Here is a 1135691-nt window from a genome sequence, read left to right on the forward strand (position 1 = left end):
TCACCCCTCAGGGAAGGGAAAAGCTTTCTCAAAATACTATAAACTGCCTCCCGGTCTGGGAAAATATTACCCCTGACACTTTCAAAAATATGATTTTTATCTTTATTGATTTTTTCCCAAGGCTAAAAATGACTGCAGATAAGCTGACACAGGAGGAAGGGGGTGACTTCTCAAGCAAAGCTAATTAGCTGCAGAGCCCAGTGAACACACAAGAAAATGCACGGGGGCCTCCCTGTGCCTATGATGGGTTTTGTTGGCTTGAATTTGATGTCTGCCTGAACTGTCTCCCTGGATCCAGGAGGACTGACACCTGTCAAGCTCATGCTGACGCTGCAGAAACAGCGGGGCGGGCGGCAGGCCGGGACTTCTCAACTCCTCATTGGTCTGGTGGGTACCTGCCGTGCTCTCACAGTCCCCACCGGGTAGCGGGGAGCTTGGCCCCTCTGCCTCAGTTCCTCAGAGAATTGAGCTGTGCCGGAAGGTACTCCTCCCTGCTAAGACACTGTTGAATCTCATGAAGATGAATAAAAACCTTATAATTTAATATTTATTTTTGAATAAACACTGATTACTGTTTGTTATGCTTCACATTTTATAAACTACAATATGAAAATAGAAGCAAACATGTCATGAGCCCACACTGTGCGCCAGAGGCTAAGTTCTCACCTGCTCTGTTATTCCTTATCCCCATTTTTCAGAAGAAAAAAACTTAAGTACAGAGTAGCTAAGATCAGGCAGATCCAAGGCAGGCTGGAGTTGTTTGCAGGTCACTGTCAAACTGATCCCTACCGGGATCTCTCAGAGTGTCAAAAAAGAGCCTAAGACACATACTGCTCTCTATTAACCAATCGCCCTCCTGTCTTCACTGCTCACATCCCACTGCTATAAACACAAACCTGCGGTGGGTCTTCTCACACTTTTTTAATCATTCGTATTGACTTTCTCTGGTTGACAAGACCCCAGGGTTGTTCTGGGATCATTCACAAATCAGAATTACTGAGAGAAACTTTCACAGTAGCTGCCACAGCACAAAACCCAACAATGATTAACGTGACCAAATGTTACTCTACGGAACAAACTGGAGAAATGAATTTTGCACAGAACATTAAATTTCTCCCTGCCACTACTGTGTGATAAAAATTAAAATTGACATATAAATGTGTTTTAAAGTCACAGTGGTAATTACTAGAAGCAACTGGCCACGCTACAGCTTGGTTTTGTTAGACAGGCACTCCAGTTTGTATCAGCATGGCAGAGCAAACTGTTTCTTTAAGATTTCAGCTTTGGTTAGTCCTCTTTGGCAAACATGAGCAACATGGAGTGTTAACTGTGGTAACCATACATACCCAAAACGCATTCTTTATTAACTAAATCTAGAATATCTCGATGATCTGAAAAAATCAATACAATAGTTATAGGTTTCTCTACAGAGAAAACTCTAACCCAACATTTGAGGTATTATCAGTTTATGCAACATACATTGCAGGGGTCTGATTTCCACCCATGTAGTCTTCATACCTGGGAATCCTTGTAAATACCAAAATAAAATAAAATATTTACTTTTTTTTCTTTTTTTGGCTAGTGAGACTAAAAGGCACGATTGTAAAATATACATCTTGATAGAAAAATATTATAAGGGTTTAATTCTCCAGATACCAAGGATTAACATTTTATGATTACCCTTTACAAAATGGGGTATTTTGGAATATTTTTAAAAAGTTTTCAAAATCAGTACAAATCTTATTTATATTTTTACTAAATCCAACAACACTTTCACAAACAGCAAAATGATCACTGTGCTTAGCTATGTCTTTGTAGGGCACATGAAGTCCCGGGCCCACTGTCTCCTTTGATGGGTTCCTTGGTACACCAACAGTCATGATATGTGCTCCTGGAAGAACCATCTCTGATAATCCGAGTTGGTGCAGTCTCGTAGGAGTGGTTCAAAATTGTCGCTAGACTCCTTCTTTGCAGCCTGGACACATTTCTTGGACTGTTTGTGAAATAAAGAACCATCCTACAAAAAATAAACAGACACTGGACGTTCAAGAGAATTACGGGTGATTCCCCAGGAAAGTCTCTTTTCCCTTAAAACATGTTCTCAGGGTGTAATATTTATTCTTTCAGAAATACTTATTGCTGTCCTCAGTGTAAAATGGCAACATAGGACTATCCTGTGAATGGGAAGCACCAGGCGTGTACAGACGGCATCACCCGTGCCTCTCGTACGGGACCAGTAGTGCCACCTGCTGGCTGCTCGGGGGTGGGTGGGGGTAGATAAAAAAAAAAAAAAAGAGTCTTTGTTTAACCCTTTGACTCCTCTTAGATCAAGCCGATTCCATTCCTGGTGAGCTCCTTCTCTTATGTGTTTAAATGGAGAGTGTGGAGACTTGGCTGTAGTCCCAGCTCAGCCCCAGGTGGGCTGAGTGAAGGGAACAGTCACCTGGCTACCCGGCCTGTGAAATGTCAGGGTGAGAGGCAATGCATCCTGCTCATTGCTCCAGTACCCAAGGCCCCAATCTCCCCTTCCCCTCTTCCCAAGCCTTGCTGAGTTATGGCAAGTCTCTCCTCCAGGCCTGCTCTTTATCTTTTCTCTCCACCTCTCTCTGTTCTAAACTGTACAAACTCAATCACACTGAGCAGCCAACAGTCACAGTGAACAACATACCTGTCCCAAGGAAAGAGAAGCCTTAGAAATAAAATTAGATGCAATCAAATCCTAACACTATCAACCTTGAAAACCCTTCAAAGTGCTGTTAAGTTGTAATAAAAGTAAATAATCAAACGAAGTATCCTTCTCCCTACTCTTCCATACACACTCACTTTTCCTTAAATGATCACTGAAATGTGAGAAAAAAATTTAATGATTATGTTCAGACCAATTTTATTATTTCTAGCTTGCATTACTGTTCCTTGAAGGCTTACAGTATGGCTTACAGCTGGGAGAAAGATGAGCCAAGGAGGGTATTCAAGAGAGTCACAGACTTCTAGGGTGTGCAAAAGTGTTTTTCCTTCTTTTTTTCTTATATCAAATGGATAGCATTATGGTGCTTGGTTTTTTCAGGTCACCTGCAAATTTCATTACTAATTCAAACATTTTTTTCTATAGGAAAATAGATTCCAACTTTCAACAGAATTAACCCATTTATAGGCAGTATAAAAGACTTTTTCTATACCAGAGATGGGAATGGAAGCTTCCCAGGAAGATTGAAGAGAACTAATGTTTTCTTTTGAATTATTTCCTTTGGATTTATTCCCTCTAGAGCTTTTTAGGCAATAGAAGGATATGATCGATTTGCAAGTCCTGTCACTGGCTGACTGCAAAGATGTTGAGGCCTGGTACCTTCCATACCTGAAGTGATGCTTGGTTCCAGATCAACAGAGACTATTTGGAGAGCCAGCTCCAAGACAGAGGTATATTCTTGCTTATAATGCCACAAGTAACAACTCATCTTTGTCAAGCTTTACAGTTTCCAAAGAATATCTCTGGTGGTACACCTCCCTAGAATTAGGCAAGACTGCTATTATGGTGTCCATTTGAAAGCTGGGGAAAATGAGGCTTAGAGAGGTGGAGTAGCTTATACTTGGCTCTAACGTTGCATCCTTACACTCTGGCTATTTTTGTCATTCATGTAAAGCCCACTTCACCTCCAAATACATTTTCAAGAGCTCCCTGAAGGGTCCCAGTACAGCCCCCTGAACAGGTTATCAGAGAAGACTGAAAGGGACCCAAGGGTGTCCAACCTGAGGCCCGCAGGCCACATACTGATTGTGTGAGGTCATTTTTTTTGCTTATCCATGGTATAAGATATCACAAAAAGTATGCTTGGACCTTTTTGTGCTCATCCGCTTTCGTTCGTGTTTGTGTATTTAACCTGTGGCCCAAGACAACTCTTAGTCTTCCAATGTGCAACAGAGAAAACTAAAGGTTGGACACCCCTGAAGGAAGGAAACAGTTCTGACCTGCACACCATGGACTCCACTCTTTTTGCTGGGCTCTCCCTCTCCCCTCTACAGCCCAGGGACTGCCACAGGGAGGGAGAGAGGGGCTGGCTTACCTCCTGCAGGATGAACTTCTGATTCTCTGGGGCAACTTCTTGGCAGAGATGCATGATGAGGATATCCGAATCTTCTTCCACCGCCACACAGGCCTCTGGGTGGTGGGTGTTGTAGCGTATCTCGTACTGGGACGTGTATTCGAAAAACTAAAAGCAAAGCAGCCAACATGTATCACTTACCCTGTGATGTGGAAGGAGGGGGCCCACTGGACGCGAGCCTGGGGTCACAGGAGTGTGGGTGGGGATCCCGCACTCCCCTCCCCACTGACAGGAGCCCGTCTAGGGGACACCTGCTCCATGGACCGCAGGTGCAGGGCTTCGCACACGTGCACGAAGGACTCTTTCTGATGCCTGACCTGCTTACTAGATAGCGAGGACAGGGTTGGTGCCTGTCACCTCGTGCTGGCTGTGGTGAGCCTCATGCTGGTGTGAGAACAGGAACAGAAGAGGACCGCCCCGATGCTAGCACCTGAGGACCCCCTGAGACCTCGTGGACAAAAGTACAAGTGTAGCTCCAGAAGCCAAGTTGCTTTGGCTTTTTATATTTCCCAAATGTTCCATAAGGAGTGTGTATTACTTTTACAATAAAACAAATATTTGATTTTTTTTTTTTTTTAAACACACAGCTTTCCCCTCATTTCCCTCTCTAGAGGCCCACACCTACCTGGTTCTGGCCCAGCCCGTGACAGAGGTACAAAATGACCTGGTGGCCTGCGACTTGGTTTTCATCGGGAGGGTTGTAGTCAAAGCAGTATTTTTTCAGTCCTTTGTTCTGGAGCTAAACAAAACATGAAGGTGGCCTGTTGGTCCAGATTTAGATGCAGTAACAGCTTCCACACAAGGCTCTGGGAAGGGAAGCAAGCCTGTCTCCACAACTCCAAGGGAAGAGCCCCTTCCGCGTGGAACTTCCTACTTTTTTTTTTTTTTTGGTTTTTGGCCAGGGCTAGGTTTGAACCCGCCACCTCTGGCATATGGGACCAGCGCCCTACTCCTTGAGCCACAGGTGCCGCCCGGAACTTCCTAGTTTTAAAAGTGCTTTCCCACTCTGAACTATAGGCAGGCATCTTCACTCCCACTTTAAAATGATACACCTGAGCTTCTGAGACTAACCCTGCATGGCCTGAGGGTTCTTATCTCTCCCTTTCTTATCAGTGGTAGCATAATTGCTGCACTAATCCAAATAGTTGTGGGTTACCACCTTGGACAAAGATTAATTAAGCTAACTAAATCGAGCCAGTGATAGACACAGAGAAGGAATTAAAATGACTTTAGAGCAGGTGTCCTCAAACTTTTTAAACAGGGGGTCAATTCACGGTCCCTCAGACTGTTGGAGGGCCAGACTATAGTTTAAAAAAAAAAAAACTATGAACAAATTCCTATGCACACTGCACATATCTTATTTTGAAGTAAAAAACAAAACGGGAACAAATACAATTCACACTGCTTCATGTGGCCCATGGGCCACAGTTTGAGGACACCTGCTTTAGAGCATGTTATGTTTGTGAATACTACTTTAGTGAAATACATTCTATAAACAAATAGAGCTGCAAAGAAACTGTAAACCTCATTCAGAATACCACCATTAGTTGGAATACTATATTCTTGTTTGAGACTATTTTAAATGTGTTTTAGGATAAACAAAATAAATAATTATGTTAATATTATTAAAAATCAGGAGTTTCAATGTAAGAAAAAATACAAACCTAAGACCAGAGGGAAAAAAAACTCTCTTTTTTTTTGAGACACAGTCTTACTTTGTCACCCTCGGTAGTGTGCCATGATGTCATAGCTCACAGCAACCTCAAAGTCTTGGGCTTAAGGGATCCTCCTCACTCAGCCTCCTGAGTAGCTGGGACTACGGGCACCGGCCACAACACCTGGCTCGTTTCTCTATTTTCAGTAGAGACAAAATCTCACTCTTGCTCAGGCTGGTCTACAACTCCTGAGTCCAGGCAATCTACCTATCTCGTCCTCCCAGACTGCTAGGATTATAGGCTTGAGCCACCATGCCTGGCACAGAGGAAAAAAACCTCAGTATATCTGTATTTGAAATATCAGTATGAGCTCATGAGTTATTTCTCAAAAATGCATATTTCCTTTCTCTGCCCCCTGGAAAAGTTTAGAACTGTGCTAATCCTTGTGATAGGCACTGGCTACACGTGGCTACTGGACACTTGAAATGTGACTAATCTAAACTGAGATGTTAAGACCTCCTATGAAAGAAAGAATGTGAAGTATCAAGGTACAGTCCAGGTGTAGACACCTCAGAAGTCCACTGGTTAATCCCCTCACTACTAGCAAGATGGACCAGGAGCTCCTGATAGCACTCGGCAGGAAGACAAAACATCCCCTCAAAGGGGTCCTGCCAAAAAGGTGGACCACGATGCTCATCAAACCTGAGACCTCACTTCCATTTTAAAGAGAGACGGGGACGGCGTAAAGACTTGACAAAGAAACAAACCGCAACTCCAAGAGGGAGACACTCCATAGACAATTGTCTTGTTTTTCCAACAATTGAAAAGTATTAGCCAAAAAAAAGAAAAGAAAAAGAAAAACGAACAAAAAGCAAAAAAGGAAGCAGACTGCCTTCGATGAAGAGACTTAGAAGGTCAGACACAACAACCACACACAAAGTGTGGACTTTCTTTGGATCCCAATCCGAAATTGGAGAAGGTGGGGGAACATGAAAGATAGCACGAAATGGCTCATTTGATTACGTGTGATGATGGTCGGCAATTTTATAAGCTAATGTCTGCCTTTTATAAAGACGTGCACTAAATACATGCGTGAGGGAGTGCAGTAACACAACAGTGCCTGGGGTCTGCTAAAAAAGAGAAAGACATGGAAGATAAAACAGAGGAGAAAGCCAGAGAGGCAGGATCTTGAAAATTCTAGAATCTCAAGGGCAGGATTTATTATACCATTATCTCTGCACTTCATAAAATAGAATGTAACACTATTATCCTACTTGGTATTTATCACAGACTTTCAGGATGCAACACCAGCACTTCTAGTAACACAGCAGAGGAGACCTCGCTAAACTGGTGTAATTCCTGGAAAATCCAAAAGACACTGGACGTTTTAGTTGGCCTAGCCCAGAAACATTTCTTTTAGGTTTTCTGAAATACTAGAAGTAACTCTCCTATCTCTACTATTGCCTTTGTAGACTCCTAAATTGAGAATTATTAAACGATCCAGCCACTGAGACTAGGTGGCAGTAAAAACTAGGACATGGAAACACCAGATAAGTCTCAGCTCGCTCACCTGTAAAATGGAAGGCTTACAGCTGTCAATCTCAGCTCTGACATTCTGGACCCAGGGACTAGACAATCAGCCGGAGAAGGAAGGGGAGTAGATGAAAAGGGGCTATGGGAGTGTACCCCTGGAGGGGTTTTTCCTGCCCTGAATTTGTCAATCGGACCCGGACCTCTTTACTCACCACGTGCCTGCCTTACTCACCATCCCGAAGAAGCCAGGCCTGTCTTCAGGCACATGCAGCTCTGGAAACACAGTCTCCAAGAACCACTTGAAGTCCTTGCACTGGAGCTTTTCCCGGAGCTGCCTCCTCTCTGTCACATCCCCAAAGGGTTCCTGAGGAAATAACGAAACAGTTGAGTCCCTGCAGTTCCCAGTGCTTCTGTCAAAGCCCTTCTCAGATGCTCACCATTACCAACCAATCAGCTCTTACTGAGCCTCTATTATGGGCCAGGCCCTCTGCAGAGCACAGAGGATAAAAGCAGCCTCACTCCCAGTTCCAGCATCTAGCAGGTGCTCTTGCTACAGGGAGGTTCAGCAAGATGCAGGAGGAGACAGCCTACCTGCTGATGGGGCTGGGAGCCAAACCATGGGGTTGCACTCACACCCCTGGACCTATGTGTCATCAGAGGCATCCCGGCAAAATAGCAGCTTCACTAAGACATATTCCAGGATGTTCTAATTTACTATTAAATCTGAATATTCACTTGCAAACACAGGTATGTATTGTAGATGGAGTTATATTCTCAATATATGGGTATTCATATAGCCTCATGATGGCAAGAGCAAAATACTGCAAGAAGACATACTTGTGGATGTTTGGTTTTATAGCCAAGAGCAAATGATGGAGAACTTCTGAATAATTAAAGCAAGCCTCTACTTGGTATGGCAAATGTTCAGCCATAAGAAAAATGCTGAGTGCTGAGATGATACTACCATCCCTGCACTATTAATAAGTAACAAGTTAAATATTAAGCAAAATGGTAATAATAAGTATTGTTTTAACAAAAATTTCAGATTTCTGCTATTTCCCAGAAGTTCTTTCATAGATAAGAGTCACTGGGGCCCTCGGCTTCAACCAAATATCCATTTTGACACTCAGCCCTTAATCATTCTGCCTAATGTATATTAGTAGAAGTATATTCAGTGCTGTTCTAACAAAATCCCTGGGAAGCCTCAGGAGCAAGAACTATGGGTTCCAGACAGGTCACCAGGGCACAGCAGGTATTTCTACTCTACAGTGCCTGAGCAAGAGAAAGGAAGCAGAGGCAAACGATCCTGTGGCCCCAGAAGCAGAGGGACCTGGGCCAGGGGTCAGGTGGGGGGTCCTAGGGCTCTGCACAGAAAAGATACAGGTGTGCTGGAGCATCCAGGCCCCAGGCCCAACTCTACCCTACACCAGCTCCAGGCCTTGGATAGGTTCCTCCAGTCTCCCCTTTCTGAACTTCAGTTTCGTCACCTATAAAATGAGAACTGTTTTGTTGCCTTACAGAGTGGCTAGGAGTCAGAAGAAACTTCAGAAGGACATCTTAGAGCAAGACCTTGCCTTGGCAAGCAGCCCTCCTAGTTATGCAAATGGAGGATGAGGGTGCCCTGTCCTGGGCGTACAGAGCCGGCTCAGGCAGAGCCATTGGGTTGTGTTCTCTGAAGCTCAAGATCTTCTAGGAAAGAAAGGTGATTCCTCATGCACAAAAATCCCCAACGCAGGGGCAGAACAGGCTCTGGGGCAGGTACCAGCAAGCCCCTGAGATAAATTGCTTTGAGGAAAGACAGTGTTGGCTGAGACCCAGACTCAAACTCAGACTCCCTCAGGGCCTCAGTGCAGGGGCTAATGTCAGTGCAGTGTACGCCACATCCACGGGGAGCAAGCCAACAGAACAGAAACCTTGGTGACTACTGGGACACCTTCACCATTGCTAGGCCAGCAGGCCTCTATGAGGGGAGGTGGAGGGCACCTGCTGTTAGGCTATGGGCCCCATCTTCAACATCCATGACACACGGCCAGAAGGAAGGGCAGTGGGAGCCTAAACACTCTCCAGCCCTTTCCATCTGATGGAAGGAGAACAGACTCCCTGGTTGGGAAGGGTAAGCTTCCAGGGATCTTGGGTAATTTAATGGGGGTAGGAAGAGGCCTTTAGAGGGAGATAGAAGACCCCTCACGAATAAGGCAGGTGTGCTCCTGAGCAGAACTTTAAGGTAGAGAACTGTGCCTGAACTTGCATTTGAGTCGTGGACCCAATCCTGCTCCACCAAGAGGAAGGCCATAAGGCGTACACATGCCTGACACGTGACACCAGGTCCTCCAGACTATCGATGCTGGCCCAGTCAGTCCTCATCGTTGGCTAGTTCTATATCTGTTAGTCCTCATCGTTGGCTAGTTCTGTATCTGTGAACATGTTGATGTGCTGAAATTTGTAACCCCCAAATCAATACTTGCAGTATTTTCAAATTTTCACAGAATATTAAAATACTAACAAAATAATAATAATTGAGTTGCCCAATGCCCAAGTTGCCCAGTGAGGCTAAACAGGGCAGTGCTCTGCCTTCTTGTCTCAGCTCTCATACTGTAAACAAGTGTCTGTTTCAGGACACTGATTTTCATGTTTCTTCTACTTTGTGTTGGTGATTTTAATAGCCATTCTAACACGGCCTTCAATCATGCGCCAAAGGGCTATGTAGTGTTCCTAAATGCAAGAAGGCTGTGATGTGTCTTAGGAAGAAAATACGTTAGGTGGGCTTTGTCCAGGCATGAGCTAGGGCAGTGGTTTTCAGCTGGTGTGCCATGACAATTTTTAAAGGTCATTAATTAAATTAAATTGTTTTCTAAAGACATTCAAAGCTTAGTAAGTATATTCTTTTTTACTCTTTTTTTGATTGACGTAATTTAAGTTGTGAAGTTTAACTATAGGTTTAAGTGTACCATGAGATAAAAAACGTTGACAGACCCTGAGTTAGAGTTCTGTTGCCCGTGAGTGCAATGCTAATGATGCTACAATATATGCCAAATACAGTGTCTTTGAACAGAAACACACCTAAAACAAGATTCAATATTGATCAGCTGACAAAACTGTTAAGCCCCAAGTCTCATAGGAATCTAACCCTATTTTTCTCCCAGGAGCAATGGCTTGGTTTTCACTAATTCAGTGTTTGTGATGGCTTTATGGAACACAAGTATTGTGAATTACAGGAATCGATGATATACTATTATTAGAAATGGAGGAATAGGGCGGTGCCTGTGGCTCAGTTGGTAAGGCGCCGGCCCCATATACCGAGGGTGGTGGGTTCAAGCCCGGCCCTGGCCAAACTGCAACCAAAAAATAGCCAGGCGTTGTGGCGGGCACCTGTAGTCCCAGCTACTCGGGAGGCTGAGGCAAGAGAATCGCTTAAGCCCGGGAGTCGGAGGTTGCTGTGAGCTGTGTGAGGCCACGGCACTCTACCGAGGGCAGTAAAGTAAGACTCTGTCTCTACAAAAAAAAAAAAAAAAAGAAAGAAATGGAGGAATAAAGTTTTCCAATACTTATGAATACTTATGTCATAAATGCACCTTTTATCCTCTATTCCTGGAATCAGACCTACTGTGTCAGGAAGGCCAGAATCAACTCCTTCTGTTCAGATGAAGCCACATGGAGAGCAGGTGGGCCCGGGAACTCACCAAGCGGGCGCGGGGGTTGCGATGATAGTACAGCTCTTTATAGTCATCCATCCACACTTCGGCCGCACGGACACTGTTGGCCAGGGCCTTGTTGCGGGAGTAGGGAGCTTGCTTGGGGAAAACATGGCCAACGTGGGAACATGGGTGTGTTTCCAGAGTCCCACCGCACTGCCAGATCTGCACACAGAGCAGAGGGGAGGTGAGCAGGGTGATGAGCGGCCAGCCCACACTGGCTGTTGCAGAGAGGCCACATACGAGGTAGTCATAATGGACATTGCCCAGACGCTCAGCCTCTGTGGGGCAGGGAGCCACTTACACAACACACTGATGACACAGAGTGCAGGCAAACAGCAAGGAAGCAGCCCCAGCCCTAGTGACAACTACATCAGTGGAACCAAGACCCCAACGTCCATGCACTAAAGCTCATGCATTTAACTCACAGGAGCCCCCTCAGGCCTCACTGGCAACCCATGTACTCATTACGTAAAACACAGGCTCGATTACCTGATCTCCTAGCCACAGAAGATAGGAAAGCAGCAAGGAAGAAGAGAAGTTTGGAAGGGGGAAAGGAAGAGCTTCAAAAAATAGGCAGAGCAGCCTGACACCTAGGGAAGAGGCAGAGAGACCATTAAACACACCCAAAGCCTCCCGGGCAGAGTCACCTGGGGCCCCTGCATGCGGGGGCAATACCCAGGAACATCTCATTTTCCTAAGGGTAGTACAAGCAAGAATAGCATCTGCTACTTATTATGGAGGGCATGAGTCCTCAGGGGAAGGCCAAATTCTTGTTTGTTAACTCTTTTTATGAGGTGGGACACCATATAAAATATTGTTATCATTTTAATTTTCTGTTGAAAAGCACAAACATTTCCAGAAAGTTTTGATGCTTAAAATGTGAGATTCTGGCTGTACGCGGTGGCTCATGCCTGTAACCCTAACACTCTGTGAGGCAATGGAGGGAAGATTCCTTGAGCTCAGGAACTCGAGATCAGACTGAGCAAGAATCAGATCCTGTCTCTGCCAAAAATGGAAAAATTAAGCTCAGCACCTGTAGCTCAGCGGCTAGGGCACCAGCCACATGCACAGGGGCTGGCAGATTCAAACCCGGCCCAGGCCTGCTAAACAACGACAACTACAACAAAAAAATAGCCAGGTGTTATGGCGGGTACCTGTAATCCCAGCTACTTGGGAGGCTGAGGCAAGAGAATTGCTTAAGCCTAAGATTAGTTTGAGGTTGCTGTGAGCTGTGATGCCATGGTACTCTACCAAGGGCAACATAGTGAGACTCTCTCAAAAAAAATACGGAAAAATTAGTCTGTAGTCCCAGCTACTCAGGCTGAGGCAGGAGGATCCCTTAAGCCCAGGAGTTTGAGATTGCTGTGAGCTACGATGATAACACAGTACTTTAACCTGGGTGACAGGGGGAGATTCTATCTCACAAAGAAAAAAAAAAGTGAGAACCCATTAACCAGAAAATCTACTGAAATGCTAGTTTTTCAAAAGGGGTTCCATGAGCACATATCATAGAATCAGTAGGTAGGCTTGTTACAAAAAGGAAAATCCTGGCCCTACCCTAAATCTATCAAATCTGACTTTCTAGACTGTGCCTATAAATCTGTCTTTCTAACTAGTTTCCCCAACAATTCTTATATGTGTCAAAATCTGCAAGCCACTGTGCTAAATAAATAAGCAACTTCATCAGGAGTTAATCAAATAAGGGCTCCGAAAGATGGGATCAGGAAGCAGAGACCTGTATTTCAGGCTCACCTCTGCTACTAACTCTTTAAGTGACTTCGAACAACTCACTACCCCTCTCCTGGCCTCACTCCTCCCCCCTGTACAGAGAGATAAGAACTAGGTGACTTGCAAGGCACTTTCCAGCCCCAAATCTATTCAAAGTACGTATTTTAAAAAGTTGAAACAAGAAGGCAGGCATGTTTATAGGATGCGCATATTAATATCATCTTTCATGATCATTGGATAAACTGCAAATAAGGAGGAAAAAATCCACCAGGCTGTCATAGCAAATCCCATCATTCCGAGGGGGGAGACAGAGAGAGGGAGAGGGAGAAAAAGAGAGAAAGAGAGAACAGGTTAACAATGAGTCAAAAAAAAAAAAAAGAAGAAGAATGAGTCCAAAGAGAAGACTGGAATACTTACCCTAAAGGAGAATTCGAGGTTTTCTCCTCCCCAGACTTCCATTCCTATATCATAAGATCCCAGATATTCAAAATATTTCTTACTCACAGCAAACAACCCTCCAGCCATGGTTGGAGACCTGGAAAGGTATGATATCCATATTTCACTGCAAGCAGCAGGAAACCGTCCCCGTTGGTCTAACTGCTTTCCCACCATGAGCCCTCTCATCTATCTCTGAGCATGAGCTGCTGCATGGGAAGCTGGGCCTGCAGGCACAGACGTACCCTAAGGGCCCTGCCCGGGAGAGGTGCACAGGTGTCTCAACAGGCACCTACCCTGTGTGTGTGGTGAACACGTTAACTACATCAGTCAGCCCCAGGGTACAGAGAGGAAGGACGGCGGGGCAAGGGGCCCAAAGTTTCCAGGGGGAGGCCAAAAGGAATTCGCTCAGAGAAAGTATGGAAAGATAATCCTGCAGGAACAGGCACCTGAGGGGGAGAGAACTCTCATACGTTTAGAAGCGCAGAGAGGAAGAGAAGCCAGGGAGCGTGTACAGGAGAGGATGGTCAGTGGCGTCCTGTGGTCACCCAGCTGTGTGCTCACAGACACCACTCAGAGGCCAGTGAGCAGGAGACCACAGAGGAACTCTGGCATCTTAAAGTGCCCAGTTTAAACTGCCTGGGGTGGGGGGGCAGTTCCACTCCTGCCCAAGCGGCTTCCCCTCCACAACCTGACGGCCAGGGCTGGCCTACTTCGGCCGGCCTTGTTAGCTCCCTACCAGGTCCATCTGGGTGCCAGCACTGACTTCACAAACGGCCCAAGGCATCTACCCTACTAAGGCATAAGGTCAACACACCACAGAGATGCAGGCAAAAGAGTAGACTCAGAAATGGGGGCAAATATAACACGAAGAGCATGACAGTTTAAAATGCTACGATCCTCCAGCATCACGGCACTCCCGGGCTCTCAGCTCGGGGCAAAGTGAGAAAGCGACAGCAGTATTCCCTGTGGAAGGGAAGGATCTAGACCACAAAGCACTTTCAGGTGTGCTCATCCTAAAAATGTAGGAAATAGGCAGGGTGGACACATTTGTACCTGTCTCACTGATGAGGAAACTGAAGTGCAGGGATATGATTGGATGGAGTAGGCAGCCATCCCTGAGCATGTGCTGCGCAGGAACAGAGTTGGTGCCAGCATGACAGGCTAGATAAGAGCCTCCCTACTCTGTGCCTCGGTTACCAAACCGGCTGAATGAGGGACTGAACCACATGTTCTCTCCCTACAGAAGCCCAGGGGTCTTCCTCCATTCCTCTCTTCCCCAGTTCCACCCAATTCTCCCAATTCTACCTTTATTCTCTGGAATCTGTCAGTTCCTGCCTTTGTCTCCTAGTGCCTCATTTCTGACCTGAAAGAGTGCCAGCCTCCTTGTGGTGTCCCTGCCCACAGCGCTGTCCCCTCCAGGGCCCTCATACGTAGTATACAGCCCAAATGCTCAGGTCACTTCCTGCCTGGATCCCTTTATCAACTTCCACCTCTCAGGGTAAAGTCCGGCTCCTTCCTTGTTGGCCTTCAATGCTGGCATGAATCGCCCCCCGGCACCCATCTCCCCAGTCTTATCTCTGGACGCCTTCTCCTCACTCACTCCACTCCAGCCAACAGTGAGTCTTCTTGAGGTCAGGACTCAGGTGGAAGGACTCAATGTGGGAGCAGGCCTAAAACACCCTTCCCAGTCCAGTACAGCAGCAATAAAGCTGAAGTCCTTCTCCTCCAGATGCCTACATCTGTCTCCCAGTTAGTTCTGAACTTGGAAAGGGCAGAAGAAGCCATTATTTCACCACCTCCAGAAGAAGCCATTATTTCACCACCTCCAGCCATTATTTCACCACCTCCACCTCCATGGGAGAGATGTTGGTCTTCCCATGGGCCTTCTCTGCTCACACTCACCACTGGCTGGAGCTGGCTCCTCCAACCCCAGGTCCACCTCCCCCTAGGTCAAAAGAGGCTTGACAGTGCTTCCTTCTCAAGAATGACTATATGGACCCAGCAATCCCACTCCTAGGTGTGTACCCAAAATAACTGGAAACAGAGACTCAAACAGATAGTAACACACCGTGTTCACAGCAGCATTATTTACAATAACCAAAAGACAACCCAAGTGTCCATCAACAGTCAAATACAAAAGGACAAATATTGTGATTCCACTTACTTGAGGTACCAAAAAGAAGGAAACTCAAAGAGACAGAAAGAAGAACAGAGGTTACCAGGGGCTGGGAAGGGGAGAATGGGGAGTTATTGCTTAATGAGTATAGTTTCTGTGTGAGATAATGAAAAAATCCCTGGAAACAAGAATAGGTGATGCTTGTACAATGTTGTGAATGTGCTTAATGCCACTAAAATTAGATAAAATACTTAAAAAGGATTAAAATAGCAAATTCTAAACGGTCTATGAACCAAGTATATGGTGCCCCATGATCATACTAATGTACACAACTATGATTTAATAAAAAAAATTAAAATAAAATAAAATAGCAAATTCTCTACCATGCCTATCTTACCACATTTTAAAAATTAAATTAATTAAAATATTCCAGCCAGGCATGGTAGCTCACACCTATAATCCCAGCACTTTGGGAGGCTGAGGCAGGAGGATCACTTGAGCCCAGGAGTTCGAGACCAGCCTGGGCAACATATTGAGACTCCTATCATTGTTTGCAGGAGAAAATAAGAAAAATTAGCCAGGCATGAAGATGCAAACCTGTAGTCTCAGCTACTCAGGAGGCTGTGATTGGAGGATTGTTTGAGCCCAGGAGTTTGAGGTTGCTTTGAGCTATCATGACAGCACTGCACTGCAGCCTGGGTGACAGAATATACCAATATAAAATCCATGTATATAAAGAAGACACTTAATAAAAATAGACAGATGCTCTGGGGATAAAGAGTGGGTCAGCCAGATGCAATGAGGCATGCTCAAAAAATGAGTCACCTAGAAGTCGACTGCTGACCTGATGACATCGATGGGGGATTTCATCCGCTGCCTCTCCCGCTCAGGAACCACGTGCCACGTGAACACCAGCCTCCAGTCAAAACCACCGATCTGGGGCTCCCCGGAGTTCCCCAGGTACTCAAAGGTGTTCCAGTCAATGACATCGATCACTGGACACACCACTGCCGACTCCTCTTCATGGATCCTGAAAGCACCCAAGACATCCCGTCTCGCCTACGTGGACAGGCAGCAGGAAAACAATTAGGGAATTCTAGAATGAACTCACACTGAGAAAGGCCTGCTTATCTCATTCCAGGTGTCTGCAGCCATGTCAGAACCCTGGCAGGTGACCACCATGGGGGATCCTGGGGGTGGGGGTAGAGTTTCATATGAAACGTCCCACAGCTTTAATATTCTCTGATTCAATCTATGGATATTCTGACCAACCCCACTATGAATGTTAAGAGGTGTAAAAATCAAAGGTAACTTGAGCAGCGCCTGTGGCTCAAAGGAGTAGGGCGCCGGCCCCATATACCAGAGGTGGCAGGTGCAAGCCAAAAACTGCAAAAACAAACAAACAAACAAAAAAAACAAAGGTAACTTGAAACACAAAGCAAATTTCCAATTTCTCAGGTGTGCAGTAGGTTTAATCACAATGAAACATCTTAACATCAAGAAGTAATTATCTCGGCCTGGCATAATGGCTTACACCTGTAATCCTAGCACTCTGGGAGTTCAAACAGCCTGAACAAGAACAAGACCCCCATCTCTACCCTGGAAAAGTTAGTCAGGTGTTGCAGTGGGCATCTATAGTTCTAGCTAGTTGGGAGGCTGAGGCAGGGGCAATCACTTGGGCCCAGGAGTTTGAGGTTGCTTCGAGCTGGGCTGATGCCATGACACTCTAGCCTGGGGCAACAGAATGAAACTCTCCCTCTCAAAAAAAAAAAAAAAAAAAGACAAATAATTATCTCCTTCAAAACAAGAGGCCCCAGACCAAAGGTTCAGCCCTAGAGCTAGAATATAAATTCTAATCCTACTCCTTATTCTCTGTGTGACATTAGCCGAGTTACCTAACCTCTCAGAGCCCATTGCCTTGATGGTAACACTGGAATAATAATATTTATAGAGTTAACATGAGGCTTTCCCAAGAAAATGTTTGTAAGATGGCTGGCAGAGAACCTGGAACTACTGTGATTTTTTAATGTTAATTTTAGTAATGGTGAAATATACATAATGCAAAATGTTACATTTCCCTTTGCAGGTGTCAGCCCGCGAATGGGGTTAGCTGTTCTCTCCACAAACATTAGGACAAGCCCACCCATCCTTCAGCACGCTCCCAGACTGTGTTTCTTTTGCATTGAGACCACACCAGGAAAGATGAACTGAAACTGGACCATGTGAACTAGTGAAAACTAGTTTTCTTTGGGTTACATTCCGGGGCTTGTTATCTCAAATTTGAGGCCTAAAAATCATAAGTGCCACACCACTCAGGACAGTGAAGCAGAGATCAACCAGGTGCTTGAGCTACAGTGACCTCAGAATAACGGCAGAGAGTCAGAGCAGATACACCTATGGAGCATATTGCAAGGGTACAAGTCAAATCTATCAAGTATAGAACATAAATGTCTTAGCACAATAATCAAGTAAATGAAGCGACAGCTATATAAATTAGCTTGATGTAAGAATGTCAAATAGTATTAAAAAATCAACACGTTGTACCCCACATATGCATAAATGTATTCATGATCTATCTATATATGACTTAACAAAAAAAAAAAAAAAGAAAAGAAATATCATGCTGAGGTAGCAATTCCAATTTTAGGGGGAAACTGTACTGTTCAAGTCAGGCTGTGTGAGACAGAGACTCAAATTTGTAATTTCCCCAAATTAAGGAAGTTGAAAGCTGGGCATCCACCAACATCCACTCTTTAAAGAAACTGTGGGCAGAGAGGGACGATGTCCGACCTGCTTGCTGAGAAAGTCCCAGGACATGCCTGGCCCTGACAAAGACCAGGCCCTCAAGGGACTGATGACTTGGGATCAAGCTGGTTGGACTCACCCCTAACCTGATTTCTACAGGAGGGAAGAAGGGGGAGTTCTGTACCAGCACTGGAGTAAAGGATGTGCAGGCCTCACAGGGACATTGTAGGCATCGACTCTTTGTTGTGCAGGGCTGGCCTCTGTACAAAATGCCAGGACCATGACCCAGTTGACATGACGACCATGAACACCCTTCCATATCTCCAAAGCCCCTGGACTTAAATTGTTCCTGGCTGGAAGAACCTGGGTGACAATCTATAGTTCAACATGTTCCAACTCTGGCGCACACTGAAGTCCCTGGGGAGCTTCTGAAACATCCAGAAACCCAGGCCCTGGCCCCAGCCCCAGAGAGTTAGTTCCAAATGGTCTGCCCTAAGACTGGGTGTTGGTATGTTTAAAAAGTTTCCCAAGTATTTCTAATGCACAGCCAGAGTGAAAAGCCCCCTCATCTATAGACACAGAGCAAGGACCTGGTTACAAGGAGTGCAGGCTTGCTCTCCAAAGGGTGCACAGAAATGGAATTCTAGGAGGCATTAGTGCACTGGCAAAACGTCCTCACCCTGTGACTTCAGACCAGCCTAGAGGTGCACAGTGGGAAAAGAGGAACCCACTGGTCCAGCCCAGAGAAGCTACCCGACTGTCACTATGTTCTAAAGGATCTCAGACTCTGTCACTGAGTCTCTGCTACTGGTGAAGCTGCACAGATCGGAGAAGGAGAAAGAGACAGCTGAAGCACCCACGGGGGCTGGGGCAAGAACAGCAGGACGGGGCAGACCAGGGGGCGGCTTGGTCCCACCCAGGAACGGAGGCAAACGAGTCCTCAGCTCTTCCAGGTGACCCTAGCAACCAAAGTGTTGGGGGTCGTGGGGAAGCAGTTTCCCAGCTGCAGAGACCCTGACCTCCAGTCCTTTCCTGCCCCACAGAGGGGAGGCCAGACAGACATCCTCACACCTTCCTGTCCCACCTGGGGAGCTCCTGGCTTTTCCATGATACAGAGACAAGAGAATGGGTAGAGAGAAACAGAAGGGACAAAAGTCAGGGCCCACAGGCTGGTGGCTTCTGGGAGGGGAAGTTAGGAGAGTGAGTGAACAGCAGGGACAATGGCCTTGAGAACAGAGCTATATCATGGCTTTCATGGGACCCCTTCTTCCATAAAAAACATAGACATATTAAAAAGTACATTTTACAACTACATTACTATAAGGACAAAATCCAGGTTAGATTCGTAATTGTACACTCATTATTATATATTCATTTCTTTCCCTTCTGATTTTTTTATTTTCACACATACATGTGTTCATTAGGCTTCCACTTTTTGCCTTCACAAAATTAAAAAGGCTTAAACTTTAACAACAATAACAATGTTTAAGATAGGGACCAGAAACAAAAACCTCGCAAAGAACGAACGAGAAATTATATATTATATATAAAATATATTAAATATTATATATTCATTTCTTTCTCTTCTGATTTTAAAAGAAACTTAAGTAAAAACATTTTTTGGGCCTGGTGCAGTACCTCATTCCTATAATCCTACCACTCTGGGAGGCTGAGGCAGGGTGTATCGCTTGAGCTCAGGAGTTGGAGACCAGCCTGAACAAGAGTGAGACCCCATCTCTACTAAAAATAAAAAACTAGCTAGGCGTTGTGGCAGACGCCTGAGGTCCCAACTACTCAAGAGGCTGAGGTGGGAGGATTGCTTGAGCCTAAGAGTTTGAGGTTGCTGTGAGCTATGATGCACAGTACTCTACCAAGGGCAACAGAGTGAGACTCTGTCTCAAAAAATAACCAAAACATTTTTTTCGGATCCCTTCCAGGTTCACAGGCCCTTGGCACCATGCCACCCAGATATAATGGATAAGATAACTTGAAAGAAATACAGCAAACGGTATATTCTCTAGCAGTGTGATTCCATTTGATTGACAATTTACTTTTAGTTTTCTTGGTTGAGGACACTTCCTAAATTTTCTACGGTAAATTTGGCTAAGTAGAAATAATAAAAGTAAACAGTGATGCCGGACCTCTTATATACTGGCATAGTCTAACATTTCCTATGTGTTAAATCACTTAAGGACCTCAACAACCTGATGAAGGGGAGCACCTGTCACCATGCCCAGTGACAGAGGATCTGCCCGAGAGTAGCGGGACCCAGGCGCCCACTGCCCCTCCAGCAATGAGACGCATTTGTTCCCTCCCTGGGAGGGCCAGTCACACACCTCTGTAGCAGCGGCTCCAGCCACCCCTCGTGGCACTCACAGTGACAGTCCAGGAAGGTCAGTACATCGCCCCTTGCCGCGGATGCTCCCAATAGCCGGGCTCGCACCAGGCCCTCTCTCTTGTTCGCGCGGATCAGGCGCACTTTGGGCAGGCCTGACAGCTCATTGGCCAAACGCTCCTTCAAGTGTTCTGGGGAGGCAAGTGGAGCAACAGTTACCGCCTCAGCCCACGTGTGGACCTCCCAGGCCTCCCTTTTCCAAAAAAGAGATGATACAGACACAAGCCTCCTTTACTCTGTCCCTGGGTCGTCCTCATTTCACCCAGAACCGAGGTTGGAAGTGCAGTGAAGGCTAGGGGTGGGCTGGGGAGAAGGACGCCGGGACCACCACTTGCTCCCCACCAAAGGGCCTGCACTTGCACGCTGGATTGTACACTATACACGGGTGAGCTGCGTGACATGCGACTATATCTCAATTAAGCTGTTACCAAAAATACTTTATAGCTTGACTTCTGAACATTTAAAAATAAAAAAAAACACTTGAACCATCTGACCACATTTTTTTTTTTATTAAATCATAACTGTATACATTGATATGATCATGGGGCATCATACACTCGCTTCATAAACCATTTGACAGATTTTTATCACAGTGGTTAACATAGCCTTTCCGGCGTTATCTCAGTTACTGTGCCAAAACATTTACATTCTACATTTACCAAGTTTCGCAAATACCCCTGTAATATGCACCACAGGTGTGATCCCACCGATCCCCCTCCCTCTACCCACGCTCCCCCCTTTCCCACTTCCCCCTATTGTTAAGTTGTAGCTGGGTTATAGCTTTCATGTGAGAGTCCCAAATTAGTTTCATAGTAGGGCTGTGTACATTGGCTACTTTTTCTTCCATTCTTGAGATACTTTACTAAGAAGAATATGTTCCAGCTCCATCCATTTTTTTTTTTGAAACTGAGTCTCACTTGGTTGCCTGGGCTAGAGTGCTGTGGTGTCAGCCTAGCTCACAGCAACTTCAGATTCCTGGGTTCAAATGATCCTCTTGCCTTAGCCTCCCAGGTAGCTGGGACTACAGGTGTCCACCACCACACCCAGCTAATGTTTTTCTTCTTTTTTGGTACAGACAGGTCCCTACTTTTATTCAGGCTGGTCTCAAACTCCTGACCACTAGCAATCCTCCTGCCTAGACTTCCCATAGCACTAGGATTACAGGTGTGAACCACTGCATCCAACCTCTACCATTTTAATAAAAATAATAATTATGTTAACTGACATCTTCTCAGGAGTACTTTGCAGTTTCCAGTAGTAGTAATAATAATGGCAGCTAACACTGAAGAGGAACTGTGTGACAAGTCTGTTTTGTGATTATAAATAAGCCCCTCTGGAGGCGGAGCAAGATGGCAGCCGAGTAACAGCTTCCTTGCATCTGGGCACCATGAGTCTGGGGAAATAGGACTCCAGGCATCTCTGCCTGGTGGGATCTGCCTATCATCACCCCTGTGAGGATACAGGGAGTCAGCGAGAGACTTCTGGACCCCAAGAGGAGGACTAAAACAGTGGAAAAACGTTCACAGGCACGAGAACTTAAAGAGCAAGAGGAAGTGAAAGGAAAATTAGGGCAAGGAAACAGATAAAACAAATCACTCATGAGGAAGAATCAGCAGAAAACTCCAGGCAACATGAAGAACCAGTCCAGAACAACCCCGCCAAGGGACCATGAGGTAGCTACTGCAGAGGATTCCACCTATAAAGAAATGTTAGGAATGACAGAAAGGGAATTTAGAATACACATGTTGAAAACAATGAAAGAAATGATGGAAACAATGAAAGAAACTGCTAATAGAGTGGAAAATAACCAAAAGGAAATCCAAAAACAGAATCAAATAAGAGATGAACGATATGAAGAATATAAAAAGGATATAGCAGAGCGGAAGGAACTGAAACAGTCAATTAGGGAACTTAAAGATGCAATGGAAAGTATCAGCAACAGGTTAGACCATGCAGAAGAAAGAATTTCAGACGTAGAAGACAAAGTTCTTGAGATGACTCAGATAGTAAAAGAGGCAGAAAAGAAGAGAGAGAAAGCAGAACGTTCACTGTCAGAATTATGGGACTTTATGAAGCATTCCAACATACAAGTTATAGGAATTCCAGAAGGGGAAGAAGAATGCCCCAGAGGAATGGAAGACATACTAGAGAATATTATAAAAGAAAATTTCCCAAATATCACCAAAGATTCTGACACACTGCTTTCAGAGGGATATCGGACCCCAGGTCGCCTCAACTCTAACCGAGCTTCTCCAAGACATATTGTGATGAACCTGACCAAAGTCAAGACAAAAGAAAAGATTCTGCAAGCTGCCAGGAGTAAGCACCAGTTGACCTACAGGGGCAAATCCATCAGAGTGACCGCACACTTCTCTAATGAAACTTTCCAAGCAAGAAGACAATGGTCATCTACCTTTAATCTACTTAAACAGAAAAATTTCCAGCCCAGAATTCTGTACCCTGCTAAGCTAAGCTTCAAAATTGACAGAGAAATCAAATCATTTACGGATACACAAATATTGAGGAAATTCGCCACAACAAGACCAGCTCTACAGGAAATACTTCAACCTGTTCTGCACACTGACCACCACAATGGATCAGCAGCAAAGTAAGAACACAGAAATTAAAGGACAGAACCTAACCTCCACACTGATGCAAAAGATAAAACTAAGCAATGGACTCTCACAAAATAAGACGAATAGAATACTACCACACTTATCAATTATCTCAATAAATGTTAATGGCTTGAATTCCCCACTGAAGAGACACAGATTGGTTGACTGGATTAAAAAACACAAGCCATCCATTTGCTGTCTGCAAGAAACACACCTGGCTTCAAAAGACAAATTAAAGCTCCAAGTCAAGGGTTGGAAGACAATTTTTCAGGCAAATGGAATTCAGAAGAAAAGAGGAGTTGCAATCTTATTTTCAGCTACATGTGGATTTCAAGCAACTAAAGTCAAAAAAGACCAAGATGGTCACTTTATATTGGTCAAGGGAAAAATACAACAAGAAGACATTTCAATTCTAAATATCCATGCACCCAATTTAAATGCTCCCAGATTCTTGAAACAGACCTTACTCAGTCTGAGCAATATGATATCTGATAATACCATCATAACAGGGGACTTTAACACTCCTCTTACAGAGCTAGACAGATCCTCTAAACAGAAATTAAACAAAGATATAAGAGATTTAAATGAGACCCTAGAACAACTGTGCTTGATAGACGCATATAGAACACTCCATCCCAAAGATAAAGAATATACATTCTTCTCATTACCCCATGAAACATTCTCCAAAATTGATCATATCCTGGGACACAAAACAAATATCAACAGAACCAAAAGAATTGAAATTTTACCTTGTATCTTCTCAGACCATAAGGCACTAAAGGTGGAACTCAACTCTAACAAAAATGCTCGACCCCACCCAAAGGCATGGAAATTAAACAATCTTCTGTTGAATAACAGATGGGTGCAGGAAGAAAAGAAACAGGAAATCATTAACTTCCTTGAGCATAACAACAATGAAGACACAAGCTACCAAAACCTGTGGGATACTGCAAAAGCAGTTTTGAGAGGAAAATTCATCGCTTTAGATGCCTACATTCGAAAAACAGAAAGAGAGCGCATCAACAATCTCACAAGAGATCTTATGGAATTGGAAAAAGAAGAACAATCTAAGCCTAAACTCAGTAGAAGAAAAGAAATATCCAAAATCAAATCAGAGATCAATGAAATTGAAAACAAAAGAATCATTCAGAAAATTAATGAAACAAGGAGTTGGTTTTTTGAAAAAATAAATAAAATAGATAAACCTTTGGCCAGACTAACAAGGAATAGAAAAGTAAAATCTCTAGTAACCTCAATCAGAAATGATAAAGGGGAAATAACAACTGATCCCACAGAGATTCAAGAGATCATCTCTAAGTACTACCAGAAACTCTATGCCCAGACATTTGACAATGTGAAGGAAATGGATCAATATTTGGAATCACACCCTCTCCCTAGACTCAGCCAGGAAGAAATAGACCTCCTGAACAGACCAATTTCAAGCACTGAGATCAAAGAAACAATAAAAAAATCTTCCAACCAGAAAATGCCCTGGTCCAGATGGCTTCACTCCAGAATTCTATCAAACGTTCAAGGAAGAGCTTATTCCTGTACCGCAAAAATTCTTCCAAAAAATTGAGGAAGAAGGAATCTTCCCCAACACATTCTATGAAGCAAACATCAACCTGATACCAAAACCAGGAAAAGACCCAAACAAAAAGGAGAATTTCAGACCAATCTCACTCATGAATATAGATGCAAAAATTCTCAACAAAATCCTAGCCAATAGATTCCACTTATCATCAAAAAAGTCATTCATCATGATCAAGTAGGCTTCATCCCAGGGATGCAAGGCTGGTTTAACATACGCAAGTCCATAAACGTTATCCACCATATTAACAGAGGCAAAAATAAAGATCACATGATCCTCTCAATAGATGCAGAAAAAGCATTTGATAAAATCCAGCATCCTTTTCTAATTAGAACACTGAAGAGTATAGGCATAGGTGGCACATTTCTAAAACTGATTGAAGCTATCTATGACAAACCCACAGCCAATATTTTACTGAATAAAGTAAACTGAAAGCTTTTCCTCGTAGAACTGGAACCAGACAAGGTTGTCCTCTGTCACCTTTACTATTCAACGTAGTGCTGGAAGTTCTAGCCAATACAATTAGGCAAGACAAGGAAATAAAGGGAATCCAAATGGGAGCAGAGGAGGTCAAACTCTCCCTCTTTGCTGACGACATGATCTTATACTTTGAGAACCCCAAAGACTCAACCACAAGACTCCTAGAAGTCATCAAAAAATACAGTAATGTTTCAGGATATGAAATCAATGTCCACAAGTCAGTAGCCTTTGTATACACCAATAACAGTCAAGATGAGAAGCTATTTAAGGACACAACTCCCTTCACCATAGTTTCAAAGAAAATGAAATACCTAGGAATATACCTAACGGAGGAGGTGAAGGACCTCTATAAAGAAAACTATGAAATCCTCAGAAAGGAAATAGCAGAGGATATTAACAAATGGAAGAATATACCATGCTCATGGACGGGAAGAATCAACATTGTTAAAATGTCTATACTTCCCAAAGCAATCTACCTATTCAATACCATTCGTATCAAAATACCAACATCGTACTTTCGAGATTTGGAAAAAATGATTCTGCATTTTGTATGGAACCAGAAAAAACCCCGTATAGCTAAAGGCAGTTCTTAGTAATAAAAATAAAGCTGGGGGCATCAGCATACCAGATTTTAGTCTGTACTACAAAGCCATAGTGGTCAAGACAGCATGGTACTGGCACAAAAACAGAGACATAGACACTTGGAATCGAATTGAAAACCAAGAAATGAAACTAACATCTTACAACCACCTAATCTTCAATAAACCAAACAAGAACATACCTTGGGGGAAAGACTCCCTATTCAATAAATGGTGTTGGGAGAACTGGATGTCTACATATAAAAGACTGAAACTGGACCCACATCTTTCCCCACTCACAAAAATTGATTCAAGATGGATAAAGGACTTAAATTTAAGGCATGAAACAATAAAAATCCTCAAAGAAAGCATAAGAAAAACACTGGAAGATACTGGCCTGGGAAAAGACTTCATGAAGAAGACTGCCATGGCAATTGCAACAACAACAAAAATAAGCAAATGGGACTTCATTAAACTGAAAAGCTTCTGTACAGCTAAGGAGACAATAACCAAAGCAAAGAGACAACCTACACAATGGGAAAGGATATTTGCATATTTTCAATCAGACAAAGCTTGATAACTAGGATCTATAGAGAACTCAAATTAATCCACATGAAAAAAGCCAACAATCCCATATATCAATGGGCAAGAGACATGAATAGAACTTTCTCTAAAGACAGACGAATGGCTAACAAACACATGAAAAAATGTTCATCATCTCTATATATTAGAGAAATGCAAATCAAAACAACCCTGAGATATCGTCTAACCCCAGTGAGAATGGCCCACATCACAAAATCTCAAAACTGCAGATGCTGGCGTGGATGTGGAGAGAAAGGAACACTTTTACACTGCTGGTGGGACTGCAAACTAGTACAACCTTTCTTGAAGGAAGTATAGAGAAACCTCAAAGCACTCAAGCTAGACCTCCCATTTGATCCTGCAATCCCATTACTGGGCATCTACCCAGAAGGAAAAAAATCCTTTTATCATAAGGACACTTGTACTAGACTGTTTATTGCAGCTCAATTTACAATCGTCAAACTGGGGAAACAGCCTAAATGCCTACCAACCCAGGAATGGATTAACAAGCTGTGGTATATGTATACCATGGAATACTATTCAGCCATTAAAAAAAATGGAGACTTTACATCCTTCGTATTAACCTGGATGGAAGTGGAAGACATTATTCTTAGTAAAGCATCACAAGAATGGAAAAGCATGAATCCTATGTAGTCAATTTTGATATGAGGACAATTAATGACAATTAAGGTTCTGGGGGGTGGAAGCAGAAAGAGGGACGGAGGGAGGGGGGTGGGGCCTTGGTGTGTGTCACACTTTATGGGGGCAAGACATGATTGCAAGAGGGACTTTACCTAACAATTGCAATCAGTGTAACCTGGCTTATTGTACCCTCAATGAATCCCCAACAATAAAAAAAAAAAAAATAAATAAATAAATAAATAAATAAGCCCCTCTGCTCACCATCACAATCCTATGAGGCAAGTGTTACCCCCATTTCACAGATGAAGATACTGAGGCCAGGGAGGCTAAGGAACCTGCCCAAGGTCACAGAGCAAGTAAGCTCAGGAGCCATGACATGAACCCAAGGAATCAAGCTCCGGAAAGGCTTAACACCAGCCAGGGCTTTCTCCTGCAATTCCCATCCTTATTAAATAAATCAAAAAACTTGTCAGGAGGACTTGCTTATCACATTATGCAGAAAACAGAGTGAGTTGAAAAGGTATACCTATAAGTTAATGCAGATGAGCCTCTTGGAGTGGAGGCTGATTTACAACCTGGAAGGTCGGGTGGAGGCAGGTGGGTACCCACTCCAACAAAATAAGAATGAGAGCATTTCCGAACCACATCAGTATGGGCTTCAGCTCAAAGTCTTCAACCATTAGGGAAGAGGAAAATGTTATAAAATATTTCAGGTTGCTTCATAGTTTATCAAAATGTCTCTCTAATTATCCCTGATGCTTAAAGAAACATTCACTGGCTGAATTAGTTTTTAAAATCCTAATTATAACTGCAAATAAGCTGATGTCAGGAATGAGGGAGGTAACTGCAAGCAAAGCTAATTAGCCGTAGTGCCCAGTGAACACATGAGAAAATCCATGTGGAGCCTCCCTGCACCCACGATGGGCTCTGTCAGTGTCAATTTTATGTCTGTCTGAACTGTCTCTCTGCCTCTGGGAAGGCTGATACCCTTCATTAAGCTCAGACCGATGCTGCAGAAACGGTGGGGAGGGTGGCAGGCCATAACCTCCCAACTCACTGCAGGTTCAGTGGGCACCTCTCCAGCTTTCAGAAGTTCCCACAGTGACAGGAGGGGAAGCCTGGCCCACACCATCGGACATCTGTGAGAGACTGAGCTGTGACAGAAGGTATGCCTGCCTGCTGCCGTGCTGTTTACTCTCATCAAGATTGCATACATGAGGTGGTATTTGCTTTTAGATGAATATATTTGTGAAATGATCATTTTTTTTTTTACTTTATAATTTTTAAAAGTATTTCCTAAACAGAGAGGTTTATCACCTAATAAGAACTAACTATATGCCAGGCATCAACCTAGCATGTTACCCATCTTATCTCATTTAATCCTCACCAAGATGCTATAAAGTAGAAACTATTATTATCCTACTTTATAGAGGCTGAAGCCAAGGTTGAAACTCACTAGGGTCATTACTCAAAGTCACATAGGCACTAGGTGTTGGAGAGGGGGGTCAAACCCATGCAACCTAGAGAGGAAGGGACAATAGGAAATACAGATGAGGGCGGCGCTTGTGGCTCAAAGGGGTAGGGCACCAGCCCCATATGCCAGAGGTGGTGGGTTCAAACCCAGCCCCATCAGAAACTGCAAAAAAAAAAAAAGGAAACACAGATGAGCCCCTAGTGTGTCCTGGCTGACACAGGAGGGTTTTTCCTACACATGATCTCATTTATTCCTCACCCAACTCTCTGAGATAGGTGTAATAGGCCCATTTGTAGGTGCAAAACTGAGGATCAGATAAAACAAGCAACTCACCCAGAGGGCCATGCCCAGGTCACAGTAAAACTTGCCTCAGACCTGGGTGCTCTGACCCCAGAATTCAACGTCTACTAGGCTGCACTCAGTACCACACCCCAGCCTGGCTTGCCCACTGCCATGAACACTGTTGCTTGTGCTTTAAACGCCCTTGGGGGACACACCACCAGGATGAAGGTAACATCTCCCAGCCTCCCAGGCAGCTCTGCTCTGCTCACTGGGATAGGTGGGGAACTCCCAAGTGTACCTTCAAGGAGCAAGGGTGTGGCTCCCCTGTCCCACTAAGCCTTCTGGCTGACCAGGGCGAACAGGAAGAGAAAAATCAGCTTGGACCACACAGACAGAGGCAGCACAACATCCTGGAGAAGGTGGGAATCCAGTGCATGAGTCCAGTCCCCTACCACATGGAGCCGCCAGACCTGTCCTGGACTAGCATAGCAGATCTGTGACATGAGATCTGTTTCTATCTGTGGGAATCGCTGTCATTTTGGGTCTCTGCAAGAGCCCAACACACACACACACCTGTCAGAACACACAGGCCAGTCCTGAAGTCAGACGGGGCAGGCACAGCACCTGAAGCAGCAGGTGCCCAGTAAGCAGAGGCTGTTTCCCTAGGGGAGGCCTAGCCATGGACATCTGGTTTGAGATGGGCTCCAGCCACTAAGCCCACAAGTCTACCTGCTGCTACAGCCTGCACACTTGCCCTCAGGCAAGCTTAGCTGCTTCACTTCGGCTAGTCCCTGAAAGTCACAGCTGATGCTACCCATCAACACCGCCAGTCCCAGCTAAGCGGAGGCTGCGCTGTGGGTGGCACCCAGGAAACTCCCCGTCCCTCCCCTAGCATCCTCACTGGGGCCCACTCCCGCCACCAACCATTGTCCAAACTGGGGGCCCAGTGACCTCCTTAGATAGACCTGGTCCTTCTTGTCCCCCTCAGGCCTCTGACACCTTCCTCTCAGGCTCACATTTAGCCTCATCCCCTTCTGGTGCTTCTAAGGTTCTATCAGACCTGGCCCTGCCCAGCCTACAACTCCTCTCCCATATCACCTTCCCCAGTCCGATGGTCAGCCCCCCAAAATGTCTGGCTCATTGCCACTATGGCCCTTGCTATTCCTGGGCCTGGACTGCTGTCCCTGAGGTCTTCATCAGGCACAGGGCACACAGGAAGCCTGTCTTTACTGGGCCTATTCCACCAGTCTCACATCACACTCCCACCTCCCACACATGGCCACTGACGGACAGGCTCTTCCAAGGGCCCAAACTGGGGCTTACCTCTATCACTATAGTCATCGACCAGGATGACTTCTTCTAGCAGGATGTCTGGGGATGTCTCAAGGACACTGTAAACTGTCCGAAGGAGAGTTGACCAGGCTTCATTATAAAATGCTATGATAACAGATGTCTTGGGCATATTACCATAATCATATTTCTTCTCTCTGCACCTGCAAATACAACACAACTTCAGGAACTGAGAACCCAACCCAAGTTAGTGCTGGGGATGGAGGGACGATGGGGACAAGGTCTCCTGGGAAATGGGAAATAATCTGCTAGAGGATCTTCCAGAGCCCCCCGTGTGCCACCAGAAGCCCCAGCAGATTCCAAGGTTCTAACCATGACACCCAACCAGCTTTCACTGTGTGATATTGTTTTAGGCTATAAAACAACTTTTAGATGTGAAGGGTAAGAAATGGCCACTTCTCTCTCCCCAGCAGAGCCCCTCCTATCTGTGCCCTCCACTCCAATCCCACTTCCAGGCCTCTGCTTAGCCTCTTCCCTCTGCTTGGAGTGCCCTTTCTTCCCTTCTCTACTTGGTAAACTCCCTGTCCTCTCTCAGGAGCAGGTCAGCCCTATTCTCCTTGGGGACCACCTATCTCAGGCATCTCCTGGCTTCTTGCTGCTCCCCCCACACAAGGCCCACTCTGGCTCAGCTTGTGCCACACACAGCACTCTGGTTACTCTCGCCCTCGCCCTGCCTGCCACTGGCACCCAGCAGTGTCTAGGCTTGACCTAGGTGTTGTGCTGAAAGCATAAACTAGAACTGGGGCTACAGTCTACCAACACTCTGGGTAGGACTCTGCAGAGGACACTGACCCCTCCCCTGTGTCCCTGCCACCCTTGCTTCACAATGAGGCAGCTGCACCAGGCCGGAGCAAAGAGGGTGAACAAAGAGGGCCAATAAGCTCCCTCTTTGTTCAATGGAATTATTGGCTGTCACTTTGTACCAAAGGTTCCCTGGTTGACACAGAATTCTGTGAGTAACCTGTGACAACCTCCCAGTGTCACAGGACTGACTGGAAAATCAGCAGCAGGAAGTGATAGATGGTGAGACGGGAAAGGAACAAAAACCCAAGAGGGACACCATGGGGACACCAAAAGGATAAGATATCAAATGCGGGGGCCTTGCCAAAGCTAGACCAAGGCATCAGCAAGGTATCCAAGGAGGAGGTAAAGGGCCGAGGAGCAGCCAGTGTCCCTGGACAGCCACGGCCAGGCCTTCCCCGACAAGCTGAGTGCCAGATCAGAAAGCACAGGAGAGGAGATGCAAAAGGGGGGCCGAGGGTGGAACTCTCACCTGCTGACTGTGTGTCATGTGCTATACAGTGCCAACAGGCCCCTTGTCAGCCAGTCACCAAACGCCTGCTACGTACCACACAGGCCGGGCTCCCACGGAGCTCACAGTTCATGGGGGCCACCAATCAAATAAACAAATTAGCAATCACAGAAAGTATCCATGCTGTGAAGGACGTGAACGTTGATGATGAAAGGGCAGCTGTGGAGGGGAGTGGGAGGAGGGAAGGGCCAACCCCAGGACAGGGGATCCCCGAGAAGATGACACTCAGGATAAGACACGAACAATGACAGACACGAGCCCCAGGAAAAAAGCAGGGGAAGAGCCCTTTGCATGCACAACCTATTTCTGTCTTTCCCCTTGTTTTATTATGAAAAACTCAAAACTTACAAACAGTAGAGAGAATAAGAAACTGTTGGGTGCCCTTTGCTCCGTGTCACTGATTCTTTTCTTATTTTTTTTAAGAGACAGAGTCTCACTTTATCACCCTTGATAGAGTGCCGTGCTGTCACAGCTCACGGCAACCTCCAACTCCTGGGCTTAGGCAATTCTCTTGCCTCAGCTTCCCAAGTAGCTGGGACTACAGGCGCCCGCCACAACGCCCAGCTATTTTGTTGTTGCAGTTTGGCGGGGCCGGGTTCGAACCAGCCACCCTTGGTGGGGCCGGCGCCCTACTCACTGAGCCACAGGCGCCGCCTTGCATCTTTTTTTAAAGATTAAAAAACATCTTTATTTTAGGTTTTATAAAAAGACTTTTTTCACATAGTGTAAGTAATTAATTCTTTCTGAGGCTTCTAGTGAGCTACAGCTTAGCACTACATAGCTTTTCTATGCATCTGGTTCCAGTATGCAGGAGCTAAATAATCCAGACACACTTACAAATCACACACACATATATTTCCCACTTACTGTAACTTACATATTTGCTGTGCGGGGAGGCTGTTTTGGTAGCGCTGGGAAAGAATGAGATTGGGGACGGCATTGGGGGCCATTAAGATTGAGATATATATTTATAGATCAGAATTGCCTTGGTGTTTGGGTACATCCTTTGCAAAATTAAACTTTTTTCTTTTTATATTAAATTTTTAATTTTGAAAAAATTCAAACCTGGAGAAAATTTGCAAGAATAGTGCAATAAACTCCTATAAATCTTCCACCTAAACTCACCCATTATTATTTTGCCCCGTTGGCTTAATTTTTCTCTTTCTATATGTCTACTATAATATTATACACAAGTGGTTAACCATTCTTTACCCATCCTTACTTAAGTGTGTATTTTCCAAGAACAAGGATACTCTCTCAGGATACTAAGATATAGTATCAAATTGAGGAAATTCATACAATCTTAGATTTCTTCAGCTGTCTCAACTTTTTTTTTTGAGACAGAGTTTCAGTCAGTCACCCTCGGTAGAGTGCTGTGGCACCATAGCTGACAGCAACCTCAAACTCCTGGGCTCAAGTGACACTCATGCCTCAGCTTCCCAAGTAGCTGGGACTATCGGCACCTGCCACAACACCTGGCTACTTTTTAGAGATGGGGGTCTCACTCTGGCTCAGGCTGGTCTGGAACCTGTGAGCTCAGGCAATCCACCCACCTCAGCTTCCCAAGTGCTGGGATTACAGGCGTTACTTAATGCTTCATTAAAGAATGTCGTGTCTTGCGACCCACAGCTGTGTAACTTTGATGAAAGATTACAGACTGGAGCTATGATAGTGCTAAGGAATTGTTAATTTTTGAAGATTTGACAAAGATATTGTGTTTCTTATAAAAAAGGATCCTTATCTATTAGTCATTCCTAATGAAGTAGTCACAGATGCCACCTTGTGCTGGATTTTCTCTAAAACCAATCGGGAAGGGGGAGTGGCCGTTGACCCAGATGAATCAAGATGGACCACGCCTTAAGAATCATTGACACCTAGCCGGGCGTTGTGGCAGGCGCCTGTAGTCCCAGCTACTCGGGAGGCTGAGGCAAGAGAATCACTTAAGCCCAGGAGTTGGAGGTTGCTGTGAGCTGTGTGAGGCCACGGCACTCTACCGAGGGCCATAAAGGGAGACTCTGTCTCTACCAAAAAAAAAGAATCATTGACACCTTGGGTGGCACCTGTGGCTCTGTGGTAGGGTGCCGGCCCATATACTGAGGGTGGCGGGTTTTGAACCTGGCCCCGGCCAAACTGCAACAAAAAATAGCCCGGCGTTGTGGCGGGCGCCTGTAGTCCCAGCTGCTGAGGAGGCTGAGGCAGGAAGATCACTGGAGCCCAGGACTTTGAGGGTGCCGAGAGCTATGATGACACCACTGCACTCAAACCAGGACAAGACAGCACGACTCTGTCTCTGAAACAAAACAGCAGCTAAAACTTAGTTTCAAACACTCACAGATTATAAGAGAAATAAGTGAAAATAAAAAGGGTAAAGGGAGGTGGTTTTCAAAGTAAAGTTTATTCAATGTAAAGAACTGTCCTTTAGTTTGAAATCACATCCTACTATACTGGATTAAAATTTATTTCTTCTCTGCTTAACCACATTTATCAGCCCCTCTTCAGTCTTTTTGTTTCTGTGTTATCACTGCTCTGCAAAAACCAAAGGCCTAAGGCTACTGTCTTAGAATGTCAAGAGGGGCTATTTGTGTCAGTAAATCCCAAGGAAGCTGGGTGTCAACTGGTAATTCATAGCCAGAGCTTTAAAATGTTCCTCTTCTCTTTGATCTCATATCAATACACTGTCTAAGAATTTCTTGCCTAAGTAATAATAATCAGATACCCTGAAGGAAACTTAAAAACATTTTTGTAATATTACTTATAACCAAAAAAATCTATAATTTAATAGTCCAATAAGAAATAGTTGCAATATGGCTTCACGAAGAAATGCTACATGGCCATCGAAAATAATATTTTAAGAGACTATTTAATGATAAGAATGGTCACAGTATAATGTTGTATCAAAAAAGCAAAGTAGAAATCTATAAATGGCCAATTCTGGAAACAATGATGTATATGTGAGCGCGCTCACACATAAACAATAAACAATAGAAAGAAATATGCCAAAAATGTTATCAGTGGTGATCTCTAATGAGTGGGATTATCATTGATTCTTATTTAATTCTTCACATTTTTCTGCATTCTAAAATTGTCCAACAATGAACACGCATAATTTTTTAAAAGGCTGGATAGCATTTCTTTGGCTCCCCACAGCAAATGCCTTCACTGAGCAATAATTTAGGATTCTGCCTTTTCCTTTTTTTCTTGCCCTAGTTTTGTTTTTCTTGAAAACATCTCCTAAAGGCTTTCTCCCTTACGAAGTTCAATACAAATGTTCCTCAACTTATGATGGGGTTATACCCCAAAAAGCCCATCATAAGTTGAAAACATCCTAAGCTGAAAATGCATTTACTACACCCCACTTAGCCTAGCCCACCTTAAACATGCTCAGCATGCGTCCATTAGCCTACCCTTGGGCAAAATCATCTAACACAAAGCCTATTTTATAACAAAATATGGAATATCGCATAGAATTTATTGGATACTGTACTGAAAGTGAAAAACAGAACAATTGCACGGTACCATCGTAAAAGTGAAAAATCATAAGGGTACCATCGCATGTCATTTTGAAATGTCTCTGAGTTTGCATCCTGAAAAACACTCTCTCCTTTTCCTTACTGGTAAAAAACTGTATCTTTTGATCAGGAAACAACTAAATACCACTTTTGCCTTACAGACAACAGCTCAGAGCTGAATTTAAAGCCAAATCATAGTAAATCATTGTTTCCCTAAATTTCTGGTACATTCCATGTGCTTCGTGAGGGTAGGGGCTGAGTTGTTTCTGTATTTTCAGCATGCCTTGTACCTCACCCAGTAATAACAGTAACATCTGTCTGGTACTTACTACACCAGAGGCCCTGTGCTGAGCATTTTACAGCTTTTGCTTCATGTAACCTTCATAATTCTGGGTAGAGATTACATAATGTCTATGCATGATGCGGATATGAATAAATGGATGCACTAAAGGCTTCCCAGGGCTCAACTTACACACAGGCACACACTTCTGGCGAGCCGACGTACCTCAGGCCTGACCAATTGTGATGTCCTAATGAAGTCATTTGAATCTCTGAATCCAGGGCCCAGAATAACCTGAACCCAGGTCTGATCCTAGACTTTTCTGTTATAGAAGCCAATATATTTTCTTGTGTATTGAAGTCAGTTCACACTGGTATTTCGGTCACATGCAACCAAAAGAATTTTGATTGGTATAGAAAATAAGTATTTGTTAAAGTGACTGTAAGTTTTACCTCTGCCAATGGGGAAGACTAAAATTTCTGGGGAATATACATTCAAAAGTTTCCTGGCATATACTGGAGTCTCCTGGCCAAAATACTTTTGAAATATATATATATACACGTGTGTGTGTGTATATATATGTGTGTGTGTGTATATATATATATATTTACACACTTTTTTTGGGGGGTGGGGAGACAGTCTCACTACATCACCCTCGGTAGAGTGCCATGGCGTTACAGCTCACAGCAACCTCAAACTCTTGGGCTTAAGTGATTCTCTTGCCTCAGCCTCCCAAGTAGCTAGGAATACAGGTGCTTGCCACAATGCCCAGCTATTTTTTTTGTTGTTGTAGTTGTCATTGTTGTTTGGCAGGCCCTGGGCCGGTTCAAACCGGCCAGCTTTGCTGTATGTGGGGCCAGCACCCTAGCCGCTGAGCTACAGGTGCCAAGCTCCCTTTTGAAAAATCTTTTAAATGCATGACTCAGCAGCTAAGAAGAAAGTAAAAGAAGTAAGTCTTCTATGCCCAGGAACAAGAAGAAAATTCTAATCTAGACATTAGGATTATTAGACACTGAACATAAAGTAAATATGCTTAATATGCTTAAATAAAAGAAGATTTAAAATGAAGACAAAAAAGTAAGAATACAGTTTGGGTGTGGTGACTCATGCCTATAATTCTAGCACTATAACTTCTACAGCAGTGAATATATTATGTATTCCAGGAAAAAGGAAAAGAATCCCAGAAAGGTCTCTAACTCAGAAAGAATGTCAAGCAGAGAAAATGGTTAAACTTCTGTCTAAATCTACTAGACAAACAAATACTGCATCTTAAAAATGTCTTAATTTATTGTTTTAAAAGCAAAACACAATTAAAATATTGGAGTAAAATGGCATACAATTTGTGAGGGAGGCCAATCAATGTTAAAGCAGCTAAAGTCTACAGTTAATAATTAACTTTAATCTTTGTTAAATTAAATATGTAATTTAAAATTTAAAATTCACCATAAAGATTAGAAATAGATAATACAGGCCAGGCAAAGTGGCTTATGACGGTCATTCCACACTTTGGGAGGCTGAGGCAAGAGTATTGCTTGAGACAAAGAGTTTGAGACCAGCCTGGGCAACACAGTGGGACCTCATTTCTACAAAAAAATAGAAAAATTAGGCTCAGCACTGGTAGCTCAGTGATTAGAGCACCAGCTACAGGCACTGGTTCAAACCCAGCCAGGGCCTGCTAAACAATGACAACAACAACAAAAATAGCCAGGCATTGTGGCAGGCGCCTGTAGTCCCAGCTACTTGGGAGGCTGAGACAAGTGAATCACTTAAGCCCCCGAGTTTAAGCTTGCTATAAGCTGTGATGCCACGGAACTCTACCGAGGGCGACACAGTGAGACTCTGTCTCAAAAAAAAAAAAAGAAAGAAAGAAAGAAAAGAAGGGCGGCGCCTGGGCTCAAGGAGTAGGGCGCGGGTCCCATATGCCGGAGGTGGTGGGTTCAAACCCAGACCCGGCCAAAAAAAAAAAAAAAAAAAAAAAAGAAAGAAAGAAAAGAAAAAAGAAAAATTAACCGGGCATGGTGGTGTGTGCCTATAGTCCTTGCAACTAAGGAGGCTAAGGCAGGATGATCACTTCGGCCCAGGAATTCAAGGCTACGATGAGCTATGGTCGCACCACTGCACTCCAGACTGTATAATAGAGTGAAACCCCATTTCTAAAAAAAAAAAAAAAGAAAAAAGAAAGATAAAATAACCGTTAAATTAGTAAAGAGAGAAAAATGGAACAAGAAGTGGAGGGAAGCCTCTATTAACTCAAAAAGCAGTAGGAATAAAGGGGGGAAACACATTGTTAAAAGTGTAACAAATAGATAATACAAAATCAGATGACACAATCAAAACCAAAAGTCTCCATAAGCACAATACATATAAATGGATATTACTATCTAGTTAAAAGTCAATGGTTGTCAGTCTGGACTTTATTTTTAATGACAATACAAAATGGAACAACATACTATTAAGAGACACATCTAAAACAAACAGAAACAGAATAAGTGAAAGGAAAAAGATGGAAAAAGGTCTCGTGAAAATTCTCACCAGTACTGAACATGTCCCATGAATTTGACATACTAACTCAAAAGAAGAATGACACTCTGCCTTTTGGAAAGATGTTTGGAGAACACTTAGAGATCTAAAAATAGACCTGCCATTCAATCCTATAATTCCTGTACTAGGTATATACCCAGAAGACCAAAAATCACATTATAACAAAGATATTTGTACCAGAATGTTTATTGCAGCCCAATTCATAATTGCTAAGTCATGGAAAAAGCCCAAGTGCCCATCAATCCATGAATAGATTAATAAATTGTGGTATATGTACACCATGGAATATTATGCAGCCTTAGAGAAAGATGGAGACTTTACCTTTTTCATGTTTACATGGATGGAGCTGAAGCATATTCTTCTTAGTAAAGTATCTCAAGAATGGAGGAAAAAGTATCCAATGTACTCAGCCCTACTATGAAACTAATTTATGGCTTTCACTTTGAAAGCTATAACCCAGTTATAACCTAAGAGTACGGGGAAGAGGGAGAGGGAGGGGAAGGAGGGAGAAGGATGGGCGGAGGGAGGGTGATTGGTGGGATTACACCTACGGTGCATCTTACAAGGGTACAGGTGAAACTTAGTAAATGTAGAATATAAATGTCTTAACACAATAACTAAGAAAATGCCAGAAAGGCTATGTTAACCAGTGTGATGAAAATATGTCAAATGGTCTATAAAAACAGTGTATGGTGCCCCATAATTGCATTAATGTACGCAGCTATGATTTAATAATAAAAAAAAAGAAAAAAGAATGCTACTCTGACTACTACAGGATGGGTCTAATTTGTGTATAAATCAATAAAGTATTTTGCAGTTTTCCATTTTTTCAGGGAAGCAAAAGAAATTTGAGTCTAATGCCCACACCATGTTGTGATGTTTTCCCAAAAATAATGTCTTATGAGAACAGCCTACTTTACTCAAAAAAAAAAAAAAAAAAAAAAAATCCTGACCAACTTCCTCCTGCCAAGCCTAGCAATTCACACTAATTTTTGCTGAATTATCTATTTAGGCCTTTGAGACTCTTTGCCATCCCAGTTCCCAAATCCTGATTCTTTAATTCAGACACACATCTGTAATTATAGTATTAACAAGGCCCAAACCTGAGCAAGCAATCAAGAAATCCAAACACTGTGTACTAACTCCCTGCTTTCCTGATCAGTGGTTCACAGCTCTTCTGCAGAGGCTGATACTCACCCTAATAGCAGGCCCACAAATGCGCCTGGGGAAATGCACAGCCCCAGCACACTGTCACTCCACTTTTTCTCTCCTACTAAATAGGCTAGAATGCAACTGAGAATTATGCTTTAGTGATCATCTCAAGGTCATCATTTCTACAAAACTAAAACTTTTGGCAAATTTTGGTACAACATTGTTAGCAACCATTTCCTGTGACACACCTCTCAACTGACTGTGATGCCATCACTGGTTTCAGCTGTAGTTGACCTGTTAGCAATCCTTGCTTTGTCTAACTATGATATTTTCCCACACCCTCAAAAGCTCTCACCCTAAGTCTTCTGAGTCAGAAACCTAGAGTCTCTAGGCTAGGAGCTTTCAACCTTGGTTGCACATCAAACTCAATCTAGCTCCTATCCACAGAAATTATTTTTGTTTGTTTGTTTGTTTGTTTTGTTGTTGTTGTCGCAGTTTGGCAGGGGCTGGGTTCGAACCCGCCACCCTCGGCATATGGGGCCGGCGCCCTACTCACTGAGCCACAGGTGCCGCCCTGTTTGTTCGGGTTTTTTTTTGTTTTTTGAGACAGAGTCTTACTTTGTTGCCCCAGGCTAGAGTGCCATATAGCTTACAGCAACCTCGAATTCCTGGGCTCAAGCTATCTTCTTGCCTCAGCACCACTGAGTAGCTGAGACTATAGGCACCTGCCACAATTCCTTGCTAATTTTTCTATTTTTAGTAGAAACAGTGGTTTCCCTCTTGCTCAGGCTGGTCTTGAACTCCTGAGTTCAAGCAATCCACCCACCTCTGCTTCCCAGAGTGCTAGGATTACATGCGTGTGGCATCCAGCCTTGAAATTCTGATTTAACTGTTTAGAGAAAGGTCCCTGGCATCACCATTTTTTAAGTTCCCAGGGCCACAAAGCCAGCTATCAGACTCCTCACTTTGGCTTGCAAGCATCTTAAAGTGAAAGCTCCTCCTCACTGCTAGGATCGCATGAGATGCGATTTGTGAAAGCACCATAAACCCTATACTTGCTATACAACAATGTGAAGATTCCTTGTCATCAGTATCCTCCTTCCCCTCAATGCAGTATTGTAACTAATAAAAATAAAGCTGTCCTCTAATCCACTGGCATGTGATTATTAGATTTATACAGGGGCCAGGATCTATACCGTGTGTCACAGAATTAGAGCCAACACTCCAAAACATCTCTTTATTGTCTGGCCCTGGCCAAAGGGGAAGACACAGGGCAAGCCTTGCAGACACCAGGAAGAGCCGAACTAACTCCTTGCCTCTGTCAACAGTTTTGTGCACTGCAATGCAAAGACACATTAAAAATGAGTGTAGGTCTACATACACACTCGTGTTTGAGTATGTTCTCACCCACACACCTATATGCACATTTTTCAAACCTATTTCTCCTACCTAGAAAAGACTAGAAGGATACACAGCAAATGTTAACGATGGTTCTTCCCTCAGTAACAGGTTCATTGGTGGCTTTTCTTTTTTCTTTCTTTCTTTTTTCTTTTTTTGAGACAGAGTCTCACTTTGTCCCCCTTGGTAGAGTGCCATGGTATGGCATCACAGCTCACAGCAGCCTCAGACTCCTGGGCTCAAGCGATTCTCTTGCCTCAGTCTCCCGAGTTGCTGGTACTACAGGTGCCCGCCACAATGCCCGGCTATTTTTAGAGGCAGGGTCTCCCTCTAGCTCAGGCTGATCTCAAACTCATGAGCTTAAGTGATCCGCCCACCTCAGCCTCCCAGAGTGCTGGGATTACAGGCATGAGCCATCTCACCCGGCCCTATACTTCTCTTTTTTGCTTCACTGTATATGTTCAAATTTTTATAGTGAACATGTATTGCTTTTATAATCAAAGTAAATAGAAAAAGGGAAGAACAGATAAGAAATCTGGACTGCAGGCCAGCTCTGCCCCAAATCTGCTCTGTGACCCTGAGTGCATGGCTCTTCCTGTCTGATTAGACTGAATGCTTCCTCAGGGCCCTTCCTCTTATAACATTCAAGGACCCTAACTCCCCCTCTGCTTATTAATGTGATTCCCAGGGGACCCCCACCCCCTTGTACTGTGAACTCATAATCTGCCGTGTCAATTTCTCAGTCAAAATCTCCAGACTCTGATCAGTTCCTCACCCCATATGGTACGAACTATAATAAAAAGTGAAACTCTATGCAAGGCCCTGGCCCTACTGACCACAGTGATGTTATGCCTAAAAGCCTGGCTTGGCTGTGACCCACACAGCTCGTGCTCACCTTTCTCCCAGGCTAGGCAAGAATAACACAACAGGCCTTCCTGCGGAATTAGATGCAGAAAGGGCTATGAATGAGTGTGCACGATAAGATGGCATTCACACTCCTTATCATGCTGAGTTTGGATTAACTTCCCAGGGTCAATGCAATAGCAGGATCTATAAGCAAATCCTGATAGGACACTCGGCAGCTGTGTCACCATGGAAACAGGATACCAGAAGCCCCACAGGTCCTCTACAGTGTTTCAAAGAGATACTCACAACCTGGGACAATAAAGGAAGTTGGATCCAGGAAGAAAAAAAAACAACAACAAATTTTACAACCAATCCCTGATGGCTCTCAAAAGCAACCTCCTAAGTATATTCTTGGCAACAGGGCAAGTGGAAAAAAATAATAAAAACTGAGTGCACAGGCTGCTCCCAAGTGTTAGCATTGTATGAATTAATTCCTACAGTGTGTTCTTTCTACTCACTTCCATGTAGAGAGCACGGAGATTCACTTTTATGAGTCTGCCTTCCTCCACTCAAAGCCCAGGAATCCAAAACCCAGGAAGGCCTCACACTTGGCCTCCCAGCCACCTTTCACCTCACCTGCCAGCACTCCCTCCATCCCTATTTTGTAGATGGGGAAACTGAGGCTTCAAGAAGCTCAATAGTTTACCCAAGATCACAGAGATGACGAGCAAAAGAGCAGGGATTTTATCTCATATGGGCTGGGCTTGAACCCTGGGTCTGACTTGAAGTCTCCCCTAGCTAGACCTTGCCTGAGCACCCTTGGTGTTTCAAGGAACTAAGCACGAATTAAGCTGACTGGCTGAGGGGGGAACTACTAACAGTCCCAACAGTGTTTTATACAAAAAGATTAACAGTGAAAAAAAATGCCTCAGTCAGAAGCATTGGACTGGGCATGAGGAGATCCACCAAAATAGGGCAGTAAGATTCAAGTCCATCCAAACTTTGGAGCAGTCCCCTAAAATCCCTAGGGCCACATTCCCAATGCCAGTTCCACCACTCTCCAGCTGTGGGGCCTTGGGTGAGTCATCTGTCCTCTCTGAACCTATCTACACACCTGTAAACCAGGAGTAGCACAAAGGGTAAGGGGTAGCAGGTGCCTGATGTACACAGCAGGCTACTCCCATTGGCTCCAGCAGGGGCCATCCCACTCCCCACCCTCACCCCTGAGTACTCAGTTCTTCCAAGTCTGAAAGGAAGGGGCTAACGCATGGCCCTGGGAGAGCCCAGCCACCTCCCAGGAAAGGAGAGAGGGAGACCCAGTGCAGAGGTGACAGTAGCCACCTAGCCTCCGTCCTGCTGCCAGCCTGTGCTCTTGGGCTCACCTAGGCAAGGGGCACCACCTGTCCAGCGGGCAGTTCCAACAGGAACTAGGCCTCTGACCACGCTGGCTCCAGTCCTGCACCACCCACGGGAGTGAGCTGGCTGGACCACAGCCAGAAGGAGTCCTTCCCACCCTCACTCCTTCCGGCCTTCCTGCACCAAAGCCTAGGAGTCCAACACCCAGGAAGAGGGCAAGGAGGCTCCGTGCCACCTGTCACCTCACCTAACGCGCTCCTTCCCACCCCTTTGGTTCCTGGGGCCCAGGCGCACTCGTGAATGAACTGAGCCAGTCCCCCGCCCAGAAGAGGGGTCGTACTGTCCACACAGGCAGAGCGATAAGGGCAGAGCACAGCTGGTCTGTGGGTGTTGTGGGGCCTAGCCTTAAACCTGTCTGCTTAGCCCCATCCCCCGCCCTTTTCTGAGCAGAATGGTTAACTTCCCAAGGAAGCGGCAGCTAAGATTCCCTAGTAACAGACTGGGAGTTTTTCTACTTTCATTTTTTAAACTTTCTTGCCTCCTCTATGAGTCCTTACACCGCCTTCTTCTGAGAAAGACCCAGTAAGACGCGAACCCCCCACGTACGCCCCTTCCACTTCTGTGATGGAGCCGCGGGGGCCCGAGCTCCGGGGCAGGGCTCCTCCCGCCACCTGTGGACTCACAGCGGGTTCCAGCGCTCGGGCAGGCTGCGATGCAGCGAGATGCGGTCGCTGAGGTAGATGTTGATCTGGTGCAGCCGCACGCTCTCCTCCTGCAGCCGCAGCTCCTCGCCCTGCAGGTCCAGCCGCACCGCCTCGCCCCGCGCGCCCAGCGCATCGAGGGGCAGCGGTGGCCGCGGCAGGACCGGCTCCAGCCGCCCGGGGCGCGGGGTGCGTCGGGGTCCGGGTTCCGGGGCCCTGGCCGCGCGCCGCGCGCGCAGCACCGAGCCCAGCCCGGCCAGCGCCAGCAACGCCAGCAGCACTAGCAGCGCCTCCCGGCCGCGCCGCGGGCCCCGCGGGCAGCGCCTCCGCGCCGCGCGACCCCACATGCGCCCGCCAGCTGCTGCCAGCGGTCGGCGCCCCGAGGCCGCGGCGGAGACCGGGACCCGGATCCCGGAACCGCCGCGCCGCCCCGCCTCCGGCCCGCCCCGCCCTGCCCTGCCGCCGGCCGGCGCGAACGCAGCCCCCCCAGGCGGCAGGGTGATGGTTCCACTGGGGCCCCACGTGGGCTGCCAGGGACTTGCACCCTCCCTCTCCAGCCGCTGTGCGAAGTTAAGGAGCTAACTGCCTGTAGACCTTTAGTTCAACGTCTGGAACGTGGTAAGCACGCAGGAAAACTGCCATTATCTCATCGGATCTTTACAGAGTCCAACAAAAGGATTAACATCTAGGATTATCAACTCCATTTTACAGATGAGGAGCCTGAGGTGCAATGAGATTAAGACACCAGGCTGCCTCACTGACTCCTGTAGACCTACCCTCTGCCATACTGTTCCTGGCCCTTGAACAGCAAACCCTCTGCTGTCACCCTATTCGTCCTTAGCTGTGTTTCTTATTCCCCACTTTAGAAACCTCCAAGAAGCTGAGCAAAGGAATGAACTCTCCCCTCAGAAATATGCAGGCTTGCACACACGTATGATCACACCGCTGCCCCCAGTCATTCATTCGCATTAAGTATCCCAGGGCTTGGGCTCCAGGTTTCCTTTAGGGTCATTGAGAGAATGTAGGAGCCATTAGGGTGCTGGAAATATTTAATAGGGCCAAGACTAGGGGTGTGGCTCTCTCCTAGGGACAAAATACAAGGGGCAGGACAAAAACCTGAGTAATCAGGATAAACTCTGTCACTTATATCTCTAGCCACTGGGGAGGAGGGAGAAGAGGCTTTACCACTCCGGGCCTTTGCACATACTGCTCCCTCTGCTTGAAATGTCCTTTCCCACCTAGCAAAATTTGACCCATCCTTCAATACCCTGCCAAAAAACCACTGCCCCGGAAACCTTCAGTGGCACCACAAATTTTTAGGCAAATGTATTTCAAGATTACATCATCCTTTTGTGTATTAGTCAGGGATCTGCCAGAGAAACAGACCAGTAAGAGATATATTAAGAGAATTATCACAAGGAATTAGCTTATGCAGTTGTGAGGTCTAGTAAGTCTGAAGTCCACAGGGCAGGCCATCAGGAAGGGAAGGCTGAAACTCCTTCACATCAGCTGAAGCTACACTCCACAAGCAGAATTTTGGATTTTTCAGGGCAACCTCAATTCAACTGATTGAATCAGGCCTGCCCTGATAAATCTCCTTTTCTTTTCTTTTTTTTTTTTTTTTTTTGTAGTTTTTTTTTTTGGCTGGGGCAGGGCTTGAACCCACCACCTCCAGCATATGGGGCTGGCGCCCTAACCTTTTATTATAGACATCTACAAAATACCTTCATAGCAACCCCAGGATTAGTGTTTGATTGAGTAATGAGATGATAGCCTACCCAAAGTGGCACATCAAAATGACCACCTATTATTAGTTACCCAGGGATGTTATAATAACATACCACAAACTGGGCTCCTTAAAACAATCAAAATTTGTTCTCCCACAGTTTTGGAGACTAGAAGCCTGACATTAAGGTGTCAGCAGGGCCCTATGCCTTCTGAAGGCTGTAGGGGAGAAATGTTTCATACCTTTCTCTCAGTTTCTGGTGTTGTGGGCAATTGCTGGCATTCCTGGGCCCATGGATGCACCCTCCAGTCTCTGCCTCCTGTATCATGTGGCCTTCTCCCAATGTGTGTCTGTGTGTCTCTTCTACCCTTTTTTTAATCCATACTGGATTAGGGCCCATTTTAATAACTTCATTTTTAACTGTTACATCTGTAAAGACCCTATTTCCAAATAAGGTCACATTCACAGGTATTAGGGGTTAGGACTTCAACATGTCCTTGTGTGAGGAGTGAGGGAGACAATTCAACCCATACCACCATCACACTTCATTATGACACTCAATACATCAAACTGTGTTTAATTTACACCCTGGCCTGGTAACAAAAAGAACGTAATGGCCTTAGAGTATGAGCTGCAGTCGCTTACTGATCCTAGAACTTGGTACAATGTCAAACACACAGTAAGTACTCACTTACTGGATGGCTCCACATCTCACATTCAACTTCCTTAGGTATCTGTTTGAACCACGGGAGGTATCTGATGGAAGGCATAGTCTTAAGTGCAGGGAAAGGTTACTCCCAAAACATAACGAAGAGAAATTCCTCAGGACTTGTTGAAAGGGCCTCTGGAAGTTTGCAAAATCTCCTCCGAAATCCCAGGAAATCTGATAGAAAAGAAAAAAAAGAGGCTGACTGGGTGGGGCTCCAGTTCTCCCTGAAACCAGAATGCAGACATGCGTTTAAACTTCAAGCTTCCTTATTAGATTGCAGTATCCTCCTCCCAATATACCAGAGGAACAGATAATAAGGCCAAAGAATAAAACTGTCCAGAGTCATAGCTGGCCAGGTGGCATAACAGGAAATAGAAAGGAGTAAGCAGGCATGCAGAACTGTGGGATGTCTGCCAATATCCATTCTCCCCTTCTTCCTTGACTGTAGAAACCTTGATTTATTTGCTTGTCTATTTCTCTGGGTAGAATAAAGGCTAGATTTCTCAGCCTCCCTTGCAGCTAGGCACGGCCATGTGACTAAGTGTGCTGCCAATGGGCTACAAATGGTATCTGGGGGAACTTCTGAGATAATTCCTAAAACGAAACTTCTTTACCTTTCCTTCTTCCTACTGGTTGGATTGTGGATGTGAAGATTGGACCTCAAGCAACTATGTTGGGTTATGAGGTAAAAGTTGTCCACTGAGAATGGTGAAACGACAAGGCAGCAGGAGCTGAGGCACCTAACACTGTGGATACTGACATCCTGACTGCTCCTCCAGACTTCATTTATGTGAAACAGAAATGAACTTCTGTTTCATTTGAACCACTGTCTCTGTGTGTTTTTTGTCCCATACAATCAAATCTAACCCTAACTGACACAAAGGATTAATTGAAAAGAATTCCCCCCAAATCTGGCTCTGGTAGCCTGGTGGCTTTAAAACAAAGCTGTAGTCCAGGCACAGTGGCTCATGCCTGTAATCCTAGCATTCTGGGAGGCCAAGGCTGGCAGATCACCTGAGCTCAGGAGTTCATGAATAGCCTGAGAGCAAGAGCGAGACCCCATCTCTAAAAATTGCGGAGCCTTGTGGTGAGAGCCTGTAGTCCTAGCTACTCAGGAGACTGAGACAAGAGAATCCCTTGAGCCTCCAAGTTGGAGGTTGCTGTGAGCTATGACACCACATCACTCTACTGAGGGTGACAAAGTGAAACTCTGTCTCAAAAAAATAAATGAATAAATAAAATACAGCTGCAAATTCCTCATTATTCCTCTGAATAAGGTAGACATATAACTACTTCAATCAACAGAATATGCTTAAAGCAAAGCTCTGTGACCTCCGAGGTGAGGTATAAAAGACTATGAAGCTGCCACTTCGTTCTTAGAATTACCATTCTTGAAGCTTTGAGGTGCCAGGGAATAAATCTGACTATCCTGGTACCACCATGTTGAAGAGGTCACCAGTAGACACCCTGTCAAGTATGCCAGCTGAGTCCAATTCCCAGTCAGCCCAGGCATCAGACAGATGAGTGAACAAGCCATCCTGGAAGTGGCTTTTCCCTAGTCATTCATGTCACCTCCAGCTGTTCCAGTTATTTTAGCTGTGGCCCCAGAAAGAATGGAACACAAAGGAAACATGCCCTTTTCTAATTCCTGACCCACAGAATCCATAAGCACAATAAGATAGATGGTGGTGCTTTTACACCATGAAGTTTTGGGATGTTATGCAGCAGAGGATACCTGAAACAAATGGGTGACTTTCATCAACAGTTTCTCATTCAGGAAATACCTACTGAGCATCTACCATGTGCCAAACATCATATTGAGCAAGTGCAAAACATACCCAAAGCTGGGCACTAGTTAAAGTAGTAAGGACAGATTTTAATCAGTAATATACTATTGCAATAGGGAAGAGAGTCCTTTGTGAACTGAACTCAATGCTGATTGGGCATTTTAAATGGAGGGCATGGGGCGGAGACTCAGTAGAATTAGGAACATGAAAAATTGCAAAGGGATGGTCAGTATAAATGCTAATTAGGCCAGCTGTGTCTGTTAGCTGGCAATTATCAAAGGTAAGATTTCATCCTCCCAGGAAAACTGGGAGACAGAGGCCCTACCCTTTATGACAATTACATTTTATTTATTTTATTTTGTTATTATTTTTTGAGACAGAGTCTCACTCTGTCACCCTGGTTAGAGTGTTGTGGTATCATAGCTTATAGGAACCTCAAACTCCTGGGCTCAAGCGATCCTCTTGCCTCAGCCTCCCAAGTAGCTGGGACTATAGGCGCCTACTAGGACACCCGGCAATTTTTTAGAGACAGGGTCTCACTCTTGCTCAGGCTGGTCTAGAACGCCTGAGCTCAGGCAATCCACTCACCTCAGCCTCCCAGAGTCGTAGGATTACAGGTGTGAGCCACCACTCCGGCCTAACAATTACATTTTGAATGAATGGCTTTCAAATCCTCGAGGAGGACACTCCTGAATTGTAGGAAATATATGTACATCTCAAAGGGACAGAGGAAGGATTTACAACTGTAAGCCCATTTTAGTAAATGCTCTAAGAAACAATGGTTAGGGCCTACGGTCAGGTGTCTGCTGGACTATAAGCTCTTTTGGCACCCCGAGCTTCTCAGCCAGGCACTGAGAGAAGCTATCTTAGGATCACCCTAGGGATGAAGCCCTGACCTGTTAGAAACTATGTTAGTGTTTGTTTAAGCCTTTTAATGTCAGGAGTGAAGTGTGAACAAAGTCATTTGTGTTGCCAGGCCACAGATGAGGCCCAGACAAGAAGGGTTCAGAGAAGTCTGGCTAGGACTTGGACAAGGAGAGAGACTTTGTTACGAGACATATTTTTGACATTATGATGCTCAGAGGCTAATGGAACAGACAAAGGTAACTAATTTGAGTTATGGTAAGTGTTCTAAAGAAGAAATTCAGGGTGCTGAAAGTGCTTAGGATAGTAGAATCTGGTCTAGTTTAGGAGTTTTGCAGAGCTTCTCCTAGGTAGTGTTTACACATGAACCCAAAGGCTAAAGAGATTGGAAATCGTATTCTAGGTTAATCTGCAACTCCCTCTGCTGGTGCCTGGCAAAGGGAAAAGAATAATTTTGCATCCCCCATAGAAGGATAGAGTACAAGCCACATTTTTTGTTGTTGTTTGTTTTACCATGGCAAGTTGGTTCAGAGCTTTTTATCAAATATTTTCAAAAGAGACCACAAGTCAAACAGTCTAGAAATCTGGGTGCAGTGGCTCACGCCTGTAAGCTGAGCTCCTTAGGAGGCTCAATTGGAAGAATCAGCTGAGCCCTAGAGTTCCATGCCAGCCTGGGCAACATAGTAAGATCTTATCTCTACAAAAAAATAGAAAAATTAGCTGGGCATGATGGCAAGTGCCTGTAGTCCCAGCTACTCAGGAGGCTGAGGTAGCAGGATTACTTTAGCCCAGGACTTTGACGTTGCAGTGAGCTCTGATGCCATCACTGCATTTTAGCCCAGGCAACAGAGGGAGACCCCTGTTTCTAAATAAATAAATATTTTAAAAATAAAAAAAGTTTAAGAGGCACAAATCTGGTCCAACTCTCTCATTTTACAGATGGGGAGTCTGATGTACAGGCTGGGGGGAAGCTCTTGAACAACATGGTGGCCCATGTAGAGTTAGAATTTAACCACACAACCTCTGCTTACTGGCATCCCTGGAGGAGGTCCCTAGGCTTCAGGAGGACAGTGCTGTCTGGGGTGAACCATGCAAAGCATCTGCCCCCCAGGACAACCTGCTACTGCTATTAGGCTTGAGGGAGGTAGTTCCATCCACAGTGCTCAGGGCCGCACCTGCTTCTCTAGCAGAACAAAGTCTGCTGGTGGATGCTGGAAGGCAGGTTTGATGGGAAAGGCCTAGAGTTGAGCCTTTTGACCTCTATCCAGACACACTTAAGATCTGTGGTTAGATTATGAAACAGACAAGGCTTATTATGCATGATGTCTTGGATCAGCTCGCCACGTTGTAATGCTTCAGTTGCAGAAAAAAGAGCAATGGAATTAGGCTTTAAAGACATGGGTTCAAGCCTCAGATTTAGATAAAAGCTACTTTTTATTGAGCACCAACTGTGTGCTGTAAACTGCTAAACTTAATTTTCATTTACAGTAGAACCTCCATAGATGACCACTTTTCCTACATTGACCACCTCCTAAAGTTGACCTAATTAGACCAGGCATGCACCACATCACATGTACTCAATGGAAAACTGACCTCTACGTACATCATCTCTACAAGTTGTACCTTGACCACATGGACTGTGACACACAATATTAATTTACCTTCTAAAATGCAACCAGTTGAATCCACTCTACACCACAGGGGAGAAAGTATGGGCTTTGCTCCTCAGTTGCCTCATTTTTTTCTTCAGTTTAAGTTCTTTTCTCACATTTCATTATTACCACATGTTGGATTAGGCCTAATATCCTATCATGTTTATCATGTGTTGCAGAAGAGTTTTTTCAACTGGAAGGACTGGTCTGAATTGTAGGTACATCCTATATAATTGATGAAAAATTTTACAGTTAATCAAGACATGATACGGCCCAAAGGAAAGAACTCCAAACTGCATTGATCGTCTCTGCTTTCTGTAAAGCAGCAGCCAAAGAAAGACAGCAGAACATTTTGGTGTTAGCAGGACCACAGTTAGCAACATCCAAAAATGTAAATGTGAGTACTTGGAGAGATATGGTCAGGGAAAGTGGAGACCCACAGCAGAAAAGGAGGAAAACTTCCTTGGAGGAAGTCAGTGAAGCCACATGAAGCTGGTTCAAACAAAAGAGGGCAGTTAACTCCTGAATCTCTGGGCCAGTGATCCAAGAAGTTGCTAAAATATTCGCAGAGGAATTCAGGATGGCAGATTTCCAAATATCAAGTGGTTGGCTTGAGAAATTTAAACTTTAACATGAGATCTCTCATAAAGTCCTGTGTGGTGAATCCAATGCAGGTCAGTTGAAGTTGTGGAAGAGTTCCTCAAAAAGTTACCACTTTGCCAGAAGCTTCAAAGATGACAACATCTATAACGCCGAAGGGTGCAGACTCTTGTTCAAGGTGATACCTGACAGGAGCCTCATCATGAATGAGGTAACAAATGTAAAAGCAGAAAAATTTCCAAGGAATGTTTCACAGTTCTGCTTTGCCCTAGCTCAGCTGGAGAGAAACTAAAGCCTTTGGAGATTGGTAAATTGGCAAAGCCATGTGCCTGCAAGAACTTGAAACCCAAAGACCTTCATGACACTTAGAGATCAAAGAGCTGCGTGTGGACGACTGGGGCTCTATTTGAGGAGTACATAAGAGGTATCAACTGAGAAATGAAGAAGTAATGGTTTATTCTACCAACAGCAGACAACTGTCCTGGCCACCCACAAGTCAATCATCTCACAAACACGACACTAAAATTTTTGCCTCCAAACATGACTTTAAAAATCCAACTTCTTGACCAAGACATCAAAATGTCTTGGTCGAATGACATCATCAAAACATTTAAAATGCACTACTGAGCCCAGCTCCTGCAGTGGGTCATTACTAAAACACAAACTCATGGTCCTCCTGTGGAAACAACTTCATCTGCAGCCTCAGGTAACACTCTGGATGCTGTCCTCTGGATCAGTTCTGCTTGGAATAGATTTCAGCCAGAAATGATACAGAAGTGTTTCAAGAAAGTTGGATTGCCTCAAACTTATTAATAAGAAAAGAACAAATGATCCCATTTCATTGTGGGCAAGAGACATGAATAGAAGCTTCTCTGAAAAAGATAGGCTCACCGTCTACAGACACATGAAAAAATGCTTATCATCTTTAATCATCAGAGAAATGCAAACCAAAGCAACTCTGAGATATCATCTAACTCCAGTAAGTGTAGCCCACATCACAAAATCCCAAAACTATAGATGTTGGCATGGATGTGGAGAAAAGGGAACACTTTTGCACTGTTGATGGGAATGCAGGCTAGTATGTTCCTTTTGGAAGGAAGTTTGGAGAACACTCAGGGATCTAAATGTAGACCTGCAGTTTGATCCTGCAATTCCTCTACTAGGTGTATATACAAAAGACTAAAAATCACTTGGCAATAAAGATATTTGAACCAGATTGTTTATTGCAGCTCAATTAATAATTGCCAAGACTAGGAAGAAGCCCAAGTGCCCATCGACACATGAATGGATTAATAAATTATGGTATATGTATACCATGGAATATTATGCAGCATTAAAAAAGATTGAGATTGGGAGAGAGCAAGATGGTGGCCGAGTAACAGCTTCCTTGCAACTGGGCACCGTGGGTCTGAGGTGACAAGACTTCAGGCACCTCTGGCTGGTGGCATCTGCCTATAATCATCCCTTTGAGGACACAGGGAGTCGGCGAGAGACTTCTGGACCCCAAGACAAGGACAAAAACAGTGGAAAACTGGCAAGTGGTTGCGTGTGTTCGATCTATCTAATCCCCCCGGCAGCTGTAAGTACAGCAGCAGTGAGACTGCAAATGGGAAAGGCCTTACCTGTGAGCTGTTTTTGTGTTTTGGACTTGGCACTCAGTTGAACTACCTTGGGGAGAGCTTGGGCAGGAGTGCGGAGAACTTTGGGCATTGTCTAGGGTCCCAGACTGAGCCCCCGAGCCGGATGGAGCTAATAATGTTCAGCTGTGGGCCACAGGAAGCCATTGTGAGAGAACTGCCCCGGCAAGCTCTGCCCTCAGGGTCACAGAGCAAGGATTGGGCAGGAGCTAGTAATCTAGTGACTAAGCAGCCTAAAGGCAGGGACTGAGCCACTTTACAGCCTTAACCTTCAGGGGCAGAGTGAGACTGGTTTTGGCACACTGGGTAAGTGGATAGCCACTTCAGCAATGATCCCAGCAACAAGCACTTTCCTGGGAAAGCTTCTGCTTAGCCAAGTTTAGAAGTTTAGTGCCTTTTAAGAGGGCTGAAGAGAGATTTAGGGTCTCCAACCTGTGGGGTTTGAGAAATCAGCGGAGGCCTCCAGTTGTAACAGCATTGTGATTAACATCTTATACCCCAAAAGATCACCTGTTGTCCAGACAATATTCAACAAGATATATATACTGCTTCGTTTTTGGTTTTTTTCTTTGTTTGTTTTTATTTTTTATTGTTGTTGTTTTGTTTTTTAATTTCAACCTTTTCCCTAGATTTTTCTTTTTTCTTTCTCCATTTTTCTAGTTTAAATACAATTTCCCATTCTACCTTTTTCAATAATTATAACTTCATTTTTCCTAGTGTTTCTACCCCTATTATTTGGTTTTTTACCCAATTTTATCCCATAAAGTTTTCTGTTTGCTTGTTTTGGTTTGATTTATAGCATTTTTGTCTTTCCTCTCTACTTGGTGGAGATGGGATACTGTGTCCGATCAGGCTAGCAAAGAGCTGCCGACCTCAAGGGAACCACCCAACCCAGCACCCCCAGAGGTTGGGTATTTTTTAAGGTTGTGTCAACCCTACTGTACACCTATATTGCTCTGTCTCCCTCTTTCTGTGCCTCTCTTCGTCAATATTCCCTTTTAAGCACCCCCTCTCCTTTCTCTTTTTTCTTTTCCTTCTTTTATCCCTTCTTGCTCTTCAACCTTCTCATCCTTCTGGTCCTGTCCCAAAAGGACTCATCGAAACCCTAGTCCACAGGCAAGGCAACTTAAAGAGCAAGAGGAAGTGAAAGGAAAATTAGGGCAAGGAAACAGATAAAAGAAATCACTCATGAGGAAGAATCAGCAGAAAACTCCTGGCAACATGAAGAACCAGTACAGAGCAACCCCTCCAAGGGACCATGAGGTAGCTACTGCAGAGGATTCCACCTATAAAGAAATGTTAGGAATGACAGGGAATTTAGAATTCACATTATGAAAACAATGAAGGAAATGATGGAAACAATGAAAGAAACTGCTAATAAAGTGGAAAATAACCAAAAGGAAATCCAAAAACAGAATCAAATAAGAGACGAACGATATGAAGAATACAGAAAAGATATAGCAGAGCTGAAGGAACTGAAGCAGTCAATTAGGGAACTTAAAGATGCAATAGTGATTAGACCATGCAGAAGAAAGAATTTCAGGGGTAGAGGACAAAGTTCTTGAGATAACTCATATAGTTAAAGAGGCAGAAAAGAAGAGAGAAAGCAGAAAGTTCATTGTCAGAATTATGGGACTTTATGAAGCATTCCAACATACGAGTTATAGGAATTCCAGAAGGGGAAGAAGAATGCCCCAGAGGAATGGAAGCCATACTAGAGAATATTACAAATGAAAATTTTCCAAATATCACCAAAGATTCTGACACACTGCTTTCAGAGAGGTATCAGACCCCAAGTCGCCTCAACTCTAACCGAGCTTCTCCAAGACACATTGTGATGAACCTGTCCAAAGTCAAGACAAAAGAAAAGATTCTGCAAGCTGCCAGGAGTAAGCGCCAGTTGACCTACTGGGGCAAATCCATCAGAGTGACTGCAGACTTCTCTAATGAAACTTTCCAAGCAAGTAGACAATGGTCATCTATCTTTAATCTACTTAAACAGAACAATTTTCAGCCCAGAATTCTATATCCTGCTAAGCTAAGCTTTAGAATTGATGGAGAAATCAAATCATTTATGGATATACAAACATTGAGGATATTCGCCACAACAAGACCAGCTCTACAAGAAATATTTGAACCTGTTCTACACACTGACCATCATAATGGATCAACAGCAAAGTAAGAACTCAGAAATTAAAGAACAGAACCTAGCTTCCACACTGATGCAAAAGATAAAACTAAGCCACGGACTCTCACAAAATAAGATGAATAAAACACTACCACACTTATCAATTATCTCAATAAATGTTAATGGCTTGAATTCCCCACTGAAGAGACATAGATTGGCTGACTGGATTAAAAAATACAAGCCATCCATTTGCTGTCTGCAAGAAACACCTGGCTTCAAAAGACAAATTCAAGCTCCGAGTCAGGGGTTGGAAGACAATTTTTCAGGCAAATGGAATTCAGAAGAAAAGAGGAGTTGCAACCTTATTTTCAGATACATGTGGATTTAAAGCAACTAAAGTCAAAAAAGACAAAGATGGTCACTTTATATTGGTCAAGGGAAAAATACAACAAGACATTTTAATTCTAAATATTATGCACCCATGTTAAATGCTCCCAGATTCTTGAAACAGACCTTACTCAGTCTGAGCAATATGATATCTGATAATACCATCATAACAGGGGACTTTACCACTCCTATTACAGAGCTGGACAGATCCTCTAAACAGAAATTATACAGAGATATAAGAGATTTAAATGAGACCCTAGAACAACTGTGCTTGATGGACACATGTAGAACACTACATCCCAAAGATAAAGAATATACATTCTTCTCATCACCCCATGGAACAGTCTCCAAAATTGATCATATCCTAGGACACAAAACAAACCTCAACAGAATCAAAAGAATTGAAATTTTACCGTGCATCTTCTCAGACAGTAAGGCACTAAAGGTGAAACTCAACTCTAACAAAAACATTCAACCTCACACAAAGGCATGCAAATTAAACAGCCTTCTGTTGAATGACAGTTGGGTGCAGGAAGAAAAGAAACAGGAAATCATTAACTTCCTTGAGCATAACAACAATGAAGACACAAGCTACCAAAATCTGTGGGATACAGCAAAAGCAGTTTTGAGAGGAAAATTTATTGCTTTAGATGCCTACATCTGAAAAACAGAAAGAAAGTGCATCAACAAACTCACAAGCCATCTTATGGAATTGGAAAAAGAAGAACAATCTAAGCCTAAACTCAGCAGAAGAAAAGAAATATCCAAAATTAAATCAGAGATCAATGAAAGTGAAAACAAAAAAATTATTCAGAAAATTACTGAAACAAGGAGTTGGTTTTTTAAAAAAATAAATAAAATAGATAAACCTTTGGCCAGACTAACTAGAAATGGAAAAGTAAAATCTCTAGTAACCTCAATCAGAAATGATAAAGGGGAAATAACAACTGATCCCACAGAGATACAAGATATCATCTACCAATACTACCAGAAACTCTATGCCCAGAAATTTGACAATGTGAAGGAAATGGATCAATATTTGGAATCACACCCTCTCCCTAGACTTAGCCAGGAAGAAATAGAGCTCCTGAACAGACCAATTTCAAGAACTGAGATTAAAGAAACAATAAAAAAGCTTCCAACCAAAAAAATGCCCTGGTCCAGATGGCTTCATACCAGAATTCCATCAAACCTTCAAGGACAAGCTTATTCCTGTACTGCAGAAATTATTCCAAAAAATTGAGGAGGAAAGAATCTTCCCCAACACATTCTATGAAGCAAACATCACCCTGATACCAAAACCAGGAAAAGACCCAACTAAAAAGGAAAATTTCAGACCAATTTCACTCATGAATATAGATGCAAAAATTCTCAACAAAATCCTAGTATATAGATTACAGCTTATCATCAAAAAAGTCATACATCATGATCAAGTAGGTTTCATCCCAGGGATGCAAGGCTGGTTTAACACACACAAGTCCATAAACGTTATCTACCATATTAACAGAGGCAAAAATAAAGACCATATGATCCTCTCAATAGATGCAAAAAAAGCATTCAATAAAATCCAGCATCCTTTTCTAATTATATCACTGAAGAGTATAGGCATAGGTGGCACATTTCTAAAACTGATTGAAGCTATCTATGACAAACCCACAGCTAATATTTTACGGAATGGAGTAAAACTGAAAGCTTTTCCTCTTAGAAGTGGAACCAGACAAGGTTGTCCTCTGTCACCTTTACTATTCAACATAGTCCTGGAAGTTCTAGCCAATACAATCAGGCAAGACAAGGAAATAAAGGGAATCCAAATGGGAGCAGAGGAGGTCAAACTTTCCCTCTTTGCTGATGACGTGATCTTATACTTAGAGAGTCCCAAAGACTCAACTACAAGACTCCTGGAAGTTATCAAAAAATACAGTAATGTCTCAGGATATAAAATCAATGTCCACAAGTTAGTAGCCTTTAACAAGGACAGGCAAGATGAGAAGCTAATTAAGGACACAACTCCCATAGTTTCAAAGAAAATGAAATACCTAGGAATATACCTAACAAAGGAGGTGAAGGACCTCTATAAAGAAAATTATGAAATCCTCAGAAAGGAAATAGCAGAGGATACTAACAAATGGAAGAACATACCATGCTCATGGATGAGAAGAATCAACATTGTTAAAATGTCTATACTTCCCAAAGCAATCTACCTATTCAATGCCATTCCTATTAAAATAGCAACATCGTACTTTCAAGATTTGGAAAAAATGATTTTGCGTTTTGTATGGAACCAGAAAAAAAACCCGTATAGCTAAGGCAGTTCTTAGTAATAAAAATAAAGCTGGGGACATCACCATACCAGATTTTAGTCTGTACTACAAAGCCATAGTGCTCAAGACATTATGGTACTGGGATAAAAATAGAAACATAGACACTTGGAATCGATTAGAAAACCAGGAAATGAAACTAACATTTTACAACCTCCTAATCTTTGATAAACCAAACAAGAACATACCGTGGGGGAAAGACTCCCTATTCAATAAATGGTGTTGGGAGAACTGGATATCCACATGTAAAAGACTGAAACTGGACCCATACCTTTCCCCACTCACAAAAATTGATTCAAGATGGATAAAGGACTTAAATTTAAGGTACAAAACAATAAAAATCCTCAAAGAAAGCATAGGAAAAACACTGGAAGATATCGGCCTGGGGAAAGACTTCATGAAGAAGACTGCCATGGCAATTGCAACAACAACAAAAATAAACAAATGGGACTTCATTAAACTGAAAAGCTTCTGTACAGCTAAGGCGACAACAACCAAAGCAAATAGACAACCTACACAATTGGAAAGGATATTTGCATATTTTGAATCAGACGAAAGCTTGATAACTAGGATCTATAGAGAACTCAAATTAATCCACATGAAAAAAGCCAACAATCCCATTTATCAATGGGCAAGAGACATGAATAGAACCTTCTCTAAAGAAGACAGATGAATGGCTAACGAACATATGAAAAATGTTCATCATTCCTATCTGTTAGAGAAATGCAAATCAAAACCACCCTGAGATACCATCTAACCCCAGTGAGAATGGCCCACATCACAAAATCTCAAGACTGCAGATGCTGGCGTGGATGTGGAGAGAAAGGAACACTTCTACACTGCTGGTGGGACTGCAAACTAGTACAACCTTTTTGGAAGGAAGTATGTAGAAACCTCAAAGCACTCAAGCTAGACCTCCCATTTGATCCTGCAATCCCATTACTGGGCATCTACCCAGAAGGAAAAAAATCCTTTTATCATAAAGACATTTGCACTAGACTGTTTATTGCAGCTCAATTTACAATCGCCAAAATGTGGAAACAGCCTAAATGCCTACCAACCCAGGAATGGATTAACAAGCTGTGGTATATGTACACCATGGAATACTATTCAGCTATTAAAAAAATTACATCCTTTGTATTAATCTGGATGGAAGCAGAACACATTATTCTTACTAAAGCATCACAAGAATGGAGAAGTATGAATCCTATGTACTCAATTTTGATATGAGGACAATTAATGACAATTAAGGTCACAGTGGGGGTGGGGAAAGGGGAGAGCAGAGACAGAAAGAAGGGGGAGTAGGAAGAGCAGAGAGAGGGAAGGGGGGGACCTTGGTATGTGCCACACCTTTTGGGGGAAAGACATGATTGCAAGAGGGACTTTACCTAACAAATGCAATCAATGTAACCTGGTTTATTGTACCCTCAATGAATCCCCAACAATAAAAAAAAAAAAAGATTGAGACTTTACCTCTTTTACGTTTACATGGATGAAGCTGGAAAATATTCTTAGTGAAGTATCTCAGGAATGGAAAAAAAATCCAATATACTCAGTACTACTATGAAACCAATTTATAATCACTCGCACTTTCATATGAGAGATAAATCTCAACTATAGCCCAGGATGAAGGCAGGAAGAGGAGGGGGATGGAAAGGCAGGGGGTGGTTCGATAGAGGGAGGGTTAATGGTGGGACCACGCCTATGGAGCATATTGCAAGGGTACAAGTCAAATCTATCAAGTATTGAACACAAATGTCTTAACACTGTGATTAAGTAAATGAGGTGAAAGATATGTTAATTAGTAGGAAGTAAGCACTCTGATTTGTACAAATAATCAACACATTGAAACACACAAAGGCATAAATGTATTCATGATCTATGTATATATGACTTAATAAAAAAAACAGTTGGATTGCCACAGCACAAGAGCATGATGTTTTGGTCCCATCAGATAGTCCATCTCCCATGGCAGAATTCAAAGCAGTAGATTTTGAAAATTTTGTTACAATGGGTGATGAGGTGGCAACCTGTAATGAACTGATCCAGAAGCAATTTTCTAAGCAATTACTGACCAAAGTACAGACCAGCATAAAAGTGCATGGAGCAGCTGATGAAGTGGAAGAAGCAAGTGAGGATGACACAGAAATTGCAGAGTCTCAAAAAGAAGAGGATGTCAGACATGTGACAGTGCAGTTGAAGTCATTTGCTGTGGAAAAATGCCCAGGTATATCGATTGGCATAGCCATTGCTGAGAGTGCGTTCTCCACTTAACGTTTATAATAAAAATAAGAAACAAAGACTGGCTCATTTTCTAGGAAGAATGATTACACCTCGAGAGAACAGTAAATTGTATTGATGTTGTGTGATACTGTATGTAGATTCAGTATGTATGTACTGTATGTATCACACAACATCAATTTTCTGTGTTTCAAGTTTATAAGGCAGCTAGATGAGAAACCATAGGCTGGGGGAAGTAAAAGTTGCAAGTTTTGCATGTTGTACCCAAGGTTACCCAACATGCAAGTGCAGAACCAGGGTTTGTATCTGCATCTCCTGACTCGCAGCTCAGGATTTCTCGCTTCACCATTCCCTGTGCGCTGGGTGCTATGAGATCAAAAGGCAACTTAGCTCAGGGGGTAGGAGCCTACTTGCCAGAGCTCAAACCCCAGCACAGATTACTGTGTGGCCTTACACAAGTTACTTAACTTGTCTGGACTCAATTTACTCATTTATAAAACAGTGATGGTAATACTAATACTGCCTGAGTAGGGTTATTGGGAGAATTGAGGGATATCTTCCACACAGTCAGCCTCCCTGGGCACAAAACAGAGTGGAAAGGCAAATGGAAGATGTCCAGCACCCTGGTTCTTAAGATGTGGTATTTAGAACAGAAGCATTTTAGCTTGATAGAACTACAGCATCTTTTCAATAGAGGCAAAACACTAAGAATGGTCCCTGCCCAGAGTAAGCACTATTTAAGTGTTATTATTGACAATCAGTTGACATCCTTAGAGGGTGAGTTTAGCTAGGACCTTAATTCTTTTTGCCTCTTCCCAAATTGAGTACCTTGTCCTTTCCTTGGGTTTGTTGCTTGTTTTAAGGGGCTTACCTGTTCACTGACCAACCATCTTATGTCACTGGCTGCTCAAAAATAAGGTAGATTTGTCTAGAAAACTTTTGATGTTTCATATTAGCTCCCTTCATGGGGAGGGGGTCATTATATCCTTTTAGAGTTTCATATGATACATAGTAGATGTAGATGTGGTATTTCAAACATTAGTGGGGAACAGATGTCTGATTCAAGCAATAATTGGGACAACTTGATAACCATTGGGAAGAAGTCGAATTAAATCCCAACCTCACACCTTACACCGAAATAAAATCCAAGTGATCTAAAAATGCCAAAATAAGGAGAGAGTTCTGGGAGGAAGAGAAGGCAGGAAGGGAGGGAGGAAGGGAGAAAAGGAAGGGAGGATGGAAGGAAGGAGGAGAGAAATCAAACAAAGAAAGTATCATAGTTGAAAAGAACAATATTTGTAAATTTAGACTATTTAAAAGTTTTTGAATTATGTAAGTCTTCCAAAAATAATAAAATTCAAAAGACAAATCAGAAAGATATTTGCAGATGACATTTACCTAGTGTATGAATCAACAGGGAAACAAAAATAAAAATGGTCAAAGAATCTGAATAGACAGTTCTCCCCAAAAAGGATATAAATGGTTTACAAATGTACGAAAATATGCTCAATCTCTCTACTCTGTCTCTACAAAAAAAAAAAGAAAAAGAAAATTAAACTTACTCTGAAACATTTTTTCACCTATCAGAACGGCAAAGATTAAAAAGGTTATTAACTCCATTGTTGGCAAGGATGTGAATAAAGGTACTTTGACACCCTGTTGGTAGGAATGTAAGCTGGTGTAACCGGTTGGAAAGCAATTAGGCAACATTTATTAGAAATGTTAATATTAACATCCTTTTGATTCTGCAGTTCCACTTCTAGGAATTTATCCAATAAAAACAGAATCACCAGCGCTCAAAAGATATGCATACAAAGCAGCTTATTACAGTATTGTATAAAAAAGTAAAAGGCTGGAAACAACCCAAATGCCCATTAACAGAAGATTATAAAATAGAGTAATGCACACATATAATACCATAATATTCCACAGTGCCATTAACAAGCATGAGCTAATCCTGTGTCTTTAAGATACAAGCGTGTTTAAGATGTATTGTAAAGTCAAGAAAAGCACGTCACAGAGCTATATAGATAGTATGACACTACTTTGGTAAAGTATGTTAACATATACAAAGGGAAAAAAAAATCTGTAGGAATACTCACCAAACCACTAAGTGTATTGTATTTATTTCTATTGAGTGAGATTCTGTAGTCTTTTCACTTTCATTTAATATATCCTTTTTTTCAACAAATACTTATTGATCACCTACCATTTGGCAGGCAGTGTACTAGATTCTGGGAATATAATGGTAAACAATCCCAAAGTCATTGATTTCAAGGAGCCTATATTCTATATTTCTATAACATCACAATTCTTTACAATAAACATCACTACCTTAATAAGGAAAGAAAGTTAGACAAGACAATTCGGTTCTCTTTATTGCAATCTTAAACGTTCCTCACCTGTCCCCTAATCTACTGTACTAGTCCCTGGGGTCCCTGTCCCTTACTCTCTCTGGTGTAGGAGATGGCCCACGGAAGGGAGGAAAACCCCGGAAACGTGCCAAGTGGGTTCTTGGCTTTGCAATAAAGAATCTGAGAGCTAGCCAACTGGCAAGAGAAAGGTTATTGAGAGGCAGACAATAGATCCTACCCCACAGACAAAGTAAGGGTCCTCTCCCAAGCAGAAATGGGACCCCTTATAGGGAAATGGTAACATTTTTGTGTGTCCAAACACCCTGGTAGGAAACAGCCATATGTGACAAGTGTTGTCTTGCGGTCAGGCCATAAAATCTAACCATAAACTGCTGTCACAGAAAGGTAAGCGCCAGCAGTTTGTAAGGCTTAGTAATTCACCCATCCTTGGTGGTCCCAGGTGGGTGACATGCTGGTGACTTCCTTGTTCGGGGTAGTTAGGGTCTGATACTGGCCAAAATGGCTGGAGTCAGGCTCTCTCGACCTTCCTTTTCTGCCTCATCCCTACATTATCTTCCTCCACCTTCTTTCCTCTTTTTTCTAAAACTACATAGACCCCTCCCATTCTTTTTTGCAGGGGAGGGGCAGAGTCTCTCTCTGCCACGCTGGGTAGAGTGCCATAGCATCGTAGCTTACAGCAACCTCAAACTTTGGGCTTGAGCAATCCTCTTGCCTCAGCCTCCAGAGTAGCTAAGACTATGGGTGCCTGCTACTATGCCCACATAATTTTTCCATTTTTAGTGAAGACAGGAGTCTCACTCTCACTGAGGCTGGTCTCCAATGCCTGAGCTTAGGCTATCCACCTACCTTGGGCTCCCAGAGTGCTAGGATTACAGGCATGAGCCACCATACCTGGCCAAAGAAACCTGTTTATATTTAATAAACTACCCAGCCTCAGGCATTTCCTTTATAGCAGCACAAAATGGACTAACATGCCTGGGATTCTCTGGGAGCCAGAGGCAGTGTTCCTGCCACTTAACACACATAATACCTGGCACTCAGAAGGTACTCAATAAATTTTGGCTATATAAAGTTTGTGTTGGCTATGGCACTTGCCCAGATCGCCTTTCAAAAGAACCTGCTGGGGAAAACACAGTTGACTAAGAGCTTCCAGCTGTGATGCCCTCAGGTCCTTTATGTTGGCCCCTGGTTTCTTCTGGACCTTTAGCAAGCAACCTTTGCTTGGAGACTCTTCACTGGCCTGGCTGAGACTGCCCTGCAGCCTGAAACCCCTCCCACCAAGTCTCCTCATTTCCCACGCCCCTTCTCAGGTGTCAGACCTGCATCTGGTCTGAAGGCCCCCTTCCCCTTGTCTTCTTCCATTCCTCTTTATGTTTGCAGGTATTTTTCCCAGAAAAAAAAAAAAATCCAGGCATCTGATTCTCAGACAACCCAAACCAACACAGAGATGGATGAAAACAAAATGCTGGAAGAAAACTTATAAATAATAAGACCATAGATACACTTTTATATGAGAAATACCTGCATGTACAAAGATGTGCTGGATCCATGCTTCACAAACTTTAATGTGTACATGAGTCTCCTGGAAATCTTGATGAAATGCAGATTCTGGTCTAAAGTAGCTCTAAGATGGGCCCCAGATGCTGTATAGTCAGATCCCACGTTACAAACATCTTTCTTACATAAAACTCGCACTTACAAAGGCTGTTACAGGAAGTCCCTGAGTTGCAAACATCTGACTGACGTACAACTCATACTTATGAATGGAGGCTATTACATATAGGTATTATGTAAAGGTACCTGTGTCTAACTTACATACAAATTCAACTGAAGAATAAATCTACAGAACCTATCATTTTTATAACCTGGGGACTAGCTGTGTTTCTAAGAAGTGCCCAGTTGATACCAATGTTGCTAGTCCAAGGACCACATGTTGAGCAACAAGGTGTTCAACATTTTCTACTACCCTACTGTGTCTTTTTCTTGCTGTTCCACACCCTAGGAGACCAACAGCATGGCCTACATCCAAGCCTCTGGCTTCCAGGTGGGTTTGCCAATGAGGAGCACTGGCTGGAGGTCAGATGGCAGGAGGGTAAAGCCAGAGGTTTATAATCCTCTGGGGATAGCTCCCTACTGAGTTGCTGTGGGTTGCCTGTGTCCCTCTAGCTCTTAGCAGGTAACTCTGCAGTGTTGTCTCTTGAGGACTTCCAACACCTGCTCTTCCTTTCTCTTCTTCAGGCATGGTGTGGTAATAGCTCCCTATTGTTACCAGCCCTGGAGTACTGCACCATCCCTTGTGGCTCTTAGCAAATCCTGTCCACACTTCTGTAAATGGTTCTTTCATAAGCATTCCTGAGTTCCTCAGCCAAGTGTGTCATCTGTTCCCTGCTGGGACCCTGCCTGGTAGACACAGGCTCTGGCTATGTTGCTCAGGATTGTCTCGAACTCCCGGCCTTAAGTGATCCTCCTGCCTCAGCCTCCCAAAGCACTGGGATGACAGGCATAAGCCACCACAACCCGCCTAGGATTTTTTATAATAGCAGAAAACTGGAAACAAGCTAACTGTGCCTTGTTTTAAAATAAGGGTGGCACCTGTGGCTCAAGGAGTAGGGGACCAGCCCCATATACCGGAGGTGGTTGGTTCAAACCCGGCCCCAGCCAAAAGAAAAAAAAATGATTACATAAATTACATTACATCAACTTAATGGTATTATATGCAGCCATTAAAAAAAAAAATCCAGCAGTGTATATTCACTTACATGGAAAGATGCTTGAGATATTTGTTAAATGGAAAAAAGAAAGGAAAAAAAATCAAGATTCAGAATAGCATGCACAGTATGAACCCACTCATTTAAAAAAGTAAATTATGCCATTTGTTAGGGTTCTAATTGCAAGTGATGACAACCTGCTCAAAATAAACCTAACCAAAACGACTGGTGGGACTGGTAGATTTTCTGACTCCGTCTCTTTCTGTCACTTGGTCTGCTTTCCTTTGTAGCAGCTGCACTTTCAGGCAGGCTGTCTTTAAGTGGTGGCAGAGTGCCAGTTGGTTTCCAACGTCCTGATATCTCCACAGCTGACAACATCAGTAGAGAGGATCTCCTTCCCAATTGCTTCAGCAAAAATTCTGGGCTGAAGCCAATTATGATGGGGTTGGACATGCATTGCCCAGCAAGCCACGAGGACTGTGGGTGGGGGAGAAATGCTCTCCCAAAGACAGAGGGTGTCTATAGGGATATTTACTAGTAGACATTTGTTATTCTTTTCTACTGTTCAGCATCTGAAACCCTTCCTACACTGGATAGTCCTCTACTTCCTGGGGGCAGAGACCACCTCCCATTATTACAGATACTGAAAATGCCAGAAACTCACTTTCCAAGCCTCCCATTTTCTCAAGCTGAGGACATGACCTAAACTGGACTGATCCAGACATTCTCACCTCAGGCTCCAAATCAGAAGCCAGTGACACCAAAAAGGGCCTGCACCAAATCCATGTGGGAAGAGGGTGCAACTGTGGCTTGATTTGGAGCTTTGTTCCTGGCTGTAGGGTCTTCAGAAGGGGTTCTGGGCCTCGTGGGTTCTCTGAGCTATGAAGGAAGCATGTAGTAAATCTGTTTTAATTATTCAGAGGGTTTTCTGCTGTGTGCAGTCAAGAAGCTTGAATAATGCTCTATGTATGCCTGTATGTATCTTTGTATACATGTGACATGCTTTTGGAAAGATAAAACAACTGTGAGTATGGGTTACCAATGAGGCACTTGGAGAGTGGGTGAGGAGAGAAATGGGTTTTTACTTTGCTTCATGCCCTTTCGTACTGTTGAAATGTAGTTTTACTTTTATATCACTTTATTTATTTTTATATCACTTTTATATTTAAATAACGAGTTAGAAAAAATATATGAAAGATACCTGAATAAAGAGAATAAGACAAAGGTGCAATTATTCAGGATTTTCATGGAAACTCCTATCTTCATTAGACCTTCGAAAGAAAGTTGTCCTCACCTCCATTGTGGTGAATGGGACCAAATCTGGAAGTGTGTGAGCGCATACCACCTCAAACACTGGCCTGAGCAATTAGCTCTAGCTCTGCAACTCACCTGCTCAAATATTTTCCTTGGCTCCTCATTGCTCACAGAATAAATCCCAGTCTTCCTCCAGGCACTGAAAGCCTCTGCAATCTGAGCTCTATGTACTTTCATGACTCTTCCCCATCTTTATGCTCTTCCTAGAAGACCTTTTCTTCCAGGTCTGCTGGCCCAGATCCTAAGGACATGGTTACCATTGTCTCTGATCCACCAAAGCCATGACTATTGTCCTTTCTTCACGCCCTCGTCAAGTTTTGCCCTGTATTAAATTCCATATTCATATTTGAGATTTAGTCATTTAACAGTCAAGTACTGAGCACCTACTGCATATCAGGGATTTTGTTAGGCTTTGGGGTCACACGGCTCACAGTCTATGGAAACCAATTACCGCATATTAGAGTGTTAAGGTTGGGCAGGTGGCACAAAATAAGCTATTTATGGGCAGAGCTGCTCTTGTGAGAACCTTCTTCTTTCCCTCTGCCTGGAGTACCCTTCCCGCACATTAGCATGGCTTGCTTTCTCAGTTTCTTCAAGTCTTGCAAATGTCACATTTTCAATGCCCATCCTATTATGACATCCTCCCCTCTATCCCATTTACCTGGATTTATGTTCCTTTTGTTGTTTTAATAGGGCTCATCTGATATACAAGTTACTTCTTTATTTACAGTCTGCCTCTTATCACTATCTGTTCCAGGAACAAGAAGACTGAAATTTTATTTTGTTTCTTGCAGTTTTTCCAGAATCCGGAACAAGATCTGGCATGTAGCAGGGACTCATACCTACGCACAGTATTTGTTGAGGATACGAAGAGTATTGGAGTAGATGTCAGAAGACCTGAGTCTCAGTCACAACTGTGCTGCAAGATAGCTGTGCAGTCTTTGGCCAAACGGAACCTCTAAGCCTCAGTCGCCACCTCTGGTAACTTGGGATGATTGTCCAGCCTCTCACTCGTGGCTGGCAGGTCTGCCGTGAAACACTGGGTCTCCCTTTGGTGATCAGAATCACCTCGAGAGTTTGTTAAAATACAGGTTGCCGGCCCCACACCCAGAATTTCTGATTCTGGAGGTCTGGCGGCCAGAAAATCTGCATTTGTGCAGTGTTGCAGTTGGTGCTGATGCGCTGGAGTGTGGGCCACGCTTCAAGGACCGCTGATAAAGACAGATACGGTACCGAAAGCTCGCAGCCCCAGCGGCCGGGCCTAGATAAAGTACTGGCACTAAGGACCACGCAGGACCTCGGGGTACAAGAGAATGGACTCGTCCGTCCCTTAATTCACTCCACAACTATTTAGAAAGCGCCAGTTAAATGCCGGGAGCTCGGGGTGGGGTGGGGTGGAGGGCGGTCGTCGGAGCACGCGGGTCAAGTCAAGGCCCAAGCGGCCGTGGACTCAGACCCCGGCCGGAGCATGGGGGAGGGGCTGGGGCCACCGCACCCGGAAGGAAGTCCCCGGAGCCACGAGCTGGCGACGAAAAGGCAGAGGTAGGCTCGCAGGCCTGGGCGCTGCAGACTCCTCGGAACTTCCCGGGACCTGCAATACCCTCAGACGCGGTGACGGAGGCGCGGCCCCGGCTCGGCGCGCGCCCGCACACAGTAGGCGCGGCCCCGGCCCGGCGCGCGCCCGCACACAGTAGGCGCGCCGCGCGGGCGGGCGGAAGGGGGCGGCGGCGCGCGGTATCCGGGGGCGGAGCCAGCGCGGCCCGCGGGGCAGTCGGGCGCCGGCCGCGAGTGCCAGCGGCGATGGGCGAGGGCGGGCTGCCCCCGGCCTTCCAGCTGCTGCTGCGCGCCTGCGACCAGGGCGACACGGAGACGGCGCGGCGGCTGCTGGAGCCAGGGACGGCGGAACCGGCCGAGCGCAGCGCAGAGCCGGAGGGGGGAGCGGAGCCGGCGGAGGCCGAGGCGGCCGGGCCCAGGGCGGCGGCGGCTGGAGCGCCGGTGCCAGTGGACTGCTCCGACGAAGCGGGCAACACGGCGCTTCAGTTCGCTGCGGCCGGGGGCCACGAGCCGCTGGTGCGCTTCTTGCTGCGCCGTGGTGCCTCGGTTAACAGCCGCAACCATTACGGCTGGAGCGCGCTCATGCAGGCGGCCAGGTGAGGGGTCGCGGTCCCCGGATGGGAGTGGCGCCCAGCGCTGGCGCGGACAGGGCCAGGGCGGGCGGAACTGCCTAGCGGCCCCCTGCTGACGCCCCGGGAGGTAAGGAGTCAAGGACTCCTTGGAGTTGGAAAGTTAAACTTTGGGCATACGCGAAGTGGGAGCGCTTTTTAAAAATGCACAAAACCCCTGGAATCTTAGAAACTTTGGCCTTTGACAACAGAATCTGTAGACTGCCAATAGAATCATAGAGACTCAGAATCTTAGCGGTGTTCATTCATTACTTGTTGCACCAAAGGTTTGCTAAGAACCTATCTACCCACCCTGGCTTGGCGTCGGGGATACTGTGTGACCTAGGTAGATTTTTCCACTGGGGACAGCTCGCATGCCAGTGGTAGGCAGACCAGACAAAGGAGCAGGTGTGACCAGGAAAGTTTTGGTAGCTTTGGGGGATGCTGACTCTTTGGGAGAGTTGGGGGAAAGTTTCTGGCATAAATGACGTATACATCCACATCAAAACCTGGAGATGCCTGAGAATTAACCCAGCCAAAAGAAGCAGGATGCAGGAATACAGTGATGGGAGGCTCACTTAAATGCTGGGGAGCAAGAACGGGAAGGACTGGTAGAGAGTGATATTATGACTGGGAAGGGGCTGGAAGTAGTGGGAGATGAGCCCTGTCTGGAGAGAAAGTGCCAGGGAGCTGAGAAAGGCCAATTCCGAGGGCAGTGGGGAGTTATGGAAGGTTTTAAACAGAGTGAGTGACAGCATCAGATTTGTGTTTTGGTTAGAGTTATTTTCTCTGAAGTGTGAGAACAGATTGGTAGGCTATTTAGGGCAAGATAAGAGGTGTTGGGGGCCTGGAGCTAGCTGATTGGAAATAGTGGAGGCAGGGCTGAGATGTGAGTTTAAGATATATTCAGGAAGTAGATCAGCAGGACTTGGTGACTGGCTGACCATTGGAGAGGACTAAGGGCGAGGGAGACAGCAAGAATGGCATGTGTATACCTGGCTTGGGTGACAGACATAGTGGCAGCAGATGCACTGAGCTAGAGAACACAGAAAGTCAGATTTGGGAATGTGCCTGGCCTTTAAATACACATCAGGTGGGGTCTTTGTGGCAGACCCTCTGCCCCAGAAAGAAGTGTACAACACAGAGCTGGACATGGGAGTCAAGAAGGGTATGGACCTAAGGAGACAGGCAGTTAGTAGCATGTTGATGACAACTGGAACTTTGGAGTAGAAAGAATTATCCATAGTGAGTGTAATGTAAGTATGATATTGAATAATGGTGGCTAGCTGCCCAATTAGAACTGCTGCAAGACAACCCCCCCACCCCCCAATCCTGGTGGCCTTATTAAAGCAATAGCCATTGATTTCGCACATAGTTTTGTCACTTTAGTCTCATCTGTCTTCTTCATACGTCTATGATCAATACGACACATCTACGTGAGTGAGCTGGCTGGCTGTCTGGACTGTTTTTCTTTCAACCTCCTGCAGCCTGGTCTCGTTCATGTCTCAGAGCAGAATCCCTAGGATTGGAAGCATGCTGATCACTTCTGCCTCATTATCTTGGCCAAATAAGTCACATGGCCAGTCCAGAATCAGAGAATGAGATATAGTAGAGGAGTTGCAAAGTCTCAGAGCCTGGATACAGGGAAGGGAATAAATGCTATCATTTTTGCAGATTGTCTACTACACTAATATTAATGGGACACCTATATGCAAGCCCTGTCCTAAGAACTTTAACCAGCTTACCCCATTTTACCTTAACAGCAGCCCTGTGCCCTAGTATTTAATTGCCACCATTTTACAGAAAAGGAAACTCCAGAAGGCAGAACCCACTGGCATTTAGAGATTAAATAGTTGGGGATTTGGGAATAATTTCAAGTACTAGCAACAGTGTCACTGTGGAGAGGAAAAGAGAAGAGGAGGATTGATTTAGCAGCAGCAGGCTGGCAGGTCAGAAGCTTGGGCAGGAAAATTCTGTGGATGATGGACATTGAAGCGGGATTGCAGTGATGGAGGGGTGAGTGGGATTTGAACACACAGAAAATGCAGACAGCCCTTTCACTGAGCTTCAAAGAGGGGAGAAAGAGGATGCTTGCTCAGGGTCTAAGGAGGGTTTTTAGGATGGGAGAGGTGTGAGCAGTCTTACTGGCTGATAGGTTAAATCATGGAGGCGTAATAGGGGAGTCTTCAGGTAGGAAGAGGAAAGGAGGCGTTCTCCACCCTAACATGAGTTAACATTGTTCTTTATAGAAAAATGTGTTCTGAAATCCGGTCTTTTTTTTTTTTTTTTCTAAAAGAAGGTGTATAATTGAAGCATTTTTTTTTTTTTTTTTTGTAGAGACAGAGTCTCACTTTATGCCCCTTGGTAGAGTGCCGTGACAGCTCACAGCAACCTCCAGCTCCTGGGCTTAAGCGATTCTCTTGCCTCAGCCTCCCGAGTAGCTGGGACTACAGGTGCCCGCCACAATAATTGAAGCATTTTAAGGGCATTTTAAATGTAATTTTTGAATAAAGAATATATTCATAAGGTCCAAACATTAAACTACATGTACACACATAAGTATAATGGGATGCAGTGCTCTCTCTCCCCTGGGCATCGTATGCTTACGCCTCACCCATCCCTTAGTTTCTTGCATAACCTTCCAGAGTTTCTCTACTTTGGTACTTCTGACATTTTGTATAGGATCATTCTTTTTTGTAAGATGTTTAGCAGTTATCCTTGTTCTCTCTTCATTAGATGCCAGTAACCTTTCTGTCCCTCCAGTCATGATGACCAAAAACGTCTCCAGGCATTGCCACATATTCCCTGGAGGGCACAGCAATCCCCACTTCAGAGCCACTGCTTTCCGCATATATGAGCAAATTCCCATGGTTGACTTCCTCTTCATCCCCCTTCTTACACACTACCCACCGTTCTTCTATAGTTGCTTTTTTCACTTGATATTCTTTGGCAATCTTTCAGTAGTCTCACAGTGTTTCACTGTATGATAACAGTCATGTCCTAATCTGTACTTGTGTCTGATAAATACATTAGTTCACATCTGAGGAAGTATATGTGCAGACAGCTGCCTAAGGAGGGAATTCATGCCCTTTTAATTTAGGCATTGCTACTTGCTCTCTCCTTTGTCATATCTATGGCTGCTATAACAAATTACCACCAATGTAGTGTTTTGTTTTGTTTTGTTTTTTTTGTAGAGACAGAGTCTCATTTTATGGCCCTCGGTAGAGTGCTGTGGCGTCACATAGCTCACAGCAACCTCCAACTCCTGGGCTTAAGCGATTCTCTTGCCTCAGCCTCCCGAGTAGCTGGGACTACAGGCGCCCGCCACAACGCCTGGCTATTTTTTGGTTGCAGTTTGGCCGGGGCTGGGTTTGAACCCGCCACCCTCAGGTATATGGGGCCGGTGCCTTACTGACTGAGCCACAGGCGCCACCCAATGCAGTGGTTTAAAACAAAACAAATGTATTATCTAATAGTTCTTGAGGTCAGAAGTATGAAATGAGCCTCACTGTGCTAAAATCAAGGTGCTGGCAGGGCTTATTTCTATCTAAGGATAGGAATTCATCTTGTCTTTTCCAGTTGCCAAAGGCTGCCCACATTCCTTAGCTTGTGGTTTCCTTCCATCTTCAAAGGCAGCAGCAGTCACATGGCTCCCACTCTGACTCTGAGCCTTCCTCAGCACCTTTTCCCTTCTGCTTTCCTTGTCCACATTTAAAGCATCCTTGTGATTGCTTTGAGCCCACCTGCATTATCTAGGCTGTTTTCCTCTCAAGCCAGCCAATCAGCAGACTTCACTCTGTCTGCTGTCTTGATTTTCCCTTTGCTTTTACAGATTCTGGGGATTGAGGTGGAACATCAAGGGCCCATTAGTCTCCTATCACTAGTTTATCCTCCCCCCAGCAATGCATATGGTGCCTCTTCTCTCTCTTTTTTTTTTGTAGAGACAGAATCTCACTTTATTGCCCTCGGTAGAGTACCGTGGCATCACACAGCTCACAGCAACCTCTAACTCCTGGGCTTAAGCGACTCTTGCCTCAGTCTCCCGAGTAGCTGGGATTACAGGCGCCCGCCACAATGCCCGGCTATTTTTTGGTTGCAGTTTGGCCGGGGCTGGGTCCGAACCCGCCACCCTCGGCATATGGGGCCAGCGCCCTACTCACTGAGCCACAGGCGCCGCCCTGGTGCCTCTTTCTCTATAGCCTCAGCAAAGGAGTATGTTATCAACCTAGGATTTTTGCTAGTCTGATGGGTAAAAAATTATATCTCCGTGTTGCTGTGTATGTGCATTATTCAAGTAGTGAGTAAAGTAAGCATCTTATTATATGTGGGAGCCCTTTGTTTTTCTGAAGGCATTGAAAACACAAAGTGCTTACCCATAATTCTCTCATTGTGATCCAATAACATTTTATTTCTGAGTTCTTTTCTAAATGTTATACAGTTCTAATCTAATTCAGTTTGTATTACTGGCTAAATGTTATTCTGCGTTATTTTCACATACATTGTTTTCAACTGCAGTGTGACAGTCTATCCCTGGAACAGTACAGTGGTTGGCTTAACTAGTCCTTAGACATTATGTCAACCTATAAACATACTTTGGGAATGCAGCCGAGTTATAATGTGTGGGCTGCCTGTTTGCAAAGCATGGATGTACTAAGTCCAACATTTTATGCACCTAACAGTGCTTTGGAATCCTTTGTCTTAAGATACCTGATTTATTTATTGCCTGGTGCTGCCTGTGATGATAAAAGACCTTTTGGGCTAACAGCCTTTTTTTCTGAGATTCCCTGAGTCTCTTAGTTGTATCACTCAGTCTCTCAGGCTTTTAATCTCAGCCCTGGTACCTGTTTATGCTGGTGGCCAAGTCTGTCCATTCTGTGTCTGTGATATTGAATCCACTCTTTTCTCTCCCTCTCCACTGCCTTTGTCTACACCAAACATTGTTGTGCATCCCACTGCTCTCCCCCCAGGTGTGTCCTCTCTATTCCATCCTCTACAGAACTTCCAGATCTTTCTGAAATGAATGGTTGTGCCCTCCCATCATGTATCCCCCATGCAGAGCCTTTAGCATGGCTGTCAGACCCCTCCCCACATCCACTCTTCTGCTTTCCTGCTGGCTTCCTAAACTCAATCCAAAATGATTTCATCCAGGCATTTTCTGTGTCTCTCTGAATTAAAAAAAAATTTTTTTTTTATGGTTAGCTAACGTTTATAGAGCATTTACCACACGCCAAGACTATTGTGTCCACTTTGCAGAAGAGAATCTGAGATTCAGCTTACAGAATGTGCCCATGACCATGTAACTGATCAGAGCAGACCTGGAGAGTCTAAGTGCAGAGCCCTCACCATAGCCATATACAGGGAAGCCTCTTCGTCCTAGGGTTAGCTTCTTCCAGGAAGCCTGCCAGGAGTCTCCCCTGTTCTCTGGGCCCTTAGGCACCAGAAAGCCCTCTGTAGTCCTACTCACTACACCGCCCTATAGCTGCCTTCCACAGTTGTACCCAAACCTGACTGCACATTAAAATCACCAGGGTGCTCTTCCAAATGCAGATGCCTGAGTTCCTTTTCTGGAGATTGTGATTCTGAAGGTCTGGGCTGGTGGGGGAGTGAGAGAAGAGGCTCCCCAGGGATTCTCTAGAGCAGTAGGGGTGAGCGCAGCTGCTGGGTGTCTCATCTCTGCCCTACACCTAGTGGAGGGGCCCTGGTGAGCCCCTGGGGTTCTTAGTGAGGTTTGTGACTGCAGCACTGGTCTGTCAAAGGCCCCTGATCACCAATGTTTGCCTTTCAACAAGTTTTGAACCATGATGAAAGTCATTTCCTGATTAATTACAGCTGTTTAACTTGTTAATTTTTTTTTGACACAGTCTCACTTTGTCGCCCTTCGTAGAGTGCTGTGGCATCATAGCTCATAGTAACCTCAAACTCTTAGGCTCAAGTGATCCTATTGCCTCAGCCTCCCAAGTAGTTGCTACCATAGGTACCCATCACAATGCCCAGCTACTTTTTTTAGAGACAGGGTCTCGCTCTTGCTCAGGATGGTCTTCAACTCCTGAGCTCAAGCAATCCAGCCACCTCAGCCTCCCAGAGTGCTGGGATTACAGGTGTGAGCCACCACACCCAGCTAACTTTTTAATTTTAAGGGGACAGGAGACTCAGAATTAACCTAACCCCTGATTGTTAACTAATGACAATTCAGCAGTTTTAGAGGACTTTGCTTCTTCTCTAAAATTAGGGATTGTAAATAGAGCTTGGTTTTGTGGTCCAAGTGTCCTGACTTTGTCATTTTCAAATCCAGAGCCTTTGGACTGATAATGTTCCTCTTTATTCCTCAGTTTGCCTTACAGATGCTATTTTGGGAGCATTAGGATGATGTACTCTCTTATTTATTTCTAAGAGAATCCTATGAGAGGGTTAGGATTCACTCTCATCCTTTAGCTGAGCCTAGAGAGGGCCTGGGTGCTTTAAATGTTTTGTTCCTCTAGTGGTGATACCAACTGTACTCAGATTCTGTCTCTGCCCGTGTTGAGTGGTGCTTGAGCTTTCTGCTGCCTAATCCATTTCAAAAGCTCAAGTTGAGGAAAAGTAAATGAGGGAGACTTCCTGAAGGATATGCCCGTAGTCCCTCAGATCAGGATTGGCAGATGTCGACACTTTCCAGGCCTGTGCTTGCCTTCCCTGAATCTGCATATGCCTCAGAATCCTCCTGAAACCCTGCTCCTGGCAGGCACACAGTCGGTCTAAGTGAACATCTGTTTATCATCCCAGCTCTTTTCCCCAAGTTTATCACTGGATCAGGCCAGGCCATCAGAGGCCCTCTGTGCCTTGGGTAGCTTGTGAGTGTTTTATTATAGTATTAGAATTGATTACATTACTGCTTTTTCTATTCTTAAGATAGCCTTTATTGTGCATTCTGGGTCAAGTATCTTGCTACATGAATCAACTCATTCAATCAACATAAAACCTTAGGAAGTAGGTAATATTTTCTTCTTCGTTTCACAGATGAGGAATTGAGGCACAGAGAAGTTGGGCAACTTGCCCAAGGCCACACAGCTAGTAAGTGGCAGAGAATCCCATTCACACTCAGGTAGGTGGCTCCAGAGCCTGCATTCCCAGCCATGAATCTCCTGTAACTGATAGATTCCCTCTGGGATTGGCAATAAGGAAGTGACTCTCCAAATAAGCCAGTGACTTCTGTCCAAGGGACAAGGTTGCATGGTGTTTACTTTGGCTCTGACTTTACCCTTGGCCTCTTTCTCTTCCTTCTCTGTTCTTGATTACTCTGCCTGCCAGAATGGGGGGCTGAACTGGATTCTCAGCCCACCTGTGCCTTGAGTGAGTGGGGGGAATAAACACAGATGTTAATTGCTGAAATTAATTGGTAATCATAGCACCTGTTCAGAAAGCCCCTTGCATCCCTATCTCCAGTAATTACCTACTAGAAACTTAGCATCCACAAAATTATTCCAGCCTCTGTTGAATTCCTTTGTATTTTCAGCATAACTGAATGCTTTGTTGGGCTGAGTTCAGAAAATAGTCCAAATTTCAGAATTTTTGCTTTAGCACTTTTCTTCCTCTGTAAAGATTGGGTATACCAAAAGAGGAGCTGAGATTTGGAGTTCTAGGGTCCAGGTTCAAGTTTTGACTGTCACGTTCAAATTGAGAGCCTTTGGATCAATTGCTTTTTTTTTTTTTTTTTTTTTTTGAGACAGTCTTACTTTGTCATCCTTGATAGAATGCTGTGGCATCGGGGGGGCGGAGCAAGATGGCAGCCGAGTAACAGCTTCCTTGCATCTGGGCACCGTGAGTCTGGGGAGATAGGACTCCAGGCATCTCTGGCTGGTGGGAACTGCCTATCATCACTCCTATGAGGATACAGGGAGTCAGCGAGAGACTTCTGGACCCCAAGAGGAGGACTAAAACAGTGGAAAACCGGCAAGTGGTCGCGTGTGTTCAACCCGTCTAAACCCGCCCACAACTTCCACAGGCACGAGAACTTAAAGAGCAAGAGGAAGTGAAAGGAAAATTAGGGCAAGGAAACAGATAAAAGAAATCACTCATGAGGAAGAATCAGCAGAAAACTCCAGGCAACATGAAGAACCAGTCCAGAACAACCCCGCCAAGGGACCATGAGGTAGCTACTGCAGAGGATTCCACCTATACAGAAATGTTAGGAATGACAGAAAGGGAATTTAGAATACACATGTTGAAAACAATGAAAGAAATGATGGAAACAATGAAGGAAACTGCTAATAAAGTGGAAAATAACCAAAAGGAAATCCAAAAACAGAATCAAATCAGAGATGAACGATATGAAGAATATAAAAAGGATATAACAGAGCTGAAGGAAATGAAACAGTCAATCAGGGAACTTAAAGATGCAATGGAAAGTATCAGCAACAGGTTAGACCATGCAGAAGAAAGAATTTCAGAGGTAGAAGACAAAGTTTTTGAGATAACTCAGATAGTAAAAGAGGCAGAAAAGAAGAGAGAGAAAGCAGAACGTTCACTGTCAGAATTATGGGACTTTATGAAACGTTCCAACATACGAGTTATAGGAATTCCAGAAGGGGAAGAAGAATGCCCCAGAGGAATGGAAGCCATACTAGAGAATATTATAAAAGAAAATTTCCCAAACATCACCAAAGATTCTGACACACTGCTTTCAGAGGGCTATCGGACCCCAGGTCGCCTCAACTCTAACCGAGCTTCTCCAAGACACATTGTGATGAACCTGTCCAAAGTCAAGACAAAAGAAAAGATTCTGCAAGCTGCCAGGAGTAAGCGCCAGTTGACCTACAGGGGCAAATCCATCAGAGTGACCTCAGACTTCTCTAATGAAACTTTCCAAGCAAGAAGACAATGGTCATCTACCTTTAATCTACTTAAACAGAACAATTTTCAGCCCAGAATTCTGTACCCTGCTAAGCTAAGCTTCAAAATTGATGGAGAAATCAAATCATTTACGGATATACAAACATTGAGGAAATTCACCACAACAAGACCAGCTCTACAGGGAATACTTCAACCTGTTCTGCACACTGACCACCACAATGGATCAGCAGCAAAGTAAGAACTCAGAAATCAAAGGACAGAACCTAACCTCCACACTGATGCAAAAGATAAAACTAAGCAATGGACTCTCACCAAATAAGACGAATAGAATACTACCACACTTATCAATTATCTCCATAAATGTTAATGGCTTGAATTCCCCACTGAAGAGACATAGATTGGCTGACTGGATTAAAAAACACAAGCCATCCATTTGCTGTCTGCAAGAAACACACCTGGCTTCAAAAGACAAATTAAAGCTCCGAGTCAAGGGTTGGAAGACAATTTTTCAGGCAAATGGAATTCAGAAGAAAAGAGGAGTTGCAATCTTATTTTCAGATACATGTGGATTTAAAGCAACTAAAGTCAAAAAAGACAAAGATGGTCACTTTACATTGGTCAAGGGAAAACTACAACAAGAAGACATTTCAATTCTAAATATCTATGCACCAAATTTAAATGCTCCCAGATTCTTGAAACAGACCTTACTCAGTCTGAGCAATATGATATCTGATAATACCATCATAACAGGGGACTTTAACACACCTCTTACAGAGCTGGACAGATCCTCTAAACAGAAATTAAACAAAGATATAAGAGATTTAAATGAGACCCTAGAACAATTATGCTTGATAGACGCATATAGAACACTGCACCCCAAAGATAAAGAATATACATTCTTCTCATCACCCCATGGAACATTCTCCAAAATTGATCATATCCTGGGACACAAAACAAATATCAACAGAATCAAAAGAATTGAAATTTTACCTTGTATCTTTTCAGACCATAAGGCACTAAAGGTGGAACTCAACTCTAACAAAAATGCTCGACCCTATCCAAAGGCATGGAAATTAAACAATCTTCTGTTGAATAACAGATGGGTGCAGGAAGAAATCAAACAGGAAATCACTAACTTCCTTAAGCATAACAACAATGAAGACACAAGCTACCAAAACCTGTGGGATACTGCAAAAGCAGTTTTGAGAGGAAAATTCATCGCTTTAGATGCCTACATTCGAAAAACAGACAGAGAGCACATCAACAATCTCACAAGAGACCTTATGGAATTGGAAAAAGAAGAACAATCTAAGCCTAAACTCAGTAGAAGAAAAGAAATCTCCAAAATCAAATCAGAGATCAATGAAATTGAAAACAAAAGAATCATTCAGAAAATTAATGAAACAAGGAGTTGGTTTTTTGAAAAAATAAATAAAATAGATAAACCATTGGCCAGACTAACTAGAAATAGAAAAGTAAAATCTCTAGTAACCTCAATCAGAAATGATAAAGGGGAAATAACAACTGATCCCACAGAGATACAAGAGATCATCTCTGAATACTACCAGAAACTGTATGCCCAGAAATTTGACAATGTGAAGGAAATGGATCAATATTTGGAATCACACCCTCTCCCTAGATTTGGCCAGGAAGAAATAGACCTCCTGAACAGACCAATTTCAAGCACTGAGATCAAAGAAACAATAAAAAAGCTTCCAACTAAAAAATGCCCTGGTCCAGATGGCTTCACTCCAGAATTCTATCAAACCTTCAAGGAAGAGCTTATTCCTGTACTGCAGAAATTATTCCAAAAAATTGAGGAAGAAGGAATCTTCCCCAACACATTCTATGAAGCAAACATCACCCTGATACCAAAACCAGGAAAAGACCCAAACAAAAAGGAGAATTTCAGACCAATCTCACTCATGAATATAGATGGAAAAATTCTCAACAAAATCCTAGCCAATAGATTACAGCTTATCATCAAAAAAGTCATTCATCATGATCAAGCAGGCTTCATCCCAGGGATGCAAGGCTGGTTCAACATACGCAAGTCTATAAACGTTATCCACCATATTAACAGAGGCAAAAATAAAGATCACATGATCCTCTCAATAGATGCAGAAAAAGCATTTGATAAAATCCAGCATCCTTTTCTAATTAGAACACTGAAGAGTATAGGCATAGGTGGCACATTTCTAAAACTGATTGAAGCTATCTATGACAAACCCACAGCCAATATTTTACTGAATGGAGTAAAACTGAAAGCTTTTCCTCTTAGAACTGGAACCAGACAAGGTTGTCCTCTGTCACCTTTACTATTCAACGTAGTGCTGGAAGTTCTAGCCAATACAATTAGGCAAGACAAGGAAATAAAGGGAATCCAAATGGGAGCAGAGGAGGTCAAACTCTCCCTCTTTGCTGACGACATGATCTTATACTTAGAGAACCCCAAAGACTCAACCACAAGACTCCTAGAAGTCATCAAAAAATACAGTAATGTTTCAGGATATAAAATCAATGTCCACAAGTCAGTAGCCTTTGTATACACCAATAACAGTCAAGAGGAGAAGCTAATTAAGGACACAACTCCCTTCACCATAGTTTCAAAGAAAATGAAATACCTAGGAATATACCTAACGAAGGAGGTGAAGGACCTCTATAAAGAAAACTATGAAATCCTCAGAAAGGAAACAGCAGAGGATATTAACAAATGGAAGAACATACCATGCTCATGGATGGGAAGAATCAACATTGTTAAAATGTCTATACTTCCCAAAGCAATCTACCTATTCAATGCCATTCCTATCAAAGTACCTACATCGTACTTTCAAGATTTGGAAAAAATGATTCTGCGTTTTGTATGGAACCGGAAAAAACCCCGTATAGCTAAGGCAGTTCTTAGTAACAAAAATAAAGCTGGGGGCATCAGCATACCAGATTTTAGTCTGTACTACAAAGCCATAGTGCTCAAGACAGCATGGTACTGGCACAAAAACAGAGACATAGACACTTGGAATCGAATTGAACACCAAGAAATGAAACTAACATCTTACAACCACCTAATCTTCGATAAACCAAACAAGAACTTACCTTGGGGGAAAGACTCCCTATTCAATAAATGGTGTTGGGAGAACTGGATGTCTGCGTGTAAAAGACTGAAACTGGACCCACACCTTTCCCCACTCACAAAAATTGATTCAAGATGGATAAAGGACTTAAATTTAAGGCACGAAACAATAAAAATCCTCAAAGAAAGCATAGGAAAAACACTGGAAGATATTGGCCTGGGGGAAGACTTCATGAAGAAGACTGCCATGGCAATTGCAACAACAACAAAAATAAACAAATGGGACTTCATTAAACTGAAAAGCTTCTGTACAGCTAAGGTGACGATAACCAAAGCAAAGAGACAACCCACACAATGGGAAAGGATATTTGCATATTTTCAATCAGACAAAAGCTTGATAACCAGGATCTATAGAGAACTCAAATTAATCCACATGAAAAAAGCCAACAATCCCTTATATCAATGGGCAAGAGACATGAATAGAACTTTCTCTAAAGACGACAGACGAATGGCTAACAAACACATGAAAAAATGTTCATCATCTCTATATATTAGAGAAATGCAAATCAAAACATCCCTGAGATACCATCTAACCCCAGAGAGAATGGCCCACATCACAAAATCTCAAAACTGCAGATGCTGGCGTGGATGTGGAGAGAAGGGAACACTTTTACACTGCTGGTGGGACTGCAAACTAGTACAACCTTTCTGGAAGGAAGTATGGAGAAACCTCAAAGCACTCAACCTAGACCTCCCATTCGATCCTGCAATCCCATTACTGGGCATCTACCCAGAAGGAAAAAAATCCTTTTATCATAAGGACACTTGTACTAGACTGTTTATTGCAGCTCAATTTACAATCGCCAAAATGTGGAAACAGCCTAAATGCCCACCAACCCAGGAATGGATTAACAAGCTGTGGTATATGTATACCATGGAATACTATTCAGCCATTAAAAAAAATGGAGACTTTACATCCTTCGTATTAACCTGGATGGAAGTGGAAGACATTATTCTTAGTAAAGCATCACAAGAATGGAGAAGCATGAATCCTATGTACTCAATCTTGATATGAGGACAATTAATGACAATTAAGGTTATGGGGGGGTGCAGAAAGAGGGATGGAGGGAGGGGGGTGGGGCCTTAGTGTGTGTCACACTTTATGGGGGCAAGACATGATTGCAAGAGGGACTTTACCTAACAATTGCAATCAGTGTAACTGGCTTATTGTACCCTCAATGAATCCCCAACAATAAAAAAAAAAAAAAAAAAAAAAAAAAAAGAATGCTGTGGCATCATAGCTCACAGCAACCTTAAACTCCCGGGCGTATTAGGCCATTCTCTTGTCTCAGCCTCCCAAGTAGCTGGTACTACAGGTGCCTGCTGCAACGCTTGGCTATTTTTTTTTTTTTTTTTTGGAGAGGAGGTCTTGCTCTGGCTTAGGCTGGTCTTGAACCTGTGAGCTCAGGCAGTCCACCCACCTCAGCCTCCCAAGTGCTGGGATTGCAGGCGTGAGGCACTGCGCCTGGCTGGATTAATTGCTTCTTAATTTTCAGTTTCCTCATCTGTGAAATGGGAATCAATGAGTTTATCTCAGGACTTATTAAGATCAAATGAGATAAAAATGTTACACCATCTTTTAATCTTTTAGGGATTACACTAGATTTTTATCTTAAGCTTGATAACTGAATGGTATAATCTTTGTACCAGGATATTTCAGTTCTCTCATCAGGCAGGCCTGTCTGTGGACCTTCCCATATGTGGTTGTGCCATTTATACATTCATTACTCTTGTTCCTTTGATGGAATTTACTGAGCTTCTGTATCAGTCAGCCACTGTGTATGGGCTGGGGGTTCAAGAATGTGTGGAACCCCGTCCTGTCCTTGGAGAGCCCAATGGAGTGGGAGATGGGCCCAGGTGCCACAAGAGGCAGGTGCTCAGGGGAGGGGCGCTTGTCCTTTCCTTGGGGGTGGTCTGGAAGCCGCCAGACAAGGTGAGACCTGAGCTGAATCTTCAGCTAGGACCGGGGTGGGCTGAGTACATGAGGATAGGAGGGTGCTGTGGTTGGGGGCCCAGCATGGCAATAATGTGAGGAGTGGGAGGGGGCTATAACGGGTGAGTGTGGTGGAAGGGCATGGTGTAGGAGAGGAGGGGCAGTGAGGTCAGCAGTGGGAAGCTGGGGAGTCAGGGTTTGGGAATATCATTTGGGGCCTGTGCGAGGCCTGGGCAGGAGGGAACCAGACTGGAGGTGGAGAGACAGGTTGGGGTATGGCTTTCTGCATTTGAGCTGATTTCAGTTTGATTTGGCCCCTCTCTGCTCTGGGAGAGGACGCCCAGAAGCCCAACCCCCTGCACCTGATGGAGCTACTTTACCAAGTTCTCTGCAGGCTGAGGCCACCCGCTGCTGTTAAGGTTCATGTCCCAGAAGGTATTTAGTAAGCCCAGTTGGAGCCTCGGACCAGAGTTCAGCACTGGCCCTGCCTCTGCAGCGAGGGAGAAATGAGGCCCTGGGTTTAGGTAAGGTACAAAACCTGCTCCTGGGAAGGAGAGCTGGGCAGGGAGAGACTCAGAAAGCTGCCTCCCAGATGCAGACAGCGACAGCGGCATTGCAGTCTTGTAAAACCTGGTACAGGCAGTCCCTGTCTTGTCATTGTTAGTCTAAGGCTGCTCCCAGCTCTGAGTCCACCAAAAACACTGCAAAACAGAAGGAAGAAATTTTGCTGAAAAGAGCCATCTATTTTCCACAAAACAGAAGGAAAAGATTTTGCTAGGAGGCATCACCCATTTTCTGCTTCTTGGTATCGGAGAGTTGGTAGTGACACGTCTACCTTCCCCTGGCCCAGCAGGCCTGGGCTCAAACTTCATCAGGGAAGGAGGTCTAGTTGGGGCTGCGTTCTCAGCTGCTTGCAGCAAACGTTCCTGCCAGCAGATGGCAGCAGGCCTCTGCACCGAGGTGCCTGGCCCATCTCTGCTGACCACAGCCCTGCCACACCTCTTGGCACGGGATATGTGTGTTTGGCTCTGGGGAGGGTAGAAATGAATCAGACATGGGCCCTGCCCATGGGGAAATCAGAGCACAGGCAGAGAGATGGATTTCCAGGCTATACAGCAGAATAAAATGAACTCAGATGTGAGAGGCAGGGTGGTAAGGTGGAAAAAGCGAGGGTGACAGGATTCAGGCAGACCTGGCTCTGACCCTGGCACCACCCCTTACCGGCTGGGTTACGTTGGCAGGTTGTGTCAGGTAGGTTGAGCAACAATTATAATAGCTACCGTTGATGGGTGGGTGGGGGCTCTCTTTGGTTGGCACCGATCCAGGTGCTTGTATACATTGACTCATTTCATCCTCAACAGTCCTTGAAGTAGGTACCATCATATACCATTTTACAGATCAGGAAAAGAAGGCACAAAGAAGCTGAAATTCTTTCCGAAGGTCCTGCAGCCAGTGGATGGGAGAGCTGGGTTCGAACCTAGGCAGGGTAATTGTTCACCTTTGTGATGGGCATCTGCAGGCCAGCATAGCACCGAACACCAGAATAAGGCCTTGTGTTATGAGCAGCTGTTGTGACTTTAATCATTCATGACCATGAGGATTGCACAGGTTGTTTCCTCACCAGTGCTCCATGTTTAGTGTCACTCATTCTCTGTCTTCCTGGCAGATTTGGACACGTGAATGTGACACACCTCCTTGTGGATCATGGGGCTGATATCAATGCCCAGAACCGGCTAGGGGCCAGTGTGCTCACTGTGGCCTCCCGGGGTGGTCACCTGGGTGTGGTGAAGCTACTCCTGGAAGCTGGTGCCTTTGTGGACCATCCCAACCCCTCAGGCGAGCCGCCAGGGGTGGGGACCAGCAGAGATGAACCTCTGGACATCACAGCACTGATGGCGGCCATCCAGCACGGGCATGAGGCTGTGGTGCGTCTGCTGATGGAATGGGGTGCAGACCCCAACTATGCAGCCCGGACTGTGGGCTGGAGCCCACTGATGCTGGCTGCGCTCACTGGGAGACTCGGTATGGCCCAGCTGCTGGTAGAAAAAGGAGCCAACCCCGACCACCTCAGTGTGCTGGAGAAGACCGCCTTCGAGGTTGCACTTGACCACAAGCACAGGGACCTTGTAGACTACCTGGACCCACTGACCACCATCAGGCCCAAAACAGGTCAGGCTGCATCCCCTATCCCCCATGGCTTCAGAGAGGATCCCTAATTGTGTTTACATGGCTGAAGCTGAGGATTGCCCAATGGGAAGGGCAGGTGGAAATCAGAGTCCAGCCCCATAGACTGTGAGGCGTAGGATGTGGTGTGCCTAAGATTCAGATGGGAGCCTGCTACATGCAGTTTCCTGGCCCACTGTCCAGGGAATCTGATGTGGGAGCTCTGGGGAAGAACCTGGGAACTTATAGGATCATTCTGATGCTGGTGGTTCTAGCATCCTTCTAAAACAAGGGTCAGTAATCTTTTTTCTGTAAAGGGCCATATATATAGTCTCTGTTGCAACTACAGCACTCAGTTCTCTAGAGTGAAGGAAGCCCTGCATAATATGAGTTTGTAAATGAGTGGGTGTGCTGTGTTCCAATAAATTATAATTACAAAAACAGGCAGCAGGGCAGACTTGACCTTTGTGCTGTAGTTTGCCAACCCTTATTCTAGAATGTGCCTAACCTCTTCTGCCAACGATTGGTCCCCAAAGACTAATTCACATTTTTAAAAAGTAGTGAAAATTAGCCCACTTTTAAGTTTCATCATTTTCAAAACACCTATTGCTATGTCATTATATATATATATATATATTTTTTTTTTTTTTGCTTTTTGCCATGCTTCTGGCATTTAAAGCATTGTCTAAACAAACTTTATCAAATTTGCCACAGGACATACTGCATTTCAAAATTGCTAGTTCACTGAGCAGAAGGACCACAACACACAGCCTTGCTCCCCTTCATCTGTAATGGGTCTGATTTCAGAGTCAGGACTGAGACATCCTGACGTGTGATGCTTAGTGTAAACATCTAGGGCTGAAAGGTAAAAAATTGAAGACAGTGTCTTCAGACAAATTGACTAAAAAGACCTGAAAGTGTATGTTTGATATCAATAAAAAGATGGTAAAAATTTGTTATAATGCATATTAGAAATGTACTATCCAAACAGACCAAGTCTGAAATAAACATGTTTTATAAGCCTGGTCAGGTGTGGTGGCTTATGCCTATAATCCTAGCACTTTGGGAGACTGAGGTGGGAGGGTCATTTGAGGCTAGGAGATTGAGAGCAGCCTGGGCAACATAGTGAGACCCCCCCCATGGGTGGTGGTATATGTCTGAGGTCCCAGGTTCTTGGGAGGCTGAGGTGAGAGGCTGCCCAGGAACTGGAGGCTGTAGTGAGTTGCAATCATGCTACTACACTCTAGCCCAGGCAACAGAGCAAGACCCTATCTCAAAAGAAAAAAAAAAAATAGCCTTTAATGACAGGTGGCAAAAATGAAGAGGCTACCCAAACAGAAAAGAAAAAGAGCATCAACCTAAAAGGAAGCTAAGACAAAATTAATGTAAATAGTGTATTTGGGCCAAAATTGAAGATTGCAACCCAAGAGCATAGATTGAAGTTGCCCTGAATGTGCACTCTGATTAGGAGCAGTTAAAAGTGAATGTTTAAAGGCAAAACAGGGGTATAGAGTGCGGGCTGATCAGAGTTGTTTGTCAGGAATTCTTATTGGTTTACAAAAATAACACTGACTAGTGATTGGCTAATCTTGTTAAGCTATTGGCTGTACACTGTTAAGCTGTAGTGTCAGGCGTGGCATTAGTAGGTTAATTTATAGCTACTTGCAGCCATAGCAAGCAGTGGAGAGAGGAATACATAGCTCAAAAGGGGGTAGGATATGATTGCTGTCTCATTTTAATGTCTCTCTTGGCCTAATAATTTATAAGGGCTCACATTCCTCAGATAAAAGTTCTTTTCTCAGAAGTGAAATGTAGGAAGACCTGTCTGAAGCCAAGAGACCTCCTAACCTTGTATAGATTGGGAAACTGAGGCCCAGAGAAGGGGCAAAACTGGTCACACCCATTGGAAGCTGCATAGGTGATGCCCAGGAGGCCAGGAGCCCATAGGAAGAACAACCCTCGAAGTGACCACCCAGCTGTGGCACTTGGAGGGCCCTGGGACCCAGGCCAGCCAATGACTCTTATGGGCCTGGGCCTCGTCTGTGAGATGCAGTGGCTGGTAGCAGAAGACACTGTCCTCTGGTATGTGAGGCACTTAGCCTAGTGCTGGAGTACAGCACAGAGTGTTACGTCCTAAGCAGGGGGTGCAGTTTGAAATGAGGGCTCCAGTCTCCAGGAACAGAGCTTTTTTCTTGATGCAAGGCTGTTGTGTTCCTTTAAAGTGCTGGTTCTCAACCTTCCTAATGCTCTGATGTATTTTCATTGTTAAAAAGGGGTCGCGACCCACAGACTGAGAACTGCTGCTTTAAAGGTTTTGATTGGTGTGTTTTTGTGGCTGCAGTAGGGAAGAGATCTTTGCTCAATCTTCTGGCATCCTCCTAGGGACTCTGTGAGAGGGGGTGTTCACTTGTTTTGCAGATGAGGGAGCTCAGGCTCAGAAGTGGACAGTCCAGAACGTGGGCTCCACCTGTGACCACCACTCAATGCGTCCTGCTCTGTGTGCGCTTCTTCCTTACCTCTCCCTCGGCCCCCGAGTCTTTACTGAGTGCCAGGTGTGGGATTAACTACCGACAAACTTAGGCCTTGTTTCAGGGGTCGTCCCAGTACCCTAGAATTGTGATGTCCTCATTTCCCCAAGACATGGAGGTGCAGACACATTTGTGCTCATGGCCAAGGTCAGTGTCACTTGGCTCAGAGGTGCCTGGAACCAGTTGCCTGAGTTCACTAAGCTGCCATCTCCAGGTCGGTGGTGGGAGCAGTAGCTGCCCGCAGGACCACTGTGGGCCCCGTGTGAGATCACCCCAGCTCAGAGGGAGGACATGAGAAATGCCTCTGCTTGTTATTGTTACTGTTGACGGGATCAGAACGTGTGTCTTCCAGCAGGATTGGGTCTTGGTCCTCATAGAGCAGACCCTCTTTGAGGCTCACTTCTTTGGCTGAGTGGTCTCGGGCATGTCACCTGTTCCTTCATGATTTCAGTGTCCCTTTTCGTCATAGTCACAATGTAGATTCATGTAAGGGTTTGGGAGGGACAGTAAGATTGTGCCTATAAAATGTTTATCCCAGTGCCTGCCACGTGGGAAATCATTATATGTTTTTTTTGATCACTCAGTTATTTTACAAATATTTACTTGGTGCCTACTGTGTACTAGGCACCATTCTAGGCACCTGGGATACATCTGTGAGCATGTCAGACCCCAATCCCTGCCCTTGAGGGCCTTGGCTTCTGTAGGAGGACATAGGCAATAAACAGGAAAGAAACAAACTAAATAAATTATATAGTAAGTGGTAAGTGCCATGGGGTTAAAAAAAATAAAAACAAGAGGGAGGTAAAGGGATTAGGTGTGGCAGAGTTCAGGTGATGCAGAAAACCCCCATGAGACGGTGGGGTTGCAGCTGACTTGCAGGAGCTGAGATGTTTGGGGGTCCCACGGGCTCCCTGGGAGGAGCCCCAGGTCGCACAGCCGCAAGGATGAAGGCTATGCTGTCAGTAATGACACAGATTATTAATAAATAACAGTAACAGTCCGTCCTCTTCCTGTGAGATGTTGAGAATTCCATAACTCTCTCCACATGTGAACCAGGGCCCTGGAGGTGCCTGGTCCCTCCCTTGCATTATTAGCAGCAGAACAAGGTATTCTTGTTGCTGTAAGTATCATTGTGCCAACCCTGTGCTCACCACTGTGGTTGTGGTGTGGAGGGCAAACTAGGTTTCTTTTCCTTGGCAGAGGGCAGGAACCCTGGGGCTGCTTTGATAATAGGTGAAAAGCCTGAAAGCCAGAGTGAGGAAGGGTCCAGCCCAGGGTCACTTGGTACTAGGGCCTGTCTGCCCCAGCCTAGTGGGTCAGGCTAGACTGCCAGTGATCAGCTTGTACCCTATGGTTGCTTAGATGTCTGCATAAGACCTGATGACACTCTTTTTCTGCCTAAGTGTCTTGGCCTAAGAAGACACTGGCCCACAGCAAATTTGACTCTTAAATGTTTAAACGAACATGATATGTTATTTTAAACTACTAGAGGACAGTGGCTCATAGCTCATTGTAACCTCGAACTCCTGGGCTCAAATGATCCTCCCACCACAGCTTCCAGAGTAGCTGATGTTACAAGCATACATCACCATGCCCATGCCTTGGCTAATTTTTTAATTTTTTGTAGAGATGGGTTCTCACTATGTTGCCTAGGCTCTTCTTGAACCCCTGGCCTCAAGAGAGTCTCCTACCTCAGCCGCACAAAGTGCTGGGATTATAGGAGTGAGCCACTGTGCCTGGCCCACAGCCATTTCTTGATACTGTTTCACAGGCAGAGTGAGACACCGGGTTCCAGGGCAGTGTTTGTATTGCCCATAAAGAGTTCTAGAATTAAGTAGCTAACCTTGCTGGGGTGGCTGCTGGTAACTGGTAAAGGAAAGAATTGCTCTTTGGGTTTTTTTTGTTGTTGTTGTTTTGGTTTATTTTTATTTTTTAATTTTTTTATTAAATCATAGCTGTGTACATTAATGCAATCATGGGACACTATACACTGGTTTTATAGACCGTTTGACACATTTTCATCACACTGGTTAACATAGCCTTCCTGGCATTTTCTTAGTTATTGTGTTAAGACATTTATATTCTACATTTACTAAGTTTCACATGTACCCTTTGTTGTTTTGTTTTTGAGACAGAGTTTTACTCTGTCCCCCTGCATAGAGTGCTCTGGTGTCATACAGCTACCTCAAAATCCTGGGTTTGAGTGATCCTCCTGCCTCAGCTTTCCAAGTAGCTGGGACTGCAGGCGCCTGCCACCATGCCTGGCTAGTGTTTTCTATTTTTAGTAGAGATGGGGTCTCTCTCTTGCTTAGGCTGGTCTCAAACTCCTGAACTCAAGCAGTTTACCCACCTCAGCTTCCCAGAGTGCTAGGATTATAGGCGTAAGCCACCAGGCCCAGCCAAGAATTGTTTTTGGATGAAGTCTTAACATTTATGGAGCATTTTTCTACTTTTCTATATGTATTTTATCATTCGATTCCTGCAATAACCAAGTGAGGTGGATGTTATTCCTACATTAGTGGTGAGAAGACAGCGCTCTAGAAGTATACGCTCAAGCTCACATGTACCACCTCTGCACACAGTGCTCCTTGCCCTGGATGTAGCTCCCTCCCATTGCCCAAGAGGGCTGATCTGGGCCAAAGTCAGCCCAGAGTCACAGGTACTCTTTGGTGGCTACTCCACCCCTTGAGGTCAAGTAAAGGCTGTAGGAAAGTCTGAATTCACCCCCCACCAGCAGATTGGCCATGAAGATGTCTGCTCTTTGATGGGAGCAGGGTACCTGTGGGCCTGAGCTTGGAGGAAGGTGTGGGATGAGCACATGAGAGAGGGGGAAGCACTGGGTTGGTGCTGCAAGGCTCTGTTGCATGGGTAGGCCTGGGGGTCCTGCCCAGCTCAGCCACACAGGGAGGCCTAGGGGTCCTGCCCAGGTCAGCCATGCAGGGAGGCCTGGGGGTCCTGCCCAGCTCAGCCATGCAGGGAGGCGTGGGGGTCCTGCCCAGCTCAGCCATGCAGGGAGGCGTGGAGGTCCTGCCCAGCTCAGCCATGCAGGGAGGCCTGGGAGTCCTGCCCAGCTCAGCCATGCAGGGAGGCCTGGGGGTCCTGCCCAGCTTAGCCATGTGGGGAGGCCTAGGGGTCCTGTCTAGCCAAGAGTTAGGCTGCAGGGCTAGCTTGAAGACATCAGGTGGTCAGCTGTGTCTGTAGATCTGGGGCAGGGGCATGTTTATTGGGGAAGGAAGGCAAACATTAATCTTGGCTCTTCTGCTGGCTGTGTCTGTGATCTTACTTTGGGTTCACTTGCTCAGTATTTCAGGAGTCTTCTGCTTCAGAATTATGGTTGTACATTTAGCTTTTAGATGAAAAAATATTGTTTCTTTTTAAAATTTTTGTAAGACTTCAGATTTTTCCAAGACCATACTTTTCAGTATAACTAAGAAAGGACACACCAAAGTTTGGAATACCTAAAAACGAGGGCTTTAGGTGTGTGGGATCAGGGCAGTGGTCTGCTGCTTATTTGTGTTTTGCTGGCAAAACGACCTCCCAAGGCATTTTTGACATTGTTTGATAAACCTTTGAGAAGGGCTGCTGGATTTGCCTGTTACATAGATCTCCAATTAGATAGCTTTTGAGAAGTAGATGCCTTTTAAAGCTGGGCTATGTTGTTATACCCTTGTGACTTTGCTGTTATATTAAACCTTTCTGTGGTTAACTTTTAAAATCTTTGTTTACCCAGATGAGGAGAAAAGGCGACCTGATATTTTCCATGCATTGAAAATGGGTAAGCGCCTGAAAAAGTCTTCTTGGATATTCACGAATTCAGGCCCACATTCTCCCAACCAAATGTTTGTAGTGCTTTTCAAGGCCACCCAGAGTACGTGGGAAAGAAACAGACATTTTGGTGGGTCACTATTTACTATTGAACTCTGCACACAGGGTTCAGACTGTCCTCCCAAGCCCCTCCCTACCTCCAGCCAATCGCTATGGCTGTGGCTCCCCCCTAACTTTCCCTACCTCTGAACTGCCTCTCTGCTCACCCAAACACGCCAGACTCTTTGTGACAAATAGACCCCGTCTCCAAGAGGCCCTCCTTGATCCTCAGCTCCCAGTGAGACCTGAACTCTCCTTCTTCATGCTTACTCCCCTCATCTGCCTCCTTCTCTGTTCTCTTAAGATACTAACAACACTTCTGTCTTTTAGTAAATACTTCTACCCATTATGTGCTTGTCTCCGCCCCTCCATCCTGAGGGATTTGAGAGTGGGAGCTGTCCCTGACTCAGCTCAGTAGTCCCTGCGATGGCCAGCAGCCTATTGCAGAGGTAGGGTCAGTGAATGTTTGTTATGTGAGCCAACTAGATAAATAAGCCTGTCGTGCCAGCCCCATGGATCACCCGGACTCCTAATTATGTCGGCAGGAAACTTCCAGCTGGTCAAAGAGATTGCTGATGAAGAGCCCAACCATGTGAACCTGGTCAACGGGGATGGTGCAACCCCCCTGATGCTGGCCGCGGTCATGGGGCAGCTGCCGCTGGTGCAGCTGCTGGTGGAGAGGCACGCCGATGTTGACAAACAGGACAGTGTTCACGGCTGGACAGCCCTCATGCAGGCCACCTATCACGGGTCAGTACCAGCTCCACCCATCAGCAATGAGGTCAAACCAGTGCTCTGGCCTAAGGTGGGGTTTCCTGACCTGATGGGCTTTTGTGGTCTTGAGATGCTACATATAAAGCCCAGGGCTGTGGGGACTTGGAAGCGTGCACAAAAGGTGAAAGTAAAGTGGGCTCATTTCCTCCTGCACCCTCTGTGTCCAGATTTCCTATTGGCCCATTACAGAATTTCATGCATTTGGATATTCACGAATTCAGGCCCACATTCTCCCAACCTAATGCTTGTGAAAAACCATGCAGTGGGAGCATTTTATGCAGAAGGCTAAGTTTCATATTATGCATCGTGTTGTGCACAAGGCTTTCCTGGGGGAAGCCCTGCTTTAAAGTGGGAGTGGTGGGGTCTGAGATGGAGTGAAGGGGTGTGATGGCCATGTGTTGTTTTTTTTTTTGGAAGAGCCCTTGGTTTTCATTTTGTCTGTAGAAGGAACATTTATACTTTGATTTAAATCACATTTGCTTCTGACCTGCCCAAGCTCTAACATTTATACTTTGATTTAAATCATGTTTGCTTCTGACCTGCCCAAGTTCTTGGGAGCGTCAGAGTATGAGTCTATTTGCAGTTTTCCACACCCCTCTTAAATGCTCAGAGACTGAGCAAGTGCTATAGTTGCCGTCAGTTGTGTTTCCCCAGCAGTGAAGTTCTGCTTTTGCTTTTAGCGAGTATAACTCTGGCATGTCTTTTCTCCCTAGGAATAAGGAAATTGTCAAGTACCTGCTAAATCAGGGAGCCGATGTCACGCTTCGTGCAAAAAATGGGTACACGGCTTTTGATCTAGTGATGCTGCTGAATGATCCTGGTGGGTGATTCCAAGAAAAGGATTGTCTAGCTGAGGGTCAGGATAATCACCTTCTCCATGAACCATGTTTTAAGTACTTGCTTATTCATAGGGGAAAGCTAGTCTTAAGTGTCAAGCTCATCACATGACCATAGGCAAGTCCCTGCCCTCCCTGTGAGGTGCTGGGCCTAGACCCGGCTGTCAGGCTTCCTCCAGCACCAGCCTTCTGGGAGGCAACAGGAGGGGAGATACACAAGCCACGTGTCTGGCTTTGCTGTCCACACAAATCCTAGAATGGTGTCTGCTTTGTAGTGGGAAACTCTGAAGGACTCACGGGGAAATGCATGGGCCTTTGACAAGCAGAACGGGAGATGCAGAATGGGAGCCCCTTTGGCTTAATTGTGTAGGTGGAGGCTGCAGGGTCAAGGGTGCTGTGTGGGGGCTATGGCCATTAATTAGCCCCACCTCTCTTGGTCCCTGGCTGGCACCTGCTGTTTCCCTTTGGATGTGACGGCTCTTTTCTGGGACTTGAGTTCTAAGGCTGACAGGGTTCATCTTGGATCCTCTCCTCATGGCCCAAGAGGCATATTTTCAGGTAGAACACTGCCTTTGTGTCCATAGACACGGAACTTGTTCGACTGCTGGCATCTGTCTGCATGCAGGTGAATAAAGACAAAGGCCGGCCCAGCCACCAGCCCCCACCCCCAGTGAAGATCCGACAGTCCTGGAGTATCCCAGTGCTGCCCGATGACAAGGGCGGGCTGAAGGTTTGCCTTTCCTGTTTCAAAGGGGTTCCGAGGGCCAGGGGGATGGGCAACCTGCTGCTTCCTACTCACCCAAGCTGGCTGAGGCTAGAGGCCTGGCAGAGGTGGCGTATGAGCTGGAGAGAAAATAGGAGATGATGATGAGGACAAGGCAGCAGTGGCTGCTGTGTAAGATGTGGGTCCATGTTGCCGATCTTCAATTTTTTTTTCAGGAAAATCTAGAAATTTCTAGAAAGTCTAGAAATATAGATTTTGGTGTAGAATCTCTATAAGTATAGGTTAGGAAATTAAAAAAAAAACTACATCCTGGAGTACTGAGCTGGCCAAAACAAACACTTCTCTTCCTGGGGAATCTGCTTTACTGTATGCAGAGTGTTTGCTGACCATGCCACTCTGTGGTCTCCCCGAAGTCCACAGACTCCACCAATTTCCTGGAAACACCCAAAGCAAGCTCTAGTTGCTGATTCTAACTGGAAGCTGAGACTTTTCTGTTTGGATTTTCATCTTTACTTCCTGCTCTGCTCTATTTGTTTGAAGTCAAACTTATTTGATGCACAAGAAAACAAAACAAGACACTGGCCTTGTCTGCTGACCTCCCCACTGCGCACCTTCTCAGATCTGCAGACCTGGCGTTCCTCTCGTGGCTGCTGCTCTCTCAAACTTCTGGATCCTTTCTCACAGTGTGTTCTCGCAGATCCCTTCATTCTGCTCTTCTTCCTGCCATCTCCACAGGCGCAGCCCTCGTGGACTCCTCTCTTGGCTGTGCAGTAATCTCTGAGCAGTCATGGGTTATAAGGACCTCGTAAGGGCCCCTGTCCTCTCCTGGTGGGGAGGGATCAGCTACAAGAGGGGATGGTACCTTGCTATAGACACCAGGCACCTTTCATGTTGTCACTGGAATGGGAGGAAGGAAGTTATGCACTGGTAGATGTTAAGGAGTTTGAAGCTTCCTCTGTCCATCTGTCTGTGTCACTGTAATACCTTGAACAAGTCAGCACTCGTGCCTGGGTCTGTTTCTTAATCTGTGCGGTGAGGAGATCAGTTAGAGGAGGGGCAGCCAATCGGATTCGGTGCCACCTCCCATCTATTGGAAATGACTGTCAGAGGGCTGGGTCAGGCAGGATTTAGTGAGCACTGTGCTGGTGCTATGGTCTATTGGCCATGCCTGCCTGGGCCCAGAAGAGGAGAAGGTAGTGAAGTGTGAAGTGTGGGGCCAGGGAGGTCCTGGAGCATGACTCTGCTCTCTGTCCCCTTGGCAGTCCTGGTGGAATCGAATGTCCAATCGGTTCCGGAAGCTCAGACTGATGCAGACACTGCCCCGGGGGCTATCCAGCAACCAGCCTTTGCCTTTCTCTGATGAGCCTGAGCCAGCTCTGGACTCCACCATGAGGGCGGCCCCCCAGGACAAGACAAGCCGCTCTGGGCTCCCTGATGCAGCCTCCGTGACCAAAGACAAGGGTAAGAACAGGCTGCTCGTGCAGTGGAATTTCCAGAACAGTGTGTTCCTGCACCCTCTGCCCTTTATCCTACCTCCTGGGCTGATGTTATGGGTGAGATGATGTTGGATTGTGACACTGAAGCAGAGTGGCTGGTCTGGTGGAGAAGAGACATAGGCAGGGACACAGTTATGCTGAGTGTGATGGAATAGGGAGCTCTGGCCAGGGACAAGGGCCCGTAGTTCCTGTGCCATACTTCCTGCCAAGGGACCACAGGCCAGCCAGTGCCTCTTTGTTGTATATCAGATGTAATTGATCTGTGGCACTGAAGGCTCTTGAAAGTAGAATGAGTTCCCTGGGGATGGGAGGGCTAGGTACTGCATGCCCCATTACTAGGGGTATTTAACAGATTGGATAACTTTGCCAGTTTGCTGAAGGAGATTCCTGTACTGACTGGAAAATTGATTAGATAAGATCCCTCCTACCAGATTGCCCACATCCGGAGGAGCTCCTCTGGCACCACTGTCTGAGACAGACTATCGAGCTGGGCGCTCCACTGTCTGACCAGGTCAGCAGTGGTTTTACGGAAAGGCTGAAAACATGCTCTGAGATACCTTTTAAATGATTTCTTTCTATTAAAATATTGAATACCAATTATTATTAAATATTTAATCACCTGGGAGATTTGGTTTTCCAGGATGGAGGCTGCCATAGTCACTTATCCTCACTCATTTTTCACATCAGGGGCAAGGATGGGGGAGGGGGGTGATCATTTCAGGCAAATTCTATGTTTCCCTCAGGTCCTGGGAGCACAAGAGGAGAAAAGGAAGATGCGTTATTGACAACCATGGTGAGTGTGGGGCTTTTCTAAGAGCACCTGCCAGTCATAACTTGATTGATTCATGAGAAGAGATGTGGGTTTCTGTCTGTCTTTGTGGTGGCTACCGATGGAGTTGATACTCAGATGTGTTTAACAGTGGGTTCAGCTCTGGCACCAAGAACCCCAAACTGTGGGTACTGCTGTGCTGGTGCATGGCAGCTGGGTGCCAGCCCTGGTCCTGATCTCGGAGGAATAGATGGGCAGCATGGAACACAGAGATTTACCCTTTGGATTCTGGAGAGCCAGGAGTAGAGGAATCAGAGATGAGGGTTAATTTCCAGTCAGGGAGAGGCCTGTTTCCTTGTCTATAAACTGCATCTGTACCAGGGTTAGGTTCGGCTATGAGTAACAGAAAGTCCCCAGATAACATGGCATAAATAAGTTAGTAACTTATTTCTCTCAAGTAAATAAAATTCAGGATTAGTACAAGGTTCCTGGTACCTATTGTTCTCCCCACATGTGGCCTCTATCCCTGATGGTTATCTCTTGATCCAAGATGGCTGCCAGAGCTCTGGCCATTAGTATTTCATTCTAGCCCTCAGGAAAGAGGAGGGGAGAAGAGGTAGCTTTTAGCTTAAAGACATTTCCCGAGAATTATTGCCACATATTACTTCTATTTACATCAGACCAGCCAGAATTTATTCACATGGCTACATCTTGCTGCACAGAAAGCTAGAAAGCGAAGTCTTCGTTCCAGGTGGTCCTGTGCCCATCCAAAGACCAGAGGTGTCATTTTTAAGGAAGATGTGGAAGGTAGATATTGAGGGACAGTTGGCAGGCTGACTTGGGGAATGATATTCTTCACAGTAGCGGTTCTCAACCTGTGGGTCACAACCCACAGGAACTGTATTAAAGGGCCACGGCATCAGGAAGGTTGAGAACCACTGCTTCATAGTTACAGCTTTTAAATGAGATCATTCCCAGGAAGTTTTCAGTATGCTTGCCTCAAAATAAGCTGTTTATGTGACCTTGCATGTGTTACCTGGCCTCTAGGGGCATCACAGTCCTTTGAAATGAGAGCCTGATTGATGGTTAAAGTTGGATGTGAGGCCCTTCAGACCAAAGACCCTAATACTGGCCAGCAGAGGGCAGTATTGGAGAACACAAGGAAGCCCAGGGCTCCTAGATTCCAGAGCCCAGCACTGAGTCCTGACAGACCCGCCCCCACTGCACCCTGCCATGCCAACAGGTGTAAACTGATAGCTTTAACACTGACTGTGGGAGCTCATGAAGCCCAAAATTTGATCGTGTTCTTAAATAGCAATAATTACTTTCAGTACAAAGACAGAAATGCTATTATAGAAATGTTAGAAGATGCAGTAAAATATAAAGAAGGAAAGTAAATTCACCCTTGATCTTACTCCCAGGGATAATCATCGTTGACATTTTGTGGCATATATCTTTTTCCTAAGCAATTTTTAGCATCTCTGTATATGATATTGTGTTACAATAATAGTAAATACTATACCCAGTGTTTTTCAACCTTTTTTTTTATCTCACAGCATGCTTGAGATTTAAACTTTCAAAGCACACTTACATTATGTCGATTTTTTTTTAAAAAAAGAAAGAGTATGCTTACTGTGCTTTGAACTTCTTTCAAAAATAATTTAATTAATGGTTTTTAATAATTTTCCAAGATCCTCTCACAGCACACCAGTGTGCCATAGCACACCCGTTGAAAAATCACTGCTCTAGCCTGTACTAAGTGCTAGCCACTATTCACAGCACTGTATATATATTAACTCATTGCAGTGTTTAGACTCTAACCCCAGGGAGTGAAAATGCCCATCTGAGCTAGGTTTGCAACTATGACTCAGTCCAGCCCCTCATTTGCTAGATAAGATTGTGGCGGTCCAGTGGGGACAGCACTTGTCTTGAAAGACTAGAGCCCAGAAGGCCCGTCTTCTTGCCTTGGGGGGCCCTTGCCCTGACTGCTCATACCCTGTAGAGGGCACCAGAGCGCCATCCACCCCACAGATGGACGTGTGCAGCCATCGGAGCAGAGATACCCACCCACCCAGCGGCTTTAGCTGTGGGATGCCCATCCCCACAAAGCACCATCTGGCACTGAGTTCACAGTCTTTTCTTAATTAAGGTGAGCATGGACTGTGTGAATGCTTTTCTTTGATGATACAGCAGTCATCACTGTAGATTTTATACAGACCCCCAAATCACATTTTCAAAATTTAAAATTAGATGATAGCTGGAACTGTCAGTTGGAGGTGTGGCTACAGTGGACTGGGACGTGAGGGGCTGGGGAGGGAGGCATTGGGTCCAGCTCTTATCCCTGCCCCTCCTCCTGCAGCCCCAGGCCACTCTCACTGGCCTCCTGGCAGCTCTGCACCCCCATCCTGCTCTCAGCTCCAGGCCTCTTACCTCACTCTGTCTGGAAAGCCCACTCCCCGTCCTCACTCCCCTCACTGGGCCAGCTTCTGGCTGAGCTTGGTGCTTCCCCCCAGCCCCCATAGCCTCCTCTGCGCTCTCCCAGCTCCCCCACCTCCCCCACCTCACCTTGGCCTAGTGACACATAGCCTCACCTGCTCTGCTCATCTCTCCGTCCCTCCTGTTGTGGTCTTGCTGCTATGACAGATCCAGCAGGAGCCGAGTTTAAGCAAAGCAGATGTGGCATTGCTCAGTTGCTGGCAGGAGGCTGAGGACACCCGGGCTCCTGGCTTGGAGGGAGGGTGGTGGTGCCCTGCTCTGAGATACAGGAAGAGCCTTGTGGAGTCTTTCCCCAGAGCTAGGAGCCCTCCTGGTCTTGTCTAACCTCCAGCCTGTCTTTTTCAGCTTCGAAACGGAGCCCCTTTCACCAGACTCCCGAGTGACAAGCTGAAGGCAGTCATTCCCCCCTTCTTGCCCCCTTCCAGTTTTGAGCTGTGGAGCTCTGATCGGTCCCGCACCTGCCACAATGGGAAAGCAGATGCCATGAAGACTGTACTGCCCCAGAGAGCTAGCAGGGGCCACCCGGGGGGCAGCGGGAGCACAGATTCCGTAAGTGGTCCACTGATGTCTTTTCATACATCACTCACCGCTCTCTGAGACTGCAGAGTGTTTCAGGCAGAGGGACTACAGACTTGCTAATCCAGAGGGGTAGCGGCTTTTCTTTATCCTTTTGTCTATGAAGTCCTAAAAAGTAACTCAAAATGTTGGGGTGGGAGGAACATCTGTCCTCTCTGTGGAACCCCAGAGCTCCAAGGAACCCAGTTTGAAGACTTAATCTGGCTAATCCAACCTTCTCTTTAGTAGATGAGGAAACTGAGACCCAGAGGGGTGAGTCATTTGCTGATGATCACCAGGCAGGCAGGGGTGAGCTGGGGACCAGAAATCATGTTCTTGGCTTTTAATCTAGGACCAAGAGCAAACACTAGGAGGCAACTGGGTGCACAACCAGTGTTTTCTTGCATATACAGGGAGTGTGACTTCTGTCCTTCTGACCACAGAGGCTTCCGATCCGTGGCCTTGGTTTGTCCCTGTGTGTATGGAGGTGGCCCTATCAGCAGGCAGGCTCGCCCTGCAGGTGCAGCGTTATCTGCACTGTAGACACAGCGATGTGCAAACCAGAGGCCTCTGTACAGAGGCCCGTCTGTAGGGGGCCTGCACTACTCTGCTGCCTCTGGGCTGCTGTCATCATATCAAATTGGAGTGGGACACCCAGAGCCTGGCATTGGAGACATTCTTAGAACAAGTAGGCCAGGTTTGTGTTTAATCTACCATTCGTGGTCAGGCAGGAATGTGGGCAGCATCACAGAACCGTCTCTGAGACTTCTTACATGGCTACATTGCCTTGGGAATTTAACCCCAGAGGGATAGAACATCGCCACCTACTTTGTTCACCCTGCGAACGCTCGCTGAATCCACCTTTGTGTGGCCCCGTCAGCTGACCCTGCCCCAGAGGCATCATGGCGAAGACAGGCATGAGCATGAGGCAGAGTGCAGTGTAAGGCGCGTCCTGGGAGCTCAAAGAGTTGTTTGTGTGTGGTGGTGCAGTCAGGGGAGGCCTCCAAGAAGAGGTGACATCTGAGCTGCGATTCACAGACATGAGCATGAGGCAGAGTGCAGTGTAAGGCGCGTCCTGGGAGCTCAAAGAGTTGATTGTGTGTGGTGGTACAGTCAGGGGAGGCCTCCAAGAAGAGGTGACATTTGAGCTGGGATTCACAGGCATGAGCATGAGGCAGAGCGCAGTGTAAGGCACATCCTGGGAGCTCAAAGAGTTGTTTGTGTATGGTGGTGCAGTCAGGGGAGGCCTCCAAGAAGAGGTGACATCTGAGCTGGGATTCACAAGCTGTGGAAAAGCTTTTTCCCCAGGGCAGGGTAGGCAGTGGTGTCCCAGGCAGAGCGAGAGATGATGTGTGTGCAAGGCCTTTTGATGGTTGGCTCTGTCTTGCTCACTCAGAGACAGGCCTAGGGATCCGCCACGGTTCCCCTCAGAGGTTCTGAGGGGGGTTCTGATGAGCGAACCTTTGCTTCAGTTTCCCGGTGCTGGTGTAACACATCACCACAGAACAGGTGGCTTAAAACAACAGAAATGTGTTCTCTAACAGTTCTGGAGGCCAGAAGTCTGAAATCAAGGTGTTGGGAGAGCCACTCGCTCTAGAGAACCCAGGGGAGGGTCTGTTTCTTGCCTCTGTGGCTTCTGGCTCTTGTGGCTGTGTCACTTCCCATCTCTGCGTCCGTGGTCACACTGCCTCTTTTGTCGAATTTCCCTCTGCCATCCTCTAAAGATGCGTGTGATTGCCTTTAGGGCCCCTCCAGGTTATCCAGAATAAGCTCCTCCCCTCTAAATTCTCACCGTAAGTGCATCTTGGGCAAACACACATAATGGTCACTCTCTCATGAGGTGATATTTTATAGGTTCTGGGATTAGTACATAGACATACCTTTTGGGGGGCCACCGTTCAGCTTGCTGTAACCTTTGGTCATACCACTCAGTGCCTTCGTTGTGCTGAGGCCAGAGAAGGGGACTGAGGATACATGGCAGAGAACTAATTCCCCATGCAGATGACAGTCCTCAGGGGAACCAGAACATATGGTGACAAGGGTGGAGATGTGAAGGAATAGGCTGCTGGAAGGGAGCCTGCCCTCGACTGCAGAGGCCTCAGAGTGGAGGCCTAAAGGAGCCCCAGGGGAGGAGCTGGAGAAGCCATCCATCCTGAGGCACCAAAGGATGGGCATTGTCAGGAAACCCAAAGGAGGTTAGTGGGGCAGGGTGGCGAGGTCGAGCGGGAGGACCGTCTAAAGCCAGAGGTGCTGGGGAAGTTTCAAGAGGATGGAGGAGAAGTTGCCGTCCAGGCACAGGGACCGGTGGGCAGTATTGTGGAAGCAGGCTTGGGGCTTGGGGTGTGGTTACTGGGCCCAGCTGTGCTGAGGGGGCTGGACTTTGTCCTGGATGTGGTAAGGCCTCTGCGGTTTGTCAGTGAGTGACACAGGTTTCTTTACTGGAAGGCACTGGAGCTGAGTAAAACTGACAGCAGGGTGACACCTGGGAAATGATGTGGGGGGCGGGGGAAGTCAGCAGATAACAGGACCTCTGTGCCTCAGGGGCCTCCTGGTGGTCTGAGGGATGCTGGGGGTGGGGGGGAGCACTTCAGCCAGGGAGGCACCAGGAGAGTGCAAGGCCCTCCTCCCTGCTGGGCATGCCCCACAGGAGCGTGGAGTCCCTCCACCAACTACCAAACTCACCTTATTCTTGCAGGCGCCAGTCAGGCCTGTGAAGTTTCCAAGTCTCTCTAGAAGCCCAGCCTCTCCCACCAGTTCTGGAAATGTGAACCACTCTCCTCATTCGTCCAGCAGCTCCAGTGGGGTAGGGGGCCTCAGCAGGCATGGTGGGGAGCTGCACAGCCGCTCAGGTGAGTAATGGGGCTGCTGGGTGGTAAGACAACCTGTCGGGGCTGAGGGGTGAGCTGCCCCATTTCAGTCTACAAATGGTCCCAGAAATGAAGGCACACAGGGAGATGTGGCTAAGGGACTTTGTAATGAATTCACCATTCAGAGTTTATTTCGTAATATATTTTCTCGGAGATGAAGGTGGATGGAGAGGCAGGAAATAAAGTCCATGATGCTTTTTTTAAAGTTTTGCCAGAAATTAAGAAAGACACGTGATGTTTTCATAGTATTTAAAATTCTCAAAGGGGGCTGGATATAGTGGCTCACGCCTGTAATCCTAATACTCTGGGAGGCAGAGGCAGGTGGATCACCTGAGCTCAGGAGTTCAAGAGACCAGCCTGAGCAAGAGTGAGACCCTGTTTCTACCAAAAAAATATAGAAAACGAGCCAGACATTGTGGTGTACACCTGTAATCCCAGCTACTTGGGAGGCTGAAGCAGGAGGATGGCTTGAACCCAAGAGTTTGAGGTTGCTGTGGGTTGTGACGCCACAGCACTGTAGCCAGGGCACCAGAGTGAGATTCTGTCTCAAAAAATAAATAAATAAGCAAAATAAAATTCCTGAAGGGGTGTGGTAGCTCACACCTATAATCCCAGCTCTTTGGAAGGGTAAGGCGGAAGTGGTCACTTGAAGTCAGGAGTTTGAGACCAGCCTGTGCCCCATTTTTTTTTAATTGAAATAAAAAATAATCAAATAAAATTTATCCAGGTTAAACCTAAGAGAGCGTCTCATTCTGTCCCTTTATTGAACAGATGAGAAAACTGAAGCTCAGAGTAGGCAGGAGATTTGCTTAGAGTCACACAGCAAGGTGGTGGCAATTAGGTCTCAAACCAGAGTTCCCCACGGTTATTTGGAGCTTGTAGCACACTCTCTAGTCCTTCTAAGGTCATCCAGAACTGACCAATGCCAGGTTTTCAAGAAGTCCACCCTGATTGATGTAGCAAGAGCTTTAAGACCAGGTAAACCAAAAGATTAAAACAAAATGTAATCTCATCCTTTGGGGATTAGCATTAATATTTTTGGTATGTTTTTTGCAAAATATTTTTATGCATTTATAAATTTTATAAAAAGGAGTCATAATTTATTGAGTACTTAGTATATGCTAAGTACAGGGCCAGGCCCTTTAAATGAACTATTTCATTTAGTACCCTGATAGCCTGTGAGGTTATCATCTTTGTTTTACAGATGAGGGCAAGGACCATAAACTCAGAACAGTTAAATAACTCACCCAAAGTCACATAGCTGTTGAGTAGCAGACCCAGGACTGGAATCCAGACAGCCTGATTTCAGAGCCTTGCTAAACGTAAACTGCTCTATACCTTGCTTTTTCCTCTTTCCACACATTGCTAGATTACAAGTGCCTTTGTACGTCTCTGTGCATGCATCCACGCCATCTTTTTTAATAACCAAACAGTATTCCATTTATATTAGGCTTCACTATTTATTTAACCAATTCCCTATTGTGTGACACTAAGGCTTTTCCTAACTTTGTGCTCTTGCAGGTAATGCCTCCCTGAGTAGTCCCTTCATGCCTCCAGATTTGCCTACTTGTTCAGTGATTTCCATAACATAAGCTCCCTGGAGTCAGGACAGCTGAGTTTGTGAGTTTGCCTATTTTTGAGGCTTTTGATACATTCTACCCTCCAGAATGGCTCTAGCTGTTCATATATGTGAACTATTTATAGCAGTGCCTGGCAAACAATAAACCCTCCGTAAATATTAGTCGTTAGTGTCTTCCCTCGAGCACCTCCCAGCCCTGGAGATTGTCTCTTTCTTCCTTCCTTTTATAATAATTCAAGGTTACCGGTAGATTTGAGGAAACAGTGGGAAGGTAGCTATCGGGATTCAGTCAAAGAAGCTGGCCGCTCTGAGTTTTATTGAGTTAGGAGTTTGTCGATTCAATTGTGGGAGTAGCTGGAGACATAAAGGTCCCAAACGGAGTCAGTCAGTGAGGGACAGTCAGTGACTAGCTCTCCTGAAGCCCTGGTGTGACTGGGTAAGTCAGCCTGAGCAGCTGGCTGGCACTGCAGAGGGGCTGCCCTGGGAGTCTGAGGCAGGCTGCTGTACTATGCCTGGGAGGAGCTGGCGTGAGCCGGTGTGGCACAGGGAAAGCAAGGATGGGCTGGAACTTGGCCATGCTGCCTCCTTCCTGCCTCTTCCCATAGCGCCTTCATGCTGTCGACCTTCCACTTCTCAAGCAGAGTTCTCATGCAGTCACCCCTGGCCTGGAGCTACACAGGGAAGGGAGTCCGGCGGATGTGGTTTCAGCACAGTGCAGCCCTCTACTCTAGTATTAGAGTAAGCACTCTGTACCTACAGAGGTCACCCCTGTTTCTGTCTCCTCAGGTGGCAGCATAGACAGCGTCTTGTCCCAAATCGCTGCCCAGAGGAAGAAAGCAGCCAGATTATCTGACCAGAAGCCCAGCCGTCAGTCAAGTCCTGTGGGGCCAGCACTCGGGTCCAGCTCCTCTGAGCTTCCAGTCTTCCCTGCAGGCAGCAGCATTCCTGGTGGCAAGGTGCTTACTCTGTGTTGACTCCATCTGCTACACTCACAGATTCTGTCCTAACATGACCCACGTGCCGAGGAGCAGGGGCAGTATCTCAGTCGTGGGACAGGACGAAAGCCAGGCCCTTTCCAGACAGCCCTTCAGGGGCTTCCTGAGCAGGCTGAATCAGTCCACTGCTTGTGTTCACCTCCTGCTGCGTCTCCAGGTGGGAGGAGGTTGGGCACTGAGGTGCAGTGAACTGCCAGGGTGCACCCCTGCTTCCTACAGCCCCAGGGATCATCCAGCCTCACCTTATTTGTCCATTAACAAGAGTGAAAGAGGTAAGAGCAGAGGTTCAGCAGCCACCGCGTGGGGTCAGATCTCGGCCCCACACTTTGCAGTCAGGCTGGGACCTGGTGGGGTGGGCCTGTAGCAGCCTTGTTAGTAGTCTTTGTCTGCGGTACCTCTACCTACCACGCTTGCCCATCGCGTGCCACTTGGGAGCGTCTGCTCTGTGCCTGACACTGCCAACAGAGAGGATGCCACTGTGAACTGGGAGACTCAGTGACTGCTCAGGGTGCTAGGAAGGACACAGCATTCATGTTTTCATGCAATGGGAGCTGTTGAGAGAAGTGGCGATGCCGTGGGGACACAGGTGGGGGTCCACCCCAGGCTGAGTGCCATCTGGGTGGCCATCTGAAGGATGAATGACAAGCCAGGGGAAAGGGTTAGGGTGGCCAGGGTTGTTTGTGAGCCCATCCTGGGTGCTCCAGAGACGAGAGCCTGCATTGGGGAGGTGATGAGGGCAGGTCCCAGGCAGGACAGAGCCCGAGCCTCACCTCCCAGCCTCTTGGCCCCCTTCCTCCTTCAGTGCAGCCAGCTCAAGGTCACTCCCTTGTCAGCATCTCCAGTATGCACAGCACGAGAAACCCTTAATGCCTCTCTGGAATGAAGAGTCTTTTAGTGTCTTGGGGCTCTACCCCTCCACTTCCTGAACCCCTTTGCCTTGGTTGATATATGGAGTGTGATATACCCCAGAGTATAGGTGCCCAGTTGTGAGTGTGAACCGGCTTCTCTGCCCACTTCCCTCAGGGTGCTCCGATAGTTCCTCCTCTTAAGACTTAGGACACAAGTCCAGGCACAGCCTTCATTATATTTCCTACATGTCTTCAGATTGAGAAAAATATTAGGCCACAGCCAGCCTCATCCCTGGACTTCTACCCACCAAAGAAGTGGCTTCAGAGATCTGCGTCTTAATGTATGTATGTGAAGTAATCTTTATTTTTTGCCCAGCCATTGTCAGTTACGTAACTTTTTGTTATTCAGAGTTCCTTATGCAATAGGACCTACATAATTAGGTTCCTTTTACAATTTAGCTCCAAAACCAGGTTTTCTCTCCGTACACATTAGCTTATTTTTCATTATGTTACACAAAATTTCAGTATTTGTGTAAAGGAGCTATATAATTTTCTTTTAGAATCCACCTGTGGAAAAAAAGACACTACTGATATATTGATGTTTTTTTCATCGGATAGTAAGAATTTATATAATTTTTGTATTTCTATTTTTGCCTTTGCTTCTAGGAAACTCAGAGCTACTCATTAAGTCTGCTAGTCTGAGGCTTTAATATAGTTTTTCTCTTCTCTGTTGTCTAAAATGTTGTATTTCTATTCTGATGATTTTTATTGGATGTGTTAGATATTATTAGCTTCCTTAAATTGGTGTTAGAAATAGGCATCTAAGTTACAAACTGTATTAACTATTACTTCACTTGGATGTATCTGTCATGTATAATCATATGTAATTTAATGTATAGAGAAGTATAATCTGATGTAATTAGGTCAAAAGAGGCATTCAGGAAATCGTAAACTGGGGAAACCACCCATTTCAATGATCACCTGATATTATCATAATATACTGTAGCGCTATATAAAAATTCGGATTTCTTTTATTTTCTTTGCTTTCTTTCTTTTTTTTTTTAGAGACAGAGTCTCACTTTGTCACCCTTGGTAGAGTGCCATGGCATCACAGCTCACAGCAACCTCCAGCTCCTGGGTGTAGGCGATTCTCTTTCCTCAGCCTCCCTAGCAGCTGGGACTACAGGCACCCACCACATGCCCAGCTATTTTTTGTTGCAGTTTGGCCAGGGCTGGGTTCAAACCCACCACCCTTGATATTTGGGGCCTGTGCCCTACTCACTGAGCCACAGGCACCACCCAATTCAGATTTCTAGGTTCCATCCCAAGATAACTGAATGAGACTCTCAGGATAGGGTCTGGGGAATCTGTTTCTCCCAGAGAGTCTATGCAGCCAGCGTTGCCCATGGCTATTAGAAACCACTGCCCTAAATCAAAGGACACAGAAGGGGACTTTCTGTCCCAGCAGCAGAATAGAGACATGAAGTGCTTTTCAAACACTCCCTTAGTCAGAACCAGAAATTAGTATTCAAAATCTGAGTCTCCTGAATCTGGTTTTGTACTTTGCTTAAAACCAGCAGCTCACTGTAGTGGAACATTCACGAGCATGGTGTCTAGAATGATCATGCATCCGTGTGAAGTGAGCCTTAGGAGACACAGAATGGGTGGAGTTAGAATGTGCACAACACTTCCCAGATCTTTGGGGACCCAGAGGCCCGCTGGGTAGATCAGCTTTATATTCCTACCCTAAAACAGTGATTCAAACAAAAGAAGATTTACTTAGCTTGTGCATCTGGGGTCAGCAGTCTAGTCTGGACTTAGCTGGGCAGGTCTTCTGATCTGGGGGCATCATTCATATGACAGCTGGGTCACGTGTGTCCGCAGCAAGCGTGAACATGTTCTCGTGGCAGTGCATAAAGGTGTGGGTTGAAAACCAAGTAGTTGAAGCAAGTCCGCAAGCCCATCATGGGGGAGTGCACAGAGCTACATAGCAAAGGGATCCAGGGAAGGCTAGAGATGGTGTCAGTAGCACAGTCTGCAACATCAGGGATGTAGAGAATAGAAAATCCCAAATAATCTTATATTCACCCAACCTTTCCCCAGTTATGCTGCCATGTTTCTTTGCTTTTGGCAAAGATCTGTTTTATGGGGATAAACTGATTATCTCCTGCTTAATAGGAAACTCTATTTGGGAATGTCCTGCTTTATGTAAAGAGAGGATTTATTAGTAATATAGGCAGCTTTTTGACAAAATCTTTCAAAACCTAAGTCCTAAGGGAAGGACTTCTTTTTCTACACTGGGACATAGTTAGCTAGCAGGAGTATTAAAGGCTTAGCAGAAGAAAAAGTGTACCCATTCCCAGACATAAATAAAAACTATCTCAGTCTCTACTATACAAGATGTCCAATTTTTAGCAAAAATTATAAAAGGTACAAAAGACAAGAAAAACTATGCTCCTGAGAAACAAAGCAATCATGAGAATTGGACTTAGAAATGATAGGAGTGTTAGGGAATTTAAAATAACTATGATGAATAATGTTAAAGGCAGTAAGGAAAAGTGTGACCAACAGGTAAGATCATATGAATAACGATTTCAGCAGAGGTGGAGAATACAAGGATTCCAGTGGAAATGTTAGAAGTCAAAAACATAGTATTAAAGATGAAGAATGCTTTTGGCAGGCTCCTTAGTAGACTTTAGGTGGCCGAGGAAAGAATCAGTGAACTTCAAGATAGGGCAATAGAAATTACCCCAACTGAAAAACCAAGAAAAAAGAATTAAATAAATAAGAACAAAACAAAACAGAGCATCACGAAGTTGTGGGATAATATCAAATGCCGTAGCATATGGGCAATTGAAATCCTGAAGGAAGAGAGAGAGAGAAAGAATGGTAGGGTAGAAGGAATATTAAAGGAATAATGGCGAAAGCAAAGAAATAGTGGCTGACAATTTTTCCAAACTAATAGTAGATGCCAACCTTCAGATCTAGGAAGTTCAAAAACATTTACCCCAATGGGGTAAATACCAAAAAGATACCTGGTATTATCAAACTTTAATTACTAAAAGTAAGACAAAGAGAAAATCTTGAAGGCAGCCAGAGAAAAATAGAAATGCAAAAATAGGAATGACGGCAGACTTTTTTTCACAAACCATGCAAATTAAAGACAGTGCTATGGCATCTTCAAAGTGCTGAAGGGAAAAGCAAGTCATGCTGGCTCATAAAATGATTTGGGAACTATAATATTATCTTCTAATTTTCTGGAAGAGATTGTATAGAATTGGTATTACCTTTTCCTTAGAGGTTTGATAAAATATGCCAGTAAAACCTCTAGATCTTCAATTTCTCCTTTAACTTTTACCAGATAAATTATTTTAATAGCTAGAGGGCTATTTGGCTTATCTGTTTCTTCTGGAGTGAGTTTTATATTTTCTATCTTGCCAGGAATTATTCTCTTTCATTTTGAATTGTTGAATTATTATTATAATTTTTTGAGATAGGGTTTTGCTCGGTCAACCTGGCTGAAGTACGGTGGTGAGATCATAGCTTACTATCCACCTTGAACTTTTGGGCTCAAGCAATCCTCCTACTTCAATCCCCTAAGTAGCTAGGACTAGGACCAGGACCACCATGCCTGGCTAATTTTTAAAAGTTTTTAAATTTTAGATAATATAGTCTTGCTAATGTTGCCCATTGCTGGCCTCAAGAAAACCCCCCACCTCAGCCTCCCAGAGTGCTGGTTTTATAGGCATGAGCCACCAAGCCCAGCTCCTCTTTTCCCCTAAGATTGGGAGCAAGGATATATTTTCATGACTAACAAGAAAAGAAAATGATAAACCAGCAGTCTTTGTGACCATGCATATAAAACTCTTCACAAAATATTACTAAATCTAATCCAGCGATAAAAGGATAGCACATTCTGACCAAGTGGGTTTCACTTGAACACTTCTAGTTCACCATTAGAAAATAAATCAATGAGATTCACCATATTGAATAACATGCAGAGATTCATGTAGAGATTGAGTAACATGCAGAGATTCACCATAAAGAATAACATGCAGAAAAATCACTTAACAGAATTCCAGATTCAATCATTATTAAAAATCAGCAATCTAGGAATTGTGGGGACTTCCTGTATCTGATATGAAACATCTTTAGCTAGTATACTTCGTAAAAGACTGAGGTGCGTGCTTTCCTCCTAAGATCGAGAACAAGGATGCTTTCTCTCATCTCCAACTCTCTGAGCTTTGTACCAACTAGTACAATAAGCAAGAAAAAGAAATAGGAGACCTGCAGATTGGAAAAGAAAAAGTGCAACTATTCTTAGATGACATGATTGTCCGTATAGAAAACTCCACAAAGAATCTACACAAAAGCTCCAAGGATTAATACGTGAGTTAAACAAGGTCTCAGGATACAAGGACGGTGTACAGAAGTCAGCTGTATTTCTGTATGTCATTGCTGACCAATTAGTATTGAAACAACTAATATTTTTAAATTCAAAATTTTAAAAATACCATTTGCAATGCATTTGAAAGGTATTATATGAAAAAATGAATACTTAAGTATAAATCTAATAAAATACATGTAGAATCTATAAATTGAAATCTACAGAACATTGATAAGTCAAAGAAGTTTAAGTGAGACAGAAGGCTTGATATTGTGAGATAATCAGTTCTTTGCAATTTGATATATGGATTCAAATCCTAATTAAAATACCAGCACTTATTATAAATTTTATGTTGCGATGCAAAGAAATTATAATAATCAAAAGAATCACAAAGAACATAGTTGGAAGACTCACACTACCTGATACGAAGTTTTGCCATAAAGTGACAGTGGAGTCTTAGTGAAGGGATAGATGCCAGGATCAGTGGGGCAATACAGGAGCCTCGTCAGCTGAGTGTCTTTGGTTGAATGAGGAAAGGCTGGTCTTTGCAGCCAATAGTTCTGGAGCAATTGGATGTCCTTGAACCTCTACATACACCTCACAGCTGATATAAAAATTAATTTGAAATGGATCAGAGACTAAAATAGAAAAGGAAAAACTAAACTTTTAGGAGAAAACCTACATGACCTTGGATTTGTCAAAGAATACAGTACTAAAAGCATGATCCATAAAAGAAAAAATTGCCAATTAGACTTCATCATAGCTGAAATATTTTCAAAAGACACCATTAGGAAAATGAAAAGACACACCGCAGACGAGGAGAAAATACTTGGAAATTGTGTATCTGATAATGGTCTTTTATCTAGGATAAATAAAGAACTCTCAAAATTCAGCAATAAGAACATACACAACAAATTTTAAATGGGCAAAATAGCTAAACAGATACTTAAGGAAGGATGTTCAACATCATTAGTTATTAGGAAAATGCAAATCAAACCCATAATTGAGATAGCACTATATACCTAGTAGGCTAAATTAAAAAATAAAGAGATACGGGTAATGATAAAAATGTAGAATTTCTGGAACTCCTATTCATTTCTGGTAGGAATGTAAAATACTATAGCCGCCTTGAGAAGATTGACGGTTTCTCATAAAACTAAACATCTACTTACCAAAAACCTAGGAGCTATCTTACTCCTAGGTTTTTACCTAAGTGAATTTTTACAAAACTTCTGTTCCTACAAGAATCTGTGAATGTTTATACCAGTTTTTTACAAATCACTCCAAGCTGGAAACATCTCAGATGCTCTTCAGCAGCTGAATGGATAAACGAAACGTGATGCATTCATGCAGTGGAGTGTGTGCCACTATGCTGAGTGAAAAAAGCCAGGCCCAAAAGTCTGCATATTGTATGATTCCATTTGTATGATGTTGTAGAAAAGGCAAAACTGTAGGGATATATATATATATATATTTGGTCTTCATCCCCATTTCCTAGCATATACTCCTCAAATGCTTAGAATCTCCAAAGTGATGTCTTTTGCAGGCTAGCGTGTTCACTGGTAACCGGCGGCCCATAGGCAGCTTTGTATGGGCACTGGTCACCTCCATGGGGGGTGGGGAGAAGGGCTGAAGGTTAAGTTGGTCATTGGTAGTCAGTGGTTTGGTCAGTCATGTCTATGTAATGAAGCTTCCATAAAAACACAGAAGGACGGGGTTCAGAGAGCTTCCCCTGGCTGAACACATGCAGATTCCTGAGAATCAGGAATATCACAGAACTCGGGGAAACACTTGTTTGCAATTACTGGTTTATATGCGGGTGTGATATTATTCAGCCATAAAAACGCTGAAATCCTGTTGTTCATTACTGGCAACATGGATGGAACTGGAGGATATTATGTTAAATGAAATAAGCCAGGGACAGAAAGTTAAACACTACATGTTCTCACTTACATGTGGGAGCAAAGAAAATAAATAAAACCCCGAGGGAGATGTGAGAACACTACTTTGTAGCCTGTCAGTAAGAAACATGGGTAAAACAACCTGGGGCTTTTGATTGGCACCTGAAGAGTTGGGGGCGGGGGGCAGACTTGAGAGACTGAGCCTAAACCTCTGGGATCTGACGCTATCTCCAGGTAGAGTGTCAGAATTGAGTTGGAGGACACACAGCTAGTTCATTGTAGAATTGCTTGCTAGTTTATGTGTGGATTAAAATCCCCACACATTCGGTCCCGGAAGAGAAGCCGCCTCTGTTGATTGTTGTAGGGTGAGAACATAGGAAGAAGTTTGTTTTTCCTTCTGTATCCGTAGGATAGAAAATAGACCAGTTATTTGCATGGCTTAGGATTGGGGGCGGGATTAACTAGAAAAGGATGGCATGTGAGAATTTGGGGGATGACAGCTGTTCTGTACGGTACACTGTTGGTGGCTGTACAACCATATGTGTTTGTCACATCCCGTGGAGTTGTATATAACAGCTATTTTTACTAAATGCAAAAATACAAAATCAACCAGTAACCAAAGATGGAATGCAGGTAATGACAAGGGATCTAACTGTATTACAGATGAATGACACAACCACACTATGGGAGGTGGAGGAGAAAACCCTACGTTGAGGGGTATAAGTGTATGAGACCAAGTGCAGACGGAAGTACTGCACACAAGCACTGTACTCTAGTGAATAATTTTTTCTTACCAGGAGAGGTTTAGCAATTTTGATACCACTTTACATATATATGATTTTTTTGCATGCATGTATACTTTACGTGTTTATAAAGGTTGAACAAATGATACAGTGGTGAGCCGAGTTCTTTACTGTCCAGAATCCAGAGAATGCTAGAAGGAACCCTGTAGAAGGTGGATTTAAGTCAGTATCTGTGTGAATCAGTATGAACACATGCGTTAAAAATACATGCACAGAGTTGATACATGTAAAAGTCAGTATGGCTGGCTGTGTATGCATGGGTTAATATGCATTCCTATATTTCCTTGTTCTTTCTACTGAGAGGACCTAGAAACAGTGACATCTCAGTAGCAGTGAGCAACCTAGTAACCAGATTTTCATTTCTAAATGCCATTTTCTGATATAAGAGACCTTGGAAGGACTTGGAGAAGTGGTTTGCTCTACTGGATCAGAGAAAATGCAAGATGAGCCTCAAGTATTTTGTGGTGTCAGAAAGTAGAGAAGTGCTTTTAAAAAGAAAGAAGAAAAAAAGAGGCACTTTAGAAGGACATAGGAGCCAACCTTCAGTACCTTGAAATGGCCAAAGCTGGAACAGTGAACAACAACATAGATAACAATAGTCTTGGGTGATTGCCCAGAGAGTAAGAAATATCCTGAGTCCATACTGATATGAATAAAGTGATTGAGTAAATAAACAGGAGAGGAAGATCAACTCTTCTGTGCAGAAGTATTCCAAATAATGAAGGGGGAGGGACTAAGCAAAATTGAAAATAACCATTGGAACACCATAGGTCACAATCATGGCATATGAAATCCACCAATGAATGCTAAGATTTGTGGCCAAACCTTAAGAAAAAAAGATATTTACCCTAAAATATCGCCTTCCAAATATTTGTAAGATATAAAGGGGGAAATAGTAACTTTACAGTGGAGAAACCTGCCAGGCACCCACTTAACTAAGTAGCAAAGGTTAGAATCACCAGAAATCAGATTCCATGCACAGGCGTGACCCCCCGAGAAGAGCACATCACCTCTGTGGTAGTCGTCCCACACATACACAGGCAACTCTAATTATGGAAAGACATGAGGCCAGTCAAAATTGAGGGGCATTCTCCAAAATACCTGACCAAGACCCTTCAATTTGTCATGGTCACAAAGACAAGGGGAGACTGAGGAGCCGAAGGAGGTAGGACAATGCAGGGCAACAGGGGTCCTGGATCAGGGCCTGGGCCAGAATTGCGACATCAGTGGTGCAACCAGTGAAACTAAGGGAAGTCTGGAAGCTTGCTAACAAAGCCGCACTGATGTTAACCTGTTAGCTTTGATAATTGTGCTGTGGTTATGGAAGATGTTCTCATCAGAGGAAGCTGAATGGGGAGTGTATGAGAACCCTGTTATATTTGTGGAACTCCTCCTTCATGTGTATAGAATTGTTTCAATATTAAAAACGTTTGTTAAAAAGCTACATGACCAAACAAAAGGGAAAAATAATAAGCGTTTTTGGTTAAAAGTTTGGAAGTGACTGGCATAGGAATGGGACTTTGTGCATCTCTGAGCTGCACTTTCACGTTAGAGCTGGTTAACTGAGGCCCAGAGAGGTAAGGGGTCATGACGTGGCAGCTGTAGGGTTGGGACCCAATACCTGGACTTTCTAACCGGTAAGGTGCCACTTTTTGAATCTCGCCACTCCCTGCTCCGTCTCTCTGCTCCAAGAGTGGATTTTCCTAGAACTGTTTTAATAATGTTCTTTCCGCTTTGCATGTTTTTAAAAGTAGATTTTCTAATCCTGGTTAAACATTGTGGTGAGTCAAATACCACCCATGTTCCCGGTTGTAGGTGTCTCTTTTCATCATCTCCATCCTCCAGGTGATGGCTTACGTATTTTTGCCTTAATCTTTTCAGCAGAAAGTGGAGAGCAGCAAAAGGCCCCCATCTGGAACTTCCAATACCTCCAAAAGCACCTCCCCCACCCTCACGCCCTCCCCATCACCCAAGGGGCACACAGCCGAGTCTTCAGTGTCCTCGTCCTCATCCCACCGGCAGTCCAAGAGCAGCGGGGGCTCCAGCAGTGGCACCATCACGGATGAGGGTGAGTCCCTTGGGGTCCCAAAGCCTCTTCCTCTAACCTTGACCTGGCCATGCAGAGCCACGAGGTACCCTTAGTTGCTATAAGCATCCTGGGCCAGGTTTTTTTTTTTTTCATTTAAATAAACATTCATGCCCCTCCTCTTCCCTGACTCTGCCTTGTATTTTTGTCTTTACGGTGCTAAAGGTATGAGTAGGCTCCATTAAGTGGTTTTTGAATATAGGTGAGTTTGTTTATATGCACAAACATACACCCATAGAAATGCTCCTTCAATACTGAGTTATTTACTTTCCCTGAACCCTGTACAAATCAGGATTCTTTTTTTTTTTTTTTTTTTGGTAGAGACAGAGTTTCACTTTATCGCCCTCGGTAGAGTGCCGTGGCGTCACACAGCTCACAGCAACCTCCAACTCCTGGGCCTAGGTGATTCTCCTGCCTCAGCCTCCCCAGTAGCTGGGACTATAGGCGCCTGCCACAACACCCGGCTATTTTTTTGTTGCAGTTTGGCCGGGGCCGGGTTTGAACCCGCCACCCTCGATATATGGGGCCAGCGCCCTGCTCACTGAGCCACAGGCGCCGCCCCAAATCAGGATTCTTTGTTGCAAGTGAGGGACCCTTCAAAGTGATTTAAGGAAAAGGGAAACCTGATCATTCATTGGCTCATATGATGGGAGTGTCTCTAGGGTGTGCTTCAGGCTCGGCTGGGTCCACCTGCTCTGGAAGTGTTTTTCTCCTCAACTTAGGGAGGCTGTCTCCACATGATGGCAGGCAGCTTCAGGCTTACTTTACCTTCCTACTATTTTTGCAGCCCCAGCAGAAAGAGTGCTGCTTTCTTAGGAGGTCCAGCAAAATCCCAAGGGGTTAAGGCTTGACTTGGCAGAATCTATAATGACTTGGGTCATTTGCCCATCCTTGACTGTTCTTGGCCATCTCTGTGCCCAAGGGGGTGGAATGCACTGATTGGCCAGCCCAGCCCAGCCCAGTTGTATGCCTTTGGAGCTGGAGCCAGGGTCTGTCCTGCCAACATTGTATGGATTAGAAGTGGGAGACAAGAGGCTCTTCAAGGGAGAATTGAAGTTCTGTTTCCAGAAGGAGGACGGGGATGGATACTGAGTAAGTGAAAGTAATAGATGCCCAGTACAACCAGGAACCTTGGAACCTCCCTGTATGAATCACAGGCCTCTCCCATGGGAATGATGAGGGAAGGAAGATGAGTGGACAACGGGGCAAGAGTGGAGGATTTGCAGTCAGGCCCTAGGAAAGAAAAAGGAAGATGGAGAAAAAGCCCATCCTTTAAAACTGCCCCCATGGCTCCTGGGAGCTGAGAGGGGAAGGAGGGAGGGAGCTTTGGTGAGAGAAGGGGCCCAGGCAGGTGCAAATCGAGGTGTGTAAGTCCGAGGAGAGGGCAACCTTACCGTGTGCATGCGTGGTCCTCAAAGCACACTTGTAGGCAGCTCATTGCAGCTGCTGTGGAGGAAGGGGATGAGCAGGGTCTGCCAAGCCAGGTAAGTGAGAATCCCTGCCCAGGCTCCTGTCTGTCCTCAGCTGGAAAATGTGTGTTGCCGTTGGTATCCTCTTTGTTGAGGGGTTGCTCTTACTGTTGTGTGATGTCCAGTTCGATCATTTGTAAAGGCTTCAGAGATTCACCAGCAATCTCATTCTGCCCTAACCAGGTTTTCTTTATGGAGTCTTAAGTTCCCACTCGTGAATTCTCCCACCTCAGAGATTAAGCTCTGAGTTCATTTAGATATTTGTGCCTCATCATTTCCCAGAAGAGTTGAGACAGTGGGTATGTGGAAGGGACTGCCCAGGCCCACTCTCTTTCCCTCTTATTCATTATAGAAAATGGTTCGCAAAGCCCTGATTGGGATGAAAAAACAAGATTACTAGTTGTTTCTTTTTAGTTTAATTTCTCTGGTGTAGAAAGCCTGGTTTTCCCTTCCAGAGTTCCTGGGTCTTGAGACAGCAAGAATTTTTGTCCGGTAAGCATAAGATTGTTAGAGGGAGGGGCTGCAATCCGTCCCCATGTAGCTATTCCTTATAGTATTCTGGGAAACTTGTGGGCCCAGAGAAGGCCTGCATTCAGGCTTTTGCCCTGCACCATTTTTAGACTATGTCCCCTGCTCTGGACTCCTGCTGGAAATGGTGAGGCCTGTGATGGTGTTACCATCTTAGCCTCAAGTTTGTTCTAGGAAGGCCTCTTGGGCAGTCACTGGGTGTGGAAACCAGTGCTGAGTGTGAAGGTAACTTAGCAGGAGACAAACACATTCAACATAATGATACTAGGTTGTTGTTACACAAAGAAGTTCAAACCTGAGTTCCATTCTTCTAAGTGAAGTATGGCAAGCATGGAAAAATAAAGACCACATATACTCAGTGCAAAATTGGAATTAGCCAATCAACACTTACGTGCACATCTGAAAGTAAAACTCAGTGGAAATCAAGTAGGTGGGATAGGGGAGGAGGGGATGGGTGAATTCGCATCTAACAAGTATAATGCACACTGGGTAAAGGGCACACCTGTAACTGACTTAAAATACACAGAAGCAAATGACGTAATCAAAACGTGTACCCCTGTAATATTCTGAAATTAAAAAAAACCCAAACCCGAGTTATTGGCAAAGTGCTGTGTATCATGGAAGTGAAAGGGTGCCCTGGAGAGTGGGCATTCTGGCTGGATCCTGAGACTGAGAAAGGGCTGGGCAAGTGTTGTGCCAGAGCTGACTGATAAATTTACAGGAAATTTCCAAGCTGGTTATTTAACACAGATCTTGTTAAAAAGTTACAAGAACTTATAATTAAGTAAATTATAAAAACGTATATATACTTAAAATGTATTATTTTCTAATTTTTTAATACATTTGACCACTGTCTGCACTCTGAAGGTTGTTTACATCTGTGTATCTGTAGGGCGTACACACCATATAATGATGCGTCACTAATAACAACTATGCATCGCTTCCCAGCTCTGCTTCCACGGACATTATGTTAGTAGATTGAAATTGGCCACGAAGACGGTATTTCCGTCAAGGAAATCAGCAAATACCACACCAGTCAGGGCCCAGTTCATTGTGTTATGGATTGTCGAGATTAGACAGTGATGGAAAAATGTTAATAATGAAGATTAAACTTAAAATTGTGTTTTGTCTATCGTCGTTACATTTTGAATAGCACAAAAAATTGAGAATATATTGTCCCAGTATTTGAAAACCATTATCTGATTCAGCCAGTCTGTTTGCATGAAGTTCCAACATACATCTTTGGTGTTTCATTCTATCTTATTTGTTCCTGTAAACAAGACTATCAACCAACGGTCATGTTCAAACTCTACTTCTTGGCTGTGGATATAAGGGGGGCAAAAACCAGGGAAAGCATTTGGTGAGAATCGATTGGCTGTGAGGAATTTATAATAGAGAAATTATATTTTTTATTATTTATAAGTTATATGCTATCAATTCTTTGTCTCAGTAAAATCTGCAGTAGGCGAATGTGCCTGCGTGCCCACCTGCACACACTCCTCCCCCAGAGAGCCAGTTGCTAGCACTTACCAGCACACCACCATGGGCAGACTGCATGTGGAGGGCACAGCAGGAGCAAAGCGTCATAAGTACAGTGGATTGGATTGTGTGTGGATTGGGGATCGAGTTAACACATGTCTCCTCCCTCAGTAGCCTCTCTTCCGTGCAGCCTTCTTCGGTCACTCTCCTGGGTCCACTATCCTGTCTGTCCCTACATCCCCCATTTGTGCCCTTTACCATAGCACTCAGCTCCAGTGAGAGAAGTGGGGAACAGGGTTAGCCCAGGCCAGGTCACTAGGCCACTGGGTTTGAGTCCCTGCTTTGCCATGGACTAGCTGTGACCTCCCTTGAGATAATGCCTCACTTCAGTAATGGGGGCAGTAATAAGGTCTGCTTCGTGGGACTGTAAAAGGCAAATGGACTAGCCACGTACAGGGGCCCGATAGTGAGCACTGCATCACCCTCATCATTGTGTCTTCCCGCACACTGAGGGCCTTCGCGGCAGGGACCTATCCATCCTGTTTTCCTAGCATTTAGGGGGCACTCTGGTAGTCACTGCTCCCCGGATGGGTTGCTGGGTGGGTGGATGCTACTGAATGTTCTCCCAGGTGTCTGCATAGCTCACTCCGCATTTACTGCTCAATTGTCACCTTGTAAGAGAAGCCTTCTGTAAAACAAGGGGCACACTGCCACCTACCCTTCAACCCCGTTCTCTTCCTTCCTACAGTCTTTGGCCTGTCAGCTCCCTTCTTGTCTGTTTTGGTACCTTTTGAGTCTCCACTGCCTAGTCTGGTAAATCCCTATTGATTATTCAAATGATTATTTCTCCCAGCCCCCCAGATACTGGTCTTGTCTTCTTTCTTTATCTTTGCTGCTCTGATTCCCCAAATCTTCCTCTAGCCTGCACCCTTCTGAAGTTCTGCTGTTCTCTCAGACGCTTCATTCCTTTGGGAAGGCCATGGCCTCGACAGACGTGAGCTAAACCCCTGCTCTGGTCTGAAGCCAACCTGCATGCTCGTAAGTTCTTTCTCAGATGAGCTGAGGACTTGTTGGCATCAACATTTACCGTGTATTCTTGCCCAGAGGACGGCAGAATTTTAGTCCCAGCGGCTAGAACTCCAAGAACTTGATGGTTGCAGCCGTGAGAGAACCAGCCCTGGCTTTGCAGACTGAGGTGGGGTTTTGGGAGAAATGGAGGGCCTTCCTGGAGGTACCAGGACCCACTGCCAGCCTCATCCTCTGGAGCACAGCTTAGATCTTTCTGTATTGGAGTTGCTTGTAGAATATCATTTGAAAGAATATGATCACTACTCTATGGAAATTTGAAGATCACTTTTTTGATACATTTTACTAAATTCTAAAAAAAATTTTCTTTTTCTTTTTTTACATCTTTCCCTCTCGAAGACGAACTGACTGGAATCCTTAAGAAATTATCACTTGAGAAGTATCAGCCTATTTTTGAAGAACAAGAGGTAATGATGTTCCTTTTGAATGTCAATTTAAATCTTACTATAAAAAACAACTTTGTCTAAATACGTAGGCTTTCAGTCTGCAAGTTTGGCTTGATCTTTTTCACTGAGACAGCTGAGGAAATAGAATTTGTGTTCAGCACATTTAGTTCAGTTCATTGCAGTGAAAATCCTAGGACCTTATGGCTTAACTTCGTTATAATAGAATTTTGCACTTTTGAGCACTACTCTCTCTAGAAAAGTATGGGTCTGTCTTGAAAATATTTTTGCTGCATGGGATTGACTGACAGGCTTATAGGTTCAAAACAGGCCAAAAGCAGATCCTCAGGAATCTCTGTTACGTATCTGGATGTAGGGTCTGTGGGAATCTGAGACAGCTCCTATTTGCTTAAAAGCATTCAATTCACATTTTAAAAAAATTACTATTCCACAACCTGGCAGTTCCTCAAAATGTTAAACACACAGTTACCATTTGACCTAGCAATTCTACTCCTAGGTATGTCCCCGTGAGAAATGAAGACGCATGTCCACATGAAAACTTGTGAACAAGTGCTCATAGCAGCATTATTGGTAATAGCCCAAAAGTGGAAACAACCAAAGTGTCCATCAAGTGATGAATGGGTAAATAAAATGTAGTACTTCTGTATGATGGAATATTATCCCACCGTGAAAAGAGTGAAGTACTGACACGATGCAATGTGGATGAACCTTGAAGCATTATGCTAAGTGAAAGAAGCCATGAAGGCCACACAGAGGTTGACTACATAATTGTCCAGATTACAGAAATCCACAGAGGCAGGGGGTTGGATTCGGGGTTGCCAGGGAATAGGAGAAGGGCAGGAGGGAGAGTGACTGCTAATGGGTACAGGGTTTCTGTTCGGGGAGATAAAATTGTTCTAAAATCAAATGTGATGATGGTTGCACAACTTTGTGAACATACTAAAAATCATCGACTTACGTACTTTATGTAAGTGAATTATATCTCAGTAAACTTAAAAATTTTACTGTTTTAGCCAGATAAAAGTCCTACACCAGTACGAAGTTGCAACAAAAATAATTTTATGGTTGGGGGTCACCACAACAAGAGGAACTGTATTAAAGGGTCGTGGCGTTAGGAAGGTTGAGAACCACTGTCCTATACAGATCCACCAGCCATGCAGCAGAGTGTGATCCCTGGATTTGGACAGTCTAGTGATCAGCTTTGTACGTGAAAAGTGTCTTCAGTATGTAGCATCGTGAGAGTGACTCATCGTCCCCATCAAACTGGAGATGGGATTGGGGAGTTTGTGTTTTAGTTCAAGGAACAAGCAGGGGGTGCACTGGCTTTCTTCCTCTGCCATGTCCAGTCTGTCATTCCTGCCTCCTTGATGTTTTATTTACTTTTATTTTTTAGAGACAGAGTTTTACTTAGTCACACTGGGTAGAGTGCTGTGGCGTCACTACTCACAGCAACTTCAAATTCCTGGGCTTGAGCAATTCTCTTGCCTCAGCTTCCCAAGTAGCTGGGACTATAGGCACCCACCATAACACTTGGCTATTTTTTTTTAGAGAAAGGGTCTGGCTCTTACTCAGGCTGGTCTCAAACTCCTGAGCTCAGGCAATTACCTGCCTTGGCCTCCCAGAGTGTTAGGATTACAGGTGTGAGCCACCGTGCCTGGCCCTCCTTGGTGTTTTAAACTTTAACAGTGATTTTTCGCATCTCCAAGAAATCTTTCCAGCTTTCCACCTACCGCCTGCTTTTGTTTGATATGCTCGTGTCCTCTTTGAGCGTACGGAGAACGTCTCAGAGGTACTTCTGCTTCTCTGTCTCTGGTTCATAAGATGACACTGGTTCTGTTTCTCGTTATTTTCCCTTTTTTGAGCTAGACCATTGGAGAGTTTACCTGGCCTTCATCCATCAGAGGTTGCTGCAGTTATGCAACTGAGGGGTGTCCCAGCTGATAAAAATCTTCAAGAATTTTAAAGGGAAGGGGAAGGCGGATTGTATGGATTTGCTATAGTTTTAACTTGCTCACCAAAAGTCTCTGCTGCTCTGGGACCTGGGAGGGACCCTGAGCGTGCTGTGGGGAGAGCTAGGGGATTTCTGTGTGTCAGGGTAGTATGAGGTTAGCTGAGGCGATGCCCTGGGCTCTGCCTGACTGATGCAGTAGCTGCCTGGTTAGGAGCCAGGCTCAGCTGTCTCTGTTTAGTCGTTTTCTCTCTGGGTAACATGTAAGCTGTGAGTACTACAGGGGATTCACCATCTATGGACTCTACTCCAGGCTTCCCCCATGGAGACATTAGTGAGACTGGGGTTTTAAGCCTACCTATCGTCCGCTGCCCCGGCCTCTAGACCCAGTCCTCACAGCTATGGGGTACTTCTTTTTTCCTCTTGTAGAAACCCCTGAAAGTATCAGGAATGCAGATAGCACTTTTCCCTGGTTTCTAGCACTGACAAAAATTTCTGCCTTTTAACAATAATAAATAATGTTTTTAGTCATCATTGGAATTTGCAAGAGGGATGAGATTAATACATGCTCTCATTTTAACATGTTGAAACCAAAGCTAGACTAATAATTTTTATCTTTCTACCTATATTAGGAAAGATTTGATTTGGCTACTTGTATTGAAGAAAAACAAAATAATGGTGTCCTAAACAAAATATAAGGTTATTTATCCTGTAGACAGTTGGGAGGCTTTCTCAGCTGTCTGCCCCACCATCACTAAGGTGTGTGGGCCACATCCTCAGAGTCTAATATGGCTGCTAGAGCACTAGCCATTACATCCACATTCCAAGCAGCAAGATGAGAGGAAATTGCAAAAGTATACTTTCTGTCCTTTTTAAGGAGACTTCCCCAAAGTGCCATGCAGCTTTATTATATCTCAGTGGTTAGAAGTTTGTCACTTGACATGTACTTATCTCCAAGGTAAACTTAGAAGTACATGTTTTCGCTGTGTGGAACTGTGCCCAGCTAGAAAAAATAGAGGTATGAATATTGAAAGGACAGTAGTATGTTTTTACTCTTTTCCTGCTCATCTTCACAAGGATTCACCGGAGAGGACTCAGTCTCTGGTATGCTCCATCTGAAATGAGCCAAGAGGGCTTGGCATCACCCAGTGTTGACAGAGTTCAGAGATGGAGAAGGTCAGTGCAAATGCAGAGGCAGGAGAAGGCAAATCGATGTGGTCGCTCATTAGTTACTTACTACTTGAGTCATTGCCCCTTGCCAGGCCCTCTGCCAGAGCCTGGCACTGGGAGATGCAGAAACGCCCGCAACACTCAGGGAGCCCATGGAAGGGGTCTACAAAATGAAGAACTCAGAGACGACCAGAGCGCAGAGTTAAGCTGAACTTTGGCGAAAGGGAAATGAGACAGAAAGGACATCTGAGAAGAAGGCACTGCACTCAGAGAGCTGTCGGCACTCCGGCCTTGGGGCTGGGCCAGAGCCAGCGTGTCTGGAGGAGAGAGTGGAGTCTGGCCAGGCAGGGGCTGGACATGTGGACTTTCTCACCCAGCCACAGGCTGGGAAGCTCTGCAGCCTCCGATGTGGAGGCAGAGGGGTTAGAGGAGCTGGCGAAGCAGCACCAGTGGGAGGGAGAAACTGGTTAGAAGGTGGAGAGCAGGTGTAGGGGACAGAAGTGCCCAGATTTGGCTAAGGTGCCAGGCTGGATATGGGTCCCTGCTACAGGCCCTGGGGTGGTAGGGAGTGACTGGCGTCCAGCTGGGCCGGGGGCAGGAGGTTTTCATCAAATGAGTATAATGAGTATCACCTGCTCCTTCAGTCCTTCAGCATTTCATGGACTATGAAGTCCGAGAGAGACACTGGGAGTGTATTTACTATCAGAGAGGTAGCAGCACCTGCATCTCAGAGCACCCTTAGGGCTGGCTAGCGGCAGACTGCCCCATTGACTCAAACCTGGCTCATGGTTGGTTGGTGGGTCGGTCGGTCAGTTGGTTTTAATACAGAAAAGTAAAGTGACTATTAAGAGAGAAAAAAAGATGAGGTGAGGGGCATTAGGATTTCAGAAAACCTCCCTCCACATAAATATTTTGAAGTTTTGAACATCTGATTCCATGAGAGGGAATATAAAATAAAGCCTACTTATAAAATGAAAAACTAAGGATTTTCAATAAGTTATGAAAGTTTTGTTTTAATTGATGGCAATATCGTATAACTTAAAAGTATAATCATCTCTTTTAGTTTGTACATGTAGTTTGTAAAGCTCTTTCTAAACTCTCTTTGTAGATCCTGCAACCACCCTATCATTTATGTGGTGGGAGTGTGCATACCTTCAGGGTAGGGAACTGAGGTGAGGCACCTGCCTGGGTCCCTTGGCAAAGTTGGCATTGGTGCCCCATCTGCCCGTCTCCAGGATGACAGGGCCTCCTCCTCCTGAGCACTGGCGAGGGTGTTGGGGGAAGTGGGCTCTTTGTCCCACCTCTCAGATGAGCTCTGTCGGAGTCTGATTTGTGAGGCTGTCTATAAAGGCAACTTCCTAGAGTGGGGGGAAGGGTCCAGACAGGTAACAGCGTCCCTTAATTCTTAGGGAAAGTCGTGTTAACAGGGAGGCTGCTGCTGGCAGGGCCCCTCCTGGGGAGAAGTAGTGAATGTGCAGCTGTCACACCTGAAGTGTCACGTGGCATTGTGCAGAAGGGCCAGGTCCTGGGATCTGCTGCCTGGGCTCTGGCTCTGCCCCTTTTACTACCCATGTGGCTGTGGGTGCTCAAAGTCTCTGCATGCCTAAGTTTCCCTATCCCCAAAGTGGGGTGATGTTGTACCCCACCTTACGTTGTGAGAGTTAAATGACTCAGTCTACATAAAATGTATAGGAAGTGCTTTGGACACCTGGAACTAGCTGCTGTTACATTCCTCATGTTCTGACAGTGACACTGGCCTCCAGTGGACCGAAGCTGGATTCTGGCAGGTGTGGAGGCTTGTCCTCTGCCCCACTCTGTCTGGGGCTGTTGTCATCCAGATGCAGGGTGAGAAGTGCTTGCTTCACCCGAACCACTTTTGACTGTCCCTTCATCCTGCCTTAGAGGAGCAGAGGCCAGTCCCTTCTCTGGAATAGATGTTCCACTTCCATGTCCAGGGCATAGGCGTGGCTGACAGAGCTGTTAGGATCTCACCCACAGAAACAAGGACTACCTGGTTGTGAGCCGCCCTTCTCCTAGCCCTCCTCTGCCCTCCGTGCCCTTCTCTCCGTGGTGGCTCCTGTTTATCCCTCCCCCTAGCTCCCAGTCTTCCCACAGTCGGCTCCTCTCTTGTCCTCTGTGGGGGAAGCTGGGTGGATACCACGACACACCACATCCCTAGGCAGCATCCGAGACTGTTAACGGCGCAGCTGCCCGGGTCCCCCTTTCTAATAGAGGGGTCTGGATTTCTGCTTTTCTTACCTCCAAGATTATTCTCTTGAAGATTTTCCTTGTTTCAGTTAAGGGTCTTTCCGAAATGCCATCTATTCAGAAAATCCGAGGGCTAGAGCTGAAGAGAGTGGGGTTTCAGTGATATTTTCAACTAAATTGTAAGCATAAAGGTAGGAATCAGGAGTCGGGAATCATCATCAGTTCGCTCCTGATGAGCACTTGCAGCTCGGACTTATGATGCTTCTTTTGCGGTTGGGATAAGAGTGTGGCATCGGGCAGATGGTGGCGAATCCCCCCTCTCTTCCCAGGTGGATATGGAGGCCTTCCTCACACTGACTGATGGCGACTTGAAGGAGCTGGGCATTAAGACAGATGGGTCCAGGCAGCAGATTCTGGCAGCAATTTCTGAACTGAACGCAGGCAAGGTATTATTCTCAGTCTATTTTATTTTTTTTGTTCAGACGGCTGATAGCCTTGCTGGGAGCCTGGGGACTAGGGGAGGTCTAACTTTGCCTCTTCTGGCATGTGTGACAGATCCAACCCCACTTGCGCACTGCTCACAACTGATAACTCATCACCTCCGGCTGTGGCTCATTCCCTCTTCACACCTCTCTCTCCATTAGGTTGTTGTTTCTCTCCAGATTTAGCCAGAATATTCATTCCCTCGGGTAATTTGAGCTCACCGGGCCAGGTGTTGCCCCCGGGAGCATTGTGGGTGCAGAGCCAGACAGGCCCCGGAATCAGGCTGCTCTGGGTTGGAATCCTGGCTCCTCTGCTTATTTGCAGTGTTACCAGGGCAAAGCATGTGCTTCCCCGAGCCTCCCTGCAGGGTGAGAGTCATGGGGTGGTTATAAGAACTGAAATGCTTCTTAGGGCACCTGACATGCAGAGAGCCATCAGCCACCATTGCCGGTGGCATCCCGTGTTTTGGTCTAATGTCAGATTTCTGTCTCCTCAGCTTTAAAGCTGAAGATTAGCAGTACCCCCCACCCCCACCCAAAGGTGTGCTCGTGCACACACAAAAGAACCAAAAAAAAAACAAAAAAAACACAAGCTAAAAAGGGCAAATACTCACTTTGTAAACGTTAGTTCAGTTGCTATTGAGCTATTCGAGCATTTTGCCTTTTGTTTTTTTCCAAATATAGGCTGGATTTTCTGTTTCTCACTCCAGCAGCAATGTAGAATACCTGCTTACCTGACGCTTTTTCACACTTTGCCTAACAGCTTCCCACTTGTTGGACAATAGTGTCGTGTCGCGTCTGGGATTTTACAATTATAAATATTACCATAATGGAATCTCTCCCTTTTGCCGTTTTCCTTCTTTTATATTTGTTCCTTTGTTCCTTGGGCTGTGTTCCATGAAATGAGATTATGTCAGAGAGCATGGCCATGTTCATGATTCTTTCTGAATACTGCTGAGTGAGGCACAGAAATACGTAGCACCCGCAGCAAATGGACGTTTACACGGCACTTTGTCATCTGTACATAACATAGCATACGTTTCTGCATCAGTCCTCAGGACAGCCCGGGGAGGCTGGTGTCCTTACATTTACCTTGTCAGGTGGCGTGTGAGCAGAGTCTAAGGAGACCCTGTACCCAGGTCACAGAGTGGTGGACGGAGGAGGCAGAGTCTATAGCCAGGTCTTCGGAACCTTTCTGCTATACCAAGCTGTGTGGAGGTGGCTCCTCCCAGCCCTGCCAGGATTAGAGGTGGTTGTTTTTGTTGCTGTCGTGTCATTATGATGATGACGATTTGAGACAGGTTCTTGCTCTGTCACTCAAACTGGGGTGCAGCGGTGTCATCATAACTCATTGCACCCTCAAACTCCTGGCCTCAAGTGGTCCTCCTGCCCCGTCCTCCCAAGGTGCTGGGATTAGGATCACAGGCATGAGCCAGCATACCGGGCTTATTGATTATTATTACCTGTCTATAGGTTACGAGTTGATCCTTCAAAGTGACTTAGTTAGCATTGCTGCAGGCATTTGCAAGGCTGGATGATTTTCCTCAAGATTTTACTATTTGTTCTTTCTCCTCTGTAAATGGCCTGTTTACAGGGCCTGGAGTTAGATTTCTTGCCTGTTTCCTGGGCCTAGACTCCCTCACTCTACAGATGGGGATGCCTAGGCTTAGACATGAGAGGTGACTCCTGACTTCCAGACTAGCACCACTTCCACTCTGCTGTTAGATGCGCAGGGCAGAGAAGGTGGGCGAGGCAGGAGCGAAGGTTACAGAGGTGGGCAGGACTTGGCTGTTAGAAAGGCAGCATCTAGGAAACAGAAGCCCCAGGGTGGTTCACAAAACAATCACTAAAGACTTTGGGGCATCCATTTATTCGTGAAAAAGGGCTATTTGCATATTTGCTATGCAAAGAATCCCTCCATGCCAGTCCTGTGCTCTGAGCATGTCACATATTATAGTCATTCATTTAATCTGTTCAAAAGCTGCCGAGGTCAGTTCCAGTTTATATTGGTAGATGAGGAAATCAAGGCACAGTGAGGCTAAGGAATTTGCCCAAGGTCACATAGTAAGTGGCAGAGCCAGGAATGGAACCTGGAGTTTGTGTCCTGACCACAGGCTGTACTGCCTTAGTGCTCCCGCACAGCACATGTAATGGAGAGGCAGGTAGTGCCATGAAAGCTTCCAGCTTAGAGTGGGACTAAAAAGGAAGGCACGGGAACACATTCCTGAGCAAGTGGCAGGGCAGCTGAAATTTAAAGGAAGAATGGGGCCACTGGGGAAAGGGGTAGAAGAGCAGTGTAGACCAGGCAGAGGGAAGCATGTGTGCAAAGGCCCTGAGGTGAGAAGATAACGCCATTCATTTAAAGAACTAAAGGAGTGGATGGAGCACAGTGCAAGAGCCATAGCCTTTGGGAGGCTCCAAGGGACAGATGAGGCCCCAGGGTGGTCCGAGTGACCCGTGCAAGGAAGGGCAAGGGGGAGGGGGAACGATACGAGTGATGGTGGGAGCTGTGGCCCGGGAGTTAGAGGACCCTTCCTCCTCCTGTCCCACAGGAGAGAATGGAGGTGGGGAGTGCCCTGTGTCTGCCAAGTAAGGAAGGAGAAGGACAGAGAAGGTTCTGGATGCAGGAGGAATGAGAGGACAGACCAGGAGCTGGTGTCACCAGGTGGCAACTAATAAGCCAGAAACCTCCCCTTTGACCCATGCTCTTGGTCCAGGTCGCAAAAAGAAGACAGACTGGGTTGGTTTGCAAATCTTAAAAATCTTAACCTGGTATCACCAGGATGGGCAAGGTGACATCTTGAGCCCATCCCAAAAGGAGGACATTTTTCTTAAAGTTTATACAGACTAGAACCTTTTTCCAGCTTTCTCTCAAATTCCTTTGCATCCCCTGTTTCTATAGTATTCTGCATCCTGTACTGAGTGTGTCCTCTACAGGTGAAGCAGAGGGACGGCTGCTCATGCCCACTTTGACTCAACTCACCAGCTCCCAACCAAGTGACCCACATGCCCCTGACGTGCCAGGCCCAGGCAGCCACTGAGGCCCACACTGTCCTTCCCATAGGCAGCGTCCACCCTGCAGTCAGGTAACTCCAGACAGAAGCAGGTATGAGGGCAAGGAGCCAGTCTGAACTAGCTCCCCAGAGACAGGCCCTGACATTCAGGGCAGATAGTACCAGAGAAAGTCCTCTGGAAGCGAGGACCACGTAGCCTAGTGTGCCGTAGAGAGAAGACATGAGTAGGAGAAGTTTGGTATTACAAAAAACAAATTTAACTTCTGCACTATTTCAAGCTACAGCTGCAACTTTGGGCTAGTGCTTAAAATGAGCAAAGAATTCTGGCCAAAGGTGGTTCCAAGAACCCTCATCATGCCTGTTAGATGTTCCGGGCCAGAACTGCCTGGCCCTGGCTGCAGGGGATCCTGCCTCTTCCATTGCTGTAGTGCATGAGCATGTCCCTTTTTTTGCAACAGGCTGGGCCCTTTGGGGCTTGAATGCTCGGTACACTGGAATGCCCAGCCAGGGACGTGTGTGCGAGGGAGGTCTGGCTTCCTTTGCCCCGTGTCTGTCTTGCTGTGGCCACAGCATGCTGATGGGTTGTAGAATTTGTGTAATGGTTCATGAGGAACATTTTAAAAAACAGAATAAAATAGAAAATTATCACTGTGCTTTGCCAGGTAGAAAGGACAGGGCCTGTTTCAGTTGTGTATGCTTGCATGAAACAGAATTGTGATGTAAAATGTATTTCTTACACAATCAGATCTGACTCATTATAACATAATGTCAGTAAATATTATCAAGCATACTTTGAGCAAAGCACTAGAGACCCTCAGCCTACAAGCCAGGTAAGTTCCAGGGGAACCCACCCCAGTATTTCAGTTGAGATCTGAGCCATCCCTCCGCCTCTCCTGAGGAGGACGTGCCCAATACAGGACACAGGCTGCTACAGAAACAGAAAATGGGGGTGGTGCATTTGAGGGAAAACACGAGTGTGGTAATTTCAGATGAGTTAGGCATTGGAGAAGGTTCACTAGAAATGATGAGTTAGTTGGTTCTAAACCATTGTTTCTTTCTTGTCCCCTTTTTTGTCCCTATCAAAGTAGTACATATTCATTTTGCTAAATTTGCACATTACCAAAATGCTAAAAAGGCAGGGGGTTTTGTTTGTTTTATGTTTAAGAAATCACGATCCAGTCACCCAGAGGCCAGTACCATTCACTTTTAGGCAGAAAACTCTGCGGTGTGTTGTGCCAATTTTTTTTTTTTTTTTTTTTTTTTATGACATAGCTAAGATAAATTTGGATCTATAATTTTTACATCCTGGTTTCTTAAACAAAATTTATGCAGCTATCTATGCCACAAAGAACTTTTCTCATATAATTAATGTATATAGATGTGTGAAAATGAATTTTTTTAAAATCCCTAATCATTGGACATGTAGGTATCCAAACTTTATATAAAAAATGCGGCAACAGACAACTTTATAATTATCTTATCAGAATAGATGTCTAAAAGTGGAATTACTGAGTCAAAGAGTCGGAATCAAGGTGTATGTACATCTGAATTACTTTATAGCAAGAGGGCCTGTAAACACTCCCCCCAGCTGTGGGTGCTTGACTTCTCCCTTCACGGTAGCCTTGCCAGGAGTGTGTATGGCCAGTATTTTATAATGTTAATTTGACAAGCCAAAAAAAAGTGCCTTGTTTTAATTTGCATTTTTTTGAAATATTAGGTAGATTAAACCTTTTTTTCTACATTTAATGTCCATTTGTTGCTTTGTTTTTTCCTTTTGAGAATTATCCATCGGATCCTTTGACGCTCAGGGGTTTTTTAAGGGCAATTATCATTACCATCTTCAATCAGCTATGGATGCAGGAAAGGCTTACCATTTTAATCATCACTGCTCCCCCCTAAGGTTAGGAGGCAGTGAGTGCAGGGACCCTGTCTCCCCATGAACGCATTCTTCAGGCAGTTAAGGCCGAGGTGGTGTTTGGTAATTAAACCACTTGTCACCTTTCCTATTACTTCTTAGCCCTCTGTGGGTTGCACAGTGCTGCCCCATTCATTATCTCATGGTGAGCTCAATTGAGGCCCCAGGGGGTGACATTATCCCCATTTTACAGACATGGAATGGGGACATGCCAGGGAGGCCACCAGTAATTAGTGGAGGAGGAGAGACATCCCATGCCCTGGCCTTCTACTCTGTAGCCTTGAGACTGGTGTTGATGGAACGCTAAGGCCGTGTTTCCATCTTATTTGCCTAGAAAAGGGGAAAATTTTGAAAGGAGAATCTTACTGTCCTCTCAGGGGTTAGGAGGCCTTGTCAGTACAGGAGATGTCTGCTTGGGGGTATGGACAGAAACTACCCCCTTACCTGAGAGTGAAATGACAGGAAAGAAAATTTGAAGTCTGGGCTTATTCAGTGGACACTCCCTCCCCCACCATTCCACTCTTAGCAGAGAACAATCTGCTGGTCATTGTATATCTTTAATTCACTTTACATTTTGACTGCATCTACTTGTTAATTTAACAAATATATTTTTAATCTACCCTTCTGCCCTCTGAGGGTCAAACCTGCCCACCTCTTACAAAGGGTCTAAAGTCAGCAGCAATCGTGTGAAGTGGGGGTTTTGTAGGGATGGGGTGAGAAGGGAATCTCTGTGAATAGGAATCTGACACCTTTTGGCCAAGGGGGAGTGAAAGATAGTTCATCCTCTCTCCCTATAGCAGGAAGAAATATGGCTCCTGTTGGATTCCCTGGAAATCTGACAGCTGGAAAGACACAGAGCGGGGCAGGGGAGGAAGCCTTCCTTCCAGGCCACAGGCCTGCCGGCTGGGCTCTGCTTCCTGTCCTCATACAGCGATCAGACTTCTGCATCCCAAGGGCCTGTCTAGCACTGATGGCAGGTGCTGGGGGAGATTCTGACTCAGTGTGTTTTTATTAAGCTTGGTACTCTTTCAATTAGGTAATTTATTTTCCCCAAGACGCCTATGGGTTTTTCGAGTATGAGTTGAGCATTAACAGCACTGTGTCAATTGAATTAATGGTTAAAAGATTTAACAAGACTTTCTGTGTCTGTTTTCAATTTCCTCCACAGGGACGCGAGAGACAAATTTTACAGGAAACCATTCACAACTTCCACTCTTCCTTTGAGAGCAGTGCCAGCAACACCAGGGCCCCTGGCAGCAGCCCCTGTACGTGACCTCGTCCTATGGCTACAGTGTGAGCTTTCCGAACCCCACCTCCACCTTCACATGGCCACGACCCAGCCCCTGCTCCCAGAAGTACCCCTGGCTCTGTCATACCGCTGTGCCTCAGTCGTTTCTCCCTCCACCTGGAGCACCCTTTGTCCTGTCCTTGCTGCACAGGTTGGCAGTGCCTATTGCTGTGACAGACTTCATCTCACAGGCCGACTCTCTCAGCAGGACCACTGCTGGTTGGCAGGTGGTTTCACATCATGATTTGGGGACCCAGCTTCTTTCCTCTGGTGCTTCGGAAGCCCTGGGGTCTTTGCTCCTGGCTGGCAACAAAGGAAAGGGATGGGAGAGAAGGCCCAGTCACTTCTTCACTGCCTTGTCCTTAACTGGCACACACTCCTGTTCATGCTTCATTGGCCACCAGTAGTCATGTGGCCCCACCTGGATGCAAAGGAGCCTGGGAATTGTAGTCTCCGTCCAGCAAGGGGCTTCCCAGCAACAACTTTGAACTTAGATGGAGCATGCAAGGGGAGTAGGGATTACCCTTCTTTGCCACAGCTTCCCTTAAAAATTCCAGCTTGTCCCTCCTGGTCCAAGTCACCTACCTATCAGATGAAGCCTTTCTAGTCACTGGTGTCCCTTACTGCTTTCTGTGTGACTCTGCTCTGGCACCTCATTGTACCTGCTCATGTATCATACGGCAGGTGTTGAGGCTGTGTATGTTGAGTGCATTTTTCTTTATTGTGGCAACAGCCTTTTATGTAGGAAAAATAGAGGTGGCCTGCTGAGGGGAGCCTTTCTTTCTGGCTTTTGGCTTCCTCATCTGCAGAATAGAGGGTGGAGCAACATGATGCTCCGATACTCCAGCCACAATGGGGCTGTCTGCACTGCAAGGGGGAGCAGAAGGTTAGTGCGTCACATTGAGAAAGCTCCGGCGTTCCAGGCAAAGATGTGTAGAATTTGGAATTTGTTTTCTAAATCATGTTAATGGTATGTTCCTTGAAAGTGAATAGGCCCTTGTAGTTTCTGACCATGTCACGTTATATTAGAGGGGCTCTGACTTTTAAAAGCCATTTGCTTTCTGCAGTGTTTTTTAGTGAGTGATTTGTTGGCCAGTACCTCGTGCAGCCCTGTTATATGCTGGGTGGCTGCATATAGGGACAAGCCAGAGCTGCTGTCCACCCTGGAGCATCTGGACAGGCAAGAGGAGACCTGTAAACAGTCCCAACTCCGAGAGGCAGCATAGTTGTATAGAAAGAGCTTGCACTCCGGACTCAGGTTCAAGATTCAGATCCAGCCCTCAGTCTCTCTATTAGATCTTGGAACCAGCCCAGCGTGCATAAAGGACTTGGTCTGTAGGAAGTACCCAGTAGGTGGTACTTCACAGAATTTCAGTCTCTACTGTGAGCTGTGCTGGTATCCGTGGGAGGTGCCCTCTCTCATCTGTCCCTCCCCCAGCCATGAAAGCCCACCCCTATGTGGCTTTTAGAGCATTACCATACTGCTCAGGCCCCTCTGCCTCAGGGCCCAGTGGGTGCTGTTCCTTCATCATCCTTTCCTCCTACCCACAGAAGCCAACTTTGCACATGACTAAAGATACAGCCTTTGATTTGGGCCCTTACAAACAGACATCTCTGTAAAGGTTCCTCGAGGCCCATCCTTCTTACAGGAGACACGCTCCTTGATCACCTTATGTGTGTACTGGCAGCTTTACCTCACTGTCTTTTCACCCTCTCTGCCCCCCGCCCCCGACCGGGGTAGCCTCCTCCTGCACGTAGAGGAGCAGGTGCTTTGACAGAAGCCACTCCCCAGTTACGCAGCTCTAAAGGGGGCAGGTCTGAGGTTAGAGCCGGCCTGCTGGCTGTCCAGACTTTTCCACCAACTCCTAAAGGTTCCTGAGCTAGGAATCTTTAGCTGTTTTAATTTACTGATAATCTCCAGGGGCTAGCGATAGGCCTAGAAGTGTCTACCCCTAAAATACATGGCTCCTATTGTTACATGCTTTGCAGTTTTGTGCCTGCTTTTCACTGAGGTCCTGTGCTTCAGTGTCTCATGTATCAGTGTAACTTCCGCTGAGATAGGTTTGACTAAGCACCTACCACACACAGGAGCTGTGCCTGTGCTGGAGTCCCTTTCCACAAACATGAACCTCCATGATCTCATTGGATGAGCCTGGACAGAGCAGGGCTCCTTATTCCCATTTTGCAGACAGGAGAACTAAACCAAGGCTCTAGATGATGCCTCTCCTATCTTTTCCACTGGACTCATGTCCAGGGTTTTTTCTCTCAGGCAGTTTCTGTGCTGGTTGGTGAGAGGTCCCTGGTACCCTTGATCACTCCCTCCTGGGGACCATTCTTACCCCACGTGTGTACCTACCCACCTCCAACAGGCTATCCCCTCCACAGGAAGTGCCTCCCTTGCTCAGTGACCTTCACCAGTATTTCCCAAAGTGTGCTCCCTAGAACACTAGTTCCACAGGAGGTTACTAGGTTTTCTATAAAGAAAATAAGGGGGTGTGTATGTGAAAGTGGAGTGAGCTTCTGTGATCAGGTGGATTTGGCAGACACAGGGTTAAGGCTGAGCTGCACGGTCATCTTTGCTGTGGACAGCTCATAACCTTCAGTGCACTGGAGTGTGTCGGGCTCCTGCACCAGGCCTGAGCTGTAGCATTTCCTACACCCGTCTGATCACAGGGCATTTCTCCAGTATCCTCGTACAAGATGGGTCTCTTGGACCTCTTCAGGGAAGCCCCACTTGACAGGACAGTAGTAGCCATGAGGCCTCCCAGCCCTTGGACATGCATTGGCTCAGGGTGATTGGTGTCTCCCTCCCACCCCTGTAGCAGTGGTCTGCTTGGCAGTGGGATATCAGGGTGCGGTTCCCTGACTTCGCTCATAAGGTTCTCTATCCTGGGGCCGGTCCAAGCCCCTGCTGGCCAGGGCAGGGCTCCCACCTTTCTGTGTACCAGACTATTACATGGAGGCCAGCTGGTTTTACAAGGAGACTGTTTGCCTCTTCGTTCTTTGGCTCCCTGAACATTTACTGAGCACCTACTCTGTGCCTCCCCCATGCTTGCGATCTAAATCCAAGATGGAAAAGGCTCATTTCTGCCCTCAGGGCAACCTTAGTTCTGCAGAGGAGATGAGCACGTAGTACAGGGGTGTGGTGACACAGGCGTATGCTCCGTGTGTGGCCCAGGGAAAGCCACCATGATGGCTCCCCCTCAGCCCAGGCAGGGCTCCGAAGAGGGAACCGGAGCTGGGACTTAAACTGGAGCAGATCTGGAACGACTGCAGGTGAGGAAGAGAAGGCACCCCAGGCTGGGGAGCAGTGTGTGCAAAGGCAGCATGTAACATTTGTGGGTAACACATCACCTGGGGAGGAGGGGTAAGTCAGTTACTTGTTTTTCTGGTTTTTGGTCCTTTGGAATGTATTGAAACAATTCGTTATCCCTGAAAGAGTGCTGGATCTAGAGTCAGACTTAGCACTGGGTTTTGGCTCAGCCACTTCTCACTGTGTAATGTTGGGTATGTTTCTTCATCTACATGAGGCTCAGTTTCCCTTTTGGTTACAAGGGAGTTGCAGTTCTCAAGGGGCTAAGGATCAGGTGAAGAAGGTGAGAAAGGCCTTTCATACTGTGGAGCTGTACACATGTGAGAAATCTCAGAGATAGTTGCATGTTTTTAAATCTCTCTCTCCCTCTCTACTTCTCCCTTTCCTCTCTCCTCCCTTCCCTCTCCCTTTCCCCCACCCTAATGAAGCTATGGCCGGGTGGGTGAGGCCAGAAGAAGCCATCTCCAGCAAGAGGTAGCAGCAGCTGAGATGGCTCTGCTGGCCAGAGCCAGTCGGAGAAGGAAGGGTCGACCTTTGGATCCTGCCCTCCATTGGCGTGTGACGCTGGTCTTCCCAGCAAGGTGGACAGAACAGGAGGAGACAGTCTGGCCAAACTGTAGGAGCTGACGCCGTGGGCAGAGAGGGGGCAGGGAGGCCTCCCTCTGACTTGCTCTTGCTGTGGAGCTGTCTGAAGACCGTTGTTGCATAGGCCAGGCCTGAGGCCGATGACTGCGAACATCCATACTGACCTGCACTTCCCAGTCAGTGCCTCCAGAAGGACCTGGGACCCTTCCCAAGAAGATTCTGCAGTCCGGAATAAAGGTGCCATACCATGTCTGTCCTTGTCCATTCCTAACAAGTTAATCATGCCTTGTTAACCAGTACCGTAGGTCCTATGCAACATGTAAAAATACCTGATGTTGTCCCTAATAAAATTGATCCAAAATTCTGCAGGACTGGCCTGCAAGAGGGTGTTCCCCTTGGTGTGCTGGGTAGGGAGTCACCTCCCTTGGGAGTTTCTCACTGGTGAAATACTTCCTGAGGGCTTTCTGGGCTCCCCGCTGGCCTCAGGGGGCTCTGTGCCTCCTCTACAGGGTCTAGTCCACACTTGTGCTGCCATAGTATCAGCCATAGTATCAGCTGAGGAGCCAATCTCAGAGAACGACATTCACCAGAACTGGGAGAGACTGAAGGGAAACAAGCAGAAGGATCACAATAATGCTATAGAGCATGAAGCCACCCCAGTTCCCAGTCTCAGCTCCCCCACCCTGGGGCTCCCTCACCATAGCAGACTACATCTCCCGTCCCACTGGGTCCTGGGCCCTGTTAGAGCCTCCTCTCTAGGGCTGGTAGATGAGGAGGCCATCCCTGTCCGGGAGACCTTGTTCCACCCTCCCAGCGGCTGTGCTAGGATTTGGCCATACCCTAAGTCAGTGATTTTCAACCAGTGTGCCATGAGAGGATCTTAGATGTGCTATGAAAATTTGTAAAGATCATTAATTAAATTATTTCAAAAGAAGATTAAAGCCCAGTAAATATATTCTTTTGTTACTCTTTTTTGACCAACATAATTTAAATGTGCCATGGAAGTTTTACTATAAATTCAAGTATGCTGTGAGATAAAAAGTTGAAAAACACTGCCCTAAGTTCTCACCAGGGACATGATAGATATTGGTTGATAAGAGACCAGGACGCTTTCAGCCTTAGAGAGTGGGTTTTCATCCTCGACATCAAGCACTATTTTTATTGTTATTTTCAGGCAGGGACTTAATTCTTTGGAAGAATTTTGTCAAACTGCACATACTAAATAATGGTGGATTTGTCTTCCCACTTTGTGCTTATCAAAGGTATAAAACACTGTTCTGATTTCCTTTAGTGATAACTGTTGTGGAGCAAACCCCTGGGGTGTGCTAGAAGCTTCTAGAAGTTGACCTGCCTCATCTTCACAATAACCCTGGGAGGCAGCCCGAATATTTCCTTTCTATCAATTCGGTGACTGTGGTACACATATATTCACCAGCTTCACTGAGGTCACATGGCTAACAAAGGCCAGTTCAGTTTGAATGCAGGTCTCACCTGGAGCCCAGGTCTCATCAGGACGTCTTGCTGCCTGTCAGACACAAAGGGAGCAACCGTGAATTGGAACAGTCTTGCCAACAACAGCACAAATAAATGAAACATTGCTTAGTCTCTGCAACTTGTTCATAATGGGGAGGGGGCGCTGCTGAAATACTATAAATAGTATAGTGGCTCTCTTTGTTTCTTTTAAAAATTCTGAGGTCAGGGGACTGCTGGTGGGCACCCCCAGTCCCAGGGCCTCACTGATATGCTCAGCTCTTGGGGGCCTTGGGGAAGCAGAAGGAGGAGTGAGGCCCTGGCACCCCAGAGGACAGGGAAGGCTGCTGGGGAGATTGGAACGGGGGGCAGCACTCCACGAAGAAGACTGACCGTTCCAGGGATCAGAGCCCTGGGAAGGAGGGAGGGACAGCCTATGCCAGGGACCTGGAGAGGGGATGCAGACTTGGGTAGGACATTGGACCTGGGGAGTGATTCCCAGGTACCAGTAGGCAGTAGAGATGATACAAAAAACAAGCTCAAGGCTATGAATTTGCTGCCTGACACTGAGTGTGTTCATTTTGTGCCAGGTGGCTTTGATTCTGTCAAGTCCCTCCTACTTTGGGAGGGGTGGTTGTGGCGATGGCAGTTTGAGTTTTAGTGGTATATGAAATCCAGAAGTCAGAGCAGCATAGTTCTAGGTCACTTTTGAGGTCCCCTCCAACCCTGCGGTTCTATGAAACGCTATGTAAAGAAGGGAGAGTGGTTCCTCAGTAAGTTAAACATAGAATGACCGTACAAGCCAGCAATTCCACTCAGAGGTAGAACAACCGAAGAACTGAAAATAGGTATTCAGACCAAAACATGCACACAAATATTCATGGCACTCTGCATAATGGCCAAGAGGTGGGAACAACCCAAATACCCGCCAGCTGATGAATGGATACACAAAATGTGGCATACTGTGGACTGTTATTCAGCCATAGGAAGGAAGTACTGATTCATGCTACAACCTGGTAAATCTTAAAAACATCAGGCTAATGAAACATGATTCCATTTATATTGCTGTAATAAAAGTGGGGAGTTCATGACCTGGCTGATCTGCACCTCTTCCACCTTGTCCTTCAGTGTGATAGACACGTAGCTGTTCTGGGGTGTTCTGTCTCTACACATACGCTTGTGCCTCTTGGTCAGGGGGATCTAGGCACACCCAGTGTTTCAAGCCAGTGTTCCCAGGGGCCAGCAAAGAAAATGCTTCACAGATCCACCAGCAGATGGGGCAGTGCTGGCCTCGGCCCTGGGGAGGAGCGAGTCCCCTAGCAAAGTACAGACTTCCCCACCAAGTCACCTCTTATACTCCAGGGTCTGTGCCCTCTTGCCACCTCTCTGGTTCTTATTTCCTCCCAATGTGGCTCGGGAGGTTCTCAGCTTCTCTGGGAATAATTGTTTCTACTTTCAATGCAAAAACTTTCCCTTTGAGTCCACAGATGAGTGTTTTCCAGAAGCACCTAGGCATTGGTATGGACACCCACTTGGGACCTGTTTAAGTGTCAACCTCCTCCAGGAGGCTCCTCCACCCACTGCCCTGCCTCAGCACTGCCCACAGCCCCTCCTCCCGCCCCACCTGGCTCCACCCCCCACACCCCACAGATGTCCATCCCAAGACCAGTCCCCAAGCACAGTTATGGCTGGTCTCAGTGGGCACTTGGGGAGCTGACTTGTGACGGGACATCCTAAATGCTCAGGCTGTTCATGCACAGAAGGGAGCCTCAGCCACCAAAAGGGTGCTAAGACAGCTGTACATCAAAGTCACAGCAGCTTCTTGATGACATCTTTGTGAGTGAGGTGGCCACAGGGAGACATAACTTGCCAAATCCTCACAAAGGGAAGTGGTCAAGAGTTGGAGTCAGATCAATCTTTCAAAGGAACTTCCATCAGCCACCTGGAGCCTTGGGTGTGTCAGGGAGCAGCATGGAGGGTCGACAGCCTTTCCCAGGAGGCAGGTGGCTGATGGCACACCATGACGGGCCACTGCAGGAGCCAAGGTCCCGGCATTCCCAGAGCTTATGACCCCCTGGAGCAATAGCAGTCTGAGGACTGGTGTGAGGACAAACAGTCCAAGGGCCCAGCACAGTGCCTGAACAAGGAGGCGCTCCTTAGCATCCGAAGCTTTTAATGATTCATTTCTTCTCACTATTCCTTGGAGGTCGGGATATATGACCAGTCTGTTTGTCACCAGTCACAGAGCTGGGTTATGGACCTGTGATGAAGGCCAGGGAGGCACTGGCCAGATTTATGGAAAGAATGAATTGGGTAGCAATTAATATACAAAATTCAATTTATGAGCCACAATTGTGTAAGGAAGAATGCAGAGCCAAGAAAATTGGGAGGGAAAGCACAAGATGCAGACTGTTCTTGAGCTGTGTAGGGTCAACGTCAGTCCCCTCCTGTCATGCACCATAATGCAGGTCACTTCGTATTCCTGGGCGGTCACCTTGACTTTTTAATTTTAAAAAGTTCACTTTTATTTTTAAAGAATCATACAAGTCATTACCAACGAGTGTATTTTGTAAGATAACACATTGAAGTTTCTACATCCTCTGTTGAGAGCCCCCAAATCGATTATAGCTTTCACCAGAACCCCATGGGGTTCCAGGAGATGCAGAGCCCAGGGCTGGGGGGCTGAGGAGCCCTTCTGTCAGAATTTCACACTTGGGAAAAAACTCCAAATGGGGCCAGACTCAGCTCACACCTGTAATCCTAGCTTGGCATTGTACTCAGGGCAACAGGGTGAGACTCTGTCTCAAATTAAAAAAAAAAAAAAAAAAGGACAAATAAAGATCAAGTATTTTGGCTCACACCTGTAATCCTAACACTCTGGGAGGCCAAGGCAGATGGATTGCTTGAACTCAGAAATTCAAGACCAGCCTGAGCAAGAATGAAACCCTATCTTTACCAAAAAATTAGAAAAGCTAGCCAGGCGTTGTGGTGTGTGCCTGTAGTCTCAGCTACTCAGGAGGCTGAAGCCAGAGACCACTGGATCCCAAGAGTTTGAGGTTACTGTGAGATTTGATGGCAGGACACTCTACTGAAAATGAGAAAGTAAGATTCTGTCTCAAAAAAAGAAAAAGAAAAAACTCCAAGTGGGCTCATACTTACACTCCCCACGGGCTTTCCAGGCTCCTTGAGCTTTCTACTGATGTGGCATGGCTCTCTGTGTGATTAATCATTCATAACACTTGCGTGGTGCTTGTCTAGCCACAGCCTTCCCTCTCAAAGTGTGGTCTGGAGGCTGTGCGCAGTGGCTCATGCCTGCAATCCGAGCACTTTGAGAGGCTGAGGCAGGAGAATCACTGAATCCAGGAATTTACTACTAGCCTGGGCAACAAAGCCAGACCTGCCATCTGCCACCCCATCCCCTTCATCCCAATATCAATACAAAAAAAAATTTGCCAAGTATGATGGTGAGCAACTGTAGTCTCAGCTACTCGGGAAACTGAGGCAGGAGGATCGCTTGAGCCCAGGAGTTGAAGGATGCAGTGAGCTATGATTGAATCACTGCACTCCAGCCTGGGTGACACAGTGAGATCCTGCCTCTAAACAAAAACAAACTGTGGTCCGCGAACACTTATAAGAAACACAGGCCCTGCATGGTCCCCAGGGGATGCATCGATGCACCTCAGCATGGAACGTGGTGGCGCATTGATCTTAGCATGCACAGCATGCATGTGAACACTCTGATGCTGGCTCCTCTTACACAGAGGAGAAGTGGGACACAGGCTCTGCAAGCAATGTCACACGGGTAGTTAGGGTAGAGCTAAGACTCACCTAGCCTTCTCCTTCAACTCCAGTAAGCACTGATTGTAGTTTCACATGCATACTTAATCCTCTCATCCATCCAGAGGTACCATTATTACCACTCATTTTACAGACAAGCAAAGTGAGCCACAGAGAACTTAAGTAACCGTCCTAAAGATGACATACTTTGATCTAGACCCACCTCATTTATGGAATTGACAATTTAGTAATCACGAGCAAAGTAGGTCTGCAGGGCAGGTATTTACATTCGTATTTATCCTGGCAGAGTAAACCCCCAGATCACGTCCAGCATCTTAAAGTTAAGTTAGAGTCCCACTGAGGGCTAAGAAGGCAGATCACCTCATCTCTGAGGCCTCACTTCCCATCTATAAAATCTGCCAAGGCTGTGGTGAGCAGTAAATGAGATAACAGATGCTGGAGTGTGCTATAAACTGTAAAGTGCTATGCACAAGCTAGTTAGTGGCTTTATTCTCCAGAGACCCTGGCCTGATAGTAGAAGAGGAAGAAGCTTGGAGAACGGGGAAGTTGCAGTAGTTGGAACTTGAAGGTTGCCATGGGAACCAAAGCTCTGAGGCTGATCAAAGCAGGAAATACCATCTGGTTTTAAACACTAAAAAGCTTTAACTCACACTGGACTTATTTCTGTAAACAGCAGAATTAACATCATCCTTGAGCAGCTACCTCAACCCAGAGTAATCTGGAAATTATTTGTCTTTCCCCTGATTGCCATGGTCAGATTTGGACAGAGCACCTCAGGAACTCCTTATTTATCAGCTGTCACTCTCCAGAGAAATGTGGACAAGTCACTTTCATAAATCTGAGCTTAATGGAAGAGAGACACCCACCCCTCCCCCTTCCCAGGTTTTGCAAGCATGGAGGAAAGGCTGGGGAGGTGGTGTCCAGGGACAGCAGTGAGGAAAGCCAGGGTCCCTGTCAGTGCTTCAGCTGGGAGGGCACTGAGAGAGCATCCCTCCTCCTTCCCCCCACAGTTCTGGGGGATCAAATAGGAACACAGTGGGATAGTGCCTGCCCAAGGTCACACAAGAGATCAATGACAAAACTGCAAGTTGCATGTAAGTCATCTCTAAAGTCACAGCTTCCTTTGATATTTGTTCCAGCCTCGCAGTGGTGCACCCTGGAAAACATTAGGTTTGGGGTTTCTCTGCTTCCTCATGGGCTCTTTGAGACGAGACACAGAACGTGTCTTGAGTCCCCCATCTCCCAGGGATTTCACATGGGAAGTCATCATTTCTTTGTTGTTTTCTTGAAAGAAACAATATTTCTGTAAACCCTATGAGCTGAAGTGAATCAAGATGAAATTTTTAAAAATAAGAGGGCTATGCGTGTAAGTTTTCAAATTCTAGAGGACTATTCTGGTTTCATTGCATCCCCAGATGCCTCATGGGGGTGATGACTTTTATCACATGGCTATGAGGAATCATGTAAGCAGAGACCTTTGCTGGGAATGTAGGCCCCGAGTGGCAGCTGTTGTGCTGTGCGGTTTACTTGCCCTCCCTAAGCGTGTTTTCCCAGGTGCACCATAAGGCAGGTTCAGTGTGACCATCTCTGAGGTTCCTTCCAGTTCTAACAACCTGCAACTTGATAACCATTTTTTTTTTTTTTTTGAGACAGAGTCTCACTTTGTCGCCCTGGGTAGAGTGCCGTGGTGTCATAGCTCACTGCAACCTCAAACTCTTGGGCTCAAATGATTCTCTTGTCCCTTGCCAAGTAGCTGGCACTGGGCGGCGCCTGTGGCTCAGTGGGTAGGGTGCCAGCCCCATATACCAAGGGTGGCAGGTTCGAACCCAGCCCCAGCCAAATTGCAAAGAAATAGCCGGGCATTGTGGCAGGCACCTGTAGTCCCAGCTATTCGGGAGGCTGAGGCAAGAGAATCGCCTAAGGTTGTTGTGAGCTGTGACCACAGTACTCTACTGAGAGTGATAAAATGAGACTCTGTCTCTAAAAAAAAAACACCAAGTAGCTGGGACTAGAGGTGCCTGCCACAATGCCCAGCTCTTTTTAGAGACAGGGTCTCACTATGGCTCAGGCTGGTCTGGAACCCATGAGCTCAGACCATCCACCTGCCTTGGTCTCCCAAAGTGCTAGGATTACAAGTGTGAGTCACTGCACCTGCCCAAAGTGCTAGGATTACAAGTGTGAGTCACTGCACCTGCCCCTTGATAACCATTTTTTTTAAGAAAGGAAAGGAGATCCATTGCTCTGGGGGTCACCTAATGTCTTGTTCATCAGGTGACATGAGCCTAAATTGAGAAGCATCAGCCCTGGATCCTTCAACTCCCTGCTGGCTGGGACCTGGGCATTTTCTGTGAATGGGGCTTGGAGGAGAATAGTCTCTATCCAGTCTCAAGAGGAAGGGGACATCTGAGAGCACTACCCCAAGTCATGGCCCAGGACCCTTAGCCTAAGCTGGCAGGCAACTCCTAAGGATAGCCGCAGAGCACTTGTCCACAGCTGTGTTTATTCTAAACCACCCAGTGACACCTTCTGACTCCCAGGCTTTGCCCTCCAGCATCTCCATGTTCTGTCCACCCACGGGGGTACAGATGGCTTCAAGTCCAGGGAGTGGAGGCCGGGGCTGTGGGACAATCTCCCACCCTGCAGAGCCCCTTCCCACATGTCACTGGGAGCTGTGTCTGGATCTTGTGGTGGTCTCAGGAAGCTGTGCCTCTGGGGCTGTCACTCGCCTTCTACCCCTTGGGATAGGGAAAGTCCTCCCATCCCTTTTCTACTTGCTTGGCGCTATGGGAACCGCCTCATAATTGTCTCCCGGGACTTCCCAGGCCTCTGTAGCTGGGTTTGGGGATCCCTGGGATTTCTAAGCCGCCTAAGCTGTGGGGGCAGGAAGACATGGAAAGCGCTATGTGCAATTTGTTTCTAACCCAGGGGAGGAAAGTGAGGTGTCTCAAGTTTTGAAGAACTTGAGAAATACCAAATAGAGCTGAGGTCCCCCAGTTAAAGAGCTCACAACTAAGGGCAGGGAAACAGCACCCCTAGTTCGTGAGCCTGGGGAAGTGGCTTCGTCTCTCTACACCTCTGAATCACTCAGTTTTCCCACTTGTAAAATGGGGGTAATAAATTCCTCATTCTATAGTGTTTGTGAAGATTAAATGAGAAAAATTAGCCCTGGTGCCTAGCACATAGTAGGTGCTGAGTCAATTTGTAACACTTGCAAAGCGCGTCCATTTCTACTCTCCAGGTGACGCTTCTTAAGGAAAGTTTTTCAAGCTGGCTGAAACCGCAGCTGAGATAGTCAGGGTGCATGGTGGCAGATCACAGCTCAGCCCATGTCAGACTGAGTCCAAGAGTCTGTCTCTATGCAACCATGAAATGTTTCACTTTCTGAATCCTTTTTAAAAAGGAAGGGAATGAAAATGAACTTGAGGTGTGTATATCCCCTTCAGGTACGTGAGAACCAAGCAATGCTAACTTTCAACTTTTTATTTACTTTCTTTTCTGTCAGTTCCCTAAGCGAGACCTGGTTTGGAAGCCAGTTTTGTTACCTGAATCTGTCCTTCATATTCTGCCTTGCTATTTCCAGCTGTGGTGGTGTTTGTGATGGCAATGTCTGGTATGTTGTCTGGGAAGTTAACACCCCAGAAAACTCTAGTCTTTCTTAGTGATGATACATAGCCTGGTAAGCAAAGGCAGAGAACATCATCCTGAAACAATAGCTTGAAATTGAGCCGCATGGAAAATCTGGAGAAATGACCAACATTCTTCCTGCCTCTGCAGTTAGAGGCTGGTAGACCTGCAGTCCAGGTGACTAAGGGGACGTGACTGGGCCAAGGTCAGAGAGCTGGTAAGTGGGGATAGACTTCTTCTTTTTTTTTTTTTTTAAGGAATAAAGTCTTTATTGGGCTCAGACCAGGAGTCCGTGGGTCTTGAGGACCTCTGTGTATTTGTCAATTTTCTTTTCCACGTTCTTTTGAGCCTGTTTCCATAGCCTCATGAGCTGCTTTTTCTTCCGGTAGTGGATCTTAGCCTTCTCCTTCCTCTTCTCCTCCAGGGTTGCTGTCACTGCCTGGTACTTCCAGCCAACTTCGTGCGCCAGGCGCCCCAGCTAGGCAAACTTTCTTGTAGGCTTTAGTCACACAACCCTGAGGGCAGCAGGAACCACCATCCTTTTTTTCTTGTTATAGGGTGGTGGGTCCCATCGAACACCTTGAGGCGGTCCAGGTCAGCCTGAACGCGCTTGGTCTTGTGGGGCAGCATGCCTCTCACAGTGCGCCAGAAAATACGGCTGGGAGCCCGGAAATGGTAGGGTCCACGAGATGGGCTGGTGATCATCTGTTTGGGGAGGAAGGCCAGGTACTTTAACTTGTTTCTGTAAAAATTGCCAGAGATGTTGATGCCCTCGCAATGCACAACCACCACTTTCCGGCCCAGCAGTACCTGTTTGGCCACAATGGCCGCCAGGCGGCCCAGGAGATGGCCTCTGCCATCCAGCACCAGGAACTGCCCCTCCGCCATCTTCAGCAGCTGCCTGGGAAAGTGGGGATAGACTTCTTAACAAGATACAAAAGTACAAAGCCTTTAAAGCAACGAATAATAGATTGGACTACATGAAAGTTAAAGGTTTCTTTTTAAACAAAAGATAAAGTGAACAGGTAGAGAGGAGATATTTGTAGTGTCTAAATATGATGAGGGATTAACAAGGAATTAATAGCTAGATGATATGACAAGTATTTACAAACCAAGAAAAGGAAGTTTGCGGAAGCAGACCCTTGAATGGCTGAACAGTATATGAAGAGAGGCTCAACCTCACCAGTAACTGAGAAAAATGCAGATTTTAAGGAGACTCCATTTTATGCCCATCAACTTCCAAAATTAGAAAGTGGCTGATGCCAAGTTTTGGAAAGCATGTGGGTCCTGTTACCTGGCCCAGCTGACTGAGGTGCCAGCCCCAGGCCTGTGTGCCCTGGGACAGGTTTCTCCTGCTGCTGTCCAGTTACCATGGTGATCTGAGCCCTGCAGGTGGCATTTCCCAGGCCCCTTGTAAGCTGACTCCTTCTGAGAGGTCCTGACAGGGCTCTACACCTTCACCTCGAGAGAGACACCACCAGCCGATGGGGTGTCGCTTGGCACTGAGCTGTGCCTGTGTAGAGGGAGCACTGACTCGTGCATCTGGCACTTCCTGTCCCACCATCTTGCTGAGGGCTGTCAGAGGAAGGGAGAAGCCAGAGTGTCCTCTCTCTTGGCTTTACGTGGCATCTCCAAGCTACGCCTGCATCTCCTCCACAGGGCCAGCTCTATTAGAGACGCTCAGCTGTGATTCCAGCTTTACCAGCTGACCTGTCTCCTCTCTATTTCTCTGGCCAGGGGAAGGTCGCAGTTTCCTGCCATGACTAGTTTCTGGGCTGCCTCCCCACCTCCAGGTAGCCGTGTTCTCTTCTATTCCCCAGGTAGCTCATCCCCTACGTCCAGGTCCCTCTGTGCTGAATACTCAAGTAGTTTCTGTTTTCTGGTTGGACTGATTAACATACCTGCAATCCAGCAGGCCCAGTCCTAACTGCATATACTGCAGGGAAACTCTCCTATCGGTCCCTAGGGAAAGATGCACAAGGACATTGCTTGTGAAAACGGAGAGTGGGAGGTAACATAGGAACCCGCCGCTAGAGCAATGAATGTTTTATAAGGGCTGATAAATATGCGACATGTAGCAGGCATCTTGGAGCCGTGACCATGTTGAAGGTGGAGAGAGAAATGGGAATTGGGGAGAGAAGCCTTGTGTAAAATGGATGAGGAATGTCTCTCTCTCAAGGAGGTGGGTAACTCAGCCTCTGCAAATGAGGCTTAACAGATATCACTGTGCCCTCAAAGGATGAGTGAGAAAGAGCAGAGGGAATAACACAAGAAAAGGAACAAAGTCTAGAAACAGTTTATCCAGGAATAGCAAGTACTGAGGTATGGCTGAGCCCTGGGGTCTTGGCAAAGTGGGTTGGGGGAGGCCCTAAGGCTTTGAACCTTATCAAAGATGCCAGACTCTGCCTACACAATCGCAGAGGGGCAGCTGCACTCAAAAGGTCCAAAAGATCTGTTCAACCTCTCAAGGATAGAGGGGGAAACTGAGGTGCAGAGAGGAGCAAGGGATTGGCCTGAACATCATGCTGTGGCAAAACTGGTCCAGATCCTGGGTTTCCTGACTCCTGTGTAGGGAATTCTCTCTTCTTTTCTCTTCCCAAGCCACACAGAGCCCCTGCCCTCAAGAAACTTCACTGCTGGAAGGGGATAGCTAGAGTCAGAAAGGCCTGAGGTGCGATGAGATGGTCTCCCAGCTTTTTTGAAGACCAGCAAAACTTCTGAGCTGACCCCAGGCCAGATTACAGGCAGGCACAAAAAACAGTTGTTATTCTAAGCCACAAAACTTGGGGGTGGTTTCATGTGCCAGCAGTAGATTACCAAAACATGCACTATGCAGTTCTCACTTATAAATGGGCTAAAAAAAATTGTACTCACGTGAATGTAGAGAGTGAAATGATAGATGATGGCGACTCAGAAGGGTGAGGGTCTGTTTGGGGGTGGGGATGAGGAGAAATTGGTTAATGGATACAATATATATTATTTGGGTGATGAGGACCCTAAAAACTCTAACTTGATCTCTGCCAATCTGTGCTTGTAACAAAATTGTACACACGTCTCATAAATTTGTACAAATAAGTAAAGATTGTGGGGAAAGTTGAGAAGGACAGAATACATGGTAGACCAGAGGGAGTGAGAATGAATCTGACCCAGAGGATTCTGAGAGCTGAGCAGGATCTAGGAGAGGTTACAGAGAAGAGGCGTCTTGGGCCTCACTGATGCATTTTAACAGATCTCTGTCTGAGGACCTACTATGTGCCAGCTTGTCTGGGCTTGGGAGGAGACAGAGGATAGACATAGCCTCATAGAGAGGCATTTTGAGTCTGAGCCATGATGGTGAAAGGTAGGAAGTAAAAACTGCTGGGTGCCCTGCAGGAGGTGAGGGGAAATGCTGAGGTGTGCAGAAGACAGCAGAATTATCTTCTCAGAGGGATGCCAGCAAAGGCTTAACAGAGAAGGTCATATTTAATGTGGGCCTTGGGAGTGGGTGGAGTTTAGAGTTGGTGCAGAAAGTTTTCCAAGTGGAGGGTTTCTTATGCTCAAAGAAGCGCAAAGGTTGCCATGTTTGGGCTGGCAGGGAGTCGGAGGTGGCCAGTACCAAGCCATCAGACAGGCACAATGAGGGACGGTAATCTTGTTCTCTGTCTTGTATTAAATCCCCGAAACCACACATATGAAGAGAGATTGTAAGATTTAAACAAGCCCCAATAACACTCTAGGTGTGTGAGTTAGGGAGAGAATGAACCCAAAGTGAATAAGATTTCTTCCAAAGTAGTTCACATTATCGTCATGGACTGAGAGACAAATAAATGCCTAAGAATAGATCCAGAACATTAATTTTTCATTGATCATATCATTTTCATGAACATTAAAAATATAGACTTTTGGCGAGAAACAATTTTCACATAAAGGGAGAAGAGATATTTGGAAGGGTGTGGCATCTTTTTCGTGCCCCTTTTGGTCTGCCGCCAGTCATTTTGGGGGGTACCTGTTAGGGTATCACAGCAGGGGTGAGAGGGCACAGGTAGTATGGCAGAAGGTTCTGGAGACTTTCAGACCAGTAAGAATGGCAGCTTTGCCTCTTTCTAGCTGTAAAGTGCTAAGCACAGGATCAAGCACACGGTAAATGCTCAATCCACGTTTTGTTGCTAAAATTGCTCATGATTGTTATTCGCCCCACTTTAAAAAGAAGAAACGGAGGCCGGGGGCTCCCAAGTATCAGCATGTCCTCATCACATCTCCTCCTTTGGCTCCCCCATCTCTCCTCCCCATGGCTCCTACTCCTGCCCTGCCTTCCCTGCCCCTAGAGGTTACCCCTTCACTGCCTGGGGTGCTGAAGTGAGGATTGACCTCCAGGCCCTCCAGCTCCCTTCTGGGTTGCTTTATAAGGACCTTCAAGGTGCCAGTAAATCAATTGACACCCTTGGAGACTCATACCCAGCATCAAATGATGTCCGAAGAAGAACATGCAAGCAGCAGGGGACCTTGCCAAGAGAAATGGCAAAGGAACAATGTGAGACATCAAGTGCCCACCTCTGACAAAGGCCAATAAAATATGAGAAGTTACAAAATCAATCATGTACTTCACCTTGAAGCTTTGGTGTGGTGGAAAAGACTGGTTGGCTCCTTACGTGTAGAATTACCACCCAAAGATTTTCACTTTCCCTGTGCTGTCTTGGGCAAATCATCCTGTGGGATTTGTGTTGGGGTCTCTCTGAGACTCCACTTCATCTTCTGAAAAATGGGCATATGAATGGCCCACAGAATCATTAGTGATAATTCAATAAGACAATACATGCATTTAGATGACACCAAACAGACATGAGGCTCGAGTGGGGGCGGGGTACAACCCTGAGCTGTCTGTGCCTTGCTTTGCGGAGGGAATCAATAGCTCCCTGTGATCCAAAGGGTTCCTAACCACCCCCTCCCTAAATGTGAGAGACACTGACAGCTTGTCTTTTTGTTTTGTTTCGTTTCTATTATAAGATTAAATCTAATATTGAAAAAGATCGGAGAGATAAAAAGAAAATGGAAATAGGAAAAGCAGTAGTAAACAATAAAAATCAAATGTAGTGGGTCTGGGGGGTTTTCAAAAAAATCTTTTCATTGTGTTGTTGTTATTGGAGTTTTTAATGAACTGAACTTGTCATCCTCCGGACACACTTCACAAAATGAACATTAAAAGGGGTGAAAAATAGAACCAAAAGCAATAACAAAACTGCAAAGCAATGCAAGAAACTTTTTTTTTTTTTAATAAAAGGAATACATGCTTATGGTGAAAGATAATTGAAACAGTATGGACAGATCCACAGTAGAAAATAAATCTGTTTTTACCCCTCTGTTGATTCCGTATCCCTGGTCCTCTTAGCCAGAGTTCACCACTTTTAGAAGCCAGGAACTTTTTATTTGTTGTTTTCACATTGCAAGTAACGGTATCCATTTTCTGAAGGCGAAGATGGAATTCAGAAATTCCCAGAGGTGTCTAATTTGCTGCAAGATAATGAACATCGTATGAAAGAATTAAGTGTTTTCCTAGGTCTTGACAAAATAAAGATATCAATCAAAGAAACTCCCCAAAGGAAGTCCAGATGGCCATGCAATTGAACTTTATCATGCTCATCGGCCTGGCAATCCCCATGCCCTTGAAATACCCAGGAAAACCATCCAACAGAAGGCAACACCTGATACATATAGAGAACTCCTTATGCAACAGACTGAAAACTGGAGAAATCCCTGTAAAATCGTTATTTTTTTTAGTGTACCTAGTGAAAACAGAAGCAAATTTTCTTCTAAACCAAACCTTTCACTACAGCTACAGATCCATCCAAATTCAGGGGGGTTGTGCAGGATGGTGCAATATCAAGAAATCAGAGTATCATTCTTCACATAAAGTCTATCTTTCCACATCATTAGACTATTTTATGACTCCAAATTTTAGCACCATGTGAATAAACAATAGAAATGGAATATTGCTGTGGTCTGAATGCTTGCATTCCTCTAAAATTCATGTTGAAACCTAATCCCCACTTTGCTGAGATTAAAAGGTGGAACTTCCCAGCTACTCGGGAGGCTGAGGCAAGAGAATTGCTTAAGCCCAGGAGTTGGAGGTTGCTGTGAGCTGTGTGAGGCCACGGCACTCTACCGAGGGCCATAAAAGTGAGACTCTGTCTCTACAAAAAAAAAAAAGTGGAACTTTTAGGAAGTGATTATGTCATGAAGGCACCACTTTCATGAATGGCATTAGTGCCCTTGTGGAAGGGGTTGGGGGGAACCTTCTTCCCCTTCTGCCGGGTGAGATCACAGAAGGCCTCACCAGGCATTTAATCATGTTTTATAAACAACAAATTACTTAGTCTAAGTTATTTATTATAGCAGCTCAAATGGACCAACACAAAGACACAAACACGTTGGACTGGGCCTGACACACCTGTGAAATCTGCATGGCCGAAATATTAAAAAATGAGCAAAGGGTAACTAAAATACCACCAGAGTCAACTGCCAGCTTATCTGTGTCCTTTGTTGTTTAATATAATTAGAGTTATGGGGGGGTAGGTGGAATAACTGATTTCATTAGCAAAAAGCAAATTAAAAGACTCACTGTTGTTATTCAAAAGGAGAGCCTTGGAAGAAGATGGGCACGATAGGATGCTAGTGCTTTCTGTCCCAGCTTGCTCCTGAAAAACAGGCCATAAATCAGATCTTGGAAAAGCAAATCATATTTACCCAATAGGAATGATGTTATAATTGAAGCTTACTTTGCTGATTAAGAATTGGGCATTAAATTTATCCTATGTTACTCCCTGCTTCCTCTGCAAGCCAGCATGACAGCCAGCTGCAGGGAGGAGAGACTTCTGTGGCCAACTTCTCCTCTGCCACTGTATCCTGGCCCTCAGCACCCCACAAGGAAAAGGGTAATCCTTTTGCCCTTGTGAGAACCTCATGAAGAACCACACTCAGAAGCCATCCTTGCCTTCCCCTTCCCCTCACTGTAGAAACGTGTAGATTTCCAGGTAATAGCAAACAGCAAACACCTGCTCATTCGTTCAACAAACATGGATTACTTGCTTTGTATGTACCTGTGGACTCGTACATGGAAAGGGGACCCAGACTTGGAGATGATTATGCAATTCAGTGCAACACCAAAAGGCTTTTCCAGAATGTGTTCAGATAAAGATTAAATACTGTATTTCATTGAATCCAAGACACCATTATTATTATTGTTATTATTATTATTGAGACAGTGTCTCACTTTGTCACCCTCTGTAGAGTGCTTTACTGTCATAGCTCACAGCAACCTCGAACTCTTGGGATCAAGTGGTTCTCTTGCCTCAGCCTCCAGAGTAGCTGGGACTACAGGTGCTGACACAATGCCTGGCTGGGTTTTTTTTTTTTTTTGTTGTTGTTGTTGTTTTTAGCAGGCTCGGGCTGGGTTCAAACCCATCAGCCCCAGTGCATCAGACTCACTGTTGTTATTCAAACAACAGTGGTGCCCTAACCACTGAGCTAAGGGCGCTCCCCAAGACATCATTATTTTATGTATTAACAAGAAAGAAAAAAATACTTCCAACTAGAAGATGCCATCAATGGCAAAGTGCATCCTCATTCCAGAGATGAATAAGAATGGGTGTCTTCCAATGGTGAAATGTGGTAATTAACTTTTTAAAGAAGTGATAAGTGTTACTTCTCAGCATGAACCAAGCCTTACTATGGGAGCTGAGAAAAAGGTAGCAATTATTTCTGCTGGAGTGACTGGAGGAGGTATCACAGAGAATCTGACAGTTGATCTGGGTCTTGAAGGATTTTGCCAGTGGGAGAAGGAGTGGGAAGAGCATTCAAATGTGAAGGAATGGCATGAGCAAAGCTGTGGAGGCAGAAAAGGGGCCCATATTTAGGGGCCAGCTAACATATTCTAAGTAGTTGGAATATAAAAGGTGTAGGGAGAGAGAGTGGGTTGCTAAAGCTGGAAACAGCAAAGCCACATTGTAAATAGCCTGTAACACCAGGAGTTTGTATCCCAGAAGTAATAGGGAGCCATATATTGTTTTGACTTAGGGGTGACATGCTGTAGAAAAGTCAGTTTGGCAGGTTGGAGGTGGGTAGAGAGAAAACCATACACATAGATTTATATGATGAAATCAGATTTTATTTAATTAAATTAATAACTAAATTATTTTTGAGACAGAGTCTCTATTGCTCTGGGTAGAGTGCTATGGCATCCTCATAGCTCACAGCAACCTTAAACTCTTGGGCTTGAGCAATCCTCTGCCTCAGCCTCTCAAGTAGCTGGGACTACAGGCACCCGCCACAACACCTAGCTACTTTCCCTATTTTTAGTTAGAAATGGTGTCTCATTCTTGCTTAGGTTGGTCTCGAACTCCTGAGCACAAGTGATCCACCCACCTCAGTCTCCCAGAGTGCTAGGATTATAGGTGTGAGCCACAACTCCCAGCCATGAAATCAGATTTTAAAAGTCTAAGGCAATACCATACAGCAATGAGAAGAAAAGATCTACAACCATACACAACAACATGGCCGAAGCTGCTAAACACACTAGGAAGCGAAAGAAGCCAGATACAAAAGAGGACAGATGGTGGTTCCACTTACATCGAGTCCAGGAAGAAGCAAAACCCCGTCTATAATGTCAGCAGTTAGCCTGGTGCTGCCGCTTGGGAAGGGTAGTAACTGGTCAGGGACATGACCTCTGGGCACTGCTCACGTACAAGTTCCCAGTGCTGGTTACATGGGTGTGTTCACTTGGTGAAAATTCACTGAGCTGTGCACTTAAGATTTGTGCATTGTTGTGTGTGTGTGTTATATTTCAATAAAATCCCCCTCTCCCCAAATAGGGCCCTGGAGAGAAGCTGGAGGTATGGTCCAGAATGAAGGAGCAGCGAGAACCTGTTGGAACACACAGGCACTCAATTCCAGAATGAGCTGTAGCTTTGGGATGATGTCACAGATCACTAATGGGGCTTCACGTGGTGCATTTAGAGCAAGCATGGGTAGGTGTCAAAAAGGATGCAGAACTTTATTTCCAGATCTGTAACAGAGACACATCAGGCACTTTGGTGGAGAATAACCATTAAACAGGAAATAGTGGAGCAAGCATAAGATGAAAAATGGAGAGATTATTGGAGGGCACCTCCATGCTTGGATGCACTACCTGTCCAGACAGGGCAGGACATTGTAGAGGGGATCCAGAGAGAAGCATCTAAGGGTCTTGGGGAGATGAGCAAAAGGAGCAGGTAGTAAGGGTTGCCGCCAGGCTTGACTTTCCTGAGGGCCTACAAGGGTGACTTCAGCCAGGAGGGGATTTGTGTGTTGATCCTCAGCAACGTTTGAGAACTGATTACACAAGTGATGTGTGATCACACAGAGACAAGCAGAGCTCTCCCAAGTAGTGGGTGTGAGTTCACCAAGAACAAGCCCAGTCACCATCACCTTTACTCGTGGAGGTGTTAGTCTGGCAGGTCCAAGAAATTAGGAGATCGCATGAATCAGGGTTCACCGAGGACTTTAGCCAGAGTTCTCCTGATATTCTGGAGGGCAAGATGGAGAAACACAGGCTGTGGAATGTGGACACTGGGGCAATTTTCAGTAGGTTTTATCACAGGACCAGAGGGGACAGATAACCCCCAGTGCGGGCAGTCCAGGGCTGTGTCTTTGGTATTCGGCAGGTTAGGAATGCTTTAGGATAAGAAAGAAAGTCAGATTGCCCAGTTGCAAGGGCACTGGCTGAGAGAAATGGTGAACGTGAGAGATAACAGATCCACCAGGCAGGACACCCTCGGCTGGTTGCAACATTAGGACATGATCACAAATGAAATGTTTCAATCCTGTTCATAGGCCTCCAAATTACATGGACAATAAATAGGTTAGAATGATCTGGTTTGCTGTTTGTTTGAAACACCAGCAAAAATAACCCCATAGAAAACAAACCTAGGGCTCTTGGAGAAGCACAGGCTTCCTACAAGCCAAAGGGATGATGTGGCTGCTAGTGAAATGTGGGTACATCTGGACCACGAGGACAGCAGGGACAGCAGTCCAGAGGCCTGAGCAGAGGGATGGCCCTGCTGTTGTACATGAATCTTGGCACAAATGAGTTTCGTGGTCGGTTCTGAGTAACGCCTTTGAAGAGAGCCATATGCAGACTCTCAACTGGTGGCCAGGGAAGGTTGAGGGAGCTCGGGACATTTTTTCCAAGGAAGGAAAGACTTGGAGGTGGAGAATAAAGGGTAGCTATGACCCATCCTTGGTGAAAGGCTGCCGTGGGAGGTGGGGTGGGGCATGGACTCCATCAAGAGATTAGGATCTGGAGTAAAAGCTATAGGAAGGCTGACTTTGGTGAAGCCTAAGAAAAACGTGCAAAAACCTTGTGAATCAGGTGATCGAGGGATATGCAGGCACTGATATCGCCATCTTTGTGGCTTTGTTATTATTTATGTTATGCCTAATAAGTGCCTGGTATTGTTAGGGGTATTTTCTATGCATTGTCTTACTTAATAAGAAAGTTTATTATGTGTAAAGTGCTTGAAACTGTGGCTGATGGATGTGAGCGCTCAACACATTTTAGCCGTTATTATTTCATCCTCACAATAACCCTGTGAAAGAGGAACCCCTTAATATCCCATTTTACAGATAAGGAAACTGAAACTCAGGAGGTTAGGTAATCTACTCAAAGTTGTACCACTAATATTCAGTAAGCTAGAATCTGAACTCCAAAACTTACCATTGCTCTAAAGGGTAGAGAAGGACTCACATATTTGGCATGTGTGACCAGATACTTTATAGGCCTCTTCCCCTTCTAAGACTCTGTTCCAAAAATGTGTGTCTTGTTCATCCATGGTCCCCTTTCAAAGATCTTATTGGTTTCATAAGCTCTAAATGAGAGGAGCTTTTGGCCCCTTTGAAGCCTGCATCCTTCTGGAGAACAACCAATTATAAGCTGAATTTCCCTCTTCTGTCCTTCAGGACCTGCCCCACTGCCCCACTGATGTGGAGCACCCTTGCATGGTTCTCCAACCATCTAAGGAGTGGGTGGAAAGGGGAGGCCCAGGCTCTGCTGTACTGCCCCAGGTGTGGCACTGACTCCTCCAGGCCAGATGCTCTCCTCCCTAATAACCCAGAAGACCCAGATTCATCTTTAATATGGTGAGGTACCCTGGCCAACTTGTTTAACTTCTCTTTGGTGTTGACCTTCAGCATTGTTATTAACCTTTTTAAGACTTTTCTCCACAGTACTACAAGGGTATCTTCAAGGAGAAGCAGTGGGGCAAGAATTTGGGTTCAGACATATGGGGTCTGGGCCCCCTCCCTCACTGCTCTGTTGATTATCATCAGGCAGCTGTTTCATCAGTCTGGGCCTTGATCTCTTAATTTGCAAAACTGGGATCCTGGCACTTATTTTTCAGGCAGTCTTGAAGATTAAGATGATGCATCCCAAGGTGTCTGGCACAGAGCAAATAGGTGTTTAATAAATGGTAGCTATTATTGTTACTCGAACTGTGTCACCAGACCACTTTGGATGCCTGAAACCCAATTTTACAGTTTAAAAAACATGTCTCGTGGAAAGAGAAAAGCAACTTAGATTTATTCAGTTACTCTTTTTTAGAGCCATCATTTGTAACTTACCATTTCAAAAAGAAAGAGAGGAAATGAAAACAAATACAGTACTTCAAAAAAAAAAAAAAGAAAAGAAAAAAGGCTGAGCTATTTGATTGAAAGAAACATTTCAATGTAAACATAATGAGAAATACAGAGGAGATGTTGCAAGAGAGCGAGAAAGAGCTCACTTCACTGCTGCTGAGAGTTAGAGTAGAAGGACTCATGGATCACTGGGTCAGAATGAGAAGAGGGTGTTGGAAACTGGAGCCAGTTCCTGAAAGCAGCAGCTGTGGAGGACAGATCTAAGCAGCCCTGGGCAGCAGGGGTGACCAGCCCAAATACAGAAGGAGAGCAGACAGTGGAGAAAGGCCTGTTAGCTTCCCAGTGTCAGGATTCTCTTTAAAAGGATGGAGCCTCCTGATGACAGGCAGGCAGATGGCCCATACAGCCCAAGCTCCAGAAAGGGAGCAGGTACCATCTCTCAACCACTGAGCTGAGATTCGGAGACTGATCGCTCCACTGTGTAGGGTGGGGCTGTGGGAGAAGGGATTGCTAAGGAGGCAGGGTGATGGGAAGAATACAAGAATTTAAAACCATTCGAACCTAGCTGACGTTGATGTTTTATCACTTTCTGGAGGTGCACCCTGAACACTTGCTTTCTAAGTCTCTATTACCTCCTTTGTAAGGTAGATGCACTCATGGGAATTGAGTGTTTGCCACAGTCCTAGGACTTGGCCAATGCATTTTATTCCTATTAATAAAAAGAGCAGTTATTACACTAGACACTTCTCATCCTCTCCTCTGCTTATACGCTGGTCTGGCACCAGACATGGCTTACTGTAATGGCCTCCTAACTGCTATTCCTGCTTCTACCCTTTGCCTGATAACAATTCTCCACTGTGCAGCCAGAGTGGCCCTGTCACTGACCCATAAAATACCCTCCCACAGTTCCCATTTCATGTGTTTAGACAAAAGTCCTCACAGTGCCCAGGCCGCGCAGGACGCCCCTGACTTTGGCCTTGGGTCCTAGTGCTTTGCTCCTTGCTCACTCTGCTTCCACCACTTTGTCTTCTAGACTGTTCCACAAACATGCCAGGCATCCCTTCTTCTCAGAGCCTCTGCCTTTGCTGTTCCTCTGTGTGGAACACCATTTGCATATTTTTCTTACACTCTTTAGGTCTTTTTTGAGAAGTCACCTCAGTATGTCCTTCCCTGACCTCCCTGTGTCAATTGCAGCCCCCCACTAGTCTCCATCTTTTCCCCTGATTTTTTGTTCATCACAGCACTTTTCATAAACAGGCATACTAAAATATCTTCTTGTTCCCTCTTAGTGTTTCTCTTCCTCTCCTAGAATGTCCATTCTACAAGGGCGGAGATTTGGGGTGTTTTTTTTTTTTCCTCTCCTATATCCTTAGGTCCCAGGACCAGCAGATCCTAGGGCTTCTAAAACATTGCTTGAAGGAATGAGTGATTATTATAACACAAGAGTTTGGACCCCAGGTCTAGAGAAACATGGGTTCTAGGTGGGGGACTGAGCCAGGAACTCAGATTAAGGGATGATCCCAGCAACCCAGTTGTGTAAACTAGAGTTTGGACCCCAGGTCTAGAGAAACATGGGTTCTAGGCGGGGGACTAGATTAAGGGATGATCCCAGCAACCCAGTTGTGTAAATTAGAACACAAGTCCGGGGTGGGATCCTGTATCCAGAGATATACACCAGCATTGAGGCGGTGTGTGCGATCAGAGCTGATGAGGCCAGTGCTCCTCTGGTCAGGGCTGGTTCCAGGCCATACATCTTGGGGGCTAGTCGCCCCATGAGTGGAGACAAAGGGACTGAAGGGTAAAATGCCAGGCAGGGCCTTTGATCCTGTAGTGAATGTCAGGCACAGTTAGCCCAGCTGCCAGCTTAGTCCCAGATTTGGTGTCAGTGGATACTCCATATTGGTGCATCTTACAAGGAAAACACAAATGACTAAGGGAAAAAAGAAAAAAAAAACCTGAAAATGCTCATTCAAAAACCTGAACTGGGGAGTTGAGGAATGGAAAGTGCCAGAAGCCCATGATTTGAGGACGTTTGTGATGTCAAGTGAGAGAGCAGCTGAGCTAATGTCTGGGGAATCACCCCTTTAATCACCCTTTAACTGTGCGTATAATGTGTTTGTATTTCAACGGAGATGCTCAGGTGAGCTTTGCTCAGGCAAACTCTCGGGCTTGGGGGGAGGGAACATAGTGGAGCTGCGATGTGGTGTCTACAGAAGCCTAGAAAGAGATGTCAGGGCGCAGAGAATTTGGCCCCGGTTTCCTGGCGCTGTCCAAGGTACTTCCCAGTAGTTCTGCTCAGCCTCTGCTCGGTCTGCCTGTTTCCGGATGACCCGACCCTGATTCAGGGCTGCCCCTGCCTCACTCCATTAGAGGGGTCTGTACACATTATCTGTACCACATCCTTCACCACATGCCTGAGAGACAGCCGAGGTCCAGAGCAACTGAGCGTCAAGGCGGCGCCTCTCCCACAGGGGTAACTCGATGACTTGTCCTGTCTCCAGCTGCATCGCGTACAGACGTCCTCCCTCAGCAGCTCTGTACTTTGGACTAGCTACGGAAATTCTCTGAGCCTCAGGGCATTCACCTGTAAAGTGAGGATGATAAACGCCGTATATTTAGCTCACAGAGCTGTTGTGAGGATTACATTACATTATGTCAAATAGTAAGCGCTCAGTGAGGGTTAAACTCCCACCTTTGTTACAAGTCGTCGATATGGCTCAGGTTCAAGGATGTTTTGTAATTGGATATCCTACTGTGTCCCCAGCATTAATCGGCCTCTGCAATTTCATAAATTTTTGACCAGGATTCCCATTCTTAAAGGATGAAGAGGCATACAGGAGATTTTAGGTCAGGTCATTCGGATACATCTGGCCCAGGACTGCTTTGCCTAGGATTGGCCAGAGGGGCCAGTGCAACCGGGCAGAGAGCGGACCAAGTCCAGGGGTGTGAAGCCCCGCTTTGGCCTGTAGTGAACCCACGGGGGAGGGGGGATTCTAGGGCGCGGCCTAACAGGAGTGGGGCCGGGGAGGGCGAATGCCTGGAGGGGGCGATAGTGCACTCAAGGTTAGGATCCCACCTTCTCCTGGGGTTGGCAAAGGGAGGCTGCTCAGTCTGGAGGGGAGGGGAGGAGTGGAGGAGTGTCCTCAGCCAAGGCCCTAAAGGTCGGACAGCCTAGCTCATTTAACGCCCAGGGGCGTTAAATGAGCTCCAGCAGGCATCTTCCGCGACCCTCCAGCCTCAGGACCTGTGGGCATCAGAGCAGAACCGGAGAGCCGAGGCTGCAGTTAGATGTCTCTTGGACGCCTTCGTGGAAAGATCGCCCGCCCAGACCTTCCTGGCCAGATCTCGGAGAAGCAGTTCCAAACCACCGTGCAGGTGCTACAAGAAGCGCTCGGCGAAGCGGTGGCGGCCACTACGTGTGCCAGCGCGCTGTCTTGGTTCCCCATCGCTATCCCGGGGCGCTCTGGTCACCAGCGGTCGGCGGTCGGCGGGCAGGAGCAGCCCTCGCGGCGGCGGGCCGGGGGCGCGTCTGTGCGTGTGCTGGAAGGTGGCCCTCCCCGCTGCCGCCGCAGCGCCAGCACCTCCCCCTCCCCCGGCGCGCACGGCTCGTCCCCGTCCCTGGAGGCGGCCCGAGCCGCCGCTGAGCAGCCTCGCCTTCGCCTCCCGCGTTTCCTGCCGCCCGCCCTCTCCCTGCCGGGCTCCAGGGGCGGCCGCCTAGCAGCTCCCGGCGGGAGAGCGGCTTAGAGAGCGCACGGGGGCGGGCGGAGGCGGCCCGGTGCAAGGCGGCCGCGCTGAAGAGAGGCGCGCGCGGAGACGCCGGCCCCCCTCTCCGCGTTTGCTCGCTTGCTCCCCGCCTCCCGCACTCCGCTCGCTCCCACCCCTTCCCGGCGTGATTGATCCGTCACGGGCAACGCCGCTGCTGCCGCCGCCGCGGCCGTTCGGAGCAGAGCAGGAGCCTGAGCCCGAGCCTGAGCCGGAGCCGGGGCCCGGGCCGGCGCCATTGCGCGGGCGCCGCGGGGAGAGCTTGGCGCGGGGCGGCGGGCCGGGCCAGGCCATGCGGGCCGAGTGAGCCGGCGCCGGCAGCCCGCGGCGCGGCATGGCTTCCCCGCGGAGCTCCGGGCAGCCCGGGCCGCCGCCGCCGCCGCCACGGCCGCCTGCGCGCCTTCTGCTGCTCCTGCTGCTGCCGCTGCTGCTGCCACTAGCGCCCGGGGCCTGGGGCTGGGCGCGGGGCGCCCCCCGGCCGCCGCCCAGCAGCCCGCCGCTCTCCATCATGGGCCTCATGCCGCTCACCAAGGAGGTGGCCAAGGGCAGCATCGGGCGCGGCGTGCTGCCCGCCGTGGAGCTGGCCATCGAGCAGATCCGCAACGAGTCACTCTTGCGTCCCTACTTCCTCGACCTGAGGCTGTACGATACCGAGGTTAGTGTCCGTCTGCCCATGCCGTCGGCGTTCCGGGGGGCCATGGGGTGGGGAGTGTTGGACGGAGGCAAGGAACAGCCCTTGGCCCGAATCCTGACTGACCTGGCTGTGCCTGTGGAGGGCACCTCTGGCTGGTGCTCAGTGGCCCCCCATGGGAGTCCCACTGGGCTTGGCTGGCACAGCTGGAACCAGGATTTTCTAAGCATCTCCCCCTCCTCTGGGTTATATGTGTGTGTATGGGTGTGTATGGGGGGGTCAGATAGAAGATTAGGGTCTATTTTGACCAGAGAAAAAGGAGTGGAGAAGGTGGGGGCTGGACCCCCAAAGGCCTGCAGTGATTGTTTCTGCCCAGGTCCCATTCGTGGGCTCTGAGGTACTGGCTGGGAGGAACAGACACATTGACTGCAAATTGGGCCACCTAGGGCCGGAGGGGCCACGGGCCTGCTTACAGTCCCCAAGGAAAGCGGACTGGCACTTTAAGGACCGCAGGGTTCCGGGACCCGAGGGGCTCCAGCGCCCAACTGGGCTGGGTGCATAGTGCGCGCCAGCAGCTCGGAGCCCGCCGGCTCTGCGGTACTTCTGCCTGGATGTGCCGGGTACTGCTTGTAGCCAGAGCTGTTTTAGGAGGAGACCCCCCTCGGCTTAGTTGCTCAGAAAGAGCCCCAGCAGGTCTCGCCCCCGACGCGAGGTTGCGTCCGGCTGCGTAGCTGCTGTTGGCCCAGCGGCTGCAGGCACAGTTTCTCCGTGCGCAGACTTGCCCGAGCACGGACTTGGAGCGCAGCAGCGGGCTTCCCCTCTCCGGCCTCCTTCTCTAAGCAGAGCCGGAGAGCCTAAGGCTTCCCATCCCAGGACTCCTTCCCACGCCCTCGGTTTGGGTTCCACCTGAAACCCCGGCGCTGACCTTCACCTCCAGCCTGGGAGCCGGGGCGCGCGGAGGGGGCCTGGAGGAGCGATCGCTGGCCGCGCAAGGTCGGGTTTGCGAGTTTTTACGGACTGAGGGAGCCCCCTTCACCCTGGTCGCAGAGACCGCGACGCAGCCTGAAGAGGGCAGTGATTTCCTGTGCAGTACGCTCACTTGGCGCCTCTTCCACCGCGCCAAGACGGGCCGAGGCTCTGGGCTCGACCTGGCTTCCCGGGACTCCCAGGGTACCTCTGCTGGAGCCCAGGTGCACAGCCTTTTGGGAAGGAGGGTCGCGCTACTGCTCTGGCGACGCTACCTGAGCTTCACTCCTTCCCCGGTCTGACAGTCTTTATGTCCCCGGAGAGAGAGCAGAATCTGGACTGTATCTTATTCCCCGTCTCCCCAGCTTCACTGACGAACCAGCCTGCTCTGCGCTGTAAATAAAAGGTGAAGGAACCGGTGGCAGTTGGCAGCGGTACGCACAGGCTGCTGCAGGCGGAGCGGCGTCCTCTGCCCCGGAGGATGCAAGCTGGCTGGCTGTGCAGGGCTAACCGGGGTGTGAAACCGCTTCCAAATGACATTCCTTTCGCCCTCATCTTTGCCCGAGCATTTTAAGTTCTCTGGGGCTACTTGTCCCGCACATATAAACGGAGATTTGAAGGTACACGGAGGCATGTCTTCTTGGCGCTGGTTCTCTGTTGTTCCCATATAAATTCTCATGGATCGGGGAGCCGGTTCTCTGGGAACAAAACATTGGTAGACAGGGCAGCCCTACTTATATCATCATCAAATATTGTCAGCTATGTGATGTTTCCATCATCAGTTTCTTCCTGTAGAGAACTTCCCTGAGAGAGATTTCATGTTGGCCTTTTGTGGCAGCAAAGAGATGGGTGCTTTCTTTCAGGGTGTGCGTTGAAGCTTTTACATTCTATTTTTCAAGTATGTCTCACTTTCTGAGTGAGAGGCCCCGAAGTCAAGAGGGTGAGGCAGTAAGAAGGCTCTTCAGTTCATGAGAATATTTCAGAGCAGTGGGAAGTAAGGCAGAGGAGAATTTCAGCCTCCTACAAACAGGGAAGTGATTCTAGCCTTTTGAAGGGGCCCAGAGCGCAGTCTTTGGGGCAGGTGGGACATGGGTTCTAGTTAGAATCTGGTTACTTACCCTGCTGGGCGACCTTGAGCTAGGTATTTAATCTCTCTAAGCCTAGAGTTCTCCATCTAAAAAGGTGGGAATCTTATATGTACTCTGAAGGGCGGTGACTGGGGCTTAAGGGAGATAACATGCCATAGTGGAAGATGCCTTGAGCTGGCAGGCTCAGGGCCAGTGCTTGTCTGGCATACTGTAAGAACAGAATAAAATGTTTCCTGCCTCTCTTCCTTCATTTTTATTTGTTGTGCATTCACTAGTAAGACATTGTAGCTTTAGGTGTGATAAAAATGGATGCAACTAAAATATTATTAAGACTGCTTATTTCTTTTTCTAGCTTTTGAAATCTCATGGCAAGTCAGTGAAGTTATCACAAAAAAAAAAAAAAAAAGAAGAAGAAGAAGATGAATTCTAGTTAACAATCAAATGTGTTATCTCCTGCCATGAAGTATCACTTTTTGGAGAGTGTCTAACAATTACTTAATTTTTTCAAGTGGCCTCATCTTTAAAGTAAAGGTGCTTTTTTTTTCCTCAGCTGCTTTGAAGGTAGGATCAGTTTGATTAATTTGCAGCAAAAACCAGATTGATCCGAAGAGTGTTCCTGGCTAGTTTTAGAGTGTTTGGGACCTAGTTTCTTCAGGTTGGCCGTCTTTGGGGATTATGCGCACTGACTAATTATTTGCAGGCTGTGTCACGTTGTCAGTAGACTTGAACATAAAAGGAAAGTGGTGAATGGATTTTGGCTGGCTTTGCTGACATTTGCTGCTAGTCAGTGGCCTCAGTGGCTAGTGATTGTGGGCAGCCAGGCTGGACCTTTATCTGTAAGAAGATGGAGATTTAGCAAGGAGTGGGTTAATCTAGTCATTGAGGACAACCTGTCTCAATAAAAAAGCCTCCTATATCTCAATCAATTCTCTACTGTAATTAGAATAGCAGTAGAATCTTCAAAGCCCGATTCATTTCCATGTGTTTGTAAAAATGAAACATCCCAACAGAGCACCTGTCTGTCAGAACCTCTGCTTCTCTGGTGTAACATCAAATCACTTCAGCAAATACTTGTTTATATATTCCAGGAGGATTTGGGCAAGCGAGACAACTAGAAATATAGATGAAAGGAAACACCAGAAACTATGTAAAAGCATGGAAGTTACCATAACAAGAAAGTGGGCCAAAAGGGTTATTGCATCATGAGTATCAAATTTTAGTTCTGGGCTTCCTGGCAGTCAATGTAAAAAAGTAAATATGGTAGATTACGTACATGTCTGATTAAAAGAATCGAGGCACAATTTCTTTTGTTTTTAACAATGTCTTTTTAAAAGAAGTTTGCGGGAGATTAAGAAATGCTCCCCATGTGGTTTTTTCTTATTCTTTGATAGCCACATCAATAAAATAATAACAAAAAATGAGTTAAAAATAATGTTGGATTTTCAGATTTGATTGCTATTCATTGTAGGAAAACTGAAAATTACAGAGAAGCATAAAGAAAAGTAATAATTACCTATTATCCATCTATACAAAAATAATTATGTCTAATAATTAGCATTATTCCCTTCAGTTGCCATTGAGATCATATTCTATGTGCTTATTTATGTTTTGTTTCATTTAGTTAGCATTATATCATGGGTATTTCTCTATGCTCTCAAATCCTTTTTGTAAAGTTGATTTTTGGTAGCTGTATACTATTCTATCCTATGGGTGCAGCATGAGTATTTAATTACTCCTCTATTGTTGGACTTACATGTTTTCCTACTTGTTACTATTTTATATCATTCTGTAATAAACTTAGAGAAAGTTCATAGAGGCAAAAGAGCATAGTCCAGATGTGCAACTCTCAGGAAGACCACCTTGATGCTGAGATCCAGTGTAGAAAATCTAGAAAAAAAACCTAATGATTGGTGAGCATGTCTTTTGCTTGAGTGCTTTGCCAAACATCTGTTTTCTTATTCATAGTGCTTTAGAAAGGATCCAAACAACCATTGGATTGAGGTTGCACTTCCTAAAAAGGTCTGAGCATAGCTCAGCAGATGTTTATTGAGCACCTGCTGGGGTTGCCAATGTTGCTGAAAGGTGTGACACATGGCCCTGGACTTGAGGGGGGCAACCGATGACTACAAAACAGGGTAAGAAACACAGTCACCATTTCCAATGCAAGGTAGAAAATGATAGTGGAGGTGGTCGTGTGATTCTGTGAACATTCTAAAAAACACAGAATTATACACTTTAAAGGGTGAATGTTAATAGTATGTGAATTATATCTCAATACAACTCCTATGAAAAACAAAAAGATAGAATATGAGATCTTTTAGGGTCAGGCTTACATCTTCTCTATTATTGTACCCCCACTGCCCAGCATGATACCTGGCCCTTAGTAAGTGTATTGCTTAATATTCTTGCTGAAAGTGATAGAAACCCAACTTTAACTGGTTCGTATGACTGAAAACACCTGGGGTGGGCTGTGTTAAGGCATGGTCAAAACCAGGTGCTCCAATGGTATCTTTAAAAATGTCTTCCTCTCTTGGTTTTTATTTCTTCTGTATTGGCTTCACTCTTGGGCAGGCTCTCCCCGGGTGGTGGCACAGATGGCCCCTAGAAGCAGGCTTACAATCACTTCCAGTTTAGGAACTACAGTCAGAAGAGTGTTTCTTTTTTTTTTTTTTTTTGTAGAGACAGAGTCTCACTGTACCACCCTTGGGTAGAGTGCCGTGGCCTCACACTGCTCACAGCAACCTCTAACTCTTGGGCTTACGCGATTCTCTTGCCTCAGCCTCCCGAGTAGCTGGGACTACAAGCACCTGCCACAACGCCCGGCTATTTTTTGTTGAAGTTTGGCAGGGGCTGGGCTTGAACCCGCCACCCTCAGCATATGGGGCCGGCGCCCTACTCACTGAGCCACAGGCGCTGCCCTAGAAGAAGAGTGTTTCTTTCCCAACTGTTTTAGCAAAAGTCTCAAGCTTACATCTTACTGGCTTGAATTGCATCATGTGTTTATCCCTAAATAAATCACATGGCACCAATGAGCCAGGCCTGGGACCTCTGCCAGCCTTTCCTGATAGGAGAGGGAGGTGAGGTCAGCCCTACCCAGCAATGTGAACACAAAGCAGAGAAGCCTTGATTCTTCCATGGAAGTTATTAAGGATGTGAATGCCAGGTGGGTCTGATAACAAATATGCACAAAGGCAAGCAGTTGGCAAAAGGTCCACGGAAGAAACAATAAATGTCAGGGGCATCTCCTCTTTCTCTTAAGAGGAGATGTTAACTAGGTCAAGAGAGGCCTCCTGGAGGAGGAGAGTCCAGACTGGGTCTCGAAAGGGTGAATATAAAGTTGACACAGAGAGGCAGGGACTCTGGAAATAGAGGTTGGATCTCAGGAAGCGTCCCCAAGAGCAAAGGATGGAGGCAACAAAGTGTGAACTGTGTGGGGACCACTGACTTGCTTTTACTTGAGTGCAGTGTTTATAAGAGGAAATAGCCTGATGCTGGGTGTGGACGGCCTTGAATGCCATTGTGAAGAAGGCTGGACTTTATTTCCCAGTTGCAGGGAGCCACAGGAGGTTTTTGAGCATGGGTGTGATCTGATCAAGGCTGGTGGGACTGTGGAGGCTCAATTGCAGACAGACTGAGCCTGGAGCCCAAGAGCCAGGGAGCTGTGGGAGTATTTGAAGGGAGAGATGATGGGGCCTGAACAGAGGTGGGAAAGCAGTATGAGGCTATGGAGAAGGGGCTACACCGAGATGCACCAGGCAAGAGGGCAACAGAGGGGGAGCCAGTGGCTGGGGAGTATGTCCCTGGCAGAACAGTCACTGGAATTAGATGCACTGAAAACGAACAGGATAGAGTGTTCCTGCGGACCTGAAGCTGGTGAGCTCTGAGTATGTGCTCACCTGGTGCCTGGTAAATGAGCATTGACCTCAGGGTCAAGAGACCTGGGCTTGTCTCCTTGTTTGGGTACCACTCACCACCTTGGTGACCTTGGGTAGGTCAGTTTGCCTCAGTTTCTTTTTCTATAAAATTGGGCTAGTATACTAACTGCCTTATCAGGTGCAGAAGGAACAAATGAGATGATCCAGGTGATGCAATCAAATCAATGCTCAGTACACCGTGAGCGCTCAGTGAACACTCGCTGCTCTCTTGTTACCATTGTTATTATTTCTGTACAACATGGAGATAATTATGCTGACTTGGTGGGGCTGTTAGAAGAAATGCACGTGATGTATGTGGAAGCTCAAAACATGATGTAAATATGTGGCAGTGTTACTAGTCATCTTGTTTTCTGGAGCCACGTTGCAGAGAAAAGGTGCTGGTGAAAGAGGGTGCACACATGGGGGCCTTTACTCAGGTGTGTCCCTCAGCATGTCTTTCATTCCGCCTGCGTCATAGCTGTGCTTGGCTCTTTCTCCCCCACTGGCCTGTAGCTCTGTGATGGCAGGGCCCGTCTCATGCCCCAGGGCTTCATAGGCCTGACAAGCAGTGGCATGAGTACATGGCTGCTGAACTGAACCGTAAGTGGGTAAATTACAGTCTGCTTTCCAAGTTAGCATCTCCCAGGATGGCTGGTCTCAGCACTTCCTCCAGTGTCTTTTTCCTCCCTTGTTTCAGGACTTGGGTGACTCCACATATCAGGATTAAGTTGACTTGCCCGGCAATAGCTGCCCTCTGTGTGTTCCCACCAATACCAGCCCCTGAGTGTCCCTAGATGCAGCAGAGCTTGCCAGCCCATCACCAATCTTTCAGACTTACCTGCGACGCATGGGTATAGCTTCTCTGTCCTCAAGTTCCTTTTAAAGAGAATGCATGGGGGCTGGGATGGAACTAACACACTAAGGGCCTGTTTAATACTTGGTATTGGGCTAAGAGTTGGAGCATGCTAACTTTATCTTTAGGGGGCTTTCTTTATGTGTCTGTCTTTCCTTCTTGTGGGCACAGAAGAGCATTGACTTTTGCATACGGGGATCTGAGCTTTAGCAGAGAAATTAGCAAGGTGGAAGTCTAGGATAGCAGTGCAAAGAGAGGCACTAAACAAATATGTATATGGGACATATGTCTTTTGTTAGTTAGGGTAGGCTACGCTATGCTGCATTAACAAAGAAACCCTGAAATCCCTGTTGCTTAACGTAGTAAAATTTGTATCGTGCTCACGCAAAGCCCTGGGTGTGTCAGAGGGCCTCCTGAGTGGTCCTCTTCCAAGCAGTGGCACAGGGATCCAGGATTCTTTTGCATTGTGGCTCTTCCATCTCCAGGCTTTAAGAAGATGGAGATAGAGAGGAAAGCATGAGGAAGGCACCCTGGATTTTTACACATTTGCTTGAAAGTGTGACACATAATGTTTCTACTCATATTTCATTGCCCAGAGATAGTCCCTGGCCAACCCAACTTCAAAGGAAGCTAGGAAGGATTGAGAAACATGTGAATGTCATGGACACTTGTCTTTTGGGTCCTTCAGGAAGGAGATGTTAAGATGCATTTACAAGTGTAAGAAGTGGAAGATGAAAGAACAGGCAGGGAAGTGCTCAGACCAGGATGCTGCTCTGATACCTGTGAAAGGAGAAGGGAATGGAGGACACTTGGGTAAGAAGAGTCTCAGACTGAGGTGCAGCTCTCAGAAGGTCTTGGCCCACCCAATGTGAGCTCCAGGGCAAAGATTGCCCATTATAGGAATCTCATATTGGACCCAAAGAGCCAGGTTCTGGAATCCCCACCCAATTCATTTTCGAGGTCTACCCTGGGAGATTGTGTCCTAGGTTGAAAACTGTGGCAGGTCTGGAAGGAGCTACAGCTGATGGCCATTAGCCAACTGCATTTCCTCCTGTAGGTTCTTTCTTCAAAGATGGTTCAAGGGGCTCACCTGGCTGCTGCCACAGACACAACAGAACTCTGTTACTATACCCATTGATGACCTAGGCCCTGTCCTAGGCTCACTCTGGGATACCGATGAGACACAGATCCCGCCCTAAGGAGCTCACCGTCTTACAGGTGGTCAAGACAGACCACAGCAATCACACATGGTGTGGTACAACCGTGATGAGGATGGGCAGAAGGTGCTAAGGCAGGCAGGCACATGCTTGGTCATTCCCATAAGGTTTGGGAGTGAAATGTAAGTGACTTCTTATCTCTTACTTTTTGGGTTATTTATTTTGGTTTTAGGAAGGTGAGAAAATTAAATGGCAAAGTTTGCCCAATGAGCAGCTGCGTTACATCTGCTACTTTGTTTTCTTCTTCTCCATGGTTATATAATGATGCACAGTGAGGCTGATGAAATGCCGTCTTCTCTGCACCTGGCTTTCTAGGGATGAACAGGTGAGCTGGGATGAAACCATGGGAGCGTGAGCCCAGAGAGGGCTGCATCTGGGTTCTGGTGTGAGGTTCCTTGCTGAGATCAGCAGGGTGGTCGATTTTGCTCTCTGAATTGCAGTCTGGATTGAAGATCTCTGCTTCATTGTTAGCACCAAGAGGGCAGGCACTGGGTGTGTCTGGCTCTTTGTGGTCCCCCCAGGCACTATCTCAGGGCCAGGCACAGCAAGAGCTCAATAAATATTTATTGAACAAATAGATCTAAAAGCCTCGATTTCAGCTCTCCGGTTCTAAGAGGATTAATGGGCAGAGTTTTAACAAATGGAGGAAGTGCTTTGTTTGCCAAGCCATGTGGGGGTGAACTTCCTGCTTGCTCTTTATTCATCCTTTTGGGTTCTTATTATTTGGTGCTTTGGGGGGCCTTGTAGTTGTGGTGTGAAAGAGGAATGGGTGCTTGTTGGATGTTCCAATAAAAGATTATGTGCAAAGCTGATATCCTTCTCTTCTTCCTTGACAAACATACATAGCATCCTCCAGGGTATATCAGAACCTAGAAAATAAATACTTTCCAGTGTCTGAGAAATTTAATGGTTTAAAAGATCAGTTTATTGGAGCAATTCTCTAACCAGTAGATGGAGGACTTAGAAATTGAGTTCTGATCACCTGCTCCCCCTTCTAGGGACCATGAGAACAATGGAGGCTGGACAGTGCTCTAGTGGAAATTGTAGGAATGAAGCCAAATCATCAGCTTCAGTGAATCAGATAGATGGTCTAGTGGCAGATTGGGCATGGTGAATAAAGAAGTGCCCTGGAGACCGTTGAATAGCCATTGTCCTTAGTCTAGGGTTCCTGATCCCGGGCTGGAAGCTCTGTTCTTTACTCTTCCATGCTCTGCACTGACTTAGAAATTAGGTGTGCTAAGCTTAAAGGTGACCATCTCCATGACAGCAATAGAATAGTCTGAACCCTAAACTGGATAACCAAATGTTAGAATCATGTATAAAGTAAGAGTAATTGGCTATGAGCTGCAGTTCAAGAGTCTGAAGATTTGTCTCTGAGTAAGGGGCATGAATGCTATGACACCTTTCGGGGCTGGTTTGGGGCATTTTTCTGCCAGTTTTCTACTTTTCCAATCTTTTTTGAATAGTCTGTGTTGCTGGAAGGATGAAGTGTCATTGTCGTCTAGAAAATTAGTGGTAAATCCAAAATGTTGAGTAAATGGACTCATCTGTCTTCAATGCCCACATTCCATAGCTGTTGGCTAAAGCAGACCCCCTTCTCCTGTCATTTGGCAAGGAATCATCAGTCACTGTTCAGATAAAATCTAGCCAAAGACAGACTTTGTGGAGTGATGTATTATTGCTGCTCTCATGGCATGGGGTCAAGAGTTGGCACAGAGAAAACAATATTTTCACATTCTTCTTATGATCCATTTGACTTTGTTCAGAGGGAACTGATTTTGAAAGCAGCAGCCATACTTATAATAATCATCACTATATTATCTAAATCGCTTTATTTCTAGAACTACCCATTCACTGAAGCTTTTCTGAAAATGTTCAGAATTGTTTCAGGGAAGACAAGGACCCCGAAATTTACTCTGGGGCAGATGACCAGAGCCCAAGCTAATGTCCCTCCTTCTTCCTGCCCTCCCCAGCTCTGCTCAAAGATGCCTTGGCTTTGACGGAAGGGAGGACAGCTAGACTATCACTCCACAGAGCATCCTCTGGAGCCTTGCTGGATTCTTGCTGCTTCTTGCTGGATTCTGCGAATTCTAGAAACTTTGGGAAGCCCCTGGAAGGCTTCTAATCTTGTTATCATAAATGAAGGAAAGGGAAATGGAAACATTCAGTTGCAAATGAGTAAATGGAAAGGGAATAAAATAACTCCAGTGCTTACCATGTGGCAGCACCTGTGTCAGAACCTTCATCCATTTGGTCTTCATTACAATCCGATGAGGTGGGTACTATTATTGTCTACATTTTACAGATGGGGCTTAGAGAGGTTCAGTGACTTAGTTAAGATCACAACCAGGTGCCAAGCTGGGATTTGAATCTGGATGGTCTGACTTTGATCTCTGCAGCTTAAATGCTGATGTCTCCAGCATATATACTTATCTTCCTTCTTTAATAGCAAGTGGCAAGTTTCATCCTTACTTGATGTCTTTTTTTTCCTTGAAAATTTCCCCCAACTGCTTACCTCACCCTCCAATTCAGCCTCACCCTGTTCCATTTCCCCGTCTACCCCCTCAGTCACACACAGCCAGCCTTGTTCTCCCTATTCACTTTAAGTGTGTCTGTCTACACTCCTGGCTCGCACAGATTCGCTCTCTATCCCCTTGCACCTGGAGAACTTGTCTCTTGCAGAACTCATTGCCTCCTGTAGTGTCTATGTGGGGTGATGGCGTTTGTGTCTGTGTGTGTCTCAGATCATCTCAAGGGCAGTAGTTAGGTTTCCTTTATGCATTGAGACCATGCTTGCTAAGCACCTACCTGGTGCCAGGCCCTGGGCATGTTACAAGGCATACAAAGATACACCCAAAATAGCTGTGCCCTCAAAGGCACATGGAGAGGAGGCCCAGAGGCCATTACCACGCAGTTTGAGGAATGTGATGGTGGGCCCCCTTAGTACTCTGCCAGCACTCTTCTCTGGGAGTGATACCTTCCAGGCACTCAACATTGTTCTGGGAATGGGAATAAAACTTATCCTATAGCCTTAGAGGCCCTCTGGGGTCTTCCCTGCCGACACCCCAGTGTCATTGCTGAGCAGTGTCCCCCTCTTGGGCTTCTTGGGCGAGCACGCTCCCTGCGCAGGGCCTTTGTACAAGCTGTTCCCATAGCCTGGAATGCTCTTGGCTCCTTTCATCATCCTTTAGACACCAGCTCAAGCATCCCTTCTGTGTTCTCTTTGACTGGGAAAAATCCGCATCACATTTTCTCTAAGAACTACGAACGTTTCCTTTCTAGTGCTTGTCACAGTTGCAGTTTGACATGTGTTGGATTATTTGATCTGTGTTGGGCTCCCTTATTCCTGCAGGGAACTGTGAACCCCAAGAGCGCAGGAACTGGTCTGTTTCCGCTCACTGTAGTGTCTACCACAGTGGTTCTCAACCTTCCAAATGCCGCGACCCTTTAATACAGTTCCTCATGTTGTGGTGACCTGAACCATAAAATTATTTTCATTGCTACTTCATAACTGTAATTTTGCTACTAATAATGCAAATATCTGATATGCAGGATGTATTTAGGCGACCCCTGTGAAAGGGTCATTCAACTCCCAAAGGGGTCGCGACCCACAGGTTAAGAACCACTGCTCTAGCACATAGTAGGTGCTCAGTAAAAATTTGTAGACTGAATGAAGGAAGGCTGGAGGATTCTGAGGCAGAGTCGGATGCTCAGCATGGCTTGCTAGCTGTTTTCATTGCTTGTGGGGTGTGAGGGGGACAGCTGGACACTGAGGAGGGTATTTGGAGTTAGTAGTACACACATGTGTACACTACCTGTGTGTACATGCTGGCACCTCTTGGCCCTGTGCCTCAGTGTCCTCAACTGTGAAATGGGGATGATGCTGTCTCAGAGTTGTTCTGAGGGTTGATGTGGAACACTTGTATAAAACTTTGAGCACAAGGGCCCACATGAGTAGGCACCCACTAAATTTTGCTGTGATTATTTCATTAAAATGCATATGAGAACATAAAATGTTTCGTAGTTGCATAAAAAATGGTTCATATATCAGTGGGGAGTTGTGTATTTGAGGCCAGTGAAAAAATGTGATCTATGTCTGAGCTTCACTGGATGAGTTTTCTAGGTGAAGTTAAGGTCCATCCATTTCGGGGAGGATTTGAGGTGCACTGGGAGCTCAGTGGTGACACTCCCATTCTAGCCCTCGGGGCTGGGCTGTTATCCCCAGTGAATTCCTTATCACTTGGTTACGGTTTGTCCGCTCCCCTGACTGTGAGCTGGGTCAGCCCCGGAGGACAGGCACATCTTCTGTCCAAGTGCGTAGGACAGAGCCTGCAGGTACTTGGATGTCTCTGAGTAGATGAAGGCCCTCTGTCTGAGGCACCCTGGCACATTGTAAATTCTTGGCAAATGTGCTTTGCATGAGTGGTGCTAAACACGAGGTAAAATGTCAATTTTGGATAAAATCACTACAGCGCTTCTAAATAGAGCAGAGGGAGAAGATGTTATCAGGCGTCTCTGAGGAACGGATGGCTTCAATTGAGCCCTGAACTTGAAGGCAGGTGGGGGATGTTTTAGTGTTCCTGCGTGGTGAGGACACACTTCCTTTTAGGCTCTGGGGACAAATCTTTTAGGTTTGAGACAGGGCAGTTCAGTGGAAAGAACACTGGACTTGACATGAGTGACCTGATTCTGACACTGTGTGGATGACCTTGACCTTATCATTTAACTTCTCTGCACCTTAGTTTTATCATCTATAAAATGAGAATAATAATACCTATCCTACTTTTTCGTAAAGTTATCGTAGAGATTGGTGGGGGAGGGGGTGGAAAGAGAGAGTAATGTGAACGGCTTTAAGAAGCTATAAAGAGGTACAGATATAAAATATAAAATATGCCTGAAACTAAACACAAAGAGTAATTAATTAATTCTGGGTCATTCTCTGAGGACCATTGGATGTTTCCAGTAACATCTTTATAAAAGACACAGTGATGTTGTTGATGTGAGTGATTCATTTAGCCTCCTGATAAAGGAGGACGCAGTCCTGGAGTATAATACTCTGAATGCAGTTCTGCAGGGGGTGCTAAGGTTTGGGGACCCCAGCAGGCTGTCTTACTGAAGCACCTAGAATATGAGGCAACCAGCGTCTTCTTCCCAACAATCAGGTGTCCTCAGAAGCCAGCAGTCTGTCTTTGGCAGAGGTCAGCCCCAGGGTCAGCCACAGCCAGACTGTTGATCAGGAGTCTCAGGGCAGAAACTTGAGGGTGTAGGAGATGGTGAGGGCCATCTGCTGTAGGCAGCAACTGGAGATCCAGGCTGGCAGTGGGGCCCAGCCCTCAAATCATGGAGGGTTTCTGAGTTTGATGGCTGGGGCAGAACTTGGCACACCAGACTGAAATATGAAAAGCCCAGACTATGCTAGTCCACTGCAGCCCAAGAGTGGGTGGCTGGAATGCCTGCATGCTGTGCTAATAGTTTTTGTTTTCTCCAGAAAGAACTTTGACTCCCCCCAAACAGATGTACGAGTATTTATTTGGAGGAGACCTGAGAGTTCTGGGCCAAGCACTGTGGAAATGATGAGACTGGCTTCAGAGGTTTGAGGGCACAAGCTGCCAGCCGACTGCCTTGTCCTCAGAAGAAGGCCAGCCAGGCTCCTGTGGACACTGGGTTTTTAGACCACCAGATTGGCTTTGCCCTAGTTACTCATAATTCTCTGTGTGCTGTGGCCTGGAAGGTCCTGATTCCAGCCTTGTGGCTCCACAGCAGAGAAAACCAACTGACAGGTCCTTATTGAGTCCCTAAGAAGTGCTGAGCACTGTGCAGGTTCTTTCATGGGTGTACCCAAGAAGGGGCCAGATATAGTGGGAAAAGCCTGGTCTTGTGGGCTGGAGAGGCCCAGGTTCCATCCAACCCTGCTGGGTGACCTGGGGCACGTTCTCTTGGAGCTGCCCTTCCCTGAGGTGAAAAGGTTTGCTCGTGGACAGCCATGATGGTTTGGAGGACTGAAGAAAAGTGCCTGGATCTGGTGCACAGGGGGCGTTCAGCAGGTGCTACCGAGGGGGCTACTTAGCGGGGATTAAACACATTTGTGGTTAGGGGCATCTGTGGGGGGCAGAAAAGTTGCAGAACTGGCTTCTGAGAATTCTTTGGTGGGCTCTGGTTTCCATGTATGAGGACCTCTGTTGTGTTGTAGTGTGAGTCACACAAAGGGCTTTTTCACTGCACAAATGTGAAGCCAGGTGCTGTAGTTCTGGGAGGCAGGTGGAACTGAAATGCAGCTGTGGGCTCTGGTCTGCCTCTGTATTCAGCTGATATTCTAGAAGGCCCTCCCCTTGGTTCCCTCAGGAAGCTTTGAAGTCACTCAGAGTCAGCGGTCATATTGTCTAAAGAACTGGGGGTGCTCTTGAAGGAATGGAATGAGATTCTGATTGAAATGGTTAGGTGGTTTCTGCAGAGGGACACAGCCCTGAGGGGGGCCTCTGGGCAGGAAGGGTAACAAGAGCAGCAGGGGAGGACCTTACTTGGAGTAGGGGCCCAGGGCTTGGGGTGTTGAGGGCAAGGTGGCTCTGGACATTGTAGCCGATATTGGAGTTCTCAGACCCCACCTGACAACATGGGGCCTGGAGGTGGTGGCTGGGTGTGTTAGTGCAAACTGAAAGTGCCTGATGCTGAGAACTGTAACTCTCAGTTTCTGTTTTTGGCCTGTCACAGCCCTGAGTGGGTGGCCCCGGGAGGCCTGTGTCCCAGGCTTGGCAGCAGGTGGAGCTGAGGGGAACTAAGGCCAGCAGTTGGGTCTGGATCAGAGCTGGGCTCAGCGCTGGGCTCAGCAGTACATCAAGGTAGGCAGGTGAGGAAGACTCACCAATCTGGGGCTCACAGGTGAGGTGGACCAGGTGTTGCCAGGGGAAAGCCAGGACTCCCCCCTCCATCTCTTCCTTGAGCATTCAAAGGAGGGTGTCCTTATTTGTATTGATCGGGTAAAGTGTGAACCACAGCAATTCTTTCTCATTTAGTTCTTATAAATGGTTCCTCTCTCACCAGGCCTTTACCAAATGATGCATTTGGAAGAAATAGTCAACTCCAGCACTATACAAAATTTGTAATCCCTGTTGTTTAATTCTTGATATTATTTCAAAATGTAACAATAAGAGAGGAATTCTTGCCTCTAGCTCAATTTATAGGTAGGGAAACTGAGGCTTTGAGTGCTGAGCCCAAGGTGAGGCAGTAAGTCTCAGTCTGCCTGACTGTGAGCCCAGTGGCCTCGGTATGACCCTCAACTGCCAGTCATGCTCCGGGCTGGCTGGCTGGGGTCTCAGGGATCTAGCCAGATCCTGGGGAGTCACTGATCACGGCTGTCCCCAAATGTCCCTCAGCCAAGCCCCAGAGAAGGTGGCAGGGTTATAGGTGGTAAGGTGTGTGAATGGGGCTGTCAGCTTCACGGACAAGGAAGTGCTCCCTATTTCATCCTCTGAAGAGCCTTGGGAAACAACTGCGAAAGGCAGAGAGGCAGGCGCAGGGCAGTTGAAAGTTGGGTGGGATAGTGTCCATATTGTAGGGCACCACAGCCAGCCACATGGGGGAGGTGACCTCGTGCCGCCGACATTGAACTCCATTGAAGAACAAGCATGGAGCACCTGCCCCATGCCAAACTCTGGGCATCCAAGCGTGACTTGGTTGTGACCCCTGCCCTTAAGGAGTTCACAGGACAATGTGGGCAACTGACACATGGGCAAGTGACCCTGGTAAGAACACTTCCTAACTGTTAATTTCGGGCAAGCCGCTTTGTCTCCCTGTACCTCAGTTTTCTCCCCTGTATAGTGGATTGGCAATAATCAGACCTACTTCATCAGATAGTCATGAAAACAGCATCAGTGGCTCTTTGCTGAAGAGTTCAACTGCTGCCTGATATATAGTAAGTGCCATCAAAGTGGCAAATAAAGTAAATGACAGGAAGCAGATTTGAAAATTCTCTTAGCAGAGGCACCAGTAGGGCTAAGGGAGCACAAAGTGGATGCGATGAATTCTCACGGGGTGGAACCTGGGAGGGCTCCCACAGCAGATGACCTTTGAGCTGGCCTTGAAGGGCAGAAGGTAGAAGATGTGGGAGGAGGGCCCTGAGCCAGCAAAGGTCAGGCAGTGGGACTTTGAGGGGATAGTGCTGAGCCATTCAGATGTGGCTGGCATATAGGTGACTGACCACAAGAGACATTGTGCGGACAGAGCTGAAAGGCCTGCAGAGCAGTCACCTTCGGGCCTACAGCATCTGAAAGCATATTTTTTAATCAATCAGTTCTCACTGAGGGCCTCCTCAAGGTCCTGGCTCCTCGCCTTGCTGTCAGCAAAGCTTCTTGTGGGCCAAAGCTGGAGGACACGGAACCTGCCTCCAAGTCACCTGGGAGATGGTCAAGGTCACCTCCCTGGACGTCACAAAGATGGTGGCACTGGGGAAAGGAGATGGATTAGGCAGACTTGGAGTTAAATCCTGGCAGAGATGTGGCCTTGGACAATCCCTAGAACTCATGTGTTTTCCTCCGTATAAGAGAACAGTGGCTTCACTTGCCTTGCAGGGTGTCCGTGAGGCTCAGGTAAGAGTAAGTACCCCAGATAGGCGCAGCCAGAGCCAGGCACACCATGGCCGCCCATGCGATAACACTGAGTGGGAATAGGATCCAGCCTTGTTTGACAGCACTTAGATTTGGGAGTGAGCCTGCCACGAGGCCATTCTATTTTTAACAATCAAAAATGACTCAGGGTCTTAAAGAGGGCCTGAGAGTGATTTTAAAGCTTACTCTAAGTTGGGGCTGTAGGTGGGCATAATAGATGCAATCAGCTTTTACGTTTCTCTTAATGGCTTTCTTGAGGAAGAAGGGAAGTGAGAGCAGCAGCCACCCGTGCTGGTGTGACTGTCATAGGGCCTTAGTAGTGAGAAGCTGGGTTGGTGGGAGTGGCTGTGAGGTCTAGGGGTAGCAGGCTGGTGCTGACCTCCCCAGGCCTGTCCTTCGGTCCAGTGGGCAGCCAGTGGGAGGCCAGTCTGGCTGCAGAGGAGGTTTTCCTTTTTGAAAATGTGTGAGCCACACACTGTGCTGGTCCTGGGGACCTGTCCCTGCTGGAGTCTGGCAGGATACCTGACCAGGATGGGGGCCCCTCTTCTATTCCTTGACGGGGCAGGTTCTGGATTGAAGACAGCAGAGCTCGAGGGGGCTGCTGCCATTCTGGCCTCTGGTGATTCATCAGACGATCTTCAGAGGATTGAGTTCTGGTTCCAGCTGGGACCCTGAATGGCTTGTCTTTTGAGACCTGCCAGGTCCCAGCCCTTTTATAGCTTGCTGCTCTGGGCAGAGAATGACAGGCCATTTTTATAGCACATTTGGATGGAAGAGATTCTGAACAGAGCATTACAGTGGTTTTCTCACAACCACTGATAAAGAAGCTGATATAGAAAGACTAAATTGGATTTTTACCAAAAAAGACTCAGTTCTGGGTATTTCGTGAAAGAGAGTTGTAATGGCTTTGGGGGAGCTAAAGGAGGAGAGGAATGTATTTGGAACACAGTCTTGGATCTTGGAAGTCTTGGTATTAGTCTTTTAATGGAAATTTGGACTTTCTGAGACTTGTTTTTTTCCTTCCCTTCCCCTTCCTCCTCTCTTGTCCAGGCTGGAGTGCAGTGGTGCCATCACAGCTCACTGTAACCTCCAACTCCTCAGCTTCCCGAGTAACTGGAACTATAGGCGCACATCACCACATATATCTAATTTAAAAATTTTTTTGGTAGAGATGGGGTTTGGCTATGTTGCCCAGGCTGGTCTCAAACTCCTGGCCTCACGTGATACTCCCAAAGTACAGGGATTACAAGTGTGAGTCATCCAGCCTAAGACTTGGTTTCCTTACCTGTAAAATATGGAAAGGCACTGGCTCCAGCCCTTCTCAAGGTGATTTTATGCTTTACATCAGATAATGGTGCTAGAAGCCCTTGACCAAAGTCTGGAAAGGTGTGTGTGGGATCGTTCAGCATTTTCACGAGAGCCCTGCTATGGCGGGTGTCTGAATGAGCAAGAAAAAAATCACGGAAGCTACAGAAGAAGCGGTGTTGTGACGATAATGGGCACTAAAGTAGGTCTCATGTCGGTTTTAGGAAGAAATAGGGCAGGAGATGGAAAGATCGAGCTATCTATTCTTGTTTTTAAATTGGAATTTACTTTTCAGGGAAGAAAATGGGCAGGTAGATTTTTTTTCTTTTTCTTTTTTTTTTGTAGAGACAGAGTCTCACTGTACCGCCCTCGGGTAAAGTGCCATGACATCATACGGCTCACAGCAACCTCTAACTCTTGGGCTTACGCGATTCTCTTGCCTCAGCCTCCCGAGCAGCTGGGACCACAGGCGCCCGCCACAATACCCGGCTATTTTTTTTTTTTTTTTTTTTTGTTATTATTGCAGTTTGGCCGGGGCCGGGTTTGAACCCGCCACCCTCGGCATATGGGGCTGGCGCCCTGCTCACTGAGCCACAGGTGCGCAGGTAGATTTTTTTCATCCTATAGAAGCTGGAAGTCAGAATGTCCGAGGAGACTTCAGGCCCACTCCAACAAATGTGTACATAAACAAAGAGTTTCTCTTGTGGTTTGGATGTATTGTAAGAAGCCAGTTTAAAAGCTTTCAGATCATCGTGCAGTATACACATAATTGACGTGGTAGTGTCAGGAAGAATACAATAGTGCAACGAACACTACCATTTTGACTCTTTTGAGGAAAAGCCAGGTGAGGAGACATTTGGGATAGAATATTTTAGATGGCACTGGTCTGTCTGTGGGCTGCGGCAGCTATTTTTTCCAGTACAGTTCTTGTTTGGAGTTGCATGAGTCCTCAGAAACCTGGGATGTGGGCATCCTGGCATGTTGGCCACATGCACGGGCATGAACTTGCCTGAGCACCACCAGCATCGTCAAAGCAGAAACATTCGGTAGTCTGAGCCTGTCTTCTAAGCACTTGTAGGTAGTAAATCATCTACTTCTTATCAAGGCCCTGTGAGGTAAGCATTCTTGGTGCTCTGATTTTTCAGATGAGAAAACTGAGGCAAGAGAGCTTCAATCACCTGTCTAGGGTTACGTGGCTAGGAACTGACTAAACTGGGATTCAGACCCAGATAGGGTTCAGGGATCATGTTCCTAACCATTATACACCATTGTCTTTGTGTCTGGCTCACAAAGGGACCCTAAGAGATCATATGGCCCAGTTGCCAGCAGTCCCACAAATAATCTCATCATTATTCCCATTCTACAGATGAGAAAATCAAGGCCCAGAGAAGGAGGGAGACTTGTCTTGCTAAAGCCATATAATGGCATCACAGGAGACCTTGGACCAGACCACTGGACCATTTCAGCAGTGACCTCCTCCAATAGTCTTTGCCCTGTCCCTTTGTTTGTCCTGAAATTGCTTTCCCTTTCTGAGAGAGTGAGGGCAACATCAACATCTGGCCCACATTGAGCTCTTCTTTCTCATCTCCATCATGCTTTGTACTTGCGCCTTCTAGAACCAGCAAGTGCTTCTCTCCTTGCCTGGCTCACCTGGCTGCTGGGGCCCTTCGCTGGTGCTCCCCTTCGAGCTGTCCACAGATAGTGGCACCAGTGGTGCGTGTAGGTTGGTAGGAACCTTAATCAGCTATGATTCCAATGTGGGTGCTAGGAGTGGGGTTTGGACAATTAACAAAGGAAGTGATGATCGCTGGGGTCACCCAGAGCTCACCGAGAGCCAGACCTGCAGGACTGGCCTGCCTTGCTTTGTTGAGAAAGTTACTAGATTGGTTATGTCAGGAGACCTGGGGCCTAGCAAATGTCAAGTTCATGAAGGTATCTGGCAAAATCTCAGAACTTTTCAACCAGATAGAGAAGGTGGCCCATGTAAGTGTACTGTGAATGGTTGGACCCCCAAAAGATGTCCATTAGCAAGCAGTCTGTGGTGGTTGTCCACAGGACTCTGTTCTTTGCCTGGATATCTTTAAAAGAAGATAAAATATTCCATCTTCAATCAATGATTTGGATAAGGTCGTAAAAGTCATACTGGTCAAATTTTGGTAATGATGCCAAGCTAGGAGGATTAGCAAGTATTTGAGATGACAGAGCCAGAAAACAAATTTCCTCTTGTTACATTCACCCCATTGCTCCAGAATTCTAAGGCGCTTTATAAAGGATTCACTGTATCATTTAGCTACTGGTTTCAGAAAACCAACTGCTTTGGGACAGGTCAAAGTCAATGAGGCTTAAAGATGGTAGGTATGAAAGAGATGGAGGCACTCTGAGGGCTGGGAGCACCTGGGCCGGCTGCTCAGTGTGTGTATCCCTGTGAAGTCAGGTCACCTGGGTCTGCAGAGAATGAGACCATGGAAACACTGTCGCTGGTGACCTTGAATCTGTCTCAGGTTCCTCCCCATCCCCCTTCCTACAAACCTTTATGAAGAGACCTCTGTGTGCCAGGCAATGCGGTAGACATTGTGGGCAGCACCAAACACGGTCCCTATCCTATGGCACTAACAAGCCAGTGTCTTTCTGCATCACATGTAGGCGGTGCCTGGGATCTATGGGATGGTGCCAGCCTGGGTTGTGGGGAAATCCAGTCATTCCAAGGTAGGCAGCCCCAGAGTCAGGAGCTGGGGAACACAGGAGTTGGGGCGGGGAGTGGACCCCAGAGCTAGCCCCTTGATGGGTAGGGTGGGAGATTGCTCTATGGCACTGACAAAACTTCTCTCCTAACCAAACTTTAATTAGGCACCTCTGAATGCTCTTCCCAACTAGGCGTTGACCTTTGGGTTTTGTGTCTGTCTTTGCATTGCCCAATTTTAGTAGCAATCCTGCTCAGTCAGTGTAGCAAGAACTCCCCACCCTCAGTATTTGGTCACCTTTGACATCTGATCAAATTCCTCGACCCTACCACCCTCAGGATATCTGACCTCTTCAGCCTGCCTCAAGCAGGATCCCTGTTTGGTTGGTTTAGCCGGAATCCCCCTCACCCTGATGTTTCCTCTTAGTAATTTTCTGTCCACTAACCCCCCAACTACTCCTTGGCTATACATGCCCACTTGTCTTGGATCTATTCAGAATTGAGCACAGTTCTATACTAAAGTCTCTTTCACCTTATTGCAGTAAAATCCCAAATAAAATCAATTTGGACTGTTTTAACTACTGTCTAGCTCTGGCTTTCTTTGACAGCCCTCAGCAGGCGAGGGCCAAGAGGACAAGGGTGTGTGTGTGCTGAGGCAAGGGGCAGCATGGCCAGGGGATCTTCCTCTCGTTTGGGAGGGCTGATTCTGCTGGGGGAGGCTGTGCCCTGATGGCAGTGGAGGGCTGCAGAGGGGCAGTGTCTGGAGAGCTGTAGTGGACACCCCTGATTTTGGTAATGGGTTGTGGTCATGACAGAAAGGTAGGAAGCAAGGAGCACAGCTCTGTGGATGGTGCACCCTTCACTGCTCAAGCTGGGAGCCCTGGAGGAGGGCAGGTTTTGTGGCTGTGAAAGAAAACTAGGGCCACACCTTAATAAAAGAGGTAAAAGTAGATTTTACTCAGGGAAGACCACAATAGGGGAACGAGACCTCAGTTCATACAGAACTGGGCTCTCTACTAAAGACAGCAAGGAGAGGTTGGAGGATGGGAGATGGAAAATTACTAAGAGGAAACATCAGGGGTGGGGGCATTCTGGCTGAACCCACCAGATGGGCTCCTGCTGGAGGCAGGCCACAGAGATCAGGCAGGTGGGGTCGAGGAATTTGATTGGATGTCAAGGGTAACCAGATATTTGAGAGCAGGGTATTCTCACTGAAGCAATTCAACAGGATTCTTGCTAAAATTGGGTGAGGCAAAGACAAATAACAGAAGCCCAAAGGTCAAGGCCTAGTTGGGAAGCAGCTTAGAGGTGCTTGACTAAAGTTGAATCCAGAAGAGACTCATTGTCATAGGACAGATCCAAGAATCCTACCCTGTTTCCCCGAAAATAAGACAGTGTCTTATTTTAAGGTGTGCTCCCAAAGATGCGCTAGGTCTTATTTTCAGGGGACGTCTTATCTTTCCTGTAAGTAGGTCTTATTTTCGGAGGATGTCTTATTTTCAAGGAAACAGGGTAGAATAGAAGACCTGCCATAAGAAGCTCATATTCTAGTGGGGAAACAGACACCTGAAAGAAATAATTATACTTCAGATCGGAAGGTGTGCACTGAAGGCTCAAAGCATCATTTGTTCCTTTATTCATTCAACAAGTATTTGCCTAGTGATGACTCTTGTGGGGAATGGCTTTTCTGCAGAACACTTCCTTCTGCCTTTGTCAGGCTGTCTGGGGAGCAGGTGGTGGCGCAGAAGCTGGCCTTGGGGAAAGCCCAGACTTCCATCCTTAGGTCAGGGAATGCAAGCAGTGGCCACTGCACGAACAAAATACAGATTCACAATGACAGAAGCTTTGGATGAGAAAAGGTTTTTCTCTAGCATAGACATTGCTTTTGTTCTGATTTAAAAAAATGTTATTGTAAGGCTGGGAGTGGTGGCTCACATCTGTAATCCTAGCACTCTGGATTGCCTGAGCTCAGAAGTTCAAGACCAGCAGGGGCAAGAATGAAACCCCTGTTTCTAAAAATAGCTGGGCATTGTGGCAGATGCCTATAATCTCATCTACTTGGGAGGCTGAGGCAAAAGGATCAGTCAAGCTCAAGAGTTTGAGGTTGTTATGAGCTATGACGCCATGGCATTCTAACCAGGGTGACAAAGCGAGAGTTTATCTCAAAAGAAATGTTATTGTGGAGTGTTGCATGATATTTGGTTTTGACCCTTTGGGATAGATACATTTTCTTGGGAATCACCAGCCCCATTTTCCAAAATGGGGGCAAATGTACCAAGGAATTGGTAGATATCACTGCACCTGAATCATGAGAACTTTCTGTTTGGGGATGGTAGCCAGTATCACAACGATGGAGTCCGTCTCTGCTTTGAGTTGGACCTTTCCCAGCTGGGAAGGGAAATGCAGACTGACAAGAACATTTGCATCTTTTAAAAAACCACCCTAACAATAAACTTGTATTTTCATATTTGGAGAGTTTGCATTTAAAAAAAAGATAACTTGTAGTGTTTTTTATCCTATTATAGAAGTAATTTATGTTTATTGTAGAAAATGTGGAAAATGTGAATAAAAAGAAGAAAACTCAAATCATTCCTAACCCGCCTATCTAACATAATCACTGTTGATATCATGGTGATATCATTAAACTTAAAAAAAATAAACTTCGGATCATCTGCTGCTTATTACCCACTCTCTCCCCACTCCGCCCCCAATTTATTTATTTTTTTACTATTGTGGTAAAACATACTCTGTGTTTTTCTTTAATTTGATACTGAAGAGCTATTTTGTTCCTGTCAGAGTCTCTACTCCATATTTTAAGTGGCTGCTCCAAATTCCGCTGGGCCATAACTTACTTGGATAATCTTCTGTTGTTGAGCATGTCACATTGGTTGTTTCTAGTTTGTTTGTTTTTTTTCCTTTAAATTATAAGCAATGCTGTAGCACACAGCCTTAAAACAAAATATGTGTATTTCTTGGTGATTAGTTTCTTAGAATCTGGCATTGGCTGGGCCAAAAGGGATGCAACATTTAAGCATTTTAGTATGTAGTTATTTCTGTCATTTATAGAGAGCTTACTATGGGCTTTTATATGCATCATTTTATTTAATTTTCATAACATAGGTAGGAGCTATTATTATTCCTCTTTTGGCTCGGCACCCTTAGCACAGTGGTTACGGTGCCAGCCACATACACCGAGGCTGGGGGGTTTAAACCTGGCCCGGGCCTGCTAAACAACAATGACAACTGCAACAAAAAATAGCTGGGCGTTGTGGCGGGCGCCTGTAGTCCCAGCTACTTGGGACGCTTAGGCAAGAGAATTGCTTAAGCCCAAGAGTTTGAGGTTGCTGTGAGCTGTGATGCCATGGCACTCTACTGAGGACGACAAAGTGTGACTGTCTCAAAAGAAAAGAAAAGAAAAGAAAGGTTGCACATATTTAAATGTTTAATGAGCCCTTCATTTTAGTGAATTGACTTGTCATATCTCTTGCCTATTTTTATTATTATGCATAACTCTTTCCTACTGATTTGTGAAATTGCTTTATGTATTAAGAATGGTGATATAAATTCTACTTGTTTCACTCAGTTACTCAGCATTTATTTGTTACTATTGTGAATGATGTTGCTTTATTATTATAGGGGGTCCTCTTCTCCACCAAGTGTTTTCTAACTGATTACTGCTGGTGCATGTTTGTGGTATATAGAGAACACTGATTTGTGAATATTACTTTCCTAACCAGCCACTGATCATTCTTATTGACCTTAATACTTTCTCACAGATTTCCTTGGGTTTCCAAGAAGGCAGCCATATTATGTGCAAGTAGCAATACTTCTGGCAAAATGCTCCCCCACCATCCCATGTATGTGGTAAACATTTTTTCAGTTTTTCACTTTACGTTTTTTTAAACATAGTTGTTTTTTTTTAATTTCACATATCTAGATTTATATCTTTGTGGTTTCTGCTTTGGTGTCATGCTTAGAAAGTCCTTCAGATAATCCATGGCTTTATAAATAACCCACTTCGATTTTCTTTCAGTTGCACTAATGGTTTAATTTTTTAATAGTTAACTCTTTAATACATTTATAATCTATTTTTTTAGTAAAGTGAACTTCTCATAACATATATTTTTTCACATGGTTAATGCAATGCCAAATGCTATTGGTTGAATAAATTATTTCTCTGATTGAAATGACACCTTATATATAGTTGGTCTGTTTCTAAACTTTCTGTTCTTTTCCATAGACATTTTTATTGCTTTTCTGGGTCAGCACCCTATTATTTAAATCACCTTATCTTTACATTATAATTTAATATCTAATAAGGGAAGATCCTGTGTGATGGAGCCTTTGCAAGGATTTTTTTTTTTTTTTTTTTTTTATTGTTGGTGATTCATTGAGGGTACAATAAGCCAGTTACACTGATTGCAATTGTTAGGTAAAGTCCCTCTGCAAGGATTTTTTTTAACTGTCCTCACCTGTTTATCCATACGCTAGAACCTTAGCAACACTTTGTTGAGTTCTAGAAAGAATAATAATGAAATTGGCATTTTGGTTGAAATTTGGTAAACTTAGAGATTGATTTAGGGAGAACAAAATTTTTTACAGTATTGAGTCTTCACATTCAGAAGCAGAGTACATTTTTTTTCTTTTATTCTTACTTCTTTTATATCTCTTTGGAAAAAATTGTAGCTATTCACTTGTAGGGAAAGAAAAGATTTTCCCCCTCACACATTGCTGAGACCCCTACAATAAAAGATGTATCTATAAGAGAAAAGCATACACATTGATTTAATGTAAATTTTACATGACACAGGAGACTTTGTAAGGAAATGAAAACCCAAAGAAATAGGAAAACTCATGTATTTTTTAATTTTTTTGTAGAGACAGAGTCTCACTTTATGGCCCTCTGTAGAGTACCATGGCATCACACAGCTCATAGCAACCTCCAACTCCCAGGCTTAAGCGATTCTCTTGTCTCAGCCTCCCGAGTAGCTGGGACTACAGGCGCCCGCCACAACGCCCAGCTATTTTTTTTGGTTGCAGTTCAGCCGGGGCCGGGTTTGAACCCGCCACCCTCGGTATATGGGGCCGGTGCCTTACCGACTGAGCCACAGGCGCCGCCCAAACTCATGTATTTTTATGCTTCAGTTTGATGAAGATATGGATAGTTGGGGAGAAAACTGGACAAAGGTGTGTGACTCAGTGGTAATAAACCGGGGGAACTTGCAAAGGCCTATTTGTTCAGATCTTTCTCTGTGTCCCTGTGTCTTCAGAGGTAAGAATGTCCCTTTCCTTTGGATACAGGGAGGGTACCTTTTGAATGAAGGTGTCAGGACCTGACTCAAGAGAGAAGGGTAGAAGAAGGTCAGAGAATGACCTTCCTGGATTTTTGGTGACCTGCTTCAGGGGAGGGGAGGGTAAAAGTGGCCTTCCTGATTCTGCTGTTTTGTCAAACGCCAAGGTGCCACATTTTGGTGTAGTGTGTCCTGAATTCTATCACATTTATTCCGTAAATGTTTGTTGAGCAGCTCTAGATATTATGACCCCTTTCATATAAATTCTACTTGCTTCAGTCAGTATTTTATTTGTTACTATTGTGAGTGATATCCTTTTACCGTTGTAGGGGTTCTTTTTCCACTGGTGTTTTCTAATTGCTGCTGGTATACAGAGAACGTTGATTTGTGAGTACAGTAGAATCTCCAGAGCTGACCACCTTCCTACATTGACAGCCTCCATCAGCTGACCTAATTTTCATAGACCAGACATGTCCCTTATGTATGAATCAGTATAGTAGGCCAAGTTCCTTATGTTGATCACCTCTCTGTGTTGACCAGCTTGTTACAGTTCCTTGGGTGGCTAACGTACAGAGGTTCGACTGTATTACTTTCCTAACCAGCCTCCTAACCAAGCATTCTCACTGTTTTAATAGTTTCTCATGAATTTCCTTGGGTTTTCCAAGGAGGCAGCCATATTACGTGCAAGTAACAATACTTCTGCCTCTTCCTTTATGATATTTTTGTAAAATCCTTGCCCCTTTGTCCACGGATTGAATTGTTCTCATCTTTGGGGACTGGACAGGACAGACGTCATGAGTATCAACATTCTTGTCTCCAGCCTGAGTTTGATGGAGTGACTGCTGTTGCCTGTTGCTTGGGATACTGGCTGTTTGCGACAGACTTTCTGTGTCCTGGAGATATCCTCTTTCTTATTTCCAAAGAGTTTTATCTTGTTTGGGGCTAAATCAGGAACGAGTGTTGAATGTATTAAATGATCTTTCAGCCTCTTCCTTATAAGTGCTTTGCATTTCTTTCTTTCTTTCTTTTCTTTTGAGACAGAGTCTCAAGCTGTCGCCCTGGGTAGAGTGCTGTGGTGTCACAGCTCATAGCAACCTCAAACTCTTGGGCTTAAGGGATTCTCTTGCCTTAGCCTTCCGTGTAGCTGGGACTACAGGGGCCCGCCACAACACCCGGCTATTTTTTTGTGGAGTTGTCATTGTTGTTTTAACTGGCCTGAGCCAGGTTTGAACCCGCCAGCCAGTGCCCTATCCACTGACCTACAGGCACCACCAGTGCTTTGCATTTCTAAGAGTTATTTCTGCAGGCAGGTGGACCACAAACACCTAGAGGGCTGGGTTTGTCCTCAAGATCACAATCATTCATTCCCAACTGTACAGAGACCCTATGCAGAAACGACCTAAAATTATACTAGTGTTCCCACTAGTAGGTGTTCAATCAATGTGTATTGGAGCCTATGGGTGCATAGTCACTCGGTGGCATGAATTTTTGGAAGATGTGAAAGAAAACACTGGGAAAATGTGGAGGTAGGATGACCAGGCAGGTTCACCTTCCCACATTCTCTAATTGGGGTCCTTGAAGGTGAGGAGACTTTTCATTCCTGTTTTCCAGATGAGGTTAGTATCTTGTTTGCCTCAAGGAGGAACTGAATTACAATGCTATAGACATTTAAATTGTGGGCCATAAAGGGCTTGTCAAGTGCTAATTGCAGCCTTGAGAGCTACAGCATTACTAACCTTGTGATTCTGCCAGCTGTGGTGCGGTTCACAGGCTTTCCAGCTAAACACCTCTCAGTAAAGGTGCGGCTGCCTTGGGGCGCCTGCTATCTGTTTAAGAGATTAGACTTGTTTTCCAAAACACTAAGTGATCAGAATGCCAGTGGTTAGAGCTGGCCAGTGGCTGGAAGTGCCCCCAGGGTAGTACCCTTTGGTTGAAAACACCTTGTTCTAAGGCTGATTGAAAACAATATGATCAAGGTGAAAGTTGGGCCAGAAATGATAATTTGGGGGGGGGGGGAAGAATAGTGCTCATTACTGGATTTCCATTTGTTGGAAATTTTGGTGAATTCTTTATTTACTCAACAAATATTAACTGTCTATACTAGATGTTGTAGGCAGTAGGGGACAGGGGCGGGTATATCAGTGAATGAAGCAAAGACCCTTGTCCACAGAGAGCTTGCACGCTGGTGGAGACACAACAGTGCATAAAGAAATACTACATTTTAGCCAGCCAGGTGGAGAACACGTCAAAGGGGATGGTCCTACAGAAGAAAAACAAAGGAGAGTCGGGGAGAATGATAATGATTCAGGGGCAGGTGTTCAGACTAGGCCTCATGGGCCTGAGGTGGCTCATGCCTACAATCCTAGCACTCTGGGAGACCAAGACGGGTGGATCGCCTGAGCTCAGAAGTTCAAGACCAGCCTGAACAAGAGCGAGAACTCATCTCTAAAAATAGCCTGGCATTGTGGCGGGCACTGATAGTCCCAGCTACTTGGGAGGCTCAGGCAAGAGGATCACTTGAGCCCAAGAGTTTGACGTTGCTGTGAGCTGTGATGCCATAGCATGATATGGCATCATAGGAGGGTGGCAAAGTGAGACTTTGTTAAAAAAAAAAAAAAAAAATCCAGACTAGGCCTCCCTGAGACAGCTGGATAGAGGGCGAGAGAGAGAGCCTGGTGAAGGGTGAGGCTGGAGACAGAGCTGCTCCAGGGTCCTAAAGCCCATATTCCAGGGAGTTGAAAACAGTAAGGGGACCCTTGGGACTGGCATGAAGTCAAATCTAAGACTCCGAGGGGCTAATTCCAGAGGGTTTTATGGCCGTGGGACATTTGAGGATTTTGAACAGGGAAATGATGTGATTTGATTTGTGTTTTAGGGCTATTTCCCAAACTCTGTTTTTAGGTACTTTTTTGTTCATTTCTCAAAAAATTTTTTTTGGCAGAGCAGGCATAATTGCCTGAAAATGAATGAAATCTAAAATGAGAAAACATAAGCCAACCACAAAAACCAGAAAAAAATCTGAAATATTGGCAAAACTGCCTGTATACCTATAAGATATTGTAAAGCTGTCTCTGGAACCTTTAAGTTATTAATATGTGGAAAACCAATGACGAGGACGCTTCAATTTTTAACCTGATTCTTGTCTGGACCAAGCCTTCCGCTGTCTGGGGGCTGGACAGTGTGCAGTTTGCCAAACACCTCCTTTTGGTCAAGAGCTTGGGTCTGGAGGCGTACAAGTGGCTCAGACCCATCTTCTTGAGCTGAAAATAACCGCTGCAGATGGTAGGACTTGGGTAATGGTAGTGCATTCGGGCTCCAAATAGATCCCTGGTCCTCGTGGCCATGTGCGAGAACTGTTTCATCTTTAGTGCTCCCACTTTTGTTTTCTAGGCCTGTGAGGCAGAGGAGGTTGGGACTGAGGGCACCTGCTGAGGGAACAGCATCTAAGGGCCTGGTCCAAATCTAAAATTCTTTGTCTTGCATCTCAGGGGCTGCCTGGGCTCCCTTGCCTACCTCTGTACCAAAGCATCCATCCCACAATAGTGCAACGATCTGTCCTGTTTTTATTTGCCCAGATAATTTTGGACTTCCTTTAGTCAGGTGTGTTCCGATTACAGGTCATCTGCTGTGACAAAGAGACCTGAAAATACAGTGGCTTCAATAAGTCAAATGTGTATTTCTTCCTCAATCAACAGTTGGCTAGTCCAGGCTGCTGGGGCATCTCCACTCCACTGGGTCATTCAGGCATCCAGGTTCCTTCACTCTTGTCCCATCGTGCCATAGGATTTGTCCTCACTGGTATGTTTGCAACAAGGTCACTGCCAAATCTGTGTCACAGTCGATCAGAAGAGGACAAGTGGGAAAGGAAAATGCAGAAGTCCAACTTATCCTAAAGCTGAAGGTGGCCCAAAAGTTATACATACCACTTCTGTTCAATTCCATTGTTAGAAATTAGTCACATGGTCTCACCTAGCTGCAAGGGAGGCTGGTTACATTTAATGTCTAACTAGGTTACCAAGTGCCCAGCTTAAATTCAATAGTGTGGCATATTAGTTTTCTATGGCAGCTATAAAAAACATTTAGTGCTTAAAAGCTATAAATTTAGTGGCTTAAAAACAGAAATTTATCTCCTGGAAGTCAGGAGTTCAAAATGAGTCTTGTTAAAGTCATAGTGTTGGCAAAGCTGGTTCCTTCTGGAGACTCTGAGGGGAGAATCTGTTTCCCTGCCTTTTCAGCTTCTGGAGGCCACCTGCATTCCACTTGTGGCCCCTTCCTTGCATTCAACCTTCTTGAGTCCGTTCACATACCTGCTACTACTCATTCTGATCTCCTGCCTCCTCTTGTAAGGACCCTCATGATTACATCTGGCCTATGTGGATCCAGGATAATCTTGCCATCTCAAAATTCTCAATCACATGCACAAGGTTCCTTTTGCCATGTGAAGAAACATTCACAGGTTGCTGGGTTTAGGACAGGGCTGTATTTGAAGGCGGCATTATTCTACCACAGGTGTGAAGTGGTTTTATTATAAAAGAAGGAAAAGGAGAAAGAACACCAGGGGAGTGTCTGTTTAACACCTGGCACATGTTTCGCTGCTTAGTAAATGTTGAAAAAAGGGACAGGTGATCAGGTATTTCCTGCCCCACCTGCTTATCACCCTGAAATCCATTGGCGCAACCAATATCTCTTTATAGAAAGCAAAAGGTGCCAGGTATACTGTGCTGATCCTTAGGTGTATATACTTTAAATTTAGAGCAAGAGCCTTCCGGAGGAAGAGGGCACAGATTAGCTGTCCCACTTGTTACAATTGGATTCTACATCTTCCTGGAGTCCCTACGCCCACTCCTAGCGTCAGAGTGATGGACATTTGGACCAAGCGTCTCCTGCAGACACAGCCCTGCACAGCTGACACTGAGCCCATTACTTGAGGCTTGGTCTCCTGGTTTCTCTGTACTGTCCCCCTCCTGGTCACTCACCCGAGGGCCTGGGATCATTGCTGACCACTCCTATTCCTTGACTTCCATGTTAGATGGCTCCTTCCATGTTTCCAGATCTCATGGTGTTCGCCCTTAGCCTTCTTTCATAGCCTTGCTGCCATGGAAATGGCCTGTGCTCACGTCACTGTGGTTAGCACACCTGCGACGGCCACTTAACTGGCCTTCCTTTCTCTGTGCCTTCTCCTTCAAGCCTCTTGCGTCCAAGGCAGCCCCTGCTTTGGTCACTGACCAAAGAACCCTTGTCCTCTTGTTGGCATCTCTACCTGGTCCCCAGCTCCTAGTTGGCAGAAACCCATCTGTGTTCAGTCTCTGTGGGTCTGACCAGGCATGGAAACTGGAGAAGGCCCTGCCCCGGACCTGCTGGGAGACCTGGGGGAAGACATACCCTTCCTTCAAACCTCCGTGTCCTCCTTGATCAGGTGGGAGAGACTGGCCAAACTTTCCTTCTGAGATTTGGGGATTCCTTCCAACCTAGTACCCTCCTTGGGAACTCATGCTATTGCAGCCCAAGGAGACAGAAAGGGAAGGCTGGCTCCATTGCCTTCCACAGAGTGCCCATGGAAGGCCCACACGTGCAGCCTCCACCTGGACCTGAGCCCTCCAAACTCGGGTCTCCCAGGCCCTTGGTGAGTTCTGCTCACAGCCAGTGTGCTGACATCTCTCTCCACCTCTGAGACTAGCTCAGGGCTGGCCACCCGGTGCTCTGCTGGGGAGCGGGTTTGGCAGTTGTGCTGCCAGTGTCTAGCCCCTATTTTTATCTCGTCTGTCATTCACTCTCCTCTGTAGGCATCTCACCCCTCCATCATCACACCTGAGTCCTGTACTGTAGGTATGGTGTGTGCAAGGTGCCCCCGTGCTTGCTGCTAGACTGGACTCCTCTTTTTCCCATCCATTTCTTCCTCTTCCCCCATCCCCACTTTCTACCCACCCCACCAGGCCACCTGCCCACTCAGGCAACCAGTGCTCAGGGCTCCTAGGCCAAGAGCCAGCGCTTATCACAGATGTGGAAATGGGCAATCAGAGGATCCTATGATCTTCCCAGACATTCAGAAGTCACCCATGGCTTTCGTGACTGGGCGGGACCTGTCCCCTCAGTAGAACGTTGATGACATCACTGTGATCTCCGGACTGTGTGACTTACCTGACTCTGCACTCGAGTGGAGGCTGTGCTGTGTGGAGGCTGTTTTTCCCTGCCAGTCAGCAGCAATGTGTTAGGCTCCTTTTGTGTTCCAGGCACCATCCTGGGCACCAGAAGGGACAGCTGCTAAGAGAAGTCGATAAAACCTCCATGGAGGAGGAGAGAGACAGAAACAAACAGCCTGACTGTGCAAGGCTGGGGGAGGGAGTGTCTAACTGTTAAGCGAAGTTTATAAACCACTGCTCCTTCCCTGGAGGATGGATGTGGGGTGTGTGGATGGGACTTGCAGTGACTGATGGGCCCCAGATGAGGCTTCGTCCTCAGGAAAACCATTATCATTTATCTCCTCCTCAACAGGGCTCCCTGTGACCTTCTGAGATAGTAGCAGATGTGTTAGCAGTGAGCGTGGATCTGACAAGAGCTTGTTCACTGAGCAGTGCTTTATAGCAAAACCAAAGTGATATTGGCAATTATGCAAGGTTTTCGTGTTCAGTGATGTCCCGTTTATTTAGGATCTTCAGGGCAGGAGTCGCACAAAGGCTCTGATTTTCAGGGAGCAAGGTTTCCACATTTCAATACCAAAGTGTTTTCTTCCTAAATACCGGCTATTTTGTATTTCTTTCTACAATGTTTTTATCCCTTTTTTTCCCTTAAACTTATAAAATGTATTCATATCTATATTCATTGTAGAAAAAGATCCAGGAAACTACTTGTAAGGCAATAAGAACTTATTCCCTCCATCCGCTCCTCTCAGAGATAAGTACTGTTAACATTCCACCTTCTGAGATAGGGCACTTTAAATTCAGTCTTTCATTGATGATTCAAGATCTTCATCTCAGTCCTCATTAGGTGTCGTCTACAACTAAGCAGAATTTTTTTTGCCCCTGCACTATGACTCTTGAAATTACCGTGAGTGGTGGTTTTCTATTTTGGTTTCTATTCTTGGTGCCTGCTGGCATTTTCTGCTTCTGTACACAAACCTTCTTATATTCCGTTTTGTTTCTCTGCGTGCCCCGTGTCTTGAGTCTAAGAGGTATATCTTCAGTGGACATTTTCAGGTTCCTGAAGTGAGGATGTGTATTTCCTGTCAGTGAGGCAAAGGGAAAAGTTGTGACGAATGGGATCATCGTCTCTGTGTAAAGGGGCTTTCGTCTGTTTTCCATGTCAGTTGCTATGGTCACTTCATTTCATTTGAGCCCTTACACTTACTTGGATTTTAACGTACATTTGGATTCCCAAGTAACTGCTTCTTATGTCTTCTAAAAGATGGCACGATAAAGAAGTAATGCGATTCTTGTGAAGGTAGGAGCTTGCTTGTCATGTGCCAGGTGGGATGATTAAAGGCAGTAGAAATTGCCAGGTCTCGTAGAATAGATCATAGCATTTCCAGGGCAGTAGATGTGATCAACGTGTGTGTCATGAAGGAATATCAAGCACCCTAAATTACTAAAAGTTTTGGACTGATTTTTAAGAGAAACTGTCTAGTTTCCATCAGTAGTTGATTTAATTAAAGAAAAATGAAATTGCAAATAACCAGAGACGAAATTCAAATGAAAGCCCCATAGGTCATCATTCAGTTTGCCTGAGAATTATGCTGTTTGTGTGAAAGATGCTGAAGGGGCCAAGGTCATGGAAATTGGGGTCATGAACAGCAGGGTGTCAGCAGAATGCTCTGCTCTTTCAGCCAAGACAGAAACTTGAGAATCAGAATCTGAAGAAGGCTTAGACTAAAACTTAGAGGACAATATTGAAGAAGAATGTGGTTTGGATAAACCTATGCTTTTTTGTTGGGCTGTCAAACAATATTTCTATGTTCTCACTTAAAAAGGAAGGAGGTTCTGACATGTGCTCCAATGTGGATGAATTTGGAGGACATTATGCTCAGTGAAATAAGCCAGTCATAAAAAGATAAATTTTACCATTTATATGAGAGATCTAGGGTAGTCAAATTTATAGAGACAGAGGGCAGAAAGCTGCTTTCCAGGGATGGGGGAAGTGGGAGATGGGGAGTTGTGGTTTAATGGGCATAAACTTTCAGGTTTGCAAAGATAAAAATGTAGGAAGTTGATAACACAACATTGTGAATATACATGAGACTACTGAACTATATGTTTTAAAATGTTTAAGATGGTAAATGTTACGTTAAATGCTTTTTATCACAATTTAAAAAATATATTTCTATTGGTGAGAGTACCAATATTGACCCAGGTCTACAAACCAGAAACTCGTGACATAGCCCATAAGCCCCCCATCCAGTGATCTCCACGCCTTGTGGGTTTCATCTCCTAGTTCCCCAATTCTCCCTTTTTTAATATCTTTCCTATCAGAGACTGTCTTCTCAAGACAGCCATGGCCTCTGAACTTCTTTCCCACCTCAAATCCTTTCTCTTGAGCAACTGTTTAGAAATCTGATTTTATCAGGCTCTGTTTAAAAGGCTTCAGAATCAGGGAAATGCGGATCAAAACCACAATAACTCAATCACTCCACACCCATGAAGATGGCTAGACTGGAAAGTCGGATAATAACAAGTTTGGTGAGGATAGAGATTGGTACCCTCATGCATTGATAATGGAGTGTAAAGTGGGGCAGCCACTTTGCAAACCAGTCTGGCCATTTATTAAATGTTCAGAGTTATTATATGACCCAGCAATTCCGCTCCTAGATTTGTGCTGGAGAGAAATGAAAACATATGTCTATACAAAAATTGGTACATTTATGTTTATAGCAGCACTCTTTAGAATTGCCAATAAGATAGAAAGAAGCTAAATGTCCATCAACTGACAAATGGATAAACAAAATGTGGTAGATTCATAAGAGGAAATATTACTTGTCCATAAAAAAGACTAAAGTACTGATACATGCTCCTACCTGGGGGAACTTTGAAAACCTTATGATAAGTCAAAGAAGAAGCCTGTCACAAAAGACCATGTATTATGTGATTGCATTTGTTTGAAACGTCCAGAATAGCCAAATGCATAGACAGAAAGTAGATTAGTGGTTGCTTAGAGCTGGGAGGGGAGATAGGCAAGTGGGTGCTGGTTGTTAAAAAGTATGGGGTTTTTTCTTTTTCCCCCAGTTTTTTTATTGTGGCAAAATATATATAACAAGATTTATCATCTTAACCATTTTAAGTGTACATTTTTTAAGTGTACAAGATTTATCATCTTAACCATTTTAAGTGTACATTTTAAGTTTCAGTTTAAGTTCATTTTAAGTTTCAGACCATGTATTATGTGATTGCATTTGTTTGAAACGTCCAGAATAGCCAAATGCATAGACAGAAAGTAGATTAGTGGTTGCTTAGAGCTGGGAGGGGAGATAGGCAAGTGGGTGCTGGTTGTTAAAAAGTATGGGGTTTTTTCTTTTCCCCCCAATTTTTTTATTGTGGCAAAATATATATAACAAGATTTATCATCTTAACCATTTTAAGTGTACATTTTAAGTTTCAGTTTCAATCTTATAAAACTGAAACTCTGCACCCATTAAACACTAATTCCTCCCCCCCAGCCATTGGCAACCACCATCCTACTTTCTGTCTCTGTGATTTTGACTACTCTAGATATCCCATCTAAGTGGAATCATGCAGTATTTGTCCTTTTGTGTGGCTTAGTTCATTTAGCATAATATTCTTAAGGTTCATCCATGTTGTAGTAAGTATCAGAATTTCCTTCCTTCTAAGGCTGAATAACATCCTCTCGTATATACATATAACATTTTGGTGTCCACTCATCTGCCGATGGGTGCTTGAGTTGCTTCCACATTTTAGCTATTACGAATAGTGCTGCTATGAACATGGGTTTATAAATATCTCTTTGAGACCTTGCTTTCTATTCTTTTTGGTATACACCCAGAAGTGGAATTGCTGGATCATATAGTAACTCTACATTTAATTTTTTGAGGAACTGCCATACTGTTTTCCATAGCAGCTGTACCATTTTGCATTCCCACCAGCAGTGCACAAGCATTCTAATTTCTCCACATCCTTACTAAAACTTATTTTCTGTTTTTTTTTTTCCATAGTAGCCATCCTAATGAATGTGAGGTAGTATATGAGGATTCTTTTTGAAGTGATGAAATTATCCTACAATGGACTATGATGATAGTTGCACATATGTGTGAATATACTCAAAATCATTGAATCATACATTTTAAATGGGTGAATTGTGTGGTATGTGAATTATATCTCAGTACAACTGTTTATTTCTCAAAAGCCTTCAATGGGTTTCTCTTGCTTTTAGGAGAAAGCCCACAGTCCTTCAGTTGGTCCTTGGGGTCTTGTCTGCCCGGCCTCACTTCTTTGCTACTTCCCAGATCAGCTGGAGATTGCACCCTGGGCTTACTGGCATGCTGGTCTTTGCCTGGATGCATCCTGCACTCCCACCCCAGTCACTTGCTCCATTCTCCTGGTTGAGTTCTCTTGGTTCTACCAAGGTGAGATTCTAGCTCAAGGACCACCTCCTCCAGGAGGCTTTCCTTCCATCTCAGGCTGGGTTCCCCATGACATGCGCTATGGTTCTCTGCACCTATGAGCTTCATCGGCTGTGTGTGCCACCCCCACCCCTAGTCTGTCCTGTGCCTTCAAGTCCTAGCAATTTGCTCCAGATGTATTTGTGGAATGATGACTCAATAACATCTTAGGTATTAAGACTTACGATATTAATGTTCTGCTTCATTCCTAAAATGATTCAAGGCAGCTTAAACACAAAACAAAATAGCAGCTAATAAGTTTACCTACAAAGCTGTATTAATTAAAACAGTGTGCTCTCTACCCAAAAGGAGATAGACTGATGAGTGGAATAGAATAGAAACTCCAGAAGCATGCCCAAATAAATACAGTAATTTAATATGTAAAAAATGTAGTGTGTGAGATAATTGATAAAAACTGAGTTACTCAACAAAGGACATTGAGAATGGCTGGTTATACTTTTAAAAAATGTTAAAACAACTCAGTTCAAAAAAGGAGCTTGCATAGACATTTCTCCAAAGAAGATCCACACCAATGGCCACTAAGCACAAGAAAAGATGGTCCAGGTCACTCATCATTAGGGAAATGCAAATAAAAACCACAAGAGCTACCACTTCACACCCACTGGGATGGCCATTATTAAAAAAAACACTCACAAACAAATAAAATAAGTATTGGTGAAGATGTGGAGAAATTGAAACTCGTATGCATTGCTGGTGGTAAAATAGTACAACCATTGTGGAAAACAATATGGCAGTTCCTCAAAAATTAAAGCAGAATTGCCATGTAATCTACTAATTCCACCTCTGGATAGCCACTCAAAAGAAGTGAAAGCAGGGACTCAAATGTACACCAATGTTCATTTGAGTCCCTAAGCACGTAGCAGCATTACTTACAGTAGCTAAAAGGTGGAAGCCCAAATGTTAGTGAACAGATGAATGGCTAAACAAAATGTGGTATAAATATAAACACACAATGGGATATAATTCAACCTTAAAAGGGAAGGAAATTCTCTCTTTCTCCCTCCCCTTCCCTTCCCTCCCTCTCTCAATCTATTTAGGAGGAACAAGGGCAGATTCTTACATGGACATATTGTATTGCAGTGAAGGCTGGGCTTGTAGGGTGCTCATCACCTGAACACACTCAGTGTACGTTGTACCCAATAGGCGATGTTTCATCTCTTAGCCCCCTTCCAACCTCCCACCTTTGGAGTCTTTAGTGTTCACTATTCTGCTCTGTATGACCGTGCTCACAAAAGGAAGGAAATTTTGACATGTGCTACAACAGGGATGAACTTTGAGGACATTCTACTAAGTGAAATAAGGCAACAAATATTATATGATTCCAATTATCTGGAGTTCCTTAAGGAGTCACATTCATAGAAAGTTGAACGCTGATTGCCAGGGACTGGGGGGACATTTAATGGGTGCAGAGGTTCAGTGTGGAATGACAACAAAGTTCTAGAGCTGGATGGTGGTGATGGTTGCACAACAATGTGAAAGTACTTAATGCCACCAAATTGTATACTTAAAAATGGTAAAAACAGCAAATTTTATGTTATATGCATTTTATCACAATTTTAAAAAAGGAATTCCAATGGATGTTAGCTTTCTACTTCACAACCTTCTCTTTCACAGCATAGTGATTTGCAGATCTAAGATTTCAATGTGAAAAAACCATAAACCTAGTAGAGGTGGCTACTGATGCAATCATGGGGCTACAGTGGGACTTGCTAAGCATGGTACCAAGGGGCAGTGACCAAAAACCAAAGATGGTAAGTTTGGATATAAAATTTCAGAATGTCTGAAAATCAAAATCACCATTTTGTTAAGTGGGTCTCACAGGAAAATCTCTGAAATGGATAATTCCATGCAAAGGTTTATTGGGGAATGACTGGAGGGTCAAGTGTTATTAGCAAGACAGGACAGGAGGGCTGGCCAGAGGCAGAGACGGAGCAGCATTGTGGTTTCACTGACACCACGGCTGATCCCAGGGGCAGCCCTGCAGCTGGAGTGGCCCATCCGTGTGCACCAGGGTCTTTGTTTCTCTGCATTGGCCGGACACTGCAGGCCTGTCCCTGGGATGAATGAGGTGGTTACTGGAGGCCAAGGGCAAGTTCCAGTAAGGGACTTGACCCAGCAGCATGGGGGACAGGAATATTGCCCAGCGAAGGGGAGAGTGTGGAGCACCCCCACCTCCACTCCCACCCCGGGATCTACTATAGCAGTGAACAACAACTAGGGCAGACAGGTACAACACAGGTGTCTTAGGTCAGCTTTCCTCAGGAAACTGGCTCCAGGCAGAAACGTGTACGTGGGAGGTTTCTATTGTTGCAGGGTATTCTTTGGAGCAGAACCTGAGGGGGACTGGAAGCAGGAATGGGAGCAGAGAGGTGGGACTGTCCCACTGCACACAGGTATCAAAGCAAAGGTGTCTACGGCCTCACAAGGAGCAGTGACTGGATGAGGGCTGCCCTCGGGGAGGGGCGTGAATTGCTTTGCCAATGGTATTTTGGGGAGGAGCAGCTGGAGGTGAGCAGCCAGCTGTCCCTGCCATGGGGGGAGCAGATGCCCCGCTCTGGGGGAGAACAGGGGAGCTTACGGCAGCACCCACCCCACCTCCTGCTGACGTCCACTCTCTTTGAATAGTCTGTTTATCCCTGCCAGACATCTCCTCCAAAACACTGTGGGCATTTTTCCCTAGGAAACTCACAAGAGGAGGTAGTGGCACAAGACACAGCCCTCACCTCTACAGCAAGTCTTGGGGACAACTGATACTCCCCATCTCTCTCCTTCGCTCTTGGTTCTATATTCCCCAGCATCTCTGCTAATCTAGGTGCTGCACTGGGTGAGCTGAGCTCCAGCCCCCAGGGTCTGAACCCCAGTCCTCTGCTCTCCTCAAGACAACTGCTGCCCTGTCCGTTTACTGTCAGAAATGCACAGAGGACCACCGAGAGCTGTCCCAGCATATCTCCTGGGCACCAAATCCACTCCTCTAGGCCTCATCACCTGAGACCCTCCCTCTCTTGGGGACCAGTCAGGTGCCCCTGTGGGGGATGGCTTTTCTCCTGCTGGGTTCTTGGCATGAGGGGCCTGAAGTAACAGACAGGCACTGCTAAGATCAATGAGGCTCTTACTGTTGCCCCATGTTGAAAGAATCCCCCTCTTGGGCTCAGACCCTCTAGACCTATGCTGTCCAAAACAGTAGCCATGAATGACTGTTTATGTTTAAATAAAGTAAAAATTCAGTCATCTACTCACATTGGCCGTATTTCAAGTGCTCAGTAGGCACCTGTGGCTGTGGCAGTGCAGGAATAGGATAGTTCCATTATTACAGTCAGTTCTCTTGGGACAGAGCATCTGTAGACCTATAGTTGCTGGATGAGAAGTGGGTCCCCGGGAGTGATGCTGAGAGGGCCATTCTCATCTCTAGCCCTTGGCTCCCAGACCTGTGTGTTGTACCTGTTGGAACAATGATAGTTTGTTTAGATTGTTCCTTTAGATTCATTATGTTCCACCCTAGAACAAAGGGACCAGTGGACTCCATAGTCATGTGGTCACTGCTACATCTCCTTTGCCGTAATGTTGAGGTGATGTCATGTAGGTCCCAAGTCAGTGGATCAAACTCTCTGTAAATACTCAGACAGTGGTGTTGGCGAAGGCTCTGTGGGCAGGACAGGTCAGCCATGCCCAGAATATGTGTAGATTACAGTCCAGATAAATCACTCCCCTTTCTGGGATTTAAGGTGTCCAATGTAATCAACTTGTCTCCAAGTGGCTGGTTGCTTTCCTCAAGGGTTGGTGCCATATGGGGACTCAGTGTTGGTCTTGGCTGCTGGCGGGCTGGATGTTCAGCAGTGTGAGAAGTTAGATCAGCCCTGGTGAGTGGGAGTCCACACTTCATCTCCACCCGTGCTCAGTAGCACATTAAGTGCTGCCTTTTGAGTGGCATATAGTTCTCTGCTGCAGATGGCATGGCCTTGTTCCAGAACCCTAGGGTCTATGTTGTGATTCTTCTTTTCAGGCTTGACACAAACTCCACATGGTGTTTTTTTTTTTTCCAGCAGATTCTTCTAGTACTATAGGGTCTGCTAGGTCATATGGCTGAATTGTCAGGGCTGCTCTTGCCGCACCCCAGACCTGCTACCAAGACCTTTCTGCCCTGGGAGCTGCTAGGAGCTGACAGTGTTCTACTTCAATCCCTAAATGGGTCAGAACAGGATTCTCACGTGTAAAATGTGCTTCTTCTGGAACTCCAAGAGGCCTTCTTAGTGTTGTGAGGTCTGAGATGCAATGATTAATTCTTTATGTTGCAGAGAAAATCTCAGACCTCTAGACCCCTAAACACTTCACTGCTGGAGGGGCTCCTGAGTGTTCGGAGGTCTGTCCAGCTCCTTCTGGAGTACATGCGTCTCACCAGGTGTCCATACTTGCCCCTTTTTGCTCAGTTAAATTAACATGATGTCATTGAGATAAAAGATTGATGTTATATTCTGTGCAATGTCTGTGTGGTCCTGGTCCCTTCAGACTGTGACAGAGAATGGGAGGATTTAAAAAGCCCTGGACAAAATCCACAAAGGTACACCGCCATTCATTCCATGTGAATGTGAATAACTTCTGATCTTTCTTCCTCATGGGATGGAAAAGAATGGATTTGCTTGTTTGCCACATACCATGTATTCGAGGCTATGTTAATCCGATCTATGGTCTGCCATAGCAGTGTGATTGGGGTGCTACTTGTTTGGTCTTGCCCTAGTCCACTGTCATCCACCAGAACCCATCTGGGTGACTGGTGAATTAAATGGGGATGTGACAGCATCACCAGCCCTTTATTCTTAAGTGTTTCTGTCATTTCCTTCCTGCTCCCAGCAAGATGCCGTATTGTTTTTGAATTATTATCTTGGCTATGAAAGAGGAAGAAGCAGTTTCAGAAGCGTCCACTTTGCCTCCCTCACTCTGATGGCTCTTACCCCATGGGCCAAGGAACCCATTGTGGCATCTGGCCAACTCTCAGGTGTGGCCTTTCCAATTGTGGACTGGGGACATACTACAGGGTGGGTCTGTGGACCTACTGAACTCATTATGATCCAGATCTGGATCAGGTTTATCCTTTTATTAGCTGTCCCTCATATAGTCCTATTCTGACCGAGTGGCCATGGTGATGGTGTGTGTCCCCAGGTATTGGTATAGACTCAGATCCTGTATTTAACAATCCTCAAAATGTCTGGAGCTCTCTCTTTCTTAAGTTTATCATTATGTGTATAAATTCTGTAGGCCCTCCTGGGGAAAGACAGAGGGAATCATTACTATATACTTGCTGTGGTGTTATAGGGTCCTTCCTCGTGGGAACCTAGACTCTCCTTTAGACAAGTTTTCAGGTCTGCAAAATGTCTCAGGGCCACAAAATGGGCAAGGAATCATCAATTTTTTCTCTTTTTAGTGGGGGCAGTTTCTGTTAGCCTCTTGATCACCCATTCTTGATGTTTGATTTTTTGGCTTTATAAATTAAGGAATACTCTTGCTAGTTACCCATCTGACCTTCCCTGAGGAATATTGTGTTCTAATAACCGTTTTCCTACATCTTGTGGACCAGATGCCTGACTGCTACTCTGACCTTCCCACTCATGATAACTGCACTCACCTTGCTTCTGACAGTTGAGTGCTGCTGCCTGGTTTCTTACTACTTGGGATCTTGTCATCCCCATTGCTACCAGGGAGGCCAGTTCTGTGACAGTGCCTTCTGCTGTCAGCCCTGGTCTCAGAGGAGAGCCAGAGCTAGGTATCTGCATGACACTGGCGCCCCTTCTCCAGGACCCCCAACAATGGTCTCCTGGCCTTGGTAGCGTTCCCACTGCTGTGCTCATTGTCCTGGGCTTTGTGATCCCTTCCTCTGCCCTTTTCATAATCGAGCATTTCTACTTTGCTCAGTTAGGGCGAACCTTGTAAGAGCCAATATGGAGGATACTTCCTTACCAGGGCAGCTTATCCTGACCACGGGAAAGTCCTTCCATAGTGACAAACTCATACCCCCAACTTCGTTCTTATCCCCCCATAAGCCACCCCTTTCAGAACCATCCTGTTTGCCACCTCTTGGCTCCTGTGGCTCATGCTGGCATAGCTGTGCAGCTTGGGTGTACATTACCTGCCCTCCTGTAGCCGGCTTTGTCTGGGCTTCTGTGCCGGGGCTGTGTTGTGATTTGACTCTAGTGTTTGGTCTGTGGTCAGGAGAAGAGAGGACGGGGAAAAGTCCTAGGGAAGGTATGGGCAGTATCACCTTTGCATCCTCTTTAATCAGGGTGTGTACCAGAGAGGAACGGGTCACTATCGCAAGCCCAGAGGGCTCAGGAGAATCAGGTGATCAAGGTTTTCAAGTTCAAAGACCTCATGTTCATTCCCCAGTCAGAGCCCTGACTGCAGCATAGCAGATGTCAGGGGTGGGAATTTACTCCTTCTAATAATTCCTGAGTGGTACATGTACACCGTGGAATACTATTCAGCCATAGAAAGATGGAGACTTTACATCTTTTGTATTAACTTGGATAGAGCTGAAGAACATTCTCTTTGGTAAAGTATCACAAGAATGGAAAAGCAAGTATCCAATGTACTCAGTACTAATATGAAGTCAGCAGATGAACTAATACATTCCCACGCCAGAGAAAAACTCAGTTCAATTCTAGGTGGGAAGAGAGGGGAGGGGGGACAGGGAGGAGGAAGGGAGATTGGTGTGCTCTCAGCTAATGGGCATAGTGTAAGGGTATATGGTACACCTCCTGGTGCAGGACACAACTACAACAGGAGCATCACCTAATGAACGCATACATTGTAATGTAAACATGTGTACCCTTGATTAATCTAAAATTAAAAAGAAAAATTCAAATAACTCTTAGTCTAACCCTCAGCCCTTTCTACCCTTCCTTTACATAAGATGTGGGTTTCTCTCTATGCTACCTGGAAAGGTCTGATTTTCGCACTTCTCTTAAATTGGTGATTAATCCCACTCAACCTCTCCTCGTCTTTCCCCAGCACAGTCAGGCCTAGCAACAGCCGTCTGATTCTAAGTTCCTTGTAATTACTGCTTCCCTCAAACCTCTCAGATGCCTGTAGTATTGCCCCAACCCATATCCTGTTTGAGCTGGAGGTGGTGAAAGTTTGAGAGTTTCACTGATCAGCAAGCCTTGGCCATGAGCATCACACCTACCACTGACCGTGGGTTCTCAGTGCCAGCTCCACGATCTCATATTAGAAGAGCGTTCCTCTGAAAACTGCTTCTTTCTGAAGCCAGCTCCTTCAGTTGGATTCCCACGGAAACTGAGACTCTGAGATCGGTGCACAGGACTGTTTTTGGCAAGTGCTATTTGGAGCAGTGTCCATAATGGAGTGAAGGAAGCAAGGCTGGACAGAGGTAGAAGTTAATGGGCATAGTGTAATGCACTGTAATGCAGTTCAGAGTAGGAGCTTTGGAGTTAGGCCGGTCAAGGCGAGGAATCAGGCCTTTCTGCTGCCTCTAGGAGGGGCAGACAGCCAGGGGCAATTTCTAAAGAGAGACTCATCTGGGAGCCACCCAGAAGCTGGGTGATCTGGGAAGTATATTGCAGCATCCACTATGATAGTCAAAATACCTTTAACACTCAAAAGGCTAAATTAGAGAGGGACACTGAGGAACAGCTAGCAAAGGACCCCCAGCATAGGCTTAATAATGCCCCCCACCAACATGCCCACATCCTAATTCCTGGATCCTGTGAATGGTGCCTTATATGCCTAAAAGAACTTCGAGGATGTCATAGATTGAGGATCTTGAGATGAGGAGATTATCCTGGATCATCCAGGTAGGTTCAATGTAACCAAACTGCTCCAGAAGGAATTATCCCGCCAACACTTTTGACTTTAGCTCTGCGAGACTCATTTTGGGCTCTGACTTCTAGAACTAGAAGATAACAGATTTGTGTTGTAAGCTGCTGAATTTGTGGTGATATGTTGCAGTAGCAATATGAGACTAATTCAGACCCTAAAATGAAATTCATCAAAGAATAAATACAGTGGGCCAATAAATACAGTTAAAAATATGTAACCTAATTGCAAATATACACATATGCTAGCTATTGAAGAAATTAAAACTTAAAGCAATAGGGTACCATTTTACTTATTAGATTGGTAAAAATAAAAGATGGTAATTCGCATTGTTGGTGAGGATGGTGGAGAGATGTATTTTTATACTGCTAGTGCAGGTGTTGCACAAAGTGGCAGGACTTTCCTGGAGGGTGATATGAGAATATTTATCAAATGGCTTTAAAATATGTATCTTCCTTGATCCAGAAAATCCATTTCTAGGATATTATCCTAAGGTAATGGTTGGAATATTATCTATAATAGTGAAAAGTGGAAACATCCCAAATGTTCAAGGAGGAAGAATTGGTTGAATAAATACTGATATATCTATACAATATTTATACAATACTTTCTGTATCCAGTTTTGACAGAGAAAAATAGGAGCGAATTATTGTTAAATGAAAAAGGCAGGTCAAAAAATAGTGGGTCTAATATAATCCAGATTTTATTAAAATATTCATATAAAATGTCTTAAAGGATATATACACCATAATTTTAATAGTGGTTATTTCTGGTAAGTTACAGTTTAATGTAGTTTTTAATCTAAATCATAGGTCAGCAAATTACAGCACTTTTTTTTTTTTATCTTTATAGCCTAAAAGCTAAGAATGGCTCTTATGTTTTTAAAGGGTTGCTTATTTATTTATTTATTCATTTATTTTTTTGTAGAGACAGAGTCTCACTGTACCGCCCTCGGCTAGAGTGCCACGATGTCACACGGCTCGTAGCAACCTCTAACTCTTGGGCTTACACGATTCTCTTGCCTCAGCCTCCCGAGCAGCTGGAACTACAGGTGCTTGCCACAACGCCTGGCTATTTTTTTGTTGCAATTTGGCCGGGGCTGGGTTTGAACCCGCCATCCTCGGCATATGGGGCCGGTGCCCTACTCACTGAGCCACAGGTGCTGCCCTATTTATTTAGTTTTTTTTTTTGAGACAGAGTCTCAAGCTGTCACCCTTGATAGAGTGCTGTGGCGTCACAGCTCACAGCAACCTCAAACTTGTAAGCGATTCTCTTTCCTCAGCCTCCCAAGTAGCTGGGACTACAGGTGCCCACCACAATGCTCAGCTATTTTTTGGTTGTAGTTGTCATTGTTCTTTGGCAGGTCTAGGCTGGATGTGAACCTTCCAGCTCTGGTGTATGTGGCTGGTGCCTTAGCTTCTGAGCTACAGGGCTGAGCCTAGAGGGTTGTTTAAAGAAAAAAAAAAAAAAAAGAAAGACTATGACTCAGACCATATGGTCTGCAAAGACTGAAATGTTTACTATCTGGGCCTTTACAGAAGAAGTTTGCTGGCCCCTGATCTATACTTTATTCACTTCGATCTGCACGGAATAAAACAGTGTTAAGAAAATGAAAGAAAAAAAGATTTATAAAAGTTCTCATAGTATAGTGCTTTAAAATAGTTCAACTGGAGAATTTAAAAAGGGGAGAATCATAAAATAGAAAGAGAAATGATTGAGTAAAGAGAAACATACGCACAATGCCTGGCACATTGGCTAAAGGTGAGTCAGATACCTGGCCCTGAGTTTCCTAGTGGCCAACATAAGAATATACACAGGAGCTATTTCGTGATCTATAATATCTAAAACACCCCAACTGTTCAAGAGAAGTACAATAGTTTTTATTGGCTGAGATAATGCCACCACTGCAACTTTATAAAGTAAATTTTTCATGTGATTAGACGTGGGATTTTTTTCTCAGTGGGAGTATGTAAAGAAATAGTTTTTATGAAAAATAATCCTAAATTTCAGGGCACGGCATTTGTCCACTTACGCTGCCTTTGTCTATTTCTCTTTTGTTTCTTGTTAGTTCCATATAAGGGTCTTCTGGGTGAGTTGGGACCCCCAACTTGTGATGGCATGGCTTGGGATCGCTATGACATTTATCAGGTCACGTGCTTACCCCACCTCTCAACCCCCACCCCAAGCTAGGGCTTCCTTCTTCATTACTTGAACAAAGTGCTCAGTATTCATAGCCCTAGTGAGAAAGCTTAGCCCTGAGGGATACCGTCTGTGGTTCTTAGAAGAGCCTGTTTTTAAGTTGTCACCTCAAATAAGGACAAGTCTTTGTGTGACAGATGCTGTCCCCTAGAGAGTTGACAGAGTGATGGATTGGAACAGGCATTTGTCTGCATGTGGAGAGACTACAGCAGGGCAGGTCCCAGTGACACCATGTAAGTGGGACGAGTTAGCCTGTTTTACTTGAGTTAGCCAGTTTACTCCAGCAGTCATTCATGCATTCAACAATGACACATAACATGGTGGCTCTCCATTGAGGCTGTGACTGTGGAGCACCTGGGGAACTTTATATCAGAAATAGAAATGCCTAGATTGTACTGCAGACATAATGGACCAGAATCTTCCTGAGGTGGTCTCCAGGCGTATGCATTTCTAAATATCTCCTTTGCGATTCTGATGTGCATCTCCCGTGGAAACCACCACTGGTGGTGAATCTTAGTTTTGAGGTTTGAATCCTGATTTCCTCATTTACCAATCACATGGGTGGTGGACTCTTAACCTCTCTGACCCCAAGATTTTTTAATCTGTAAAATGGGTTAAAAAGAAAATATGTAAAGTACCTAGCATGTTGCTTAGCACAGAGTCAAGTGCTTAGCAGAGGTTCTAGGAAGCTCTGATTGTCAGATTCTTTGAGTTGGTTGAGTTGGTCTTCACTCTGGGTCCTTGTTCTATTATCTGAATGTTGATCTTGTTTGTGATCATGTTTTTTTCATTTCCCTAAAACTGGGTCCCTTCCTTATATCTGAATCCCTAGTCATGGGCTTTTGAGGCTTGAGAGGTTGCAAGTTGAAGAGTGTACAAGTGTCCACAGTGTCCAGGCAGACAATGTAGATTGATGAAGGAGCTGGCATCAGGGAGAGGGACGTGGACACACTGGTGCATCACACCTGTATGAATGGTTTTTAATTCTGATGAGATATACGCTCTCTCCATGTTTCTTGGAAGCATATCATCTTCTTGGTTTATGTTTTATTTTTTTCACTTTTTAATAGAGACATGGGTACAGAGAAATATTTCTTCACTGTAAGAAAAACAACACTGCAACTGCAATGATAAATGTCAGCTTAAAGTTGGGTATAACTTGTAAAGGTGGGAGTCGTGGCAACATGGTGGGTGGGAGGCCCCCCATCTGCAGGGATAAGGGCTGTTCAGTTCCAGCTGGTCATTACCACGGAGGAACGTGGCCCAATTTTAGCCCGATCTACTGAATTTTTAAGAGAAGCCAAAAATTTTGATTTTTTAAAATGTTTGCTCAGTTTTAAAAAATAGCACTGTGTGCGTCAAACAAAATGTATTTTAGGGTTGAATATGGCCTACGAGTCACCAGTTTGCATGCTCTGATCAGAATCTAAGACCGGCTTTGTGCCTCCCAGTCCCCTACCCAGGTGCCTGTTAACAGACCTACCTTCTGTTAACCCCTTCCTGTCTGGATTTCCTCGTATTTCACATTTCCATCATGTCTTTGCAGGGCTCTGTCCTCCTGCTGGGATATCCTCTTTCCTAAATGTGTTCTGGAATCGTGGCTTTCTTCTGATAGGTTTTCTTAAGAATGGATGAGCTAAGGTGTAACTGGTAATTGGCTCTCTCTTTTTTGGCAATGGAAAAATATTCCTTGCCAATAATTTCTCTCAACACTTTTTCAGGCAAAGCAACATACGGGGTAATTATTTTTAGATCAGAAATAATTTGAGTGTTATAATGTCAGTGTACATAAACCTGGTAAGATTATAGGAAGGTTTTTAAATGAGTTTTGAAACTAGTGACATATAAATTAAATGTTGAAATACTTGCCCACTTATTACTGAAAATGTCAGCTTGGCTGTTTTTTTTTTTTTTTTCTTTTTTATAATAAGACAGCAACACAAGGCTGGGCTTAGCCCAGTGATGAAGCCTGTCCTATGTGACGGTGGCACCTTTGGTTCAGTTCTGCTCCTGGGTTCTGCATTTCTTCAGGAATGTCCTCACCATCCATTCATTTCTGCAAGCCAGAGGCCTGGAGGTCTTCCTCTATACTCCCCCGACATTGTCCTAAATGTCTATTGGGTCCATAGGCTTCTCCTTGCCTCTGCCACACCCTGGTCGAGGCCACCATCCTCCAGCTCTCTGGTGATTGCACTGAATACAGAGAGATGACTGTCTCCCTGAATACACTTTGACCTCCTCTGACTTCCTTCCCAAGGATTTTTTTAACTAAGATCACCTATCTCTCCTATCACCCCAGTGACTTCACCTTACCCAAGATTAAAGACCAAAATCCTTAATATCACTCTTAAAATCCTATGTAGACATCACTTCTTTCATCTCCTATTCTGGTCCCCTTGAGCTCTGGGCTCTAGCCTCTTTTTTTTTTTTTTTTTTGTGATGGTCTCACTCTGTCACCCTAGGTAGAGTGCCCTGGAGTCATAGCTCACAGCAACCTCAAACTTCTGGGCTCAAATAAACTTCTTGCTTCAGCCTCCTGTGTAGCTGGAACTATAGGAATGTGCCACTACACCAGGCTATTTTTTTCTATTTTATTTTTTTAGTAGAGATGGGGTCTTGCTGTTGTTCAGGCTGGTCTCAAACTCTTGAGCTCAAACAATTCACCAACCTCGGCCTCCCAGAGTACCAGGATTATAGGTGTGAGCTGCCACACCCTACTTTTTTTCTTTTAAAGACTTAATAGTTAAGGAGCAGTTTTAGGTTCACAGAAAAATTGAGCAGAAGTACAGAAAGTTCCCAGAGGCCCCCTGCCCCCTCAAAGCACACTGCCCCCATTACCAATCTCCCCCATCAGAGTGGTACATTTGTAATAGTCAGAGAACCTTATTATCACCCCAAGTCTGTAGTTTACATCAGGGTTCACTACTGGTGTTGTGCATTCTGTGGGTTTGGACAATGTACAATGACAGGTATCCACTAGTCTGCATCCTCAGAATAGCTTTGCTACCCTAAACACCCCCGCTCCTCCCCGTGCTCCACCTATTCGTCCCTTCCAAAGCCTTGGCAACCACTGATATTTTTACTGTCTCCATAGTTTTGCCTTTTCTAGAAAGTCATATGGTTGGAATCATACCATATGTAGCCTCCCAGATTGGCTAGTAGTATAATATGCATTTAGTTTCTCCAGGTCTTTTCATGGCTTGACAGCTTATTTCTTTTTAACAATGAGTAATATTCCACATTCTGGTGGTACCACAGTTTATTTATCTGTTCTCCTACAGAAGGACATCTTGGTGGCTTCCAAGTTTTGGCAATTATACATAAAGCTGCTATAAATAGTCAGGTGCAGGTTTCTGTGTGGACATCAATTTTCAACTCCTTTTGGGTATATACTAGTGAGCATTGCAGCTTTTTAATGTTTTTGTGCACACTCTGTGGTTCCCTCTTCCTGGACCCCACTCCCCACTACCCCTTGTCTAGTTCTTCGGAGCTCAGCTCTGACTTAAGTTTCTCCCTCAACCCTTCCAGTCAGGCCCTCTGGGTCTTGTTATGTGTTCTTTATACACATAAAGCAGCAGGTTCTTTAACCTGCTGTGTTTTTGCATAATGTGCACCAGCTTGTTCGATGATTTGGCTAAAATCCATGTTCACCTCTAGCGTGTGAGCTCCAGAGCAGCACACTGTTGAGTCCACACTGCCTGGACCATAGAAAGCACCCACTAAATATTTGAGTGGATGAGTGATGACGAAGAGGATGCTTATTCTTGCTCGTCCTCATGGGCACGCTAAGGAGCTCCCTTAGCGTGAGCAAACAGACGCCACACTGGGGTGAGCAAGGCCACGATGGAGCTGTGCCCGAGAGGCGAGGGCCCAGAGAGAAGGCACTGGAACAGTGCTCAGCTTGGTCTCTACAGGGCCCACCGTGGTGCCCGGTGAAGAATGGGCAGTGACAGTGGCCTGTTGCTGTCCATGAGCCCTGCCCAGAGTGCGGTGGGGCTGCTCTCCTCAGCCTGTGGCTCTGGGTCTGTACTTATTTTGTGTGGGCATGTGAGACAGAGGCTTACAGCTGGAAGATGGAAAGGCCACTGAATTACAGCCTAAAAACCAGAATATAACTCCTGAGACAGTCCCTAATAAATGGTGTGACCTTAAGCGAGTCACTTAATCTCGCTGACCTTCCAGTTCCTCATGGGTGAAACAGGAATAAAGATACTGACTCACTGTGTTGTTGAAGGGCAGAGAAATAAAGCATGTCTGGAAGCATGTCTAAAGCTCTTAGTGCGGGATACACCACATGCCTTCAATAAATGGTAAGACTCAGTTTCCCCAACAGCTAAAGAACAGCACTATGTGCAGCTCCTCCTCCCTTCTGATGAGATAAAAAGATAGTTTTAGCTATTTATGATGCCAAAGACCAATGTTTTTCATGGCTTCTGCCAAGCTATTGAGAAGACGTGAGGATTTGGGAGGTGTGTGTGTGTGAGTGTGTGTATACCTGCCCCTACACTGAAAACCTCTGGGAGTCCCTTTAGGTATGTAAAAAAAAGATTGTGCTAACGAGGGACAGAGGGATGTTATCATATCTTGCTAGACTTTGAATTGATATGCAGAAAAATGTTAGCAATTTTTCCTTTTAAGAGCTGTGATAGAAAAAGGGGAGAACAGTTGAAGAGACTTAATTCTGCCCACCAACTGCGGAGTTTCCATCTCTTTAAACTTTGCTCTAACTTAATCTCCCTTTAACCAATATTTACTGCACATTGTATTTGTGTCATGTTTATGCTAATATTAACTTTTTCAGCCACTTATTTAAATAAAAGAGTTCCTTTTTGTAAGTAAAAAAGGCTAACTGATTAGGGAAAAGGTCTTCTCTCTGAGGCGCTCCGCAACCCTGTTGCCCTTCAGAAATAGCCAAGGAATTTCCCAGCATGCACACCTGAGGCCACCCATACCACTTAGGGCAGTGTCTCTGGAGATGGGGCCTTATGCTGGTATTTTTCAAAGCTTCCCTGGTGATTTAATTGTGCAGCCAGGTGGAGAGCCACCGCTCTCAGAAACCACGACGATAGAGCCTGCTTGTGCAAACCTCAGAGCCCTCTGGTGGCCACCTGGGAAGGTCACTGGGTGACAGCTCTTCTAACCTGCGGTGGCTGGGGAAGGACCATCAACCTCAACACCGGAGCTGGGAAACCAGAGTGAGAATCCACTCAGTTGGGAAACACTGGGGTGAAGGCCTTTAGCCTATTTGAGGAATATTTATAGGAAACAGGTTCTAGACTCACTTTGAGGAGGAGCAGGGAAGAGGCGGGTGTAAGAGAAGGCAAAGCTTTTTCCGGAACACAGGGAGGCAGGCAGCCTGAGAGAGGACACTGCAGGGAGGGCTAAAAGAGGAAAGATCTGTACCACAGGGCCCCGTTCTCCTGCTTGTTGGCTTGAGCGAGTCACGAAACTCTCAGGGACTCAGGGTCCTTCCTCATCTATAAAATAAGGGTAATTTCTGCTAAAAAGAGCTCTGCAATGGGGAGGTTGCTGGCTACTTTAATCCCTGAAATGGATAAGCAATAGGAAGGGAATCCGTGTTGCACCTGAGTGTGCAGAGGGGAGATGGGGGGAAGATCTCAGCTTCCACATTCTTTGGTTCTTAAGACTGCAATTAGTTGGAATTAACCAGATTAAAAAGTTATCAGGCAGCAGTGGTGTGCCAGGAACTGTGCTGAGCCCTCAAGATCTGGAGAGAATACACAGAATGTAACAACTCTTTCTCTGATGATAATAAAATGTTTGACCTTGTTTTATTAGTGAAACTTGCAAACATACAGTAGTGGGAACAGTATAAGGACCTCCCATTTACCTATCACCCAGCTTCAACAATGCTCTGCTCATGGCCAATCTTGTTCTAGGATTATTCTAATCTATCACATGTTATATGATTTTGTTTATGAATATTTCCATTTATAGCTCTAAAAGGTAAGGACTGTTAAAAACCATGATCGTACCTAAAAATTTATTAATTCTTTAATACTATAAAATATCCAGTCAAGGTTCAAATTTTCTTTTCTTTTTTTTCAAATTTTCTATTGTCTTATAAATGTTATGAATTTTTAAGTTTGCTTTTGAATCGTGCCCATAGGTTTGAGTGCTTGATAAATCTCTTAAGCATCTTTTAACAAAAACTGGTAGGCTGGGTGCGGTGGCTCACACCTGTAATCCCAGCACTCTGGGAGGCCAAGGTGGGTGAATTACTTGGGCTCAGAAGTGCGAGACCAGCCTGAGCAAGAGTGAGACCCCTGTCTCTACTAAAAATAGAAAAACTAGCCGGGTGTCATGGTGGGTGCCTGTAGTTGTAGTTCCTCAGGAGGCTGAAATAAGAGGATCGCTTGAGCCCAAGAGTTTGAGGTTGCTGTGAGCTATGATGCCAGGGCACTCTACCCCAGGGTGACAGAGTGAGACTGTCTCAAAAAAATTTGTGTATAGTTTAAGTGTACAGTTCAGTGGCATTAAGTATATTTACTTTGTTATGCTACTGTTCCCACCATCCATCTCTAGAAACTTTTCATCACCCCAAACTGAAACTCTGCACCCATTCAACAATAGCCTCTTATCTCCTCCTCCCCCATCCACTTACAAAAACCATTGTACTTTCTGTCTCTATGAATTTTAATGGGTTAGGTCCTCATATAAGGGGAATCATACAGTTGTTTTTTTTGTGTGTGTGACTGGTTTATGTAACATAATGCCTTTAGGATTCATCTATGTAGAAGAATGTTTGGAATTTCATTTTTTTCATTTTGTTTTGTTTGTTTGTTTTTTGACAGAGTCTCACTCTACCTAAGCTAGATTGCAGTGGCATTGTGATAGCTCACTACAACCTCAGATGCCTGGGCCCAAGTGATCCTCCACCCTCAGCCTCTCTAGTAGCTGGGCCTACAGGTGTTTGCCACCACACCTGGATAATTTTTCTATTTTTTGTAGGGATGGAGTCTATTAATTCTTTAATACTATAAAATATCTGTAGGTTATTTCCTTAGGTTACATATCAAGGTTCAAATTTCCTTAGGCTGGTCTCAAACTCCTGGCCTCAACAGTCCTCCAACCTTGGCTTCCCACGGTACTAAGATTGTAGGCATGAGCCACCACACCCTGCCTCATTCCTTTTTATGACTTGATAATATTCCATTGAACATAAATACCACAAACTGTTTATTCGTCTGTTAATGGGTGCTTAGGCTTTTTCCCTCTTTTGGCTTTTGCGAATAATGTTGCTATGAATTTGAGTGTACAAGTATCTCTTAAGCATCTTCTAAAGATTTTTCCTTCAACTCTCTCCTCCTCATCTCTTTTTTTCTCCTTGCAATTTATTTGTTAATGAAACTGGGTCATTTGTCCTGTAGTGCTCCCCCTATCTGGGATTTTGCTAATGACCTCATTAACTTTTGGGCTGGCAAAGGTGTTTTAAAATTTGTCAATTACATTATACTTACTATGTGCCAGGCATAATACGAAGTACTTAAAAGATATTAATGGAGTTAACCCTATGATTTAAGTACTGTTCTTTTAATCTCTATAAGACAGGGAAACTGCCGTTAAGCAGAGGTTAACAAGTCACCCTCCATTGTCACCCAGCTAGCAAGCGGTAGAGCTAGGATTCTGTCCCAGGCCTCTGGCTTGATAATGCTACTGTTACTCAAGTGAGGGCGTTATTCAGTTACAGGAGATGAAAATCTTGATTTCTGGGGAGACAGGACCAAAACACATGAAAAATTAAAAATAAATAACGGAGGTGGTCATCCCAGTTAAAAGAGGAAATGGTATAAGACCACACCTGATTGGTTTGCAGATGAGCAATATAGCCCATGAATGTCAGGGAAAGGGCATGGAAGGAGAATCATCCTCAGAGCTCTTGCTGAAGTCAGTGTCCGTCCAGATATATGGATCATCTCAGGGATGTCAGGGAAAGGGCATGGAAGGAGAATCAAGGATCGCTTGCTGAAGTCAGTGTCCGTCCAGATATATGGATCATCTCAGGGTATTTTGCTCACAGAGCTATGAATGCTTATTGTTGAAGAAAATATCAATAGTAGATGGCCGTGTTAATGTAGCAGAGGTAAATGGACACCTCTGTCTTCCTGATGGTCCTCCGATGTCCCTTTTCCAACAGCTTTATTTTCTGTAGTTGTAAAGTGGGTGCGTATTTTTGAAACAACACAACCCTATTTTGGATAATGGAAAAGAAAATCATTAATCCTACCACTCATTGCGTCCATTTTTTTCGGCCTGTTTTTCCCGTAAGCAAAAACATAGACATATTGTTTAGTTACTATAGCGCCTTAAAGCTGAGAGTCTTGTTTCTAAGTGACGGAAACCTTAGTCCCTGGGCTTGTGAATCAAGGAAAGCATTCTTCTTCTTTTGCTGCGGTATTCCCCCCGCTCCAGTCAGTCTTGGGGAAAAGGAAGATGAAGGCATTGTTGGGGTTCCCTGGGAAGGACTGGCTGTAGCTGGAGGTAGTAGGGTGTGGCGGAGAATTTATTCCCCAAGTCCAAAGAGCCGAGTCCTGCCCTGTCACGGACTCTCGGGGGTGACTTCAGAAGGTCACTCACTACCTCTTTGGGGCCTTAAGGGGTGAAACTTGCTGACCACCAGTTCTTTTCAGCTTTGATATTCTAGGATGTTTAGATTCTAATAAAATAGTAGTTTTATTTTTTTTAAGAAAGAAGAAAACTGCCTTTGTCTCTGAACTCAAAGGGAGGCTTTAAGGTTATGTTTCTGAAGAAAGAATACATCTTTTGTAGGAGAAAAATTGGTCAAATTGAGTCCTCCTGACTGGTGAGTTAAATCAGTTAGATTTAAATCAAATTCACCCAGCCCTGCCCTTTCATCACTGAGAGATGAATCAGGAGAAATCTACCTTTGAAACTGACCTGGATTTGGAGACATCCATCACTTTTTAATGGACCTTTAGGATGTGGACTTTCCTTTGTTTGGGCTCTGTGTTTTCTGTTGATGCCTGTGAATGAAGAAAAATAACCAGCCTGACCCATTTAAAAAGAGTCATGTTTAGGAAAATGGAAAATCACTCAGATGCCTAGGAATTGGGGAATGATTAGAATTATTGCCTAGTATCAGTTCTATGAGTTCTACTCATCCTAAGGTAGGTTCACCCTAAGGTAGAATATCAACTCTGGAAAGAACTTAAAGGTTGTCTAGTCTAGCTGGTCTGTGGCTGCACAACAGACTGAGTCCTCTGGAGGGTAGACTCTTGTGAAAAATTCAGATCCCCAGGCCTCATTCTCAAGAGGTTTATTTCATAAGGTGAGGTGAGGCCTGGGAATCTAGATATTGAAAAGCTTTTCTGTCGATCATGATGCTAAGTTGGGTTTGGCAACCCCTGATCTGATCCAAACCCATCCTATTACAGAGAAGGAAGCTGAGAGCCAGGCAGGGAGCAGGAGTGACTTGGTGGCAGAACTTGGTCAAAAGAGATGGTCTGAGGTCATACTCCCCTTAAAGTCGCAAATATAAAGATGTTGAAACACTAAGATGCATCTTTAAAATGCTGCTAGGTAACAGAAGCATATCCTACATGATTGTAAACACATAAATAAGTATGCCGAATGACAGAATGGAAAGAGGTACCTAGAGAAGAGCCCTCTCTTTGGGTGCCATGACTTCGGCATGAACTGGCTTGGAGGAACCCCTCTCCTCCCCTGCCAAATATTTAACAAATAATTAACATTTCCATTAAGGTAAGAATAATGTTCAATTTTACATATGAGGAGTCATATTTGAATAACTGATATCTTTTTAGTGACTAACCCCCCTTCCATGGCCAGCAGTCAATGTAATGAGGTCAAATATTTTAACATCATTTGGGTGATAACTTTTACATTTATTTAACTTGTGAACAAAAGGTGGGATTAGAGACCTTATTACCCTCTTGTGTTTCTTCTCAATGTAATTAACCTAATTCTCCCTCTGGTTGGGAGAATGAGGGAGGAAAGTAGGTGGCCTATTCATAAAACTGGTACATCCAGCGCATCTGGGGGGGTGGATAGGCACAACCTGCCAGGTGCCAGGCCTGGAGTCAGGTTCCAATTTCATGCAGTCACCCAGGCCTTGTTATTCACAGATGAGGAAGCTGAAGAGTCAGAGGCTTCTGGAACTTGCCAGAGTCCCAGAGCCAGTGTGAGATCAAACTTGAGACCATCTGTCTCTAAAGCTCACTGTGTCTTCTCCACTGGCCACCTGTCCATTTCCTGGGCTGGGCTTTCTCTGGAAGAGAATGATTGAGCAGAGAAGAATCACTGGGCAAAGAACAGAGCAGGCATGAATGGAGGCTGGTCTGGCATTATCAGGTACACATAAAGTTACTGAACCCCATGGTCAGAAGCTAGAAGGCAGGGATTCCCCACAGGCAGCCACTCCACCTCTACTTAGGAATTCCTTTAAATAAGTGCTCTTCCTAGAGGTGAGCAGTAACGGACAGGGATAGTGTCTGGCACCCACATCATTGTCTATTTTCATTTAATTCATTTGGGAGCACAGCTGTTTACAGAAAGGGCACTAATTATTCCTTGTATCCCTCAAAATGTCTTCCTGCTCCTTCTTTCTTTGTGCCTGGTACTGTGCTGTGGGACAGATCAAGGGTGATCCCTGGTTGGGAAGTCAAGACTTGGGCTCTAGTCCTTGAGAAGGTCACACAATCATTCTGAGTCTCAGTCTCTCTGTAAATAAAACAACATTGCTGGTATTATTCATCACTGAAGGACTATATTTTTTAAATTAGTGTCTTACTATGTTGTCCAGGCTGGTCTGAAACTCCTGGCTCAAGCAATCCTCCTGCCTTGGCCTCCCAAAGTGCCAGGCATGAGCCATCACACCTGCCCAGAAAGCTGCTTCTTGAAGCTCCATGAGGCTAGAATGGGTGTGGGAGGGCCTTTCTGGACATGGTCTTCTGAGAACCCTGCTATTCTTGGGACCCTGTGCCAGCCCAGTACTGGCCAACCTACTTTGGCACATTGTAGGACAAGCGAGCTGGTCTTATGTAACTTATAGGTAGGGGCCTGAGAAAAATGTCACCCAAGACCAGCTGAGCCAAGATTTCCTGGAAAGGTGTTTCAGGTGATAGCTTTGGGGCTTTTGAGGATGTCTCAGAGTCCCCAGGACCACCTCCAGTTTTGGTAATTTGCTAGAAGGACTCATGGGACCGAGCATTTAATTGTATTCAGTGATTTACTACAGCAAAAAGACACAAAGCAAAATCAGCACAGGGTGAAGGCTGGGTGGGTGGCAGTGTACGGAGGAGGTTAGTTGCAACCTCCTAAGAGCCCTCTTGCAGGGGGTCACATAGGCCATGCTTAATTCCTGCAGCAATGAATTGTGACAGTGCTGTAAAATGTTTTCTACCAGGAGAGCTCATCAGAGCCTCAGTGTCCAACTGGGCACTGGTCATGCAGGTACCCTCCTCTACCTAGCACACCCGAATCCCACATTTCCAGAAAGAAAGCAGGTGTTTAGTATAAACCATATTGTTCACATAAACAATTGAGGCACAGCGAGCCACTCTTATCAGAATGGTGGAATGCTCTTGAAATCCGAGTTTCCAGATGGTAGCCAAGGCCACCCTCTCCAGCAGGACTTTCTAGGGACACAGTTTCAGGCCTGCTGTGTTAACCCTCTTCTGCACAGTGGCCATCAACAGTGACCCTGGAGCCAGACTGCTGGGGTTTACATCATGGCCTCCCATTTGCTAGGGAGGTGATTGTGGGAGCTACTTAACATCCCTATGCCTCCATTTCTTCATCTATAAAATGAGGAGGAAAATGGTCCCCACCTCACAGAGCTGGTGTGATGAGTAAATGAGTTTGTCTAGGTAAAGCACTTAACAGTGTGCTAAGTAACACCTCCTAGCTTAGCTGCTAGTATTATTACTGTTGTTGTTGTTGTTCTTATTCAAGGTCAGTAGTGCTTGGTTGTAGTAAGGGAACTTCCCAAAGGGACTGTGTACTCAGCTGACTAGAAATATCCTGCCTGCACTGTGGCTGGTCCGAGGCAGGACCAGGGAATGGGACTTTCATGTATACAGGGATGTTTAGAACCTTAGGGGTGGGGTGGGGACTTAATTATTGACGGCCTCCTGAGCATTGGAAAATTTACCTTTAAAAAAGTCCTGATGAGAGCGATTGATTGAGGAGGGAAGGCTGAAGGTGCAGAGCCCAACTCCAGCATCAGATGACAGTAACCATGAACTAGATAGCCTTCTTCTACCTTCTTCCCTGCGCAACAGGGAGAGTGCCAGCCCACCTTCTGATTCCAGAGATACCACCAGCTTGCTGAGTGACCTTGGGCCAGCCCTGCCATTCCCCAGGGCTGGAAAAGATGTTCCTAGTCCCCCCCATTGTGACCAACTGTGCTTTTAGGTGTGAAGCAGGTTCACAATGCCCTGGTTACCACTTCAACCTGCTGCATCTTGGGCTATATTTTTACATCTGCCAGGGTCCGGCGAGACAGAACACTCAAGACACAAGTTCCATGAAGTGGTTTATTGCCAAAGATAAGCAGCAAGAGACACAGAAGCCTAGGATTCACGATGAGCCACTCTCTCTAGGCTTGGGAAAGCTGCCGGGATGGATAGAGTCCTGTCTATCCCACATGCCCCACCTGCCCCTCAGCGGGGCAACCCCAGAAAGCAGCCTGCCCTGGGTTTTATACCCTGGGGGTAACATGTATCACTGGGCTAAAATATTGAAGGACATCCTATTTCTAGGGGAGACAGGGACAGAGCCCAGATGGTTCTGGTCAGTTCCTCCTTGTCTCAGGATATTATGTTCCCAGCACATTCTACAGTTATTCTCAAGACCCACAAGTGAGGAAGACGGATCTGGGTCAGCCCAAGGCCACCTGGAGAACTGTCCTGCACCAGGGGCCTCTCTGGAACGGAATCTGGGTTAATATGCTGGCAAGTTCCAAGGTCTCCATGTTAGAACCCAGGGTTCCTTTTACACTGACCCAGGCAGCCTGGACGTGCTGCCGTGTCTGGCCTCCTTTTCCAGTCTTGTCCTTTCTGTTCTTTTCTGCCCACACTCTGTGTATGTAACTTTTCCAGGTCATGGTTATGATAAGGTCAGTGACCATGCGTCTGGGTCTGCCCATGACCAGGAACTGCAGTGTCCTGGGAAATGTGTGTGGGGGGGCATCTGCACCCCGACTATCTCTCTAGACCCTATTTTCCCTATTGTGTGCTAGGCCATGTAGAGGTCCAGTTGGGTCAGATGCTCTGCTTGCCAGATGACAGTGCAATGAGGGAGAAAAGGCAGGCTGCATTCAATAAGATGCTGCGTTCTAGGGACAGAAACTCAGTTCAAACTAATCTCAGGGGGAAAAAATGATTGACTGGCTCAGGGTGGAATGATTCAGGCTTTGGGGAAGCCTGGCCCCAGAGGTTTAGATAAAGTCGTCATGGCTTGTCACCCTGTCCCCTCCCTTCCTTTGTCTTGACTGTGTTGTAGTTGTTCTCTTCTTGGAGGGACATGGCAGCTAGCAACTTTTAGCAACACCAACAAAAAAGTGATTCTTTATCCTAATCAAGTAAGCAGAAGTCCCCAGATTGAGCTTCTGTGAACTTATTGGGGCCAGTGCCCATCTCCGCCCCAGTCACTGCGGCCACGGGGATACAGTTGGCCAACATGGACTGAGACTGGCAGGAGACTTGTTCTGCAAGGAAAACTTGGATTCTCTTTCCTGGAGAAGAGGTACGGATACTGAGCTACTTTGGTGTCTCCCCTTAAGGCGCTCACAGTCTTGTTGGGGAAGCAGACACGAAAACAGACAGAAACATCAGAAGCGTCTCCAACTAAAGGCAGAATGGAGTCTCTGCTCTGTTTAAATCATTTTATTTTATTTTAGTTTGATGTTTAAACCTTTATATCAGTAAATTTCAGGAGCAGAGAGGAAGCACTGTATTGGTGGACCCCTGACGGCTCTGTGGGTACGTGCCCACGTGGTGGACCCCTGTTGAACATGGCAGTCTAATGGCAGATTTCACATAGAAGTGACTTTTGTTCTGAGCCTGCACAACCGTCCCTGTTGCTGCCCTACCCATATCGCTTGGGCATTCACTTTGCCCTTCCATGCTGCCCTGGCCGTCCCCATTTGCAGCAGTGACTGGCGGGTGGGTGGATGAGCATCAGCGGCCCAGGTTGCTGCAGTTGGGCGCAGCCGGGAGCGCTCAGCAGTGCCCTGCGCGCAGGGTTCACTTCCTTTTCTTTCACTTCTCCATGTCCTTACCCACGCTTTTTGGGATCACCACCCAAATAAACATCCTTATCCTGGAGTCTGCTTCTGGGAGAAACCAGCTAAGAAGAATGCTTAAGATTTGGATAGATGGAGGTTGCAAGTGGAGAGGGTGGAAACCAGTGCAGATGGAGGGGATCATATGAGAAGTGTGGAGATGGAACAGGGCGCAGAGCACGGTGCATTCAGTCCCTAGCAGTGCCTTTCAGATCTTTTTTGACTGATCCACAGCAAGATGTACATTTTATAATGTGATGTGGTACATTTACACCTACACAACACACACACACCTAAAACAGAAAATGAAAACTTCCCTTGCACAATGCATTCCTATTGTATTCTGTTTCATTAAAAATTCCTAGTCAAGACCGACTAAATTCATATGATGTCTTACTAATAGGGTGGGATCTCTCCTTGGGCAATTCTGGGCCAGAGGAAAGGGTATGGGGGTGAGAGTAGTGGAAGATGAGGGAGAAAGGTAGGTGAGCCTGATGGGCAAGCTGAAGTATTTGCACTTGGTTCTGGAGCCATGGGGAGCCAATGGCAGCCTTTTGAGTAAGGACAGAAGTTCCTGGCTGCCTAGCTGAGCTTTGGGAAGATACTTAGGATGGTGTGGGAGATGGGCTGGAGGAGGCACAGAGACTTCTGAGGAACCTGTCACCACAGCCCAGCTGAGAAGAGGCTGGGTCTTCATGAGCGCTGGGGTGAGTCTGGAGCACCTGGGAAGGTAGAGCAGCTAGGGAGGTGGGTTAACTGGGGAGGAGGAGCAGCTGGGGCGATGCTGGGCCTCCAGGGCTCATTGGACAAGAAGATCAAGGAAGGATAAAAAGAAGCCTTGGTTTCTGGTGCGCTATGTGGGAGGATGGTGGGGCCATCGCCTTCCTCGGTTCTTGAACTATTTATCAGAGCATGAAACTTTCATTAATATTATTCTGGTCTGAGAGTCTGGAAATGTCATAAAGAACTTGTTGAGTGGTCAAGCAGCTTGTACTTAATGCGCCCTGGAAGCAGAACTGTTCCCCGGGCTGCTGTAAGTGGGAAGTAGCCGTGCTGAAGAAGCCTTGCTTTTTGATGGATTTCATTCTTACGACTCCTCGAAGCGCCCCTCTTCTTCCCTTGGGTAAGGCCGTTGGGGTTCCCCTAGCTCATCGACCTACTTACTGTACGATTAACATCGAGCCTGGCTGAGGGCTGAGGAGCGATGCTACCTCTCTCCTTTCATTCCAAAAACACTGTACCTGCCGGCGGCCCCCCCTGGATGGTGAGGATGCTAATTTCATCTCTCCCTTTAAGGAGCTTCACCGTCCTGTTGGGAGAAGCAGACACAAAACCAAACATAGAAATGTAAAAAGAAGCTCCAACTAAATGAAGGCTGAATGGATTCTCTGCTCTATTGAAACCTGTGCAATCAATGAATTTCAGGAGCAAAGATAGAGGAAGGAAAGGGAACTATGAGAACTTTATGAGCAGCAGCTATGTGCCAAGTGCATGCTGGTCGCTTATGTGCCTTGGATAACTTATGTCTTAACATAATTGAATTGGTGTTTTATGGGTCCATGGACCCCCTGACGTGCGGTGCAGGGGAAGGAGTGTTAAAACACATACTTTTTTTGTCCTATATCAGACCTATGGAATCAGACTTTCTGTATGTGCTTGAATAGGGGTGGAGGGGACAGGAGGGAAGGTGCATGGGAGGGGACAGGAGGGAAGCCCAGGAATCTGCATTTTAATAAGGCACGTGGGCTATTCTTTTGCGTGCTAAAGTATGAGAATCACAGAGGAGGCAGATCTTCTTATCTTTGTTTCCCAGATGAGGCCCCCAAAGTTTTACGAGCCCAGCCAAGCTCAGTCTGTTAATAACTTCCTCCGGATTCCATTCATCAGACCCACAGATCTGCTCTGGCCCCCTGCCCTGTCACGGAAAATGTGAGCCTCTGCAGTATGGTTCCTTCCCCTTTGCATAGGCTGCTTATCACCCATGCTGTTCAGGTGGAGCCTCCTCCATGAAGTCTTCCAGGATGCCTTCACACCCTCCACTCTCAGAGGGTTGGCCTTCCGCCTGCTCAGCTTGCCTAGGAGGATCCTTGTCTGTTTGTGGCCCCTCTCCCCCAAACCCCCTGGAGAGCATGTCCTATACTCCATATGTGCCCCTATCTGGCACCTGGCAGGACCACTCTGTGGGGCCTCAGCCTCACTCAAGGAGTGAGAGAGTCTGACTGGCAGGAACGGTGGCATCAGAATGGTTTCGTGGAGGAGCCAGTATTTAAGCTGAGCCTTGAAGGATGAGGAGAAAACAAGGGTAATCCGTTTTTTTTTATGCTGCCAGCAGGTTTACCCGACTTTAGTAGTTAGCAGCTGAGTTTAGAGAGCAGGACAAGATCCATAATGTCCATGACTAATAGAGTTTGTGAGTCTCTCCCCAGGCCTCGGTAAGACTGGGGGATTAGGTGCGGCAATCCAAAGGTGAATAAGGCCCTGGTCTCTCCCACCCTTAGCAAGAGGACTTCTCAGTTGTTTTGAGAAAATCACTATCACGTTGTTTAAATGCTTTTTATATACTTGGTTGTATTTTTAAAGACTCAAAACTCAAGAAAATATTCAAGTAAAATGAAAGTCTTACATGTTGAAATTAGTGAAATTAAGCCAAGAATCTCCTTTAACTGTGAATGAGGTGATTACCAGGTAAAGAGGTAAGAACTGGGAGAGTTTTAGGCCTGTCCTAGCTGCCGCAATGGGTAGCTCTTTCTCTGGCTAGGAGGAAGCAATTGCCTGGTGTATTTTCTCCCAGACTGGTAAGAGAAGGCTCTGGAGTTAGCAGCTAGCACCTCCCAACGTGAGGCTGTGACCACTGGGACTCTCAGAGTTGGCAACCAGAAGCAGAGCTGCTACACCACAAGTAGAAAATTGGCAGCTAGATTTCTGGGAAGAGCCCCCTGGGTTGCGGAAGGGGACACATGAGAGGTGTTCTCTGAAGCAGAGTGTGGGAAACCAGAATTCTCTTAAACTGGTCATAAGTGGGTCTTGCATTTGAATTTTTTGTCTGCATTTGCACGTGTGAGAGTAGTGGGTGATGATTAGATATGAGGTTGAAATTTATGCCAGGTTAATTAAGTTGTATTTGTAGGAAAAGTGTGTCGATGCAAGGTGTGCTGCTTCTCTTCTCCCAGAGGTGGTGGGGGAGTCTAGGTCCCTAAAATCCATTTCCAGGGCAATGCCAGTCTCTTGGTGGCTGCCATCTTCATGAGCGTGATGGTACAGGTGAGCCCAAATGTGCAGCACACACCAGGATAATGTGGGTGACTATGGCCTACTTCTGTCTTGATTGCTGGACTGTCTAGGAGCAAGGGGCCCTGCCAAGAGAGGATGTCATAGGTGCAGGGATACTATCAGTGTGCCCTGGGTGGAGTGACACACTTATCTTAGCTGCTCATGTGCCATTGCAGACTCTTCTGGAAAGAGGAAAGAAGGTGGTTTCCAGCCCTATCTCTACCCAGCTTCTCTGCTCTCTTGGGCAAGTTACTTCCTGTCTCTAGATCTTACTCTCCCCAACTTTAACTTGCTGGGTTTGAACCTGGTTGTCTCCAAGCAAGCTTACAGCTCTGCCATTTTGGGTCTGTTATTACAGAATTGGACCACACGCACTTCTTAGGAATACTAGAATAATCTTGGAATAACTCTGTATAACTATTATGTATTTTGTTCTGAGTCTTTTTCCCCTTAGATCTTTTCATCTCTTTGTTCCCATTTTGTGCTCTTAATTTTAGTTCCTCATTTTTCTCCCTATCCTTCTTCATAAAGAATTTTGGAGTGAGACAGACCTGGATTTGGATCCAGACTCCACCATTCTGTGTGACCCGGATCAGGTTATTTAGCTTATCCAAGCCTCAGATTTCTCGTATGTCAAACAAGAATAAAGTTAATATCCATTCTTTAATTATTAAGTTATTAAATGAGATCTTACATGTACACTATCCACTGTATCATCTGGCATATAGTAAGTGTATTAGATTTCTCTTGTAGCTGTAACAAATGACCACAACCTCAGTGGCTTTAACACACATTTATGTATCTGATAGTTCTGGAGGTTAGAAGCTCAACATAGGTCTCAGTGGGCTAAAATCAAGATGTCAGCAGAGCTACGTTCCTTTTCTGTTTTCTTGCCTTTCCCAACTTCTAGAAGTTGCCTATGTTTCTTGGCTCTTGGCCTCCTTTTATCTTCAAAGGCAGCATGGCTGGTCAAGTCTTTTTCACATAACATTACTCTGCACCCACCCCCTTGCCTTTCCCTCCACTCCTAGGGACCCTTGTAATTGCACTGGGCCTTCCAAGTAATAGCCCTGCCTTGAAGTCAGGTGATTAGCAACCTTAATTCCATCTGCCATCTAATTCCCTTTTGCCTTGTAACTTGACATAAGCACAGGTTCTGGGAATAAAGACGCAGGCATCTCTGGGGAGTTCGTTATCCTGCCTATCCTAATAAGCATTCAGTAAATAATACAGGGAAGACAGGAAGGATGGGGTGGAGGAGTAAAGCAACCAGGTATGTCTTCGCTTTCCACATTCAGCACATGCAGAATCAGTAGTTACATCCTGTGTGGATTTCACCTTCCTACCAGGCTACTTCCTGCCGAAGGATTGGACTTTATTCCCAGTCACTGGGAACTTGGAATGTGTGGGCACAGGAGAAAGCCTTTAGTTTACCATCAGATTAAAGTTTGTAAGTGTCATAGCTCTTCAAAGCTGGGATGTATTGCCCATGAAAGGAAGGAGCTCTCTGTTCTTGGAGGTGTGTACAAAGAGGCCAGGTGAGCTAAATGTGTCCAGATGAGATTGGGCACGTCCAGCGTGGTATGGACGTAGACAGCTAAGTGTTTCCAAATGCTCTTCCCCACACAAATCCCTGGGGCCCACTGCAGACCTACTTAGGCAGAGTCTGTAATCGTGGGCCTGGGACTCTGCATTTATGGGCAACTGTAAGCTAGGTACTTGGAGACATTTTAGTATGAATTGGGGGATTGGTCCAAAAGTTCTACCTCTGAGATACTTTGCTCCTGAAACTCTTGCTTCTGAAATCCATTTTTGCTTTTCAAAAATTAAATAAATGTGTGTTTCCATTCCTGTAATTCCTTCATGAGAGAATGACTTCTCTCCAAGGACGTGATTCAATTTCCTGTGAGATCTTGGGGCTGAACCCTGAGCATGCTCCCCCTGAAATGACCGGAGGGCTTCTCCCTTTGCAGAGTATAGATGGACTCTGAGGGTCAGTGAGAGGGTGGGAAGCCCCAGAAGTCACTGCCCTGCCCACAGAGGTCATTTTTAATAAATTCTTGGCCTTTCATTTTTGCCAAGTACTTTGATGGAGACGACTTGAAATTGGTTTTCTTTCCCCAGTGCCTTTTTTTATATGAACTTAAATTGCCCGTCTTTCTAGCATAACCTGATCTGTTGTCATGCCACCCACACTGTTTTTCATAATGGAGACAGGTGAGAGGCCTAGGACTACTTTCCACGTGAGTTTACAACCCCCTCCTTGGATCATTGTGGGAGCTTGTTGATGATGCAGAGGCAGCCTCAGCTTGTCTGATGCATGGAATCAGGATGCAGGTACGGTGGGGTGCGCAAGGGAGTCAGGGTGCCAGGGACGCACTGAGGCAAGGCCAGGGTCTGCATGTGATACAGGCTGGCGGGTGACTTTTAGTGCACACTCATGTTTGAGAACCACTGCAAATGCTCATTCTCTTGGCAAAAAGCAGCCAAAGAGAGGATACTTCTACCCAGGCTAAGACTATCTTTGACTTCATCTTCTATTTTCATCCCTTCCTTCTGCAGTGTCCCAGCACCCTGAACTTGGACACGTTCTGAAGAGTCACAATGCCTTGCCTTCTCTTAGACACTTCCTTCTACCTCATCTCGTCACATCTGACTTAAAGGCTAAACCTGCTGACACTTCCTGGAAGCCCTCTCTGATTTCAACCCAGGAGGCTTCTTGCCTCCATATGTGGCTTTCTCTTTAACTGAGTCATGCTGAGGGTTCTAGGTGGTATCTCTGGCTCCGTCTCCCTCCCTGTGGTCACTCTCCTTCTTTCTGCAACCCTCCTGCTCCCCTCCCTTGCTCCATCAAACCCCCCCAACCCCTGCAGCCAGCAGGCTCACTCTAGAGGTCTGTGGCAAGAAGGGCCCATTCCTCCTGCACTTGGGTCTGGTGTGCCCACCCAGCCTGAGTGGCTGTCCTCAAATGCCCTATGGTTGCTAGAAGCTCTGGGTGTGCCAGTTCCGTGAATTCCTGATGAAAATAGAGACAGAGCAGTATGCTAATCAGGGAAAGATTGCCTTTATAGAGTACAGCTGATAAGATCATTTGCATATTCTGGTTCATTGTTGCATTTCGAGTAAGTTACATTATTCTTTAAAGGAACTGGGGCCGAGTAGCCTGCAGGAAGATTTAGCAGGAGCAGGCTGGGTCCCAGAATACAAAGCCAGGCTGGAAACGGAGATTAATGGGGAGGCGATATTTTAGGTGAGTATAAAGAAGGGTTAGACTAGAGAGGGCCCAGAGGTGGTTGGGTTCACCATGCTGGAGATGGGCAAGCAGGAGCCACAAGAAAATGTGAGAACTGGGGTCTCACACTTTCCAAGAGTCATTCATTCTTGGGCTGTTGTTTCCTTCCTTCAACCCTGTCATGTCTACACTTTTAATGGGCATAAGAGTAGTCTATGATTTCCTACAGGGGCCATAAAAAAATGACCACTAACTGGGTGGCTTTTAAAACAACATACATTCATTGACTCACAGTCTAGAGGCTAGAACTCTGAGAGGAAGGTGTTGTTCTTGGCTTGTGACACCGTCACTGCAGTCTCTGCCTGCCTTCACACAGCCTTCTTCCTTTTGTGTCTCTGTGTCCTATTCTCTTCTTGTAAGGACACCAGTCGTCGCATTTAGGACCCACCCTAAATTCAGGACGATTTCATCCCAAGATCCTTAACTAATTACATCAGAGAGACCCTATAAGGCCATACTCTGAAGTTTCAGGTGGACATGGATTTTGGGGGAACCTTCATCAGTCCACTACAAATAGGAATAAACATTGCTGCTAGGGCAGCAGGCTCACATTTGGAAGTTGCACATTCCTGTTGGTCAGGCCTCCCTGTGTGTGTGTGTACACATATAGGCTGAAGGAGTGTAATATAAGTTTTCTGTCTAGGGCCCAAAGTGGGGGACCCCAGTTGGGAAGTGAGCAGACATACCTTTCAAGCCCACATCTGCTGGGCACCCCTGTGATCAGATGCAATCCCATGCCTGCGTCTGGGGCCCCACCTCCAGGCCCTCTGTGTGCCTCTCTGGGTCTCTACCTCTGGGCCACTTGGCCGCATATGACCCCTGCTCTCCTAGGAGTCGCCAGTGTAATTGGCCACAGCTCAGCAGCTGCATGCTGAAGCCTGTTACCACGTTTGTGTTGAGGCCATGCTTTTGGGGGACAGCTTGAGCCAGTGCTCGGCTGAGCGGGACCCCGAGAGCAGGCCCACCCCTAGGAGACACAGGGTTCTTCTAATGGGTACCTTTGACTCAAGGACTCCCTAGTGGCCTTGCTGAACACCCCAGGCAGTGTAAGACTCCTCTGCCTCCCTCCCTCCCTTCCTGCTGGCCCTGGCTCCTGCTCCCCAGCCCTCCCCTCACAGGTGTCCCTGTTACAGCTCCAGCACGGCTAACTCTGTCCTGGCACCTGCTTCTCAGAGGAGCCGGACTAACCTGGGGATCCGTGCTGTAGTCTCTCATCCTTCAGAGTTTGGAGAAGCATTCTAGATGGCTCCTCGGCTGCCGGCAGCAGTGCCCAGCTGGACAGCACACCTGTATTCACTTTTCAGCTCCCCTTGTCCCCTCACGGCTGCTTCCTGGGTCCCCTCTCTGCCCTCCAGCAGCCTCTGTTTTTAGGGCTATCCAAACAAACACAGAAGTGACATGTGTGGAGGAGCTCTAGCTTTCCTCACACATCATATTAAAAGTACAGAATCATAGAAGTTGTACACCAAGACCCAGCCTCATTTTCCAGATGGGAAGACACCATGCCCAGGGAGACTCAGACATTTATTCTTTTGAGGGGAAAAAGAGGGGAGGGATGGTGTGTGGGTGGTGTGTTCTCTGATTTTTCAGTTCCCTTTTGTCTTTCAGGATTCTAGATTTTCCCTCTTGTTTCTTTTCCCCTTCACTATGTGAGCACCTCTCCTGCCCCCCAAACATTCCCTTTCTAAGGTGCTTCCCCCAACCTGTCCCCTTAGTGGTGATCCGCTCCACCTGTATTTTCCTCCAGCGTTTGCTTACTTCGGGGGAACTTCCTTTTTGGCTTTTCTTCGGCTGCACCCCTGCCACTAGCTCTGCTCTCCTCTGCACAGCTCCCCCCACTCGGCACTTTTTCTCTGCTTGCGCTCGGAGATGTGGAGTTTAATTTTCTGCTTCCAGGTAATGTGAGGTTTGGGGAATCTCTGTCTTCTTGTGGTATTAATGGTGTGCGGTTCATTTGTTTTTCTTATTCTTCATTGTTTTTTGAAGAAGATGTTGGGAATTTTGGACTTAAATAGCTGTCATTCCTTCCATGCCTGGCACCCTGGGCCCCTGACATTTCAGCTGCCTTTTTCACAGCCCTTCTTACACCAGGCCACAGACCTGAGTGCACTGTTATAGAGTCAGCTCCTACTGGCTCTCAGGAGTTGATTTCACTTTGGCTGCATGGAATTGCAGCGAGGGGAGTATTCACACCATGGATAACTGTAAACACACAGACTATGGCCTTCCCCTGCCCCCAGCTGTTTATTAAACGCCATCAGCCCACTGCTGGCTTGTACATCTGTGTTTCTCCTCAGCCTGCTCTTCCTGAGGCTCTCCAGAGCTCCCCGCATCGCTTTGCTCCTAGGAGGCCCCCGTGAATGCTGAGTGAATGAATGGGACTGAGAGTCCCAGTTACTTACGGCTATGTAACAAACCTTCCCAAACTTAGTGGCAAAACCACTATTTTATTGTGCTCAGGGGTTCTGTGGATCAGAAATTCCCACAGGCCACAGCAGGGATGCCTTTCCTGGTAACTGGGGCCTCAGCTAGGAAGATTGGATGGCCTGGTTGGACTCAAGGCTGAGCTTAGCTGTGACTGTTGAGCAAAGGATCTACGCACGGCCTTTCCATGTGGTTTCCACCAGCATGGTGGCTGGGTTTTGAGAGGGACCTAGAAAGCCAGGCAGAAGCCTTTATGAAAACCTCGTTATGAAACCGTGTCTGTGGTGTCACTTTCACCAGACTCTATTGATCAGAGCAGTCACAAATCTGCTGGTGTCCACGAGGAGGAGACACAGACCCCTCTCTCCAAGGGAGGAATGTTTAAGAGTTTTGGTGCCATGTTTTAAAACTGCCACGTTGAATAAGCCAAGGAACTACATTTATTGAGTGCCTGCTATGTGCCACTTTGCATACATTACTTGTACTTAAGGTATTGTTGTTATTTGCATTTTCCAGATTAGGAGACTGAGGCTTAGAGAGGTTAAGGAGCTTGCTTAAGGTCACATAGCCACAATTGTGACCCTCCACTGGGACTTATTTCATTCAATTGTGGAGGGTGCTTAGGGAGACAAGGGTAAATGAGACCCAATCTTGCTTCAGAGAATATAAAACAAACTCAGCCTGGCATGCATATACCCCTGGGGTTTCTTTGCATCCAGCCAACCGGGGTTGGGTCTGAGTAGTCACTTCACTGTTTCTAAAAGCCAGTCAAGGCAATTTATGCTGAAAGTGCTGAGTACTTGCTCTGTCCAGGCTAATTCAACTTTATAACCTCAAGTCTGAAGTCAGTAGTGTGGAGTACTTTAAATTAGCTGTAAAATTTCAATCCCATTGCTAAACTGCCTAAATTATCAAGTTTGTTCATTGCTAGTTGAATGCATGCATAATTAATTTTTTCTAAAGTCTGGACTAAAAGCTGCTGAAATCAGATCTTTTTCTTGAATTACATTCAAATGTCATAGTGAAGTATTTGGTTTTATGATGTAACCTCAAGCCGTGCATATGTTTAAAGAATTCTTAGTTGAGGTTTGTATTTGGGGGTGAAATGAGTTAGAGGGCTCAATCACTTTAAAATTGAAATTATGTTCTTATTGAGAGATGGACTTAGTCTCTATTAATGACAAATATGACTCATAGTGTTGCCATGACTATTATTATCAGGATTAATAGGTAACATTTGCTAAAATCTTTTAAAATGTAACCTCTGTGAGGGCAGAGCAATTTTTCTGTTCCATTACCTGTTTTTTCCCCATTGTGTAGAATAAACACTTGGCACGTAGTAGAGACTCGGTGAGTATTAGCATCTCTTAGCTAATGTAATAACAGCAACTCTATAAGTTAGAAACTTTTCGTTGTCATTTTACAGATGAGGAAACTGGGGCTTAGGAAGGTTAGTTGTCTTTTTCAGGGTCACACAACCCTGGAAGTGTGATATTTGGGCCTCCTTGCCTCATGCATTTTTCTTAAGGGTACAGATGTGCCACTGACGTTCTTGAGGTGTTTCTGAGTTGAGAATCCACTCAACCTGATTTTGAGGGGTATCACTGATGGTTCTGTTTACCCTCCCACAGTGCTAGGCAATAGAACTTTCTATGCTGATGGAACTTTTCTGTATCTGCACTGTCTCCAATGGTAGCTACGTGAAATGGGGCTAGTACAACCAAGGAACTGAGTTTTAAAATTAAATTTAATTTGAACTAAAGTTTAAATAATAACCACACGTGGCTAATGGCTACCAGTGGCAGACAATGTGGCTCTATAGTTTAAAAGTATTAGTAGGTTGGTGCCCCCTACTTCATTCATTTTATTCAACTTTCCTTAAAAAAAAACAGAGAGAGGCTGGAGGCCCAAGTGGAAAAGAGAATTCCCAGGGGCTTGTTGTCAATTAATAGCAAACAAGGGTTAGTATCCCCAGTGCTGCTTCGCATCTGAGTTTTTCCCTTTAGGAGGTGGTCTTTAATAGCTTGAAAATTTAGTTTCCCAATTCCCAACATTGTCCCAGTTTTCCAAACAAATTTTCTTTGTTTCCCTTTTGGCTGCAGTTTCATCATTTTCTGGAACTTCTTGCTGCTGTGGTGGGTCTTTGGGTCACTGCTCAAGCCCCTACAGCCCCTGGGCTGCTGGTGTCAGCTCCCTGTCGCCAGGTATCCAGGGCCACGCCTCGCTCATGAAAGCAGGATCACAATAGTGAGCACCAGCGTGGAGCCAACACCACTTCCCTGCTGGCCTCACCTCTCTCAGAGTGATTTTGACTGTTAGGTGGTGTTATCCCCACATTACAGATGCAAAAATTAAGAACCAGAAAGATTAGCGTGATGGGTGGGGATTTCAGTCAAGGTCGGACTGACTTCAGGTTTGGGGTCGTCTGCCTTCTCTGGGTGCTCCTCACCCAGTGAGCATTTATATCTGTTGCTCCAGGGTCTCTGGACACAATTGGCTGTCAGTCATAGATACAAAAGCCAGGCAGAGAGGTATAAATTATAAGAAATTCAGGGGCTCGCAATGAGAAGCCCAGAGGCAGGGTGGGATTTGGGGTCAACTCAATGCTGTAATAGAGTTGACTTATCCGGGAAGCACATGGATTCTTTCTTACAGAGCCCACAAAAATGTTTTGATTTGTTTTAAAATAAGAAAAGGAATTACAGGTTGGAGAAAATGTTTCGATAAAATAATATATCCATCTTACTACAATGCAGTATTAAAATGAATTCTTGCTCAAAACGGCAAGAATTCCTAGACTCACTCAAGGCATTACTTGGCCTCCTTCACACCTCCACTGACCTTTTCTGTGTAGTTCATGGGCCCACATTTTCCAAGCACATCCTTTAGGGAATTGTGTGTTCTTATTGGCTTACTCCTGGACCAGTCACAATCAAGGAAAATGGGCTGAACCAGAATCTGCTTGGACTGATGCACCAGCATCCCATGCTGGCTTCTCTGTAGTGGGGGAAGGCTGACCCCACAGGAAAGTCAGAGCCTCTCAAAAATGTAAAAGAGGAGGTGAAGGCTGTGTAGGAGACCACCAAAGTTTGCTGTATCTGGTAAAAATGTCACAGGGCAGAGAATGTTGAAGCTGTCAGGGGTGTGAATAAAAGGACAGCCACTCCTTTCAGATTTGCTTTTTTATATGTAGTCTTAAGGAAAAGAAAAATCGCTTATCATTTATGGAGCTCTCGGCAGTAAATGTGCTTGCTTAGGCTAAATGATTGGAATTAGCTTAGGCACAAATGAGAACAAGAAGAAATTTTAGGGTCACCATCTGATCGCTTTTGGTCTTTTCTGTGAAAATTATTACTCTTCATTAAAATAAGAGCAGAAAGCTGAATAATCTTTTTTCTCGTTATAAATAAAGGGGCACATAATATTGAAGCACATTCAAAAATATGTACATATTAAGTGCAAATGAATCCCTTCACTCATTGTACCTCAACTCCTTGGTCTCTGTTTATTTAGCTCATAGCAACCTCAATCTCCTAGGTTCATCTTCTTGCCTCAGCCTCCTGAGTAGCCATGACTATAGGCATGGTGCTACCATGCCCGGCTAATTTTTTCAATTTTTTTTTTTTTAGTAGAAACTGGGTCTCACTCTTGCTCAGGGTGCTCTCGAACTCCTGAACTCAAGCAGTCCACTTGCCTTGGCCTTCCAGAGTGTGAGGATTACAGGCACCTGGGCCTCTTGGTTTCGGTTTAGGTGAAACTTAGTGTTTAGTACCAGGTGTGTATAAGAATTATCACTTTCCTTACCCAGAGTAGTTTCTTAGGTTCTGAAGTCTACAATATTTCATTCTGGGTTCTAGTTTAGACTCAGTTTCAAATTTGGTAACAGATTTATCATTGATTGAGGGGGCAAGCCCCATTTTTATAAGAGCAAGGCCTATAAGGATACAGTTGGGGGTAAGAGCAAAGTGGCTGGGCAGCCCCTGCAAGGGTGCATGTGGGCGTGCATGTGTTCATGTACACTCGCATGCATGCATGTGTGCACGTGTGCATGTAGCCTTTTCAGTTGCACAGGTGGGGGCTGGGAGACCTGCAGAGAAGAGAAAGAAGTTGGCTGGTGGGGCATTCACACTCAGTCTTGCGGCAAACCCTTGCCCTCCCCTCCTAGGGAAAAATATCTCCAGAATTAGTTGGCAGGAGGTGTTGGAGGTGGGGTGGTGTGGGAAGATGGAGAGATAAGTTCCATTTTCAGGTGTGGTTTGTATCACACAGAGCAGAGAGCAAAGTGTGATTGCTCAGAGGAAAAGTCAAGTACCGTGGTGTAGCTAACAGAAAAGCTTTGAAAAGGCAATGAAAGCATTTCTTCTATCATGGAGAAAGAAAAAGGTGTTGCTACCTAAAGTGGGCAATTTTGCAGTAAGCTCAAGTGTTTTGCAGCCAAATGGTGCCCCAGAGCTGTAAAACCCCAGCAAATGCCCAGAGAAGTTTCTCACTTTAGGAAGTGAAATTTCAGGGCAAGTTTGTAGCCAGCATGCTGCTAAGATAATTAGCTACCCTTTCTTTTAAAATTTATGCATTTTATGCATTTCTCTGTAACATGTGACTTTAGAATACTGGGGTGGTAGTAGGAAAAATCCTAATAAGTTTGGAGCAGTGGTCTGCTGTCAGCCCAGGCTTCTAGTTATTGCTTTTCTGCAGCTTCCCCAGTCTTAACCTTCCTTATCTGTAAAATAGCACTAAAATCAAGATGGTTGATTGTTGGTCCAGGCAGCATACTTTTAAATACATGTAAGTTATTATTGTTGTATCTTAACATTTTGTAACTTTTCTTTTCTTTCTTTCTTTTTTTTTTTTTTTAACATAGCCTTCCTGGCATTTTCTTAGTTATTGTGTTAAGACATTTATATTCTACATTTAAAGATCTATTCTGATTGCAACTTACCATGGTGCTTACGGAAAACCACCTTTTTTCTAAAATTATCTGTATTTGAGATTCATCCTTATCTGATTAAAAGACATTTGGCTACAATTGAAAGCAGAAAGTCTTGAAACAGTTCCCCCCCCCCTCACCCCCAGCAGAATGTCTGATTGCCAGTGTCCATCTTTAGGCCCAATTGAACATGCTGATTTAAGACTCCTGGCTCTGCCATGAATAGCTCTGTGACTTTGGGCAAGTTAACTTTTCATCTGTAAAATCGGTTTTTTCCTTGGTAAAATAGAGGGGCTCCACTAGATGGTCTCTGGGGTAGCTTCCAGCTCATTCAGTTTGTGATTTTCGTGGTTGACTGAGCATTGGGTTGGGGACAAGAACCAAGGAGAATGGCTGTGGGACTTCACAGATCATTGGTTGGGGCCTGAATCTTTTTCAAAACACCCTCCATAGGTGTTCATCTGTCACCTGACCTGTGTGGATGCTTCTGTGTGACACCGCAGTTGCTACTTGATGAAATGGCCTTTCCCTGTTAACTGATTAAATTGTTGGTCGGGTGTTCAGAATGAGACTAATAGACCCACACAAGGGGGTGCAGCTAACATAATCCTCTGAAATGAATTACTATTTCACATGATTGTTTCCGGTGATTCTGTAATTAGCCAGGAGAATGAACAAGAGGTTGGGGATTAACTTGTCTCAAGTCACTCGGTCTCATTCATAGCACCCAAGCCCTGAAGTCATAGGCTGTTTCTTACTGGCTCCCGCTTGTGGTCCCTAAGCCAAGCTCCTAGTGGCGCTGGCTTCCTTGCCTAGGAGGGATGTGGCTGCTGAGAGAGAGGAGGGGGCAGTTACAGCATACCACCCAGTAGCTTGTTTATGGAGGAAGCCCAGGATTCAGGTGGGCCCAGAGCATCATGTGCACATTTGACCTTGGGGTTACTCCTCCAAATGGGCCTCTCAAAGGCTGAGGCTGACTACCCAGTCCCACGTCCTTACAGCTCAGCTGCCTTATCTTGTTTATGGAAGCAGCTCTCACAGACCATGAAACAAAGGAAACATCTGACAAGGGGCCATGGTCCTCACTCAGGAAATGGGGTTTCACACCCAGGCATGTTCATGTTCCATTCCTGCACTTTTTATTCCAAGGCAAGGTGATCTCAATGGCATCTTAGAATCCACTTCCTTATATCTTCTCTGCTGGTCTCCAAGAGAATACAGAAGAGAACTTCAGAGTACAGGCAAAAATGAATGCCTGTTGGCTGAACAATCCTTCCTCCAAGAAGAAAGCATTTTAGGCCATGTTACACGATGGAATAGAGTCAGCAACTTTACAACATGCAAAAGCTTGGTGTTTCTTCAGATAATGAAAATAACAGCAAGGACTAACCTAGAACTTTTTTTTTTTTTAACAAGTTTGATTTATTTTACTTAGTATTATTTTCTTTCTTTTTTTTTTTTTTTTGTAGAGACAGAGTCTCACCTTATGGCCCTCGGTAGAGTGCCGTGGCCTCACACAGCTCACAGCAACCTCCAACTCCTGGGCCCAAGTGATTCTCTTGCCTCAGCCTCCCGAGTAGCTGGGACTACAGGCGCCCACCACAACGCCCGGCTATTTTTTGGTTGCAGTTTGGCTGGGGCCGGGTTTGAACCCGCCACCCTCGGTATATGGGGCCGGCGCCCTACCGACTGAGCCACAGGCGCCGCCCCCTTATTATTATTTTCTATTAAGTCTTTTGCACATAGATCATAAATACATTTATGCCCATTTCAGTGTGTTGATTATTTGTACAAATTGGCATGCTTACATCATGCTAATCAGCAAAGCTTTCACCTCATTTACCCAATTATAACATTAGGACATTTGTGCTCTACACATGATAGATCCAACTTGTACTTGCAATGTGCTCCATAGTTGTGGTCCCCCTACTATCCCTCCCAGCCCCTCCCCATCACTCTCCCTCCCTTTCCCTCCTTCATCTTGGACTAAAATTGTGTTTCATTTTTCATATGCAAGTGTGAGTTATTATAAATTGGTTTCATAGTAGTACTGAGTACATTGGATATTTTTTTTCCATTCCTGAGATACTTTACTAAGAAGAATATTTTCCATTTCCATCCATGTAAACATAAAAGAAGTAAAGTCTCCATTTTTTTTACTGCTGCATAGTATTCCATGGTATACATATACCACAGTTTATTAATCCATTCATGGGTTGATGGGCATTTGGGCTTCTTCCATGTCTTGGCTATGATGAATTGAGCTGCAATGAACAACCTAGAACTTTTAATGAAACAAGGCTTTTTGAAGTACACAGATGTACATCATCTAACTCAAACCTTATAGTCCTAAGAGATAAGTATTGTTATTCCCATTGTACAGATAGGGAAACTGAGGCACAGAGTTAAGTAACTTGCCAAAGATGACACAGATAGCAAGTGGTTGAGCAGAATTGGACTCAGGCTCTTAACTATCTATCTCACTGATTTCACCTTTAGTTAACCCAGAGGCCAAACTCATTTTCATATCCTTTTTTAAAATAACAGCGTTTTCTGATATAATTTGCATATCCTACAAGTTACCCATTTAAAGTTAATAATCTAAAGGTTTTGGTGTATTCACGGAACTGTGTAACTATCACCACGATCAGTTTAAGAACATTTTAAAGAAAGCCGATGGCCAGTCGTAATCACTCCCCACTTTCCCCAGTTTCTACTGATTTCCTGGCAACCACTAGTCTACTTTTTGTCTTTTTGGATCAGCCCATTCAGGATGTTTCCTATAAATTATACATTATACAATATATGGCTTCTTTCACTCAGCAGAGGTATTCGAGATCCATTTCTGAATCTTCACTCAGGCTGGTCCTGCTGCCTGCATAGCCCCTCCTCTTGACAGGGAGCCCACCGGCTTCTGTTCTCTCGTGGCCTCTGCAAGCACATCCCTGACCCCTGGCCATTCTATTTAAGGCCTGTCCTGTGTGCAGGCTTTGAGGAAGGCACACTTGGTATGAATCTAGATTACTGTTTAACGGTGTGCTCTTTGTTAAGTCCCTTTACCTCTCTAAGCCTCAGTTTCTTCATCTGTGAAATGGGAGTAAAGCAGTTTCTCGTTCTTGAGTTTGCTCTGAGGATTAAAAAGAGATAGTGGCATAAATGCATTTCCCCTGGACTGTGACTGGCCCGTGGGGTCAGTAGAATATGGATTCAGTTTATCTTAGGCCCTTCTTAAAAATTCAGAGGAACCTCTGGCATCATAGCTATATGTGAGTTGTTGACAAGAAGGGAGCCTAATCATACTGCCTCTGTGTGGAGGCTTCCAGTTTGCAGGGTGGTAGGTCACGGGCTACTGCATTTGACACTCTCAGCAGCCTGGTCAGGAGGCATTAGAGCCACCCCAGAGAAGAGACTCAGGATTGTCTCTAAGAACCTCCCAGGAAGAAGTGACCAATGTGATTCCTTCTCAAGATGGCCTTCTCTCTACCCCAAGGGCAGGGCCTGGTTCACACCTCGTCTGAGGACAGGGAGTATTGTCCACAGAAGGGCAATGTGGGTGGTCTGGAGCCCTGAGCTAGGTGTTGACATCTGGGGTGTCCTTGTCTTGAGTAGGTAAGTGGAGATGAATGTGGGGGTGGGGGCAGGTCAGGGAGAGATGGTGACTTTTAGGGGTGGACCGTGTGGCATCTGGGTAGTGTGCTAGATTTCAGCCCCCTCTGTAGGGCCTTCTTCTGGGGGCCTTTATGTCACCCAGTATGTGCTGGCCCTGGTTCCAGGTTCCCAGTGTCCTGACTTGACCCAAGCCAGGCTTCCTGGGTGTGGCAGCCAGCAAAGCCTCAGGAAGCTGAGAAGAGGGGGCTTCCCGGCGGCGGTGCTGGGCCGGGAAATGGAGAGGGGATTCTGTATCCCAGAAAACCCTTTGGAGCAACAGGCTGGTCCTGCCTTTCTTTTTTCCCCCAACAATACACCTGGAGAAACTGAGGCCCGGTGAGAGAACAGCCCTTGCTCAAGGCCCCACAGTTCACAGGTGCAAACTATCTTCTGGCCTGCCTTGGGCTTGGGGTCATTAGCCCCAGCCAGCCTGGGTGTGCTGTGGCTCCTGCCTTCCTCTGCTGCTCCAGCAGCTCCACGCAGCCTCCTCTTCCTCCTCATCCTGCCTCCTCCCCAAATTGCTCTGTCTTTGTTACAACCACCACCCACCTTTTGTTTAACATCTCATTTCTTTTCTACTGGAAGACAGTATTTGAACAATTAGGATAATTGAAGTTTTTCTCTTCCACAGTTCTGACCAAAATGTATCAACCTCTCATGGAACTGGGGCAAGAAAGCAGCGACCTGGTGGGGGCCAGGTTCTCCAGGGTGCCGCCTGGGACCACTGCAGGTGGTGGGGTCCAGGTGTTGTGCCTTGGCCTGCACCCTGGGGCTGGAGGCCCCAGCCCTGTCTGCTGTCCCCACCACTCCATCTTGCACATGCTGCCTGTGAGATTCCAAGGGGAGACCACCCTCAGGGGGCTGCCCTGGTGCTCCACTGGGATGGGGCCCAGCCCCTCCACACTGCTCAGAGCCTCCTCCCACCTTCCTGCCTCAGCTCCTGCCTTTTCTGCCTCCCTGGCCACATGGAAGTGATCACACAGCTGCACCTGCCAGGCTGCCTTGCAGGGCGGATAGAGGCCTGGCCCCACACTACCAGGGTGCTCTTGAATCCTCGCTCAGCCCCTTGGCCCCTTGGCCGTGCAAGGCCTGAGGAGCTACAGAGCTGAGATTAGGTAAGAAGGGGACTGTGGTAGGCAGAATAATGGCCCCCAGAGACATCCACATCCGTGCCGGACCTGTGAATTTATTCCCTCATGGGGGAGAAGGATCTAGGATCCTTCTAGGATTAAGTTAAGGATCTAGAGATGGAGACTCTCCTGGATTATCCAGGTGGTGTCAGTGCAGTCACAGGGGTTTTTAGAGGGAGGCAGAGGCAGAGAAAGAGCTCTGATAGAAGAAGAAGGGACAGCGCCAGAGAGCTTTGAAGAGGCCGCACTGCTGACCTTGAAGGTGATTGGAGGAAGGAGCCATGAGCCAAGGATCATGGGAAAGAAGGGAATGGATTCTCCCCTAGAGCCTCCAGAAGGAAAGCTGCCAGAGGGAACCTTGATTTTAAACCATTGGGAACTATTTTGTACTTTTGACCTCCAGAGTTGTAAGAAAATATATAAATAAATATATATATTTAAAGACTTGGGTGGTGCCTGTGGCTCAAGGAGTAGGGCCCCGGTCCCATATGCCAGAGGTGGCGGGTTCAAACCTAGCCCCGGCCAAAAAAATTAAAAAAAATAAAATAAAATAAAGTCTTCACTTATTTTAGGGCTGGGTGTAGTGGCTCATGCCTATAATCTCAGCAATTTGGGAGGCCAGGGCTGGAGGATCTCTTGAGGGCACAAGTGTGAGACCAGCCTGCGAAACATATCAAGACCCTATGTCCCTATATTTTTTTCTTAAAAAGCAAAAATTAGCTAGCCATGGAGTTAAATGCCCGTAGTCTCAGCTACTGAGGCTGGAGGATCACTTGAGCCCAGGAGTTCAAGGCTGCATTCTAGCCTGGACGACAGAACTAGACCCCATCTCTAAAAAACCAAAAATTTAAAAAAAGGACTTGATCGCTTTTAAAGATAATTTTTTAGAGCAGTTTTAGGTTCACAGCAAAAATTGAGAGAAGCTAAGAAGAGTTCCCATGTGCCCCTTGCCCCCATTATCAACGTCCCTCGTGAGGGAGGTCCATTTGTTACAACTGACGAACCTGTGTTGACACCCAAAGTCTGCAGTTTACATCTGGGTTCACTCCTGGTGGGTTGTGCATTCTATAGGTTTGGATAAGTATATAATGAGTATAAGTATCCTCCAATATAGTCACACTCAGGGTATTTTCATTGCCCTGAAAACCTTCTATGTTTGTCTCTGTGTTGTTCTAAGCCACCAAGTTTGCAGTGATTTTTACAGCCATAGGTCATGAGTCCCTACTTCACCACCATAAAGAGTACAAAGAGGTGACATCAGGGAGCACCTCACCAGGGCAGGTCACACGGGGTTGTGGGACACTGTAAAGGCTTTGGCTCTGAATGACATGGGCACCACAGCAAGGCTTTGAGCTGAGGACTGCCACGCCACGGTCTGACGTGTGGGCTGAGTGTCCTGAGGACAGGCATGGGTCTTCACCAGCCTCGCTTCCCTGGAAACTTGCCCAGACTGCCGCACACAGGTGGTAATGAGTGCGCATTTATTCTTACTTCCTGTCACAACCGGGGACTCTGGTTTGGTAGTTATAAACTGTGTGAGTTGCAGGTGGGATGAAGGAAGAGTGATCAGGTTCTTGAAACAGAAGATACTCCAATAATTATACTATTCGGGGTGTTAAAAGAATGTATTTTTTACTTGGCATCTGTGTAGACGTCTCTTGTTGGTGGCAAGACATGCTTTTATGTCTTAAAAGCTAATAGTTATTCTGTGTTTTGATTTGGAAATTGTGCATTTTTCATGCAAGTCCATAAGGAATCGATTTTCAGATTCTCAATGTGACTGATGTATCGTATAGATAGACTTCCATTCCTTCTGCACGAGGCTTTCAGTGCCGGATATCTGTAGGCACATTTTTATGGGGAGGCATTGATTTTTGCCTCGTACAGTATGCCTTCTCTTTGAGGAAATGAAAATCATGACCAATGAAAAGCCATTTTTCGAAGTGACTTTGATTCTTGTAGTTTGTGATTCAAAAATGAGACCTGGGAGAAGAGACCTTGATTTTCTGTGCTAATTATTTGGAAAGGAGCACATTTCCACTGAAGAAGCCCTTAGTAGGCCCACAGAGTCTGATAACAGCAGCTTCTTTCATTCTGCAAAGCCCTTTGCAGTTCACAGCATGCTTCTCCGTTTCACGTTTCATGAACACGAACAGCCTAATGAGGCAGAGGGTTTATATTCCATTGCACGGTAGGGGAACAGAGGCTCTGAGAAGCAGAGTCACACAGTAGGACACAAGGTCTCTCCAGATTTGACTGGACATGCAGTGGACTGAAATAGGCCAGATGAGTGTTCTCAAGGCAGGAATGGCTGGAGAACTACACGATGCTGGTGCCATGGTTACAGACCAGAGATCAGAACCAGAGAGGAAGGCAGGATGACAGTAGTGGCCCCTGGAGTCCTGGTCCCTTTTGTAACCAGCCAGATAACTTCGGCCAACCTGTTCAACCTCTCCAAACCTCGAGTTCCCTCTCTAAACTGAGGGCAATTGTCCCCATGCTGCTCACTGCCCTGGATTGCCGTGCATTCAACAGGAGATAATGGAGAAAGTGCTTCATAAATTGTGAAGGGCTCTTTATAAGCTAAGGGTAATTGTTGCGCAGATGAGAGCTTTGACTGGAGAGTCTATAATTTCTGCAACATTAATAACAATAATAGCTTAAAAGAAAACCTGAGCCATTAACTGGGTGTGGGCTCTGTGCCTAGTGTTTTGCATGGATTGTTACATTTAATTCTCATTATGGCCTTATGAGTTAGGCACTAACATTAGCATACCCATTTTGCAGATGAGGAAACTGAAGCTCAGAGATGTAAGGTAGTTTGCTGGGAGCCACACGACTAGTAAACTGGAATTCAAACTGGGATCTGTTTGGAAAGCCCGTGACCCTCAAACTCCCTCCATTCGAGTGATCGTGGGTGCTGAGATGGACAGAGGCAAGCTCTCAGTTACAGAGGATACAACATCTGCAGGAAAGAAACGCCAGACCCAAGGTCACCCGGACTCAATGGCTCAGAGAAGGTCCTGAGAGTTCCTTCTTGCCTCTTCTGCTACCAAATTATCATCTACTTTTTGTCCCTGCTTGCCCTAGAGGGATGTCTTTTTTTCTATTCCATTTAAAAATCAAGGGGTGGGTTGGCAAAGAGACATTGGCAACCAAATGTAATACGTGATTTATTTTTTAATCTAAGATTTTAAAAACCATAAAATATATTTTTAGAACAATTGGGAGATTAAATATGGATTATTTTAAATAAGATTATTTTAAAATATTACTTTTTAAAGGTATATAGTAGGACTGTATGCAGGAGAGTGTCCTTATTTTTAGGAGATAGGGCTCAGAGTATTAGGGGTGAAGTGGTCTGGTGTTTGCAAATTACACCCTGACAGTTGAAGGGGGGGAGAGAAGTAAATGTGGGAAACTGTTAATGATTGGTGAATAGATAACAGGCATTGAGTATTAATTATACTCTTCTTTTAGCTTTTTTGTTGTTTTGACAAAAATAAAGTGAAATGCAGCAATGGAGGGGAAATGAATCAAGAGGTTGGAAAGGATGGGCATTTGCTAAACACCTTTTGTGAGGTGTTCACAAGGTGTTTCTCCCTGGTTTCTCACAGCCTCTCTGTGGGTGTTGCTATCTCCATTTTGCAAATGACCCAACAAAGCACAGAGAGGCTCAGTGTCCTTCAGAAGGTCACACAGGAGGTGAGTGGGGAGCTGGGATTTACAGGCAGGTCAGTGTGAACCTGGGGAAACCTTCAGCAAGACCACCTTCATCCCTCACCCAAACTGCCATCCTTCCTCTCCTGGCCTTTTCATGATGGGAATGCCTACAGAAATTGTTTTTTTTGGGCGGCGCCTGTGGCTCAGTGAGCAGGGCGCTGGCCCAATATACTGAGGGTGGCGGGTTCAAACCCAGCCCCGGCCAAACTGCAACAAGAAAATAGCCGGGCGTTGTGGCGGGCACCTGTGGTCCCAGCTACTCGGGAGGCTGAGGCAGGAGAATCGCCTAAGCCCAGGAGTTGGAGGTTGCTGTGAGCTGTGTGACGCCACGTCACTCTACCGAGGGCAATAAAGTGAAACTCTGTCTCTACAAAAAAAAAAAAAAAAAAAAAAAAAGAAATTGTTTTTTTTTATACCCCAACAAGAACCCTAAAGGCTCAGCAAAAACACCATACGCTATTAATCAGGGCCCTCAAGCAGAAGCAAGAAAAACAAGGAACTTCAAGTATCAAAAGCTTCATCCACTGCCCAGAGTCCCCACAGGAAGGAGAGTTCTGGAAAAATAAATGTTGACATTTGACACCACAGGAGCACCAATTTAAAAAGGCACTTTAAACCAAAATTGACTTCACAAAAATCAATATTGAAAAATCAGACTTGGATTCTGATGAAATATCAGTCTCTTGATGTTTATTGACTTGGGTAAATGTTGGCATTTTATAGCCCAGAATTAAAATAATAGAATTTTAGAGCTAAAGAAGACCTCTGAGATCATCCTGTTACCTGGTAATATCTCTTTCTGGGCTCTACTTAACGATGTTGTTTTTATTATGTTTAATTCCCTTCTTTATCTTGTGGGCACAAAGTCTAATAAATATTTTATGTTTTGAAAGAAGAGCCAGGCCAGGCTTAAACAAAACTGTCACTTTATAGAGGAGGATACTGGCATGAAGAGGACAGTGACTTGTCGGACGTCACAGGCTTGGGGCCGGGTTGGGGTTGGAAGCCAGGGACAGTCCACTGTGCTCACTTCCTCTTCCTCGCTTTTCCTTCCCAGAGTCCTTTAGTCATGACTGCAAGTCAAGGAGCAAAGAGCAGTCAGGGATGGCTGGTCCCCCAGAACCTGGCGGTGAGGTGGGAGCCATGTTAAGTGGATGTCAACTGGACAGAAGGGGAGGACAGAGAGAGGGAGAGAAAGAAACACACCTGAGGAGAAAAACAGAGAGAGACAGAAAGAAACAGAGAGAGAGAGAGAGAAATAGATATGCAGAAACACTACAGAGACAGCCAGAGAGACGCAGCAGACATTTTTTTCTTTGCATGGAAGCATCTTTTGTCATTGTTTCAGGAGAAGATGCTGAACACGCCATTACATTAGAGATACTATTGTTTCATCCTAACGTGCTTTCAACTGCCTAATTAAATACCGCACACAAACCCTCAACTATTGTGATCAAACAATCCCCACAAAGTCAAGATTACAAAAAGGGCACAAGACTAGCAATTATGCTGAGTGAGGTTCCCTTTCTGAAGGCCCCTATGATTAAGTCATTTAGAGGGATTTTGTGGATTAAGGTGCATGCCCTCCAGGAGGTCTGAGACCAGAGAACCCAAGTCACAGGATTAGTGAGCCCCGAGGCCTGACGCTCGTGAGGTCCCATGTCTCTAACTTGGGTAAAAGTATTATTTCTTAATGATGGCAAGAATAAGAACAGCAGCTACTCTTTTCTGAGCTTTTCCTATGTATCAGGCACTGGGCTGAACTTTTTGTGTATGTTTTTTTCTTTTGGACTTCACAGACAATTAGACAGATGTCATCCCATTTTAATAGATGAGGAAACGCAGTCACAGGTGGGTAAGGGGACTTGCTCAAGGTAACACAGCCTACAAGTGATGGGCACAAAACTGGACGTGGGTCTGTCTGGCTGTAAGTCTGGCTCAGACATGTCCCGTCCGTTGCTGCCATTTGCCCCATTCTGATTCTGTGGTGACCCTGTCCCTGCTGTGATTTGGTGTTGAGTTCACTGAAGCCTTTTTGTGCTAACAGATGGTCTGGGTCTCCCATATTTATCAGAGGAGAGAGAGGTAAGGATTTCAGTGATGTAGACTCCACGTGATCTAATGAGTCAAAGACAAAGACATTTATGTAGGAACCTGAGTTCTCTGTACAGAAGGTTCCATTTCCCTTGCTATTCCTTCTGCTGAATCTTGGTATTTTTGTGTGGTCCACAGCAAGGTATCTAATGTATACACTTTTATTATGACTCTAACAAGCACAAAAATGTGACTAGGCAACAAAAATCAGAAATCTTACAGTCCATTGGGGCCCAAATCAATCAGCGTCCCCAGATCTCCCAAGCTGTGTTTGTACCCCCTCCTCTGGATATCTTCAACTCCTTTTTCAGTTCTCTCACTTTATTTTCCGTGCGTTTTATTTCTTTCTTTCTTTTTTTTATTTATTTATTTTATTTATTTTTTTTTTGTAGAGACAGAGTCTCACTTTATGGCCCTTGGTAGAGTGCCGTGGCATCACACAGCTCACAGCAACCTCCAGCTCCTGGGCTTAAGCGATTCTCTTGCCTCAGCCTCCCGAGTAGCTGGGACTACAGGCGCCCGCCACAACACCCGGCTATTTTTTTGTTGCAGTTTGGCCGGGGCTGGGTTTGAACCCACCACCTTCGGCATATGGGGCCGGCGCCCTACTCACTGAGCCACAGGCGCTGCCCTCTTTCTTTCTTTTTTAACAAATGTATTCAAGAGTTGCAGAAAGAAATACAATTACATTACCATTTGGAGCACTGCAGTGAACAATATCTTCATAGACATAATAAAACACAGATGATTAATTTAACTAAAAATTATACTTGATTGGGTGGAGGGATCATAAATGGATTTAATCTACTTGATTGCAGTTTCACAAAGTCAAGGATTTGTCTGTTTTAGTGTCTTTGGCACCTTCAACTCTCAGAGCAGGATTTGACATACGGTAGATGCTCAACGCATATTTATTGAACAAATAAACCATTTCTTTCTTTTATTTTTTTGACACAGAGTCTTACTCTGTCCCCTGGAGTTGAGCGCCCTGGCGTCATAGCTCATATCAACCTCAAACTGTTGGGCCCGAGCAATCCTCTTGCCTCAGCCTTCTGAATAGCTGGGACTATAGGTGTCTGCCACCACACCCAGCTAGTTTTTCTATTTTTAGTAGAGACGGGCTGTTGCTCTTGCTCAGGCTAGTTTTGAACTCCTGAGCTCAGGCGATCCACTCATCCTGTCCTCCCAGAGTGCTAGAATTACAGATGTGAGCAAATAAAACATTTCTATTAATACTATGCCAGGAAGGCAACAGATGATATCTATCTAAAAGTGATAAGTTAAGAGGCAGCTTTATAAAGATATCACCGAGAATATGGACATAAAACCACAAAGAAACAGGTAAAATGGTTTTTAAAAAGTGATTATTTCTGAGACAACTATTGGGAGGTAATTTAGAGGAGTAAGATAAGAAACTACTCTTTGTCCTTGTAATTAATTTGGTGCTATTTTATTATTTTTAAATTATAGGTGTATATAGGTGGCGTCTGTGGCTCAAGGAGTAGGGCACCAGCCCCATGTGCCAGAGGTGGCAGGTTCAAGCCCAGCTCTGGCCCATGCGTTTTATTTCTCTACGCCTTGTCACCTCACTCTCCAGAGCCTCATCTCCTTCAGGGAACAGCCTGGGTCTCACTGCCCTTGGTAACCCCCAAAGGCCCAACACAGAGCTGTTGCCCGCTATGTGTTTGGTTTACGAAGTAGTTTAGTATTCAGACACACACACGTCTGACAGAAACTTGCGATCATCCATCATAAAGAGGATTTATTGTGGTGAGTTGGGAAGCTGTTTAAATGCAGCACAGCACTGGGGCAAAAGTCTAGGTCTCATTTACACCTTCAGAATGTGAATGGTGGAGAGTGGTTCTGAGCTGACGTGTGGGATCTGGGGAAGCCTGGGATTTGGACATTTAGAATGAGATGCTCTGTCAAAGGGATTGTGATGCCCAGTTCTGCAGTTTGAGGACAGGGAAATGTAAAAACACCTAAATCAGATACTTTAGTTTTAAAATTCAGACAATATATTCATACCTTAATACTTCCCTTCCCCAGAGCACGTGGATCCTGCCAGCTCATCTCTCCAGAACTCAGCCTGGAGCCTGCATGTCTCTGAACAGCCACAGTAGAAGACTTTACCTACAACTCGTCGGTTCATGTCTGGGGGCTCTGCTTAGGGCTCCTCGCAGGGCCTTGCCGCACTTGTTCTGTGCACTGTTCTCTCCGTCAGCATTACTTAGGTTTCTAGTCCACAGCAAATCAGCTAGTTAGCAGCAGGTGTAGGGTTAATGGAGTCAGGTGGCCAGAAACAAGAAGTGACAGCTTCCGACTTGACTCCGAGGGTAATAGAGGAACAAATGTCAAACCAAGACCTGAGGATGAAAGAAACATCGGGGGAGATTAGGATAGAGGGGCAGAATAACACCCCAAACCCTGTACCTTCCGGAGAGGCCTCGTGTATTCCCAGCAGGTCTGTGGTTTGATTTGCATAATCATCTGTTGGATTTGGTAAATCACTTAACCTCTCTGAATCTTGGTTTCCTTATCTGTAAAATGGAAAGAGAGATTGATTGTGTTTCTGTGGGTCTGGCACGCTGTTCTTAGTTCTTTACTTGTGTAGACTTATTTAATTCTTATAATTTACATGAAGGGAGCGCTAGTTGTTAGCACTAAGGGGCTGAGGTACAAAGCACATGTCTGAGCTCACCTAATTTGTAAGTGACAGAACTGGAAGTCAGGGGCAGGTGGCCAGGTGTAGAGTCCTGTTTCTCACTGTGGCTTTTATTCTGGGAGCAGGGCTCATCTGTCCCTCGCAGAGCTGGTCAGAGGGTTAAATCAGACGCGTGTGCTGGGGTCTAGCACGGACCCCAGCACACACTGAGGGTCTGGATGACAGGGCTGGGGGCTGTGTACAGTGCCATTTGTTTGGGACAGCAAGAAGTCAATAGTGGTTATTCTTGGAGGTTAATATTGGAGGGAAAAGGGGAATTTGGCGTTTCCCACTTTATCCATTATTGTATTATGGTACTTTTCTATAAGCCCACGTTACCTCAGCAATTAAAAAGAACATTCTTTTTAGGGGGGAAAGAAAGAATTAAAAACAATAAGGGCATGTCTAAAACTTACAGGCAGGTCTAAATGTGGATTGCATTTAGAAAATGAGTCTATCAAAAACTATTTGAACATTGGGGCACTTAAAGATAGACCCTTCCATTATCTACATCAGTGATTTTCAACCGGTGTGCCGTGAGAGGATCTTAGGTGTGCTGCAAAAATTTTTAAAGATCGTTAATTAAAGTATTTTCAAAAAAGTTCAAAGCACATCAAGTGTATTCATTTTTTACTCTTTTTTTTTGGATCAATGTAATTTAAGTGTGCCGCCGGAGTTTAACTATAGGTTCCAGTGTGCTGTGAGGTTAAAAAAAAAAGGATGAAAACAACAGATATATATCTTCACTTCCATGGAATAGCTGATGCTCTGTCTCAGGCTCCATCTTGGGCCTCATCAGTCACAGTGCAGGGATGGGCTCTTTTCCTAAGGGGTTCGTGCTCAGGGTGACTCTGCCTCTGAGGCCCTCAGCTGGGTCATGCAGACCACCTGCATGAACACTCATGGTACACCTGGTGTGTCCCACCCACCACTAGGGCTGGCAATCCAGAGGTGGGTTGGTTGGCAGCCCAGCCTCAGGGGCCAGGTGACCAAGGACTGACCTGAGGGACGAGCCTGGGGGAGCCATTCATTTTGATGGGGACCAAGAAAGTGGATGTCAGTTGAGCCCAGAGGGAGAAGGATTTGATAGAAAAGACTGCAGGGCAGAGAAGTTGTGCCAGGAAGGAAGAAGTTTATTCACTCTGAAAAGTCTGTTTCTGGGCATTGAAACCACTTAGACCCGTATCGAAGCCCCTGGGCAGACAGAGTCTACACTCTGGTTTATGGTTAGGCTCCTTAAGGCTGGTCTTCGTGCCTGTCTGCATCCCTCCCTCCCTCCCTTCCTCTTTTCTTTCCCCCGTTTTTAGGTTACCCAGGATTTGCTTTAATCAGGTGAAGTAGGACACATAGACATAGAAATGCCTGTCATGAGGAAGAAGTTCTTCCTCAGAGATCCCTGGACGTGGGATGAACGGCAGCCCTCGCAGGCCCATGTGGGTGCACAGGGAAGCACCACCTTGGTCGGGGCAGAGGGGTGAGGGGAAATGTGGACCACAGACTTAGTGGTCCACAGGAAGGAAATGGGAGAGGCAGGGAGGCAGGTTTAGGATTAACTACCTTAGTCTGAATAATTTCAGAGGCCCCTGGGGCATAAGCACTGTTTCTGATTGTCTGGTACCTGGCCCAGGGTGATTAGGGCAGGAGGCTAGTGCCCAGAGATGAGAGCCCCTTAAATGAGGTAGTAGGGTGTCTGGGCTCTGGATTGGCTGTTTTGCATATGAAAGGCTCATAGGCTTGGGACAGTTCTAGGGTAACCTGGGAAGTGCAGTCCCTGCAGGGTCAGTAAGGCCCCAGGATGTCGCAGCATCTGCGCACAGAATGTAAAAGATGTGGTCAACTCTTGCTTCCACCCTCCTTTCTCAGCTTCCTTGCTTCTTTCATTTTTCCTTCCTTCCAACTTTGAAATGCATCTCAAAATAGGGCAGCCTAAAAATATTTTTTAAAAAGCAATAAAAAAATTTAGAACAATAAAAAATAATGCAAATTTAAAAAATGCACATATAGTAACTATTTACATAGCATTTACATTGCATTAGGTATTATAAGTAATCTAAACATGATTTTAAGTATCTGTGAGGCTGTGCATGCAAATGGTAATACTGCACCATTTTATATAAGCAACTTGGACATCCCTGGATGCTCAGTGTTGGGGGAATCTTGGAACCAATCCCCCACAGATCCCAAAGGGATACTGTATTTCCCAGATACCCCAATACAGCCACAAAGTAGTTTATGCCTACAACTCAGGTTTAAAAATGGGACTATTTTCCCATCTGACCTCATTTTTCAAAGAACAAATACAGTGCAAATGCAGCCCGAACCACCCTGTTGCCCTTCTCCCCTCCCATTCCTTCCCTTTCCTCACCCTGGAAATAACTATCTGGAAGTCAGTTGCATTTTTCCCGTCCCATTTTTATATTCTCCTGCAGATGTACATGTCCATAAACAATCTATGGTATTTTAAAAGCTTCACGTAAACATCCTGCTGCATATAACACTCAGCATCCCATTTCGTTCGACTCATTTTAGTTTTTCCTTTAATAGGTGGTTTTAATTGGTTTGTATTTGTCGTGATGACTGACATATTTCTACCATCTTATTTCGGGTGGTCCTTCTGCCACTCCCCTCTTTTCCTCTGCTGACGTGGTTAAACCCTTCGTGTACTTCTAAATTATATTTCTTTTTTTTTCCTGCCAACATCTTAAACTATTCGTTAGTTTTCTCCTCTTCTGAATCCGGTGAGAATTGTACCAATGCATATCGCTCCGTTCATATCTGCTTTATATCTCTTCTTGTTTCCTAGAGTTTGGGTTCCAAAAATTTTAGTTACTATTATTTTTGTCAACCAGTTTGGCTAATGTCTTTGCTCCCCACTGTGTTTTACAGCCCATTCCTTCTTGTGGGAATACTCAAGTTGTATTCAGCACATGGTGAGTATCAAGGGTGGTTGACTTTTAATATTTTGATGTCACAAAATGTCTCTGTTTTCCTCTCACTCTTGAGTAATTTAATAGTTTAGCAGGTTTCTGAATTCTAGACATACAATTATTTATCTTTAGACTTTGTCTTTTGGCTTTCTGGTGGCTGATGGAAGATCTGCTGTCCATCATTATTGATTTATTATTATCTTTCTCTTGTAGTTTTTGAGGCCTCTGTGTAGAAGGAGCTTCCTCTCACCTCTTTCGTATTCTCTGGGCCACATCAAGTCACAAGACTAGCCCAGATTCAAGTGGTGGGCGGAAGGAGCCACAAAGTCGTTACAGAGGCCATCGGTGCAGAAAGGGGTGAATGATAGGGTCATTTTTCCGTTCCATCTCTCACTTTGTTTTGCCTCCTGGTCCTAACACCCTGAGCAGGCAATTCTGCATATGAGCAGCAGTTGGGGACTGAACCAAAGCCGTTAGAACTTTGCTCCAGCTTTTCTCAAGAGTAGAGGAGGCTGTTCCTTACCTGCTCTGTTCCCACTCCTCGCTTGAAACAGTTCCCCTTTGCACTAAATGTGGCTCTGGCCCCCGTCTTACTGGGGGTGCTAGATTCTCTGTCACTCAGAGAATTTTCGCCACCAGGCACCTCTGTCTGTTTTGCACCCACAACTCATCAAACCTGAAGCTTCATCTCCACTTACTATGTTATAGGGGTTTTTTGTTTTGTTTTGTTTTTCCCCTTGAAAATTTCATCTTATTTTTGAGTTAAGTTATGTCTTTCAATTTTCTATTTTTGTATTTTAGCTATCATTGCTATGTGTTTGTTACAGCAGGGAGGAGACCTCAAAATGTGAATTTAATTTGCAATGCCACCTTGGCTAAGATTCTTTTGTTTACTTTCTTCATCAAACCGTGCTTGTCACATTCTCCAGGAAACAGATGAGGCTGTTACAGCCACATTAGAATGTACGTAATTGTGATAGTGAGAAGAAAAGTGCAGACTCTTGGGGTTAGGAGGGGCCCTCCCGTGCTTGAATCTTTCTGAAGTCTGTCCCACGGCTCCTGGATGGCTGGCCCGCCATCTCTGCCGAGCTCTGGTTTTGATGTTGCTGTTCCTTGTGTTCTTCTTCAGCTCACGTCTGCCTCCCGCAGCTTCCCTGCTCCAGTCCGCACATCCCATTTCCGGTTCTTCCCTTCAGAACCAAACAGATCACATCTGTGCTGTTTCCCAGAGCCCAGCAGAGGTATGGAGGTCATGCCCGGGTCCGAGGGGGTCCTTCCCCTGGCCGTGCAGCTCCAGGTTCTGTGGTCAGAGCTCATGGGATGTAATTGTCCATCCTTTTACTATACTGGCTACCTCTGTGGACATTCTGCTGATTGTCCTCTGTCTTCTCTCCCTGGGGAGGGCCTGGACAGAGCCTCAGAGATGAGTTTGGATAGAGCTACCAGACACTGAGCTAGCCTGTCCTTGAATCCTTGGTTTTCCTATTGGTGCAGCTGCCATCCATGTGCTGAGATGGACTCATGTGGTGCCTTGGACAACCATTCATTCATTCACTCCCTGAGTGCTCCAGAGCTGCAGTGGTGAATAAGACCACCATGGAACTCAGGGTCTAGAGAGGTAGTCAGGTGTGGTATCACCACAGCCTCGAGGGAGAAAGACATGGTGGTGGGAGTGTACACAGCAGGGGAACCTAACCAGACCTGGGGAGGCTTCCCTAAGAAAATGGTCTGCATCCTGCCTCATTTTCTTCACATTTCTGAATCTAGATTCTCAAGTCAGGAAATCGCTGCCTTGCCAGCAAGGTTAAAGGTCAGCAGCTAGCCTATGGCTTGGGCTTACATACTTTGTCCAATTAGCTGAGCTTGAAATAAACAGAGTCTTTGCATTTCTTTCATTCATTCATTCGTTCATTCATTCCCTAGGTGCCCTGGGAATGTGATGAAGGAAGGAATTCATGGCAATCTTTGTTGTTGGGGGAAACCCAAGGGGGAATTAGTCAGGGCAGGGATTGCATAGAAATGTAACTAATGTGGCAGGACCATGGCAGGAGGGAGAGGGCTCCTATGAGGGATGGTGGCTGAGCCAGGGAGAATGTGAGACAAGGCAGGCAGGGGAGGTGGGAGCAGCCACGTGGCACAGGGCGACATAGGCTGTGGGGAGGGTTTTGATCTTCATGGCAGTCTTCATCCGGGGCTGATGTAGTGGAGGGTGCGAGAAAGACCAGACTGGCTGTCGGCTGGAAGCAGCATTGCAGGTAGTGGGCTGCTGATGCTGAGGGAGGCCGGAAGAGTGGCTGACAGAGGGACTTGGAACAGAGTGCAAGGTGGGGACAATGATGGCAAGGGGGACCTCCCATTTGTCTCCTGTGGCTGCTGTCACAAATTGCCACAAACCTGGTAGCTGAAAACAGCACCTATTTTTGGAGTCCAGAAGTCCAGGATCAAGGTGCTGTCCGGGTTAGGCTCTCTGTGAAGGCCCTTGGGAAGAAACAGTCCTTCCTTGCCTCTTCTAGCTTCTGGAGGCTTGTGTCTGCACAATGCTCAGGCTCTCTCCTCTGTCTCCTCTCTCTCTGCCTCACTATGAGATTTATAACCCACCTGGATATTCCAGGGTAAGCCCCTCCTCTCAAAAATCATCACTGAATCATATTTTCCCCATATAAGGTAATATTCACTCTTTTACCATATAAAGTAACATTCACAGCTGCAGGAATTAGGGCATGGATGCATCTTTTCGTAGGCATCATTCTGCCAGGACATACTTAAGGATAATGACTGTAAAAATTGCATTCATGTGGTGTTGGCAGGGCCCAGGCTGTGTGTCCTAGCTGCTCCAGGTGTATTGACTCACTTGAACCCCAGGGCAGCCTTGTGAGGTAGGCACTACTGTCATCCCCTCTTTATAGATGAGGAAACTGAGGCTCAGAGAGGTCAAATGTGCCCACTGACTTGCCACCAGGAAACCAGGGAGGTAACTGAGATTTGACACTGGCTGCTGGCTCAGGAGCCCTTCTCCTAAGCAACAGGTCCACAGCCTGTCTGCACTGGGCAGGTGGGGTGGGGCTGGCATCTGGGGAAGGGCTCAGGGCAGAGGGGAGGACAGAAGCTCTGTTTTGTAAATGGTGGGCCATAGCCCCAGATGTCCACACCCTTTGTTGCCAAGCACGGCCTCCATGTCTAGGTTCTTGCCCTTGCCTGCAGCTCCCCTGCCCCTTTGACATGTGGAACAGCTATTAGCCCTGCACTGGCCAGCTGGCTTCAGAGCTGCCATCCCCTGTCCAGTCTCTTGGCCTTGAGGACTAGCTTTGGAGTACCTAGTTCCTGAGGGTAGAGAGTATAGGGTAGACTGAGTGGGAAGCTGAGTCTGCTGGTAGCTGAGAGGGCATCAGAGTGACTTTGAGGATGGGCCCAAGGATCTGGAGCCCAGAACTGCCCCCAGCCACTCCCAGCAGCCCCACCCTCCTGAGGGGCTGGGAGCAGGAGCTCTGGCTGCCTGCCCTTGGTACCATCTCTGCAGACCACGCTCTACTCACTGCCATATTCTCACCTTGATGCCCTGGCCTTCAATCTGGGCTTGCCCCTCCCTCCTTAAAGCTTTGGGTTCAGCCCACCCAGGTGTTTATAGCTGGGAGGGGGAAGGTATGTGGGAAAATCACCCAATGAAATATCAGGGACTATTCCCACTCTTCCCCCATATTTATATGGCATGCTTTGGACCATGTAGATCAAGAAATTGCAGGAAGGCGGGAAATAAAGGTGCAGAAGTGGGAGAAGATGGATTATTTTGGGAAGCGCCAGGTGACTGCGATGTAGGGTACCTGAGGTGGTGGAGGGGCTGGGAGGGGAGGATCCAGGTCCCAGGGTGTCTGGGGAGCCAGTCTGCAATGGACAGGGCAGTGGTTTCATGAGAAATGATTTGGTGTCAGCTGCAGAGATCCTCTCCTCATGCATGTTCACACTTTTTTTTTTTTTTTTAAGGAAAGCAATGATACAATTATGATAGTTGGCCCCAAGGTGCTTATGATGCATGGGGCAGTCATCTGTGCAGGTCATGTGACTTTGACTCCTTCCACCCTCACATCAGCTCTAGGAGGGTGGGACCATTATCCCCATTTACAGGTGAAGAAATGGGGTGCTGCGAGATTGAGTGACATACCCAGGTCTCATGGCTGTTCTGCTAATGTCACACGGTTTGAAGCCTAAGTTACAGGATGATTTGAAAGGGGCAGGGCATCCTTGCCACAACTCCTCATGGCAGCAGCAATGTCCAGACCCCTAGAAGAGCAATTAAGAAATGCAAAAGACGTTTGTCTTCCTGACACTTGGGCTGGGCTTGTTGGCGACCCCATCATGCTCATGTGGGCATCACAGCAGCTCCATAAGGCAGGGGAGGGTCTAGAGCCTGAGGTGCAAATGGAAGCTGAACCTGAGTGGCACCTGGCTTGCAGCACCTCTGCAGCGCAGTCCAGGGAATGGCCACTTGCACTAGGCCTGTTGGCTCCTCCCTTTTGGAAAATCAGCTGAGAGCTGTGCTTCACCTCGTGCCTCTGATTTCTGGGCTCACAGCACCTGAGGGTGGCAGAGCAGGTGCCATTAGATGCCTGACTGGGAATGGCAGTCTGGTCGCTCCACTGCACCATGCTTCCCTGCTGTGGCCTCCAGGGAGGAGAGGGATGCTGCTGGCCTCTTGTTGTCTTATCAGCGCTCCTCCCTTGTTCTGGGATTCCATAGCATCTTGCTACACCCAGGTTTTGTTTTCTCGTTGTCTGTGGCTTCCATGTTGCCATGGGAAATGAGGCTGGGGACCAGGAGGCAGGCGCATGTCAGCTTGGGCTGTCTTCAGTGCAGAGGGGAGAATGGCACACAGTTGGTGCTCAGCCATTAGTTATTGATCAGGGACCTCTTGACTCCGAGAGGTCAGGAGGTCTGGATTGGAGCACCAATTCTGCAACCAACTAGCTGCTTGGCCTCAGGAAAGTCACTTAACCTCTCTGAGCCTCAGTTTGGCATTTGTAAAGTGGACAAGATAATATTTGTTTCGAGAGTTCCAGCTGACAGTCAGAGGCAGAGGGAAAATGCGTGACATGTCTTCATAAACTGGGAAGGGCTCTATATAAAGAAAGTTACCACGGACATCATGTCACTGTTGTTAGTTCCAGCATCCAGTTAGCATTTTAAAAATGCATATTTAAGAAGCAATTTTTCTGTGAGAATTCCAATGCTTGACGGTGTCACGGATTAGTGAGCGATCTTTGAGGGTGCCTGACCTTCTGCTCATTGTGGGTGTAAGGACAAAAAACACGATCCTCTGTAACAAAAGCAAACATTAGGAGCCGAAAGGGTGTCTGGTGACCATTTTGACAAGGGGAATATTGGAGCACAGACCAGAACCCTGGAATTTCGAGAGCCTGGGGTGTATGACTCCACGGAGCTGCAGGAATGTCCTGTCCTGCACAAACAGTTGCTCAGGAAAGTTGGTGAAATGAGCGTGTGTGGGAGGTGGGGGTGGCAGTGGTGAGCAAAGCTCCTTGGCAGGAAAATGAGCTGGCATCTCAAACTTTAGTGCACACGCGGATCATCTGGAATGTGTATTAAAAATGGAGCAGCCCTAGAGATTCCAATTTGGTAGGTCTGAAATAGAGCTTGGGAAGAGTCTGGTCCTTGTCTTTGCAAAGCACCGCCCTGTGCCTGGGGTGGCTCCCTGAGCCCCCCAACTTCCAGTTGTCAAAACCCAGCCAAACAGAGCTATTTAAAAATGCACAGCACATGATGAGAGAGCACACATCTGAATTCTAGGTGATATTTGCAGTTGGAACAGGGTGTTATTTTTGTCCACATTGGTAGGAAGGTTCTTGGGGGTTTGTGAACTGGAGTGGAATCTGTTGCTCTGTGTTGCTCTAATGATGGTCCCTAAAGCTCTCAGTGGGAAGTAAAAACCAGAATATTCTTTCTGAAGATCTTCTGCACTACCCTAGAAGGTCTGTTTTGCAAAATTAATCAGCTTTGGGCCAGTTTCTTATCCTGAACCATTTGAGATTTCTGAGCTGCGGTTAGAGCGAGCATGCATAGAGAGATGAATTCCTTCTTGTCTTTGTTCCAGTGCATTGGTTGAATCCCATAGGTTCACACCCTATGCGTGCCACACCCATAGGTGGGATGCAAAACTTGCAGACGTGATCCTTGCCCTTGAGGGAGGACAAAAACAAAACAAAACAAAAAACCAAGGTACATCTGATATGAAGGCGTGGGAAAGAAGTGTTGTTGGGAGGCTCAGTAAGCGTCAAGCATCTTGAGAGAATAAAATTAACCAAGGGGAAGCTGGATTTTAAAAAATCAATTAAAAAATTTCCAGGATGAAACTGCTCCCTGAAAAGTCGTTAGGAATATTAACCTCCTCCTCTCTCCAGCATGAATGAACCTTGGCCATTGAGGAAACAACACAGTGGAAAAGTTCCAGACCAAATCCTTTGCCTGAGAATGTCCACTCAGATCTTGGTTGCAATGAGGAAGTTGCTGGAAGAATTATTTAGAGCCTTCAGGGATCTTGTTTATCTCTCTGAAACAGGGAATGCCTTGGCAAATGAAATGAGGTTCTTTGTAGGAGATATTGACATGCAGCCCATATTCTCTCCTAGTCCAAACTTGCTGAGCACCAGTCTTGTTAGCAGCGGCAATAACACTAGCTATAGGCCCTTGGGTTTGCTTGGTGCTGATATTTCCAGAGCCAGTATCATCCTGTCTATGCTGTCCCTCCCTACGGTTCCATAAAACAAGTAGAAAAGGAATCACTGCACTTGATAATTGAGGATGCTGAAGCCCAGAGAGGCAGAGTGACCAGCCCGAGGCCACCCAGCTACACCCAGGCCATGCCTGCTTCTGACTGTAGCACACTGGAGTGTGGCCTGCAGACTGTAGCTCCCACTTTGTGGAATCCGGAGGATGTTTGGGTGTTTAAGGGAAGACTTTGGCTTGGCTAAAACAACCAAGTGAGCATCTCCGTGACAGCTTCCATTCCCTTTGCTCTAGTTTTACTCTCTCCCACTGAATCAGTTAACACTTTCAAATTGTTCCCGAGTGCTTGGGCAGGTTTGTTTTTTGTTATTATTATCATTATTATTGGAGGATGTGTTTTCCTGAGTGATATTAGAAAGAACAGTTGTTCAAGTAAAATTTGTCTAAAACCAACTCAACAGTTCAGCCAAGGGCCTTCCCTGTAGCCAAATCCTGGGCAGCGTACCTGAGTTGGACATCACGTTCCCAGGCAGTCTGTCACCACACCTGAGACTGAACTCGGCATACTGGTGCTTCTATGGAAGACAGAGACAACCCAGGAAATGTTCGTGATGACCAGCCCTTAGTGCGTACTGGCCTTGACAGAGCTTTGACAGACCAAGTTAACATGAGGAAAATAAGGATGAGTTTTTCGCAGAGTTAAAACTTGTTGTAGAGAACACCCTTCCCTTTGAGATGGTGCCCTTCCTTCTCTCCTCCTGCCTTCTAATCTTGTCCTTCAAAAAATTAAATTGTGGTGATAGAAGATATTAGGATTTGTTTTTTAATTTTATTTTGTTTTTCAATGTTGTTACCTTGAGAAAATAAAATTGGACAACCTACATGGATATTCTGATTTGGGGAGGGGGCGGGGGAATTGTGTGCTTCAGAAAAGCCTGGAGCCCGGGCACCACTTTTGTTGTTGATGTTGTAGAGTCTGTAGGAGGTCCCTGGGGCACAGGGTGAATGCTGTCAGTGCTGTTTACTGGGATCAGGAAAGATTTGGAGCAGAAAGTGACATCTGAGCTGAGCCTTGGAAGGCGAAGTAAGGGGGTACTTACCGGGGTCCTTACCAGGGCACAGGAGGGTCATGGAAGTCTGATGATGAGAGACATGATGAGCTCTTCATTGTAGGGAGATCACTCTGAAGGGAAGGTGAACAGCAGAGAGGAAGCGGCAGGCCTGGAAGCAGAGGCACCTGTGGAGGTGCCAGGGAGAGGTGACATGACTAGATATAAGTGATTGGTGGTCGAATGGAGAGGCAGAGGCGGTTCCACCATGCTCAGCATGAAGAAGCGACAGGACCCGAGGCTGGCTGAGTGCGTGGGGTTGTGCCACATTAGAGTCATAGGTGGCTCCCAGTTTTCTGCCCTGGGTGACCTACAAAGCAGATAGTTAATATGAATGCAAATAACAACAATAGTGACAGCTGACATCGACCAAACTCTGAGCCCTTGCAGCGCTGCACACCTGGGTGGAAGTCTTGTGCAGAGAAAGTAGTTTTCCCTGGGTCTGTCTCTTACCCAGTTCCATCTGTGTTTCATCCGTCTTCTGGGGCATTGACTCAGTTTTAGGGGAAGGTGGGGAGTCCAGGTTTGGACCTGTGGGTCATCCAGCTAGAGATGTGTGGTCTGAAGGTTCAGGAGGTGCCAGGGAGGGAGGTTGGGGTTTGGGTCATCAGCTTATAGATGAAGGAGGGGTGAGGTTGCCTCCTGGAAACACGGTCTGGGAGGAAGTGCTTCGCCTAGCAGAGCAGAGGGAGCTGTCCCGCCCTGATTTGGGCCTTAGGTGTGCTTTTCAGGAGATTTGGGGGAAGGGTGCTGGCCCTTTCTTTCCTTTCTTTTTACATTTTCTTGGGCTTTTTATTCGGGATGATTTCAGATACGTACCATTGCAGAAGGAGTGGGATGACCAGCCCTGGGAGCCCTGCCCCAGCTGCAGCAGCTACCTGAGCCTGCTCCTAGTCCGACCCTCTGCATCCCGGCAGCCCCATCTCAGCTTTTCTCCTACTGCCTGCTTCAGCCACACCGCCTCACCCTGCCTCGTGCTCACCTCATCTCTCCCTGTCCCTCTTCCTCCTTTCTTGGGAAAAGCCTCCCGATGCCACCTGGGATGGTCCCAACATCTGGTGTGTGTTTGAGCCTCCTCGGGCTGGTCACTGTCTACCTGTATGCCTCACTCAGAGCCGGCTCCACTGTACACTGTGTGTTAGGGACCTGGAGGCCACGTGCTCTGTAGGCCAGAGGTGACACCCCGCAGCCTAGCATTCAAGCATATCTGTAATTAAGCCCCATCTGGGTCAAGAGAAAACCCTGGCCCCTCACTCTATGTAGAAACTCCAAGATTACACTTGTTCCTTGGGAGGTTTCATTGTTTCATTTTTTCCTTTGTCCACTTGCCAAGCCAACCAGACCTCTTTTAGGGGAAGGGCTCGTTCTGCCACCAGGGCTCAGTGTGGCCACTGCTGGTCCTGGGTTGAGAGGTCCCAAGTTGATGGAGGGAGGCCTGGCCGCCGCAGCAGGACCACAGGTGGGCTGCTCTAGTCTCCCGGCATCCACTCTATAGGACCCTGTGTCTGAACACAGTTTTCTAGAAGCGCATGTGTAAAAGGAGGAAACTCTTCTGGTTAAATGGTGGTGGGGACCCAGAGCCCTGCCCAGGAGGGTCACATCATGTCAGTCTCCCTTTGGGGGTTCTCCTGAGGAGCTGAGGTTGAAATCTCAACTGAGGTTGGTGTCTCTAACCCTTAGACCACAAGTGACCTCATCCAGGGACCCTGCATCTCTCTCTCCACTGATGCAGCCACTGAGGGCTCCCATCTGGTCTCACATTCGGTGCAAAATAGCACAAAGCCCGAGCACAACGCCAGGCCTGAGAGAGATGGCTCAGGAGTGGGGGTCTCATTGGCAGGCAGGTCCACTCCAGGGGTGATAGGAAGTAGGGAGTGGGAAGCCACCCATGTCAACAACAGGCCATTGATAGAAGACATACTGAAACCCAGAGGACATATGGTGTGCTATGATAGGATGGAAGGGAGAAAATTTTGTCCATCCCATGTAGCCAGTGGGCAGCTGAGAGGCTGAGATGTTGCCATGTGTCATGGTCCCCCAGGCAGCTGGGTTCATGAGGGCTGGATGAACGTTTCACTCCATACTTCTGCCAGCCATGTAGACGTACCTTCTAGGTACATGATTGGCCTTGTCTCTGCCCCTGTGCCTTGCTGTGACAGCTGACTATGAGAGTCCCACCTCACCCACCCCAAGGTAGATCTATTGCACTGACATCAGTTATGCACAAGTTTGGGGATGTTTTTCTTCCTTCCTATGTGAAGTTTTAATTTTTCAGTAAACAGTGATTAAAACAAATGTACACCAGGAGAAAACAATGCCACCTTTTAATTTATTTATTTCAGCTGACTGCATCACCCAGCCTCCTGGTGAGATTCCTTTGTTTTCTTATTTTATGCACCACATTAACAATAGGATTTCCCTGTGTGGTTTATGGTTGCTCTCCTTCTTGAGAGTGCAGAGGATGGAGCGTGGGTTTTGGCGTCAGGGATGAGCACTGCACGGTTCTTACCTGTAGAGTAGGTGACACATTTCCCCAGCCATGGAGACAGTTCCGTCCTCCTTCCTATTCAAAATCCTCCTCCTCCAAGAAGCCTCTCTGGCCTCCCCAGTGCCAGCCACTGGCCTGTGCTGAGAAATCCCTAAGGTGGATGCTGTCATGGAAAGAGCCCGGCTAAGTGGATGGCTCAGAACTTACCTGTAAAACTCTTCCTGCTGTCCCCGTCATCCACCCTTTCCCTCCCCTGGCATGGTTCCAGTCTTACTCTTTGTCTGAGCATGTTGCTGGAAGTTTCTCTGCCGGTGCGCTCATCCCTGGGGGTTTAGGGAGGCTTGCTGCCGCTTCATCCTTAATGCCTCCCAAGAGACCCCCAAGATCTTTTGAGGTTTGTGAGCAAGTGCACAGCCGGGCTGGCACCCTGACCACCCCCACCTCCCCACTTCTACTGTCTTTGTGTTGTCAAGTTGGTGATGTAAACTCTCTGAGCTTCTGTTTCCAACTCTGTAAAATGGGGGTGCTGTGGACATGCAGCTGCATGGGACGCTGCTTGGGAAGCGTGTAGGATTTTGCCTGCCACACAGTAAGCCCCAGGATCTGCGTGCTATTATTATTATTTACTGTTGCTGTTCTTGCCAACCTAATGGGCACTCAGCCCATGCCTGTTGGATGTTGTTTATGATTGCAAAGTTCTCACTACAAAAATCCTTCTGTGTGCTCTGTTGTGCAGGAGAATCCGGCACATTCTTTACCATGCAGTGTGAATGGAATCTTGGGGTATCCTCAATCCTGGGTGGTCTCAGATAAGCCTATACCCCTTGAGTTCCCCAAAGATACAATGTAGCACTTGGCCCAGACAACCTGTAGTCCCGTGGTCCCTTCCCTTTTTGGCACTAGGGACTGGCTTCATGGAGGACAATTTTTCCATGGACCAGTGGTGAAGGCAAGTGGGAGGGTGAGAGGTGGAGGGAGTGGGGGGCCTTAGAGTCTCATAAGGAGCACACAACCTACATCCCTTACATGCCCAGTTTACGGTAGGGTTCGCGCTCCTATGAGAATCTAATGCTGTTGCTGATCTGACAGGAGGGGGAGCTCAGGTGGTGATGGGAGCCGTGGGGAACAGCTATAGAGAAAGATGAGGCTTTGCTCCCTTGCCTGCTCTTGACGGGGCATTTCCTACAGTATGGCGACAGAACACACAGTGATGGTAGGCCCTCTTCAGCTCCTGGTGGGGGAAGGCGTTTCAGCACTGGGTTTCATGGGAAACCTCGAGTTGGGGGCCCTGCCTGCCTCTCTGCCTTCCAAAGCTCCACTTTGAGGGAGGAGAGCTGCCAGTCTTCACTCACATTGGAGGGGCCATGCCAGTGGGAGTCTCAGGTGCTGCTGGCTCTGCCTACTAAGGAGAGGGGGCCTTGGCAGAATCCGTGACTATGTCCCTCTGACTGGGCGGCAGCTGTGGATGGAGGCTGAGTCTCACAGAACGCAAGCGTGAGAAAGGAAACCGAGCACCAGGTGGCGGGGTCTGAAGGCCTGGTTGTCATGTCAACAGATTGGCCCGAAATAGTGAGAAATAGCGAGGGACAGGTCTCCATATGGTCCTGGAGAGACCACACTATCTGCTCTTTCCTTAACAGGGCTGGTCTATACCAGGCTCTTACAGGAATATGGTGGGGAAGGGGCCTTTGAGGAAATCCCCCTTCCATTTCCTCTGGAGGGGCCAGACAGGGCAGGTGCTGTCCTGGGTTCCTCATAGCTGTGTACATGTGAAGCCTGAGAGGGAACCCATAAGCCACCCACCCACCAAGGCTGTGCTGTGACTTCCTGCACTCCCCCAGGCATGGGTGGGAGCAGGTGCAGTGGGGTCCTGGGGTAGTGAAGAGAGGCATGAAGGGTCTTCAAGCACTTTGAATGAATTAACTCATTTAACTTTCCCCATAGCTGTATGAGGTAGAGTGCATTATTATCACCGTATATGAGGGAAGACACAGGCACAGAGAGTCTGAGGATCGGCCCAAGGTCATTCAGCTAGTAAGTGAGAGATCCGGGTCCGTCACCTTGACCACTATGCTGCAGAGATACAGAATAGAGCCCTGCTTTTAGAGAGCCACACTCCAGGGTAATGATGCCGTGGCACCCTATCATGCCATGAGAGGAACTTAGGTGTGCCAAAACAAGTTAAAAAAAATTATTAATTTATTTTCAAAAGAAGTTCAAAGCACAGTATTAACTCTTTTTTTGATCAACATAATTACCATAGAAATTTAACTATAGGTTCAAGTGTGCCATGAGATAAAAAAGGCTGAAAAACACTGCTCCGGGCGCTGCCCTGGACCACTCCCCTCAGCGGGTGCTGGCTTAGCCCACAAAAAGGGCATCTCACCCAGTGAAGACTTCCAGGGGGAGCGGGGACCCGGCTGTCATGGCAGAAGCCTCACACCCTCTTAGGACATCTAGGCCTGTGCTGGAGTCAGAACCCTGGCTCTGCCCAGCTCCCTCAGTGACTAGCTGGGCAACTTCCTTCCCCCTGTCAGCTCCAGCTTGCTTGGGAATGGAGTCTCTAGCCTCCTTTCTGCCCTCCAGACAAAAGACCATACTGTGCTTCTGTGGATTCATTATTCCATTTTGATTTCTTCTTGGTTTATTTCTAAAGTATCCTATGGAAAATGCTTTCTTGACTTGGCAGTGAACAAAGACATGGATTCTCTCCTTGTATCCAAGTTCAAAGACTAGAGAAGAATGGATGTGGATTTCTCCCCTATTTTATAGATTAGGAAACTGAGGCCCAGGGAAGCCATGAGACCTGTCCTGGGGAAAATACTACCTTCCTGATAGTTATGTATTAACTGTGGTAAAATATGCATATAACATAAACTTACAGTTTTCACCATTTTTAGTATACATTTCAGTGGCATTAAGGACATTAACATTGTTGCTCAACAATTACCACTATCCCTCCTCAGAACTTTCCTATCATCCTAAACTGACACTTCTTAGTCATTAAACACTAAGGTCCCCTCTTCCCTCCCCGATCCCCTGGTAACCTCCATTCTCTCTGTCTGTGTGGATTTGACGTCTGTAGGTACTTGGTATTATTAGATCATACAGCATTTGTCTTTGGGTGTCTGCCTTATTTTATTTCCTGCTGTTTTTTTTTTTAATTGCAAGAAAAACTACATTTAAATAGTTTTATGAGGCTTGGAAAGGATATGTTAAACCTGAAAGTAAAACCAAGTAATAATTCCACAGCAAGGGTGCTGCTCGGGGGAAAAAATAATCATAGTTTTTTTTCTTTGTGAACATGAATAAACCCTGAAAAACCCTCCTGTCTTGTTTGCAGGATTTATGAAAGTAAAGTTCTTTGTCCCTGGACCTGGGGAAGGGCCCAGGAGGTGGTGGCAGGTGTTCATGGAGCAGCCACAGGCAGCCTTACTTTTCCCTGTGTCTGAGCAGGGAAGCCCTGTGGTTGGAGCCTGCAGTCAAGATTGGGGTAGTTCTGGCAGGACTGGGCCCACAGGCACTAAACTGCCACATGTGAGGAAACTTGAAACATGCTGGGCAGTTGGAGGACCCTTAAGGCTGTCTGGGACCTGCATCTTGAGACCAGAGATAGAAGGGTCCAGCCCAGGGTCACCCAGCAAATGACAAACAAATCAGTACCAACTTCCAAGACAGGCTCTGATTTAGGTCTGACAGTTTTTTATTAATTTATGTATTTATGTTATTTATGTAAGATATGTGATTTATGTATAACATATCTTATCAGGTCTGGGAATGACAACAAGGAATGAATAACCCTCCATGTACTTCCAAGGCCACCAAGTGTGTTATATAATCCGATTTGATCTGTCATTTGCCAGGTGAGAGAGGAAGGCTCATTAGACCTTATTTTGCAGGAAGCTGCAGAGGGCCATGACTTGTCCAGGGGTTACCAGCTAGGAGTTGGCAGAATCATGGTAGGGACCAGGGCCATGACTCCTGGTCCAGGCAGAGTCACTGTGTCTGGTGTCCGGGAGCCAGGACAGATCTTCCTCTGGCTCAGCAGTTCTCCCAGCAGAGCTCACATCCACCTCCTATGCTGTTCTGTATCTGGCAGGTCACTCCAGCCTGAGAGGACAAGGCCATCTAGGGGATTCTCCGCCCCTCAGAGTAAGAGATTCAGAGCGGCTCTTTTCATTGAAAAGGGTTGGATACGTCTTTTCCCAAATGATTACAGTTTTTAGTTGCTTTAATCTTCAGAAGAGCATAAGGAACATAGCCACGGTGGGTTAGTGGTAACTGTGACTGCCATTCGTGATCCCGTGGGTTTCAGGGTCTGCCCTTCTCTGCCTGCTCCCCTAGTCCCCTCCTGTGCAGCCCCTCACAGGCCTCTTGCTGTTCACTACGTTCCCCGTGATGTCTTCTGGGTGTCAGTCAGAATACTGGCAGGGTCCTATGATTTAATAAAAAATAAAATAAAATAAAATAAAAAAAAGAATACTGGCAGGGAATTTAGGGTACCTGGTTCACCCTCGCCACCACCACCCCAGCAGCCTGTCCCCCATTTTGATTGTTCCTTTTAGCACTCATCACCCTATTACATGTTTTTTTTTTTTTTTGCAGTTTTTGGCTGGGGCCAGGTTTGAACCCGCCACCTCCAGTATATGGAGCTGGCGCCCCACTCCTTTGAGCCACAGGTGCTGCCCTCACCTGATTACATTTTACTTATTTCTTTGTGATGCAAAATTTACCAACCTTTTCCCATCTATTCAGGTATTCTCTCTCTCCCTTACTGGAATAGCAACTGTCCAAAGGCAAGTTCCCTGCTGTGTCCCTGACCCCTAACACACTGCCTGATACATAGTAAGTGCTCAGTAAATTCTCACAGAGTGAATGAGTGAAGGAATGAAGGCCCTTCTCGTTATGGGCTGCCCTCTCCCCCATCCCTCTGGCTGACTTCTCCTTCTGCATCAAGATTCAGCGTAAGTCTGGGCACAGTGGGCTCACACCTGTACTCCCAGCACTTTGGGAGGCTGATGTGCGAGGACTGCTGGAGGCCAAGAGTTTGGGACCAGCCTGGCAACAGCAAGACCCTGTCTCTATAAAAAATGTAAAAATTTTTAAAAATTAGTGGGACATGGTGCTGTACACCTGTAGTCCCAGCTACTTGGGAGGCTGAGGTAGGAAGATTGTTTGAACCCAAGAGTTTGAGGTTGCAGTGAGTTATGATGACACCACTGCACTCCAGCCTAGGTGACAGAGAGTGACCCTGTCTCAAAATAAAATAAAAGACTTAGCATAAGAAGTGTCAAGTACCTTCTCCTCTGTGACACCTTCCCTGCTTCCTGCCATTGTATTTGGTGGCCCCTTCTGGGCCCCACACTCTGCCCCTTTCATGATGTGTTTCCCCATCTGCTGTGACCTCAATGATATGTACCCCCAAAGTCATATGTTGCAATCCTAACTCAGGGTGATGGTGTTAGGAGGTGATTAGGTCATGAGGGTGGGACCGTACTTATGCAAGTTACAAAATATGGTTTTTTTCCAAAAGGCAACCTAATTTCATTTATTTGACATTATGATAGGAATGCTTACTGATATTACTTGATAATCATGTATAGCCTTGGAACTTTAATATATATATAAAACTATAGCAGTATTAATAATTATAGTTGTATTTCTTTATGACATTAAATTTAAGGAAACTTAAAAAAAAAAAAAAGAAAGAAAAGGCCTAGGGGAGCTTGGTCCCCACTTTATGAGAAGGCAGTGAACCAGGAGATGGGCCTTTGCTAGACACCAGATCTGATGCTGCCTGAGTCTTAGATTTTCTAGCACCCACACCTGGGGGCGATACATTTCTATTGTCTATAAACTACACAGTTTACAGTATTTGGTTGCAGCAGCCTGAAGAGACTGAGATGCCACCCCGTGCACTGATGGCTTATCGGCTTCTCTCTTCTCCCTGCCGGCTTGTAGCTCGCTGGGAATGGGACTCTGCCTTTTTTCCTTCTGTCTGCCTGGTGTCTGGCAGAACTTGGCTCCAAGGAGAATCTCAGTAAATGCCTAATACATCACACTGGATAAACTCCGCATTCCCGGGTTTCTAAGGGCTTGGGCATCTGTGTCATTTCACCTGGTCAAGTGCTGAATAGTCAGGTCTTCCCAGCACTGACTACCTCTCCGTTTCACAAAGGGAGTACCCAGAAGGAAAGCTCCCTGCCCTCGGAGTTGGGATCGGTCTGCACCTCCCTCTGGCCTTCCAAAGGCTGCTTCTCTTGAAGTTTTGCTGGCTACCTGGTCAACGGCCTGCAAAAGGGCTTCCCAGAGTGAGTCATTCACCTAAACGAGTGCATCTGCTCCCTAAGAACCCCAGGAGACCCTGCCCTGGACTCCACCCCCACGAGGAGTTCCTCTTCCTGGAGCCCCACTCCCCACCCAGCTCCTGGTTGTGTCTGTTTGCTGATCTCTCAGTCTAGCAAGGCTCCAAGCTGACACCCGTCGGCCCCTTTTCTAGGCAGGGAGAAGCGGCATTCTTCAGTGAGTCCAGGGGCAGCCCCATGTGCTGCAGCCTGGGCTGGGACCACTTAGTGGGATCTCAGCCTGGGGATGGATAGTTGAACAGGTCCTGGGTCTGGGGCTATGGACCAAGAGGACGCACTGGTCCTCATGGAGGAACTGGAGTCTGGGAGCTGGGTTTTGACATGGGAACACACTCAGGTCCAAGGCTGCCTGTGCATCTGGACCTCTAAAGTCGCCTACAGCCCGGGAGATTGGGGCATTGAAGAAATCACCTCTTAGATTTTCCTCTGAAATCAGGTGCTGCAGCAGGTCAAGCTGCAGAGAGGTAGAAAGATTCATGGACAGACCTGGGGAACTGGAAGAGCCCTCAAGTAGAGTACCTGGTCATGGTGATGTGTGACAGCAGCCCAGCCCTCATCTATCAGGTGGCAGAGTGACCGTAACATCCCCAGCTGGAGGACAAGCAAGGCACATCATTAACTCCAGCTAAGCCGCTGCTGACCGAGGGCAGGCGCTTGAGGGATGAGTGTGGCTGCGGAAAGGGGGTGAAGATCCACCATTTATCTCTGACCAGGTGCCCAGTGGGTGTTTGAGCCTCTGGGTGAACCGTGGGGACAGCTCTGGCCCAGGTCCCAGGTGCTAGCTTTGGGGATATGGCTCCCCAGGGAAAGGCACTAGAATCGGCAGCTGGCCAGTTCTGGCCTGCCCAGAGCTGAACTTGGCAGTATCCCCAGGGTCCGGTGTCCTCACCTGGCTTTTCCATCTCTGGTCCTAGTGGCCTGGGACTCACATGGCCCTTGGAGGAAACTCCCCTGAGGTTTCCTTTCCTCCTGTTCCGGATCTGACCCTTCCCTTTGCTCCTCTCATATCCTGGCCCTACCTAGCTTTGCCACCCCCCCTACACTGGGACCATTGCACTGGTCTCCCAGCCTGCCCCCTGCCCTACCTCTCTTCCCTCTAACAATGTCCTTTGAGAAGTTGCCAGGGTTGCCCTCCTAGTCCTCATGGCTGGTGATGTCATTGTCAGGTTGAGGCACTTTTCAGAACCTCTAGAGTTTAATGGATATAGAGCTATTCAGTTTGTGATGATGAAAAACTTCTGGAAATAGATCGCAGTCATGGTCACACAACATTGTGAGTGCACTTAGTGCCACTGAAGAATACACTTAAAAATGATGGAAAGGGCAAAACAGAACAAAATGAATCACCCCAAGGGGGTGCAACCCCCATACCCTGGCCCTCAGGGCCTTCAGAGGCTGCCTTAACCTCCCTTTCCTGTCTCACCTCTCACCCCCTCCCAGTCACCCATCTTACACTCCAGCACAGAGAACTCATTACTGTCCCAAGGTGCACTCTCTCTTTTCCTGGCTCTTTGCCTTTCCTCTTGGAGTTTCAGGATGAGAGTCTATTTCTCTACTTGGTGAAAGAATTGTTTCCACATCATCCTCCTGCAGGCTTCTCAAGGCAGTTTGCCTATCTCCAGATAGCTCTAAACAGACAGTGTTATCCCTAAGAGCAGAGGGTTAGAGTGTAAAAACCTGGGTGTGAGTGCAGGCTTCCTGACATAAACCTGCATGGTGTGACCTTGAGCTTGTCAGTTAGGCTCCCTGAGCCTATCTTTCCTCCTCTGTTAAATGAGGGCTAAAAATGGTGCCCACTCCATAGGGTTGTTGCAAATATTACATGAGATCCATTATGAATAATAAATGACATGATGTAAAGAATTTAGCACAGTGCCTGGAACATAGGTCAGTGTTAAACAAATGTTACCTGAATATGTATAAATCGAACCAAAATCTGGTCATGAGCACAAACAAAAATAGGCTGGAAGGGCTGGAGAGATTGGAGCCTAGAGAGGTCATCTGTAGTAGACTCCTTGATACCAGCTCTCTTCACCTGCCAGCCACATAGTGGGCTGCACTCTGACCCTTGCGCTTGGGCAGGGCCTTCTATGTCTTATGGGCCTTGTCCAGTCTGTGAGTTCCATCTCATTGCTGGGTGAACCTCTCCAGAGCCTTCTTTCCCCTCCTCCCTTGGCAACTGGCCACATTCAAGATGGCAGCTGTCCCATCAGCTTGGGCTCCCAGGTGCCTGTGATGAGTCGTGCCCCATTTGATGAGAGAGAAATCGACTTTTCCTGGGTCACCCACTGAGATTTAGGAGCTGTTGGTTGCCCCAGTGTGTTCTAGCCTCTCCTGATGATAAATCCACTAACTTGGTCTTCCCATTTGAAACACGAGAAGTGAAACAGATGAGGAAGGTCACAGGTGAGTCAGTGGCAGATCTGGGCCCACATGTCCTGTGCCTGACATAGCTGGTTTATTCTCTGTTTGGTCTCTTTCCTCATTTGTCTTCCCCATCTCCCTCCCAGGAAGGAAACTCCTGAGATTGATTGATCTGTCAATCAATAGGTCCCATGGAAGTCATGCACTAGTCAAACCCACACCTCAGAGGCCCTTAGTTAACGAGCTCCCCTATGGACCTGTGTCCTTCCCAGAGTGTGTTGCGGGTTACTTGCCAAGCCATCCACCAGCCGTCACACCTGGATCAATGCACCCACCTGGCCCCGGCCTCTCTCTTCCCCCTGTTGGCCTTCACCCTCTACCCTAGTTGCCATGAGCATCCCTGTAGAGCTGTGGTTCTCAACCTGTGGGTCGTGACCCCTTTGTAACAATGAAAATGCATCGCAGCATTAGGAATATTGAGAACCACTGCTGTAGAGCAAGCCTGCTTCCACCTCAGCATTCTGCTCCCCAGCAACTCCTCGCTGCCTAAGGGCAAAGAAAGCATACTTGCCTGGTATTCAGAGTTCCCTGGGGCGCTGGCTCAAGCCAGTCTGACTCCACCCATCCTTTCTCCTGCCATTGAACAAGACATGCCATTTCTTCCTCATCTTGCCACCTGTAAGCCTTTGCTCATGCAGGGAACTCGGCCTGCTGAGCCCTCCTACTACCTTTATCTCTGGTCCATCTTCCAAGCTCAGCTCCAATGCCACCTCCTCCAAGAAGTCTTGGCAGAATTTCTCAGTGTGATTTGAATATTCCTTCCTTTGTGCGTGACTTGTGTCTCTGCCGCAGTCCCTGCTTCTGTCCTGCCTTGTGTTAGGGAGTTTTGTTTGTATCTTCTCTTCTCCACTGAACTGAGAGAGCTCCGTGATTTCCAAGACTGGATGTAACCTTTAGGTGTCCCCAGCACCCACCCAGAATCTGGCTCTCCATCACCACCCAGTGAGTATTCACAGAGCGAATGAATGGTCTACAGCTTCCAATCAGCTCCTCCATTACACCACTTGCTGCGTCCACTACCTTATGTTTGCACATTTCACCCTCTCCAGATTAGGGATCCTCTGAGGGCAGGGACCATGTCATACTCCCTCCTCTCCCTTGCACCTGGCCCAGAACCCCAGCTGACACTGAGTCAAGGTGCCCCTCAAATATGGAGTGGAGATGGTTTAGTAGTCAGACTTTGGTCCCTCTTCAGAAGGTGCCCTGGGCCCCACCCCTAGGAGAAAGGCTGACAACTTGTGATATTTGCACAAACCTCTGGAAAAGAGCACCCCCCTCCTGACGGGCAGCCTGCACATGCTTTGCGTTTGTGACCCCGACTTTTAAAAATGTCACACCTGCATATGCAGGGAGACTTACTGACAGCTAATTAGGAAACGCAGTTTGTATCTAACAGTCTTTGAGAAACATTTTGTAAATTGGGTAATTGGCTTTAACAGTGCAGAGGAGAGATGTGTGCTATGGCTCCATCATCCCCAAATAACACGGTCTGTAGTCAGCCAGGAATTCAGAGTGACAGCTTCAGGGAGAATACAGAAATGCCAGTTTTTCTCAGTATTCAGGATGGACAGCCTGGCTCTCGGGAGACTTTTAGAAGCAGATGGTCTGTCCATCACCCCGGGGAAGGGGTGTGAAAAACTCAAGATGGCTGGAGTTAATAAGCTCTTTGGGACAGAACTATGGATGTGACTACTTTTATTTCAGGCTGTGTCCACCAGCAGGGATTGTAACTGCCAGGCAGCAGTAATTTAGTCCAGCCGGTATGTATTAAACACCTGTTTGGGGCCAATCCCTGTGCTAATCAAAAGGGGAGGACAGAGGAGAGTAGGACAGCCTCGTTCAGTGCACCTTAGTTATATCTGGTGCCCCTCAAATTCTGGTTTGACATCAGTATCCTGAATGACAGGGGAAATTTTTTGTAAATGTAAGGCTTACCTTCCAGCCTTTCCCATAGTCATTTCTTGCCTCTCTTTAAACTCTTTTCACCTTTCTCCAATAGTTTCCCAGGTATATTGATTCCTTCCTTATATTTCCAAAATACTTACAGCAGGTGAATGTTTGTTAGTGAGAACACCCCTATAGCCCGGGGGTTTCGTGTTTGAAGGTCATTTCTTGCTCATGTCTTCATCATGTGCAGCTTGGAGGGGTGTATTGGTTGGGTCCTCTGGGATGCAGATGCCCAGAGTTAGAGGGGTATTTCCTGGGGGAAATACCTGTGAAAGGAAAAGAGGAAAGATGGGCAGGGGGTGCCTCCAGACTGTAGGGCCCCCAAGGGAGTGGGGAAGGAAGTGGGGAAGGAAGGAGGCTCAGGCAGGAAGACTCTGAAGCAGCTCTGATCAAGTCCCAGCCAGACTCGGGCTCAGAGATTGCCCATAGTGGAGTTTCGTGCTAGCCAGAGATGGGCAGCCCCGTTCTACTACCATGCCCAGTCCATGGGTGAGGCTTCCTGAGAGGAGGTTAGCCTCCTCTCAAAAGTTGAGGCATATCCCACAGGCACTGCCACTGGAGGCTGTCAGCTCGTGAGGCTGCCCCCTTTGGGATTCTCTCTTGATGCGGTGATGCCTCTCTCCATCAGGGATTTGGTGTCTGGGGGGCTCCTCCCTGTCCTAGGTCCTTGGATTCTTCTCTCCTTACCCTGTGGATGGGAAGAGAGTACAGAGCAGCAGTGGGATGATTTCATAGGCCAACTTGGGCATGGTACCCATTACCTCTGCTCATACGCCCCACCCAAAACTCAGTGGTCACACCTAATTACAAGGGAGGCTAGAGAATGTCATGGTGCTGCGTGACTGTTCTGCGGAGACTAGGGAGAACAGAACGCGGCTATTGTGAAGTGTGGGTGTGAGTCCCAATTCTGCCCTGATACTCATTGTGTACAACTTTAAGCAAATTACCCTCTTACCCTCAGTTTCTTCGTCTATTAAAACATGGATAATAGTCCGACATGGTTCATAGGGTTGTTGGGAGGATTAACAACATATAAAGCAATTTGAATGGTGCCTGCCACAAATAAATGTTATGCGAGGGATTGCTGGGTTTTGCTATTTTTATTTTGGGATTTAACATGTCAATAAATATTGAGTACCTGTTCTGTTCAAGGAATTTTAATGGGTCACGTGGACTTACTGTTTCCTGGATACCTCCTAGTGCTTAGTACAATGGTCCGAAAATGTTTAAATAAATTCGTTGTAATGGCGAAACAATATAAGTGTGTTTAATTCAGTTGGCCATGGTGCGGGACTAATTTTTTAACATGATTTAGCAATAGTTGATATAGAGTCTAGTTCATGGGTTCAGAAAGTCACCCACAGACGAACAGAGAGAGACTTAAATGATATGAAAGCATTTTGGGTGTGAAAAGCTTCCAGTTTACAAATGAGTTTCAGTTTTTATAAAAGTGATGCATGTAAGTGCATTTTTAACCTTATTTTATTTTTATAACCAAAAAAATCAAGTTTTATTGGAAAAATAACAGGTTTAAAAGATACTTCATAAGAATACAAAATTAAGATAGCTGCTAATAGTGATAATTAAGCGGAATAGATAATTTAAAATTTCAGACATTGTGAGAATTAATAACCGTTAATAAAGAATAATGTGGTGTCCTAGCAGGGGTGTTCAACCTGCAGCCCACAGGCTGCATGGATATTATGTGAGTAGTGGTTGCATTTTTTATGTTTTTCTTTTATTATTGTTTGGGGTTCATCAAGGGTACAAAGAATTAGGTTACACTGATTGCATTTGTTAGGGAAAGTCCCTCGTAAGTGCATTTTTTAAAGAAATTCAAATAAAAAGGTATAAGGAAGAAAGTAAAAAAAAAAAATCATTCAAATCTCATTATCTTTAACATTAGATAACTCTCACCTAGACGTCTCTTTATGCATATACTACAAGTAGAGAGACAGACAGAAATAATTTTACAAAAGAGATCATTATTATATCCAGTTGAAAATTGGTGTTAAATTTTATTTATTTGCATGTAACAGAAGAAAAATAAAATAGAAGAAATTGCTCAACATTAAACAATTTTGCTTTCACTACAGAAAATATTTGTTTCTAAAATATCTCTCTAAGGGTGATAAAAGATTATGAAAAGCAGTGAGGTTAGAGTCTTGGCTTTTAAACTCCAGTTTTCAATTTTAGATGGTATTGATTAAAGCCCTTCTATGGTAGAAGAGGAAATTAGCAATCTTGCGATTCCTTCTCCCTCCTCTGCCTTCTGAATTTTATGTTCCATTATTATCTTCACACTGCCAGTTGTTTCATGTTAGATGGGTCCAGCTCTCTCCATCACTCCTTTTACCGCAGCCCTCCATTCCTGAGATCTATATTTTGATTCATCTTTTTGGTGGCTGGATTTTATCAAGTAGTTTCTTTCTCCTTGCCCTACCACCAACAAAGGCTCATAGGTGTTTTGCCACCAAGGTTCTCCGAGCTGATTTGGTAGTTTTTGCTGATGGTGAGTGCTGAATGATGCAGCCCTTCCAGGAGAAGGGCTATAGTCTGAAGCCACATTAACAGAAGTCAATACTCAGAATTCGGGAGGTGATCATTTCATTCAGCTCAGCACTGTGGCTAGGAGCACTCTGAACACATCAATAAGGAAAAGACAACCCAGTAGAAAAATGGCCAAAGTCACCCGTCCAAAAGGGGAAATACAGACAGCTTATAAACATATGGAAAGATGCCTTAACCTTTTTAGTAATCAGAAACATATAAATTGAAATGTGATATCCAATACCCACAAGACTGGCAACAATTAAAGTTGGCAAGGATATGGGACATGAGATCTCTCAAACATGCTGGTCGGAGTATGAATGGATCATACCATTTTGAGAACATACAGAAGACCCTGGGACTCAACAATTCTATTTCCAGGTTTATACCCTGAAGAAACTCTGCATATGTGTGCCACAAAACATGTATGGAAAAATTCAGCCATCTTGCTTACAACAGCAACCACACAAAACCCTGGAAGCAACCCAAGCATCCTTTGACAGAGGAGCGAACAAATAAAACAGCAGCTTATTCATACAATGGCGTACTACACAGCTATGAAAATTAATGAACTGCTATCTTCAGCCATGAAAATCTGACAAGCATAATATAGAGCCATAACAGCAAGTTTCAGGTGAAACTTACAACATGATTCTCCTTACGTATATGTTCACAAACAAGTAAAATTAAATGATACAGTGTTTAGGAAACATATGCATATAAAACCATAAAGAAAAGTTGCCTCCTATGTCACAGGCAAAAAAAAAGGACTATAAAGAAAATCAAGGAAAGATGTAAATGCAAAATTCAGGCTTAGGGTTCCCACTGGGTGAAGGAGGCATATGTGGGCACACAGGTTTCCAGCATAAGCCTAACATTGAGTGTTCATATTACTATTTTCATACCTTATGTAAGTTATTTGTATATAATATATTCTTTTCCATGAGTGACATTTTTCAAAATAATCAATTCTTATTTAAAATAAAACAGTGCTCTGAGATTACACTACTTGAAATTGAATCCTTACCATTTGCATGACCTTGAGCAAATTAATATTTTTGAGCCTCCGGTTCCTTATCTATAAAATAGAAATGATAATAGTACGGGTTGGGTATCCCTCATCCAAAATGCTTGGGACCAGAAGAGTTCTAGATTTGGGAATTTGGTGGTGGGGTGTGGATTTTGAAATATTTGCATTATCCTTACTGCTTGAAGAGCTCAACTCTGAAAATCTGAAATCTGAAATGCTTCAATGAGCATTTCCATTGAGCATCATGTCTGTGCTTTACAAGATTTGGATTTTGGAGCATTTCTATTTAGATTTTTGGATTAGGGATACTCAGCCTGTACTAACCTTATAATAATACTGTGAGGAATGAATATGATCATTTACATAAAGTTCTTAGTACTGTGACTAACATGTATTGAGGGCACAATACGTGTTAGTTAGTGTCATTTTCTGTACAGGGCAGGCAAGATGAATCTATTTGGGTACTGTATCCCCACATATCTGTGCCCGGAAGCCTTTCCAGGGCATGACCCCTATAATGGAAGGTTGCGAAACCCACTTGTATGAGGATAATTAGAAGAGCTAAGAGTAGTTTAGCCTAAGGACAGCCTTTGGAGTCACACAGGTTGAGGTTAGCTATCTGATTTCCAGGCCTACACAAGGAAGAACTTTCTAACAAGCATAGCTGGCCAAGGACAAATTAGCTCCCTGGTGAGGAAGTGAGACCCCGACACTGGATGACAGACATGTGCAGACGCTGCTGACTGTTCCTCGGGCAGGAAGTACAGAGGAGGACTTTCTAACGTGGGTGGGGCTGGACGTGTTAGCTTTTAAATTCTACTTCCATTCTGAAATTCTGCATGGAGCAACTCCCAGTTTCAAATGGGTCATTATTAACTCTGACATTTTCTTGGCATTTTTACATTTTAACTCTCAGCAACATTTTCTTTGAAATTTTTAAATCAAAAAAGTATTTCAATTCTTTAAAAATGAGATTTAAATGAAAATGGATTTCATTCTGGAGTCTCACTTTTTCATTTAAAAAAATTGATTTTCACGGCATTTGGATCTGTTCCCATTTATGAGTGCTGAATTTTAAGAGCTTATATGGGCCAATGATGACTTCTCTTCTAGGGAAAGAGAAGGCGTTGGCAATCAAACAGTAGACAGGAGTTTGGGGGTAGTGAGCATGAGCTACAGGAGACGTGGAATTAAAGGAAGGCAATGATGGAAAATGCTGGAGAGAGGAGGGAGGGAGAGAAGGCAGCAGTTACTGAGGGCCTACTGTGTGCCAGAGCTAGTCTCCAAGTGGCTAGACTGCAGATCAGACTCTGTGGCCGTCATTAAGCTTCAATCCATTGTGTGAGAACATGAGCCGTGGTGAATTACTTCCCATCTGCTGGTGAGGTTGTGGCCGTGCTAACCAGTTAGAATAGCGTCTAGAGGGGGGTTGGGGGTCTCTAGTGGAGGAGGTGGGGGGAATGGGAGAGCATGATAAACCTATAGCTTTCTCCCAGGACACAGAGCCCCCTGAGAGAGCCTCCATCAAAAGCCAAATCACTGAAACAAGACGTGGCATAAATAACATCTCAGAATGATTGTTTTGCCCAGAGAACAGCTCACTGAAAGCTGTCAGATAGACACCTTAAATGGGGTATCCAGAAGCTTCCAGCATTTCCCTGGCTTAAGCAGGGGCAGGCCTATAAGAAGGGGAGAGTAATAAATAGCCCTTAAGGAGACATCTCCAAGTGCAGCAGCCAGGAAGGCGGAAATGTGAAATACACATAAAATTGACTTTTGCCTGAGCTGGAAGGACAAATCCTGTGAAATGGCTGTGGCAAGGTGTCTGCAAGGAATCCCTTAGGAAATGAAAACTTTGGGAAGTTCCCCCATCATGTGGTGAATTGACCATCCAGTAAGTTCATTAACTTCCAGGGAGCAGCTTGTCTCGTGTGTGTGTGTGTGTGTGTGTGTGTGTGTGTGTGTGTGTGTGTGTGTGTGCAGCCAGCCACCTTGCATAGGTGACACTTGCCCACCCTTCTCGAGGCCAGAGACAAAATTATACTCTGGCAAGGACCTTCCGCAGCCATTTCCATGGTTTTCAAACATTTTTGCTACTGGCAATGAAACCCTCTTTTCAAATTAAGTGTTCTGTGGCACACTGATGCTGGTACATCAAACAGGTGGAAGAGGAAGCGAAGGTGAGGAGCCCAGAGTACCTCTCACTGGCCCTCATACCTCTCTGCTGGGTTCTAGGGCTGAATTTGAAAACCTCCAAACGGATCCATCCCCAAAGACTCAGCTTAGGTCAGCTGGAAGGTTCCTTTGTTTGGGACATGAATCATGTAAGGTAAAAAGATAAAGTATGAGAAATGAGGATAAAGAACAGCATTGAAAATAGGACAGACACGTCTTTGTGATTTTTATTTTGTTATTCACTGTAGAGGTGCTTCCTTTAGGGGAGCCAGGTGGGGCGTGCTTGGTGCTCAGTGGGTGGTTTTTCCTACTTCAGGCTAAGAGCTCTGATCAGGAGGAGGTCTGAGATTGCATTGTTATGGGGCCATGGTATTTTCTAGAATGCTGTTAGTTTTAACCTGCCCTTTGCCCACTGAGATGCGTTCTCTAGATTATTAGAAAGCTCTCAACTGGGAATCCAGAAATCCCTCTTCTAATCCTGGCAAGACAGTGAACAAATCCCTTCTCCTTTCTAGTCCTCGGTCCCTGCATCTGAAAATGAGGGCGTGAAATTAGCAATGCCCAGAGGTTTGGATTTCACTCAGCGCGAGAAGGAAGGCCATGGAACGGAAACTTACAGAGGATGGCAAACTTTCTAATTTGCTACATCAGGACATTAGAAACAAAGCCTTCCTACTGTCTATCATTTTATAACGGAAAAACCTTTCAATACCGCACAGACTATTAAGGACCTAACTATAAATTAAGAATAGTTCTTTAAATGGAATAAATTTAGCTTTAAGGAAATCCTTACAGAAGTGTATTAAAACTAGTAATGATTGAGTAAATCATAGTAGAAACAATTAAAACACGAACTGCTCTACAATATCCGCTTGTGCTCCACTGAGGGAGAGAAATGTTGCTTTCATTCAAGGAATGGGGATAATTAATACAGAGACCCAGAAGCAGGGAGAACTTAATCTTTCTTTTCTCCCTCCCTCCCTTTTCTCCTTTCTTTTCTCCTTTTCTTTCTCGGCAGAATAAATTAACTTGGCCAGTTTTAAAATTAAAAATTGCTTTATCTACTGTATATAACTCAAACTCCCTAGCCTGGAGTTCAGAGTGCCCAGGCCACCTTGTCCTTGTCACTTGTGGCCAAAGCAGGCCAGCTGCTGCCGTTCTGGTCTCACTTTCCCACCTCCTTGCCTGTGTTCGTGCTGCTCCTCCACCTACGGTTCCTGTCTCAAACGTTCCTTCCCCCAGAGCCCTCCCTGGCTCTCCCCGGGTGCCCTGCAGCCTGCATCCTTCTATCTCCTGCGGCTCAGAGCCCTGTCCACCATGTGAGGTGGTCCCTGTGCCTGGCCCTTTCCCTTCACCAGACGGTGAGGTCTCTGAGACCAGGGACTGACTGCTCTGGGTTTATTTCACTGTCCTTGTCAGCACCCACCACAGGGTGCAGCTCACAGGAGTGTCTCCAAGAAAGACTAGCCCTCTGTGATCTAGCCCACCCATAGAGTGGTCACTTAGGAGAAGGTGGAGGACAAGGACAAATTAAGAGGACACAGAATGGAGAGAAAGACAAGAATGAGGAGCATCAGGGGCTCCTCGGGCACCAACAGATATTTACAGTGTCCTTGTGGGGACCCTTGTCCAAGCCTTGGGAAGACAGCAAGGAAAGCAGTGACAAAACCCTTGCACTTGTGGGGTTTCCATGCTAGTTGAGGAAGTCAGTTAATATACACAGGCAAATGAAAGGTAGACAGGATGACTTAGGGTATTAGATAGGGTGGCATGTCAAAGAATGGGACATATTTTGTGTGGGGAGACCTGAAAGACGAGAAGGGGTGAGCTATGCTGAGAACCCAAGGAACTGTGTTCCTAGCACTTAAAACACAAAGTACGAAGAGCTAGAGGGAGGAAGGAAATTGTGTTTAACTTCAGGGAATGAGAAAAGGGCTGGGAAAGCTGTGCTTGACGAGGAAGGGTGAAAGTAAAGGAAATCAGGCCAGAGGGGAAGGCAGGAGGCTGGATTATGTGGCTTCTAAGTATGATAAGAAACACTAAAAAAAAATCATCCCGAACTTGTAAATAATAGAAAGATGTGATTATGTGATCACCCTAATACTTAGAGATTTTCATCTCTGCTTAAGGTCATCTGATTGAGGGAATTGAACTTTTCCCAATCAATTAAGACTCAGACATTTTGCACTTCCCTAAAACTGATAAATTATGCTGGTTGTCAATGATTTTCTTTTCTGTCCCTAAAGGTGATGATGGTTTTATTCTCCTGCAGGGCGCTAACCAGTTTTGTACCTAATTTAGCCATCTTATCTTATTCCTTAACATTTTCATTCACTGCAAAATCCCTGTTCCTCAAATTCTCTTTTGAGTCCATTTTGTCATCCTGCAGATCCCCTTATTAATGAGTTAAATAAAACTTTGACATGTGCTCACTACCGATTTTCATGTGAATTATGTCTTTAACCTTTTGAGAATTATATTCTGGTAGGAATTGGGTTTTAAATGCATGGAGAGCAGATGAGAAGAATTAATCTATGTTTGACTAAGAACCTGCAGACTGCTAGATGGCAGATGAGCTTAACAGGGAAGTGAGGTGCCTGTTAGAGCCAGCACCTTGTCCAGGGGAGAGATGGCCATGTGGCCTGAATGAGGGAAGCAGAGGTGGCGAGGTGGGGAGAGCCATCGCGGACTCTGACATTCATGGGCATCTGTGCTCTTCTGTCTGCATGTTGGATTGCCATGATCTCTTTCACTGGCCAGGTTTCCTCTCTAAGATGGGAGCTCCTTGGCAGGAGCTGCACCCAACTTATATGTCTCCTTAGCATCCAGCCCTGGGCTGAACCCAGAGTGGTACTTGGCAGGTGTTTGTTGATTGAGTTCTTCCCTTTAGATTTATTATCATGGTATTTTTTTTTTTCAATTATGGTAAAACAACTGTAACGTGAAATTTACCTTATTCACCCTCTTTAAGTGTCAATTCAGTGGCATTAGGTACATTCACACTGCTGTGCTACCATCACCACCATCTATCTCTAAAACATTTCCATCGTCCCAAACTGACACTCCAAACTCATTAAACAATAGCCCCATTCTCCCATTCCCCACCAGTCCTTGGCAATCACCATTCTACTTTCTGTCTCTATAAATTTGACCACCACAGGTACCTCATATGGGTGGAATCATACCATGTGTGTCCTTCTGGGTGGCTTATTTCACTTAGCATAATGTCTTCAAGTTTCATCAGTCTTGTGGCACGTATCAGAATTTCCTTCCTTTTTCATGATGACTAATACCCCATGGTATATATGCACCACAATTTGCTAATTCATTCATCTGTTGACAGATATTTGCTTTCTTTCTACCTTTTGGCTACTGTGAATGATACTGCTATAAATCTCTTCAAGCCCCTACTTCAGCTCTTTTGGGTGTTGATCTACAAGTGGAATTGCTGGATCACGTGGTCATTCCATGCTTAACTTCTTGAGGGCTACCTTACTGTTTTCTACAGGAGCCGCACCACCTTACACTCCCATTGATAGTGCACAAGGGTTCCAGTTTCTGTACACCCTTGCCAATACTTGTTATTTTCTGTTTGTTTGTTTGTTTTTTACAGTAACCATTTTAATGAATGTGGATCATCTTTTAAAATGTAAGTGGCCATAGAAAGGGGGGATTCCAGAGTGAGGCATCATTTTGGAAGCCTTTTCTCAATGTGCTTTGAAGGCACACAGCAGCAGGTGGAGAGAGGTCCTCCATTGGAGGACTAATCTTGAGGTTCTAAATGTTTAGGGGAGGAGAGTCAGAGTGGGGGTGCCATGAACATACTCAGCTCATAGCATGGACTCAAGGCTGATTTAGATTAGTTTGTGTGAATCCACTGTTGGCTCATGCCCCTGGGAAACACTGTTTCTAATTTAGAACTTTCTGTGTTTTTCTTATCAGTGCGATAATGCAAAAGGGTTGAAAGCCTTCTATGATGCAATAAAATACGGGCCAAACCACTTGATGGTGTTTGGAGGCGTCTGTCCGTCCGTCACATCCATCATTGCAGAGTCCCTTCAAGGCTGGAATCTGGTGCAGGTAAGGTCTGATTCACCTTCTGTTGGACGCTGTCTTTGGCCATCAGTCTTTTGCAGAAATGGTTCCTTGCACAATGTGATTCTTAAGTTGCCTGGTCAAAGCCTCCTGAACTAGCTACTAGATGATTACATAGCCTTCCACTGCCCTTACTGCCAGACCCCACTTGGCACAGCCCCACGGTGGGTCTCTAAAGGGCAGCCCTCATGCCACCATCATGTATTTGAAACACTCTGCGATCACCACTGATTTCCTAGCCCAGGCTGACATGCCTGTCCAGTGTTAGCTGCTGCTGCTGCTGCTCATGCAACACAGCACTGCCAGATACCCCATGTTCCCCCACATGCACCCCAGACTTTGGGCCTCAGAACCCTTCTTTCACTCTTCCTTTAACCAGATGACCCTCATCCACTTTCTGGTCAACCTCCCTCCCATACTGAAATTCTTATTTGTCCTCTAAGACTATCATTCCCCTCTGTTAAGCCTTTCCTGGTATCCAGGCCAATTATTTACCCTTTATACTGGCAGATTTTATGCACCATTGAATGCTCCACCAGTGCACAGATAGTCTGTTGTAGGTGAGACTCACCAGGGTCAGCTGTTATTTGGGATGAGTAAAGCATAGAAAAATATGACCACCAGGGGTGAGTGGGAGCCTACACACATGTTTATGCCTTTGCCCCATCCATTCACCTATCCATTCACCCATCCATCCATCCATCCATTCCTCTATCATCCATCTATCCATTACTAATCTATCCATCACCCATCTATCCATCATCTATCCATTATCCATCCATACAACTATCATCCATCCATCTATTATCTGTCCATCATCCATCTCGCCATCATTTATCCATCTACCATCCATCCATTCATCATCCATGTATCATTCATCCATCATCCATCTATATATCATTCATTCATGCATCCATCTATCCATCCATCCATCATCCATGTATCATTCATTCATCATCCATCTATCATTCATTCATTCATCCATCTATCCATCATCCATCTGTCTATCATTCATTCATTCATCCGTCTATCCATTCATTATCCATCTATCCATTCATCCATCATCAATCTATTCATTATCCATCATCTGTCATCCATCCATTCATCCATCATTCATCTATCTATCCATCTATCTGTTATCTATTCATCTATCCATCGTCCATTCATCATCCATCCATTTTTATCCATCTATCCATTCAGCCATCTGCCATCTATTTATCCATTATCCATCATCCATTCATCATCCATCGTCTATCCTTCTTGCATCCATCATCCATTTATCCTCTCATCATCCATCCATATATCCATTATCCATCATCCATTTATCATTCATCCATCATCACCCATCCACTCATCATCCATCCATCATTCATTCATCATCCATCTATACATCCATTCATCATTTATCTATCCATCATCCATTAATTCTCCATCCATCTATCTATCCATCTGTCCACCATCCATCCATCCATCCATCCATCATCTATTCACATATCCATCATCCATCCATCCAAAAAATATTATGGAAAACTTACTATGTTCCTGGAATTTTGGTAGACATCAGGATTATAGTGCTGAAAGGGATGGACATGGTCTCCTTCATTTCAGATTTTACATCCTAGGAGGAAAACAGTCAAGAAGGGAGTAAATAAGTGAAAATAATACTAAGAGCCAGTGGTTATATATGTAAGGCCTACTATGTGGCAGACACTCTTCTGAGCATATAAATGCATTAACCCATTTAATCCTTATAACTACTCTATGCGGTAGGTACTATTATCCCAATTGTATAGATAAGGAAACTGAGGCACAGAGAAGCTTAAGTAAGTAAGCAACTTGCCCAAGGACTCACAGCTAATAAGTAATAGGGCCAAATTTTAACTCAGGCAGTATGGCCCTTAAAATTGGACCATAGAAAGAAAACTGGTCTCCGACAGAAGTAAATAGGGTGATGTGCTGCACAGTGACTGCCATGGGACACTCAGGAAAGGCCTCTTACATGAGGTGACAATTGAGCTGAGACCTAACGGGTGTAAAGTAGCCCACTGGGGCAGAGCATCCCACATCCGTGAATGGAATAGCAAATGCAGGCAGGTAGCTTGTGATAGAAGGGCCCTAGCATGTCCATGGAACAGAAAATGGGGCAGTGGGGCTGGAACATGGGAGGCGAGGAGTCAAGATGTAGAGATTTAGAGTGAAGAGGCAAGCAGGAGCTAGACCATGTAGTAGATCAGTTTTTACTCCACTTGCATAGACTGGTGACCTCCTCTGAGTCAGGTTATGGGAGTAGAGCCCATGCTTACAGCCAAGAGGGACAGGAACACAAATATGAGGAAAGTGTGATGAAGGAGAAATGGGGGCTCAGGGGGAGTGCCCCCCACTCAGCCCCAGGTCACAGAAGGCTCCAGGGCAGGTGCTACAGGAGGAGAGGGTGTTGGACAGCCAGGATGTGGGGGAGAGCACCGCTGCAGAGGAAACTGGGTGCACAAAAGCGCTAAGTGGGAAAGCGTGTGGGCTTGAGGAGCCGTGAGTCATTTGTTGTGGCCGGAGCAGGCCACACTGATTGTGGGAGGATGCAACAGCAGAGGAGGCCAGAATAGCAGCTCAGCATGCTACAGTGCAAACCTAACCACATGCCTGGAAGCCAGCATAGCTCAGTGTGTGGAGGGAGCTGGCCTCAGGCCCTCCTGCCCCAAACAGCTGTGAGACCTTGGGCAAGTCACTTAGCTTATCTGGGCTTGAGGCTCCTTTCCTGAATACCCAATAGCACCCTCCCCACTCATCAGAGCCAGGTGCTGCCCCCTCTGAGCCTCAGTTCCCTCCATAATGCAAGTAGTAACAGGACTGCTTTCATAGGGTTGTTGTGTGGACTGAAAGGTTGAAAGTGATTGGGGCTGTGCCTGGCGCATAGAGAGCTCAGATTGTTACTCAGTGTTAGCTCTGCCCTGTCTCCTCTCACTCCTCAAGTTGAACACCCCAATTACTTGACATTCCTGGCCTTTCCTGCATTCCCACCTTTTCTTACACGGTTCCCACTGCCTAAAACATTCCATTTTCACTATATCCAGTGTTTCAAGTGCTATTTCTTCTTTGAGACCCACCTTAAATGCTGCCTCCTCCAGGAAGCCTTTCTTGACTACGACTAGGAAGTTACTAAAGTAGGCCCCCTAGAAAGTCTTTTCATCCCTTCCCCCTGTTTATTCCTAACAGAGTAGCCCTCCACTGGAGATCCATCTGCTCTACCCGTCTCTCTCTTAGGGTTTTGCCGATGTGGGGACACATTTACACATGTTGCTCTCCCTGGCTGGGCTGTGAGCTCCTTGAAGGCAGAACCCAGGCCCGGGTTACATCTGCTTTTCCCCATGTCTCATATTTCTCAGACTTCTTAAGATGGCAGCTGAATGGTCAGAGGGACGGAAGGAGGCAGGGAAGGATGGAAGGACAGAAGCATCTGCAGATGGACATTTTGCCCAGGAAATCCCCTGCCCAGAAGGGAATCCAAAGAGCTTCCAGCTCCTCAGCCTCACTTGAAACTGTCTGCCTCTCAGAATTCTCTGAGGAGCTGCGGGGACAGGCACAGGGTTGGAAGCTCCTGGTTTCAGCATGAGCAAGACTGGCCTCCACCCCCCAAGGGGTTGACAAGTCAAGAACTGGGGATTGTGTTGGTTATTTATTAACTGGGTAGCAAGTTACCCCTACATTTAGTGCCTTAAAACAGTGGCTTAAATTTATTATTTGATTATTTTTATGGGTCAGGCATGTAGACCCATGGAATGGCTTATGTCTACTTCATGGTGTTTGAGGCCCAGATAGAGAGAAGATCTGAAGGCTTGGCTAGGGCTGGAGGACCTGTTTCCTCTCCACGTGGTCTGTCCATAGAGCTGCTTGAGTGTCCTCATGACATGGCAGTTAGCTTCCCCCATTGGGAGTCATCCAGGAAGCCAAGGCAGAGGGGGAAAGACTCTTTGGATCTAGCTCTGGAAATTCCATACCATGCCTTCTGCTGCATTCTATTGATTACACAAATCAGCTCTTATTTAGTGTGACAGAGGAGCGCCGAGATCTAGTGGGGGGGTGAAGATCACCAGGCCCAACCGGGAGGCTGTCTGTCATGGTGACTAACATTGCCCAGCAAGGAATCCTTGACCCTGACACCCTTCCCTTTGAAGGATAAGAACTCTTGTTTATCCTTCAAAACCCTGGATAGGCCTCGCTTCCTCTGAGATGCCTTCCCTGATCTCCCTCCTTCTGTGTCTCCATTCCCTACCCAGATAGTAAGTGACTTATTCCTTCCTCCTGTACAACAAGGGGTGATATCTCCTCCAACGGGGTGAAAATTGGTTCTTGGGTGAGAGGAGAAGATCTTTATTTCTTTTTTTAAGCATAGATATGCACACAGTACATGAACAATTATATGTGTGTCTGTGGTATTACAATTTCATGAGGGGCCAGGCCAGGTTAGGAAAAAATATCCAGAAAGGCTTGTTAGGAGACTGATGGTGAAAAGGAAGCTGAGAAATATTGTTTCAAGTCACTTCTATATTGTGTAGGTATTCTGTTATTCAGTAAACTACACGCTGTGAAAAATAATAGATCCTATGCCCCTGAGCTTCTTGGCAAGGGGCCCCCATTTTCTGTATCCCCTGGTTCTCAATGCCTAGTGCAGGGCCTGGCCCAACTGCAGCTGCTCACTGAGTACTGCACTGTGCAAAGTGCACAGGATAGTCTGGGAGCCTGACACCCATGGCGGGGCCTCATGCCACCTGGACCCAACCATGCAAGGCAGGGGTCATGGACATGCCTGTGCTTGTGGGGTGGTGGACATGCCTCCACCCCACAACCACTCTGCACTTTGACAGTCTCCTTGGGAGATGACACTGACACTTTGCTGCCCCACCATTTGCTACTAGACCCTGGGGCCAAATCAAGGGCCCCAGCAGGAAGTGGATGGGGGATGCTGCGGGGCTGGGAACTGGCCAGTGTGCAAGAGTATGGTGCACTCTAAGGTAGAATGGTGGATGAGCCAAGGAGAGCAGATTTCTCCCAGCCTTGGGGAGCCAGGCAAGGAGGATATAGGAGCAAAGATCTGTATCCTGATGGGGACTAGCCTAGGAGCCTGCATTTCTACCCTCCCCCCCCCAGGGAATATGGATCCATTTGTTATGAGCCAGACTCTATGGATCTCCCAAGCCACCCCCAGTCCCCAATTCAGGGAGTCTGAGTTTGCCTCCAGAGATGGTGGAGGGGCGGATGGATGGGTCTGCAGGTGCTCAAGGGATTTGATCAGTCCCTTAACTTATTCAAAACTGGCCTGTGAAAGAGAGTTTCACAAATGGGAAAATGCATGTAATTTGTATAATTGAAAAGGAGCTCTGACTGCCTTTTGGGGGAGCAGTGCTTGCTGGACAGAGACAGCCTGGAATGTGTAATCAGTTGTTTCTGTTTCCTGGTGCCATAAAAATAGGGAGTTGTACACCAGAGGGGTGAAAACTCACCCTGGTGCTGAAATCGGTTAAATTTAACTTTTGCCTTTTACTGGGCTTCTTGATTCATGGTTGCTATGAAGTTGATATTGTTTTAGTCATGATATGAATCACGTAGCCACTCCTCAGATCCTCCATCTACAGACAAGGACCTGCTGAGTCTAGGGTCTGGTGTGCAAATGAGGGTGGCTCTGTCCCTTTCTGGCCTAGTCAGACCTTGCCCAGGCGGCAGGGCTCAGATCTGGGAAGGAACAGGTCATGACCTGAGAATGCATCAGGGAAGGGTGTTGACATTGGAGAATGGAGCACGTTCAGCTGGAGAACACACAGGGCACTGAGGAGGAAGGGGGAGCCTGGGCCTCCAGGGCTGTGTTGCTGTCTTTGAGAGATTGGCTGGTTCTGTCTGATGTAAGCTGGGGAGGGTGGGAGTAGGAGCCATAGTTGAGGTTAGAGGGGGGCAGGGTCTCCAGCCCCAGCCCTGCCCCTGGGGCTTCCAGCATACAGCAGGCTGCCTGGCTGTGAAGTCATGAGTCCTCCGTGGCCTGCAGTTCTCTGAGCAGTCCAGTTTCAGCCAGCTCTGCTGCTGGGAAGGTTCAGTAGGTAGAGACCAGGCTGGGGCTCTCAGATTATGAAGAGTCACGTATCGGGGCTGGTGATGTCCTCATAGCAAATTCTGGGACTCCACTCTGATCCGGTCTAGGTTAGGAGATTCATTCAATCCCACATGGACTGTATGCCCCACTCTCACAGCCTCAGCCATTTCAGTACCAGCTGGAGACATGGCAGGCCAGGTGCTCTCTGAGGCCTGTTCGTCTCCCAGACACCTGGGCTCTTTACCAAATGCTGCTGGTACACAGAACTTCGATGTATGCTCCCTGCGTGGGAAAGAAGACATGGAGGAGGTCCCAAGGGGATGCTGCTATGACACATACCCCAGTGTTGCCAGCATAAAACCCGTCTGCAGGGTGTGAATGGGGGGCTCCATCACCTTACTCAGCCCCCTTCATGCCCTTCCTGCCGCTGGCTGCTCCCTCTGCCTTTGTGGTCTCCCTACTTGGCAGGACTGTGCTCATCCTTTGTGGCACGCTTGGATACCCCTCCTCCATGAAGCACCCTCTGTTGCCATCCCTGTGCTCCGTCACCTGGAATCCCCCAGGCCCCCAGGGCATTTGCTGCCCTGCACCTGCCCCACCCAGGCTTGGAGCTGTCTGGGTTGGAGCCCTGTCTCACCCAGCCCTGGCCCCCGGCCTGGCACAGGTCCAGCACCAGTGTGCAGTGGTGCTCAGGGAGCCTTTGCTGATGGAGAGCCAGATGCCTGCCTTCTAGGGCTGGGCTCACCCCCCAAGGTCAGAGGACAGATCTTCAGAGCTTGCCAGACCTGAAAGCACCCAACGGTTCTCCAGAAGCAGCTCCTTGTTAGAGGGTCGCAGAGGGAGACCCAATGTGGCCTTTAGCTCAGGCTCAGCTCGCATTTCCCATCTCTGGACTCCTGATTTCTAACTGCTATGTTTCCTGTGCAGTTTTCTCAGGCCCACACAGAATCCTGTCCTCCGAGATCTGAGGTGCCTTGCATCTGCCCCTACCTTGCACTTTAGGGGGCAGCCCTACAGCTCTACCTTTTGAAAGGATGGGGCTTAAGGAACAAGCAGGAAAGTTTGGAGCTGGGTAGGGAAGATGGAGACAGGGTAGCTTGAACAAGAAGAGGAAGCAGAACCCAGCAAAAGTCCAAGAGATGCTGGCGAGAGGGGGTTGACATCCTTAGAGACCAGCACCAAGCTCCTTTTTTCTTGGGAGTGAGATGATCGCTGCCTCAGCTTGCAGACAGAAATAGTCTAGCTGATGAAAATAAAGTCAGATTCCTGAAGGGATAAAGGGCTGCTCATAGGAAAACGCAAACACTACATCCTCAAGAACTGTATCCCGCAGAGCCTGTCCTTTAAAAGGCAACGGCAGCAGATTATTAAATTGGAGATGCATTTCTCCTGGCTCCAGCCCCAGCCTCCCCTCGGCAGCCCACCCTGCCTTCTGGCCCGCCTTGGCACTCCCCAAGAACCTTCCTGGGAAGGAACGTTTCGGCTTGTGTGATGTGGCTGTCTCCTTGGAGAAGCTCTCGTGAGGGTGTGGAGACAAGGGGGACATTCAGGCGAGAGGATGGCGACTCTCTGTGTAGACACACTAGATCTGAGTCCCAGTACATTCAGGACCTGATTTCTGAAAATTCTGAAGCATGCCTGCTTTTGACATTTAAAAACAAATCAGTGGAAATTCCCAAATCAGGCCTTTTGCTGTTTACTGAATTCTGGCTTTGCTTTAAACTGTCCATCCATGCCATTTTGCTTCATGGGAACAGAAATTTTGTGATCCCACTTGATTTTCTTGAGTGATTATTTTATTCAATAGTAGGTTGTCTGAGAAATCAAATGATTGCTTCTTAGCTGTGGGTTGTAAAATTAGATTCACAGAATGGCAGAGCCCCCATAGGTTCTTGGCAGTCTTTGGCTCTAGTGTGCCCACTGTACATATGTACAGATGGGAAACAGAGGCCCAGCAGGGCAGGGCCTCACTGAAGTTCTTAAAGTGTCAGCAGCACCAGGTTCGGTGGCTGGTGGCTCATCCTCCAGTGCTTTGCTGTATATGCTATGGTCTTATTTTCTCTGTTTCAACCTCATTTTCTTTTATATAAAATGGGCAGAGAAAACCTGCCTTCTCTATTTTGTGCAGATGTGAGATCAATGAAGTCTTTTCTTTTTTCTTCAAGTGAAAGCACACAGGGGTCTTCAAACTTTGGCCTGCGGGCCACATGAGTGGGTGTGATTGTATTTGTTCCCGTTTTGTTTTTTTACTTCAAAATAAGATACGTGCAGTGTGCATAGTTTTTCTTTTAACCTATAGTCCGGCCCTCCAACGGTCTGAGGGACAGTGAACTGGCCCCCCGTTTAAAAAGTTTGAGGACCCCTGAACTATAACATGGTAGCTGTTGATCCAATGACTAGGACTTCTTGGCTAGGAGCAGACCTCTGATTGTGGCTGTTGAGGTTTGATGCTTTGCGTGGACACTAAGGGTTATTTACCCTGGCACTGTAGACCCTGAAACTACGGGGGTGGGGGCAGAATCGGCTCTATCCAAAAAGATGTTCAAAGTGCCCAGGAGTCAAAACCTCAGCAGGCCAGAATCCCTGGCCACGTGGCTGACACACCCTGGCCACAGAGTATACGAGGGAGACCACTTAGGGGTGGCAGTGTGATTAGACACAGCTGGACACTTTGCTGCTGCTGCTCTCTAAGAAAGAATAGAGGCCAGGAATCCAGGGCGGGCCGCAGCCATTTCTTGCTGCTGGTCTCCAGAGGGGCCATTTAGCACATTAATAATCTATGAGCTGCTTCCACCTTCTGGATTCATTAAAAAAAAAAAAAAGAGGAGGGGAGGAGAAGAAGCAGTGGTATTAAGGCCACACACTGTGGGCCAAGCAGAGGGGTGGGACAGACCCAAGGACCAGGGGCCTTTGGCCCATTCTTCCTGGCTGTGTTGTTGGATGCTGTGGCAGAAAGTCCTGCATGATGCAAGAGGAAGCTTGGCAGCTTTTTGTTGGGATACAATAGTTAGAAGGAAGTAGGGGCTCTCAGTAGAGTTTCATGACACAGGAACCAGGAGTTGGTTTGAGGCAGGACCAGTGGTGGCCATGGCAATGGAGGTGCTTGCCTAAGTCATTCCAGGGACACAGGGCCACCAGGCAGGAGAGGCTGCATGCAGAGCCAGAAGGTGCAGAGAGGGGCATGTGCGTGCAGCAGCCAAACAAGACCATGCTGGCTGGCACGGCCCCTCCCATTTGCCCCTAGTCATTGGCTCCAGCCACCCCAAGTTCCTTGAGGCTGCTCAGCTGCAGGGCACTCTTTGGAGCCTCCAACTGTCCCCTGAGCAGTCCCCATGCCTGCAGCCTGCCCTCAAATATGATTTCTTTTGCAGACACTTCCCTTATCTCTCCTGAGTGAGCTGGTGAGTTCCTGGCTCCCCTGAGCTTCTGGGCATGTTTTGTGCATCAACCCCCTTTCAGCCCCATCTCTGCCCCAGAGTGTCATAATTCCCTCCATTTCTGCCTCCCTCATTATACTGTGGCAAGCCAAGGATGCTGGGCCTGTTGGATTCATGTCTTCAAGCCTGGCCCCTCCCTAGGGTAATATGTATGAGGGATGGGGGGCAAATTCATTTCTTTTTTTTCTTTTTCTTTTTTTTTTTTTTTTTTCCAGTTCCTGGCCAGGCTGGCTTTGAACCCACCACCTCCAGTATATGGGGCTGGCGCCCTACTCCTTTGAGCCACAGGCGCTGCCCGGGGCAAATTCATTTCATAGCTTTGCGCTGGTTTGAGGGACTAGCTGCCCTTCACAGGCCAAACCCCATGCCCTCAGTGGGAGGGCGCAGACCCAGCTCACACATCCAGCCTGGCTTGCATGATCCTGGCAGTACCCACAGGTCTTCTCACCCATTCATTCATTCACTCATTCAGCCACTGACTCAGGCTCCTAGCCATTCATTCATTTTCTCTCACCTGCTGTATACACCCCCGGGTTCTCCCACCAGTGCAGATCCACACCCAATACTGTCACTCTGAGAGAGTGACAAGACAGTAGTGCAGGAGCCAGACAGAGGACTGGGATTCAGAAGCTCTGGGTAATGGTTCCTTTGATGTCTGTCACTGAAAGCAAACTGGGGCAAACCAGCAAGCCATGCCCTGAGCCTCACTGAACCCATCTGTGTAATGGGGCTAATCCTGCTGGCCATTCTTTTGAGACTAATGAGAGGTTAGGTGGGACAGGGAAAGTGGAGCTGAGGCTGATGCCTTTGGGATCAGAGACACCATCCAGGCCCTGGCCAGAGGGTGTTCCTTGGAGGTTTATTAGTCTCTATTTGTCACCAGATCCAAAGTTTTATGGATGAAATGAACCATCACAGACCAAAAGGGTGATTCAGAACAGAAAGATTAAAATAGAGGACTTGCAGGAGAGGCGAAATAAGCCCACCACAGCTGTTAGAGGGCACATAAGCTCTTTTTCTTTTTTGCTGCATTTTCAGAGAAGCAGAGGAGGGTTAAGGAAGGGCAGGGGGTTCTCCGGGGCTTGGTGGATCCCACTCCATTCCTGCCAAGAACCCACCCCACATCTTTGCTGTCGATCCGGTGAAAGATTCAATTCAAGGTTCTGACCCCCATTTTTAATTCAAGACCACAGTCTCTAAAGTAATATCAGTTCCCAGTGTGTAACTCTGACGGCCTCATTATTTATGCATCTTTCACTGCCAGCCACGTCAACCCCTTTCTGGGAATATGCAGGGTGTAAATAATTCATTCTAAATAAATAAATCACTCGCACTACTTACAGTATGGCTGGTGCAGCTAGTAATCGGCACAACCGCAGGTTACATGAAGTTGAGTTTGGAATTACAGGTTGAGTCTGGAAGGAACTGGAGAGGGAATTAGGAAACAAACTCCCTCTGGGTGACAAACATGAGAAATGGGGATAATACTAGCCTAGTAGGGTTGTGGTGTGGGGGAGAAATAAGACCTGTGTAGGACCTGGCGCTGGGCACCCAGCAGGCACTTAATGTTACTCTTTAAACATTATTCCTGCAATTCATGAGTGAAGGTTACTATCCTCTTGAGGAAATTTCACTGCAGTGAACTTCTGTACAGCTGTGGCTCTTAAGCTTTTGTGGGCATCATGATCGCCTGAGAACTTGCTGAAATACTATACAAAAGCCCACCCATGTTTGCCTAAGACTGAAGCTGTCCCAGGATCAGTATTATAACCAGGAAAGTCCCAGGCAAACCCAGATGTGTCAGTCACCCTCCCCAGCTCTGGGCACGCTGAGTGATTCTAATGCTTGATAACTATGAGAACCCTGACTTAGGAGAGGACCCTCCGCACCCCAAGCGGAGCCTGGGTGGCTCACGGAGGGGATACTAAGAGGGGGTTCAGGCTGTATGTGTGGGGGCAGCCCAGGCAACTCATTCTCAATATGGTACAGTCTCTGAGGTGTTTCATTGTCACCCATCAAACAACTTGTTCGGGGCCAGGACAGTCCTTGCCCATCTGAGCTTTCTTGTTTGATGTGGGACTGTCAGGGGAGACAGAGTGGGATAGCCAGGATCACCAGTTACAAATCAGAGTCCCAGGTGCACTGATCGGCATCTGTTGGGAAAGATCCTGGAACCTGATTTTTAACAAGTGCCCTGGGAAGTTCTCCATGTCAGGGAAGTTTGGGAAACACTGCTCTAGAGATTTCCATCCCCTAAAGCCATGTCGTTCATGCCACAGTGGAGTGTGTTAGACATGCAGACCCCGGGGCTCTGCCCAGACTTCCTGGCCTGGATCTAAATCCTAACAAGCTCCTATAGATGGTCCTTGCTGCCTTAAAGCGCCTCTCCCCTGCATTACCTGGGGCCCTGAGGAGAAGCCAGGTGTGTCAGTGGTGGGGGAGGGGTTTTGAGAGAGGTGTTCTGGCTTCTGAAGTTGGCTTTAGGGAAACACCTTCTGATCCAGCCTCAAGGATCCACTTTCAGAATGTCGCTGTGAAAACGCAGGTGTACTCACGTCTGCGGCTGACTCTGAACATCCTGGCCATCAGCCTCATGGGCGCTTGTCAAACTGCCCAGTGTGGGACACGTCTGACATGCTGACCCAGGAGTCTCTGTCAGCCAACAAGACCCCCACCCCATACTGGCCAGAAGCACAAACAGGGGTCCTGTGGCTCTGATGAAAAAGCAATGGGCAGGGCACTGGGCCTGGCGTGAGGAGACCTGCCTTCCTAGCTGCTGGGTGACTTTGTACACACCACAGACCCTCCCCGGGGCCTGAACGTCTTCTCCCCTGAATGTCTCGTTTTTCTTCTGGGACTGTTGTGAGGCTCATGTGAGGCAGGGCTCGGGCAGGCCCCAGGGTGCACGCAGCAGCACAGCACTGGTGGCCCCGACTGCATTCTGTGCATGTGAGGCGTGGGGGAGACGGGGAGAGGGGGGAGGGAGGCTGAGGTTCACATCCAGGCTTTGACACTTACCTGCTGGGACTGCAGGCAGATTACCCAGCCTCTCCCAGCACCTGTCTGACTTGACAGTGGGATCACACTGACCCTGGGACAATTGTTCTTCACCCTCCTTCTCCCTCCTGGGGGCTTCCACTCTAGGACACAGGTGCCCAGCTGCCTACTGGTCTACCATCTCAGGTAGAGGCAGAATCTTGGGATCTGGGAGCAGCTTCTGGGAATAGCTGTGTGGCCTTAGGGGCTTCCTATTGCAAAGGGCTTGATAATCTTGATCATGTCCTATTTTCATCCCCTGCTGCCCACCTTAAACCTGCTGTCATCTCTCTGGGGCCCTCGCATATGATTTCCCCTGGTCACTAAGGCTGGACGCCCCCCCGCATTCCTGCACACTGTGAGAAGAGCCAAGCGGGTGGTGAGTGGCCAGGGCCACGTGTGCGTGTAATGCCCATAATAGAGGAACAGCCTTTGCAACTGTGCCAGCTTGTCACCTTGGATGTCTCTTGATCCGCCAGAGCCCCTACGAGTGGTCTCTCTAGGAGGGAGCCCTGGAGGTTCCAGACCCCCAGCTTCTGTGGCCCCTCCCCAGCCTGTGCCAGCAAGGAGCTTCCTGCCGTCTACAGAGGCCCCAGGGCAGCACGTGCCTCTTGACACAGGCTGTATTCCCCTTGTGAATCATTCATGACCCACGCACACCTGCGCGCGCACACGCATACACACACATCACTTTTATACTTATTACTCATCTAGTAACTTGATGTGTATAAAAAATAAATGGTTCCTTTGAACTCAGAAAATAGATGGATTGGTTGTTGGTGAAAATCAATAAGTATGCTAAGTGTTTCAAGTAGAGTACTTATAGTTCTCCTCTGCATGGTTTTATAATGAATGAGTTGATTTTTTTTTAATAGAGCATAGTCTACGTTATACAGAAGGCTTTCACTTTGAATCGGTTTACTAAGAAGATTAAATTATTTATTATTTCCATGATGTAGAGATGGAGGCTTGTATGGTGGGAGTGGAAAGGGCTCGACTTGAGAAAAACAATCCTAGATTAGATAACTATTTAAACACTGTGCCCAGCTGCTTATATAAGGATAACTTTCTTGATTTTCCCCAAGTTCCCACACAAACTGTTCCCTAGCACTGTCCTGGCTACTTCTAAGATGTGGCATGTTGGCTTTGCATGTATCTGGGAAGGACTCTTCCCACGCTGGGTGTCTCCTGAAACACAGGTTCATGGACCTTGGGCACAGCAAAGCAGCTGTGGCCCAGTCCTCCAGTCCACACTAGCCAAAGGGGATTTTTACTCACTTTTCGACATCAGTACCATTCTTTGGGAAGCTTTTCCAGTGCTTGCCTCGTGCAGACGCCCCATCCCTCAGCTCCACCTGCCCTGAAGCATGCCCAAGTGCTCATTCATTGTCAGTCTTGAGGATGGGACAGCATGTGCTGTATTTGTAGTCAGGACCCTGGAACCCAGCACAAGGCCTAGCATCTAGGAGAACCTCCAGGAATCCTTGGGTTTTGTTTTGTTTTGGGGTAATCTCTAAATCTCTGTCTCTTATGTAAGTAGCATCATGAATTTATGGATTTTTAAAAATATATTGAGAGCACTGTATTTCAGTTAGTTGTAGACATTTTTTTTTCTTTTTTTTATTGTTGGGGATGCATTGAGGGTACAATAAGCCAGGTTACACTGATAGTTATAGACATTTTTAATGCAAATGGCATATCAGCCGCTTTATGTATGATTCTATCTTTCCTCCAAATTTTCTTCCAATTTTTTATTTTGAAAATTTTTAAAACTGCAGAAGTAAGGTAAAAGACAGGAAGGACAGTGCCCATCACCCAGCCTTTACCTAGAGTCTCCAGCTGTTCATATTTCAGCAGATTCGTTTCTCCTCTCCTTCTCTCTTTTCCCCTCATCTACCTACACACACACATTTTTTGTGGAAGCACTTGAAAATCATTTGCAGACACAGCGATACTTCACCCCAATATGTTGTATGCATCTCCTAAGGCGATTATATTCTCTTACATAACAACCATAATATAATTACTGCATCTAAAAAATTTAACAGTGATGTAATAATACTGTCTAATACATGGTCCAAATTTAGATTTTTCTAGTTGTCCTCAAAATGTCCTTATTGGAATTTATTTGGAGGCAAGGAAGGGATCAAAGCATTGTATCTGTTGTTCTGCCACTGGTCTCTGTTAGTCTAGACTAGTCTGCCTAGGTTTTTATTTTTATTTATTTATTTTTTTGGCTTTGAGGACACAAATTTTTTTTTTTTTTAAGTCAAACTGGTTGTTTCATAAAATGTCTCATAATCTCTGCTTGTTTCTTTCTTCACGATTAGATTCAGGAATTTTAGCATGAATGCTACATTTCTTTTTTTTTTTTTTTGAGACAGAGTCTAACTATGTCACCCTTGGTAGAGTGCCATGGCGTCACAGCTCATAGCAACCTCCAATTCTTGGGCTTTAAGCGATTCTCTTGCCTCAGCCTACCAAGTAGCTGGGACTACAGGCGCCTGCCACAACGCCAAGCTATTTTTTGGTTACAGTTGTCATTGTTGTTTATCAGGCCCAGGCTGCATTTGAACCTGCCAGCCTCGGTGCATGTGCTATGGGCACTGAGCAAATGCTACGTGTTTTTTTTGTTTGTTTGTTTATTTTTATTTTTATTTTTTTTTTTGCAGTTTTTGGCCAGGGCTGGGTTTGAACCTGCCACCTCCGCCATATGGGGCCGGCACCCTACTCCTTTGAGCCACAGGCGCCGCCCCAAATGCAGTTTTTTGTACCATGTTCTTCCCGGTGCATAGAGTCAGGAGACCCATGCTGTCAGTTTGAACATTATTGATGATGGTGAATTAATCACTTGGCGAAGGTGGTATCTTTCAGATTTATTATATAGACACCATTTTCCCTCTGTAATTATGAAGTAAGCTATGGGGTGAAACTCTGAGAATGTGTGACTGTCCAGTTTCCCCACAATCTTTAACCCAATGGTTTGGCATCAACTGATGATCAGTACTTACCTCGTTAACACATTGGTGTTGCAAAATGGTCATTTTCTAATTCCGTTCTTCCACATACATTTAAGCCAGCCTTCTCTACACACTAGCTTTCCCTTTTCTGACTCTTTCTTCCCCCTCTTCCTGCCCCTTTCCCTTTCTCCTCCCCTACTAATTTGAGCACTTAATGTTTTACCTGCCCTACGGCTGGAATCAGCCATTTCTCTAAGGGGCCCTGGTTCTTTCTGGTGGGAAATTGTATTGAGAAACCAATGCGAAGGTGCTAAGTATACTTGTTGCTATTGCGGTTCACTCCTTCTAGGTTTTTCCAGTGGACTGAGCTTGGGAATATAATTTTTAATGTTTTAAACAAAAGTGTTTAAACTTTAATCTGACAATGACAACTTCATCAGCCAAATATGGGACATTCTATAAGTCACCTGGCCCAAATTCTTCAAAACAAGTCCATGTGGAAAACAAGAAGAAGGCAGCCTAAGACTGTCCTAGATGAAAAGAGACCAGAAAACTACCAACCAGATTCAAAGCATGAATGTTGAGTGGATCCTGAATTCTAAAAACATAAGGGGCATTTTCAAGAAATTGGACTATGCATGAGATGATACTGAATTATTGTTCATTTTCATAAGTGTGACGACATTGTAATGATAAAGGAGAATGTTATTCTCAGGAGATGCATTCTGAGCCATTTAGGAGTAAAGAGTCATGATGTTTCAAAGCTAATTTCAAATGCTTCAAAAACAAAAACTTACATGTACGTGTAGACGCATGTACATGTGTTATATGCACACGTAGGTACAGATTTAGTGCATAGATACATATATTGACATATTTAGAGAGAGAGAGAAGGAAGCAGATGTGGAACATGGTGACTCTAAAATGAAAGGTGTATAGTAATTTTTGTACTAGTCTTTCAACTTTTTTATAGATTTAAGTATTTTCACAATAAAAAGCTGTGACGTTGTGTGTGTGTGTCTGTGTATGCTAGATGGGGTGGGAGGAGGAATATGGTGGGGAAGGAATATTTTCTCTTTATTAGGACAGTGAAAATGTGTCTAAAAGTCTCCGCACAGCGTTTTCTCTGTGTTATCATTATTAACAACTTGATAAACTCTTCGGTTATTTTGTTCTGATTTGTTCTCAGTTTTTAGGGATTGACTTTTGTTTTCCCTTCTTGTTATTAATTTTATTTCTTAAAAAATATATGCAACTTCTACATGATTCTATACTCACATCTACAAAGCAAGGTATAGGTGAGTGTTCTTGGCTCTGATCCAAGTGCCCTTCATTCTGTTCCATGCCATCCTAATATATGAGCATTTTGATTCGTATTTAATTTATCCATCTACTATTTCTTATTGCAAGTATGAGAAAAATGTATGTGTCTGCGTGTTATTCTTTCCTCCATTTTGTACAAAAGGGAGCATACTATATACACTGTTCTGTACTTTGCTTTTTTCACGTGATTTTCCTCAAGCTTGCCATTTTATCACTGTAAAAGGACATTCCTTATTCTTCTTACAGATGCACAGCACATTTTTGGGTGCATATACCATAGTTTGTGCAGCCAGTCTCTACTCATGGACATTTGGATTGTTTCCAATCTTTTGGAATAATCCTGGCCGCTTGTCATATTTATTCCAGTGTAAACTGGAGAAGAATTCCTGGAAGTAGAATTTCTAGGTCAAAGGGAAAAATGCATCTGTAATTTTTCTAGAAAATACATCTTTGTTGGAAAAATGAGAAAACTAATTGATGAACTTAATTAAGAAAAACAAAGTAAACGGCTAATATCTAAATGGGGACATAAAACAATTCCAATAAATAAATGTCTTTGTGAAAGAGGCTGGCGGAAAACCCTTCTGGTGGTGTTGTCTCCAGTCCAGCAATTTTCATTTTCTTGCCTAAAGAAAACTGAATTTCTCTTCGGTTTATAAATCAAACATTAATCATGAAATTTTACAGCCTAAATAAAAACCATCGAGAACAGTCTCCTTATTTAACAGTCAGGAAACTGAGGCCCAGAAAGAGGAGGTGACAAACAGAGAGTAAGAAACACCCCAAAGCCATTTAATTCCAAGTAGTTAAATAAGCAGTAAGTGAAATAGCTGCTTTGTCATAAAGTATGACACTTGTTTTTAGCTTCTACCAAGAGTCAACGTAAAATTGTGCCCCGGAGAACCCCCTGGGATCGTCTCGCAGCAGTGCTGTGGTTCGGAAGCCCAGGTACTCTGCTGTCACAATGACATCTTCTACAGATGTCTTTAGTGTGAATGGATTTTATTTCATGTATTTTATGTTAGACATTCTGAGGTAATTGTGATGACAAATTGGATCAGGTGGAGGGTTTGGCTGTGGGCCTTCTGGCTGATGACGTGAGTGGTCATGTTTGCCGAGGAGAGTCTGAAATTACATAATCGTGGTGTTAGTAGCATTCTGTTTGAATTCTGAGCAGGCAGCCTGGAGAAGCAAATGGGTTTAGTCCAGCCCAGGCACAAACTTGAGGGCTGAGCCTGGACAAGTCCCTCCTGTCCGGTCCTCTGTGAGTAAACTGAGGAGTCAGACAAGCCCAGAATGGCACACAAATGAATGGCCTCTGTGGCATTATCTTCTCCTCCTATGCTAATTGCAGACATAACTAATGGATCCCTCCACACCCTCTCATCACTCCTTAGCCCACTTCTCTTGGCAGCCCCCTGGAGATACTACACAGGTTCAAGCCTTTTACCGCGGCTGGCTTGGATAGTTACTTACAGTTGCCAGAATTTAAATTTGAATTTCAGATAAATGAAGAAGTTTTTCTTAAATGTAAGAATGTCCCAAATATTGCTACATCTGGTGACCCTATTATTTAGGGCACTTCAGTTATTTCTCTTTTTTCCTGTGTAATCTTCTTTTCTCATTTGAGAGATCCACCCTCTCTTCTTGGCATTTCTGACAGTGCCCATTCCCTCGTGCCTTGATAAAAGTCTAGCTCATTCTATAATAAATTAAATTCATATTATGACGATTTAATTGAAGGTGATGGGAATTTGGGAGGATCCTATATTCTTATAAAAGTCCTTAATAAAACTGTCATCCTGTGTTTCCCAGGCATCATCCTGTGCATGTCACTTCCTTAATTTTGCCAGCCTGCATACCACTTGTATTATTAGCCTCTTTAGTTATGTTTCTTTATATCAACTCATTATTTAAATACCATGAATGAAAAATCAGGATCATTTACTAAGAAAGTAAAAGCAAACTTTATAAAGTTTATAAAACAAAGATAAAACACACCTATTAAGATTTAAAGGGGTAATCTGGGGCTGACCTGGAATCACTGGATGTGCTGTGCGCAGCAGGCACAGAACACAATAGTGACTAATCCCACTCCTTGCTGGTCCAGGAGCCCCCTCACTCGTAAATGATCCCTGAGATCTTCTTGAATACCTCCAGTGATGAGGAACTCAATACTCCACAAGGTTTTGTTTCATTCATGAATCCCTTATTGTTCAATATTCATTCTTCTTATTGATCCCTGAAACAGTTACACATTGACCCTCATTTTCTCTCTGGGACCCCACACAGTAAGTCTGCTCCCTCTACATTCATTCATGCATCCATTTATTCAACAAATACTTGAGTGCTTATTACCTGACAGTCTTTTTGAGGGAAATAAAAATGCAAGTCTAACAGTGGCAAGGTAGAAGAGGCTGGAGGTAGGGAAGGTGTTCAGAAAAGCTGCTTCATAGGGGAAGGAGAGAGATCCTGGTGTGCTTTGGGGAAGAGAAGGCTGGAGTGACGGGAGAGAGGAGCCTGGAGCCGTGGGAGCAGGCCAGGGGCGCCTTGTAACCCTCATCTTCCATTCTAGCACCAGCACTTCCTATAAAACATTATCATACCCAAGTTCTCAGCTGATCTTTCACAGAGTCCTGGGGAGTTAGAGCAGGACTTATTCACCCCATTTCTCAGTGAGGGAACCGAGGTCCAGAAGACTGCTGGTGGGCTTGCAGCTGTCACCCAGAGGAGCTGGGTTCTTATATGGCACAGGTGCACAGTAGTGCTCATTTCTCGTGCCCCACCCACGTGCAGCCTCAGCCCCACTGGTGCTGGGTGGCACCCTCTGCCCCATGGAAGAAAACTTCACATCCTTGGAAAGCATCTTTGAGTCTTTCATCTTTTTTTGTTGTTGTTGTTGGGGATTCATTGAGGGTACAAGAAACAAGGTTACACTGATTGCATTTGTTAGGTAAAGTCCCTCTTACAATTGTGTCTGTCACACACTGAGACCCCACCCCCTGAATCTTTCATCTTGATTCAATGGCAGATTTCAGAGACCTGGAGACTAGTGCTCCCCGCTTCCTTTTTTGCTTGTGGAAGGCATTGGCACATGGGGGAAAAACTGAACGTAAAACGACACCTTCTTCTGGAGCCCTGGTGTTCCTGGAATTTGGGCTGTGAAGTGCCCAGTGACCTCCACTTCCAGGGCCTCCCATGGGCTCTCGGTCTGTGTGTCAGTGGGCAGGTGGACCTCAGGCTTCCTCAGCAATGTTGGCCCATCTGCTTGAGCGATTCCCTGGTATCAGTCTGCTGCTCAAAGCTCTGCCTGGACTCTGTATACTCAAGGGGACAGGTTCAAACCCTGTTTCCCTCAGCCAGGGAAGCCAGCATTTGTCTTGCTCCTCAGCCCTGTTCTGTGTGAAAACCAGGTGAGTTCTTGTCCAGAGGGCAAAGTGTGAAGGCATTTTGTGGCCCTGCTGTACCCCTTTTACCTCTCTTCTCCCGTTGCTTGCGAGCAGATGGAGAGACAGCCCTTAAACAGCCCGCAGATCTGTCAGGGAACTGGGCCTTGCCACCACTCACTCCTCAGTGCCCGACTGCAAGGGAAGAAGGAGACCCGAGGGAGGGCAAAGAGGGCTCCCCGGAGGAGGCATCTGTGAGGGGCCAGGGCGGGTGAGCAGGAGGTGCATTTCCAGCAGGTGGAAATACCACACCCTCCACACCCTCTTCCACTGCAGGCATCAAGCTGGGGCCCAGCACACCTCTCCCCCACAGATGTGATTTCAACCTATGGACTAATTAGAGGTGCCAATTGACATGAGAAGACATGATTTCTGCAGTAAGGTAATTAAAAGGCAGTTGGCTTCACAGCTGTGATCACACGAGAATGCTTCTTACCCCTAAAGGTGCCAGCTAAAAGCCAAGTGCAAAGGAACTGAGGAAACCAAAGTAACTTCTAATATAATTTGTTAATTTCCTGCATTTGTCATCTGCACAGCTGTGACCGGAAAGTGGCACATTTTACCAGAAATTTAAGAGAAAATTAAGGACATATATTCTAATTGTACACAAATAGACAAACAATATCATCATTAATATTTTTTAATTAACAAGCCTTTTTAAAATCACTAGATTAGGATTTAGAAAGCCTGGCTCAGAACTGTTTCTCTGCCTGGTGGCTGCCATGTCACTGAGAGTATATACTTTCATTCACCAAGGATTCTTGTCTGCCCTCTCCAGAGAGGAGGAATATTGAAGGAAAGGGCTTTATAAATTAAAGGGACTTTTATAATTATAAGAAATACTGTCTAATTTTCCTAATTTAATTCTTGGGGGGGGTTTTGTTTGTTTGTTTGTTTTTGAGACAGAATCTCACTCTATTGCTCTGGAGTTGAGTGCCATGGCATGCTAGCTCACAGCAACCTCAAACTCTTGGGCTTAACTGATCCTCTTGCTCAGCTTCCCAAGTAGCTGGGACTACAGGTGCCTGCCACAATGCCTGGCTAGTTTTTCTATTTTTAGTAGAAACTGGGTCTCCCTCTTTTTTTTTTTTCACCATACACTGTTTTATATACCATTTGACAAATTTTCATCACGCTGGTTAACATAGCCTTCCTGGCTTTTTCTTAGTTATTGTGTTAAGACATTTATATTCTACGTTTAGTAAGTTTCACATGTTCCGTCTCTTGCTCAGGCTGGTCTTGAACTCCTGAGCTCAAGCAATCTACCCAGAGTGCTAGGATTACAGGCGGGAGCCACCACACCTGGCCTAACTTAATTCTTGAAATTTCTAAGTCTAGAAGTCTTGATCTCCATTAGTAATCATTAATTGCGTGCCTGTGCTATTTGGATCCTCACCTCAGCTCTGAGATGGAGATAATATCCATCTCACCTTCTGCAGATTACAGAGGAGGAGACTGAGATCCCAAAGGTGAAATAGTTTTCCGAAGTTGCACAGGGAGGGGCAGAGTGGCATTCAGACCAAACTGTCCAAACAGAAACTCAGAATTCTTACCCGTGGGGGCCACATCACTTCCCCAGCAGAGACTAGGTTTTGCATTTTCTCTATTTTACTCCCATTTTGACTTTAAAAAAGGAGGATTAAGAATGAATATCTGTTGCCCAATCTGCTTTCCATAAAATAATGGTAGAAATATGAAAGAAAGAGAGGGTACCAGAAAAACCCCAGAATCACCTAGCAAAACAATTGTATCTTAAAGAACAAAGAATTAAAATGACTTTACCCTTTACCATTTCCAAATAATTAAAAACTGTTCCTTAAACTCGGTGATAGGCTGTTGGATATTTATTTTATTATCATTCTTTAAACCAAATATCTATATTTAATATACTTACATAAGTAGTTTTTATCTGACAATAAAAATTTAAAAAGAAAAATGTGAAGATTTTCTCTTAAACAAAAAGTACAATAGACATGATTTTTGTTTCACATCATTCATTGAACTGGACCCTTTTAGGAGAGCAAAAGCATAATAAGCCATTTATGTAGTAGTTTTGTTTTTTCCCATAAAACAAATCTCATTTTTTTCTTTTCTCTCTCTCTTTTTTTATTTTTTTTTATTAAATCATAACTGTATACATTGATATGATCATGGTCTCTTTTTTTTTTAAATAATAAAATGACCCAGTTGCTTCCTAGTCTGATACCCAGGTCCCCCTAAGAAGTAGCCTGGTATATTGGAGCGACAACAGCCTTCTAGTCTTTGCATGATGCCCCGGAAGGCCTTTTGTTGGCGTGGGGCTTCCAGAAGCACCTACGCAAGTGCCCTTCTTTTCTCATTTTCCCTTCTTAACTCTGGAAATGTTTTGCAGCTGCTCTGCATCGCATTAATCTCACAGGGATCTATGTTGAGGGACTTTGTATCCAAAACAGTTTGGGCACAGCGGTGACCTGGCGCAGACCTGAAGTGGACCCAAGTTCCCAATGCACACAGCCTGGTGCCTTTGTGTACGTCCTGGCATGGGCCACAAACAGTGTTTTGTCAGAAGCTTCCTGAGAAAGTTGCATTCTATTCATCTCAGCTGAAAGGAACCATAGATGACAAATACCTCCCTTATTTAATTATAGAAACAGTCAGCAAATCCATGGAAAGAGATTAAACCAGCAGACAAAAGAGCAAAACCTCAACCATTTTCCCATCCCATTGCATCTGGCCCAAGTTCTTTACCTAGGACTTAGCAACTATGGCCACCCTCAGTTATACCTGCCACCTGAAAAGTAGTTCATTTCTGCAGGAAAGTTAAACGTAGATGCCCAAGACCAGGTAAAGAATGAATTGCATTTAGGCAAGAATTCATGAGTGGCTTGGAAAGTAATAAAGATCCTGAAGTTGGGGAGATGGATGTGTATTTATATTTTTTGTCTAGGTTTATATCTGCAAAGAGAAGTGAAGCACAATGGCAATAATCTGAATAAATCAGATCAAATAAAACACACACCCACACAAAACTAACTCCTTAATCATTTTCTTCATTTGCTAGAGAGAGAAGTATTGGGGTTTGTGGTTACAAGGAAACTCGGCAATTTTTTGTTTAATACATCACTTTGAGAGATGATAAAAACAGATGCCTAGAAAGGGGAAATGGTTTGCTCTTATTCTCTTTATAGAAGAGACAAGGGTAAGCCCAGGTGTCCCAGCTCCCTGAAGTGGCCTCATAGCTATCTGAGCACCCCCCTTCTGTCTGCATTAGGGTGCCAACTCACAGTGCAATATGCAGGCCCTGGACCCTCACAAGACATTTCACAGGGGTTGGAGCCTTCCACCTGGAGAGAGGTGCTGTTGGTTCTCTCCCCATTCCACTGTGCTAGTTAAGTGTGGATTCGTGGGAATCTCCCAGGATGGAAATAGTGGAAACTTGCTATGCTTGAGACAGCCTGGAAGCCTGGAGTAAGTAGTGTCCCTCTTGTTCTACCGGATCTCAGAAGGAGCTGGCCCTAAGTCAATGCCTCACCTTGCTTGAGGCCAAGAACTGGGTTGAAGGAAGAGAACTAACAAAGTCACCAAGTCCCTCATCTCCTGTATTGGCTGTGCACTGTTTAGGTTACCTTTCTGGGCCACAGTTTTATTGTAAGATGGATGATGATTCCTACCCCAGATCATCTGTCTGAAAGTATCGATCACCGAGTCAGATGTGTTCACAAAAACTTCCTCTATGTGGTTCATACTGTGGTTGGCTCATTGGGCCGTTGGTTCCTTTCTCCATCCATTCATCAGTCCACCCATTGTCAAACAGATTTTGCTCTCAGGCATTTTAGAGAGTAGATTTGCCTCAGTGAGTATAGAATAAAGGAATAAAAAAAAAAAACAAACCTTGTCCCCCAGAAGGATTGAATGGTTCAGTGCTAACAGACTCTCAACAAGACCACCATCCACGACCTCTCTGGTCATCATCACAGTGAGTTAGTGCAGTGGGCTTCTTGTACATGTCGAGCTTCAGTCTATAAAGTTCATTCACATCCTAGCATCACTCCTCCAAAGCAGGCAAGACAGAGCTTATGATCTTGATTTTACAGATGAGAGGAAGTTAAGTGACTTGTCCCAGTTTGTACAGCTAGCTGAAGACAGGGCTGAGATTCATACCCGAGGTCTCTGGGGTCCACGGTTTCACTGGTTCTCAGCCTCTGCTCATCTTTATCAAGGCATCTCTGGGGTTCAGGTGAGGGGTGTGTATCATTTCTGAGGGGCTGTGGTTTTGAGGATGGACACAGTATGGCCTAACCATAGGGGTTCTGCTCTGTCATTTATAAATTGCGTGATCTTAGGCAAGCTTCTTTTTTCTTTTTTGAACATAGCATAAAATTCACCATTTTAACCATTTTAAAGTGAACAAGTTGGGATCATTAAGTATATTCCAATGTTGTCCAACCATCACCACTATCTAGAACATTCTCATCACTCCAAAAGCTTTGTACCCATTAAGCAGTCACTACCCAGCCTCTCCTTCTCCCTCGACTCCTCTCACCCCCATAACCACTAATCTGCTTGCTGGGGCAAGTTTTCTTATCTGTCAGGTGAGAATAATAACTGCATCCATTCCCTAGGGTTGCTGTGAGGAGTATACACCCTTTGTATACTATGATTATGCTGTGGGATTTCGGATAAGACCATCTGGGCTACCTAGTATGAAGAACAAGCCTGCTTCTCCTTGCCTACATCCTGGCTTCGAGATGATCACTCACAGTGCATAATTCTTTATGAACTGGGTCCTTAATACTGAGATTCTGGAAGATTGTACCACTCCCCAGGTCAGGTGGCCATGGACAGTGCAGGGGGAACCATAGGGCCCTGTGGCCTGGTCAGGGGCTGGGCAATACCTAGACACTGTCACTATCAGAAGTATTCAGACCAATTCCTCGGGTGGGAGTGGAAGAGCCAGCTGTGCTGAAGGATACTCTGTGGGCCTAGCTGTGCTCAAGAACTCTCAAGATAAAGAGAATACCTGACATGACCCAGGTTCAGCCTGGCCACATACTGGGGGCAAGGAGAGGCAAGGGCTCAAAACGCCACTCCGTCCCCAAAAAGGGAGGAGATGGGCAGTCATATAGACTCCCTTCCAGGGACCTGGTACCTGGCACCACCCCAGTAGAGAGCAGTTCGATGGTACATAATGGCACCCAAACAATACAAAAGAGAGTTTTAGGCCCTGCCACATAATTCAGTTGATTAATTCAGGCTAAATTTATTTGTGATTCTTCTAGCTGCACTCAGTAAAACATTTTCCAGCTTTCCTTTGAAAGTATTAAGACACGGAAAAGAAAATACTCACAAACACACATACACGTGCACAGAATCGTTGACATTGTAGGTGTCTGGAAGCTTTATTAATTATAAAATAGATGGATCCAGATTGAAAAAATTCTAAACTTTGCCTCCTGGTACTCCAAATCTTGCTTCATAAAATAACAATTGTCCTGAAAATTCACAGGCAGACTTTCTCCTCTGTCCTCTGCTATCTGAGTTAGAGACTCAGGAGTTACATCAATCAGAAAATTGGACAACTACACCTCTGCCTCACAGCTGCTGATATCTGAGGCAACCAAATTACTTTTTTTCTCCTCATTCTCATCTATTTTTCTAAATTCAGAAACAGGTGTAAATTCCTAGGGGAAAAAAGTTGAAAGGAAGAAGAGAGGTGGGCATTAGACATGCATTGTTTTCTGGGAAGCCAAGACCTCCCAAGTAAAGTTTTGTAGGCAGGAGAGAGAGAAAAAAAAAAAGAAAGAAAGAAAAAAAACACCCCTTAGTAGCAGTGCATTCTGGGAATTAATGTGCCATGTTGATCCAGAGTAATATAATAGAAAATCATGTACTTAGGGTAAAAGATGTCACCTCATTAATGTAAATCAGCATAAGGTGAAAGCCTCCCAGACACCAAAAGCTGCCAGGCTCAGATACTTATTCTCCAGTTTTCTGAGAATGTACTCAATTAACATGTAAATGAAAACAGGGCCAAGGGCAGTCCACATGTTGTGTCTCTTGATAAGCCAACTCTGAAACAACGTGCCTTGCTTTTGAGGGTGAGTGCCTTGAAAACACCTTTGATGAAGTACCTCAAAAATAATCAAAGGAGGACAATACTCAGAAGAAGTGGAGGAACAGTCAATGTCTGAAACTGATCTATCATAGGATAAAGAAGAAAACATTAGCAAGATGTTTGGCACCCTCATTCATACGCTATATAACATAGTCTCCATGATTGGCAGCCTGAGACGGGGGGGTGAGGAAAGGGGTATGATCATAGAGCACAAATAGGATACTAAAAAGGTCAAAGACTATAAAGCTTAAACTGAGGGTGTTGAAAAGAGATTCGGCAACTCTCTGAGCAAAGAACCTGTGTGGCTCATATGTTTATGCACAGCCACTTAACCATAGGACAGCCAGAGGTGTAACGCCAAATAATAAGGAAATGCCACGTTATCTCTGAAAGACTAACACAAACGAGGAAGTCAGATAATACCAAATATTAGCCAGGATGTGAAAAAATGAGAATGCTTAGGCCCTACTGCTAGAACTGTGGAAAAGGCTGAAAATAGTGAATGTTAAAATGTACGTAGCCTGTAATAGAATAGATAGACTAACATGAGATGCTCTTCTAGAATGAAGAAGAAAAGACCAAAAGGTGAAATCTGGAAAGAAAGTGTGGCAGATATGGATTTGGAGAATGAAGAGACAATAGGTATTCCAGAGGAGAAACAAGAATATATAGGAATATGATACAAATGTCTTATACATAATAGGTATACTGTACATCTTATCTTTATTATGTATATTTACAATGTAATAAATATAGTATATAGAATAAATTTACTAAAATATATGTATATTACAAATACAAATTTATTATGTAATTACTAATATATAAACATATATTTTACATGATATATAGTATATTATATATGTAACATATATTTTTTTTCTAAGTTGGAAGACTTGAGTATATAGCTCATGTATAAGGAGTATACAGGATTCCCTGTATCTCAGATGAAACCAAGAGTACCACACTCAGGATCCATCCTGGCCATTTTTTTTGTATTCCAAGAATAAAGAAAAAAAAATCTCTCAGGTATCCAGGCAGAGGAAAGCAGGTGTCTACAAGTGAACCACAAGCAGGTTAGCCCCAGATTTCACCCTTACATCACCTTGTGGTTTCAAAGGGTAGAAGTGTAGCTCAAGAATTTTATACCCAGTCCAATTCTGCCAAGTTTCAAGGCAGCACAGGGCTATCCTCAGCAAGTTTGCAACCCCTTACCCCTCTACAGAATATTCAAAGGCTCTCCAGCATGCAGATACCTGAAGCAAGATGAATTCACACAGCCAGAGCAGAGTAGATTCAAAGTTGAAGACCAATGAGAACAAAAAGAAACTGAAAGGAAGCATTAAAAAAAAAAAGAGTAAGATGGCCAACCAGATGATAAATGCAAGACCAAGTATTTATTATAGCAGTACACACACATATTTTAAAATCTGCCCATGTGCTCTGTTCAAGAAATATATTTTAAAACAATTTTAATAGAATACAAATAAAAGAGGATCAAAGCTATGACAGGCAAATGCAGGCAAAAATAAAGTAAGGGTTGCAATATTAATATCAAGCAAGATATAGTATAAAACAAAAAGCAATAAAATGACAGGTTTATTTTACCTTGATAAATATTTCAATCCTCCATTCAGTCAATGAATATCTATTAAGTGCCTGCTGTTTGCACTAGGGGAAGGTATACATTGCTGAAAAATAAAGATATAATTGTGATGAACATTTTTACACAAAACAAAATCAAAGCATATAAAGCCAAACTGCTGAAACATATGGAGAAATGGTCATAGCCAATAAGAGAAAAATTTCACAAACCTCTCAGCCTTTGATAGATCAAGTAAACAGAAATATGAAGCATATCATAATATAATTTGTTTTATTATATCTATTATACATTAGTGGTCTAATAAAGAAGTCTCTAGCTTACAACTATTTTTTTTCAGCCACCGTGGACCTTTTACAAAAGAAAATCTCAATAAATTCCAAATGCAGACACTGTACACAACAAATTCTCAGGATGATGCAATAAAACTAGAAGTAATAGCAAAACTATAAATTAAATTTTAAATTACTCAGGGCAGCGCCTGTGGCTCAGTGGATAGGGTGCCGGCCCCATATACCGAGGGTGGCGGGTTTGAAGCTGGCCCCGGCTAAACAAAAAATTAGCCGGGGGTTGTAGCAGGTGCCTGTAGTCCTAGGTACTTGGGAGGCTGAGGCAAGAGAATCGCTTAAGCCCAGGAGTTGGAGGTTGCTGCGAGCTGTGATGCCATGGCACTCTACCAAGGGCAATAAAGTGAGACTCTGTCTCTAAAAAGAGAAAAAAAATTTTTAAATTACTTGCTGAAACAAATACTTAGTTAGGAATTTACCTGAAGCCTCAATCACGGTGTGTTCAGAAACAAAGTTGTGTGAAATAAGGCAGGAGAGCGCAAAGAGCTTGCTCTAGGAAGGACTCTAGAGCTAGCAGCCCCAGTGCTGCCATACGCCGCGGGCTTTGCTGGGCGGGGAGGGACTGGGAGCGTGTTGGAGGCAGCTGTACAGGTAGGGAGGAGGACGTGCATTGGTGTTAGAGTCCCTTGGCTATGGAGGGTATCGTCACATCTCCCCATTTCTGGGCTTCAGTCTGTATATTCAAAATCAGAGCTATTGAGCTGTGTCGGTGGTTTTCAGCCTTCCCTGAGCACCATAATCACTTGGAAAGTTTTTAACTAATACGGATACTTCGGCTGTATGCCCTCAGATTCTGATTCAGTTGGTTTGGAGGGGGACCAAGTCATCGGTATTTTAAAAATCTCCCCAAGTGACTCCAGTGTGCAGCCAGCGTAAAGGAGCCCGGAGCTAAATGATTTCTCAGATTCCCCCTCGTTCTGAAGTTCAGCAGTGCTACTGGGCATCTGCAGTGTTTGCTCATGGAAGAAAGTTTTCGGAGGCTAAAGCCAGGGAAACAGGGATGCAAAGCAATCTAATCAAAGCGTGCATTATCTCAAATGGTGCAGAAAATGTCAGTGCCAGTTAATATTTTGTACCCAACATGATTTAGACCTGGGGCATATATCGTACTCCAAACCCATTGTACACACAATGGGCCATTTATTCACTGATCAGTAACCACTGTAATTACCTACAGGGCAAACATATGAAGTTGTTCAAGCAACAATTAATTGTGAACCTGGAACTAATGGAACAATAGCAGTAAAGTAGCAACTGGAGTGTGATTCAGAAATCACATCAGAAAACCAATATTTTCCAAATTGTATTTGATAAGCATTTTGGGGGATGTGATGGCATATGTGGTGTTCCAGGTCCTCAAATAGATGCTTCTGGACTTTTCTTATAGCTCCTTCTTATACCGATGAGCCTTTGCAGTGTTGTTTTAATCTTGAGAGAAGAATCATGGACACTGGGTTTGAGGGGACTGTTGGGAGCTTCTATTTCTTGCGCTCACTATGAGACCTAAGTGCAGCCCTTGTTTGGATGGTACGATTCTCTTTGTGAATCTGATGGAAGTTACGGATTCTGTTTTTAGAAAAGCAGGCACGCCTTTATGTACATACATGCTGATGCAAACCTGTTCCTACGCTTTTCAGGGGTTCACAAATACCCTGAAGCCCATCTGTTTTCACTAAGATTTGGTCCAGCTTCCATGTGCACACCTCCATTCTTGACCCTTACCAGATTTAGAGTGTCCTTGTCCTTGGAGATCTTAGAAGTTGGTTTCTACAGGGGCTCCCTAGCTCCAGGTAACGGCCAATGGATATTGTGTTATCAGCTCTAACAGGAAACACGGGGATCCTAGGTAGTGGCTGTCTACCCTCCAAACCAGCCCAGGGAAAAGGACAAAGCTCTACCGCCCCCACCACATCTCAATGCTGCCTGGGGTGACAGAAGAAGCAGTAAAATATCTTTAGCTGCGGCCCAAGGGGGCCGGATGTTATTTCCCTGAATGCTTCATTGGATCCTGGGATGTATCAAATCTGGGGCTGCTGATGGGACAAGGAAGGGTTTGGGGAGACAGCTGGTGGCAGCAAAGACTGAGCTTGTTTCCAATACATCCTCTCAGCATCAAAGATTTAAATGAAACAAATGAAGGGAGGTAGGAAGAATGGACAGATATACTTTAAAAAAAATGGATAGATTCAATCACATTTAAAAAATACACTTCTACAAGGCAAAAGGCACTATACCCAACATCAAAGACAAAGTACAAACTGGGGGGATATTAACAACTTCTATCACAAAGAGCTAATTGCCTTAATATGAAAGGTCACTTCTGTGAACCAATAAAGAAGATGAAGAGTTGAACTGTCAGCTGGGAAAGGGACAAAGGATGTGGACAGTCTCCAGACAGGAACTCCCAATTGCTCTAAACATAGGAAGAGATATCCAACTTCACTCGAAGTAAGATTAATGCAATTAGAACTACAACACGATACTATTTTTTTTTCACCATCGCACTGCAAAGACCAAAAAATTTGATAACCATTTTCTGTGGATGAGGTTGAGGGAAAAGAGAGTAGAGATCAGAGGAAATTTGGAAGAGGTGACGTTTAAGCTGGGCCTTGCAGGACAGATAAAATCCAATTTAACAACTCACTAGCACTTAAAAGTACAAGAATAAATAATAAAGATTTGACTACCAAGTGTAAATTAAAATACATACACACACAGAATATAAAGGGAAACAAACTAAGATATTCGCAGCAACTATCATAGCCTGAGTTTGAATGCTATGCATATAAGAAATCTTCATTGAGGAGGTGGAGCAAGATGGCAGCCGAGTAACAGCTTCCTTGCATCTGGGCACTGTGAGTCTGGGGAGATAGGACTCCAGGCATCTCTGGCTGGTGGGATCTGCCTATCATCACCCCTGAGAGGATACAGGGAGTTAGCGAGAGACTTCTGGACCCCAAGAGGAGGACTAAAACAGTGGAAAACCGGCAAGTGGTCGCGTGTGTTCAATCCGTCTAAACCCACCCGCGACTGTAAGTTCAGTAGCAGCGAGACTGCAAACCAGAAAGGCCTTACCTGTGAACTGTTTTGGTGTCTTTGGACTTGGCACTCAGCTGAACTGCCTTGGGGAGAGCCTGAGCGGGAGTGTGGAGAACTTTGGCCTTTGTCTAGGGCCCCAGTCTGAGCCGCTGAGCCAGACGGAGCTAATAGTGTTTGGCTCTGGGTCACAGGCAGACATTGTGAGCGATCTGCCCCGGCAAGCTCCACCCTCAGGGTCGCAGAGCTGGAATTGGGTGGGAGCTGGTAACCCAGCGACCAAGTAGCCTAAGGGCGGGGTCTGAGCCGCCTTGCAGCCCTAACCCTCGGGGGCAGAAGGAGACCAGTTTTGACACACAGGGTAAGTGGATAGCCACTTCAGCAGTGATTCCAGCGACAAGCACTTCCCTGAGAAAGCTTCTGCTCAGTAAGTGAACAAGTTCAAAATGCCTTTTAAGTGGGCTGAAGAGAGATTTAGGGTGTCTACCTGCTGGGGTTTGAGAAACTAGCAGCCTCCAGTCGTATCAGAACTGTGATTAACATCTCATACCCCAGAAGACCACGTGTTGCCCAGACAATATTCAATAACATATACATACTGCTTTGTTTTTGGTTGTGTTTTTTTTTTTGTTGTTGTTTGGTTGTTTTTTTGTTTATTTTGATGTTGTGGATTGTTGTTTCATTTTTTAAGTTCAACCTTTTCCATACAGATCCTTTTTCTTTCTCAATTTTTCTAGTTTAATTATAATTTCCCACTGCTGCTTATTTCAATAATTAGAACTTCATTTTTGTTAGTGTTTCTACCACTATTATTTGGTTTTTCCAGCCAATTTTATCTCGTAAAGTTTTCTGTTTGCTTGTTTTGGTTTGATTTATAGCATTTTTGTCTTTCCTCTCTACTTGGTGGAGGTGGGGTACTGTGTCTGATCAGGTTAGCAAAGAGCTGCTGACCTCAAGGGAACCACCCAACTGGGCACCCCCAGAAGGTGGTTTTTTTTTTAAGGTTGTATCAAAGTACCCTACTGTACACCTATATTGCTCTGTCTCCCTCTTTCTGTGCCTCTCTTCTTTTTGTCAATATTCCTTTTACCCACCCCCTCTCCTTTCTCTATTTTTCTTTATCACTCGGTCCTCCTTTCTTTCATCCCTTTTTTGCCCTTAAACCTTCTCACCCTTCTGGTCCTGTAACCCTTAGTCCACAGGCACGAGAACTTAAAGAGCAAGAGGAAGTGAAAGGAAAATTAGGGCAAGGAAACAGATAAAAGAAATCACCCATGAGGAAGAATCAGCAGAAAACTCCAGGCAACATGAAGAACCAGTCCAGAACAACCCCACCAAGGGACCATGAGGTAGCTACTGCAGAGGATTCCACCTATACAGAAATGTTAGGAATGACAGAAAGGGAATTTAGAATACACATGTTGAAAACAATGAAAGAAATCATGGAAACAATGAAGGAAACTACTAATAAAGTGGAAAATAACCAAAAGGAAATCCAAAAACAGAATCAAATCAGAGATGAACGATATGAAGAATATAAAAAGGATACAGCAGAGCGGAAGGAACTGAAACAGTCAATCAGGGAACTTAAAGATGCAATGGAAAGTATCAGCAACAGGTTAGACCATGCAGAAGAAAGAATTTCAGAGGTAGAAGACAAAGTTTTTGAGATAACTCAGATAGTAAAAGAGGCAGAAAAGAAGAGAGAGAAAGCAGAACGTTCACTGTCAGAATTATGGGACTTTATGAAGCGTTCCAACATATGAGTTATAGGAATCCCAGAAGGGGAAGAAGAATGCCCAGAGGAATGGAAGCCATACTAGAGAATATTATAAAAGAAAATTTCCCAAATATCACCAAAGATTCTGACACACTGCTTTCAGAGGGATATCGGACCCCAGGTCGCCTCAACTCTAACCGAGCTTCTCCAAGACACATTGTGATGAACCTGTCCAAAGCCAAGACAAAAGAAAAGATTCTGCAAGCTGCCAGGAGTAAGCGCCAGTTGACCTACAGGGGCAAATCCATCAGTGTGACCGCACACTTCTCTAATGAAACTTTCCAAGCAAGAAGACAATGGTCATCTACCTTTAATCTACTTAAACAGAACAATTTCCAGCCCAGAATTCTGTACCCTGCTAAGCTAAGCTTCAAAATTGATGGAGAAATCAAATCATTTACGGATATACAAACATTGAGGAAATTCGCCACAACAAGACCAGCTCTACAGGAAATACTTCAACCTGTTCTGCACACTGACCACCACAATGGATCAGCAACAAAGTAAGGACTCAGAAATTAAAGGACAGAACCAAACCTTCACACTGATGCAAAAGATAAAACTAAGCAATGGACTCTCACAAAATAAGACGAATAGAATACTACCACACTTATCAATTATCTCAATAAATGTTAATGGCTTGAATTCCCCACTGAAGAGACATAGATTGGTTGACTGGATTAAAAAACACAAGCCATCCATTTGCTGTCTGCAAGAAACACACCTGGCTTCAAAAGACAAATTAAAGTTCCAAGTCAAGGGTTGGAAGACAATTTTTCAGGCAAATGGAATTCAGAAGAAAAGAGGAGTTGCAATCTTATTTTCAGATACATGTGGATTTAAAGCAACTAAAGTCAAAAAAGACAAAGATGGTCACTTTGTATTGGTCAAGGGAAAAATACAACAAGAAGACATTTCAATTCTAAATATCTGTGCACCCAATTTAAATGCTCCCAGATTCTTGAAACAGACCTTACTCAGTCTGAGCAATATGATATCTGATAATACCATCATAACAGGGGACTTTAACACTCCTCTTACAGAGCTGGACAGATCCTCTAAACAGAAATTAAACAAGGATATAAGAGACTTAAATGAGACCCTAGAACAACTGTGCTTGATAGACGCATATAGAACACTGCATCCCAAAGATAAAGAATATACATTCTTCTCATCACCCCATGGAACATTCTCCAAAATTGATCATATCCTGGGACACAAAACAAATATCAACAGAATCAAAAGAATTGAAATTTTACCTTGTAGCTTCTCAGACCATAAGGCACTAAAGGTGGAACTCAACTCTAACAAAAATGCTCGACCCCACCCAAAGGCATGGAAACTAAACAATCTTCTGTTGAATAACAGATGGGTGCAGGAAGAAACAAAACAGGAAATCATTAACTTCCTTGAGCATAACAACAATGAAGACACAAGCTACCAAAACCTGTGGGATACTGCAAAAGCAGTTTTGAGAGGAAAATTCATCGCTTTAGATGCCTACATTCGAAAAACAGAAAGAGAGCACATCAACAATCTCACAAGAGATCTTATGGAATTGGAAAAAGAAGAACAATCTAAGCCTAAACTCAGTAGAAGAAAAGAAATATCCAAAATCAAATCAGAGATCAATGAAATTGAAAACAAAAGAATCATTCAGAAAATTAATGAAACAAGGAGTTGGTTTTTTGAAAAAATAAATAAAATAGATAGACCATTGGCCAGACTAACGAGGAATAGAAAAGTAAATGGAACTGGAAAAAACCCGTATAGCTAAGGCAGTTCTCTGTAACAAAAATAAAGCTGGGGGCATCAGCATACCAGATTTTAGTCTGTACTACAAAGCCATAGTGCTCAAGACAGCATGGTACTGGCACAAAAACAGAGACATAGACACTTGGAATCGAATTGAAAACCAAGAAATGAAACTAACATTTTACAACGACCTAATCTTTGATAAACCAAACAAGAACATACCTTGGGGGAAAGACTCCCTATTCAATAAATGGTGTTGGGAGAACTGGATGTCTACATGTAAAAGACTGAAACTGGACCCACACCTTTCCCCACTCACAAAAATTGATTCAAGATGGATAAAGGACTTAAACTTAAGGCATGAAACAATAAAAATCCTCCAAGAAAGCATAGGAAAAACACTGGAAGATATTGGCCTGGGGAAAGACTTCATGAAGAAGACTGCCATGGCAATTGCAACAACAACAAAAATAAACAAATGAGACTTCATTAAATTGAAAAGCTTCTGTACAGCTAAGGAGACAATAACCAAAGCAAAGAGACAACCTACACAATGGGAAAGGATATTTGCATATTTTCAATCAGACCAAAGCTTGATAACTAGGATCTATAGAGAACTCAAATTAATCCACATGAAAAAAGCCAACAATCCCTTATATCAATGGGCAAGAGACATGAATAGAACTTTCTCTAAAGACGACAGACGAATTGCTAACAAACACATGAAAAAATGTTCATCATCTCTATATATTAGAGAAATGCAAATCAAAACAACCCTGAGATATCATCTAACCCCAGTGAGAATGGCCCACATCACAAAATCTCAAAAGTGCAGATGCTGGCGTGGATGTGGAGAGAAAGGAACACTTTTACACTGCTGGTGGGACTGCAAACTAGTACAACCTTTCTGGAAGGAAGTATGGAGAAACCTCAAAGCACTCAAGCTAGACCTCCCATTTGATCCTGCAATCCCATTACTGGGCATCTACCCAGAAGGAAAGAAATCCTTTCATCATAAGGACACTTGTACTAGACTGTTTATTGCAGCTCAATTTACAATCGCCAAAATGTGGAAACAGCCTAAATGCCCACCAACCCAGGAATGGATTAACAAGCTGTGGTATATGTATACCATGGAATACTATTCAGCCATTAAAAAAAATGGAGACTTTACATCCTTCGTATTAACCTGGATGGACGTGGAAGACATTATTCTTAGTAAAGCATCACAAGAATGGAGAAGCATGAATCCTATGTACTCAATTTTGATATGAGGACAATTAATGACAATTAAGGTTATGGGGGGGAAACAGAAAGAGAGAAGGAGGGAGGTGGGTGGGGCCTTGGTGTGTGTCACACTTTAAGGGGGCAAGACATGATTGCAAGAGGGACTTTACCTAACAATTGCAATCAGTGTAACCTGGCTTATTGTACCCTCAATGAATCCCCAACAATAAAAAAATAAAATAAAATAAAATAAAATAAAAAAAGAAATCTTCATTGAATTTAATAAGAAAAGCACTAGAATACTACCCAAAAAATAAACAAAGAACATGAAAAAGTAATTCCTAAAATAAGACATCCTACTAGTTAATGATGACCACATGGTAACAGGTACATGTATAACTATGACCACAACACGATTCAGGTATTTTTTAGTGACAAATCATTGTAAAATTAGATAGAAAAGATGTTTTATTCCTTTTATTGATAGGAATGTGGTGAAATTGGCCCTCTAGTTATACCTGACTAGCAGATGTAAAATGATAAAAATCCTTTCTAGAAATAAATATCAAATCCTTACAGGCTCAGATTCATTATCTGAGAAATTTTATATGACAGACTCATTATGGGAATATGGGGGGGAATGTTATGCCTGGGCCAGAGGTGGTGGCTCAGGCCAGTAGTCCTAGACTCTGGGAGACCAAGGTGGGAGGACTGTTGGAGCTTAGGAATTCAAGACCAGCCTTGGCTAGAGGGAGAGCCCATCTCTACCAAAAATAGAAAAATTAGCTGAGCATCATGGCAGGCAGCTGTAGTCTTAACTATTCAGGAGGCTGAGGCAGGAGAATTGCCTGAACCCGGGAGTTTGAGGTTACTGTGAGCTAGGCTGAGGCCATGGCACTCTAGCCCAGGCTAGAAAGTGAGACTCTGTCTAAAAAAAAAAAAAGTGCTATGCTCAAAGATGCCTGTAGAATAATATGACAATAATGGCAAATTAGAAATGATCTAAATGCCCCCAAATTAGAGATGATCCAGTAAGTTTGGTGTGTTCATATGCTAGAATTTAACAGGATAGTTAAATGCTTACGGGATAATGTCATGTGGGGAGTAAACAGTTCAATTGTGTATGCAGAATGATATCAAAAAGGAATAGACTGCAGTATTAATGGTGGTTCTTTGGAGAAGGCTAGCGCAGTGACTAATTTTTTCCTTTTCTCTCCTTATTTTTCATTTTAACCTTCTCCTCTCTTATGATGATGACTTTTACAATAAAAAAATTAAAAACATCTTTTCCCAAGTGTTTGTGTTTCTCTGTTCAGTGAGGAGAGGTGCCAGGTCACAGCTGCGAGGCTCACTCAGAAAGTGTCTTTCTTTTTGTCTTTCAGCTTTCCTTCGCTGCAACCACGCCTGTTCTAGCTGATAAGAAAAAATATCCTTATTTCTTTCGGACTGTCCCATCAGACAACGCAGTGAACCCAGCCATCCTCAAGTTGCTGAAGCACTACCAGTGGAAGCGTGTGGGCACGCTGACGCAGGACGTGCAGAGGTTCTCCGAGGTACTCGGCTCACCGGGACACAGTCCCACTCACTGCTAGCTGCTGTCATCGCCTAGCAAGGGGCAATGCGGTTTAATCAGGGGTGGGCAATATCACTGGGCTTTTAAGCACACGTTTATTAGCAAGGTCAAAGCTGTTTCATCATGGACAAAACAGAGCTAAGGAATTTGACCATGTGGGCATTGGTGAAAACCTCCACTCTAGATGGCTCAGGAGTGAAGCTTTCCTTTCTCTCATTGTCCCTTTCAGCTACGTCGTGTGGCTCATCCCCTCCATGCCCCTGTAACTTGTTGTTCTTGTTACCGATCCCATAGTGACCACCTAAAATCATAAACTACTGCCAAGGAGTGTTCTCCAGTTAGGAATGTTTGTGACTTAGAACAAAGACTCCAATGTCACCTTGGATTGGGTGGGTTTGGGGATTTTGTTTGTTTTTAGTGACGTACAAGCACACATTGATACACTTGGGTGGGCTGGCTATTTTGTTTTGTGTTTTTGTGCAAAAAAGAAAAATATGTATAGTAAAAAAGTAGAAGTGTTGCTTTGTCCCAATACTCTGAAATCCCACTTTCTCTCTGCAAGGTAACCCCTCTTTTCAGTTGGGTGCTCTGCCTAGAACTTTTTTAGTATATTTGTTTTAAATTCAAATGACTTCATATTAAATATTTTGCTTTTTTCACTTTACAACACATCTTAGAGCTCTTGATTGGCTGCATGTTATAATGGGATAAAGTGCTCTGTCAAATGGGTGTATCAGGACTTACTACAGATATTTACAGCTTTTTGATACCACAGCCAACATGTTCATGCCCATATGTGCACCTTGATGATGGATTTCAGAAGTGGAATTTCTGGGCCACTGATTTTGAGAGGAACTGACCTCTAAAAAGTCTGTTTCGATTTCTAATACCACTAATAGCTTTGGAAAATTCCCTTTTCCACACATTATTACTAACACATTTTTAAAAGGTTATCCCCACTCTTACCGCTTTTGCCTTCAGGCTCATCGTGTTTGTAGCCTTTAACAATACGAGTCAGGTGCCCTTAGCAGCCCACGAGAAATACATTGTTGGCTGTGTGGGGAATCTCCATGTGGAAGTCGGGCATACAGAGAAATCTCATGGAAGAGGTTGGGGGGTATGTGCCACAGGCCTGGGAAGGGGGAGGGTTGGACAGGGGTGGCCAGAGAAAGGCAGGGGCAGAGCAGAACTGGTTTCTTCTTCAGCTCTGCACTTAGCTTTCTGAGCCTTTTGTCTCCATCTCTCCCATGAGAAGGAGAGACCCTGTCCGGCATTGGCTGTGTGACCTTGGAAAAGTCACTTCCCTTTTCTGAGCTTTAGTTTCCTCCCTTGTAAAATAAGGACAATAACCTTTGCATGCCTTCCTGCAGGGGTTTTGCCAACATCCAATGAGCAATGGATTTGAAAGAGCTTTGTAAATTTGGGAGCTTACCCGCAGAAAGGGCTGTTTTTAGAGGAGTTTGAGAAGCAGGAGTGTTTGGCCTCACAGTCTGTGGTTCTCCAAACAAGGCAAGTTTTCCCCAGGCAAGGCTGCTCCTCACGTTCCCACCTCTCAGTTTCTCAGCCCCTCATGGGAGGCACAAAGGGAACTTAACCTCCAGTGGGGGCGACTCACTGCCAAACACTGCAGAGGCCTTTGCTGGAAGACTGCCCTTTAGAGAGAGCAGCAATAAATGTTCAAAATGACTGTGAAGCAGGTCGATGGTGGAGGATGGGGAGGGCCAGGCCCATGGCCCCGTTATCACCAGAGCCTGCAGCAATTTGGAGGAAACTGCTTTTATAGCATCTTTGGCTGTCAGAGCCTGAAGGACCCTTAGAGACACCCCCCACCCCAACCTCCTCATTTTGTAGAAGTGGAAACTGAGGCCAAGAGAAGGGAAGGGCCAAAGTTCAAGGTTTCAGAGCACGTCTGAAGTCATGAAATATTGTTCACAGAAAAGGCAGGGCTGAGTTCTGGGGCCCTGACCCCGATTTCAGACTTCCCCTCACTCCTTCCTTCCATCCATTGACTCCCTGGAGTCACATGGGAACTACCTGCACGTACCCTCTGAAAATCACACCAGACTTAGTCTAAAGAGAATAATTTATCAGCCCTGGCATTGGTTGAGTGCTTTATACATTTCTAAACACTCTCACAGCCAGCTGCCCCGTAGGGAGAGGTGATGGTTCCCATTTGGCAGATGAGGAAACTGAAGCTGGCAGAGGGTGGATGGCTTCATGTCCCAGCGCACATTCTGGTAAAGAGCCCAGCCAGGGCTGGGCTGACCCTCTGGACTGTTGGTTAGTACAACCCTTTCGCTAGGTCAGGTGTGGACTGTTCAGTACCATATTGCATCCCTGAACAGCTGTGGTAGGGCCCTCACCCAAGGTTTCAGGGCATCTGAGTGGGAACCTCTTTTCCTGAGGACAGGATGCTGCTTGGTGGTGTTGCTGGCAAGGACCCCTCTTGATTTAAATTTCTCAGCCCAGCTGACTCCTCTCTGTGCCCAAGGGCTTTGGCATCCCTCTTCCAATGTCTGGACTGCATCGCTGGAGTGCAGGCCCTGGAAACGCGCCAGGGGCTAACAGCCTTTCATGAGTGCAAGGGAAACTAGATTCCTTTTATGCAACTGGTCGATCAGCAGTGTCAGGCTCTTCTGTTCTGGACTGGTGCGCTGGAAGGAATGTCAAGGGAAAGTAATCCTGAAGTTGAAGCGGCGATGCAGGCACATAACCCCAAAGTGCTTAGTACTGTGGCATTAGGACTCTGGAAGAGGTAGAGGGCCAAAGGCTCCCCCACGTTGGGACCTTCAAGCCCCCAAACCCTGAGATTAAGGTTAGCACACACTGACCCAGAAGCTGCCCGGGATGTGGATCAGATGTGCTGACCTCTAGGCTCAGTTTTGCCATGCCATGACTGCGTGATCCCAGACAATTCCCTTCACCCAGCTGCTGGGACAAATAGGGATCCATGGAGAGAGTGGTGGCTGAAAGATCGAGCTTGCTGCAGCCGTGCCCTCTCTGGATCAAAAACTAAAAGTAAGATGAAAGCTCATGGTGCCAGATGGACTGATCTCTAAGCCCACCTCTGCTAAGTGATGGCTGTGTGATCTTAGGCCTCAAAAAGATCCAGTTTTCTGTTCTGTAAAGTGGGAATATTTGTCCTTCCCTACAGGGACCAGGAGACGAGATGGTTGGATGAGAAAACGTAAGTGAAAGACCTGTGCAGAGTCCGAGCTCCCTCTGTGGCCGTCCAGTCACTCAGGAGTAATACCGTGCCCTCCTGTGTGCCCCAGGCTGGGATGGGCCCTGTGCACAGCAGACTAGAGACCAGAGCCGTAGCCCTGGGGTGAGGCAGCCTCAGGCTTCCTGACGTAGGCTCTCAGCTCCAGCTGCTTGGTAGAATCACCAGGGAATTTTGTTTTTATTTTGTTTTAATACAAAATAAGCTTTAAATTCCCTAAGTTGGACTGTTTTCTTTTCCTTTTCTTCACTTTAAAAAAATATTTTATTTATTGATTTATTGGTTTATTGATTGAAACAGAGTCTCACTCCATTGCCCTTGGTAGAATGCTGCTTTGGTGTCATAGCTCACAGCGTAACTGAAACTCCTGGGCTCATGCAATCCTCTCGCTTCAGCCTCTGGAGTAGCTGGGACTACAGGTGCTCACCTTGATGCCCAGCTACTTTCCTTCACTTTTAACAGCTTTACTGAAATACATACTATATAGTTCATATGTTGTTAGAATACAGATCAATTACTGTTAATGAATTTACAGGGTAGTGCAACTGTCACTATAAGCCAGTTTAGAACATGCCCAGGGGCTCCAAAAACTCCTTCGTGTCCACTTGTAGTCGGTTCTAGCCCCCAGCTCCAGGTATAGTTTTGCCTTTTCTGTAAATTTCACATAAATAGGACAACATAACACATCGTCTTTTGTGCCTGACTTCTTTCACTTAGCACAGTACTTTTGAGGGTCATTGCACTGTGGTGTTACAAGTAGTTTGTATCTTTTTACTGCTGAGTCGTATCCCCCTGTGTGGGTAGAACACATTTCAGAGTTACCTGGAGAGCTTTAAAAATCCTTATGCCTGGGTGGTGCCTGTGGCTAAGTGGGTAAAGCGCTGGCCCCATAGATCGAGGGTGGTGGGTTCGAACCCAACCCTAGCCAAACTGCAACAACAACAACAAAAAATAGCCAGTGTTCTGGTGGGCACCTGTAGTCCTAGCTGCTCAGGAGGCTGAGAATCGCCTAAGCCCAGGAGTTGGAGGTTGCTGTGAGCTGTGATGCCACAGGCACTCTACTGAGAGTGAGAAAGTGAGAATATGTCTCTAAAAAAAAAAATCCTGATGCCCAGGCCACCCCCAGAAGAATCACATTCAACGACCCTGGCACAAGAGCCCTTTCAAGCTTTCCAGGTGGCTTCACCATGAGGCTGGTGTCAGCAGGGCCTGTCCTATATTACTGGCTCAGAGTGGAGCTCTCTCCTGGGGTGGGAGCCCTTAGGGCTTAAAGTAGCCCCAGTCTACCTGGTGGCTCTCAGCAGGCCTAGTGAGTGAGGGGCAGGGGGGAGAAGGTGGAGTGAGGCCTCGAGTCAGCACCGGGCCCCACCAAGTATGAGACGGTGGTAGGGGTGCTGATGAGGAGTGGGGGCTGCTGCTGAGAGGGTGGTCCACCTGGTCTGGGATGGAGAGGGATGGCCAGGCAGGTAACTGTTGGCCTTGAGGAAGTATGCCTGGGTGTCTGGGTGTGGAAGGCTCTGAAAATTGAGGGGTTGAAGCTAGGGGGATTGTGGCCAAAGCCAGAGGGGGGAGGTAAGGACCAAGGAGTCAGGCCCTGGCTATGTGTCAACAGCTGGTGTGGCACAGAGGTTCAGGTCACTGGGATTCAGAACAAGGAAATGAGAAGCCAAGCTGAGGAGGGAGGCAGGAGACAGGTGGAGGCGAAGGCAGCAAGCAGGGCCTGCCGGGAGCACAGCAGAGGGCGTGGCAGGCTGCTAGGGCCTCTCCCTGCGTCTGGGTCTGGATCTACTCACTCACTCTCATTAGGTGGTGCTTTTGGATGCACTAACCAGCCAAGTGCTCGTAGACAAGATAAGAGAGTCTGCCAGTTGACCCCTCAGGCCTCTCCTAGCTTGAGGGATTTTTGATTCTAGGATGTGAGAAAGCTGGCAGAGATCTGGCCATTGACCCTAGCCTTGCTGCTCCTAGGACATGGCCATGAGACTTGCTTAGCCTCTTTGTGCCTCCATTTTGTTTTGGTTTTTGAAAAGACTTTATTTTTTAGAAGAGTTTTTTTGTGTGTGTGTTTTTTTGCAGTTTTTGGCCAGGGCCGGGTTTGAACCCGCAAACTCCGGTCTATGGGCTGGCGCCCTACTCCTTTGAGCCACAGGCACTGCCCTATTTTTTAGAAGAGTTTTACATTCATGGCAACATTGAGAGGAAGGCACAGAGATTTCCCATATGTCCCCAGCCCCTATACGTGCACAGCCTCCCATCATTATCTACACCCCCAGCAGGGGCGTGCGGGTGTTGCAGCTGAGGGGACCTGGCTGACACATCATGAGAGCCTTAGAGCTAGTTCTTGGTGCTGTATGGCCTGCGGTTTTGGACAAATGCATAACAACATGTATTCATCATGTAGCATCATATAGAGCATTTTCACTGCCCGAACATCCTGCCTTTTTACTGTTCTCCGCAGTGTTATCTTTTCCATAATGTCATATCTTTGGAGTTCTACTGACTGCAGCCTTTTCAGACTGGCTTCTTTCACTTAGTTAATAAGCATTTAACTTTCCTTTGGGTCTTTTCACAGCTTGATAGCTTATTTCTTTTCAGCACTAAATAATACAGTCATCCCTCAGTATCCATGGGGGATTTGTCCCAGGACCTGCAAGGATACCTAAATCCATGGAATGATTTAGTGCCTGGAATGAAAATGACATAATATTTACAGACAACCTATGCAAATTCTCCCATATATTTTAATTCATCTTTAGGTTGCTTACAATACCACGTACATTCTAAATGATACATAAATAGTTGTATTTTTTTATATTTTTTATTTATATTACTTTTTACTGTTATATTTTTGTTGTTTTTGTCCAAATATTTTCAATCCATGGTTGGTTGAATCCGAGAATGCAAACTCACGAATGTGAAGAATCAACTGTATTCACTGACTGGATATACCACCGTTTCTTTATCCATTCACCTACTGAAGGACATCTTGGCGGCTTCTAAGTTTTGGCAGTTATTCATAAAGTTACTCTAAACATCTGCACACAGGTTTGTGTGGCATAAAATTTCAACTCCTTTGGATAAATACATGTACCAAGGATCTTGATGCCTGGATTATATGCTAAGAGTATGTATAATTTTGTAAGAAAATGCCAAATTGTCTTCCAAAGCGGCTGTATCATTTTGTATTCCCACCAGAGACAGAAGAGAGTTCCAGTTACTCCCTATCCTTGCCAGCATTTGGTGTTGTCAGTGTTCTGGAGTTAAGCCATTCTGACAGATGTGTAGTGGTATCCCGTTGTTTAATTTGCATTTTCCTGATGACATATGATGTGGAGCATCTTTTTATACGCTTATCTGCCATCTTATTTTTCCATTTTGAGTATGGGCATAATGATAGTACTTACCTCTTAGGTTTCTGGAGAAGAGTAAATGTGTTAGGATAGTTAAAGGGCTAAAAAAAAGTGCTTGGCTTGTCATAAGCACCATGCAGGGGGTAGCTGTTATTTTTATTACCCTCTAGAATCTGGCTCCTTAGCTCATGGCTGGCCCCCATCCAGGTACCCTGCTGTGTGGCTGAGTTTCTATGCCTGCCATGAGCTTCACTACCCTTCCCTCCTGTCCCTCCCAAACAGGCTCCAAGATTCCCTACCTAGTTGGTGGCTCTCAGCAGTCTCGAGGCTTCTGGGGCTGACCTTTCCATGCTGGTAGCCTCCTTTAAGTGGCAGGACCCACCGAGGCCCTTGATCTGCTCAAGACCTAAAGATCACCATCTGCAAAGCTTCCTCTTCAAAACCCCTGCCCTTTCTGGCTCTCCAGGGCCCTGCCTGGCTCTTTGAAACCTTTTCCTCTTGCCAAGTTGCCATCTGCCCCACCAAAGGGGTCTCTGGAACCCCTGTAGTTAACTGCTTTAGAGAGTAGTCATGCCTGCAGCAGAGGGCTCAAGGTTGCATCTGACCTGGAAGCCACCCTTGGTAGACTGATCTGTTGTTCCTTGCCATTCTTAGCAGGAATGAGCTGGCAGCATGGCTCAAGAGACCCTTCACAGTCCTTCTCTGTTGCACCTCTAGTCAATATGTCTCATGCCACACCTCTGGGCTGGCGTCTCTTCCAGTAGGAACATCCCCCCAGACACACCTGGCTGAACCCTCCTCCCCAGCTGGCTCAGGCGTGTGCCTCTGTGCTTCTTCCCCTTGGGCTCCCTGTACCAGTTGTCTGCACAGTGCAGAACAGAACACCATCTGCTTCCTCATCTCTCTCCCACTGCCACTGGATGGGCGAACCCCTGTGGACAAGAGGCACGGCTGATCTCTATGGCCCTCACCCTGCCCTCTGTCTGGGGCATGCGTGAGGGTCAATAGGATTTCCATAAACAATTCTCTCTCTATTAATTAAGCCAGATTCTTAACAGCAAATGCAGTTATTTCCCCTTTATTACCCTGAGTCTGCCTGTGCCTGGGACAGTGACATGAGTGGTGAGGGGTGCTGAGAAAACCCTGCCCCTGTCCTCCCCTGCTGCCTCCAGCCTCAGTCAGTAAGGCCCTCAGGAAGAAGGGAGGAGCTGGCAAGGTCAGCAGGTCTCTCACCCACAGAACTCAATGCAGGTCACACATCATTTCTTAACTTGAAGTCTTTTCTGGATGTGGCACTGTTTGGTGTGAGAATTCCCCTGAAGATCTCAGCGGAAAGTTTTGGGCCAGCCACCAGGCCCAGGAACCTGCCATGTGGTTGCTCATGGATGACGTCAGCGTTGGGCCTGTGGAGTGTACACAGTGTAATTTGTCCAAGTTATTTTTCTGGACTAGTCATCCTGGAAGGTTCATTCAGAGTTGTTGGCACTTCAAAATCCTCTGTGTTCAGGGTCAGGTAATCCTGTCTTCTAGAACAGGGGTTCTCAAAGGTTGGTCCCTGGTCACCCAGATTCCATCCCACACCCAGGGAGTCACCTGCTCTGGTGGGGCTGAGAAGTCTGATTTGGCATAGGCTAGAGTTTGAGAACCACCACTGGAGGAATGGGCACACTTTGAGTGAGACCACTGTGTTCCTAAGCCTGCTTTATCAGAAAAAAGGGTTGTGCCTGCTGGGAGGGCTGAGCCATCTCTGGTCTCTGCCCTTGGATTCCCTCCTGCCTGCAGGATCACCTGGGCCACCAGGTATCTGCAGATCGTTTATCATTAGGAGACAGGAGGGCACTCCTGAGGGATCAGATTCTGATCCTAATGGTACTAGCGCCCCACCTCTTGCCCCAACTTTTATCTGAAGAACTTGCTAATGCTTTTAGGTGACTTGGCTGCCACCGAGCAAGGATCCTCTCCTTCTCTGTGCTCTTCCCTCACACTCTGCGGGGACCAGGCCTGCGGGCCAGCGGGAACAGCTCCTGTCTGTCCTGCCTGTGCCAAGATGGCTGTTTGCAGCACCCTCTTTGGCTGTTTTTGGAGGGTATGTCCATTATTTCCCAGAGTGTGATATGAATATGTGACATGATTTTTGTACGGTTTTAATTTAAGTTCTGTATTTATATTTTATACTAGAAAAAATTATGACTAACCCGTCATAACTCTACTTCATGGGTGTTATTGCTTAGCATGGAATCCCTATTTAAAAGCAAGACAGTTTAAAGGAAAATGCCGAGTTAGTGCTTACATAGGTGGTGCACAGACATGGTGCAATGGCCTCAGAAGGGTGAAGGACTGAGTGAAGTTTGGGGACCAGTGGGATGAATGAGGACCATTCGGGCACCTCTTCAGTTCACTCATGAGGCTGGGAGCTGGCACTGTCAATAGGCTTCTCCTTGACACCCTGATCTGAAGCAGATATTCAGTGGGAAAGGCTTTTCCAAGTCCAACTAGAGGGACTTAACCAAGTGAAAAGGGTCAAAAATCAACCCCACAAGCCTCCAGCCATCTGCTGAGGTTCCAGGAGGGTGGGCCTGGGGAGTCAAGCAACACTGTCCCTTTGCATGAGTGTCCCAGGGAGAAGCACAGTCCATCAGCAGGTTCTCTGCCCATCCGTGTGGAGTGGAAGACCCCACCTGGGTGGCAGTGATTGCCCATCAGGGTCTCCAGTTTCCAGTGCTCCTACCATCTTGATGGCAGTGGGTGCACATCTGGGAGCCTCCACTGGGGTTTTTTTTTATCCAGGGGTGACTGCCGTGGCTCAGCCTGCTGAAGAGAAGGCAGCCCTCCAAGCTGGGTGCTGTCGTCTGGGCAGATGGCCCTCCACTCCAGAACAGGGAGGAGACGGCTGGCCCATCAGCAGTGCAGAAGGAAGACCTTGGGACCTGGTGGATGGTCCTGCCTAACACTGCACACCAGGACTCTCCTCTCCATACTCACACCCCAGCTCTTAGAAGAAGGGGGCTTCCATGGAGAGACCAGGGGTCTGGCTGTGGGTCTGTGGTGCCAGGGGACCACAGAGTGTGACACTGTCTACTGGAGAGGACATACGGTATTAGATAAATATACCCTCCACCCCAGCTGTGGGGATGCCTTACGGGGATGAGTAAGTGAGCACCCCTTCTCTGAGTCAGCCCACAGGAGGTCTGACAGGTCTCTAGGGGAACCTGGCCATCCATGGTGACTTCAATGCCAGGGCAGCTTCCTGGCACCTCCTGCACAGCCTCCGGCCAGGTTCCCAGGACACAACTCCGGCCCTGTGAAGCCACTGCTGCATCAGGATATTTGGGATAGGAAGGTGTAGTATAACATCATCACCTGCCATTTGTTGGAGACCTACTGTGTGCCAAGTGATTATATTCAGTCATCCAGCAGGGTGCCGTCTCTGTTTTATAGAGCAGATTCCCTCAGAAAGGACCAAGTCACAGCCAAGGTCTCACAGCCAGGAGGTAGCCAGTGTACACAGGAAACCAGGTCTGTACCTGCCCTGCGGGGGAAGGAGGCTGGGGTCTGGGGCCAGCACTGCCACGTTACCCACACCCCTCCCTGCCCCAGAAGCAAGAAGGTAAATAAATAGACCAACCAACCAACATACGTCTCATAGTTCCTTGTCACGTTTGCCATGGGAGTCTTCACTTACGCTTTTTTGTTATTTTCCCAGATCTGGACTCTCAGAGCCCAGTCTTTCCCCATAGCTGCCCCTAATGCACTTCCCAGGACACTTTGTTTTAGTCAGGCCTCTTGGCTGACAGGACAGCAATTCTTATAGTGTGTAGGTTCCCCAGAGCTATTCTGGTACGTTCTTACTGCAGTTTCTCTGCCAAGGCCCATCTGCCAAGCTTGGGTGGTGCCAAAGGCTTGGGTACTGAGCAAAGGAGTGGGGTTGGGAGGGGCGTGGAACTCTCAGGAAAGAGTGAAGAGTCTGCTGCAGCTGGACAGCCCAAAGTACAAGGACAGGAGTGGGGAAAATGGCCAGGAGAGGAGAAGGATGGGGAAGGCCCCTGACTGGAGACTTCACCTGTCAGCAGTAGGGAGCCATGGAAGGTTTTTTAATGAGGGGTGAGGTAGTAGCAGTCTTGAGGACAGATGGGGACAAGCAGACCAGAGGCTGGGAAAGCAGCCAGGAAGTTATTGCAGAAATTCAAAAGAAAAATAATAAGTTTGCAGTTACTGTCTTACATAAAAATGTCAAGTTCCGCTTTGTTGTTAGTTTTTGCTTTTTTTAATTTAAAAATACTAATTATTGTTTTCTAACTGTAATGTGGATATGCACTCAATGCAGAAAACTTGAAAAACACAGAAGAGCAAAAAGAAAAATTAAAAATGGCTCACTGAAAGGTCATTGTTAACATCCAGGCTGATGTTTTTACTGTGTTTTTCAATGCATATAAATGACTGAGTATAAGCAAATACATGCCCCCACTATGGAAATGGCCTCTTTAATTTTGCAATGCAGGGACATGTTTTCCCAGGTCAGCAAATGTTCTCCACCACCATGACTCGTAGTGGCTGCTCAGTGTTTGTTGACTTGGCGCTGGTAGCCTCTCGCACTGCCCTGACCTGTGTGTGCCCCATTCCTCTCTGATGTCTTTAGGGCTGTATTTGCCTGCAACCTTATTTAGCCTACCATATGTTCCCTTCCTTCCTATATTCTAATAATTCTGTAAATATTCTGACCATTGATGGTCTTCTTAATTGTTTTCTAGAACTAGTAGGGGCTTTTTTCTTAAGAATTTCTGGCTGTCATTTCCAGGAATTTAGGATAGGACAGAAGCTAGATGTCACCATTTTTTATCTAATCTCTGTTCAAAAAATTCTAGCCTATGTGTTTGCCACAAATGACTCAAGAAGGCCCCTGTTATTGAACATGGAGGTAGTTGCCAATTTTTGCTGATTATAATCAACAATGCCATAAACTCATACTTGTATTTTTGTGTGAACATTCTGATTATTTTCCAAGGATAAATTCCTAGAAATAGCATATGCATATTTTTGAACCTTTTGTACATATTGCCAAATTGTCCTCCAGAAAGATCATACTCATTTAGAGTTTCATAGCAGTCTATGACAGCATTCCCTGCCAACATTGTGCATTATTCTGTTCTGATCTTTGGCAATTGCTATTTTAATTTGCATTTCTTTGATTACTATAGAGATTGGATTTCTATTTTATGAAGAATCTTTCTCTTTTCTGTTTCTCCTTTTGTGAATTGGCTGTTCATGGTGTTGGCACTTTTTCCTATTGGAGTGTTCTTTTTTTTCTTACTGATTTATAAGAGTTCTTTACAAGGTAAGGATGTCAGCTCTCTGTCACGTTTGTGGTGATATTACCCCGCATTTCATGTGACATTTAATGTTGGTTTTGATGTTACTTGACATATTAAAATTTTTAATGTTTTATATAATCAGATTTATCAAGATAACTTTTGTTCGCCTTTCTATTGTGCTTGGCAAGCTCTTCCCATCCCAAGAATTTTTGTAAATACCTACATTTTTGTCTAGTACATTTATTGCTTCAATCTTCAATTTATCTAGAATTTCAGTATATGGTCTGAAATATCAAACCTTTCTTCTTGTGCCCCCATAGTCACTCAATTTTTCTTTCAGCACTAAATTATTTTATCTTGTCTTAACTGATTTAAAATGCCTATGCTAAATTTTATCTTTTGAAAATCATTTATTACATTTTATGAATATCTTAAGCCAGTTCTGTATGATAGAAATATAATGCAGGTCACGTTTATGATTTTAAATTTTCTAATAGCCACATTTTTAAAAGTAAAAAAAAAAAAACAAGTAAAAGTCATTTTAATAATACATTCATTTTATTTAATTAAATATATCCAGAATACTGTCATTTCAACATATGTGGCTAGCATTTCAAGTGCTCAATAATCACGGGGCGAGTAGCTGCCGTATTGGACAATGCAGATTTAGACTGTTCCTGAGTTTCTAAATTTCATTCTATTGATCTGTTTATTTGGAACTGGCAGAATATAGTTTAATGTACAATCCTCCCTTCTTTTTTCATTATCATCTTTATTTTCACTGACTTAATTTTTGTAAGTTTCCAAAAATACCCTTGACGTTTTTATTTGAATGTCAGTAATTATAATTAATTTGGAGAAGATTTGACATCTTTATAAGACTGTGTCTGCCCATGCACACATGTGGGACCTCTCTCCATTCAAAGCTTTTTGTTGGGGCTTCCCACTATATATAATAGATAATATTATATGTTATATATATTATATATTATTAATATAGTAATATGTACTATTATATATTAATAATAATATATTATTATTATTGCTTCTTCACCAGATGTTCTATGATTATACTGAAAAACACTTCTAACAGTGGGTAGTCTTTTCTTATTCTTGACTTCAATGAGAATGCTGTTCATACGGTTTGATGTCTGTTGGAAGAGCAGATATTCCTCATCATGTTGAAGAATGTTCTATTTTTATTCACTCAATATATCTACCAGATATGCATGCTAAAAAGTCAGATGCTTTTTTAGATCTAAATTGATAGCTATGTAGTTTTTTCTTTGATCTATTAGTATGAAAAATTATAGTTATCAATTTCTTTGTATTCATTCAACACATATTTATTGAGTGCCCAGCATGTATGGGTCACTGTTCTAGGCACTGTGGACACATCAGTGAGTGAAACAAAGACCCTGTCCTGAAGGCACTTGCATTCTAGTGGAGGCAAAAGATAACAAAAAGCAATAAGCAAAATAAATGTAAAATATGTCAAATGATAATAAATGCTAGGGAGAAAAATAAAATAGTTAAGGGGACTAGGATACACCATGTAGAGCGGGTGAAGTCAAGGAGAGCTTCAAAGGGAAAGTAATGTTTGGACAGACACCTGAAGGCAGAGAGGGGCAAGTTGGATGTCTGGGAGGAGAACAGATGTGCAAAGATCCTGATATGGGAGGGGTTCTAGAGGAGCTGGAGCAGTGCCAGGGAGGCCATTAATGGCTAGGACAGAGTGGTTGGTTGGGGTTAGGGGTGGGGAAGAGATTTGGGACCTTTCTAGGCATTTGCATGGACTTTGGCTTGTACTTTCAGTCAGTTGAGACACTGTTGGAGAGAAACAGTTTTTGTTTCTACTTGAGAAAAAAGTTGACAACACATAAAATCTACCATGTTGACTGTTTTAAAATGTAATTAAATAGTTTTGAGTACACACACAATGGTGTGCAACCATTTCCATTATCTAATTCCAGAACATTCTTGTTACTCCCACAAAAGAATTTCATATCCACTAGCAGTCATTCATCCCTTAGCCCCTGAGGACCACTGCTTTCTGTCTCTACTTATAATAGAGATTTGCTTATAATAGACATTTCATGCACATGGCACTATAAAATTTGTGGCATTTTGTGTGTGGCATATTTCACTTAACATAATGTTTTCAAGGTTCATCCATGTTGTAGCATGTATCAGTACTGCCTTTCTTTTTTTGGCCAAATAATATTTCTTTATGTGGATGTAACATTTTGTTTAACCATTCATCAGGTGATGGACATTTCCAGTTGTTTCCACTTTGGGCTATATGGAATAATGTTGCACATCTGTGCAAGTTTTTGTGTGTAAACATGTGTTTTTAGTCCTCTTGAGTATTACACCTAGAAGCGGGATTTGTGGGTCATATGGTAACTCTACATTTAACATTTTGAGAAACTGCCAAACCATGGCTGTACCATTTTACAATCCCAGCAGCAATGTAGGAAGGTTCCAGTTTCTCCATATCCTTACCAATACTTGTTAATTTCCATTTTAAAAGAAATCTTACCCACTTTAATGAGTGTGAAATGGTATCTTTTTTTTTTTTTTTGAGACAGAGTCTCAAGCTGATGCCCTGGGTAGAGTGCTATGACGTCATAGTTCACAGCAACCTCCAACTCTTGGGCTCAAGCGATCCTCTTACCTCAATTTTTCTATTTTTAGTAGAGACCGGGTCTCACTTTTTGCTCGGGCTGGCCTCAAACTTGTGAGCTTGAACAATCCACCTACCTTGGCCTCCCAGAGTGCTAGGATTACAGGCATGAACCACTGCGCCCAGCCTGAAGTTGTGTCTTATTGTGGTTTTAAAGTTCATTTCGCTAATGAATAATAATGTTGAACATCTGTTCATGTGGTTATTACATTATCATTTGTATATTATCACATATCTTCTTTGGACCTATGCCTATTAAAATCCTATGTCCAGGGTGGCGCCTGTGGCTCAACGGAGTAGGGTGCCGCCTGTGGCTCAACAGAGTAGGGTGCCGGCCCGTGTGCCAGAGGTAAAGGGTTCAAACCCAGCCCAGGCAAAAACTGCAAAAAAAAAAAAAAAAAAAAAATCCTATGTCCAATTTTTAATTGGGTTGTTTGTTTTTATTTTATTGAGTTCTAAGTATTCTTTATGTATTCTAGATTAGACTCATATTAGATATATGATTTGCAAATAACTCCCATTCTGTGAGTTGTCTTTTCACTTTCTTAATGGTGGTTTTTGCATTAATGTTTAATTTTGATAAAATCAAATCTTTTTCTTTTGTTGCTTTTGTTTAGGGTGTCATATTTAAGAGACCATTTTCTAATCCAGGGTCATGAAGACTTAATTTTGTTTCATTCAAGAGTTTTATAGTTTTGGCTTTTACATATAAGTCTTAGGTCCCTTTTGAGTTAATTTTTGTGTATGGTGTGAGGTAAGGTTCCAACTTCATTCTTTTGTTGGAAGCTATCCATACAATTGTCCCAGGACCATAAGTTGAAAAGATTATTATTTCTCCATGAAATGGTCTTGGCACCCTTGTTGAAAATCAACTGACCCTAGTAGTATGGATAACTTATTTCTGGACTACTGGAAAGTGATTTAAAAAGAAGAGGGATTGGTCAGGTGTGGTAGCTCATGCTTGTAATTTTAGCACTTTGGGAGGCTGAGGTCGGAGGATTGCTTGAGGACAGGAGTTTAAGACCTACCTGCAAGAGCAAGATCCCCTTCTCTACAAAAAACAGTGGTAGTGTTGGGATGTGCCTGTAGTCTAGCTACTCAGAAGGCTAAGGTGTGAGGTTGCAGTGAGCTATAATGAAGCCCCTGTACTCTGCCCAAATGACAGAACAAGACTGTCTCAAAAAAAGGAGGATGATTTTATCTGACTTAAGTTTTAAAAGTATCACCCTAGCCACTGAGTGGAGGGTGGTGACTTGAATGGAGGGTGGTGACTTGGACTAGATGGGGAAAATCAATCAGAGTCTAGATTTTTTTTTTACACTAAAGCTGACAAAATTTCCTGATGGAATGAACGGGTATGTGAGTGAAAAAAGACAAGGCATCAAAGGTGGTGCCAAAGTTTTTGATCTCAGCAACTGGATGTAATGTGTTATCATTTATTAACTTGAGGGAAAGTTTTAGAGAGGAGACTCAGTAGTTAGTTTAGAAATGCCAGTTGGACATCTCCATGGAGAGCATGAATAGGCTGTTGGATAAATGGATCTGGGTTCCATTTACATTAAACCATATTGACATTCCATTTTTTTATTATGCTTGTTATTCTTTTAATCAGTTTATTTTTTTCTATAAGTGCATATAATTATTGCTTATATTTTGTTGTGATTGTGCCATCTTTATCAGTTCAGTTTTTAAGGATGGTCTACCTTTAGAATTATAGGTAGAATATCTATAAAACAATTATAAAGACTTGCAAGTTTTTAGATGCCCTTTTTAGTTTATAGAATATACAAATTAGCTGCTCCTTGAAAATAAAAAAGATAAGTCTATGAAACCCTTTAGGATTTTGCATCCCTCATCCTTGCCCTTCTTACAAATTATCTTTGTATAATCTTCCATGTTTATTGACCAGTTTAGTTTTATACTTCTTATATGGATTTAGCAACTTACATTATCCAAAAAATAGTCCATTTCCTTGAGGTTTTCAAGTTTATTGTTATAGGTTTGAGTACAATTTTTAAAAGTCTCTGTCTTTTGTTATATTCTCTTTCTTATTATATATGTGTTTTCCCCTTTTTGCCTTAGCTAGTTTGTTTCTTTTATTAATTTAGCTGTAATTAACATCTTAAATTCCACTGTTAAAAATGGTCACATTTTACATTATTTTTTCAAATTAAATGAAACCTGGGACAAGCACACCACCTGCCAGATTAACCAGCGTCAGTGTTTCTCTCTTGAAGCATCACCCACCTCTAAAATAACCAGCAACTCTGGTGGTCTTTCTAACACAAATCTGGGAGAGTCAATGCTCTGTGGTCCTTGTCTACTGCTGCTAGTTAGCCACGCTGTTGACATTTGTCTGTTTCCTGCCACCACTGATCCAGGTCCCCAGACACACTTCCTAGCATCCTCATGCTCCTCTGTTGCCTTTTTCTTCTCAGATATCCACATTCCCAAAGGTGAGAGAGGATTTCTCTTAGAGCCTTACCCCTATATGACCCTCTTATTCCATTTTGCTACATAATAGAGCTATCTGCTCATCCTCCTTATTAAGGCAGCTACCTTTGTTGCTTGGGAAAGGGAAGGTCTATTTGCATCCCCTTTAAAAAATGCTCACCATCCCAGGGATGGACAAGTTTTTAAGACATTTCTCTTGCTAAAGAAAATGTAGTTCTTAGCAAAGCAAAAAAAAAAAAACCAAAAACCCATAAGTAACAGCAGAAAACAACCACAAGTCTTCAGTGACACATCCCATTATCTTATTTTTTAACTAAAGGACCAGCTCTTGGATTTCTTTATTGGATCTGCTTCTATTTATCTACTTAATTTATTTGCTTCTGCTTTTCTCTTTATTAACATCTTCTTTTTTATTTATGTCTATTTCAGCATTCTTTTTCTAATTTCTTGATTTGCATGCTTATTTTTAACTCTTTTTTATTGCTATTAATGTATTTGAGCATAAAAATTTATTTTTGATTACAGCTTTGGCAAAATCTTACATTTCAACTAAGTAATATCTCATCCTCATTAAAATAAAACTATAATTTCACTTAAGTTTAAAATATTAGGCTTCTACTTCTCTAACTACTAACATAAAATGCAGTTGTATCTATTGTAATCTATAGAAATAGCATTATTTACTCCCCATCCCTCATTACCTTTAACTTTTTATTGTTATAATTTGAGTTCTTATTTGATTTTACTGTTTACATTGTAGACATCCTTTTGCAATTTTTTTTATTTTGTTCATTTTTATTTTTATTATTTTTCTTATTAAATCATAGCTGTGTACATTAATGAGATCATGGGGTACCATACACTGCTTTTATAGACCTTTTGACACATTTTCATCACACTGGTTAGCATAGTCTTCCTGGCATTTTCTTAGTTATTGTGTTAAGACATTTACATTCTACATTTACTAAGTTTCACATACACCCTTGTAAGATGCACCGTAGGTGTAATCCCACCAATAACCCTCCCTCTGCCAATCCTCCCCCCTCCCTCCCCTTCCTCTCCCCCTTCTCCATATTCTTAGGTTGTAACTGGGTTATAGCTTTCATGTGAAAGCCATAGATTAGTTTCATAGTAGGGCTGTGGACATTGGATACTTTTTCTTTCATTCTTGAGATACTTTACTAAGAAGAATATGTTCCAGCTCCATTCATGTAAACATGAAAGAGGTAAAGTCTCCATCTTTCTTTAAGGCTGCATAATATTCCATGTTGTACATATACCACAATTTATTAATCCATTCGTGGATAGATTGGCACCTGGGCTTTTCCCATGACTTAGCAATTATGAATTGGGCTGCAAATAACATTCTGGTACAAATACCTTTGTTATGATGTGATTTTTGGTCTTCTGGGTATATGCCTAGTAGAGGAATTATAGGATTGAATGGCAGATCTATTTTTAGATCTCTAAGTGTTCTCCAAACATCTTTCCAAAAGGAATGTATTACTTTGCATTCCCACCAGCACTGTAGAAGTGTTCCCTTTTGTCCACATTCACGCCAGCATCTCTGGTCTTGGAATTTTGTGATACGGGCTAATCTTACTGGAGTTAGATGATATCTCAAAGTAGTTTTCATTTGCATTTCTCTGATGATTAAAGATGATGAGCATTTTTTCATATGTCTGTAGGCCACGCGCCTGTCTTCTTCAGAGAAGTTTCTCTTCAAGTCCCTTGCCCAACCTGCGATGGGATCACTTGTTCTTTTCTTGCTTATACGTTTGAGTTCTCTGTGAATTCTGGTTATTAAACATTTGTCGGAGACATAACCTGCAAATATCTTCTCCCATTCTGAGATCTGTTTGCTTGCTTTACTTACTGTGTTCTTGGCTGTGCAGAAGCTTTTTAGTTTGATCAGGTCCCAGTAGTGTATTTTTGAAGCTGCTTTAATTGCCCGGGGGTCCTCCTCATAAAATACTCAACCAGACCGATTTCTTCAAGGATTTTCCCTGCACTCTCTTCTAGTATTTTTATAGTTTCATGTCTTAAGTTTAAATCTTTAATCCAGTGAGAGTCTATCTTAGTTAATGGTGAAAGATGTGGGTCATTTCAGTCTTCTACAGGTTGCCAGCCAGTTCACCCAGCACCATTTGTTAAATAGGGAATCTTTTCCCCACTGAATGTTTTTAACTGGCTTGTCAAAGATCAAATAACGATAAGTAGCTGGATGCATCTCTTGGTTCTCTATTCTGTTCCAGACATCTACTTCTCTGTTTTTGTGCCAGTACCATGCTGTTTTGATCACTATCGATTTGTAGTATAGTCTCAGGTCTGGTAGCGTGATTCCTCCTGCTTTGTTTTTATTTCTGAGTAATGTCTTGGCTATGCAAGTTTTTTTCTGATTTCATATAAAATGAAGTATTATTTTTTCAAGATCTTTAAAGTATGACAGTGGAGCTTTAATAGGGATTGCATTAAAATTATATATTGCTTTGGGTAGTATGGACATTTTAACAATGTTGATTCTTCCCAGCCATGAGCATGGTATGTTTTTCCATTTGTTAACATTTTCAGCTATTTCTTTTCTTAGAGTTTCATAGTTTTCTTTATAGAGATCTTTCACGTCCTTTGTTAGATAAACTCCCAAATATTTCATCTTCTTTGGCACTACTGTGAATGGAATAGAGTCCTTAACTGATTTTTTCAGCTTGACTATTGTTGGTATATATAAAGGCTACCGATTTATTTATTTATTTATTTATTTAAAGGCTACCAATTTATGAATGTAGATTTTTAACCTCAGACGCTGCTGTATTCCTTGATCAATTCTAAGAGTTTTGTAGTAGAATCCCTGGTGTTTTCCAGATATACAATCATGTCATCTGCGAAGAGCGAAAGTTTGATCTCTTCTGACCCTATATGGATACCCTTGATCGCCTTTTCTTCCCTAATTGTGGTGGCTAAAACTTCCATTACAATGTTAAAGAGCAGTGGAGACAATGGGCAGCCTTGTCTGGTTCCTGATCTGAGTGGAAATGCTTTCAATTTAACTCCATTCAATACGATATTGGCTGTGGGATTGCTATAGATGGCCTCTATCAGTTTAAGAAATGTTTCTTCTATACCAATTTTCTTAAGTGTTCTGATCATGAAGGGATGCTGGGTATTATCAAAAGCTTTTTCTGCATCAATTGAGAGAATCATATGGTCTTTGTTTTTTAAATTGTTTATGTGCTGAATTATACTTATAGATTTACATATATGGAACCAGCCTTGAGACCCTGGAAGAAAACCGACTTGGTCATGATGCATAATTTGTTTGATATGTTGCTGGATTCTGTTTGTTAGGATCTTGTTGAATATTTTTGCATCTATATTCATTAGTGATATTGGTCTATAATTTTCTTTTCTTGTTGGGTCTTTTCCTGGTTTGGGGATCAGGGTGATGTTTGCTTCATAGAATGTGTTGGGTAGTCTTCCTTCTTTTTCTACATTTTGGAACAGGTTGAGTAATATAGGTACTAATTCCTCTTTAAAAGTTTGGTAGAATTCTGACGTGAAGCCATCTGGTCCTGGGCTTTTCTTCTTAGGGAGGTTTTGTATGGTTGATGCTATTTCAGAACTTGATATGGGCCTGTTGAACATTTCCACTTGATTCTGGCTAAGTCTTGGAAGGTTACGTGCTTCCAAGTATTGGTCAATTTCCTTCAGATTTTCATATTTCTGAGAATAAAGTTTCTTGTAATCTTCATTAAGGATTTTTTGGATTTCTGAGGAGTCTGTTGTTTCGTCTTTGTCGTTTCTGATTGATGAGATTAGAGATTTTACTCTTTTTTTCCTGATTAGGTTGGCCAAAGGTTTACCTATTTTATTCACCTTTTCAAGAAACCAACTTTTTGATTTATTGATCTGTTGTATAATTCTTTTGCTTTCAATTTCCTTTAATTCTGCTCTAATTTTGGTTATTTCTTTTATTCTACTGGGTTTGGGGTTGGAATGTTCTTCCTTTCCAGTTGCTTGAGATGTCCCATTAAGTTGTTAACTTCCTCTCTTTTCGCTCTCTTGAGGAAGGCTTGCAGTGCTATAAATTTCCCTCTTAGGACTGCCTTTGTGGTATCCCAGAGGTTCTGATAATTCGTATCTTCATTGTCATTTTGTTCCAAAAATTTGGCCATTTCCTTCTTAATCTCATCTCCGACCCAGCTATCATTCAGCATAAGGTTATTTGACTTCCATGTTTTTGTATGAGTATGCAGATTCCTGTTGCTACTAAGCTCAACTTTTATTCCATGGTGGTCCAAGAAGATGCAAGGAATTATTTCTATTCCTTTAAATTTACTGAGGTTAGACTTGTGAACTGAGATGTGATCAATTTTGGAGTATGTTCCATAGGTTGATGAGAAGTATGTGTATTCAGTTTTGTTGGGATGAAATGTTCTGTAGATGTCTGCCAAATCCAAATGTTGGATGGTTAGGTTTAAATCTAAAATTTCTTTCTTTTTTTTTTTTTTGTGATTTTTTTTTTTTGGCTGGGGCTGGGTTTGAACCCTCCACCTCCGGCATATGGGACTGGCGCCCTACTCCTTGAGCCACAGGCGCCGCCCTAAATCTAAAATTTCTTTGCTTAGCTTCTTATTGGAGGATCTATCCAACACTGCCAAAGGAGTGTTGAAATCTCCAACTATTATGGAGCTGGAGGAAATCAAGTTGCTCATGTCTGTTAGAGTTTCTCTTATAAATTGAGGTGCATTCTGGTTGGGTGCATAGATATTAATAATTGAAATCTCATCATATTGAGTATTACCCTTAACAAATATGAAGTGACCATTCTTATCCTTCTTTACTTTTATTGGTTTAAAGCCTATTGTATCTGCAAATAAAATTGCAACACCTGCTTTTTTCTGATTACCATTTGCCTGAAATATGGATGACCATCCTTTCACCCTGAGTCTATATTTGTCTTTTAAGGTAAGATGTGACTCTTGTATACAACAAATATCTGGCCTGAGTTTTTGCATCCAGTCAGCTAACCTGTGCCTCTTTAGAGGACAGTTTAAGCCATTACATTAAAATTTTGGTATTGAGTTTTTGGTAAAAATTTTGGTATTGAGTTTTTGGTAAAATTTTGGGTATTGAGTTTTTCAAAAGTCCAGTGGACATTTATAATCCTTTCACCACTGTGGAAGTTGGAGTTTGATCCAAAGTTTCTGAGTGAGTTTACTTTTGTGGTAGAGGATTGGGCTGGTCATTATGGAGGATAGGTCTGAGAATATCCTGTAGAGCTGGTTTGGTTATGGCAAATTTCTTCAACATATGAATGTTATTAAAGTGTTTAATTTCTCCATCATAAATGAAACTCAGTTTAGCTGGATACAGGATCTGTGGTTGAAAGTTATTTTGCTTTAGGAGGTTAAAAGTCGATGACCACCCTCTTCTGGCTTGAAAAGTTTCAGCAGAGAGATCTGCAGTCATTCTAATATTCTTCCCTTTGTAGGTAATGGATTTTTTATGTCTGGCTGCTTTGAGAATTTTCTCCTTCATATTAACTTTAGTGAAGTTAATTATGATATGCCTGGGGGATGTCTTATTGGGATTGTGTTGTGCTGGGGTTCTGAAACTGTCTGCTATCTGAATTCCAGAATCTCTTGGCATGTCTGGAAAATTCTCTTTCATAATTTCATGGAGAAGGGCCTCTGTGCCTAGCGAGGCCACTTCGTCATTTTCAGGGATTCCAATGAGGTGGATATTAGCCTTCTTTGAATTATCCCAGAGCTCTCTGAAAGAATGATCTGTTTTTGCTCTCCATTTCTCTTCCTCTTTGAGAGTTTGGAAGCATTCAAAGGCCTTGTCTTCAATGTTAGAAATCCTTTCTTCTGCTTGCTCCACTCTATTACTGAGGGATTCTACTGTATTTTTCATATCTTTGAGGGCTGCAAATTCTTGCTTCAGTGCATCAAATCTTTGGTGGTTTTGTCTTTAAATTTGTTGAATTCTTGAGACGACTTTTGAATTTCTCCTCGAATTTCTAATTCTGACTTTTGAATTGCTGCTTGAATTTCTAATTCCAAATTTTCCTGCATTCTATTAATCTTGTTTGTGATCCAAATTCCAAATTTGATTTCTGACATCTCGGCCAGCTGTTTATGCATGGGATCTTCAGTTACATTTGCTATATCTTTCCTTGGGGGAGTTGATCTATTCTGAGTTATTCATGTTACCAGAGTTTTTCTGCTGATTCTGCCCCATGATTGTTTTACACCATTTGATTTTTCCCGTGGAGCTTTGTTGAGGACCCATACAGTGCTATGGCCTGAGAAACTGGGTACCTGTTTGGTGTGGTGGGGCTACGTGGTTCTGTCTTGTTTGCAGCTGGTTTCTGTTTGACCGGGGTCTGCGTTTCCATCCTAGATCTGTTCTGTGGTGTTTGCCACCTGAGTAGATGCCTGGCCTCCTCTGGTTGCCCAGGGAGACAGTGGGTGTGGCTTCAAAATATCCGGGAGTGAGCAGTATTATTGCTAAAAGACAGCTGCTGCTCTGCACCTCAGGGCACTGCTTTTCCCTCTCAGCTGACCATCCTCTCCTGGCTCCCGTGCCCCAGAGTCAGCCCTGAACAGCTGCAGTTTAGGCACTGTCCACACCCCTCGAGAAATCACCCAAGAATCTGGACTCCTGGGGGACAGACCTCCAGACCTCACAGTGAGAGTGGAGGGGAGTGCTGGGAGCTCAGAGTTGCGGGTAGATAATATATACAGTTTTATGCCTGGCAGGAGAATGCCATGGCACCCTAGTAGGGGAGGTAGGTCCAGTTTTTAGAGGGTCTCTCCCATGGAGTGTAGTGGGAGGACCTTTGAACTTTGTTCGTTTGTTTGTGGGGCACTCCGAGCTGTTCTTATGGGGGAGGGGATTCCCGTCTGCTTGGTGATGGATTTTGTACCTTTTGTTTGTATCCTTGGGGTTGCAGCTCGCCTCAGCAGGGTTGATTTGCGTTCTTCAACCTTCTCTTTTGGTGCAGCTCAAATCCACCAGATTACTTGCTAAATTTCTGTCCTGTAACTCTCCTTCTGGATGGGAGCCTCTTTATTTGAACTCTGTGTCACCATGGGCATATCTGAGCTTCCACAGTGACTGGCAGCCACCCTCACAGACATGCTACCTATTCATCTGGTCAGCACAGGGCTTCTGAGACAGTCGGGCATTCATCTAGGCACAGTCCGGGCAGGGTGGAGCACGGAGAGACATGGAAGAGGGGCCTGTGGAGCACAGAGACAGGGAACAGGGCCGTGTCCTTTTGCAATTATTATTTAAGATATCAATTCTATTTTGAAACTATATAATACTATGATTTTAAGATTCAAATCCATATTTATATGGCTTTAATTTCCATTGACATATTTTTCATGTGCTGTGTCTTTGAATTTATCTCTGTGGTGTGAATTTTGTTTTTCAGGGAGGTCTTATAATCTTTATATCTACTATGCCCTTGCATAAATCACAGTTCTCTCTGTGAATGGCAAGTCATCTAAGTATAGAATTATATAATCATGATGTTCTTCTTCAAACCTCTCTAGACATTACATCAATGTTGTAATGAGTCTAATGTGATCTAATTTGGTTTCTATGCAAACCTAGTTTTTTTTTTTTTTTTTAGATGGTCATACAATTCTTTATTTTTGAGAATTAAAAAAAAAAACACATGTCGGGGCGGCGCCTGTGGCTCAGTCGGTAAGGCGCCGGCCCCATATACCGAGGGTGGCGGGTTCAAACCCAGCCCCGGCCAAAACTGCAACCAAAAAATAGCCGGGCATTGTGGTGGGCGCCTGTAGTCCCAGCTACTCGGGAAGCTGAGGCAAGAGAATCGCTTAAGCCCAGGAGTTGGAGATTGCTGTGAGCTGTGTGAGGCCATGGCACTCTACCGAGGGCCATAAAGTGAGACTCTGTCTCTACAAAAAAAAAAAAAAAAAAACCACATGTCTGGTATTTGACTGTTTTGTCTAAAATAAGATTATATTTTTATTTGAAGAATCTAGTCTTTCTTCAGATTGTAGAAGTTTTCTTTTATTATGTCTTTAATTATTATTCTTTTGTTCTGGGATCCTTTTTTAGGAATAGCAATAATTCATAATGAGTCTCTGTAGTTTATTCTCCATATTTCTATTTTCTCTCTAATATTATCTCAGTCTTTGTTCTCTGCATTCTGAGAAAACATCTCAAGGTTGTCCTCCACAACATTCATTAGTTTTCTACAATTAAATTTCCCTTTTCGTTACTTCTTAAGCTTCTTAAAGTTCTCATAACATTATTCATTTTCTGTCATTATTATCTTAACTCTGCCTGGTTTCTTTAAATTTCAGTTTCTTTTATTGTTATGCTCCATTTCTTATAGTTTAGAGACCAGGTTTCCTTTAATCTTTTGACATACAAAATGAATGGTACAACTTATTTTTATTTCCCAGAGCAAATCTTTTTAGAGATGATGTTCTTTCTCTGCTTGTATTCCTTGTTTTCTTTATGTTTTAGAAAGTTTTTTTTCATAGTTTCCAGGTACATTTTAGGTCTTCCCTGACCTGGTATTTGCTTGTAGTACAGGTGAATTCTCCCTGGATCCCCTTGTTATTTCATCAACATCTAGAAACTACTAGATTCTTCACCTTGGATATTCATCTGAAAGACTAGATGATAGAATTTTATATTACCTGCTCAGGGCCAAGAAGCTGAGGGATTAGGGAGCCATCTGGTACTATAGCCATTTCTTCACTGAGTTCATTTACAGCTGCTCCTGAGGTACAGGGTCCCTCCCAGTATCCTCCCTTGTTCTCCTGCCTACTGTGTCTGGGAAATGCTCAGGCCTACCACAGGGAAGCTAGGCTCTGATGAGTTTTTCTTGTTCTTGGATCTAATAGCCCAGCCACTTCTGAAGACTGTTGGGCTGCACAGTGAGGGGTGGGCTCCTGGCAGTAGGCTCTGTGCTCCCACTGCTGCCCAGCCTCCCCTCTACCACTCACTTGCCTATCAGAGGCTCTGAGGTCGGTCAGTCAGGCAGCACATCCACCCTCCCTGCAGCACCACACTACTTTCTCAGGAAGGAGAGCTATGAGTCAGCCTTCAATCTGCTTCCCTTGGCACTGTACCTAGCAGAAATTCCTCAAAGTTGGCATATTGATGGCACTCTTTCCTACTTTCCAATGCTGCAGCAGATTCCCCCCTATTTTTATACTCCCTTGGTCCTTTCTGTCACTTTCAGAAGGAGGTAGCTTAGGTGGGAGTTGGACATCTGTGCCCAGCTTTACCATCTTTCTAAAAAGTTTCATATTAACATTGTTTCCCATACTTTGTACTTTGGTACACAGACATATGAGAATTCTTAAGCATTTCCTGTTCTGTGGGCTCTTTTTAACCCCTTTCATATATCAGCCTTCCTCATATCTGGTTTTATAGGTTTTACTGGGCACTTTTCCTCTCCTTCTCAACTTCCAGTGTAGCATCCTCTTGATCAGATGGGTAATTTTCTTGCCAAACATGGTGCTGCCAGGCTTGGGGCAGTGAATTTTGCCTCTTGCCAGGGACTCATCATCTCGCATCCTAAGCTACATCCTGGCCCTCAGCAATATTGATGGAGTTTCCTCACATCCTTCTCCGCCAAAGTTATGACCTTTGGGTGGAAATGGAAGAAACCATTCCCCTGCCTCCCAGTCTCCATCCACTTGCATTTCACCAGAGGGCCATTTTGATTCCTTCTGACATGGCCAGATCTTCTGTGTGAGTCAGGAGACGTGGGCAGTAAGCATCGGGGGATGGGGTTGCAAAGGCTCCCCCATCACCACTTGGCTGCCTGCCCCAGGAAGACAGTGGATCACACAATTTGCCATATCAAGTCTGTGAACAGCTGCCTCTCTACCCTCTGTGGGGAGTCACCATGCTCCACACATCTGCTACTTCCGGGGGTGCTGAAAAGATTCCTCCCACTGCGGGTGCCTATGAATCCCTGGGAAGATTTCACAGGGTGTGGAATAGAATTCTCCTGCAGGAAGTCCATAGCCAGCCTTCATGAGAAGACACTCATTCAGAGTTTAATACCAATAGCACCATCATCATTTCCCTTTCTTCCCCCACCTTTCATGTTTTCTCTGCCTCCCCTCCTTGTCTGTGTGGTCTCTGATAATAGACATTACTAATCACTGAACTCAGCCATAGTAGACACTTAGCATGTATTAGCTTTTTTTAACCTTTCCAACAACCTCTGTTGTGGTGAAGTACTTGTTATAGGTGAGAAAAGGGCTCAAAGAGGTTCCTTGCTCACCCAAGGTGGCTCAGAAAGTGGGAGCATAGCCAACATTCCCATCTGGAACCACCTGACTCCAGAGTTTGTACTCTTACCTCTTTCCCACGGCCCTCCTAGAGGGGAAAATAGACCCACAGGCTTTTTATCATGTGTCAAGAACAAAGGTTTGCAAACTGTGGCCCAATATAACCTGTTGTTTTTGTAAATAAAGTTTTATTGGAACACAGCCACATATACTCATTTGCACATTTTCTATGGCTGCTTTTGCAATGTAGGTGGAACAGATTCTGTAAGGTCTGCAAAGCCTAAAATATTTCTTGTCTGGCCCTTTACAGAAGAAATTCGCTGACCCCAGATTTACAGTATAGACCAGGTGTCCTCAAACTTTTTAAACAGGGGCCGATTCACTGTCCCTCAGACCATTGGAAGGCCAGACTATAGTTTAAAAAAAAAAAAAAACTATGAACAAATTCCTACGCACACTGCACATATCTTATTTTGAAGTAAAAAAAAAAAAATGGGAACAAATACAATCACACTGCCTCATGTGGCCTGCAGGCCACAGTTTGAGGACCCCTGGTGTAGACTATAGAAAGGGATAGACCTGAAATTCCAAGCTCACTACATTCTTGCTGTGTGACTTAGGGCAGCTGACTCAATAGCTCTGAGTCTCATTTTACTTCCCTACAAGCTGGTTATAATTGTTCATTTTGAGTTTATACCAGTGGCCCTGCACAGTGACATGAGATATGGGAGGGGCTTGGTGCATGAAGGGTGCTTAGTAAGTGTGAGTTCTCATTGTTGCTCTGACCTTTCCCACCTATCACAGATGTGCAGCCTTCTCCAGTTTTTCTCTCTGACTTCCTTTCTGGGGGATTCCAGCACTGATGCCTAAGAACCCTTCTTCTTCTCTGATACCTGGAGCACAGAGGCAGCACAGATACTTCTCAAGCCTCCCCTTTGAAATGCTGGGTACCAGGCATTATGTGACATTCACCTCAGGCAGACAAATGGAGTGTCCTCTGATTTCATCCACTCAGTCAGCCAGTGTTGTCTGAGCCAGGCCATTGTGCTGGTATCTGACCAGAACTCAGAGCAGGCCTCCCCACCCTCCAGTTGCTCACAGCCCGGAGGGAGATGGACAGGTAAACAAGCCATGTCAATAACAGTAAACTTGGTGCCTCAAGATTTTGACCCCCTTTGGAAAATTCCACTAGAACTGTGTAGAGTGAATACCTGTTCCCCAGCATCTCTGGGTACTGCTCCTAGGAAGATACATTATGAAAACTGCTTAGCTTAGCACAGCTTCAAACCCTGCTCTCAGGCTATCAGCCTGCTCAGCACTTTGGTGCAGTGTCCACCCCAAGATGTGGTTGGCTCACCTGGCCTGCCAGCCCCCGCCGGGACACACACTCAGCACCTCTACAGGATGGTGCTGTCTCCATGGATCCTGGAGAGTGGAAGGGCAGACTGTCTTTCCTGACCTTGGGGGAGCTGTAGAGAGCTTAGGTCTTCCATGTCCATGAGCAGCTGGAAGGTTCTTCCCCAGCCACCTGCAGTAGGGCTGAAGAGACCAACCTGAGAGGACTTTCCAGTTACTCCAGACAGAGCAAAGAATGTGTGGGCCTGGGAGGGAAAGCAGAGGATGCAGGTGTTCAGAGGGGGCAAGCGCAGCCCCTTGAAGAATCCAGAAGGACTTCACATAGGAGGAGCTGTTTGTGATGGGACTTAAAGGGTGAGCAGGACATGGACAGAGAAGATAAGAGGCCAGGAACTAATGTAAGGGGATTAGGGCATGTGTGATTGGTGGTGAAAATGAATTATGAGTAAAGTCAGGATATACAATGGATTATACTTTGATGACTGCCACCTAAAAGACAATATTGTTAAGGTCCCAGCAGGAACAGATGGATGTAAAGAATGTTTACTTTAGAAGAAGGACTTTGTGAAGGACAAAGGGAACAAACCAGGGCTAATACAGCTCCAGGGATCAGCCCTGGTGGAGTCAGGACCATCCACGTGCCCTGGAGGAAACAGGAGGAAGCAGTGCTACTACAGCAGGGAGGGGGCACTGCTTGACTCTAACCAAGTGGGGGAGCCTGAGGAAAAAGCATCCTGAACTTTTTCTCTTTCCACCCTCTGATTCTTGTTGGGCTCCCATTGGCCCTCTGACTCCTACTGGGCTCCCATTGGCCCTCTGACTTCTGTTGGACTCCCACTAGCCCTCTGACTTCTGCTGGGCTCCCATTGGCCCTCTGACTCCTGCTGAGCTCCCATTGGCCCTCCGACTCCTTCTGGGCTCCCATTGGCCCTCTGACTTCTGTTGGACGCCCATTGTCCCTCTGACTCACACACTGGGCTTTCATTGACCATGTCTAATAGGAAGTTAAGGACAAGGCAACTCAAGTGATACCCACTGTAAAAGTTCAATTCCAGAAACAAACAGGGGCAGGGCAGGCTGGAGGGTGTGTATGAGAGCAAATTGAAAATAATCATCCCAGGACCAGATGGCTTCACGTCAGAATTCTACCAAACCTTTAAAGAGGAACTAGTACCTATATTACTCAACCTGTTCCAAAAGGTAGAAAAAGAAGGAAGACTACCCAACACGTTCTATGAAGCAAACATCACCCTGATCCCCAAACCAGGAAAAGACCCAACACAAGAAAAGAAAATTATAGACCAATATCACTAATGAATATAGATGCAAAAATATTCAACAAGATCCTAACAAACAGAATCTAGCAACACATCAAACAAATTATACATCATGACCAAGTCGGTTTTCTTCCAGGGTCTCAAGGCTGGTTCCATATACGTAAATCTATAAGTATAATTCAGCACATAAACAATTTAAAAAACAAAGACCATATGATTCTCTCGATTGATGCAGAAAAAGCTTTTGATAATACCCAGCATCCCTTCATGATCAGAACACTTAAGAAAATTGATATAGAAGGGACATTTCTTAAACTGATAGAGGCCATCTACAGCAATCCCACAGCCAATATCGTATTGAATGGAGTTAAATTGAAAGCATTTCCACTCAGATCAGGAACCAGACAAGGCTGCCCATTGTCTCCACTGCTCTTTAACATTGTAATGGAAGTTTTAGCCACCGCAATTAGGGAAGAAAAGGCGATCAAGGGTATCCATATAGGATCAGAAGAGATCAAACTTTCACTCTTAGCAGATGATATGATTGTATATCCGGAAAACACCAGGGATTCTACTACAAAACTCTTAGAATTGATCAAGGAATACAGCAGCGTCTCAGGTTACAAAATCAACATTCATAAATCGGTAGCATTTATATATACCAACAATAGTCAAGCTGAAAAAAAGTTAAGGACTCTATTCCATTCACAGTAGTGCCAAAGAAGATGAAATATTTGGGAGTTTATCTAACAAAGGACGTGAAAGATCTCTATAAAGAGAACTATGAAACTCTAAGAAAAGAAATAGCTGAAAATGTTAACAAATGGAAAAACATACCATGCTCATGGCTGGGAAGAATCAACATTGTTAAAATGTCCATACTACCCAAAGCAATATATAATTTTAATGCAATCCCTATTAAAGCTCCACTGTCATACTTTAAACATCCTGAAAAAACAATATTTCATTTTATATGGAATCAGAAAAAAACCTTGAATAGCCAAGACATTACTCAGAAATAAAAACAAAGCAGGAGGAATCATGCTACCAGACCTGAGACTATACTACAAATCGATAGTGATCAAAACAGCATGGTACTGGCACAAAAACAGAGAAGTAGATGTCTGGAACAGAATAGAGAACCAAGAGATGCATCCAGCTACTTACTGTTATTTGATCTTTGACAAGCCAGTTAAAAACATTCAGTGGGGAAAAGATTCCCTATTTAACAAATGGTGCTGGGTGAACTGGCTAGCAACCTGTAGAAGACTGAAACTCGACCCACACCTTTCACCATTAACTAAGATAGAATCTCACTGGATTAAAGATTTAAACTTAAGACATGAAACTATAAAAATACTAGAAGACAGTGCAGGGAAAATCCTTGAAGAAATCGGTCTGGGTGAGTATTTTATGAGGAGGACCCCCGGGCAATTGAAGCAGCTTCAAAAATACACTACTGGGACCTGATCAAACTAAAAAACTTCTGCACAGCCAAGAACACAGTAAGTAAAGCAAGCAAACAGACCTCAGAATGGGAGAAGATATTTGCAGGTTATGTCTCCGACAAAGGTTTAATAACCAGAATTCACAGAGAACTCAAACGTATAAGCAAGAAAAGAACAAGTGATCCCATCACAGGCTGGGCAAGGGACTTGAAGAGAAACTTTTTGAAGAAGACAGGCGCGCGGCCTACAGACATATGAAAAAATGCTTATCATCTTTAATCATCAGAGAAATGCAAATGAAAACTACTTTGAGATATCATCTAACTCCAGTAAGATTAGCCCATATCACAAAATTCCAAGACCAGAGATATTGGCGTGATGTAGAGAAAAGAACACTTTTCTGCAGAAATACAGAACACTTCTACACTACTGGTGGGAATGCAAAGTAATACATTCCTTTTGGAAAGATGTTTGGAGAACACTTAGAGATCTAAAAATAGATCTGCCATTCAATCCTATAATTACTGTAATAGGCATATACCCAGAAGACCAAAAATCACATCATAACAAAGATATTTGTACCAGAATGTTATTTGCAGCCCAATTCATAATTGCTAAGTCATGGAAAAAGCCCAGGTGCCCATCCATCCACAAATGGATTAATAAATTGTGGTACATGTATACCATGGAATATTATGCAGCCTTAAAGAAAGATGGAGACTTTACCTCTTTCATGTTTACATGGATGGAGCTGGAACATATTCTTCTTAGTAAAGTATCTCAAGAATGGAAGAAAAAGTATCCAATGTACTCAGCCCTACTATGAAACTAATCTATAGCTTTCACATGAAAGCTATAACCCAGTTATAACCTAAGAATAAGGAGAAGGGGCAAAGGGAGGGGAGGGAAGTGGAAGGTAGGCGGAGGGAGGGTGATTGGTGGGATTACACCTGTGGTGCATCTTATAAGAGTATATGTGAAACTTAGTAAATGTAGAATATAAATGTCTTAACATAATAACTAAGAAAATGCCAGGAAGTGTATGTTAACCAGTGTGATGAAAATGTGTCAAATGGTCTATAAAACCAGTGTATGGTGCCCCATGATCGTATTAATGTACACAGCTATGATTTAATTAAAAAAAAGAAAAAGAAAATAATCATCATGAGATATTATATGTGCAGTTGGATTAGTGTACTGGGCATGTGGGTAGTTTTATCACTTTCCTCCTTTCTTCAGACTTCCAATGAAGTTTAGAAATTACTTTGACAAGTTTGAACTCTTTGAGTCAAAAGGAATATAGATGGTCTGAGCCACTCATATAAATGATCTGAGTCTATAAGAGTCCTGCCAACAGCTGTACCGCAGGCTCTCAGCAGGAGACATTGTCATCCGAGAACTGGGGGGCAGTTCATTGGGGGTTTGGGCTGAGTTGACATTCATATGGGTGGAGAGTGAGTCTGTTGTGGGTCAGGTTCCCAGGAAAGAGGTTCTGAGAGTTTCATGCAGGAGATTCATTGGAGAGTGTCCATAAGAGCAGGTGGGGAAAGTGGGACTGGGCAGAGGGAGAAGCTGACGTCCAACAAAGGTGCAACAGAGACCTCCACTAGGCTACCCAACCCATGGAGAGCTCTGGAGTTGCCATGGTCCTTCAGAGATGTCCCAAATTGAAGCAAGAAAGGCTGGGCCAATCACTGGGGGCAGGGCTAGCCTGGGAAGGGCTGTAACCTTGGATAAGGCTGCCTCACTGAGTCAAGGGCAAGCCCTGGCATCTGGGGAATGAGAGCTTCGGTCCACTAGAAGGTTCTGGCAGTGTACCACAGTATCATTACTGGGCCCTATGGGGTGAAGAGTTTAAGCTAAAGGGCCACTCAGACTGTTGCATTCCAAAAGGGTGTCTCTCAATTAGTGTTTCTCAAATCTGGCTATGTAACCCAGACCCCAGGACACATTATACATACTCAGATTGCTGGGCTCCTCACACCAGTGCCAGACTCTGGCTCCTGAGACCTAGGCATCTGTATTTCTGCAGAGCTCCTAGGGAGAGGCAGATGCACAAGCAGGCTTGAAGCCATTGCTCTTAACAAGTCTGGGCTTAAAGGTAGGCGATGCCAGCATTGACAGGACTGGATGGGAAGCTCGGGCCCCTCCAGTGGGAATGTGGGTTGAATGACTGAGCAGCCAGATCCAGGAGGCCCCACATGTGTTACTTTCCTGTGGCTCCCATAACAAATCACTATAAACTGGTGGCTTAAAACAACAGAAATTGATTCTCTCACAGTTCTGGAGTCCAGAGGTCCTTAATCAAGGTGTCAGTAGGGCCATGCTAAAGTCTCCAGGAAAGAATCATCATGCATCTTCCAGCTTCTGGTGTCTTCAGATGTCACTTGGTTGGCAGCTGCATCACTCCAGTCTCTGCCTCTGTATTTATGTGGCCTTCTCCCTTGTATCTCTGTGTCTCAAATTTCCCTTTGCAGTTCTTTTTATAAGGACACTTAATATTGGATTTATCCAGGATGATCTCATCTTGAGATTCTTATGATAATCACAGCTGCAAAGACTTTTCCCAAATAAGGCCACATTCCAGTTGCTGACTCAGGGTTAGAACCTGGACATCTTTTGGGGAGGTCACTATTCATCCTGAAGATTCTCTGCACTGTGAACATATGGGTGTCTCTGACACACACATGCAGACTTCATGTGGACACAGCGGAATGTACCCACTGGTGTTACTCACAAACAGGTACTGCTCATGGGGAGTAGATCTAATTCACATTCACTTATGTACTTGCTGTTTAAATTTTTTTTTCACATATGTCCAACTCTGTTTATGGATTATTAAGAGCTAACTTATTTGTAAAAATCTGAAAACTAGGTGGCTCTATTTTTCAAAATGAATGCTTTCTTCAATGACTGATCATCAGATTTGGAGAGGTGGAAATACAATGGATAAGTTTCTATAAGAATTTAAGTACAGGCCATACCCCAAATCTTAAGAAAATCGCTCTATCTACCAAAATCACCTTCTCCGTCATTAGAAAGGGTTTTTGGCTTTGGGCCAAAATCTAATTTCCTGAACCATCTACCTGTTGGTTCTCCACCACCATGGGGTGCCCAGAACAAGGAGCCCTCTCTTCCGCATGACTGCTCTTCACTGATTTGAAGTCGGCCACACTTCCTGCTTGGTCTACGCCTCTCCAGGCTAATTTTTTAATTAGCTTAAATTAATGGCGGTTCCTGGGGAGCTCCAGCCCCAGTAAAAGTGACCCGAATTATTCAAAGATTTGAGTGTTTCAAATGCCTGTTTATCCTAATTAGCATCTTAACTACAGCAGTGCCCTCTGCCTCTAATGAGCCCCATTTTAACATGTTCCATATTTTAATGGATTTTACTTGAATGAACTGTTTAATCAAGTGAAGACACATTTCATGAATGAATAGAAGTAAATCTATAATTATACACTTTAGTCAGGTAAGAGGAGTGACATTTCGGCACCATCCAGGGCTATATATAGTGAGTGCGTTTGAATGACAAAGTAGGTTGCCTCAGCTTCCATAGGGGAGCTGGGAATTTGCCTTGCTCTGGAGTTCATTTCGCAACCTAATTAGAATTTCCAAAGAGTTGTAAAGTGCATGTGTGGCACAGCCCTGGTTCTCCCCAGCTTCACTTTCGCCTTTCTGGATGCTTCCTCGGCTAGCACAGTAGCCTTGTGAGGGAAGGTGTCCAGGGAACAACTGGCCACAGAAACCAAGAGTCTTGGAGTCTCAGATGGTCCCTGCAGCCTCCAGCCCCTGGCTGTGAGTTTCACTTGCCTCGTGATCGTGTTCTGCTTGAGACCTGTGGTCTGGAGGTGGTAGAGTGTGACTGTAATAATATTCTGCTTCTCCCTCCTCCCTGTCTTACTTCCTTCTCTTGTGCCCTTGTCTCTCTATTCCTTCTCGTCATTATCACTCGGATGTAACCAGGATCTGCTGGTGGTGCGAAGGGCCAGGAGTACCAGTAAGAACCTCTTACTGGGGATTAAAGACAAAATGAGCCTTCTGGATGAGGGGGAGAGGGCAAGGGAGGAATCTTGCTGCCCTGGATCTGGAGAGGGTGAGAAGAAACGATGCGGGGATTTGGGGGCAGGCTGGCAAGCCAGATGAAAACATGGTGGCTGTTGCTTTTACCCCGATAGGCAGTGGTTTGCAACTTGAGCTGCACATTGGAATCACCTGAAGAGCACTTAAAATTCCTGCAGCCTGGGCCCTATCTCAGAGGTTCTTACTGGTTTAAGAGGTAACTAGGGCATCAGTAGTTTCTAAAATTCCCTAGGTGACTCTAACATGCAGTCCAGAAATTTTTAGGTGACAGCAGCCCCAGCCAGCAGGGTGGACCCACATTAGGCTTAAAATGAGTCACATGGACTCAGTTATGTGAGCAAGAAAATTTTTGCAAATAGTCCATTCACCTTCACTCCCTTCCCAATTCCATTTGCCTTCCACTTTTCCCCTGGTCCTGCTTTCCTCTTCCCACCCACCCCTTCTTCTCTGCGTCTCACGGTCTCACAGACATGGATAAAGCTGGGCTATGTGCCTTCCACGCCTAGAGTGTGGATGGAGGTTGTGCACTCAGTCAGTTGCAGGGATAAGGCCGTTGCGATGGCTTCATTGGAGTGACAAGGCCCTGTCACCCTGTTCACCCACAGCCCTGTGAGCCGGCTGGGAGGGAATCGTGTGCAGACACACTGGTCCCTGCCGCTCTGTCCTGGCAATGTTTTCTCTCTGCTCAGCCTGAACAAAGCCATCCTCCAAAGCCATGAATTCCTCCTGGGTCTTTCCTTCTTAAAAAATGCTGGCCTTTCTAGAGCTTAAAGTCTGAGTTCAAATATTAATGTCCTTGCATTTGGATCTTTGATGCCTAAAGCTGCACGGGAGCCTGAGTCGTCACTGGTTGCATTCTTTGTCACCTTTACCAATCTCCTGTGCCCAGGGCCTCCCTCAGGGCCCTTGGTTCCTGTCTGTACCACTCTCCTCTGAGCACAAGCCACTTCATCACTGCCTGATAAAGGCAGGCAGAACTGAGTCCAGCACTCCAGACATGGTCTAAGTGGACGGCCCAGAGAGGGACTATCCCCTCCTTCATTCTAGATGTGATCCCTTTGTGAACGTCCTTACCTAGTCTTACTCACTCTTTTGGCACTTGCCTTACTCAGTTAATACATTCTGATTTCCTAAACAAGGGGAACAAATCCAAGTTATTAAAAAAAGCTTTTCACACCATTATCCATTTTACTTCAAACTTATCCTGCTTCTTTTAGGACGATGGTTCTCACCTTGAGCGCGTTTCAGAGTCATGGAGAGAACTTGCTAAAACCCAGGTTTCTGGCCCCCACTCCAGAGGGTCTGATTCAGTAGATGGGGCTGGGGGCTGGAGAATCTGCATTTCTAACGAGCTCCTGGGGCCACCCTTTGAGAACTACTGCTCTAGAGACAGCTTTCTGGGAAGACCTCGTTTCCTCAGTCCATACCAGTTCTTGAGGAGAAGAACTCAGCAGCTTTTTCAGAAGACTTACTCCTGGGGCTCTGGCCCATCTTGTAAAAATGAGTTTAAAAGGTAACATAGTTACAAATTTACTTAGTAAATATTTCATCCGTGCATTTCTGTGCACATATGAGGGTATGGATTTTTTTTTGCCTCATGAGGAAGATCAGTTAGATTATTTCTTTTCCATGCTTTGGTTATTTTAAAATGCCACTTATTACTGATTTCTTCCATTTTCTTTCCCTAAAAAAAGTCCATTAGAATAAATACTTGAGGTGAGGGCAGAGTCCTTGGTGCTGAAATTATGGGCAATGAGTGGCTGATCTCACTGACCATCTGTTCTGACCTGCTCTGGTTAAGTGGGCCTCTGGAACCATCCACATCTGGCCAGATACATAAGAGTCAGCCTCAGTTTCCTCACATGTGAAATTAGGGGCGGAATAAGACAACCTGATTGTTTTGAGTTCTGGCCACTTACAAAATATTTTATTCTGCCTTATTTATATACGGCTTTCATGCACACTCTAAAGCAGAGACATCCCAAACCACTGACTGCCTCGCTGCCTGGCCTTAGGCCTGAAAACGATCATTTCAACTTTTAAGCAGCGTGCAGAACTTTAGTTTCATCGGTGATTTTAGCTGGACCTTGGATCAACCCTTTGGGCTACTAGCTATATTACACCCCATTTTACAGGTGAAAAGACCCAGTTGAAAGGTTGAATTGTTTCTTCAAATTTGGGTTGTGTGCAAGTGGAAAGCCAGGCTTGATTGTGCATGCACAGGAGCTAAACTGCCTTCCAGTAGGGACTAGTGTGCACGTATTCCAATTAACAATTGCTGTTGCTTCACAACATGATTTTGAGACAGAAAACCAATAATGGGACCCCTCTGCATCCAAAAAAGATGTGAGGCAGCAGAAATAAATTCATACGGCAAAGTAACAAAAGTAAGGCTTTTAACTTTCCCCCCCAATCAACTTGTTCCCCACCTTTCATCAAATTGAGGTAACAGTGAAGATTGGACAGGATTGTCCTGACTGCAGCAGTTTCTTTCTTTACATAAAACATTTATTAAAAAATATTTGAAGCATTCATAAAAGCACAGAATAAAATACACACCCATGGACTTGCTGGCCAGAATTAATCAATGTTCACATTTTGCTCCATTTGCTTCATATTCATTTCCAAGAAATGAAAGATGGCAGCTCCCATGGCAGTCTCCTTTGTTCCTCTTCCTTGGAGGTGACTTCCCAGTAGCCATATGGTGACATTTAGGGCCGCCTTATTCAAAACACTTTGAGAGACACATTATAGTCCTCCACCAAGCGTTAGACTAAGAAGAGCCTTTTTACTATGGTAAAATACACTAACGTGAAATTTACTATTGTAATCATTTTTAAGTGTGCAATCTGGTGGCATTCCATACATTCACATTTTTGTGCAACTATTGCTGCTGTCCATGACTGGAACTTTTTTATCATCCCTTTCTGGAACTCTGTGCCCATTGAGTAATAACTCCCTATTCTCTCCACCCTTTAGCTTCTGGTAACCACCATTCTACTTTGCCACTATGAATTCAGCCACCCTTGAGTATCTTATATAAGTGGAATCATACGGTATTTGTCCTCTTGTGTCTGGCTTATTGCACATAACATAGTGTCTTCAAGGTTCATCCATGTTGTAGCACGTATCAGAATTTCACTCCTTTTTGAGGCAGAGTAATACTCCATTGTATGCATATACCATAATTTATCTATCCATCTGCCAATGAACATGTGGGTTGCTTCCCCCTTTTAGCTATTGTAAATGCTGCTGCTATGAACATGAGTGTAAATATATCTGTTCAAGTCTCTGCTTTCAATTCTTTTAAATATATGACTGGAATTGGTAGATTATATGGTAATTCTATGTTTGAATTTTTGAAAAGTTACCATACTGCTTTCCACAGAGGCTGTACCATTTTACACTCCCACCAGCAATGTGCAAGGGTTCCGGTTTCTCCACGTCCTGGCTAACATTTGTTCTCTGTTTGTGGCTAAGAATCACCCTGATAGATATTAATAAGAAAAGTACATTTAAGGATCATCTCCTCTTGAAGAGGAAGAAACTGAGACCCAGTGAAGGGGAAGGTCACACAGAGACGCCAAGGTCATAAGCAAGTCAGTGACAGAGCAGGACCTGGAAGTTGGATTCCACCCCTAATTCTTTCTACTAAAACATGCAGTCTAGGGTCCATGTCTATATATGTCAGAAGGTGCATAGCCATGGCCAAATGCCATAGACTTTACATTTATATAGTTTGAGCCTTACTTTTGTTTTTATTTGAATAAAAAGAATTTCAAAATTTTTAAATGTAGGAGATTTTATGTTTTAAAACTCTTGATTTGATTTCTGATTTCTTCCCTCAAAATTAGGTCTGGTGACCCTGGATCTATGTTCTAACTTGGCAGCCAAGTAGCAACTACTGTCTTTAGAGGGGACATTTGGTTACCAATTTGCCACAATCCCCAGTACTCCCTAATATCTTCCATATGGGTTGCTTCACATAGCAGCTGATCCTGGTGACAGTGAAGTTTGTAGCCCTTTGCTTTCCAAGTTCATAGATATCAGTCATTCTGTGTGTCAGCAGACACATAGTTATATTTAATATCACAGGCTGGTTCAATACCTCCTCACTCTTTATTCTGCATCATTATTCTGAGTGTCTTGGCTATTTCTTCACCATAAAAATGAAATAATATTACTAATAAATAATGCAAAATGTAAACCAAGACACTGGATAGCTTGATTTAGAGATATGTGATACAACAGACAAACACCAACAGGGTCCTCACAGGAGTTCCCAGGCCTGTCTTAGCAAGCCCCTTTCCTGCCTGAGATCCTGGGTTCATCTGCCAATTGCAGGGTGGGACCGGGAGGCTCCAAGTTCCCACAGGGTACTCTAGTTTATAATGTCTCCTCCCATTGTCAGCAGAGTGGAGAAAAACCACCTTGCCCATGTGAGCCACTTCCCCAGAGCGACCCTTCTTGTGGTGGCCAGAACACCCACCCTCTGCTTTCTCTTTGCTGACAGGTGAGGAACGACCTGACCGGGGTTCTGTATGGCGAGGACATTGAGATTTCGGACACCGAGAGTTTCTCCAATGATCCCTGCACCAGTGTCAAAAAGCTAAAGGTAGGCCCATGAGCCACTGCCTGATTGAGAGACTGACCTTGAAACCCCTGGGTCCCCAAATCCCTGACTATGAAAGAGCCTCACCTTTTGCCTGGGCCTCACGTTTACTTCCACTTGGCATCTCAGACTTTGGAGAAGCTCCCCCAGGGTTGGCTTTCCCTGGCTTTTCCCCAGTTGAACACTGGCCAAAAGTGTGGCTGCCAGGTGCACAGCCATTTAGAGCTTTCCCGGTGATCTGACACCTCTCAGCCCAGCCTGACGGGCAAGCAGGGCACAAGTCATTATCATCTCTATTTTGGAGAGAGAGGAACTGTGGGCTTAAAAGCTCACAGCAAGGAAGTACTCCTGCTGGGACTGAAAGCCCAGGCTCCTGGTGCCCATCCACTGACTCAGTTTCTCTCTAACTTTCACTTGTCCCTTCGCGCTGCAAACTCTCACAGATACCTTTTGTGCACCAGACCCTCTCTGGGCTCACAGGCATCACCAGACCTGTCCTTGTCCTCAGGTTGCTCATAGTGTGGTCAGGAAGACAGATCCCTCTTAGGGGAGACAGGAACAAAGGGGCCTGGGAACAAAGGCGGGAAGTGACTCATCCCACCTGGGGAGAGGGTTCAGACAGGGCTGCAGAGAAGAGACAACCATGGGCTGCAGAGGATGGGCAGAGCCTGACCTGTAGGAGCCTGGCAGGGAGGGAGGGATGAAGGGGAGAGGGCAGGGCAGGCACACCCCTCCAGAGCTTGGGAGCCACAGGAGCTCCAGAAAGCCTGAAGGGTCTGGGGCAGGGGCAGGAGGGAAAATGCTGAGGCTAGAAACAGAAGTCAGTGTCCAGGGGCCTAGAATGCTGAGTTAAGAAGTTTGGTCTTTTATCCTGAGGGCGGTGAGGAACTGCCAGAGATCTGTAAGCAGGTGCAGGTGTAGTCAGAGCCTGGGACTTCCTCTTTTGCTGTCTTGCATTCCCTCATGCCCACATTTAAAGTCATTGACATGGAGACCCCAGATGCCAACTGCTGAGAGATCCCTTCTGTCTTGTGCCGGTCCGGGCTCCACCATTCACAGCAGATGGCAGTTTAGAGCTTTTGCCTTCCAAATCCCTCAGTTCACAGATGGGGAGCTCAAACTCAGAGACTGGGGAATAAGATAAGGAACATGCTAGTTGTTAGCACCTCATCCAGACATTCCAGCCCTGGGAGCCTCTGTGGGTGAGGAGGTCTTAGGAAAGGGCCACTGTGGGTCCAGGGGGCTCAAGATGGGGCTCCTTGGAGCCTCCCCCTGCAGTGCCACAGGCTGTGTGGGGCCCAGGAGGACTGAGGATGCGATTGCTGCTATGCAGGGACCATCTGCTTCTAGGCTGAGGTGAAGGGGGGGTCTGGAGCTGCCCTGGCGTTCTCCTGCCACATGCAGAGGCAGCTGCCGGTACCCAGTGCGGGTACTTGAAGTAGCTTCCTGTGCCCCAGAGGCCCAGCATCTGTAGGCTTTAAAGTTTAAAAAGCCTTTGTGTGCAGGGCAGAGGTACTTGTTGAAAGCCTGCTGGACACTGGGCTTTCTGCTTATCAGCCAGCCAACTCCAATAGAAGCAGGAGTGACAGTCACAATGGTGAGTGTAGCCAGTGGTGGACCAAAGGCAGGCCTTCAAGCAGTGTCCTTGACCTTCATTTGCTCATTTCATCCTTCCTGAAGCCCTAAGGTGGAGGGAATTTTTCTATCCCCCTTTCACAGATAAGATTTGAGGCTCAAAGAGAGTAAGGAACTACCCCCAGACACCTGCTGAGAAGTGGTGGGTTGGAATTCAGACCCAGGTGGGGGCGATGGTGTGGCTCTGCTTCCTCCACGGCCCTACACAATTCTGCTTCTGAGAAAAGATTCCAACATCACTGAAGCAGAGGGAGGAGGGCTGAGGACGGGGTTCCCTTGCCCAGACACCTGCAGGGCTCCTTCTCCTGCCTTCTTAAGAGTCTTTGCTCCGTGGTCCCCTTTGCCTAAGGCCTTTCCTGAATGCTGCATTTAAAATTGCATGCCCTATTGCTCCCACCTGCCCCTTTCAGTCACTTTGCTCCCTTTCACTGACTGACATCTGTTTTCATTTCCTGGGACTACTCTGGTTATCTGTTTTCATTTCCTGGGACTGCTGTAACAAAGTGCCACCAACTAGGTGGCTTAAAACAACGATGTCTTCTTTCACATTCTGGAGGCCAGAAGTCTGAGACCAACCCATGGGCTGGACCGTGCTCTCTTGAAGGCTGTAGGGCTCATCTCTGTGTTTGTGTTTTGTTGAAAAATCAACTCAGAAGAGACAAATTAATTGGAGAAGAGACATACAAATTAATTTAATGTGTATAACCCCCCCTCCCCCATGGGATGCAGAAGCTTATACTATAGAAGGATCCTGGCAAAACAGGTGGCAGGAAGCAAGAGGAAAGAGGCTCCTGCTCGAGGGGCTGAGGGGCTGAGGGGTTACCAGGGAGAATTCAGTGGGCTTGAGGCACCTACAGCAGTCCAGGACCACAGAGCAGATGATGGCTTCTGACAAGTCTGTCCAGACGTGTTGACAGACTTTAGTCTTCCCTCCTGTGATATGAGTTCAATTAATGAAAACTCAGGTGATTGTCTTCTTCTTTGGTAGGTCCAGACTTTAGGCAGACAAGAGGGCTTCAGAGAATCCCCTTCTTTGGGAGAGTCAGTGGGTATGGACGAGGTCAGGGGACATTGAAGCTTCTTGAGCAGCACTGTCGTTGATTTTGGTTCTGCCTCATTTGTCTCGGGCTCTCCCTTCTCCAGTATCCGTAACTATTCTTCCATTCAGCATGTCAAATTGCCATCTTTGGGGTCTCTCTCACCTTTTCTCCCTCATGAGAGGGACTCACTTCCAACTCTCTTTGGAAGTGCTCTAAACTTTCTCTTTGTTCTTCCTAAATAAAAATTTCTCTTTATAAAAAGAGACACAACTTTTTCAAAAGCCATATTTGGAGTATAGGTTTCTGAGCCTCAACACCCTTGTCGTGGCTGCTGGCATTGCTGGCAGTCTTTGGCAGTCCTTGGCTTGCCACACTATAACTCCACTCTCAGCCACGTGTGGCATTTCACCCCTCTCCTCCCCTCCCCTCCCGTCCCCCTCCCTCCTTTCCCTTCCCTTCTCTTCCCTCATCTTCTTACTGGGTCACAGTTGTATGGAATCAGAGCCTACCTCCTCCAATGCAATCTCATCCTAACCAATCTCCTCTGCAATGACCCCGTTTTCACATAAGGTCACATTCTGAGTACGAGGGGTTAGGACCTCAACGTATGTTTTTGGGAGACACGATTCATTCCACTCTTAACGACATTCAACAGTCTAATTTCACCTACTTGTTTTATTGTCAGTCCCCTCTCATCAGAATGTAAGCTCCAGGAAACAGAAATTTCTGTCTCGGTCACTCTTATTTCCCATCACCGGAAAGCCAACCTAATTTGCTCAACAATTTCGTCTGGGGGTTTGGGGAGCTTCTTTTTTGATTTTCCTAAGCATCTTTTTTTTTTAATTTCAAAAAATGTAGAGGGTACAGTGTTTTTTGTTACATGGATGAATCGTATCATACTAAAGTCAGGGCTTTCAATGTACCCGTCACCAAAATACAGGCAGTCCCTGAGTTGCAAACATCTGACTTACATACAACTTGCACTTACACACAGAGGCTACTAGAGTAAGTCCTCGAGTTGCAAACATCTGGTTGACTCGCACTTACGAACAGGGCTATTACAGGTAAATTTACCTCTTCCAACTTACGTACATGTTCAGCTTAAGAATAAGTCTATCTCCTTCATGACCCAGGAGCTTCCTGTGGTATACATTGTACCCAATAGGTAGATTTTTATCCGCCACTCCCCTGCTGACCTCCCCGCTTCTTGGTTTCCATGTCCGTCCAGCTCTTGGTGACTATATCCCTTGTTTACCTCCTACTTATGAGTGAGAACATGTGATATTTGTCTTTCCATCCCTAAGATACTTCACTTAGAATAATGGTCTCCTCGAAAGTTTGTTGAGTGTGAAATAAAATACCCAAGTCTGAGTAGACAAAACCAACAGAGGCTACAAGGGTAAAATCCTCAGGAACAAAGAAAAGGTAGAAACTTTTGGAAAGCTCAGAGAAAAGCGAGAATGTGGTTCATTGTGGGATAAGATGCAGAAGGAGGTACAGAGGACAGGGAAGGAGAGCAAATATCAAATATCACAAGTACAATCTGCACTGTAGGTAGTGGATATCAGAGTTAATGCCAAGAAAAATAAAAATCAATACTGTGGAGGGCAAACTTGAGATGCTTTCCAGAATGCAGAGGAAATCGCCAAAGAGATCAATCCAATGAGAGAAAAGATAATAGCTATGGATACTGGAGAAGGGAGATCCCAGGACAAACGAAACAGACCCAAATCAAAGACAAATGGGTGCCCCAGTGGCAATAAGCACACCTAGCACCCAGATTTTTCTAATACCATTCTCCAATAAAAGGAACCAGGGCTCCTTGGATAAATGGCTGATTCTATGGGGCAGGAAATGTGCAAGATGATCCCAGAGCATCTTGTAGTACCAGAAAGTAAGGAAGTGCTCAGAACAACGCCACACACACACACACGCACAAGATGGGGATGTCAACCAAGTACAGCAGCCTATTGAAAGAGCTCCCAGTGACCCAAAGCTAGAACGATTTGAGCAATAAAATAAATCCAGTATTAGAATGTAACCCAAAGTATAAAACAAATATCCACAAGTCCATACTTATATAAATGATTGAATAAATAAATGAGAAAGAATAGGTAATTCTCCTACATAGAATTCCTGATAGCTTATGTAAAAACTCACACTCCAAGGAGGTGGGACATAACTCCCCACTACTTAAGTGACTTCCTTCCAAAGAATTCAAATAACTTGCAAAAGAATAACTTGAATGTGGAGAAACCTGACGAACACCACCTCAGCCAGGTGATCAAGGTCAACATCAACAGTGGTAAGTCATGTTGATAGCACCCTTGATAGGATGTGATGGAAATGGCACTTACCATTTCCCCAGTGGTCTTCCTCTCCAAGTTCCATAACCTAGTATAACCATGAGAAAAAAACAGACTAATTCCAGTTAAAGGCCATTCTGCAAAATACCTGACCATACTCCTCAAAACTGTCTAGGTCCTCAAAAATAGGGAATGTTTGAGCCAAAAGAAGCCTAAGTGGGCACGCAACTAAATATGATATGGTATCCTAGACAGGATCCAAGAATAGAGAAAGGACATTCATTAGAGTGAAATGATATGTAACTTTTGCTTCTGTATATACTTTCATAAGAATTATCTAGACTTAGTTCTCCATCCACGGGTTCCAGGGGTCCCTGCCCAGCCATTTCAAATAGGACGCCAGCTATAAAGCACACATAAGGAAATCTGAATAAAGGATGGGCTTTATCTAATGTATCAAAATTTGTTCATTAATTGTGACAAATGTATGATTCCAACATAAGATGTCAATAATAAGGAATACTGGGTGAGGGGTGTATGGGAACTCTTTTTTTATATTATTTTTTGTATTAGTATTAGATCATAGCTGTGTACATTAATGCAATCACAGGGCACCATGCACTGGTTTTATAAACAGTTCGACACGTTTTCATCACACTGGTTAACATAGCATTCCTGTCATTTTCTTAGTTATTGTGTTAAGACAATCATATTCTGCATTCACTAAGTTTCACATGTACCCTTGTAAGATGCACCGCAGGTGTAATCCCACCAATCACTCTCCCTCCGCCCATCCTCCCCCCTCCTCCCCTCCCTCTTCCCCTTCCCCATATTCTTAGGTTATAACTGGGTTATAGCTTTCCTATGAAAGCCATAAATTAGTTTCATAGGAACTCTTTATACTAGCTTTGCTAATTTTCCTATAAATATAAAACTATTCTCAAATGTTTACTTTTATAAATAGGAAACAAACTTTAAAAGACAGACCTAATACTATTGGGCCAGACAAAATTGACAATATTCTACCACTTTTGAACTACAAAATCAACAGTTTCACATGGAAACATACAAAGTATCTGTGTACACTAGCCATCCTCTCTACATTCTAGCAGAATTGGTAAAAGATGTCATGCTCAGACCTGTTTTGGCAAAAGTTTTGACATACATGTACAAACTTAAAGGGGAAAATCTTGCAAAAATATCTAGGCCAGAAAATAATAAGCTTCCCACAGAGGTGCAATACCAGGCCACCCTCTCACTCCTCCACAGCTTTAAATCCCAGAAACAATGGAGCAACTGGGAAACATTCTCTGCCATGTGAGCCCCATAAGATGTACCAGGTAGGTGCCCTTCCTGAAGTTAATTCTGAAGTCCTGCATCAGCCAGCTGAGAGCTATGTGTGCTTTATAGCTGGAGTCCTATTCAAAATGGCCAAGCAGGGCCCCCTGGAACCCATGGGTGGAAAACTAAGTCTAGATAATTCTTACAAAAGTATATACAGGAGCAAAAATTGCATATCATTTATATATAATGCAAAAATAGATACAGTAATAGCAATAAGTGAGATATAAAAATCCAAATTACCTTCACAGGGCCTGAGAAGTGGGTGAACGAAAAATAAATGGGTGCTAAAGTCTTGCTCTTAATTAGGACAGGGACCCAAAAGAGATCATTTGCTCATGAGTTTCATGATTAGAGAAATATAAACTAAAGAATGCTTTGAATAATTCAATGGTAAATATACCATAATGCAAACATAGCCCGAAGCGGCGGACACACGGAAGGTAAAAGGAAATCTAATCTGCATACTGCAACAGAACGCAGACAGGAAAACCAGAAAGCACAAACAGATAATTGCTGACCAAATATGAGGATTCTTCCTGGAAATTCAAAGAGGTCAAATTCATTATTAAAAGGCAAAAACTTTCAAATTGTGTTTTGAAATCTAGCCCTACCTATTTACATCAGACAAACAAAGTGATGCAGATAGGTTAAAGGTAGAAAAGATTGGACAAATTTCTACCACGCAAACCGAATAGCAGCAAAAATCCCAGGATTCACGTCAGACCAAAGAGAATTGGAGGTACAGGCGTCAAACAGGATTACGGATAGCCGTTTTCCATAGATAAAGGTACAATCCACCGTGAGAATAACGCGCTCATGGACTATGATTGCCTTAAATTACATCTCACCAAAATAAGTAAAGAAAAGGCTGCTAAAAATACAAAGGGGAATTGATAGTAACACAATAGTATTGGGAGACATAACATCTCTTTCTCCATCTTGAGCAGTTCACCCAGGCAAACAAAAGCAAGAACACGGAGGAACTGAATAATGAAATTAATAAGGCTGATTTACCAGATATGTATCAAAATTTGTAACAAGAAAGTCAGGAAATAAAACCATTGCTGTGTGATAAAGACCCAAGGCCATGTAAGCTTATTCCAAAGCCTGTTTTGAACAGAGGGCTTTAAAGTTGAGCTGTTCCCAGGCTGGGCTGGGAGGCTTCTTCATAGAGACCAGGCACCGGGCCCTGGTGGAGAGAAGTGCAGGCTTCATACCTCCCTCTCTGTCCTCTTCAGTTGCTTCATCCACTTTCCCCGAAGTGGACCCCAGCCCTGTATTCATACTTCCATTCATTGGTGGAGTTGGTGTGCGTTTTATTTCGATCATGGAGCACCTACAGACCTTTACTTCTGGAATTGAGATTTAAGAGGCAATTGTCTCAGTTCAATCCAGGGGATGTGGAGACCAAATACTTTTGTGAAATAACAGGAATTTTAAAAATCTTTTATTATAGAACAAAACAAAGAACAAAAACCACACAAATCAAATGAACATCTTCGTGAATCATAAAGGGAACACCACCCAGGTCAGAAAACTTTACCAGGTACCCCCAAAGTCCCTTCCCTCTATCTAGGCACTCCCAGACATAATAACCCCTACCTGCTACCATCAGGAACCACGTGCCCTATGTTCATAGTAATTACTAACATTCTTTTTTTTCCCTCAAAACTCAGAAAGCATAGGGAATGCTGTTTCTAACTGTGACCCTTTATTTTTTTAATTGTAGTAAAATATGCATAACATAAAATTTACCATTTTAAGTGTTCAGTTCGCGGCATTAAGTATATTCACAGTGTTGTACAACCATCCCATTATCCATTTCCAGAACCTTTTCACCATCCCAAACAAAAACTCAGAATAGGGGCTTTGAATCAAGTGAACCCCGGCTGGACTTCTGTGCCTGCTTCTGTGTCCTTTACTACATAGAGGACATTGACACATCCCAATCGTTGTGTGACATTTGTCATGTTCACAGGGTTGGTTCTCATGGGAGCTGAATAATCAGCAGTCAGTATTATGTTGGAAACCTGAGAAACAGTGAAGTAGGAAAAATACTAAATAATAAAATTATAGAACCAGGCACGGTGGCTTATGCCTGTAATTCCAGCACTCTGGGAGGCCGAGGCAAGTGTATCACCTGCGCTCAGGAGTTCAAGACCAACCCAATCAAAGTCAGATCCTGTCTCTACCAAAAATAGAAAAACTAGCTGGGTATTGTGGCAGGCACCTATAGTCCCAGCTACTTGGGAGGCTGAGGCAAGAGAAATGCTTAAGCCTAAGAGTTTGAGGTTGCTGTGATGCTATGGCACTCTACCCAGGGTGACAGAGTGAGAAAAAAAAAATTATGTAACATAATGGGGGAAAGCCATGGAACTCCCCATCTTTTAATGCACATCTTAAAATAATAACAAAGGGCTTGACAAAACCCAAATTTGGGGACATTGAGCAAAGCTCAGAGATGGAGAGCAATTCTTAGTCTGGACCCACAGAACTCCCCCTCTGCAGATGGATTTACCAGAAGAAGCAGGAATCTTGCTTGCCCTACAGTGCTGTGACAGCATGGTACCTCATTCCAGAGGGCCACTTGTCTCTCTCCCCATCTCCTCACAGCCTTTTCTTCTGCCCTCACCCCACGCTTAAGCTCCAATAGCAATGGAGGACACCTCTTAGCTCTCACCTGCTACAGATTCATCAATCCTAAAAATAACCCTACAACAGCAGTTAACAAACTATGGCCCACAGGCCCATCTGGCCCACCTTCCATTCTTGTAAGTAAAGTTTTATTGGGACATATTCATTTGCCATGTCATCTCTGGCTGCTTTTGTGCTGCAACAGCAGAACTGAGTAATTGTGACAGAGATTGTACAGCCTATGAAATCTAAAATATTTATTCCCTGGACCTTTATAGAAAATGTCTGCCCCGACCTGCTCCGAAGGCATGTCATTTTTATAGGTAGAGAAACTGAAGCTCAGGGTGGTTTAATAATTTGCTCAAGGCCATGCAGCTAAGTAACTGAGCTGAGAGTCTAGCCTGGCACCGACTGGGTCTGACCCTCCCCGCAAGCCTCCCAGCATGGTGCCCACCTGCAGTCCTCAGTAAGCCGGAGGGTTCCTCACTGCCTCTTCATAGTCCAGGGTTACTCAAACACCCTAAATTTTAAAGTGATCACTCTCCCCAAGACCTTCTCAGTAATAAAACAGAAATGAAGTGACTTTGCAGCTTATTTACTGACCATAAGTGAAGGGTGGTCAAAAGAAGGGAATGACAGACAGAAAGAATATTAAACAGAAAGCTTCATCTTCATTTTTTCTATCTGTGCAGTGTTTGAGTTCCAGCGAGCCTTCATTGAGACCCTCTAAATTAAGCAGGCTTTCTATTCTAAAACAGAAAAGGAAAAAGGAAAGAACATATTTTGTGGCTGTACAGAGCCACCTTTCTTTTTTGAATGATTCACAAATTTAGCCCAATTCTCTACCAATATTCCTGAGCATTCTTATGTTTTAGTGGTCACATTAATGGGACAGCTCTGACCAGAAAAGACACCCAGCTGGCCAGCAAAGACAGAGAGGATCCTGAAACTCCAGCAGAGAGCGGAGGGAGGCAGGATAAGTCTAGGGTCAGGACCTGCCAAGGAGGGAAGGGAAGTGCATTAATTTCTCGTTGCTGCTGTAACAAATAGGAGTGGCTTAAAGCAACACAAATTTATCTTACTGTTCTTGAGGTCAGAAGTCCAAAAAGGGTCTCTGTAGGCTAAAATGAAGATGTTGGTGGGATTGTATTGTTCCAAAGGCTCTAGGGAAGAATTTATTTCTTGCTTTTTCTAGTGTCTAGTGGTTGCCATTGTTCCAGAGGCTCTGGGGAAGAATCTATTTCTTGCTTTTTCTGGTGTCTAGAGACTGCCTACACTCTTTGGCTGGTAGCCCCTTCCTCTGTCTTCAAAGCCAGGAATAGTTAGTTTAATCCTTCCCACGTGGTTATCACTTTGTCTCTGACCCCTACACTTAGAAGTACCCTGATGATTTCTTTGGCCCACCTGTGTAATCCAGGAAACTTCATATGTTAAGATCAACTGCAAAGCAACCTTAATTCCATCTGCACTGTCTAAGTGTGAGCCCCCACCCCTTGCCACATAAAACTCTCATGGGTTCTGGGGGTTCAGATGTGGCCAGTATTCTGCCTATCATAGGAAGAGCACAGAGATGGACCTTGAAGAGGCTTGTCCTCTCCTGTGCTCCATGGAGTGTCCTAGCGGGAATTGTGCTCTCTTTGCCTCACTGACCAGAAAAGTCCTGGAGGGAACCATCACCCTTTTCTCCCACTGGATAGGAGGGTCCTGATGGAATCTGCCACCCCCAACGCGGGAGCGCATCCCAACTGCCTGCAGCTGCCCTGGGGGTTGCAAAGCTGCAGAATAAACATGGCGCATCTTCCCAGGGGCCAGTTTTGCTCAGACATGGAGAAGAAAAGGCATTATTTTTATCTTATGACATAGATATATTATTGGAATGCTAAATATGCATGAATTTTCTAGCTACAATAACAGACTTTAAAGAAATGCCAAGCTTTGCCAGTGGGCTGCTGTGGGCTCTTCCCTCTCCACTCCCTTCCTTGAGAGTAAGTTCATGTTTCCCACTTCTCTGCCTTTAGGGAAACTTCTGGTGGGTTGGAGAGGAGTCTAAGACAAACTAATTTTAGCTAAATATAAGAGAGGACTCATTTTGGGTGTGGCATCAGTCTTTCAGAGACAGGGGAGACTTTGGAGAACATCTGAGCTAACCCCCTAGGGCTTAGCCCATGTCCACAGCCAGAGGGGTGGCTGTGACTAGCCCAGCTGCCTACAACTAGGTCAGTGCCCACTGCCCTGCTCATGCCACCACCCAACCTGTTAATATTTGTGGTCAGCATCTATAGTTCGGCTGCCCTGGGGCTCACAGCATCTCATCTCTGTCTGCAGCATTGTGCATGCTTTTATCTGATTTTTCAGCAGTCCAGAGCAATAAGGTAAAGCAGATCTGAGAAACCAGTATGTGATTGAGTGGGCTAAGGCTGGTACATGGGAAGTAGAGGACTCTAGACAACCCAGAGGTCAAAGTCAAGGTTGGGTCAACCTTGACCTTATTCACAGGACTTACACTTCCATTGTTGGGAGGGCTGACTGGCCAGGACAGTCCCTGAACTCCCTTGCCTCTGAGTCCTGCTCTTTAAATGCATACCAGCTATTTTCATGGCTCAGGGTTGCATTTGCCATTTATATCTTTTCACTTTGAAATCTGTCTGACTTTTCTCCGTGAGTTCTTGCTGCAGATTGGGTGCTGAGCTCCAGTAGCGCAGCCTCGGTGGGGTATGCTTTCTCAGCGGGGAGGCAATAATAGGGCTAAGTGGGTGGACGAGCACCCAGGCTCTGAGCCACACTAACCTGGGGTCGAGACTGGCACCATCATGGCCACCTGTGTGACCTGATGTCTAAAGTTGAATTCCCTAGAAATAGCCTAAAATTATTGTGAAAATGATTTATTAAAGGAGTACTCTCAGGAGCAAGGGAGGGAGGCAGGATAAAGCAGGGGGAAGAGGGAGGCGGAGATGGGTCAGAAAGCAGGCCAGAGACCAGTTTGGCCAGGCTTCTTGAGGTTCTCTGGAGCATAGATAACACCAAGGTCCCACCTTTCAGCAGCTCTCTTTCTTCCAAGAGAGTCAGTCATAGGTGTGGGACATGGCCTGGCCTCCATGGCCAGGAAGCTCCCCTTAGCAGAGAAGAGAGTGAACTTCCAGCAGCCCACTCTAACCACAGCTTGGAGGAGCACACCTGCCCTGAGGACAGGGTCCATGGGACCAAGGGTGTCCACTGTACCTGGAAAAATCACTTAATTCTTTGGCCATTGACCTTCTCGTGAATCTTTCCAAAGTGGGCATGGTCACAGGGCCCACCTCCGAGGGTGGGGCTGATATACTGCTTAGCACCACAGCTAGAAGGAGCTCAGGAATCATTATTTTTACTGTGTTAGGATTGCTTTCAAACTAAAGGTTACACACTAGTTCTGTGCATTAGGTCATCCTTCTTCAAGTGTCTTGGGCGTGCCCATGTGTGTGTGTGTGGGGTGTGTGTGTGTGTGTGTGTGTGTGAGAGAGAGAGATTTTACCTCCCTTTTAGAATCCCAAAGACAAAGAGACAAAGTGGTTTTTCTAGACAATGGATGAGGGGGTGCCAAGAAAGAAGAAAGGAAATCTACCCAGGGCTTGAGCAGCACTGGGCCTCTCTCCAGAGATTGCTGATGGGAACTTCTGCCTTCTACTGCCCGCACCCCATGGCTATGTCCTTCCACGTTTCCAGGGGGAGTGGCCTCTCAGGGCGTGAGCCCTAGACCTGGACTTCTCATTTGTCCCACATCTTGTTATCTAGCTCCATTCCAGGTGGCCCCCTTCAGAGCTGAGTCCCTCCCAGGGCACAAGATTTTCCAGACTTTGTCCTCTGCCACATTCCCCCTTCTCTGTGTTACCACAGCTCTGTTCTGTCATTCTGAATGCCACTCTGAGAGGCACGCACAGCCCCCCTCCAGTACTCCCAACACGGCCCTACAACTTTTCAGCACAGGAAAGTGGGCTCATATCCCCGGCAGGGAGGCAGGGGGCTTGGCCAGAAGCAGGGGCCATGCTAACCCAAATTATTTTCTTTTCAATCTCTGGACATTCAAGAAAAGATACAACTTATGCAGCACTGAAAAGTGTGATTCTGGAACTTTCGTGAGGGCATGCACGTGTGTATAAAAATTGCTAAGATTCCCCAAATCCAAAACCATTTATGTAACCCCTGAGTCTTCTAGTTAGTTGCACCCCCAGAAAGAACACAGAGGTATGTCTGTGCATTTCATACTCTCGGGACACCTCCTCACATGCTGGAAATTACATACCCCAGCTAGGGAAGCACCTCAAATTCTTTATATTGCTCTCAAGGGCCCCCACCAAGAACCCCCTTTTTCCTCTCCCCTACCCTAGTTCCCAGCTCGGGCCGTGTTGGGTGCTGGCTCCTCCTCTTCACTCCCAGGCTTCTCAGCATTTTACCCTTACTCATCATCTAGAAGCAGAGTGGGTCTGAGCAGCTTCCCGAATCAGGCATCACCTAGCTCTGGGTAAGATCTATCTCCAGGGCCCTCTGAGGGTCAGGAGGCCCTCAGTGAGGGCTCTGACTGTAGGGTGCTGTGCAGCCTCGGAAGAAGCCTGGTGCCTCTCTGGGAAAGAGTTAACTATATGAGTGATCCCTAGGGCCCTATCTGAACCTCCTAGGCTGGGAGCACAGAACCAAGTGGTCTTTGTAAGTTGGTTGTCAACAGAGACACTAAATGGTGCACAAGTGGCAGAGCCAGTTGTTCATCTGTCATCAGGTGGTCAAGCGGTCAGCCATGAAGATGTGGGTCCCTCGGTCTACTTAAGAAATGAACATGGTGGGCGGCACCTGTGGCTCAGTGAGTAGGGCACTGGTATACTGTGGGTGGCGGGTTCAAACCTGGCTCCGGCTAAACTGCAACAAAAAAATAGCTAGGCATTGTGGTGGGTGCCTGTAGTCCCAGCTACTGGGGAGGCTGAGGCAAGAGAATCTCCTAAGCCCAGGAGTTGGAGGCTGCTGTGAGCTGTGTGACATTCTATCGAGGGTGATAAAGTGAGACTCTGTCTCTATAAAGAAAAAAAAGAAAGAAATGAACATGGTGAACCAAATCAGTGCATAGACCCTAGGGCTGGCAGGATATTTATTTAGCACAATGGTGATAATGGCCACCAGCTACTGAATGAGTACTGTAGGCCTGGCATCGTGCCTGGTGCTGCACAGGGCAGGCATTCAGCACGCATCCAGCATGCCTTCGACATGTATTTGTTGATGTGTGCAGTATCCTTGCTGGGAGCAGGGAACCCAGAGGTAAGTCAGCCCAGTGGGGAAGGTGGACAAGTGCGTGTACTTGTGCCACCTTGTAGGGAAGCACTGTGTGCCCCAGGCCCACAGAGGAGGAAATGGCCACCAGGCGTGAGAGATGGATTCTCCAAACCGAGGATCCTGACCCGAGCTAAGGCAGGAAGGCTGAGCAGCAGCTGTGCAGGCAGAGCGGGTGGGATGGGAGGGCCAGGCACTCCGGATGGATGCACTTCAGAAAGAAGGTAGGGTGGAGAATAGGAATGAATGGACAGACGGCAGTAGTTCATTCTTACTGCCATAGAGTGGAGGTAAGAAATGTGGTAGAGAATTGAGCAGGAATCATTTGGTAACGATGAGAGTTTGATCTGTAAACCTTGGAAAGCAATGGAAAGATTTCACACTGTCAAACTTGAATCTGCTCTGTGGAGATGGGTGGGTGGGGCAGGATTACAGGCAAGGGTCCATTTGGGAGGCTGTCCTATTCACTGATGGTGACTCAGCCCGGGGCAGGGGGCCTGGGCAGATCGGCATGATTCAGGAGCTGGTGAGCAGTTCTTTTATCCTCTGGATACAGTGGGGTAAAGGAGACAAGTGGATCTAAGGTGACTCCCAAGTTTCCTACTTGGTTAAGTGGAGGTTGACCATAACATTTTCAGTTTGGAACATACAGGAGGAGGAAAAGGCTCGCTGGGATAACTGTCAGCTTGGGATGTATTGTGCTGGAGATACCTGTCACGGAAGAGTCTAGTGAGCAACCAGAGAAAACTCTGAGCTGGGGAAAGAGGCTCGGAGTCCACAGCACACAGAGGCCAGTTATGGCTGGAGTCATGAGTGAGGTTGCCCAGGGAGAGCTGTGGGAGCAAAGAGCTGGGGGCAGAGCACCAGCATTTGGGGATGGGCAAAAGATGAGGGGCTGGCACAGGCAAGCTGAGCCAGGGTGGCCAGGGAGTTGGGAGGACCAGGAGAGAGCACTGGGCAAGTTTCACTGCGATGAATCCAACACCTACTGGGCAAGGTAGCTAGGATTACCCCTATTTCAGAGATGAAGAAATTGAGACTGCTCCAGGAAGTTAATTTTCAACTAGTCAGAGATGGAGCTGGGATTTGAACCCAGGATTCTCTGACTCCGCAGCCCAATAAGCTGTTTCTATTATATCATGTTTAGCCATTCAGGACTTGGCACAAAGTAGATGCTCAGTAAGTGTTTGCTGGCTGCCTGGACAGATGGATGGGTACTGTTAGCAGCAAGAAATGCTACATGATTTCAACAAACAAGCAGAAAGATCCTGGAGCATGCCTGGGAACATGTCCACAGAACGGAAGCAGCTTAGAACTTTTTATAGCATTGCAGACTGGTGATGACAAAGGCTTGCCTTCCTGCAACTGCTCTGTTAACGATCTTTTAAAGTCCTTTCAGAGCAAGTAGGTTTTTTTTTCCCCCTTCTTTCCATTCTTGCTTGCAAACGAAGGATGATTTTAGAATCCAGGCCTTCTTTATTTTGCTAAAGTACATGATGAGTAAATGGCCTCGCAGTCAGCACTTTCCAATTTTAAAAGATGCTAAAAACTGATCTGTAAAGGCATATTTTTCTTCTTTATGTATCAAAGGGCCTTGAGGCCTGCTGGAGGGGATGGATGAACGGCAGGAAAGGTGGTACCTCCTCCGAGGCTGGGCCTCACTGTGGAGGGCAAGAGGCTGCTGGGGTGGGGGGCATCTGTGTGGGCTGGGGTCTGGCTGGTCTGGGGGCCACTCTGCACATCCTTCTCCAGCATACTCATCTCTGTGGGGCGGGGCCCAGCCTGGATCCTAGTGCCCCAGAAAGTGACCAAGGACCTATTACCCTCACCCAGGAGAGTCTCAGGAAGATGCTCAGTATGAATGAATTGAAGGAGTCACAGAGACTCTTGTATAATACACACCTATTAACCACCCTGAGATAATGAATGTAGTCCCATATTTAGGGCTTTCAAATATAGATTTTTCTTAGAAATAAAGTTGTACACTCACTATGTGCTAGGCATCATGTTAAGAACTTTCCAAGGATTATTTGACTTTGTCTTCCCAGCAATCCTGTAAGGTAAGTACGACCATTATCTCCATTTTGTGGATGAGGAAATTGAGGCTGAGTCACTTATGGCCACATAAGACTTGTTGGTGGAGGGTGGCACTTGTGGCTCAAAGGAGTAGGGTGCCGGCCAAACCTGACCCCAGCCAAAAAAAAAGCTGCAGAGACAAAAAAAAAAAAAAAAACTTCAGTGGAGCTGAGATATGAACAAAGCTCAAAGCTTGAGGAGACTCTGAAACTTCTTGATTGGGAAGCTCTGGGCTCCAGGGATGCCTTGAGGGGTCAGTTGTCGAGAAGTAGAAAAGTCTAGAACATCGTGGAGGAGTATGGGTGGGTGGAGTCTTCTCTCTGCCACCAACTCCCACGGGACCATAGAAACTCCTTTTCCCTCTTATGGCCTCAGTTGTCATGTTAAAGTGAGGAGTAAGATTAGATGATATTATCATACCCCAAGGTTTTTGTCCACCCTTATGGGAAGAAGATAAAGGAGATTCCAAGGCCTCTCAGTGTGGCCGGCTTCGGCCTCTGGCCTGTGCAGGATTGCCCTATGTCCTGCCCTGGAGACCAAGGAGGGCCAACTGTAAGAGCCAGAGAAGCTGGCCCCAGAGAGGGCCAGAGAATCCAGGCTGGACTGGGTGAGGGAGAGGTTCTGCCCTGCTTACCTGGGATTCTGGGGCCTGGGAAGGTTCTCTGCCCATGACCTTGAAGTCTCCGCCTTGTGCTGATCATCCATTCACCTTCACATGCATGTCCTTCTGTCCACAGGGGAATGACGTGCGGATCATCCTTGGCCAGTTTGACCAGAATATGGCAGCAAAAGTGTTCTGTTGTGTAAGTAAAATAGTCCTATTATTTTTGCCTTTGGAGAGGTTCACAAAGCTTTTCCTCAGACCCATTCTTGCTGCTTGACCTGTGAGCAGGATCCTAGGGCTGGAGTCTGAGTTCTTAGAGGCAGAAGTGTTATGCTCACTGCTCTTTCCTCTTTTCAAGGAGCTGAAATCCCAGGCTCAGACAATGCAGTCACAGGAAGAACCAGAGACTTTGATTCACCAAACTCACTCTCTAACCTATTGTCTAAGCCTGGTCAGCTAGTTCTAAGGCCCCCAATTTAGTCTTGTGTAGTGGAGCCCTGCTGTGTGAACTACACAGGGAGAGTATCCAGGAATCAGGGTGAGACTGAAGTGACTCAGTTCCCCTCTGCAGAATCTTCAGTTTGGGACAATTGTGGGCTATTCCCTATCTGTCCCACATCCTTTACATTGTCTAGTATGTGATAGGTGACAGCTTCTGCACATCAGGAGAAAATTCAGCAGGATGGGAGGGAACCCATGAGGTAGGTCCTCGTCTACCTCGTCAGCTCCTCTGCAGGCAGAGGTTATTCTAGGTGTAGTTGCTAGTGATGGGCCACGGATCTCTGTCCTCTTTGATCTTTCTGTCTGTGACTTAGAGGAGGTTATTAATAGCATGTTTGTAGGAATTTTAGAAGCCACGAAATATGTTAGATGACAGCGCCAGGGTTCAAAGAACTTTAACAAGTGGGAATATTTGACAAAATCCAAGGAGATTAAAGATTGTCATATAAGGTTAGAATATAACAAATCGAGCTACCTAAGTCCAAGGTGGTAGAGGCATAGCTGGGGAGTACTGTGTGTTGAAAAGAGAAGGGACTTTGAGTGTCTCAGTTGACCCCCGGTTTACTGCAGAGTCTGGTGACTGAGGTCACCAGGGTTAGCACTGTGCCAGATAGTGACCTCAGACTACATGTCCACACCCAGGGCAGGGTGGTCCCTTTGCTGTCTGCTAAAGAGATCTCACCTGGGTGTCCTGCCCAGCTTCTGGTGCCTTGTTTCAGGACGTGTGCAAGACCTCAAAAGAGACCAGGAGCAAGGATGGAGCAGTGGCTGAATGCCATAGTATCGTGGGATTATTTCATCTGAAGGCTCAGGAGCAAGTTGAGCCCTGCCTGCTCATCTCTGATACAGGAGGAAGGGAGGCTATGAGGCAGACCTCACAGGAGACCCTGGATGGCACTTAGGACTCAGGAGTCAGTCAGCTTGGGCTTGAATCCCTGCTCTGCTGCTTAGTACTAAAGTTGAGCACGCTATTCATACTCTCTGCACCTCAGTTTTCTCATCTGTGAAATGGGGACCGTAACACCTGTCTCAGAGGATTGTTGTGAAGATTAAATGAGCAGAAACCCTTTGCACAGTACTTGATGTACGACGAGACCTCAGTAAATGTCAGTGATCTTTTTATGCTTGTTTATGTAAGGTCTCAGGTGTCTGGAGATGGAATGAGCTACTTTGAGACTGGTGAATTTACTAGTGGATTTCATAGAATTGTGTTGAGCATTCTACTTATCAGTAAAGAGTAGCAAGAGGTCTTTCCACATTAAAATAGAAGGAAGAACAAAAGAAAAGTTGAAAATAAAGAGTGAATAGATTTGATAATTTTCTGAAACTACAAACCTTGCTCCTTACTACCCACGGTTCAGAAATAGCCCCTTTTAATAAGGAAAATGATGTCCCAAATTGGAGAACTTGCTTTCTTTTATGGAAGAAACTGGGTTTTTTTCTCTCCATATTCCCAGGCCCTTGCAAGGAGCTGGTGCATGGTGGGTGATTGATGTTGACTAAATGAGGAAGACAAATAACTCCAGGGAAAATAAATTAATGATAAAAAATGATTCTCAAAGATGCCACGCTAAGCCCTGGCCACCTTCTGTTTGCAAGAAATGCCGACAGACCTCACATTCTGATTCAAGCCAAACCAAAGCCCAGGGATGGCTGCAGTTTCACTCTGTGCCAGGTGCTGGAACGATCTTCCAAGTGACTTTTCCAGCCGTGGTTTCCACTTCGGAACAGATGGCATGGCTGTCTTCCTCTTGACCCAAAGCCCTAGGCCGCCTGCCTTCCACACTGTGTGGGGACACCACCCACCCCCTCCCAGTCTTGTTAGACTTACGGTATTTTGAGATGGGTTTCTCTTAGACACTTAGCTGGCTGCTTCACTCATTAGGGAGTTTCTCGGAGGTTTCTGGGTACGTATTGAGTCCATATGCCAAACCCTCAGGTGGAATCTTCCCTTGAGGACTTCTAGTCTTGCCGGGTGAGGAAGGAGTTCTAATGGTGGTTCCAGAAGGTTCCGAGGAGACTCTACCCGATGACTTCATGCTGCATCCAGACTGGATGGAGGGAGGGTGTGCTGGGAGCAGGGACCCCTCCCAATCCTACCCTGATAGAGCCTTCCTGTCCCTGTAGGGGTCAGAACACAGGCCAGGTGGAAACAGCCGTGTCTTTGCCGTGCAAATACTGCAGTGCAAACTTTACAGCAGGTTGCTGGTTCTCGGGATTGGAACTGCCCCCAGTGGGAGAGCAGACTTCTGCAAATGCCTATTTATAGCACTGTGGCAAAATGTTCACTTTGGCTCCAGCACAGAGTATGGCATGTTACTTTTGTCTTCTGCTCCATCCTCGGTGATCTATTCTAAATTCTCAAGCACTCTGATGTGGGTTCTGGTTTTAGCTCTGCCAGCTGTGTGACCTCAGGCAGGTCACTTTATATCTCTGGTCCCCGGCTGCCTACCTCTAAAGTGGAAGCAATGATCTCTGCCTTAGATGCCTCATGGGGTTGTCAAGAGGTTTCGATGAGGCCACCAAAGGGGGAGCATCATCCCAACTGTTAACAGTTTTACTCGTGTTAGGTTTTATCACAGTTATCCTTGTGACCCTTTATATGAAAAGGAAATGCTCTTCTTGCATGGGGAGGAGAGGATGCAAAAAGGAAACAACAAAAAAAGAGGAGATTGGATTTTTTAAAAATTCACATCATTGTTACATGTCTGTAGTTAGTACGAACCAAAGCGGTTCATGGGAGCTGAAGACCGGGAGCTCAGGACCAGCCATCAGCATGTAGTAGGACCCGTTTGGTGGCCAGAGGTTCTCCGACTACATTTCTACCAGAGGCAGAGAAAACGAAAGCCAAGGCAACCAAGTTAACCAGAAATACGTTCATTCAGTCACTCTACAACCACTCACTGTGTGTTCTCTGTATACCGGGCATTGTAGTAAGCACTAGGGACCCAGGAAAGAGGCGGCAAGGCCCCCTCCTCCAGGAACTCTCCATGTGGCAGAGAAGATAGACAAGCCCACTGGTGCCTTCTTAGAGCCATGTGCCCAACAGGCTCAGCTCTTCAGAACTTGGCAATATGAGAAAGAAGGCCCACAGGCATTTCCACAGTTGCGCTGGGCAGGGGACGATATATCAAAGCCCAATCTACCTGCCTTGTGGATAAGTCTTTTAGACCCTCACTTGACGCCCCTTTACTTTGGCTCTGCTATCCTTTGGGTAAAGATTCAGAGAAACTTCTTAGTTTGCCAGGGGGCATCTTATATAAGCTGCACCCTTAGATTAAATTGTCTTGGTCCCTTGAAAATTGCCCTCCTTCCCCCGCCCCGGGTTGTGTTTTGAGGCATGGTCTTAGCTTTCAGTAAAGATCTATACCAAAAACAGCTTTATGAAATCGGTGATAGAGATGATACTGATACCATGCTGGCTAATTTAACAGTATCCTCCATGTGAGGCATTTTTCAAGGGTTGAAGACTAGTAAATACTCTGTTTCCCCAAAGAGCTGGTACATTTTCTCGTTTTTAATAATAAAAACTATGTAAGTCATCTTATGGCCCTTTTCTCTTTGGTTTCTAGGAAGTTCAGAATGAAATTTGCATCTTAATTATGTATACTGTTGGAAGCTTTGGCTTGCTTCATCTCTATTCTATTCCCTTTACCTCCCATCACCATACTATAATGTATATTTTCCCAGGCCCCTGTGTTTTAATTTTTATTCAGTGTTTACCATTTTATTGTATATGTTGTCCATGAAACACCTTGGATCCTTTGAGAAATAACAAGAAGGAAGCCAAGCAAGTAATAAAAAATTAAATAAGTCCTCCGTAAGAGGAAGCCTGACTTCCCTCCACCTTTCTCACAGGGCACAGAGCCTTGAATGATGGTTGAGTCTTGGTGCCTTCATAGTCCTCCCATCTGTTGCAGGCGTATGAGGAGAACATGTACGGCAGTAAATACCAGTGGATTATCCCAGGCTGGTACGAGCCTTCCTGGTGGGACCAGGTGCACACGGAAGCCAACTCATCTCGCTGCCTCCGAAAGAATCTGCTTGCTGCCATGGAGGGCTATATCGGCGTGGACTTCGAGCCCCTGAGCTCTAAGCAGATCAAGACCATCTCGGGAAAGGTCAGTGCCTTGGTCTGCCTATTTCAGCCCCTAGGCCCACCTCCTTTGATTCTCTTGTCTGGTGATGTTGGCAAAAGTGCACATGAATTGTCCTGTGTGACTTTGAGCAAATCACTTGACCTCTCTGAGCCTCACGTATCTGTAAAAGAGGGGTAGCCAGCCCTCCACTGCATGCTCCTCTCGGGAACTGTGAGGAGCCAGTGATACAAGGATACTCTGCAGGGATATAATGCCGCATGCGTGGAAGAGATACTCTCCTGCTGCTAGCCACCGGGCGTTTTGGGCTCTGCCAGTGCTTCATCCTGTACTCCGTTGACCCAGAATGTCATCTCTCAGTCTCACTTATGCTCTCCTGGACGAGAGGAAAAAATTTCTCAGGTAGACTTTGGGAAACATGTGCCATAGACCTACCAGACTACTTGAAACCCTAATTTTGCTACATACCAACTCTGTGACCTTGAAACTGAGTTTTCAGAGCCTCTGTTTCCATATCTGTGTGATAGTAGTAAAAATACCCTCCTCTGGGGTTATCAGGAAGATTGTACAAAGCAGCTAGCGTGTCCCTGGCGTCTTCCTGCCATCGTCACTGTGAGCAGACCTTTGGACAGAGGGCTTAAGCCTTGGGGCCTCTGTGTGCTCTTACTAGGGATGCTGACCCCTGCCCGTTTTATCATGTGGGACTATTTCAAGGACCATGTAATAGGTATATGTAAAAGTATTTCAAAAGTACGCCATTCTCAATCATTGTAAGTGTTATGAAAAATCAGGTGATGACAACCCCGGTGAGGGTGGTTACATCAATTTCTCAAAGCTGAACACCAGCTAAAATTCAGTACAGCAGTGCACGTAATTCTTTTCTGTCTTCTCTGTATTCAGATAAATTCCACCCAACCTCAGGGTTCTTACAGACCCAATTTTATTTTGAGAATAAGCTTCATAATAAAGAAAATTTATACATGTATAAGTTTTATTCATTATTTAATCTCAATCAGAGCCAACTCTACACAAATGATATATTGATTTGTCAAGAAATGGCAAATCATTAGGACATGTTTTGTAAACAACTCTTTAGATCATGCTGGCACCTGGTTGGAAAATGTCAAAAGAAGTATTTTCATACCAAGATCAATGCATATATAAAATTTTTTTGAAATGTTGAATAATGAGCAGAAATAACTCATTTATTTCAGTAAGTATTATTTCGAAAGGTGTCAAAGTTTGCAATTTATTTAGATACTTAGGTCCAGGGATAGTCAATATTTTAATCTAAAAATAGTGTGCAATTTGAGGAAAACCCAAAAATTAAGGGAAAAAAATTTATGGGAGCAGATGGCACAATAACTAAATGGAGAAGCTTTAAGACCCAAGATTTAAATGATTACACATCAGATCTGTACAGCTATGTGGGGATGAGAGTCGTGAGAAGGCCTCCCTTGAATATCACTCTGAGAAGTATTCGTTTATTCATGAGGGAGCCACGCAGGACTGTTAGCAGCACACAAGGATGCATTTTAGAAAGGTCATTTGTTTGTGGTATATTTTAGAGGCAATGTTTTGATATTTATAACAGCATCAGATCACTGCTTCCTTTTTTTGATTTTTTTTTTTAATTTGGGGCTGATAAGGTGGTTGGCCTCTCCCCAGTCACTGTCCCATGAGTAGGATACCTTGAGGCTTTTCGTTTCATCCCACAGTTGTGGGAAACCACCACGTGAGCACCCTAAGGTGGGACAGGGCTGTCAGAATGGCTTCTAAAAGTGCAGAAGACCCAATTCCTATCTCCATGGTCTTTGAAACAAGAGGTGATATTTCTTACCTTACCTCATGGTTACAAGGTGACTGACGTTACATGGAGAAATCTACAGTCCCTTTCTCTGTTGGAATCAGAGCGTACGAGGGCTTCTCCTAGAGATGGTCTAGCCACCCTCATGGTCTCACATCTTCCGGTGGCAGTCAGAGGACTCACTATTTCTCCCTTAATTTCCACCCCCTCTGGTTCCTCTGGGGCCACTCAGATCCTACGGCCCCCTCTGCCCCACACAGTCCTTCAGAGATTTGGGGGCAGTGACCATATCCTCAGAGGCATCACTTCTCCAGCTCAGTCCCTTCAGCTGTAACTTGCAAGTCTTGCTAAGTAAAAAAATGTAAGGAAGTATCCAAGACTTCAGTATTCAAGGTTAAGCAAACTATGTTAATGCAACTTTAAAAAAAAAATCAAAACTAATGCAAAAAAACCTTATGATGAACAAATTATCAAACTCTTAAAGATGGGATCCACAGGACTGGATTAGAATGTGCCAAGTGAGGTGAGTCATGCCTAAGTGCAGGGTTGAATTCTATCTTATTTAAAATTTTGTTCACTGGGTTTTTTGCATTAGTTTTGATTTTTTTTTTAATTTGGCATTAAAATATTTTTTTATCTTGATTACTAAGTTATTTTGGCTCCTCCTTAATTTTTGCACTTGAAGTTCGTGCTTTATTTGCCTCTAGTACCTGCCCTGCACAGGTTGTATTTGTCAAGCTCCTCCCCAGACCCAACTTGTCCTCTTGTTGTTCTTGGTCTAGTTGAATGTTCTCTTCCAAAGGAGAGCCCAGCATTCCTATTTGTGATCTGATCACAAACCAGCTTCCCCAAACACCTTTCAGAAGTCTATGGTCAAAGGAAGTTTTAGAGAGTCCAAAAATGTTTCTTGGTTTTGAACTTGCTTATGCGTAACTGCTTGGGATGGTACAGGCAACTGAACTGATGCCTGTAATTTGAGACCCATCAGTTGTCCATGGAGACAAAAACAGCTGGAAAACCATAGTGAGTAAGCAGGCTTTTGCCTTCCTCACTATTTTACAGATGGGGAGACTAAGGGCTAGAGAGGGGAAGCAACATCCCCAGATCCCTATAGCTTAAACACTGGCTCCCCAAAAGACATGTTCATGTTTTAACCCTTGAAACTTGTAAATGTGACATTATTTGGGAAAGGGGGCTTTTTGCAGATGTAGTTAACTTGAGGCTCTCATGATAAGATTTTCCTGGCTTATCTGGTAGGCCCTGAATCCCATGACAGGTTTCCTTTATAAGAGAAAGGCAGAAGGAGATATGACAAAGAAGGCCGTATGAAGGAGGCAGAGATTGGAGTGGTGGGTCTGCAAAACAAGGAATGCCACGGATCCCCTGCAGCCAGCAGAGGCTGAGAGAGAGGCATGGAATGGAGAATTCTCCTTCAGAGCTTCCAGAAGGAGCCAACCCTGGCAACACTTTGATTTTACATGTCTGACCTCCAGAATTGTGAAAGACTAAATTTCCGTTGTTTTAAGCCACCCAGTTTGTGGAGATGTGTTGGCAGCCCTGGGAATTCAACGTAGTCACCCAGCAGGTTGGGACAGACCCAGGACTTGAGAGCAGGACTCCTAATCCCAACTCAGGCCCCCTCCTCTCTGCTTCTCTAGGCCTGGGGTGTGCTTAGGAAGGTACCCCAAAACAGGTCTCCTGTGACATCTCGGTGGGCCCCCGTTGGTAAGTGGCACACAGGAAACACAGTCTGGTCATCGGAAGATCTCTTGTTAATCCTGCGTTCACACTAAGTCACTCTTGCTCTTGGGGCCTCAATTTCCTCAACTGAAAATGAGAGATTTGGACCAAGTAACTCCTAGAGTCCTTTCACAGCTCAGTTCTCTGACTCTGTATAAGGTCAGTAAGGATTTCTTACAGCAAGCTATGTGACATGGCTGTGATGGGTTTTCAGGCAGAAGAGTGCCCCATCCTGGATGGATTCTAGGATTCCCCCCTTTATATAGCTGTCTCTAGCATCAGATTGTCCCCAGCTCACTCATCAATGCCAGGCGCTTTCTGGTAGGAGGATAACAAGGCCATGGGCTCCCTCCTGAAGCACGTTCTTCAGACCTTTTCTGCTGGGGTTTCCTGTGCTGGGACAAGTGTAGACCTTCGGGCTTCCCTGAGCACTCTCAGAGCTCAGGCTTCTGGAACCTCATGAAGACTGCCTCTGGGCATTTGCTTTGGGCTCTCGCATCTGGCGCTTTCTTTTCCTTGAGGTTCCCCATTACTATTCTTCTCCTGTAAAATGACTGTTGACATTGGTGATTTCAAAGTGTCAACTTCCATTTTTCAAGTCCCATTAGGCTTGTTTCCACTGTGAGCATTTACAATTCTGGTCTGATTTCTCCAATGATGGCTTGGCCTCTGTGCTAAGGATGTTCTTCCCATGTCGCTGTTCCCTGCTGAGACCTAGCACTGGACGGGTCTGATAGAGTTGTTCAGAGCCCTGGAATCAGTGGAGACCCCAGAAAAGGTCCCAGCCCTCCATCTGAGGCACAGGCCTGTCCTTTGGAAGACTTGAATATAATGTTTCTGGTGAGAAACTTCTACAACCACCTGTGATTGTTTATTTAGAGTGGGAAAACTAAAGGAAACAGAAGTCTAGTGTGTTTCTAATCTTCAACTTAGAGCCAGTGACCCATAAAAAGATGCACCCATCTCATGACCTCTGCACTGTGAGTTCTGTGACAAAGAGCTTAGAGTTTTAGGAGCGCTGGGCTCTAGAGTGGGGGAAGGGAAGGTGCCAAAGAAAAATAGGAGAGCTTCTCACAGGAGGCCAACTTCACAACCCTGCTGCCTCTACCCCCACCCACCCACAGAGCTTCTGTTCCCTGCTGCTCCCCGAGGCATTCACATCACTGGGGGAAGGTGCTGTGGCAGAGGGACATGGCTCAGGAGGAAGGTCTGGGCAACCTATGGAGAGGCCAGTGGCTAGCTTTCAATCTTGGCCCCATCACTTCCCAACTGGGTGACTCTGGGAGATGGCTGGTTGTCTATACCAACATCCATACCACTCCTCCCCTCTTGCATGTTCAGTAACACAACAAATCAGATTTCAGTACCACAACTTCAGTTTTTAACTGGATGTGTTGTTATTCCATGGAAAATGTACATTTCCCAGCTTCCCATGCTAGACATGGCCAGGATTCTCAGTCTGCCCAATGTGATATAAGTAGAAGTATTAATTGGGACTTCTAGAAAGACTACTTTAAAGGTGGATCTTGTCCTTCTTTTCCTTACTCTTTTGTGTTGGTTGGAATGTGGGTGAAATGGCTGGAATTCTAGCAGCCATATTGTGTCATTAGGTGGCCTTGAGAAGGAAATACCATTCTAGGATTATGGAGCATAAAGATAAAAACATGGGTCCCTGTTAACACTGTCATAGCTGCACTATACTGCTTCTCATGGACATCTTTTATATGAGAAGGAAAGTACTATCTTCAGTCACTGATAATGTTTCTTCTGTTACATGCAGCTTAACCTAATAGCGATGCAGTGATGTTGGACAAGTCATTTCATCTTGCCCAGTTTGTTTATCATCTATAAAACTGGGGCAATCATATCTCTTTCACAAATTTGTAAGGATTAGACGAGGTTATGCAATAGAAAGTATCTTACCAAGTGCCAAACATACTCTAGGAGCTCAACATGCTTTTGAGCACTCAAGATGCTTTTTTAAAAGTATCTTCTGACTTCCTTCACCATATAAGTGCCTGTTTATGAAGTTTTGACCTCCAGCTTCTGACTCAAGAGGCTTTTTTTTATTTTTATTTTTTAAGTATCTTCAGATTTAGGATGGATTAATCTTTCTGGTAGTTATTCCAGTTCACCTTTAAATAGCTACCATCTTCTCTCTTGGCCACAGTTTCCTCATCTGCCTTTGCTGCAATACCTTGCATCAGATCAGGGGTAGGAAAAAAGCATAGGTGAGTTTTGTTAATTTTTGTCTTTTATACTCAGTTATTTTACAGTTTTGATGTTCTCTGTCTTTATTTGTTGATAAGGGTATGATTTTGTATAGAACTTCTATAGTTAACAAAGCTATTGAGGACAGCTTGTAGAGATTTGAGGAAGCTAATTTATACTCAGCCTCCATTGTCTTTGGCTGCCTGGAAGTCCTCTGCATGGTGTGTTTTAATGAACAGAAATTCTTTACCTTAATAGAACCTACCCCAAGAAGATGAAGGTATTTTTCTACCTTGGTTTTTAGAACCTTTATTGTTTATCCTTTCACATTTAGATCTACAATCAGCCTGAAATTTATTTTGTGTATGGTGTGAGGCAAGGATCAACATTTCTTTTCTTTTTCATATGGATATATCTAATCGACTCAATGCCATTTATTGAAAAGTTCTTCTTTGCCCACACTGTGCTGTCATACCACCTTTACCATAAGTCAAATACCTCTGTATATTTGGTTCTATTTCCAAACTTTATTTTCTCTGCTATTTGTTTATCAGTTTTTTCACTAAAATGTCTAATTTCTGTAGCTTCATAGTAAGTTTCAGTAACTACTAATTTAAGTTCCCCATCTTAGTTCTTCAAAATCATCTTGACTGTTCTTATCTCTTTGTGCTTCTATGTTCATTTTTGAGTCAGGTTGTCAATGAATGTTCATATACACAAACCTTCCCTGGCTTTTATTAGGATTTTCTTCAATCTATAGATTAATTTAGGGAAAATTGACATCTTAACAATATAGATTGTTCCAATTTGTGACTTTTGTACATCCCTGCATTTACTTAGGTCTTCTTTAACTTCTCTCAGAAATGTTTCGTAATTTTTGTATAGAATTATTGCACATATTTTGTTTGATTTATTCCTAGGTATTTGATGTATTTTGGTGAATATCTGTGCACATTACTATTAGATACATACATTCTTAGAGGTGGAATTTCTGAGTCATAGGGTAGCCATATGTTCAGCTTTAGTAGACACTGCCAAACAGCTTTCCAAAGTGGTTATACCTATGTACACATTTACCAGCAGTGATTGAGTTTCCAGTTGGTTCACATGCTCATCAATTTGGGGTATTGTCAACTTTTTAATTTTAGCCAGTCTAGTGGGTGTGTGGTGGTATCTTGTTTTGGTTTTAATATGCATTTCCCCGATGACTAATGAAGTTAGGAATCTTTTTACATCTTTATTGGCCATTTCTATACCCCCTTTTGTGGGTATAGAATTGCCTATCAAGTCTTTTGCACGTATTTCCTGTTAGATTCTTTACCTGTTTCTTATTGATTTGTTGAAATATTTTTTATATTGTGGCTATGATTCCTTTGATGGTAATGGGATTACTTACATCTTCTTCCATTCTGTGGCTTGTCACTGTCAATGTATTTTGATTAATAGCTATTCTTAATTGTAATGTGGTGCAATTTATTATCTTCCTTATGATTAGTATATTCATGGCCTGCTTAAACATTATTGCCCACCCTTGTTCATGAAGATATTTTCCTATCTGTCTTTTAGAGGTTTGGTTATACTTTTTACATTTGGATCCAGGACCTACATGAAATTTATTTTATGTTTTGTTTGAAGCAAGATGAAGATTCATTTTTTTCCTATGGATAACCAATTGAGTCAGGACCATCTATCGAAAAGTCCATAAGCCCCTACCCCACTGCCTTTGTTACTTTGTCATAGATTAAATGTCTGAATATAGTATGGATATGTTTCTGACCTTTCAGTTATCTTCCATTAGTCTTTTTGCCTGTCTTTTAATCAATACCACACTATCTTGATTAATGAAGATTTATATTAAGACTTGCTGCTGGTAGTATAAGTCTTTAATCTCCTTTCTTCCTGTTAAAGAGTTTCTTAGATGTTGTTGGCCATAATGCCATTTTTTTTCATTTACATCTATGAACATATTTACACTGTCCATTACTATTCATTTCTTCCTCCATTTCTATTTTTTCTTTTCTTTTCTTTTTTTTCAGTTTTTGGCTGGGGCTGGTTTTGAACCCACCACCTCCAGCGTATGTGACCGGTGCCCTACTCTTTGAGCCCTACTCTTTGAGCTCTATTTTTTTCTGCTTATGATCATTGTCTTTTTGCCTAAAGAACTCTTCTTGGTATTCTTTTATTGTGGCTTTGCTGGAGAAAAATTCTCTCAGTTTCTGGTCTTTTGAAATGTTCTTTATTTTACCATTAATTTTGAGGAATGTACTAACCAGGTAGAGAACTTAGCTTGTCTGTTATTTTCTTTCTGCACATTAGGATGGCATTCCATTGTCTTCTGGCTCCCATTGTTTCTGCTATGTCAGCTGTCAGATTTATTATTTCCCTTTTGAAGGCAATGCATCTTTTTTTCTCTTTAACTGGTTTTAAGATTTTGCTTTTTGCTTTGGTCTTTGGCAATTTAACTATGCTATGCTAAAGTTAGATTTTATTTGTGTTTATCTTGATTAGAGTTCACAGAGCTTCATAGGACTTTACAGATCTATAAATTGATGTGTGTTTGGGTAAATTCTAGGATATTATCCCTTAAAATATAGCTTCCATCTATTTTCTCTTCTCTCCCCTTTCAAGACAGCAATTATACACATATTATTTATTTTCAGGGTATTCCATGTATCTCTTATGCTCATTTCTTATTTTTTATTTTTTTCATTCCTTATGCTTCAGTCTCAATATTTACTACTAACATGTATTTAGGTAGTCTACTTTCCTGAATACTTTTATGTATTCACTAGTCTACTTTCCCCTTGTCTAGCATGCTGCTTCACCCATGTTTTGAGTTTTTCATTTCAGTTATATTTTTTAAATTTTTAGAATTTTCACTGTGTTCTCACTCTCTCTCTCTAATTTTTTTTCTTTTGTACCTTCCAGTTCCCTGGTGATGTTCTGCATCTTTTGATCTATTTTCTTGAGCATATAAACCTTGCAGTTTGAAAGTCCTTGTCTAATAACTTCAATATTTGGATCACCAATGGGTCTGTTTCTATTGCCTACTTTTTTCTTTTTATAAAAAATTTTCTGCCCCATCTCCTGTTATACCTAGTAAATTTTTATTAAATTCATCATATATAAAAAATTGTAGAGGCTACAGACAGTGCTATCTTTCTTTCCTCTCTGAATATTGGCTTCTTAATTCCGACTATCCTGGTTTCTTCTGATGCAGTTGGATAGCTATTTTTATATTTTATTCTGCTTTTCTAAATGTTCTTGTTGGGAGCTGTGGTCTAATATAAGAGAGAAGATTTATTTCTCTTAAAGCAGGTGTTCAGAATCAATTCGATTCTTAATCGAATCAAGAATTGAGGTGATTCCAAGTTTGGTTTTAGTTTGTGTAAGGCCTGGTGTACTTTGGTTTGTTCTTATTCCTAGTGTTTGACCCTTCAGTGTTCTGAACTGAAATCCTAGAGTGTTCATTGGCTCTGGACTCTAATTTTTATCTTTCCAATACTGTGAAGCTCCAAATAGTTTATTTGCATTCTTAGCCCTTTTTGGTTGGCTTCTCAGCCCCTTACTTTATATAGCTTAGTTATTAAATGTTTTAAGTGAAAATGCCAATCTTACTATCAGGCTCCCTTTCTCATGGTCCCCTCTTCTCTTGGACCTTGCTCACGCAAGTCTCGCTACCTTTGCAGCAATGAACTACAATTTTTGGCTTCCCACCCTGAAGGGCTGCTGAAAGCTCTGGTCATATGCTTTTGGTTTCTGAACCTAGCCTTCTCACTTCCAAATCAGAAAATGCCTTTAGTGAACAATAGCAAAGAATATTGGGCCCATCTTAAGCAATTCTGTCCTCTCCGAATGTTGGCTTCTCAATTCTGACTATCCTGGTTTCTTTCTGATGCAGTTGGATAACTATTTTTATATTTTATTCTGCTTTTCTAAATGTTCTTGTTGGGAGCTGTGGTCTAATATAAGCTGTTTCATCACAGAATGGAAATCTGAACTGAGATTATTTAGCTTAAAAGTAGGAGAATGCCACATTGAGAAAGGGGAAGCATGTTCCTCTCTTCAGCTCCTTGAGGAGCTATTTCATGGTCCTCTCCTGAACAAGCAGGAGCAGACATGTTAATTATGGCTCCACAGAAGATGTAGTAGGCCAAATACAAGTTACAGGAAGAGAGATGTAAACTCTACATCTGGAAAAACAGTCTCCTCGACATCATGCAATACTTAAGTGGAAGGCTCTTCCTGAAGAGACAATGAGCTTCCCAACACTGGAGGAGTCTAAGAAGGAATTCAGCAAACACCTGGAAGTTGCTATTAAGACGACCCAATATAGGGCAAGAGGCGGGATCTCACCTAATGTGCACATTGTGAGGGTGTACAACATGCCCCCTGGGTGAGGGACTCTTCTACAAATGGGACTTTACCCTGGAAGTGAGAACAATGTAACCTAAAAATTGTAACCTCATATTAACTAAAAAATAAATAAATAAAGAGAAGGTCCAATGGATTTAACCAGGGGTTACAGTTTTTGTAAGCTTGAATCTAGAGAATATTTTTAAAAATACAGATGCATAAATTAGCTCCCTTATTGACATACTGAAACAAAAAGTGTCCCTGGCATCTACAAGTTTTGTTTTGGTTTGGTTTGAGACAGAGTCTCACTTTGTCACTCTTGGTGGAGTGCTGTGCTATCATAGCTCACAGCAACCTCAAACTCTTGGGCTCACGCAATCCTCTTGCCTCAGCCTCCTGAGTAGCTGGCATCTACATTTTAAATAAGCTACCCAAGTGATCTACAAACTGGAGCATAGGAACCAGCAAACTAAGTATCTCCAAGTGTATCTTCCAAGTGAGACTCTGTGATTTGAACACCCTACAAAAATGCTACCCTGTTTCCCCGAAAATAAGACAGTGTCTTATTTTAAGGTGTGCTCCCAAAGATGCGCTAGGTCTTATTTTCAGGGGACGTCTTATCTTTCCTGTAAGTAGGTCTTATTTTCGGAGGATGTCTTATTTTCGGGGAAACAGGGTAGCAAGCAATTCTGCCAGTTTTGCCCATGTGGGGAACGCCTGGAAATGTAGAAGAGTATATGTCCTTCTCCTCTTGCAGAAAGCAGGACTCAGCTTGGTTCTGTCAGAATGACAGGCCTATAAAGTTTAGTCACATTGTAGGTTAGCAAGCCTGTGTGGGCTAGCCTGGGAGCCTAACCGCTATTTATAACATGGTTTCTGTGGGAAAATATATTCAAGTTCCAACAACTGCCTTTCAAAAATATGCTGGAGCAACCTGTCAGTAATTGGTGCTATCTATATAAGTTATTTTCTCAGAAACTTTAAGCATCTCACAATAAACTTGACCTCAGAGGATGAGTAATTAATCAGCATTCAGTGTCAGCTTTACAATGGAAAAAATTCTTCTGCCCTGAATAATTGGAGGCCTGCTTTAAGAATAACTATTACTTTTTCTTTAATAATTATGAGAGTGTTTCTTCCTGCTGTCATTGTTTTGCCCAAGGGAGATTGGTGCTGGCGTCACCTGGGAACAGTGATGAATGGCCTAGGATATAATGTGGTAGCAATGACTTCAACTCATGCTGACAAAGACAGTGAGAATGAGGTCACCTTTTAGGACTAAGCTACACCTGTGTCCCTTTCCAAGGACTCTACCCACAGAATTTGGTAATTTCCATATTTACATTGTTTTCAGCCCCCTCTTGCTCTTTATTCCTGGGAAAAAGAATAGTTTTATGAAATTAAAAAAAAATAGGATTTACAAGTGGCACATGTGAAAAGTATATACAGGGGGTTTTGTTGGCCCCAAGGCCAAATCAAATAAACAATATGATCTTGATCTTGGTCCCCTTACTATCCCCACAAAACAAAACAAATCTATATCAAGTAAGTTTAAAAATTGCAGGCGGTGCCTGTGGCTCAAGAAGTAGGGCGCCAGCCCCATATACTGGGGGTGGTGGGTTCAAACCGAGCCCCGGGCAAAATTGCAAAAAAAAAAAGAGAGAAAACTTGCACTGAGGGTTTCTTTCCCTACTTACTCTGGCAATGGAGGCCCATTGTCTGTCTATGGTGAACGTATCCTGCTTTGTAATTTTTCTTACTCTCTAAGTCTATCTTTCTCTTAATAAACTTTATTTCATGCTTGCCTTTAAAAAATACACTCAGTTTCCTCCTGGTAAGACCATAGTGAGAATGTTCCAGAAATCTCTAGACCACCTACTTTAAGAGGATCATGGAGACTTTAATGATGCCCCAATGTCAGAGAAGCTATAAAGCTTTGTCTATATTGTCAGAGAAGTTGTAAAGAGGGATCCGACAGTAATCTTCAGGTCGAAAAATGGGATTCAAAGATGGGCACCACCCCTGATACTTTAGTGTGCACCAGAGAAAGCACAAAGGAAGAAAATCCAAGGGAGGAGAAAAAGTGGAAGGAGCCTCATTCCTTTTATGCTTAACACAATTAATTAAGAGAGACATACATCCAGGTAATTTTAATCCTTTTTAAAATGGTCAACAGCTGAATTAACAGCCATGAATAAACCCAAATCACATTTAAAGATCAAAGAAAATATAACCAAGTAGTAAAAGTTGGAAAAATAATAAGGATGCATTAAAAACAAAACATGAAAAGATGCGACTATTGGAAAAAAAAAAAAAAGATGTGACTATTGCCTTAGCAATATGATATAGAAAGAAAATTCAGCTAACAAAATAAAGATTGCTGGTCAGTATTTGAAAGGAGCTCATTCTAATCATTAACCAGAATTGCAAATTAAAATTAAAAGAAAATAAGCTTTTTTCTTAAACTGGCAATCATGTCAAAAATTAACCATTGTCAAGGATGCAAGAAAACGAGCACTTGCACACACAGTGGGATTACAATTTTTTATACTTTGGGAGAATAATTTGGCCCTACAATGTACAAATGGGCATGTTCCTTTGTTTTATAAACAGAGGCCTAGAAAGGGTCTATGCAGGTGTTGTTGGGGGTTCTGGCGATACCTCAGTGATCAAGAGATCACATCTGTGATTTCATGGAGCCTAATGCTAGTTGAGGGGTGAGGGAGAGGTGGAAAAACAGACAAGAAGTAAGTAAAAACATAAGTGAAAAAATTGCAGGAAATGACAATGGCAATAAAGAAGATAAAACTAGAGGACAGGGGATGCCGCTGTGTTTTAGAATAGGTGGGTCAAGGAAGCCTTCCCTGAGAAGTGACAGGTGTTGACATTTGAATGGCAAGAATATCATGCCAAGAGTTGTGCACAGAGCTTTCTAGCAGAGGAAATAGCTACTGTGAGAGCCCTGCAGTGCGAGCAACTTGATGTGATTGAGAGACCCAAAGGTTAAAGGAGAGAAAGCCTCATAACAGACAGTTAGGGATGACTGTGGAGCTTCCAAAGCCAGCATGCTGTGGGCGGCAGTGCTAACTGTGAGGACGGGCCCACGGGGCTGAACTGAGCCAGAGGCTTGCTGGTCCCCTTAAAGAACCCTCATATTTGAGGAGAGTTTCGTTTGTCGTGTATCTTGGGTGATGAACAGAGTAGTGATGGGTGAAGATGATGCATTTCTGAGGGAAATTGTAAGTGAGGATAAAACCTGAGCCTTTCACGGGGACCCCAAAACAAGAAAGGAGGTGGCTTTGTTGCTAGAGCAACCTTCACATTTGGTCAGGCAGAATTCATCACCTGCAGCGTCCACAGTTCCAGGAACTTAGCACTTAGCCCCCAGCCACCCATAGGGGTGATCCCAAAAGAGACTCGGCTTCTTGGCTCCAGCCACGGAAAAACCCAGATTTGGATGGCCCAGCTCCATCACCTTCCCTGAGTACTAGAACTTGCCCCAAACAACTTGCGGTGGTTTTCAAAAAGCTGTTCTACCCCAGAAATCAAAAATGAAAGAAGTAGCGGAGACGGAAGGGGAGGTCAGTCTGGCTGTACGTACACACGGCAGTATGACTTTGGGCAAGTCTCTGCCTCTCTGGGCTTTAGGCAATAGACTAATGGGGCATCTGTGACTGTCTCTAAGGGCCTTACTGGTATACACTGACACTGAGCCTATAGTTTCTATAGGCTGCGATTTGTCCCCAAGGAGATTTTTTCCAAAAATCAAGCCATGGGCTCTGATGGCATCTGTGGCAGAGGAGTTCAGAAGTGATTTGAAAAAAGACCCACAAAAGGGATGAGGGTAATGGGTTCCCCAGGGCAGCATTCATTTGGAAGTGCAAGTTTCAGAGATTGGAATAAAATGGTAGTTTCATTACTTTGTGTCCACATTCAGCATGTTAATGCCACCCATGAAATTCTTTTATGAAATTCAACTCAATGGGAGAAAAAAATTCTTTTTTCAATACTGAGCTATTCACAGGTCCTTTTACATTATGGAAAGTAAGAGGGAAGAGTGGGACGGAGGGATGTTGCCTTACACCTGAGCGTCTGGGACCTGTCCTGGGTCCTGAGCTATGTGCTCACGCCCCATGGACATCAGAACCCACAAGGCACAGGAACCCCTGCAGCATGCATCTCCTCCAGCTTCTAGATCATTCCTGGAAATCCCTGTCTGTATGGCCAGAGCTGTTCCAGGGCCTGGCCAGCCTTTTGCCCAGGTCAGTCCCACTTCTTGAGACTGAACCATGGCTCCAGGATGGTCAAAGGACTACTGATGCTGGGAGGGGAAGGACCTGTGGACTGAGCTTGACTGGGTGAAGGGTGAAGCTGGGGGCGGGGGCTGCAAAGCAAGCTGAGCTCCCCCAGGGCTGCTGCGTATCTGGCCTGAAGCTCTGAAGAGCCCCAGAATTATTAATTCAAACTTGGTCTTCAAGATCATTAGGAAGGCATATTTATTATGGTGAGAGGATAGAAAATGTTTTATTGAATAGCTTGTTCAGTTGTCTATAATTTAAATTTTTAGACATATGCTATGTGGGCCTCTGTGGGTACTATAGCTCCAGGTTCTGCAGATATCAAGGGGAGGCATGGTTAGGATGCATTCTCCCTTCTCCCTAGCCTTGCCAAGCAGACAGGGTTCAGTTCTCAGCTCTGTCACTCACTAGCTGTGTAACTGTAAGCAAGTCGACCTCACCGAATCAGTTTCCTCATGTATAAAACACGGACAATAATAGTACCCACTGCAGGAGGTTGTTGTGAGGTTTAAATGAGATGCTGCACGCATAGAGCCCAGCACTGTGCCTGGTGCACAGTGGGCACTGATGAGAACCAGCTCTTCCAGCATCATGACCTGATGTCCCAACCCCCTTGTTTTCTAGACTCCACAGCAGTATGAGAGAGAATACAACAACAAGAGGTCAGGTGTGGGGCCCAGCAAGTTCCACGGGTATGCCTATGATGGCATCTGGGTCATCGCCAAGACCCTGCAGAGGGCCATGGAGACACTGCATGCCAGCAGCCGGCACCAGCGCATCCAAGACTTCAACTACACGGACCACACGCTGGGCAGGATCATTCTCAACGCCATGAATGAAACCAACTTCTTTGGGGTCACGGTCAGTCACATGCCTCTGGGCTGTTTTTCTTAGTGTCCCTTAGAGACGTATAAGGCAAAAAGAGGGGCCATGACATGGCTTTTGATACATGATCTGTTCTCTCGGATCATTGAAATAATTTTGTGGGCCAGGATTGCAGAGCTGTTAAAACAAGGGGCAGGACAGTGTGTGTGCTCTGACACATGGGAACAGCTTCTCTGTGACGCCTGGATGGGAAAGGGCATGGAGACTTAACTGCATATACACCACAGGTACTGTTTACCAGGTTGTGGGGGGGAGGGCAGGAGCTCTGGACCCAAAGTCGGGTTCAAATGTCAGACTTTCACTTACAAGTTACTTTCTTTGAACTACACAATTTTCATTTACAAAAGGGTATAATGCCTGCCTTGCAAGCTACTTGTAAATTTTATCCAATTCACAGTACAACTTGCTAATATTTTCTGAGCAAGCTACTTGTTCTGGGCCTCATGTTTCTCACCTGGGAAATGAGGATGATAATAAATGTTTGCGTGGATGTTGCGAAAATAATTAATAACAATGGCTAATATTTTTTGAATGCTTATTATGGGCCAGATACTGTGCTAAGTACTCTAGATTAGACTCAATAATCTATGCCCCGTGCTAGGCACACAGTAGGCGCTCAATAAATGCTATTGTTACTGTTAATCACAATTGCACTGCATCCTTACAGAAGTAGGTGCTGTCATTATCCTCTTAAAAGGAGAGGAGCCTGGAGCTCAGAGCATTTAAGACTATGGCTAATCAGAGGCGACTGAGATTTGAACCTGGGTTGGGCTGGATTATACTACTGTCTGGTAATAGGCCCCAAGAGGTAGTAATTTATGTCTTATGATGTATTTTGTACTGACTCTGCTCTCAGAAAACATGGGAAATTTGTCTGAAGAATAGATTGAGTGACTAACATGCTACCCTGTGTTCTAAAGAGTCAGAATAGAGACAGTCTTGGGAATTAGGAAGAGTGGGTAAGATGAACTGATGGGCACGCTTCTGTGCATATCCGTGTGTGTGGGGTGTGTGTGTGTGTGTGTGTTTGTGTGTGTTCAGGCTTGCATTGTTGGCAGGCTGGGGCCTGTCCTATCCTAGAGCTCATGGCCAACAGGCAGGGGAAAGACCTGGACAAAAATGACAATGGTGGTTAAAAGTGCTCAGCACCATGGGAGAAACTATACAAGCCCAGGAAGATTTCTGTGACCTTTGGTGAAGAAGTCAAGGAAGTCTATTTGGAAGAGGTGGCGTTTGAGCTGTGCCTTGAGCAGTGGGTGAGAGTTAGACAAGCAGAGAGGGGGTGGTGAGCAAGGGAGGAATGCAAGAGGTGAGGGCCAGAACATTGGGAAGGTGGGTGATGAGGCTGGGAGGGTAAGCCGGGGTCCAGTTCTGGAGCTCGGGGGACTGGCTACTAATCTTCCAGGCCAGCCGTTCTCAAAGTGTGGTCAGCATCCCCTGGGAGTTATTAGAAATGCACATTCTCAGGGCCCATCCCTGGCCCATTGAATCAGACTCTGTAGGAGTGGGACCCAGGCATCTGCCATCTGTGGTTTAACAGCCAATACAGGGGATCTGTGTGTGAGTGTGCCCGGGCTTGCATTGTTGGTCTGGCAGGCCAGAGTTTGCCACCGGAGTTTGAGAGCCACTACTCTGAGCAGTGGGGAAGCATGAGGTTAGCTAAAGTTGTAGATTTCTGAAATTCTTGAGTGGAGCCACCTTGGACCTGAAAGCTCTGGGTATCTACTCCCACAGTTCAGAAGTAAAGGCTCTATATAGTTACTGGCAAAGTCCGTTTTTAATAGCATAGCCTACATGCAGGCTGGAAATGTGAATAGCTTTCCTCAGACTAGTAACTTTAAAACGTTTTTTTAATACTCAGAAGTCCTTGTTATAAAATCTCACACAGAGCCTGGTATATAAAATAAATTAAAGAGAAACTTCTCAGTTAGAGCAGGAGCCCAGAGAGCCCTGCCTGTCCAGCCCTTGCTTGCTGCACCCCGCTTCCCACCAGCAGCCCTTGAGAACCCCCACCCCAGAAAGGCTGGACAGAGCATTCATTAAAATACCTCCCAAGTCCTTTCTCCTCATTGCACAAGTTCACAGATGAGACTCAGAGAGGGGTGGGCTCCACCCAGAATCCCACGGGCAGCGTTCCTGGCAGGGCTGGCTGCTTCAGAACCTGGACACACTAATTCAGGTCATCTTTTCATGCTTTGTCTCTTATTTAGTAGAATGAATTCATAGGATTCAACGTTGAAATGGATGAATAGAGAGCTCCAGAATCTAGGAGGCATCTTGCCATCTCTCATAATCCCAGAACTCGGCATTTTGCCTAGATACCCAATGTATCTTTGTTGGAGATCATTTATAACCACTTCTAAGTGCCCCCTTTCACAGAATCCGACTAACACATAATCCCTACTTGAGGAGACTGCCCAAAACACTTACCATGGCTTGATGATGAGTTTCTTTTTAACGGGAAATTCCTATTTTTGCCTGCTCCAGTTTGCAACCCATCATTCAGTGAATATCTGAACTGAAAGTGTTCTTAGCGATCTCATGATGTAGGTGCGTGTCTGAGATCCAGAGAGGGAAGATGACCCCTTCAAAGGCACCCTGCAGAAGGGTTTGGCAGAGCCAGGATGGCCGCTGGACCGGGCCTACATCCGCCCATTCTGGCCATCTCTCTTCTCTTTGGGAGAAAGATTGCAACAGTAAACCAGTTCTGCTCTTAGTTTTACCTTCCTCCTTAGCCCCTTTGTCACATAGTAATACGAGCTTGTCACTGGCCTATAGACAGGTTTCATTTAAATGGTCTTCTGGTCACAGAAAAAAAGGGCATCTTTTGACAGTATAAAAAGTGTCTCTGTAGTCCAAGGAAACCACAGAAGGCCAAGTTTGGGTATAAATAGTTAGGAACATAGGAGGTGAAAATAAATTGAAGCACTTTCCATTTGCTGAAGGGTTTGCATTATATGGCACACACAGTATCCATTTTTCTGCTCTCAGGCGGACACTTTATTCTAGGTCCCCCTCATTCAGCATGTTTACTATAGGGAAAATCGTTGAACACATTCAATTAATTATATTCATGATTCAGTTTCAATTGATTCAGTGTGTTCTCTCTCTGCTGGGAGCTGGGCCTGTGGTTTCTGGTTGGCTTGTTGAAATTTCCTCCACATGTCCCAGGTTGAAAATGTACCTCAGCTTGGGGCCCAGCCCTGTTTTATCTTCTTAGGAGCTGCACTTCCAGCTCCCCTTCTCAAGCAACACACACTGAAACGGGGTTCCTTATACTTACCTGCACACTGGTGACGGGGGGTGCTATCCATTTCTGACTCCTCAAGCCCGATGGTCAGCTCCATGGTCTAAAGAGGTCTCAGGCTGCTTCCCCAGCTGGAATGCTCTCTCCATGCTATCAAGAAACTCGGGCTAGAATTGACTATTTAGGTCTCAAAAGGCCAGAACATTCTGAGCATCCCCTTTTCTGAAAGTGATATGGGCTTGGAACACCGCCAATTCATCTAGGGCAATGTTTCCTAAACTTCTACGTGCATGAGAATCTCCTAGGGGACTTCATAAAGAATCATATCACTTGACCCCACACTATAACTTCTGATTCACTGGTCTCTCAGCAAAGCCCAGGAATTCACATATTAACAAGCAGCCTGAGTGATTGTTAAAGAGCAACCTTGAGAACTGCTCAGGGTTATACACACAGGCACACACTCTTTTTGGTTATAAACCTGTTAGTGATGTATGCATTTGTTCCTCCATTCATTCACTCCTTTTGAAAACCCTATGCTGGTCATGTGGAGTGTGGTGAGGAATAATGTATGGTCCCTGCCCTTCAGAGCCCCCATCCAGAGTTGGAGAACATTCTTATTATTAAAGTATCACAAGAATGGAAAAGCAAGTATCCAATGTACTCATTACTAATATGAAACCAGTAGATGAACTAATACACTCCCACAAGAGAAAAACTCAAACTCAAGTTGGGGGTGGGGAGAGGTGGGAGGGGGATCCATGTGCTCTCACCTAAAAGGCACAGTGAAGGGTATTTAGCACACCTCCTGGGTGAGGGGCACAACTACACCTTGGACTCTACCTAACAAACACAAAGGTGCCTAATTTTCTGTTATCTTCTTATTAATCTGAAAATTAAAAAAAAGAATTATAAAAAAAGTACTTTTAATAGTTAAAAAAAAAATGGAATGGAGAAGCATGAATCCTATGTACTCAATCTTGATATGAGGACAATTAATGACAATTAAGGTTATGGGGGGGGAAGCAGAAAGAGGGAGGGAGGGAGGGGGGTGGGGCCTTAGTGTGTGTCACACTTTATGGGGGCAAGACATGATTGCAAGAGGGACTTTACCTAACAATTGCAATCAGTGTAACTGGCTTATTGTACCCTCAGTGAATCCCCAACAATAAAAAAAAAGAAAGAAAAAAATAAAAATAAATAAATAAATAAATAAAAAAAGAGCCTTCCATTCAGTGAGGAAGATGGGCAAGGAGATCAATTGCTGGGCAGTATTTAAGTTCTGCCCAATGACCCCGGAGGGAAGACCATGCTTTTCTTAGGGAAGTAAAGACCAAGAAGCTGTGTTCAATTCCTGCCGTTCAGTGAGCAAAACTCAATGTATGAATAATTGCAAGGTGCCCATCCTGTGGGTACACCCTCTGGGCCAGGTGCTGGAAGCAAGGATGTGACTCCAGGCCCCCCACACTCAACACTCACCACATCAGTGCCCTGTGGTGTAAGAGACTCCTCTAATTTGGCTTCCCTGATGAAGCTGTGTTAAAGCTCATCGGCAGGAGACTGAAACCCTTCAAAACATGCTTGGGAACGCTTGCTACACATTGAAACTGTTAGGTGAAAATCAAAGCCTTCATTTTTTCTCTGGTGATCATTTTTAAGTTCTTCCCAGTTTCCAGCCTCTTAAAACAGGGGTGACCTCCAGATCTCAAAGTGGACAAATCCTCTCAGCATGTCGGACAATGACATGATGGCTCCCACCCGCAGCATGCCCCCTTTGGTAAATGCTTCTTCTGATTTTTCTTTTGGAAAAGGATATCACATTGAGTTTGTAGGCGCTGTAACCATGCTAAATTAATAGAATATCATTTTGCCCTATGAAAATATAGTTCATGTTTTTCCCAGAGAGTTCCTCAGGGTGTGTGTGGGGGGTCATGAGGCTTCCAAGAGTATTTGGCCACAGAGAAATTGAAAGAATCTCTGGGCTGGATATCTTCGATTGTGAGAAGAGGGCTTTATACTTGCTAAACTGTTCCCTGTGAGCACCCTTCATTCCCTGTGAGTGGACCCAATGCAGAAGTGATCACAGCTGGAGAGAGGGTGACCTATAGGTTCCTCCAAATAATAGAACCATTTTTCATTCTCTTCTCAGCCTCTCTCAGCCAGCTGTGTGTCTGGACATATCAGTGCAGCGTCTATCGGGAGAGGATGGCACCTTAGGCTCAGGCATTTTACTTCTGATGGCTGTTATCTTCTAATTGATCTCACACAGGTGATGAAGAGCAGGAGATGGTGATTTGTGCAGATGGCAATTTATTGATCTATTTGCTTTTGTTGCTGAAGAGGAATCATCCTTAGCCAGTGTGTCCCTTAAAGTTTTTATGTAGGATTTTTAAAAAATGATCTCTACTAAGATTCAAGTACTGCCTCTTCCCATCAATTCAACACCTCTCCCCCAACCAACAACAACTTTTTACCTAAAAAAAGGACATCATAGAACAAACTCAGTTTGGCTGTAATTCCAAGTACTCCAGGTAAGGTCATATTAGGGTAGGTAGAGAAAGCGCTAGGTTCCTCATCCCAGGGCAGTTCACAGTGTTGGTTCGAAGCCTGTTTATTTCATATCCAGTGTTGCCTCATCCCACTGTGATCCTGCGGTTGATACTTTTATCCAAGGAACTTCACATACACGTGCACATGCATGCGCGTGCACACACAAGTGCCTTAAACACCATCATGTTGGAGTTGGTCCATCTTCACTGCCTGTCTGATCTTTGGGGGTCCTGGCTTTATTTTCTAATATAGAAGCTAAACTTCAGACTTCCCACCAGCCACATAGTTGGTATCATCATGTAGCCCATAGATTTTTTTTTTTCTCTTTTTGATTGAATTTGAGTGAGACAAGAAACAGAGCATAAGGAACTCCATCCAGAAATAGAGAAAACTCTACCAATCTGGGATTTGACAGATCTGGGTGCTGGTCATTCTGCCAGTTGTGACTCCATCTTCCAAACTATCATGATTGTGCCTACTTCTTGATTTTGCACTCAAGGCTGTCACTAGGGAACTTGCCAAAAGCTCTGAAATGGTCCAAGTGTCTACTGGGCATCCTAGAAAATGGGGCTTGTTCCGGTGACCCTGTGCTAGCTCCCGATACCATTCCTGTTTCCTATTCCAAGATCCCTCTTTCATGAGCCTTTCTGTTCTACTGCCCAGCATCAGCACCAAATCCTTCCAGAAATTCTATCCTGCTTGTTGCCAGCACACCCCAGATCCAGGTAGTTGCAGTGGAATTGCAACATACACAAATGTAATATAGGAGCCAACTTAAGAATCTAATCTCTCTCCCTCCATTCTCTGGGTAACCAGCCCACCCTCAAACTCAGATGAAATTTTCCATTGCCCAAGGCATGGCAATGAACTATAGGTGGGAATTACAAATTCAAAAAAGGCAAAAAGAGGCCAAGGTGTATGGCCTCTTAGAGCTGTGTGACATCAGGGGAGTTATTTATTTTTATGTGCCTCAGTTTCCTCATCTGTAGAGTGGAGGGAAATAGATCCTCTTTCCAAGCATTCTCGTGAGAAATAACACTAGTGTTTGGCACCCAGTAACTACACTGTCATTATTGCTGTTATTATTACTGACGCTATTATGACAGTGACTTCCCAGAGAGCAGTTTATGTGGGTCTTATCAAGAAATGTGCAATATTGGCTCAGCGCCTGTAGCTCAGCGGCTGGGGCACCAGCCACATACACCAGAGCTGGCATGTTTGAATCCAGCCTGGGCCTGCCAAACAACAATGACAACTACAACCAAAAAATAGCCAGGCGTTGTGGTGGGCACCTATAGTCCCAACTACTTGGGAGGCTGAGACAAGAGAAACACTTAAGCCCAGGAGTTTGAGATTGCTGTCAGCTGTGATGCCACAGCACTCTACCCAGGGCGACAAGGTGAGACTCTATCTCAAAAAAAAAAGTGCAATATTGAATCCAGCAAAGCATCATTATATACCTACTAAGTGCCTGTCTGTTGTACAAATATGATCTCATTTAATTCTTTCAATGTTAAACAATCATATTAATTTGTATGAAGGTTGTTGTGGTTTAATATCAAAACAGAACCAAGTAAACCCTGCCTGTAAGCAAGAATACTTTCCAGTTGTCTACTGAGGCCATTTACTCTGGGGATTTGAAAGTCACCTTAAGGTGGAAGATACCTGCTCTCAAAATTCCTTCCTGTTTCTCCCCGTGGACTAGCTTGGTGCCACCCAGGCTCTGGCAGCCCTAAGAAAGTCCACTCCGCATTATACACAAAAGCCAGCAGCAGCTGAGCAGTCAGTGCCCCAGCTGCGTCTCCTGGGCTCCCTGCGGGGGTCTGCTCAAGTTTGCCCATCCGTCATTTGCTGCCTGTGCCCCTGCAATGACTCTCACTGGCAGCCTTCCCAATCCAAGGCACACATGGTTTTAGGTTTTAGGTTTTTTAGGCATTTTCAAGAGGAAATTTTTACTATAGCCTAATCGTTATTATACGTGTTAACTATAGAATGAATCCTTCCCCACTGCCCCCCTCCACACCCAGTAAGAAGGTTCTAGATTCTTCTCCCTCATATTCTGGTGCATCTTGCTTGTACCTCTGCCTGCTGCCATCGGCCCATGGGAGAGCCATGTTTGTCTCCTCCAGTGGATCAGCTTCTCTCAGATGTGCAGGGACCACAGCCTTTCCTTGCTCTGATCCCCACACACCTCACCTCGCACTTTACACCTGGTAGGAGTTCAGGAGTCACGGGTAACCTCTAGTTAACTTCGGTGGATTAAATTCCCACAATTGAGAAATTCAGTCACATTCATATTCTTCTACTCTGTTGCCTGCCAGGCTTCTATAAACTGAAAGCACTTTTTCAGCCCAATAAATAATCAGAACTGACAACGGAAGCATTAACAGGACTTAGAGTTCTCCAATCTGCTAATAGTGATTCCCAAATTCTTGCTGTGATACCTGACATCAGTAATTCACTCAAGGTGTGGAATGTCACTGGCAGGCACGTACATGCATGTCTGTGCGTGTGCGTGTGCGTGTGTGTGCGTTGGGGGCTGGCAGAGTGAGGTCTCTTCCTGCTCCCGTCCCGAGGTAGCAGAGAAATGCAACCTTTCCCCGCCCATCCCAAACTCTCATCTCCCATCAGCATCTCCCCAGGGCTCAAATCCAGGGCCTGGGGGTTGGGGGGAAGCAGAAGTTGCTTTGGATTGTCAGAAACATTTTCGAGAGGTAATTGCTAGTAATAAACAACAACTGTAATAATAATAATCCTTGCTGTGTGCCTGCCCTGTTTACAGAGTGCATTTATAGTCTCTCCCATCTTCCTTCCTCAACGCAATTACGCTTATTCACATCATGCTAATAATAGCTATCAATTAATGAGCTCCTCCTGTAGCCCAGGAAGCATGCTAAGCACTTTCACACATTATCGACTGTGACGCTCAGAAGAGCCATGCCATGGGGGATGTATGATTCCAAGAGCCTGGAATGCCCCTCCCAGCCAGCTGCATCGGGCTGCCTCACCCTGCTGTGTCTCTGCCCTGCCTTCACCTTCACCGCAAGGCCTTCCCTGACCCCTATTTTAAATTACAGCCCTGTCCCCCATCCACCCGCTCTCCCTCTGATTCATTCTTCTTCGCAATAGGTACCCCATCGGACATACTACATATTTCACTTATTATTTGTTTTGTTTTCTGCTGTATCTCCAAGGCTTAGAACCAGGTGCCTGGGATATACTAGGTGCCTGACAAATATTGGTTTAATGAATTAATGATTTAAATAATTCATAACTAGCAGAGATAAATGATTCACCTAAGATCCTACAGGTAATAAGTGACAGAGTTTATTCAAAGCTATCAAGTCTGGCTAACTCCAAGTCCATATTCTTAACCATTTAGATTTTCAATTAATTCAACCACCATTCCTAACACCTCCAATAGGCCAGGTCAGGGCTGGTCAGGATGGGAAGAGGTAAAATTGTGACCACCAAGGAACTCATAGTCAGAACAACCAGGTGAGATTTGTGGGAGAGAGAGCAGGTGCTACTATCCCCATGTTAATCATAGAGTGTGCTATGGTTGCCCTCTGCACTGGATCACTCGTGTGCCCATCAGCCTGATCCTGCTGGACAGGGAGTCTACAAGCCCCTTACCATTGGGGCCTGTAATTCTCTCTGTACCCCTGGTGTCTGTAAGACCTGGCTCTTAGTCCATGAAATATGTTTGTCAGTTGAATGAATTAGAAAACTATAGCTCAGGGAGGCTAAGTAGGTATGTTGCAGTCATATGGTGCATTCTTGGTGAACCTGGCTCAGAACTAACTCCTAAGTCTTCTGATTCTAAATGCAAATGTCTTCCTAGGTGTATTCCTAGGTGTCACTTGGCTGCACACCCTCCCTCCCCACCCCAACCCCCCGTTTATTTAAACACAATTACGGATGACTGCAGACAATGTGCAGCGCAGGAAAGAAGCCTACTCCTTCTGCTGTCAGATAAATTTGAAAGATCAAAATAATGTGGTTTAGCAATTTGTTTGAATTGATGCCTAGCCTTCCAAAGCTTGCAAGTTTGACTTCGTCAAGTCAGGGAAAAGAAATAGCTATTTCCTTAAGAAAAGCAGTGTGGGGGAGTATCTCATCTTCTGAGAGCTTCAGCAGAAGCCCTGTGTGCAGGCTCTGTCTGGGTCCCTGAGACAAGAAGACACAAAGGAAACTCCTCTGAAGGAGCCGGTGACATGGTGGCCATAGTAACAATTATCGTAATGACAGATGCTCTGATGATAGGAATGGCTAAGTGTTGAGTGCTCACTATATGTTGGGTACTATGCCAAGCCCTTAAATGTACTATTTTACTTAATCCTCACAGTAATCTCTGTTATAGGGCAAATTGTGTCCCCCCACAAAAATCTATTTGTACTCCAACGCACAGTACCCCCAGGATGTGAGCTTATTTGGAAATTGAGTTGTTGCAAACGTAGCTAGTTAAGATGACATCATACTGGAGTATGGTAATCCAGAATAACTAGTGACCTAAAAAGGGAAGTTTGGACTTACTCACTGAAGACAGGGGCAGAGAGAGAGGTGATGCTTCTGCAGGCCAAGGAACTCCAGAGATTGCCAGCAAACTGCCAAAAGGTGGGAGATAGGTGTGCAACTGACTCTTCCTCACAGCTCTCAGCTGGAATCAACCATACTGACACCTTGATTTTGGACTTCTGGGCTCCAGAACTAAGCTAATAAATGTCTAGTGTTGAAGCCACCCGGTGTGTGGCACTTTGCTGTGGGGGGCCTCATAAACTAATGCAGCCCCGCAAAGCAGAGACTTTTGTCATGTGAGAGGTTAATGAATTAGAAGGTTAAGTAACTTCACCCTCTAATTCAACCAGGGAGATTAAATAATTTACCCAAGGTCAGAGGGCTAATGAGTGGAGAAGCTGGGATTTGAACACAGCACTCTGACTGTCAAGGCTCACTTTTGCCTTTATCCTGCCCCTGCAAAAGACCTCCTCCATGAGGAACCAGAGAGGCCAGTGTGGAACTGAGCCAGTGAGATCACGTCTACCACCCCACTTTCAGGGGGTAGGGAGGAGTCTGTGGCCCTGGGGACACGCTGAGCAGAAGGCAAGGCTAAAGCCAAGGGCCCCGTTCTGGGCCAGCCTCTCTCCTAAGCTTCTCCCTCTGTGTGCCTGCGGGCTCCATTGCTCACTTTGGCCACCAGCACCTGTGACTCACCGTTCCCCTGACTGGGAGGGCTGGGCATATTATAACCTCACCTTACATGCCCTTATTTACTCATGTATTTTACAACAACACATACCTTTCTACTTTGGATTATAAAAAGAATACATGTCCATTCTAGAAGCACCAAAAAGCAATCAGTCACCCATAACCTCATCATGGAGACAGACCATGGACATTTCACACTCAGATGTAATCTTTTTCTTTAAATTCCTTTACTATTTATTTTACTCCCTTGAATTATAAAGCTTTTTCTGTGGCACGGTTCTCAATCTTTCTAACCCTGTCATTTTTTAATTATGATAAAATATATACTATAAAACTTACCATTTTAGCCATTTAATTCAATGGCATTAAGTATATTTGCATTGTCATGCAACCATCACTACTGGGCATCTCCAAAATTTCCTTACCGCCTGAAACCAAAACTGTACCCATGAAACCACAACTCCCCAGGGTGTGTGATCATTTTAAAGCTATAATTTATTACGGGAGCATTGATTTTATTCAGCTGTATATATTTTTAAGTACTTTTAAAGATATAAATAGTTTGCTAATTTTAGAGGGTAATCATAATTATTTGCAAGCTAACTCTAACCAAATAGTTATTAACCCAGCAAAAGTTGTGCTGCCTTTACATACAGTAACCTAAGAATGCGCATTTTAAAAGGTTGAAAACATAAATAGCAAGCAAACATTTTAAAGTAACATAAATAACATTAGTGACTACACTCTGGGAGGCTGAGGCGGGTGGCTTGCCTTGAGCTCAGGGGCTTGAGACAGTCTGAGCAGCAGCAAGGCCCCTTCTCTACTAACCATAGAAAAATTAGCTGGGCATTGTGGTGGGTGCCTGTCGTCCCAGCCACTTGGGAGGATGAGGCAAGGGGAACTCTTGAGTGCAAGAGTTTGAGGTTGCTGTAAGCTATGACACAGCACTCTACCCAGGGGAACAGAGTGAGACTCTGTCTCAAAAAAATACAAATAAAATAAACATCAGTGATATCCCCCCAGTTGACAAAAATGCTCGGAGATATACCCAGATACCCTATGAAAAACAGATTCGAAGAGCTTTGTAATACACCATGTGCATGTCTCTCGGTGTGAGGCCAGAACCCCCCTCCATGAGTGTGTCAAGGTATGTTAGCCTGGGAGCTTGCTAAGCAGGAAGGAAGATTTCTAAGATCAGGGGAAGACAGCTGACACAAATTTCAGCTGACAAGATGCACGGCTTTAGCCCTGATGGATGCCGGCTCCGCCTGTGTGAGCTCATGCAGAGGTTAAACATACACATTCGATGTGACACTCTGTGCCTGCCTGGTTGATGGCCAGCCCTGAGCAAGGCAGGGAAGGACACCTGGATGTCCACTTTCTTATGAAATCGCAACACTCCCCTTTTTTCTTTCTCAGTGGAATTCAGGCTGCCTAGAATTCTTGCCCAAACCAGTAATTTTCAAGTAAAGACATGGGGTCTGATCAGGACATTGTAAATTGTAGAAGGGGGGTGAAGAGGGAGTGCCCACCTTTGTCTTCCTAAGGGGGAAGGGATGTGAAATGGTTAATTGCGGGGACTCTGGAGACAGACTTCCTGGGGTCGCATCGTGGCTCCACCTGTTAGCCATGTAAACTTGACTGAGAACTTAATCTCTCTGCATCTTAGTTTTCTGCCCAGAAAATAGAAATAGCACCTTCGATTGGGCCGTCTGTACACAAGCTCTGAGATAGTATTGCTTGCAGATTTGTTAGAATGTATACTCTGGAAATACACCTGTAAGGGAACGAGGGTGGCAGGCTGGGGCAGAGCAAGAAGCTGACAATAGCTGCTCCTACAGGGAGCTCTGCAGCTGGGATGGCACAGGGTTGGGCCTTGGATGTGTGTGTGTCCTGAGCAAGGCAGGTCTCAAAGGTGGTAGGTAATTTGCATTAGGGGACAGGGCTGGGACTCTCAGTAACCAATATTCTCAGAAGCTGGGGGATGGTGCTTTGACCCTAAAGAGGGGAGCTGGGGACAGCCCTGCAGTTTCTCTATAGCTACAGCAGGGCCTACCTTAAGGGTCTGTGAAGATTAAAGGGGTTTATACATCTTGAGTGCTGGGACATAATATGTGCTAATTCAGTGCAAGCTTGATGAGGAAGGATGCATTTGGATACCTGCTTCACAGTCCTTTGGGCTCTCAAACATCTATAATTAATTTTCCAGGAGATTCTAGGGTTGGTGAGATGCCGCCACATCCCTGCTTGGATTTTTGTAGCTCTTGCCATGTTTGTTAATTTACATTCTCACATTCACATGCACAGAAACAAATATGCTCACGTACGCATGCGTGTGCACAGACACACGGCCCTAAATGTGTGATTTATGGGTATTCATATTCATCATGTATACAGGTATGTATTCCAGTGGTTTTCAAATTGGTTTTTCAAATGATATTTTACATAGAAGCCCAGTATCCTTGTCCCTCATTTAACATTTACATTAGCATTAACATTTTTTTTTTCAAATTTGCTCCTTGGAAGACTTTGCTAAGCATCCCTTTTGCTTTCAAAATGAGTAAGCAGGTTTCTGCAGCGAGAGAGAGGAAGCAGAGCTTTCATGGGGAGCCTGGGTCTGAGCCTGCAGGTCCTCTCACTGGGGACAGGCCCCCAAGGACAGCTTGGCAGTGGTGGCAGAACCACAGATGGCCAAGAGGGGACCCTTGTCTCTGGTACTCAGACCTACACTCTTTCTTAGTTGGGTGTTTCTTTTAACATGCACCGTAAAAGAATAACTAGTGTCTAAGGTAGCAAGATGAGAATTCTTTTTCAGTTTTAAAGGCAGATAGTTAGTGAAGGAAAGCACAGATGGCGGGTGGATATTGTGAAAATCATGAGGGTGGTGCACATATGACGAGGTTTGGGAAGCAGCGACCTCCTTATTGCCTTATCTTTATTTTGAACGCCACTATGGTTGTCCCCTTAAAAGGTTAAGAAATGAATCAGAGGAGAGTGGGAAAGAATGAAGAGGGAGAGCCGCCACCAGCAGAACATTGATTTTCTTGGCCAGCTTGTGTAGTTACCAAAGCAGCAAACAGTACTGTGCTTTTAGGCATGAGGTTTTTGTGGTAGGGTTAATAGCCTTTTTGTTTAATGCCCTTTCACCTCATTCTCATGTTTTTAGTAATAAAAAAGGGTGGTAGGCCAGGGGGTAGGTGTCCATTGAATAAAGAGCTGAGCTGCTCTGAGTGAGGCTGCCTGGGGTAGCCTTTGAAACTCAGCCCTGGTGCCCCAGAAGCACAAAGAGGAAATCCTTGCATCTGTCCCTCTTGGCAATCATTTGACTCCAGGTTATTGGTTAGCTTTACAAAGGAGGCTTCTACTACCAACTCCTGAGGCTCTGTTCTCAACTGCTACACATGGCCTGACCTATATTTGAGTCTTAACTGATGGTAAATGAACAGATACATCAGAGGTATTTTTATCATCACCCCCATGCCCTACCTCTTCAGGGTCTCCTTGGGGCTTTCCACTAGCAAACAGAAAAGACTGGCTGGCTAGTTGAATGAATGGGTGGAAGTACGGAAGTGGGGCAGGTGAGTTGATAGTTGGATGGCTGAATGAATGGCTGAATGGATAGGTAGAATGTGGGTAGATAGATGGATATGGATGGATGGATGGATGGGCAGGTGGAGGGATACAGATGGATGGATGGACAGATGACGAGTGGTCCCGTAGATGGGTAGATGGTATGTGGGTGGATAGGTGAATCAGTGGGTGACTGAGGTAGACAGTGACTGAACAGCTGACCTAGGCAAGGTAATTTAAGTTCACATGTCTGCTTCATTCTAATCAAAGTGCATTTTCTCAGAAAGGATCTTCAGAGGCAATGGCCCTGATGCCTTGACTCCTTTTCTGTACAGGTCCTGACCTCTAGAAAGTGTTGGCTCTATTTTCTGATGTGAGGCCCCATCTTGTCATCTGACTCATGAAAATAGATGTTTCATCTCATGCCTTTATACTTCACTCAAACTTCACCCTTTCAGGGATTGAGCCTCATTAAAATCTGTCCTCTACCCAGTTACTCTTGGAGAAAGTTCCTTGTTAGGGCATTTCTGCTGTGAAATGTATCACAGCAGCCCATGTGAGTGCCAACCGGAATGCTAAAGACCATGATTAGCAGATTTAGCCTAGAGATGTTTCAAAGTTGTCAGTTCTGATGTTCATAGGATTATATTTTCAAACATCATCACACATCCTTTATGACAGACTTGATTACTGTGATGAACTAGTTTTCTTCCTTTGAGAGATGTTCTAGTTGCAAAAATGATTCTGAGTATTTAGGCAAAATGCTGGGGCAAAACTGAAGTGACACTGTTTCCTTTGGGTGGCTCACTTAGCTCCCTGGAAGAGGCAGCTCAGTATGTCAGAAAGAGCACTGGACGTGGAGTCCAAAGACCGAGGTTTGTTTTGTCCCCAGTGTCCTAGCAGCTGATGACCTCCGGGAAGTCTCTAATCTTTGCATTCTCTTCTGCAAAATGGAACCCATGCCCAGAGACCCCTTGCTGAGTTGCTCTGAAGATGAAATACAGAGGGGCATTACCAACTGTAAAGTGTTATACATGATTGAGGGATGTGTGGTTGCAGAAACAAGCAAGCCATGCCTCGTGTAGAGTACATCACTTTATTATTTGCTGGGGCTTAAACATCAGGAGAAACCAGATATTTACAATGAAAAAATTAACTATAGTCCTAGAACAAATAAAACACCTTTTCTGGGCCGTAGAATTTTTATTATCAGTAAAGGGATCACAAGCCATTTGCTACACCTACGGTATGAGAGGTGTGATGGTGGGAGGTGCAGGGGGTATAGCTGTGGGGGAGGAAGATATCGTCTCTGTACCTAGGAGGAAACAGACAAAAAAAAGAATACCTGAATAACTATTTATTTATTTTTATATTTTTTTGAGATAGAGTCTCATTCTGTTACCCTGGGTAGAGTGCCATGGTGTCTTCATAACTCAAAGCAACCTCAAACTCTTGGGCTCAAGAGTTCCTCTTGCCTCAGCCTCCCGAGTAGCTGGGACTTCAGGTGTCTGTCACAATGCCCAGCTAGTTTCTCTATTGTTAGTAGCGAAAGGGTCTCACTCTTGCTCAGGCTGGTCTCAAACTCCTTAGCTCAAGCAATCCACCCACCTTGGCTTCCCAGAATGCTAGGACTGAGTAACTATTTAAATATAAGTGTGGAAAGTTCTCAGAAATAAAGCTTCAGGGCTGTGCAAATAACATGGGGGCCTGGCCTAGGCCAGCAATCAGCAAAGGGCTCCCTGAAGAGGTGCCCTTGAGTTGAAGTTAAAGAACAAACAGGAGCTAATAAGGCAAAAAGAGTGGAAGGGCGTTCTTGGAAAAAGGAAGCGTAGGGTGAGAGGAAGTGTGGCACCTTTGAGAAAGTGAAAGACAGCCAGTGTGGCCGAAGTAGACCATGTTAGATGGAATGAGCCTGGAGGAATGGGTGGAGGCCAGACTATGTGGGACCTGTTATATGAAGACCAACAGGACCCTTGGAAAGATGTCTAGCAAGGGCACAATCTGATTGCCGCTTCTCCTGGCTGTGGTGAGAAAAACAGAAGGAAGCAAGAATGATTTCAGGGCTGCTAGTACCAACCGCAGCAGTGAAAGTGGGGGTGGAAAGAGGCAGGTGGATTTAAGGCGTGTTCCAGGAGGCTTGGGGTTTTGACCAGTTATAATAGAAGAGGGAGAGTGATCAAGGATATGCTTCTAATGCAATTACATCCCGTTTTGAATCAGTCCATTTACTATGAATATTACTAGAGTAAATTAAAGAAATGTATCTATCAACTCTATGGTATTTTGCATACTTTAATCATCTAGATAATCTGAAACTTTGCATGGGGGCCCAGGGAAAACTGGATGGTTGGTGCAGTCACTCTTCCTCATCCCACAGGAAAACCCTCCACCTATGCAGAAGTAAAGATGGGGTCCAGAAAGACATTTGCAAATACTCTTTAAAGACAGAGAATACAAAGTGTGAGGGATAGATCTGATCTGAGGTTTGCCCTTTGGCATTCACAGTCCATGGCCATGATCTAAATGGGTAGATTCCACTCCAGCCTATGTCTCCAAGTGAGATTGCACCAAAATAAAGAAAACCTCCCTGCGTGTTGCTCCTACCTGCAAAATGGTGTGACCTCAAGACCCACCCCCACCTTCCCTAACATCCCCAGTTCTTTCTCTGTGTCCTCACTCAGCCTTTATTTGGTGCAATACCACAATGTCCTGGGTGACATCCAGAGCCCATAGCCACTTGTGGAGGTTTCTTGCCACCTTATGGTCATATCTTTGTTCCCAATGCCCCAAAGTGCATGGGACCCCCACAGGGCTGCACTGACCTTGGTCCTCAGTGGGGAAGAAGGCTACTCTGACCCTTGTTGTTTTGCTCTTGGTCAACTGGGCCCAGTGGTATGTTGGAATTAGTGTGTATTAGCTGGTGAGAGCCGATTGTGTACATCTCTTCCCAGCTTCGTGTTCGGTGATGTCACATTAGTAGCTTGAAATTGGCCATGATGGAAATAGTTGCACCATGGAAATCAGTAAATGCTACAAATCAAGTTTCCCCCTTCTCTCCTGCAAAGAGCTTGTTGTTTTCAGCACACCACTGACTGGGCCCAAAGCTCAGCTGCTTGTGCTAAGTTTCCTGAGCCCAGAGGACAGGGTCCAATCTTCTTTCTCCTCAATGCCAAAATGCTACTGAGTTGGATCCTGCTGTTGGAGATTCAGTTCACTGTTGGCAGATTATGTAATTCAATCTTGAATATGTAGAAAAAATACATACGCGGGGTCTTGTCAAACGTAGAATAGAGACCAGATTGAAAAGTCTTGAAGTTCAAGGCCTCAGGGTGTATACAATCAATGACTGTTGTGATTGATCAGCTGCAAGCTGCGACCCTAGTGGATTCTTAGTGTAAACGAATGAAGGATGAAGGAATTCTGTATGTGCACCTGTCTGTACATACATCTCTGTACATACATACACAGATGTATGTATTTATAGGCTAATGGCACATGATAAAACATTGACCTAGATTCTCTCTCAGGCACACAGGATTGTCAGTAAGCCACATGTAGTCGCAGCTTAATACACCCACCGTCAAGTCCCCTTCACTAATTTGGCAGGGTCCCTTCAGTGTGAGCGGCTCTGCATTGCTATATGCAGCGTACAAAAAAATTCCCTGTTCATCCTCAAATCTAGTAATTCCATCATTTAGCTTATGAAGAGCCGCTTCAGTAATCCATGTTTAATGACCTTAGCCACTGGCCAGCTGTCTTGAGAATTAAAGTCCCCTGCACACAGAGAATCCTGAGGTTCTAAACTGCAGTGTGATGGAAACTTGTCCTATTTCCCCACTCAACACACACACACATCCCTCCCCACACATCCACAGCAAAGGGATGTAGTGCAGCTGTCCAGCCATGGGTCCTCTCTTTGGGCTCACAACCTTTATGAGTAGCGGCCACTGGAACAAAGGCCGTGGATTTTCTCTGCTGTCCACCATAGGACAGTCAGTGAGCCTCAGGGGGCCTCAGCTCTGTGCCTCAGTTCATCCTTAGGATGGAAAGGATGTTCCTGCGTGTGGTCAGAGAAGGAGCCCTCACACCCCTCAGGCCTCTTGTGACTCGGAAGTAGTGAGAAGAAAAGGTTTTCAGATGGGAACCAACATTTGCTAAGCCCCTGAAAGTTTGAAGTACTGAAAATTTCCCTGGAACAAGCCCAGGGAGGGAAATGTGATTAGCACCATTTCACAGAAGAGGAAACTCAACCTCGAGAGGTTATGCAGCCTGCCAGGTGGGATGTGTCAGAATCCAGACTTCAAGGCTCATGTTCCTTTTACACCCTCTCCTGGTCTCCCACCCACCTCAGTGGAATCCTTTGGAACTTAAGTTTACACTATCACACCAGCCCTGTTTCTGTGGAGAAATACATACAGCTATCATCTTCAGCTTGCCCCTTCCATCTGCCAAGCCCTGCTGACTCCACCTCCATGAGACCCCGTCTCCCACCCCACCTCTTCCTCTCTGCTGCGCATTCATTCTGGCTGTCATTCTCACACTCACTAGATTGTCCTTCCTAAATAATCTCTGATCGCCTTATTATGTAGTAGAAACTCTCCATGGCTCCCCACTGCCTGTGAGACACAGCCTGGCATTTTAGGAACTCCACCACCAGCCGTTTCTCCTAACACTGCTGTCACCCAGAAGTGACACTCTCCCATGCACACACCAGAACTTCCAGCCTTCACAACGGTGCTTGTGTGTGTGTGTGGGGGGGGGGGTTCTCATCGCCCATTCATTCATTTATTCATTCAACAAATAATTTCTGATAACTTACTATGTACCAAGAACTGTACTGGGATCTCAGGATACAGCAGTGAACAAAACAAATAAAAAACCCCTTCCTTCAGAGAGCTTACAGTCTAGAGCAAGGAGGCTGACAATCAATAATTGATGTATTAAATGGGTAAATTAATTACATAGTTTGTTAGAAGGCAATTGTTGCTGGTCCAAAAGGAAAGAAATAAGCAGGCCAGTAAGGGGCCTGGAAATGCCACCAATGGAGGGGGAGCAGAGAGATATAAATACGATGGTCAGAGGAAGCCTCGCTGGGAAGGTGATGTTTGAGAAAAGAGTCAAAGGAGGTAAGGCTGTGAAGCAGGCACATGAGTAGGTGAGTGGTCCCAGCAGATGGGCACCTAGTACAAAATCCTAAACTGAGAATATCTGGAGTTTTGGGGTGGAGGGCTGCCACTCCCAGCAAGATGAAGGAGTAATGGACGAGCTTCCCCTCCTGCCTTAAACAACTAAAAAACCAGTCAAAATACTATGTGAAATGACAGTTTTCTTACATGGGACTACAGACAGCAGAGGAGAGTGACCCCGAGAGAAGGAACACAGGAAATGAGTCTTACGATCGCCAAGCTTGGTGCCTGGAGAGTTTCCAGGCCATGGCACAGGAAGGGGGAACCCAAACAGAGCTTGGCAGCTTTGCTGAATTGAGACAGTTGAGAATTCACAGAGACCAAGGAAGCTAAAGTTTGTAGGCAGAGAACTAGAGAAGAGAGGGCTCCGTGGAGAGGGGAGAGCTAGCAAGATCTACATGGGGGAGGGGGGGCCTCAGATCCTCATCTGAGGATTTAGCAGCACATGTGTAATAAGGAAACCGCCTGAGACCAAGGAAAGAACCAGAAGAAAAGAATAAGCCAGGCAGAAGGATCCTCAGAGCCCAAGGTGGGCCAGGAATAGTTCATATTCCCAACAGGGTAATCCATGGGGAGAATATTCACAAGGAGATCATCTCAGTAGTGGGGTAAAGCAAATCCCCAGACTAAAGACAGCTCTGGTCCCACCTAACAAAGATTACAAGCAAGACTCAAAAGGGCCAGCCTCTTTCCAAGTAACTTCATTATGTCCCAGACAAGGAATATTAAAAAAAATCTAGTACTCAATGAGGGATCTGTCATCTAATCAAAAATTACCAGGCAAGCAAAGAAGAAGAAGGCCAGTGTGATGGGACCATGTCAGTGAGGAGCAGAGGAGTTGGAGACAATGTCAGAGAACTCTAGATTGTGTCATTCCAGTGAGCCAGTTCAAAGGACTTTGGCCAACTTAGGAGAAGTCATCTATATCCTTGCCTTCCCTTCCAGACTAAAAATCCCCCAGCTTTGTTCTGAAGTCCCTGGAAAACCACTGCCCAAGTAGCCTGTCCTTAGCAGGTTCCTTGCAGCACACCCCTGCCCACTAATGGCCCTCACATAGCTCTCTGAGGGTCAAAGAGGAGGCTGAGCTAAGTACAGAAAGGAGGTCCTGTCTCCTTCCGGGTGAAGAAGGGTTGAGGACTCACCTCAGTCCTGCCTAACAGTCAGATCCACTCCCTGCAAGATGTACAACCCTGGAAAATCTTCCTAACCCCATGCCTTGTTTGCTTGTTTGACTCAAATTAATAATTGTGTGCCACCTACTTATAAGGAGAGTTTGAAGCAGTTTTCAATAAAAGGCATGTATAAAGCAAGGCTATTGAAAAAGAAGTCAAAAATCTAAAATTGTGTAATGTGAGGACAAAATATACACCAAAAACTAGGTATCATTAACTTAATTGTGAATTAAGAACTGGTTGCCAAGTGATAAAGAGAACTGAACTTCATTCTCTTCATCTGTAAAATGGAATTAATGATCTCTGCCAGCCTACCCAAGAAAGTAGCCTCAAGGATCATCAAGGCTGTTGATGAGAATGTATCATTCAGGTCTCTTCTGGTGCAAGCAATAGGAAACTGTACTACAGCAGAGATCTAGCAAGATCTTGTAAAGTCTAGGGTGAGGCTTCCCCATCTCTCCATCTCTAGATCTGCTTTCCCCTTGGCCAGCTCCATTCTCAGCTTCAGCACAGTTGCTCCTGGTTTCCATCTTCAGACCACCAAGTTCAGCAAAAGAGGGAACCCATTTTCCCAATAGCACCAACAAAGGGAGTCCTTTTATCTTTGATTGGCTGACTTGGGTCATGCGTCCATCCCTGAACCAATCATGTGGCTGAAGAATAGGCTACATTGATTGGCTTAGTGTCAGTCATGTGATTCATCCCTGCCTGGGGCTAGCTTCATAGACCTTCACAGCTGACAGGGGGCTGAGTGAATCTCTGCCTTGGTTTCTCTCTTCTCCTCTCCTCCCACACACCCATTTTCTACCCTGCTTCTTGCCCTGGGAGGCTGATCCCATGGAAGACAGGCCTTGTCCTGTGGCTTCTTGTTGGAATACAGGCATGAGATTGGAGGCCTAGAGGAGAAGTGGGTCAGGAGTCGGCCTCCTCCTCCCTGCCTGCTTTGGGGCTATATCCTCTGACAAAGCTGTGCCCCTCCATACTGTGGCTTCTGTTCATTTCATGCTCTTATGAAGCTCCAGTGACACTGTTTCTTCCTTTGCCCTTTAGGCTCTGAGGTATGGTAGCAGGTCCTGCCATGGCTAGTCTATGTACACATCACCTTCCCTCTGCAATTTAGCCAGAACCATTCTGGGAGTAGCTGTTAATAAAAGTCTCTTCTTCTGAACCAGCCGGGGTAAATTCTCTTTCCTCCTGTGTCCCTGTATTAGTTATCTTTTGGTTCACAGATGTTAAGCGTGGCAGCTTAAAGCAACAGTAAATATGTATCATCTCACATAGTTTCTGAGGGTCAGGAATTCAGGAGTGACTTAGCTGGAAGGCTCTGGCTTGGGGTCTCTCATATAATGCAGGCAAGTTGTCAGTTGGGACTACAGGCACCCTAAGGCTTACTAGGGCTGGAGGATTGACTCCCAATATGGTTCCCTCACATGTCTGGCAAGGTGATGCTGGCTATTGGTAGAAGGATGTATCAGTTCTCACCACATAGACCTCTCCACAGGAGAGGATGGATGGCTACCAGCAGCATGAGTAATCCATAAGAAAACAAGACCGAAGCTGCAGGGTCTTTCTCTGATGTACTCCTGGAAAGCACACTTCTGCCATTTCTGTAATATCCTACTGGTTACACAGGCCAACCCCATTCAATGTGAGCGGTGACTATAGAATTCTGGTTGTGATTGCCAGGAGACAAGAGTCATTGGGGGCCATCTTAGAGTGTGGCTGTCCCAGACCCTAACTAATGTTATCTTGCCATTAAAAACAGGAACTGGGGCGGCGCCTGTGGCTCAGTGAGCAGGGCGCCGGCCCCATATACCGAGGGTGGCGGGTTCAAACCCGGCCCCGGCCAAACTGCAACAAAAAAATAGCCGGGCGTTGTGGCGGGCGCCGGTAATCCCAGCTACTCGGAAGGCTGAGGCAGGAGAATCACCTAGGCCCAGGAGTTGGAGGTTGCTGTGAGCTGTGTGATGCCACGGCACTCTACCGAGGGCGATAAAGTGAAACTCTGTCTCTACAAAAAAAAAAAAGGAACTGTTAAAACCAGGGGATGGGTTGCTGAGCAAAGTACACTGGCAGCTATAAGCCAAGTGCAAATCCTATAAATGGAATGAAATGTGACTCTTGAATTGACCAGCAGATCCCACAACTTGAGCAGGGGTCTTAGAAGAGCCACAGTGAATGGGAATGAGGATGCCCTCAAGCCCAGGCCAGGGGTGGGAGGAGAGGGGAGAGACCAAAGGGATTCTTTGATCCATCTCCTCCCAGCTTCAACCAGCCTTGCTTCAGCCCTGAAAACAGCCTACGACACCTGACTGTTCTTGTTCTTAGTCTGCTCCTGACATCTCACAGCCTTCATTCTGGTTTCTGCTGCTAGAAAGAGCCTCCTGCTCTCTCCCTCTCTCGCTATCTCCCTCTCCTCTCTGTCTCTGTCTCCTTCTCTCCCCCGTCTCTCCCCACCTTTCCTCTCTCTCTCTTTTCTCCCCCTCTCTCTTTCTTTCCTCACTCCTCCTTGGTGTTGTCCTGCAACATCCCCCCCTCACCAATAAAAACCTTTTGTACAAGCAAAAAAAAAAAAAAAAGAAAGAGCCTCCTGACTGCACCCCCCGCCCACCTTGGGTGAGCACTGGGGCTACCTTCCCTTTCTCTTCTTTGCTAACACCTGTCTCTTCATGGAAGATATTTTAGTTGATGGCTTAGCCTGTGAAGCCAAGTGAATAGTCCCCCAACCCCCATATGCAGCCATCTGGGTCTCTAGTTAGGGAGTTGAGCCAAAATGGAGAATGGGTTCTCAATCAGGCATGCCAATGACACCTGCCCACCAGCCAGCCCACTGTTTCCAAGGTTGGAAGCGCAAATAGTGACTCACTGGACTCAAAGCTGAGGGCCATTAGAGCTCAGAGGTGCCTGGGAGACTGTCCCATCTAGTACTTCTTGCCCTACCACACATGTATGTGTGTACGCGCACACACGCACGCACACACACGTGTACACACACAGACACACACACTGGCAGGTGCAGACTCATACACAAACTATTTTACATATGGAGAAACCAAGACACAGAGCCAGGACTGTATCTTGGGTCTCTTGATTGCTATTTCAATGCCCTTTCCCTGTGCCCCAAGCCCTGGATAAGTTGTGCATCACACTGTGTGTGTGAGATCCTGGTTGCCCAAGCATGGCCTGTAAAGGGGATGTGCTGGCTCAGACCCCGCCAGTGGGCCCTGGGGCTGACAGAAGAGTGCCCACATTCCTCAGCCTGGACTTCAAAGGCCTGCCCCCCAACCCTGTTTGCCAGTCCCCATGTTCTTCACAGCCCTGCATATTTCCTCTCCATTTATTTATGCACTTGTTGTGAACAACTGTCTATCAAGCACCTGTGTGCTAGGTGCAGTTCTAGCAGTTGTGATGCCATTGTGGAAAAGCAGACAACTTTATCCTCAAAGGCCTATCGCCAGTGTTGCCTCTTCCATGAAGCCTTCCAGAAGGCCTAGCACCCATGCTGCCTTTCCGTGAAGCCTTCCTCAAGGGCTTCTCACCAGGGCTGCCTCTTCCACGAAGCCTTCCTGGTCCTGCCTAGAGTGAGTAGGATAAGCCAGTTGAGGCCAGCACTGCAGCCTACCCCAAGTACAACCGCTGTGCTCCCCCCTCCTTCTTTGCCAAGTTGGAAGGAAAGCACAGGGCCTGAGATCCACACACCTGAACTCTGATCCCAGATCTGCCATTCACAGCCATGACAGTAACCTTGTGATTCAGGAACTCACCTGAGTCTCATTTTCCTCAACCAAGAAATAGAAAGATGGGAGTTGGTGGCAGCGGCAGCAGTGGTGGCTGCGGGCTGAGCGGCGAGTTTCCGATTTAAAGCTGAGCTGCGAGGAAAATGGCGGCGGGCGGATCAAAATACTTGGTGAACAGTGGATTCTGAGACCAATAAAAACAAAGTACTTGAACATCATTTGGGTAGCCAGTCCACAGGCATGAGAACTTAAAGAGCAAGAGGAAGTAAAAGGAAAATTAGGGCAAGGAAACAGATAAAAGAAACCACTCATGAGGAAGAATCAGCAGAAAACTCCAGGCAACATGAAGAACCAGTCCAGAACAACCCCGCCAAGGGACCATGAGGTAGCTACTGCAGAGGATTCCACCTAGGAAGAAATGCTAGGAATGACAGAAAGGGAATTTAGAATACACATGTTGAAAACAATGAAAGAAATGATGGAAACAATGAAGGAAACTGCTAATAAAGTGGAAAATAACCAAAAGGAAATACAAAAACAGAATCAAATAAGAGATGAACGATATGAAGAATATAAAAAGGATACAGCAGAGCTGAAGGAACTGAAACAGTCAATCAGGGAACTTAAAGATGCAATGGAAAGTATCAGCAACAGGTTAGACCATGCAGAAGAAAGAATTTCAGACGTAGAAGACAAAGTTCTTGAGATAACTCAGATAGTAAAAGAGGCAGAAAAGAAGAGAGAGAAAGCAGAACGTTCACTGTCAGAATTATGGGACTTTATGAAGCGTTCCAACATACGAGTTATAGGAATTCCAGAAGGGGAAGAAGAATGCCTCAGAGGAATGGAAGCCATACTAGAGAACATTATAAAAGAAAATTTCCCAAATATCACCAAAGATTCTGACACACTGCTTTCAGAGGGCTATCGGACCCCAGGTCGCCTCAACTCTAACCGAGCTTCTCCAAGACACATTGTGATGAACCTGTCCAAAGTCAAGACAAAAGAAAAGATTCTGCAAGCTGCCAGGAGTAAGCGCCAGTTGACCTATAGGGGCAAATCCATCAGAGTGACCGCAGACTTCTCTAATGAAACTTTCCAAGCAAGAAGACAATGGTCATCTACCTTTAATCTACTTAAACAGAACAATTTTCAGCCCAGAATTCTGTACCCTGCTAAGCTAAGCTTCAAAATTGACGGAGAAATCAAATCATTTACGGATATACAAACATTGAGGAAATTCGCCACAACAAGACCAGCTCTACAGGAAATACTTCAACCTGTTCTGCACACTGACCACCACAATGGATCAGCAGCAAAGTAAGAACTCAGAAATTAAAGAACAGAACCTAACCTCCACACTGATGCAAAAGATAAAACTAAGCAATGGACTCTCACAAAATAAGACGAATAGAATACTACCACACTTATCAATTATCTCAATAAATGTTAATGGCTTGAATTCCCCACTGAAGAGACATAGATTGGCTGACTGGATTAAAAAACACAAGCCATCCATTTGCTGTCTGCAAGAAACACACCTGGCTTCAAAAGACAAATTAAAGCTCCGAGTCAAGGGTTGGAAGACAATGTTTCAGGCAAATGGAATTCAGAAGAAAAGAGGAGTTGCAATCTTATTTTCAGATACATGTGGATTTAAAGCAACTAAAGTCAAAAAAGACAAAGATGGTCACTTTATATTGGTCAAGGGAAAAATACAACAAGAAGACATTTCAATTCTAAATATTTATGCACCCAATTTGAATGCTCCCAGATTCTTGAAACAGACCTTACTCAGTCTGAGCAATATGATATCTAATAATACCATAATAACAGGGGACTTTAACACTCCTCTTACAGAGCTGGACAGATCCTCTAAACAGAAATTAAACAAATATAGAAGAGATTTAAATGAGACCCTAGAACAACTGTGCTTGACAGACGCATATAGAACACTCCACCCCAAAGATAAAGAATATACATTCTTCTTATCACCCCATGGAACATTCTCCAAAATTGATCATATCCTGGGACACAAAACAAATATCAACAGAATAAAAAGAATTGAAATTTTACCTTGTGTCTTCTCAGACCATAAGGCACTAAGGGTGGAACTCAACTCTAACAAAAATGCTCGACCCCACCCAAAGACATGGAAATTAAACAATCTTCTGTTGAATAACAGATGGGTGAAGGAAGAAATAAAACAGGAAATCATTAACTTCCTTGAGCATAACAACAATGAAGACACAAGCTACCAAAACCTGTGGGACACTGCAAAAGCAGTTTTGAGAGGAAAATTCATCGCTTTAGATGCCTACATTCAAAAAAAAGAAAGAGAGCACATCAACAATCTCACAAGAGATCTTATGGAATTGGAAAAAGAAGAACAATCTAAGCCTAAACTCAGTAGAAGAAAAGAAATATCCAAAATCAAATCAGAGATCAATGAAATTGAAAACAAAACAATCATTCAGAAAATTAATGAAACAAGGAGTTGGTTTTTTGAAAAAATAAATAAAATAGATAAACCATTGGCCAGACTAACGAGGAATAGAAAAGTAAAATCTCTAGTAACCTCAATCAGAAATGATAAAGGGGAAATAACAACTGATCCCACAGAGATACAAGAGATCATCTCTGAATACTACCAGAAACTCTATGCCCAGAAATTTGACAATGTGAAGGAAATGGATAAATATTTGGAATCACACCCTCTCCCTAGACTCAGCCAGGAAGAAATAGAGCTCCTGAACAGACCAATTTCAAGCACCAAGATCAAAGAAACAATAAAAAATCTTCCAACCAAAAAATGCCCTGGTCCAGAAGGCTTCACACCAGAATTCTATCAAACCTTCAAGGAAGAGCTTATTCATGTACTGCAGAAATTATTCCAAAAAATTGAGGAAGAAGGAATCTTCCCCAACACATTCTATGAAGCAAACATCACCCTGATACCAAAACCAGGAAAAGACCCAAACAAAAAGAAGAATTTCAGACCTATCTCACTCATGAATATAGATGCAAAAATCCTCAACAAAATCCTAGCCAATAGATTACAGCTTATCATCAAAAAAGTCATTCATCATGATCAAGTAGGCTTCATCCCAGGGATGCAAGGCTGGTTTAACATACGCAATTCCATAAACGTTATCCACCATATTAACAGAGGCAAAAATAAAGATCACATGATCCTCTCAATAGATGAAGAAAAAGCATTTGATAAAATCCAGCATCCTTTTCTAATTAGAACACTGAAGAGTATAGGCATAGGTGGCACATTTCTAAAACTGATTGAAGCTATCTATGACAAACCCACAGCCAATATTTTACTGAATGGAGTAAAACTGAAAGCTTTTCCTCTTAGAACTGGAACCAGACAAGGTTGTCCTCTGTCACCTTTACTATTCAACGTAGTGCTGGAAGTTCTAGCCAATACAATTAGGCAAGACAAGGAAATAAAGGGAATCCAAATGGGAGCAGAGAAGGTCAAACTCTCCCTCTTTGCTGACAACATGATCTTATACTTAGAGAACCCCAAAGACTCAACCACAAGACTCCTAGAAGTCATCAAAAAATACAGTAATGTTTCAGGATATAAAATCAATGTCCACAAGTCAGTAGCCTTTGTATACACCAATAACAGTCAAGATGAGAAGCTAATTAAGGACACAACTCCCTTCACCATATTTTCAAAGAAAATGAAATACCTAGGAATATACCTAATGAAGGAGGTGAAGGACCTCTATAAAGAAAACTATGAAATCCTCAGAAAGGAAATAGTAGAGGATATTAACAAATGGAAGAACATACCATGCTCATGGATGGGAAGAATCAATATTGTTAAAATGTCTATACTTCCCAAAGCAATCTACCTATTCAATGCCATTCCTATCAAAATACCAACATCGTACTTTCAAGATTTGGAAAAAATGATTCTGCGTTTTGTATGGAACCGGAAAAAACCCCGTATAGCTAAGGCAGTTCTTAATAACAAAAATAAAGCTGGGGGCATCAGCATACCAGATTTTAGTCTGTACTACAAAGCCATAGTGCTCAAGACAGCATGGTACTGGCACAAAAACAGAGACATAGACACTTGGAATCGAATTGAAAACCAAGAAATGAAACTAACATCTTACAACCACCTAATCTTCGATAAACCAAACAAGAACATACCTTGGGGGAAAGACTCCCTATTCAATAAATGGTGTTGGGAGAACTGGATGTCTACATGTAAAAGACTGAAACTGGACCCACACCTTTCCCCACTCACAAAAATTGATTCAAGATGGATAAAGGACTTAAATTTAAGGCATGAAACAATAAAAATCCTCAAAGAAAGCATAGGCAAAACACTGGAAGATATTGGCCTGGGGGAAGACTTCATGAAGAAGACTGCCATGGCAATTGCAACAACAACAAAAATAAACAAATGGGACTTCATTAAACTGAAAAGCTTCTGTACAGCTAAGGAGACAATAACCAAAGCAAAGAGACAACCTACACAATGGGAAAGGATATTTGCATATTTTCAATCAGACAAAGGCTTGATAACTAGGATCTATAGAGAACTCAAATTAATCCACATGAAAAAAGCCAACAATCCCATATATCAATGGGCAAGAGACATGAATAAAACTTTCTCTAAAGATGACAGACGAATGGCTAACAAACACATGAAAAAATGTTCATCATCTCTATATATTAGAGAAATGCAAATCAAAACAACCCTGAGATATCATCTAACCCCAGTGAGAATGGCCCACATCTCAAAATCTCAAAACTGCAGATGCTGGCGTGGATGTGGAGAGAAGGGAATACTTTTACACTGCTGGTGGTACTGCAAACTAGTACAACCTTTCTGGAAGGAAGTATGGAGAAACCTCAAAGCAGTCAAGCTAGACCTCCCATTTGATCCTGCAATCCCATTACTGGGCATCTACCCAGAAGGAAAAAAATCCTTTTATCATAATGACACTTGTACTAGACTGTTTATTGCAGCTCAATTTACAATCGCCAAAATGCGGAAACAGCCTAAATGCCCACCAACCCAGGAATGGATTAACAAGCTGTGGTATATGTATACCATGGAATACTATTCAGCCATTAAAAAAAAATGGAGACTTTACATCCTTCGTATTAACCTGGATGGAAGTGAAAGACATTATTCTTAGTAAAGCATCACAAGAATGGAGAAGCATGAATCCTATGTAGTCAATTTTGATATGAGGACAATTAATGACAATTAAGGTTATGGGGGGGGAAGCAGAAAGAGGGACAGAGGGAGGGGGTGGGGCCCTGGTGTGTGTCACACTTTATGGGGGCAAGACATGATTGCAAGAGGGACTTTACCTAACAATTGCAATCAGTGTAACCTGGCTTATTGTACCCTCAATGAATCCCCAACAATAAAAAAAAAAAAAAAGAAAGAAAGAAATCGAAGGATGGTGGCATCCCCCAGGCTTGTGGACCACTTGGTTTGGAGCCTTTGAACACCAAATAGGTACTTGGTCTTGTGGTAGCACCAGAGCCAAGGAATACCCATCTGCTCACCATGCAATCTCTAGCACCCAGCATAGCACCCTTAGTTTCCCAAAACATGATGAATGAATGAGTCCACACACAACTGATTGAACGAACAAACACATGCACACAGGCAAAGCATAGAGCACCTTGGCTCTGGTTGGTAAAGTCTAAGTTCTATTTTATTTAACCTTCAGGTGCAGAGAATTGAGTTAGCCTTAGTCATAAATTCATGGCAATGAACATCTCTGGTTCAGGCAAGGCTCGCACTAGTTCATTCATTCATTCATTTTCATTTCCATTTCCCACTGCTATTCCCCTATCTCCACAATAGGCATTCTAATGATTCTAATTGTACCTCTTTGTTTGCAAAACATGTGCCATTTTATGCTTTTATTTATGTAATTGTGATATATATATATCCTCTTCTTTCTTCCTTTTTTTCATTAAGCAGTGTGCTTATATGATCCTTCCTTCCATTACATCTAATCTATCGGTTATGATTCTTTCCAGGTCACCTCTGTCACACACAGACACACATAGACACACACCCAGCTGCAATGAGCAGCCTTCTAAATGTCCCCTTAATGAGAATTTCTTAGGCTATATCCCAGAAGTGAATTCTGGGTGAAAGAGAATGCAGACATTTAATCTGACTAAGCAGGGCCAGATGCTGTCCAGAATGGCCGCTTCTATGACATTCCACCAGAAGCACATGAGGTCCCTACATCTCCGTCCCCACCATCACCCAGAATTATCTGTGTTTCTAATTTTTTGCCATTTATTCAATATGAAGTGACATCACTTTAATTTTATCTAATTGGTAATGATTATCATTCCTGTGCCTGTTGGCTTCTGTAAATTACTTGTTCAGATGCTTTGCTCATTTTTCTGATGGTGTTACTCTTTATGGTGTTGATTTTTAAGAATTCCATGTATAATCTAGCTGTTCATACCATGATGATTTTAGACCTTACTAACATCTTCTTCCATTCTGTCATCTGTTCATTGACTTTGTCTAGAATGCCCTTTTCTCTGACAGAAATACTCAGTTTTGATATAATCAAATCAATCAATCTTTTGCCTAATGGTTTGGGCTGTTGAAGTTTTGTGTAAGAAGTTCTTCCTTATCCAGTGGTTTCTTCTGTTAACTTTACCTTTCACATTTAAATCTTTAGTTCAGGGTCCTCTAACTATGGCTTGCAGACCGCATGCAGTGGTGTGATTATATTTTTTCCTGGTTTGTTTTTTTACTTCAAAATAAGATACGTGCAGTGTGCATAGTAATTTGTTCATAGTTTTTTTTTTAAACCACAGTCCAGCCCTCCAACAGTCTGAGAGACAGTGAACTAGCCCCCTGTTTAAAAAGTTTGAGGACCCCTGCGTCAGTTGATCAAGAGTCCACTCTTGTTTGTGGAGTTGGGTGGGAATCAAGTTTTGCTTTTCTTAGCATAGCCAGCCAGTTTCCCAATATCATCTATCAAACAATCAAACCCTCCACCATTTCATGGTGCCACTTTTTGTGTGAATTAAATTTCCTTCCATAAATAGATTTGTCTCTTAACCCTTTATTCCAGGGGTTTCCAAACTTTCTCAGTTCACAACACTGTTAGTGTCTCAGTAATTTTTTTCACAGCATTCTAGTCCAGAAGAAATAAAAGAACTTTCTAAGTAGTTAAGTCTAAACTAAGTCTAAACAACTAGGTAAATATTTAAGTCCTTACAAGTAAGCATCCATTTGAAAAGAAAAAGTACAAAAATTGAAACAAAAAATAAAGTTTTTATTTCATTTTTAAAAAACTATAATTACTTACCAGTGGGATATGGGGTCTGTTGGGAGATGTACAGCTTCTCAAACCTTGAAATAAGATTGGGCTTTTCCTGTCCCAAATTGATTTATACACGTATTTGCTTTTTATCACAGCAACTCCTAAAAACCCAGTTTCACCTACATGTGAGGTCACCAGAAGGAAGGTAGCACAATCTAACATTGAGACTGTGAATTACTTCAAGCTGGTAATTCACATAGTGTCTGATCAATGTTGAATGTCACTGTTTCCCTTGAAAATTTAAATTCTGCCACAACACTCCTGCAAGTTTACTGTGGCATCCTGGGGCACCCAAGTGCGCAGTTTGGGGACCATGTTTCTGTCCTCTTCCACTGGTTCACTGCTTGTTCTTCAATCAAAATCATCTGTTTCTAATAGTGCAGCATTCTAGTGTGCCTTAATATCTGGTAAAACAAGCTATCTCCTCTTTTTATTCTTTTTTGGTGTGACTTTTTCATAGGCCCTTCTTGACCTGATCCCTACCCACCTCTCTATTCATTTATTTTCTGTGATTCTCCTACCTGTAACTATTTCCATGTCCTACGTGCCGGCGGCTTTCTTGCCTCCAGGTGCAGTTCTCTCTTCCTGATACATTCTCATCATCCCCAACCTTCCCCTTGCCCTTGCCAGCCTCCCTCTTCCTAGGCCAGAGGTTCTCAACCGTGGGTCGCGACCCACAGGAACTGTAGTAAAGGGCCGTGGCCTCAGGAAGGTTGAGAAACACTGTCGTAGGCCTTCTGGGCTTACCTGAGACATACTCTCTCCAGGAAGTCTTCTCTGACCCCAGGCTGCATAGATGGTCCCACAATCCGGACACGCTACCAGCCAGGGCACTTTCGTGGGCTGTGCGCTGCCTGAGCTCAGGCCCTAATCCCTGGGGGCTGTTTTTTTGGTTTGTTTTTTTGAAACAGAGTCTCACTCTGTTGCCCAGGGCAGAATGCCAAGGCATCATCATAGCTCACAGAAACCTCAAACTCTTGGGCTAAGGCGATCCTCTTGCCTCAGCCTCCCTGGAAGTGGGGACTACAGGTGCCTGCCATGACTCCAAGCTCAAGCCATTCACCTGCCTAGGCTCCCAGCGTGCTAGGATTAAGTGGGTAAGCTGCCCTGCCCCTGGGGGCTATTTTATCTCCTGTGCCTGGCCCAGACTGACACACTGCAAGTGCTAAACAAATATCTGCTTAAGCAAACACCTGTGTTAAATTCCACACACTATTTGCATGAACCAGGCACTTCACTCTTTTGAAAGCCCTGCATATGCCTATGCTCTTCCCACCAGCCTCGCAATTAACACAGCCTCTGGACCACAAGCGGGAGAGTCACATGAAGCCAGGTGAGACTGGCGCTCTGGCTAGGCTGGACTCCAGACAGGCTGTGAGTGATTATAGGGCTAGTCATGGAAGAGCAGAGGGGGCTTCAATGCTGACTGGAGCCCACTGAGGATTCATACCTCCAAAGAGCCAAGGAGAGTTGAGGGTTGGGGACTGTGTTGTAACAGGGATGTCCCTACAGAGCTGCATGACCTCCCTCCTCTGGACAAGAGCTCGAGAGCCCCTTTTGCCCTTCCCTTTCCTTCACCCCACCTCCATGCCCACTGGCTCTATCCCAGACTTCCAAGCCAAGGAGTTTCTCCAAGATTTGGAGTGCCTCCTGCACAACCCCAGCATCTTATAAATAAGCAGATGTCAGCCGTTGGCAACTTGGAAAGGTTGCCAGCGCCATCCCTCAGTTCAGGGATGTCCACTACCAACCTTGAGGTTTCTCCCAGGTCCTAGTGTGCTCACGCCCTCATGGCCCTGCGAATGCTGAGTCTACTCAGGCTTAAGACCATTGCATGATCCCATGGGCTTTCCCGAGCTCTGGGCCACATGGATCCATGCGGGAGATACAGTCCCTTGCTCCATTTCTACATCCACACAAAACAAAACACAAAAACTGTCTTCTCTGACAAGGACCTGTGAGGAGGTGGAGATATTGGGGCTGGGCAGAGCGGGGGTTGTACCAGAGAATGTCATTTGAGTGACACCAAGTTGAATACGATGAGTTACTCCAGAACTGAGTCATCCTCAGCCATCCTTGGGTGGTCACTGTCCTTCTCAGGAGGAAAGTGGAATGGCTGGCTGCCCGGCCCCTGCCTGCCCAGCCGCACACCAAGGTTCTTTCCTTCCCTCAGGAGGCTAATTGAGGTTCCTTTCCACACCAGGGATGTTCTCTCTTTAAGAGAAATTCTGGGCCTGGATTTTCAGATAACATGAACTTTATCTCCTTACACACTAAAGGAGACTGCACCCAAAGTGGCTGGGAATCCTGAGTCGACCCAGGAGGCCTGCCTCCCAGTATGCCGCCCTTTGAGTCACTTGTCCCCTGCGTCACCAGGTCTTGTCCATTTTCCCTTTCCTATTTCTCTGGTCCATGCCTTTCTCTCTCTCTCTCTGCCCAGACCACCTCACCTCACACCTGGATTGCCACCGTGCCAGCTGTCTGATTTGAGCCCTGTCCCACCACCCCCTGGGCCAGGGTGCAGCCCGCCCTGACTTAAAGTAAAGATTCCGACAGATTGCAAATTGCATGTCTCAGACTTATAGGTCAGCTGGTCAGCAATTTGGTTTTCCTGACGGAGACTAATCTATTTAACAAAAATAGAACATACAGTAAAGCAAAAATTAAATACTTCTAGTCGTAAGGATGCTTGCGTCTGCAAACAACCGGGAGAGAAGTGGGGAGGAGGGAGGAGGAGCCCGCGCAGAGACCTGGTGATGGTGGCATTATAGCTCTGCCACTCAGGCCACAACCTGGGCCCAGACAACACCTGCTGGTCTGGCCAGTTCCCCTCTGCAGACTGCAGGCAAGTCTGCCCACACCAGAGAGCCAAGGACCATCCTCTTCTGCCGCCTCCCTCACTTCCGGGCCTTCTCTAAGCCCTGCTGGTCCCACCTCCTTCCCACCTTTTGACTGATTAGCATTTCCCCTTCCACATTACCCTTCTATCCCCTGGACCCCACAGCAGCTCTGACGGCCTTCCTTGCTTCCACTCTGTCCCTCACACTCATCCATTTTCCACAAAGCACCCAAGTGGCTTTTAAAAGAGCACACTGGACCTGTTACCTCCTGGCAAACTCCCTCTGCAGCTCTTGTCTGGGACATGAGGTCCAAAGCTCAGCCTGGTGTGGCTCCCACGCTCTCTCCTCTCACCAGGCCCCTATTCGCCACACACAACCTACCAGCAGCCGTGCCTCCTTTCTGGTCCTCCATGGAGCCACAGTCTGTCTTACCTCTAGGTTTTACATACTCTGTTGCTTCTGCCGAGAACATTCCCCCTCCCATCCTCTCTGCCCGGCTAACATGGTCATTCTTCCCTGCACCCCTTCATCTGAGAGACGTCCATCCCCTATGCTTCCAGACCTCCAAGCAGTTATTACTTTGCCTCATGTTAGTCTTTTAAAAGGGAAAAAAAAAACCTATCAGCTCCCTTAGTCTGGGAGCTTCTAGAAGATGAGGACTTGGACTTCATCATGACAACTCCCCAGGGTCTAGCATGCTGTGTCGTGGAGTAGGCACTTGACAAACACAGTACATAGCCAGATGCCCCCTCATTTTATCAGTGAGGAAACTGAGGCCTAGAGTGGAGAAGGAACACAATTGTAGGCACACGTGGAGTTGGTCACAGAAGGACTAGAACGCAGAACTGCCCACTCTAAGCCCCAAGCCTTTTCTGGTCTTATTGTAAGAAACAGTTTCAGGCAACATCACCCAGCCCATGAGATTCACATCACCCGTGCCCCGCAGCTTCCCAGGGGCATCTTGATCTCCCAACCTGCAGTAACCTCTGGACCTCGGTGATGACCAGCCCCTCCTTTGCTTTGGGCCAGTCCTCGCTTCTCTCCGTCCCTCTTGCACTGTGGCTCTGACTGACTGAGCAGCTGCCCTTGGCCACTGTCTCTCCTCTGTCCTTCACAGCTTTTCCTGAGGGATCTGGCTCCGGTGCCCCCCAAAACTGGAGACCCCAAACTATTCAATTCAACTTGACAAGATTTAACCAGTAGTCCTGCATCTGCTCCTTCCCAGGCCGTCAAAGGAAAAGGTCACTTCTCAGCTCTTGGGAGCCCCAGCCAACAAGAAGCAATTACCACAGGCAGTTCAGGATGTGGAGGAGAAAGCCAGGGTCACCCCCGAGGTCAGGGCAGGGCAGGAACATCGCCAGCACCAAAGAGGGCATGAGAGGGATGGCCACATTGATTGGGGCCTAACATATGAGGCTCATGCTCAGAGGATCAAGTCTCAATAGGGACCACATAGTAAATGAAGAGGATGGGGGATCCAGTGAGAAAACAGAAACCTTGCTGGGTGTTTCAAACAGAGGGGGTTTAATACAGGGAATTGCTTAATAGGTGTTGGGAGGAGGAAGGAGTGTGAAAGAAACACTGAGGCAGTCCAGAGATAGCACGCCTAGGCTAGAGGAACAAAAGGGCAGAGGTGATACTGTAGAACCTGGGAGCTCAGAGAAGCCCCCACAGCTAGTATTCAGATGCCTAAGGAGTGCTGCCCACTGCTGCTGGCACCTCTACAGGGTGCAGAGGCTGGTGCTGGAAGTGCAGAAAGAAGCTGGAGGCAGGATCAGAGCAGGAATCCCCAGCATTCCTGAGTCCTCACCCCACCCCTACTCTTCCGCTCTACCCAAGAGGACAGAGGAGTCTGGAAGATGTGGTTTGAGGGTAGGGAAAGGAGATTGGGAGCTGATGGTTGGTAAGTGAATAACTGGCACCAGACCCTTCTATCCAGCTGTTCCCACTCTAATTTGAAGTGGCCTCCCTTGTTTCTGAGAAGAGATTCTTACCCACTTCTTGTACAGGTTAAAAACTAGACATTTTGCATTCACATTCCTAGTAAGAAAGCCAGAGAAGACTGGCTTGGTTACAGGTGTGCTGGAGCCAGCTCTTGCAGGCTCCAGAGAGAGCTCAGAGCCAGTTGTTAAATTATCAGGAATTTGTGAGCCAGTTGTTAAATTGTTGATAGCTTAAAATCCACCATGGTGGGTGTATTTACACCATGGAAATTGGCAAACTGCAAATCAGAGTGCTGCTTTTTTCCCCAAAACAGCAAGTGTTCAACATTTTCCAGCACTTCCCTGACTACCTATTTTCTCTCCTCCTCTCCCTACCCTACCTCCACACCATCCCTTAGCCCAAAGCTGTCTGGGATTCACTCTTTGATCAACGACTGTTCCTCAAAAAAGCAAGGCAGGATAACATGTTGTTAGGAGCATGCACTTGGAAGTTGATACATAATATAAGTGGATCCAAATTATATTGCCTGTTGTTATGGAACCCCTGGCACATTCCTGACTTCTCAGGCCCTCAGTTTTCTCATCTAAAATGGAGGTAATAATGTACACTTCATCCCATTGAGGTTGTTGTTGAGAATTTATTAATAAAGAAGAACCCCTCAGCCAAAAAATTGTAAATAGCATACACAAATGTTGCAATGTGAAGATTATCTTGGCATGGTTTGCAGAAGAAACCTGAGGACAGGGCAGCGCCTGTAGCTCAAAGGAGTAGGGTGCTGGCCCCATATACCAGAGGTGGTGGGTTCAAACCCGGCCCCGGCCCAAAACTGCAAAAAAAAGGAAAACCTGAGGACAGAAATGAAAAGAGAACTGCCCTAGGTCCCTTCCTAGAAAATAGACAAGTGGCTATGAATCTATGTTTTCTGACTACTTGTTCATTACTCTTTTTATTATTCTAAGTTGAGGGGGAAATGTGCTTATGTTTGCACAGATCTCTGGCTCTTATTCACGAAAACTCTAAGCTGTCAGTAAAAATTAATCTATTTTAAGAGGAGTATTATTTTGCTGGTGATGATGTTGCTATTTTTTGCCTGTGCCTCCTTAAACATGTGCCTCCTTATAACATCTTTTTAAAAAAGTTTTTAATAAAGTTTTCTTGTTATTAAAATAACACCTGTTGGCTCGGCACCTGTAGCACAGTGGTTACAGCTCCAGCTGCATACACTGAGGCTGGCGGGTTTGAACCCGGCTTGGGCCAGCTAAACAACAATGCAATTGCAACAAAAAATAGCCGGGCATTGTGGCAGGCGCCTGTGGTCCCAGCTACTGGGAGGCTGAGGCAAGAGAATTGCTTAAGCCCAGGAGTTTGAGGTTGCTGTGAGCTGTGACGTTATGGTGCTCTAATGAGGGTGACATAGTAAAACTCTGTCTCAAAAAAAAAAAAAAATAGCGCCTGATCATTGTAGAACATGGGTAAATTATTGAAAAGGGAAAGAAGAAAAAACCATAGTCACACAGTCCAGTCCCAACCAGTGTTAGTTAACCGTTTTACTTTGTGAAGATACGAGTTTTAACCTGCCTTTTTAAACTTTTATTATTCTTTATTTTTTAGTTAGAATAAATAACGCTAGCTGCCATAACAAGTTATCTCAGCATCTTTGTGGATTAACACAACAAAATTGTATTTCTCTTTTATGCACAGTGGGTGCTTCTACTTGGTAGACAGTTCTCCCCCGTGGTCATTTATGTACCCTGGCCCTCTGTGTCATTCCCCACTGTTCCTTGGGCCTCAGGGTTCTCTGATAGATCCTATCAGTTTGGTTGACAGAGAGCGAAATGAGGAAGCATGAAGAATTCCATGAGAGGTTTCCACGGACCAGACCTGGAACACCATCTGTCCCTTGTACCCACATTCCATTAGCTTAGACTTGTCACACCATCAGGGAGGCTGGAAAAGGTAGTCTAGCCACATGCACAGGAGGAAATGAAAATGACTTTGGTGAACAGTTAGCCAGTGCCTGGCACAATCAGAATAGCACTGTTTATAATTTTTCATAGCTCCTATAAGATCATTTCAAGTCTGAATAACTTACGTCAGGTCACCCCCTGATTAAAACCCTTCAGCATCTCCCCTTGCATTCACAATGGAGGCCAGCACCCGTGATGGGGTGAGGTTCTGCATGACCTTACACCAGTCTGCTTCGCTGGTCATATTCCTTGCTCAGCTCCTCCTCAATGACCACTTGCAGCTTCACTGGCATTGTTTCAGGTCCTCCGATTTCCCAATCTCTTTTCTGCCTCAGGACCTTGGCACGTGCAGTTCCAGTTTCCTAGGGTGTTCTCCCCCTTGCTCTTAGCTCAGCTGACTCCTTCAGGTCTCCGTGCAAATGCCAACTGCTCAGAAAGGACCTCCTCAGCCCCAGTCTGAGTCAGGGTCTTCTTGGAGTTTCCCCTCTTAGCACACTGATTATAGTTTGCAATTCACCATTTATCCATGTGTTATTGCTTAATGTCTGTCTCTCCCAAGCAATCTAGGACCATGCTGATTTTGCTCACTTTAATCTAGTGCCCAACAGTACTTGTTGATTGAATGCATACATCATAACGTGGCATCAGATATGTGTCTGCATCACAGTTTACTCCACTTATTCCCCTATTTCATGGACATTTTGTTCATGTCTGGGATATTGCTGTTCTAAACAAGCCTGGCTCTTGTATTATAATAACTGGAAAGAAAGAGACAGGGTTGCTCCACCTCTTCTGGGCTACCTCCTCTGGTTTCTACTTCTCTGCACTGCACCCCGCCCTACCTTAAGCCACTGCTTGCTTTATGATTGGTCACTATACAGAACTTCTGGACCATCTTATTATGTCCTCAGAAGGAAGCCCCTGAATCTTACTGCTCCCTGCAGCAGAAGGGTAGGTGTGGGACAGACCGCACCCCATCCTGTTCCTTCTCACAATTCCCTGCAAACCTACCACTGAAGGCTCTGTAGCTACATCACAGATTCCTGAAGCCTTGAGCCTATCAAAGGAATTTCTAGTGCAAGAAAATCTTTAAACAGTATGCAAAATATATCCTCTCCCATAGCCCAAGGGGACATGCCGAGAAAAAGGAACATATTTTACCTTTGCAGAACATGTGAATGGATGTACCCAGTTATTTGGTCTTTCTCTGTCTTTTAAGTCCTGCTGACCCCATGGAAAAGAGGGCATCTTCTCCTCAAGCCTGCCTGGCACCAATCTCTACCCCTCATGAAACACCTGACTAGCAGCAATCTAACCACAGCATTCTCTCAAAGTGTGCATTATTCCTTTAAGACCAATGCTGTCCTGGATGGAGGGCCAGGGTGGACTTGGATCATCTGTATAGACAGTGCCCAGATGCTCCCTCCAGCAAAGATGGCCAGGACAGGTCCCTAATGGCCCTTCAGATTCCATCTACTTAGAGATTTCCCTGCCAGTGTGATGTGTCGGGTGAAGATCCTTCCCACCCACCCCCGCCCCCCAGCACAAATCAATCACTCAGATGAGTGTGCATGCTCACACCCTCTTAAAGGGAAACATGACAGCCCAGAGACTACATGCAGTGTAGAGTCATATTAAGGGGAAAAATCCTTCCCTAAATGCACTGTGATCTGTAGACCGTGTCTCTCAGTGGGCCTGGGGCTCCAGGTTACTGGGCTGAGCCAAGCCATCCTCATCCAGACTAGCTTCTGGCTCCAGCCTATAAGCCTCACAGAGACATCAAAGCATCAATCTTCTGGCCTCTCAGACCCTACACCACACTAAATCATGTTTCCAGGCAGGGTATCCCTGCCCTCCACTGTGAAATTCAAGACATAAAAAAACAAACAAATAAATAAGAGCCAGAAGACTCATAAATTATAGTTAGAGTGAATTTTACTCATGCTTAGTTGTAAAACATTAAACAATGAAAACAGGGGATTAATTTTTAAAAGAGGAGGCTCTTGAATCCTATTGGCTTCTAGAATCTTTAGTCTACATTTTTACTCCCCATGGGCATCAGATGGGATTTTGCTGACACAGATTAACTGGAGGGATTATGGTAAGAGTTGCCCTTTTTTGTGGGCCAATCCTGGGCCGTCCCCTTTTCATAACTGTCTTCTTAATTCTCAGGAGCAATCCTGAGAAGTAGGTACTGTTCTTACTCTTTTTCAAATAGAAGGATTAATGTTCAGAAACGCTCAGTGACTGCACAAGTTCCCATGGATGGCAATATTTATCCTTGTCTGGTTAATGCCAAAAGTTAAGTTTGGGGTTTTTTCCCCCCCCTCATGTTACCCTTCATGTTCTGAGGATTCTCTGAGGAAGAAAATGCAGCAATGCAGCTCCATTGCTCCCACTTTGAATGTTGTTTGGATCAACTTTTATGAAACAGACTGCTTTCTTTGACATTAGCAACATTTCTTTCAGGGAAAAAATACCTTCCTTATGAATCATCTACTTGGAATTTTACCTTGATTGTTTTATTTGTGTTTCCAATCCACTCTGTGGTCATCTTATAAACTCCTTGGAAATTAGAATCCATTATCCATCTGCATCAGTGGAGCAGACAGAACTTACTTCCGGCATTTTAGAGGGAGATTTAATACAGGGAACTGGCTACAACTTTGTTGGAAGGGACGGTGGAGCAGAACAAGTAGATGCCCCTTATCTCAGATAAGTTCCTACATAAAATTGCCGGGCCCCTGAGGCTGGAAGAACAAAAAGGAAAATGGTGATGCCATTGCCTCTGAAATGCCTAAAGTGGCTTCTCTTTTTCTTGCCTGGGTGCTGCCAGATAATGGATTCTAACTTCCAAGGAATTTATAGAAATGACCACAGAGCAGATTGGGAACACAAATAAAATAGTGGAGGTGAAGCCCAAGCGCAGCGGCCTCCGAGGCTCTTGCTGCTGTTGTTTCTGCCGCTTTGAGGACCCTCATCTCTGGCCACTGAGCAGGCAGCCAGGGGCCCCCAGCACACTGACAGCAGGAACAAGGAGCTGCCAGGCCCCGCAGACGCTCTCAGTCACTCGCAGCTCCTACTGCTGCAACCAGAGCAGAAAGAAAAAGCTTTTCCCTGGTGTGTGCTTTCTAAACCCCCCTGAATGCTTTAGCAACCCGAAATGGAAACCAGCTGGCAGGGGATGCTGGGAGATGTGGCTTCTGGGCTTCCAGCCCCTGCAACACAGAGGGAGTATGGAAGAGTGAGTGTGTTCTGTGCACCAGCAGATAGATGTCAGCCACTGTCCCGGCCGGAGTCACCCAGCTCTTGTTGCCTTTGAACTTAATTCATGGTGCGGGCCTGTCTCAGTAAACATGATGCTTCTCAGGTACAGCCCGGGATTGTGCACTCAGAGCCCATGGCCTCTTCGGTTCCCAGCCACCTGGTGCTCAGGCTCCTTCAGATGGTGAGAAGGAGCTAGTGCCAAGGCCTTCTGATGACAGGGTGTCTGCGATTGGGTAGCCCAGGAAACACTCTGAGAGGAAGCTGTGCATATGGGAAGTTTATCAGGGAGTTTTCTCAGGCACAGAAGCTGAGTGGGAGGGAGCCGAGCAGGACTGCACAGAGGGCCAAGTTGGAATGTGTTGTAGCTGAGTGATGCCCGTATGGGGACCTCTGGGTCCCAGAGTCCTTCACAGTTGCCCCAAAGTGAGGCAAGCTGGCTAGAACTATGCGCCTTCACACTGATCCTTGGATGCAGGCTGTCCCAGGAAGAGGGTACAGGCTTAACTAATGCAGCTCTCACTCAGTGCAGGGCATCTCAACAGCCCCTCCTGAGGGGCATCTGGGCGACTCCTCAGCACCTGCCGTGCACGGTAGTCAGCGCAGAATGCGAGGCCAGTGCTGCACAGTGCTCAGCCACTTGTGCCATGCCCTTGGAGCCACCACCTCCACCATAGTCACCATTCTCACACCTGATCACTGCTGCCAGAGCCTCTAAGCAGCTTCTCTGCTTCCACGTTTGACGTGCTGCCGTCATCCATTCCCTGTCCGAAGCCCAGATCACGGAGCTGCTTAGCTTCACCTCCCCACCCGCATGATGTTCACTGCACTCACAATCACCCCCTGACCCTGCAGCGTGGACTCCAGGTCCAGTGGGACCTGGCCCTGCCTGCCTATTGGTGTCCCACAGCCCATCCCCGCCCCACCACACCTCTCGCTGCACTCTGGCCACAATGGCCCTTTCTGTTCCGTGAACACCCCAAGCCCTTCCTCACCTTAGGGCTTTGCTCTGGCTTTTCTCTGGCTGGAATGTTTCCTTCTTACTGGGTAGGTCTCAGCTCTTGAATCCCCTCATCAGTGGGGTCTTCACTGACTACTCCATTAAACCAGCCGCCCTCTCCCATCACCCTCTTCTTCTTCCTCACAGCACTCCTCACCAACTGAAATTTCTTACTCATTTATTGACATCCCTGTTTGCCTTACTAATCAGATGCAAAGCTCTCCAAGAGTAGGAACAGCAATTATCAGAGTATTTGGCACACAGTAAGTAAATATCTGCAGACTGTTGATTGAGTTGACCACCTTCTCACACATGGGCTATATACTGGGAAGAATTCCTTGAAGATCACCTAGATGTCCTGCGGCCTTCCGCATGCCCAGTCTTACTAAGTCCCAGTCTTGGCTGGGACTCTGGGCCTGTCCAGTCAACCAAGAGTACCAGAAACACTTTCAAGGTCAAACCCAACCCTGGGGTGACTCCTTCAGGAGAGAAGCACATGATGCCTTTTCCTCAGAGGGGACTTCACAGAGCTTAGTGCCTCGTCTCTGGTGCAGACCCTCAGCCTAGCTGGCTACCCAGCTGTGTTTCCACCAGCACCTGCTTACTACGGTCACAGAAACTCCACTTTCTCTACTTAGTAGACAGAACACACAGGGGCTCGTGTGGTACGAGAGCCCCAGGTTGGGGCCCGGTGGTTTACTCCTTTGCCAGCTGGAATCACATGAGAGTTGAAACTCTCTTCCCGAAGGCTGAAAAGCTTTCTGGTGCTTAAAAATTTTTACTTCAGCTCCCTGCTATCGAAAATGTTTAAATAAAAATTACTACTGCCATTTACTATGCTAGGCATATAATTAAGAGATGTTCCAGAATTTGCCTGAGAGGAGAATGAGCCCAGGTTTGTGAGACTGAGACACAGGCTTCCCTCCACTGCATTACCTGAGAAATCCAGGAGATGGGAGGAGTACTGTTAGTAAAAATAGTTATTGTTAGCAAAATAAAATATGACAGGCCTGTCTTCAAAGATGGACTGAATCGTTTTGTTTAAAACATACCACACTCCATTCCAATGTCATACCATCCAAACTTTGAATACCTTTCCACATACTTTTTAATTTAACTAATAAAGATGCTGCAGATTCTAAAATGTTCACATTTTAAATTTAGAAGCCTTTGAAATTCTTCAAAGCTTGGCAGGAGATTGTTAAATTAGTTAGATCTCAAACAAAAGAATGTCCTCCTTTGTGGACAATCTTTGCTGCTTTCCCACCTAGGCCAAGTGGTTCATTTACATAAAAGTGATCCTTTTGGAAGGTGTTCTGTGATTTTCAATCGTCCCTAGAAATAAAATCACAGCTCCTGTCTCACCTTACCTTGAAGTGTTTTCACACTCCAGGGAGTTGCTTACCATCACCTGAATATAGAATTCGGTGGGCGTTAGTTTCAAACTGATACTACTCACAGCTGTCTTCAGGATTTCAAAAAGGTGTCAGAGTGGCCTTGGGAGGTGTTTCTCCTTCTGAGAAGAGGTGGGGTGATCCCCCTTCGTTCTGAAAGCCCCAAGGTTTGGGGTTTTCTCCATAGGGAAGCTGCTTCCTGGGGCTCTCTCCCAAGAATTAAGTGGAATCCAGAATATCACCTGGTGCTGCTCATAACACATAACAAGCACATAACTGTGCAAGGAAAGCAAGGTACCTTTAGAATAATTTCTAATTTCATGAGAATGAAGAGCAGGAAGGAATTTGTATCTGTATCAGAAGCAACATGCTGTAATGAAATAGCGTGGACATTAAAATCAAACTTGCCTCTGAATCTCAGCAGCCTCACTTACAATGACCTTGTATAATCTACATAACCTTTCTCAGCCTCAATTTCTTGGGGGGGGTCATCCCCTTACCACTTAAGTTTGTCATAAAGATCCAATGACAGACTGTGAGTCAATTTCCTTGCATGGTTACAGAATTTGAGGTAGACCATGAATTGGCAAGAAGAGACCACATTCCCTCTTTAAATTCCTGTTTTGTTTAGCCAAGCATATGGAAGCCAGCAAGACAGATGCAGAAGATGATGCTGTCTTTAGTCCCCAAGTTCCCTAATGAGGGACGCTCAGCTGCCTCAAGACACTAGTGACACTAGTCAGGTCTTGCTGCCTCAAGAAGCTTAATTTTGTGCTGCACCATAGCCCAGTTATAATTGGGGCTGACGTCACCATTCAGGAAAAACTTATGAAAACATTCTCTGTCCTTAATAAGAAACACTAACAGACCCCCAGCACCCTTCTGATCTTCAATCCAAATAGCATCAGCAAAAGCCCCCATCTTTGTGGGTGAAGTGCAGGGAGCAGAGTCAGGGCCAGGCCCTGGGGGGCCCTCACCGCTGTCCCCACCTTTTCAACACCCTGGACGACTTTGTCCCCAATATAGCACAGGACCCGGGAGTGTTTAGTTGTCACAATGATGCTGCTGCTGCTGCTTATCTCCATGTAATTCACCTGTGCTAGTTCCATTATTGATCTTGTGTTCCTCAAATTAACCAGCTAAAGTCACAACCAATTTAAAAACAATTAGTTTGATTTGCATCTGTGGTCCAAAGGGGGTCTCTTTTTTCCCCAAAATTAATAATTGCATTGTATGATTAATACATAGAGAGATCAGTAGTCTTTGGCCTAATGTGACATTTCTCTTTTGTTCTCGTTTATTTTGTTTTCTTTTTAGGGTCAAGTTGTATTCCGGAATGGGGAGAGAATGGGGACCATTAAGTTTACTCAATTTCAAGGTAGGCTTTTTGATGCTTATTCTTTCTAATTGATGAAATTTATATGTAGGGATTTTGTTCTTTATGCAATAAAATAAAAAGAATGAAAGTATGTTGTTCCAGATAAAAGAACATAGAGTCAATAGAAAACACCTCTTTGTGAAAACACTAGTTTGGAATATTTTTTCTCGACTGCATTAGGGTCGACCTGCATATCTATGGGTTCTGCATCTGTGCATTCAACAAACCGGAGACAGAAAATATTCAAGAAAAAAACCCAGATGGTTGTGTCTGTACTGAACATGTACAGGCTTTTCTTCTAATTCTTCTAGTCATTATTATCCTTGTTTCATGAATGATTCAGTATAATAACTATTTACTTTGAATTTACATTGTATTAGGTATTATAAGTAATCTAGAGAAGATTTAAGGTATATGGGTATGTATAGTTTATTTACAAATACTACCTTATTTTATATCTGGGACTTGAATATCCAGGGATTTTGGTATCCTCAAGGAGTCAAACCCAGTCGCCTTGGATACGTAGGGATGACTCTACTGCTCAGGCCTAGTCTTCCCATGTGACTCTGAGCAGCTGATGAAAGTATATCTCTTTTCTTTTCTTTTCTTTTTGAGACAGAGTCTCACTCTGTTGCTCTGGGTAGAGTGCTACGACATCATAGCTCACAGCAACCTCAAATTCTTGGGCTTAAGTGATCTTGCCTCAGCCTCCTGAGTAGCTAGCACTACACGTGCCTGTCATGATGCCCAGCCAGTTTTTCTATTTTTAGTAGAGATGGGGCCTCACTCTTGATCAGGCTGGTCTCGAACTCCTGAGCTCAAGCTATCTTCCCGCCTTGGCCTCACAGGCAGGAGCCACCATGCTTAGTCCTGCTTATAAAAACATAAATGGTGAGTTCTAGTATTCTCAGAAGCCCTGCAATGTTTTGGATGTTTTTTTTCCCCTCCTTCTTTTTTGGAGACAGAGTCTTGCTCTATTGCTCAGGCTGGAGTGCAGTGACAATAGGCACAATGTAGCCTAAAAGTCCTGGGTTCAATTCATCTTCCCACCTCAGCCTTCCTGATGGCTAGGACTACAGGCACATGCCACCATGCCTGCCTGGTTTTTGGTTGGGATTCTAGACATATTCAAACAGACTCTTAAGTAGAGAGAAGAGCATGATGAACCCCATGTACCCGTCTCCCAGCTTCAGCCATTGTCAGTATTTCGCCCATCTTGTTTTAGCTTTATTCATGCCATCACCCCCTTTTTTGCTATAGTGTTTTATTTAAAGCAGCTCCTAGACATGATCTCATTTCAATCTATAAATACTTCAGTTTGCATTTCTACCAGATAAGGACTTTTAAAACCATAACCACAATACTATTATCGCACCTAAAACATTGAACAACAATTTCTAATATCCACTAATTCCCAGTCGGTGTTGATCCCCCGGTCATCTCTAAGACCTCTTTACAGATGATGTGTGGGAGAACCCACGCAGAGTCCACCCACGGCATCTGCTCAGTGTGTCTCTTTAGTCTCTTTTCATCCATTAAAACCCCCACTTTTTTAGACCTTTTATATTTCTTGAAGAAATCAGGCCATTTGTTGAGCTTGCCTGTTGCCGTTCAGGAGCCTCCAAAACCATCCAGACTCAGTTCCTTGTGTGGGGTGGAGGAAAGAGAGGTGCAAAGGTGGACAGTGACTTGTCAGAATCCACAGGGCAGGAGCAGGGTCTGGTGGGCTGGGGTGTGGTTGCTTGAGGCAGATCAGCCTGGTCGTTATTAGAGTCATTAGCCAGAGTGCTGGGCTGACCAGTCGTTAATTGAGTGTTCTGAGCAGCCTGGTCGTTATCAGAGTCATTAGCCAGAGTGCTGGGCTGACCAGTTGTTAATTGAGTGTTCTTCAGCATTTGGAGGAGCAGCACCTGCTGTGCCCATTCACTTCCAGCGATCCCAGCATCACCCAGAGGAAAGGGAGAAATGAAAGTGAGTTATTCAGATTCATTCAGACAATCCCACTAGGGCTCAGATCAGTCAGGAGAGAGCTCTGTGGCACCAGTGCTCCATAATACAACCTTGTCCATTTACCCATTTGTCTTCCTGTGGCAGGTAACTGAAACGCATGTCAGCTCTCTGGCGTGCACAAAAGATGTAATTTTAGCCAAACGTAATTATTTTCCCATTTGTTAAGACTTCTTCATTGGTTGAACAAAGTGAGCATCTTGGCAAAGATACTTACTTTTTTTTTTTTTTTTGAATGATTACAACTAAATTCTCTTGTCTCTATTCCAGTTCTCAAATCATATCATTCTAGGAAAGTATTTTATAAAATATAGATTGGCTGATCACAACTAGCAGTGTACACCAATTTTATTGCCTTTTCCCCCCCAAGTGTTAGGGTTCAACACTAACACCAGTGACTATTTAGGCACATCTGGATGTTCAAGGAAGGCAGTATAGCAAACTCAGAGCTTGGGCTTTGTGGTCCGGCCCACCTGAGCTCAAGTCACTTACTGGAGAGCATCAGGCAAGTGCCTTCACCTCTCTGGGCCTTGATTGTCCTCCTCTGTAAAATGGGACTATAACTACCTCCTTAGGATGTGGGGAAAACTAAGTGAGGTAATATATTAGTATGTGTAATATATATTTTTTCTCAGCAAAAACAATGAGCACTTTGTCAAAATTATGACACTTTTCTGGGGCAAATTGAGATTATTTATCTGGAATGTGGAAACCTTTGGGTGCTTTTTGTCTGCCATCTACCTGTAATAGCTGCTCCCACACTTAATGACATGTAGGACGTCATGTGGGGATCCCAGGGGCACACAGCTGAATGGGGGATCTAAGCTGGCTCCTCCGTGTGCGCACATGGACACCCACACCTGTGTCCAACTTTTACTGAGTATCAGGGTCTTCAGATGCTCCTGTTTATGTTTTTAAAACAGAGATTTATTCTGATGACCTGTCAGAGGGATCTGGTGAGCCACCGGAATGCAGGGGTATGTATATGTCAACACAATAGTCAGTTTTCCAAATTTAAAGGGCCTCAGAAGTGCCTGTTCTACCTGGACAGAAGGACACTGAATTATTGAGTCAGCTGTCCCAGATGGAAGGGTCCTGGTTATCATTTCATTTCATAGAAGGGAAACTGAGACCCAGACAGGGCGAGAGATTTGCCTGGTGCTGGCCTGACTCCCCGTAGGACTATGAGTTCATTCCTTCCTTCTCTTGGCCCATGCTTCTTCCTCCTCTCAATAAGAGGCTGGTGAAGACTCTGTCTTCTGGAACCTTCCAGGAATTTACCCACAGGGTAGATGACCCAGGGCTTATCAGCTCCTAAATTGCCTCATGCCAATTACCTTGACCTTCAAAAGGCCTCTGCACAGGTTACCATGTTGTCTTCTGCTGTGCCCTTGATGCCCCTTCTCCCTCGCCTCCTGCCTGCTTCTCTTATTGAGACGGGACAGTGGAGCAGCAGCCTCAGGGCAGAGCTGACTCATAGCCAGCCTTTGAGCCAGCCCAGGGGTAGAGGCCCCTTTGGGGGTCTGCTCCAGGGCTTCCCTGGCCTGCCTCAGGTGCTTGCCCTGGAAGGCAAAGCTTGGACCTTGTAAGTAGGTGTGCCCCACCCTCCCTCGGAAGATCCTATGTGGTACTTTTTCAACTTCTCATTTGCACAAGGGTCCTGGTGCCTTCTAAACCCTTTTATATAGAAGTCTTTTTATAGGAGACTCTGCTAACTCATTGCAAAACAGGGGTTGGGAATGGGAAGCAGTTTGAAGGAAGATGACTGAAAGAGGGGCCAGAAGCCACAATCCTTCGAGCTTGGCTTCCAGGGCTGCAAGCTTGGTATCCACAGTGCTTGGCGCATGATAGGTCCCCAGGAAAAGTCCACTGAATTAATTTGAATGCAAAAGAGCCAGACTCCAGTCCGATAGTGTGATCCTGAGCAAGTAGCTTCATCTCCCTGAGTTCCAGTGTCCTCCTCTGGGACATGGGATGACCCCAGTGCCGTCTTGCCTGCCTCCTGGGCCATTGTAAGGGCCTGATGAGCTCATGTGCTGTCAACTCTCACATCCTGAAAGCTTTGGCCGCCTTGCTAGCATGCTGCCTGGCTCCTGGGTGGCTCTCAGCAGATGTTTAACAAACTGGTTAGTCGAAGTGTGGACTACAGTGCAACTCCAAGCTCCAGATGGACAACTTGTGGAAATTTAAGAACATTTTCATTTACTTGTGGTTTTCAGGGATTTGATTCAAGGCAGAATGCCTGGCAAATAACAGTTAGCCTTAATAACAGAAATGGGAACTGAAACTGGTTTACAAGGGGAAACTTTAGTTTTTTTCCTTTACAAACATTATAAGTGCTAGATAAACAGAACTGTTCTCAAATAATACACCAAGGCTGTCCCTCGGTCCTTATTGAAGCTGAGGTATTTTGAGTCCAGGGAGGATTACAGTTTTCCTCATGCCCAGCTCCTCCCTCCTCTGCCATGTACTCAGCTTTCCAGGGCACCCAAAGCCCTTGCCTCCCCTCCAGCCTACTCTACAGGACAGGCGTGCCCCTCCCACATCCCCTGGGCATCCACCCCTCCAGGATGAGTTAAACAGCATCTTACCAAGAGCCTCCGCAGCTCTGGGCCTGCATCAGTGACGGATGAGAGGGGGAGGATGTGGGCAAGGCACCCGCAAGGTGTGTGGCAGCCTTCTCCCGAGCTCCCCCAGTGGCCCACATAAAACCTGCTCATTCATGCACCTTGTACTGTCTCACTTGCCCACGCCCCTACCAGTGTGTCCTAGGACCACCTGCTAGGTGATAAATGGTATGCCTTCGTCCCCTTGTCTGAGGCAGGCCCTATTCTAAAGGACCTAGACCCTGTGCTCTGAGGATGAATTCTAGAGAATCGCCTTTTTTTTCCTCCTTAAGAGAAAAAAGAATCCATGTTACCGCAGGAGTCTAAACGTGGCTCAGAATTTGCAGCAGGGAAGGAAGTTGAGTGAAGCCATGATTAGAGCCTTGTTTATGCTGTTCTTAGAGAAAACTCAGCATCTGTGGCTGTAACTCACCATCTCTGCCTTCATTAGGCCTATTTGTGAGAATCTCGGGGGATGATGATGTGCTCGAATTCCACACTGCCACTATGCAACACAAAGGACTCAGACTTTGGCCTTTTATATTTTGGCACCTGAGTTGAAGGGAAGGGATCTTCCCTCACTCTAATGACTTAATTGTCATTCAGAACGTACCTGGTGAAATGGAGGCTTGTCCTAGCCCTTTGCAGACATTAATTACCGTTTGATCTTCAGGGTAACCGATAGAGCTCCATTCAGTGTGCATTTCCTGAGCATCTGCCAGGAGTAGTTTTACCAAGTCCTCTGGGGGAGCCAAGTTGAATGAGATACAGTCGCTGCCCCCAGGGGCTTCATAATCCCTAGCCCAATGCCAGTGCTTATAAAAGCAGGAAGATAATTTCCCACAACCTACTAGAAAACTTTTGGAGCTGATTTGAACCTAGTTTGAGATTCTTGGGGCTGTTTTTTTTTTTTTTTTTTTTTTGCAGTTTTTGGCCAGGGCTGGGTTTGAACCCGCCACTTCTGGCATATGGGGCCGGCGCCATACTCCTTTGAGCCACAGGCGCCGCCCTTGGGGCTGATTTTTAATGTCCTTCTACTTCTGTCCAGGCATGCACTGTAGTGTCTGTCACCAGGCCATGGGTCTGGTCACATGCCACTCAACTCGGTATGCGTAAGAGTGGAGACGGATGGTCCTGCTAGACACCAGCTGGGCCGTGGGCCAGGAGGAATGGAGGAACACATGTGAGTGGCAACTCTTTGGGGCTGGGAGCCTGTGCCCAATCTTGACACCCCCTAACCCTAGTGGTCAGGGCTTACCTTTCAGGGAGGGGAAGTGAGTCCTCACTGTCCTATGCGGCATTACCTCTGCTTGAGTACCTCCAGTGACGGCGAACTCATTTCTTCTCACATGGAAAGAGGCTTGAGGCAGGTATTCCTGATCATTGCCAGCCAAGCAATGAGGCTTAGTCTCTCTGAGCCTTCATTTCAGAGTTTATTTATTTATTTATTTTTAATTTTTGAGACAGAGTCTCACTCTGTCACCCTGAGTAGAGTGCCGTGGTGTCATCATAGCTCACAGCAACCTTAAACTCTTGGGCTTAAGAGATCCTCTTGTCTTAGACCCCTAAGTAGCTGGGACTGCCCAGCTGGTTTTTCTGTTTCTAGCAGAGATGGGGTCTTGCTCTCGCTCAGGCTGATCTTGACCTTCTCAGCTCAAGTGATCCTCCTGCCTCAGCCTCCAAGAGTGCTAGAAGGCATGAGCCAACACACTTGGGCTTTTTCAGAGTTTATTTAAATATAATAAAATAAAAGGTGATCATTTTCCTTGCGTGGAAAGGGACTGTGAGAACTCCGTGATGAAGCTGTGACATTCCCAGCTCGATGCTGACACAGGGAAAGGCCATAACAACTGTTGACTTCCTTCTCCCCTCCTGGGCGCTCTGCACAATGACTCCAGATTACCCCTCCCCAGAACTTCTCAGCACAATCTCACTTCCCTAGGACACACATCACACTCCTCCTTTCCTGGGCTGTCATTGTCACTGATCCCTGAAAGCCCCTCCTATTTGTCTATCCCTTATTTCCTGATTTGTTCCCAACCCCATTCTGATTTCCCCCTAGAAAGACGAATATCCTGAGTGTTTACTACACTCTGTGTTTGTATGTGTGTTGCTGTGCTGGGTGTATATATTTTGAATTTACATGTGTGCAACAGAATTCTGTATCTTTTCTGTTTTGTTTTGCTTTTTCCCATTCAACACTTTGTTTATAAAGAAGCCTCCGTGTTCTGGGCTTACATCTAGGTCATGGCTTCTCCCTGCTCCCTCCCTGGGGTGCGCCCACCTTTTCACCCATCCAGGCCACCTTCACTTCCCACCCTCATAAATAATAAATGTCCTCATATATATCCTTTTATGGACCTATCAGAAACTGGTTTGGGACAAATGTCCAGGAGCAGAATTGTTGGATCAGAAGGTGCACACCCATTGAATGTGCCAAAACCCTGCCAGGTTGCTCCTCAGAGTGGCCATACCTATTTCTGTCCCCCTGGCAGGAGGACTCCTGTGCCCCTGCCTACCACCTGCATTTGGTGCTCCCCAGATATCTCTCTCACTCCCTTTTTTGGGCAGGTATGAAATACTATCACTTCGTGGTTTTAAATATCATTTCTCTGATTACTTAGGAGTTTGGCATTTCTTCCTGTGCTTATTAGCCATTTGTTAATTGTCTATTCTGATCCTTTAACAGTTTTTATTTTGAGGTTATTGTTTTTCTCTTGGTGGTATGAAAGAATTCCTTATATAAGGTAGCTATCAATCCCTTATTGTCATTAGACTTTGCAAATGTCTTCTATTCCGTTGCTTGTCTGTAAACAAGGAGTCCTTGTTGAACAAAAGGTCTTAATTTTTTGTTGAACAGAAGGTCTTAATTTTCTGTTGTTGGTGGTGGTGGTACTATGGTTTGTGCTTTAAAGTTTCTCATCCGTCATTTCATTTCACTCCCAGAAACTAACACCCTACATTCCAGGTCCTGACTAGGCACAGGGGATGCTAAGAGGGGTGGTTGCCCTTGGGGAGCTCCTGGTCCAATGAGGAGCAGACATGAAACCTCAGCAGGGGGTGATTCATGATAAGAATGGTGCAGGAAGGAGGCTGTGGGCATTCTGAGGAGGGCACTGGCAGAGTCCCGGAAAGGAAGAATCCTGGAGAGAGAGGACCTGGGGCGACTTCTGAAGGACCTATAGAGTTAGCCAAGAAAAGTAGGAAAAATCGCTCCAAGTGTAGATAACCTGTTGTGTGTGACCTGGATGCCCTCAGGAACTTAACTCTCACTCTTGGGCCAGTTTGTCTACGTCAATGGGCACATCTACCCTGTAGGGTTATTGCAGTCTCGGGGCATTTGGCCAATGTCCAATGTCCACTTGGCCTTGGCCTGTTAAAAATCTCAAAAGAGAGGTCAGTGAACCTAATTCATTTAAAATATGACAATGGCAATTGTTTGTGACAATAGAGAAAAGTGTGGGGGGGGGGCAGGCCAAGGGAGCACAAAGTCCATCTCTGTCACGTGCTGCTAAGAAGTGGGGCTAAGAGGAGGGGTGGCCCATCCAGGGCACATCCGAGGTGCTGGCCAGATCAGTGAGTGGCAATGGCAAACCTCTTCCTGAGGAATGGCTGCTCATCCTGGAGAAGAGCGGAGAGCTCTTCGTTTCATGGTATTTTTACCCTCTGAGAACCAGAAAACTTCATCACTAAAGGGCCCTCAGTCTAATCAAGAGGTTTTCAACCCCGGCTACACATTAGGTTTAGCTTAGGAAACTTTAAAATATTGCTGCCCAGCACCCACCCCTCAGACCCTAATATAATGGGTTTGTTTGGAATCCTGGCATCTGTATTTTCTAGAAGCTCCTAGATGACTCTAATACCTGGCCAGTAGTGTAATTTGCAGGTGGAGAAACTGAGACCTAGAGAAAGGGAAATGGTCACACAGTGGGTTGGTGGCAATCTGCAGCAGAGTCTGTGACAGGCCCAAAGCCACAGCCCCTCTCCCTCTGCTTAGAATCCCCTGGTTCATAGTCCTGGGTCTGCCAGGCCCACTCTGTATCCAATTAAGTGGTTGACCTTGGTTGCACAATGGCTTTCATATGGAGCCCAAGAGTTAAGAGCTGAAAGTGAGGGGGTGCCTATCATGATCTCTACCCAGACGGGATGTTGGTGAATGGGAGGACCTGGGGGGCACTCCTTCCATCTGCAGGCCTGAGAGGGGAGGCACTGGGCAGAGTGCAGGGGGAAGACCCTATACTGCCCCAGACTAAATAACTGAGGCTTCAGGTTCCACTGAGGAACAGCCCAACTGGTAAGAATCAAGAGACCTGGACACACACAGGACGTAGTTTCAACACCAAGAGCTGTCACCCAGTGCCGCAAGCCCAGAGCAACCAGGACACTCAGAGGGGAGGAGAAGTACTCCAGGAAGGCTTCCTGGAAGAGGCAGGTGGAGTCTGGGCATGTGGATTTGGTAGAGGAAGAGGAAGCCACCTTCCAAGTGTGGGGGGGGCCATTGTGGGGAATCCATGGCAGGAGGAAAACATAGAGCATTGCAGCAAATAGCTCGCAGTTACTTTTATTATTAATAAAATAACTATGATTTACTAAATACTGACTGCGAATTAAGCCCCAAACTAGAAACTTCACATGTACTCTCTGTAACCCTCAGAGCAACTCTGAAAGTCCCTAGCTGACAGTTACGGTTTAATGATTGTTTGTCTTAAGCTCTTAACACAGAGCCTGGAACATAATAAGTAGGTGTCTGGTAATGTTTGGTGAATGAATGAATGAAGTGATTAAACCAGAGGATTTAGTGTAACCATCTCTTCAGCATTCAAGATGCCCCAGGCCACCTAAATTAAGGATGTGGGAATAACTAACTTCCTATCACCTGCACCGCTGCTTTCATGAAGTATTCTTTATCATGAAATACTATCGGCCAGGCCTGGCAAACAGTAGGCACTCAGTAAATGTGGGCTGAATGGCCAACACCCTGCTCGGTATAAAAGTGGAAGTGTGCTGAGTTCAGAACTGGAGAACCAGGATTCAGACACCTGTTCCATGGCTGCCCACCCCTTGGCTCTGAGTGGTTACTTAACCCATCCAAGGCTCCTCCCTCCTCTTTAGACCTCATGAATTATGCCCAACTCTTGGTTTGCTTGAGCATTAAATGCAGGAACTTGTGATGTGCCTGTGAGCCTCCCAGTACTGCCCCTAGGGAGAGATTATGGTGATTATGGTCTTGGTGGGAAGCTGAGTATATTTCAGTGCTGCAGGAGGATACCCACGGGGCGTGTGAGTCAGAGGGGCCGCCTGTGTGGCTGGGGCGCGGTAGGGTGCAGGCTGCCCTGCTCCCCAGCTCCTGATGATTTATTCCAATCAGTCTGCATATTTCATGCACCGCCTCCCTGCACCAAATAAATAAATCAGGGCCTCCTCCTCTGAACGGCAGGAGCTGATTGGGGCATCTGTGAGGCTGAGACTTAAAAAGGCCAGAGCAGGGATAGGGGAGCCCCCAGCAGAGTCTGCTAATGTGACATTTAGGAGCCAGGTGACCCAGGCATCTGGCAGCTGCCTACACAGTGTGATTCCCCAATACAGTGGAGACCTTTGTGGGAAAAGGAAGTGACTTTTACAGACCATTTCCCTCACACACAGTCAAAGTAACACAGGCAGAGAGTGTCCCAGGGGTATCCCTGTTCCGTTTCCTGAATGCTCAGAAGGGCCCAGCAGTTGCATCCGTGTTTCTGCAAAGAAGTTCACTCAGAGCCAGAGCCCCAGGCAGGTCCTCTGGGTGCACACTTGGAATCCCTTCGTAACCTCTGGGCACTTTGCATTATGGGATCCACCTGCACCTCTGGGGTCTTTCTTTGAGGGTAGTGGCCCTCCACTCTGCATTTCCTATGTTCAGGAGACATAGGTGGCCAGTGCAGTGGGCATCTTGGCACAGAACTATCATTCTCAGGGATCCCATCAAGGCAAAGCCCCATGTCAGGAAAGAGCGTGGGCAATGGAGAAAATCCAGGGTTTGAATCTGGGCTCTGTCTGCAGTACCAGTGGGGCTCTGGGCAAAGCCACAACCTGTCTGAGCTTTCGTTTCTTCATCTTCAAGGATGGACTGAGCCCACCTACTCCACACACTGTTAGAACTAAATGAGAAAATGTCCGTAAAGCAGCACAGATCCAGACTCCTTATAGGGTCTTGGTAAATGCCTATGACCCTTACCCACCTACTCTCCAACCTTGTCAAAGCCTGCTCTGCCCTGGGGGCTCTGCTCTCTGCTCTCACACTCCCCACCTCTAGCCCTCTACCTCTACCCCTTACCTTTCCCTGAATCTGCTTCATCTGCGGTCACCAGTATCCCTCCAGATGCCAAAGCCATTGACTCCTGGCTCCAGCAGCTTATCCATCTCCTAAGTTGGCACTGCTGGCCAGCCCCATTGTGAGAGTATGCTGCTCCTTTGCTTCTGAGGTGTCCACTCTCTCCCAGTGCCTCACTCCTGGCCACCCCCAGGGGTTGGAGCTCTCCTGGAACCTGAGATGGGTCCTATCCTCTTCTCACATGGCTCTCTGTCCCTGGGGGTCTGATCCCTGACACCTGCTTCAACTCCCAGCTTTCAAGCCAATGGCTCCCCCTGTCTGCACCTCTCCCGTGCTCCAGACTCAAGGGCATCTCCACTTTGATGATCCTCAGATGCAGCACATTCAAGCCAGAACTTGTCATCTTCCCCTCCATAGCTGACCCTCTCCTGGGTCCTCCCTTCAAGGGAGTGGCACCTAAGCCCCCATCACGCCCACCAGAATCTCAGCTGACTTGCTTGCTGCCCCTATTCCTCATCTTCCATTTGATCACCCAGTTGTCTTGATTTTATCTGGGAGAAAGAAACCTTTGTCAAATCCAAGCCCCCTCCCATTTCTCCTACCACCACCCTGGGCCAGTCCTCGTCATCTTTATTCTTGACTGTGACCAAAACAATGAACTAAACCTACAAGAATAGTCAGGAGGATAAAGGCAAATTCAAATGCACTTAGGTTTGAAAACACACCGAACAAGTGCATATGACAGAGTTAAGGGCAGTGGGAAACTGCTCAGCATGACATAGCAAAGCTGTGGGGCTTCTGAAAGATGCTCATCCCACCTAAGGATGCTTCAATAAGAATGTAATGTCCAGAATGAGGGAGGGGAAAGTCCCCTCTACTTGCTGCTGACCAAATCACACCTAAAGTGCACTGGCTAATCTTTTAGTCTTCACTCTATCAGAAAGACAATGACATTGTGGGAAATAGCCCAGAGAGGGCCCTGGGTGGGGTGGGAGATAGAAATTATGTTCTCTAAGGAGGGGTTGGAGGTTGGTCCCAGAGGACGATCTGTCTTTCTCTTTGAGACTATGAAAGACTATGTCTTTTTCATCTTTGTATTGTTGGGTGGGAGCAGAAGTGGTCTGTGTGGTCCTAGAGGTCAAAGCCTGATGAGCAGGTGAGTAGCCAGGAAGAACTTGGTAACAGGCAGAGTCCGGCCTGGGGAGTGGGCTATCCGTCCTTTGTTGTGCAGCAAAGATAGACAACCAGTTCCGGAGATTGTGTGAGAGGATGTCTCAGCCCAATCAGGTCGGGGATACTAACTAGAAGGGGGAACTGGGGGAAAAAATAGCCTGCAAGAATATGGCCAGGGCCTGTAGGGAAGCAGCTCCCAGATGCACACCGGGACCCCGATCTAACCGGACACTGCCTTTTGCTACCCACAGATAGCAGAGAGGTGAAGGTGGGTGAGTACAACGCTGTGGCTGACATACTGGAGATGATCAATGACACCATCAGGTTCCAAGGTAAGGCAGGGGGCTGCTTAGTCACTCTAAGTCTGGACGTTGTCTGTGTATGGGGACAAGCTCAGAGTCCCTGGCCTCATGAGGTCAAAGGAGCATCCCAGTACACTCACTCACTCACTGAGTACAGAGCCCTGGTCACTCACATGGGAGCCACCTCTAGGGATAGGCCACTGGAATCTATGTGAAATGCTCACCAAGGTGTCTAAATGTTAGACGGCCAAGAATAATTGTTTTTAAATGTGTCTCAGCCAAATTTAACTCTGTATCCTCTGGAAAAGAGTTGGGTTGGGTTGGGTTGGGTTGGTCTTTTGTCCACACCTCTGCCTGGGTTCAGCTCTCAGCCTCCCTCACCCAGACCCCTGCACCAGCCTTAGTGGGCCTTTACCCTTTCAAGTCCATTCTGCCTTTAGCAGCCAAAAGTGCCCTTGCTGTCATGCCAGGCTTCAGACGGCCCACCCCACCGAGGACCCTGCACAGTCCCCATGTGGTTCCACAAAGGGGACCCCTGCCCACCTCTCTGTTGCCTCCCTCAAATCTCCCCAACCAAACTGCTCACAAGTCCTCATATGTGCTGATACACACCGTGCCCTCGCTTCTGCTGTGCCCTCTGCCCATAATGCCCTTTCCCACCTGTCTTCCTGCCGGACAGCCAACTACTCTACTCATTTCCAAGACTCAGCTCCCACATCACCTCCTGTCTGGGGACTTTGCCCTCGGCTTTCTTCTCTATGCCCAGACCTGCCTGTGCCCAAAGTCACCACAGCCTCTGGACTCCACTGGCACTGGAGGCAGTTTGCAGAGTGGTTAGGGCACAAGCTGCAGGATTAGGCAGATGTGAGTTCAAATCCTGCCAACTTTGCCACTTACTGGCTATAAAGCCACTTAACACCTAGAAATCTATTGCCCTCTCTATGAAATGGGAGTAATTTTATCTACCCAGGAAGCTATCGGGTAAAACTGAAAAAATCTCTATAAAGTGCTTAGCCTGTGCTAACCACTCGGTGAGATTACTTACTATGCATTTTTTCTTTTTCCATGGCTAGTGTGTAAATTCCTGGAGGGAAGGGACTATGTCTTTTTCATCTTTGTGTTGTTGGTGCACAGCCCTGGGCCTGACAGGTAGAAGGTGATTATTAATGATGATGAATCATCATTAATGCTGATGAATAATGAATGAACAGACTAGATGAAAAGCAAGCAAGAAAACTCAGGACTGCTGCTATTATAAACACTTCTGATAAATCATTAGCACTTGCCTCCATAACATCTCAGTTAAGATGCACCTTGCCTTGTGGAGGCACCGTTTGGGGGGGAGGGAAGGCAGAGTAGGAAGGAGAAGATGTCAATTTTCTTTTCCTCCTCCCCCTGCTCCGAGACAAGACCTTGGTCTCTCACCTGGGCTAAAATGCAGTGGTGTCATCATAGCTCACAGCAACCACAACTGAGCTCAAATGATCCTCCCTCAGCCTCCCAAGTAGCTAGGACTACAGGCATATGCTACCACACCTGGCTAGTATCTTAAATTTTTGCAGAAATGAGTCTCACCATGTTGCCCAGGCTGGTCTCAAACTCCTGACCTCAAGCAATCCTCCCACCTTGGCCTCCCAAAGTACTAGGATTACAAAAGTGAGCAATTGAATCTGCCAAAAAGATGCGGGTTTTTGTAAATGGTTTCTGTGCATCAAGCCCCAAACTCACTAGTAACCATATGACCTTGATTTGGACTTCAGCCTCCTTTCTCAGTGCCCAGAGAGGGGCTTGTTTCTAGCCAAGAACTCACAGGCACCCCCAGGATTGCTCTTGCATTTGGCAGCCTGAAGGATGCTCCTTCCTGAGCCAGGCTCAAGGGGGCTTGGGGGGTGGGGAAAGGATGGGGAGTGAAGAGAAAGATACCGGGCTTTCACTTCTGGAAGCAAGGAATGATATGCCCTGTGTCTGGTTAAGCCCTGACTTTCAGCCCCTCACGTCACTCTTATGTTACTTTACATGGAATTGCTTAAGGCTTTTTTTTGAACCTGGCAACTTCCCTAGATTTCTTAGATGGATCAAACTCTTTTTTATTCACTGACTGTTTCTAAACACATTTGAACTTGCGAGCCAAGTGTTTGAAACCCAAATGTTTGCGGGATTTCTCCCTCCCTGCGGCCACATCTGCCCACTCTCTGCTATCTCTTGGGAATTGAGGCATAACTAAGATGGGGCGAGGGGTGAGGATGGGGGAGAGGTGGGAATGTTCCCAGGGCTCCTGGGCTTGGCCCTTTCTGGCCTCTAGCTGATTCTCCATTTCCTCCCTGAAGAGAAAAGCCCTAACGTTTCACAACTCCACAGCAAAAAGCTGACCTGAAATTACCGCTAAGAGAGAAGGGCCTTTGCAGGAAGCTAGTGGGGGAGTCCCTGCATCCCTCATCCCAGACCAGCCTGTGTTTGCTGAAACTGAGCCAGGACAAGTTTGCCTCTGCATAGAAAGATGCATTTGCTCTGAAACCCCCAGGGACCCCCACATTCCCAGTGCCCTTGAAGAAGGAGCTGGGCACCTCTGCAGTCATGGGGAGAAGTGGAAACCTACAGTTTCAGTCCAGTACTGGAGTAGCAGGGGAAGGGAGAGCCTCCCTCACACAGTCAGAAAGTCTAAGGTAAATGAAAAGCCAGACAGAGCTTTCACACATGTAACATAATGACCTTGAAGCATAAATTCTGTAGCCAGAGCACATATGTATCACCACAGAACTGACAGGCAAGGCGTCTGCCCCGTTGAGGAGGGATCACGTATCATATGTATATAGGAACAGAGTCCTTGAATCTGAGGCCAAGTTCTTCACCCCCCCCCCCAAGGCACCCACAAGAACCCACTCGCATCATCCAACCCTGTGCCTTCCAAGCCCTTGTTACCTTTGGTGATAAATGGTGATGGTTTTTCACCAATGTAATTAGACCACATCAAATTCTAGTCTTCTAATGGCTATTAAATGCATCACAAATCCCTTATTGATTCCATTTAGAGAAAGAAATAACTCTTGGTCCAGGCTCCCTGTTGGGCAGACTGGTCAGCCACCGGATCCAGCTCACCCAGCAGACAGATGTGCCTTGCACAGAGCTTGTGTGTTGGGGATACCAAGGCAGAGATGCTCCTGGGGAGTGGCTGTGCACTGGGCTCCACTGATGTGGTCTTCTTGGCCTTCTAGGGTCCGAGCCACCAAAGGACAAAACCATCATCCTGGAGCAACTCCGGAAGATCTCCCTACCTCTCTACAGCATCCTCTCCGCCCTTACCATCCTTGGAATGATCATGGCCAGTGCTTTTCTCTTCTTCAACATTAAGAATCGGAATCAGAAGTAAGTCCACCCATGCCCTCCCTGGCACAGTGCTTTCCGGCTTCATGAGCACCACAGGGCACAGAGAGGTCTATGGTGGAGTTTCCCATACTGTGTTACTCAGCCCCTATACACACACACACACACACAGTGAGAGAGGGAGAGAGAGATGCACCGGAGCAGTCAAATAAAAATAAGTTTGGGGAAGGCTGAGTTAAATAGAATCAAAGAGAGCAAGTCTGCGGGCCTCGTCAGAGCTTTGGATATGCTCCTGTGCTTGTGATGGGCCAGGAGGAGACAAATGAAGACAGAATTCCCCAAACATCTCTGCCCCCTTCCCCAGCACCTTTGGGACTGCTGGAGGAGGTTATGGGACCCCGTGACAGGGACTCCCCTGAGTACATCACGTTACTGCCCAGGAAGGCCCTCCTTTCATGTGTCACAGAAAAAAGCCCAAAGCTCAGTGACAGAGCTGCTGTCCCCATGCAGCAGAGCCTGTCCCCTCGGTTTCTTGCCTTGATTTCTTTTCCCCACTACATGTCCCAACTCGCCCGAGGAGAGAGACTCCTCTGTGCGTTAGTCTGGTCAGCCCTGGTAGAACAGGCCCTACTCCAGGTGGTGGTGTTTACCAGGCCCAGCTAGCTTGCTTGGTTTCCATAGCAAATCCCTGAGCCCAGCTCCCTGCCTTGTGGGAGAGACTGAGCCGGGGCCCTGACAGAAGGCTGTCATGGGGGAAGCCTCAATGACCAGCCACACAGCATCGTAGCCCTGCTATCATCCCCACAAACCACATTGCATGACCTCACAGCCTGCCAGGAACAAGCCAAATTTCAATGGAAACGGGTTTCTTTGTTTGTTTGCATGTTTTATTTTTCCCACTGCTTATACTTGAAGAACTTAGAGGCTCTAGGCGTGTGTGTGTCTGTGTGTGTGTGTGTGTGTGTGTGTGTGTGTGTGTGTGTGAGAGAGAGAGAGAGAGAGAGAGGAGTGGTTCGGTTGGGTTTTTGGTAGCAATTGATTAGGTCAACTTACTTTCTGAAGAATAAGAGTTCTCCCATTGTTTTATTTCTCACAAATAACACATATAATGATACAATTAAATCAACTTTTGTCTATTCCATACAAACTTTAAGTGATGACCATACCTGTTTGCATTTGTCATAGGGCTTAGTAGCCTTCCTTCTAAGAGGCTGGCATTCAGGTGAATTTTTTGACTGGCTTGGGTTTTGAAAACTCTGCCAAGAGGGTGGCGCCTGTGGTTCAGTGAGTAGGGCGCCAGCCCCATATGCCCAGGGTGGAGGGGTCAAACCCGGCCCCGGCCAAACTGCAACAAAAAAATAGCCGGGCGTTGTGGTGGGCGCCTGTAGTCCCAGCTGCTCGGGAGGCTGAGGCAAGAGAATCGTGTAAGCCCAAGAGTTAGAGGTTGCTGTGAGCTGTGTGACACCATGGGGTTGCCCGAGGGTGGTAGAGTGAGACTCTGTCTCTACAAAAAAAAAAAAGAACTCTGCCAAGAGACAGGAAATAAATGTCACTGGTTCCCAATTCTTCCCCCAACTCCTGTCTTCCTAAATGTTGCCCATCCTTAAAGACCCACCTCCTCCAGGAAGCCCTTCCCCTCCCGAGACTGCTGTGGTCATAAGAATGAAGACACCTTAGCACTCCATGGTTGACAAAAGGACCTCCAGGGACTCAGTTGTCTCATCCTCACAGACGCCCTCAGCAACATGATCAATTCTCTCTGTTTATTGGTGAGGAAACTCAGCCACAGTAAAGTAACTTGCCAAGGGTGCACTTCTGTAGGGTAGCAGGGACTAAGCTAGCACTTATCTACTTATTACATACTTAAAATATGAAGGATTAATAGAGCTGCAGAATGCAAAAGAACATCTTTGAGGAACAGTTGTCCACAATTACAGTCTGCAAAAGAGTAGCTGGACTGTGGGCATCTAAAAACCTAAGACATTCTAAACTGTGGGTACAGAGGGAGCCAGGCACCTCTGAAGTGAGCACCAGCCCACTGATGGCTTCATGCAGCCCTGGACTGATGGGCAGCTAGGAGCCACAGCAGGATTCCTGAAGGAAAGGAGAGGGAGAGGGGGGTATAGAGTTTGGGACTGTAAAAAGTACTCCCAGCCGCAGCCTGGTGGAGGCAGGGTAAGGATGGAGATGAAGGCTCTGTTGTCCGCCTCCATCACCTGGTGACTGGAAGAGGTATTCTTCCCCAAGTGGGTGGCCCTCTTTCTGCACAGGACAGGCGCTTTTCTGACCTTTCTGAGTGCTCATTCACAGCCTGGTAACCGCAGTTCCTAAGCCACTCGGAATACTCACCTAAAGACCTCTTTTTAAAAATAAAAAGAATTTATTTATTTATTTTATTTCAGATTAATATGAGGTTACAAACCATTAGATTGCGATGTTTATTAGGAAAGTTCCTGCTGTTGTTGTGCCCTTCACCCAGGAGATGTGCCGTACACCCTGACATTGTGCCCATTAGGTGGGAGCACACCAACCCCTCCCTCTTCCCCTCCATCTTGAATTGAATTGAGTTTTTCTCTTGTGTGGGTATCTGTTCATCGTGGCCTGTAGCTCTTTTTGACATCGCCCACTCCAGGCAGGGGATGCAGCGTGGGAATCTTCACCCTCACTGCAGAAACTGAACTTACAAGTAGAAGTCTCTAATTTGGTGTATGCTGCCAGCCTCAGCCAGAAAAACCTGTTGACTTAATGCTTTTGTGTAAACTGAAAATTAACAGATGAAAAAGCTGGTATGAAAGTTGTCCCTAGAGAAGTGGTAAGTGAACTTGACAGAAGAGGCAGGAACATCAACACTTACAAATATATAGTTGTCTGGGGTCCTTTAGTGAAAGGTATGCAGTCTCTAGTAGGTGGTGAGGGGGAGTGGAGGAAATCAGGGTTTACTTTCTTCCTTTTTTTTTTTTTTCAATTTTTATCTCCCCCATTTGCCCTAGCGGGCATTGGGGAAGTACCTGAAAAATTAATTGAAATTAGTTGACAGAAAAATTAACTTAGCAGTTCTGTTAAATCTATTATTTCTTTCTCTCATCAGGCTGATAAAGATGTCAAGTCCATATATGAACAACCTCATTATCCTTGGAGGGATGCTCTCCTATGCATCTATATTTCTCTTTGGCCTTGACGGATCCTTTGTCTCTGAAAAGACCTTTGAAACACTCTGCACTGTAAGTCATTCTGCATATGCCAATGGGATGATAGAAAGTTTTTGTGGTGACCTCCGTCATCAAACACACAGATACAAACCCAGAAATATATGAAAACACACGAAAAGGCAGGAAACAACCCATTCTGTGGTTCCACAACTCAACAGAGCAGGGTAGTGTTACTGTCAGACCAGAATGGGTGTAAATATCGCCTATAAAATGACGGTTCAACAGGCCACTGTGAGGAGATTTCCTGCTGAGCAAAGAAGGGGAGGCAAAGAAAAGGGAGGGAGAAAAATTACCAACCAGAAAGACTTCGGCACTGAAATTCAGGGGTCAGGGCCATTTAAGAAGGAACAAATCCTCTCACCTACCTCAAAAACCATCACAGAATATGATGAGAGATGTTGCCTGGCTGACTTTGAGTCACATCGAAAAAGTTGGCATTGTTTTCTGTGTAAGTGATGTTTCTTAAACATTTTTTCTCTCATTCCTTCTAAGGAGCCTTTTTAGACTTTTTTTTTCATAACTGTCTCCCCCAGGAAATCTTAATACCAGAAATGTACTAAATATCTGTTTGTGTACAATATATATATGGTTTATACATAAAAAGGCACCTGTGGCTCAAAGGGGTAGAGCGCTGGTCCCATATGCCGAAGGTGGTGGGTTCAAACGCAGCCCCAGCCAAAAAAATAAAAATAAAAATAAAAAGAATCCTATTTCTTCACATTCAAGAATGAACATTTGCCCCATGGGGGCTATGTCATCCCCATGACAGTGCATAGATTTATGGAAGCTCCAAACAGTATAATTTATTTGCTATATTTTAGAAAGATTACTTTGAAAGTTAACATTTAAAACTTTTGATGACCAATAAAATGCCTTCTAGTTATTTTTCTAAAGGAAGTTATATAACAACAATTAGCAATTGTATGGAACTAACTCTCGGCTAAAGGTCTCATTCACTTACTTTTTAAGGATAACGTGGCTAGTTGGGATTTATTTCTAAACTTTGACTACTATGATCTGTCAAAACTGTGTTGGCCAGTTGGGTCTCTTGAGTGTCCCAGATGCAATAATTCATCCAGTTCCCTGCATGGAGGACCAGAGCTAGAGAGGATGGTCAGAAGGTCAGTGTTGACAAATTAACCCAAAAGCAACTCTCTCCTGCTGTTGTTTAAGGTGCTGAGAATGATGTAGGCCCTTTCTTGCAAAATGGTCTTTTTAGACTGCCTTCACTGCTCTCAAGTCTCAGTGTCACCCCCTGCTGGGCGAGGATGTATTAAAAGTTGGCAGCAAGGGATATACAAGGGAAGGATCCCCAAAACATGATAGGTCACCACCACCACCCATACCACCCATACCTTGGACTTTTAGGACTATATCTGATTCCTCTGCTCTGGGACAACATATCAGAATGGAGGAAGGTCCCTGGATCTTATATTCTAGGTGCTGACACATTCCTGATTCCTGCAGATGGTTAAATCATGCTGACTATTACAGAGTCAAATTGCTCATGTTACTAGCAACTTCAATGTGCATGTAAGCTGTCCAGCAAGGGAGGTGTCTACAGATACATTTCCTTTATCCTAAATTTGGAAGAGCCTTGAGAATGCATGGTAGAGTCCCCAGTAACTGAGGGGATCATGAGGTCACTGGGGTATATAAGCATCGTCCTCTCCAGGGGAACCCCGAAGACAGTTCAACCCCGGTACTCCATTCTCATTTGGTTCACTCTTTCTGCCTGGAGTTTTTAATTTCATGCTCAGCACTGCCTCCCTTGTCTGCTCTGTTCTTCTGGAAGCGATGCAAGGCCCGGGCTTCAGGGTGCCTGGAGTCAGCTTGCAAAGAAGCTGAGCTGCTCAAGAGTCCTTGCGGGCATGCATTAGTGGGGTTTGTTCCCTAAAGCATATGGCTCTCTGGCAGTAGAATGGTAACTGCAGTTTATGGGGATCTTTCTAGTTTTGGGGGAGGGGTGAAGCCTATAAAGTCTCTGATATTCCAGTTTCATCATGACTTTTATGCACTGCAGCACCTAACAATTTTCTAGGCATATAATGTTTTTATGGTCAACTTTCCTGGGCAGTGGCAAGGCCTAAGCAAGGGATTGTTCCCAAGGTACCCTGACAAAGTTAAGAGAGTAACAAAGTGGAGGATTTTCCTCTTCCGTCTGTGTTTCAAAGGGGTTAGACTTCCTCCCCAAGTTTGAGGACATCATGACAATCACAACAGTGAAAACGGTACTGTAGGCTAGTTTGGCGACTTCTAACTTACACAGCACCCTGTTCCTAAGTAGCATCCCTGAGAGGTGAGGGGCATGCCTCTGTCCCCCAGCTAAAAATCAGTGGAGCAGAGCTCAACCCTGCTTCTGCCATGGCGCCTGCCTCCCCCAGCGGCCCCTTTGCCCACCTCCTTGCCACTTGCCCTTGGCCACCTGAGAATGCCTCCAGTGGGCTGGAGTTCAAGCTTTGGAGCAGAGAGACCCACAGCAGGAGAGGCCCTGCCTCCCAGAAATAAGCCCCTGACATCTTGCTTTGTTCACATAAAGCACAGGTGCTTTCTCAAGTTTGACCTGAATTCTACAAACGCAGGGTGACGCAGGCTAGGGAGCAGAAAAAGGGACATCCCCCACACCCGGCTTTTTTCTTTTAATGAAGCCTGACATTCTCTTCTGGGAGTCACGCTCATTTGTGTGAGGGAAGGTTGTCCTGGGAAGCCTGGGAAGGCAGTATGAATAAATCATAAAGCGCTTTACAAATCAGCATCAGCTCTGAACACGAGGGCTCGAGAAGATGTGAGGGCCGGGTTCTCGCCACCCCTGAGAATTAATTTATTTGCAGTCAGGGCTGTTTCAGAGGCTCCGCAAAGGAGAGCCCACATTCATGACTGCGGGGAAAAGGCGTAGATTAACTACTCTGGATTGAACTGGGTCAGCATAAATGTCTACACGGGTTAGGACTGGGGTCATTTATTTATTAATTCTTAGCATTACCAAGGAAGAGGAAGTGAAAGCTCTCGAATTTAGAGTCTAAATACTAGTCCCTAATAAGTGCAGTCTGGGTCATATTCCACCTACAGCTCTAGAAGGGTCAATTGCTTAATTTCATTTGTGACTTAGATTCTGTTCTCTTGGGACCTAGAAGGCTGCTCTCAGCAAACCACCACCATGCAGGGAGCACAGCTCTCAAAACGGCAGCCTGGGTTTGGCATCTCCTCTCCATGCCTCTTAGCTCCTGATTGTGACATGGGATTTAGCCCCTCTGAGCCTCAGTTTTGTCATCTGGAAAATGAGCGTAATAACTCCCCAGGCAGGATTGCAAAGTGGGTTCAACGAGATGAATCTCAGGGGAGTGCGGGTGGGGGATGTGGATCGAGGGGTGTGGACCTTGCCTCCCTGGTCGCAGTGTAATTAATTCCCTGATGCCCCACTAAGTTCTGTAAGAAATCTTGAAGGACAGGGACACGGTAGACTACGAGGTCAGCTTCAGACGTGGTATAGTGTAAGTCACAGTTAGTTCTGCCACCATAGAAATGCCACTTTTTTCCTTTAGTTTTCAATATCAAAACTAAATACAATGAAAAACCATGACCTCAGGAAAAATCCCGTGACAGTCACTAAACCGTTCCTCTCAAGAGGCTGTGTCTCCACTCAGAAGGGCTGTTATGACTTGGACAGGAGGATGTGCATGCATGACGTGTGCGCACAGTGATCCTGCTAGGAGCATTGAGTTCCCATCCCCCATCCTTCTAACCCTTCCAGAATCTTCTCAGCCTATGAGTGCTGGTTGCAGCAAGTCTTGCAAAGAGCTCCTGCTACACTATGCTGTCTCCCTGGACACCATGTGGGGAGCAGAGTCACCATAGCAACGTGGCCCCTGTGGACAGAGAGCTGCCTGTGAGGACGATGCTGGATGTGAGCCAGAGCCCCAGTGCTGGAGGAAGGGAGTGTCCTCTCACAGCTGAGGAGCTGACCTGGCCCAGGAATCCCCTCCCCGTCAGCTTGGAGAGGGAGCCTGCCAGTGGGGAAGAGAAAAGGCATTCGTCTTCCTCTGACATCTTAGTCAGAAACCCCAGCTCAAGTGTGAGAGGAGGAAGAGGGACTCTGCAGGGAGGATGAGGAGTCCCTGAGTGGGTCGGCAGCCACATTCCTGGCCGCAGTGTTGTCAGCAGCTTCACGCTAACTCACCTGCCCTCATGGAGCGCAGCACGAGCAGCTGTGACTTAGCCAGGGCCAGCTCTCTGGCAAGTGCAGCCTCTCCTTCACAATCCCACAACTCCCTGACAAGGCCAGGTTCACTGTCTCCACCTTGCAGCACAGAAAACCAAAACTCTTGACATAGTCCTAGGCGGCAGGGCTGGAGTTCATAGTTAGCTCTATTGGACCACAAAGACATCTGAGATGTTTTATGTTTTGCCTAGGAATAATCTGACTTACCATTAGGTGGCCTACACCAGAAAAAAACAGGTGGAAGGGATCTGATAAACATTTATCCCCACCAAAGTTTTTGTCCATACAGACTTTTTTTTTTTGCAGTTTATGGCTGGGGCTGGGATTGAACCCGCCACCGCCGGCATATGGGGCCAGCACCCTACTCCTTTGAGCCACAGGCGCCGCCTTAGACTTTTTAAATTGAGATATAATTCACACACCATAAAACTCCCCCTTTAAAGGTGTATAAGTCAGTGGTTGTAGTATACTGTTTTATTTCTCTGTCTCCACAGTATATCAGAGCATCTGGCCCAAGAGGGAGGCCCTGCAGTTGGATGCTCATGTTTGAATCCCCGCTGCTCTGCTTCCTAGCAGCGTGATTTTGTTTACATTATTTAACATCACCAAACCTACCTTAGTTTTCTCATCTATAAAATGGGGATAGTGTTGGGATTGTGAGGATCAAATGAGGTCATGCATATACAGCACTCAGTGCCTGTCATGTAGCAAAATTCAATAAATGTTAGTCCTTATCATCAGGAGTGAATGAATGAATGATGGGCCTGTGCTGGATAATCGTGCTCACTTCTGTGTACTGCTCAGAGAGACATGGATACAGCAGAGTAAACCTATGATAAAGAAGAGGCTGGGCGGCGCCTGTGGCTCAGTCGGTAAGGCGCCGGCCCCATATACCGAGGGTGGCAGGTTCAAACCCGACCCCGGCTGAACTGCAACCAAAAAAGAAAAAAAAATAGCCTGGTGTTGTGGTGGGCGCCTGTAGTCCCAGCTACTCGGGAGGCTGAGGCAAGAGAATAGCTTAAGCCCAGGAGTTGGAGGTTGCTGTGAGCTGTGTGAGGCCACGGCACTCTACCCAGGGCCATAAGGTGAGACTCTGTCTCTACAAAAAAAAAAAAGAAGAGGCTGGCAAAACTGGGGTTGGTGCTGGTGGGTCTGGTGTAGGCATATCCCTGGTGACTTGTGGCCTTCTGGGACCTTTCTCTGCCAAAACTGGGTCAGGAAGAGACTTGGGGCCTGCCTAAGTCACGGCCAAGCTGGTTTGTGCCTGTGCCACCTTGAGCGCTGCAAAGGGTCTGGGGGCAGGTTGCAAGGGAGGTAAGGATGATGCCACACCGTGCAGTCAGTGGGACCTTGAGAGAAGCCAGTTCAGCCCAGGGCTGCTCTGATAGGAACTCAGAGGAGCAAGGCTCAGCTTTAGGTCTCCCAGCTCCCACCATGTGCTGACAATCCCAGCTCCTTTATAATTTTCCTTAAAAAGCAATGTACACATATAAGTGAACCACTCAATTGATTTTCACAAACTGAACTCAACTGTGAATCCAGGATCTGATCAAGAAACAGAACATTGCCATCATCCCAGAAGCCCTTCCTGTCCCTTCCAGGCACCACCTGACCCCTCCCCCTGCCTTTCCTTCCCAAAGGGGAGCTGCCATCCGGACTCCAGACTTCCATCTGCAGGGACATTGCTCAGCATGTGCATGGGATTCGAACCCATGCTTCGTCCTGTGTTTGTCTCTTAGAGACTGGTTGTGTAAGAGAAATGGAAACCCCAGAGTCTGGTGTCCTGAGGAACAGCTCTAGGAGGAAAGGAGCTAGTGGACTGGAAGACCCTGGAGCTTGGCCTCCACCCTCGGAGCACGGGAAGCAGGGCTATAATGGGTTGGATTCAGGTCAGCTGACTTCAGCCTCACCCTGCTCATGTGAGTGTGTGCACTCGAGGTAGACAGTGTCCAGGCAAGGATGGGATAAAGGGGACCTAGACTGGGGAGCGTGATGACTTCTTCAGCCCTCTTGGAGATGCAGAGATTTTCTAAGTCTGACTATAAAAGTAGAGGTTGCCTAGGAATGCCACTTGGGGACCCTGTAAATTCAAGTCCAATAGGAACTGGCGAAATGTTTTCAGTAAAAAGGCCATAAGTTTGTATTACTTTTGTTGTTTGGGGACATCTTTTTGAGTTGAGAGGTAAAACAACGTAATACTGTAGGTTTGGGTCTGTCTTGGCATGTGATCCCAGGCTCTTGTGGCCAGCTATGGTAAAGTACTCTGGGATTTCAGAAGGCAACAGGAAGGCTGGGACCCAGGAGAAACCCACAGGGTTTGATACTGGCCTTGACGGACAGGTCCAGAGCAGCAGTGGGAGGCAGCCCCAGGGACTGGCTCTAATAGCACCTGCTTGGACCAACTGGAGTCCTGGTTGGGTACAGATGTCCTCTTGACAGCAGTGGCCTTCCCTTCCCAAATCCTCTGTCCCTGGCTGTCCAGGCCCTTTTGTTGTGAAAGGCTTCCAGAGAAGGGGGCTGAGGAGACATCAGAGACTCCCCACCCAGTGGACAGGTGACACCCTCCTTTCCCATGTGGGCCACTCAAGCCCTGGCTATTCTCAGCACTTTTGTGCCCACAATTCATTCATTCACATGAGAACATTCCCAGGCACCTACTGTGTGCCAGGCCCTGCAGGCACAGATCTGGGCCATGCAGATCACTGCCCTCAAGGAGCTGGCAGTGTAGACAGAAGACCTAGGTAGACAGACACATCACATTCACTGGGTCATACACCCTGACAGAGACAGGCACGTGGAGGGCCAGAGTGGAGGGGCAAATCAGGAAGACTTAGAACAGGGGACCCCTCTAAGCATGCTCCAGGTATTTCCAGAAGTCCTAAAAGATACCTCATACTTGCAGCACCTGTGGCTCAAGGAGTAGGGCGCCAGCCCCATTTGCCAGAGGTGGCAGGTTCAAACCCAGCCCTGGCCAAAAATTGCTACCAAAAAAAAAGATACCTCACACTTGCCCACAAATTTCATGGCAGCTGCAGTTGCCACAGTGTAGCCACCCAGTCCTTCCTCTCCTGCCCCAGTGCCCACTCATCCTCATCTTCTGTCCACAGAGCTGCATGAGGCACACAGCAGCCCCCTCCCAACACACACCCACGCCTCCTGCCACCACCCAGCTGAGAATGCTGAGCTTCCCAAAAGCCCCCCAACCTCAGTCCTGAGGCACCTGCTGGGCTCATTAGGCAAATAGGAAGAGAGGCCTCTTCCCTTGCTCTGCGTTGTTCTGTTGCCTGAGCCAAGGCTACCAAGTGCATTTGTGCACTCTGAGCACTGCATGAGAGTGTTGGCACCAGGGGTGGATGGGAGTTGAATTTCAGCCTGGGATCTGCTCTTTGAACCAAGTTCTTGGAGTTCTCCAGTTTCAAGGACCTTGAAGAGAGGGGTCCTATACAAAGGGCCAGGGTGAGGACTTCCTGAAAATTCTTCCTCCCAAAGGGGCACCTTTCTCTGATTTGCCCTAAGGCTCCTACGATTTCCCATTGACTCTGACCTGAGTTCCAAAGTACTCCTGCTTGGCCCAAAGTCTCACGTGCCCCCCTGAATTGTTCCCCTGGAGAGCCTTTGCTGTACTCTGAACTCTGAAGGGGATTTTCTGTGCAGATCTCACTTAAGGAACCCCAAGCAAGACAGGGTCTCCTAGAGCTGTTGTTAGGGGTCTGCCTGCTACCCCCTGCCCCAGAAAGACAAGACAGGCCATGGGGACCTCAGGCCTCTCATAGGTGATGGTGGTCAGGGCTTGCTTTTGGACAGCCTGGGTCTTCTGACTCCTTCTCACTATTGACTGCTTGGGGCCAGCAGTCAGAATAAAATGAAAAGCCCTTTGTAGAACCTTTTGGATAGCAGTTGAGCAACCTGCCTCCTGTGTCCAGCCAGCCACCAGGGCTTCCTCCTCCATCTAACTTCATGGCCCAGAACCCACAAGTGTCTATGGGGATGAGGAGGCCCAGAGCACAGCAGACTTACCTGCAGGGATCATGTGCTCATGTCCCCACTGCTCCCCAGAAGAGCCGCACAAGCCCTCCACACAGGCAGGTGCACCTACGTAAGAGCAACCGAACAAGTTCTGAGCAGGGTGTTCTGGGCATAGATTTTTCTTGCCATTTGGAGATTTGCTCTATTTTTCCCCCCTTTTCATAGCTTAGACTGAGACGGGCATTGGCTGCCTAACATTCTCCTCTCCCCACAGATAAATATGTCTCAGGCAGTTTGCCGAGGGGGTGGAGTACTTAATGGCTCAGGAAGAAAAGAAAAGACATTAACGTCAGAATAAATATGCTTAGGACTTTGGGAGAAACAGTAAAGTAGTTGTTTGTCTGGTGTTGATAAATCAATAGAGACTTACATTGGTGGTGACATATTGGAAAACAGAATTATTAAGTTCGTCACAACGTTCTAGTTTATTTGCCATCACAGAACCACACAAAAGAGAGGTACCCAGGATGTCATCAAATGAAACCTCCCTCAGTAAAGGAAATGCCCCTACAACTTTCTAACAGGAGGGTCCTCTAAGCTTTGCATGATGGGGAATGATGGGAAGCTCAGTACCTAACAAACAGCATATTTTATTTGGGTGGAAAGGGCCACTGGGACCATGAACTCAGCTCCTCTTGCTATTAAATGTTTCAGTTCTTTCTGTGGTCTTCCTTTCATGTGTCTTCTCATGCTCCACTTGTACATTTCTGGTGACAAAAAGTTGACTACCTCTTAAGATGGCCCATCCAGCCTAATCAGCCCCTCTGTGCTGGGCTCCAGAGATTTAAAGGTGGGCAGAGCAGCCCTGCCTCCTAGGAGCTCCATCTCATGGGTGAGAAAGACAGGTCATCAGACTGTGACTGGCGGAGCTGAAGTCGTGGCTCTGGGTGGACTTCTCAGGGGAGGTAGTCCATGCTTTTGGCTTTCAGAGGACAAATGAGAATTTGTGGAGGAGACAGGGCAAGGAATGACCTTCTGGTGCCAGGCTCGGCAGCAGGAGCCAGCGTGGTGTAAGGGGAATGGCTAAGCAGTACAATATAGCTGAAGCCCCCTACTGCAGAAGGGGGCTACACCCGGCTAAGAATTTAGAGTTTAACCTGTGAGCTCTATGGGGCAGCAATGTGTTTAAACCCTGGGAACCTAAGCTGTACTGAACTTAACACTACAGCTGATCCAGGGCCAGGCTCAGTGATGTGTCTGGGGGTTATACACAGGAACTCTCCTGAGGACTGGGTAGTTGTTACACCCGCCATCAATGGGGTGCTGAGTTGAGTGTCCCCAAGACAATCTCTAAGTTTAGTGACCCACAGGGATTCACAGGGGTCAGCACACAGTCACACTCTCAGCTCTGACTTACTACAGTGAACACACATAAAGCAACATCAGCAAAAGCAAACAGCGCATGGGGCAAAGTCCTGAGGAGGCCAGGTACAAGCTTCCAGGAGCCCTATGTGGAGTCACACAGGGCATACTTAATTGCCCCAGCAACAAAGAGTAACAACACAGGTGAAATGCTCTCTAGGGAAGCACTTTAGAGACTCAGTGGCCAGGGTTTTTATAGGGGCTGGTCATGTAGGCACCTCCTGTGTACTTCTACCAAACTTCCAGACTCCAGTGGAGAGCAGGTATTCAGCATAAAGCAGTGTTTGAACAGTTCAGGCACAGTGAGCCCCTCCTATCATTGAGGAGACGGTGGGAACCCTCCCAAATCCAAGTTCCCAGTTGCCAACAAAGGGCCAACCTTGCAATCAGGCCTTTCTGAGGACACAATCTCAAGCCAATTGTGTTCGTTCTTTTCTGCCCCGGCATCCTCAGCTATTCTTTACTTTTCGTTTATGGCAACAACACTGCAGTTTTCAGATGCCAAGTTAAATTGGTATTATCAAATTTTAACTAATTTCTCTAATTTATATTGCTGAGTCTTCATGAATTTAGTCCAAACAAAATAGATGAAAGGCCCGAAAATGATTGCTTCTAAGAAAACGTTAACTCAAAGCAAATCTCAGTAATGCTGAGCACACTGGAGTGACACATGTCCTCGAAATAAGAGATCTTCATCAGCCACATGGTGAGGCAAGAAGAGCATTTTATCTTTTTCCATCCTTTTAAAAATCTCCATGATGTGTATATGTTCATATATAAAATTGGTTTTCTGGTAAGAGAATGTGATCAAAACCACTTACAGACATTGTTCTGAACAGTCACATCAACAAATTAGCTTTAAAATTATGTTGAGATCCCCAAGGAGAGTGTTGTCAGGCTGGTCAGCTGCCCCCTCAGGTGTGTCCTTGCTCTCTGACAGCTGGCTCTTGGGTATAGATGAACCTATTTGGATGAAGGAGACTCTCTTTGAGGAGAAAGTAGTCCGTGAGAGCTCCAGGCTCAGCTCCGGAGCTGTGTGGAGTAGTGGAGGGAAAAATCTTAACGCTCTGGGCTTCAGTTTCTTCAACCATAAAGTGATTTCCACATTCAACTGACAGCTCTAAAAGATCACTTTTGTTTTTGTGGTTGCTGTTATTTGTCTGTTTGTTTTTATTATTATAAACTTTGCCTCTGGCCTCATAATACATATTGAGTGAATGGATAAAAAAATTGAATGAATGAACCTGCAAATAAATGAATGGATAAATGAATGAATGATATGCATGCAACTCTGACAGGTGATGAATATATGATCTGGTCATTAATATGCTCAAGTCTGAGTTCCCAGTCCCTCTCCCTTTGCTGTTTACTTTTCTTATTTCCTCTTCCTACAATACAGGTAATAATGCAGCTATCCTGTGCCTTTTCTAAAGCACTATGGTTCATTCGTGCCCATCTCATTATTAGTTTGTTGGAATTAAAAAAAAATAGATGACTATTTTCTGGGGGTAGCCACTAGACCCCTGTGCCATCATCCACATTCATACTTCCCAGGCGTGAGGGGTGAACAAGTGCCATGGTGCTGTCCTTCCCTTGGCTCAGGGGTCAGCTTTGCAATCTACCCAGGAAGTTCCTGTTTTGACAAGTAAAATGGTAAAAGGAAATGTTCTTTCTCTGAAAAGCTGGAAAGTCAATTTGGTAGAAAGGAAGGGGCAGAATGAATCCATGAACAGAATGGGCTGGGAGCATTTCCAGAAACTTCCTTCAAGTGCTAACAACATCCCTGGGCTAGGAGGGCCTGCTGGAGCCGGGCAAACCTGCTGAGCCCCAGTGCTCCTGGACACAGAGCCTGGCCCGGCAGTCTCTCCCTTTTCCTGTCTGCAGTCACCTCTCTGGCTGTGTTCAGCTGAGGCAGGTTGAGACCTCTCCAAGGAAACTTAGCTTAGCAGAACTGAGGGAGAGCAGATAAAAGGCCAAAGGGCAGAACCACAGCTCATGGCCACGTGGCTTTTTTCTGCCAGTAAGCTGTGGGGTGAGTGCAGAACTCAGAGGTGCACAGCCCAGGGCAGGGCCATGGTGTGGGGCCCAGCCTGGAAATATGTGCATCTCCTGGGTATTAGAGGATGCCCAGTTCAGCTGGTGAGGGTGGGTCTGGGAGTGATGGCTGCGCAGGTAAGGAGTGGGCATCCAGGAGGCCCTAAGACCTAACAGAGTGGCCAAGTTTCCCCAGCCTTCAGGGATCCAGGTTGTAGGCTTCTGTCAAGACTGGCTGTTCCCATGAGCCAGGGCTAGGAACCAGGGCACACCTTGGGTGAGGAACAGGGAAGAGCCAGACAGGGCCTTCGTCCCCTGAGCAGGGACCCAAGGTCCAAGTATGAGCTCTGCAGCCAGGCTAGCCTCCCGAGGTCACACTGGGCAGTAAGCCAAGTGGCCTGACCATGGGTGGAGAGGGCTGGTGGCAGAAGGAAGGGAGGGAGCGAGGAGAAGGCCAGAGGGCTGGTCCACCACCTTCTTACTGAGCCCCAGCAGTCCTGGGGCCCTGTGTGCCGCTCTCAGAAGGTGGGATTTGACTCTCACACTCCTTTGTGCCCAGTGCCCTAGGCCTGGCATCAGCTGACAGAGCAAACATCTATGGAATGAGAATAAGATTGAAGAATGCCAGTGAAACTCAACAACGTGCAGAGAAGAGTGTCCATCCTCTTCATCCAGACTCCTGCTATGGAGGTGGTCTCATATCCGATGAGGTCCGTCCACCTTTAGGGGTTAATGCCTCTGTTTTCTTGCGGCCTCTAGGTCAGGACCTGGATTCTCACCGTGGGCTACACAACCGCCTTTGGGGCAATGTTTGCAAAGACTTGGAGGGTTCACGCCATCTTCAAAAATGTGAAAATGAAGAAGAAGGTAATCACTGTCCTCTGTTTCAGGGTGTTGGTGATGTTCACTCAGCATTTATTTAGCAAATATATGCCAGAAGCTGAGCTATTTGCTGGAAGTTTAATTAAACACAACCCTCATTTTCTGCCACGTCAGTCTACTGGGGAAATCAGATAGTTAACAAAGCATTTACGACTCATGGTGTCAAGGCTGTTTGGGGACAAATAGGGGATGCTGGGGCAGGAAGCACTCAGGGAAGACTTCATGGCAGAAGGGCCACCTATGCTGGGACCTGGATGGGGAGTGGCTGGAAGGCAGGCAAAGAGCATGGGGCCACCACTAACCTTGTTAAAGGAACAGTACGCACAGAGCTGGACATAGGAGCTGGGTGGTCACCAGCTGAAATGACCAGGGGTAGCCACGGCACAGCACAGAGTTCGTGGGGACAGAAAGAGGCTGGAAGGGAAGGCAGGAGCACATTAAGGAATCTGAACTTTAACTCATGGGCCATGGGAGCCCTTACAAGAGGGGACTGGCATGGGGCTAGGAGCTAATATAGTGATTCCATTTTCAAAGAGGCCCTTAGAGGAAGGAGCTCAGCCTTCACCTGGGGGAAACACTTGGCATCCGTGTGGTTGGGTGACTGAGCTGACCGTCAGGGTGCAGTCTAGGGGAACTTTGTCCACCACTGTCCTTTTTCATTCTTTCAGCAGTGCTAGTTCTTCCCTTGCTCCCAAATAAAAATTTAGGGCAAGTCTTATGACTTTGATATGTGGTCAATCCTGATTGTGACTTTGATATTGCTGGTCAATACCTGATGTGTGCAGTCCATAATAATATTCAAAACTTCCCACTGTGCTCGGTGACACAGCTTCCTCCTCTCCAGCTCAGGCCCGTGGCAGGCAGCCACCCACCTTAGGAGAAGGGTGCAGGCTAGAGACCTCTCTCCCTGGCCAGCCTGAGCTTTCCCCATCATCCTGTGGACCAGGGTGTCCACCCCACCAGACTTGGTCAGGAAAGACCTTACTTGCTCAGAGCTGGCCCTGGGCTTGCTGGGTCTGACAGGGATTTAAGTGGGCCCTTTAGACGGTCCTGGGTGCTCCTGTGAGTCTCCTGTTACCTGGACTTTCTCTCCTGCAGTGCCTTTCCACGGGGGAAGTGCTTCCCCAGTTAGCCACTTGTAGCTTCTTCCTCTACCACTGAGTGTCCTTTGGCTCCCCAGCCCTGGGGTCACCCCACCCTGCAGCTCATGGAGGGTCTTGGGCAGAGCCACCGCAGCGTTCCCTCCCCCATGCCCCACATCAGACACTGCATCCTTTGCTCCTACACACTCGAGGGCTGAGAGCTGGTCCCACAGTAGCAGTGTCCCTCTTTTGTTCCATCCTCAGAGCAGCTGAACAAGCCAGCATTCCTCTTTAGGCTTCTCAGGCAGGAGTCAGACATCAGTCCACAGGGTCCCTCAGGCTGCTGGGTCCCCCTGGAGCCATCAGTGGTCTCCTTAATGTTGGAAGCCAAGGCGTCTCGCTCGATTTGAGAAGAAAGCATCTACCCCACCCTTTCCTCTCCTAGGTGAGGGGTCTCGTAGTAACATAACACCTCTTTCCAAAACTCCCCTCCTCCATTCGACCCCCACTCCTGCCACACACACACACACACACACTTTCTAAAGCCCTGAGGGGGCATAAGCTGCTAACAGGCACCTCTTCTGCAGACCTTGCACGATGGGCTCATCCTCTTTGGAACATGGAACCTTTTGTTCCTTTTCTTCACTGGAGCTTGTGTTTTGCCACCTGGTTACCTGGCACCAGTGGGCCAGCAGGTAAAATAGGAACTTGGGGTGCTAGTCCCTGCTTGGCCCCTGGCCAGCCACTGTGACCTTAGACAAGGCTCTTCTTCTTTCTGGGCCTCTATTATCTTTCCTTACAGACATGGTATTGTCTCCTGAGCTGTGATTCTGTGGGCGTGCCTTTCTTCCCTCTACTCCCCCCTCCCCACTGCCAGGGCTGTGTCAGAAACTGCAGACCCCTGCACCCTTAGATGACGGGGGTGTGTCCTGCTCCTCTGCCTCCTGCCCCTCACCCAGAGCACCTCGGGAAAACCACAGGCTTCATTTTAAAGGAAGAAAGAGCCGGCTCTGCCACCCCATCCTGGTGCTTGCCTGGAGGGCCCTCTTCTCCTGCTCCACAGCACCATTTCTGACAGCTCCCCGGTTCTCAGCCCTGCTACACATTACAGTCCCATGAGAGCTTTTGAAAACTACAAAAAGCAGCCCAGCTCAGGCCAGATGAAACCAAATCTCTGGGGCCCCCCCAGGCTGAGCATCAGTAGCTTGTAGACTTTTCCAGGTGACGTTAATATACATACAGCTGGAGTTGAAGGCCTCTGGTCTAGCTAGATCAGGGCTACTTGGAATGTGGGCCTGGGAGCTGTTAGAAATGCAAATTCTCAGCTCCATCCTGGCCCTGAGGAACCAGAATCCTGGGGTGGAGCCCTCTGGGCTACAACAGGCTAAAGCAAGCCAAAGTTGGACAGGCACTGTTTGAGGTGACTTCTGGGGCCTTCCTGCCCTGTGAGTCTGGTTATAAAGAGATGCTCTGCCATTTATGACAACTGAATCCTAATCTGGAAGAATCTCAGTGTTGATTCCTTTGTGTTAATATGTGATTCACCCATTTTGGCATCTGTAATAAAGAACCAGCCTTTATGTTCTGTTGCTCATGTGATTGCTGAGCAGGAACACTCCAATTGCCCACAATCAACACAACGCATCAGGGAAAACTTTATTTCAGTTGTCCGCAGGCTCCATGTGGGGTGTGAAGTGATGTGGTCTCCAGAGACCAGACCTCTGCTCATTCTGGCTGCACTGCCAGAGTGGGGGGCGGGGCCCACTACACTCCGGAGGGTCTGGGCAAACTCTGAGTATTTGGCTTGTGGTATGCCCAGGCATCAGGGGAAGGGGCTTGTCTGAGAAACAAACCCCACCCTTCCTTTAACATTTATTTATTTATGTATTTATGTATTTATTTAGAGACAGGTTCTTGCTCTGTTGCCCAGGCTGGAATACAGTGGTGTCATCATAGCTCACTGTTAACTTCGGTTTAACCTGGGCTTAAACCATCCTCCTATCTCGGCCTTCCGAGTAGCAGGGACTACAGGTGCTTGCCACCACACTTGGCTAATTTTTCTATTTTTTATAGAAATGGAGTCTCACTATACTGTCCAGGGTTGTCTTGAACCTCTGGACTCAAGCCATCCTTCTGCCTCAGCCTCCCAATGTGCTGAAATTCCAGGCTTGAGCTACCATGCCTGGCTCTTTTTTTTAAACCTTTTTTTTTTAAACTTCTTTTCTAATTTGCTGTTTAACTTTTTAAAACTTTTTTTACATTTATTTCTTCTTACTTTTTAAAATTTTTAAAGCTTTTTTAACCTTTATTCCTAGTTTTTTAAGGGTGATGATGTCAGTAGGGGATAAAATGGGGTAGAGGCAGAGGGCAGTGTCAGGGATGGCAGTTGTGTCGTCAGGGGTTTAGACCAGAGAAGAATGACTAGGTTGGTGAGGAGGGTGTTAGGATCAGAGGCGGGATGACATAAAGGGTGTCACAGGGATGGAAAGGGGGATGACAGCCAGAATGTCAGCAGAGTCACATGTAGGGGGGATCACTGTCACCTCCATTCAGTTAATGCCACTGAGCTGTGATAATGGTTAAAGCAACAAAGTTTATGTTATGTGTATTTTACCACAATAAAACAAAACAACAATAAAAACTAACCTTGGTTATATAAACACCTAGAACAATGAAGAAAAACCCAGTTTTGAATTGCAATGGCCACAACCCTTTCAAATAATCCAGGTCCCTGATTGAGTTCATGCATGCTCTGGGTAAAGGATAAATTTCTCTTCTCCACCTACCCTGCCTAATTTGCTTGATAAATGACACCTAGCCACAGCACCACAAACCTGCTCCTGGAATAACTAAAAAGCCTAGAGCAACCCCAAAGAGTTCCTAACACTGGAATAGTATATTCTTCTAGCCTTTATCGTTTTCACAACAAAATTAATGCCACATCTTGTACTCAAAGCCTTTGGCAGTTCATATTGTTCATTTACATTAGGCAGCCGTCACCACCATCCATCTGCAAATGTTTTCATCTTCCAAAGGTGAAACTCTGTGCCCACTAAACACCAATTCTCCATCCTCCTTCCCTCCCCCCAGCCCTGGCCACTGTGATTCTCCTTTCTGTCTCTATGAATTTGACTCCTCTGAGAAGCTCAGAGAAGTCGAATCATACAATATTTGAGCTTTTGTGGACTTGTTTTATTTGGATTGTTTTTGAGAAGTTTGAGGCTGGGCTCAGTGGCTCATGCCTATAATCCCAGGTCTGCATGAGGCCAAGGAGGGAAGGTTGCTTGAGCCTAGGAGTTTAAGACCAGCCTGGGCAATATAACAAGACCCCATCTCTAAAAAAATATATTTTTAATTAACTGGGGGTGATGTGCACATCTGTACTCTTAGCTACTTGGAATGCTGAGGCAGGAGGACCCCTAGAGCCAAGAGTTCAAGGTTCTAGCCTGGGCGATAGAGTAAGACTCTGTCTCTAAACAAACAAAAAAGGTTTAGACTTTTTTTAGTGGGCTCCTTAATTTTTTTTTTTTTTTTTTTTACTGACAGATATACTAGATTTACATAAATTTGCAGATGCAACCATGTGCCTTTTTCCAATGCAATCTTTTTATCTTTTTCTTTCTTAAGCTCCCACCTCCTCCTCCCTCCACCCACAATGGTTTGCCCTCCCCAAACACACATACACAAACTTTCTCCCAGATGGCTACATTTTTAAAGATGTTAAAGGAAAAAAACTCTATAGAAAAAAGTATTGACATGTGGTGACTTAAGACTTCCAAATTTGGTGTTTTTATAGCATGTTACTGTTTTGTTTTGTTTTTCTAAAGACCAATTGTAAAATCTTAAATTAAGAAGCCTTCCTGCAGTCTTTATTCTGCTTCCTAACCAGGACCATATTGAATGTTGAAACGAGAGCAGTAATTCAGAGATGGGACCTTCTGTTCTGGGGGCAGATGGTTTTTGAGGACAAGGGGGAGTTTACTACAAATGTGACTTGGCACTGTGCAGACAATAGCATGACCAGCAAAAGCATCTGAGGACATCCTCTCAGCTCAGCATAAGGACAATGCCAAGAGGGGCATTTAGCAGCTACCCTGAAACACCAGCCGTCTGAGTGAGGGAAGAAGGGCAGGGCCAAGCCCCAGGGGCACCAGCTTTGCTGTACTCTCTGTGAATGATGTGCCCTGAAGCAATGAATTGGCCCAACAGCAGACCAGTCTGAATCAGTCAAAAAATCTGAAGTTTTTTCAAGAAATAAAGAAATATCTTTTCCTCTAAACTAGGGGTCAGTCAAGCTTATTTGTAAAGACCCAGATAGTAAATATGTGAGTTTACAGGCCATTCCATCTGTGTTGCAGCTACTCAGCTCTGCTTTTATAGAATGAAAGCAAGCACAGACAATTATGCAAATGAGTGGGCTGGGCCATGTTCTCATAAAATTGTATTTATACAAACAGTGGGGGGGGGCATATCCATAGTTTGCTAATCCTTGCTCTAAGAAACAAGATAAAGTGATATTTAGTAATAATAGCTGGCATCTTTTGAGCAGTTACTGTAAGCTAGGCTCTGGTAATAATCTAATGTGGCTTCTGTGGTTATTGTCTCCATCTTCTAGATGGGAAAATTGGCTCAGGTTAGGGCACTTACCCAAGGTCACACAACTAGTTAATTTCAAACTTAGACCTGATTCCAGACCCAGTTGCTTAATCATTACCAGAAGGGTGCCTTCCCACCCATCGCTAAGTGAGAAGGAAGCACTAGTAACCTCCTGGCCTCAGAGAGAGGACTGCTTGTGATGGCATCATGAGCACTGACATAAGCCAGAAAGATTTGAAGAAAGGTTTTAAGAGATGGAGGGAAGTCAGGGAGGCTGAAGTGAGAACAGATGGGCCTTGCCTTCAACGGTTCTCTGGTACTCAGAATTGTGTGGTCAGGTCAATGCTGTTTTCTCATTTCTTTCCTCCATTTTCATTAATTAAGATAATTTTAAATCACCTCTCCTTGACATTGCATTTTGTATATGCATGGATGTATTTGTTTAATTACTCACTATTAGCCTTTCCAACTAAAATGCATGTTCCATGAAAGCATAATGTTTATGTTCTCTCCACTATTGCATCCCCAGTACCTAGAACTCAGAGTAGGCACTCAAGAAATATTTTTGGAATTAATAAGTGAAATGTATTTCATAACCCTAGCCTTAATCCACAATTCAGTCACAAGCACTGATCAAGTGTCAGGCTATGGAAATGTTGACAAAAAGAGATTCTCCGCATGTTCTTCTCTTATTCTCAGGGTCTTCCCACCATGGATCTGTCTGTGTCATTAGTCCTGTGTCTAGTAGAGCTGAGGCGCAATATCACACTTCACCCCTAGATGTCACTCTGGCCTACACATAAGCACACAGTCACTAATTGTCAAAACCTAAGCAATGGTAACCACACACTCACCATTTGTTGAGCATCTTCTCTGTGCCAGACTCTATATTAAGTGCTTTCCATACACCATCTCATTTTATTCTCATGCCAGCTATGCAACTTAGGGATCACTGGCCCCACTCTAAAGAGAAAGAAACTGAGGGCTAGTAAGGTTAAACAATTTGCCCAAGATAGCATTTAATAAGAGCTGAAATTAGAATGAAGTCTTCTAATCTCAAAACCTGTGTTTTTTCTTTCTACCATTCTTGAGAATAATAGATAGGCCTCCACAATCTCCCTCTACCCCTACCCTATCCATTTACAAATGAGAAATTTAGAATGAGAGAGACAAAGTGATTTGTCTAGAATCACACAGAAAACAAGGTGTGGAGCCAACATTCTAACCGGGTCCACTTGATTCCAAATCCTTCCCAATTCCACTGCCCTACAACACCACAAACTTCATATTTGAGCCTTAAAATTAGAAGAGCCTTACTTTATCTCATTTATATGAGGGAAATTCTGGTGCTCATCTTTTAAGATGGTGCCCCATCAGGACTTTGGCATGCCTGAATTCACAGAGGAGAAGCTGCTTGTGCTCAATCTTGAAATCGGGGCAGGTGTGTGTTTGCTGAAAGGTGGGGGCAGAGCCTTCAGGGGTCAGGCACAGCTGGGCAAGTGCCTGGAGGCTCAAATAGCCCAGTGTTCAGCCTGTCCTCCAAGTCCTGTGCTATGTTTCTGCCTTTTGCCCCAATTTCTCAAGGTTAGCAGGGAGTTGCTAGTTCTCCAGTGAGCGAGGCTTAAGCCAGGTTTCTGCAAAGCTTCATCAGTTCACTAGATCCTTCTTGCAAATCTCAAAGAGGGGCTTTGCCAGTGCCCTACCCCCAGGTAAAGTGGTTTTGGCAGATTTGATCTCTTTGACCATAACTCAGCAACACTTTCTTCTTGTTCTTTTCACATTCAGCAGCAAAGGCCTCTTGAGTTTCTATGTCTCCTTTAAAAATTATTTTAATCATTAAAAGCCCAACCTGATGATATTTCTTAAGCTTCTGCCTTAGTTTTATTTTTCCATGAGTCTTTTCCAGAGCCACTTCATCACATTAGCTTTTATTTGGGGCACTGGGATGTGGGGGGCGGTAAACAAACATACAATAAGTGAGATACAGGTCAGCTTTGATGGGGCTGTATTTGTCCCCAGGCCAAACCCTGTCAAATGATTGAAAGTCGGTAGGAATCTCATGGTGTAATAAAATTATCCCAGGCTGCAAAAAAGGACAGGAATTGTGCTTTTTCTTTTATATATTCTTTCATGTTGATTCAGTCTATCAGACTTTTAAGTATCTACTGCATGCCAGGTCCTTTTAGGTGCTGAGGGTACACAGATAAATAAGCAGGTTTCCCTTCTTTCTGGGGCTCCCCAGTTTACAGAGGAAGACAGACAGGTAACAACTTAAAATAGCATCTGGTTGGTACTAAAAATGTTCAAAGGTGTGAACTCTGGAGAAAGGAGGAGCTTGGTTTAAATCTGGACTTCATCTCTTAGTAGCTTTATTACATTGAGCAAATTACTTAACCCCCCATAAGCCTCAGTTTCACCATCTGTAAAATGGGGATGATAGCAGTATCTGCCTTAAATGAGACAACTCGTAAAACCATCAACCTAGAGACAAGACACAAAGTTCATTAAAGGTTAGCTATACTCTCATTGTTACTACTATGGTTACTCCTGATGAGGGTGTCAACAAAGTGCTATGGAAAGTAATTAGTTGTACTATGGGAGTTAGAGGGGACTTCATGGAGGAAGTGATAATTAAGGGTCTTTAAGGATTATTAAAAGTTTGCCAGACAGAAAGAATAGGGTGTTGTAGACAAAAGAACCAGCACCTGCAAAGACCCAGAGAGTGAAAATCACAGCTGTTCCAGAGACTAGGAGTGGCCAAACTTCAACAAAGTGCACGTGTATACTTGCTGAGTGGTTGGGCCAATTGTGTGAAAGGCCTTGAATGTTTAGCAAGGGAGCTTGGCCGGATTTATCCTATGGGTGATGGACAGTCTCCATCAGGAAACTGCCCCTCACACCTGCTCCCCTTCACGCCTTCCCTCTCTGCAGATCATCAAGGACCAGAAGCTGCTCGTGATAGTGGGGGGCATGCTGCTGATAGACCTGTGCATCCTGATTTGCTGGCAGGCTGTGGACCCCCTGAGGAGGACGGTGGAGCGGTACAGCATGGAGGTAAGCCCCAGCACCTGCAGGGCGCGGGCTCCCAGATGCAAGGACAGGGAGGCTGTGTGGCTGCCAGGCTGCCCTGTGCCCCCTTGAGAGCACCTCATTAGTTCCATTTCTTTCCATGTGAGACAGATATTATTTCAGGAAGGCCAAATATAAGGTGTCAGGAAAGAAGTTAATATTCATATATGCAGGATTAAGGGGAAATGTTGGACTGTTTAAAGGAGTATATTCTTACACATTGTAGAAGCCCCCATTTCCATGATCCATCATTTGAGAAATGATGTTGCATTTTTATCTCTCCTTTAAAGTAAATCCTCTAAAGCAGGGGTCCTCAAACATTTTAAACAGGGGGCCAGTTCACTGTCCCTCAGACCATTGGAGGGCTGGACTATAGTTTAAAAAAAAACAAACTATGAACAAATTCCTATGCACGCTGCACATATCTTATTTTGAAGTAAAAAAAACAAAACAGGAACAAATACAATCACACCGCCTCATGTGGCCCGTGGGCCGTAGTTTGAGGACCCCTGCTCTAAAGAGTGTTCCTAGGGGACAAACATTCTGATAGCTCCTTCCAGATACTATGTTAAAACAAAGAACTTGTTAAAATAATCAGATATTTGTTAAAATAAAGAACTATACATAAAAGTACTGTTAATATATATTTTATTTGTCTTGCATCCAGTCTTGCCTTGAACTCACCCTGGTCTTACCAGGATGCTCCAGATCAGAGGACTTTGAGTCCCTGTGGAAGTTGTAGTTCTGTTGACTTTATCTTTGAACAGTGAAACATGCCTCTTTGTTGGATGGAGCAGGTCTGCCCCGGAGTGTGCTGTTAGGTAGGATTTACAGATGGTGCAGTAAATTCTACTGATAGAATGAGTATCTCCATTTCTCTCACTGCTTTATTGGGAAAATTGTCTAGTGGACTTACTTTAGTGTGAATTCTGAAACTAAATTGGAAATCCTATGCATTAGGGACAGAGGTTTTTATCCTTCTAGATAAGAAGGTTTTCTAGCAAATAAGCTGCTCAGCCTCATTTATCTCAAGACAGACAGAGGGTTTACTGAGCTCAGCAAGAAGTTATGCGGTCAGAGCAGTGGCAGAGAGTACCATTCCGGAAACAAATTTGAGACCGTGTCCTTCCATCTTGCCACCTTCCACATACATCCTGGAAGGAAGCAGGACTCCAGACACCCAGAACTAGCAAAGAGGATGGACCTGACACTGGCTGTGCCTTGAGCTGAGGGGCAGGAACCAAGTCCTCTCGAGTAGACAGGCTGCTACCAGAGGGTAGGTGACATCTAGTCACCATGACCATGTGCAGTGGGCTACAGACCACCTGCCTCCTCCATCACGGGAGAATTTCCCACCCACCCCCAGAATTTAGAAATCCAGGCAGGACATCACCACTAGGAAGAGCTATCCTGGGCTAACGAGGCCCCTGGGCTAGGCAGAGCCCAGGGTAATGATGATAGGGTGATAATAACAAGCAATAATGATGATAAGAGTGGTGATGATGACAGCTGGCATTATGTGTTAGCGCATTTGATTCTCATGACAACTCTAGGAAGTAGATGCTGTCATTAACCTCATTTTACTAATGAGGAACAGAAAGCCAGAGAGGTTGTATAACTTACCCAGGTTACCTAGAAGCTTAGTGGCACCCCACCAGCTAACCTCTCACCTATGACCTTACCCTGCCTTTCAACACTGGACAGCCCTTTGCCGTTGTATGAGCTCTCCTGACCTTTTGTCCACCCCAGGTGAAGGTGGGGGCCCAGTGTGCACAAGGGGCCTCCAAGGCTGTGGAGAGGAGAGGCTGGCAGGGCTGGAGTCAGCCTGAGTCAGCAGGCTCTGGAAATGGAGGAGCCAAACCCGTACAGTTCGATGCATGTAACTGATGGCTTGCTGTCGCCGATCTTCCCTTTCTCGCTTCTGTTCCGTAACAAGCACTGCTGCTGTCCGTCACCGTCCGCCATACAACCTTAGCACATTCCAGACCTTCCAGGGCAGTGGATCTCAAGCTGCAAAGCCCGGAGGTGCCATGGACTTGCCTTTCTGAGCAGATGAGGAAACTGAACCCGGAAAGGGGGAGAGCTCACTCAGGGCGGCCCAGATTGTCCCAGGCAAGGTCCCAGTGTGCTGTTCCTGTGTTTCCCTTGGTGTGTGCTGAGATTTCTCCCTGAACCTTTCTCGTGGGCTCCTCCTTTTCTTATTTTAGAATTGGCCTGTTGCTCCGTTGCCGTGGAAACAGAACCCTTTGATCTGTCCACCCATGCCCCTGTTTACTGTCGCTTTTCCACCAATGAGCACTGAACTGTCATTTGGTATCTGGCAAACCTTCCTGTGTCAGACATGGGGTGAGGAGGTAGAGCGGTATGCCCAGGGGCCGAGGTGTCCTGAAGCCTCCTTCAAGGGGCTGTTTTCTTCCAAGACTCCTCACCGGGAAGCCTGGGTTTAGGGGAGAGGTAATCAAGGAACTATGTGCTTCTCCCCTCCTCCCCATACCTACCTCAGACACCCTTCTCTGCTCTGGACTCTGAGCACCTTAGGTTTCCATGCACAGACCTTGTCCTGTGTCACACTTGCAAGCTTTTGGTTGTACCATACCCCATTCTGGAATCTTCTCTACCAAGTCAGGGACTTACGTGTCAGTACTATGTAACCTCCTGTGGAGATGTGTCCCAGTGTTCCCTGGCTCTGCAGAGGTGAGCACCTGCTCTGCCCTGCTCTTCCCAGGATTCAGCACTCAGCACTGTTCATCCCTGCTGGACACAGCTCTGCCCACACCTGCCAGACCTCTCCAGGGCATCTTCTATGGGAAGACAAAGATGATGATGGCAGCCATGGTGCTCAGTCTCATGGCCCTACAGGCTAGCGGGGGAGTGGACTAAACACACAGACACATGAGGACAGTTACTCAGATCCTTATAGGTTATGGTAGCAGGTGGACGTAATTAAGCAGAACAGAGGGCTGGAGAGTAGGTAACAGGAAGAGCCCATGATGGAAGAGATTGTCCCTGGGAGAGGGCATTGAGTGTCAGGGGAATGAAAAGCCTGGAGTCCCACTGGGGCAGCCCAGCTCCACATCCATGTTCATTTCTAGGTCATAAATATTTATATAGCACTTGTCACGTTCCAGGTACTGTTCTATGCTGCTGTACAAGTATGAACTTATTTAATGTAATCTGTATAATAATTATGGGGTAGCTTATTGTTCCCATTTTATAGATGGGGAAACTGAGGCATAGAGAGCTTCAGTGATTCATCCAGGTCACTCAGCCAGTGAGTGGCAGAGCCTGGGTTCCAACCAGGGCAGTCTGCTTTCAGCCGTGCGGCTGCCCCACCCAACAAGGGGGACAGAGGCCTTGAGTGCTGGTTTCACCATTTCTTTCCCCTTTCAGGGGCTGCACCCAGCACCCCTGGAGCAGGCCGACCATTTGATGTAACCCTACAGCCCAACCCCACAGCCTTCATGCCACTGCCAAGACTCCAGCTGTGGCTCAGCACCCCTCACCCTCCTCACATGCCCAGACTGATTCCACCCTCATTCTCATTTATTCAACAAAATTTAACAAATGCCTAGGGTGAACCAGCTATGTATACATCAGGCCCTGTGCTGGACTCAAGAGGCAGTTGTAAAAAAGATGTGACCCTGCCTTCAAGAACCCCTCAGAACAATAGAGGAGAGGGAGCAGTCAGTGGCTAACTGACTCCCCAGGCAAGGTGTGCTAGTGGGAGGCCACGGGGTGCTGTGGAGCCTGGGGAGGGGCATGCATCTAGCCTCAGGGGGTTAGGGAAGGCTTGGTGGGAGCAGGTGGAGGAGTGGGAAGGACACTCAGGCAATGGCTGTGCATTCAGAGAGTAAGCAGCTTGTCCCATTAACAAGTGCTGGGAGGACATGGGGTAATTCCACTAGCGCATCCCTAGAGAAAATCTCACTCAAGTGCCCAAGGATACTCGAGTATGGGTGCCACAGCAGCACTGTCCATAACAGCCAAAAATAGTGAGAATCCCAGATGTCTCTCAGGAGCAGAATGTGTGAATGGGTATGCACAGGATGGTATTTTCAAACAAAGGAAGGCTATACAGCTGCAAAAATGAGTGATCCACAGCTGGACACATCAGCCTGGATGTATCTCAACAATGCAGCAATGATCAAAAACAGCAAGTCTCATCTGAATACCCAAAATATTTTTCCACATACTTAAAATTCAAGCAGTGGAGAAACTAAACAAAATAGCATGCAAGGACATGTACATAGGTAAGTAAAAACTTTTAAAAAAGAAGAATAAGGCAATTGTTAATACAGAATTCAAGATTGTGGTTACCTTCTTGGTAAGCGTGTTGGTACCATCAAGAAAGGCACACTGGTGGCACTCATAGCTCAGTGGGTAGGGTGCCAGCCACATACACCGAGGCTGCCAAGTTCGAACCCAGCCTAGGCCAGCTAAAACAACAATGACAACTGCAACAGCAACAACAAAAATTGCCGGGCATGTGACAGGTGCCTGTACTCCCAGCTACTCGGAAGGCTGAGGCAAGAGAATTGCTTTAAAAAAAAAAGGCACCGTGGGCCTGAAAGTTCTGATGATTATTCTTCAAGTTATACATATACCTTATACCTACTCTTCAGAAAGGATAACGTATGTCATTTTTAAAAAAATGTTTATTTATTTTACAGAGTAATTTTAGGTTTACAGACAAATTTAACAAAAGTACAGAGAGTTCTGACATGCTCCTCACTCCTACCCCCACACTTTCCATATATTAATCTAGCATTGTCTAGTACATTTGCTGAAATGGTGGACCAGACCTCACACGTTATTCTTCACCAAAATCCATAGTTTACAAGACAGTTCACTGTTTGTGTTGTACAGTTCTAGGGGCTTTGCCAAATGTATAATGTCATGTACCCACCATTATAGGCCACCATTCTCTGGCCTAAATCACCTCTATGCTTTGCTAAGGCTTGGCAAAGGGCTTGATCCATAGTTATTCCTTTTCCAGAAAGTTATATAGGTGGAATCACACAATATGTAGCCTTTTCAGACTGGATTCTTTCATTTAGCAATGTGCATTTAAAGTTCCTCAGTATATTTTCATGGCTTGACAGCTCATTTCTTTTTCTCACTGAGTAATATTCTATTTCATGGATGTACCAATTTCTTTATCCATTCACCCATGGAAAGGTATCCTGGTTGCTTCAGCTTCCAAGTTGTGGCAATTATGAATAAGTCTGCTATATGCCTTTGTGTGTAGGTTTTTGTGCAGACATAAGTTTTCAAACCTTTTGGATAAGTACCTAGGAGTGCAAGGGCTGATCATACATGACGAGAGACGTTTCATTTTGTGAGGATCTGCCACACTGTCTTCCAGAGTGGCTGTACTATTTGCATTCCCACCAATAATGAAAGACAGTTCCTGTTGCTTCACATCCTTGCCAACATTTGGCATTGCCAATGTTTTGGATTTTAGCCATTCTAATAGATGTATAGTGGTATCTAATTGTTGTTTTAATTTGCAATTCCCCAATGACATATGATGTTGAGTATCTTTTCATGTGTTTATTTGCCATCTGTATACTCACATATATTTTTGGAGAGGTGTCTGTTCAAATCTCTTGCCCATATTTTAAATAGATTGTTTGTTTTCTTATTGTTGAGTTTTAAGAGTTCTTTGTATATTTTGGGTACAAGTTATCAGATATGTGTTTTGTAAATATTTTCTTAGTCTGTGGCTTATCTTTTCGTTTTCTTGACATTAGCTTTTGCCAAGCATAAGTTTTAAATTTTAATGATATCTAGCTTACCAGTTTTTTTTTTTTTTTCTCTCATGGATCATCCTTTTATTCTTGTATCAAAAAACTCATTGCCACGCACAAGGTTACCTGGGTTTTTTCTGGTTATATTCTAGAAGTTTTATGGTCTTACATTTTACGTTTAGGTCTATGATTTCTTTTGAGTAAATTTTTGTGAAAGGTGTCCCAGCACCATGTGCAAAAAGATTACCTTCTCTCCATTAGTCACTTTTGAATGTTTGTCACAGATCAGTTGTCTGTATTTGGGTGGGCCTATTTCTGGGCTCCTTCTGTTACATTGATCCATTGGTCTTTTATTTCACCCATGTCACCACGTGTTGATTGCTATAGCTTTACAGTAAGCCTTGAAGTCAGTCTTCCAACTTTGTTCTTCAATGTTGTGTTGGCTCTTCTTGGCCTTTTGCCTCCCCATACATACAAGCTTTAGAATTAGTTTCTTGATATCCACAAAATAACTTGCAAGGATTTTGATGGGGATTACATTGCATGTACAGATCAAGTTGGGAAGTACTAACATCTTTTTTTTCCTTCCAGCTTAATATGAGTGTACAGATGATTATGTTACATCATTTGTGTTTATTAGATAGAGTCCAAGTTGTAGTTGTCACCCAGGAAGCGTATCATAAATTCTTACATTGTGCCTGTTAGGGGACAGCTAACATCTTCATAATACGGAGTCTTCCAGTCCGTGGACATGGAATATCTCTACATTTATTTAAATCTTTCTTGATTTTCTCAATTATCTTTCATTAGAGTTTTATAGATTTTCTCATATACATGTACATAATTTGTGAGATTTATATCTATTTTTGTTTGGGTACTAATGTAAATGGGATTGTATATTTAATTTCAAATTTTAATTGCTCTTCTCTGGTCAAGGCATACCTAATTTTATTGCACTTCACTTTATTGTGCTACATAGGTATGGCTTTTTTTTTTTTTTTGAGACAGAGTCTCAAGCTGTTGCCCTAGATAGAGTGCCATGTTGTCACAGCTCACAGCAACCTCAAACTCTTGCACTTAAGCAATTCTCTTGCCTCAGCCTCCCAAGGAGCTAGGACTACAGGTACCCACCATGGCTATTTTTTTGTTGCAGTTTCATTGTTTCATTGTTTCATTGTTGTTTATCTGGCCTGGGCCAGGTTCAAACCTGCCAGCCTTGGTGTATGTGGCTGGAGCCCTACCCACTGAGCTACGGGCGCTGCCCAAGATACGGAATTTTTTACAAAGTGAAGAGTTGTGGCAACTTGTCATTGAGCAAGTCTTTTGTTGCCATTTTTCCAATAGCGTGTGTTCACTTTGTGTCTCTGTGTCATGTTTTGGTAATTTTCATGATATTTCAGACCTTTTCATTATTATCATTTCTATTATGGTGATCTATTATCAGTGATCCTTGATGTTCCTATTGTAATTGTTTTGAAGTGCCACACTCATATAAGACAGCAAACTTAAAAAATGTGTGTGTTCCTACTGTACCACCAACCAGATGTTCCCCATCTCTCTTCTCTCCTTAGTCTCCCATGTTCTCTGAAAGAGAATAAAATTATTGAAATTAAGCCAATTAATAACCCTACAATGGTCTATAAGTGTTAAAGTAAAAGAGTCATATTTGGGAGTTTATCTAACAAAGGATGTGAAAGATCTATATTAAGAGAACTATGAAACTCTAAGAAAAGAGATAGCCAAGAATGTTAATAAATGGAAAAACATACCATGCTCATGGCTGGGAAGAATCAACATTGTTAAAATGTCCATACTACCCAAAGCAATATATACCTTCAACACAATCCCTATTAAAGTTCCACTGTCATACTTTAAAGATCTTGAAAAAACAATACTTCATTTTATATGGAATCAGAAAAAACCTTGAATAGCCAAGACATTACTCAAAAATAAAAACAAAGCAGGAGGAATTACGCTACCAGACCTCAGACTATACTACAAAAAGATAGTGATCAAAACAGCATGGTATTGGCACAAAAACAGAGAAGTAGATGTCTAGAACAGAATAGAGGACCAAGAGATGAACCCAGCTACTTACCGTTATTTAATCTTTGACAAGCCAATTAAAAACATCCAGTGGGGAAAAGATTCCCTATTTAACAAATGGTGCTGGGTGAACTGGCTGGCAACCTGTAGAAGACTGAAACTGGATCCACACCTTTCACCACTAACCAAGATAGACTCTTACTGGATTAAAGACCTAAACTTAAGACATGAAACTATAAAAATACTAGAAGAGAGTGCAGGGAAAACCCTTGAAGAAATTGGGTTGGGTGAGTTTTTTATGAGAAGGACCCCCCGGGCGATTGAAGCAGCTTCAAAAATACACTTTTGGGAATTGATCAAACTAAAAAGCTTCTGCATAGCCAAGAACACAGTAAGTAAAGCAAGCAAACAGCCCACAGAATGGGAGAAGATATTTGCAGGTTATGTCTCTGACAAAGGTTTAATAACCAGAATCCACAGAGAACTCAAACGCATTAGCAAGAAAAGAACAAGGGATACCATCACAGGCTGGGCAAGAGAATTGAAAAGAAACTTCTCCGAAAAAGACAGGCGAGCGGCCTTCAGACATATGAAAAAATGCTCATCATCTTTAATCATCAGAGAAATGCAAATCAAAACTACTTTGAGATATCATCTAACTCCAGTGAGACTAGCCTATATCACAAAATCTCAAGACCAGAGATGTTGGCGTGGATGTGGAGAAAAGGGAACACTTTTGCACTGCTGGTGGGAATGCAAACTAATACATTCCTTTTGGAAAGATATATGGAGAACACTTAGAGATCTAAAAATAGATCTGCCATTCAATCCTGTAATTCCTCTGCTGGGCATATACCCAGAAGACCAAAAACCACATCATAACAAAGATATTTGTACCAGAATCTTTATTGCAGCCCTATTCATAATTGCTAAGTCATGTAAAAAACCCAAGTGCCCATCGATCCACGAATGGATTAACAAATTGTGGTATATGTACACCATGGAATACTATGCAGCCTTGAAGAAAGATGGAGACTTTACCTCTTTCATGTTTACATGGATGGAGCTGGAACATGTTCTTCTCAGTAAAGTGTCTCAAGAATGGAAGAAAAATTATCCAATGTATTCACCCCTACTATGAAACTAACTTAGGACCTTCACATGAAAGCTATAACCAAGTTACAACCTAAGAACGGGGGAAGGGGGAAAGCATGGGGAGGGAGGGGGGAGGGCGGTAGAGGGAGGGGGATTGAAAGGATCACACCTGTGGTGCATCTTACAAGGGTACATGTCAACTAATGAGATGAAAATGTGTCAAATATTCTATGAAACAAGTGTATGGTGCCCCATGATCATATTGATGTACACAGCTATGATTTAATAAAAAAAAAAAAAAAGTAAAAGAGTAACATGTCTGTCCCTTTAAATTGAAAGCCAGAATAGTTAAGGTCCACAAGGAAGGTATGTCCAAAGTCAAGACAGGGTAAAAGCTAGGCCTCTTGCACCAAACAGTTAAAGCCAGTTGTGAATGCAAAGGAAAAGTTCTTGAAGGAAATTAAAAGTGCTACTCCAATGAACATACAAATGATAAGAAAGCAAAACAGCCTTATTGCTGATATGAAGAAAGTTTGACTGCTCTGAATAGAAGATCAAATTAGCCACAACATTCCCATAAGCCAAAGCCTAATCCAGAGCAAGGCCCTAACTCTCTTCAATTCTCTGAAGGCTAAGAGAAGTAAGGAAACTGCAGAAGAAAAGTCTAAAGTCGGCAAAGGTTGGTTTTTGAGGTTTGAGGAAAAGAGTCATCTCCACAACATGAAAGTGCAAGGTGAGGCAGCAAATACTGATGTAGAAACTGGAGCAGGTTATCCTGAACATTTAGCTAAGATCATTGATGAAGGTGGCTATACTAAACAACAAGTTTTCAGTAGTGGCAACAAAGGCTTATGTTGGAAGAAGATGCCATCTAGGACTTTCATAGCTTCAAAGCTTTAAAGGACATATAGATATTCTTACAGGGGGCTAATGCAGATGTTGATTTTAACTTAAAGCCAATGCTCATTCACCATTCCACAAATTCTAGGGCCTTTAAGAATTATGCTAAATCTACTCTGCCTGTGCTCTATGAATGGAATAGCAAAGCATGGATGGCAGCACATGTGTTCACAGTAAAACACAGTTTACTGAATGTTTTAAGCCCATTGTTGAGATTACTTGTCAGAAAGAAAAAAAAAAGATTCCTTTCAAACTATCAAAATATGACCGCTCGTTACTGCAGTTGGTCACCCAAGAGCTCTGATGAAGATATGCAAAGATATTCATGTTTTTTCATGCCTACTAACAGGACATCCATCCTTCAGCCCACAGATTAAGAAATAATTTCTATTTACAGCTCTTATTGTTTAAGAAATACATTTCATAAAGCTATAGTGTCCACAAATAGTGATTTCTCTGCTGGATTTGAGCAAAGTAAATTGAAAACCTTCTGGAAAGGGTTCTTCATAAACATTTGTGATTTATGGGATAAGGTCAAAACATCAACATTAACAGAAGTTTGGAAGATGTTTCCAACCTTATGGATGACTTTGAGGGGTCCAAGATTTCACTGGGCGAAGTAACTATAGATATGGTGAAAACAGCAAGAAAACTGGAACTATAAGTGGATCAATACGATTTTGACTGAATTGCTGCAATCTCATGATAAAACTTTAACAACACATCTAAGAGAGAATGCTGGAATTCAGCTGAGCAGTTACATGGACCCTTTCAGGCAAAGGAGGGGGAAGTAAAGCAGCCACCCTGGCCCAAAACAGCTCAGAGCCTGGAGGGATTCCCCATTATTGGAAAAAGGTAAATAGGAGATCCCCAGTGGTCCATATTCCTACCATACATGCCTGCAACACTAGCCACAGAAGAGCCCCTCAGCCTCCACCCAACTGCATCCTGCTCTGGGGCCAAAAGTCCCCTGCATCTCCACATCCTTAAAAACCCACTTTCATCCCCCCATGTTCACCCAGAAAGCTGCAGAGTGATGACAACAGCTGGACCTAGCAGTATGGCCAAGTCCCCAGGACTCTAACTCACACAGAGTTTTTCACCCCAGGTAACAGGTGGTGCAGTGCACTCCCTGGGCAGCCTCCTCCACAAAGGGAGCCAAAGCCTGAACTCCCAGAGCCTAAGAGCTGCCTGCCTGGGACCACTGACAACAACCCTGCCCCGTCTAGCAGCAGGACTGTCACACACCTGTGTATGCCCTCAGGGAGCCTGAGGACCAGCCTACCCTGCTTGCCATTGCTAGGACCTGTGTGCACCATCCAGGGACCTGAGAATGTGTCCACCCTGCCCATTGCCACTGCCACTAGTGCCCATGAGTACCTTACAGAGACCCCATGACTGGCCCACACAGTCTGCCATTGCTCCTGTCCACCCAAGAGCACCACCCAGGGGCATATTGACTGTTCTACCACCACTACTGCCATCAATGGCACCCATGCATACTGCCTGAGGGCCCAAGGCCTGTCCTGCCTGGGTCCCCCACTAACGACACTGGTGCCCATGGATAGTAGCCAGGGATCCAAGGACAAGCCTAACTAGTGCACTAGTGCTCACATATGCTACTCAGGGGCCCAAGGACCAGGCCGTCCTACATCTCTATCCCCAGCAAAGCTTTGCCACAGCCTCCACTTAACAACCATAGCCTATGCCACTTAAACACTTGCAGACACCACTGATGTTGATTACAGCAAAACAAACAAACAAAACCATATAAGAGATTACATTACTGTGCATACTCCAAATCATAACCAAAGCACCCTATCCAACCAACACTATAGATACAACACGGAGAAACTGTTTCCCCAGAAAGCCAATCTATAAAATTGGAAGAAGCAGCTGTTGTACTAGATGTGCAAATATTAATGTAAGGACACAAGAAACACGAAAAAGAAAGGAAATGTGACACCTCAAGGGAAAAAAGTAATTCTCCAGGAACAGATCCCAGAGAAAAGGAACTCTATGAAGTGCTAAAAAAAAGAAATTCAAAAGAATTATCTTGTGTAAAATTGTATCAATAAGGTACAAGAGAATACATTATAGACAGTACAAAAAATCAGGAAAATTTATTTTTCATCAGGAAAATAATTTATGATCTGAATGAGCAATTCAATATCTATAATATCTACAAACAGATATCATAAAAAACAAAAAAAATATAAAAAAACAAAAAACAAAAAATCCTGGAATTGAAGAATTCAATGGATGAAATAAAAAAAATAAAATTGAGAGCTTCAACAATAATCAGAAGAAAGAATTTCTGAAGATAGGTCTTTTGAAATAATCCAGACCAAGAAATTGAATTAATTAACTTTAAAAGATTGAAGAAAGCCTATGTGACATACAGAACACCATAGGGCAAACCAATATTTCAATTTTAGAAGTTCCAGAAGAAGAAGAGGTGAAAAATGTCATAGAAAAGACAGACTTGCTAGACTTGCCCTACAAAAAATGCTCAAAGAAATCTTATATTTGGAAGTGAAAGATAATGTTTACCATCATGGAAATACAGGAAAGTATAAAACTCACTTGTAGAAGAGATACAAAAATGAGAAAGAGAAAGGAATCACAATTATTACTACAGAAAACCATCAAATTGTAAAGGTGGACAATAAAAGAGGAAGAAAAGAACAAAGTATATACAAAACAATTAGAAAACAATTATCAAATAGCAAGAGTAAGTCCTCACCTATGAATAACAACCTCAAAATTACATGGTTTAAATTGCTCTATTAAAAGAAACTGGCCAAATAGATTAAAAATAAAAATAAAAATAAACAAGACCCAACTGTTTACTGCCTACAAAAGTCTCACTTCACCTGTAAAGACACAAATAGACTCAAAGTGAAGGGATGGAAAAAAATATTCCATACAAATGAAAACCAAAAGCATGCAGGAGTTGCTATACATATGTCAGACAAAATAAATTTTAAGTCAAAAAAACATAAAAATAAATAAGGTCATTATATAATGACAGAGGGATCAGTTCAGCAAATGGATATAACAATTGGAAATACGTACACACCCAACACCAAAGCGATCAGATATATAGAGAAAATATTAGCACTAAAGAGAGACAGAGACTCCAAATCAATAATAGTTCGGGGCTTTAACAACCCACTTTAAGCACCGGTCAGATCACATAGACAGAAAATTAACAAAGAAACATGAGATTTAATCTGCACTGTATACTAAATGGACCTAATACCCTGTTTCCTCAAAAATAAGACATCCTCCAAAAATAAGACCTACTTACAGGAAAGATAAGATGTCCCCTGAAAATAAGACCTAGCGCATCTTTGGAAGCACACCTTAAAATAAGATTTTCGGGGAAACAGGGTAGGCATGTACAGAACATTTTTTCGAACAGTTATAGAATACACATTCTTCTCATCAGCACATTTCCAGAATAGACCATATATATGGTAGGCCACAAAACAAGTCTCAAAATTTTTTTTGGAAATCAGAATAATATCAAGTATCTTCTCAAATCACAATGGAATAAAACTAGAAATCAATAACAAGAAGAATATTGGAAACTATACAAATACATGGACATTGAATGGCCATTGGATCAAAGGAAATTAAGAAGGAAATCCAAAAAAATTCTTAAAACAAATGAAAATGGAGACATAATATACCCAAACCTATAAGATACAGTAAAAACTGTATTAAGAGGTAAATTTTTAACAATAAACATCTACATTAAAAATTTAAAAAAATTTCAATAAACAATTCAATGATGTGTCTCATAAAACTAGAAAAGCAAGAACTAAAATTAGTAGAAGGAAAGATATAATGATCAAAGTAGAACTAAATGAAATAGAGGCTAAATTTTTAAAAAATACAAAGAATCAAGGAAATAAGTTAGTCTTTTTATAAAGATAAACAAAATCAATATACTACTAGCTGTACTAACACAAAAAGGAAGACCTAAATAAATAAAATTAGAGACAAAGTAGAGACATTACAGTTGATACTACAGAAATGCAAAGGATCATTAGAGACTATTATAAACAAATATGTGACACTAATTTGGAAAACCTAGAGGATATGGATAAATTCCTAGACACATATAATCTATGAGAATTAAACCAAGAAGAAACAGAAAACATGAACAGACCAATTACAAGTATTGGGATTATATTAACAAGAAGTCTCCCAACAAAGAAAAGCCCAGGACCAGATGGCTTTGCCACTAAATTCTACTAAACTTTTAAAGAACTAATACCAATTTATCTCAAACTAATCCAAAAAATATTGAAGAGGGAAATCTTCCTAATTCATCCTATGAGACCAGTTATTACCCTGCTACTAAAGATAAGGACACAACAGAAGAAAACTATGGGCTGATATCCCATAATTTTCTTTTTCTATTGCAATATGAACACAAAATACTCAACAAAATATTAGCAAACCAAATCCAACAATACATTGAAAAGATAATACGCCACAATCAAGTGAGGTTTATCCCCAGGATGCAAGGATGGTTCAACATATGCAAATCAATAAATGTGATATATTACATCAGTAGATGAAGGACAAAAACCATGATCATCTCAATATATGCAGAAAAGCATTTGATAAAATTCAGCATCCCTTCTTAATTAAAAAAAGGTCTCAACAGGGCAGCGCCTGTGGCTCAGTCGGTAAGGTGCCGGCCCCATATACCGAGGGTGGTGGGTTCAAACCTGGCCCCGGCCAAACTGCAACCAAAAAATAGCCGGGCGTTGTGGCAGGCGCCTGTAGTCCCAGCTACTCGGGAGGCTGAGGCAAGAGAATCGCTTAAGCCCAGGAGTTGGAGGTTGCTGTGAGCTGTGTGAGGCCACGGCACTCTACCGAGGGCAATAAAGTGAAACTCTGTCTCTACAAAAAAAAAAAAAAAAAGCTCTCAACAAATTAGGCATAGAAGAAACATTCACATTTCTCAACACACTAAAGGTCATATATGACAAACCCATAGCTAACATCACACTGAGTGAAAGAAAGCTGAAATGTTTTCTCTAACAACTGGAAAAGGACAAGGCTGCCCACTTTTACCACTCATTCTGGAAGTCCTAGCCAGAGCAATAGGCAAAAGAAAAAAGTAAAATGCATCAAATTGGGAGAGAGGAAATCAAATTGTCCATCCTATAGGTGATCTGGTCATATACGTATAGATATACATGCATGTATATGTATTTTTTGATGGGTCTCACTTTATCTCCCAGATTTGGTCTCAAGCTTCTGGGCCCAAATAATGCTCCTGCCCCAGCCTCCAGAGTGGCTAAGATTACAGATGTGAGCTACTGAACCCAGCTTAGTCATCACTAGCTCCTTATTTATTTTAGGATAAACAAATTCAATAACATTACAGGATACAAAATCAGCATACAAAAATCAGTAGTGTTTCTATATACCAATAACAAGCTAGCTGAAAAAGAAACCAAGAAGGCCATTTCATTTATGATAGCTATAAAAATAAATAAATAAAAAAAGAACTGGCCATGTGCAGTGGCTAATACCTGTAATCCTAACACTCTGGGAGGTCAAAGTGGGTGGATCGCCTGAGCTCAGGCGTTTCAGAACAGCCTAAACAACAATGGGACCCTTTTCTACTAAAAACAGAAAAACTAACCTGGCATGGTGGTGGATACCTGTAGTCCTAGCTACTTGGGAGACTGAGGCAAGAGGATCTTTTGAGTCCAAGAGTTTGAGGTTGCTGTGAGCTATGACGCCATGGCGCTCTACCCAGGATGACAGAGTGAGACTCTGTCTCAAAAAAATTTTTTTAAATAAGATAAAATAATAAAAACATATATATATAAAAAGAACTATATAGAAATAAATTTAACCAAAGAGATGAAAAACTTCTACAATGAAAACTACAAAACTCTGATGAAAGAAATTGAAGAGGACATAAACCAATCCCATGTTCATAGATTAGAGGAATTAATATTGTTAAAATGACAATATTATCCAAAGCAATTTATAGATTCAATGTAATCCTTATCAAAATGCCAACAGCATTCTATTCTACAGGAATAGAAAAAACAGCACTAAAATATAAAGGGAACCACAAAGACCCTGAATAGCCCAAGCAATACCAAGAATAAGAACAAAGCTGGAGGCATTACACTACCTGACTTCAAAATATATCACAAAGCTGGAGTAACCAAAACAGCATAGCACTGGTATAGAACAGACACATAGGCCAATGGAACAGAATAGAGAACCAAGAAACCAATACATCACAGCCAACTGATTTTTGACAAAGATGCCAAGAGCATACGAGGAAGAGCACCCTCTTTAATAAACAGTGCTGAGAAAACTGGATACCATATGCAGAACAATGATGCTAGACCCTGTCTCTCACCATATAGAAAAAATCAACTCAAAATAGATTAAAGACTGATATGTAAGACTTGAAATTGCAAGAATACTGGAAGAAAACGTAGGGGAAACACTTCAGGACATTGGTCTAGACAAAAATTTTATGTCTAATACTTTAAAATCACAGGCAACAAAACCAAAAATAGCTAAATAGGAATATGTTAAACTTAAAACCTTCTGTGCAGCAAAGCAAAAAATCAACAGAGTGAAGAATCAACCTATACAATGGGAGAAAATGTTGGCAAACTATTCATCCAATAGGAGATTAATACCCAGAATATAAATGGAATTCAACTCAACAGCAAATAATAATAATTTGATTAAAAAGTGGGCAAAGGATCTGATAGACATTCCTCAAAAGAAGACATTCAAATGGCCAACAAGTATATGAAAAAGTTCTCAACATCACTAGTCATCAGGGAAAGACAAATCAAAACCACAATGAAATACTCTCTCACACCAGTTAGAATAGCTATTATTGGGGCTGGGAGCGGTGGCTCATGCCGGTAATCCCAGCACTCTGGGAGGCCAAGGTGGGCAGATCACCAGAGCTCACAAGTTCGAGACCAGCCAGAGCTAGAGTGAGACCCTGTCTCTAAAAATAGCCAGGTGTTGTGGCGGGTACCAATAGTCCCAGCCACTCGAGAGGCTGAGCAAGAGAATCACTTGAGCCTAAGCGTTTGAGGTTGCTATGAGCTATGATGCCACGGCACTCTACCGGGAGACAACAAAGTAAGACTCTGTCTCAAAACAAAAAATAGTTATTACCCAAAGGGCAGTAGGAATGTAAATTAATAAGCCATTATGGAAAATAGCACAAAATATTTCTCAGAAAACTAAAAATTGAACTATCGCATGATCCAACAATCCCATTAGTGGGTATTTATCCAAAGATAAGGAAGTCAGTATATCAAAGGCATACCTGCAATCCTGTGTTTAATGCACAATTCACAATAACTGAGGTATGGAATCAACCTCAATGATCACCAAAAGATTTTTAAAAGGATAAAGAAAATATGGTGGGTGTATCTAAAATGGAATACTATTCAGGCATAAAAAGTGAAATCCTATCATTCATGGCAACATGGATGAGCCTGAAGGACATTATGTTAAATGAAATAAGTCAAACATAGAAAGATAAATACCACCTATTCTCACTCATATGTGGAAGATACAAACATTGAGCTTGTGGATATAGAGATTAGAATTGTGGGTTTTAGAGCAGTGGCCCCAACCTTTTTGGCACAAGGGACCAGTTTCATGGAGGACAATTTTTCCCCAGACCAAGGTGAGGGATAGTTTCAAGACGGTTCAAGCACATTATACTTATTGTGTACTTTCTATTATTATTACTTTGTGATATAGAATGATATAATTATGCAATTCACCATAACGCAGAATCAGTGGGAGCACTGAGCTTGTTTTCCTGCAACTAGATGGTCCCATCTGGGGGTGATGGGAGACAGTGACACCTGAAGTGTGTTGCTGCTAGAAAGCCTGCCACCAGCTGCAGCTTAATTGTCACTTGCCACTGACTGATAAGGTTTCGATATGAGTCTGTAGGCATTTGACTTATTATGGTCTCTGTGCAGTCAAACCTCTCTGCTAATGATGATCTATACTTGCAGCTGCTCCCCAGTGCTAATATCACCAGCTCAGCTCCCCGTCAGATCATCAGGCAGTAGATTCTCATAAGGAGAGCTCAACCTAGGTCCCTTGCACCCACAGTTTACAGTAAGGTTCGCACTCCTAAGGAGAGTCTAATGCTGCTGCTGATCTGACAGGAGACAGAGTTCGAGCGGTGATGGGAGTGATGGGGAGCAGCTGTAAATACAGATGAAACTTCGTTCCCTCACTCACCACCCACCTCCTGCTATGCAGCCTGGTTCCTAACAGGCTGTGAACCAGAACTACAGTATTAGAGGCTATGAAAGTTGGAAGGAGGCCAGCCCAGGAATAGATTAAGCAGCAGTGGTATATGTATATCATGGAATACTATTCAGCCGTTTAAAAAGATGGAAACTTTACCTCATTTGTATTAATCTGGATGAAGTTGAAACATATTCTTCTTAGTAAAGAATCATAAGAATGGAGAAGCAAGAATCCAATGTACTCAATCCTAATATGAAGCCAGTAGACAATCTAACACACCCACATAAGACAAAAACTCAACTCAATTCAAACGGGGGACAGGGAGCAGGGAGAGGGAAGGCGGGAGGGAAATGGGTGTGTTCCCACTTAATGGGCACAATGTTAGGGTGCTTGGCACACTCTTGGGGACAGGACACAATTATGAGTGGACTCTACCTAACAAATGCAAACACTGTGACCTAATTCTTTGTACCCTCAAATTAACCTGAAATAATTTTTTAAAAAAAGAAAATTGGGTGGAGGGAAAGGGAGAGGTTGATGAATAAAATACAAAATTGCAGCTAGATAGGAGGAATGAATCCTGGTGTTCCGTAGCACTGCAGCATGAATATGGTTAACTTTAATTTATTGCATATTTGCAAAAAGCTAGAAGAAAGGATTTTGAATGTTCACAATATCAAGAAATTGTAAATGTTTGAGGTGATGGATATGCTAATTACCCTGATTTTATTATTACACATTGCATAGATGGATCAAAATATCACTCTATACCAATTATATGCAATTATTACAAGTCAATTATTACATATCAGCTGAAAATCAAAAAAAGAAACTAACAGATGAGGAGTTGCTTCTTACAGATGAGCAAAGCAATGGTTTTTTAAGATGGAATCTATTGCTGGTAAAAATGCTATGAACATTGTTGAAATGACAACAAAGAATTTAGAATATTCCATACACTCAGTTAATATAATAAAGCAACATCAAGGTTTGAGATGATTGACTCCAATTTTGAAAGAGGTTCTACTGTGGGTAAAATGCTATCAAACAGCTACAGAGAAATCTTTCATGAAAGAAAGAGTCAATCAATACAGCAAACTTCATTGTTGTTTTATTTTAAGCAATTGCCACAGCCACCCCAACCTGCAGCAGCCACCACTCTGATCAGTCAGAGGCCATCAATGAGGCAAGTCCCTCTGCCAGCAAAAAAGATTATGACTTGCTGAAGGCTCCGATGATTATTAGAATTTTTTAGCAATAAAGTATTTCAATTAAGGTATGTACATAGTTTTTTATACATAATGCTGTTGCACACTCAATAGACAACGGTACAGTATAAATCTAACTTTTCTGCGCACTAGGGAACTAAAATTTGCATGTGACTTGCTGTATTGCAATATTCACTTTATTGCAGTGGTCTGGAACCTAACCAGAGATATCACCAAGGCATGTCTGCATGCAGGAAAACAACTGACTTTTGTATATTAACCCAATATCCTGCAGTCTTCTTATAATTGCTTATTAGTTCTAGGAGGTTTTGCATTGATTCTTTGGGACTTTCTACATAGATCGTCACGTCATCTGCAAACAGAGCCATTTTTATTTCTTCCTTCCTAATCTGTGTTCCTTTTATTTCCTCTTCTTGACTCACTGCATTAGCTGGGACTTCCAGTATGGTGTTGAATAGGAACAGTGAGAGGGAACATCCTTACCTTGTTTCCAGTCTTAGAGGAAAGGCATCTAGTTTCTTACCATTCAGCATGTTAGCATATGTTTCTTTTTCTTAAAAAATTGTTTTTGGAAAAAATTATGAAATAGTTCTGGTGGTCACAGCTGAGTGTGCCTTTGGACAAATGACAGGAAGGTCCAATGATGACACAGGCAGAGCCCAGATCATTAGGGACCTTGTGTGCTAAAAAGAGTTTAAACTTCAAAATTAAAATATATTTCATCAGGAGAGTGACGTGATCATATTTTCCCTGGCTGCAGGGTGAGAACAGATGGAGGGGTGAGGCTGGAGGCCCAGAGATGGCTAGATGTTTTTGCAGTGATTCAGACGGGAGCTGACGGTGACCCCAACCAGGACAATAGCAGTGTGAGCAGAGAGAAGTAAATGGATTGAGTTGAAATACATCTTCTTAGTAAAATATCACAGAGATATTTAGGAAGCAGATGTGCCAAGAGTTGGTGATTAACTGACTATAAGGGGTGGGGACAAGGAGGCATAAGGGCAATGCCCAGATTGCTGCCTGCGTGGCAGACCTCTCCATTGAGGGAGGGTTTGGGAGGGAATGTAAAGGTTCATTTCTGGTCACAAATTTGAGATACCTGGGGGTCTTCTGGGCAAAGAGACTTGGAAAATTGGATTCAGGGTCCGCACATACAAGAGAGTAGTTTGTCCAGTAGATAGAGATTTGCAGAGAGGGATTTAGTTAGCACGTTGAAGATAGAAGTTATGGGAATGAGTATGCGACCCGAGAATGTGGGTGCAGTGAGAACTGAAGTTCCAACTGCAGCCGTAGAAACCACTGAGCAACTAAGGGTGATGGGCACAGGGGGAGGAGCCAAAGAGGGAGAAATCGAAGTAGTGGTCAGTAAGGTAAGGAGGTAGTCAGGAGAGAGAGCTGTCATGGGCTGTGGACAGCAGAGAGCTGTCCCCAGAAAGGAGGTCAAGAGACAGCCATCCACAAATGGGGAGAATTTGAAAAAGGATGGAGTAGTCTCCAGAGACAAATGCCCTACACCAAGGTGAGAACTAACAGGTGTCCTGTGTGCCAGCCCCATGCTCAGGGCTCCTGCAGAGCATCTCAGCCCTTCTTTGCATTATAGAGTCTGATGGGAAGATTGGCTGTTTCTGCATTTCAGATATAGCAGGTGTGGATAAACCTGCCAAGTATGTTTTTCAAATATAATTTGTATTCTTGGAAGAAAGAAATAACGTTTTTTTTGAGCAGCTACTCTAGTCATGGTGATGGTGAGTAGGTGTTGGACATACGGCTCAGCAGTTCAGGGAGAGGTGTGGGCTGGAGGTGGAACTCAGGTGGGTCAACAAACAGATGACATTGACAGCTCTGGCTGAGGGCCGCAGGGGTAGCCATAGAGATAGAGAAGAGAAGGGGACCATGGACTGACCCTGGATCAGTGATTGATGGATGGAGAGGTAGGCAGAAGCAGCAGAAGCCCAGAGATAGGAAGAAAATCAGATAAGTTTGGTGTCTTGGAGACCAAATGAAGAAAGTGTTTCAAGAAGGAAGTTTCAATGAATTGCATCAAATGCTGCTTTTAGATTAGTAAGATTAGGAGCAAAAATTGATGGGGGGGGGTGTACACTCACACTTCCATATGGGATTTCTTTCCTTTAAGGAAAATAATTTGAGATAATTTCCCCCAAAAGCAAACTCAGTTCATACTGATGATGGGAAGACAGCTCATGAGCCTAGGTGAAGGGTTGTTAATTTTTATTTTAAGCTGCCCTTTCACACCATGCCAACAGCTCCACCTCCCCTAACCATCCTGAAGTGGTCTTAAAATGGACAAAGAGGTAGGCTGCACTCAAGGTCATTGAACATTGAACAGCCACCATGGCACCATCTGAGGCTGCCTGCACTCCCTGAAGTCTTCCCCCACCTGCTTGCAACAGGAAGGAGAATCACATGCAGTCCAGTTACCCATGGGAGCCATTACATAAATGGCAGAAGGCTGGTCCCCACAGGCTACCAAGCAACCTGTACTCTGGTGTCAGTGGTTCTCTGGCCATTCAGGCAGTAATCAAGTTAAGGACAGTTTGGAAGGGGGGTGTATTTCAAACTTCCCTCCACATTCCATGGACTTTTTTTGTGGAAGCCAACAAGGGCCTCGGAATCATGGAATTACACTTGGCTTTGAAACTGGTACTAGTTATGTTTCCATGGAAACAGGTATTAGAAGAGGCAAATGCATAGAGTTTTAAATAATTTTGACTCTTATCTTTTACCTCCCTCTACAGTTGCTCTGGGAAAAAAGCCAACCCTAGAGCAGGCACTTTCAGGAAACAGCTGCTGTCTTCATAACGCTTGGCCAAGCCCCACCTCACACTATGCACTTGGAAATAAAGAGATATCGGAATGGCCAGGCCCACGGCAGAGCCAAGATTTAGGGTCTGCGCTACTTTGGAGGCCGTCACAGCCAGGCTGGTGACCCAAGGCTTTTGATGCTAAGGGTCACACTCAGGTCATCACTGCCAAAGCCAGGGGTCCTCAAACTACGGCCCCCGGGCCACATGAGGCAGTGTGATTGTATTTGTTCCTGTTTTGTTTTTTACTTCAAAATAAGATATCTGCAGTGTGCATAGGAATTTGTTCATAGTTTTGTTTTGTTTTTTTTAAACTATAGTCTGGCCCTCCAATGGTCTGAGGGACAGTGAACTGGCCCCCTAAGAACCCCTGGCCAAAGCCATCAGCCCGGGACAGTGAGACAGATAGTCATCCATGAGTCCCCACCCGGATGCAGACCATGGCCTAGGCAGGGAAGTGGGACTCAGCAAAGGCCTCTCATTGGTCATTGATCTGTTACCCAAAAGCCACCTCAGCCTCTCAAGAAAGGCTGCACCATCTGGACTGCCGACCAGGTCATTCTCCTATTAAAAATCCACCCCGTCAGCTAGAGGATGAAGCCTGTGTGCTTAGCACAGTTCACGAGGCCTTTGAGGGTCTGCCTGCTGCCTCCCAGTCTCATCTCCACATTCCCCTTCCTCACTCCTTAAACATCACCCTGTCTCTTCCTCTATGCCTTGTCCCACTGCCCAGGTACCCTCGTCCCTACCCTGATATGCTATCTTTTTTTTATTATTGTTAAATCACATCTGTGTACATTAGTGCAATCAAGGGGTACAATGTGCTGGTTTCATATACAATCTGAAATATTCTCATCAAACTGTTCAACGTAGCCTTCATGGCATTTTCTTAGTTATTGTATGTAGACATTTGTATTCTGCATTTAGTAAGTTTCGCCTGTACCCATTCTAAGATGCACCGTAGGTGTGGCTCCACCCATTACCCTCCCTCCACCCTAACCTCCCCGCTCCCTTCCCCTTCCTTGGCCCTTTCCCCATATTCTTGTGCTATAGTTGGGTTATAGCCTTCATGTGAAAGCTATAAATTAGCTTCATAGTAGGGCTGAGTACATTGGATACTTTTTCTTCCATTCTTGAGATACTTTGCTAAGAAGAATGTGTTCCAGCTCCATCCATGTAAACATGAAAGAGGTAAAGTCTCCATCTTTCTTTAAGGCTGCATAATATTACATGGTATACATGTACCACTATTTGCTAGTCCATTCGTGGGTCGATGAGCACTTGGGCTTCTTAATCTCATCTACAATCCATCTATCCTTCAGCGTAAGGTTGTTTAGCTTCCATGTTTTTGTACGGGTATGCAGATTCCTGTTGCTATTGAGTTCAACTTTTATTCCATGATGGTCTGAGAAGACGCAAGGAATAATTTCTATTTTTTTTAATTTGCTGAGGTTAGATTTGTGGCCTAGGATGTGGTTGATTTTGGAGTATGTTCCGTGGGCTGATGAGAAGAATATGTATTCATTTTTGTTGGGATTAAATGTTCTGTAGATGTCTGTTAAGTCCAGATGTTGAATGGTTAAGTTTAAATCTAAGATTTCTTTGCTTAGCTTCTTTTTGGAGGATCTATCCAGCACTGCTAAAGGGGTGTTAAAATCTCCAACTACTATGGAACTGGAGGAAATCAAGTTGCTCAGGTCTGTTAGAGTTTCTCTTATAAATTTAGGTACATTCTGGTTGGGTGCATAAATATTAATAATTGAAATCTCATCATATTGAGTATTACCTTTAACAAATATGAAGTGTCCATCCTTATCCTTCCTTATTTTGGTTGGTTTAAAGCCTATTGCATCTGTGAATAGGATTGCAATGCCTGCTTTTTTCTGCTTTCCATTTGCCTGGAGTATAGATGATCATCCCTTCACTTTGAGTCTATATTTGTCTTTTAATGTAAGACGAGATTCTTGTATGCAGCAGATATCTGGCTTGAGTTTTTGTATCTAGTCAGCCAACCTGTGCCTCTTTAGAGGACAATTTAAACCATTCACATTAATGGAGAATATTGATAAGCCTTTTGAGAGTCCAGTGGACATTTTTAATCCTTTTGCGACTGTGGAAGTTGGAATTTGATCAAAATTTTCTATTTTGTGTCTATTTACTTTTGTGGTGGAGAGTTACGTTGGTCTTTATGAAGGATAGGTCTGAGAATATCCTGGAGAGCTGGTTTAGTTATGGCAAATTTCTTCAACATGTGAATGTCATTAAAGTATTTAATTTCTCCATCATCAATGAAACTCAGTTTAGCTGGGTACAGGATCCTGGGTTGAAAGTTATTTTGTTTTAGGAGATTAAAAGTCGATGACCATCCTGTTCTAGCTTGAAAGGTTTCAGCAGAGAGATCTGCTGTTATTCTAATATTCTTGCCCTCATAGGTGATGGTTTCTTTTCGTCTGGCTGCTTTCAGAATTTTCTCCTTCGTATTAACTTTAGTGAAACTGATTATGATGTGTCTGGGGGATGTCTTATTCAGGTTGAGTCGTGCTGGGTTTCTGAAACTGTCGGCTATCTGAAATTCAGAATCTCCTGGCATGTCTGGAAAGTTCTCCTTCATAATCTCATGGAGCAGAGACTCTGTGCCTTGTGAAGCCACTTCATCACTTTCAGGGATCTCTATAAGATGAATATTGGTTTTCTTCAAATTATCCCAGAGCTCTGTGAGAGTGTGATCTGTTCTTGCCCTCCATTTCTCTGCCTCTTTGAGAGTTTTGGAGCGTTCGAAAGCTTTGTCTTCAATGTCGGAAATCCTTTCTTCTGCTTGCTCCATTCTGTTACTGAGAGATTCTACTGTGTTTTTCAGATCTTTGAGGGATGCAACTTCTTGTCTCAATGTGTCAAAATCTTTGGTCATTTGGTCTCTGAATTTATTGAATTCTTGAGATATCTTTGGTTACTGCTTTTGGGAATTCTAATGTGATCTTATTTGCTATCCAGATTCTGAATTCGATTTCTGACATCTCAGCTATTTGTTTTTGCATGGGATCTTGTGCTGTGTCTGCCCCATTGATCCTTGGGGGAGTTGATCTACTCTGATTATTCATATTGCCAGAGTTTTTCTGTTGATTTCTTCTCATGATTGTTTTTCACCATTGCCTCTGGCCGTCCTCAGAATTGGGGAGGTGTCTCTCCAAGATTAGACCCCAGCGGGATCACTCTATTGCTGCTGGATCTTTGTAGGGAGTGACCCTGTGTAGTTCCTCTGGGGCTGCCCCGGCCAGGGAGTTCTGGTTGTGGAAGCAGCTCCAGAGTGTGACACACCCAGATCCAGCAACAGGGCAGGGGGTGGTGCACACGGTTCTGGGAGTGCCTGGTGCCTGGTGACTTTGGCACAGAGAGCCCAAGGCTCCAGCAGTCTCTGGCCTGGAGAAGGACTCCACGCAGAGGCAGGGAGGGCTCCAGAGGGCACGTGGCTACCAGAGTCCCTGGCCAGACGAGTGGGCTGGTGTAGAGGCAGGGAGCATACAGGAGGGAGGACGCAGGGTTGCATGGCTCCCGCAGTTCCTGGTCAGGGCATGGTGCAGCTCTTACCGAGGTCCAGGCGGGCGCTGGTAGCGGTCACGGCGCAGTTCTTACGGACATCTGGGTGGTGCAGCTCCTCTTATGGAGGTCCAGGCGGGCGCCGGTCGCAGTCACGGCGCAGCTCTTACCAATATGCTGTCTTCTTATGTAAAATTCCTACTTGACCTTCAAGAGACAGCTTAGAAGCATCTTCTCCAGGAGCCATTGGACCCCACAGGCTGCCTTGCACACCTCTGTCTTGTGCTCCTGCCTCAACCTGTTCATCCTTTATTCTGGTCAGAACACTGGTAATTATCTGTCTTTGGGCATGTCCCTTCTTGTCTGTGACCTTCTCAGAGGCCAAGGCCATCTGTGTGTCCCTGCACCCACCACCAGGGCCTGGCTCAAAGTAAGTACTCGGTAAATATTTATTGACTAAATTGTTCCCTCCACCTGGAACTCTCCCCATGCCTCCGTATGTCCAAATTCAACCCATCTGTCTGGGCCCATTAAGCTAGCTTCTCGAAGAAATGTCTTTGCTGAGTTGCAATTTAATTTAATATTATACCCTCACCTTTAGTCAAGAGCCCACTTCTGGGGCTGAGGCTGCCAATTGGAGAATGATTCAGCATCTTCTGTAAAGAGCTATTGTTCAGTTGGTGACTTAGTGCCCCTGAGATAAAGTTCCACAGGATTGATATTCATGGAATAAGGTTCCAGGAAATGGGCTGTGCTCTCCCAGTGAACCTGTGTCTGCTTCCTTCCTTCCATCAGGCAATCGTAACTGGATAAGCCACTCTGTTTTCTTTTTAACCTTGGCTGCCAGAAAGTTGGAGCCAAATTCAACACTCAGCCGCAATAACCATCTTATCTCAGGTTCCTAGAGGATTATCTCACCTCTGATCGTTTGTCTTTATTTTTAACTGTCCTATTGCATTTAGGCTTTTATTGTGTGCTGCCTCAGGCCCTTTGGGAGAGGAGGCAAGTTGTAAATTCCAGATTAAGTTATTAAAATCAGAATGCCAGGTGAGATTTAATTGGAATGATATGCCAGGGAGACATTTTAAGGGTGTCCACAGACACAGCCTTCTGGCGTAGATCCCAGCTCAGCCCCGGCTTGGCTCTGCAGTCAGCATGGTGGGCACAGATGTGCTTGGGCCCAGGGCATGGACAGAGCAGCTCTGCCAGCCACAGCTTCAATTCTGGAACACTTGTATCAGAAAGCATCTCAGATGTGTGAGGGATTACAGTTTATTTCATTGTCATTGTTGGCTTCTCTTTTGCCTTTAAGAGGCACTTAGGGTGGGCCAGAGGCCCTTTAGGACACAAAGCAGAAGACACAGAGCCCAGCACTGGGGACATGCCCAAAACTGGAAATGCTCTGTGTCTGCCTGTCTGGATGCTCTCTAGGCATGTGCTGTTGACTAGAAATTCTCAAGAGCCTGGCATCTTCTGACCACTGTGCTTGTCTCATTAAAGCAATTCCAGTTTCTGGGCAAAAAGAGGCTTCAAATTTGATTATTTGTTCCCAACCTCACACATTCACGTTGGCAGAAGCACAGGCTGTGGCCCCCACAAAGACCTTCTTTTACAGGGGAATTCCGACCGACTTAGCTCTTTATACATGCTCATTTGGGTAGTCCTTCAGCATTTAAGGGGTACCCAAGTGTGCCATGCTCCCTGACACACTGCCCGGTCTCAGGGCAAGATTAGACATGTCTATAAGGGATCATGTTGCCACCTTGCTGCTGATAGCTCTGTGGTCTGTGGTCAGGTCTGTAAGAGACACACACATACACAGTAAGTTGGAAACAACCGCACCCTTTCGATCACACTTACCTCAAAATGCTTGGTTTATGGGCTTAATTTTCTAAAGTATTGACCAGGTTTGAATTTGGATTAGTGTCTTTCAGAAGGCAAAAAACTGAGAGAGGACAATGCGTTCTTCAGGGTGTGTTAGTATTTGCTGTGGTAACCAAAAAACACTCCTCAGTGGATTAAAGTAATAAAAGTCCTTTGCTTAACACAGTGTCTGGCCGTTGAGGATCAACTATAACTTTCCCCATGGTATCCTCACTCTGAAACACAGCTGGTTGGGTGGTTTTTGTGGCAAGGGAAAGGAATGTGTGAAAAGATGTGTCCTGACTTTTAAGGCTTCCACCCTAAAGTATCACACGTCACTTCTGCTCATATCTCATTGGTCAGAATGTGTCATGTGTCCATAGCTGAGTTCAGCAGGGCAGGGAAAAGCCATCCTGATATGTACCCAGGAGAGAGAACCATAATAACTACAAGAGTATATTCCACCCAACTTTTCACTGCTATCACAAATACCTCCCCATCCACTAGAATATGAGTTCCACGAGAACATGGCAGGAGGGAAGGTTATCTCAACACCTGGACAAGTACCTGGAACGTAGGGCATGCTCACCAAATAATACTAGTTGGATAATTGAATGGACTAGGCTCAGGGCAATCTTGTTAGGAGCTTTAGGGAATATTCTCTGAGAAATTTTCCACTAGTTCTGCAGACTCCACTGCCAAATCACATCCTAACCCATCTCTTCTGTCCAGTTCCACTTCTGCAATTGGGGTCCAAACCACCTCTTCTCTCACCATCTGGCATCTGGTACCATAAGGCAAAGCTACAGTTGGCACACAGTGAACAAGTGTGATGAGTAAAGATGCTTTATCGTTTAAGCCACTGAGTTGTTTATTGTTATTGTCGATACAGCTTTCCAAGGCAGGCTCCTAGCCCTTGTTTATTGCTTATTCTAAGCTATTCTCAACATGACAGAGGGATCATATTTTTAATATCACTCATATACCATAAAATTCAATTTTAAAATGTATATTTTAGTGGGTTTTAGCATATTCATAAGGTGGCGCAACCATTGTCACTATCTTATTTGAGAAAAATTTTATCACCCCCAAAAGAAGCCCTATTCCTTTTATTCTTCACCCCTCATTTTCCCTCCTTCCAGCCCCAGGCAGCCACTACTCTATATTCTGCCTCTGTAGATTTGTCTATTCGAGACATTTCACATCAGTGGAATCAGATAATCTGTAGCCTTTTATGCCTGGCTTCTTCCCTTAGTGTAATGTTTTCAAGGTCCTCCATGTTGTTTATTTCTTTTTTTGCCTGAATAGTATTCTCTTGTATGGATATACTGCATTTTATTCATTCATCAGTTGATAAATATTTGGGTTATTTCTACTTTTTGACTATTATGAGTAAGGCCACTATGAGCATTCATGTACAAGTTTTTGTGTGAACATATGTTTTCAGTTCTCTTGGGGATATACCTGGGAGTGGAATAGCTGAGTCTTATGGTAACTCTATGTTTAACATTTTTAGGAACTGCAAATAGTTTTCCACAGTAGCTGCACCATTTTATATTCCCACCAGCAGTATAGGAGTGTTCCAATTTCTCCACATTGTTGCCAATACTTGTTATTTATCTGCCTTTTTGATTAGAGCCATCCTAGTGGGCGTAAAGTGGTATCTTGTGGTTTTCATGAGAATGACTATCAAATGACTAATGGTACTGAGCATTTCATGTGCTTATTGGCCATTTGTGTATCTTTTTTGGAGACATGTCTATTCAGAGCCTTTGCCCATTTTTAGTTGAATTATTTGTCATCTTATTGTTGAGTTGTAAGAGTTCTTTACGTATTCTGGATACTAGACCCTTGCCAGATGTATGATTTGCAAATGTTTTCTTGCAGTGTGTGAATTGTCTTTGTAATATCTCAGTAGTATCCTGTGACGTATGAAATATTTTAATTTTAATAAAGTCTGGTTTATCTAATTTTTTTGTTGTATGTGCTTTAAGTATGATAGCTAAGAAACCATTGTCTGTTCCAAGGTCATGATGACTTGCACTTATGTTTTCTTCTAACAGTTTTATAATATTAACTCTTACTTTTAGGAGTTTGATCCATTTTGAGTTAATTTTTATGCATGGTATGAGGGAGTGATCCAAATTCATTCTTTTGCCATGTGGATAGCTAAGTTATCCAAACACCACTTGTTGAAAAAATACTCTTTTCCAATCGAATAATCTTGTAACCATTGTTGAAAATCACTTGACCATAGATGTATGGTTGTATTTCTGGATTCACAATTCTATTAGTCTGTATGTCTATTTTTATGCCAGCACTACTCTGTCTTGATTACTGTAGCTTTGTGGTAATTAAAATTGGAAAATGTAAGTTTTTCAACTTTGTTGTTTTTCAAGATTATTTTGGCTAATATAATATAGTCTCTTGAGATTCTATATGAATTATAGGATCAGTTTTTCCATGCCTGCAAACCAAGCTGTTGAGATTTTCACAGGGATTGTGTTGAATTTATAGATCAGTTGGGGAGTATTGCTGTCTTTATGACATTAAATCTTGTAATCCATGAAAAGTGGATGTCTTTCCACTTATATAGGTCTTCTATAATTTCTTTCAGCAATGTTGAAGGTTTGGATTTGTGTTTGCTTCAAGCAATCCTTACACCTCAGCCTCCTGAGTACCTAGAATTTTTGGGAACATGCATGATTTCTTTCAATAATGTTTTCTGATTTTCAGTATCCAAATCTTGCCTTAGTTAAATTTATTCCTAAGTATTTTATTTTTTTCAATGCTATTAGAAATTGAATTATTTTCTTTATTTCCTTTGTATATTGCTAGTGAGCCACATATTTTTATGTGTTGATATAGTAGCCTGCAACTTTGCTAAACTCGTTAATCAGCTCTAACAGTTTTGGTGGATTCTTTAGAAGTTTCTACCTATCACATCTGTGAATAGTTTTACTATTTTTGTTCTAATTTTTATGCCTTTTATTTCATTTTTCCTGAATAGCCAAAAATGTTCTTGAACAGACTTTCAACCTGCTTGTGTCTTTGAATCTAAAGTGAGTCTCATACCCAAAAAATATAATTGGATCATGTCTTTTTAATCCATCTTACAAATCTCTGCATTTTAATTGGAGTGTTTAATCCATTTAAGGTAGTTACTGAAAAAGCAGGATTTACATCTGCCATTTTGAAAGATCTTTTTAAATTGTACAGCCCAGCTTCCTCTTGCCTACTTAAAATCCTCCAATTTAGAATAAAATACAAATTTCTTCCCTTCCTACATGCCCTGCACCGTCCAGTCCCTGCTATGTATCTGACATCATCTAATTCCCTTCCCCATGCTCTACCCACATCAGCCACATAGACCCTCTGTCTGTGCCTCAACACTCCCAATTTTATCCCCAACTTCAGGCCCTTACACTTGCTGATCCCTCTGCTTGGAATACTCTTCATCCAGATATTTTCATGCCTGACTCCTTCTTGTCATTCAGGTCTCAGCTTAAATGCCACTTCCCTGACCACCAAGCCTTAAATATCCATCCACATTCTGTCTCACCTCCCCTGTTTCTCTGTCATGGTATTTATTCCTCACTTCCTCCATTAGAGGGTGGGCTTTGTGGAATAGGGCCCTTACCTATCTTGCTCAAAGCTCTGTCTCCGTGGCCTCCCACAGGGTGGGACAGGCACATAGCTCAATGTCTGTCAATTGAATGGAAAAGTAAATCAATGAGCAAATGAAATGGAAGCATGTATGAATGAATAAATGGACAAGCTTCCTTGGCATGACTCATTTCAGCATTGACAACTTCTGACCAGGTGATACAGTTGCTCAGCAGCTGGATAAAATTATTGGGTGAATATATTGATACCCCCCCCCAAAAAATAATAAGAAGAAATGTTTTAAAGGTGAAGAGAAAGTTTTTTTATTGCATGATTTCAAGAAAAAAGATAGACTTAGTAGTTCTTAATCATGGCTGTATCACCCAGATAAAATCTTTTCTAAAATCACATCTCCAGAAATTCTGATTTTATTGATTTGGAAAGGGCCCTGAGCAGCAGGAGTTGTACTTTATAGTTGCCATGAGTTCTAGTGTGTAGCCATGGTTGAGACCCTCTGGATCAGACCCCTCACAAATCTCTAGGAAGGGTTCAAGACTACACTGTGGATGCTAGAGTGAGAAATAGACTCAGGATAATAAATGTAGGACTTGGGGGAGGAGAAAAGCCAAACTACAGGAAAACAAAAGTCCAGGTGGTCCCTAACAGCCCCCACCCAGACCCACAGCTGAAGAAATTGATGGTGACAAAAGAAATGCAAACTCAGAACAAGGGCCTCCTGGGAAGTGCATGTGTACAGAACCCAGAGCTGCACAGGCCCCTCCAGCCTCTCGTGTTTTCCTGAATATCCTTGCCTCGTCATGAGAACAATTGTCTCCCAGTGGAAGAGAGAGGGCAAGAAAGAAGAAATAAGGAAAAGCTATGAAATTTCTATTTCTGCAGCATTGTTCATCATAGTGGAGAGACAGGGTGAACAAGTTTCAGACCAGAACTTTCCGTGGTTTAAAAAAAAAAATGTGCTCTGCAGAAGCCACCAACCACAAAAACCAACAGGAAAACAAGCGGGCAAGGGAACCACAGTATCTGGGGGGCACTTTAGCACCCACGGTGGCTCTGAGATGGAACTGGCAGCCCCATGGTGGGGTGTTCATTATTTTCTGCCATGGTTTTGCTTAAAGTTTCTCCCTAAAGTGATTGGATTACACTTCAAACATTGAACTGTTTTGACCTTGACATAGGATGGAACATTGAACATACCCCAAAGATGCTCTCAGTTCTTGTCAGAGGAAGCTGAGGCAACCTATAAACCACCTCAAGAGCTCAGGACACAGCACAATCATCGCTGGTCTTGCCCAATTTCAGTGCCCAGGCTACCACTCTCCTGCCCTTCTCTGGACTGGGGCCCCAACGCCAGTCCTGTGTCAGCTGGATGCAGGCATCCAGTAATGTAATAATAACAGCGTTTCATGTTTCAACAGCATAGCACAGTTCACAGAGCACCTTGACATCCTCATTCTAGCGATGAGGAAACCAAGACCAGATAGCTGCCAAACCAGGCAGAGATGACCTTGCTTGCTCCCCATCAGAAATGGAACCCAGCCCGGGCCTTGTGGTATTCGATGATTTGGTATCTCTTCCTGTTGATGCATTCACTCTTCTATTTCTTTTTTCATCAATCCCGTGTTTTACTTTGTTTTGTTTTTCCTCATTGAGGCTTTCAAATTATTAGCATCCAATTGTGCATAATGTTCTCTTGTAAATCTCTTTCACATCTGTGATTATCTGGTTGATGTTTCATGAGAGAGAAACCCTGTGAGCAGATATTCAATCCCAGCAAATTTAGATCTAAGAGCTTCATCTTCCATTCCAGCTCCATTCTTAGAGCAGCAAATCTACTGAGTCTTCATCCAGGATTTCAACAATGCTGCATGGCCTGCGTAATAATAACTGCAAGAATAATACTGGCAACAGCTTTTGTTGAGTGTATGCTCTGTCCTAGGCACTGGTCCCCGGGGTTTGCTTTGTCAGTTCACTTAATCCTCACAACCACCCAGTGCTAAGTACCGTTGGGACCCCCGCTCTACAGATGAGGAAAGTGAGGCACAGAAGGGTTAAATAACATGTCCACAGTCACACTGCAGGTCAGTATGCAGTTGTGGCTCTTCGTGGTTAAGCAAGTGAACTCTAGAGTTAGGCTTAGCTTCAAATCCCAGTTGAGTCACTTCCTGTGAAGTTGGGTAAGTGCAGTGGGTTGAATTATGATCCCAGGAAAGGTATGTCAGCATTCTTACCCCTGGAACCTGTGGGTATGAGCTTTCCCCTTACGGGAAAAGGGGTCTTTGCGGATATAACTAAGGATCTTAAAAGGAAATCATTCCGGATTACCCAAGTGGGCACTAAAGCCAATGACAAGTGTCCTTGTAAGAAACAGAAGAGAAGACACAGGTGCAGGGAGAAGGCAGAGCATAGAGGGGGCAGAGACTGAAGTGACGCCACTACAGCCCGCATCATCACGGGGAGCCCAGAGCCACCGAAGCTAGAAGAGACACCAAGTTCCTCCCTGGAGGCGTCAGAGGGAGCACAGACCTAGTGACACCTTAATTTTGGACTTCTAGCCTGCGGAACTGTACAAGAATAAATTAATCTGGGGGGTGGTATTTTTTTTATTAAATCATAACTTTGTACATTGATGCATTTATGGGGTTCAGGGTACTGCTTCGATATACAATGTGAAATGCTTACATTGAACTAAGGAACACATCCATAACAATTATACTCATTTCTAAATAGTTTTGAAATGTACCATTGCATCATGCACATTAGGTGAGGTCCCCCCAAATACCCACTAGTCTGTTGTTTTAAGCCACCCAATTTATGTTGATTTATTACAACAGCTCTAGGAAAATGACATAGTAAGGGACTTAACTTCTGAGGCCTTCATACTTCAAACGGGCCTGGGTATGATTAATACCCACCTTCTAGGGCTGCAGGGAGGATTAGAAGGGAGGGTGCCTGCAAACTGTTGAGCCCACATGCAGGGCATGAAGCGCCTGGTGAGGTTCACTTTGATATGGAGAATCTTTTATTATTTGGCCCTCAGCCACCTGACCTGAACCCTCTCAGAGCCCATAGGAGCCAGCCCATCTTGTTGCTGTGCTCTTGTGTCTGACCCATTGTCCCTCAGCCCCCGAGCCTAGCCTGGCATGTTCCTAGCTCGGGAATCTCAGAACCTGACTCCCAGACCCAGCCTGCAGAACGCTCTCCTCCGAGCCATTTTCACCAGAGCTGCCAGAGCAAGACTATGAGCATCAATGCATGGTGCTTTCATATTTCACCCAACAAGTCATTTTTTTACATGATTCAGACACAGAAGGCTTGGGGAATTGGTGTGAGAAAGGTACTCGGGGCCTGAGTGATTTCTGCCAACGGCTGTAGAGGATTTTCCCATGTCCGCTCAGGCTCTCTTTCTTATCTGCATTTTACAGCAGACAGGAAGCCGACTGACGAGAGATTGCATGTTCATACCAATTATTAAAAATATATGGCAGGCTTCAGGAAATGCAATCACATGCTGAGGAAATAGAATGCATTCATCAGCCCTGTGGGCTTTGGAGAAATCATGGGGCAGCGATGAACATAGGATTTGGGTCCAGATTCTCCCACTCCCAGCTGTGTGACCTCGGGCGAGTGACTTGCCCTCTCTGAGCCCCAGTGCCTATAAGGAGAAGTTTATTGCTCCCTCACAGGCTTACCCAGAGCATTAACTGAGATAAAATGTTCCAGTGCCAAGCACTTAGTCTAGAACATAGAAGCAGCTCATCAGGGTGACTTCTATTTCCACTCCCTGCACCAGAATTTTCTGACTCTGTGAGGAAATTGACATAATGACCTTCCTGGTTTCCCAGGGAGGTCCTGAGAACCAGCACTGCCCAGATCAAATATGTGGGGTAGGTTTACACCTTCCCCTGTTCTTCCATTGGTATCCACTCTAATCCTGCAGACTCGGCTTCAGTTTTCTGTTCCCATTTTGCAGATGAGCAGATGGAGGCCACTAGATCACACAGGTAGCAAGTGGGCCTCAGAGGTGAGAAGACAAGCCTGCCACCTGCCAGACCTGTACTCCTTTGGGGTCCATGCTGTCACATGAGATGATGGATGGCAAATTGCTTCTAAGCAGTAGAGCTCTGCCCTAGCCTGAAGCCCGTCGCTGTTGCTGTCTCCAGCACCTGTCTGTGATCAGGCGTCCTGACTGCCTTTTGAATCACATTTGTTGTCCTCACTTCCCCTTCTAGGCGTGAGCTGGTTGGATCAGCCCCACTGGGCTCATTCCAAGGCTGTCTCTGAACTTGAGCACGTGTGGTTAAAATGCAGCCACGGGTGCATACCCTCACTGCCACCTACCATGTGCCCTCTCACGCATCCCCACTCTCAGCCACGCCCACGCCCACTGGCTCACACATCCAGGAGATGCTCAGCACAGTCCGTCCTCTGTTTTTGAGGCCACTAGAGAGACATGCATCATTCACTCATCTGCCATACCCATATTTGCTAAGTACCTGCTATGTGCCAGAAATGGGCCACCGTGATAGGTGGGCACTGCTCCTGTTTTTAGGACTCTCCCAGTCTCTGGGGACAGATAAACTCACTGAACATGTCAGCGTAGGTGGTAAGTGCTGGGGTAGTTCATCCTGCTTTGAGAAATGTCTCACAGGAAAAGGGGACAGGGAGAAGGACTTTTCCCCTCAACTCTTAAAAGAATAAGTAGGATTTGAGTAAAGAAAACAGGAGCTGTGCAAAACAGTTCAGCCTTTTCTCAAAAAGTTAACCAGAGTTACTCTATGACCCGGCTATTCTATTCCCAGGTATACACCAGGCAGATGAAAACATATGTCCACATAAAAACATAAACATGCATGTTCATAGGAGCATTCTTCATAATAGCCAAAAAGTGCAAACAGCCCAAATGTTCAATAGCTGGTGATGGACAAATAAAATGTGGTATATCAGTACAGCGGAGTATTATTCAGCCACCAAAAGGAATGAAGTGCTAATATGTGCTGCAATATAGATGATCCTCGAAAATAGTATGTTCAAAGAAAGAAATCAGAAACATAAAGCCACATACTGTATGATCCCATTAATGCAAAATGTCCAGAACAGGCATAGTGACAGAAAGGACATTGGTGGTTGGCTAGGGCTAGGGAAAGGAGGTTGGGAGGGACTGCTAATGGGTACGGGTTTCTTACTGGGGTGATAAGAATTATGACTTAGTAGCAATAGTTGTTATGGCCATATTAGAAACTACTGAATTGTACACTTAACATGGTTAAAATGGTGAATTTTGTGTTATGTGAATTTTACTCAATTTCAAAAAGAAGATAGGAAAGGATCCAGGTGAAGAAACAATCAAAATAAGGAAGGGGGGGAAGGTGCTGCTGGGGAACAGCAAGAGTCCCGGACTGGAGCATCACGCACTGTAGTTTTCTGCTATTGCTTCACAGCTTTCAAAGACTAAATGATGATTATAAGCCCCAGTCCCTACAGAATCTGTCAGGGGGTGTCCAGCCTTTTTTCTTTTCTGTTGCACCTTGAAGGAGAGTTGTCTTGGGCTATACATTAAATACACAAACACTAACAAAAACCGATGAGCAAAGAAAAGGCCTATGCATAATTTTTGCAAGATCCAACACAAACAGTTCTCAAATTATCCACGTGCAAACTGTGGGCTGCCAAAGGCTAGAAATCCCTGTTAGATGTTTTTGGTTGCAGGTAACCAAACAGTAGAGGGACTGTATTGGCATCCTGAAAAGGTCCAGAAATGAAGTGGACTTCAGGCACAGTTTGATCAGGGATTAGTTCCATTTCTCTATGATTCTTTTGTCTCTGCCCTCTTCCATGTATGAAATATGTCATCACACTAGCTTCCTATGTTATGGGGCTATGGAAAGAAAGATGCATAGCCCCTTTCTATGAAAAAGAAAGAAGAAATGCATTCTTCTAAGTTCTAAGCTTTGTTGGACAACGTAGAATTTTAGCCAAGCTTCAAATGATGGGCAAAACCTCAAGGAGAAGATATTTCAGGTAGATGAAACACTCCGAGCAGGGAAGCATAGGGTATGTCTGGGAAAGAATTCAAGAATCAGTTGGACCTGGAAGCTTATAGGCAGAAAGTAGGTGAAGGGCTACAGAGAGCTTGGACTTGAACCTGGAGGCAAAGGGAAGCCACACAGGAATTTCAACAGTGGAATAGCACAACAAGCTCTTTCTAAATTCTACTTGGCTATCAGATGATGTTGTGGAATTATTGCTACTTTTCTCAGGTATGACTGTGACTAGTAGGACAATGTACTCATTCGTGTCGAAGTGTCATGCAATCTGCAGTTTACTTTCGAATGAGTTTGGGGGTGTGTGTGTATAAAGAGAGGTAAGGAACAGGGAGAAAGAGAAGAAGCAGATATGAAAAAATGTTAGCGATCATTGATGTCTGGAGTGTTCGTTGTACTATTCAGCTTTCCTCTATGAGAAAAAGAAAAAATGGGGGCAGGGGTAATAGACCTGTCTTTGAGAGAGGGACAGGCTGGGGGGAAGGTGCAGTCAGGGGACAGGAGAGAGTCAGCCCCCAGGGCAGGACCAAAGTGTCCTGCTGGTGAGCCACGGCAGAGGCTCAAGCCACAGGGCTTGGGGTGGGTACAGTGTTGATAAGGGAGGCACAGCTGCCCGATGACTCTGCAGCTTCCAGCCCGAGGGCCTAAGAGGACCTTGGTGCCAGGAATAGAGCTTGAAGGTAGCAGAGGAGGAGGAGGATGAGGAGGAGCCCCCAAGGAAGACCATTTTGCTTCCTTCATAATCCACACTTCTCTGTGTGACTAGTGTTGAGTCATAGACTTTCAATGCCTGAAATGACCCAAGAAATCACCCAAACAAACCGCTCATTTCCCTGATGGGGAAATGAAGGCATAGACTTATCTGGACTCCCACGGTCGAGTGAGTGACTAAGGCTAAGCTGCCGGCGTAAAGCACTCCTAGGATGCCTGTTTCAACTTTCCTGCTCTTCCTATGAACACTCCAGTGACCATCCACAAGAGAGATGATGTAAGGGTGTGCTGGTTGGTTCTGCCTTTCTCAATGAATCATTTGAAATGTTTTACGAACATATATGTCATCAGGGAGCTTGTCCTTGGGCAGACTGCCATGTGGGAAGTTGGCTCCGGCTGGGCTGTGTATCAGTCCATTTAATCCTCTATTCTGTGAGGCAGTACTGTGTTTAGGCCCATTTTACAGCTGGCAACAATGAGGTCAAATGGCTCCTGAAAGGTCACGTCATTGGTAAGTGGCAGAATTGGGACTCGAGCCCAAGTGATCTGGCCCCATGGCTGGCGTCTTTAACCTCCTTGCCACGGACCAAGCCCCCACCTATGGGTCTCAGTCTCCTATTCCAACATACTTCCCCACATTCTCAGCAACTGGGTGACCGATTGATTGATGTGTTTATTTTGTCAGGACGAGGGTCAACAGTCAGTCCTGGCCGCAGCCTCACTGGTTGTTTTTTGGTAAGCTGAGGCCTGTGTATTACTCATAGGACGTAGAGGGGTCCGTGATAAAGAAGAAATGCAAAACTTAATTTCACTTCCCTGCTACACTGCTCATTCTTTTTTTAATAACCCTCTCTTATCAGCCTCCTGGCAGCTTTTGCATTTCCTGTGCATGTTAATTACTTTATTAATTACGCTGATATCTTTGGTTCTGCCCAAAGATATCTTTGGTTCTTGGCGCTTTTTGTTTCCAACATGCACCCATTTTGTCTTGTTCATTGGCAGACGAGGGCCCAGTTCCCATTTCTAAAAGGGATTCTTTGAGCCTCGGTAAACACATGGCTTTCAATTAGTTGCGTGATCATCATTGCCATTTTCATTGCAGCCACGTCACTAATAGAGTGTTTTTAACATTCTCCCTAATAGAGACTGTATCGGTATGTTTCTGGCATTGTTCCTCAACCTTTATTTTCACTCCTGGTCACAGCTCAGAGAACCCTATGACCCAGCCCTGAGTGAGAGGATAAACTGTAAGAAGTCTTTGAGGAGCAAGGGCGGAACTGACCCCTGGGGTGAAGGAGACAGGGCTTTGTGAGATGAGGCCAGAGGGTGACATGAGACCAGATCTAGGGACCAGTCTGACCACAAAGGTTAGACTTTATCCTAAAAGCCAAAGCCCTTCCAAAGTGTGTGGCATAGAGTACTGATTGTATTAAGTGTCCCCAAATAAAAAAGGAGCAGGAGGATTTCATGGTCCAAAGTTTCAGAAATGCTAGAAACTATGCATGTACTTTTAGCATGTTAAAGGCTCTGGAAAGGTCTGCAGTTTAAAACTTTTTTATACGAAAAGAAAATCTTACTTAGCATTTTCAAACTTCTTTGGCCACAGGCCCATTTTACCGTGTAGCATGTTTACATTTACCCAGGCTGAGGAGTGTAATTTAGGCCGAGGGGCCGCATGGGTTAGAGCAGGAGGCACGTGCTTAGACTCTGGTTGGGAAGTGGCTCTGGCAGTCGAGGGGAGACTGCAGGCAGGGCGGGAGGCGAGGCCCCAGAAGGGTTCCTGCAAGACATAATGAGGACGGAAACCACAGGTTTCAAATGTTTCAATGTTTTCTTTCCATTTTATTTCAAGCTGCATTGTTGTCTTAAAATTGGAAAATCAGTGTTGCTATAATAAATCATAGCACAAGGATTTTACTCAGGCATAAAATCTGAATGAGAAAGCAATCTGTGCAGTCTTCCATCCTCAAAAGAAGCATTTAGCCCAACAGGGTGTTGGAACACAATAACCATCTGTGTCTGTGAATCCCCGGTTCATAGAGGCTTCCCAATGAAATAGGCCAGATCCAGATTCCAGGTCCGCACCTCAGTGGCTCTGTGTCCCTGAGAAAATGGCCTCATGCCTCTGTGCCTCAGTTTCCCACACAGTACAGAGAGAAAATCACGCTGTTCTCACAGGCCAGATGCAAAGTTTGAATGAGATGACTTGTGCAAGTGCTTGGCACAAGGCCTGACACATGATCACAGAAAACAAATGGAATTGCCCTTCTGTATCTGTCAGGCTAGTAAAGGACCCATAGATTTTGGCACTAAGTATAGCAAAGGTTTATTTCTCACTCCTACAAAATCCAGCTGTGAGGTAGTCTCCAGAGCACTGTCTTTCGAGAGGCAACTTGGTGATTGGGATGGCAGCACAAGACAGCGCCCACATCTGGCAACAGCTCTTCAGTGCTTCAGCCCAGACAGGTCAAGTGTCACTTCTGCCCACAGCTCATTGGTCAAACTTAGTCACGTCATTCTCACCACCTGTAAAGGGGCTGAGAGCTGTGGGTAAGCACATGGGGCATCAGTGGGACCCAGCCTCTGCCAGTCTTTTTTTTCCCTTGATCAGTGCCCTTACCCTTGTGAGCTTTAGTTTACTCATCTGAAATTAGGGCGAATACTTCCTGTCCTGTCTTGTCTTGGGTTGTTATAGGAGCGCATTAGATCATATATGTGAAAAATGCTAAGTTAATATGAGAAGCAGTTATAGGGTTTTTTTGTTTTTTGTTTTTTTTTGCTGTGCCAAAACTATATCGCATTCTTCAGTGCATAGAAAATAAATGTATAACTTCAACCTTTCTTAAATGAATGCTGCTGTTCTTGTTCCCCCAGCCCCATCTTTTCTCTGGATTGCCCGCTCCATCCTCTCATTTGGATCTTTTTAATTATTAGTCATGGGATCATTAAGGTCACTCTCCAGTAGCCTTTGGTGGCCTATTTTTGGAATTACAGTAGACAGCACATCCTGAAGGGTTGTAGGGAGTGACAGAGAGGTCACCAGAGCACTTCTTTTGGGCAGCAGAGAAAAATCTCAGGGGTTCTGAATCACAGGATACGTGGTTCAGGTCTTGTCTGAAGAACACCTGAAAGGTGTGTGCCCCATGTGTGCATGAGTGTGACTATTTCAAACCCAAATATTCCCCTGAACGTGGACATTGACCATGTAGATGCCAAATTCCATGGTGTGGTCTGGCTACCAAATAACCGATGCAAGCCCAGGGGACAGCCCCAGGCAAATGGAGTGCTAAATACCGGGAGGGACTAACAGTCATGCCCCACTCAGAACCCCTGGGAGACTCGTGTTCTTGTCCAGGCCCCAGATCTTATAGAGTTAGTGACAAGATCAAGGGTAGCCAGAATGGGGAAAGAATAAGAAACCATACAATGTGAGCAGAGCTGATGTCAGCCCAGAGAAGAAAAGAGAAGGCTTACAGAGCACAGTCGCTATCCCTCACTTCAGAGGAGCGCCAGAGGCAGAGCCCCAGCCAGGGAGGAAAGTTCCTCAAATACAATAAGGAAGAATGTTCACATTTAAATCTGACCTACCCATAAAAGAACTAGGCTTCTTCCTTAGGCGCTAGTGAGTATCTCCTCATCAGAGGTATGCAAAGAAAGGTTGGGTGAGACCTTGAGCAGGGACTGCACCCTAAGGAAGTGAGAGAAAATGCTGGAGTCCCTTCAAGCCCAAAAGTGTGTGACTCTACAAACTAGAATAGTGTGACTTCAGAAGACTTTTATATGTACCTATAAAATATGTTTGTTTACTTATATATGTTCATCGCCAAAGGGTGTGTATGAGATGAGTTGAGAACAGCTTTATAGTTATAATGAAATTGCAGCTGTGCAGAGAGGACAGCCCTAGCAGGCAGGAAGAAGATGGCCCCCAAAATGAGCCCAGCTGCCAAGGGGGGGAGCGGTGCACGCTCTCCTGGGCCTGTTGCTGCCCAGGGAGTCCCGCACACCACCAGCAGTGGCAGCGGCAGCAATTACATCTTATGTTGGAACAGTCTTTGCAACAGTGCATTTTTGTGGCTCCCAATGCACTTGCCTCCCTGAATGACAACAGGAAATGAAAGGAGTGTATTGTTCTCACAGGCATTACCATGGGGGTGGGGTAGGGGGGAGGGGGGGCGAGCGTGTGCTTGGCTTTGTAGTCTTTTGTCTTACCGTGCCAGAATGGCCCTCAAAGCAGGTGACTCCAGCATTTCTCAGAGAACCTTGGGCTCAGAGTGAGCATGTTCTGGTTCCTGGGGCCCGAAGTCTGGTTCCAGTGCCTGGCCAGTGGATTTGTGTTATTCCAGGATTCCAGGGTGCCAAAGTCTTCCCAAGAGGCAGCAGGGAATAGGAGAAGGAACACTGGAGGTCCATCTAGGCAGGAGCTGTCCATTCTCTTTGTTGAGCAGGGTTCCCAGAATTAGCCAGAGTGCCAGGGAGGGGCATGAAGGACAGAAGGGGCCAGGGCTTAGAGTCAGGATGCTTGAGTGCCAGCTGCTCAGATTCCTTGGCTGACCTTGGGAACATCCCAGCCCACACCTGGGATAGGAAGGGGAATGAGGCTGACAGCACCACTGAGGCCCCGGGTTGCTGAGCAGACCTCAGGAACTAACCACCGTAACAGTGAGTACACTCGCTCAGCAGTAGTAGAGTAGGGTGGCCCTGCGCAGGGTCCTGGATGCCATAGTGTCCTGATTTAGAGAATCTTCGTACCCTAGTTCTGTCACCTCCTTGTTCACGCCAAACTGGGCTTGAACTTCACAGCAGGGAGTCACCACAAACAACCAGCCAGGTTGTGCTGAGTTATCAGCAGACGCCTGTGAGAGGTGACAGGAGACACAGCATCTGCATGGCCAGACCAGGCCTGAGGGTGACTGGCTCAGCTGCCCCAAGGCCTGGGCTGGAGGGCCACGAGGCTGGATGGAGAGATGCCAGCCTGGCCAAGAACAGGCTGGGCAGCCCAGACAGGACCCTCTGGGAGCTCCACTCGCTTCTGGGGAGACATTTCACAGTAGGCTCAGGGCATTCACCCCCACAAAGAGGCATTTTGGCCTGAGGGGTCTGACCTCAAAGCAGGCATGGTAGGTGTGGCATATCAGCAGTCACACCCAGGCCAGGCTGGAAAGTAAGAGACAGGGCCTGCCCTTGCCAGCTCAGGGCCACGATCAAGTCTAGCTTGGGGCAGGGCTTCCTTATCCTTTCTCACAACCCAGTACACAAAGAGGACAGTGTTAGCACAGCACTGGGGTGACCACAGAGGCTGCTTGTGGCTAGAGGTGCCTCTGACACTTGTAACCTACTCCCGGCACACCCTGACCAGGGCATGCAGTCGGGAAGACCCAGGCTTGTGGTTTACAGCTAGGGATGAGGAGTTAGACCAGGGGTCCTCAAACTGCGGCCTGAGAGCCACATGAGGCGGTGTGATTATATTTGTTCCCGTTTTGTTTTTTTACTTCAAAATAAGATATGTGCAGTGTGCATAGGAATTTGTTCATAGTTTGTTTGTTTTTTTAACTATAGTCCGGCCCTCCAACAGTCTGAGGGACAGTGAACTGGCCCCCTGTTTAAAAAGTTTGAGGACGCCTGATGAGACTGAGCTCAAGCTCCAGTGCCACACCTTAGTCCCTCTGTAAGTGCAGCACGCCACGCAGCCTTTCTGCACCTCAGTTAGTGTCCCCTCTGGAATGGAGGTTGTGCTACAGCCCACGCCTGTGGTGACTGTCTGGATGAAGTGAGAGAGTGTGTGTGACATGCTCTGCACAGACTCTGGTCCTCAATGAGTGGTCCGTAAACATGGGGGGCTTGGAGGAAGTACAAATGGGGGGCAGGCAGTAACAGCAGAGGAGACGGAGCCCACACAGACGCCTGTAACACAAGGAAAGGAGAGGCAGGGCACACGGGTACAGCACAGGCATGGAGGAGCCCCAGAGGTGATGGAGGCCTTGAGGAGTGTGTGTGTAGAGAAAGGGCACCCCAGGACAAGGGGACGGCGCAGCAGAGACACTGGGAGGGGAATGACGGCGCCAAGACTGCACAGGAGTGGGTGGTCAAATCCCAGAGGGGCACCAAGGCCTGGCTCATGGGTCTGGGCCTCCTTCCTGCGGTCTGGGAAGTGCTGAGGGCCTCTGAACATGGGGTCAGCATCATGTGGACATCTCTGAGAGACACCATGGAGGAGGAGCCGGGTGGGGAGACAGCAGTGAGAGGAAGCCAGGCCTGAAGGAGAACAGCACGGAGGGTGAGCGTAATGGACTTCAAACAGGCGGACTCCCCAGCACTTGACAGGTGGCTGGGTGTTGGGGGCCAGGGGAGGCACAGAGGACTGGTTCTGGTATCACCTGGGTGGACAGGAGGCCATCCTCTGAGCTAGCCAGCCTGGAAGCCATGGCAGGTTTAAGGGAGAGAGTGATGAATGAGTTCAGACTGAGGCACTAAGTAGGAGGGCTGCCCAGCAGAGGGTGCGTCCATCATCAGGAGGGGTGGGTAAGTTCAGGGAGCTGAGAAGGTGCCAAAGGAGAGGGGCAAGACAGGGAGAGAGATGGGCCCAAGGGACAAGAGGCTGTGAAACAAAACAAGTGTGGCCAGCCCAGATGGTCTAGAAGCCGAGAACCAAATAGGATTGATTCCCTGTACTTGGCCACTCGGAGGTCCCTGGAAGCCCTGGGGAGTGGTTTGGGAGGGGATAGGGGTACAGACACCTTTTTCAGGAAGCTCAACTAAAGGGGAACAAGGACAGGGCACAGAGGCTGAGAGGCAGGAAGCTGCCAAAGAGGGGTCAGGCCAGTGCTGGGCTGTGGCACTGGGCACGGGGAAAGATGGTGGTGTAGGAGAGAGGACCTTCTCTCCTACACAAAGGAAAAAGGGTGGTTTTTTCCTCTCTCAATCTTTCCGCAGTCAGTGCAAGATACAGGCCAAATGACAGTTTGCTCATTATGCTCTTGTTTTTATTTATTCTCAGGCTTTAATTTACAACACTCGGGACCTTACCGTGACATATTTGTCTGAGGGACCCAGGCTCCCCTTCACCCCCTCTGTCATTCTCTGTCTCTCTCATTGTTCTACCTGTCCCTGCTCCACCTTCTGCCCAGGATTCTGGCTGGTGGTGGGTCAGGCTTGTCCCTGGACCACAGGAGGGAAAAGGCACGTTGGTACTCTCAGGACACAGGTTGCACCTGTGTGCACCCCTGAAAAATGACATCCTGCTGACTTCTGCCTGGCCAGGTTGGGGCCTGAGGAGTCCAGGGGGTGGGCATCCCAGTCCTGCTGAGGGTGGGGCGCAGGCCAGACTCCAGCAGCCAAGGTGTGGGGACCACAGAGTCACCAGATGTTGGCACTGGGAGGGTCTTGCCAAGGAAGTGACCTGCTAGAGCAAGGTCAGCAAGCAGACCTTCCCACTCAGTAATGCTGCTTTGATGGAAATTGGGTGACCATGTGAGTGGCTACATGCCCTGTGTCAGCTGGGGCCTCCCGGGGGGCTGCAATCCATTTCTTAGGCCCTGTGCTATAAGGGGTTTATATTGCAAAGGAAGCTAGAAGTCTGGGTTTTTCTGTGAAATCACCTGAGTTTTAAATGAATACCACATAGGCCAACTACGACATATGTGTGGGTCACAGCCGCCTGAAGCTGCCAGTTTGTTTGCCCCTAGAGCATGAGGGAAGACGCCCGCTGCATGCCAGCCAGCCCTCTGTCTCTCAAGGGCGTGAGCACAGCCGGGCATTGTGGCAGGCGCCTGTAGTCCCAGCTACTTGGGAGGCTGAGGCAAGAGAATCACTTGAGCCCAAGAGTTTGAGGTTGCTGTGAGCTATGACGCCACGGCACTCTACCGAGGGCGAGATAGCGAGACTCTGTCTCAAAAAAAAAAAAAAAAGTGTGAGCAGCTGACTTCCCTTTCCCAGTGGCTGGGCCTTGCTCCATTTAGATGAGCGCGTGTGTGGGTGCTGGTCTCTCATGACCTGGCTTAGGCAGGCTAACAGGGAAGGGCATGGTGTCCCCACACTTAGGCCAGGTACTGCATACCACGAACCTGGTGCCTGTTCCCAACATGCCTTGAGAAACCCCCCCCCCCCCCCAGCACCAAGCACATCCAGCCTTTGCATCCCACTTTCCCCTAAGGCCTCAAGCCAGCCAGGCCAGAACAGGGACCCAGGCCCACTGGAATGACAAAAGAAGTCAAGATACAGGAAAGAGGTCTGGCCCCAGCTTTGCTGCTGACCTGCTGTGTCACCAAAAGCAAGTCCCTCTGAGCCTCAGATTCCTCACCTATAACATGAGTATAAAATTCCTGACTCTTTCACCAGACTGTCCTGAGTCCAAATCCAAGTGAGATCACAATATGAAAGCATTTACGGACTGCGAAGGGCTAGGCATCTTAGCACCTCCATTACTGGGCTGCTCAAGATGACCTGTTTGCCAACTATGACCGGTCCACAAGCACAGAATGTCCTCCTAGATTCCCAAGTGCCTCTCTAGACAGGACTGTGCAAGGGTCCCACTGGCTCCTTGCCTGGCCAGGTCCAGCCACCTCCCAACGTCTCTCTTCCCACCTCGCTTCCTGAACAGGCCCTGGGCAGCCCAGACACGGTTCTGACTGTTCCTCCAGTGTGGGACATGGCACAGGTATGGCTGGGTCTCCACTCAGTCACCTACTTGCTGTAGGTCCTTTTCTGGATCTCAGTCTCTCCATCTATAAAAGAAGGGATTGGATTAGTACAGAAGGCCCTTAATGAGTGCCAGGGAAGGGAGATCGGGCTGTCTCAGCTACCAGAAGACAGTTGTGGCAGCTGGTGCTCACGGTCCCAGGGTTCTGTGTGTCCTGTATGACAGGACAGTCCCTCACAACAAAAAATTGTACTCTGTACTCCTCAAAGAAAAATTTCTCCTGTTGAGAAATTCTGTTGCGTAATCTCACAGTCCCTTCCAGATCTGTGATTCTGGGGGGAAAAAAAAAATCACCCTAACTTGTAATCAAGCATTCTAAAAAGAAATTCCTACCTTGAAATGACAGCTCCTAGCTCTGCTGCCTCAGAGATATAGGGCTGCTGCTGTGGAGATAAGCAGTCCAGCCCTGAGGGATCTGGAAGGTTCCTCCCAGCCCCCGCACTCTGTAACTCTGCAGGTGGAGATAATAGTGACGCAGACTTTCCAGTCTCCATGGCCTGCGAAACACACTGGTTTCCTCCTTTGATAACCCTGCTGGCCCCAAGAGGTTCTAGGAGGTCATGGCTCAGAGCCTAGAGATGCATTCAAAGTCACACAGCTGGCAAGAGATGGACTTGGGGTCTGGACCCAGGGGCCTCTCTGCTCCCTGCCCAGCTTCTTTGATAGGGTCCCCTGTCTCTGCCCAAAGAGGCAGTGTCAGCTCACCTGCCTTCCCTGGGCAAGAGGAGCACCTCAAGACTCTGAAATGCAGTCCAGAAGGGCTAAACCACCCCCCTCCAATACACACACACTCAAACCCACATTTATGAGTATACGTACATTCACCTCCAGTGAGGAAAAATCCATTTTATCACATATTTTAAAAATCAAATTTGGAATTAAAGGCAGTGATGGCCAGGGAGGAAGTTCTCTGAGCCAGCTTCTGGGAGGAGTCAGAGGGTAGATGGCACCCCCTTCCTCAAAGGAGCGTTGGCCCCGCCAGTTCTAGGAACCTGAGCCACTCACAGTGGTGGCGAGATGAAAGGTCCAAGGGACCCAAACCAAGAGCCCCAGGGACAGAGGTGAAGTGTATGTTACTCCTCCCAGGCACCTTTTGGGCTCCCACCTTCCCTGCCTGGGCCCATCTCCCAGCCCAGCCCTGACTGCCCTGGCCTGCCCTGCGTGGGACACAAAGAAACACTCAGTTGGGCGGCACCTGTGGCTCAAGGAGTAGGGCACCAGTCCCATATGCCAGAGGTGGTGGGTTCAAACCCAGCCCCGGCCAAAATCCAAAAAAAAAAGATCCAGGGTCCAAAAGATGGAAGTGGCCGTGTTGCCTGCTAAGTTGTCACTCTCTGAATCAGAGGGGTGCAGATGACAAAGAGGAGCTGTGCTCTTAACCAAAGAATTTTTTAACTGATAACCAAATGTCACCCTCTTATCTAAAATCCTTTAAGACCCTGCTGCCCAAAGGGTGGTCCCTAAAGCAGCAGCAGCCGCAGCAGCACCTAGCGCTGTTTAGAAGAGCAGTTTCCTGGCCCTCCCACCCCAAGGCCTACATGTCTGGATCCGCAGCCATGCTGGCCTCTTACACATTAGCCCCTCTGGCCACACTTTGGTTCCTAAAACATGCAGAGTCTTTGCCATTTCAGGTCCTTCCCACTCACCATTCCCTCTGCCAGGAGGGCTCCTCCTCCCCCAGCTTTTCACATGGCTGGTATTTCTCATCCTCCAGATCTCGGACTAAATGTCCTTGCTTCAGAGAAGCTTTCCCAGACTGCCTGACCTGAAACAGGTCCTCCTGTGAGCCCACCTCAAGGTGCCTGCCCTTCCCTTGAGAAATATTTATCACTGCTGATACTTACCACTATGTGTGTGGTTTGTCTCATGTCTGTGGCCTCCCCTAGAACGTGTGCTCCACGGAGGTAGCATCACACAGGTCTTACTCACCCTGCCCCAGCATCTTACCCGGGGCATGAAATGTAGGGCAAATACAGTTATCCCTCAATGATTCAGGCTCATGTTAACTATAGTGTAAATTAACCCATGGGCTCACTTTGCAAATGGGCACTGAGATCCAGAAAAGCATGTGGACTTGCTCATGGTCACCCAGCAAGTTTCTAGCAGCCTTTGACTTTTCAGGCCTCGATGTCTCCACTCATGCTCTGACCCCTGTGCTGTGGGTTTGCGTGGCCTGACAATGCAGGAGGTTTGCGGGGGCCACTGACCTACATTGTGAATAATTGCATTATGCAGAAGGACTCTCGGGCCAGCTGCTCTCCTTTTGCTGCGCAGATGGGGGAGGCTTTCCCGGGCAGCTTCTGTGTGCCTCCCGCTGGGCAGCAGCCTGCCCAGGAGTCAGGTGTGAGCACTTCTGTCCTCTGGCCGTCACAAAGAGTCATGGCCTCTCTGCCATACACAAACCCCTGCCAGGCAGGAAAGAGCATTTTATCAGCTTCGGTCTGGCTTGCAGCACCAGAGCACCACCTTCACAAAGCTCTGGGGGCTCCCAGGAAGCCGCTACTGCATGTTTAACAATTAAGTCCTTCTTCCCTCAAACACAGCCTCACAGTTTATAGAGCAGGGTTACACCCGCTCTCTCCTTGGATTGGACTGATGCTTGTGGGGGGCGGGGGGAAACATGGTGAGAGAGGAAGGAGCACTGGTTTGGGAATCAGATAGATCCGGATTTAATATCATCTCTGAGACTTTTTTTTTTTTTGAGACAGAGTCTCACTCTGTGGCCCTGGGTAGAGTGCCATGGCATCATTATAGCTCTCAGCAACCTCACACTCTTAGGCTCAAGCAATCCCCTTACCTCAGCAATCCTGAGCAGCTGGGACTACAGGCGCCCGCCAAATGCCTGACTAATTTTTCAATTTTTAGTAGAGACAGGGTCACCCTCTTGTTCAGGCTGGTCTTGACACCAGAGCTCAGGGGACCCACCCACCTCTCTTGTACATTGCTAGGATTACAGGCATGAGCCACCGTGCCTGGCCCATCTCTGAGACTTTATAGCTGGAGATCTTGGCAAGTTATTTCATCAGTTTGTGCCTCAATTTCCTCATCTGTAAAATGAGCATAACCCCTTGTCAGATTCTTATGAGACCGCAATAAGATGAATGAATAGAACTCTCAAACTAGACATTAACATACAGTTGTCACTTATGACATGACACTGCTTAGTGTCCTTATGTCTGAGACAAGGTCACCCGATCTCCCTCTGGGCCTGGTCTCATGGGGACTGTCCTGGTCTGACTAGGACAGGAGGCCCGTGAGGACAGCATTCTTGTCCACCCTAATGCTTGATAGTTAGGTCCTAATGAATGATTGCTCAGGCAGTTGCCCAGGTGAGCAACAAGTAAGGAAGAAAAATAAGGAAGTGGAGAAAGCAAGTTGAAAATTCTTGTAGGCCAGTCATCAGGGGCAAGAGAAAAATTCTCACGGCGGTGCCAATGCTGCAATCCACAACTATCCAGAGGAAGGGGCTGAAGTCCAGGCCTCAGCCCTGCCTGATGTGAGAGTCCAGCGTGGCCTCTGCAGGGATCAGGGCCCCATGCTGCCTGGCCATGGCTGCAGGGACAGCCCACGCTGGGAGCAGACCAAGTGCAGTGCCCAGGTATGGCCTGGATCCTTCCTCAACAGCACCCAACAGCTGGCCTGGAAGAAGACTGGGTGGGTCCCTTACAGTGCATGGGAATATGGCCTTGTTTTAGTTCAGTGGGTGCCCCTCAGAGTCACAGAGGTGCTGCTGACAGCCTCACAAATTTCCAGCCCCACTGAGCCAGAGTAGCTGTGTGTCCCCAGCAGAGGGTAAGCCACAGCCACCAGGTTGGACCGTCCACATGGATATTTGACGCCCTCTAGTGGTGCTTTGGTGCATGACAATGACACCAAGTTAGTGTTCAAGGGTGGCCCAAGCACCTGGGGCCGTGCTGAGGAGCGTTCTTTCTGTGTGCGTGACTGTGCAAATCACTCTGAGCTCCCATCCCAGGCAAGATTGAGGGGACCAGAAAAGAGGCATGGCTTGTACGGTTTGCCTTGGGATTTAATGCAGGATCACTTGACTTCCTTCACAGACTCCCCAACCCCAGCCTTACAAGTATAGGACCCTCGTCACTCATAAACCTTCCTAGCCTCTGCCATTGGGATCGACATCCTGTAGCATGGAGAGGGAACTGTGTGAGGGCAACATTAACGAGTAGATTTTTGTGGTTCATTTTGGGATCAGCACCTGCAAATGAGGGAAGTGAGCATGAAAGCAGCTCTGCCCACCCTGGGTCCACTAACCTCTCTGCCACCAGGCCATGCTTAAGGCTACAGGGATGGGTGGGGAACTGAAAGGCCAGAGGTAAGAATTAGGATTTCGGGATGTAGAGAGGTCAGAGCACACAGGGATGGGTGGTGGGGGAGGGGGAAACACTGACAAGGTAAAAGGTGACCTGGCTGGAATATTGGCAGTAAGAAGAGGAAGTCAGTGTTAGCAGCAGCTCTATAAAAACTTCCTGATGGGGTCCTGGTCAATCCTAAAGGACATATGAATCACCACTGGAGATGGCAGCGTAGAAAGCTAAGGCAATCTGGAGCAGGGGGGTGGGCAGAGTCACTCAGCACCTCCTGCAGCACTGAGCTCAGTTCCAGGCCCACAGCTTAGCCATGAACTCAGCAGGCTGCAGGGCAGGGTTCTCGTGGAGGAAAGCACCGTGGTACGTCTCTTCTCTGTAGATCTTCCCTCCTGAGGAAGGGTGTGTAGACTCAAAGTGACAGTTTGGGATTATTCTGGTGGGCCCCAGAGGAAAGACAAGCCCCAGTGGGTGGAGATCCAAGAGAAGATCCAGGTTTAACAAAAGAATGGGTAGGGCATGGCGATTCCTACCTATAATTGCAGCACTTTAGGAGGCCAAGGCAAGAGGATCACTTGAGCCCAGGGGTTCAAGACCAGCCTGAGCAACACAGTGAGAACCTGTCTCTATAAAAAATAACAAAAATTAGCAGGGCATGGCGGTGTGTACCCATAGTCCCAGTCTCAGAAATAGGAGGCAGGTGGATTCCTTGAGCCCTGGAGTTGGTGGTTGCCATGAGCTATGATCATGCCACCACACTCCAGCCTGGGTAACAGAGTGGATCCTATCTCCAATAAAATAAATAAAAATAAAATGATAATGTAACCATCTCACCAAGAACAGGAGAGGGTGGCTTCCTGTCACTGGGGCCTTTTCAGGTTCCCAGAAGGACAGCTTCATTCCACTGAACAGCAGTATATGATAGAACCAGTCCTATACTACAGAGAATCTAAGATTCCATCATAAATCACTGCCTTTCATTGTAGAATGACAGACATTATCATTAATGGCTTTACTATTCATGCATGACCGCAGAGGGCCCATGCTACTGCATTCTGATGTCCCCTGGATTGTTAGACATTAGAGAAACCCAGATTCTGCCACTGAGTCACTATTGACCTTGGGACCAGCCTGGTCTCCTTAATTAAATGAAAAGATATTAGGAAACCCCAGTACTCTTAGTGAAGTGCAGCCCAGCTCCTGGGTGGGTAGCATTGGGGGTGAATCTCTAGCCTTGGCCACTCTGACTTTGGTTTTTAGAAATCAGCTTCGCCTGAGAGGCTCTCACTGCGCAGGCCTCACAGAACACAGCTGTCCCTTCAAGCTCTCAAGTCCGACTGTGGACTTGATGCCCATGGTACCAAAGAGGCCCAGCTAAGGCTTTCCGTGACTGAGACAACAAAAGGGACATCAAACCTGAGAGAACATGCAGCTGGATGATCTGGCTACAGAACGGCCTGAGCCCACAGGCCCCACCGCCATCCCCTCTTGGTTCCATATGGGAACACCGTTGTTCCCCAGTTCTCGGGAACACAGACCACTGCCTGCCTTAATGTTAGGCCTAGAGAGCAGGGCCAAAAGCCTAAGACCTGCCTCTCTCTAAGTACTCCTCCCTGCTAGTGGTCGACCCTAGGGATGCCCACCTTTACCCTCAGGGGCGTGGCTTTACCCTGGTCCCTAACAAGACAGCTCCATGAGAACACAACATCCTGAATACAAATCTTTGACATTAAACTAAACCTTTAATGGGATCTATTAACAAGGCAAACAAATTTTGCAAAGAAATCTTTAACTTTACTGAGGAACTTTGTTGTTGATAGTTGTAGGGAGGTTATCAGCTCTGAAACTATTTTGTGTCTACTGTAGGATTGAACAGGTGAGAAAATATTTTGATGCTGTTAGAAGTCAGAGACCTCACTGTAGGAGAAGAGTGGTGCAAATATGGCTTGGAGAGAGGCAAGCAAGAACTCTGTGGGGCTAGATTTTATCTCTGCCTATAGACAGATGATGGTGATAGACAGAGCGAGCCTGGAAGTAATGACACCCTAGAAAGAGTGAGAACATTAAGTGCGCAGATCTTGATTTCCAAACACTACTGTCCACTAAAAAGGGCCAGGACTCCTGAGAGAAATGTCTGAGTCCAAGGCTGAAGCAAGGAAAGTATAAGGAGAGAATGAATTATCTTGTGCCAAGAAGTAAGAAAGTGCTCAAAAAACATTATGGGAACATGTGGGGAAAACATAGGAGGCAACATGAAGGAATTTTTCACTGGCAGAGTCTGGAAAAGTTTAAACATCAAAATGAATAATGATAGCAATGGATTATGAAATAGTGAATTATAAAGGAACCCATGAGTCCATACCGATATGCATAAAGGAATGGGAAGAAAGGAAAACTCTTGCTTCGGTTGAATGTCAAGTGTTTAAATGAAACTATAGAGTTAGAAAATTATCATTTCGCAGCTGCCAAAATAATGACTCAGGTAAGAATCATCAGTGGACACTGAAACCACTGAGTGAATGTTTGTGGGGGAACAGAACACTCACACAGTCTTAAAGTAGCTCCCACAGATTACTCATTAATTACAAAGGGGAAATGGTACCTTTCAAGTGGAGGTTTCAAGACATGCAAACGTCACCTCAACCAAGCAATAGTAGGTAATGTCACAAAGTGCCATCAAGTACTCCTGATGTGAATCCTACTTACGTATCCTTGGCAATCCTTCCAAGATACATAATATGAATCTAAGCATAAAAACACATTCAGGCAAACCCAAATTGAGGAACATTTACGAAATAACTGAACTAGATTCTTCAGAAATAGCAACGACATGAAAGACCAAAGTAGACTAAGGAATTGTTTGATATTCAAGGAAACCAGAGAGATATGACAAATAAATGTAACACACGGGCTTATTATTAGATCCTGCTTTGGAAAAACCACAATTGTTTTAAAGGGTGTTATTGGGCCAACTGGCAAAATTTGAAAACAAATAGCATATTAAACAATATACTGCATCAGTGTTAAATTTCCTGAATTTGGTTATGTAAGAGAATCTCCTTGTTCTTGGAAAACACATGCTGAAATATTCAGGGGTGAAGGATCTGGGTAACTGCAACTTATTCTCAAATGATTCAGAAAAAAATAAATGTATAGTAGGCATTGTTTCGTTCCCTGGATGTCTTTTTCTCCTTTTTGGCCACCGTCTGGCTGATTTCTATCCCAGAGTTTCCCAATTCAAATTCCTGAGAGACAGAGGACATGCTTGAAGAGGGTCCTCTCTATCACCCTCTTTAGGCAGAACACTTTGTATAAGGAAAACCCATAAGACTCTGAACAGCCTCAGGATTGGCTGCCTGGGTTCAAGTGCCCATCCCTTGTCCAATCAGCTCCAGCCCAGGATGGGTCATGAGACACATAATATGGCTGCCATTACTGCTCTAGAAATGGAGCAAGAGAGTCTTCTCAAAAGGGCTTGGCAGGACCCAAGTTTATCTAGGCCAGTGCATCCTCTCTCTCCAGCTGCTCAAGTTAACTCCAGAGATACCAGACGGCCTCCTGAGCTAACTTTGTATCTCATTTTCACCCTCACTCTTTTTTTTTTTTTTTTTTTTTGTGGTTTTTGGCCAGGGCTGGGTTTGAACCCGCCACCTCCAGCATATGGGGCCGGCGCCCTATTCCTCTGAGCCACAGGCACTGCCCCACCCTCACTCTTTCAACGACGTTAGAGATTCCTGCACTGAGCCACGTCTCATGCGAGGTCCTAGAGCACAGGAGTGACCCTGCCTTCAGAGCTCTGACCCAAGTTGGAGAGGCACGAAGAATGCAGAAAACTGGAGTGCAGGGTTGAATCGCAACCAACAAACGAGAGGCAGTTAATGCTAGCCGAGGCCTGAGCCTCACAGCATGGGAACGTAGAGGGGGGTCCAAATAGCCTCCTGGGTGTTGGCACTGGCTATGGCTCATGGGAGGGGAAAGGGCTCTCAGCTAAGGACCCAGCTGCTGGAAAGGTGCCCAGTGCCATTCCCGGAGTGTCTGTTTTCTCTTTGCACAGCCGGACCCAGCAGGACGGGACATCTCCATCCGCCCTCTCCTGGAACACTGTGAGAACACCCACATGACCATCTGGCTTGGCATTGTCTATGCCTACAAAGGGCTTCTCATGGTAGGTAAAGAGCAGGAGAACAGAGTTGGGGGGACACTTCTTTGTCGGGCTTCTCTCTCCCAGGGGCCTCTGTCAGCATAAAAATAAACAGATCCCCCATGGTTAAGCTCTTACTCTCTGCTAGACCGGTGTCTGCAGCATGCTGTTTGACGACAGCAACCCTGTGAGACAGGTGCAAATCATTTCCTCATTTCACTGAAGAGGATGCTGAGGCTTGGGGTCTTGCCCAAGGTCATCTGGCTAGTAAGTGGCAGAGTCTAGACCTTAACCAGAGAGTAACCCCAAAGCCTGTGAGTGTACCTCACACCTGTCACTGTCACTGCTTCCAGGAACAGCAGTCTGCTGACATCTGTGCGTGCTCCCTCCTGCACTTTATCGGATCCTCTCTACATCTATCCCCATTTATGTACTGAGCCAGGTGGAATCACACTATTTTATACATGTAGAATGAGGGCATGAAGCCTCAGAGAGGTTAAATGATTTGCCAAAGGCTACCCAGTAACTCCAATCTCTGAACCCAGCCTTCTTTGCACTCTACTCATCTGTTAAAATCAAAGAGAAGGACAGAAAGACAAGGAAACTTCTGGGTCTCTGACCAGCCTCTGGACTGGCTGCGTGGGAGCAAGCTTCTGTCAAGGCAGGCATGTCGTGTCAATGACTGGAGCTTCTCTCTGGCCCTTATTAAATAAAGAGAGTGAAATTAAACTTTCCAGGATCCTTCCAGTCTTGATGTTCCTTGATTCTGAGACTCTGTGAAATTAGATTATGATGAATCATATTGACATCTTTAAACCGGATTTATCTGTAATGTTTTGATCATTCGTTTTCTTCTCCCACCTACTTCCAAAAGTGATTGGGGATGACTGTATCTCTTCTAGCCAAGCTGATACCTTTAGCCAGACCTTGTGAATAAAGCTACATTTGACAGCACAGATGCTCTACCATTTACGGTATATGCAGGGAACTGTCCACAGCCCTCCTGGCCCTTCGGGTTTATAACTGAAAACTCACTCCCACCCCTACCCCTTCTGTTCTGGAACCACAAAATCTCAGGGCTAGAAAGAGCATGCTCAGCCCTGGAGGCTAGAAGCCCAAAATGAAAGCAGGGTTGGTCTCCCTCTGAAGGCTCTAAGGCAGAACCCTCCATTGCCTCTTTCAGGGTCTGATGTCTCCAGCCATTCCTTGGCTGTGACCACATGACTCCAATTTCTACTTCCATCGTCCCATGGCCTTCTCCTCTCTCCAACTCTATGCACTGTATGTCCTTTATAAAGACACTATCATTGGACTCATGGCCCATCCACATAACCCACAATGTTCTCATTTCAAAATCTTTAACTATATCTGAAAATATCCTTTTTCCAAATAAGGTCAGACTTCAGGGATAAGGAGATAGACATATATTTTAGGGCCATGATTCAACCCACTACACACGGGTTGCTTTTCTAGAGACTTCTTCCTTGTCTTCAGCTAAAATCTGCCTTGGTATAACTTATGCCATGAACTCTCATTCTACTCCTTGAAGACCCAGGAACAAGTTACTCTTTGTTCCTGACACTCTTGAAAGTGTCAGAGATTTGTAGCCAACCACCAGGTCCCCAGACTTGCCCATGTTTTGTGACTGGTAGAGACTCTCACAAGGGTGTGGTAGCTGGGAAGAGGGCATACTAACTTCCTGTTAGGGAGCCTGAGTCCCAGGCACCCATCCAGCTCTGGCACTCACACCATGGGATGCCAGGCAGATCACTTCACATGGCCAAGCCTCTGCTTCCTCTACAAGATGTTATGGCTGCTGTGGGACCCAAGGGGTCTCATGGGAAGGAAACAGCATAAAACAGGCTTTCAACAGTTTTAAGTTGAAAAATTAAGTTAATCAACAGTTTTAAGTTGATACCTCTCAGTATCTGGTTCCTGGACCTCTGGCTCCCCATTTTAAACAGAAAATTTTAGAAACAATAAATCAGGCTGTGAGCCTATAAATTTGGAGAAAAGATAAAGAACAACCATCATTGTATGAAATAATATCAATCATAAAATAGCTTTGAACTTACCTTTGTACAGAACATTTCAGTCTACAAAATGCTTTTATATCCATCCTCCCATTTCCTCCCTACGGAAACCCTCTGAGTTGGTACTATTATCATTCCTATTTCACAGACTGTGAAACTCAGGTCCTGGGGGGTGAAGTGATCTGCCTAAAGTCACCCAGCCAGTGGATGGAAGAGCAGATTCCAGGTCCCCTGCCTTGTGTCCAGCTCCCTGTAACCATATGGGTTTATGCTGCCAAACTAAATCAAACCTCTAAACGTAGGTCCTCGGGGTGACGTTAAATGGCTCGTGTAGCTGTCAGATGCCCTGAGCTGCCCTGCTGAAGCCAAAAGGAAGCGAGGCCTTTGTGAGGAGGCCTTCTGGAGGGGTTGCACTGAAGTGGTGGTCCCTGTACCGGTCACAGTTTTAGCTCTTCTCCTGCTTACCACACCACCATTCTGCCCTCCACCCCCCTGCAGTGCCCCTGCAGCCTGCCACTCATAAGGGCTAAACCCTCAACACCCTCCTTCAGATCATAGTTGGCCTCAACCCTATCTATTTCTATAAAAGATTTATTGGTTAGGAGCCAAGCTGCAAGTGATAATAGTAACAGTGGTTGAAGAGATAGAAAATTTCCTTCTTAGGTACGCCTAGTCCAGAGGTAAGCAACCTAGGGCTGGTGGAAGGGCTCCCAGAATCTCAGCTCCTTGTATCTGTGGCCTTCACGTTGTCATTACACAGCTTCCGCATCACGGTGCCTTTGTGGTCTAAGACAGCTGCTGAGGCTCCACCTGTCACATTCCACTCCAGCTGTTAGAAGGAGGAAAAGCAACACCCCTTCTTTTTAAAGACATTTCCCACCTAGCTTCCTAGGAAGCTGGAAAACGTAGTCTCTATGCTGGGTGGCTGTGTGCATTAGGGGTAACAGAAGTCCCAGACACGAGCTCTGCCCCGTTTAATAGAAGAAAACACTGGCCTGGTCTAAAGACACAGTCCACTTTTTCCACCTGTTGCTGTTTTGCTGTCAGCAGGCCCCTTCCTCCTCTCTGGGCCTTAGTGTTCTCTAGAGAGTGAGGGAAGGAGGTTTAGATTTTATCTGAAGTTCCTTCCGATTGTGGGACCACGGGGTGGGTCTGTGTGTCAACCAGTCGTGGGGGCGAAGGAGAATCAGGCAACTGTCAAGCCTCCTGTCTGCATTTCCTAGCGGGACCCAACTCAGGCAGGAGTAAAGACAGATGGCCCAGAGCGGAGCCCCCGAACCCCACCTCCTGAGTAACCCTCTGTCCTTCCGCTCCGGTTCCCGTTGGGCAGGTTCTCCGAGCAGCGAGTGTACCACCCTTGGTAACAACCGTCTCCCTTTTCTGTTCACCATTTCAGTTGTTCGGTTGTTTCTTAGCTTGGGAGACCCGCAACGTCAGCATCCCCGCACTCAATGACAGCAAGTACATCGGGATGAGCGTCTACAACGTGGGGATCATGTGCATCATCGGGGCCGCCGTCTCCTTCCTGACCCGGGACCAGCCCAACGTGCAGTTCTGCATCGTGGCCCTGGTCATCATCTTCTGCAGCACCATCACCCTCTGCCTGGTGTTCGTGCCAAAGGTAGCCCCTGGCTCTGGCCTCCAGCTCCATCACGAGGGCATTGCGGGGCTTTCTCCCTTTTCTAAATGTTTACTGGGGAAGACAACTCACGTTGTAAGAGGTTTAGAAAACACAGAGAAGCAGAAGCCAGATTTTTCAGAAATCTCCCATAGACCCTTCACTCAAAAATAATCACTAGTAATGTACTGTTTGAGTGTTTTTTTTACTATTTATACTTTTAATGTGTTTCCTTCCAGTCTGTTTTTCTTTAATGGCCAGAGGTAATACTTGTGCAGATATAACTATAGCACACATGGTTTTGTGGTTTGTCTTTTTTGCTTAGCTTTTTGTCCTTTGTATTTTCCCACACTCGTAACCATCACTGAGTACATATCCATTTGCTCCCTTATGGATGAGCATTACAGTTGTTTGCAGATTTTTTTATATTATAAATGAACGTATTTTCTTTGTTTTCAAGTATTCCCTTAAGGTAGCATTTTAATAGCCATTCACATTTTCCATTTACTCAAAAGGCTGACCTTCAGGACCCCCTAGAAAAGATATTTTTCAAATATCATCTCACCTAGCAGCAGGCAGGTGAACCAGGGGCCTTGACCTCTTAGAAGCCCCCTGCAGTAAGGCAGTCTGTGCAGAGGGAAGCAGAGGGAACCTCAGTGGATCTCAAGAATAAAGGAAAGATCAGGAAAGAGAGTAGGGAAGGAATTGCTGACCCAGGTTGGGGAGCGTCTCAGAGAAAGGGAAGAGAAGAGGTTACTTGGGGTCCATTTAGAGAAACAGGTCATCCATGGTGCCTCTACCCTCCAGGGCATCCAGTCAGTCCCAGGACACTGTCAGTTCTGTCCTAGAATCCCCCTGGTGTATACACCTGCCTTTTCCTCTAGTTGTCAACACCTGCCCTGGCTACAGGCCAAGGCCATGGCTTCTCTGCCTGTGCTCTGATGCTCTCTCCATCTCGTAGATGCCAGATGGTTCTCTAAGCCAAGCCCCAATTGTGCTGCTTTGCTCTGTATCCTCCAATAGCTCATCATTGCCCTACCGACTCTAGGGTCCAGTCTGTGATGCTGGGGGGAGGAGCTTTCAGACCCTCCGGTATCTGCCAGTCTCCCCAGAAAATCCTGCCTGCCATCCAAACTGCTCTCCTGCATAAGTACACTAAGCCCCAGGCCTCCTGGACCCTGCATCTGCTTGTGCCATTTCTTCCCCCTTAGAGTCCTCTTACTCCACCTCCCCTCCAGAACCTCCCAGAGCCCAGCCCAGGCCACAGCACCATGGTGGGTCCTCTGGCCCTGATACCTTCTCTCCTGGTACAGACTGAGTTCTTCCTTCATCCCCACCCCCACACCTGTGGACCATGAGGTCCTGGTGGGCAGGGGCCATGGGTCACTCAGTTCCTGCTCTCCAGGGCTGGGCCCAGAGCCTGACTTTTAGAGGTATTTTTAAAAGAAATGGGCAAAGACAGGGTCAAGTGACAACTTTTTATTTTATATAAAGAATGTCTTTGAATGCAGCTCAGCCTTATCCAGATTCCTAACCCACAGAAAGTGTGAGATGATAAATGTGTGCTGTTTTAAACTGCTGAAAGAAATAAAAACAAAAACCTGTTTTTATCAGTGATGGAGCTAGTTACCAGCCTGACCCCAGAATTCATCAGTGATTCTAACAAACAGAGGCTTTCACTTTCCTCTTTCACATCATTTTCGTAACTGTCACCTTCAGGGGTTATTTTCCACAGGGAGCAAGGGTCAAGGCAGAGGAGGCTCAAGTGGAGCTGGGCCTGAGGGCCCCTTGTGGCTTCTGCAGGATGTGAAATAAAGGTGACATCATGGCCAGGAGACCAGATTTCTACTGGTCTGAAGACACTGAGGCTCAGCGAAGAGAGGGGCCTGCCCAAGGTCACACACAGCGAGTGGCAGAGCCTGGCCTGAGCCCAGGGCTCCTGATGCTCAGCCCGTGGCCCTCCTGGGCCCTGCTGTCTCTAGCGCAGAACCTGCAGGGAGGACAGCAGTGGGGGATGGGAGGAAGGACTCAGGGCTCCCTTTTCAATCCTGCCCTTCCCTTCATCCCCTCAGCTCATCACTCTAAGAACAAACCCAGATGCAGCAACTCAGAACAGGCGATTCCAGTTCACTCAGAATCAGAAGAAAGAAGATTCCAAAACATCCACCTCTGTCACCAGTGTGAACCAAGCAAGCACATCCCGCCTGGAAGGCCTGCAGTCAGAAAACCATCGCCTACGGATGAAGATCACAGAGGTACCTATCTCCATATCTGCCAGCCAAAGCCTGTCCTCTCCCTTTAGTACCTCTGACCTGGTGCAGGGATGCTCCATCTCCTCCAGACTGTCCACACCGTACTCAGCATGGCCATGCAGCCCCATCTGCTGCAGTTATGGCTGCAGGAACCAGGGGTAACATAAAATAAGTAGAGGCAGTTTGTCAGATTCGACAAGAGTTTATTGCCCACCTGGCCCAGGCTCTTGGAGTCCAGCAGTACTCCATGGAAGCCATCCTCAGAAAGAAAGCAATTCAGAGATACGTAAGCCTCTAGATGATGGTGGCTTCTAAATCAGTGTTGTTTATCTGTCTCTCTCTCTTTCACTCCCCCACCATAACCCATAAGCACTCACATCTCTATAATGTACAAGAAGATAAGAGAGAATGAAAAGAAACTTTTCAGGAGAGGGAGTTTGCTGCAGCAGACCTTACCTTTATCCTGACTTTTCTTAACTACTTCTAGAAAGTTCCAGAATGTTCCAGAAAGGCCACGCTCAGATTACTTTGTGCCCAAGCCACACCTCAAATTCTGGACTTTCTATACCAGGGAGGGGAAACCAAATTACCTCCCTCGTCTCCAACTCTCCCTTTGGTCAGTGGCTATGAGCAGACCCATAGTCTGCAGACCATGTATTCCTTTAATAAAGCAACTCTGCCCAGGTGTGACAGCTCACTCCTGTAATCCTAGCACTCTGGGAAGCCGAGGCAGGTGGACTGCCTGAGCTCACGGGTTCAAGACCAGCCTGAGCAAGTGCAAGACCCATCTCTAAAAATAACCAGGTGTTGTGGTGGGCACCTGTAGTCAAAGCTACTCGGGAGCCTGAGACAAAAGAATCGTTAGAGCTCAAGAGTTTGAGGTTGTTGTGAGCTATGACGCCACAGCACTCTACTAAGGGCAGCAAAGTAAGACTCTGCCTATGCTGCCCCCCCCAAAAAAATAACTCTGATTCAATGTGGGGGAGGGCATGAAAGTAACAGAGGTGTGCTGGCTACATTCTGTACTAAATAGGCCTCAAAATAGGTGGCCACACACACAAAAAAAAATGTTTATTTCTCTCTCATCTAAAGTTCCTGAGGAGAGAGACCCCATTTGGGTAGCTCTGTTCTCCATGTTCATGGCTGGACTTGATTCCGTCTCTCTGCCATTCTCAGAGGACAGATGAGTGGAAAGCACTTCCTTTTCTCAGTCTCGGGAAGGGAAGAGGCAGAAAGTCCACAAGAGGGGCTGCCTTTTACACAAGTAACACAAAAACTGCCCACAGTTTTTGCTCCAGTTAAGTGGCAAGAACTTTTATGAGCCCAGTTAGCCGCAGAGGAGGCTGGGAAACGTAGTGTCCAGATGGACAGTTGCAAGGAAGAAATGAGATATAGGGTTGCCAGATTAGATGCAGGATACCAGTTAAATTTGAATTTCAGATCAATAACCAATCATATTTTTTAGTATAAAGTACTTGGGATACACTTAACACTGAGAAAGGACTCATTGTTTATCTGAAATTCAAATATGACACTGACTTTTTATTGGCTATATCTGGCAGTCCCTGGAAGGCCTCACAGCAGTCTGTCCCCAAGAGCCTGTGTCTGTGCAGCTCAAGATGATGGCTTTAGGACAGAGCAAGCCACCACCAGCCACCAGAGCAAAGCAGGGAAGGTTTCTGTTCCCCACAGCCATTGCGGGTTCTGTTTTAGTGCAAGACCTCTCTGCAATTAGTAATAACTTGTCTCTGTACCTTGACCTTTGACTTCTACTTGCACACTCCAGCACTGAAGAGCTTACTCACTGTAGGACACCCAAGCCACTGTTAAAATCCTTAAAAATGTTGGCTTTTTTCTGGAATTCAATGTTTTTCCTGGAATTCAATCGTGATCTGGCCTCCTATTTCTCCCACACTTCCATCCTAGAGCTGTCATTGGAGTCACATAGAAAAGGGCAACCTCTCTTCTCCATGTGAAAATGTATTAATTAATTTATGATTTGATGGTTGTGCTCCTGTCAGCACTTTACAGTTTATAAATTCTCCTCCCTTATTCTGTAATGGGATGCCCACTACCTACCCTCCCCAACTGCCACCTCCCCACCAAAGCACACTTCCCAGGCTTCCCTGGAGCTGAGTTGCCCCAGAACTTGCACCTGATTTTTGTATAATCTGGGGATGACAGGGACACATCCTGACTAACTCCTCTCCATGAGCCTCTGCTGGTCTGAGTCTCCATGACAGTGTGAGGCTCAGAGCTGACTAGCCCGGCATGTCTGTCCTTCTCACTGACGGTCCTATGAGGTATCAGTAATAATTATCATAGTAGCAGGTTCGCCTTAATAGGCGTCAGACAGTGGGCTAAACTTCCCATCACAATCTCATTTAATCTTCACAACTCCCCCACTGTTATTATTCCATTCTATGGACAGAGAAGTTGAGACTCCATTCCCACAGGCCAGGACACCAGCAGTCAGGGGCAGCCCTGGGTTGGCGCCTAGGCTTGATCAACTCCAGAGCTGGGCTCTTCCCCGTCCCTGTTTCACCTCCCTAGGCATGCTGAGCTGCTCCATTAAGGTGGAAGCCTTCACTGAGCATGCCCTTACAAAGCCCAGGCCCCCTTCATCATAGCTTCTCCTTACACAAGAGCTGACAAGGTCCTGCATCTCTTCCCCGAGATGTAGCAGCCCCCTGGGTCTCGGTGTCCCCCCTGAAGCCAGGAGGAGCCCAGCCCTGTGAGGCCTAGCTGCCAGGGCTGGGGCAGGGGCAGCACTGAGGATGCTGACTCAGCTGGAGCCTTTGTCTTCTAGCTGGATAAAGACTTGGAAGAGGTCACCATGCAGCTGCAGGACACACCAGAAAAGACCACTTACATTAAACAGAACCACTATCAAGAGCTCAACGACATCCTCAGCCTGGGGAACTTCACCGAGGGCACAGGTGAGAGGAGGCGGGGCCCTGGAGTTCAGACATCAGCTGTCCATCCTCCACCCTACAGATGAAGAAACTGAGGGGCAGAGAGGGCAGGGGACTTCTCTGAAGCCACGAACACACAGCTGGAGCACTGGAAGCCCTGTGCCTTGACCACAGTTTAGTGTCCACTTGGAGCCCTCCCTGCCTGGACCCAGGGCTTCTATTTCCCATGCCTGGGGCTTCAATTCTACATGTACACAATGTGGCTGGCATGCCCAACGTACTGACTGGGGGCATATTTCATTTTCCCTTTTGTTCTTAGCAAGTAGTTCATCTTTACCTCCCTGAACAAGGTTTCACAGTTTCAAACACACCTCATCAATGTATAAGAAAAGGGTGGGCAGGAAGACAAGTGATGATGCCCACCCTGGCCACCCATCCGGGGAATGCCAGCCACAGTAATACAAATCAGTTTGAGCCCATCTTTCAGGAAAAACTTAAAGATTACCAGTGTTGGTAAGAGCGTTTGGAAATGAGCATTTTCCAGAAACAGTCTGGCACTAACGTCTTGACCGGGCAACTCCACTAGCAGGAACCTGCCCCTTGCAAATACTCCCATGTGGGCAAAGATATAAACACACAGATGTATGTCACAATGTTAGTGGTAGGTGAGAAAAGCTGGAATTGAATTAAATGTTCAACATTTGGGGTTGTTTCATTAATTGTGATGCAACCAAAAATGGCACATTATACAGCTATTAAAGGGAGGTGAAGTGGTGGGGCTGTTAGTGCAGATATGGAAAGATCTCCGAGTGAAAAAAGTAAGATGAAGGCCATCACTGTGATTATGATACACACAAATGCATACACCTGTGTGTGTGTAAAAGCACATTTTTTTTAAAAGGCTTCAAAGAACAAACATCAAATGCTCACAAGATTCCCCTGTGTAGAAAGGAATGGTATTGTGGAAGGTGGAGGAGAGAGACTCCCACATTTTCTTTTTCATGTTTCTATATTTGGATTTTTCATTAGCATGTAGTCATTTATTTGTTATGAAATTATTTTTTAATCAATGAAAAATCCTGTTTCTTTTATTCTTACCAAATAAGTAATCAGTATTCTTATTAGATTAATAGGAGCAACATTATGTAAGATAATTGGTTGCCATAATGTTGAAGTGAGATAATAACAAGGTAATTTTGAGAATAAAAATTACCCCTAATAATTTTATTATTGGGTAAAGATGGGAATTTCAAATTAGTAAAAAACTAAGTTATTCAATAAATTTTATTGGTAAATGGAAAGCCAACTGAAAGAGAAAAAAGGTAGATCCTTACCTCAGACCTTACACAAAAATTAATTCCTGATGGATAAAATACTTAAATATAAAAAATGAAACAATAAAGGTACTAGAAGAAACCAAAGGAGATTTTTTTTTAAACAATTTCAGAGAAGAGAGGTCCTTTCTCAGTATGATGCAAAACAAAAACCATAAAAGGAAAAGTTGATAAATTTAGCTACAAAACTTCTTTTCACAATGCAAAATCCATGATAAGTACAGTCAAAAAATCAAGCAACAAATGCATGCAAAAAATACTTTAACTGTTATAATAAGTTTATGCCCTTATATATAAGAAGAAATTATACATTTTAATAAGAAAAAGATCAACAACCCAATAGAAAAATGATCAAAAGAGAGTTCTCATAAAAGAAAATGGGAATGGTTCTTACACTTATGAAAAGATGATCAATCATGCTTCTTATGAAAGGAATTCAAATTAAATCTGCAATGAGATTGCATTTTCACCTCTAATATGAACAAAAATCAAAGATCAAAAAGTTGCTAAGAGTGCAAGGGAATAGTTGAGGAGGGGACATGCTCATACATTGCTGGTTGAAATAGAAATTGTTCTGACTTGGTGGCACCTGTGGCTCAAAGGAGTAGGGCGCTGGTCCCATATCCTGGAGGTGGTGGGTTCAAACCCAGCCCCGGCCAAAAAAAAAAAAAAAGAAGAAATTGTTCTGACTCAGCAGTTCCACTTCTGGAATTTTATACTATGTGTCTCAGTCTGTTTGTACTGCTATGATAGAACACCACAGACTTGGTAATTTGTAAACAACAGAAATTTACTTCTCACAGCCCTGGAGACTGTGGAGTCCAAGATCAAGTTGCCAGTGGATTGGGTATCTTTCTCCACTTCCAAGATGGAGCTTGGACTGCTGTCCTTCAGAGGGGAAGGAAGCTGTGTCTTCCTCATGGTAGAAAAGATGAAGGGGAGTGAACCCACACCCTCCAGCCCTTTTATAAGGGCCCTGCTCCGATCCACGAGGACTCGACCTCATGACTTAATTGCCCTTTCCAGGCCTCACCCCTTCATACTATCACATGGGCCGTAAAGTTCCAGCACGTGAATTTGGGGGGACACATTCAGACCACAGCATTTGGGTAGGCAGTCAGTTCTGGTTATTTGTGACAGCAGTGTTCTGCAGAATCACATCAACAGTGAATTAGCCATTACTCCCAGGGGAAAAACAGGGTTAATATCCTATAAGCCTCTTGCAGGTTGACATTTTTGTCAGCCAGTCAACACATAAATTTGTTTTTAGGTGCGTTTCTGTTTAAAGACACCTTATTCTATATACATTATTCATTAACATTGCACTCACGGCCAACATAGCATAACGCTGATGGAAGCCGATCTAACACACACATGTATCTTCTCTGTAAAACATACCACAGCCCTCTTCTGCTCAGAAACACTGGACAGCACTTCAGCACTATGCTTGGGGGAAAAGCCACCAAGAAAAGGCACAAAAATATGAAAAACATGTCCCTAAATAACCTCAAAAAAGATAACCTACTTAACGTGTAAGAGCTGAAAGAAGGTAGAGCCATCACCTTGTTCAACCTCAGCTGGGAACGTGTTCATCAGCCAACTAGAATGTGTCAAAACTCTGTGCATGTCAGCAAATAACCACAAAAGCATGGAGATGATTGATTTGGCAGTTACAAATAAATTTTAGCAAGAAGACGAGGCTGCAAATATGGAATCCATTTATAATTAGGGCTATACTCGCAGGGGTGCAAAATGACAGACATATAAGGTTACCCACTGCAGCAAAAGCCAACATACACACCCATGCTGCTCTCCAGACCAAATGAATCCAAATCTCTCAGGTGGAAGCCAGATTTATATATGTATTTATATCTCCCCAGATGGTTCTGAAGCACAAAAAGAATTGAGAGAATTTACATCACCATATTTGGTGGCTATACAATAATCCTTTGAATGGAGGCCCCATAATTATGTTACGAATCTGTTATTACTGGACCAATTCGGATTCCAATTTCAATATTGTAAATGATGCCAATTGAACATCTTGTATATAACTTTGTATATATCCTTGATTATTTCTTTAGAACAGTTCCCAGAAGTGAAAACTCTAGGTAAAAATAGGCACTTTTTGTGATGTGTGACACATATTGACAGTGCCCCCCCCATAAGATTATGTCAATTTATACATCCCCCAACGGTTTACTATTATTATTCTTTTCAGTCTTTGAAAATCTTATCAAAATTATACTTGGAGGTTTTTCTTCTTTCTTTGTCGTTATATCCTTTTGTGACCATGAAAAGGGACTTAATATTGGAACACTCATTCCTAAGTTATGTTGCTTATATTAGTCAACTTGACTTGCCTCCTCCTCCTTTTTCTTGGAGTGAAGGAGGGCACGAGGCATTCCGCACACACACATGCAGAATGCTGCTTCCATCCCAAGGCAGAGGCTTCCCGGATCACTGCCTTGGTCCTGGGGAGCCACTATGCAGACCGCTCTCAAGGCAGAGGGATAATGGGCTCGTTTGCATTCTCTCTCCTTGGGCATCATCCTCCAAAAACTTGCATTGTTAATTTTAACAAAGTTAACAGAATGTGTTGTGATATTGTTGTTTTGCATTCAGATGGGGGAAAGGCCATTTTAAAAAATCACCTAGATCAAAATCCCCAGCTACAATGGAATACAACAGAACCCTCTCGAACATGCAAAGATCCTATAGAAGACATAAACTCTCCAGAACAGTAAGTACCTTCTCCTTGAAAATTATGACTAAAGAGTATGTTACTCCTTCACAACTACTTATAGTTTGCACTGTGTTTTCACATCCACTATCTTGTTTGTTCTCCACAGCAGTCCCATGATGCTGGTCAAATTATTAATAAAATGCTCTTTTTACAGATGAGAAAACTAATATTTAGAAAAGGGAATTGAGTTAAGTGCTGGAGATGGGATTTGAACTTGGGTCTGTCCAGCATCCCATGTTCCCCACTGTAGCACGCTGTCTTTGCTATGTATAAAAGGTAACCTTTCTAAATGCATTTACTTAAGAAGGGTTTTCAGGAACCTGTGATGTGGCAGGCATAGGTGCTGGGGACATAGCATTGAAGAAAATAGACTAAGCTATCTCCCTGAAGCTCCCATTCTATCTGGAAGGATGATCGAATAAAAAAGAAAGACATAACATGTCAAACTACAGGTGCTTTGGAGAAAAATAAAGTAGGGAAAGGGATCAGGAAGTGTCATTTTAAATAGGGTGGTCAGAGAAGACTCAATGAGAAGGTGACATTGAAGCAAAGACTCTAAACACCTCAGTTAGCTCTGTTCCCACTGGCAATTTTAGTTCTTCCCATCCTATAGCAGATTGGAAGCAGAGTTTAAAGACATGAGCTCTGAAACTTGGCCTCTAGAGAGTGACATGCAGTGAGGAACCAGCAAAAGCAGCCAAATCTTCCACTGCAGTGCTACATGGGTCCATTTAGTGTTAGAGCTAACAGACTATCAACAGTTAGCGCCAAGACCTGGCCAGCTCACAGTCCAGAACACCCACTGATGGTTCTATGGTATTTATCAGAATTTTCCTCAGCATTTGCCGCCACTAGAGAGTAAGCACCTAGAAGGTAATGTCTGAGCCCTCTGTGTGTCCTCTGGACTGAACACAGGTGCTGGCACTGAGTGAATTCTGAGCAAGCATCTGTTGAAAGAATGAAAAGATGAGCAGGCTCCAAATAGCAGAATTCTGTGGCTCTGACAACTATGAGACAGATCCCACCTTGCCTAGGCAGCCAGCCCTGTCCTGAGTGCTTGGACAGGGTACCCTTTTCCTAAGTATGAGTTTACTCTTCAGCTTCCCTTTGTTCCTGGATGTTTTGTCAACACCATCTTGCCTTAAAGAGTAGACCATGGCTGACGTTACACAGTGTTCAACTTACATTTCAAAATGAGATCGATAATACTCTAGTTTCATTCCATGTATATCTATAAGGTGTCTCTTGGGAGAAGCCTTTCTGGTCAGTGGGGGCAGTGTTTCATCCATGCCCATCTATCTCAGAACCCATCAGCACCCTAATAACCTCCAGGGGCATACCCAGTTGCAATGAGATGGCCCCCAGTTGATCTGCCTCCAGCACAAAGCAATGTAGTTTGACAGAAGAGTGCCAATTTCCTCAGTTCTGGTTTTATTTTCCATGAGCAAGTTCCATAAACTCTGCACCCTGTCTCGATGTGGGAATACTGATATTTCTTTTGGCGATTGGGTGTTTGTTAAGATCTTGGGTTTTGTTTTATTTGCACCCAAGTGGCGAGGCACTGGGGACACACGGAGACATAAGAATTCAGTCCCTTCTCTCCAGGAGAGCAATATGACAGGTGCACCAGTGGAGAATTGTGGAGAGCACAGCTGTGCAGAGCAGGGGAGATATTACTGGGGCACATTTCCCAAAAGTAGCCTTTTTGGCTGTTAAGGTGACAGTCATTAAGACAGGTGAGGGTATGACAGTGAGAAGAGAGTCAGAGGACAGCTCCCTTTCCCTAGCTGTTGCTATGTCAGCCACATGTGCAAGCGAACCCCAGCTCAGCCCCACCTCCACTATTCATTTATGGGTATTTACCAAGAGTTCTCAGGGCCTAGAGGAGGAAGGGGGCCCACTCTCTGACATTTAAACCAGATCCTGAAGGAAACCCAGTTCGTTGCAGGGAGAGGGTAGAAGGTTCACCTAGAGCAGTGGTTCTTAACCTTCCTAATGCCGCGACCCTGTAATACAGTTCCTCATGTTGTGGTGACCCCCAACCATAAAATTATTTTTGTGAAGTAGCGATGAAAATAGATGAGAACCACTGAGCTAGAGAGTTTGGCGAGAGACAGATCATAGAGCACCATGAATGGCATGTCGGTGCCTGTCCTGGTGTCCCTTCCCCAGCTTCCCAGTGTTGGAAAGATAACACCAGTCACCAAAGATGCTGAAAGACCAGGGAGGAGCCTGTTGGAATCGGCCCAGTGAGAAGGAAGGAATGAGGTCCTGGAAAAGGCGGTAGAGAAGGGACAGAGGAAGGATAGTGCTGGAGCCTTCCAGGGATAGAGCTGAAAGCCAAGTCCACGTGCAAGCATGTAAGGGTAGAGAATGAGATACATCTATATTTGTAGCAAAGCCGTTAGGAGGGCAGAGCCTTTTCCTTAGTAATACACACAGTTCCAACTTAAAATGTTTCAAGTTTATAATGGTTCAAAAGCAATACACATTCAGTACAATATTCAATAAATTATATGAAATGTTTCACACTTTATTATAAAATAGGCTCTGTGTTAGATGATGCTGCCCAACCGTAGGCTGAAGTAAGTGTTCTGAGCACAATTAAGGTAGGCTAGGCTGAGCCGTCATGCTCAGCAGGTTAGTTGTATTACATGCATTTTCGACAGATGATATTTTAACCTTACAACAGGTTTACTGGGATGTATCCCCACTGCAAGTCCAGAGGCATCTTTTTTGCTATGACATTTACAATAATTGCCAAATCCCAGACCAGAGGCTCGAGAAGACTGCATCCTTCTTATTTATTCTAGTCTCCCTGGTTATTCCCAGGGCACTAGCTGGTACACATAGGTTTTCATTAAATACCTGTTAGATGGCTGAACAGTTAAGATGATTGAATGGATAGATCTTGGATTCAGAGAAAAATACGTTCCTGTCCTCAGCTTTTATAGCCAAAGCAAGACCAAGGAGCAATCAGATACCCTGCACTAACACTCCTCTCTCTCTCTGTCCAGCATCCAGCGCCGGCTGTCCCTCCAGCTGCCCATCCTCCACCACGCCTACCTCCCATCCATAGGAGGCGTGGACGCCAGCTGTGTCAGCCCGTGCGTCAGCCCCACCGCCAGCCCCCGCCACAGACATGTGCCACCCTCCTTCCGAGTCATGGTCTCGGGCCTGTAAGGGTGGGAGGCCTGGGGCTGGGGCCTCCCCCGTGATAGAACCACACAGGGCAGAGGCGTCTGCTACAGGAACACTGTCGGCTCTGGCTGCGGAGAAGCTGAACGCCACGGCTGGCCACTCAGGACTGCTGGGATGGCACTCAGGAGGACAGGAAGGGAAGGGGGACTTGGCACCTGACCTCGAGCCTTATTTGTGAAGTTCTAATTCCTTCACAAAGAAGAGGAATGGGAACGACTTCTTCCTTAATGTCTGCGAACAAGGAGGAGCTGAGATATTTGAAACTTGCAAAAAAAAAAAAAATTCGAGACAAGGAGAGAGGCACTAAAACTCCAGCCGAAAGTCACTGAGTAGCCGGAAGCAGCCTTGGGAAGAGGCAAGGGGCTTCTGGAGGAACCGCGTCTGCACTCTGCACACACATCACTGGCTGTGGCCACTCAGGCCGGCCCTTCTCCACCCTGCAGGAGGAGGTAGGCAGGGCCACCAGGCCCCCAGCTGCCAGGCCAGCCAAGCCCAGCCTTCCTGGCACAGGGAGTCTGCAGGAACCACAGACAGGCACAGCCCTGGGGACCGCGCACCTGAGGGCTGGGACACTGGAGCAAGCGAACTTGCATGCTCCTGATGGGACCTCCATCACCAAACGAGATGTTTGTTACTCTGGTAAATGCCACTCATTAACACAATAACACCCGTTCTGGGGATCGTGGGGATTTAGGGCACGTCACTGCAGACATGCTCTGCAGCATTCACCGACAGTCTGTCACGTACCCACCACGTTGGCCATGTCCTTATGTTCATATCGGGTGTTCCCAGTAATAAGAGGGAACTGCCCGAGGTAATCATGGAATGTCTGTTTCCAGCAAACATGATAAAGAAAGATTGTGCACTTTAACCTCTCTCATTAGGGTCCAAGGGCTGGCCAGGATACATATTTTTTTCCCCACTGATTTTGTTTCTGACCAAAGTGAATGGGAGTCATTCTGCTAAAAGACATCCCTGTGGTCTTACGGAGAGGGTTTCCTTTGACTTCTAGAAGGTGGCCTTCCATCTAAACAAGCCAGTGAGCTCTCCCCTAGGGATCCCTCAAGGGCAATCAAGTGGGCAGACTGATTCTCATTCATAAGACCACTCTTTCCTTTCAAGTGAACTCCAAAGAGCCCAGGCCTGGGAGTCCGACAGGCCTGGGTTCGAGTCCTCAGTCCCCTACCAACTCCCTATGTGACCTTGGGCCTCAGTTTTCCCTCTGTGAGAATTAGGGTTGAAATAACACCTTGTCCTGCCTACCTCACAGGGTCACTCTAGCATTGAAACTTGATTTTGTCCAGGAAAGCTTTGTACCAAACAATAAAGCAGCCCTGACCCGTGAGGTATTAGTATGACTATGCCGTTCAGCCCTTCCTACAGCCGGGGGTGTGGCCCAGAGAAGCTTCTAGCACAGCCCTCTACCCAGAACAGCCCAGCTGGAGGGAGGCTCCCCATGACTTTTCTGACATTCCTCGACAGGTTCATTCTTTGCTAAAGAAAGGCCTGAATGACAACGTCCAGGACGTCTGCACAAACTCCCTAAAGAAATCTAATGGCAGCTTCAACAGGCAGGCAATAATCTCTTCCCAGAACCACTGCAGTCAGGAACACACTGTTGTCACTACCAGGCTTTGATGAAAGGGCCCACAGGAATCCTACCATCACCGACATTTCAAAACAGCCTATTTCACGTAGCATAGCTTTCTGCTCCCCTCCCCAAAGAGAGTTTATGGAGATACTATAGCTTTTAGGGAGGGGGAGAATAATGTTAACACATCACAGGTCAAGTTGAAGTCATTCTCTGTTTAGGCACTAAAAATCGGTGTTGTCACTCACTGTGTATTACCAGTATTTACTTGCTTTCTTGATTTCACTAAAACCAAATTTAATTTAAAGGACCACATTAATTTTTCAAAGGGAAAGAGACAATTGTACATAATGTATACACACAAAAAAATACCTGTAGAAATATTATTCCAGCATAGCAGGAAAACAAACAGAGTATTGGACTGTCGGAGGTGAGTGTGTGCGTCTGTAACCCTTTGTGACTCCTGAACGTGCACAGTCTTCTAGGTTAACCCACGAAGTACATTCTCTGTCTTACTGATACTGTAGGTTCACCCATTTTTTTAATTCCCCCTCAAATAACAAGACCCACAGAAGTGACTCTAGCTATTTAACGGTTCTGTTCTTTTATATGCAGCAAACACACCGTCCATTTCCGAAGAGGCTTCGGCCTGAAGGCATTTTCCAATGATGTTAGTGCACAAATGCTTTAAATTAGACTGGAACTGCCAGAATCAAATGTAAATGAGGAATTTCTCATACCCCTACTGCATGGTATCGATTTTTAATAAATTGTTGCAAATTTGTTTTTATGAATAAAAGGAAAAAGACTGTCCTCTTTAATGCCTACTCTTCCCAAAATGCTGGTGGGATCAGGCTATATTCCTTTGCTTGGAAACTCAGGGGACAGTTCTGGGATTGCCTGCTCAGCACTGTCCCTTCAGAGACTGCCATCCTGACCTCCTGACAGTGCAGGACAGCCCTGTTACAATGGGACCCCAATTTTTGGCCACAGCTGATTGACCTGAGGGTAGCAACCTGACCCAAACTAGACCAATAAATCCCCTCTCCAGGATTCTTCCCTGAAGATAAATTTAGTCTGCCATGAAAAAGAGAAATGGAGCCAACAGAGGAGAGAAGCAGGATCAAGAGCTGGGTCTTGATGGTGCCTGAGTCCCTGATTAGCTGTCCCTTCCCTGTCTTCTAGAAGCAGAGCCCTGCTTTGAGGGAAAGGAGAGACCCCCATCGGGAGGGAATCTGGAGGACTGCCCTTCCTCCCACACCTGAACATAGGGATTGGTTCAGGAATATCCTCATCCAAGCCCAGCCAATCAGGGCCCTTCTCATGGTTTGTTCTGCCTGCTGTTTCCAGGAGGTTTGATGGCCTAGACCTTAGACCTTAAGGTCTAGACCTTCACCTGCTCTGCAGGTGTTCATGCCTCCCTCAGACTCTCCATTCTTCCAAGAAATTGTCCTTTTTGCCTGGGTTAGTTGAAGCTAGGTTCCCAAACACAGGTTCTTAACTAATACGGAAAACTTACTGCCTCCCCAGCCCCTGCCTCTCCAACCAGTCCAGGCCTTCCTACCCCGCCTATCAAAATATGGTCCCAAGCTCCTTTTCATCCCCTGCCTCCTGGACCCCATGGAGTCACCCCGCAATCTGTTTTACTTCCCTGATAGTGCTGGGCCCTTGGCCAGCAGCACTTCTCATCCTCCTAGATCCCCTGACATGTAAGGGGATGTAAAGATTGTCAAGATTTAGGCCACTGCCCCTGTCTCATGGCCCTGGGTACGTATGCACACTGTCCCCTCCCATTCTGGGTCACATACTCCCCGAGGATGGGTGTCATGTCTGGCTTCATCGATGTTCCACTGGGCTGCAGTTCTTCCTGTGGCTCAACCCGGGCTTCAGCGAGGTTGCAGAATCAAACATTTTGGCTAAGGTTGTTGGGTGTGGAAGTCAGAGCAAAGGCAGAGGTGGCAAAAGTAGGCTGGGGAGGAGGCCTGAGGCCATGTGACTGAGTAAGGTCTCCCTAGAAATTGTGGGACTGGAGGGCTGGCTAGAGTGCTTTAGGGCATGGGATCCTGAATGGTGGGATTCTGGTAAGGAGCAGACAGCCTGAATTCTGGCTCAAGAGAGCCCTGCTCCATGCCTGCCACTCCACACCACCTCTTAGCCAGCCTCCTACACAATATAGGTTGTTCAAAGGTGGGAAACAGACCCAAAAGGGAGAAGGAACTTACCCAAGGTCTCCCTTTCAAGTACTATCCAGGGCCATCCTTGCTTAGCTTCTGAGATCAGATGAGATCAGATATGTTCAGTGTGGTATGGCCATAGACTTACCCAAGGTCACATAACGAGTCGATAGCAAAGGCAGAAACAAGCAGATTCCTGATTGGTCTTCTTTCTCTATCTGACCTAGTCACAGAAATTAGAGCTAAGAAAGATCACAGGGATCATCTTGTCCACCTCTCCTTGTACAAGTAGGGAAACTGAAGCCCAGGGACTGAAGCCAAGGTCAACCAGAAGGTCATGAGAGGACAGGCATGAAACTCAGAAGTCCTGGCTTTAAGATTCTGTTCTTCTCTCTTAAGTCCACTTCCCCACCCCTGTGCTACCACAGGAGGAACAACTATAGCTGTGAGACATGGAGCCACTCCTCAGCCACCTCAGACTCAAGACCTTCCTATGTCCTCACTAAATATGGAGCCAGCTGGAGATAACATTTGGGCTTTGCTCTTAGTACGTCTAAAAGAGAGAAATGCCAAAGTGTGAAAGAAACATCTCCTCCTCATCAACAAACACTAAAGTTCTTCTTGCCTTGCATGGCCTTGAGAGCAGGTTTGCGTGAACTGAAGTCTGAAGGCCCGGAGAGAAATGTCGCACTGTATTCTTTTTACAAAGGGTTCTCTTTGGTATCCTTTTGTATTATTGGTTCATTTCTAAAATGAAATAAAATTTCACAGCCTCAAAGAAAGGCATTCTGGAGTTGAAGCCCTTTGAGAAAGCTCTGCCTGGGTATCTCCTCACCCTGGGCTATGGAGACAATACTGGGATGGGCTCTGAGGGAGGATGGGAAGAGCCTTCCAGAAACAGCAAGCCTGGGCACAAGCCAAAGCCTGAGCTCCAGGCAGTTCCCTGTGCTCAGCAGTTTCCTCTCTACAAGGATCTTCCTGGGATCAAGCTCTCAAGGCCTGAGAAGCCTCAGGAGGCTAACGAAGGGTCAGGGGGCCAGGCTGAAGGCAGAGGTCGGAGCCAAGTTGGTACCCCCTGATCAAGCCAGTGTCCAGGAGAGAAGGTGAGAGGGACAGGCTGTGGAAGGCTGGCCGGGCCAGCACTTCGGCCTGCCCCACCCTCTTCCTGCTCCTCTATAGGCGCAGCCCCTGCTCTCACCCTGGACACAGGGATTGGTTCAGGGATATGCCCATTACATAAATCCAGCCAATCAGAGTCCTTCCCAGGGTTTCTACCCGCCATTTGCCGCAGGTTTGAAAATCTTGGCTTCCGCAAAGAGAAAAATGAAAAGAGAAACTGAGCTCTGAGCCCACGGTTCGGGCTCTAGGACCAATAATGCCTAAAGGTACAGCCACCCTTAAGCTTCTAGGTTTTAAACCCGTATGCACTCTTTTCTGCTTACACCAAGTAGATTTTCTGTTGCTTAGAACTAAAAGAAATCTGTGGGATGGGGGTGGGGGAACTCCACATAAGGGCCCGTCGTCCAAAATGTTTGAGGATTCTTCCCTCCTCCCCCATCCTGATTTTGAGGAAACAGGAAATATTTCCCAGGCCCCACATATGTCACCGGTGTGCCGGAAGGTGTGTAAGGACAACCAAAGAGAACATAGGGGCCTGAGAAGCCTCAGGAGGCTAACGAAGGGTCACAGGGCCCGGCTGAAGGCGGGGGTCTGGAGCCAAGTGTGTACCCCGAGGAGTGGCCCCATGTCTGGTCTGTCATCTCTGCCCCTGTCTCCTGCCTATCCCTAACCTCTGCAGGTCATTACACTTGCTTAGCCTTGAGGAGCAGGGCTTGTGAGGCCCTGGGCAGTAAATGATTAGCACACTTTCCTGAAGATAAAACAGGTCCCTACTCTACCTCTTCCCCTCACTTGAAACCCATGGCAAATCCTAGAGGCTCATGAGTCATGCTTGGGCTGGACCTGTCCATGGTCCTGAGTGAGTCCTGCACAGAGATGACAATTCACTACCCCATTTCTCCAGGTCCCACTTTCAGGAGTTCCAAGCCCAACAGGAACTTTAAAGTGTCCCATGCGTGGTTGAATGCTCTGCTGTCACTGTTTTGAAATGCTTAATAACTTTTGAACAAGGGAATAGAGAGCCCCAGAAACTACATAGTCAGTCCTATACCTAGATCTGAAAATGAGTAGGAGCTAACCAGCCAAAGAGGAAAAGGGGAGGAAGGCATAGGCAATCCAACTCTGTAGAATGCATGTATATGCCAGGGCTAATATGGCCGCACCCAAGGACAACTGGATCATCACATGTTAGTCATTTACCATGGAATCCAGGTAGCCTCACACTGCTAAAAGATCAGACAGCATGTGTCCCAACTGTGTGTGATGACATGGATTAAATCTCAAAATCACCAGCCTGAGTGCAGACTTCTACCCCTTCCCTTACCTGGTGGGGTGGCTTTGAATGACTCACTCAACCTCTCTGAGCTTCTGGTCCCACATCTATAAAATGAACATGAGAGGGCGGCACCTGTGGCTCAAATGGGTAGGGCGCCAGCCCCATATCCTGGAGGTGGTGGGTTCAAACCCAGCCCCAGCCAAAAACTGCAAAAAAAAAAAAAAAAAAAAAAAATGAACATGAGACCTCACCTGGGGCTGCTCAGATGGCCAAAGGGGCTCATGTGGCTGAAAGGACTTTGTAAACCCTGAGCTCGTATTTGCGCTACAGCCAGACAGGAGGAATGTAAAGCAGAAAGGGCTTTACATTAGGCAGTCAACAGCCGTCTAATCTCTGAATGCATCTTAGGAAGGACACTGTCAGGGAAAGCATCTTGAGGTGCTGTGCTAGCGGCAAGGTGAGATTCTGAAGGCAAAGTTAAAAAGAGACAGCAGAACAATTCTGAACGGAATGACTAGAAATCAGGGGGATGAAGGAGAGAAAGGTGAGAGAGGAGGAGATGGTCCAGTAGCAGCAGCGTGGCTTAAAACCTTTTAAGAACAGATATGTGCCTCTTCGGGAAGAAATATAGAGAATCCTCAAAGAACTCAAAATAGACCTTACATTTGATCCCATTACTAGGTATTTACCCAGAAGGAAAAAAAAATCATTTTATCATAAGGACATTTGTACCAGATTGTTTATTGCAGCTCAATATACAATCGCCAAGATATGGAATCAACCGAAGTGCCCATCAACCCATGAAAGGATTAATAAACTGTGGTATATGTATACCATGGAATGCTATTCAGCCATAAAAAAAAAAAATGGAGACTCGGGCGGCGCCTGTGGCTCAGTCGGTAAGGCGCTGGCCCCATATACCGAGGGTGGCGGGTTCAAACCCGGCCCCGGCCAAACTGCAACCAAAAAATAGCCGGGCGTTGTGGTGGACGCCTGTAGTCCCAGCTACTCGGGAGGCTGAGGCAAGAGAATCGCTTAAGCCCAGGAGTTAGAGGTTGCTGTGAGCTGTGTGAGGCCACGGCACTCTACCGAGGGCCATAAAGTGAGACTCTGTCTCTACAAAAAAAAAAAAAAAAAAAAAATGGAGACTTTATATCTTTTGTGCTAATCTGGATAAAGTTGGGGAACATTCTATTTAGTAAAGTATCACCATGTATGGAAAAGCAAGTAGCCAATGTATTCGATGCCAATATGAACCCAGTAGATGAACTAATACACACCCACACAAGAGAAAAACTCAATTTAATTCAAGCTTGGGTAAGAGGAGAGGGTGAGAGGGGAGAGGGGAGGAGGATTGGTAAGCTCTCACATCTCTTTATATTGTAACGGGCACGATATAAGGGTATACGGCACACCTCCTGGGTGAGGGGCACAACTACGATAGAGACTCTACCTAACAAATGCAAACATTGTAACCTAATGGTTTGTACCCTCGTATTAATCTGAAATTTAAAAAAAAGAAAGAAAAGAAAAACTATGAGAACCATTTGGTTTTAAGCCATGTGTATTGCTAGAAAATAAAACCTCTTCCTTCGCTGCATTTCACCCACTCCTGCAAAATATCTCTAAACCTTTGGTAACATTTACTATATGAGTAAAAGCCTTGTGAGTTTTGGTGGAAATCAAAAAAAAAAGGGCAAAGTCTACGTTTGGGTGGAGGCCAGAGTAAGGATGAAAGAAGAAACAACCACAGATGCAGACAGGAAAATATGCTCTCTGCACAAGCAGGAATTTGGAACAAGACATGGCCATGAGTGTATAAGCTCCCTAGAAATTCACAGAAACACTGGAGAGGCACTGGCCTTTTCCAGAGCTGGGTGTAGTAAGACTAGGAAGCTGGGATTAATCACATCGAGGTCTCACAAGGCATAGTCACCCTATTGACACCTAAGTTACATGAGCAACAGGTAACAAGTTATCCCATAGACCAGTGGTTCTCAACCTGTGGGTCACGACCCACCGTATTAAAGGGACACGGCATTAGGAAGGTTGAGAAGCACTGCCATAGACCCATGAATCTCAAAGATCCTGAATGCAATGGTAGAAATACTAGAAAACGAGACCAAGGCTGGGGCAGTGGCTCATGCCTGTAATCCTAGCACTCTAGGAGGCTGAGACGAGTGGATTACCTGAACTCAGGGGTTCAAGACCATGCTGAGCAAGAGCAAGAACTCATCTCTTAAAAAAAAACAAACAAAAAAAAAAACAGGTGTTATGGTGAGCACCTATAATTCTAGCTACTTGGGAGGCTGAGGCAAGAGAGTCACTTGAGCCCAAGAGTGTGAGGTTGCCATGAGCTATGACGCCATAGCACTCCTCGCCAAGGGCATCAAAGTGAGACCCTGTTTGAAAAGACCAGTAACATCATGGTCAATGAATCATAAAATAAATTCCACACTCAAAGCTTTAGGAGTGGGATGAAGGTGGAGGAGCTGCCAGCCTGGAGGCTCTGGTGATGCTGAAGAGCTGTTAGCTTGGCCAAGTTTGTTCTCCAAGGTTGTGGCTGTTCTCTGCTGCTCTTGCCCAGCCCAGCTGATTTGACACGAATTAATGTGAAATTGGTGTTTCTATACAAAGAGAATATACATTTGATTTCCCTATATCCAAATTTCAATGCAAAAGACTCAGAGCAATGTCTGTCAAACTTGAAAAACATACGGACACATTGTAAAACACAGTGGTGACTTAAAATATTATTCTTATTTTAAAAGTTACCTAAATATGTTCAAACTAGATATAAAGTTATACTTAAAGTTTTCATCGAAAATCCAAACAAATCTACCAGTTAAATAAAAACAAAAATGACAAAGCCAATAAAAATCATATTAACAACATTGATGGAATGGGATGGATGAGGGTTTGCTAAAAAAATAAATAGGAGCTAACCACAAAAGCACAGCCCCAACTGCTCCAGGCATGTTCCTGTGAGTTCAGCCAGCCTGGTGTGATGACTCAATTATCACACTGCTTGTCTTTATTTAAACTTCCCTGAAAACTTCATTTGTTGAGCATGCCTGATATCATTTGGCCTTCACTCAGCTCCAACACATCCCTTCCCTATTAAGTCCACCTTTGTTTTTTCTTTCATGAGCCATTGACAATCTCTGGGGCCACCAGATAATACAAACAATGGGAGATGTGACTGAGTGCACAGGCCCATTAAGCACTAGGCTAAGTGCTTTACAGGCATAATCTCCTTTAGCTCTCCCAGGGACCAGGAAGCAGCACTGATGATTATCAGCCTTTGAAGCTAAAGGCACGTGCAGGCACAGCAGGTGAGTGCTATCCCCTGTGTCCTCACCGTAACCCAGTGGGCTGTCGAGAGAGCACATCCTCTACCGCTTCCTGAAATGGCCTTGCCAGGATGACCCAGGGATATGCTTTTTTAGAAAAGATAATCTTGAAATTAAAATGTCTTTTTCATTTTACAGGAGACTTGCAGACCCCCAAGATTCAGTCCTGGCATCACCTGAGGCTCTGGCCCAGGTGGCATGGCTGTGAGGAGACCTAGGCCAGTCAGTGGCTTGGCACAATGCTGGCAGGTACACACGCCTGGCCCCCTGGCTTCCTCAGATTCACAAACCAGCCACTGGGAGATCCTAGGCCTTAGAAGTACCTGGATTTGAGGGCAGGGCAGTCTGGGAGTCTGGGCTGAGAGGCAGCCCCATGTTGGGCAGGAGTGACAGAGGCAGTGCCAGAGCTCTCAGGCAGCTGTGACTACAGAGTGTGCCACAGCCATGGTGGCAGCAGCCCCAAAGTGCCAGCTCCTCTATGGGAGAGAAAGTGAGGGTGGAGAGTTAGTCAAAGCTAGCTGGAGGAGGCCTGTCCACAGAGGGCTGAAGCTGGAAGCTCTGCCAACAGCAGAGTAGCTACACAGACAAAAGCCTCTGCCTAAGCTGACTAGATGCCCCAACCCCAGAGCCCTAGCCCTGACCCCTGAACCAGGCCTCCAAGATCTGCAGAATATCCCAGAGTGGGGGAGGAGATGTCAGGTCTGGCTTCTTGGCAGATGATTGTCCTGGTTCTTTGGCTCCTGGCTTGAAAGAACCACAAGCAAGGCCAGTGCAACAGAGTGATTGCAGACAAGGAGCACTGCCTCATAAACAGCTTTTATTTTATTTATTTATTTGCTTTTTGTTTGTTTTTTAAGACAGAATCTTACTTTGTCACCCTTGGTACAGTGCGGTGGTGTCATAGCTCACAGCAATCTCAAACTCTTGGGCTCAAGTGATCCTCTTCCCTCAGCCTCCCCAGCAGCTGGGAGTATAGGTTCCTGCCACAACACCTGGCTATTTTTTTTTCATTTGTTTAGCAGGCCTGGGCCAGGTTCAAACCCACCAACCCCGGAGCATGTGGCCGGCACCCTAACCACTGAACTATGGGTGCCCAGGCATGAACAGCTTTTATTTCAGAAGAGAAGGAAACTATAGAAAGTAAAAATACACCTCGGGAGAGAAATGGGTCACTCTCCATGAGTGGAAAAAGACCTTAAGAACTCCCAGGTGGCTTCCTTTTATTGGCCTCGTCCAGAGGAAAGTTTACAGGAGGTGAAGGATGTTACCAGATGATTGATGTACATGACTGACAGGTGTTCTGTGCTTTCCCACAGTCCCTTCCTGTGAGTAGTCCCCAGCTCCTCCACCCCTAGGAACCCCTCTCCTGGCCGGTATCTGCCACCTACCTAACAGTGAGATGAAAGATGTTCATCCTATCTGTGAAGAAATACCAGCTCTGAGTTGTTTTTATAAACAAGAGATTATAGATAAATTAGGGAGAAAATGGACTGAAAGAAAAGAGGGGGGGTAGAAAGGGAAGTAAGAATGAAGGAAGGAAAGTTCTGGGATCCGAAACCCACACATTTAACTCCTTCCCTCTCTCAAAGCCTTGCTACATTGGCCTGACCAATCAGGGGAAGCCCACACCCCCTTCCATCAACACGCTTCCATCCAGACATTTTCTGAAGACTACAGAAAGTGCCCCCTGCACACTCCTGAAAGTTCACATTGTTTTCACTGTGTGGGTAAGGGAAGGGAGGAGAAGCAACGGCAGGCCACCATCTTCCCACCACGTGTGGAGATGCCACCTGGTAGTGCAAAAGCCAAATAGTCCTGCATTTCATTTTAGAGCCTCCATTCTTAGTTCAAAGGACCTCCAGATGTGAGACTGTTATCTCCAAGCAGGCTTGCTGGGAGTCATGATTCCACAGGACTTCTGCAGAAGAGATGCTATGACATCCCCCTTCTCTCACTAGTCACGCCCCATCATGCACACACAGCCTGATATAAAAGTAAGAGGAGGCAAGAAAGAGAAGAATTCATCAAACAGCAGCTGCCTGTCCTGTCCCTGGGGCAGCAGGGTGAGCTGAGATCAATTCCCCTCCCTCTGTAAGACTGGGGTACCTGAAGTATTCCTCCACTGTAATAACAAACTCACAAGCTGGGGGGTGGGGGTTGACCTGGACTCAGTTGCTCACTGCACAGACAGCCAGTCACTGAGACGACGAGGCCTGGCAAGGAGAAAGGAAGTTCACTGTGGTGGATGTCAAGTGGGAGGAGGACTGCCTAACATCCACCTCCCCAACTGACAGGTCCCGGGCTTTTCTAGAGGTGAAATGAACAATGTGTGAAGTGAGTGAGCAGCCTTCCGTGTTCAGGGTGGAGCGCAGGGCATGCCAGCACAGTGAGAAATCACACTGCCACATACATCGCATGACCAAAAAGTTGGCAGATAAGCCCAGCCCAGAGTGCAGATTTTAGTAGTATAATGAGCAAGGGGGTATTATATGTTTTTGTTATCCTTTCAGTCTTGTGAGCATGTGGGTGGTGGGGAGGTGGTCACTCAGTGGGTCCTTGGGCAAGATTTGAGGTGGAATGCCCTTACCTTGACTTCTCTCAACAATTTGGTGGCATAAGGCCTTGTAGTTAACCTCGTGGCTACACGGAGGTTCCCGTGTTTCTGAACAGCTCAAAAGGGAAGGGATCAGTGAAACAGCAAGTTGCAAAGTTCTGGTCCACAAAGCTTACTTACCTGGAAATGTAAAGCATAAGAGAACTGCAAAAAGGTGTTTTTGTTCATGGAACCAGTTACAATATCCTTTCCCCTCATCAAGGAAGAGATTGGCAGATGCCCTTCCTCTGAAGACTTTAGAAACACTGAACTGCCCAGTGCCCAGGCCAGGTGGCGCTGGAGTCAGAGAAGGGACAGAGAAGGGAGGCCGAGCTGAGGAGAGGTGAGGGTCTGGGGGCCTATGGAATTCCCACAACATGGCTTGGCAAGGAGATGTGGGTTTCCCGTTGGTTGCTGAGGAAGGGTGGGAGGGTTTTAGTCACCTTAAGAGAGGCCAAGGGGTGGACACCTAGGGGGCAGGCTGAGGAGGAAGAAGGATGAACCTTAGGGCTTGCCCGGGGATTATGTCAAAAGGGCCCCCAGGGCCAGGACACAGTGACTCGTGCCTGTAATCCTAGCACTCTTGGGAGGCCAAGGCAGGTGGTTTGCTGGAGCTCAGGAGTTTGAGACCAGACGGAGCAAGAGCAAGACCCCATCTCTACCAAAAATAGAAAGACTAACAAAGCACACGCCTGTAGTCCCAGCTACCTGGGAGGCTGAGGCTGCTGTGGCTATGATGATGCCATGGCACTCTACCCAGGGTATCCAAGTGAAACTCTGTCTCAAAAAATAAAAAGGACCCCCAAGCAGCACCACTGGAGAGCAAGCACTAAGACCCCTGCTCACAGAAGGAGCCAACAGTCAGTTAGGGAGAAAAGAAGTGACAGCCAACAGGGAGTCACATAAGGAAGAACTCTGATACCTCTTTCCTCTCCTGTCTTAAAGAAAGGATGTCTTTTACATCGTTTTAAAGAAATGCCTTCCCCAGTGGAAAGTGGAAATTATTCCACTCTTCCATATAGCTTTGTAGAAATTACAGAAGGGGTATCTTTCCTTTCACCAGTTCCTGATTACCATAAAATAAATATTTCAGAGGGAGAAATGTGACTTGAGAGAGCATATAGCCCCATCGCTTTAGCATCTCAGAGGTGAAGGTTACAAGGTGTCTGTGTGTGTCGACTCTGCCCGCAGGACCTCCAGCTCTTCTCAGGAGGTTTCTCAAGGAGCAGTTCTGGGGGAGGGGAAATGGATAGTGACAAGAAATCATGTTTAAGGAAGACTTGGGGGCAATGGGAAAGCATGGCATGACAACCGTCGCTTCCTGTAGGAAGCCATCATAAACACAAGGTGGCTTGCTCCCTAGTTCTCCAAAGGGACAAAACAGGACAAACTGCAGCAAATTCTAAGAACAATTTCAGCCTGGTAAGCCTAACAGTTTATGTAATGAAACAAACAGCCCTGTGAGGAAGTGACCATGCCATCACAGGAAGGATTCACATAGAGATTGGAGAGGGAATGCCTACTGCAGGTGACCAGTTGTAATGGATAAGCCCAAAGACCCATGTTGCAGAGACTGCAAACTGATGGCGTGCGTTTCATACAAGGGAAACAGATACAATTTTCTTTTGCTAGAACAATGTTTGCCTACAAAGTGTTTTTATTATGTAAATAAAATTTGTATTTCTAATTTCTTTTGAAAAAAACAGAATAGAGCTGAGTAGAGGGCCTCCTTTATACAGAACACGTGTTCTTTAGTTCATGCAGACTCCACCACTCCCTATTAATACTCAACATCCATGCGTCAGTTGACATTTATCCTTCTGCCTGTGCTGGGGGGTTACTCTCCCTTACACTCAGCACCCAGCCCACTTACCTCATGTATACGTGTTACTCTGTTCCTTCTCTCTATAGGCATTCGAGTGGGTGACTTCTGCTGTATTCTGTGGCTGTCAGCCTTCCTTCAGAACAGTGGTATAGAGCTGTGTTCATCCCAATTCTCTCTCTCCCTGTCACCATGGGCTGCCCTGAGATTTGCAACACATGTGAACAGCACAGGAAGTCACCAAAAGGCACAGCTCTGAAGATAGCCGCTCCCCCCAAACTCAGTGAAAAGGAGAAAGGCAGCTCCTTGAATTTGCTACAACAGATAGATCATCAAGCTATGTCACCTCTTCAGGACAATGGCCATTTTACTTTTCTTTTCCCCAAGATAGAGTCTCACTCTGTTGCCTGGGCTAGAGTACAGTGGTGTCATCAGAGCTCACTGCAACCTCAAACTCCTGAGCTCAAGCAATCCTCCTGCCTTGGCCTCCTCGATAACTAGGACTATAGGAGAGCACCACCATGCCTGGCTAATCTTTCTTCCCCCTATTTTTTTTTGTTTGTTTGTTTGTAGAGATGGGGTTCGCTATGTTTGCTCAAGCTGGCTTCCAACTCTTGGCCTCAAGGGATCTTCCCGTCTCTGCCTCCCTTAGTGCTAGGATTACAGGTGTAAGATGCTATATCCAGCCCATTTTACATTTTTAAAAGGACATTATTCCTTGTTGATGGAACCCTGATATCTAGTGGACTTCTATTAAGGAAATTCTCAGAGCCTCCTGTTACTTAATGAAACCAGCATGAAACAGAAAAACTGGCTTGTCTGGTATCCTGGAACAAAAACAAGAGTTTGGACAATGACCTGGATCAAATGAATGCTGGAAGTTTCCTCTTCTTTGAAGAACCAATGATTCTTAGAACTCATGATAATATTATTAGCATATAACATTTATTAAATGCTTTCTATTGGACAGCCCCTGCGTTTAAGCAACTGGACACAGTGTATGTCACATAAACACATAACAGCCCTATGGGACAGTTATCATACCAATCCTCATTTATACAGATGAAGAAACTGAGGCACAGAAAGGTTATGCAACTTGGCCCAGGTCACACCTCTAGTGAGTGATGGAGCCAGAATTCAATCCCAGACAATCTATTATAACTCCAGAGACAGCAAAAAATCAATGAAGATACTGCCAGATTTGATACCTCATTTCCCATGGGAATTTCCTCTCTCCACCCAGCAAAAGATTTTGCTACATTTCTTGCCAAGCATACCAAGAACATGAAACACGGATGTCTAGTTTTTCATTTCTCTGGCTTATAAATGTGTGAAAATTAAACTAAAAATATCCCCTGTGCTTTTGTATTCATTGAGATGTAAAATAATTTTAAAAGGAAGTTTCCCTGGAGCAAAAGTTTCTTTTTCAGGATCTGTTTCACATTCAGAATTTGGAATGGAATATAAAATGGGAGACTGTTCAATGTCTGCAGTTGATAACGGAATTTCAGGTTCTTGGTCTTGGCAATTTGAAGAATAAATCGACGGACCACAGGATCAGTGGTAAGTCAGGATTTATTTACAGAAACAAAAATTACAACAAGTACAAAAATCAACCTCCTGGCAGAGAGAACCCGGGAGGAGAACAAGCTCTCCTCCCTTCCAGGTCTGTGTTTGGGCTCTCTGCTCAGGGGTTTATATAGTGGCAGGGGGGTTGTTCTGCTAGGGTGTGAGTCCTGTTAGTTATAGCCAGCTGTCCAATGAACTCTCAGGCCTTAGAAACTGACAGGAAATCCACCAGTCAGAATTGCACGTGGAGGAGACAGCAAAGCGCCATACATGAAACTGACCAGTCAGAAGTACATGTGGAGGAGACAGCACAGCACCAGCATCTCCCCCGCAGGTGTCCAGCCCTTGCAGCAAGCTGGTTCCTGTTCCTCTGTCCCCAGGAGCATCAACACCTCCAGGGCTAAGGCAGCAGGTCATGGTGCTGCCTTGTCCTGCATCACAGTGTCAGGTAATTTCCTTCAAGGTTCTATAACTAAACACTATGTTTGACATGTGAAACTGAAATTTCCATTATGTTCAGTCAAGCAAGATTTGATTGATGGAACAGTCATGCCTTACAATGATCTTGCCAGGTAGCTTGAGAAGCCCATTTTGGCCTCTGATATATTACAAGGTATTCATGCAAAAATAAGCATTGTTTCTCTGTTCCCCAGTTTCCAATAATCACTATTTGTCTAAATCAACATTTATAAAAGAACTACCAATGAGAAAGCCCATTTGAAAATGACCTGTGGGTTTAAATGAACCTAATTTCCTAAAAACATTAATTTGAAAAATCATATGTCAAACATAAATTCTTTGGACTTATTATCAATTGAAAATAATATTCTTAAAAAAATAGATATGTTAGGAAGAATATGATATTTTGCTAACTAGAAAGACTAAAATTCTTATTTTTTCCCAGAAAGCCTAAAATTTTTTAAATGTGTTTTAAATGAAACTATATAGCCATATTCATGTCTTTCCTTCCTTTATTTTTTTATTTTCTTTTTAATATATTTTTGTTTTTGTTTGTTACAGAGTCTCACTTTGTATCCCTTGGTAGAGTACCGTGATATCATAGCTCACAGCAACCTTAAACTACTGGGCTCAAGTGATTCTCTTGCCTCAGCCTCCCAAGTAGCTGGGACTACAGGCACCCACCACAACAGCCAGCTATTTTTAGAGACAATGTCTCATGCTGGCTCAGGCTGGTCTCAAACCTGTGAGCTCAGGCAATCCACCTGCCTCAGCCTCCCAGGAAGCTAGGATTACAGGCATGAGCCACCTTGCCTGGCCCTCATTCCTTCCTTTAAAGAAGTAAAATTATCCCATAGTAAGAAAAGAAAAAATTGAGATGGAAAAACAACTTGAAGTATGTTTTTACTAATGCATGAAATAAGTTCTTACACTGACAGAAATACAGTAGAATCTCCATAGTTGACCTCTTCCCTACATGACCACCTCAAGTTGACCTAATTTTCATAAATCAGACATGCAGCACATGTGTGTATCAGCACAGTAGACCTAGTTCCTTATGTTGACTACCTCTGTATGTTGACCAATTTGTTATAGTCCCTTGGGTGATCAACTTACAGAGATTCTACTATACATGATTTTGTTGGTAGAAATAATTTTCTCATGATTTTGATCAATAAGTTAAAGGAATTCTCAAAATATATTGATTTTTAAGATGTCAAATTAGTAACCTGCCTGTTTTGATATGTTGGGGAACAGGGAGTATTGATTTTTGCCTTGACAAAAAAACTTGAGAACACCAAGTACTGTACACCAAAAGCCACAAGATGTCGCTTTCTGACAACCTCTTGCTTGCAGCTAATACGGCCATAGCAGAAAGAGGAGAGGTGGGAAAGGGTGTTGACTATATTTTGATGTAATAACCAGAAGTGCATCCATTAGGATATCCAACAACTGATGCCTCTATGCAACAGTCCATGCAGCGTCAACAAGCACTCCCTACGTGCCAGTTCCTAAACGTGCTTGCCAGAGGCCTTCATATTGGCCTTATTGATGGCGAAATTTCTTTCTGCAGTGGGTTCTTCATCTCCGAGATTCAAAGAATGAATCCACGGACCACACAGATCAGTGATAGAACAGAATTTATTCCTAATAAATTCCGAAAGGAATACAGAAGGAATGAAAGGCAACAGTACCTCTGGCAGTAGAGGAGGAAGATCCAGGTGGGAAATCGTGCATGGATCTTTTGTCTAGGGGGTTATGTATTGCTTGTAAACAGAGAGGTCTTAGGAATAAAAACCATACTTGGCCAGGAGCTGGCAGACCAAAAACATCTTCCCTGTCCCTCTAGCTGCGGGCAAAGCAGCAGGGCGTATGCTTTCCACTTCAGGAGGGGCCTGCCTATATGAAATGCTGGCCAAACTGCTTTTCTCCTGTCTTACTTATATTCAGAGAGTTCAGTTTGGAGGAAAAAAAGTCTGTTTGCTCCAGCCTTGAAAATGGGGGTCCCCGTCCAGCGCTGAACGGGAAAACCCTGTATCATTATCTTTGCCCTAATATTGTGTTTGCATGTGCTTTCCACATTTTTATTTCCTGCCCTGGACTTGCCAGAGATTCATTTCATGTGTCTTTCCAAAGTATCTCCTCTTGAATTTATAAACTGTATGGATTTTCCAAATCTTCCCCCCCCCCCATTTTTTTTTTGCAGTTTTTGGCCGGGGCTGGGTTTGAACCCGCCACCTCTGGCATATAGGGCCAGCGCCCTACCCCTTTGAGCCACAGGTGCTGCCGTTTCCCCCCATTTTTATCCTTATGAATTCCTTCTTCTTGCTTTTTGTGAGTTCCCTTCTCCCTCCCTGCTAATATTTTGGTTGAGTGTTTGCTTTTATTTTCTTAGTAAATAATAACAAGCATTTAGACCTGGCACTTTGTGATGGGGCTGAATGTAGGGTCCTGCCCAAATAGAACCATCCCACCCAGGAAGTCAGGCCTGAACCTCTCACTGTGGCTAGTGCCTGTAATTCATCTTAGCACTTTCAGAGGCTGAGGTGAGAGGATGGGTAAAGACCAGGAGTTTGAGGTTGCAGTGAGCTGTGACAATGCCACTGCACTCTAGCCCAGAACTTGTCTCAAAAATAAATAAATAAAACATTTAAAGATATTAAATTTTGAGAATATTGGCTAATCTCATGCAGAGAGCACACGTAGTGAGAATAAGATGGAGTCAGTCAGGCTAAGGCCAACATGACACAGCTGGTCTGGCCAGTTTAAGTCCTAAGTGACTTTTACCTCTTGTCTCTCATTCTTGTTTTGCTCATCTTTAACCTAAAAGTGTGTATCTTCCATAGTTTAGGGCAATTGATTTAGGAGACAAACTTTTAAATTAGAAATGTTGTTTTGGGTCATGGGTTATGTCAATTATCGTTTATTATGGGTCATAGTTGTGGTGATTACTGTTAAGATAGGTATTAATTACTGTTGTTTAAGATAATAGTATAGTTCTTGCTTTTAGCTTTTATGTATGAAAGTATGATTTTGGAAATGGAAGAACAGAACAGTCTTGGAGAGGCTACTCTTGCTGTTCTCCAGAATCACTGGCCTTCTGATTAAGTTTGGTGCACCTGTCCCTGTCTTTGCGTACTGGTGACAGTGACAGGCAGTCAGATTCTCTTCATCTAGTAACAATAACTGACATTTACTGAGTGATTGCAGATAGTATAAGTGCTTGTAAGTTTTGTGTAATCCTCACCACAAGTCTTTGAAGTAGGCTTTCTTATTACCATCATTTTATAGTCGAAGAAAACTAAAGCTCAGAGAAGTCAAACAACTTACCCAACATCACACAGTTAACAATTGTTGGTGCTAGAATTCTAATACTGGAGTCCACATGACTCCAGTGACTAATTGCTCAATGCTGGATTTTGATATATACAGCTTTTGTTGTCTTGAACTCTTCCCCATCAAATATAGTATTAATAGTTTATAATGGCAACTTCTAGTTCCTCTTTTACCCAATAGTTATTTAGTAAATTTGCTTTTATTTCCAAGAGATTGGATTATTCAGTTGACTTTTTGGTATTATTTTCAAATTGTCATGCATTGTGGTCAAAGTACTTGCTTACGTGAATTCTGCTTTTTGAAACCAAAACTTTCTGACATGGGACATAATATAGAAGACTAGATATTCTTTAGTACTTAATTAAGTCAACCTTATTTATTCTAGCACTCTGACCTTTGGATTTTTTTTTTTTAATTTTCTAACACATCTTATAAAGGCTAAAAGTGATGTGTTAAAATCCCCCATTGCAAGCTAGTATTTCTACCATCTTCTTTGTGGCTTAACGCTTTCTGCCTTGGGTCTACTTTATGGATCTTTAATCACCGCTAACATATATTGAACACTTATTGTGTCCCACAGTTTGTGCTAAGACTGTCGCATGTATTATTTTAAATATCAAAACAACTCAAGACAGGTGTAAATCCAGGATTTATGGGAACTGAAATGTATATATTGATGAGGGCCTCCTGAGGAAAAAAATGACAAAATTATGAACCCAAAATTAAGTACCACGATGAAATGTTCCGGCAGGAGTCCTCAAACTTTTTAAACAGGGGACTGTTGGAGGGCCAGACTATAGTTTAAAAAAAGAACTATGAACACATTCCTATGCACACTGCATATATCTTATTTTTAAGCAAAAAAACAAAACGGGAACAAATACACTAACACCGCGGCATGTGGCCCGCGGGCCATAATTTGAGGACCCCTGGGTAAAAAAATAAATCAACAAATTAAGGGCTTTCTTCCAGAATTTAGGACAAACTCTTCCCGGCTGCAACCTTCCCACCTGGAAGACTACGAATTCCAGCAGCCCCAGCAAATGAACGTAAATTTCATTAGCCTCACCCTAAATCGGCCTGGTAGCGGGGAAGGATGTCACCATTAGCTCCGATGAGAAAACAGACTCTGGCACTGCAGAGTTGGAATCTGAAAATTGTACGTTTGGACTCCAGAGCCCTCGCCTTTACCCAGCGCCGCCTCTCACTGCACCTCGGAGCGCGAACGAGGGTTTGGTTAAGGATCGCCGAGGCGGAGCAGCTAAAGACCAAGGGTTGAACAAAAGGGAATGAAGTCCCTCAAGAGAGATGGACAGAAATGGGCTCCCCAGCTCTAGTAAAGAAACGCCTATTAGACAAGAAAAGGGAGGAATTTAAGAAAAGGTAGGATGTAACAGGTCGACCGAGTCTACATACTTTCATTTATCTACAAAATGGAATGAGCCCAACCACCTTGGGGCGTGGTACGAGGTTCCACTGGCCACCCCACGCAATGCGACCAGCGCTGTTAGGGAGCCAGGACCGAGGGAGGGGAGGCCACAGCGGTCAGCCGAAAAGTCAAGAAGGCCATCCGCTGAGAGCCAGGGGAGTACCGAACACGGCCGAGAAAACAGGGGCGGGCGCGCCCAGGAGCCAGACGCCAGAAGCAGGGCCGGAAGTGGGGTCCCCAAGCGGGCGTCCCGCTCAGCCAATGGCTACGTGGTGCGCCGTCCGACGGTGGCCCGCGCGGCACCTGATGGGAAAAGGTGGGAGGCGCAAGGCGGCACCATCTGTCTGTGTTATTATCAGAGCTACCAGGGCAACGTAGCTAAGAACAAGCGCCTTCCCCCATGTTTAACCTAGGCCAGTGTCACCACGCCTTTAACCAGAAGCCAGGGCCCCAAATGCCCTCGGTAAAGATGGCTGAGTGTCATGGCGGGGGGCGGGGGGTGGATCCGGAAGTAGCTGAGACTGGGAGGAGCCGATCAGGGCTGTTGGGGCGTGGCTCGGAAGAAGAGGCGTGGCCAGCCTGCTTAATTGGGGTTTGAGGTCTCTGAGGCTCACGCCCTGCGGCCAGCCGCGCCCGGCGGTCTTGCAGGGGGTGTGTCCACTACAGGCTCCTCCCCCGTCCAGGTGACTCTCTTTTGGAAGTTTCTAAGATTTGTTCCTGGTGTCCTGCCGACCCCCAGTCCCACCGCGGTCGCCGGCTAGCAGGGATGGAGGGCGCCCAGGAGAACGCTCCAGAGTCTAGCCCCTCCGCCCCCCGGTCCGAAGAGCCTGCAGATTCGGTCAGGGGCCCCGAGGAGTTGCCTCCCGAGGAATCCCAGGGCTGCGCCCGGCCCCCAGAGGCGGCCCAAAAGAAACTTTGCGGGTATTTAAGTAAGTTTGGCGGCAAAGGGCCCATCCGGGGCTGGAAATCCCGCTGGTTCTTCTACGACGAGAAGAAATGTCACCTGTATTATTCGCGGACCGCACAGGATGCTAATCCCTTGGACAGCATCGACCTCTCCAGTGCGGTCTTTGACTGCAAGACAGACGGTGAGGAGGGGACTTTCGAAATCAAGACTCCCAGCCGAGTTATAACCCTAAAGGTAAATGGAAGGGTTTACCCCTTTCCAGCCTGGGTGAGTTCCTGGGACATGGCTGGGCGCGGGTGTGTGGTCACAGTAGAGTGACTGGAACAGTGATCACTGATGTGTTCCCAGAACTTAGTGATTTCCAAAGTGCATTCACACCCATTTCATCCTTGGGTTCCCACAAGGCAGGGATGATGGGCCCGTGTTACAAATCAGGAAACTGAGTCATAGAGAGATTAAAGTGACTGGCCTGAGGTCAGGCATTTAGTCCACACTTGGAATCTTTCTATTTCTCAACGCTATATTAAAACTTGTACTTGGGGATGTACCTTAAAAGTACAGTTGCCTTAGCTTTCTTACTTGGGGTTGAAGTATAGTCAAATAAAGTCTTTGTAATCCTGTCTCAAGGCCAGGATTCTGATTCACTTTTCTTAATGTTTTGGCTAAAGGAAGTGAATGCTGACACAGTTGGCAGAGATTGAGAAGATAAGCACTTAGGTTTTACTGATCAGCCTAGATTGTTCTTCTAGGCATGTCTAAACCTGTTTTTCCATCAGCAGCAAGAGGTAAGTTTTGTTTGATCATCATGTTTAACTGAGAAAGCCTCAAGTAGTGGAAAGACCACGTATTTGAAATCAGACAGACTTGATTCAAATTGTACATTTGCTATTTACTAGCTGTGTGACCCTGGGCGAGCTACTTAACCCCTCAGATCCTAGGTAGTCTGAGAGCATTTGGCACATCATAGGCATCTATAAATTATTGAATTAGTCTCAGCCTAGAATACAGCATGGCACTTAGTGGGCACTTAATAAATGTTGAATGAACACACCTGCATACATAGATAGGATGGTGGAACCAAGGTCAGAACGTTCATGTCAAGAGGCAGTGTCCCGTAATTTAAGTGGGAAGACATTTCTGGGCTAATAGTCCTGTAGGCATCAGAGAAAAGTGTGCCACAGGCTCAGTTCTCCTTTGCTGACTGGGCTTAGCTGGTGACCAGGCTGGGGGACTTGATTAAAATCTTGGAAGCCAGAAATTCAGGCTAGGGAAGACATTTTAGAGGTCATGTGCTTCCTCGTCTCTTCTAGGTTGGGTGCTGTATAGAGGACTTCTGACACCTGGTCTTCGCTGTTCCATCAGTGCATGTGTATGTCCGGCTCTGTGCTAGGCTCTGGGTTATGGAGACAGATCAGCTCTGCCCCCTGGTTTTTTGTTTGTTTGTTTTCTTTTCTGAGAGTCTCACTTTGTAGCCCTGAGTAGAGTGCTGTGGTGTCATCATAGCTCACGGCAACCTTAAACTTTTGGGCCAAGAGATCTTGCCTCAGCCTCCCAAGTAGCTGGGACTATAGGCATGCATCACAACGCCAGCTGGGTTTTTTGTGGGGTTTTTTTTTTCTATTTTAGTAGAGATAATCAATGTCTCACTCTTGCTCAAGCTGGTTTCAAACTCCTGAGTTCAAGCAATCCACCTTGGCCTCCCAGACTGCTAGGATTACAGGCGTGAGCTGCTGTGCCCAGCCTGCCTCAGGGTTCTTAAGCAGTGTAAGGCCTGGTGAGAGAGACTGACGGGGAAACTGGCATGCATAGTTCCATAGAGACCCTGTGCTAAGTCTGTACAAGAAAAGTGGGTTCACAGGTGGAGTCATTTCCGGTGAGTGGAGGGGCTAGTCAGAAAGGCAAGGATAGCATCTGAGGCTTTACAGGAAAAATAGGTGTGCGATAAGCAGACAAGAGGGAGAAAGATATTCCAGGCCAAAAGAGCCACATGGGCAAAGATAGGAAAACATGATCCAGCTCCGAGTGTCCAGGCAACTCCCAAGAGCCGGGGTACAGAGAAGGCCTGAAGGATGGAGTTGGAGAGCAGAAATCTGGAGGTGGGGCATTTATGAGTTAGGCCAAGGAGCTTGGACTTTGTCCTGCGGGCTGCAGGAAATAGAGTTTTAAGCAAAGAACCTCTGTGGGATTAGAATGTTTAGAAAGCTCAGTCTGGTAGTGGGTAGAGAACAAGTTAGGGGAAGACAGGCAGGTGGTCAGGGAGTCCATCACGGGTGATTAGGAGAGGATGATAGCTGACCTAGAGCTGTGGCCATGGGGAGGGGAACAGTGGCAGTGGCTTTGGGTACGAGGAAAGTAAAATGTGGGAGGACATCAAGGATGGCTGGAGTAACTGGCCAACTGCCTGGCTGGGTCAGTCACTGACAGGAGGGAACTCAAGGGGAGGGGCTGATGGGACATCCAAGTACATGTCCCCTGCTGTAGATTCTTAAATTCCAGGAGGACAGGAAGCGCATGTGTTGACTCAGCCCTGTATCTCCAGCACCTAGCAGTCACTGATGCATATAATGGGTGTTCAATGTACATTTATCCAATGAGTTAATACAGTGGGGTATTTGGGTTTGGCTGGCATTTGTCTGCATTAAGTTAAGGTCATGGTGAAGCCCAAGGGCTGAGGTCTCTTAGGGAAAGTGCATGGAAAGAGAAGACTGGTAGCCATCATTTTGTCTTGTTGATACCTGCACAACAGGCTGAGGGTCTCTTTCATGAAGTTTCCTGGCATAGTACCTACCTGTAGACCCCAGAGAGGGGGACCCCTGTTGCCACGTAGCCTACTGCTCTTCTCATGCGGTCTTGACTGTGGGCAGCTCTGCGAGGCTCCCACCCACCAGCCCACCTCAGACAATCTCAGGGCTTCTCTGTGGAAGCCACAGATCTCCTGGTCATAACTTTCAACAGAGTTTTCTGATCTAGAAATGGGACACCCAGGTTCTAGGAGCAGCTCTACCCACAAGTCTGGGCAACTTCAGAGCCTTAGGTTTCTTCATTCGTGGAAAGGGCTGATCACTCCAGCCTCACCTCCCTCCTAAAGGATCCAGGAAAGTGGGTGTGTAGACCACGCAGTGCTGGGAGACTGTTGACCAACATGTACCATTAACTTATTTGTATTGCTGGAGCACATGAAAGGTGCCGCTGTGTTACAGAGCGCATGTGGCTTTACAGTCCTCATTCATATCCGTGACTCAGTGCATTCCCAAACAGGAGGGATCACCTCCATTCCACTAAAAGGCAGCAAAGACCTGCAGACATCAAAGAGGGAGATAGTGATGGCACCCTGGCCCCACCCAAGTTAGAATTCCAAAGCTCTAACCCCTCTCTCGTAGCAGTCCAAATTCCCCTGTCCAGTGAGCACATTTTGAGTGCCTACTGCGTGTCAGGTCCTGTGCAGGACACTTCATGTTCCTTATCTCATTTCAACTTCGTAACTGCCCTACAAAATGGGTGGTGTTATCGCCATAGTACAGATGAGGAAACTGAGACCCAGTTAAAGAACCACTGAGGGAGAGACAAGACCCTGATTATCTTCTATGGCCTAGAAGCATATAGTGCTTCAAAGGTGAGTACTTACCCACACTGACTATTTTTTCTGGGAAAGAGAGAGTTCCTATCCATGCCCAGTGCCACCCTGCGGTAACAGGGCCTTGCCAACTAATCCTTGTGCTTCTCAGGCCGCCACCAAGCAAGTGATGGTGTACTGGCTGCAGCAGCTGCAGATGAAGCGCTGGGAGTTCCACAGCAGCCCGCCTGTACCTGACGTCGCGCTGGCTGGGAATGGGCCTGCCCTGCACCTCGAGCTAGGTACCCAGGGGTCTGGTGATTAAACCTTCACCTTCCTGTTGAGTGAGTGGGAGGAGTTAAGAGAGATACAGAGAGCCAGGGATGTGGCTCAGGATTAGGTAGGGCAAGAATTTGGGCTTGGAGGCCAGGCTGCCTGTGTTCCTAATCCTGTGTGATTTTAGGCAAGTCACTTAGCCTTTCTGAGCTTTAGTTTCCTTCCCTATAAATTGAGGTTAATAAATCATACCTACTCTTTAGGAATATTATGAGGATTAAATGAATCCATGCATCTACAATGGTTAGAGCAAAGCTGACACACGGTCACAGCCCAGCAAATGTTAGCTCCTGTTATGATAACTATTATGGGAAGTCTCAGAAATGAAACTTTCACAGAGTTTCCATGAGGAGGGTTGATGAGAGATTGTGGTGTTGTGCGTGCTTCTTATGCGAATGTTTTTGCACTGTGAGTTGGATAGATGAGTGATCTTAATGCCTGCGATTCTCATGAGACAGGTTTCTTTGCATCCTTGTGGCTTATAAGTTTCTTGGTCCCAAATCTTAGAACATCCCCACATGGAGGAGCTCAAGAGATCATACCTGTCCACCCACATGCTGCAGCCAGGAACATGACTGGCGGGTTTTAGAGATAGACCACATCACAGCTGCCCCTGTAAGGACACGGAAAACAAGGTCCCAACATAAGGCCACAGGGTATCTAAAGTGCCTTGTCTTCAGTTGGCAGGGAGGCTGAATAGGCGAGGATAGGAATTGTCACCAAGTGCTTCCTGGACCTTTATGCCTGGATGCTTTGTGTCCACAATTGAGTGTATCTACCTTGACCCTTCTCCTCCCTCAGTGTCCTTTCCCTCGGTATGTGGCTCCCACCCTTCCTCAACTCTCAGCCAGCAACTCCAGTCAGGCACTGTGCTGACTATGCTCTCTGACCCACATATTGGACCTGACATTTCTTGCTACCATCGCCAGGGTCATCTCTCAGTTGAAAAATGACAGCAGCCTCCTCTCTAGCATCCCCATGTCCAGGCCTACACCAGAACCCACCCACTTCCCTGCAGCAAGTAAGCTGTCAGGAAAACCTGAACCCGTCACCCCATCCGTGGCTTCCCACCACCTGGCTCCTGCACACAGTGCTCAGACCTCGTGGCCTCACCTCTGCCCGCTCCCTCAGTACCTGCCTTGGGCTTGAGGCTTCAGCAGCACCAGATGAGTCTCTCTCTCTCTCCCCCCTTTGCCTGGCAAATTCCTGCTTATTCTTGCCAGCCAAGCTCCATTTGCACCTACTCTTGCCAATGTTCTGGAAGACTTCTCGGACTTTGCCAACTGGATTCTTTGTGGGTTGTGTTCTAATTCCCCTTGTCCTTGTCAGTCTCCACCCGCTAGCCCTTAACGGTCAGGGCCATTTCTTTGTCACCTATGTTCTCATTCCTTGGTGCCCTGACTAGCACTTGGATATTTGTAGAGTGAATGTGTACATGAATACATTGAACTTTATAATTAAATGAGGAAAAGAGCGTAAAGCCCTTAGCATAATGTCATGCACAGAGTGATTGCTCAATACATCATATGTGTCCTAATGTGTGTGTGTGTACATACATGTGTGTGCTGTTGCTATCATACTGGTACATGTGCACACATGTATACTATTACTATTTCAATAAATGCTCCTTTGATGTTGATAATAATCATCAGTGATTCTTTGGGGTTTCTTTCGAAGGGTTTCTTTGCTTCTGTACTTCTCCTCCAGCCCTCACTCTCCATCTGCCTAAGAGCTACACAGCCCTGGCTACCTAAAAAATTACAGCTGGAGTTGACAAAATTGCTGAAGGTTAGCCTTAGACTAGAAGCAAGAGTAACGCCCCCCCCCCCCGCCCCAACCCCCATAACAGAATTCCCCTGTGTCTTGAACTGAAATTTGAAGAAGCAAATTGTCAAAGCGTGGCTATGGGATCCCCTGGTCTTCTTCTATTGTGGTGAACCTATTCCAGGTTCTTTAATTCTGTGGCTTTGTAGCAGCACACGTGGTGGAGCCTAATCCCTGCTATAGGCATGGGGGAGGGGAGTTAGGTGCCGGGACAACCAGGGTGCCCATCCCCAAGGAGGATGCTGGTGTGAAACCCCAGAAGCAGGGATGTGGGCTTCCTGTGAAGCCTTGCCTCATTCCACAGTAAGCCTGCACCCTCTCTGACCCAGAGACTGGGCAAAACCTTCCCCAGCCCACCCAGAAAAACATTTTTGCAATCTTAAACAAGCAAGCCCTGGATTAGCCATCTGGAGCAATCTGCCCCACCTCTTCGGCCTCCACCCTTCCTGAGGAAGCCAGGCCTGCTTCTAGGACAATGAAAACCTCCTGACACATGTCTGACTTTGAGTCACAGAGACACCATCTGGTAAAAAGTGTCTTGTCACTGCCCTTGAGCAATCTGCAAGTCATGTTTTTAAGCATTTACAACTTTGTTGTATACTTTACATGAACAGTGGTCTCTACAGAGCCAAGAAAGATCAAAGAGAAACCGGCAGATTGGTAATAATAATGAGAACACGTTGCCAAACTAGGTAGAGTTTACAAAGGACTTTTATAAATCACCACAGAAACATGCATGCCATTTGATGATGATGCTCTAACGTGCTGCATGCATCATCTTGTTTAGTCCTGGAACAATCTTATCAGGTAAGATTATCAGTGTTATTCACCTTTTATAGAAGAGGAAACTGAGGCTTGCAGATGTCAAGAGACCTCTCTGAGGTCACATAGTAAGAAAATATCAGCACTGAAATTGGAACCCTAGTTTGCAGACTTATACTCCTGCTCCCAAAGCTGAGGGACAGCCAAGCCATCTCCCTAGGGCCCCCCAGGAAAGCAGTGACCACCTCAGCAGGCCATTTGTGTCTGGGCAGTGACTTCTTCCCACTGGTGGTGGGCAGCCCCTAGGCCCAGGCGGGGAGAATTACACATAAATGCTACTGAAAATTCTTTGTACGGTCGCCTCACGGAGGGCATTTATCCACGCTAGAGAGAGGCCCAGAGGCCCCAGATCAGAGCCTTGGGTCATCAGTTCTGTTTCTTATGGAAAGTACTGTCTCTGCCGTGGCATTGCCATTGTGTGCTGCCCATCCTTCGACACCCCTTTGCACTGGGGCTTGTGCCTTGATGAGCAGTTTCTGCTGCCTTGGAACAGTCTGCTTGTTAGAAAGGGTGCTCTGATCAGCCATGTGGTTTAGTGAAACAAGCAAAGTGAGGAACTGCATTTAAGCCTATAACTGTCACCTGCTAACTTTGACCTTGGCCGTGAAACTTATCCTCTCTGGGCTACTGTTTCCTTAATGGGTGAAACCAACTGGGGATAACACTTAACCCCCAAGACTTAGTTCTCTGTAGTTTTAGAGCAGATCTAAGGCCACAAGTGCCAGTGGTAGGAAAACAGATAGTAGTGGTAGTTTGGGAGGTACTTACTAGGATATTAAAATCTTAAAAAATCTGTAATATTTTGGGGCGGAGCCTGTGGCTCAGTCGGTGGCGCCTATGGCTCAGTCGGTGGGACGCCAAGGGTGGCGGGTTCAAGCCTGGCCCTGGCCAAACTGCAACCAAAAAATAGCCGGGCGTTATGGCAGGTGCCTGTAGTCCCAGCTACTCAGGAGGCTGAGGCAAGAGAATCGCTTAAGCCCAGGAGTTGGAGGTTGCTGTGAGCTGTGTGAGGCCACGGCGCTCTACCAAGGGCAATAAAGTGAGACTCTGTCTCTACAAAAAAAAAAAAATCTGTAATATTTTTTATAATGAATGAGGGAGAATAAAGGTGGTTACAGTGTTGATTAAAAAAAAAATCTTATTTATTTTCAATCAACTCAAAATCTGTATTAAAGACTACTTTAAAAGATGTGAGTCCACAGGGGCTTTGTGCTTTTCTATACATTTTCATGTAATTTAACTCTGAAGGAGTTTAAAAAAAAAAAAAAGCTATTTCCAACCAGGTCACAGCCTCCTCCTCACAGAAGCAGGGCTGGGTTTCAAATCTGCTAACTAAAGCCAGGTTTAGTACTTCCTGCTCCTTTGCTCAAACCCCAGGGGCTCTGTTTCCAGCCGGATGAGATCTGGCCTCTTAGCCACGGCCCTTTCCACTTGGCCTTCCCAGTCCTGTCTCCTTGGGATCCTTCCACGCACTCAGCTCTGGAACCCTTTGCCGTTGTCTGTACCTACACCCTGCACAGAAAGATGCAAGATCCTTTCTTACTCTTTGTGCAGATCCAAATCATCTCTACTCCTCAAGGCTCAGCTGCATTGCTTCCCCCTTCCTGGAAGTCTTTAGCCAGAGGTGGAAGGACTCTGTCTTCACCACCAGAACTGCCCCCAGCTCCTGCCCAGCTGGCGTTCCCTAAGTGTGCACTCTTCTGCTTCCCTCCCTGTTCCTTAGGAGGTGAGCTTTGCTTGGATGCATCTCACTTTCTCTGGCCTCACCTAGAAGCCTCAGGGCAGACACCCAGTCTGTTTGGTGAGAGGGTGAATGGAAGGGAGGACCTCAAAAGAAATTTTATTTTTAGATAGAGCCTCACTCTATTGCCCTGGAGAGAGTACCGTGATGTCATAGCTCACAGCAGCCGCAAACTCATGGGCTCAAGCAATCCGCTTCCCTCACCTTCCCAAGTAGCTGGGCCTACAGGCACCCACCATAACCCCCAGCTAAGAGTTGGTTTTTTGGGGGTTTTTTTGAGTATTTTTTAAATTTTTTCAAATTAATATGCGGGTACAATTTTTAGGTTACATTGTTCTCACTTCCAGGGTGAAGTTCCCTTTGTAGAAGAGCCCTTCACCCAGGGGGCGTGTTATGCACCCTCACAATGTGCACATTAAGTGAGATCCCCCCTCATGCCCTCCCTCCTTCTGCCAAACACATTCCCCCTTTCCCCCTCTGCCCAGCTGGTTTTTCTAGTTTTAGTAGAAATAGGGTCTCACTCTCGCTCAGGTTGGTCTCAAACTTCTGAGCTCAGATGATCCAGCCACCTTGGCCTACAAGGATTACAGGCATGAGCTACTGCACCCAGCAAAAGAATGGTTTCTGAGTAATATCTCAAAGTGCTTGCCAGCCTGCCAAATCCCACAGAGCCTATTAGGATTAACAAATGTGATGTCTGTTGTTGTTTCAGTGATTGCAAAGTTTATTTTTTTAAATAGATTGAATACCTGGCCCCACGTAATATTTTTGTACCCACATTCTTTTTGCAAATATAGTGTAAAAACAACTTTCCTCTACCCCTAAATTTTTCTCTGATTAAATTATTCCAGCCCATAAGTCTTCTTGGCTCTTTTCCACTTGGTAACACTCAAAATTAATTTCTAAATATTTTACCTCTTTCTTATACTTCAATTAATGTTTCCTGGCCTTGAAACCTTCCTTAACATTAAACATTTTGAAATCACTCACTTGTAGAAGAATCCTTATTTAAGCAGAACATTTGGAAAATAGAAAAAAAGAAAAAATACCTATAATCCTATTACCCACCTACAGCCAGTGTTAACATTATGTTGTGGCCTCCTGCCCCTCTTTAAACAATTTAGATTATATAATAATATAAAACATCCTACTTTACTCTTCTTTTTTAGTGTGTGGGGGGGGGTCTTGCTAAGTTGCCTAGGCTGGTCTTGAACTCCTGAACTCAAGTGATCCTCCCACCTCAGCCTCCTGAGGGGCTGAGACTATAGGCACCTGCCACAACACCTGGCTCTACTTTGCTTTTTGACACTCAGCAGTGTGACCCTAACATTTCCTTGTGTTTTATCACCATCTATTTTACATTTGTTTTCTGTTGATAAAATAGCCCATTCTTACCACAGGAAATTTGGAAAATCCAGTAAGATGTAATGAGAGTATCCTGCTCTCTTCAAATCCCATCATGCAGCTATTAAGATTTGGGGGCTTATATTTCTCTGAAACTTTTTCTGAACAATTGAGATCCTACTACAAACCCAAGTTTTCATCTAGCTTTTTCCATTTAACATTCTATTGTATGCACGTTCCCTGTGTTCTTAAGCATTCTTCATTAACATCATTTTAAATGATTAATATTCTATTATACAAAGACACCATGATTTATTTAACCTCTTTCTAGATTTTTATAAGTTAGTTCCAATTTGAGGCTATTATATATAATACCAAGATGAACCTCTTGCCACATGAAGTTTTCTTTGCACTGCTGATGTCTTTAGGATGGATTCTTAGATGTAGAATTATCTGCAGGTCTACATATTTTTAAGGGTCTTCCAGGAGGGCTATACCAGAAAAAAGCATCATTGTCCCAGCTGCAGAGCATTTGGTGAGCAGCCCACAGAGATGGCTTGCTTGTCCATGCAGCTCCCCAACTTCTCCCTGCTCCTAGTCATAACTGTGCCCCTAGCATCCCACCTGTCCAATCTTAGCAAGTACAATGACCTGGGTGGACTGATTTTCCTTTCCTTTGTTCCCCAGAGCAAGAGGAGACAGAGCTGGAGGAGTTCCTGTGTCCTGTGAAAACACCCACTGGGCTTGTGGGCACAGCAGCTGCCTTGCAGCCGGTCCCTGCCATGCCCTTGGCCCTTCAGAATATTTCCCTCAAGCACCTGGGAACTGAAATACAGTAAGTGCCAATGGAGCTGAGGGGCTGGCCCAGCTACAAGCAGCCCCTCCTGCAGGGCTTGACCTGGTGCAATTCCCCTGCAGGGAGGTGGGCCAGGAAGAAGGTTGGGGGCTTTATTTTCAGTTAATCATATTATTACTTTAAAATATTCCATTTGTTCTGGTTAGAAAGTAGTACATGTTCATTACAGGAAATCAGAAAATCTAGAAAGATATAGATTGAAAATTACCCGTATTCCTGTCACCCAAACATTCTGAGCCTATCTCTTTCCTCCACATTTTCTCTATGCATAATTGAGATTATATTGAATATGATGTAGTGATGGCTTCACAAATGTCTACTCATGTCAAGTGCATCAAATGATTCACTTTTAACATATGCAGTCAGTTGTATCTCAACTACTTGTTAAATTTAGTAATGCATTAAATATATACTTTCCTTTTTTTTTTTTTTTTTTTTTTTTCTCAGTTTATAGCCAGGGCTGGGTCAGAACCTGCCACCTCCGGCATATGGGGCCGGTGCCCTATTCCTTTGAGCCACAGGCGCCGCCCTTTTTTTTTTTCTTTGTTTTGTTTTTTAGAAACAAGAGTCTCACCCTCTGCCCTGGGTAGAGTGCTGTGGTGTCACAGCTCACAGCAACCTCAAACTCTTGGGCTCAAGCAATCCTCTCGTCTCAGCCTCCCAAGTAGTTGAGACTATAGGCACCTGCACAACACCTAGCTATTTTTAGAGATGGGATCTCACTCTTGCTTAGGCTGGTCTCAAACTCGTGAACTCAAGCAATCCACCCACCTCAGGCTCCCAGAATACTAGGAGTATAGGCATGAGCCCCCGTGCCTGGCCTTATATGCACACTTTCCTATTGCCAGACTTTGTTTTAAATAGTTCATAAGGAGGTAGCAGGATAGCCTGGGTGCTAGAGTCAGACTGCCTGGCTGTGCATCCTGGCTCGGTCAAGCATGGGGTGTGCCTTGGCAAGTTGTTCGATTTCTACCTTGTTAGTAAATGTAGATACAATGATGCTTGCCTTAGAAGTTTAGTATGTGGGTTAAACAGGTTAATGCATGCATATTGCTTTAAAACTGGGCTCAGAGAACCAAGAGATGAATCCAGCTACTTACCGCTATTTGATCTTTGACAAGCCAAATAAAAACATTCAGTGGAGAAAAGATTCCCTATTTAACAAATGGTGCTGGGTGAGCTGGCTGGCAACCTGCAGAAGACTGAAACTGGACCCACACCTTTCACCATTAACTAAGATAGACTCTCACTGGATTAAAGATTTAAACTTAAGACATGAAACTATAAAAATACTAGAGGAGAGTGCAGGGAAAACCCTTGAAGAAATTGGTCTGGGAGAGTATTTTATGAGGAGAACCCCCCGGGGAATTGAAGCAGCTTCAAAAATACACTACTGGGACTTGATCAAACTAAAAAGCTTCTGCACAGCCAAGAACACAGTAAGTAAAGCAAACAAACAGCCCTCAGAATGGGAGAAGATATTTGCAGGGTATATCTCTGACAAAGGTTTAATAACCAGAATCCACAGAGAACTCAAACGCATAAGCAAGAAAAAAACAAGGGATCCCATCGCAGGCTGGGCAAGGGATTTGAAGAGAAACTTCTCTGAAGAAGACAGGCGCGTGGCCTACAGACATATGAAAAAATGCTCATCATCTTTAATCATCAGAGAAATGCAAATCAAAACTACTTTGAGATATCATCTAACTCCAGTGAGACTAGCCTATATCACAAAATCTCAAGACCAGAGATGTTGGCGTGGATGTGCAGAAAAGCAAACACTTCTACACTGCTGGTGGGAATGCAAATTAATACATTCCTTTTGGAAAGAGATATGGAGAACACTCAGAGATCTAAAAATAGATCTGCCATTCAATCCTGTAATTCCTCTGCTGGGCATATACCCAGAAGACCAAAAATCACATCATAACAAAGATATTTGTACCAGAATGTTTATTGCAGCCCAATTCATAATTGCTAAGTCATGGAAAAAGCCCAAGTGCCCATCGATCCACAAATGGATTAATAAATTGTGGTATATGTACACCATGGAATATTATGCAGCCTTAAAGAAAGATGGAGACTTTACCTCTTTCATGTTTACATGGATGGAGCTGGAACATATTCTTCTTAGTAAAGTATCTCAAGAATGGAAGAAAAAGTACCCAATGTACACAGCCCTACTATGAAACTAATTTGGGGCTTTCACATGAAAGCTATAACCCAGTTACAACCTAACAATAGGGGGAAGTGGGAAGGGGGGGTGGGTAGAGGGAGGGGGATCGGTGGGATCATGCCTGTGGTGCATCTTACAGGGGTATTTGCGAAACTTGGTAAATGTAGAATGTAAATGTTTTGGCACAGTAACTGAGATAATGCCAGGAAGGCTATGTTAACCATTGTGATGAAAATGTGTCAAGTGGTCTATGAAGCGAGTGTATGATGCCCCATGATCATATCAATGTATACAGTTAAGATTTAATAATAAAAAAAAAAAAAACTGGGCTCAGCAATCTTAAGTGTGTGATGAATATTAGCTGCTGCTGTTGTTGCTCTAGTCCAGTGGGAGGAATGGAAGCATTCAGCAAGTCAAACTATACTTATCACTGATCCTGTGTGGGCACTGTCTTCCGTGTAGGTTTCAGGGAAACTGGGACCACTTACCAGGCAGAAAGATTGCTCACTGGACTTGGTTTAGGGACTCCTAGCTCTGTGACTCAAGAACAGTATTTCCCATGAATATATCAATGTACACAGCTATGATTTAACAACAAAAAAAAAATAACAGTATTTCCTTCTGCCAGCTTTAGTGTTGGAATTTATTTAGGTAACTAGGAGGGCAGTGATGCCCTTCCCAGGAGAGAAGCAGGTTTTAGGGAAAAGATTATGAGCGAGTGTTCTTTGGCATCTGCTGAATGCTATCTCACAAGCATTTGGTGGAGGGGCCCAGGAGAGAGATCTGAGCTGGAGAGAGAAATTTAAGGGGTAAAGGGCATTGCTGAGTGGGCATGGAGTGCACCCTATAGGGGATTATCCCTCAGGAGTAGCTGAGGGGAATTAGGTACATTCGGGAGTGTGCCAGGGCAGAGAAGAGGCCTGAGAAATCTGCCTGTCTAGACATCACTCACTCAAGGCCGTCTCACCAAGACAAAGCCAAGTCAGTGCCTGATGCAGCAGCAGAAGCAGAAGAGAAAAAACACAGAGACCAAGAAAGGAAGGAAGTTTCAGAGGATCAGTCAGTCACTTCCCTCCTGTCACTTGTAAGAGCCCACAGAAAATTCAAGGCAATGTTGCAAGAGACATGCCCTGGGCTGTTGAGAGTCCCAGGCAACTTGGCGAGATCAGGGCTGCCTCTGTGTCCTGCACCCTTTTGTCCTGGATGGTCTGGGAGCTAGAGGTTGGTGCTGCCTTGAGCCCGGATCGTAACTCAGTTGAAGGAAGTAGGGAGTTTCCTGAGCTCTGTGCTAACTGCTTTATGCTCTCATTCAGTTGTCTAGACAAACCTGTGAAGTGGTATCATAATGTGGTTATGTTCTCAGAGCATGGAATTAGACGTTCAGGGCTGACACCCAGCCCCACCACTTACTAGCTGTGTGGTTTTGGTTACTTATCTCTCTGAATCTCAGTTCTCTTGTCCAATGGAGGTGATAATAATACTTGCTTCATTAGGCTGTTGTGAGGATTAAATAAATAAAATGTGTTATAGCGTTTAGCTCAGAACTTGGCCCATGGCCCAACCAGTGTTTGTTATGGATATGCATATGTTGTGGATATGCATATGAACATATCCTCTTTGGTAAACTGGCTTACCCAAGCCTTCCAGAACAAGGCTTCATGACCACCACCCCCATGCTGGGTAGGCCTTTCAGACCTGAAGTTAAACCTATACAATAAAATGGTCTATGAACTTCTCCCAGAAAACTTGATAAATTTATGAAACAGGCCTTTTCCAAGCACAATGGCTTAGCTGGGTAGTGACCAGCTGGACTATTTCAGAAGGTAGTGAGTTCCCAATACCCAGAGGAGATATGTGCTAGGGACTAGAAGACCTTTTGCTGCCCTAAATTTGGGCCTTTCTGTGCCCTCCAACAGCCCAAGGATGACTGCTTATGAGCCCTAGGATGTGTTGGGGAGGCTGAATTTCCTGGACAAGGGGAAGTATGAGCAGCAGTGACGGTCACCCCACCTAGCCAGTGCCTCTGGCTATAGATGTGACCCCTAAAGGGTCTCTCTGCGACTCAGGCTTGTGGTTTGTGAAACCCATGTAGCAGGGCTCAGCACAGGACCTAGCAAAAAATTATGCTCGGTAAGTCATAGCGCCCATCACAATCATCATCATTCTTTTCAGTGTAACTACACTCTTAATTTCAGACGGGGAAGAACTAGGAAGTAAGAACTAGGAAGAAGTGACGAGGCCAAGGAGTCAGGAGCACCTTATAATAGAACCTTAGTAATAATAGGGTAAACATTGGGTATTGGGAATGCTAAGTTCTGATTTCTTTTCTGCTCTAGTTCAACTGATAAATTTTTCCCTCCATCCTTCAATGATACTATCTATGAAAGTCCAATCTCATTTTTTTTTTTTATTCTAGATCCAGCTGTACCAAAAAACTGGGATCTTGTTTTAAAACTAAGTTTCAGGGGCGGCGCCTGTGGCTCAAGGAGTAGGGTGCCGGTCCCATATGCTGGAGGTGGTAGGTTCAAACCCAGCCCTGGCCAAAAAAAAAAAAAAAAAAAAACTAAGTTTCAGGGCGGCGTCTGTGGCTCAGTGGGTAGGGCGCCGGCTCCATATACCAAGGGTGGCAGGTTCAAACCCGGCTCTCGGTTAAACTGCAACAAAAAAATAGTCGGGTGTTGTGGTGGGCACCAGTAGTTCCAGCTACTCGGGAGGCTGAGGCAAGAGAATCGCCTAAACCCAGGGGTTGGAGGTTGTTATGAGCTGTGTGACGACATGGCACTCTACCGAGGGTGATAAAGTGAGACTCTGTCTCTATAAAAAAGAAAAATTACTAATTAAAAAATAATAATAAATAAAACTAAGTTTCATATCAAATGGTGGTTCTTTGAAGTTGACGAACCTTTAACTAGACAGACTAAAGAAAGAGAGAAGATGCAAATTACTAAAGTTGGGACCAAAAGAGGGGCATTCCAGCAACCTTACAGAAATAGAAACTTTCAAAGAAATATTATGTAGGCTCGGCGCCTGTAGCTCAGTGGCTAGGACACCAGCCACATACACTGGAGCTGGCATGTTTGAACACAGCCCGGGCCTGCCAAACAACAATGACAACTACAACCAAAAAATAGCCAGGCATTGTGGCAGACACCTGTAGTCCCAGCTACTTGGGAGACTGAGGCAAGAGAATCATTTAAGCCCAAGAGTTTGAGGTTCCTGTGAGCTGTGACGCTACAGCACTCTACCAAGAACAACATAGTGAGACTCTGTCTCAAAAAAAAAAAAAAAAGAATAAAAATGAAATATGTACAACTATATGCCAACAAATTTGATTACTTAGATGAAAACAGACAAATTTTCCGTTTTCTAGAAAGACAAATTGTGGAAACATATTCAAGAAGAAGCAAAATCTGAATAAACTAGTAAATAGTAAAGAGATTGAATTAGTGATCAAAAAACGACCTACTAACAAAAACTGAGGACTAGGTGACTTCCCTAGAAAATCCCACTACATGTTTAAAGAAGAATTAATACCTATTTTCCACAAATTCTTCTAAAAAAACAGGAGGAGAGGAAACACATCCCACCTCATTCTATAAGGCCAATGTTATTCTGTCACCAAAACCAAGCAAAGGCATCATAAGAAAGCTACAGACCAATATCCTTTATGAAGACAGATGCAAAAATCAATAAAAACTAGCAAATAGAATTCAGCAGCATATAAAAAGAATTATGTACCACAACAAAGTGGGATTTATTCCAGCAATACATGGTTGGTTTCACATCTGAAAATTAATTTATGTAATACACTATATTAATAGGGTGAAGGTGATCATTTCAATAGATGCAGGATATACATTTAGCAAAATTCAATACCCCTTCGTGATAAAAATACTGAATAAACTAACAGTGGAAGAAAATTTTCCTGTCCTAAGAAAGGGCATCTATCAAATAAAAACTACTTTGAGATATCATCTAACTCCAGTAAAATTAGCCCATATCACAAAATCCCAAGACCAGAGATGTTGGCATGGATGTGGAGAAAAGGGAACACTTCTACACTGCTGGTGGGAATGCAAATTAATACATTCCTTTTGGAAAGATGTTTGGAGAACACTTAGAGATCTAAAAATAGATCTGCCATTCAATCCTATAATTCCTCTACTAGGTATATACCCAGAAGACCAAAAATCACATCATAACAAAGGTATTTGTACCAGAATGTTTATTGCAGCCCAATTCATAATTGCTAAGTCATGGAAAAAGCCCAAGTGCCCATTGATCCACGAATGGATTAATAAATTGTAGTATATGTACACCATGGAATATTATGCAGCCTTAAAGAAAGATGGAGACTTTACCTCTTTCATGTTTACATGGATGGAGCTGGAACATATTCTTCTTAGTAAAGTATCTCAAGAAGGGAAGAAAAAGTATCCTATGTACTCAGCCCTACTATGAAACTAATTTATGGCTTTCACATGAAAGCTATAACCCAGTTATAACCCAAGAATAGGGCGAAGGGAGAAAGGGAGGGGAGGGAGGGGGGAGGTGGGCAGAGGGAGGGTGATTGGTGGGATTACACCTGCGGTGCATCTTACAAGGGTACATGTGAAACTTAGTAAATGTAGAATATAAATGTCTTAACACAATAACTAAGAAGATGCCAGGAAGGCTTTGTTAACCCGTGTGATGAAAATATGTCAAATGGTCTATAAAACCAGTGTATGGTGCCCCACGATCGCATTAATGTACACAGCTATGATTTAATATAATAATAATAATAAAATTTAAAAAAAAAGGAAGAAAGGGCATCCGTGAAAAACCCAAAGCTAACATACTTAATGATGAAAGACTTAATGTTTTCTCCCTAGGATCAGCAATAAGACAAGGATGTCCACTCTGGCCACTTTTATTCAAAATCATTCTGGAGGATCTAGCCAGGCCATTTAGGCAAGAAAATGAAATTAAGGCACCCAGATCGCAAAGGAAAAAAGTAAAACTCCCTTTATTTGCAGCTGACATGACTTTATATATAGAAAATCCTAAAGAGATACTACTAAAAGTAAGAAATTAGTTTAGCAAGGTTGCAGGATACAAGACCAATACAGAAATATCACTTGTATTCGTATACATTTGCAATAAACAATTCAAAAATGATGAAATTAACACAATTCCATTCACAATGTCACAAAAAGAGTAAAATATTAGGAATAAATTTGACAAAAGTAAGGCACTTTAAATGGGTTAGTTTTATGGTATGCAAATTATATTTCAACAAAGCTATTGTATAAATATTTTGAATTTAGTTTTTGTAGAACTTGTAGGGGTGAGGGGAAGACAGTAAACAAATCTTGAGCTTCAGTTGTGTGCCTGGCACCATTTTCTGCACTTTATGTGAGTTATCTCATGTGATTTGTGAAATGAGACAGCCTTGATTTCTCAGTGAGGGAAAATCACCTTTTAATAAGCAAGGTCTTTCAAGTTCAACAAATAATCACCCAAAGATTCCAGTTAGGTTGAAGAGTTTTTCGCCTCCATTGTTTAGGGAGTCACATATTCTGTTTCTATTCATTCTAAAATTACTTCAGAAATTTTACACTTCAGGGGGGCGCATGTGGCTCAAGGAGTAGGGCGCCGGTCCCATATGCCGGAGGTGGCGGGTTCAAACCCAGCCCCGGCCAAAAAAATCACAAAAAAAAAAAAAAAAGAAATTTTACACTTCATATTGAAGTCTAAAGTTGGTGTCTCCGCCTTCCTCTTCAACAACCTCTGTGAAATCCAGTCATCCTCTTCCTGTCGTACGTTTATGTTTTATTGTTGCCCAGTCTTTTGGCTCCGTCTTGGCTTACTCCCCAATTAAACATTATTTCTTTATGGTTTATTATCATAGTTGATATTTGGCTTAGATGTGTCTTCACGTCTTCCGGTTGCTTTACTCACAGTTCCTTTTTGCACGCACAATTTCCTTTTGGGATCATTTTCTTTCTTCCTCAAGAACATCCTCTAAAAGTTCCTTTAGGGAAGAACTGTTGGCAGTGAAGTCAGTTTTTCTTTGTCCACAAAAGTCTTTTTTTTTTTAATATATTTTTGTGTGTGTGGTTTTTTTTTTGTTTGTTTGTTTGTTTTTTTTTTTGGTCAGGGCTAGGTTTGAACCCGCCACCTCCGGCATATGGGACTGGCGCCCTACTCCTTGAGCTCACAGGCGCCGCCCCACAAAAGTCTTTATATTACTCTCGCTCTTGACAGTCTCAGAGGGAATAAAATTCTCAGCATATTGACTATCTTATTCTTACGTCTTGTTGCTGTAGTGAAGTTGGCCAGTGGTCTGGTTGTCATTTCTCTGCAAATCAACTGGCTGCTTTAAAAATGGAGTTCTCTTTGTCTTTGCCATGTATTTTCCTTTATTATCCTTCTGGGGATTAATGTACTTTTTGAATCTGAACATTTGACTCAATAATCCTGAAAAGTTCTTATCCCTTATCTCTGTATTGCCTCTCCCCATTTTCTCTGTTCTTTCCCTTGGAAGCTCTGATTAAACATACATACGTATTACGGTTAGTGGAGCCCATAATGTGGTCTAAGAACCAACAGCTAAGCATCACCTGGGAGCTCTTTACAAGTGAAAAGTTCCTGCCCTCCACCTACTGAATTAACATCTCTGTGGGTGGGACCAAGACCTCTTTATTAACATGATTTTCTGATAATATTTTATTTTATTTTATTTCATTTCATTTTATTTCATTTCATTTCATTTTATAGACAGAGCCTCAAGCTGTCGCCCTGCGTAGAGTGCTATGGCATCACAGTTCACAGCAACCTCCAACTCCTGGGCTCAGGCGATTCTCCTGCCTCTGCCTCCCAAATAGCTGGGACTACAGGCACCTGCCACAATACCCGGCTATTTTTTGGTTGCAGCCATCATTGTTGTGTGGCGGGCCTGGGCTGGATTTGGGCCTGGGCTGGATTCGAACCTGCCAGCTCAGGTGTATGTGGCTGGTGCCTTAGCCACTTGAGCCACAGGCGCCGAGCCGATAATTCTTTTTTTAATTTTTATTTTTTATCTTTTTTAATCACTTTATCACCCTCAGTAGAGTGCTGTAGTGTCATAGCTCACAGCAACCTCAAACTCTTAGGCTTAACCGATGCTCTTGCCTCAGCCTCCCAAGTAGCTGGGACTACAGGTGCCCACCACAACACCCAGCTATTTTCAGTGATGGGGTCTCGCTCTTGCTCAGGCTGGTCTTGAACCTGTGAGCTCAGGGCAATCCACCTGCCTGGGCCTCCCAAGTGCTGGGATTACAGGTGTGAGTCACCGCACCCAGGCTTTCTGATAATTCTTAAGCCACTAAACTTTGAGAAGCATTGTACAGCCACTAAAGTTTGAGACGTATTGTACATTGAAAAGTTGAACTTTTTCATTCTACTTTCCATGTCTCTTAACCACTCTGTCATATTTTTATTACTTCCGACTCTCTGCTAAGTAGTTTTTCTAAATCTATCGGTTTGCCAATTTTTCCATTAGTTGTATCTAATGTGCTGTTTAATCATTGAGTTTTATATAAAATATATAACTACATATTATCATATTTTACATTTCTATAAGTTCTATTTGACTCTTTTTCAAGTATGCCTGGTTATTTTTATAGTCCTTGTTCCATGACTCCATGTTGAATTTATTTATATAATATAGTTATTTAAAATTTTTTTTAACTTACTTGGTCGTGGCTCTAAGCTGTTGGTAGGAAGTAGGTGTACCCCATGTGTTTCTCGCCTTCCACGGGCCAGCAGCTTCCTATACGTGTTCTCATGATGGAGGGGAGGACAGTAAGGCAAGCCCTACATGCAAGTGCATTTTAAGCCTGTGTTTCTACCACCTCTGATAATGTCCAGTTAGCCAGAGGAAGTCACGAGGCCACAATCAGTCAAGAGGAAGAGGGGGGAGCTATTCCCGTAGAAGTGTAAGGGAGGGAGTGAACAGTTTGGTGAGCAATCCAATCTATACATTCATCTTCCTCTTTACTTCCCACTGGAGTTCATGTCCTTTTTCATGTTTAGTCTCTGGTATTTCCCTCCCTTTCCTGAGACTTGAGCTAAGTGTTTTAAAAATGTGTCTTGATATTTGTGGAGTGAGGGTTTTTTTGTTGTTGCTGTAGTTTTTGGCCAGGGCTGGGGTTGAACCCGCTACCTCCAGCATATGGGGCTGGTGCCCTACTCCTTAAGCCACCGGCGCCACACTGTGGGATAAGGGTTTTTCAGAGTGATTTGTCTGTTGCTAGAAGTCTTCCATTGCACACAGGGATTACATATAACAAAGCCAGGTTTCCAGCACAGGACTGTAGACTTTCACATTCTCTTCCTTGATGACATGGTAATTGCTACAAGTAAATGCCTTACTATTATAGTGTTTTTCAAACTGTTGACCATGACCACAATAAGAAATCACTTTTTTCTTACAGTTCACTACACATATAAGTAATTCACCAAATGTCAATTGCTCCAGCCAAAAAAACCTGCAAACAAACAAACAAAAAAAAATGTCATTGCTTACTAAGTGGGGTGCACTCTTATTCTTCCTATTTTATTGTTTAAATTCTGGTAGTGACACCAAACTGATTTTACAATTCACCGGTGGGTCACAACCTGAAGTTTGACCTAGTGACCTAGTGACCTAGTGAGCTCCTTTAATCATTTCCTATTCCTTGCTAATAAGTTTGGAATACATCTACTTTTATCTCTTTGTGAGGACAAATAACCTCAATTGAGCTATTTTTTCATCTGGCTCATTATGAATTTCTCCATAGGCTATTGTCCTAGGCCAGCCTTTAGTGCTGCCTCATTCCTTCCTGTAAACCACACATGAATTGAACCTGTCCCGCACCAGCAGGCGTGCAGGTAGATCAGTGCCCAGTTCTTAAGGAACTGACACCCTGAGGCTTCAGCCTAGACAAGTACTTGACCAAGGTGTGGCCCAGCCATGAAGTACATAAGCTCCTTTGAGGCTCTGAGATCATAGTGAGGTCAGTGAGGGCTGCAAAGAGGACGGCTCTGAGGGGGGAAAGAGAGCAGAGGGGAAGGATGGCAGGAGATGTTTGCAACTCATCTCAGCAGAAGTAGGGAGTCACTGGTAGCTTTTTTTTTTTTTTTGTAGAGACAGAGTGTCACTTTACCGCCCTCGGTAGAGTGCCGTGACGTCACAGGACTCACAGCAACCTCTAGTAGCTCTTGGGCTTACACGATTCTCTTGCCGCTGGTAGCCTTTTTTTTTTTGCCACTGGCAGCTTTTGAATGAGACCAGATATGGGTTTAGGGAAGTTAGTTCAGCAGGTATATTCAGCGTTCATTTGGCACACATGTATTAAGTGCCTTGTGTTCTGGGCACAGTTCTAGGTATTCCAGATGCATTGGTGAACAGAACAGACAAACAGCCCTGCCTTCATCCAGCTTATATTCTAGCAGCAGGGTTGGGGGCTGAGGGAGTCAAGCTTATATTGCTCCTGTGTGGAAGGTGATGAGTGCAAAGAAGGAGGGTGAGGGAGACCGGGGTGGCACGTGTGGGGCTGCATTCTGCAAGGTAAAGGGAGCACTTGAGATGACTGGGGTGTGGAGATGAGCTCTAGTCATGCAAGCGGGAAGGGCTGGGGACAGGACAGCAGGGCTATCGGCCTCATGCTCCTCTGTGCATGTCCTTGCAGAAACACAATGCACAACATCCGTAGCAACAAGCAGGCACAAGGAACAGGCCGTGGACCTCCAGAGGAAGAGGCTCCACAGAGCAGAGAGCCTCAGAGGGAGGAGCAGCCCGTGGCCCCTGACCCCAGCAGCACCCCAGGTGAGCCTGTGTCTATTCTGAGCTGCCTTCAGAGACCAGCTGCTGAGGGCTGGAATGAGCGCTCTCTCCTCCCTGAGAACCAGCATTTGTGTGTTTGTGTGTGTCGTGGTCTGCTAGGGCTGCTATACCAAAACACCATAGACAGCCATTTACTTCTCACAGTTGTGTGGAAGCTGCGAGATCCAAGGTCAAGGTGACGACAGGTTTGGTGTCCAGTGAGGGCTGCTTCTTGGTTTGCAATTGGCTGCCTTCTTGCTGAGTGCTCTCACGGCTGAAGTCTCTTTTTTTTCTTCTAAGGGTACTAATCTCCTCATGGGGCTCCAACCTCCTGATCTTACCTAAATCTGATCACCTCTCCAAGGCCTCACCTCCTAATACCCTCACATTTGGGGTTAGGGCTTCGACATGGGAATTTGGGGGAACGCATTCAGTCCACAGTAGTGTGTCAAGATGAAAATCTCTAGATCACTCCTGGGGCATTAAGTTTTTTTTAATTGTAAAATATACATAACAGAATTTACCATTTTACCATTTTTAGGTGTATGATTCAGTGGCTTTAAATGCATTCACATTATTGTACAACCATCACTACCATCAACCTCCAGAACATTTTTGTCTTCCCAAATTGAAATTTTTAGCAATGATTTCTGAAATAAAAGAAAATACCTGTCATTTTTTTTCTTCTTTTCCTACTTAAAAATACATACACACACTACGGGAAGAGTATAAAAATACCTTTCTGGGGTGACCAGCATCAGATCTTTCTGAAGACATGAAGCACATGACCTTGAGATTGACATAGCATTTATTGTTTCTTTTGCAAAATGTAAGTGACTCATACAATCAGGAGGTTGATGTCTTTGGAATTGGCATTGGTACCCTTAGAATGTATTTTAACTTAGGAACAATTAGGAGAAAACTGTTGGGGCAGCGCTGTGGAGGCTTCTTACAGCAGCAAGATCTGCTAGGCTGTGTAGAAATAGCTCTAGAAAAGTGCCCTTTGGAGCAGTTAGTGTCTCAGGAGGCCCCTGCAGGGCAAATGAGCCGTCCCAGAGAAGGTTGGTACTGTATCAGATCAATATCAATAGTAATAAAATTAGCACTTATGTGGGAGTTACTTTGTGCTAGGCTGTACTAAGCATTTTTTGGTACAAACTTTATTGAGGTATAATTCACATACTATATAATGTACCCATTTAAAATGAGCAATTCAGTGGCTTTCAGTATATCCGCCGAGTTATGCAACCATTACTACCATTAATTTTAGAATATTTCTGTTACCCCATAAAGAAACTCGCATCCATCAGCCCCCAATCCTTACCTCCTGTAACCCTAGGCGACCACTAATCTACATTCTGTCCTGTTTGGACATTTGCTGTCCTTTGTGACTGGCTTCCCTCATTTAGCAGAGTCTTTTCAGGTTTCACCCATGTCCTCTGAGCAGTTTGCCTATATTGATCTATTTAATCTTTACAGTAACTGAAGCTATGGATACTGTCTTTATCCTCATTTGATAAATGGAGAAACTGAGGCATGCGAAAGTGGAGTGACTTGCTTACAGCTCCATAGTAAGTGACAGAACCAGGATTTGGGCCAACCAATCTGGCTCCACACTGCTGCCTGAAGCCTAATTTTCCAAGTCAGTGATCTTTCAAATAATATCTTTATTGCCCAAAACGTTGACCCCTAAATAAAATCTAACATAGAAAGCAGATTTTAAAGAGCAGAGTTGAGGTGGGCTCCTCCTCTGCTCTTCCCCTGTTCCTCCCACTCCCCCTTCCCATCTGCATCAGCCCTTCAGGCACTCCCATGAAATTCCAGGGCAACAACTTAAAACTTAGGCCTCGTTTTCTCCACCTGTAAAATGGACGCAGTAGTCCCTAACCTGCCTGTGCTCAAAGATGGTGGATGGTAGTGTTATCAAAGATGGGAGATAGTAGTGTTATCAGAGGGCAGCAGAGCTCCAGACAGCCTCCCTGCTCTCCTAGGCCCCATAACAGGAAAGAGAAAGAGGCATTGCATCCCTCTGAGCTCTGCAGTCTGCTCTGGACCTGGTGCAACTGCATTTCCCTTAAGTCTAGAATAAAACCATTCTGTTGCACCAAGCAAGGCCAATGTCTGGTTCCTGTTGTCTGCTGGAGTTCTTCATCTATTCAAGACTGTTTGGACAGCCCTTGGCCTGGTCTCCTGCTAAGTCATTCATCCCAACCACTGGGGTCCCATTGCACATCCTTCTTTTTTTTTGAGACAGAGTCTCACTATGTCACCCTCAGTAGAGTGCTGTGGCGTCACAGCTCACAGCAACCTCAATCTCTTAGGCTTAAGCGATTCTCTTGCCTCAGCCTCCCAAGTAGCTGGGACTACAGGCGCCTGCCACAATGCCCAGCTATTTTTTTGTTGTAGTTGTCATTGTTGTTTAGCTGCCCGGGCTGGGGTTCAAACTCACCAGCTTGAGTGTATGTGGCTGGCACTGTGACCACTGTGCTATGGCTGCCGAGCCAGCACATCCTTCTTTTTAAAACACTTTTAACATCTTAGTCCCAAAAGGATTGGTGATAGTTTACTGAAATACATGTTAGCGGAAAAATAAATGAGTCATTGGGTTAGGAGATTTAGATAAAACAAGGTAAGACCCTACAGAGTATCTGCACATAGGTAGCAAATGTAACTCTGAGCTTCTCAGCAGCCAAGGCAAAGAGGAAAATGCAAGTGGCTAGATTATTTCCAGCATACATATGAAAAAATATATATTTTCTTAGAAGCAAAGCTTTTCTGGCACTGGGATGAAAGGATTTCTCCTGCTAGGGCCTCATAACAGCCATGAGGTGTATGTCCCATGTGAACATGTTTCTCGGGTCCCTTGACTACTAATCAGGCCACTAACTGTCCTTTGATGCAGGCTGATGGTGAGCTCTATCTCACAGGCTCAGATCAGGGCAGGACAAGGCAGCCCAGAGTAGTGATTCTCTGATGTTAGATTTTGTTTAAGAATAAAATTTAGTGTCTTGAAAACAGTGGTCAGCAAAACTTTTCTGTAAAGAGTTAGATAGGAAATACTTGAAGCTTTGTGGGCCACAGGGTCACTCAGCTTTGCCTTTGAAGAGTGAAGCCAGCCATAGGCAGCATATGAACAAATGGGCACGTCAGTGTTCTAATAAAACTTTACAATAGCAAGCCATGGGCTGGATTTCACCTTTGCACCATAGGTTGCTGACCCTTACTGTAGAAGAAATAAAAGGACTGTGTATCCTTGAGGCAATCAACTGGAAAATGTCTGCTTACTAATCTTGGAATAAGAATCAAGTATAAAAAAAAAAGAGAGAGAATCAAGTGTAAGAGTTTGTGCTGCTTTCTGGAGCCAGAATGCAGAGTACAGATATTCATTCTGTGTTTCTTCCAACAGACAGATCTATGTGCTTTGAAAATCTCCCAGCGGGTAGAGATGGGATCTTGCCATAAGAAACAAGACATCCTTCCAGGGCTTGTGCCTAAGGAGGAAGCCAGTTGGCAAACACCAGCATGGTAGTATGAGCTAGACCCATGCAGCTTGGGATCTGAGGGAAAGAGAGCCCAAGGACACTTTAGCAGATGGATTAAATGACTCGGCCAGCACTGTGTCAATGTTTGTTTAGTCCTGTGGTCCTCAAAGCCTGACCCCTGGACAAGCTGTATGTCAGCATCACCTAGGAGATTTTTAGAAATGCATATTGTTGAGTCCCAGACCTATTGAATCAAAAGCTCTGAAAGTAGGGCCCAACAATCTGCAGTTTAGCAAGCCCTCCAGGTGCTTCTGGAGCAAGCTCAAGTTTAAGAAGTACCTACGTCGTCAGTCATAACCTCTGTGTTTCTCCTCTTGAGCAGTGAGAGAGCCAGCAGATTCTCCAAAGCCCGTACCCAAGTCCTCTCTGACCACCAATCTCATTCAGAAAGCCAAGCGCCAGAACAGCACCTTCCCGCTCTTTTCCGAAGGACTCACAAGGAACCGAACTGCCCAGGAGAAAGTGGTGGCCTTGGAGCAACAGGTTCTGATACTCACCAAGGAGTTAAAATCTCAGAAGGTGAGCTCTGGCCCTGGGGAAGCTGCAGGCTCCTACAGACCCCTCCAGATCTGGAGCCTTTCGGACAAGCTAGATAGGGGGCCTCTCCCTCCTAGTCACCAGCACTCTTTAAAGATCAAACTCAAGAAGCTGCTGTCACTCAAACTAGGTGACACAAGGCCACAAAGGGCAGATGTCTTTGGAGACCTACTTAGTAATTGTCTCTTGGATTTTCCTGGAGGTCCAACATCTCCAGGACCTTGGTCTCACCCCATACCCAAAGAAGGACAGTATTTGGAGGGGGTGAGCTGAAGGTAGGGTCACAGGAAGGGCCACGCTGACAGAACTGGGAGATCTTTGACCTGGCACCTGATAGCTGGGTACAGATATCTGAAGGACCGTCACAGGATGAAGAAAACAGTCAGTGTCTGTGTGGCCCCAGGGATGAGTCAGGACCAACACAGAACAATGACAAGGAGGAAGATTTAAGTGACAGTTAATTCCTGGAATTACAAAAAGAAAAAGCTACATGATCATTATAGACAACAAATCTCACACACAGACATTAAAATCATTCAAAGGAGTGAGGATCTACCTCTCAAACTAGTGAGTGTCACAGGCAGGAATGGAGGTCACAAGGCTGGGATGCCAGGGGCTGCAGCTTGCATAATAAAAGCGCTTATGTGCATACAGTGGTTACCATAGATCCCAAGGGTGGGGCCTGAGGGTGCCTCAGCCCAGGGTGGCCAGCCCAGGCTCCTTTTCCTCTGTGTTCACACTTTGGCTACTTAGAGTCCTTTTCTGCTTTGCTTCCTGGCCCTAGCACCAGAGAATATAGGCTGGGGAGGGGGGCGTGTACTCTGTTTACTTCTGAATATCCTCCTTATCGTACATTTCCTTTCCTTTCTGCTCTATTTCTGAAAAAGACAGCCCAGAACCATGCTCTTCTTGCCTAGTTTTGCCCTTCCTCTGTCTTTCTTGCCCCGAAGCATGGACCGGTCTCAGGGAGAGCAGCAGAGGCTTTGTACCTGGCAGGTCAGGGGTTGTGTTAAATGAAGCATCTGGTGATTAGAGTTCCCAAAGGAGGGGCGCCATTCACTCATATGTTCTCAATTCATGTGTTTATTCACCAGGTATTTATTTATTTAATTTATTTTTAGAGATAGAGTCTCACTCTGTCACCCAGGGTGGAGCATAGTGGTGAGATCGTAGCTCACTGCAGCTCAAACCCCTGGGCTCAAACCATCCTCCCACCTCAGCCTGCCAAAGCCCTGGGATTACAGGCATGAGCGTGCCAAGCCCAAGTCTTTATAAAGGGCTTTTATGTTCTGTGCTGAGAAGAACAGGCAGCAAAAGGCACAGGCCATGCCCTTACTAGAGTCACCTTTCATGGCAGAGTCAGGCATTAAGCAAATCGATGGTCCAACATGTAATTACTTGTGAAGTCCCTGCCATGCCACTCAGCATCCCAGCCATCTTTTCGTCCTGGCATCTTAGTGTTCCTATGGTGAAGCTGCTGGATGTTCCTGAGAGCTGAGAGGGGGTTGACTGAGCCAGAGCAGCTACTTGACCCCTGGACTAGTATTGTTCAAAACTCAAACCCAAACCTAGAAAGGAAAAGAAATCCTGGGCTGGTGCAGTGGCTCCCGTCTATAATCCTAGCATTCTGGAAGGCTGAGGCACATAGATTGCTTGAGCCCAAGAATTTGAGACTAGCCTGAGCAAGAGTAAAACCCTAACTCTAAAAATAGCCAGGCATTGTGGCGGGTGCCTATAGTTCTAGATACTTAGAAGGCTGAGGCAATAGGATGGCTTGAGCCCAAGAGTTTGAGGTTGCTGTGAGCTCTGATGCTAGGGCATTCTACCTGGGCAAGAAAGTGAGATTCTATCTCAAAAAAAAAAAAAAAAGAAAGAAAGAGAAAAAGAAATACTCAATATAAACACCAACCACTCCTTTTGCCTCATCTTCCATTCTTTCTAGAATATAAGAGCAGCATCCCTGGACTCAGCTTTTCTTTTTGAGGTATTAGGAATTGTCAAATGTAGAAATCTCCTGGGAGTCCTAGACTTAATTTAGGTTTGCCCCTGGTGCTGGAGGACTCACCATTCTTCAACAAATGAAGGTAACACTCTTGGAGATCAATAAGAGTCACCAAGGCTGTTGGCAGCTCCCATACAGGTAGAGCGAAAATGTCAGGAGAAAGTTGTGCAAGCATTATAAGAATCTGGACTTTTTTTCAGATAACTTTAAAGCATATCTCTATTCTATGTTCTGGGACAAATACTCCTTAGGATAACAAGTCTTACAGTTTAGCCATTGACTTGCAGTATGAGTGGATTTGCATGCTCTGACCCACTTGTAAATCCACTTCAATCTTCAGGGTGACTCAGAGCACAGGCCCAAATTCTGGCCCTAAGCAAGTTTCTTAACCTCTCTAAGCCTCAGTTTCTTCTTCTACACATGGAGTTATAGCCATGTTTGGTGGGAGGGGCCTATGTTCAGATTCATAAAGCCCAGGGCCTGGCACCCAGCAGCTGCCTACCAGGTGCAGGCTGTAGTGACACGGCCGTTACTGTGGCATTCCCACCTTCCATGTTCTTCCCTTCCCTCCCTATGAGGAGTGGGGCACTGCACTGAGGGACGCCCGTCTGCACCTCCAGGAACTGTACTCATGGGGCCATAGCAGTGATGGGGAGCTCAGATCTATATTCTGTCTTAGGAAGGGGCGGGGGGCTTAGCCCCCTAACTCTAAGCTTTCACTTATAGCCCAGATACCAGAACGAAAGAAGAAAAGGAGGAAAGGAAACTGAGTCTTGGCCTAGAGATGGGACATAGAGAGCCAGGATAATCTCTGTGTTCCCACTGGTGCCCCAGGCTCACAAATGCTGCTTGGAAAGCCACTGTGCATCTGAGGCCCTCAGAGCCTAGTTCATCACAGGGAGAATGGTCCCCTGGACTCCCAGGGGTGACATCTATAGGACACCCCCCTGTGTTTCTTTAGTGGGAAGGCACCTTCTTACTACCTCAAGCTTCAGAAGGACATGGGAATTCCATGCTGATGGCTTTAGTGACACTTAAAGAATTTGTGTCTCAAATGCTGTTAGATACTCTTAAGAACACACTGGGGCTAAATCTGTCCTGAAGGACCTCGCCATCTAGCGTGGAAGGGAAGATGAGAGAATGGCAACTGCAAGGATTGTGCGGCCCCAGCACTGTGCCGAGGCTTTCTGCGCATTCTCTCTAGTCCTTACAACAGTTACCACCCCCATTTCCTGAGGAAAAACTGAGGTTCTGAGAGCTGCATTCCCAGGGTCTCCCAGGGCCTGAGCCAGGGCTTGAGGAGGAGCCTGCCCATGGTCACATAGCTAGAAAACCCAGGACTGGGGCCCTGCTCTCCTTTTCTGTTTCCTGTCCTCTGTAAATGGTGAGGCCCAGCAGCAGACACAAGCACCAGAACTGATTTTTAGGGAAAAATGAATGCACTCCCTGTGCCTCCCTGCTATCATAGAAACAACAGGACAACCCTGATACCCATTAGGCATCATCTCTCCAGGCACCTGCAGCACTAGCCCCACAGGAGATTTGGACCCCAAAAGAGAACACCAGATGGCTGATTGGCCGGGTGACTCAGACTCTCAGAGCTGGCAGAGCAGCACCCAGCCTGAATACCGTCTGCTCTGACAGATGGAAGGCTATCATCTGTGGTGATGGTGGCCATCTGTTGGCTGCTGGGAATGATGATCCCCTCCAGGACGCTGCCTAGAGCCCTCTGGGGCTTCCTTAGTACAATCGGGATTACCAGGGAAAGGCAAGTAATTTGTTTAGGAATCTTGGTGGGGGCAACTTGTGCCTTTTACTTCCTTAGAATACCAGCCAGAGACTTACAAGCTCATGTCCCCAGCCCTGGGCCTGACACTGTGGAGGGAGGGTTGAGGAGAACCTTGACCCTTTCAGTTTGGGGAAGGACTCTTGGCACACTTTTCTCTGTGTGGAGTAGGGGTTTTTATCTCCACTGTAATTATGAGAAATGTGAGGTTCAGTGAAGTGGCCAGCCTGAGGCCACCCTCTTAGATACACCCCTGCAGATCCAGAACTGAGGCCTGCGTGACTCCAAAGCCAGAGCTCTTCTGCCTGACCCCCATTAGACCTACTGACTTTGATTTTAGTTAGTCATTAAAGTGCTTAAAAATGATAAAGGATTATTTTTTAAAAGATGATTTGTTGGCTTTTAAATTTTTAAATAAAACAATACTTTATAACCAGGTATCAAAATCTAAGACGAGCCAAACAACAATTTGATTCAGAAGTATTAAAATATCCCTTGGTCAGCTCTTATTTTTAAGAATTGGTCCTAAGGCATTGCTTCTAAATGTGGAAGTTGGAAACAACCTAGATGTCCATCCTTGGGGGCTTGAGATTAAGGGAATTGTGGCATATCTACACACGGAGTGACAGTGTGGCTTGACATTAACTTAAATAGACAGATTCAATAACAGATCATAAGCACAAAAGTGGTCTCAACAACTTGGTGCTTTTACTTTCCTTTTTGTTTTTAATGTTTCTATATGGTGTTTCTATATGTTTCTGGAAGGTAGCCAGCTTCTAGTACCATGGGCATAATAAGCCTGGCATGTTATACCTTTAGCCAGTTAGACAACAATTACAGAAAAAGGCCACCCATCTGTAATCTCTAATTCTGCTCTCCTTGGCCTTCTGCTAATATCCACCCATCAGAATCCTAACAAACATGTCAACATATTTTTTTTAAAGGTGAGAATTTTTGGAGACCGTGCTAATGGAATCAGTGTGTATCTGTGTTATATGCACTTTATTTTATTTTCATTCTTTAATTTCTTTCCCTGCTTTTTGCAATTCTTCCAAGCAAGTTATATGCATTTTAAAAGTCTCTAAGAATATATTGGTGGTTAATGTTGGTTCTAAGTGGTGGTCTTACATTTCTTTGTGTAAGCAGAAAGTTTTATAAGAAGCATGAATATTTTACAATTAGAAACGTTGTTTATTAAGGGAGGTTTTTGGCATTAATTTTGATTTTTTAAAAATGTAAGAATATTTGATGACTATCATTTTTGGCACCTTTTCAATTTTGTTTTTAATTGTGGTTAAAAAAACATAAAATTGACCATTTTATAACTATGCGGTTCAGTAGTGTTATATTTTTTTCACATTGCTGTGCAACAGATCTCCTGAACTTTTTCATTTTACAAACTGAAACTCTGCACCCAAATTAAACAAGAATGCCCCATTTCCCTCTCCCATCCCCTAGCAGCACCCACCATTCTCTCTGTTTCTGTGAATCCTCTAAGTGCCTCATATAAGTGGAATCACACAGTATTTGTCTTTGTGAACTTGGGCTGGTGTCTTGGTCTTGAATTTTGAGAGCCAGATGGGGGAAGGAGGAGAAAGCTAGAGGTAATGAAATGAGCTGTAGAGCCAGCTCTCCCAAAGTTGAGGGAACATCGCCCACTCAGTTCTGCTCCTAGCACAAGTCTGAACCGTGGTGTCTATTGGTTATTTCCCCAAGCAGTTACCTAAGGTAATCTCCAAATCTCGGTTGAACAGAAAACGGTCTAGGCCTGGAGCCACAGGAATGTTAATCTCTTTCAGCTGAGCCCTGAGACTCTCACTTCTTCGTTCCAAACATTCCAGTCATTTTCCTTTGCTTTACTCTCACTGTCCTGTCCCCATCCCAGCTGCCTGTCACACGCCAGGGCTCCAACAGCTCCACACTAGCTCTTTCCTTCCTCTTGGTCTTTGCTGGGGCTGCTGCTTTAGGCAGGCCTTTCCCACCTTCACTCCCACCGGCCGCTCAACCATCTCTGGCCCTTCTCCTCTTCATGGCTTAGTTTGAACTGCTCTGCCTTTCTGCAGGGTATACTGGTCTTCCCCAACCCACACCTCAGGCAGAAGTCAGTGCCCACAACGCTGGGCCACCACAAAACACCCTTGCTCCCCTCTCGGGGTAAATCATTCCATTGTGGTGGGTCATCTTTGCTATCCCCAATCCTTGTAGTCTTTGGAGGTGGGAATGGCGACCAGTCCCCTCTCTGGACCCTAATACCTGGCAAGGACCTGGCACTGAGTGGGTGCTTGACAAAGTTTGGATGGATGGGTGGGTGCGTGGGTGGAATGAGAACCAGAAAGGAGATAATCACTGGTCCCTAGGTTTCAGAATGTATATGCCATTGTGGTCTTGTCATTAGCTTCTCAAATAAAGTCATGATTTTTGGCAGTTCTTCTCCAAAATGGAATTGTTCTGGCTGCCCCACCCAGCCAATCTACTCACTTAAAATAGTTGGGCATGGTATAGTTGACATGTCTCTCAGAAACCATATTTTCCCAAATCAACCTGGCACAGTGTAGGGCAAGGTGACCTAAAACACTAGCTACCTGGTGTGAGGTTCACATGCGCCTGGCTACTGATATTATCATCCTGTCCCTGAATAAATTCTCATCCCTGCTTTGGGACAAGACAGGCCTGAGTCCTGGGGAGATTAGAGGCTTAAAGGCACAGGGCGCTATGGAGACCTTGAATTTCCATGACAATCCCAAGTCTTGTTTCTGAACTCTCTGGCACTTCCTTCCAGCAGCCTGACAGGCATCATTTGGTGAGCTGAGGGGGCTCAGAAAGGTAGGTTGAGAGAAAGCCCGGCTCTCAGCGGGCTTCTCGTGAAGATTGCCAGTATATAATATTCTCCCTCTAAGGCTACCTCAGCATGGTTGGTAATGACTCTTTAGATGCCGTATTGAGAGGACTTCGCAGGGAGTATGGTGGTTCAGTAGTAATGTCTGCCACAGGGATGAGAGGGAAAAACAATGCCACATAGCTGCCACCCTGATGGTCGTTACTTTGCGAGCACAGGCTTTGGTCTGGATAACTAGGATTGAATACCACTGTTCTGCTGGACCTCAGATTATTCATCCCTGAAACAGAGTGTATCTGTCCTGGTATGGGCTTGGCTGCAGTAACAAGGAAGTCTCCAAGTAGTGTGGTGTAAAACAAGTGAAAATTTGTTTTTTTCACATTAAAGAGTCCAGAGGTAGGTAAATGGCACTGAGCTGATAGGACAACTCCCTTCCTGAACATCTAGCATCCACTTGTGGGGCCACAAAGGCTACTCTTTCTTGTTCTTGCCAGTTCCCAGCCAAAAGGAAAGGAAACTAGACCAGAGGAGACTGTGCCCAGTGTTTCTAAAGCTTCTCCATCACTTTTCATTTCTCATTTAAGTATGATAGTCACTTGGCCGCACCTAGCTGTGACTTGACTGGGAAATGGAATTTTGAGCTGGGGAACCACATGCCCAGCTAACACTGTCTCGAACAGAGAAGGCAAAAGTGGATAGTAGGATGCAATGCCCCAGTGCTGCTGGGCACCCATCTGGGTGGTTAGAAGAGCTGGTGATGCCCAAGCTCACAAGATGCTTCCCTGTCCCTGCCCAGGAGCTGGTGAGGGTCCTGCATAAGGCGCTGGAGGCTGCCCAACAGGAGAAGAGGGCGTCCAGCGCATACCTGGCAGCAGCTGAGGACAAGGACCGCCTGGAGCTAGTGCGACACAAAGTGCGGCAGATCGCAGAGCTGGGCAGGCGGGTAGAGGCGCTGGAGCAGGAACGCGAGTGCCTGGCCCGGGAGCTGAGCCTGCGCGAGCAGCAGGTGCACGAGCTGCAGCAGCACGCACAGCTGCTCATGGACAAGAACCAGGCCAAGCAGCAGGTCATCTGCCAGCTCTCTGAGAAGGTCACCCGGGACTTCATGCACCCCCCTGATGCTGCTGACAGGGACCCCGTGAGCCAGCAGGAGACTATAGAGCACCTGAAGGTAGGGCCCCCTCCAGGGGCTGGCGCCACTCCTCTCCCTGGGCCCTCAGGAGGGCATGCTCTCAACCCCGAGGTTTCCTAGATGGGGGCAGATGACCCTGCATCCTGGAATTCGATGTTGGAAATATTGTTCTGTGCTTCATCACTTTCCTCACTAGAAGGCCTAGTGCAGTTCAACCTCAATGTCATGGGCCACTGAAAAGTAAAGGTGTCTCTAGATTATCACATATGAGATTGAAAGAGCCCAAGACCAGCTGAGTCTGGGGCCTGGCCTGGTCAGCCTTCTTTAGTGCCATCCTGATGCTTTCAGGAGTCCCAAGGTGCCAGGGAAGCCCTCCCCCAGCAGTCGTCCACACAGTGCAGGTGCTCTGCAGCTGGCTGTGGCTTGCTCATGACAGTGGCAATAATTGCTGCTCCCATTTTTAGAGAATTTACAGAATGTTTGCTGTGTGCCAGGCGTTGTCCTGGTGCTTGCATCGTCTCTAGTCCTCACACCAGGCCCAGGAGGCAGTCACTTGCACTTTATAGATGTGAATGCCAAGGCTGGGAAAGGTTAAGATCTTGCTCAGGGTCCTGTGCTGAAGAGGCGAGGAGCTGGAGTTGGATGGGAGCTCATGTCCACTGACCTGTCTGCTAGCTCTGCTGCCTCCGCTAGCTGCTGCCATCATCTCGGCCTCCCCCTTCCTTCCCCTTCCCTGTCCCTCCCCTTCCTTTCCCTTCACTGTCCCTGTCTGTCCCCAGGCTGCCACATCCCACAGGGACCAGTGGCACCACAGGGGCAGGAGCTTTATTTGAGGTGTTGATCCATGGGCTGCAACCTCCTCTCTGGATGGTAGTGGCCGGAGCTGTACCACCTAGAAGCTCGAAGTTGGGGAGGGTGCTCACTGCTCCCGCTGTCCCTAAAGGAGCCAGTAACCAGGACAGTCCTGCCCCACCCCCTGCCACTAAGAGCCACACATGTGCAGTTATGTGCCACATAATGACATTTTAGCCAGTGACTATAGTCTTATACAATTATAAAGGAGCTAAAAAATGCCCATCACCTAGTGATAATGTGGCGTTGTGACATCATAGCACAGACATGACCTTTTTTATGTTTAGATACATTTAGATACACAAATGCCACTGTGCTACAGTTATCTACACTGCCATCTAACCTAGGTGTGTGGTGGGCTGCACTGCCTCGGTCTGTGTGAATCTACTCTGTGATGCTTGTACAATAAGACTGCCAACAGCGCATTGATCAGGGCAAATCCCCAGCCTTAAGTGACTGTCCATGCATAAATAGAACTTTGGGGACTCCCATGCCTCTGTACCAAAGGGAGCGGGGGGAGAAAAGAAAAAAGTAATCAGGACACTTTAGAGAGAAAGACTCTCAGGAGGCAACATTGCCCAGTGGACATTGACCATGCCTTACTTTCAGACAGACCTGTGTTTGAATCCTGGCTCTGCCTCTTACTAGCTATATGGGCAAGTGATCTCACCTCTGTATGAAATGGCCCAACCCCTCCTCCTTCATGGGGTTGTTAGAAAGATAAAGGAAGAGAACACGAAATCCAGATTCCCTTCTTTTTGTGTCAGCAAAGACTGAAAAATGACATAACCAGTCCCTGAACGTTTTACCTTATTTAGTGTGAAATCAGAGATTCTAAACAAAAACCTTTCAGACTCAGATGCAGTGGGTATTGTTAGAGTCCTCCATACTGACAGGTGAGCACTGCTTCATCAGATTGCACCCCCTTGTCCTCCCGCTACTGACAGCCTTCCTCTTATCTCCGCCCATCCCTCCCGCTGGAACCCACTACTCAGGACACAATAGAGCAGCACAGAGGTCAGAGAAATAGATCAGCGGGGTGGCTCCAGGCTGCCCAGAGAGTTGATTGTAATCGTGGACTGAGTGTGGCCCTAAATTAACGTGTTCTGCAATTTATTTTGCAAGTGACCCATTTGTTCAATTTATTTTGGATGGACTCACATTAACCAAATGTACATTTCCAGTGATCCTCAGAGGCCCAGTGTTTTGTGCTTATGAGTTGCATGTACTTGGTGTTCTTTATTTTCTAGCTTTTAGAAGACCCATCAAATATTCATTGTCTTTAACTTTGGAGAGAAGAGTGTTCACATTTCTTGCTTGCCCTATGATTGAGGACCCCCAACTTTAGGGAAATGGCCCCTTGTTATTGAGAATGTCATTTTGGAAATAGTATCACTGACCTCTTGAATATCAGAGCTGGAAGACTTAGAAATCTAGTTGGCCCTGACACTTTGTGTCAGGGACAGTGGAGTGGGGAGAGGGGAAGGCCTGGTCCAGGGTCGGGCGGCATGGGCGACAGGCTGCATCTAGGGCCCGGCCTCTGTGCCAGGCCCCTGCCTTCCACCCTGGAGCACAGGGCCTCGTCCACGGGCATGTCCTGGAGAATTCTAGGTTCCTGATCCCCACAAAGGCAGGCAGGCTCTCCTCTCTCCTGTCCCCCTTCTTTGCTGTGTTTTCCCTTTTTGCTCCACTGGTGACTATCGGGTGACTTTTCCCTTTTCTGAGGTTTCTCTTTTTCTTCCCTACAGTTCTGAGCCAAGACGAGCACCAAGGTAGGACAACGAGCTGAATGGCGAGGGAGTGCTCACCGCTGCCTCCCTGTCTGGCTCACCTGTGCCTTCCCTGGGGCTGGAAGTGGGGCACCTTATGTAACAAAAGCCTTCTTTCCAAAGCCTTGGAAATGCTTGAGAGCAACTTCTAGGCCTGGGATAGTAAGTAACAAGGAGTCAGGAGCCGAGGTGGTGGGGCTGTCTCTGGCGCTGGAGTCCAGCTCTGCTGCTCAGCGGCGTTTCTTGAGCACACCTGGCTCTGGGCAGAGCACACCTGGTTCCTGGCTTCCTTTCAGTCCAGCCTCGATTCCAGGACTGAGGGGAACTTACCTCCTCCTGGCTTGTTTCTCATCTGTCAGATGAGTATTATATGGTCCTTTAATATTTACCTACCTACAGCACTGTGGTAAAGATTAAATTAAACAAAGTAATGGATGTGAGGGCGATGGGCCTGGCACCCAGGAGGAAGTCAGGTAATGGAAGATCCTTTGCTCTCTCGCCTCTCATCACAAATACCCAGACTTGGGAGAGTCCACATCAGCAGTGGTGGGAAGGACGGGGAGTGGGGCAGGTGGAGAAAGGGGGCTCTCAAGCTGTTGGAGAGCTCAGGGAGGGAGAGGCCCTTCACACTGCACTTGGCACTTTCTAAACCCTTTGTACATATTGTTACAGCTAAGTGACTCCCCCAACAACCCCTTGAGGTTATGCTATTATTATCATCCTCATTTTTTCCAGATGAGAGTCAAGGCACAGAAAGGCAAGATGACTTGTCCAGGGTCTCAGTGGTTAAGACAGAGTTTACATCCAGACCACCCGGCTATGCTGGCACCTGGGCAGTGCCGGTGTCTTTGATGTGTTGTTAGTATACTGCCTGCTGGGTAGGGAGGTCACACAAGTCCCTGTGCTTCAGCAGGAGGCTTCAAAAGACAGCCCTCAAAGGATGCAGACTAGCATTCTGGCATTCAGCTGGCTTCCAGCTGGGAGGGAGCTTGGAGGGTGTCTGGCCAGAAGTCATGAGGTTGGGACTTTATAAGCAAACAGACCTAGGCTCAGTCACACCCTGCCTTATATTGACCCTATGGTCTTGGGCAAGTTGCTTCCCCTTAGAGCCTCTGAAACCTCATCTGTATTCCCAGGAGCAATCAGAAAAAAGGGCATTCCTTCTAGGGTTGCTGGGAGGATTAAATGAGATAACCTACTCTGTGCGGGGGTGTCCTGGGGTGATGCAGGAAGCCTCGCAGCCTCTGAGTTTGTAAGTTTTCTAAATCTCCAGACCCTAAATGTTAAGTCTAGCATGGGTGTGGGAAGAGGTCCTAGAAAATCCTGATGTTCTCGGGAGGTTGGCTGGTCTTTGTACCTCCAGAGTAAGGATTCTACCTAGTCTCCCGCTCCTGCCACATAGGCATGAAGAAATGGGAGTGCCGGGGAAAGCAGGCAGGAACTTGCCAGAAGAGCAGCTGGCATGCACGGGCAGCATTTCTGAGAGTCAGGGAAGCCTGAGTTTTGATCTTGGGGGTGGGGGTGGGGGGTGGGGTCATGTTTGGAGAGGAGCAGGGAGACAAGGCCAGGAAGTGGCAGCTGCCTAGGTCCAGCCAGGAGAGAGCAGAGAGCATGCTCCCCTGGAGCACAGCCCCCCCAGGGTGGGGGGCACCATGGAGAACCCCAGTGGAGTGTGAGCACAAAACGAGGTTACCCTAGCCCACTCATCTGCAGCCCCAGGAGCCCCAGGAACAGGACCTCCTAGCATGCCAGTGTGTGAGTGAAGGGCAGCAGACCCTGGGCATAAATTGGAGCTTCTAGGCTGAGGGACCTTGGAGATCATCTTGGCCTACATGAAGATCCACTCACAGAGGGCCAGGACTGTGTGCACATGGTGTGACGTTCTTCTTTTTCAGATAAGTCAGAGCCTGTCCAAGGTCATCCCTGCCCTAGCATCTCTTATACTTACCTATAGCCCAGTACATTGGTCAGAGAGAGAAAAGGGTTACATTTCAGCCAGCAAATACCCTGGAGTTATTAGCCGTAGCTTTGAGAGTGTGTTAAGTGACTGCATGACTTTGTAGTGTCCACCTCATCAGAAGAAAGATTGAGAGCTGCAGCTGATCCTTCTCGAGGCTTAGGTCCCTGCCTGAACTTTCCTGGTGCGTATCCAGCTGCTCCTTGAATGCCCCAGCAGCAGGGAACTCACTCCCTGCACCAGACTATCTTGCAAAGGGAAACCTCAGAGATGTTCATCACAGCATTATTCGTAATTAAAAACCAAGTGAAAACACTCAGGGCTCAAATAAAAAAAAGCAATTATTGTAAATTGACCCAATAGAATAGCCCTGACACATTAAAAAAAGATGACTGGGGGAGAATCAGTACAGACCAGCAACAGCCCTCGCCATGTCCACACCTCTAGAGAAAATGCCCAAGAATATGGACTCCATGGGGGACAAGCTTCCAGACCTCAGGGGCGGAGACAAGGCTCCCATCCAGAAGGAGAGTTAAAGGACAGAAATTTAGCAAGTGACCTGGTGGATTAGAGCTGCACCAAGAGAGAAGGTTGAAGAACGCACGTCAACCCTGCTGAGGTGAGCTGCGACCCCAAGGATACAAACAAAAGGGCCTAGACTGCAGCTGGTCAGTGCTGATTCTGCGGCACAGGAGTGAGGAGAGGACAGTCGGTTGAGAGGGAACCACACTGGAGTGGCGGTGCCCCGAGGCACAGAGCAGCAGCTGTTTTTGGCAACAATAGGGCTCACTCCCGGATGTTCCGAAGCCACACCCCCTGTCTTCCTGGGCAACCAGAGGAGGCCAGGCATCTTCTCAGGTGGCAACCACCACAGAACAGATCTGGGATGGAAACGCACATGCAGAGCCAGGAAGTTCCCAGGGCGGGGCTGAACAAGAGGACCACTTTACTGAGCCTAAGACACACCCAGCCCTCAGGGGATCGTCAGCCTATAGATGAAGGCAGGAGGCTAGAACTGATAGCTAACCGAATACAAACCTGCAGGAGCAAAGACAGGGCCTGAGGCGCAGGCTCTGGGAACTCAAAACAGCTTCTCTTCTGCAGGGGAATTTAGCAGTGACAAAAATTCCTATAAAGTTGTTCTGTTCTGTCAGTAACATCAATCGGGGCGGGGCTGGAACTGAGTGAACACCCCCCAGCCTCCATCAAGCACCCAAGGTTATCAGGCCTCACCTCCCCCTGCTGAATAGAGGCAGAGTGCAGCGGCCTGGCCGAGCAGAAATAGATTTCCTTGTGATTCAGGCAGGTGCAAACCCCTGGAGTATCTGTTCACTAGAGGCAACTGGGTCACAGCCCTGTGGGGCTATCAGTGACTGGGTGTGACAGAGGTGCAAGGTGGGGAAGGAGGCATCAACCTTCCCAGACTAATCTATTTGCTGGGTGGGTCCTCCTGACTCCACGCAGCACCAGAGCAAGTCATATCTGAGTTGTCACCAGACCCCTGCAATCCAGTTGCCAGAGACCTTTTAAACTCTCCCACCTGAGACAGGTGCTGACTGAGACAATTGATTTGAACCTTTTGAACTGAGCCAATCACCCGAGGACTATTCAAGTGGTGCCCTGGGTGTGTGGTGGTAGAAAGGTTTGATTTTCCTTTTCCAATTGTTGCCTGTGGTGGGCGCGGTGACTTAATTGCTGGTATTTCTCCACAGCTGAGACTTCAACCCAGAGTAACTGTTTCACTAGGGTCAAACAGAGACCACCTGAAAACGAGACAGAACCACTTAGCCCCACCACACCAAACAGGTCTCCAGTTTCTCAGGCCATAGCACTGTACAGGTACTCAACAAAGTTCCAGGGGAAAAATCAAATGCTGTAAAACAAACATGGGACAGAATCAGCGGAAAAACTCTGGTAACATGAATAACCAGAATAGATCAACCCCTCCCCCCAAGGAAAGGTATGGCAGATGTAACTGAAGATCCCATTCATAAACAGCTGGCCGAGATGTCAGAAATTGAATTCAGAATTTGGATTGCAAACAAGATTAATAGAATTGAGGAAAATTTGGAATTAGAAATTTGAGGAGTGGGTGGCGCCTGTGGCTCAAAGGGGTAGGGCGCTGGCCCCATATGCCAGAGGTGGCGGGTTCAAACCCAGCCCCGGCCAAAAAAAAAAAAAAATAGAAATTCGGGGAGCAATTCAAAAGTCGGAATTAGAAATTCAAGGAGAAATTCAAAAGTTATCTCAAAAATTTAATGAATTTAAAGACAAAACCACCAAAGACTTGATGCACTGAAGCAAGAATTTGCAGCCCTCAAAGATCTGAAAAATACAGTAGAATCCCTCAGTAACAGAGTGGAGCAAGCAGAAGAAAGGATTTCTGACATTGAAGACAAAGCCTTTGAATGCTCCCAAACTCTCAAAGAGGAAGAGAAATGGAGAGCAAAAACGGATCATTCTCTCAGAGAGCTCTGGGATAATTCGAAGAAGTCTAATATCTGCCTCATTGGAATCCTTGAAAGTGATGAAGTGTCCTCGCAAGGCACAGAGGCCCTTCTCCAGGAAATTATGAAAAAGAATTTTCGAGACATGCCAAGAGATTCTGAAATTCAGATAGCAGACAGTTTCAGAACCCCAGCACGACTCAATCCTAATAAGACATCCCCCAGGCATATCATAATTAACTTCACTAAAGTTACTATGAAGGAGAAAATTCTCATTGCAGCCAGACATAAAAAATCCATTACCTACAAAGGGAAGAATATTAGAATGACTGCAGATCTCTCTGCTGAAACTTTTCAAGCCAGAAGAGGGTGGACATCGAATTTTAATCTCCTAAAGCAAAATAACTTTCCACCCTGGATCCTGTATCCAGCTAAACTGACTTTCATTTATGATGGAGAAATTAAATACTTTCATGACATTCATATGTTGAAGAAATTTGCCATAACCAAACCAGCTCTTCAGGATATTCTCAGACCTATCCTCCATAATGACCAGTCCAATCCTCTACCACAAAAGTAAACTCACTCAGAAACTTTTGATCAAACTCCAACTTCCACGGTGGCGAAAAGATTAAAAATGTCCACTGGACGTTGGAAAAACTTGATACCTAAAATTTTACCAGACTTATCAATATTCTCCATTAATGTGAACAGCTTAAACTGTCCTCTAAAGAGGCACAGATTAGCTGACTGGATATTTGCTGCATACAAGAGTCACATCTTATCTTAAAAGATAAATATAGACTCAGGGTGAAAGGTTGGTCATCCGTATTTCAGGCTAATGGTAATCAGAAAAAAGCAGGTGTTGCAATTTTATTTCCAGATACAATAGGCTTTAAACCAACAAAAGTAAGGACGGACAAGAATGGTCACTTCATATTTGTTAAGGGTAATACTCAATATGATGAGATTTCAATTATTAATATTTATGCACCCAACCAGAATGCACCTCGATTTATAAGAGAAACTCTAACAGACCTGAGCGACTTGATTTCCTCCAGCTCCATATTAGTCGGAGATTTCAACACTCCTTTGACAGTGTTGGATAGATCCTCCAATAAGAAGCTGAGCAAAGAAATTTTACATTTAAACCTAACCATCCAACATTTGGATTTAGCAGACATCTACAGAACATTTCATCCCAACAAAACTGAATACACATACTTCTCATCAGCCCACAGAACATACTCCAAAATCAATCACATCTTAGGTCACAAGTCTAAGCTCAGTAAATTTAAAGGAATAGAAATTATTCTTTGCATCTTCTTGGACCACCATGGAATAAAAGTTGAACTCAGTAACAACAGGAATCTCCATATTCATACAAAAACATGGAAGTTAAATAACCTTATGCTGAATGATAGCTGGGTCAGAGATGAGATTAAGAAGGAAATTGTCAAATTTTTGAAACAAAACAACAAGACACAAATTATCAGAACCTCTGGATACTGCAAAGGCAGTCCTAAGAGGGAAATTTATGGCACTGCCAGCCTTCCTCAAGAGAACAGAAAAAGAGGAAGTTAACAACTTAATGGGACATCTCAAGCAACTGGAAAAGGAAGAACATTCCAACCCCAAACCAGTAGAAGAAAATAAATAACCAAAATTAGAGCAGAATTAAATGAAATTGAAAACAAAAGAATTATACAAGAGATCAATAAATCAAAAAGTTGGTTATTTGAAAAGGTCAATAAAATAGGTAAACCTTTGGCTAACCTAACCAGGAAAAAAAGAGTAAAATCTCTAATCTCATCAATCAGAAACAACAAAGATGAAATAACAACAGACTCCTCAGAAATTCAAAAAATCCTTAATAAATATTACAAGAAACGTTATTCTCAGAAATATGAAAATCTGAAGGAAATTGACCAATACTTGGAAGCACGTCACCTTCCAAGACTTAGCCAGAATCAAGTGGAAATGTTGAACAGGCCCATATCAAGTTCTGAAATAGCATCAACCATACAAAACCTCCCTAAAAAGAAAAGCCCAGGACCAGATGGCTTCACATCAGAATTCTACCAAATCTTTAAAGCGGAATTAGTACCTATATTACTCAACCTGTTCCAAAATGTAGAAAAAGAAGGAAGACTACCCAACATGTTCTATGAAGCAAACATCACCCTGATCCCCAAACCAGGAAAAGACCCAACAAGAAAAGAAAATTTTAGACCAATATCACTAATAAATATAGATGCAAAAATATTCAACAAGATCCTAACAAACAGAATCCAGCAGCACATCAAACAAATTATACATCATGACCAACTCAGTTTTATCCCAGGGTCTCAAGGCTGGTTCAATATACGTAAATCTGTAAGTATAATTCAGCACATAAATTAAAAAACAAAGACCATATGATTCTCTCAATTGATGCAGAAAAAGCTTTTGATAATATCCAGCATCCCTTCATGATCAGAACACTTAAGAAAATTGGTATAGAAGGGACATTTCTTAAACTGATAGAGGCCATCTACAGCAAACCCACAACCAATATCGTATTGAATGGAGTTAAATTGAAATCATTTCCACTCAGATCAGGAACCAGACAAGGCTGCCCATTGTCTCCACTGCTCTTTAACATTGTAATGGAAGTTTTAGCCATCACAATTAGGGAAGAAAAGGCGATCAAGGGTATCCATATAGGGTCAGAAGAGATCAAATTTTCGCTCTTTGCAGATGATATGATTGTAGACCTGGAAAACACCAGGGATTCCACTACAAAACTCTTAGAATTGATCAAGGAATACAGCAGCATCTCAGGTTACAAAATCAACATTCATAAATCAGGAGCCTTTATATATACCAACAATAGTGAAGCCGAAAAAACAGTTAAGGACTCTATTCCATTCACAGTAGTGCCAAAGAAGATGAAATATTTGGGAGTTTATCTAACAAAGGACGTGAAAGATCTCTATAAAGAGAATTATGAAACTCTAAGAAAAGAAATAGCTGAAAATGTTAACAAATGAAAAAACATACGATGCTCATGGCTGGGAAGAATCAACATCGTTAAAATGTCCATACTACCCAAAGCAATATGCAGTTTTAATGCAATCCCTATTAAAACTCCACTTTCATACTTTAAAGATCTTGAAAAAATAATACTTCATTTTATATGGAATCAGACAAACCCTCAAATAGCCAAGACATTACTCAGAAATAAAAACAAAGCAGGAGGAATCACGCTACCACACCTCAGACTATACTATAAATCGATAGTGCTCAAAACAGCATGGTACTGGCACAAAAACAGAGAAGTAGATGTCTGGAACAGAATAGAGAACCAAGAGATGAATCCAGCTACTTACCGTTATTTGATCTTTGACAAGCCAATTAAAAACATTCAGTGGGGAAAAGATTCCCTATTTAACAAATGGTGCTGGGTGAACTGGCTGGCAGCCTGTAGAAGACTGAAACTGGACCCACACCTTTCACCGTTAACTAAAATAGACTCTCACTGGATTAAAGATTTAAACTTAAGACATGAAACTATAAAAATACTAGAGGAGAATGCAGGGAAAACCCTTGAAGAAATCGGTCTGGGTGAGTATTTTATGAGGAGGACCCCCCGGGCAATTGAAGCAGCTTCAAAAATACACTACTGGGACCTGATCAAACTAAAAAGCTTCTGCACAGCCAAGAACACAGTAAGTAAAGCAAGCAAACATCCCTCAGAATGGGAGAAGATATTTGCAGGTTATGTCTCCGACAAAAGTTTAATAACCAGAATCCACAGAGAACTCAAACGTATAAGCAATAAAAGAACAAGTGATTCCATCGCAGGCTGGGCAAAGGACTTGAAGAGAAACTTCTCTGAAGAAGACAGGCGCACGGCCTACAGACATATGAAAAAATGCTCATCATCTTTAGTCATCAGAGAAATGTAAATCAAAACTACTTTGAGATATGATCTAACTCCAGTAAGATTAGCCCATATCACAAAATCCGAAGACCAGAGATGTTGGCGTGAATGTGGAGAAAAGGGAACACTTCTGCACTGCTGGTGGGAATGCAAAGTAATACATTCCTTTTGGAAAGATGTTTGGAGAACACTTAGAGATCTAAAAATAGATCTGCCATTCAATCCTATAATTCCTCTACTAGGCGTATACCTAGAAGACCAAAAATCACATCATGACAAAGATATTTGTACCAGAATGTTTATTGCAGCCCAATTCATAATTGCTAAGTCATGGGAAAAGCCCAAGTGCCCATCAATCCACGAATGGATTAATAAATTGTGGTATATGTACACCATGGAATATTATGCAGCCTTAAAGAAAGATGGAGACTTTACCTCTTTCATGTTTACATGGATGGAGCTGGAACATATTCTTCTTAGTAAAGTATCTCAAGAATGGAAGAAAAGGTATCCAATGTCCTCAGCCCTACTATGAAGCTAATCTATGGCTTTCACGTGAAAGCTATAACCCAGTTATAACCTAAGAAAAGGGGGAGAGGGAGGGGGGAGGATGGGTGGAGGGAGGGTGATTGGTGGGATCACACCTGCGGTGCATCTTACAAGGATATATGTGAAATTCAGTAAATGTAGAATATAAATGCCTTAACACAATAACTAAGAAGATGCCAGGAAGGCTATGTTAACCAGTGTGATGAAATGTGTCACATGGTCTATAAAACCAGTGTATGGTGCCCCATGATCGTATTAATGTACACAGCTATGATTTAATAATAAAAAATAAATTTAAAAAATAAATAAATAAAAAATAAAAAGAATTCCATTCTGAAAAAAGATGACTGGGAAACTTCTGTAAAACATGTAAGAAAAGTTAGAAAGTGACACTGTAGGGCGCTAGCCCCATATACCGAGGATGGCAGGTTCAAACCCAGCCCCAGACCCCTCCCCACACCCATGATAGACTTAACATTTTAGGGTCTGGAGATTTAGAAAACTTACGAACAAGCCAAACTGCAACAGCAACAAAAAATAGCCAGGTGTCGTGGTGGGCGCCTGTAGTCCCAGCTACTCTGGAGGCTGAGGCAAGAGAATCACCTAAGCCCGGGAGTTGGAGGCTGCTTTTGTTGATGAGTTGTAATACTGAAGCACATATTACAGGAGACAGCTGAGCATTCTCTCAGCCCAGAGCAGCAAACATGAAAGTCTACTATATTTAGACGTTTTTGTTTTTTTTTCAGTAAGGTAAAATACCTTAAAGTATAAATTCTTTCCAGCTGGCCTAAAGTCAATAAAGCATTCTGCTTAAAAAAAAAAAAAAAAAAAACAAAGGGAAAGAAAGTGACCCTGAGTAAAACAAGTGTCCACAGTATGATTGTAAATATGTGATAAAATAGGTTGATTCTAAAACAAGCTCTAGAACACTTGCTGTGTTTCGGTCCCCATGCTTGGTGTTATCATGTTATCTCATTTATTCTCACAGATGCCCAGTAGGGTCTGTAGTACTTACCCCTTTTACAGATGAGGAAACAGAGGGTCAGAGTGGTTCAGTGTCCTGCCTGAGTCAGGGTGTCAGAAACAAGTCTTGAACTCAGCCCTAGCACTCTCTTGAGGACATCATCTTGTCAAGAATAGAGAAAGGGCTCAGTGCCTGTAGCTCAAGCTTCTAAGGCACCAGCCACGTACACCTGAGCTGGCAGGTTCGAATCCAGCCCAGGACCACCAAACAACGGCGGCTACAAACAAAAAAAAAAAGTCGGGCATTGTGGCAGGTGCCTGTAGTCCCAGCTACTTGGGAGGTGGAGGCAGGAGAATCCCTTGAACCCTTGAGTTGGAGGTTGCTGTGAGCTGTGATGCCACTGCACTCTACCCAGGGTGACAGCTTGAGGCTCTGTCTTTAAAAAAAAAAAAAAAGAATAGAGAAAGGGACTATGGTAATTTTGTGTCTTTCAGACTTCCTTTTCTGTTGCCATTATTGGAAATTCCTAAAGAAAGGAGGCATTGGCAGCTCATTTGAGGATGTGACTCTTCAAGATCAGAAGTTTATGGTACAACTCATAAAATGTTCTGCTCTCTTCTCCAGGATGACATGGAAGCCTACCGGACCCAGAACCGCTTCCTGAACTCCGAGATCCACCAGGTCACAAAGATCTGGAGAAAGGTGGCTGAGAAGGAGAAGGCCCTCCTGATGAAGGTGAGTGGCCGGAGCCCTGTCCTGGCCACGCTCTAGTCCTGCACTGTCCACCCCTGTCTTTCTCACCGCCTACCTGCTCTCCTTCTGGACTGAGCAGGGCCTGCGTCAGCCTCTTTTCCAGACCCTGTGCTCTGGTTGACTGAGTCATCCGCTCAGCAATATTCACTGGGTAATGTGCCCTGGGCAGCTGTGGGTGTGGAGACCAGTAAACCCGGTTCCTGTCCCCAACAAGGGAACAGACTAGTGAGAGAGTTGAACATGATCAAGATGAAGTAGGGCTCACAGGATTCTTGGGGGCCCACACGGTAGAAGGAAAGTCTGGGAGGGCTTCCTAGAGGAGGTGCCTTCTGAGTCGAGTCCTAACAGTTAGTGATATCCTGGCAACCAGTGGAGAAAGGCTTCCAGGAAGAGAGACAGCATAATAAAGACCTGGGACCTGAGCGTGGGGAGCAGGGCTGGGAGGAAAAGATATGAAGCTGGACGTGAGGAGTTTGGAGCTTATTCTGAGGAAACTGGGGAATTGTTGGAGGATTGTGAGTAGAGGAGAAGACTGCTGTGGCTGCTTGGAGGAGAGTGAACTTGAGGACATGGGCCTGGAAGTGGGGTTACTGGAGTCTGTAGCAGGAGTCCCTGAGAAGGGTGTTAGTGACAGGGCTCAGGAGGAGCCCTGCTGAGAGCCAGGGGACCAAGGGGGGACAAGTAGGAGCGCAGGGCAAGGATGGCTTGGAGATGGTGACCTGGGCAGAGGTGTAGCAGAACTGCAGCCTTGCTCTTGAGGTTCCCCCATTCTCTGCCACCCCAGGATGAGATGGAAACCAGGGTGGCCCAAGAGTCATGGGAACACATGAACAAACTTTTACTGTCCCTGTCTCACAAAGATGGAAAACAGGAGGTCGCCTGACCTTCCAAGCACACCATCCAACTTGTATAAATAGAAACCCAAAAGTTCAAGGGCAGCAGGCATGTCGTGGGGAGTGTCCCAGGCAAGGGAAAAGAGTGCGTAAAGGCAGAGAATTGAGAGGGAAGTAATATGTTGGAGGAACAGGAAGAGCCCACATGGTGGCAGCAGAGGGCACAAGGGTGGTGCCCATCCCCTGAGCAAGTGCCGGGTCATACCACCTACAGAGAGATTGCTCTGTTTCAAGTGCCCTGGGAAGCACTTTTACATATCAGCTCATCTGATACTTGCCGTGATCCTGAGGCAGACTGTCTATTATCCCCATTTTACAGATGGGTGAACTAAAGCAGGAGAGGTTAAGTAACTTGCCCCAGGCCACACAACTAGCTGTTGCTGAACCAGGATGGTACTTTAGGCCATGCAAGAGCCTGTACTATCCCTGTGTACCCCTTCTCTCTTCCTATGAACCAGCTCTAGCCCTGGGCCTGGTCCCCTCTTTTCTGCCTTGCTGTAAACTACAGGATCCAGGGCCCATCTCCCTTGCCCTTGCACAAAGGTGTGGGAGTTGGGGCAGATGAAAGCAGTGCTACCCTACAGCTGCGGGCAGCCCAGGCCCAGCCACATGGCCTGTCCCAGCTGTGCCTCTCCCTCTTGCAGTGCGCCTACCTGCAAGCCAGGAACTGCCAGGTGGAAAGCAAGTACCTGGCAGGGCTGCGGAGGCTGCAGGAGGCCGTGGGAGACGAGGCCAGCAAGTATGCATGTGCGGAGCTGCTGAGGCAGCTCACCCAGGAGGCACTGCAGTGGGAAGCTGGCGAGACTTCTGATGGTGTGGAGCCAAGCCCCATCAGGTGAGCCCTGCTGCTGCCAGTCCCGGCCAACCGTGTGCGAGCACTGCACCACCACCCCCAACCACCTCCGATCTCCAGATCCATGAATCTGCAGTTGTGCTATGCAGGCTTGAGGAAGGTGGCCCCTTACCACGAGCATACCGCACGTTGGTACAAATGGGGGGCTGCCTGCCTGTGTTTCCCACTCCTCCAAGCTGCCTCCTGGACGTGTTTACCAGAGAGGGGAGGAGGAACCCAGTTCTTGCCAAACACAGTGGACCCAGCAGTTAAATATAAAGGAAGGGAGCATGGCTGTGCTTGAAGGCCCATGGAGGCTGGGTGGCCCAGTGGCAGAAGCCAGGATTTGGGGCCAGACCTGGCTTTGGATCCTCATACTCAAGTCTCCTTAAGATGTGGGCTAAGACCCCTATGTGGCAGGATGGTTAGGATCGATTGAGATAGTATGTGCAAGGCATGTAGGGGGGTCAGTGAGAGCCCATTTGGAATGGGACCCCAGCTCTTCCTTGCCCTTGGTGCTGTCTGTTCCCCACCCATCCTTGAGCTTACTGGCTATGGTGAGCAGGGTCTGTACTAGCAGTGTGGGACTCCTTGGGCCTAAGCCTGAGTGGAATAATAAGAGAGTCCTTTATATTTGCACAGAATGAATGAGTGAATATCTCTTAAGCATTTACTGTGCACCAGGCACTATCTAGGCTCCCAGCAGCTTACAACAGAGGATATCACAAGGTCTTCATGAGCCAGAGCAGAGGTTCCTATACCCATTAGAGAGAGGGGCAAACTGAAGTTGGGAGAACTGAGATAACGTGCCCTGACCTGCATGGCTAACTCTCCATGAAGCCAGAGGGAAGCTGGCCCAGAGACCTCCTCCTGCCCACTGCCCTTTTCTGGGGAAAGGCTCTGCACGGCTTTGCTAGTGGGCTTCTTTTGACAGTGAGTATGACGAATATGGCTTCCTGAGGGTGCCTGACTATGATGTGGAGGATGTGAAGCTGCTGGCTAAGATCCAGGCGCTGGAGGTGCGCTCTCACCACCTGCTGAGCCTCGAGGCTGTGGAGCGGCCACTGCGGGAACGCTGGGCTGCCCTAGGTGAGCTCGTGCCTTCAGCCGAGCTTAAGCAGCTGCTGCGGGCAGGAGTGCCCCACGAGCACCGGCCACGTGTCTGGAGGTGGCTGGTCCATCTCCGCATCCAGCACCTACACACACCCGGCTACTACCAGGAGCTGCTGAGCCGGAGCCAGGCCAGTGAGCACCCTGCTGCCCGCCAGATCGAGCTGGACCTGAACCGTACCTTTCCCAACAACAAGCACTTCACCTGTCCCACCTCCAGCTTCCCCAACAAGCTCCGCCGGGTGCTTCTGGCCTTCTCCTGGCAGAACCCCACAATCGGCTACTGCCAGGGCCTGAACAGGTGAGCTGCCATCACTCAGCAAGGGCACAGCCTTTACCTTTCAAAGCACCGCTCTGTCTCTTTGGACCCTCCCAAGAACCTGGAGATGTGAGTCTAGGATGCTTGGTCCCCACTGGACAAATGGGGACAGACAGGTCAGAGGATATGTTCAAGACAGAGATGGGCAGAGACCAGAGTTCAGGGCCCCTGTCCTGTGCTCTTTCCTTTGATTTGTACTCAACATAGAAAGCATCCTGACTGGTCACGTGGAGTGTATAGTGCGTGGCCTGTCTCACATATTCAGGACTGTCAAGGTCATTTACTGGAATCATTTGATTTAAAGCAGCAACCTCCAACCTTTTTTGGCACCAGGGACTGGTGGATGGGAGATTCTCACAGGGAGCATGCAACCCAGATCCCTCACCTGTGCAGTTTACAGTAGGGTTCGTGCTCCTGTGAGAATCTAATGCTGCCACTGATAGGACAGGAGACAGAGTTCAGGTGGTGATGCAGGTGACAGATGAAGCTTTGCTCACTCACCTGCCCTCTGCTCACCTCCTACTATGAGGCCCCTCTCCTCAAAGGCCACAGAGCAGTACCAGTTCACGGCCCAGGGGTTGGAGACCATAGCTTTAAATGAAACCCACCCAGAGAAGCCCAAGGGAAAGGAAGTTTGTAAACATTACAGGGGGAGCTCACAAAGCCAGGAAAAGAAAATAGAGCTGAGGACCAGAGGCCAAGGCAACTACTCTTTCCAGGAGGGGTACAGCAGCCGCAGCCCCAGGGGCTGCCTCTGTGCTGTAGTGCCTGGGAATGCCATCCTCTGAGGTTGGACAGCACCAGGGCACCAGTCTGCAGCAGCATGGTCTCTGGCCTCTCCCTGGCTCTACACACCTGCTTCCTTCTCTCTCAGCAGACCAGCCTTTGCCCATTGCTTTTGGGAATGTTTAGAGCCTGCTGAGGCTGTCAGAATGGAAACATCAGCCCCTGAGTTTTGGACCTTTCAGCAAATCTTCTTACCCCATCCCTCATGCATTCAACCCTCATGTCCTAGTTCTGAATTCCCCAGAGAAGGAATTTGAGTGGCCTAGACTAGAATAATTTCCATTTCTGGTCCAGTTAGCATGGTAGGGAGGAAGAAGTTGGAGGTAGGAGATGGTGTCTCCTGCTTCATAGAGCTGCCCCCTCCAAGACTGTAGGGAGCAGGGTGGGTGCTCATGGATGCCCCCTGGTGTCTCAGTAGCCCTTGCCTGGTGTCAGATATTCCCCAAGGCAAGTTCTGACTCAGTTTAATTTAAAAACACATTAACGCAAGCAAAATTTACATAAGCCATTCTTTTTTTTTTCAGACTAGGTGGTGTGTGACATTTATTTAACACAGAATAAACATCAATTGTTCTCCCTTAAATTTGGTTCTCAAGGGCAGATATTTTTTGTATTCTATTTCCAGCCTAAAATTAGGTGAAATTGATCATATATATATACACAATTACTAGGGATTAAGAGTTAAATTCCCAGGCGGCGCCTGTGGCTCAAGGAGTAGGGTGCCGGTCCTATATGCCAGAGGTGGCAGGTTCAAACCTAGCCCCGGCCAAAAACCAAAAAAAAAAAAAAAAGAGTTAAACTCCCACCATAATGCCTGCCAGTCTAAGCTTCCTTAGAAAATATGATGTCTGTGGAAATTTCATTCATTCAACAGCCAAGTAAAATCCTACATACTTTTTATCTGTTTGAACATGTTAAAATCCAGAAGGGACAAAACTTGCAAAGCCTCTTTAAGAATAGCTGTGAAGGGAGCTAGAAGCTATGCGATTTGTAGGAGGAATAACTTTTACATTTCATGCAAAGGTCAAGTAGGAAGTACTGCTTGATGAAGGCCTCTTGGATGCCAGGTGATTGATGTAGCTGATGCCATTTAATCCTCATGAAAACCCTGTGAGGTGGGCATTGTCCCCATTGTCCACGTGAAGTAAGAGGATCCAAGGAGCTGAGGAATGTGCCCAGCGCCTCACCACACCTGGTGGCCGAGCTGACTGCTGGTCCTGGTCTCCAGCCCCCAAACCCACTCCTTCCTGCAGCCCACCCTCACTCAGAGTGGCAGCTGTGGCTGAGTGTGCCAAGGACCCCCAGAAACCTTTTTTACTGCGTAGACATAACCTTTTTGAGACCTGCTCTGAAGTTCAATCTGTGATGAAGGGGTAGGAAAAACCCTACAGCAGGAAGGGGCCAGGAGGTAGCCTTAGAGGAAGAGAGAAGCTTCCCGTGTGTAGAAAAAGGGCACACACAGGACCCAGAAGGGATGTAGGGACAACTGAGACCAGGAAAGGTAGAAAATCCCCAGAGGGTGTTTTAAAAATATTTTTCTCTGAATGCTATTTTTACTTAAATTTGATATGCAAGCACAGATAATTGACATTTATGTAAATATATGATAGCTTAAAATAGAAAGTTATTTGCACTAGAAAGCCTGTTCAGAAGTGCAGTGCGTTGGCCCCAAACTCAAGCCTGCAGGCCCCTTGTGCTTGTCTTAGTTGCCATCTAGTGGTGGCCATTAGAACTGCAGGTATGATGTCTCCAAATGACAGATTCTGCTTCTAAGGCAACAAATCCAGTATTTAGACAGTGACAGTTACAGTAATAATCTAATGCTACGGTAGAGCAAAACTTTTAAAGCTATTTCCCTGAAAAAATAAGTAGAATGCTTTTTTTATTTTAGGGTTGTGTATTCTTATTTTATTTATTTTTATTTTTTTAGTCCCTCTTACAATTGTGTCTTACCCTCAAAAGGTGTGTCGCACACCAAGACCCCACCCTCTCCCTCCTTCCCTCTCTCTGCTTTTCCTTTCCCCCACCCCTTCCTCCTTCGTTCTCTCTCTGCTCATTAATTGTCCTCATATCAAAATTGAACACATAGGATTCATGCTTCTCCATTCTTGTGATGCTTTGCTAAGAATAATATGTTCCACTTCCATCCAGGTTAATACAAAGGATGCGAAGTCCCCATGTTTTTAATGGCTGAATAGTATTCCATGGTATACATATACCCCAGCTTGTTAATTCATTCCTGAGTTGGTGGGCATTTAGGCTGTTTCCACATTTTGGCGATTGTAAATTGAGCTGCAATAAACAGTCTAGTGCAAGTGTCCTTATGATAAAAGGATTTTTTTTTCCTTCTGGGTAGATGCCCAGTAATGGGATTGCAGGATCAAATGAGAGGTCTAGCTTGAGTTCTTTGAGGTTTCACCATACTTCCTTCCAAAAAGATTGTATTAGTTTGCAGTCCCACCAGCAGTGTAAAAGTGTTCCCTCCTCTCCACATCCATGCCAGCATCTGCAGTTTTGAGATTTCGTGATGTGGTCCATTCTCACTGGGGTTAGATGGTATCTCAGGGTGGTTTTGATTTGTATTTCTCTAATAATTGGGGATGATGAGCATTTTTTCATGTTTGTTAGCCATTTATCTGTCTTCTTTAGGGAAGGTTCTATTCATGTCTCTTGCCCATTTATATATGAGATGGTTGGCTTTTTTCATGTGAACTAATTTGAGTTCTCTATAGATCCTAGTTATCAAGCTTTTGTCTGATTCAAAATTTGCAAATATCCTTTCCCGTTGTGTAGGTTGTCTATTTGCTTTGGTTGTTGTCTCCTTAGTTGTACAAAGCTTTTCAGTTTAATTAAGTCCCATTTGTTTATTTTTGTTGTTGACAAGTACAATGCTTTAAAAGTAGTTTTTTCTCACTCCCATCAATACACACCCTCCTTTGCAAGCCTGCTTGTAGTCCAGTTGTAGCCCTACACAGTTAGTTAGTAAGCCCTAGCAACCAGCCTCAGATATGGAGCTTCTGATATATGTAGAAGTCTAAGCCAATGCTGGCAGCCAAATCCTTACTGAGGGCCTCCTGAGGCTTAGGGGAATGGGGTTGGGGACAACAGAGAGAGCACCAGGCTGGACGTTGGGAGTGCCAGCTTCCTGCCACCAACTGACTGTGATCTTGAGCAAGACATTTCTGGTTTTGGGGCCTTGGTTAGTGTAGACCAGAGAGGTCTACACTTAAGCAGCTGCCTAAAGCCTTATCTTGAGTTATTTTCTGAGCAGCCTCCAGACCAGGGAGAAAGAGTGCTGTAATCGATTAGTTTTGTCTTCCCTAGACATAGACAAAAGGAATGTTGCCATAATTAATTGATGATGTCTTTCCTGGGCACAGAGTAAGGCTGGTGGTAAACCTCACATTTGCTATCCTTGAACTCAATGACCTCTGGAAGTTCCCTTCCCTGCAGCTCTGAGAGGACAGAGCCTTCCACTTCCAAGAAGTTCTTTGACTATTCTTTTCTTTATCCACTCAGCTCAGACTCAGGAAGGTTTTTTCCAAATATTTGAGCCAGAATGGGGAAATATTCCTTCCTAATTTGCTGGAGAAAGAGAAGGGAATTATTTTATTTTGATATTTGACCTGTTTCTAAGAGTCATGAACGTCAAAAGAAAGATGGAGATCATGAATCCAGTCTGGTGAGAACCCAGAAAAGTATAAATATCTGGACAATGAAATGTGCTCTTTAAGTGCACAGAGAATCTGAGGCTCCAAATGCTGTAAAGCGGCATCTCCCTAAGGGTAGTCTGAGGAATTCTGGCCCCATCAGGCCTCTGTGGGTTCAGTGTGCAAAAGTGCTCCATGAGGCCAGGCGTGGTGGCTCAAGTCTGGAAATCCTAGCACTCTAGGAGGCTGAGGCATGTGGATCACTTGAGCTCAGGAGTTCGAGACCAGCCTGAGCAAGAGCAAGACCCCATCTCTAAAAACTAGGCATTATGGAAGGTGCCTGTAGTCCTAGTTGTTTGGGAAGCTAACAAAGGATTGCTTGAGCTCAAGAGGTTGAGGTTGTTGTGAGCTATGCTGCCATGGCACTCTACCGAGGGCTGAAACCTTATCTCAAAAAGAAAAAAAAAAAAGAAGTGCTCCTTGGACCCACTGAGTGACCCAGGTTAGTTAGAGTCAGTCACACAGGGTGAGTTATGGCAGGATTTCTGAGGCTTTAATAAAATAGTGTACATTATAAGCCTTAGGATGGGGCTAGAATGTGTACTTTGCCCAGATATTTTTGCCCGGACCTTGCATTCACTTAGCATCTTGGGGGGCCATGGAATACATTTTTGGGAACAGATTGGCTGTGGCTCAGGTTAAATGGGAGAAATAGGGACAAAAGGACTTCTCCCAGGAGGGCTTCCTTGATCTGCCCTGTGGGTTGTTTGTTTTTTTTTTTTTTTTTCTCTCACTCATGATCTTATTAGAGCCTCATGATAACTTTGAGGGGATGAGAAGCAGAGAAAAAGAACTGTGTGTAATGCCAGTGAGCAAGGGACTGTACATCTGTCTTCTCACTCACGGGCTGCGGGATAGGTATTGTTGATCTTACCTTAGAGATCATAAAACTGAGACTCAGCGATGTTAGTGTGCTTACCAAGGTCTCTAATTCTATGATTATTAAGGTGAGGACGGCTACATGTGTAGGTACTTACTAGGTTTCCAGCATTGTACTGAGCACAACTGACTGTTGCTCATCTCACAACAGTCCTATGATTATTATGAGGGGGCTGAGACTTAGAGAGATTAAGTAACTTGCCCCAGGTCACCCAGGAAGCAACAAGACCAAGATTCACACCCAGACAACCTGACTCCAGAGCTCCTGCTCTGAAATGATCTCTATTGCTCTGGAAATCTTCAGGGTCATCCTCCCCAAAACAGTATTTGTCTCACCCCAGGTGCCAGAAGCACCAGCCTGGGTGGGGTCGGACTGGTGCTTGTTCAGAGGGACTTCCCCCCAGGACCCAGTGAGCCTCCTTCCCTCCCATTCCAGGCTGGCAGCCATTGCTCTGCTGGTCCTAGAAGACGAGGAGAATGCCTTCTGGTGCCTGGTGGCCATTGTGGAGACCATACTGCCAGCTGATTACTACAGCAAGACGCTAATGGCATCCCAGGTGAGTGGGATAGGGAGAGAACTTGCTGGCCATGCAGGCAGTGCCCCTGAATTGTTTGTGCAAGCCAGGGAATCTTTCAGGCTTCCATTTCTCCCTCTGTACTGTGGGCCAATAATCTTCTCTGGAACTCTCGGGGACTTCCAGTGACCTGGTACCCTTTAGAATTGGGCCAGACTGTTGTTCTTCCAGCAATGACATTGTGCCATTTGAAATAGTCTCCTGGGGAGGGGAGGAGAAGGAAATCTGGTGTCACTTGCTATTTGCGAGTCAAGAATTTCAAGACGGGTCAGATAGGGTGGGCGATGGGGCTGGGAGGATGGGAGGTGATGGTGCTGACTCTTACATACACTCATCATTGTCTGCTGAGGGCACGCTGCCTCCATCATCTCATTGCCTCCTCAGCTGCCCCCTGAACATAGGTTGGCTCTAGAGCCAGGCAGAGCTGAGTTCAGACCCCTATCCCTCCACTAACCAGGTGTGTCCCAGGGCAAGTGACATCACCTTTCTAAACCTCAGGCTGGTCCACTTTTGAGTGGGAATAAAGTTTCTCCATGGGCTTGTTAGGAGCTGTAAATGCACAAACATCTGAACCCTCCCATCCCCACTCTCCAGCCTCTCTTGCTATCCCCTGCCACGGTCTTGCTGCATTAGCACGTCCGCTTTACGGAGAGGCCACCTTCTTACTTCTTACCTCCAAACCCACCAGCCAGTTAGTATCTGCCCACCCATCCTTTTCTACCTTGATTGTCTAATACTGATCCATGTGGGCTGTCCACATGGGTTGGGAGGTCAGGGGATGGTGGATATTCAGATGTGGAGTTGAGGGGAGCAATCAAGACTTGGGAGTCCCTGGGGAAAGATTTTATGAAGACCTCCTTGGCAATTACAACAGCAACTAAAATAAATAAATGGGACCTGATCAAGCTAAAAAGCCTCTCCCCGGCTAAGGACACAACAATTAAAGCAAATAGACAACCTTCAGAATGGCAGAAGATATGTGCATGTTACCAATCTGACAAAGGGCTAATAAGCAGAAGCTACAGAGAACTCAATCAGCAAGAAAAGAGCAAACAATCCCATTTATCACTGGGCAAGAGACAGGAACAGAACCTTCTCCCAAGAAGACAGACAAATGGGTAACAAACACATGAAAAAATGCTCATCATTTTTAATCATCAGAGAAATGCAAATCAAAACCAACCTGAGATATCACCTAACCCCAGTGAGAATAGCCCACATCACAAAATCCCAAACCTTTAGATGCGGGTGTGGCTATAGAGAGAAGGGAACACTTATACACTGTTGGTGAGATTGCAAACTACTACAGCCTTTTTGGAAAGAAGTATGGAGAATCCTCAAAGAGCTAAAAGTAGACCTTCCATTTGATCCCACAATCCCATTACTAGGTATCTACCCAGCAGGGAAAAAAATCAATTTACCATAAGGACATGTGCACTAGAATGTTTATTGCAGCTTAATCCACAATCATCAAGATGTGGAAACAACCCAAGTACCCAGCAACTCAAGAATGGATAAATAAATTATGGTATGTGTATGCCATGGAATACTTACTATTTAGCTATAAAAAAAAAAAAAAATGGAGACTACATTTTTTGTATTTACCTGGAAGGATTTAGAGAACATCCTCTGAAGTAAAGCATCACAAGAATGGAAAAGCAAGAATCCAGTGTACTCAGTATTAACATGAAACCAGCAGGTGAACAACTACATGCCCACACAAGAGAAAAACACAACTGTATTCAAGTGGAGGGGAAGGTGGGGGAGGAGAGAGGGACTTGGGGTGCACTCACCTAACAGGCACCATGTAGTGGTATATGGCATACCTCCTGGGTGAAGGGCTTAACTTGAACTTTACCTAACAAATGCAAACTATGTAACCTAAGCATCTGTACCCGTCTATCAATCTGAAATTAAAAAAAAAAAAAAAGACTTGGGAGTCATCAGCAGATGGGCGTTGAATCAGGTAAGGATTTCATTTTGTCTCATGGAAGGAAAACCCAAACTAATGGTGGCTTCATTGGGGGATTATTTTTCCCAGATAAAGACAAGACAGTACATACTCTCAAATGCCCTCAGGCCTCAGGCTTCTGGCTCCCTCTTCTACCGTCCCTGGCATGTGACTGTCCTCCTCATGCCCATTGCCTTGTGGTCACAAGATGGCTGCACCACCGCTGGCACTGTGGCCATGGCCTGGGCCAGAGGGAGCAGAAAGGTAACAGCAGGAGCGATGTCTGCTTCCATCCTACTGGTCAGAGCTCTATCTCATGGCTACCCTAGTCCCAAGGCAGGCTGGGAAATGTACAGTTTTATTTTGACATCTTAACACCTATGACATTGAGATATGTTGTATAAGCAGTGTGGAAGGGTTTAGGGTGCTTTTCTTTCCTCTTTTATTATGGAAAATTTCCCACATTTAAAAAAGAGAGAAAATAGCATAATGAACCTCCATGTGTTCATCACCTGGTTTTAGTAATTATCAACACACGGAGGCCAGTGTCGTTACATCTGTGCTCCCACTCCCACTTTGATTACGTTGAAGTACATTTCAGACATCATATCCTTCAGTAGAGTAGGTTCACTGGCATCTTAGCTTCACCTTAGGTTTTGAGCTGGACCCTCAGCCTCCGCAGCTGGCCCAGGCTTCTGAGTAAAGCAGGAGGGGAGCTGCTGGGTGTTTGCCACAGCCGATGCTGACTCCTGGAAGAGAACATAAGTCAGCAAGAGGGCTGAGCAACCAGCAGTTCCAGGAAGGAAGAGCAAGAAGAAACTAGAATGGGGTCATCCCAGAGGTAGGAGGAGAACCACAAAAGAACCATGTCTGAGAGCTAGAGAGGAGCCAGTGCTGGGAGTAATCAGCTGGGTCCAGTGAAACAAGGATGGAGGTGTGACAGTGGCCACAAGGAGAGGTTACTGGCAGCCATCGCCCAGCAGCATCCTGCTTTGAGAAGATTCTTTGATATCCAAAGTGGAGGACATTATACCCCTCACACAACCTGCCGCAGGACCTCGCCTCAAACATCTATCCAGTGCCTTACGAGTCCAGCCCAAAATAAGTATAGAGAAGGAGCTGGGGCTATCTGTCAGCTGACACAGCATAGAGACAAAGCTCCTGCTTCCTAAGGCCTCTGTGAATGAGACCAGTTTCTCTGAATTGCCAAGTGGATCAGCCTGGCCCCAAGGCTGCTGCTTGGCTCAAGTTTAGGTGGGCCAGGGGGCTGTGGACTCACCAGCCCACACAGACCTGCAGAGCCTGATGCTCCAGCCCAGATGGCTCTGGCCTATGTCAGAAGCAGCAGAGTAATGTGATGCTGCGCCTGCCTCCCAGCCAGGCTGGCCTCCAGCTCCCCCTAGGACGGGGTCCTTGGGCAGGCAGGGCCTATCCACAGCGGCTCCAGGGTTGTGTGTGAGTTGACTGTGTAGGAAGGGCAGGCAGGGAGGCTGCAGGTGACAGGCCTTCTCACTGGCTTCCAGGTGGACCAGCGGGTGCTCCAGGACCTCCTCTCAGAGAAGCTGCCCAGGCTGATGGCCCACCTGGGGCAGCACCGTGTGGACCTGTCCCTCATCACCTTCAACTGGTTCCTTGTGGTCTTTGCAGACAGCCTCATCAGTGACATCCTCTTCCGGGTCTGGGATGCCTTTCTGTATGAGGGGATCAAGGTAGGGTGCTGCTAGGGCATGGGTAGGCAGGCCCTGAGGAAGGAGTGCTCACCTGTCAGGGTTGTTGACGTCTCCTGGGAACTTGGCTTTGTAATCTGTAAAGTGCTTTGCACGTATGAGAGGGACATGTGGTTCTACTTCTAAGGATGCATCCTAAAGTGGGGTTACCTTTCCCTGGAGAGGAGGTATGAGCATGATTGGGGGGCACATCCCTAGTCTGCCCATTGCCCCCCAGTCACCTGGGCCCCTCTATCTCCTCTTCCTGTTTGGACTTAGCCCTGGGTAAGGGGGCTGGATCTTGGGTCTGGTCCCAGCTCTGCCCTGACCTTGCCAGGAGACCCTGAGCTGGTCCACCCCCACCTCTCCAGTTCCTACTCCCCAGATGCTAAGACACCTTCAAACTTGTCCTTTCATTTGTCCCTGCCAGAAGGCCATGCAAAGGCACAGTTTTAATGCCATTAGGTCCAATACGACAGGCTGGAGCTGGGACTCAATCCGAATGCCCAGATTTCAAGCCGTGCTCCCCCCACATGGTGCAACCTGGCCCCCCCATGCCCCATCAAGCCTCTACTTTGCTCCCAGGTGGTGTTTCGCTATGCCCTGGCCATCTTCAAGTACAATGAGGAGGAGATTCTGAGGCTGCAGGACGGCCTAGAGATCTACCAGTACCTGCGCCTCTTCACCAAGACCATCTGCAACAGCCGGTGAGAGCCCTGCCCGCCCTGTGTACCCCACCACCCACGCCCCCCAGGACACACAGCAGAGGGAAGGCTGGGGTTTGCCACGGGCAGATCCATAGTGATCTGTCTGCCCCTGGGCCATGGCATCTGAAGCCTCCATGCAGTTTCGTTTCTTGCCCACTTTCCCCTAACCCAAAGACTCCTGGCCTGTGATCCTGGAAGACAGAATTATTTGGGTTCCTCCAGCAACCCCTCCTCTGGGTTTTGTCCTTGTTGCTTTTTCTACTCTGAATGCCTCCTTGCCAATTCCGCCACCATCATCTTCTTTGCCTGATCAACTTTTTTTTTTTTTTTTGCTGTTGGGGATTCATTGAGGGTACAATAAGCCAGGTTACACTGATTGCATTTGTTAGGTAAAGTCCCTCTTGCAATCATGTCTTGCCCCCAGAAGGTGTGGCACACACCAAGGCCCCGCCCCCCTCCCTCCTTCCCTCTCTCTGCTTTTCCTTCCCTCCCCCCAACCTTAATTGTCATTAATTGTCCTCATATTCCTGATCAACTTTTAAAACTTTCATCCTTTAAAACTCAGCTCACATGCCACCTCCTCCAGGAGCCTTCTCTGCCCAACTTTTCCCTGCCGGATTAGGTTCCCTTTTCTGAGCTCCCGTTGCCCTGAGTTTCCTTCTGCCCCGGCACGAATCACCCTGGGTAGAAATCATCTTATTCACAGTTTCTTCTCCAAGGGCAGGGGCCAGGGGCTCGGCCACACAGGGGGATGTCTGGGAGGACCTGGTAAACACAGGCCCAGTGAGGCATTGGACACTGAACTGACCATGCCCTCCCCACAGGAAGCTGATGAACATTGCCTTCAATGACATGAACCCCTTTTCCATGAAGCAGCTGCGGCAGCTGCGGATGGTCCACCGGGAGCGGCTGGAAATTGAGCTGCGGGAGCTGGAGCAGCTTAAGGCCGAGTACTTGGAGAGGCGAGCATCTCGGGGCAGAGCAGTGCCCGAGGGCTGCGCCAGTGAGGACGAGGGGGAGGCCTGACTTGGCCATCGTCACCCTTGGCTGGCAGGTCCTTGGAAGTTGCTCATGTGACTTCGGGCACATGTAGCCCATCACGATGTGACTATGGACAAGTCCCTTCCCCTCTCTGGGCCTCAGGCTCCCCTTTGAGACACTGTCTGCTCTGAAGCCATTGGTTAGGTTACCTCTTCTTGGGCACTTTCCAGAAATGCCAGTTCTTTCTTACCTCCCCACAGAGCACTTTAGCATGTAGGCAAGCAAGAGTGCTGTCTTCGTAGGGTAAGGGTAAACTTGAACATTCTCTGGGTTATATCAATATAAAACAAAGTAAATGTTAGAAATAGCTGACAAACTTTGGAACTTAAACAGTTCTCAGTTACCAGTTTTTCCTGGGTGGGCCCATGGTGCCAGAGTGTTCCACACTAGGGCCTTCCAGCCCAGGATGTCTCTGGGTGTCTGTGCAGAGGAGCTGGGGCCTCGGTGTTTAGGCTTTCTGCAGAGGTAGCAGCTCCTCTGCCATGCTAGCTCTGCCTTCCAGGCCCACCCTCTGGGGACTGAGGCCTGTTTCCAGAGCCTTGCACCTATGCCCTCCTTTCTGCTCATGGCCCATTTTGGGGGCTTGCTAGAGAAACCCCCTTCCCACTACCATGAGGGACTTGGTATGGGGGTCAGGCAAAGGGCCCTGAGTCAGGGCCCCCACCCCTGACATCCCACTGCCCATCTGTCCTCTGAAAAATGTGTGGTTGGGAGGATGTGGAGAAAGTGGTGTGTGGGCAGTGCCACACCCCTAGTCGAGCTGGCTCATCACAGACCCACCATGGCAGGAACTCTGGGCTTTGCGGCCCAGGCCCAGAGTCAGGCTCTGCCAGGTCCTTCCTCAGCAGACTAATGCAGGAGGTCAAGGGATTTTGGCAACAACTCATTTCTCAGCCAAACTGTGACTGTGCTCAGCCAATATAACCTGAGCTTGGCTGCCTTTGGGGTTCTCACATGGAAACCTGCTCTTGGGAAAACCACCCAGGATTAGGTGAAACTCTCAGACTTCCTGGCTGTGATCCCAGGCTTCTGTCCTGAGCTGGGAGGAAGCCTTGCCCATCACTGAGGACCAGGGGCAGGCCCTTTCGAAGCCCTGGCTGGTCCCTAGCCACAGGAGAGGTGCGCCAAGCAACCGGCTCCCACACTGCACCACAGCATGGGGTGGGAGGCCCTCCGAGTACCTTTCCTCTACCTCCCGACGGGATGGATGATGTAACTTTAAGGTTGGTTGGTCATTGGGGTGACAGGGGCCCAGCCTTACGGAGCTCCCAAAAGGGTTAAAGGAGGCAATGCTGGTTCTAAGTCTGGGGCAAAGTGAAGTGTATCTGACGTTTTTTTTTTTTTTTTAAGAGATGGAGCCTTGCTCTAAGTTCCAGGCAAGAGTGCAGTGGCTCAATCACAGCTCACTGCAACCTTGAACTCCTGGGCTCAATAGACCTTCCTAACTAGCTGGGACTACAGGTATGTACCACCATGCCTGGCTAATATTTTTAGCCTCACTGTGTAGTCCAGGCAGTCTTGAGGAGTTCCTACCCTCTTGGCTTCCCAAAATGCTGGGATTATAGGCATTATGAAGGAAACATCACTGGGGGGCTCTGGGGCATAAAAAGTCCAAGGTTCCAGCCTTGAAATTCATATTCTCTCTTCAGTAGAAACAACCACAATCAAAAAAAGGAGCAGGGATTGGGCACAGGGCTGCTGGGTAACAGCCCCCTCCTCCCCAGCCTTCCTTTCCCCCTGCTGCTCCATCCCTCCTCTTCCCTCCTTTTCTCCTTCCCCATTCCCCTCTCCGTTCTGCCTTCTTCCTCCCTCTCCCCATCCTCCCATCCCCACCCCGGGCAGAGGTGAGGCTTTGCTCAGAGCTGGGTGCCTATGCTCTGCCCTTCACCCATAGGGGAAGCGGGTGCTTTGCATTTGTCCCAGCGCTGCCTGAGCCCTGGTTCCACTGGGAGGGTTGGGACCACAGTACAGTGCCTCTTCTAGCCTTGAACGGGGCTCTGGGAATGAGAGCTGCCTGTGCTGCAGCACCTGCTCACCCAGACCATGCCTAGGTTACAGACAAGTAGACAGACTCAGAGAGGTCAGGTAACCTGCCCTAAGTCACACAGTCCCTGGGTGGTTAAGCCATGCTTAAGTCCTGACTGCAAAGCCAGGGAGAGCTTCTCCCTGCTCACTTCACCTTCTCTGGAACCCAGAACACCTCCCCCAAGGACCCAGGGAAAGGATAGTCCTGGCCTGTGGCCTCCTGCCGTTCATTACACTCAGAGGTTTAACTCTAGGCAAAGGAAAATGAGAGGAAGACCTTCCTAATTGTTGTCTCAACTGGTATTGTAATGATAGTCCCTTCCTGAGAGGGGAACAAGGCATCCAGGGTCTGGTGGGCCCCACCCTGGAATGACCAATCCTACTGCTGTGGCTCTTGGAGAGCCTGCTGCTCTCCCCTGCTCTTCCTGGAGGGCATTTGGGGCCCTCCCCTGGTGTCGGTTTCCTAGCCCGAACCACAGCTGTTGCCCCCTTCCCCAGGGGCTGCTGCCTTTCAGCCTGGAGGATCTGATCTCTCTCAGCCCCACCTTCTTACCCTGGGGGATGGGACCTCAGGCTCAAAGCATCCGTAGGCCCCACTCCACAGGGGAGGGAAAAGAGTTACCCAGGGAAGTCCCTGGGACAACATTCCCGAGAATAAGAGGCTGGATCAAAGGAGAGGGGCCTGGAGGACACTTTGGAAGACTCCCCACAGTCACACCCTCCCAAAGTGGGAGGTGCATACTCACTTCCACAGATTGCCTGTGTTCAGGGCTACTGTCCCCAAACACAGACCCTCCCCCATCAGGTGTTGTTTTTGCACTCTTTCTCAGCTCTGTCCCCATGGACACAGGGCCATGTTGTACAGAAAGATGGAGATCTTGTCCCCCCACGTACATGTTATGGTCCCACATGAGGTGTTTACAAAGCTGGCTATGTTGATGCACCAAGAAGGAAGGGGAGGTTTCCTGGCCCCTCCTGGTCAGCACTGAGGTCCAATAGAAGGTGCTGGGAGATAAGCCCAACTTTGGAGCCAGACCTACTGTGTAGTTTTAAGCTAGGGGTCCCTCGTTAGGTCATGGCTGCTCTGGCCTGTTTCCCCATGTGTGCAATTAGCCTGTATCTGAACCAGGACTAGGGAAGGGACAGGACAGGACAGGAGAACTCCCTCATACACACGTGCACACGCACACACACACACACATACAGAGCAGCCCCAGGAAGGGTACCAGGTGATGACTCTTGCAGAGGCTTCCCCTCTGGCTTATCAGGCCATATGCCTACAGCCCCCAGAGAGGTCCCTGTCAGACCAGCTGTTCCCGGCCAGGTGTGGTGGCTCCTAAGTGGTAATCCTAGCACTCTGGGAAACTGAGGCGGGAGGATTGCTTAGCTCAGGAGTTTGAGACCAGCCTGAGCAAGAGTGAGATCTGTCTCTACTAAAAATAGAAAAACTAGCTGGGCATTGTGGCAGGTACCTGTAGTCTCAGCTACTTCAGAGGCTCAGGCAGGAGGATTACTTGAACCCAGAAGTTTGGAGTTGCTGCGAGCTAGGCTGATGCCATGACACTCTAGCTTGGGCAAGACTGTCTAAAAAAAACAAACCCAGCTGTTCTCCAGAGTCTCAGTCACCACCCACCTTGGCACAGGATGGGAAAATGCAGATACAAGCCTGGGAGGGCACATCCATGCACATCTGGGAAGGCTGGGCCTGGAAGGATGAGTGGGTTTAGATAGGAGGAGATTATGGTTTAAGAAGAGAATTTCTAGCAGAGCAAAGGCTACAAGGTGTGAGAGAGAGTGTGAGGAAAGTGGCACTAGAGGGGTGCACCAGAGATACTGGTGAATCAAGCCCCAGGTGAATTAAGTCATTCGGATGCTTAGCCTGGGAGAGGTTGTGGTGCCTACTCTCTAGGTATAATTCAAGTAAAAACAATAATGAGGGCGGCGCCTGCGGCTCAAGGAGTAGGGCGCCAGTCCCATATGCCAGAGGTGGCGGGTTCAAACCCAGCCCCGGCCAAGAACCAAAAAAAAAAAAAAGAAAACAATAATGAACTATGAGTATAAGGAAGTCTCACAACGTCCTGAATTGGTCTGCATGTTTTTTGAAACTTCAGATACCAGCTCTTCATGTTGATACTTGAAGCATACATTTAGTCTGCCTACTGAGCAGTCCAGCTCCAAGAGCTGTCTGAGAGTTGTAAGGTGGATGCTTTGAGGACCATACTGGACACCGGGCTTTAAGGGCCACGCAGGGGGCACATCCAGCTCTAGACACAGGAGTGGCCCAGTGAACTGTGAAAGGAGACAATCATGGGCCCACCATGTACTTAGCCACTCTAAGCCTCAATTTTCTTATCTATAAAATGGGGGTAATAGTGGCTAAATGAAAGGGTTGGTAGAATTAAATGAAATATATGTGTAAAGAAATACACAGTATGCTCTGTTATTCACTCAACAACTATATATTGAGTGTTACTATGTGCCAGGTAATGTTCTAGGCCCTCAAGACACACCACTGAATAAAACCAAGAGCTTTTCTCAAGAGAGGTGGTGTGGTGGAGTGCCTAGGAACTTGGGCTTGGGAGTCATGCTGCCTAGGGTTGAATTACTAGCTGTGTGACCCTAAGGTAGGTACTTAACCTCTCTGGGCCTCAGCTTCCTTATGTGTAAAATAGGTAATAATAGTGTCGTCCTCATAGGCTTGTGTCACAGGAAGTGAAGTAATGCACAGAAGGTGCGTAAACAGTGCCTGGCTCAGTAAGTGCTGGATGGTAGTATTAAAAGGCAGGGCCTTCCCATCTCTTCTTCCCATTGCCTAGCGTCCCCAGGGCCCCGGAATCGGCGAGACTGGGCAGCAGCGCCCTCTCCCGGCTCCCGAGAGCAGGAAGGGCGTCCTCCCGGACATAGCGGCCCAGCCCTCCTTGCTCTTTCCCTCCCCGCGGACTGGGAAGCCTCAGCAACCACTCCCAACAGCTCTGGCTTGAGGAGCGCGTCCCCGGCGCCGTGCTCTGGGCGCACACTACCCCAGCGGGATCGTCACATCCAGAGTTCAAACAGCCCCTTAAGGGAGACGCAGCTCGTCTCCGGTTCACCTTGGAGGAAACTGAGAGTCCAGGAGATCGAGTCCCTTGGTCCACACCACGCAGCAAGGGAACAGAGACGCGAAACCAGGCGATCTGCCTGTCCCTAGCCTCGGCTATGGCCGGGCACCCTGCCCCAATCACTGCGGCGTGTGTACGCCCTGAGGCCGGCCTCGAGGGACCAAGAGCGCGGGCGGGGACGGGGCGGGGACTACCGTAGGCCAGAGCCGACCGCGAGAGGGACCCGGGCCGGCCCCCGCCCCGCCCTCCAGCCCCGCCTGCTGGGCTGCGCGCGGAGAGGAGGCGGCGGCGCTGGGCGCTGGAAGTCGGCGGGCGGCAAAGAGCGCGGAGCCTGAACCGGACCACGCCGCCGCCGCCGCCGCTACCTGCGTGGCCGTCATCAAGGTAGGGCGGCCCCGCGCCACCGGCGGTGCCTTCCCTATCTGCGCTATAGGAGCGTCGGCGGGGCGTGCGCGCTGTGCCACCCGGCTGCAGCTCCGGGAGCGGGAGGGATGCGGGGTTCGGTGCGCCGCGGGAACCTGGCTTCCAGCCCCTCCGCGTGATCTTGCACGAAGCACTTCTTTCCAGGGCTCAGTTTCCCCATCGGAATAGCGGTGCAACGGCGCCCCCCTCCTCACTGGATTGTTGGGAGGGGCCGCCTCAAGGTCCGCGCTCCGGACGACTGGAGCCTGGTAGGACTGTTTGCACCGCCCACCCCTCCTGGGATGAGCGCGGCTCACCCTGGGTGCGGCCAGCCAGTCTAGACAGGCCCCTTGTTGTGACCCGGGTGCCTAGGGGACCCATGTCGGGACCCTCCCACTCTTGGCTGGTTTACCTGCTGGGCCTCAGCTTCCCAGTACTGAAAACGGGGGGAGGGGGCATACACAGGTCCCTGCCCTGCCGACCTGGGCGGGCAGGTGGGGCGGTCAGAGTCTGCCGAGACTGGCCTCATGGTCGTCTGGAGCTAGAGAAGCCTAGGTTGGAGGTTACTGGACCCTCAGAGCACACCTACCTGGACCAGACTCAAGTAGGCATCTGGATTTAGAGACTGGTATAAGACGGCCCCATCCCCTTCGTAGCCCCGGCCTGCCGCTGGGCTCTGGCTGTGTCTCAGCTCTGTGACAAGGCTGACTGGAAACCACACCTGGACCTCAGAGGGGCTACAGCGCCAAGAGGGCTGGGTCTGAGTGGGACTGGGGCATGGGGCAGACGTGTCTGAGGGACTGTGGTTTCAGGCTCTCTGGGTAAAACAGACATATGGCCTCTGGCCCAGCCCCTCTGTACCCCCCTCTGGAATGTCTTGCTGCCCCTTTGTACATTCCTCCTGGTGAGGATGTTACTAGCTGTGAACCAAGCTGGACTATGCTTCCTGGTCACTGCCCCTCCCATTAGTACTGCTCTAGGCACACAGCATCTGACCCCACTGGACCCTTGGGACAGTGATCAGGTCCCTTAAATCTGCGCACCTCCAGGGCAGCACCTATGGCTCAAGGAGTAGGGCCCTGCCCAGCCCCATATACTGGGGGTGGCAGGTTCAAGCCCACCCCTGCCAAAACTGCAAAAAAATAATAAAGAAAGAAAGAAAGGAAAGAAATCTGCTCACCTCCGGGCTGAAAGCCCTAGGCCAAGCAGTGTCTCTTGTCAGAGCCAAGGGGGGGCAAAGGCAGGAAGAGGGAGCTGAGGTGTCTGCCCTGAGCGAGCTGGCTGTGGAGCCCCCTCAGCCTGAGGTTTGTTCCCGACCACCTGTGCTTCAGGGCTAGAACATGTCTCCTGAGCTTCCTGCACCCCTGCACACCTTCTGGGAGGCCTGGAGTACGAATGGGCCCTACAGCCCTTCTTTAGGACCTAGGTGTCCTTGGGGTCTCTTCTCCACTTCCCCAGTGTCTGTCCTGATTGAGTTTCTGGGAATCAGTTCTGAGCTTCTGATCTCTCTTGTCCCCCCATGACCTGCCCCTCACCCAGGGGCTTTCTTACAGCCAAAAGAAGGGAAGGGCCTATTGATAGGTGGTGAGTTCTCTATCATTATAGGTATTCAAGCAGAGGCTAAGTGAGCATATGCTTGGGATAATCTCCCTTTGATTGAAAGTCAGTGGATTCCAGGGCTGCAGTACAGTGCCTATGATCTTGCCCTGTGGTGGTGGTAGAGCTGCACCAGGGTTGGAGCTGCTTTTATCCCCTTGTAAAAGCAGAGTAAGTGTAGTGCTGTCCCATGAGCCTACCTCCAACACACAGACTTAAGTGCTACCTAAGTCTCCTATCATCTTGACTCATGTATAATCTGGGCCTTGTTTTCCTGCTCTGCTAGTTTAAGGCATTTTGGCCTGATTTAGGAGCATGGTAGATTCTGGTTATTAAAAAGTCATCCAACCACACCTACATTGCATCTTACAAGGGTACATGTGAAATGTACTAGGTGTAGAATATAAATGTCTTAACATAATAACTAAGAAAATACCGTGAAGCCTATGTTAACCAGTTTGATGAAAATATTGCAAATTGTATATAAAACCAGCACATTGTACCCCATGATTGCATTAATGTACACAGCTATGATTTAATTTAAAAAAAAGTCATCCAATGCTAATAATTTGAAAATATACCACAGTATTATGGAGTATCTGAGCGAAAGGGGGCCTTAAAAAATCATGCCATCCACCCCCATCATTTTATAGATAGGCATGCCCTATCCCCAGAGGGGATGTGACTGGTCAAAGGTCAGGCAGCAAACCAGCAACTGAGCCCAGGGATCCTGATTCCCAGACCAGAGTAGTTTTTATTTTTGTTTTTGTTTTTAACACATACCATATAGTAAATGAAAGCAGTCTGGATTTATTCCTATGAAATTAGCAAACATAAAAATAAAAGGATAAAACTTTGTTCTGATAAGACTGTAGGATTCACCTATGGCATTTAATTTCACAGGGCAATCTGACAGCCTATTATCGTGAAAATAATTCTACCTGCACTTTGTCCCTAGCCTTCTACTTTGGGAACTTTACCCTAAGGAAGTAACCGTAGAGAGACACATATGTAGTGCTGTTATTGGTAAGAAGTTGCCATGTAGTAAAGCTCTCAGTAATTTACGTGAGGCTTAATTCACATTTTATTTGAAAAATACAACCTAAAAAATAGTGACACTGAAGCTTACCCTACTGGGGTCTGGCTAGCGTATAGAAGCATATGTTCCAGAGAAAAGACCATGAGACAAACGTCAGCAGACATAGTCTCCAGGACAAACTCTTCTTCTGCCCTCACTGTGCAACCTTGGATTGGTCTCCTCCCTTATCTGGACCTTACTTTCCCCATCTGTGAAATGAGGGTAGGCTCAGTGATTGTAAATTTGTTTCAGCTCTTGCAACCCACATACTAGATTTAGAAAATCTCTGTAAAAGACCTTTTTATTAGAAGGAATCTCCCCATCATTAAATGAATCCCCTTAGAGGCAGTCAGCTAGTCCCCTCCACAAGGGATTTCTGCCTTAAATTTTTGCTTCTTTGAAATGGCAAGAACCTGAATTGTTTTAGAGCAGTGTTTTCCAACCTTTTTTATCTCATGGCACTCTTAAACCTATAGTTAAACTTCCATAGCACAAAGTATGTTGATTAAAAAAAGTAAAACAAAAAAGAATATAGTTACTGTGCTTTGAACAGCTTTAGAAAATAATTTAATTAATGATCTTTAAAAATTTTTGTGACACACATAGATCCTCTCATGGCACACTGGTTGAAAATCGATGTTTTAGAGTTTGGTGTGTTTTTATCCTCCCTATCAAATTGCAGAAGGTCCAGGAAATAACTCAGTAGGATCTTCTATCATTATTATTATTTTTTTTTTTTTTTTGCAGTTTTTGGCCGGGGCTGGGTTTGAACCCGCCACCTCCGGCATATGGGGCTGGCGCCCCACTCCTTTGAGCCACAGGTGCCGCCCGGATCCTCTATTATTTTAAGTATAAAGTTAGTGCCTTGCCTCCTTCAGAACAGACTGGAGGTACTTTGCAATCAGGCCCCATCTGAGGGGCCAGAATAGCTGACTTCACTTCTGTGGGCAAACACTTATTGGGTGCCTGCTGTGTACCAGGCCATGAGGTGCCTCCTGGCAGTCTGCAGGCTGCTGTGGGAAACATATTAGGTTAAACAATATTAAGAGCCAATATCTGACTGGTTTCAATTTACAAAAAAAATGGCAATTCCATTTGGTTCAGCCTAAATGGAAAAAGATACACCGGTAATTAAAGAGCAGTGTGCTCCTTATTATAATTGAGAGATTGGCAGGGTGCGGTGGGGACTAAGAAGGTATGATTATAAGCTTGGAGAAGTTAAGGAGGAGGAACATGGAGCCTCATCTTGGGGGTGGAGTGCTGACAGTAAACAAAATAGACCTGCACCAGAAAGGTCTGCCCTGAAGGAGCTTATAGTCGGGGGAAGGGAGTTAGACAACAAATAAGTAAAATAGATGGTATTAAAAGACAAGGAGCAAATGGTAGGGGAGAAGTTAATTTCTGTGAAGGGGATGTGAAGAGGGGTTGCAGTTTTAACTAGGGTGGTCTCGGACTCATTGAGAAGGTGACTTTTAGGCAAAGGCTTGAAGGAGGAGAGGGAATAAGCTGGGCTGATTTCTGGGGGAAGATCCATCCAGCTGGAGGGCAAAAGCTAGTGCAAAAACACTGGGTAGAACCACACCTGGCCCATCCGAAGAAGAGTAGGCTGAAACAGGGTGAGGGAGCGAGAAGTGACAGAGAGGAGGCTAGAGAGGCTCTGGGCTAGACAGTGCACCCCACCAGTATGGTGCGGAATGGGAGCTACTGTTTTTATCTCTTTTGTAGGTAAGGAAACAAAGGTACACACAGTAAGTTGTTGAAACTGTCTCATGGAGAAGCTAGGGCTTTTGGTCAAATGCAGTAGGGAGCCATGGAAGGCTTTTGAACAGAGCAAGAGCATGGCCAAATTTGAATATTAGTGTGATTCCTCTGAGGTTGCTATGGTCTGAATGTTTGTATCCCCCTAAAATTCACATATCAAAATTCTAACCCCCAAGGTGATGGTGTTAGGAGGTGGGGCCTTGGGAGGTGATTAGATCATGAAGATGATGCCTTCATGGGATTAGTGCCCTTACAAAAGAGGCCCCAGAGACACCCTCGCCTCTTCCACCACATGAAGATGCATCAAGAAGACACTGTTCTGTGAACCATGAAGTAGGCTTGCACCAGACAAGGCTGTTGCCCCTGGCAGTACCAAATCTGTCGTCTTCACCTTGGACTTCCCATTCTCCAGAACTGCGAAAAATAAACTCTTGTTGTTTATAAGCAATCTAGTTTATGGTGTTGTGATGTAGCAGCCTGAATGCACTGAGGCAGGTGTGCAGACTGCAAATAGTCCAGACCTGCAGTGCTGAACTGAGAGCCAGACAGTGAACACAGGGGCGGGGACAGAGGACTTGAGAACTTGGTGCTAGGGGAGAGGGAGGAGGTCCGGGCCAAGTGAGTAGGAGGAAAAAGCCAGGCTGGCTCTGGGTTTATATATTAAACAAACTCTTATTTAGCACTTCTTACACTGCTCCAAGCCCCATCTGAGATTTTACATATCTTTTTTTTTTTTTTTTTTGTAGAGACAGAGTCACACTTTATGGCCCTCGGTAGAGTGCCGTGGCCTCACACAGCTCACAGCAACCTCCAACTCCTGGGCTTAAGCGATTCTCTTGCCTCAGCCTCCTGAGTAGCTGGGACTACAGGCGCCCGCCACCACGCCCGGCTATTTTTTTTTTTTTTTTTTGGTTGCAGTTTGGCCGGGGCTGGGTTTGAACCCGCCACCCTCGGTATATGGGGCCGGCGCCCTACCATTGAGCCACTAGGCGCCATAGGTTAAGTACATATCTTAACCTACTCCTTATAACACCTTATGGGTTTGATATTATTACTTTTATTATTCATATTTTTAAATGGGTATATTGTGTTGCATGTAAATTATATCTCAATGAAGTTAATTTTACAAAGAAAATTTTTCATTATAAATACTTGATGATTGATGATAATGGAGAATTTTAGAAAAAGGTAAGGAAATAGAAAATAAAGTACCCATCTCTTCTCATCTCTGATAATCAATATAAATATTTTGGTATATTTACTTTCAGTCCTTTTTCTGTTATTCTCCCCATTTGCTCTGCTACCTGCAGGCAAACCTTGGAATGCCAGGGTTGGTGGGTTCTATTAAGACCCTAGCCCCTCTTCCCAGCCACCTCACTCCTGGCATCATTTCTCAGATAGGGGAAGTGAGGCCTTACTTAGCATCTGTCAGCCAGTTGGGAGCGGATATGTGGGGTCTCATTCAAATAAGAACTAGGGAGCTGAGAATTTGCACAGGGTTGATGTGACAGCTGCTTCCAACCTGGCCTTGAGCCTGGAGCATGCATGGTTGGCGGGGGAGGGGGGGGGCTGGCAAATGCCCTGACACTGCCCATAGGGAACGTGGTGGACTACCAGGGCAGGCCTGTGTTCCCAGGGCCCAAGAGTCTTGTTTCTCTAGCCAGCCCTGGCTGGGAGGTGGCCAGGTGATGGGAAGAGAGAGTTTGGGGCTTTGCCAAGGCTGCATGGCCCCTGAGAGTTGTCTCCTGCACTCTGACTGTGCATTTATTTCTGGCTCCGGTGCCAGCAAGCTTCTGGAGCTGCCCACTGCCAGGGATGCAGGCCTGGCTTCCAGCCCCAGCTCAGCCACTGAGTGGCCTCGGGCCAGAGTCTCTCTCTCCCCATCTGCAAAATGGCATCCTTGTGGTACCAGCCACAGGGTGAAATGGGAAGTGGGTAGGAAGTGCTTGCATGGGGTGGGGCCCCTGGCAGTACTTAAGAAATGGGGAACTCCTGCTGCTGTTCCTAAGGCTGCCCCAGGGTGTGGGCGCAGGCTGGGGGATTGATCCCACCACCAACAGAGCCCTCTGCTGCCAACCCTGCCTTCCCACCTGGCTGGACCAGGTCAGGCCAGTGCAAGAAAAGATGGAGATGAACCTCAAGCAGTGGTTTGGAGTTGAGATTGCAGACAACCAAGGAAACCATGGAACAAAAAAACCCCGGCCTGTAAGGAAGGAGAACTCACCCCACGACTGACATGCTCCTTCAGCAAGTCCTGTCCCTTCTTATGCCTCAGTGTCCTCATCTGTAAAAGGGGGACAATATTTTCTGCCTTGTTAATTGTACTGAGCATCCCCCCAGCAGCCATCTGTTGAGGTTTTTCTATGCTTGGGGGCTGTGGATGTGGACAAGCCAGACCCACACAGCCTGCTGAGGGAGCTACAAATATGAAAGAGAACCTGGGAGCTGTGGGCCTACTAGGGGCATCTAGCCCAGCCTGAGCTGAGATGGTTAGTAGGGTTTGGGATCAGCTGGACTATGAAGGGATGGGGGGGAAAACAAGGGTAATTATTGGGTAAATCACCCCACCTCTCTCAGCCTCAGTTTCTTCGTCTATAAAAGAGAGATAATAAGTACCTGCCTACATAATTTATAGGGTTGCTATAGGACTCAAAATTGGATAAAGGGTATGGAAGCACTTTATGAGCCATAAAATGCCAGGCACCTGTGCGTTGTTGTTTAATGTGATTTCTGGAGCCCCTGGGGGTTAGGGAAATACCAGACCGAGCTGGGAGAACTTCCCATATCTTTTGAAAGACCTACAATCAGATCAGGCAAAGACAGACAGCCACCATTACCATCATACCCCTTGATTTAAGAGGTCAGAGTATTTTTGTGCTTGGGTGTGGCTTTGCCTGGAGGGGCCCCTGAAGGCAGCCATTGCCCAATCAGAGATCACACCCTGCTCTGAGGAACCCTACAGAGGCCTGAGTGCTGGAGTCAGGCTCTGGCACCTGATGGAAAGGCTGTGGGGACCTGGCAGGGGAAGGGATGATGACCTGGGAGCACCGTGGGGTAGCCAGGAGGAAACCAGTCTGCAGAGAGAGAGGCTCTATATCGCAGTAGCTGAAAAGCAAGTGAAAGAGCAGTAATTGTGGAATGAGCCTGTTTGGGTTTGAATGTGAGAAAAGAATATATTTACACACATGTAGACATAATAAAATACCCAGATGAGCAGACAGCAAGCTGGTTACCAAATGAATTTTTTCTTTTGTCTTTTCTAAATTTTGAAATTTCTATACATGATACACAACGATTTATTTCAGTAAAGTTGGTATTAAGTGTGGTATTAAGTGGTATTAATCTTTCCTCAGTATCCAGGGGGTGGGGTGGGGATTGATTCCAGGACCCCCAAGGATACCAAAACCCACAGATGCTCAAGTCCCTGACATAAAATGGCATGGTATTTCTTATAACCTAGGCACACCCTTCCATGTACTTTAAATCATCTTTAGACTACTTACAATGCCTAATACAATACAAACATGGTGTAAGTAGTTGTTATACTGTATTTCTAAAATTTTTATTTTTAAAACGGCTTCAAGTATGGGGAAAAAATTGTATTATTTTGCTTTGTTGGGTTTTTTAAACATTTTTTTCCAATATGTTCCATCCATGGTTGGTCAAATCCAAAGATTCAAAGCCTTCAGATATGGGGGGCTGACCAGATATATAAAATATGTTGTAATGACAGTGTAGATTATGCAGTGTAGATCGGGCCACTCTGACATCATCAGGATGGAAAGGGTGAGGACTTTGGTGGGACCCGGATGCCATCCCTATTGCTGACCTTCCAGAACAGCTGGGAGCAGAGTTTGGAGATGGCTTGATGGAGTGACACTGGAGGAGAGGCCTCTGGAGGTCTCTGGGGGTGGGGCTCCGGACTCTTGGGACAAAGACTAGGGGTTGCAGGTGGCTGTAAGCACAGTAGCATTGTGACCAAACTGCCCAGAGCCAAGGACCTGCAGCAGCAGGAGGAGCAGGGGGCCAGAGGCAAAGGTGAGGGTCCTGTGGGAGTCTGGGTCCCCCTGTGAGTGGGGCTGGGCCAGCTGAAAAAGATCCAGAAGAGCACCAGGCTGGGGAAGGGCCCGAACCTTCAGTGATGCTTCGGATATCCAGGGTGAATGTCCGACCTCAATAGAGCCCCGCCCCTCAGCGATGTGCTTCCTTGGTCTTTGGTCCCTGGGGTCTCCACAGACCTTCCAGCTTTTTGTAAAAGAGGTAAAGAAACTAATCATATTTCATTAAAGACAGGGCTGCCTGTGTTGTAAAATGTACCATTATTTTATAATCCATTAAGAAAAAGCAGCAGGAAGTTAAACAATGATTATAAGTTGCATCCCAGTTTCAGAGCTCTTAGTTAAAACTGTAAAAAGCTGTGTCTTGGAATCTTGTGATATGTGGCGGGCCCCACATTAGATAGACTCTTAATGTGCCTTCATTCCTTGACTCCTCACAGCCGTCTCATAGGGAGATAGTCTCATCCTCTTTTTACAGATAAAGAAACAGGCACCCAGAGAGGCTAAGTAAACTTGCAAGGTCACACAGGCAACAAGAGGTGAAGCTGAGATCTGAACCTGCTCTAATTAGATTCCACTTCTTTTTCTCACCAAACGCCACAAAGAAAAGGCTCATGAGTTCTGGTCCTTGGGAAGAACAGAATGTCCATGCTACAGAGTAGAGGTGTGCCAGTTCAGAAATGCTTCAGTGACCCGGTCATTACAGGCCCGGAGCTGAGTAATGGGGGAGGCATGGAGAGCTGGGGAGATAATGAACAGGAAGAAGCTTTGAGAGCTGGAAGGCCAGGTCATTAGCCTCATCCTTGTTATAACCATTACCAGTAGTAGCTTGGCCTGTGAACCACCCCAGAGAAAGGCCACAGAGATCTGCCCTGCTCAGATAATTCTGGCACCTCACCCAGACTTGCCCATTCATTCATTCCCTAAAATGCTACTTTTCAACTTAATTTTTTGACTAGGACCTTTGTTTATGTATTGATCACTTTTTGCAGAAGAAGTACGAGCCTCAGCGTTAGGGATACTGAGCAGAGCAAAACAGACACAGGCTCTGCCCTCAGGCTCCCAGACCAAAGGGGAGATGGACAGTGATAGCAGAGTCCCACCAAATCTGGAACAGATGGCAGGAGGAGAGAGAAGTAAGGGCTGTGAGGGGTCGAGAATGTGCCTCATCCAGGGTCACTGCCAAAGGCTGTCCAAAGACTGTTCTCAAGAAAGGATTTCAAGCTGAGATCTGGAAGATGAGTTGGGGGTGACCAGATGGGAGTGGGGAAGGGAGCAGGCTGCAAACCTGTGCAAGGGCCCTGAGGCTGCAGGAAGCAGGCTTTTGAGAAATTAAAAGCACCAAGTGTCTGTAGCTCAGATTCCTGGGTATGGTGAGGCTAAAGAGGTAGAGCAATGGCCAGGGAGTGGTTTGCTCAGATTTACATATTTTAAAAAGATAAAGGGTGCGAGAGCTGGTGGCTGAGACTAATGTCCAGGTGAGAATGGACAGTAGTAGCCATGGGAGTGGAAATAAGTGGATGGTTTAAGAGATGTTTTTTATTGTTGTTTCGTTTGTTTGTTTGTTTGTTTTAAGTCTCATTCAATCACCTGGAGTTGAGTGCCATGGTGTCATAGTTCACAGCAACCTCAAACTCTTAGGCTCAAGAGATTCTTTTGCCTCAGCCTCCCAAGTAGTTAGGAATATAGGCACCCTCCTCACACCCAGCTATGTTTTTTTAGAGCTGGTGTCTCGCTCTTGCTCAGGTGTGAGCCACTGCTTCTGGCCAGTTTAAGAGACATTTTGGAGGTAGGACAGGAGGATGGGCTTAGTGATGGATTGACATTGGGTACAAGGAGAGAAGGCCACGTGGGTGACCCAGGGATTCCAGCTTGTCTGGAAGTGTCCTTCAAGCAATATGGGAAAAGCTTTTACCCTTTTTGTGCCTCCTCCCCGACCAGGGTGCTTAGCTATCCAGGTTCATCCAGCTCTGGGTCTTGCCAGATGATGTGGGAAAAGGTCAGTAGGGTAAAGAATTTTAGAGTGTTGATAAGAGTGAGGTGATGTCCCACGTTACTAGTGACAAGAAATGGGCATCCACGGCATATGGAAATCACGTGACCCAGACCAGACACCATGGCTGGGCTGGCCTTTCACAAAAGGTATGGTGATGGAGTCGGGCATTGCCCATTGAATTGTGTCACCTACGGGAGGGGTCTCTCGTTGTGGGTTCCAGGGCCTTCGCTTGGGCCTGAGCCAGTTTTACTGATCCATTGGGGGTGCTGGCAAGGGGCTGGTCACATCTTGCAGGTACGAGAGGCTGGAGATGAGGAGAGAGCTGTCAGGAGGGACTGCTTGAATTAGTGACTTTAGAAGTAGGTGGAACATTTTCACTTGATGGAAAAGTTCATGGTGTAGCTAAGAAAAGGAGGGATGGTCAAGGTCAAGGAAAGAGGGGCATTTGGAAGTGAGACTGACCTTCTTACCAAGGAGAAACTGAGGCTCAGAGAAGCCATGTCACTTGTCTGAGGTCACACAGCTAGGAAGGGGCTCTCCTTGTATGTTTTTCTGTGCTGCGAGCTTCCTTCCTGAATTTTCCTTTAGAGATGAAAAAGTGTTGCCCCTGACTCTATGGAGGGCCTAGGAGGCCTGGGAAGGAGCCATGGCCAGCAAGGGATTGAATGGGAATGGGCGTGGGGAGACTTCCTGGAAGAGGCAGCATTCCTCTCAGCCGAGCCTGGTAGCAGCTGCTTCTACCGCATGCTAGAGAGGGAATTATGGTCAAAGGAAACAACATAAGCAAAGAACCTGGGGGAGGAAGACATTCTAAGCCTATTTGAGATGTGATGAGTACATGCTTCCCACTAAGGGGAATGGTATAAAGTTATCGGCCAGACACCAAAGGCAGGGAGGTAGGAGTGGCCTGCCCTTGGCAAGGAGGAGTATTTTATTGCTGACATCGTCTAGAATAGCAGGCATATCATGATAAATACCGGACTTTTGGTCAGTTTTATTGTTTTAAAAGTCTCTATAGAAAATGAAACCCCCTTACTGTCTGTGCCCCGCTGACTGTTCCTCTCCCTCCTGCCCTGTGCCCCGCTTCTTCGCTCCACTCTACCTCCCTCCTTGGTAATTTCTGGGCCACATCTTCACTTGGAATGACTGAGAAGCCATTGAAGGTTTTGGAATAGAGGGTGCTGCCATCTACCAGGAGCCCAGGTGAGGTCTCAGCTCGGGAGAGGTGGGGAGGGAAGAGTAGGACAGCCTGGAGGAGACAGGGAGGACCTAGAGGTGGGGAACTTTAGAGACAGGAGTGAGATTGCAAGACATTGCCTTGTAAGACCCAGGACCCATGTCCACAGCTGCCCCCTGCCAGGCCAGGCCCAGGCTGGAGCAGTGATAAGCAGCAGGGGCTCTGAGTCCAGTGCAGGGTCCTCTGCTGTGGATGGTGGGCAGAGGCAGAATCCTTAGGCTGCAGGGGCACCTCGGATCTCAGCAGGACCTTCCAGAGTGTAAGGAAAGGTTACTTCCTACCCCACAGGTGTCAGCAGGACCTTATGGGTGCTCAAACAGCAGCCCAAGAGTTGAATTTGATTAGTCCCATTTTACAGATGAGGAAACTGAGACAAGTAAAGCACACTGAGAGGCCCTGAGACCTGCCTACAGTCCCGTAAAAGGACCAGTAAAGGGTTAACCTGTGGCCCCTTCATGAGAGGCAGCCAGTTTTAGCATCAAGAACTAGAGATTTGGCTCGGGGCCCATAGCACAGTGGTTGTAGAGCCAGCCACATACACTGAGGGTGGTGGGTTCGAACCCAGCCCAGGCCAACTAAACAACTGCACAAAAAAATAGCCAGGTGTTGTGGCAGGTTCCTGTAGTCCCAGCTACTTGGGAAGCTGAAGCAAGAGAATCACCTAAGCCTAAGAGTTGGAGGTTGCTGTGAGCTGTTATGCAACAGCACTCTACAGAGAGTGACATAGTAAGACTCTGTCTCAAAAAAAAAACAAAAACCTAGAGATTTGCCTTCTCACCGGGATCTGCCACTGACCAGCTAGGTGACCTTGGACAAATCGTCTCTCTTCTGGAGTCCTTATTTACTCAAAAAGTGAGGAGTAGACTCAATGATCTCTGCCATCCCTTGAGCTTAAAAATTCTTTCTGAATCTCCCCATCTTCTATTCCAGCAGCCTGCAAGGTGAGCTATGCAAATGCCCCTTGAGGTGCAGGAAAAGATACCTAACAAATAAGAAAAAAATTCAACCTTATTCACATTTGCCAGGTATAGACACATGGACGCTCTTCCCAGTTGGAGTACCAGATATACTCATGTCTCACTTGATCCAGAAATCTCCAGAGAGAAGGGGAAATACTCTGAGAAAGTAGTGATGAGGACTTCCTTACTCTTTGGTCTGTTTTTGGCAGCTATCCTGATTAATTAACCTGGTTAATTCAGGTTAATGCAGACTAATTAGTCCAGATTGGATTTACAGATTATATTCACTTTCAACTAAACTAACCCTTATGAGATAGACAAGTGGTTTTAAAAGATTCCTATAGAAAAACTGTGGGTTGTTAGTGATGGTAATAATGCTAGTTCAGGTGGACAAGAAAATGGCAGGATTAACAGTGGGGTTTCCAGCAAGATCTCTTCATCAGCAACAAGAGGATCTCTTCATCAGCGACAAGAGGACCAAAACAAGGACAAGCTAAATCAAGGCAGACAAGTCAGCCCAAGATTTATTTTTCCTTTTGGGGACACTATTTGACAGTTAGATGTATAGTCACACCTTGGTTAATGATGAATATCGCCCCAGGTACACATTTTGTCTTGAGTCTTCTGATGATTGTTGCTTATATATAATAGAAAATACTGGGGGGTGAGCTCACTTTTTTCTTCTTTGAAAGGAGTGAATGATCAAAAAAAGTTTGAAGCCTATTGCTCTAACCTCCTGGTCTGTACCATGTTGCTCCCACTTCTAATGCCCCACCACTTTGGTGATAAAGCATTGTTCCACTGGGGTACAATTCCCTCATTTTTCTACCCAAGGCAGAGACCCCGTGGCTATCTCCAGGCCCACAGAGCCCAGCACAGGGGTAATCTCTCCAGCTGGAGGCCTGGAAAATGTGGGTTGAGTCGATGTGCTCTGGTTGACCCCTTGCATCTTGGAGACTGCTGGTACACTGCTGGTCTTCCTAGCAGAAAAGAAAAGAGTCTGTCTTCTCTCTTCACCCCAAGGAGCCCCATCATTCCCAGCCTTAACCACTCTGTGGAGAAACACAGCTCACCTTTCAAAGGTCTGCGTCCAAGGGGGCCCAGATAGGGGGAATGACCCCCAACCTCATGATTACAAGGCCTTTCTTCCTCAGCCATCTTTGGAATCTGTTCCTCCACAGACGAGTTTCCACTGTTCCTTACAACCAGCACAGATAAGGAACAAAATATTTGGTACCGTATCCAGGCACGGGATGAAAGGAATCTTTGTTCTGTGTCTTAGAGAACTCTTTTGGGCTGGGAGTCTGGAGATCTGGATCCTGTTCCTGGTTCTGCCCTGTGCGAGAGCCCTGGGCATAGTGACTCAGTTTCCCCTTCTGTACCCCATGATCTCTCAGGGTCTAGCCCGTGCTGCTATTCTGAGATATGAGGTCAGGGGTCCTTTTGGAGACCTGCTCTAATGAGTTGTTCTCAGTCCCCATCTGGAGGGGTTGAGTATGGGCTGGGCTCCAAATTGGGTGGAGACAGCCTAGAGGATTATGGGCAACCAAAATGGGAAGGCAGTGGGAAACTGAGTCACACAAGAAACTCCCCAACCCAGAGTGGAGCCGTCCCAAAGCCTCAGTTCAGAGGCTTCGGATTTCTGAAAGGCTGTCGTGGAGTGGAAGCTATGGACGTGGTTGGTGGGGCTCCAGGGACAGAGACGGGACTGTGAGGAAAATCATCAATTTCCGTTCAGTGGAAGGGAGGAAGTCCAACAGCTGAGCTCTTTTTCCCCTAGAAGGGGTGAGTTTCTAGAAACCCTCTGACTATTCAAGTGGAATCGTGTGGAAAGGAGGGCAGAGTTCGGGGATATTATATTTGTTTTTTGCTCCCAGACATAATAAGATCATTTGCGAGAGAGAGACCAAGTGAGTGGGTCTGGCTAAAAATTAGATTAGGTAAAAATTAGAGCTTTAGATTCTAGATCAGCACTAATGGGTGGGGGAGGGGCAGGAGGCTTTCTCTATTTTCATCTGGAGGGTTTTGGTGCCTCCCAGCCCCAATGACCCCTCTTCCCCTGAATGCATAGTATTTATATTTTTAGGTATGGTTGCTTAAAGGAACGTAGCATTTTGTACTTATAGTTTAATCTGCAGCCCTGTTCAAAGGCCACATTCATTTTTCTAGATGTTCATTTCAATCTATTCATATAGGTAAATGGCTTAGGACAGTGCCTGCTTCACAGTGAGTAATCAGTAGAGGTTACCATTGTTTACTCATTTTGAATTTAATTATTAACAGTTATTTACCTTGAGTTTGCCATGTGCCAGGCAGGTTTCTAAGGGCTTCACTGATATTAACTTATTTACTGTTATCATCCTCATTTTACAGAGGAGGAAACCTGAGGCTGGTGTGGGGTGGGGCTGATGTCTGAGCAGGTGAGCTACTGGCCATGTCGGTAACCACTGCTCTGCTGCTTCTCAAGGTGATTCTGTCCTGATAGGAGCAAATAAACCAGGCCCTCTGCAGAGCCTCCCTACAGCCTCAGGAAAGTGATAGGCAGGGATGGGTTGGAACACCCAAGCACACAGAGGGACCCAGATTTGCACAGTGTCACACAGAGAACTGGGGCAGAGCCTACTAAAGCCTGGCCACTAGCCTCAGAATATCTATGCACTTTCCCTCCTTGGAGCAGGGCTCCCAGTAGGAGTTAGCAAGGGAGGGCCCTGGTGTCTTTTTTTTTTTTTTTAAGTAAATTTATTTCAGGTTAAGGTGAAGGTACAAGCATCCAGGTAAAAGTGGCCCTGGTATCTTGAAGGGCCCTTCCTTCATGAGAAAGAAGGGAGTCAGTGGGTGGAAAGAGTCGCCCTTCTGCCGGAGGCCTGGGAGAAGGTCATCTAGGCGCATCCTGAAGGATGGAGCCTCCAGGTGCCTGGGAAATGGCACAGCCTTCTCACCCCACAGGGCCAGGAGCACAGCCCGGAGCGGTCCCCAGGTTAGGGATTGGTCGCTTGTTCAGGGAGCATTTGGACTATTTGCTAGGTGTGCAACCTCAAAAAAGTGACCCCCCTACTCTGCACTGAGCAAGCACCCTTGGCTACATCCATGAAACAGGGATAATTTTCCCCACCCCTAGGTGGCTGTGAGGGGTAAATTGAAAAATAACCAGTAATTGTAAAACATAGAACCAGGCTTCAGGATGCTGGTTCTCAAAGGGTGGCCCCTGGGCCAGCTGTTTCCTAGTCACCTGGGAACTTGGTAGAAATGCAGATTCTCAGGCCCCACCCAGCCCTGCTGAATGAGAAACTGTAGGGTGCGGCCCAGCAACAAAGGGCATTTTTTCCCCCAGCCCTCCAGGTGACTCCGATGCGCGCTCACACCCGCTGGTGAGAGCATCAGGGGAACATGTAACTACGATGCTGCCACCTGTCCTAGCAGCCCGTCCTAGGGCAGAAGTGCCTCTTCCCCTGGGGCACTGACAGCTTCCCTGTACTCTTTTCATCCCCATAAACGCTGGCTGCTGGCACTTGAAATTTGAGAATGGGAATTAGTCTGGCCTCCTACCTTCTCTGGCTGCAGGCCCAGCCTACGCAGACAATTTGAGTGGAGCTCAGGGATCTGGAAACAGGGAGAAGGTGGCCTCACCCTCCTCTCCTGCCAGCTGGGGAATTGATTAAGGTTGAACAATTAAGCATTACCTCTGTGTTAATAAGCAGGTGAGAGAGAAGCAAAAAGAATTTCCCATCAGCCTCCTGTGTGTGGGTTGAGCTAGGGAGTGGGGTGCTGGGCCACCCAGCATCTACGGGAGCAGGAAGGTCCCCCATCGTATCTGAAGATTCTTATTATAGGGTAGTCACACTCTTCCCCGAGTCCAAATGAGGAAGGCCTCAGAATCTTGCCCTTCATGGTGCCCCACCACCTCTCTAGCTACTGGGAGCTGGGCATGAAATGAAAACCACTTGTTACTTTTTTCCTTAGATACCAGGCCAAAGTTGAGGAAAGACAATACTTTCTTTTCTTTCTTTTTTTTTTTTTGCAGTTTTTGGCCGGGGCTGGGTTTGAACCCGCCACCTCTGGTATATGGGGCCGGCACCCTACTCCTTTGAGCCACAGGTGCCGCCTAAGACAATACTTTCTAATGGTGCATTCCTATTTGAATGTACTAACTTTCTAATCGCAGGGGCTAAATCTGCTTCACCTCTGACCATGTCACACACTTTGACCTTGCCCGTTCCCTGTGCTAACTCATCAGCCCTCTCCTAGCTTTCTGCCCAGACCCGGCTTCCCCGCCCCATCTCAGCACACCACACAAGCCTGGCGTTGCCTAGTGTGGTGCCTTCTGGCTGAACCACCTTCCCTTCAGTCTGTGCTGGGCTTGTTCTATGCAGTCTCTAAGCACACCTTCCTGGAGGCTCTCCCTGACCCCCAGACGTCCATCTCTCTGCTGCAACTTGCAGTTGTGGGTTAGCCCTGTCACCCTGAATTGAGCTTGCTGGTTACATGTCGACCTTCCATCAACTGACCCCATCTGGGTCATCCTTGCCTCTCCCACAAAGTGCTCAGAGTGGCAGCAGTCTCAGAGAGGGAACCACTAATGTCAACTGAACTAACTCCAGGCCCCAGGTCCCTGAAACTAGCAGAGTGAGGGCTGATTTGTGAGTCTGTGCCAGGGGCCTGCTAATAATAAAGGGCAGGACCCCTGGCCTAGCACGGTGGCTCACACCTATAATCCCAGCACTTTGGGAGGCCAAGACAGGAGGACTGCTTGAGCCCAAGAGTTTAAGACCAGCCTGGATGACATAATGAGACCTCATCTCTCTGTAAAAATAAGAAAAAATTAGCTGGACATGGTTGTGTGAGCCTGTGGTCCAAGTTAGTTGGGAGGCTAACGTGAGAGGATTGCTTGAGCCCAGGAGTTTGAGGTTGCATTGAACTATGATCACATCTCTGTACTCTAGGCTGGGTAACAGAGGGAGATCCTACTAAAAAAAGAAAAAGAAAAAATGCAGGCCCTCCTGGCCAGAACTAGAGTTAGTGGTCTTCGGCCCTGGCTCGGCTCACTGTCGGACCTCCTACGCCAGGCACTCTCCCTCTCTGAGCCTCAGTGTCCCTATCCGTCCAAAGACAGATCTGGAAGGCCTATGCCAGAGAATGGACAGTGAGCAGGAAGTGGAGCCCCCGCTCACTGTCATTAGGTACCTGTGAGCCTTGGAAAGTCCCCAGTGACCCTCGTTGCTTGAAACTCCCAGAAAAGGAGATTGTAGGGCAATAAAACTGCATGGCGTTTTTGGTCAGGGCTTGATTTGGGGGAATGTAAATAGGAAGGATCTCTTGTCTTGTATCTCCAGAAGGTCCAGGCAGGAACGGGACCAGCCTTCCAAAGACTAGGCCAGCTGAGAGGTGGACAGCTCTGCCACCTTCACGCATCTTTGTGTGTCTGGTGCGTGTGAGCTCCAGAGCCCTCTGCAGATCACCCTAACAGGTGGGCGGGGAAGGGGCATTACCATTTTATGGATGGTAAAACAAGAATCTAGAGAGGGGATGAGATTTTCCCAAGGTCATGGAGCAAAGTGGTGTCAGAATTGGGTACCAGTGGGTCTGTGAATGGGCAGAGCAGAAGGGGGAGGGCCATTTGGGGTTGACAGCCCTATGAGTGGGTATGTGGAGGAAGGAAGAGAAGGAAGAAGCCCGGAGGGCAGGAAAGGAAGAAGGGAAGGGAGCAGCTAGCCACTGCACTCCGGCTTTGTGCCAGACATGTGCAAGATCCTTTACATACATTCTCATTTAATCCTTCTTAAGACAGTATGAGAATGATGTCAGGGCACACTTTTACACAGATGGACAAGATAAGGTGCAGAGACCAAAAAATCATCCAGGTGGGAGGCCAAGGCGGGTGGATTGCTTGAGCTCAGGAGTTCGAGACCAGCCTGAGCAAGAGCAAGACCATGCCTCTAAAAATAGCCAGTCCTTTTGGAAGGTACCTATAGTCCCAGCTACTTGAGAGGCTGAGACAAGATTGCTTAAGCCAGTGGTTCTCAACCTTCCTAATGCCACGATGTATTTTCATTATTACAAAGGGGTCACAACCCACAGGTTGGGAACCGCTGGCTTAAGCCCAAGAGTTTGAGGTTGCTGTGAACTATGACACCGCGGCACTCTACCAAGGGCAACAAAGTGAGACTCTGTCTCAAAAAAAAAAAAAATCATCCAGGATTTGAACCTGGTGCCCCTCTCTCCCTTCTCTGGGCTTCCTTTCAAAGTGGCAGCTGTGGAGTAGGGAGGCTGGCCCAGGAGAGTGCAGTGGGGAAGGGGCATCCTGAGAGCCTAGCTAAGTGCCATCTGACGACCAGTGGATCTAGGCAGAGGGACAGGGTGTAAGCAAATGGGTGTCTGGGAGAACATAATGTTTTAAGAGGAGCAGACAGACCTGTCAGGCTCAGAGAGCAGGCTTGAGGTCTGTAGAGATGAGAAGGAACTTAAGGAGTCAGGGGAAGGTAGAGGCCTCAAAAAGTTGGCAGAGGGCTTTAGCCTGAGGAGATAGTGGGCCGTGGGCAGGTCTGAAGGGAAATGACAGAGTCAGGGTTGGAGCAAGATAGGAGGCCTGGGGCTGGGTGAGGGAGAGGTGAAGAGAGGGAGGGGCTGTGGGGCAGAGCAGGAAGAAGTGAGGCATCTGAGGAGGTGCCCAGGAACCTGGCTCTGGGCAGGGGGGCTCTGGGCTGTGTTGGATGTGGGAGGAGGCCCTCCCTCAGGCTAATCTCATCAGGAAGAAAGAGCCCTTTTCTTGGCCCTCTGTCTGACTGGATCTGTATTTCCTGCAGGCCTGCAGGGAGGCATCTGTGCTGGGCCAGACAGACAGGAGAGGTGGTATAGGCAGAGGCCTGGGGACAGGACTGCTTTCATTTGCTGGGGGCAGGCTGCTTCTGCCTTGGTGAGCGTGTTGGAGACCCGCAGGGGGCCCCTGGCCAGTGATGTTCCTGCTTCCCTCCTGCTAGGGAAGCTGAGGATTCCCCCTGCCCCTCTGCTCCTCTCCCACCTCTGACCCTCAGCACTCGCCTGGAGTGCCCAGCTGGGAGAGTTGCAAAATACACTGTCTTTGGATTCTTCTGGACCAGCAGGGATTGTTCATTAACTTTTCACACAAGTGTGTCTTGTTCACCTGTCAACGTGGTGAGCGCCAGGGGCTTGGAACTCAGGGCATGGAACAGAGCCTCTGGGCAGAGTGGGCTGCTCTGTACTTTTTAGTTTGCTATTTTTTACTCAGACCCCCAAGATGGTGGGCCTCAGCATGTAAATGTCCCTAAAGATACTAACCTGCGTCTTAGAGTCCTGTGAACACGGGAGCCACAACAGTCTTACCGGCACATATTTGTTGGGTACTAAATATGCAGCAGGTATGACTCCACTTGTCCCAGTCAAGTAGCTGGGACAATAGGCCTGGCTATTTTTAGAGACATGGTCTTGCTCTTGCTCAGGCTGGTCTCGAACTCCTGAGTTCAAGGTGAGGGTCACCTTGTCTGACCCTCAAGGTAGCCCTGTGACAGAGTGTGGGTCTGGACTGAACAGCTTGCTTCATCTTACAGCTCAGCCCCTAAACAGCTGTGTGGTCTTGGGCACGAGACAACCTCTCTGTGCCTGTTTCCTCACCTGTAAAAACAGGGTGATAATAGTAGATTGCTGAGGAGATTGCTGAGGTGACTTAGTACATGGAACCCAACATACAGCAAGTAATATAAGTGTTAGCTATTATTTGTAGTTTGTTATTATTCCTGATTTTACTGGTGAGGAAATAGATGCCGTAGGTAACTTTCCCAAAGGATAGAGCAGCTGTGCAGTCAGACTTTCTGCAGGATGGGCCTGCTCTATAATTGCACTGTTCATCCGGGACCTGGTAACCACGTGTCTATTGAGCAATTGAAATGTTGCTAGTGTGACCAAAGAGCTGAATTTCACCTTCTGTTTAATTTCAATTAATTTTAACTGTCGTTTAGAAGCCATGCCCATCTCGAGGTTCTGCAGCTTAGGGCCAGTCAGGCTTTGAGCCCTTATGCCTATCTGTGCTGTCCTGATTCTTTCTTGCTTAAATACTCTATGAATCTTCATGTAGCCATCGCCACCTTCAGTAGCTACTAGGGGCTTGTTTCTCCCTTCCTCATTCTCTGCTCTACCATCCACACCTCTGCTGGGTTATTTCCAATAAATCCCAGATGTTACTTTATCTGTGCATATTAAGCATATGTCTCTAAAAGAGAAAAGCTCTTTTATCACCCTCGGTAGAGTGCTGTGGCGTCACAGCTCACAGCAACCTCCAACTCCTGGGCTTAGGCAGTTCTCTTGCCTCAGCCTCCCAAGTAGCTGGGACTGCAGGTGCCTGCCAGAACGCCTGGCTATTTTTTGTTGTTGTCGTTGCAGTTTGACCGGGGCCAGGTTTGAACCCTCCACCCTTGGTATATGGGGCCGGTGCCCTGCCCATTGAGCCACAGGCGCCACCCAAAACAATTTTTTTTTTTTTTTTGAAACAAAGTCTCTTGCATCCTGGGTTGCTATGTCAAAGTTCACTACAACTTGAAACTCTTGGGCTCAGGTGATCTTCTTGCCTCAGCCTCCTAAGCAATAGCTGAGACTATAGGCACCTGTCATGATGGTCATCTAATTTTTCTACTTTTAGTAGAGACGTGGTCTCGCTTTTGCTCAGGCTGGCTTTGAACTTTTCAACTCAGGCAATCCACCTGCCTCGGCCTCCCATAGTGCTGAGATTACAGGCATGCAGCGCCACACCGTGCCAAAACAACAAATCTTTAATATTATCGGGTATCTAGTTAGTTATCCCTGATGCTTCTTGAGGATCTTTTTGCAGTTGGTTTATCTGAATCCAGACGCACCCAAGGTCCACACTTTGCATTTGTTGCTATGTCACTTGTTTCTTAAATCTCTTCTAAACTATAACAATTCTTTTTTCTTGTCATCTGTTGAAGAAAGCAGATCTTTAAAAAAAATTTTTTATTGTGTAAAATATACACAACTTAATACATATTTGCCATCTTAAACATTTTTAAGTATGCGGTTCAATTAACTATATTCATATTGTTGCGCAACCATCACACCAGCCATCTCCAGAATTCTTTTCATCTTACAAAGCCAAAACTCTGTACCCATTAAACAATAACTTCCCCCACAACCACTGGCATTTTTGAGGAACTAATGTATCGTTTTCCAAAGCAGCGGTACCATTTTACATAACCACCAGCAGTGCACAAGGCTTCCAACTTCTCCACATTCTTGCAAACACTTGTTTTCTGTTTTCTTGCTAGTAGCCATCCTAATGGGTGTGATATAATATCTCGTTGTAGTTTTTTGTTTTTTGGATTTTTTTTTTGAGACATGGTCTTGCTCTGTCTCCCAGGCTTAGAGTGCAGTGGTGTTGTCATAGTTCAGACTCCTGGGCTCATGTAATCCTTTGTCTCAGCCTCCCAAGTAGCTGGGACCACAGGCGCCTGCCACACCACTGGGCTATTTTTAGAGATGGGGTCTTGGGGTCACATCTTGCTCAGGCTGGTCTCTCAAACTCCAAAGCTTAAGCAATCCACTTGCCTTGGCCACCCAGAGTGCCAAGATTACAGACAAGAGCCGCTGTGCCTGGCCTCTATTTTTTCTTTGTTGCCTGTTCTTTTCAGGTCATACCTAAGAAATCACAGCCAAATCTAACAGCATGAAATTTCTTCCCTTTGTTTTCTTCTAAAGGTTTGATAGTTTTAGTTCTTATGTTTAGGTCTTTGATCCATTTTGAGTTAATGCTAGACACCAGATAATTAGACATGTGGGGATTTCCTGCATTCTAGAGGTTGCCAATTGCATCCCTGTGGTTGTTGGATATGTTTGTCCATATCCTGTGTGCATAGTTACATCCAAAGACGTGGTCAGTATTGAGTTCACAATTAGTGCTTCCAATTGCTTACCACTAGGCAGTGCATAATGTCTGGTTATCTCTTTTACTGATGCTGAGATGGGTCAGTGGCATCAGGTCTTGACAACCTGACCCATTCATTATTCCTATGAGTCTCAAATTTGACTGTGCATCAGTCACCTATAGGGCCGGGTAGAGAAAGCACAGAGTGTGTAATTCTTTAGGTCTGGGTGGGACCTGAGAATCTGCAACTCCAACTCTCCAGTGATGCTGCACTTGAGATCTTACGTTCCTGTTGTCTTTGCTCCTAATGTGCCCTGGAATCACCTGGGAAGCTTGACAGCACTGGTAGCTGAGCCCCACACCTAGTAATCTGATGTAAGTGAGTCTGTTGTACAGTTATAAGCCACTGCCCTGTGCTTTTAGCAGTCCCTCAAGGTCAGACCATACCATCTCTTCCTGCCCGTGGCTGTTTCCCTGAGAGATGGGACTTGTGGAGAGCAGTGATAAATTATTCATCTCAGACAACGCCCTCTAGCCCGGCTCCTGACATTAGGGCAGAATAAGCCCTAAGCCAACATTGGATGAAGATTGGAGCTGGAGCGAACTCACTGCTCTTTACAAACCACCTTGGATTTTTCTGCTTTGAAATATTTTATTTTCTGGTTAGGGATATTGAGCACTTCAAGAAATTGGCTCTAGAGGCTTCTCTTTTACAGGGAAATTGTGAAAGTCGGGGCTACTAGGGATTTACAACAGACAGGTATAAGCAGCCCCCTAGACCTCGGTGTGGGGTGGTGGTGAAAGAGTGACCAATTTGTCCAGGTTTGCCTGGGACTTATCTTGTTTTAGCACTGCAAGTCCTGCGTCGCTGCAACCCCTTCAAATCCTGGGCAAACCAGGCCAGATTGTCACCCTACTTCTGTGGAGAGCAGCAAGATCTCTTCTTGTGTTGAAGGAGGGAAGAAAACTAACCCTATGAGGTAAGACCTGGGGTCCCAGGTCCCTGGATCCCACTGTGCCACTTTGGATCCTGTTGCTGGCCTCTAGAAGGTCACCTGTGAGTCACGGTGGCTCACTCCTGTAATCCTAGCACTCAGGGAGGCCAAGGCAGATGGATTGTCTGAGCTCAGGAGTTCCAGACCAGCCTGAGCAAGAGCAAGACGCTGTCTCTAAAAATAGCTGGGTGTTGCGGCGGGTGCCTGTAGTCCCAGCTACTCGGGAGGCTGACACAAGAGAATCACCTAAGCCCAAAAGTTTGAGGTTGCTGTGAGCTACACTCTTCCCCAGGGTGACAGAGTGAAACTCTGTCTCAAAAAATAAAATAAAGTAAAATAAAATAAAGACACCTGTGCAAGAGGTGGTAGTGTAAGCCATGGCCTAGCCTCAGAGACTAGCTGTGGATAAAGCCCTCACTGAGGAAAAGAAGTTATGACCATGGCTTTTTTCTGCCTAGGAAGGGAGGCTCTGTGGAAAGCGGCTGGTTGGGCAGAGGCCTGGGCTGGCAACAGGACTGCTTTGCCCTGCAGGGGCCTAGGCTTAACAGAGCCCGATATCCCACCCAACCAGGCTGGGTCATAGCAACCATCTAGATTTCAGATGAGTTAGAAAGGAGCTTTCCTGTCAAGTTTGGATTCAAGGCCAGGATCAGGATGAACTCTATGATGGTCAAGGTGACAGATCCACCCATAATTAGGTGTGTACTGTGTTAATTCTTGGTCTTTGAAGATCACCTTCAAATAGAGTGTTCTTTAACAGTAATCTTTTTTTGTGTTTTAAACCGACTGGGTGACTTGTGGTTCTAATCCCCCTCCATTGACTGTGCTGTAACACAATGTGGTGGTTCAGACCTCTCACCAGGCCACTGTGCCAACAAAGTCAAAATTTAAGAGAGAAAAAAAAATAAAGCTTTAAATTTTAAATGTGGAACCACAAACTTACAAAGGGACAACAGTAACTGACAATGCAAATCTTTACCCATCCCCAGGTCAAAAACCAAATCAGGTAGTTTCATTCTTTCCCTGAGGCCACGAACAGTGCAATTAATGAATAATCTATATGGTGCTTTGCACCACACCCAGTTTGGGCTCAGTTTCGGCCACTCTGTACCTAACCCTTGTCCTGCAATGATTTTAGGGCAGGATGAGCTCATTTACTAAGTATTCATGAAGAGGGGCCTTTGGGAGCAGGCAGGAAAATCTCTGCCCCTCTCTCTGATACACACACTACAACAACAACACACTTGTGTATCAGAGAGGGGCAGGTGGCATAGCAGGAAGGGTGTCTCTGGACCAGGACTCAGCCTCCACTTCCCACCTGCTGTGTTCATACTAATATGATTTTGGTCAAGTTGCTTCCCCTGCACCTCACTTTTCCCATCCTCAGACAGTAAGCCCTGCCTATCTCCCAGGAGACTTGTAAGCTGGCACAGGCAGAAAGCCACTGTCAGCAAGAAGAAATAAATTCAGTATGATGTTAAAGCCAGAGATGACTACATCCTTTTCGGGGGTGGGGAAATCACAGTCCCTGGAGCCTACTCCCGTGGCGCAGGCCCACTAAGCATGCATGGGATCTCGTGGCAGAGCCAGTGCCACCCCCTGGTTTGTGTCCCAGCAGGCTGGCCCAAAGTTACCCAGAACAAGAAGTTACCCAGTCGATTCAGAGTGGCTTTGATGTAGGCCCAGCCAGATAGGATGGGGTAGGATGGGACTGGTGGCCTGGGATAGAGCTGGCTCCAATAGGCCATTCAGGCCTCACCCATGGGCGAGGGACCTGCGAGTACTTACTTGCAGGCAAGTGCCTGCCTGTAGGGAAAATGAAACTCCTGTTCTCTGGTTGCTGAGTCATTAAAGCATGCACACACCGATGCACATTTGCTCGTGTGCGTGTGTATACGCAGCCTCAGGTAAATACCCAAACAGGTGCACACATGTGTGCACACTCATGGGGACACAGCACTCATGACTATCTGGGTGAATGCAGGCCTCAGGTAGAGACGTGCACACATGGGCCAACACCAGCGCACAAGCTTTACCAATGCAGCTGCATGCAGACTCCCATACTGTGCCCAACACCCACTTCTATAATTTTCCTTCCTTGGCAGGTCTGGAAGAACCTTGGCAGTGGAGATAAGGGCTGGGGTAGAGAGAGGATCCTAGTGTGGAGGGGTGAAGCAGAGGGTATTAATGTTTGTGCTGCTCCAAGGCCAGATAGCTTCATCCACAGAGACCAACAGCCCCCTTCCCAGAGGGGTCCACTTAGCTTCCTGGGCTCATTTTCCTTCCCTGCAAAGTGGGTGTGATAATAGTCATGACACTTGCCCGTAAGGGCTGAGTTGAGATGGAGATGTGAAGGCTGTGAAGGAGCTGTTGTCATCTGGTAATGATCTCTAGGAACCTGGAGCTGGAGGCTCAAGCCCTGAGCCTCCCTTTCATTAGCTGTGGGACCTAGTGACTGGCCTTTTCTCCCTATTTCTGCACTGGGGAGCAAGGTAGCACCCACCTGCTATGTTCATACACAGAAAGCACTTAGAATGGCACACCACAAGCACCCCAAAACTGAGTTCCTATTGCAGTGTAGGTGACTGTGAGCTCCAGGAGGGTTGTTACCAGGCGTCTCATGGCTCTAGACATCTTTTGGGGCAGGAGCTGGCCTCAGGTGTCAGGTCAGGCCCTGGGAGTCCCCTCAGCTGTGCAGACAGGCTGAGAAAGGAGAGTGCTGGGAGGAGCCAGGACTGTTAATGATGTGGAGTTGCATCAATTTCAGCGTCCATGCCTGGCCCTTCACCCCACAGCCCACCATATGCACTCAGGTCTGGAGTCTGGTTGATCCCACCTCTTGGTATTTCACTAACATTCCTTGTCCCCTGTCTACCTCACGGCCTGACTTCAGCCCAGTGACTCAGTACTCAGAGAAATCCATCTGAAAGTTGAATCTGATCCTTTCTCTCCTCTGCTTTACTTGGCCACTCCCAGTTACCCTCAGAGTCCAAGTTCCTTAGGGGTCCTGCCTCCTTCTCTCTGGCTACACCCGCACAGGCAGCAGCCACTTGCCATCTGCATGGGCTGGACCTGCATGGAGCAGCGTGTTAGTCAGGATGGGTAGGCTGTGCTCTGTGACAAACAGCCCCATTTCTCGGAGGGGCCCTCCTCTGTCACGTGGTATGTCAGTTGCAGGAGGCATTCTGCTCCACGCAGTCCTTCAGGTGCCCACTGCCGTGGAGCTGCACCATCTGAAACACGTGCCCTCCTCGTTCCTTCACCCAAAGACTAGAGTTCCAGAGGGTCACAGGCAGGTCTGGCATGCTTCAGCCTGGCAGTGACAAACATTGCTTCCTCCTGTGGTCCATTGGCCAGAACTAATGCTATGGCTGCCTAACTGCAAGGGGCTGGGCATGAGGGAAGCCATGGAGTATCTGACAGGCACCCCATCTGTGCCCTTTCCCCATCTGTTCAAAGTGGGGTAGGGGTGGGGCCTGGAGTGAAGCCTACTGACCTGCTCCCAGACCAGGCCCAAGGCAGCTCCTCAGCTGCCACCTACTTGCCAAGACCCTAAGGAGGGCAGTGTTCCTGCCTCTCCTCTCCTAGAGGACCACTTCTCTCAGGACCCAGGATGGAGAAAAGGTGTGTGCTCCTTACAAGGTGTGCTGCTCCTTAGCAACGAGTGGCTTTTATCTTACAAACACTGACTAAATCCCTTTCTGATCTGTTTCCCTTGTTGCATCGGCCACTGGGAAGCTTGAAAGCAAATCTGAGGTCTCCCTCTTCTGTGTGGAGGACCTGGCATTACGCTCTCAGTAGCTTAACCCCCTCCCCCACCTCAAATCAGGTGGTTTCTTTTTATCTGCATTTTTCCTCTGTCCCTATTGCTTTGGCCATGGCTTTCCCAGTACTTCCTTCTGTCTTGTGTCCTCTCAATTTCTGCAAGTCTTCTTAAATCTTTTGTAGGATCAGATGAGCATGAATTAGTCCATCCCTGCATTCTGTGCTATTTCCTGTAGCTCTGGCAAATGTAGCCAGGATTTTGGGCAAAGCTCCCAAAAGAGGAGTTGAAATTTCTGAGCATCACAGGATAAACGTGTCCCTGATGCACTACCTGGTGCTGTGAGCAGGGCTTGGCTTAAGGGTCAGGCCCCTGATCACTGTGACCTGCCTGTGGTCACACAGCCCGATCTTGTGCTTAGGAAATGGCACAGAGAAGAGCCTCACTGCCAGCCTCCTGGGGGTGGGGGGTGAGGAGAAGGCACCTCCTTTGTCTTGACTGGTGTCGAGCCACACACACCGACCCATGGGTAGTTGTGGGGGCCTGAGGTGGACAGACATGCTGAGCCCTCCCACAGCAGAGCCCCAGGCCTCTCCAAGGAAGCTGCAAAGTGGTGAAGAAGATGAGAACTGACACCAGACCCCAAATCGGTTTAGCCAGGATCAGGGGCTGAGGGCAGGGAGCAGAGCGAGATCTCTGCTACTGAGGGTATCGAGAACTCTCTGCAGTAGGTGGCTTAGAGACTGGGGAAGGGGAGGATTTGGATTTGTGGAGCCAAGAATAGGAGGTGGGGAATGGGAAGGGCAAGCTAAACTAAGTGGGAAAGGCAAGGGCAGAGCCAGAGTACAGGAGCTGCAACGGGAAGGTGCCGCGTAGGTGAGCAGGAAGGAATGGAGCTAGAACCCGGCAGGAGGCCCAGCCAGAAGGCCTTCAGTGCCAGGCTAAGGGTTGGCCTTGATCCTGCAAGGCAGCAATGACCGGAAGCATCCCAGGTGATAGGAGGTAGGGCAGGGGTGTGAGGAGCACAGCCAGGCGTGGCGTTCACAAGGGCCTTCTGGCCAGGAGGAGGCCCTGGGCTTTTGGCCACCAGCGAGGCCTTGACTCTCACAGGCTGTTCACAGTCTGCCTCCACTCACCCCTCCAGCTTGCGTTCTCACTTCTCACATTACCCAATTTATATGTTTTATGTATGTGTGTGGGGGGGATATGAATATATATATATTTTTTCCTTTTTAATATCTCCTTGCTAATTTTACCAAACCACACGTAGCTCCCCAAACAGGATTTGCTTCTGCCTCAGGGCCTTTGCTCAGGTTATTCCATCTGCCTAGGGAACCATCCTTCAGCCCTCCTTTCGCCTGCCTACATGGCTAATTCCTATTCATCCTTTAAATCACAGGGTAAGAGTCACTTCCTCCGGGAATCCCTCCCAGACTCCCCCAGTAGCCTCACCCAAGGACTCTCCGCTCCAGTGAGGGCTAGGCGTGGCTTTATGGTTTCCGAATTCCCCAGGGCTTGGCGCAGAGCCTAGACACACGTGATGCTCAGTAAATATTGAGTGAACAAATAAAAGGCTGGACGAGGAGCACAGGTCACCAAGATGCCTGGACGACAATAGTGACAGTGGTAGTGATTGCGCCCGTTGATCATGTATCTACCATGTACCAAGGAGTCTAAACATATCTGATTTAATCCTCACGACAAGTCTGTGAGACAGATACTTTTGTCATTTCATCTTACAGACAAGAAAATGGAGACTCTAGACCTTAAGTCACTTGCCATCCCCCTTGTAAGAGACAATGCCGTCCGGCAGGCTGGCTCCAGAGAACACATTGTCACCCACTTAGTCATGCCAAGGGGAGCAGGGTGGGGGTGGGGGGGGCTGTCTGGTCAGATGGCAGGGGAGAGCAGGAATGTAGTGAGTTCTCTCTTTGTTTTTTCTGCCTTTTTGTGTTCATACTCAGGATGAAAAGCCTTAAAACATCCCCAAATGGATTAGTGGTATTTATACACCATCCCACCTCATCTCACAGGGTCTTTAGAAATAACCACAATTGGGGCAGCGCCTGTGGCTCAGCGGGTAGGGCGCCGGCCCCATATGCCGAGGGTGGCGGGTTCAAACCCGGCCCCGGCCAAACTGCAACAGAAAAATAGCCGGGCGTTGTGGCGGGCCCCTGTAGTCCCAGCTGCTCGGGAGGCTGAGGCAAGAGAATTGCATAAGCCCAAGGATTTGGAGGTTGCTGTGAGCTGTGTGACACCACGGCACTCTACCGAGGGCGATAAGGTGAGACTCTGTCTCTACAAAAAAAAAGAAATAACCACAATTATAACCTGTTTACTTGTCACCCTTCATTGCACGTCACTGTCCATGTAGAGCTGATGGCCGTCCACTCGTGCCCTCTGCTGTCCTCTCCAGGTGAGCTCTCCGTGTGTCTCAGGATCAGGGCGGTGAGCTTCACACCTTCTTCCTGCTTGTCTCCCACAGATGTCATGGCACCCCCAGTACCGGAGCTCCAAGTTCCGCCATGTCTTTGGCAAACCAGCCAGCAAGGAGAACTGCTATGACTCAGTGCCCATCACCCGCAGCGTTCACGACAATCACTTCTGTGCCGTGAACCCCCACTTCATTGCAGTTGTGACTGAGTGTGCTGGCGGGGGGGCCTTCCTCGTCATCCCCCTGCATCAGGTAAGGACACCTGGTAATTCCCACACCCAAATAGCTCTCTGAAGACAGCATAGGATAAAGTATAAAGACCCCCATTGTGCCCTGTGTCGTTCAAGTCCAGCCCTGCCTGTTAAGTACTAGCTGTGTGACCTTGGGTAAGTCATTCCACTTCTTGGAGCTCTGGTTTCCTCACTGGGAAAAATATACCTATCCTGAGATTTAGCTTCTAGCAATTGTCATAGCTACTCCTAGCACCTCTTTGCAAAATAACTCTGCAAATTAATTCACATCTGAGTAAAATATAATTTTGAATGCTTTCTAGGCTAATAGGAAATTGGGGGAATCTCCGAAGTCACCTCCTCCACTAAAAAAGGGAGGGGAGGGGAGCGCTGAGCCAAAACTAGCAGGAGAGGTAGAGTAAGCAAACAGGAAGAACGGGCTTGTCCTGCAGCAAAAGTTAGAGTATAGGTTGGATCATATACAATTGTTGATATGCTATTTGGCCCTCAAAAAGGGACAGTTTTGTGTGGGTCAACCTAATAGCAAATCTTTTGGGGATATCAACCCTGAGTCTCTGCCTTAAGGCAGAACACCCAAAGGGGTGGATCCTGGGTTGGTAGTATCCCTGGTTCACAGCACAGCAGATATGAAGCCTCTCCAGAGGAAATTGTCCCCAGTGTGGACAGGCTTCCCACAGACTAGGGTCAGGGAAATGTGAATTGACGAAGATCACCAAACGTGTACACTACCATGAGTGAGAGTCAGTTGAAATAACAGATAGCAGACTTAGACCCCAGAGGAATTTCCAAGTTAAAATCATAAATATATGTGAAAATCTTATAGAACAGACTTTCTGATCACAATGCAATTGAGTTAGAAATTAATAACAAAAAATAAATGTTAAATCCCCGTTCATTTGGAAATTTAAAAATCTATTTCTAAATAACTTATCAAATAGAAATTTAAAAGTACTTGAAAGTGAATGATAATGAAATACATCCAAAATGTGTGGGATAAAGGGAAAGTAGTAAGTACTTCCAGAAAAGCACGAGTGCTTATATTGGAAGGGAGAAAGGCTGAAAATTAATGACTAAATATTTAACCTAAGGAGTTGTAAAAAGAATAGCAGAGTAAATCCAAAGAAAGTTTAAGAAAGGAGATAATAAAAAGCAGAAATCAATGAATGAGAATGTAAAGATACATTTTAAAAGATCAAAAAGCCAAAAGATGGTTCTTAGAAAAGACTGGTAGACAAGCCTCTAACCTAGAGAGAATGATCAAGAATAAGAGAGAGAAGGGGCAAATAACATCAGGAACAATAAAGATGATATAATAGCAAAGCTTTAAAATCTCGTAAGTCACTATTATGAGGAATCGTATGCTGATAAATTTGAAAATGTTGATGATATAGGGAAATTCCTTTAAAAATATAACTTGTCAATACCGATTCAAGTAGAAATAGAAATCCTGAGTAGTCCTGTAACTATGTTAAAAATTGAGCAATAGGGCGGTGCCTGTGGCTCAAAGGGGTAGGGCACCAGCCTCATATGCTGGAGGTGGCAGGTTCAAACCCAGCCCTGGCCAAAAACGGCAAAAAAAACAAACAAAAAACAAAAAAAATTGAGCAATAAAAATTTCCTTAAAGAAAATAACAGAAGGAAAAGACAAACTATAGAGTGGGAAAGGATATAATGGACTTGACAAAAGACTCATTTCTTGAATGTATAAAGTGGAAAAAAAAAAACCCAAAAAACTAAACTGGCACTTCACAGTAGAGAAAATTCAAATATCTAATAAACATTTGAAAAAGTACTCAGCCTCATTAGTAAACCATTGAAATACCCCTGCACACCAGATCAAAAATGTGAATGTCTCACAGTAGTAATTGATGGCAATTTCAACTCTACAAAATTTGCAAATACAGTTGAACTCCTGATTATCCTTCACCAGTTAGTATTGTTTTGACAGATTTGCATTTTATCTCTGTGTCTATGTGTATAGAAATAGCAGTCACAGAGATCACCCTTCACCCCTAAATACTGTACTTCAGTCTACATCTTCTATGAACAAGGATATGCTCTTATTTAACCACATTCTGGGAATTTAACATCAATACAATATTAATTATAACATACAACCCAAATTCAAATTTTGTCAATTGTCCCAATAATGTCCTTTATAATAGCAATTTTTTTCTGGTCTAGAATCCAATTCAGGACCACACATTGCATTGAGTTGTCTTGTCTCTTACTCTCCTTGATTTCATTTATTAACATTTTTAAGGAGTAAAAGCCAGCTGTTTTATAGAATGTTTCTACATTTGGATTTATTAAATTGTTTCCTTGTGATTAGATTCATTTATGTATTGTAAGCAAGAACATTACATGAGTGGTGGCATATACTTCTTAGGTAACTGAATCACAGGACATACAATGTTAATTTGTCCCATGACAGTCAACTTTGATCTCTTTGTTAAATTGTGCAAACATTATTTGTAAAGGAGAAATACTGGCAGTATCCCTTTAAAATTAGGAGTAAGATAAGAAGGCCATGGCCTGCACAGTAAGACTAAAAAAGTAAGTTAAAGGTATTAGGATGGAAAAGGAAGAAATGAACTGCTATTATTTATGTATATGATTGTCTGCTAGAAACCCAAGAGAACATATTGTCAAATTATTAGAAAATAAGAGTGTTTGAAAGGTAGCTGGATGCAAAAATCAGAATACAAAAATGAATTACATTTGTGTATACCAGGGACATTTAGAAAATATAATTAAACTCTTGCAAAGACTAAAAGAAATTTGGATACTAGAAACAAAGAAGCAACACTTAAAACAAGAAAATTATAGAGCATTATTGAAAGACTAATACTGGGCAGTGCCTGTGACTCAAAGGGGTAGGGCGCTGGCCCCATATGCCGGAGGGGGCGGGTTCAAACCCGACCAAAAACTGCAAAAAAAAAAAAAAAAGAAAGACTAATATTAAAGATGACCTAAATAAGTGGAAATGGTTCCATATTCATGGGTAGACATTTTATTTTTTCCCCTCCTCCAAATTTCCACAGCGGTCTCCTTTTTTAAATTAAATTAATATTTTTTTTTTGAGCCAGAGTTTTACTCTGTTGCCCAGCCTATACTGCATGGCATCAACCTAGCTTACAGCACCTCCAAACTCCTTGGTTCAGGTGATCCTCCTGCCTGAGCCTCCCACATAGCTAATTGTTCTATTTTTAATAGAGATGGGGGTCTCCGTCTTGCTTGGGCTGGTCTTGAACTTCTGAGTTCAAGATATGCTCCCACCTCAGCCTCCCAGAGTGCTAGGATTACAGATGTGAGCCACGGCACCCAGCTACTGTCCCTTTTAAATCAATTCTCAGGTACCTAGTCTCCTGAGAAGCTTTCTCCTTTCTTGGGACCTATTCCACAGTATATTTTTTTCTTAGGACACAACATCCTGGCTACTTTGAATTAGAGTCATTTATGTTCCGCTAGTACCTCCTAGAGACTGCCTCCATATCCAGGGAGCAATGCAGAAAGCAAATAAACAATGTGCAAAGGAGGGGAAAGGAAATGCCCTGGGGAACTTGACTGGGGCCTGGTAAGAAGGGCCTTGAAGGCCAGTGTGAGGCATGAGAGCTGTATTCTAGAGAGAGATAAATATTTCAAGCTTTGGAGGAGCAAGTACAAAATGAGGTTTACGGAAAGACTTGAAGGTCAAAGTGGAAGGACTCCTGGAGACTGCTCCCTTGGCTGCTTGTTTCTTCCAAGCCCTGGGTGCTTATAAAGGATTCTGTCCACCAAACAAAATTCACTTAATTAATTCAATAATTAATTAATTGCTTTTTCTAATTTGTATTACTAAAACAGAGCTGTCACAGTTTCTAACTCACACGAATTATTCAGTGTAAATATGTACAAACAACTGATAAAAGACAATAAATTGGTTTGATGTGATGGAGTGTGACATAAGCAGGGACCTAGTTTTAGACAGGATGATCCAGGAAGGCATTTCTGGGGAGGTGACCTTTGAACAGAAAACCACTTCAAACTCTATAGGCACAGTGTCCCAGCAGCACAAACAACCTGTGTAAAGACCCTGAGGCAGAAATGGTTTGGGTATGTTTGTGCATGGTCACATGGGCAAAAGTGGTGGGAGATAAGGTCAGATTGAGAAGTCGGACTAGGAGGTTCGGCGCCTGTAGCTCAGTGGTTATGGAGCCAGCCACATACACTGAGGGTGGCAGGTTCAAACCCAGCCCAGGCCAGCTAAACAGCAATGATAACTGCAAGAAAAAATAGCCAGGCGTTGTGGTGGGCACCTGTAGTCCCAGCTACTTGGGAGACTGAGACAAGAGAATTGCTTAAACCCAAGAGTTGGAGGTTGCTGTGAGCTGTGACACACAGCACTCTACCAAGAGTGACATAGCAAAACTCTGTCTCAAAAAAAAAAAGAGAAGTAGGGCTAAGATTATAAAGGTAGGGTGTCCAACCATTTTTTTTTCTCTGTAGCACTATAGAAGAATGAGTTGTCTTAGGCCACACATTAAATACACACACACTGCCCAAAGCTGATTAGCCAAAAAAAAATATATATATGTATATATATAGAGAGAGCTTTTTATGGTATTTTAAAATGTATATATTTTGAAATATATATTTATTTATTTACATTTTACAGTATAAATGTATATACAATGAAACATATATACATTTACATTTATACATTTATAAAATACATATATACATGTATTTTTGAAATATATATACATATATATGTATGTATTTGTACATACTTTTCATGACATCTGACACCACAGATAACCAAAAAAAGTTCTTACAAAAACAGCATGCCCCCACAAGGCCTCAAGTTGTATACCCCTGAAAACCAAGGCAAGAGTCTGGGCTCTTCTGTGAGTCCAGTGGGAAGGCACTGGAGTCCTACCCTGCCTGATCCTTTTTGAAATACCATAAATAGCTCAAGGATCCATGTTAATTGCTACTATCTCAGACGCCCAGGAATCCAGGCACAACAGGAGCTGGGAGCCACTAATCAGAGCTTCTCTCACTTTACTGTTACTTCAGTGTCATAAATGATTCAGTAGGTCTGAAGTGAGGCTGAAGAGTCTGCATTGCTGATTAGCTCCCAGAGTGGCCCCATCCAGTTAAATGTGGATTTCAGATAAACAACAAATAATTTTTTGCTTTTTATTTATTCTTTTTAATTTGACTGTTTATTTTGAGATAATGGTATGTTCAAAGCACTTGTGAGAAATAGTGCAACGAGACTCTGCGTACCCGTTTACCAATTACATATCTTCCCTAACAGTGATATCTTACAAGACTAGTTCACGGGTCACTCGGAAAGTTTTGAGATACACAGAAATCAAGAAATATAAAATCCACACAGATGGAAACAAATAAAGCCCCCCCATCTACACTGATGCGCCAAGCAAGTTGAAACTTGCTTGGATGAATCAGGAAGGACGCGGTCGACTATGTTTCTTGGAAGAGAAATAATGGACTGGAACATCGTCAGTCTCAAAACTTTCCTAGTGATCTGCATACAATATGGCAGGATATTGACATGGATATAATCAAGCATCACTTCCCTCCAGCCCCACCCCCACCCCCCCAATACTCTGAACAACCACTAATTTGCTCTCCATTTCTTTAGTTGTGCCATTTAAGGAATGTTGTATAAATGGAATTGTACAACAGATAACATTTGGGGCTTTACTTTTCCTAGCATAATTCCCTGGAGATTCATTCAGGAAGTTGTGTGTATCGCTAGTGTTTCCTTGTGATTAGTGAGCAGTATTCCCTCGTCTGGATGCACCAAGTTTGTGTAATCGTTCACCCTCTGAGAGTCATTGGGTTGTTTTATGTTTGGTGCGATTAAAGCTGCCATAAACATTGGTGTACAGGTTGGGGTTTTCTTTGGTTTTTTTTTTTTTTTTTTTTGAGACAGAGTCTCTATTGCCCTGGGTAGAGTGTCATGGCCTCATAATTCACACTAACCTCAAACTCTTGGGCTTCAGCAATCCTCTTGCCTCAGTCTCCCAAGAAGCTGGGACTTACAGGCACCTGCCACAAGCCGACTAGTTTTTCTATTTTAGTAGAGGTGGGAGTCTCACTCTTGCTCAGGCTGGTCTTGAACTCCTGAGATCAGACAATCCACCTGCCTCAGCTTCCCAGAGTGTTGTGTATGGGTTTTTGGGTGAACATAAAGAAATCTCTGTTTCTCTGGCATAAATGCCCAGGAGTGCAATTGCTGGGTCATGAGGTAGTTTACATGTTTAATTTTATAAGAAACTGTCAAACTTTTTATGAATAATTTATTAGTGCAAATAAAATGTTGCCTAGGAACTACTTATGCTAAAGAAATTATTTGTTGTTTATCTGAAATTTGAATTTAAGTGAGCATCCTGCATTTTTGTTTTGCTAAGTGTGACTTCCCTACTCCCAGGAGCTGCCGATGTTGTTGGGTTGCAAACTACATTTTCAGTAGTAAGGCTCTCATCTGATTCAGTTTTATAATTATGAAAAAAATATCAACACCAAAGTAGATGATAATAAAAAAATAATAATAAAAAACAAAGTAGATGAAAACATGGTAACAAATTCTTCTATACTCTGTTTCTACAATTATCAAGAGTTTTCCCTCTGGCTTCATCCATCCCTTCTTGTCCCTGAAGTACTTTCTTTCTCTTTTTTTTTTTGAGACAAAGTCTCATTCTGTCGCCCATGCCGGAGGTCCATGGCTTGATCATAGTTCACAGTGGCCTTGAACTCCTGAGTTCAAATGATCCTCCTGCCTCAGCCTCCTGAGTAGCTGGGACTACAAGTGCATGCCACCACACTCAGCTAATTTGTTTAATTTTGTGTACAGACAGGGTCTTGCCATGTTGCTCAGGCTGGTCACAAACCCCTGGGCTCAAGCAGTCTTCCCGCCTCAGCTTTCCAAAGTGAGCCACTGCACCTAGCCTGCCCCAAAGTATTTTAAAGCAAGTTCTGGACATTTTGTCACTTTACTTCTACTCAATGTAGAGTACAATTCTAAAAAATGGGGACCTTGGGGGCAGCACCTGTGGTTCAATGGAGTAGGGCACTGGCCCCATATACTGGAGGTGGCAGGTTCAAACCCAGCCCCAGCCAAAAACTGCAAAAAAAAAAAAAAAATGGGGACCTTTTCCAACATAACCACAATACCAGAGTCACAGCATTAATAGTAGCTCCTTAGTCATCTGATTCCCAATTCATGTTAAAATGTCCCTGGCTGCCTCCTACATGCCTCTCTGTATGTGGTTTGTTTGCTTGAGATCCAGATAAGGTCTACATGTTGCATTTGGTTGATATGTTTCTTAAGAAACCACAGCCCACATTATTGCTCTGGAGTGAGAGGCTGAGCAAGTGGGTTGTACATGCCAGCCGGCATCATGCCACGGTGCTCACCTGTGCAGACAGGCCTGTGGGCACCATTTAGCATGTGCTGATGCCTTATGAACATTTGCCCCTTTTGCAGGGGGTATTGCCCCATGGTACAGATGAGGCTACTGAGGCTCAAGAGATGACTTCCCAAAGGACCCTGAGCAGCAGGGTGAGGGCCCGAATGGGAGCCCAGCCCTGGGGTGGCCTTTCTTGCTCTCTGAGGTTTGGCTCTGATTTACATTGGCCCCTTTGGGGTTACTGGGGATTACATTGGCAGGTACAGAGGGTGTCAGTGAATGAAGGAAAGGACAAGTGAGCTAATTATTTCATGAAGTATATAAAGAGTGCTGGGGTTGGGCAATGTCTGGCCTTGCCACAGACTCCAGGAAGTTATTCTCGAAGGGCTGGGCTGCACAGGGCAGTATTAGGTGTCCCAAAGGGAGTGGCACCACAGTCAGGGTCCCTCCTTGTTGCCTCTGTGACCAGGGTAAGCTGGTTGGAGGGAGGCTGGAGTGAGTTTCGCAACCTGCACCTATAGCCTTGGCCACCCAGGACTGTGCTCAGGGAACAAAGGCAGCAGGGAAGTGTGGGGAGAGGCCTGCCCTGCGTCTCTGGGACAAGGGCCCAGCCTGCAGCCGAGCCACCCCGGGGGGGAGAGGGGGCAGGTGAAGAGCATGGACTTTGCTGTGAGGTGGGGAGGGTGGGGAGGAGTGACGGCAAGGACAGGCAGAACCCTTGGAGTGGCCCTGGAACATTTCTGGGTGTGGGCCTAAGGGGCTGAATGGGCACCACGGCCTCCAGGTGCCTGGGAGAAGCAGGGAAGGGCACTTCCCTGCTACGCTCCTGAAGGCCACACTGGTCCTTCTCAAGCCCATGTCTGGCCACATCACTTACCTGCTCAAGACACCTCCCAGGACTCCACACTGGCTGCAGCTGAAGTCCCACCTTTCTCATGAGAGCCCTCCATGGCCCATCCTAACCGATGTGGTTTTCTCTTTGTGGGGGGGTTGGATTTGGGGGTTATTTCTGTTTTAAGACAGAGTCTCACTCTGTGCCTTGTGTAGAGTGCCATGGCATCATGGCTCACAACAACCTCAAACTTGGGCTCAAGGGACCCTCCTGGCTCAGCCTCCCGAGTAGCTCATCTGTCCATTTGTCCATCTCTCTGGGATCCAGCCCTGAGCCCTGGGCAAGCTGAGTAGACTCCATGCCCACAGCCTCACACCTCTTGCCTTGCCTCCCCTTCCATCCCGTCTTCTGCTTACCTTCCCCCTAGATGCTTTTAGCATCCTCCCCACTTGAAACCTACCTATGGCCCTGCTTTTCTGATTTGAAATGCCTCCCCTCCACCTGGCCTGGTCAAAGTCTCCCTCTCTTTAAGGCCCAATTCAAAGGCCTCCTCCTCCAGGAAGTCTTCTCTGACTCATCCTTCAGGCCCTTTGTGTACCTCTTTAGCTGAGCACTGAGAATATTACATCCTGTAGGCCAGGGACTATGACTACCCCATCCCTGATACCACCATGCCATGTGCAGTCTGGAACATAGTCTTTGATGAAAGGCCTGTGCGATGCTGATGATAACAGCAAGAGGCAGACCAGGCTGTGGGAGGAAACATTTGGTTTTCCTAGCTCTGCCACGGACCAGCTGTGTCATCCTCAGTGCGTGATTGTAACCCCTCTGATGTGCAGCTTCTGCCCTTGCAAATGGGGATTCTTGTACCACTTCTTAGGTACAGGTTGGAAGGAAAATCAAATAAAACGAGTAAAGCACCTAGCACTGGGCCTGGCACATAAATGCCTCCCTAAATTATGGTCCCTAAAGAAAAACATTTAAAAATCTATTTAGGAGTTCGAGACCAGCCTGAGCAAAAGCAAGTCCCCATCTCTGCTAAAAATAGAAAAACTAGCAGGTCATACGGCGGGCACCTGTGGTCCCAGCTACTTGAGAGGCTGAGGCAAGAGAATCACTTAAGCCCAAGAGTTTGAGGTTGCTGTGAGCTATGATAGCACCACACTCTACCAAGGGCAACAGAGTGAGACTCTGTCTCAAAAAATAAATAAAATAACAAACCTGTTTCTTATAGGTGTAAGAACATGGCTGATCCCCAGTGGGAGTTTACCGGTAGGATAGTCAAGCCTTCAGTTTACACAGTGAGGGCACACTCAGAGCAGCTGTGCATCAGATCTGTTGGAAGTGATGGGAATGGCCCCCAGAACAGTTTGGCCTCCCGCTGATTATATCCCCTGGCCCTGAGTATATCCCCTTTTACTGTTTTTATCAACAGTAAAAACTGGGTGATTGTGATTAGCTGTGACGAACTATATTGGCTACTTTATTGAGCACTTACCATGTACCAGGTACTGTCTTGAGTGCTTTACGTGTATTAACTTGTTTAATCTTCAACCCACCCTGTGAATGAGGCCCCACTACTGTTGGTGTTTCATAGACGTAGAAACTGAGGCACAGAGAACTGAGGTCCCTGGGAGCCAGAGTCAGGCTGCCCACTTCTCCCCTTCTGTCCGACTTGGTGTTTCCTCCTCTGCCCATCCCCCCTCGCCTCCCAGCCTCCACCCTGGGCTGTTGGTTGGAAGGCTCATGTAAGGCCTCGAGTGTGACACGGTAGTAGGAACAGCCATGCCCCTGGAGTGCTGAGAGTCATGACAGTGGCCTCACAGCCTCTCCCATCCGGCCCCCGCCCGCCTGGCTCTGCCCTCGGATCCTACTGTTCTGTCTACTCCATCTCCCCCCACGCAGCCCTTCAGGGCCTTGCAAGTTGTGTTTCTACAGACCGAGCAGCCCAAGCCAGGGTTCTCTGGAGTCTGCGAGGGGAGCGGGTGTATGTCCCCTGATTTAGAGCTTATGCTCCCCATAAATCAGAGGCCTGTCCCTGGCTGGGTGCTGGCCTAATGGGCAGAAGGGTAGACATGGTCTCCTGATGATAAATGTCCCTGACAGGTTTTTAGCAACTCAGTCAATAGCCCACCAGGCTGCCGATGTCTGCTAATGCTGGTGGGCCTCAGCATGAACCTTCGTATATACAGAGCAGGACAGGGGTAGGGCTCGGGAAGGGGCAGCTATCCCTTGTCCACTGAGAAGGAAAGAAGCTGTCTAGGGCTGGGACCGTTGCTTGGACAGGGCTGAGAGAGGATTCTGTGCCTCCCCCCCAGGAATCTTAATCTGAATAAGATTCCTGGGCAGCCCAAGGGCAGGACAGTGCCTTCTGAGAAAACTGTGGTGCAGAAATTGGGACATGACCTTGAGTCAGAGTATAGAGATAAAGGTCCTGAGAGCAATCTGGGGCAAAAGGCCACTACTGCTCATGCCCTTTTACCCAAGAATGACCCAAGAGAAGGAAAAGGCGGTGTTTAGGAAGGCGGCTGGGACGCTGACTCAGGGGAGGGCTGCTGCTCCCTCAGGGCATAGTAAGTCACACAGGGTCACACTGGAGGAGCCAGAGGCCTGGGCGCAAGCCCCGCTCCGCCCCTCATGTCCACAGTGACCCTGGGTAGGTTCCCTCCCCTAGTCTGGGTTTTCCTACGTCTGTGGTCAGTGAGAGGGTGCTGGGATCCATTAGCAATGCCTCCCGCGGGGACGGGATGAGACCCCAGCTGTCACTTCTGGTCTCAGAGCCTCTAAACTCTGCAGTTTTATAACAGATTTTTGTCTAATCCTGGAAGGACCCTTCTTTTCAGAAAATCTGTGGTTTTGTTTTTAAACATCTTTTTTTAATCGCAAAATTTACATAGCTAAAAAAAAGACAAGATGACAAAAACCATCCATTTATCCCACCATCTAAATATAACCACGATTAACATTTTGATGCATTTCCTTCCCCTTTTTTTCTCAGTTTTGATATACAAACATACATGTGTGCACACCCACATATGTATACACATAAGGATATCTATGGATATCGAGCACTTCCTATAGCTCCTCACGCCTGGGCTCTTCGTGCATAATATCTCATTTAACCCTCAAGACAGCCCTGCAAGGAAGAGATTATTATTTACAATTTTTAAAAAGGCTTGCAAAATCCAAGCAAGTGTACACTGTGCTCAGATTTTAGTTTTCAGAAGCTCCCAGTGAGGAGAGTACAGCATGTCCTGGAGGCCATGTGGCTGGAGCGATGGTCCCACAGAGACCTGAACCAGGGCGGGTAGGGACAGTGTTCTCCCTCCATGGCCCTGGCTTTAGGTGCTGCCCTGCTGGGACAGAGGGCAGGGAGAATGCACCTATCTTCCCTGGCCAAGACCCATTTCTTTCAGCTGTGGGGGAGGCAGACCACTTACAAGGCATGGCATTGTCACCCCTCTCCTCCCAAATCACTAACAAATGATGTAAATCCACATTCTTCCTTTTTTGTTGTTCTCGTGCTCTCTCAGTCTCTTTCTCTGAACGTGGAGGTGTGTGCATAATTTTTCCTGAACCAGTTGAGGGTAAGTTACATACAAGTTAGCCCTTTATCCCTAAATACTTCAATGTTTCCTAAAATACAAACATTCTCTTATGTAAGCACCATATATTATCAACTTCAGTAGGTTTAACATTGCAACAATGTTTTCGTCTAATCTACAGTTGTTGTTTGAGTTTGTTAAATAACATCCTTAATAGCACTCTCCCCTCAGCAGGGGATCCAGTCCAGTGTCTGACAGACCTAATAGCTTTTTCCTGAGTGGAAAGAGCTGGATTGAGCCAGAGTGTTTTAAGATCGGAGCCCAGGACCCCTACTGTTTGCTGAGCTACTAAAATGCATGCACAGGCCCCCAGAACTCAGGGTGTCTGCCTGTCCTGGTTTGTCAGAGGTGATCGGGAAGCCCCGCATCCGTTCTCACACCAGCTGCCTGCTTCACAGCCTTGTTAAGCAAGCTTAGGGACCACCCCTGCACCTTTGCTCAGCTACAGTCAGGCGTGGTCTCAGGGCTGTGATACAGAGTTGGGAAGGCAAGGGAGGGAGAGGAGGCTGGATGTTCCCTAAGTCTACTCTGTTCTTGAAAGTTCCTTTGTAAAAAATCCTGACACAATTGGTTGTGAGAAGTCAAGGACTGTACTGTGTGTTCACCTTGCATCCAGGTCTCAGTAGTGCCTGTCCCCTGGGGACCTCATGACGCTGGATGCATGGATGAGCCACTTTTCTTCTCACCTGTCTCCCTCAGGGAGGCTGGGCACCCGTAGCTCAGTGGGTAGGGTGCCAGCCACACACACAGGGGCTGGAGGGTTCAAACCCAACCCGGGCCTGCTAAACAATAATGACAATGACGACGACGATGACAACAACAACAAAAAAATAGCCAGGCACGTGGTGGGTACCTGTAGTCCCAGCTACTTGGGAGGCTAAGGCAAGAGAATCGTGTAAGCTCAAGAGTTTGAGGTTGCTGAGAGCTGTGAAGCCACAGCGCTCTACGGAGGGTGACCTAGTAAGACTCTGTCTCAAAAAAAAAAAAAAAGGTCAGGGAGCATTCTGGTGTGTGGTCTCAAGAACCTGAGCCCAGATGATGAATGTGGAGGGTAGCTGCCCTGGCGAGCAGAGGGTCTGGGGTCCTGCTCCCTGTTCAGCCAGGGCTGTGCAGTGTGTTGTGCACAGTGAGTGGGCTGGTCACTGCCAGTCCACATTTCTGTAACTGCACTTGGCGGGGAGTTAGAAACATCTTCAGGGCTGTGTGTCACGTGCTGTAGAACATGTATGTCCCTCCCAGCACCTGTACAGGATTCTCCTAGGAAGAGGGGAAAGTGAGAGAAATGCCCTATTTATTTATTTATTTATTTTTGTAGAGACAGAGTCTCACTTTGTCACCCTGGGTAGAGTGCCGTGGCATCACACAGCTCACAGCAACTTCCAAACTCCTGGGCTTAGGCGATTCTCTTGCCTCAGCCTCCCGAGTAGCCCTACCCACTGAGCCACAGGTGCTGCCTGAAATGCCCTATATTTTTTTTTTTGTAGAGACCAAGTCTTACTTTATGGCCCTCGGTAGAGTGCCGTGGCCTCACACAGTTCACAGCAACCTCCAACTCCTGGGCTTAAGCGATTCTCTTGCCTCAGCCTCCCGAGTAGCTGGGACTACAGGCGCCCGCCACAATGCCCGGCTATTTTTTTTTTTTTTTTGGTTGCAGTTTGGCCAGGGCCGGGTTTGAACCCGTCGCCCTCGGTATATGGGGCCAGCGCCTTACCGACTGAGCCACAGGTGAAATGCCCTATATTTTTAACTGAGATATAGTTCACATACCATAAAATTCACTGTTTTAAAAAGTATACAGTTTAGCAGATCTTAGTATTTTGACAAGGTGGTACAACTGTCACCACTACTTGATTTCAAAATAATTTTGTCACTCCAAAAAGAAACCCCACACCCATTAGCATTCATGCCACCATTGTCTCCTCTCCTCAGCCCCGGGCACTGCTTATCTGCTGTCTGTCACCATGAATTTACCTGTTCTGGATTTTTTGTACTCATTAGTTAGGGTTCTGCACACCAGGTACCAGGGGATGTGTTAATTTGCTCAAGCGGAATCATGGACTGTCTGGCCTTTTGTGTGTGACTCCTTTCACCGTAATGTTTTTGAGGTTCATCCGTGCTGTAGCACATGACAGCGCTTCATTCCTTTCTCTGGCTGAGTGATTATCCATTGTCTGAATATCTACATTTTGCAAATCCATTCATCATTTGATGGGCATTTGGGTTGTTTCCACTTTTTGGCGTTATGAATAATGCTGTTGTGAACGTTGATGAACAAGCTTTTTTTTTCTCTTTTTTTTTTTTGTTGAGACAGAGTCCCACCCTATGCCCTGAGCAGAGTGCAATGGTGTCTTAGATCACTGCAACCTCAGACTCTGCTGTGGGCATCCCACTGCCTCCGCCCCTGGAAGCCACTGGGATTATAGGCAATCCCAGAGGCTCCCAGCTGGGTTTTTCCATTTTTTTAGGAGTCCAGGGTCTCACTCTCACTCGTGTTTTCATTTTTCTTTTTCTTTCTTTCTTTCTTTCTTTTTTTTTTTTTTTGAGACAGAGTGAGATCTCACTCTGTCACCCAGGCTAGAGTGCAGTGGTGTCATCATACCTCACTGCAGCCTCAAACTGAGGCTCAAGTGATCCTCCTGCCTTGGTCTCCCAAGTAGCTGGAACTGCAGGTGTCCTCCACCATGCCTGGCCTGTTTTCATTTTTCTTAGGGTACACCTAGGAGTGGAATTACTGGATCATATGGTAACTCTGTGTTTAACCTTTTGAGAAATTGCCAGATTGTGTTCCAAAAAGGTTGCCACATGTTGCATTCCCGCCAGCATTGTATGCTGGAAATGGCCTTTTATTGAACATATACCATGGGAGGCATTGTGCCTGACCTTGTCTATACCTCAGTCTCCTGTGATCCTTACACCAACCTGTAAAATACCTGCATTTGCCTCCATTTTACCAAGGAGGGCCGTGGGGCTCAGGGCAATGAAGTAACTCCCCTAGGATCATACGGGGAATTAATATTAAGGCCGAGATTCACACCCAGTTCTGTCTCTCACATTTTCCTGTTTACTCACTGATTGATTACTGAGTGACTGTCCAGATGCTAAATTCGAATTAGTCTTCTCCTCAACCCTCCTGGGCACTGTTTTACAGACAGGAAAGTTGGACCCCCACTACCCGAAGGTCTGCGGGCACAGAGGGAACGTCTTAGATGTCAAGTGGAACCCCTTTGATGATTTTGAGATTGCCTCCTGTTCTGAAGATGCCACGGTGAGTGTCAGCCCATGAGTTCTTCCCTTTCCTGAAGAGCAGGATTGGAGCAGAGCAGGGTGGAATGGTGCCTGTACTCAGCCCGGGTGCCTCTGACTCTTTCAGCTTGGAGGTCACTGTGAGTGTGTGTATGCGGGTGTTAAGTTAGGCTGAGGAAGCAGGTTACATTGGTTAGTTCTGAGAACTGTGGGACTTAGGGAACCACCTCTCCTCCTGTCTCACCTGTCTCACTCCTTAGACAGTTCTCACCTGTCTAAGGAAGAGCCAGTGAAATTCATATTCGGGCAGCAAAGCCCATCCTTTAGGGGAACTATAAAATGCTATAAGGGGCATTTTTATTGTGGTCAGAAAATTTAGTTCCACTTACCCTCGCACAGTGAGGAAGGCAGCTTTAAAAGAATGAGAGTGGGAGCTTTATGTGAATAAGGACTAACTAGCGCCTTGCCAAAAGCTTTAGTCCCATCAAATTTTTTGAGCTTCTGATCTATACACAGTCATAGTTCCCTGTCGCTACAATGTTTAGTGTTAATTCATTTTGTACTGACTTTTAAAATATGGTGGATACGGCTTAAAACAAAAAACACAGCTTATTAAAATAAAAGTCATAATTACCATTTCTTGTGACCCCACTGTGTCCCCAACTGTCATTACACTTATCATTTAACTCAGTTTTCCCAGAAACCCCACAAAGTAGGGTATTTTTCTGATGGAGACGCTGAGGATCAGAGAGGTACATCCATTTGCCCAAGGTTACACAGTTATGGAGGCAGAACCAGGCTTTGGACTGAGACCTAATTCCAGAGCCCATTCTCTTTCCACTGAGCTGTGCCACTTCCCTAAAGAGGAACAGCCACAGATGGAGGAAGTGAGGAAATACTAGAAATGTCAGCTATGGAAAGTTGCACAGCTGAGTGCCTGGTTCAGTTCAGAGCTGCCTGGCAGCCAAAGCAGAAAAAGAGAAATAGAATGTATTGCAGAACCTCACTGTTGAATCAGCTGACCAGTTCATTGGGTAAGGAAGAGAGAGAATTCTAAGAGGACCTGGGTCACTTTCTTTTTAAGAGATGCTGAGGAAATCAAGGACAGTGTCCTCCAAGGTGATTTCAGGGGCAGTCAGGCCCTGTCTCCAGTGAGTGTAAGGCCTCTGGTAGGATATCTCATAGCTGACCCTTCTCCACTTTCATAGCACCTGCCCTTTCAGTCCTGCTTTGAATGATCCCTCAAGGTCTTTTTGAAAGACCATTCACAGTCCCTTCCCAGACGCCATGGGGAAAGGGGAAGTGGACACAACTGAGACTGCTGGGAGTGACAGTGCCTTTCCTCCCTGCAGCCTGTCACTCTCAAAATGAATTCATGGAGTAAATTCATTTGTGTAAAGGGCTCTGCAGCTTCCTCCTCACCCCCAGGACCTGGAGGGCAGAATTGACCCTCTAGCCTGGGGAGTGGACAATCTTCCCTGCTTCCAGATGGGGGTGATGCCTATATCATCCAAACAGTCCTCCTGAGAGTGTTCTCCACCCAGGGGCCAGATCTGTGCAGTAACATCTCTCACCAGACCCTTCTGTCTGGAGCCTGGCACTACGCTCATTGGGTTGGTTTCCTGGTTTTAAATCCAAGAAGAGCAGGAACTAAATATTTGCTTAATTGAAAGCAAAACTTCTACCTGAAAGATCTATCTTCCTCTAAGAGAAACAGCATTATAATCACTATGGGGGCCGGAGAACCTTGCAGGACAAAAAACATCAAGTCAGCACCATCCTGGGCTCTGTCCCCCTCCGTGGCATCGCCCTTTACCTCCATTTGTTTACCTCCATGACTGGGACCTCGGCAGCCCCTTCCTCAGGCAACACTGCTCTGGGAAGACCCATCCCTGCCTTTCAGGCTCCTACCATAAAAAAAGGGACCATAACCCCATCCAGCCCAGCCTCCTGGCCTTTAGTCTTTCCTCTTGTGGGCCAGGCAAGGTGCCCCTCCAAAGCAAGAAGCTTGTCCCTGCCCTTCCCTGCTCTAGAGACTGTGCTGGCTCCCTAGTGCTCTGAGGATGCAATATAAATCCTTCATCCTGGCCTTTGAGGCTCCACCCTGCGCCTTTAGGACAAGGAGGAATAGATCACCCTATTTTTTTTTTTTTTTGAGACAGTGTCACTATGTCACCCTGGGTAGAGTGCCATGGCGTCATAGCTCACAGCAACCTCCAACTCTTGGGCTTAAGTGATCTCTTAATCTACTACAGGCACCTGCCGCAACGCCCGGCTACTTTTTTTGTTGCAGTTGTCATTGTTTAGCTGGCCCGGGCTGCGTTCAAACCTGCCAGTGCCTGTGCTACAGGCGCTGAGCCAAGATCACCTTATTTTCATGGATATTCTAGGCTAGAAGACAGGGATATTCTAGGCTGCAGCCCACTCACCTACCTACCACCTTATGCTGTCGGGATGTCAAAGATTCCCCAAGGGTAGATGTTGAGGCCTAGGCTCATCTTTGGGTAGTGCTAGCCCCTGTTCAGGCTGGGACCTTCCTGTCTCTCTGAGGGCCCCCAGCTGCCCCCACACTGAGTGTGAGGTGGCTATGGAGAGCTCCCCTGGTCCTTCTCTGGGTCACTGTCGTATATGTGACTTAGGGTGAAGAGGGTGCCAAGGTGCCCCTGGCTAACACTCCCCTGGGCCCTGTCTCCCTTGCCAGATTAAGATCTGGGGCATCCCCAAGCAACTACTGGCAAAGAACCTCACAACCTGCAGGAAGGAGCTGCTGGGCCACTCGCGCAGAGTGGGCCTGGTAGAATGGCACCCCACAGCTGCCAACATCCTCTTCAGCTGCGGCTACGACTACAAGGTGAGCCCACATATTCATTTTCTGGAGCTGCTCTAAGAAATTACTATAAACTGGGTAACTTAAGACAATAGAAATTTATTTTCTCACAGTTCTGGAAACCAGAAATCTAAAATCAAGGTGTTGGGGGAGCCAGCTATGGCCTCTAGGGAAGAATCCTTACATGCCTCTTGTAGCTTCTGGTGGCTCCAGGCATCCTGGCCTGGAGCTGCTTCACTCCAGTCTCTGTCTTCACACAGCCTTCTCCCGTGTATCTGTGTGTCCTCTCCTCTTCCAGTGAAGACACCTGTCATTGGATTTAGAGCTTGCCTTCGTCTATAATGAACTCCTTTTAAGTAATTTCATCTTCAAAGACCCTATTCCAAATAAGGTCACAGGTGGACATGAGTCTGGAGGGACACTCTTCAACCTGTTACAGTCTGCCTAGAGGAGACAGGCTGGTCCTGCACAGGAAGTTTCCCCCAGCCTGCCCCCAACCTCACTGCCTGCACAGCAAGCGGGCTGTGTGTCTTATGGATCAGAACTCATGTATGGGAGCCTACATTCTCATCCAGCTCAGTCTCTGACCTGCAGTAGGACCTGGGAAAGTCCCTTGTCTTTTCCAGGCCTCAATTTCCCAATCTGTACACAAATAGGGTTGGTGGGACCATTGCTATGGCTTTTCAGCTCCTGCCAACTTTATAGGACACCTCAGGGCCCTCTGTGATGGATAAAAGGGGCTTCCACCCCTTTCTGCTTAGGAGTGGTTTTTTATCTTTTCCTGGAGGGTGTTTCTCCAAGGCCACTGCATGTGCTTGTGCCACTTATTTTATGCTAACTCCAGAGGGCGCTATTGACATCGTGGGCTATGGGAATGGATTCCCTGGAGCTGTGCAGTGCACAGCCAGTGCAGCTTACCATGGCAGTCCTCTTTATCTGTGTAAACTGGAAACTGCTGCTGAAAATTGTTTGAAACCCCCTGGATTGTCTGGTTCCCAGCATTGTCCTCCCAGCATGTTCAGTTGTCAAGGCAGGTGGTGTTTTCCTTTCCCCGCTGGACAGCTTGACTCTGGGCTTTCCCCTCTTGCCATGTGCAGCCACAGCTGACAGATCCATCCTCCCATCCCAGGCTTCTTGTCCAAGCTGCACTTCCCTCCTGGGGACACCATGTTTCACTGCAGCCTGGCCAGCATGTGACTGTGAGGGCCAGCGGCAGAGGGTGGCCACTGTACTCAGAGATGGCTCTCTGCCATGTAGGTGATGGTCTGGAACCTGGATACAAAGGAGTCTGTCATCGTAAGCCCCGTGAGGACCATTACCTGTCACCAAGATGTGATCCTCTCCATGTCCTTCAACACCAACGGCAGCCTGCTGGCCACCACCTGTAAAGACCGCAAGATTCGGATTCTCGACCCCCGAGCAGGGGTTGTCCTACGGGTCAGTGCTGGGCCGGGGTCTGGGTTGGGGGCAGTAGAGCAAGAGGTAGTGGGGCTGGGGAGGCTTCTGAGAACAACACGGTCATGCTGTCAGTGTCTGGGCCAGGCCCTCACAGGTAGTATCTCTACCTGTCCTTGCGACAATCCTGGGAGGTGGGATATACCAGCTCCATTTTTCAGATGGGAAAACTAAGGCCAAAGAGAGATGAAATGCCTTACCCGCATTGAGGGCTGGGACATGTCAGTGTGCCTCGGCTCTGTCGCTGGAGAACTGATGGTATCATCGTTAATCCACCATGTAGCCTTAGGCAAGCACTTTCTGCCCAGAGCCTCTGTTTTCTCATCTGCAACAGTGGGCTGTTAGTCGTCCCCCATGTGACAGTGTCCACCCAGCAGCACACCTCCCCTGTGGTGTGTGCTCATTACTCTTCCCGCAAGACCATGGAGCAGGGTTTACCCCTGTTCCTGATCAGAAAAATAACAAAAATTGTGAGCAGAGGGAGGGATCCAGGAAGGCTTCCAGGAAGTGGTGTCCCTAGGAAGATTCTCCAGGCAGAGTTGGGGTGAAAAGGAAGGCCTTCCAAATGGACCAAGGCATGGAGGCCAGAAACCCCAGCCGCCACCTTGGAGTCACCTCTCTCCAACACCTCCTGCACGTGTCCCCCCAGGAAGCCAGCTACAAAGGACACCGGGCCAACAAGGTGCTGTTTCTCGGAAACCTGAGTAAGCTGCTGTCCACGGGCACGTCCCGATGGAACAACCGGCAGATGGCCCTGTGGGACCAGGTGAGTGTCACAGCACCTACTGTTCCTACCATTACCCTGCAGCTGAGAGCTGGCTGCATTCGTTCACAGGCATCATTCATCCACCTGTTCATTTCTCACTCGTTTAGCTTAGTCTGCCAGGCCCTGGGGACCCAGGACTGATAAACAGGGAGGTGTTGGCCATCCATCTGTCCAGGTCTTGCCACACAATGAGGGCGATGGGTCAGGTCCTGACCTGGGGAGGGGAGGTGCCTGGGAAAGGAGGAGAGGGCCTTCTGGGTAGAGGGAGCAGCAGAGCGAAGGGTTGGAAGGAGACAGATGGGTGTGAGCAGGAGGAGCTTGTTGTGGGCAGTTGAGGGTGGGGGCCAGGCCTCAGCATCGTTTTGGAGGAGCACTTAGCAGAAATTTCAAAGACTGGACAAATCACTCCTTGCCTCTGAATCTCCTTCATCTATTAAAATGAATTTTAAAAAATAGATGGATGGATAGAGGGTAGAGTACAATCAAGTGTGTCGAAGGTGATTAATTGTTAGGGGCAGAAAGCTGACAAAATAGCTGATGGGGCCTTTTATTGGCTTTAAAATGTCATCTCTAGCAGGGTGTGGTGGCTCACAGCTGTAATTCTAGCACTCTGGGAGGCCTAGGTGGGCCTTGAGCTCAGGAGTTCAAGACCAGCCTGAGCAAGAGCAAGACCCTGTCTCCAAAAAAAAAAAAAAAAAAATAGCTAGATGTCATGGGGCATGCCTATAGTCCCAGCTACTCAGGAAGCTGAGTCATGAGGATCGCTTGCACCCAAGAGTTTGAGGTTGCTGTGAGGTATGACACCATGGTATTCTACCGAGGGTGACAGAGTGAGACTCTGTCTCAAATAAATAAATAAATAAAATGTCATCTCCACCAGTGAATATCCCACACATTGGACCTCAAGAATCAGGAACACCTTCCCCAGTACATACAGACAAGATCAGACTTTCATACACAAGCCCAGAGCATCAAAGCAGGAAATCTTATCTCAGAGAACACTAGCAAGGGCCAGAGGAGTGATATGGGCCTTCCCGGTCTCCCCTTTCCTTGCAGGATGACCTCTCTGTACCTCTCACCGAGGAGGACCTGGACGGCTCCTCAGGAGTGCTGTTTCCCTTCTACGATGCAGACACCAACATGCTCTACTTGGTGGGGAAGGTCAGCCTGGCATGGGAGGATTGTGGACACCTGTGTCCCCAAGACAGGAGACAGAACTATCCCTACCTCAGCCCCACTGGTGATCTAGACAGGCTGGGGCCACTAGGAATGCAAGGCGGAGATAGGCCAGAGTCACTGGCCACTCTTCCCCTGTGGAAGAGCACCTGTCTCCCACCTTCCTGGCTCTCTATGAACACCTAGGGCCAGAGTTTGGCTAGACAGCCTGAGCTGCCTCCCCAACTCTGGGTCCACATGAAGAGGAATCACTAGTGCTACTCAGCAGGGGCATTTATTGAACTTGGGGCAGAAAAGGTCTTCACCGGGTAGGACTATCTCATATTTGGCATCCCTGGCCCCAACCCGCCATCACCAGTGTCAAGAACAGGATCTCTCCCTGCTCTACCCAAGTCATATGAGTGTCCCCCGAGGATCTGATCCACTCAGTGGACTCCAAGGACATGCCAGTTCTAACCTCTGTGTGCAGTTCTCAATAGGAGTGGTGTTTGGGCCTCTCCTCCCAGTGCTTCTGTCTTGGAGGAATGAGGGTGAGCTTTGGGGATTGAGCATTCAAATGAAGACTCCCTTTTCCTGCCTTGGTGACAGGCCCCTAGTCCCCTGGTGTTTCCTTGTGTGAGATGGGTTTGCCAGCTGTTCACATTACGGAAGGCAGAGTTTGCTGCATGGCCCTGGGGCTGGCTGGTGTGCTCCCACTCTGAATCTCCCCCTCCTCCTCCTCAGGGAGATGGCAACATCCGCTACTACGAGGTGAGCACCGACAAGCCTCACCTGAGCTACCTGACTGAGTACCGCTCCTATAACCCACAGAAGGGGGTCGGTGAGTGAGGGACACTAAGGCAACTTGGGGTCGGGGCTTCAGCGCTGGGGAGACAGGGATGAGCCAGCAGAAGAAATGGCATGAGTGACACTCTGACTAGAGGAGGGAACCACTGGGGAGCTGAAAGATGCATCAGCACAGCACAGGGAGAGGAGGAAGTGCTCTAGGTCAAGGTTAGAACAGGGAGATGGAAGAGGTTGACCTCCAGGAAGCAATCCCATCTCCTTCATAAGTGTGTTTGAGGATTAAAAACCCAACCATGTGTAATCTATGAGAAACCCACTTTAGCCGGACAGAGTAGCTCACACCTGTAATCCCAGCACTCCGGGAGGCCGAGATAGGCGGACTGCTTGAGCTCAGGAGTTTGAGACCAGCCTGAACAAGAGTGAGACCTTGTCTCTACTAAAACTGAAAAAAAAAAAAAAACAGACATTGTAGCAGGCACCTGTAGTCCCAGCTACTCAGGAAACTGAGGCAAGAGGATCACTTGAGCCCAGGAGTTTAAGGTTGCTATGAGCTATGACACCAAGACACTCAACCCCTGGGCAACAGAGTGAGACTCTGTCTCAAAAAAAAAAAAAGAAAAGAAAAGAAACCACTTTAAACATAAAGACACAGATACATTAAAAGCAAAGGGGTAGGGCAGCGCCTGTGGCTCAGTCGGTAAGGTGCGGGCCCCATATACCGAGGGTGGCGGGTTCAAACCCGGCCCCGGCCAAACTGCAACCAAAAAATAGCTGGGCATTGTGGCGGGTGCCTGTAGTCCCAGCTACTTGGGAGGCTGAGGCAAGAGAATCGCTTAAGTCCAGAAGTTGGAGGTTGCTGTGAGCTGTGTGAGGCCACGGCACTCTACCGAGGGCCAGAAAGTGAGACTCTGTCTCTCCAAAAAAAAAGCAAAGGGGTAAAAGGCTGGAGAAAGATATGCTATGCCAACTTCTTAAAAGAGAGTTGGAGGAGCATTTGGGTCTGTGGGGGTAGAGATAGGGAGCCCTGAGCAGAGCAAACTGCCTATAAAAGTCCATAGAAATGACTTAAACCGTCAAAGGTGGAGACAGAGTTGAATTATTTCCCACCCCAGGGCCCAGCCTAGTGCAGATATTTGTTCATGAGCTGTTTGTTGAGGTAAGGACAGTGGGAGGCGGGCATTCTCTGTTCACGACCAGGGCCTGGCCTTGGCCTTCACGTGGGTTCCTGTGGCCCCAGCCCAGCCAGAACCTCTTGGCTCTCCTTGGCTGTTTGCCTGCAGGTGTGATGCCAAAGAGAGGCCTCGATGTGTCCTCCTGCGAGATCTTCCGCTTCTACAAGCTAATCACAACCAAAAGCCTCGTCGAACCCATATCCATGATTGTGCCCCGGCGGGTAAGGGTGGTAGGGGCCATCTGGGACAGAGGCAGGGAATCCATCCTGGAGAAGACAGACCCGGGTGTCAAGGTGCCATAGCCTGGAGCCCGTGTCCTCAGGGCAGCCATAGGGAAGCCTTTCTCATGGTCAGTGTGCCATCCTGAGTATCAGGAGTCCTCTGCCTCTGCCTCACCCCATTTCCGCTCCTGAGCTGCTCTGTGACCTTGGGCAAGTGTCTTTACTCCCTGGGCCTTGATTTCCCCCATTCAGCAGAGGCTGGTGAGTGCCTAGACCCTAGTTTTAAGGGCCCTCCCCATCTGGGCAACATACCCCATCGCCCCCTGACCATTTGGACTTCTCCTGCAGTCGGAATCCTACCAAGAGGACATCTACCCCCCAACAGCAGGGGCCCAGCCATCCCTGATGGCCCAGGAGTGGCTCAATGGGATGAACAAAGGTGAGGAAGGCAGACAAAGGGCCTCAGGCAAATGTGGCAGAAACCTGGGGTAACCAGTGGCCCCAGGAGGGGGAGTTTGGCCTGTATTTTTATTCTCAGAGGCCAGGCCCTTGACGGTCAGTCCCCAGTGGCAAGGGTAGTCACATATGGGTTCAAGAAGGCAGCGGTCTTGACTCTAGCAGCTCAAAACACTTTGCCCCATGGAAAACACTATGGGGTTGTGCAGGGTGCCGGACTCCCCTTGCCTACCCCTGACCCAAGAGGCCATCTAGGCAGTAGCCCCCACCTAGGCCTTTTGCCAGCAGCAACCCCCTACCCAGTGGTTTCCATCCCAGATGCTCCCTCCCCTCTCCAAACCCCCCCACCCCCATTTCATTCACCCAGCCCATTGGCTGAGAAGCCTCCTGGTGGCCTGGAAGAGCCCCTTCCTGGGAGACAAGAAACCATTGCAGAGTCCTAGTTTTGAATAACCCTTAGATAGGTCTCGGCTTCCCTGGGTCTCAGCATCCTCATTTGCATCCATGGTGTCAGCCTTCCCCCTGCTTTCCCTGGGAGTGCTGGGAGGACTAATGAGCTTGGTAGATGGAGAGTGCAATGTGGGTGGGACTGTCCTTACATAGCAAGGACAAGACTTCACTTGCAGGGTTCATAGTGTTTGCGGGCAGCTCCTGTGCATATGCTGTGCTGCTCCTACAAACCGAGCCTCACCAGGATGGGTGCACGCATGGGTATTTGTACTTGATTGCCCGGTCCCTGGGTTTGTGTGTGTCTGCATGTGGCTGTATCTCCTCCATGTGTTGCATCTACTTGGCTCTGCATGGCTCTCTTTGTGCTCTGCATGCCTGCCCATCTTGGTGCCACCACAGCCCATCAGTCCTCACACAGTCCTTTGCTTCCCTCCCAGGGCCAGTTCTGGTGTCCCTTAGGCCTGGCTCTGAGCTGCTGAGCCCCCAGCCACCGCTTCTAGACAGACCTGTCTTCAACTCTGTGGGCCTGGCCTCGCAGGCCTCTCACCAGGCAGAAAACCAGGCTGCAGAGGATGGCTGGAGGCCTCCCTCCTTGCTGCAGGAGAAGGCACCAATGTGGTCAGCAGAGTGCAGGCTGGAGGAGAAGAAATCCTGGCTCACCAATGGCTTTGACGTTTTCGAATGCCCCCCACCAAAGACAGAGAACGAGGTGTGAACGAGGGTGGGGCGAGGTGGGCCTTCACAGGGGGCAGCTGGGTGGGGGTGGGGGTTGTGGATCACGTCTGAGATAGGGGGAGGGAAAGAATGAGGGTGAGAATGATCAGTTGCCTAACGGCTTAACTCGCTTTGTTAACTCATTCAACAAACAGAGCCTGGGTAATATTGAGACCCTATTTCTACAAAAGATAGATAGCCAGGCATGATGGCAGGCAGCCGTAGTCCCAGCTACTCAGGAGGTAGGGCAGGGGGATCACTGAGCCTGAGAGTTCGAGGTTGCAGTGAGCTATGATTATGCCAGTGCACTCTAGTTTGGTGAGCAAGACTCAAAAAACAAAAAGCTATTGAGCACCATCTGTATGCTGAAATGGCATGTATACGTAGAGATGGTGGGGAATCATTTGTAAAATGCAGAGGGTTTGACCTAGTAAGTATTACAGTCCCTCCCAGTTCTGGCATTCTAGGATTTTCTGTGCCTTCAGAGTCAACGTTAGTTAAGTGCCCACTGTGTGCCATGTCCTGGGCTAGGCTTTGATGTAGCTTGTGACCAAATTCTCTCAACAGCCCAGGAGGCCACTGTGTGGTGGAGCAGGGCTGGTATCCACAGAGGGAATGCGATCCTGGCTCTAGAGGTGCTAACTGCAGGGTTTCAGCCAGGAGCTGAATGTCTCTAAGCTTCAGCCTCCACAGCGGTAAAGTGGGATGCCAGGAGCATCCAGTGGGTAATGAAGGTCCTTAGGGGGGAAAGTCACATCTAATAGCCATTCTGTACAGTGGCAACAGTTATAAAAACAATGAGGAGAGTTTCCTGACCCCCAGTTCGCAGAGAAGGGTATTGAAGCTCAGAGAGGGTAACTTGTCCAAGGTGACATAGTTTAGCAGTGATGAAAAACCAATCTCTAGACTTTAGGACCTAGCGTCATCTCCTCTATGCCATAGGGGATCTGTGGAGGCAAAATATTTCTGAAGCATTCAAGTCTTTTTTGAACTTCACCTATTGGGTGAAGTAAATAAGGCTTTTGTTAAAAAACAAACAACAACAACAAAGCCAGATCTCAGCCACCGTAATGTAATCACTCCCCCCTTTCTGAGTCAAAATGGGGTAGTGTTTTCGCCTTTCTCCTGGTGTCCTGCTGCATCACATCCCAGGGTACCTTGGTGATCTTGCCCTCTGCTCTCTGCTTTTCCAGCTGCTACAGATGTTCTACCGGCAACAGGAGGAGATCCGAAGGCTCCGGGAGCTGGTGACCCAGAGAGAGGTCCAGGCCAAACAGTTGGAACTGGAGATCAAAAACTTGCGGATGGGTTCAGAGCAGCTCTGAGCAGAAATCGCTGCCCTCCTCACCCTCAGGGACACACTTGGCTTCGTGGGGAGGTCCAGAACCAAACCACACGTCCCGCCCGAGAACAACCACTATTTCTATATTTTTTATCAGAAAACAAGACTCTCAGTCGCTGAAAGAGATTCCAGTGGGACGTGGTGCCGTTTTTCTATTTGCCTTCTTGCAGCAAGAGTTTCTAAATTGACTTTGTTTCTAGATCATACCTTCCCTTCTGTTTCATTCTGTGTTAAGTGTCCATGATGAGCTGTAACTTCTCAAAGGGAAGAACATTGTAGAAAGTTAGAGCCAATGGCCTAAGAGGTCTACCTGCCTGTGATTTTCAACTGTGGCCCATAGATTAGGGGTAAGACTAAGCAGGAAGGCTGTTTCTCCCTGCTCACCACCCTGTTCCAACCAGACAGCTCCCCTTCTATCTATTTTAGATGTCAGGCTGCTATGGAATACATAATTCTGCTACAAAAGAAAAACTTAGAAGTTTGAAAACCAGTGACCTGGCCCAACTCCCTTATTTTACAGGTGGGGAAACTGAGGCCTAGAGAGTCAAGGGACTTTTAATGGCAGCACTGGGCTGAGATCCTGGCCTCCTGGTTCTGTCTGCTGTGTTGGGTCTGATGCAGTTCTCAGCCCACGGAGCAGGAATGTGTTGGATCCAGCTTTGCTGTGCCCCATCTTGCTCAGTGAGCAATGCGATTCCTTCCTCTCTGGTCTCACTTTCTCCCTGTGAGTCAGGAGAAGCCTGTAACGAGGTAATCTCTACAGGACCCAAGATCTTGACTTGAGGAAAACTACCAGTGGGGTAATGAACTGGTTTTGCTATAGAAACTCACAGACACTGGCTAAGGATTAGAGAGATAAAGCTAAATTCTAGATGGTTTTGACTTCCTGTCAAAACCATCCTCTCTAACTGGACTCAGCCAGATCTGGGTAGATACTATCCCTCAAATGGGGATGCAGACTTTCAGAGCCGTGTCCATGACTTCTGACTACCACTACCAGAGACCTTAGGTATACAACCTGACTCCTGCAGGACAGATGCAGGTGGATTTCAGCCTGGACGGGCTCCCTAGGAGGTAGGCAAGCCAGCAGAGCCTGTGGCCACCTAGCTGGGAGGGCTTCTGGAGAAGGTTGACTATACTAGATAAGAAAGTAGGACCAAATGGCCCTGAAGTTCCTTCTGGCCCAAAAGTTTTTCTTCATCTCATCTTAGGGAATCTGCATTCTGAGCCCTACTCTAAAGTGGCCAATACAACAGCCCCAACAAGAGACTGAGAATGATTAGAAGTGACATTTGTCCCTCCTTAAGGAGGAGGGGCAGAGGATAAGTTTTCTCCATTGCATGAGGTGATTCTGGAGCTGAGATGGTGACTGCAGGAGGCCACTTAACCTGGTAGGTTGCAACCCAAGCTCTGCATTAGAATCCCTTTGGAACATTCAAGAAATACAGATGCTGAGCCCCACCCTGGACCAGCTATTTTAGATGTCAGGCTGCTATGGAATACATAATTCTGCTACAAAAGAAAACCTTAGAAGTTTGAAAACCAGTGATCTGGCCCAACTCAGTCAGTCTGCTCACTCCCCTCTGAAGCGCCAGCCAAGCTTGCCTTAGCATGCTCTGGGGCAAAAGGCCAAATCCCAGGCATTGCCAGGGAAGCAGAGCTCCCCTGGATGAGGTCAACTCTGCCACTTCATCTGTGGCCAGCACTTCACAGTTTACAAAGCCCTCCCACCTTCACAACTGCCAGATGCTACTCTTAACACAGGGAAGGCAAGCATTCTAATCCCCATGTCCAGAAGGGATGACTAATCTCAGAGAAGTGAAGAAACATTATGCCCAAGGTCACTGGTTGCCAGCAGTAGAGGTGGGGTGGCGTCCAGAGAGCTCCCCGACATGCCTCTGCACAGCACCATCTCTTTCCAGGCTTCCCAGCCCCAAGGGACCCAGACCTCACACTTAAAAACAGGACACAGGTATCTGAACGAACATGTTTTCTTTTTTTTTTTTTTAATATCTAGAATAAATTATTTAAATTATTTCACAGCAAGGGAAAGGGAGAGGTTAATTTTTATCAGATATTTTTTTAAGCCATCTTTTTTTAAAATTACATTTTTGTTTATGTTCTTAAGCTGATGAAGTAGAACTTGTCCAGCATTTGCAGGGCCCAACACTCATTTCCTTACCCTGGAAACCCCCTTTCTGTTGACTCAGGAATTTCTGAGAATGAGGACAGCACTTGGGAGATGAGCTTTGGTGGATATCCACCTTAGCTCTACAATAACTGTGCTTCCTGGAACAAAACTTGAGATTGTATCAAAGAGGGTAACAGGAAGTTAGAAATCAGTCTATGCTTTTAATATAAAACCGTGCCTGAAACAGTTTGAATGATCATTTTAATGTTATTTCTGAAATTTCTCAAAGCTTTGTAAAAAAAAAAAAAAAAGGAAGAAAGAAAGAAAAGTGAAAATAAATAGATGTGGAATGGTGCAATGGAAGGAATTTAACAAAATAATAAACGTGACTAGACATTTTATTACTCAGAGCTTTCCTTTTCTTCATTTGTTCCACAAATATCAATTAAACACTACTGTTTGGGCCAGACACCAATCTGGGAAACAGGACAGACATAGTCATTAGCTTAGACAGAGTTTTCAATCATGGTTGAGGGAATGGGAAGGGCCAGGTTAGGGGAAATGTGAGCTGTCTTGGGAGGAGAAGCAGGGAAGGGTTTCTGGAGGAGGTGATAGGTGGAAACCTGAAGTACAAATAGTATTAAGCCAGGCAAAGACATCTGGGGCGCAGAAGCGTGTTCCCCCGTCTGCAAAAAGGCAAAAAGCAGCTCAGAGAGAGGGCAGGGACCAAAGATCTTAATTATGTGTTTAAGTGGGAGCTGAGACTTTAGTTTGGGGGGGCAACTGGAGTCCAGGGTGGGGAATATGAAAGTTGTCAATACCAAAATTGAGTCACCACTAAAACCAAACTAAATAGAGCCAGTGGCCACAAAGGCAGGAGGGGGTGTCACCAATGATTTCCCTTTTTAACAGAAACTACTGCAAGAGATTTCACCAAACTACAACATGCATAAGGGCCACCCTGTGAGGATATCTGCCCAGCAACTTCCTCTTCAACTTTGGATGAAACCACCCCTATTATTCTTACAGTCAAGGACTTATTTTATTTCATTTTATTTTATTTTTAGTACAAAGTACTAAGGGGAAATAAATGTTTTTGGTTACATGGGTCACTTTTGTAATGTTTAAGTCACAGCTATAAATGTGTCCATCACCCAAATAGTGTTCATTGTACCCATTAGGTAGGTTTTGCCTCTTCACTCCTCCCCCTCCCTCTTGCTTGATTTCCGCTGAGTTTTACTTTCCTCTGAGCACACGTATGCTCATTGGTTAATTCCAATTTAATGGTGAGTACATGTGGTGTTTGCTTTTCCATTCTTGGGATACTTCACTTAGGATAATGATCTCCAGTTCCACCCACATTTTTGCAAAAGGCATCAATTCATCCTTTTTATGGCTGAGTAATACTTCATGGTATGTACTTCATGGTAATACTTCATGTTTTGTTAATCTGCCCACAAATTGATGGGAACTTGGGTTGATTCCACATCTTTGCAATTGTAAATTGTGTTGCAAAAAATAAACATTCAAGTACAGGTGTCATTTTGATAAAATGACTTCTTTTCCTTTGGGTAGATACCCAATAGTAGGATTGCCGGATTGAATGGTAGGTCTAGTTTTAGTTTTTTAAGGAATGGCCACACTGTTTTCCACAGAGGTTGTACTAATTCGCAGTCCTACAACAAGTGTATAAGCATTCTTTTCTCTCTACATCCACATCAACATCTGTTGTTTTCTGACTTTTTAATAAAAGCCATTTTAACAGGAGTAAGGTGATATCTCATTGTGGTTTTGATGTACATTTCTCTGATGATTAGTGATGTTTAGCATTTTTTCATTTTTTTTGGCCATTTGTCTATCTTCTTTCGAAAAGCTTCTGTTCATTCATGTCTTTGGCCACTTCTTGTTTGTTGTTTGTTTTTTCCTTGCTGATTTGCTTGAGTTCTTTGTAGATTCTGGTTATTAGCTGTTTATGACATGTATAGCTTGCAAATAGGTTCTCCCATTCTGTAGGTTATCTGCTCTGTGAATTATTTCCTCAGCTGTGCAGGAGCTTTTTAGTTTAATCAAATCATTTATTTATTTTGTTATTGCTGTGATTGTCATTGAGGTCTTAGTCACAAATGCTTTGCCTAGACCAATGTCTTTCAGAGTTTTTTCTATATCTTCCTCTAGAATTCTTATGGTTTCATGCCTTGTATTTAAGTCTTTTATCCACCTGAATTTTTTTTTTTTTTGGCAGTTTTTGGCCAGGGCTGGGTTTGAACCCGCCACCTCCGGCATATGGGGCCAGCGCCCTACTGCTTTGAGCCACAGGCACCGCCCTCACCTGAATTAATTTTTATGAGTAGTATGAAATAGGCTCCTGTTTCATTCTTTTGCATGTGGCTATCCAGTTTCCCCAGCACCGTTTGTTGACTAGGGCATCATTTCCCCAGCATGCATTGTCTGCTTTGTTGAAGATCATTTGTCTGTAGATATATGGTTTTATGTCTGGGTACTCTATTCTGTTCCATTGATCTATATCTCTATTTTTGCACCAATACCATGATGTTTTGATTACTATACACTTATAGTATAGTTTGAAGTCTGGTAATGTGATGCCTCCAGATTTGTTCTTTTTGCTTTGACTGTTGGGGCTCTTTTCTACTTCCAAATAAAACACAGAATTAATTTTTCTAAATTTGTGAAATATGATGTTATCACTTTTGCTGGGAATTGCATTGAATCTGTAAATCACTTTGGGTAGTATGCACATTTTAACAATGTTGATTCTACCAATCCATGAGCAAGACAAGTTTTTCCATTTGCTTATGTCCTCTGCAATGTCTTTCCCCAGTGTTTCGTAGTTCTCCTCGTAGAGATCTTTCACCTTTTTGGTTAAGTATATTCCCAGGTATTTTATTTTCTTTGTAGTTATTGTGAATGGCATTGAGTCTTTGGTTTAATTCTCAGCTTAACTGTTTTTGGTATATAGAAAAGCTACTAATTCTACATATGCTGATTTTGCAACCTCAGACTTTGCTGAATTTATTTATCAATCCAGGACCATCTTGGTGGAGTCTTAGGGGTTTTCTAGATACAAGACCATATGTCAGCAACAAGGAGTATTATTTAAAAACAACTCATTTTGCCTTGATAAGACTCTGCTTTAGCCAAGTGAGGTGGCTCATCCCTGTAATCCTAGCACTTTGGTAGGGCCAGGCAGGAGAATCTCTTGAGACTAAGAGTTCAAGACCAGCCTGGGCAAAATAGTGAGACATTCCCACCTCAAAAAAAAAAAAAATTGAGAATCTCTGTCATTATTTTAGGTGGAGGGGGGACGGGTGATGGGGGGGTTGTTTGTTTTTGAGACAGGGCCTTGCTCTTTCACCTAGGCTGGAGTACAGTGGCATGATCATAGCTCATCGTAACCTCAAACTCCTGGGCTCAAGCAATTCTGCTGGAAGCTGGGATTACAGGCACGGGCCACCAGGCCCTCGCTAATCTTTTTCTTTTTCTTTTTGTAAAGTCCGGCGTCTCGGTTGTTGCCCAGGTTGGTACTCCTGGCCTCAAGCGATCCTCCAGCCTCCACCTCTACATAAACCACTGCGCTCAGCCCCCACATTTCCCAGTTGTGGAAGTGGTTATCTTTCTTGAGGAAAAGGGCAAGAGATGATCAAGGGAAAGCAAAAAGTGCAGGTAACGCACACCCTCAGGCACGTCCACAGGCTGCAGCTTTTTGAGCGTTCCCAAAGTCGCTAAGCCGGAACCCACTTCCCAGCTAGCCCGGCAGGAGCGAGCCACTGATCGGGCTCTCCGGGGCCGGACCCTCGCCCGGGTGGGCTGCTGCCCGCACCCGCTGCCTGACCGGACCCGCCCCGCCCTCGGCCTAGGTTTACACTGTCCGCAGAGCCCCGCCCCCTGCCTCGGGAGGCGGAGGCGGTGGGGACGCAAGGCGGTGCGGACGCATGGCCGGCGCAGGGTCACCAAGCGGGGTTCCTGGGGGGCCGGGCCCCGGCGAGCCCGAGGAGGCCTGCGGCTGGCGCTGCCCGGAACACAGCGACCGAGTGGTCGAGCTCTTCTGTCGCCGTTGCCGCCTCTGCGTGTGCGCGCTTTGCCCGGTGCTGGGCACGCACCGAGGCCACCCGATCGGCCTGGCGCTGGAGGAGGCGGTGCATGTGCAGGTGGGGACCGCGGGGACCACAGGGACCAGGGCGGGCGTGGGGGAGCAAGCCCAGGAGCTACTGCCGAGGAGGGGCCCGGCCCGGTGTCCCACTGCAGTGCCCGGTGAGAGCCTGGGTACCAGAGGGTGACCCAGGGCACATCTAAGCATCAACCGATAGTTCAGAACCGGAGACTGCAGCCCAAGAAGGGCACATACAGGCAAGCCAGGGCCATCAGTATAGCTTCAGAAAAGGTGGGTTTGGAGTGAGAACTTGGGAGCCCCAGCTGTACCCAGACGTCGTTGACCTGTCCACCATGGCTGGCCTTCCACACTGCCCTTGGACTGGTTGAAAATCTGTCTTAATCAACGAAGGTGAAAACCCTTCCTGTCAGAGAACAGCCACACGGACATCTCTGGTTTACTCTGGAATTCACAGAAAGGGCCATGAACGAGGACTGTCACCTCTACTTACCCCTCCCATACCTTCCACAGAGAGGCCTCCCTTCTTGCTCGGGACAGCCTTCCGCTTTCATTATTACTACAGCCATTTTCGAGATCACAAGAAGGTTCTGGAGGCAGGGGAGGCCATGAACCTAGGACTCAAGGGCCATTCTCACCTTGGGGCCCTAACCCTTGCTTAATACTGACAGTGGCTAGGGCTGGGGTCTCCCCTTCCAGCCTTGCAGCTGGCCTGTTCTGTGGCTCTGTTAGGAAGGCTGGGCCAGGCAGGCCTTCCTGTTCAGAGGGATGTTGATTCTACCACTTCCACCTCCAAGAAGCCTTCTGTGATCAAGTCAGCCCCTCAGTGACCTTTCCCCCTGCACCAGGACATCAGCACCACATGGTGACAACCTTGGAACTCCAAGGTGAAAATGGCAGACAAGAGGGAGAGTCTGGTGGAGTCCTGGGTTCAAAGCCAGTCCTTGCCTCCAGAGCCTTCCTTTCTTTATGTATAAAATGGCTATAATGATAGTAGTAGCTTCTCTGAAAACTGTTATTCAGAGTTACCAAGGCTACTTACCCGATATCTGCTCAAGGATCTCACCCAGGTGTCCACTTGTCTGCTCACCTGCCTGTTGCCAACATTAAATAACAAGATATGAAAATATGATTAAGAAAATATAAGAAATATATTTTATTTATAACATATTTATTATATATTAAATATATATTTATTTATAATATCTACAATTAAGAAAATATGTTTAAGTGTGGAGTGTGTTTGAGCCCATAGCTGGAGGATGGCCACCTGAAGTTGCCCACAATATAATTCCAGTTAGCAGTAGTTACAGAAGGGTTTTTGTCATTTTTCCCTTTTATCAGGTCTTTTGAAGAAAAACCTGATGAAATTGTGAATAAGTAAATTGTGAATAAACTCACGATTTTGGCTCCTTTTGTGTTCTGGAGCTTAGTCCCATCACTAGGAAGGTTCATTGCCGATTAGTCCTGTCCCACCTTGGGGGAGGACATATCTCAGGGAAGAATTTAAGAGTGACAAAAGGTGAACTGGAATGACATCACAGGGTGGCAAAAAAAAAGAAAGTGACCTCAGTCAAGTCACTGATTTACACAGCTGCTGTTGCTTTTTGACTTATCTCTGGTCTTTGGAATATCATGAGTTTAGTTTTCTCAGAAAAAGTAAAATGACAAGAGATACATAATAGAAATATAAAGCACATGAGGATTATAATCAAAAAAAGAGTATATATGCCAGACAGGGAAAAAAAAAAAATTCCATTGAGGAGTCAACTAAAAACATCATAAAGAAAATTAAAACTGGGCTGGGCATGGTGGCTTACACCTGTAATCAAGCCTAGCTCTCTGGGAGGCCCAGGTGGGTGGATTGCCTGAGCTCAGGAGTTTGAGACCAGCCTGAGCAAGAGTGAGACCCCATCTCTGAAAATCCCAGGCATGTGGTGGGCACCTGTAGGCCCAGCTACTCGGGAAGCTGAGGCAAGAGGATTGCTTGAGCCCAAGAGTTTGAAGTTGCTCTGAGCTACGATGCCACAGCACTCAACCAAGGGTGAAAAAGAAAAAAAGAAACCTGGCTTATAAAACTTGTTTTATAACTTTCCTTATTTAGCCTACTAAATAAATAATTCGGTATTTAGTCCAAATTGTAGGGAAATAATCAAAACTCAAAAGCAATGGTCAGGGCTGGAATCTAATAACAAATATGCTGTAATTGTCTTCTGAAACATAATTTTTCTCTCCTTAATTCCCCATTTCTACCAAAGATAAATCTTAGTAGGACAAACTTGCTTTCAAAGTAAGTTTAGTATCACACAGGGCCTAATTATTTGCATAAAGTGCAGCAAGAATAATGATTGGTCATGCAGGCCAATTTTTTTTTTTTTGAGTTGGCTTTGCTGGAACTTTTATAAGAAATTTTGAATTAGCCTTTTGAAAGCCTCTAGGCTATGAATCCTAGCCAGGGACTCACCCTCAGATTATGCTTGCAGTACCTGTGTGCATTGGGTGAATTCTTCACTCCTTAAGGTCTCAAAATGTCTTGAGGTTCCTGGGCCTGTCAGAAAATGATGTTCTCTACTTCGCAAAGGTCCGAAACCTTGAAAAGGAACTGCATGTGCAAGGTATCAGGCCATTCTTTCCAACGGGCTTTTTATCAGCTCCGTAAAGCCAACGTCGATTCCTCATAGCAGTCTGGTTATATCTAAAAATAAGCCATTTCAGTCAAAGCCTTGGTAAAAAATACATGTCTCCAATTTGCCCTGTTTCGAAAGAAGACATAGTCTTGTTGAACTTATGCAAATAACTGTAGTGCCATAAAATAGAAATGCTTATGAATGGTTTCAAAGGTTTGGAGAAATCAGGTAGAGAAAGGCCAGTGTTTCAATTTTGGTCATAAAACTACACTTTACCCAATTACTGTGAGCTATAATAGCTGAGAATAAATTTTTTTTTTTTACTCTAGAAAACACACTATAAAGAGAATCAGCAAAGTTTCAAGCAAAAAAAAAATCACAAAAATAATTTTAGCCCTCTTTCAGTTCCGTGCTATTCTATTAGTTTTTGTTGTGCTTGATTTCAGGTTAGTAATCCATTTTTTTTATTACAGTTCTGGAAGTTTTTACTTAGTCCAATGGTATAATTGCTTTTCTTTTTCTTTCTTTCTTTTTTTTTTTTTTTTTTGTTGAGACAGAGTCTCACTATGTCACCCTTGGTAGAGTGCTGTGGCATCACAGCTCACAGCAACCTCAAACTCTTGGGTTTAAGCGATTCTCTTGTCTCAGCCTCCCAAGTATCTGGGACTATAGGCATCCACCACAAAATGCCTGGCTATTTTTTTGTTGCAGTTGGCATTGTTGTTTGGCAGGCTCAGGCCGTGTTTGAACTCGCCAGCCCAGGTGTATGCGGCCTGGGCAGTGGGCACTGAGCCTCCAATGGTATAATTTCTGAAGTTATCAGAAATCTGTATTCAAGAGTATTTGTCAGGATTCTTTTCATTAATTTCCTTGAAGAAGAAGCAAATTTTGGACCGATTTTTCTTAGTTTTTATAGAGACTGGGTCTTGCTTTGTTGCCCAGGCTGGTCTTGAATTCCTCGCCTCAAGTGATCCTTCCACATTTGCCTTCCAAAGTGCTGGGACTAAAAGTGTGAGCCACCAAGCCTGGCTCATACAAGTTATTTATTTATTTATTTATCTATTTATTGAGACAGAGTCTTACTCCATTGCCCTGGGGTTGGGTGCCATGGCATCATCATTACTCACAGCAACCTCAAACTCCTGGGCTTAAGCAATTCACCTGCCTCAGCTTCCTGAATAGTGGGACTACAGGCACCTGCCACAACACCGAACCAGTTTTTCTATTTTGGTAAAGATGGGGTCTCACTCTTGCTCAGACTAGTCTTGATCTCCTGAGCTCAAGCAATCCACCCATGTAGGCCAGGATTACAGGCGTGAGCCACCACACCCGGGCTTTATACAAATAAACAATTCCCTGACCAGGAATCAAGCCTGGGCTGCAGCTATGAAGCTCTAAATCTTAACGACTAGATGACAGACTAGGATCTTTTCTACAGATCTTTCAGGGGATCCAAAGCAGACAGTTTGAGCATTTTAAAGATTTACTACCTCATCTTTTTCACTTAAAAACCCACTTGTAACTGCTGCTAATCAGAGTGTACATTCAGAGCAACTTAAATCTACGCTACTGGGTAGTCATCCTCAAGTTTTGGGATCAAATAAACTCTATACTTAATCATATTTTCTGAATCTTGTTATTTAAGGCTGACACTAAAGCATACCCATTTTTGCATCCACATACCTACTTACTTACCTATCTATTAACCCTTCATCCATCCATCCATCATTCATTCATAATTCAAGCACATACATTGTGCCACAAATCAAAGAAGAGGTCAAATCCTTTCCTTACCCTGGAGTTCCCTGGTTGGTTGGGGGGGAAGCACAATGACAACACAGTGTGATAAATAGTGTAATTGAAGTGGCCAAGGTGGGGGTCATTGGGAGCCAGAGAGAAGACAGTGAGACCAGGAACTGGAAGCCCCGAAAGATTTCCTGGAGGAGATGCCATTGAAACTGGCTTTGAAAGATGAGTAGGCTGTCACCAGGTACAGGAGAAGCCCTGTGGCTGCAGGGCAAGGGCATCAGGAGGTCAGGGAGATCCTTGAGTAGTGTACAGGAGCTGGGCTTAAAGCCTTGGAAATCACAATAGGGTAAGGATGTGCTCCTGGAAGCCATGGCTTATACTTGAGTTATGATGATCCCCCCAACCCATCCCCTCACCCATTGCCTAGAGTAAAACTGCGCACAGTATCAAATGCTTGTGGGATGTTAGAGCCACAATACAGGCTGTGTGTATTGAGCATTTACTGTCTGCTGGCGATCCTGTGTGCATCTCCTCATTGAGTCCCACAGCCAACCTGTGGGCTTATTTATGGCAGAGAAAACTGAGCTGTAGAGTGGTGAGAACACAAAGCTAGGACTCAGACCTAGCTTTGACTCTGACTCTGGGGCTTGGGCTTGTAACAACTTGCTGAGGGTCTTCCAGCTCTGCTCAAAGCTGGCAGCCCTTGATAATTCTGTTCAGTTCATCGGACACTTCCAGATACCCCCCATTCTCCTGCCCTCAGGAAGCTCCCAGTCAATCAGCAGAGTCCAGTGGCAGGTGTAAGGCCAGCTGTAAGGAGGGGGAAGATGGAGATAAAGTCACACCTATGGGGCAGGGGGACGTAGAATAGGCCTTTGGAAAAACAAAAATTTCAAAAGGCAGAGATAGGGAAGGTGGGAGGGTACAAGAAGCATAACCCCCATGGACCTCTCACCCAGGCCCAGAGGGCTGCAGACTGCCTGCAATGTATATTTCATGTGGGCAGCTCCTGGAATGGTCCAGCATGTAATAGGTCCTCAGTTAATAGTAACTCTGTAGGCTCGGCGCCTGTAGCTCAAGTGGCTAGGGGGACAGCCACATACACCGGAACTGGTGGGTTCAAATCCAGCCTGGGCCTGCCAAACAGCAATGACAACTACAACCAAAAAAATAGCTGGGTGCTGTGGTGGGCACCTGTAGTCTCAGCTACTTGGGAGGCTGAGGCAAGAGAGTTTGAGGTTGCTGTGAGCTGTGACGCCACGGCACTCTACCCAGGGTGACAGCTTGAGACTCTGTCTCAAAAAAACTGAGAGGCTGGAAAAGCAGGTCACAAGCAAAACTTGTCCTAGGAAAAAAACTATGTGGGGGCATGACAGAGTACCTGGCGTGGATCTCTGAGGCGCAGAGGCCCTTGTTCCAGGCCACTCCATGACACTGGGCAAGTCCTCTCCTGTTCTGAGTCTCAGATACCTTAGCTGAAAATAAAGCATGAGATGAAATAGCCCCTGTGGGAGGCCTGTTATCTCAAACGTGACTTTTCTCCTAACTCCCTCATTACAGAGACTTGCCAGAGAATGTTTAAAGCAGTTGGCAACCAAGAAGGAGCAGGAAGTTGGCAACATAACCCAAATAGAAGACACTGCAGAGAAGCTCAAGGCAAGTGGACGTTTCTTCCTTATTAAGTTCCCCCAGTATGGAAGCAAGGAAATAATCACAACTACCTTCACAAGGACAGATCAGATTTGGTGGAGCCTGGGGCATCCGTAATTTAGGCACTGTCTTTGAGAGAGAGAACAGAAAATTACAGACAAAATTAGGTGCAAGACCGTGAGGGGGTTCTACAAGTGAGGGGCCTTGAGGCTCCCGTTTCATTCGATCTGTGGCAAACCTCTGGTACCTTTGTGTCCCTCAGCTGCCATTCTCTTGGAGGGACTCATGCAAGTGCCAACTGCCTACAACACAGCGAAATACAGCATAGGGAACATGTAAATATCTCTTTAAGTTTCACTGCCATCTTGAAAGTAAATAGGAGGGCGGTGCCAGTAGCTCAATGAGTAGGGGGCTGGCCACATACACTAAGGCTGGCGGGTTCGAACCCAGCCCAGGTCAGCTAAACAACATGACAACTACAACAGAAAAAAATAGCCGGGCGTTGTGGCGGGCGCCTGTGGTCCCAGCCTGGGAGGCTGAGACAAGAGAATCACTTAAGCCCAAGAGTTGGAGGTTGCTGTGAGCTGTGACGCCACGGTACTCTACCGAGGACGACATAATGAGACTGTCTCAAAAAAAAAGAAAGAAAGTAAATAGGGTATAAATATGTTCTATATATATGCACTTTCTTCAGGCTTCTCCTTTCATAATAATTTTTGTTTAAATAGAGTCTTTTGGGGGTTTTGAATGGAAAGTTGAGGCTGATGTTTTTGTGAGTAGCCATTTTGACTTTGACAACGTTGTTGCAATTTTTTTTTTTTTTTTTTTGTAGAGACAGAGTTTCACTTTATTGCCCTTGGTAGAGTGCTGTGGCATCACACAGCTCACAGCAACCTCCAACTCTTGCGCTTAAGCGATTCTCTTGCCTCAGCCTCCTGAGTAGCTGGGACTACAGGTGCCCGCTACAACACCCGGCTATTTTTTTGTTGCAGTTTGGCCAGGGCCAGGTTTGAACCTGCTACCCTCGGTATGCGGGGCCAGTGACCTACCCACTGAGCCACAGGCACCGCCCACGTTGTTGCATTTTTAAAGGTCTTTTGTGTGAACTCAAGCCACGTCCTTCCCCTCCCAGCCTCAGCTGCTCCCTCCTTGCAGTGAAGGCTGGGGTGGGATGCCCTCCTAGGGCATTATGAGTTTATGAACCCCTGACTGGCCCAAACTAGTCAGAGAGGAGGACTGGCTCTGACCCTGGAAAGAGCCAATACCTAGTTCTTCCTGCCACCAGGTCAGGCCACAGAATTGTCCCCCTCATTTGCCCAGTGTCCATTCTCCATTAGGAATCTTCACACAGTATGCTGGGGACATCTGTGATTCATATTGTGGCCCCAGCTTAATTATTAATAGTGTCCCTCCTATCTTCAAGAGCAGGACTCTGGGCCCTGGAACAAAAATCGATTCCAAAGGATTTGGGAAGTGAAAGTTGACATATTCAAAGAGATGGGGGAGGTGCTTGTGCTGTTCAGCCTGAGTAACAGGTTCCCTGTTTGCCAGTTTCTGAGCAGATATAGTTTAAGGGTCCCTGAAGGAGAGTGTAGAGGCTCAAAGGGGCAGGTTCCACCTTAATCTGAGGACTGTTTTCTTTGTTTTGACTCCCGCTCTCACAACTTTTTAACTTTTTTTTTTTTGTAGAGACAGAGTCTCACTTTATGGCCCTCATGGCATCACACAGCTCACAGCAACCTCCAACTCCTGGGCTTAAGCGATTCTCTTGCCTCAGCCTCCCGAGTAGCTGGGACTACAGGCGCCCGCCACAACGCCCGGCTATTAACTTTTTAACTTTTTATAGATTCACAGAAGTTGCAAAGATAGTACAGAAAAGTTCCATGTACCTTCACCTAGTTTGCCCTTAGGGTTACATCTCACATAACTATAGTACAACATGCAAAAAATTGACAGTGTCTGTAGTTCTGTGTTAACTTACCACGTGTGTAGATTCAAATAACCACCATTGCAAGCAAAATGTGAAATACTCAGCACTGCCAAGATCTACCTCCTGCTAACCTTTATAATCACCACCACCCCGTCCCTCTTCCCTAATCACTGGCAATCATTAGTTTGTTCTGTATCTCTACAGTTATAGCATTGAAAGATGTCATAAAAATGTAATCATACAGCATGTGTGACCTTTTGGGGTTTTTTTTTCAGTCAGCATAATGCCCTAGGGATCCACCCCGCTTGTGGCAGGTTATCAGTAGTTCATTTCTGTGCGCTGCTGAGCAGTAGTGTTCCAGCATTCCAGCAAGCCAGTAGTATGAATGTACCACTGGTTTGGGTTTTTTTTAACCATTACCTATTGTAGGATGATTGGTTGTTTCCCACTTGAGGGGATTACAAATAAAGCTTCTTCAGACAATTGTGTACAGGTTTCTGGGTGGACATAATTTTTCATTTCTCTGGGATAGATCCCTAGGAGGCTATGGGGATGGATATGTTTCATTTTTTAAGAAACTGCCAAACCATTTTCCAGAGTAGCTGTGCCATCTTATATCCCCACTAGTGACGTATGAGAGTTAGTTTCTCGTCATCCATAGCAATGTTTGTTTGTTTGAGACAGAGTCTCATTCTGTCACCCTGGGCTGGGTAGAGTGCCGTGGCACCACAGCTCACAGCCTCAAATGCCTGGGTGCAAGTGCCCCTCTTGTCTCAGCCTCCCAAGTAGCTGAGATCCCACCACAATACCAGGCTAGTGTTTTTATTTTTAGTAGACATGGGGTCTCACTCTTGCTCAGCCTGGTCTCGAACTCCTGAGCTCAAGCGATCCCCCCACATCAGCCTCCTAGAGTGCTAGGATTACAGGCATGAGCAGCTGCACCCTGCCCGATATTTGGTATTGTTACAAATTTTTATTTTAGTGTTTCTGATTGGTGTGTAGTGACACCTCATCGCGGACTTAGTTTGCATTTCCCCAGTGGCTAGTGATATCGAACATCTTTTCATATGCCATCTGTAAATCTTCTTTGGTGAAATATTTCTTCGTATATTTTACCCATTTCCTAATTGGATTTTTTTCTTATTGTTGAGTTTTGAGAATTGTCTGTATTTCTAGAAAAGAGTCCTTTGTCAGACGTGTGGTTGGCAAACATTTTCTCCCAGTCTACAGCTTGTCTTTTCATCATCTTAACAGAGAGAAAGTTTTTAATTTTGGCGAAGTTCAATTTATCAATTTTTTCCCTTTTATGGATTATGCTTTTGGTATTGTCATGTCCAAGAACTCTTTCCCTAGCCCTAGGTTCCCAAAATGTTCTCTCATTTTTTTTTTTTTTTTGACAGGGGCTGGGTTTGAACCCGCCACCTCTGGCATATGGGGTGGGTGCCCTACTCCTTTGAGCCATAGGCACCCCCCCTCTTTTGTTTTTTTTTAATAAAAAGTTTATAGTTTTGCATTTACATTTAAGTTCAGAATTCATTTTGAATTAATTTTTGTATAAGGTATGAAATTTAATTCAAGGTTGTTTGAGGGGGGGTTGTTTGTTTGCTTACATGTTTATGGATATCCAATTTGCTCTAGCACCATTTGTTTAAAAGACTAATCTTTCCCCATTGAAACACTTTCATCAGAAATCAGTTAGCCATACTGTGTGGAGCTATTTCTGAATTCTCTATTCTGTTCCATTGGTCTATGCCTCTATCTTTCTGCTGATACCACACAGTTAGGATTACTGATAATAGCTGCTAAGTCTTGAAATACCTGATACCTCCTACTTTATTCATCTTTTTCAGGATGATTTTAGCTCATCTAGTTTCTCTGCCTTTCCATTTAAATTTTAGAATGATCTTAAGAAAAAGAGTTTGTTGGGATTTTGATAGGAATTGTGTTTTTGGGAAAATTGACGTCATCGTTATGTTGAGTCATAGACCAGTGGGGATTTTCTGTTTATTTAGACCTTTGTTTTCTTTTCTTTCCTTTCTTTTTTTTTTTTTTTTTTTTGAGACAGAGTCTCAAGCTATTGCCTTGGGTAAAGTGCCATGGAGTGCTGTGCTGTGACATCACAGCTCACAGCAACCTCCAACTCTTGGGCTTAAGCGATTCTCTTGCCTCAGCCTCCCAAGTAGCTGGGAGTACAGGTGCCCACCACAATGCCTGGCTATTTTTTTTTTTTTGCAGTTGTCATTGTTGTTTAGCAGGCCCGGCCCAGGTTCAAACCTGCCAGCCTCGGTGTATGTGGCGGGTGCCCTAGCCGCTGAGCTACGCCATTTTGTAGTTTTCAACATAGAAATCCTTCAGATGTTTTGTTAGACTTGCACCTAAGTAGCCTTCATAAGGTAATAAGAAAAATGGAATTAGTGCACAGCATTTAAAGCTGAATAATATTTGTATAAAAATTTAGAGGTAGAAAAATAGGAAGATGTCACCACCTTTTGCTACTCTCACACGGAGCTTGATGGAGCTGAGCAATGGACACTTTTATGGCACAGGATCTCCTGGCCCCACCCCACCCATTCTCGCATTGTGTTACAAGCTTGGCTCATGTGGACAGTTACTTATTTTTTTGAGACAGAGTCTCAAGCTGTCATCCTGGGTAGAGTGCTGTGGCATCACAGCTCACAGCAACCTCAAACTCTTGGGCTCAAGCAATTCTTATGCCTCAGCTTCCCAAGTAGCTGGGACTACAGGCACCTGCCACAACACCCGGCTATTTTTGTTGTTGTTGTTGCAGTTGTCATTGTTGTTTTAGCTTGTCCGGGGCAGGTTTGAACCCACCAGCCTTGGTATATGAGGTCAGCGCCCTACCCACTGAGCTATGGGCACTGCCTGGACATTTACATTTTGATTCCTGATCAAGAAGCATATTTTTAAATGTTCGAGTATAATCCTACACCCTGCCATTTAAGGCCAACCACTATTCACATTTAGAGAATTTTGTACTGTACATGTATGTGCTTTTATGTAGTTTGATACACATTGTGTATGCAGTTTTAATATCATATCCCCAGTCTGCAGGTAAGGAATGAAATTTAATTTCCTAGTAAGGTTTGTCATTTGTATTACTCTCTTGTCTTCTTACCATGGGTATCCCATACACACTGGATTGTAAAAATTCCCTTTTGGAGCACTATGGCATGTGTATCTTCAGGGACTGCTTTGCGTTTCAGTAGTTCCTGAACCATTTTTATATAAATTTTCAGTTTTGTGGTGCCATGAATTAATTCAGATTCCAAGCCTGCTTAATGCAAACCTGTTATTTTGTTTGTTTGGCTGGTAATTTTCTTTTCACTCATCACCCTGGCTATATGACTAGATTCCTTGACCCTTCCCTGGGCCAGAAGGGGAGTTTTTCTGGGGCCTAATTCATGTATGGAGCATTTCTTTGTGGATCTAGCTTGATCTTCTACCCTACCCCAGCTGGATGGGGGCCAGGTACCCTGTGCTCCTCTGGGTGACCAAGCCGCACTGTGGGATGGCTCTCCCTAGTACATGCCTGCAGCTACACCCCTGCCGGGTCACTTAGCCTCAGCTCCTGACCAGGCCACTAACACCAGGCTCTCTCTTTAGTTTTGGCGCCTGAGAATTTCCTTTTTTTGTTTGTCTGATTGTTTTATTTTTAGCTTGGTCATATAACTTTTTAATCTGTTTATTATATCAGTATTTCTCTGTGAAGTAGCAATAGGGATAGTCTGTGTCAGTTTCTTCTTCCTTACTGACCAAAACTACATGTCACTTTACATATGGGTTTTTGCTGTTATTTGTTTAAGATCATAACATGTATCCATGTCATTCAAAGTTCTTTTTAATGTCAATATTAGAGACTGTAAATTCCATTTTATGGCTCTATCATGATCCATTACCTATTTACCTAAATTGAACATTTAAGATCATTTCCAGACAGTAAAGTGAAAATTTTGGTACATCAGTTTATTTCTTAGAGGTGATGCATCGCAGACATGGGTAAGGATCTGACCTCCCTCTGTTGAATTGTGGCAGGCACAGTTTGTGGGAGAGAAATCTGGGATGACCATGCTGCCCAGTACTTATTTATATAGAAGCAGTACTAGGAAAAGGGCCATTTACCTGAAAACTAATCCATACAACAGCTTTGTAATAAATTAAAATTAATAAAATTTATAGATGGTCCAAAGTCTGCTGCTCAGAAGCCAGTATGACCAGGCCTAACCAATCATTCCTTTCCAAAGAACAATGAATTAAGAAGGACTTGGTCATTAATCCCTAACTGACACCCATTAAATGATTTTCTCTTACAACCTTGTTCCAATAGGCTGATTGCTTCTCCCATCATGGCACTTCAAGGGGTGCTATGATCTGAATATTTGTCCCCTCCAAAACTCATGTTGAAACCTGAGCCCCAATGTGGCAGTATTGAGAGGTGGGGTCTTTAAGAGGTGCTTGGGTCACGGGGGATCTGCCATCATGAATGGATTAATCCACTAGTGGATTAATAGGTTATCACAGGAATGGGACTGGTGGCTTATAAGTAGTGTGCTCAGTCCTTCACCACATGATGTCCTGTGCCACCTCAGGACTCTGCAGAGAGCCCCACCAGGAAGAAGACCCTCACCAGATACAGCCCCTCAACCTTAAACTTTTCAACCTCCATAACTGTAAGAAATAAATTCCTTTTCACTATAGATTACCTAGTTTTTACCCAGTTTCAGGTATTCTGTCATATGCAACAGAAAACAGACAATATACCCAGGTGTAGGGAAAATTCAACACTCAACTGACTACCTTAACTTTTCACTAAAACTAGGATTAGATGACAATATAGCAGGGTGGCTATGTTCTTTTCTACCATCATGAGCTCTTGAAACTTAGAGAAATGAAAAAAATGTGTCTGTATATAGATATAGGTGTATTGATATGTTTAAGGTTGGTTACTGTTGGATCCAGACATAGTTAGGGATTTAGAATGTGCATAGGCTGTCAGAGCTGAAATCATTTGTCATTGGTCACATAGCACAGGCCCATAGCATTGCCCATCGCAGGGTTGTTTGCCGCGTTTTCAGCAAAACATCTTCTTCCATTCAGCTTCTGGGGCCTCAGCTCCATCAAGTCCCCTCAGGAAGGTAGAAGCCACTTTGAGGATTTAAGACAGAGGAGATTAATGCATGGAAGAGCCAATCAGAAGATGGTGAGACCATCACCTGCAGGAAGCCACCTCCACCCCTGGGCTGGTGTTGGCAGAGTACAGGGGCCAGGGCCACGGAGGCAGAAGCTAAAACCAGAGCTGGCCTATTCTGTGGGAGCTGGAGGGTGCAGGGGCCTCACTGAGGCAGCCCCTCGTGGAGACACTGCCTCAGTGGGAGGGGTGCTCTGACTACTGACTTGTCCTCACTCCCTGATTTTCCTCTAGTTTTTCTTCCCGTTGAACACACCCAGCCTGAAAGAAGATCCTGGAAGCAGCAAGGAAGGTTCAGCCCCTCTGCCCTACAGAGCAGAGCCAGGGACAGACAGGAAGTGGACCCGAGTCATAGGCCTGGACTAGCACCAGACCCAGAAACCCAGGGGGGCTGGGTCATAGCCTCAGTTCCTGGCTCTGTGCTTTTCCCTGACCCACAAGAGCTGTAGGGACTGAGCCACAGAGTAGGTGACATGAGGTGGCCTTCGCCAGGCTGAGAGTAGCAAGATGAAGACTTGGCCTGGCCATGCTGCTGGCCTCCGCTGCCTCTGGTCTCCATATCCCGCCTGCTGCTGCCACTGCTGCCACCGTACACTCTGAGGGTTTAAAGTGGCCTGGCCAGGGCTGGTGAGCAGGCCTGCCCTCCCTGATGGTGCCTCATGACAGGCGCCCACAGCAAGGTTGTCGGAAGTCATACTGAGTTTTCAGCAAAAGAGCTCCTTACATTCAGCTGTTCACTCACCGCAGAACCCAAAGATGGATTCGCCTAGCTGCCAGCACGCCATATGCAAAATCCCTCAGCCTGCCCTGGGCAGCAACTCACGGCTGGTGGGTTCTTTCTCTCCCCAGCCCTTCCTCAGCTAGCTTCTGTCAGGCCCTCACCCCACTGTGTCCAAACCCCAGCCCAGTACAGTTGGAATCCAGTTTCACTTTGAACCGATGCCACCTAAACCAGACAGTGTACTTCCTTGTTTCATTATTAAAATTCTCCTCCCCTCCCCCCATTATATTGCTCATTCTTATCTGCTTATATCTTAAGTTTTCTGGTGGCTGTTTTCAGATCGTTATTCCCTGCACTGAGAGTTAGAACAAGGTGTAGTGCCAGTAAGCTTCTTTTGTTTATTCTTTACAAAGCATATCTTTAGAAACTGCTTGGAGGGTAGCTTAGTTGGGAAGAGATATTTGCCCTCTTGGTTTCTCTATAAAGTTCTTTTATTTACTTATGTTACCTCCAACATGTTCATAAATCAAGGGTTTGGAACACATTTTCTTTGTTTGGTCATTCAATAAGATACATTCAGATCTAAGCTCATTGGCCCATTGCAACCATGTTATAAATGTAGACTAATTCCAAGGCTAGCCCAATGCTAATTTAATCCATAAGGCCTGTGGTATGAGCTAGCCATAGAACCTATTCACTGCCTAGAGAATTGTATAGGAAACAGATATAGGAAACTAATCCCCCAGCTGCTGCCAAACCACAGGTGGTCCGACTAACCAAGACAAGGAATCCTCCCCTACCCATTCCTGGAAGGGGTGGAGTTTTTTCAAATGGACTTTTTGTTTTATCTCTTCATTGTACAAGTATGATGGACCTCAATTCAAAAAATAATATGAAAAATGTGTATATGAACACATGGTTATTTAAAAATGTTTGCAAATAATGGCGTATAGAACTATATGAAGCCCAGAGAAGGGAGTCCCACTTTCCCATCCCTCCAATCCCAAACCCCTTGCCAAATGTGACCACTATTAACAGATATTTTAATTGCACTTATAAGCATACAGACGGGTATGTGTGTATCTGTATGTAGTTTTTGTTTTGTTATGTTTTACATAAATGGGATCATCATTAACATATTGTCATAATTGTTCTGCAACTTGTTCTTTTCCACACGATGTCTTTTTTTGTTGTTGTTGAAACAGAGTTCTACCCTATACCCTGAGCAGAGTGCAGTGGCATCATAGCTCACTGCAAACTCAGAGTCTGGCTGCAGGCGTCCTGCTGCCCAAGCTTCCCAAAGCCACTGGGACTACAGGCACTTGCCACAGAACCCGGCTGGGATTTTTATTTTTTCATGAGTCAGGGTCTCACTCTCACTCACACAAGTCTCCAACTCCTGAGTTCAAGCGCTCCTCCCGCCTCAGCCTCCCCAGTACTGGGATCATCGGCGTGAGTCACCATGCCCGGCTCAGGATGTCTTGAGAGCTTTCCGTTGCCTTCTTCCTTCTCCCTGCCCCCCGCTTTTTTTTTTTTTTTGAGACAGAGTCTCTCTATGTCACCCTCAGTAGAGTGCCATAGCGTCACAGCTCACAGCAACCTCAAACTCTTGGGCTTAAATGATTCTCTTGTCTCAGCCTCCCGAGTAGCTGGGACTACAGGCACCCGCCACAACGCCTGGCTATTTTTTGTTGTAGTTGTCATTGTTGTTTAACAACAATGCCCGGGCTGGATTCAAACCTGCCACCCTTGGTGTGTATGGCTGGCACTGTAACCACCGTGCTACGGGCACCAAGCCTCCTCCTTCCCTTTTTTTTTTTTTTTTTAATTGAGACAGGGTCTTGCTCTGTTGCTGGAGCTAGAGTACAGTGGTGTGATCATAGCTCACTACAACCTCAAATTCCTGGGCTTGAGCAATCCTCCATGCTCCTGCTTCAGCCTCTCAAGTAGCTGGGACTACAGGTGTACACCACAGTGCCTTGGCAATTTTTCTATTTTTTGGTAGAGACAGGGTCTTACTGTGTTGCTAAGGCTTACCTCAAACTCCTGACCTTAAGCGAACCTCCCACCCCAGCCTCCCAAAGTGCTAGGATTACAGGCTGTGAGCCACTGTGCCTGCTGTGGTATTTTTTTTTATGGTGATAAAATATATATAACAAAAATTTTGCCATTTTAAGCGTTTGATTCAGTAGCATTAATTACATTCACAATGTTGTATAACCATCACCAGTATCGATGTCCTTCATTATCCCAAACAGAAACTCAGAAACCATTAAGCAATTACTCTCCATCCCCTTCTCCCAGCCCTTGGTAAGCCCTACCTCCTGTCTGTAATTTGCCTATTCTAGATATTTCACGTAAGTGGAAATGTGGGAAGATCACTTGAGCCCAGGAGTTTAAGATCAGCCCGACCACCAAGGTGAAACCCTGTCTCTTCAAAATGTTTTTTTTAGAGACAGGGTCTCACTCTTGCTCAGGCTGGTCTTAAACTCATGAGCTCAAGCAATCCATCCACCTCAGTCTCGCAATGTGTGTTAGGGTTACAGACCTGAGCCACCATGTCCAGTTCCACAAAAAGTGCTTAAAAAATTAGCTGAGTGTGGTGATGAGTGCCTCTCATCCTAGATACTTGAAAGGCTGAGGCAAAATGATCACTTGAGCCTAGGAGTTGAAGGCTGCAGCGAGCTACTATTGCACTGCTATCCTTCAGCCTGGGCAACCGAGCAAGTCCCCCATCTCTTCTTAAAAAAAAACAACAAAAACAATATACTTTTCCAGTCAAATAGTCAAAAACATTTTCTCATTACCGTGCTCACTTGGTTGATTGCTTGAAAGGCAGAGCCACCTCTTCATATGTTTGTTGTCATTTGCATAACCTTGACCCACTTCTAATTAAATTACTTTTACTTTATGGTATGTCTGTGTAGTTTATGATCTGTTGTGCAGCTTTGTTTACAATTTTTATTTTTTATGTTGTAAAAACTGCCATTGTCTCCCTTTGTGCTATTTGAGTTTGGGGTCCATTTATGGAGCCTTTCCTCTCTTAAAATGATTTTAAATGGGGTGGCGCCTATGGCTTAAGGAGTAGGGCGCCGGTCCCATATGCCGGAGGTGGCGGGTTCAAACCTAGCCCCGGCCAAAAACCAAAAAAAAAAAAATGATTTTAAATGTTTTTTTTTTGTTTTTTGTTTTTAAACAATTTCATTCTGTTGGCTTGGGCAGAGTATTGTGGCATCATCATAGTTCATGGCAACTTCAAACTCTTAGGCTGAAGCAATCCTCCTGCCTCAGCCTCCTGAGTAGCTGGGACTACAGCTCGTTTTTCTATTTTTAGTAGAGATGAGGTCTCCCTCTTGCTCAGGCTGGTCTCAAGCTCCTGAGTTCAAGCAAGCCACCCGCCTCAACCTCTCAGAGTGCTAGGATTTCAGACTTCAGCCACTATGCCCAACCCATTGTTTTGTATTTCATTCTAATAGATTTATTATTTGGAGTTTTTATATGTGGTGATTTTAATCTGGATTTTCTTTTTTGTTTGTTTTCTTTACCTTTTATTGTATAACATCAGGCATATATACACATGTGTTATTTTGAGACATACCCTGTTTCCCCGAAAATAAGACAGTGTCTTATTTTAAGGTGTGCTCCGAAAGATGTGCTAGGTCTTATTTTCAGAGGACATCTTATCTTTCCTGTAAGTAGGTCTTATTTTCGGAGGATGTCTTATTTTCGGGAAAACAGGGTATCCCACAGGTCCCATTTCCTCTGTAAAAGTTTCAGCATATTATATATAAAAGATAAGTACTCTTTTTTTAAAACACAACTAGCTGGGTATGGTGGCTCACACCTGTAATCCCAGCACTCTGGGAGGCCAAGATGGGAGAATTGCTTGGGGCCAGGAGTTTGGGACCAGCCTGGGCCATGTAGTGACAACCCATCTCTACTAAAAATATTTTTTAAGAATGAAAAAACACATAACTGAAGTATGATTATGCATCTAAGGAAACTAATGATAAGTAGTTCCTTCATAGCACTAATTATCCAATCAGTGGCCATATCTCCAATATAAAGGTCACATTTTATTTGTTTGAATTGGGAGCAAAATAAACTTGCCAAAATGTAACTGGGTGATGTATTTCTTAAATTAACAGCAGTGTTCTCTGTCCTCCACACGTCCTCTCAATTGTGTCTTTTAGTTAGACACAATCTAGAAGCAGAGTCAGAGTCAAATTTGCACCTTTTGGCAAACCTAGTTCCTAGCCTAGTTCACCTGAATTTATTTTTGTATGATCATATACAAAAATACCATAAGGTAGGGATAAAACTTGTTTTTTGCCCTCAGATACATGGTTAATGACATGTTGATTGCCGTGTCAATTAGTGCACAGTTCATTCTTTCCTCCCAGTAATTTGAAATGCCCCTGTTATGTCCCACACCACACACACACTCCTCTCTATATAACTGGGTTCTTGTTAGAACTCTTTATTGTATGCTCTTACTTTCTTGTTTGAGCTTGAGCTGCACAGCTTTAGGTCTTGTAGATTTACAGTTTGTTATATTATCTAATATAACATATTAGATATGTTAAAAAAAAATTTCTTTGTCATTTTTAAACAGTTTTGGCTTTTCGTGTGCTTATTATCTCCCATAATAATTGAATAATTTTTAAAGTAAAAGACATTATTTATTATAATTTAGCTGTTTTTTTATTATTAAATCCTAGCTGTGTACATTAGAATGATCATGGGGCACCATACACTTGGTTCATAGACTGTTTGACACATTTTCATCACACTTATTTTTATTTTTTTGAGGCAGAATCTCACTTGGTTTTTCTTGGTAGAGTGCTGTAGCATCATAGCTCATGGCAACCTCAAACTCTTGGGCTCAAGTGGTTCTCTTGCCTTAGCCTCCCAAGTAGGTGGGACTACCGGCAGCTGCCACACATGCCCCAGCTGTTTCTTTTTTTTCCAGAGACAAGCTTGCTCTCGCTCAGATTGGTTGGTCTCGAATTCCTGAGCTCAATCAATTAACCCGCCTTGGCCTCCCAGAGTGCTAGGATGACAGGTGTGCATCATTGCACCCTGCCCGGCTTCTATTTCTTTTTCTTTCTTTTTTTTTTTTTTTTTCCAAATTAACATGAGCATACAAATTTTTAGGTTACGTTGTTTTCAATTCTAAGGCAAAGTTCAAGTTGTAGTTGAGCCCTTCACCCAGGGGGGTTGCTAAACACCCTCACATTGTGCACCTTAGGTGAGATCCCACTAATTGCCTTCCCTCCTCCTGCTGATCGCCCTTCCTCTCCCCCCAATTTAACAATTTTTAATATGTATGTTAAGATTTTGATTTTGACTTCGTAAAATTTATAGAGTAATTGGGAGACAAAAAGCATCTTTGTAGTAGTGAATATTTCCATTCAGGTACATGGTTTTATTTGATTTATTTTCATGTATTTTGCTGTTTTTCCCTACTATTTTTTTTAAAAGATCTTAGTTTCTTCATGCATTTTTCTGATGGCTGGTATTTAGGAAAGCTTTGGTTTCCATAAGTTTATCCTGTATCTGACTGGCCACCTTACTGAACTTGCTTTTTTAGGGTTATAATTGTTTTTTTTGGATTTCTTGGTTGGCAACTGTTTTTTTGTTTGTTTGTTTGTTTGTTTTTTAGGCTCATGCAGAGACAAGTAAAACTTGGTTGACAGGGAAATTCACTGAACTCAGATTACTACTTGATGAAGAGGAAGCGTTGGCCAAGAAATTCATTGATAAAAACATGCAGCTTGCCCTCCAAGGGTACAGGAAGCAAGCTGAGTCTTGTGGAGATCAAATTGACATCATAAATGATCTGTCCAACAGGATCTGGAACATCACTCAGGAGCGCAATCCTGTACTGCAGCTGCAGGTAATACTGGGGTTTCTGTTCATAAGCTGCCACCTGCCATTTCTGCTCGGTTATTGTGGCTTTGAGCACAGTATCAGCACACTAAGCAAATACACAGAGAATTGCCTTGTCAGCATGTAGACTTTCATGCCCCCCACCCTCCCACCCCCGGCACAATTGGCCAAAAAATATACATTGTTAAGAAGATGATATATATCTTGGTCTAATTAAATAGTATTAACAACCACAAATGAAATAATATTAACAGCCACAGGGCCTCTGTGATCTTTTTTTTTTTTTTTTTTTTGAGACAGTCTCACTTTGTGGCCCTGGGTAGAATGCCATTCTGTCATAGTTCACAGCAACCTCCAACTCCTGAGCTCAAGTGATCCTCTTGTCTTAGCCTCCTGAGAAGTTGGGACTATAGTCGCCCACCACAACACCTGGCTAGTTTCCAGAGACGGGTCTTGCTTTTGCTCAGGCTGGTCTCGAACTCCTGACCTCAAGAAATCCTCCCACCTCGGCCTCCCAGAGTGCTAGGATTACAGGTGTGAGCCATCACACCTAGGCGAGGGCCTCTGTGTTCTGAGTGCTTTATGTATTTTAGCTCTAATACTCACTAGAACTCTGCAAAGTAGTATTGTCGCCCCATGTCGCCCCATGAATGAGAAATTACAGCTCAGAGGGGTGAAGTGACTCACCCAGGCTCATATAGCTGGTAGGTGGCAGAGCTGACATCAGAACCCAGATCTGTCTGACTCTAAACCCACAAGACACATTACCTGGCCTTCTGCCTATATAGTCGCAAACTGAGATACCCATAATGAAAAGACAGGTGTCTTTCCAGCAATGAGCAGATTTCAAAAGCTGAGTTACAGTTTGCTAAGGGAGAGAAAAGGATAGTATTCCTTGGCTAATGGGCTTTGTTGAGGTTGTTAAGGATAGTATTCTTGTCTTCCAGGAACCATGGCAGAAATTCCTGTCTTGTGTCAATACTCCTATGCATTCACCAGTGCACTAGGATTGCTTTTCCACTAACATAACTCTCCCTGTTTCCTTCTTTGCCTTGGCTTCTGGGAACCTCAAAGTCAGATCTGTTTCAACTTGTGAGATTAAGACTTCATGGCATATATTTTGTGTATGCCCAGATTAGCTGGGGGTTTGCCTGGAAAATAAGACAGACAAACCAGTCAGTACAAAACCAGCGAAGCCAGCCCCTGGTGGATATTTCCACTCTCGTACCTTCACATGTCCTCAGTTCTGTGTCTCACTGTCAGCTATTTCAGCCAAGTTCTGGGCACAGTGGGGATTGTACTTTAGCAAGGCAAAATGCACAAAGCAGTTCATTTGTTTGTTTGTTTTTAAACGATGGTAATTTTTAAGGATATCTAATACAAAGGAATGCTTCCATGGGGAAGAATGCTATTCTCACACCCTAAAACACTTTTTCAGGGTTTCATCATCTCTTTTTTTCTATTTCTTTTCTTTTCTTTTTTTTTTTTTTTTGAGACAGAGTCTCACTATGTTGCTCTCAGTGGAGTGGCGTCACAGTTCACAGCAACCTCTAACTCATGGTCTTACATGATTCTCTCGTCTCAGCCTCCCAAGTAGCTGGGACTACAGGCGTCCACCACAACACCCGGCTATTTTTTTGTTGCAGTTGTCACTGTTGTTTAGTAGGCCGGGGCTGAGTTTGAACACGCCAACCCCAGTGTATATGGCCAGCACCCTAACCACTGAGCTACAGGAGCAGAGCCTATTTCTTTCTTTCTTTCTTTTCTTTTTTCTCATTTTTATTACTCAAAAAAGCTTCATTTTCTTATTTAGCTTTCTGACTCTCTGCTGTGCCTTTAATACTTGCACAATGCTGTTCTGCTCCTCAATAAGGAAAGCACGCTTGATCCTGTCACAAACACATTTAGCACAACTGGAACCACCATAGGCCCTGCTGACAGTTTTCTGTTTTAAACAACCTCATAAGAACTTTAGGTCTTGTCTCGGTGCCTGTGGCTCAAGCAGCTAAAGTGCCAGCCACATACACCTGAGCTGGCGGGTTCAAATCCAGCCCGGGCCGCCAAACAACAATGACGGCTGCAACAAAAAAGTAGCTGGGCATTGTGGCAGGCACCTGTAGTCCCAGCTACTTGGGAGGCAGAGGCAGGAGAATTGCTTGAGCCCAGGAGTTAGAGGTTGCTGTGAGCTGTGATGCCATTGCACTCTACCCAGGGCGACAGCTTGAGGCTCCGTCTCAACAACAACAAAAAAAGAACTTAAAGTCTCACAACACAAACCCTTCCAAGTCTGCTTGGGCACACACCACATGCAGATTTTGGTCCTTTCCCAACTTTCTTGATATAAAGGTAAACAATTCTATTACCAGGGGTTCGGGACAGCCTCGTTTTGTTAGAGGCTGCATTGTAGGAAAGCCTACGACGGTACGTCAAATACCGCATCATTCTGAGTGCCCCTACGCCAGCTCAGAGAACTGTTCTGAGAGCTCTCAGCTCCTACAACTTCTCATATGGCAGCCGATTGTAAAGGACTAGAGATGAGTATATCTCTAGACAGCATCCCCGCTTTTTTCTATTTTCTTGTGCCAAAGCTACCGATTTTAATCATCTATCATTCCTTCATTCTATTTGTTCATTCATTTATTCATCAGTTTATACTGAACCAGACCCCTTGCTGGGCATGAAGAGCTCATAACTGGGTGGAGAGATAGGCTCAGAAACAGTTATAAACAATATAGGTTAAGCAAGCTAGTAAAACAGTATCTAAGGAATGCCTAACTCTGGGGGGAGGGGGTGTCTTGGAAGACCTTTAGGAAGAGGTGAAGGTGGAGTGGGGGGGTGCTCACTGGTATGTACAGAGGAATGGAGCAGAGAGGACATCCCAGGCCGAAAGGAACCCTGTCCACGTGAGAGCCTGGCAGGCTGGAGAGCTACTTGGGTGCAGCCTGGCCTCAGAGGAGTAGGGGCAATAAGGAGAGGGCATTGTAGAAGCAGCTCCACTGGGATGTCAGGGTTGCTCCAGGAAGGGCCATGGAGCTTAGACTTTGCCCTATAAAGCAGGGGTCCTCAAACTACAGGCAGCGGGCCCCATGCGGCCCTCCAAGGACATTGATCCGGCCGGCCGGGTGTATTTGCCACCGCTGCCTGCCCTGCTACAGTGCGCATGTGTGGAATGTGTGCGGCACTCTCCGACTCCCCTCCTCTCTGTCTCTCGACTCCTCCTCTCAGTCTCGGGACTAACTGATGCACACTTGCATCACTGGTTACTACTAGCAGTGACAAATATGGAACCAGACATTGACCATCTCATTAGCCAAAAGCAGGCCCATAGTTCCCATTGAAATACCGGTAAGTTTGTTGATTTAACTTTAGTTGTTCTTCATTTTAAATATTGTATTTGTTCCTGTTTTGTTTTGTTTTTTAATTCAAAATAAGATATGTGCCATGTGCATGGCAATTTGTTCATAGTTTTTTTTTTTTTAACTATAGTCTGGCCCTCCAATGGTCTGAGGGACAGTGAACTGGCCCCCTGTTTAAAAAGTTTGAGGACCCCTGCTATGAAGAGATAGGAGCCAGGGAAATGTTTTGTTTTGTTTTAGTTTTTGGCTGGGGTGGGACTTGAACCCACCACCTCCAGCATATGGGGCCGGCACCCTACTCCTTGAGCCATAGACGCTGCCTTGGGGAAATGTTTTTAACTGAAGGATGAAAGCATTAATGTTCTTTGGAAAGGTCACTTTGGTGACAGGTTAGAGGATGGACTGGGGAAGCCAGGACTAGAAGCTAGAAGGGAATTTGGGAGAAGACTGTGATGTCCAGAAGAAAGATGAGGGTGGTCTGGACCAGGGTAGAGACAGTGAGGATATGGTGAGATAAGCAAGGTTCAAGAGATAAGACAGAGGCCAGGCACGGTGGCTCACACCTGTAATCCTAGCACTCTGGGAGGCCAAAGCGGGTAGGTAGATTGCCTGAGCTCAGGAGTTTGAGACCAGCCTGAACAAGAGCGAGATCTTGTCTCTACTAAAAATAGAAAAACTAGCCAGGCATCGTGCCTATAGACCAGCTACTCAGGAAGCTGAGGCAAGAGGGCTGTTTAATTCCAAGAGTTTCAGGTTTCTCTGAGCTATGATGATGCCACAGCACTGTACCTGACAAAGTAAGACTCTGTCTCAAAAAAACAAAAACCAAAAGAGATGAGACAGTAATGATGAGTGGATATAGGGAACAGGAAGAGAGAAACCAAGAGGACACCTGGCATGAGAGATGGGTGGCTATACTCTGAGTCTGCAAAGGCAAGAAGCGCCTGTGCTCATTCATTCATTCATTCATTTCTTCAACCATAAATATTTATCAAGAACCTACTATGCGTCAGACCCTGTGCTAGATGCTAGAGTTTGAGGTTACCAGGTGGTGGCATTTGTCCTTTTATAGCCCCCAGTCCTAACCCACCCCTCTGAGCCACCTCCCTGCTCTCCCTGGACTTCCTGCCAGTGGTCGACTCTCTGGCCAGCTTCCCCTCCCCTAGCCCTCTGGGTTCCCATAAAACTGAGAGTGGACTCTAAAACTCTCAGCCTTCAGGCTGGATGAGGCTTCATAAGAGGCCATCCCACTGCCCCCTCCCAACGTACAGCATCCTACCAGGAGGGGCCTGCCTCTACCCCAAAGCTGGAAGCTGGGCCACTCCGCCCCGGGATCCCATCCTCCCACCCCTTCTCAAGCAACGCTGCTACCAGCCAAGGCCTGCTCACCTGGGGCAGTCCGCTGCCTCCCATTTCCTTCCCCAGGACAACCCTCCCGAGAGTGCTGTCAGGGTTATACTGCAAATACGAGAATGCACAGTAAGTGTTTGGGGCAAGAAAGGAGTTTATGAAAGAGCACTGTATAGGGTGGGGCCTTGGTACGTAGATATGTGATGTCCAGAAGAAAGACATGATTGCAAGAGGGACTTTACCTAACAATTGCAATCAGTGTAACCTGGCTTATTGTACCCTCAATGAATCCCCAACAATAAAAAAAAAAAAATACCTTGGACATATTTCAAAAAAAAAAAGAAAGAGCACTGTATAGCTCACAGGGTTTTCAAGAGGCCAGCGAATCCAGATGGAAGACAGGGCAACAGGGATGAAGGTTGCACAGGTATAGACCCCACTGTGCCCCTGCTGGGCAGGACGCCACAGCTCACACTACTGACCCCGAGCGTCCACCACTGCTGTCCCTGAGAACCACGTATTGTTGTCTGCCTTCACCCTCACTTTCAAATCTCAGGCTTTGGGCTGGGGGTGTCTTGTCACATGTCTGCACCAGGGATGCAGAGGGGCAGAGAGTGACTTTTCTAGCTTCAGCCTAGCAAGCCACACAACACAGGAAGGTATCAAAGAGGTGCTGTCCACACAGAAAACAGGACACATGCCCATGCCCACCGTGGTGGCCACACCCGTCAGTCAGCACTCCCACTGAACTTTCCAGAGTCCTTGGCTTCCTTTTGGGAGGGGGCTTCCTACTCTATCCTTGGGAGAACCCCCAGGGCTCCTTCCCCAGGAAGTCAAGACTAGCCCCTCACCCTTTTTGTCCCTGAGGCAGACTCCTGTTACTGGAAAGGGACCCTGTGTCCGCTAGTCCCATCAGCCTGACTCCTCCCTCTGCCCTCCCCAACTGGCACAGAGGGACTCCATGAACTTGGAGGGAGGGAGGGATCACAGAGCAGCCCTGAAACCTGGCCTCCACGCGTCTCCCGCTGGGGCCTGCAGTGCAGCCTCTTCAGGACCTGCTCCGGGGCCAGCCTGGGCTGACCTCAGGTGCCACGTCAGGGGAAGGCCTGAAGTGCTGCCTGGGTCTATCCCTGGCTGTGCAGTGAGGCTGGGACACGGACTGCGCTGCTCCCAGAGCCGCCCTGACCCTGCGTGCCCCGCAGGCGTACACGGCCACCGAGCAGGAGATGCAGCAGCAGAGGTGCCTCAGGGAGCTGTGCCACCCCGTGCCCCTCTCCTTCGAGCCCGTCAAGAGCTTCTTTCAGGGCCTCCTGGAAGCCATGCTGAGTACGGTACAGACACCACTGGACGTTCGCCTTAAAGAAAGTAAGTTGGTCACACGGCAACCTAGAGTGTCCTTGACTCTCCTAGCACCCCGTCTCTCCTACTCAGAGGCCCTTGGCCAGGCAGGCCTGGTGCCAGCCCACCGTCACGACTTCACCCCTATCCCTCCTGAGGCGGTGTCTTGCCTATCTCACACTGCCACTCTGCCCTGCTTCTGCCCCTCAGACTGCTCCCAGTTCCTGCCACACTCGGCTTCACCAGCTCTGGGCTCCCAGCTGAAAGGACCAACATTTCCTCCTCTGGCTGGGGCCAAGGCCCAAGCACCCTTTGAGGCAGGCTGGCACTGCTGCGCTCACGTAGGAAGCCCTTCCCTGCTCACGCCCTCTCCCCTCTGCCCTCCCCACCTGGGCCTGCCATATCCTGACTAGGGGTGTCCAGGAGACAGGTACATGGACCCCCCCTCCTTGTCTCTCATACATGCCTGAAGGCCAGGAACCACTTTGGGTTCAGCTCCAGTTCGTCGTGGGGTCTGGCCCAAGGCAGGTGTTCAGAAATATCTGTTCATTCATTCATTTATTCATTCGGGACATGCATTGAAGTCCCTATTATGTGCCAGGCATAGCAGGGCACAAGACAAAGCTCCTTTTCCTTTTCTGGTGCTCACAGTCTTGCGGGCAGGGCAGATAGACAACACAAACACATGTCAGGGGTTGAGAACTGCTATGAAGAATAACAGCGTAAGACGGAAGACTGCGAGTGACCAGAAGGAGGAGCTGTTTTATGCAGGGCAGTGGGGAACACATCTGAGAAGGGGACCGTGGGGAACACATTGAGAAGGGGACCGTGGGGTGACATGAAAGAAGCATTCTGCAGGCCCTGTGGGTCTGAAGGGCAAGAGAGCACAGTGGTCACATGCATGGCCTGTGGAGCCAAGCCAGGCTCCTAGTCCAGTCCTACCACTTCCCAACTCTGCCCTCTTGGGCAGGGTACCTCATTTTTCTGGCCTCTGCTTCCACATCTGCAAAATGAAGACATTAATACAGACCCCTGTCCTTGGTTGCTGTGAGGACCCTTTCCAATTTAACTTTTCTGCCACCTGCATACTCCCAGCTCTTATTTACATTTATTTTGAGTGATAAAGAGATTGGGGTTGGTGGTAATTACAAGATTACTTGTAATTATCCTACAGTTTTAAAAGAGAAAAACATAAATACAAACTCACCTGATAATTTTATTATCTATTTTAGGTTACATAAAGTGTTTTTGTTTGTAAGTTTTTTGAGTGTGATACTTCTTGAAACCATCTCCAAGACGAAGTGCAGGCTTCCTCTTGCACATCTCACTGGTTTCTCTCTTTTTACCTTTCTCATTTCTTCTGCTGCAAACCATGCAATCTTTTGTTGATTTTTTTTTTTCATTTTGCATTATGAAATGCATCTTCCCATGTAGCATTTCCTCAGTGTCAAAAGATGATGGTCTTCCCTTCTTTCTTTTTTTTTTTTTGTAGAGACAGAGTCTCACTTTATGGCCCTCGGTAGAGTGCCGTGGCCTCACACAGCTCACAGCAACCTCCAACTCCTGGGCTTAAGTGATTCTCTTGCCTCAGCCTCCCGAGTAGCTGGGACTACAGGTGCCCGCCACAATGCCCGGCTATTTTTTTTGTTGTTGAGTTTGGCCGGGTCTGGGTTTGAACCCGCCACCCTCGGTATATGGGGCCTGCGCCTTACAGACTGAGCGATAGGCGCCGCCCCTTCCCTTCTTTCTTGAATTTCTATTCCTCACATTGCTCACAAGCTGAGTGATGAGATTTCTCCTGTAAGAAAGGAGAAATCTGCACTTTTTCTACCCTCTTCTTCTTATCTAATGAGTAAAGGAGGTAGCTGTTCCCAGCTGCAACCTCTTCCATCAGGCAGAAGAATAACTTTTTCTACCATTTGTAGGACCTGCTTATAAATCTGTGATATCCATAGTACTGATCAGCTTTGTCTACTCTTCCCATAAACTTTGTGTACTCTAAAATAACTATAAATTTTTCAAATTGAACTGGCTGTTTCTTCCTTTAATCAGTGATCAGTGTTGAAAGCCAAAGAATGTACTGAGCACTGTCACTAACCTCTTATCATGGAATGAGAGGCACGTGATTTTCGTATCACATTGATAGGCACGTAATTCCTATTCTTGAAATATCTTTTTCAGATCACTTGGAAAATCCTTCCTAAAAGCCATAACTGTTCCTGTATTTTCATTTTAGGCAATTCCCAAGCAAGTTGGGGGCTTGTGTAGAAGGCAACCCAAAAATGTGTTGGACGTCTTCCAACATCAGAGCAGAAATAGGAAAATCGTGATGCTGAACCTCAGGATCAGAACATTAAATGTCCATAGAGTGCTCAGGCATAAGACGCACTGTGTAAGCATTAGCTATTGTCTTAGAGAGGAAGGAAGTGCAAAAGTCCTGGAATGAGGGAGGGGCAAGCTTGGCATGTGGCAGACGAGTGCTCAGGAGTGGGTATGGAGTAGTGAGGCAGGGCGGGAGGGAGAGATGAAGGAGGCACAGGAATTCCAGCCTGGAAAGTGGGCAGAAGGAAGTTGCCCTTTTCTGAAATGGGAAAGAGCATTTAGGATTGGAGAAAATGAGGCGTTAGGACCTGTTTGATTTGAGAAGTTTGACCTGCTACGTGTTGGTATCACATAGGCATAGGACAGAGGATTCTAGAGTGCTGAGGAAAGGGGAGAGGCATTCAACTAGAGGTGGGTTTCCACCTGTGATCGGTGCCTGGCGTGATGCGGGGTGGCGAAGGGGCCATCTCAGAGGAGCTGGTCAGAGAAGGCAGGTCTGGGGGGTGTTAAAGGCACTCCAGCCCAAACAGCTGAGGCAACATGGTTGCAGGCAAAGGGAACAGCAAGTGCCAAGGGCCCCAGGAGCTCCCCCGTCCCTCTTTTGTTGTGATGCCTCTGAGGACTCAGCTCTGGCTTCTTGTTTTCCATCTTTATACTGGCATTCACATGGCTGCCTTGGAGTTGCCTCCCATCCTTTCTTGCTGCCCTAACTGACTTCACTCTGGGGTCCTGGAGTTTTCTGGTTGCTGTGAATTTGCATTTCCTACTTAAGTTTGCAAGTGATTGTGCTCTCTTCCGCTGCACATATACTAAATTTGCAAGTGATTCTTCTTGGGGAGCAATCACACGACTCTCCAGCTAGGCAGTATTTTTAGTATGTCTCATTTGTGCTGCTTGCATGAGCACCAGGCACTCACCTCTCACAATTCTGTTACAGACATGAACTGCCAGCTCTCAGGCTTCAGCACCAAGCCGGGTGCCCTGTTGAAAATCAGTCCCTCCCCAGAGCGATCGCTCTTCTTAAAACGTAAGACCCCTGGGAACGGAAGAGGGTGGCCAGGGTGGGATGCTGGGTGGCAGAGGGTCATGGAAATGGAGGCTCCTCTTTTTTTCTTGTTAAGAAACTCAATGTTTTTTTAACTTAATTATTATTAGTTTTAAAGATATGTAAAGCAATACATGTTCATTGTATTAGACAACAAAAGAAAAGAAAAAAAATTACTCATAATCCCACCCTCTCCCATGGATAACTACTATTATTCTTCGTCCTTTCAGCTTTCTTTGACATATCTAACATACATATAATGTGTTTAATATATCTTTTTATTTTACAAACATCATATCATACCATACATACTGTTTCATAATCTGTGTTTTCATTTACTGATACACTGTGCACACCTTTGTTCGCTTAAAAAATTACACAGGTAATGCATACTTCTTGTAGAAAAGGAGAAATTATAGACATGTAAAAATTGCCTCTCCCAAAGATAAATGCTGTTTATATTTTAGTACATACCCTTTCAGATATTTTAAAGCATGTTTGAGTGCACATTTTTAAAATAGGCTCATACCATATGTGCTTTCACAATTTTTTAATTTAACAACATAGCTTGAACAATTCAATAAATAGAAATATTATCATTACTTTTGAATGATGCATGGTATTGCATGGAATGGATGTGTCATATTTAACCAATCTCTCTGTGTAGGCTGGTTTACATTTTCATGTCCATAAACACTGAAATGAACATCCATTCTTATACACATTTGTTGGATTAATGAATGAGCAAATGAACACACCTTAGCTCATTTTTGGATTATTTTTTAGGAGTAATTTCTCAAGGTGGAATTATTGGCTATCAGCCTAAAATTATCAGAAGGCTTGGGATCTACTTAGAAGATTTCATTCAGGCTCGGTGCCTGTGCTCAGTGGTTAGGGCACGGCCATATACACCAGGCCTGGTGGGCTCGAACCCGGCCACAGCCTGCTAAACAGCAATGACAACAACAACAAAAATAACCAGGCATGGTGGCGGGCACTTGTAGTCCCAGCTACTTGGGAGGCTGAGGCAAGAGAATTACTTAAGCCCAAGGGTTTGAAGTTGCTGTGAGCTGTGATGCTACAGTACTCTACCAAGGGCAACATAGTGAGACTCTGTCTCAAAAAAAAAAAACTTCATTCAATTCCAAGTGTGAGAACAGCCATCTGGGGAACATAAGGACACCAACGGGTGGTGATTAAGGCTCCCAGCACGGGGAAAATGAAGATTTTTTTTATAGGCAAAAAAGCAGAGGTGCTGAGCAGAATTACAACATTTTCCATTCAAAGTTTAACATACAGATAGAAGATTTGATTGGCTACTACTGATTACACTAAGGGGGTTGCTTAACATTCTCTTGTAAATAAGTAACAGTGGTCTAGGTTTGAATAAAGAATAAAAAGTCTGGTTAATGTATAATATCTCAACACAAAAGTCAGCAAGCTGTGTTTATGCACCAGAGAAGAAAAAATAACCATATTATGTGACTCAGTTTCCAGGGTTTAATTTTTCCCTTTGGTATAATAAATTTACAAGGTCCTGAAATGTTATTTCCTTTTTACATTGGGCATGCATTTTTATTTTTCTTTCTTTCTTTCTTTTTTTAGAGATAGAGTCTCACTTTGTCACCCTCGGTAGAGTGCCGTGGCATAACAGCTCACAGCAACCTCCAGCTCCTGGGCTCAGGCAATTCTCTTGCCTCAGCCTCCCGAGTAGCTTTGACTACAGGCACCCGCCAAAACACCTAGCTATTTTTTTGTTGTTGTTGTTGTTGCAGTTTGGCTGGGGTCGGGTTCAAACCTGCCATCCTCGGCATATGGGGCTGGTGCCCTACCCACTAAGCCACAGGTGCTGCCCTATTTTTATTTTATATTTAAGACAGTGTCTCACTCTGCTGCCCAGACTAGAGTGCCTAGGCGTCAGCCTAGCTCATAGCAACCTCAGACACCTGGGTTCAAGTGATCCACTTGTTTTACCCTCCCAAATAGCTGGGACTACAAGAATCTACTATAATACCCAGCTATTTTTTTCTATTTTTAGTAGAGGCGGGGTCTCACTCCTGCTCAGGCTAGTTGAAACTTTTCTGTGTTCAACCCTTCCTCAACCATGGCCTCCCAGAGTGTTAGGATTACAAGTATGAGCCACCTCACTCAGCGAGGCATGCATTTTTATTTATTTATTTCTTTTCTTTTTTTTTATTGTTAAATCATAGCTGTGCACATTAGTGCAATCGCCTGTACCCATTCTAAGATGCACCATAGATGTGGCCCCACCCATTACCCTCCCTCCACCAAAACCTCCCCCCTCCCTTTCCTGAGGCATGCATTTTTAAAGTAAACTGTAATTGAAATATGAAATACATAAAGAAAAATGCACAAATCAATGGTGTGTATCTCAATGACTTTTTAAAAGTGAAAGCATTCTGTAAACTTCCTTCAGATCAAGAAACAGAAATTTCCACTCCCCAGATGCCTTCCTCATGTCCCCTTTTATTTGCCATCTCCAAACTCCAAAGGGTATCTACTCTCCTGACATCCTTTTTTTTTTGCAGTTTTGGTTGGGGCCGGGCTTGAACCCACCACCCCCAGTATATGGGGCCCGTGTCCTACTCCTTGAGCCACAGGCACTGTCCCTACTCTCTCAACTTCTAACACTGTTAGTTTTGCCTGTTTTTTGAACTTTATATAACTAGATTATTCAGACTATACTTTTTCTCCTCAACATAGTATTCATAAGATTTATCCATGTTATTGTATATAATAGTAGTCTATTTATTTTCACTGCTATATAGTTTTCCATGGGCATAGGGCATTTTATTTATACTACTAATGTACAATTGGATTGTTTTAGTGTTGCCTGTTGTGAATAATGTTGCTATACACTTCTTGTGCATGCCTCTTTTAAATTTTTTTTGAGATGGGGTCTCACTATTTTGCCCAGGCTGGTCTTAAACTGCTTAGCTCAAGCAGTCCTTCCACCTCAGCCTCCCAGATAGCTAGAACTGCAGGAGTGAGCCACCATATTTGGCTTGTTCATGTCTTTTGATGCACATATGCATGCATTTCTGTTGGGTATTTACCCAGAGCAGAAGAAAATGATGTCCACTATAACCACTTCTATTCAACATTGTTCTAGATGTCATAGACAGTACCTCAAGACACTAAAAAGAAGAATAAGTATTGAAAATGGAAAAAAAAAACCTTAGATGACATGAATTACAGAAAATCCAAATAATATATAATTTAGAAGTACTAAGTGAATTTAGAAGAGCTGCTACTATGTCAGTATACAAACATCAGTTAAATTTCCATACCTGTATGTTAGCAGTAAGCAGAAAATAAAATTTTTAATTTTTTTCACTTTATCACCCTCAGTGGAGTGCTGTGGCGTCACAGCTCACATCAACCTTCAACTCCTGGGCTTAGGCGATTATCTTGCCTCAGCCTCCTGAGTAGCTGGGACTACAGGTGCCGGCTATTTTTTCTTGCGGTTTGGCTGGGGCCAGCTTCGAACCCACCCACTGAGGGACCTACCCACTGAGGGTGCCCTACCAGCGCCCTACCCACTGAGCCACAGGGGCCGCCCCAGAAAATAAAATTTTTAAAATGAATAAGCTGGCTAGGCATGTAATCACACATGTAATCTGAGGCTCACACCTGTAATCTGAGCCTCTGGGAGGCCAAAGTGGGTGGATCTCTTGAGCTCAGGAGTTCAAGTCCAGCTTGAGCAAGATTGAGACCCTGTCTCTACTAAAAGTAGAAAAACTAGCTGGGTGTCGTGCCAGGCAGCTGTAGTCCCAGCTACTTGGGAGGCTGAGGCAAGAGGATCACTTGAGCCCAGGAGTTTGAGGTTGCTGTGAACTACAACGCCATGGCAATCTAGCCTGAACAACAGAGTGAGACTCTGTCTCAAAACAAACAAACAAACAAACAAAAAACTGAAGACTCGGCGCCCGTAGCACAGTGGTTACAGTGCCAGCCATATACACCAAGGCTGGCCAGTTCAAACCTGGCCCAGGCCAGCTAAAATGATGACAACTGCAACAAAAAAAATAGCCGAGCACTGAGGTGGGCGCCTGTAGTCCCAGCTACTTGGGAGGCTGAGGCAAGAGAATCACTTAAGCCCAAGAGTTTGAGGTTGCTGTGAGCTGTGACGTCATAGCACTCTACTGAGGGTGACATAGTGAGACTTTGTCTCAAAAAAAAAAAAACTGAATAAGCCCGTCAAGGCCAAGTGGCTCATTCCTGTAATCCTAGCACTCTGGGAGACTAGGATGGGTAGATGGCTTGAGCTCAGTAATTGGAAACCAGCCTGAGCAAGAGCAAGATCCCATCTCTACTAAAATAGACAAACAGGGTGGCGCCTGTGGCTCAGTCAGTAAGGTGCCGGCCCCATATACTGAGGGTGGCGGGTTCAAACCCGGCCCCAGCCAAACTGTAACCAAAAAATAGCCGGGCGTTGTGGCGGGAGCCTATAGTCCCAGCTACTTGGGAGGCTGAGGCAAGAGAATTGCTTAAGCCCAGGAGTTGGAGGTTGCTGTGAGCTGTGTGAGGCCACGGCACTCTACCAAGGGCCATAAAGTGAGACTCTGTCTCTACAAAAAAATAAATAAATAAATAAAATAGACAAACAAAACTAACCAGGTGTTGTGGCAGGTGCCTGAAGTCCCAGCTACTCAGGAAGCTGAGGCAAGAGGATCACTTGAGCACAAGAGTTTGAGGTTGCTGTGAGCTATGACACCTTGGCAGTCTACCCAGGGCAACGGAGCAAGACTGTCTCAAAAACAAAGAAACAAACAAACAAGCAAGTAAAAAAACTAAAAATGAATAAACCTGACAGATGATATGCAAAATCTTTCCACAGAAAACTCCAAAACATTACTAGGAGACATTAAAAACAGCTTAAATAAATGGAGGGCCATACCATGTTCATGTACTGAAACACTCACTGTTTGCTGTAGCTGCTGTAACAAAGTACCACAAACTTGATGACTTAAAACACAAAGAAAGTCCAATATGAATCTCACTGGGATGGAATCAAGGCTAAGATTCCTTTCTGGAGGCTCTAAAGGAGAGTCCATTTTCTTGCCCTTTCCAGCTTCCAGAGCCTACCTGCATGCCTCGGCTCACGGCCCCCTCTGCCATCGTCAAAACTAGCAAGGGTCCATCTTTCTAACCTATTCTTCTATGGTCATATGTCTAACTCTCCTTTTATACCTTCTTCCACTTTTAAGGATTCTTGTGATTACTTTGGGTCCCCCTCAATAATCCAGACTAATTTCCCTTTCTTAAAAGTCAGCTAATTAGCAACCATAATTCCTCTTTGCCACGTAACCTAACATTTACAGATTCCAAGGATTAGGATGTGCCCAACTCTACTAAAAATAGAAAAATTAGGGGCGGCGCCTGTGGCTCAAGGAGTAGGGTGCCAGTCCCATATGCCGGAGGTGGTGAGTTCAAACCCAGCCCCGGCCAGAAACTGCAAAAAAAAAAAAAAGAAAAATTAGCCGGATATTGTGGCTGGCACCTGTAGTCCCAGCTACTCAGGAGGCTGAAGTAAGAAGACCACTTGAGCCCAAGAATTTTAGGTTGCTGTAAGCTGTGATGCCACTGCACTCTACCAAGGTGACAGAGTAAAACTCTGTCTAAAAATGAAAAAAGAAAAGATGTTCAACTTAGTTATCAAAAAATGCAAATTAAAACATCATGTGACAGCACTGCACACCCACCAGAATGGTTAAAATTTCAGAAACTAATTATACTATGGGTTGACAAATACAAGGATAACATGAATTTCTCTTACATTACTTTAAGAGTGTAAACAGTACGGGCGGCGCCTGTGGCTCAGTCGGTAGGGCGCCGGCCCCATATACCGAGGGTGGCAGGTTCAAACCCAGCCCTGGCCAAACTGCAACCAAAAAATAGCCGGGCGTTGTGGCGGGCGCCTGTAGTCCCAGCTACTCAGGAGGCTGAGGCAAGAGAATTGCTTAAGCCCAGGAGTTGGAGGTTGCTGTGAGCTGTGTGAGGCAGCGGCACTCTACCGAGGGCCATAGGATGAGACTCTGTCTCTACAAAAAAAAAAAAAAAAAAAGAGTGTAAACAGTTTGGAATTTTCTACTAAAATTTATACTAAAAAGGCATTTTCTACTAAAGCTGAACATTCAACATAATCCTATGATGCAGACTTTACAAAAATAAAAAAATCTTAATGTCTACATACGTGATATAACACAAAGAGAAATGTTCACATCACTACAAACTTTTTGGAGGACAATTTGTCAATATTTATCACAGGCCTTAAAATAATCATGCCCACTGACCCTGCAATTCCTCTTAGGAATACACCCTAAAGAAGTAATCAGGTACATAAAAATATAATCATATTAATGTTTCCGACCCCTCCCCCCCCTTTTTTTTTGCAGCTTTTGGCCTAGGGCCAGGTTTGAACCCACCACCTCCGATATATGGGGCCTTTGCTCTACTCCTTGAGCCACCGGCACCGCCCACCCAAAAACCTTTTTAAAAAGCCTAAATACTCAAAACAACAGAGGATTAAATTATGTGTCTGTATATCAAAATCTTAGATTCACTAACATGCTTCTATGAGAGAATATTTGATAAAGTAAAATGTTCATGCAATTTTTAAAAAGAAGATTACCAAAGAGTGTGTATGGGATGATACCGATTTGCAAGAAAACTATAAAACACCAAATTAAAGGAGAAAAGGATTGGAAGGACACTAAGTGCTAGTGAGAGGATTATTTTTTAATTAAATTCTTAGAAACTGGCAATACCATGGTACAAAAACGGTATAAAAGGGTGTACAGTAGAAATTTTCTCTCCTTCCCCTGCCCCTGGCTACCTTGCCAGAGGGAACCGGAGCTAAAAGGGGAACTTTCACTCTCCCTTTGTGGCCTCCAGGCTTTACCATTTTGTACTCCTTGAAAGTGAGCGGGCCGGCTCGGCGCTTGTGGCTTAAGCGGCTAAGGCGCCAGCCACATACACCTGAACTGGCAAGTTCGAATCCAGCCCGGGCCCACCAAACAACGACGGCTGCAACCAAAAAAGAACTGGGCGTTGTGGCGGGCGACTGTAGTCCCAGCTACTTGGGAGGCGGAGGCAGGAGAATCGCTTGAGTCCGGGAGTTGGAGGTTGGTGTGAGCTGTGAAGACACAGCCCTCTACCCAGGGAGACAGCTTGAGACTCTGTCTCAAAAAAAAGAAAAGAAAAAAGAAAGTGAGCGGGCCAATAGCAAGCGGGCTGGGAGCAAGTGGGCGGGCTCCTGGGACGTGGCTCCTTGTTGGCCCCGCCCACAAGACGTGCTCCGTGTCCCCGCCCTCTGCAGATGCGCGCACGCCCACGCTGGAGCCGGACACGATGCACTGTCGCCTGCGCCTCTCCGCCGACCGCCTGACGGTGCGCTGCGCCCTTCTGGGCCGCTTGGGCCCGGCGCCCGAGCTGCGGTTCGATGCGCTGTTGCAGGTACTGGCCCGCGATTGCTTCGCCGCCGGCCGCCACTACTGGGAAGTGGACGTGCAGGAGGCAGGCGCCGGCTGGTGGGTAGGCGCGGCCTACGCCTCCCTGCGGCGCCGCGGGTCCTCCGCCGCCGCCCGCCTGGGCTGCAACCGCCAGTCCTGGTGCCTCAAGCGGTACGACCTCGAGTACTGGGCCTTTCACGACGGCCAGCGCAGCCGCCTGCATCCCCGCGACGACCCCGACCGGCTCGGCATCTTCCTGGACTACGAGGCTGGCATCCTCTCCTTCTACGACGTGACAGGCGGCATGACCCACCTGCACACCTTCCGTGCCACCTTCCAAGAGCCGCTGTACCCGGCCCTGCGGCTTTGGGAAGGCGCTATCAGCATCACTCGCCTGCCTTAAAGGCCAAGGCCGAGGTGACCGCCCCAGCCCTCTCCTCTCACCTGGACTTAACCTCAAGCAAAGTGATCAGTCTACTGACTGCCTACTTACTAAGTCCCTCTCTTCCCCCATCCCTCCCCCACCTGTCATGCGCAGTGTTTTGACCGGTTTGACTTTCAAACATGTCCTAAACATACGCCTGTTGCTGCTCTCTCACCAGATCCCCCCCCACACACACACACACAGCACCACCACATTGACACCTTCAGGGTCACTAACACTGCAGTCCAGGGTCCTGGGATAACACACCCACGAGTGAGCCCTAAGCATCCAGACCTTGTCTGAATACATTGCAATCAGCCAGAGAACCTCCTCCACCTAACAGCACATGAACCTGGCACAAAATAAGTACACAGTAAATACCTGTGAATGACTGAGTAGCCCAGCCCTGGCTTTTCTATCCCTTACAGTCCCTTGGATCTGCCTCCTCTCCACCTTCAGCTTGTCCATATCACCTCCGTCCAGAGCAGCTTCAAGAGCTTCTTACTTCCTGGTCTGAACCCTCTTCTATCTTCAACTTCCACTCTAAAACCAGAGTGATCTGCCTAAAACCTAAATTAACCTCTTAAGAGGCTCCCAGGGACTACATGGGGAAATAAAAACAAGCACTTTACCTTAGCCTTCAAGGCTTTTCTGGTCAGCCCCTGGCTACTTGTCCTCATCTAGCTCCTATTGTTCTTTCAGAGACCCTCCGGTCAGAACTGTCACCATGCCTGACCTCATTGCACATATGGGGAGACTAAGGTCCTGAAAGGAAACGAGAGCTGCTTAAAGTTACCCTGGGTGATTTAGGGCTAGCCAGGCCTGCAGCCCAGACCCGTGCCCCACTAACCAGCTCCCAGGCAAGTGTCTGTCCTGTCCTCTGGCCCAGCTTTTGTCCCAGCTTTCAAGCTGGGAGATTTTACCTGCTTATTCACTTCTCAGGGGAAGGAATCAACAGGGACTGTTGCTAAGCAACTGCTACAGTTTTCCTGTCTTGGAACAAAAAGATGAATTGAGTGGGGTTTGGGCAGCTCCAGACATCCTCACACTCCTCATCTCCCTCAGATCCAGATGTTGCCAAGGAAACCCAGAGGGCCTAGCTTTCTGGAGTGAAGTGACAGAAATGGAGAAACAGCAGGTCCTCTAGCAAGGAGAGACAGGCCCCGGTGCTGAAAGTTCACTGTCCTGATTTGACAGTCCCTGGACGGTTTTGAAGTATCACTGTGTTGAAGAGTGCTTTGGTGCTTGGTGGGAGGACAGGGGGATGGGGAGGAAAACACAAGGTTAAATCCCCCTCAAGGTTTAAACAGACTCTCAGTGCATTAGTTTGAACCATATAAAACTGTCCATTTTCAATAGTTTCTGACTTAAAAATGGTGTGTTCATATGTGCCAATGTAATAGAAGAATACAGACAGAAGGCACCTCAAAATGCCTTTACTTCTAACCAAATAATTTAAAAGTCTAGCTGGATAGGTGTGTAAGCACTATGCTTCAGGAATCTGAGAAAAGAGAAAAGTAGTTTTACTAATTAAAATTCTAATTAATTTGGAAATGGTCCAAAGCTAAATTGTGATTGACAGAGGACACTCCTGACGGGTAAGTTAGCACACGTGACCCCGTATCTCTTTCCATTCCTGAAGACCAAGACCTATTCCCAGACCCACAGCTGCAGGGGCCAAGTAAGAACAGCTCTTAACTGCTCTGTAGGGCATTGTTCTAGTGCTTTATAGTTAAACTCATTTGATCATCACCTCATGCCTGGGGGCAGAAAGTTATCCCAGTTCTGCACAAGGCAAAATGGAGGTCCAGAATGAGTCACTTGCCCTGGGTCTGGGCCCAGGCTGTGAGCTCTAGGTTTGTATTTACGTCCACTAGGCCCTACTGCTCAGGGTGAATGCATCTGGTCTCTGGCCAGCGCTTGGTCACTCCAGTCCCCTGTCATTGAATTACTGCCTGTGATGCTTTGCTTTTGCCTCATTACTTTGTGAGACTTGACTATACCTTTGGATTACCAGAGATGAGGCCTTACACCCAGAGAGGGACTTGTTTTGGGAGTTTGGGTTTCACTTAGCAAGAGATAAGAACTGGACTATAAAAAGCTGAGAACTGGCTCTGTGCCAAGGCCTGTGCTAGCTAGAAAACTGCAGTCTTGGTCCATAATCAATTGTGTGACCTCAGGCTAGTCATTTTTTACATGTCATTGTCATCTGTAAAATGGGGGTAATGTGGGTGGTGCCTGTGACTCAGTGAGTAGGGCGCTGGCCCCATATACCAAGGGTGACAGGTTTGAACCCAGCCCTGGCCAAACTGCAGCAAAAATATAGCCAGGCCTTGTGATGGGCGCCTGTAGTCCCAGCTACTCGGGAGGCTGAGGCAAGAGAATCACCTAAGCCCAAGAGCTGGAGGTTGCTGTGAGCTATGAGGCCATAGCACTCTACTGAGGGTGACAAAGTGAGATTCTTTCTCTTAAAAAAAAAAAAAAAATGGGGGTAAAGACACTATCAGTGCTCTGAGGCTCAAATGAGCTAACGGTTATGAACATGCCTTAAAACCCGTAGTGTTGTATCATGCCAGGGTTTGTTAGCATCCCCATGGAGTTCAAATATTCCCAGCACAGGAATGAAGCTTCCTTGGGGTCCGTGTCTATAATGGTACTGTCACTTTACTTTATTCTCTTTCAGATTTGAAAAGAACTATTAATCTCATCACTGGTTCAAAACAAAAAAGAGGAATATGACATTGAATCTCTAAAAGGTTCATGGTTTTTGTTCAAGGAAGTAAAACTGAAAATCTTTTCCATTAGCTGGGTTTGTAATTTTACATGACATAAAATTTTGGTGATATAGAAGAGCTGATTTCAGAATTACCCTTATAGGTAAGCTTCAAGCCCCACACTGATCTTGTACATATCACATCTAACATAACCTGTGACTTACTATGCTATGGTTCATTGTGCATCGGCCCCCATGTGAATGCAGATTCCCCAAGGAGGATACTTACCACACAGTAAGCATGTCCGGTGGTGTCTGTGGGGCACCACTCTATCCTCAGTGTCTAAAGCAGTGCCTGGCACATAGCAGGCCTTCATAATTTGCTGAAAGAAGGAATCTGTGCCATTTCCCTCCCTTTGCTCACAGAGTTCGGAATTCTTTCTGCATTTCTCTGCCTACAATATCCTTTAGTCCCTTCTCCAATGCAGAATGATGGCTATAAAATACTCACTGGACACAGTCCAAGGGTAGGAAGGGGATAGGGGCAATGGGGAAGTAAGGCAGGGGGTAAGGACGTGGATCTCTTTGGCTTTGTAGGGCATGAGAATGAAGGCTTATAGGACAGCACCTGTGTGGCTGGCTGTCGCCCCTCTGTGGTCTTGCATGGTCTTGCTTTTGAGCCCACTTCCCCTTCTGGCTCAGCCACCTTAAAACAGACACTACCTCATTTTCTCCTTTTATGTCATCAATGGGCTCGACACAGGGCCAGGCCCAGAAGTGACTACTATGTAAGGAGGGGATGGTGGTGGTGGATGAACACCAGGTCTCCAAAGACCTCCACTCCTACCCTGCCCCACCAACCCTATGGTGCTAGCAAGGCAACTGAGAATTCAGACAACAGCACTTTATTTTAAGACTTGATTTTTTTGCCATGATTTTCTATAGATTCTTCCATGATGCTATCATCTTCTTCAATAGTGACCAGGACCTTCTTGCCCACCAGATTAAAGATGTCCTCAGGAGGATAGCCTTTGGGTTCGCCCACCTTCACAGTAAGCATGTCCAGTGTCAGAATGGTGCCTTCTGGAATTTTCACTTTGGCCACCACAGACTTGCCTAGCTGTGGATAAAATTTAGACTCAGTGCCAGCTTCAGAGAAGTAACAAGTACACACTGCTTTACACTCAAAGTCCCTGAGCAGTCTTCACAAGGTACCTTGGGAGCAAGGACTGGTTGTCCCCTACACTGCCCAAAACAATATCTCACACACAGCAGGGATTTGGTCAATATGGGGGTGGGGATGAACTCAGAGACTCAGAGGAAGGGAGTTCAGAATTAAATGCAAAGGAAAGGGCTCAGGCTATGTAGACAAACAAGTTCAAGTCCCAGTGAGCCAGGAATAAGCTACATTTTAGTTTCCCTGTAAAATAGGAAATAACGGTGCCTGTGTATTGCTGAATGATGTAAGGATTAGTGATTGCATATTATGTATCTGGAACATAGAATGCTGTCAGCACAGTGATTCCTTTTGTTACCACTTAACATCTCACTGTGAACACTGGGAAACTAAGGCTGACAGAAAGCAGTACCTTGGCCAAAGTTGCAAACAGCCAGGATGAGAACCCAGAACAGGGGTGTCCAACCTGTAGCCTGTAGCCATATGCTGATTTTGTGAGGACTTTTTTTTGCTTATCTATGCTGTTGGATATCACAAAAAGTATGCATGGACCTTTTTTTGTTAATCACCTCTCTACTTAGTGTTCATGTATTTAATATGTGGCCCAAGACAACTCTCATTCTTCCAATGTGTGGCAGAGGGGAAAAAAGGCTGGACACCCTTGACCTAGAGAGTGAGATTCTTGACTCCCAGTTCACTGTTCTCGAGGGGCACAAACTTTACTGCTACTTTGGTAAAACAGGAGTCTGGCGGATGGATGACAGGAAGAGAGCTGCCTAGGAGGGGCAGATAGAACAGGCATGTGAGGCAATGAAGGGGGCCTCACGCTCATGACCAGTGTTTCTGTCTTCTCCATCAATGCATTCAAACAAATTATCTATTTTGTTATTCCACATCCTCCATGTGAGAGCCCAAGGGATCAATTCTGCGTGGAATTTAGTGCCAGGATACGATGCCTGTCCTGTTATAGTTTACTGTTTTCTCAGGCAGCCAAATTAGTGCTCGGCTGCTGCAAATCTCATTCTGGTTTCTGGTGTAATTCTCTTCCCTTTTCCTTTATAAAGTACTTTATTTCCTTTTACTAACATTTTGATTTCCTGGTATATATACATATTTAATTAGCCAGCAGGTAGGCCCCACTAGAATAAAAGATGACAATATTCCCCAGGCATGGCGGGTATTTGATCTTTGCTCTGACTCAGACAGTGTGCAGCAGAGTAGGTGTGCCTGCATGCCCCACAGGCCCAAGAAAACCGGCTCTATGACTCAGAAGGCAAGAAGGTTCCAGGCCATAGCTTCTAAGAAGCCCTTACAGTCAGTGTGCCAGGCTGTGTTTCTTGGCCTCATTATCCCCTCTGAAGATCAGGGACACACAAGGAATATTTACCTCCATTTTCACCCACCAACCCCCTGTGATGACTCACTGACACCCATTTAGCGCCTCCCCTGCTTAGGGAATGCCACAGGCTCTTCTCCCAATGTCAAGCAGAACCCCCTGCCTAAATGTTTCTCAGGTTTTTCAGACCTTACCTGCTCCAGACATGACCTATCCCAGGGCTCAGCCCCGCTTACATCTCCTGGAATCTAGGAGCAGTGGGGCCACAGGCTGCAGAGATTTAGAGTAACTCAACTCTAACATGATCCCAGGTAGCCAGAGAAACCACTAACATTCCCCTTATGTAAGTAATGTATTTCTCCTACTGCTACGATTAACCACTGTACAAGTTACTGCTGTTATGAGTAGCACAGTTTTGCTGCTGCTAACAAGCCTGAAGAAGCTCAGAGGGACTGATGCAATACTCCTTTGCCCCCTCATTGGCCTGGCTCGGATAGGGCTGGGACTGACTTTCCTCTCACATCAGCCCACTTTGTCCCCACTCACAGCAGGGGAGCTGAGTGGAGTTGGGCAGGACAGGACCCACCTTCTCATTGCAGGCCATCTCACAGGGCAGCAGCTGCTTGGTCGGGGAGCCCAGGGCCCTCTCCACCAGGCGCACAGCCCGAACCAGCTCAGCCAGTTCTCCAGGGTCCAGTGAGGCTGAGTGGTCACTCCCCTTCCAGGTCTTGTCCAATGTTATGTGACGTTCCAATACCTTGGCCCCCAGAGCCACTGCAGCCACAGATATGGCTATGCCTGTTTCATGCCCAGAGTACCCTACAGGAATGTCAGGAAAGACCTTCTGGTATTCCTTTAAAATAGAAAAAGGAGAAAAAGGTTAAATATTGTGGTGCTTTAGACATATTCTCCAAGATCAGGCAGATCTGGGTTGAACTCAGTTTAGCCATTCACTAGCTGGACAACTGTGAGCAAGATACTGAAGTTCTTTCAGCCCCTCTTTCCTGGGGATTATAAAAGCACTTGTGCAGGGCTGTTGTGAAAATTATGAATGCATGCAAAGCACTCAGCATATCGTAAATGCTCCAAAAACAATGGTACTGTTATCATTAACAATGAATTTTAAGAATGTTTCACACTTATTATACCCTCAATGAATCCCCAATGATAAAAAAAAAAAAAAAAAAAAAAACTCTGTGGGGGAAATGGGATGAAATACAAGTTGAAGAAGAAAAAAAAAAAAAAAAGAATGTTTCGTTGCACAAACTACCAGGAATAACAACAGAATACAACCAAATGCCTAAACTCATTCAAAAAGCATCTGTCACATTTAATTAGCCTGAGCTGCTAAAAGCAAGTGTGCTATATGCAAAAGTACCATCAATAATACATATAGCCCAATCTCAAAACAGTCCTTTGGGGATTGGTTATCTATAATTCACTGAATGCAACAAAAGACATTCTAAGATGGGTGAGTCTTGTCAGTGAGGGTGACCAGAAAGCCTAAGTAACAGGAGAAAGACTCAGGTAGGACTTAAAAAAGATTAGGACGGTGGAGTGACAAAGGCCTTAAAAACTAGGCTTAAGGGTGTGCCATGGAGCACAGGTTGACAGGTCAGAGAATTCAGACTGCTGTAACATGGGTGTGCTGGGCCCAAGAGAGGGTGGTCTGGAAAAATAACTCTCACTGTGCTGTGGTGTCAAGAGAGAGGAAGACATGACAGCACCTTGGGTGGGATGGAAGGGAAAGGGTGTTATAATACTGAGGAAGAAAATCAGGGGAGATACCTAGAGCCACACAGACTACAGTGGTAATTATAACCTGTGCGGGACAGACTTACAGGGGATGTTCACTTTCTATATTATATATATTCAGAGTAGTGTGAATTAAGAAAGAAAATGTTTTAAGTTTTTAAAATTATTCTGGCCTGGAGTGGTGAATGCCAGTAAGCCTGGAACTTTGGAAGGCCTAGGCAGGAGGATCACTTGAGATCAGGTGTTTGAGGCTGCAGTGAGCTATGATGATAACACTGCACTCCAACTTGAGTGACAGCTTGGGTGACAACACTGCACTCCAGCTTGGGTGACAGAGTAAATATATTTATATATTTATAAATATAAAAATAAAATAAATAAAATAAAAATAAAATATACATATTTATGTATTTATATATTTATATATTTATATAATAATAATATATATAAATAATATATTTATATATTTATAAATATAAAAATAAAATAAATAAAATAAAAATATAAATTATATATTTATAATTTTAAATATAAATATATATTTATAATAAAAATTTATATTTTTATAAATATAAAAATTATATATAAATATAATATAATTATAATTTATAATAATTATAATTATTATATATAAATATAATTTATATATTTTATATTTATATAAATATAAATATATAAAATAAATATAAAAATATAAATAAGTAAAAATAAAATAAGATGATTTAGAGATGGGCTAGAAGTGAAGAAACACTATCAAGATTGGGAGGGACAGAAAGTCTAGGTAAAAAGATAGCAATGTCCATTTTCAAAAAGGCTGACATTTTTGTTAAGTTAAATATAAAGGCTATGTGGCAGCATGTAAAAAAGCTTACATTATCACAGAAAAAACTGGAATGTCAAATACTGTACTGAAAGGAAAATATAAAAGGAACTCTGGTTAGCTGCAATATCAAGATTACATGTGTGTGTATCCCAAAAGTCGCCCCTAAAGTTGCTATACATAGGAAAAGGGAAATTTAGGTACCTTTACTTACAAAATATGAAGTACAAAATTTTACAAAGAGGCCAGGCGTGGTGGCTCATGCCTGTCATCCTAGCACTCCGGGAGGCTGAGGCGGGAAGACTGTTTGATCTCAGGAGTTTCAGACCAGCCTAAGACTCCATCTCTACTAAAAATGAAAAGCTGGGTGGCGCCTGTGGCTCAGCGGGCAGGGCGCTGGCCCCATATGCCGAGGGTGGCGGGTTCCAACCCAGCCCCGGCCAAACTGCAACAAAAAAATAGCCGGGCCTTGTGGCGGGTGCCTGTAGTCCCAGCTACTCGGGAGGCTGAGGCAAGAGAATTGCCTAAGCCCAAGGATTTGGAGGTTGCTGTGAGCTGTGTGAGGCCACGGCACTCTACCGAGGGCGATAAGGTGAGACTCTGTCTCTACAAAAAAAAAAAAAAAAAAAATGAAAAGCTGAGGCAAGAGGATCGCTTGACCCTAAGAGTTTGAGGATGATGTCAGCTATGACACCATGGCACTAGGGTGACAAACTGAGGCTCTATCCACCCCCCCAAAAAAAATTTTTTTGAAGAGGTGGCCAATATATACAGAATGTTTTGTAAAAATTTTGGGACACCCTGAATTTAGAGTTCCATTAATGTTACCATAATATCTTTATGATAATTACATATATATGTTTTCTTTTATTTTTTTATTTTTTTTTGCAGTTGTTCGCCGGGGCTGAGTTTGAACCCGCCAATTCTGGCATATGGGACCAGCGCCCTACCCCTTTGAGCCACAGGCGCCACCCTATGTTTTCTTTTTTTTTTTTGTAGAGACAGAGTCTCACTGTACCGCCCTCGGGTAGAGTGCCGTGGCGTCACACAGCTCACAGCAACCTCTAACTCTTGGGCTTACGCGATTCTCTTGCCTCAGCCTCCCGAGCAGCTGGGACTACAGGTGCCCACCACAATGCCCGGCTATTTTTTTTTGTTGTTGCAGTTTGGCTGGGGCTGCGTTTGAACCCGCCACCCTCAGCATATGGGGCCGGCGCCCTACTCACTGAGCCACAGGCGCCACCCCACCCTATGTTTTCTAATTGAGTTAAATTTCAGGTGCTGCCAGGAGGAACTGATAGAGATGGCCTGAGACAATAAAAGACAAAGACGAGGAGAACAGAATCCAGGTTCTAGTCCCAGCTGTGCCATCAAGCTGGGGGATCTCCGGCTTTCCTTTGGGACTAGCCTTCATCATTCTAAAATGATGAGATAGACAAAATCCTAAGAGGGAGAAAACTCCCTGAGGGCTGTCACTGTAACTAGTTTGAGTGTCAGGGAAGCTCAGAATTAGAAAAGAAGAGAACCAGCAAATAACAGAGCAGAAAAAGCCAGAAGTTTCAAGAAGGTCTCCTATAACTCAACATGGAAAGAGCCAGCTATCTGTAATCATTGTTCACAGCAGCATATTCACAATAATCAAAAGGTGGAAACATCCCAAATGTCCACCGGCAGATGAATGGATAAACAAAATATGGTTATATATGGAAGATGGACTATTATTCAGCCTCAAAAGGGATGAAATTCTGACACATGCCACCACATGGATGAACTTTGAAGCCTCAATAAAAAAGGGCCCAGGCCGACACACAAGGACAAATATTGGATGATTCCACTTATATGAGGTACCCAGCATACTCAGATTCATAGAGATAGAAAGTAGAACAGCGGCTACCAGGGGCTGGGGGAGACGGGAAACAGGGAGTTAGTGTTTAATGGGTATAGAGTTTCAGTTTGGGATGAAGAGAAAGTTCTGGAGGGAGGTGGTGCTGGCAGCACAACAATAAGAATGTGCTTGATGCCACTGAACTATACATCTAAAAATGGTTAAAATGGTAAACCCAGGGGTTCTCCACCTTCCTAATGCTGCGACCCTTTAATACAGTTCCTCATTTGTGGTGACCCCAACCATAAAATTATTTTCATTGCTAGCAACGCCTGGCTATTTTGTTGTTGTAGTTGTCATTGTTGTTTAGCAGGCCCGGTCTGGGCTCAAACCCAGCAGTCTCAGTGTATGTGGCTGGCGCCCTAATCACTGAGCTACCAGCGCCGAGCTTATTTGTTTGTTTTGAGACAGAGTCTCAACTCAGTTGCCCCGGGTACAGTACCCTGGCATTATAGCTCAGAACAACCTCAAACTCTTGGGTTCAAGCAATCCTTTTGCCTCATCCTCCCGAAAGTTGGGACTAGAGGTGCCTGCCACAACGCCTGGCTGGTTTTTCTATTTTTAATAGAGACAGGGTCTCACTCTTGCTCAGGCTGATCTGGAGCTCCCAAGTTTAAGGAATCCACCCATCTCTGCCTCCCAGAGTGCTAGGACAAGCATAAACCACCACCCCTGGCAGGAATTTTGGTTACAGGCCTGGCAACATATGTAATCCTAGCACTCTGGGAGACCAAGGCGGATGTACTGCTTAAGTTCCAGATCAGACTGAGCAAGAATGAGATCCTCCCCACCACCAAAAAAAAAAAAAAAAATTATGAGATCCCGTCTCTACTCAATATAGAAAACTAGCTGGGTGTCTTAGTGGGTGCCTGTAGTCGTAGCTACTCAGGAGGCTAAGGCAAGAGGATCTCTTGAGTCCAGGAGTTTGAGGTTGCTGTGAGCTATGATGCTATAGCACTCTCCCTAAGAGGACAGAGTGAGACCCTGTCTCAAAAAAAACCCACATTTTTTCTTTGTTACAAAAAAAGACTGTATCTAAATATAATGGCCCAAGGAAAGTCATTGTGCTGTAGCTAATCAGGTCACGCCCGCCCCCTGCTCACCGAGATGACCCGCAGGTTGACGTCCTTGGGCTGCAGCGGGTAGGCGCTGGTGCACTGGAGGAAGCAGAAGTTGGGGTTGAGGGGCTTCACGATCTGATAGACCTGCTTCATGGTGTCCATCGACTGCATCCCGCTGGAGATTACCATTGGGCGACCTGGGGAACCCAACGTCCACACCATCGTCACTTTCTCTTTAGGGGTTCTGACTCCCTCAAACACATCCCAGCTGTTGGTCTCAGGGCTCAACTGCACTCCATAGCCATCACTTACAACACTGTGGGGGAACAGAGGTGAGCTTGGTGGGTGCCTGCCCTCAACCACAGGAAATCCACAGGAAATATGGACTCCCCTCAGTCCCCCATTATTCTTGACCAAAGTGAACTGAATTAAGGAGGCAGAGGAGTTTCACACTCCCTAGAAAGAAATCGAGCATCTCCTCTGAGTAAGAGGATGCACAGCATGGCTATATGGCAGGGTGCGGGCTGACCCCTAATTCGAGAGCCTGGGGCTGCCACTTTCAGTTGTTGTGGGAAGAGCACTGTCCCTCTCCACGTTTCAGATGCGTCCTCTGTGAAATATGAGTAAGCATAAAGCATCATAATCATGACCTACTTCAGTCCTAGGGCTGTTACAGGGACCCAATGAGGTCACTCATGCTGCAAAACCACTTTATAAGCTGTACTATGCAGATACTATAGCTAAAGAATATTTTTCAAATCAGAGTTTCCTCTAAAAAGTTGTCTATATATACCATCATATCTTTAATTTCTTTTTTTTTTTTTTTTTTTGAGACAGTCTCACTCAGTCATCCTGGGTAGAGTGCCATGGCATCACAGCTCATAGCAACCTCAAACACTTGGGCGTAAGTGATCCTCTTGCCTCAGCCTCCCAAGTAGCTGGGACTATAGGTGCCTGCCACACACCCAGCTAGTTTTTCTATTTTTAGTAGAGATAGGGTCTTGTTCTTGCTCAAGTTGTTCTTGAATTCCTGAGCTCAAGCAATCCACCTGCCTGGGCCTCCCAGTGCTAGGATTACAGGTGTGAGCCACTGCCCAGTTTCTTATAAATATATATATTTTTTGAGATAGAGTTTTACTTTGTCACCCTCAGTAGAGTGCAGTGCCATCATTGCTCACAGCAACCTCAAACTCTTAGGCTCAAGTGATCCTCTTACCTCAGCCTCCCAAGTAGCTAGGACTAGAGGTGCCCACCACCATACCTGCCTATTTTTAGAGCTGATGTCTCATTCTGGCTCAGGCTGGTCTTGACCCTGCGAGCTCAGGCAATCCACCCACCTCAGCCAGAGTGCTAAGATTACAGGCGTGAGCCACCTCGCCCAGCCCATAAATTAAAAAAAAAAAAAAATTAATTAAAACTTCTTTAAAAATTTCTTATAAAAACTGTCATATACTTCATTTCTTTCAAGTTAGCACATTAAAAGTGGAAGTATGTGCTGATCAAAAAGAAGTTTCTAAAATTCATCTTCATGAGATCTACCTCAACATGGGGCACCACAAAGGGAGTAAAAATACGAAGGTTTGGGCACCCTCAGATTTTACGACAAAAATTAGACACTCACCTTTTTTGGCTGTCTTTTCCAGATAAGGAAAATTGTTAGTGTCCCCAGATCCAACTTTGAAAAATGGAACATTCAGTTCGTGCAGAAATTCAACTGCCATCTACAAAAATCAAAGAGGACCTCCTTTTTACTACTGCTCAAAAACACTGTCCTCACAATAGGAATAACATACAAATAGATAATGGCCCTCCTCTCACCCAGCAAGAAGGACTCCTAACAACTTGAAAGCAGACAAAGATTTGTCCTCAGTCATTTCACTCAATTTCAAATGTTCATTCATATCCACCCATCTACTTGTCCAACAAACATTGAGTGCTTGTCTGCCCTGGCTACAACAATCAGGAAAGGAATATCCCTGGCCAGACCCTGCCTTTCCCAGGGGCCCAGGCCCAGGGAACAAACACGAAAAGAGTCATGACCTAATCTTGACACAGAAAACCAAGCATTAAGAAAGTTAACAGCCCTCAAAGGTCTTCCCTTTTACTCAGGGTCAAAAATGCAGGAAAAGATGTCATTTCAATCCTAGCCAAAAGGGCAAAATGGAGCATTTTGTGGCTCTGCCTTGACATAGTCAAGGGCCCAGTAAGCCAAGCCTATTCAGACCTCAAACCATGCAGCCCACAGAAAAGCAAACCTCAGTCATGTTTTTTGGAAACAACATCATTTCTTCAACATCCTTCTCTGGGATTCATCAGTAGTAAAACTCAGGAAATTGGTAAACATCAGCAAATACTTGCTAAAGAAATCAGTAGATCACAAATTTTAAGAGTAGCCAGGCACAGTATCTCACGCCCGAACTCCTAGCATTCTGGGAGGCAGAGGCTGATGGATTGCTTGAGCTCAGGGGCTTAAGACAAGCCTGTGCAAGAGTGAGACTCTGACTCTACTAAAAACAGGAAAAAAACTAGCCAGGCATTGTGGCAGGTCCCTGTCTGTCAGGGAGGCTGAGGCAAGAGAATTACTCCAGGGCAAGTGTTTGAGGTTACTGTGAGCTATGATGCCAGGGCAGTGTACCCAGAGCTATAAAGTGAGACTCTATCTCAAAAAAAAAAAAAAAAAAAAAAATTACAAGAGTAAAAATCTCAGTTTGCTGTCAAATTACAATAACTCAAAAATCTACTTTTTATTCCTATTTGTTTTAAGCTTACTTGAGGTGTGATTGGTGTACTAAAAACTGTAGAAGGTATATACAATTTGGTAAGCTTGAATTTATGCGTACACTCATGTTACCTTCACCACAAAGTAATAAATACATACATCACCTCCAAAAGTATTCTTGAGTGGTTTGTTTTTTTTTTTTTGTAGTTTTTGGCCGGGGCTGGGTTTGAACCTCTGGCATATGGGGCCGGCACCCTACTCCTTTGAGCCACAGGCGCCGCCCTCTTGAGTGGTTTTTTAAAAATTGAATTTGGACATCAGAAGTAGGAAAAATGAGTATCTCCAAATGGTTCCAAGTATCTTAGTTCTACCCTAAAAATCTGCCTGAGATTCAGTAGTAAGTTAGGGCTTGATGCGTAGGCCAGTGCTTCTGACACATGATCACGTGCAACATAAATATCCCAGGTAAGGTGTAATACAACTTCTGATTTTGTTGGTCTAGGGGGTACCTGAAAGGTTTTCATTTCTATTAAGTCCCTTGGTAATGCCATTGCTGCTGCTGGTCCATAAATTCTACCTTTTTTTTTTTTCTGAGACAGAGTCTCACTATGTCACCCTCAGTAGAGTGGGGTGGCATCACAGCTCACAGCAACCTCAGACTCATGAGCTTAAATGATTCTCTTGCCTCAGCCTCCCAAGTAGCTGGGACTATAAGCACCCGTTGCAATGCCTGGCTATTTTTTGTTGCAGTTGTCATTGTTGTTTAGCTGGCCTGGGCCAGGTTCAAACCCACCAGCCTCGGTGTATGGCTGGTGCCATAACCACTGTACTATGGGTGCTGAGACAACACAAATTCTACTCTTGAGTGTCAAGGAGCTGGACTACCAGGCATGAAACCCGAGAAGGCATAAGTGTGGTAAGGAACACATATGAGAAGATCATTCTGCAGGCAGCTCTTTAAACCACCCACTGCAGCCTGAGCTTCCTCCATTTTCCCAGCAGGTGATGAGCTACTGCCAACACTGCAGCCTAACTCAAAAGCCTCAGAGGTAACTCTGCTCCTGTGGAAATCCTCTAACATCTGGGTGGGAGCTGCTGGAGAGCCTCGAGGAGCAGTCAGCGAGCCTGTGAACACTTCCAAGGCACCGTGCAACCCTCTCACCGCCAGGCGCCTCACTACCTTTTCATGCTGCTCTTGCTGCTCTTCCCCTCTGCTTTATTCTTCCTCTTCTCTTTCTCCTTTCATATTTTTCTACCTTTCTCTTTCCAATTGTTTACATGTTTCCTGCTGTTAAACAGCCCTAAGACAGAAAACATTCATTTATAACAGATTTATTGAAAAAAGTCTAATTGCCCCACCCTTCTCACTCTATCTGGCCAATGAAGAGAGCATTTTCCGTTTAAAGGGGGAAACTCTAAGTTTTCTTCTATATAATGTTCAGTTGTGGGAGTGTGACCTTCCAGGGCATAAACACCTGGATGTACCCACTCAGCAGGGGGGCAGCACGAGCTGGGACAAGGAAGGGCGAAATGCAGGGAAAAAACCACTCTGCAAAAGCTCACCTACAGAGCACGCACCCTCCTGCCCACCCCTCCTGTCCATTTAGGACTTTTTAAGACTGGGAAAACAAATTCTTAGAGATAATGAGAATTCTATAATTCCCCGGGTGAGGACTAACTGGAAGATTCCTGCTGGGAAGAGAAGGGCACCGCATTTTGCAGTCCTCCTGGGGAGCTGGCGCCATCTAGTTATCATTTAGAAAATTGCCACTTGGCGATCATCACCCTGCACAGGGCGCCCTCTTCAGGAATCTGGAAAATTCTGCCGGGCCTTCCGGCCAGAAGCCATAACCCTATGCTCTGGGGCGGCCCTTCTTTCCATGAACTCCTTGCCCTCCTCTACTGACAGCTCCCCCCTGCATGTAGGGTACAATGCAGCCAGAGGACTCTTCCCTCCCTCCTACCCCACAGCAAAATGCCACAGTCTGAAAGCAACTCAGCCAACCTGTGACCTTCCTCCAACACCCCAGCTGGGTTCAACACCCAGAATAGGGCCCCACCACAGACTCCTTTGGGGGAGCCCTGCACTGCCACTAATTCTTTGGAGGATCCTCGTAGATCAAATTGTCCGACTTTTACTTTTTTTGAGACAGAGCCTCAAGCTGTCACCCTTGGTAGAGTGCCGTTACATCACAGCTCACAGCAACCTTCAACTCCTGGGCTAAAGCGATTCTCCAGCCTCAGCCTCCCAAGTAGCTGAAACTACAGGCGCCTGCCATAACGCCTGGCTATTTATTTATTTATTTTGGGGGGTTGCAGCCATCATTGTTGTTTTGGCAGGCTCAGGCTGGATTCAGAAAAAAAAAATGGAATGCTTCCGGAATTTGCGTGTCATCCTTGCACTACTTTTTTATTTTATTTTTTTATTTATTTTTGAGACAGAGCATCAAGCTGTCGCCCTGGGTAGAGTGCTGTGGCATCACAGCTCACAGCAACCTTCAACTCCTGGGCTCAAGCGATTCTCCAGCCTCAGCCTCCCAAGTAGCTGAAACTACAGGCGCCTGCCATAACGCCCGGCTATTTATTTATTTATTTTGGGGGGTTGCAGCCATCATTGTTGTTTTGGCAGGCTCGGGCTGGATTCAGAAAAAAAAAAATGGAATGCTTCCGGAATTTGCATGTCATCCTTGCACTACTTTTTTATTTTATTTTTTTATTTATTTTTGAGACAGAGCATCAAGCTGTCGCCCTGGGTAGAGTGCTGTGGCATCACAGCTCACAGCAACCTCCAACTCCTGGGCTCAAGCGATTCTCTTGCCTCAGCCTCCCGAGCAGCTGCGACCACAGGCGCCCACCACAAGGCCTGGCCATTTTTTGGTTGTAGTTGTCATTGTTGTTTGGCGGGCCCTGGCTGGATTTGAACTCACCAGCTCTGCTATATGTGTGGTGCCAAGCCTTGTCTGACTTTTAAACCCAGTTTTTCCCAAACGTATTTGACTCAGAACCTTTTCTTTCTTTTTTTTTTTTGTAGAGACCAAGTCTCACTTTTATGGCCCTTGGTAGAGTGCTGTGGTATCACACAGCTCACAGCAACCTCCAACTCCTGGGCTTAAGCGATTCTCTTGCCTCAGCCTCCCGAATAGCTGGGACTACAGGTGCCCGCCACAACGCCCGGCTATTTTTTGGTTGCAGTTTGGCCGGGGCTGGGTTTGAACCCACCACCCTCGGTATATGGGGCCGGCGCCTTACCGACTGAGCCACAGGCGCTGCCTGACTCAGAACCTTTTCAATTCCAAGTCAATTAATTAATGAGGATGAACAACTCCCCCTCTCGAAATATGTCCCTTAAGAAATTTTGGGGCTTGGCGCCTGTGGCTCAAGCAGCTAAGGCACTAGCCACATACACCTGAGTAGGCAGGTTCGAATCCAGCCCGGCCCACCAAACAACAATGATGGCTGCAACCAAAAAATAGCCGGGCGTTGTGGTGGGTGCCTGGGAGGCAGAGGCAGGAGAATTGCTTAAGCCCAGGAGTTGGAGGTTGCTGTGAGCTGTGATGCCACGACACTCTACCCAGGGCAACAGCTTGAGGCTCTGGCTCAAAAAAAAAAAAAGAAAGAAATTTTGGGAACTGCTGATCTAAGTGAAAGGTGGCTTTACTAATAAGCTACCTAAGAGAAGAAAATAAACTATCAGGTTTGGTGTCCATAGCTCAGTGAATAGGGTACCAGCCACATACACTGAGGCTGGCAGGTTCCAGCCTGGCCTGGACCTGCTAAATAACAATGACAACTGCAATCAAAAGTAGCTGGGCATTGTGGTGGGAGCCTGTAGTCCCAACTACTTAGGAAGCTGAGGCAAGATAATGGCTTAAGCCCAAGAGTTTGAAGTTACTGTGAGCTGTGACACCACCGCACTCTACCTTGAGGGCAGAGTGAGACTCTGTCTTAAAAATAAATAAATAAAAATAAATTATCGGGTGGCGCCTGTGGCTTAGTCGGTAAGGCGCCGGCCCCATATACTGAGGGTGGCGGGTTCAAACCCGGCCCCGGCAAAACTGCAACCAAGGGCGGTGCCTGTGGCTCAGTGAGTAGGGCGCTGGTCCCATATGCTGGAGGTGGCGGGTTCAAACCCAGCCCTGGCCAAAAACCACAAAAAAGAAAAAAAAAAAACTGCAACCAAAAAATAGCCGGGCGTTGTGGCGGGCACCTGTAGTCCCAGCTATTCGGGAGGCTGAGGCAAGAGAATCGCTTAAGCTCAGGAGCTGGAGGTTGCTATGAGCTGTGTGAGGCCACGGCACTCTACCGAAGGCCATAAAGTGAGACTCTGTCTCTACAAAAAAAAAAAATAAATAAATAAAATAAAATCATTTAAAAAAATAAATTATCAAACAAAAAGGGAAATAAACTCACAGTACAACTGCTCTTTGTTTTAACTAAAACACCTGTGGCCTAACTCATTATCTCTAAGAATTTATTTTCCCAGCCTTAAAGAGTCCTAAGTGGACAGGTGGGGTGGACTGTGCCTCAACTCTTTCAGGACAGATTCTAAGGACTCTGATAAGCAAGCCTCACAGGAAAAAAAAAAAAAAAAAGGACCCCAGGACCCCAGTTACTTCACAGGGCTTCTGTTATCAGTCTGCTAAAGCAGAGAGGATAAAAAAAAAAAAAAGCCATTTTTACTTTAGAATGCTAAGCAACTTTCCCTCAGGGCCCAGGGTCCAGCATTTCTACTCCTTTATGTGTTGTGGTGACTCACTTCCTTTCTCTCTCTTGTTTTTCCTCTCTCTCTAGCTTTCTTTCTTTCTTGGGAAAAAATAAACTTTTTACTACTTACTATTCTATTCCTGGTGTGAGAAATCTTTCTCCAACTCATGCCTCGAGCTCCTCATGAATCTCCATCCTAACGCTAACGGATCAGAGGAAAGAGAGGAGCGGAGAGGGATTTTTCTAAAGCCCCTTCTTCTCCCCTTGGTTCTTAGATCCTGCAGGAAAGGAAAAAGGAGCCCATGGTGAGGATTTAGGGAGAACAGGGAATGTTCCAGAGCTGCCTGAGGTCAGGAAGTGATGAGAGGGAAGCGTGGAGCCATAAGAAGACTGGACCTGCCCTCACCATGGCAGGTGGAAGGAATGGCATTGCAGAGGCAAGCACTGGAGGGAAGAGCTCCACTGAGACCGTTGTTGCTTGTAAGGAAAGCATGTCTCTTGGGGGCCACTTCTACAGTCCATTTGCTTTCTCAGTAGAACTTTCCATTTAGATTAAAGACCCTGCTTATTTCACCTGAGTTCCATAGCCTCGGTGTACCTTTTAACCAGGTGCCCTGATAATTTTCTTGCCAGAATTTACACAAGAATTTGCTTGCCAGAATTTACACAAGAAAAATTTACACAAGTGAAAGGTCACACTTTACCCTTTCCTCAGCACACAGGAACGCCCTAGAACAGCATACACACAGAATAGAGAAAACAGGCTGGCTTTAAATGCCCTCTGTCTATGAGGAAGTCAGGATGAGTGAAGACTGCAGCCACCTGCTAGGTAAACACGGAATCAGGAACCAGCCCACCTCTCACAGCCTGGCAGACAGGAAATGCTGGTTCAGCAGCAGGGACCTGGCCAGCAAAGTAAACTAACACTTTAAAGCCTCTTAAGAACGCATTTTCCTCTCACTCCCAGTGCCCCAGGTCAGTCAGGAGACCAGATGGGAACAAATGGCATTCCTGGGACAGGAGAGCCTCCCTGCCCAAACCAGCTGGAGCAGAAAAACTCCAGAAGGTTCTGAGTAAGAGAAAGCCATGCCCAGTGGGCCTTATGTTTCTTATCTCACTGAATCCTCCCTGCAGCCCTGAGGAGAAAGGCTCTTTATGATTCCCTTTGTACATTTGGGACCGAGGCAGCTCCAAGAGGTTATGTGAGTAGCCCAAGCCACACAGGAAGTGTCAGCACCGGGACCTGTGCTCAGAGAATATGGCTCTAATGCATGCAGAAACGGCCCCAGAGACGGCCCCCTAGGGAGTGGAGGGGAAAGAAACCAAGAAAGGAGTACAGGCCGAGGAAGCCCCACTACCAAACATCCCAACTCCTCTCTCTCCCAGCTGTTCCTGCTTCTCAAACAAGCCATCTGGAAGGGAACAACCAAGGTAGTAACTTTTCCTCAGCAGTCTCTCAGATGCAAGGAGGTACATTTTTCCTATCGTCAGAGCCAGAAGCTCAGCAGCTGGAAACAATCTGAAGCAGAAGAAGTGCTCATTACAGGTGTAAGTCACCTTGGAATGTGACATGTCTAGGTCACAGCAGGAAGAGCCCTTGGACAGCAGCTTGTTCACACATAGAAAAGGAAATGGAGGCCCAGGCAGGCAATTTCCCTTCCCTCCAGCACCTGCCTCTGGTACACCTCGCCAGGGTCACACTGAGAGGCAGGGTAAGTGCCCACATGCCCCAGCCCTTAGCCCGCATTACGTCTGTAAGCCCTGTGTGCTATGCTTTATTATCAATGATCACATTTAATACTCACAATGACCCTACCAGATGGCTTCTGCTATTAACCCCACTTTACAATTGAAGAAATGGAGGCACAATGAGATTAAATAACTTCTCCATGGATATACCAGGAATGATAGGCAGAACCATATTCAAATTCAAAATCTGGCCCCAGGGTCCACTTTGCCACCAGACCCTGCAGCAAGGGTCTGGGCCACACAGCAGGGGTGTGCACCACACTAGCCAGCATCAGTTTTGAACCAATCCTGAGGGTGGTGCAGAGCAGGGGAAAGGCCAGAGACCCTGCTCTCAGACATTCACTGTGGGAGTGTGATGCTTTTGAAAGTCTGGGCTGAATGCCAGGAAACAGCAGCTTCTGAGGGTTTGTGGAAAGAATTTATGTTTCTTATCAAATTTCCCTGCTCTGGGCATTAGTTCTGCTGTGTCCAGGACCCATTTCCTAACTGTGTGATGATGAACAAAGATCCCAGGACCTCTGAGCCTCTGTTTCTTCATCTGTAAAATGGGGCACTGAAGGGATAAAATACATTACTATATGTGAAGATGCTTTGTAAACTATAATGTATAATTCAGAAGTAGGGAATCATGACTGTTTAAATGCACAAACTGAAGAATACCGTGCTTATGAATGCTGTCAAGTAAGGAATGATTTTGGTCTACAGAACTGAAACCTGACCCTGCCAAGTTTCCCAGAGGCCTAGGGTTTCCAGCCCCATTCCTTTTTCAAACTAGCAGTGGCCTGGGCTGTATGTGTGCTTATTTTGATTCAATTTACAAACATATTTTGGAATTAGAAAAGTGGCATAGAGTCAGAGGTCTGCTTCAGACAACTTGGTTGACCAAAAGAAAAAAGTGTTTCAAGACAACCAGGTGCAGTGGTTCACATCTGTAATCCCAGGACTTTGGGATGTTGAGGTGGGAGGTTCATTCAAGGCCAGGAGTTTGAGATCAGCCTGGGCAATAGACTAACACTGTGTCTCTAAAAAAAAAAAAAAGGGCTCGGTGCCTGTGGCTTAAGCGGCTAAGGTGCCAGCCACTTATACCTGCGCTGGCAGGTTCAAATCCACCCCAGGCCCGCCAAACAACAATGACGGCTACAACCAAATGATAGCCAGGTGTTGTGGCAGGTGCCTGTAATCCCAGCTATTTGGGAAGCGGAAGCAGGAGAATCGCTTGAGCCTAACAGTTGGAGGTTGCTGTGAGCTGTGATGCCACAGCACTCTACGTAGGGTAATAGTTTGAGGCTCTGTCTCAAAAAAAAAATTTTTTTTTAATTAATTAAATTAAATTAAAGTATGGAGCTAATATATATGGATCACCCAAAAAGGATTTTTATAGAAGTTTGTCAAGAGCCATAAAAAATGTTCTTAGGTTTCATCTAATAATCTTTTTTTTTTTTTTGAGACAGAGTCTCATTATGTCACCCTCAGTAGGGTGCTGTGGTGTCATAGCTCACAGCAACCTCAAACTGTTTTTTTGTTGTAGTTTTATTGTTGTTTGGCAGGCCCAGGCTAGATTCAAACTCGCCAGCTCCAGCGTATGTGGCTGGTACCCTAGCTACTGAGCTATAGGTACCGAGCCCTAATAATCTATTTCTAAGAAGATATCCTAAGTAAATAACCCAAAACAACAAAAAATATGTTCATCTCAGCACTATTTATTAGTACAAAAACTTGGGCAGTGCCTGTGGCTCAAAGGAGTAGGGTGCCGGCCCCATATGCCGGAGGTGGTGGGTTCAAACCCAGCCCCAGCCAAAAACTGCAAAAAAAAAAAGTACAAAAAACTAAAAGTAACCTTCATATCTAAAAGTAGAATGAGTGGATTCATTATATCATGTGCCCCAAAAGAAATGTTACATTGCTATTAAAACCTAAACCATTATATCTAAACCTTACAGGTGCATGGAACAAGCACGCACAGAACTAAATATTCACAAATAGTACAAGCAGCCAGTAAAACAGGCACATGAAACGACTTTAGGAAGAAATACATTAAAGAGTTGCTATATAAGGATTATGGGTCATTTTTTCTTGTTTCTTGTTTTCTAAACTTTCTGTAATGTTATTTTTACAACTAATTATTTTTTTACATTCTAGTAAAGAACATATGAGGGATTCTTTTTTTTTTTTTAATTGAGACATAGTCTCATTTTGTCACCCTTGGTAGAGTGTGGTGGCGTCACAGCTCACAGCAACCTCCAACTCCTGGGCTTAGGTGATTCTCTTGCCTTAGCCTCCCGAGTAGCTGGGACTACAGGCACCCGCCACAACGGCCGGCTATTTTTTTTTTTTTTTTGCAGTTTTTGGCCAGGGCCAGGTTTGAACCCACCACCTCTGGCATATGGGGCTGGCGCCCTACTCACTGAGCCATGGGCACCACCCACACATGAGGGATTCTTAAAGGGGCAGGTCATAGAACAGATGGGACCTGAGGTCTGGCTTCAGTTGGACTCACCAGGATGTCCACATGGCTAAGCCAAAGCCACCCAGGACCATCCTTTGAGCCACACCCTTCCAGATGGTACCAGTGCCTCCCACCTAAGTCAGTCAAGGCCAGTCAGCAAGGGGCAGACTCTTAGTGGAACTGTAATCCTGGCTCCTAATCTAGACCCTTTTCCTCTGGGAGAAACCTGGCCCAGCTGGGGTATCTACACAAGCTTGCAGGGATGTGGGATTCCAGTGTGGTTGTCTTCTACTCCCTGAGACAACTTGTTTTTAAAATGATGGCTTCCTCTCCCAGACAACACTGGGTCTTGGCTCCTGCTGGCCTCCCACAGAGTAGGGCATAGAGCAAGTGAGCAAGGGCTGGAACTGGGTCGAAGTGGAATGCCACGAGGCTGCCTCCTGTCCCCTGGGTCAACAGTAGTGACAAATGAGGCTGTGGCAGAGAGCTCACCTCGTCCATGCCAGAGGCAGTGAAGAAGATCCCCACCTCCTCGGCATATCTCTGCAGCTCCCGGTACTGGTCATGGCTGAACTCCAGGTGCCGTTTGTGCTCCCCATATGTCTTTCCCCAGGAATGCTTCGAAGTGTACGGCCTCTCCAAGGCTTTCCGATTAAACTTGAATTCTAGCTCACTCTTCTGGAACTTGGCACAGTCAGCCCCACACTCCTGCAACACACAGCAGGAGGCATCTCAGTGACCTCTCACAGAGCCTCAGAGATAGCAGAAATGTTGGGGCAACCGTATGACATTACTGTCTTAATACAAAAGATTGATTTTGGATTGACAGAGATCTTAAGGACCCCCAAGAAAGACGAACAGGAAAAGCAAGAAAATCCAGAAGGAAGAAAAGATTGTTTGGGGGATAGAACATCCTCCCCAATACTTTTCTTTTAAAATAAAAATTAAAAGGCTCGGAGCCTGCTGCTCTGCAGCTAGGGCGCCAGCCACATGCCAGAGCTGGCATGTTTGAATCCAGCTGGGGCCTGACAACAATGATGGCTTCAACCAAAAAACAGCCAGGCGTTGTGGCGGGTGCCTGTAGTCCCAGCTACTTGGGAGGCTGAGGCAAGAGAATTGCTTAAGCCCAACAGTTTGAGGTTGCTGTGAGCTATGGCACCAAGGTACCCTGTGGAGGACAACATAGTTAAGACTCTGTCTTAAAAACTAAATAAATAAATAAAATAAATTTTTAAAAAATTAGGGCTTTTTTGCTTTGTTTTGTATTGTAATATTAAAAATACTTAATCAAAGAGTTAAGATTTTAAGATATAACTCAGCAGAGGATAGTAAAATGAGCACTGAACCAGAATTTAGTAAAGAAAGGTCAAGTTCAGGCTTAACTCTGGCCCTAACTCTTAGCTAAGTCACCTCCCATCTCTGGACTGTTTCTCCATCTATATAAAAAGCAATCTGGGTTGGCGGCGCCTGTGGCTCAGCAGGTAGGGCGCCGGTCCCATATGCCGGAGGTGGCGGGTTCAAACCCAGCCCCGGCCAAATTAAAAAAAAAAAAAAAAAAAAAAAAGAAAAAAGCAATCTGGGCTAGCTCCTAGACTTGTCAGCTGTTCTGAGGACCCCCTTGCAGGGGCAGAGAATTGAAGGGATGGGTAAAGCCCCATTCTCTGACTTCAACAATAGCAATTCCGTTCTTAACTTTCTGCACTTGTACTTTTCTGCATGTTCTGTTTGTTTGAATAATAAAAACAAAACCAAGAAATGCCCCAGCCTAGGTAATCTCTACTGAGCAGAAGTGATAATATAAAAAGTGGATAGTCTGGCTGAAAGCTGTAACTTTACTGCCAAGTCAGCCTCCAATCTCTCAGAATTGTTTTTAGAAACTACTCAATATAAAGAATAAGTAAAACTCCACTTTAAAATCTCATCTCACTGCCACTTCTGTAGGCACAGGAGTATGCATGCTATTGAAACTCTTAGGTCCAGAAACATCAGTGCTAAGCATGCTACTCCCCCTCCTGAAAATGTCGTAAGATGGCATGGTCAGGATTTGATACTGGAAAGTAGTTTAAAGAACATTAGAAATGAAAGTGACCTTGGGCAATAGAGTTCTCATTGTCTAGATGAAGATCCCATAGCTCAGTGTGACCTAACCAGAGTCACACAGTGTCTCCAGCATAGCTGGCCAGATCCCTTTTCCAAAGTCTGTAGGACTGTGCGTGTCCTGACCCATGCCTAGCATGCAGACACACACAACACCAGCTCTCCAGCAAGTGGTGAGGAGGCCTTCAGAGTTGCTCCAGGCTCCCTTTGCTTCTCACCTCTTTCTCCTGATGCAGACTTACCCTCAAGAAGTTAAAAAGCTTATCTGTATCTGGGCAAACCTATTTTTTTACTTTACAGAAAAGAGGATAAAAGTGAAACAGCAGAAACCACTAATGACAAGAACTTACTAGTTCACAACATTCTATATGACAGCAGTTGTACGAGGAGAGAACTGGTTCCTCCTTTTCTTCTCTCAGTTTTTCTAAAAAATGAGTGACTTCTTTATCTAATTAATGCTGTTTAATCTGGGTTCAGGAATCACCATCTTTGTATTTCGCTCATGCTGATGTTTTTTTTTTTTTTGTTCAAAGTTTTATTGCTTCTCTAATGGTAAAAACAAGCAGCAGAACACCAAGCAAAGATGTAATATTCCAGTCTCATCAATATTTGAAAGTTAAAATATAGTCAATTAGTAAATCTCTAATTATATTTATATTTGAATATATTATAATTATATAGGTTAATAAAAATAATTTAACAAAGTCTACTTTTAATATTGCAAACAGACTTGTATTAACACGTAACACACTCTGGGTAACCAAACTTACAAATGTGACTTCATCTACAGAAGTCACCTAAGACAAAATAAATAACTTATAAAACATAAGGATTTCAAAAAATCCCACTGCTTTAAATTTTAAAACAAACATACACATATGGAAAACTGAGGCCTAGAGACGAGAAGTCACCTGTCTGGGATAATTCAGCTAGAAATGATATCCTGACACCTGACGCCAATCCAGTGCTCTTTCCAATTAATAAAAAAAACTGCCAAAATTAAAACAAAGCGAGAGAGAAAAACTGTAACTTTGTTTTCACAACTTCCATATCTCTAGATATCTTTACAGCTTTCAGAGAGGTCACACCTTGGAAAAACACAGCTGCTCCCCTAAATTAGAGCAGGAATTTCACCTTAAGAAACAATATTGCAGCTTAGCACCTGTGGTTCAAGCAGCTAAGAGGCCAGCCACATACACCTGAGCTGGCAGGTTCAAATCCAGTCTGGACCCGCCAAACAACAATGACGGCTGCATCCAAAAAATAGCCGGCGTTGTGGCAGGTACCTGTAGTCCCAGCTACTTGGGAGGTGGAGGCAGAAGAATTGCTGGAGCCCAGGAGTTGGAGGTTGCTGTGAGCTGTGATGCCATAGCACTCTACCCAAGGCGACAGCTCAAAAAAAAGGTGAGGCTCTGTCTCAAAAAAAACCCAAAAAATAAACAAACAATATTGCACCACCTAGTACAAACTGGAACCCTGTGGCTAGGAGCAAAGACTTAGAATTACTATATTACTATATTTACTAGCTGTGTGCTCTTGGGCAAATTATTTATCTTGTCTTAGCCTTTAAAATGAAATCAGTAGCATCACAGCATAGGTTACTGTAAGAATTAGTAATTTAAAAAGATGGTGCATTTAAAGCACTTAGGCCAGTATCTGTCTGTTATACTAAGCACTCAAAAAATGTTAGCAATTGTTACTTTTGTTAAGTATTTTTATGATTCAGTGATTAGGCTTCCAAAAAAGCAGTTAGTCCTGGCCAGGTATGGCTCATGTCTGTAATCCCAGCACTCTAGGAGGCTGAGGGAGATGGATCGCCTGAGTGCATAGGTTTGAGATCAGCCTGAGCCAGAGAAAGACCTCATCTCTAAAAATAGTTTTGCGTTGTAGTGGGCACCTGTAGTCCCAGCTACTTGGGAGGCTGAGGCAAGAGAATCGTTTGAGTCCAAGAGTTTGAGGTTGCTGTGAGTTATGATTGCCAAGGCACTCTACTGAGGGTGACAAAGCAAGCCTGTCTCCAAAAAAAAAGATGCAGTTAGTCCTGAAAGAATAAGACAAAACCTAATCACAAATGATATAAAATCAGGCGAACTGATAAAGAAAAAGGCAAGATGGTGTGAGGTATCTCTAAACCACAGAATCCCAGAGCAGGCCTTATTTTGGGGACTAAGGTCATGATGAAGAATATGACAGTTTTCTCCCTTCAGGGGTACTCAAAAGTTTAACAGAGAGAAGGGTGGAGGGCTTAAGGAGAAATCACAATAAAATGGGGAGGGGGTGGTGGTGGGGGTTGGAGAAGGCACCCAAGAAGTAGACCTGAAGAAACACAGCTGGTGAGCACTGACATCAGTAAACATTGTATCACTAATAGCTGGCATTTATTGCATTCTCTGTGCCAAGTACTGGGCTGAGAACTTTACTGGAAATATCTCATTTGATCCTCATAGTAACTCTGAGGTAAATACCATTACTACCAAGCCAGGTTTTTAAATATGGAAATGAGCTCGCAGGGTGTAAATAGCCCACGTTTACACAGCTAGGAAGTGATGGAGTCAGAATTTGAACTCAGAGCCCCGGCACCACTGCATATTCCACACACAGGGAATGGTGGGTGAGAAAGACCACAGCAACTTCTAGAAACAGTAATTTCTGGAAATAATTCAGTGTCGCTGGAGGATGTCAGACATTAAATATGATGGGCAGGAAGGGCTCAGGTCATTTAAGATCTTGACCGCTAAGTTAAATGGTTTCAACTCTATCCGCGAGCAATAGGGAGCCACTGAAGGTGCCAGGGAGGGGTATGATCTCATCAAGTCTGTATTTTAGAAAGACTGTTCTGGCACCAGAAGCGGGAGTGAAGAGGTCGGGTTAGGATGCAAGTGCTGTAACGCAGAGAAGTAGGGAGGGTACTGGAAGGGGTGTGGGGGGATTCGAAATACTTAGAAAAGGGAACTGACGATCAGGAGGACAGGCCGGACGCAGACGACCGAGAGGGAGAGGAAAGCGGCCCGTGCACCCCGAGGCCCCGGCCCGCCCCTCCCGGAGCGCCCCCTCACCTTGGCGGTACGGATCATGCGCTTGGCCAGGTCCAGGTCGCCCTGGTGGTTCTGGCCGATCTCGGCAATAATGAAGCACGGGTGCTGCCCGCCCACCCAGCGCCCGGGACACAGCTCCAGCTCCAGCGGCATCGCGGCAGCCTCTACCCCGGCGCCCCACTGCCAGGCTAGGTCAGGCCGCCGCCTCGGCCAGTCCTGCCGGCAGCACCGCGGGGCCCAGTTGGTGGCCCCGCCACGTCAGCCCGCCGCCGCCGCGTAGCCAATCCTCGGGCCCGCCTCGCTCCCGACAGCCAATTGGGACTTCCGCGGAGGGGCGGGGACTTCCGCAGAGGGGCGGGGACTTCCGCGGGAGGGGCGGGGACTTCTGTGCAGTGCTTGCGACTCCAGGCCTCAGCTCGGCATCTCACAGTCGCGGGGTCCGTGCGCGCACCCGGAAGCGCGCTCTTCCTGGAGGAAGCCGCTGGCGGCCTTGAGACCTTGGGTGCAGCTGCCATGGTTGGGGAGAGTGCATTTCGGTGTAATGGGAAAATAGATTCTGGAGTGAGAATTATAGAGCGAGTTCGAGTCCAGCCTCCGCCATCAACCCGCTCTTAATCACAGAAACGTTAGTTAGTCTTCCTGAGTTTTCTTTTCCTTTTTCCTTGAAGTAGGGAAATGACATAGAATGGTGAGATGATATATAGAAACCTCGGATCACAGTACTTGGCTCGTAGTAAATTTTCAGTAAGTGGAAGCCGCTTCTTTTGTATGAGAAGCAACAAGTTCAAGAAGTTCCACTGACTTGTCCAAAGCCATCCGGAAAACCATAGTGAAGCTGGGACAAGGCTGCTGGGCTGCCTCCTAGCTCAGAGCTCCTAAAATACACTGGGTTGAATTTCAGACAAAGTTGAGACATAGAGTCAGACCGATTCCCGCTTTGCTTACCAGAACCCATGAGCACAGTAAAAGCAATACCGAGAAAGCACCTCTGGATGGAAGGTGAGAAAGATATGTTTGGGACATGTTGATGTAAATGTGCAGGTGGTACTGCCCAGCAGGTGAGGGAAAGGCAGCTCTGAGTAGAGGTCTGGACTAGATAGAGCATTCTGGGAGCCACTATAGTCACGGAAAAGACAGGTTAGCCCGGCCTGCTGAGAAGAGAGCATGCAAAATGCTGAGCAGCAGATGAATCAGCCTTGTGCAGCTGCCCTGGGACTAATCCAGAAAAGAGGACAGAAGCAAACAACAGAGCCATCGTGTGTCCCAGCAAAGGGAGACCCATAGGATGAAAGGCCCAGAACAGTCCAAGAGAATGAGGAACAAGAACCAGCAGTGGACCTGGGCATCAGAGGGCCATTTGACAGCAAATTTGGCAAAGGGGAGCTGAGGAAACAGAAGGGGCAAAAACAGGTGTTTTCTTGGTAAAGCTTTGTTGCCAAAGCTGGAGGGTGGCCCAGAATTAAGGGGTTCTGTGGAAGTGCATGTTTGGAGACCAAAAGGAAGCAACCAAAGGAAAGAGGGAAATGGAAGTGGGGTTCATTCACACAAAGGATATGGGTGTGCTGAACTAGATAGTGTCTGCTTTGCATCTGAAGTTTAAATGGACTTTCACACTCTCAGATGAAGCTGAGCAACAGACCATGATCACAAGAAAAATGAAATCCAGCACAAAAATAACTCAGTCACTTTTGGCGAAAGAAAACTATTGTGGTTTTGCATAATTGGTGAATATGTGGAAATTAAATTTGAAGGGAAAAAAGAAGAAATCACATTTAAAAATTGGGTTGGGGGGCGGCGCCTGTGGCTCAGTGAGTAGGGCGACAGCCCCATATGCCGAGGGTGGAGGGTTCAAACCCAGCCCCGGCCAAACTAACAAAAAAATAGCCTGGCATTGTGGCGGACGCCGGTAGTCCCAGCTGCTCAGGAGGCTGAGGCAAGAGAATCGCATAAGCCCAAGAGTTAGAGGTTGCTGTGAGCTGTGTGACGCCACAGCACTCTACCCAAGGGTGGTACAGTGAGACTCTGTCTCTACAAAAAAAAAAAAAAAAAAAAAATTGGGTTGGATTCAGACAAAATTGAGACATAGAGTCAGACCAATTCCCAGCTTGGCTTACCAGAACCCATCCCACAAAAAAAAGTTAAGCTGATGTTATTTGTGACTAAATAAAAACTTTCAGTGAGTTAAAGTAGTAAGGAGGAAAGGATGCAATTTTCATTCCACTCTTGTTCTTGTGTTTAAAGGCATTTTCTGGTCGTTTCTGGTGCTTTTTATGCTGGGATAATGAACTAATGTTCACTTTGTCAAAATGAATGAGCACATGTGGGAAAAAAACTAAAAGCTGGGCAAAGTAGCATGTGCCCATAGTCTCAGCTACTCTGGAGGCTGAGGCAGGAGGATTGTTTGAGTCCCTAGGAGTTCAAGGCCACCCTTAGCAATATAGCAAATCCTAGTCTCAAAACAAAAAGAAGGAAGGGAGGGAGGGAAAGGGAAGAAAAACCCAGTGAGAGACTCTTTTCTGTTATCGGCAGGAGAAGAACTTAGTTTTGGAGAAACCACAGTATGCTGAGTAGTGGTTCATGGTGTTGAGATTAAAGATGGAGACCCAGTTTCCAGATTAGACCCTCTGGGTCTGAGGCCCCAATGCCCACCCCAACTGTGCTAAGCACCTCCAAAGTTGGCTCCTATCAATCTAGGACTCCTCCGATCTAGGACTCCTCCCTAATTTTTGCCACTCTGTGCTCCAGCTACATGGAACTCTTTTGAATTCCCTGGAAGGATCATGTTCTGTCACCTCCAGGCCTTGGCACATGGAACTCTTTTTTTTTCTTTTTTTGGTTTTTGGCCGGGGCTAGGTTTGAACCTGCCACCTCCGGCATATGGGACCGGCACCCTACTCCTTGAGCCACTGGCGCCACCCTGGAACTCTTTTGAATTCCCTGGAAGGATCATGTTCTGTCACCTCTAGGCCTTGGCACACTCCTCCCCCTCCATACTGGGCCTTGCCTGGCCACCTTCTGTAGGTCCCTCAGCATGGAAGTCTCCTCTGAATCTTCTCTGATCTCCCCAACAACCTTCTCTAGGCTCCCATGAAACCCTCTCTTCACCCACTTCTTGCCCTTTATGGTAGCTGCCTCGTCTCTTGTCTGTTGTTCCCTCTACATTAGTGTTTTTCAACATTTTTTATCTCATGGCACCCATGAACCCACAGTTAAACTTCCATGGCACACTTAAATTATGTTGATAAAAAAAAAAAAGAGGGCCTGTGGCTCAGTGAGTAGGGCGCCGGCCCCATATGCTGAGGGTGGCGGGTTCAAACCCAGCCCCAGCCAAACTGCAACAACAAAAAAAATAGCCGGGCGTTGTGGCGGGCACCTGTAGTCCCAACTGCTCAGGAGGCTGAGGCAAGAGAATCGCTTAAGCCCAGGAGTTGGAGGTTGCTGTGAGCTGTGTGATGCCATGGCACTCAACCGAGGGCTATAAAGTGAGACACTGTCTCTACAAAAAAAAAAAAAAAAGAGTGGGGTGGCACCTGTGGCTGAAGGAGTAGGGCGTCAGCCCCATATACCGGAGGTGGTGGGCTCAAACCCTGCCCTGGCCAGAAACTGCAAAAAAAAAAAAAAAAAAGAGTAAAAAAAGATATATTTACTGTGCTTTGAACTTCTTTCAAAAATAATTTAATTAATAATATTCAAAAATGTTCATGGCATTTCTAAGATCCTTTCATGGCATACCAGTTGAAAATCACTGCTCTAGACTATGAGCTCCTCTGGGTCAGGAACCAGCTCAGCACTAACACCAGGGATAAAGCCTGACAGATACAAAGGAAACAAGACCAACAGGCCTCTATTGTTAGAGCCTTGTATTGTAACCGTGTTCTGCAGGGTTGAGAGCTCCTTGAGATCAAAGCTTGGAATGTTTCCTACCATATCCTGAGCACCAAGCACAGGACTTTTTAACACCAATAAACATTTTCTGAATGAGCAAGGGCAGAAAAGATGACACCAACGACCAGGGCACAACTGACTTCATCTGTTTTTCCTCAGGCCACATTCTGGTACTACATGATTATTTCCTGAGCCATCACTGAAGTCAGCTTTCTGGCAAGTTCCTCTGAGGAATAAGTGAGCTATGAGCTACCCGAGCTCCCCATCCCCAGCTGCCAGGATCTGCCCAACATCAAGTGGCCAAAAAGTCCGACTCTCTCCAGGTTCTCAATCCCTCCATCTACAGGCCCCCCTGGGGGTCACACCCTCCCCCACCTGCTTCCTAGGCCTTGGTTCTCCCTGTAACAGTCCAGTAACATAAACATCATTTTTATGCTGTTCCTGAGAGAACTAGCCCCCATCATACCCTGGTGGGAAGGGTGGGAGGTGAAAGTTAACTCACACTGTCTCTCCTGGAGGATTCGGGCCTGTGCTGTACCTCATGCACACATCCACCGGTCTCCCTTGAGTGCTTGCTGTGCGCCAGGGACCTCAGCAGGTGCTGCAGATAGAGTGCAGAACAAAGAGTTGTCATCCTTTTCCTGTAAACTATAGTTTAGAATAAAAGTAAACTATACTCACAAATAAATATATGATCCTGAATTATGATAAGGGCAATTAAGAAAACAAATTGAGTACCTACAATAAAAGGGACCTACTTTATTTATTATTTTATTTTATTTATAACTCTTTTTTTTTTTTAGAGACATGTCACCCTCTATAGAGTGCTTTGATGTCACAGCTCACAGCAACTTCCCGCTCTTGGGCTTAGGTGAATCTCTTGCCTCAGGCGAATCTCTTGCCTCAGCCTCCCAGTAGCTGGGACCACAGGCGCCCACCACAACACCCGGCTATTTTTTTGTTGCAGTTTGGCCTGGGCCAGGCTCGAACCCGCCACCCTCAGTACATGGGACCCGTACCCCACTCACTGAGCCACAGGCGCTGCCCTATTTTATTTTATGTTTTATTTTTTTAGAGACAGAGTCTCATTTTATCGGCCTCAGTAGAGTGCTATGGCATCACAGTTCACAACAACCTCCAACTCCTGGGCTTAGGTGATTCTCTTCCCTTAGCCTCCTGAGTAGCTGAGACTACAGGTGCCTGCCAGAATGCTCGGCTATTTTTCTGTTGCAGTTTGACCCTCTACATGTGGCCAGTGCTCTACTCACTGAGCCACAGGTGCCACCCTATTTTATTTTTTTAGAGACAGGATCTTGCTCTGTCATCCTGGATGGAGTGTAATGGTGTGATCATAGCTCACTGCAATGATCTAACTCCTGGGTTCAAGTGATCCTCCCACCTTAGCCTCCTGAACAGCTGGGACTATAGGTACGTGCCACTAGGCTTGGCTAACTTTTCTTTTTTTTTTAGAGATGGGGTCTTGCTATGTTGCCCAGGCTGGTCTAAAATGACTGGCCTTAAGTGATCCTCCTGCCTTGGTCTCCCAAAGTGCTGAGATTACAGGTGTGAGCCATTGCACTCACTGGGCCCAGGGGCAATCAGGAAGAATCTTTCTGAAGAGTCAACATTTTGGCTGAGTCAATGAATCCCCAAGAATAAAAAAAAAAATGAATTGGGTTGCAATAAACATTCTGGTACAGAAAAAACAACAAAAAAAAACATTTCAGCTGAGGCCTCCCCCCACACCCAAAATTCCTCCAAATAATCTCTTCCCTCTCTAGATCCCCACAGGATACTGAAACAGTATAATGTTTCAGAACTTGAAGAAAATTACAGAGTTTGGGGATAAGTGGGTCTGGGTTTACCTCCCAGCTCTTTCATGCTGAGAAACGTCTCAACTTCCTCTTCTGGGAGATGGAACAGCTACCACCAGAGGGCAGCGGTGAGGATTGCAGGAGAAGAGGGTATAAGGCCCTTTTTGGCACAGACCTGCCCACCCTTCTTAGAAAGAAAGGGTCTTCTTCCTAAGCTCCCACTCCCTGGCCTGTTTGGACTGCCTGCCACCTGCTAGGACCTTCCCACCCTCAGACCTCATCCTGACAGTTTATGCCTGTCACTAGCCTCATCCCTGATTAGGTCAGTCCTGCCTTCTCCACACCCCAGTGGGGACAGTGGGTCTATGATGTGCCTCCACTTTCTCTTAACACCCTTAACTTCGAAGAATCATAAAAGCTTTAACAATTTTCACTCTTCCCCTCCTCACTGTCCTTGGGAATCTCCTCCATTTACAGGGCTTGAACATCTGTATCCTCATGACAGACCTTCATCACTGGGCTGCTTATTCACGGCCATCTCTTAAACCAACTCAGCTCACCAGGACACCCACTGCAATGTGGCCTCACCCATGGGAGGCTGCCACCCCAAGGCTGCCCAGATTGATCCAGATGCATGTTAAAAGATAACATTCAGACCAGTAAGCACATAATAAGATGCTCAACATCATTAGCCACCAGGAAATGTGAAACAAAACCACAATGAGGTAGGACTTCACACTTGCTAGGATGTCTAAAATTAGAAAAACAGAAAATAACAAAAGATGTAGACCTTTCGCTAGCCCGTCAAACCTATACCAACTAGGTTCTTTCCTCTGAAGGTCTCTCTGGTGATGGTGAATGCAGAGCTTGGTAATCACAAGGAATGGCAAGTCAACTGGGGTGCCCAGAGCTGCTCAGTTTCATCCTCTCTCCAGACCCTCCCTCGGATTCTTTGACTTTCCACAGTAACCTTCCAATAAACCGTGAGGATCCTTCACTTTGATCTTGCCTATCCACATCCACTTCTCTCCATTCCCGCCCCCTCTTTAAGACCTCACAACCACCCATGAGTTTTCCCTTTCTAGAATTATGTCATTTCAAGATTTTGTAAATGGAACCATACAGTACATAACCTTTGGGGACTGGCTTTTCTCACTCAGCATAATTCCCTAGAGATTCACCTAGATTGTTGTATCAGTAGCGTATTGCTGAGTAGTACACATATCCCATGGAACAGATTCGCCCCATTTTATTTAACTATTCACCTGTTCAAGGATATGGGTTGTTTTGGGGGACTATTATAAATACAGCTGCTATAGACATTTGGTTTTTTTTTTTTTTGTGAACATGAGTTTTCATTTCTCTGAGAGAATAGCTGGAGTATAATATCTGGGTCATATGGTAGTTGTGGGTGTAGTTTTATAATAAACTGCCAAACTGTTTTCCAGAGTGGCTGTACGATTCTCACTAGCAACATATAAGTAATACAGTTTCTCTGCATTCTCACTAGCATTTAGTGTTTTCACTGTTTTTAATCTGGCCCTTTCTGACAGGTGTCTAGTGATATCTCATCATGGCTTTAATTTGAATTTCTCAAATGGTTAATAATGCTGAACATGTGTTCACGTATTTATTTGCCATCGTATAGTCTCTTTACTGAAATCTCTTTATGTCATTTGCCCATTTTCCAATTCTATCCTTGGTTTTTTTACTGTTGAGGTTAGGAGTTCTTCATATTTCTAGGTGCTAGTTCTTTGTCAGATGGGTGGTTTGCAAATATTTTCTCCCAGTCTGTAACTGGAGCTTGTATATTAATCCTCTTTACAAGGTCTTTTGCACAGCAAAAGATTCCAACTTTGTTGAAGTCTGGTTTATCAATGTTTCTTTTTGTTAATCTTGCTGTTTGGGTTAATTTTAAGAGCTCATGGACTCGCTTTTCATCCCAAAGATTTTCTCCCATGCTTTTTTCTTTTTTTTTTTTTTGCGGTTTTTGGCCGGGGCTGGGTCTGAACCCACCACCTCCGGCATATGGGGCCGGCGCCCTACTCCTTTGAGCCACAGGTGCCACCCCTTTTGTCTTTTTTTAATTTTTTCTAAAACTGTTAGAGTTTTATGTTGACGTTTAAGCCTGGGGTCCATTTAATTTTTTATGAGACTTACATCAAAGATCTGTGTTTGATTGGTTTTGGCCAATAGATGTCCAATTGCTCCAGAACTATTTGTTGAAAGGACTATTATTTTTCTCCATTGAATTGCACCTTTGTCAGAAATCAGTTGGCCTTTTTGGTATACAACTATTTCTGGGTTCTGTATTCTGTTCCATTGGTCTGTGTGTTATTTCCACATCGTCTGATTACTGCAAATATATGGTAAGCTCTGAAATTGGATCGATTGACTCCTTTTGCTTTATTCTTCTAAAGTTAGCTAAATTTTAATAAATTAGCTGAAATTATTCTAGCTATTCTAGTTCCTTTGCTTTTCTATATAAATTTCAGAATAATTTTCTTTATATCTACAAGAAAAAGATTTTATTGGGATTTTTTTTTTTTTTTGTGGTTTTTGGCCGGGGCTGGGTTTGAACCTGCCACCTCCGGCATATGGGACCAGGGCCCTACTCTTTGAGCCACAGGCGCCGCCCAAGGGATTTTTTTTTTTTGAGACAGAGTCTCACTATGCTGAGTAGAGTACTGTGGCGTCACAGCTCACAGCAACCTCAAACTCTTGGGCTTAAGCAATTCTCTTGCCTCAGCCTCCCAAGTAGCTGGCACCACAGGTGCCTGTGACAATGCCTGGCTATTTTTTGTTGCAATTGTCATTGTTGTTTAGCTGACCAGGGCTGGGTTTGAACCCGCCACCCTTGGTGTATGTGGCTGGCTCCATAACCACTGCGCTATGGGAGCCAAGCCTTTATTGGGATTTTTTGATGAGGAATATGTTATCAGTGTGGGAAGAACTGACATCTTTACTATGTCAACTCCCAACCAACAGACGCAGTATACACATCTCTTGGTTTAGATATTCTTGGATTTTCTTCATCAGTGTTTTATTGTACATGAAAAAAATTTTTAAATATTCTATGTTTTCAAATATTTCATTTATGAGTGATTAAAAATGGCATCGTTCTGCTTTTCTGAGACAGACTCTGTTTCCCCAGGCTAGAGTTCTATGACATCATAGCTCACAGCAAACTCAAACAATCCTCTTGCTTCAGCCTTCCAAGTAGCTATGGGAGCACATGTGTGGGCACATGCCACCACACCTGGCTAGTTTTTCTATTTTCAGTAGAGACAGAGTTTCACTCTTGCTCAAGCTAGTCTTAAACTCCCCAGCTCAAACAATCCTCCCATCTCAGCCTCCCGGAGTGCTAGGGTTACAGGTGTGAGCCACTGTGCTGGCCTGGCATTATAGGAAAAACCTTTTCCCCCTATTTTTAATATAGGCTTTCTTGTATTTATTAGTATTAATATATAGATGCTAGGAGTTATTTTGTAGATTTTTGGGGATTTTCTACTAGATCATCTTATCATCCTCAAATAGGGACAGTTTTATTTTTTCCTTTCTGAAATGTATGCCTCTTCCTTCCTTGCCTTTTGCACTGGCTGGCATTTCTAGCTCTCTGTTGAATGAGAGTGATGAGAGTGGGCATCCTTGCCTGTTCCCAATCTTAGAAAGAAGCATTTGTTTTTCCCCAGGTAGTGTAACGGTAAACACAGAGTTTCTGCAGCTGCTCTTGATCAAATTGAAGAAGTTGCCCTCTATTCCAATTTTAAGTGCTTTTGAGTTTTTCCCCTCTGTAAGAGAAGAGGTCTTGCTCTGTCATCTAGGCTTAAATTCAGTGGCACAATCACAGCTTACTGTAGCCTCAAACTCCTGGGCTCAAGTGATCCTCTTGCCTCAGCCTCCCAAACTGCTGGGATTATAGGTGTGAACCACCATACCTGGCTAAGTTTATTTCCAATCAAGTTACAAGATGCAGAGAATTTTATGAAAATGAATAAAATTCACGCACTTTATAACCAAACTGTTTAGAGTTTTGTATTAGAGAAACCATCAGTCTGATATGAATAGGTAATTCGTGTGGGTTGGACTTTGCATCTTAGAGAAAACACTCATGTTAGAATTGGGTTTGAGAAGAGGAACAAGACTCCAGATTTATTCATTGCAGCTTTTTACATAACTGTTAAGCATTCACACACGTCAAGGTTACATTCCTGGGAAATTCATTTTACAGTAAAAGAGGTGTATAAAGGTTCTTTTTTCCCTAAGAATTATTATTATTATTTTTTTTTGTAGAGACAGAGTCTCATTGTACCGCCCTCGGGTAGAGTGCCGTGGCCTCACACGGCTCACAGCAACCTCTAACTCTTGGACTTACGTGATTCTCTTGCCTCAACTTCCGGAGCAGCTCGGATTACAGGCACCCGCCACAATGCCCGGCTATTTTTTTGTTGCAGTTTGGCAGGGGCTGGGTTTGAACCCGCCACCCTCGGCATATGGGGCTGGCGCCCTACTCACTGAGCCACAGGCGCAGCCCTTCCCTAAGAATTATTGTAGAAAATCGGGATATGCTTCCAGATACCCACAGTCCAAGCTTTTTTTTTTTTTTTTTTCCAAGACAGAGTCTCACTCTGTTGCCTTGGCTAGAGTGCTGTGGCGTCACAGCTCACAGCAACCTCAAACTCCTGGGTTCAAGTGATTCTCTTGCCTCATCCTCCCAAGTAGCTGGGACTACCAGCACCTGCCACACCACCTGGCTAATTTTACTGTTTTTAGTAGAGACGGGAGCTCATTCTTGCTCAGGCTGGTCTTTTTTTTTTTTTTTTTTTTGTAGAGACAGAGTCTCACTTTATGGCCCTCGGTAGAATGCCATGGCATCACACAGCTCACAGCAACCTCCAACTCCTGGGCTTAAGCGATTCTCTTGCCTCAGCCTCCCGAGTAGCTGGGACTACAGGCGCCCGCCACAACGCCCGGCTAACTCAGGCTGGTGTTGAACTCCTGAGCTCAAGCAATCCACCTTGGCCTTCCAGAGTGCTGGGATTACGAGCCCGAGCCACTGTGTCTGGCCATGTATCATGAGGCTTTTGTAAAAAGCCTGTATTCAACTTTCTCTGTTCAGGTGGTGTCTCCTATGAGCATTGAGACCTGTCAAGTCTCCCAGCTTGGCGGAGAAAGCTCCCTGCAGCCCTGTCGTTTCTCCAGCTCTCCTCTTCTCTCTTCACTTCCAGTCCTCTTGGGGGACATTCATTATCTCCACTTATCCTTCCCACCTCTTCCCAACTCTCTAGTTAGAGTACCCATCAGACCCTTCAGTTGCTCTCGGATAGATAGCAATAATCCACGTCTGTCCTGTCTCACTTACTGCCATGGAAGCGTGGACACGTATGACACCCCAGCCTTCTGGGGACACTGTCTTCAGCGACATACTCTCCTGTTTTTTTCTGGCTGTGATGGCTCCATCTTGTCTTGCAGCCCTGCAGGTTCCTCATCTGTTCCTCCCTTACACCCCTGGGTGCCTCAGGGTTCTGTTCTGGGCCCTTTCTCATGCTATACCCTCCTCTCCCTGGGTGACCTGTCTATACGCATAACTTCATTTGATAACACTGTGTTGATGGATCCCCAATCCCCAATTCCATGACTTGGCACAGGGGAAGTGCTTACCGGAGTCTGTTAAAAGAAGTGGACAAAACCTGTAACTTTAGTCAAGATCCAGGTGCCCCTGGGAACTACTATTCAACGTGTCCTCCTGTCCTTTCCCAACCTGCTCCTACTCGTTTTCCATCCTGGGTGCTGGAGCCATCGCCGATCAGGCATCTGATCTGAGTGTCTGTCTTTACTTTCCCCACCCATTGACCCCAGACCCTACCAATCTTTTGCCAGTCCATCCACTTCTCCAGCTCAGGCCCCTGTTCTCATTTTGACTACTGCCTCTGCTAGTCTCCCACTCCTTTCCCAAACCATCTCCATACAGCTCCACATACATTTTCAAAAATACATTTTGGTCCTATCACTTCCCTGCTTCAAAGACCCCTGGGTGCTCTTAGAATAAAAGCCAGACTCTTCCTGACCTGGTTCATTTTCCCACTTCCCCAACCTTCTCTCTCATCAGCTCCCCTGTGCTGATCATCTCTCTTGCCCTCTCCCCTTTGCACATGCTGAGGGCTGCTCCATCTGCCTGGAACTCCATTCCTTTGCCATGTTGCCTGGCTCTTCCTACTAGCCCTGAGTTCTCAACTATAGACGGCATTTCCTCTGGAGCTCTGTCCCTCCCTGCCCCTCCTCAGAATATGATTGTATATAGGAACAGGGTCATTACAGATATAATTGGTGAAGATGAGGTCATTGGGTGGGCCCTAATCCAAAATGACTAGTGTCCTTATAAAAAAAGGAAATTTGGACACAGGCATACACACACATATGCAGAATTCATGCAAAGAGCCACAAAAAGAGATGGCCATCTATAGGCCAAGGAGAGGCCTGCCACAGCCCTCAAAAGGAATCAGCGGTGGCTCGACGCCTACAGCTCAAGTGGCTAGGGCACCAGCCACATACACGGGAGCTGGCGGGAATCCAGCCCAGGCCTGACAAACAATAACTACAACCAAAAATAGCTGGGCATTATGGCGGGCGCCTATAATCCCAGCTACTTGGGAGGCTGAGGCAAGAGGATCACTTAAGCCTAAGAGTTGGAGGTTGCTGTGAGCTGTGATATCACAGCACTCTATCCAGGGCAACGGCTTAAGACTCTGTCTCAACAAAAAAGAAAAGATGGGAACCAGTGCTACCAACACCTTGATTTTGAACTTCTAGTCTCCAAAACTGTGAGGCAATCCATTACTGCTGCTTAAGGCATCTAGTCTGTGGTGTTTTGTTTAGGGCGGCCCGAGGAAACGAACATACTTGGTCACTGGAACGTTCACCAAGTGCCAGTGTAATAGGCCCAGCAGAAGAATCCGACACATGGATCAGAGTGCTCACTGTCTGGCAGGGGAGATGAGACAGGAACCAGAGCAGACAGTGCCAAGGCCACAGAGCCACTCACCATGGTCATCAAATGAGAAGCCAAGGGAAGGAAACCTCTGACCTCTGTGCCACCTGGGGGTTAATTCCTTTACTCTGGTTTTGGATTTTCCCGGTGCCAGTGGAGAACATTTAGGCAGAAGGCAGCATGAGCAAAATCAGTGAAACGCGTAGGAACATCAGATGGCCGGGCAGGAGGGAGGGGTGAGGAGGGAGCTGGACCTAATGCCAGAGGGCCTAGGTACTCTGCATGCCCTGGAAACATTCCAGACAAGAGCCACTGGAGGAGCACCCGCTGCAGGGACATTGTCTGAGCCATAGCGGAGGACAAGGGCTGAGGGCTCCCAGTCCAGTCCTCAACGTGATACAGGGTAAGCTGTCACAGGGAACCTGGATTTACCCAGCTTTGGTTTTTTTTTTTTTGTAGAGACAGAGTCTCACTTTATGGCCCTCAGTAGAGTGCCGTGGCCTCACACAGCTCACAGCAACCTCCAACTCCTGGGCTTAAGGGATTCTCTTGCCTCAGCCTCCCGAGTAGCTGGGACTACAGGCACCCACCACAACGCCCGGCTATTTTTTTGTTGCAGTTTGGCCGGGGCTGGGTTTGAACCCGCCACCCTCGGTATATGGGGCCGGCGCCTTACCGACTGAGCCACAGGCGCCGCCTGACTTCTTTTTTTTGTTGTTGTCTCCCCATGCTGAAGCACCTGTATTATGGAGAGCTCTGGGTTTCAGATGTTCCCAACCACATCAGGGACCCTCTGAGAAGAGATTCCAAGTGTGTGGACTTGGTCCCAGCAGTCCTGTCAGCCCCCTCACCCAGGCTTCCCCCAAAATAGCAGACAGCAAGAAAAGAAGTCAGCCTCGCTCTCATTCAGGGACCTCGTAAGTCACCTGCACCTTGGTTCTCTTGTCTGAAAGAGGAGGGCAGAAGCCTCATTGCTTCCTTTAAACGAGGCAATGAATGTGAAGGAGCCACGTAAGCTGTGGTGAACGGTGCACACATCCCTTTCTTCAAAAGTGGGGCTCATGATAGGTCACAGGCTGCAGCTGCTCAAGCTGAGCTTTGCAGGGTGTAAATAGGATTTGGACAGGTTAGCAGGAACAGCAATGGGCTGATGTCCCAGCAGGGACCCCAGTAGATGAGGGTCCTGACCCAGTCTTTGGAATGAACAAAGCCAAAGTCCTGATAGGTATTCCCATTCCTGGGGCTGGTGAGTCCTGTGTCACCCTGTCTCCTTAAACCCTGGCTTCTCAACTCTCCCACCGCTGTTGCTGCAGCTCCTAGCACATATGGCCTAGTGCCAGCAGAACCACTTCTTTCGGGGATTCCTTGTGTGCTCAGGCACTGGCTGTTTGCACACTAGCATAGTCTGTTACTCACAGAAGCCCATGGCATAAGCTGTCCTGGCCCTTCAGAGTTATCTGTCATGGGTGCCCGGCACTGTCTCACTTCTCAGAGAGTGGGCAGGGCATTCCCAGTTTACAAAGGAAAAAAAACTGAGCTCGAACAAGCAAAGGGCCTTTTGCAAGTTCACTAAGGGGGTATACTGTGGTGCTACCTCCCACAATGTGAAATTTTCACAAATAGTAGTAGTTGTATTTGCCATGCTCACTGTTGGCCTGAATCCCTGAGTATCTTACGGTTCCAACTCTGAAAACGTTAGCTCTGTTCTGAACCTATGGATTCAACAACAGTCGTATTACCTAGTGTACTTTGCTCCCAAGCTGAGGAGGAAGAACTATTGATTTCCTCATCAGAAATGAGACAGGAGCCAGAGGGCCCTAGGAAGGAGCATATGGAATGATCGCAAGCTTTGGATTTAGGCCGGGCTGGTTAGGATGCCAGCCAGGCGAGCCATTACCGGCTACGAGACTCAGGCAAGGCACTTCACCTCTACATCGTTAAGATTCCACATCTATAAAATGGGGATTGTAGTTTATTATTTTGTAGGAAAGTTGAGAACTAAAAGAGAAACTTTCTCAATAAATGGCCATCTATTCCCTTCCTTCTCCAAGTGTTAAGTGTCCCTAATTAGTGGCAGATATCTATCTCACTCATGCTAACTTGAGTCTGTAATTCCACAAGACTTGACGAGTGTGACCAATTTACTGGTATTCCCACAGCAGTTTCCCTGGAGTCAGTGCTGGGGTGCACCCTCGTCTGGTCTCCCACTGACCTTTTTCTATTCTATCAGTCTAAACGCACGTAGCTTTGCTATCTTCCGCTCGCCCAAACTCATGCTTACTCCTCCCCACTAAACAGGGTAAGTGACGACTAGCATCCTTGCTGCTGGTTAGACTTTCAGTATTCCATACTATACCATATTCAGATTGGTTACAACTGAAACAACCTGCAAGCTCACTTAGCTCAGGCCTCAGATTTTCAGTTGAGGAACCGGAGGCTCACAGAGAGGATGTGACTGGGATGGGGGATGCTAGGAGTCGAATACCATCCCATGGCCAGGTGGGGGTAGGAAAACATTCTGGATCCTGGCTTTGAAGACACCCTCGCCACACCTCTACCCTTCCTTCCCCAGGGCTGGGTTGGGGGAGTGCTGTCAGGAACACACACTCCAACCCTCTCCTGCCAGGAGTCCAGTCCCTGTAATCAGACATACAGAAACTCTATGTCCTTTTGTCTGTATGCCCTCTCCAACTCCTCTGCAAGTTACAAAACACCCACTTGTTCAGAGATTATAAAGCTTACCTAATTGGCTCTGGGAAGAACTTCTACACTTCCTGCAATCTTGGTGTTTTTCCTGCATAACAACTGTCTGGCTGAAGGTTAAGTCTGCTAGTAACTTGACCCCCTTTTAAAACTGTCAACACAGTGGTATCATCAGTCTCATTAAAACTGATGTCAGCACAATGTGACAGAGCTGGAGAAAACTGGAAGGTCACAGCCTAAGGCAAGATCCCCTTTGTGCTCCTGTCTCACCTCTGCCTGGTGGTGGGGCGGTGCAGCCCAAATGGGAATGCTGGGAATCAGCTGGGAGTCCTGGTGGTGGGAAGTGGGAGGGGTGGGGTCCTAGTATCTTACACAAAGTGGTCTGTACCCTTCCAGTCAGTCACTCTTCAGCGCCTGGATTCCTGCAGCAGGAGTGAACTAAAGACCACAAGGTAGGCTACATGGTTTCTAGGCTAGGTTCTTTCACTACTTCACCAGGACAGCTTGGGTGAGTTCTGGACCCTCTCCTGTGCCTCAGTGTCCCATCCCAACAATAAGCAATGGCTTCAACCTTTTAAAGGACAGAATTGTAGCTTCCGATAAAACAGCCTACCAACATATCGCACACATAGGTATACACTGGTGTGTACATGCAACACACCTCCATCAACCTTGCAGGGGCTAGTCACAACCTGTCATGTAGCCCATCACAGCTGCCACTCACTGGAGCATTTTATAACCCAAGTATAGTAGACCCTTAATAGTTGAGCATCTCTTACGGTAGTGCCTGTGGCTCAGTGACTAGGACACTGGCCCTGGCCAAACTTTAACAAAAAATAGCTGGGTGTTTCAGCTACTCAGGAGAATCGCCTAAGCCCAAAAGCTGGAAGTTGCTATGAGCTATGATGCCACAGCACTCTACTAACGGCGATAAAGTGAGATTCTGTCTCTAAAAAAAAAAAAGAGTAGTCGAGCATCTTCCTACACTGATAACAAGTTGACCTAATTTTCACAAACCAGATGTGCACCACTTGTATGAATCAGTACAATAGGCCTAGTTCCTTATGTTGACCACCTCAGTTTGTAATAGTCCCTTGTTTGGTCAACTTCACTGTATTTGCCACAAAAACTAGAAGCAAATCCTCTCAATAATGTTCTCTTTCACATGGGAGACAACTCCAAAAATATGGTCTTGCTCTCTATGACTTCATCACCAAAAAGCTTGCTTTTCTGAGAATTTTAAAACATTTTTTAGCTGAGAACAGCTGGACCTCAAGTCTCTCCTAGAGGGCAGGATCATGCTAAAAGCTGGTAATTTTAAAAGGAAAAAAAAAAAACCGTAATAAATGGAATCAGGCTTGGCACCTGCAGCTCAAGAGGCTAAGACGCCAGCCACATACACCAGAGCTGGCGGGTTCAAATACAGCCCGGGCCTGCCAAACAAGGACAACCACAACCAAAAAACAGCCATGTGTTGTGGCGGGTGCTTGTGGTTCCACCTACTTGGGAGGCTGAGGCAAGAAAATCACTTAAGCCCAGGAGTTGGAGGTTGCTGTAAGCAGTAATGCCACAGCACTCTACCCAGGGCAACAGCTTGAGGCTCCGTCTCAAAAAAGAAATAAATGAAAGAAAGAAAAGAAAGAGATAGAATCAACCCAAAGGCTAATAATCCCCTAAACATCCTCATTGGCCACATGTAGAAGGATAAGCTGATGTTTTACACAAGGGGAATGCACAAGAAAAGATTTGACCTTCCAGGTCCCCTAGAGGGGTACAAATTACTTCTCCAGTCACAACTCTCCTCTATTTTTTCTCATTCTCTAAGTAAAATCTATTTGTATCTAAATTCATTCAGTAATTTCCTACCTTTGATTTCTGCTTAACCATGATATTCCTTTTTCTCTATCCCTATTTCTAAATCCTTTTCATACTTTTATGTATAACTCAAATTCTTTGCTCTCTTCGAATGAACCTTCCCTAACCCTCCTACCACCACCTCTCCAGCCTCTGAACTACACCAACACTTACTGGGACCTTTTGTACCTAGGTCCTAGTGCAACAGAATTCATGTGTTGATGCCTTTTCTTCCTTACTAGTTATTATGAGCTGGCCTGTCTTTTTAACCCAATTCCCTTCCCCTCTCGCCCAGCCAATGAGCCTAGAATGTCCTAGGTGCTTGGTACCAGAAAGTTCTGCAAATATGACAAAACAAGAAAAATAAAAAAGTTAGCATGTTTGATATTTGACAACATAGGCAAAACCTTAAGGACACCAAAGCTACAGAAGAAACCATTTACAATATACTGAAGGTTTGCCAAATGGCAGATAAGGCCTATGGTTGAGGAAAACAAAATAATACCACTTAAACCAGAAGTCAGATTCAATTTTCTTGTATTTCCTTTGCAAAAAGTAAACTCCATTTAAAAGCCTATGGAAGACTTAGATTTTAAAGCATAAGATTAGAAGGTTCCACTGAGAGTATGTAACTTTTTCAAGTTGCAAATTCAAATTAGATTCCAATTTCATATTGCTTTTATCAGCATAAAAACTTTACCCATTCTAGGAGATATAGCTGAATTTAACTAATGCAGTCCTCAAATCTTCCAGTTAAAAAAAAAAAAAAGAAACTGTTAATAACACAGTCATACACCTATTTTTGTTAAATGGCTCAAACTGCAGAATATCCTTTTCCTTTCCCAGAGAAAAATTCCATCTTCTGCAAAAGCTGAATTGACCTCAGGCAGTGTCTAACACTGCTCCTTGAGGCTTTTCATGTGTCATTCTTCCTTAGCAACGCCTGCCTTGGTAACAAACCACATTCTGGTTCATCTGTCAGTCAAACCCTCCATGTTTCAGTCTTGGTACAAAGCCCATTTTTCCTCTTCAGACCTTCCTGTCAGAGAGGGTCATAGAACATCAGAGCTGCAAGAAACTTCAAAAGCCATTTGATTACACCGCCTCAATTTTACAGACTGGAATGTCACCCAGAGGTCGATACAAGGTCACAAGAAAATCAGTGGCAGAGCCAGAACCAGAATTCAGATCTCTCAGTATTCTAGTAAACGCTTTTTCCTTTATATTATCCCTCTTTTCCTTAAATTGCTTGAACCTAATATTATTTTACTGGTTTTCAAGGGCTCCCAGAATATTCAATTTCAAACATTAGGCTTTAAAGTCTACCTCAAAGACTTCCAGCCATCAAGAATGAGAATTAAATTTATTTACAGAGAGGGTCTCATTCTGTGGCCCAGGCTGGAGCGCAGTAGCATTATCATTATAACTCACTTCAACCTCAAACTCCTGGGCTCAAGGGACAGATTTAAACACTCAAAAATCCTACACACTTGTGCAATTCCCCTCAATAACCAATAATATAAAGATGCCAAAGACACCAATTCTTTACTGTGTTTTAACATGAGCTTACAATTGAAGAGTCTAATTTAAAAATGTAAGCATACAACTAGGCTTTACCAAACAGTAACGTGTTTATTTCACTTAAATTCTTAAAAATACTTTTTTGGCAGTTGTCACATAAAATGTCCTAATGTAAAAAACAAACAAACAAACAAAAAACATTAAAAAGAAAAGCATGAAAAAACAGACGCAAAATGTTAAGATTTTATTTACAAAGCTTTTTTGTTGTACAGAAAGTAAAAATGCTGTTACAATCTCGGCGTAACTGGTAGCCACAGACAGTTGACTCACCAATCACAGCTATCCACGCTACAGCAAGAGTCTTACACAAAAACCTAACAAGGCTTACAATTTTGTTGGGGTGAAGTCCCCAAGCTTGGTGGTGGATTACCAAGAGGGACTAAATAGAGGAAGGTGGAATGTCACAGGAACTATTCTTTGGCTCTTTGGGTGGGTGGGTGTCCTGGGGTTTGTATCACAGCTATCTTTTTTTTTTTTTCTTTTTTTAAACAGCTACCAAATCCATGAGCAGTCCAACCAATACTGAACAGTTCTGATTTTGCAGGTCATTTGGGGTCTTAATCATCTTCTCCTTCATCATCTGTTTCTCTCTTCCTCTTTTCACCTTTACAGTTTTCTTCCTCCTCTGTATAACAAAAATTGACTTTGAGACAATTGGAAAGGCATTTGGCTTCGGCTAATGCTAATGGCAACAACGACAAACTTTTTGATGGTTGGGAAATTAGGAAAAAAAGGATGTAAACCTGATTACAGATTAAGAGGTTATTGATTAAGTACAGGAGGTGACTATAGAACCATCAAGGGCAAAATGCACAGCAGCCCCTCAACTTCATACAGCACAGTTAACTCAGTTTTCTCATTTTTAAGTTGTTTTATTCTAAATATTTCTTATTTTTCTCAAAGTTGTTGAACCCTCCAATTAGACATACTTATTTACAAGTAAACATGGACAAGCTTAATCTTTTTCAAACCTGCGTCTTCCTTTATAAAATGGGGACAATGGTACTAACTTGAAAGAGCTGCTCTGAGAATTAGAGATAATACCCAAGCAATTAGCAAGGGTCATGGCTAAGACTCAAATTGTAGCAAATTAATAATAAAAAAACAGGGTATCTTTGAATATTTATATATTTGAGACATAAGATATGTACACATATTTTTTTCAACTAATAAAAATTCATAGTTATTTTAGTGAAATTAAATCAATGATATGTCATGGTCTAAAAAGCTCCTTGAAGGCAGTGACAAGGTCCTAATCAGTGTAGTATCTAGTGTAAACAGTGCCTGGCAGAGTGGATGCTATGAAAGTACGAACCAATGGAAAGCACAGCAAACTGGTTCTCTGAGATCTAAACAATCACAAGACCCTGTACTTTTAATTAGCAACACCTGCACCTTGGATAAACCTCAATGGCTGATACTGCCACTGCACAAAGATAGATAGCCGGTACTAGCTTTGTTTTTCTTTCTTGAGACAGAGTCTCACTTTGTTACCCTTGGTAGAGTGCCGTGGTGTCATAGCTCACAGCAACCTCAAACTCTTAGGCTTACGCGATTCTCTTGCCTCAGCCTCCCAAGTCACTAGGACTACAGGCATCCGTCACGATGCCCGGCTATTTCTTAGAGATGAGGTCTCACTCTGGCTCAGGTTAGTCTGAATCTGTGAGCTCAGGCAATCCACCTGCCTCGGCCTCCCAAGTGCTGGGATTATAGGCATTGAGGCACTGCACCTGGCCAATAACCGTTACTTTCAATGAGTATTTAATAACATCTACTTCACTAGTCTTAGCTGTGGCAGAGAAAGGAGCAGCACTGATGATAAACCTGGAAAGATGGTATTTATTATATATCCTGAAAAACGATGATTCCATTATTAAGCCTTTTTTAAATGAAAGAACTCCAAACACAGAAATCTTACACTGGGCAGTAAACCAAATAACAAGGTCTTAAAACACACTAAAACACGAAGAATAAAATCTGAGAGGTCTCCTGTCTTCAGACAGGCATTAATTGCTGTAGCAGCAGAGAGGCTGCACCAACAAAGGTGCAGTGACGGGATGGTATGTGTGTGTAGACCACCAGGGCCAGGGACATTTTATTGTTTTCTCAGTGGTATCAAATTCTAAATAATGGACATTTTCTCTAATTTTAAACTAAGGTACAATCAAAGTACCTATGTTATACCCACCTTCATCTTCATCCTCATCCTCATCTTCATCTTCATCAAATTCTCCATCAAGTCCAAATTCTTCTTCCTAAAGAATGGCAAATAGCATATTAGGTAAATTCTGCCAAACTGAGAAGTACAAAGAAAAATACACTATGCAAATGAACATATCTATACTAGATGTACTGAGACATGCTGATTTTCTTTAGTGAGCTTAGTTTGAAAAGTTTTCTTAAAAAAACAAGAAACGTAAACAGCGTTACATACTTTCCTGATAACAACTAAATTTCTCTGCCAGTTTTTCAAACCTCGAGAGTCAAGTCAAGCAACTACTTTCTCCTTCCTCCTACAGCATTCATTTCCTTAGGGATATTTTATTACTGGATATCCCATAAATTAGATTACTTGTTCTTTCAAGGCAGGACCACAGTCTCATTTATACTATAAGTCTTCAACATAGCAGGTGTATAGTATATTTACTGAATTAAAATGAATATATAAGAAAAAGTTCAGACTTGGTAAATATACACTTCCCCTCAGTATCACCAATTCTGAGATTTTCACTTTATCACCTCCCTGAATACTCAACTCATCCCTTCCTCCCCAAGTTAAAGGACCAAAACTTACCTTATACAGCCAGGAACTGTAGTTAGCATTCAGTAGGCATTCCATTTAGTAATTAAAAGGCAGAGGAAAGTCAAATTAATCAGACTCACATTATTAGTCTACTTATAAGCACTAAGGCCTTTTTTCCCCTTTTGTCTTCTTTTGAAAAGCCATACTTATGTGTTAGTTACAAATAGGGAGGTTAGAAAACACAGCTTCACTGACCTCCCCCAAACTGTCTTCATCTTCATCTTCTGCATCTTCGTCTTCATCTTCATCATCTTCTTCATCGAACTCTTCCTCTTCACTATCCTCATCCTCTTCATCTTCTCCTTCTGAAAACAGTCCAAAGGAATTCATTAAATAACTCTGATGTTCCACAGGGCACAACTGCTAAAGTGTAGGGGATCTGTGGGTTTGCCCACAGGACGAATGCCAGGCTGCACCAGCATCAGTGAAGACCACGAACTGCAGTCACTTCTTCCTACATTCTGCCAAGTGTGCGGCTAGCCCCTTTGTCCAAGAGTCCCATTAAATCAGGAGGCTAGACATCTTGGTGGATAAATACACACTATAAGTTCTTACCAATGAAATGATACAACTGCTGGTATTTGCATCAGAATAATATGGACTACGGGAAGAAAGTAGGGTGTGCAGGAATAAAACAGGATCTGCTATGACCAATAATTGCTGAAGCTGAGTGATGAGAACATGGGGGTTTATTTTACTATTATTCCTACCTTTGTGGGTGCCTGAAATTTTCTGTAACAAAAAGTAAAAATAAATAAAATAAATAAATAAATGGGTCTGGCAGTTATGGATACTATATATATATATATATATATATATTATAGAAGAGCATACTTTTGGGTGGCGCCTGTGGCTCAAAGGGGTAGGGCGCTGGTCCCATATGCCGGAGGTGGTGGGTTCAAACTCAGCCCCGGCCAAAAACTGCAAAAAAAAAAAAAAAAAAAAAAAAAAAAAAAGAGCATACTTTTGTTTTTTAACTTTATATATATGCTCTTTCTCTTGAGTAACAGTACCATCAGAGGCAGGTGCTCAAATCAGGAACTGGAGAGACACCCATAATAACTCTGTGACTAAGGAGACCAGAGGGCTAAGAGGCACCTGTGTCTCCACTCTATGTGTGCCAACTCATGTACAGCAGTCCTTCCTCCTCCCAGCTCCCAGAGATCACTATGCTCTCTCCTGCCTCCTGGGCTAACTAACTCTATCTTGGAGTCTCAGTCAATACCACTTCCTCAGGTGGTTTGCCAGACCTCCTAACCCTAGGTGATAGGCTCTTGTACTAGCATCTGGTGTTTTTTCACTACATTAATTATTAATGATTTTTTTTTCTTTTTAGTAGTCAGTAAGCTCTAAAAAGGACAGGAGACAGGAACCATGTCTGGTTGTTTCTTTCTTTCTTTTTTTTTTTTTGTTGAGACATGGTCTTGCTATGTTGTTCAGGTTGGACTTGAATTCCTTAAGTCACCCTCCCACCTCAGCCTCTCCAGTAGCTGGGACGACAGGCTCATGCCACTGTATCTGGCTTGTGTTTTGCTTTTTTAAACCCTAATTTTCCACAGCGCCTGGCACAAAGGAAACACTCAAATATTTGTCGTCTGAATTGCTCTCAGGAATTGCCCTCCACTGTCTAAGGATTTATTTCCTTTATAGGCTCCTGCACATGTGGCTACTCTATTTTTTTAAGGTGAACCTAATTATACAACAAGCACAAATGGTTTTTAGGGGAAAATAGAAACATGCAGAAGGGAGTAAGGGACATAAACATTTGAAAGTAGGGGGTGGGGAAGCGGGATTCTAGGAAGATGGCTGACTAGTAGCAACCCTCCGCAGAGGCTCCTGACCAGAGAGAGAAAAACTGGGCAGAATCAGACTCTATGAAGGCAAAAGTGGGGAGTAGAGCCAAGAAAGAAGTTCGGCAAGCTGTAACTCCAAGGAAGAGCATTCAAGAAAACAAATTACAGGGCGGCTCCTGTGGCTCAGTCGGTGAGGCGCCGGCCCCATATACCGAGGGTGGCAGGTTCAAACCCAGCCCCGGCTGAACTGCAACCAAAAAAAAAACAAAACAAAACAAATTACAGGTACAAAGCCGATTGACAAGAGGACAGGAGACCCCTCTCCCAAGCAGGAGGCCTGCCATGGGCTCTCTGCAAGCCAGCAGGGAACTCATTTCTCATTTTACCTGGCTGGAGAGTACCACTAAACACCAGGTCTCTTTCTTCAGGGAGGTCCCACTTATGAACCAAGACATCACCCTGCCAGGCATAAAACTGAACAGATATTTTCCCCTACAATTCCAGACTCCCAGTCTACCCTTCCCCCCACCCCTCGAATGGTGATCTGAAGTTCTGCCCCCTGCAGAGCACAGAGTATTTGGTATTTTCCTGAGAGATCTGGGCATAGTGTGGACCGCCAACCATCAGAACGGAATCTGGGACTAGTGGGGAAGAAAGGGACACTTGGCGGGAGGAGAAGCAGTCCCCCGGCCAATGGTCGTGTTGACCCTTGGTTCAGGCTGTGTCTGGTGGGAGGAGGGGTGCAGAACCCCTGGCTCTGACGGCACCCACAGCAGGAGAGTGGCTGCCCCATGTAGACTGAGTCTGGTGGGCAGGATTGGTCTCCAGCCCCAGTTGGGCCTGTGAGCAGAGGCTTACAGGTGTGGACTGAGACCTGAGGGCAAGGGCGTGGTCCCAACTCCAAAAGAACCCTCAAGCAGAGGCTTTCTGGGTGTATACTGAGACCTGAGGGCAAGGTGTGGTCCCCTGACTTCAACAGAGCCAGCAAGCCTCTGGGAGTGGACTGAGACCTGTGGGCAGGAGTGTGGTCCCCTGACTCCACCTGACTGGTGAGCAGAGGCTTGCCAGGTGTGGACAGACTGGTGGGCAGGGGTGTGGTTCGACTCCGACTGGTCTGGCAAGCAGAAGCTTGTTGAGTGTGGACTGAGACCAAGCAGTTGGGGGTGTGGACCCCAGCTCCACTGGGCCTCTGAGCAGAGAAGTAGACAACAGTGTGGACTAAGTCTGGTGGGCAAGGGAGTGGATTCCTGGCTCTAATTGTGCTGTTGGAGACCCTTGAATCTCTCTCTGTTGAGCAGGGTTTGCACTGCCTGAGACAATTTAAATATAACTCGTGTCTGAGGCTGTCCACCTGGGGACACTCTGAGGATGACCTCTGAAATTCTGTAGCATTAAAGAACTGTAGGGTGGGGGCTGGGCACTGCAGCTGTCTGTATCTCTTCACAGCTGAGACCTAAACCTAATACCATGGCTTCTTAGGATAGGGTAGAGGTTGGCTGATATGAAAACAGTGTAGCTAGAGGGCAGTGCCTGTGGCTCAGCGAGTAGGGCACTGGCCCCATATACATAGGGTAGTGGATTTGAACCCTGCCCTGGCCAAAACTGCAACAAAAAAATAGCTGGGCATTGTGGTGGGTGCCTGTAGTCCCAGCTACTCAGGAGGCTAAGGCAAGACAATCGGCTAAGCCCAAGAGCTGGAGGTTGCTGTGAGCTAAGACACCAAAGTGAAACTCTGTCTCCAATTTAAACACAAAACAGAACAAAAAACAGAGCTAGCTTGTGCTAGCTCACCAAGTAGGTCTTCAGAGTCTCTGGCCAAAACTCTGAAAGAGGCCTTTGTAAGGTTGTAGGAAATAAGCCACCATTACAAAGCTGAGCACTTTGGTAACGGGTTGATTATCGCTATTACCTGGGAACCTCAATTCAATCTCACCCCAACAGTTCTACTGACTAAACAGTGGAAAATAAACATGGCGCGGAACCAATGGAAGAACTCTGGCAACATGAATAACCAGAGTAAATCAACCCCCCAACAAATGACAAAGGAGATACAACTGAAGGTGCCATGCATAAACAAATAGCTGAAATGTCAGAAATCAAATTCAGAATATGGATGGCAAATAAGATGAATAGAATGGAAGAAAAGTTAGAAACTGAAATCCAAAGAATTGTTCTAAAGTTGTCTCAAGAAACTAATGAAAAAAAAAAAAAAAGAAAAGAAATTAATGAATTCAAAGACAAAGTCACAAAAGATATAGACATGATGAGAAAAGAGATAGCAAAGCTCAAGAAAGTGAAAATGTTAGTCAAGGAGCTCCAAAATACAGTAGAATCTTTCAGTAATAGAGGTGACCAGGCAGAAGAAAGGATCTCTGAAACCGAAGACAAAGCTTTTGAACGTTCCCAAACGCTCAAGAAGCAGGCAAATGGAGAGCAAAACCTGATCATTCTCTGAGAGAGTTGTGGGATCACTCCAAAAGATCAAACATTCGTCTTATAGGAATGCCTAAAGGAGGAGAAGATACTCTAAAAGATACAGACACTCTACTCCAAGAGATTATGGAGAATTTCCCAAGCATTGCAAGAGACACAGAAATTCAGATAGTAGACAGTTTCAGAACCCCAGCAAGACTCAATCCAAAAAAAGCACCATCTAGACACATAGTGATTAACTTTGCCAAAGTTAAGATGAAGGAGAAAATTCTGCAAGCAGCCAAGAAATGCATTACCTACAAAGGGAGAGATCAGAATGACTGCAGATCTCTCAGCTGAAAAGTTTCAAGCCAGAAGAGGATGGTCATCCACCTTCAATCTCCTAAAACAAAACAACTTTCAGCCCAGGATCCTGTATCCAGCTAAACTGAGTTTTATTTGTGATGGAGAAATCAAATACTTTAATGACATAAACATGTTGAAGAAATTTGCCATAACTAAACCAGCTCTCCAGGATATTCTCAGACCCATCTTCCGTAATTCCCAGCACAATGCTCTACCACCAAAGTAAACTCACTCAGAAATTTTTGAACAAAACCAAACTTCCACAAATGTCCATTGGACATCTGAAAAACATGACACCCAAAACACAACCAGGCTTATCAATTCTCTTAATTAATGTGGAATGGTTTAAACTGTCCTCTAAAGAGGCATGGGCTGGCTGACTGGATACATAAACTCAGACCGGATTTCTCCTGTACACAAGAATCTCACCTTACCTTAAAGGATAAAAATAGACTCAGGGTAAAGGGATGGACGTCTATAATACAGGCAAATGGAAACCAGAAAAAAGCAGGGGTTGCAATTTTAGTTGCAGATACAACTGGCTTTAAACCAACAAAGATACAGAAAGATAAGAATGGTCACTACGCATTTGTCAAGGGAAACAGCCAACATGAAGAGATTTCGATAATTAACATTCATGCACCCTACCACAATGCTCCACAATTTATAAAGCAAACCCTAATGAACAACTTCGTATCTTTCTGCGCTATAATAGTTGGAGATTTTAATGCCCCTTTGACATTTTTGGATAGATCCTCTAAGAAGAAACTAAACAAATATTAGACTTATTAAACCTCACCCTAGAACAATTGGATTTTACAGACCTCTACAGAAGATTTCATCCTAATAAAACTGAATATACATTCTTCTCATCAGCCCACGGATCGTCCTCCAAAATTGACCATATCCTGGGACACAAGTCTAACCTTAGCAAATTTAAAAGAATAGAAATAATTCCTTGTATCTTCACAGACCACCACGGAATAAAAGTTGAATTCAATAGCAATAGGAATCTTCATACTCAAACAAAGTCATGGAAACTAAATAATCTTAGGCTGAATGGTAGCTGGGATGAGATTAAGAAGGAAAGCACAGGCGGCGCCTGTGGCTCAAGGAGTAGGGCGCCGGTCCCATATGCCGGAGGTGGCAGGTTCAAACCCAGCCCCAGCCAAAAACCACAAAAAAAAAAAAAAAAAAAAAAGGAAGGAAATCACCAAATTTTTGGAACAAAATGATAATGAAGGGCAGCTCCTGTGGCTCAGTGAGGAAGTCAACCACTTAATGGATCATCTCAAGCAACTGGAAAAGGAAGAGCATTCCAACTCCAAACCCAGCATAAGAAAAGAAATAACCAAACTTAAGGGAAAATTAAATGAAAGTGAAAACAAAAGAATCATTCAGAAGGTCAACAAAACAAAAAGTTGTTTTTTTGAAAAGATTAACAAAATTGATAAACCTTTGGTCAACTTAACCAGAACAGAAAAGTTCTAACATTTCTCCTTTATCCTTTCTGGTAGATGATAACAGAAACCTCAGAAATTCAAAAACTCCTCAGTGATTACTACAAATCTCTATTCCCAGAAATATGAAAATCTGAAGGAAATGGACCAACACCTGGAAGCTTACCACCTTCCTAGACACAACAAGAATTAGGAATCTTGAATAGACCTATTATCAATCACTGAAATAGCTAGCATCAACAAAACGAAATCTCCCAAAAAAGAAAAGCCCAGGACCAGATGGCTTCACATCAGAATTCTATCAAACCTTTCAAGAGGAACTAGTACCTATATTATACAACCTTTCTCAAAGCATAGAAAAAGAAGGACTACTTCCCAACACATTCTTATGAAGCAAATAACAAACACCCTGATCCTCAAACCAGAAAAGGATCCAACAAAGAAAGAAAATTATAGACCAATATCATTGAGTATTGATGCAAAAATATTCAACAAGATCTTAGCAAACAATTCAACAACACATCAAAAAAATTATACACCATGATTAAGTTGGTTTTATTACAGGGTTGGTTCAACATACACAAATCTATAAATATACCACATCATCACATCAATAAAATAAAAAACAAAGACCATATGATCAGGGGTCCTCAAACAATGGCCCGTGGGCCACATGCGGCCCGCCAAGGACATTTATCCAGTTCGCTTGGTGTTTATGCCACAGCTGCCTGTCCTGCTTAGCAGCCAACTCGTCCCAGCCCACTGAGTGTTTTTGTCACCCTGCTTGTTCTGCTTAGCAGCCGACTCGTCCTGGGCCGCAGTGCGTATGTGTGCAATGTGCGCCAACTCTCCAACTCTGCTCCGTCTGTCTCTCCCCCCTCAAGTGTTTTTGCCATCCTGCTTAGCAGCCCACTAGTCCCGGCCTGCATTGTGCATGTGTGGAATGTGCCCCACACTCTCCGACTCCCCTCTTACTCTCTGATTCCTCTCAGTCTCTGGTGTAATCAGAGGAATCACCAGGTTGCCTGTGCAGAGCCTGCTGCTGCCTAAGGACTGAGGTAAGAACAAGTTAGGATTTATTATTATTTTTTTTAAGTTAGGAGGTCTATTTTTTTTTTTTATTTTGCAGTCAGTAGGGCCTTTTGTTCGCGGTTACGGGGGGGCCTTTTTTCTGAAGTTAGGAGGTCTTTTTTTTTTTTTTTGCAGATGGGGGTGCCTTTTTTTTTTTGAAGTTAGAAGAGCCTTTTTTTTTAAAGTTGGTTAGTTGCTTAGGGGTGGTTTCTAGGGGGGGTGGCATCACAGTGATAACGCAAATCGTCAGTGCTCAGTGGTAATGATAATTGTAAGTGCTTGGTGTTAATGCAAATTGTTAGCATTCAGTATTAATGCAAATTGTCAGTAGTCAGTGTTATCGCAAATGGTCAGTGTTAATGCAAATGCTCAGTGTTATGGCATGGGGGCCCCAAATTGGTAATCTGCCTAGGGCCCCATGGGAACTTAATCCGGCTCTGCAGACAGCCAAGGAGTAGGATAAGATTCCTGTGCCAGAGGGTGGTGCCTGTGGCTCAAAGGAGTAGGGCACCGGCTCCATATGCCAGAGATTGTGGGTTCAAACCCAGCCCTGGCCAAAAACTGCAAAAAAAAAAAAATTCCTGTGCAAGTTCACAGATCACAGTGCAGTTCGCACAGGGTAGTGTCAACTGGAAAGGTGGTGGAGGAACTGGCTCTGTAATTGTGCCTGTTCCCATAATGCACCAGTGTGAGCCTGAAGTTAAAGCGGAGTTCCACCATATGGGCACTGGCAAGGCCGAAATGATGTGGACTGGCAAGGCTGCATTGATGAACACTGATCAGACTGCATTGATGGGCAGTGCAGTCTGTATGTCTCTGTGTGGGCAAAGTTATTACTGGTATATTGTTTTTGGAGCGCTGTATATATATATATTGGTATTTTACTAATAGCAATTTGGAATCCCTAGGAAACAATGATATCAAGAAAGAGAAAGGGCGGTGCCTGTGGCTCAAGGAGTAGGGCGCCGGTCCCATATGCCGGAGGTGGCGGGTTCAAACCCAGCCCCGGCCAAAAATCACAAAAAAAAAAAAAAAAAAAAAAAAGAGAAAAATTGACTCATATTGTAGGATATTCAAAGAACAGTGGACTTATGATTACTTTTTTATGCAGTACAAGGAAAGAGCTGTGTTTGATGTGCCAGAATATAGTGTCTGTGTTCAAAGAATACAATGTGCACCAACACTATCAAACTCAACATAAAGATAAATATGATTGGTCGAAGAAGTGAGAAAAGATAAAATATTAAAACTGAAAAATACATCGACAACTCAGCAAAATATTTTTGTGAAGTAGTAGCAGCTAAATATTTCATCATTGTGAGCAAGTTTTCAAGTTGCCAAGCTAATAGTGTGCACTGGCAGACCATTCGTGGAAGGAGAATTTGTTAAAGAATGCCTTCTTTCTGTTGCCAAAGGGATACGTCCAGAGAAGGCCGATTTATTTAGTACGGTAAGTCTTTCAGGACACTCAATTACACTAAGGATTGAAGAAATGGGAGACAATTTGTATCAGCATTTGCAAAACTCCGCAAAAAAACTTTCTTATTTTTCTTTGGCACTCGACAAAAGTAATGATGTTCGTGATTCTGCACAACTTCTAATTTTTATTCGTGGGACAAATAACTATTTCGAAGTCACAGAAGAGCTTGCTGCACTGCAAAGCATCGAAAGAACAACTATAGGAGAGGATTATTTATGAAAAGTTTTGCCAAACTGTGGACAGTTTGGAGCTGGACTGGGCAAAACTAGCCAGTGTGACAACTGATGATGCTCCTAGCATGTTGGGGTCTAAGAAAGGAGTAATTGCTCACATTAACCAAGAGATGGAAAAACATAACCATTCTCATCCAATAGCCATACACTGCCTCATCCACCAACAAGAGCTGTGTAGTAAATCACTGAAGTGGGACTCTGTTATGAAAACTGTGGTATCTTGTGTTAACTTCATTAGAGGTAATGCACTAAACCACAGACAATTTCAGGAATTTCTGTCTGAGCTAAATGTTGCCTGTGAAGATGTTCCATACCACACAGAAGTCCATTGGCTGAGTCGAGGGAGAGTTTTGAAACATTTCTATGACTTACTTCCACAGATTATAGCTTTTCTGCTTTCAAAAAACAAAGAAGTACCAGACCTCAATGATGCAGAATGGAAATGGCACCTTGCCTTTCTGACAGATGTAACAGAGCTACTCAACAGTTTCAATGTGCAACTTCAAGGAAAGGGGAAGTTCATCTGTGATATGCAATCACATGTGAAAGCATTTGAAGTAAAATTAGGCCTCCTCATCAAACAAGTGAAGGAGGAAAATTTCTGCCATTTCCACACAACTCAAAATCTGTTAGCAGAAAATCCATTGGCTGCATTCCCAAATAAAACGTGTGGATTCATTGGAAAAGCTGCAAAAGGAGTTCCAATTTAGATTTAAAGAGCTTCATCTCCGGGGCAGTGCCTGTGGCTCAAGGAGTAGAGCACTGGTCCCATATGCCGGAGGTGGCGGGTTCAAACCCCGCCCTGGCCAAAAAAAAAAAAAAAAAAAAGCTTCATCTCCATGAACAGGACATACAGCTTTTCCGTAACCCATTTTCTACTGACATTGAAAATGTGAATACAATTTACCAAATGGAACTGGCTGAACTGCAGAATTGTGACTCTCTGAAAGACGCATTCAAGTCAAGCAGCCTTCCTAATTTCTATGCATCTCTCCCCTCTGAGACATATCCTAATTTCAGGAACCATCCACTCAAAATGGCAAGCATCTTTGGCAGCACTATGTCTGTGAACAGACTTTTTCCAGAATGAAACATCTGAAATCTCCAACCAGATCTAGACTAACTGATGCACATTTCCATCACTTGTTACGACTAGCAGTGACAAATAATGGAACCGGACACTGACCAACTCATTAGGGCCCATAGTTCCCATTGAAATACTGCTAAGTTTGTCGATTAAACTTTACTTGTTCTTCATTTCAAATATTGTATTTGTTCCCATTTTGTTTTTTTACTTAGAAGGCGATCAAGTAAGATATGCGCAGTGTGCATAGGAATTTGTTCATAGTTTTTTTTTTTTGGCCAGGGCTAGGTTTGAACCCGCCACCTCTGGCATATGGGACCGGCGCCCTACTCCTTGAGCCACAGGCACCGCCCCATAGTTTTTTTTTTTTAAACTATAGTCCGGCCCTCCAACGGTCTGAGGGACAGTGAACTGGCCCCCTGTTTAAAAAGTTTGAGGACCCCTGCAATATGATTCTCTCAATTGATGCAGAAAAAGCTTTTGGTAATATCCAGCATCCTTTCATAATCAGAACACTTAAGAAAATAGGCATAGGCTTGGTACCTGCAACACAGTGGTTATGGCACCAGCCACATACACTGAGGCCTGGACCAGCTAAACAACAATGAAATAAATCTGTAACAAAAATAGCTGGTCATTGTGGTGGATGCCTGTAGTCCTAGCTAGTTGGGAGGCTGAGGCAAGAGAAAAGAATCACTTAAGCCCAAGAGCTTGAGGTTGCTGTGAGCTGTGATGCCACAGCACTCTGAGGGCGACGTAGTAAGAATTTGTCTTAAAAAACAAAAAAAAGCATAGAAGGGACATTTCTTAAACTTATAAAGGCCATCTAAAGCAAACCCAAAGCCAATAGCATATTGAATGGTATAAAATTAAAAACATTTCCATTCAAATCAGGAATTAGGCAAGGACGCCTACTGCTATTCAACATAGTAACGGGAGTCCTAGCCATCACAATCAGGCAAGAGAAAGCGATCAAGGGTATCCAAATAGGGTCGGAGGAGATCAAACTCTCACTGTTAGCTAATGATGATTCTATACCTGGAAAATCCCAGGGACTCAATTACAAAACTCTTAGAAGTGATCAAGGAATATAGCAGTGTCTCAGGATACAAAATTAATACTTACAAATCAGTAGCTTTTATATATGCCAACAAGAGTCAAGCTGAAAATATAGTCAAGGTTTCTATTCCTTTTACAGTAGTGTCAAAGAAGATGAAATATCTGGGAAATTATCTAACAAAGGACGTGAAAGATCTCTATAAAGAGAACTATGAAACTCTGAGCAAAGAAAAAGCTGAAGATGTTAACAACTGGAAAAACATACCATGCTCATGGCTGGAAGAATCAACATTGTTAAAATGTCCATACTTCCCAAAGCAATCTACAGATTTAATGCAATCCCCATGGTCACAGTTTAAAGAGCTTGAAAAAATTGTGCTTCGTTTTATATGAAATCAGAAAAAAACCTCGAATAGCAAATGCATTACTCAGAAATAAGAACAAATCAGGAGGTAGCACGTTACCAGACTTTCATCTTTGACAAGCCTATCAAAAATATTCAGTGGGGGAAACACTCTCTATTTAACAAATGGTGCTGGTGAACTAGCTGGCAACCTGTAGAAGACTGAAACTGGACCCCCACCTTTCACCATTAACAAAAATTGATTCTCACTGGATAAAAGATTTAAACTTAAGACATGAAACTATCAAAATAGTTGATAGAAGAGAGTTCAGGGAAAACACTTAAGGAATCGGCCTGGGAGAATATTTTATGAGGAGGACACCACGGGCAATTGAAGCTACACCAAAAATACATTATTGGTATCTAATCAAACTAAAGAGCTTTTGCACAGCCAAGAGCACAGTATGTAAAGTGAACAGAAAAACCTTCATAATGGGAGATTTTTGCAGGTTATGCTTCCAACAAAGGTCTGATAACAAGAATCCACAGAGAACTCAAAATCTGTAAGAAAAGTATCCGCATTTCTATGTGGGCAAGGGACTTGAACAAAAACTTCTGATGAAGATAGGCACATGGCCTGTAAACACATCAAAAAATGCTCATCATCCTTAATCATCAGAGAAATGCAAATCAAAACCACTTTGAGATATCATCTAACTCCAGTAAGATTAGCCCACATCATAAAATCCCCAAACTACAGATGTTGGCGTGGATGTGGAGAGAAGGAAACACTACACTGCTGGTGGGAATGCAACCTTTTTGGAAAGAAATTTGGAGAACACTCAAGGAACTAAAAGTAGACCTACCGTTCGATCCTGCAATTCCTCTACTAGGTATAAACCCAGATGATCAAAAATTATTTTACAACAAAGACACTTGCACCAGAATGTTTATTGCAGCCCAATTCATAATTGCCAAGACGTGGAAACAGCCCAAGTGCCCATCAACCATGATCAACGAAAGGATTAATAAACTGTGGTGTATGTACACCATGGAATATTATGCAGCCATAAAAAAGACGGAGACTTCGAATCTTTTGTTTACCTGGATGGAGCTGGAACATATTCTTCTTAGTAATCTTTTATGTTTACCTGGATGAAGCTGGAACATATTCTTCTTAGTAAAGTGTCTCAAGAAGGGAAGAAAAAGTATCCAATGTACTCAATACTACTTTGAAATCAATATATAGTCACCTACACATTCATACGAATGGTAAAACAGTAGAAGGGAAGAGAGAGAGGGGAGGGGTGGGGGAAGGTGGGAGGAGAGAGGGTATTTGGGGGGACCTCACCTAATGTGCATGATGCAATGGTACATTTAAAAACTATTAAGAGTATATAATTGTGATGGATGTGTTACTTAGTTCAATGTAAGCATTTCACATTGTATATCAAATCAGTACACTGAATCCCATAAATGCATCAATGTACATGGTTATGATTTAATAAGAAAAAAAAGTAGGTCAGATGTCCTACTCTTTTGTCCATTTATCACACCACCATATAATCCATCGATTTGTGCCCTTGCTGAAAACTGTAAAAATGTTTCCAGAGTACCAGGCCTTCAATTATACCCAAACTTCATAATATTTTTACTGCTCAATTTGAGACTTTTTTTTTTTGAGACAGAGCCTCAAGCTGTCACCCTGTGTAGAGTGCTGTAGCATCACAGCTGACAGCAACCTCCAGCTCCTGGGCTCAAGCGATTCTCCTGCCTCAGCCTCCCAAGTAGCTGGGACTACAGGTGTCTGCCACAAGGCCCGGCTATTTTTTGGTTGCAGCTGTTGTTGTTTGGCGGGCTCAGGCTGGATTCGAACCCACCAGCTCAGGTGTATGTGGCTGGCGCCTTAGCTGCTTGAGCCACAAGTGCTGAGCCAATTTGAGACTTCTAAAATAACGTTTCATCTTTTCTCTAGTCTGTCATAGGAAAAAAAATGCTTCAAAAAGAATAACATGAAGTCCAACAACATCAGAAATTCTTTTTTTTTTGTTTTTTTTAACATCAGAAATTCTAAAAAACCAAGTCTCAATAAACAAGTCAGTGCAAGAGAAACATAAGCTGATCAGGAGGAATATTCATGCTAGAAAATATACACATAAAAAGATTCTTATAGACGGGCGGCGCCTGTGGCTCAGTGAGTAGGGTGCCAGCCCCATATGCCGAGGGTGGCGGGTTCAAACCCGGCCCCGGCCAAACTGCAACAGAAAAATAGCCGGGTGTTGTGGCGGGCGCCTGTAGTCCCAGCTGCTTGAGGAGGCTGAGGCAAGAGAATCGCGTAAGCTCAAGAGTTAGAGGTTGCTGTGAGCCGTGTGATGCCCTGGCACTCTACCCGAGGGTGGTACAGTGAGACTCTGTCTCCACAAAAAAAAAAAAAAAAGATTCTTATAGACAACAGATATAGAAAAACCTTGATCAAATGCCAAAAATAGTGGGAAGCATTTCAATTCCATATTATAATTAGACATTATTTTCCTTATTAATGAAAAATGGAAGCTGACAATATAGTACCTTAAAATCATTACCTTCTTAAACTCTAGTCATATATTAATGGCAGGAAAGCTATTTTATTTTTATTGTGGCTATAACAAACAGGTACCTAGTACCTACTAAGTGCCATGCCATGTGAATTAAAGACAGAAAAGACAGCTTCTCCCCTAAGTAGATAATTGTAGCATAACAGGAAGAGATAATGGAGCTGCAAGCCTGCAGGAGGAAGCCAGAGGGCAGTCTAACCTGCACAGGACCCTAACCTTGTCAGCGAGTGTCAAGAAGTGTCTCCAGCAGGTGCAGACAACGCTGCTGCGTTTGTAAGGATAAGGAAGCAGTAACCAAGAAGGGGAACAGCTGGGATACAAGAGACCATGAGTACACGCCAAGTCAGTGTTTTTCAACCTTTTAAATCTCACGGCACACTTGAACCAATAGTTAAAACTTTCGTGGCACACTTTAATTATGTTGATCAAAAAAAAAACTAAATATATTTACTGTGCTTTGAACATCTTTTGAAAATAATTTAATTAATGGTCTTTAAAAGTTTCCATGGCATGCTTAAAATCCACTCATGGCACACCAAGTTGAAAATCACTGTTCTGGGTGGCGCCTGTGGCTCAAGGAGTAGGGCGCCGGTCCCATATGCCGGAGGTGGCAGGTTCAAACCTAGCCCTGGCCAAAAACCACAAAAAAAAAAAAGAAAATCACTGTTCTGAGTACTTCAACGGGATAGAGCACATTCTATACTCTCCAAGCTCCAAATTCAAAGACCACTTAACTATTTTTATCTTGAACAATTTTAAGGCTTCAATGCCCCCAAAGCTTCTTAAATAGGCCCCAGCTCTAAATTTAATGGAATGCCTATGATACACACACACACACACACACACACACACACATAAAATTTGTTTTCCTCAAAGCAAGAACATTCAGTAGCTTTCATCAGGACCCTGGAAAGGCAGGAACCCAGTTCAGTGGATGTTGAGCCCACTCACCTTCGTCTACACCATCCACTTCTGCATCTGAGTCCGGGGCTTCCTGGTCCTCTCGGTCATAGCCATCCAGGTAGTTCAGTTGGGGCAGGAGCTTGAAGACGCTCTCTCTGTAGTCATTCAGGTTAGTAACCTCACAGTTAAAGAGGTCCAGGCTTTTTAGACATTCCAACTTTTTCTGAGGAAAAGGATCAAAAACAACTCTTAAACCAATGAAACATAAGCAACCAGACTCATTTTCTGAAGAGGTAAAACTTTATATTTGATTGGCTGCTAAAGTCAGCCTTGTATGTTAAGAAAACACGTCAAGTTCTTTGCAACCTTGATGTTAGGTTACTAACCTTTTACTAGTTCCTCCCTTTCCTACATCTATTTTCCCAGAGAACTATGTCTTTTTCTGCCAGCATTAGTCTAAAGAAATATAAATTTGGAATAAATTTATTAAAACCAGTTCTTTTCATAGTATGAGACAGTGTTAATAAATTTGGTTCAAACTTAAGTTTTAATGGTTGAGTAATCAAATGGCAAATAAGAATTTGATGGGTATCAAGCAGTCTGGGGTGGTAGTATAGGAAAAAAATCCAGAAATTTGTTACACAGCCCTCAATCTCAAGGTGCTTATAATTCTACTTCGAACATAAGAGGTGAAACACTAGAAGATGAAATACAAAAAACATTAAATGTGGCAATGTAGCTATTTTCAAGGAAGACAGTCAATACAAGTTGGAGAAAAGGGAGAGGGACTCAGAGTTGGAACTTCAAAAATACAGAGAAACATTACACTCTTCTTTTGTAACTTTTTTTTTTTTTTGGTGAGGGCTGCGATTGAACCCGCCACCTCCAACATATGGGGCTGGTGCCCCTACTCCTTTGAGCCACAGGCACCGCCTGCTTTTGTCATTTTTGAGAAAAAACTGACACATTACCAGATTCTCATGATATAAAACTCTTCTGATTTTACCAAACTTTGAAATTCTATTGCAATACCTTATTTGTTTGAAATAATCAGTTGCATTTATCTAAAATACTTAAGGTCTACCAATAAAAACTTGATCCAAGAAAAGTTTTCTGAGTAGTTGAAGGAGATAGGAAAATGTCTATGAATTTTACTCAGATCTTCTATTTATTATATCCAGTATATTAATATTTCAATACTACATCTATTAAGTTGTAAGGGTGAGTTAAGAGATTGAGAGGACAGAGGCTCTATTACAAGCAAGTCAGGAGATAGCAATAAGCAGTGACAGCAGGCTGGGTGCAGTGGCTCACCCTTGTAATCCCAACATTCTGGAAGGCTGAGGTGGGTGAATTGCTTGAGCTCAGGAGTTCAAGACCAGCCTGAGCAACAGTTTTCTATGAAAATTAGAAAAAAAAAATCAGCTGGACTTTGTGGCAGGCACCTATACTCCAGCTACTCATGAGGCTGAAACAAGAGGATCTCTTGAGCCCAAGAGTTTGAGGCTGCATTATAGCTTTCTTCAGGTATAATGACTCCATGGCACTCTACCCAGGGCAACTGAGGAGACTGTCTAAAAAAAAAAAAAAAAAATCCTTATAGATAAAAGGAACAACTATAAAAGGCAAATAATGCAAAATAGTACTCTCTCTGGCACCCTTTAGAATAAGGGCAATAAATGTAACCTTTAATGGGTCTGAATTAAGGACAAAAAACTTATTCTCTAAGGAAACAATCCAATTCCCCCCCCCCCAAAAAAAACAAACATTAAGAGATCTCTGTATGAAATAAGTTCTTAAAAAAAAAAAAAAACCAGGGCGGTGCCTATGGCTCAAAGGGGTAGGGCACCGGCCCCATATGCCAGAGGTGGTGGGTTCAAACCCAGCCCTGGCCAAAAACCGCAAAAAAAAAAAAAAAAAAAAAAAAAATGAAGTTGGTGATTAGAAGACTGATACTTGGGTGGCGCCTGTGGCTCAAGGAGTAGGGCGCTGGCCCCATATACCAGAGGTGACGGGTTCAAACCCAGCCCTGGCTCAGCACCTGTAGCACAGTGGTTCGAGGCTGGCAAGTTCAAACAACAATGACAAGTGCAACAACAAAAACAAAAATAGCTGGGCATTGTGGCAAGCGCCTGTAGTTCCCCCCACCGCCACCCCAAAAAAGACTGATACTTTAGTGGAGAGCTATTCCAACTTTCATAGGGACCTGGGAAGAAATGCAACAAAACAAAACAAAACCTTGTTATAAGGACCTGAGGTACTGGGGAGATAAAAAAGTGAAAATCTGCCTAGAGCTCTAGAGCTGAGGCTGACAAACTGTGGTACACTGGCCAATTCTGGTTCACCTGTTTTTATAAAGTTTTATTACAACAGAGCCACACATCTGTTTATGTACGTAGGTCATACATACATAAGTTTTGAGACGGCTCAGCGCCTATAGCTTAAGCAGCTAAGGTGCCAACCACGTACACCAGAGCTGGTGGGTTCGAATCCAGCCTGGGCCTGCCAAACAATGACAACTCCATCCAAAAAATAGCCGGGCATTGTGGTGGGTGCCTGTAGTTCCAGCTACGGGAGGCTGGGGCAAGAGAATCGCCTAAGCCCAAGAGTTGGAGGTTGCTGTGAGCTTTGACACCACAGCACTCTACCGAGGGCGACAAAGTGAGAGACTGTCTCTAAAAAAATAAACAAATAAAAAAAGAAAGTTTTTAGACTAACTGTATTATGATCCATTATTTCTTTTTTAATTTTTTTTTTTTTTTTTGGAGGGTAAAGACAAGAGTCTCACTTTATTGCCTCAGTAGAGTGCTGTGGCATCACAGTTCACAGCAACCTCCAACTCCTGGGCTTAGGTGATTCTCTTGCCTCAGCCTCCCGAGAAGCTGGGACTACAGGCATTCGCCACAACGCCCGGCTATTTTTTTGTTGCAGTTCAGCCAGGGCTGGGACCGGCCACCCTTGGTATATGGGGATGGAGCCCTTCTCACTGAGCCACAGGCGCCGCCCATGATCTATCATTTCACTTCCAAGAAACACGGTCAATAGCACCCTTTCTGATTCACCTGTCCAAGTTTCAATTTGCTCAGCTTTTTGGTGTTGCTGAGAGGGCCTCATTTGTTTCTTTCCATGTGGATTTTATATTTCCTGATTTTTTTTGTGTATCTCAAAGCTTTTGTAATGACCTGTGCATGGCTCCTTTTGTGGCCATTGAGTAGTTGTGACTGAGACTACATGGCCTTATAAAGCCTAGTATGTTATCTATCTAGTATGTGATCCTCCACAGAAAGAAACTTCATTTTCCCAGTCAAGATGTGCCCACATTTGTTTTATTCTCACCAAGTAGCCCTTGAGAACACTTAGCAAGCAAGGGAACACACAGCAAGGTTTACAGCAACAGATGTTGTGCCCCTCAAACCCCTAATATTCAACAATCCTAGAGTTTGTGGATCAAATAACAGGCTTGTATTTAAGTCAGTTCCCTAACATTTTCACAAAACTATCCCTAGCCCTTCTGGTAGGGAGAATTGCATTTTTATCATGTAACTTTCAGATTAGGTTGCCTACTGGGCAGGCCTGACCTCCAAAGTCCAGGTATAACTTCTTGCCAAAGAGGAAAAAAATGTTGCAATGTCACCCCAGACAACTAGCTAGCTACTGGCTTTCTCGTCACAAGGGCTGACTATACTAGCTAAGATACAACCATAAGTAGATTTAGGCAGTTATCCCAAAGAGGCTAAGTCTAAAAATTTTCCACTTAGAAGGAATGAGCCATTTACATCTCAAAATTATTTCCTAGGAATAGTATCACAAAAACAGCCTCTGATGTTTTTCAGTACCCAAAGCCTTGCTTGAGTTTTACTGACTATTCCAGCATATGGGGCTGTTTCTGAAACTGTATGATTATATGGGATTTTGGCTATTTCCTAATAAAACACCCATCATCCAATAATCTGGACACGCCTGAGTAGCTAGAAAATGAAAGCAAGTAAACAAAAAAAAAAATCCCAAATAACTGTAGTCCTCTAGAACTGTTTAAAGTGATAAAATTGTGCTTTAAGGCTCAAAAGGCACAAAATACACTACACACAGATTATTCAGGATCCAATGTAATATGTAAATACTGCTAAGAAAATTACAAGTCTATCATACCAGAAATTTGATGTAAGCTAACAGGCTAGCCATAATAAACATTAAACATTTTATTAACAATAATTTTGCTTGCCTTCTTAGAATTTAGAAGGGCTTTGGGGGATGATTTGGATGGCCCAGGTCTCTTAAAAAAGGTGTCCAAGGAAGTTTGAATTGATGCCTTCTTTGTCTCTCGATTAATGTCCCTGTAGCAAGCAGAGGCATTCACAATCATTGCATTGACTGTTAAGAACTGGGCTCAAAGTAGATGGTGTTCAAAATGTATGTGGTTAATGAGGATGAGAATGGTGTTTTTCCCCACCGAAGAATACTTTCAGAAGTCAAAATGAACTCAACATTTCCCCCCTTTACTTCCTCCTACAGATTTACTTTATTCCAAGTTAGAACTTCAGGAGACCAACACAGCACCCCAGGAATCTGAACAGCAAGTACAACAGAATAGCAAGAGCCAGGCTTTTCCAGATAGGCCTGGCATGTAGCACTGTGGATCTGCCACAGAATGTGTGTGACTCTGGACAGGGATTCAGCCTCACCCAAGCCTTAGCTTCCTCAATGTAAAACAAGGGACATGATACCTCTATCAACTTTGTATACTAATAAGATAATTTTGTATCAATAAGGTAATACACGTTAAACACCCAGGACAATGTATGGGGCTAGAAGAGCCTCCCAAAATGGTAAATATAACACAAATGAAGGCTACTTCTCATCTTTCACTATCCTGGGCCACTGAGACTTTCACAGCCATCAAAGGGGCCCTCAAACCTTCCTGACCAGATCAGGAACACTCAAGCAAACCACTCCCATATATTACATTTGCTTCTGCTGCAACTGTGTGTACCAGAGGAATCAGATTCCTCTAGCACACAGAGAAAGGCTTCTGATAATCAAAGTGGAATCAGGTTGCCATGAGAATTAGGCAATAGCCAATGATCTAGCATGAAAAAGTAATCTCCAATACTCTGTTCTTAAAAAGAAAAAAAAAAAGAGAGAGGGAGAGGGGATTCCTAATGCCCTGTCATTAACCACTACACAAAGGCTTATGTGACCCAAGTGACTGAGACAGCATGGCACTTAATTTAGTGCTCCTGTTGGAATTACTAGCTTAGGGAAATGTGGGAAGTAGTTTGCAGGTGGCACAAGAACAAGTTCCAAAGGCAGTGGAAACAACAGTGGACTTGGGTTTGAATCCCTACTCTGCCATTTATCTGGAAGCTCTCTAACCTCAGCTTTCTAAAAGCGCTCTCTAAAAAGAAGATAGTCATTCTCTTTTCCCTGGGTTATATGAGGATGCAGTGGGCAAATGTTAAAGTCCTTGGATACAGGCTCAGTGCCCGTAGCTCAATGAGTAGGGCGCCAGCCACATACACTGAAGGTGGTGGGTTCGAGCCCGGGCCAGGCCTGCTAAACAATAATAACTGCAACCAAAAAATAGCTGAGCATTGTGGCGGATGCCTGTAGTCCCAGCTACTCAGGAGGCTGAGGTAAGAGAATCGCTTAAGCCCAAGAGTTTGAGGTTGCTGTAAGCTTGTGATGCCACAGCACTCTACCGAGGGTGACATAGTGAGACTCAGTGTCCAAAAAGAAAAAAGGTCCTTGGATACAGCAAAATTCAATAAATGTCTGCTTAAACATTGGAAATAGTGATAGGTTTGAGGAAAAGACTAGAACTAGTAAAAATAAAGCAGCCCAAATATCTGAGCATATTTATAACAGAACTAAAGGGTAAAACTCATGAAGCACAAGTGAGAAAGAGGCTCCTGACACTTAAGAGAAACATGAGCTTTTAAAAATGGTCCACTTAATGAAATGTAGAAGTAAAGAGATTCAGTAAAAGGTAATTAAATCGGTACTGGAGTGGAATTTTAATTTTTGTTTAGGAAGGAAAAGACCCTCTAATTCTGACAGGAAATCCTTTTCATTAAAAGAAGCCACAGGGTGGCGCCTGTGGCTCAGTGAGTGGGGCGCCGGCCCCATATACGGAGGGTGATGGGTTCAAGCCCAGCCCCGGCCAAACTGCAACAAAAAAATAGCCGGGCATTGTGGTGGGCGCCTGTAGTCCCAGCTGCTCGGGAGGCTGAGGCAAGAGAATCGCGTAAGCCCAAGAGTTAGAGGTTGCTGTGAGCCGTGTGACACCACGGCACTCTACCCTCAGGCGGTACAGTGAGACTCTGTCTCTACAAAAAAAAAAAAAAAAAAAAGCCAGTTTGGGCAGCGCCTGTGGCTTAGTGAGTAGGATGCCAGCCCTATAAACCGAGGGTGGTGGGTTTGACCCAGCCCCGGCCAAACTGCAACAAAAAATAGCCAGGGCGTTGTGCCCAGCACCTATAGTCCCAGCTACTCAGGAGGATGAGGCAAGAGAATCGCCTAAACTCAAGAGCTGGAGGTTGCTGTGAGCTCTGACAGCACTCTACAGAAGGTGACAAAGGGAGACTCTGTCTCTATTAAAAAAAAAAAAAGGCACAATTTAACTCTATTATTCCCTAAAGTATCAACAGAGTATTCTATACAAGTGATATAAAATCCACGTATTTTAATATACTGTGTCATTAGAATAGAGACAACATAGAAAAACATTTTATCCTCCTGGGCCCACTCTTCTAGAACCTGAAAGTAGCCTCTCTCTACTGCTTAACCTTCTCCCAAACAGCACAGCCTGTGGTGCTTCCCTAGAACCTGCATTAACCCCCTACCTCCAGCCCTGGCCACTGACTTCCACACCAACTAGACCCTCCTTTAGCACAGCTCCCCAATTTACAAATAAAGTACGTTGCATTATTTCCTTCCCAGAATCCCTAAATGAGGTAGGTAAGAAAGGGATTATTGTCCTCCCTGCTTCATAAATGAGGAAACTGAGGCCCAGAGAGAAGAAACAAATTTGCCCAAGGTCACACAACAAATCAATCTACAACACAAGTGGCATTTAAACAGCTTTCTGTAACATATACCAATATGTAAAGACAGGGAAGGATCTTGAGGTTTCCACACAAAACTTCAGGCAACAGTAATCAAGCTAGAGCACAAGATCATGAATTAGAAGACCTAAACCTTATCGGAGCTGTTCTTGATTGTTCCATCTACAAGTCGCATATGCCACCCAATATAAATAGCCTTTTCTGTTCAAGGATAAAAGTACAGAATGGCTTGGCCAATTAGAAAAAAATTTTAAGAGACATGTTTAAGGCTACAGTCAAGGACCAAATAAACAAAAACTCCCAAGAATTTCCTATTGAAAGAAGCCTTCATAATATCAGGCAGGGAGAACAAAGCCACAAGAATACATGTAATTTGAGAGGCTCTGATCTTTAAAATTGGGACACCTATAAAAGTAAAAAACCATCACTTTCTCAATCATTTATTATTCCCAATAATTTCCTCCACTACAAAGGAATATGAAAATGAAAATGACAAATCCCCAGTTTTCAAATTCTCAATTTCTTACCAAAGGTGCCAAGATGCTGATATCTTTCAGTTTATTTCCACTCAAGTTTAGATGTTTGAGATTTGGAAGTTTTTCTGCTAGTACATCCAGACCTCCAAAGATTCTATTTTCACTGAGCTCAAGCTGCAAGAGAAAATGTACCAAGCACACACACAAACACAGAAAAACATAAGGGTGTTATAAATAGCAAATACAGCCTTCTAATACTTATCAATATCAAATGAGCCCTATTTACATTAGAGCATGTATGTTCATTTACTTGGACTGAACCCAAATAAGTAAATTTATAGACCCCAGCAACATTTGGTGTGGGACATAGTAAGGTAAGAGACAGAAGTGTGACAAGTATACTGTTTTCTTAACCAGATAATGACAGTTGCTTGAAAACTGGCCTCAGTGAATACAATTTTCTAACCTAGGTCAAAACAAATCAGAATAATCATAAGTCTCTGAGAAGTGGTGATACTGTATATACCCTCCAGAAAGGGGAAACAGTCCCTGATTCTGAATAGCTTATGTTGTATGCCAAGCAAAGTTTACAATGCCTACTTAAAACCCAAGGTGGCACTGAAGAATGCTACTCTGAAGGTCACAGAAGCAGGACAGACCTCAGAATGAGCCCATAAAGAAGCTCCATGACCCTAAAAGGGAGAGAGGCAACAGCCTCAGGTTATGAATCAGCTCCCCAGAGGCCATTCGCATAAACCTGGCACTAGCCTTTATTAGTGCCTACTCTGATTTCTTAGCTGTAGGTCAAGCAGCACAAGCAAGTGATGTGCCAATGAAAGAGTAAGTCTTCACCAAGGAATACATAATATAAAACCTTAGACCACAAGGAGTTGGAGCCTGAAAAACACTGGAGAACATCTTATTTAAACTGTTCCTTTTGTAGACAAGAAAACTCAGGCCACACAGCTGGTTCCAATTCTCTTTTTTAAAGCACCAACATTAACAACCATATCTTACTCTTTTTTTTTGCAGTTTTTGGCTGGGGCCAGGTTTGAACATGCCACCTCCGGTATATGGAGCCGAAACCCTACTCCTTTGAGCCACCACCACGCAACCGTATCTTACTCTTACCTATAGTTCTTAAGTGCCAGGCACTCTTCAAAACATGAGAAATACATTAGTTAATTTGATCTCACAACAACCCTATAGGGCAGGTAGAATTACTACGCCCATTTACAGATGAGGAAAATGAACTACAAAGAGAATACTTAACTTGCCCAACTGTTAATGTGGTGGGCCTGTAATCTGAAGCCAGGCAGTGCGGCTTGTTAAGCACCCACACCGACTCCATTATGCTATGTGTCTAGAAGAACATGAAAATCTCATACAATGAAGTCTTTGGCATGCAATGCAATGTACTACATGATGCAGAGGAGAGGAACTTTCAAATGCCTAGTTACGTTCTAGACTTAAAAATACAAGTCTATGATCAAAGATTCAAGTGTTAGCTTTATTGGTGATTTTAGCGAATCAAAATACAGACAACTTTTCTCATATTTTCAGACCATGTGATTACACTATCACATGTAATAGTCATATCTTTTCAACATGACTATCTTAGAGAGTACGAATAACAATGCAATCCACCGAAGCATTTACCAGTGTATGTATTTTGAAATGAAATAAATGTGTAAATTTAAGAAACTCATGACATTTGTACATCAAATTTTTTTTTATTTGTTTCTTAGTAGTAATAGTCTGTGCTCTGGGGTAGGAAAAAAATAAAGTCCTTATCAGCTATGAGAACACTGGGTCTACCTTTAAGCATGATCATCTTCATTTACTCTATAAGGCATGTGATTAGTATTTAAAAACCTAAGAAAGATTTCGTAAAATTCCCATATGAATGGTCATTGATAGGTTGACTTTCTGCCTAAGTCTGATAGTACAGAGACAATAATTCAGGAAATTATATAAGGATGCTAGGAAAGCAAAACAGAACACAAAACATAGACTAATAATCTTCTAGCACTGAGTTTATGTAAACTTTAGCAAAAGCCATCTTCTGTTTAATTGGGCTAATCAGAGAGTCCAATGTCACTGATAACAGCTATACAAATATAAAAGGATTATACTTGAACTTCTAAAGTAGATGCTTAGAAGGGGGAAATTTCTCATCAGAAACACTACATACTACCTGAGGCCAGGCACAGTGGCTTATGCCTGTAATTCTAACACTCTGGGAGGCTGAGACGAGGCGTTTGAGACCAGCCTGAGCCAAAAGCGAGATCCTGTGTCTAAAAATAGCCCAGAGTTGTGGCAGGCACCTGTAGTTTCAGCTACTCAGGAGGCTGAGGCAAGAGGATCACTGGAGCCCAAGAATCTGAGGTTGTTGTAAGCTATGACGCCGTGACACTGTACTGAGGGCAACAAAGTGAGACTGATCACGCTCCCCCCCCCCACGCAAAAAACACTACTACCTGAAACTCGTGAGGACTTGCTAACCATTTATTTACTTAATGAAGGCAAAGAAAGAAAAAGAAAACAAACACACACACAACAAAAACTTCTAGTTTTTAATTCATGTACTTATCTAAACCCCCCAACTCCACCAAGCAAGAAAAAACCTACCTGCCCTTTACCTAAAGTTTATGAATGCTCTGTATGTCTTTGTTTAAATAAAAGCTTCAATTTGTTGAAGTCTTCTAATAAAGTGAATACTAAAACAATAGAGAATTATGCAAGATTTAGATAACCACACATCTTTTCCTATGAAATGCAAAAGGTTAGGAGATAGGGGCTTTAGCACTAACCACTTCTGTCAGCCACTGAAGGCAAATTACTATACCTTTCTCGGTCTTTGCTATATCCATAAAAACAAGGGGCTGGACTAGAATCAAAGTGTTTTTCAGCTCTGACATTCTGGGGTTCTGTGACAGTTAAATGTGCAAGGACAAGATGAGACTTTTTTCTTTAGCATTTTGTACTTTTGTGGGGAGGGGAGGAATTGGAAGGGGATAGAAAACTGGTTATAATTACAATAGTAAAACACTAACAATGAGCCATCAACCAGGAAGAGGAAACACAGTAATTTGTTATACTGAATTATTCTAGTCAATCACAACATATTTTAAACTTTCTAGTCATTAAAATTACATAATGGGTTTGAATTATCATAGACTATAAATCTGAAGTCTTTACTTAAACTTAGCCTTATTCTACAAACATAAAATGTGGAAAGTGGAAGGCACCTGTGGTTCCTGAACCAGACTGTACTAACAAAACCTAGTTAACTAACACTGTAACAATGAATTAATGTCAATAAATTACTCAAAAAACCCAATACTCATTCTTCATAACTACTATCTATTGGGCATCCAACATGCATTATTTCCAAACACCAAAGCAATTCTGCCAGGTCAAGTAATGTCACCAGTTTACAGGTGAGGAAGTCAGGCCTTAAAGAGATTAGGTAGGTAATCTGGAGAAGATCACCCATTAAGGGAAAGATACAGCTGGAATTCAATCCCATATTTGCCCAGTTCCAAGGGCTATGTGCTTTCTGCTATACTGAATGTGTCCTTACAGGTAAAATCATGCATTTTCCCTTCTCAGGATGATTCTCTTTTACTGTTAGTACTTACCTTTTTCAATTTAGGTAGCTCCGGGAGATTTGAAACTGAAATCAAGCCTACATTTATTAAACTGAGGAACTCTAAGTTCACAAATTCAGCTGTTAAGCCCTCGATTTTTCCATCATTTGATCTGCAATTGTCCAAGACAAGTTCTCGAACCTGTGGATAACAAAGAAAAAAAAGGGTAAGCTTTCAAAAACATACTGAAAACAAACATGCAAAAACACCCATATATAGCAGCAGCCTCTTACTTAGACCTAGTTCTTAGTTATAAACGAAGAATATATTAAGTCTTTAGTAGCAATATGTGAATAGGTTCAAAGATGGAATGATGTATCAACAATATACATACACTATTTTGTGGAAACAGAAACTGAGGTTTTTAAGATGTAAGTGAAAGTATATCCCTATTCCTTTACCTAAGTCTGTTGTCCCAAAAGTAGCTTTATCTAAATGCAAATGCAGAGTGAAGACACCCCTTTAGGCTAAAGCTATCTTAAAACGCGTAAGATGACCACAGAAAAAGAGGAAAGTTTTATGTTTCCTGTCAGTATCACTAGGAGATTCTGGCTAGCGGTTTCTACACTAACACATTTTCAAACTCTTCTTACATTAATCTTTACCAAGATTATCTTGACACTGGAAAGGAATCAAGATGCAAGAGTCCAAAACAATGACCTGATTTATATATGACAAAAATCTTTTCAGGGGAGAGACTGTTAAACATTAAGTTAGGTTCCTTTTTCAGAATTCAAATCCATGTAAGGGTTATAACGTATGAGGATTCTGAATACTGGTTATATAATGAACAAGTCTACTTGTTAGATCTACCATGGTTATTCCTGCTGCCATTCTGGCTCTGTGGTCACTGAAACTTGCAACTTTTTAACCTGCTTTGATCTACTTAATGATGAAAATTAGTTTGTTTGTTTTTTTTAAGAGACAGTCTCACTTTATCACCCTTGGTAGAGTGTCCTGGCATCACATAGCTCACAGCAACCTCCGACTCCTGGGCTTAGGTGATTCTCTTGCCTCAGCCTCCCTAGTAGCTGGGACTACAGGCACCCACCACTCTCGGTATATGGGGCCAGTGCCCTACCACTGAGCCACAGGCGCCGTCTAGTTTTGTTTTGTTTTTAATTGAGACAGTCTTACTTTGTCATCCTCAGTAGAGTGCCACAGCATCATAGCTCAGAGAAACCTCAAACTCTTGGGCTCAAGTGATTCTCTTTTGTCTCAGCCTCCCTAGTAGCTGGGACTACAGGCACCTGCCACAACATCCAGCTATCTTTTTTTGTCTGTTTAGCAGGCCCAGGCCGGGTTTGAACCCACCAGACATGGAGCATGTGGCTGGTGCCCGAACCACTGAGCAATAGGCACACAGTTTTTTTTTTTTAAAGACAGAGTCTCACTCAGTCACCCTGGGGTTAAGTGCTCTGGTGTCACAGCTAACAGCAACCTCAAACTCCTGGGCTCAAGCAATCCTCTTGCCTCAGCCCCCTGCGTAGCTAGAACTACCAATGCCCGGGCACAATCCTGGATAGTTTTTCTACTTTTTAGTAGAGATAGGGTCTTGCTCTTGCTCAGGCTTATCTTGAACTCCTGAACTCAAGCAATCCACTGACTTCAGCCTCCCAGAGTGCTAGGTTTACAGGTGTGAACTACCAGGCCTGGCCACAAATTAGTTTTTAACTAACCCCACAAAAGCATTCTTGCAGTGAACCTACCTAGTTTAACAGCATTAATCAAGCATGAATGCATGTGCACGCACACACACAGTTTGAAAATGAAACTAGAGTTCACAACGTCATCTTCTCACAGGAAATCCAGCAATGCTGCTCTAGTAACAGCTATCAGTCATAAAGTAGGTACTTGTTATTCTCTGTACCACCATTTCCTTCCCTCTGTTTAGAAGGAAACTGATTTCAAGCCAGTCGTACCCACAATGCCCTTACGTGCCTTACCACTTCTTACTACTCTGTCTACTTCCTCTTCAGAAGCCCTGGTTTTAGGATGCACACAGGCATCCTTTTACTTCTTCCCTTCCTTCTCTCCTCTTTTCTCTAGATACCAATGCCCTCTTCCAAGAAGAAAACAGTACATCTGAAACGTTGAGAGTTCAACTGTGACAAAAGCTGGGCTCTGGACACAGATGTCTGCACTGGAATCCTGGCTCTACTCTGGCACTCAGAACCTGTGTGAACTTGAGCGAGTCACTTAACCTTTCTATGCCTCAGTTTCCATAAAGTTGTAGTAGAGAGTGTGCTTGGAACATCGTAAATGTACAGAAAACAGTCTCTGGGTAAAGGGAGTGTGAGAATGCCAGACACTATTTACTTTAATCATATCTGAACTAAGTTTTTTACAAGCATGTATTTCTTCTGTTTTTTTTTTTTTTTAAACTTAATTTTTATTAAATCATAACCATATAAACTTATGGGGTAAAATGTGATGATTTGATATACAATGTGCAATGCTTAAATTATTCCTTCTGTATTAAAAAAACTAAACATATCCAATTAAGCATTATTTTTTAAAAAAGGTCACCTACAATCACCCATCCACATGAACAGTAACTTCAATACAACTGTAATGTTCCCAATTCATTTGGGAGGTTTTCTATGACTCTGTCCAAATCTCTCCAGATTCCAAAAATGTTACACAAAATGACACTAATATGCTATTTTAAAAGAACTGCCATATTGCATCCCCAGTCCACTGAGTGAAATCACCTCTTAAGATATTCCCTCAAGGGCGGTGCCTGTGGCTCAGTGAGTAGGGCGCCGGCCCCATATACCGAGGGTGGCGGGTTCAAACCTGGCCCCAGCCAAACTGCAACCAAAAAATAGCCGGGCATTGTGGCGGGTGCCTGTAGTCCCAGCTACTCGGGAGGCTGAGGCAAGAGAATCGCTTAAGCCCAGGAGTTGGAGGTTGCTGTGAGCTGTGTGATGCTATGGTACTCTACCGAGGGCCATAAAGTGAGACTCTGTCTCTACAAAAATAAATAAATAAATAAATAAAAAAGAAGATATTTCCTCAACTGGTAAAATTCCACTTTAACCACTACAATAGATCTTCAAGAACTACCACAGAGAATTCAAATATTGGCTAGAATGTATTTGTTGAACCAAACAGCAGAATAAGATCAAGAGGAGAAAAGTGGGGATGGGGTGTGTTAAAAGTGGTTGAAACGTACAGGTTTAATTGTTGGGTCTGGAAAATGATGGGGGAGAAATTGAGGTTTTGGTTTAGAGAACTAGTCATTTACCTAGATCAATGACTTTCAACCAGTGTGCCTCAAAAACTTTTAAAAATTGGGCGGTGCCTGTGACTCAGTGAGTAGGGTGCCAGCCCCATATACTGAGGGTGGCAGGTTCGAACCCAGCCCCGCGCCAAACTGCAACAAAAAATAACCGGGTGTTGTGGCAGGCACCTGTGGTCCCAGCTACTCAGGAGGCTGAGGCAAGAGAATTGCCTAAGTCCAGGAGTTGGAGGTTGCTGTGAGGTGTAATGCCACGCACACTACCAAGGGTGACAAAGTGAGGGGGAAAAAAAAAAGAAAAAAAAAAAACTTAAAAAAAATTATTTTTGAAAGAAGTTCAAAGCACAGCATTTTTTTTTAAATCAATATAATCTAAATCAGTGGTTCTCAACCTTCCTAATGCTGCAACCCTTTAATACAGTTCCCTCATGTTGTGGTGACCCCAACCATAAAATTATTTTAGCAATGAAAAGGGTCGCGGCATCAGGAAGGTTGAGAACCACTAATCTAAATGTGCCATGGAAGTTTAACTATAGGTTCAAGTGTGCCTTGATATTTTTAAAAAGGTTAAAAAACACTGGGGGCAGCGCCTGTGCCTCAAAGGAGTAGGGCACCAGCCCCATATGCCAGAGGTGGGGGGTTCAAGCCCAGCCCTGGCCAAAAACTGCAAAAAAAACCCCCCAAACAAACAAAAAACAAACAAACAAAAAAAAAAACACTGACCAGACTTGGCGCCCATAGCTCAGTGAGTAGGGCACCAGCACTGAAGTTGGTGTGTCTAAGGTCTAAGCCCAGCCCTGGCCTGCTAAACAACGATAACTGCAACCAAAATACAGCTGAGCGCTGTGGCTGACACCTGTAGTCCCAGCTACTTGAGAGGCTGAGGCAAGAGAATCGCTTAAGCCTAAGAGTTCGAGGTTGCTGTGAGCTGTAATACCACAGCACTCTACCGAGGGCAACATAATAAGACTCTTGTTTCGAAGGAACAAAAAACAAAACAGAACAAAACAAAACACCACTGACCAACACTGACCTAGATAGAAATAAAAAGAAAAGCTTTTTGAGGGGGAATGTAATAAATACCATAAGGGACACCAAGTTTAAGATTCCCATGTGATGGGATAGATAGATAAAACATCCATAGGCAAAAAAAAAAAAAAAAAGAAAAAAGAAAAAAGAAAAAAAAGTATGCACAGGCAGCTAGACATGTGGGTCTGGTGTTCAGGGGAGGTTTGGGTTTTAGCTCTGCATTGACAGTCATTAGGGCAGAGGTTGTAATAGAAGCATGTAACTTAGCTCGGCGCCTATAGCTCTGAGGCTAGAGCACCAGGCACATACACTGGAGCTGGAGGGTTCAAATCCAGCCCAGGCCTGCCTAATGACAACAATTACAACCAAAAAATAGGAGTGTGAAGTTGCATGCTTCAAGCATTAGTTTCAAACATCTAGTAAGGCTTGTAAGTGCTATGGTCTGAATGTTGCTGTCCCCCAATTAATATGTTGAAATCTAAATACTCAAAGTGATAAAGAAGTGAGGCCTTTGGGGAAGTGATTTAAGTCACAAGGGCTCTGCCCTCATGAATGGGATTAGTGACCCTATAAAAAGTGGCTGAAAGGAACAGCCTTGTCCCTTCTGTTTCTTCTGCCATGTGAGGACACAGCAAAAGGGTGTCACCACCTCTGAAGCATGGAAGGCTTTCCCAGACACTGAATCTGCTGGTGCCTTGACTGTGAACTTCTTGGCCACCAAAACTGTGAGCAATAAATTTCTATTGTTTATAAGTCATCCAATCTAAAGCTCATATTTTATTGTACCTGTCCCCAAATACTAAAACAATAAAGCATAGGAGTTAGGATGGAAAAAACTAAAATGCTCATCAATGAGGGGCTCATTTAAAAACTCAAGTGTTAGGATTGTGGGAAAAAATAAGGGACTCATTTTCAGGGTGCACTGTGGGATGAGAAATGTATAGAATCTGTGATGTGTCACATATTCACTCTCTTATATGTATGTATATAAAAATCTCTCAGTAATATCTACAGGGAGAGAAGTGAGGCTGGGAAGGCTTTTCTGTATGAATTTATTTAGTTTCAACAATGTGATTATTAATCTATTAAAAAATAAAGCTTAAAAAAGACACTGCTAGACGATTCGATTCATTATGTCTGTTCTAGTTCCCCTATCTCAGTATAGGAGCCTTTATAACTGCTGAACAGGGAAAAAATGGTCATAGGTTTGTCAGTAGTATTGCATAGGAGGTTTGTGTCAAGACTGTGAGTGAGGGCTCAGCACTCGTAGCACAATGGTTACAGCCGAGGCTGGTGGGTTCAAACCTGGCCCGGGCCAGCTAAAGTAACAAGGACAACTGCAATAACAGCAACAAAAATAGCCAGGTATTGGGGCGGTGCCTGTGGCTCAGTGAGTAGGGCGCCGGCCCCATATGCCGAGGGTGGCGGGTTCAAACCCAGCCCTGGCCAAACTGCAACAAAAAAAATAGCCGGGCGTTGTGGCCGGCGCCTGTAGTCCCGATGCTTGGGAGGCTGAGGCAAGAGAATCGCATAAGCCCAAGAGTTAGAGGTTGCTGTGAGCCGTGTGACGCCACGGCACTCTACCCGAGGGCAGTACAGTGAGACTCTGTCTCTACAAAAAAAAAAATAAATAAATAAAAAAAATAACCAGGTATTTTGGCAGGTGCCTATAGTCCCAGCTACTTGGGAGACTGAGGCAAGAGACTCTCTTAAGCCCAAGAGTTGCTGTGAGCTGTGATGCCATAGCACCCTACCCAGGGTGACAGCTTGAGACAGTCTCAAAAAAAAAAAATAGCTGGGCGTTGTGGCGGGCACCTATAGTCCCAGCTACTCGGGAGGCTGAGGCAAGAGAATCTCCTAAACCCCAAGAGCTGGAGGTTGCTGTGAGCTGTGATGCCATAGCACTCTACCAAGGGTGACAAAGTGAGACTCTGTCTCTATTAAAAAAAAAAGTCAAACAGCTCTACCTATGGAGAAGAAAAGGGTAAGATGGATATACATAGAGGTGAGTGTATAAATGGGAGAGACCTTCAGGGAATGTACATCTGAGTGAAACCTTGAATTTTCTCCACCAGTAAAAGGCAACATAATATATTAGGGTGAGTAAGGCAGAGGGCTATACGGCTACACACAGAAAAAGCATGTCCCTGGAGTTTTCCAGGAAGGCTGAGAATGTAAAGAACTGTGCTACCCCCAGAACAGACCTCTAAGCAATACAATAAGCCACTGAGGAATAAGCCGGATTAGGAATTACTGCATAAAACAGAGACCCATGAGAGGGTCCCACTTAGGGCTGTGCCCAAGGATAACAAGTCTGAAAATCCCATCAGTAGCCTTAAAAGTTGTTTAAAATTCTGGCGGCGCCTGTGCCTCAGTAGGTAAGGCGCCGACCCCCATATACCGAGGGTGGCGGGTTCAAACCCGCCCCGGCTGAACTGCAACCAAAAAATAGCCAGGCGTTGTGGCGGGCGCCTGTAGTCCCAGCTACTCGGGAGGCTGAGGCAAGAGAATCGCTTAAGCCCAGGAGTTGGAGGTTGCTGTGAGCTGTGAGGCCACAGCACTTTACCGAGGGCCATGAAGTGAGACTCTGTCTCTACAAAAAAAAAAAAAAAAAGTTGTTTAAAATTCTAAAGAGGACCTTGGTGAAAAGGCATTCTATTCTGAAATAATTGTTTTAGTAACAGAGAAGCAGGAGAAGAGGTTTAAGGGAGGAAAACCTTTTCCTCTACTCTCTTAGGTCAGTGACTAGGGCCTGTAAATTAAACAAGAGATTTAATTGTAGAGGGAGTGGGGAGGATGGGCAGAGGGAAGGTGATAGGTGGGATTACACCTGCGGTGCATCTTACAAGGGTATATGTGAAACTTAGTAAACGGAGAATATAGGGCGGCGCCTGTCGCTCAGTGAGTAGAGCACTGGCCCCATATACAGAGGGTGGTGGGTTCAAACCCAGCCCCGGCCAAACTGCAACAAAAAAAATAGCTGGGTGTTGTGGCGGGCGCCTGTAGTCCCAGCTGCTTGGGAGGCTGAGGCAAGAGCTGGAGGTTGCTGTGAGCCGTGTGACGCCACGGCACTCTACCAAGGGCAGATTCTGTCTCTACAAAAAAAAAAAAGTAAATGTAGAATATAACTGTCTTAACACAATAACTAAGAAAATGCCAGGAAGGCTATATTAACCAGTGTAATGAAAATGTGTCAAACTGTTTATAAAACCAATGTATGGTGCCCCATGATCGCATTAATGTACATAGCTATGATTTAAAATTAAGTAAAAAAAAAGAGAGATTTAATTGTAGAAAAATGTTTATTTACAGCTCGGCGCCTGTGGCTCAAGCGGCTAAGGCGCCAGCCACATACACCTGAGGTGCAGGGTTCGAATCCAGCCTGGGCCTGCCAAACAAAGACAACTACAACCAAAAAATAGCCGGGCCTTGTGGCAGGCGCCTGTAGTCCCAGCTACTTTGGAGGCGGAGGCAGGAGAATCACTCGAGCCCAGGAGTTGGAGGTTGCTGTGAGCTGTGACGCCACAGCACTCTACCTGGGGTGACAGCTTGAGGCTCTGTCTCAAAAAATAAAAAAAGAAGAAAGAAAAACATTTATTTACTAGCCAGGCGTTGTGGCGGGTGCCTGTAGTCCCAGCTACTCGGGAGGCTAAGGCAAGAGAATCGCTTAAGCCCAGGAGTTGGAGGTTGCTGTGAGCTGTGTGAGGCCACGGCACTCTACTAAAGGCAATGAGACTCTGTCTCTACAAAAAAAAAAAAAAAAGCTTATCTACATGTGTAATGCACATACACCATGTGGTAACTCAGGTGATTAGAATTTAGGGTTTATAATCCTAACTTAGTAAAGGAAAGGAATGAAGGAGTAAATCTTCGTTTGGGAAGAACAGGCTTCTTTAGGAAAGATAAATGGGATTTTTAGATAAGAAATTTTATGATAATGTCTGTCTACACTGGTATTAGTGGTCTGTTCTCTTACAGCCATAAAACTACCTCAGAGAGGTGATTTATATGGTAGGTTTACTTTTCTAAAAAAAAAAAAATGTATATATATATATATATATATATTTTTTTTGTAGAGACAGAGTCTCACTTTATGGCCCTCGGTAGAGTGCCGTGGCCTCACACAGCTCACAGCAACCTCCAACTCCTGGGCTTAAGCGATTCTCTTGCCTCAGCCTCCCGAGTAGCTGGAACTACAGACGCCCGCCACAACGCCCGGCTAAAAAAATGTATATTTTTTTTGTAGAAACAGTCTCACCTTATCGCCCTCGGTAGAGTGCCATGACGTCACATAGTTCACAGCAACCTTCAACTCCTGGACTTAGGCAATTATCTTGCCTCAGCCTCCCAAATAGCTGGGACTACAGGTGCCTGCCACAACACCGGCTATTTTTTTGTTGCAGTATGGCCAGGGCTGGGTTTGAACCTTCCACCCTCGATATATGGGGCCGGCGCCCTACTCACTAAGCCATAGGTGCTGCCCTAAAAAAAAAAAAAATCTCTTTTTAGAGTTTGGGTTCTCACTGTGTCATCCAAGCTGGAACACAGTGACTATTCACAGGTGCCATCCTAGCATACTACAGCCTCAAACTCAAACTTCCCTAAACCCAAAACAAAGTGAATCCTTCTGTCTCATCCTCTAGAGTAGCTGGGGCTACATGTATGTACCACAATGTCAGACAACGTTAGGTTTGCTCTTGGTTTCTCTCCTGGGAATAGTCCCACTCCTAAAAGAGAATTTACATCAGCCCTCATTTCTTACAAGTGTTTGGTTTTAGTCAGATAAGCTGCCAGAGTATGCTTCTTTTTGCTTCAGCCAATTCTCAAATACCTTCAATTTAAAATAATCTTTATATCAACTCTGGGTTTCTGAGTGGGCCCCCAGAGAGGTTGCCTAAGCCTCTGCTGTCCCCCGTTCTTTCTTGGGTATGAAGGGATCCAGAATAACTCGTAAAGAAGACAACAGCTTTGAAAGACAGTAGTGCAGCCAGGGGTGTGGCTCGGCCAATATAATCTCAAATTTCCCAAATCCAGAATAAACCAGAGGTCCTAATCAAAGGAGAACAGGCCCTAGTTTCTCATATCCCAAATCCTCCTGTTATCTGAGAAGAGAAGGTCAGGTAGGCATTTGTACATTTGAGTACATCTTGGGGAGCTAGTCCAAGAGAGGTAGCTGGCCTTCTGCTTAAAGATGAACAGTTTAACTTTGTGGGCCATATTCACTCTTCTTCATCCCTCTACCTCCAAATAATACTGTCTTTTCTCAAACACAAATTTAGGATAAACATTTAAAAATTAAAAAGAATTTCTCCGGTGATTGTAGCTCAGTGGCTAGGGCGCCGGCCACACACACCTGAGCTGGCGGGTTTGAACTCAGCCTGGGGCCTGCCAAACAACAATGACAACTACAACCAAGAAACAGCCAGGCATTGTGGCAGAAGCCTGTAGTCTCAGCTACTTGGGAGACTGAGGCAAGAGAATCGCTTAAGCCCAAGAGTTTGAGGTTGCTGTGAGCTGTGACACCAGAGGGCACTCTACCAACGGCAATAAGTGAGATTCTGTCTCAAAAAGGAAAGAAAGAAAAATCCATACTACTTCCTACTTAACTCTCATTTACTTGTTTTCTTTAGTTATTAAAAAGATAGTAATGTTTTCTACTACCATTCATTGAAAAATTTGAACTATATTATAGCCACCACACCCAGCCTGGCCTAAAATAATGTTTTCAAAATGACAAATTTGTATTAGTGGTTTTCAAATGTGTTTACATAGCAGAGGAGTTAGCATCAAGAAACACCCATATAGTACTGGTGGGTATGTAAGAAGAGAACCATTCTGAAAAGCAATATGGCAGGAAAAAAAAACCCACAGAAGATGTTCATTTCAGCACCTTTTACAATAGCAAAAAACCCTGGAAAACAGCCTAAGGATATGGTTAAATTATGATCTATGCAGACATTAATAAGATTGTAAAATAGGGCGGCGCCTGTGGCTCAGTGAGTAGGGCACCGGCCCCATGTGCTGAGGGTGGCGGGTTCAAACCCAGCCCCGGCCAAATGCAACAAAGAAAACAACCGGGCGTTGTGGCGGGTGCCTGTAGTCCCAGCTGCTCGGAAGGCTGAGGCAAGAGAATCGCGTAAGCCCAAGAGTTAGGGGTTGCTGTGACCCGTGTGACGCCACGGCACTCTACCTGAGGACGGTACAGTGAGACTCTGTCTCTACAAAAAAAAAAAAAAGATTGTAAAATAAAAAAATTATGACCATAAAAAAATTTTTAACAAAAATTATGACCAAGAAACAGGGATGCTCGCTGCGTTGTTAAAAAAAAAAAAACCCTCAGCAGCACAGCAGGACACTGTCTATAAAAGAAAGAAATTAGCAGGGTGTGGTGGCATATACCTGTAGTTCCAGATACTTGGGAGGCTGAGGCAGGAGGATCCTGGAGCCCAGGAATTTGAGGCTGCAGTAAGTTATGATTGTGTCCACTGCACTCAGCCTGGGAGAGTAAATGAGACTCTACTCAAAGAATTCCCTAAACCAAACCGAACAAACTAGTACACACAATATTAGCACGATCCAAGTTTAGGAAAAAAATAATTAAACATTCTGGTAGATTATACATCAGAATGCCAGATGGCAACATAGGCATATATGACTTGTATTTTCTTTCTGCTTATCGATATCTGTTATTTTTTTGGCTTACCTGTTATCTTTCCTTGACTAAGATGTATTTTAAACAAGGAAAAAACCTCCAATTAGTTGCTATGCAACCAATTACTATAACAGATTAAGCTCAAAATTACATCATAGCAGAACCAACAATAGAGATGGTAGGGATGTTGAACAAAAAAGGAAGATATATGCTAAAGAAAATCTAAATCCACCTCCCCCCCCCAATAAACTGGGACTTAGGAAATACTACTCTTAAATGCTATAGTTCAGCATATATAACACAGTAGTGTTTCACAGGGACATAGACTGTGACCCACACAGCAAGAATTGCCTGGCTTTCTAACTGTGAATGAAAAACTCAAAACTGTTAATATGAAGGCTGTCCCCAGATGCAGTTAATAAGGTGTTCACAACAGGGCAGCATGTTTAGTTAGTGTTATGGAAGAATGAGAACCTCATAAGGAAAAACAGCTTTTCTTTTCCACTTTAAAAAGACAACTAAATTTGGATTATATTTCACTACTACATGCCAGTGACTTCTTGTCTCACAGACAAAACCTCCATTTACTATGGTGTATACTGTTATGTCCTAGCACTGTACAATTTATCCCCAGCTGAAATGACAATATTTAACTATTTCCTATCCTTAGAAATATTTTCTTGCCTATCAATGTTTTTAAATTGTAACCTCCATTCTTTATGAAGACTATTTTAAATAAATGCCATCTTGGACCATTTTTTTCCATTACAAGAACACACTGTGATGTAAGAGCTGTTTTGGACTTGGAAAAAACGAAATTTCTTGTATTTCTTTTCAAGCCCTCTCCTACCTCTTTAAGTAAACGAGCATACCTGTGTTCCTAAGAAACGAAGATACAGTAAAAGGTGAATTGAGCCTACTATCTTTGGCTCATGTACTCTAGCCAAAGAAGGTAAGAAGGTAAATAAGTGTTACGAGAATCATCTTTAAATCCCTAAATAAAACAAAAACAAAGTAATACACACAATAAAAGCCCATCTGGTCTTAAACAAAACTCATTTACAATTAAACCCCTACTCACTTCACCCTCTGCAAACACTCTGAGATCTTACCTGACTTTAAAATTATTAAGGTTAACTGATACACTTGTACATTTCAGAGAATGCTGTCCATACTAACAGTACAGTACCTTCAATAGGAGAAATGCAGGATCCCAGAGGCCAAGCCTACAGTGTAACAGCTGACAATACCACAAATTTCTGTGGTGTGTATGGTATGTTCTAGCACATCATACGTAAAATGCCATGTGACTAGCTTAGTTTGATTTCCTTGTTAAAGGAGTCATCTTGGAACTATTCATCTGCCTTAAGGATGATGACTTTGTGCAAAACACTTTTAACTTCTCTTTTTTGAATAGTACTATGGTGGCACCTGTAAACAGCCACTGCACTCCAGCCTGTGCAACATATCTTATCTCTAAACAAACTAAAAAAGCCAAAATAGAGCGCAACTTTCCTTCCTAATCTATAGTACTTTTTCTTGATAAAGCCTTCAGTTTATTCTCCCAGTGAAGCACCTAACTCCCACTGGTCTCATTCCCGTTAGAGTGCCTATCTTGGCTGACTCCCCTGACAGTCTCCCAAGTGTAACAGGCACTAGCGCCACCTCAACAGATTCTAAGGCTTCAGGAGGGAAGGGGATGCTCTGTTTTGTTCACTGATTTCCCAAGCCCTGGCATACTGTTGGGTAGTCAAATATTTATTTAATAAACCATTGGATCTTTAAGCCAGTGCTGTTCAACGCAGTACCCACTCCCCACTTGTCACTTTTGTGCACCTGAAATGTGGACAATACTAAAAAAAAAGTCTTTAATTTTAATCAGTCATCCAGCCCTGGCCTGTCTTTGGCAAGAGGACTAAAGCCTAAGTCAACAACTGCACATACACACGTTATCTTTAAAGCAATATACTATAATCATGTATGAAAACACCGTATGCTGGGTACTGTGGGCCAGCTTCATTTTCAAGAGAGCAAAACACTTCTGTGAAGTATTTTAGTAGACCTTTAATTTGGCCACATCCTCAAGAATTCAAAGTCTAGATTTCAAAGGATCTCAAAGACCCACATGTGTATTTTCCTTACGAGAAACTTGGCTAAATTGAGCGGCACCATGTTCTACTGATCTGCAACTATGAGGCAACCGAACAGTCTGGAACTGTCAACTCCTCCAGGTGAAAACAGAGTGCAAGTTTTATACGGTGAAGAGGTTTAACCATTCAACGCGCTAGCACGTGGCAGCCACAAAATGTCTGACGGACGGTGATGGAAGGAGCGCACACCGGTGGAGCCCCAACCTGGAAAGGTCGAGTCGCGCGCGCTCTCGGGTCCTTCAGGGCACATGGCCGCCGGGCGGTGGAGCCCGGCCGGTCCCTCCCTACTGCTGACCTCAAGGACTAGGGAGCGAGAACACAAAACCGAGCAGGCCAGGTAAAGCCTGGTTGCCAAATCCCTACAAGTTTGCAACTTGTTCACCACGGCGACTTGGGTGCCCGGACCTCGGGGCGCAGGGCCCTCCCGGGTGGAGAAAGCCACTCACCGCGGAGGGAGGCCGGCAGCTGCGCGGCCCCTCTCCGCGCGGCGGCGGGAAGCCGCGCTAACTCGAGGAGAGATGGAAGAGCCGATTCCTTCAGGCCCGCCCCAGGCACACGCAGCCGCCGCGCGAGGGCCGGTCTCGGGCTCCGCAGCCCGGAGGGCGCGCGGTCGGCGGCGCCAGGCCTCGCTCGAGCACGTGCGGGGGCAGAGGCCGCACAGCCCTGCGCCACCGGCCTGGGGCGGAGGCGGCCGCCTGCCGAGGCCCTTTTAAGAGGGGGGGATTCGGCAGTGCGTCGGCGGCGGCCGCAGCGCACGGGTCCGGCCAGTGCGAGCCGGTCGCCGGCGAATAACAAGACTGAGGGCTCAACCCGGAACGGGCGGCTGGCAGCCCGCGCAGAGGGCGGGCAGGAGGGCGGGCGGGCTGGTGGGCAGATCCCGCGGGCCGGCTCACCCAGCGGAGGGAGACAGGCACCCGCCAACATGGCGCTGCGCAGGCCTGTGGCGCGCCCGGCTGGCGTGAGGCGCCGCCACCCGCCCACACCGAGGGGCCAGCCTCCCGGGGCAGGGGCCCCCGGGCTCCGCAGCGGCGGCGCCAGGGGAGGGCGAAGCCACCGCTACAACGGTTGGCTCGGGTAGACCGGGACCGGTCTGGGGAGGCCGAGAGCGAAAGGGCAGTGAAGCAAATAGCGAACAAAGTTTTATTTTTAGGCTTGAAAAATGGCGGGAACCGCGTCCTTTCTTCAAAGTTGGCCTCGGGAGGGGTGGCGGCAGCGCCCCCTCCACCGCCTGGGCCCGCCCCTCCCCCGCTCCGCGCGCCAGGCCGCGCCCGCCCAGGCCCCCAGGCGCCCGAAGGGGGCTTCTCGCCCACTTCAAAGGAATCAAGTGTCTCCTCGCCTCACGGCCCCTGCCGTCGGCCCAGCCGGCGCCTACTGCGAGGCCCGGCCCGGGAAACCCCCGCCCCGCCCGTCCCCCTTCCCCGGCCGGCCCGGGACGCGCGGAGCTTAGCTTGGCCTGGCCGGCGGCGGGCCCAGGCGGGGCTCGCCGCGCAGCTCCTCGGCAGGCCCAACCTCCGCCCGGTCGCGCATCCCGGAGGCTGCAAACATGGCTCCCAGCGTTACACAACCCCCGCCTCCCTCCCTCGCCGCCGGCCACTCGCAGACGCGCTCCCGGGAATAAACCCCGGCGAGCGATGAGCTCAAAGTTTGCTTTCCCTCACTCTCTGCCTTCCCTGGGCGGCCGCGGGGCCCTGCGGGCGGCAAAGAGTTAATCCCCGCGCGCTCGCTCCCCTCTTCGCGTCCGCCCGCCTTCCCCGTCCAAGCCCGCGAGCTGCGCCCGTCCCCGCGCCGGAGCCGGCGAACCCGCGGCCCGAGCTCCGCAGGTGGACACCATTACATGCAAGTCATCGGGGAGAGGACGCCCGACGAGGGCTCTGCTTACCGCTTCCGGGGTCCTGTTCCTCAGCTCCAGGTGGATCCTCTTCTTCATGTCCATGTTCTCCTCTTCCCCCCTTCAAACTTAACTTTCCGCGGCGGGGGCGGAGGGGGGAGAGGCGTCCCAGCCTGCGCAGCGAGGGCCGTCGGAAGTGGTCTACTCGCGGCAGAGGCCGGCGGCGCGGTCTCGTACGGCGTACGGGCAGACAAGCGGAGCCTCCGGAGCCAAGTTACTCGCGGGAGCGGAGAGAAACCATGGAAGGAAAAGGGGGCTGGAGCGCAGCGCTGGTCTCACTACCGCCGCCACCGGCCGCGGCCCCGCACTGCGCTTAAACCGGCGACGCGACGCGGCGCGGCGGCTGCTCGGCTCCACTCGGCCCCGCGCGTCGCCGCTCGGCTCAGCTGCCCCGGCTGCACCAAGGACGGGGCGGGGAGGCGCGCGGCGGGAGGGGCGGAGGCTGGGGGAAAGGCGCAGCCCGGGGGAGTGGAGCGACTTCCTCCGCCCTCTTGCTGCACGTGGGGCGGCTGATGTAAGACAGTCCTCGGGGGCTTACGCGCCCGTCACGGGCGAGACCCCCGGGTCCACCCTGCCGCTCCCGGCGGCAGGTCCCTGGCTGGCTCTGGGACGTTCGCGGGGGAGGGTTAGTGGGAGGCCATCCAGTCCGCCTTTGGAGGCTCCCCGAGGCCGAGTGCGTTCGCTGAGGCTCACCGGGGCCGGCCCGACGCCCGCGGAGGCGCGCGAGCAGAGAGAAGCCCAGACTGAACAGGCTTTGAGGTTCGCTGTTTGCCTCCCACCCAGTCTGGGGCGAGCATACCGAACCCCTCTGTCTCCTTGGCAGAGCGGTGTCCGAAGTGCTGCCGAGGACCCTTCTCGAGACTGAGTCGCTGCCGGCCCGAGTGGTACCGCGTGGCGCCGGGTGGAGTCAGCTTTCCAGGGCTGTGCGGGGCGGCTTGCGGGGGCATAGGGCCGCCCTGGCCCCTGCCTAAACCACGGAGCAGCCTAGCGTCCTCCCCGGTTGGGGGAATCGCCCTCGGTTTTCTAACATTTTAACGTGAACTAGCAAAGGAGACTATTAACATTTCTAATAGGGCCTCGGAGTTTTCTCGTAGGCTTTTTATCTCATTTATTTCTTAGGGCCCCCCGTGAGGTGTGTAAATTCTTGATGGGCTCGTTTTCTGAAGCCTGGCAGGCAGCCTTTGTAATGGTCTGGCTCAAGAGTCCCAGGGGTTAGAGCACCAGATTAGGGTGAGTGCTTGGCAGACCACCTGGGAGTAAAGTTATATTGGGCTTTAAAGTAAGTAAATGCATGATGTGTCAAATCAGATAGCGTTTTATTTCTAGTGTAGTCAAGAGGCACCAAAAGTTAAGCACAATTTTATTCCGTAGAAGGGGGGAGGGAGCAGAGAACAATTTTTAGAGAAAAACTTAAAATTCTGTGCGAAAACCTACCTAAAGTTTTATAGAAGTTAAGAAAGCCCTCCCCCTTCCCATTTTACCTAAGTTTTGGTGGCAAACAGCCCAAACTTATTTTAAAGCCAATCATATAAGTTCTTAAAATACTGAATGAATTAACATTTGAAAGTGAAAGTTTTAGAAGGATTATAGAAAAAGGCAAAAACTTCCTAGTATGTAGGTTTTTGACCTCTGTTGTAGACTTAGCAGAAATCTTTATGACCAGGAAAATCGAAGTGAGATGTTCTGAGGTCACTACAAGAAGGCTTTTACTGTTCTGTGGACTAACAAGCAGTTACCCAGCATGATATTCTCATTTAATGCTCAGACGGTCTTGTGAAGTGAGTGATAATTTACTCATTTTACAGATGAGGAACTGACTCAGAACCTTCAACTGCAAGGCCAACCAGAGGTGGAACTAGAGTTTAGACCCAAATGGTCTGACTCAAAAAAAAAAAAAAAAAATGGTCTGACTCCCAAACCTGTCCTCTTTTCTGCTGTATCATCAGTCTGGCTGGAGTGGAGACAGCATGGGGGACTGCTTTGGAATAGTAGGTTGGAAACAGTTACAGATGGTTTATAATACCAAACAAAATGTAGGTGTCATCTTGAAGAGAGGAGACGCTGAAGGAACTTTAAATGTATGGGTCTGTGCTGGAGAAAGTGGTAACCTGGTGGCTCGCGGAAGAAGTGTTATTGATCCTTAGGACGGACCAGGGTGAAATCCTGCCCTCTTTTCATGGCCAACTGGACAGTGTGAAGGACTTTTTTCACCATGATACAGAGCTCACAGATAAATGAATGTTTTATAGTTAAACTACAAAATGATTAATGAACACAGCCACTATGTGCAGCAAATAAAAAGAAAGTGAAAGAGCCAAAGGAGAGACCACAGACAGGGCACTGTCCCTTCTTATGCAGCCGGTGCTGGCATGCACCTCTGTGAACAAAGAGCATGTGTTCCAGTGACATGCTTCTTTGTCAGGGGCTTTACTGCCAGAGGCATAAATAACACAGGCAGAACAGGGTGTGTCTCACTACCCTGTCAACATCTTCTACGGGACTGTCAGTCTACAGGGCTGAAGGGACTGTTGTCATAAGGTCCAGGTTTTGAATATTGCTGCGCTTACCAATATTCTGTGTAAGCATCTCTGTGTGAAAAAAGATGTAGAATATGTAATTATATCCAACCCACAGTTATTATGGATTTGAACAAGGGCTAGAAGGGAATAAGGAAAAGTAAAAACAGCTTAGTTTGTTAGGAAGACTGAACTATGGGTGAATTTCTTTTTACTTCCATTTAAGTTAATATTTGACCAATAAGTAATAAAAATATCACATACTCCCAAGGTTTGGCACCCCTTTGAATATTCACACTGCCTGTTAATCAGAATGGGTATGTAGTTCATTTTAAGCTCTAAAATGTCTGAGACACTGAGCTAGTTTGTGACTCCTTGGACCAGCTCCTCACCTCAAAGCCTCAGCAACAGCATGTTATTTGTCAAGTCATCAGATGATCTGAGCTTTCTACAAACTTTGTGGCTGTGGATACTTTTATAAATCTGAAGACTAGAGGGAACAGCCACATTAAGGCATTGGTTTAACTGGCTTTGAAACCAGTTTAGCAGATGGGCACATTTTCTCTTTAGTAAAGATAGTATATGAAACTGATGCATAATATAGAGTGAGGAAATCATTACTCTTTAGATACTAAATACTTCCATTCTTCCCATCATCTTCTGTATACATGTGTGTATACTGGTAAGAACAAATCTCCCTTGGGGGTGGCGCCTGTGGCTCAGTTGGTAAGGCGCCGGCCCCATATACCGAGAGTGGCCGGTTCAAACCCGGCCCCGGCTGAACTGCAACCAAAAAATAGCCGGGCGTTGTGGCGGGCGCCTGTAGTCCCAGCTACTCGGAAGGCTGAGGCAAGAGAATCACTTAAGCCCAGGAGTTGGAGGTTGCTGTGAGCTGTGTGAGGCCACGGCACTCTACCAAGGCTATAAAGTGAGACTCTGTCTCTACAAAAAAAAAAGAACAAATCTCCCCCGAGTTTCCACAGCATAGTGTGTGTTCCTCTGTTATAGCAGTTGGCAACAAATGGTAGTTGTTGAAGGATCTAATGCTTTAACTAGACTGTGAACTCATACAAATATTTCTGGATGATAAGAATGTAAAGAGGGAACTTGGAACCATATTTAGAATATAGGACATGCCTTGTAAATGTGTATTATGTTGAAAATAATGTCACATGTCCTAAAAAATGCCATCTAGACAGCTGAGATTATTGAGGCAGTTGATAGGGTAAGGCAAATAGGTGAAAATGGGTTAAGGAATGAGATCTTAGGAGTCTCCACATGGTAAATGCAGAGAAGCGGAAAGTGTTAGGTGTGCAGGCAGCTCCAGGTCCTTTAAGGGTCCCCTGCCAAGGGAACCAGGTTCCTTTCTGCTCTATAAACCAGCTGTAGTTGCTAAGCCTACAAGGGACAGCTGTGACTACCAAGAGTGCTAATATTTATTAAGCACCATCCCATGCCAAGAACTGTGCTTGGGACTTTTGTGTACATTGCCTCTCAGTTAATCCTGGCAACAGCTTCCTGGGACAGGACTATAATCCACCTTTTTTAGTATTTGGGAAACAGACTCAGCAAAGTTAAGTGAGTTTGCTGAAACTCATAGTTAATAAGCTCGATTTCTCTGTCATTTTCTGTAATTCATTCTCAATACTTTGATCCACTAGTCCACAACTGCTTCTGGATAAAATCTTGTTTTTTTTTTTTGGGCCGGGGCTGGGTTTGAACCCACCACCTCCGGCATATGGGACCGGCGCCCTACTCCTTGAGCCACAGGCGCCGCCCCCACAACTGCTTCTGAGAAAGAAAATTTTTTTTTAAGAGACAGAGTCTCACTTTATCATCCTCGGTAGAGTGCTGTGGTGTCACAGCTCACAGCAACCTCCAACTCCTGGGCTTAGGCGATTCTCTTGCCTCCGCCTCCCGAGTAACTGGGCCTACAGGTGCCTACAACGCCCAGCTATTTTCTTGTTGCAGTTTGGCCAGGGCCGGGTTCAAACCTGAACCTGCAAGTATGTGGGGCCAGCTCCCTACCCACTGAGCCACAGGCGCCACCCCCTAAAAAAATATTTTTTATTTTAAAAAGATTTAAATGCTTATTTTTCAGGAAATATTTTAAGAAATTATAAAATTAAGTTTCCTCCATTGAGGTATAACCAGCATTAAGTTACATATTCTTGTAGCTTTTTTCTATACTATACAATTTTTTGGGGGGGGTGTTATGTATGTTTTTTCCTTTTTCCTTCTTTTTGTTTTATTTACATATTTTTTAAATGTTTAAGAAATTTGGTTTTCCCACCTACTTGTATGATAGCTCTATACATGTATAACTTTATTCAGTGGTTTCCCTTGTTACTGAAGGACTCCATGGTGAAGGGAATCCCATTCCATCACTTACTGGCTGCATGCTTTAGCATAAACCACATAACCTCTTAAGGCCTCAGGCTGCTGTGTGAGACATGATTAAGTGGGTGAAGCTCCTACCTGGTACAGTGCTCAGCACTGTCCACTCTGCCCCAGCCACAGTCACTGCAGGCCTGAGTTCCTCCCTGAGCAGGATCCTAGATCTCACTGGCCTCTTCCAGAGCTAGTAACCTTCTGCTGTGGCCATTAATCCTCTACCCCTCCTCCATGTCCTTTGTTTCCTATAGTTACCCTCCCCCCTTTGGCTGAGGTAGGCAGGGATCACCCCAGACAAATATGTTTTTGACTTTTAAATGGTCAGACTCATTTTCTGTTTCATACAGTTTTTGCTCTCTCTTGAGGAACTTGGAAAATGCTCCTGAGCTAAATTGGAAAATATCTGAGTGCCCTTCTTCATAGTTAGCCAGTATCACCACCATCTGGACCCTTTTCTACCTCACAGGGATTCCCTTGTCTACACAGAACTAAGACTGATCCAAGAGTCCAGCTCCTGCTGTCTGAGCCCTGCCATCTGTTCTCCAGTTCCCTTTACCTGCTCCTGCCCAGCCCAGAGCCCTTCCGTGGGCCTGGAGCAGTTTAGTCCTCCCTCCCGGGGGTCATCAAACTATGGCCCGCGGGCCACATGAGATGGTGTGATTGCATTTGTTCATAGTTTTTTTTTTTGTAGAGACAGTCTCACTTTATGGCCCTCGGTAGAGTGCCGTGGCATCACACAGCTCACAGCAACCTCCAACTCCTGGGCTTAAGCGATTCTCTTGCCTCAGCCTCCCGAGTAGCTGGGACTACAGGCGCCCGCCACGACGCCCGGCTATTTTTTGGTTGCAGTTTGGCCGGGGCCGGGTTTGAACCCGCCACCTTCGGCATATGGGGCCGGCGCCCTACCGACTGAGCCACAGGCGCCTCCCAACTGTAGTCCTGGGCGGCGCCTGTGGCTCTCTGAGTGGGGCACTGGCCCCTTATACAGAGGGTGGAGGGTTCAAACTCAGCCCCAGCCAAACTGCAACAAAAGCAAAATAACCGGACGTTGTGGCGGGGGCCTGTAGTCCCAGCTGCTCAAGAGGCTGAGGCAAGAGAATCCGTAAGCCCAGGAGCTGGAGGTGAGACTCTGTCTCTACAAAAAAAAAATAAATAAATAAATAAACTATAGTTTGGCCCTCTAATGGTCTGAGGGACAGTGAACTGGCCTCCTGTTTAAAAAGTTTGAGGACCCCTGCCTGGCTTCTGTGGTCCCTGATTTGCAAGCCTCTTAGGTTGGTAAAGGCCAGAATTCCCAATTACCCTCACATTCTACTTTTTCCTTGAAAATCAGGGCAGCCAGGCCCCTGGTTTCTTTTTATGTTTATTATCCAAGGATGTAGTATAGAAAATCTGGAAACCTAAACAATACTTAAACAAAAAGAAAAAAAATTAAAATTTATGTCCAAGGCTTTTTTTTTTGTAGAGACAGAGTCTCACTGTACCGCCCTCGGGTAGAGTGCCGTGGCGTCACACGGCTCACAGCAACCTCTAACTCTTGGGCTTACACGATTCTCTTGCCTCAGCCTCCCAAGCAGCTGGGACTACAGGCACCCGCCATAACGCCCGGCTATTTTTTGTTGCAGTTTGGAAGGGGCTGGGCTTGAACCCACCACCCTCGGCATATGGGGCCGGCGCCCTACTCACTGAGCCACAAGCGCCGCCCCCAAGGCTTTTTTTTTTAAGGACTAAGCCCTGTTCTCATTTGGGTGTCTATGCTTGAGGCAGTTCCTTTAGTCTCAGATAGCACTATCATCTCATTAATAACAGCTTTCTGGGAGGTGAAGGGACACTACATGAAATATTCTTATCAAATATAAGAGATATTATTTTTTTGTATATAAGAGATATTATTTCAGAAATAGAAGGGAAAAAAGGTATAATATATGATACAATTTTTTAAATTTTCAAAAGTGGGATGATAATGTAACCTGTTTTCAGTTAACAATGTATTATGGACATATTCTATGCCATTGAATTGAATAATCTACAATATATGTCCCTTGAGGATATTCTTCTATAAAATGAAAATATCTTTTTCTGAGTCTAAAAACAATACATATTCATGTAGCAAACTCATGCAATGCAAAAAAGTGTAAAGAAAAAAATAAAAGACAGCCAAAATCCCATTACCTGGAAGGATGACTTTTTTGCTGAATATTTTCCAAGCTTCCAAGCTCCATCTCTATGAATGTAGATACATATGTATGATACATATGTGGCGCTGTGGCGGGCGTCTGTAGTCCCAGCTACTCAGGAGGCTGAGGCAAGAGAATCGCTTTTTTTCTCTTTTCTTTTTTTTGTTTTCTTTTTCTTTTATTTGATACATAATTCTTGTAAATGAAACTTTACTATAAATGTTGCTTTGTAATGTACTTTTATTTTTCAACTAGCAATAGGTCACAGAGATTGCTTGAAGTCAATAAATACAGAACTACATCATTTTTAAAGGATGCATCCTATTTTGTATGGATGAGTGTAATTCACTTACTGCATCTCCACTGGATAGACATTTAGATTACTTTCACTTATTTATCGTTACACATAACATCTTTGCATACAGTTAGCTCCTTGGAATAAATTCCTAGAAGTACAGTTCCTGTGGAGGGCATACGTATTTCAAACTTGTACTTGGATGGTCAAATTGCCCTTCAAAGGCTGTAGTACTTTTTATACTGTCATTATCATTATACAAGAATTCTCCTTACCCTTGCCTAAACTGTCATCAGACATCTTTGAAAAATCTTTGTCAATTAGTTTCATTCAAGACAATCCAATGGGGGTATAGTCTTTTTTTTATTTTTATTTTTTTGTAGAGACAGAGTCTCACTTTATGGCCTTCGGTAGAGTGCCGTGGCCTCACACAGCTCACAGCAACCTCCAACTCCTGGGCTTAAGCGATTCTCTTGCCTCAGCCTCCTGAGTAGCTGGGACTACAGACGCCCACCACAGCGCCCAGCTATTTTTTGGTTGCAGTTCAGCCGAGGCCGGGTTTGAACCCGCCACCCTCGGTATATGGGGCCAGCGCCTTACCGACTGAGCCACAGGCGCCACCCGGGGGTATAGTCTTTTCAATAAATGAAGTGTGGAACAATTGGCTATCTACATGCCAGAGAATGAAGTGGGACCCCCTAACGCACACCATTTCGAAAAATTGACTCAATGAGTTGTAGACCTCGATATAAGAGTGAAAGCTAAAAGATTTTGAAAAAAAAAAAATACAGGAGTGACTACAGGACACTAATTAAAAGCATAACAAATGAAAGGTAGATTAGGCTCGGTGCCTGTGGCTCAAGTGGCTAAGGCGCCAGCCAAATACACCTGAGCCGGTGAGTTTGAATCTAGCCCGGGCCCGCCAAACAACAATGACGGCTGCAACCAAAAAATAGCCAGGCATTGTGGCAGGCACCTGTAGTCCCAGCTACTTGGGAGGCAGAGGCAGGAGATTCACCTGAGCCCAGGAGTTGAACGTTGCTGTGAGTTGTGATGCCACAGCACTCCATCCAAGGTGACAGCTTGAGGCTCTGTCTCAAAAAAAAAAAAAAAAGATTAATCAAACTTTATGAAAGTTTATGAAACTTCTGTGTTTCAAATGACTCTAGCAAGAAAGTGAAAAAGATAGTGCATGAGAAATAGCCGGGCGTTTTGGTGGGTGCGTGTAGTCCCAGCTACTTGGGAGGCTGAGGCAGGAGAATCACCTAAGCCCAAGAGCTGGACATTGCTGTGAGCTGTGACACCATGTATTCTACCAAAGGCAACAAAACGAGACTCTGTCTCTAAAAAAAGACAGTGCATGAGATGGGAGGAAATATTTGTAAATTATATATCTGATTAGGGACTTACATTTATAAAGAACTATTGCAACTCAATAATAAATTAATAAATAGGCAACCCAATTTAAAATGGGCAAAGGATTTGAATAGACATTTCTCCAAAGAAGATATACTAAGGACCAATAAGCACAGGAAAAAATGTTCAACATCCTTAATCATTACAAAAATGCAAATCAGAACCATAATGCGGTTCCCCCTCAGGCCTTTGTGCGTTGCTTGTGGGAATGTAAAGTGGTCTAACTGCTCTGGAAAACAGTTTATCAATTCCCTAAAAAGGTAGAGGTAGAATTACATATGAGCCACCAATTATAGACATATACCCACGAATGTGAAAAGAGATATCCAAACAAAATTTGTACATGAATGTTCATGGCAGCATTAATAATAGCCACAAAATGGAAAAAAAAAAAAAACCCACATGTCCATCAACTGATGACTGAATAAACAAAATGTGGTCCAGCCCATACAAGGGAATATTATTTGGTTGTGAAAAGGAATAAAGTACTTATACATGCACCAGCATGGGTAAACCTTAATAACACGCAAACTAGAGGAAGCCAGACATGAAGTCTGCACAACATATGGCTCCATTTATGTCAAATGTCCAGAATAGGCAAATAAAGACACAGAGCAGATTTGTACTTACCAGAGTTTGGTGGTGGCAGAGAATGGAGAGTGACTGCTAATTTCTTTTGGGGGTGATGAAAACATTTTGGAATTAGATTGAAGTGATAGTTTGGTTGCACAACTTTGGTAATATGCTGAAAAATCACTAAATTGTACACTTTAATTTAAATACATTGCTACCGTATGATCCAGCATATTACGAACTGAAAACAGAAAGCTACATAGAAATGTGTACAGGAATGTTTATAGCAGCATTATTTATCATAGCCCCAGAGTAGAAATAACCCACATTTATCAACTGATGAATCCATAAACAAAATGTGATAAATCCATAGAGTAGGTAGAAAAATGATCCCCCAGGGGGACTTTGCAGACTTGATTAAGGATCTTCAGATGGGAAGATTACCCTGGATTATCCTCATAAACCAATGTAATCACAAGGGTCCCTTAAAAGTGGAAGAGGGAGGCAAAAGAGGAAGAAAAAGGGAGATTAAAGATTAAACTACAAAAAAAGGTCATAGGGATTTGATGGGGAAAGGACCCACGTGCTGACTCTGAAGACAGAGGAAGGGGACTATAAACAGGAATGTGGATGGCTGATAGAAACTGGAGAATCACAAGAAATAAATGAATTAAGGAAGCTGCTGGAAGCAGAACAACATGAGAGAGTGGCTGCAAAGAGCCAGAGAGGTGCTGCTGAGAGCCAGAGAGTGGCTGCTGAGAATCAGAGGGTGGCTGCTGAGAATGCCCTCTCCATGGCCGAGGAACAAATCAGGCGGTAAAGACCGAGGGGATGGCTCCTGTTCACTTCTGACCCTTTTGTGTACATTTCAGTGACCAGACTTAGGATTAGGTGTTTCCCTCATGCCAATAAAAGTCCTGCAGTGGGGGTGGGAGGGTGGGGGGAAAGAAAAAAAAGAAACTGGAGAATCTCCTTGAAGCCTCCAAAAAGGAACACAGCTCTGTCAACACTTACATGTTAGCCCAATGATACCTGTTGCAGATTTCGAGCTACAGAACTGTAATAAATTTGTGTTGTTTTAAACTACTCAATTCGTGGTAATTTGTTATAGCAGCAAAGAGAAAACTAATATAGCTATACAATGGAAAATAACTTGGCCATAAAAAGAAATGAAATACTTATATATGCTATAAATAGGTGAACTTGGAAAATATACTGCTAAGTAAATCAGACACAAAAGGCCACATGTCATATGATTTCACTGATATGAAATGTCCAAATTAGGCAAATCCATAGAGACAGGTAGTAGATCAGTGATTGCTATGGGGTGGGGGTGACAGGCAGTGACTGCAGATGAGTAGGAGGTTTCTTATTAGGGTAACAAAGTACTCTCAAATTTGGTAGTAATGATTATTACACAACTTATGAATACTCTAAAAAGCACTTTAGACAGATGAACTTTATGGTATGTGAATTATATCTCATTAAAACTGTAAAAAATAAAAAAACTTTGTTAATTAAGTAAGTTGACAATGATATTCCATTTGGTTATTTTAACTTGTACTGCTTTGTATAACAAATAGGGCTAAATACTTTGTCAGATATTTTTAAGCCATTTGAATTTCTTTTTTTTTTTTTGAGACAGAGTCTCATTTTGTCACCTTTGGTAGAGTGCCGTAGCGTCACAGCTCACAGTAGCCTCCAACTCCTGGGCTTAGGTGATTCTCTTGCCTCAGCCTCCTGAGTAGCTGGGACTACAGGTGCCCACCAGAACACCCAGCTATTTTTTTCTTACAGTTTGGCCAGGGCTGGGTTTGAACCGACCACCTTCGGTATATGGGCCCGGCACCCTACCCACCGAGCACAGGAGCCGCCCATATTTCTTTTTTTTTAAGTTGCCTGTTCATGTATTGTTGGTATTTCAAACTTATTTATTAATAAGTACTCTGTATATATTAAGAATATTAATCCTTAGTCTGATATACACATACATTAAAGTTATTTTTCTCAGTTATTTGCTTTTTAAATTTTGTTTACATGAAAGAGATCTGGGTGGCGCCTGTGGCTCAAGGAGTAGGGCGCCGGTCCCATGTGCCGGAGGTGGATGGTTCAAACCCAGCCCCGGCCAAAAACCACAAAAAAAAAAAAAAAAAAAGAGATCTCTCTTTCTCTCTTTGTGTGTATATACATATATATACACACACACATTCGGGGGAAATGAAGAAAAATTTAAATTTTTATTTAGAGTCAAACCAATCTTTATGGTTATTGCTCTCTTGTCATTCTTACAAAGGTCTTCCTTACTCCCAAAGCATATTAAGTATTCACCTGTATTTTCTTTTTTTTTTCTTTTTTGTAGAGACAGAGTCTCACTTTACGGCCCTCTGTAGAGTGCCGTAGCCTCACACAGCTCACAGCAACCTCCAACTCCTGAGCTTAAGCGATTCTCTTGCCTCAGCCTCCTGAGCAGCTGGGACTACAGGTGCCCGCCACAACGCCCGGCTATTTTTTTGGTTGCAGTTTGGCTGGGGCCGGGTTTGAACCCGCCAACCTTGGTATATGGGGCCGGCGTCCTACTCACTGAGCCACAGGTGCCGCCCCACCTGTATTTTCTTCTGGTATTCCTGATATCATTTTTTTACTATTTTTTTTTTTTTTGTAGAGACAGAGTTTCACTTTATTGCCCTCGGTAGAGTGCCGTGGCCTCACACAGCTCACAGCAACCTCCAACTCCTGGGCTTAGGCGATTCTCGTGCCTCAGCCTCCCGAGTACCTGGGACTACAGGCGCCCACCACAACGCCCGGCTATTTTTTTGTTGCAGTTTGGCCGGGGCTGGGTTTGAACCCGCCACCCTTGGCATATGGGGCCGGCGCCCTACTCACTGAGCCACAGGTGCCGCCCCCTGATGTCATTTTTTTATGTGAAATGTTTCATCTAGTTGGACTAGAATTTTTATGTATAGTTTGAGGTAAAGATCTCATTTTCTTTATTTTTGATGGTTAGCTAGTTGGCCCTATGCCATTTATTAAATAACCATGTTTTCCTCCAACAAACATGAAATGTGACCTTTGTCACATACTAAATCCTTACATATTCTTAAGTCTATTTCTGAACCTCCTTATCTGTTTGTTTGTTTGTTCATTTATTTATTTTGAGACAGAGTCTCACTTTGTTGCCCTTGGTAGAATGCTGTGGCATCATTGCTCGCAGCAACCTCAAAATCTTGGGCTTAAGCGATTCTCTTGTCTCAGCCTCCCAAATAGCTGGGACAACAGATGCCTGCCACAATACCTGGCTATTTTTTAGAGATGGGGATCTCGCTCTTGCTCAGGTTGGTCTCAACCTGTAAGCTCAGGCAATCTACCTGCCTCAGCCTCCCAGAGTGCTAGGATTACAGGTGTGAGCCACCACACCTGGCTTTGTTCATTTATTTTTTTTATCTATAGTCTTACCAGAATCTCTGGGCAAGTTTAGAAAATGGGAGTGGAAGTTTACTCTCTGGAGAAAGGGGCTCAGAGGGGCACTGAACTCAAGGACACTAGGCCCAGATGAAGGTGGCTTTGGATGCGGAAGTGGAAATCATAGTGCCACCACTTGTCCTATGCTACTCCTCATATAATCCCCCAGGCCCATTTCCTCTCTCTCTTTTTCCCAAAGAAGTCCTATCAGTGGGCGGCGCCTGTGGCTCAGTCAGTAAGGCGCCGGCCCCATATACCGAGGGTGACGGGTTCAAACCCGGCCCCGGCCAAACTGCAACCAAAAAAAATAGCCGGGCGTTGTGGCGGGCGCCTGTAGTCCCAGCTACTCGGGAGGCTGAGGCAAGAGAATCGCTTAAGCCCAGGAGTTGGAGGTTGCTGGAGCTGTGTGAGGCCACCGCACTCTACAGAGGGCCATAAAGTGAGACTCTGTCTCTAAAAAAAAAAAAAGTCCTATCAGCCTAGATGTAGAATGGTATCAGGATTTCTGCTTGGTCAGGACAAATTGAAATAATATGCTTATCTCCATCCCTTCCCAAGTTCCTAAAAGGATTTACAGATAGAGTTGAGAAAATTTGCGCAAAGAGTAGCACAAAAAGATAAGGAAATATACTAAAGAAGGCAATGTGTTATGAGTGGCTTTTGGCTATAATCCTAGCATTTTGGGAGGCTGAGGCAGGAGGATAGCGTGAGCCCAGGAGTTAGAGACTGCAGTGAGCTATGATGATGCTACTGCACTCTAGGCCCTGGCAACAGAGTGAGACTCTGTCTCAAACAAAAAAGCAACGAAGGCAGGACGAAGGACACTAAAGGAAAAATAAAATGGAGGAAATTAAGTGGAAGTCTAAATTTAAAATAATACCTTTCCAACTCCCCCTTTCCTACCTAGCTCCAGTTGCTAGTGGATAATCTCCAGAGGTAGAAGATTGGAGGATTCATTTCTGGGAAGAGTGACTGATTTAAGAGAAAATATCTACACTCACCAAATTTGTTTGTTTATTTATTTATTTTTGAGACAGAGTCTCACTTTGTCACCCTCCATAGATTGCCATGGCATCGTACCTCACAGCAACCTCAAACTCTTGGGTTCAAGTGATCTTCTTGCCTCAGCCTCCCGAGTAGCTGGGATTAAAGGCTCCTGCCACCACTCCTGGCTAATTTTTCTATTTTAGCAGAGATAAGGTCTCACTCTTGTTCAGCCTGGTTTCAAACGCCTCAGCTCAGGTGATCCACCCACCTCCCAGAGTGCTAGGATTATAGGCATGAGCCACTATGCCCAGCCTTCAAGTTCCTTTTAGTAACTCAGAGTTCTGGCTCTTATTTTAGAGTCTTTCCTCAGTATATGATCATCATTGAATATTCATTCTTTTTTTTTTTTTTTTTTTGGTAGAGACAGAGTCTCACTGTACCGCCCTCTGGTAGAGTGACGTGGCGTCACACGGCTCACAGCAACCTTTAACTCTTGGGCTTACGTGATTCTCCTGCCTCAGCCTCCAAAGCAGCTGGGACCACAGGCGCCAGCCACAACGCCCGGCTATTTTTTTGTTGCAGTTTGGCCGGGGCTGGGTTTGAACCCGCCACCCTCGGCATATGGGGCCGGCGCCCTACTCACTGAGCCACAGGCGCCGCCCAATATTCATTCATTTTTACTATAAAGGTACTAAGAAGTGTTTCTGTGGGAACTCTGTGTCCACGGGTAAGTCTTAAAGACCAATGGGCATCACCTCAGGGCAATCAGAAAGCAAGGTGGCATTTTCATTGAGGATCCTCAACTGGGTAGTATTTTTAGTCCCTATATCCGTAAAGATTGAAATTATCAAGCAGTAATACTAAACAGTTCCTTGTGTTGTATTACAAGGAAAGGTCCACTAAGACCTACCACAATGAAAGTACAGAAAACTAAAGATCCACTTATCAATAAAATTAAAAAAAAAAAAAAGAAGAAAAGAAAACTAAAGATCCTATAAGTATCCTAAGAGAAAAAAAAGCCATAATCAAAGGGTGAGAAATCAAAATGGCATGAGCCTTCTCAATAGAACATAGGCAACTAGAAAACAGGGAAGCAAGTCCACATTTTCAAAATTCTGAGAGATTATCTTCATCTAAAACTTATACAACCAGCTTGGTGCCTGTGGCTCAAGTGGCTAAGGTGCCAGCCACATACACCAGAGCTGGTGGGTTTGAATCCAGCCTGGGCCCGCCAAACAGGAATGATGGCTGCAACCAAAAAATATCTGGGTGTTGTGGCGGGTGCCTGTAGTCCCAGCTACTTGGGAGGCTGAGGCAGGAGAATAGCTTGAGCCCAGGAGTTGGAGGTTGCTGTGAACTGTGATGCCACAGCACTCTACCCAGGGCGACAGCTTGAGGCTCTGTCTCAAAAAACAAACAAACAGGCTTGGCGCCTGTGGCTCAAGCGGCTAAGGCGCCAGCCACATACACCTGAGCTGGCGGGTTCGAATCCAGCCCAGGCCCGCCAAACAACAATGATGGCTGCAACCAAAAAATATCTGGGTGTTGTGGCGGGTGCCTGTAGTCCCAGCTACTTGGGAGGCGGAGACAGGAGACTCGCTTGAGCCCAGGAGTTGGAGGTTGCTGTGAGCTGTGATGCTTTGGCACTCTACCCAGGGCGACAGCTTGAGGCTCTATCTAAAAAAAAAAAAAAAAAAAAACCTCATACAACCAAGCAATCGTTGAAGAATGAGAATAGAATAAAGACATTTCCATACATGCAAGGTCTCAGAGTATTGGCCCTCTGTACACTCCTTTCTGGGAAGGTACTGGAGAATACACTTCCACAATGGTCACTGTTCAGCGGGCCTGAGGGCTGCTGGAAAGGTGTCCAGAAATAACAATCAAGGTTGCTGCCTATATAAGTGCACTGACAGGTGACAGGCGTTTTATAGCCTTAGTAGAGAGAGAAAATTAAGCAAATGCAAAACAAAAAGAGGGCCTCCCTCCCTCCCTCCCTTCCTTCCTTTTTTTGAGACAGTCTCACTCTGTCACCCTGGGTAGAGTGCTGTGGCATCACAGCTCACAGCAATCTCAAACTCCTAAGCTCAAGTGGTCCTCTTGCTTCAGTCTCGCAAATAGCTGGGACTAGGGGGCCTGCCGTAACACCCAACTAGTCTTTCTGCAATTCCTGACTAGTTTTTCTATTTTTCAGTAGAGACAGGGGTCTCGATCTCGCTCAGGCTGATCTGGAACTCCCGAGCTCAAGCAATCCACCTGCCTCAGCCTCCCAGAGTGCTAGGATTAAAGGAGTGAACCATCCTGCTTGGCAAAAGAGGTAATCTTTTTTTTTTTTTTTGAGACAGAGTCTCACTATGTCACCCTTGGTAGAGTGCCGTGGTGTCACAGCTCACAGGAACCTCAAACTCTTGGGCTTAAGTGATTCTCTTGCCTCAGCCTCCCAAGTAGCTGGGACTACAGGCGCCTGCCACAACGACCAGCTATTTTTTTGTTGCAGTTGTCATTGTTGTGTAGCTGGCCCGGGTCGGATTTGAACCTGCCACCCTCCGTGCATGTGGCTGGTGCTGGAACCACTGTGCTACGAGCACCGAGCCAAAAGAGGTAATTCTTAACTTCAAGAAAAATTAAAAGTTGTCAAGGAAAGAAATACAATTATAATATGGTGTATGTAGGTCTGGTAATTAACTGCAAATATTATATGCAGAGTCACATTAACATGAATAACCATTACTAAAATGAAGGGGGGACTAAAAATTGTGTGGGAATGAGGATCAAGAGAGCAAAATTCTTACTTTTCATAGTCAGAAGTCAACAGTTAATATTAATGATGAAAAATTTTTTAAAGGAGTAATAAAATCAGAGTATTTATATAAAAAGAGGCAAACAAAAGAACCAAAAGCCCAGCCTCTGGAGAACAAGTTAGGCAGGAAGAGTCAAGGCAGGGAACTGCTGTTTTGGGTAATAAATTTTGGAGTAGTCCTATTTGACATTTTTTTTTTTTTTTTTTGTAGAGACAGAGTCTCACTTTATTGCCCTCTGTAGAGTGCTGTACTGTCACAGCTCACAGCAACCTCCAACTTTTGGGCTTAAGTGATTCTCTTGCCTCAGCCTCCTAAGTAGCTGGGACTACAGGCACCTGCCACAGTGCCTGGCTATTTTTTTTTTGTTGTTGCAGTTTGGCTGGAGCCAGGTTTGAACCCGGCACCCTCTGTATATGGGGCCCGCGCCCTACTCACTGAGCCAAAGGCGCCACCCCTATTTGACATTTAAAACTGTGTACTGGGCGGTGCCTGTGGCTCAAGAAGTAGGGCGCCAGTCCCATATGCCAGAGGTGGCGAGTTCAAACCCAGCCCCGGCCAAAAAGATCACAAAAAAAAACTGTATTACTCTGAAACAAATGAAATTTAAGTTTAAAAAGCCAGCAAGCTGGCAGAGGAGGGCCCTGACCATGGTTGCAGATGCCAGGAAAAGGTGCTCTGCTGGACTCAAAGACCTGTTTCCGCAGGGCTGATGTCCCCGTGACAGGGAACAGCTCATGTGGGAGGGGAGTCCAGGGCATTCCTACCTTTTCTCAGGCCATCCACCATCCGTTCATGAAATGAAGGTGGGTGGATATGATGTGAGCTCTGAAGTGGGTCACGTTTTCTTTTTTTTCGTTGCAGTTTTTGGCCAGGGCTGGGTTTGAACCCAGCACCTCCGGCATTTGGGGCCAGCGCCCTACTCGTTGAGCCACAGGCACCGCCCAGGGTCACTTTTTTTTAATACAGCTACAGCATGCACCACAATATGATAGAGCTGCTGCCGCGGCTCTGGCATTAGTTTCTGTTGATCTTTTATGGTGTTAGAGATTCTTAATTTTCCCATTTCTTCAGATTTTTTTAGTGAGAAGCTGACAGAGAACAGGGATCTACTCAAAAGCCACTGTTTTTTGCCAGACATACAGGTTTTCTACAGCAACCTACGTGGGTCTCTTTATCTCTGTCTTTCTCTGAGGAACAGATAAAATGTGCAGATCTCAAGCATGCAGTTGATGAGTTCAGACAAAAGTGTACACCTGTATAACCAGCCTCTCAATCAAGACAGAAAGCACTGTCTTCCCCTGTGTTCCTTCTGAAGCCCACCCAACAGAGACAACTCTCACTCTAAATTATATCCTTGAAGATTATTTTGTCTGTTCTTGAACTTCATATGATTGGAATCATACTGCATGTATTCGCCTGTGGCTGACTTCTTGCACTCAAGAGGATGTTTTAAGATTTACCTAGATTGGGCAGGGCCTGTGGCTCAAGGAGTAGGGTACCGGTCCCATATGCCGGAGGTGGCAGGTTCTAACCCAGCCCCGGCCAAAAGAAAAAAAAAAAAAAAAAAGATTTACCTAGATTGTTGGGTGCCTCAATGGCTCATTTCTTTTTATTGATGAGTAGTATTCCAGGGTATGAATATGCCACAATTTGTTTACTCATTTGCTGAACAAGTCTCTTCTTTCTCATGACCAGCTTTGTTTCTGAGCTAAAGCAAGTCTTTTTTGGGTGGCCTTTTTAACTAAAACATTCATGGAGTTGTTTCCACTACATGGAGTTAATGTTGAAAGAAGTAGGCTGGCTGGGCATGGTGCCTCACGCCTGTAATCCTAGCACGCTGGGAGGCTGAGGCAGGTGGATCACTTGAGCTCACAAGTTCAAGACTAGCCTGAGCAAGAGTGAGACCCCTGTCTCTACTAAAAATAGAAAAAAATTAGCCAGGCATTATGGTAGGTGCTTGTAGTCCCAGCTACTCAGAAGCCTGAGGCAAATGGATTGTTTGAACCCAAAGAGTTTGAGGTTTTTGTGAGCTATGAAGCCCTGGCACTCTACCCAGGGCAACAAAGTGAAACTGTCAAGAAAAAGAGAGCGAGAGAGAGAGACAGAAACTAGACCAGCATAATTTACATATAAGCTATAAGTGGAAATTGGATGCAATACATGCTCATTTAGGTTAAAGCTATTTCTGCACCAGTAGACCAATTAAAAGCCTGTGGCAATAACTCATGTGTGAAGTGACTAAAGTCTGGAACCAGCTTTTTGTTGTAAGAAGAGAAAAAGAGAGACAGATAGGATAAGTATTTTACAAGAAGACTTGACAAGGCTTTGTGACAGATCACATGTGCTAGATGAAGGTGCAGGATGAATCAAGTCTTGTTTCAAGGTAGAGGGACCTGTCTGGCAAGTCCCTCTTTTCATCACAGCTTGGACCATTCAGTCCTGTCAGGGAATTTAAGAAACTCTGGTTCAGTAGCTCAGCCTGCCTTCCAGGCCAACTTGTACCTCTCATCATGCTCCTAGTATCTAAACTCTTCCCACACACCCCAGGTATTTTTAAAGGCAGGATGACATTATGGAAAGAACTCTGAACTCAGACTTGGTAAATTTTTTCATTCTTTCCTTCACTAGGGCTTTCTAAGTCTCAGGATCTCCACTCAACCAGATAATTTTGATAAAAAGAATTGACTTTAAATTTCTCAGTTCACAAAATGAATAAAAGAAATCACCTGTGGGAGGGGAGCAGGCGGGATAGGGAAGAAAAAGGTTAAAATGTTTTAGTATATACATTTCTACACTTAAAAAATATGTTTTGACCGTGGCACCCGTGGCTCAGTGAGTAGGGTGCCGGCCCCATATACCGAGGGTGGCGGGTTCAAACCCAGCCCTGGCTGAACTGCAACCAAAAAAAAAAAAATATGTTTTGAAGGCTCGGCACCTGTGGCTCAAGCGACTAAGGCCACATACGCCTGAGCTGGCGGGTTCAAATCCAGCCCCAGCCCACCAAACAACAATGATGGCTGCAACCAAAAAATAGCCCGGTGTTGTGGTGGGCGCCTGTAGTCCCAGCTACTTGGGAGGTGGAGGCAGGAGAATCGCTTGAGCCCAGGAGTTGGAGGTTGCTGTGATGCCACAGCACTCTACCCAGGGCAATAGCTTGAGGCTCTGTGTCAAAAAAAAAAGTCTGGCTCGGCGCCTATAGCTTAAGCGGCTAAGGCACCAGCCACACACCAGAGCTGGTGGGTTTGAATCCAGCCTGGGCCTGCCAAACAATAAGGACAACTACAACCAAAAAATAGCCGGGCGTCGTGGCTGGCGCTGGTAGTCCCAGCTACTTGTAAGGCTGAGACAGGAGAATCGCTTGAGCCCAGGAGTTGGAGGTTGCTGTGAGCTGTGATGCGACAGCACTCTACCCAGGGCAACAACTTGAGGCTCTGTCTCAAAAATATATATATATGTTTTGAACCATATGAACATATTACCATTTCAAAAAATATTTTGTTAAACCCTGAAAAAAATACAATATCTCTATATATGATTAGGCATTCTAGACTGCTGAAAAGGAATGGAGTGCAGAGATTGGTTACCATCTATTTGTGAGAATCGTTTTTTCTTTCTTTCTTTTTTTTTTTTTTTTTACATTGACTTTGGCTGATTGGAAATTTGTGAGAATCTTAAAGGTCATTATCCAGGAAACTCTGTCACTTTGCAATAGCTGGATTATCATTTCTTCTTAATGACTGAAATGGGCTACTTGGAACAAAGTGGGAAGAATGCTGCTCTGGAAAGTTCAGGGTCCTGGTCCTGGTTTTACTATAAAACTTAGGTGGGTCCCTTTCCTTCTCTATATCTTCTTCTATCAGCTGAGAGAGCCGGACTGCATAATCTCTGGAAGTCTAGCTTTGACATGCTAGAATATAATGCTAATTTCTTTTCTTTCTTTTTTTTTTTTTTGAGACAGAGCCTCAAGCTTCGCCCTGGGTAGAGTGCAGTGGCATCACAGCAACCTCCAACTCCTGGGCTCAAGCGATTCTCTCACCTCTACCTCCCAAGTAGCTGGGACTATAGATGCCCACCACAACACCCGGCTATTTTTTTGTTGCACTTTGGCCAGGGCAGGGTTTGAACCTGTCACTCTAGGTATATGGGGCTGGTGCCCTGCCCACTGAGCCACAGGGCCACCCAGTTCTTCCATTTTTTATTAATAATTCAAAGTTTTGGGCGGTGCCTGTGGCTCAAAGGAGTAGGGCGCTGACCACATATGCCGGAGGTGGCGTGTTCAAACCCAGCCCCCAGCCAAAAACTGCAAAGAAAAAGAAATTCAGGGAGGCGCCTGTGGCTCAGTTGGTAAGGCGCCGGCCCCATATACCTGAGGGTGGCGGGTTCAAACCCGGCCCCGGCCAAACTGCACCCAAAAAATAGCCGGGCGTCGTGGCGGGCGCCTGTAGTCCCAGCTACTCCGGAGGCTGAAGCAAGAGAATCGCTTAAGCCCAGGAGTTGGAGGTTGCTGTGAGCTGTGTGAGGCCACGGCACTCTACCGAGGGCCATAAAGTGAGACTCTGTCACTACAAAAAAAAAAAAAAAGAGATTCAGTTGTTTTTTTTTTTTTTTTGAGACAGTCTCATTTTGTTGCCCTGGGTAGACTGCTGTGGCATCATAGTTCACAGCAACCTCAAACTCTTGGGCTTAAGCAATCCTTTTGCCTCCGCCTCCCTAGTAGCTGGGACTATAGGTACCCGCTACAATGCCCAGCTAGTTTTTTTTCTATTTTTAGTAGAGATAGGGTCTCACTCTTGCTCAGGCTGGTCTCGAACTCCTGAGCTCAAGCAATCCACCCACCTCAGACTCCCAGCGTGCTGGGATTACAGGAGTGAGCCACCATGCTGGGCCAGTAATACAAAGTTTTGATCCATCTTCCTCCTTACTGGCTCAGCTTATATGTGTTGTGAGAGTCTGATTCCACCTTTGGTTCTCAGATAGGACATGCAAATTAATCCTAATCTGTCAGCATAGTCCCACCTTTTGTCAGATTCTTTGATTCAGAAGTGAGCATTGTCTTTGGTTGAGTTCCCTGGAAACAGAATCTAAGTTGGAGAGGTGCATGCAGAGGTTTACTGTAGAGTTTTCTCAGGACACACACCTATGGGGAAGTGAAGAAGGCAGGGTTGGGTGTGGAGAGAAGCTGACCAGTGAAATAACTGTTCTGTATTTACAACCTTGTCTCATCTGGAGCTCAGGAGCTGGGATCGCCCTTCAGAGTTGTCCTAGATTGAAGTGTATCCCCACATCACCCAGTCACTGCCTCACATTGCATCTTGGGATGGGTTTAAGTGGTTTCCCAAGGCTGAGAGCAGGAACATCCCCAGCAACTGAGGGATGCGTGTGTCTGTAGGGAAGAGGGGATCTGGGTAGGGCCCCACATATCTACTATAGGCATTTGACCCAGTTCAGATGAACAGAGATTCACTACAGGCTCATGAAGAAGAGGCTTCTAGAAGTGAATTTTTATCTCTCTGGATATGGACAAGGACTTAAGTAGCTCTGGGAATTGTTGGCAACCATCTCACGTCAAAGTCAGCTTTGATGACATTGGTGATCTGCTAAATCAAACCAACCCCGAAGCCTGAATTACCCCGGACTTTTAGTGTGAGCTTTATTGGTAGGTCAGTCTCTGGTTGTATTTTAATTACTTACAAGTGAACACATTTTAACTGGCGCAATCTACCATGCATTCCCTGGCAGTAACCTGCTAAGTAGTAGCTGCCTCCCTTTCAGATGGGTCACTTGCTTTCCAATTCACTACAGCCCACCTGGTTTTTAGTAGGGGAGAGCAAAATCCTAAATCTCTAGTAGTAAGAAGTTAGTAAATAATGTCTAAAGTGGAAAAATCAAGAAATAACAACAGAAACATGTTTATAAATACCGAGGCAAACATCAGAACAGTTAAAATAGTTGGGGAGGGGGTTGGAAAAAAAAAAAAGAGTTTCCAGTAGTTGCTTCTAGAGAGTTCTATCAGGGTGAGTTGGGACAAAGGACTGCAACTGGTTTTTGTTGTTAAGCCCTAAAGTGCTCTTTCCTTTGAAATCTGTCTCTCTGTTGAGAGTGTCTGCTCTGGGTACAGCTGCATGGCTCTGTGAGTCTCCTGTCTAGTTCTCCTGCCTTTCTGGGCCTTTCTTCTGGGTAGGGTGGTTTCCAAAGTGCCAGCTGAATAATCTTCTTAAGCTACCTTTTCTCTCTTGAGGAAGTCCTTCGTTCTCCCAGTTCCTTTTCCTACCCCAATCTCTCCTCTAATGCTCCAGATCCCTATTTCTTCTACAAAATTACCCTGGAGCTCTCTGCCCTGTCTCTATCTTGCACTAGGAGACCCCCAAGGTCCCTCCCAGCTCTAAGGTGCTATGAAGTCTGAAAATTATGGAAACATCTTTCTAAAAATCGCTTAAGTCATAAGAATGAATCTCTTTCATTTACTTTTGTATGTATGTGTGTTTTTTTTGAGATGGAGTCTCATTTTTTCACCCTTGGTAGAGTGCTGTGACGTCACAGCTCACAGCAACCTCCAGCTGTTGGGCTTAGGTGATTGTCTTGCCTCAGCCTCCCGAGTACCTGGGACTACAGGCACCCGCCACAACGCCCGACTATTTTTTTTTGCAGTTTGGCCAGGGCTGGGTTTGAACCTGCCACCCTCGGTATATGGGGCCCACACCCTACTCACTGAGCCACAGAGCGCCTTTTGTGTTTGTTTTGTTTTGTTTTGTTTTTTGAAGCAGAGTCTCACTTCGTGGTCTCAGTTTAGAGTGCAGTGGTGTCAGCCTCACTCACAGCAACCTCAAATTCCTGGGTTCAAGTAATCTTCCTGCCTCAACATCCCAAGTAGCTGGAACTACAAGCACCTGCCACAATGCCCAGCTAGTTTTTCTATTTTTAGTAGAAATGAGGTCTTGCTCTTGCTCAAGCTGGTCTTGAACTCCTGAGCTCAAGCAATCCTCCTGCCTCAGCTTTCCAGAGTGCTAGGATTATAGGCATGAGCCACCTTGCCCAGCCAAAAGAAGTGTTTTAAAGGACCTGGAATGTCAGAGGAGTAAGGAAAAATATTTTATTATTTTAAGAATTGTAACTGTGCTCACTTCGGCAGCACATATACTAAAATTGGAATGATACAGAGAAGATTAGCATGGCCCCCGCGCAAGCATGACACGCAAATTCGTGGAGTGTTCCATATTTTTAAATAAGAAAAAGAATTGTAGCTGACAGTGTATTAAGAGATTTTAAGGGCGGCACCTGTGGCTCAGTGAGTAGGGCGCCAGCCCCATATACGAGGGTGGCGGGTTCAAACCCAGCCCCGGCCAAACTGCAACCAAAAAATAGCCGGGCGTTGTGGCGGGCGCCTGTAGTCCCAGCTACTCGGGAGGCTGAGGCAAGAGAATCGCTTAAGCCCAGGAGCTGGAGGTTGCTGTGAGCTGTGTGATGCCACGGCACTCTACCAAGGGCCATAAAGTGAGACTCTTTCTCTACAAAAAAAAAAAAGAGATTTTAAAATACAAGATATGGGACATGATGCAGCATTGAATTTTTGTTTAGAGCATGAAAAGTGCTTTAAAACTGATTTTCTTTTTTTTTTTGTAGAGACAGAGTCTCACTGTACCGCCCTCGGGTAGAGTGCCGTGGCGTCACACGGCTCACAGCAACCTCTAACTCTTGAGCTTCCGCGATTCTCCTGCCTCAGCCTCCCGAGCAGCTGGGACTACAGGCGCCCGCCACAACACCCGGCTATTTCTTTGTTGCAGTTTGGCCGGGGCTGGGTTTGAACCCACCACCCTCGGTATATGGGGCCGGCGCCCTACTCACTGAGCCACAGGCGCCACCCTTAAAACTGATTTTCAAATAAAAACTACTTCACATAAAAAAAAGTAATAATTGTAGCTGTTGAGATACCTGGCAAAGATGAGAACATCTGTGTGCTTGCTTCAAACACTACACATAGGAAAAGGAGAACTTCCAGGATGAGAAAACCCTCAAGAAGCTTCTGTTGTAGATGGGAAGAATCTCCCACATGTTATAATATATGATCTTTACTTTTTGTATGTATGGTAAAATTCATGTAAAATCTGGGCAATACAGTGAGATCCCAATGCTACAAAAAAATAAAAATAAAAAAATAAAATATTATCCAGGCCAGGGCGGCGCCGGCCCCATATGCCGGACGTGGTAGGTTCAAACCCACACCCGGCCAAAAGCCTCAAAAAAAAAAAAAAAAAAAAATCCAGGCCAATGGTTGTAATCCTAGCTACTTAGGAGGCTGAGGTGGAGGATCACTTGAGCCCAGGAGTTAAAGGCTGCAGTGAGCTATGATGGCGCCACTGCCCTCCAACCTGGGCTGAAGAAGGAGACCCTGTCTCTAAAAAAAATTCACATTGGGCGGCGCCTGTGGCTCAGTGAGTAGGGCGCCGGCCCCATATGCCGAGGGTGGCAGGTTCAAACCCAGCCCCGGCCAAACTGCAACAATAACAAAAAAAAAAAAAATAGCAGGGCGTTGTGGCGGGCACCTGTAGTCCCAGCTGCTCCGGAGGCTGAGGCAAGAGAATCACCTAAGCCCAAGAGTTAGAGTTGCTGTGAGCCGGGTGACACCACGGCACTCTACCCGAGGGCGGTACAGTGAGACTCTGTCTCTACAAAAAAAAAAAAAATTCACATTAACAAGACAATTTTAAGGTACACAATTCAATGGTATTTAGTACATTCACAATGCTGTGCAAATGCCACTGCTGCCTAGTTCTAGAACATTTTCTTTTTTTTTTTTTGAGACAGAGTCTCAAGCTGTCGCCCTGGATTGAGTGCCGTGGTGTCACAGCTCACAGCAACCTCCAACTCTTGGGCTTAAGTGATCCTCTTGCCTCAGCCTCCCAAGTAGCTGGGACCACAGGCACCCGCCACAACGCCTGGCTATTTTTTGGTTATAGTTGGCTTGGGCTGGAATCGAACCTACCAGCTCCGGTGTATGTGGCTGGGGCCCTAGTCGCTGAGCTATAGGCGCCGAGCCTTTCTAGAACATTTTCATAACCACAGAAGGAAACCTATACCCTTTAGGCCAGTGGTTCTCAACCTTCCTAATGCCACGATGTATTTTCATTGTTACAAAGGGGTCGCAATCCACAGGTTGAGAACTGCCGCTTTAGCAGTCAATTCCCATTCTGGCCTCCCCCTAGATGAAGAGATGAAATGTGCTGAGTTTGCACTCTTTATCTGGTTTTATTTGTTTTTTTTTTTCCTTTTCTTTTAGAGATGGGGTCACTCAGTCTGTTGCCCAGTCTTAAGTGCAATGGTGTGATCATAGCACACTGTAACCTTGAACTCCTGGGCTCAAGCAATCTTCCTGTCTCTGCCTCTTGAGGGAGGAGCTACAACTACCACACACATGCCATCGTGCTTGGAGAATTTTTCTTATTTTTTATATTTTGGGGGGGAGGCCTGATTGAATCTTTTTTGGGGGGGATTTTTAATATTTTTTAGAGACAAGTTCTTAATATGTTGCCCAGGCTAGTCTCAAACTCCTGATCTTGAACAATCCTCCTGCCTTGGCCTTCTAAAGTGCTAGGATTACAGATGTGAGCCACCATGCTCAGCCTTCTTTTTTTTTTTTTTTTTTACTTTTTCATCGAGTTTTATTAGTAGTTAAGTCATGATTCAGAATCATCAATGCTCAGCCTTCTTTTCTTCTCTAGGGATTTGCCTATTCTGGGCATATCATATAAATGTAATTATATGATACGTAGTCATTTGACAATGTGAAAAAGTAATATATGTCTTACTCTGAAAATAATCTTAATATTATGGACCTCATGAAAGTGTTTCAAGATCTCTGAGAGGTGTTCAGAACCACTGGTCTAGGTCATCCTAGCCATGTGGTTCCAGCTCTCCATTACAGCCTCTACTCCAGCACAAGATGAATATCCAGGTGTGTCCAACAGGAGGCCTCCAGTCTCAGCTCTCATCTCTGGTGAGATTCTGTCAGCCAGAACTACAAAGCTGAGATTAGTTCTACAGCAATGCATTTGCAAACAACCAATGGAGACACGTTTTTATTTGTAGTAAATCTGAATGTGTTTTTTAAAAAAAAAATCTCTACCACAGATTTACTTCCTATAAAATTCTGAACACTACCTGCCATTATCATTATATATTTATATTCCTAATAATTCCCTTTTACCCGTGATGAGAGCCATCATGTACTTTTGAATATAAAAGCAGCAGCCCATGCCATAGATTGCTAACCCCTTTCTCCTCTAATGATCACAGCTTATTTTATTCTTCAAGTATTCTTCCCAGAGTAATTAACATGCTTATTATAACAGCATATTCAAATGTTAATGTGCACACTGTACTGACGCTATTGTGAGACTCATTTTGCTCAGGAGCTAAAATTATGTTGCCATTCTGCTTGGTGCTAGGGGTTCTGTTGCTTGAAACCTGTTTTCCACAAGCAAGGAGCCAAGGTTATTTAATTAGAATGCTGAGCCAGAATGAGAAGAGTCTGACACTTAATATAGAACCTGTAAGCTAAACGGGGTCAGCTGGCACAGGGCCTACACACTCTGAATTAGCCATCTCCACTGTGGCGACAATCGATATTTGTGCAGACTGGCTTTGGGGCATGTTTCACATCGTTCCTCCAGGGTCTCCACTAGGCTCTGCCTTGGCAGGTTAGACCTCCAGAAATCTGAGAACTGGAAACATTTTCCGTAGACTGAGCTGAAATGTGCTGGAGTTTTCACTTATTTATTTTTGCTCTGCCCTCTAGAGCCCTTTGTGACTGCCCTTCAGAGACTAGGGACAAGGACTCTGTCCCCATGGTCTGCTTTTCTAAGGTTCACTTCTCTTAGGCCTTGTATGCAAGGTTACCAGTCCTTTCCCCATTGTGGTCAATCCCCTCAGTTTGTCAGTGCTTTTTTTTTTTGCAGTTTTTGGCTGGGGCTGGGTTTGAACCCGCCACCTCTGGTATACAGGGCTGGCGCCCTACTCCTTTGAGCCACAGAGGCTGCCCAGTGCCTTTTATTTTTTTTTCCCAAAGAGAGCCTCTTGGAGCCTGTAACAGTGATCTAGGTGTGGTCTAATCAGTGCGGAGGTGAGCAGACCTAGCACCGTCTCTGTGGATGCTATTCCACTGCTGCACTCCAAGAGTATATTCATTGTTTTATTATCTACCCCTAACTCACAGTCAGCCCAAACCACCAAGTCTTCTAAACCATACACTGCTACCTAGGCAGTTTGCCATTTAGACCCAAATACAGGATCAGAACTTTGTCGTTATTACATAGAATCATGTCAATCCGGCCCAGTGCTTTGGCTTGTCCAGAAACTTCTTGTTTCTTTGATCCTGAAGCCGTTGTTTCTATCCACAAATGGTCATCGATCTATGAATTATTTCTGTTTTGCTGTTTTTACATAAACCAAAATTTAAAATGCCTGACAGAAAATCCCTCAGAGTATGGAGCCCTTTACCTACTACCAGAGACCTCAAATTTAAGCATTGGTGGGACTAGTCTCTCTCTCTCTCTCTCTCTCTCTCTCTCTCACACACACACACACACCCCACAAATCACATCTCCAACTCCACTGTTCCATCCTCTAACTCCAGTTCTCAGGGAAGGAAAACATCAAAAAATTTTCCAGGTTACTAGCTGCTTGGCTAAGTTAGCCAGGAAAAGAAGGGAGGGAGCGAATAAGGGGCCTTGTGAAGGGCCAAAAGTGGCAGGACAGGTTCTGTGAAGCTGCTTGATCTAGGCCTACACACCAGCACAGACTAGGGAGGTAGCAAGGCTGAGTCAAACCCTGACAGCCCAGGGTTCTGCTGTGATGACAGAGAGGAGATCAATACCCAGGAAAACAGAGCCAATGTTGGAAGCTGGAAAGGAGCCAGTTAGTATGTCAAATTGGAGGGACTAGGCCAGAAGAGAAGAGACAGGCAAGGGTTCCCAGGGGAATGAAGCAAGGCAAGACCCTGTGAAATAGACTCTGGGGATGCTAAGTGGCTCCAGAGCTGCCCTGTCCAATATGGTAGCCACTAGCTACATGTGGCTATTCATATTTTAAAGGAAGAAAAATAAAATTTTAAAAATTCAGTCCCTTGATCACATTAGCTGCATATTAAGAGCTTTGTTAGCCATGTGTGACTAGTGGCTACAGAACTGGACAACACAGACCATTTCTATCATTACAGAAAGTTCTATTGCACAGTGCTGTTCTAGAGCATTCCAGGTATACTTTTTTTTTTGAGACAGAGCCTCAAGCTGTTGCCCTGGATAGAGTGCCAGGGCATCACAGCTCACAGTAACCTCCAACTCCTGGGCTCAAGAGATTCTTTTGCCTTCGCCTCCCAAGTAGCTGGGACTACAAGCGCCTGCAACAACCCCCGGCTATTTTTTTTTTTTTTTTTTTTTTTTGGTTGCAGCCGTCATTGTTGTTTGGTGGGCCCGGGCTGAATGCGAACCTGCCAGCTCAGGTGTATGTGGTTGGCGCCTTAGCTGCTTGAGCCACAGGCGCCGAGCCCAGGTATACTTCTAGTAAATGGCCAATCAAGTGGGTTTTCATTTTACTGTGCTTATTTTTCCTTTGCTTCCTTTCAAGACCCAGCTCAAATACCAATTCTTCTGGGAATCTGTCCCTATGCTTGGTGTGTACTTGCATACTACAGGCAGCAGAGCATTCCAAGTTATGCAGTCTATATGGTAATACATGGACCTAGGAGATAGGTAGGATATGGAGATCCTGGCACAGCTATTGGTCAGTCTGTAATCTTCCTCGGCCCCAGGAAGGCTTCTCCCTTAACAAAGCCATTAATTTTGACCTATCATCCCAAACATTACACAGGCCATCTTGGCCAGGCAGTCAAGAAGGTGAAGTCAAGGTCTGATTTTCTGGAGGCAAGATATCTTGTCATCTTACCTGTGGGATCTCGCTAAATTTTCAGTCTGCCTTCTTTCTCTTTTAATTTCCTGTCCAAAAACTCTTGGAATTTTTAATAAGATCTATCAATTCTACCTTCTATGTCTCTCTAGGATCTGTCCTTTCCTTCAATAGATCATTTCTCATCTCTCTCCTTTTCTACCCAGCCCCTATACGTGCCCATGACATCTTCCTCTCTACAACCCTTCAGTGGTCTCCATGACATCACAAAGGCCAGGCTCCGTGGACACCACTGCCTCTCCTATTCCAGGTCTTTCCACTCCCTGATGTGTAGCAGCATACACTCCAGCCTCACCATTACTGTGCTCGGAACCAAGACATCTCTGTGCCTTTGTCCGTGCAGCTTCCTCCGTTTGAAATGTCCTCCCTCCCCTTACTGCCTGGTGAATTTCTATACCCTTGTTAAGATCCAGTTTAGAACCTGTCTCTTCTGAGAAGCCTCCCCTGAGCCTGAGCCCTCAGATAAATTCAAGCGACCCATCATCTGTGCCCACACACTGCAGGCTTTGGGCATAACCCAGACTGAGTATGACACTCATGAGTCTGTTTCTCCCACTAAACTGTGAGTTCTCAAGGTCAGGCAGCACATCTGACTCATCTCTTACAGCTAGTGGCAAGCACAGGACCTGACTCATAATAAACACTTACAATCTGTGCCATTATACAGTTCTCCTGTGACTTAGGATGAAGACTCTGAGAATCCTCTGTGTGGCTTGTCGCCATGTTCCTTAGGGTTCACTCATGCTGATAGAGGCCTATGGACAAGTGGTCTGGTAGTTGAGGAGGTGGGGGAAAGTGAGAGGCCTGCAGCTGTTCTCATTGAAAGCTTTACTGTCTGCTGGCTGTCACCCTGGCAGACGATGTGGCCACATAAGCCCTTTCCTTGTTCCTCATAAAAAAACACAGGACCCCTTGAAGAATACTTGTAGGACCCCATCTGTGACTAACTCTATGGGAAGAATTATGGACAAGGGCAGCACTCCTTAGTAGAATTGGCGGGGGGCATGAAACATTGCTACTCTTACATAGCAAGTGGGATGTCCCTGGCTATAGAATGCAAGAGCTAATAACAACACTTTTATATAGTATTTAAAAATGTACACTGTACCTTCATGGTTACAAAGACACTCCTAGTAATATCATCTTCTTTAGCCCATTGTCTATGCTAAGGGACAGGCAAGGAAGGGCTGGGGTTGTTATTTATAGAAAATAAAATTAATATCAAAGGGTACAGTGACTTGCCCAAGGTCACACACACTGAAAGCAAAGGCCCACAAAAGTAAAGTCACTTTCATGGCATCACAAGGTGATAATCAGAACTATAACACATGGGAGTTATTTTTAAAATCTTTGCTGCTGTTTTCTTGTTAATAAAGTGCTTAAAATCAGAGACTTTTTTTTTTTTTTTTTTTTTGGAGACAGAGCCTCAAGCTGTCGCCCTGGGTAGAGTGCTATGGCATCACAGCTCACAGCAACCTCTAACTCCTGGGCTCAAGATGCTCAAGGCCCGGCTATTTTTTGTTGCAGTTTGACCGGGGCCAGTTTTGAACCTGCCACCCTCGGTATATGGGGCTGGCGCCCTACCCACTGAGCCACAGGAGCCACCCAATCAGAGACATTTTTTAGTCAATTGAGTCTGTAAAGGGCTTTTAGGCATCTCTTGGGAAATTTAACTAGATGACCTTAAAGATTTCTTCCAGTTATGAAATTCTACAAAATTTAGTGTTTACTTTCTCCCAGATTCATGTAACTCCAGAAATGATCAGCTTTCAAGTGATTTCCAAAACAAATAGCTCAGGCGGCGCCTGTGGCTCAGTCGGTAAGGCACCAGCCCCATATACCGAGGGTGGAGAGTTCAAACCCAGCTCCAGCCAAACTGCAACCAAAAAATAGCTGGGTGTTGTGGCAGGCGCCTGTAGTCCCAGCTACTCGGGAGGCTGAAGCAAGAGAATCGCTTAAGCCCAGGAGTTGGAGGTTGCTGTGAGCTGTGTGATGCCATGGCACTCTACCGAGGGTTATAAAGTGACACTCTGTCTCTACAAAACAAAACAAAACAAAACAAATAGCTCTCCGGCCCTGGGCCAGCATCCCTGTTTGGCTTAAAAAATAGTCTCAAGCCAGTCATTTTTTTATCCTGTCACCTGCTCATCAATCTATCTACTCCTCCCCCTACAACATGGCAGACCTGTTACTCGATCAGCTGTTCATTTCCTCTATCAGAGAAAACTAAGATTTAAAGCTAGAGGAGTAATTTTTATGTAAGAGATCTTAATTTAATTCCCATTAAAGGGGAAGTATATTGACTGGATTAGTGAAGGTTCACTCTATTCCTTTCTTCTCAGAGAGATGAGGAAATCCATTTGATCACCATATTTGGTAGTGGAATATGGTAAGGGAGTTTTGGTAGGTGAGAGAAGGTCATGATTTTCTAGAAAACACATCTGCCTTGGTTGGATGGATAAGTTAAGTTCTGCCTGACAGGATTTTCTCAGCCTCCCTGCACGAGAACAAAGTCCTGTACATCCAGCTGAAGTGAGTAAAAGCAGAAGTTAATAGCAGTTTGGTGGAAATAGACACCTCCCATCCTGATTCATGAGTAGGGCTTTATTCACTGTACCACACACTTTGGGGGGCAATAATTACTCCTGTTAGGTAATGTTTCCTGAGAATGAAAGACATTCTCTACTTTTAATGATATCTTCTTTTAATCGAGAAGTCCAAGGCCCTTCAGAAAAATTATGGGTAATTCTCAGTGCTGCTAGCAACCTTTGAAGATGACTGTTTTATCTGGGTTTCTTTTAATTTCTCCCTTGATTATCAAGAACATCATGACATTTAAACAAGAATAAGATGTGCTTCTTGCTGACGGGGGTATCCTCATTACCAAGTCCTGGGCCAGGCCTGCTACTTTCTCTGTTTCCAGTAGAGCATCATATCTTTTTTTTTTTTTTAGAGACAGAGTCTCACTTTATCACCCTCAGTAGAGTGCCATGACATCACAGCTCACAGCAACCTCCAACTCCTGGGTTTAGGCGATTCTCTTGCCTCAGCCTCCCCAGTAGCTGGGACTACAGGCGCCTGCCACAATGCCTGGCTATTTTTTTCATTGCAGTTTGGCTGGGGCTGGGTTTGAACCCACCACCATCGGTATATGGGGCCGGCGCCCTACTCACTGAGCCACAGGCGCCGCCCTAGAGCATCGTATCTTGCTGTATTTACTCTACACAGATGCGCACCATGGCTGAGCAAAGCTGGCCACTCTAGAATGAGATGAGAGCACCATCCATAAAGGGTGACAGTATAGAACACAAAGAAGCACAAAGGAAGTCTTCATTCTGACGGTGAATTTGCCCGGGATATACGCTGATGCAATCAGCTCAGATCCTGAACTCTGACTGTTAGAGGTACTCACAGATGCTTAGGAGAATGCCAGGCAAAAGACCTGGCAATATGTTTCCTGCCTGCTTAGGTAACTTCTTCTTTTTCCTCCACAATCTGGCTAAAAATGTAAGTGAAGTGTCACTAAATAATAACAAAATACAAAAGAGCTTAATATTGGGCGGCGCCTGTGGCTCAGTCGGTAAGGCGCCGGCCCCATATACCGAGGGTGGTGGGTTCAAACCCGGCCCCGGCCAAACTGCAACCAAAAAATAGCTGGGCGTTGTGGCGGGCGCCTGTAATCCCAGCTACTCGGGAGGCTGAGGCAAGAGAATCGCTTAAGCCCAGGAGTTGGAGGTTGCTGTGAGCTGTGTGAGGCCACGGCACTCTACCGAGGGCCATAAAGTGAGACTCTGTCTCTACAAAAAAAAAAAAAAAAAAAAAGAGCTTAATATTTGTTGAGCAGATTGTGACAGAATATCAATTAGCTAAGCGTTTGGTATGCAAACATCCCCAGTGCTAACTCACCCAGAGGAGGACATGGTGGTGGGTGAACAGAAGTGTTGGAGAATGAGGGAAGCTGCCTCCAAGGGAAAGTGCTGGAGGCAGTGTTCACAACCTACTTGACAGGTCAGAAATGGTGCAATTGCCATTTACACCCACTGAGAGGCAGTAGTTCTAGCCAGAGGCACTTGTACCACAGTTGGCGGAGGCAAAGACTATTTACTGAATGTAAATGCCAAGTACCAGGCCCTTTGGCAGACACCAGGAACCAAACCTTTAGGAACGTTGTAATCTGCCAGCAGCAATCCCTTTGGGGCAGGAACTGATCTAGATCTAAATCCTAAACTTCAAGTAGTAGGGGGAATAGAATCTGCTGAAATCGGAGTGTTGAAGTTTCCAGACAAACAAGGCCACATCATGTTAGGTTCTAGTACTATTCTGTGCCAGAAAAGCTATAACTCCAAGGGGTGAAGGAGTTAGCTTAAATAGCAGAAGCTAGTATTCAACTTCAGGACCTGTGGTGAGTAGCTGAGGTGATTAACAGTGAATCAGTGGCTGGTCTGGGAGTAAGTTGGATCTTACGTTCTATCCATTCTGAATATAAGCCAGCCACTGCAAAAAGAAGTTTGGCTTTAGTATAGATTTGGACATTATCTAGAAGTTCTGTAAAAGAAAAAGAATGCACTAATTAATTATATAGGTCGGCATTTTTTTTTTTTTTTTTGTAGAGACAGAGTCTCGGGTAGAGTGCCGTGGCATCACACGGCTCACAGCAACCTCTAACTCTTGGGCTTACACAATTCTCTTGCCTCAGCCTCCCGAGCAGCTGGGACTACAGGCGCCCGCTCCAACGCCCAGCTATTTTTTTGTTGCAGTTTGGCCGGGGCTGGGTTTGAACCCGCCACCCTCGGCATATGAGGCCGGCGCCCTACTCACTGAGCCACAGGCACCGCCCATAGGTCGGCATTTTTTAAGATGTGGTATGTATACCACTTGGGCAGATGAAACATATATTTTAATGTGTCTTAGAGAATATGATTTATTGTACCACAAACCTATGATTTCACAGGTGAGACTGTTGGTTTCCCATTTATAATGGTGATAAAAAATTTTTTCATTTTAACTATTTAAGTACATTTGAATTTATTTAAAGAAAAATATTAGGTAAATAACAGCATAGGAGAATGTTAATATTGAGAACATGGCAAAAATCACAAAGATGAAGCATAAACAGTTGGGAAGTTTGGGAACTACGTCAAACTTTGAGGTGGACTGACTTGTAGACAAATGAGTTTGGAAAGTCTGCAGGGAAAGGGAAAACAGAATTGTCAGAGAATCTGCAAGCTAGTTCCAACTGCCACCAAGCCTGTGTGACATTGGCTTCTCTCTGGGTCTCCGTTTTCTTATCTATAAAAAAAACTTGGCTTGGCTCGGTGCCTGTGGCTCAAGCACCTAAGGCACCAGCCACATACGCCTGAGCTGGCAGTTCGAATCCAGCCTGGGCCTGCCAAACAACAATGACAACTACAACCAAAAAAAAAAAAAAATAGCTGGACATTGTGGTGGGCACCTATAGTCCCAGCTACTTGGGAGACTAAGGCAAGAGAATCACAAGAACCCAAGAGTTTGAGGTTGCTGTGAGCTGTGACGTTACGGCACTTTAACCCAGGGTGACATAGCGAGGCTCTGTCTCAAAAACAAAACAAAACAAACCCCTTTCCCCCTGCCCCAAAACTCCAGTGTCCTGGTTAGCTTTATTATCTGGTGGTTCTACTTCACTTTTCATTATGGAGATTGTGAGCGATCATAACAGCCAGCACATTAAGGTCTGCTTTGTGTCAGGTGCTGTGATGGATGCTTTCCCTAAGTCATCATTTTTAATTTTCTTGTAACAGCCTTAAAAGGTAGGTAGGTATTAGAATGCCCATTCTATATATGAGAGAGTGGAGGCTGGAAGACTTTATGTGACTTGTCCAAGTTCTTCCTTACACAGAACTTGATTTAAATTAATTTAGATTTGTCTCCAGGGCCTGTGTTTCCTGCCTGCTCCCAGGCTTGCTGTGTCCTAGTAGTTAATTCCTAGTCAACCTTCAAAACTAAACTCAAGAACATAATATCTCTTTCAAGAAGGCTGTTTTGACTACACCCTCCATTTATTTACTTATTTATTTAATTTATTTAGAGACAGAGTCTCACTCTTGTCACCCTTGGTAGAATGCTGTGGCGTCACAGCTCATAGCAATCTCAAACTGCTGGGTTTGAGTGATCTTCTTACCTCAGCCTTCTGTACAGCTGGTACTACAGGCGCCTACAGCTGGTTAGTAGAGATGGGGTCTCCTCTTGCTCAGGCTGGTCTCTAACTCCTGAGCTCAGGCGATCCACCTGCCTCCACCTCCCGGAGTGCTAGGATTACAGGCATGTGCCACCACACCAACTCTATTTGGACATTATCTAGAACTCTATTGTTGACTGATTCCAGGGTCATTCCAAGGTGGTTGGGAATAAAAACAGTTATACCCATAGGATGAACAATGTAATGTTCTCATCTTTCCAACCCCATGGTAGCAACATTAAGCATTCCATCTCTACTCTCAGAACATTTAGTACTATTCACATTAAAATAAGCACACTGTATCATATTCTAAGTGCAGATTTAATTGGTGTCTATCACCCTTTAGACTGTGAGTTCCTTGAAGGAAAGACTCCTGTTTGATTTATCTGTCTCCAATTCTTAGCAAAGGGGTTGGCGACAAATAAATTTCCCATAAATGTTTGCTGAATGAATACAATAGGAAAGGTGTGTACATATAAATAATAAAATAAAAAATATTATTTGATATTTATCATAAAATAGGCTCAAATTAAGTGCGATTTTAGCTCAGAAAGGAGACACCATGTCTCGGTAGTGGTAGGAAAAGGCAGAAGAACAAAAGGTTAAATCTTTGAACTTTAGAGTCAGTCAGACTTGGTTTTGAGTTCTAACGCTGACACTTACGAGCTTATGTGACCTAGGGATATAACCTAACCTCTTTGAATAACTGTTTCCTTGTTTCCTTATCAGGAAGAATTAAATGAGATAATGCATGTACAGTGTCAGCTGCCCATTATGAGTTTGTAGAGTGGCTAATATCTCACAATATCATCATCATCATCATCAAAGGCTTTGTGATGCTGGCACTCAGTACCGGGATGGGCAGACACAGAGCAGCCCACGGAACACCCGGACGTTATGAAGAAAGGTACTGTGGGTGTTAGAAAGATTCAAGGCAACACAGAAGGACAAGGGGCACCATTTAATCGGAACACTGGATAGCTTCAGCAAAGTAATGGAACAGAACATTGGGAAATTGGCCTTAAATGCCAGACTGTGAAATTTAGTCTTTATTCCTCAGGTAATACTGAGACTTTATAGGATCTTAGGACTAGTTCAGAGCCAGCTGTAGGAGGAATGTTATGTCAACATGTATGATGGACTGGGAGGGTGAGGGGTGATGGAAGCAGACTTTGGAAGCTTTTCCAATGCTTGTACTGAGAAGCTGAGGCACCCTGTGGGGTGGGGATGGGAAAAGGGGATGGAATGAGCAGGTGGGACACTGGGAAGAATGAACTGGCAGGATATGAGACAATGTGAAAGGCAGAGCTAAAGCTAATTCTGAAGGGTTAGAACTGCATGCCACTACTGTTCTGACAGAAATAAAGCACCGGGGAGCTTGTCGCAAGGGAAGATAAATTTGCTTTTACTTATACTGAGTTTGAAGTGCAGTGGGATATCCGTGTAATGAATGTTAACCAAGAAACGTGACAGTGTGATCCTACAACTCAGACATATTTGTTTACAAGTTACCTGCATAGTCGGGAGGCTGAGGCAGGAGAATCGCGTAAGCCCAAGAGTTAGAGGTTGCTGTGAGCCGTGCGACGCCACGGCACTCTACCGGAGGGCGGTACCGTGAGACTCTGTCTCTACAAAAAAAAAAAAAAAAAAGTTACCTGCATAGGCTTGGCGCCTGTGGCTCAAGCGGCTAAGGCACCAGCCACATACATCTGAGCTGGCGGGTTCGAATCCAGCCCAGGCCCGCCAAACAACGACAGCTGCAACCAAAAAATAGCCAGGTGTTATGGCAGGCGCCTGTAATCCCAACTACTTGGGAGGCAGAGGCAGGAGAATCGCTTGAGCCCAAGAGTTGGAGGTTGCTGTGAGCTGTGATGCCACAGCACTCTACCGAGGGCAACAAAGTGAGACTCTGTCTATAAAAAAAAAAAAAAAAAGCCAGAGCAAAGCAAAGCAAGGAGGATAGAAGTTCACAGAGAATCCTGGGCTGCGGAGAGGTCACAAATAAGCAACTAAGAAGGGAACACTGGGCTTGGTCTTTAGGAATCATTGATGACTTATGAGAGAATAATATGTGAAAGAAAAACTAGACTGCAGAAGCAAAGGAAGTGGAATAGGGAAAATAATATGAGAATATGAGCTCAAGAAGTTCAGGAATGAAAGGACAGAGATACACGGTGACACAAGGTGGAAACAGAGTTGTTCTTCCCCAGACGGCCTGGGGAGGGACTTTGGAACAAACTCCAGGCCGTCTCTGAGTTACAAACATCTGGCCTAATATACAACTCACACTTACAGAGGCTCTTAGCAGTAATGAGTAAATGTACTTATTCCAACTGACATACAAATTCAACTTAAGAACAAAACTAGAGAACCTATTTTTCTTTCTTTTTTTTTAGAGACAGAGTCTTACTTTGTCGCTCTCAGTAGAGTGCTGTGGCATCAAGCTCACAGCAACCTCCAGCTCTTGGGCCAGAGGATTCTCTTGCCTCAGCCTCCCAAGTAGCTGGGACTACAGGCGCCTGCCACAACGCCTGGCTATTTTTTTGTTGCAGTTTGGCTGGGGCTGGGTTTGAACCCGCCACCCTTGGTATGTGGGGCTGATGCCCTACTCACTGAGCCACAGGCACGGCCCCTAGAGAATCTATCTTGTTCATAACCTGGGGACTGCCTAGAGATTTAAAGTCAGGCTAAGTTACAGGTGGTGTTATCTGTGTGTGCACAGCAGCCATCTGCTTTAGCAGACAGGACTCATTTATCATGTATCAACTGACAGACAGGGATACAAGGAACTCTCCTTCCCTGCTTAGGAAAACAAAGCTTGATCCATTCTTTGAAAAATATTCAAAAGCTTTTAAAAAGCCTTTTAGCAAGGAAGGAATGCTAAGAAAAATACATGTACAGTGTCTTCCCTTCCTTGACTTTTCCACTAACATGTATTTCAGGAAAATGTCCAGGTTCATTATAGGAATATTATAACAAAATTGTTAACGCTGCTCAGGTTTATGGGACTTACATCTGCACAGTGTTTTTAAATTTATAAAAAAGCTCTCATAATGTCTTTTATCCTCATGAAGTATTTTTCTCTAGTTTATAAGGGAAGAAACTGAGAATCGGAATTCTCATTCTATAGTAAGACAAACTAAAATGTAGCAGGACTCTCACTTCACTGGTTTGGGAGGCCCTATCATTCTATCAAGATCGCCTAAGATGACATTATTTTTGGGTCACTTTAGGCAGGTCTTCTTTTTACTAGCCACTGCCTAGGACATGGCCTGAGCTGTCTTTCCTGTGCTCCCTATCCACCCTGTCATAAAGGGCCCCAGCACAGACGTTCTTAGCAATGTGTTCCCTTGCTCCCTTCCCTCCTGCATTTGCCCTCTTCAGTCAGGCCTCTGAAAGGCCTTGGGCCCTCCACATCCCCAGATGGCCCTTAACGCCTAGTTTGTTCCAGTAGGAAGAAGGTCTTGGAGGCTGAAGGCCCAGGTTCCAGGCTCAAATTGCCAGTCTAGCTCTTCAGCCTTAGTTGTTATCGTTCAGTACACTGAATACCACTTTCTTGATTTTAATAATGATGATAAGGGCGGCGCCTGTGGCTCAGTCGGTAAGGCGCCGGCCCCATATACCGAGGGTGGTGGGTTCAAACCCGGCCCCGGCTGAACTGCAACCAAAAAATAGCTGGGTGTTGTGGCAGGCGCCTGTAGTCCCAGCTGCTCGGGAGGCTGAGGCAAGAGAATCGCTTAAGCCCAGGAGTTGGAGGTTGCTGTGAGCTGTGTGATGCCATGGCACTCTACCGAGGGCCATAAAGTGGGACCCTGTCTCTACAAAAAAAATAAAAAATAAAATAAAAATGATGACAATAACAGCTACTTCATAAGTTTGCTGCAAGGATCCAGGGAAGCACTTGTAAAAGCTGGGCCCTGTAGACCTGTGCTGAGTTTAATTTTCTACTACAGCTGCCCTGAAATTCTTTTTTTTTTTTGGCCGGGGCTAGGTCTGAACCCGCCACCTCCGGCATATGGGACCGGCGCCCTACTCCTTGAGCCACAGGCGCCGCCTGAAATTCTTAATAATTCTTATTCATTTTGCACAGGCCTCCAGCAAATTATATAGCTAATTTTACCTATATGTCCTTGTCCAAATGGCTTAACCTCTCTGGGCTCCATGGTCTATAATTAATTGAGTAGAATTGTTAGGAAATCTGTTGTTAGGACAATTCTCAATTCTTCCTATACATTACCTTTAGCACAATTTGATACAATGCATCAGTCCTTTCTCCTTAAAATATTTTTTTCCTCTTGGCTTCCAGGACACTGTATTTTGCTAGTTTTCCTCTGCCTCCTGGCTGCTTCTTTGCTCTTTTCTCCTTAGCCTAGTATGTTAGCACATCTAGATCTAAACCCCCGATGATCTCCTCCAAGGCTGCTCCTCCCGTTCCTCATCTATTAATGCCAACCCCGTCCTTCCAGTTGCTCATAACAAACTGTTATCTTTGCTTCATCTCTCACCCCATATCCAATTTGTATATTAATCCAGAATCAGGTCATCACTTCACCACCTCCGTCATCCAAGCCTTGATCATCCCTCACCTGGATCATTATAGTATCCTTCTGATTTTTCTCCTTGCTTGCACCTCTTCCCTTCCCCCACATAGTAGCCAGAATAACTCCTTAAACATAAGAGTCAGATCACATCGCTCCTCTGTCTAAAACCATCCCTTCACCACCCATCTCTCTCAGAATAGAAATCCTACAAGGGGCCACCAGCTTCTTCTCTGAGCCCAGCTCCTTACCACGCCCTCTCCTTAGGCCATTTGCTGGTGCCCCTCTGCTGGAAAGCCCTTCCACATGTCAGCAAGCAAGAGAGAGTGGGCCCCTCACCTTCTTTGGTTTTGCTCACCTGTCACCTATCAGTCAAGCCTTCCCTGACAACACTATAATAGCAGCCCCCATCAATCTTACTCTCATTCCTCATTCTATTATTGCTGGCTCAGTTTTCTCCAAAGCGCTATCACCATCTGACACATGATATTTTTTATTGCTTATTGTTTATCTCTTCCCATCAAAATGTAGGCGTCATAAAGGCAGGGACTTTGCCTTTAAACTATTATGTCTCCTGCATGTAGGACAGAACTGGGCATGGAATGGATGGCACAGCAGTGTTACCCCCTCTGAGTGTAGAAAGGGCTTCCCAGACTGCATGGCCCCGAATCTGGCCTTGCATACAGGCAGGAGGGCAGCCTAGCCAAGCCTCCGGCTAGATCATGCGGTGGAGACAGAAAGGTGAATCAGGAGCCATAACTGCCCTCTAGGAGTTTGTGGCCTAGGGAGAGGTTTTGTGTATATATGTAAATAACTCTAGAACAAGGCAGCATTTGTTAAAATGTATCTGGCCTTTAAGTCCAAAGTCTAACATTCTGGTAACTAGACTTTTTTCAGAGAAAAGCCATGAATTACAGCTTGTACACTTACTGTGTGGCTATTTCTGTCTCAATTTCCCGCTCTGGCCTGTTTATCACACCAGAAACACCTTGCCTGACCTCCAATCTAGTTTGCCCCAAGGTGTCTCCACTGGCTCCCTCCACCCACTGTTACCCTCAATTTACTGTTATCTTGAGATGCTGCCCTCTTAAAGTCTCTCCACACTCTGCTTCTAGATACAGAGAACATGGGGCAGGGTGGAATCGACTTAAGAGGGTTGTCACAGGATACTACGTATAAAGAATCTAAACATTATTTCCTTGCAATGTGGGTATATATACTCTCACCTTCTGAGCCTACAGTGCACAGACCCCAGGGACTACACTATCCATCTCTATAGCCGGACAGCCAGGTTCACTATGTGGCACAGATGTGCATTCAGTAACATTTGCACTGATGTTGTAAGCTCCGAGTAAGGATAATGCTATTGAAGAAGCATCTCTGCATCCTCTGAAAGTGTCCCTGAAGGACTCCGTAGGGTTACTTTACTAAACTACCATAGCGTCAGAAATTACCTAACTAGTAAGAATCAAAGCATATCAAATAAAGGGACCAGTATTTAAAATGCCAGTTTATTATAAAACGGTATTTTATACTTTTTAAAGTTACTCAGTTTGAGTTCTTTAAACCCCATGTCCGAAAATACAAAAATTTCAAGAGATAAGCTGCAAAGAATGCCTGCCATTCCATACAGGATTCCATCGATGACCCTGGGATTACCTGAATTTTTAGATAAAGAGATTTACTTAAGAGAAAGACTGGGGAATTGAGAAAGGTAAAGCTAAGATTTAAGAACTGGTAATTAGAAACCAAGTTAGATTTTAGTGGTTGGCACTGGGGTTTATCAGTCTCAATACTTTCCAGCGTGGTTGAAAACTTGTTTCTCTTACATGTTTACACCACACATACATTTTCATACCTAGGTGAGATCAATCATAAAAAAAAGATGACCCTGCTCGGGAGGCTGAGGCAAGAGAATCACTTAAGCCCAGGAGTTGGAGGTTGCTGTGAGCTGTGTGATGCCATGGCACTCTACCAAGGGCGATAAAGTGAACCTCTGTCTCTACCAAAAATAAAAAAAAAAGATGACCCCTCTCATAATCTATAAGCGGTGCTGCTGACGATAAATGAGGAATTATTGAGCAGATAAATCCTTCCCCTCTTCAGTTCTCTCTAATGGCTTAAGATTCTCTGGAAGTAAGGGGCTCCTATTCACATTATAAAGGTCTTTGTAAAGGACACCCTTCAGATTTTTTTTTTTTTGTAGAGACAGAGTCTCACTTTACTGCCCTTGGTAGAGTGCCGTGCCGTCACACAGCTCACAGCAACCTCCAGCTCTTGGGCTTACGTGATTCTCTTGCCTCAGCCTCCCGAGCAGCTGGAACTACAGGTGCCCGCCACAACGCCCGGCTATTTTTTTGTTGCAGTTTGGCTGGGGCTGAGTTTGAACCCGCCACCCTTGGCATATGGGGCCGGCGCCCTACTCACTGAGCCACAGGCGCCGCCCCGCCCTTCAGATTTTTGTTTCTTTAGTGCATTTAAACTGTGACTTGATTTATCAAAAAAGCTGGCTACTTTTTTTTTTTGAGACGGAGTTGTCACCCTCAGTGTAGTTTTTTTTTTTTTGAGATGGAGTCTCACTTTGTCACCCTCAGTGTAGTGCCATGGTATCATAACTCACAACAACCTCAAACTCTTGGGCTCAAGTGATTGTCTTGTCTCAGCCTCCTCAGTAGGCTGGGACAATAGGTGCCTGCAACAACACCCAGCTATTTTTTAGAGACTTGGATCTCACACTTGCTCAGGCTGGTCTTGAAACTGTGAGCTCAGGCAATCTACTCGCCTCACCTCCAGAGTGCTAGGATTACAGGCATGAGCCACCATGCCTGGCTTATTATTTTAATTTTTAATGAAAGTAGCTAAATTAAGCAAGTACAATATGCTAGGCCTATATAAATGATCTTATATGGATTATCTGACTGTCATCCCAGTAGCCTTATGTAGGTACCAATATCGTCCTCATGTCATAGATAGGAAAATGGCTCCAGAGCTATGTAACTTGCTTAAGGTCACTGAATTAGGGAAAGGCCATACTAGAATTCAAACTCTTTTCAATTAAATCTGACTGGAGAACACATATGCTAACCCTGTGACTCTGACTGGCTGCCTGAATCGGTGCTCAGTGTTTCTTCCTTTCTCTTCCTTGATAAACTTTGTTCCATGCTTACCAAAACAAAAAAAAAAAAAGAAGAAGAAGAAGAAGAAATGTCTTTTGATCTTCCTCTGGAAGAGTAACAGTGGATTTTACAAGTTATCTTTTGTCACTTGTGAATGATGGGGTGCAAATTTACTTTGAATTTCTAATTTGGTTCTTTAAGTCTATTACCTAACAGCATAAACAGCAAGAGCTTACATTATTTTGCAACAGATTAAGGTGGAAAAAAAAAAGCCACATTCAGGAAAACAATGTAAGATTCATTTCACACATATACATATAGCACACTTCCTCATTTCCACATCCATTATTTTCACTTTCACAAGAACAGTATGAAGTAGGCAAGACAGGAATTATTTATCCATTTCTTTTTTTTTTTTTGGCCGGGGCTGGGTTTGAACCCACCACCGCCGGCATATGGGACTGGCGCCCTACTCCTTGAGCCACAGGCGCCGCCCTATTTATACATTTCTTAAATGAGGAAAGAGAGTCACAGAAAAGGAAGGTGACTTGCCCTGGGCCACTCAGCTGGTTGGAGCCTAGACCTGCTGTTCTTTCTACACTGAGCTGCCTCCATTTGTAAATAAGATCCACATACTTCCTCGCAGGTAGACCCAAATGGCTGCTGAACTGGAGGCTGTGCCATGCCAGGCTGTGGCCAGAGGGATTCCCTGTATAAATAGCAACTTATGCTAGAGGTTGCTAGTGCCAGCCATTTCCCCTACTTGCACCTGTGCAGTGTGATAAAGAAAAGAGAATTAGCCTGCAGTTGTGGTCCAACCAGATAAAACTTTTAGGCGGGAAGTCAAGTGACAGGCAAATTTGTGTGTGTGTGTGCGTGTGTGTGGTTTAAGTGTTAGTTGTTTTTGATATTTTAAAAAAGTGTTTAGGCTGCTTGTGGAAGTCAGACCAAATGGCAGGAAGGCATTGCAGCAAGGTGGATTTGGGAAAGGACAAATCTCATGGGAGGAACCATCTGACACCTGATCTTCATCAAGAAGAGAACGCTGCTCCAGGTAATGAAAAAGACCTCAAGAGATGGTGGCTGTGGGGAAGAATTGGAGCTATGATTATTTTCCTCTTCTTTATGAATCCAGCAGAAAAAGAGGCATAATTGAGTACATTCATGTAACCTTAGGTGGGAAGAACTAGGGCTATGAAACTTCCTGATGTGTCTTTTAGTGCTAAGATTCTAATAAGCCAGAGAAACATAAGGTAATAATAAATAAATTGTTAATAAGAAAATATACTTTGGCTTGCCACCCATAGCACAGTGGTTACGGTGCTGGCCACATGCACTGAGGCTGGCAGGTTCGAACTGGCCCAGGCCAGCTAAACAACAATGACAAATGCAACAAAAAAATATCCAGGTGTTGTGGCAGGCGTCTGTAGTCCCAGCTACTTGGGAGGCTGAGACAAGAGAATCTCCTAAGCCTAAGAGTTTGAGGTTGCTGAGAGCTGTGACACCACAGCAACAGAGTGGTGTCAGAGCTGTGACACCACACCACAGATGACACAGTAAGACTCTGTCTCTAAAAAAAAAGAAAAAAAGAAATATACTTATATGAAAGATATCCAATACTGGATGGTTGTGGTAAAACAAGTTCACCCATATACTTCTATGGTAGTGTAAATTTAGTGTAACTTTTAGAAAAGTTATACTGCTTTTCTTTGACTCACTAATCTCGGTCCTTGGATCTGCCCTAAAGCAGCATTTCTCAAAGTATTTTGCAGAGTCCTTAGCATTAAGATAAACTAAGCTATTTTGTTCTATGGATCTCACTGGCACTCAGATGAATCCCTCAAAAATTAAAAAACATATAATTATCAAAATTAATAAAAATAGTGGGGCCGCGCCTGTGGCTCAAGGAGTAGGGCGCCGGTCCCATATGCCGGAGGTGGCTGGTTCAAACCTAGCCCCGGCCAAAAACCACACACACACACAAAATTAATAAAAAAAAATAGTGATACAGTAATACTGTGCATATGTGCTTATTTATAGATGTATTAAATAACAAGATTCAGTGAGGTGGGTCTAATCACAAGTCAAATAAATCATATTCTATAAATGACATTTTAAGGTATCTGCAGTGAGTATAATGGATGAAAAAAATCTGTGATTTCTTTTGGTGACAAAGTCACACACTGCTTAACCTACTGTGGTTTGATGCCTACATTGATAGTTGTAGGAAATTATAAATTTAATTAGAGATCAATACAAATAAAGGTATAATTTTTTTCCCCATCAAGAACCCGTGTCATAAGAACAAAAGGCACCGTGGTTCAGGGGACATGTTCTATCTTTTGGAGGTCTTAATGCATCACTCCCCAGGCTCTAAGAAATTCTATATCAAAGAAAGACCCACTAACTTTTCTCCAATTTGAATGAGCAGAATCTATTTTGATAATACCCTTAATTTTCCAAAGAACATCAAGAAACACAATCCTAAGGAAAAAAAAATCCCCCCCAAAAGCTGTATGCAATCAATATACTTTTTTTTTTTTTTGTAGAGACAGAGTCTCACTTTATGGCCCTTGGTAGAGTGCCACAGCATCACACAGCTCACAGCAACCTCCAACTCCTGGGCTTAAGCGATTCTCTTGCCTCAGCCTCCCGAGTAGCTGGGACTACAGGCGCCCGCCACAACGCCCGGCTATTGAATATACTTATTATAATTTGACATACAGGCAAAAAACAACTAGCAACAACCTAAAGGCTCGATATAGGTAGAATGGGTAAATGAGAAAACATCAACTAGATTAAGTATCATATCATCATTAAAATTATAATTATGAAGACTATATCATGGAAAATAATTCCAATATAATGTTAGGTTAAAAAAAGATAAAATTGTGGTACCTTATATTACAACTTCATAATACCCTGTATTACAACTTTGTGTAACTTAGGGACTGGATGGAATAGAAATAACATGAAAATAGATTAACATGTTAAAGATTGTCAGGCGGCGCCTGTGGCTCAAGGAGTAGGGCGCTGGTCCCATATGCCGGAGGTGGCAGGTTCAAACCTAGCCCCGGCCAAAAACCTATAATAGAAGTAAAAAATAATAATAAAAATAAAATCATAACCAAGAACTACAAATCAGCTCAGGCTCAATTTCTTTGGGTGGCGCCTGTGGCTCAAGGAGTAGGGCGCTGGTCCCATATGCCGGAGGTGGCGGGTTCAAACCTAGCCCCAGCCAAAAACCACAAAAAAAAAAAGAAAAAGATTGTAGAACATGGCGGATTGTTTACATTATCTGTAAAACATATAAAAATTATTTTAAAGAGGGCGGCGCCTGTGACTCAGTCGGTAAGGTGCCGGCCCCATATACCGAAGGTGGCGGGTTCAAACCCGGCCCCGGCCAAACTGCAACCAAAAAATAGCCCGGCGTTGTGGCGGGTGCCTGTAGTCCCAGCTACTCGGGAGGCTGAGGCAAGAGAATCGCTTAAGCCCAGGAGTTGAAGGTTGCCGTGAGCTATGTGAGGCCACGGCCCTCTACCGAGGGCCATAAAGTGAGACTCTGTCTCTACAAAAAAAAAAAAAAAATTATTTTAAAGAAATGAATAGGTTGGTAGCATACTTATGTACAAATAAATACTATGGACCTTTTCATTCAAAAATGTTTACTGAATGCTCCCAGTCTTTCTCTAGGGATACAAGGATACCGTCCTTGTTCTCAAAAAGCTGGGAGAAAAATCTAACATAGGGATTCCGCCACTTGGCTGTAGGACCCTTTTTACTGGTAAATGTCATAGTTTATCACTTTCTCTAATAACTTTCATTTTGATCCTATAGAAGTCATTGGAAATTGGAGTTTGCGAAACAGAGAACAACTCAGAAAAAGAAAAGCTGAATTACAAGAAAATCAAACTTCACAATGGCTCTCTGGGTATGGTATCACCACAAGGGAAAAGAAACTACATTTACTGAGCATACGTTATATGTCAAGTAATGCTGTTCACTTTTACATATTGTATTTTATCTTTCCAAAAAATCCTATAAATTACTTTATTTTATTCTTAAAAAAAGGAAACTAGGTTCAGCGCCTGTGGATCAAGTGGCTAAGGCGCCAGCCACATACACCTGAGGTGGTGGGTTCGAATCCAGCCCGGGCCCGCCAAACACCAATGACGGCTACAACCAAGAAAAAAAAAATAGCCGGGTGTTGTGGCAGGCGCCTGTAGTCCCAGCTACTTGGGAGGCTGAGGCAAGAGAATCACTTGAGCCCAGGAGTTGGAGGTTGCTGTGAGCTGTAATGCCATGGCACTCTACCCAGGGCGACAGCTTGAGGCTCTGTCTCAAAAAAAAAAAAAAAAGGAGGGCGGCACCTGTGGCTCAGTCGGTAAGGCACCGGCCCCATATACCGAGGGTGGCGGGTTCAAACCCAGCAGCGCCGAACTGCAACAAAAAAATAGCCGGGCGTTGTAGTCCCAGCTGCTTGGGAGGCTGAGGCAAGAGAATTGCTTAAGCCCAGGAGTTGGAGGTTGCTGTGAGCTGTGTGATGCCACGGCATTCTACCCAGGGCCATAAAGTGAAACTCTGTCTCTATAAAAAAAAAAAAAAAAAAAAAAAGCAGCAGGCAACTGAATTATATTGAAGAGAAAACTGCATTGAGCTACTATGATAGTATAACAGATAAGCATCTTGTTGGGAGTGGGAAACATCATTGAGAAGCCTCCAAGATTGTTCTAGCTTCTTGTTAGTACAATCCTTACTGAATGGGTGTGATTAACTCTCCATGAGGTAAACCAAAACACTATCTGTTAATTAGTGACAGAGTTTACCTACATGTAAACTTGGGGAGGGAGTAGTCTCCAAAGTCACCTTCATGTAAACTTGGGGAGGGAGTACAAGAACATGATTAACATGATCATATATTAGGCAGCATCTAATTACATCCATCTAGAAACATCCTATAAATTATAGGACTGTGATGACTGGGGGACCTGCTTATTTAGAAAAGGGAGCCTAAAGAGCCCAAAGCATAGAATCCACCTAAGCCAAAGTTTCTACATCCACTGTTGACACTGTGGGCAGGATAATTATTTGTTGTGGAATGTAGTCCTGTGCATTGTTTTTTGTTTTAGTTTTTTTGTTGAGACAGAGTCTCACTATGTCGCCCTGGGTAGAATGCCGTGGCGTCACAGATCACAGCAACCTCAAACTCTTGGGCTTAAGTGATCTTCTTGCCTCAGCCTCCTCAGTAGCTGGGACTACAGGTGCCTGCCACAACACCCGCCTATTTTTTGGTTGTAGTTGTCATTATTTGGCAGGCCTGGGATGGGTTGAAACCGGCCAGCTCCAGTGTATAGCCACTGAGCTACAGGCACCGAGCCAAATCCTGTGCATTGTTGATGTTTTGTAGCATTTTCTGGCCTCTAGATGCCAAGAAAGAACCCCTTCTAACCCAGCTGTGACAACCAAAATGTCATCAGACAACCCAAATTGTCAAATGCCTTCTGGGATAGAGTGGGGAAGAGGTGGGTAAAATCACCCCCACTGATTTAAGCAAAGCACTTTTCTTAAGACGGTGGTCCTCCAACTCCCACTATGGACTGAGAACTGTCTGTTCTGCTACAATAGATGTTTCTAGAAAACCAATCAGCTCGCATATGATTGGTAAATAGGAGAATGATGTCAGCATAATGTGGGCATTGTGTTAGTGCATGGTTTTTTCCTAGTTAAAAAAAAAAAAAAAAGGCAGAATAGTGTGAATAGAATTTAAACCTGTAAAGAAAAAAGCCTCAGCATGGCTGCTGCACATACGGACTCCTTTCCAGCCCGCACTCAGGGCTCCCTCCCCAGAGAGGCACCTTGCCGGCTTGCAGAGCTCTCCACCACGTGGCAGCTGCAGTGCTTCCTCCTGTGCTTAATGGCAGCCCTGCTGGCTCCAAGCTCTGAGCTCAGGGTTTCATCTGTAAACCTGCAGTGACACCATTGCTCTTTTGCATTTTTACTATCCTCTGAGGCAGCCTCTAGGCATTGCAAGCTGCCAGTCTGTACCATCCAAGTTGTCTCCCCTGGTATCAATTATTGTTTCTGTTAGTGTTAAAAAGTTGGCTAGTTTTTAAATTATTTGTCCCAAGCCTGTTCCCTGCTCCCCTTCCTGCCCACAACCACCGTTACTATTTAATGCATGACTTGGCAGAAAGTGAGATTTTTTTTTTTTAGGAATACATACATGATTGTATAGCACACACAGACTTCTGCATTTGGGTCCTGCGGTGGGTGATTGTTGAAGATTATCCAATTAGTTCCCTGAATTCTTTTTTTATTTTTATTTATTTTTTTTTTGTAGAGACAGAGTCTCACTTTATGGCCCTCGGTAGAGTGCCGTGGCATCACACAGCTCACAGCAACCTGCAACTCCTGGGCTTCAGCGATTCTCTTGCCTCAGCTTCCCTAGTAGCTGGGACTACAGGCGCCTGCCACAACGCCCGGTTATTTTTTGGTTGCAATTTGGCCGGGGCTGGGTTTGAACCTGCCACCCTCGGTATATGGGGCTGGCGCCTTACCGACTGAGCCACAGGCGCCACCCAGTTCCCTGAATTCTATACCCACTAAGCAATCTTTCACTATTACATGGCTTTCTAAGTACTTATCTACAGAGAGTGTTATTTATTTGCCAACCTAGGTATTCTCTACTGCAAAACTTGTATTTTTCTCTGTTAATTTAAAAGCTGGTCTTTACGTTTGTGCATCAGCCTCTTTGAGCCTGGTTGAGGAGCTCGGCCCCTGACAGAAATGGCTTTCCAGCTTGCTGGGCTGAGGGAATAAGGCTGAGAATTCACTGAAGTGGATGACACTTTGGTTAGCCTCTTGGCAGCTGGCTGGACTTGCTCTGGACAAGTCTCTCTACTGCTGAGGGCTGTGTCCCCTTTTCTCACTAAAACATACTGCACACAGTGAAACCTTAGCAGTTTCTGAGAGAAGCAGCACAATGTATACTTATGAGCCCAGTGGTTGAAGCCAGAATGACCAGATTTGAAGCTTGGCTGTTCTACTTCCTAGGCGTTGACCTTGGACAAGTTACTCAACTTCTCTGTGCCTCAGTTTTGTCATCTACAAAATGGAGATAAGAGTATTTGCCTCGTGGGTTTATGTAAAGATTATATGAGATAACAGAATAAATAAATTACTGGGGCGGTGCCCGTGGCTCAGTGAGTAGGGCGCCAGCCCCATATACCGAGGGTGGCGGGTTCAAACCCAGCCCCGGCCAAACTTCAACAAAAAATAGCCGGGCATTGTGGTGGGTGCCTGTAGTCCCAGCTACTCGGGAGGCTGAGGCAAGAGAATTGCCTAAGCCCAGGAGTTGGAGATTGCTGTGAGCTGTGACGCAACAACACTCTGCCGAGGGCGATAAAGTGAGACTCTTGTCTCTACAAAAAAAAAAAAAAAAATTACTAAAAACACTGCCAGCCATTTAGGAAGTACTTAAGTGTTTCTTGTATTAGTATTAGTATTAATTTCTATTTCAGTAATTCAGTCACATAAGTTATTTTATGTAATTTTTATAACTACCACATGAAATTGAGCAGATATTATTTACCCTATTTTACCATTAAGGCAACCAAGGTGCAGAGGGTTTAACTTTCCCACAGTTATAATGTAGACTAAAGTTCATGCCTCATAGATATTTCTGTATCTTTTTAAAAACTACCAGAGAAGATATGAACCACTATGTTACTCAGATTTCCTCATCTAGAGATCTAAATAACAAGTTGTTTATAGGACTTAATAATATCTCAGAAAAAGTAATTGTTTCCTGAGGAATTAAGATATATTATCTTTTTAAAAATTTGACAACTTTGGGCGGCGCCTGAGGCTCAGTGAGTAGGGCGCCGGCCCCATATGCTGAGGGTGGCGGGTTCAAACCCAGCCCCGGCCAAACTGCAACAAAGAAAATAGCCGGGGGGTGGCGCCTGTGGCTCAGTGAGTAGGGCGCCAGCCCCATATGCGGAGGGTGGTGGGTTCAAACCCAGCCCCGGCCAAACTGCAACCAAAAAATAAGCCAGGCGTTGTGGCGGGCGCCTGTAGTCCCAGCTGCTCGGGAGGCTGAGGCAAGAGAATCGCGTAAGCCCAAGAGTTAAGAGGTTGCTGTGAGCGGTGTGATGCCACGGCACTCTACCCGAGGGCGGTACAGTGAGACTCTGTCTCTACAAAAAAAAAAAAAAAAAGAAAATAGCCGGGCGTTGTGGCGGGAGCCTGTAGTCCCAGCTGCTGCTCTGGAGGCTGAGGCAGGAGAATCGCGTAAGCCCAGGAGTTAGAGGTTGCTGTGAGCCATGTGACGCCACAGCACTCTACCTGAGGGCTGTACAGTGAGACTCTTGTCTCTACAAAAAAAAAAAAAAAAATTGACAACTTTATAATTATCTTGTCCTTGGTTACTTGGAATAATAGTTAAAAATGCTTAAGTGCCGGCTCGGTGCCTGTAGCTCAGCGGCTAGGGCGCCAGCCACATACACTGAAGCTGGCAGGTTCGAATCCAGCCCGGGCCTACCAAACAACAATGACAACTACAACCAAAAAAAAAAAATAGCCAGGCATTGTGGTGGGCGCCTGCAGTCCCAGGTTCTTGGGAGGCTAAGGCAAGAGAAACTCTTAAGCCCAAGAGTTTGAGATTGCTGTGATCTGTGATGCTACAGCACTCTACTGAGGACGACATAGTGAGACTCTCAAAAAAAAAAGCTTATGTGCCATAACCATCATCTGTAGATTTCCTTTTTTTTTTTTTTTGGCCGGGGCTGGGTTTGAACCCGCCACCTCCAGCATATGGGACCGGCACCCTACTCCTTGAGCCACAGGTGCCGCCCTAGATTTCCTTTTTTTAAAATATAATTTTGAATATTTATTTTTGACTGTCCTATTATACATATAGCCTTTTGATATTGACTTCAAACTGTCTTTAAAAAATTTTTTTATTGGGCGGCGCCTGTGGCTCAGTCGGTAGGGCGCTGGCCCCATATACCGAGAGTGACGGGTTCAAACCTGGCCCCGGCGAAACTGCAACCAAAAAATAGCCAGGCGTTGTGGCGGGCGCCTGTAGTCCCAGCTACTCGGGAGGCTGAGGCAAGAGAATTGCTTAAGCCCAGGAGTTGGAGGTTGCTGTGAGCTGTGTATGGCCATGCTGTGAGCTCTACCGAGAGCCATAAAGTGAGACCCTGTCTCTACAAAAAAAAAAAAAAAAAAATTTTTATTATGGGGAAATAATAATAATATTATGGGGAAATCTTCAAGCATATACAAAAGTACACAGGGTATACATTCTGTAAATGTGCAAGGAAGTATGAGCACTATAAAGATAAAAAAAAATTGGTTTTATCTCCAAAGAATGTCAACTTTACTAAAAGAAATAGGATTTTTTCAGAACTACAGTGTGAGGCAGCCTATGTTCTCTGCCTTTATCATGACACTGGGTAAATCCTGTAAGGGTGCTAAACAGGTAGGGAGCAGTTCAGGCCTGTGTCGGTTAGAGAAGGCTCCAGGGAGCTGGTAACATGGAAAGAAATTTCAGTGGGTTTAGAAAAATGATGAAATGCTTATTTATAGTACTTCTCTCCAGCCCATCTGTATTAGCCATCTGTATTTAGTTATATTTGTAGTGTTTAACAATTTGTCATTGGCTGCAATTTCCATGTATACCCTTTCATCTTTAATCTATTTATTAGGAATCGTTATGATATGGCCACCCATGCCTTCCTGCCAGGCTTCCTAACATCAAGAAATGTTTTTGCAGGCTTTGACCCAGCTGACAGTAGATCTCATTTGATATGTACTGTAGCAACATATCATTTTTACACCAGATATTGTATGTGATAAGCTATATATATCATCCACCTGCAACCTGCACAGATGATGAGCTGTGTCTGGATTGCCGATCTGGAAACAGAACTGTTCAGTTTATCCCAGAGTAGTGAGGCTAATTTGCACAGACTAAATGCAAAGAAACTAGTGTATAAATAAGAATGCCAATCTATTGATTTATCATGGGAAATATCCATTTTCCATAACCAAGATTTAATTATATGCTATCATATAATACACCACCTTCACCAAGAAGACTCCTGTTGAGCAAGGCATCAAAGCAAAATGTCCTGGAGAGGCATACCCTTTCTTTTTTTTTTTTTTTTAGAAAAAATTTTTTTTATTGTTAAATCATAGCTGTGTACCTTAGTGCAATCAAGGGGTACAATGTGCGGGTTTCATATACAATATGAATCTTTCTTTTTTTTTTGAGACAGAGTCTCAAGCTATCACCCTGGGTAGAGTGCCGTGGCATCACAGCTGACAGCAACCTCAAACTCCTGGGCTTAAGCGATTCTCTTGCCTCAGACTCCCAAGTAGCTGGGACTACAGGCACCCACCACAATGCCCAGCCATCTTTTGGTTGTAGTTGTCATTGTTGTTTGGCAGGCCCAGGCTGGATTCGAACCCACCAGCTCTGGTGTATGTGGCTGGCACCTTAGCCACTTGAGCTAGAGGCACCATGGAGACATACCCTTTCTTAAGAATTGAGAACATTAACACTACTCCTGCATTTTACAAACAAGGAGATTGAGACTCAGAAAGATTAAGTGACTTGTTCAATGTCACAGTGCAACATGGCAGTGGGGGATGTGGGACTATTATTACAACCATTTATTTGAATTCTGTAGCACCACTGCTGACACTAATTCTGATCTCTCAGCAGAGAACAGAAAAAACGCAAATATCAGAGAACAGGAAAAAGAAATCAAAGAAGCAGAAAGAGAAAACAAAATACAGAACTGAAAATGGAACCTCAGTCGCCAATAGAAAAGGAAATTATGGAACAAGCACTGGCACCTACAGAGAAAGAAGCCGAGCTACCGGAAAGTGTAACTGAAGCCCTTCCTTTGGTAGCCTCCCCACGAGAAGTTGTGCCCAAAGAACATTTTTCTGAAATACATCAAGGAAGCATTACACATCAGGAAAATTCTTCTGAGTACCAAGAAACAGTAGTACAAAACAATTCTTCTGAAACATGCCAACATATGGCTGAACCTGAAGACCTTGCTCCCGAAATGTGCCAGGAAATAGCTGTACTTCAAGACCATCCTGTCAAAACGTGCCAGGATACAGCTGGGCCTGGAGACCTCACTCCTAAAATGTGCCAGGAAATAGCTGTACTTCAAGATCATCCTCTCAAAACGTGCCAGGATACAACTGAACTTCAAGACTTCACTCCTTTAATGTTCCAAGAAATAGCTGTACTCAAAGCTCTTCCTCGTACAACCTCTGAAGACACAGCTGACCTGGAAGGATGCGCTCCTAAGGCATCCCCCAAACTAGATGTGCCTGAAGGCTATGCTCTCGATGCATACCAAAAAACAGAAGCACCAGAAGAATACAATGCTGAATCAGACCAACAAATAGCTGAGAATGAAGGCTTCTTTCCGAAAACACAAGAAATAGCTGTGCCCAAAGACCTCTCTACAAAAACATACCCAGAAACAGTTGAACCCGAACACTCTTCTCATAAAACATATAAAGAAATTGCTGTGTACAAAGCCCTCTCTCATAAGACAATCCAAGAAACACCTCAGCCTGAAGAATATTCACCTGCGACCTATCAAGAAACACCTGGGCCTGGAAAATATTCACCTAAAATATACCAAGAAACACCCACACTCAAAGAATATTCACCTGGAATAAAGCAAGAAACGCTGGAGCCTGAAGACCTCTCCTCTAAGACATGTGAAAATAAGGATAGGCCTAAAGAATGCCTTCCAGAACCACAGCAAGAAATAGGTGCACTCCAACGCCGGGATCCTAAAGTACACCGGGAAGATGCTAAGGCTGTTTATGGGTTTTCTCAAGGTAAGGGCTGTTTATACATGTAGCACCGAGGTAGGTATATCTCAGAGTAGCAATTTATAACCTTTGAAAATCAATGGGTATCTCAATGAGTACTATGAATATCGTTGGCCAGTTTCAAGTAATAAATATTTTTGTGCAACCAACATTCACCTTGGCACATTCCCAAAGAATTTAAAAAATAATTGAAAAGGCAAGAATGTACAGTAGGTACTTGTACACACTCTCCATTTTGAGAAGCTATAGTCAGTGAAATGAATTATGTGCAAGATATTTTATTTTTTTTAATTAATTAATTATTTTTTGTAGAGACAGAGTCTCACTTTGTGGTCCTCGGTAGAGTGCCGTGGCCTCAGACAGCTCACAGCAACCTCCAACTCCTGGGCTTAAGCAATTCTCTTGCCTCAGCCTCCTGAATAGCTGGGACTACAGGCGCCCGCCACAACACCCGGCTATTTTTTTTTTGGTTGCAGTTTGGCCGGGGCGGGGTTCGAACCCGCCACCCTCAGTATACGGGGCCGGCGCCCTACTCACTGAGCCACAGGCGCCGCCCTGTGCAAGATATTTTAAAGGACAATTACCAGTAGTCTAGATAAGAAGAAGTCTTGATGAATGATGTTTTGCTAGGAAATTTAATTTTCTTGATAAACTAAAGGCAACTACATTTGTAATACAAGGTACTCACAGAGATAACAAGATATAAAATATGATCGATCTTGTTACTAGGGAACTCATGAGATTTATCAGGTTTACAAAAAATGATTTCTATTTCAATATTTGCTCCTAGAAACCTTTTTACTAAGCACAGTATTTTGAATATAATGTAAACTTTTTTTTTCGGAAAAGAGTGGATGACCTTTCTTTAATTTGACTTCCCTCAGAAACATATCTGAGAACCTCAATTCTTTGTACGATACTGTAGTATAAGAAATGGGCTGAGTTGGGTGGCACCTGTGGCTCAAGGAGTAGGGCGCCAGTCCCATATGCCAGAGGTGGCAGGTTCAAACCCAGCCCCAGCCAAAAAAAAAAAAAGAAATGGGCTGAGTCTATCAGACTATAGTTATTCCCAGGAAACTTTGGTAATTTATTTGCCTTTTCTCCTAAAAGATAAGTTCAACAAAAATGTGGTGTTAGTTGGCTTCCAAGTAATACAGATTTTGAGGAACTACTTTAAAATGAATTACCTGCAAAGAAGACATAGAAATACTGCTTGCTCTGACAGGGGTCCCTGCTGCCGAAGTAGCTCTGATTATCACAGCATCTTCATTCCTAGCAGCGGTATTCTAAACCCAGAAAGGTAGATATGGGCAATTAATTAATGCTCATTTTAGTATGGGTTTCATCTTACCAAACAAATGGGGATATCTATATTTAGCTGATTATAAAAGTAATAAATGTTCATGATAATAATGTAAAGCAATATATAAGTGGATGTGGAATAAAAAAATCCCCTTTAGTACCAGCTCCTCTCTCCCTAATCCCTGATGTTAATGTTTTATTCAAGAGATAAGGCCACACCAGCCTGTAAACCTAGCACTGTGGGAGGCCAAGGTAGAACAATTGCTTGAGATCAGAGGAAGAACTGCTCCAGGTCAGGAGTTTGAGACCAGCCTGAACAAGAGCAAGACCTCATCTCTACAAAAAATAGAAAAATTAGTCAGGCATGGTGGCACATTCCTTCAGTCCAAGCTGCTTGGGCAGGAGGCAGGATTGCTTGAGCCCAGGAGTTTGAGATTGCAGTGAGCTGTGATAGCCATTGCACTCTGGATGTGGTGATAGCGAGATTCTGTCTCAAAACAACCTCTGAAAACTCCACAAATGAAACAAGAATATACATGCTATTCTATAACTTTCCCCCCACTTACATATATTGTAGCCATCTTATGTCTTTTGTACTAACTGAATAGTATGGTGCTGTATGTATGTACTGTAATGTAGTCAACCAATCCCTATAATGATGAACACTTAGGTTATTGTCAAGTTTTATTATTTTGACAATATTCAATGAGCATCATTGGGAGTTAACATTTACTTAGCTAACATTTACTTGATACCTTTCTATGTGCCAGAGACATTAAATATTTTTTTGTGAATTATTTTATTCAATATTAAAAACCTACTAGAGAAATGATATCCCTATTTTTTTTTTTGAGGCAGAGTCTCACTCTGTCACCCTGGGTAGAGTGTCATGACATCTAAGCTCACAGCAACCTCAAACTCCTGGGCTTAAGCGATTCTCTTGCCTCAGCCTCCTGAGTAGCTGGGACTACAGGTGCCCACCAAAATGCCAGGCTAGTTTTTTTTTCTGCAGTTTTGGCTGGAGCTTTGTTTGAACCCACCACCTCTGGCATATGGGGCCAGGGCCCTACTCCTTTCAGCCACAGGTGCTCCCCAAGGCTAGTTTTTTATTTTTAGCAGAGGTGTGTCTCACTCTTACTCAAGCTGGTCTCAAACTCCTGGGCTCAGGTGATCCATCCACATCCGCCTTCCAGAGTGCTGGGATTACAGGCGTGAATCAACACATCTGGCTACTCCCATTTTATATATAAGGAAACTCAGCACTGGAAGCTTAAATTTGCCTGCTTATTTCCTTAGGATCATTCCCTAGAAGTCGAATTTCTGGTCCAAAAGATACCCCATTAAAAGTTTGGATGTATCCAATCAGACCAGGCCCTAGAAATATAGCAATTCACACAAGACAAGTGCCTTTTCCTCACAGGCTTGCCAGCACTGCACACGATGACATTTTAAAAACTTCTGCCTGGGTGGCACCTGTGGCTCAGTGAGCAGGGCGCCGGCCCCATATACCGAGGGTGGTGGGTTCAAACCCAGCCCCGGCCAAACTTCAACAAAAAAATAGCCGGGTGTTGTGGCGGGCGCCTGTAGTCCCAGCTACCCGGGAGGCTGAGGCAGGAGAATCGCCTAAGCCCAGGAGTTGGAGGTTGCTGTGAGCTGTGTGACGCCACGGCACTCTACCGAGGGCAATAAAGTGAAACTCTGTCTCTACAAAAAAACAAACAAACAAACAAAAAAAAACTTCTGCCTATCTTCTAGGATAAAAAATAAATCCCCACCTAATTGTCTTAAATACTCCTTTTTAATTAATACTACTAGGCATCTTTTCATGATTATTAAAAATGCGATTTTTATGTGGAAGCAACCTAAATGCCCATCAACCCAGGAATGGATTAATAAATTGTCTCAAAACAGTATATGCCCAGCTATTTTCTTGTTGCAGTTGTCATTGCTGTTTAGCTGGCCCGGGCCGGGCTAGAACCTGCCAGCCTCAATGTATGTGGCTGGTGCCGTAACCACTGTGCTACGGGCACCGAGCCTTAATTGATTAAAATATCTGTTTAATAGTTACATTTACTTACACATATGTTGTAAATATTCTTTCCAGTTATTTGTGGTTTAATTTTATTTATAGTGGTTTTTGCTACATAGAATTTTAATTTTTATGTATTCATACCTGTAAATCTTTTCCTTTATGGTTTATGGTCTCTGTGTCCTGCTTAGAATCCTAAGATTATAAAAATACTATTGTTTCCATAACTTTATGGTACATGTTTAAGTATTTAATCCTTCTGAAATTTGTTTTTGTACATGGTATAAAGTAGGGTTGCTTTTCTTCAGATGGGTAGTCATCCCAATACCACTCATTGAATCTATTTTTCTATTTTATTTTATTTTACAGAAATAAAAGAAAAACTCAAAGCAGAAGAACCAGAAATACCAGCAATTATAAACATTCCTCAAGAGATTCCTCCTGAAAATGATGTCTACAGTTTTGTTTTCTTTTAACAATGCTCAACCATAAAATTGTAGTCCAGTGGAATATACATATTAGTATTTGTGTGATTTTTCTTAAAATATTGTAGAAATATTTACAGTGTTCATTAATATTTTAGCTTAGCTTTTTCTTCCACTTATAAATCATATCTGAAAAAAAGAATTAACATTTTTTTAGGCCCTACTGTATAAACAATATCCTCCGTGTGTGTGTGTGTGTGTGTGTTTGGTGGGGGGAGAATAGCAGAAGGAAGAGACAAACAAGGGGAAAGACGAAATAATTGATTTTCTCCCTAAGAACAGACATTTGATTAATTCTTAAGAACAGACTAAGTGCGCCGGCCCCATATACCGGAGGTGGCGGGTTCAAACCCGGCCTCAGCCAAAAACTGCAAAAAAAAAGAACAGGTTAAGCGATTAAGTTTGAACACTTAAAAAAAAAAAAAGTCTGAACACTTAACATTTTGAGGAATACAGGCAGTCCCTGGGTTATAAATGAGATAAATTCTGTAGGTTTGTTCTTAAGCTTTAATTTGTATGTAAGTTGGAACAGGCACATTTACCTATTACCCATAATAACCTCCATTTGTAAGTATGAGTCACAGCTCAGTTGGACGTTTGTAGCTCAGGGACTTAATGATAGCCTCCATTTATAAGTAGGAGTTGTGTGTAAGTTGGATGTTTATAACTCAGGAACTGCCTGTATATAATTTTCTTGTAAATGTTGTTCAATTCTTAACGTAACAGTAGCATCAACATTTTATTCAGACTTCAGTTGGTTCTTCAGTTAATTTTAGTAATACTTATTCTGGGACACCTTAAAGATATTTTGGAGTAATGAATATATCTTACTTTTGTATCTGAATTTTGGTTTGTCTATTATTACTTTTTAAATATTGCATTTGTGCAAAATGTACATTAAATCATTATTATACTCTTACCTGTGTAAGGTGGCATCATGTTAAATAAACACTGTGAAAGTTAGAGGACCGATTTAACACATAGTTCTTGCCCACCAGGGGTTTAATCTAGTCATGGAGGAATAAAACAAAATAAATATTGCAAAAGAAAACAGTAAATGCTAGTGTTATTTGAATAGCAGATATAATAAAATGTTCACTTTTTGCTGGAGTGACCTGAGAAAATTACGCATGGGTAGAGCCTTGAAAGACAGAAAGGATTTACGTAGATGAAGTCAACAGCATTACTGTGTATGACACAGAGAAGGGTGGGAAGAATGTAGGTCCATATGAAACGGTAGTCTCATATGGACCCTACATATGAAACGTAGTCTTGCATGCAGAAAAGCTTGTATTATTAGACAGAGGGTAGAGAATTCTGCATACCTAAGAATACCTTTGTTTGTTTTTTCCTCCTGCCTCAGCCTCCCAAGTAGTACAGAAGTTCCTGTACACCTTTCATCAAGTTTACCCTAATGTTAAATCTGAACATTTACAATATTAACTTTTTTTTTTCTCTCTCTCTGTTGCTGGGACTAGAATAGTGTTATCATAGCTCACTGCAACTCCTGGGTTCAAGTGATCCTCCTGCCTCAGCCTTCCAAGTAGCTGAGATTACAGGAATGTGCTATTTTTCTATAATCCTAAAATTATTTCTCAAAAATAATGTGCTAGGTAGTATGTACTACATTCTCTACCCTCGTTAGATAACAGCCCCCCAAATAAGATTTTTGAACAATGCAGAAAAGCTTGTATTATTAGACAGGGTAGAGAATTCTGCATACCTAACAAGTGTATCACTTGTTAGATAACAGCCCCCAAGTAAGATTTTGAACAATGTAGCCCCCAAATAAGATTTTTGAATTATTGTAGGAATATGATAAATAGGGTAATAATGGTCAGAAAATGACACGAGACCAAGGGTAGAATAGGAAACTATTCTGGATAGGAAAATGTCTGAAAAAATCTCCTGTTTTTTTGTTTGTTTTCAGTTTTGCTTCTATTATTACAGAAGACTAAAAGGCTCATTCAGCAAGGATGCAATTGCATGAGGTTTCCATATAGGCATTGTGCTAGGTAGTAGTACTACATCAAAAAACAAGACAGGATTTCAGTCTCTCGGGCATTCATGGTACAGAGTATTGGTTCTCTCAACTCCCCTGGCATATTAGACTCACTGAAGAAGATGTGAAAAATACAGACAGACGCCCAGATGACTCCTCTTAGGATCCTGATTCGCCCTCTAGGGTAGAGGGATATTTATTGTTTATTGTTTTATGCTCAATCTTTTTTTGAGAAATAATTTTAGGATTATAGAAAAATTATACAAATAGTACAGAAGTTCCTGTACACCTTTCATCAAGTTTACCCTAATGTTAAATCTGAACATTTACAATATTAACTTTTTTTTTTTCTCTTTCTGTTGCTGGGACTAGAATAGTGTTATCATAGCTCACTGCAACCTCCTGGGTTCAAGTGATCCTCCTGCCTCAGCCTCCCAAGTAGCTGAGATTACAGGAATGCGCTACGACTCTCAGCTAATTTTTCTGTTTTGTAGAGATGGGGTCTCATTGTTCTCAAGTTGGTCTCAAACTCCTGGCCTCAAGTGATCTTTCTGCCTCTGCCTCCCAAAGTGTTATTATAGGCATGAGCCACTTTGCCTGGCCTAACATCTTAACATTAATCTTAACACAGCCCATTTGTCAAAACTAAGAAATCAAAGTAGTTACATTACTCTTAACTAAACTGCAGACATTATTTGGTTTTCATTAATTTTTTTCAGTAATTATTTTTGCTTCAGGACTCAATCCAAGATATGGCATGGCATTTAGGTTCTTTCTTTGTTTTGTTTTTTGGCCGGGGCTAGGTTTGAACCTGCCACCTCCGGCATATGGGACCGGTGCCCTACTCCTTGAGCCACAGGCACTGCCAGGGTATTTTTGTTTTAAAAACTCTATAGACAATTCTAGGGTGGCGCCTGTGGCTCAAGGAGTAGGGTGCCGGTCCCATATGCTGGAGGTGGCAGGTTCAAACCCAGCCCTGGCCAAAAACCACAAAAACAAACAAAAAAAACCTCTATAGACAATTCTAATGTACAGCTAATGTTGAGAACCACTGACTTTACATTTGGATTTATATACAATTCAGTATTTATACTTTCACATAAACTAATCCACAAAAAAAAGTGAAATAGTTTTGAAGTGATTATCATTCTCATTTTACCTAAGGATGAGGAAATCACTGGAGGCTGGCTACTCACCCAAAGTCACATCTGACCTCAGTGTCTTTCACAGTGATGCTCCATCTTTGGAATGCTGCTTCTATCTCAATTTCACTTACCAGAGCAGGTCAAAATTATAGGAAGAGTAAACTGAAGTCTCAAGTTCTAATAGTGTTGCATTAAGATGAACTTTAAGAGATGCACAGGGTCACAAAAGTGAAAAAGATGGAGAAGTAGATAGAGGAATACAGTATGTTAGAGGAAGCAGAAACTTCACTCTTTACCTGTTAGTCTTTCTCCCTGACCTCTAACACCACTCCTTACATACACACACAACCTCAGCTTTCTTGCCATTCTTGTTCAAATGCAGTATGCATCTAGAATTTTTCCAGTTTTCTTCTTGGTTTTGAATCTTGAGAACATGGCCAGAATTAGTTTGGCAAGAATCCTAGCCCTACTCTTTGCTGCTCTCCTCTCATGTTAAGTACAATGGCTGTAACTAGAAACTAGAAATAATCAGTTTCTTATTTCTAGCTTACAATCAGCGAAATAATACAACTCTGGATAGGATAAAAGCTTGAAGTCAGAATTTAATAAAAATGCTGCGGTTCCTGTTTTCAGTAAAGAGAAATTTTACCACTGAAAGAGGTACCAATTCTTCATTAGTGTCTTCAAGTCATCTTTGCATTTCAGTACTTGTCACACTTGGTAATTTGTATTTCCTGTGTGATTATCAAACATCTATCCGCCCTCCGGGAGGGCAAATATCTATCTTTCAACACCAGTCTTTCCCCAAATTAAGCGAGACTCTCAATTTTCAGCAATACCACCATCTAGTGGCAAGTGCAGTTACTTCCGCCCCGTTTTACAACATACATCGGTATACACGCGTGTGGTTCAAGGGCTCTCAAACTTGTTTGTCCAGCTTAACTGTTCCTTCCAAAACCAGAATAATGGCAGACCTTTTCAACTTGTTATGTGGAAAAGGCCTGCCAGTAGACACTGGCAGTTATTTTAAAATCACAATCTTCTTTTTAAACCGTTGACTCCTGATGTTGGTTATCTTCCAGCAATCGATGGCAAGTGACAGAAACAGCTTTTCGTGGTTGTCAGCCTTCTTAATCTGGGGGCTTGTATGCTTTTAATATGTTATATTGCAGGTAATATACTCTTTTTCTGAAGCAACAGGTTAAAAAGCAGAGAAAAAGGCAAACCTGTTATATGTGAGAGATGGCATACATACAAGTAAATGCGCAAAGAATAGGTTATCAGCGGGTCCAATTGGTCATTGCATAAGAAGAAAATGATCTCTGTTGGCCCTCAACTTTTCAGGGTCCCCCAGAAACAATAATGCCCGCAAAGTACATGGCACGTCGACGCACATAATTTCTTCTGAGTGCCGGTAAGGTATGGAGCACAAGAAACAGTCCTCATTCCTTCAGCCTAGCGTGGTGTGGTCTACTTTATAATGTCTATCACATCTGAAATAAGGTGTACTTTGAGTTTCAATCAAAATATCGTTTTTATTATGGAAAAAATGCAGTATACAGAGTAAAAAGAATCATCTCTGCATTCCCTCCATCCAAGGAGAGTTCTGTTTTTCTTTTCTTCTTCTTCTTCTTTTTTTTTTTTTTAAGACAGGGTCTTGCTCACTTGCCTGGACTAGAGTGTAGTGGTGACTGCATATAGCTCACTGCAACCGCCAACCCATGGACACAAGCGATCCTCCTGCCACTGCCTCCCAAGTAGTTGGGACTACAGGTGGCCGAGCCCAGTTTAATTTCATGCTTTTTGTACAGACGCGGTCCCCCTATTGCCTGGGCTGGTCTCCAACTCCTCGCCTCAAGCCATCCTCCGGCCTCGACTACCCAAAACATTAGGATTACAGGCGTGGACCCCTGCACCCAGACAAGGTAGAATTCTTAACATTTCTTAACGTCAGATTCTTCCCCTCTGTTGCAATTACATATATACACCTTGTTTATTTAAAAATCAGGTTTTTTTGGTTAAACACGTACATTGCAAATTATTATTTTTCAGAGACAGACTCTCGTTTTGTCGCCCTCGGTAGAGTGCCGTAGTGTCACAGCTCACAGCAACCTCCAACTCCTGAGCTTAGGCGATTCTCTTGCCTCAGCCTCCCGAGTAGCTGGGACCACAGGCGCCCACCACAACGCCCAGCTATTTTTTCTTGCAGTTTGGCCGGGGCCGGGTTCGAACCCACCACCCTCGGTATATGGTGCCGGCGCCCTATCCATTGAGCCATAGGCGCCGCCCAGTATACTGCTTATTATTAATAACATGTGGAGAGAGACAGCTTTGCTCGTAATTCCTGGCTGAGGGACGCGTGGTCGGAAGCGCAGAAACTCGGAGGCCTGGCTGACTAGAGAGGGCGTGATAACCAAGATCTGGATCCCGGACGAACACCGGGCCCAGACAAGTTCAGCGCTCCACCAGACACCTCCAGTCTGCCAGCGCCGACGTCTCTAGCGGACACCCTACGGGACCCGAGACACCCAGCAGGCGCGGCTAGTGCGCAGGCGTCAGGCATAGAAAGCGGAAGCGGAAGTCTTGACGCGGTGGGTCGGTTCCCTCAGCGACCACGAACGATGCGCGGTTTGGAGGAGCCGAAGCCTAGGGCCACAGCGACCCCGTGCGGCTGCGTGAAGCCGGCTCTGGAGACAGGTAACGTCCAAGAAATTAGCTATGCGGCATTCAGGAGAGGTTTAGTCCAGACAGCCGACTCTATTGCCGAGAGGGTTGTGAAACGCGGAGCTGACCTGCGTCACCCTTTTACCTACCGCGAAGGCATGGGTCACGTGCTCTGATGATCACGTGACGGTCGGAGCCGAGCAGAGTGACGTCATCTCGCGCGCACTGGTCTTGGTGCAAGGCAGGTACTGGCCTAGTTTTGGCTGGGTAGCTAGAACAGTCACGTGCTGCATGGTGTTCTCCCAGCTGTAGAGGAGATGGGACGTGTACGCCTGGCGTCGTGACAGCTAGGAATTAATAAATACCACGAGGGAGGGATCCTCCTCTGTGAGAAATGAGCGGGGAGAATGGGGAAAGTTTGAAGGAGTTTGTCGTTTTAAACTGGGCCTGGAAAGATTGACATGAACTTGTTTCTGTTTATTTGCACCTCTTTGTAGAGAGCAGAATATATTGGTTTTAGGAGCTAGAAGAAGCAAATGGAAGATTTTCACCCAGAGAAAATCACTGTTAATATTTTGGTGTCTACCTTCCATAGTTGGTTCATTTTACACACTAGGTTATCTTCAACTCAACCCCACTGTTTTATACTTTTTTTTGAGACAGAGTTTCACTTTGCCACCCTCGGTAGAGTGTCGTGGCATCACATAGCTCACAGCAACCTCCAACTCTTGGGCTTAGGTGATTCTCTTGCCTCAGCCTCCCAAGTAGCTGGGATTACAGGCGCCCGCCACAACACCCGGCTATTTTTTGTTGCAGTTTGGCCGGGGCTGGGTTTGAACCTGCCACCCTCGGTATATGAGGCCGGCGCCCTACTCACTGAGCCACAGGCACCGGCCTATACTTTTAATTTAAATTTTATGAAAATCCTCCTATGGCAATTAATTTTACGAAGTTGCATGCTATTTTGTTTTATTTTTTTTTAACTTTTTTTTTTTTTTTTTTTGGCCGCGGCTGGGTTTGAACCTGCCACCTCTGGCATATGGGGCCGACGCCCTACTCCTTGAGCCACAGGCGCCGTCCTGCTATTTTGTTTTAGAAGTGTGCTCATTTGGCGGTATCTGTGGCTCAAAGGACTAAGGCGCTTTCCCCATATGCCGGAGGTGACGGGTTCAAACCCAGCCCCGGCCAAAAAAACACACACACACACACAAAAGAAGTGTGCTCACAGTTCTCTATTGTTGGGCATTTAGGGTTTTTGCCAGTTTTCATCGTTCTTGAAACTGAAATTTTTATGTACTGTTATGAATGTTGGACTTTGTTAAATTGCCTTAAAGTGGTCAAAGGTTGTGCTTGTGTAAAAAATATGTTGTGCACTGCCAGCTTGCAGGTCTAATATTTTGACAGGGAGGAAAAGAGCAAAATCCAGGGCTCAGAGGTCTACAAAGCATGGGTTTGGGGAGCTTTAAGTCTGAAGTGTGGATGGAACAGGAAAGTGGGAACCTTTGCTTAGATTCAGATTCTGGAGACACGAAGTCTGTTAACAGTGGGGAACATGACAACATTTAAAGAGTAGCATAGTGCAAGAATCTCCAGGAGTGTAAAGGTTTGGTCTACTGTGTTTTGACAAGGGAGGGACTCGCATTGGAGAGAGAAGTATAGCAAAAGTAATTGGATGAAAAAGACCTGAACTTTAAAAAAACTTTTTTTTTATTTTTTATTTTTTTTTGGAGACAGAGCCTCAAGCTGTTGCCCTGGGTAGAGTGCTGTAGCATCATAACTCACATCATAGCCCAACTCTTGGGCTCAAGCCATTCTCCTGCCTCCACCTCCCAAGTAACTGGGACTACAGGCACCCGCCACAACGCCTGGCTGTTTTTTGGTCGCAGCCGTCATTGTTGTTTGGCGGGACTGGGCTGGATTTGAACCCACCAGCTCAGGTGTATGTGGCTGGCACCTTAGCTTCTTGAGCCACAGGCACTGAGCCAAGATCTGAACTTTTTTTACAGTAAGCCTTGTACAAAAAAACTCTGCATTAATAACTTTCTGGTGTTTTATTACACAGTTAATACAGTTGTAATGTTAAAATGAAGAAAAAGCTTGAGCAAGGGCTTTTAAAACCCTCTCCTCCTGGTCATCTTTTATCATGGTGCTTTATGTATTTTACTAGTACTCTTCCAGCTTTCCAAGGTAGGCAGTGTTCTTGATTTATAGATGAGAAAACTGATTTAAGAGAGGGAAGCTGGTTTTGACCATCAAATTAATACTGGCTCCAGAACCATGCAAAAGTGGGAAAAGTAGTTCTTCAAAGGAGTATGGTAAGGTTAGGACTAGGATCAGAAGAGGAAAAGAGTAAAAACGGCTTTTTGAAGGACTACTTCTGCTTTTGTGTAGTTCTGGTGCCAGTATAATCTACCTGTGCTTATCTCTATCCTTGCATCTTGGGCACTTTGCTGGAATTGTTGATTTACTTGCCCATCTTTGTCAATACAGAGGAAACCCATGAGGGTCTTTGTACCCCAAGTACCGAGGACATTGCTTACCAATTGGTAGGTGCTTACTGTATTTTTGAGATATGAGGCAAGAGGAAGGAAATTATTGAGCATTTATATTTCTTTTTTTTTTTTTTTTGTAGAGACAGAGTCTCACTTTATGGCCCTCGGTAGAGTGCTGTGGCTTCACACAGCTCACAGCAACCTCCAACTCCTGGGCTTAAGCAATTCTCTTGCCTCAGCCTCCCGAGCAGCTGGGACTACAGGCGCCCGCCACAATGTGGCGCCCGCCACAATTTTTTGGTTGCAGTTTGGCTGGGGCCCGGTTTGAACCCACCACCCTTGGTATATGGGGCCGGCGCCTTACCGACTGAGCCACAGGCGCCGCCCTGAGCATTTATATTTCATAGCATTTATTATCCCAAGAAAGTACATACAGAGAATATATAAATAGGTTCCAGAAGAGTTCAGATATTTTAGAATATGGACGTTTGATATTTTGACAGTGGTCCCAGATGTTTAAGAGCGGCATAGTACTACAAAGTAGCTCCGAGAGTATGCTTTCAATTCATTGCTAACCCAGCATTACTTTGTTCTTATGGAGAGATGCACAAAGAGGATTGGAATAAATCTCCTTGGTAGCCATGCATTTATCGTATTATATGTGTAACCTGTGAGAAACAGGTGTAAACTGATTCAGTGAAGTGGTATATCAGTATAAATTTGTAGGCCCCAAATCAAAGTGACAAAGGCAGAAGTCTGGTTACATCACTGCTGTGACATGTCCCTTGATAGTGAAGCATAATGTGAGATTCTCTCTAGTGGTTAATTCCACTGTGGTAAGAGTTCTTGTTTTGTATCTTTTCTCCAGACTTAGCACAATGTCTGGCGATTGTAGACACTTGGAAAATGTTTCTTGAACAAGTGAAAACAGGACAACAGAGATCCTGTGACTAAGAGTCCTTTGGGCCGTTTTTCTTCTTGACATTTTGAGGACATCAGATTGTTTGGTCTCAGTTTCTTCATTTTTATTTTTTTTTATTTTTTGCAGTTTTTGGCCAGGGTCGGGTTTGAACCTGCCACCTCTGGCATATGGAGCCAGTGCCCTACTCCTTGAGCCACAGGCGCCGCCCAGTTTCTTCATTTTTTTTTTTTTTTTTTTTTGGTTTTTTGGCCGGGGCTGGGTTTGAACCCCCCACCTCTGGCATATGGGACCGGCGCCGTACTCCTTGAGCCACAGGCGTCACCCCAGTTTCTTCATTTTTAAGATGTTAAATAGCACAGATGCATGGATTAGAAAAAAATGCCTATAAAAATTTGTGGAAAAAATTTAGAGCCATCAAAAACATAAATAATATGGATGGACCTTAAACTAATAATCGTTTTTATTGTTTTGTTTTTTTGTGCACTTTGTTGCCCTCGGTAGAGTGCTGTAGTATCACAGCTCACAGCAACGTCAAACTCTTGGGCTCAAGTGATTCTCTTGCCTCAGCTTCCCAAGTAGCTGGGACTACAGGCACCAGCCACAACGCCAGCTATTTTTTTTGGAGATGAGGTCTTGCTCTGGCTCAGGGCAGTCTTGAATTCATGAGCTCAAGCAGTCTACCGGCACTGTGGCTCACACCTGTAATCCTAGTACTCTGGGAGGCTAAGGTGGGAGGATTGCTTAAGCTCAGGAGTTTCAGACCAGTCTGAACAAGAGTGAAACCCCCTCTCTACTAAAAATAGATAAAATTAGCCATGGTGGTGTTCACCTAGAGTCCTAGCTACTCTAAGTCTCACTGTTGCCCAGGCTAGAATGCAGTAGTGTCATCATAGCTCACTGCAACCTTAGACTCCTCTGCATAAGTGGTTCTCCTGCCATCCTGAGTAGCTGAAATTGCAGGTGTGTGCCATCACACATAGCACATTCTTCTGTTTTTAGTAGAGATGGGGTTTTGCTTTGCTCAGGCTGGTCTCGAGCCTGCCTCGGCCTCCCAGAGTGCTAGGATTATAGGCATGAGCCACCTTGCCTGGGTACTGTCTCCTCTTTTATTGTCTGCCTTATATTTTATACTCCAGCCAATCACAGCTGAATTTCTTTTTTTTTTTTTTAAATCTAATTCTTTTTTTTTTTTTTTTTTTTTTTGTAGAGACAGAGTCTCACTTTATGGCCCTCGGTAGAGTGCTGTGGCCTCACACAGCTCACAGCAACCTCCAACTCCTGGGCTTAAGCGATTCTCTTGCCTCAGCCTCCCGAGTAGCTTCTAATTCTTTTTTTTTATTGTTAAATCATAGCTGTGTACATTAGTGCAATCAAGGGGTACAATGTGCGGGTTTCATATACAATCAGAAATATTCTCATCAAACTGTTCAACGTAGCCTTCATGGCATTTTCTTAGTTACTGTATGTAGGCATTTGTATTCTGCATTTAGTAAGTTTCGCCTGTACCCATTCTAAGATGCACCGTACATGTGGCCCCACCCATTACCCTCCCTCCACCAAAACCTCCCGCCTCCCTTCCCCTTCCTTGGCCTTTTCCCCATAGTCTTGTGCTATAGTTGGGTTATAGCCTTCATGTGAAAGCTATAATTTAGCTTCATAGCAGAGCTGAGTACATAGGATACTTTTTCTTCCATTCCTGAGATACTTTGCTAAGAAGAATATGTTCCAGCTCCATCCACGTAGACATGAAAGAGGTAAAGTCTCCATCTTTCTTTAAGGCTGCATAATATTCCATGGTATACATGTACCACAATTTGTTAGTCCATTCGTGGGTCAATGGACACTTGGGCTTCTTCCATGACTTAGCAATTATGAATTGGGCTGCAATAAACATGCTGGTACAGATGTCTTTGTTATATTGTGATTTTTGGTCTTCTGGGTATAAACCTAGTAAAGGAATTATAGGATCGAATGGCAGGTCTATTTTTAGGTCTCTAAGTATTCTCCAAACATCCTTCCAGAAGGAATGTATTAGTGTGCATTCCCATCAGCAGCGTAGAAGTGTGCCCTTTTCTCCACATCCATGCCAACATCTCTGGTTTTGGGATTTTGTTATGTGGGCTACTCTTACTGGGGTTAGGTGGTATCTCAAAGTAGTTTTGATTGCATTTCTCTGATGATTAAGGATGATGAGCTTTTTTTCATGTGTTTGTAGATTGTGTGTCTGTCTTTTTTAGAGAAGTTTCTCTTCAAGTCCCTTGCCCACCCTGAGATGGGATCACATGTTCTTTTCTTGCTAATACGTTTGAGTTCTCTGTGGATTCTGGTTATTAGACCTTTATCGGAGGTATAACCTGCAAATATTTTCTCCCATTCTGAGGGCTGTCTGCTTGCTTTACTTACTATGTTCTTGGCTGTGCAGAAGCTTTTTAGTTTGATCAGGTCCCAGTAGTGTATTTTTGACACTGCTTCAATTGCCTGGAGAGTCCTCCTCCTAAAATATTCACCCAGGCCTATTCCTCCAAGAGTTTTCCCTGCACTTTCTTCAAGTATTTTTTTAGTTTCATGTCTTAAGTTTAAATCTTTTATCCAGTGAGAGTCTATCTTAGTTAATGGTGAAAGGTGTGGGTCCAGTTTCAATCTTCTACAGGTTGCCAGCCAGTTCACCCAGCACCATTTGTTAAATAGGGAATCTTTTCCCCACTGAATGTTTTTATTTATTTATTTATTTATTTTTTTGTAGAGACAGAGTCTCACTTTATGGCCCTCAGTAGAGTGCCGGGGCCTCACACAGCTCACAGCAACCTCCAACTCCTGGGCTTAAGCGATTCTCTTGCCTCAGCCTCCCGAGTAGCTGGGACCCCAGGCGCCGGCCACAGCGCCCGGCTATTTTTTGGTTGCAATTTGGCCGGGGCCGGGTTTGAACCCGCCACCCTCGGTATATGGGGCCGGTGCCCTACTCACTGAGCCACAGGTGCCGCCCCCCACTGAGTGTTTTTAATTGGCTTGTCAAAGATCAAATAACTGTAAGTAGCTGGATTCATCTTTTGATTCTCTATTCTGTTCCAGACATCTACTTCTCTGGTTTTGTGCCAGTACCATGCTGTTTTTGATCACTATCGATTTATAGTACAGTCTGAGGTCTGGTAGTGTGATTCCTCCTCCTTTGTTTTTATTGCTGAGTAATGTTTTGGCTATTCGAGGTTTTTTCTGATTCCATATAAAACAAAGTATTATTTTTTCAAGATCTTTAAAATATGACAATGGAGCTTTAATAGGAATTGCATTAAAATTGTATATTGCTTTGGGTAGTATGGACATTTTAACAATGTTGATTCTTCCCAGCCATGAGCATGGTATGTTTTTCCATCTGTTAACATCTTCAGCTATTTCTTTTCTTTCTTTTTTCTTTTTTTTTTTTGTAGAGATACAGTCTCACTTTGTGGCCCTCGGTAGAGTGCCGTGGCCTCACACAGCTCACAGCAACCTCCAACTCCTGGGCTTAAGCGATTCTCTTGGCTCAGCCTCCCGAGCAGCTGGGACTACAGGCGCCCGCCACAACGCCCGGCTATTTTTTGGTTGAAGTTTGGCCGGGGCTGGGTTTGAACCCCCCACCCTCGGTATATGGGGCCGGCACCTTACCGACTGAGCCACAGGCGCCGCCCAGCTATTTCTTTTCTTAAGGTTTCATAGTTCTCTTTGTATAGATCTTTCACATCCTTTGTTAGGTATACTCCCAAATATTTCATCTTCTTTGGCACTACTGTGAAAGGAATAGAGTCCTTGACTGTTTTTTCGGCTTGGTTATTGTTGGTATATATAAAGGCTACAGATTTACGGGTGTTGATTTTATAGCCTGAGACATTGCTGTATTCCTTGATCACTTGTAAAAGTTTTGTAGTAGAATCCCTAGTGTTTTCCAGATATACGATCATATCATCTGCGAAGAGTGAAAGTTTGATCTCTTCTGACCCTATGTGGATACCCTTGATCGCCTTTTCTTCCCTAATGGCATGGCTAAAACTTCCATTACAGTGTTAAAGAGCAATGGAGACAATGGGCAACCTTGCCTGGTTCATGATCTAAGTGGAAATGATTTCCATTTAACTCCATTCAATACGATATTGGCTGTGGGTTTGCTGTAGATGGCCTCTATTAGTTTAAGAAATGTCCCTTCTATACCAATTTTCTTAAGTGTTCTGATCATGAAGGTATGCTGGATATTATCAAAAGCTTTTTCTGCATCAATTGAAAGAATCATATGGTCCTTATTTTTTAGTTTGTTTATGTGTTGAATTACATTTATAGATTTACGTATATTGAACCAGCCTTGAGACCCTGGGATAAATCCCACTTGGTCATGGTGTATAATTTTGTTGATGTTTGTTGGATTCTGTTTGTTAGGATCTTATTGAGTATTTTAGCATCAATATTCATTAGTGATATTGGTCTATAATTTTTTTTTTTTTTTGTAGAGACAGAGTCTCACTTTTTATGGTCCTCGGTAGAGTGCCGTGGCCTCACACAGTTTACAGCAACCTCCAACTCCTGAGCTTAAGCGATTCTCTTGGCTCAGCCTTCCGAGCAGCTGGGACGACAGGCACCCGCCACAATGCCCGGCTATTTTTTGGTTGCAGTTTGGCTGGGGCCGGGTTTGAACCCGCCACCCTCAGTATATGGGGCCGGTGTCCTACCGACTGAGCCACAGGTGCTGCCCGGTCTATAATTTTCTTTTCTTGTTGGGTCTTTCCCTGGTTTGGGGATCAAGGTGATGTTTGCTTCATAGAATGTGTTGGGTAATATTCCTTCTTTTTCTATATTTTGGAAGAGGTTTAGTAGTATAGGTACTAGTTCTTCTTTAAAGGTTTGGTAGAATTCTGACGTAAAGCCATCTGGTCCTGGGCTTTTCTTTTTAGGGAGATTTTGTATAGTTGATGCTATTTCAGAACTTGATATAGGCCTGTTCAACATTTCCACTTTGTTCTGGCTAAGTCTTGGTAGGTGGCATACTTCCAGGTATTGGTCTATTTCTTTCAGATTTTCGTATTTCTGAGAGTAGAGTTTTTTGTAGTATTCGTTAAGGATTTTTTGAATTTCTGAGGGGTCTGTTTTTATTTCATCATTACCATTTCTGATTGATGAAATTAGAGATTTTACTCTTTTTTTCCTGGTTAGGTTGGCCAAAGTTTTATCTATTTTATTGATCTTTTCAAAAAGCCAACTTTTGGATTTATTGATCTGTTGTATAATTCTTCTGTTTTCAATTTCATTTAGCTCTGCTCTGATTTTGGTTATTTTCTTCTGCTGGGTTTGGGGTTGGAGTGTTCTTCCTTCTCCAGTTGCTTGAGATGTCCCATTAAGTTATTAACTTCCTCTCTTTCCATTTTCTTGAGGAAGGCTTGCAGTGCTATAAATTTCCCTCTTTGGACTGCCTTTGCAGTATCCCAGAGGTTTGAATTTCTTTAATGTTGATATTGCAGTATCATAGAGCAACAAATCATCTTATCTTTAGCAGAAACAAGATAATACTGCAACTCTCAATCCTCATTTAAAAAAATCTGTTTTCCACTGTAGTCCCAGCTACTCGGGAGGCTAAGGCAAGAGAATCGTCTAAGCCCAGGAGTTGGAGGTTGCTGTGAGCTGTGATGCCACAGCACTCTACCAAGGGCAATAAAGTGAAGCTCTGTCTCTAAAAAAAAAAAAAAAAAAAAAAAAAAAAATCTATTTTCTTCTCTTGGTCTTCCTTGACTTAATGGACTGTTAGGCAGACAATTAAAAAATATTGTTGAGCTGTGCACCTGTTTTCAAATTGTACTTCAAACAGAAACACAGTGCACCATTGTCAGAAGCAAATCACAGAGGGGCATACTCAACCCCCTTAAACTCTTCGCCAGTCAGCCTGATCTGGTAGTGGTGCCAGTCAGGTAGGGGAAATTAGAACTAAATCATGAGTGTATAATGTTTGAAGCTGATTGAGTTAAAAATAAAAATTACATAAATAAATCATGAATGTAGCAGGTGTCAATTTAGCCCTTATGGCTTATAAACTTCTGATTGTGCTGGTCAATCTGGGAGGATTATTTCATTGAAACTTATTTTATTATTTCGTATTTTAAATATGTTCATTTAAATATGTTCAGAAATGAAAACATAAAAGATGAACAAAAATGTATTAATAAAAATAAAAGGATTTGTTTAGTAAAGTTCAGATTCAGTCAAAAGACTGCACTTAAGGAATCTAGAAGTCCACAGGTTCCCCACCCCTGTTCTAGTGTACCTGAAAGGATATTACTCTGTATATGTAATGGGAATATTTATATGTATTCATGAGTACTAGAAAAGCCTTCTGTTTTTTTTGAGCCAGCGTCTCACTCTGTTGCCTAGGCTAGAGTGCCGTGGTGTCAACCTAGCTCATAGGAACCTCAAACTCCTGGGTTCAAGTGATCCTCCTGCCTTAGCCTCCCAAGCAGCTGGGACTGTAGGCACCTGACATGATGCCTGGCTGATTTTTTTATTTTTAGTAGAGAGGAGGTCTTACTCTTGTTCAGGCTGGTCTTGAACTCCTGAGCTGAAGCAGTCCACCCACCTCAGCCTCCCAGAGTGCTAGGGTAATAGGTGTGAGCCATCATGCCTGGCTGTTTTTTTTTTTTTGAGACAGAGCCTCAAGCTGTCACCCTGGGTAGAGTACCGTGACATCACAGCTCACAGCAACCTCGAACTCCTGGGCTCGAGCGATTCTCCTGCCTCTGCCTCCCAAGTAGCTGGGACCACAGGCACCTGCCACAAAGCCTGGCTAATTTTTGGTTGCAGCCGTCATTGTTTGGCGGGCCCAGGCTGGATTCGAACCTGCCAGCTCAGGTGTATGTGGCTGGTGTCTTAGCAGCTTGAGCCACAGGCGCTGAACCTATTCTTTGTTTTTTAAAGACAAGGTCTTGCTTTGTCACCCAGGTTGGAGTACATTGGCCCAATAATAGCTTGCTGTAACCTCAATTCCTGGGCTTAAATAATTCTCCTGCCTCAGCTTCCTGAGTAGCTGGGACTATAGATGTACACACTACCATGTCTGGCTAAAAAGTAATTTTTTATAATTGCATAACACCTAGGAGACTTGGGCGGTGCCTGTGGCTCAAGGAGTAGGGCGCCGGTCCCATATGCCGGAGGTGGTGGGTTTAAACCCAGCCCGGCCAAAAAACCACAAAAAAAAAAAAAAAAAAGATTTAAATTAAAAAAAAAAAAAACAAAAAACACCTAGGAGACTTTAAAACTATGGAATCAGTACATTAGAGGGAACATGTTTTTTTACAACTTTATTTGACCTTTTGACTAATGATTTCTTACCTAATTTTCTTCTGTAGGGAATCTTTTAACTGAGCCAATAGGCTACTTGGAATCCTGTTTCTCGACCAAGAATGGTACTCCAAGGCAGCCATCCATTTGTAGCCATTCCCGGGCTTGTTTGAAAATTAGAAAAAGCATCTTTAATAATCCTGAACATTCCTTGATGGGCCTAGAACAGTTTTCTCATGTTTGGTAAGTAGTTTTATAGTTAGAAATAGTACTTGGGCCAGAACTTTGCTGTAAGTAAAGTACTCCAGGTGAAGGCAATCTTAAGAGTTTGCCATCCTGGGCGGCGCCTGTGGCTCAGTGAGTAGGGCGCCGGCCCCATATGCCGAGGGTGGCGGGTTCAGACCCAGCCCCGGCCAAACTGCAACAGAAAAATGGCCGAGCGTTGTGGCGCGCGCCTGTAGTCCCAGCTGCTCAGGAGGCTGAGGCAAGAGAATCGCGTAGGCCCAAGAGTTAGAGGTTGCCGTGAGCCGTGTGACGCCACGGCACTCTACCCGAGGGCGGTACAGTGAGACTCTGTCTCTACAAAAAAAAAAAAAAGAGTTTGCCATCCTGAGCACCCTCATGTGTGGCACCCACTTCCTGTACTATATTTGTGTGTGTGATTGTTTGCATCATTAAGACATTCTCAGGGAAGCTTGGGGTCCACTGAGGGGTATGGTTCATTTGCACTTGTTTCTAATTGTGACAATGCCTTCTGTTGAGCTGAAACTATAGACTTTCTTAATTCTTCCCATGGTTCATTATTCTGTCTTTTAGACCAGGGGTCAGTAACTACGGCCTGTGGATCAAACATGGTCCATGTTTTTGTAAATTAATTTTATGGAAACATAGTCATGCCCATTTGTTTTATGATTTACTTGTATATTGGCTGTGGCTGCTTTTGTGCTATAGTGGCAGAGTTGAATAGTTGCAATAGTGACTGGTTTTTTGGCCTTTAAATCCTAAAATATTTACCATCTGACCCTTTACAGAAAAAGTTTACAGAACTAAGACCTTAGTAGAGTTAAGTCTACTCTTATTAAAATAACAAAAGACCTTAGAAATCTAGATACTTTAAATGAAGTGTTTTACTACTGTTACTTGCTGTCATTTGGAATTCTTTTTTTTTTGCAGTTTTTGGCTAGGGCTGGGTTTGAACCCCACCACCTCTGGCATGTGGGGCTGGCGCCCTATTCCTTTGAGCCGCAGGCGCTGCCCTTTTTTTTTTTTAAGAGACAGAGTCTTACTTTGTCGCCCTTGGTAGAGTGCCGTGGCGTCACAGCTCACAGCAACCTCCAGCTCTTGGGCTTAGGTGATTCTCTTGCCTCAGCCTCCCGAGTAGCTGGGACTACAGGCGCCCACCATAACGCCTGGCTATTTTTTCTTTTGCAGTTTGGCTGGGGCCGGGTTCGAACTTGCCACCCTTGGTATGTGGGGCTGGCGCCCTACTTTCTGAGCCACAGGTGCCACCCTGTCATTTGGAATTTTATCTTTTCATTTTTCCTCACTCAAACGTCAGCAGTCTGAATTGGTCTAATTTTACTGGTAGCAACCTAAATGTAAGTGTTTATTCTGAAATAGTTTATTTTTCACACTAATTTAGGGACATGGGTAGATTAGAAAGAACATGGGTATTCTGATCTTGTTTGTATGCTCTTGGTTGAGTTATTTAAGTGAAAACATTGTTGATATTAAAAATAGATTCAGAGGCTCAGCACCTGTAGTTCAAGTGGCTAAGGCACCAGCCACATATACCAGAGCTGGCGTGTTCAAATCCAGCCCGGGCCTGCCAAACAACAATGACAACTACAACCAAATGTTACTTTTTTGGTTGATTACGTTTTCCCCCTCAAATTGTTACGATAAAATAACTTGTACTCTTTTCTTACTCAGTGGTTTGTTTTATTTTTAATAGGATTTTGTTTGTTTTTCACAAAAATGGTCATTTGAGTTGTAAGGCAAAAGTACAGCCTCCTAGGCTGAATGGTGCAAAGACTGGAGTTTTTTCTACAAGGAGTCCTCATCGGCCCAATGCAATAGGACTGACCCTGGCAAAGCTGGAGAAAGTAGAAGGTAATCCATTTCATTTCTGTGTATACGTTTTTCTTCTTACCCTAAAAATCTTATAAAATAAACATGGCATTTACCACTGACTGTTACTCAAATGAGCACCAGTAGTGTTAACTCCTGGGAACTACTAGATATTGAAGAGAATATGATGATTAAAAGATCCACTAGACATTGAAAATACTTTGAAATGAGCTATCATAAGATTCTCAGATTTTTGTTTTGTTTTGTTTTTGTTTTTTTTTGAGACAGTCTCACTTTGTCACCCTTGGTAGAGTGCTATGGCGTCACAGCTCACAGTAACCTCCAGCTCTTGAGCTTAGGAGATTCTCTTGCCTCAGCCTCCCAAGTAGCTGGGACTACAGGTGCCCAGCACAATGCCCAGCTATTTTTTGTTGCAGTTTGTCCGGGACCGGGTTCGAACATGCCACTCTTCGTATATGGGGCCAGTAGCCTACTCACTAAGCCTCAGGCGCCGCCTGATTCTCAGAGTTTTTTTATGTTATCACATATATCAAGAACTGTTATTGTTTTAAAATAACTCATAGTTTTCATATTAATTAAATTAATAACCAAGTTCTCTCTAACTTGGAATGCAATAAATAAAAAATGATTAAAATAATTGGGGCACTTTCAAATTTAATACACAGTAACTAATTGTACATCCCAATGGTAGGCACATAGGGTGGTGCTATGATGTTCCTGCCTGGCAGCCTTGAGGAAATGGACATACATCGTGGCTGCCTTGCAGCCATCAGCTGTGCTGTGTGGCTGGAATCTAGGATGAATAACACTGTAGGCTCCAATACTGGTTGGGATTATAGAAGTAGTTGTGTAGAATATTAGATTAGTTTTAAATATGTGTTTCTCTATAACCTGTTTACATATTTTTGGAAAGCATTCCATTCCTGAATTTCTCTGACCCAGTAAGTACATTTGTTATTTGGGAGTTGAAGGCCAATCCAGGCTTTGGCTTACTGTTTGTAAAATGGATCTAGGAGAAGGACCTGCCTAATCTCTGATTTCATGAGACAGAAGCTCTTGGAGTACTTTTCAGGTCATTGGGCGCTAAAGAGATGAGAATAGTTATTTCCCAGAACTTGGACTCCCCTGTTGGATTGTATCAACTGGGCCTTAATTCTTTTTTTTTTTTTTTAGACAGAGTCTCGCTTTGTAGCCCTGGGTAGAGTGCTGTGGCGACACAGCTCACAACAACCTCAAACTCTTGGGCTTAAGAGATTCTCCCGCCTTAGCCTCCCAAGCAGCTGGGATGACAAGTGCCCCCTACAAGGCCCAGCTATTTTTAGAGACGAGGTCTCACTCTGGCTTAGGCTGGTCTCGAACCTCTGAGCTCAGGCAGTCCACCCACCTCGGCCTCCCGAGTGCTGGGATTACAGGTGTGAGCCACCATGCCTGGCGAGCCTTAAGTCTTTTTTCTCAGAAACACTCAGTAGTTGATTTGCCTTGAGTTTTATCAATTCATAATGACTAAAGAACCTGTGTAACTGTACTGGAGCATTTTATGATGATTCACGCAACCTATACTCATTTTCCAGCACTGAATGTGTGCTAGGCATTGTTTTAGGCATGGGAAATATAGTAGTAAACTAATCAGATAAAATCCCTGCTCTAAAGAACTTAATGTTCTGTGGGAGAGGTCAAGTCAAAAAGTTAAGGGTGGGGCCTTTGGTTCAAAGGAGTAGGGCGCCGGCCCCATATGCCAGAGGTGGCAGGTTCAAACCCAGCCCCGGCCAAAAACTGCAAAAAAAAAAAAAAAAAAAGTTAAAAAGACAAGCACAGGGGTACTGTAGATATTACTACATAAGCATGTACTAGTGCTTGTGTAGTAATAGTACTAGTGTAGTAATAAGGTATTACTACACATGGCATGTACTGGTGTTCGTGTGATGCTTAGTTAATAAAAGGTGTTCGTGTACATTATCTCACAGTAGCTCTGTGGGTTTGTTAGGGAGACAATCCCCATTTCACAGATGAGGAAACAAAGGCTCGTTAATGCTAGATAAATTTCCTGATAGCATCCCATGAACTCTTACGTATGCTGCAGTGCTCCTTTCTAGTGTAGACATTGGTAGGTATAATCCATCATTTAAAAAGTTCAGATTCATCTTTCCAAAGTTCCCGGCTCTAGCCGGGCGTTGTGGCGGGCGCCTGTAGTCCCAGCTGCTCGGGAGGCTGAGGCAAGAGAATCCCGTAAGCCCAAGAGTTAAGAGGTTGCTGTGAGCCGTGTGACGCCACTGCACTCTACCTGAGGGCGGTACAGTGAGACTCTGTCTCTACAAAAAAAAAAAAAAAAAAAAAAACAAAGTTCCCGGCTCATTCACAGTAAGCATATTTTAGAAATCATAATCCTGTGTTCATCATGTTTTTCGTAAATGGAGACAGAATCAAGTGCAGTCGCATGCAATTTTCTGATTCTCATTTGGCCAGTTTCCCAAGGGTGAGCAAACATCCCACCACAGCACTGAGGAGAAACCTAAATGATCTGAGGACAGAACTTCAGAAGACAACTGTGTGAAACACAGCAACTCGGCAAAAACCCAGCAAACAACTGTGTCCAAGTGGGGGAACAGGAGACCTGTCCTGTGCTGCTTACTTGTTTTAGTCTTGATGGATTTCTGTGTAACACATGACCGCAACTCACCAGTTTAAATAACACATTTTTCTTTTTTTTTTTTTTGTAGAGACAGAGTCTCACTTTATGGCCCTCGGTAGAGTGCCGTGGCCTCACACAGCTCACAGCAACCTCCAACTCCTGGGCTTAGGCGATTCTCTTGCCTCAGCCTCCCGAGTAGCTGGGACTGCAGGCGCCTGCCACAACGCCTGGTTATTTTTTGGCTGCAGTTCAGCCGAGGCCGGGTTTGAACCCACCACCCTCGGTATATGGGGCCGGCGCCTTACCGACTGAGCCACAGGCGCCGCCCTAAATAACACATTTTTCATTCTTTGTGTATGTTTGAAACATTACTCTGTTTCTCTGGGTCAGGATGATACGCACTGGTTAGTTGGGTCCTCTGCTTAGGAACTCACTGGACTGCAGTTAAGATGTCAGTGGGATGAATTCTTTTTTTTTTTTGAGACAGAGCGTCAAGCTGTAGCCCTGGGTAGAGGGCGTGTCCCCAAAAAGGCAGTCTGCTTGTGCCTGGAAATGGGGGTCTGACCTCTGAGCTCACCTGGGCCTAGAGAATGGGGGACTCCCTGTGTAGCCCTCAGTGGTGGAATCCTGTATCAATCCTCCCTTTCTGAATAGAAGCTCTAACTGCCGTTAGGGAAAAGGGGCCCTGACTGCTCCAAACTACTTCCTGCTACTTCCATGGACGGTGATAATGGGGAAGCAGTTAGAGGTTCCTCAGAGGAGGTTGATCCAGGGTTCACAGTAAATGGAAATTTAGGTTGATTCTTCTAGCTTGGGGTAAACTGTTAGTGTATTCCCTTCATGAAATTGCCCAGGCCCAGAAAACTGGGGTCCCTTGTCCAGGCTGGAATGAGGGAACCCTGTATCAATAGAAGGGGACAGTTAGGGTCTCTTCAGATGAGCGGTGATCCAGGGGTCTGCAACAGAGTCAGGTCTGGGCTGGAACCCTTTTCACTCTTTGTGGTTTGATGATATTATCTCTGAAAGACATAAATCTGATTAGTACATTAAAAGGCAAGGTTAGAACAGTGAGGGAGGGGGTTGATTTTGAGAGAAAACTGTATTAACACTTTTCTTGCTGTCTTCTCAAATCTTCTTTAGGCTCACAAGTGTAGGTGGACTGTAGCTGATTCTCTTGGTCTGCTTCTGTAGGAGGTGGTGTGTTTCAGGATTTTACTCATGAAGGATGTATCTAGGAATGTACTCCCATAACTTTAACAGCTGTGGAAGAAGACAAGATAACAGAAAAGGGACCTTTCCAAGTTGGGGTTAGGGAAGGTGAATTAGAGGGAAGAGTCGTGTGAGCCCCAGACTCGCACATGCGTTAGACTTCTAACACGTGCGCTCGTGCTCCACCTCCCCGGCACTGCAGGCGGGTGGTGTTCCCTCGGCAGACTGGAGAGGCCTTGGGATTCCCCCTCAGCTGGCAAGAGCACCAGCCTTCACCTTCATGGCACCAGGGTGGCTTTTCAGAGTCTGTAAAAGCCTGTAATTCCTAAGAAGCCTTGAAGCTGTTTGAGAGTTCGAAGTTTAGGGTGAGTCAATACTGGTTCTATTCTTACTTTGCCCAAGGCTCTCTTCCCCTGTGAAAGTTGGAGCCCCAAATAGTGAGCTTTAGGCACACGTAATTGGGCTTTAGCCTTGGAAACTTTGTACCCACAATCAGCTGGAAAGTTTAATAGAGCTTGGGTAGCTTTGTGGCATTCCTCTGCATCTGGTGCTTCCTAAAGAATGTCATCTACATACTGAATAAGAGTTGCTGTAGGGGGTGGCGCCTGTGGCTCAGTGGGTAGGGCACTGGCCCCATATACCAAGCGTGGTGGGTTCAAACCTGGCCCCTGGCCAAACTGCAAAAAAAAAATAGCTGGGTGTTGTGGCAGGCTCCTGTAGTCCCAGCTACTCTGGAGGCTGAGGCGAGAGAATTGCCTAAGCCCTGGAGGAGGTTGCTGTGAGCAGTATGATGCCATGGCACTCTACCTGAAGGCGATAAAGTGAGACTCTGTCTCTACAAAAAAAAATTCACTGTAGGATATGAAATGACTCAAGTCTTTGGCTAGGGCTTGTCTGAATAAGTGAGGGCTGTCCCTAAATCTCTGGGGTAACACAGTCCATGTGAGTGGGATGTTAGAGTCAGAGGGTCTTCAAAAGCAAAAGGTATTGGGAGTTTTCCTGAAGAGGAATGCAAAACCAGGCATCTTTTAAGTCTAGGACTGTGAAACAGACAGCTGTTTCCAGGATTTGAGACAATAACATATAGGGACTGGGAACTACAGGATGGAGAGGAATGACTGCTTCATTTATAATGCGGCTTTGGCACTCCTAAAATAGGGGTGTTACACGGGCTATTGCAAGGTATCAGTAATTTTTGTCAGTTTAGATTCTGTATTATGTGTAGTAGTCCCTTCTTAGTATCTGCTTTTAGAGGATATTACTTTTGATTGGGATAAATGGTGGGATTTTTTAACTGAATTTGGTCTGGTTGAGCACATTTTGCTCTTCCCACCTGTCCCTCGGTAGCCCAGACTTCTGGGTTAATTTCTGTCTCTAATAAGGGAAGGCATAGTATAGGTTCCTGTCCCATATTCATATAAATGGTTGTTCCCGCTTTAGTTAGTATGTCTTTTCCCAAAAGGGGAACAGGACTTTCAGGCATGAGTAGGAAGGCATGAAAGAACAGTCAGTCACCCCAATTGCAGCGTAAAGGCTGAGAGAAAAATTTGGTAACCGGCTTTCCAGACACCCCCTGTATAGTACAGATTTGGGGAATAAAAGACCAGGGTTAGAGAAAAATACAGAAAAGGTTGCTCCAGTGTCCAGAAGAAATTCTGTCTCTTGGCCCTCCACTATGAGGCAAACACGGGACTCTTGAGGGGTGATGACACAAGCTGGAGCCATGAGAATCTGCCCCCGGCATCCTCACTCCAGTTTGAGTGCTGATGGGATCATTGTCCTCGGAGGCCTTCACCTCTGGGGACAGGCTACCCTTCGTTGATCACCCTTGCACTCTGGACAGGGGCCCGGTGGCTTGCCTGATAGGTGGTCCTATTGGAAGCAGTCTTTCCTGACAACATTGGAAGCACTTGCTCTTAGCTCCTTTGGCTTCTTTCTGCCCCTCAATGGTGCCTGTTTGTTGGGGTGCCATTACTAGAGCTATCATTTTTTTTTTAAATCACTTCTCTCTTTTTCCTTCTCTTCCTTCTGATCTTGATTATAAAAGACCACAGTGGCCATTTTAAGAAGATTCTTCAGGTTATGATTTGGGCCTACAGCCAATTTCTGGAGTTTTCTTCAAATGTCTGGGGCTGCCCGAGTGGTAAATTTATCTTTTAAAATAATTTGGTCCTCTAAGGAATCAGATGTTAACTGGGTGTATTGTCTCATCGCCTCCCTAAGCCGCTAAAGAAAGGCTAAGGGACTCTCATTTTTCTCCTGGTAAATAATAGACAACTTAGAATAGTTTATAGGTTTTTTCTTGGATTGACATAAACCTTTTCATAGGTTTTTTTCTTGGATCGACATAAACCTTTTAGAATACATGTTAGAAAATGTTTATGCCACCAGTCACCTTTTTCTCAAGGTCCCATTCAGGATCCTCAAAGGGAACTGCCTGTGTCTTCCCATGGGGTATCTGTCCCTTTCCTCAGGAGACATACTGCCATCAGTATTGGTCATGAACCACAAATTACCCCACTTTCTCCCTTCATATAAGACTTCATTTTTCTCATTGAAAGTTGAAGTTTGATCTAGTAGTAGCATTACATCTCTCCAAGAGAGGTCAAAGCTTTGTCCTAACTCCTGGAGAACATCTGTATACCTATCTGAGTCATCAGAAAACTTGCCTAAATCAACCTTAATTTGTTTAAATCTGCCAGAGAAAACAGAGTGTGTACTCACACACTTCCCCTTTTGCCATCCGCAGTCTCAACCAAGGGACACAAAGAAGAATATGGTTGCCTTCTGGGGGTCCCAGAAGGACCAGAAAAAACTCCTGGGACAGCCTCCCTCCTGGGGTTTTCTGAATGCACCGAGGAAGGTGTGGGAGAAGTAGATAGTGGGTTTGAACTAAGTGGTAACAGCATCTCTCTCGGGAATCCCTGACAATTCAGCCAGGAGACCCGAATCTGACAGGTTTTACATGGTCATTGTTCCTATTTTTAAGAGGATTTCCTTTTTTTTACATCATAGGTGGAGCTATCTACCTTTCTGGAATTGACATGATACATGGCACACCCGTACTGGACATAAAGCCCTACATAGCTGATTATGACTCGCCACAAAATTTGGTGGAACCTTCAGGGGATGTTAATTTGCAGAATAACCAGCATAAGCCAAAAACTGTGTCCTGGTCTGATGGCAAAACTGATAGTTGTGATCAGCGACAGCACTCAGGATTCAATGAGCCACATCCTCATCACAGCACTAAGGAGAAGCCTAAACGATCTGAGGACAGAACTTCAGAAGACAACTGTCTGAAACACAGCAACACGGCAAAAACCCAGCGAACCTTGCCCACACACAGGGAGAGAGCAGTGAGTTTTGGTTTGGAGTCAAGAAGTGATGAGAGACCAAGTATGGCAGAAGAGCACATTAGCCCCCATTGCCTGGAGAAGAGCTCAGCGGAAGGAACAGACGAAAGGCTAAGGAGAGTGGAAGGGGCAGTGGTCCCCCCGGGAGGCAGTGCAGAGACACAGCCTGCAGTGCCTCACTCTCCTGCCAGGACGGCTGAGGGGGGGCCTGGCAGTGTGGTTCCCGCCTGGGTGAGACAGGCCCCCGTGGCCACATTAGAAGTACGGTTTACTCCTCACGCCGAGATGGACCTTGGGCAGCTCAGTTCAGGAGGTGAAACAGGTACCTTCGTTTTCATGGTTCTGAGTGAGGGATGAACTTTTACTGTGAGATTTAGCCAAACCTAGTCTTTCTGAGGGCAGTTATATGGAGTATTTGTCAGTATGACTGGTTTTTAAGAAACATAGAAGTATAAATTAATATTTGGGCATCACCATCAAATGACTTCGTTTGACAACTATAGATGCTTAGTAAATTTTTTCCAGAGAACCGTTGCACCCTCATGGCCCATGATTTATAGCCCCTTGCCTACCAATTAACATAGTTCTTGGAGTTTCCAAACATTTAGAAACTAAATTTTGCTTGTTCTATTCTTTTATACATTGTTTTCTCATCTGCTTTACTCTCTGACTAGAGAAATGTTGTATTTTACTCCAACAGTCAGGTAGCTGGTAGCTTAGCTTCTGGCACAGGGTACTTGAGGAGCCCAGAGTAAGAGGTAAAGAACCTCTGAGCCTAGAACTGTCCCCCAAAGTCTCAGCACCAGAGAGATATACTTTACTGTAGAAGAGAGGCCGCAGGGCTCTTATTGGGAGCCTGTTTACCTTAACTCACGGTTCCTCACAAATGTGTGGTTTCCCCAGCCTATGGCAGATCCCAGGCAGCAATCTAGAATGAAGGAAGGGGCTGTTCAGAGGGTGGGTACAGTGATGCCAGTGAGAAGTAGCCAGTTACCACGGAGATGTCAAATTTCAAAAAGGTAGAAAGCTGTTCTTTGTGTTATAACTCATTAAATAGCCAACATAGCCCTATAAAGAGGGAAATTCTTTCATGCTACAGTTCACTGAGCTTCTGCTTGGTAGCAGATACTGGTCTAGGCATCAAACAGATCAAAAAGGTGATAAGGGTTATGGAAAAATTTAGAAGAGAATAATGCTAGATTGTTACAAATTTAAATAGGTGGCCAGAGGAGGCCTTGTTGAGAAGACACATGCAGCAAAGGCTGAAGAGGTGAAGGAGTGAGCCAGCCTGTGCAGGGAAAGGGCATGCCAGCCTGAGGGACAGCCGTTGCACAGCCCCAAGCCAGAGGGTGAACGCTATGTTTGAGGTCATGTGGCCAGAGTGGACTGGGGAAGGACAGAATGGGAAGGAGGTAGGGAAGCTACAGGGAGGGGATAAGGTCATGCAGGGTTTTACGGGTCATTGTAAGGACTTGAATTTTGATCTTGGAAGACTGAGGAACTTGACATCACTATCTCCAGAGGGCAGAGGTCCCTCCCTACCATCAGATCACTGCCTGGAGTGGGCCTTAAGGTGATTTCTGAGATGTCACACCTCAGTGGTGTGTAAAAGTAGGCTGGAATTCCTTATTCAGACAATGAAGCTTCTCTTTCTATATCAGGACAAAGAGGTTTAAACAACCAAGACATTAGATTTTCTCGTTTTTGAAGGAGGGAGAGAATAAGGAGGATAGAAGGGCGTTTGGCTCTGACACTCTAACTTGAAGGAAGTCCTCCTCATGGGAGATACAGATCTAAAAGTTGGGGCTGGAGGCAAATGCCACAAATTACTCTGGAGATTTCCTCATTTCTTCTTGTCAGGGCCACATTTAGAAGAGAATAAGGCTAGGTTGTTACAAGTTTAAATAGGTTGCCAAGGAGGACCCTATACTGTTGTCTTTTGCGAATAAAGAAAAGGCAACCTATCTGGGTGGAGGCGGCTACCTGCCAGGGCTCAGCCCCTGGGTTTAGCCCTGATAACGCCAGCCTGGCAACCTGTACCCTACTGTTTTTATTACGTGAGGGATCTAGCTCAGGGATCCCACAGGTTATGCATTATGGTGAGTTGTATAATTATTTCACTGTATATTACAATGTAGTAATAATAAAAAAAAGTACACAATAACTGTAATGTGTTTGTATCATCCCAGAATCACTCCCTCACCCCTGTCTGTGGAAAAATTGTCTTTCATGAAACCAGTGCCTGGTGCCAAAAAGGTTGGGGACCACTAGGAGTGGCTGGTTCCCTACTGATGACATTGAACTTTCTCAGTGTATACATTTCATTTTTGTTGTGGGACTCTTTCATGTCCTATTCCTTAGGGATGTGGTGGTACTTGTAACTTGGGGCTGTGACACCCAGGTCTCTGGTCTCCCTTGCCTTTATAGTTAGTGTGCTGGACATGCATGAGGTTAGTTCTCCTTCTTGTGGCTTTCTGAGAATATGGACTGTCAGGCATTTCCTTGCCTCTGTTCTAAGAAAATGACAAGGAATTCAATTCTACATTGAATATAGAAAAGTAACATTTTGGTTAACAGAAAATAAAAACTTGCCTCACCTAGTTAGGAGACTAAGGAAAAATACCACTATGTTTTTTTGTTCAGTAAAATAAAAATTTGGGGGTACACAAGTTAAATTTAGTGACAATAATTACTATTTGAAGGTGACCTTCTCTGTATTGATCACTGATCAAATAGATTTCTAAATTCTGTTCAAGTGATGTTTAAGAATCAAATTCCATATTGAAGTTTGTTGTAATGAAATTTAACCCACATTAAGTTGTGTTCTTCTCATTGCAGATATTGGTCAGTCGTCATTTAAATATTTTCAATCAGCAGAGGAAGCAAAGCGTGCCATTGAGGCTGTGCTGTCAGCCGATCCTCGGTCCGTGTACCGCCGGAAGCTCTGCCAGGACCGCCTGTTCTACTTCACTGTAGACACAGTACATGTCACTTGCTGGTTTGGTGATGGCTTTGCAGAGGTTCTAAGGATCAAGCCGACTTCTGGGCCTGTTCAAGTGACTTGACCGTGGAGTCCTTGGAGCCTCCATCATGTCCTTAGACAGCCTCGTTGTGGCTTTTGGATTTTCTGCATAAGCTAATGATGTATAGCATAGCACTTGGCAATCTCACTGCTTTTTTGAGCTATTTCAAATATTTATTTGAAAAAGATATATTTTAATAAATTTAACTGAGAGATATATTGATATTAAAGAATCGACAGCCAGGCTCAGTGCCCATAGCACAGTGGTTACAGCGTCGACCACATATACCTAGGCTGGTGGGTTCAAACCCGGCCTGGGCCAGCTAAACAACAATGACAACTGCAACAACAACAACAACAACAATAGCCAGGTGTTGTGTCGGGCTCCTATAGTCCTAGCTACTTGCGAGGCTGAGGCAAGAGAATCGCTTAAGCCCAAGGGTTTGAGATTGCTGTGAGCTGTGATGCCACAGACCGAGGGTGAGATAGTGAGACTCTTATCTCAAAAAAAAAAAAAAAAGAATCCACAGGCAATACTGTCTTGATTTCTAAAAGAAGCTGATTGTTCTTGGAACACTTGATAAAATCATTCTAGCAGAGACTTTCTAGGCAGAAATCATTCTAGCAGAGACTTTCAAGTTGAGGGGATCTGATCAATAGTTCGCAATGGTTTCCTATCTGGAAAAGTATGACCTCTCTGTTATATTCTTTTTGTTGTTGTTGAGACAGGGTCCCACTATGCCCCTGATCAGAGTGCAGTGGGCGTGGTAGCTCACCACAACCTCAGACTCGGGCTGCGGGCACCCCGCTGCCTCAGCCTCCGGAAGCCGCTGGGATTACAGGCGCTCGCCGCGGCGCCCGGCTGGGTTTTTCCATTTTTTTCACGAGTCGGGGTCTCACTGTCGCTCAGGTGAGTCTCGCTCTCTGTTATATTCTAAATCAAAATGAGTTTTACTGTATCTTAGAAAACTAACAAATAAAAAAGATATCTTCAGAGACGAAACTGTTATGTTTCAGAGACCTTGTGATACATACATTTGTATGTATAATCTGATTGTAAAACAAAGACTCTCTGAGATTTCTCTAGATGTCTTTGTATTAGAGAAGAAAATCTTCCCTCAAAGTTTAAGAAGATGAAGATGCTCACACCAGTGATGCCAGCACTCTGGGTGGCTGGGGTGGGTGGATCCCTTGAGCTTAGGAGTTTGAGACCAGCCTGAGCAAGAGTGAGACCCTGTCTCTACTCAAAATGGAAAAACTAGCCAGGTGTGGTAGCAGGCACCTGTAGTCCAGCAACTTGGGAGGCTGAGGCAAGAGGCTCTCTTGAGCCCAAGAGTTTGCTGACACCATGGCACGGTACTCAAGATGACAGAGTCTCTGTCGAAAATAGAAAAAGTTTGGGCGGCGCCTGTGGCTCAGAGGAGTAGGGTGGGTTCAAACCCAGCTCCGGCCAAAAAAAAAAAAATAGTTTAAGAAAATAATTACTTCTCTGTGACTATTTATTGAGAAGTTACTATGGGTTAGATTTTAATAATAAAATGAGAAGAACAATTTGTAGTTCTTGTTGCAAATCATGGTTAGTGGAAGACGTAAGATATAAGCAAATTACTGTATTACAATTTGATATAGACAGCAACTAAGTCTGTACATGGTTCCTGTATAGTACCACATAAAAAGTTGTAAGAATGTGTTACCTATAGGTGATTTTAATGATGTGATCTCAGATAACGGAGGATATGTGATCACTGTAATCAAATTAGGCACCTGTCAACGTGACACAGGCTTTCTTAATCACAATTGTAAATCTTAATAGCTGATTGATCATGGGTTTGAAATGAGCCTACTGCCTGAGGGTACTTGGGAAGAGTCATTTGTGGCTGATGACACTGCTGAACCAACAGGTTTGTAGTTGTCTTTAATGTTGCTTAGAACTTTGGGGGAAGCATCTTTAATTTGATTTTTTTAAGGCTTTTTATCTTAAAATAATTATAGATTCATAGGAAGTTGCAGAAATAGTACAGAGGTGCCATGTACCCTTCACCCAATTTCTTCCAGTGGTTACATCTTACATAACTAGAGTGTGATATTAAAGGTAGGAAGCTGACATTGGTGCAATCTACCCTTTAGTTTGATTTTTATTTCTTTTTAAAGTTATTTTGAAGCTGAATCAGGGCTTAAAACTCAAAATGGCAATGTTTACCATGACTTAGAGTAAGTCGTTTGGGGCTTTATTATACATGCTCAGGATTTTAGAGCTAAAAAGGTTATAAAATGTAACCCAGGTCTGGGGCGGCGCCTGTGGCTCAGTCGGTAAGGCGCCGGCCCCATATACCGAGGGTGACGGGTTCAAACCCAGCCCTGGCCAAACTGTAACCAAAAAATAGCCAGGCATTGTGGCGGGCGCTTGTAGTCCCAGCTACTTGGGAGGCTGAGACAAGAGAATCGCTTAAGCCCAGGAGTTGGAGGTTGCTGTGAGCTGTGTGAGGCCCCGGCACTCTACCGAGGGCCATAAAGTGAGACTCTGTCTCTACAAAAAAAAAAATATAACCCAGGTCAGTTTTTTTGCTAGTTCATGAGTCTACTCAGTATCCCCAGCATTTGGCTTTCCAGGCCCTGCCGAAACACCCTCAGAGGACCTTCCTCTCTGACCTGTGCAACTCATGCTGTATGGGTAGGGCTCATTATTAAAATGTTCTTCCTGCGCATGAGGTAACTCTGCTCTCCATAACCCCACCCTTGAGTGGTGCCACTCAGAGTGAGGCTGGCCACCCTCCCAAGTTAGCCTGTCAGAACACCCCACCCCTCAGTCTTCTCTAGGCTGAGTACCCCCATGTCCTCCAACTGTTTCTTCTCATACAACATGATCTCAAGTCTCTCCTCACCCCTGTCCTTGGGTCCCTATGTGAGTGAATGTTCATACTTCAAGTGTCCTTGTGAGGAAACTGGATCTCTAGTTCATGAACTTCCATCTCTCAGAAATAGTTTGAAGCACAAATTTGAAACAAGCTGTCTCTTCTTTTCGTCTTGAAAACTTTGTCGTTAAGAGAATTTATTCTCATCGTCTACTGTTTTTATTCTTCCACTCATGCGTATTCCACAAACACAGAATTAAATATACTTGATTTGTAGAACAAAAGAAAGTCAAAAGTTCTCTCAAACCTTCCTTCAAGTAGTTTAAAAAATTGTCATTGGTTGTAAGTCCTGAATCAAAAGTTCTCTTGGTATACCTATGTGGTAATGTGCATATGTACAAACACACGTGTGCACAAATACACAATAATCCTGAAAATTAGATAGAAATGAACTACAAGAAAATTACCCCAAAATCCTATAATTGTGACTATCAAAAGTAGCGTTGCAGCTGGGGAGTAGTTTTGTGTTCTATTTGTATCAGGATCATGTTTGGGAGGTTCTTTTTACTTGGAGGAGTGGAGGGGTTATGTCAAAAGGAAAAGGTAGATTGATTCATGGTTCCTTAAATAGACTCTTTGGATAGATTTTGTAAAAGGGATCATGTCACAAGTAAAGATGCTGTTCTAGGACTGCTTTAGAAGCTTTTTCAAGAAAAGGGAAAAAATTCTCTCCTAGGCATAAATGATGCCCACTTTAATATTTAGCCTTTGCTTCTTGGTGCCTGTAGGGGGAGCCCTTGATAGCAAAGTGCCGGAATCTGCTTCTGTACAGGAGGAGATACTCAGCCAGCCAGCATGGTTTATTCCAGGCTCAGCAGTTCCATATACTAAAGCACAGGACACATTAGCAAAGTGAAGCTCGTGGAAATCCAACCACTACTGAGGAACGTGGAGAGGAATAAGGGCAGAAATGCACATTCCCACCAGATCTGTATAGAACTGCCTGGGAAGCAGGATGGGAAATGTGAAGAGGCCTGTTTTCTGCCCTGCCATGTGCGAGTTGCCTGACCTTGGGCAATCCCTGATTATTTAGGAGAAAGAATGTTTCAAGTTTCAGAAAACTTAAGTTTCAGGAATTTCACATGCTTCTAAGTCAGGGACTATTTGTATTTTGAAAGAATTTATTTATGTAATCATGAGAAAATTTCTAAATAGGATATGAATAGTAAGAATGTATTATAATATCCAATTCATTTGTGGAGGGTATATAAACACATGTTTATACATATGTACGTGTATAGAAAATTTCAAGAAAGATAATATGCTAACAGTTGTTACCTTTGGGAGGGTTCTCTGAGGACTCATTAAGGAAGGGGATTTTTTGCTTTATTCTCTTTAGTACATTGTCAATTTTTAAAAATATCACAAGCACACATTATTATTACTATTATTATTATTATTTTACAGTTTTTGGCCGAGGCTGGGTTTGAACCCACCACCTCCAGTATATGGGACCTGTACCCTACTCCTTTGAGCCACAGGTGCTGCCCAGCACACATTATTTTTGTATGTGGAACTTAAGGAAAGTAAAATGTCCAGTACTCAAACTGGAATGGACCTAGTATGTTAGTGTAACTAAACAAATAAGTTAGATTTATGTATTTAAATATATAATATGGCTATGTGACCTTCCTCTACCTCACCTTCCCAAAAAGATTTGGTAAAAATGGTTTTTACATTGTTCTGGAGCATCATGGGTGGATCACAAAACCAAAAACCACCCTGAGCACACAGCTGAGGAGCCGAACCAATATGGAGGACACTGGCTGTGTCTGGGCAGCTTTGTTCCTGGGGCTACATTTTCTTTTTCTTAATCGAGACGGAGTCTCACTTTGTTGTCCTTGGTAGAGTGCTGTGCATCATAGCTCACAGCAACCTCAAATTCTTCAGTTCAAATGATAGTCTTGCCTCAGCTTCCCAAGTAGCTGGGACTATAGGCACCTGCCATAATGCCTTGGTACTTTTTTAGAGATAGGTTCTTGCTCTTGCTCAGGCTGGTCTCCAACTCCTGAGCTCAAGCAGTCCACCCATCTGGGCCTCCCAAAGTGCTAGGTTTACAGGCATGAGCCACTGCGCCCGGGAAGGCTACATTTTCTGAGAAATGTCGTGCCTCCAAGTAGAAGACAGGCACCTGTGTGGATGGTGTTGCAGGCAGAGGGCTGAGCCGCCTGAGAGCTCCCTAGCCCAACACTTGCCCAAGCTGCAGTTCACCCCATCTAAGGAATGGGTCTGTGCCTGCAGGATCTGCTCACTCATCAGCTCCACCCACTGGTTCTCTGCATGTCCTGAGCTCACAGGGGATGTGACTGGTGGGGATTGCTCTTCCCTAGGGTGGACCTGTCAGAATGGGAAGTCTGGGTTCAGCCAGTTGAGTGAGCAGGAGAGGAGTGGTTTGGAGCTCAAGACTGGCTGTGCCCACTGGGTAGGGGGCTGTGCTGAGGTGCAGGTGGGGCAGACTGGGAGGAAGGCCAGGTTAGCATGTTGGCAGGTGGCAGAGCCTGTGTGTGGGGTGGAGCAAGGCTGTCACAGACATGAGAACTCAGGCTTTGCTTGGATGGGAGGAGGAGTTGAGGTTTGAGAGGACTGGCAGAGCCAGGGCAGGACCTGCGTCCCACAGGGGTCTGCTAGGTTGTCCAGGGAACCTCAGGGACCTCCTCATCATAGTGGACCTGGAGGTTTTATTTCTTAGTTCTTTGCCTAACATCTTCTCTTTGCCAGATGTTATACAAGGTCACATATAAAAATACTTCACAACAAGGCAAGGGGAAACAAGCAAGGCTTGCCTTCTCTTCCTGCTGGGAACCCTTCCACCACCACATGAATAAGGCTCCATTAGCTTGCTCTGTGATGAGAGATGTGGCTGAGTATTAGCTGACGTGAAGCCGGTCATTCTACACATACGTGAGGTCATCCTAGATCATCCAGCTTTACCTGAGTTGGGGCAGAAAAACTTCCAAAAGCCTGACACAGGCTTGTGAGGTGGGCAAAGTTCATTATTTTAGCCACTACATTTTGGGGTGGCTTGTTGTAAGTAAAAAGCTAGCTTATGTACAATTGGCTATCACACTTTTGAGAGGAGCAGTGGAAAGCTGCTCTAACAGGAGGGTTAACATGACAAAGTTATTAAATGATGAGGGAGTCTTTAGAGCACGCTGAATTTTTTTTTGTTTGTTTTTTTTGCAATTTTTGGTTGGGGGTGGGTTTGAACCCACCACCTCCGGCATATGAGGCCAGAGCCCTATTCCTTTGAGCCACAGGTGCTGCCCAGAGCAGGGTGGATTTTTGTGATGAAAGTCATGAAATAATAATAATAATAAATAATAGGTAACATTTATCACCATGTCAGGTGTGGAGCTAAGAGTTTTACATGGATGATCTAATTTAATCCTTACAGTAAATCTATGAGGAAAGGAGCTATTTATGTTGTACAGATGAACATACTGAGGCTCAGGGATATTAAATTTTTATAGCTAGGAAGAGGAAAGATTTAGCATATAAATCCTGAGTTTATCAAACTGCAGAACAAATACTTTTTTTTTGAGACTCTGTCACACAAGTTAGAATGCAGTGGCGTCATCATAGCTCCCTCCATCTTCACATTCCTGGGCACAAGAGATCCACCTGCATCAGCCTCCTGAATAGCTGGGACTATAGTCATCCACCACCATGCCTGGCTAATTTTTTTTTTTTTTTACTTTTTGTAGAGATGGAGTCTCACTATGTTGCCCAGGCTGGTCTCAAACTCGTGGCCTCAAGCAATCCTCTTGCCTCAGCCTCCAAAAGTGAGAGGATTACAGGTTTAGCCACGGTGGCTGGCCCTGATTTTCCCAATTTTTTAAAAAGGAATAACATGAAAAACTTTATGCTGATAAATTTAAAAACTCAGGTGAGTAAATTATGAAAAAGATAAGAGATCATCAAAATTTTACTTAAGAAGACAAAAACCCTGAATAGCTCTATGTATCTATAAAAGAAATTAAAGTTAAAAATATACTTGCACAGAAATCTTCAGATGGCGATGCCTTAACTTGTGAATTCTATCAAGCATTTAAGGAAGAAAAACATATGAATTCTAAATGAATTCTCTCAAAATATTGAAAAAGAAGGAATATTTCCCAACTCATTCTGTGAGCTCAATATTATCTTGATACCAAAACCAGGCAATAATAAGGAAAGAAAACTACAGATAAATATTTCTCATAGAGATGCAAAACTCCTAAGCAAAAAATTTTAGGAAATTTAATTTAATAATATACAGGTGTCCTAAAGGTCACTCATGAAGTGACCGTTGGAAATTATAGCTAAATGTATCTTTATTTACAAAATATTCACTATAAAATTTTAGAAAGAGGTGGCCAACATGTAGAGAATATTTTGTAAATAGTAAATTTTTATAATGAATATTTTGTAAATAAAGATACATTTAGCTACAATTTCCCATTTCCCTATGCATGGTGACTTTATGGCTGACCTTTGGTATAACCCGAATCAGGAGATAATACATCAGGACAAGTAAAATTTACCCCAGGAATGCAGAGTTGGCTTAACATTTAAAAATCAGTGTAGGGCAGCACCTGTGGCTCAGTGGGCAGGGCACTGGCCCCATACACTGAGGGTGGCATGTTCAAACCCGGCCTCAGCCAAACTGCAAAAAAAAAAAAAAAAAAAAATAGCCGGGCATTGTGGCAGGCGCCTGTAGTCCCAGCTACTCGGAAGGCTGAGGCAAGAGAATTGCTTAAGCCCAGGAGTTGGAGGTTGCTGTGAGCTGTGATGCCAAAGCACTCAGCCAAGAGTGATAAAGTGAGACTGTCTCAAAAAAAAAAAAAAAAAAAATCAGTGTAAGTCACCATATTTACAAACTAAAAACAAAAATCATATAATCATCTGAATAGATACAGTAAATGCATTTGACAAAATCTAATATCCATTCCTGATAGACTCTTAAGAAACTAGTAAAAGGGAATTTCCTCAGTTTGATAAAGGGCATCTTCAAAGAACCTACAGCCAACATCATAACTAATAAGGAAAGATAAATATTTTAAACCTTAGGATAAAGAACAAGACAAAGATGTTTACATGTAACATTTCTATTCAGTATTGTACTAGAGATGCTAGCTAATGCAACAAGGCAGGAAAAATAATGAAAGGCACACCTATTGGAAAGGGAGAAATAATATTTGTTATTCATAGGTGACATGATTGTCTATGTAGAAAATCGTAAAGAATCAACAAAGAAAGCTACTTGAACTAGTAAGTGAATTGAACAAAGTCATGAAATATAAAGTCAAAAACAAAAGTAAATCTTATTTCCGTATTTTAGAAAATTTAAATAAAATACTATTTACATAAAAATTAAATACTTAAGGATAAATTTGCCAAAATATGTGTAGTATCAGTGCACTAAAAATTACATTGAGCCAGATTAAAGAAGACCTGAATACACAAAGAGATGTACAATGTTCATGAATTGTACATGGTACAATTCAGATATTGATTTCTTAAATTGATATATAGATTCAATGAAATCACACTCAAAATCTCAGCAGGAATTTTATAGAACTTCAAAATACTATTAGTAAATTTGTATAGAAAATATACCTAGAATAGCCAATAATTTTTTGAAAAAGAAGAATGAAGACGAAAGACTCATAACCTGCTTTCAAGATTCACCACAGTCTTGTATTTTATTTTATTTTGCAGTTTTTGGCCAGGGCTGGGTTTGAACCCGCCACCTCTGGCATATGGGGCCGGCGCCCTACCCCTTTGAGCCACAGGTGCCACAATTTTTTTTTTTTTGCAGTTTTTTGGCCTGGGCTGGGTTTGAACCCACCACCTCTGGCATTTGGGGCTGGTGCCCTACTCCATTGAGCCATAGACGCCGCCCCACGGTCTTGTAATAAGTAGGGTATTGGTGAAAGGATAGGCACCTGGATCAGTGAAACATAATAGAAATGCCAGAAATAGACTCTTTTTTTTTTTTTTTTTTTGTAGAGACAGAGTCTCATTGTACCACCCTCAGGGGTAGAGTGCCGTGGTGTCACACGGCTCACAGCAACCTCTAACTCTTGGGCTTCCGCGATTCTCTTGCCTCAGCCTCCCGAGCAGCTGGGACTACAAGCGCCCGCCACAACGCCCGGCTATTTTTTTGTTGCAGTTTGGCCGGGGCTGGGTTTGAACCCGCCACCCTCGGCATATGGGGCCGGTGCCCTACTCGCTGAGCCACAGGCGCCGCCCCAGAAATAGACTCTTTAAGGCTTCACCATACTGGATCTTGGGCAACCAGCACTCTTGGTGGTAGGAACCATTCCTTGGTCACTGGAGTCCCCTGACCACTCAGACAGCCAGTTAGCGTCTGGACATCTCCCAGCTCACTGGCTCTCAGGACATCTTCCAACTGTGGCTTAGGAACTGGAGTCTCTTGGGACTTCACTATGTCCTTGGCCTCTTTGGCTCCTGAAGGAATCCCTTAGTCTCCAACATCCTTTCCTTAAAGTAGAAACTCCCAGAAGATGCTTCCCTTTGTGGTGAACCCCTCCAGCCCCTCTCCTCTCTGTCCTCTGCCTCTGGACACTGCTCCTCCATGGCTGGAGTCTGTTGGGACACAGCTCCACTCTCATCCCTTTGGTCATGCCCTGCCATCCTCTGACTTGCAGTGACTCTGGACCACCTCTTTTGTCCCCTACACAGTTCCTCTCTGACATGATTTGTCCATGATGTTATGTCTGCTCTCCTCCTTGGACTGAGGGCCTTCTGTGAGCCATGACCCATATCTCAGAGCCTGCTGGACTTACTTGCTCACAGGCGAGGAAGCAGGGAAAGGACTATCCTGAGTGGGCAATGAATTCTTTTTGTGAGCAGCTTGTCTGTGACCCGCTAAGGGTTTCTTTCAAGGAGTTAAGCAACTTCAGCTCAGGTGTCCCTGAGATGTGGCTGACTGAGAGAGAAAGGCAATCTGGGGAAAAGGCTGTGATTTGGCTTCTATCATCATAAATTTTATGGATTCAAGGACCTTGAGAGATAAGGTCCACTTCTCCCACACTCACAAGCACTCCAGTGGGGTTTCTAATGCCTGTGTAGTGCCTGAACAAGGAAGGAAAGCTTCCAGGACACAGGCTGTGTTCCTGCACTGTTGGTGTCAAAATTTCAGTTTCCAAGCAGCTATAGGACTTCCCAGGAGGGGGAAATATATGGTTGGCAACAAGTTGTGAACCTGCACATCTACCAGATTCTACCCTGAGGTATGTGCCCAACTTCTTCCCCAAGTAAAGTTTAGGGTGTTTTCTGATGGATTCTGGTCTAAGTTCTCCTTTGAACCATTTGATTCCCTGAGTGACACTTGAAAACCCTTTTCATCTCCTTTTCAGAGTCAGACTGTTGACATCTCATGGGATACCTTTCTAAGCATGAAGATAGATCATTTTTCCTTCTTCTTTTTTTTTTTTGAGACAGAGCCTCAAGCTGTCGCCCTGGTTAGAGTGCTGTGGCATCACAGCTCACAGCAACCTCCAACTCCTGGGCTCTAGCGATTCTCCTGCCTCCGCCTCCCAAGTAGCTGGGACTACAGGCGCCCGCCACAACACCTGGCTATTTTTTGGTTACAGCCGTCGTTGTTGTTTGGCGGGCCCGGGCTGGATTCGAACCGGCCAGCTCAGGTGTATGTGGCTGGCGCCTTAGCCGCTTGAGCCACAGGCGCTGAGCCTTTCTTTTTTTTTCTCTTTCCTCAATCTGTGTTCCAGACTCTGCCAGTCATTCCCTCCTGAAACTTTGTCAGGCACTTCACAGGAAGCTCCTGGGTGCCCCAGTGTTCTCTTAGATCTTTCCTTCCTGCTTTGCTCCTTACCACAGAGGGCTGTCAGGGGCCCATGCTCACCTTTTGGCCAAAAAGTCCCCGCTAATTTGCTCTCTAGCTGTTTCTATGCCTGGTACCAGGTGGGCCTGGTGTTGGACAAGGCTCTTTCAAAGATGATGCTCCAGCTGTTCCCAGATCTATTTACTGGTAGGACATCCTCCAGCAAGGACGGAGACTGGTATTCGGGTCTGAAAGGCCATGCTGTACTGAAGAATGTTGACAGCTGGAGGATTCAAGATTTCTGAGGTCTTTGGACCAAAAAAAAAGGAAATACCACAAATGTTCTAGTTGCTTCTGGAACAAGTGCCAATCCAGGCATTGAATTTCCCTTGGAGTGCGAGATGGTACCTCAGTCTAGGCTCTAAGGAAGGACACTCCAAAGGCGGGGTGAGAACAGCTGAATGGGGGTTTAGGGAGGGGCTGGGATTGGGACAGAGTTTGAAGTGAGGATTGAGCTGTGTCTTGGGGTGAAACAGGGATGGGAAGGCAGTGCAGATTCTTCAGGTCGAATTTAGACTGGGGGCCATTACAGTATCTGTTGAATAAGAAAAAGGAAGACCAGGGGGTGGTGACCATAGCTCAGTGGATAGGGTGCCGGCCACATACACTGAGGTTGGCGGGTTTGAACCCGGCCTGGGTTAGCTAAACAACAATGACAACTGCAACAAAAAAATAGCTGGCGGTTATGGCGGGCGCCTGTAGTCCCAGCTACTTGGGAGGCTGAGGCAAGAGAATCGCTTAAGCCCAAGAGAGGTTGCTGTGAGCTGTGACAGCACAGTACTCTACCGAGGGTGACATAGACTCTGTCTCAAAAAAAAAAGTACTTTCTTATACGTTATCCCATGTGATCCTTACCACATTGTGGGGGACGCAGACCAAGTGTGTATCAAGGAGCACTTTGAGCCTCAGGAAAGTTATGCAATTTGTCTAAAAATCAGGACTCAAAAGATGCACCCATAGACATTTATTTGTTCCATTGCATCTCACCCCACCACCTAGTAGGCAAGACTCCCTGGTCAGCTCCATCATTCCTTCAATCCCACGGGTGGGTAGAACAGGGAACCTGAGAAGTTTCTAGGTTCCGATTCCTTCCTATGAGTTTCCCCACAGAGGGCTGTGTTTGCTGAGAGGAATGGGCCCTAACAGGTGACAGCCTCAGAGATTGGACCTCATGGAGAGAAGAGATTAAGGTTAATCCTTGAGAGTTTACCACTGTAAGCAAAGTCTTACTGAATAGATTTAATTTATGTCTCCCTTAAATCCATATGTTGGAATCCTAATCCCTAATGTGATGGTGTTAGGAAGTGGGGGCTTTGGGGCCTTAGATCATGAAGGTAGAGCCCTCATGAATGGGATCAGTGGTCTTATAGTCTCCTGTGATCTCTTTTGCCCCTCCCACTATCTGAGGATATGGGGGCCTCACCAGATACTAAATCTGCTAGTGCCTTGAGCTTGGCCTTCTCAGCCCTCGGAACTGTGAGAAATAAATCTCTGTCATTTCTAAGCCACCCAGGAAGTCCAGAAGGCTCTGAGATGTGGGTCATGGCTCACAGAGAGCCCTCAGTCCAAGGAGGAGAGCAGACCCAATATCATGGACAAATCATGTCAGAGAGGGACTGTATGGGGGACAAGAGAGGTGGTCCAGAGTCACTGCAAGTCAGGTGATGGCAAGGCATGACTGAAGGGATGAGAGTGGAGCTGTGTCCCAGCAGACTCCAGCCATGGAGGAGCAGTGCCCAGAGGCAGAGGACAGAGAGGAGAGGGGCTCACCACAGAGGGAAGCATCTTCTGGGAGTTTCTACTTTAGGAAAAGAATGTTGGAGATTTAGGGATTCCTTCAGGAGCCAAAGAGGCCAAGGACATGAAGTCCCAAGAGACTCCAGTTCCTAAGCCACAGTTGGAAGATGCCCTGAGAGCCAGTGAGCTGGGCAGAGCTAAATAAATAAACCCAGAGCTAAATAAATAAAATCATACACTTTTTTTGCATATATAAAAAAATATGAGTTATGTTGATACTGTAATGTAGTAAATTAAGCGTGTAATAATATTATGCCTAAAAAACAGTATATGTACCTTAATTTAAAATACATTGTTGCTAAAAAGTGCTAACACATAAGCCAGGCACTGTGCTCACACCTATAATCCTAGCACTCCGGGGAGGCCGAAGCAGGTGGATTGCTTGAGCGCAGGAGTTTGAGGCCAGCCTAAGCAAGAGCAAGATACTATCTCTAAAAATAGCTGGGCGTTGTGGCGAGCACCTGTAGTCCCAGCTACTCTGGAGACTGAGGTGAGAGGATTGCTTGAGCCCAGGAGTTTGAGGTTGCTGTGAGCTATGACACCTGGGCACTCAACCAGGGTGACAAAGTGAGACTGTCTCAAAAAAAAAAAATTGCTAACACAGAGACCTGAAGTGAGCACATGTTATTGGGAAAATGGCTGCTGGACTTGATTGGTGCCACAAACCTTCAATTTGTAAAAAACGCAATATTTGCAAAGCACAGTAGATTTAAGTGCAATAAAAGAAATTATGCTTATATAAGCCATAAGTATCTAAAGATAAGGCAGGAAATGTTGTAGCAACACAGCAATAAGGAACAATGATTATTAGAAATTTAACCAAGTGTTGGGCGGCGCCTGTGGCTCAAGGAGTGGGGCACCGGTCCCATATGCCAGAGGTGGTGGGTTCAAACCCAGCCCTGGCCAAAAAAAAAAAAAAAAAAGAAATTTAACCAAGTGTCTTAAAAAGCACCATGAGTTAAAAAAAAAAAAAAAAAAAAAAAGCACCATGAGTTAAAAGACTATTTTGCTAACAAATAAGGAACCTTTACTATTTTGGGTATAATATATTTTAGTAATTTTACATAGAAATTACTTAGTTATATATAATAAAGGGTTTGTTGATATCCTTTAAATGTATGTATGTAGACATATGTTGTTATGTAACTATACTAATGACGAATGAATCTGTCTTAGCTTTACTGAAATACTTTTTAAAGATTCAAACAAAACTAATTACGTCCAATTCTGTCTTTAAAACATAACTAATTTTCAGTATATTAAATGAAACAAGATACATATTAAGTTTTTTAGTCAAATAAGCTGAACTATGTTTTTAAAATAAATAATCATATCCATTTAATTGCATGTGTGTTTGCAATATAATACTTTCCAACCATTTATAGTAATTACTGTCTTTAACCAAAGTATGTGCCGTGCAGTGATGTTTTTCAGTCAATGGTGGCCTGCTTAGACGATGATGGTGGTCTCATAAAATTATAATGGAGCTGAAAAATTCCTATCCCCCAGTGACTAGTGATGGCGAGCTTTTGTAACATGGCAGTGAAATGCATTACTCACTTGTCTGTGCTGATGCTGGTGTAAACAAGCCTCCTGTGCTGCCAATAGTATAAAGGGATAGCACATATAATTATGTATGGTGCATAATACTTGATAATGAACAAGTATGTTACTGGTTTATGTGTTTACTGTGTTATGCTTTTTTTTTTTTTTTGAGACAGAGCCTCAAGATGTCGCCCTGGGTAGAGTGCCATAGCATCACAGCTCACAGCAACCTCCAACTCCTGGGCTCAAGCAAGTCTCCCATTTCCACCTCCCAAGTACTGGGACCACAGGCGCCCGTCACAAGGCCTGGCTAGGTTTTGGTTGCAGCTGTCATTTTTGTTTGGCGGGCCCGGGCTGGATTCGAACCCGCCAGCTCAGGTGCATGTGGCTGGCGCCTTAGCCGCTTGAACCACAGGCGCAGAGCCTGTGTTATGCTTTTTATCATTACTTTAGGTTGTAGTCCTTCTACTTGTGAAAAAGGTTAACTATAAAACAGGTCCTTAGGGGCATTCCATAGGAGATGATAGTTTGAGGTGTGTTACTGCCCCTGGAGACCTTCCAGTGGGACAAGATGCAGAGATGGAAGACACTGACCTTGACCATCCTGACTCTGTGTAACCCTAGGCTAATGTGTGTGTTTGTGTCTTCGTGTTTAACAAAAATGTTTAAAAAGTGAAAAACAGGGTGGCGCCTGTGGCTCAAGGAATAGGGCACTGGTCCCATATGCCGGAGGTGGGTTCAAACCTAGCCCCGGCCAAAAACCACAAAAAAAAAAAAAAAAGTGAAAAACAAAAATAAACAATTTTAAGAATAGAAAACTTATAGACTAAGGATATAAAGAAAGGATTTTTGTACATCTCTATGCTGTGTTTGTGTTTTAACCTAAGTGTTATTACAAGACTTAGAAAGCTTAAAAGAATTTAAAAGTTTATTAAGTAAAAAAATAACAGTAAGCTAAAGTTACTTTATTATTGAAGAAATGAAAAGGTTTTTTTTAAAAAATAAATTGAGTGTAGCCTCAGTGTGCAATGTTGATAGTAGCACACACTAATGTCCTAGGCCTTCACATTCACTCATCCCTCGCTGACTCACACAGTGCAAATTCCAGGCCTGTGAGCTCCATTCATGCTAAGTGCCCTTTACAGGTGTACCGCTGAAAAAAACTTTCATACTGTGTTTTTACTGTACCTTTTCTATGTTTGGATACACAAATACCATTGTATTGCAGTTGCCTACAATATTCAGTACAGTAGCATGCTGGACGGAGTGGAGCTTAGGAGCAGTAGGCCACAGGGTATGGCCTCGGCGTGTAGCAGGCAATGCCATCCAGGTCTGTGTAAGTGCAGCTGTGATGTTCTCACAATGACAGAATCACCAAGGACACAGTTCTCATGTGTAGTTAAGCGACACATGACAGTAATTGACTTTTTTCCAGAGAGAAAATTACAGGACAGAAAACCAAGAACTACTTAGCTATTGTTATTTTTACAAGCATTCAGCATTCTTTTCATTTTATTTTAACAAGTTTGCTATAATATATATAGTATACGTATGTACATATATATTATATTATTCAAAAGCACTTGCATGATTTGTTAATCTATTTCTGTCCTAAAAAATAATGGTAAAGGGTGGCGCCTGTGGCTCAAAGAAGTAGGGCGCCAGCCCCATATACCACAGGTGGTGGGTTCAAACCCGGCCCTGGCCAAAAACTGCAAAAAAACAAAGGTAAAAACTGACTTTAGGGGGCGGCGCCTGTGGCTCAGTGAGTAGGGCGCCGGCCCCATATGCCGAGGGTGGCGGGTTCAAACCCACCCCAGGCCAAACTGCAACAAAAAATAAAATAGCCGGGCATTGTGGCAGGCGCCTGTAGTCCCAGCTCCTCGGGAGGCTGAGGCAAGAGAATCGCCTAAGCCCAGGAGTCGGAGGTTGCTGTGAGCTGTGTGATGCCACAGCACTCTACCAAGGGCAACAAAGTGAGACTCTGTCTCTGCAAAAAAACAAACAAACAAACAAAAAAAAAAACTGACTTTAGCTTTGTATCTGCTTAGAAACTGTTCAGGTATCCAGTGATTATTAATTAACTTAATTATTTGCCTAAGAGTTTCAAGTTAGTTAAGCATTTGGAAATTACAATTTTACCTAATTTATTATAACTTTTGAATTGCAGCATTGTAAGAATTTTATAAAATTATACCCTTGAAAAAATCTGTTACTAACATTCCATCCAGTTGAACAAAATAATATATAAAATTCTACATGAGCTTTGGAGACAGTTGTAACTCAACTCATAACACCAATGTGTGTAGGTAATTCAGAATGTTTAAATTTGGAATTTAGGCTCGGCGCCTGTGGCTCACACGGCTAAGGCACCAGCCACATACACCTGAGCTGGCGGGTTCTAATCCAGTCCGGGCCCGCCAAACAACAATGATGGTTGCAACCAAAAAATAGCCGGGCATTGTGGCAGGCGCCTGTAATCCCAGCTACTTGGGAGGTAGAGGCAGGAGAATCGCTTGAGCCCAGGAGTTGGAGGTTGCTGTGAGCTATGATGCCACGGCACTCTACCCAGGGTGACAGCTTGAGGCTCTGTCTCAAAAAAAAAAAAAAAAAAAAATTTGGAATTTAATCCTGATTTTTAACACAAACCCAAATTTGTGCTGACACTTTTCTATGGCAAACTAACTTTTAAAGACTCTGAATCATATGGAAATTCTTCTTTATCTTGTAATTGAGGCCCCTTTCTTCTTTTCTTAAAACTATAGTAAAATAAGAGACTATTATGTGAATATACTTTTCAGTGTCCCCATAAAAGAAACACAATTTAATAACCTTTCTTTTCTTTTAGCCATTCCTGACTTTATTTGAACTTGATATTTCTAGAATGTGCATGCAATGACCAAATGAATTTTTGATCAATTAATCATTTTTTTTTTTTTGAGACAAGGTCTTGCTCTGTTGCCCAGGTTGGAGTTCAGTGTCATTCTCATAGCTGACTATACCCTCATTTCTCCTAGGATCCACTGATCCTTCTGCGTTAGCCTCCCAAGTAGCTGGGACTGTAGGCACGTGTCAGCACAGCCAGCCTAACTGATCTTTAAAATGTTGTAAGAAAGGGAAAAACAAAGAGAGTGGAATGGGGGATAAAGAATGAGGGAGCCAGCTTTTGACTGTTAGACAAAGAAATTATCATAGTAAAGACTAATTATATTTCCTTTTCTTTTTTTCTTTTGTGGAAACAGAGTCTCACTTTATGGCCCTCGGTAGAGTGCTGTGGCATCACACAGCTCACAGCAACCTCCAACTCCTGGGCTTAGGTGATTCTCTAGCCTCAGCCTCCTGAGTAGCTGGGACTACAGGCGCCTGCCATGACACCCAGCTGTTTTTTTTTTTGTTGCAGTTCAGTTGGGGCTGGTTTTGAACCCACCACCCTCAGATATGGGGCTGGCGCCCTACCGACTGAGCCATAGGCGCTGCCTATATTTCCTTTTCAAGGACAGGGAAGAAAGCATAGCTGTAGAAAACCCATTTTGAAAAGATTGCACCTGGGTGGTGCCTGTGGCTCAAGGAGTAGGGTGCCTCAAACCCAGCCCTGGCCAAAACCCACACACACACACACACAAAAAAAGATTGCACCTGATTTAGATAATACTCAGGCCCTTGAAATACTTTTAGCACTACAATTAAAAAGGGAACACTTATTAATCCCTGGAGTATCAAAAGCAGAAACGTACTTCCTACATTAAACCAAATGACCTTGTAATAAATAAACCACAATCTCCTCATGAAAGTTTCTCTCCATTTTTTTTCTAGTCTACCTGTTAAATGAACTATCTTGTTCATAGCAAAATTCTCCAGTGCAAACTAGGCACAGTAGTAGTACAGTAGTACAGTAGTAGCTGTAGTCCCAGCTACTCTGGAGACTGAGGTACAAGGATCGCTTGAGCTTAGGAGTTTGAGGCTGCAGTATGCTATGAGTATGCCTGTGGATGGCCACTGCTCCCCAGCCTGGGCAATGTAGTGGGACCCCTTGCCTAAGGGAAAAAAGAAAAAGAAAAGATTTCTCCAAAATGTCTTTGCGATTGCAAGTTGTCCCTGATTAGAGATGCACACTGGGCCAGTTAGAGAGAGATTCATACAAACTCATTCTTCTATAGTGAGAAGCTATATAAGAATCAGGTGTCTGGCCTGAAGGAGGTAGAGTTTTGGATTAAAGAGACCCCATGAGGATGCCAGAATCCCTAAGGATGGTGCTTATGAAAATTTGTGTCCTTGGGTGGCGTCTGTGGCTCAGTGAGTGGGGCGCTGGCCCCATATACCGAGGGTGGAGGGTTCAAACCCGGCCCTGGCCAAACTGCAACAAAAAACAGCCGGGCATTGTGGCGGGCGCCTGTAGTCCCAGCTACTCGGGAGGCTGAGGCAGGAGAATCGCCTAAGCCCAGGAGTTGGAGGTTGCTGTGAGCTGTGATGCCATGGCACTCTACCAAGGACGATAAAGTGAGACTCTGACTCAAAAAAAAATTGTGTCCTGGAAGTTGGCCAAAAGTTAACTGTCACTGATAGGAGTTCAGAAGACCTCTTGGTTCTGGATAGACAAAAGAAAACCAACTAGTCTCCAAGGACACAAAGACCAATGGAGGAAGAGGTCCTTGTAAGGTTTTTAAATGGTAACCCAAGGCAAAGTTTACCCACAGGATGCCATCTGAAGAGACGGTCTGACCTCCTCAGCCCCCAGGGCTGGCTTGAGGAAGAACTTGCTGGGTCTTTGTTTGTCTTCTTCCTACAGACGTTTCTTCTTATAGACAAACACTCAAGGTCCTAGAAAGCAGACAGCCATCAAAGCAAGTGTTAGAAACCAGAAAGCAAGTTCACAGAGGAATAATATAAAAATGTTCCCGTGGGTGGCGCCTGTGACTCAAGGAGTAGGGCGCCAGTCCCATATGCCAGAGGTGGTGGGTTCAAACCCAGCCCTGGCCAAAAACCACAAAAAAAAAACCAAAAAAAAAACAAAAAAAAAAAACTGTTCCCGGAGGCCTTTGTAAATAGAGTTCCTTGTTGTGACAAGGAGAACATTCTCTCCTCTCTTGGGCAACTGTGTTTCTCTGCAATACATAGTTTTCTCATTTTAGAATTTACTGGTTTTCTATAAACTTACAGTCTCTCAACCCTCCTTACTACATAGTCAAAGCCATCAAATAACAATCTACATTCTCTCCCTAGAAATCCATGCCAAAAACACCCCAGAGGCAGTGGCTCATACCTGTAATCCTAGCACTCTGGGAGGCTGAGATGGGTGGATTGCTTGAGCTCATCAGTTCGAGACCAGCCTGAGCAAGAACCAGGCCCCATGTCTACTCAAAAGAGAAAAATTACACATGTTATGGTGGGCATCTGTAGTCCCATGTACTCAGGAGGCTGAGGCAAGAGGATTGCTTGAACCCAAGAAACTGAGGTTGCTGTGAGGTATGATGATGCCATGGCACTCTACCCAGAGTGACAGAGTAAGACTCTTTCTCAAAAAAAAAAAAAAGGAAATAACTGTACTTGCTGTTAAAAATTTGTGATCTGAATATATGTGCTTTCAAGTATTGAGGAGAAAGCTGATCTTGTTTTGTCACCCATTTAAAATAAATGTTTGAGGTTCTAGTTAAACATGATGAATCAAACACACTTGTTTCTCTCCTCTCCCTCCCAACTTTCCACTTTACCTTTTTTCCAAAGTAAAAAAAATGATTAGAAGGGCAGAGAGTACGATACAACAAGATGCTACCAGGCTTTTGGAAGGTAGGAATGAGCCAGAGGAGAGGCAGCAGAGTGGGGTGAAATGCAGGAAGGCACTAGAAGTCTGCCCACAGGGCAAGGAAGCTTCCCTTGCAAGGCCCCCCCTCCAGCAACCACTGTTGCTACCTCTTGCGGCAGGAATTGCATCAGCTAGACACACAACCTCTCGGCAGGGGATTGCAGCATGCAGCCAGAGGGTGAGTGAAGGTTCTAGTGTGAATAACTCTGAAACTAACATGTGAGAGTCTCCCATAAAATTCAGCTCACTCTGCAACGAAATGCCCCCCCCATGTTTCCTCCCATGCAAGACCTATTCATAAATATGAGCAAAAAGCCAAAGATTACCAGGCATTCAGGAAAAGTGTCACATAGTCTTATGAGGGTGGACACTGAGCACTGATTTAACCCCAAATTGTGATATAACTCCATTAAGATGTGGGAGTAGCAGTGAAAGCCAAATTCTCATTATTTGCCTTAAAGGGTCAGCATATGATGTCTAAACCTGGTAAATCAAGAAATGTTAAAGAAACCATTTGCTTAAAAATATGGAGCCGAACAATACAAAAAAAACAGCTAAAAGGATTGGAAGTGATAGCCTCTGGGAGGGAGACTTATGGCAGAAGAAGGTGAGGGACAAGAGGCTCCTGTTTTCTGTTTAACAGATTTTACCAGTTGAGTCTTAAAAATAGATATACAATTCACACACCATAAAATTCACCTTTTTTTTTTTTTGTAGAGACAGAGTCTCACTTTGTCACCCTCTGTAGAGTGCTGTGGCATCACAGCTCACAGCAACCTCCAACTCCTGAGTTTAGGCGATTCTCTTGCCTCAGCCTCCCGAGCAGCTGGGACTACAGGTGCCCGCCACAATGCCCGGCTATTTTTTTGTTGCAGTTTGGCCGGGGCTGGGTTTGAACCCATCACCCTCGGTATATGGGGCCGGCGCCCTACCCACTGAGCCACAGGCGCCGCCCCAAAATTCACCTTTTTAAAGTGCATAATTCAGTGGTTTTTAGTGTAGTTACAGAGTTATGCAACCATCACCACCATCTAGTTCCACAGTGTTCTCACCACTCTCTAGAGAAATCCTGTACCATCTAGTTCCACAGTGTTCTCACCACTCTCTAGAGAAATCCTGTACCTGTTAGCAGTCATTCCTTATTTCACACTCCCCTCATCCTCTAATAATCACTAATATTTCTGCTTCTGTGGATTTATCTATTTCTGATATTTCATATTAATGAAAATGGAATTATATTATATAATTATTATATATTATATTATATATTATTTTTGTTTTTTGGCCGGGGCTGGGTTTGAACCCGCAACCTCCGGCATATGGGGCTGGCGCCCTACTCCTTTGAGCCACAGGTGCCGCCCCTATATTATATATTATTAATTACGTATTATTGTAATTATTATATATTATTTTAGATTTGACATTTTTGATTTGGCTTAGCCTAATATTTTCATGGTTCTTCTGTGGTGTATCCGTACTTCTTTCCTTATTCTGGCTGAATATTCATCAACTGATAGACATTTGGGTTGTTTCTATTTTTTTTGCTATTATGTTTAATGTTGCTGTGAACATTTATGTATAAGTTTTTGTATGAAGATATGCTTTCATTTATCTTGGGGGTATGCCTGGGAATAGAACTGCTGGGTCATCTCCTAATTTTATGTTTAACTTTTTTTTTTGGGAGTTTTCGCCTAGGCCGGGCTTGAACCTGCCATCCCCTGTATATGGGCCCGGTGCCCTACTCCTTGAGCCGTAGGCACTGCCCTATGTTTCTGAGGAACTGACAAACTGTTTCTGCAGTGGGCTGCACCAGTATACATTACTACCAGAAATGCATAATGTTCCAAATTCTCATTTTGGTTTTGACTTGCATTTCCCAAAGACTAATGATGATGAGCATCTTTTCATTTGCTTATTGGCCATTCGTATATTTTCTCTGGAGAAATATCTGTTCAAGTCCTTTACTAATTTTTAGTTGGGTTGCATTTTTGTTGTTGAGTTGTAAGAGTTTTAAAATGGGGGCAAGACATGATTGCAAGAGGGACTTTACCTAACAGTTGCAATCAGTGTAACCTGGCTTATTGTACCCTCAATGAATCCCCAACGATAAAAAAAAAAAAAAAAAAATTATATAAAATTATTATCCAGTATATATATCTTGGATACTAGATTTCTTTTTTTGAGACTGTCTCACTGTTGCCCCAGGCTACAGTGCTATGGCCTCAGCCTAGCTCACAGCAACCTCAAATTCCTGAGTTCTAGTCATCCTTCTGCCTCAGGCTCCCAATTAACAGGCAAGTTCCATGAAACCTGGCTAATTTTTCTATGTTTAGTAGAGACTGGGTCTTGCTCTTGCTCAGGGTGGTCTTGAACTCCTGAGTTCAAGTGATTATCTACCTCAGCCACACAAAGTACTAGGATTACAAGTGTGAGCCACCATGCCTGGCCTAGATGCTAGACTTTTGATTGATAATTGATTTACACATATTTTCTTCCATTCTGTCAGTGTCTTTTTACTATTTTAATAGTGTTCTTTGACATAGAAATGTTTTGCTTTGATAAAATCCAATTTTTATAAAGTACAGAGCCCTCTGTTTTTTTTCTTTTCTTTGGTTAAATTTGATGCTAAGTACTTTATTCTTTTTGATACAGTTGTTTTCTTAATTTCAGTTTTTGATTATTCTTAATTGACTTTTTAAACAGTGCAGTTGCACTATTTTGATAAAAATAAAAGTTTAAAGAAATGAAGAAAAACGAAAAAACAAAAACAAAAAAAGAAATTAAGAACAACAGGGCGGCGCCTGTGGCTCAAGGAGTAGGGCGCCCGTCCCATATGCCAGAGGTGGCGGGTTCAAACCCAGCCCCGGCCAAAAACCACAAAAAAAAAAAAAAGAAATTAAGAACAACAAAAATTATAGAAAAAGAGAACTTACACATGTTTCTCACTTGGTTTATCAGAAAACAAGTTTTATGGATCATAACGTAGTAAACATTGAGTAACGGTGAATCATGGTATAACTATTTAGGTAGACTATGGTGGGGTGAACTGGAAAGAAGAGGCTATAGAAGCAAATTCTGTCTGCTACAATAGGAACTCAAAAAACATAGCTTCTAAAATGAAAAAAAAAATTGCAATTATGATAAAGACTGCTGTAACCTACATGATATCCTTTCTCACCTTTTCTCTCTCTCCGTTTTTCTGAGACAGGGTCCTGCTCTGTCACCCAGGCTAGTGTGCGAATGTGTGCTGTAATCATAGCTTGTTTCCATTCCAGGCAGCATAAGGAGAAAGACCATGGAGGGGCACATGGTGGCTTTCTGGGCCAGGCTTAGAAGTGGGCAGTAGTACTTCTGTTCACATTTCACTGGCTAGGGGCAGGGATTGGGGGCTGGTGAGGGGAGGAGGACAGGAACAGAAATTGAGGAATGAGGTCTAGTCCTGTGCCTCTAGTCAGAGGCTGCAATTAGCCTCTGACACAGCATATGATTTAGGAATGTGGAGAAAACCAATGTAAGAGGTCGCTTAAAGAGTTGGAAGTTGCTGTCCCCAGAGAACGAGACTGAGCGATAGAGCAGACTAGGCCGGGAAACCACTGGCTTTTGTTCAAAGAAGCCTTTTAATATTATTTTATTTTAAACACTATTTATAAATATTACCTTGCCCTCCCCCCAAAAAACCCTGAAAAATTAATTTTTTTTTTGTTACAGAGTCTCACTCTGTTGCTCCAGGCGAGAATGCCATGGCTTCATAGCTCACAGCAACCTCAAACTCCTGGGCTCAAGAGATCCTCTTGCTTCAGCCTCCCAAGGAAGTGGGACAACAGGCACTTTCCCCAATTCCTGCTAATTTTTCTATTTTTAGTAGAGATGGGTCTCATCACTTTTGCTCAGGCTGGTCTTGAACTCCTAAACTCAAGTGATCCACCAGGCTTCACCTCCTGGAGTGCTAGCATTACAGGCATGAGCCACCGCACCCTGCCTGAAAAACTAATTTATAAAAATAAAGCATCTAAGATAAATATTGTACAAGGAAAAAAGCAAAAGAAAAATTTCAGCTACATTTTCCTCTTGCCTGCCTCTTCCCTCAGTCTCCCCAAGGGTGGGAGCCGTTTTCTTAACCAGTCCTGTCCTTCCTCTTGTTTTCTGGAGACCCACACAGGGCCCCGTGCTGGCAGACAAACGTTGAACAGAATGGCATTATGCCCACTCTGCCTGCAGTGGGTTCACTCTTTCACACGGCTCATCCTTCCCACGTGTCCAGCCCGGTGGGTCTGTGCTGTGGCATGCACTGCTCTAGTCCTGAGAGACTGGCCAAATTCCAGGGCCCTTGTACTCACTGCTTGATGAAGCCAAAGGAATGCCTGCAGCGGCCGAGCACATTCCCATCCCGTGTGCAAACGGGAATGAAATCACCACAGCTTCCTGTCAGGAGCAAAACGAGTGACCCCAGCCCCTGCAGGAAGATGCTGGTGGGTGAGTTAACAGACGTGGCTTTCCCAGGATGCACAGTGCTTGCATTTTACTCTATCCAGGGTCATTACCACTGGAGTATTGCTTTATCACTTCCACCATCATGAGATTGTGCTTGTAAGAAAAGATTTTCCAACCGTGGCATGGGCTGCAGTGGGAAGTTATGAGTTCCCTACCTGAGATGCTGGATAACTAATTGGCAAGGATGTTGTAGAGGTGAGGAGGAGGACTCCCACCCCAAGATGCTATGAGTCTTTGGTGCCCATTGTCCCTAGGACGCCGCCAGAGGTGTGCAATCTGATGGGGATTTCGCAAAACAGCTTCTGAGGTTAGTGATGCAAGTTCATTGCGGAGAAAACTGTGGCTGGTGAGATGGACCCATCTGCTGTGGTGGCTGCTGGGGCTGGAAGGGCCTGACTCACGCTTCACAGCTCCTGCCAGCATTTCAGAGGGAAGCGATGTTGTCTCTTTTTCCTCTTCCTCCGCTCATCCCCTGGAGGCAGGCGTCTGGTCTGCAGCCCTTCTCTCTTTCACTCCATGCCACCCCCTGGGAAATCACCACCACACCCCCGGCTTCAGCTTCTACCTCTGTGATAACTCCTAACTTTGCATCTTTAGCCTTGGTCTCACCCCTGAGGAACAGGCCATAGAACCAACAGTTTGCAGGACATCTCCCTCTCATGTGATCGTATGTTTCAAACACGATGTGTCCCAAACTGGGAAGTTTTCCCCTGCCTTCAAATCTGACATCCCTTTCCCAGCCAGCATCCCCACTCAGAAACCTTCTTCTCACTCCGAAGTCCACTTCTATGTGTGCCCATACACCCCCTGGCACAACTTTCTCCTTCCAGCTCTATTACCATTGATTCTTTTACCCATCTCTTGTGCTTTTGAGCCTGGCCTGGGGACTGTTCCCCCTACCCCAGCTTTCCTCTTCCCTAACCAGTACAACCCACACTGCTGCCAGAGTGAGGATACTTCAACCCAGGTGGGACTCCACCTCTGCCAAGTGGTCACTTCCCTCCTAATAAACAAGCACAAACCAGAAAAAAGACCAGCAATACCAACTGTTGGCAAAGGTATAGCAACTGGAATGCCAGTACACTCCTGGTAGGTGTGTAAGTGGGTAAAACAACTTTGGAAAACTAGCAGTATTTAATCAAGTAGATAAATGCATACCCCATCACCTAGCAGTACCACTCCTAGATCTGTATCAAGCATTTATACCCCATATGAGCACAAAAGGCGTGCACAGGAAGGGTTACGGCCCCAAACAAGAAACTACACAATGCTCATCCACAATCACACAATGAGAAAGGACAAATAGCATTTACATATAACAACACAGGTGAGGGCGGCGCCTGTGGCTCAGTCTGTAGGGCGCCGGCCCCATATGCCGAGGGTGGCGGGTTCAAACCCAGCCCCGGCCAAACTGCAACAAAAAAATAGCCGGGCGTTGTGGCGGGCGCCTGTAGTCCCAGCTGCTGGGGAGGCTGAGGCAAGAGAATCGCTTAAACCCAGGAGTTGGAGGTTGCTGTGAGCTGTGTGATGCCACGGCACTCTACCGAGGGCCATAAAGTGAGACTCTGTCTCTACAAAAAAAAAAAAAAAACACAGGTGAGTCTTGCAAACATGTTGAGTGAAAGAAGCCACACACACGAAATTAGGGAAAACTAAGGCCAGATGCTATGGCTCAGATCTGTACTCCGAGCACTCTAGGAGGCTGAGGCAGACGGATCCCTGACCTCAGGAGTTCCAGATCAGATTGAGCAAGAATGAGCACCCATCTTTACTAAAAATAGAAAAACTAGTTGGGCATGGTGATGGGCACCTATAGTCCCAGCTACTTGGAAAGCTGAGGCAGGAGGATTGCTTGACCCCAGGAATTTGAAGTTATTATGAGCAAGACTGAAGCCATGGCACTTTAGGCTAGGGCAACAGAGGAGTCTCTGTCTCAAAGAAAAAAAAAAAAGAAATTAGGGAAAATTTATTTACTGTAAATTTATGGTATTAGGATAGTCGTTTCTCTGGTGTGTAGGCAGATCCTGAAAGCAGGCCAAAGTAGATCTCTGGAGTTTAATTAATAATAAAAACAAACAAACAAACAAAAAACCTGGGTGCTATTTACATAGGTGTCATCATTTTCTGAAGAGTTTTGCACTTTGCTGTGTGTATATTTCAATTACAAGTTTACTAAAACACACCTACCCACACATACACACCTAAATAAGATCTTAGGTGGGCCTTCCCTGGCTCCTCATAGCCAGAGGAGAAAGTTTCAGGCCCTGGGAGAAGAAGTTCTCCTAGTCCAGCCCGTCTACCAGGCCACCGCTTCCCGCCTGGGGCATGTGTGCCTCCCGCCAGGCCACTTCCCCTTCTCCTCCTAGGTCTCTGTGCTGTCCTTTTAGCCTGGAATTCCACTCTCCATCTGGCTGTTTGAAGATGCCACCTCCTCTGGGAGGCCTCTCCCAATTTCTTCCCGTGGTTCTCCACCTTCCTAATGCCGCGACCCTTTAATACAGTTCCTCATGTTGTGGTGACCCCCAACCACAAAATTATTTTCATTGCAAACTGTAGGCCGCGGCATTAGGAAGGTTGAGAACCACTGTAACTTAGACCCCACAAATCTCTCCCGGTGTTGCTTTCCCATGGTATGGCGCTTTTCCCTGTCACGGCTCTGGGCTCTTCCTGCTGGCATATGTTCCCAAGACTGTAAACCTCCGAAGTGGTAGGAATGGTGTCTCATTCATCTTTGTAGAACCTCCTGGGGCCATTAGTGTGCCTGGTACAGCACATGAACTAACGAATGTTTGACAAATGATTGAACATGTGCTCTGAGTTAAGCTGTAGTCCATATTGCCAGAAAGCCAAGACACCCAGCTTTCCTGCAAATGAGCTCTTGCCAAGGGCCAAGTCCTTTTGGAAGTAAACACATCCTGCAGTCTTTTATTGGCTGCTGACGGCCAGGTAAATGTAAATGCGTTGTGCAGCATTGTGGGCGTGTCCAATTAGACTCCGTGAGACGGAGCAGCCCCACGAACATGAATAAGCTTTGCAAATATGTGGTTAATGACCATGTCGCTCTGTGTCTATTCTTAATCCCAGATAATTAGCAGATAGATAATTGGTGGAAGTACAGGCAGTGCTGATGGATGGCTCAGCACTTGGGTGAAGCTAATGATCCTTTATGGATTATGACCCACCCTCTGTAAGTGTTGATGGCTCCTATTTGAAATGCTCCTTTTGAAAGGGCCTCGAATAGATCCAAGAAGAGGTGTCAGGAACTTCAGTGCCAGGCGTCAGCATCAGGACTAATTCCCTGGGCTGCTTCCACGAAAGGTGGGCGGACAGGTCCCGCTGCTGGCAGCCTTGTGCAGGCAGCAGAGCCCTGAACTGCTCCTGACTTGCTGGGTAATCCCCAGTAGGTCCTATTTCTTGTCTTGGTTTCATCATTTGTCTAATGGCAAAGCTGGGGTGGGCATGCCAATTTGAGAACCCACTATAGACAGGGCTTTCCTCAACTGCCCCCTCTTGACTACATTGGAGGTGTGTCATTTTGTGTAATTGAAATCATTTGGGTGGTTTAGCTGGCCTGGAAGTAGGGTGCTCTGGAGGGGACATTCTGGGGTGAAAGCAGACACCTGAGATGTGAGCTGGCAGTACTGTATGTGACCTGAGGCAGGGCAAGCCAGGTGCCCACCACCATACATGCATTACGTGCATCTGGTGACAAGGCTGAGTCATCACTTGGGAGTAGCTGCTCAGCTATCACCTCTGTTTCCTGGGGCCCTGGCACTGAGCCTTGGAGAGGGTCTTGACAACGCAAGGGGAGTATAAATACCATGTGTCATGTCTGGGCCCGGACCTGAAGGAGAGGTGCACCTTCTTCATGTTCTTTTTCCCCTTTGCTGTCTGTATTTATAGTAAGATGGGAACCTAGGGCCTAGTGGAGCCCTGAGATGATAAGAACCTGAGGTCTCTGAACTGTCACCTAGGGCAAAGTCACCGGTTACCACCAATACTCCAGATGGACAGACTGTGACTGGGAAATAAAATCCCAGTCTGTCAAAAGTTTGAAATGCTAAGGTTTATTTGTTATAGAAGTTAACTAGACCAGGCACAGTGGCTCACACCTGTAATACTAGCACTCTGGGAGCCTGTGGTAGGTGGATAGCTTGAGCTTATAAGTTTAAGACCAGCCTGAGCAAAAGCGAGACCCCATCTCTACTAAAAATAGAAAAACTAGATGGGCATTATGGGGGGTACCTGTAGGCCCAGCTACTTGGGAGGGTGAGTCAAGAGGATCTCTTGAGCCCAAAAGTTTAAGGTTGCTGTGAACTATGATGTCACAGCACCAAGGGCAACAAAGTGAAACTATCTTAAAAAAAAGAAGTTAAGTAGATACCCGATTAGATAAGTAGGTAATTGGTTTATTTCCATGATGCTGATACTGAGAATTGGATAGGGAAATTTAATTACAATCAACAAATATTAATGAAGTATCTATTCTGTATCAGGTACCTGCAGTACGATGTAGAATGGCTGATTTGAGACAATGTGAGTCAATGTAAAGACGAAGAAAAATACCAAGTTAATACTAGTATTGGTATCACATGCAAATATGGGAAAAACTATGAAACCCTGATATAGATCAGAGTACATCAGCACAGTGCCTGGCACATTGTTGATGCTTGATAAGTTGACTTTTATACACTAGGAAACTCTTATGTGCCAGCCCACTGTTAGACATAGGATTCAAGGTGAGTAAGGCACTGCCCATCCTCAAGTTGCTGATAACCTACAGCAGTGGTTCTCAGTAAGGACTGATTTTAACCCTTGGTGGATATTTGGCAATGTCAGGACACACTTTCTGTGTCACAGCTGGAGGGGGTGGATATTAGCATGTCGGAATAGAGGTGATAGATGCTGCCAAATGTCCCCCAAGGCATAGGATAGTATCCTAGAAAAAGAATTATCTGGCCCCAAATCTCAATAGTCTAATTGAAATATTCTGGTCTAATGGGTTTCTGAGGACCGAGGGATAAGGAGCTGAACCTCCTAGGGGCTCCAAACTTACAGGGAAGACAAACAGTGGGGCAATGCCGTCATGGGTTATGGACAGAGCCATTTCTTCTGGGGCTCTTCTGAAAAGGCCTTGTGTATGGTTGGATGTACATGAGCTACAGATAGGACTGTCCCACAGCCACATAGGGAAAGAGGCACCCCAGAGCACCCCTGAACAATCACCAAAGCTGAAATAAATTTGATGCAAATTCCAGCTGTGAATTCTGGCTAGGCAAGCACTGACTGGGTGAGCCTGGAATAATGGTTGTGATCGCACTTTGTAAAGAGTAAAATTTGGACCCAAAACAACAATTATTATAAGAGTTATTAGAAGTAATTGATAGATGGAGGAGCAAGATGTCTGAATAGAAACCTTCAGCTATTGCCTCTCCACTCAAACACAAAATTCAACAACTATTCATGCAAACAAGCACCTTCAGAACAAGGGAAGAGACAACTCACAGAATGGGAGAAAATATTTGTAAACTATGCATCTGACAAGGGATAATTGACTAGAAAATATAAGGAGCTGGGTGGCGCCTGTGGCTCAGTCGGTAGGGCACCGGCCCCATATACCGAAGGGTGGCAGGTTCAAACCCGGCCCCGGCCAAACTGCAACCAAAAAATAGCCGGGCGTTGTGGCGGGCGCCTGGAGTAGCCTCCAGCTACTCGGGAGGCTGAGGCAAGAGAGTCGCTTAAGCCCAGGAGTTGGAGGTTACTGTGAGCTGTGTGAGGCCACGGCGCTCTACCGAGGGCCATAAAGTGAGACTCTGTCTCTACAAAAAAAAAAAAAAAAAAGAAAATATAAGGAGCTTCAACAACTCGATAGAAAAAATCCAACTAATCCTATTTAAAAATGGGCAAAAGATCTGAATACACATTTCTCAAAAGAAGACATACAAATGGCCAATATATATATGAAAAAGTGCTCAACATTAGTCATTAGAGAAATGCAAATCAAAACTACAATGTTGGTGAGAACTAGTAAGGATGTGGAGAAAGAGGAACACCTGTACACAGTTGGTGGAAATGTAATTTAGTGCAACAACTATGAAGAACAGTATGGAGGTTCCTCAATGACCTCAAAATAGAACTATATATGACCCAGCAATGCCCTTGATTGAGGGGAAATCAGCAAAGGAAGAGAATCAGTATATCAAAAAGACACCTGCACTCCCATGTTTATTGCAACACTATTCACAATAGCCAAGATTTGGAATTGAGCTAAGTGTCCATCAGTGGATGAATGGATAAAGAACTTGTGCTACATACACACAATGGAATATTGTATAGCCATAAAAATAATGAAATCCATTTCCAATGACATGGATTGAACTGGAGAACATTATGCTAACTGAAATAAGCCAAGCACAGAAAGACAAATCTCTCATGTTCTCACTCATATGTGGAGCTAAATATTAAAAACAATTAATCTCGGGCAGGTATGGTGTGGCTCATGCCTGTAATTCTATTATTCTGGAAGATGGAGATAGAAGAATCCCTTGAGGTCAGGAGTTTGAGACCAGTTTGAGCAAGACATGGTGGTATGTGCCTGTAGCCCCAGCTACTTGGGAGGCTGAGGCAGGAGGATTGCTTGAGCCCAGAAGTCTGAGGTTGCTGTGAGCTATGCTGAGGCTATGGCTCTCTAGCCCAGGAAACAGAGCGAGACTCTCTCAAACAAACGAAAAAATGATTGATCCCATGGAGACAGAGTAGAATGATGGTTACAAGATGCTGGGAAGGGTAATGGGCAGGGTGGGAGATAAAGTGGGTGTTGGTTATTGGGTGCAAAAATTGATAGGATGAACAATGTTTGATAGCCTGACAAAGTGACTATTATCAAGAAGTTATGGTATACTTTACAATATATTTTTTTGAGATGGAATCTTACTCTGTTGCCCTGGGTAGGGTGCCATGGTGTCATAGCTCAGAATAACCTCAAATTACTTGCCTCAGCCTCCCCAGTAGATAGGACTGGAGACCATCACAACCCCCGGTTTGTTTTTCTATTTTTAGTAGTGATAGTGCCTTGTTCTAGCTCAGGCTGGTCTCAAACTCCTGAGCTCAAGTGATCCACCTGTCTGGGACTCCCAGAGTGGCAGCAGGCATGAGCCACTGCGCCCAGCTTAAAATAATTAAAAGAATGCAATTGGAATGTCCCTAACACAAAGAAATGATAAATGCCCATGAGGTGCATGGATATCTCAAGTACCCTGTTTTGATTAATTCGCATTGTATGCTTGTATCAAAGCATCACCTGTACCCTATAAAGACATATAGCTAGTACATATCTATAATAATTAAAAAACAAAAACAACAAAAAAGAGTCATTATGATTTGGAGTCAGAACTTTCAACCTTTTAAACTCCCTGAATAACTTGTTGGGGTGGGGAATTTGTGGCCTTAAGGCCACATGCGGTATTCTATCTAGGTCCTTAAGTGCAGCCTTTGGACTAAATCCACATATTACAGAACAAATCCTTTTATAAAGAGGTGCAGCAGAGAAAGATGAAGCTTTTCTTGTCTCCCTTGATGCAGGAGAAGGAAGAACAGGTTCCCCACCCTCTAGCCCTGAAGTTTTGTACCCTGGTAGTGCAGGAGAGTTCTGCAACTGTCACCTGTATCATTTGACAAGCCATGGTGCTCAAGAGGATGCTCTGGCATGGAATAGAGTTAGATGACAGAACACAGGAGGCCGAGCTTGAGACCTGATTACACAGGCACTGAGTTCAAACCTCTCTGATCTTCATCTAGTAAGATGTCTCGTATTCCCAAAACAAAGTTTTTGTTGAAACATACCATCTTTGTGAGAGACAGAATAGATACTCGGGCTGGCCCTAAATTTTAAATTGCACATGAACTTTATGGCCTTCCTGTACATCATCATCACAACCACCACCTCTACTGTCATCATTAGCTGAGTTTTGTGACCTTTAGTGACCCGAACATCACCATAGACCCCCCACTTGGGTTCCTCTTTGTTGCTTCATAATTCCTTCTTGTCTGACATAACCACCAGCCAGAATTTTGTGCTAATCATTCCCAAACATTTCTTTATAATTATACCATGACGGTATATGGAAGACTGAAGTTCATTGACCTGTTCAGGTACTGCATAGCATTTCCTGCTGTTTACAGCCAGGGTCAGTTCTGATTGGTGGAGTGCAGAACATCCACTCTGATCAGTTTGTGCTTGCACTGAACTAGTCAGAGAATATTTCTAGTATCACTCCTAGAGGTCTGAATCCCTAAACCAGAAAGATATCATTCAGTTCCATCTATTTGGCACTTTCAGTGCTCTTAAGGCATGTATTCATCAGTTACTTTCTTTTTTAAGCTCAACATTTATTTTCAAGATTCACATGCACTTGTAAGAAGTAATACAGAGAGATTCTGTGTACCGTATACCTAGTTTTTCCTAATGGTAATATCTTCTAAAACTGCGGTATAATAGCACAACCAGGACAGTGACATTTATAGAGTCAATAGCAGAACATTTTAATGATCACAAGGACACCTCATATTGTACTTCCATATTCAAACCCACTTCCCTCCCACCTCTACCTCTTCCTCAACCCTTGGCAATCACTAAGTTGTTCTCCTTTTCTGTGATTTTTTCATTTTATGAATGTTATATATAACATTCATATGAATATACATACTCATTTTATGAATTATACAGCATGTCACCTATTGGAGCTGGCTTTTTTTGTTCAGCATAATTCTCTGGAGATTATAGACAATTGTTGTGTATATCAATAATTCATTCCTTTTAATTGCTGAGTAGTATTCCATGGCATGGATGTACCACAATTTTATCATTCACCTGTTGAAGAACGTCACTGTCTTTTTTTTCCAATTACTATATAAATACAGCTGCTATTCATATACATGTTTTATTGTGAATATAAGCCTTCATTTCACTGGGATAAATACTCAGGTGTAAAATTCACGAGCAGTATGGTTGTTGCATGTTTAGCTTTTTTTTTTTGAGACAGAGTCTTATTATGTTGCCCTTGGTAGAGTGCCATGGCATCACAGCTCACAGAAACCTCAAACTCTTGGGCTTAAGTGATTCTCTTGCCTCAGCCTCCCAAGTAGCTGGGACTATAGGTGCCTGCCACAATGCCCGGCTATTTTCTTGTTGCAGTTGTCATCGTTGTTTAGCTGGCCCAGTCTGGGTTTGAACCAGCCAGCCTCAGTGCATGTGGCTGGCACCATACCACTGTGCTACGGGAGCCGAGCTGCATGTTTAGCTTTTTAAGAAATTCCCAACCAGACAAAAAAAAAAAAAAAAGAAGAGAAAAAGAAACTGCCAACCTGTTTACCAGATTGGTTGTACCATTTTACATTCCCACCAGCAATGTATGAGTGATCCAGTTTGACTCCTTGCCAGCATTTAGTGGTGTCATATTTTTGACGTTAGTCATTCTGATTACGTTAGTGACCTCCCATTGTAGTTTTAATTTGTATCTCCCTAATGCTTAATGATGTTGAACATCATTTCATGTGCTTACTTTCCATTTGTATATCCTCTTTGGTGAAATATCTCTTCATGTTTTTTGCCCATTTTCTACTTGGATTATTTGTTTTCCTACTGCTGAGTTTTGAGAGGTGTGTATGTGTATGTATTCTAGATGTGAATCTTTTGTCAAATATGTGCCTTGCAAATATTTTCTCTTGTTCTGTAGTTTGCCTTTTCTTTTTTTTTGAGACAGAGCCTCAAGCTGTCACCCTGAGTAGAATGCCATAGTGTCACAGCTCACAGCAACCTCCAATTCCTGGGCTTAAGCGATTCTCTTGCCTCAGCCTCCCGAGTAGCTGGGACTACAGGCGCCCACCACAACACCTGGCTATTTTTTGGTTGTAGTTGTCATTGTCGTTTGGTAGACCCAGGCTGGATTCGAACCTGCCAGCTCTGGTGTATATGGCTGGTGCCTCAGCCTCTTGAGCTACAGGCACTGAGCCTACATTTTACATTTCAACACTTGACCCATTTTACGTTAATTTTTGTATAAAGTGTGGGAATTAGGTCAAGGGCTTTTGTTGGGATATTTTTCTTTTTTGCCTATTGTTATTCAATTGTTAAGCAAGACTTGTTGAAAATGTTCTTTTGGGTGGCGCCTGTGGCTCAAAGGAGTAGGGTGCTGGCCCCATATGCGGGAGGTGATGGGTTCGAGCCCAGCCTCGGCCAAAAACTGCAAAAAAAAAAAAATATTTGGGTGGTGCCTGTGGCTCAAAGGAGTAGGGTGCCGGCCCCATATGCCAGAGGTGGCGGGTTCAAACCCAGCCCCGGCTAAAAAAAACTGCCAAAAAAAAAAAGAAAAAGAAAATGCTACCTTTGCTACCTTTCCTTTATTGAAATGATTTGGCATCTTTTTCAAAAATCAGTTGAGTATACAGGATGTCCCAAAAGTTGTCCCTAAAGTTGCCATACATGGGGAAAATAGGAAATTGTAGCTAAATGCACCTTTATTTACAAAATATTCAGCCATCTCTTTGTAAGATTTTGTAATGAATGTTTTGTAAATAAAGGTACATTTAGCTACAATTTCCTATTGCCCCCATCTGTGGCAACTTTGGGGACAACTTTTGGGACACCATGTATTTATGTGGGTTGATTTGGGGGTTCTCTAGTCTGTTTCAGTGACCCATATTCTTGTCCAATACCACATAATCTTGGTTACTGTAGCTCTAAAACAATTCCTGTAATCAGGTAAATGATTCCTTTTCATTCTTGTTTCAGAACTTCTTTAACTATTCCATTCCCATTGCCTTTACATAAATTTTATAATTGTCTATATTGACAAAAGGTCTTGCTGGGATTTTGGTAAAAATTGTGTTAAACCTGTAAATCAATTTGGGGAGAATTGATACTTCTAGGTGTTGAGTCTTCCATCATGAACATGACATATCTTTCTAGATATTTAGATTTTCTTTGATTTCTTTCATTATTGTTTTAAAGTTTTCATCATATACATCCTGTATATGTTTTGTTAGCTTTAAGTCTAAGTGTTTTTTTGTTTGAGTAATTATAAATGGTATTATATTTTTAATTTTGATGTACATATGTTTATTGCTAATACATAGAAATATAATTTATTTTTGTATGTTTATCATGTATTCTGTGACCTTGCTGGACTCACTTATTAATTCTCAGGAGTTTTTTTTCCTGGAATTTTCTATGTACAAAATCATGTCATAGGGACAGTTTCATTTCTTCCTTTCTTATCTATATGACTTAGTTCCTTTCTTAGCTTTTTTTTTGCACTGGCTAGATCATCCAGCACTATGTTGAACAGGTGGAGAGAGTAAATGATCTTGATCTTAGGAAAAAACATTCAGCCTTTCATCATTAAGTATAATGTTAGCTATAGTTTTTTGGTAGATATTCTGTATCAAGCCAAAGAAATTCTCTTGAGTTCCCAGTCTTCTGAAAGTTTTTCTCATAAACAGGTGTTAATTTTGTAAAAAAAAAAAAAATTTTTTTTTTTTTGAGACAGAGCCTCAAGCTGTCGCCCTGGGTAGAGTGCTGTGGCATCACAGCTCACAGCAACCTCCAACTCCTGGCCTTAAGCGATTCTCCTGCCTTTGCCTACCAAGTAGCTGGTTTCTACAGGCTCCTGCCACAAAGCCTGGCTATTTTTTTTGGTTGCAGCCGTCATTGTTGTTTGGCGGGCCTGGGCTGGATTTGAACCCGCCAGCTCAGGTGTATGTGACTGGCGCCTTAGCCTCTTGAGCCACAGGCACCAAGCCTAAAATTTTTTTTTTCTGCATGACTGATGTGATCATGTCATTTTTCCCTTCTGTGTTAATATAATGAATTATATTGATTTTGAATATTCAACTTGTCTTACCTCTCTGAAGTAAACTCTGGTCATGGTGTATATTTCTTTCCATGTATTGCTGATTCTCTTTGCTAATATTTTGTTAAAGCCTTTTCCATCTATATTTATGAGGAATTCTGGTCTATAGTTTTATTTTTTATGTTTACCTGGTTTTGATATAAGGGTAATACTGGCTTCATAAAATGAAATGGAAAATATTCATTCCTCTCTAATTTTTTTTGGAAGAGATTGTGTAATTGGTGTTAATTCTTTAAAAATTTGGTAGAATTCGGGTGGTGCCTGTGGCTCAGTGAGTAGGGTGCCGGCCCCATATACCGAGGGTGGCGGGTTCAAACCCAGCCCCGGCTGAACTGCAACCAAAAAATAGCCGGGCGTTGTGGCGGGCGCCTGTAGTCCCAGCTGCTCCGGAGGCTGAGGCAGGAGAATCACGGAAGCCCAAGAGCTAGAGGTTGCTGTGAGTCCTGTGACATCATGGCACTCTACTGAAGGCGGTAAAGTGAGACTCTGTTTCTACAAAAAAAAAAAAAAAAAATAGCCGGGCATTGTGGTGGGCGCCTGTAGTCCCTGATGTATGCTTTTAGTGCTTCAAATTTCCCTCTCAATGCTGCTTTAGCTGTATTCCATAAATTTTGATATGCTGGGTTCTTTTTTTCATTTACATTCATTCTTTATCCTTTCTGACTTTCCCTTTGACTCATGAATTATTTAGAAATGTGTGGTGTAGTATTTGGAGATTTCCCTGTCATCTTTCCCAGAGAACTCTAGAGAACTTTGGAGAACTCACTCTGAAGGATTTCAATTCTCTTAAATTTGTTGAGTTTCTGTTTTTAGTGGTCCAAGATACGGTCTATCTTGGTGATATTTCATAGGCATTTGTAAAGCATGTGTATTCTGCTGTTGGGTGGTGAGTTCTACACATGTTGACTAGCTCCCATTATTGGCACATGTATTGTTGCATTCTTTTTTCTTCTTTTTTTCTTTTTTGCAGTTTTTGGCCAGGGTCGGGTTTGAACCTGCCACCTCTGGCATATGGAGCCAGCGCCCTACTCCTTGAGCCACAGGCACCGCCCGTATTGTTGCATTCTTGTATACCTCACTTGACTGGTTCTATCCATTGTGAAGAAATTAATGTCGATGGTGTCTCCAATTATAATTGTAAATTTGTCTGTCTCTTCTTTCAAATTTTTTTTTTTTTTTTTTTTTGTAGTTTTTGGCTGGGGCTGGGTTTGAACCCACCACCTCTGGCATATGGGGCCGGCGCCCTACTCCTTTGAGCCACAGGCGCCGCCCCTCTTCTTTCAACTTTTGCTTCACATAGTTTATTATTATTATTATTTTGAGACAGAGTCTCAAGCTGTCACCCTGGGTCGAGTGCCATGGCATCATAACCCACAGCAACCTCCAACTCTTGGGCTCAAGAAATCCTCTTCCTCAGTTTTTCTATTTTCATAGAGATGGGGTCTTGCTTTGGTTCAGGCTGGTTTCAAATTCCTGAGCTCAAGCAATCCACCCACCTCAGGATTACGGGCATGAGTCATCACACTCAACTTCACATAGTTTGTAGCTCTGTTTTTGGTGTATACACATTTAGAAATGGTATGTATTCTTGATGAGTTTACCCTTTTATCATTCTACTGTGCCTGTCTATTTCTAGTAATTTTCTTTGCTTTGAAGTCCAATTACCTGACATTTTTAACCCTCCTGTTTTCTTTTGATTAATGTTTGCATGGTGTGTATTTTTGATCTTTTTGCTTTGAATTTGCCTGCATTTGAAGTTTCTTGTAAACACCTATATTAGTTTCTTATAGCTTCTAAACCAAATTACTATAAAACTTCATGTCTTAAAACAACACATATTTATTCTCCTATGGTTCTGGAGGTCAGAAGTACAAAATTATATTGACAAGTTAAGTTTGGGCAAAAAAATAAAAATAAAAATAAGAAAGGAGTACAAAGTCGGTTTCATTGGGCTAAAATCAAGTTGTTGATTCCTTTTGGAGGCTCCAGTGGGAGAGTCTGTTCCTTGTCTCTTCCAGTTTTCCTTTGTTCATGGCCACATCACTCCAATCTCTTTTTTCCACTATCACATCTCTTATTTTTTTTTGCACCACATCTTTCTCTCTCTGCTTCCCTCTTCTGAGGGCATTTGTGATTACATTTAGGGATATCCCAATAATCTAGGATGGTCTTTCCATCTCAAGATTCTCAGTCACATCTGCAAATCCCTTTTGTCATAAGGTAACATTCAGAGGTTCCAAAGATTAAGGTCTGGTTATCTTTGGGAACCATCATTCAGTCTATCGCAACAGCATGCAGGGTTTGGGCTCCTCACTTGGCCTTTATTAGCGTGGATGTAGGTGGGAGGGGAGTCACAGTTTTTCTTTTTATTTATTTATTTATTATTGTTAAATCATAGCTGGGTACATTAGTGCAATCAAGGGGTACAATGTGCTGGTTTCATATACAATCTGAAAAATTCTCATCACTCTGTTCAACATAGCCTTCATGGCATTTTCTTAGTTATTGTGTCTAGACATTTGTATTCTACCTTTAGTAAGTTTCACCTGTACCCATTCTAAGATGCACCATAGGTGTGGCCCCACCCATTACCCTCCCTCCACCCTAACCTCCCCCCTCTCTTCCCCTTCCTTGGCCCTTTCCTCATAGTCTTGTGCTATAACTGGGTTATAGCCTTCATGTGAAAGCTATAATTTAGCCTCATAGTAGAGCTGAGTACATTGGATACTTTTTCTTCCATTCCTGAGATACTTTGCTAAGAAGAATATGTTCCAGCTCCATCCATGTAAACATGAAAGAGGTAAAGTCTCCATCTTTCTTTAAGGCTGCATAATATTCCATGGTATACATGTACACAATTTGCTAGTCCATTCATGGGTTGATGGGCACTTGGGCTTCTTCCATGACTTAGCAATTATGAATTGGGCTGCAATAAACATTCTGGTACAGATGTCTTTGTTATATTGTGATTTTTGGTCTTCTGGGTATAAACCTAGTAAAGGAATTGTAGGATCGAATGGCAGGTCTATTTTTAGGTCTCTAAGTATTCTCCAAACATCCTTCCAGAAGGAACGTATTAGTGTGCATTCCCACCAGCAGTGTACAAGTGTGCCCTTTTCTCCACATCCGCGCTAACATCTCTGGTTTTGGGATTTTGTTATGTGGGCTACTCTTACTGGGGTTAGGTGATATCTCAAAGTAGTTTTGACTTGCATTTCTCTGATGATTAAGGATGATGAGCTTTTTTTCATGTGTTTGTAGATTGTGCGTCTGTCTTCTTTAGAGAAGTTTCTCTTCAAGTCTCTTGCCCACCCTCAGATGGGATCACTTGTTCTTTTCTTGCTAGTACATTTGCGTTCTCTGTGGATTCTGGTTATTAGACCTTTATTGGAGGTATAACCTGCAAATATTTTCTCCCATTCTGAGGGCTGTCTGCTTGCTTTACTTACTATGTTCTTGGCTGTGCAGAAGCTTTTTAGTTTGATCAGGTCCCAGTAGTGTATTTTTGATACTGCTTCAATTGCCTGCGGAGTCCTCCTCATAAAATATTCACCCAGGCCGATTCCTTCAAGAGTTTTCCCTGCACTTTCTTCAAATATTTTTATAGTTTCATGTCTTAAGTTTAAATCTTTTATCCAGTGAGAATCTATCTTAGTTAGGGGTGAAAGATGTGGGTCCAGTTTCAATCTTCTATAGGTTGCCAGCCAGTTCACCCAGCACCATTTGTTAAACAGGGAATCTTTTCCCCACTGAATGTTTTTTTTTTTTTTTTTTTTTGTAGAGACAGAGTCTCACTGTACCGCCCTCGGGTAGAGTGCCGTGGCGTCACACGGCTCACAGCAACCTCTAACTCTTGGGCTAACGTGATTCTCTTGCCTCAGCCTCCCGAGCAGCTGGGACTACAGGCGCCCGCCACAACGCCCGGCTATTTTTTTTGTTGCAGTTTGGCCGGGGCTGGGTTTGAACCCGCCACCCTCGGCATATGGGGCCGGCACCCTACTCACTGAGCCACAGGCGCCGCCCCCCACTGAATGTTTTTAATTGGCTTGTCAAAGATCAAATAACGTTAAGTAGCTGGATTCATTTATTGGCTCTCTATTCTGTTCCAGACATCTACTTCTCTGTTTTTGTGCCAATACCATGCTGTTTTGATCGCTATCGATTTATAGTACAGTCTCAGGTCTGGTAGCGTGATTCCTCCTGCTGTGTTTTCATTGCTGAGTAATGTTTTGGCTATTCAAGGTTTTTTTCTGATTCCAAATAAAATAAAGTATTATTTTTTCAAGATCTCTAAAATATGACAATGGAGCTTTAATAGGAATTGCATTAAAATTATATATTGCTTTGGGTAGTACAGACATTTTAACAATGTTGATTCTTCCCAGCCATGAGCATGGTATGTTTTTCCATTTGTTAACATCTTCAACTATTTCTTTTCTTAAAGTTTCATAATTCTCTTTGTATTTGTAGAGATCTTTCATGTCCTTTGTTAGGTATACTCCCAAATATTTCATCTTCTTTGGCACTACTGTGAACGGAATAGAGTCCTTGACTGTTTTTTCGGCTTGGTTATTGTTTGTATTTATACAGGCTACAGATTTATGGGTGTTGATTTTGTAGCCTGAGACATTGCTGTATTCCTTGATTACTTCTAAAAGTTTTGTAGTAGAGTCCCTAGTGTTTTCCAGATATATGATCATATAATCTGCGAAGAGTGAAAGTTTGATATCTTGTGACCCTATGTGAATACCCTTAATCACCTTTTCTTCCCTAATCGCAATGGCTAAAACTTTCATTATAATGTTAAAGAGCAACGGAAACAATAGGCAACCTTGCCTGGTTCCTGATCTAAGTGGAAATGATTTCAATTTAACTCCATTCAATACGTTATTGGCTGTGGGATTGCTGTAGATGGCCTCTATCAGTTTAAGAAATGTCCCTTCTATATCAATTTTCTTAAGTGTTCTGATCATGAAGGGATGCTGGATATTATCAAAAGCTTTTTCTGCATCAATTGAAAGAATCACATGGTCTTTATTTTTTAGTTTGTTTATGTGTTGAATTACATTTATAGATTTACGTATATTGAACCAGCCTTGAGACCCTGGGATAAATCACACTTGGTTGTGGTGTATAATTTTTTTTATGTGTTGTTGGATTCTGTTTGTTAGGATCTTATTGAGTATTTTGGCATCAATATTCATTAGTGATATTGGTCTATAATTTTCTTTTCTTGTTGGGTCTTTCCCTGGTTTGGGGATCAAGGTGATGTTTGCTTCATAGAATGTGTTGGGTAATATTCCTTCTTTTTCTATATTTTGGAAGAGGTTTAGTAATATAGGTACTAGTTCTTCTTTAAAACTTTGGTAGAATTCTGACGTAAAGCCATCTGGTCCTGGGCTTTTCTTTTTAGGGAGATTTTGTATAGTTGATGCTATTTCAGAACTTGATATAGGCCTGTTCAACATTTCCACTTCATTCTGGCTAAGTCTTGGTAGGTGGCGTACTTCCAGGTATTGGTCGATTTCTTTCAGATTTTCATATTTGTGAGAGTAGAGTTTCTTGTCGTATTCGTTAAGGATTTTTTGAATTTCTGAGGGGTCTGTTGTTATTTCATCTTTACCATTTCTGATTGATGAAATTAGAGATTTTACTCCTTTTTTCCTGGTTAGGTTGGCCAAAGGTTTATCTATTTTACTGATCTTTTCAAAAAACAACTTTTGGATTGATTGATCTGTTGTACAATTCTTTTGTTTTCAATTTCATTTAATTCTGCTCTGATTTTGGTTATTTCTTTTCTTCTGCTGGGTTTGGGGTTGGAGTTTTCTTCCTTCTCCAGTTGCTTGAGATGTCCCAATAAGTTATTAACTTCCTCTCTTTCTGTTTTCTTGAGGAAGGCTTGCAGTTCTATAAATTTCCCTCTTAGGATTGTGTTTGCAGTAGCCCAGAGGTTCTGGTAATTTATGTCTTGATTGTTGTTTTGTTTCAAAAATTTGGTGATTTCCTTCTTAATCTTGTCTATAACCCATCTATCCTTCAGCATAAGGTTGTTTAGCTTCCATGTTTTTGTATGGGTATGCAGGTTCCTGTTGTTATTGAGTTCAACTTTTATTACATGATGGTCTGAGAAGATGCAAGGAATAATTTCTATTTTTAAAAATTTGCTGAGGTTAGATTTGTGGCCTAGGATGTGGTTGATTTTGGAGTATGTTCTGTGGGCTGATGAGAAGAATGTATATTCAGTTTTGTTGGGGTGAAATGTTCTGTAGAAGTCTGTTAAGTCTAGATGTTGAATGGTTAAGTTTAAATCTAAAATGTCTTTGCTTAGGGTGGTGCCTGTGGCTCAAAGGGGTAGGGCACCGGCCCCATATGCTGAAGGTGGTGGGTTCAAATCAGCCCCGGCCAAAAAACTGCAAAAAAAAAAAAAAAAATTTCTTTGCTTAGCTTCTTTTTGGAGGATCTATCCAGCACTGCTAAAGGGGTGTTAAAATCTCCAACTACTATGGAAGTGGAGGAAATCAAGTTGCTCATGTCTGTTAGAGTTTCTCTTATAAATTGAGGTGCATTCTGGTTGGGTGCATAAATATTAATAATTGAAATCTCATCATATTGAATATTACCTTTAACAAATATTAAGTGTCCATCCTTATCCTTTCTTATTTCAGTTGGTTTAAAGCCTATGGCGTCTGCAAATAGGATTGCAACACCTGCTTTTTTCTGCTTTCCATTTGCCTGGAGTATAGATGACCATCCCTTCACCTTGAGTCTATATTTGTCTTTTAATGTAAGATGTGATTCTTGTATGCAGCAGATATCTGGCTTGAGTTTTTGTATCCAGTCAGCCAACCTGTGCCTCTTTAGAGGACAATTTAAACCATTCACATTAATTGAGAATATTGATAAGCCTTTTGAGAGTCCAGTGGACATTTTTAATCCTTTTGCGACTGTGGAAGTTGGAATTTGATCAAAATTTTCTGGATGGGTTTACTTTTGCAGTGGAGCATTACGCTGGTCTTTATGGAGGATAGGTCTTAGAATATTCTGGAGAACTGGTTTAGTTATGGCAAATTTCTTCAACATGTGAATGTCATTGAAGTATTTAATTTCTCCATCATAAATGAAACTCAGTTTAGCTGGGTACAGGATCCTGGGTTGATAGTTTTTTGTTTTAGGAGATTAAAAGTTGATGACCATCCTCTTCTAGCTTGAAAGGTTTCAGCAGAGAGATCTGCAGTTATTTCTAATATTCTTGCCCTTGTAGGTGATGGTTTTCTTTCATCTGGCTGCTTTCAGAATTTTCTCCTTAATATCATTAGTGAAATTGATTATGATGTGTCTGAGGGATGTCTTGTTTGGGTTGAGTCATGCTGGAGTTCTGAAACTGCTATCTGAATTTCAGAATCTCTTGACATGTCTGGAAAGTTCTCCTTCATAATCTCATGGAGAAGAGACTCTGTGCCTTGTGAAGCCACTTTGTCGCTTTCAGGGATCCCTATAAGACGAATATTGATTTTCTTCAAATTATCCCAGAGCTCTCTGAGAGAGTGATCTGTTTTTGCCCTCCATTTCTCTTCCTCTTTGAGAGTTTGGGAGCGTTTGAATGTTTTGTCTTTAATGTTAGAATTCCTTTCTTCTGCTTGTTCCATTCTGTTACTGAGGGATTCTACTGTGTTTCTCAGATCTTTGAGGGCTGCAACTTCTTGTCTCAAGGTGTCAAAATCTTTGGTCATTTGGTCTTTGAATTCATTGAATTCTTGAGATATCTTTTGGGTTACTGCTTGGAATTCTAATTTGATCTTATTTGCTATCCAGATTCTGAGTTCAATTTCTGACATCTCAGCTATTTGTTTGTGCATGGGATCTTGTGCTGTGTCTGCCCCATTGATCCTTGGGGGAGTTGATCTACTCTGATTATGCATATTGCCAGAGTTTTTCTGTTGATTTTGCCTCATGATTGTTTTTCACTGTTGCCTCTGGCTGTCCTCAGAGTTGGGGACGTGTCTCTCCAAGATTAGACCCCAGCGGGATCACTCTATTGTTGCTGGATCTTTGTAGGGAGTGACCCTATGTAGTTCCTCTGGGGCTGTCCCAGCCAGGGATTTCTGGTTGTGGAAGCAGCTCCGGAGTGTGACACACCCAGATCCATAACAGGGCGGGAGGTGGTGTGCATGGTTCTCAGAGTGCCTGGTGTCCAGTGACTTTGGCACAGAGAGCCCAAGGCCCCAGCAGTCTCTGGCCAGGAGAAGGGCTCTGCACAGTGGCAGGGAGGGCTCTGGAGGGCACACGGCTACCAGAGTCCCTGGCCAGATGAGCAGGCCAGTGTGGAGGCAGGGAGAGTATAGGAGGGAGGACGCAGGGTTGTGCAGCTCCCACAGTTCCTGGTCAGGGCATGCGGAGGCCCGGTGGGCGTGGGTCACAGGTCGGGAGTTGTGCTGCAGCTCTTATGGAGGTCCGGGCGGCACCATGCCCAGGAGTTTGAGGTTGCTATGAGCTGTGATGCCACGGCACTCTACTTAGGGCAGCAGCCTGAGGCTCCAGTGTGCCAAAACAGGTCTCACTCTGCCCCTGAGGGTTAAGGCTGTACGGCAGCTCAGTCCCCACCTTTAGGCTGCTCAGTCACTAGGTTACTAGCTCGCGCCTGATCCTTGCTCTGTGACCCTGAGTTCTGAGAACTATGAGGTAGTTCTCTCACAATGGCTCCCTGCAACCCACAGCCGAAGACTATTAGCTCCGTCCGGCTCAGCGGCTCAGTCTGGGGCCCTAGACAATGCCCAAATTTCTCCGCACTCCTGCTCAAGCTCTCCCCAAGGCAGTTCAACTGAGTGCCAAGTCCAAAAACACTGAAACGGTTCACAGGTAAGTCCTTTCCGGTTTGCAGTGTCACTGCTGCTTGTACTTACAGCTGCCCGCAGGATTAGGTCGATTGAACACACGCAACCACTTGCCAGTTTTCCACTGTTTTTGTCCTCCTCTTGGGGTCCAGAAGTCCCTTGCTGACTCCCTGTATCCTAAAAGGGATGATTATAGGCAGATCCCACCAGCCAGAGATGCCTGGAGTCTTATCTCCCCAGTCTCACCGTGCCCAGTTGCAGGGAAGCTGTTACTCGGCCGCCATCTTGCTCCACTCCTCCATGAGTCACAGTTTTTCTGTGGTGTTTCCCTCAGTAGACAATTATTATCTAAAAGTTTTTTGGCCTTGCCAGGCTTCCCATTTCCTGCTTGTTTATCCAGGGAGAATAGGCTTTTGGTGGCCTTTTGGTCTCTGTGTTGTTGGGTTACCAACTTCTTCAACTCCAAGTCTGGGATATTTGGGGCAAAAATGAAATGGACTTTTTCATTCACCCCTACTCTGAGTGTTTATACCTTTGGGGATCCCAAATATTATATATTATTTCTATATTCTCTACCTTGAATAGACCCTAGATAATTATTTGTTTTATGCTGTACCCCACAAAGCCTATAAAACAGTATTGAGCCTCTGGATTTGGCAGATACCCTCAGGGCAGTTAGTGCTTGCTCATCTCTAAGAATTTATTTCATTTTGGGTCTCCATGGATTTCTAAAAAATTCTTGCCTACTTAGAAATGAACTTTAAGAGATATTTTTATCCAGATGTTTTAGTTGTTTTCCTTGGAAAAAAATTTTTTTTGAACTAGGGTCTTGCTTTGTTACCTAGGGTACAGTTAAAGTACAGTGGCATGATCATAGCTCAAAGCAGCCTTCAATACCTGGGCTTAAGCAATCTTCCCACCTCAGCATCCCAAGTAGCTAGGACTGTAGGTGCAGGCCACCATACCCAGCTAATTGTTTCTTATTTTGGTAGAGACAGGGTCTCACTATTGGCTAGTCTGAAACTTCTGGATGCAAGCAATCTTCTGCCTTGACCTCCCCAAAATTCTTGGATTATAGGCATGAGCCACATCATCTAGCATTCCCTGGAAAATTCCTCAAGTGTTTTGGGCCCTCTTTGCTGATGGAAACAGATGTCACAGTGCTTTATCCATCAAGATGATTGTCCTTGCATTTTAAGGTGCTGATGTTACCCAAGAACTTGACTTGGATACACTTTGTGTGCCTTTTATAGGGTCTGGAAAATTGGTGGTTTCACCACAATGGAAAATATTGGAGGAAAAGATTTTACAGTCCCCTTGACAAGCTTCTGCTGACTTATCTTGGCAAAAACAGGGCACATACCCTTTATGTGCCCTGTGGGCTAATAGCCAAAGATGGGGTATGTGATATTGGAAAGATATATAAAGTGTCTCTGGGAGCTGAATTGTGAGCTCCGTGGCTCAATGACTAGCCACCTGACTCACTCTGACAGTGACACTCAGAATAACTCATCCACCAGCTCCTGGGGCCTAGGTCTTACCTACTATACTGAATTTTGTCCTTTTCAAGGCCTGATACTTGAGATTTCTCTTTAGTTCTGTGCACTGTCTCATACCTCCCAACATATTCCTGTTACTGCTGGATTACTCAAAGTCATATTTTGTCGCTTGCAACCAAAGAACCCTGATTGATCATGTTGTGTGAAGGGCTACACTGCCTAGTTCTCCTTGGGATGCCTCTTGAATGCCTGATAGAATGTAATGTAAAATAAAGAAATGTCTATGTGGGTGAATCTTCAGTGCGTAGCTGATATCTCAAAGACTTGGGGCTTGAAGGGTCCTCAAAAGTCATTTGGACCCAACCCTTCCCCAGGGAATGGATTCTCTTACGATATCCCCACTGACTCCTTTCTCAACTCTGTCTGAACACCCCTCCAGAATGGGAAGATTACAACTGCTTAAGACAGCCAGCCTGACTCTTGGCTACCTCCAGCTATTTCAAATGTCTTCCTTTTATTAACTGAAATCCGATGCTATGTAGCATTGATCCCTATCTATGATCCCTCTCCCAACTTCTCTACCCTAAAAATTCCTCAGGATCTTGAAGAAAGAGGTGTGCCCAAGTCTGGCTTTCTTTAGGTAACAGGAGCCTAATTTACCCAAGTGCTCCTCTTGGGACACAGGCTGCAGACCCTGCCCCATCCTCCTTGTTTTCTTGCGATGTATTCCATTTAATCAATGTCCACCAGAAAGTGTGGGACATTGTCAGGGACAAAGCAGACACTCTGAACCGGGCAAAATTGGCAGGGCCAGCACCTCCTTACTCTGGGCACTGTACTTATTTTAATGCTGCCTGAAATAAAATGTATTATGGCAGCCTCATGACACCCCTGACTCACAGGGAGCTTAGCATTGGCTAAGCTTTTTCACACATGCTGTTACCCATCCCTAACTGGCTCATGTGGTGTTTGTTTTCTGAACTTTACTTTAAAACATGGCATATCTGGTCTGATTTTTCTACAGTGTAGTCAGAAAGATCTTATTATAGGGTTAGGCAGCTTCAAGATTCCCTTTGTAGTGTTTGTTCTCAATGTGCAGGAGAAGGGAATGTTAGGAAATAATGCCTCTCTCTCAACTGCGTCCAGGCACAGATTGGAGCAGAAGTCATGAAGGTAATTCAAACAAAACCTCAGCACAGATTGGGGTTGGCTGAGGTCTCTAAAGGTAAGCCTCTTGCTTAAGGTTGTAATGCGTGTTACTCACTTCCTTTTGGGAGCAGTTAATTCTAATCTTAATGTTAGAGTTAAAGGCTAAAAGAAAGTAAATTGAATCTGCTTTATTGACACTGCACATAGGCATTTTGAAAAAGGCTGCAAGATGGATTTGGATATTGTGAAACTGGGATCCTCTCCACAGAAGTAGTAAAATACTCCCTTTCCCATTGGGTAACAGGGGTCCCAAGCATGGGTGTGGGTTTGCTGGGGTTGGTTTTCCTGACCCTCCCTGTCTTCCTCCCTCTGTCATATCCAGTGGGTTTCTCAATCTCTCTGCTCCCTCTGCATAAGCCTGGGGCTTCAGGGTCCCATCAACACATCTCTGCTGAGCTGGCAGAAGGACTTCAATCTTCCATCCCAAAGGAAAGAGGCCATTCTTCTGTATGTGTGTGTTTGTCTGTGTATGTGCATGCATGTGCTGGGGAAGCCTGGCCAGAGACTGATGTGAGTGAGTCCCCTGTGTATCAGTTATCTACTGCTGCATAGCAACTTGTCCCCAAACCTTAATGGCTTAAAACAACATTTCTTGTCTACTGTTTCTGTGGCATGACTTAGCCAGGTCCTTAGTTTCAAGGTCTCTCACAAGCGTAGAGTCATTTCAGGCTACAACGGGGAAGGATCCGCTCTCTGATCTCTTGTGTGGGCATTGGCAGGCAGACTGTTGGACTCAGCCTCCATTCCTCACAAGTCCCATGTCTCCTCACCATACAAACCTCTTCATACTGCATCTTACAACACGGCAGCTTTCTTCATTAGAGTAAGCAAGAGAGAGTGTTAGCAAAGTGGAAGGCATGGTCTTTGTGACCTAATCACAGAAGGGAAATCCTATACCTTTTTACTAGGTCCAATCCATACTCAAGGGATAGGGATTAAGGGGTGTGACTACCAGGAGGCAGGGCTCATGGGATGGGAGCCATGTCAAAAGCTCCATGTGTGACCGTATAGAATTGGCAGAGAATGACACATAGGGTATGAGTACCTAGGCCCCAGGGAAGTTTAGGGGCAACCATAGTGCCCCATCTGGAAGGTAAACACAGGAGGTGGTGAATAGAGGGCCAGAGCTCGGGGACCCAGGTTATCCATGGGAACACCAGGTCTGAGGAGCCTGTTGGATCAGGCCCATATCTGGGTGGGCATAGACCTAAGTTCTCTGGACTCAGGCTAAGTAACCAAGCCTCCATACTACTTCTTGCCTCCATACTACTTTGCCAGGTCTGCAGTGCTGTGGACACCCCACGGGCAAGGCACAATGCCCAGCACAGTAGGGGAAATCATGAATGTACTGGGGCGTTCATCCATCTACAAACATTCATGCAGTGTAATAGTGAGAGCATGGGGGCAGAGCCTGGAGTCATGAGTCCAGGGTGGGCTCCACCCTACCTGCTGGGTGACTCCTCTGGGCATCAGTGCTCCATGCTGTAAACTGTAGTAGTAAAACTTCCCCCATCTCACCCACTTTGGGGTTTCTGTGAGGATTTCATGAGATAATGACATGCATGGAAGGGTTTAGAAAATAATAAATGATCACACTACAATTTACAGAAACATTCACATTCAATATGCCGTTTCATCCTCATATTCACATTCATGGAAGGGAGACTCAGACTCACTAAATATTATGCTAGGGGACGTTGGAGGCCCATCCGACTGCCCCCAGCCACACACATCTACCCATTGTAGAGATGCAAATACTGAAGGCCAGGAATTCACCCAAGGTCACACACAAAGATGGTGGCTACACAGGGATGAGGCCCTAGGTATTTCACCTTTTAGCCTACTGCCTCTTGGCCAATCGGGGAGCCTCAGTAGCATGAAGTGTCACTACTGAGAAACTTAGGAGCCAGACTGTCTGGCTTCAGACAGCTCCTACTATTAGTCGATACTTCCTAGTCGTTACTTCCTAGGGGGGTTTGTGGGAACTGAGACTTTCTCAGGCATCAGAGTGGGGGCTTGAACCAATGCTTTTCTCATGAAGGCAGGCAGCCTCTTTGGAAGCTGCAAAGTGCCCAACAAAGGTAAGATTTGACTGTGACCAAAAATATAGCAGAGGCTTCAGGTTCCTTTCACACCTGTGTGTAGTCTGTATGGGGTAATGGGAGCAGCCTTGGTTTCCTGAGAATGAATTCTGGAAAAATTCTTCAAAATGAGGCTTGAAATCCCCCATGCTGAGAAACAAGGTGTGCAGCAGGACATATTTACTGGGCTAGCTAACCTTGCAGTAGTGTTTCAGGAAAGCTGTTTATGTTAATTGTGGTTTGGGATTTGGGTGGAAAGGCTGTTTCAGTCATAGGGTTTTGCTCTCCTCTCGGCCCAGCTGCAGGCCCAGGCGGGTCCCTGTTGGAAGGAAATCAGCCCTCCTCCACCAAGGAGGAAGGGCCCTTCCGCCTATGGTCGGCAGCATTGTACTCCCTGGATTCCAGGCTGTCAGTCTCACGGGCAGCTCCTGGGATGCTTAGCCTGCAGATTGTTTTGTTAGGTTTCTCCTACAATTAATTTGGAAATTACCCAGCTACCCACAGCCTCTCCCAGGTGCTCTGTAAACTACAGGCCTGCTTCTGCAGCCTTGGCCTTGATGAGACCCACGCTGGCTAAAGCTGGGAGGGTTCTGGGTGGGGCGACAGGAGGCACTGTCCCGTGATGGTAGGATTTGTTTTCAGCAAAAGCCAGTCCCTTTCAGCTTTGGCACTAACTATCCTACTTTGTAGGAGCTGAAGCAATGAAACCTATGCACTGACAGACATTATCTTCAGGCCTTGCACGCCCTATGGAGATAAGTCAGGGGTGTGAGGAACATCCACCCTGCCCAGAAGCTGGGAGAGAAAAGACTCCTGTGCTGCAGTCCATGTAAGCATGCAGGTCTCCTGATTTCCACCTGGTGGGGAAGAGTCTCCAGACTTCCGATTCATTTTGCTGAGGACTTGTTCCACCTGGGTTGAGGGTCAGACCCTCCCATGCAAAGGTCACATAACTTCTTCTTCACATCTCTCTTCTTAAACATGTTTCCTCACCTGAACAAAAAAAATTCAGTTGAAAACTGCTTCTTACCAGGCAACTGTGAAGAGCCAAAGAGACAACACATGTGAAAGCACTTGGTACACCCCAAACATAGAGGCTCTTAGATAATGTTGTGATCATTGGGTCAGCTGTGCTTCTTCTAAGCCACCTGAAGTCAAGGCAGGGCCCTGGCTTAGGGTCCACAATGTTAACTGTGGAAAATACCTTCCCTGGTTTCTCCTTCTATAAAGCAAGGGGTGAGACTAGCTGTTATTTGCACATTTATTTATAAGAGTATATGGATGAGAAGTCTCAAAGCAAATAAACCAAGACTCAGGTTCCCCCTGCCCTATAGGGTCCCCTTCTGTATCAGTTAGGATACATTTGGCTATCGGAAGCCCAAGGAGAAGCATCTTCCTCTTGGAGGACATATGTTATCCCTGACATCAGGGCCTCCAGGGACCAGGAATGGTTCAGAGTCACTTTCTCAGCACTCAGTGATGTCATCAGGCCCCAGCCCTTCCTACCTTTCTGCTCTACGTCCCCAGCAGGGTAGTGTGTTCTCTTAGGCTGGTGCCCTCCGGCCCTACATGGCTGCCAAACTTCTAGGCTGTCACATGCAAACAATATCCATAGGTGGGAAAAGGACAGTTTCTTTTCTCTTGTCTCTTTCATTTTTATTTTTTATTTTTTTGAGAGAGAGGAGACAGAGTCTTACTCTGCTGCCCTGGGTAGAGTGCCATGGTGTCATAGATCACACTCTTGGGCTTAAGTGATCCTTCTGCCTCAGCCTCCCAAGTAGCTGAAACTACAGGCACCCCCCCCCCATAACACCCGGCTAGTTTTTTCTATTTTTAGTAGAAATGGGGTCTCCCTCTTTCTCAGTCTTTAACTCCTGAACTCAAGCAATCCACCTGCCTCAGCCTCCCAGGTAGCTGGAACTATAGGCACCACCATAACGCCTGGCTAGGTTTTTCTATTTTTAGTAGAAATGGGGTCTCGCTCTTTCTTAGTCTTTAACTCCTAAGCTCAAGGAATCCACCTGCCTCAGCCTCCCAGAGTGCTCACATTACAGGTGTGAGCCACCACACCTGGCCCCCTTGTCTCTTTTTAATTAAGAATACACGTTTCCCAGAAGTCTCCAGTAATCCTGGACATCTCATTGGCCTGGAAAGTATCCTGTGCCCATTTCCAAATCACTCACAAGGGTGATGGAATTATCACCATGTTTACCTTAGGGAAGTCAAGATTGACCCCCGAGAGGTAAGACATCCCCTAAAATGCATCACCAACTGAAACCTGAACAAAATCGGGATCTTGTGAGTAAAGAAGAAGGGGAGAAGATGGCTGGGCAGACCACTGGCAGCATCTTGCATGACTTCTTGAATATGCCAGAAGGAGGGTACACTGTTTTATCCCTTTCCAGAGCTGCCCACTGTATAGTGTCCTCAATGTGGTCCATCTGGTCACCCCCACTTTACCATCAAATGCCCTGTGCACAATCCCCAAGAAAGAATGCTGTTCTTTCTTCATGAGCACTTGTCCAGGGAAAAGGATGACAGACCCCATCCCACCCTAGCTTGAATAGTCATATGAGGTTGTGATGGACATTTGAGGTAAAGGCAAGTGTTACCTGGGAGGGAAAATTTTTGAAAACCCTAATATTGAATGTTATTTTTTCATATTAAAGAGTAAGAAACCCTTCATAGGACTGCTTGAGGAAATGCCGTGTTTCTAATTGCTCCACCTGTCCTGAGGTCTGGGTCTTCAGGAGAGTGATGGTCTGGCTGATGTTTGAGCTGGGTAATGCTGGCTGCTATGGGGAAGACTGCCCAGGAAGGAGGGAGGAAGCAGGGGGCTGGGTTAGGAGGCTGGTGCTGTGATCAGGGAGAGGTGCAGGGCTCCTGAATGGGCTGGTGGCTGTGGAGGCTGGAGGTGCAGTATGGGGTTAGGTGGTTCCCGGAAAGGAAATTTTTAGAGCAAATTCATGGCCACAGCAACATGTGGGGTGTCTGGGGAACAACAAATGGCCTGTTGGCTGCAGCGTAGGTGGGTGGGAAGGGCAGCTATGGGTTTGAGGCTACAACATGGTTGGCATAAGGGTCACAAAGGGTCCTGAGTGCCAGGGGGGAAGAGGTGAGGCTTTCTGTTGCAGACAGCAGGTAGCCTGCTCCACCAGATTGGAGTTCAGCTTCTGAAGGATGAGGCTGGCAGTGGGGGCAGGATGGAGGCAGGACACCTATGGGAGGCCCTGGCTGGTTGCGGGTGCTGAGGGCAGAGGCTGTGGCTCTCAGTTTATGGCTTGTTTGCTGAGAGCCTCCATGCCTGAAAAACTATAGCTGGAGCTCTGCTCTGCCAACACCCTCAAGAGAAGTGTGTTCTCACTTCTCCACCTTCTCAGATAGTGAGATAAGCTGGTACTCTACACCCAGCCTGAGATTCACCCTGATTCTGGCTTCCCAATCCCTTTCTCATCCTGGGAGGGGCTGAGAGCTGATCCCCAGCCTCCCTGACTATGTGCTTCTGTGCCAGGTTAACCCTTCTGGCCTGAAATGGAAATCTGAGCCTTTGCTCTCAGAAGGGAGAGGTGGAGGGTGGCACAGGGGCACAGGGAATTCCACAGAGAGTGGAGAGTATTCCTCTCCTGAGGCCAAGCAGTGGGGACGACTCCAGGGGCTCTGTAAAGTCTGCCTTTGGCCTCAGCCATAGAGGAGGCCCTGGAGAGAGGGCAGGGACAGCCAGACCAGGGTCCAAACTCATCAAGGGCTTCCTATCTTCCCTTCACTCTGCCTGCCCACCCCATTTTAAATTTTATTCACTGATCAGTTTGGCCTGAGAAGCACTAGTCGCACCACTTTCTCTCTAGGTAGTTCCAAGCCATTTATTGAATTAACCATGGGCTCGGTTTACCCATCCAGTAATGGAGTCCCTGACTGGGAAGCTCATCCCCAAACTGCACTCCACCCTCAACCTCTAACCCCTACATTCACTCACCCCACTTGATTACTTCTACTTCCACATAAAGATGATAATCAAATGTGGTCTCCCGTGGTGGAGCATAGGTTCTATTCTAGCTTGAACACTATAGAAATTCTGCACATACTCATGGTATTCCTCTGTATTCCTACCGAGAATGACATGAGCCCTGAGCTGAGAGTCCTGGTTCTCTCAGTGTATGGCTCTGTGATCCTAGGAACATGCTTCCCCAGTCTGGGTCCCTGCCCCACCCTTCATGGTACATGGCCCTGTCAGAATTGCTTTCATCAAGGACATATTTTTCCAACTCTGTTGTCAAGTCCATACCCTTCAGAAGACAGCACTTCTCAGGAACAGGAAGAGGGCAGAAACCCAAGTTCTCCAGAAGAGTATGTGTCTTTGGGGCAGGGGGCTCCTTAGGGTTCCTAGGACCCTGGAGGATCCCTCAGCCCAGGCTAACTTGGAGATAGGGGCCTCTTCTTGCTGGCCATTGTGTTCTGACCAGAAAGCTTTATTTTTCCCCAACTATCCCAGACTTAGGGCTGTCAGAAGCCAAGTTTATTCCATACTTGGGCATATTTGCTCCGTAGGGAGGATACGGAGATCGAATTCAAAGCCTCCAAAGTTCCTTAGTTAGGAGTCAGGAGCTGGGTTTCTGCTCTGGCTCTAACTAGCACCCCAGTTTCAAGATCCTTTCAGATACACTCTAGTTGAATGTCATTGTCACAGTCACTGATACAGCTGGAAACATGAGATGAGATGCATTCTAAGGGTTAGGATTCCAAGACTCAGAAAGTACCTCTAAGGGAGGAGGTGAACACTCCAGCCAGCCCTGTCCCCTGGCTCTCCAGCCAGAGTCACAAGGTAGTTTGGACACTGGTTAGGATTCTTGGCCAGACATAAGAGGTTCCTGGAGGTTATACTGGTATCTCTGATCTTAACAACATAAAACACTTTTTTCCCCAAAGTTCTACTTCTTTGCCCACAGCATATGGATTACCTGAGGGTCCTGTTGAAAGGCAGGTGCTGGGCTGGTAGGTCTGGAGTGTGGCCTGAGAACCTGCATTTCTAGCAAGTTCCCAGGGGTGCAGGACCGGACCTCAGTCTCCTTGCCTTCCCCCAAGCCTCCCTTCTGGCCTTGCAGTAGCACCTCCTGGACTCAAATGTGCAAAGCAGCAGGAGTTAGAGAACGTGGGGGTGAGGGGATCTGCACCCAGGTGGGGGAACTGAGGCCTACCCAGGGCGGAAAGGAACTTGTTTAAGATCTCACAGCAATTCAGTGACAAAGTCAAGACTCAGGCCTCCCATATAGGGGAAAAGGAAAACAAAATCCAGAGAAGGTATGCACTGAAGTGACAACTGTGCTTTCTCTGGTGAACTATAGGTTCCTTTCACTTTTTTTCCACTTTCTTTTGCTATTTCTCTCCCTCCTTCTTTCTCTTACCTGTCATTTTTAAACAATAAACACACACTGATTTTGTAATAAGAAAATAATTTTAGTAAAGGATAATTCTCACAAAGTTCTTAGAAAACGAGATTGTGTTTACGAATGTGCTCCTTTCATCCGTACATAGTCCATCCAGCTTAAACCGCCGGAAATCGTTGAGCGACGTTATCCTTACTCTTACAGGAACAGGAGTCACCCAGATGGGGAAGGCCACCGCTGCTGCCCTCGCCCACTACCCGGGTGAGCCGCTTTCTGCTGCCACTTTGCCTCTGCTGTCCGGACACTGCTCCCAAAGCGCTAGCGGCAGGAATCTTTCCCCTTAAATTGGGGAAGAACGTTTCCTAATCCATTTTCGTAGTTAACGACCTCAGGCCAAATCTGCTTTTGTTGCTGGTTTCCTAAACTTAATTGCAAGCAAAGTTAATTTGAAAGAAAATAAATGTTACAGCTCTGGGGCGAATTCTAACGAGCCTTGGGCAATTAGGGAAAAACGCATCTAATTACCCACAGTGGCCCAGGGGCGCCAGCACACGACGCTGGAGGTGCTGGGCCCTCAGATCAGCAAACGATTTTTTGTGTTCATAATAGAAAGAAGAAAAATAAAACAAAAAGAAGCGCATCTTCAGTCTCTGAGCTTCCCGATGTGCGGCGGGGAGGTCCTGTCCCACGGATAGGAAATTCCTAGAGCTGGCATTTCAAGATGACTGCTCTCAAGATCCTAGAGTCAGGCGGGCTGGAGGGTCAGCCCGCGACCTCACGGGTGGGTGAGGCCGGGACGCCGCGCACCGTCTCGGAGGCTCCCCTGCCCTGAGCCCATTCCGGCCGGGCGACAGCGCTCACGCTCCGTGTGCTGTCCGCCCGCGGGAAGCCGAGAACGGCTGTCCCTTTGTCTTCACCCTCGATTCCAACACCTTCCCGGTCTCCCCCTTCCTCGGGGTTCCTGTAATACACACCCAGGTCTCTCCGAGAAATGTCCTTTCTCTCCTGGCGTTGACCCCCGCCTTTGGCATAATCTTACCTGTCGCCCAAGCTGAGAACCTGCATTTCTAGCAAGTTCCCTTCTGCTCTTTCCCATCTCATCTTTCTCCAAGAGGCTTCGTTACAATCCGGCTATTCATTAAAGCCTTTCCGCCTTCCTATGCTTGGCGATCTATAGTTTACAGGGTGTGTTTCCACTTTTCTTGTCTTCTTTAACTCTAGGAGGACCCTCTGAGGTAGCCTCACAAATGTCCCTTTCACAAATGGGAACACCAGAGAAGAAACTGGCCTAAGGTTAATGGCTTTGTCAAAGCCCTGGATTTGCTAAATAGTAAACAAAGAAAGGCAACTTCTGCAGTAACTAGGTGCAAAGACCACTCTTCTCCAGCCACAACCCCGCCCCCGCCCCCCACCGGCCTGCCAACTAAGCATGGCATTCTGATCTCCAGCTGCACATGGAGAACACTTGAATTCCAATCCTGCAAAGGTTCATAGAGAGAGGAGGGAGGCCCAGGACCTGGGCTTTTTCCAAGGTCACAGGGCTGGTCTGGAATCTGGACCCACCAGGGGCAGGATTGGTACTCCAGCGTCCTCTCACTTCCAGGTGTTCATTTACTACGGTACTACCAAAGTCAGGAAGGACCAGCATGTAGACCCGCACTGTCCAAGAGTGTTGCTATTGAGTATGTGGATTGTAGATAGTCCAAATGAGAATATGCTGTTAAGTATAAAATGCACTCCAAGTTTCAAAGGCTTTGTATGAAAAAAAGCAAAACATCTCAACAAATCTTACGTTGATTATATGTTGAAATAATAGTTGGATATATTGGACAAACATACTATTAATATCACCTGTTTCTTTTTAGTTTATTAATCTGGCTACTAGAAAATTTTAAAATAAACTATAATGTGGCTTTGCTCACATTATATTTCTACCAGGAAGTACTGATTTGGACAGATTTTGTCTGGACTTAACCAAGTTCACATGTCTTTGTAAACAGGGTAGTGCAGTCCCCCAAATAAAAATAAACATTACCAATGGTTTTTGTACAAATTTCTTTTCTGTGTTGCCCTTCCCTACCAAGTTAACTATGCAGAAAGAGGCTGAGTTTTTCTTGCCAGAACTCACTTGCTCAAAGATTTTCATTAAAATGGTTCATCTGAACACTTAGGTTTATCTGAGAGTTGTGAAGGGAACCTCTGAAATAGTTTGACATTGGAAATTTTTGCCCCAGAATAAAAACTTACAAGATTTCTCAAGAGAAAGATGGGAGAGTTGTTGGATTTTCAGATTTTAGTGAGCCTAAAAGTGCTGCTTTAAAACAAATAAACACAAAATAAAATTAAAAATCCAGGTTCTAAAGCTTATTTCATTGATCACCCCTATTTCATTTTTCTCTTTAATTTTTGCACAAGCAAGCTGCTAAGGTGTAGCAGGGATGGAAGCGCCAATCTTTGCTACTGGAAACTGTCAGCTATGGGCTCATACCCCATCCCCTCCCCCCCACCCCAGTCCTCTCATATACTTGAGCTTAGTTTACCCATTGATCCAGGGCTGCTTGATGAAAAGAAACAGTGGACAACAAATGAATGTATTTCTATTTGTCTTACCAGAAAATCATATTTATGACTGGGCAGTCATAGCTATGGAATGACCAGCACATCCTGCTCAAAAGTTCAATTTAATTATGATATAATTGCTGTCTGGAACTAATCCTGGGACTTAACGTTAGACGCTTGCCGTGAGCTCTGTTCCCATTCCTGAGAACAGCAGTAAGATTTTGGATGGCTACACAGAGGCCCTGGGTGGCTCACCAATGCTGCCAAACATGCGGGGCTGCATCTACCATGATGCCATGATGGGGGCCTTAAGACAAGGTAGAATCGTGCAGGCCTCTTGTGTAACCAACCAATCGGGAGAGTGAAGGTTCAGGTGAAGGGACTGGGTCACATTGGGGAGCCTGAAGCATAGACTCCAGCTAGGCCTGCCGGTTTCAGAGGCAGGAAAAACCAACCCAGGTAAACCAGAGCAGAAAGAATTCTCCCATTTTTCTTTAAAAGGGCTACTTCTTTTGCAAATTTGTCCTCATTACTTGAAAAATAATGGCACAGTCTGAGTCCTTTATTGTAATAACGCAGTCAAAGGCGAAAGAAGCCGAACCAAGTAAAGAGGCCCGACTTTTCAGCAGCACATGGAAGCGTGAAGTTATGTGATTTCCCACACTTCCGATCCTGGTCTCTGGTGTAGACACATGCTGCACCCCCACCCCCACCCCCACCCCCTTTGTCGCCAAGGATTCCCTGAGGGAATGTCAGAAAGGCATGTCCTTCAGGGCTTCGTCCCATCGAGGGTCTCTAGAGCTAGTCCAAGGGCTCTGGCTGACTCGCTCCACGCTCTTCCCGTTTGCAAAGTAAACCAGTGGACGCGGTGCGCCTCTACAGACTTCTCGGCCCCTTCCATGTGGGACCCAGCTGGGTCCTCTCTCCAGTTCGGTCCTTTTGGTAGCAGAAAAACTTAGTTCGTATGGACAGCTGAGGTGTCTTGGGTTTTCGTCCCTACGCTCGACTCACATGGCTGACACAAACCGATCTATCCCGCCAGGGTAGACGGGGGCATGGCGAGCATGGTAGGTGGCTCCACTAGACCCTCCGAGCTGCCCCGCAGGGTTGTAGCAGGGCCCCAGCGCTCCGAACTGGCCGGGAGATGCGCGCCCATAGAAGTCTACTGCGCTCTCAATGCAGCCACCGCTGCCACCTGCGGGGGGCGAAGCGGGTCCAGTTAGGCGCCCAGCAGCTGCAAAGAGCGCGCTGCTAGCACCCTGCGGGTATGAGCCATCGGTGCCCGCGTAGGCGGACGCATAAGCTGAAGCGTTAGACGACCGGGCCCCTGTGCAGCCGGCGGGCTGGTAGCTCGTGGTAGTGGCGGGGGCGCCGACCGAGGCAAAGGCGCAAGAGCCGCCTGGCCCCGACGGCACGGGCCCCAGCTCTGGGCTGAGCGGCCTCTCAGGAACCAAGCCGAAGACGCGACAAGGGCCTGGCGACGCGGCAGGGTAGTAGACCGGTGGCGGCGCGGCGAGCGACGACGGAGCGTAGCCCGCGTAGACGGCACTCGGATAGGGCGGACGTGCGGCGGGGACGGCTCCCGGGAAGATGGCGGCAGCGGCGGCGGCTGCTGCAGCTGCGGCGGCCGCCGCGTCGTGCATGTAGGCCGGGTAAGTGGAGAGGTCCGAACGCTTGAAGCGCTTGCGGCGGCGCAGGAAGCTGCCGCTCTCGAACATGTCCTCAGCGTTGGGGTCGAGTGCCCAGTAGTTGCCCTTGCCCGGGCGGCCGGCCTCGCGCGGGATCTTGAGAAAGCAGTCGTTGAGAGTGAGGTTGTGGCGGATGCTGTTCTGCCACTTTTTGGGGTTGTCGCGGTAGAAGGGGAAGCGTTCAGTGATGAATTTGTAGATGCCGCCCAGAGTGAGGCGGCGCTCCGGCGCGTGAGCGATGGCCATGGCAATGAGCGCGATGTAACTGTAGGGCGGCTTCCCGCGCTGCAGAGGGCGCTTGCGGCGCCGCCCGCCCGAGCCGCGGCCAGCCGCCTCCGCCGGGACTCCGGTCGCAGTCTCTCCGGCCTCGCCGCTCTCCTCCTTCACCGCTGCCAGTACTTCGGGCTGGGGCGGGGGCGGCGGCGGCCCGCTCTCAGCAGTCATGGCTCAGCCGCCCTGAGCCCCCGGCGTCTGTGCTACCCGCCGCTGTCAAGGGTCGGGGTGGCGGGTGGGGTCTGGGAGCGGCTGGCTTGGGACGTGAGGTCCGTGAATAGGATGCTAGGATCCTCTGGGGAGAGCTCTGGAGGTCCTCGTGAGCTGGCACTGAGAACACAGCTCTCCAGGCTGGGGCAAGCTGGAGGCTCGGCGCCCACGGTCTCGGGCTAGCGTGGTGCAGACAGAGGCACAGGAGCGTCCCGCCCACCGACGGCTCAGCCCGTGTTGTGCAGCTCGAGGCCAGGCAGTGGCGGCGGGCACGAGGAATAGGCTCCGGTCACCGGCTGGATGGTCCCGAACGTGGTGGTGCCAGGCAGTCAAGGGGTCCGGAAGTGGTTCCGAGTTGGGACGCCTGCAGCAGGTCTGGAGTCCCGCTTGGTTCGAGGATAACCGTGTGCGAAGAAGTTGCGGCCCAAAGGCCTAAGCGAGGGCAGTTAGTGCAGGCGCGGGGCGATATGGCGGGGGCCGCCCATGCTGCGCCCCTGCAGCCAAGGTGGCGGGCAGGGCCAAGGTCAGGGAGGCAAGGCGCGGGCCTCAAGGTCTGGGCGCGGGCCCAGGCAGGGCGGCGTGGGACTGCTCCTCTCCGCAGCCTTGGACACCAGCCTTGGGGACCGCTGGCGAGGCGCCCCTCTGCACACCCCCGGATCGGCTCCTCCCTCCTCTGGCTTCTCCTCCTTAAAGACGTCGGGAAGCGTGGGGCGGCGCCAGTTCCCTGCCTGCTCCCCCCCACTACTGCCCGCCCCCGGAGCCCGGCGCGCCTCCGCAGGTAGGTGCAGCTGTGGCGGTGCGGCAGAAGCCCCACAACGTCAGAGCTGGGCGGGAGCTTGGAGATCCTCCCGGGGGCCAGCCCCCCTCTGCGCGCCCACGGGGAGACTGAGGCTCAGAGAGTCCAGCGACCTGCCGGCTCCGAATCCCTCAGTGCCTAAACTCTGCGCTTCCGGACTTTTCCGGCCTCTGCAGAGGGTTGGGACTCGCGGGTGAAAGGAAGGGCTCACCTCAATTTTCTGCCCTGAGAGGGTGAGCATTGCCGGAGGGGGCGCTTGGTTATCGTGGGGTGAAGGACGGGAAGGGAGATCTGGGAGATTGTTGCCTGAGCTCTTTCGGTATGATTTCCAAACCACTCCAGTCCCCGCATCTTTCAGACCAGGTTTCCTAAGGCCGAAAGGGAAGGTGACTGCTCGTCTTCTACTTCTCGGCTTATCTGAGCCTCAAACCTGCGTCATTTTTAGGACTGCGCTTCCCGACTGTGTGGCAGAGTTAGCCACTTTCCCCCCCTTTGGGTCCTAGATTCCTCAACTCTACTCAGGGTTTGGATTTCAAAAGCCCTTCTGTTGTCAATATTTAGGGAAAAGTCGTCCCCTCGCCCCCATCATCCGTCTTTGAGTGACTTGGGACCTCTGTCTACATGATGGACAGGGGCGCGCGGATTAAAGACGATGCAGGCTAGGTTGATACACTCTAGCCGTAACCTCCTCCTTCAATTCCTCCAGGCCAGAGGGGTCTCCCGGAAGCTTTCCTCTGGGGGGGGGGGTGGGCAGCCAAACTTCCCCTTTCCGCTGCTGCGAAGGTTATCAGGGTGGGGGCGGTGAGGGAGGCGAAAGAAGGTTGCTGCTCCAGGTGGCGTGTCTCCCCGGGAATGGGGAGGGCAGATGGGACCCGGTAGCTTCGTGTCTGATATTCTGAGAGCTTATTAGGGTGTCGGAGGCAGGACTCCGTTCGGGCCCTCCTGGCGGGGCAGCCCCTCTAACTCCTTGCGCTGCACCTCCCTCCCTCCCCCCAGGCCATTCACTGGGAGACCGAGGGCCTGTCTCTTCTCCTCCCGGGGGCGTCAGTTTTCTACTTTGAGAATTGGGAGCTGAAGGGTATGTGCTGATCTCGGAGGCCCCTTCTACCCTTAGGATTCCGGGCTTGGTGGTGCCGGCTCCGGAGGCTCCAGGCACGAATCAGCTGGGAGGATTAGGAGGATAGAAGGGTGGGTGCAGGGCTTGACGGAGGGGAGATCCCAAGCCAGAGGTTTCTAGCCATAAGCGGATGGCATACCTTTGAGAGTTTCAGTTGCATTCTTCGTGGCGGTGAGCTGAGGGCAGGCTTAGCGGTTAAGTGTTTGGCAGCTGCTTTCGAAAGAACCAGGCGAAGCCCAGATCCTCGTTTCATCGACCTGGGTTGTGTGGAAATATTCGTACTGTTTGCTCCACGATTTTACTCAGCAGAGGGGTGCAGAAGGAATGGAGAGGGGGGTTTTTACACTTGCTAAACAAAACTCCAAGTTTCCTACTTCAAAGTAATGAAGAAGAGAAAATTCAGGTTTCTTCCTGTTTCTTTTTCCAAAACGGAAAAAAAAAACTTAAAACTTTTACATTTTAACTGGATTATATCAGGAGGACCTTATAATTTGGGGTCTTGTGGTTCTCTGTATTTTCAAGATTCTTCCATGCAGATTTTTGTATTTTGAATTCTAGATCATTATTCTAATCCTAATGTGATTTCGTAAATCAAAGAATGTGATCCTATAATTCTAAAATTCCATGACCCAGAGGCTAAGTTCTTTGCCTATGAGTATATGCCTGTGACTTAAAGCTCCTAGTCAAAGTCTACAAACCTATTAATTATATTTAAGATACTGGGAGTAAGCCCCCTCGGCTGTGGCACATACCTGTAGTCCCTCTACATGGGAGGCTGAGGCAGGAGCATACTTGAGCTCAGGAGTTTGAGGCTGTAGTGTGTGCTACTATCCTGCCTGTGACTAGCCACTGCGCCCTGATGTGCAGGCAAGATAATGAAATTCCCTCTCTTCAAACAAACAAACAAACCAAACTGGGATACTGGAACACTAAGATTTTGTGCCTGAAAATAGTTTTAGATTTTTTAAGCTCTTAGGTATATATTATTTGATTTGAATTTCTGACTAGGAGTATCCGAATGGAATATTTGGGTAATATAAATCCACAACTTTCTTCTTCCTTAATTCCAGAATGTTAGTGCTGGATCCATGCTATCCTTTACCTCAAAGAATCTGATTCTAGTAATTTAATTTTCATGACTGTATGCTTTAATGATCAGCCCCATGACTTTATGATTCTCTATTTTTAGAGACCACGGTTAAAAGTCCCCATGTCTGAGGATTTTCTGATTTTCAGTATCTCTTGTCTGTGACCTTGATCCTGTAGAATTCTGACTCTTCTTTCTCAAATTTTGTTACTACCGGAGCTATTCTTGTGCCTCAGACCAAGATCAAGATAAATTAGAATTTCCAAGATCATGATTGTAAGATTTCCATGAACAAAGGGGCCCTAAAATTCTGTTTCATAAATGTTTTATTCTCATATGCATTTCAAAATTCTGTACTTTGGAGATTCTATGAATCCACAGTGTACAATTCAGATTAAATGATTTGATGAGTACACACATCACCAGTTTACCTGTCTGGGTCAAAACCATACTTAAAAATCTCTTTGATGCCGGAGCATTTCCTCTGTTTCTCCTTTGCTTCTCTCTCCATTTCTTGATTAGGGGGTGGGGTGGCCATGGGCAAATTCTCATCTCGGGCATGATGCTCCTTAATATTTGTGAGGATAGACGTCACTGGGAATCATTTCAAAGCTAGGAATAATTGGAAATTATTCTCCCAATCCCAGTAGGGGTGGTGTTGATGTGGGCAAGCCAGGTGACTGCAATATACTCCCTGCTGGTCTTCAACCCTGCGTGTATCCTCAGCACTCCTGGGAAAAAACATGCTCCATGGCAGGCCATTGTATGTGCAAGGCGGGTAGGAGACTGTGATCTGTTGTTGCTCTTTCACAACAGCTGTTTTCCTGAGTTTTAAAGTGCCCTAGGAGAGTTTGTAAATTTAAATGGGGAGGGGGGTGTGTAAGGAGTCCTGGAAAATTCCTCCTCGTTCCTTGATCCAGATTTCTGTATGTGCAATGCAGAAGTAACCAGCTCGTCTTCTGCTTAAGGAAATCTTGGAAATTATAGCTGGCAAGAGATGGGCCCACATTGTGGAAGAAAATTGCTTAAACACTTGCAGAGAGGGAAACGTGGGGCTGAGAGGGAAACTCAGGTCTTCTGGCTCTTACTTCTTGCTCATCCCACCTCCCAGCCCACCCCACTTCCCATCCTTTCCTCAATTCTTAGAGCCTTGCTTGTACCTAGTTCCATAGCCTGGGACACTCTCCTTGTCCAGCAACAACAGATACTCCAGGCCCCTGCACTTGCAAATCTGATGGAAGAATCTGATTACAGTCGCACAACAGTGACCTCTGCTTGGGTTTTTCTGGTACAATCTGTCTGGGTCAGCAGAGCTGTATGACCCTAGGGAACATCAAAGCAAGACAGTGCTCCAAAGCTCCCACGCACCAGTCGCACTTAGTCCTGCGACTACCGCAGACATCTGCCTACAGCAGGAACCGGCGTCGTGAAGGTTCCCACTCCAGATCGCCCGCTATCCTCCCCACAGCTCTGAGACACCCTTAACCTCAGCCCCCCCCATCTTTCCTCTCTCCCGCAGAGCTGAGAGTATGGGGTGGGACACATCACTGACTGTGATTGTGAGTCTTTTAAATTGTTTCATGGCAGAACATGGATGTGGAAAAAAGGCGAAACACTGGGGGAAATTTCAGCCCGTTTCACTCCCAGTCTGAGAGGACATGCCCCTCTCCAAGTAGTAGCGGTTGAGTAAAACGTTTTCTGTGGCCCAGCAGGGAATTTCAAATCCCAGAGCCCCTCCACCCCCACCCTGTCGAGTCGACTCTTGGCTCTCAACAAAGGACGAAGGAAAGGACTCCCGAAGCTCAGTCGGGGAGCCACCGAGCTTCTGCGCCTTGTCACCGCTGGTTCGTTCGCTTAAACGTTGAGAACGGAGAATTAGTCAGCCCTGGGACTGCATGGAGGAAAGGCGGCCTGGAAAGGGGAGCCCCGGCTTCCCACCTCCGGATATGCTGGGACCCCGCCACCCGCCTCCGGGGTCGCCCAGAGGAAGCCCTTCGCCCTTCGCGCTCCTCTCAGCCCTGCCTTCGCGAGGCTACGAGGCACCCCAAGTCCCCGGAGCTGGGGGCGCAGGAGCGGGCTTGGACGTTCAGAAGCTCCACGGCGGCGGAGGCACGAAGCGGAAACCCGGTCAGAGAGTGCGGACTGGTCCCACCGCGCCGTGAGTCAGCGGCGGAGTCCAGCGGGAGCTGGACCTCGGCCTCGCTCCGGTCCTGGGGCAGCTCCCCGCTTTCGGCGGCGCTCGGCCGGCGTCCTGACCCGAGCTCCACCTGCGTCTGCTCAACCCGCGCGCGGACCAGCCGGCAGGAGGGAGCTGGGTTGTGGCGGTGGACACTCCTAGGAGAGCCGTGGCCCAAAGCTTACGGGGGTGTTTCGCGTTCTTTTTTTTGCAACAACGCCAGCAGGTACGTGGCAGTCAGATTTTGGGATTCTGGGCACAGGATCAGTCCTCACGAAATGTCCAGGTTTCTGGGTCTGGGTCTGAGCTCTGACGAGGCTTTGGGACTCTCGGGAAGCCCTGACTTTGCGCTGGAGATTGCGGATGTTCATTTGGGTGAGGCGAGAAGAGTCCTTGGTTTGCAAGACAATGTTTAAAGAGCCGGTGGTTCCTCTCCTTTACCCTTAGCCAGGGAGACACACCAGGCCGGATTCTAGTTCAGCCACCAGAGGCACAGGACGAGGCAATAACTTGGCTCTGGCCTCCCATTGGATCTGTTCACCTCTGTGGTGGGGCCCGGAAGGGGTCACAGGGCTAGATTCCCCTTTGACCCCCACCAATGGGTTGGCTCAGCACCCACGTTGTGAGTAGGTTGTGAGGCAGGTGGTGGCATGGGGGAGATGCCTCAGAGACTGGAATACACTTGGGCCTCTATACAAAGGGCAGAGAGCCCAGCTGTCCTCTGACCTCCTTTCCCCCCTAGCTTTTGCTTTTTTTTGAGACATGTTTCATTATGTCACCCTGGGTAGAGTGCTGTGGTGTCACAGCTCACAGCAACCTCAAACTCTTGGGCTTACGTGATTCTCTTGCCTCAGTCTCCCAAGAAGCTGGGACTACAGGCTCCCGCCACAACACCCAGCTATTTTTTGTTGCAGTTGTCATTGTTGTTTATCTGGCTGGAGCCTGGTTGGAACGCACCAGCCAGCCTCAGTGTAATCACTGTGCTACAGGGGCCGAACCTTTTTTGTCTCTTTTCTGTCGCAGTGCCTGGGAGTGTATATCTTTGTTTCACTGTCAGGTTTTTTTTTTTTTTTTGCCTCTATTGCAAATATGTGCTGGAGTGTCCTGCCTTTCTGGGGTGTCTCCCCAGTCACTCCCAACCTGACCTCACGAAGGTAGGGCTAGAAGGCTTTGGGCAGGGCTGAGAGGAGGAAGGAAGACGAAGGGCTTCCTTAGGGAAATAAGGGGCCAGCTGCACACTCCAGCCACGTCTAGGTTGCCCATACCAACCTCTTCTCTCCTGGAGGATGGTGCAGAAAGTGGCAAAGCAGGACAGATGGGCGTTCATCCTGCAGGCCTCTGGAGCCGGTGGGAATAGTGATCCTCTGCCTTTCTGCCCAAGCTGACCTGTCAGGGCCCTCAGCTCCCTCAGCTCTGCATGGCCTGGCCTGGAGGAAAAGACACTGGTCACAGGGCACCAGCTCTCTTTACAAGGCAAGCCTCCCTACCACCCACCTGCGCAGGTGCTCACACTGATTGTCTCTGCACAAACCTGAATCGCAGGGCTGCCCACAATCCCCCGGGGCCCCCATCGTCTTGGCCTTCCCTGGGCCTGGTATTCAGGGCCCTCCCTACACAACGAGCCCCATTTCCACCCCTCCTCTCTCTTGGTCTTCCCTTTCCTCACTGCCTGAGTACATCCTCCTCTCACACCCTACTCTTTGGTTCCTTTGCATACACTCATACCTAAGTATAGAAAATCTGGCCCCCTTTCTTCTCAGCTCAAAGGTCCCCTCCTACCTGAAGTCTTCCCTGAAGTGGAGTAGGTCAACGCTCTCTTTGAGCTTGCCCCAGCTTGTTTGGATTTTAATGCTCGTCAAATGTCTTGTTGTATAGTTATTTGGTTATGTGACTGTTTCTGCACCTCTCAAGGGTGGGAAATGAGGCTCCATGACACCAAGCACCTAAGTCACCAGCACAGAGCACAGTGTGGCCTTCCTGTGAGAACCTGTTACTCAGGGTCTCGGGTCAGTTCCGATCTCTGTTTCTTCCTTGCTAAGCAACCTTGGACAAGTCACTTATCCATTCTGAGCCTCAATTTTTCAATTTATGAAATGGGGATAGTACTGTCATAAGAGAGTTGTGTAGGTTACTAATACTAATTTACAAAGGCATAACTATTCTATATGCAGACACTGTTTTAATCACTTCATGTACATTAAATTCACTCGTGTATCAGGAGATTGAGAGCAAGTCTCAGGCCTGTCACCAAGTGGGCACTGGGGGCACATCTAGGAGAACAGGCAGGACCCTGGATCTAGAAGACATGGTAACTGGAAAGACGTGTTATCTAGGCATGTGGGAGCTGCAAAGGAGCCCAGAAGTAGGAGTCTCACAAGTGGTAAGTGGGCAGGAGGGGAGATTCAGATTCATAACAGGTTCTTCTTACCCTAGGTTCAGGTACAGGGTACCTGGAATGCTCCTGGGACCTGGATACAAGATGCTGTGTCAGAGGGGCAGTTTGGCTAACTTGGCCCTACTGGGCTGGGGTCTGAGGGTCTCACAGGGGAAGCCTCTCTCCCGAGTGTCTTGGAAACTTAGGGTCTTGGATCTGCATGAAATTCTCATGTCTGCCTGGGCAAATCTGGCCCATCCTTTTGGCAGGAGGGTCAGGGGAAGCTTCAGCACTGGGTTAGGGCCCAGCTTCTGTAGGTTCAGAGACATTTTCTTCACTCCTAAAAGCAACCATATCCTCCCTGTGCTCATCAGGCAGTGAGGTAGGACCCTAGGGAGTCCTGGGGCTGGCTAGGGGAACTGGGCTTACCCTCCTGGTGTGGGTTTGAACATAAGCCAGGAGTGGGAAGAGGTGAGAGATTGCTTTTGGGGTCCCTCTAGGGGTCTCACCCTGGGTGGGTGATGTGTATGTCTCCTTGCCTTCCCTGAGCTCTGGCCAGGATGAACTGTCCTCAGGTAGTAGGACCAAAGGACTGTTGGAACTTGGCTCTGGGTCAGCACAATAACACAGTAGCAAAGCCCTGGATGTGTGCAAGGGTTGTGGGGATAGAGAGAAGTGAGAGGAAAGAGAAGAAAGATCTCTCTGGAAATGGCCACAAGGTGGAATTGACAATGTTTGGGAAAGGCCGTCAGTCAGCTGCCAAGTGGAGTCAGTGTCCCAATAGCCCCCAGCTCTCTGAGCACGTGGGGTCTCCCCTATAAGACTGTCTTACACAGAGCAGGGGCCCAGTGATTAACTATTGAAGGAATCATATTAGTGCCCTCTGAAAGCTTTTGTAGGCTTCTGTCCCTTGTGATTTCAAAGCTTTCACCCTCTCATTGACTTCCTACTATATTCTCATCTCTGGTTTGTGGAGCTGCCTCTGATCATCAGAGCATTTGCTGGCCAGAGATAATTGACATCAGCTTTACCCAGTGGGTGAGCAAGACGGCCCAAGCTCAGGTAAGTAGCATCATCTCTCTCCCCAGGTTCACTTTTCCTCCTAGTACCCTTCCCTTGGAAATGGGGTTTCCAGAATTTATCATTTATGGTATTGAAATAACCTAAACAGAGGAGCAATGAGGAAGATTTCCACCAAGAGAAGAAAAGGGGAGCATCCTTCACACCATACCCTAGGCCTGGCCAGCATTTATCAATGATTTTTTAGAAGAAGGCAAGCTAATTGGGCTGTGGCTGACCACAAGGAGGTGCTGGGAGCTGACAGACTTAAGGCTTGGAAAAAAAATCACTGGGTTGGGAGACTGAGCCAAAACCAACAAGAAGACATTTAAAAACTGTTATGAAAACATTGTAACATTATGAGAGACAAACCAGGAAGAAAAAAGTCCCCCATGTGCCAATTACCGATCATTCATCGACTAGGTTTTTCTTTTCTTTTCTTTTCTTTATTTTTTTGGTCCTTCGTGTTCTTATGCGTATGTATGTATGTTTGTGTAGGGGTAACCATAGTGTATGTACAGTTCTGTAGTCTTTGTACACAGCACATTTGCATTATTTTGAAAACATAGCTAAATATGGCTCCTTCTTGTTTCTCATCTGTAATTGTGAATGAAATGGTCTAGTGTTGACTTGACCCTTTTATAGTAGCTGGGCACTCAGGTAGTTCCCGGTATCTTTGGTATAGGTGAAGCTGCTGTTCATGTATTTGTATAAAGAGCTCTGTATTTCTTTTGAAATATCCATAAGGTGAATATTTAAGAGCAAAATTTATGGCCACAGGCATTTTTATGTTTCTTGATATTTTGATATAGTGTTATCACATTGTCTCCAAGGGCATCTTGTACCTCCTTGTAATCAACAAAATTAACATATCTTAAAAAGTTGAGGGCAGCGCCTATGGCTCAGTCGGTAGGGCGCCGGCCCCATATACCGAGGGTGGTGGGTTCAGACCCAGCCCCGGCCAAACTGCAACAAAAAAATAGCTGGGCGTTGTGGTGGGCGTCTGTAGTCCCAGCTACTTGGGAGGCTGAGGCAAGAGAATCGCTTAAGCCCAGGAGTTGGAGGTTGCTGTGAGCTGTGTGAGGCCACGGCACTCTACCGAGGGCCATAAAGTGAGACTCTGTCTCTACAAAAAAAAAAAGTTGAAGTCAGCTTTCAGGCCTGGTTTGTGGTGACATGGCTAAACGCACCAAGAAGGTTGGGATTGTCGGTAAATAGGGGACCCGCTATGGTGTCCCCCTCCGGAAAATGGTGAAGAAGATTGAAATCAGCCAGCACACCAAGTACACTTGCTCCTTCTGTGGCAAAACCAAGATGAAGAGACGAGCTGTGGTTCCTGCATGAAAACAGTAGCTGGTGGCGCCTGAAACTATAACACCACTTCTGCTGTTATTGTAAAGTCTGCGATTAGAAGACTGAAGGAACTGAAAGACCAATAGAAGCTCTCCCTTTTCAGACAACACAAGCCACTAATAAATGGGTTAATTTATGTAACAGAAAAAAAAAAGTTGCAGTCAGATTGTTGGCTAGGACTATGATTATAGCAAAGCTGGATTGGGGCCACAGAATCCACTTCCAGCTCTTTTATGTGGCTTTAGGCTGACCTCGGCTCTTCATCATGTGAACCTCTCTGTAGGCTGCCTGAGTATCCTCATAGGAGAAAGAAAGCCCGAGAGAACAGCACAGGGTGGAAGCCAGGCTCTCTAGCTTAATCTGAGAAGCTGCTTCCTATCACTTTTATTCATATTCTTTTTGTTAGAAAGAAGTCACTATAGCCAGCCCATATTCAAAGGGAAGGGATTACACAGACTGTCATTACCGGAAGTGGGTTTCATTGGGGGTCATCTTGGAAGATGCTTACCACAAATAATGTTGATCTTTACACAAATACATGCATATTGCCTGCCTGTATTTCTTTGGGCCAAAGAAATTTGATGAAAGATTTCTTTGGTGAAATCTGCCAATTTTTTATTGGGTTGTCTTCTTATTGAATTTTAAGAATTCTTCATATTCTTTATACCAGTCTTTTGATAGATATATATTTTGTAAATAATTTCCTCCCAGTCTGTGGCTCAGCTTTTCATTTTGTAACAGGGTCTTTTGAAGAGCAAATGTAAATTTTGGTGAAGTCTAACTTACTGAGTTTAAAATTTTTTAGTTGGTGTTTTTTATTGTGCCCTATTTAAGAAATCTTTGCCTAACATAAAGTCACTAAAATATTCTAGGTTGTTTTCTAGAAGTATTGGCTCTTATGTCTAAGTTAATGATCTATTTCAAGTTAATTTTTTAATATGGTATAATAAGAGTTGAGATTGATTTGTTTTTCAGTATGGCTACCCATTTGTTCTAGAACCATTTCTTTAAAAAATTACTATTTTCCATTGAATTGCCTATGTTGAAAATCAGTTGTCTTTTAGTTATTTTTTCCCACTTACACTGGATGGTTGATTTTTTAAAAATTAATAAGCTTATATTATGAAACATGTATATCATGTATAGCATTGATGCATTTGATTTCTTTTAATTTTGATTGTATACTTTTTTATTTTTGAGACAGAGTCTCACTTTGTCGCCCTTGGCAGAGTGCCGTGGCATCACAGTTCACAGCAACCTCAAACTCGTCGGCTCAAGAGATCCTCTTGCTTTAGTTTTTCATTATTTTTGGCAGAGACAGGGTCTCACTCTTGCTTAGGCTGATCTCCAACTCATGAGCTCAAGCAATCCACCCGCCTCGGTCTCCCAGAGTGCTAGAGTTACAGGCCTCAGCCACTGCACCCAGGCTTGATTGTATGTTTTAAAAAATTTGTATAGTCATATGTTCAATATTTTCCTTTGTAATTTCTTCTGTTGATTCAGTTGTTAGGAAATCATTACTTCTTTATAGTTGGGATAAGTATGTTATTCTTGATCATTTTTACAAAATTTGAAAACTATTTTATTTTATTTTATTTTTTGAGACAGAGCCTCAAGCTGTCGCCCTGGGTACAGTGCCGTGGCTTCACAGCTCACAACAACCTCCAACTCCTGGGCTTATGCGATCCTTTTGCCTCAGCCTCCCAAGTAGCTGGGACTACAGGCGCCCACCACAATGCCTGGCTATTTTTTGGTTGTAGTTGTCATCATTGTTTGGCAACCCCGGGCTGGATTCGAAACTGCCAGCTCTGGTGTATGTGGCTGGCATGTTAGACACTTGAACTATAGGCGTCAAGCCTTGAAAACTATTTTAAAACAAAAGTAATATAGTCACATTATAGAAATTTTGGAAAATGAGATTTTAAAAATATTTATGTTTCCATTACTATAATATATATTATTACCATTTTTGTGTTTTTCCTTTTAGATTTTTAATATGCATATTTCCTACAAAGTCGTACATAGTAGGTTTGTGTTAAATGATTTTATTTTTTATTTTATTTATTTATGTATTTTTTGAGACCAGAGTCTCACTTTGTTGCCCTTGGCAGAGTGCCATGGCATCACAACTCACAGCAACTCCCAACTCTTGGGCTTAAGTGATTCTCTTGCCTCAACCTCTGGGTAGTTTGGAGTAGCTGGGACTGTAAGCGCCCGCCACAATGCCCAGCTATTTTTTTTTGTTGTTGTAGTTGTCCTTGTTGTTTGGCAGGCCCGGGCTGGATTTGAACCTACCAGCTCCAGTGTATATGACTGACGCCCTAGCAGCTGAGCTACAGGCGCCGAGCCTGTGTTCTATGATTTTAGATGATTTATTTTCTTAATTTATTTGGAACATATCATAGTGTATGGAATAGATTATATGTGGTAGATTTTTACTGTTTGTCCAGGATACCTCACTTGGGAACAGAAGGGTTTGTAATAGGATTTCCAGTTGCAGTATACCAACCCTATGACCACAGTGGCCAATCAGTGCATGGGCACATAACTCTCAGGTTGCCAGGCAGAATACCTTTTCCCTTGGCTTACCTGTTTTTTGTTGTTTTTTTTTATCTCTCTCACCACTCTTTCTTAGTCCTTTACTCACTTCTTCTCTTTTATTACATTACTAAGTGTTGGAGTTCTTGAGCATTCATACTTTTCTTAGCTCACTCTGTACTTTTTCCTTAAGTAAACACTGAAATTTTTTTGAACATAAAATTTCTCCATCACTGTTTACTAAAAAGTATTGATAGTTCCACCTTACATGTATGTGTGCATCTTGTGAGCACTTTGGAATTCATAGCTGTCTAGGAAGTACTCTCATATTCAAAATGATTGAGAAGCATTAGGACATTCCCCAAGGTCTCTTCTAGCCTGATGGAGCAATATTAAAAATATTTAACACCCAACATAGCAGGGTGTATTGACCAATCTGAATATATGTACTGGACCAATCAGAATAGAAGCCTGCTAGGACAGGGTGCCCTTGGGTGCTGGGCCTTAGCCCTTTAGTGTCAGGATCTTAAGAGTGATCAGAGCATCCCAGGGAAAGGCCAAGACAACCAGGGCAGCCAGAGGGTGAGTGTGGGAGAGGGAGAAAGGTGCAAGGTAGGAGTAAGGCAGGGAGCTTGGGCAGTGGCTGTTCATCTGTGGCCATAGCAGTATTTCAGCATCTCAGTTGCAATGCACATGGCCCAGCCTTGCAGCTATTGCACTGAGATCACATAGAATGCCTGCAACACAGGCTTGGCCTCTTGCCTCCGAGCAGCTGACTCTGTATGGCCACCTGGCATCAGCACATGCACCTTTCTACCAAATTTGACTTTAAAATGCTCCATGGTGCTGGGCAGTTTTCCATCCAGGTGGTAAACCTGTGAGTCTCCAAAATGTGTTTTGGTCGAATTCATTCATCTCCTCCCAGCCTGTGTGCAGGTGAGCTGTGTAAGGAAAGAGGGCCAAAATTGGGGTCAGGAGCCTGGTTCTCCGTTCATGCTCAGCCCTTCTGTTCTTTGTCCTGTATGTTCCTGGGCAAGTCGCTTTATCCCTGTGACATGAGTTGGTGGACGGTAAAACAAGATGCTGACTTCTGCCTTCACAGGGCCATATGAGGCTTAAATAAAATAACATGGGGAAGTGCTTTGCAAACTGTAAAGTGCGATGCACACATACATGAGTCTGTTCCATAGATTGAAGGATCTGGCTGCTCAGCATGTTTCTGATTCTGATTAAATCACAGATTCTGTATCTGCCATTTATTTAAAATGTTTTCTGACTCCTGAGATGTGACTATAAAATATAGTCACATCTATAAACTAAACTATAAAATATAGTTTCAGCTTTTTGTGGGTAGGGGGAGTGTGGGCTGCAGAAAGTGTGATCTTCCTTTCCTCTTAACCCTACAGAATCACACAAAATTAGAGCTGAAATGGGCTGCTAGAGAGTACCAAAGCCGCCTCCCTCAGTTTATAAATGGAATCACTGAGATCCAGAGAGGGCCTGCAAGTGGCCCGAGGCCACATCATGAGTTGATGGTGGAGCCAGAAGCAGGTCTTCTGATTCCTAGACCTTCTCATCACAGCATGTGATGAGCCTGTGGCAACCTGCTCATTCCAACAGCAGTTACTGAGTCCTTACTAAGTGCTGGCCTCTGTGCCAGCCATTTAGGAGGTAGACAGGTGCAGTTCTGCTCTCACATTGCTTGTGACTCTGGGCAGAGAATGCACTTTTTAGAGTCCTGAAAGGGGGTCAGATAAAGTTCTCTCTCCATCAATTTGGCAAACTCCTTTGGAGGTGGGGGCAGTTTTTGAGAACAATCAAAAAGTCTGGTGATGAAGATTAGCCAGAGATGCTGCCCTACCACCAGTGAGCCACCACGTGTCCTCACCTCTGTCCCATTTATATTTTGTAACCAACTCCTATCATATTGCCAGTGGGGAAGCTTAGGTTCAGAGAGAAGCAAGGACATGGCCAGTGTCATGGAGCTGGAAAGTGCCAGAGTCACTCTGATGGAAAATAAGCTGTGGTTCTAGAACCTTGTAGGTCTGGTGAACTGGCTTAATTCAGGAAGAAAGAGCATGGGCTCAGGTGCTTGGGAGATCTGAGTTCAGATCCCATCTGTGTGACTTAGGGAAGTTACCCTTGTAGTGACCCCCTTTTTTTTTTGTTGCAGTTTGGCCGGGGCTGGGTTTGAACCCGCCACCCTTGGCATATGGGGCCGGCGCCCTACTCCCTGAGCCACAGACGCCACCTGTGACCCCCTTTTTTATGGGCAACATAGAGATAACAGGATACTTGCCTTATGGGGTCCTGTGAAGGTGACATTAAAGTGACTGAGGGTAGAAGTCCTGGTTAGTGCCTGGCATGAAAAGGGCACTCCATAAATGTTCCTCTGCCCTGCCCCACCAGCCTTGATGTGGGTGGCCTGGTAAGCAACAGAGGGCCAAGCAATCCTGGCTCCCTGGAGCACTGTCCTTTCCTTCCAGGAGAGAGGCCTGCAGCCTTTCCCCCGCTGAACAATAACAAGGGCTAAGGCAAAGGTGAGCTTTGTTGACAGTTCAGGCCTGAAACCACGGGCCCTCTCCCTCAATTCTCTTTCCCTCTTCTCTCCTGTCTGGTCTGTCTCTTTTTCCACTCTGAATAGGGTAGAGACTACCCAAAGCCCTACGGGCCCTGCTTGGAAACCAGAGTGGCCCACCATGCCTGACTGCGCAGGTGTCAGTGCTGCTGGGTCTCTGCTGCATTCCAGCTTGTATGTCAGCACCTATAAAAATCTTCCAGGTCCTGGCTTTGAATAGCCCCATGGCTGCCTGGGAGCAAGGAGGCTGGCTCTGTTTTGCCTGTCAAATCAACCACTTTGTCTGTCTACGGGCAGGTAAGCCAGGTCCCCTTACATAATACCAAACTGGCCATCACTGTCAGGACTGACACTGCCAGGCTCAGGCTGAACAAACAGTCATTCAGGCCCTCCAGGAGGCCAAGGCCATACAGCAGCAGGAGCTGCTATTCTTCAGGAGCCATCTAATGACAGGCTCTGAGCAGATGCTTCTACTCCATGGGGAAGGAGCTGGCTCAGACTTGCCTCTCCCAGCCAGAGAAAATCCTCCTTTCTTGGCTGTTCAACCTTCCAAAAGACTCCCACTTTGACTTCTGCCCTCTTGGGGTAAATGATACAATTGACGCAGGAGACAGGCAAAGTGAGAGAAGACAGGCCTTGCTACACAAAGAACCCATGACTATATATTGGACATCTCATTGCCTGCCTGATTTTCCTCCTTTTGCTGTAACTACTTGGAGATTTGAGACAAATTTAGCATTGGTGGTAATAATTAACTCATCCCAGTTGTCTGGCAACATCCTCTGATCCTTCTAATTGATTCTCTTAGTTTTAAATTCATCTTTCTTTAAAGTACTTTTTATTGTGGTAAAAAACATGTAACATAAAATTTAACATTACTGACATCAAGTATGTTCAAGTATATTCACAATGCAAATATATTCACAATCATCACCATTGTCTAGTTTGAGAATATTTTCGCCATCCCAAAAGGAAACTCCTTACCCATAGGCACTGCCCATTCTCTAACCTTTAAGAAACCACAAATGTCTTTGTGAAATGAATAGGGGGTATGAGTTTGAAATAAAAATAATAAATAAAAGAATAGACAACTCAAATTTAATTGCATTAGCTGGACACATTCGGCCTTTATTCCACATTCAATTTTGTTTCATACTCTTTTATTCATTTAGGGACTGAGCTATGGCTCGTTCTAATCTGCCTGTGTCATCCTAAATTCCTTCCTTTCTTCTCCCTCTCTCTTCCTCTCTTCAGACTTTCAGACCTACTAATCTAACGGCCCACTTACTGTCCATCTACCTATCTGCCTATCCATTTATCCAACTCATCTATCACCTATCAAAAATCGGTCTGGGTGAGTATTTCATGAGGAGAACCCCCCGGGCAATTGAAGCAGCTTCAAAAATACACTACTGGGACTTGATCAAACTAAAAAGCTTCTGCACAGCTAAGAACACAGTAAGCAGAGCAAGCAGACAGCCCTCAGAATGGGAGAAGATATTTGCAGGGTATATCTCTGACAAAGGTTTAATAACCAGAATCCACAGAGAACTCAAACGCATCAGCAAGAAAAAAACAAGGGATCCCATCGCAGTCTGGGCAAGGGATTTGAAGAGAAACTTCTCTGAAGAAGACAGGCGCAAGGCCTTCAGACATATGAAAAAATGCTCATCATCTTTAATCATCAGAGAAATGCGAATCAAAACTACTTTGAGATATCATCTAACTCCAATGAGACTAGCCTATATCACAAAATCTCAAGACCAGAGATGTTGGCGTGGATGCGGAGAAAAGGGAACACTTCTGTACTGCTGGTGGGAATGCAAATTAATACATTCCTTTTGGAAAGATATATGGAGAACACTCAGAGATCTAAAAATAGATCTGCCATTCAATCCTGTAATTCCTCTGCTGGGCATATACCCAGAAGACCAAAAATCACAACATAACAAAGATATTTGTACCAGAATGTTTATTGCAGCCCAATTCGTAATAGCTAAGTCATGGAAAAAGCCCAAGTGCCCATCAATCCACGAATGGATTAATAAATTGTGGTATATGTATACCATGGAATACTATGCAGCCTTAAAGAAAGATGGAGACTTTACCTCTTTCATGTTTACATGGATGGAGCTGGAACATATTCTTCTTAGTAAAGTATCCCAAGAATGGAAGAAAAAGTACCCAATGTACACAGCCCTACTATGAAACTAATTTGAGACTCTCACATGAAAGCTATAACCCAGCTACAACTTAACAATAGGGGGAAGTGGGAAGGGGGGGTGGGTAGAGGGAGGGGGATCGGTGGGATCACACCTGTGGTGCATCTTACAGGGGTATTTGCGAAACTTGGTAAATGTAGAATGTAAATGTTTTGGCACAGTAACTGAGATAATGCCAGAAAGGCTATGTTAACCACTGTGATAAAAATGTGTCAAATGGTTTATGAAGCGAGTGTATGATGCCCCATGATCATATCAATGTATACAGTTATGATTTAATAAAAAATAAATAAATAAATAAATAAAAATCTATCATATATCTATTATTTATCAATCCAAAAGCCATCATCTGTCCATCAGTCACTTATCTATTATGATCCAGTTATCTATCTATCTATCATATTCCTACTCTCCAACCATCTAGTCACGCCTTTGTAAATCTACATCACCTGTTCTCAGACCTGTACATTAGAATGGCTTAGGAAGGTTTTAGAATCTGCAGATGCCTGAGCCCTATCTCAGGCCAAAGGAAATGGAATCATTTGGGGTGGAGGGCTGGGCATCTGCATAGTTTTAGTTCCCCAGGTGAGTACGTGTTGTGAAGGTTGAGAATCACTCACTTAGTTCCAAGTCAAGTACATAAATTAGCATGAAATTAAGGCTTCTTTAGTTCCACATGGGAGCTCTAGGAAGCCTGCACTTCTTCCTTTTAAAGTAAGTGACATGTGAGTATTGGCCATGGTGGGAGTGGAGAAATGAGCTCAGTCAGATGCAGGAAGGGGAAGACCCTGGGTAAGCCAGTTGAGTACCAAAACATGGGACTGAGAAATCAGGCAGCCAGATACTCATCCCTTTTTGGTTTTTGAATAAAAATTTGTTAACTAACCCTACAATAATAATAATAATGATAATAAATAACCACTCACTTAGATTAATCTCTCTGATACTTCACCTTCTGCAAAAACTTCTTACGCCAGAGTTGGTCTTTTTTTAAATGTAAATAAGCATTTTCTACACTAAGTTTTATCATCTGTCTTTAGCAATACATATAAATGGCTTTCTGTGTGCTTAAGAGCATCATTTAGAAAGTTTCCAAGTATTTTATAAACATATATATCACATTTATTTAGTCTCCCTATTGGATTTTGATTAAGATTGTACTGAATTAAAAAATGAGTTAGGATTGGCTAGGTGTGGTGGCTCACACCTGTAATCCTACCACTTTGGGAGGCTGAGGCTGGCAATCACTTGAGCTCAGGAGTTTGAGATCAACCTGAGCAAGAGTGCAACCCTGTCTCTACTAAAACAGAAAAAATTATCTGGATATTGTGGCAGGCGCCTGCAGTCCCAACTATTTGGGAAGCTGAGGCATGAGGATCTCTTGAACCCAAAAGTTTGAAGTTGTGATGAGTTTTGATGATACCACAGCACTCAACCCCAGGGCAACAGAGTGAGACTCTGTCTCAAAAAAAAAAAAAAAGTGAGGCGGTGCCTGTAGCTTAGTGGGTAGGGTGCCAGTGATGTTGGTGGGTTCGAGTCTGGCCCGGGGCCTGCTAAACAACAACGACAACGCAACAAAAAGAAAAAAGGAATAGCTGGATGTTATGGAGGGTGCCTGTGGTCCTGGCTACTTGGGAGGCTGAGGCAGGAGAATCACTTACGCCCAAGAGTTTGAGGTTGCTGTGAGCTGTAATGCTACGGTACTCTATGTAGGGTGACAGCTTAAGACTCTGTCTCCAAAAAAAAAAAAAAAAAGTGCATTAGGGAAAACTTATGTATATTTGGCATATATTTAATTAAATTTAAAGTTTTAAAACTTCAAACATAAACAGAAGAAATAGTATGATGTCCCCACTGGTACCCATTACTGAACAACCATCAATCCTGTCCAGTTCTGTCTCATCCAGACCCCCATCTTTCCCTATTTTTGTATGATTTTGAAATAAATCCCAGACATTATGCAAATTCATCCATAGGTATGTCAGCATATATCGCGAAAAGATGAAAAAAACCCAATACTATTGTACTAAAAACAATAACAATAATTTCTTCATATCATCAAAGGCAACTTGATGACTTATTAAAATTCAAAGTTTAAATTTACAGTGGTTTTGTTTTTATTCTTCCAATTTTGGGGGGATGGGTTTTGAGTTGTCTTATGTCTCATTTAGTACACAAATTTCTGCTACATCTTTTATTTTTTCTTTCAATTTATTGTTGAAGAAACTGTATTATTTGTTTTGTAGACTTTTCCATATTCTGGATTATATTTTTATGATGTAGTTTAACATGTTTCTCTGTCTTCTTTCCCAGAAATTGTTGGCTGGGGCTAATAGTTTGTATAATATTGAACCTTCCAATTCATAAACATGCTTTATTAATTTGTTAGGTTTTCCTTAATGTCTATCAATGAAAGTATCTATTTTCTCTATAAAGGTTTTACACATCTTATTAAAATTATTCTGAATATTTTGTCTTTTTACGTAACATAAAATGATAGCTCTTCTGAAATTGAGTTTTATGTTTGTTTGTTACTGATGAACATTAATGCAGTTTTTAAAACATAATTTGTATTCAGAAACTAATTAAACTCCTTTAAAAATCTAATAATTTATCCTAACTTAGAGTTTTTAATATAGAATTTTGAGGGGAGACAAAAACATTTAGACCACCAGCAAGTCTCATTTTCTATTAGGACGTTTTTCTTCGATAGATTTTGCTGTTAAAATCTTTTGGGTTTGCTGTTTCCTTTGTGAAAATACTTAATGTACATGATGATTGTAGCACTACTGGGTCTTGCATTTCTTCTTAAGTCACTTTTCAAAAATTCACAGACTTTCTATTTTTAGAGCCATTTAGATTCATAGCAAAGTTGAGCAGAAAGCGGAGAGAGCTTCCACAGACCACGACCCTACCCCATAAGACACATACAACCATCAGCTTCCCCGACTAGTGTGGTGCATTTGTTACAATTGATCAACCCACATTGACACATCATTCATTCTCAGCTAACATTCACAGTTTGCATTAGGTCTCACTCTTTTTTTTTTTTTTTTGGCCGGGGCTGGGTTTGAACCCGCCACCTCCGGCATATGGGACCGGCGCCCTACTCCTTGAGCCACAGGCGCTGCCCAGGTCTCACTCTTTTTATTTTCAATGTGTGTGTTTTGAAAAATGTATAATAGCATATACCCATTATTATAGTGTAATACAGAATATTTTTTACCACTCGAAAAATCCCCTGTGCTCCACTACTCATTCCTCCCTCTCCTCAACCCCAGGCAACCAGGGATCTTTTTACTGCCTCCATAGTTTTGCCTTTTCCAGAATGTTGTATAGTTGGAATCATCCTGTAGATAGCCTTGAGACTGGTTTCATTCAGCTAGTAATATGCACGTAAGTTTCCTCCATGTCTTTTCATGGGTTACTGGTTTATTTCTTTTTTAATCACTGAATAATATGCTATTGCATAGATGTACCAATTTACTTATCCACTCAGTTATCGAAGGATATCGTGGCTGCGTCCACATAGCATTACTCCATTTGTGCTGCTATGACAAAATATCACAGATTAGGTCCTTTTTTAATTTTTTTTTTTGAGACAGAGTCTCACTATGTTGCCCTGGGTAGAGTGCCGTGGCATCACAGCACACAGCAGCCTCCAACTCTTGGGCTTAAACGATTCTCTTGCCTCAGCCTCCCAAGTAGCTGGGACTACAGGTGCCTGCCACGACACCTGGCTATTTTTTAAGACTAGGAAATTTTTGAATAGAAACTTATTTCTCATAGTTCTGAAGGCTGGGAAGTCCCCGATCAAGGCACAGGCAGGTTTGGTGTCCAATGAGGGCTGTATTCTCTGCTTCTAGAGGAGATGGTTCCTTGTCAGTGCATCCTCCAGGGGGAGGGACAAGTTGTGTCTTCACGTGATGGGAGGGACTGATGGGTCACAAGGGGCAAACTCCCACTGTCATGCATACTTATAAGAGCACCTAATCCTATTTTTAAGCCCTCACGACTCAATCACCTGAATGCCACACCTCTTAATAATAGTGCTGCATTTGAGATTAAGTTTCAACATGAATTTTGGAGGGGACAAAAACATTCAAACCATAGCAGTAATTATGAGTAAAGCTCCTATAAATATTAGTGTGCAGGCTTTTGTGTAGACCTAAGTTTTCAGCTCATTTGAGTAAATACCAGGAGGCACAATTACCGGCTCACAGGGTAAGGCTATGTTTAGTTTGTGTGTAACTGCCAAATTGTTCTCCAGAGTTTTTGTACCATTTTACATTTTCACCAGCAATGAATGAGAGTTTCTTTTGTTCCATATGCTTGCCAGAATTTGGTGTTGTCAGTATTTTTGATTTTTGCTGTTCCATAGATATGTAGTGGCATTTCATCATTGTTTTAATTTGCAATTCCCTAATGATGTATGATATTTGCCATCTGTATGCCTTTTCATAGGTATTTTTCAGATCTTTTGCCCATTTTAAAAATTGCATTGTTTTCTTATTGTTGAGTTTTAAGAGTTCTTTGTATGTTTCAGAAAACTGTTCTACTAGATGTATCTTTTGAAAATTTTTTTTTCTGTTTATGGCTTGTCTTCTCATTCTCTTGACGGTGATTTTCACAGAGCAGAGATTTTTAATTTTAATAAAATAACTTATTCATTTTTTTCATGGATCATGCCTTTGATGATGTATCTAGAAACTCATTGTCAATCCAAGGTCATCTAGATTTTCTCCTATTATCTTCTGAGAGTTTTGTAGTTCCCTCTTGAGTTAATTTTTTGAGAAGACTGTAATGTCTGCATGTAGATTCTTTTTTTTTTTGCACAAGGATATCCATTTATTTCAGTACCCTGTTGGAAAAGATTGTTCCTCTATTAAATTGGTTTTGCAAAGATCAGATGATTATATTTGTATGCGTCTATTTTTGTGCTCACTGTTATGTTTCATTGATCTATTTTTCTATTCTTTTGCCAATACCACATTGTCATCTTGATTACTATAGCTTTATAGTAAGTCTTGAAGTTGAATAGTGTCAGTTCACTATGTTCTCCTCCAATATTGGGTTGGCTATTCTGGGTCTTTTGCCTCTCCATATAAGCTTTAGAATCAGTTGTCAACATCCACAAAATAACTTGCTTGAATTGTACTGAGGCTCGGCACCCGTAGCACAGTGGTTACAGCACCAGCCATACACACTGAGGCTGGCAGGTTCAAAACTGCCCAGGGCCAGGTAAACGATGACAACTGCAACAACAACAAAAAAAATAGTCAGGCATTGTGGTGGATGCCTGTAGTCCCAGCTACCTGGGAGGCTGAGGCAAGAGAATTGTTAAGCCCAAGAGTTTGAGGTTGCTGTGAGCTGTGATGTCACAGCACTCTGCTGGGGGTGACAAAGTAAGACTCTGTTTCCAAAAAAAAAAAAGATTGTATTGAATCTATACATCAAACTGAGAAGGACTTCTTTCTTTCTTTTTTTTTTTTTTATTATTATTTTTTTTTATTGTTGGGGATTCATTGAGGGTACAATAAGCCAGTTAGACTTCTTTCTTTCTTTTCTTTTTCCTCCCTCCCTTCCTTTTTAAAAAAATTTATTGTTGGGGATTCATTGAGGGTACAAGAAACCAGGTTACTCTGATTGCATTTGTTAGGTAAAGTCCCTCTTATAATCCTGTCTTGCCCCCAAAAGGTGTGTCACACACCAAGGCCCAACCCCCCTCCCGCCTTCCCTCTTCTGCTCTTCCTTTCCCCACCCCTCCCTCCTTCTTTCTCTCTCTGCTCTCCCTTTCCCCCACCCCTACCAGGTCATTAAATGTCATTAATTGTCCTCATATCAAAATTGAGTACATAGGATTCATGCTTCTCCATTCTTGTGATGCTTTACTAAGAATAATGTCTTCCACTTCCATCCAGGTTAATACAAAGGCTGTAAAATCTCCATTTTTTTTTTGCAGTTTTTGGCCGGGGCCAGGTTTGAACCTGCCACCTCTGAGACATGGGGCTGGTGCCCTACTCCTTTGAGCCACAGGCGCTGCCAAGTCTCCATTTTTTTTTTTAAATGGCTGAATAGTATTCCATGGTATATATATATCACAGCTTATTAATCCATTCCTGGGTTGGTGGGCATTTAGGCTGTTTCCACATTTTGGTGATTGTAAATTGAGCTGCAATAAACAGACTAGTGCAAGTGTCCTTATGATAAAAGGATTTTTTTTCCTTCTGGGTAGATGCCCAGTAATGGGATTGCAGAATCAAATGGGAGGTCTAGCTTGAGTTCTTTGAGGTGTCTCCATAGTTCCTTCCAAAAAGGTTGTATTAGTTTGCAGTCCCACCAGCAGTGTAAAAGTGTTCCCTTCTCTCTACATCCACGCCAGCATCTGCAGTTTTTTGAGATTTTGTGATGTGGGCCATTCTCAATGGGGTTAGAAGGTATCTCAGGGTGGTTTTGATTTGCATTTGTCTAATAATTAGGGATGATGAGCATTTTTTCATATGTTTGTTAGCCATTCATCTGTCTTCTTTAGAGAAGGTTCTATTCATGTCTCTTGCCCATTGATATATGGGATCGTTGGCTTTTTTCTTTTTTTTTTTTTTGTAGAGACAGAGTCTCACTTTATGGCCCTCAGTAGAGTGCCGTGGCCTCACACAGCTCACAGCAACCTCCAACTCCTGGGCTTAAGTGATTCTCTGCCTCAGCCTCCCAAGTAGCTGGGACTACAGGCGCCTGCCACAATGCCCGGCTATTTTTTGGTTGCAGTTTGGCCAGGGCCAGGTTTGAACCCGTCACCCCTGGTATATGGGGCCGGCGCCTTACTGACTGAACCACAGGCGCAGCCCAATCGTTGGCTTTTTTCATGTGGATTAATTTGAGTTCTCTATAGATTCTAGTTATCAAGCTTTTGTCTGATTCAAAATATGCAAATAATCCTTTCCCATTGTGTAGGTTGTCTCTTTGCTTTGGTTGTTGTCTCCTTAGCTGTACAGAAGCTTTTCAGTTTAATGAAGTCCCATTTGTTTATTTTTGTTGTTGTTGCAATTGCCATGGCAGTCTTCTTCATGAAGTCTTTCCACAGGCTGATATGTTCCAGTGTTTTTCCTATGCTTTCTTTGAGGGTTTTTATTGTTTCATGCCTTAAATTTAAGTCCTTTATCCATCTTGAATCAATTTTTGTGAGTGAAGAAAGGCCAGTTTTTTTGAGACAGAGCCTCAAGCTGTCGCCCTGGGTAGAATGTTGTGGCATCACAGCTCACAGCAACCTCCAACTCCTGGGCTCAAGCAATTCTCTTGCCTCTGCCTCTCAAGTAGCTGGGACTACAGGCGCTAGCCACAACGCCCGGCTATTTTTTGGTTGCAGCCATCATTGTTGTTTGGCGGGCCCTGGCTAGATTCTAACCTGCCAGCTCAGGTGTATGTGGCTGGCTCCTTAGCCCCTTGAGCCACAGGTGCCGAGCCCAGTTTCAGTCTTTTACATGTGGATATCCAGTTCTCCCAGCACCATTTATTGAATAGGGAGTTCTTTCTTTCTTATTTTTTATTGCTGGGGATTCATTGAAGGTATAAAGAACCAGGTTGCATTGATTGCATTTGTTAGGTAAAGTCCCTCTTATAATTGTGTGTCACAGAAGTACTTACTTCTTAACAACATTCAGTCTTCCTAACCATGAACATGATTATAGCTCTCCATTTGTTTTTAGTTCTTTCATTTCTTTTGTGAAAATTTTGTAGTTTTCTTCATATAGATAAGGTACGTTTTCAAATTTGTATCTAATTATCTCTTTTTGGTCTAATGTAAATGGTATTTTATTTTTTTATTTTTTTTGAATGTTAAAACTCTTTAATACTGTTTTCATGAATAATTCTTAGAAATTTCAAAATGAATATTGTTAAACACATGTTTCTGGAAAGGTACAAGGAGGTTCTGAAGTAATAGCTATAAAAGATGTTCACTGACACAAATTTTTATGTTTTACTCCCCAAATAATGTGTAAGTAAACTGTTCCCATGTTAACCAAAAAGCCCACCACCCACCCAAATGAAGAAATTCTGGACTCACATTGGTGACATATTCGATATCCTTCCAAAGTGGTATTTTATTTTTAATTTAAAATCCCACTTGTTCATTGCTGGTATATAGGATAGCAATTGACTTTTGTATATCACTCTTGTATCCTACTACCTTGTTCTAATTGATTACTAGTTCCAGGCGGGTTCTTTTGGGTCAGTTCTTTGGGATTTTATACATAGACAATCATATCGTCTGTGAACAAAGACAATTTTATTTCTTCTTTCCCAATCTGTATATGTTTTATTTCCTTATCTTCTTTCATTAGTTGAGACTTCCGTTGTCAGTTTCTAATTTAATTCTATTAAAATATGAGAGCAATAATGATATGATTTTTCTAATTTTAAATTTGGTAAGATGTATTTTATGGCCCAGAATGTGGTCCATCTTGGTAAATGTTCCGTTTGAGTTTGAGAAGAATATGTATTCTGCTGCTGTTGAATGAAGTAATCTATAAATACTTAGTTGTCTTTATAGTCTTCTGTGTATATTTTTGAGACTCTTTTATTTCTTTTTTTTTTTTTTTTGTAGAGACAGAGTCTCACTGTACCGCCCTTGGTAGAGTGCCCTGGCGTCACACGGCTCACAGCAACCTCTAACTCTTGGGCTTACGGGATTCTCCTGCCTCAGCCTCCCGAGCAGCTGGGACCACAGGCGCCCGCCACAACGCCCGGCTATTTTTTTTTTGTTGTTGCAGTTTGGCCGGGGCTGGGTTTGAACCCGCCACCCTCGGCATATGGGGCCGGCGCCCTACTCACTGAGCCACAGGCGCCGCCCGAGACTCTTTTATTTCTTGATGAAACATATTAAATAAAGTTTTAAAAATTATTCTGTTAATCCTAATAGCTTAGATCTTTGCAGTTGTGATCGGCCATCTTGTTTTCTTGTGTGCTACATTTCTGACGGTGACATATTCATTTTTATTTTATTTATTTATTTATTTATTTTGGTCGGAGCCAGGTTTGAACCCATCACCTCTGGTATATGGGACCAGCCACCCTACTCCTTGAGCCACAGGTGCCACCCCGACATATTCATTTTTAATAGAAATTTTATCTTTGGGGATTCCTTAACCTTCATATTCTCTTCCTTTCTTTTAATAAGCAGAACTACTCTTCCAAGTTCTTCTTATTCCTTTCTATATAAAAGCCAACTTGTCCTTATATAAAATTATTAGTATACAACATTTCTCACTCTCAAAACTCTGCACAGGTTATTTTCTTATCTTTCACACTATTTCTGCAGAAGACAAATTTGAAGTTAAACTGAGTTTTTTTCCTTTGTGGTAACTGAGTTTTTATTCTGTGTGAATTTTTTCCTTTTTATTACTCTTGGATATAAATATTTTTCAGAACGTGGTTAGATGGAGCCTCTTTTATTACCTTTGCTCAGGAAATGATTAAATGTTTCAATCCCCACATAGTCCATTCCCCCCCAACCCTAGAAAGTTCTCTTTTGTACCTTTTATAATCAATTGCTCCATTTATTTGAAGGATAAAAATTAAGTGAATATTGGCTTTATGCTTGTTTTTCCTCTACATCTATCATTTTGACTTTTGCTAAATTTTCTGCAGCATTAAAAGCAGTTTTTCTTTTCTCTCTCTCTCTCTCTTTTGAGATAGAGTCTCACCCTGTCACCCTGGGTAGAGTGCGCTGTGGCATCATAATTCACAGCAAACTTAAATTCCTAGGTTTGAGTGATCCTCTTGCCTCAGCTTCCCAAACAGGTGGGACAACAGGCACTTGCCACCACACTGGCTAGTTTTTCTATTTTTAGCAGAGATGTGTGTCTTGCTCTTGCTCAAGCTGGTCTTGAACTCCTGAGCTCAAGTAACCCACCCACCTTGATCTCCCAAAATGCTAGGATTACAGGCATGAGCCACCACACCCAGCCTAAAAGCAATTTTTGATGGCCTGTAATAATCCATCATTTCCCTATTGCTGAACATTGTCAGTGCCCTGTCTGTATCATAAGGGCACTTATTTCTGCACACTGGAGGCTGGGGACATCTGTGACTTTCCTGAGGACTTTTTTCTGTCTATGAGAGTATGCTTAGCTTGCATAAAATAAGAGTTCCATGAAGTTAACAACCCCAGTAGCCATATAAAACCATGATAGATTTAGAGTTGGTGAGTAAATAAAATAACTCAGCTTTCTCAATTGTTGGGTGGGATAATTCTGAGGTATGGTCTACGCTGTCACTGAAAGTCCCTCAGGGATCGATAACTCGCCCCTTGCAGACTTTCTTTCCTTCCCTGACCTACTTCCTATGCCCCTACAGGCGCTTCCTAGGATCATTTCTAAAATAAACTACACATATGACTTCTTAGCCTTGCCTCGGTGTCTTCCAGGGAAACCCAGATTAAAACAGACATTTATTTCTAATTTTTGTTATTATAATGTGGTGATGAATATATTTGTGTAGGAGTTTTTGTAACGTTCACTAATTTTTTTAGAATAGATTCCCAGAAGTACAATTAGTGTCATAGGGCATAAATACTTTAAATCTGTAGTAGATATTGCCAAATTTCAGGTAGGTTTTAAACAGGAATTAGGTAGCAGCCTACTGGTCTCTGAAAGAGACCAGTTTTGATAACTGCTTCATTTTCCATGCTTGCATGTTGCTATCATTTGAATGTCCCAGACAAAACTTACGTTGAAATTTAATGGCCATTGTAACTGTTGAGATGGAGGATCTTCAAGCAGTGATTAGATCATGAGGGCTCCACCCTCATAAATGGATTAGTGTCATTATTGCCAGCATGGGTGAGTTATTTCAGGAGTGGCATCCTGATAAAAGGATGATTTTTTTTCTGATTTCTTCTGTCTTGCACGCTTACTTTTGCTTTCCACCCATCTGCTGTGGGAAGACCCTTGTCAGGTGCTGGTGCCATGCTCTTGGACTTCTCAGCCTGCAGAACCATGATAAATAAATTTCTTTTCTTTATAAGTTACTCAGTCTGCAACAGCAGAAAATGCCCATATCCTTATGATCTTAAAGGATATGGGCAATGCAGCATTTTCTGGAATGTGTAATAATAATAATGTGTGTGTGTGGTCAATGCTGGCGGTGTGTGATTTTGTTAGGTTACCCTGACATGCCAATCTTCTTCAAATGCATCTATTCTTGTTTTGAATTTATTAACTTGTAGACTCTTGTCATTCTTGCCGGAGACTCTAACCTTAGCCACAGCCTTACTTGTGTTCACACTACTTATTTTATTTACTCAATTTATCCAAAGTTGTTTGAAAGATCCTCAATCTGATAAGCATTGTACCCCCCGGCATCAGATACAAACAGATCTGTTTGATGTACTCAAAAGTGTGTTGAGCCAGCACCCTGGACTCAAGGTTTATAATCTCAGATTCACCCCCTTTTCTCTCTGACCCTCAGAGCTGATGAAAATAAGGCTTAGAGAGAGGCAGTGACTTGCCAAGATCAAACTACAAGTTAAATATGGAGCTGGGCTCAGAATCCAGCCCCTTTGAGACCCTAGGACTAAAAACAATGCTAAACAAACAAGCACACAAAAACCTACTGGGTTCCCAACTCCCTGTCTTTGTTCATTTTTTTCTAGCTCAAGCAGGTGTTCAACCTGCTACAAAGCTTCATGATTAGGGCTCTTCCCCTCTCTCTGGGATGCTTTACCACCTCCACATCTCCTTGCCTGTGCGTTCCCAAAACATTTCTCTTGCTTCACTCTTACCTGGTTCTACCATGTCACTAGTGCTCCTTCCCTGGGGCTGGGTTTGTCTGTTTTCTGTACTAATCTGGAGGCTGCTGATGCCAGGAATGGGTCTGGATGACCACCATGTCCTTAGCACTTACCACAGTGCGTGGCCCAAAGCAGGTGCAGGGTAAACATCTGCTAAATGGACAAATAGTTGAATGAAAGAAAAATGAATGGAAGGCATTTGTTGATCTCCTTGAGTGAGGATTTGCTTGAAGATCAGCAGTCAAATTATTTAAAAACCTGTCCCACAGAGAGTTAGGGAAATGAAATAAGAATGACAGGCAAAATGGCTGCTAAAAATACTAGTGCCTCAGGATCTTATTTTTCACACCTGGCTTGGCCGGTTTTGTTTATTCAGAATCTTCTTATTTTCATGTAAATCACATTCCCTGGTATCAATCTGGCATTGACTCTATGTCTTTCCACCCTTTGGTTACAAAAAATTCCTGTGATTAGTAAGCTCTTGGATTCCAGATTTAAGAGCTCCTGTTAGGCAGAACTTCCTGTGTCAGGAGCGTGCCAAGAACACAGTATCTGAATCCAATTAAATCCTCACTGGTCAGTGTTAGTACCCCCCCACTCTGTAGGTGAAGAAACAAGGTCAGAAAGGTTGACCTATTGGTGGTCACTCAGGAAATGAGCAGTGAAGCTGGGATTTGAACCCAGGTTGTATCTTTTCACACTCCAGTTCTTGTCTTCTTCAATTTACAAAGTGGTTCCACTTCTATCATTTCAATGGCTCCCTGAAGCCAGTTGTGGGAGGACAGCAGGGATCCTAATCCAGCCATATGTGTGTGGAAGGTGAAAGAGTTAATAGTGAACTTAGAATGTGAACTCAGTCCAGCAGATCCCTTGCTCATCCTTTGCTAGGAATGTGACTGTGGAAAATTTACTTTCCCTCTCTAAGTGTCAGGGTCCTCATTTGCAAAATGAGAATTATCTCAGAACCTATTTGCTGGGTTGCCAGGGACAAGAAATGAGATAGGAGGGTAAAGCAGCCAGCAAGACTTGAGTTGTGTGTGGGAAGATGGAATCTTTCAGGTAAAGGGAAGGAAGACACCACCCTGAGGCTGCAGTGGCCAGGATGAGCGGCAGCCTCAGGAGCAGCTGGGAGCAGCCGGGAGCAGCCAGGAGCAGCCAGGAAGGGTGGCTGAACACTGCAGGCCTGCAGGTAATCTCCAGCAGAGACCTACACCCTGTCACCTGAGAGTGGTCAGAGCTGAGAGAACAGCTAAGTCCAATCTGTCTGGCTGATGCCAGTGAGGGCTGAACTCCGACCTCCTCTTTCTCCTTGGCTCCCCCCTCACATTTCCCTCATCAACCTCTCAAAGGCTCCTGTCTCCTCTTCTTCCTTCCAACTCCACTTACACACCACACCACACACACACACACACACACACACACACATATTGTACCCCCACACCCCAACACACACTCCTAGGACTCAGACACTCTGTCCCAAGAGCCAGCCTGTCACTTCTTCTAATACTTAGCATAAGCAGCTTCCTATGTAGCTTCCAGCGTCCCAGAGTTACTCCCTCATTAATTCCTTCCTTCCTTCATTCATTCACCAAGCATTTCCCAAGCTTTTGCTTGCCCTGGACTCACTGAGCTGAACAAGTCATGCTCAGTCATACTCCTCTGTCTGGTAAAGTAGCTTTCCCACCAATTCAACAAGCTCTTAGTGATACTTTTTTCAGCTCCCTACCCTGTCTCCAAATAGTCTCTCATGCTGCTGCCCTTATAAAATCCTATCATTGTCATCCTGTTTCTTCTCCTTAAAAAATACTTTAAAATTACTGTTTAAATAATGTTGAATAACATTGTTAATATTGAATCCATGACCCCACCACCTGAACTTTCAGCTTTTGGTTTTTTTGTTTGTTTGTTTTTGTTTTTTTTTATTTTATTTTATTTTATTTTGGCTTTTTTAATTTTATTTCGTTGCTTATTTTTTTATTTCTTTACTTTTTGTTGTTGTTGTTGTTGTTGAGACAGGGTCCCGCCCTATGCCCCTGAGCAGAGTGCAGTGTAGCTCACTGCAACCTCAGACTCGGGCTGCGGGGACCCCGCTGCCTCAGCCTCTGGAAGCCGCTGGGATTACAGGCGCTCGCCACGGCGCCCGGCTGGGTTTTTCCATTTTTTTCATGAGTCGGGGTCTCACTGTCACTCAGGCGAGTCTCGAACTCCTGAGCTTAAGCGATTCTCCCTCCTCAGCCTCCCACAGTGCTGGGATTACAGGTGTGAGCCACTGCGCCCAGCTGAACTTTCAGCTTTCATTTCTCCATGAATATTACTATGCTTATAGAGTTGATTTTGCTAGAAGAAGTGTAACAAAATGTTTATGATCTTGAACTTTGGGGTCAGCATGGACCACCTGGATTTGAGTCATGCCTGTGTATCATACCAAGGTGACACATTGAGCATATTATTTAACCTCTACAAATCCCTATTTCTTAATCTGTAAAAGTGGGATAATTCTTCTTTTTTTTTTTTTTGTAGAGACAAGAGTCTCACTGTACCGCCCTCGGGTAGAGTGCTGTGGCGTCACACGGCTCACAGCAACCTCTAACTCTTGGGCTTATGCGATTCTCTTGCCTCAGCCTCCCTAGCAGCTGGGACTACCCACAGGAGCCCGCCACAACGCCCGGCTATTTTTTTCTTGCAGTTTGGCCGGGGCTGGGTTTGAACCCGCCACTCTTGGCATATGGGGCTGGCACCCTACTCACTGAGCCACAGGTGCCGCCAAAAGTGGGATAATTCTTAACTCAAAGAGTTGTAAGAGTAAGCTGGGGTAACATTTATAAAGTGCTTAGTGTTCAATACATATTGATAACTACAACTGCAATCAGAGAATATACACATTTCTGTGACCCATTTCTTTGCTTAACTTCATTACATAAAAGATTTTCACTTTGTCATTGTACATGACAATTATTTTGGATGGCCACAGAAACTTCATGATCATTAACTTAATAATTTCCTTATCGTTAAATATTTACGTTATTTTCAGTTTTTCTCAGTATGATTAATGTAATGCTGTGATTACATTAATGTAATGCTGTGATTAATATTTTGGAACAGGAAGTATTTTTTAAAATAGTAGAACAAATTCAGTCCAACATATTTTTGTCTCAAATCTGTACAAAATCTTGTAATAAATACCCTGGCTACAAAACGATTCGATGTGGTCCCTTTCTTCAGGTTGCTCACTGTCTTGCCTACAGAGAAGCCTTGGACTTGACCGTCAATAATTTGAGATGGGAAGTAGTGCTGTAAGAGCTTGCAAATGCCTGAAGGGGAGGGGAGGAGCAGGTGGGGAGGAGGTTATTTGTGGATCTGGAAGCTCCATGAGAGTCAGCTGATTCATTCAAATGTGCATCTGGTCTGCTGAGCACCTCTGAATGGGATTTTCTTCTGTCCTCAGAAGCTCATACCCTGTTGGAAGCATAAAACAAGGACTCTCATCCTAGGTAGAAAGGCCACAGAGAGATCTATGGCTATTCTCAGGAGCAAGAGAACCAGTGTCAGCCGCTAGCAGGGAGATGGAAGGAGGTTTCTGAGGGCAGGGCGAGGCTTTGCTTTGAACTCTGAAGAAAGAGAAAGATAGAGTCTTGAGGGGAATTACAGATAGACAGAAGGAGCCTGGGATTGAGGCTCCTGGGATGGAGCATGCTGGGGGTGGCAGCAACCAATTTTACTACTGGAACTGGGTTGTAATTGAACTTACAGCTTTCATTTCTCCGTGAATACTACTATGCTTATAGAGTTGATTTTGCTAGAAGGAAGTATATCAAAATGTTTATGATCTTGAGGTCAAGTTCTGGTGAAGAAAGGAGGATTTCTATATGAATGAGAACACTCTCCCTCCAGAAGACCCAAGACTAAACTGGGTGAGCGTCTCCTGGCTCCCAGGTCACTCTTGCCCTCCAAACCATGCCAAAAGCAGATAATAAGACACTGCTGTACACCCTCCATGCCAGGCATACTTTAAAAAAAATATTAATTTTGTTAAAAACCACACATAACTTAAAATTTACTGTCTTAACCATGTTAACTGTATGGTTCAGTACTGTTAAATATACTCAGGTTGTGCAATGTATCTCCAGAACTTTTTCATCTTGCAAAACTGAAATTCTGTACTCCTTAAACAATAACACCCTTCCCCTCTCCCAGCCTCTGGCAACCACTGTTTTAACTTTCTGTTTCTATGAATTTGACTACTTTAGATACCACGTATAAGTGGGATCATATAATATGTGCAACTGACTTACTTCACTTAGCATAATGTCCTCAAGGATTGTCCATGTTATAGTATGTACTAGAATTTCTTTCCTCTTTTCCCAGACATAGTTTGAGGCAAAATCCATTGCCCTGTGAGCAAAAAAACCTGGGAAATCTGTTAAAATTATATCTGGGTCCCTTTACAAGAAAAATGGAGGCCAGGTATGGAGGCTCACACTTGTAAATCCCAGCACTTTGGGAGGCTGAGGCAGGGGACTGTTTGAGGCCAGGAGTTTGAGACCAGCCTGAGCAACATAGTGAGACCTCATCTCTATACAAAATTTAAAATTTTTAAAAATCAGTTGGGTATAGTGGCAAGTACCTGAAGTCCTAGCTATATGGGAGGCTGAGGTGGGACGACTGCTTGAACATAGGAGTTTGAGGTGTCAGTGAGCTATGATAAGGATATTGCACTCCAGTCTGGGTGGCAGAGAGAAACCTTGTCTCAAAAAAAAACAAAAGAGATAAAAGAGAAAGGGTGTTGACAGTGGTGGTAATGGTAAGTAAATGAGTAGTTACTGAATAAATACCATGTTTAGAACATCTTCTAGAGCATGGAGGAAGGGGATGAGCGAAGAAGGGTTAAATAAGGCCATTTGAGGGGAAGCAGGAAGGCAAAGCCCACACTCTTTTTCATTATGTGGGAGAGCACCTGGCAGGCAGGGTGCCTGGGCAATTCATCTCTGAACCTTTGACAGCCTGCCAACTTTTTCCGTGGAGCTGGAACCCATGAGATATATGAATGTGCCTGGATGTCTGTGCTTGGCTGACCTGAAGACACCCCCAACTTACACATCTCCAAGCTGCAGTAGTGGACTCTTGCACAAAGTTCACAGGAAGGTGGGGCTGCTGGGATGGTGACTCATGTGTACTTTGGACCTACTATGAGCTAGTGCAGGGCTACACATTTATATACTTAACAGCTTTATTGAGATGTAATTCATATACCATACAATTCAACCACATCAGGTGTACAACCCAATGGTTTTCAGTTTATTCACAGAATTGTGCAACCATCAGCACAATCAATTTTAGGGTATCTTAATCACCTCCCCAAACTTCTGCACATATTAGTAGTCTCTCCTCATTCCTCTCCAACCCCATCCTATCTGCCCTCTGCCCCTGGCCCTAGACAACCACTAATTTACTCTCTATTTCTATAGATCTGTCATTTCTATAGATCTGGACATTTCACATAAATGGAATTATACCCTATATGATCCTTTGTGACTTCCTTTTTTCACTTAGCATAAAGTAATGTTTTCAAGCTTCATCCATGTTCATCACGTATCAGTACTTAATACCTTTTCATTGCTGGATTAAATTCCATTTTATGACCTATTATTTACCCATTAACCAGTTGATGAAAATTTGTTTTTTTCCCACTTTTTGACTATTATGAATAATGTTTATATGAACATTTGTGTGCAGGTTTTTGTGTGGACATGTTTTCATTTCTGTTGGCTACATATACCTACTAGTGGGACTGATAGATCATATGGTAACTATATGTTACCATTTGAGAAACTGCTAGACTGTTTTCCAATGGCGTGACAGCTCCAACTTTTTCACATTCTTGCCAACTTTTGTTGAGTGGGTCGAAAGATGTCTGCCCCAAAAGATATATCCATGTGCTAAGAGCCTGTGAATGTTGAAGTGTGACTTTATTTAAAAGAAGAATCATTAATTTGGCAGATGCCATTAATTTAAGGATCTCAGTCATCCTGGATTATACAGATGGGCCCTAAATGCAATGAAAAATATTCTTATAAAAGACACAGAGAGAAGAGAAGCCCGTGTGAAGACACAGGCAAAGACTGGGGTGAGCAGCCACAAGCCAATGAGTACTGACTGCCCCTGGGAAAGGCAAAGGATGGATTCAAATTCCACAAAGCCTCAGGAGGGAATGTGACCCTGGCAACACCTGGATTTTGGACTTCTAGCCTTCAGAATTGTGAGACAATACATTTTTGGTTATTTTAAACCACAAGGTGTGTGGTGATTTGTTACAGCAGCTCTAGGAAAGTAATACCTGTTATTATCTGCCTTTTTTTATTGTAGTTTTGTCTTAGGCATTCTTAGTGCATCGTTGCATGGAATGCTCATAAAGTACCTAGGAAATGGGTAGTAACGGTTCTCATTTTAGCACTGAAGAACCTGAAACTCAGAGGTAAAGTAGAATTGCACAAGGTCACACTCACATAGTTGGTGAGTTCCAAAGCTTGGATTAGAAGTGTCTCAGTTCAAGATTTCCTGCAATGGCCTCACTGTCCATCCTAATCCTGGACTCCTGATGTGCTGACCTTCTCTCATTTCCTGGACATTGGAACCATCTGTGGAAATTGGTTAATGCCTTCCCCTAAAGAAGAAAAACAGACCCTGGTTTTAGCCAGCTTCTCTTTTCTCTATCATTAACTGTCTCATTAGAAGTTCTTATCATATGAACTAGTTCATATGGTAAAAGATTAAGATTAAGAAACCAGGGTGGTGCCTGTGGCTCAAGGAGTAGAGCGCTGGCCCCATATACTGGAGGTGTTAGGTTCAAACCCGGCCCCAGCCAAAAGCTGAAAAAAAAAAAAAAAAAGATTAAGAAACCACATGAAGATTTAACCACACTTTTGAAGGCCTCATAAAAACACACTTCTTTTTATGTGGTATGCTAATAACCTCTCATGAAATTGAGCATCCACCTGCTACATATTCAAATCATTGGGATGAGAAACAAAATAGACATGAGGAAAAATATGGTCAGTCACTCTCAGCATAGGTGAGAATTTTCTAGTCTGGGGCTTATTTTTCAAACCTTGTACCCCAATCAACAATGGAACTGCCCTACAACATTCCTGCCAAATGGAGTCTTATTTCTACTTAGACACCCATGGTGGTGGGAGCTCACCTTGCTTATTTGGGCATACTCCCACTTTCTAGCCCCCTCAGAATATGGAGCACTATAGTCGGAGACACTGGGCTTCTGAGATGGCCTAATAGTGGATTCAAAATGCTGTTATACAAGGTCTGACAATTAAGTTTGCAAACTCATCCCAGAGAAAATGCCACATACCTCATTGCTGAATATCACTTCGAAGTACTCCCCTTGGGAAGCTATGCATCAATGCCAGTGCCTAGCTCCCCCTTCAAAGTAATTTTGGAACTCTTTTTCTGGGATGGCCATCAGAGCTGTCATCATATTACCCGTGATGTCCCGAGTGTCATTAAAATGTCTTTCTTTCAATATCTTTTATCTTCATATAAAGAAAAAAGTCACTGTGGGCCAGATCAGGTGAGTAGGGAGGGTATCTTAATACAGTTATTTATTTAATGGTTTAAAACTCACACGTTGTGATACACAGTGCTATGTGAGCTGGTGCCTTGTTGTGATGCAAGAGCCATAAGTTGTTGGTGAAAAGTTCAGGTTAGTTTTGTCTTTTTCACATAGCCTTTTCAGCACTTCTAAATGGTAAACTTGATTAACTGTTTGTATAGTAGGTGCAAATTCATAATGAGCAATCCCTCTAATATCAAAAAAGGTTAGCAACATCATTTTGACCCTTGATTTGGACTGATGAAAGTTCGATGGTAGAGGATTGGCTGACTTCCATTGTGCACTTTGACGCTTTGTTTCAGAGTTATACTGGTACACACGTTTCATCACCAGTGATAACATGGCCTAAAACATTGTCTTGCCTCTCCACAAGGTCTTGACAAACTTCAACTCTCCTTTCCTTTTGTTCATTGGTGAGCTCCTTTGGGACCATTTTTGTACTGCAGCTTTCTCATGCCAAGATTTTCAGTTAAGATTTTCCAAAGTGTTTCTCTATCAATGTTTGCTTGATCTGTTATGCTTCTCACAGTCAGCTAAAGATTTTGACACACTATTTGATGAATTTTTGCAATGTTTTTGTCAGTTCTGCTTGCTACTGTGATGCTCTTCATCAGTGATGCTTTCTCTATCCTCAGAAAAACATTTAATCCTTTTGTACACTGTCATTTTCTTCATGGCATTAGCTCCATAAACTTGGGATAACACGTCCCTGATTTCACTTCTACTCTTGTCAAGTTTAACAAGAAATTTAATGTTTTTTCATTGCTCTAATTCAAGTTCTAACATTCTCATGATGGCACACAAACAAAATCAACAATAAATGCCACTTAGCATGTTGACACAAACACAGCTGTGAGACACTGATATACCAAGGTTATGAACCGAGTTGTTTGTACAGTGTTGCATATAAGCATATGGTGGCAAGTTGGTGAATTTAATTGTCAGATCTCATAACATGTCCCTAGTTATTATGGCCCCAGCACTTTTGTTCCATATTTTCTTTCTACCTTTTGCCTTTATTCCTGAGGAAGTATTAGCTTTGACTCCAAATCTTTAGTCATCAAGCTGAGGTGCCAGCATGACATTGTGGGTTTAATCCCTATGAGGTTGAGATTGCCTAGTGCTTGTCCTTCAACACCCTGAAAATCAATGTTCCTGGTCACCAGAGGCTCTGGGGAGAGAATAGGGGTGTACCATGTATCCAGTCCTACCCTGAGAGGAGCTGCGTGGGTTAGGGTTTGAGTTAGGTCCACTACACTTGTCCTGGACCATGCCTCATACTTCCCCAACATCACTCTGATTCTGGCCCTCCTTTCTATCCCTTCATCAGTCACTGGACTGTGGTGGTCATCCTCTTGCTGGTTTCCTGCCCTCAGCTCTGCCTCCTTCAGCCTACCCCCAGACCAGTTGCCAGATGGACCTTTCTGGAGCACAGGCCTTATAATGACACTTCTGCCCTCAAAAACCTGCAATGGGCTGTAATCTTAGTACCTTGAGAGGCCAAGGTGGGAGGATCTCTTGAGTTTAAAAGTTCAAGACTACCCTCAGCAAGAGCAAGACCCTGTCAATATTTTAAAAATAGAAAAATTAGCTGGGCATGTTGGTGCATACCGTAGTCCCAAGGATTCAGGAGGATCAGGCAGGAGGATGACTTGACTCCAAGAGTTTGAAGCTGCAGTGAGGTACAATGACACCACTGCACCAGGGTGACAGAGCGAGACTCTGTCTGCAACAACTCAAATAAACAAACAAACAAAAAAACAGAAGAAAAAACCTGTAATGGCTCCTCATTGCCTACATTACAAAATTCAAATGGTAAGTCTGCCATTGAAAGCCATCCATGATCTGGCTTCTTTACCTCTCTCCAAACTTATTTACTCTTTCCCCCTTTCATTCATTCTTTACTCCAACCAAACAGAATGACTTGCTCTTCCCCAACACACCCCTTGGCTTTGCTTTTACTGTTCCTTCTGCCTAGAATGTCTTTCACACAGTAACTCTGCAGATTAGGTCTTTCTACTCTTTGCATATGGCTCAGATGCCATCCCTCCACAAAGCCTCATTTTTTCCCAACTGGAAGTAATCTTCATTGCTTTGTGAAACTTGATGCCTTTAATCTAGATAGTCCATGAAATAGTGAGCCCACAGGAATTGGGACAGTCATATTACTATCAAAGTAGATTTTTTTTTTTTTTTGTAGAGACAGAGTTTCACTTTATGGCCCTCGGTAGAGTGCCGTGGCCTCACATAGCTCACAGCAACCTCCAATTCCTGGGCCTACATGATTCTCTTGCCTCAGCCTCCCGAGTAGCTGGGACTACAGGCGCCCGCCACAACGCCCGGCTATTTTTTGGTTGCAGTTTGGCCGGGGCTGGGCCTGAACCGGCCAGCCTCCGTATATGGGGCCAGCGCCTTACCGACTGAGCCACAGGCACCGCCCTATCAAAGTAGATTTTAAGTAAAAAAGGTTACGGGCGGTTCCTGTAGCTCAAAGGAGTAGGGTGCTGGCCCCATATGCCGGAGGTGGCAGGTTTAAACCCATCCTCGGCCAAAACAGAAAAAAAAAAAAGAAGAAGAAAAAGAAAAGGTTACAAGAGACCAAAAAAGGACATCGTATATTAATAAAACAATCTGCCAATATATATTAAATTTTATAATAATTATAAAGAAAAATGCACCTAAAATAGGGTTCCAAATTATTTAAAACAAAAATTGATAGAGTTGAAGGAAGAGATGGAGAACTCTATAGAAATAGTTAGAGACTTCAATACTTCCACATTTCATAATGGTCAGAACAGTCAGATAGAAGATCAATAGGAAATAGAGAACTTGAACAACATGATAAACCAATTAGATGCACAGTTGCATACAGGACATTCCACTCGACAATAGCAGAATACACATTCTTCTCAAGTGGTCATGGAACATTTTGTAAGATAGGCCATACGTTATGCCACAAAACAAATCATAACAAATTTTAAAAGATTGAAATCATCCAAACTATAGTTTCTGCCACTATGAAATGAGGTAAGAAATTGAAGAGGGGGGGTAAAAGGCGGGACCACACCTATGGAGCATATGACAAGGGTACAAGTCAAATCTGTCAAGTGTAGAACATAGATGTTTTGGCACAATAATCAAGTAAATTAGGTGAAAGCTATGTTGATTGGTTTGATCTAACCACATCATTGTATAAAAAAAAAATTAGCACATTGTACCCCACATATGCATGAATGTATTCATGATCTATGTGTATTTGACTTAATTAAAGAAAACCAAAAACTGGCTTGGCGCCTGTGGCTCAAGTGGCTAGGGCGCCAGCCATATACACCTGAGCTGGCGGGTTCGAATCCAGCCCGGGCCTGCCAAACAACAATGATGGCTGCAACCAAAAAATAGCCAGGTGTTGTGGTGGGTACCTGTGGTCCCAGCTACTTGGGAGGTGGAGGCAGGAGACTTGCTTGAGCCCAGGATTGGAGGTTGCTATGAGCTGTGATGCCACAGCACTCTACCAGGGGGACAGCTTGAGGCTCTGTCTCAAAAAAAAAAAAAAAACAACCAAACAAAAAAATACTGTAAAATTCACAGATATATGAAAATAAAACAATACAATATTAAACAACCAATAGGTTAAAGAAAAAGTCACAAGAGAAATTAGAAGATACCTTAAGATAAATGCAAATGAAAACTGCAACATACTAGAATTTATGGAATATAGCAAAAGCAGTGCTCAGAAGAAAATTTATAGTTGCAAACTACATTAAAAAAGAAGAAAGAGGCTCGGTGCCTGTTGCCCAGTGGTTAGAGTGCCTACCACATACACTGGGGCTGGCCATTTTGCACCTGATCTGGGCCTGCTAAACAACAATGACAACCACCACCACCACAACAAAAAACAGCCATCTGTGCTGGCGGGTACCTGTAGTCCCAACTACTTGGGAGGGTGAGGCAAGAAAATTGCTTAAGCCTAAGAGTTTGAGGTTGCTGTGAGCTGTGATGTCATGGCACTTTACTGAGGGCAGCATAATGAGACTCTGTCTCAAAAAAACAAAACAAAACAAAAAAGAACGCTTTTTTCTTGAAAGAAATCAGTGAACCAACAATATACCTTAAGGAACTAGAAAAAGAAGTACAAATGAACACAAATCTAGCAAAGGGAAGAAAATAATAAAAGATTAGAGCAGAGATAAACAGATTAGAGAACAGAAGAACAAAACAAAGTCAATGAAACCAAAAGTTAGTTCTTTGAAGAGAAAAATCTGACAAAAAACATTGAAAAACCTTTAGATTGACTAAGAAATAGAGAAGATTCAAATTACTAAAATAGGAAATAAGAGAGATGACATTACTATCAATTTTATAAAAATAAAAATAATTATAAGCAAATACTGTGAAAAACTGTATGGAAACAAATTAGGTAACCTGGGTGAAATGGACAAGTTCCTAGAAACACACAGACTACCAGAACTGACACAAAATCTACCAAGACTAAATCACAAAGAAATAGAAAATGTGAATAGACCCCAAACAAGTAACAAGATTAAATCAGCAAGCAAAAGCTTCCAACAGGGAAAAACCCAGGACCAGATGGCTTTACTGCTTTCTATACTTCTGTTCAACATGATACTGGATGTTCTAGCCAGAGGAGGTAGGCAAGAAAAGAAAATGGAAGACAGGAGAGGAAAAAGTAAAATGATCCTGCTTCTATTTGCAGATGACATGATCTTACATGTAGAAAATCCTAAAAAATCTACACACACACACACAAAACCAAAAACCAACTGTTAGAGCTAATAAATGAATTCAGGAAAGTTGTAGGATACAAGATCAACACACAAAAATCAGTTGTATTTCTGTACACTAATAATAATTCAAAAAGCAAATTAAGAAAAGATTCTATTTATAATAGCATCAAAAAGAATAAAATTCTCAGGAATAAAAGTAACCAAGGAAGTGCAAGACAGACACTGAAAGCTACAAAACATTGCTGTTAGAAGTTACAGAAGACCTAAATAAATGAAAAGATATCCCATGTTTATGGGTTGGAAGACTTAATATTGATAAGATGACAAGACCATCCAAAGCAACCTTCTGATTCAATGTAATCCCCATGAAATCTCCACTGGTTTCTTTTGCAAAAATGTAAAAACTCAACCTAAAATACGTATAAAATTTCAAAGAATCTAGAATAGCCAAGACAATCTTGAAAAAGAACACAGTTGAAGTACTCTTCTTAAATTTCGAAACTTATACAAAGCTACAGTAATCAAAACAATGTGGTACTGGCAGACAGACCAGTGGAAAAGACCAATGTTATGGGCCAATAGGCCGATAGATTAATGGAATAGAATTAAGAACCCAGAAATACACCCTCACTTCTACTGTCAATTGAACCCTGACAAGGGTCCCACAACTATTTAAGGAGGGAAAGAACAGCCTCTTCAAGTAAAAGTGCTGGAAAAAACAGATATCCACATGTGAAAGAATGATGTTGGACCTTTACCTTATCTTAATTATATATAAAAAACTAATTCAAAATTGATCAAACACCTAAATATAAGCGCTAAAACTACAAAAGTCCTAGAAGAAAACAAAGGGACAAGTCTTCATGACCTTGGATTTGGTAGTAGTTCTTAAGACCATTTTTTTGCCATCAAAAGCATAGGTAACAACAAAAATAGATTGGCCTTTCTCAAAATTAAAAAAAAAAAATGTGTGTGCCAAAGGACATTATCAAGAAAGTAAAAAGGCAATCCACACAATGGGAGAAAATATTTTCAAATCATACATCTGATAAGGATTTAATATCCAGAATATATAAAGAACTCCTACAACTGAACAGCAAAATTCAAACAACCCAATTAAAAATGGACAAAGGACTTCAATAGACACCTCTCCAAAGAAGGTATACTGATGGCCAATACCAGGTATACTGATGGCCATGTGCATGTGAAAGCACATGAAAAGAAGCTCAATCTATTAGTCATTCTGAAAATGCAAACAAAAACCACAGTGTAAGACCATTTCACACCTACTCAGGAGGGTAATAAAATTATGCATGTGGGGGATGATGTGGAGAAGTCAGAAACCTCAGGCATTGCTAGTGAGAATATAAAATGGTGCTGATGCTGTTGAAAACAGCCTGGCAGTTCCTCAAAAAGTTAAACATACAGGGGTGGTGCCTGTGGCGCAAAGGAGTAGGGCGCCGGCCCCATATGCCGGAGGTGGCAGGTTCAAACCCAGCACTGGCCAAAAACTGCAAAAAATAAGTTAAACATAGAGTCACCATATGACCCAACAAATTCCATACCTAGATACATACCTCAAGTCGTGGAAAGAAGAATTCAGACAAACACTGTACAAGAATATTTATAGTACTGCTATTCAAAACTAGCTAAAAGGTGAAAACAGCCCACGTGTCCGGCAGCAGATGAGTGAACAAACTGTGGCATATATGTCTATGCACACAATGGTGTGACTATTATTCAGCCATGAAAGGGAATGACGTTCTGACATATGCTACAGCATGGTGAACATTGAAAATGTTATGCTAAGTGAAAGAAGCCAGACACAAAAAGACAGATATGGTATGAGTCCACGTCTCTAAAATATCTAGAATAGACAAATTCAGGAAGATGGAAAGTAGATTAGAGTTTACCATGGCAGGGAGACTACGGGAATGGGAGTTACTGTTTAATGGCTCCACAGTTTCTGTTTGGAGTGATGAAAAAAATCTGGGGACTAGACAGTGTTGATGATTGTACAACACTGTAAATTGCATGCTGAAACATGGTGAAAATGGCAAATTTTACATCATATAAAAAAACCCCAATAACTTATATGTCTTTGCCACCTGCCCCTCCCGTGGTTAGCACAGTTCTGGACATCATAATATAAACGCAGTAGATGCTTAAATTGCGGTAGGCCTGAAGCTGGGAGTCCAAGAGCTGATGCGGAAGATGTTTGATGCTTATGCCATCTATGGAAATATTTTATATTGACCATACAAGCGATTGTCAACCTTTTTCCTTCCTAGAGATACCAATGAATCTGGTGCCAAGGCAAGAGAGAAAAAGTTGATATCTTTCTGGGGCTAGGAGTGGCCCTTGCCAATTCAGGGTAAATATCTCCTCCCATGGAACTATTTTACTCTCAAGGAGCTCTGATTGTATTTGGAGTGTTCTTCTCCAACTAGTTCAGGCAATTCAGCCATCTGGGGTTGAAGAAAGAGAGTTAATCTTGTAACTGTGAGTCATCATGGTTTTCAGAGCCAGGTGAGGGGGAATAAGGACAAATTCAAAACAGGTGGATGGGACGCTGCAGCACTTCTGTGACATGGGGGCATGATAGCTCATAGCTGTATACTCGAGGGTTTAAAAACAAATTACTATATTGATACCACTGGCAACAGGCATGAGAATTAGCCCCTAGTCCATAGCAGCTTGGAGTGACGAGAATTTTTCAGTGGACAGCGGCCCTCATTTGGAAGGGCAATCTGGTCTCTGTGTGAGATTCCTCAACTGCTTACTGAACACCACTATATGCTCTGGTCTGTGCTAGCCTGCTCATTTTCTGATGGTCAGTGCACTTCTACCAAGCATTAGGCCAACACAGCCTGAAGGGAGAACTAGCCACATGGTGCCCGTCAGGCAGCAAATGAGTAGATTGAAACCCCGTCAACTGCTTCTTCCAAACAGGTGGTCTCTCTGGGGTCCCAAACAGCAGCCTCCTGAGTGGAGGCTGAGAGGATATGGGGCTGGCTCACAGGCACGGTTTTTCTCGCCTTAGATGGTAGAAATCTGGACCCGAGGTCCAATTCTGACCAGGGGAAAAATTATGTTCCCACTCTTGAGAGCCTTTCTTCAGGGAGCTTGACGGTTCCCACTTGCCCAGGAGCCTGGGATATCTCTGCCCATGGGCAATCCCCTGGAGGTGAGTCACGGGGAAAGAGAAGATAGTTCCATTACAGAAGGGGCCACCCACTGGGGCTTTCTTATCCAGCATAATAGTAAAGTAATTGCCTCCATTTATTCTGGCCTCACATGAACTTGGCACTGTGGGAGGTGCTTCCTATGCTTTATCTTACTTAATCCTCAGCAAGAGGAAGGTAGTATTAATTGTACTTTGCCAAAGAGGAAACTGAGGCTCAGAGAGTGAGGACCTGGTGCGAATTCCCTGCCCTCAGCTGCCTGCTGAGATCTCACTCATGCCTCAAGATGCACCTCTGGCACCCCGGGGTCTCCTCAGATCCTCTCTGTGCCACCATATCTGCCTGTCTCCGGTGGCATGCATATCTTGGAGTCTGTGGCCTCATTTGGTTGAGAGCTCCCAGAAGACAGGAAACCACTCTGACTGGGCTGTCCCACAGAGCCTGGCCAGGCCTTCTGGGAATGTGATTTGGATTGGCCTCCAATCTACAAACTGGGTCAAGATCCTCAGGTCACAATAAGGAGGAAGCATAGAAGGTCAGCAGTGGTGAAAGTAAGTTATAATCCTTACCTATGAGGTTTGGATAATGATCTCCATTAAAAAATAATGAGGAAACAATCTCAGAGAGCTTTGAGTAACGAGGTCAGACTGCTAGCAAGTGGAGGAACTGGATTCAAACCCTGGCTTGACTCCAAAGCCCTTGTTCCTTCCTTGTTCCAAGGACGTTCTCTGTGATTTTAGTCTTTTGATTCCTCCTTTATAATTTTTAACATATCAACAAACTACCTAACAGACCAATCAATATCTTTTTCTTTAAATCAATTCACTTTTACAAAACAAACACTTACTTTAAAAAGAAACTTCGGATGGAAACTCAGTATTGTTTGCCAGCCACAATTAATTACATTAATTAGCAATTACAGCCATGAAGTTCATCCTGGTGCTGCCTCCCCCTTCTTACCTCCGTGGTGGTGCTGTACACACCCTGTGTGCTCACACTGTCCCCAGGAAGCCTTTTGAATCTCTTCTCTGCACCTCTCTTGTTTACTGTTCATTTTGTCACATGAAGCTCAAGTGGGTGAGTGTTGCAGGGACACTGGGGAGGTTCATCATGTCTCTGAGCCTGAGACAGTTTGTGACGTGCCTACAGATATTTGGGGTGGGAGTCAGTGGTCGTGTGTTCCAGGTCCCACTGGGGCTTTTCACTGCTTGAGTTTCATGGGCCAGAACTAGCCATGTGGTGCCTCCTTACTGCCGGGGAGCAGGAAGTACAGACTCCTAAATGCGCAGGAAGGGAAGGAGAACCAGGTAACAGTGAGAATTTAAAACATCTCCTACACATCATCCCTTACATCATTCCTATGGGGGAGGATATTATTTCTTTTCTATAAATGAGGGAACTGAAGCCCACAAAGGTCAGTTGACTCAAGTTGCAAGGATGGAAAGTGGTGGAGCCAGGATCGGAAGCCAGGCAGTCTGACCAGAGTTCATGTTTAATACCCAGTAAGGTTTTTAGCATATAGTTGGCAATCTATCTGTAGTAGATATATGGCTGCTAAAACAAATGATTACATTTAGGATTCACCTGGATAATCCCGGATATTCTCCCTACACGAGGATCCTTAATTCAATCACACCTGCAGAACTCTTTTTGCCATATAAGGTAATATTCATAGTTTCCAGGGATTAGGACGTGGCCATCTTTGGTGCCATTATTCAGTCTACCACACTATCTGTGAGAGCTCTCACTATGTGGATTCCAGTTGTCTTTGGTCTGTCCCCTTCTTTGGGTCCCCATCAATTTCTACCTTACAGGACAGTAACTTGTCCTTTTATTCTGCTGGAATTTGAGCTCCCTGAGGGCAAGGCTTATGGCTGATTCGCTTGCCTCTCTATAGAGTTGGGCACATACAAATCACATAATTGTGGAAGTGACTGAATTGAGTGAGCTAAACATTTCCCTTGAGGGCATCAGAAACAGCCATGGCACAGGAGAAGCTAGTGAATGGTGATGCCTAATGAACCACCTTTTTGAGGATGAAGAGAGGGAACTAGGTGTCCCCTAAAGATCATGTAGGACTTTGTTCTGCCACTGCCTTGTGCTTACATTCTAGAGAAGTGGGAGCTGGGAAAAAGTTGGCCGACTCTCACCAATGCCTTTGATTCACTGACTTATTCAACAAATGTTCACAGACTGTCTCTACGCTTTTATTAATGCCTTGACCTTGGGCAGCCACAGAATTAGAACCCTCTTTCTGGTGCCACATGGAAAGTCTCTGGGTCACACTTATATGTGCAGTCCACTGACAAATTCCCAGTTGATGAGATGGAACAGAAAGAGGTGCAGAGTAGCCACGTTCAATTTCTAACCAGTCTGCTCCCTTGGATAAGCCACGTCTACTGTCTGGAGTGTCCACACTTAACTCTGCTATTGCATTCACTAGGTTATTAAATTGTAAATGTATATGGTTTCTGCACCCTCCTGGAGAACAAATTTCTTGAGGAGAGGACAATGTCCATATCTTCCCATTTACTGTCTTAAGACCTGGTGTGTCATAAACCCTTAGGAGTAGGAGTGTAGTGACGATGATGATGATGGCAATGGTAAATCTCTCATTTATAGAGCTTACTCTATGTCAAGCAGTGTTTGATATATTTTCATGTTGTGAATCATTTTATCCTCCTAACCTTTCTGTGACTGAAGTACTATTATTATCCACTCTTTACAGATAAGGAATCTGGGGCACAGAGAGGTTAAGTAACTTACCCAAAGTTGCACAATTAGTAATTGGAGCCAGGGTTTAAATCCAGGTCCTTTCTCCAGAGTTCGTGGTTTAACCATGCTGTACAACATGGTTTAATTGAAGAATAGAAGAAAACATGGAATGAGGACCTCCTAGGTCACTTTAGCTCCCATTTCCTGTGAGTCTCAAATGCCTTTCTACAGAATATAAAAAGGACACCTTCTCTGTCATGGCAGGTAAGAGCAGGGAACAGTGGCGCAGGGTGGGGTCTCCTGAGAATGGAAGTTTGAATACTGGTTTACTTAATGCTTGTGACTTGAGAAAGTTATGTAACCTCCTCAAATCTCAGTTTCCTTATAGGGCAAAAGGACATGAATGCCTACATTGTAGAGCTGTCGGGAGAATAAGATAAAAATATAAAAATACAATAAAAAGAGAATAACTTATGGAAAAAATGGTTAGCGCAGAAGAAGCTCTTTACAGAAAATAGTGGCGTTTGGAATGTAAATGCTACAGAGCTGAATATTCCTCTTTAGAAGAAAGCTTGGCGGGAGACTTAGCCTGATCAGCTTCTCTCAAGGATTAGCTTGAGAGATCTCCATGGTAAGGAATCAAGTGAGTCCAAGCTTGATCTGCTTTCTGGATGTACAGATTTTGGATGGAAAACTAGTAAACTTCCTGATTCAGTGGCACGCCACACGCATGTGTGGAGTCTTAGAGTCAATTGCTGCAATGGGTTGGAACACATATCAGAATGAGCAAGGACCAGGAAGTGGGGAAACAAGCTCAAGTTTTAGCTCTGCCATTGCCCTCCTATGCCCTCTGGTAGTTTGGCAAGTTATCAGTCATCTTTGGGTTTCCAGTTCCCCAATCCTAAGAAGAGGGGGTGGTATTTGAAGACCTCCTTGATGACAACTACCAGTCTAGAAACCCACAAGCCAAGTACTTTCGTGAATGAAAATTCCTCCAGTTGCCCTCTCTATCAAATGAGATTTTTTTTTTTTTTCCTGCTGACATCTCTGTATTCGAATCAGGTACAAATGAAAGGGATTTTTGTCCTGGCCTCTAGGTTCCTCCCCTTTCAAGTTGGAAAGGAGTTCCAGAAGCCCAACAAACCTAGCTGCATTGCCTCAGGCCTGTGGATAAAAATCCCAATGTCAACAAACATTTATTTTATTTTAAAAAAATTACAGGGCTCGGGGCTTGTAGCTCAAGCAGCTAAGGGGCCAGGCACATACACCTGAGCTGGCGTGTTCAAATCCAGCCCGGCCTGCCAAACAACAATGACCGCTGCAACCAAAAAATAGCTGGGCGTTGTGGCGCGCGCCTGTAGTCCCAGCTACTTGGGAGGTTGAGGCAAGAGAATCACTTAAGGGCAACAGCTTGAGGCTCTGTCTCAAAAAAAAAAAAAATTACAAAATTAGAGAGTAAAAACACAGAAGACACAGATAAGCTAAATGAACAAAATTTAAATCTCCTATAATACCACCACCCACAGATGATAACTATTAAAATTTTGGCATCTGTCCTTCCAGAAACTTCTATTTACATTTTAATAAAAAAAAGATACATACCTAATACACACCTAATATTTTGTAACCCGCTTTCTCTACCTAACATTATATTGTGAATGATTTCCCTTATATTACATAAGTTTGTACATTTTTAATGGCTGCAAATATTCCATTGTATGGGCCTAATATAATTTATTTAACCAGGCTCTTACTGGACCTTTTGGTTGTTTCCATTTTTTGCTCTGATGAGTATCAGTGTTCTTAACTGTTTGAGCATATCTTTCAGTTTTTCCTATATATCTCAAAAGTGGAATTGCTGGCTAAAGGATTTGGACATATTTAAGGACTTTGATACATATTTTTTGCTCTCCAGAAAATCTGTATCAAGTCTGTCTTTAAAAAAAACACTATGAGAGTGCAGCACCTGTGGCTCAGTGAGCAGAGCACCAGCCCCATATACCGAGGGTGGCAGGTTTGAACCCGGCCCTGGCCAAACTGCAATAAAAAAATAGCCAGGTGTTGTGGTGGGTGCCTGTAGTCCCAGCTACTCGGGAGGCTAAGGCAAGAGAATCTGCTAAGCCCAAAAGCTGGAGGTTGCTGTGAGCTGTGACGCCATGGCACTCTGAGGGTGACAAAGTAAGACTCTGTCTCCAAAAAAAAAACCCACCATGAGACAACCTGGTTTCTTGTACCCTCAATGAATCCCCCCCACCCCCACCCCCAAAAAAAAAACACCATGAGAACTCACACATTCCTATATTGAGACAAACAAGAGATAGTACCTAGGTTAGTCAGGTTGGGGAGGTCAGGGAAAGCTATGCAAAAGAAGTGTCTAGGTGGAGAATTTGTAGAACAAGTGGGAGTGAGACAAACAAAGAGGGAATAGAAGCATGTCGACAGAGGGAACAGCATGTGAGAAGGTTCAGAGGCATGGCACAATCAGAACAGAAACAAGTTCTGTATGGGTAGAACTGGAAAGGAATTGGAGAGATAAGTAGGAAACAGATGTGGAGTATGTATTAGCTCATGTGTCTTTCATAACAAAATATGAACTTGGTGGCTTATAAACAATGGAAATTTGTTCCTTACATTTTTGGAAACTGGGAATTCCAGGAGCAAGGCACTTGCAGATTTGCTGTCTAGGGGGGATCGTTTCCTGGGTCATAGACAACACCTGGCTATATCCTCACTGGTGGAGACACGAGTAAGCTCCCTTGGTCCTATTTCACAAGGGGACTATTTCACTATTTCACTAATCACCTTCCAAAAGGCCCCATCTCCTAATGCCATTGCTTCTGGGTGTTGGGTTTTTAACATATGAATTTGGGGGGGGACACAAATATGCAGATCAAAGCAGAGTGACATGATGAGATTTGTATTTTAGAAAGATTACTTGGGCTCTGGTATAGAGAATAGACTGGAGTAGCAAGACTAGAGATGGAGTCACAAGTTAGGAGGTCCCAATCTATCTTCAAGTGAGCAACACGGCAGTGGCCAAGACAGGGACAGTGTAATGGAAATAGAAAAAATTGAAGGGACATTAGAGATGTGGAAAGGACTGGACATAGCATCTGTTTTGACAGTAGGAGGATGGATGGAGGGAAGACTTAAGGACGGCTCTCAAGGTTCTCTCTGACCTGGGGAGAACACAGAACCTAGAGAACACCCTGTGGGGATAGGAAGACAATGTTTCAGCTTGGAACATGTCTAATGTGATGGCAGGACCCATCTGAGTAGAGATGTCCTGGAAACAGGTGGATTTAAAGAGAGGTCTAGGCTGCACATGGCTCCTGGGACCTGCTGTCTTGGAGAGTCAAGAGTCATTCCTTACCGAGGAAGGCAGGATGCCTAAGAGAAAGCTCTAAGGAAAACCAACTCTTCAGGAATGGATAAAGGAGGAAGAACTGGGAAGGAGCAGCCAGAGAAGCAGGAAGAAAACTAGGAACACTGGTTATCATGGAAGCCAAGGAAACGAAATTTTCCAAAGAGGACAGTGATTTATCTGAGTGTGATGCACATCTGTTTGTCACTTTTTCAAGGGCCACCTCATTTAATCCTCCCAACATATTGGTGGAGACTATGATACTTCGATTTCTTTTTCTATTTTTTTTTCATTTTGAGTGATGGGTTTTGTTATTTTTTGTCCTGCATAACTTTATTTTTCGAGGTTAAAAAAGGGAAGAAAGTAGAGATCCAAGAAGTGCGGCTATGGCAACCCTCTTGGTCACCCAAGACTTGAGCCTGAGCAGGTGCTCAGCTCTGCTTCCTTCCCACAGCCCCTGAACTGTGGCAGCAGTGAGTGCTATGAGCTCAGGAGCAGAATGAGGCTGCACCGCAGGCAGCCACCCCAGAGCTGAATGGAGCCAGGCCAGGGTCAGCATGCATACGCAAGATCCCAAATACAATACAGCTCATTTGTTCCAGGAAAATCCACTGCAGAGAGCCTGGCAGAGGGGGGACTTTCATTCCTGGGACCTCCACACACAGCAGTTACAAAAGCTCAGGTCGGGCTCCCGGGTGGGGCCCTGGGGGTGAGGCAGAAAAGAGCTAACAGCTCCATTTCTGCTGAGGGTAGCCCCTGGCTCTTAGTATTAGAGGGTGATGGGTGTATGTTCCTTAAAGTGGGGTGTGTGTGTGTGTGTGTGTGTGTGTGTGTCTCAAGTCCCACTCATGCAGACGTGTGTTGGTGTGGCCTTGTCCCATAGTGAAGGGCTGGGCTGGGCTCCAGGTGGTGCACACTGACACGGCCCTACTGTGTTCCGGGTTGGCTTCTGAGTGTCTGGCCATGTCCTTTCTTGCAGCTCAGGATCCTCTGTCCCTTTCCTCCCCTCCTCTTCCCCACCAACAGCTACTCCCGACTATGACCCAAGGACTGGCTGCAAGTGGGTGGCACGAATGGCCATACCTGGACCCAGCATGTGCTCATCCTTCCTCGAGGATGGCTGGTACACGGCCATCATCCAAGATGATGGTGAGCAGAATCCTCCAGTTTCTTAACAGGAAACTGAAAACTACAGAGTGGAGGCAAAGTCGTCCCTAAAACTATCCAGCAAGTCAGCACCAGTAGCAGAGAAAACGTGAACCCTGTTTTTTTTCTCTTGTTTCTTTCCTCGCTATGTCGCTGGGCTAGAGTGCAGTGGCGTCATCAAAGCTCTTAGAACTCCTGGGCTCAAGACCCTCCTACCTCAGCTTCCCGTCACCACGGGAGCCAACTTTTCTACTTTTTGTAAAGACGGAGTCTCACTCTTGCTCAGGCTGGTCTCAATCTCCAGGCCTCAAGCAGTCCTCCGAAGTGATACAATTAGAAGCATGAGCCACCGCACCCTGCTGTGAAACGGGGTTTTGATTGGCAGTGTGTGGAGCAGGCAGATGAGCCTGGCACGTAGAATTTTAGCGTGGTCATTATTCACCTACAGTGTGCCTGGCAGCTCCAGGCCTCACCGGCATTATTTCTTATCCTCACAAGCACAAGAGGTGGCGATTTTACTCCTATTACACAGCGGAGGAGCCTGGGACTCAGAAGCAAGCGTGGCACTTGTCCGACACCACGCAGCGTAGCAGGTGGCAGGGCCGGGGTGGGCTGGGAACTCGGGTCTTCCCCCGACCCCCGTCAGGGACCGCGCAGTCAAGCGGCTGGTGCTCTTTCCCGCGGACGGAGGCGGCGTCTCGGGCAGAACAGCCGCAGGCGCCCCGAGGACCCCCGCCCGCCCTCGCCCCCGCGCGCATGCCTGGCCGCTGAGGCGTGAGAGCCGCCGCCCGCGGCCCTCCCTCCCGCGCGCCTTGCACAACCCGCCCAGATAAACGCTGCGTCTCTCGGCAATTATCGCCCTCCCGCCGCCGGGGATAGGCGGGCAGAAGGCCAAAGGCCAGGGGACTCGCAGCCACCCAAGGAGAGGAGTAGCCGCCAGCCGTGAGGCCACCTGCGCAGCGCTCGATTTCACAAGGGCCGGACGCCGGCCGGGGCGGGGCGACGACGCGGTGACGTCACACGCTCAGCTCCGCCCCGAGGTCTCCCCGCCCCCTGCGTCCTGGGCGGGACTGGAGGAGGGAGGGCTGGGGTACCACTGCTGGAATGTGTTGTCTGTCTGCTTTTTCCTTCTTGTCTTTTATTTTTCTATCTTATCTTCCTTTCTTCCCTTCTTCCATCACTTCTCTATTCCTTTTCACTCCTCATATTTCTCCCTCCAGTCTCACACGCTTTCTTTATTTTTTCTTTCCTTCATTCTTTTCCTTTCTTTTCTCCCTTCTGTTTTTCTCCTCTTTTCTCTTCCTCCCTTCCTTCCATTTTCTGTCCTTTATTTCTCTTTTCTCTCCTCCCCCCTTTCCTTCTCTCCTTCCCTTTTTCATTTTTTTTAAAAAATAAATTTGTACATTTTTGGGGTGGGGGGACAGAGTGTCACTATGTTGCCCTTGGTAGAGTGCTGTGGCATCACAGCTCACAGCAACCTCCAACTCTTGGGCTTCAGCAATTCTCTTGCCTCAGCCTCCCAAGTAGCTGGGACTACAGGTGCCCGCCACAATGCCTGGCTGTTTTTTTGTCGCAGTTGTCATTGTTGTTTAGCTGGCCTGGGTCAGGTTTGAACCTGCCATCCTCCGTGAATGTGGACGGCGCCATGACCACTGTGATACGGGCATTGAGCCAAATTTCTAAAATTTTTAATTGTGGTGGAAAACATATCACATAAAATCTACCATCTTAATCATTTTTAAGTGTCCGGTTCAGTAGTGTTGACCATAGTCACACTGTTGTGCAGCAGATCTCCAGAACTTTTTCATCTTGCAAAACAAACTCTATACTCATTAAAAAACTTACTATATCCTAGAAACCACCATCCCACTTTTTGTTTCTTCACTTCTTTTCCCCTTTTGTGCCTTTCTTTCTTTTTCTTTATTTCTCCGTTGTTTTCCCCTCTTTCCTTCTCTCTTTCTTCTAAAGAGCCAAATGGCCCCGCTGCACCCTGGGCAGCCCTCTCCAGCCTGGGCTGGGCCAAGAGGCCTGTCAGCAAGGCTGTTAGAGGCTGGTGAATCATCATTCCTCCCTGGTTTGTCAGGGCTGGTGGGCGGCCCCTGGAAGCCTCACCTGGCTTTTCACTGGTAGGCAAACATGTCCAGTGAGAAACTTCTGCCAGGAAGAGTTAATTAGAGAGAGGCCCTGACTCCAGCAGAGTCAGAGGGTCGGGCTGGGAGCCCCTCTCTCCTCTAGGCCTTCAACAGCCCTGGGGCTGCCCTTCTAGACAGTACAAGACAGCCGTGATGATGCTGATGGGGTTGATAACTTGGCAGTTTACAAAGCATTTCCACAGACATTATCTCATTCCAGTTCTCATAACAATCCTGGGAGGCAGGCTTTATTATTCCCATTTTACAGGTGAGGAAACTGAGCCTCAGAAAGGAGAAGGGATTTGCTTATGGCCACAAAGCTGCTAAGCTACTGAGTTTGTAAGATGGAGACACAAATGTGGATCACAAAGCACAAAGACTGGGTTAGAGTTTAAAACATTTAAAAAACATTTTTGCTCTTTCTTCAAAGTGTTCCCATGGCATATTTTAGACTCTTTGAGTTGTAGGGCCCACCAGATAGGTTTCTCTCAACAACTGGGCCCAGGGTAGGATGGAGACTGAGTGAGTGATGGAGGTATCCAGACAGTATGCACAGCAAGTGTGAAGGGGATGATTTCTAGGGTGCTAAGAGACTTTGTAATCAAATAGAATTTGCTACCCAAACGTCCCTGGGTTATCTGGAAGTTTGGCCCTCCATACAGGGAATGTATTGAGAGAACAAGGGACTTCTAAGAGTGGCTGGAGTTGCAAGGCTCCCACCTTTTCTGAATAGAACCTCTAGTTCATGGCAGAGTTCACATTCTGAGTATGTTCTGTTTCAGTCTCTGTTCTGTTTCAATATGTTGATGTGGAAATAGTTTTTAGTATCATGGGAAATGATGGTAGGTGATTAATGGTCACCAATATCCAGTTCTTCTCTACTTCAGGGTTTGTGGAGGCATATGCTCCTCTGTCCTTTTAAAGTAAAGCATGGTCTTGTGATTAGAAGTGGCATTTGTCCCTTGTGAGCCGGAGCACTGAGTTGATGGTGCTGGAGGTTTTAATTCTCTCTTCTTCAGCTGCATTGACTAAAGAGGCCACATATTCCAGGGTGTTTGAGCTTTACTTGACTGGGTGTCAGGGAAACTACCAAGAACAGAAACCCTTGCTGATTGTTAGGATAGTAACGTGGATTTGGCTTGTTGCTGTAGCTTATTCTAGCCTTTTCTGACCAACATAGTAATGAACACAATTCATTAAGTGCTTAGTCAGTTTTTTAAATGTACTTCAATTTTTAGAACAAGATTTAAAAATTTTAAAGATAAAAAAATTATAACTGCACGATCTAGCGGAAAATATTAGTTTGATTTACATTGTTTTCCCTAAACATCTCTTATTACATATACTTTTAAAATGTTTTTCATAGCTTCACTGAGATATAATTGACATGCAGTAAACTCATATTTATTTATTTATTTTTTTCATGTCAGATGGGCAATGTGCCAACTTCGTAACAAGATTTGTGGGACTCGTGCGTGTGCATGAAAACCCAATCATCACACTTATGAACTACAAAAAGATCAATAAACGCATATTTAAAGTATGCAGTTTGATAAGTTTTGGTATGTGTTGTATACACATGTGAAGCCTTTACTGCAATCATCATAATGAATATATCCATAGTGTACAGAAGTTTCTGTGTGTACCTTAGAAATCCTTCTCTCTTTTCCCCTCCCACCTGCCTCAGTCCCCAGGTAACACTGATCTGCTTTTGTCACCATGGCTTAGTTTGCCTTTTCTAAAATTTTATATAAATGGAGACACGTGGTATGTACTCATTTTTTGTCTGCCTTGTTCTTACTCAGTATAATTCTTTTGAGAATCATCAGATTGTTGCTTGTATCAGTAGCTCATTCTTCTTAGATTGCTGAGTAGTATTTCATTGTATGGACATACCAAATTGGTCTATACATTCCTCTGACTTTGGTTGTTTCCCATTTTTGCCTATTTTAATAAAGTTGTTATGAATATTTGTATACAAGATTTTGTGTGGACATTTGGGTTCATTTCTCTTGGGAGAAGGGGTGTGTAGTGGCTGGATCCTATGGTAGATGGTGTATGTTTAACTTTTAAAGAAACCACTGATTGTTTTCCAACATTGATTGTAACATACAAACCCATCAGTGATATATGTTAGAGAGTTCTGGTTCCTCACCATCTTTGCCAACACGTGATATGGTCAGTTTTTTTGTCTTTTTAATTTTAACCGTTTAAATAGATGTGCAGTATGTCTCATTATGGTTTAAATAAATATGATAAAATACACAAACATCAAATTCACCATTTTAAAGTATACAATTTAGCAATATTTAGTACATTCACAGTACTGGGCGACTATCACCACTAATAGTATCAGAATATTTTTATCACCCCAGAAGGAAACCTCATACCCATTAAGAAGTCATTCCCTGTTTCCCCCTCACCCAGCCCTGGCAACCACTAATCTGCTTTCTGTCTCATGGATTTGCTTATTCTGAATATTTCATAATGGAATATGGAATAAAATTAATCATAAAATATGAGACTGCCTTTTTTCAGTTAGCATGAGATTTTCAAGGTTTGTCTACATTGTGGGGTGTATCACTGCATCATTTCTTTTTGTGTCTGAATGATATTCTGTTGTGTATTTTCCACATTTTGTTTATCCATCTGTCATTTGATGGACACTTGGGTTGTTTCTACCCAAGAGCTATTGTTTGAGCTATTGGATTATGATTTGCCTTGGTGTCACTTTCTACATATTTCTTCTGCCTGGGATTCATTGGGCTTCTTGGATCTTTGCATTTATATTTTTCAACATAATTGGGAAATTGTCGTCATTACTTTTTAGACAGATTTATTGAGATACAATTTACCTACCATACAATTCATCCATTTAAAATGTACAATTAAATGTATGTTATTGTATGTGTGGATGGCATGAATCCATTACCACAATCAATTTTAGAACATTCTCATTTTAGCCACGACTACCCAATTCTCCTCACTACTCTCCATCCCTACCCCAAGCAGCCACTAATGTACTTTCTGTCTATATAGATTTGCTGATTCTAAATACTTCACATAAAGAAATCATATACTATGTGGGAGTTGGCTAGTATTTCTTTAAATATTTTTTTCTGTCCTTTTCTCCTTCTCTTCTCCTTTGGGTATTTCCATTTGTTTTAAAGTGATTTTTGAAGACTGCATTTGAATTTAATTTGTTTCCCATGTATTCTTTTATATTTTTTACTATATTTTGAAACATTATTCTAAGATGTCCGCAGGCATCGCTAGATTTCTAGAGGGGTCTTTGGCACAAAAATGTTGGATAGAATATTCCTATTCTAGATGCTGTTATAGATGAATGTTTTACAAACTAATATTTCAAGGAAAGCTGTTCCTTAGGGTATTGGTAATTGCTACAATAGAGGTGTTCTTTGCTCAAATCAGCTGGGGAGATACTGAGTGAAACAACATTTACCATTTTTTTCTGTTGAATTTCTCTGAGTCTTTTAGTCCCTAAAATGCTTCGTGTATATGTAAAGGAGATTTGATGTACAATAGTTTCCAAATCCAAGGTAGCACACAGTGCACTCTTTTTTCAATTTGTTATTTTAAAACCCTAGAATAATATCTAGATCAATGACTTCTGCAAATGAAATGCTCCAGGTCACCTAAAAAGACTCATAAAACATTTACATTATTATAAATGTTTCTCAAACTAAGAATAACAGGATAATGGACCCATTTAAAAGGACAAAAACTCATGGACTCTTCATTATTGAATTACATGCGTTTTAGCTTACCATTTTTGAAGTATATACAGATATACCACTAGATATAACTTCCTTATAACCAATAAAACCAAAACAAGTATACAAATTAAATATTATACCACAAAAAATCAAAATCAAACCTATATATTTATTTATTTATTTATTTATTTATTATTATTATTATTATTTTTTTTTTTTTTTTGCAGTTTTTGGCTGGGGCCAGGTTTGAAACCACCATATCTGGTATATGGGGCCGGCACCCTACTCCTTTGAGCCACAGGCACTACCCTAAACCAATTAATTTAACAAATATTTATTTGTTTCTCTTGAAAACACTAAATGGCTGCCAGGTAACAGTACTGTGGGACTGAGCTGCTAAGGGTCAGGTTCTTTTGAATTTGTCATGGATGACTCAGTTTCTCACAGCCTCTCTGAGAAAACTTGCTTCTTACAGGGCTGTGATACTGTTTCGTCTTTAGTTAATATGACCATATCACACCTTCAGATTAGGTCTGCCCTCCTTTTTCCATTAACTAATACAAATAAACTACTGTTGCTTGATTCCAGTTCCATCACAAACAGTGCAAACAGGAACAACGTAATGGTTAGTTTGATGCGTCAACTTGACTGAATCATGGCGTGCCCAAATATTTAGTCAAATATTATTCTGCGTATTTCTGCAAGGGTGGTTTTGGATGAGATTAATGTTCACATCAGTAGACTAAGTAAATCAGATTGCCTTCCCTAATGTGGGTGGGTCTCATCCAGTCGACACTTGACTAGAACAAAAGGGCTGACCATGGCTGGACATGGTGGTGCGTGCCTGTAGTCCTAGCTACTAGGGAAGCTGAGGCAGGAGGATTGCTGGTGACCAGTCTGGGCAACATAGTGAGATACTGTCTCCAACAATAAAAAAAAAAAAAGCCTAACTCTTCCTTGAGTAAGAGAATTTTTTTCTGCCTGACTGCCTTCAAACTGGAACACTTTATCTCTGGGTCTTTTTTTTTCTTATGTTCCAAATGTGATGGGTTTATTTTATTTTACTCTGATGCAAAACCAAAGATTCCACTATAGCAGAGAGCCTGATATATTCAAAGGTCATGAAAATGTTGCATGGGACATACAGAACCTGATGTACAAACTGGAGGGTTGGGTCGTTTTCTTTAACTTGACACTACACTGTTGCTGAAGAGCACATTTACATTAACATTGCGGAACTGAACTGAACTGTGGCACAAACCAGACAAGGCCAGGCGTGCCTTCGAACCCCTCCCCTAGGATGGACCTGCAATCTCTAGACTTCAGTGTGGGGAGGATTACAATTCTTTGGAAGAATAAAAAGTTCATTCACACTTTTGAAATTTCACAGAAGAATTTTAAGGCCAAAACATAGTGGGTTCATTTTTCTTCACTTCCAAGGACAAATCTGATGTTCTTTCTACTCAAACCATATTAAGCTTCCAGTTCAAATCCCAGCCCAACCTTGTGATCTCCTGCATTGAAGTTCTTTCCATTAATTAAAGCTGATACGGTCAGTTTGACTCCTGGCCGAAGGGTCTGTGTATAACCCATCTAATCAAGCTGGCATTATTTACTTTAGCAGATAGAGAAGTTCTACAGTCCAGCTCGTATTTAGCAGTGATGCCAAAATGGGTATTATTACTGCCAGCTGTCCAAGCAAGGTTTATTGACGTTTCAATCTTCTCATTAACCTTCTGTAGATAGAACCTCCAAATTCAGTGCCATCGTTCACATGAGTGTGCAGCTGAAAGTCTGCAGCCTTGTAACCCAGGGCAAAATTATTCTGTGACAGTTTAGATTTGGCTGTGTCAAAACTCATATGATAGCCAGCAAGCCAACCTTCAAAGGCCAACACAGCCCAGCCATAGAGGCTTGGTCCATAAAAATCTACATCAACATTACTGCCAAGACTGAAACAATCCCGTTTATAGGAAGCCTTTAATTCCCCACTCTTTTTTCCTGTGATGGGTACAAATATGGTATCAAGAGTCAATTTCAACCCTTCAGCCAACTTATTCTCCAAAGAGATTTCTGTCCCGAGAGTATTATCTGTGTTCCATTTTGGGGTGACGGTAAGTCCATAGTCACAGACCTTATATTTGGTCTCTAGATTGCCTGACGCTTTCCTGTATCAGTGGGACCTGTATCAGCATGACCAGAAGCAGAAAATTCCACTCCACTACAAGACTTGGTTTTTCAGATCGATTTTGACCATGCCAAACCCATATCCTTTATTGAAGACATCCTTGGCAGTCTTTCCTAGGTCACAGTAAGTCTGTGTGTTACACATATCTCCACCCAGAGGGGCCTACCTCGGCTCCTTCAGGGCAACGCTGAAGGTCTTCTCTGAACCAACCTTTTCTCTGGGTCTTGAGCTGCAGTTCTTTCAATGGGAATCACACCATTGGCTCTTGGTATTCAGCCCTTTGGACTTGGACTGGAACTGCACCATTGGCTCTCCTGGGTCTCCAGCTTGCTGTTTCACTCTGCAGATTCTGGGACTTGTTGGCCTCCAAATTGTGTGAGCCAATTTCTTACAATAAATCTCTTTTTTATACTACTTATAATAAATATAAATGTACACACATAGCAGCACTGACATCATGTAGCAATAGTTATCAAGTCTAATCTTTTAGTATGTCTAATACAATATCTAGGATATATTTATACTACAAGAGTATTTGCTATTTACCTGAAATCCTGTATTTTATCTGGTAGCCCTACATCTAGAAGATATAGAATAGGATTTTATTATTTGTTAAGAGCATTAGCAAGACAGAAAAACAAAAATTCTCCCTGATAACTTGAGGATGGGCCTGCCTCCTCCAACAGAGAAATTGCCATGGTATTGACATGAATGGCAATCACATGGAATGGCTTGGGAGCCTGCCAGCCACAACATTGCCAACCCAGGAGTGAAGTAGCAGGCTCTGGTACCTTGTGCTCCAGATCAGTTCAGCCTGGCACCACCAGAGAGAGAGAAGTTGGCCCTAGGGATCCAGTATCAAGGCAGATGGCCCCTGTCCAGAAGCCCTACCATGAACTCCAGTGCTAGCTACTTGAGAGAACCGTCTCCCAAGGTACTCACCCTGTGATTTCTGTACCACTCACAGGCACAAGAGAGAAGTGTTGCCCAGTCACATGCCTTGTCTCAAATCCGCATCTCCCTATGAGACCCTATACGCTAACAACAAGATGCCTTACATGGCTGCCTATCTTATTCGTCTGCAGAAATCCATCTCCTCAAGTCAAGGGAACCCTAATCCCCACACCATTCTCAACAGTCTCCATTCTGACTCAATTTCCTGCTCCTTGTGTGCTCCCAAGCCTTTCCTGTCTGGGTTTGGGAACTCATGGCCATCAATTACCCTTCTCCCAATAGCCTGGTTCTCCTCTCCTTTTGTATCAAATGAAAGCTGAATGTCTGCTCATAATGTCATCTCCTTTGTGACCCATTCAAGTGGCAGGTGTGTTTCCTCTGAAACACAGAGGGCCTGAGGTGGGGTAGGTGGGGAAGTGGGGTTGGGCGTGTGGGTTGGGTAGGTCCTCCTTGCTTTCTGTGATTGCTTCCCAGTCCAAGTCCAAAGCAATCACTCCTTTGAAGTCCATGTTAAGGCACTACTTACTCTCATTCGTTATTGTCTTCAGCACTGCCACACTGTCTTTCTGTCCATCCTTTTTCTTAACACCATTCCTGGTATCTTCAACATGCACATGGATAAGCCATCCTGCGCACTGCCCTCCGGTTCCATGTCTTTCTTTGATCTTTTCTTCTTTGATCTCTCCCTTTGATCTAACTCCAACCACACAGCCATCCATTCCTATGTCACATCTATAACCAAAAACTCGGGCATCTCTGACTGCCACCTCCTTCCATTCCAGCTCCTTGGGGTAGTATTTCCAATCCATTTCATTGAACTTCCAACATACCAGCCCTCTCGCTTTTTCACTATCTGCCATTTCTCTCAGGTTCTCAGTTCCTTCCTTAACTGGCTTAATTTTGGTGGCTCATCAGCATAACTACTCCATTTCACATAGTTTTAATTCCCTGTTCTACTTTTCTTCCTCTATATTTACTCTTTGCATAAACACATATGTCTGCCTACTACATACCTGACCTCAAGCAGGTAAACATCATGAAAGAAAAACACGCGTCCAGACCAACTGGTCTCACTTTAAGTTCATGACCACATCTCAAATGAGCCCTCAGCTTTGCTCAGCAATCCTACCACCCTTCTCTGTGTGTTCACGTCCCACTTTCCAAAGCAATTATTTCACATCTTTACCTCTTTCCTGCTCCTCTCTCTGGGTGGAGGGGGAGGTATCTATCTCACCATCCTCTCCCTTCCTTACCTGGTGACTTCACCTCTGTTCTGTTGAAAAAACAGAAACAGTTAGACAGGAGGAGCTTTATCTTCCCCGTATACCTCCCAGTGTATCTAAAGTTGTGTTTGTATTTCCTGCCTGCACTTCTGTATTTCCTGCTATGGGTGAATGCTCTGTGCTTTTACCGGAAGCTACATCCTCACTCCTGAGCTGGATCCTCCGGCCTTTTGCTTTTTCAAAGGACTTTGCTTCTGTAACTCTTCTCCCATCTCTGCTGCATGTCCAGTTTCTTTCTCTCCACTCACATCATTTCTCCACAAAATGCAGACCTTTCTGGTATTTGCAGAGCCTTTTCTTTACCCTGTGTCCTCCTGAAGCTGATGTCTTACTTCTCTGCTGTCCTTCCAGCAGCCCCTTTCCTGTACTTCCTCATCTCTGAGCCTCTGCTGTGCCCTGTGCCATTGTGCATCTCTTGCTTCTGACCCACTGAGACTGTTTTTCACGAGGTCACTGATAATCTCTAGTGGTCACTTCTCGGTCTTTACTTGACCTGTCAGCAACATCCAATATGGTTGATGTAGTTGACCCCCCATTCTTGAACTACATTCTTCTCTTGCCTTCTGAAATATTGCATCCTGTTGGGTGCCCCTGTGTAGAAGCCTTAGCTGGCCACCTCATTTGCTGCTTGACATCCGAATGTCAGAGTGCTCCAAGTCTTGGCCACAGATCTCCTTCTCTAGCTCCCTTATCTCCCATGGTGATCTCCTCTGGCCCAAGGATTTGAATGTACTCCACGGAGCAGTGCCTCCCAGAACTCTATCTCTAGCTCCACCCACCTCTTGGAACTCCATACTCATTACATCCACCTTGTATTTGATACCTCCACGTGAGTGTCTAGTAAGTGTCTCAAACTTCTCTTATTCCAAATCAGCCTTCACTTTCTCCCCCACTCCCCCATTCCCTCCTGGTGTGGCTTCTGCAGAGGTGAAGGGCAAACGTATTGAGAAACCTAAAGGGTTGCCTCTCTTGACCCTGTAGTTGCCACGGAAGCCACTCTAGGAAGAAGTGATCCTGGGACTGAAAGGTTCATAGCTGGGCTTTCCACACCTGGGATGCTGCAGTGCAACATCCCAGGAGAAGGTGCAGGGCAGGCACAGAGGGTGCTTCACACCAGCTGGGGCCTCTTCTCTTCCCAGCTTGGTTCTCCGGCTCTCTGCTGCCTGCACAGTCTAGTCTGCTCTCCTTGGCCTAACTTTAGGGCCTTTTGCCACTGGGCCCCAGTGTCCTCTCCAGTCTGACTTCCCCCTTCAACTGACCATGATCTACCTGGCATGACTCAGATGCAGCCCATCTCTCCTGCCTCCAGGCTTTGCCTTATGCTCTCTCAATGTTTTGCCCCTTAGATCTTTCCTCTCCTGCAAGGGCCAGGTTCAGCATCACCCCCCAGGAAGGTAGAGGCATGCTTCCTGTCTCCAGTACCCTGCTCTGCAGCCCATCCATCTCTGGCCCTTCCTCTGGCCCTGTCTGCCACACCTTACTGTTGCTGCTGTCTGTGCAGTTCTGGGGGGAAGGCACCTTTCAGCTTACTCCACTCCTGCTGATGTCCAGCACAGCACCCTGTTCGTGGCAGGTGCTCAGGATGTGTGTGGAGAGAGTAGAACAGGTCGTGGGGGTGTGGATGCCACAGGGAGGTATGGGGACCCTTCAATGCAGCACGCTCCCTCCTGGCCACTGGGCAATGAATCTTGTGGCAGCCTTGAACTTCAAGGAAGGTGACTGCTAAGGCTGCTCTCCATTCTCTCATCCAGAACTGGGGCTGGGGGCTCATTGGCAATGGAAGGAGCACAGCCTTGCTCTCCAAGGAGGAGGGTTTATGGCTTTCACAGTCCAGGTCCTGGGAGATAAGAGGCCACATCCTGAAAAATGCCTGAGCCAACACCACTCTGTTGCCTGGAGCATGCAGGCTCTGCACACACCAGCAGCACCTCTGCATGGGGGAGCATAGGATTGGGTGGTCAGCGGATGGTGGAGGAATTTTCAAGCATTAAATGCCGAGTTTTTGCCTACTGTGCTGACTTTAGCCCCTAACTCCAATGTCTGGTATGCCTTCACCTTAGTACCATCACCTGGTGTAGAGCTTATTGATAAGTGAATCTGAATCCTCAAATATTAGAATTAGGAGAACTCTTAATGATCATTAGATCCAATACTCATATTATGGAAAAATAAAGACACATAACAGCAGTAACTATTTATTGAGAGTGAACTCTGCTAGGTACCAGGCTCAGCACTTTACATATATTAGCAAATTTTATCCTTTCAACAGCAATGTCAGGTGGATGTTATCATTCATACTTTAGCAGTAGGGAAGAAGGCACAGAGAGGTCATTTAAGCCGCCTAAGCTTGCACAGCTACTGAGTTGCAGAACCAGATGTCTCCAGAGCTCACTGGGGAGCCCTATGCTCTACTGCTTCTCACTGTACATGAGGAAACAGAGACATACAGAAATGCAGTGACTTACTGGGTCCCCCAGCCTCTTAGAGGCAGGACAACCACTTTGTCCAGAGGCGCCTTCATTCCTGGGCCTTCTGAGACACCTGGCCACAAAGACACCATGAAGAGGAAAAAGAATTTCAAGTACATTCTAAGAACCCCATCCATTCTCTTATTGTATAGGCAGAAAGCCTGCACTCAAAAACCCAGCCAGGAAGAAAGATTTGATCTCCTGGGCAGGATCCACTTCCCATGGCGACGCCTCCTTGAGTCGCAGCTCTGGTATGAAGCAAGACTTGTTTAAGGCAGTTAAAAGCAGCAGTCTCCATTGTGTGGAGTGGAGAGCGGTGACGGTATAATCCTCCTTAATAATTTTGTTCCCTCTCCAAACCCCTCTCCATTATGCATCCTTAAAATGTGACTTCATATGCCTCTTCGGGTTTCTCATCCTGTAAGTACAAGAGGATTTGATGATAAGGGAGAGGTAAAGAATGTCTTTACTGTGCTCAATCACCCAGAGATGCTTCACTGGAGACCTCCCCAATCTTTGTGACCTGTTTTTCTATTTTTTTATTTTTGCAAGTACTATTTGCTTTTATTTTTAGCGAAAATTTAAATTATATATACAAAAGTAGAGATGTTAGTATATTAAACCTCTAAATCCGGATCACCTCACTTCAATGATCAGGATATGGCCGATCTTATTTCATTATACAGCATCCATCCATTTCCCTCTTACCATTGGATTATTTTGAAGACAGTCCCAGATGTATCTGAGATGTGCATATCTGAAATAAATTATGTATCTTTAAAGAATTACCCACATTATCATATCACATCCAAAATTAAAAATAATTTCTTAAAATCATCAAATACCTAGTCAATGTTAAAATAAATAAACACACGCACCCTTTTCCCAATGTCTTGCCTCTTAGGTCTGTTTTATTCTTCAAGGTCAGGTCCCATATCACCCCCTGCCCCCAGGAAGGGATATACAGTATATTTGAACTCAGAACCCAGAGATAGCCTACACACTGACTTTGGCTGATGTCTCTCTCTCTCTCTTTTTTTTTTTTTTTTTGAGACAGAGCCTCAAGCTGTCGCCCTGGGTAGAGTGCCGTAGCATCACAGCTCACAGTACCTTCCAACTCCTGGGCTCAAGCGATTCTCCTACCTCCACCTCCCAAGTAGCTGGGACTACAGGTGCCTGCCACAACACCTAGCTATTTTTTGGTTGCAGCTGTCATTGTTGTTTCATCGGCCCGTGCTGGATTCAAACCCGCCAGCTCAGGTGTATGTGGCTGGCACCTTAGCCACTTAAGCCACAGGAGCCAAGCCCTGGTTATTTTTTTGTTGCAGTTTTGCTGGAGCTGGGTTCGAACCTGCCACCCTTAGTATATGGGGCTGGCGCCCTACTCACTGAGCCACAGGCGCTGCCCTCTCTCTCTCTTTTTTTCATAGGTTCCCCTTCTTTCTCTACTTTATAGAAATTTATATTTTGAAGAAACTTAGTTGACCTGTGGGGTTTTCCATGTTCTGGATTGTCTGGCTACATCCCCAGGGGATCATTGAACATGTTCCTCTAGTCCCTGGTAGTGAATTCTAGAAGTGGTATCAGATTCAGGAGTATTGAATTTGAGGGCAAGAAAGTCCCAGAGGTGGTGCCGTGTACTTCTGGTTGCTCATATCAGGAGGTGTGGTGTCTGGCTGTCTTTCATTTTGGTGGACCAGAAGACATTGATTAGTGGGCTCCCGTGTTTGCAGCCTGATCCTTCTATTATACTGTTCCTCTCTGGCCTTGTGATTTTAGCAGTCATTGATAATCAAGCACCCCCGCCATTATGTCCTCAAAGATTTCAGGTCCTATTCTAATGCTGACAACCCTTTTTCCTTTATTACCTGTAATGCTTCTATAAAGAAGAACTTGACCTCATCAACTACTTGGTGACTTTGAAACACAGTTCATAAACGCAAGATAAATGTTTGATTCTTTACCTTTCTTTATCTATCTTTTTTTTTTTTTTATTGTTGGGGATTCACTGAGGGTACAATAAGCCAGTTACACTGATTGCAATTGTTAGGTAAAGTCCCTCTCTTTATCTATCTTTTGAGTAATGAGTTTATTCTCAAGCATCCTCTAGTGGTGATATGCTGGTTGTATATTGCTGCATATTAGTTACCCCCGCCCCAAAACTGGTAGCTTAAAACGACCACCATTTTGTCATATCTCATAATTACGTGGGTTAGAGTTTGGGGCCAGAATCAGCTAGAAAATTTTCTGCTCCATATGGCATCACCTGAAGTCACTTGGATGGATTCAGCTTATGAACGGGCTGGTTTGGGGGATACAAGACAGCTTCTCTCATGTGTGTGATGCCTTTGTGGGAGAGGCTGGAAAGCTGAGCTTTGCTGGGACTGTCAACTGGAGTGCCTACATGTGGGCTTCCCTGAATGGCAGACTTCTTACATGCGCACTAAGGGCTCTCAGAGAATGTTTCGAGGGACTCAGGTAGAAGCAGCAAGGTTTGTTTTTGAACTAACTTTGGAAGTCATACAGTAGCACTTCTGCCATATTTTCTGGGTTACAAGTGAGTCCCAGGCCAGTCCAGGTTCAAGGGGAAGGTGGCGTTCAAGCGCTGGGAGCATAGTTCATCTTACAGTTACGTGGAGCACAGAGTCAAAGGCCCTCCTATCCTCTTTGAATGCACTTGGCTGCTTCTCCTTCTAAAGGGTCTGGCTATCCTCTTAATTTGGGCTGAGAACTCATACAGCCGTGCTTCGGTCCAATTGTGTGCAGGGCTGACAGTAAGTTACCAAACTGCTGCCCACTGCCAACTCCTACTGACCCACTGCCAAGGAGTATCTCATGTGCTCAGGCCCCGGCCAAACACCTGCTTTGGGAACACTGGAGAACTTGGCATTGACCTGCTTAAATGCTTGAATAAGGATCTGTTCTGAGAGGATGGCTCTTCTCTGATCATGACACAGCAGCCCAGCAGGACTCATGGGAGGTTTGTGAATGGGCCAAGAGTGCCACAGCCATGCACCCAGAATGATTGCTTTTAACGGCTGTAAAATAGTTCATCCAGGAGATGCAACATGCTTTGCCAAATCATTACCCTATGGTTGTAGTTGTTTGCATTTTTTGTTTATTTGTAAGTAATACTGCATATTTTTGTCCACAGTGCCTTTTTATACTGTTGAGTTCTTCCTGTAATATTGATGTTCAAGAACAGAATTGACGTTTGGGTCTTGATGTATACTACCAAATTGCTTTTTCTTTCTTTTTTTTTTTTTAACATTCAATGTTGTATTTTAATGCAATTTTAATCCTTATTTCAACCTAAATGCAATAATAATTTGATAAGGTACATACATACAAAACCCATATATCCTGAATTACAAAAGAATTTTTATGGGACTGTAACTCAAATCTATCCCTCTAAATCCTAATTCTCTATTGGTAAAATGTTACCCAATATTTTTCTTTTCACATGGCCCTTTTCTGAGCCAATTAAACAGATTTTTGTTTCTTTTTGATTTACGCTGAATGCAACATAAAAATATAATAAGGTAAAAATAAACATAGTATAAGAAAACTAAAAAAAAAAAAAAAACCAAAAAGTGGCTCCCACAGACACACATGGTTTTCATCAAGTGTATGTTCCCACAATGAATAAGTACTTACAAATACGCAAATAAAACAGTACCCTAAATGCTTAACTTGCCATCAATGTCATTCAATTTTTAGGCCATGCCATTCTTGCTCCTGAAAACATTTTTTTAAGAAGCTTCTCCCCAAACTTAACAAATAGTATATTATGACCCCCCCAAAAGTCTTAAATCAAAAAAGCTTTCCAATGTGGAAGATTCACATGAAACTTTGTTTCTCTAAGAAAGTAAAATCATTCTATTGGAAGAAAAGAATATCAAAAGAAATCAGCCATGGGCAGCGCCTGTGGCTCAAAGGAGTAAGTTGCCGGCCTCATATACCAGAGGTGGCAGGTTCAAACCCGACCCAGCCAAAAACTGCAAAAAAAACAAATCAGCTTTAAAACAGATAAACATCAATACCAAAAAAACAGTCTTTTCCTATATCATCCCTTCATAAAAAATGTTCACTACAATAATTTCAGACTAGGGGTGGTGCCTGTGGCTCAGTGAGTAGGGCACCAGCCCCATATACTGAGGGTAACAGGTTCAAACCTGGCCCCAGCCAAACTGCAACAAAAAATAGCCGGGCGTTGTGGTGGGCGCCTATTGTCCCAGCAACTGGGAGGCTGAGGCAAGAGAATTGCCCAAGCCCAAGAGCTGGAGGTTGCTGTGAGCTGTGATGCTATGGCACTTTTTGGAGGGTGACGGAGTTAAACTCTGTCTCAAAAAAAAAAAAAAAAATCTCAGACTATTTTCATATAAAAACTTTAGAATACATAAAGCACATATTTCAGCTTTCAAAGAAGCCATTTAGATTTCACATATTAAATCGCTATAGCATAGCTCACAATGGCACAAATATGCCTAACACATGAACACTATTAATATTTCATCCCTGCTTAACAGTCAGAAAGAACTGCATGGTTTGAAAGGTGCTTTAACTTATGTGTGATCATTAAAACTCAATAGTAATTCATGTCTGGTCATATAAAGGCAGGCAATTAATCCAATATCACTATAAAAATCAAAGCCATGAAAATAAAGGCAGAAAACTTAGTTTCTCTACCTTTCATTTACATAGGTAGATATCAGGACCTTACTGTAGAAAATATAACAATTCTTACATATGGTTTCTCTAGAACATAATGGAGTTTCAGAAACTATAAAAGATGTCAGGATCCATAGCTGGCTTCATCAAATGCTTTTCTAGCCCATTTCAATTCTTCATTCATAGTGAACAAGTCTTTAACCCTAGCAAACTTCCTGGGGTCCTTTTGAATCAAGAAGATGATATCCTCAACTTATACTCGACCTCGTCTGCCAATAGAAAAGGCCTTGTGAGTCATTTCAGTAATGAACTCTATCACAGTAGATAGTCTTCAAGAGGAGATATTCTTCAAGAAGATCTACTGACTTAGTATAAGGATTCTTTTCGTCTCCAAAGCCATACATCATACATCTCAATTCTTCAGAAAAAAATCTCTGTCTTTTACCCTGTCCACCTTCTGCACCTCTTCTAATTTCTTCATTTTCTTTCTCAAAAGCAGGGTCTTCCTCCTCATCTGCCACCCCACCAGCTCACCAGCCTACAGCACCCAGCGGGCTTCACTACTTGCACAGCCTCACTTCCGGTGACTTCCACATTAAAGTGAGTTTAGATTGTATTTATTTTATCTTATTTTTTAACTAAAATACTTAACAGTTTTATTTTCACATTTCACAATGCAAATGAAAACTGCCAATTTTTTGGGTTGACTTCTTCCCTTCAAAACTATTCTGTCTTTGATAGGAAGGAGGAGCAAGTCTTCCTTACCATGCTATTAAGAAAACACCCAGAGTCACAGCACCACGATCTCCTGGTGAAATAGAACAAGTAATATGAAACTGACATAAAGAAAACTCCCCTCTACCCTTTTTTGTCTGGTCAAGTCATTCCAGGACCAGTGGGCACCAACATGGGACCAGTAGGAGGTCTCATCATTGGGGGCCCAGGCCTCATCGTGACCTTCCCTGGGTGGCCTCATTCCAGGAGCAGGTCCCACTGGCATCATCCCAGAAGGAGGAGGACTCATCATCGACATCATGGGAGGGCCCCACATATGGGGTGCTGGCATCATACCAGGATGAGGGGGAATCTGGAAGATTGGGGGGAGGTGGAATCATCACCCCTGCAGGAGGAGGAGCAGAGAATGGAGTAGGAGGTATTTTTTCTTGTTTTGTCAGGCAGGCTCTGGGCCTGCTCCTCCATCCATCTCTGGTAGTTCCCTCACATTCTCTCTGTGCTTCCTCACCCTGCAGTGTGTCTTTCTCACAGATGGAGAGTCCTGGGTGACATATGTATTACAGTAGTCACAATAAAACTTGGGCATATTCCCTCCTGGCTGTTGGCAACTGCTTTCTAACATGAGTTTTTAAAAACAAGCCTCCATACCAGTGTAGGAGGAAAGAATGGTAGAGTGGGGAAAGGAAGTCTGCTCTATTGGTAATAAAGCTCCAAGTTCATCCCATCATGGATTTCATAGTCCCCTAGAGACACCTGGTCCTTAAAAATCGTGTACCACTTCTTCAGGACAATCTTGTTCCAACGGGTGCCAGTTTGGGCCGCAATCAGCTTCTTAAGGTCCCCAGTGGTGTCATCAGTGTTGCATTTAACGCTGACCTTCTTCCCCAGATGGTCGTTGCAAACAACCTCAATCGTCCAGGCTGGCGCTCCAAACTCAACTTCTAACCTGCAGACGCCACAAGCTGCAGCCTCAAGTGCTCTGATGGATGAGATTTTAAAAACCATGAGAGAGGGCAGCGCCTGTGGCTCCAAGGAATAGGGCGCTGGTCCCATATGCCGGAGGTGGCGGGTTCAAACCCAGCCCTGACCAAAAACCACAAAAAAAAAAAAAAACCATGAGAGATTCTTTTGCAATGTCCATGCATTTGAAAACCACTGGAAGGCACGTCCAATCTCTACCTCAGCTTTTCAGAGCAACACCCCAAATTGCTTTTTCAGAGGTGGGCAATTCATATTTCAACAGCAGTGTATATGTATACTGATGTTCCTATACCTTCGGCAGCATTGCAAGTTGACCACTTTTAAATGTTTTTGCTAATGTCGTAGGTGTAAAGCTGCTCTTAAGTTCACTTTGCATTTCTTTTTCCCCCTCATTCTGTTCTTAGTTGTCAATACTTTTCTCTTAGAGCAGTCATAAAAGGGTTAATTTGTTTGGTTCTGATCAGTTGGTGTTGGTTGCTTAAGTGAAAGTTAACCTGTTTCCACTGTGCATCTTGTATGATTTATATCAAAGGTTCTCTTCACCATTTATTAATAAAAATACTTAACTTCTAAATATTCTCAGAGATAAGCAGCAACCTTTTTCTCCTTGGTTTCTGTACAGGAATTCACAAGTAGGGCTAATACCTGATTGTATAAGGTATTAGAATTGTATCAGAATCCTTCCTTAGGATTTGTGATAGTGGATCTGGGAAAGAAAACAACCTTTTTCAATCGGGTTGCGAAGCTGGGAGGATAAAAGCCTAAGCCCAGGGCAGCCAGTCCTGGGTCACTTGAAAGAATGAGAACAGAAGGAAGACAAAGAGAGGGGAGAGGTAGATGGAGGTTGAATTACTTACTAGTCACCAAGGCATATTCATCCTGAGGTTTTTGTTTCCACTTGGCTCTTATATTACCTTTTTAAAAAAAGTTATTATTAAAGGAATGACAATATCCTTCTAATGACCATCAAAAGACCTTTTTTTTTCTGCCTTGAGCAGGTTGGAATTCTGTCTCAGTCACTCAAAGCCAAATTGTCTAGTCTGGGGTTTCTTAACCGTAGCACTACTGACATTTTGGAGCAGATAATTCTGTGTGTGGCAGATAATCCCTGCGCGTGGTAAGATGTACAGCAGCAGCCATGGCCTCTGCCCCACTAAATGCCAGTAACACCCCATCCCAATTATGATGATCAAAAATGTCTCCAAACATTGCCCCCTAGGAATGGAGGCAAAATTGCCCCTGGGCAAGAACGACTGGTCTAGTCTAACACTAGAGTTGGTTTTGTTATGTGAACAAACAGATGAGGAAACCGAAGTTAAATAGGACGGTGGGATGTTTTTCAAGGTGGTGAAGATAGCACTACCAATCAAGGAGAAAAGGATCCAGGAAGCGATGCTAAAAAGAGATGTTGGCACATGCAGATGTTGGCTCTTTTGTAGCTGTTGTAACCATAACAGACTCCACAACATGATTTGGGATTTTACCCATGACACAGGCAGTAACTTTCTACCTAAGAACTCTCACACATCGCACGAGATGGTGAGACAAAGCAGTGCAAATTAGTTCTATTTCTGTGGTTTCCTTAGATCTTTCTGGTGAATGACTGGGAAGTTTGGGTTCAGTAAACTTTGGGTGTCTCAGAGGGCTCACCACGTGCCCCCTGAAGCAAGTATCCTGGAAGCCAAAGCTCACTACAATTAACATATAGGATTAACTGAGCAATGATATCTGCATGAAATCCATAAAATATCACGAAGAATCAGCTTCATTTGTTGCTGGAACTGTTCTGAGGAGGCATCATAAGGAAAAGAATACTGGCGCAGGAATCCAGAGGTCGGGATGTGAACTTGACTGTGCCCCTCCTGTGATCTCAGTTTCCTTCTCTATACAATAAAGGATTGGCTCAGACAGACTTGGAGGACTATCCAGTGCTGCCCTTCCAAGACTCTTTTTTTTTTTTTTTTTTGTAGAGACAGAGTCTCTCTTTACTGCCCTCGGTAGAGTGCCATCACATCACAGGACTCACAGCAACCTCTAACTCTTGGGCTTCCCCGATTCTCTTGCCTCAGCCTCCCAAGCAGCTGGGACTATAGGTGCCCGCCACAACGCCCGGCTATTTTTTTGTTGCAGTTCGGCTGGGGCTGGGTTTGAACCCGCCACCCTGGGTATATGGGGCCCATGCCCCACTCATTTATTTATTTTTATTGTTTGGAATTCATTGAGGGTACAAAGAATTAGGTTGCACTAATTGCAGTTGTTAGGTGAAGTCCCTGTTGTAGCTGTGTCCTGCCCCCAAGAGGTGTGTCATACACTGTCACCCCATCCCCCTCCCTCCTTCCCCAACCGCCCACCCTGTATTAGTTCATCTATTGCCTTCATGTTAGAATTGAGTACATTGGATTCTTGTGTCTCCATTCTTGCAATGCTTTACTAAGAAGAATGTGTTCTACCTTCATCTAGGTCAATACAAAAGATGTAAACTCCCCATCTTTTTAAATGGCTGAATAATATTCCATGGTATACACATATCACAGCTTATTAATCCATTCCTGGGTTGATGGGCATTTAGGTTGTTTCCACATTTTGGCCATTGTAAATTGAGCTGCAGTAAACAGACTAGTGCAAATGTCCTTATGATAAAATGATTTTTTTTCTTCTGGGTAGATGCCCCAGTAACGGGACTGCAGATCAAATGGGATGTCTAATTTGAGTACTTTGAGGATTCTCCACACTTCCTACCTTACAAGATCCTTACAGGCAGATCCCATGTCTATCTATCTGGGCTCCCCCATCCTGACTCAGGACCTGGTACAGCACCAGAAGCAAAACAGATACTAAGCAAAGCCCATGAGATGTACAGATAAATTACTTAGAAATGAATGCAGATAACATCCCAGCTTCCACCATGCATAGAATTGAAAGGAGTCTTAGAATTCAAAGGGATGGGAAAGCACATGTATTCTAACTTCCCTAACAAAGCTGGAACCTTTTATCTTATTTCTTTCTTTTTTTTTTTTTTTATTGTTGGGGATTCATTGAGGGTACAATAAGCCAGGTTACACTGATTGCAATTGTTAGGTAAAGTCCCTCTTGCAATCATGTCTTGCCCCCATAAAGTGTGACACACACCAAGGCCCCACCCCCCTCCCTCTGTTGGGTATATAATTTCTGTTTAAATATTTTTGTTAGCTAGTGAGAGAACTCACTATTTGTGGGGCCAGCCAACCCTACTGTTGGATCTAGATATTTAACAGTTCTTCTTATCTAGATCCTTGTAGCTGTCACCACTTCTGTTTTGAATTAATTTTCATTTTATGGCTCCCTGCCCATAGCTTAGTGGTTAGGGTGCCAGCCACATACACCAGGACTGGCGGGTTCGAACCCAGCCCAGGCCTACTAAACAACAATGACAACTATAACAAAAAAATACCTGGGCGTTGTGGCAGGTGCCTGTAGTCCCAACTACTTGGGAGGCTGAGGCCAGAGAATTACTTAAGCCCTAGAGTTTGAGGTTGCTGTGAGCTGTGATGCCATGGCACTCTACCCAGGGCAACATGGTGAGACTCTGTCTCAAAACAAACAAACAAAACAACTTTCATTTTAACTCAAAAAATACATGTGCAAAGACTGAAAAATTAAATAATACTTAAAGTCCTATTTGTAAAATAACTTTCTCACTCCTTTTCACTCTGAAGGGCTGCCTTCTTCACATTACCATTTTTTATTCTTTTAGCTATTTCTTCTGATACTTATATCTGCATTTCTAAATGATATTCCTTCTAAATGTTATTTTCAAAATGTCATTTCTTGATTTGTCAATTTTAAACATTGTGTATTGATTTCCCATTTTTATAGAAGAGGGTTGAGCCCTCCGAGCTAACCTTTTCCTCCCTCCATCTCTGGCCACACTGTCACTGTTTTGGGCTTTATCTCTATTCTCTAATCAGTTTGATGTAAGCATTTCACATATTCCGTGTGGACATTAATGTGGCTGTGTAAATATTGTTCGAAGCTAAGGCAAGTAGATGAAATACCACGGCCCTCTTTCTGTACTTCTTTTTGTTTTTCCTTGAGTTAGTAATTGATTTGATGGGTTTTCACTGTACTTTTCTCTAATTCTTCCCAAATGTTTCAACTAAACTGTAACATATCTATTAATAAATCACTTTGTAGAAGTTCTTAGTTTTTCAAAGTTATCCTTAGTTTAAAGAGTCCGATAACTCTGCAGGACTGGATACCAGAAGAGGGAGAGAGAGAGTGAGCAATCCATTTGTTTTGTCTCCTCCCGTTTCCCCACTGCAAAAGCAAAATTTCTCCCAACTACTTTGATTGATTTCCATTTTTTTTTTTTTGTATTTTTCTTCCACATCTCTAGATAACAATTAAATTGCTATGACTTGATTTTTAAAACTTGAGGTATGATAGACTGATGATTGCATACTTGTACACGTGACGTTTTGATATATGTGTACATTGTGAAATGATTACCACAATCAAGCTAATTAACACATCCATCACTTCACATAGTGGCATTTTGGGTGTGTGGTGAGAACGCTTGAGAGCTACTCTCAGTGACTTTCAAGAACACAGTACAAGACAGTATTATTAACTGCAGTCACCATGCTATACATTAGGTCTCCAGAACTTAGTTATAATCGAAAGTTTGTACTTTTTGACCAATAGCTCCCCTTCTTCCCCACCTCAAGCCCATAGTAACCGCCATTCTCTTCTCTGTTGCATGAATTTGGCATTTTACGAGATAAACAAGATCATGCCGTATTGTTTTCTGTGTCTGGTTTATTTCATTTAACATTCATTTAGCATAATGTCCTCTGCCTTTGTCCAAACTGTTGTAAAAAGTTTTCTTTTCTTTTTAAGGCTGAATAATATTCGTGTGTGTGTGTGTGTGACATTTTCTTTATTCATTAATCTGTTGGGGACGCTTAGATTGATTCCATAGCTTGGCTATTGTGAACAGTACTGCAATGAACAGGGGTGTGCAGATATTTCTTTGACATGCTGATTTCTTCTCCCTTGGATATATACCCAGAAGTAGGATCGCTAGATCTTACAGTAGTTCTATTTTTAACTTTTAGAGGAAACTCCATACTATTTTTCACAATTGCTATACCAATTTACATTCTAACTATTAGTGTACAAGACTCCCTTCTCCCCACATCCTCATCAACATTTGTTATCTCTTGACTTTTGACTTTTTAATAATATCTATCTTAACAGTCTTAACAGGTGCAAGGTAATATCTCTGTGGTTTCATTTGTATTTCTCTGTGGATTACAGATGTTGAGATTCTTTTTTGTTAACTATGGTATGTCTTCTTCAGAAAAATAACATTTTCAGGTTCTTTGACCCTTTTGATTTTTTTGATTTTTATTTTATTTATTTATCTTTTTTTTTTTTTGCAGTTTTTGGCCAGGGCTGGGTTTGAACCTACCACCTCTAGTATATGAGGCTGGCACCCTACTCGTTTGAGCCACAGGTGCTGCCCCACTTTGACCCTTTTTTAATTGGGTTATTTATTTATTTTTCTCTATTGAGTTGTACGAGTTTCTTATATATTTGGATATTAACCCCTTACTAGATATATGGTTTGCAAATATTTTCTCCCACTCCATAGGTTGTATTTTTTTATTTTATTTTATTTTATTTTTTGCAGTTTCTGGCCTGAGCTGGATTTGAACCCGCCACCTCTGGCATATTGGGCTGGCGCCCTACTCCTTTGAGCCACAGGGGCCGCCCAGGTTGTTTTTTCATTTTATTGATTGTTTTCTTTGCTGTGTGGAAACTTTTTAGTTTGATGTAGTTCCAATTTATTTTTGCTTTTATATTGCCTGTGGTTGGTGTCAGCTACTACTTGATTTTTCATGTTTAAGGCTTACTACTAGGAAGATGAAGATTAAGCTTTCTTTTACACCCACTATCCTTTCTACTATGGATACACATCCTTCTTATTACTACATCTCAATATCATCACATTGTAATGATAATCAGAATAGTCAGTATTATAGTATTATGACTTCATAAATGGTTTTCCCAGTTGACCCGTAAAATATTACTCTTTCCATTGTGGGGGCTTTTCTTTTGATTTTGTCTGCAGGTAAGCATCATCTATATTTACATTCATTGAGCTTTAAAAATTCACTTATCCCTAGCTCAATTCTAAATGTACATCTCTTGCTGTTCTCGTAGGAATGTGTCAGATTCCAGGTCCTGCATCTGCCTTGGCCTCTGTGCTTTGGGGATGGCCACCCCCCTGGGATCTCACTGCACCAACATGTTGCACACCCTGCTTTTGTGTTCATGTCTTCTTCTTTCTTGGTTTTCTCCTTTTCATTAGGGGAGGAGCACATGCTTTTGTAACTTCCAGGAAAGGGACTGGGAATTAAGGAAGGGACTAGAGGGAGGCTGGCGAGACACTTGCTCCAGGCACAAAATTTATAGGAGCACCCCAAATCTACATAATCAAAATAAATAATATTTTTAAGGTACTATGTTTAAAAAAGCAAAATTAATGCAAAATATCCATGATGAACAAAATATCAAAATTCGAAACAAAGACCAGACAAGTATTATTGATTTTACTTTTGCCTCAGCCTCCTATATGGCTCAGCAGGGTCCTAATAGAAAAAAAAATTTTGAAAATTTGCTTTTATGAAAATGTCTTTATTCTATTCTTATACTTACTTTGGAATTGAATACTAGGTAAGAAATAATTTTCCTTCCAAATTTTGATGGTAGAGTTCCATCGTCCTCTGACTCCAGTGTTACTTTTTGAAGAGTCTTCAGTCATTTTTTCTTTTTTTTGGCCAGGGCTGGGTTTGAACCTGCCAACTCTGGTATATGGGGCCGATGCCCTACTCACTGAGCCACAGGCACTGTCCCAGGTCTTCAGTCATTTTAAGTGCTTACCATTTGTATATGACCTGGTTTTCCTCTCTGTAAACTTACAGCAGTGGTTCTCAACCTGTGAGTCGCAACTGCTTTTTAACAATGAAAATACATTGCAGCATTAGGAAGGTTGAGAACCACTGACTTACAGGATCTTTTTTTTTAATCACCAGTATGCTCAAACATTGCAATGATTGCCTGGTGTATTTGTTTTTAATTATTATTATTCATGGCCCTGATTTTCAGAGGTTCGTTCATTCTGGAGACTTATGTTCTTCAGTTCCGGGGAAATCAATCAATCTTCTTTTTTTAATTTTTAACTTTTTATTTGAAAATAGTATCAACTTGAAGAGGTGTTGAAGAATAATCCAAAGAAATGCTGTATTCCTTTAGCTGAATTCACCAGTTATTACTATTTTGCCACAACAAGGACATTTGCACCAGAATGTTAATTGCAGCCCAATTCATAATTGCCAAGATATGGAAACAACCCAAATGCCCACTGACCCATGAATGGATTAACAAATTGTGGTATATGTACACCATGGAATACTATGCAGCCATAAAAAGATGGAGACTTCACATCTTTTATGTTTACCTGGATGGAGCTGGAACACATTCTTCTTAGTAAAGTATCTTAAGAAGGGAAGAAAGTGCAATGATTACAGCCACCATTCCTGGCTCATCCAGGTATTCTGTACATTAAATGCTATGTGATGTGGAAGAAAAATGGGTTCAGACCCCAGTTCTGCCACCTTACCAGTGTATGGGCTTGGATGAGTCATTGAGCTTTAATAACCTTTATTTTCTTTTTCTGTTTTAAAAAACAATTAAAAATACAGCTTTATCCATCTACCTAAAAATAGTTCTTAGAATTGGAAATCATGATTTGTAAAGCATCAAGCATAGTGGCTGGGAAATGACATGTGTTACAAAATGATAGGAGTTATTTTTTTTTTTAATTTAGTTTTTCTTTCTTTTTTTTTTTTTTTTTGTAGAGACAGAGTCTCACTTTATGGCCCTCGGTAGAGTGCCGTGGCCTCACACAGCTCACAGCAACCTCCAACTCCTGAGCTTAAGCGATTCTCTTGCCTCAGCCTCCCGAGTAGCTGGGACTACAGGCGCGCGCCACAACGCCCGGCTATTTTTTGGTTGCAGTTTGGCCGGGCCTGGGTTTGAATCCGTCACCCTCGGTATATGGGGCTGGCGCCTCACCGACTGAGCCACAGGTGCCGCCCTATAGGAGTTATTTTTATGTTGCATATATTATGTATTTCTGTTACTAAGTATTGGCTTTTATGAGTATAATTTGCTTACGTAATCTTGTTTTTTACGAGTTGTTTTCTCAATCTTCCTTTTCTTGAATGGGATGACCCCAGGCTAAAATGTTTTTTCTTCACTTTGATTTTATCAAAAATAATTTGACTGGACTACATTAAAAGTCCTAATCAGAGACCCTGAAATAAAAATTTAGCTGCTTCTTCCTTTAAAAAAAAAAAAGAAGGGGAAAAAAAAAGAAGGGAAGAAAAAGTATACAATGTACTCAGTACTACTATGAAATCAATATATAATCATCTACACATTCATATGAATGGGTAAAACATAACTTAGTCCAGAAAGTAGAAGGGCAAAGGAGAGGGAGGGGAAAGGAGGGGGCGAGGCCAGGAGGAGGGAGGGTATTGGAGAGACCTCACCTAATGTGCACAATGCAATGGTACATTTCAAAGCTATTAAGAAAAGAGTATAATTGTCTTACCACAACAGGTAAGTAAGTGAGGTGATGGATGTCTTAATCAGTTCGATGTAAGCATTTCACATTGTATATCAAATCAGTAACTGAACCCTATAAAAGCATCAGTGTACACAGTTATGGTTTAATAAAAAATGAATTAATATAAAAAAGATTTATGAATAGAAGATAAATAGATAGAAGATAGCACAACAATCTTTTTTTAAAAATAATTTTCCGGGGCGGCGCCTGTGGCTCAGTCGGTAAGGCGCCGGCCCCATATGCCAAGGGTGGCGGGTTCAAACCCAGCCCTGGCCAAACTGCAACAAAAAAATAGCCGGGCGTTGGCAGGCGCCTGTAGTCCCAGCTGCTCGGGAGGCTGAGGCAAGAGAATCCCGTAAGCCCAAGAATTAGAGGTTGCTGTGAGCCGTGGCCACGGCACTCTACCTGAGGGCGGTACAGTGAGACTCTGTCTCTACAAAAAAAAAAAAAAAAAAACAAACAAAAAACAAAAAAAAAATAATTTTCCATCTTTTGTTTTTTCTCTGTATAGAATTACTATTAGTCAAATCTCCTGAAGTCCTCTAGTTTTCTTCCATTTTCTCCACTGTATTTTTTTTTTTTTTTTTTTTTGAGACAGAGCCTCAAGCTGTCACCCTGGGTAGAGTGCTGTGACATCACAGCTCACAGCAGCCTCCAACTCCTGGGCTTAAGCAACTCTCTTGCCTCAGCCTCCCAAGTAGCTGGGACTACAGGTGCCCACCACAACGCCTGACTATTTTTTGGTTGTAGCTGTCATTGTTGTTTGGCAGGCCCGGGCTGGAATCGAACCCACCAGCTCTGGTGTATGTGGCTGGTGCCTTAGCCACTTGAGCTACAGGTGCCAAGCCTTCTCCACTATTTTTACCTTTGCTGTTTTATTCCATTAATATTTTCTGAGAGATTGTCTTGTTGATAAGAGGATCGGTGTAGTTTTGCAGATCCACTTTTTTAGTTGTTTTAAAAATTAAAACATAAAAAATAAAATTAATATTAAAACATTCAGTGCCACCAATATTTTTGCTACTTCTTCCTTTTTCTGTGAGCTGTTTTCTGAGATTATAGAGAGTTCTTTCGATATTGCAGTTATAACTCCCTCTCATGAAGATGGAATATAGCTAGACTGGGAGATGAGCTTGTTATTTTATTAAAATGCAATTGCCTATAACAATAACAGATAGTAGGTATTGAATATTTTCTATGTGCCAACCCTGTTCTTTTTATTTATTTATTTATTTTTATTAAACCATAGCTGTGTACAACATTAGTATGATCGTGGGGCACCATACACTTGGTTCATAGATCGTTTGACACATTTTCATCACATTAGTTAACATAGCTTTTGTAGCATTTTCTTAGTTATTTTGCTAAGACCTGTACATTCCACATTTACTAGGATTCACATATACCCTTGTAAGATGCACCACAGGTGTAATCCCATTAATCCCCCTCCCTCCACCTCCCTCCCGCCTCCCTCCCCTCCCTTTCCCCTTTCTCCCTATTCTTAGGTTGTAACTGGGTTATAGCTTTCATGGGAAGGTCCTACATTAGTTTCATAATAAGGGTGAGTACACTGGGTACTTTTTCTTCCATTCTTGAGACACTTTACTAAGAAGAATATGTTCCAGCTCCATCCATGTAAACATGAAAGAGGTAAAGTCTCCATCTTTCTTTAAGGCTGCATAATATTCCATGGTGTACATATACCACAATTTATTAATCTATTCATGGATCGATGGGCACTTGGGCTTTTTCCATGACTTAGCAATTATAAATAGGGCTGCAATAAATATTCTGATACAAATATCTTTGTTATGGTGTGATTTTTGGTCTTCTGGGTATATGCCCAGTAGGGGGATTACAGGATTGAATGGCAGATCTATTTTTAGATCTCTAAGTGTTCTCCATATCTCTTTCCAAAAGGAATGTATTAATTTGCATTCCCACCAGCAGTGCAAAAGTGTTCCCTTTTCTCCACATCCACGCCAACATCTCTGGTCTTGGGATTTTGTGATATAGGCTAGTCTCACTGGAGTTAGATATCTCAAAGTAGTTTTGATTTGCATTTCTCTGATGATTAAAGATGATGAGCATTTTTTCATATGTCTGAAGGCTGTGCGCCTGTCTTCTTCAGAGAAGTTTCTCTTCAAGTCTCTTGCCCAGCCTGCGATGGGATCCCTTGTTCTTTTCTTGCTAATGCGTTTGAATTCTCTGTGGATTCTGGTTATTAATGCCAACCCTGTTCTAAGTGTTTCACATGGCTTGGTATGGTTTAATCCTCAAAACAATAACTCCATGAGGTAGATGATATTAGTATTCCCCACCTTCTAGATAAGGAAACTAAGGTCCAATGAGGTTAATAGCTAGTAAATTACAGAATCAGATTTTGAATCCAGGTGGTAAGACTCCAGAGTCCATGCTCTTTTTTTTTTTTTTTGGTTTTTGGCCGGGGCTGGGTTTGAACCCGCTACCTCTGGCATATGGGACCGGCGCCCTACTCCTTGAGCCACAGGTGCCACCCCAGAGTCCATGCTCTTAACCACCACACTATGTTGCCGCTGTAGTTTTCCTAAAAATTTATTTTTAGGAGGCACTTTCTTTCTTTTTTTTTTTTTGTGGGTTTTTTTTTGGCTGGGGCTAGATTTGAACCTGCCACCTCCGGCACCTGGGACCGGCACCCTATTCCTTGATCTACAGGCGCCGCCCAGCACTTTCTGATTAGCATCTGAATAGAGGGAGTAACAATCACCCCATGATTACAAAAGTTCTGGGATGTTACTCTTAATCATTTCACAGCCAATAAAATCAGTTTAATAGGCATAATCTTAGTCTTCTAAGCCAGTGGTTCTCAGACTTCTGGATTGGTCAAAATTTGAAGTAAAAGTTGGGAGAATCTTCATGAAATGTCAAATATTTTATTTTCTAAGCCAGGACAAATAAATTTATAAACCATCAAAAACTAAGGTCTACTATCATTTTATAAAAGAAAGATATTTTAACAGCCAAAAAAGGAAACAATTAGGAAAGAAATAAATGTAGGGTAAAAACCAGTCAGCTCTTCCCAAGAATAATCATGTGACAGTCTTAAACCAACATTGTCACCGTGGACTGATGTTTGGAAGCCATTGCTCTAAGCATGTTTAAAATTTTTTTTTTCTTTTCTCTTTCAGAAGACAATGATAAGCCCTTGAATTTGTACCACAATATACATTTCAGGAGTTCACCTACCCATAAACAATAGACATGGCTGGAGGTTACTATGTTTTGGTACAAGGTTAGAAAATGGAAGCCTAGAGAGGGACTACAACCTGCCTAAGGTCACACGGCAAGCACCTGGAGGAGCAGAGACTTTTAACACTGACCCAACATTTCCCCAGTTATACTTGTGCCTGGAACATCCCTTGGACTTCACACTGGTCAACTGCAGAATGTACTCTAAAGATAAGGGACCTCTGGAATGTTAGATTCTAAATACACTAAAGTAAATCACTTCTGGGCAAAGTATAGTAGCTCAGCAACTGGCGAGACTGAGCAGGGCTGGCAGCCATCCCAAGCCTCAGTGTGAAAGGCGAGAATGTCTCCACGCCCTGTAATCCCAGCAATAGGGTCTCTATTTTTTAAGATACCTGAACAGTATTACACATAACCCTCCAGGGGCTTAAACTTGACAGACAGACGAGTAAGCAGGGACTGGCAAGTCATCTCCTCATGCGTCCTGTTGCACCTCCTTAGCTGGTGAAGAATAGTGTCACCTTAATCCCCATGAGGCAGATCTCTTCTTGCTCATGTTGGTAACTAGGAGGCAAGGAGTGAGAAATGGCACCAGGCCCGAAACCAGATTTTTCAGCAGTGAGCTCTACAGTATAGAAAGAGAGCTACATTCAGAAATGACCGGAACAATTCCTACAAAATTAGGGCTGTGGTGAAGATCCCTTTGACACATGACCCAGGGAGTCATTGGAGACTGACTTCTAAGTCCTCTGGAGGTAGGGGGATGCCTGTGTCTCCAGCTGAAATAAGCCTGGGGGATTTGTCCCCCCAAACCCTTAGGAGCAGCACTGCCAGAGAAGGGAAGCATGAAAGGGAGGTTCTCCCTTTCAGCCCCCACATAACCCTAACCATCCTCAGCCCTGATCTCAAAGTTCTCCCCAGCTCTTCAAGGCCCAAGGTCTCATAGTCTACAGTCACTTGCAAACCTTTTGAGCAGCACCAGAAGTGACTCAGCTGAGCAACTCTGGGAATAGACAGGCTGCTGTGTGGACTCACACCCAGAACATTCTGCAGCAAGTGTGTGAAGGCTGGAAGTAAGGCAAGTGTCCTGACTATAAAGGGAAGCAGGGAAGTGATACGGGTTCCCCCCACCTCCCTGGGGTCCACAGCTCCATTCAGGTCAAGTGGTGGAGAACACAGAGCTCTGGAGTTAGAATAAATCTCAGTGACATCTCATTTGAGAGTTAGAATAAATCTCAGTGACAGCTCATTTGAGAAGAAGTTTTAGCACAGTTGAGGGCCTTGCCTCAAGCCATCCAGCAGGCTGGTGCTGCAGTTCTAATAGCCACGGCAGGAATTGGGAGCTTACTATGCTAAACGTGAGACAAAACGCCTGCATCCATTAATACACTTAATCATCCCAGCAACTCTATGAGAGGGGTACTGTTATTTTCCCCTTTTCAGAGATATGCAAACTGAGGATCAGAGCACTGAAGTATGTTGCCAAAGCCTGGGTCTATGAAAGGTTGGAGGAGGACTTGACCCAGCCCTCCCTGTTGCCAGGGCCTGAACTCCTGGTCTCCAGTGAGATACCAGGTAGGATAGTGCTGTGGATAGAGACTGGAGTGCTACATTTCCCTCTGTTCTGGTGCTGATTTATCACTGGCAGTAATTTAAGGAAGAATTAGTGGTGGAGGGCTTGGGGGAGTGGAAGCCAGGAGGTCTTGGGTTTCAGTCTCCTCCCTGACTTGCCGTGTGACTTGGGCCAAGTGTCTTCCTTCCCCTCTGTGAATCTCAGTTTTCCTGTCTTGGGGCCATTCTGTATTACAAAGCAGGGATGGTCATGAAGGGAGGAGGACGTGTGTTGTGGACAAGCTTCTGTCCAGCCCTCAGTGGCAAAAGGGAGAAAGGCCCCCAGAGGAGATTCCAGGAGGTGGCTCAGGATCTGGCCTCCCAAGAGGCTGGGTGGCTTCTAGCCCACCAGCTGGGCCAACACAAAACCTCAGCTTTTGTTTGACTTGGCTTCTTGAGCCTTGTTTAGTCTGCAGAGCAGGGAGCTTATCCCGCTGCCTTTGTCACAGGCCATTAGTACTCGCATAATCCCTGGGGGCTTACAGCTGGCTGGTTTCTCTAGGAATTCAGGGAGGGCCACAGAGGAAGCTCAGCTCCTAGGAGCCATGTCCCCAACCCCCATCAGAGCAGCCTCAGCTGAGAACCCATGGAACTATGTACACCTGGTCTGCAGTACCAGCTGTGTGACTTGGGGCCAGTCTCTCCCCTTCTCTGGTCCCCATCTATCCATCTGTGTACAGAGAGCTGTCTCAGATGCTCTCTGAGGGACCTCACCTCCCTGGGGACTAGAAACACATTCCTGCGTGGTTCCCTGAAGTAATTTGTAGTGTCTGCTGGGCTTTCACTGATCTCATCTCTGCCTTGAGCCTGGGGCCAGTCCCTCCGTCCTTCAACCTCCTGCTTGTAAATTGGGAATAATAATACCTGATAACTCACCCTACTGCTATGGGGATTAACTAATTAGTGGTTATTAAGGGATTGAGGAACACAATACTCTGTTCCCAATTAAGACAGTTTCCCTTCTCAAATTTCCTGCTATTGCCAGCACAATCTCAGCATGTTAGAGTCAGAACCCTTGGTGTCCTGACCTTCAGTGTCCCCATTATACAGGTGGAGAAACTGAGTACTAGGAGGGGAAAGAATAGCCTGGGGCCGTGCAGCATTTTGCAGCAGAGAAGGAACAGAACTCAGGGCTCTGGATTTCTGTCCAGCGCTCCTCCCCTACCCCAGGGGGAATTGGTCCAGGGGGGTGAGGGTAGTCCTTGGGCTAGGATGGAAGATGTTCCAAAAGGCTCCTGCATGCAGGGCCTGGCTCATAGGGGATCCACAGTTTTGTTTTCAGGGGACAGAATTTGGCACTAGCATTTTGGCTTACTGGGTGACACTGGCATGTCACCCTGCTTCCTGCTTAATTGTCAGTTTGTTCACCTGCAGATGGCATAGTGACATCTTTCTCAAAGGTTGCTGTCAGCACTGGCCAAGGGCAGGGATTTGGGAAACAGTAGGCATTATGTGGTTACTAGTGTGCTGTCATTTTTCCCAACTGCCGTGCTGGCCAAAGCTCTTCAGGAGCAGATGTTCCTCAAGGGCTACTGCTAGGGGCTTCCATGTTTAGTGCCTCACTTGCCTGCACCCTGATTCAGCAAGAAAGGTGTTGCTGCCCCATTGGACAGAGTTGTGCATGGAGGCTCAGCGGGCAGAATGACTTGCCCAAAGCCATGAGTGAGATGTTCTCATTTTCTGTCTTTCCTTTATCCTTTCCATCTCCACACTCTCCTCCACCCGTTATTTCCTGACCATTCTCTTTCTTTTCTGTAGAGAAAAGTGGATGATGCCCAGCTCCTCAAAGGAGCAGCCCCTACCCCATGGGGTTCCTTATGACCTCTCCCCACCCCCATGAGCACACCTGGAACCAGCCTAGCTTTCAGGCATTTGCTGGGAGCCATGTTGGGGTGCAGGCAGCCACTGGGTCTCATTAGACTCAGCATGGGAGAACAGGACTATGAAGTGTGTCTGTGTTAGATATCTGTGTTAGAATATTATCTCTCTATGATAATATTAGTAATAGTACTGTGTTAGCTCCCACTGCTGTGCACTTGCTAAGCCCCATGCACAGTGCTAAGCATTCCCTGTAGCTTAGCAACGCTGTTCCATGCACACTGTTTAGCATTCCCTGTTCCTACTGCAACACTGCACTCCATACCTGCTAGCTCCATGCTACTGGCTCCATTTTACATGTGAAGAATTGGAGGCTCAGAGAGGCAAAGTGGCTTGCCCAAGGTCACACAGCTGGTTAAGTGGCTGCAATTTAAACCCAAGTCTTTTGCCCCTAAAGTCCATGTACATAACCAATTTTGTATATCTCTGAACTGCTCCATCTTCCTTGGAGCCTGGAGTCCTGGGACTGATAGGGGACCACACTTGGGTTGTCTCTGGTCAACCCAAGGGACATTCATGCTTCAGATTTCTGCAATTGTCACCTCACCCAGAGTGACAGCCATGTATATAAGCAGTCTGTTTCTGTGAGATGGGAATAATAATGAGCCCTTGCAGGGTTATTGAAGATAAAATACAAGCAGAGCACTTACCAAGGTGCCTGGCACATGGTGAACACACAATAAATGGCAATAGTTACTATGGACGTGACCTAGGCTTCCTGTGGGGTTCATGGAAAAAAGGGGCATGTGCTTACCGGAAGGGAAAGCCAGAAAAGGCCAGGTGCCAGTAGGATAAAGCATCCTGTGCTTAGTGACCTGCTAAGGCTGCAGCCAGGACAAATTAAACTTAGGGGTATGATCATCTTCTCTGAGGGGCTGACCCAGGGCAGAGGGAGCAGATATAGTGTGGGGAGGATTCCAGAGGACAAAGCCAGGAGGGGGAGATCCAGGAGGGAGGATGATTGCTAAATGTCCAAGGAAGGAAAGTATTGCCTTGTGTGGTGTTGAACTTCCCCAAACTGAAGGCATGTGAGCAGAGTCTGGAAGTGGGCTGGTGTTTGGTGTGGCAGAGGGCATTTTTACAGACAGGGGCCTTACAAGGCCCCTTCTTGTATTTTACAAGAAGGCTGATTTTGATGCTGATTAGCTAGTGTTTTCTGGCAGGGCTACCTAAAGATGAATCTCATTTACTTCAGGAAATGGTAGTGAAGCTTACACCTGGGGGAGTATTTCTGCAGAAGCTGGCTAATTACTTGACAGGGATATTGTTGAAGGCATTAATGTATCCGACAGCAGCCTGGATTAGATGACGCCTTAGTGAGAGGTGACATAGCTAGCACTGGAGTAAAATCAAGGGCCTAAGACAGAGGTCTGACCTAGGCTTCAACATTTGCAAGCTGGCTGACCCCGGTCAGCTGTCTTCACCTCTCTGAGCTCTGGTTTCCTCATTCGTAAAGTGAAAATTATAATCCCTATCCTCCTTACCAGCCGGGATTGTGGTGAAAGATCAGAGACACATAGACTATAAAAAGGCTTTGAGGGCAGTGCCGTGGCTCAAAGGACTAGGGCCCCAGCCCCATATGCCAGAGGTGGCGGGTTCAAACCCAGCCCCAGCCAAAAACTGCAAAAAAAAAAAAAAAAAAAGACGTTGTGAACTTTGAAAACTCTGTGAATTCTTCACCTGAGCCTGTAGGGGACAGGGAGAGTGGGGTTTGGGTCATCATTCATTCCAAAAGACAATCCTGGTTGCCATAATCCTAAATGTTGAAATCCCGAAAGCTGAATTCTGGGGAAGGGATTAGTGGATAGTTACATCATGTTAGGTGTGACTGTTACCTTGCTATTGTCTTCATTTGCGTTTGGTGGAGAATTCAGATGAGTGGATTGATAGCACAGTACGGCAATGATGGAAAGGTGCATAGTTTTCCCACGTTGACATTCCTTCCAGCTGATGACATTCTAGGAGCTTATAATGAATGAAAGCCCCTGAAGAAGAAGGCTGACGCTACTGGCTGGTTCAAAAATAATTGTGTGCATGGTAGGATAGGAAGACATTAACCCAACAGTATTGCTATTCAGTTACCAATATTATTGCCACAAAATGCGTGGTCTGTGTATGAGTGCCTGGGGAATGGATTTTCACATACTAGAAACAACATACCAGGGCACAGAAGATGTGACAATTTAATAGGGAATGCTCATAGCAGCATATATTGAATCGGAGAAAAATTTGAAAAAGAACAATGCCCACATACAAAATGAACTTGAACATAGTTTCCAAGGAGAGCTATGTCTCAAAAGAAAAATAAAAAGCAGCTATTCATCATAATGCAAGACTTCCATACATTGGAAGAACCTCCATACTTTGGAGCTGACCAGTTGACCACCTCCTAACATTGATCACCTCCTCACATTGATCACCTCCTCAAGTTGACCTAATTTTCATAGACCAGACATATAGCACATATACTCAATGGAAGTTCCTATGTTGACCATCTCCATATGTTGATCAATTTGTCACAGTCCCTTGGGAGGTCAACTTACAGAGGTTCTACTGTATAGTTAATGATTGTGAAGTTGGACAGCTCTTATGGGCTACCTTCATGCAATTGCCCACGATCTATCCCTGTACTATACTTTTTCGCATGACAAATTTTCTTTTTGGTTTTTTCTTTTTACTTTTGTTCTTCATTATTTTAAATTGTCAGCACTATTTTTTTTTTTATCAATCACTAGCTCATGTATTCCATCTTTTCATTTTTTCCAATTCTGGAGCTATAATTTGTATAGAGACTTTTAGCAAGTTCTAATTAGTTTTATACATTTTTTGCAAATTTCACTTCACGAAAGTGCATTATCACACTGGTGACTTTGTGTGTCGGCATTGAGCTTGTGTGTAAAAACACTGACACTTCCTCAATAAATGAAGAGATGTCCTTTTTGTACAAGATAACATTTGTGCAAGATAACATTTCTCGAGATCTTGGCTCTGAGTGACCACATATTTGGTTTTGACCCATTATGGTTTTGGGTGGATCTCGTAAAAGATTTAGGTTGCCATGATATGTCAGGTGACCACAGTTACGAATCTGGGCATCTACAATTACCAACCAGAATGAGTGCATTTCCACATTTCCCTTTTTGTTCTATTTCTTTTTCTTTTCTTTCTTTCTTTCTTTCTTTTTTTCTTTCTTTCTTTCTTTCTTTCTTTCTTTCTTTCTTTCTTTCTTTCTTTCTTTCTTTCTTTCTTTCTTTCTTTCTTTCTTTCTTTCTTTCTTTCTTTCTTTCTTTCTTTCTTTCTTTCTTTCTTTTTCTTTTCTTTTCTTTTTTTAGACAGAGCCTCAAGCTGTCACCCTGGGTAGAGTGCCGTGGCATCACAGCTCACAGCAACCTCCAACTCCTGGGCTCAAGCGATTCTCCTGCCTCTGCCTCCGGTTATTTTTTGGTTGTAGCCATCATGGTTGTTTGTCAGGCCCAGGCTGGCTTCGAACTTGCCAGCTCAGGTGTATGTGGCTGGCGCCTTAGCCGCTTGCGCCACAGGCACTGAGCCTGGTCTATTTCTTCATGAATGCTGTTAATCTGCTTGTAATTGTTTTACCGGTGCAAACTGTCATTAGTGTACCTATGTGTTTTTGCTTGCAAAAATATGTATGTTATTATTGCCTATTTCACGTGTAAAGTGCCCTGTGAAGTATTCTGTTATGTTTTTACATGTTTCCTAAGTAAATCTCCTTTAAAAATATAAGTAAATATCCTTTAAAGAATTTTAAAATTATTTTTCCCAGAATTATGCCTTTGATTTTTTGGGATCTTAATATTTGGGATTATGGTGTTCGAGATTATATCTTCCAGGATTATGATCAGCTCCTGGAGAGGGGTGTGAGAAAGATGGGTGGAAAGGAAGGAGAGAGAGAAGGAAGGAGACTGTGTCTGGTGCTGCCTGGGGTGCTGGGCTGGAAAAGAAAAGAGCTTGCAGAAGATGGTTTGCTCCTCTTAGAGCTGCAGCAATAGTTTGAGTCTCTAGAATAAAACTTTCTACCATAATGGAATGTTCTATGTGTTATCCAAGTAGTAGCCTTTAGCTACATGTGGCTATTGAACCCTTGAAATATGGCTAGTATAACTGAGGAACTCAATTTTATTTTTTATTTAGTCTAAATTAAATAGCTACATGTGGCTATTGGCTCCCATATTGGACAACTCAGCTCTAGAGGAAGTGGCTTCCATCTTCCCACCTTTCCTAGCTTTGCTTCCTCAGCAAGTGTTGAGGCCTCCCACTGTGCTGCGCACTGCAGAGGTCGCCAAGATGAACATGACCCAGTCTCAGCTCCTGACGAGCCCACAGCTCATTCTGTGAGACAGGTCAATATGTGCCTGGCAATTACTACCTAAGTGAGGCACACAGCCCTCCAGCTGTGTGGGAGGGAAAGAAAGAAGCTACTTATTCAGCTGGGACTCCTGTGAAGGATGAAGTAGGGAGTCCTGGGTGGGAAAAAAGCCTTTCTGATGAGGGAGCAGCATAGGCAGAGGCGTGAAGGCAAGGAAGAGCCAGGCATGTTGGGAGCATGCAGAGTGGGGTGAGGATGAGGGGCAGCCAGCAGCAGGACTCCCACCCAAGGTTCTCTGTCCCCATCACGGAGGCCTGCCTGGTGAGCCGATGGGATAAAAGTCACCAGGGGCAGTCCTGGAGCGGGCCCTGTCTTCCCTACCTGCCTGGCACCACCAGGACAAGTTGAGGGGAGGATTTGGGGGCCTCCTTCCTCCACCCTTAGTCTTGTGTCCACCTCCACCCTCATGAAAGAGCTCAGGGCTTCAAGCTGGTCCTGTGGCAGAATCCCTGAGAGCTCTCCTGCTGACAGCACACCCTTCTTATCCTCAGAAACTCCCTCATGACTCATGCCTTGGCATTCTTGGGCTGGGCTGTCTCCTGGTCTCACTGGTCCTGGGCTGACTTCCTGACTGGTGTCCCTGCCTCAAGCCCCACCTCACTTCAGTCGGCCCCACAGCAGCTGGAGGAACCTTTCCCAAAGTGAGTAGAAGGGCAGACGTTAACACCCGAAGGTTGGTTCCGGACAAGGTGTGTTGATGTCTTACCCATCACCATCCTCTTGCACAGGCTTGTGGGAGAAAACTTCCTGCCTAAGAATTTGATATGGCGCAAGTTTAAGGGACGCTTTGGCCAGGGTAACCACTGACTATGGTGCAGGTCACATCGTTGGCTGCCCTTTCTACTTTTGACCCCTCCTAACAGAACCCTGTGTGATTGCAGGGGCCCCATTATATACACATAGCCACACCATCAGCTCCAGGGGGTCTCTGACCCCACTGCAACTTCAGAGGAGAGCCTGATGGGTCTAATGAAAATTGTATTTCAACCATCATCCCTATCTCAACTCATTGATTGGGGAAAGGCGTGAGATTTTATTTTGACTAATGAAACCTGGAGATACCTGCTGGAAACTTTTGGAAAGTTTTCCTTACATAACCCCTGAGAGAGAGACATAGCAAGAAATGGTGCCTTTACCGTTTAGATGATTCCAGATAGATGTAACGTCTGAAAATGCTGTAAGCCATAGAAACTCAGTTCCAACTAGCCTGAGCAAACAAGGGGGCGTATGAGGTGGATTTCCACGTGGGCAGGGGAGTCTGCGCAGGTTGTGTACCTTTGGGAAAATATTTTCCTTCTAGTAGTCTATGGCCTTTACTGGCTTTGAGAATTATTGTTTAACTTTGCAAGATGGTGTGTGTGTGTGTGTGTGTGTGTGTGTGTTCCAAATATTACTCTTGGGGAGGTTTGGTCTCATTTTGGTGGAGACACTTTGAAGAGGACTGTCCTTTGAGTCCCCAACCCCACCTCGTCTTGCTCTGCTGGGTCCTGAGTGACAGTTCCTAACTCATACTCTGGGAAATGTGCTCCTGGGGAGTTGTGTAGTATGAACTAACCCTAACTTTGGGTTGGCTCCATTCCTGTGGATCGGGGTTGAGCTTCTCCTGACTGGTGGGGGTTCACATGGTAAAGGACTAACAGAAGGATCTCTCTCTTAGAGAAGGAAAGGAAATGGTCTTCAAGACAAGAAACATAAGAGGCCCTTGGTAGAGAGTTTCTGTTTCTCTGTTTTTGACTCTTGGGAGAGTCATATGGGGAATCCAGCTTTATGTCTGTAACTGCCTGTTTTTCCCTCGGACCTTCTGTGAAGGCCGACAGACCTAGACAGCCTGGCAGGTGGGCTGTGGGGTATTGAGGGTGGGTCAGGATGGAGGGTGGGCTTTTCAGCAGCTCCTGCACGGTGAGGCCCTGCAGCGGTAGCAGGGAAGGTGACCAGAGCAAAGCAAGTGGAAGCCGAGCATGGACTTGAGAGGGGTGGCAGTTGAGACCCTTTGAAATCCTCTCAGTCCCTAATGGACCAGTATTTCCCATTTGGGCCCCAATTTCAGGGTTAGGGTGAGACTTGATGAGGGTGGGCCCAAGATCTAAGAAGATACACTTCTCACTCAGCAGCCCCTCTACCCTCATGGGCCCTTCCAGAGCCACCTCCAGGGGATGGGGGCCCACTTCCCCAGGGTGTCTGAGCTGGGGCCCAGTTGAGGCTTGCAGACTGGGGAGTCCATCCTCTGCAAAGAGCAGTGATGCTGTTACCTCCTCCCTCATGCTGGGAGGCTTAAAGACTTAGCGCAGCTGTTGAGAAATAAAGCTATGTAAGTGGTGAGCATTATATTTTGATCCACAAGCCTGTTTGTTTCCAAAACTCCCTTGCAGACAACATCAAGCAAAGCCTGGCAGGTTTTATTTTGCTTTATTATCCTTTCCTCCAAAAGGCTGCTAAAATTGCTTGGATAGATATGACTGGAGAAGCTACTTTCTTTTATGCCTTTGGGTTCTGTGTGACCCTCTCCACCAAGGCCAGAAGCTTGGGAGCTTTCTGGGTGCAAGGGGAGGGGGCTGCTCCTTAACTCCTTTGGCTTAGCCTGGCATTCAAGTCTCCTTTTTAAGAATGGGTCCTAATTGGCCTTTTTAAACTTAACTCCAGCTACTTCCCAGCACATATTCCATTTAAAACAAAGAAACAAACAAATAAATCTCTATTTTTTTATATCCAGGGATCTGTGATTACCTCCTCCCTTCACCATTTGATTCCCTCTATCTGAAATAACCTTTGTTCCATGCCTCATCCCACCCTTACCTCAATGTGTCGGAAGTCTACCTAGCTTCTAAAGCCCAGGGCAAATGCCCACACCACAAGGCCTTGCCAGAGCACGGTTGGAAGCCATCAGAGAGATCTCGGTTCAAATTTCAGCTCCACTGCTATTAGCTACGTGTTTGACTTCAGACACGTAGCTTAATCTCCCTAAGCTTCATTTTCCTTGTCTGAAAAGGAGAGATTACAGTTCCTAGCTGGCAGTGCTGCAGAGCAGAGTGACGCAGTGCAGGTAAGATGCTGGCACATGGCAGTTGCTTACTAGCAGGGGGCTTCCCCACATTCCCTTCTTAGGCGAGTGATTTGCTCAAGAATACAGTTGGCCATGATTGGTAGAAGCTCCCTCCACTTTCTGCCTCCAAGGATCACAGGTCAATTAATTGTGCCTTGGGCCAGCCCAGACTGGGACTCTCGCTCCCTACTCTTCCCTGGGCGGAAGTCTCAGGACTCACACGCTGGTTGTTCTGACCCTGAGGGCCACCAGAACCTTCTTTGTTCCCTGCCCTTCTCTGGGCCCTTGACAGAAATGAGGTGGCTGACCCACAGGCTGAGCGAGTTCTGTGTGATCTCATCAGCTTGGGAAGGGCACATGGGCCTGAGAAGGCTTCCTGGAAGACTCCAACGGTGAAGTCCTTATCAGCTGGGGTACACACTGTTAAGTAAAGGGAAGGAAAGTGGAGGCCTGACTGGGGAAAGGCAGGGAGTTGAATATGGCTGGAATACTGAGTGTGGGATGGAAAATGGCGAGAGATGAGGCTGAGAGGTGAGGATGGTGCCAGACCATGAAGGAACTGGAGGTCTTCTGACTTTGCCCTGAAGATGAAGGGAGCCACTGAATCTCTGTGCCAGGAAATGGGAGTGTCCACGGTACATTTCAGAAGAGCACTCTGGGGGCAGCTTGGAGGATGGCTTAGAGGAAGTGAGACTCAATGCAGGAGACCCATGTGGGAGGAAGGGCCTAGAAAATGCCAGTTCTGGAAGGCAGGATGAGTGGACTCCTCCGTGTCCTCCAAACTCCCATAGGTGGGGACCAGGAGTATGGCCTCTCTCTGTCTCTCTCTGTCTCCACCTTGGCCCCCAGTCACAGCCTTGGTTGCTCCTTTGCTAGTATTATTAACCCCTTCTGTGCTGAATTCAACATTCCTGCTTCAAACCAATGTCTGAACTGCTGCAGCAGCCTCTTAACTGCAGTCTCCCTCTGTTTTTACCCTGACAATCTCATATCCACCCAGCAGCCAGAGGGATCCTATGAAAACAGAAGTCAAGTCATGTCACCTCTCTGCCAGGGCTCGCCAGCTCAGCCAGAGGAAAAGCTCAGTCCTTACAGGGGCGTCTGTGCTCTGCGTCTCCTGTGCCTCCTCCCTGAGGTCCTGCTCTCAGAGGGCCTCATGGTGTCTGTCTTCCTGCCTCAGAGACCTTACACCTGATTTTCCTTCTGCCTGAAATACTCTCCATGGATGCCCTTGACCCTTCTATCCCCTCGGTCATATGTGTACAGACAGCACCTTCCCAGTAAGGCCTTCTCTGACCTTCCTGCCTGAAGTTACGACCATCCACCTCTTCCTTGCACTCTGGATCCCCCTTTATTATTTTTTCCATATTTTTCACCTTCTCATTTGATACATAATTGACCTATTTGCTATGTTTATTTTCTGTCTCTCGCCACTAAAAAGTAACAGAATTTTGTCTGTTGATTTTCTGCGGTATCCACCAGCATCTGCAACAGCACCCAAACATAGAAGCCACTCAACAAACAGCTTCAGAAAGAAGGGGTGAATAGGCTCGGCGCCTGTAGCTCAGCAGCTAGGGTGCCAGCCACATACACGGCAGCTGGTGGGTTTGAATCCAGCATGGACCTGCCAAACAACAATGACAACTACAACCAAAACATAGCTGGGCACTGGGGCGGGCGCGTATAGTCCCAGCTACTTGGGAGGCTGAGGCAAAAGAATTGCTTAGGCCCAAGAGTTTGAGTTTGCTGTGAGCTGTGACGCCACAGCACTACCAAGGGTTATGTAGTAAGACTCTTGTCTCAAAAAAAAGAATGGATGAATAATCTCTGACTGCCCAAGTCCCAAGTGCTGCTGAGGACTGTCTCAGGTGCGGCCCTGCCCTGGCTCCTGCCCAGTCCCTCCTGTCCTATCAGCAGCTCTGTAATGCCCACAGCTTGCTAGTCACTCAGCCCCTCTCACTCTGCCTCCCCTAGCTCCTCAGCTGCTGATTCAGCCCATCACAAGGACACAAAATGAGGGGTGTGAGGACCCTGGGAACCCCACTATCAGGGGCCCTCAGGACCAAGTCCAGACTCTTTGACATGTGACTGCCTCTCTCTGCCTGTGCCACTGCCTCCTGCAGCCCGTCCTCCTGGCACCTGTCTCTCCCTCCAGTGGTGTGTCTGTTCTGTCCTGCTCCTTGAGCATTTTGGACTCCAGACTCCATGCTGTGTCTCTCTCCCCAACTTCTTGTCTGGTCAACTCCTGGGCAGACTTCAGATTTTATCACTAATATCACTTTCTCAATTCCCAGATAAGGGTCACACTTCTGTGGCGCTCTGACTCTTCCCTTGGGCGAGAGTTTTTATGCTTGTCATTATTCTTCACTGTTTGCCCTGCCTGCTAGGCTGAGTCCAGGAGGGAGGCTCCAGGTCTGTTTTACTTACCTCTGTACAAAGCTTGGCAGAAAGAAAGGGTCCAGTAAGTCGCTGCTGAATGAAAGAGTGAAGAGGAGAACGGAAACATCAGGAAAGAGAGAGATAAAGCGAGACAGGGAGACAGAAAGGAGGGGAATAAGGGAGGGAAAGAAATAAAGAAATAGAGGGAGGGAGAAAGGGGAACAGAAAGAGAGGAAGAATGAAAGGAAGGGGGGAAGGAAAAAGAAGAGAAGAAAAGAGAAAAGGAAAGAAAAAGAAAAAGAGAAAATAGGTTGTGGAATCTTAATGACCTGGTTGCAATCCCAGCTCTGTCTCTGAGAAGCTGTGTGACCATGGGTAAGCTGTCTCCCCTTTCTGAGACTCCATTTCTCATCCCTAAGATGTAAATAATAATACAGCTATACCAGGCTTGTTGGAATAATGACATGTGATACTGATCAGATATTGGATACTTGGAAAGGTGTTAAAGAAATGGCATCCACATTAATGATGACATTATGAAACAGTGGTAATCATCTCTCCCCATTCAGTTTCTGTCTGCAGAGTATGTCCAAGCCCATTATCTTATTTCCTTTATAGAGTAGCTCTTTGAGGAAGGAAGGGTGGGTGTGGAAACTGAGAGTAGAGTGATTAAGCAATTTGACCAAGGTCACCCAGTATCATAGGACCAGACAAAGTGATTCTGGAGCCCTCTTCTAGGGCCCTGCCACACTCTGCTTTGCAATCTAGGAAGAGTCCAAGTCTTTGTAGATTGCAGAGGGCAAACATACTGCCGATTCTCTACAGAACCCCCAGTTCCCAGTGCAGAGTCTGACAGAGAGCAGGTCCTTGATGAATGTTTGTTGAGTTGAGTAAATAAGTGCAAGGGTTTGTCCATAGCTCTCTCAGCTCACTCAGCTCCCACTGGCTGCTCGGGTCAGCACAGGACCCCCTGACTTCTTCCCACTAGCTCCTTTTGGCAGAGTCAAAATCAGGCTCCTGAAAGGCAGTGTAGCCATGGGTGTCGCTGGAGTGTGTCCCTGGCTCCACCGAGAGACAAGTCAGGAGTTCCCTGGAGCTGTGGCCCCTCTCCTTCCCAGCCCTTGCTGAGTGTCCACTCACCTGTGACAGCTGGGCTAGGAGCACTGTTGGGGCAGGCACTGTGGCATCCAGATGCCCAGGGATCCTGTGCAGGGCTCCACCCCGGGCTCTGGGGCTTGAACTCCATCTAAGACAGAGCCTCTCAGGCAGCAGCTGGGCAGCCAGGCCCACTCTCCTGGGAGACATCCCAGCCCCAGGTCTTCTGGGCAGCAGAACCCTGGGCCTAGAAGCTCTTTTCCTAGTCTCTCTCTGGGGGAATTCAATTTACCAGTGGTCTGAGGACCTCCAGTATTTCTCTTAAGTCCTTAGTCCCAGGTACCCCTGCCTTATGTGTATTTCCTTTTGAATCTAAGGCACACAGCAGAATGAAATGAGCTCAGTGGAAAGTTGGAGAATCCGGATTTTTGTCCCAATTCAGTTCCCACTGTGAACCTGGGCAAGGTGCTTCTCCTAATTGGGAGAACCCCTTCTGAGGTTGAGAAAAACATTACTGGGAAGCAAGCATAAAGATACTACTTTCCTTTCTAATGAAAGATAAATAGGTATCTATTAGAACATAAAGACTAAATTGTGAATCAGGAGAGTTCTGTCACCTTTGACCAATCACCCAACTTCACAGAGACTTGGTTTTCCCATCCATAGAATGGGGGTGATATATAACTTTTCAGGCCGTTGGAGGCCCTGGTGATTTCATAAATGTCCGAGCACCTGGTGAGAGTTCTTACTCAGCTAAGCCTCACCCAGCTACCTTTTAAATCACTAAGTCAACTAATATTTCTTAAGCATCTACCATATTCACAGCACTGAGACACACAGACATAGGTCCAAGGAATCATAACTTTAGGCCTCTGGGCCTTTTGCTTTCTACAAATCCCAAATATAATTATCTTTAGATGCCATTGCTATAATCACCCAGGAGACCTCCAGCTGAGATACTTTTCCAGAAGCCTAAGGGAAGTCAAAGGATGTGTTGGAAGGACATGAATCATGGCAGAGGGCAGAGAGTCAAGCGTTCTGAGGGTCTACTGTGCGCTGGGTATTGGATACCTATGTTCTCCTCCAATCCCCCAAGACAACTCCCTGCAGCTAGGCAGCAGCAGCCCATTCCACAGACAAGGACACTGAGGCCCAGCAGAGGAGGTAGGTTCAGACCCTGTAGTCTGATCCCCAGCTCTGATTCATGGATACATTCAACCCTCTTTTCCTTTATTCCACAAATGTTTACCACTCTCTGATCTGGCTGAAGGGATTTGATTTTTTGCCCGGGCCTCACTTTCCATTTCCTTCTCACTGGGCTCCTCCCGCTGGCTCAGTTTCACCCCCTCACAAGGAGACGTGTCAGAGGGGATCAAACTGGGTGTAGGCTGGGTGAAACTGGCAGGCATCAGGAAGTGACAGAGCAGAGGCTGTTTGCTGGGGCTGGCAAGGAAAAAGGGGTGGTCGAGGGCAGACTTTTACCCCACCCTCAATGATATCACTTTACCTTTCTCAAGATATTTGCTAACTTAATTATAGATTTATAAGGCTCAGTGATGCTTCTATTTAGAAGAGGGAAGATTTTTGTGGTGAGGAAAACTCAGTGTGTGTTGGTGTGGCAGAGTCCTTGCCCACAGAGGGTCAGGATGTGTAATGGGACGTGTAGTAGACTTGGAACCACCCCCCAAACTTACTGAGTATGAACTTGGACAAGTCACTTTCTCTCCAAACCTCCTCTGTCTCATCTGTAGAGGCAGTAATGTGGGATTACACAATTCCACACATCAAGATTTGGATTATCCAGTGTAGAGAAAGCACTCCACTAGTATTAGCTATAATCTGTAAGAGGAGAGGAAAGTTCCACATGGCTGATGTCACATAAGCAAAGAGTATAAAAGCTGTCTGTGAAAATCACAGTCCCCCTGCTTATAAATCGTGAGAAATCGTTATAATTTGCGTCATGTAAACCTCAGCTCTACTTTGAGATAAAAAGGTTAAAATAATTTCTAGAGATTTATTGTCAGCAACTTTTGTGTGGTGAATCACCCATTCCTATTCTGTCCATAAGATAAGAACCTATAGAGATGTTGCAATCCCAGGGCCATAAATTCAAATCATGATGGTGGTGATAATGAGGATATCAACAAACATTCATTGAGCACTTACATACGCCAGGCACTGAGCGAGGCATCATCTATGTGTTTTCTCATTTAATTGCCATATCATCCCTATGAAGTGGGCATTAATGTGATTCCCATTTTCAGGAGAGGAAGCTGAGGCAAAGAGAAAACAAGAAACTTAACATATCAGTCACAACAGGAAACAGAATCCATCCAGATGTTTCACATAAAAAGGTTTTAATGAAAGGACTACTGACAGAGGAGTAATGGGGTTAAGGGAGTAAACCAGAGGTGCTGAGAAACCCAGAAGCTGATCACAGTAGGGAAAAGCCAAAGGAGGTGTGGGACGCCTGGGGACTGTCAGGGACAGCTGCCCAGCAAAGCCACAGGCCTGGGGAGCTGTGGTCACTGCCTGAAAGTAGATGCCCATGGAGGGAGGGAGCACAGTGCAATATATGATGGTCCCTCTCTACTGTTACCCTCTCATCTCCTGCCAATGCCTTCCACAGCCAGATCTGCCTGGATGCTAGCCAGCGAGGGAGTCTGGAAGATACAGTCTGCAGGCTCAGTCTCTCAGGACGTAGAGCAGGACAGAAAAGGGAGGGGGTGGGCTCAGGGGCTAGGAAGTGGTGCAGATGGCAAACGATCAGCACCCATGCCTGGAGTCCCTCTCTAATAAGATGCAGAGCCTTGTTTGAGTGCTACCAGGACCTGGCAGATCACATAAGGAGGCAGGAGGGGATCGCAGTGAAAGGATCCCTTGTGCCCTGTCTAAAGAGTGCTACTGCTGTTCAATTCCTGCTAATTGTTGCCCTCTGGGAAGACAGAACCAGTGTTACCAAATCTTCCCATTTTTTTTTCAGGAGAAGTTGAAAATCTAGATTTCAATATAATGTCTTCCATTCTTGACCACAGGCAAATAACTCCAGCTTAAAATTATACTGGTGACCAGATCAATTGCGGTACATCCATACAGTGGAATATTATTCAGCAGTAAACAGACATGAACTATCAAGCCATGAAAATATATGGGAGCACCTTAAATTAATATTGCTAAGCAAAATAAGCCAGTCTTTAAAGGCTACATACTATATGATTTCACAAATATAACATTCGTAAAAGGTAAAGCTATAGAGACAGTGAAAAGATCAGTGGTTTCTGGGACATTGGGAGGGAGGGAGTGAGTATGAATGGGTGAAGCACAGGGGATATTTGGGCAGTGGAACGATTCTGTGTGCTACCATGATAGTGAATTCATGACATGATGCATGTAATACAACCTGCAGACGTGTATAACACAAACAGTTAACTCTAATATTCTATTAGAACATCAGTTAACAACAGTGCATTGATATCAGCGCATCGATTATAACAGATATGCTACACTAATGTAAGACATTGATAATGAAGGAGACTGTTGGGGAATGGGGAGAGAGAGGGGATGTATGAGAACTTTCTATACTTTCTGTGCAATTTTTCTGTGAACCAAAAACTGCTCTGAAGTATGACATCTACTAATGTTTTAAAAACATACTGAAAATGCTCTGTGGGCTGAATGGAACACGTGCCTGCTGGATCCAGCTACCAGCATGTGACTTGGGATCTAATTCAGCTCCCTCGTTTTACAGATGAGGAAACTGAGGACCAGAGAAGGGAAGGGTCCTACCAGTCTGCAATGTGGAGTGAGAGCAAAACTTCCCATACCAGGGAAGAGGGAGGCCCCCAGGAAGGCCTCCTGCTTGTGGAAGAAGAGGCAGCTGAGGGCAAAGGCCAGAGGTGAGCTTTGGCTCTGGCCAGGCTGGTTGGCTGAAATGCTCCAGTGGGTATTAAGAGCCTCAAGAGCCCAGAGGCTTTTAGAGTCTGTGCTTATTTAGCCAGAGACCAGGCCCCCTTCCAGTGTGGCTGGATCAGACCCACTGAGTTGAATGCAGAAAGAAGTGGACACTTGTGTCCCTTGTATGTGCTCTAGAGCAGGACAAGACTCAGAGGGCAGGAGCTACCACCCATGGGGCCCAAACCTGGAGCTCAGTGACTATGACATCATGCTAACTTTAAGCATGTTGAGGTGTGCTAGGAAATTTTTCTGAGACCCTTGATATCTCTTCTAATTCTTCCCTTCCCACCAGGGCAAGGACGCAGGTAAGATATAGTCTATCATTCTCATTTTATAGATCAGGAAACCGAGATGTAAGAGAGGTTCAGAGTGTGCCTTACATTAACACAGCCAATGAGTAGCAAGTGTGGGTTTGAATCCAGGCCTTCTTTTAAATATTAAAAGTTATATTTGGTGAAAGAAAGAACCGTTTATAAGCACTGTACTTTAATTGGTAACTGTGTTCTCATGGGAGTACAGGTTAGCATTCTGAAGCTGTTTGACATGTTGATGAGGGTTAAACAAATAAGTTAGTAAATTGTAGATAAGGGAAGCCAGGTTTCTCACTGTCAGAGAAAAAAAGTTACAAATGAGCCTGAAGGAGAGACTGGGATGAACCCCATGCGACTAGAGTTGGAAGTGTCAGTATGACATAATTTATGTTTATTTTCACAGATAAATACACAAATAATTATAGATATGTGTGTATCCATGAGTAAGCACACACATATGTATATTTATATATATTTCCTGTCTCTATCTGCTAAAAGGGACTAGAAGCAGTAACTCTGTAGTAGCAATGGGCACACTCAGATCTTGGTTTCTAAATACTATTCTCTAATAAAAAGAATCCTTATTCTCCTTGGAGAAATAGATGGTTTTAGGACTGAGTTCAGGAAAATAAGAGTGACAGAAAGTAAGGAAATATTTTTCAAGGATAAAGATGAGACATGTCCTGAGGATGGAGGAGTCAACCGGAAAGAGTCAACCACAAAGTCAATAAACGTAGTACTGGGCCAGGCGCAGTGGCTCGCGTCTATAATGCTAGCACTCTGGGAGGCTGAGGCGAATGGATTGCTTAAGCTCGGGGGTTTGAGACCAGGCTAAGCAAGAGTGAGACCCTTAGCCAAGTATTGTGGCAGAACCTGTAGTCCCAGCTACTTGGGAAGCAGAGGCATGAAGATTGCTTGAGCTTGAGTTTGAGGTTACTGGGCACTATGACCCCAGGGCAATGAAGTGAGACTGTGCCTCTTAAAAATAAATGTAGTATTGGATTATAAATGCCCAAATGAAATACGGTACCCATGAGTCCATCTTGATATAAATAGATAAACAATTGAATAAATCAATGAGGAAGAAGAGATAAGTTTTCCTTACCGAAGAATGCCAGTAGAAAACGTAGAAGAAATGAAGAAATTAGAAAATCACCACTAGAACACAATAACAATGGCCAGACCCAGTGAATATGATAAAATAGGGGGCAAAACACTAAGGAGAAGCAAGACTTGTACAGCCTTAAAGGATTGCCCCTAAAATGTTTATTAATCACTGTGGTGGTCTTAACATATGTCCACAAGCTTTGATATTCCCCCCTCAGAAGGTGGAATTTAATTTCTCACTTCTTGAACTCAGGGTGTAGTGTAGAGTGAACTCAGTGACTCTCTTCTTGGAGTAGGGTGCGGACAGGGAAAAACAACGGAGAAACCTGGCAGACACCACTTTAACCAAGTGATCAAATTTAGCATCACCAGTAATAACATTATTAATACGTAGTATCATACCGCTGAAGATAACGCAATAACAGTAAAAGTCATCTTTGTGATATGTTTCCAAAAAAATCATTAGCTCTGTCAAGTCATGAGAAAACATCAAATAAACCCAAGTGGAAGATACTCTAAAAAAGTATCTGAGCAGTACTCTTCAAAAATGTCAAGGTCATGAACAAAAGGAAAGACTGAGAAACTCTCAGTTTAAAGGCAGGTAAGGTGATGTAAGAATTAAGCGTAATGTGGTAACTTGTGCTGGATTTGGGGACCCCCCCTCAAGAAAAGGCTATTAGTGGAAAAATTGGTGAAATCTGAGTAAAGTCTGTTGTTTAGCTAATAGTATTGTACCAATGTTAATTTCTTTGTTTTGATAATTGTTTTGTGGTTATGTAAGATGTTAACAACAGGGGAAGCTGGGGGAAGGAATCTATGGAAACACTTTGTTCAATTTTTTGCAACTCTTCTGCAAATCAAAAAGGTTTTCAAAGTAAAAAGTTAAAAAGAAAATAAATTATATTTGTTGCACAAACAGGTTGATAGCAGCTACCAAGGAAATAGCAAAGCCAATGAGAATTTGCCCCTGTTTTATAGTTCTAATGCATCCACTGTCAAAAAGAGATGAAAGCATCCCATGTTGATTTATTAACCAAGGGGTGAAGTCAGATATTTACTGCAATTCCCGTTGTACAGATGAGGAAACTGAGGCACAGATCATCGTATCCCATCTTCTCATTGAACAGATGGGGAGACTTGGGCCCAGAGAGAGGGAAGGGTTTGCCCCTGGTTACGTGTTGATAGCAGCTTTGGGGACCAACCCAGGACTAGAACTCTGGGTCTCCATCCTTCAAACTATCTTGGCTGCTGTTTCAGTGCAGCTGCAGGCAAAGCTTAAATTTGAACTATCCGGGAAGCAAAGGAGAGTGATTCTCATCTTGCCCCCACCCCCTTCTCACCTTTGAGTTAAGCAATAAAGCTGAAAAGATCCTTCAACAAACAAATCCCTTCTCATTATAGAATCCACAGGCACATACATCGGCTCTTAGGAAACCTGAAAGGCAAGCTCCTTAGGAGGGAGGGCTGTTCGTACATGCCTGTCCAGGTGCCCTCTTTCTTCCCTTCTTGCTCTCAAGAAGGCAGAAGAGGAGGCAGAGTGTCTGCTTGGGGAGCAGCAGCTCAGTGGGCATTCAGGTTCCCCCTGGAGGAACGGGTTTCAGTGGAGGTCAGGAGTGTGGGCTTCGAAAGTTAGATTCATTCTGGATGTTGGATTTGCTCCTGAAATTGAGAGTAGGCAAGGTTTGATTGCACTGAGGTGGAATTGCCTTAGACAAGGAAAATGATTGCTTAAGTCTCCGAAAGGCAGAAAAAGACTCCACTTGGGCATCTTATTTGAGAGATGGAGAGTAGTTTCTCCATTTGCATAAATAAAATATTAAAGCTTTTTGTTCAACAAACCTGTATCTCAGGGGAAAGGAATGCAATGATTCCAGTAATTAATTTTCCCCAGAAGTGAGTTTGGCATCCTACGAGTCATCTTCTCGTTTTGATTTTCTTGGTTCCCAGAAAATGCAGTGTTTCTTCTCCAGGGCCGGGTGGCGGGGAGATGGTATTGACAAGAAGACTTTGCATACCTATGATGTCAGAGTCCAGAATTTCCAACTCTTGGCTGATCAGCTTTTAAGATTAGAAAATACAGCGTGGTACAGGGAAAGATTCTGAGTGTTGCTGTCACCTCATCCTGGGCTGAGTCCTGGTCCTACGTGGTAGCTGTGTGGATGAACTTTGAAGAAGTGGCTAACCGCTCTGACTTGTCAGCTTCTCTTCTTTAGGGGAGATGATAACTCCTACTTGAGGGCATAGCTGGGAGGGCTCCCACCGAATTCCACCATTGAGGAGGTGCCCAGCGGGTTAGAGTATCTCCTGAATTTGCTCTTAAGGAGCCATGTTTTGTAGTATGCGTTGATTAAGGATTCCTTTCAATTTCCCTCACATCCAGGAGAACTTCCTTCTACCAGTTCTCTTTTCATAACTGCTGTGTGAAGCTATGGAAAAGTTTGTGTTAATGACAGCTTTCAAAACCTTCACCAGCACTTTACTCTCTCAAGCTAATTGCAGGGCAGTTCTCTGCTCTCTTTTGTAACAATTACCAGCATTTAAATTGGCTAATTGATTGTGTAATGAATTGTCTTTTGAGAATGTAAGTTTTATGAAGGCAGGGGCAGTAGGGACAGTGTCTGTTGTGCTTGTTCCATATCCCTCACACCAGGGGCTGATGTGTGTGTGTGTGTGTGTGTGTGTGTACACACTCATATAGTACATATGTTAGGTGTAGTATAACAATATGTGTTGCTGTTATTCTTTGGTCCCCTTTGAGGGCACAGTAAATTTTAAAAGCACCCAAAAGTTAATCCCGGCCATATAAATGATCAAGCTGAGACGGAGGGTATCTGGCAAAAATAAAGTGTTTTATTTATTCATTCACGCATTGATATTTCTTTAGCCCTAAATGCCAGCAGCTAGGAAGTCCGGCATGAACTAGACACTCTCCCTGCTCTCAAGGAGCCTCCTGCCAGGCTGCGGAGGCAGACACATACCAGGAACTGCAGGAAAGACCAGACCCAACCTTGGAGCTGAACCTTGGAGCTGAAGGCAGGAGGCAGTAATCTTGGATTCCTGTGCCGGCTGTGCTTTGAACTTGCTGTGGGGCCCTCGACAAGGCCCTCCCCTCTCTGGGCCTTTGTGTTGGGGGAGAGAGATTTGATGTGATCTATGAAAATGTCACCTTTCTGGTCCTTGGAGCTTATGACTCTTTTCAATACGGTGGTGTGCCTTCCAGCAGTTTCTGTCTCCCAAAGTCTGTGCGACCCCTACAGGAAAGTGTGGGAATTCCACCTGCTCACAGGTTTCCCAACTGCCAGCTTGGTTGGAGTACAGGCCTTTCTTGGCTCTGCGGAGGCAGTCAGGCTCCCGCTTCCTCTACTCCGAGGCTGCTCAGCCAGAGAACACTCGCCCCTCTCTGGAGCTTAGAGCCTCCTAGGAATAGCAAAGAGGCTATGCACAGTGGTCTGCAGGCTTCCTTCTCCTCCTCCATCCTGTGCTCTTAGAGTGTTAGGGCAAGAGCTGATATTTCCCAGTGCAGCATTTCACCAACTGTGCTCAGTGAAACAATCATATTCTGTGAGACAGGAACAAAGGTAGTGCTGGGGAGGGAGGTATTTCAGCTTGAAATAAGTGTGGGAGAGGCTTAGTTAAATTTAAACAAGAATCTTCAGTATGTTTAATGCTAATTGCAACTTGGATTTCTTCCAGGGACGATGCAGTAAGGCAGAAGGTAGACGGGTAAAGTGGCTAAAAGCACAAGCTGGGTTTTGAATCGCATCCCCACTACTTTCTAGCTGTGTGAGCATGGGGAAGTTCGCCAGCCTCTCTGAGCTGCAGTTTCTTCGATTAATTCAGAGAAAAAATGAAAGGGGCCTTTTAGGGTTATCATGGGGATGGAACATGTGTTGCATGTAAGATACTCTACATGGGGCCTTGGTGCCTGTCAAACATGATTATTATATTGCCTGGGAGGCTCTTTGGTGGAGGAATATCTATAGCATCTCTTGGATTGCAGAATTCCACAGACACAACCTGGGAAGTTCTGGTCCATCTGTATGTTCTCAACATGTTGCTGTTTTTGTCACCTTGCTGTTGGAAGACCCCTGGAACATCCGCCCAATCTCTTCAACCAATTGCCCTCGTCATGGAGTTCTAGGATGCAAAGGGGACAGAATTTCAGTCCCAAGTACAGTGTTCTAAAAACTCAGCTGAGCCCAGAGAAGGCTGAGTGGGGTGATGTCAACAGGAGCACCTGACAAGGAGTTTAAGAGATGCAACTGGAGAGATGGCTTGGGGGAGGCAGCGGGAGGCACTGATGCCAGAAGGAGGAATTTGGGTGTCAGGAAGCTGTGCCAGGGTTCCAAGTGCCAGAGGTACTGCACCACCATGTTACAGCTCCTCTGACCTGGACATCCAGGGCTGGTCTGGGGCAGGGAGTGGGGCTGGGCCAGGAGGCAGGAGGTGTGATGGGTAAGAGGCTGGCTTCCCACTCAGCACTGGGAGCCTGAGATGGGCCACTGCCCTACTCCATGTCACAGCCTCCACTTCTGTAAAATGGGAGGAATCCTGACTCCTGAGCAACATAACCCTCAGGGCTGAGTGAGGATTCAGGGAAATAAAGTGTTTCAAAGAGAACACTAAGGTGAGATCCTACTATGTTCCAGGCCCTATGTTCAGGCCCAAGCAAGATTGACCTGAACAACACACAGTCTCTGCCCTTGAGGGGCTCATAATCTGCTGGGCATAAGTGCCAGGCTAGAGTTAAGTCCATGAAAGGGCCCTTCACCTAGCATGGGGGGTGGGAAGGCTGACGAGGGGAAGGAGGCATTCTGGAAATTCCCTGGAGGAGGTGAAGCAGCTTAGCTGAGTCCTGAGGCACACCTAGGAGTTAGGGGTGAAGAAGGAAGAAACAAGTTTCCAGGTAGAAGAAACAGCATGAACAAAATCATGGGGAAATGCAACGCATGGTCTGTGTGGGCAAATGAGTAGCGAGCAGAGTTATTTGGAGATTAACTTGAGATGTGGAAGAAGATTCGATGGACACTTGGCAGGAACAAAGCTCAGAAGCTTTCTGTATTTAAACAGAAAATACAATCTAAAGCTAAAGAAGTGAAGCTTTAGTGGAGAACTCCAGGAATTAGCTAGTATTATCTAAAGCTTTTCTGTTTCCCCTGAAGTTGCACTGGGTCTCCTTGGGATCTATGACAGGTTACATCGGTGTCTTGGGCAGACTATAGGCCTTGAGTGCCAGGCTGAGGGTTTTGCTCCGTAGTTTGCAAACTAATGGAAGAATTAGTCAGAAAAACCAGGGGATTTAGAATGGAATCCTTGGTATTTTCTACATGTGAGGGGCTGGCTAGGCAAGGAGGTTCCCAGAAGAAAAACAGAGCAACCTTTGCTCTCCCCCTGCACTTAGGTGAAAAGGAGAATTAGAATAGGGTCCACTGAGTGATCCAGCTATTGTGCCTGCCCTTTGGGCTTCAGTGTCCAATCTGCCATAGTGCAGGGGGCTTAAGGCATGCCCCTCAGGCAGCCAGTGGTAAGCTCTTGCTGCTGCCTAGGCTTGGGGAGCTGTTGTACACAAACAAGCCTGTGCCAGGGAATTTGTCCTGTTGTTACCAAGAGAAAGGGGCTTGGCTCTAGCATCCTAGCTGGGAATGTATATTAGGATACCTCCATCCTGCCACCATTGGGGGGAGAGTCTCTCAGACAGCTCCTTATGAACACCATGCTCCCCAGACTCTGTGCTTGGAAGTTGCAACTTCTTACTGTGAGGCCCCCAAGGTGGGGAGGGACGAGGGCTGGGACAACCCCCAAACTGGTGGGTGACCCTGAGTGAGGCCATTCACCTCTGTAAGCCTTTCCAGAGAGCCATTCTTACATTTCCATAATGAGGAAAGTCCTGCCCTATGTACTTCTAGGGGCAGAATTAAATAAGATTGTGTAGAAGGGCTCTGCAGTGAAAAATGTATCATTATTTTTCTTAAAAGAGGCAGCAGGGGAGAGCAAAAGAGCATGGCAATGATGAAAACATGAATCAAATATGCTGCCTTGTTATTTGGTAATCTTAAGAAAGTATTGCAAAGTTTTAAGACAAAGTTATGACATTCTGGTTATGTTTTCTAAATTAGCTTTATATCATAAAAATCAGCTTTATAGATAAAACTGTATGGATGCCTGATATGCTTTAAAATTGTATGATGCTGATGTCTTTTAAAATAAGAAGAGGGTAAAGTGAGTGTAAATAGACTGAGACAAAATTGGCCAACAGTTGATCAATTGGTCCATTATATTTTTGGAGTGCAGCGGTACAATCACAGCTCACCACAACCTCGAACTCCTGGGTGCAAATGACTCTTGTACCTCAGCCTCCTGAGTACAGGGACCTGCACCACCACACCTGGATTAAGTTTTTGTTTTTTTTTTTCAGAGATGGGGTCTTGTTATGTTGCCCAGGCTGGTCTCAAATTCCTCATGTGATGCTACCTCCTTGGTCTCCTAAAGTGCTGGGATTACAGACATGAACCACTACACCTGGCTACTCTTCTATGTTTTAATTTTCCCACAGTTTAAAAGCAAGTCATAGAGCATGTCATTTAGAATCAGATGGACTTGTCTTCACTTAATATCTGTGTGACCCAAGCAGTCGCCACATCTTTCTTAACCTCTTTACTCACCTGTTAAATGAGGACACTAATAATAGAAGGTTCTCGTGAAGACCATGAGCGACAATGCATGTAAAACGCTCAGCTCCCTCCCCCTCTTAGAGATCTCCATCAGTCATCTGTCACCAACAGTCCTTCTATGATGTCGTTCAACACCCTGGGCCAGCATCTGTCTCTTTGGGTGGTGGAGGAGGCCAGTCGCATGCCTAGGCTTTCTCTAATGGTTGGTGGGAAGTTGGCTGTGGAGGTGAAGGAAGCTAATGTGATGCTCCCACCTATCCTTCCCATCCGGGAAAAAAAGGGAACAGTTAATGAAATGCACTTGGGTTGGGCATCTTCTCTAAGCTGACCACTGAGCTTCCCAACCCCTTGTGAGGTCAGGGCTTTCCCTCAGAGAGGTTAAGAAGCTTGCAAGTGGTTGCACAGCTAGTGGATGAAGAGGAAATAGGGAAGAGGGAAAAAACAGAGAGAGGAAATAGGGATAGAGGGAGGTGGAGAGCCAGTGACTCCAGCGGAATACAGGGAGGCTGGAAGTGGGTGAGAAAAGAGGAAAAGGATGAGTTAAGGAGACAGAAGCGCCAAAGGGCATGGAATGGGGAGAAAATGGGTGGGGAGCAGAAGCAGCCAGTTTTCTCTTCTCCTCCTCTTCCCAATCTTTCACCTACTGGTTGGGAAGCCTGGGAACTGGGAAGGTCTAGCCCCTCTCCCCAGAGGTCTTTTCCCAGCCGCAGGAACTGGTTAGCACTGAGGGGCGGACAGCGCCTTGGCCACGCCCTCGGCTGGCGGGGGCGTGGCCCTCGCTTCCCGGATCTTACTGCGCTGTGCTGGGTCTGTCCCAGACCCCCAAGGCCCAACTTCTCTCCTTTAGGCCCCTGTTCTGAACTAGCTTGGGACCTGACCTAAAGGACCAGGTAGAGGATAGATAGTGCACGGGGTCAGGTTTCACCAGGCAGGACATCTTTCACCGACCAGCCCTGGGCAGGCACCCCAGGCATACTAAAAAGTGTGCAAGAGGACCCTTCCTGCAAAGGCTCAGTGTGCTTGGAGAGAAAAGACAGATGCATATAAAATTCTCGAAGGACAATGTTAGGCATTAGGATCAAACAGAACCAGCATGGCTGGGAGACCTGTTCTTGGGGACTCAGCAAACTCCAGCCCTGCCACTCATCAGCTGTGTCAGCTTGGAACAGTCTCTTCCCCTTTATGAGCCGTGGTTTCTACGATGGTAAAGTGCAGATTTCACTGTCTACCTTGCCTGGCTCTCAGGAGCTGTTTGAGTAGATGAAGGACAATGGATGTGAAAGCACTTTGTGAACACTGTGCATTGTGCCCAGGTGTGGGGCTTACTCTTGGGTGCCAGCCTGGGTGGTCAGGAGGTTGAACTATGTCTCCTTGTTGGGCTGTAGATTTTAGGGAGAGATGACACAAGAAACCACATGAGGATAGTCCTAGATGTCTGAGTCACTGTTGAGTATTCCATCTCTTGCCTTGTTCAGTGTCCATTGTGTGAAGACATACTCGCTCAGTTATTCTGAAGAAAATATATGCATTTCTTAAAAAATGAGATTCATTCCTTTTTATCAAAAAATGAAAATTATGTAATCCACCCGGATTCTCATTTTGCCTCAGTGGTCAGGAGGTTTCTAGAAAGGTGTGTTTTCTCTGCTCACTTGTCAAGATTTCAGTACCTTTGCTTCTGTGTCTCTCTGGGGATGGTTTTCCTTCTCTAATATGAGCAGCCGGCCATGAATCTCTCTGTTTCCTGCAGTGATACAACAATGGGGAGGGTTCCCATGTGTTTCCTTTGGTTGGAATAATTTGTGGGTTGGAATCCAAAATTATTTCTATTTTCTTTGAATAGAAACATGGAAAAGGTGACATCTCCACTGCAACACTGTTGACTGTCCTTCCTGGCTGTTTGGATTGATGTCACATAGTTAACCTTGATAATTGAGCTGAAGCCCAGGTTTGAAGAGGTATGGTCGGTCACTTCTGCCAGGGACCAGTGAAGATGAACTGGTCAGGACTCTTTTCCTTACAAGTAACAGAAATTCTAATTAAGTTAGGCAAACAGGAGGCCTTAATTGGTTCATGTAAGCCAATCATGATATGGATAGGATATGAGCGGGTGTAAGTTTTGTAGCTTCCTGATTGCTGTCAGTTCATCTGAACTTCATCGACAGAAGAGAGCATTATTTACTTCCAGCTCTAATTTTGAGATCCTAGGAAAGAACTCTGATAGACCTGTCTTGGTTCAGATGCTTGACTGTGGGCCAATTACTGTGGCTCAGGAGAGGTGAGGCTGTAGATGACCCACCTTATACATGCCTGCGGCTAGGGGAGGTATTTTGATTGAAGTGAGGAGAGAAGAGTTCTTCAGAAGACGAAAGGGTGGTTACCACATTAAGGGGAAAATACGTATCAGGAACAGAAAATAAGAGGTTTTTCACCCCAGAAAACTTCAAAAAAGTATGGTATCTTTCAAAGTAAACATGATTGCCTCTCATCCTAATATGTGCTCCTTTTGCAACATGACTTTGTTGCTCTTCCAATTCTCTCCCTTGAATTTGAGCTTGGTCATGTGATTTGCTTCAGGCAGTGGACATTTGCAAATGTGATATAAGCAGAAGTTTGAGAAACACTTGTACATGGGGGCTTGACCTCCCCGCTGCTGATGGGAACCTGGGTCCACTATACACAGAAATCCAAGGCAGTCTCCTGGAGCATAAGATCATGGCAAGAGAGACTCCTTTCATCCCAGCTTTTCTAGACATCTCAGCTGAGGCCACTCTAGATCATGTGGCCCAGCCTAGACCAGAAGAATCGCCCAACCAGTCCACAGAATTCTGAGAATTAATCAGTGTTTCTGGTTTAGGCCACTATGTTTTAGGTTGTTTGTATGCAGCAAATACATCCTCTCTGGTACAGAAAGGATGATACAATTAGGAAGGTCCTGAACTGGAAGACGTCTGAGGAAGAATGGTGGTCGGTGGAGGAGGGGGTCCTTCCTGACAGAAGGTACAGAATCAGCCAAGGCAGAGAGGCAGGAGGCAGCAGGGCACATGTGGACACCATGGTGTTTTGGCTTCATTGGAGCACAAGGAGAGAATTGAGGAGTGATGGCAAATAAGCTAGTGGAGTGAGCAGGGGCTAGATCAGAAACAGCCTTCCATGCCAGGTTAAAGACTTTTAATCTATCCTGAGGTATATAGTGGAAACCATGGTAAGCTATTAGGCGGTGAAGATACATGATTAGACTTGTATCTTCAAAAATATCAAAGCTATCATTAATGGGGTATTTACCATGTTCCAGGCACTTGAGATCTGCATGGTAAAATGATTACTCTGGTGGCAGGGTGGAGAGTGGATTGGAGGTGGACAGAGGTGGGTAGGCAGACCGGTGAGGCTATTGAAGGGATTCTGGTGAGAATGGGTGAAAGATGTGGCCCCTGGAGTGAGAGGAGGGGAGAGAAGGGAGAGGTATTCAGGAGGCGGGACTGCCCAGTGACCACATCAGGGGAACGTGGAAGGAGGAGGCCTCTCCTCAGGGTCTGGCTCAGGGGACTAGGGAGAATTTTGGAATCAACAGCATTATGGAGTCTTAGTATCTTACAAGCTTAGCTCCCAAGATGTGAAGGGAGCTTAGAGACGATCTAATCCCATCTCACTTCACTTATCACTGATGAGTCTCATGGTGATTTTAGGTTATTTAGGGACAAATCATTTGGTGGGGGTGTGTGTGTGGGAAATTATTTTTATTGTATTTGGAATTACTAAGTCATAACCTATGATTTCATAGATATTGCTTAGGAAAAGACTAAAATTTCGATTTAGTGAGTTGCTACAAAGAAAAGCATTAGATCAGTGATAGTTCAAGTTGTAAACTGGGTTCCCTGTGCATTGGTTACAGCTTATCCTTGTCTGTGACACACACGAGAGTTACATAAAGTGGGTTTACTACTTACAGATGCAGCAAGGGACAGCAGAAGCCTAAGATTCATGTCCAGCTGGTCCCCACAGGCTCAGGAAAGCTGTCCAGGTGAGAGAAGTCTTAACTCTGCACATCCCACTAGCGCCACAGCGGTGGGTGTCGGGGAAAACAGCCCTCCCTGGGTTTATACCCAGGGGATCGTGAGTTGCTGGGGCCAGTGGTTCTCAACCTTCCTAATGCCGCGACCCTTTAATACACTTCCTCATGTTGTGGTGACCCCCAACTGTAAAATTATTTTCGCAATAACGAAAGGTTGAGAACCACTGTGCTAGGCTAAATCCATCCCATTCTGGGGAGGACTGGAACAGAGTCTGGCTGTCCTGGTCAGCCTCTCCCTATATTAGAATGTTGCCTTCCAGCATATTCTACAGTTATTCTTGAGAATTACAAGTGAGAAAAAAGGGAGAACTGGGTCAGGCCAAGGCCACCCAGAGAACTGTCCTACCTGGGTGGTACATTGACGTGGCAAAATTAGGAATGAGTGAAATGCCACCCACTCTGCAGTACCCAAAACACAAATCTCAGCAGGATCCCAGATAGTGTGAAAGCCCATCTCTTCAAGTGGCCTGGGTGTGACAGGGCTGCTGCAGACTCCCGCCATCCAGTTAGATTTGGCCCATCGGCCTTTGAGAATTGACAAAGACACCTCTGTCTTAGAGGAGCTTTCAAAGCCAGATCCAGCTTGTCCAAGGCAAGGATTAGATGGTGGGGCTCTAATGAGGCAGAGAAAGTGAACATGCCCATTCCTAAGAGACCTTCAGGAGTCTCTGGCTCACAAAGATGAACTTGTCCTCACCCGCCTGCCTGCCTTTTGTGCAGATCTCTGCATTGTCTTGAAGAAAGACTCCTGCACGCAGGCTGAAACTTCATGTGCAGATGGCGGGGACCTTCTCCTGGAAGACACAGAAAGGGATGACACCCATCATGCCCCTAGGATCCCAGAGACCCCCACTGTGGGCAGATAAAGGGCATCACTGGGGACCTTGGAGGCTGCCCTGTGAGAGCTCTGCCTTGGGCTGGGCAGACAGGCGGGATTAGCTCCTTAGCCAGGCAGGACACCCCAGCTACTAGGCGGTGGATTCCCCTGGGACCCGGCCTTTCCTGACAGGCTGGGCCTCCCTTTGTGTGAGTCCCCAGCACAATGGTGTAATTTCACAAACCTGCCCAGCAGAGGTGGGCGGGCAGGAGCCCGTTTGGCTTCCTGTGTTGCTGAATGGCGTGAATGGGCGCTGGGCCTGCTTTTAATCCCCCAGCGGCTGACTGGCCTGGCAGCGGGTGGAGGAGGAGGGAGGAGAGGATCGTAGCCCTCACGGCTCCTTTCCAGGCAGGAGGCAGGTGGGGCCTGCTTCTCTCAGTTCCACCTGCCTTTCAAGGGCAAGACAGGGACCAGCAGGGGGATATCACAGGCAGGCGCCCCCTGGAAGCTCTCCTCCCTTCTTCAGGACTGACCTGGGTTGGTTGTGCTAAGGATACAGGCAAGGAGCTAATGGTGGAGAACTCCAAGATCCCAGCACATCAGCAGTGGGAGCCCCCTTAGGACTCCCTTCTCCCCTCTCATTTTAGAAACTGAGGCTCCTATGGGTCAGGGACATGTCTAAGGTCACACAGTGAGTAAACTGGCAGACATCAAATACACAGTCACAATCTCCTGACTTCAGGAGGGCGGCTTTTCCAGTAGACCCACAACTGTCTCCCAGACTGTTCCCTGGACCACACCCAACTATCGGGAGACAGTGATCCTGACCAAAACTGTTATATGTTTAGACGCACAAAGAACTACTGCACACATGCAAAGCACAGCAAGGAGCACAGGCTCGGAGAAGTCCTGCAATATGTCCATTCGGTTGAGGTTAATGCAACCCTTTCCATATTCGTCTGGTAGAGCCCATCTTTTCTCACATGGCACCTTTTCTCACACAGAACTCTGAAGCACACAGTCTGGAAATTCTGCACTACACTGTGCCGTAGACTTTCCAGAAGTGATTATGTAGATAATGAGGACAGTTCTGTTTAACCTCCATGAAGTGTCACCCATGTGCAGGCCTGTAAAATAAGAGGGATCTCTTTTGATTCAGAGTCACAGGATGTTCGTGGAGCAGCTGTTACTACCAGGCGCTTTCTACCTCAATTATCTCTGCTAAGCCTCCCAGAAACCTTGTCGGATGAGTAATAGGAGCTCAACTTTACAATTGTGGAAACTAAGGCACACGGACCCAAGTAACTTGCTTATGGTTACACAGCTGACAGTGAGCAAAACTGGATTTCAAGCCAAGGTGTGCCTAGATTTAAACCCTGTGCCCTTGTTTTTCTGCCATGCTCCCCTCTCCTCTTTCCACACTATCTGTTAATAAAGGAAAAAAATCTCTGAATTGGAAATAAAAGAAAAAACTTTGTTCATGCCCTTATTCCACTCCTGATGCACTGTGTAACTTGGATAAGACCCAGTACCCCAGGTCTAAAAACCTGGGGGTTTTCCTCCATCTCCAAAAACAGGAGGGTTAGACAGGTGCCCAGTTCCTATAAGGTTCCTTCTGCCCCAGCATCCCATGACTCAATGACTCTGGTCCCCAGACCCAGTGGTCTGGAGGTTCTGTCTGGGTTCTTATGCTGCTATAAGTTATCCTGGGCAGTCAATTAAGGAGCTGAGTAACATAAGGCTAGGATCATGTGTGACAGACACCAGGACAGAGCAATAGCCTTAGAAGGCAGGGCCAGTGCCAACCTTGTCAGAGCCGTGGGAAACTGTCACCAGAGCTCAAGGATGGAGTCAGGCCCTGCATGGTGCTGGTTCTTGATGGCATGACCTGAAACACCCTCATAGGTGTCCAATTCTCTAATGGGTGGTGGAGAAACTTGCAAGACTGGTGAGGGTGGGGCCAGGAAGGAAGCAGGCAGGTGGTATGAAGACATGGAGGCATTCTAGTCCTCATTGAAGTTACTTTATGTGAGCTGTATGTGTGAGCTATAGGTCTCATTATTTAGCCAGCTGGTCCACCTCCCTCCCCCGCCCTTCAAAATAAAAAAATTTTAAAAAAGGAAGGTCATAGTCTTAGTTTGGGTTCCCTCAGAAGCAGACTCTAACACTGAAAGTGGCTTATTTGGTAGGGGATCCCAGGAAATGCTGCCAGGCAGGGAGGTGTAAAATGAGGGTGGAAAGAACAGTCAGTGGTATGTTATTAAATAAGTAACTCCCGTGGGCAACTGGAGCCTGATCCTGCCGGGGACTCTGGAGCCAGTGGGGTGCGTGTGCACAGCCTCTGAGCTGCTCCATGGAGGGCAGGGCAACTGGAGCATGTGTCCATCAGCTCCTGCCAGTCACTGCTTGAGGACTCCCAGGGAGTGGCTGGCGTGTGCCGGGAACGGCAGGCAGCAAGTACCCCAGGCAGAGCAGCAGGTACTGGGACACATGGGGGAGGCACCAAAGTGTCTGCTGTAGGGGCTTAGAGAGCCAGAAGTTGAAACACCTGGGGAGGGGTCTGAGCTCCTCCCCAAATGCTAGGCAAGGGGAGTTCAGTAAGTCATTGGCCCTCTTTGAACTTCAGAGGAGCTTTGACGAAACTTTCTCATCCATCAGATGGGAATGGAATGCTGCCCTGCCTCTCATACATGGAGCCAAACAGAAAGTTACAAGGTGATGAGTATTTATCATTCTTGCCTCTCTCCAATCCATTCCCCCCATCTGCCCGCCCCAGCAGCACACACCAGTTCTCAGTCACTTCATCTCGGGCTGTGAGCACTGAGCTCATCTCAGCACCTATGTGCTCCTCTTGTCCAACCTGGTCAAGGAGCCATCTCCCTTAGATGGAGGGAAAGGATTTTAGATGTAGAAATTAAGACGTTTAGGTTCAAGGAGAAGTAGGATGATACAGCAGAAATAATATGGGCCTGGAAATCAGGAGGCCTAGATTCAAATCTCAGTTCATTCATTCATTCACCCAGTATTTATTGAGGACCTACTGTATGCCAGGGGCTGTGGGTGCCTAATGAAGAAGACACATTCTCAAAGGAGCTCTGTGTCCTTGTTTAGGCGGGCCCTGTGCCCTCTCTTGACTTCAGGTGGTTCCTGAGCTTCCTTCCAGCGCTATCATTCCTTGCCGCAAGCACAGTGCCCCCAGTCTCCTCGAGTGTCATGCTGAGGCTGGGGACTATGGGTTGGAGTATGGGTAGCGACAGCTCCACCCTGGGCCCGCCAGTGGGACTGCCACAGTGCACAGGCTTCATCCTGTGTGAGCGCTGCATAAGCTCTGCAAACAGCAGCTGAGGATGGTGGATTTGGTCAGCATTAAGCAGTATTAAGTGGAGCTGTTTCTACAAAGAGTGCATTTCAGGATAAATATGGCACCAAAGCCATGCTAAGAAGATGCAGCACTTGTAAGAAGTGGCTCCATGCCATCCCTTGTACCTGGTACAGAGACCTGTTCTCCAAATCCACTCACTTCTAAACTGCCTCCAGAGAGTATCATGGAGCAGCCCCATCTTCTGTTCCTGGACCCTTGACCCAAGGGTAGGCATGTGACTCAGACTGGGCCAATCACAGGACTTTGCCCTCTTGGCTGCTGAGATTGGTCCAGGGTTGGTCATGTGACACAAGCCAAGCAAATTAGAGTCCTTTCCTGGGATTTTTTTTTTTTTTTAAGCTGGTGGTAAAGAATCATCTCCTGAGGGGCCACGGAATTGCAACTGAGAGCTTTTGGAAGACATGTCCTCTGTGGCAGGACAGAATGGAGCCAACAGATAGAGATGAAAAGCTGAGAAGGGAAAGTCTTGCTGGTGTCTGAGTTCTGGCCCCAGACCTTCCTAAGCACAGCTCCATCCCTGCTCTTGGTTACTTAAACCGATAAAATGCTTTCTTTACTTAAGCTAGTGTGAGTTTGGATTCTATCACCCCAAACCAAGAAAGTCCTAAATGAGACCATCGTCTTCCATTATTTGAGCTCAGTATGTGCTGGACGCTTTCCACTGTGTCATTTTGTATAATCTTGCACACAGCCACATGAGCTCTATGCCACTTCCTGGACAAAGAAGGTGAGCTGTGAGGGCTAAGGGAGAAACCTAAGGATGCCCAGCTGTTAGCAAATGCTCAAACATGGATGGAACCCAGGTCTGCCTAACTCCAAACTCATGTCCCCAACCCTTTTGCCATAGTGCTCTTTATTGACACTGTGCCTCAAAGCTCGTCCAATTCTCACTCTGTGGGACGGCCACCTTCAGAATAGATCCACTTTCCGTGACTTGAACTTTGTGTATTGGCTTCTTGTGCTACACTTGAATTGCACATAAAATTACTCCCATAAATAATTTTTTAATAATGGCTCTTAGTAGCTTAGCAGGCTAGAATCAAAGTCTCCATGCTTGATCTAACCTCATACCTTCACCAAGCTAAGCTAATACTTTTTATTGACATTCACTCTGGAAAATGACACATTTACAATCCAATCAAATCCTGGCCTTAAAAACTACAACTAATGTTATCTTTAAAGGCTCAGAGAGGTGAAGAGACTTTCCTAGAATCACCCAGTTTATCAGGGACAGAACAGAAATGGAAGTCCAATTTTTCATTTAGTCTAGTCCCTTTTTCTGATAAATTTCTGAGTCCTTAAATCCCTAAGCATTCGAAACCCTCTGCCATTAGACCTCTGTGTCCAGGCACAGATGATGGTGGGAGTGATGGCACTGGTAGAGATGGGTGCAGAGAGCCCCACTTTTCTGCCTTTAACCAGAGAGGATTTTCTTCATTAAATTTTTCTTTTTTCTTTTTTTTCTTTCAATTTTCTTCATTAAAACTCCCAGTGAAAGCTGTGGACAGGCTCTGAGAAGGAAGTTGGGGTAGAATACCTGATCTTCCCTATACAAGTGAGGGTTTCCTCAAAACCAGTGTAGGCTGCAGAGGGCCATGGAAGAACTTAGGGCTAGCCTTGGCATTGGTAATGAATCGCTGAGTGACCTTGAACATATCTATCACCACCACCATCACCATCGCCTATTCTTCTTCCAAGAAGAAAACAATGAAACTACTCTTACTGAGCAGTTTTGTATGTGCAGACATTCACAACTGCCCAATGGAGTAGGTACTTTAGTCACCCTACATGACAAATGATGGACCTAATACACAAAGCAATTAAATAACATGCCCAAGGCAATGCAACACAACTAGCAAGTGGCAGAACTGGGATTTGAACCAGGCACTCTTGTTCCAGAGTTCATTCTATTAACCACTTCACTACATCATCTCCCTTTGGAATTGTGAATCAGAGTTTTCTCTGGCAATCACACTATTCCAGGCTTGGTGAGATAAGGGTACATCAGACAGCATGCTTCTGAGGTCGTGATCACTAACTTTGTATTAAGATAACAGTACTGGCTGGGTGTGGTGGCTCATGCCTGTACTCTGGGAGGCTGAGGCACAAGGATCATTTGAGCTCAGGAATTCAAGACCAGCTTGAGCAAAAGCAAGATGCCATCTCTACTAAAAATAGAAAATTAGCTGGGCATTGTGGTGGGCACATGTAATCCCAGCTACTCGGGAGGCAGAGGCAGGAGGATCACTTGAAACCAGGAGTCTGAGGTTGCTGTGAGCTAAGCTGATACCAAGGTACTCTAGCTTGGGCAACAGAGTGAGACTCTGTCCCAAAAAAAAAAAAAAAAGATAATGGAGTATTATCTATTTATTAGAGTAAATTTTTCTGATAAATAGACTTAGAGGCAGGGTTTATGTTACTATTTAAAGAAAAGGAAAAAGTTGCATTCTGTGCCATTCATGTGAAAAGGCTGGATGTCCATCGTCTCAGCAGGGGTTTCTCAGTACTTTGCAGTTTGCACAGCCAACTTTAATGTCTTGAACTCTAAGGATCTTCTGTCAAGACAAGGATAATTGTCTTTTACTGATGAGGAAACTGAGGCCAGAGAGGGGAAGATACTTCCTCTGTGTGTGTGTGTTCAAGAAGGGCCATGAATGCTCCTGTAGGCTGGATCCCAGTCGTGAGAGGAGTTGTCAGTTCTGATGCTTGGAGGGTAACGTTCCAGCCCACTGCCCCTGTATGGAGTCACTCAGACTTAGCTAAGTACACAGCAGCCGGGAACCGGTGTTTCAGCAGCTGAAATCAGTGGGCAGCGCAAAAATGTAGGTGTAGCTCCCTCCTCCCCCTCCCCTTGAATTCTCCCCCTCCCACAGGGTGGAACTGCCTGGAACAGGCCTGGCCCAGCCAACAAGTCTGCACACACAGGATCTAGGGAATAAGCGCAGGGCAGCTCTGGGCACACGTGGAAACATGCGCCCTCACACACACGCACATATGGACACACGTGACTTTCTAGGAGGTATACTTGGGAAAGGCGTGGGGTCTGGGTTCCAATCTGGCTTAGCCTCTGACTCTTGGGTGACTTGGACTCTTCTCTTCTCTAAGCCTTTACTTGCCATTTTTAAAAGGGAAATGATGAAGTCTATCTCCCAGGGATGATGCAGGTATCCAGCAAAAGATGGCAGGATTCTAGAACTCTGGATCTGAACGAGCCCTGGGAGACAATTAACCTAATGTTTTCATTTCAGACAGCCATGCTGAGGCCCAGAGGAAGACAGGAAATTGCCCAGATCACAAAGCAAGTTGGACACAGAGTGACAAGAACACAGGACCTCAAGGCATATCCCTGAAAAGATCAGGATGCTGCCAAGGGTAAGTTCGTGCTCTTGTACCTGAACTTCCACGTGGATGTCATTTTTGCAACCAAAATACTTTGTAAACACCACTTATTAATAAAAATTCACATGTACTGCCATGCGGGGCATCTTTCTTCTTTGTGAAATATTAGCTCAGACAGGCACACAAAGGACTCTATGTCTCTCAGTTTGCTCAACATATTTGATTTACTTTATGCCCACAAGTTTATACTAAGCGGTGGTATATTTGTTGGCTTCTTTATTGATGCTGTATCAACTCAACTTTCCCTAAAAGATGAACTGTAAAATAGAGAGATGGAGTCCTGGGAGGCAGGGGAGCCAGGTTGTCAGGGAGAGGTGCCGCAGTCCCTGCAGTCTGCTTGTCCCCCTGTGACCAGCCAGGTGTGCACTCACCTGGTGCATTTCTCCTGCCTGTGTCTGCCTGCTGGAGTCCCCCTCAGCCCACCTCAAACACCTCTTTCTCCCCCAGACTCCTGGTCTGCCCTCTGCACCGTGGCTCTCCACATAGTGCCCACCTACCTGTCAGGCTGGGTGCTCCTCAATGACGAGGACTTGAACCCTATGTCCCCTGACAGGACCCGGCCCAGAGCAGCTGTTCCGGCACGTGTGCCCAGTGGAATGGCTCCCAGGTGAGCCTGGAATTAAGGCACACAGGTCACAGAGGAAGAAAGATCTTAGAGACAGCAGGTAAAGCATTGCAAAGTCAACATGTCCTCCTCCCTCTGCTTCTGCCACCAACTGTGTGATATTCCAGGTCAGGTGGTGGGACTTGGTGGGTGACCTAGATTCCCCTTGAGATGATCACAACCACTTACTGAGCACATACCATGAACCCTGTGCTTCACCTGTATTAGCTCACATCCTGACACTAGTCCTCATCCCATTCTTAAGATGCAGGACCCAAGGTTCAGAGACTTCCAGATATTTGCTGGAGAGATGAACCAGGACTTGAGCTAAGGTGTGTTTGACTCCCTGGCCCATGCACTTTCTGTGCTCACATACAGCTCTTTCAGAACACTGACACTCAGCCTGGGCACAGTGGCTCACGCCCGTAATCCTAGCACTCTGTGAGGCCAAAATAGGAGGAGAGCTCAGAGTTCGAGGCCAGCCTGAGCAACAGTGAGACACCCCCTCTCTACTAAAAAAATAGAAAAAGTAGCTGGGTATTGTGGCGGGCACCTGTAGTCCCAGCTTCTTGGGAGGCTGAGGGAAGAGGATCATTTGAACCCAGGACTTTGAGGTTGCTGTGAGCTAGACTGACACCTTGGCACTCTAGTCTAGGCAACAGAGTGAGACTCTATCTAAAAAAAAAAAATTGAGATGAGAACACTGACGTTCTCAGGAGACTAGGAAGTACTGGTATTGCTCTCTGCAGGACTCTTTCTCAGTGTGGAAGGTAGAAGTCGAGAGGGTGGCTCTGAGGCCTCAGGGGTGACCCTTTATCCTTCCACCAGTTTTCCATGAGGACAGGAGGAAAGGGACCAAATGCATTCAAATTTGTGGTTTGGCTTCTAGGAGCAAGGACAAGCAAGAGATGGGTCAAGAGAAGACCCGATTTGATTGCTGTCTTCAGAAGAGGATGGTAAGGCATGTGGGCTGCCAGGGATGGTGATAATTTCCCTCACTGGTCTATATGGAAACACAGAGATCAAGCAGGTCATGTTTGCTAAAATGCGGATTCCTGGGTCCTGCCCCAGAAGGGAGGATGAAGACCATAGGTTTGAGCCAGGGACGGGGTTGTTCATTTTTAACAAGACTGTGGATGATTTTGAGGCAGAAGTTGAGGAAGTCTTGGGTCTGGATTCTTCTAAGGGTCCAGGAGAGTTGAAGTGGGAGAACGCTGCTGTGAATTAAAACCCTGATTCATTTGACATGGACACACACAATAAGCTTTATCCAAATACGCTCTGAATCCCTAAATTAAGTTAATTAGGATTGCCATCTATATACATAACAGAAATGCACCTGTGTGTATTAAAAGACATTTATAAGGATGTTCATAGCACCCCTGTTTGTAATATCCACAAATTGGTATCACCCTCAGTATCTTTCAACAGCAGGATGAATAAACAAATTGTAATATATTTATATAATGGACTAGTATGCCTTGGTGAAAATGAAATAAACCATAGCTACATACAGAAGCCTGGGCGAATCTTATAGATACAATGTAGAGCGAAGGAAGCTAGACACAAAACAATACGTAGTGTATGATTCCATGTATGAGAATGCCAAAAACTCACAAATGGAAAAATTAGTCATGATGGAGGTAGAGCCTGGGCTGGGGCAAGATGTCATCTGTGGTGCTGGGAATGTTCTGCGTGCTGATCCATATGCCAGGGACATAGGTGCATACATACGTGAAAATTCCTCAAGCTGTCCACTTACAATGTGTGCCCTTTACTGGGTGTATTATAATTCAACTTTAAAAAATGTTAAGGAAAAAAATAGTAAGCAGTGGAAGTCTCAGTGAATTTCAAACACTACTATCAACGAAACCATATAAAATTAATTAGAACAGATTCGAATGAGCAATTAGAACTCAGTTATTGAAGGATAGCTTCCCTTTGCAAATTCACACACCCAAAAAACAAAAATATACTTGTAAATGACTTTTGGGTTAAAAAGAAATCCAAATGGAAATTGCACTATTTAGAACTAAATGGCAAGGAGAGCACCATTTCTTAGTTCCTGGTACATGGTAGGTGCTTAATATATTTTACTGGACTGCATGATCTCACTTGTGTGTAGAACTTAAAAAAGGTCAAACTCATAATAACAGAGTAGAGTGTTGGTTACAGGGGCTGGAGGGTAGGAGAAGAAGGTGATACTGGTCAAAATTTTCAGATATAAGTTGAATAAGTACTGGAGAGCTCATATACAGCATAGTGATTATAATTTACAATAATATACTGTATGCTTGAAATTTGCTGACACAATTTATTATACACACATACCCGAGGTAACTGTGTAAGGTGATAAATGTGGTAAGTAGTATGATTGTAATAATCATTTGCCAGTATTTACATATATCAAAACATCGTGTTCTATACCCTAGATATATGCAACTTTTATTTGTCAATCATACTTCAATCAAACTGGAGAAAAATATCTGGTGAGTGGATGGATACCAGATCTATGGAATGTTGCCAAAGCCATACTCAGAAATGTGTGGCTTTAACTGTCCTTACTATTAAAAGAGAGATTTAAAAATAAAAAGTGGGACTGACTAAACTTTCAATCCAATAGGCTAAAAAAGAATAAAATAAACTCAGAGGAAGTAAAAGGAAGAAATGATGAGGCTAAAAGCAAAAATAAATGTACCAAACAGAAACAACTCAAATAAAAAACCCTGTACAGGTGATCAAAATACCAAAAAGCCAGTTCTTTTTTTTTTTTTTTTTGGTAGAGACAGAGTCTCACTGTACGGCCCTCAGGTACAGTGCCGTGGTGTCACACAGCTCACAGCAACCTCTAACTCTTGGGCTTACGCGATTCTCTTGCCTCAGCCTCCCGAGTAGCTGGGACTACAGGCGCCCGCCACAACGCCCGGCTATTTTTTTGTTGCAGTTTGGTGGGGGCTGGGTTTGAACCCACCACCCTCGGCATATGGGGCCAGCGCCCTACTCACTGAGCCACAAAAAAAAAAAAAAAAAAAACCCTGATAAAATAGACCAGGCTTAGGAGAAATTAGGGGGGGGAGATGTGACATAAATAATATCAAGAACAAAATTAAGGGCAAGAGTTGAAGGAGAAACCTGACGACAGACACAGGTTTTATTTTATTTTTTAAATAGGATTTCAGGTTAAGGTGAGGGAACAAAGACACAGAGATTTTAAACCATAGAGGAAAAGGAAGTAGAGAGCAAGCCACAGTGAAAGGCGTGGAAGGGCAGGCTCCCACAGGGAAGAGCAAGAGAGCTGGGAATTTCCTGTCTCACTAGGATTTGATGTAGTGGCAGGATCAGTGCCCCCGGGCTGAAGTGTGTGTCCGGGAAGGGCGGAAGCTAGGCTCCTAGTGGGCACGCAGGGAGGCATGGAGTCAGCTGAGCCTCCCAGACCTCCTCCCTCAGCCCTATCTTCCCTGTCTGGGGGTTTGACCTAGAGAGGAGGGCACCGTGTGAAGGGATCTTTTGGCTCTTCCTGCTGTGGCTGTTGCCCCCCCAGGTATGCTTTGACTGTACAGGGTCGGCTCTCTCTGGTGCTCCCAAGGCAGTTCCTCCAGGGCGCCCCGCTTCCCACAGCCTCCAATCAGTCTCTCTCACTGGGAGGTCGAGGAGTAGCAGCCACACCCAAGGCCTCCTTCCTCCCTCCTGAAAGCTGTTTGGGCCAGAAGAATCTAGGGCCCTGAGGATGCTGGCCACCCAAGATAGCAGCCACTTCAGCTCCTACAATGTCACTGTGCTATACAACCTGTTTTATAATCTTTGCTGGGCCCTCCTCTACCCACTTCAGCCCTGTCTCTTCCTGCCTGAGTCCTTACCAGTGATGTGTTGGAACATGTTTAACAATGGCTCACCCCCCAAAGATGTATGCGTATTTATCTGTATACATGTTTATTTTAAATTCTCCTTATATAAGGAATGTGTTGACCACAGCTTATGAATTATAATATGCAATATATGTCATTGTAAATACCATGTACCTTTAACTTCAGTGCTGCTATTCCTTGTAAAATTCACCATCAGTTCCTGTAATCTAGTCACCAGCAATAGTGTTACAAAATCAAACTATGAGCAAACGCTTAATTGTTATAAGATTCAGCAAAGAAACCACTCATGTCAGGGAGCGAAGCGCTTTCATGAATGTTGATTAATATTTTCATTTACACTAATGAGTAAGACAAAAATGAAATAATAAGGTCACATAATGTAACTTCATTCATTCATCAAAAACTCATTCATTTGGCTGAATCAGGTAACAGTTTTTCGAAAACTAGAAGAATTTCCTAATTCTTTTGTCAACATGTTACAGCAACACAACATTAAGTCAAGTCCTGATGTGTAGCATTTTTCCATTTCCATGGTATAAATATTCCCAGTATGGCCAGTTTCAGGGGACCAATGTGAAGTCACCAAATCCAGAGTTGGGAAGAGGTGGGCAGTAGCACACCTTTATATAGTCTCTCCACTCTATAGATACAGTAAACACAAACAATCTCAAGAGCATGGGTAACAGTCAAGGTAGTCAAGTAATTCAGATGCGATGAGTTCAAATACTATTTCTCAATTGTAAACTTATCAAATTTATTTTTGATAACATCTATCTCTAAGCCTGTGAGATTCCTGAAGATTTTGCAGTCAGCTTTCAAAAGCTTCTGCACACAGGCTCCACCATGCAACATGGCCTCACCCCACTTTGAGACCCAAGTGACACTTCCTCTTTGATGCACTCGCTGATCACTTCAGGCACAGACTGTCTCTGCTTCTTATGTGCTTGGGGAGGGTGAGCCCTGGGTCTGACCTTCCTCTCTCCCCCAGGCCTGGCAGGGGCATCATTGCTGAGCAGGCGTGTGCTCAACCAGCCATCCCCACCCGGCCGGATATCTTCCACAACCTGATGGTGCCTTGGCACCAGATCCTTTATTCTGCCCTTCACGTACCCCTTGGGACACATGGAAACTGCAGGGAGATGTTCTCAACAGCAGGGGCAGCCATTTAGCCTCAGTTTCCTTATCTGTAAAGTAATAAAGCAGGAAGGGATGGAAAGAAGGAAAGCACATTGATATTTTCGTCTGGTCTCTTTTTCTTAGGTAGATGGTAACGGGTGATTGTATTTGGCCTGTCCGTTCAATTTAGTGTCATGTGGCTTCTCACACAGCATGTCATAAGCAGTTTCCATGTTCCTGTATTATCTTCGAATTTTCTTCCATGTTCCTTATTGTCTTCAAATTTTCTTCTATTAGTGGATGCGAAAGATGTCGTATTTCATATAATCAAAATTCATTTCACTAGGCTGGGCGAGGTGGCTCATACTTGTAATCCTAGCATTCTGGGAGACCAGGGCGGGTGGATTGCTTGAGCTCAGGAGTTTGAGACCACCCTGAGCAAGAGGGAGACCCCATCTCTACTAAAACAGAAAAAAAAAAAACCAACTAGCCAGGCCTTGTGGTGGGCACCTGTAGTCCCAGCCACTAGGAAGGCTAAGGCAAGAGGATCACTTGAGCCCGAGAGTTTGAGGTTGCTATGGTGCCACGGCACTCTACCCAGGGAGACAGAGTGAGAGAGACACTGTTTCAAAAAAAAAAAAAAAAAAATGCACTTTATTTTTCCTTTGAGACATTTATATCATTTTCAGTTTTCCAGAACCAGTTTTACTAAGTATAGAATGTTTTCATTTCAGAAACTACAACTGATCACAGATTTTATTGTTATTTTGTATGCCTTTAGTTTTAGTTCCTAGTGCTATTGGATATTTTTCTGTCAATTTTTCTACTAGCTGCCTGTGCCCTCATAGAGAGCAAGGTCAGAGAGCAACTTCATTCTTAGTGTCTTGAGGCGTTACTGACTCCAGAGGCTCCAGGAAGGTGCCAGCTTTCAACCTTAGACTATGATTTTGAGTGAATTCAGCTGCAGTTTATACTCTTTGGGCATTTCTCCTGTCAGGCTGTTAAATATTGCTTTTTGGGGGGGTCACTGGGCTAATTTCTTGACTCTTTGTTCACTTCCACCCCGAGAAACCAGACATAATAACTAAGCTTGGCGGAATTGCCTAGAAGAAAACACACTTGCTGCCTGTTAGAGCCCAGTAGCTTTATTATAAGGTACATGGGTTCATGTTGTCTTGAAAGGATGAGTTTACATCCTAACTCTTGGCTGGAGTCTGTGTGTCTGAGGACGTTGGACCAAGGTCTCCCCAAAAGAGGAGTGACCACCTTTGATTTGTAAAAATCATGCCAGTAGAACAAATGTGAATAATAATACCTTTACGTGTGCATCGAGCTTCACATTTTATGAAGCCTTTTTAATATGTCATTGATCCTCACAATAAGATGATGGAGTAGGTATGGCTGTCCCACTTTATGAATGGGGATACTCAGACCAGAAGAGATCACATGTCTGACCCAAGGCCCCTCTGCTGGTCTGGGGCGCAGAGCCAGCCGCTGCTCTGGAACTCTGGACCATGGCTCCCTGGCTAGATGTGAGGTCTGCATGGCTTGAACTCATGCGTGTCTGGTTCCTTCACATGTTTGCTCATGTTTGAAACACAGGATGTGGGGAAATTGCCTTTAAGTACAATAAAGGAAAACAAGCCAATGAGCTCACTAGGCTTTTTGTTTGTGCGGTACCTGTTTATCTAACTGACTCTCCCCAAATCACTAATACTGTCTTTGCAGCCAAGAGTTGGGCCACCCTGCATCTGAGACATAGGCATTTCTCTCTGGAGTGTTTAAGGTCATAATTCAATCCATCTTGGTGCCTTGTGTTGGGCAAATTTAAGAGGTCAAGGATGACCATGGAGAAGGGCCACTAAGGTCACCCTGAGGACACCCACGGGGGCTCTGGAATTTTTGAGGGCAGAGGGTGTCTGTAGGATTTTGTGGTACATGAAAGATAGATCTCCCTAGATGAGGCATTAGCCTCAGTGTGATGAGACAACACAGCATAGAAAAGGGCACAGGAGCCTTGGAGTTGGACGGACCAGGGCTGGAATCCGACTGTGCCCCTGGGGTAGGTCTCTCAACCTCCCTGGGCCCAGTCCTCATATACCTAGTCCCAGTGCCTCCCAAAGTTCTATCCTGTGTGTGACACTGGGCCACACTTTATTTCTTTTGTTCTCAATGTACAGCCTCAAGGGAATCAGTTCCTTCAGGCAGATACTGTCTACACATACCCTGTCCCAGGCCTTTGCCATCTGGGCCTCCCTGAAGTCAGCATCTGTATTTCTTTGTCAGAGGACAGAGCTCAAGGCTGCTGGCATCTGTTTTGCTTGCACACAGGAGAGCTGGAAGTATCTGGGAGATTGCCAATCCCATCCCATTTTCCAGTGACTGATGGGTGCTGAGGAGTAAATGTCCCAGTGCCCTTACTCCTGAGCAGGACAACTCTGGGTTGTGACTCTTAGCAGAGTTCCTTGGTGTGGATGGAACTTTGGTTCTCTCCCTGCCTTGTTTGATGTGGTATCCCTGCTGGGCCTTCTTTCTGATCCTACTTCCCACTGACTGACTGTTTTTCTGGAAGAGCTTCCTAAATCACTTTCACATGATTCCCCGTCCAGGGCTGCTTCTGGGGACCCTGACTGCGTACGCAGCATGGAGAGGCTGGAAGACAAAATCCAAGCCAGTTTGCTCAGACTCTCAAAGGGCTTCTCTGCCCAAACTCATAAGGCCTCCCAATTGGCTGCTTTTTTTAAAAAAAGAAACTCTTAAAAAAATTAACATTTTAGGAGAGTATTAAGCAAGCCCATTTTTAAAAAGCTGTTTTAGAAAACCACTTACCTATGTAGTGTTTTAAAGGAGTTTTCACATACCTGGTTTACTTGAGCCTCATTACCTTGCTGATAGAGGCAGAAATTATTATCCCATTTTTCAGGTAAGGAAGTTCAGGCCAAATTGATAGCATGATTAGATTAAACTCAGGGCCAGGGTAGGGCCCCAGGTTTTCCACCCTAGTTCTGTACCGGTCTGTAGCACAGAGCTTTGTTTTTGATAATGTGATTAATGATGATGAAGAAGCATTTTCAGTGCATTTTTATTAGCATTTTAAACATATTTATTCATTCTTTTATAATGTTCTCTATTCTTCTTAAAAAGGAAAAGCCTTTTACGTAATTTTTCCCATTTTAAAGTAATACTTCTCATCATGTAAAATTTAGAATATACAGAAAGAAGAACAATATTTTAAAAAAGATCTCTTCAAGACCAGCCTGAGCAAGAGTGAGACCCTGTCTTTGCTTAGGCCTCATGCCACAAGCCTGAAGTCCCAGCTTCAGGAGGGTGAGGAGGCTCACCCAGGAGGCTGAGGCAAGAGGATCACTTGTGCCCAGGAGTTTGAGATTGCTGTGAGCTAGGCTGATGCCACTGCACTCTACCCCAGGTGACAGAGTGAGACGGTCTCAAAAAAAAAAACTCATACAGTTATTTCTCATCTTGTAATATTTTCTTTCTATTGTTATGTACTTAGAAACAATGTGTACATTAAAAAAAATTATATCTACACTTGCCAGTGCACAATCATCTTCATCTACCCGTGAGGGCCCCTTTCTTTTTTTCTAATCCTACACTCTTCCTTTACAAGATGAGCTTTAAATATCTTGTCCTGGAAATCAAGACAGTGCTCAGAACAGTCACAGGGGCTTGTCAAAGGACAAAAGAATCAGCTTGAAAAGGCTCCCACCAGACAAATCTGGGACAATTTGAACGTCAATATAATTAATAAAATAAACAACAATAACCCATTGGAAAATAGGAATCTGTGAGTCTGTGCTAATAATAAATGGATACATGATAAATGGATAGACAATAGGCAAGAGGAAAGGGCTTTTGACTTGGTGATAAAATGCCAACCAACGGATGTGAAGAGAGCGCTAGAATCGAAAGATCATCATTTGCAATTATCCTTTAAAATTGATTTGAATAAGAATCTTCAAAAGATGTGACATCTTGGTGGAAATTTTATAGAATAATATTTTTATTTTGGAATAATTTTTTCTTTATAGAAAAGTTACAAAGTTAATGCAGAAAATTCCCATATAACCTTCCCTAGTTATTCTCTAACATGATGGTAACATTCTACCTTACCATGGTACACTTGTCAACAGGAAGAAACCAACATTGGTACATTAAACTCCAGGCTTAATTTTATATTCAATAATTTTTACACTAATAGTCTATGTCTGGTCTAGGAGGTGATCTAGAAAACCACATTGCATTTAGTTGTCTCATCTCTTTAAACTTCTCTCGACAGTTCCTGTCCTTGTTTTTCATGACCATGACAATTTTAAGGAATCATGGTCAAGTACTTTATAGAGTACAAATGAGAATTTGTGGAATTTAGATTTTCTAACATTTTTCTCATGGCTACATTAAATTTTGATGTGGAACCAAATATTTGTGTGATTTTAAAGTATTTTTTCACAGATTATTTATTAGTTGACAGGAGGGAAAGGTGAACTAGGTAACGGAGAAGCCAGACCTCACCTTCACTCAGTGTTGGAAGTCAGTGGACATCATGTGCCTGCCGATGGATTCAGCCTAGAATACACAGCCTGAGTCTAACGTGATGAGAGAAAATAAGATCAACTCAAAACAAAGAACATTCTATTAAACAACAACCCCTATGCTGTCCCCAAATTTCAATGTCAGGGAAAGATCAGAAATGGCCAAGGAAGCTGTTCTAGATCCAGGGAGACAAGGAAACATGCAACGTAACATCACGTGTGATTCTGGCCTGGATTCTAGACTGGCAGATGGAAATGACTACAAAGGACATTATTAGGAAAATGTATAACAATTAGAATAAAGACAATAGGTCGGTTAAAATTATTTTATCAGCATTACATTTCTTCAGGTTGGTCACTATACTGTAGTTATTTAAAAAATGTTGTTAGGAAACATACTGAAGTGTTTAAGTGTTAAAGGGCATGATTTATGCAACTTACTCTCAAATTGTTTAGGAAAAAATAACATGGCTTAGAGATAACGGCAACAAAATAAAAGAGCTCAAAATGGCAATAATTGGTAAACGGCATGAGGGTGTCCTTTATCCTTATCTTACAACTTTTCCTATAAGCCTGAAATTATTTCCACATAAGAAGCTAAATTTGGGGGCATAAATTTGACATATGCAAAAGAACATATGGAATTTTTGTGTAACTTTAAAATTCCTGATGATCATATTTCACTATGTGGACATCTTGGACAACTGGAGTTTTAGATCCAGAAGAAACCGTTTTAGAGGTGTCCGTGAGTTTCTAAAGTGGGAAACAGCCTTACTCTTGCAACCATCTTGTAAGAAAATGCACACACAGCCTTGGTTTGCAAGTTCAATAAGCTTGAAAAGAAGACCACGTGGATGTTGACATCGATGCTGTTGGAAGCATGGAGTCACAAGGCACTAGTTATTCTCTTTTACTCACAGAGCAATTAGTGTTTTTGAGTGACTGGGAACATTTCAAAACCTGTTTTCGTGCCCTTATGATCCTGTCAGCCAAATGAGAAAAGCAAATCGCCCAGAATGTGGCTGTGTCTGCAGATGGAGGGGAACACCTTCCCACAAGGGAAACACTGGCAGGTGGGCCCAGTTCCCCTGTCTGACATCAGGTCACTGTCCCAGGACGACAGATTTGGAGCCATTCTTCCCAGCCCCGAGCCATGTCTTGGCTACAGTAATAACATTGGCTAGATTTACTGAACACCTCTCCTGGTCCTGCAACCTGGCTTAAACACCCCACATTGCTTTGCTTTTGCATTTTGCCTCCCAAAGTCCCATATATTATCACTGCTACCCTCATTTTACAAGTGACGAAACAGAGTCTCAGAGAAGAGAAATGACTTTCCTGAAGATGAGTATGTAGTAAGGATTAAAACCACAACTAGGCTGGTCGCCTGCGGCTCAAGTGGCTAAGGCGCCAGCCATATACACCTGAGCTGGTGGGTTCAAATCCAGCCCAGGCCCGCCAAACAATAATGATGGCTGCAACCAAAAAATAGCCAGGTGTTGTGGCAGGTGCTTGTGGTCCCAGCTACTTCGGAGGCGGAGACAGTAGACTCACTTGAGCCCAGGAGTTGGAGGTTGCTGTGAGCTGTGATGGATGCCATGGCACTCTACCCAGGGGGACAGCTTAAGGCTCTGTCTCAAAAAAATAAAATAAAATAAAACCACAACTAGAGTGGTCGAATTGGGAAGCTGAGATGTCTTTTCCCCAACAGTCTTAGCCCCAATCCAAACATCTTTATTCTGGTCTGGACTCTGCTGTCCCACAGACAGCATAGACAGCTCTGTGACAGACACAGCTAAGGGCCCATGTGGGAAGAGATGAGTTCCCTTCCCCCTTGTATCTCCTTATTCTTTTTTTTTTTTTTTATTGTTGGGGATTCATTGAGGAAATGTTGTTAGGAAACATACCGAAGTGATGGTATCTCAATAAGCCAGGTTACACTCATTGCATTTGTTAGGTAAAGTCCCTCTTGCAATCATGTCTTGCCCCCAAAAGGTGTGGCACACACCAAGGCCCTACCCACTCCCTCCCTCCTTCCCTCTCTCTTCTCTTCCTTTCCCCACCCCTCCCTCCTTCTTTCTTTCTGTTCTCCCCTTCCCCCCACTGTGACCTTGTTATTAATTGTCCTCATATCAAAATTGAGTACATAGGATTCATGCTTCTCCATTCTTGTGATGCTTTACTAAGAATAATGTTTTCCCACTTCCATCCAGGTTAATATGGAGGCTGTAAAGTCTCCATTTTTTTAATGGCTGAATATAGTATTCCATGGTGTACATATACCACAGTTTGTTAATCCATTTCTGGGTTGGTGGGCATTTAGGCTGTTTCCACATTTTGGCGATTGTAAATTGAGGTGCAATAAACAGTTTAGTGCAAGTGTCCTTATGATAAAAGGATTTTTTCCTTCTGGGTAGATGCCCAGTAATGGGATTGCAGGATCAAATGGGAGGTCTAGCTTGAATGCTTTGACATTTCTCCATACTTCCTTCCAAAAAGGTTGTACTAGTTTGCAGTCCCACCAGCAGTGTAAAAGTGTTCCCTTCTCTCCACATCCACGCCAGCATCTGCAGTTTTGAGATTTTGTGATGTGGGCCATTCTTGCTGGGGTTAGATGGTATCTCAGGGTGGTTTTGATTTGCATTTCTCTAATAGATAGGGAAGATGAACATTTTTTCATGTGTTTGTTAGCCATTCATCTGTCTTCTTTAGAGAAGGTTCTATTCATGTCTCTTGCCCGTTGATATATGGGATTGTTGGCTTTTCTCATGTGGATTAATTTGAGTTCTCTGTAGATCCTAGTTATCAAGCTTTTGTCTGGTTGAAAATATGCAAATATCCTTTCCCATTGTGTAGGTTGTCTCTTTGCTTTGGTTATTGTCTCCTTAGCTGTACAGAAGCTTTTCAGTTTAATGAAGTCCCATTTGTTTATTTTTGTTGTTGTTGCAATTGCGATGGCAGTCTTCTTCATGAAGTTTTTCCCCAGGCCAATATCTTCCAGTGTTTTTCCTATGTTTTCTTTGAGGATTTTTATTGTTTCATGCCTTAAATTTAAGTCCTTTATCCATCTTGATGTACCTTCTTATTCTTGTTCCCTTTCTCTCTAAACCCCACTCTGTACCCGTCTAGAACTTTTATGGCAAGTCTCTTTGTATTCCCTCCCCCAGCTCCAATTCACCTTCCACAGGCTACCAGAACTTATTTTGCTAAAACTCTTCTCTATTATGTCACTGTAATTGAATGTTGTCACTCCCCTCTGATGTTATTCACTCTGAGGAGGTTATTCCTCTTTGAGGTCCCCTCAATGATGTCACTCTCCTCTGACAATGTCTCTCCTCTCTGAAATTGTTGCTTCCTGTTTAGATGCTCTGAAAGATCTTCAGGAGCTGCAGAATAAAGGTCAGACTCCAAATTCAGGCATCCAAGCTCTCCAGGGCACACATGGATCCCAAGGCTTCTCCTTTCCTCAGCCCTATTCTTCCCAATGTTCATGCTTTTCTGTTTCCTAAAAATGAAATGCCCTTACCATTCTTCCCCCACCAGAATCCTTCCTGACCCCACTCCCGTCCCCTGCATGATGCTTTACTGATTGTTTGCCGCTGTTGGAATCATGCCACGCTTCTGTTTTATGTTACTTTTACTACAGCACACACCTTTGTGTAGCACCTACCTCCTTGCTCGGCCGTCTGCATTAAGCATTGATATGTCTTTCCTTCCTACAGGGCGCTTCAGCAGGGAGAGAACAAAATCTCCACCCTGGCAAAGCACACTGAGCAAAGTAGGTTCTCAGTGGCTGCTGCTAAAAGAATTCAAAAGGCAATGACAGAATTGTCCCAAGATCAAAAATCTTGCCTGAAGACTTCATGTTTTCCAGTTGCTGCAGCTACTCACATCTATTTCAGCTTCAACTGCTATTAAAAAAAAAAGAGATACTGACTTCTTCAACCAACCAGCTGTCCTTGTTAAATACTGAAGTGGCTAGATGCTTGTTCGGGTTGCAACATTCTATCACTCATTCTGAGATGCACTGGAACTTGATGATAATAATACCTGGGCCAAACATTTGGACAGCACCTTGGAGGGGGCCATCACACTTCTATGTAGCTGTCATTTCATTCTAGATCACCTAATTTGCTTTAAGTGAAAACTAATTGATTCCTTCACACACTACTTTTATTGCTTTTTTGATGACTTTTTTTGTGTCTCTAGGTAGGAGAGAAGGGAAATAGAGCATGGGGTGTCTTTAGCTGATTTAGAGCCTGGTGATCAAACCTCCTTTCTGCCCATTCCTGCTAATTCTAGCATCACTTTCCCCCACATAATGAAAATGGCCTTGTTTTTTAAGATAGCACAGTCTATAGTTTTATTTTTAACTACTGGAAAAAAAAGGAAAAAGACATTTCATTTTGAATTGTGGCAAACATCGATTGGAAACCTCCCAAGTTGTTTTCTAGTTTCATACAACTTGGCAAGAACAAAGCACAAGTCAGGGAGACAAATATTTGAGAATGATGTGTAGGTTTAAAGAATGTTTACCCAATCCAGGGGAGAATCATTTGCCACTAAAAGGTTCCCCCACCTGTCCCCATCACCATGTCACCCTGCAGAAGGTCAAGTGGCCTTACGCAGTGGGCTAATTCCCTGCATTCCTAATCAAGGGGCACAGAGGGGTGTACAAAGTCACGGCTGTCAGGAGCAGCTGGTGGCCAGGAGGGGATTAGATCCAGAGCCTATAGTCACAGAGGTAATTCAAATACCCTGAACCCTTGTTCAAAGGCTGAAAAGTAGAAGCTTGGGGATTCATCCATTTTAGACAGAACTTTAGAAAAAGAAACTCTCAGGTAAGTGGCTGTCTAGCCATTTTTTTTTTTTTTTTTTTTTTTGTAGAGACAGAGTCTCACTTTACTGCCCTCAGTAGAGTGCCATGGCGTCACACAGCTCATAGCAACCTCCAGCTCTTGGGCTTACGCGATTCTCTTGCCTCAGCCTCCCGAGTAGCTGGGACTACAGGCGCCCGCCACAACGCCCAGCTATTTTTTTATTGCAGTTTGGCTGGGGCTGGATTTGAACCCTCCACCCTCAGCATATGGGGCCGGCGCCCTACTCACTGAGCCACAGGCACGGCCCCTGTCTAGCCATCTTTAAGACAGGTGACCGCAAATGACTTTTACATGGTATGTTATGGTTTATCACATCCCTCTTATCAGCCTGCTAAAAGGACAAGGAGTCTCTCCTGAAGGCTGAGTTGCAGCCCCAGCCCAGGTACTAACTTGCTGGGCAATCTTGGGCAGGTAACTTACCTTCTCTGGGTCCTAATTTCTTCGTTTGTAAAATAAGGGATGGAGTAGGTAATGTTTGGTCTCTGATTCTTTGTAAACTTACATGGCAACTCTGAGATAGGGAGAAAAGCATTATTCCCATTTTATAGATAAAGAATACTGAGGCTCAATGAGGAGAAGAGTCTTGGTCAAAGTTGCAGTGTAAATAAGCGGGTTTGACTTCCCTAGTTCCTGTGTCCTTTCTTTTACGTTGCAGCCCCCACTGCATGGGTGCTGTCAGAACCTTTGACAAGAGGCATTGCAGGAGGAGGGACCACACATGCAAAGGCCTGGAGCCTGGCTCTGCAGCCAGCCACAGACCCGTCCCCCATCGCGCTCACCCCTTTCTGTTTAAGGGTTTAGAAAGTTGCCTTACTGAGAGTAAGGCCAAACTTGATTGCCATCAACACCTAAAGAAGATGCCACAGACAGGGATAATCATGGAATGACAGGATGCAGCCATCTCTCTTAGACACGCCAGCAAAGGACACACTGAGTCTAACGGAGAAACTGAGCAGAGCAGAACCCCCAGCAGGCCAGGTGAGCCACGGTGGTCTGGCTGGGAACTCCCTGGACAGCCACACACCAATCACCCTGCTGTGAGTGTGGCCCACGTAGTCTCAGTAATCCTCACAGCATCTGGAAGCAGAGTCTCACACTGTCACCTCAGGTAGAGTGCCATGACATCATCATAGCTCACTGTAACATCCAGTTCTTGGGCTTACATGATCCTCTTGCCTCAGCCTCTTGAGTAGCTGGGACTACAGGAACCTGCCACAGAACTCAGTTAATTTTTCTATTTTTAGTAGAGATGGGGTCTTGCTCTTGCTCAGGCTGGTCTCAAACTCCTGAGCTCAAGCATTCTGCTTGTCTCTGCCTCCCAAAGTGCTAGGATTACAGGAGGTAGCCACCATGCCTGGCCTGAGTGCTGCTGCTTAAATTGAATTAATAAAAATAGTAGAAACTATACTAGAAGGATCCTCAGGGGTCATGTGTTCAAAGTCCTTCATATTATAGATGAGGAAACTGAGACCCAGACTGGGAAAGGACATCATTTCCAGAGCAGCCTTTCAGAAATTTAAAGGGATTATAAGAAAACATTGAAAGGCCTATTACCCTCTAGCTTGGGAATCTGTTCATTTGTAATGACGGCAAATGGCAAAGGGCATTTATTTTATGGTGAAATATATTTGTTTTATTTATTTATTTTTCAATTTATTATTTTTTTTATTTCAAATTAACATGGTAAAAATTTTTAGGTTACCATGTTCTCACTTCGAAGGTAAGGTAAAGTTCAAGTTGTAGAAAGAGCCCTTTGCCCAAGGGGCGTGGTAAACACTCTCACATAGTGCACATTAGGTGAGATCCCGCCCAGTGCTCTCCTTCCTCCCTCCAATCGCCCTCCTCCGGCCCCCTCCTCTCTTCACCCCTCCCCCTTGCTAGACTATTTTTGTGTTTTCTCATCTAAATGAGCATGTAATTATTTATATATTGGTTTCATATTACCCTGTTTCCCCGAAAATAAGACAGTGTCTTATTTTAAGGTGTGCTCCCAAAGATGCGCTAGGTCTTATTTTCAGGGGACATCTTATCTTTCCTGTAAGTAGGTCTTATTTTCGCAGGATGTCTTCTTTTTGGGGAAACAGGGTAGTATTGAGTACACTGGATATTTTTTTCCCATTCTTGAGATACTTTACTAAGAAGAATGTATTTCAACTCTATCCAAGTAAACATAAAAGATGTAAAGTCTCCATCTTTTCTATGGCTGAATAGGACTCCATGGTACACGTACGCCACAATTTGTTAATCCAGTCATGTGTTCTTGGGCATTTGGTTTGCTTCCACAACTTGGCAATTATGAATTGAGCTGCGATAAAAATTCTGGTGCACATGTCTTTGTAGTAAAAATGTTTTTTTTTTTCTTCTTCTGGGTAGATACCTACTTTTAGTTCTTTGAGAATTCTCCATCCTTCTTTCCCAAAAGGTTATATTAGTTTGTAATCCCAGCAGCAGTGTAAAGTGTTCCCTTCTCTCTATATCCAAACCAGCTTCTGCAGTTTGGGGATTTTGTGATGTGGGCTAACCTTACTGCAGTTAGGTGATATCTCAGAGTGGTTTTTATTTGCGTTTCTCTAATGATTAAAGATAATGAGCATTTTTTCATGTATTTGTTGGCCATTCATCTGTCATCTTCAGAGAAGTTTCTGTTCAAGTCTCTTGCCCACATAGAAATGGGGTTGTTTGCTTTTTTCTTGTTGTTTAATTTGAGTTCTTTATAGATCAGGCCTTTGTCATATTCATAACATGCAAAAATGTTCTCCCATTCCAACGCTGTCTGAAAATTTTTTTTTGTTGTTTGTTTTTTGAGACAGTGTCTGACTATGTCACCCTCAGTAGAGCGCTGTGGTGTCCCGGCTCACAGCAACCTCAAACTCTTGGGCTTAAGCGATTCTCTTGCCTCAGCCTCCCAAGTAGTTGGGACTATAGGAGCCCACCACAATGCCTGGCTACTTTTTTGTTGTAGTTGTTTAGCTGGCCTGGGCTGGGTTTGAACCCACCACCCTTGGTGTATGTGGCTGGTGCCACAACCACTGTGCTATGGGCGCTGAGCCTGAAATTTATTTGTTTTAAAGAACAGACATACAATCTGGTTTCTTTCTCATTATGTTCTACCTGTTCCCAGCAAATTCCAACCCTCATCTCATACTTGTCCTGGTTAGAATGCTCTTTTAATTTCACTGTAATACATATGTATTTCTTAACCTTTCCTTACTCAGCTTTAAGGCAGAGTAACTCTCCAGATCCAAAGTTTTAGAGCTGTATTTGAGAGTCCCACTCTACCATGGGAAACAAAGGCAGGAAAACGCAAGTTGTCTTACTTCGCAAATCCTTCCAGTCATGTAACATCTCCGAAAGGCAAATCAGACTTTGTCATCACATCCCTGTCATCTGGCAGCGTGTACAAAGGGTGAAGCTGAAAGACAGAGCTGAACACCTGTGGCCATTATGAAGGGCGAGCCCCTTCCCAGCCCTGCGTGCCTTCTGCTCTGATGTGCGCTCCTATCAGCCGAGGGAAAAAACCCGGCAACGGAGGGCTCAGGACTAGGGCTCAGGTGCGTTGAATGAGGAATTAGAAGGATTTGGTAATAAGCCTATTCATTCTGTTGGCTTGCAATATCTTTCAACTCTACACAGCCAGGGATAGCTGAACTGTGGTTCAACATTTTTTATGTATGGCGTTTTATGCCTGCCTGAATCAAGGGTACAGGTCTGCACAGAAAGGGGACAGGCCAGAGATTTGGACACCAAAGACCAGGCCTTGGATTCAGGAGCAGTCGTATACCAGCTGAAAGGGATCTTGGCTAAATCATGGAAGCCCCCGAGCCTCAACTACCTCATCTGAAAAAGGTTCTCATCAGGACCACATTAGATTATGTATTTGACCACACAGTCAAGCCATAGTAAGGTAATCTGCAACTGTTCTTGTTATTACCAATTTAGGAGAAAAGGAAAAGCTAAACTTAGTGGTTACGGGAAGGCTGTTTATCTGAATTTTCTCCATGACATGAAGGCCAAAATCACCCATCCCTCTTAACCTTGGTCCTTTGACTTATGTCTGACTGAAAGAAGGATAGTCCCAGTACCTGGGGTGGGAAGAGCTTATAGGGGAAACAGGTGGACATACCTGTGGGGAAGAGGTGCTGTGGGGGGTAGGGGGAGACATGCCATCCCACTGGTGCTCTGGGCCATCACTGGAGACAGCCTGGACCCCTCCGCATTCTATGAGGAACATTTTAATTACTCCTTCTGAATCCCAAATATTTGAAATCACCAACATCTTTTGGAAGGTGAGAGTCTTATCTTAAATTTTTTTTTTTTAGAGACAGACTCTCACTTTGTCACCCTTGGTAGAGTGCTGTGGCACCACAGCTCACAGCAACCTCCAGTTCTTGGGCTTAGGCAATTCTCTTGCCTCAGCCTCCTGAGTAGCTGGGACTACAGCGTCCACCACAATGCCTGACTATTTTTTTTTGTTGTTGCAGTTTGGCCGGAGCCGGTTTGAACCTGCCACCCTTGGTATATGGGGCTGGCGCTCTATTCACTGAGCCACAGGCACTGCCCTAAATTTTCGTTTTTTATACACTTATGGAATATAAAAGCGAATACTAATACTCTTACTAAAATGTTAAGTCAATAAAGTAAGACAGAACTACAAACTGAGATCTCAACTATGTAAAAACTGTATACACATAGAAGAAAAAAACTTGATGAAAATGTTAATAGTGATTATATTTGAGAGAATAGATAATGGATGTTTTTCTGCTTTTCCATATTTTTCAAAAACTTAAAAGGATTTTTCAAGCACTCTTATAACAACAAAAGTTTTATTCAGAATTTTTTTTTTTTTTTTTGTGGAGACAGTCTCACTTTATCATCCTCGGTAGAGTGCTGTGGCGTCACAGCTCACAGCAACCTCCAAATCCTGGGCTTAGGCGATTCTCTTGCCTCAGCCTCCCAAGTAGCTGGGACTACAGGCGCCTGCCACAACGCCTGGCTATTTTTTTGTTGCAGTTTGGCCGGTGCTGGGTTTGAACCTGCCATCCTCGGTATATGGGGCCTGTGCCCTACCCACGAGCCACAGGTGCCACCCCACTATTCAGAAATATTTTAATGCCCCAAGGGGACAATCCATTTATATATTTTCATGAGAATTACATATACAACTTCAATAAAATTATTGATGACATTAATACTACTGAAAAATCTAAAAATAGGATATTTTATGAATATTAGTAAAGATATCAAGTCTGAGTCACTCAAAAGTGAAAGTATATTACAATAAATTTCTTACACATTAAAAATATCTGGTTAATCAAAAAGGTATTCAGATTCTGAAAATAGTATACTCATAATAATGAATACTTTATACATGGCTCAAAAACATGTCAACATTACTTATAGCCATAAATTGAAATTAATGGAGAAATGTATTAATGTTTTAAAATATTATAGTTTTTAGTAATAAACACATGTAATAGAAATGGATGTTCCATAGCAGCACAAACCACAATTAAGTTCCTTGGGACTGTCAGTTGGTAAGAGATCTTGGAGGTTACTGAGAAAAAGTTCAATGGTCAGAGACATTAAGTAAATCCTAGCTTAAGGTATTCAACAGGCCACAGTGCTCATGCCTGTAATCCCAGCATTCTGGGAGGCTGAGGTGGGAGGATCCCTTGAGCTCAGGAGTTGGAGAGCAAGAGTGAGACCTCATCTCTACTAAAAGTAGAAAAACTAGCTGGGCATTGTGGTAGGTGCCTATTGTCACAGCTACTTGGGAGACTGAGGCAGGAGGATTGCTCCAACCCAGGAGTCTGGGGTGGCTGTGAGCTAGATTCACATACACTAATTTTCACTGTGAGTCTCCAAAAGTGGTGTGCAATATTTAGCATTTTCCCAAAACATTTGACCAGAAAATCTTTTTTTTTAAATCCCCCACAAAGGAGATGATTTCACATGTCCCATAGACACACAAAGACTTTTTTTTTTACCTTTTCAATGATCAGTTTCAAGGACTTGAAGCAGAGAGTTTGTTTACCTCTACTGCCACAAAAAGAGTATTTTGTGAATTTGAAGCCCACATTTGGATCACAATAAGCCAGTTAATGAGGCATGTTGCATGAACCAAAGGCCAGTTCCCACTGTTGGGTTGAGTCTCATTCTAAGTCATTTCTTTGCAGGAGTTTGACTCTGATGAGACGCTAGAAAACCAGAAAGGACTTTTGAGCTTCATCACATGTCCACGCTTTGACCTCTTTTATGAAAGGGCTTAGGACTGACATGCAACCCTGCCCCTCCCCCTGCCTCTCCCCCTGCCCCCATCACACAAATGCACACCCTTTGCTGGCATGCGAAGCGTGCTTAGGAAGGGGAGGAAAAACCCAAACCACAAAACTCCACATTCCTTTCCAGGGCTGTCTGTGTACACACCCTGGACCTTTGACTCCCTTTCCCTGGTGAACGGGGGTTTTCGAGGCTTTGTGTCAGGAGTTTGGGACTGTTAAGATGCAACTCTGACACGTCCTAGCCTTAGGATTTCAGCATTTATCCTCTAGGGGCTCTGCTTTTTTCACCTGTAAAATGGAGCTAATGAGCCCTGGGATCCATCTAACCTCTCAGGACTGTTATGAGAATATAACAGCCTCTCCTACCCCTTGGGTCACTTATGGAACCAATCTTTGTCAACTCGCCAAACACAGGGCATCCATCCATTTGCAAGGTCACAAAACGGCGAAACTAATGACAAATAAAAAAAAAGGGGTAATATCCATAATACGTAAGGCGTTCTTATATAAAAATTAAAAATAAATAGGCGATTAAAAACTTGGCAAAAGCCAAGAATATGCATTCATTAGAGAAGCAGCACAAAAAGCCCCAAACACAAACACATATTTTCATTTTGATGCTCGTTTTGAAATTTTGGACTCACTGGGTTATTGGATCTGTTACTAGATGGTGTTGTTTAGTGTGTTAATAATAAAGTTCATATTTTACTATATAATATTCCAAGACAGGGTCCTCAGGCTTTATCAGAGTACCAGAGGTCCATGGCAAAGAATCCCTGAAACTATAGAAACCTGATAAAAAAGTACAGCATATTCCTAGAATGACACGCTGTGTGGCCATTAACGTTGATGTTGTAGGTGAGGATGTAGAGCAGCCCGAACTCCTGCTGTAGTCTCCATTTTGGAGACTATTGGCATTTTCTCCTAAAGCTGAGCATACACATGCCCTATGATCTAGCAGTTGCACTCCTAAGCATGTAGGCAACAGAAATGTATACATATGCTCACTAAAAGACAGCTAAAGAATGTTCCTAGTAGCTAAAACACCCCAAACCTGGGAGCAACCTACATGTCCATCAACAGGAGAATGGATAAATAAACTGTGATATATTTATAGGAAGGATTACTATAATTGGCAGTATGAACTGTTCCTAGATGCAACAACATGAATGAATCTCATTCACACACTGGCAAGTGACAGAATATGGGCATGAAAATAAATGCTGTGTAATGCTGCCATATACATCTCAAAAACAAGGCAAACCAATTTTAGAAATTAGGAATCAGAATCATGTTACTTTTGAGGAGAGAGAAGACAAATTCAGAGAGGATGGCTCGGCACCTGTGGTTCAGTGGTTAGGGCACCGGCCACATACACGAGGGCTGGCGGGTTTAAACCCGGCCCAGACCTGCTAAACTACAATGACAAATACAACAACAACAAAAATATAGCCGGGTGTTGTGGTGGGCGCCTGTAGTCTCAGCTACTTGGGAGGCTGTTTGAGGTTGCTGTGAGCTGTGACGCAACAATACTCTACTGAGGGCGACATAGTGACACTCTGTCTAAAAAAAAAAAAAAAGAAAGAAAGAAAAATTCAGAGAGGGTCCAAAAGATTTTGGGAGATGCAAGTAATGTTCTCTTATTTTTATATTGGTGGTGGGCATTAAAGTAGAGTCAGATCGTGAGATTTGAGCTCTACACTTAGGATTTTTGTTTCTGTTTTAATCAAAAGCCTGTTTAAAAATGATGTTGTAGAAACATTTTAATGACATGGAAAAATATTTCATGTTGTCATGTTATATGAAAAGTTCAGGTTACTGTAGGTACAAACTGTGTGTGTAATATGCTTCCACTGTTTTTCCCTTAAGGAGCATCATACATACATGTTTTTAAATGCATGAAATGCGAGGTATTTTAGGAGGCTATCTAAGTAATGGAAGTGATTGCTTCTGTAGAGCGAGACGTGGAGATGTATTTTCTAGTTTATGCCCTTTGTATCCTTTGAAGTTCTGTTTGTGTAATGTATTGCTAAGTCAATAAATAAATCTGATCACCAAACTGTATGATGTACCATACAGTTTGGGAACTGTACCAAACTGTTCTCATTTTTGTGAAAATAGAGGACTGGTATTATCAATATAAAAATGATAATCATGTTTTCCTCAGGGTAGTAGGCTTATGGATGCTTTTTATTTCCTTTTTTAAAAAATTGGGTTTTTTTTAGTCTTTTAGTATGGACATATATTTCTTTCGAGGATGAGAAATGTTGTAACTTTTTTTTTTTGCAATTTAGTTTTGTTATTGATGTTATTGTAGTATAATTTGCATAGAGCCCTGATTTTTAAATGCACAGTTCAGCAAGTTTTACAAAGGAATGTCCCCCATATCACCCAATCAAAACCTAGAATATTTGCGTCCCTTAAAAAGTTCCTTTGCAGCCCTTTGTAATCAAGCTTCTTGTTTAAGACCTAATTTCTATCACCATAGCACAGTTTCACCTGCTCTAGAACTTCAAACAAATGGAAATCATACAGTTTATACTCTTTGTGTCTGGACTCTCTCACACAGTATAATGCTTTTGAGACTTACGTTTCTGAATCCAGTAGTTTATTATCATTTCTTTTAAATGAAGAGTAACGTCTGAAGTGGCTGTTTTCTGATCACCATCCCCTCAACAAATAATCCTCCAAGCTGGTCCGCTGCAGGCGGGAGTGATCTTACAACCTCCATATCCTGGGAGGAGAGGCGACCCCCCCGCCGCATTCTGGCCTGCCCCCTCCTCCGGCGGCAGCGCCAGGCTCAGGTGAGTGCCACCCCGCTTGCTGCCATTGTTCTGCGAGTGACAGCCTCCGGGGCAAATGGAAAGCCGTCAACCTGAGGGCTGTCAAAGGCAGACAGGAATTCCTTTCTTTGTCAGGCTGGGTGGTCTCGGTGGCTTCAGCGTCAACCTGCACAAAAGACGAAAAGCTGTCGTGTGCACTTGCAGGAAAACATCCCCGCCACCCAACAGCTCTAACCGCACTCCTTTGTAAGGCCGGGATTAGCCAGGACGTGGCTTCCCTTGCCTGTGTTAAATCATCAAATCCCAGCCCCAGCGAGGGCATCCAGAGGTCGTTTAGGCCATGCCCCCCACCCCGACCCTCACCACCTGCATACTTCGTGACATTTATTGTCCTAGAATCTTTCCCTTTCTTTTCTTTTTTAAGCTGTGGTACAGAAGGATGTCCCAGAATCTTATCATAGACAGCTGGAGGGTCCCTTAGAGATCTCCAGGTCCATCTCCCTGGGGCTACAAGAGGGAGTCTAGACCCAGGGGCACAGAACCAGGACTAGGGCAAGAACAGAACCTATGTTCTACAAACTTTCCTCTTTAGGGGTACTCTCCCCACTAGTTTCTCCAAGCCGCGTTTTAAAATAAGTGCCCCCTGTAACACAATGTAAAGTGTAATTTCTAACTGTCCAAAAAGAGAGAGTGAGTGTGTGTGTGAAGAGGGAGGGAGGCAGGAGTAGAGAGAAAGAGAGAGAGAGACACCTGAGTGGCCTGTGTGCCTGGACACCTGTGGCGGGTTTCATTTCTAAGTTAGTTTGGTGCCCTCTACTGGCTACCAGCAACAACAACAATCACTACGGTTTCCAGGACATCTATCTACAGCGCAGAAAGGAAGTTCAACGGGCACCATTATTTCTAATTTTGGATCCAAAGAACGGGCCTGGAGAATAGGCGGCTTTAGCCCTATTTTAAAGTGAGGAAATTGAGGCTCACAGATTTAAATAATCTGCCCAAGCTGACCAAGCCTGCATTCAAACTGAGCCCTGTGGGTCTCCATCTTCCTTCCATTCCTCTGCGTGAATACTGAAGCTCGCAGTGTCGTCAAGTGGATGCTGACATCCCTACTGAACAAGTAGAGAGGCCTAGGCTGGGACAACAGCGAGCAGCACAGAGCCACAAGTCCAGTAAACTCTGTGCTACTTGTTCACCAAGCAGGCTGCTGCCCGGGAGGACAACACATAGAAAGTCCACAGGGGAACTTCTTCCCGGGGGCAGCTTTCACCCACAAGAAATTGGGAGGCTGCAGTGTTCTGCCGCCCCACCCACCAGGGTACCTAGGGTACCTCTGGGCCTCTCTATATTCCTAGCTGTATGTGAGAAGGAGGCTCCAAGGGACTCAGAAGCAAAGAAAACACGTTTGCTACTCATGAGGAACTCACAGCATGATGCATGGATTCAACAGAGGCTGTGCAACTGAGCTCTAGGGCTGAATCAATGAGGGGATGAATGAATGAGAGGCCCAGTAACTAAGCTGAGGACTAATGTGGAGGCCATGCAGGCCAGGGGTGGCTGGGCAGGCATGCTATCAAGAGATGGGCTTCAATCTAATCCGAGGGACCAATTTCTACAAGTTACAGATGGAGAAGTCTGCTCCTGTGGGAGTGAGCGCCACACCAAGGGACATGCAGGAAGGGCTAAGAAGATCACGGTGGAGTTGTGGCAAAGCCTGTGTATGCTTTTTAAACATTGGCACCAACATTTAGAAATTGGAAGATTTCACATAAACCCCCAGATTTTTAGCTCCTCTTTCACGGAGAGGAAGACTTGGACCAGCTGCAGCTGGTCACCACTGCCCCTGGTCACTGCTGCCCCTGGTCACCGCTGCCCCTGGTTCCCACTGCCCCGGTTACCACTGATGCTGGTCACCGCTGTCCCCGGTCACTGCTGCCCCTGGTCACTACCGCCCCTGGTCACCACTGCCCTTGGTCACCGCTGCCCCTGGTCCCCACTGCCCCGGTTACCACTGATGCTGGTCACTGCTGTCCCCGGTCACTGCTGCCCCTGGTCACCACTGCCCCTGGTCCCCACTGCGCCGGTTACCACTGCCCCTGATCACCACTGCCCGTGGTCACCACTGCCCCTCAGCACCAAGGCAGTGTATCAAAGAGACAACTTCACTCCCATGTTCATTGCAGCACTATTCACAATAGCTCTTCCCTCCCCATCCCGGCCACACAGGTGGCTCTATGATTCCCTGGGTGGTGTCCAGAACTGGACACAAGCTCCAAATGTGGTCTAAGCAGCCCCAAACAGTGGGACAACCCCTGCCTTATTTCAGACACTACTTTTGTTCTTGTCACCTGAGGTCCCATCACCACTCTTTAGTAGTCAGGTTACATTGTTGGTTCCTACTTAGTTTGAGGGACATCAAGGCCTTTAGATTAATCCATGAGCTCTTCTAGAGAGAGGTCTGCCTATCTTATTTCTGTCTGAAAACCATAGACACTGAAGGTTGAACGTGGTCCTGGAGGTCATGGAAGGCAACCTCCCACATGTGCAGAAGGAGACCCCTTCCTCAAATACCCTGACAGAATTTTTAAACCAAAGTGAGGAATTTTATATTATATTTGACTCATTGTTCTATTCATCCAAGAAGGGATCTTGATGTTATCAAAAGACACATAAATTAAGGTACCTCCTAATCATTGTAGAAAATTTAGCAAATACAGAGAGCATAAAGAAAGCAATGAAAATCCCTGGGATATCTAGAATACACAAAGAACACTTACAACTCAATAATAAAAAGGCAAATAACCCAGTTTTAAAATGGACAAAAGACTTGACCAGACATGTCTCCAAAGAAGACATATCAGTGGTCAGTATACACACAAAAAATTGCTCTGCATCAGTAATCATTAGGGAACTGCAAATCAAACCCACGAAGAGATTCTACTTCTCACACACCAGAATGGCTGTAATCAAAAAGATAAGCGTTGACATAGATGTGGAGAAACTGGAACCCTCATTATCACTGCTAGTGGCAATGCAAAATAGCGACGTCACTTTGAAAAACAGTCTGGCAATCACTCAGAAGATTAAACACAGAGTTACCATATGTCTCAGAAATTACACTGCTACTTCTTTAATTAAAATAAAAATAACTGAAATAATAACATACATCTGCATAAAATTTATACATGAAAATTTATAGCAGTATTAATAATAATAGCCAACTTGTGAAAACAACCTCAACACCCCTCAGTAAATAAAAGGACAAATAAAATGTGGCATAGCCATATAATAGAATGTTATTTGTCAATGACAATGAAATATTAATACGTACAACACAGGTGAACCTTTAAAACATTATGTTAAGTGAAAGAAGCCACACACAAAAGGCCTTGTATTATAGAGTTCAATGGATATGAAAGTCCAGAATAGCCAAATCTATAGAGATGAGGCTGAGAAGGTTTGAGGGGAAATGGGGGAGGGACTTCTAAGGGTATAAGGTTTGTTTCTGGGGTGATAAGAATGTTCTAAAATTGATGGTGATGATGCTTGCACAATTATGTGAATATATTGAAGATGATTGAACTGTACACTTTAAATGAGTGCATTTTATGGTGCATGTATTCTATCTCAGCAAAGCTGGGAGACACTACCTTTCAGAGTGCTTTGTGTAGTCTCCCTGAGTCGTGTTCTCACTACTGGAGATGCAGTGTCATCCTCCGGTATTGGCTGGATGTGGGTCTATTCTGGGCTACTCCTCTGTTGGTGCCTGGATACAAAGCATCTTATGTCATCTGGGGGAGGAAAGGGGTGGGCATTTTGGCAAATGCCTGTAGACCCAACTACTCAGGAGTCTGAGGCAGGAAGATCACTTGAGGCCAGGAGTTTGAGGTTACAATGAGCTATGATCATGCACTCTAGCATGGACGGTAGAGTGAGATCCTATCTGTAGAGAATAAATAAATATGGCATCTGTGTAATTATAATACAGGATGGAAGGTTGGAGGATGGGGGTGAGGGGTAAGGGATAGGTCTCACAGAGGGAAGAAGTTACTTTTCAGCTGGACAAAGAATGCAAGAAGAGGGAAATTGTGTCCTGTCAGGTCAGATTCTGGCCATGGATGTGGTCAGAAAGAGTTCAGATTAAATTTTAAGCTCCTTGAGAGGAGGACCATGACTAATTCCTTGTTACATTCCTGGTCCTCAACAAAGGACCTGGCTTGGAGCAGGTGTGTGGTAACATCTGCTGTGTGAATGAATATACAAATGAAAGAAGGCATGAGTGAAAGTATGAATAAGAGAATTGTAGACAGAAAAAAACAACCTGAGCCAAGCACAGAAGCAGAGGGGTGCAGTGCAAGCCTAGAAAATTCAGTTTGTCCAGTTTGGCTAAAGCATAAAGTTCATGATGAAGATTTATAGAAGGAAAGTCCCCCTAAGGGCTGCTAGAACCCAGTATCTACCACTGGGAATCAATAAATAATCTTTGAGCAGAGGAATGACATGGTCAAAGTGGTACTTTAGAAAGATGAAGCTGGCAGCACCCGTACCTCAGTGGGTAGGGTGCCAGCCATGTATACCAAGGCTGGTGCGTTCAAATCCAGCCTGGGCCAGATAGGGCAATGATGACAACTGCAACACAAAAATAGCTGGGCATTGTGGCTGGCGCCTGTAGTCCCAGGTACTTGGGAGGCTGAGGCAAGAGAATTGCTCAAGCCCAAGAGTTGGAGGTTGCTGTGAGCTGTGACACCCTGGCACTCTAGTCAGGGTGACAGCTTGAGACTCTGTGAAAGAAAGAAAGAGATGGAGGGAGGGAGGGAGGGAGAGAGGGAGGGAGGGAGGGAGGGAGGAAGGAAGGAAGGGAGGGAGGGAGAGAAAGAGCTGTAAGTTCATGTGGAAGATAGATTACAGGGGTCAGTCTGGAGTCTGGGAGAGCAGGTGAGAGGCTGTGCCAGTAAGAATTGGTGGTGGCTAAACTCAGCCTATGGCAGGGGGTCCAAAGAAGGGATTGGGGCCAGACACACTCAGCCATGTTCCAGATGTTATAAAAACTATAAAAGTAAGCTCTTTGAGTGATAAATATTTCACATATTCAACAGAACTATAACTATTAGAAGGTGCACTTGCCAATAAAATGTAAGTGGTTTGTGGTTTGAAGTTAGAACTGCACTTGTTGTAAAGGTAATTGAAAGTGAAAACCTCACTGCGGGGGTAGTAACAGAACATGAAACCACAGTGTTAATCCATTGTTGGATAGGAGTTCATCCACGTAATGGGTGAGCACTGGATCCCGTTCATCCTCTCTTGGTCCTAACCTAGACGGGCAATGATAACTCCAGGATCAGATTTTAGGCAGAGATGGTCCTCTGTCTCACGATGGTTGGTTAACCACATGAGGGGTTGGCAAGAGCTGGGTTTCTGATCCCGGCTCTGCAGTAACCCATGCAGGACCAGCACTAGTAGAAGGAGTAAGAGGAAAACTTGTTCTAACCTAAACATTTATAATTTATTTATTTTTTTTTTGGCCAGGGCAGGGTTTGAACCCGCCACCTCCGGCATATGGGACCGGCGCCCTACTCCTTGAGCCACAGGCGCCACCCTAAACATTTCTAATTTAGTAGTTGAGATACTGACACCAGGCTGTGTCTGCTTGAAGCCAGTTCTAGCACTCATTACCTGTATGACCTTGAATAAGTTGCTTACCATCTCTGTGCCTTAGTGTTCTCATCCATAAACCAAGACTAGTGAATATGCTCATTGAGACCTTACAAGAATTAGACCAATTAATAAATTTAAATGCTTAAAACCCACCTAGTATATACTAAGCACTATATAAATATTTCTATTATTGTCGTTATTGTTAAATAAATAATGGTCAAAGCTAGACAACACTGGAATAGGTTGTTCTAAAGTAGAGTGTTTCCTATCACCACAGGTGCAGAAGCAGAAACATGGCTGTAAGGTTCAGCTTTAGACCTTGAATTTTCAGGGCCGGAGTGACACGCAACTGGTTTTATTCAGTACTATTATTCATAAAGTTATTTAATTACACAAATATTTGCTGAGCAGCTACTCTGTGCCAGATACTATGCTAAGCCCTGAAGATACCGGGATCCATCAGATGGTCTTAACTCTCAAGGACCTGATAATCTAGGAGCTATCACTTCAGTGTCCACAACACCAGCATACAGGAAGTTCAGAGACAGCCAGAAGAGGGAGTCAAGGCAGGCTTCCTGGAAGAGGCAATGAAAAGCAAAGTGCTCTGGCCATGATCAGGATCTGGGGATACAGAGTGGGGAAGACCAGATCTTGCTGGTCTGTGAGTGACGAAGTGTTCCAGAGCTGATGGTCATTTTTTCCCTAGACCTTGTTCTTAGTTGAATCATTTGGATCCTCCCACTCCTTACTATTTTGGAAAGTCAGTTCTTGCGGGTATTTGAAATGTTCCCTAAATCTCTCTGCACATAACATTTTGTTGATCAAAGCTGCACTGTGACGTTCTTGCCTCAATCTCTTTATCTTTTGGTTCAGGGAGGTTGGAATCTAAGTTTCTCCAGAAAAAGGTTTTGCCAGGTCAAGCATAGCAAAACAGAGACTGCTTTTGCTACATTACTGAGTCAATACAGCCTAAGGCAACAAGGTCAGACATAACTTCTGCATTGCTCCTTTTTCTCCCAGGAAGATCCCCCATGCCATGTTTCTTCCTGCAGATGTTCCCTATTGTGATTTGATGCCAGTGATGTTCACAGTGACCACATTAAGGGGTAAAGCCCCAGGGAATCCGGAGAAAAATGAAAATTAAAAAAGAAAGCCACACACGGGTACTATTTACTAGATAATAAACAGAAATGTGTTCACACCCTGTCGTGGGCATGAGTAACCCCAGTAATGCACTTAGAGAGGCCCTGTTGGGAAACCCTGCCAAGTGTCTCATTCCCCTTCCTGGCTCCTATTCTTATCTGCCGGCTCCTTTTCAGGCTTTGGTTTGGGCTTTCAATTCTTTCCACGCTTTGTTAAGTAACCTTCTTTTAGCCAGGATCACCGTTGGTCTGGGAGATGAGAAAGGTACAAAGCAGGATGTAGTCCCAGGTTTGCCCTGAGACTCTGAATTGGGAGAGGCAAGACCACATTCACTGGTCTGTTTTTTTGGCCTGTTTTCCTTTTGTGCCCTCACCAGTATGACTCATGAGCTTTGCTTTGGGCAAGCCCTACAGACTCTGTCACTCCATGGGACCTGTGGACCCGGGCATGCATCCTTCCTTTCTTTAAAGAAGGAGTCTCATTTTAGTTTGGTTGAGGCATCAGCTAACAATTCAAACCCACGTACATGAAACTTGATAACAAAGGTCAGACACTAAAGGAGAGGGAGTTACCGGCAAAAGAAAACCACAAATTGCCAATGTTTCAAAATACCAGGGCATGTATAGCATCTGAGCTGTGGGCCACATCCTCCAGCATTCAGGCTTGGAGTGGTTTGTTGGGGTGGAGGTTCTGGGGACTAATTATTCTGAAAAAGGCACCTTGGGGGACAACTGTTCTTCCAGAAATACTTTACAGTCTCAGAGCTGTGGCTCTCAAAGTTTACTGCCCATTAGAATTACAGAATCTTAGGCCAGGCACAGTGGCTCACGCCTAGTAATCCCAGTACTCTAGGAGGCCCAGGCAGGTGGATTGGTTGAGTTCAGGAGTTTGAGACTGGCCTGAGCTACAGCGAGACCCCCATCTCTACTAAAAATAGAAAAATTAGCCAGGCATTGTGGCGAGTGCCTATAGTCCCAGCTATTCGGGAGGCTGAGGCAGGACTTGGCCCAAGAGTTCAAGGTTGCTATGAGCTACAATGACACAATGACACCACAGCAGCACTCTACCCGGGGAGACAGAGTGAGATGGTGTGAAAAAAAAGAAAGAAAGAAAGAAAGAAAGAAAAAAAAAAGAGAAAGAATTACAGAATCTTAACATTCAGATCCCACATCTGACCCATGACATCAGAATCTCTGGGAGTGGGGCCTGAGCATCAGTGTTTTTAAACTGTCCAGATGCTTCCAGTATTCAGCCCAGTTTTGGAGCCTGTGATCTGAACCCTTACTATTCAAAGTGGTTGTCTCTAGTGCTGTAGCACACTGGGGAAATCTTAGAAATGCACATTCTTGAGTCTTACCATTTACTTCCTGAATCAGAACATGCATTTTAACAAGATCACTGAGAGACATGTATATGCATTAAAATTTAATTTTTACTTTTCTTGAATGACTGAACAGCTGAAACAAATGGAAATGGGAATTAATTGGGAACAAATGCACCAGAATTCTCTCTCCGAAAGAATCAGCTGGGGTTGTATAGTAGCTGCCCCCTTTAAGTGGAACCCCCATGCTCCAGTTTGCATCAGTTCTACAACTGGCTAAGTTCATTAATTCCCATTCCCTACCTAAACCTAGTTGAAATTTGAGGAGTTTTTAAAAATTGTGGTAAAATGCACATAAAATAAAATGTACCCTTAGTGACGTGTAACATACTCAATGTTGTGCAATCATCATCACTATCCAGTTCCAGAACATTTTCACCAGCCCAAAGGAAACCCCCTATCTATTAAGCAGCCACTACCCATTTCCCCCTCTTTTCAGCCCCTGGGAACCACTAATCTTAAAAGCTTCTGGGTTTCCTTATTCCGAATGTTGCATATAAGTGTAATCATACAAAACATGGCCTTTCATGCCTGGCTTCTTTCACTTGCATAAGGTTTTTAAGATTCATTCATGTTGTAGCATATATCAGTATTTCATTCTTTTTTTATGGCTGACTAATATTCCTTTGTACAATTATACTATATTTTGTTTGTCCATTCATCAGTTGATGGACATTTGGGTTGTTTCCAGATTTTGGTTATTATGAATAGTGCTGCTGTGAACATTTGTGTGCAAGTTTTGATTGAACACTTGTTTGCAATTCTTTGGGGAGTATACACATGAGTGGAATTGCTGACTCATATGATAATCCTATGTTTAACTTTTTGAGGAAAAGTCAAGCTGTTTTCCATAACTGCTGCACTATTTTACATTCCCACCAGCCATGTATGAGGGTCTCAATTTCTCCACACCCTCACCAACACTTGTTATTTTCCATTTTTGTCTTTATCCATTCTAGCCCTCCAGTGGGTGTAAGGTTGTATCTCACTGTGCCTTTGATTAGCATTTCCTTAATGACTAATGATGAGTATCTTTTCATGTGTTTATTGGCCATCCACATATCCTTACCTTCTTAGGAAAAATGTCTATTTAAGTCCTTTGCTCATTTTGAAATTATGTTGTCTTTTTGTTGTTGAACTGGAAATGTTCATTATATCTTGTGGATACTTGACTCAGCAGATATCTGATTGGTAAATTTTTTCTCCTATTCTGTGGCTCTTTCCACTATCTTGATAGTATTCTTTGATGCATAAACTTTTTAATTGTAATGAAGCCAAATTTATTTTTTTTCTTTTGTTTTTTGTGCTTTTGGTGTCATGGAATCTGAGATATTTCACCTAGACAAGATCAGTGGATAAGGAGAGAGACCAGATAGGGAAGGAGGTGGGAATGGCATGATGTTTCTATCTCCAGTTCACCAGAAGATGGCAATTATGGATGAGGATAATTAAATTCAAGAACCCATTCCTGGAAAAAGTGTTACATACCTTATTGCTACAGTCACCTTCAAAGTACTATGCTTGGGAAGCTATCCCAGTGCCTAGTCTACCCTTCAAGGCAATTTTGGAACTCTTTTCTTAGAATGCCTATTAGAGCTGTCAGTGTGCTTATGTTGGCAACATTGTACAAACAACCCTGTAATGTTTTATAACCTCGGTATATCAGTGTCTCAGAGCTATGTGCATATTGATATGTAGTGGTATATTGCTGACTGATGTTTATTATTGTTGCGTGATATAAAACGACAGCTCTGATGGTCATTTCTAGAAAAAGAATTCCAAAATAGCTTTGAAGGGTAGACTAGTTGCTGGTGTTGGTGCACAACTTCCCAAGGGAGCACTTTGAAGGTGACCATAATAATACTCAGTAATGAAATATGTAGCACTTTTTCTAGGATGAGTTCGCAAACTTGTTAGACCTCGTATATACGTCATACAAGGTTTAAAAATTTATACACATATGACCGACCGGTTAAAACCACCGGATTGTGATTCTCAAACTTTAACCATTAACTATTAGTGGGAAACTTCAGTGTGTCAGGTTGAACTTTCTAAAAACTAGTCCTCAATGGTATATGTAGTAATTAGAACTTAAGGTTTTATGGTTTACTTATGTTTTATTTGTAATAGAGAAAAAGAATACATTTTGTGAAAAGCACGTGATATTTCTTTTGTTCCACTTGCTACACTTTTGGGAAGTCAGGATATTTGGCCCAAATCCAAACCCACACTGTCCACCTGGCAGCAGCTCATCCATCCTGAGGGACTATTCCATGGAAAAGACAGCCAACTTCTTGCATACCAGCCTTGGACCCTGTGCACCAGCCTTGGGCTGCATTTGGCTGAGGTCACACAGGAAGGAAGTCAAAGTTTAAACCCAGGTCTTCTCATTTCAAATTTAGGCCAGGCATCCAAAATAAAGCAGATCAATTATCTGTTGGTCTGTGTGACTGGCACTAATGCTGATGCTACCTGATGCTACCATTTTTTGAAGCTTTTTATGTGCCAAGTATTGTATTGGCACATCTAAAATCCTCCCACAGACCCA

The 1135691-nt window shown here is 45.1% G+C and overlaps 12 protein-coding genes, 1 non-coding gene and 5 pseudogenes across 25 annotated transcripts; 9 read left to right on the plus strand and 9 right to left on the minus strand.

Annotated features, from left to right (window-relative positions):
• Positions 1–905: 905 nt before the first annotated feature.
• On the minus strand, positions 906–65843 carry GALNT12 (polypeptide N-acetylgalactosaminyltransferase 12). 2 transcript variants are annotated; one of them, XM_053567917.1, is made up of 11 exons: positions 65613–65843; positions 45513–45700; positions 29970–30139; positions 20344–20533; positions 16107–16292; positions 13126–13243; positions 10966–11142; positions 7518–7649; positions 4723–4836; positions 4059–4205; positions 906–2017 (listed from the first exon to the last, which is right to left on the minus strand). In XM_053567917.1, the coding sequence occupies exons 1-11, from the start codon at positions 65712–65714 to the stop codon at positions 1877–1879; spliced, it is 1665 nt and encodes a 554-aa protein (XP_053423892.1). In that variant the 5' UTR covers positions 65715–65843; the 3' UTR covers positions 906–1876. The 2 variants fall into 2 exon arrangements, with proteins under 2 accessions (XP_053423892.1, XP_053423883.1); XM_053567908.1 differs by lacking the exons at positions 45513–45700; positions 65613–65843 and adding an exon at positions 43074–43502.
• A 151-nt stretch (positions 65844–65994) lies between these two features.
• ANKS6 (ankyrin repeat and sterile alpha motif domain containing 6) lies at positions 65995–134517 on the plus strand. Of its 8 annotated transcripts, none has more exons than XM_053567846.1 (16): positions 65995–67687; positions 83258–83760; positions 90013–90057; positions 90692–90896; positions 91634–91740; positions 92341–92486; positions 93743–93941; positions 94720–94769; positions 97587–97790; positions 100492–100645; positions 103029–103198; positions 113058–113244; positions 118164–118231; positions 123884–124000; positions 130134–130258; positions 133995–134517. In XM_053567846.1, the coding sequence occupies exons 1-15, from the start codon at positions 66906–66908 to the stop codon at positions 130236–130238; spliced, it is 3042 nt and encodes a 1013-aa protein (XP_053423821.1). In that variant the 5' UTR covers positions 65995–66905; the 3' UTR covers positions 130239–130258; positions 133995–134517. The 8 variants fall into 8 exon arrangements, with proteins under 8 accessions (XP_053423821.1, XP_053423806.1, XP_053423814.1 ...); XM_053567831.1 differs by having other exon boundaries at positions 130134–130230; XM_053567839.1 differs by having other exon boundaries at positions 113061–113244; positions 130134–130230.
• An 8768-nt stretch (positions 134518–143285) lies between these two features.
• Positions 143286–143931, minus strand: LOC128561824 (60S ribosomal protein L13a-like; annotated as a pseudogene). The gene has a single exon (XR_008373351.1). The product of XR_008373351.1 is annotated as a 60S ribosomal protein L13a-like (transcript).
• Positions 143932–158319: 14388 nt separating this feature from the next.
• On the plus strand, positions 158320–555191 carry GABBR2 (gamma-aminobutyric acid type B receptor subunit 2). The gene is made up of 19 exons (XM_053572972.1): positions 158320–159103; positions 280829–280966; positions 318484–318654; positions 358675–358776; positions 375835–375900; positions 380123–380323; positions 395336–395572; positions 441348–441408; positions 453753–453833; positions 457016–457166; positions 460213–460345; positions 472734–472841; positions 481466–481588; positions 536594–536704; positions 540110–540334; positions 542404–542586; positions 545393–545522; positions 549458–549575; positions 552596–555191. Exons 1-19 carry the CDS (start codon positions 158783–158785, stop codon positions 552759–552761), a joined length of 2826 nt encoding a protein of 941 aa, XP_053428947.1. The 5' UTR covers positions 158320–158782; the 3' UTR covers positions 552762–555191.
• An 18869-nt stretch (positions 555192–574060) lies between these two features.
• TBC1D2 (TBC1 domain family member 2) lies at positions 574061–636746 on the plus strand. 2 transcript variants are annotated; one of them, XM_053567930.1, is made up of 13 exons: positions 574061–574641; positions 578133–578262; positions 584715–584862; positions 596755–596891; positions 600753–600949; positions 608388–608762; positions 621811–621921; positions 623477–623667; positions 624599–625075; positions 630905–631025; positions 634518–634703; positions 635286–635407; positions 636232–636746. In XM_053567930.1, exons 1-13 carry the CDS (start codon positions 574267–574269, stop codon positions 636431–636433), a joined length of 2772 nt encoding a protein of 923 aa, XP_053423905.1. In that variant the 5' UTR covers positions 574061–574266; the 3' UTR covers positions 636434–636746. The 2 variants fall into 2 exon arrangements, with proteins under 2 accessions (XP_053423905.1, XP_053423912.1); XM_053567937.1 differs by lacking the exon at positions 578133–578262 and having other exon boundaries at positions 574515–574641.
• Positions 636747–641528: 4782 nt separating this feature from the next.
• CORO2A (coronin 2A) lies at positions 641529–700986 on the plus strand. The gene is made up of 12 exons (XM_053567952.1): positions 641529–641955; positions 671788–671988; positions 686997–687113; positions 689793–689942; positions 691176–691355; positions 692023–692139; positions 693196–693300; positions 694039–694135; positions 695382–695494; positions 695843–695933; positions 696838–697109; positions 698308–700986. Exons 2-12 carry the CDS (start codon positions 671788–671790, stop codon positions 698437–698439), a joined length of 1575 nt encoding a protein of 524 aa, XP_053423927.1. The 5' UTR covers positions 641529–641955; the 3' UTR covers positions 698440–700986.
• A 3523-nt stretch (positions 700987–704509) lies between these two features.
• TRIM14 (tripartite motif containing 14) lies at positions 704510–745399 on the plus strand. The gene is made up of 6 exons (XM_053567964.1): positions 704510–704753; positions 710650–710745; positions 724262–724495; positions 730397–730559; positions 733792–733881; positions 741242–745399. Exons 1-6 carry the CDS (start codon positions 704538–704540, stop codon positions 741775–741777), a joined length of 1335 nt encoding a protein of 444 aa, XP_053423939.1. The 5' UTR covers positions 704510–704537; the 3' UTR covers positions 741778–745399.
• Position 745400: 1 nt separating this feature from the next.
• Positions 745401–769565, minus strand: NANS (N-acetylneuraminate synthase). The gene is made up of 6 exons (XM_053567978.1): positions 769317–769565; positions 764656–764871; positions 754167–754266; positions 752588–752742; positions 747611–747877; positions 745401–745631 (listed from the first exon to the last, which is right to left on the minus strand). The coding sequence occupies exons 1-6, from the start codon at positions 769446–769448 to the stop codon at positions 745422–745424; spliced, it is 1080 nt and encodes a 359-aa protein (XP_053423953.1). The 5' UTR covers positions 769449–769565; the 3' UTR covers positions 745401–745421.
• An 18724-nt stretch (positions 769566–788289) lies between these two features.
• Positions 788290–832274, minus strand: ANP32B (acidic nuclear phosphoprotein 32 family member B). Its single transcript, XM_053568004.1, has 7 exons — positions 831869–832274; positions 816906–817055; positions 813313–813435; positions 805770–805944; positions 791119–791228; positions 790309–790375; positions 788290–788745 (listed from the first exon to the last, which is right to left on the minus strand). Exons 1-7 carry the CDS (start codon positions 831920–831922, stop codon positions 788678–788680), a joined length of 747 nt encoding a protein of 248 aa, XP_053423979.1. The 5' UTR covers positions 831923–832274; the 3' UTR covers positions 788290–788677.
• Positions 832275–855608: 23334 nt separating this feature from the next.
• LOC128580010 (U6 spliceosomal RNA) lies at positions 855609–855715 on the plus strand. Its single transcript, XR_008378374.1, has one exon. It is a non-coding gene; the product is annotated as a U6 spliceosomal RNA (small nuclear RNA).
• A 20456-nt stretch (positions 855716–876171) lies between these two features.
• On the plus strand, positions 876172–892036 carry HEMGN (hemogen). 2 transcript variants are annotated; one of them, XM_053562852.1, is made up of 4 exons: positions 876172–876374; positions 879158–879251; positions 886053–887200; positions 890895–892036. In XM_053562852.1, the coding sequence occupies exons 1-4, from the start codon at positions 876272–876274 to the stop codon at positions 890999–891001; spliced, it is 1452 nt and encodes a 483-aa protein (XP_053418827.1). In that variant the 5' UTR covers positions 876172–876271; the 3' UTR covers positions 891002–892036. The 2 variants fall into 2 exon arrangements, with proteins under 2 accessions (XP_053418827.1, XP_053418821.1); XM_053562846.1 differs by having other exon boundaries at positions 876178–876374; positions 886050–887200.
• Positions 892037–894781: 2745 nt separating this feature from the next.
• TRMO (tRNA methyltransferase O) lies at positions 894782–1011210 on the plus strand. Of its 2 annotated transcripts, XM_053568041.1 has the most exons (7): positions 894782–896082; positions 896210–896854; positions 907591–907765; positions 909477–909634; positions 916467–917129; positions 919646–920739; positions 1011144–1011210. In XM_053568041.1, the coding sequence occupies exons 2-6, from the start codon at positions 896779–896781 to the stop codon at positions 919870–919872; spliced, it is 1299 nt and encodes a 432-aa protein (XP_053424016.1). In that variant the 5' UTR covers positions 894782–896082; positions 896210–896778; the 3' UTR covers positions 919873–920739; positions 1011144–1011210. The 2 variants fall into 2 exon arrangements, with proteins under 2 accessions (XP_053424016.1, XP_053424006.1); XM_053568031.1 differs by having other exon boundaries at positions 894782–896854.
• FOXE1 (forkhead box E1) lies at positions 976571–979963 on the minus strand. Its single transcript, XM_053568054.1, has one exon. It carries the CDS (start codon positions 979822–979824, stop codon positions 978700–978702), a length of 1125 nt encoding a protein of 374 aa, XP_053424029.1. The 5' UTR covers positions 979825–979963; the 3' UTR covers positions 976571–978699.
• Positions 989649–990121, plus strand: LOC128569708 (60S ribosomal protein L37a-like; annotated as a pseudogene).
• Positions 1011211–1035286: 24076 nt separating the features above from the next.
• On the minus strand, positions 1035287–1035383 carry LOC128580362 (uncharacterized; annotated as a pseudogene).
• Positions 1035384–1038908: 3525 nt separating this feature from the next.
• On the minus strand, positions 1038909–1039941 carry LOC128569701 (voltage-dependent anion-selective channel protein 3-like; annotated as a pseudogene).
• Positions 1039942–1049287: 9346 nt separating this feature from the next.
• LOC128596321 (transcription initiation factor TFIID subunit 13-like) lies at positions 1049288–1050278 on the minus strand (annotated as a pseudogene).
• Positions 1050279–1050572: 294 nt separating this feature from the next.
• On the minus strand, positions 1050573–1050903 carry LOC128596328 (ubiquitin-like protein 5). The gene has a single exon (XM_053606007.1). It carries the CDS (start codon positions 1050901–1050903, stop codon positions 1050592–1050594), a length of 312 nt encoding a protein of 103 aa, XP_053461982.1. The 3' UTR covers positions 1050573–1050591.
• Between the last annotated feature and the right edge of the window lie 84788 nt (positions 1050904–1135691).

Source organism: Nycticebus coucang, chromosome 2 (assembly GCF_027406575.1).
Source record: "Nycticebus coucang isolate mNycCou1 chromosome 2, mNycCou1.pri, whole genome shotgun sequence".
NCBI lineage: Eukaryota > Metazoa > Chordata > Mammalia > Primates > Lorisidae > Nycticebus > Nycticebus coucang.

Bases quoted from the DNA above. Each gene is read 5' to 3' on its own strand.
- CORO2A (XM_053567952.1), top strand. From the start codon at position 671,788: ATGTCATGGCACCCCCAGTACCGGAGCTCCAAGTTCCGCCATGTCTTT. The intron at 671,989-686,996 runs GTAAGGACACCT...ACTGTTTTACAG, and splicing joins TCGTCATCCCCCTGCATCAG to ACAGGAAAGTTGGACCCCCA. The intron at 691,356-692,022 runs GTCAGTGCTGGG...GTGTCCCCCCAG, and splicing joins GAGCAGGGGTTGTCCTACGG to GAAGCCAGCTACAAAGGACA.
- NANS (XM_053567978.1), bottom strand. From the start codon at position 769,448: ATGCCGCTGGAGCTGGAGCTGTGTCCCGGGCGCTGGGTGGGCGGGCAG. The intron at 754,267-764,655 runs GTGAGCTCTCTG...TGATTTTTGTAG, and splicing joins CTGCCTCTGGCATGGACGAG to ATGGCAGTTGAATTTCTGCA. The intron at 747,878-752,587 runs GTGAGCAGGGGG...TCTATTTTAAAG, and splicing joins TCAACCTGCGGGTCATCTCG to GAATACCAGAAGGTCTTTCC.
- GALNT12 (XM_053567908.1), bottom strand. From the start codon at position 43,438: ATGTGGGGTCGCGCGGCGCGGAGGCGCTGCCCGCGGGGCCCGCGGCGC. The intron at 13,244-16,106 runs GTCAGCAGTCGA...ATACCTTTCCAG, and splicing joins TCCCCCATCGATGTCATCAG to GTCTCCAACCATGGCTGGAG. The intron at 4,206-4,722 runs GTAGGTGTGGGC...CTTTGCTTTTAG, and splicing joins ACGGGCTGGGCCAGAACCAG to TTTTTCGAATACACGTCCCA.
- TRIM14 (XM_053567964.1), top strand. From the start codon at position 704,538: ATGGCCGGCGCAGGGTCACCAAGCGGGGTTCCTGGGGGGCCGGGCCCC. The intron at 724,496-730,396 runs GTAATACTGGGG...CGTGCCCCGCAG, and splicing joins ATCCTGTACTGCAGCTGCAG to GCGTACACGGCCACCGAGCA. The intron at 733,882-741,241 runs GTAAGACCCCTG...CGCCCTCTGCAG, and splicing joins GCGATCGCTCTTCTTAAAAC to ATGCGCGCACGCCCACGCTG.
- ANP32B (XM_053568004.1), bottom strand. From the start codon at position 831,922: ATGGACATGAAGAAGAGGATCCACCTGGAGCTGAGGAACAGGACCCCG. The intron at 805,945-813,312 runs GTAAGAAATTGA...CCTTTTCCTCAG, and splicing joins TCAGCATCTTGGCACCTTTG to AAAAAGTTGGAATGTCTAAA. The intron at 788,746-790,308 runs GTGGGTATAACA...TTTGTTATACAG, and splicing joins GGATGAGGATGAAGATGAAG to AGGAGGAAGAAAACTGTAAA.
- FOXE1 (XM_053568054.1), bottom strand. From the start codon at position 979,824: ATGACTGCTGAGAGCGGGCCGCCGCCGCCCCCGCCCCAGCCCGAAGTA.
- GABBR2 (XM_053572972.1), top strand. From the start codon at position 158,783: ATGGCTTCCCCGCGGAGCTCCGGGCAGCCCGGGCCGCCGCCGCCGCCG. The intron at 457,167-460,212 runs GTAAGTCCACCC...TTCTCTCATCAG, and splicing joins ATTAAGAATCGGAATCAGAA to GCTGATAAAGATGTCAAGTC. The intron at 481,589-536,593 runs GTAAGCCCCAGC...CTCTTTGCACAG, and splicing joins TGGAGCGGTACAGCATGGAG to CCGGACCCAGCAGGACGGGA.
- TRMO (XM_053568031.1), top strand. From the start codon at position 896,779: ATGCGCGGTTTGGAGGAGCCGAAGCCTAGGGCCACAGCGACCCCGTGC. The intron at 896,855-907,590 runs GTAACGTCCAAG...TTTCTTCTGTAG, and splicing joins GAAGCCGGCTCTGGAGACAG to GGAATCTTTTAACTGAGCCA. The intron at 917,130-919,645 runs GTACCTTCGTTT...TTCTCATTGCAG, and splicing joins CAGTTCAGGAGGTGAAACAG to ATATTGGTCAGTCGTCATTT.
- TBC1D2 (XM_053567930.1), top strand. From the start codon at position 574,267: ATGGAGGGCGCCCAGGAGAACGCTCCAGAGTCTAGCCCCTCCGCCCCC. The intron at 584,863-596,754 runs GTAAGTGCCAAT...ATGTCCTTGCAG, and splicing joins CACCTGGGAACTGAAATACA to AAACACAATGCACAACATCC. The intron at 623,668-624,598 runs GTGAGCCCTGCT...TTCTTTTGACAG, and splicing joins GTGGAGCCAAGCCCCATCAG to TGAGTATGACGAATATGGCT.
- ANKS6 (XM_053567831.1), top strand. From the start codon at position 66,906: ATGCCGGGAGCTCGGGGTGGGGTGGGGTGGAGGGCGGTCGTCGGAGCA. The intron at 90,058-90,691 runs GTAAGCGCCTGA...TTATGTCGGCAG, and splicing joins TTTCCATGCATTGAAAATGG to GAAACTTCCAGCTGGTCAAA. The intron at 100,646-103,028 runs GTGAGTAATGGG...CTGTCTCCTCAG, and splicing joins GGAGCTGCACAGCCGCTCAG to GTGGCAGCATAGACAGCGTC.
- LOC128596328 (XM_053606007.1), bottom strand. From the start codon at position 1,050,903: ATGGTTTTTAAAATCTCATCCATCAGAGCACTTGAGGCTGCAGCTTGT.
- HEMGN (XM_053562846.1), top strand. From the start codon at position 876,272: ATGGCAGGAAGGCATTGCAGCAAGGTGGATTTGGGAAAGGACAAATCT. The intron at 876,375-879,157 runs GTAATGAAAAAG...TTGATCCTATAG, and splicing joins AGAAGAGAACGCTGCTCCAG to AAGTCATTGGAAATTGGAGT. The intron at 887,201-890,894 runs GTAAGGGCTGTT...TTTATTTTACAG, and splicing joins TGTTTATGGGTTTTCTCAAG to AAATAAAAGAAAAACTCAAA.